The following is a 1,153,433-nucleotide window of genomic DNA, read 5'->3' as shown; positions in this document are numbered from 1 at the left end:
ACACCCCAAACACAGGGTACTCACCCTCACTTGCATACATCTGCATTTTGAATGGGTCTTCCTGGGCTGGGAGGGTGGAGGGCCTGCCCTCACACAAAGGACTGCCACACCCCCTACTGGGACCCTGACAGACAGGATTGAACTGAAAGGGGACCTGGTGCACTTCTTAGCCACTCTTTGAAGTCTCCCCCACTTCAAAGGCACATTTGGGTATAAAACAGGGCCTCTGCCCTACCTCATCAGACACTTGCTGGAGAAGAAACCTGAACCAGAAACTACATCCTGCCAAGAAGAACTGCCTGGCTGCTCAAAGGACTCACCTGCCTGCTTTCTACAAAGGACTGCTGCCTTGCTGTTGCCCTGCTGCCTTGCTGAACTCTTTTCTGGCTGTGAAAGTGCTCTCCAAGGGCTTGGATAGAGCTTGCCTCCTGTTCCTTGAAGTCTCAGGACCAAAAAGACTTCTCTCTTTTACTTGGACGCTCTGTGCGCCGAAAATTTCGACGCACAGCTTGTTTCGCGGCGAGAAAAACGCCGCACTCCGACGCTGATCGACGCGATGCTCTTGGGACGATCGAAGATCCGACGCACGGCCTCGCAAGGACAACGCCGCCCGACCTCTAGAGGAGAAATCGACGCGACGCCTGCCGTGAGATCGTAATTTCAACGCGCAGCCCCGCAGATCGAAGTCTAGAGGAGAAATCGACGCGACGCCTGCCGTGAGATCGTAATTTAGACGCGCAGCCCCGCAGACCGACGCGCAGCCGGAGAACAAGCAGGAAAATCCACGCACAGACCCGGGACATCTGGTAATCCCCGCGATCCACAGAAAGAGACTGTCCGCGCGCCAGAAAACGCCGCCCGACTTCCCCGCGTGGAAAATAACGACGCAAGTCCGTGTGTGCTGGGGAGAAATCGACGCATACACCCTTTTTCCACGCACCTCTTCTCTTGTGGCCCTCTGAGGAGATTTTTCCATTCCCAACCAGGTACTTGTGCTTGAAAGAGACTTTGTTTATATTCTAAAGACTTTAAGACACTTTATATCACTTTTCCGTGATATTTCTACAATTTTCCATTGCAACTTTATTCTTCTTGACTTACAATTATCCTGATAAATATAATATATTTTTCTAAACACTGTGTGGTGTATTTTTGTGGTGCTATATGGTGGTATTGTATGATTTATTGCACAAATACTTTACACATTGCCTTCTAAGTTAAGCCTGACTGCTCGTGCCAGGCTACCAGAGGGTGGGCACAGGATAATCTTGGATTGTGTGTGACTTACCCTGACTAGAGTGAGGGCTTTTGCTTGGACAGGGGGTAACCTGACTGCCAACCAAAAACCCAATTTCTAACAATATGTATATGTTCACAAATATCACAAAATCAATTTACAGAATCCAAGTACAGTCTCTTATTCATCTTCATAAGGGTGTGTAGTACAGTGCCATCTTCTAATGGAGTTATACTATGTATAAAGAGCTGAGTTACTTTTGAGATATTTATTGTTCATATGCAACTACCAGTTCTATATCGTATTATAGAGAGTTGGTTATATAGACCTAGAGTTCAGGTATATCTAGTCACAATTGTATTTATGTTTAGTTCTCTGTATAACAAAGTACTTACGACCTTTTTTTACAAGTCAAATGATGAGGCAGAAGTGGTGGAGTCCCTTTTCTCTTATTTCTCTCCAATCCATTCCCCTTTCACTGTCTTTGCCACTGGCTCTCATATTCCCGTATAAGTGGTGTTAGCCTTTTCCATCCTTGGCGTGGTCTCCCTTAACTTTTTGCCTCTGTTTCCCAGGTTGTTGATGTGTGCTGGACTCTGTTTTTGCTGTTTTTGTTACTCTGAGCACTTTACCACTGCTAACCAGTGCTAAAGTGCAAGTGTTCCTTTACAAAATGTGTATGAAATTGGCTTATCCATGATTGGCATATTTGATTTACTAGTAAGTCCCTAGTAAAGTGCACTAGAGGTGCCCAGGGCCTGTAAAACAAATGCTACTAGTGGGTCTGTAGCACTGGTTGTGCCACCCACATTAGTAGCTCTGTAATCATGTCTCAGACCTGCCAATGCAGTGTCTGTGTGTGCAGTTTTAACTGTAAATTCGACTTGGCAAGTGTACCCACTTGCCAGGCCTAAACCTTCCCTTTTCTTACATGGCTACCTTTAAATCTAATGAAAGTGTAGATTCCCTTTGGGAGCAGATGGATATATGGAGTTTGGGGTCTCTGAGCTCACAATTTAAAAAATATATCTTTTAGTAAAGTTGATTTTAAGATTGTGTGTTTGAAAATGCCACTTTTAGAAAGTGAGCATTTTCTTGCTTATACCATTTCTGTGTCTCTGCCTGTTTGTGGATTCCCTGTCTGGTTCAGTTTGACCGTTGGGCTAGTTGCACCTCTCAGTGACACAAAGGGAGCTTGGGTGTAGTCTGCATTTCCTGAAGAGCCACCTGTGCTAGGGGGGAGGTGTGGTCACTCACACCTGAAAGGGCTGTGCCTGCCCTCACATAATGCAGTCTCCCACCCCATGGTGTGTGTCTGGGGCCTGGCCTGGGCAAGGCAGGATTCCACAATCAAGAGAGACTTTCCTTTGAAGTAGGCCTACTTCAAAGGGCAAAATGGGTATAAGAAGAGTACCCAAAACCACAGACTTTACAACACTTCTGGAAACCAAGAGGAACCTCAGCCTGGAGAAGAGCTGAAGAGCGAGGAAGAAGAGCTGCCCTGCCTGTGACTGTTATTTGTGGAGCTATCCTGCAGTTGCTGCTTCTGCCTGTGCTAGAGGACAAAGACTGGACTTTGTGTTACCTTCCTTCTTGTGAAGATCTCCAAGGGCTTGATTTAGAGCTTGCCTCCTGTTGTTTGAAGTCTCAGGGGCAGCAAAGACTTCTCTCTGTCAGCACCTGGGGCCTCTGGACAGACTCTTACTCTGTCAAGTGGTGCCCATCCAGTTCCTGGGACCCTGAGAAGAGAAGCTGGCTGCCCAAGAGTGAGAAATCCACACATAGACCGCCGTGCGGGGAAAAGATCGACGTGACTCCTATCTGCGGCTGAAAAATGGACACGCTGCCGGCTTCGCGGCTGAAAACCGACACTAGCCTGCACGGCAACCGGAAGATCGATGCCCCTGGCTGGGGAAAGGACACGAGGCATCGCTGAAGGAGGCTGGTGAGATCACAACCCGCGCTGCGTTGTTTTCAGGTCATCGTGCAGCTGAATTTCTGATGCAAACACTGCTGGGCGGAGTTGACGAGTGGGGGCGTAAAAGTTGAGTCTGGAGTTGAGGTAGGTAGGTCCGGTGTTGTGTAGAGCCTTGTGAGCGTGGGTGAGGAGTTTAAAGGTGATCCTCTTGTCCACGGGGAGCCAGTGGAGGTCCTTCAGGTGAGGGGAGATGTGACATCGGCGGGGTATGTCGAGGATCAGGCGGGCAGATGCATTTTGGATACGCTGGAGTCGTTTGATGTCTTTTGTTGGGATGCCTGTGTAGAGTGCGTTGCCGTAGTCAAGTCTGCTACTGACGAGGGCTTGGGTCACCGTCTTTCAGTGCCTTGCCAGCAATGGAATCTGTGGCCAGGCTTAGCCATGGATTCAGCCTTTCCTGCCAGTATGAGGCAGGTTGTCACGACTGGTCATTTCCCTTCATGAGAAAAATCTTCAAACTATGGATCCTATAATGCTCATACCTCAGCCCAATATCATTTAACATGTCTATGCTCCCCTGATCTCTTTGATTGAATCCATTTGAATTATCACCTTCTCATATGCAGATGATACTCAATTGACCATGCCCTTAGATATGAATCCATTTAGTTCTGAACAAAATTTGAACTGTTGTTTGGGAAGAAAATCTAACTGTAGCTAGGAAACTAGGGGAAAAAATTGACAGGGACTTATCCTTCAGTGCACAAATTCTGGCAATGTCTGGAGCTTTCTTCTCCGTTATTAAATTGTTTTAAAAGTTTTTTTAAGTTACTTCTAGGATTGATTACTGCAATATTCTTTAGCTAGGCATCCCAAAATACCTAATTAATAAATTATGAGTTGTACAAAATAAAACAAGAGTCGGAAAAACTAAAACGTGGCAGCCAATGCCTGATTTATCAGCTTTGGTAATGCTTGTTTACAAATGTTTTTTGTTAGCAAACTAGGAAATGGAAATGGGAGGAAAATATTTTTGTCACCAATTTATCACCTTTTTAAACTTGAGAGAAATGTCTGATGACAGAACTATAACTAGATTGATAATATCATTAACAAGTTGTGGGTTAGGAATACAGTGAAACAAGTGTTTTTGTCAACTTCTTCGAAGTATAGGACATAGGGGGTTATTCTAACTTTGGAGGAGGTGTTAATCCGTCCCAAAAGTGACGGAAAAGTGACGGATTTACCACCAGCCGTATTACGAGTCCATTATATCCTATGGAACTCGTAATACGGCTGGTGGTATATCCGTCACTTCACTCCTCCAAAGTTAGAATAACCCCCATAATGTCAACATATGAACTGATTTGGTTAAGAAAGGTTGCTTCTGTTTACGAAAGTGCAAGTAGTGGTGGAAATATTGGGTGGACAATGCGCTGACAATCTGAGGTGGTGATAAGAGTAACACATGTCATGTGGTGCTACTAGATAGGGCTGATGTTTTCGTTGATATGGGAGAGAAAGGGGAATTCATGTGATATGTGAAAAGGGCGAACTTGTGCAAGGTTTTTTCTCAGTGGCATCTTGGGATCACCAATGGAGGTGTGGTTTGTTCAGTCGTACCAAATCTAAAGTTCTTGCTTTACTGGAAGAGAAGTTTAATGTCTGTGACAGTCAGTGGATTAATAAACTTGCCTGTTACATTTATAATTAAGATGAGTGTAAATAACTTTCTTGTATTTGTTTATTGTCGGGATTTGACGTTAAGTTCTTTTGTTTTCTTTACTTGTTTTTGTGTAAAAAAGCAAATTACGCTGTGCTTGTGATTTATTTTTGAATTAGGTAAATGTGTCTGCTGTTGCCACTGTAATATCCGAAGTTGCCTTATCATATGTTAATATGATATATTATTAATGCTTCAATGATCAGTTACTCTTCGGCTTTGTCGATGTTTTGGTTGCTGGTTGCAGACTCCTCTTTTCTGACAATAAACCTTATCTCATATTAGCAACTGTTCCATTCACTGACTGCAAATGTCTTATAGGAATTTATTTTCTTTATTCTGCAGCAAACCCATCGCGCTTAAAGGCTAATTTGAAACATCATACCTCTTTGTGCGTCCTCAGACAACCTAACTGTTATGTTCTCTCTTGATGGGTAAGCAGAAATAGGAGAAAATCTTTCACTGAACGGTAAACTTCTCATAACTTCTTACGTTTGTAGATCAGTCGCATCAACCACAATCTTAGCAGAAATGCATATATTTTACATAAATAATCTGTTGCAATTTAATAACGCCTGTGGACCGGCTTTACATTGAACGTTCAAAGGCCCAGAGGCCGCTTCACTGGGAGTTGGCACTACAAATCACCCAATCAACAAATCATTCAAAATATCAATCAATCAAACAACTTATCACCCAAAACTATCAACTAATAGAACTAGTCAGCTTTGTCTTAAGGAGCCACGATATGGGGAATGGGTTAAAGCTAAGGAGTTAGGGGAGCACTTGCGTGTACTCAGAGATGTAGGTGCTGGACATTGATTACACAAATAATCCAGTTATACACTGATGAGAAGATCTCAAAGAGAAAGTACGGAGAGGCAGAAAGGAACGATGCAAAAGTGAATTCTCTATAGGAGAGGCTGTGGCCTCCTTGCAGATGAGATAGGCCAAACGTGTGCTATCCGCTGTATAGCGATAACACCTGGAACACTTGCTGTTTGCCAGTGCAAGGGAATATAACCAGATCTGCCATGTTCTATACATTTATAACCTTCGGTAAGGCTCCAATGAGCACATTCTTTAGCTCTAACCAATGTATATTCAGTCTGGAGTAAGCACGTCATTCACAAGCATTTCTTTCTTTTTTCGCTTTGCATATTTTCATTAAGTAGCGATTTTCTTGACTGACATTAATGCAAACATTCTGGATGATGCTTTCACATAGTTAATAAACAGATCCTATGTGACAGGAAAAACATTGTGTTGCTATACATAAAACTGAGATATGCCATGCCAACAGGATTATAGAATATGTACATTATTTTTTTTAAAATCTGCTTCTTTTTTGTACTCCTACTGAAGCTGATTGCAACCAGTCAGAGCAGTAATGTTCCTCCATGCAAAAAGCTAGCATTGCTTTTTCAAAGAATATATTCCAACAATTTTTACGTAGTTTAAGTGAATTTGGTTAATATCTAAATCCAAAAATGTTGATAAAGCCAATCGATATGACTTTGTTAAGGCACCAACAGACTGTGAACAGTTCAGACCTGCACAGAGAAAATGCATTTAGGTCTACATACCCCAAAAAAAATATTCACAATGAACCCATAAAGGCATATACACATGCTCACAAATGCAACACTGCGCCCGCACCATGCACTGAGACATCAGCAAACGTTCATTTATTTTTGGGTTTACAAATACAGTAAAGCGTTACGGAAATTTTATCCCTCAGATATATATCTAATACAGGTCTAGCCAGATGGGAAAAAGTAGTAGAAGGGAACGTTCATCGCATTGCCTTGCTTCACTGAAAACTGAAAACAGATAAATGTCCAATGTGAGAAACTTGATTAGGAACCAAGGGAGGGAGCAATGTACGATCCTCCAAAAATGTAAACAATATAGTATCTAGAAGGGGTACCTTCCAGAGTTACTGTATTGCCGCTCCTGACTGAAAATTTGAAAAAGGTAAATGGCCAATGTGAAAAACTGGATTGGTAACTAGGGGGTGATCAATGTACGAGCCCCTGCAAATTTTAGCATTATAGTGCCAAGAAGAGAAGGAATATTTGAAAGAAGAAATTCTGGCTTACTGCACTTAGCTGTACTTCAAAGTGACAAAATCTAATTATAGGCATTACAGGAGGGGGACTCCTGGCAGAACCATTTTAGAGGCTGCTAGGGCGTCGACAATGATGCAATGTTTTGTAATGTAAACTCTATTTGTAGAGTGCAAGCATGTCACCATTGAGGGTATCCAGGTACTGAGTAGGCTCAGGATCTGCAAGTACCATGTTTTCATTTTCTTGCAGAAATCCATGTGACTCGGTTGTCCTGATGTACTGGGGTGGATCTTTCCAGAATGTGGCTGCCAGGTAAGAGAACTCCCTACCTCCTGTCTTGCTTCTTTGGCTACAGCGGGGAGTGGGTGAGTGCGAGTGATGTAGAGAGGAGGTTCCTGGTTAGTTGGTGGAAGTGTAGATGGTGGTAGAGGAAGGTGGGACAATGGTTCTGAAGTACCTGTAGGAGTGGATGAGCATCTTGAATGGGCAGTGATTCTGAATGGGGAGCTAGTGTCGATTTTGGAGGTGAGGTATGATGTGCATGCAGCAAAAGTTGAGTATTAGTCTTGCTGTAGTGTTTTGGATGGTTTAAAGCTTGTTCAGCAGGTGTGTGGAGATGCTGTAGTAGAGGGCGTTGCCGTAGACCTGGTGTTAGGAGGGAGCCATTTTATGATTTTTCTGAGCATGCAAAGTATGTGAAAGCATCAATTTGATGTCTGATGGTATTGTTGGTGTCCAGGATAATGCCCAGGTTTCTGGCGAGGTTGAATGGTGAGGGGGGTAGGCCTTGGCATGGGTGGAGTTTGCAGAATTCCACCATACGGAACTCAGCAAAGTGACCAGAAAACTAAGCCGTGCTACGCAGAGTTCCACAAAGGGCAGAGTACATTAGGTCGCACCGTTTGCGCTGATTTTTAGCACTGGGTGTTTGTTCCACACTGAAAAATCAGCGCAAACAGCTCCCCGCACAGAGAAAGAGTGCGCTGCTAATTTTCTGCCACTCCAGTAGATTTTCTTCTCGAGTGCCAGCTTCCTAGACACGAACAGAAGTCTTCTCAATAAGGGCGGTCGCATCCATCCACAACCACTCGCGTTAAGAAATCTCGCCAGGGGGTGGTCTTGAGTAAGATTTTCCTCACTCGCACTCACCTACTGAACGTTGGTGAGCACAAGCGAGGAAAATGCTCCGCTCTGCAGTATAAGTGGAGGGTGGAGTAGGAAAAACTACACAAACTCAGTGAGTGGAACGGAGTTCACCGCCCACCCCTTGTAGGGCCTATTTCTGTGGGCAACTAGGTGGAGTCCAAGGTGAGTTATTGTTACCGAATATCAGCACTTCTGTCTTGTCAGTGTTGAGTTTGAGGTAGTTGTCTCTCTCTCATCCAGTTGGCCACATTGGTCATGAACATTTTAAAATGAATTTTGGTGGTGTTGGTGTCTTCTGAAAGGGATAGTATGAGCTGGGTCTCGGCAGCATAAGAGATGATTTTGAGTCAGTGGGTCCAAATGATGCTTGCTACAAGAGTCATGTATACGTCGAAGTGAGTGGGATTGAGCCTTACGGGACTCTTCAGATGAGGTCCTTGGGTTCTGAGGTGAATCGAGGGAGATTGTGTTCTTCTGGTCGGGAAGGAGGCCATCCTCTTAAGAACAGGTCCTTGGATTCCAGTTTCTGTGAGCCTGGAGATTAGTAAGTTGTGGGAGACTGTGTCAAAAGCAGTGGAGAGGTCCAGAAGGAGGAGTGCAGCAGTGTGGTCTCAATCTAGTATGGTGAAGATGTCTGAAGATGCGATGAGGGCTGTCTTGGTACTGGGGTTGCTGCAGAAACCTGATTCTGAGCTGTCCAGAAGTTTGTGGTGTTGAAGGTAGTGGGAGAGCTGATGGTTGATGGCCTTTTTTTGTGACTTCTATGGCTGGGAAGGGATACAAGGAGGTGCATTGGTAGTTGCTGAGGACTTTGGGGAGCACAGATCGTTTCTTGAGAAGCTGCATGACTTCTGCATCTTTTTAGGCATCCAGGAAAGTGGCTTTGTCGATGGAGGTGTTGATAACGGTTTTGAGTGCCATGCTTATCCTGGGTCTCCCTAGGTTGAAGAAGCAGTGGGGACATGGGTCTGTGAGAGTCTCCCTGTGGATGGATGCCATTATAGCTGCTGTCTTGGTTGGTCAGCAGGGTACACTCTGTGAGTGGGGTGATCTTAGTGGTGGAGATCAGAAGTGAGGTAGGGTGAGGTTGAGGGTAAAAGTTCCTGTAGAGTTTAGCTATCTTGTTGTGGAAGAAGTCAGAGAATTGGTTGCAAAGCCCTTGCGATGAGGTGGTGGAGTTGAAGGTAGCTGCCAGATGGGTGAATTCCAAAACAATTGCGAAGAGTTATTTGTATTTATTGTTCCTGACTTCCCTCCTTTGGGTCAGAGATTTCTTCTGGTCCTCTTTCCTTTTGTGGTGGTAGTTTCTAAGTGAGGTCCTGTAGGCCTTCCTGAATGCGGGTTCTTGGGAAGTTCTCCATTTTCTTGCTAACTGTTTGCTTCAACTCTTGGACACTCTGAGTGCATTGGTATACTAGCTTGCTTGTTTGTTTATCCTCTTTGGGTTCGCATTTTAAAGGGTGTGAGAATGCTGGCACTGGTGGAGATCCAGTTATTTAAATAATCTGTGTTTCTGGTGGTGTTCTTGGAGAAGATGAGGGGTAGAGCTTGAGGGTGTTGAGCCAAGCAACTTTGAGAACATTCTTCCAGATTTGTTGGTGTTGTCAAGATGTTGAAGTGTCTGAGGAAATGGTCCATCCAAGTAAGCAGGGAGATGTGGCTGACATTGATTTTGAGGTAAAGATGGGGTCCAGGGTGTGCCCTGTGGCATGCGTGGGCCCTTTCTCTAGCTGAATGAGTCTGATGTTTTGTAGGCTCTCTAGTAGGTCTGTGGTGTTGGAGTCTGCTGGGTCGTCAAGATAGAAGTTGAGGTAGTCAAGGAGTAGTAAGTCTTTGTCATTCATGGCAAAGAGGGTGACAAGGTTGGTGAGGTGGGTGCTGCGGTTGCTCTGGGATCCCGGTGGCCAGAGTGAGAGAATCCTCTGATGGGAGATTTGCTATCCATCCGGAGCTTGAAATGTAGGTATTCTATAAAACTATTTTCTGAGTTGTTGGTGGTGGTGCATTTGATGGTGTCACTGTGGATGATAGTGATGTCACCACCTGGTTTCGTGTTTGGTCCTAGTGCAGGATCTTGTATACTGGAGGGATCATGTTGGCGATGGCATGGGCAGATGAAGGGGTGAGCTAGGGCTCAGTGAGGAAGATGAGGTTTGGTGCGTAGGAGTGGATGAGGTCCCAGACCTCAGTTGTGTGCTAGTTGAGAGCATGGGGCTTGAGGAGCATGCATGCGAGTGATTGTTGGTGAGCTGGTGAGGCATTGTGCAAAGTGTGGGTAGTGTTCTTTGTGTGTGTGTGGCTGGAGTGTGCGAGAGTGAGGTGGAGGGTGAAACAGCAGTTTAAGCATGTGAAAGGGGCTACCTTGGAGTGGGGTGCGGCCAAGCAGCAACAGACTTGGTGCAGTTTGGGGTTGAGATGAAGTTCCTATGGGAAGTATTTTTGTGCATCCAGAGGACCAGTATTCCTCGCACTGGGTGCACCCGGAGGACCAGGATTCATCGCACTAGGTGCGATCCAGGTGTGGACAGGCCCAGATGGGCTTGCCATTTGTGTGCCTTTGGCACACCCACTGTCCAGATCTGCTGTGGGGGCATGCTGCAGTCTGTATTAAGTAGGTCCTGGAGTGGGTGGACTTAGAATCAGTGGAAACGGGGAGAGTGAGAACCAGTCAGTGGCAGTTCAGGCAGCAACCACACAAGCAGGAAACAGCTAGATCGGAGCTAAACAAGCCCACAAACTAGTCTATGCAGAGGAACAGATATGCTGTGGCTCACTGGGTGCCCAGGTTCCTATTCAGTGTGGTCGCTCTGCTGCCTGCATTAAGTAGGTCATAGGGTGAACAGGGCATCAGGGGGAACAGGGAGAGTGGGACCCAGGCAGCAGTGGTGAAAGCAGCAAGCAAACAAGCAGGGAACAGCTAGAAGAGGGCATAAACTAGACCAAAATAACCCAGGAACTATCCCAGGCAGAGGAAAAGGCAAACTGTGTCTCACTGGGTGCTCAGTGTCAAAGCCCAGCTCACCTGAGTCCTTGTTCAGTTCTGATGGAGGTTGAAGACAATCCGACCCCACCCTGAAACTGCTTGTTCCAGCACACTAGTTTTTAAAACAGTGCACTAAGAACAGAAGCTCAAGGGATGGGGGGAAGTGGATAAAATAAAATAAAGAGACAACACCGTTCTTGCGTTTCCACTGTTGAAGTGCTGCACAAATCTGCGGCCCTCTCTGACTTTTGTAGAAACTGGTGCCTAATGAAACATAAACAAAGAACAGATAAGTACAACCTATTCCTAACTGGGTTCCTGACTATCCCTTTATTTATTAGAAATTTTCTTCTAAAAGTACCTCTTGGATCCTGGTCTCTACTGTAGTTTCCAGGTTTGGAATGTGTTACTGCTCTGGGATGTGCTTTCTATTACTCTAAAGCTTCTAAAACATTAAACAAATACCGTTATCAGAATTACCAATATCAAACATTCATCTTAATATAACTAAAGCCTAAATTCCCAATAGCAGACTCACTTTTCCCATATTTCCAGAATCTTTTATAAAACAAATACTGTACTTTTACGTCAAAATACAGCATGTAATTTGTGCAAGTCCTTGATTTACTGTTTGCCTTGCTGTTAATGGTTTCCACGGTTCGATTCTTAAAAGTTCCATAAAAAAAAAAAATGTTTGCTTCACAAAGTTCCGCAAAGTATTCTTGTAACAAAGAGTTTGAATCACAATGTTCGTGGAAGGTATCTTGTTTCAAATTGTCTATACACGAATCCAGAAATTGTTGTCAAAGTTCTTTCAGGTAATAAAAGTTTTGCACTTACTTGTTGCTGGCAAGAGATACTGATCAGTCTAACCTTGTCTTCTTTCTCTTTTGCAGGTTGCTTGTAGGAGAGAGGCTAAGGCAAGGAGGAACCGGAAACCGGAAGAAGGAAGAGCCAGCAGCTGCGCCCATTGAAGCCAATGAAAGTCTGTAGAGAGCAGGAGTACCAGCGCCGAGGGATCTGTCCTCAGGTAAGCGGGAGGTAGACGAGCACAAGCACTGGGTGAGGCTCGGGGGCTGCCTTTTATAGACAGGGCTGGGTGTGGTCCTCACATGCTGCACATGTTCTTGAAAGGTGTGCAGAGCTGGGTGTGGTTTGAAGAGCTGGGTGTGGTCCTCACATGCTGCACATGTTCTTGAAAGGTGTGCAGAGTTTCAGTTATTATGCAAATGAGTTCAATTAACACATGGCCTAGAGAGGAGTGTTTTAAAGAAGCCTTGGTAAAAGCAAGGCCCAATGCGTAAACAAAACAGCACATTAAACAACATACACAGAAGCCTAGGGGGGGGGGGAAGGTGAGATAACAAGAAAGGCTTTCAATAGTAAGTTTAAAAGGGAGCTATTACAGAACCCACTAGTGCAGTGAGAGGGGACATGCTCTTTGCTGTGCACAAACCCTAACAGTTGCCCCCCTCAAAGGCCCTCCTACAGGACGGGGTTTTCCTGGATTTTTTAAATAAAACCGTCTAATCAGCTGTGGGGCATGTACATATGATGCTGGTTCCCATGAATTCTCAGATTCATCATATCCTTTCCATTCTACTAAATAAAACAGACGTCCACTAATTCTTTTTGAGTCTTTTATGCTTTTCACTTCATATTCTAGATTTCCCTTAATTGGTATGGGTGGAGGTGGTGGTTCAGGTCGGGTTTTTGGATTGTACGGCTTAAGCAAGGACACATGGAATGTAGTATGTACTGGATATTCTTTTGGTAAATCTAATTTTACTGTTACCGGGTTTACTATGGCAGTTATACTAAAGGGTCCAATGAAACGTGGTTGCAGCTTTCGGGATCCCTCTATGTTTAGGTTCTTTGTGGAGAGCCATACCTTGTCACCGATTTTATACATTGGGGCCTCAGATCTGTGTTTGTCTGCTTGTCTTTTCATGCTTTCCTTGTACTTTAATAAATGTTTCCTGGCTTTGTCTTGTATGTCACCTAACCTCGTTAGTCTATCCGTTACTGTAGGTAACAGAGAATCTTCTAACAAAATGGGTATAGCTCTTGGATGATACCCCTGCAAGAAATAGAATGGTGAGCAAAGTAGAGCTGAATGCTCAGTATTATTATAAACAAACTCCGCTACAGGGAGAGCTTCCAACCATTCACTAGAATAATCAGCCAATAAACAACGTAGCGTTTGAAGTAAGGTTTGGTTCAGTCGTTCAGTCTGTCCATCTGTCTCTGGGTGGAAAGCAGTGGATAATGCCACATCTATTTTCAGTTTTTTACATAATTTTTTCCAAAATTTAGAGTTGAACTGGCTCCTTCGGTCTGACACCACTTTGCTTGGCAAACCATGTAAACGCACAATTTCCCTTATAAAAATATCGGCAAATTCTGCCGCCGTGGGTAATTTCCGTAATGGTACAAAATGTGCCATTTTAGATCAAAAATCCACTATAACCAACACTGTTGTGAAAGATTTTACAGGTGGTAAACCTACAATAAAGTCTACGCTCACAGTGTGCCAAGGTTGTTTGGGTGTTGGCATTGGTATTAACAAGCCGTCAGGGGCCTTATGAGAAGATTTATGTCTTGCACAAATTGGACAGGTAGTGACAAATTGCTTAATGTCCTTTCTTATAGTGTCCCACCAAAAGTGTTTTTGCACATTTTCTAGGGTTTTTACCCAACCAGGATGACCTGCCAACGGTGAGGCGTGATGCCAAATTATCACCTTTGTTTGTAATTCAGAGGTGGGCACTAACAGCATGTTGTCGTGATACAATAAACCTTGTTGTATTGTGTTATGGGAATCCTTTAACCAATCCTGAGGTGCTATTTGCATGTGTGCATTATATAGATCTGTGATGAAATCCTTCTGTTGTACTGGTGCCAAAAACCTTTGGGGAGGAATAATGGGTTCTCCTATTTTATCTTGTTTCATGTCTGAAGTATGTCCGTATCTAGATAACACATCAGATTGAATTTGTTGTGCACCTGGTCTATAGGTTATTACAAAGTCAAATGTGCTAAAAAAAATTAACCAGCGCATCTGACGTGGTGTTAGTGCTTTAAGTGATCCAAAAAACTGTAGGTTCCTATGGTCAGAAAAGATTGTAACTGGGTACTTGGCTCCCATTAAATGGTGCCTCCATTCTGAAAAGGCTACTTTGATAGCTAGTAGTTCCCTTTCAGCCACAGTGTAATTTTGTTCAGCTGGTAATAACTTTTTGGAATAGAAGGCTATAGGATGTAACTGGCCATCTACAGCATCTCGTTGAGAGAGAACTCCTCCTAAAGCTACTTGTGAAGCATCCGCTTCAACAAAAAAGGCAAGTCAGGATCAGGATGTTTCAGAATTGGGGCTGAAGTGAACTTTTGTTTTAGGAGTTGAAAGGCATGTGCCGCCTCATCAGTCCAAAGAAATCGTTGCCCTTTCCGCAACAAGGTAGTTATTGGGGCCGCAATGTCTGCAAAATGTGCAATAAACCTCCTATAAAAATTGGCGAAACCCAGAAATTTCTGAATATCTTTTACAGAGGATGGTTCTGGCCAATCAGCAATAGCACTGATTTTCTTTACATCCATAGTTATTCCTTGAGGTGACAGGCAGTATCCTAAAAAGTCCACCTTGCTGACATTAAAAGTACACTTTTCTAACTTAGCAAAAAGATGATTTTCTTTTAACTTTGATAATACTGCACGAACATGTTGGGTATGTTCTTCTGAGTTCTTAGAGTAAATGAGGATGTCGTCTATGTATACTATGACACAAACGTCCAGGAATTCGTGTAGGACCTCATTTATAAAGAACTGAAAGGCCGCAGGGGCATTACATAACCCAAAGGGCATTACTGTGTACTCAAATAAACCAAACTTTGTCTTGAAAGCTGTCTTCCACTCATCCCCCTCTTTTACTCGGACCAGGTGGTAAGCTCCCCGCAGATCTAGTTTAGTGTATACAGTAGAATGTCTTAATTGATCCAACAACACAGGTATTAGAGGAAGAGGATATTTATTCTTTATTGTAGCCTTATTTAGTCCTCTATAATCGATACACGCGCGCAGGGATTTATCCGGCTTCGGGATAAAAAAGAGTGGAGATGACACCGGAGATGTGGAATGACGGATGAACCCAGACTGTAGTAGGTCATCTAGGTAGGTTCTTAAGTATTTGGTTTCTTCGTCAGTCAAAGCATATACTCTGTTATTAGGTAAAGGGGCCCCTGGGATAAGATCTATACGACAGTCATAAGACCTAGGTGGGGGCAGCACACTAGCCTTTACTGGATCAAAGACTTCTTTAAAGTCAGAATATTCAGGAGGGAGACTTGGTTCATCTTGTGTAACACTAGCACAGTGTAATACTGTGCTCTGTTCTGTACCTGCTTCTTGATAGCAATTGGTTCTACAGAAAGAGGAATCCAAAGTAACAGTTCTATTCACCCAATCAATTTTTGGGTTATGAGTTGTTAACCAGGGTACCCCAAGAATCAAACCAAAATTAGGAGTATCTATCAGATCAAAGCTAATCACCTCTGTGTGCCCGTTCTGACAGACCATAACAAGTGGACTTGTTTGTTTTGTGATTAATCCAGAGGTCAATTCTGACCCATCCACTGCACATACTGCTTCTGGACAAGGCTTTAGGCACATAGGAAGTCCTAAGTTTTCAGCTAACTTATTATCCACAAAATTTCCTGTCGCGCCTGAGTCCAGTAGGACAGGGAGAGAATGCCTCACTTGGGTAGTAACAATTAAAACGACCTGAATTATGAAATGTCTAGGTATGTGCGGTACCATGAAGGCTGCAGCATTAGAGGTTTGATTAAGATGTTTTCTTGAACAAGTAACCTCTCCCCTTGTCGAGCTTAATCGTTTCCCGATTCAGTTGAGGAGGTGGAGGAAACAGCACCCTTTCGTGGATTTTTAGGCTTTACTGGACATTCTCTGGCAAAGTGACCTGCCCTTCCACAATATAAACATAATTGAAGTTTTCTCCTTCTTTCTTTTTCCTCTGATGTGAGTGGACCTCTGAGTGTCCCTATTTGCATAGGCTCAGGTTCAGGGAGTTTATTATCTGGGTCTTTTTTCTCGTGTCTAATAAAAGTTAACTGTGATTCCAGTTTGTATTTATCTCCCTTTCTTTCTCCTAGTCTATGTTCTAATTTCACAACTAAATCTACAAAGTCCGAATAGTCTTCTGGCAAATCAATGATATGAGCCAGCGCATCTTTTAACTCGTCTCTCAAACCTTTATAGAAAAGGGAGACACGCTTTTCTTCTGGCCACTGTGTCTCGGTGAGTAAACGATTAAAACTAGTGAGATAGGTCAATAAATCCTTGTTACCTTGTTTAAGATTTAAAAGCTCATTATCACTTGCCTGCATGAAAGTGTGTTTTGCAAAAAGGCTGGTCATGGTACGTTTAAATTGATTCCAATTATGGAGGATGGGATCATCTCTCGCCACGAAAGGAATTGACCAATTGGCTGCTGTGCCACCCAAATAAGACAAGACGAATGCCACTTTCGTAGCATCAGTAGGGAACTGTTGTGGCTTACAAACGAAGTGTAATTGACATTGATTGATAAAAACATGGAATTTGTTACTATCTCCATGAAAACGTTCAGGTGCTGCTAAGGGCACAGCATTAGGAACATTAACAGTGACCTCAACTGGGGGAGGCAAAGTTGTATGTTTTGATGGTGCCCCTGTCTCTGAGGAGGTTTTAAACAAAGGCGTAAAAGCTGTGTTCCACTGAGATACCCTAAATTTATACCTGCTTAAATCCTGTTTTAAACAGGTATTCTCCATCTTTAATCTCTCTATTTCCTCTTGCATATGTTGCAAGATGCCAGACACTGATTCATTATGAGCCAAGTCCTCATTTAGGGCCTGCGCCATATCCGTGACGTCAATGCCCTCTATTTCTTCCCCGATATTCATCGTCCACCAGAACTGATTTTTTTTTTTTTTTTTTTAAGGCTTGTGCTTCTGTCAAAGCCCAGCTCACCTGAGTCCTTGTTCAGTTCTGATGGAGGTTGAAGACAATCCGACCCCACCCTGAAACTGCTTGTTCCAGCACACTAGTTTTTAAAACAGTGCACTAAGAACAGAAGCTCAAGGGAAGGGGGGAAGTGGATAAAATAAAATAAAGAGACAACACCGTTCTTGCGTTTCCACTGTTGAAGTGCTGCACAAATCTGCGGCCCTCTCTGACTTTTGTAGAAACTGGTGCCTAATGAAACATAAACAAAGAACAGATAAGTACAACCTATTCCTAACTGGGTTCCTGACTATCCCTTTATTTATTAGAAATTTTCTTCTAAAAGTACCTCTTGGATCCTGGTCTCTAGTTTCCAGGTTTGGAATGTGTTACTGCTCTGGGATGTGCTTTCTATTACTCTAAAGCTTCTAAAACATTAAACAAATACCGTTATCAGAATTACCAATATCAAACATTCATCTTAATATAACTAAAGCCTAAATTCCCAATAGCAGACTCACTTTTCCCATATTTCCAGAATCTTTTATAAAACAAATACTGTACTTTTACGTCAAAATACAGCATGTAATTTGTGCAAGTCCTTGATTTACTGTTTGCCTTGCTGTTAATGGTTTCCACGGTTCGATTCTTAAAAGTTCCATAAAAAAAAAAAATGTTTGCTTCACAAAGTTCTGCAAAGTATTCTTGTAACAAAGAGTTTGAATCACAATGTTCGTGGAAGGTATCTTGTTTCAAATTGTCTATACACGAATCCAGAAATTGTTGTCAAAGTTCTTTCAGGTAATAAAAGTTTTGCACTTACTTGTTGCTGGCAAGAGATACTGATCAGTCTAACCTTGTCTTCTTTCTCTTTTGCAGGTTGCTTGTAGGAGAGAGGCTAAGGCAAGGAGGAACCGGAAACCGGAAGAAGGAAGAGCCAGCAGCTGCGCCCATTGAAGCCAATGAAAGTCTGTAGAGAGCAGGAGTACCAGCGCCGAGGGATCTGTCCTCAGGTAAGCGGGAGGTAGACGAGCACAAGCACTGGGTGAGGCTCGGGGGCTGCCTTTTATAGACAGGGCTGGGTGTGGTCCTCACATGCTGCACATGTTCTTGAAAGGTGTGCAGAGCTGGGTGTGGTTTGAAGAGCTGGGTGTGGTCCTCACATGCTGCACATGTTCTTGAAAGGTGTGCAGAGTTTCAGTTATTATGCAAATGAGTTCAATTAACACATGGCCTAGAGAGGAGTGTTTTAAAGAAGCCTTGGTAAAAGCAAGGCCCAATGTGTAAACAAAACAGCACATTAAACAACATACACAGAAGCCTAGGGGGGGGGGAAGGTGAGATAACAAGAAAGGCTTTCAATAGTAAGTTTAAAAGGGAGCTATTACAGAACCCACTAGTGCAGTGAGAGGGGACATGCTCTTTGCTGTGCACAAACCCTAACACTCAGGTGCCTACTCAGTGCGGTCGCACTGAAGCCTGCAGTAATTAGGTCCTACGGTGGGCGTGGCTTGTAATCAGTGGAAATGCAGAGGGCAGGAACCGGGCAGCAGTGGTGCAGGCAGCAAGCAAACAAGCAGAAAACAGCTGTAACAAAGCAGACACTAGACTAAACTAGCACAGAAACTAGTCCAAGCAGAGAAACAGGCAAGCTGTGGCTCACTGGGCACCCATGTGTCTACTGGCACAAAGTGTTTTTTCCTAAAAATAGCTTTTAAGACATTTTAACTCAAATCTAACTTCACCAATGAATTAGATGTCTCGCCTTAATAACCTATGAAAAGATGAATTCTCTGGGATGTTCCGAAGCAAAATTATAAAATTACTGATTTTAAACATAAAGTAGGCCTTGCAAATGGCTAGGAAATCCTAAACCACGTGGTAAGAAGTACGTTTAATTTGTGCTACTGCAGAAACATGTATATTAACATACTTTATTATGTTTTACTCTAATTACATGTTTTCAATGTCCCTCTTGTGGCTGATGTAAGACAACCACAGCTGCCCACACATACCTTTCATACTACATGCACAAACTGTCTACATGTTTACTGTGGACCAGGGGCAACTGGTGTATATGGGCATAAGAGGAGTTGCCCTGCCACCCTCCGGGGAGAGGAAGGAACAGGAAAACAAATGCAGAGCACCTCAAAATAAATCACTGCTCTGAGACAGTGTTCTGACTCTCCTGGGGGAACTTTGCAGATGTCCTATTGCACAAGGTCCAGCCGGACAAGGTTTTCTTTGACCTGCAGGCACAAGCTACAGCAATTACATCATCAGAGAGGGAGTGCTGAATTAGAATGAACTGGATAGGTTGCTTTTGGGGCACATAAACAGTGGCCCTGGGAGGAGTTAGCAGGGCTCCATTCACTTCAATGATTGGGGGTGGGGAAGGCGAATAAGGACAGCAGGGAGTGGGTGGCAATATTTGTTGGTCATCACGGAGGGGCAGCCTTTCGAAAGGGCGCAGGGGACTGCTCTTGTGGCAGTACCACATTTTTAGTACTGCATTTAGTTTCACTTTGAATTTTTTTTAATGGAGCTGAGCATAACAGAGTGCTCCTTATCTCGACTCTGTTGAGGCCAAAGAGAGGGAAGGAACCAGCTGCAGACAACAATTGCACTAGTGGACTAAGAGGTAAGTGTGCAGTTATCTTTTTGATTAAGGGGGATCTTCAACCCCACCCCCCTTTAGCAACTACAGTGGGTGGGGTTCTTGATGGGCCTTTTCTTCTGCCTGCAGCTTTGCAGAAAAGGCTTCTAATTAACTTCCAAGGGTGAGTGAGTGAAAGGAAAGGTGGGTAGGTAGATGGGTGGAGGGATTGATGAAATGGTGGATGGGTTGATACATGGATGAATGAGTGAAAGTATAGATACAAGAATGGAAAAGTGAAAGGGAGAGAGGGTGTGTGAGTGAAAGGGAGAGGGTGTATGAGTGAAAGGGAGTGTGGGTCAACTTTGACCATATACAGCATGTCTGATAAGGGGGGGTTGACGAGGATGTTAGAGGTTGAGATAGGTGTATTTGTGTGGCTAGTATATCACTACCTGCCTGTGATGCTAGAGGTGGGTGGCCGGGTCATCCAGGGATACCGGACCGAGGCCAGGCAGCTGCGGTGGGGAAGGGTGCTCCACCACCTGAAGAAAGTGTACAGGAGTGGCAGGAATGAGCACCATCTCAAGCATTGCTGGGCAGATCTGGTAGCCAGGGATCAGGATCTGCTCGATCACCTTAGTGTTGAGATCTGTGGACCTGTTGGTCAATCTCCCATTGGCATACTATTTACTGTTCACTGCTCTTGAATGACAGTAGTAGGTTAGTTGGAGTGCTGCATGCAATGCTTGTGGACAGGTTGTATGCAAACAGAATGAAGTGTATCTGTGACAGTCTAGGCCTGGAGTTCACATGTCCAACCATGATACCAATGCTGGTCATATGTCTGGTGAGTCCTGCACAACCATAACGAAGGCACACATTTCAGACGCTATGGCGATACCTGGGCCCCCGCATAGTGTCATGTATGAAACGCTGTCACTGTGTCCTTTCCTCGGGATCTGCACATCACTGAACAAAAGGTCCACCTTCCGGCGTCACCAACTCAGAAAGCTATTATAGCACAGAGCTATGGTGAAGCCAGTCGGGGAAGGGAATTAGGGTAGGGAACAGCAAGGAGAGAGATCTGAAAAGAAAAAGGTTAAAAGAAATATGCATTTACTCATTCATAGAAATGCAACTCATCAATAGACTCTTGACTAAATGCGTCTCCGAGATATCAGATGGAGATCCCTTCTGAAATGAGGGCAAAGCCCCTTCTTTGAAACATGGAACAAGAATAAACTACAACCTCAGAATCAAGAGATGGCAAGAGCTGTGGACTATGATTACACTCAGAATATCAATCCTGTAACATCTCTGAATTCACAACATAAAACTTTGATCATGACCTAGAAAATCTCAAAGAATGAAATATACTTTTCACATCTTAAGCTTTTCAAAGAACAATTAAAAATACTTTCACATTCACTACAAATACAGATAAGTTTTACTCATTGAACTTAAAGCGCTTTACTTATAATGCCAGGAAGCGCTTTTATTCAAGTGGCCTGAAATCACATTGTTGTGCCAAGAGCGCTTTACACCTGTGAAGTGAAGCGCTTGAATTGTTGTGCCAGGAGCGCTTTACATCTGCGAACTGAAGCGATTGAATTGCCGTGCCAAGAGCGCTTTACATCTATGAACTGAACCGCTTGAATTGTCGTGCCAAGAACGCTTTACATCTATGAACTGAACCACTTGAATTGTCGTGCCAAGAGCGATTTACATCTGTGAACTGAAACGCGTGAATTGTTTTGCCAAGAGCGCTTTACATCTGTGAACTGAAACGCTTGAATGGTTTTACCAAGAGCGCTTTACATCAGTGAACTGAAATGCTTGAATAGTTTTACCAAGAGCGTTTTACATCTGTGAACTGAAGCGCCTGTATTGCCGTGCCAAGAGCAATTTACATCTGTGAACTGAAGTGCCTGAATTGCCGTGCCAAGAGCGATTTACATCTGTGAACTGAAGCGCCTGAATTGTTGTGCCAAGGGCACTTTACACCTGTGAACTGAAGCGCCTGAATTGCCATGTCAAGAGCATTTTACATCTGTGAACTGAAGCGCCTGAATTGTCATGCCAAGAGCACTTTACATCTGTGAACTGAAGAGCCTGAATTGCCGTGCCAAGAGTGCTTTACATCTGTGAACTAAAGCGCCTGAATTGCCGTGCCAAGAGCGTTTTAGATCTGTGAACTAAATCGCCAGAATTGCCGTGCCAAGAGCGCTTTAAATCTGTGAACTGAAGCGCCAGCATTGCTGTGCCAAGAGCGCTTTTCATCTGGGAACTGAAGCACCAGAATTGCAGTGCCAAGACCGCTGTACTTTAGAAACTGAAAACGCTTTGCGCGTTATGCTAAGGGGCCGCGTTTACCTTTTGGAAGTAACAACTTCCTCCAAACTTGGATTCATCAAGGCCTTACAGCTATGAGTACGACCTACTCATTTGAATGCACCATACAAACAAGGATACTTTGGTTGGATGACACTCTGCCATTCAGGAACTCTGCTCTTCTCCAGAGAAACCCCTATGAGTTCTGGTTGCATCAAAGTCTTCAAAATAATGAGCAACGTGCTTGGGTGTGGCTGGCCTTTACAGGCCTGCCACACCCCAAGATGGCTGCTGCCTCTAAAAACATGGGAATTGTAGTCCCCTCATAGAATAGCACTGATAAGTGTATCTTGTCCACCAATGTCCTGAGCCTGCAGCTCTATGAGCTTTGCCACAGGGCAGATGACTCTGATGGTCACCTTTAGAACAAGAGGGGATGACATAAAGCGCCGCAGAGTCGCGCGCCGGGTTTTCGGATTTCGGGCGAGACCTGGACCATGCAAAGCCTTATTCCTGACAAGCGCCGAAGCACCACCAGCCTACCATATTTTCCCTGGATTGTGTCAACAAAGTTGGGCAATGCATGTATGGCGCAACTTTGTCATCATTTCACACACATGACCCCTGCCATTATGTTACCAAAGGGGGCTTACCCGCCTTAGGGGGCAAGGTACATGGGGCATTTCATAACAATGGACAACTTTGCCACACCAGTTATGGATTAATCAATGCATGATCATTGCAGACTTAAAATTGAGTGGCATGTCTATAACAAAGCGCCTCTGGGTCCCTTGCAGGACAAGCTTGGGTACCTGAGTCATATGTATTGCAAAGCGTCAGGATAGTGTCATGCTTTTTTACACAACTCCCACTTATACCATGTTGTTCAGTCTTCTATAGATTGCCCACATATGGTTGTTGCAGGTGTAGCATTACATGAGTATCTGGCCCAGTGTAAGTGTTCAGATGTGTGATTCTAATTCACCTGAGTGTCTGTGTCATTGTGTGATCGTAGTGGTGTGTCTGTTGCACTGTTTTCCACTAGGATAACTAGCTCACTCCTCTCAACTAGTTCACACTGAAATTTGTTGTCCACTCGCAGTGACTGTGCTATGACACTAAGCATGGTTTGCCATTCATTTCTTAAAGGTGGACCTGCCCCCTACAAGATTGGGAAAGTGGCACGATTTGGGGACCCAAATGTATCCAGTAAGTGTGATAATGTGTGTCCTGTGAAGTAATCCAGGGTTTGGTGTGAGTGAGTCATGTGTGTTGAATACAATGCCAGATGTGATAAGCTGTCCAATGATCAGTTATCAAAGTAGGCCGGATGCTGACATTATGGCCCATTTAAAGGATCCCCATGCACCACCAGAGGGTCACATCTTGTGAGGCTCATGGTGCACAATGGCCAGCATTGTGTACACAAGGTGATAACAAGCCACATGTAGGGCCATATGTGACTAAGAATGACAGAGTCAACACTGTGACAATATTGGTAGTGTCGCACTCCATCATTCTCACAATACAGGGGTGCACCATACTGGACCTAATTTGGAGCATCCCTGTATTGTCATGAAGATGGAGGACTGGGCTTGCAATTGCCCCCCAGCATGGGCTCCATCTTTTGCACTCCATGTATGTTATACTTATGTGGAATGTAATTGGCTTGCGTGCAGGTCAAGGCCAAACGTGTGCTGGTATGGAAATGGATGTGTAAGGAATAGTAGTGCCAGATCAGGTATTGATGGGTGTCTACACCTGGACACATGAATGCAGATGTGATAGACCTATGGCTTCCTAGGTGTCAGCTCTCCTAACATATGGTACACTCCTTTACTCCATGTATGAGTGGGCATGCCATGGTGGATGACCAGGACAGTTGAGATGATGGATTGCACAGCCACCCCCCCTTAGGTTCAGGGGGAGAGGAATACCAAATCTGTAGGTAGATGTGATGCTCACAGTGTAGGTGACAGTCAAATTGATCAGGCTTGCATGTGTACCTATCAGCTCTGACCCATTATGTTTACCAACAGCATCCCATCCTCCCAATAACATGTCTAAATAACTGGTGATGTATTGTTGTAAATAAACACATTTGATGAGGAAGTTTGGGCCTGATCTATGTAAAGTTTGCGCTGCCTTTGCATTATTCTTTATTATGCAAAAGCGATGCACATTTCCATATGTTTGGTTCATTTTCTCGTTTTGCGTCAATTTAGTGTCAATAAAATGATGCTAAGGCAGCACTGTCATTACATTTAACAGGGCCATTGTCTTTTCTGGAATGTTAGTTGGAGTGCATGTGTAATTAGATGTAGCAGTGTAAGCTACTAATCTGTACAGACTCCACACTATGTTGATACTGATGGTTGCCTGTCTCCATTTTACAGCTTCCAACATGACCAATAATGAGCTGCGCATGTTTCAAAAAAGGGCAGTGAGGTACCACCATATCATGGCAGTAGAATCTGGGTTATGAAAAATGGATCGCCACCACCATGCTGAGAGGCAACGGGGGAATGGCGGGCATTCCCACAAGGGGTCCCCACAGTGGCCAAGATGGCACAGAAGACACCCAGCTCCTCAGCAGTGCAGTGTGGCACACCTGGCACCACACCCACAACCACGGCTGCAACAGCTTCAACGTCAGTGCAACAGCCCACACCACCTGCTGCCATGGAAACGCAATTGTTGCAGGATCTGCAGAGGGACATTTCTCTGATCCTAAAACATTTGGACAGTTTGGAGAAGGAGGTGGCCGCCAACACAAAGAGGCTCAAATTCATCAAGAAGAAACTCAAGAAGGCCAAATTAAGAGTCATCTCTGAACTGCCACCTCCAAGTTCTGTCCCCTCCGTTCTGATTTTAATTCATGTTTTATTGTGGGTTTTGGGAGGTTATTGTTAGGTTAGTGTAGGTACGTAGTTTAGATAGGATAAGTGGATTTGGGGGGTGGGTTATTTACTTATTACGTGTTAATTGGTGGGTGGGTGGGGGGTAATGTTGGGGTAGCTATGTGTTTTCTACTAAACAAATACAAATATATACAAATCCAAAAAAATATGTATTTGTTTAGATTTAGTTAGTATATGTGTAGTATTAGTATATGTTGTCCTGCATGTATCTTGTAACATAAGGGGGTGGGAGGGCAATGTTTAGAGTGTGGTGTTAAATGTGTTAGGTAAGTTTAGCATAGGGCAGTTAGCTTTAGTTGTTGGTTAAGTATAGTTAGAATAGGTTAGTTTAGGATAGGGTAGGTTTTATTAACGTGTTTAGTTTAGTTTAATACTTACTAAACATTTTTGTGTACTCCTATACATTTTGTGTCATATGCTTGTGTCTCAGAGTCTTCCCATGAGTGCACAGTGCAAATTGTGTGCTGGCCTAGGGATTCCATCCTGCCTCCAAATCTCCCTCTTGACATGTGCATCACCTATTAACAACTGAGCTGTCACATTGGCAGCAACAACACATCTACTTGTCGACACATCTGCCATCCAGTGTACCCGCCACTCAAGGTGACAATGTGTACTTTGTATTGGACAGGTAGGAGTGGTAATTCAGCTGTCAGTGTTGGGGTCCTGTGTAGAAATGTTGGTCTCTGTGGCACATCTGACAACAGCCCACATTTAAACTCTATCCTGCAAAACTGACCGGCGGCAATCACTAATGAGGTTAGGTACCTCTGTATCACACCAATGTGTTCTACTGGTACTCCCAGCTGACAATATTGCCCTAGAACTGTTATACAGCCATTCCTGCCATATGTAGTAAGGGAAGAATAGATGTGTTCTTCATTTATGACATACTCAGTGAATTGCTTGTAGGGGATGAGACCAGCATTGACATTTTTCATGTTGGGATCTTGTGTATAGGTATGTGCCCCTATAGTCCAGCACTCTTATACTGACACTCTGTGACTAATGACATGGTGACACACATCACAATTTCTAAGCGTAGTAGCTGTATCACAATACCCAAATACATGCTGTTTGTGTAGGAGGTGTTTATTTACAAGTGTCATAGTGCGATATTTACAATGTCCAGGTCAGTGACCCCATTTGTGAAATCCATACAAGGACTGAGGGACATGTCATGGGACATGCTTGGGTGAAGTGTTGTTAAGTGCAGAGGAACAATAATTGCCAATTGGTAAGTGAGAGACAATGACAGTCCATAGCAGACAGGTCAGTAGTGTGTGGGTGAAGAGTGCACATATCCAACTGTACTAACACTGGCATGATCTCAAGCCCAGGACAAAGTAGAACACTGCACATATGGCATGGGCTGGTACTAACGGGAACTCTCACGAGTGAAGATGATCTGCTCCACATCTTCATCCTCCGATGTGTGTGGTGTTTCCTCTGCCCTTGATTGTGGTGGTGGGGAGAGAGAGGGGGCCACACATGTCAGTGGTTGGAGATGTGGAATCCCAATTCCCGGCATCTGCCATCTGTGGAACAACATATGTCATCACAGCAGCAAGGAGGAGCTGCTGATTCTTCAGGATAGCAGCAACATCCTGGTGGTAGGCAGCCATGTCTGCCCTGAAGGAGGCCAGTTCCCAGTGCATGGAGACCATCTTGTTCTCAAGCATGCTGTTGCCAGTTTGGGAGGGCAGTTGTTGTGGCCTCTCCCTCATGGAGGCAGCTATGTCCTTCAGACACTGCTAGACTCCATGCAGTGGGAGTGTGTGCCTCGTTTGGCTGCAGTATGTTCATTGGCCGTAATGAGGCATGTGCCCATACCCTCTAGGCTGGCTGCCACAGTCTCCATCCCCACCTGCACCTGCATGGCCAGCTCCCTCTGGACTCCTACCACTGCCCTCTCAAAGCTGATCCCTGGATCCTCAGAGTCCTCAGCTGTGTCGGTGCTGGCAGGTCGTAGTATTGGGGTGTTGGGTGGAGCTTCTTGGATGGCTGCTACATAATTTATCCTCCCTGCGACTGTTGGTGGTGCCTGGAGGGATACCAGGACTTCTTGAAGGGTCTCTTGGCTGATGGCTGTCAGCTGGACATCCAGGTCATCGCGGTACTCCAGGACAGGCAGATCAGCAATTGAGCCATCATCCTCTGCAATGAGATAGTGTATAATCAATCTTTCTGTGTTGTGCCAGTTGACATGTCACGTCACTGACTTCCTATTGGAGGCTCATTGTCATCTTTCTTCCCAAACATTGTCCCTGTATTTCATGGTTGCAGTCTATTGGCTCTTTGCCCCACCTGAGTGTCACATGAGGGTAAGCTCAGGTGGCGCAATTGGCTACATCATCTACTAAGTATGATGTATATCCTTTTAGTGGCTTGAAACCATCTTATTATTGTCATCTCTCCCTATACATTCATTTGCATGGTAGGGCCTTGCAATGGGTGCTACAGTGGTGAAGCCACAGCAACACACATGGCAATATGTTCCTGTCCCAGTCTTACATGTTTCACACTCTGGCGGTACTGAGACCTTGCACCACCCCAGGGGTGGCATTGCCAAGACACTATGCTATTGTTTCCTTTGATAGCTCCTCATGTTGATGTATGTGTATGTGTGCTACATTGCACAGCACACATGGACCTAGCAGATTTAAATTTCACCTTCTGTCTGTGCTGGAAGGTGCGCCTTCCAACACAACTATGATCTCCCCCTCAATGCAGCCATCCTTGCACTAGGATGAAAGAGATGCAGCTTAGTGGCAGTGCAGCTAAACTGACACAGGCAAGTGGTGTACTTAGGGATGGCCAGCATGGGCATCATTTGTTGCTGTGTACATCATGTTGTGTATGACAGTGGCTGATGGAAAATTAGTTTATGGACGTAGTCAGTTAACTGGAGTTGAACTTAGGTCAGGGCCTCAAGCTAGTTGGATGGTGATTTTGGAGGTAGTCATACTGGTGCATACATTGATCCTCATTACAACTCCGGCAGCTCTATGACCACATGACTGTCATTGTCTATATGACCACCCCAAACAGCGCAGGTGGTAGTGGCACATGTTGTCAATGGGGAATGCCCCATGGGCCAATGGCCTGGCACTGGCAGGTTGGAGGCAGCTTACAGACTGGCAATGCCACCTGTGTTGTGACACCGGACCAATATTACAATCAGCGCTACCCTCCAGGCATGTTACCGCTTTTCCACCAGCCTTTGCATGGAGGTGAAATCCCCATGCAAAAGTTGGTGGGGATGTGGTGTGGTGTGCCCATGGGTGCCGCTGCACCTGGCATGGGCAGTGCAGGGGCCCCCAGGCATAGCCCCGTCGCGCATTTCATTGCCCGAAATGCGCGACGTGTGCTACTGCACACGCTGCACATCAGCATTGCCACCGGCTCTATTACGAGCCGGCTGCAATGTTGATGTGACATTTCCGTTGGGCCAGCGGACGGTAACACTGTTACCGTCCGCTGACCCAGCGGAAATGTCATAATAGGGAGACATGAATACCGCCGCCAACGGTCTTTTGAAAAGACCCCCGAGGTCGTAATGACCCCCATGTGTTGTATGTGTGTGGGTTTATCCCCATTCCTATGTGTCTCACATGGTTGTGTCAGAGTAGTTGTGGGCTGAGCCTGTTTTTGTTGTGACATACAGATTGCAGTCTTTAGTACATATTTTCTCTAGTGGCACAGTTCTGATCAGCATCAAAATGTCTGGCTCCAGACTACACCACTATAGTTACACTGGGTAGTGGCATGTTTCCTGTGATACAGGACCACCCAGTTATTTCCCTAGTGCCTGTCAGATTAATGTTCCCTGAACACAGAGTGGCATCCTTACTGCATGTTGGAGTAGTAGCTGCCTTATGAGGATATGTTGTTTATGTGTGGGGTGTTGGTGCTTCCAACACAGGTCTGGGCACTGTTGGGAAAGGTTTCAATGTATTGTGTGCTTTAAGGTGCAGCATACATGTGTTTTGGCAATGAGACAAGGCCGTTTCAAGGTGTTCCTGCAAGGGACAGCACCATGACGTAGCCCCAGGAATGGTATTGACTGACTTCCTAGTTTCTGATGTCTTGGTCATGTTGGTAGTGTTTATTTGACTATATCCAAGGGTTGTTGTGATGACACAGCCAGGGGCACAGTAATTAGACATGCCTTCCATCCTATGTGCTGCACATGTACACATATCGATATATCTTCTTGGTGGTTAACATATGTCCAGGTTGTGTATGTGTTGTGGTACATGGCACTACCAAGGCATATGTACATATGTTGTTTACGTTTGAATGGTGCAACTTGCTTCATGTGCAATGTGTCCCTCTGTGCTCCTTTGACATGTGTCCTATGTGCCACCCCCTTCTTGCACTTGAACATTTTGCATTATTTTCCCCCATGCAGCTTACCCTGCATTTATGGTGTTTCCTGGTAGTCTGCCTGTCCTGTCCTGGGATAACAGTGACCAGTTCCTCCTGGATGACCGCTGCAACCATCTCTTCCATCTCATCTAGGTCCTTTGGTGGTGCTGGACTTCCACCTCCAGTTTGCAGTGCTGCCTTCCTGTTCCTTTCCATTTTCTCCTTTGTCCTTCTCTTGCCATCATGCCAGCATTTCTTGCACTCAGTTACAGGTCTCCTCACCTCTGCCACACTGTTGATCTTATCAACTATGTGCTGCCAGATTGCCTCTCTCCTGCCAATTGGCAATTTGAAGGTTACGAATAGTTGTTGCAGGTGCTCTGTCACCTCTCTCTACAGAATTACATGCTCCTCCGCACTGAAACAAAACTTTCTTTTTTTCTTCTCACTCCACTGGGACTTGTGTGTGTCCTCCTGGCTGGTTTCTGGTTGTCTGGGGTCACCCTGGGGTCTCTCCTGGCTTTCTGGCTCCATTTTGCCTCTCATTTGTACTGTTTTCTGCATTAGCTTCTGTATTTGACACTAATGTGGGTAAAAATGGTGCATTTCCGTTTTGCGACATGTTTACGTGTCATAAAAACAGTTAGAGTCATTTTTCCGGTGTTAACGTCATTTTGTCTTACAACAAGGCGCAATGGTAAACGTAATTTTTTTTTGCCTCTAACCATTTTTTAGCACTATCCAGCATCATTGTATAAATATGATGCCTGGGTGATGTTAAAACATAGTGCTAGCCAGCACCAAACCTTTTGACGCAAAACTGCATTTGCGCAGTTTTGCGTCAAAAAGTATAAATGTGTCACATAAGTGCACACATAAAATGTAAATCTACAAGAGTGTCCGTAAATAGGAGATACTATTATCTAATGGCTGAGGGATGCGATATATGACCCCTACAAATAGATAAATGTAATTTCTTTAAAATTCTAAATTACATAAGTGCTCTAAGTCAGTTTATACCAAATCTTAAAAGATGTGGGCACTTATGCTTGCAGATGGAATTTATTGCTCAGGAAAAGTTGCAAATAAGGCAGATTTTGTACACAGGACAGGACTTGGGGGTGGGGGGCACCCACAAAGTCATTGTATCTGGAGCCCAGAGGTTATATGATTTTCAGCTGGTTCAGTCCACCAGAGTGTGTCTAATAGTAAGAGGCCATGTGCCTGATTTAGCTAAAAACAAATGCCCTTTATTGACTCCAGAATGATCAGAACATGTCATTAAAGGTTCTTTCCTCTTTGTGAAAATCTATACTAGTCACTATCCCTTGGTTAATAGAAATAAACTTCAAACAGAATTACTCAATATTCAGATTGGCTAATTTTCATTGGTGACAAATGTTGTGATTCAATACCCATAAAATAGAAGAACATGCATTCTTGCAATACTTGAATGCATTCAATGCTCCAACTTTGAGGAATTATTTGTCTTTTGTGCTTGAGTAGTTTTGAGCAGCCTGGAAAAGCACAGAGGAGAAGCCCTTGGGTAACTGACTACTATGTAAACGTTACTGTAGATGGATAGGTCCATTTCATTTACAACTCTCAAGGTCATTTGTGAGTCAACACCTTAGGTAGGCAAGGCTTACAAACAGACCAGGCACTGAGCCTGGGAGCCATCTAATACACAGGCTTGTCCAATCCTAAGAACAAGTCTTCAGTACAAGATGGCCTCAGCATATATGAGAACAGCTCCCGTTGTTTTCTTGTTTGTGTACCTGTACTACCAATTATCAGCAGATCTACATCAATGTTTGTTACATTGTAACATCAAACAAATGTGGATAGAGTTGGTTTCTACGAGGCCAGCTCTTACGGGTAACTTGTCTTTATTAACAAAACTGTCTCTGCCTGGGAGAAAGAGCTCAGCTTCTCTTTGTTCTCCCTTCCCTTCCGTTTCAAAGAGGGAGCTAAAGGAGAGTCTGGACACAGAGGGGCATATTTATACTCTGTCTGCGCCGAATGTGCATCAACATTTTTGACGCACATTCGGAGCAAACCTTGCACCATATTTATACAATGACGCCCGAGCCCGCGAATGCCAAAAGTCCACTGTGTGCGTTATTTTCTGGATGTGGGAAACCGCCTTGCATTAATGACATGCAAAGTAGGCGTTCCCTTCCAAAAAATGACTTAAACACCCGTGCACCACATTTATGCTACCGCGCAAAAATCCCGCACGGCCGGGAGGCGGAGGCGGAGAATGATGCTCAGCCCGATTTGCGTCAAAAAATAACGCCTGGGTCAGGGCAGGCATTAAAATGGGGCAAACACACCAGTACTTAAGGAAAACACACAGAAGCAACAGCAGAGCTCCAAAAGGAAGACATGGAGGTGCTTTGCATCCAGCATGCACTCAGACGCAGAGCACAGGACCAACAACAGCAGCTTCCACAACACCAGCAGGGACCCCGAAGGCAATGCAGAAGGCAGGAGAGGATATTCTGCACCAGGACAACTCTTCTGGGACTCCGGCAACAAGACATCATCTAGAGGTACAGACTCAACTGGCAAGTCATTCAGCAGCTGCTGCTGAACATTGAGCCACAGTTGGCACCTAGCTTGCAGACATCCCACACCATTCCACCAGAAACCAAGCTGCTAGCTGTCCTCCACATGTTGGCAAGTGGCTCCTTTCAAACCACTGGTGCCTTGGTTGCCGGGATCTCACAGCCCTCATTCTCTGCCTTCCTACCCAAGGTGTGATGCCATCATATCCCTCACACCCCGCCACATCAGCTTCCCCAACACACAGCAGAAGCAGCAGGAGACCAAACAGGGCTTCTATCAAATCAACGGCTTCCCACACGTGCTTGGTGCCATTGACTGCACACATGTACGCATTGTGCCACCTGCTGCAAGTGAACATCTATACTGTAACAGGAAGCACACACACTCCATCAATGTGCAGGCCATTGTCGATCACCAGGGATTGATCACCAACATTGTGGCAAAGTATTCTGGGAGTGTACATGATTCATTCATCTTCCATCACTGCACCATCAATCAGCACTTCCAGGATGGACGATATGGAAATGGCCTACTTGTTGGTAAGTACAGAAACCTACTTATATACACACAGCACAGCAACCCTCTAGGACACACAACACATACACCACTACATTGACACGTGGCCAGGAAGACACTGAGGTTGTGAGACACTGCTAGGCATGTTTGATATCTTCACCCAATGGGATACACACCTATGGACAAATGACAGTTCCAAATAACAACAGATGCCACTCCACAAACACAAGGGAACAATTTGAAAACAACACCATGACAATGACACGGCCTTAACTGGCAGTACAACTTGGAAGATGAATCTGTCAATATCACATCAATAACACTCAAACACCCTTCCAAACAATAAGTACATTGCAAGGTGTGTGAAATGTGTTTTGTTCCAGGTCAAACACCATGAGACATATATCATATTGATGATGACTCTAATGAAGGTGACATGGAATCATTGAGGCTGTACCAATATCCCACATCACTCCTGCTCTGACATTGCCCACTACCAATAAGCAAGTGGACTGTGCTAAGAACACATATTGATGTGACAATATTGAAAGTGCACATTCCTACACATACGGATTGAGACAATTTCACACACACACAACAGTTGTACAGGCATATGGACCTTCTGACACTCTAAATGACAACCTTACAACCAAGTTAGCCAGCTGAACTAGACCAGGTTCAGTAGTATAGGTACACGTTTGAACATGAGTCGACTCGGCAAGGGCAGAGAAATAGGTCTGCAGAGAATTTGTCACACATGGGATATTTGTGCACTGTCAATTGTCAACACGTCAGTGCTGACAACTTATGGAGATGTGTTGTACATTGTCACCTTGCCAAATCAAAGGGCCTCACTGATGTTTAACAAATCTATTGCATATGTTAAATTGGATGGGATGTCCAGGCCATATAGATGCAACCGTGTTACCACCACTGTGGAGTTGATTCTGTGTATGGAAGTATCATGTCACCCCCAGTTAAGACACATGGACACCTCTTTCACATGACATAATACAAGGGAGTACACAATGTACTGCAACTCTACAAAAATACAGCGGACATCCTGTCAATCAGCCAAACACCAGTTCAGATAATGAAACAACCCAATGCTGATGGTACATCCTAGAAGCCAAGGATTCCACACAATAACACAAACACAGATGAGTCACAGACAACACAAGATAACTGCCATGCAAAGTGATAATCATGGTGCAAGCAACATAAACATTTTCTCACTCATTTTCTCTTTCAGCTGATCAGGGGTATGGCATCCAGCCATGGATTATGACCCCATTTGCAAACCCAAGCACAGCATCAGAGCATGCCTCTAATGAGGCACATCGGAGGACACGCATCATAGTCGAGAAGACTTTTGGCATCCTGAAGTCAAGATTCAGGTGCCTCGACATCACCGGAGGAAGCTTCCTATACTCACCAGAAACGGTCTGCAAGATTATTTTGACCTGTGCCATCCTGCACAACATTTGTGTAAGGAGGAACATTCCCCTCTATGAACCAGACCCACAAATGGCTGAAGAGGAGCAAGAGGAGGACGTTGTTCATCAACATGAGGGGGACCATCCAAACACAGCTGCAGGATTGCGTCAGAGACAACACATAGGGGGTCATTCCAACCCTGGCGGTCAGTGTTAAAGCGGCGGCAAAACCGCCAACAGGCTGGCGGTAAAAAAAATGCAATTCCGACCCTGGCGGAAACCGCCAACAGAGACCGCCACTTTAACACACCGCCCGCCACGGCGGGACAAACAAACAGTGCGGCGGTCACCGCCAACAGACAGGCGGGAGACAATGTACCGCCCACCCTATCACAACCCACCAATCCGCCACCTTTTCCGGGGCGGTAGTCCCGCCGATAAAAACACGGCGGAAACAGCCATTTCAAACGGAAAACGCTCACCTCCATACACCTCACGAGGAATCTGGACAGCATGGAACCCGAACTCCACATCCTACCAGCCATTGCCTTCCTGCTCCTCTACCAGGAGCACGAACGCCGGCACAGAAGACAACGGTGAGTACTGCACCTACGACACAGGGGAGGGGGGAGGAGAAAATATTACGGGGACACACATACGCGACACACCCACCCCCACCCTCACCCACTACAACACACACATCAATGCATAGCAACACATCACAGTTACCCCCCCAAACCCCCCAGAAGAATGCAAAGACAAAAGGAAATGATTATAAATTTAGAATTATATTGTAAGACTGAGTATAAAATATATCACACATCAATAACTTTATATACATAAATTGTCCAGTCCGACATGTGTATCAGCCATTGTTCGTGGGCCACTGGGCCAAAACACATGGGCAAAGCCCACACAGGATACCTGCTTCCAAAGGAGAGAACTCTGCAGGGGCATCAGATAGGAAAACTACAGGCACCTCAGGGGGAAAGGAAGGGGGGGCACCTCAGCCAGATGAGTCCACGACGCCAGATCCACGAGGGGCCTCCATGGCCACTGTGCCATCCTGGGGAGTGCAAAGCCACAGTCTCTCAAGTCTCTACAGTGGGTGGGTTGCCCACTGTGCCATCCTGGGGAGTGCAAAGCCACAGTCTCTCAAGTCTCTACAGTGGGTGGGTTGCCCACCGTGCCATCCTGGGGAGTGCAAAGCCACAGTCTCTCAAGTCTCTACAGTGGGTGGGTTGCCCACCGTGCCATCCTGGGGAGTGCAAAGCCACAGTCTCTCAAGTCTCTACAGTGGGTGGGTTGCCCACCGTGCCATCCTGAGGAGTGCAAAGCCACAGTCTCTCAAGTCTCTACAGTGGGTGGGTTGCCCACCGTGCCATCCTGGGGAGTGCAAAGCCACAGTCTCTCAAGTGGATAACAGTCTCCACTGGTACTGGAGGGGGACTAGTGCCCAGAGTGCTTCGTGCAGCCCTGCCCGACACAGATGGGCCAGCGGTTCTTGAGATGAAGGGCCCAGTTCAGCGGTTCTTGAGACGGCAGTGCCCAGCGGAGCGGTGCTTTAGATGAAGGGCCCAGCGGAGCAGTGCTTGACATGAAGGGCCCAGCGGAGCAGTACTTGAGATGAAGGGCCCAGTTCAGCGGTTCTTGAGATGGCGGTGCCTAGCGGAGCGGTGCTTGAGACGGCGGTGCCCAGCGGAGCAGTGCTTGAGATGAAGGGCCCAGCGGAGCAGTGCTTGAGATGAAGGGCCCAGTTCAGCGGTTCTTGAGACGGCGGTGCCCAGCGGAGCGGTGCTTGAGACGGCGGTGCCCAGCGGAGCAGTGCTTGAGATGAAGGGCCCAGCGGAGCAGTGCTTGAGATGAAGGGCCCAGTTTAGCGGTCCTTGAGACGGCGGTGCCCAGCGGAGCAGTGCTTGAGATGAAGGGCCCAGCGCAGCGGTTCTTGAGACGGCGGTGCCCAGCGGAGCGGTGCTTGAGATGAAGGGCCCAGCGGAGCGGTGCTTGAGATGAAGGGCCCAGCGGAGCGGTGCTTGAGATGAAGGGCCCAGCGCAGCGGTTCTTGAGACGGAGGTGCCCAGCGGAGCGGTGCTTGAGACGGTGGTGCCCAGCGGAGCAGTGCTTTAGATGAAGGGCCCAGAGCAGCAGTGCTTGAGATGAAGGGCCCAGTTCAGCGGTTCTTGAGACGGCGGTGCCCAGAGGAGCTGTGCTTGAGACGGCGGTGCCCAGCGGAGCAGTGCTTGAGATGAAGGGCCCAGCGGAGCAGTGCTTGAGATGAAGGGCCCAGTTCAGCGGTCCTTGAGACGGCGGTGCCCAGCGGAGCAGTGCTTGAGATGAAGGGCCCAGCGCAGCGGTTCTTGAGACGGCGGTGCCCTGTTCAGCGGTGCTTGAGACGGCGGTGCCCAGATCAGCGGTGCTTGAGACGGCGGTGCCCTGTTCAGCGGTGCTTGAGACGGCGGTACCCTGTTCAGCGGTGCTTGAGACGGCGGTGCCCTGTTCAGTGGTGCTTGAGACGGCACTGCCCTGTTCAGCGGTTCTTGAGACGGCGGTGCCCTGTTCAGCGGTGCTTGAGACGGCGGTGCCCTGTTCAGCGGTGCTTGAGACGGCGGTGCCCTGTTCACCGGTTCTTGAGACGGCGGTGCCCAGCGGAGCGGTGCTTGAGATGAGTGTCCTGGTCAGCGGATCCGGCCATGGCCTGGATGTCACTCGCCACCTGACATGTGGCTGGCGAGGCCTTCCTGCCCATCTGTCTGGTGGCTTGCGGGGCCCTCCTGGGCTGCAGTACCGGGCCTGTGGGTGTCCTTCTGCCCACCTGGGACGTGGCTTGCAGGGCCCTCCTGGGCTGCAGTACCGGGCCTGTGGGTGTCCTCCTGCACACCTGGGATGGGGCTGGTGGGGCACTCCTGGCCAGCTGGCCTGCTGCCGGACTTGTCGGGCGTGCTGCCCTTCCCACCCTTCCCTGTTCGCCTGTGGCCCTTTCCCACCTATGGCGGTGTGCCAGGTGGCACCCGACTTCCTGCCGGAGCCAATGTAGGGATTTTTGTCCCTGGTGTCTTTGGTCTCTCGCGCCGGGCACTGGCAATCTTCGGATGCTTTTCCGGGGGTGGGCTGGCTGTGCCTTGGCTCCTAGCTGAACTGGCTGCCCTTGAGGGTGGGGGACTCCACAGTCCATGGCAAACAGTTTTTACAGGTCCCGGTTTTGTGGTGGCTGAGGTGCTGATTGGAGTCTTATGAGATGGACGGGGTGGGGGAGTTGTTGGAAAGAGGTCAAGTTTGGAAAAGAACAGCAATTTGGAAAGAGAGGGACGGGTAGGTGTAGTGGGTATGGGAGTGGAGGAAGAGGATATGGTTGTAGGAGTGTGAAGTCTGGTGTCTTTGGGTGCAGGTGCTTGGGCTGGAGGCTGTCGTGACGTGGATGGCTGTTGGGTGGGTGGCTGCCTGCGTTTGTGTAGTTTGGAAGAGGGGGTGACAGACACACTGGGAGAGGACACAGGGGACGTGTAAATGGTAGTGGGGGTGGTGACTGCACGTGTGCGGAGTGTTCTGGTGGGTGTGCTGGTGATGGACGTAGTGGCTGAAGATTTTGTGCATGCAAGTGTGAGTGGAGACGTCACAGGGTGGGAGGAGGGAGACGAGGAGGAGGGGGACACAGTGGAGGCAGTGGGTGTTGGTATGTTTGCATGTGGATGTTGCTTGTGTGAATGCTTGTGTGATGTGTGGTGCTTATGTCTGGATGAGCTTCCCTTGGGTGTTGAGGTGTGTGCAGGCTGGTCTGATGGTGTGTCTGGGATAGGCAGAGGTACAGGGGATTGGGTCTGGGTGGAGGAAGTTGGAGGGGGGAGGCTAGAGACAGGGACAATGGCTGCCGTCAGTGCTGAGGCCAGAGCGTTGAACGATCGCTGAGGGTCAGCCTGACCAGAATGAATGCCCTCCAGGTATGCATTACTCTGGTGCACCTTGCTTTCTACACCCTGGATGGCATTCAAAAGGGTAGACTGCCCAACAATGATGGTCCTCAGGAGGTCAATGACCTCCTCACAGAGGGCAGCAGGGGTGACAGGGGCAGGGCCTGAGGTGCCTGGGGCGAAGGAGATGCCCACCTTCCTGGGTGAGCGGGCACGGGGCTAATGCTGAGGGGCTGCTGGGAGGGCGGTGCTGGTGCGCTGGGTGGCGGCTGTACCTGTTGTTGCGGGGGGCACGGATTTTGCCGCCACCACAAGGGAGCTCCCTTCAGAGGACGAGTCGCTGTCACTGACATCAGCACGAGTCCCCGCTGTGGAGCTCCCCTCGCCCTCCGTCCCACTGGTGTATTCGGACTCCGTTGCATGGCCCTCCAGGGCCATGTGGGATGCAGCTCCCTCTTGCTCCGATGCCACTTCTCCTCCGCCTGATGATGCTAATGCACACATGAACAGGAAGACCACAAAAAAGGGGGGGGGAGAAATAAAGACATGTTGAGTGCATGCATTGGCGACACCGTTGGCGGAGAGGACAGACACAGAAGCCCCCTGCACTATGCCGCGCACTTGGGGTCCACTACGCAATCCGTGGGACATGGCCTACAAGCCTATGGACGACAACTGCACACATAGATGACACAGGGCCATGGATACCTGTACTTGGCACCCTACAGAGGTGGGGGGCGGGGGCACAGGGCCATGCCTTACGGAGGGGCCTAGCCTACAGAAATCGCCCTGGCCTAGGGATACCCACAGCCCTCCTCCCCCACCCAGACACCTCCACTGCGCGCAAAGTCAGCAGAATGTATTTGTAGTCACCCCCTTGTGTCTGCTGTGATGTCCTCATGCGCCCATCCAAATCGGGGTAGGCCACCGCCAGGATCCGGGACATAAGGGGGGACAAATGTCGACTGGCACCCCTCCTACGTTCGGAGGCCATCCCCAGCTGAGCCTCCGCCGTCTTCCTGCTCCAGCGTCGGATGTCTTCCCACCTCTTCCGGCAGTGGGTGCCCCGTCTGTTGTGGACCCCCAGGGTCCGGACGTCCTTGGCGATGGCACGCCAAATACCGACTTTCTGGTGGGCGCTGACCTATGTGACATGTACAGGGAGAGAAAAATTGTCATCACCTTCTGCATGCTCGATGTGAGTGGCCCCCCATCCCCACCCTTGCCATGTGGCACATCCTCTCATCTTTCGTTTGATGCATGCCTCAATCGCTCCCCTCCCCACCATCTTTCATCCACCCCACTCAACCCAGACATTGCCCACTAAGCATGGTCCCTGTGTACTTACCTGTTGGTCTGGAGGACCGTAGAGTAGCGCATACTGGGGGAGGACCCCATCCACAAGTTTCTCCAACTCCTCCGCAGTGAAGGCAGGGGCCCTTTCCCCAGTCGCATGAGCCATTGTCTCTTCCAGACCGAGGTCACAGCAGCACTTGCAGTGTAGGTCCTCTCCTGTCGAAGATCAGGTATTGAGTGATTAAGCAGATAGAAAATGGCGGTCACACCCGCGGCGGTGCGTACCGCGGCGGTGCGTACCGCGACCGCCGGCGCACATCGTCATTGGCTCCTGAAACCCATAGGGTTCAATGTTAACCAATGCGGGTTTGCGCCGCGGTCTTCGACCGCCACGGTGTGCCACGCCAGCGCATTGACCTCACATCCCACTGTCGCACTTCACAGGTCAGGCAGCCGCCATTTCAAGGGCCCACATGGCTTAATTTCTACTGCGTCACACATACCTAGGCCTTGCATCAACACTCATACAAACCTTTCAATGCATTGGGAATCGTGTTATGTGCAAGCTGTGGTTACGTACCTGTGGGTTGATTGACTCTGTGCTCGCTGTTGTCCTTCATAGGCACCGTCCGCTGGGACATGCGAGGAGATGGAGGAATCTTCCCGTGTACAGACGCTGGTGGACCTGTCGACAATGGAGGAACATGTCATACTGACATACAGGCTTGACCGAGCCACTATACAGGAACTGTGTGCCCAGCTGGAGCCAGACCTGATGTCACCCATCCGCCAACCCACAGGGATCCCCCCTCTAGTGCAGGTGCTGTCAGTACTCCATTTCTTAGCAAGTGGGTCTTTTCAAACAACAGTGGCCATATCGTCAGGGATGTCCCAGCCCATGTTTTCCAAGGTGTTGTCCAGAGTGTTGTCTGCCCTGCTCAAACACATGAGGAGCTACATCATTTTCCCTGAGGTGGGGGATTTGGTTACAGTGAAAGGAGACTTCTATGCCCTTGGACATATTCCCAACATCATTGGTGCCATTGATGGGACACATGTTGCTTTGGTCCCCCCCAGCAGGAGTGAACAGGTGTACAGGAACAGGAAGAGTTATCATTCCATGAATGTCCAGATGGTGTGTTTGGCTGACCAGTACATCTCCCATGTTGATGCCAAGTTCCCTGGGTCAGTGCATGACGCCTACATCCTGCGGAATAGCAGCATCCCGTATGTGATGGGTCAACTCCAGAGGCACCGGGTGTGGCTATTAGGGGACTCTGGTTACCCCAACCTGTCATGGCTATTGACCCCAGTGAGGAATCCCAGGACCAGGGCAGAGGAACGGTACAATGAGGCCCATGGGCGGACTACGAGGGTGATCGAGCGAACCTTCGGCCTCCTGAAGGCCAGGTTCAGGTGCCTCCATATGACTGGTGGATCCCTAATGTACTCACCAAAGAAGGTGTGCCAGATCATCTTGGCCTGCTGTATGCTTCACAACCTGGCTTTGCGACGCCAGGTGCCTTTTCTGCAGGAGGATAGTCCAGATGGTGGTGTTGTAGCAGCTGTGGAGCCTGTGGAGAGTGAAGAGGAGGAAGCCGAAGAGGACGACATAGAGAACAGGAACACAGTAATACAGCAGTATTTTCAATGACACACAGGTAAGAGTACACACCGGCATATTACATTTACTTAAAGACTCCTACCTCTCTACTGTCTGACTTTTTCCCCCAGTGTATGGTAACTGTGTTGTGACTTTCCCTTCCGTTTTCAGAGATGTGGGCCCCACTGCATGACATCTGCTTTGTTTCCCCATGACTATAGCTGTGTGACAGCGGTTTGTTGGCATCACAATGTGAATGAACATTTTGGCACGGTCATGTCTAATACATTTGTTCTAAATCACAGCCAGACTCCAGATTGTTTTGTGCAATAAGTGTGTTTATTCAAGTGCTCTAAATTGGATGGGTGGTTGCAAATCGGTGAGGGGTGATGGTGGAGGATTGTCCATGGAAGAGTCCAGACTATCAGTATCACAGGTGCATTGTCCAAATGCCTGTGGGAAGTGGAGCAGGGGCAGTTTAAGGTTGGACCGGGTGACAATGTGGGACAGTGGGATGACAATCAGAGCGGTATCCTTTGCTGGCAGGGGTCTTGACATCTTACTCTGTCTTCTTCCTGGATCTCAGGGCCCGCTTGCGGGGTGGTTCTCCTTCTGCAGGGGGTGGGGTTCTGGTGGCCTGTTGGTCTTGTGTCGGGGCCTCCTGTCCACTAGCGCCGGCGGAGGTGGTAGCCAGTTCTTGGTCCATGCTACTGTCAGGGGCCCTTTGAGGTGCCACAGTATGGTGACTACCTCATTCAGGGCCACTACGATGGTACCCATGACGGAACTGATGTTTCTTAGTTCCTCCCTGAACCCCATATACTGTTGCTCCTGCAGAAGCTGGATCTCCTGAAACCTGGCCAGGACCGTCGCCATCGTCTCCTAGGAGTGGTGGTATGCTCCCATGATGGAGGAGAGGGCCTCGTGGAGAGTGGGTTCCCTGGGCTTGTCCCCCCCGTCGCACAGCAGCCCTCCCAGTTCCCCTGTTTCCATGGGCCTCTGTCCCCTGGACCGTGTGCTCACTTCCATTGCCCCCAGGTCCCTGTTGTTGTTGGGGTGTTGGGTTAGCCTGGGTTCCCTGTAGTGGTGGACACACCGCTGATTGACGTGTCCTGGGGACAGAGGTATGGGCCCGCAGGGTGGGTGCTGTGCTGGTGTTTCCAGAGGGGGGAAGGTCTGCTGTGGCCTGTGGCTGTGTGAGGGGAACCGACTGTCCCGAGGTCCCCGATGGACCGGGCTGGTCATCTAGATCCAGGGAGACAGAGCTGCTGTCCTCACTGTGGGCCTCTTCTGGGGGTGGAGTGGACATTTGTGGACCCTCCTGCGCGGTGACCTGGCGGTCGGGTCCTGCAGAGGTATAAAAGTATGGTTATTGCTTCTGGGTGCCATAGCGTGCAATGGGTGGGTGCCCGTGTACCCCAGTGCTGGCATTCCTTTGTGGGGGCTGTTGTGACAGTGGTTTGGGGGGGGGGTTGTATGTGTATGTGCAGTGGGCATTCTTAGGTGATGGGTGTCCATGATTTGTGGACACATGCAGGGCTAGGCGTTGGGATGGGTGGGTTGTGATGGTGAGACATTTGCAAGGAGTAGGTGTGATGGGGGTGGGGGTGAGGGTGGGGGTATGAGTTGGCATGCAGGTGGGGTGGGGTGGATGAAGTAGTGAAGATGAGACTTACCAGAGTCCATACCGCCAGCTACCCCTGCGAGGCCCTCAGGATGCAGGATGTTCAAGACCTGCTCCTCCCATGTTGTAAATTCTGGGGGAGGAGGTGGGGGTCCGCCGCCAGTCTGCTGCACCGCGATGTTGTGCCTGGATACCATGGAACGCACCTTCCCCCGTAGGTCGTTCCACCTCTTCCTGATGTCGTCCCGATTTCTTGGGTGCTGTCCCACTGCGTTGACCCTGTCCACTATTCTGCTCCATAGCTCCATCTTCCTGGCAATGGTGGTGTGCTGCACCTGTGCCCCTAACAGCTGTGGCTCTACTCGTACAATTTCCTCCACCATGACCCTGAGTTCATCATCAGAGAACCTGGGGTGTCTTTGCGGTGCCATGGGGTGGTGTGGGTGGTGTGTAGGGTGGATTGTGTGGTGCTAAGTGTGGTGATGTGTATTGTTGTGTTGTGTGAAGTGCGTGCAAATATTGCTGGGTGACAGTGAATTGGGCGTCTGGGTGCTCGGATGTCTTTTCTCGGTGCGTGTTCACGAATCTCTAGGAGTGGAGGTTTGTGGGTAATGTGGGTGTGTATTTTATATTGTAATGGGTGTGTGGGAGTGGTGTGTCTATTTGTATCAGGTGTGTGTATTTTGAATTGTCCAATGTGCTAGTGTTTTGTACAAGTGTGTGTATTTTGAGCGCGGCGGTGTGTACCGCCAATGGAATACCGCGGTTGAAAGTCCGCCGCGTGGATTCGTGTGTCGTGATAGTGTGGGCGTATTTCTGTTGGCGTGACGGTGGAGGTTTGGTCATCGCCAGTTTCTCGCTGCCCTTTGGTGTGCCGGACTTTTGTGGATGTCTGTATTTTGGCAGTTTGCCTGTTGTGGGTCAGAATGACTGTGGCGGTTTACCGCGGCTGCGGCGGTGTTATGGCGGTCTTCTGAACGGCGGTAAGCGCCTTTTACCGCTGAGGTTGGAATGACCACCATAGTCCAAAACTTCTTTTAACTATAGTCACCATCACCACTGTCTTACCATATGTCATTAAACACCTATTCTAATCACTATATCATGGTCTGGGTAATCATTTTTGCATCACATTATCCCTAAGATTCATAATCAGAGTGTAGCATCATGGAGCATTGCAGGATTACATATTAGGATACTGAAAAATCCACATCACATTTGATGGGTATGAATGTACACCCAACTTCACACACACTGTAAATTACATATATCCTGTCCATTTCATATTTGAAGGGCAATAGCAGAGGACCACAGCTATTTCACACATACATGTTGGCAACATGGTTCATTGCAGCATATGGCACACAACTAAGACACCATCATTCACTAAGGAAATAAATGCCTCATACATGAGGCAGCAGATGTGCTCTAGCATTGGTAACAAGAAGGTATGACCAGACCCTTGACGGCAGTAAGTGTGACATCAGCTATCTTTGCAAGGAGTATGTGTGACAATAAATCCATGTAAGCAGCAAATGGATAGCACAAGTGCCCCAGGTATGACTAGCATTGCTCACAAGACATCTCCTGCAGATGCCATCCCAGGTCATAAGTCCTGTCACTGCCATGTTCTCTGTCTCTCCCCACCCTTCTCGAGGGGGCCCTGGAAATGGACTATTTGTACCCAGATAATCCCTCATCTACACACACACAGACTCACATTCTTACTCCAGTGTGCTTCCCTCTTTAGTATGGTATGCCATAGTCATTGTTCTTCTGTCTGCATGGACTTCTGGTCGGATAATGCACTGCCTTGTAGCCTGTAGGACCTGTAATCACCTGTCCATTGCTTCCCATGTGAAAGGTACTGTTGGGCCTTTGAACTTGATTCTCACCTACAGGACTTGTGACAGACTGAAGCTACACACACCTGTGAGCACCTCCATGCAGACCAGCCATTTGAACATGCACTGCCCTTGCAGCTGCCTGGAATGGCATAGAAACTGCCATTATATGTATATCACGGTTATGCATTGCCATATAAATCACTTGTGTAACACAGGCCTTGGGTTATTGTGTAATATTGCAGCACACAGGACACAAACAGTTTACATTTTCCACAGTGTTGTTCCACCTTTGACCAGTATCAGTTTGCTCACTGTGTATTTGCCTTGTTAATTTTTGTTCCTGATTGACCCTGCATCCTGGCCTGACTGGTTCCTATCTTTGCGTAACCATAAAGGTTCCCTGTGTCTACATTTGTCTCATAGTTGCTTTCCATGCCCTCACTCTCCTCCTGGGGTATTGTGTCAGGTAGGTCTACAATGAATACTCAAATACATTGTATAGCGCAATCAGTTTACTTATCGTATCATGGGGTGGAACTTGTCTTAAAATAGCCTAATCATGGCCCATCCCTTGTCTGGGTTTCATGTATGCATGAGTGACAAATAGTGACAGTGTACCATGGCTGTATGCATGGATTGGGTATGGAGCCTCCAGCACAACAAACAACGTTAGATAATGTGCATGAAATGTAAACACATGTTTGTACCCTGACAGTCAACACACTGATTCACATCGCCCCCAAAATATTGATGGGGCTTGCATGGTGAATAGCTGTGAGATTAATCAGTACAGAGGCAATGATGTTCCCGGATGCAGTGGGAATTATATAGGCCAGCCTGTGTACAAATGTTGTGAGGAAACCTGCCAGTTTAAAATTACTGATTCTTTAACTTTATGAGGACACCAAGGTTGCCCTGTTGTTAGGCTCATAAAACTTCTGCAGTACTATTCCTGGACTACCCCCATGTGTGTTGTCTATTCCTCTTTGGCTTTTGTTCAATTCAGCTGTGAAGGATACTTTGTTAGTGCAGGGAATCTCTCCACAGACTCATGACTAGATCTGCACGTAACTGAGACAACATGGACCCCAATAATGATACAGGCTACACATTGGCCCACACACTTGACTGGACACCTTTGTGCAATTAACCACTGGAAATATGTGAACATGTGCTGCTTGGTCTGCTGGTCTTCCACTGCCACAGGAGAAACATAGGTCATTTATATGACTCAAACTGTGGCGTGACATTATTTTTGTGGATTGGTTTTGGGACTCGGTGTCACAAAAAAGTGCCCAGGAAGTGGTATCTAACATTCCAGGACATGTGATGGCCTAGTCTTGTAACATTGCCATGATTAACCATCTTCCATCTATCCTGTGCATGGTTTGTCATTGGAGATGCTTATGTCCCAAAAATCTGGAAAGTTCACATAGCATTTGTTGCTACGTGTATGACAAACACACTTCTTTTCTCATTTCCACACTGAATAGCATCTGATGGTTGGCCACATTGACAACACATGCATCCAAGCACATTTAAGAAAACACGTCTTGTGATGTTCACAGTGGAACAACTAAATTTGTAAGAGCCAATTCACAAACATTGACACACAGGCAATGAGTTACTGTATTGAGTTGCGTAGCTTTGCTAACCTCTATTGATGCACAACCTGCTCAAACTGGGTAATACCAATTTGTATCCACACGTTTGGCCATCTATTGCATCAGTGAAGAGTGCAAATCCGGTACAACAACTAGCGGATCATGGTCCGCAGTAGTATGATCTGCCACATGTGCCCATACACCGGAATGCACAATGTAGGTGCAAACAGCATATCTCTGTTTAGTCACACCTGTCATGTACTAATAAAATTGAGAAATGACCCAAACCCAGTAAAAGACATACATTTTTAGGCATACGCATCAAAAAAGACGCACATGCGTCAAAAAATGCTGCATATGCGCCGAAAAATGACGCTCACTGCCATGATACATCCATTGGCCCTGAGCGGTAATTCCCAAAGTGTACCCCATGAAATTGGTTAACTATAAAAAATATTTGAAAATACGGATGCAGGGTAATTTCTAAACATGTGCATAAAAAAAAGATGCTGCACAGACTGTAAGCATTATAATATTTTGACGCATAAGAATAAAAACGCACCGCATTTGAGGCAGGATGTGATGTAATAGGATATCCTGTTTACAGAATTGGTACAGTGAGTGTACTTTCACCTTCACTTTGCAGTCTGTGATTTTTCTTGACTGTGTGGCTGTGTTTGGACTTGTCAGTCTGTGAATATTGTGAATGTGCCTCCTGTGTGCACTTTATATTGTCTTTTGGTGTTTCCTAAGTGTCTGTGGTATCCTGTGAAGTGTATTTTTGTCATTTCTGGTGCCTAATTTTGTCTTTGTACTGTTGGGAGTCTGTTGTGGGTAGTGTTTGTTTGGGGATATTTGGGCTGTTGCAGTGTTCTTTACTTTTCATTTCCCTCTCCTCCTTTCCCTTCATTATCCTCTGTACCCCTTAATTCTTTTTTTTTAAGCATGTTGGGTGGGCCACGTCTTGGTAGAATGGGCGAGGAGGAGCTGGGAGGATTTATTTGGCTGGTGTGCCACTTCCTCCCATTGATGATAAAAGCAGGTGTCCGGGTCATACAGGGGTATCACACAGAGGCAAGGAGGCTTTGGTGGGCAAAGGTCCTGTACCATCTTAAAAGAATATCCAACACACCGCGCAACGACCACCAGCTAAAACACCATTGGGCTGACCTGGTTGCCAGGGAGCAAGACCTGCTAGACCACCTGGGGATTGTGATTGATGGCCCTGTTGGTGAGTACGATTCAGAGTAATGTGCACATTTAAATGCTCTGTAGTGACAGTAGCAGATTTGTTTATATGCTGCAGGCATTGTTTTTGGACATGTGGAATGCAAGTTAAACATACAGTGGCCGTGAGTTATACAATAATTCCTACACATTACCGTCATTTGTTGACGCAACAGCTGCACTAACTTACAAAACACAACTGGAGCCTGTAAATTAGTGCTACCTTCACGTCAATAGATGATACAAATTTGGCTCTAACATATGTTTTATGCATGGTCTGTGAGTGTACCAGGAAAGACATGTTTTTAATCCAGATATTTTCAAGAATTAATGTGTCCCCCAATTATTTCGGATAAATGTCTGAACTGGATTCTGGCACATAAGTATCAAGTTATTTCTGACCTCAGGTAACATCTTAGGCTGATAGTTTGACTTGGTTGTGCATCAATTAAATTAGGGTTGGATGCCAAAAGTAATGCACACGGGTTCATATCTAAATGTTTGGTGCTACTTTCCATAACTGTGGCACATAAAATGAAGCAAATGATACAAATTGAGGGGTAGCAACTATCCATGGCCCTCTGTTCATTGTACCTGTGTGTTTCACAGTGGTCTTAGTCATAATAGCTGGACCCGAGCTAATGCATTTGCCATCTGTGTTACTCTATTGCCATGTACTTCTCATAAGTTATGGGATCATCATGGGATACCTGACATGGGGGAATGCATGATCACAATGGATTAAGTGCATGATGTTGTGCAAGGGACCCCTGACCAATTCCATCATACACATAAAGTTCACTATGACTTTGCTAGTTTAGTTTGGCACACCCATGCTGATCTAGTGCTGCATATGTTTAATAACTAACCTCCCAGTATGGAGGCTATCACTGACATGGGTGTATGCTAAGATCAGAAGACCAGCATTCCTGTGACTGCTGTCATTCTGAAGGTACATACAAATTGAAACCTACATCATCATGATTGACACAGTGGTACATTTGCTAAACCATGTGTTAATAATATGATAATATCAGTTTGCTGTATATCTGCTGATCAACCAACTTGGCAAATGTAAGATGATGAATGTGGCTCATCTGTCATTTCCTAAACCCATCATGGGTAAACAGGGCAATGAGTGACACATTTCAGGTGCAATGACTACACCTGTGCCAATGCAGTCTGTCATGGATGACTACAATATAAACTGTCAACATATATCTCCTTGTTGTATCCAAATATTAAAACTGGTCAATCCTTGGCTAGCCTCAAACTGTCACCAAATAATGCACAGGATCCCTGCCATTATGGTGTCATCGGAGGTATATGTGGCTCAGGGTACTCTGTTAATGTAGCATATGTAACCTATCCACAACACAGGCCCCACATGTAAAGGACCATAGGAAGCATGATAAATCATGACCTTAAATCAACCCACAGGTGAGTCATACAGTAAATGATTGTCCTTTGATGCCCAAGCCACAATACCTGAGTGACTGGTATTGCAGTGCTCCAGGAAAGTGGCTTTGCATGTCTCTCATTAAAAACAAATGATGAGAGGAGTACACTCCATAAATGAGTATGCAAACAAATGATGGAGCATGTTTGCCACCACATGAGAGTAAGGGCCACTGCATGTGTGCAGATATGTGTGTATCACTCACTGGAGTGATCGGGTCTGCACATGTTTGCAGTGGTATGTCTGTTGCCGTATCATCATGCCTGAGAGGCTCGACTTTCAGATTTAATGTTACACACAGTAATTGTATTTGGAAGTGTTGTACAGTGCACAGACATTGAGCACATTTCTCCCTTCCATGCTTTACAGGTGGACCTGCCCCCTACACAATCAGAGAGGTGGCTTGATTTGCAGACCCAGACATCTCCAGTAAGTGTTGATATTTCTGTTCTGTGTTGTGTTTGCAGCTGTTGTGTGATTGACTCCTGTGTGTTGAACACATAGCAAGGTATGATGTGCTGGTAAATTATAGGATATGTTACTTGAGTGGAGTATCATTTTTTTCCACCTTTGAGTTGGACAATCATTAGCGTATAGTCATATTTTGGGATTGTAGTACAGCCCTGTAGGCATGGCCATGTGGATAAGGTGACATTTGTTGATAAAACGTTTATTAAGAAAATTTAGCAGAGGACCATATTTATGATTTAGTCAGCAAGTCAGACCCTGAATCTCACAGAATAGGGATGCCAAAGTCTTACCCACAGACTTGAGCCTCCCTTTTCACTAATGAACATGTTTGGCTGTATGTTTGACTTCCTAGCAGCATGCAGCTCCACATGTTGTGCTACAGGTATGTGGCACTTGAGTACAATGTCATAGGAGTGCATGCAGCTCATGGCAAGCTGTGTGCTTGCATATATCTGCTTGTTGTAAAACATGTATAAGTGGTATTAAATGATGTTGACAATTGTCTGTATTTCCAAACATAAATGTGGATGGGATTGTCAAAGGTTTGGGTTTATCCTAGTTGGACATCCTCCTTACCTGTGGTGGACTGCCCAAACCCATGTACAGCGTTCCAAAGCTTCCTGGGTGTCCTAGATATTGCTTGTTTAACCCCCACTCAGGCACAGGCTTAGGGTTATGAAATGTGTACCTAGGACTGATGATCCAAGTTTAGTACACAGACATGTAAATCACTTGTCCAAAACTATGATACCCACTCATGATTAGCAACTGCATTCTATCCAGGCAATTCCATTTACAAATCACAGATCGTGCGGCCCTTGATTGTCATCCAGAAGATAGTCATTAGTTGGCCTGTCACATGTGGAGGACTTGCAGAATTGTGTTATGTGACAAATGGCTGAACTATGATGCATAGGTCATTTAAGTTGCTACACATTTGTTAGAGCATTGCTGTGCTGTTAGATAGGACATGTGTAGGCTGCTTTGACATGTACTTCATCAGGGACAATCTGTGATCTGTATGATGATATGGCCTGTTTCTGGTACATTAGATGTATTGTCTGATTTACTTCAGTAGCTATATCACACAATTAAGTACCTAATGTTTGGTTTTATCTTTTTTTTAACAGCAGCCAATATGAATTCTATCCAGATTCTGGAGTTTCAGCGCCGGGCGATGCGGTACTGTGGCATTCTGGATGTGGAGTCTGGGTTCCGCCACATGGCACTGCGTTATCGCCATGAAAGAGCCTTAGGAGTGTGGAGGGCATTTGCCCAAGGGGGCCCTTCGGTGTCCACCACAGCCGCCACCAACTGCACCACCACTACCACCCAGGTGGCACCAACCATAGAAGGCAACACTGCAGGACCATCAACCTCCACTGCTCCCAGACCTATCACAACACCACCTGCACCTCCTCCTACACACATGGCACCAACAACCGGACAAACATCTTCAACTGGCACCCAGACCACCCCTGCTGCAGTCATTGACCCTGCAGATTTCCAAAGGATGCAATGTGACATTGAACGTATGTTGAGGAAAATGAACAGGCTGCAGCAGGAGGTGGCACAAGTTAATAAGAGTGTGCGTGCCATCAAGAAGACCCTGGGGAGGGCGAACTTGTGAACAATATACCCTCAGCCATGATTCCCTCCCCTCCCTCCTCTTTCCTGGTTCTTTAAATTAGTGTGTTTAGGGGGGTTAGTGTTCGGTTAGAATAGGCTGTTAGTTTAGTTAGTAGTAGTAGGTTGGGAGGTGGGGGTATGATAATGTTAATATCTGTTTTTTATTATGTGTGTGGGTATGTGTGTGTGGATGATGTTGGGGTTTTGGGGTTTTAATTAAAAAAATAAACAAAATATAAAAATACAAAAAAGTATATATTTGTTTAGTATGAGATAGTATGTGTTTAGGTTAGTATATGTTGTCCTCCATGTGTCCCATCTTATAAAGGGGTGTGGGGTTGATGTTTAGATTGTTTAGTTAAATGTGATGAGTAAGTTTAGCTTAGGTTGGTTAGGGCCTGTTGTGGGTAATGTGTAGTTAGGATAGGTTAGGTTAGGTAAGGTGTTCCCCCAGGTTTAACTTCCTTTTTTACTGTTAAATAAATATTTAGGTAATCCTTTACAGTATGTGTCACATGCTTGGGGATCAGGGCCTTGCTATGGCTGAACAGTGTCTCTTTAGTATTTGCATTTGTGTCTCATCCTGCAACCAATTCCCAATTGAGCTGTTACATTGGCAGCTTCATCAGAGCAACTTTGCTAAGATTATGCTATCCATTGCACACGCCAGTCAAGGTTACTATGGATCCCAAAGCGTTGTTAATTATTGATGTATGTTTTCAATCTCACCTACTTTGGGACTAGATTTGGTATTAAGGACACTGTGTTAGGTCTGCCTGCAGCCTGATGTTCAAGTGAAGCCTTAAAAGGTGAGTGGTAGTATGATCTCATATACTATGGTATACATAACTCACACCTATCATTTGTTATATTGTTCAGCCAGGTTACTTATTTGTACGTACACTCATACACAGCCATTCCTGCTGTATGGTGTGTGTTAGGAAAAGTTTGGGTCAAATGTCACATACGTAAAGAATGGCTTGAAGAAAAATTTGAAGGCAATAATTTTTGGCTTAGACATCCCTTGAGAAATACTCATTCTGTCCAACACATCATTGTACTGTATAGTTTCTATTTCCCTCAGAATTAACCCTCAGGAAGGGCAGAGGATGGTACAATCCAGACCACAGTGCATAGTTATCAACCCACATTCTTTCAGGGCAGTTGTATTGACATTCCATAATCATTGACATGAGGTAAACATCACTGATCTCCCTCACGGTTGATGTGTCACACTACACAGAGACAAAGTGGTTGTGTAAGTGCTATTTATTATAAAGTGCTGTAGTGCTATATTTACATTGTCCATGATTGTGAGTCCATTTTTGTGACACCTTCCATTGTGATCCTACACAAGTGCAAAAGGACATGTCATTGGATATGCTGGGGTGAAGTGTCAGAAAGTGCAGAGGGATAGGATTTGCCAGTGAGGTAGTGAGAGACAATCACAGGGCAGAGTGACAAGATAAACAGTGGGCTGGAGAACAGTGCTTGAGAGCAGCTGTTGCAAGACTGACATGTTACAAAGCACAGGACCTTGGTTAAAGTGGCCAGGTGGCAGGGACTAGTGCTACCGGATACTCTTACGGGTGAAGGTGATCTGTTCCACGTCTTCATCTTCTGATGTGTGTGTTGTCTCCTCTGCCCTTAGTGGTGGTGGTTGTGAATGGGCAACACACACCTCAGTGTTTGAAGACGTGGAGTCAGACATCCCGGTAGCTGCCAACTGTGGGGCTATTAAGAGCAGTACTGCAGCAAGGAGGAGCTGCTGGTTCCTAAGAATAGCAGCCACATCACTGTGGTAGGCAGCCAGGTCGGCCCTGAGGGGGTCAATATTGCATTTGTGCACGTGTTGAAAGGTTTGTTGTTGGAGGTGTTGTGTCAACTCTCTTACAGCTGTGCTGATTCTCTTCACACTTTTTTCAAGTTCATGCAAGATTGATGTTCGCCCTTGCATGGCTGCTGCCTGTTCTGCTGATGACATCATGCACGAACGCACCCCCTCTAGGCTGGCTGCCATATTTTGCATTCCCACCCGCACCTCCTTGGCCAGCTCCCGCTGTACTCCAACTACAGTTCTCTCAAAGCTGGTGCCAGTGTCGTCAGAGTCCTCAGCTGGGTTGGAGCTGGCAAGTCGTACAATTGGGGTGGTGGGTGGGTCCTCTGTGATGGCTGCTGTATCTGTGCCCCTCCTTGCGAATGAAGTTGGGGTCTGGAGGGTCCCAAGGACATCTTGGAGGGTCTTCTGGCTGATGTTTGTCAGCTCGTCATCCATGTCATCAGGGTAGTCCAGGACCGGCATATCCCCATGAGAGCCATCATCCTCTGCAATTAGATATCGCACAATTAGTGTCTGTGTTGTGGGATTTGTAATGTGACGTGCCTGCCTTCCTGGTGCCTTCCTATTTATTGCACATTGTGATCTTGGTTCCTGTTCATTACTCCTGTCTTTAATATGAGCATTCTCCCATGGCCTATGCCCCACCTGCATTTCACATGTATTGTGGTCAGTTTGGAGACTTGTCAGCATCACATCCTCTAGGTGTTGGTTCTGGCCAAATTGTGAATTGCCACCTTCTTGTCCTACTCAACCCTCCGTCTACTTCCATTCTCATGATGAGACCTTGCACTGGCTGTGGTTGTTCTGATGGCACTTGCACCACACTTCACAATCTGGAACTGAGCCTGTCTCTGATATTTCACATCCAGCTATATGTTGCTGAGACATATCATATACTATGTATAGCATTGGCATGGCACACTACAGATGTTAGCATTGGTAGTGTGTAACGTTGATGTTCGGGAATGTGTGCTACATTGGATTGCACTGATGGGCCCAGCAGTGTTCCATTTCCTCTTCTGACTGTGAGGGTGAATTTCACTAGCCGGTGACATATGCCCTCCCCCTCAATGCTGTTGTCTGAGCAGAATGACATTTGGGATGTTGCATGGTGGCATTGGAGCTACTGTGACCCAGACACAGGGTGGACCCTGACATATGCAGCATGGGTATGACATTAGTGCTGTGTACCTCATAATGTTTATGACAATGGCTGATGTTTGTAGCAACTATGGACAATCACATTTGACAGGATTAGAACATTTTTATTGATTACAGGGGATTGATAAAGTTGTCATCCTGAACCCTCTAATTTGGGTGTGTTTGATCCATGGGACGTTACTCCTTGGCATGGCAGCATACCCCAATGCAAAGGTTGTTGGTGTAGTGTAGTACTGTGTCCCAGGTTTCCTCTGAACGGGCCATGCCTCCCTGCCGTGCCCCTTTACCCATTCCACTCCCTGAATATCATGACTTACATGCATTGTTTAGTAGGTATGTCCCCCCCTGCTTGCAGTTAACATTTGTGCTTTTTAATTCCCCATGCAACTTACCCAGCATCTGTGTTGTCTCCTGATAGTCTGCGCTGTCCTGTCCTTGAATCCCTGTGATGATCTCCTCAGGGATGACGGCTGCCACCATCTCCTCCATGTGGTCCAGGGCCTCCTGCGGTGCTGGATGCCCACCTCCAGTCTGCAGTGCTGCCTTCCTGTTCCTGGCCATCTTTTCCTTTGTCCTGCGATTGCAGTCATGCCAGCGTTTCTTGCACTCAATGACTGTTTTCCGTACTTCTGCCACACTATTTATCTTGTCAACAATTTGTTGCCATTTTGCGTCTCTCCTACTGATTGGCAACTTTGAGGTGACCAAAAGTTAGTGCTGGTGTTCCGTCACCTCTTTCACCAGAAGTTCCTGCTCCTCTGCACTGAAGAAACACTTTCTTTTCTTCTTCTCCCTCTCCTGGGTCTTGTGTGGGTCCTCCTGGCTGGTTCCTGGTCTGTTGTCATCTTCCTGGGGTCTGTCCAAGCATCTTGGATCCATTTTGGCTCTCCTTAGCACATTTTGCAGGTTTTGCTCTGTTTTTTGACGCAATGGCGTAAAAAAACGTCGTGTATCAGGTTTGCAGCGTTGTAAACCGGTTCACAGTCATTTTCGCTGCGTTAACGTCGTTTTTCTTTACGACGTGACGCATTGGTTTGAGTACAAAAAAATTACTCACACCAGTGGTTTGCGCCGCCATGCGTCAAAGTATAAATTTGACACCTCAGCGAAGTAAAGAAATGGTGTTAGCCGGCTGTAAAACTTTTGACGCAAAACTGCATCTGCGCAGTTTTACATCAAAAAGTATAAATATGGCCCAGAGTGTCCCCTCCATACTGAGCTTGGAACCAGAAAGGCTGCCCTAGTTCATACAGGAACAAAATATTCAAAGCCTGACTGATTTACATTCTGTGCTTTCTGGCAATGGCCATGACATACTTTTCATCAAGCTTGTCCAATGACGGTCCATTAACATAGGGGTAACAGTAATGAAGTGAAACCCAGACAAGGATTTGTGAATTTGAGCTGACTTAACTAAAGTAATATTTGTATCTCTACTGTTGCTTATACAGGAATAAGAGAAGTAAATATAACCCCCATGGAGTCAAACATTTTCCCAACTGTTGCCTTGGATGGAATGAGAATAGAAAATCTAATCCTTTAGGAGTCCAGCACTTTCTCTACTGATGCTTAGAATGTGGTGGGAATACTAACTCTAACCCCTCTTGAATCCAGTGCTTTCCCCATTGTTGTGCAGATTGAAGTAAGAATAGTAAATCCAACCTCTCTGAAGTCCAACAGTTCCCTTACTGTTGCCTAGAGTGGAGTGGAAATAGTAAATGTAACCTCTCTAAAGTCTAACACTTTCTCTACTGTTGCAAAGACTAGAGTGGGAATAGTAATAATATCCCGTAGAAGTCTAAATCTTACCTTACTGTTTTATAGTATGGAGTGGCAATAGTAAATAATTGTTTGTTAAATACCTTATGTAATGTTTGTTGGTTACCTGCCTTTATAATATGTCTTCGTATTGCTATTTAATAATGTTTGTATATTTGTTTTAATTACTTGATTGTTTACAGTGTATAATAGTTCATTAAAATGTTTTCAAACATAATTTTGTATATTTATTGTAATAGTTTAATTAATTGTTATGTATTTTGTCAGATAGATAGACAGATAAAAAAATTCAATGAGATAGATATTAAGGTGCTTGGGTACAGAACTGTTCAAAAGCAGGCATTATTCTTCTGCTTGTTAGAAAACAAAAATACAATCTTCTGCAAAGGCAAGTTTCAACAGGATTGATATTAAAGTGCATAGTAGTAGACATGGATCTTAACACATGCAATCTTTGGTGGGAAAGCTCTTCCTTTGGCTAAGGCCTGGGTTAGGTCTCACAGGTATAGACTGAACAATAGCGGTGCTAAAACGCAGCCTTGTTTTAGTCCTTTTTGATAGCAATTCTTTCAGATGTAGCCTATCTTGATGAGATTTTGATTTTGACCCAGTTATCTGCAGAGACTTGTGATTGCTGAGAACAGAGGGGTGCGGATAACCCAGTTGGTCAGTTTTGCCCAGGGCATGCCTCTATCCACATTATCAAAGGCTGATGCAGAAGAAAAAAAAAAGACGCATGCAAAGATTGGCCCTTGCTCAACATTATTTGCTCTACCAGAATGGAAAGACATAACAAATTGTTATCAACACCGTTTCCTTCTCTGAACCCAGCTTAATATAATGGAATCAGTTTCTTCTCAAGAGCCAACTTTTCAAGCTCCTGATATAATATTTTAGCAAATATTTTCTTTCCACATCCAGGAGCTCAATCGATCAAATGTTTTCAGGCATCTTGATGGAGCGCTTTTTTGTGTATTGATACTAGCAGAGAGCCCCTTAAGTTGTCAGGAATGGAATGTGTGGCTAAACAATTTGTAAAGAGGGGAGATAACCACATGGCCCAGTCTGCATTGGCATACTTGAACAGTTCAGCTATAATACCACTGGGGTCCGGGGCACCAAACGAGTGCATGGATTTTGGAGCATATGCCATCTCCTTGGTTGAGATCAATGCTGGCTTTGTTTGATGTATAGTGGCAGGATGCTCTTCAATTGCCACTTCTAATGGCTTTATTGAAATATTACTCTTGTGGATCTGCATTTTATGGTCTTACTAGCTGGTTAGTGTTATACAGTATTTGTGGGGTGTGATTGAGATTCCCATGCTGACAGCTCATTTACCATGAACAAGAATCTGTGAGGGTATTTTGATTTTGCCACTTCTAATAAGTTGGTCCATTGTCTCTCCTTGGCCAATTTCCTTTACTACTAGTTTTTTCTTATCTCTTTAATTCCTTCTTTCAGTTCTGCACTTGATTTAGCCCCATGTTGACTTCTAAGTGACTGGTTCAATCTACTCTTCAAAGCCCTAATTTCTGCCCCTGGAATTGGTCTGAATCCGGGCCTCTCCCTTTGCAGGCTTGAGATCTTTATGTTTTGTTATATATGTTGTGTAATTTTTTTCTCTGTTAGTACTTTGGATGTTCTTAAAATGGAAATATGTTAATAACATGTATGTGTGTGTGTGCGCTCCATGTTTATGTTTTGCATTTTAACCCCTTCCGTGCCGTGGACGTAATGGTTACGTCCTCGGCACTGGCTAGTCTCCCACCCACCCATGGCAGGGATGGAAGGGGAAACCCTTCCCCTTACACCCCGACCTCCCCCCAACTACCCCGGGGCAGAGCATTTCTCTTCTGATCATGTGATGGGGGCCTGAGAGGCTTCAAAGGGAAGGAAAGGAATTTCCTTCCTTTTGAAGTCTCTCAGAGCACTTCAGAAGCCGGACCGTAAAGCGATCCAGCTTCTGAAATGCCCACTAGACACCAGGGATTTATTTTTGAAAAGTAAATTGGTATGGGTGGAGCGACCCCTTGGGCAAGGGTCGCTCCCCAGGGGGACAATATTCTTGAAGGCCTTTTCGGCCCCCCCTGGGGGCAGATCGGCCTATTGTTGTTAGGCCGATCTGTCCCCAGGGAGGGCAGAAACCACTAGGCGCCAGGGATAATTTTTTATTTTTGTTTTTGTGTGTGTTTTTTTTGTTTTTTTTAGAGTTGGGGAGCGACCCCCTAGGCAAGGGTCGCTCCCTAGGGGGCAAATTAAATTTAGGCCATTTTTGGGGGCAGATAAGCCTATTTTTATGAGGCTAGTCTGGCCCCAAGGGGGCAGAACCACTAGACACCAGGGAGGTTTTTTTATGGCGAAATCATGGAAGGGGAGCAACCCCTTATGCAAGGGTCAATCCCCAGAAGGGCAAATTTATTTTAGGCCATTTCTGCCCCCCCCCCCAGGGGCAAAAAACTCTAGGCTCCAGGGATACTTTTTTTTTTTTTCGCTGTGGGGAGCAACCCCTTAGGCAAGGGTCGCTCCCCTGGGGGGCAAATTGGATTTAGATCATTTCTGCCTCCCTCAGGGGCAGATCGGATGATTTTTGTTATGCCAATCTGCCCCCAAGGGGGGCAGAAACCACTAGGCACTGAGGATTTTTTTTTGGCGCCAATTTCACGCAAGGGGAGCAACCCCTTAGGCAAGGGTCGCTCCCCGGGGGGGGGGGGATTTATTTTAGGCCATTTCTGCCCCCCCGGGGGCAGATCGGCCTATTGTTATTAGGCCAATCTGTCCCCGGGGAGCAGAAACCTCTAGACGCCAGGGATAATTTTTTGTTTTTTTGTTTTGTTTGTTTTGTTTTTTAGAGGTTTGGAGTGACCCCTTAGGCAAGGGTCGCTATCTGGGGGGGCAAATTTATTTTAGGCCATTCCTGCACCCCCGGGGGCAGATCGGCCTATTGTTATTAGGCGGATCTGCCCACAGTGGGGGCAGAAACCTCTAGGCACCAGGGATATTTTCTTGGGGGGTTTTCTTTTTTTTGGATTTGTTTTTTAGAGGTGGGGAGCAACCCCTTAGGCAAGGGTCGCTCCACTGGGGGGCAAATTGTATTTAGACCATTTCTGCCCCCCTTGGGGGCAGATCGGCCGATTTTTCATTAGGCCAATCTGCCCCCAAGGGGGGCAGAAACCACTAGGCACCGGGGATCTTTTTTTTGCGCCAATTTCACGGAATGGGAGCAACCCCTTAGGCAAGGGTCGCTCCGGGGGGGGGGGGAAGTTATTTTAGGCCATTCCTATCTGACCAATTAGACAAATCTGCCCCAAAGGGGGGAGAAACCACTAGGCACCTGGGATTTTTCTTTTTGTGAAAATTTCACGCAAAAAAGTAGACAAGGGTCGCTCCCCTGAGGGGGCAAATTTATTTTAGGCTATTGTTATTAGGCCGATCTGCCCCTGGGGGTTGGGGGCAGAAACCTATAGGTGCCAGGGATATTTTTTTTTTTTTTTTTTTTTTGTTTTTTTTTTCGAGGTGGGGAGTGACCCCTTAGGCAAGGGTCGCTCCCCTGGGGGGAAAATTTATTTTTGGCCATTTCTGCTCCCCTTGGGGTTGGATCGGTGTATTTCTAGTAGGCCGATCTGCCTTCTGGGGGGAGAAAGCACTTAGGCACCAGGATTGGTGTGTGTGTTTTCATTAGCGGGGCAGCCCCTTGGGTAAGGGTTGCTCCCCATGGGGGCACATTACTGTTTGCCATATCTGCTCCCCTTGGGGGCAGATTGGCCTATTTTTGGAAGGCCCATCTGCCACCAAGGGTGGGCAGCAAGCCCACCAGAGACCAGGGAAGTTTATTTTTCCAAAATAAGAGGGTGGGGGTATGGCCATACCCCCACCCCAAATAAATGGGGCCACAGTTGTTCTGCCCACCATCATTGCAGATGGGGCAATTACCCCTGTTCCACACCCCGGGGGGCGAAATTCTACTATATGCAAGGAAATTAAAAATATATATATATATTGGGGTGGTGGCTACCAACTAGTATGGGCCTGGTTATGCCCCCACCCCAACTGAAGGGGGTAACAGTCGTTCAGCTCTCCCTGCACTCTAAAACATCTTATCCCACAGCAAACAAGAAGACATTTGATTATTTGGTGTTTTGGTTTTACATTTGGGCCATGAGAGCTTGGCTGACTCTCAAAATCGTCCTACTTGGAATGGTGAGGGCTGCACTTTATGGACTTTGGGATGCTGCCATGTAGAAAAATCCACAAGACCTAGACACATCTGAAAACTAAACATCTGGGAGATTCCAGGGTGGTGTGTTTCACATGCACCCCACACCATTTTTGTACCCACAATGCCTTGCAAACCTTTAAGAAATCACACATTCTTCCCACGTTTTTGTGATGGAACCTTCCGGAATCTGCAGGAATCCACAAAATTCCTACCACCCAGCATTGTCTCATCCATACCGATAAAAATTCTGCCCCACTTGTCAGCCTAAAATTTTGTTTTTACAAACTGCCCTTTTGGACACACTTTGGTTTCCCCTCAATATCGACATGTTTTTGGCTCTTCCCTTTCACAAGCACTTGGCCCACGTACACAAATGAGGTATAATTTTTACCGGGAGACTGAGGGGAACGTTGAGTGGTATGAAATTTGTCCCAGAGCAGTGATCCCACACAGAAATGTGGGGAAAATGTCATTTTGTAGCTAAATTTGAGGTTTGCTGAGGATTCTGGGTAAGAAAACATTGGGGGATCCATGCAAGTCACACCTCCCTGGACTCCCTCGGGTGTCTAGTTTTCAGAAATGTCTGGGTTTGGTAGGTTTCCCTAGATGGCTGCTGAGCCCAGAACCAAAAACGCAGGTGCCCGCCCCACCGCAAAAACAGGTCATTTTGTATTTGATCATTTTGATGTGTCCAGATAGTGTTTTGGGGGATTTCCTTTCGCTGGCAGTAGGCCTACCCCCACAAGTGAGGTACCATTTTTATTGGGAGACTTTGGGGAATGCTGAATGGAAGGAAATTTGTGACTTCTCTCTGATTCCAGAACTTTCTGTCACCGAAATGAGAGGAAAAAGTATTTTTTGCCCACATTTTGAGATTTGCAAAGGATTCTGGGTAACAGATCTGGTCAGAGCCCCACAAGTCACCCCATCTTGGATTCCCCTAGGTGTCTAGTTTTCAAAACTGCTCAGGTTTGCTAGGTTTCCCTAGGTGCCGGCTGAGCTAGATGCCAAAATCCACAGCTAGGCACTTTGCACAAAACAGCTCTGCTTTCTTTGTGAAAATGTGATGTGTCCACGTTGTGTTTTGGGGCATTTTCTGTCACGGGCGCTAGGCCTACCCCCACAAGTGAGGTACCATTTTTATTGGGAGACGTTGGGGAGCGATGGGTGGAAGGAAATTTGTGACTTCTCTCTGATTCCAGAACTTTCTGTCACCGAAATGAGAGGAAAAAGTGTTTTTTGGGCCACATTTTGAGGTTTGCAAAGGATTCAGGGTAACAGAACCTGGTCAGAGCCCCACAAGTCACCCGATCTTGGATTACCCTAGGTGTCTAGTTTTCAAAACTGCTCAGGTTTGCTAGGTTTCCCTAGGTGCCGGCTCAACTAGAGGCCAAAATCCACAGCTAGGCACTTTGGAAAAAACAGCTCTGTTTTCCTTGTAAAAATTTGATGTGTCCATGTAGTGTTTTGGGGCATTTCCTGTCGCGGGCGCTAGGCCTACCCCCACAGGTGGGTACCATTTTTAACAAGAGACTTGGGGGAATGCCGGGGGGAAGGAAATTTGTGGCTCCTCTCTGATTCCAAAACTTTCTGTCACCGAAATGAGAGGAAAAAGTGTTTTTTTGGCCACATTTTGAGGTTTGCAAAGGATTCTGGGTAATAGAACCTGGTCAGAGCCCCACAAGTCACCCCATCTTGGATTCCCCTAGGTGTCTAGTGTTCAAAACCACACAGGTTTGCTAGGTTTCCCTAGGTGCCGGCTGAGTTGAGGTCAAAATCCACAGCTAGGCACTTTGCAAAAAACAGCTCTGTTTAGTTTGTGAAAATGTGATGTGTCCACGTTGTGCTTTGGGGCATTTCCTGTCGCGGGCGCTAGGCCTACCCACGCAAGTGAGGTGCCATTTTTATCGGGAGACTTGGAGAAATACAGAATAGCAAAACAAGTGGTAATGCCCCTTGTCTTTCTCCACATTTTTTCCTTCCTAATGTAAGACAGTGTGGAAAAAAGACGCCTATTTGAGAAATGCCCTGTAATTCACATGCTCGTCTGGGCATCCCAGAATTCAGAGATGCGCAAATAACCAGTGCTCCTCAACACCTTATCTTGTGGCCATTTTGGAAGTACAAAGGTTTTCTTGATACCTATTTTTCACTTTTTATATTTCAGCAAATTAATTGCTGTAAACCTGGTATAGAATGAAAACACTTTGCAAGGTGCAGCTCATTTATTGGCTCTGGGTACCTAGGGTTCTTGATGAACCTACAAGCCCTATATATCCCTGCAACCAGAAGAGCCCAGCCGATGTAACTGTATATTGCTTTCAAATATCTGACATTGCAGGAAAAAGTTACAGAGTAAAACGTGGGGACAAATGGCTGTTTTATTACCTCAATTTCAATATTCTTTTATTTCAGCTGTCATTTTCTGTAGGAAACACTTGTAGGATCTACACAAATGACCCCTTGCTGAATTTAGAATTTTGTCTACTTTTCAGAAATGTTTAGCTTTCTGGGATCCAGCATTGGTTTCTCACCTATTTCAGTCACTAACTGGAAGGAGGCTAAAAGCACAAAAAATAGTAAAAATGAGGTATGTCCCAGTAAAATGTCAATATTGGGTTGAAAAATTGGTTTTTCTAATTTAAGTCTGCCTGTTCCTGAAAGCTGAGAAGATGGTGATTTTACCACCGCAAACCCTTTGTTGATGCCATTTTCAGGGGAAAAACCACGAGTCATCTTCTGCAGCTCCTTTTTCCCAGTTTAAAAAAAAAAAAAATGAAATTTTTGCTGTATTTTGGCTAATTTCTTGGTCTCCTTCAGGGGAACCCGCAAAGTATGGGTACCTCTAGAATCCCTAGGATGTTGGAAAAAAGGACGCTAATTTGGCATAGGTAGCTTATGTAAACCAAAAGGTATGAGGGCCTAAGTGCAAACTTCACCAAATAGCCAAAAAACGGCTCGCCACAGGAGGGGAAAAAACGGACACCGAAGGGGTTAATTAACATTTTAAATAAAACTATTTTTATATTTTTATGTTAAGATTTGAAATTAGTGATTTTTTGGTTGTATATTTTTCACATTTTTAAATAAAAAATTACTTTTATTATATACGTGGTTAGTATATGTTGTATTTGTATGTGTATGTTTTATATATATGTGTGTGTGTATGACTGATTAAAAGTATGTAGTTTACATTCTATGATAAACTATAATAATATTTTAAAAATATTACTTTACAGTTTGCCTTTATCAAACATGATAGTCTTACCTTGTTTTGACAATATTCCATTCCACAATATTTTGACACACTATTTATGCCAACCCTATTAATATTATAGGAAGACAATATTAATGTCCGCTATATTTTGGAACAATATTTTTGTCTCGATATTTTTTTAGCTCAATATTTGTCATGGAACCCTTCCTGTTTGATTTGTCATAAACATTTAGGCCCTCATTACAACCCTGGCGATCGGTGTTAAAGCAACGGCAATACCGCCAACAGCCCGGCGGAAAAAAAAATGGAATCACGACCATGGCGGAAACCGCCAACACAGACAGCCACTTTAATACTCGGACCGCCACAGTGGGAGAAACAAACACTGCGGCGGTAGCCACCAACAGACAGGCCAAGGACAAAGTACCGCCCACACTATTACAAGAGGCCTATCCGCCACCTTTTCCAGGGAGGTACCAACGCTATCAAAAGCACGGCGGAAACAGTACACAGAAGGGAAACCACTCACCTCTCGACACCCAACGAGGAACCAGGACGCCATGGAGCCCAAACTACAGGACCTGCCCATGCTGGTCTTCCTCCTCTTGTATCAGGAGCAGGAAAGACGCTGTCGACGACCACGGTGAGTACTGCAGCTACAACACAGGGGATGGTGGGAGGGAAAAGAGAGTAACAAACACAGGCAACATGCAATACCCTCACCCACAACACCATACACACAAATACATGCAGTAACATTACATATACACACCCTCACCCCCTGGAAGAACGCAAGGACAAAAGGAAATGATTGTAACAAATGTAATCAATAAAAATCAGACAGTCAATGTAAAAAATCAGTATATACAAATATGTACACCAACTACACAAATTCGGCTATTAATCAAACATCGTCCGTGGATCAGTGTCCCAAAATGCATGGGTGAAGCCCACACAAGATACCTGACTCAAAACGGAGAGAACACTGCAGGGGCATCAGATTGAAATGAAACAGGCACCTCAGGGGGAGGGGGCACCTCAGCCGGATGAACATATGACGCCACTACTCCACAAGGGGGCTCCATGCCCACTGCTGTATCCTGGGGAGTGCAAAGCCACAGTCTCACAAGTCTTTCCAGTGGGTGGTTTGCCCACTGCTCTATCCTCGGGAGTGCAAAGCCACAGTCTCACAAGTCTTTCCAGTGGGTGGTTTGCCCACTGCTCTATTCTGGGGAGTGCAAAGCCACAGTCTCACAAGTGGATGTATCTCTCCACTGGTTCTGGAGGGGGCTTGGTGCCCAGAGTGCTTCATCCTACCAAGGTCTTAGGAAGTGGATGTATCTCTCTGCTGGTTCTGGAGGGGGCTTGGTGCCCAGAGTGCTTCATCCTGCCAATGACTGAGGAAGTGGATGCATCTCTCCACTGGCTCTGGAGGGGGCGTGAGCACAGAGTTCTTCATCCTGCCAAGGACTGAGGAAGTGGATGTATCTCTCCACTGGTTCAAGAGGGGGCTTGGTGCCCAGAGTGCTTCACATGCAGTGTGGCTGGTCCCATTACCTCACATGGGTGTGTGTGCCATGGGAACAGGTAGCATGATACACCATGGAGGTAGAGACACATTCCACCCTGCTGCGACTTCGCCTGCCACCTGCACCTACAAACAGTGCGGAGAGTCATGCCTCATGGACGCTGGGCAGGGTCCAGGACATCTCCTGCAGCTTCGGTTGGCTGACCACTGGGGATAATTGCCATGTCAGCTGTGGTGGCACTGTCTGAGCAAGTCGCGGGGCTGATGGCGGTGGTTGCGGCGGTGTCTGTGGTGGAGGTGCTGGCAGTGGTGCATGTGTCTGCACCTGTTGAGGGACCCAGCAGGACGTCTCCTGCAGCCTCAGATGGCTGCCCACTGGGGATGATGCTGGGGACTGTTGCTGAGGCGGCAGACGTGCAGGTGGCGGTGCTGGTGGCGGTGCTGGTGACAGTGCAGGTGGCGGTGTCCACCGCTGTACAGGTTGGTGTAGTAGTTGACAGAACGGGTGACTCTGGTCCCTCAGTCGGAGCCACCGTGCCGTGTCCTGACCTGCTCTTTGGCTTGTGTCCCTTCCCCATCTTTGATGTTGCTGCTGTTGTCTAGGTGGCACACTGGCAGCCATGATGGGTGGCGCCCACGATGAGACCGGAGTTGCTGGGACCACTGTGCTTGGGGATTTGGTGGCTGAGGTGCTGGGCAACCTGGCCCTATGGGAAGGATGGGGTGGGGAGGTGTAGGGAAGAGGTCAATGTTAGCCAGGAAACGTTTCTTAGACACACTGGGATGGGAAGATGGAGGGGGTTTGGGAGTGGAGGAAGAGGTAGTGGTTGTAGGAGGTGTATGCTTGCTGAATTTGGGTGAAGGTGCATGGGCCGGAGGCTGTTGTGAGGTGGATGGATGTTGGGTGTGTGTGTGCCTGCATTTGTGTACTTTGGGAGGAGGGCTCACAGACACACTGGGAGAGGACACAGGGGATGTGTAAATGGTAGTGGGGGTGGTGACTGCACGTGAGCGGTGTGTGGTGATGGACATCCTGGTGATGGAGGTAGTGGCTGAGGATGTAGTGCATGCAGGTGTGAGTGGAGACGAGACAGGGAGGGAAGAGGAGGACATGGAGGAGGGGGACACAGTGGAGGCAGTGGATGTTGGTGTGTCTGCATGGGGATGGTGCTTGTGAAATGTGTGGTGCTTATGTTTGCCATGTCCACTCTTGTGTGTTGATGAGTGTGTATGCTGGTCTGATGGTGTACCTGGGATAGGCTGAGGTACACAGGATTGGGTCTGGGTGGAGGAAGTTGGAGGGGGGAGGCTGGACACAGGGACAATGGCTGCCATCAGTGCTGAGGCCCGAGCCTGGAATGCTCTCTGTTGGGCTACCTGCCCAGAATGAATGCCCTCCAGGTATGCATTTGTTTGCTGCAAATGCCTCTCAACACCCTGGATGGCATTCAAAATGGTAGATTGTCCAACAGTGAGGGATCTCAGGAGGTCAATAGCCTTCTCACTGAGGGCAGCAGGGCTGACTGGGGCAGGGCCTGAGGTGCCTGGGGCAAAGGAGATGCCCACCCTGTTGGGTGAGGGGTACGGGACACACGCTGAGGGGCTGCTGGGAGGGCAGTGCTGGTGGGGGGGTGGCGGCTGTACCTGTTGATGAGGTGGGCACAGAGGCGCCCACCACCGCAAGGGAGCTCCCATCAAAGGAGGAGTTGCTGATGCTGGTGTATGCTCCTGTCCCCGTCGTGGAGCTCCCCTCGCCCTCCGTCCCACTGATGCCTTCAGACTCCGTTACTTCACCCTCCAGGGCCATGTGGGATGCAGCTCCTTACTGCTCCGGTGCCACTGCTCCTCCGCCAGATGATGCTAATGCATGCAAGAACAGGGTGACAAAACAAAAAGTGGGGGAAAGACAGAAGATACACATGGTCAGTGCATGCAACACCACTACCGTTGGCGGACACAACACACAGGGAGCAGCCCCATGCACTAAGCCATGCACTAACAGTGCAGGGGAAAAGCACATGCCCAAGGGGGTCTCCGTCTAGACCCATTTCATGCACAGCTGGCACCCATTGGAGCCTGACTATGTGTACAGGACAAATACCACCTTTGGGGTTGGACTGAGAATGAGGCTGCAAACCAATGGATCTGTGCGCGTATGCCCTTGCCTAGGGGAACCCACAGGCCACCACCCCCACCCAGACACCTCATCAAGCGCGCAGAGTCAGCTGAATGAGAGTGTACTCACCCCTTTGTGGCTGCTGTGATGCCCTCAAGCGTCCATCCAACTCTGGATATGCCACCGCCAGGATCCGGTACATCAGGGGGGTCATGGTGCGACGGGCACCCCTTCCACGTGGGGAGGCCATCCCCAGCTGGGCCTCCGCCATCTTCTTGCTCCAGCGGCGCAGGTCCTCCCATCTTTTCCGGCAGTGGGTGCTCTGTCTATGGTAGACCCCCAGGGTCCGCACTTCCTTGGTGATGGCGCACCAAACCTCCTTCTTCTGGTGGGCGCAGACCTAGAGGAAAAGTGAAGTAATAATGGATGTTACTATCCCGTACAGTTCTTCTCACGCATTGCCTAAAAAACTCCCATTCTGGCCCAGACATACATACACACACATTATCCTCATATGCTGGCCTGTCCCCCTCCCCTCCCTCTTCCATCGATGACACTCCATACAATCATGTGCCATCCACCATGCTCACAGGGTACTCACCTGTTTGTTTGGAGGACCGTACAATTGCGTGTACTGGGGGAGGACACCATCCACTAGTTTCTCCAGCTCCTCCGAAGTGAAGGCAGGGGCCCCTTCCTCAGACACTGTAGCTATTGTCGCTTCCAGACACAGGTCACAGCAGCACTTGCAGTGTAGATCCTCTCCTGTTGAAGGTCAGGTATCAAGTGAGGGAACTGATAGAGAATGGCGGTCACGTCCACGGCGGTGCGTACCGTCACCGCCGGCGTACATCATCATTGGCTCATGGAACCCATAGGGTCCAATGTTAACCAATGCTGAATTGTACCACGGTCTTCGACCGCGTTCAGCGACGGTGTACAATGCCAGCGCAGTTACCTCATTTCCCCATGTCCCACCTTACAGGCCAGGCAGCCGCCATTTCAGGCGGCCACATGGCAGGCCAAATAACTGCGTCACACCTATTTAGGCCAGGAATACGGACAGACAAAGGCACATAGATCAAATTTAACGTTTTTGCTAAACAGCCTTGTGATACCTAAGTGTTGTATGACCCTCTGCTCACCGTTCTCCTCCATAGGGCACGTCCGCTGGGGCAGGTGATGAGATGGCGGCATCCTCCGGTGTACAGACCCCTGCTGGACCTGTCGACAATGGAAGACAGACACATAATTATCACTTACAGACATGATCGTGCAACAATCCAGGAACTGTGTGCTCAGTTGGAACCTGACCTGACCTGATGTCAGCTATCCGCCATCCCACAGGAATACCCCCTCTAGTGCAGGTCCTGTCTGTACTCCACTTCCTGGCCAGTGGGTCTTTTCAAACAACAGTGGCCATGGCATCAGGGATGTCCCAGCCAATGTTCTCTAACGTGTTGTCCAGAGTGTTGTCTGCCCTGCTGAAACACATGCGCAGCTACATTGTTTTCCCTCAAGTGGAGGATTTGCCCACAGTGAAAGGTGACTTTTATGCCCTGGGACATACCCCCAACATAATTGGTGCCATGGATGGTACACATGTGGCATTTGCCCCCGCGCAGGAATGAACAGGTGTACAGAAACCGGAAAAGCTACCATTCAATGAATGTGCAGATGGTGTGTTTGGCAGACCAGTACATCTCTCATGTGAATGCCTAGTATCCTGGCTCAGTGCATGACGCTTACATTTTGAGGAATAGCAGCATCCCTTATGTGATGGGCCAACTCCAGAGGCACCATGTGTGGCTAATAGTTGAGCCTTAAGTCCCACACAGTTTCATTTGGTGTCTGGGTGTGGGAGATTCCCTAATGTTTGGAGGATGTCTAACAGTTGTCCCTCGATATTTGCAGGTGACTCTGGTTACCCCAACCTGTCATAGCTACTGACCCCAGTGAGGAATCCCAGGAGAAGGGCAGAGGAACGCTACAATGAGGCACATGGGCGAACTAGAAGGATAATAGAGCGCACCTTCGGCCCCCTGAAGGCCAGATACCGGTGCCTCCATCTGACAGGTGGATCCCAATACCACTCACCGAAGAAGGTGTGCCAGATCATCGTGGCCTGTTGTATGTTGCACAACCTGGCTTTGCGACACCAGGTGCCTTTTCTGCAGGAGGATGGGCCTTATGGTGGTCTTGTGGCAGCTGTGGAGCCTGTGGACAGTGAAGAAGATGTAGACAACCGAAACAACATCATCATGCAATACTTCCAGTGAGACACAGGTAAGAATATGGAACTGCTTCCCACATCTCATACTATTGTAGGACCTAGCATAAGTCTACCTTTTTCACTGGACCCTGACTTGTCACTTTGGCTTTCCATTTCACAGATCTGGGTCCAATTTGTGCCCTCTGCTATATTTACTCCTGGCCTACAGCTGTGCAACAATGGTATGTGAACAAGTACAATGACATTGCTATATTCTAGAGATTTTGCAATTACACATTTGTGAAAGCACAGACTGACTCCAGATTGATTTGTGATTCAAGGGTGTTTATTTCTGTGCAAATAAGAGGAGGGGGGGTGAAATGGGCTGGGGTGATGGTGGAGGAATGTCCATGGCAGAGTCCAGTCTCTTGGTCTCACAGGTACATTGTCCAATGGGGCATAGAAAGGTGAGCTATGGCAGTTTAAGGTGGACAGGGTGACAAAGTGGGACAGAAGGGTGACATTCAGGAGAGTCTTATTTCCTGGCGGGGGTCTTGGCAATGTTCTCTGTCTTGTTCCTGGATCTCAGGGACCATTTGCGGGGTGGTTCTCCTTCTGCAGGGGGTGGGGTGCTGGTGGCCTGTTGTTCCTGTGGCGGTGCCTCCCGTCCACTAGCACTGACGGAAGTGGAGGGCTGTTCATCATCCAGGCTAGTGTCAGGGGCCAGTTTGTGTGCCACTGTGTCCCTCATGGTGTTGACAAGGCCTGCCAGCACCCCTGCAATGGGGACCAGGGTGGTGTTAATGGACTTCAAGTTCTCCCTGATCCCCAGGTACTGTTCCGCCTGCAGCCGCTGGGTCTCCTGAAACTTGGCCAGTACCGTGCCCATGGTCTCCTGGGAATGGTGGTATGCTCCCATGATGTTGGAGAGTGCCTCATGGAGTGTCTGTTCCCTGAGCCTGTCCTCCCCCTGTCGCACAGCAGTCCTCCCAGCTTCCCTGTTATCCTGTGCCTCTGACCCCTGAACCGTGTGCCCACTGCCACTGACCCCAGGTCCCTGATTTTCTTGGGTTGGTGGGTTTGCCTGAGGTCCCTGTAGTGGTAGACACACTGCTGATTGACGTGTCCTGGGGACAGAGGGATGGGCCTGCTGGGTCGGTGCTGTGGCAGTGTTTCCTGAGGGGGAGGCTCAGTGGTGGTTTGGGACTGTGTCAGGGGAACCGACTGTCCCGAGGTCCCTGATGGGCCGGGCTGGTCATCTTGATCCAGGTGTGCAGAGCTGCTGTCATCACTGTGGGCCTCTTCTGTGGGGGGACTGGATATGTCTGGCACCTCCTGTCCGGTGTCATTGGGTAGGGGTCCTGTTGGGGTGTAAATGCATAGTTTTAGTATCTGGGTGTGCCATCCTGTGCATTGGGTAAGGTACTCTCTACTCCTGTGCTTGCGTCATTGTGTTAGCCCTTTTGTGATAGTTGGTTTGGGGTCTGTGTGGGTATCTGTACTGGACATGCTTTGGTGACGGTGGCCCATGCATAGATCTTGCATGCAGGGCCTTGGTATTGAGATGTGTGAGTTGTGATAGTGGGACCTATGGAGATGATGGTGTGATGGGGTGAGGGTAAAAGTGGGAATATGTGATGGCATGCAGGTGGGGCAGGGGATGAAGTAGTTAAGATATGACTTACCAGAGTCCAGTCCTCCTGCTACTCCTGCGAGGCCCTCTGGATGCATTATTGCCAAGACTTGCTCCTCCCGTGTTGTTACTTGTGGGGGAGGAGGTGGGGGTCCACCGCCAGTCCTCTGTACAGCAATCTGGTGTCTGGATACCACAGAACGTACCTTCCCCCGTAGGTCGTTCCATCTCTTCCTGATGTCATCCCGTGTTCTTGGATGCTGTCCCACTGCATTGACCCTGTCGACAATGCTCCGCCATAGCTCCATCTTCCTTGCAATGGATGGCTGCTGCACCTGTGATACGAATAGCTATGGCTCTACCCGGATGATTTCCTCCACCATGACCCTGAGCTCCTCCTCAGAAAACCTGGGGTGTCTTCGAGGTGCCATGATGTAGTATGGGTGATGTGTGAGGTGCTGTCTGTTGTGATGTGTGGGGGGATGTGCTGGTGTGTGTTGTTTGAGGTGTGTGGATGTTGTATAAGTGATGGTGTTGCGTGTCTGTGGATGCTGGTGTTGTGCTAGCTAATCTCTCTCTGTGACCTTCTTCGTAAATTTTCGTTCTGAGGGTTTGTGGGTAATGTGGGTGTGTGTTTTATATTGGATTGGGCGTGTGAGTGTGGTGTGTGTATGTGTATCAGGTATGTGTATTTTGAATTGTCCAATGTAGTTGTGTTTTGTAAGGGTGTGTGTATTTTGAGCGCGGTGGTGTGTACTGCCAGTAGATTACTGCGGTTGAAAGACCACTGCATTGATTTGTGGGTTGTGATAGTGTGGGCGTATTCTTGTTGGCGTGACGGTGTAGGTTTTGGTATTGCCAGTTTATCACTGACCTTTGGTGTGGCGGACTTGTGTGGGTGTCTGTATTGTGGCGGATTACGAGCTGTGGGTCGTAATACCTGTAGCTGATTTCCGCTGACGCAACGGTATGTTGGTGGTCTTCAGCACGGCGGTAAGTGGGATTTACCGCCAGTGTTGTAATGAGGGCCATAGTTACTGATCAAAGCGTTGACACTTATAAAAGAACAGCTCCCACAAAGTGGCATCTTACTTTCTCATTTGGCATTTCTGACTCAAAAGAGAACCGCCGCAGTTGATCGCTTTGAAGCTCTACAGTGTCACAGCCTGCCAGGAGCCTGATACCTGGGTGGGAGAAGGATGTCTCCCTCATCTTTGGAAACTGACTTTTGGAATTACTGAAAGTGAAAAAAATAATTTTTACCACTTCTGTCTGTGGTTTTATCACTGGCAAGCTGCTCCTGAATATCTGTGTACAGCTAGATCAACGAAACTGAAGCTAAAGTTCAATAATATTAACAGATTAGGTCCCCAGCTTTCAGTAATGACTCAGTAGGGGGGTCCCCGGATATCAATAAAGATTCAGTGGGGGTCCCCGGGCTCCAGTAATGACACAGTGGGGGTCTACAAAAGTCAAAAGGTTGGGAACCACTGGTTTAGAGCTTTAGCAACACTGTGAAATCAACCTGCCCTATCCTACGGAGCCCATATCTGCCACAGCTTCTTGTCTTGTTCAACTGGCAGATTTTAACTTCCAAAAAAGTGACCAAGTATGAAGATAAAACTGCTAGATCTTGAGTAACTTTGTGACTGCCTGGAGCCTGGTCTACCACACTTTATAGAATAATATTATAGAGAAGATTAAAGTCCCACAGATGGAAGAAGAACTTTATTAGTAGTTAGTTACATTCTCAACAGTCTGCAGCACTGGTATAAGTTTCTTAATGGGCTGAGCAAAGGGACGAGGTACTGCACAACATTATAAGGAAGAATTTCAGGTGAGGGCCAGAGGAAGAACAATAACAGTTGACAAAATGGGAGAAGAAATGGAAAGTAGTATGAACAGTAGATTAAATTGAACACAACACTTTATGAAAGAGACCATTGACCTTTTTTGCTCTCTGGCTTTTCTATGTGTGTGTTTTTTTTACAGTACAATGAATGCTGATCACTCCACCCTACTCTGTCCTTTTGATGTCTTGTCAATCCTCATATGTAAATATTTCTAAGTAAACTGGTTTGGGAGTTTTAACATACTTACTTCTCAACTGTAATGTTGTTTGATGTTGTTGTGTGTGTACCGGATAGACTTTTCTCTGAAGAAGACATTGCTGGTTGTCACAAGCTATCCAAAGTACACTTAGGTTTGTCAGATTAAAATCAGCAGAAAGTAGTATTTTACATTTTTAAATATACATCCCATCTCGTCAAAAATAAAGAAAACCATTTTGAAATCTTTGAAATTATCATTGGCAATAAAAAAAGAGTCGCTGAATATTTTCAGGGAAACCTTTGTTGGCCCATCGATGTTGGATCAACCTCAGAAACGTACTGGTACATGCACTTATACATATGAGCCCAGAGGTGCCCTCCCATGCCCCCAGGGACACCCCCTGTCACCCCTGGCCACCCCAGGAGGACACCCAAGGCTGGAGGGACCCAGGGACATTAAGGTAAGTTCAGGTAAGTGTTTTTTTAATTTTTTTATTGTGGCATAGGGGGGCCTGATTTGTGCCCCCCTACATGCCACTATGCCCAATGACCATGCCCAGGGGACATAAGTCCCCTGGGCATGGCCATTGGGAAAGGGGGCATGACTCCTGTCTTTGCTAAGACAGGAGTCATTTCTATGGGGGTTGGGAGTGAAAAAAAAATGGCGCAAATCGGGTTGAGGCGAAAAAATGGCCTCAACCTGACTTGCCCCATTTCTTCACGCCCAAGCTCCATTTTCCCCTACGCCGGCGCTGCCTGGTGTACGTCGTTTTTTTTAACGCACACCAGACGGCGCCGGCGGCTAACGCCGGCTAACGTCATTCAATAAATACGGCGCCCGCATGGCGCTTCAGAATGGCGTTAGCCGGCGCTAATTTTTTTGACGCAAAACTGCGTTAGCGCAGTTTTGCGTCAAAAAGTATAAATATGGGCCTCAGAGCCCACAGGTCCCTTAACGCCTGCCTTTTGCAGGCGCTAAAAAACGGCGCAAAAGCGGCCGTACGTCATTTTTTTTGACCCGCCCACTCCCAGGCGTGATTTTTGCCCAGGAGTATAAATCCGACGCACATGCCTCGGAGTCGATTTTTTAGACGGGAACGCCTACCTTGCATATAATTAACCCAAAGTAGGTGTCCAAGCTAAAAAATGACGCTAACTCCATGGACTTTGGCGCTAGACGCGTCTAACGCCAAAGTATAAATATGGATTTAGTTTTGCGTCGAAATTGCGTCAAAAAAAACGACGCAATTCTGGCGCAAACGGAGTATAAATATGCCCCTAAGGAAGTAGCCCTCTCTGCTTGGACTCCTCATGACCTATGGCCTCCTAACAACATTCAAGACATCTGTGTGTGAGCAAGAGGGTCCTCCTCCTTCTGAAGGCTGCACACCTTCAGAACCAGTCCACAGAATGTCCATGGGAACCCTCTAGGGTCCCCTCCAGCAGGCCCATCACTCAACTATGCCCCAGAGGTTATCATGGGGGCAGTGCAATTGACTCTGGACAAACGAATTCTGTTCCCTGTGCTGAAGTCCAAAAGTACTAAAGTTTATTTGCAGCGGCCAAGTGTCTTCTCTTCTCCAGCTGGACATTCCTCTATCATCACTTCCCCAGGTCCATTTCTCAAAAGTGTCTACCTGATGCAGGATTTTACTAAGTGGGGGTGAAAACATTCCAGAAGCTAGGCACCTCTGTACCATCCTAGGGTGACACACCATCCTTCCATCCCTAGCCCAAAATCTCCCGCCCATCATTTGGGAATTTTCAAAATGGGGCCATTAAATGGTCTGTTAAAAGGCATTCTCTCTTTTGACCAATAGACTCAATGGGGTTGTCACTAAACTGGTGCACCCCGATTAGAATGGGTTTATTGCCGGTCGACAACTTGCATTTAACACCCACTATTTAGCCGAGGCTCTCAATTATTTTGCTTCTCTGCCATTATTCTTTTATTTGATGTGGAAAAAGCCTTCAATCTGGTGGTATGGGAAACACTGTTTGAAATATTGTCTCGATACAAGGTCCCCTCCTAGGTTTCCGCATTAATTCAAAGGCTGTATCAAAGCTCCCAAGACAATATCATAATTAATTCTGCTTGTATTGGTCAACTTCAAGTTCGATGCGGGACCCGTCCAGGGTGCCCTCTATCCCCTATTCTCTTTGCTCTCTTCATTTAACCCTTAGCAATTAAAATCAGACAGAATAATCGGATTCATGCTTCGCTGAAGTCAATGGGTAAGATTAAACTCTACGCTGATGATATCATTATGTTTTTAGATGAAGAGTGATCCTCCCAGGAGGAGGCTCTTAAGGTTTGAGCAGATTGGTGGTTACAAGATTAACATGAGTAAGACTGATATTATTCTTTTTGGCACTTCTTCTAATAGACTGCTCCGCGAATACAAGCACTGTGTGAATACTAGGCCAAAGAGATACCTTGGAATTAATTTTTCATCTGAAATAGGAGATCTGTATGATCTCAATTACGTTCCTTTGCTCTTGAAAACTCAGGCCCTACTTGCACGATGGGGGACTCTCCCCCTCTCTATACTTGGCCGAAATGCATTGATCAAAATGTCTATACTACCATTATTTAACTTTCTGTTCTCGGCTATCCCTTGCGTATTAACGTCTCTATTTTTGAAAGACATTAGAGTCTATGTTTGGCCCATTTACCTGGCAAAATCAGAAGGCGTGGGCTGCATTAAGTACATTATATGCTGATTGAGAAAAGGGGGGCTTAGCACTACCAAACTTCAAAGATTATTATTTTGCTTTTTTTGCACATTACTTGACCAATTTCAAAACTAACTAACCTATGGACTGCCTATTTACTAAAGATTTTCATGAATTCATCTGTTAGGGAGCATCCTGCACTGTTGGTGAAATCTCCAAGAAAAGTTCAACACAAGATTCTTAAATGGCTCTTTAGAAGAAAATCAGATTTGTTTAGAAGATAGTCAATCCCATATTTGCGCTTTCTTACTCCTCTCACCCAGTTTACGTTGCTCTCTGGTTCTCAGCTCGATTTACAGATAGTGAGGAGATGGGACAATGCAGGATTTAGTAAAATTGGGGATTTTTGCATCAATGACAATTGGGAAACTCTGTTAAATATTCAGATGGTCGTCCAAAATGACTTTTTCCTGGTGGGTTCGTATAGTATTATGCTCCACAGTTTAAGGGTCCTGGATATCGATTTAATTATTAATACACAGGCATTAGTCGCCGAACTGGTAGACCCTCCCTTTGTAAGGCGAGTGGGCGCATGGAGAAGGTTACTCAGAGTGGGCAAAGACTGATCTCTGGGCAAAAACGGTGAGAAAGAGGGCTTTGACCTGTCAAGGGAGTGTTGGGAGAAGATCAATCATTAAAATTTTACAGTACTCAGAGGCGCAAATTTGCACTGCATGATATTTTTTAGTAAATGGTTATTATGTCGCACCCCGCAAGCCATATCCCGAATGTTGCCCAGTTGCCCTGATCTCTGTTTTCGTTGTAAGGCAGCAGGGGTGTCTAGTTGGGGACAAGTGATTGGACATGTCGATTTATTCAGGAATACTGGGATGGAGTATTTAAGATATTGTCAACTTTTGCTCAGATACCTATAATTCCCAGTATCAGGCTGGTGGGATTGGGCTACGACTCTGGGGTAAGGCTTCCACCCAGGTGGAAAAATTCGTTTTTATTGCCACTGTGATTGCTAGATCTCTCCTGTTAAGAAACTGGCGTACCGATCTAACTCCTTCCCCTCAAGAATGGCTGATTAAAATGGTACAGGTCAATAAGCAGGAAATTATATATGCCAGGAGCGTGGGTGGCGGTATAATGTTTTCTCGGATTTGGGGTGAATTCTTTCAAGACAATTATGCGTAAGTATATTCAGGTTTAATCACAAAATGAATCTGGGTTGCTATATAGCATGATTGTATTTATTTGGAGTTATCCTATTGGACTTTATTGGGAAGGACATTTAAGACAAAGTATGGCATTGTTTTGCTATTATGCTGGATCTTGATAAGAAATTAATAAAAATACATTTAAAAAAAGGAATTCTCTGAGAGGCTACGCCCTGCCCCTAGCTGCCTGGCCCCTTTCCTCCAAAAGGTCAATGGGCACCTTCTACTGTGACTAGCTGAGGTCTAGCTATTGTCCTTTGTGTCTGTGGTTTTGAGACTTCACAGGCCAAGTGCAGAGTGAAAAGTAATTATCACAGGCTGATTCAATTTCCACCATCTCCTCTCCGAGAAGTAAGCCTAATTACTGGCTAATGGCCATTTTGTGTGGGAAGGCCTTTGATCCTCCAGTTCGCCAGCCAAGTTAATTACCTTGGATCAACAGGGTGATCCAAAGGCTTGAACCCAATTAGGAGCTGAGTCAGAGAAAAATTATAAATCTTGCCACAAGGAGTGCAGATATGTGGAAATTAATGTCAGATCTGCATTCAGTATCCTGAGTTACTATATTATTGGTACATCAACTGAGTCTCTAGCCCAACTATGGTAAAACTGTAGTTTGGGGCTGATTTTGCCCAGCATGTCTAATATGGAAAGCATTCTGCATACTTCAGTGAATCACTACAGCTGTATACACTCACACTATTAATTACCATTAATATTAAAAGCCATGCACATGTCAGCACCTAGCTCAGTCTCACAATCATATATAAGAGCTAACTTCTCTGGTGGCTCATTAGTTCCATCTAAATCTTCATACAACAGAGCAGATACATTTTCAAATGGTAGACACAGTACCACCATTGAAAAGAGGTGTTAAGAAGGAAAACCGCCTTAAAAGAAAGACAGTTGGTGGCTGTAAATCCTATCATTTATGTCCTCCAAGGCATTTGAATTGGTAGACCTTTGTTGAATAGTTAGTTAAGTGGGTCAATCTCATCATAATTCAAGCATGGAATTGAGAGAGCGTAGTTTATATAATCTATATTAACATGGAATGTTTATGAATCAATGTGTGATAATGCTGCATAGAAACTATAATAATAGTAGTTTTGCTTAGACGTGCACTTGAATTGTGACCACGGGGAGTGGCCACCAATGTATATGTAGACTAATAATAATGACTAAAATGTTTATATTATGTTTAAATAAGTTTGTACCAATGATTGTGTTATTAAATCTGTGCTGAAATCCTCATAGGCCTTAAGTTAGCATGAACTGAAGCCTAGCTGCTTGGCTCTCATATTAAATGCATTTTTCTATTTTTCAGTATGCTGACTCACAAAGGGACACGACCCTGCGTGTTCTTTTTCTTCAAATTAGAAGACAAATGTAACCATGTTAGATCCGTTACTTTTCCTTGCTCGTGGAATAAATGTTAAAATAAACTGAAACAGTGTAGATTAATGTAATGTACAAGGTCATTCAAACCGGTGAAGACAATGGAACTGCTGACCAAAAGATGTGCAAAGAATTACAGAAAGATGAAATCATACCGGACGTGCCACCTCTGAAGACGTCAATTATGAAGACCAATCAAAGACTTGTAAAATAATATGGGGTGAAGAGTTGGGTTACCTAATGTATTTTCTGATAGGTTAAAGATAGTGGGGTATAACAGATGACCAATAGAATTTTGGGGGATTGTACAATGAAAAGGGGATAAAAACCCATGTCATGGGGAGTCATTTAGGTGGGTTAGGGAATGCTATTGATTTTATCGAGAAACTTTGTCACTCTGTTTGGTGACTTGTTACTTTATTAAAACCATCCTCGCCCTTAGTTTTGTCTATTTACACTTTTCCTCCTTATGAGGGAAGTGCCCTTTTTGCCCCGGAGCTGAGTCCTGACTGATAACGATTTGACTGATGTCCAGAGGACGAACACTGAACCTGTGCGCTGACCTAAACTTTGGAGGGTAATTATGACAATGCAATTGTGATTTATCTGTTTGCTTTTCCTTTCTAGGTACCAACTGCTTACTTTGACAGAGACCATAGCTATATGTTTTCCAAATTAGTGTTCTAAATTGTTTTGCATGAAGCCCAACATGCGAATGCTAATCAGTGGTTAGGACAGGTGTTCACCAAAACTGACGCAAATAGACAAACGACCGAAACTATGCTTTGTTGAACTGACGTGATATTGACACTCTGCTAAACTTGGTCTATGTTCACGCCCTGTTATGTTCTAATGTTTGTGTTTCTTGCTTTAATGAAATCTTATCAAAGTTGCCATATCGTGACTATGCTATTATGTTTCTTGGTTTTGAGGTTAACGCATCTGCTCTTAGATTGTAACTAATAGGGAATAAAACTCATAAAATTCTACTAAACTGGTGAGGTTATTCATGGCTGCAAGGTCATGGTAGAGTTTTGAATTGATTAATGAGTTTGACTAAAGTGAAATATATTGTCGTGATAAATATTGATGACATTATTGATGTATTGATTGACCTATTGATTAGCTATCTCGTCCGAAGGTGTCTCTCAACTGGGTCAAAAGATTCATTAGCCTAAAACGAGTCCTGATGAGTAATAAATTATCATAAAGGGACGCGTTAACAGAATCATTAAGCATGATATCCCACTGGCAACAGTTAAATGCTTGTTATAGGCCAAAACCTAAGTTAAAGCCACAAGCAAGGGTCTAAAGAGAGAGAGTGAGCCCACTGAAAGTTTAATGTTCTAAAATGAAAAGGGAGAAACAAAGAGATAAGCATTGGAATGCTGGCGGAGAAGGTCTGTACCAGTCATAATTGGCAGTGAGACATAGAGCGCCTAATATTCCAATCCTATAATTTACACTGGGGCTTGAACTATATCTCAGGGTTAGGGGCTTTAACACCATTAAAGTGGGCTATATTGCATAGTTTTTAACAGCTTGATAATTGAACATACTTCGAAGAACACGATTTTGGAAAATAATCAACCATGTATATGTATAATTGTGGTGGAAAAAAGCACATTGACAGAAGCATTTTTAACTAGTTGGGAGAACAAAGGAGATGGAACCAACGCGTTCTATACATGGTTAAGAAAGATCATTCTCACATTGACATTTTTCTCATTGATATAATTTGATTTGACAAATATAATATTCCATTAGCTTTTAACTTTGGGCCTTTCAAGACTAGTACATTCGAGAGGTTGCATCTGCAAGTCTACAAGCATTCCAGAGACCTGTAAATTACAGAAATAAAATCGAAGATATTTGAGTCAGAAAGTCTTGCGCAGTTAGAACCATAGATCAGAGATTGGTTTGGACTCTGACTTCCAATAGTGATTGGGGATAAACTAAGGGCCTCATTTACAAGAACGTGGCACAGCACGGCACCACATTTGGCAGCATTGTGCTACCTCACTTCAGAAATGGAGGGATGTGTGGTATTTATGAAAATACAGTGCACCCCTGTGATTCCCCTAGCACTGGTGCTAAAATTGGCTGCCTAGCACCAATGTAGACACTCCTGCACCATAGTGGAAGGGTGCCTGATTTGCAGGGAATGATTGTTTATGTGCAGGAAGGTACACTCAATAATGGTGATTTGTTACTTTTATGTGTGCTGCAGAATGCAGCACACAATGAAGTAACACATTGTTATTATTTATTGATTGTTTAGGTGCAGGAAGGGACACCTTCCTGCACATAAACATAATTGATGGTGTTTTGCTCTTTCTAATGGTGCTGCTGAATGTAGCATGCATAGAAAAAGTGAAACCGGGGAGATATATAAATGTTTCTCCTCGTAGCACCATGCTAACACCATCCCTGGGGTGGCGATAGTTTTTGGTGCTGCCTCAGGTTTACAAATCCTCGTAAACCTGGGGCAGCATAAAAATGCAACAGTGGAACACCCACAACAACACCCATTGCATTCCCCTCTGCAGCAGAAAAGTGCTTTGGGGGGCCCCATATTTACAAGGTGGCGTTAAGCCATGCAAAGTGGCTTAACGCCACCTTGTAAGCATGGAAAATGGCACAGCGCCACCAAAGTGTCGCTAAAAGTGACGCTCTGGTGGCGGTAGGGGCTTGTAAATAAGCCCCTAAGTGCATTAAGGCTAATTTGGATTTTAAAATAATGGCAGCACTAAAACCACTTTTATACAGTGCCATTTGTAGATTTATAAATATTTGTATTTTTGTGAAAAGTTAATGTAAATTGATAAAAACTAGAAAATTTGATAAAATCCTGAAAGTGAGAATTAACAGATGAAAAAGTAAAAAACTTAGCAAACAATTGGAAATCCATTATATTGTGTTTTCATAGTCTTGTTGTTGCATTAATGAGTTATTACTTGTAAAATAGTTTATTTTTTATTTTAAACAAATAGATTGATTTACATTGATAGACCTGACAGCCTTAGGGTGGTCTTCCCTCAAACGTTTTACCTACCTCCTCCATTTTTCTGACCTTGTTTTTGCTGACTTTAGGATTCTGTGCACTTTACCTCTTCTAACTAGTGCTAAAGTGATTGTGCTCTCTCCCCTTAAATGTGGTAACGTTGGCTTAACCTCAACTGGCATATTTCATGTACTTATAAGTCCCTCGTAAAGTGCACTGCAGGTGCCCAGGGCCTATATATTAAATGATGTTTGTAGGACTGAAGCACTGATTGTGCCACCCACTTAAGTAGCCCTCTAACCATGTCTTAGGCCTGCCATTGCTCAGCCTGTGTTTGCAGTTTTACACTGATATCTTGATGTGGGAAAATAACCTTTTTGCCAAGCCCAAAGCTTCTCTTTTTATACCTGTAAGTCACTCAAAGGTAGGCCATGGACACCCAAGAGGGCAGGATGTAATGTTTTTAGAAGAAAGAGCATGTACCTTTAAGTTTTACATGTCCTGGTAGTAAAAAACTCCCAAAGTCATTTTCCAAGAAAGGAAGGCCTGTCTCTCCCCTAGGATAACATTGGGATTACCTTATATAATATTTTATAAGTGTAATCCCCAATCCGGAAGAGATAGGTTTGTCAACTCTGGTGTCTCTGAACTCCCATTAGTGACAACTCTCATGTCACTGTTGGAAGTCCAGTGTACTTTTCCTGGCAGAGCATGGTCCAAATTGGATATCAACATAATTGGACCCCTGAATTTGGTGAAGGAAAACGGTAGGTATGGTTTTATGCATATTGATTAATTTTCACACTGGCCTGAAGTGTAATTTGTAAGTTCAGCTAATTCTTCTGAAATAATTGACTTCTTGCAAGCAGTATTCATGAAAGAAGGTGCGCCGGAAGAGGTTGTGATGGATAAAGGTTTTCAATTCATGGCTGGTGCATTTGAACAATTTTTGTCAAATTGGAATGTGAAACACCGCAAAACTTCTTTGTACCATCCCCGCAGTAATGGGATGGATGAAAGGTATTATAGGGACATCACAGACAACATTCAGTTGTCTATTGTCAATGGATTGGATTGGGACAAAGAAATAAAGGATCTACTGTGGCTCTTTGTACCAGCCTCAATGCTGTCACATGGGTATCTCCTTTCACCCTACTCAACAACCGTGAACCTGCGACTATGTTGGCTGGTCCAGTGATTCAGAGCTCATACCTCATCCATCAAAACAGGAGATTTGGTCAGGGTTCGGCTTCCTGGTTTTAGGGTAAAAGGCCAATCCAGGTTTTTCCCAACCTAAGAAAGTCATAAAAGTTAAAGATTGTGTGGTCAAGTTGGAAGATAACAAGTGGCGGAACAAAGAGAGGATTTCATCTCAGTAGAGGAGAAATGGGAAGGCAGAGGGTGATGGGGTGATGTTGTGGATGGGGGTGATATGTGTGCTGGAAATACACGTTTAAGGCTATCCATTGTGAGTAGGCCTCCTATAAAATTCCAGGACTATGTGTAACCTATATATAATGAAATGATGGGGATATTATATTGTGTAGTTATTTCTCATTCATTTTATATTGTTTTGGTTTCTTGTTTTTCATTCAGTTGTATATTAGTCTTTAAGGGGGAGAAGTGTTGGTTTTTGATTCTGGCATCAGAATCCTTATGTGTTCTTAAATTGTTATGTTTAGGGTGGGCTTTGTATCAGACAAGCAGTTGGAGCTGTTTTCCAGCCTGGTCAGTCATGTTTCTGGAGTTTGCTTATTCTGTATAGGAATAAATGGAATCACAGCATACCTGGTGTTGTCTTATTCATCTCTACATCATGACAATTACTTTTTTGTAGAGGCTGATTGTGAGGAACACAACAAAGGGATTTTCCATTCTATGTTCAATCATAGAGGCCTCAGGTATTTAAATCTTCATGACACAGAGAGTAGTAAAATTACCTGCAGATTGGTTTATCCATGCCTAGGAATTTCTGTCACAGCATGCACTTGGAAGCATGAAGAAAGAATACAGAAATGTCAGAAAGGAAGAACAAATAACCAGTGCCAAAGGGGGGAGCACTGACAGCTATCATTTTAACCTAGCAAAACTGCCGACACTGACAATGGTACAAATTTTTGGTAATTGAACCAAAGATGAGCTGTGCACCGAAATGAGTACATAGCACCCTCAAAATGAGCCTTTGTATGGGCCCTTCGATACTGTCAGGTGTATGCTGAAGGATTACCAACATATAAAAAGAGGGCGGATGCTAGGTATGTGAAGGGCCTGAGACCCTGGCAGTATGACAGAGAAAGGTTGAGGATTTAGTGTGTGCGGGAGGCACAGGCCCAAGCATCAAGACAATCAAAGAGGGGCTCAGAGATATCAATGATGGTCACAGACCCTGTATAATATGAGCAACCTTCTTTCTAAGTATTAAGGAATCTTGACATTATATCCTGTGCATTTTGTTGCACTATGTTTGTGATTAAACTGTGAAATAGTAGCTGGCATATTCTGTCATTTCCACAGATAATCCGTTTTCCCCAAGATTTGAACCCAATTTTATGCAAAAGTTTGAAAGCCTTTCTGCTGATTTCTTAGTTGTGTTCAAACGTTTGAACAGTCTCCAGCCATGAGTAGTGCACTGAGATGAGATATTGTTTTGTCTAAATTTATTTTAGTGATTTATCTCCTTTATAAATTTCAAAAGAGGGGGTTTCAGTAACATTATTTCAAAACTTATTTTAACACAATTACAAAATATGGAACAAGGATGTAAGAACATATGGTTTAACAAGTAGCTTACAGTGTCACTGCAAAATAAAATTAAAGCCGTCTAGGTCTAGAATCGATCTCAAAATTAATTCTGACATTGCCTTTCTCCTGTCATTCATCTCCTGTGAATGTAGTATGTGTGTTCCGACTCTAGTTTCAGAGCAAAGGAATGACAAGACTAGCAAGACAGCAGCATTTAATTTTCGGAATTGGAGCCATGAAGACGTGTCATAGCAAGCATGAGCTAGTGCATTACAAAACCTCAAATAGCTCTGTAAGGATTCAACACCATGTTTACAAATCAGGGCATGTCAGTGTCCATATGAAATAGCAATGCAAAGTGATAATTAATTATACATAGGATCCAGTCTATAAATCAGTTACCAGACGCAAGTACAACAAGGTCCACTGTTTCACGGTTTATTCACAGAAGTCACCAATAACACGTTTCACATTAGGGGAACCACTGTTTCATTAACAGTAGTCACATCACAATAAACATAGTAGAGATACTATTTGTTTATCTTTGCTTATCGTGTGATCTCAACTATTTGCACATAATTATTTCAGACCTGCCAACTCACATGGGGGGTCATTCTGACCCCCGCCGGCGGCAGAAGCCGCCGGCCTGGCGGGAACCACCAGAAGACCGTACCGCAGTCAAAAGACCGCGGCGGTCATTCTGACTTTCCCGCTGGGCTGGCGGGCGACCGCCAAAAGGCCGCCCGCCTGCCCAGCGGGAAAGCACCAGCAACGAGGAAGCCGGCTCCGAATGGAGCCGGCGGAGTTGCTGGTGTGCGACGGGTACAGTTGCACCCGTCACGATTTTCAGTGTCTGCCAAGCAGACACTGAAAATCTCAATGGGGCCCTGTTAGGGGGCCCCTACAGTGCCCATGCCAGTGGCATGGGCACTGCAGGGGCCCCCAGGGGCCCCACGACACCCATTCCCGCCATCCTGTTTCTGGCGGTGAAAAACGCCAGAAACAGGATGGCGGGAAGGGGGTCGGAATCCCCATGGGGTGCTGATTGCAGCGCCGCCGTGGAGGATTCCCTGGTGCAGCGGGAAACCGGCAGGAAACCGCCGGTTTCCCTACCGCCGCGGTCAGAATTGCCCCAGAAGCACCGCCAGCCTGTTGGTGGTGCTTCCGCGGCACTCTGCCCTGGCGGTTTTCAACCGCCAGGGTCAGAATGACCGCCATGATGCCAATCTGTGTCATACGATTTCAGCTCCCTTCACACTGTCACCCTGTGAGGAGCCGAAATCACAAGGTGGCAGGAAAACCTAGCAGCAAACCATTGCACAGAGTGGATTTGCTGCTTGTTTTAGGAGACTGTAAGGAACCCATGTCCATTAACCCCTTCAATTCTAGTGATGGCTGGCAGCCGTCTAGCATCGCTCCTGGCCGTCCTAGCACCCACCCACGGGGGAAGCACTGGCGATCCCCCGTGGGATGCCCCCTTGCACCTTCTACTGCCACCTGAACCCCCAGTGGCATTTAATGGGGCAGATCAGCCTCTTTCTTAGGCACATCTGCCCCCAAGGGAGACAGAACACCACTAGACATCAGTATTATTTTTATATGTTTTTTTTTGTTTGGGGTGGCCCCTTGGGCAAGGGTCACTTTGGAGGGGCATTTATTTTGGACATTTCTGCTCCCCCTGGGGGCAGATCGGCTTCTTCATTTTAGGTCAATCTGCCCCCAAGCGGGACAAAAACTACTAGGCACCTAGGCACCAGGGATTATTTCTTGTATGTTTGTTTTTTGTTTAGGGTGTGGCCCCTTGGGCAAAGGTTGCTTCCCTTTGCGGGGCATTCATTTTGGACATTTTGCCCCTTTTGGGGGCAGATCGGCCTCTTTATGTTAGGCCCATCTGCCCCCAAGGGGTTCAGAAAACCACTAAACACCGGGCAGAGTTTCTGAATGTTTGGTGGTGTCACGTACTGCGCTGGACTTCTCACCTCTGGATTTCGGATTGGCGAATACACCAAGTCTTCTACAGGTCCTGGATGTTCCCAGATAAGGGCGACCCCTTCTAGTAGCCACGGTGCCGCTTGACAGGCTACGCCAAAGCAGACCGTATCCTCCAGAAGGAGTCCCAGAGGGAAAAAACCCCAACACTGGGGAAAAAACCTCTGACAGGAACTCCTGAAGGAAAACAAGAAAAAAACAGGACTTGACAACAGGAAACAAAAATAGGCAATATCCAGGATACAAGGCAGGAAAAAAGGAACAGGCAAAAATATCCCAAGGCAAAAGCAGGAACAAAAGAACAGACAAAAATCTCCCAAGGCAAAAGCAGGAACAAAGAACAGGCAAAAATCTCCCAAGGCAAAAAAGCAGAAACAAAGAACAGGAGCGAACAGCACAACCAGAAGGAAGTCTTTGCAACGCAAGGAGGAACAAGACTGACTGACTTATATACTGAGAAAAGGGAAGTGACATCACAGGAAAGGGAAGTAACACCATCTTGGATTGGGAAAAGCCCATAGACCAGTATAGGAAAAAGGAAGTAGTATAAAAGAAAGCAGAGCATGCTGGGACAAAAACACGAAGAAGACAAGATGGACACAACATGGATAGAGACAGGCAAAAGGCCCAACAAAAAACCCACCACCAACAATAAAAGAAGAAAAAAGGCTACAAGTAAGTGTAGCGCGACCGGGAGCGAAATATATGCTTCCCAGAAAGCATAGTCAAAAAACGCAGAGAACGGCGCTCCGAATATCGGTAGCGTGTTCCACCCGCGAGGACAGAAAGAGACGCCGCGTCAGAGCGCGGCGTTACAGTAGGTCCCCTCCCCGAGGCTCCAGGCTTGTCAGGATGATTGTCAAAAAACAGGCGAACCAAACGGGGAGCATGGACGGAGGAAGCATCTTCCCACGAACAGTCACTGAGGGGGTATCCTTTCCAGTGGACCAAAAACTGTAGTTTGCGGCGAAAAATTCTGGAATCACAGATCTCCTGGACTTCATACTCAGACTGTCCGTTGATAGAAAGAGGAGGTGGACGTTGGAACTGGCGATGGTAAGGATCAGGAACAAAGGGTTTTAACTGGGACACATGGAAAACAGGATGAACCCTCCAGGTATGAGGTAAGCGGAGACGCACAACTACAGGATTCAAGATGTGCGAAATTCGAAAGGGTCCATAAAAACGAGGTTTGAACTTATTGGTGGAAAACCGGGATGGTAGAAATCTGGAAGAAAGCCATACCTTGTGGCCCACTTGATACAAAGGTGCGGCTTGCCGATAACGATCCGCCTTTCGCTTCATAGCTTGTTTCGAAGCTAGGAGAGTAGTGTGAAGTAGGCCCTGGATTCGACGGATCTGTCGTGAAAAAGAAGTGACTGCAGGCACAGAAGAGGATGTTCGAGAAACAGTAGTGAAAGTCCTCGGATGAAATCCATAAGTACAATAAAAGCGTGTGGACTTTGTCGCACTATGTATTGTGTTGTTATAGGAGAACTCGGCAAGAGCAAGATATTCCGACCAATTGCTTTGTGTGGCATTATAGTAACATCTCAGATACTGCTGAAGTTCTTGATTCACTCGTTCAGTTTGCCCATTCATTTGTGGATGGAAACCCGAGGATAAAGAAATCTCAATGTTAAAGAAGGCACAAAAGGCTCTCCAGAAACGTGATACATATTGAGGACCTCTGTCTGAAATGACCTCTAGAGGAAGACCATGGAGGCGAAAAATATCTCATAGAAAAATGCGACTCATTTCTGGGGCCGTTGGTAGTTTCTTCAAGGCTGAAAAATGGGCCATCTTGGTGAATGAATCTATGGTTACCATGATTACTTGGTTACCAGAGGAAGTAGGGAGAGAGCATATGAAATCCGTGGATAGAGTACACCAAGGAGCGGAAGGAACTGGTAAAGGTCTTAATAAACCTGCCACCTTAGTTCGGGGTGTCTTAGTCTGGGCACAGACTGGGCATGCTGACACATAGGTTTCAGTGTCTGTCTTTAGCGAAGGCCACCAAAAAGATCGCTGAAGCAGTTCCTGGGTCTTCCTGATACCTCAATGACCGGCTATAGGAGAATCATGGCACATTTGCAGGGCTTCTGTCTGCACCTTCTTGGTAGGTAGGAAGAGAGCATGTTGATGATAGAAGTAGTTGTCCTTCTGCAAAAAAGGAGTCACTTTATCCCATTCTGAAGCAGACAGAAACTGGTACTCGGATTGAACGCGTTCTTGAAAAGATTGAGTAGCTCCGATGATCCTGCTAGACTCAATAAGATGTGGAGAGGAGTTCTGGGCTATGTCAGGATATCTGCGGGATAAGGCATCTGCCACTAAATTGTGGGAACCAGGTATGTACGTGATCACGAAATCGTACTGGCTAAAGAAGAAAGCCCATCGAGCCTGACGACTGTTGCGACACTGAAAGCTCCGAAGACACTGGAGATTACGGTGATCAGTCCTAGCTTCAAAAGGCTCTCTGGAACCCATCAGGAAATGCCTCCATTCCTTACAAGCTACTTTGAGAGCGAGTAGTTCTCGTTCCAGTACAGAATAATTTCATTCAGCCTATGATAGAATATGTGACAGATAAAAGATAGGATGTTCCAATCCATCATTGTCTTGCTTGTGCAGCAGAACTGCTCCAATAGCTCTGTCTGAGGCATCAGTCACGACAATAAATTTCTTGGTATTGTCAGGATGACGCAACACGGGTGCTTGGGTAAAGGCTGTCTTTAATTCTTGAAACGCATGTTCAGCCTCCTTGGTCCAAATGAAACCCTTCTTCAGGTTCTCTTTCTTAATTGTTTGTGTTATGAAACTTTGTAGGTGGGCAAAGTTCTGAATAAACTGACGATAAAAGTTTGATAACCCAAGAAAACATTGCGTTTCTTTAATGGACGTTGGAGAAGGCCAATCTAATATGGCACAGACCTTGTCAGGATCCATGGATATTCCGTGTTGATTAATACAAAACCCGAGATACCTTACTTCAGATTTATGGAACTCACACTTCTCAGGTTTACAAAACAATTGTTTTTTCTTGAGTCTTTCCAGGACTTGCAGGACATGATCTACATGGTGCTCAGGATCACGGGAATATATCAAGATATCATCCAAATAAATGACTACAAATTGGTTGAGTACATCAGAGAATACTGAATCCATAAAACGTTGAAAAACAGAAGGGGCGTTGGTCAGTCCAAAGGGCATAACACGATACTCATAGTGCCCAAAAGGGGTACGGAAAGCAGTCTTCCATTCATCTCCTTCCTTGATCCGAAGGAGATGATAGGCACCCCGTAAGTCTAATTTAGTAAATATCTTGGCTCCTTGAATGGCATCCAGTATATCTCTGATTAAAGGCAGTGGATATCGATCCTTAATCGTTATTCTGTTGAGTTCACGAAAGTCCACACAAGGACGCAGATCCTTAGTCTTCTTTGGGACGAAGAAGAGAGGAGCCCCAGCGGGGGACGTGGAAGGAGCAATCAAACCGTTGTGTAAGTTGTCGTCTAAATATTCCCTTAAAACCTTCTTTTCTTGGTTTGTCAGAGAATACATTTGACCGAAGGGAACGACTTCATCAGGAATTAAAGGAATAGCACAGTCATAACTGCGATGAGGTGGCAAAATAGGATTACTAGGTTTCTGAAAAATCCTGATATATTCCTGATAACAATCTGGAACCCCCTGGATAATATTGATAGAGTTAGTGTTATCCTTAGTTGACTGACAGGACCTTTTTGGAGTCCAATAAGAAGTAGTGGAATAACAATTCTGTTGACAAAAGGAAGACGTTAGGGATATAGTTCGTGTTTCCCAATTGATATAGGGGTTGTGTCGGGCTAACCAGGGAATTCCCAAAATCATGATGTGATTAGGTGAGGCTATGAGATCAAAGGCAACGTGTTCTTGATGCCCCCCAAATGTCAAACAAAGAGTAGGAGTTGAGGCCACCACAGGTCCTGAGGTTAACGGAGAGCCATCCACTGTGTGAACCTGCTCAGGGGTTTCTTTAGGAATGCGGGGAATTCCTTTACTAGTAGCCCAGGTCTCATCCAGATAGAGTCCACTGGCTCCACAATCAAGGAGAGCCAGAAGATGTTCTTCTTGATCTTGTGAACTTTGTAACTTGACTGAGAGGATAAACAGGGTGGACATGCTTTCTTTGGAGGAACATATTGATGGTACTTCAGCTCCTCCCGTCTCCTTCCTCCTTACAGGGGACGTGAGCTGGCGTTTCCCGCAGGCCTTGAGGGACGTACCGGACAATTACGGATCAGGTGGCCAGCCTTACCACAGTATAGGCAAAGTCCCTTTCGTCGTCGTTCCTCCCTTTCTGACTGCGTCAATGGCCTACGAACCAGATCTATCTGCATGGGCTCTTCATGGGGAGGTGGAGAGGCTTCAGATGGACTATCTTCCGTTCGCCGACTGCTAGCACGGAAGGTACCGGGCTGGTATGGAGCTCTAGTTCTACGTCTTTCCATCTTGCGCTCTCGAAGTCTATACTCGATGTTCATAGATTGATCCATTAATTCTTTCAAAGAACAAGCTGGGGAAGAGTGTACAAGCTCATCTTTAATTTCTTACTGCAGGCATCGGCGGAAAAGGGTTACGAAGGTGCGTTCTACCCAGGAGGTTTCAGCTGCCAGCTGTTTGAAGCGGGTTATATACTGCAGTACATCCTGATTACCTTGCTGAATGTCACATAAGGCTTCTTCAGCTGCTGCTTCTACCCCAGATCTCTCAAACATTTGTTTGAAAACAGTCAGGAAAGCGGAATAGTTAGCCAGGACTGGGTCATCTGCAGAAACCAGAGGAGTCGCCCAAGCAAGCGCTGGACCAGACAAGGCGCTGATCAGATAGCCCACCTTAGTCTAATCTGAAGAAAACTGGACTGGACGAAAGGCAAAGAAAACCGTCAGGGCATCCAAAAATTCCTTCATCTTTAAAGGATCTCCGGAATATTGAGGAATAGTAGCAGATACGGGTGGTATGTCCATTGATCGGGAAGACAAGACCTGTTGTAGCGCAGTGTTCTCTGCCCTCAACTGTTGTAACTCTTGGGCTTGTTGTTGGACAGTCTGTAACATAGCTTGAGCATTTTCTGACACCTCTCCCTGTGGATCTTCCATGGCACTCTCGCAACGCGGAATCTTTTGGCGTTGCAATCTGTCACGTACTGCGCTGGACTTCTCACCTCTGGATTTCGGATTGGCGAATACACCAAGTCTTCTACAGGTCCTGGATGTTCCCAGATAAGGGCGACCCCTTCTAGTAGCCACGGTGCCGCTTGACAGGCTACGCCAAAGCAGACCGTTTCCTCCAGAACTGGGGAAAAAACCTCTGACAGGAACTCCTGAAGAAAAACAAGAAAAAAACAGGACTTGACAACAGGAAACAAAAATAGGCAATATCCAGGGTACAAGGCAGGAAAAAAGGAACAGGCAAAAATATCCCAAGGCAAAAGCAGGAACAAAAGAACAGGCAAGAATCTCCCAAGGCAAAAGCAGGAACAAAGAACAGGCAAAAATCTCCCAAGGCAAAAAAGCAGGAACAAAGAACAGGAGCGAACAGCACAACCAGAAGGAAGTGTTTGCAACGCAAGGAGGAACAAGACTGACTGACTTATATACTGAGAAAAGGGTAGTGACATCACAGGAAAGGGAAGTAACACCATCTTGGATTGGGAAAAGCCCATAGACCAGTATACGAAAAAGGAAGTAGTATAAAAGAAAGCAGAGCATGCTGGGACAAAAACACGAAGAAGACAAGATGGACACAACATGGATAGAGACAGGCAAAAGGCCCAACAAAAAACCCACCACCAACAATAAAAGAAGAAAAAAGGCTACAAGTAAGTGTAGCGCGACCGGGAGCGAAATATATGCTTCTCAGAAAGCATAGTCAAAAAACGCGGAGAACAGCGCTCCGAATATCGGTAGCGTGTTCCACCCGCGAGGACAGAAAGAGACGCCGCGTCAGAGAGCGGCGTTACAGGTGGTGGGGTGTTTGTGGACTGGCGCACTATCTGCATTTGTGATCATAATGTTTTATTTTTCCTTTTTATTCTAGTTGAAAGCTTTTGGTTCCTTTGCTGTGACTCCTGCTTGCGATTTTGGCAGTGGTAGACCTGGTAGTGGTAGACCTGTAGTTTGCGTAGCTGCATGTGTTTGGAAATAAAACCTTTTTTGTACTGTTTACTCCAAATGAGTATCGCTGCCATGCTTGTATGAGGTTTTGTAAAAGATGTAACAATGGCAGCATATTTAGCTTATGTTTTATTGTATGTGAAATCCTTCTTAAATTTGTGCACAATGAGAATTGTGTTGTCTTATGTGTAATTTTATTTTGTTTTTCCTTTTTAGTGGGATATCGTTGATGCTTGCTGTGTCTGTGCAGAGTAGGTGCTGGTGAGTCTGACTGTCTCAGACAAGTGTGTGGTATTGTTTTTGAGAATATAGGTCTTTATGATAAAGCCACACTTTGTTCATTACTTATTTTACACAGTGTTGGTTGTTGTTGACGTATTTGTCAAGTTACTTTTATTAGGAAGGATCATGGCAAGCCACAGGATTACCACTCAGTATGCTCATTGGTATGCTTTTTGGATCTTCCTTTGACCATGGTTATGAGATTGACTACATCTGAGGCAGAGGAGGAAGTGCAAGATTCTGGCAGTAAATATTCTGTCCGAGAGGAATGATCTGATGACGAAGCCAGTCTCAGAGCAGATGAAGTGCCTGTTTTAGAGGAGAACACTGATGTACTCATGGTGCAGCAGCCTGGGGCTGAAAGGCTTTCCACTGGATGATCTGAACTGTCAGTTGCTCCAAACATGGTGCAGCCAGCGTTGCCTTCCTTTACTGATGTTTCAGGGTGTGGAACACTGAAATCTTTTTGACTATAGATGTCTTTGAGCTGTTTATGGATGATGTAGTTTTGGGTGAGATTGTTGAGCAGATAAATTTGTATGCTGAACAGTCTTTGGAGGACAACAGTGTCAGACTTGGGCCCCACTCTAGAGCTATGTGTTGGACTCCCACAAATCTGGAAGAGTTAAAGAAGTTCTTGGGTTTAACTTTTTTGATGGGCTTGATAAAGAAGCTCTCCTTGACTTTATATTGGTCTTCTAGTCCATTGATGGCAAAGGCTATATTTCTTGCAATGATTGGTTGTGATCGGTTTTTGCTTCTGCCTCGGATTCTGCATTTTGTTGCTAATGCTTTAGCGTTGCCACAAGATCACCCTGATTGTGACCATCTTTTTAAGATTTTACCTGTCTATGATCACTTTGTAGATCAATTTTCAGAGATCTATGTTCCAGGGAAATAAATAGCTGTGGACAAGTCTTTGGTCCTGTTCAAGGGTCATTTGGTTTTTAGGCAGTACAATCCTAGCAAGAGAGCACGCTATGGAATTAATCTGTATGTGCTCTCTGATAGTAGTTTAGGATATGTCTATAATTTCCTGGTCTACGCTGTAGGGATACCAATATTGACCCCCCTGGTTGTCTGTCAACTTTTGGAGTTAATGAGAGAATTGTATGGGAACTTGGTAAACAACTATTTAACAAAGGTCACCATTTGTACCTAGATAACTTCTACACTGGTGTCAATTGTTCAAAGTAGACACTGTTGCTTGTGGCACAGTCCACTCTAAGTGTGAAAGTTATCTAGAGAAGCTTGTGTGTAAAATGCTTAAGAGGGGACAGTGCAGTGCCTTGAATAATGATGAACTGCTAGCTGTGAATATTGCAGACAGGAGGGACGTCTACATGCTGACTACCATCCACGATGAAAGTAGTTACTTCGCCTGTCACTGTTTGGGGTCAGGTTGCTAAAGTGTGTAAATCTTTGTGAATTTTAGACTACAATAAGCACATAGGTGGTGTAGAAAGAGTAGATCAGAGGTTGGAACCTTACACTGCTGTTCATAAGGCTTATATGTGGTATAAGATTTTGGCTATCCACCTCTTCTATTTAGTAACCTTTAATGCTTTTTTGTGTTCAAGGATTGTTCACCAGAGTCAAAGATGACTTTTGTTCAGTTTCAGGAATCTGTGATAGGCAGTCTTGTTGTGGTAGAACAGGCCAGTGTTCAAAAAGTTGGAGTGGTGGAGGATGTGGATAAATTGAAAGATTGCCACTTTCCTGATCACATTACTCCCACATGCAAAAAAAAACAATCCCTGTAAGTGATGTAGGGTCTGTATGAGAAGAGGCATGCTGAAGGAGAGTAGTATCCACTGCCCTGATTGACCTTCTAAATCTGGGCTGTATGTGCCCACCTTGTTTTCAACAGGATCACATGAACAATGCTTTTTGGGAGCACCTGTGAGTGTTGCCTGGTCTGTTTCATTTGATATTTTTTGTTCAATTTCACAGTTGGCGTTAGTGTGATGTATTTAGTTAGAGCTGTTGTGTTTGTAGTTTTGTATGTACTTACAAACCTTCTCCAACCAGTATGTTTGTGTACTGGATGAATATATGGTTGTGCAGTAATAATTGTCTTTTCTGTCTTTCTCTGCCAGAGTGTACATTGTCTCTACATTGTCTCTTGTCGTGAATGTTGTAATGTACTGGGCCCTCGGCTAGTGGTGTTAATGATCTTATGTGTGTCACATATGAAAGGAGTGTGAATGGCCTGTACAGCGGTTGGAGGCCTGTTGTGGCTTTACAGCTCAGAGGCTGTGAGTCATTGGTTCAGTTTTTTGAGCTATTAGTTATTAACAGAGTATTTCATTTTTGTGAAATCTCTTGTTAAAAAACTTGTATGTATTAAACCATCACTCACCCTAATGCCAAATGCAATCAGTATGTATACTCACAAAAAAACCCTCTCTTCTGTAATCAAGCGTCGAAGCACACCCCTGACATGCTAGGTGTCTCAGGTAGGACCCCGAAGATGAAGCATACCAGCAACTAAGTTGGTGGGTGAGGGGTCTTTTAAAAAAATGTTAGTGCATTTGTTTTACAAGTTAAGTGGGACATCACAGAAGTAGGAGACTTGGTTGCATGCTCCCTTCTTCTCTAGGAAAAATCGACCAACTCTAGATATTTTTGAAAACTAGACACCCAGGAGAGTATAGGGTGGTGTGCCTCTTGCGGATTCCAACAAGTGCTTGTACTCACAGTGCCATTCAAACTTCAAAATGTGACTGAATTCACCCATTTCCTTGCATTTCTGTGCCATATTCTTCCAGAAACAGAAATAAACCATAATGTTTCTACACAAGTTAGACTAGCATTTTTATCGGGAGACTTGGGGGAATGCTGGATGGAACGAAGTTTGTGGCTCCCCTCAGATTCCAGAACTTTGCACCACCGAAATCTGCGGAAAATGTTTTATTGACAAATGTTGAGATTTGCCAAGGATTCTGGGCAACAAAATGTGATAATTACCCCACAAGACACCACATCCTGGATTTCCCCTGGGTGTCTATTTTTGTAAAAATGGACAGATTTGTCAGGTTTCCTGAGGTGTTTGTTGAGCCGGAGCCCAAAATCAACAGCTAGGCACTTTGCAAAAACCACCTCTGTTTTCACTGAAAAATTTGTATGTATCCATGTTATGTTTTGGGGTGTTTCCTGTAACAGGCACTAGGCCTACCCACACAAATGTGGCACCATTTTTGTTGGGGGAATGCTGGGTGGAAGGAGGTTTGTGGCTCCCCTCAGATTCCAGAACTTTGCATCACCAAAGTGTTAGGAAAATGTTTTTAAGACAAATTCTGAGATTTGCAACAAATTCTGGGTAGAAAAATGTGGTAAGACCCACACAAGTCACCCCATCCTGCATTCCCTTAGGTGTCTAGATTTAAAAAGTGTACAGGTCTTCTAGGTTTCCGTAAGTGCTGGCTGAGCTAGATCCCAAAATCTACAGCCAGCACTTTACAAAAAACACATCCATTTTCAGTGGAAATATGTGACGTGTCCACATTGGGTTTTAGGGTGTTTCCTGTCGTGGGCACTAGGCCTACCCACACAAGTAAGATACAATTTTTATTGGGAGACTTGGGGGAATACAGAATAGAAGAACAAGTGTTATTATCAATTCTCTTTCTCGGCATTTGCGCCTTCCAAATGTAAGTCTGTGTAAGAAAGAAGTAATTTTGAAAAATGCCCTGTAAATCACATACTAGTATGGGTACCCCCAAATTGAGAGATGTACAAATAACCACTGCTTCTAAACTCCATAATCCTGTGCTCATTTCAGAAATACATAGGTTTCTTTGATACCTATTTTTCACTCTTTATATTTTACTAAATGAATTGCTGTAAACTTCGTACACAATGAAAACCCACTGCAAGGTGAGGCTCATTCTTTGGCTGTAATTATCTTGGATTCTTGGTGAACCTACAAGCCCTATATATCCTAGGGACCAGAAGGGACCAGCAAACACAATGGTATATTGCTTTTGATGAAAATATGCCATAGCTAGAAAAGTTACAGATGAAAAAGTAGACAGAAATGGCTTTTTTATCTCAATTTCAATATTCTTTTATTTCAACTGTAACTTTCTAAAGGAAAACCTTGAAGGATCTACACAAATGACCTCTTGCTGATTTCAGAATGTTGTCTACTCTTCAAAAATGTATAGCTTTCTGTGATCCACTGCTGGTTTCACACCCATTTACGTCCCTAACTGGAAGGAGGTTGAAAGCACACAAAAACAAAAATGGGGTATGTCCCAGTAAAATGCCAAAACTGTGCTGAAAAAAATTGTTTTCTGAATCTAGTTTGCCTGTTGCTGAAAGTGGGGAAGGTTTTAGCACCACAAACCCTTTGTTGGTGCCATTTTCAGAGAAAAAACAGATGCTTTCTTCTGAAGCACTTTCTTCCAATTTTTCAAACAAAAAAACACATTTTAGCTATATTTTGGCTAATTTCTCAGTCCCCACCAGGGAAATCCACAAATCCTGGGTACCTTTAGAATCTCAATGGACTTGGAAAAAAAGGATGCAACTTTGGTGTGGATAGCTTTTGTGGACAAAATGTTATGGAGGCCAAAGTCCAAACTATCCCAAATACACAAAAAAAGGCTTAGCACAGGAGGGAAAAGGTTTAGTAGTGTTAACGCGTCCTTTTATGTTAATTTATACACATTAGGACTCGTTTTAGGCCGATGAATCTTTGGACCCAGTGGTGAGACACCGTAAGACGAGATAACTAATCAATACATCAAGCAATACATCAATAATATTGTCAACATATATCACCACAATATATATTTTCACTTTAGACATTAGTTAAACCTTCGGCGCAACCATGACCTTCCAGTCATGAATAACCACACCTTATTGAAGTTTTGTGAATTTTATTCCCTATTGATTACAATCTAATAGCAAACGTATTAATCAAGAGACAAAGGCATAATCATAATGCGATAATAATGCAAAGATCTCAAACATAGGATAGCAACATGAAGATTAACAAATCTAACGCGTAAAACCTTGTACATATTTAGTTCAGCATAGCATCACGTTAGTCTCGTCAGTTTTGTCAGTCAAGATGAATACCTCATCTACCCACTAATTAGCATCGGCATGTTTGGGCTTCATGCAAAACAATTTAGAACACCAATTTGGAAAACATCTAAACTAAGGTCTCTAATCAAAAATATACAGCAGTTGGTACCTAGAAAGAAAAGGCAAATAGGTGAATTCAATAGGCAGCATTATATTTACCCTCCTCAGGATAGGTCAGCATACAGGATCAGTCTTCGTCTTCAGGACATCAGTTAGATCACCGTCAGTCTATCTAATCTAAGGGCAAGGGACATCTCCCTCATAAAGAGGAAAATGTAATTGGGTCGTTTAAGGGAGAGGATGGTTTTGTCTAAATCTCAAATCACCAAATAGAGTGACAGAGTTTCTGGATGTAATCGATATCATTCCCTACCTAATGCTCTCGAGTCTCCTGTGTCATGAGTTTTTATCCCTTTTCCAAAATACATTCCCCCAAAATTCTATTGGACAGTCACTTCACCCCACTATCTGTGACCTATTAAATTATACATTAAGTAATGCATTTGTCATTCTTCGATAGTTTTCTACATTTTGATTGGTTTTCGTAATTGACGTTTTTCGTAGGTGGCACATCCGGGGTTACTTTATTTTCTGGCACCTTCTTCGGGTCAAGAGTTCTCTTCTCCACGATTCAATGTCCTTGGAAGTGTCCATGTTTGTTGCAAAGCCTGAATTTTTATATACTAAAGCTGCTAGCATGCGGATGAGAAAATATAGCAATGTTACATATAATGAAGAAAAGAACAATCGCTGGTTCATGGCCTTTTGCGAGTCAGCACACTGAAGAAACAGAAAAATACGCTTTAATATGAAAGCTGCATAACTAGTTTTCCGACTCACGCTAACTTAAGATGTATGAATTCTAATGCAATCTTTATATATGTGTTAATAATTTTCAGTTTGTCATAATACAAACAATTAATTTCTACAATCAACATTAGTCTTTGCATACGAAAAATATGTTTTAACAAATAATATTATTAGTGCAGCATTGTTAAATATAGGCATTTTACATCTAAAACAGGTAATGTTTAAACTACGCTCTCCCAGTCCCTCCTCTGATGACGCTCGTCATCACACAAATTTCTCTAGTTTTAATTTTTCACCTTGCGCATGATACGCATTTCAACATCTTGCCCTTTATGTGAGCTTTCCCAAATTTCATTGAACATTTTCTCTCTTTCACTTTCTTCATTTCTTCTAGTTCTTTTAGTCCAATTTCTTTTTATTTTGTCATTAATTTTACATGCTCCCCATAATCCTAATAAACAAACCAAAACAATTAATAGACCCATCATAATTTTTGCAAGTACCCCATTCCAAATGTTGGTAAACCAGCTTCCCACTCGGGCAATTCCTTTCCCAAATTTCTCCCAAATACCAGGTTCTTTCAGATCCTTCAAGTCTGTACTATCTCTAGTAAGGTTAGTAAGCATGCTTCTAATTTTTTTACTGTTATCTGGAATAAATGAGCAACAATGACGCTCATTACGCATTTTGCAAACACCGCGACTCTTTGCTAAAAGAATGTCTAAAGCAAGCCGATTTTGAAGAGTCATAGCTCTTTCTGCAGCAAGTTCAGTATCCATCAGGAGTATTGCTCCTGTAAAGTTTGTCAGCATGTTATCCACAATAGTGGACAACTTTTGAATTTTCATAGAATTCAAGATAACCCCTACTGATGGGATTATGGCTCCAAATATATCACCAATGACAGCCGCCACTGATTCTCGTTTTTGTCTAGGATGTTGTAATTCGGACGTTTTAGGTATTTGTTTTAAGTCATCGATCTGGTATATCTTTGGAAATACTATTCCCAAATAACATGTCCCATACCATCCCTTAGGGAGACGGTAATATGCATTTAGTCCACAAATGTAATAGATTCCAGGGATTGCTGGATCTTGTCCATTTAACATAAAGGTCCATTTACTTTGAAACAAAAACACATGCCTGCATTCACTCGTACCCACAAACAAATTGTCTTGATCGGATTTTGGTCGATATACACAGAGCCTACCTACGTGTAATGCGTCTATAGCTAATTTGCCTTGCGTTTTGATTGCAGTGTAAGCATAATCATTTGCATAAGTACGTTTTTCTAAGCCTTTTTCTAACCTTTCTTTCAGTGCTTTGCGTCTATCATCTGTATGATCTAAAAAGCTTTTCTCTACGGGGGATAATAAGCAAGTCAAATTATTGCGATGTGCATAAGCAGTTCCAAATGTAAGTGTTGGCTCAAAGAATCCTCTAACTATTTTAATATCATGCTCTTTAGCTAATTTATTTAGGAATTCAATCACAGGCACAAAAGAAAACACAACATCCAAATGTGAATAAAAGTATTGCACATGCTCTTGATTATAGAATCTTGTTAATAGCAGACTACAACTAATTCCATAAGTAAGAGGGAGGCTATGATAAGTAACCCCCTCCTGCACAGATGAAGGAATTTTAGTACATAAATAACAATCTTTCGCATCCATAGTTTCCACATACTCATTTAGTAAGCGATAGAAGACATTAGTAGAAAGTTCCCCTTTCGCATTAGTTCCTTCATGCAAATCTCTCCCACGGTGATAGTTTAGTAGTGGTAGTTTCAGGTTTTGAAGTTGCGTTAATAGTTTCTTTCTCTCTCCATGGCATTCCCACAATCACTCCCACAATCATTACTGCACATACAACACCTATTATAAGACCTAACCAACCACACACCTTACTTCCTTTGCTACTATAAGCCATGTTTGTATAGAATCAGAATAGCAGATCAACAATCAACTTGAGAAGAAAAAACTCTTTTGCGTATATTACAGCGTCTTCACTCACTCCAGGACCCTTTTCGCCAATTCAGGTTAGCAGCTTGTCGTAATCAGGTTTTCCTTAAAGTCAAATCCGGGTTTAGTGTCACTTTCCAGTAGTTTATAAAGTCTCTTTTTCTTTTCAGTTTTCACAAATTCAATTTTTAACCAAGATTTCCCTTTGAATATCTTCAGGTACCGTAGTATTGGCCTGGTACTTCTCGATCAAAGGAGAATGCTAAGAATTCTTGTTGCCATTCAGAGGTTGTAGCATATGCCCATTCAGGACCTGTATATCGTCTGTTTGCTATTCTTTTTCTTTTTATTCTTCGTTCACCTTGTGGTTCTCCTTCACTCAGATCATCGGCTTGTGAAGTATCACTTTCTTCTATTATTGTCTCATTTGATATTTCTCTTATTTTAGGATGTGACTTATCTGGCCAATTATCGCCTCTATGTGTCTTGGTTTGGTGTTTTCCTTCAGGACGTTGGACAGCACCCTCCTCTGGTGATATGGTGTTTTCTCTTGACGGACCTGCAACTGGTTCAGGGGACCCTGACACGTTTTGATTTGTATCTACAATTTCTCCTTCTCTTTCGTCTTCTGGTTCTATGCTGAGTTCAGGCTCTAGTGTGTATTTGTCTACTTCTGGGAGAACCTCTCCTTGACTTAGTTCTCCTGCTGCCTCAACTGAGATAGGCACTCTGTCGCCTCTCTCGAACTCATTGACAGTTTGAGGGACAAGGCTGTTCTCAGTGGGCTCTCCAGTAGTCTCAGTTCCTTCTTGACTGATCTCTGACTCTGAGATTTCTCTTCCTGAAGTTGTTGTACCGGAAACTTCAAGTTCCTCTTCAACAGGACACGTTACCCTTTTTGTGTGACTGGCATGTATCCAGTTGGGAACCCCGGCACACTTCACAGCAGTGGTGGTCGTCAATATTACTTGATACGGCCCCTTCCAACGCGGCTCAAGACACGATTTTCTCACGTGCTTCTTGACAACCACCCAATCTCCAGCTTGCAGAAAGTGACCTGGTTCGCCAATTGGTGGCAACGCGTTAGCTTCCACCTGGTGAGAGAAAGAGCGAATCACATCAGCCAAACCTTTGCAGTAATCCAACACCATATCATCTGTAATATTCACTAGGGCATTGGCAGGTACCGCTGGTAATCTCATAGCTCTGCCCATGAGGATTTCATGGGGGGACAGTCCCGTTTTCTTATCTGGGGTGTTTCTCATAGACATGAGCACTAAAGGTAAAGCATCTGGCCACTTCATGTTTGTTGCAGCACACATTTTTGCCATTCTTGATTTTAAGGTACCATTCATCTGTTCAACCAGTCCTGATGCTTCAGGGCAATAGCTACAATGCAACTTCTGTTCAATGTTAAGTGCGGCACACAGAAGTTTAATCACCTCATTGTCGAAGTGTCTTCCCCTATCTGATTCTATAGAAACCGGGAACCCGAATCTTGGTATCAGTTCTCTGAGTAGTAATTTTGCAACTGTAAGACTGTCATTCCTACGTGTGGGATATGCCTCAATCCAATGACTGAACACACACACGATCACTAACACGTATTTCAATCCTCCACACAAAGGCATTTCGATAAAATCCATTTGCATTTTGTTGAATGGACCTCCAGCTCTCCCAATGTGACTCAAAGTTACCTCAGTCCCTTTTCCCGCATTCATCTGTTGACAGATGATGCACCTGTGACAAGTGATCTCTGCGGCATGTCTGAATTTTGGATTGAACCAATCAATCTTAAAGGATCTGATCATGGCGTCTCTTCCTAGATGGGCCTGCCCATGGTATAGCCGGGCAAAATGTGACAAAAGGCTATTTGGCAAGACCAATTTTCCCTCTTCTGAAACCCATAGATCATCTGCTCTTTGTACACATTGCATTCTCTGCCAGCAACGTTTCTCTTCTTTGCTAGCACGACTTTGTAGTGTCTTCAGTTCGTCTAAGGTATCAACCACTCGTAATGCTAGGCTTAAACTTATGTCATTTTCCGGTTGTGGTAACAATTCCCACTGCTCCTTAAATGATATACAATTTAGTGCACAAAATCTTGCAACCTGATCTGCATAACTGTTTCCCATTGACACAAAATCTTGTGATCTAGTATGAGCACTGCATTTCACCACAGCAATTTCAAGAGGTAACTGAATCGCATGTAACAAATCTCTTATTTGTTCACCATTTTTCACAGGAGAACCAGAGGAGGTCATGAAACCCCTCTGTGACCAAAGTTGGCCAAAATCATGCACAATTCCAAATCCATATCGGCTGTCAGTATAGATGGTAACTTTCGAATTTACAGCCGCGTGGCATGCTTTTGTAAGAGCTATCAATTCTGCCACTTGTGCGGAAAACACTTTCTCGAGCCAAGAAGCTTCGACAATGCCAGTTATGGTGCATACTGCGTAACCGGCTCTCAATGTTCCTGCTGAATCTCTTAGACAGGACCCATCCATAAACATAATGTAATTGTTTTCTTTTAACTGGGTATCCTGTATGTCTGGGCGAGGTTTGGTACAGAGCTCAGTCACCTCAAGACAATCATGCTCAAATTCTTCCCCATCTTTGATCTCTGTGTTTTCATTGGGAAGTAAAGTTGCCGGGTTCAGCACAGTGCATCTCTTTAATGTGACATTTGGTGACCCCAGTATAATTGTCTCATATCTAGTAAGTCGTGCATTTGTCATATGTTGTGTCTTGGTTCGTGTCAACAGAATTTCAACTGAATGTGGTACCATTACTGTCAGAGGGTATCCCATGACTATGCCTTCACATTGTGATAGGCTTTGACCAACTGCTGCAACTGCTCGCAAACAACCTGGCAAGGCTGCTGCGACAGGGTCCAAAGTAGCTGAAAAATATGCTACAGGGCGATTTGCATCTCCGTGGACCTGTGTTAAAACAGACAAAGAACAAGCATCACGTTCATGACAGAACAACAGAAAAGGTTTTTCATAATCAGGCATTCCTAATGCTGGTGCCCTGCACATGCATTCTTTTAATTCTAGAAATGATTCAAGCTCCTCGGTTCGTCCTTGACTTCTTTTCCTGTCAATTTTATTAAAGGTTTTGAGATGATGACAGTAGCCCACCATTCCCAAAAACATCCTGACGTCTCTTTTTGTTGTAGGGGGATTTATTTGTAAAACAGCTGTTATTCTCTCCTTTGATATTCTACGGGACCCTTTTTCAATCAAATGTCCCAAGTATTTCACTTCTTTTTGGCAGTATTGCAACTTTCTGGGTGACACTTTGTGCCCATTCTTTCCCAGATGATTGAGTAATGCAATGGTATTGTATTTACAGCTGTCTCTGGTCTTTGATGCAATTAGCAAATCATCAATGTACTGTATAAGTGTTGAATTAAAAGGCAACACAAGTGGTTCCAAATCCTTTTTCAATATCTGATTGAAGATGGATGGTGACTCAGAAAACCCCTGAGGAATTCTGCACCAACTGTGAACCTTATCCAGAAATTTGAAACTGAACAAAAATTGACTGTCTTCATGAAGTGGTACCGAAAAGAATGCTTGTGATAAGTCTATCACAGTAAACCATTCAGCATCACAAGGGACCTGGAACATTATTACTGCTGGGTTAGGTACCACAGGGCAGCATTTGATCACAATTTCGTTTATTTTTCTCAAATTCTGCACAATGCGAACTTTCCCACAGGGCTTCTTCAAACCCATAATGGGAGAGTTACACGGACTGCTCAGAACTTCTTTCAGGACTCCTTGTCTGAGGAAATCTGCAATTATTTGTGTTACCTCAATAAGGACATCCTGGGTCATGTGGTATTGTGGTACTTGTGGAAACACTGCATTCGGCTTTATTTGTACCTTGACTGGTTCTACTCCCTTTATCAACCCTACTTCTTTCCCGGTCAAATCCCACACCTTTTCTGTTACAGTCCCTTGTAGATCGGCAGGCAAGTCGATCAAGATGTGCATTGGAAATAAGGTAATCAAAGGGTAGTCTTCATTTGTCTCTCCCCCTTCCTCTATGCATTGACTTTCATCCCCCTCATTGTCACTGTTTGTCTGTACTTCTATTCCATCACTGGAACAGATAATCGAGCATTTCGTCTTACACAGTAAGTTCCTTCCTAGTAAGGATACTGGACTTGAATCGCATACAACAAACCTATGCAGGCCTTGGAAGTTACCAATTTCAATCTGCACCGGATCAGTAATCGGATTAGTCAGGTGCTGGTTTGCCACACCAACCACTCGTATAGTACGCCCTGAGAGAGGTAATCTCGGGACTTCTGCACTTCGAACTGTAGAGCGTGTAGCTCCTGTGTCGACCAAAAATGAAACCTTATAGCCCATTACTTTTCCCTCTACATATGGGCCTCTCTGATCCACTTCTAAAGATGCTGCAAGCCTACACTCTTCACTGTCTGAGCTGTCATCTGACCAATCGTCATTCATGCCACTTTCACCTCGTAATGGGAATTGTTGCACAGTGTTGTTTTGATTGGATACCTGACCTGTGACCTGTTGAGGAAGCATCACCTGTTGCTGTCCCATCGGAGCCATGGGTAATTGCATTTGCTGTCTAGGCACCATAGGAATCTGCTGCTGCACTGGTTGCATTGACACTGACTGGAAACGCGGCATTTGCATCTGTTTCATGGGCTGTGCCCCTTGCATTTGTACTAAATTGTTCTGAAAATTCGGGTTCTGATGTCTCACTTTTGGACCTCGTGTATTTTGTAATGAACCGACATTAATGCTCTGCTGAACTGCACCATCCTGCACCATATTCGGACAATCCCGTTTCCAATTCCCCATGCCCCCGCACACATGACATGGTGACATCTTCTTCATTCCCTGACCGTCGTTTTGAATAATTACATTATTCATGTCCGAACCACGGTTCACAAACCCTCGACCTCTACCTCTCGGCTGTGCCTGAAACACCCCATTCATTTGCGGTTGTTGCTGTATCATTTGCTGAACTCCATTCCCCTGGATTCCAGCTTGTGCAGCTCTTATCTGCATCACCATCACTTTCTCCTTCAACTTTTTCTGCTTTAACTCAATCTCGTCACTACAGTATTTTGCATACTGCAACACCTCATCAATCGGTTTAGCTTGCCAACAAATCAAATGGTTCTTAATCATCTGGCCGACCTCTGGCCTCAGCCCTTCGACGAACCTAAACACAAGGTGGTTCATGTCTTTCGTTTCAATAGTCTCAGTACCACGGTAGTGTTTGAACGCTTTTAATAATCTCTCGTAATATGCGTGTATTGACTCCTTAACTTCTTGAGAAGTCCGGTCAATTTTCTGCCAATCGGTCACCTTCGGCGACACCTTTTGTTTCAAAAACTCAATTACTTTGTGATAATATTTCATCACCTCTTCTGAAGGTGCTCCAGTCACCTTATCTCTCGCCGGCTCTTTCGTGGGCCAATCTACCCCTCTCTTGCACTCGAGCCACAAATCTGGCGGAACAATAATCTCAAACAAAGTATTCAAGTCTTCCCAGAGACACTTTGCAAGTTTCACGAACCTATCCGTCTGCTGATACCACTCGATCGGCTTTTCTCTTAGCCTAGGATAATCATTCGTAAAGGATAAAATGTCTCCCCTAGTCCAAGGCACATGTACCAAAACACCACCAGCTGTTTCTCTCATAGGTAAGATTTTTACTGAATCTAGATTAGGCGTAGCCCCACCTTTATTAGATCCTGTACTATCTCCCTTTCCCTTATCTCTTTTCTTTGCCCATCGTCCTTTCCATTTTTCTAATGCGCCCCAAACATGAGCATTCTGCAACAATTCTCTTAAGTGTGTTTTCATTCCCGCAGACCTCATGTGTTCAAAATCTTTTGAGTCAAAATCTAATCTGTAACTCCTTTTCAAATGCTTAGTGTTTCCGATATCGATGTTATATTTGTCTGCCAAGTTTGCTAATCTCTGATGTATTTTGCCCACCTCTTTGGTGATCTTGGGGCATAAATATCTAAATTCTGCCTCAGTGTATGATTCCAACCTATTTACTCCCATACGTCCTTCCACTAACTCGGCAGCTTCTGCCCCCAGTCGTACAAGATTCAAGTATTCATCTTGTTTTTCCCTCTCAGGTTCAACTGTAGTTACTGCAGTCTTTTGTGAGGTGTATGTTTTTTCTAACCATTCATTTAACTGTTGTACAGTAAAACCCTGCAGTGAAATGTTCCCTGCATGTATCATTGGAGAGTGTGAGGTATTCGTACTCATGGTTTGAGGAGTTAAGACTCCCAACCCTGCTTGACGCATCGCTTCAAGAGGTGCCCCTACTGGACTAAGGTCCATCAGGGGTCTCGGTGGCTCATTTGCTTGCTCTCCAGGGGCCATTATCTGTGGGGTTCCCATAGGCCCTCCTCTTATCGCTTCCTGTGTCGTTACTCCCTGCTCACACACCCCTGTTTTACCTTGTGCATATAACGGCACTGGGAGACCAACAGTAATAGGTAGCGATATAGCAGCAGGTGTCTGACCTGGACCCAGACTCCTTGGAGCAGCAACACCATAGGTCTGCTCCAGCGTACCCGGAACAGGTACTAATGGTGTTCGCGCTACAGGGTTATACCCAGGTATCAGCTGTGGTGGTTGAGATACCAGTTTCGGAGTCGATTCAATCTGTATTAACTTTGGCTTGTGTATATCGGGTCTGGCGGCACTATCAAGTTTGTAGTAGTCTCAAGTACTGGGACATCAGGATAAATTCTTTTTATCTGCGGTGGAGGCTGCAACTGTATCAGCAAGTCTGGTGCAGTGGGTACACTGACACCATTCTGTATCAAAGCTGTATCGCTAGTCTGTGCCGTATCAGTAACTCCCTTCTCTTGCGTCTGGTTCCCAGGGTCCAAGCTAGTACTTGGAGCGCTGTCGCTCACCGCATACGGTGGCGGATGATCATGTAATAATCTATCCATAAATTCTTCATCATCTGAATCATCTTCTTCTTCCCAGGACCTTTTGTTCTCTTTAGTTTTGCCTGAATCTTTGTCAGTTTTACAAGAAGCTTTCTTTCCCTGTGTCTCTTCTCCCTGGGTTCTTGCTGGGAATAACTTCAACCCATCTACAATCCCCCGTCTCCACATCTTGCTCTCATTGTCCCATCTAGCTTCAGCATATGATTTTTCTGCCCTTTTCAGCCTTCTCTGAAACCTTTCTTGTCTATGTTTAAGAGCCATCAAGTCCCAGATTGCCAAAGCCTCGTATTGTGCCGGTCTCGGAGGTGGTTTCTGTGTACTTAACATCCACCTCAAATTTTCTAGCACCTTTGGATTAAATGTCCCATGTTCTGGGAACGATAGACACCCCTCTTTCTCTGTTAATTTGCGCCATTGTTTCATCCATAAACAAGGTGCAACACCCTTTTCTTCCATAACCGGGTACGCCGGAGTACCCTCAGGTGGTGTAGGTTCCCCATCGGTTGCGACAATATATACATCTCCCTTTAAAGCGCTTTTGAATGCCTTGACAAAATTCATTTTTCAATCCTTTATTTCGTGTTTTCAATCAGAAATGGCTTAGTTCCCAGGACACTCTTCGCCTGCCCTTTCTCAACCTATTGTCTCTCACGGACGGCAGCCAATCCGTGCGCGACCCCTCTCGGCATCTGACCTATCTCAGCGCGGCACCACTGACGTCACACTTACACACACTGCAGCTGACAAAGTCTTGCGGCTCGTCCGCTCTTCACTAACCCCTTACAACTCATACAAACTAACGCAAATTATTGCGAGCACCTTAAAATGACAACACAAATCTGTCGGTTTACTACAGGAAGGGTAACACTTTCGCTTCAGAACTTTACAGAGATTTCACTTGAAGCCTCGGCCGCTACTCTCTCCTTCTCAGTTCCCTCATACGCAAGCAGAATTCAACCTGCAAATCCTACTCTCGACTTGTCAATGACTCCTTCTAGTGCACTTTAGAATTTGTCAAATCTCCATCGAAGGTTTCATACATAAATCATAACTCAAACTCGACTTGTCAACCACGCCCGATTGACCTATTAAACCGCACAGATTACAACATAAACCACATTTATCATCATACTCCGGAGTCTTAGACCTCAACAGGTCCGTACACGATAGTCAACCACATGGATAATTTTAAGCAACAAGCGCTACATTCACATGAAGTATGCCAACTTCCCTACTCTCATACTGTGGAGTACGCCCACTCCTGCTAAACAACACTTAATTTGGCCTAAATACACACAAATTTTTCACAATCATCTGCAAGATGCATAAGCTTTAGGCAAGCGCAAAAACCCTAACCACACATACTATAGCGCCGAGAACATTCCCAACTCATTTAGGCAGGCTCCGAGATCCCGGGAAAGCCATGGTGAACCTAGCAACCCATCATCTCTCCAAATTGCATTATCACAGAAAAACAAATTAAACAATGAAACTCCGTCCTAGGGCCCCCAAGGGCCAAACCGTCGCTCTGCTACCAGAACTGTTAACGCGTCCTTTTACGTTAATTTATACACATTAGGACTCGTTTTAGGCCGATGAATCTTTGGACCCAGTGGTGAGACACCGTAAGACGAGATAACTAATCAATACATCAAGCAATACATCAATAATATTGTCAACATATATCACCACAATATATATTTTCACTTTAGACATTAGTTAAACCTTCGGCGCAACCATGACCTTCCAGTCATGAATAACCACACCTTATTGAAGTTTTGTGAATTTTATTCCCTATTGATTACAATCTAATAGCAAACGTATTAATCAAGAGACAAAGGCATAATCATAATGCGATAATAATGCAAAGATCTCAAACATAGGATAGTAACATGAAGATTAACAAATCTAACGCGTAAAACCTTGTAGATATTTAGTTCAGCATAGCATCACGTCAGTCTCGTCAGTTTTGTCAGTCAAGATGAATACCTCATCTACCCACTAATTAGCATCGGCATGTTTGGGCTTCATGCAAAACAATTTAGAACACCAATTTGGAAAACATCTAAACTAAGGTCTCTAATCAAAAATATACAGCAGTTGGTACCTAGAAAGAAAAGGCAAATAGGTGAATTTCAATAGGCAGCATTATATTTACCCTCCTCAGGATAGGTCAGCATACAGGATCAGTCTTCGTCTTCAGGACATCAGTTAGATCACCGTCAGTCTATCTAATCTAAGGGCAAGGGACATCTCCCTCATAAAGAGGAAAATGTAATTAGGTAGTTTAAGGGAGAGGATGGTTTTGTCTAAGTCTCAAATCACCAAATAGAGTGACAGAGTTTCTGGATGTAATCGATATCATTCCCTACCTAATGCTCTCGAGTATCCTGTGTCATGAGTTTTTATCCCTTTTCCAAAATACATTCCCCCAAAATTCTATTGGACAGTCACTTCACCCCACTATCTGTGACCTATTAAGTTATACATTAAGTAATGCATTTGTCATTCTTCGATAGTTTTCTACATTTTAATTGGTTTTCGTAATTGACGTTTTTCGTAGGTGGCACATCCGGGGTTACTTCATTTTCTGGCACCTTCTTCGGGTCAAGAGTTCTCTTCTCCGCGATTCAATGTCCTTGGAAGTGTCCATGTTTGTTGCAAAGCCTGAATTTTTATATACTAAAGCTGCTAGCATGCGGATGAGAAAATCTAGCAATGTTACATATAATGAAGAAAAGAACAATCGCTGGTTCATGGCCTTTTGCGAGTCAACACACTGAAGAAACAGAAAAATACGCTTTAATATGAAAGCTGCATAACTAGTTTTCCGACTGACGCTAACTTATGATGTATGAATTCTAATGCAATCTTTATATATGTGTTAATAATTTTCAGTTCGTCATAATACAAACAATTAATTTCTACAATCAACATTAGTCTTTGCATACGAAAAATATGTTTTAACGAATAATATTATTAGTGCAGCATTGTTAAATATAGGCATTTTACATCTAAAACAGGTAATGTTTAAACTACGCTCTCCCAGTAGCGAAGGAGTTGAGGGTGTGAAACCACCCCATGACGTGGGCGACGGCCTCAATGGCTCTGTTTTTTTGAGAGGGAAGTCAGATGGAGGGTTGGTAGAAGTTTGTTTTGGGGAGGAGTGTGTGGGGAGGTTGATGGAGGGCAGATAGCCTCTAGGTAGCTCTCGGCATGAGGCCTCGCCCCCCTCTTCTTCACACAATAATATTTCTTTAGAAGTTGGAAGGTATGTTGTTTGCCATGCTGCCAAAAGTACATTTTAATGCATTTGAGGAACACAGCGTGTCCTAAAAGAAAAAGTGATAAAAAAGTGTGCATCAGTGCAAGTTATGTTTTTCAGAAATCATTGCATCACAATAAACAGGATGGAATTGCTCTTCCATGTTCATATTTGCATTATACACCATTGCCTGCTGTGCGACTACAAATACTTTTGAATTAATTAGGAACTCGAATTAAATACAACATTGAGGTTAATCAGTTAACATCCTCACAACAAATGCAAATTAACTTCCTCAGTCGAGGCATATTGGCAAATCAGTGCTCTGATATTTCACTTTGACCATGAGCTTGTCATAACATCACATTTAAGTCTACTCGCACATAATAATACTTACAAATTCAGCCCATGTGGGCAAAGCACAAACTAATTTCCAAAAACACTGCATCACTATGAACATAATAAAAGTGCTCTTCCGTGATCACAGTTGTGTTCTACACGATTGCCTTCTGGGCGCCTAAGAAAGAATACTTTTCAATTCATTTAGGAACTCTAATCCAACATCAAGGGGAACCAGTTAACAACCTTCCATCAATTCATCATGAAATAAAGTGCATTGGGGCAAAATGATTTCTTTAGTCGAGGCATATTTGCCGATCAGAACTCTGATGTTTCACTGTGATCATGGACATACCAAAATGTGGATACGTATGTTTACTTGCACATAGTTCTGCTTACAACTTCAGCCCAAGTGGGCATAGAAATGAGAGAATGATAAAAAAAACAACTAACACGAAATACAAAAAAGAGGAAGGAAAGTAATTTGAACCTAATCAAAAAACGTATAATACCTCCTCAGTCTTGTTGCTATGATGTATGTACCATTATGTGTCAAGTAAAGCAGTAACTTTTAACCCTAATTCTTTGACTCAATTCTAGCCATACGGCACACATGATGGGTTTAACATGGGGGACTTCCTCAAGAAACAGTTAAGGCAACTAAAAGAGAGAAGCAGATAATTGTTTATGTCTACATTCATATGTAGTCTTATGTATGTAGAGATATAGATTCACTGAAAAAACAAATGTTAAACGTATGTTATACGTAGGTGAAAATGAGAGTTAAAAGGTTACTGTAGTAAACATGACTGCAAGTATAAATAAGGTTAAACTCTTTTATTGAAGATGTAGACCGCTGCGATGTCGCAGCTACCGCCTCAACCGTCCTCTTGACTCCGAGTGTCACGAGCTCTCTCTGTCATGAGCTCAGGATGTAAAACGGGAGTCACGAGGACGCGGCATCACCACATTATCCTCTTCCCTTACAAACGAGCAAATAACAATTTAACCATTACTCATTAAGATAACAGTCTACAGAAAAAAAACAATAACACAAAAGAAATAAAAATACATTTAAAGATACAAATTATGAAGAAAACTGAAACACAAAATCATAACTCTAATACATGTCACAGAATTAACGGTATCAAATACATGTCACCGAATTAACGGTATCTCAAAGGTTTCACTCTTTGTCTGCCACTCCTGTGTACATAACGTTCAAAAACGACTTTATCAACATCCGTCGGATTCGTTTTATCAGTAACTGGTTCACTGTGAGATGGTTTGTTCAGACATTCCATAGAATGATCAGACTTACACATTTTGTTAGGCATTTCCTTGACTTTAACTACCCTGTCAACATTCCACCAATTCCGCAAATTAACCCTAACAGCATTACCACATACTTTGTCAATTATCATGGGTTCTGAAAATCTCTTTTCTCCTTTCTTCCTGTGAACAGGAAGTTTGATTCTAATCTTGTCCCCTACTTCAAATTCATGGGGGTAGACCCTCTTTGATACATCAAAGTATTCCTTCTGCTTCATTTGTGCCCTCTGGACATTATTTCTGACAGTATCATCAATTACACTCAAATCACTTCGTTTCACCCACTTGGACATCCAACCAGGACAGATCCTTGAAGATGGTTTCCTTCCACCCAACAGTTCAAATGGAGAAACACCTGTAGAAGAATGGGGGGTTGTGCGATAAAACCAAAGCATAGTACGTACAGAAACTTGAACGTTTGACTTGTTAGCAATAGCCCATTGTACACAATTCCCCAACACTCGATTCATGCGCTCTACAAGGCCATTGGTTTGAGGATGATATAGTGAACTCCTTATGTGTTTGACATCACCTTTTAGTAAAAATTCTTTAAATTCCTGACTAACAAATTGCACACCATTGTCAGAAACAATGGCCGAAGGGAACCCCTCCCATAGAAATACATCTCTCAGGAATTCAATTACATTTTTTGATGAAGGCTCACTAATAAACTTGATTTCAGGCCACTTAGAATAGTAATCAATTAAGACTACAGCAAATCTACATGGACTTGGCAAAGCATAGAAAGGACCAATAAGATCAATTCCCAGCTTTTCCCACGGCCTAGCGGGTAGTTCAATAGGTTGTAACGGTGGAGTCCTCACCTTGAACCCCTTTTCACAACTGTTGCAAATCACACATTCATCCACACAGACATCAACACATTGGTCCATTCCAGGCCACCAAAACGTTTCACGTAATCTGCGCTTAGTAAGTGTCCTGCCCAAGTGTCCCTCATGCGCAGCAGCAACTATTCTTTTCCTCAGGCTCTCCGGGGGTACAAATCTCTCACCCCTCATCAGAATGCCATCCTCAACTGACATTTCATCTGACACCTTGACAAAAGTTTGAAATTGAATAGGTACATTTCTTTCTCTGGGCCACCCTTCTTTTATAAATTTTACAATTTGAGCCAATACCAAGTCTTTCGCCAATTCCCTTTTCCACTCACATTCACTTATTGCGCACATATCTTCCAGATCAACAGCTGCTATAAAACAGTTATCAACATCATCTTCATCTTCATCCTCATCAACACCCGCATCCTCAACCAGTGGAAATCTAGATAGAAAATCTGCTCTAACATTCTTGTTACCTGGAACATAACGGACTTCAAAATCATATTGCAATAATTTTGTGACCAATCTAGAAATGCGAGGTGTTGATTCTCTGATTTTGTCTCCAGTCAAAATAGAAATAAGAGGACTATTATCTGTGCACAACACAAACTTGTTTCCCCAGACATACGGATGAAACTTCCTTATAGCCCACCAACATGCCAACAATTCTTTTTCAATAACAGAAAAGTTTAATTCAGACCCTCTCAAAACTCTTGATGCATATCCCAAAGTTTTTTCAGTACCTTCTTCTACCTGAGTCAACACAGCACCCACACCGAAACTGCTTTCATCAACAGTTATAATACACTGCACATCTGGATCAAACGGTTTCAAAATTTTAGGCCCAACTAGTTGTGACTTAATCCACTCAAACGCTTCCTGACAATCCTTACTCCAAACAAAAACAACATTTACCTTTAACAAATTCGTTAAAGGTTTCGTTTTATTAGCGTAATCACTCATGAACCGTGAATAAAATTCACACAAACCAATAAAAGACTTCAATCCTGTTTTGTCTGATGGTGGAGAAGCATTCATAATCGCTTTGACTAACCCTGGTTTGGGTTCAATCCCTTGTTCGGAAACAACATGTCCTAAATATTCAACTCTATTACGCAAAAACTGGCATTTTTCACTTTTGAGAACCACTCCTTTTTCCTGCATGATTTTTAACACCTTCCTCACAATGTGATCATGTTCCTCTTTGGATGCTGCATGGATCAAAACATCATCTTGAAATACAGCTACTCCTTTTATGTCCTTTAACATCTGAGACATTACTCGCTGAAAAACAGCTGCTGCTGAGGCTAACCCAAAAGGCATCCTGCAATACTGAAATGTGCCCAAAGGTGAAACAAAAGCAGTAAGATGCCTTGAGGCTGGGTCTAGAACAATCTGATGATATGCTGTAGCTAAATCCAACTTGGAAAACCACCTTGATTCACCAATAGTGGCCAGCATTTCCGTAATATTAGGTAAAGGATGCGAGTCCACCCAAATATGTTTATTCAAACTGCGCAGATCCACACAGACCCTCAAATCGCCATTTTTCTTCCTTGCAATAACCAAGGGAGACAACCACAAAGAGGAATCTATAGGTTCAATGATACCTTTCATACACAGGTCCTTCAACTCCCTTTCCAATTTGTCTCTCACACTGAATGGTACACTTCTAAATTTGTGTTTCACTGGAATGGCTCCCTCCTTTACTTTTATCACATGAGTAAATCCTTCAATAGTGCCCAACATTTCAGAAAATACCAAAGGAAAATCCTTTATCAGATTGGCTGCATAATCACCTGATTCTACAACAGATACCTGTTCCTTAGTGCCTGGCCTCAAAACCATTTGGAATAAACCTTGATGGAACCAACCTAAAATATGTAGTCCCTTAATCGCCACATAAACCTTGCCAAAAATTCTCCTTCCCTTGAACTCAAGTACATCTTCGAAATAACCAGCCAATTCAATCTTTCTCCCTTCATAGGAGACAGGTGCTCTGTCAGGTGCACAGAGAGTTCTCTCTCCCCAAACCTCCTTGCACAGCTCTTGAGTAATCATTGTGATCCGAGCACCAGAATCCACCAAAAGTTTGATCACTTTGTCACCAACACCAATTTCAACATAAGGATCCACACACCTAGTAGGATCTCCAGTCACTATGTGATCCTCTGTGACAATCATCACCATGTCTCTGAATTCCTCTCGGATTCTATCTACATCACTATCATCCATTTCTGTAACATATGCTACCCCTGAACCATTTGGAAACCTCCCTGAACCCTGTTGATAACCAACACTCATTGTGCCACTCTGACACACTTTGGCAAAGTGCCCAACTTTGTTGCACTTCCTGCATGTGGCATTCTTAGCAGGACATCCCCTGCCACTCTTAATATGTTTCAGATTACCACACCGAAAACAAATGTTGCTTTGCTTAAAAAATGGTTTGGAAAAAGTCTTAGTTGATTTTAAAAAATTTCCATCCTGAGAATTCACCAATCCTATATTTTCTGTCGTTCTGGATTCCAGTTCCTTCACAGACACTTTAGACGTCTCAATGCTCTTTGCCAGTCGTAATGTCTCATCTAGTGACGGATTGCTCAAGGAAAGAAGTTTTTGTTGGATGGTCTTGTCCGTGCATTTAGCAATAAATTGGTCCCTGACCAGCTGGTCACTAAGGCCCATATTTATACTTTTTGACGCTAAACTGCGCTAACGCAGTTTAGCGTCAAAAAATTTTGCGCCGTCTAACGCCATTCTGAAGCGCCATGCGGGCGCCGTATTTATGGAATGGCGTTAGCCGGCGCAAGCAGACCGGCGCTGCCTGGTTTGCGTGGAAAAAAACCGCGTACACCAGACAGCGCCGGCGTAGGGGGAAAATGGCGTATGGGCGTCTTAAAATGGGGCAAGTCAGGTTACGTCGAAAAAATCGTCGTAACCCGACTTGCGCCATTTTTATTTCGACGCCCATCCCCCATCAACATGACTCCTATCATTGTAAAGATAGGAGTCATGCCCCCTTGCCCAATGGCCATGCCCAGGGGACTTCTGTCCCCTGGGCATGGTCATTGGGCATAGTGGCATGTAGGGGGGCACAAATCAGGCCCCCCTATGCCACAAAAAATAAAAATAAAAATACTTACCTGAACTTACCTTAATGTCCATGGGATGGGTCCCTCCGTCCTTGGGTGTCCTCCTGGGGTGGGCAAGGGTGGCAGGGGGGGTCCCTGGGGGCAGGGGAGGGCACTCTGGGCTCATTTTGAGCCCACTTGTCCCTTAACGCCATCCCTGACCCAGGCGTTAAAAAGCGGCGCAAATGCGCCGTTTTTGGCCACGCCCACTCCCGGGCGTCTCTTTTGCCCGGGAGTATAAATACCACGTAAAGGCCTGGGAGTAATTTTTTAAGACGGGAACGCCTCCCTTGCATATCATTAACGCAAGGAAGGGGTTCACGCTAAAAAATGACGCACACTCCGGGCACTTTGGCGCCCGAAGCGTCTAACGCCACAGTATAAATATGGCGTTAGTTGGCGTTAGTTCTGCGTCGAATTTGCGTCGAAAAAAACGACGCAAATTCGGCGCAACCAGAGTATAAATATGGCCCTAAATGCCTGAAATTGGCAATCAGCTGCAAGTTTTCTCAGTGCTGATACAAAGGTATCCACGTCTTCACCAGGATTTTGTTCTCTTTTGAAAAACTTGTGCCTAATAACGACTAAACTGGGTTGTATGTCAAACCTCAGTTCCAATTTTTTTACTGTTTCGGCATACTCATCAATCTCTTCTCCTTCTTCCAATACCAAGGCAGGAAGATATTTAAAAACAGATCTCCCTTCAAATCCTAGGGAATGGAGTAAAATAATTTTTTTCTTTTCAGGACGGAAGCGCGCTGCACCAATTGCTCCTAAGTACATTTCAAATGCATCAAACCAATTTTTCCATGGAATTGGAGGGTTACCCGGTGTTTCCCAAAAAAATGGAGGTGGATTCACAGACTGCATTCTTAAAACAGTACAAGTGCAGAAGGTAAGTAAGATCACAGGGTGTGTGATGCAGAAGAAAATGAAGGCTGAAGAAACCCAGCAACAGTTTTTACTTAACCTTTTTTACTTTTATGTCTGTCTCAATATAAGAGCCACAGCAGACAAAATAAAACACTGATGATTCCTTGTAATATAAGCAGCCCCGCCAAAAAAATTAAGATAAACTGTCAAAATTATCTTTCTTCTTAAAATCAAAGTGCAGTACCTCTAAATTCCATGAGATGGCAGTGTTGGCCAAAACAATTCAAATTAACTGCTTCAGTTCTTCAGATTGACGTTTCTATTATTAACTGTACTTCCTGCTTGGTTTCGACGAGGAAAATGGGTTCGATGCAGCGGTCTACTCGTCGCCAGAAATACTTGTAGTAAACATGACTGCAAGTATAAATAAGGTTAAACTCTTTTATTGAAGATGTAGACCGCTGCGATGTCGCAGCTACCGCCTCAACCGTCCTCTTGACTCCGAGTGTCACAAGCTCTCTCTGTCATGAGCTCAGGACGTAAAACGGGAGTCACGAGGACGCGGCATCACCACAGTTACATTTTAAACTAACAAGACCACTGAAATTCACATTTAAAGTTATCTCAAGCAACTAAAAATCGTGCCCTAAAGTAGCTGTAACTCGTGCCATCACCATGCACAGTATTGTTATCAATGATATTATGTAAAATCTCATTAGGGATGTGTAGCAGGGTCTGATCTACCCTGCTGCCTTATGATACCCCGGGGAACCTACAACAGTGCCCCGGGGCGCCTTTCAGCTCCCGAAAGTAGCGTCATCCGACATCAACCCTGACATCAGGAATTTAAACCTGACCTCCGTGGACAGCGTGGCGTCTCGGAAAGCTGAGGTGAAGGAAGCGGCCGAAGAGAGGGAGAACGTGTACGGGACGACGATGAAAACCAGGAAGGAGGGAGCGTCATCCATGATGATTCCAAGTGAAACTTCACCCCAGAGAGACCGGATGAGCACCAGAGCCAGCCACGTCCCTAGAGGGACGTGGCTCACGCAAGTATGTGCCTGCTTGCTGAATCCCTGAGGATATTGCTGGTAGATGGATTGCTAAGGGTTTTTTTTTTTTTTTTGCTTCTCTGTGTATATTTGTTTTTATTTTTCTTATAAGAAGGGGCTCCTCAAAAGAGGTCAAACGTTTTGGAAAACAATCTATTGAACACCTATACCCTTACCTGGCCTGGGGGCCCACACTGACTGTTCACCAGAACGTTTGTTACTCACACCAAGATCACTTACTTTGTTATGATAAGAATAGTCACTTGCCTTTGCTTTCACTAGTGTGGTGGTGTATCCCCGCACTCCTTGCCCTTTAACTGTAATGAAGGAAAAGATAAGTCTACTTACCGTTGTTTTCGGTTTCCCGTTTCTCCTTGAGGTTCCACGATGGTGAGACGCTTCAGCAACGGACACACCTACAAAAAAAAGAGAAAATAAGGAGGACATTAAGTTATCCCCAGACCCAGGAAAAGAAGAAGAGAAACTAGAAAGGAAGAAACCAGGAAGATACTTATAAACTGAACATAAGTGAATATACAGACAGAGTATATTGAATAAAAAAGCATTATAAAGTCCATCAAGAGTAATCGTCTTCCATTACCGGGGCAAATAACCCCTACAGGATGTTATCAATGCTTTTTTTGAGCATGTCATTAGTGATGGTGTTGTGTACAGAGTTTGGCATACTTCCCTGAAGTGGTAGGATGTGGGACTTGGCTTGCTGTCCCCACAGCAACCTAACCCCTCCACCAGGCACAGCCTGCTATGTCATGAGTGATGTAATATGTGAGGGTACAATCAGTGCATGGCGAGTGTGCATGTTGTAGTTAATTTAGGACAGAAGTTATAGTTACTTCAGATAACTACCACTGGTGAATTTCAATGTTTTTTGTGTCTTTGTCACATACATTCTCACCTGGCTATAGCATCACTTTAACCTTTATTTTTTTCAGTGAATTTCTGAGTTTCTCTTCATTGTTAAGTAGCAATATAAAGGGTGTCATTTTAAGCAAGATAGACTTACTGGCTTTGTCAAATGGTCAGAACACTAAAATATAAAACATGGCCTATAGGCTATATCAACGGTGCAGCATTTGGCATGGCCTATGAGGCCAAGGTGACTATATCAAGGGTGCAGCACTCATTGTGGCCTAGGAGGCCAAGGTGGCAGACACAAGCTGAGAGAGCTCTGTGCCACTTTTCCCATTATCTCAAACATCCTGCTGCGGTAAGAGATCATCTGGCGCCCTAGACTCTCTGCCAGCACTGGGGGAGCCATAGAGAACCTATAACAACCCCGAAGAAATGGCTGCAGGCCATTGAGTGAGTTGATTGCCAGGCCTTGAGGAGGACACGGGAAATGCGAGGCACCCTGACAATGCCTGCCATTACGGACTGGGGCTTTCGTTTACTGTCCTTGCAATCCCTTGCTACGATGAGTTGAGACCATACTGCCCCCAAATGTACCACAATCAGAGGGCCTTCGTGCAGATTCTGGCCTGTGCATGGCCCGCTCATTGCCCCACCCTCCGTCGCTTAAACCACTGACTCCTGCTCGTCAGGCCTTTGGAGATGCCGCTGGACGCCTGTGTGCTTCTCATTGCTGTTGCAGTGTTATCGGGGTGGCCTAAGGTCCATTGGCATTGCCTCTGCCTGAGTGCCGAACGCAGGAGGAGAGATCGCACCCTACGCGCGCCATGCTCTCTGCTCCCCTCTGACATCAGGTGGGGTGGGATGGGAACGCCTTTGGCGGGTGCTCAGGAGCTGCCGGCCCGATCAACATGTCTCTCTTGGATGTCACTCACAATCACAATCCTACCAGCTTCCTCCAGCACTGGGGAAAAACCATAGCAGGCTTCTTCCATTATACAACTGCCCCACCAAACACAAGAGGCATAACATTGCCCCAGAAGTGACGGCCTCAGGCGGCCATAACATCAAGCATTCTCCCTTCGCCATCACTGGGCTCACTGTGGAGGGACTTCAAGAACAGCCTGCTGACAACTCAGTTTTCTGTGCATCCACCTGGTGCATTGGCGATTCTCCCGGAGCCTCCCTCCTGAACCACTTCCCCTTCCTGCCCCCCTTGGGTGTGAGGCATGTCCCCCAGACACCGGAGACTGTCACCACTAACACTCCCATGCACCAGCCAGTCCACACCCTGTGGCCTACCATGCCCAAGGACTCGAACAAGTGCCTGTAGCCACTGCAAGAAAGAGGCTATGCACCAGACACCACCGAGTCATCCACTATCTGCCATGGTCCTTTGGACATTACTGACCCAAACTACCCACGAACACAACCCTGCTGTGGAAGGAGACACCCCGCCTCTTTCTCCTGTGAACCAGAAGGCATCATTACTCTTGGGGAGGCATACTCTCCCCAAACATGAGGCCCATCACCTGCCGTCTCAGATGACGAGATTCCATAGCTGCATTGCCCTACTTACCTGTTGATTCCCCCACGCTGCCTTGTTCTGCAGTAAGGACATATGGTGCATTGGACCTGATGAGGCTTGGGGAAGAGGAGTCATGTGGAACCTTCCCTTTTTAGAATTATTGTCCCCATGGGATGGGGTTGCCAGGGACTGAAGAGGCTCAATGAGAGGGGCCGTGCACGCCCCCCTTTTATTAATATGGCGGGCCCAAGGGGTTCGGCTCCATAGGGCCATAATTGGCTTGGTGAGGAGAGACACACACCACACTCCCTTTTTAAAAACAAATAAATATGGTATGACCCCAGAGACCTGGCCCACATTGGGCTTCATTTAAAAAAAAAATGCCAGCTGCCTTTTTGGTTTTTATTTTTACCACCATCCTGCTGGATTATTATTATTTTTTAAATAATAAATTCCCTCTGGGACCTTCCCTACAAGGGATAGGGGATAATTTCATAAATGTTCAAAACAGGGGTCTAAGTCCCCAGAGTCCTGTGATGGCTGCTGCAACAATTGCTTATATGTTGCGGACAGCTAATCAAAGTGGTCGCTCCTGCAGGACCCTCACTCTGGCAGTACCTTCACTTCCACAGGAGCGAGGTGGCCCAAAGGAAAAAAGAAATGATCCTAGGCCAATCAGAACACTCTGTTTTTATAGGTTGTGCTTGCAGGAATTTTGCAAGAGAATCCAACTATATAGATATACAAATATTTTCAAACTCAGATTTTTCAAAAACTACTGAATGGATTTACACCAGATCACAAAAAGCACACTTCTCAACCAGGAACTAGCTTTGTGCCTAATTTGGTCTAATTCAGCTCAGCAGTTTTTAAGGTATCACGCTCCAAAAATATCAATGGAAAATTGATGGAGATTTTGTGTTTTGGGACCCCTTCCCCCTTTTTTCTCGACCCCGTTTGATGGGTCACCCCAAAACTGAGAAATTAGAGTTTAAAAAATATACATATCCAATGCTGCGGATTCGGTTTCACAGAAACAGATCTGCGGAATCAGAGGGAAAAGTAATGCCTTGATTGGCTGGCTGCAACCTAACAGAAAAGTTGTGGCTGCCATTTTGTTCGTCATATCAGCCTGGGGGTGGGAAAAGAAGAGTGAAAAAACAAATAAGGGGTCAGAATACAGGTATCCTGACCCCATAATACACATAGAGGGGTCCCTTAGGGACCCCACATGGGCAAAATAATTCTTCGGATTGATCCATGGATCCCAGATTTTGCCAATCCGGGTGCAAATCTGCGAATCCAGAGAAAATTTGAAAAAAAACCCACCCACTGCATCCAAACTCATGCCTTACATGGCCAAAGGGTTTGGGTGCATGCAGGATGGTTGGTACCAGGCCTGGTCCGACAGCCAACCCCTTCTGGGCACGGTCTTTGGCCGTGCATGGCACTGCTTACATTTACGTATGTGCGTTCTAAAAAAAAATAGAAATTCACTGAAAAAAATAAATGTTACAGGGACGTTATAGATAGGTTCTGAATTTCCTCGCACAAACCCATAGAAATTCAGCAGTTACTGTTAAAATGAACTCAAGTAACTATAAATCTTGCCCTAAGGTAACTATAACTTGTGACTTAGCCGTGCACAGCTAACTACTCCACATATTACTTCATTGATGATGCCTTCTATGGCATCATTGATATTACTGCAACATTTGCAATAAAATTATTGATGGGAAAATTGTGCACGGCGAGGGTGTGAGTTATAGTTACCTTAGGGTGTGAGTTATAGTTACTTGAGTTAACCAAAACTATAACTGCTGAATTTCTATGGTTTTGTGCAAGGAAATTCAGAACCTAACTATAATGTCCCTGTAACCTTTGTTTTTTTTCAGTAGAGAGAGAGATAGATAGATAGATAGATAGATAGATAGATAGATAGATAGATAGATAGATAGATAGATGCGTGAAATATAATTTTATCACCATAATGACAGCCCCTCTGTAGAGCTTTGCCATTATCAATGTCAGGCCTACTAGTCATATGTGGCATGGTGGCATGAAGTAATGGCATAAATTATGCATCAAATTCACTAGTAGCATTATTGTTAACCATTGGAGCTAGAAACAACATTTTTGTCACATCTGCAAACTTGTAAATTATGTGTCAAGTCATAAATACATACTGATATATTAAAGGCTGCAGCTACATAACAGCATAACTCCTCCAGCCCACTCCATTGTTTTATGTACAATTTGTTAATGAAAGGCAAACCTAAACATTTTATTTCAATTATTGCCCTATGTTAGTTGAACTTTGAAGGAAACTGATTTTTCAAGCATGAAGAATTATGTTTCAAAGTAAAGTTATTTTACATATAAATTAATTATAGACCATTTAATTAGAAAAATAAATAGGGTTGGCATTTGTGATTCGGGTTAAGGATAATTACTTAATTTGGTTTAACTTAATTCAGTTACAATTAATTAAGAGTCATAAGCTGAGTTTGATGCAAATGTATTATGTTGTATTAATGTAATGTTAGTTAGTTCATTTTCAGTTAATTAGGAAGAAGAAATCGGTTTATCCATGTAAAAAACTCTAGTGAAGTCAATGAAGTAGTAAAACACATTAAAAATTGACCTTGATGTAGTGGCAGTCAATGAAGTGGCATTGACATATTTCTAGATAGATGTGGACATCGTGATAGTTACATTTAACTTTGTTTGAGCATATTTGTATAAAATTGAAGCTTTCATGCATCTGCTCATGTTCTGAGTGTGACAGAGATATGCATGGTTTCTTTCCATTTAGTTTATTTTACAGCAAATTGAATAACATATGGGAGTTTATGGAGATATTGTTGGATTCCCCAACTGGCTTTTACTGTGACTTTTTTGACCATTGACAATATGGTGATTACAGAAGCATTGTTATAATCCACAATGTTTGCTTATGGACGCGCTGTGGGACACTGGCAATGGTGGCTTACTGGGACATTGTGCTGGCTAGGGCTTTCAACCACTGTAGATATTATAGCATGTGTGACAATTGGGGTTATTATTTTGCTGATGATAAAAGGCAATTATGTATTGATGCCAGGGACATTATTTGTAAACCTGGGGTTTATATGGTTTGATATTGGACACTATTAGCAGAATTTAAAATTGAGCAACAATGAAGAAATCTCCATCTTCTTAAAAAGTGCTAAATCCAGAGGACTATCCAAAAAACAGAATATACCCCAACATACTATTCCTGGGATGGAGGAAATCCCCACTCTGGGTTATCCTATTAATGCAGCATTATCAGGCTGTGTTATTGAGTCTAATAACGCTGCTCACTACAGACTAAAGTTTGGGGGTTAAAGATGGACTATCACAGAAGGACTGCCACAGGTGGTCTGTAAGTGTTCCTATCCAGATACACAGGTAAGAACAATAGAGTAATAGTTCATGTGACTCAGAGTGGGGAGCAGGCACTAATGTCCATCTGTCACAGACATTGTTTGGCATTCATAATTACCTTAAGTACCTACACAGTTTTCACTGATGGTGTTGACCACATGAGATAGAAATTGGGCACTTCAGTACAAATTTTCCACAAATTGCTTACTAGCAACTCCAAAGTCCATCTGAATGTGTGTTGCTAAACTGTATCCAGTTTTGGCCATTGTTGTTGTTGATCGTATATTCTGTACTTAAGATTAGTTGCCAAACATTTTAGAAAACAATCCCTGAAGCATCTTGTCCTGTAAAGGTGCCTTTCAATATATTGCAGCACTTTTACTGATACTTCAAGCTTATCACATAGATATTGATTTCTACGAACTCAAAACAAAAGCGTACAAGTGTCACAGAACAGAACCCTTAATAACCAGTTTTGCTCTCTACTTGCTGAATCACTTTTTTTTTATAAGAATCCGTCTTTCACTAAGTCAAGTAGACCACATAACTGTAGTCACTGTATTAATATATTATTAGGCTGGGCAGAACATATCAGAATAACTTCTGTTTCCAAAATATCTACGGAGAAATGACGAACAATTGATATAAGTCTTTTGGACCCACATATTGGAAAATGGTGAACGATATCTAAAGAGTTTACATTGGGGAAGGAAGTTAGTAGTGACTTTGCTCAGGATGAGGTCCAAAGTGATACTGTTGATTCAGAAAGGTTGCCTCATAAACATGTAGTACCTCACACTTACCAGGTGTCAGTTGCTGCAGTTAATGCATCAGGCACTGTACTGTTCTGTGAGTTAAAGTTCCATTAACTATAATTTTGTGACTGGCATCTCTCTAGCAGCTTCATGAATTTCATAAAGACGAGAGTTCTTGTTACCTAATCTAGTCAGACCCCAGAGCAGAAGTTGCCTTACCTGACCTCAACTTTTCTCTGACCATTAGAACCACCAAATTTGTCCAGCCAAATATCAGTTTCGTCATGATCCCAACCAACCAATGAGGGACTATCGCTAAACACATTCCTGTGAGATACCTGTGTGATTTATACCTAAAAAGATACACACGACTGGTTCAACCTGGTGAGCATGCTCTGCCTTCTAGCAAACATATGCTCTGCAGGTCCACACATATTACAGTTGCTTTCTGCAGTTCTAACGGTCACCCACCCATTTTGAACCATTTCAAGCTGGCGGTCTATTGATTGTACCATGAAAATACCATTGTTTTCCAAACAAATGTTCCCATCAGTACAAATGAAAGCACTGTGAAAAGCACTATTTTCACTGTGATAAGCAATATTTTCAGAACTTAGGCAATTATAGACTTTAAAAGTTTTGAACCTGAACTGCTTCTGAAGCAAAACTTCACAGATAATGTTCCATGTTTCATCCTAACATACTCAAATGGCTCATGACTAACACTATCTTGTTCTCCTTATGGGAATGTTTAGAATGTCATTTTTGTGTTGTGTGACTTTCTTATTTTGATTTAGTGCTTCTAAATCTTTACACTAGTTCCTTTGTTTAGGCATTGCTGCTCAAAGTCACAGCTACCCAGACATGAGCTAAATATTTTGCGAATGAGCCTGACGGGACCCAAGACAGTTTATGCGAGTATATTACACTGTAAGGTCACACAAAAATACTACATAAAACACAAAAATTCTCACAAATGTCCTTATAGGTGAGGCAGCGTTATGTTATACTTTATTGTAGCTGTTTCGAGATACCAACACAGATTGGTAAAAATTGGAATGGCTAGGTCATTTTTTCAATCTGTGACAAATCTAGCTGGACAATGGCAATGGGCAAAAATGATGGATTGTAATGCTGCTCAAACATGTGCCAATGGCTGAGATTAGTTTAAGCATTTACACATAACACACATCACTTTTTTATTTTTCTAAGTTAGACTCAAGCTACCCATTCACTGATGATGAGCAAGTAGACCAAACACTGCCTGGGGTCTTTGTTCCCATCTGGCTGGAACCTGGCCTTGCTGTTTGGGGTGCGTGGTTTCTATTGAAGCAGTATCAATAGAGATTTACATATGCCTAATCCCTCTTTAGAGGGACATGGTGATGAAAAATGGTGGACTAGAATGTGGTCTTGGGTAAATACCAGTGGATGAGAGGAATTCATGCATTCCACCTGTCACCTTTTTTGTAAGTGAGACTCAAGCTGCAAACCCCTGCTGATGCCCAAGTAGGTAAAAACTGGTCTTGTGTTGTTTGTGTTCTTGTCTGTGAGGGACCTTGCTTCGCGTTTGGGGTTAGATTGTAATTATTGGAGCAGGACCATGTTGGATATGCACAGGGCTGCTCCCTGTCTAGTATGTTATAGTAGGCAAAATAATGATGGACTGGAATGTAACCTGGAATAATTATTATTGTCTAAGATTAATTAAAGAATAACCCCCATCACTCTGGGTCTTTCCAAACATGGAGTGAAGCAGAGCCTTGAGCAGAGCAAGAGAGGAATGTGGGGCGCCTACAAAAATAGCATTTCTGTAGTTGAATGTTGTGAGCAGAAGAGTTTGCACAGAAATGTTGAGATGATTCGGGGAGATTAAGTGGATGTGTTTGGAGTGAGACGAAGATGAATGCAACAACGCTAGCTTTCTAATTAAAATGTGGAAGATAAAACAGTGAATAAAACTGAACAATTTAACAAAGGAATAAAGCAATAACAAAAACCTTCTGTACTCCGGTAGTACTCTTTAACGTAATTTTACATGCCTTTGTTAATTGGACACTAACCATGTAAAATGGGGACAAAATCAGAATAGTGAGGGAATATTTATAACAATTAATACAAATGGAAAGGACTGTACCCTCTTCAAACTTTTTCTTAAATGGAGTTGGTTGTTTTGGGCTGATTCACGAAGACGTGAAAGAGCATGTGAATGAGAACTCTAGCAGTACTTCCTCTACCCATAAATACGTTTGTGAAACAGCCCCAATTTATAAAGATAGTAAACTTTAATAACACACTTTTTTTCATCAGTCGTCTTATTTTTCATGCTTGGTTTGCATCTTGTGTTAATGTGTTTTCATCATCTTTCACATGATTTGAAAAATGCTTTCTTCTTTTCTGGAGGTCGATGGGACATTTAGACTTAGTGAAGATGTGGTAACCATTAGGAATCAATTCAACCCAAATAACAAATTCAAACACCAAGGCCCATGTGGCCACGGAAGAATACTCCAATCAAAAAAAAAAGTTTCAAAGCTTTATGCATAGCCACATTGCCAAAGTCACTTAAATAGTGTGTAGAATAAGGTTGAAAAGATACATGAACACAATAGGCTGACTGAATCTATTAAACAAGTTTAATCTACTCAAAATCATCACCATTAGACATTCTAGAAGAATAATGCATATTAAGAAAGCAATCACTTGTGAGATCAAAACTTGTTTCAATTCAGTATTTAAAGACATGAGTTAAATCAAATGCACAGTTTGAGAATTCAGGGTTTGGGACATAGGTTCTCCCTACTACTAACCAAATCACGACAAGCGTGTGTGGGAGCAGGCCACATATGCAGGCAAAAGTCCAAAAGTAAAGACAAAAATAGTTTGGAAAAGCATCCATCTCGGGCTATGTTAAGCTAACTATGAAAAATAAAAGACAGGTGTCAGAATGTTAATTTCTACTCAGAAAAGCAGGTCAGGGGGGAATAACATTTGCATTAGAATATACCTCTCCCAGGATCAGTATTCAATTTATTTTCACCAGCAAAGCATGTAGGTCATTAGCAAAGTCCATTCGAAGCACCATCAGGGGGAAATGCAGTACATGGGCTGCACATTAAAAACAGGAACTTCCAAGGGGACAAGTTACCAGAACAAAATTCAGAAGGGACTACCTCAAACTTAGTAAGTTCTTCCCAAATTGGGAATACTCAAACAGTTCTATTGGCCAGTTCAATGAGTCTGTATTATGCAAAAGTGGCAATATTCAATCAAAGTTATAGAAAAAATAAAATTTGAAACATTAGGAAACTCTCCCAGGCTTGGTGTGAAGTCATCTCTCCTTTCCGTGTGACTCCAATCATTTAACAATTTGTACTTTACTTGTTGCAATCCACATTCCTTCCCATGGCACACCAGCATTTTCTCCATTTTCATGAGAACAAGTCTTTAAAACAATAGTATCACTCTCCTTTTAGACATCATGTTCCAGTGTTGAGACATCAAAGGACATTGCAAAGTAAAACTTATACATAATACAATGGGGCTCTTTACTAATCATGTGAAAAAACCTACTTGAAAAATTAATGTTAGAGAAGAAGAAATGATTCAACAAACTTTGTGATTGCAATATGAAAGCTTCAGTCCTAGTTATGCTAACACAAGAAATATAATGCATTGATATTGCCATTGCCATTAATAAAACACACATAATAATCAAACATATGAGTTCAATATTAATAATGTATCAGCAAAATATAAAAACATTTTAAATTAATAATTTGAAGCTCTGTTAGAACATCACTTTAAGGGCCATATTTATACTTTTTGACGCAAAACTGCGCCGGCGCAGTTTTGCGCCAAACATATTACCGCCGGTTAACGCCATTTTGGTGCGCCGTGCGGGCGTCAAATTTATACTTTGATGCACGGCGGCGCAAACCACAGGTGGGAGTCATTATTTTTGATGCACACCGCAGCGTCAAGTCGTAAAGCAAAATTACGTTAACGCTGCGGAAATTACTGTGGGTCGATTTACGACCACGCAAACCGGATATGTGCTGTTTTTTGACGCAATAGCCTCAAAAAACCCGCGAACACTGCCATTTCACCAGAGGAGAGGCAAAATGGATCCCAGATGCCACTACAAACCCCAGGAAGGTGACAACAGACCAGGAACCAGCCAGGAGGACCCACACAAGAACCAGGACACTTATTGTAGGAGGCTGGCCTGGCTTGTAGTGGGTACCAAGGGGTACTTACACTTTGTACCAGGTCCAGTTATCCCTTATTATTGTAGAAGAGGTGTCTAGCAGCTTAGGCTGATAGAAAAGGTAGCTTAGCAGAGCAGCTTAGGCTGAACTAGGAGACATGCAAAGCTCCCACTATACCACTGGTGTCATATGCACAATATCATAAGAAAACACAATACACAGATATACTAAAAATAAAGGTACTTTATTTTTATGACAATATGCCAAAAGTATCTCAGTGAGTACCCTCAGTATGAGGATAGCAAATATACACAAGATATATGTACACAATACCAAAAATATGCAGTAATAGCAATAGAAAGCAATGCAAGCAATGTACAGTCACAATAGATTGCAATGAGAGCACATAGGTATAGGGGCAACACAAACCATATACTCCAAAAGTGGAATGCGAACCACAAATGGACCCCAAACCTATGTGAGCTTGTAGAGGGTCACTGGGACTGTAAGAAAACAGTGAGGGTTATTAAAATAGCCCACCCCAAGACCCTGAAAAGTAGGTGTAAAGTGCACCTAAGTTCCCCAAAGAGCACAGAAGTCGTGATAGGGGAATTCTGCAAGGAAGACCAACACCAGCAATGCAACAAAGGTGGATTTCTGGATGAGAGTACCTGTGGAACAAGGGGACCAAGTCCAAGTGTCGCGACAAAGTCGAGATTGGGCAGATGCCCAGGAACTGCCAGCTGAGGATGCAAAGAAGCTGCCACCGGATGGTAGAAGCTGTGGATTCTGCAAGAACGAAGAGGACTAGGAACTTCCCCTTTGGAGGATGGATGTCCCACGTCGTGAAGAAGCTTGTAGAGGTGTTCCCACGCAGAAAGACCGCAAACAAGCCTTGCTAGCTGCAAGGGTCGTGGTTAGGGTTTTTGGATGCTGCTGTGGCCCAGGAGGGACCAGGATGTCGCCAATTGCGTGAGGAGACAGAGGGGGTACCCAGCAAGACAGGAAGCCCTCACAGAAGCAGGCAGCACCCGCAGAAGTACCGGAACAGGCACTACGAAGAAGAGTGAACCGGAGCTCACCTGAAGTCACAAAAGAAGATCCCACGACGCCGGAGGACAACTCAGGAGGTTGTGCACTGCAGGTTAGAGTGTTGGGACCCAGGTTTGGCTGTGCACAAAGGAAATCCTGGAAGAGTGCACAGGAGCCGGAGCAGCTGCAAATCATGCGGTACCCAGCAATGCAGTCTAGCGTGGGGAGGCAAGGACTTACCTCCACCAAACTTGGACTGAAGAGTCACTGGACTGTGGGAGTCACTTTGACAGAGTTGCTGAGTTGCAGGGACCACGCTCGTCGTGCTGAGAGGGGACCCAGAGGACCGGTGATGCATCTTTTGTTGCCTGCGGTTGCAGGGGGAAGATTCCATCGACCCACAGGAGATTTCTTCGGAGCTTCTAGTGCAGAGAGGAGGCAGACTACCCCCACAGCATGCACCACCAGGAAAACAGTCGAGAAGGCGGCCAGATCAGCGATACAAGGTTGCAGTAGTCGTCTTTGCTACTTTGTTGCAGTTTTGCAGGCGTCCAGAGCAGTCAGCGGTCGATTCCTTGACAGAAGGTGAAGAGAGAGATGCAGAGGAACTCTGATGAGCTCTTGCATTCGTTGTCTCAAGAATTCCCCAAAGCAGAGACCCTAAATAGCCAGAAAAGGAGGTTTGGCTACCTAGGAAGGAGGATAGGCTAGCAACACAGGTAAGAGCCTATCAGAAGGAGTCTCTGATGTCACCTGCTGGCACTGGCCACTCAGAGCAGTCCAGTGTGCCAGCAGCACCTCTGTTTCCAAGATGGCAGAGGTCTGGAGATCACCGGAGGAGCTCTGGGCACCTCCCCTGGGAGGTGCAGGTTAGGGGAGTGGTCACTCCCCTTTCCTTTGTCCAGTTTCGCGCCAGAGCAGGGCTGGGGGATCCCTGAACTGGTGTAGACTGGCTTATGCAGAGATGGGCACCATCTGTGCCCATCAAAGCATTTCCAGAGGCTGAGGGAGGCTACTCCTCCCCAGCCCTGACACCTTTTTCCAAAGGGAGAGGGTGTAACACCCTCTCTCTGAGGAAGTCCTTTGTTCTGCCTTTCTGGGCCAAGCCTGGCTGGACCCCAGGAGGGCAGAAACCTGTCTGAGGGGTTGGCAGCAGCAGCAGCTGCAGTGAAACCCTGGGAAAGGTAGTTTGGCAGAACCCGGGTCTGTGCTAGAGACTCGGGGGATCATGGAATTGTCTCCCCAATGCCAGAATGGCATTGGGGTGACAATTCCATGATCTTAGACATGTTACATGGCCATGTTCGGAGTTACCATTGTGACGCTATACATAGGTAGTAACCTATGTATAGTGCACGCATGTAATGGTGTCCCCGCACTCACAAAGTCCGGGGAATTTGCCCTGAACGATGTGGGGGCACCTTGGCTAGTGCCAGGGTGCCCACACACTAAGTAACTTAGCACCCAACCTTTACCAGGTAAAGGTTAGACATATAGGTGACTTATAAGTTACTTAAGTACCGTGGTAAATGGCTGTGAAATAACGTGGACGTTATTTCACTCAGGCTGCAGTGGCAGGCCTGTGTGAGAATTGTCAGAGCTCCCTATAGGTGGCAAAAGAAATGCTGCAGCCCATAGGGATCTCCTGGAACCCCAATACCCTGGGTACTTCAGTACCATATACTAGGGAATTATAAGGGTGTTCCAGTATGCCAATGTGAATTGGTGAAATTGGTCACTAGCCTGTTAGTGACAATTTGAAAAGCAGAGAGAGAGCATAACCACTGAGGTTCTGGTTAGCAGAGCCTCAGTGAGACAGTTAGTCATCACACAGGGAACACATACAGGGCACACTTATGAGCACTGGGGCCCTGGCTGGCAGGGTCCCAGTGACACATACAACTAAAACAACATATATACAGTGAAATATGGGGGTAACATGCCAGGCAAGATGGTACTTTCCTACACTTATAAGAAGAAAAGAAAGTGTCGCTTCAGTGCAGAGGAGCAGGAAATTCTGGTTAAACAGGTGACGGAACACCAGCACCAACTGTTTGTCACCTCAAAGTTGCCATTCTGTAGGAGAGAGGCTATATGGCAACAAATTGTCGACAAGATTAACAGTGTGGCAGAAGTATGCAGAACAGTCATCGAGTGCAAGAAACGCTGGCATGACTGCAAGCGCAGGACAAAGGAAAAGATGGCCAGGAACAGGAAGGCAGCACTGCAGACTGGAGGGGGGAGTCCAGCACAACAGGAGGCCCTGGACCACATGGAGGAGATGGTCGCAGCCGTCATCCCTGAGGAGATCGTCACAGGGATTCAAGGACAGGACAGCGCAGACTAGCAGGAGACAACGCACATGCATGGTAAGTCGCATGGGGAATTCAAATGCAATAATGTCAACTGTGAGCAGGGGGGAAAACCGACCACAAAATGCATGGAAGTCATCATATACATGGAGTGGCATGGGTAAAGGGGCACGGCATGGGGGCATGGCCTGCACAAGCAGAAGCTGGGGCACACCATTACACTGCACCAACAACAGTCCCATGGGGCCATGCTGTCATGCCATCGATGGAGCAAAGGGAAAGCCACGGCAGGAGGGAAGGCCACAACGTCAAACTGAAATCCCGGCACACGTCAGCCACCATACCCCCTACATTAACTAGGGCCCTCTTAACAACCTCTAGCCATACCGACAACTGGAATGTAACTGCGACAACAGTTGCCACTACCACCTCCACTCTGTGTGCAGCTCAAGTAGCCAATGGCAGTAACCTCCCCATGGATCATACACACCAAAGTTAGGGGGTTGAGGATGACAACTTCAACAATTCCCTGAAACAAGACAAAGGCCCCATACTGTCAAATGTCAATGCCCATAGTTGTCAGCCAATGTAAACAACAATAGGAGCTACACAGCACTAAGGACACACCCATGCTGCATATGTAAGCGTCCATCCTGTGCATGGGTCACAATGTAACATCCCAAAAGTCATACTGCTCAGACAACAGCATTGAGGGGGGGACACATGTAACTGGTCACTGAAATACACCTGCAGAGTCAGAGGAGGAAATAGGACACTGATACGATTATCAGGGCAATCCAATGTACCACACATTCCCCAACATCAGCAGTACACATTACCAATGCCAACATCCATATTGTGTCATAACATTGCTATGCATAGGATATGCCACATGTCAAATACATTTAAGTGGATGTGAAAGATCAGAGATTGGGGCAGGTCTAGATTGTTAAGTGTGCTGCCAGGGCCATCAGAACACCCACAGCCAGTCAAAGGTCTCACCATGAGAATGGATGTAGACGGAGGGTTGACTAGGACAAGAAGGTGGCAAATCTCTATTTGGCCAAAACCAACACCTAGAGGAGATGATGCCGACAAGTCTAATAACTCAATAACACACATGTTACATGCAGGTGGGCCATAGGCCTGGGAGAATGCCCATCTGAAGGACTGGAGCAATGAACACAAAACAAGATCACAATGTGAATTCATCACAAGGCAGGCATGTCACATCACCCATGCCACAACACAGACACACTAATTGTACCCTGTTTCATTGCAGAGGAAGATGGATCTCCTGCGGATATGCCTGTCCCTGATTACCCTGATGACATGGATGAGGAGCCGATAAACATTCCCCAGGAGACTATCCAAAAGGTCCTTAAAACCCTCCAGACCCCACCTTCAGTCACAAGGAGGAGCACAGAACAAGCAGCCATCGCAGAGGATCCACCCACCACCCCAATTGTAAGACCTGCCAGCTCCAATACAGCTGAGGACTCAGACGACACTGGCACCAGCTTTGAGAGAACTGTAGTTGGAGTACAGCGGGAACTGGCCAAGGAGGTGCGGGTGGGGATGCAAACTATGGCAGCCAGCCTAGAGGGGGTGCATTCGTGCATGATGTCATCTGCAGATCAGGCAGCAGCTATGCAAGCCCTAACATCTATCTTGCAGGAACTGCAAAAAACTCAGAAGGAAATCAGCACAGCTGTAATACAGCTGACCCAAAACCTACAACAGCAATCCTGTCAACGCGTGCATGAATGCAACATTGAACCCCTCAGGGCCGACCTGGCTGCCTACCATCGTGATGTGGCTGGTATTCTCAAGAACCAGCAGATCCTCCTTGCTGCAGTACTGCCCTTAAGACCTTTACAGGGAGCAGCGACCGGGATGTCTGACTCCACGTCTTCTAACACTGAGGTGTGTGTTGCCCCTTCACAACCACCACCAACAAGGACAGAAAAGGCAACACACACAGCAGAAGAAGAAGACATGGAACAGATCACATTCACAAGGAAAAGTACCCGGAAGCACTAGTCCCTGCCACATGGCCAACTATTACCAATGTCCTGCGCTTTGTAACTTGCCAGTCTTGCAACAACTCTACTTAATGACTGTTCTGCTTACCACTGTATATCTTGTCAGCCAGCCCAGTGATTGTCTCTCTCCTACTCATTGGCAAATCCTGTCCCTCTGCACTGTCTGAATCATCAACCTCAGCATGTCAAAAGCATTTCCGTAACCCCTTGTGTAGGATCACAATGTAAGATGTCACTATTTTGGACTCACAATCATGGACAATGTACAGATAGCACTACAGCACTTTTCAATAAATAGCACTTACACAACAAATCTGTCTCTGGGTAATGTGACATATCAACTGTGCAGTAGATAACTGAAGTGTGCCTACTGTCAAATTACGTAGCTTGTTAATACAACTGTCCTGACATTCTGTAGTCAGATAAATCAGCACAGTGCCCATGTTTGCATCTTACTCTGCCCTTCCTGAGGGTAATAACTGATGAAGTTAGAAACCATACACCATCATGCTGTGTTGGACAGAAGAATGCTTCCTCAAGGGATTTCTAAGTCATCAAATAGTGGCCGCAAAATGTTGTCACCATGCAATACTAACACATATAACAGTGCACACTAATCTAAGCAAACACTACAAAAACTGCATAAATTAAGGTGTCTGAGTTTACATACAAATAGGTAATCATGCTGAACTGTGTCACAAATGACGTATGAGAGTCATGAAGACAAGAATACAAGAGTGCCTATGAGAACTCATCTTATAAGGGGGTCCTTGGTCATCACACTGCAGTCAGACCTAAAACTGTTCCCCCAATACCAAGTCTGGAAGCACAGTTTGTGATGTAGAAAACACACTTATCAACAGAAACACATTGTCATCCATATTAACTGTGGTGGTTGCAACTAATGGTGGAAACTTTGCAAGGTAGCTCTGGGGTAGCTGCCAATCGTACAGCTCAGTTGGGATTTGTTTGTAGCATAGGACACAAATGTAATAGTACAAAATTCTTGTACACTGATTCCAAACCCAGGATCAAGTACCATTTAACACATACTGTTAGGGGTTAACCAAATATTTATTAAATGCTAATCACAGAAGAGGAAACTGAGGGAAAAATCTTACCTACCCTAATCTACCCTGACTACTCATTACCCACAACTGTCCCTAACTAACCTAAGCTACTCCTACTTATCACATGTAACGAAACGTTCTAAACATCCACCCCCACCCCCCTTATGAGACGGGACACATGGAGGACAACATATACTAACCTAAACACATACTATACTATCCTAAAAAATTTAATTTTATATACTGTATATATTTTTTTTTTAAACACACAAGAACCCCAACATAGCCCTAAACCCACCCACCCACACACTTAATAAGTAAAAATAGAAAGAATCAGGACCCCCCACCCTCCACCCACTAACACTAACTAAACTAACCGCCTATACTAACCTAACACTAAGCCCCCTAAGCCCACTAACTATAAGAACAAGGAAAGAGGAGGGAGGGGAGGGAATCATGTCCATTTCAAAAACAGTCTAGAGGTTGGCCCTGCGGAGGGTCCTCTTGATTGACTTAACACGCCGGTTAATGTAGCGCACATCCCAGCTCAGGTGGCTTAACTTGCGCAGCACACAGTCCATCTTCCGTTCCATGTTGTGGAAGGGTGCAGGGTCAACAGATGGAGCTGTGGCAGTCTGGGTACTGGTGGAGGATGTCTGTGTGTGTGTGGAGCCAAGGCCAGTGGGCTGTCCTGCACCTGTAGCAGTGCTGGGGCCTGGAGGTCCAGCAGATGTATGCACAACAGTCCCAGCTGTGGGTGGGGCACCTGGCTTGAAGTGGTGGTTGTGCTGGTGGTGGCTGTGGTGGGCAAAGTAGGCCCACCCTGTGGGAAGTCTCTCCATGCCCCAGAGGCCCGTTCATGGCAACATCGACGGGCCATCCTCCTGAACCCCGACTCCACCAGCAGGATGTGCTGGTATCTCATGGCCCGGCGCTGGAATTCACAGACCTGGTCTGGAGTCATGTTTGCAGCTGTGAAGACAAATGCAAATATTCTACATTTGTAACTGCATTGTGTGAAATGGCACAAGAAGTTAATCAGACAAGACATCTACTGTACTTGTAACAGCTCATATCACAATATAGATCATTGAATGTCCCTTAGGAAGTACATGGCAGGCCAGCCTACAAAGGTCACATCACACATAGCACATGCATAACCTACAAGATGGGTAACAACTGGCTTTGACTTGCCATCTGAGTTCTGCCAGTTATCAGCTAAGAATCATGCTGCATATCCTCCGCCAAGACCTGGGCTACAAATGTCAGTGTACGGAATGCTAAACTAAAGCCACATGGTCTGCAAGTTGTAACTGGACTTGCCAGTATAGTACCAAGTGCCATACCTGAGTGTGTGTACTAGGTTCCAACCAAACAGTCATTAAGGCCAGATGTAGCAAAGGTTTTTACCCATTCTGTGTCTATGGGAAAAAGTGTTCGTACATATGGCCCCTATTCACATATATGTGTAACATACTGGTAGTATCAGTACTAGGTACCCCATTCAAAAACCCATGCCCGTGTTTTGAGGGTGGGGGGGTAGATAAACAACTATCAATTTCCAACAACATGTACACCGAGGAGTGTATGGAAAACTCCACACGTGTTTGGCTCTACACACACACCACAGGTAAGGTCTATCAACAATGAGGAGTCAGCAAACCCTAGACCAATCATAGGGTGTAGGAGGCTGGACTGGCTTGTAGTGAGTACCAAGGGGTACTTGCACCTTGCACCAGGCCCAGTTATCCCTTATTAGTGTATAGGGTGTCTAGCAGCTTAGGCTGATAGATAATGGTAGCTTAGCAGAGCAGCTTAGGCTGAACTAGGAGACGTGTGAAGCTACTACAGTACCACTTAGTGTCATATGCACAGTATCATAAGAAAACACAATACACAGTTATACTAAAAATAAAGGTACTTTATTTTTATGACAATATGCCAAAGTATCTTAGAGTGTACCCTCAGTGAGAGGATAGGAAATATACACAAGATATATATACACAATAGCAAAAATATGCAGTATAGTCTTAGAAAACAGTGCAAACAATGTATAGTTACAATAGGATGCAATGGGGAAACATAGGGATAGGGGCAACACAAACCATATACTCCAAAAGTGGAATGCGAACCACGAATGGACCCCAAACCTATGTGACCTTGTAGAGGGTCGCTGGGACTATTAGAAAATAGTGAGAGTTAGAAAAATAACCCTCCCCAAGACCCTGAAAAGTGAGTGCAAAGTGCACTAAAGTTCCCCTAAGGACAAAGAAGTCGTGTTAGAGGAATAATGCAGGAAAGACACAAACCAACAATGCAACAACTGTGGATTTCCAATCTAGGGTACCTGTGGAACAAGGGGACCAAGTCCAAAAGTCCAAGCAAGTCGGAGATGGGCAAATGCCCAGGAAATGCCAGCTGCGGGTGCAAAGAAGCTTCTACTGGACAGAAGAAGCTGAGGTTTCTGCAGGAACAAAAAGGGCTAGAGACTTTCCCTTTGGTGGACGGATCCCTCTCGCCGTGGAGAGTCGTGCAGAAGTGTTTTCCTGCCGAAAGAACGCCAACAAGCCTTGCTAGCTGCAAATCTTGCGGTTAGCGTTTTTGGACGCTGCTGTAGCCCTGGAGGGACCAGGAGGTCGCAAATTGGACAAGGAGAGAGAGGGGACGTCGAGCAAGACAAGGAGCCCTCTCAGCAGCAGGTAGCACCCGGAGAAGTGCCAGAAACAGGCACTACGAGGATGCGTGAAACGGTGCTCACCCGAAGTTACACAAAGGAGTCCCACGTCGCCGGAGACCAACTTAGAAAGTCGTGCAATGTAGGTTAGAGTGCCGTGGACCCAGGCTTGGCTGTGCACAAAGGATTTCCGCCGAAAGTGCACAGGGTCTGGAGTAGCTGCAAAAGTCGCGGTTCCCAGCAATGCAGCCCAGCGAGGTGAGGCAAGGACTTACCTCCACCAAACTTGGACTGAAGAGTCACTGGACTGTGGGGGTCACTTGGACAGAGTCGCTGGATTCGAGGGACCTCGCTCGTCGTGCTGAGAGGAGACCCAAGGGACCGATAATGCAGCTTTTTGGTGCCTGCGGTTGCAGGGGGAAGATTCCGTCGACCCACGGGAGATTTCTTCGGAGCTTCTGGTGCAGAGAGGAGGCAGACTACGCCCACAGCATGCACAAGCAGGAAAACAGTCGAGAAGGCGGCAGGATCAGCGTTACAGAGTTGCAGTAGTCGTCTTTGCTACTATGTTGCAGGTTTGCAGGCTTCCAGCGCGGTCAGCAGTCGATTCCTTGGCAGAAGGTGAAGAGAGAGATGCAGAGGAACTCGGATGAGCTCTTGCATTCGTTATCTGAAGTTTCCCCAGAGACAGAGACCCTAAATAGCCAGAAAAGAGGGTTTGGCTACCTAGGAGAGAGGATAGGCTACTAACACCTGAAGGAGCCTATCAGCAGGAGTCTCTGACGTCACCTGGTGGCACTGGCCACTCAGAGCAGTCCAGTGTGCCAGCAGCACCTCTGTTTCCAAGATGGCAGAGGTCTGGAGCACACTGGAGGAGCTCTGGACACCTCCCAGGGGAGGTGCAGGACAGGGGAGTGGTCACTCCCCTTTCCTTTGTCCAGTTTCGCGCCAGAGCAGGGGCTAAGGGGTCCCTGAACCGGTGTAGACTGGCTTATGCAGAATTGGGCACCTCTGTGCCCAACAAAGCATTTCCAGAGGCTGGGGGAGGCTACTCCTCCCCTGCCTTCACACCATTTTCCAAAGGGAGAGGGTGTCACACCCTCTCTCAGAGGAAGTTCTTTGTTCTGCCATCCTGGGCCAGGCCTGGCTGGACCCCAGGAGGGCAGATGCCTGTCTGAGGGGTTGGCAGCAGCAGCAGCTGCAGTGAAACCCCAGGAAGGGCAGTTTGGCAGTACCAGGGTCTGTGTTACAGACCACTGGGATCATGGAATTGTACCAACAATGCCAGGATGGCATAGAGGGGGCAATTCCATGATCATAGACATGTTACATGGCCATATTCGGAGTTACCATTGTGAAGCTACATATAGGTAGTGACCTATATGTAGTGCACGCGTGTAATGGTGTCCCCGCACTCACAAAGTTCAGGGAATTGGCTCTGAACAATGTGGGGGCACCTTGGCTAGTGCCAGGGTGCCCTCACACTAAGTAACTTTGCACCTAACCTTTACCAGGTAAAGGTTAGACATATAGGTGACTTATAAGTTACTTAAGTGCAGTGTAAAATGGCTGTGAAATAACGTGCACGTTATTTCACTCAGGCTGCAGTGGCAGGCCTGTGTAAGAATTGTCAGAGCTCCCTATGGGTGGCAAAAGAAATGCTGCAGCCCATAGGGATCTCCTGGAACCCCAATACCCTGGGTACCTCAGTACCATATACTAGGGAATTATAAGGGTGTTCCAGTAAGCCAATGTAAATTGGTAAAATTGGTCACTAGCCTGTTAGTGACAATTTGAAAGAAATGAGAGAGCATGACCACTGAGGTTCTGGTTAGCAGAGCCTCAGTGAGACAGTTAGGCACCACACAGGGAACACATACATATAGGCCACAAACTTATGAGCACTGGGGTCCTGACTAGCAGGGTCCCAGTGACACATAACAAACATACTGAAAACATAGGGTTTTCACTATGAGCACTGGGCCCTGACTAGCAGGATCCCAGTGAGACAGTGAAAACACCCTGACATACACTCACAAACAGGCCAAAAGTGGGGGTAACAAGGCTAGAAAGAGGCTACTTTCTCACACAACCCCCCCCCAAACGAAGGACAATAAGGCTAACCTTGGCCAGTTGAGACTTTATTGTCTAAGTGGTGATAAGTAGAGAGTAGCTCTGCAATAGACTGGTTACTCCCTTTATCATCCACTATATGGTTACTTCCCTGTGGGGATGTAAACCACCCTGTTTGAAGTTTTTTAGCTAAGCAACAATGTGAAGATGTATTTTCAGAGTTTCTATCAGTAAGTTTTAGTTTAGAGCAGTGGGAATTGTCCACTGAACCTATTTGTATTGATGGAAATGCCAGACAGGGATGCTGTCTCAGAAAAGCCATAGCTGGGCAAAAACTTTGTCCATATGGCTGGAAGAGAGAACAGGGATGCTGTTTCTCTTGAGTTGGAGCAGGGCAGGGATGCTGTCCTATGATCTCCACACTAGGGCAGGGATGCTGTCCTAAGTGTTGTGAGGCAGTGCAGGGTTTCTGCACTAAAGTTTCTCTGGGAGGGTTGGAGGGATGCTCCATGTTAACTAAAATGGTGCTCTTTTTGTCACCAATGTTAGTTATCCCACAGAGAGGTACTTCTACCTCAGGGAGTCCAGCTTTGCCAGCTGATGATTCCCTTGGAACAGGTGCCACCCCAGGAGAGGTTTCTCCCACCACAGGAATGGTATCCTGAATGGTAGGGTGGTTAGGGGATACTGTGATACCCTTTTTACCTGTTGATGGAGAGGGATCCTGAGTTTTCAGGCCTTCTCTCCTTTGCTTTTTCATTTCAGTAGAAATGAGAGGGGACAATTCCTCTGGGATGCCCTGCATGGCTGCATGGGCATAAAACTCTACATCAGCCCAACCTGAGGCCTCTAGGTCATTACCTAAGAGACAGTCTACAGGTAAGCTAGGTGATACCACCACCTGCTTAGGGCCAGTAACTCCACCCCAACTAAACTGAATTATAGCTAAGGGAAGAAACTTAGTGGAGTTATGGACATCAATAATCTTATACTGTTGTCCAATGATGTGTTGATCAGGGTGCACTAGGTTTTCAGTCACCAAAGTGATACTGGCACCTGTGTCCCTGTAGGACAAGGCCTCAACACCGTTTATTGAAACTGTCTGCCTGTACTTCTCCATTGTAAGGGGACAAGCAGCCAGTGTGGCAAGGCCAATGCCACTAGGTGTGACAGAAACTGTCTTGGGACTGACTACCCCAGTTTCTACTATGGACCCATAAGTGAACCCAACTACACCCTTAACTTGACTGTTGCCAGCAGTCCCACCACTAGTACCACTACTGCTAGGGGCACTAGAGCTTGATGTATTAGTGGTGGTAGGCTCAGGGGGTTTACCTGGACAGGACTTATCCCCTGGCCTATGGCCTTTGTTTTTACACACAAAGCACCAAGGCTTTTTAATGTGTGTGGGTTGAGAAGAAGAGGAAGAATTTGTTTTATCCCCACCCTCTGAAGAGTGTTTAAGATTTGAAGAAGGATCTTTGGTTTTACCCTTATCCCCATGCTTATCTTGAGATTTTTCACCATCTTTCTTCTTATTGCCATCTTTGTCACCCCCTGTATGAACTTTTCTGTTCACCCTTGTTCTGACCCATTTGTCTGCCTTCTTTCCCAATTCTTGGGGAGAGGTCAGATCAGAGTCTACCAGGTACTGGTGCAACAAATCAGACACACAATTATTAAGAATATGCTCTCTCAGGATCAAGTTATACAGGCTGTCATAATCAGTAACTTTACTGCCATGTAACCACCCCTCCAAGGCCTTCACTGAATGGTCAATGAAATCAACCCAGTCTTGTGAAGACTCCTTTTTGGTCTCTCTGAACTTTATCCTGTATTGTTCAGTGGTTAAGCCATAACCATCCAGGAGTGCATTCTTAAGAACTGTAAAATTATTGGCATCACTTTCTTTCACAGTAAGGAGTCTATCCCTACCTTTTCCACTAAATGATAGCCATAGGATAGCAGCCCACTGCCTTTGAGGGACATCCTGTACAACACAGGCCCTCTCAAGTGCAGCAAACCACTTGTTAATGTCATCCCCCTCCTTATAAGGGGGAACTATCTTATGCAGATTCCTGGAATCATGCTCTTTTGCAGGATGACTATGGGGAATACTGCTGCTGCCACCATGGGTTTCTAAACCCAGTTTCTGTCTCTCCTTCTCTACTTCTAAAGTCTGTCTATCCAAATCCAGCTGTTGCTTCTTGAGCTTCAGTCTGGTTTGTTCCACTCTCAATCTATTGAGCTCCCTTTCTAACAATCTGTCATCAGGGTGGGTGGGAGGGACATGCCTTGAAACTGAAGTATGGTGAGAATGGACAGAAGGAGACCTGTCCCTTACAGAAGCCACCCTAACAGCTTGGCTAACAGAAACATCACTACCAGTATGGTGAGAATAAATGCTTTTGCTATGATGTGAGACAACACTATTTATATGGTGTGGCTCATCATCATTACCAACTATGCTAGACTGTCTAGTAATGGGCAGGCTAGGAAGTTTCTTTCCTGAATCTTTTCCTGGGGGAGTCCCTGGATCTGATTGAGAACCATTAGCTACTTTTTCTACAGATTGGGCACTTATGGCCTTATCCTGTACTCTAAGCATGTTAATTAACAGTTCTAAGGAAGGATTCTTCCCTACACTCAAACCTCTCTCTATGCAGAGATTCCTTGCTCCTTTCCAGCTAAGGTGATCATATGCAAGTTTGGACAGATCAACATTTTGGCCTGTGCCAGACATTTTTTAGAGAGAGTTAAAGTGATAGTAAAAGATAAAAAGTTTGTCAGAGCTTTTAGAAAGACAGAGAAAAAAACTTTTAAAACTTTTTAGAACTTTTTAGAAAGTTAGAAGTACTTTTCAGCACTTTAGAAAAGAGTGAAAAGAGGAAATGCAAAACTTTTTGGCTATGTGTATATACACTGACCTTGTTTTGTATATTTTTCTCTTATGAAAAGTACAATGACAAGAGTGGTAAGTAGTCTCAAAGCACTTATCCCACCGCTGCACAACCAATGTAGGAGGCTGGACTGGCTTGTAGTGAGTACCAAGGGGTACTTGCACCTTGCACCAGGCCCAGTTATCCCTTATTAGTGTATAGGGTGTCTAGCAGCTTAGGCTGATAGATAATGGTAGCTTAGCAGAGCAGCTTAGGCTGAACTAGGAGACGTGTGAAGCTACTACAGTACCACTTAGTGTCATATGCACAATATCATAAGAAAACACAATACACAGTTATACTAAAAATAAAGGTACTTTATTTTTATGACAATATGCCAAAGTATCTTAGAGTGTACCCTCAGTGAGAGGATAGGAAATATACACAAGATATATATACACAATAGCAAAAATATGCAGTATAGTCTTAGAAAACAGTGCAAACAATGTATAGTTACAATAGGATGCAATGGGGAAACATAGGGATAGGGGCAACACAAACCATATACTCCAAAAGTGGAATGCGAACCACGAATGGACCCCAAACCTATGTGACCTTGTAGAGGGTCGCTGGGACTATTAGAAAATAGTGAGAGTTAGAAAAATAACCCTCCCCAAGACCCTGAAAAGTGAGTGCAAAGTGCACTAAAGTTCCCCTAAGGACAAAGAAGTCGTGTTAGAGGAATAATGCAGGAAAGACACAAACCAACAATGCAACAACTGTGGATTTCCAATCTAGGGTACCTGTGGAACAAGGGGACCAAGTCAAAAAGTCACAAGCAAGTCGGAGATGGGCAAATGCCCAGGAAATGCCAGCTGCGGGTGCAAAGAAGCTTCTACTGGACAGAAGAAGCTGAGGTTTCTGCAGGAACAAAAAGGGCTAGAGACTTCCCCTTTGGTGGACGGATCCCTCTCGCCGTGGAGAGTTGTGCAGAAGTGTTTTCCCGCCGAAAGAACACCAACAAACCTTGCTAGCTGCAAATCGTGCGGTTAGCGTTTTTGGATGCTGCTGTGGCCCTGGAGGGACCAGGAGGTCGCAAATTGGACCAGGAGAGAGAGGGGACGTCGAGCAAGACAAGGAGTCCTCTCAGCAGCAGGTAGTACCCGGAGAAGTGCCAGAAACAGGCACTACGAGGATGTGTGAAACGGTGCTCACCCGAAGTTACACAAAGGAGTCCCACATCGCCGGAGACCAACTTAGAAAGTCGTGCAATGTAGGTTAGAGTGCCGTGGACCCAGGCTTGGCTGTGCACAAAGGATTTCCGCTGGAAATGCACAGGGGCCGGAGTAGCTGCAAAAGTTGTGGTTCCCAGCAATGCAGCCCAGCGAGGTGAGGCAAGGACTTACCTCCACCAAACTTGGACTGAAGAGTCACTGGACTGTGGGGCTCACTTGGACAGAGTCGCTGGATTCGAGGGACCTCGCTCGTCGTGCTGAGAGGAGACCCAAGGGACCGGTAATGCAGCTTTTTGGTGCCTGCGGTTGCAGGGGGAAGATTCCGTCGACCCACGGGAGATTTCTTCGGAGATTCTGGTGCAGAGAGGAGGCAGACTACCCCCACAGCATGCACAAGCAGGAAAACAGTCGAGAAGGCGGCAGGATCAGCGTTACAGAGTTGCAGTAGTCGTCTTTGCTACTATGTTGCAGGTTTGCAGGCTTCCAGCGCAGTCAGCAGTCGATTCCTTGGCAGAAGGTGAAGAGAGAGATGCAGAGGAACTCGGATGAGCTCTTGCATTCGTTATCTGAAGTTTCCCCAGAGACAGAGACCCTAAATAGCCAGAAAAGAGGGTTTGGCTACCTAGGAGAGAGGATAGGCTACTAACACCTGAAGGAGCCTATCAGCAGGAGTCTCTGACGTCACCTGGTGGCACTGGCCACTCAGAGCAGTCCAGTGTGCCAGCAGCACCTCTGTTTCCAAGATGGCAGAGGTCTGGAGCACACTGGAGGAGCTCTGGACACCTCCCAGGGGAGGTGCAGGTCAGGGGAGTGGTCACTCCCCTTTCCTTTGTCCAGTTTCACGCCAGAACAGGGGCTAAGGGGTCCCTGAACCGGTGTAGACTGGCTTATGCAGAATTGGGCACCTCTGTGCCCAACAAAGCATTTACAGAGGCTGGGGGAGGCTACTCCTCCCCTGCCTTCACACCATTTTCCAAAGGGAGAGGGTGTCACACCCTCTCTCAGAGGAAGTTCTTTGTTCTGCCATCCTGGGCCAGGCCTGGCTGGACCCCAGGAGGGCAGATGCCTGTCTGAGGGTTTGGCAGCAGCAGCAGCTGCAGTGAAACCCCAGGAAGGGCAGTTTGGCAGTACCAGGGTCTGTGCTACAGACCACTGGGATCATGGAATTGTACCAACAATGCCAGGATGGCATAGAGGGGGCAATTCCATGATCATAGACATGTTACATGGCCATATTCGGAGTTACCATTGTGAAGCTACATATAGGTAGTGACCTATATGTAGTGCACGCGTGTAATGGTGTCCCCGCACTCACAAAGTTCAGGGAATTGGCTCTGAACAATGTGGGGGCACCTTGGCTAGTGCCAGGGTGCCCTCACACTAAGTAACTTTGCACCTAACCTTTACCAGGTAAAGGTTAGACATATAGGTGACTTATAAGTTACTTAAGTGCAGTGTAAAATGGCTGTGAAATAACATGGACGTTATTTCACTCAGGCTGCAGTGGCAGGCCTGTGTAAGAATTGTCAGAGCTCCCTATGGGTGGCAAAAGAAATGCTGCAGCCCATAGGGATCTCCTGGAACCCCAATACCCTGGGTACCTCAGTACCATATACTAGGGAATTATAAGGGTGTTCCAGTAAGCCAATGTAAATTGGTAAAATTGGTCACTAGCCTGTTAGTGACAATTTGAAAGAAATGAGAGAGCATAACCACTGAGGTTCTGGTTAGCAGAGCCTCAGTGAGACAGTTAGGCACCACACAGGGAACACATACATATAGGCCACAAACTTATGAGCACTGGGGTCCTGACTAGCAGGGTCCCAGTGACACATAACAAACATACTGAAAACATAGGGTTTTCACTATGAGCACTGGGCCCTGACTAGCAGGATCCCAGTGAGACAGTGAAAACACCCTGACATACACTCACAAACAGGCCAAAAGTGGGGGTAACAAGGCTAGAAAGAGGCTACTTTCTCACATAGGGCCACACATGTCAGGAAATGCAGAACTTGGTACACAACATACATTTCCAGTAAGGCCTGACTTACATCAGACATAGAGTTGCAAGAACACCCATGATCATGATTAGCATGCACACCTAGGCCATTGACTCAAGTTCCACATACTTGTAGCACTACATGTGGAAGTACATGCTGCTAGGAGGTTCTACCTACAGTTTCATAAGTACCTTGGTAAATAGGGAAGCAGAAGTCTATTGGAAAGCAATTTGCTGTACCAATCTTGGAGAATGTGGATCTGACAGGCTGACTAAATCGGAGCTGACTTCCAGTGCGACTCTTGTTGATACAAGTGTCATCCACATGACTAACCCCAGTACTCACAGTGGGGCCTACAGGAATGGCCTATAATCCCTAGATAATACCATTGGATACGCATTGGCCAACTCAAAACATTTGCGAAACTGAAATCCCACTCATGGGACAAGAGAAATGATTGCCCAACGCATCACACCTTGCTATGCGTTCAACACACACGAGTCCATAAACAGCAAACACAACACATGACAGACATATCAACACTTACTGGAGTGGTCGGGGTCCTCAAATGTCGCCAACTCTCCCACAGTGTAGGGTGCCGGTCCACCGGTAAGGCATGGAAGGAAGAAATGTGCTCAAAATCTGTACACAGAGCAACAATTTCATAAACATATACAATGTGTAGGCTGAATAAGGAAATGGCAGCCATTCAGACATGATGATACTGCATCTGATATATCACGGCCAACTTGTACATAGCATGGGTCTCCTGTGACAGTTACACACATATCTGATGTGTGACAGGTTCACTGCAGACCTATCAAACATGGCTAGTGATGTCACGACCTCAGTGTGTTCCTGTCCAGATGTTGCTGTTGTGGTGTATGTGTTGTGTGTCCTAGAGGGTTGCTGTGCAGTGTTTATATAAGTAGGTTTTTGTGCTTATCAACAAGTAGTCCATTGCCATACCGTCCATCCTGGAAGTGTTAATTGAAGGTGCAGTGACGGAAGATGAAGGAGTCATGGACACTCCCAGAATATTTAGCCACAATGTTGGTGATCAATCCCTGGTGATCGACTATGGCAGGCACATTGATGGAATGTGTGTGCTTCCTGTTGCGGTAGAGGTGTTCAGTAGCAGCAGGTGGCACAAGGCGCACCTGTGTGCAGTCGATTGCACCAAGGACATGTGGGAAGCCACTGATGAGGTAGAACCCCTATTTTGTTTCCTGCTGCTTCTGCAGTTTGTTAGGAAGCAGATGTGGCGGGGTGTAAGTCCAATGATGGCATCCAGTACTGTGGGCAAAAAGGCAGAGAATGATGGTTGTGAAATTCCGGCAACCGGGGCACCAGTTGTTTGAAATGAGCCACTTGCCAGCATGTGAAGTATGGCAAGCAGCTTAGTTTCTGTTGGGATGGTGCGGGGTGTCAGCAAAGTGGGTGCCAACTGCGGTTCAATGTTTCGCAGCAGCTGCTGAATGGCCTGCCAGCTCAACCTGTACCTCTGGATGATGTTGTGTTCCCTGAGGCCATGAAGGGTTGTTCTGGGGCGGAATATACTCTCCTGCCTTCTGCGCTGCCTTTGGGGTCCCTGCTGGTGTTGTTGTAGCTGCTGTTGTTGAGGCTGGGCTCTGCGTCTGCATGCACTCTGGATTAAAATCACCTCCATGTCTCCCTTTTGCTGCTCTGCTGCTCTGCTGTTGCTTCTGTGTGTTCTGATTAAGTACAGTTGTGTTTGCCCCATTTTAACGCCTGGCCTGACCCAGGCGTTAATTTTTTACGCAAATCGGGCTGTGCGTCATTTTCTGGCTCCGCCTCCCGGCCGTGCGTCATTTTTGCCCGAAAGCATAAATACTACGCACGGACGTTTAAGTCATTTTTTGGACGGGAACGCCTACCTTGCACATCATTAACGCAAGGCGGGTTGCCGCATCCCAAAAATGGCGCACACGGCGGAATTTTGGCGTCCACGGGCTCGGGCGTCAAAGTTTAAATATGGGGCAACGTTTGCGCTGAATGTGCGTCATAATTTTAGACGCACATTTGGCGCAGACAGAGTATAAATATGCCCCTAAGTATGACAGAAACATGCATGTATTTTTCAGCACACATGTAACTCTATACTAATAAAGCATTAAATATTATAAATCACATTCATTTCTTCTAATAATATTCATTCTAATGATTACAATATATTTCAGCATTGCTTTAAATCATGTTAGCACATTGTCAGTTCTGGTAGGCACAGTGTCCACCATGAAAATATAAATGTGTACAGTTTTAATATATATGTCAGTGCCGCTTTTGCTCTATGTTGGGCTTTTAAACGTGGACATAAATGATAACAAATGCTGATGTCTGGTGCACTAAAAGCATTACTTTGTTTTATGCTCCAACAGTCACTCTCTTTTCAATTAGACAACTCAAAGCCTTCTGGTCTGATAACATAATGGCCTTGGTCTATGTAAATTGTTAATTCTCTTCAGGTTCTTGTAATACTGCTCCTCATTTTTGCAATTTCAATCCCTTCCCTTCTCTGTTTACTCCTAGCTCTTAGTACTTTCCAAAATATGTATAGTTTGTAAAATCCAAATGCGACTAGACCACAAAAGGTCACAATCAACAAAAGTCTCAGGATCATTTTCACAATTGCCTTTCCCAAATCTCCAAACTATGATCAAACATCTGCAAATCCTTTACATTTGCCTCACAGATGCCTGTCTGATTTAGATCTTTCAGATCATTTTTCAGGTCTGTTATGTTTGAAATAAATATCCTTCTCTCTCTACTATTATCTGGGATAACCGCATACCAATGTTGCGCCTGTAAAACTTTGCAGATTCCGCCATCCTTTACTAATAAGATGTCTTTCGTCAGGCGATTTTACAAAACCATTGATCGCATAGCAACTATTTCCGTACCCACAAGTAACATTGTTCCAGCATAATCAGTAGACATCTTGGCCCATATTTATACTTTTTGACGCTAAACTGCGCTAACGCAGTTTAGCGTCAAAAAATTTAGCGCCGTCTAACGCCATTCTGAAGCGCCATGCGGGCGCCGTATTTATGGAATGGCGTTAGCCGGCGCTAGCAGACCGGCGCTGCCTGGTGTGCGTGGAAAAAAACCACGTAGACCAGGCAGCGCCGGCGTAGGGGGAAAATGGCGTTAGGGCGTCTTAAAATGGGGCAAGTCAGGTTGAGGCAAAAAAATCGCCTCAACCCGATTTGCGCCATTTTTTTCGACGCCCAGACGCCATTTAAATGACTCCTGTCTTAGTAAAGACAGGAGTCATGCCCCCTTGCCCAATGGCCATGCCCAGGGGACTTATGTCCCCTGGGCATGGTCGTTGGGCATAGTGGCATGTAGGGGGGCACAAATAAGGCCCCCCTATGCCACCAAAAAAAATTAAAAAATATAAAAAATTATACTTACCTGAACTTACCTGAATGTCCCTGGGGTGGGTCCCTCCATCCTTGGGTGTCCTCCTGGGGTGGGCAGGGGTGGCAGGGGGGGTCCCTGGGGGCAGGGGAGGGCACCTGTGGGCTCATTTTGAGCCCACAGGCCCCTTAACGCCTACCCTGGCGCAAATGCGGGGTTTTTTGACCCGCCAACTCCCGGGCGTGATTTTTGCCCGGGAGCATAAATACGACGCATTTGCGTCACCGTCATTTTTTTAGACGGGAACGCCTTCCTTGCATCTCATTAACGCAAGGAAGGCGTTCACGCAAAAAAATGACGCTATTTGCCCATACTTTGGCGCTAGACGCGTCTAACGCCAAAGTATAAATATGGCGTTAGTTTTGCGCCGAATTTGCGTCGAAAAAAACGACGCTAATTCGGCGCAAACGGAGTATAAATACGGGCCCTTGTCTACAATTGTTGACAACTTTCTTATCTTGATATCATTTAGAATCACACCAACCGATGGAATGAATGCTCCAAATATATTGCCTGTAATCTCTTCTGTAATAGCTCCTCTTCTTGTCCTAGATTTAGGTCTCTCCTTCCAAACTAGATTATCAAAATTGTCCACATGGTAGATTTTTGGAAAAATTACCCCTAAATAGCATTTACCATACCAGCCTTCTGACAAGTTGTATTAGGCATTTATTTTTTCACCATATGAAATAAACCCCTGGTATGTCAGGGTCCTGTTCATTTAACATAGAAATCCCAAATCCTTTTAAACAAAAACATATGTCTAATTTCACTAGTCCCTACAAATTTTGTGTCAGTATTTGACTGTGGCTTGTATATACATATCTACCCTACATGTTGCCAATCTAAAGCTGAGCGTCCTTGTGTATAACCACCTGCAAGATGGATAACATCTTTCTGTCAATCCTGTGCTTTTTCTGTTTTGGTTTTCATTGATTTTCTCCTGTCATCCACTTGGTTAGTGAAATCTTTCTTAATTTGTATGAGAAAACAGGTTACATTAAGCAGTAGTGTAAGCAGTTCCAAAGGTTAGTGGCAGTTCAAAGAAACCTCACACTATATCAATATTTTTAGCTTTAGCAATGCTACTCAAATGCTAGTTAATAGACACAAAAGAAAAAAAGAGGTCAAAATTAGAAAATAAATATTGCATATAATCTTGGTTTTACAACCGGATCAATAGGAAACTGCAAGAAATACCATGGGTCAAAGGTAGACTATGGTATGTAATTCCTTCAAGTACAGATGAAGGAATCTGAGTTCACACGTAACAATCACGCACCTACCCTATAGTATACATTTGAAGACAAATCTCCTTTTGAGTTGTCCAGATGAAGCAGTCTCTCATCATCATACAGGGGATCTCGTTTTGTATACGACATGTCATGCACCAGTGTAGTTCTGCTCTCAACTTTGTCTTTCACAGACACACTCCAACCAGCAGTCAATTAGATGCTCAAAATCCCACACACGTCTGCTAAATCTAAAGATACATATTTACATGTACTATGTTTAACTTGTTCCGGACTCATGGCTTGTCTAGAGTCAAACCAAGATATTGAATTCTAAAATCAAAAAGCAAAATAAAAAATTAAAATGTAGAGTGGCTTTTAAAATGTGTTTTTTTTCTTCTATGTGAGCAAAGCAAAACCAGATCAAAAATATCTCTTCAAAATATGTTTGCACTTATTTACAACAGTTCTTGATTTTCTAGAACGTTCATTAAGTTTTCTCTACTTGAAATTGTTCAAAAACACCATTTGGTAATCAGTGGATAGCACTTTCAGCATATATTGTGTCTACTCATCAAGCAGCAATGACATTTCAAACTTCAGTTCAAGTGCAATTTCAAGTTTCAAAATATTCAGCTGAATTCTAATTGTCAAGACAAAAGACAATGAACTCCTTCTCCCATTCAATAGCAGTGAAGTATGTCTATTCAAATGCTTAGTACCTGCAATTTGACACTCGTTTTCTTTTTGATCGCCTTGCTGCACAAATTTCACTGTCACTTTGATCCATTTCTTCAGCTACTACAGCTATAGTTGGAAGCACATCTGCTCTTGGGTCTGGACTTTTTGCTGACCACTGGTCTTCTCTCAGAGTTCTCATTTCAGACACAACTTGATTTTCAATGTTCACTGAGCTATCAGGAGTCGACTAACTCTGACTTGACCCTCCTGCACCTTTTGACATGCTCAGACTTTCAACAGCTTGTGCAGACTCTGAGACACTCACTTGTCCAGTCCTCACAGTTTGGCTAACTTGGACCCCCTTCACTCACCGATTCCGACCCTAGAGGAACAGTCACTATATCTTCATGAGGACTTGGAACCTTGTGTGTATAGCTTGCATGAACCCAATTCAGAAGACCTGCTCACTTCACAGCTGTTGTAGTCACCAGGATAACCTGCAAGGGCTCTTTCCTGCACAGCTGTAATCATGACTTTCTTACATGTTTCTTCCCGAGAACCCAGTTTCCTGGACACAAGTCATGACACTCCTCGTGTTGCCTGAACAGTTGCTTCTTCAACCTGGTGAGACAAAGAGCAGACCACATTAGCTAGTCCTTTATAATAATCCAGCACTAAGTCACTTCAAAGGTTCACAAGTGCACTTGCAGGAACAGCTGGCAACCTCATAGCACGGCCCATGTGCATCTTGTGGGGGGACAGTTCTGTCTTCCTGTAGGATGTGCTAAGCATGCTCATCAGACCAAGTGGCAATGCATCCAGCCATTTCAACAATGTAGATGCACACAGGCCATTCAAGACTTTAAAGTTCTATTCATTTGCTCCATCAATCCAGATGCCTCTGTGTTTTGCTTTTCAATAATGACCGAGCTGAGATACTTGTACACTGACAAGAAATCTCAGGAATGCACTTCTTAGTCCAAAGAAGACATTTATTATTTCTCTGCACAAGGTTCCTAAAAGGAGGTTAGCATGTTGAAAGCACACGTTTTAAAAATAGTCACAACAATGAAATGAAAACATACCAAAATGATTCTCCACTGCAATTTACACAGAAAAATATATGTATCTATATTATAATGCAAAGCAAATAATGAATTAAAAATGCATCACCGTTTGGCCTGTCAGGTGCTTATCTTTCTCATGCCAGCAAGCCTATGACCCTGTTGAACTGCGAAAGAGAAAGCGATCTCTACCCTCACTGGAAATCTATACCAGGCATTCAATGTCTGAATCCTGATTGAGGCCACTGACTCTCTCACTGTCGCACTGGGTCTGTTTTATATCTTTAAAAACCAAATTCAAACATGCTGGCTAGTTTAGGTATGCTCTGAAAATAACACAATCCCAAGATGTCAAGTCAAAACAAGGCCGTTCCCTGCCGTCTGAGTACATCCTTATCAACCAAAGCTCTTGGTGAGAAGAAGCATGAAAACAAGACAGAATGCACTGTTTAAAATGTGGAAAATTACAGGCAGCCTTTAACATGGCAGTGTCTAATGCTACGATAAAGTCAATAGGCAGAATTAATCTAAGGCTAAACTGAATCTGTAACTGGTGAACACTAATATGACGGTAGGCAGCTAAGCCAAGTGCAAAGTGGTACAACATGAAGTCAGTGATCAAAGCACACATTTCACTACACTCTGGTCTATAACTGCACTGCAATCTTTGCTCAATTTGTAATGCCACACACAACAATTTTATGATCTCATTGTTGAATTGAGATCCTCAGTCTGATTTCAAAGAAGCTAGGAATCAAAACCTAGGAATCAATCAAAGCAGCTTTGCAACAGTGAAGCTATCATTCCTGTGGCTAGATAGGCTTTTACCCAATGTGAAAAGACACACACCATCGCCAATACATACCTCAATCCATTGCACATATGCAAGTCAATGAAATCAAGTTGCATTCTGTTGAAAGGAGCACCTGATCTGCCTATGTGGCTCAGATTGACCAGAGTATGTTTCCCTATATTCATCTGTTGAAATGTAACACACCTGTGGCACACAGCCTCTGCATCCAATCTGAATCTGGGGTTGTACCATGTTTGTCTGAAAGTTCTGATCAAAGGATGTGCTATGGAGTACACAATATTGGCCAATTAGTCAGCATAGGCATTGCCTACCGAGATGTAATCACTTGACTTTTAGTGGGCTACACATTTCACAACTGCATTTTTCATGGGCAACTGTATTGCTTTCAAAATTTGATAGACCCTGTCGCCATTTTGGACAGGTGATCCAGAAGATGTCATAAAACCTTGTTGGGACCATAACTGTTTGAAGTCATGAACGACACCAAAACCATATTGACTATCAGTGAAAATGGTCACTTTAAGCTGTTCAGAAACACAGCAAGCTCTAGTAAGAGCCACTAATTCAACTACTTGGGCAAAAAAGACTCATTGAAGCCATGAAGCTTCTATCACTCCTGAGATTGTGCAAACTCCATAACCATCTCTCAGCGCTCCATCATTATCTCTTAAACAGGAACAATGAACAAACATGACATAGTAATTTTCTTCTAAGCGAGTATCTTGAATATCAGAACTTGGTTTGGTGCACAGTTCAGTCACATCGAAATAGTCATTTTCCATTTTATTCTGGTCATCAACATTTTCCACAATACTGGGCATAAGTGTTTCAAGATTCAACACTGTGCAGGGCTTCATTTTAACATTAGCCGATCCAAGAATCAACTGCTCATAACCAGTCAGATGCACATTAGGTAAGTGCTGCGTCTCAGTTTGAGTCAAAGGACCTCAACTGAGTGGGGGACGTACATGTTCATGGGGTGGCCCATAACAATGCTTTTGCACTGGGATATACCGACAGCTTCAGCTGCCACAGCTTTTAAACAGCCAGGCAAAGCAGCAGGTACTGGATCTAGTGTGGCAGAAATATAAGCCACAGGCCTGTTGACGCCTCTGTGTAACTTCGTCAAAACAGAAAGTGCACACCATCTCGTTCACAACAAAATAGGGAAAAACATTTATTGTAATCAGGCATTCCCAGAACTGGGGCTTGGCTCAGGCTTCTTCTCAGCTCGGAGATGGCTTTCATGCGTATGTCATCAAATGGTACCAAGTCAGATACCTCCTTGTGTGTCAGTTTCAACAATGGCTTCGACAACAATGAAAAATTTGGGATCCACTGGCGGCAGTAACCGTCCATTCTGAGAAACATTCTGGCCCTCATTACGACCCTGGCGGTCAGTGGTAAAGTGGCAGTAATACCGCCAACAGGCTGGCAGTAACTACCGCCAAATTATGACCATGGAGGAAAGATCTCCAAAAGACAGCCAATGTACCACACCGACCGCCAGGGCGGAAACAACAGGCACCACGGCATTAGCCGCCTACAGCCAGATGGAAGACTTCTGCCCACCATATTATAAGCAGAAAATCCGGCACCTTTTCTGGAGCAGTACAAACGCCATCAGAACACTGGCGGAAACACTGCACAGAAGTTGAAGGACTCACCATTGGAGACACAGAGAAGATCCACGCCGCCATGGAACCCGAACTGCAAGTGTTCATGATGATATTTTACGTTCTGCTCCATCACAAACACCGACGAAGATGACAACGGTGAGTACAGCCACCTAGCACACAAAGGAGGAGGGGAGGAAAACAACAGCGACACACACACGCACTATACACACCCCAGACGCACACACCATACACACAACCAGCTATCCAAGAAAACAAGTTAATCCCTGTAAAGCGGCTGAATAATGCAAGGACAACAGGAATTTACTAAAGTGTTTGTAATAAGATCAACACAGTAAAAATTATAATTTTGCCAATGCTACAGATATGTACAAATGTACAAGAGAAGGGACACTGCCCAGTCCTCAGTTCGCGTGGGCCACATGGCCGCATGGAAAAGTCCAAGGCCCCACGTGTTACCTGCATCAATACTGACAGAACACTGCATCTGTTGGCAAATAGACAGGCACCTCTGGGGGAGGCGGAGCACTTCAGCCTGAGGCGGAAACAAGACCAGTGGTCTTGAGAGGGGGCAACATGCCCTATGCTTTTTCCTCGGGAGTGATAGGCCACAGTCTCATTGGTGGCTGTCTTCCCCACTGGTTCTGGAGGGGGCAACATGCCTTGTGCTTTGTCCTGGGAGTGATAGGCCACAGTCTCTCGAGTGGGTGTCTTCCCCACTGGTTCTGAAGGGGGCACAATGTTCTGTGCATTTTCCTGGGGAGTGAGAGGCCACAGTCTCTCGAGTGGGTGTCTTCCCCACAGGTTCTGGAGGGGGGCAATATGCCCTGTGCATTGTCCTGAGAGTGATAAGCCACAATCTCCCGAGAGGGTGTCTTCCTCAATAGTTCTGGAGGGGACAGGCCGCACAGCAGCCCATGGAGGCAGGATCACATTGCGTCCACCGACGGTGAAGGCTGCACTGTGGTGGTGGTGGTATTGGGAGGCTCCTACACAGCCCCTGCACCCTCTGATGGCTGCTCTGTGGTGGTGGTGGTAGTGGGAGGCTCTTGCACAGCCCCTGCACCCTCCGATGACTGCACTGTGGTGGTGGTGGTAGCGGGAGGCTCCTGCTCAGCCCCTGCACCATCTGATGTCTGCACCTTCATGGTTGGTGGTGGGGGCTCTGTGACAGCCACTAGTGCAGGCTCCTTCCCCTTTCGGAAGGCAGGTGCAGGCTCCTTCCCCTTCTTGCCTGCTGGTGCAGGCTCCTTCCCCCCTCGTTTGTGTACTTTAGGAGGAGGGGGACAGACACAGTGGGAGAGGACACAGGGGACGTGTGCATGGATGTTGTGGAGGTGTCTGCCAGTGAGGTGTGTGTTCTGCTTGGTGTGGTGATGATGCAGGTAGTGGATGATGATGTAGTGCATGAAGGTGTGAGTGTGGACGTAACAGGGAGGGAGGTGGAGGACGAGGAGGAGGAAGAGGGTGAGACCGTGGAAATAGTGGATGTTGTTGTGTCTGCAATTGGATGGTGTTTGTGTGAGTGCCTGTGGGATGAAGTGTGGTGTTTGTGTTTGCCTGTGACACTCTTGGGTGTTGTCCGGTGTGCATGTGGTCTTGCTGTGTGCTTGGGATGGGTTGGGGTTGAGGAGAGTGGGACTGGGAAGTGGAAGTTGGAGGGGGGACCATTGAAACAGGTACAATGGCTGCCATCAGAGAGAAGTCCAGAGCCTCTGAATCGATCTCTGTTGGGCAGCCAATCCAGTGTGAATGACCTCCAGGAATGCATTAGATTGTTGCATCAGGGCTGCAAGCCCCTGGATGGTATTCACAATGGCTGACTGCCCTACAGACGTGGATCTCAGGAGGTCAATAGCCTCCTCACTCAGGGCAGCAGTGTTCACTGGGGCAGGGCCTGAGGTGCCTGGGGCGAAGGAGATGCCCACCCTCCTGGGTGAGCGGGCACGGGCATCTCGCTGAGGGGCTGCTGGGAGGGTGGTGCTGGTACGGGGGTGGCGGCTGTATCTGTAGCTGGGGTGGACACTGAAGTGACAGCCACCACCAGCGAGCTTCCATCGGAGGAGGTATCTGAGTCTGTATTGTCTCCTCCAGTCTCCGCCGTGGTGCTCCCCTCGCCCTCCATCCCACTGGTGCCCTCAGCGTCGGTGGACTCTGCCTCCAGGGTCCTGTGGGATGAAACTCCCTCTTTCGCCGGTGCCTCTGCTCCTCCGCCAGATGATGCTAATGCACATAAGGACAGGATGACAAAACAAGAAAGGGGGGGAGACAAAGGATACACCTGGTCAATGACTGCACCAACACTACCATTGGCGTACCCAGCACCCTCACACAAAGGGAACAGGCCTACGCCCTATGCATTGCACCACTACTGATATTGCAAGCCACCAAGGCATAAGGAGGGGCACACACCGTCAACTGCAGCACACCTGGGACCCACGCAGCCCTGGCCAGTTGTGGATGCTAACAAGCTAGGTAGGCAGTATTATCCCTTCTGACCCCTAGCCACCAGAGTACATATGCTACTATGTCTAGCCTGGCCTAGGGGCACACAAGGACACACAACCACCAACCGGATACCATCCTGCCAGGTGTAATTTGTAAGGATAGCGAATGTACTCACCTCCTTGTGGCTGCTGTGATGCCCTCAAGCACCCATCCAGCGCTGGATAGGACACTGCCAGTATGCGGCCCATCAGGGGGGTCAGGGTTCGACAGGCACCCCTTCCTCATTTGGAGGCCATCACCAGCTGGGCCTCCGCCGTCTTCCGTGCCCAGTGTCTCAGGTCCTCTCACTGTTTGCGACAGTGGGTGCTCTGCCTGCCATAGACCCCCAGGGTCCGCACCTCCTTGGCAATGGCACGCCATATACCCTTCTTTTGATGGGCGCTGATCTGCAGAGGCAATACAGACAGGCGAACACCATTAGACAAACAGTCCAGCCTTTCACACATATGGCCCACCAAACCTGTTTGTAGCACTATTGGAACACACATAGCCCAGCACTCAATGTGTAACCAGCCAGGAGGACATCCCTCCCCCCTTACACGGAGCCATCACACACACCTCCATGCATGCATGCCACATGCATCATGCCCACAGTGTAGTCGCCTGTTGGTCTGGAGGCCCATACAGCAGTCTATACTGGGGTAGGACCTCATCCACCAGTCTCTCCAACTCCTCCAAAGTGAAGGGTGGGGCCCTTTCCCCGGTCACACAGGCCATGGTAGGTTCCAGACACAGGCCACAGCAGCACATGCAGTGTAGGTCCTCTCCTATGGAAGGTCAGGCAACAAGTGAGGAATATGATAGAAAATGTCCGTCACGTCCGCGGCAGTGCATACCGTCACTGCCGGCATAGATCACCATTGGCCAATGTACCCATTAGGGCCCAATTTTAACCAATGAAGAATTGCACAGCAGTTCCCGACCGCCTCCTGCTACGGCGTACAACATCAGCAGAATTACCTCACTTCCACCTGTCCCCCCACATAGGACAGGTGGATGCCATTTCAGGGTGGGCAGCCCTATGAAATAATGCTGAGTCACAGGAGAAATAGGCACATACTGGACAAATCACACTGACCCATTACATGTTTACGGAATGCTACCTATTGTCTTGGCTCAAGTACTCAGTTTGTGAAAGCCTCCTCACTCTTTTGTCCCATAGATTCCTACCGCTGCGGATGAATAGGAGATAGAGACATACCCCATATACAAACCCCTTGTGGACTTGGCTTCACTGGAGGACAGGCACATTATACTTACCTATAGACTGGACAGGGCCAAAATCACAGAGCTGTGTTCTCAAATGGAACCTGACCTGATATCTGCTATCCGTCAGCCCACTGGGATACCCCTCTTGTGCAAGTGCTATCTGTACTCCATTTCCTGGCAACTGGTTCTTTCCAAGTGGCAGTGGGCTTGGCAGCAGGAATGTCATAGCCAATGTTCTCAAAAGTGCTGACAAGAGTTTTGTCTGCCCTGATAAAACACATGTGCAGCTACATTGCTTTCCCCCAGGTGGAGGATTTGGCCACAGTGAAGGCCGGGTTTTATGCAATGGGACATTTCCCCAGTATGATTTGGGTGATTGATGGAACACATATTGCATTTGTCCTCCTACGGCAGAATGAACAGGTGTTCAGGAATCGTAAGAGTTTCCACTCCATGAATGAGTAGATGGTGTGCTTGGTGGACCAGTACATCTCCCACGTCAATACTAAGTATCCTGGGTCAGTGCATGATGCCTTTGTCCTAAGGAATAGCAGCATTCCAAATGCGATGGCTCAACTACAGAGGCACAGGATGTGCCTAATAGGTGAGCCCTGGTTCCCACCCAGTATACTGTATGTTGGTGTATGCCTATGCTGTTGGACATATAGGATAGTATGTGGCTAAATGTTGTCCCTCAATACTTGCAGGTGACTCTGGTTTCCCAAACCTATCATGGCTGCTCACTCCTGTGAGGAATGCCAGGACGAGGGCAGAAAAACATTATAATGAGGCACATGGGTGAACCAGAAGGATAATTGAGAGAACCTTTGGCCTCCTGAAGGCCAAGTTCTGGTGCCTCCATCTAACAGGTGGATCCCTGTGCTACTCACCCAAGAAGATCTGCCAGATAGTAGTGGCATGTTGCATGTTGCACAACCTGGCCCTCAGACGCCATGTACCTTTTCTGCATGAGGAGGAGACTGGAGATGCCCCGGTGGCAGCAGATGACCCTGTGAACAGTGAGGATGAGGAGGCAGAGTATGAGGATGAGGACAACAGAACATTTGTGATCGATCAATACTTCCAATGACACACAGGTAAGACAATGTAACTTTGCATTTCAATGACTTTGGTTGTAATCTGTGTGACAATGGTATGCTGATATTTCCCACTTCTATGCCCACTTACTGTCCCCTCTGGCAATTCATTTTGCAGATGTTGGTGATTTGACAAATACTCCTAGTGTGATCACTACAGCCAGCTACAGGTCATTAATCTATGCTCATTCTATGTACAGTTTATTTGGAATCTTTGTACCTGTTTAAAAAACAATGCATATTTGATAAACATGACATACTACAAATACATTTTTTTCAAAAGGTGTTTATTGAAGTCTTAGGGGGAAGTGCAATGGGACGAGGTGATGATGGAGGAAAGTCCAGGGTACTGTTCCAGTTCGTTTGAAGCACAGGTGCATTGTCTAAGGGGACATAGGAAGGGGAGCAACGGCAGTTCAAGGTGTACAGGGTGATTGAGTGCGACACAAGGGGGACAATCATGAGAGTCTCATTTCCTGGCGGGGGTCTTGGCAAGTGTCTCTGGCTTCTGTCTGGATTGCAGGGAGCGTTTGCGGGGTGGTTCACCTTCTGCAGGGTGAGGGGTATTGGTTGCCTGTGAGTCATGTGACGGGGCCTTCTGGCCACTAGCGTCAGCAGAAGTGATGGGTGTCCATGCAGGGCTGTGAGGGGTGTCCATGCATCGGTACAACATGCAGGGCTTGGCATTGGGAAAAGTGAGATGTGATGGTGGAGTGTGTGGCATGTAGTGGAGTGATGGGAGTGAGGGTATGTGATGGCATGCAGGTAGGAGCGTGTTATTAGTAGAGGATATGCAATATTGCCAAGACTTGCTCCTCCCATGCTGTGAGTTGTGGGGAAGAGGTGGGGGTCCACCATCAGTCCTCTGGATAGCGAGATGATGTCTTGCTGCTATGGATCGTACCCCCGTAGGTCATTCCACCTCTTCCTGATGTCATCCCTTGTTCAGGGGAGCTATCTCACGACGTTGACCCTGTCCACGATTCTCCACCATAGCTCCATCTTCCTTGCAATGGATATTTGCTGCACCTGTGCTCCAAATAGCTGTGGCTCTACCCAGACAATTTCCTCCACCATGACCCCTAGCTCCTCCTCTGTGAAATGGGGGTGCCTTTGTGGTGCCATGGGTGTTAAGTGAGGTGTGTTGGTGGGGTGTGTTGGGTAATGTGAATGGGGTGTGTGATGTGGAGTGCGGGAGTGGTGTACGGGTGTGAGTAGTGTGTGGATCTAGTTGTTTCAGTGGTATTGGTGTCTCTCTGGTTGCAATGATTTGTAATCATAAAGGGTTGTGGGTGTGGTGTATGTATGGGTGTCAGGTGTATGTTGTTTGACTTGACCAATGTAGAGTTGTTTTGTCTGTGTGTGTCCATCGTGAGTGCAGTGGTATGTACCGCCATTGGTTTACTGCCATTGAATGTCTGCCGTGGTGATTCGTGGGTCATAATGTGATGGGCATTGTTCTGTTGGCGTAACAGTGTGGGTTTTGATACCGCCTCTTTATCACTGACCTTTGTACTGGCAGATTTGTGTAGTTGGCTGTATTCTGTGAGATTGGTGTGTGTCATATTATTGTGAACGGATATTTCACCACCGCTGCGGTAAGTTGGAAGCTGTCAACGTGGCGGTGAGTGGGATTAACTGCTGCGGTCATAATGAGGGCCTCTGGCTTCTCCTTGCGTTACAGGGGGATTCATTTGCATGATTGATGAGATTCGGACACTTTCCTTGCACCTTTCTCTATGTGGTGACCTAAGTACTTTACTTCTCTTTGACAGTACTGTAATTTTGCCAGGGACGCTTTATGGCCATTCTCACCAAGATGGTTCAACAGGGCAATAGTATCTCTCCTACAGGCTTCAAGTGTGTTTGATGCAACCATCAAGTTATCACTGTACTGGAGTAGGCCTGAATGAAATGGAGTATTCAGGGACTCTAATGTCTTTTTCATGATCTGGTTAAAAATGGATAGTGACTCCGCATACCCCTGTGGAGTGCGACACTAGGATAATACACGGCTCCTGAATTTAAATGCAAATAAATACTGGCTGTCCTCATGGAGTGGAACGGAAAAGAAAGACTGACACAGGTCAATGGCAGAAAGCCATTCCGCTTCATAAGGAATCTGGAACAAAATCACTGCAGGATGTGGTTCCATTGGACAACATGTAACAACAATTTTGTTCATCTTTCTCAAATCCTGGATTATGCAGTATTTTCCATTGGGCCTCCGCAGTTCCAAAATAGGGGAATTACAGGGACTTCCCATTATCTCTTTCAGGACACCTTGCTCAACAAAATTCTCAATTATGGGGGTAATTCCAGCAATTACTTCTAGAGCCGTATGATAGGGTGGTATCCTAAGCAACACTGCATTTGGCTTCACTGTGATTTTAACTGGCTCAACTCCTCTGATGAGTCTAATATGTTTTCCCAAAAAATCCCAAACTATTACCAGAACGGTCTCTTGTAACTCTTCAGGCAAATCTTTAATTGTCATAATTGGGAACAATGAAATCAGAGAGTATATTTCATCAATTGTGCTGGATGTTTCATCATCATTATTTGTCTGGATCACTATTCCCTTGTGGCAGCAGCCAAAAGGAACAATTGAATTTGCACACTAGGTCCAGTTCCTAACAAGCTCACAGGACTTGAATCACAAAGTAAATTGGTGCAACTCCTCAAATGACCCTATTTTAACTGGAATATGCTGTGCAATACGGTTGGATAACTGCTGATTTGCTACTCTTCTCTCCTGAACTCTTCTTTCTGACTGAGCACATTTGGTACTTCTGAAGATCTTATAGTGGAACGCGTTGCTCCAGTGTCACCAGAAATAAAACATGGTGTACCATAACACTGGCATTTACATAGGGACCATGTTGATCCACTTCCAAAGATGCGGCTAACATGCATTCTTCCTTTTTAGAACTGCCACTGTTTCTGAAACTTCATCATCATTGAAATCAATCAGTGGGTATTGTGTTAACAAATGATTCACCTTTGCGTTTGCTCTCTGATTCATGTCTTGCTGAGGAACCATCACTTGCTGCTGTTGCATTGGCATCAGAGGAACCTGCATTTGCTAAGGGACTTGAATCTGTTGGGAGACCTGAATCTGTTTTAATCCAGCAGGAACAGTCACATATTGAATGTGGGGTCTTTGGACATTCTGCATTTGAACTTGACTATTGTCCACAGCCTGAGCAACACCATCATTTTGCATCAAAATATTCACACTACTGTACGAACACTCCCGCTTCCAGTGTTCGAAACTACAACAAGCATGATATGAGCTCAGTTTCTACATTGATTGAACATCAATCACATTACCACTCTGATCTAAACGAACATCACGTCCTCTACTTCTGAACTAAGACACGTTGTTAACCTGCTGTTGCACAACTTGCATCCCACTAGTGTTCACCATCCCTTGCGGAGTCTGTGTTCCTGTCTGGGGAGATTTATTTTGCGAAACCATCACTTGCTCCTTCAGCTTTTTCTGCTTCAATTCAATTTCATCAGTCAGTTTATCCTGCCAACAGATCAAATGAATCTGAATCATACTGCAAATGTCCGGTTTCAATCCTTGCACAAACTTAAACACAAAATGACTCATGTCTTTCGGCTCAATACCTTCTGATCCACTATGTAGTTTGAATGCTTGCAGCAATCCCTCACAAAAAGCATGAATCAATTCCTTTATTTCCTGTGCTGTCCTGTCAATCATTTGCCAATTAACATATTTTTTGAAAACTTTGCTCTTCAGAAACTCAATCACTTTATAATACTCTTTTTTCACCTCTTCAGATGGCACACCTGTTACTGACTCTCTTGGTGGCTCACAAGTTGGCCAATCCACACTCCTCTTGCACTAAACCCACAAATTGACTGGAACCACAATGTCAAATGATGTATTCAAATCTTCCCACAGGCATTTTGAAACCTCTCTGTTTGCTCTTACCATTCTGCTGGTTCTTCCCTCAATCTTGGGTAATTATTGTTAAATGACAATATGTTACTTCTGCTCCACAGAACATGTATATAACCTCCACTTGGAAACCCCCTCATTGGAGAAATCTTTACACTCTTGATTTTCTCCAGCATGGGGCAAATTCTACTTTGCTTTCTTTTGTTCTCTTTTCTTTGCCATTCTGCCTTCCCATTTTTCGAATGCTCCCCATGTCCAAATTTTCCAAATCAATTCTTTAATATGCATTCTCATGCAAGATGACCTCATGTTTGCATTGTCTTTGGAATTAAATTATAATCTTTTACTCATTCTTAGGGGCTTTGATTTCCCTAAATCCATATAATATTTTTCAGCCAATTCTACTAATCTCTCAGGTCAGTCATGCTCTGTCTGTGACATCTTTGCAAATGAAGTGCAATTCTTCCTGATGATAAGTATCCAATCTTTCCAGCTCAAGTGTTCCATCAATTAACTCATTTAATTCTAATTTTAAACTGGACACATTCACTCTCCTGTCTCTCTCTGGGGACTCTTCTGTTCTGGCACTGTTATTAGGCACACTCGTTGCTCCACTCAGACTGTCTAAGCACTCCATCAGTTGCTGTGCTGAAAATCCTTGTTAACTAATGTTTCTCTGTGTCATGTGCTGTGGGGTGTTGCATGATATTCTCGTAATCTGTTTTGGTGAGGACCTGTCTGTAACTGGGGTTCCTGGAGGACACTTCCCATCTAGTTATTGGACCTGCAGTATTTAACATCTGGTTGGGATCTGTAATTCGCATGGGGGTCAAAGCTGGAATCGCATGGTGAAACTTCTGCAGACGCAGAATTTGGAGTCTATAAGCTACTCCCATTGTTACCTGTAGCTTACAGTGGGACAACTGGACCTATTGTTATGGGAACTGTCAATGCTTAGGGTCCTGTCAGATTTGTCTGATTTTGCAGAATCATCATCCTTGCACTTTGGCCTGGTGATACTGTACTGAAAGTCTGTCCTGATTGACCTGGGGCAATACTTGGGGTTGCTGGCACTGGAGAATACAAGGATATTGTATGTCTCTGATTAAAATTGTGTGCAGTGCTTTCACATTAGGTGAGGATTCCATCTGAATAATTTTCCTACCCGGCATTACCTGATTCACAACTGGGCTTTCAATGTGCTGTGCTGTACTAACAACGGGACCTGGTGAATAAATTGCAGGCATCTGTATCACTGACTTACAGTTGTACTCGGGGCTGCCTGAATCAGACTTGGTGAAACTGAAGCTGTTGGCACACTTTGGGCTATATGCACAACAGCTCTCTCACCTGCATTATATGGCAGGGACGAGTCATTAAAAGCTGACTTTTAAACTCGTCTTCTGAGTCACTGTTGTGTGTAGCTGTCTTTTTATTCTCATCCACTGTCTGTGCTGTCTTTTCTGTCTGCTTCCTTTTTGTTTTAGGTTTTGTACTTCTATCCCCTTCTTCTGTAATAGCTGGAAACATTCTCCCCCCATCTAATGTCTCTTTTTACCCTATTTTCTGTTTCCCATCCCATCTAGATTCTGACAATGTTTTCGCTGCTCTCCTCATTCTATCCTGAATTTTTTGTGTTTCTTTCTGTCTAGCAACAAGTTCCCAAATAGCAAGAGCTTCAAATTGTTCTGGTCTTGGAGGGGGCTTTAATTCACAAAATACTGTCCATAAATGTTCTAAAATCTGCAAATTGAAAGTTCCGTAACATGGAAAAGCCAATGAACCCTCTTTCTCTGTGATCTTACACCAATGTTTGACCCAAATACATGTGGAAACTCCTCTTGCCTCTGCTACTTCATACGCTGGTGTTCCTTCAGGTGCTGTATGTTCCCCCTCCCTAACTGGAATAAACACATCTCCTCCCAGCCCACTTCTTAAAGCTTTTGAAAATTTCATTTGTGCAGTAAATTTCAATCAATAATATGAATTTCAACAAAACCAGGAAGTAAAATCAATCCCACAATTCTTTTCGCAAGCGGTTCTCAACCAATGGCAACGCAGTAATGTCCATGAATGCATACACAGCATTTTACTAACTGACCAATCTCAGCAGAGCACAACTGACATCACGCTCACTTCACTCAACAGTTGAAAGCGCTTTGCAACTGTCTCTGACACAACTCTTGCATACACTAAGGGCCATATTTATATTTTTTTACGCCGGCTAACGACATTTCTTTGCGCCACCCGGGCGTCAAATTTATACTTTGATGCACTGTGGTGCAAACCATGGGTTAGAGTCATTATTTTTTACTCTAACCTTTGTGCCACGTTGTAAAGCAAAATGCCGTTAACGCAGAGAAAGTGACCCTAATCGGGTTTATGACATTGCAAACTGGATACGTGCCATTTTTCCCCGCAGTAGCGTCAAAAAGCGGCACAAACGCAGCAAACAGAGCTAAGGAACCCAAAAATGGATCCCAGAAGCCATGATAGACCCCAGGAAGACCCCAATCGACCAGGAACCATCCAGGAGGACCCAGACAAGACCCAGGAGAGGGAGAAGAAGAAAAGGAAGTGTTGTTTCAGTGCAGAGGAGCAAGAAATACTGGTCAGAGAGGTGACAGAACACCAGCATCAACTTTTTGCCACCTCAAAATTGCCAATTGGGAGGAGAGAGGCAATTTGGCAACAAATTATCGACAAGATCAACAGTGTGGCAGAGGTACGGAGAACAGTCACGGAGTGCAAGAAACGCTGGCATGACTGCAAGCACAGGACCAAGGAAAAAATGGCCAGGAACAGAAAGGCAGCACTGCAGACTGGAGGTGGGAGTACAGCCCCGCAGGAGGCCCTGAACCAGATGGAGGCGATGGTGGCAGCCGACATCCCAGAGGAGATCATAACAGGAATTCAAGGACAGGACATTGCAGACTACCAGGAAACAACACAGATGCAGGGTAAGTTGCATGGGGGACAAAAATTCCCAAATGTTACCTGCAAGCAGGGGGAGGTACATACCTGCTACACAATGCATGTCAGCCATGGAAATCAGGCAGTGGAAAGGGCAAAGGGGAACAGCACAGGTGCATGGGCTGTGCAGGGGAAACCAGGGGCATAGCACAACACTACACCAACATCCTTTGCATAGGGGTACTCTGCCAGGCCAAGGCTGTTGGAAAGGCAAAGCCAGTCCAGGAGGGTAGGGTAGTATGTAAAACTGGCCTGTCACAGGACAGCTGGTATTGTCACAACATGACCTAGGGCTCAATTTCCAGTCTCAGGCCATTTCCGCAAGTGGCATGTACTATTGACAACAGTTGCCACTATCACCTGTGCTGTGTGTGCGAGTCAAGTAGCAAATGGCAGTTAGGCGCCCATGGTTCAAACACACCCAAAATAGAGGGTTCAGGATGACAATGTTATCAATCCCCTTTAATTCCTACCAAAGTGTAAACCCTGTCAAATGCTCATGCCTATAGGCGCAATAAACATAATGTATTGTTACTTACATTATGAAGTACACAGCAGTAATGTCATACCCATGCTGCCCATTCCAGGGTCCACCCCGTGCCTGTGTTACAATAGCTGCAATGCCACCTTGCAACATCACAATTGTCATACTGCTAAGACAACAGCATTGAGGGGGAGACATATGTGTCTAGCTAGTTAAACACACCCGCACAGTCATAAGAGGAAATGGAACACTGCCAGGCCCATCAGTGCAATTCAATGTGGTACACATTGGTAAAACATCAAGATGACACACTACCAATGCTGACACCTGTATCGTGCCATGCCCATGCTATACATAGTATGTGCTTGGTCTTAGCAACGTATAGGTGTACATGAAATATCAGAGACTGGGTCAGTCCCATATTGTTAAGTGTGGTGCAAGTGGCATCAGAACACCCACAGCCTTTGCAAGGCCTCACCATGCTAATGGAAGTAGAGGGAGGGTTGAGTAGGACAAGAAGGTGGTAACACACAATTTGGACTGAACCTCACCTAGAGTATGTGACACAGACAATTCCCCAAACTTCCCACACTACATGTGACATGCAGGTGGGGCATAGCCCTATGAGAATGCTAATATTAATGACAAGAACAAAGAACAGGAACCAAGATTACAATTTTTCACTGATAGGAAGTCAGTGGCATCACATTACAACTGCCACAACACAGACACACTAATTGTACAATATCTCATTGCAGAGGACGATGGCTCTCCTGTGGATATGCCTGTCCTGGACTTCCCTGATGTCATGGCTGACAACCATTAGCCAGCAAACCCTCCAAGATGTCCTTGAAACCCTCCAGACCACACCTTCAGTCACAAGGAGAAGCACAGATGCAGCAGCCATCACAGAGGACCCACCCACCACCCCAACAGTACGACCTGCCAGCTCCAACCCAGACTGAGGACTCTGATAACACTGGTACCACCTTTGAGAGGACAGTAGTGGGAGTACAGCGGGAGCTGGCCAAGGAGGTGCGGGTGGGGATACAAAATATGGCAGCCAGCCTTAAGGGGATGCGCATGTGCATGATGTCATCTGCAGAACAGTCAGCAGCTATGCAAGTGCAACAATCCCTACTGCAAGGACTACAACAGTGTGTGAGGGATTTCACCACAGCAGTTAGGGAGTTGCCACACCTGGCATCCCACACATTTCACTGCGTGCACAACTGCAATCATGACCCCCTCAGGGCCGGCCTGGCTGCCTACCCCAGCGATGTAGCTGCTATACTAAAAAACCAGCAGCTCCTCCTTTCTACAGTAATGCTCTTAATAGCCCCACACTTGGCAGCTACCGGGAATTCTGAGTCCACGTCTTCAAACACTGAAGTGTGTGTTGCCCTTTCAAACCTACCACCACCAAGGGCAGAGGAGACAACACACACATCAGAAGATGAAGACATGGAACAGATCACCTTCACCCGTAAGAGTACCCGGTAGCACCAGTCCATGCCACATGGGCACTGATTTTCTATGTCCTGTTCTTATTAATATGCCAGTCTTGCTACAGTTGGTAACATGCACTGTTCTCCAGCACACTGTTTACCTTACCACTATGCACTGCAATTGTCTCTCACTACCTCATTGGCAATTCATGTTCCTCTGCAGTGAATGACACTTTACCACAGCATCTCCAAAGACATGTCCCTCACCATTTCACTTGTGTTGTGTCACAATAGAAGGCGTCACACTAATGGACTTAAAATCCTGGACTATGTAAATTTTGCACTACAGCACTTACACAACCACTTTGTCTCTGTGTAATGTGACACATCAACTGTGTATAAGATTTGTGATGCATGTAACATGTCAATGGCCACAGAATGTCAATACAACAGTGTAGAAAGAATGTGGGCTGATAACTATGCACAATGGTCTGGATTTTATCATCATCTGTACTTGCTTAGGCTTATTTCTGAAGTTAAAAGATCACAAACAGTATAATGCTTTGTAGAACTGAATATGTCAGGTCCAAAGTATGTACAAGATGAAACTCAATGTGGCCCACATTCCCTTCAAGACAATCATTATGTATGTTGCACCTGACTCTAAACTTTAATCACACACACACACACACCATACAGCAGGAATGGATGTGTACGAGTGTGTGTACAATTACATAACCTGGGAGTTCAATGTAAGAAATCATAGGTGTGAGTTATGTATACTGAACTTCTTAAGATTATGACATCACTCAGCTTATCAGGGTTCACATGAACTTCAGGCTGCAGGCAGTTGTCCCACAGTGCCTAAGAGTCCAACACGGGACTCAAATAATGACAGATTTAAATTCACACCAACCTTTACAACACATTGGGAGCCATAATTACTTTGAGTGGTGGGTGCAATGGATGGTAGATGTATACAGAAGTAGCTTTGTTGTAGCTGCCAATGTGACAGCTCACTTGGAAGTGGGAATAACCATGTCAAGAATGAGATTTGGATGCAGGATGGAACCCAAATGCAAATACAAAAATGACACTGTACACTCATGCAAAGGCCCTTATCCCAAAGCATATGACACATACTGTAAAGGAGTACATAAAACTTTTTTTATATCAGTATGAAAGGAAACTTAAACTATGGGAAACACCTAAACTAACCTAACCTATCCTAACCATACATTACCCACAACTGGCTCTAACTACCCTAAGCTAAACTTACTTACCACATGTAACTAAACACTCTATACATCAACCACCCACCCCCCTTATATGACTGGATACGTGTAGGATAACATATACTAACCTAAACACATACTAACTTATCCTAAACAAATATATTTTATTTGTATTTTTTAATTTTTTATTTTTTTTTATAAACATAAACCCCAACATCATCCCCCATCCACCCACAAAGAAACATGTAATAATATAATAGCCTCTACCCCCAACTCACTTATCATAACTAAACTAACAGCCTATTCTAACCTAACTCTAAGCCCCCTAAACCCACTAAAGAAAAGAACAAGGAGAGAGGAGGGAGGGGACAGAATTATGGGTGAGGAACAACAAATCACAAAATGGCCCTCCTCAAGATCTTCTTAATCCCCTGCAGTCTCCTGCAATTGCGGGACACTTCCTGCTGCAGCCTGTCCATCCGGCACAACATAAGTTGCATGTCACATTGCAGTGTCCTGAATTCAATCATGTCCAATACTGTAGCTGGGGTCGTCTGGGTAGCACTTGTCGAAGCTGGTGCTGGTGCCATGGTTGAAGGGGGAGGTGCAGAAGGTGCTGCTTGTGGGCCCTGGGCTGACGAGGTCGAGGGACCTGCTGGAGTGGCTGTCATCCCGGGGGCCACTGTGGTCTGAGCTGTGGTGGTGGTGGCAGTTGTGGGCAATGTTGGCCCCCCTTGGCTAAATGCCCTCCATGCACCTGTGGCTCTCTCATGGCGATATCTCCTTGGCATATTGCGGAACCCAGCCTCCACATCCAGTATGTGGCGGTACCGCACTGCCCACCTCTGAAATTCCCGTATCTCCTGGGCATTCATGTTGGCAGCTGTAAAAATAGAGGCAAGCAAACATTAGTGATATCATTGTGTGATACATGTAGAGATGATATTATAACACTTCATCAAAAATAGCACATGCAGTCCAAATCACAGTACAGATTATAGAATGTCCTTGAGGAATGACATGCCAATGCAGCCTACCCATCAACTATCTAACAGAAAAGCAATGCACAACAAGGTGTGTACTTAATTAAATGACATGTGCATATTTGTACTGCTATTAGTCACATAACAAATGCTGCAAGTACTCAACATGTGCCAGGCCGACTATTCACTATCTTCTGGATCAAATTCAAGGCACACAAGACTTGTGATTTGTATATGGAACTGCCAGGACGGTTTGCAGTTGGTAATCATGAGGGGGCATTGTAGTTTGGAACACATGAATGCTTGAATTACATGTCTGTCATCTACACTGTGATCATCACACCTAACTACACATATTTTCTACCCCTAACCCTGTGCCTCAGTGGGGGATGGACATGCAACACATATTTTCAAACATCAAGGACAACCACGAAACTTTGGACAGCTGTCCATGGGTTTAGTCAGTCCACCACAGGTAAGGAGGCCTGCCAAATAGGATTGAGTCAACCAATGGACAATCACATCTACATTCATTTTTCTATTTGCGGACAATTGTCAACATCATTAGATCTCGCTGACACATTTCCAAAATCTAGCACATTGATGCAAGCACCCATCTGGCCTTGACCTGCATGCACGCCTATGACATTTCACTCAAGTGCCATGTAAATGGAGTACAACATGGGGAGCTAGATGCTGCAGGACAGTCACCCATGCAGTCCTACATGGTCATTACTTAACAGGGATGCACATGTCTGTGTGTAAAACTGATGCATCACTGTTCTGTGTGAATTAGGGTACGACTTGCTGACTAATTTATGACACTGTCCACCTCCAAATCAATTTCTGGCATACATGTAGTAACAAATCACCTTGTTCACCTGCCTATTCCCATTGCGCAGCACTTGACTCCCAATATATGACTCTCCGCCGCTGAATTTCTAACTCTTCCATGGAACAATATGTCAACCTCCATTCAAGTCATATATCAGATCACGTGCCAGCACACCATATCTTGCAATGAGTCCAACACAAAGGAGTCAATCACACAACAGCTGCAAACACAACACAGGAAAAACATATTTCCACTTACTGGATACGTCTGGGTCTGCAAACCGAGCCACTTCATCAATTGTGTAGGGGGCTGGTCCACCTGTAAAACATGGAAGGGTGATATGTGCTCAATGTCTGCTCACTGTTCAAAAGTTGAAACAACAAATCACTGTGTGTGACATTTTATCTGATAGAGCTGCACATCAGGCATGTAGACACCCCAACAGACATACCACTGCAAACAAGCATTGACACTGTCACTTCAGTGAGTGATAGACACACATGCACTGTCCCTAACAATCATGTGGTGCCAAACTTGATTACTCAATTTTGTGCTTAATTCGTTCCAGAGGGTACTCCATTTCATCATTTGTAATTGGGAGACACATGCAATGCCACATTCCTGGTGCACTGCAATACCAGTGACTCAGGTATTGTGGCTTGTGCATCAAGGGACAATGAGTAACTGTGTGATGCTCATGTGGGTTGATTTGCGTTCAGTAATTATTGTGCTGTCAGTGGTCCACTATATGTGTGCCAGTGTTGTATGTAGGTTACATATGCAAGGAAGTACACACAGCATAAGACACAACAGATATAACAAATACATATCATGACTGATGGACCTCAATGAATGGCATCTGATGGTTATACACATTTATAACACATTCATACATGCATATTACGCCAACATTTTCTCATGGCGCTCCCAAAGAGGCATAACAATAATTTGAGCATCCAATTCACAGACATAAACACACAGGCCATGAGTCTATTTGTTTAGTTGCGTAGCCTTGCTGTCCTCTATTGGTGCAACACCTGCTCAAATTAGAAAATACCTATTTTATTTCCAAAGTGTGTGTTGTTGTTGCGTCAGTTAAGAGAGCTAATCCTGCACAACAACATGAGTATTATGGGCCACAGTAGTATGGTCTGCCACACGTGCCCAAACACTAGAACACACACTGCAGGTCATACCATCCTATCTTTGTATAGTTATAGGCTGCATGCATGTACAAAAATTGAAAAATCACACAAACACAGTTTAAGACAGATTTTTTTACGCAAACGCATAAAAAAGACACATATGCATTAAAAAATTACGCTCACACACATTATACATCAATTGGTCCCCAGCGTTAATTCCACTACCGCACACCAGGAAAGCATTTATCCATTTAAAATGTATTGATCCTTGAATGAGGGGGAATTTTCATGCATATGCGTCAACAAATATTGACGCAAACACCGTAAGCGTCATACAATTACACACAATACAAGAAGAACAGCCCGCAATTGAAACAGGAAGCAATGTAATATGATATCCTGTTTGCAGAAATGGTACAGTGGGTGTACTTTCACTTTCACTTTGCAGTCTGTGATTATTCCAGACTGTGTGGCTGTGTCTTGAGTTGTCTCTGTGAATATTGTGAATTTGTCTCATGTGTGCTATTGATATTGTATTTTGGTGTTTTGTAAGTGTCTGTGGTATCCTATGTAAGTGTTTTTTGGCCATTTATTGTAATTAGAATTGTCTTTGTACTGTTGGTAGTCTGTTTGTGGGTATTGTTAGTTGGGGTATTGTTGGTTTGTCTGCAGGTTAGTAAAGTTTCCTTTACCTACCTCCTTTCCCTGTTTTTCCCTCTTTACCCTTTTATATCCTAATTTTGTTGAGATGTTGAGAAGGACACGTCTGGTGCGAATGGGTGAGGAGGAGCTAGGGGCATTTGTGTGGCTGGTGTGCCACTTCCTCCCCCTGATGTTGGAGGCTGGGGGCCAAGTGATACAGGGGTATCACACGGAGACAAGAAGGCTCAGGTGAGCAAAGGTGCTGTTCCACCTGCAGTGCATATTTAACAGTCATTCCAATGACCACCTGCTGAAGCATCGCTGGGCTGGCCTGGTGGCCCAAGAGCAGGACCTGCTGGACCACCTGGGTGTGGTGATTGTTGGCCCTGTTTGTGAGTACAAAATTGACTAGTGTGTGCAATACAATGCTCTGGAGTGACAGTAGCAGATTTTGTGACATGCTGCATGCAATGTTTGTGAACATGTGGAATGCAAGTTGAACAAACTGTGGCCCTGATTTATACAATGTTTGCAATGCATTACAATCATTTGTTCACGCAAAAGCCGCACAAACTTACAAAAGACAAATTTATCTTGTAAATTAGTGCCGCTTTGGCATCACTAGATTATGGTAATGTAGTACAAACAAAACTTTGAATCAGGGCCTTTGAGTGTACCAGGAATGGAATGTATTTCACATGCTAATATATAGTCCCCTGTTTTTTTTACCATGTCTGAACAGTATTCATGGCCATACGTACAAAGCTCTTCCTAACCTCTGGTATTATCTTATGCCGATATTTCTACTTTGTTTGTGCTGCATTTGCATTATTTCTGGATGCAAAAGTATAGCACCCTTGCTACAATCAAAATTATTTCACTAATTTCCATAGCTGTAGCGTAAACAAATGAAGCAAATGCAACACAAAAAAATGACACATTGGCCCTAAGTTCATTGTTTCTGTATGTTTATGTCTGGACAGATAATCTTTCACATGGCCATACCCAAATGTGCCAGGATGCTACCAGATTGCAGTAGCACAAAACAGGTTCATCTCATGGCTTTTAGGAGTAGGCGTTGAAATCCTATCATTGAGTAGCAGGGCCCAACAACATTTTTGGCTTGGGCGCAATTGCTGGTACTGAGCTTGTGCAGTTACCATTTGTGTCACTTCACAACCAAACTATTTTGTAAAGTGAATGGGTCATCATGGGATCCCTGCTGTTTGTGAATGCATGGCCACAAACTATTTTTTAGCATGATGTTGTGCAAGGGACCACTGACTGCTTCCATTATACCATTTTAGTAACAAAATAGGTTGTTAATTTACTTTTGGTACACCCCTGCTGATATAGTGCAGCACTGGGGACAAAACATTTCCCATGACTAACTATACACAGGATAGATCAGGAAGGGCTGATAATGGCTATGTCAGATATGTTACCCCTCACATGTAATGAAATGTAGGATACCACTTCATGGTCACTTGTGTGTATACTACCCATGAGTCAATCATTTGAACATGCTAGGTAGGTACAGTGTTTGTGACACAGAGTCACAAATCCAATCCTAAAATTGTTATGCACACCACAGTTAGAGTCATATAAAATACCTATGTTTCCCCTGTGGCTGTGGAGGACCAGCAAACCATGCTGCATGTGTTCACATATTTCCAGTGGTTCATTGCACAAAGGTGTCCAGTTCAAGTGTGTGGCCATGTGTACCCTGTGTCAGTATTGGCCTACATGTTGTCACAGTTATGTGCAGGTCTAGTCATGAATCTGTGGAGCCAACCCTTGAATTAACAGAGTATCCTTCAAAGCAGATTTGACCAAAAGCCAAAGATCAACTAACGACACACATGGGGATAGTCCAGCCATGGCACAGCAGAACTTTTAGAAGGCTGATGACAGAGCAACCTTGGTGTGCTCAAATACGTTATGGATCAGTAATAGGAAACAGGCAGGCTTCATCACAACATTTGTACACAGGGTGGGTTCTAAAATGTGTAGCAGTATGCACTTTGCATTAGTGTCACATCCACATGTTTTCATAGCACAGTCCACTTCCTCATTGCTAGCTGGCAATGTCACCCCAGGAGTGATGTGAGATGTTGGTACTGCCTCAATAATTCCATGTCACCTTCATTAGAGTCAGTGTCATCATGCTATGTGTCTCATGGTGTTTGACCTGCAGCAACACACATTACACACCCCTTACACAGGACGTATTGCTTGGAAGGTTGTGGGATTGAGTGTTATTGATGTGATTTTGAAAGGTTCATCTTCCAAGTTGTACTGCCAGTTAAGGCCATGTCATTGTCACTGTGTGGTTCTAAATTGGTCTCATGTGGCTCTAGAGTGGCATCTCTTGTTATTTGCATCTTTCATTTGTCCATAGGTGTGTATCTCATTGGGTCAGGATATCAAACATGACTACCAGTGTCACACCTCTGTGTCTTCCTGGCCACGTGTCAATGTAATGGTGTATGTGCTGGGTGTCCTACAGGGTTGCTGTGCTGTGTGTAAATTACTAGGTGTCTGTACTTACCAACAAGTAGGCCATTGCCATATCGTCCATCCTGGAAGTGCCGATTGATGGTGCTGTAGCGGAAGATGAATGAATCATGTGCACTTCCAGGATACTTTGCCATGATGTTGGTGAACAATCCTCGGTGATCCACAATGGCCTGCACATTGATGGAGTGTGTGTGCTTCCTGTTGCAGTATAGGTGCTCAGTTGCAGCAGGTGGCACAATCCAGACATGTGTGCAGTCAATGGCACTAAGCACATGGGTTTATATGAATTTAATAAAACCCCTGTTTGGTCTCCTACTGCTTCTGCTATGTGTTGGGGAAGCTGATGTGGCGGGGTGTGAGGGAGATGATTGTATCAAGAAACTTGGGAAGGAAGGTAGAGAATGAGGGCTGTGAGATCCCGGCAACCAGGGCACCAGTGGTTTGAAAAGAGCCACTTGCCAACATGTTTAGGACAGCTAGCAGCCTGGTCTCCGGTGGAATGATGTGGGGTGTCTGCAAGCTGACTGCCAACTGTGGCTCAATGTGGCGCAGCAGCTGCTGTATAGCTTGCCAGTTTAGTCTGTATCTCTAGATGATGTCATGTTCCCTGAGGCCCTGAAGGGCTGTCCTGGTCCAGAATATCCTCTCCTGCCTTCGGCATTGCCTTTGGGGTCCATGTTGGTGTGGTGGTAGCTGCTGCTGTTGCTCCTGTGCTCTGCGTCTTCGTGCCTGCTGCATGAGTATCACCTCCATGTCTTCCTTTGTGAGCAATGATGTTGCTTGTGTGAGTTTTCCTTAAGTAGTGGTGTGTTTGCCCCATTTTAACGCCTGCCCTGACCCAGGCATTAAAATTTGTTGCAAATCAGGATTTGCTCCATTTTCCGGCTCCGCCTCCCAGACGTACAACATTTTTGCGCAGTTGGATAAACATGGCGCACGGGTGTTTAGGTCATTTTAAGGACGGGAACGGCTACCTTGCATTTCATTGATACAAGGTGGTTTCATGCATCCAGAAAATGGCGCACACAATATTTTGACGTTAGATGGGTCTAGCGTCAAAGTATAAATATGGTGTTAAGGTTGCGCCAGATTAGCGTAAAAAAAATGACGGTATTCCGGCTCAAAGGGAGTATAAATAGGGGCCTAAATGTAATATATTGTAAGCACTAGAGAAACCAAAAACCTATCTGCTCACTGTCGTTAGGAACTCAAACACTTTGAAAACTTTACGGCTTGCACATCGGACTGTGGCTTTCTCAATTGCACAAGTATGACTTGACCAGCAAATCTCACCCTGGTAGATACGGATTCTCCATGGGCACTCAGAATTCTCCTAATACCGAGCAACAACTCACGCTCACTCAAGGAAAACTACTGGGATTGTCAATGGTGCCTAACGACCAATACCTCACTTCAGACAACAAATTAACCAAGTGTCTCCATACACTTGTGTGTTGCTCCGGAGCCTTAGGCCACGATGGACTCATCAACAACAACAACAACCTCTATGGACATTTTGTAGCTCAAAGCGCCACAATCACTTAGAATAGGACGACTCCACAAACACCTCACAACATCACACTTCACCAGAATTTATAGCAAAAAGCACTGCAAGTGCAAATCCCGACTTACACATCCACTGTACACTTGTAACACAATGCTTAAATTTCATCAACCTCTCAAACTAACCACAATACAACTCTACTACCAAATTTGTCACCCTTAACCCTCATCAAATAGATGGTTCTCCTCGCATCATGGGACCAACCTGCACTGTGCTACAAGATTTGACAATACTCTTGACACTAATCAAAATATATGGTTCCCCTCCTCATTGGACAGAAACGTAATTCTGCTACCAGATTTGTTAACATGTTTTCGTTATCCTTCACAGGATTAGAAAAATGCTTCATTCCTTTCCTGAGGTCGATGGGATCTTTTGACCCAGTGAAGATTGTGATAACAATACAGAATCAATTCATAACCCAAATAACAAATTTAAACTCCACGTCCCATGTGGCCACGGAAGCATACTCTAATCAAAATAAAAGTTTCAAAGCTTTATTTATGACCACAATGCCAAAAACACGTAAATAGTGTGCAAAATCAAGTTGTAAAGATAAATGAACACTATAGACTGAACAAATCTATGAAAAAAGTTTAATCTACTCAACATCATCACCATTAGACATTCTAGAAGAATAATACATATTAATAAAGCAATCACTTGTGAGACAGAAAATCGTTTCAATTCAGTATTCAAAGACATTAGACAAATCAAATGCACAGATTCAGAATTCACTGATTGAGGCATATGTTCACCCTCCTACTAACCAAATCAGGACAAGCATGTGTGGGAGTGGGCTACATGTGGGCAAAAGTCAAAAAGGAAAGAGAAAAATAATTTAGAAAGCATCTATCACGGGCTACGTTAAGCTAACTGTGTAAAAATAAAAGACAGACTCAGAAAAGCAGGTCCTGGGAAAATAACATTTGCATTAGGATATACCTCTCCCAGAATCAGCATTGAATTTAGTCTTGTCATCAAAGCATGTAGGTCATTAGCAAAGTCTTTTAGAAGCACCATCAGGGAGAAATGCAGAACATGGGCTACACATGGAAAACAGGAAAATTAATGTTAGAGAAAAATAAATGATTCAATAAATGTAAATGACTGCAATATGAAAGCTTCAGGCCTAGTTATGCTAACACAAGAAATATAATGCATTAATACTGCCATTAATAGAACACACATAGGCGGTCATTCTGACCGCCATGCGGTTACCGCCGAATGACCGCCCCGCGGTCAAATGACCGCGGCGGCCATTCCAACTTTCCCGCTGGGCCGGCGGGCGACCGCCAAAAGGCCGCCCGCCGGCCCAGCGGGAAAGCCCCTGCAACGAGGAAGCCGGCTCCGAATGGAGCCGGCGGAGTTGCAGGGGTGCGACGGGTGCAGTGGCACCCGTCGCGATTTTCACTGTCTGCTAAGCAGACAGTGAAAATCTGTATGGGGCCCTGAGGGGGCCCCTGCACTGCCCATGCCAGTGGCATGGGCAGTGCAGGGGCCCCCAGGGGCCCCACGACACCCGTTCCCGCCATCCTGGTTCTGGCGGTGAAGACCGCCAGAAACAGGCTGGCGGGAAGGGGGTCGGAATCCCCGTGGCGGCGCTGCAAGCAGCGCCGCCATGGAGGATTCCCTGGGCCAGGGGAAAACCGGCGGGAAACCGCCGGTTCCCCTTTTCTGACCGCGGCTTTACCGCCGCGGTCAGAATAGCCCAGGAAGCACCGCCAGCCTGTTGGCGGTGCTTCCGCTGCCCTCCGCCCTGGCGGTCATGGACCGCCAGGGTCAGAATGACCCCCATAATATGCAAACATATAAATTTAATATTAATAATATATCATCAAAATATGAAAAAGCATTTAACTAATAATTGCAATCTTTGTTAAAACATCACATTAAGTATGACAAAAACGTGCATTTATTTTTCTGTACACATATAAAGCTATACTAATAAATCATTAGACATCATAAATCATATTAATTTCTATTAATAATAATGCAATCTGTGAATCTATATTTCAGCATTGTTTTAAATCATGTTAGAACATTTTCGGTTCAGGTAGGCCTAATGTCCACCAAAAATTTTAATGTGTACACTTTTAAAATACGTGTCAGTGCAGCTTTTGCTCTACGTTAGGCTTTTAAACGTGGATATAAATGATAACAAGTGTTGACGACTCTGCACTAAAAGAATTACTAAATTTACACTCCAACGCTTGTACAGTGTTAATGGTCAGGAAGAATTTATACAGAACTCCATCAAACATCGAGCCTTCTGTTGCCTAGATGTTTAAAAGGGAAGTTTAGATTTGTTCAAGTGTTAGATAAAAACTGGAATGCCTTTTAAGTGGGTAAAATTGAACTAGTACTAGAACCAAGTATCTCTTAATGGTTTTCACTCAGGAGCCAGAATAGCAGTTTTAAGATTACCCCAATGTGTGTGGTCCTGTGATCTCCACCCACTGGTATCTCTGAGACACAGAAAAAGCCTCCATTCACCTGGTTAAGTTCAGTAGTGTGGTCCTACAGCAGTGCTATGGCAAGAGATTGTACAGAAGGTCTATGATTTTTTTGTGCTTGTACATAATCCTCTCTAACAGTTCTGTTGTATCCCCGTGCTCGTGTCTAAAGCCACACTCTGTGACAAGAGACACAAGAGCAGGTTTGATTCTAGAATGTGGAGGTGCAGAAGGGGAGAAACAGACAGAGAGAAATAGGAAGTCTGGCCAGCAGCTCCCTCTTCATTACAGCGTGTCAGCAAATAAACCAATTAAAAAACTACTTACTTGCACCTTTGTTTCTTCAATAGCAACAAGGATGGCCAATGAAAAGTAGAGCATCCGGTAAAGGGAGCCAGCAGCATTTCTTCTGTGTTGCATGTTGAAGGACTGCAGCAATGTGGTACTGCAGTACGGTGGGCTGCAGCTGGTGTTCAGTGCACAACAGAGTGCATTGAGACTGTGCCTTTATTGAAACTGAAGGTTAGTGGGCATTTAGTCCAGGATTGGGGTCATTTACAGTTGCAGCGCAAGTGTGAGCGTGCATACTCTACTAAGCGAAGCCACACGGCATGTGCATTGTTGTCCAGCGGAGTTCTGCGACTTCAACATGGCCAGCGTGGTGACTGACATCAAACTTAAGGCATATGGAAACAAACCCATAGAGTTGTTAGGGTACATTGAAGGCACAGGGCAATTCCAAAACAAGTGTACATTTTACAAAGTATACATTGCCAAAGATGGGTCATGTTTGCTAAAATGGCCTCAACAAAGAGAATTGTTGATCAGGTTAGATTCTAATCATCCAGATTAGGGGTTAGGGTCAATGTCAAATGCAAACACCATATGGAACAAAGTATGGCAAGAGAAGTTCCCAGGTGTGTTTAGGAATGAATTAGGACTGCTCAAGGGTTTCACTCACAAGATAGTTGTGAGGGACTGAGATAGCCATGTCGTGGACACCCCTCGCACTGTACCGTTGATAATAAAGGAAATTTTAAAGAAGGAATTGAACAAGTTATGGGAGTCAGCCATTATTGAAGAAATCGAGGCTTCAGAGTGATTGGCCCTGGTGGTTTTGGTAGAGAAACTCAATGGCAAGCTAGGAACGTGCATAGATTTGCGGGACCTCAACAAGGCTATCTGGGTGGACAAACATCATTGCCCAACATTGGGGAGATGTTGACGACAATCAAAGGAGCAAAAGTTTTTTCCACTCTGAACTTGTTGTCGGCATACCACTAAATTGCTTTTCACCCTGAATCAAGACACCTTACGTCTTTTGTCATGCCAGAGGGGGTGTTCAGATTCAAGCATATGCCATTTGGGCTTGTGTCAGCCTCTGCAGTTTCAGAGGGTGATGCACCAATTATTCAAAGGTCTGAGTAACATAACCTACTTCTAAGATGACATTCTGATCTTTGCAGAAAATATGGAAAAACATGATGAGGTTCTGACCAAAGTTTTGGAAATTTTACATTAAAGTGTGTTAACCATAAGGATGGAGAAATATAATATTGAAGTGAATGGCATAGAATATCTTGTGCATTGGTTGGATGAAAGAGGAGTGTTGCCAAAAATAAAGTTAGTAAAAGCCATTGAAGATGTCCCATCACCACGAGACAAAGATCAATTAAGTTCCTTCTTGGGACTAGCGGAGTATTATTCACGTTTTATTCATAGATTTGCTGATAAAACTGAATATATGCTCAAGTTGATTGAAAAATATACTAAATTTAATTGGTGTGGGGAATGTAAGCGGGAGTTTAAACAACTCAAGGAAGAAATTGCATCAGCTCCTGCACTCAAGCCATTTGAAACATGCACTAGAAGCATATTGTGTACTGATGCTAGTGCCATAGGTTTGGGTGTGGTGCTCTTGCAACAATGCCATGGTAAAGAAGTAATTGTAACGTATGCATCAAGACCCCCGAGAAATGCTGAACGGTCATATTCCACGATAAAGAGAGAAACCTTGGCATGTTGGTGGGGAGTGGATCATTTCAAGAAGTTTGTGTTGGGAACAGAATTTACTATTTGCCTCGATCATCACCCTTTGGTTGATGTGTTTACTAATAAAGGTACCATACAGGCATCATCTAGATTCTTGTGATGAGTCCTGAAAATGTTGGACTTTTTATACACCATGGAATATATGTCAGGTAAAAGAAATGTGATAGCTGACTGCTTATCCAGACTGCCAGCAGATGATCCGTAAAACAATGAGTGTAACGAAGACAGGGAATTAGTGGCCAGTGTACAGGCCATAACAGAGGGTCACATAAGTCATGAAGAGTGGTTACAAGCTGTAGAAGAGGAAGACACATTGCAAGAGGTGATAAAGTGTATGATTGAGGTGTGGCCAATAAAAGGAAAAACTTCTGAGAAAGTAGAATATTTCCGTAATGTGATCACACAGTTATCTTTAGAAGAAGGAGGTTTTTTTAAGAAGATAATTGTTGGTAGTGCCTGAAGTATTAAGGACACACATTTTGTCTTTAGTCCATGAAGGGCATAGCGGTATGAGTGCCACTAAACGGAGAGTGAGAGTGAAATATTGGTGGCCAAGATTGGACAGAGAGGCAGAGAGAATGGTAAGAGATTATTTGCCATGTGCATGGAGCGACAAATCACAAAAAAACAGTAAATGATCCCCCTGTTGTGGTAGATAAAATGGATGCCCCCTGGTAAAAAATTGGCTTGGATATCTCTGGGCCATATATCCTGTTAGGTTCTTTGACTAAGTAAGCCATGGTTGTAGTGGATTACTTCTCAAGGTTGCCAGAAATTAAATTCTTAAATCAAGTGACAACACAAGATGGAGGAGTTGTGGGAGAGAGAAAGTGTGGCAGAAATTATTGTGACAGACAACGATGTGTAGTTGACATCTCACGCTATTAATGTTTTCTTGAAGGTCTTTGGGGTAGAACATATTGGATCAACAGTGTATTACCCACAAAGTAATGGTCTTGAGGAAAAGTGGAACCAAACTTTGAAAGAGGGACTACAGTTGGTCTTATGTCAAGGTGGACAATGGAGGGAGGAGGTGAGAAGATTGATATGGGCATATCGCACTACTTCTAATAGTGTGACTTGTAAGATACCTTCGATGTCATGAGGGGGAGAAAATCCAGAGGGTTATTAATAAAAGGAGTTGCAAAGGAAATAGAAAAAGAAGGCAATAACGACAAAGGAATTGGAGGACCCGAGATCAATCACCAGGAATAGTTTAAGGAGGGCGATTGGGTACAAGTGAGGAAAGGGTGGAAGGAGTGTAAAGGTATGTCAAAATTTTCGGAACCCTTGCAAGTTAAATTAATAAATCGTTACTATAGAACTACAAAAAAATTGTAAAGATACCAAACAGCTTGTTGGATCGCTGTACAACCAAAGATAACATAGGAATGCAGGATGGCTGGGGGGATGGTGATAGGGAGGCAATAAAGGATGCGTTGAGCCCCAGAGTGGTTCAATGACTTTGTGATGGATTAACCTCTTAGCTGCTGGGCCGTTCCCCACCCCCAAGTGCTGAGCCCTTTTTTGGCTATTTGGGATAGTTTGTGCTTAGGCCTTCATAACATTTTGTCCACGTAAGCTATCCATGCCAAATTGGCGTCCTTTTTGTCCAACATCCTAGGGATTCTAAAGGTACCCAGAGTTTGTGGTTTCCCCTAGAGGAGACCAAGAAATTAGCCAAAATAGAACCAAAAAAAAACATTTTCAAAAAAAGTGGAAAAAAGGGCTGCCGAAGAAGGCTTGTGGTTTTCCCCCTGAAAATGGCATCAACAAAGGGTTTGCGGTGCTAAAATCACCAGCTTCCCAGCTTTCAGGAAAAGGCAGACTTGAATCAGAAAACCACATTTTTCAAAACAATTTTGGCATTTTTCTGAGACATACCCCATTTTTGTGCTTTCAGCCTCCTTCCAGTTAGTGACAGAAATGGGTGTGAAACCAATGCTGGATCCTGGAAAGCTAACTATTTTTGAAAAATAAACAAAATTTTGAATTCCGCAAAGGTTCATTTGTGTAGATCCTACAAGGTTTTCCTACAGAAAATAACAACTGAAATAAAAAAAAGAAATTTGAGCTGAAAACAACAGCCATTTTTCTTTATGTTTTACTCTGTAACTTTTTCCTGCGATGTCAGGCTTTTGAAAGCAATATACCGTTATGTCTGCTGGACTCTTCTGGTTGCGGGGATATATAGGGCTTGTAGGTTCATCAACAACCCTAGGTACCCAGAGCCAATAAATGAGCTGCACCCTGCAGTGGGTTATCATTCTATACCGGGTATACAGCAATTCATTTGCTGAAATATAAAGAGTGAAAAATAGGTATCAAGAAAGCCTTTGTATTTCCAAAATGGACACAAGATAAGGTGTTGAGGAGCAGTGGTTATTTGCACATCTCTGAATTCCGGGATGCCCATAAAAGCATGTGAATTACAGGGCATTTCTCAAATAGACGTCTTTTTTACACACTCTCTTATATTTGGAAGGAAAAAATGTAGAGAAGGACAAGGGGCAATAACACTTGTTTTGCTATTCTATGTTCCCCCAAGTCTCCCGATAAAAATGGTACCTCATTTGTGTGGGTAGGCCTAGCGCCTGCAACAGGAAATGCCCCAAAACACAACGTGGACAAATCACATTTCCCCAAAGAAAACATAGGTGTTTTTTGCAAAGTGCCTACCTGTGGATTTTGGCCTCTAGCTCAGTTGGCACCTAGGGAAACCTACCAAACCTGTGCATTTCTGAAAACTAGAGACCTAGGGGAATCCAAGATGGTTGCCTTGTGGGGCTCTCACCAGGTTCTGTTACCCAGAATCCTTTGCAAATCTCAAAATTTGGCTAAAAAAACACTTTTTCCGCACATTTCGGTGACAGAAAGTTCTGGAATCTGAGAGGAGCCACAAATTTCCTTCCACCCAGCGTTCCCTCAAGTCTCCCGATAAAAATGATACCTCACTTGTGTGGGTAGGCCTTGTGCCCGCGACAGAAAAGCCCCAAAACACAACATGAACACATCACATTTTCTCAAAGAAAACAGAGTTTTTTTTTGCAAAATGCCTACTTGTGGATTTTGGCCTCTTGCTCAGCCGGCACCTACGGAAACGTACCAAACCTGTGCATTTTTTTAAAACTAGAGACCTAGGGGAATCCAAGATGGGGTGACTTGTGGGGCTCTCACCAGGTTCTGTTACCCAGAATCCTTTGCAAACCTCAACATTTGGCTAACAAAACACTTTTTCCTCACATTTCGGTGTCAGAAAGTTCTGGAATCTCAGAGGAGCCACAAATTTCCTTCCACCCAGCGTTCCCTCAAGTCTCCCGATAAAAATGATACCTCACTTGTGTAGGTAGGCCCTCTGCCCGCGACAGGAAAAGCCCCAAAACACAACGTGGACACATCACATTTTTACCCAGAAAACAGAGGTGATTTTTTGCAAAGTGCCTACCTGTGGATTTTGGGCACCTAGGAAAACCTACCAAACCTGTGCATTTTTGAAAACTGGAAACCTAGGGGAATCCAAGATGGGGTGACTTGTGGGGCTCTCACCAGGTTCTGTTACCCAGAATCCTTTGCAAACCTCAAATTTGGCTAATAAAACACTTTTTCCTCACATTTCGGTGTCAGAAAGTTCTGGAATCTGAGAGGAGCCACAAATTTCCTTCCACCCAGCGTTCCCACAAGTGTCCCGATAACAATGGTACCTCACTTGTGTGGGTAGGCCTGGTGCCCGCGACAGGAATGGATCACACAAGGGTCAATGGTAGTCGTTGCATGAGGGCTATTGGTAACCCTGGAGTGATCCATTCCTGAAACAGGCACTATGCGCAGGCACACAAGCGGAGTTGTGTTTTTATCAGGACAAGTGGGTAAGCACTGGGTGGTAGGAATTTTGAGGATCCCTGCACATTCCTGTAGTTTCTGTGATAAAAAAGAAAGGAAAAATAGTGGTTTTAATCAACGTTTCACTTTTGCAGGGTATTCTGGGTAAGAAAACTTTGTTAAATCCAAACATGCCACATTTACGTGGGCTGCCTTGGGTGTCTAGTTTTCATAAATGTCTGCATTTGGTAGGTTTCCCTATATGGCTGCCGAGCCCAGGACAAAATACTTAGGTGACTGTCTTAAAAAACGAGGCTGTTTTGTGGTAGGTAATTTTAATGTCTCCACAATCCGTTTTGGATACTTCCCTGTTGTGGTCACTTGCCCACTCACTAAAGTGAGGCAGTTTTTCACTGGAGACTTAGTGGAACTTGTGGCTCCCTGCAGATCCCTGGACTTTTGCTCATTGGAATGCAAGGCAAATGTGTTTTTTAAGCACATTTTGTGATTTCAAGGGGATTCTGGGTGAAGGAAAACTGGTGAGAGCCACACAAGTCCTGCAACCTTGGACTCCCCTGGTACTAGTTTGTTAAAGTTAACCCACCACTCACACTGGTTGGTTTTAGCACCTCCAGAAATTATAGTTTCAAAGCATAAATACTTATCAAAGTATCTGAATATTGAAACCAAGCCTTCTGAAGGTGGGCCATAAAGTTACGTCCAGGCACCAACCTCTTTATGGTCCATTCATACGCCATTCACACACAACAAACAACACTTTCATATCGCCGGCCACGGGCCCAATCCAACCAATCACTGCACTCACATTAACTTACCGCTGCCAGACAAGGGCCCATCACATTCACACGCCACAGAACGGAATAAGTTTGACTACATTTTACCACCTGTCAAGTAACTGCCTCCTTCTTCCTTAACATTACCAAATGCATGCATAACGAACCTTTACTAATGACTCCTGTGACAGCCACCTGAGGCTCAGGAAGACATGTTTTTCATGCACCTTTAACACACTCTCTGTGCTAAATCCAACTCCTTCCAGATTGGGGGAGCAAGTAGGGGGTGTCCGAGTATGCCGTACAAAGCAATTCCTCGAACTGAGTGGGCATACCTACCTTTGAAACTAAGGGAGACATGCTGGGGATTTCTCATGATGTCCCCTAAAGAGAAGGTCATTGGCTATGAAAAGGGGTAGTGTTTGGCACACAGGGGAGTACATGAGAACATAGCATATGTCCCAGCCAACATTCTGTGCAGTGATGTGACTGTAATGCACTTATACAGCAAACTGAACATCTACCAAGTTCTGATGGAGGATGAATGTGAAAAGCAGGTCAAATACTGACCTATACAAGTCATTCTCCTTCAGTGCTGGGATGGCACCAATGGGTTTGAATCCATAGGTGTAGATGATGTACACCTGTACTACCTTTACTATCTGCCTTCTACCTGTGCAATAACCCTGTGAAGGCACACCTACCATAAGCTTTCCTTACCCATTCATGTCTCTGTTCTCATCAGAGTCCTGGCTAATCCTGTATAATTGCCAAGTGAATCTATACTAGTTTGTGGATGCAAGTTGGGGGTTTTCAAGTACGCTGTACAAAGTGATTCCTCGAACTGAGAGAGCATATCTACAGTTGAAAGTAAGGTAGACATGCTGGTGAAGAAAGGGTACTCCGTGACAATGTGGCATATGTTCTGTCCACTAGTATATGCAGTAGGGGGAATATAATACAGGTTAATTGAACAGAACACCGACCACGTTCTGACGGTGGATTTAGCTCTCAAGCAGTCCAAAAGGAAGTCCATGATGAAGTAGATGAAGTAAAAGTCTGTGGCTCCTTGCCTAACGAAGCAGTGACCCATGGACGTTCGGCATTACCCAACTGCAGCTCAACCTCAGTCGATTTCCCAGAACTTTGCTTTAGTATGATACAACGTAAAGCAGGTAGGGATACAGAGGCCTGGTTGTGATGGACACTGGGGACAGTAATACCGACTCTCCTGCTGCTTTCCATGCTTCGAGCACACTTTACAGCGACGACATGGACGATCCTTTTTGGGTGTTTTAGGAATGCGATCAGAAAAGTGTCGCTCCTGCAGCCTTGCCACATCCTCCAGAACATATGAGGTGGAGGCTGCTGCTGCTTCTGTAACAGCAGTGAGGCTTTCAATTACAGACAACTGGAAGTCAAGGAAAATCATGAGTCTTCCTGTGGTTGTCTGACGGTAAACAACATATGCATTATATGTTACCATCTGAATCAGGTGGGTAAACAGTTTCTTGTACCAAGTGCGAGTTTTACGACTCGCATTGTATGGTTAAAGAACCTGGTCGTTCTTGTCCACTCCGCCCATGTACTTATTGTAATCAAGTATACAGATGGGCTTGTGGACTTCGGACATCTGACCCCAAACCGTGACGGGAGCAGTGCTCTCATCATGAATTGTAGTGAGCACGTGCACATCATGCCTATCCAAGAACTTGACTGCGAGCAGTTCGTTAGAACGCAATGCAGTACTCTCTGATTTCTGGAGCTTCTTGCAAACAAGCTCCTGCGGGAATCCTTTGTGGTTACAACAAACTGTACCGCAGGCCACAGTGCCAGCTTTGTAGAGCTCACTGAACAGCTCTACTCCTGTATAGAACTTGTCCACATAAAGGTTATAACCTTTGTAAAGAAGTGGCTGGACAGGTTCCCATACAATCTTACATGTGACCTCTAACGCGGGAGGGCAATCTACAAGGTTTAGGGTAGAATCCTTCCCTGTATACACTCTCAAGCTGTACACATAGCCAGAAGAGCTCTCAGACAGCATGTACAGCTTTATGACATAGCAAGCTCTTTCACTCGCAATGTACTGTCTGAAAAGCAGCCGTCCTTTGTACAGGATCAAGGAATCATCGACTGCTATATTCTTTCCAGGAGTATAGATCTCTGGAAACCTGGCAGACAAATGTTCCACGACAGGCTGAATTTTGAACAACCTGTCATGGTCTGGATGGTCCCGGGGCAATGCAGCAGAATTGTCAATGAAATGCATCATGCGCTGCAGTAGCAAAAAACGATCTCTGCTCAGGTATGGTGCGAAGATGGGAGTTACCCAAACCGTAGGACTGCAAGGTGGGTTTCTGCACTAACCCCATTTTGAGCGTAAGGCCCAAACATATCTTCAACTCCGCCAGCGAAGTGGGAGTCCACTGGCATGCCCTAGAACGGGGCCCTAGAGTGCCTCCACGCTCCCTCAGAAATTGGTCTCGATGCAAATTTGTTTGCTGCACAATTTTCTGAAGGAAGTCAACACCCAAAAATAGATGGATGTAGTTGACTGGCAAAAAGTTAGCTGTATCGACTTTACATCCAGCGTCACCAGTAAAAGGTGGAATTTGGGGCTGAACTAAACAGGGAGGCTGCCAAGAGAGCACTCTCTCTGTGCTTGCGGCCGCAAGCACTTGCTCTCTGGGTTTGGCTAACCCAATGTTGTCCCGCTGCACAGAATGTGCTTGCGAAGGGACAGCACAGCTGTCGTCATTGTCTCCTTCAGACTCACTGGAAGAGGTGTCGTCAGATGGGACTCCGCTGACTGAAAAATTATTCCCAGATTCTGCCCCATTGTCCTCTCCCTCAGATGCTGTCTCTGTATCTGCTGTCTCAGTCTCTGAGCCTACATCAGAACTGTCCTCCATAACCTGAGTTAGGGCTTGATCAGCAGTCATCCAACGAGACGCCATCTCTGCTACTGGCTAAACTGTCCCTCTAAATTGCTAGCCTACGTAAAAGGCAGAGAGTCACAAAATTGCTCGTGGGTATGTTTGATGTTTACAAGAGGAAATGTCGTCACCTTACCTTCGCTTCTTCTCCAATTCTGCAGATTCTCTGAAAACACTGAAAAAAACAAAAAAGAATGTATTAATTCATCTTACCACATACCCATCATCACAGCCTTCAGCGCTGGTGGCACCCAGTGCGACAGTCATTTTTGTTGCTCTGCCTCCCATTACCTCCTCTTCTAATTCCCTCAGTACCACCCAGCAAAAGTGCCGCTCATATCTCCATAGTCCCCCTGGCATAACATTTGCTTTAAAGCGCAGGTAACGCTTGCCTTTGCCAGGAGGGACACGCGGAAATTGTTCCGCGTCTCCAAAGCCCCCAAAAAAACAAAAAAAACAAAAATCCTCCGGAGGATTTTTAACCCTCTCCCTGGTGTCGGCCACTGGTCGTGACCCGCACCAGGGAGGTAGTGGGGGTGTCAGCCAGTGGCCGACGCCCTCACTTATGAGGTTAAGAAAAAAAAATGTTATTATAGTTAAGGATCCCAGGATATAGTAATGCTGCAAAATGTATCGATGCATGTTTTATTAGTATTATCTCTTGGTGCTTAGAGAAAGTATGAGGGTAACAATTTATTTTGAATTTATTTGGGAAAGGAGATGTGTTGTGTCCCCGTGCTCTTGTCTCGAGCCACACTCTGAGAAGAAAGGCACAAGAGCAGGTTTGATTCTAGAATGCGGAGGTGTTGGAAGGGAGAAACCATGTCTGGGAGGCTCCCTCTTCATTACTGCGTGTCAGCAAATAAACCTAATCTAAAACTACTTACTTGTTACTTTTGTTTCTGCAAGAACGTTTGGACGCAGGAGAAAGGCTTTCAGTGGTGCAGCAGGTGCACTGGCCCATGGGTCTCAGAGATCCACTGCATCCTTATTAAGGATGTAGTCAATGGCTATCTTGAAACCTGGGTGTCCTTTTTCCTTGCTTGCTCTAGACCGGGCAAACTTGCGACACCGCTGATGTGATTGTTGGTCAGACGGAACTGTGAATGGGAATACCTAGAAATTTTGAGTAGTGTGTGGTAGTTTCGGCAACAGCTGTACCATCAATAGAGCTATTTTGTTTTCAGCCCTCTAAGTTTGTTTTACAGCTTTGCCATCAATGATGGGTTATTCTGACTACGTGGGGCACGTCGGGACCCATTCAGTGACACAGTCTGTTTAGTGGAAAAGGCCATTTATTTAGGACAGGATTGCAACTTGTACATAACTTTTAACTTTCAACAAAATCCAACTTTATGAACCCCACCCTTTTAATTTCTCCTTGATCATCCTTTTCACTCATTCCTTCACTTTTCACTTCCACTCCCCTACACATTCCCCTTTTCCTTTCATGCCCCACCTGCTTCGGGCATCCCCCAAACTCTCATCCTTCACCTGCTTCTTTTTCCCCCTGGAAGGGTGGCCCAGCCCGCATCTGACTCTCCACACTTCCACATCTACTGCCACCCAGCACAAACCCTATTGGGGTTTTGCTGCCCCACCAGCGAACACTACAGCAACATAACATCTTTAAATCTTCTCACCCCACAAGTCACCCACGAGTAGCCTGAGGTCCTTAAGGTAATAAGGATTTCCCAACTCAGACAGGTGCACACCATCTGCCCTGAAAAGCACTTCATCTTGCTCCGTGATGTCCTCATGTCTTAAAACCTTGATATCATGAGCCCAACAGAAAACCCGCAAAGGCCGATTGAGCTTCTTTCGAGCCCATTCAATGGCTCCCTGTTTCATAGCCCTTCTCCATGTTCGTCGAGGCAGAAACTCTGTCCATACTAAGCATGTGCTGTGCAATTTCTATCTGAGTAGTTCCAAGTCTCGCTGCATATGTTGCAGTAGGGTGAGCCCAGACAGCTTCACCAGATCATTCTCTCCAAGATGAATTAATAGCAGATCAGGACAACCCCAATTTGGTATGACGGATGTTATAAAGGGAAGCAAATTACCCCACCTCATGCCACTCTTTCCCCACCAGAATACTTCATGCTGATTACTAGGCAGTCCTAAGGCTCGTCCATAAATCTGTTTCTCCACAAATGTTGCCACCCACTGGATAAACGAGCGCCCCGACCAGCCATGTGACCATTTTTTCTCTCCTGGGACCAGACACACAACCTGCAAAGAAAACAAACTGTAATATCGCCTTTACCAGCCTTCCCATGTCAGACTCCAAAAACCCCCAACCCCCCCAGCTAATCTACTCAAAAATTGATACCCGCAAATCAAGGACTAACATATCGCTCACAGCACCTAGATATCCACCTCCCAATTCTCTTAATCTGTGCCCAGTCCCATCCCAGATGCGCCGCAGCTGTAGCTGCTCCTATTCTGAAAGAATACATGACATAACCTAGGGCTTGCTGACCTGTCCATCGCAACGCCATCCTTAACACCTGCAACAACTGGAAGGCTGTAAGCTTAGTTCCATTAGCATGGTTAAAAAACCCACTCCCCCCAAAGGACCTCCTCAAAAGCTGAAAGCTCATCCATTCCAAAACAGGGCGTGCCACTGCATCACCCCCTTCTTCTAACCACACCCATTTCCCTTTCCCTAGCTGATCAGTTTTTGAGCGTCTAAGCCATATGCCCAATCGTTCCCCATGCATACAAACCTCTCCAACTTTCACACCCACAGATTTTCCTACTCCCAAAAGTTCAGACACTCAAAAGGCGCAAAAAAACATCCATACCATACATAAACAAAAAAGAGCCAACTCGGACGCATGCGCACAGCATACTGGCAAAACATGCAGTATTTCCAATAACAGCTCAAACGTAATTGGTTCCCTGACCGTCTTGACTGACCCTGCTCTGACCCGTCCCCAACCTAACTGCATCTTCCCCAACAGGTCACACCTAGCTGGATCGCAACCAAATAACAACTTCCCATAAAAAGAAACCCCTGCCAACTTGCCCCCAATCATGGCGGGAGACGAACCCCTCTGTATCAGAAAAAGCACAAAACGCAAAGCACGTAACTAAAGCTCTCTGTTGCTCTGTAACCAGAAGTTGCCCCCAAAACTTTCATAACTATGAAACTCCAACCATGCCAGTCGGTAGCTCCGCCGAGTGGATTCCACTAAAAAGATATCTCCACCAGCCCAGTGATCATCATGCCCCCCACTATCAAATGTCTGCCGGGACCGCTGCCTCGGTCTGTTCTGCTCCTGGTGCCAGGCTGCGAAATCGTTGCCACTGTGAACGAGACAGGGAATCTGCAATCTCGTTGTACACCCCAGGTATGTGTGCAGCTTTGAAAATAACATTTAATGATAAGCATTGAAGCATTGAAATGCTGCAACAAACGCAGCACCCTCAGATCTTTCGCTCTCTGCCTGTTCACAAGTTCTACAACTGTCATGTTGTCTACATGAAAAACTACAGTCCTGTTCGCAAGTTTATCTCCCCATACTGCCAGTGCCACCAGTAGTGGAAAACATTCCCGAAAAGCAATGCTCCTACCTTGCTGAAGCCATTTTTTTGGCCATGTCTCCGCACACCATCTCCCATCCCAAAAGAGCCCAAAATCTGTGGCCCCAGCTGCATCCGAGAATATCTGAACCTGCCAGACTGTGTCTTCCTCACGGACGTACATGGAGACACCATTGAAGCGTGTCAGAAAGGTTTCCCACACCCTGATGTCTTCTCTCAACCCCACTGACATGTGAATCCTGTGGTGTGGAAGAGCAACCCCAGACATGGCTAGCCTGAGTCCCCTACAAAAAGTCCTCCCCCCCGAACAACCCTACAAGCAAAATTGAGGTAACCCAAAAGCTTCTGTGCTGTTCGCAAATCAATCTTGTGCAAGGACCGTATGTGTTACAGAAACTCCAAGATCTTGTCCACTTTAGCAGCTGGTAGTCTTTCCATTAAGGATACTGTGTCCAGTTCAATACCCAAAAATGTCAACACACAATGCGGCCCTTCTGTCTTCTCAGGAGCCAAAGGTACCCGCACCTGCTGAGACAACCTCCGAAAGGAATTCAGAGCCCGCCCACAAGCCCCAGATCGTCCTGCTCCCACAAAAAGGAAATCGTCCAAATAATGAGTCACCTCGCGATGCCCACTTACTTTGACAAAAACCTACTGTGAGAAGGTACTGAATGCTTTAAACAGCGCACATGAGATGGCGCAGCCCATCGGGAGTACTCTGTCAACATAGATTGCCCCATCAAGCTGCATTCCCAGCAACACAAAATCATCTGGGTGTATGGGCAGCAGCCTGAAAGCCGATTGGATGTCGCATTTTGCCAACTCTGATCCCCGGCCGCACCCATGAACTAGCTTAATGGCATTGTCCACAGATGCGAACACCACCCTAGTGTCTTCTGGTACAATGAAATCATTCACCGACGCCCCCTCCGGCCATGAAAAGTGATGTATAAGGTGAAACTCACCTTCTGCCTTTTTTGGGACCACACCTAGCGGTGAAATCATGAGATCCTCAATTGTCCAGTCATAAAATGGGCCCACAATTCTGCCCAATGACACTTCATTATCTAGTTTGTCCCTCACCACCTGTGGCATGTCTCTCGCAGACCGCAAATTGTCTGCCCATCTCCTCATTCTCCGGCCCTGGTAGCTTACACAAAAACCCTCTCTGAATTCCCATTCCAACTTGCAAGCCATGTCCTTATCTGGATAACCGAGCAGCCAGGGCAAAAGAGCCTCAAGGCGAATTGGCGTAGGCGCCCTTTGGTTCTCCACTGCTCAGCTGGAGTAGAGAGTGAGAAACATTGAGTGACTGGGTGCCGACCTCCACATTTGGAGCAATCGTGTTTGAATTTGCAGGGATCTCTGGAGCAAAAACCCTTGTTGAAGTTCCAGCATGCTCCTGGCATCAGTACCGTGGCCCGTTGTCCAACACCCGCCCTTCCTTGGGCGGGACGGGCCTGAAAAGGCTTGCATACCACTTGCGGTGTGCGTAGATGCTGTGGACTATGAAGACGCCATCCACTCCATCCATAATTCAGGACCTACATCCTCCCATGGCTTATCAGGATTGCCACTCACTCTCGCCCTAAACTCTTCATCGTAGCTCAGCCAAGCAAAACCCCAAAATGCATCTGGGCCTTCCATATAATGTCCACACATTTAAACAGTGCTATGGCCCTGTCTGGGAACTTCTCACAATATATACTTGCGAATATCAAAAAAGCTGAGGTCCAATTGTCTATTGTTTTTGGTACCCTCGGTCGGCGAGCTAACTCCCACTCTTCCTCCTTAGAACCTTCATTGGCCTGTATGTCTCTATGTAAAAGCTTAAAAACATCTACATACTCGTGCCTCCATAACCTTGCCTTCGTCTTCTCTGCTACATGAGAGCCCAGAGGCATTGCTAAACCCATGTACGGGATCTGCTTTTTGTGCCGTCCCCCTTCCTTGTCCTCCGTCCCCATAGCATCCCCAAGTGCCTTGCCCCCAGTCTCGCTCATCATGGCCGCACCTGAGTCCTTTGTCTGTGTGCTGTCACCCTCCTGCGCCGCCCCTGCCGCAGGAGTCTCATGAACCGAAAAATCTCCCACCCCAAAGGACTTGTGTCCCCCCATACTGACCACCAATCGCCCTTACCTTTGCCACGAGACACCAAAGGCCGCGTTCCTCTCCTTGCCCCGTGACCATGCGTCAGTCCACAAAACACCTCCTGTGGCTCACCACCGGCCTTGTTTTCCTGTAATACAGAAACAGAAGAGGGGGTTGCGCTGCACCTGTGCCCTCTCCCCCTTCCTCTGCTACCGCTCACCTCAGCATCATGAATCTCCCCATCCTCCCACTCATCCATCTCCTCCTCATAATCGAGCTCCACTACATCATCCTCATCCGTCGCCCACCTGCCGTCATCTCCACCAGGAATCAGCACATTGGGTCAGCGGATCCGACGCTTGTCCCCCATGGCGCAAACCATCTCTGCGAAGACCCCCTCCTGCGTCGTAGAGAAGGCTGCTGAAGACTCCTCTAATGATTCAGACCAACTTCCTGAGGCCGTGTTGTGCCCTGTTGGCATCACCTTCTTTCTGCCAGTCTCCACTACTGCTATTGACTCTCCGTGCCCCTCATGGCTGTGTGTGCCAGTCGTGCTCATCGCACCGCCAGACCTCTTGGCACCTCCCCGCCTCTACCTGGGGTACACATCCCCAGCTGCCTCGCCCTGGTGGCTGGACCAGTGGTCCCGCCACGTAACTTACCTCCGACGGCCTCTTGAGCTGCCTACCTCTTGCCCATGACCCTTCCCTGTCTCTGCACAACTGTTCCCACCTCTCCTTTGTTTCTGCCACTATGCACCTCAGTTCCTGTGTCCTGGCCTCCAAACCCCAGGCATCCCCATCAGCAAACTTGTGCTGCCCTGCTACCCTCTATGCCCTCCTGTGCTGCCCCCGGCATTCCCTCAACCTGCCTTGCCTGCCCACTCAAAACCCTAGGGGGCTGCATCCCCCCAACATCCTGTACTCTACTCTTGGCTGTCCCTCCCACTGTCCTGCCTGCACTTTTACTTTTTCTCTTGTACAGGCTCCCCTGCCTTGCCCATGATATGCCCACTCTTGGGCAATGAAAGGTCCAGTGGCAGAAAAACAGTAGTGGGCCCTGCTTCATCCTGCACCTGACTATCTGCATCCCCCAGGGCCTCTGCTATCTCTGCCTGCTCCTCGGGCCCTGTTCTGGCTCCCCCAGGTAGCTCCCCACCTCCCCAGCTGCTTCCCCGCCATCCTGCATTCCTATGGCATCATTTTTGGGCATTTGGAGGGTGGACGCGATGCGCGCCCTCCTCCCTGTTGATTTTTTCTTTTTGAGCCGCTCCGGCGACCCACACAAGGCAATCCTAGCCGCCACTCTCCCTGACGCAGCCTGCGTCGGGCACGTCATGGTGACCCAGCCTGGTCCAAAACACCAGGCCTGAGCAGGTTGGCTCGGCTGGCTTCACCCAGAATGCAAAGCGCGGCCTTGACAGCCTCCGCGTCGTGGCCTGTTGCAATGGCACCGAGGCTTCAAGAAAGTAAATTAACTTGCCTGCACTAAAATTCCCCAGGTACCGGCCAACTTCCTAACTGCGCGATGAGCTAGAGCGGAAGAGGCCGTCCCTCCCCCTCAGCTCTATAAGCCCCCTCCTTATGTCCCACCCCCACTTACACCAATACCGTCGGCCTCCATCTCTTCCTCTCACAAATGTTCCCACGGAGAGACTAGGCCGTGTCTTTCTCTCCGTGGGACCCTCAATTAGGAGAAGCAGGGTTATGGCTTATCCCGTCTCTAATGCTCAGCATAGGAACGATAAGGCACATATTGTATTCTAGTCTTCTAGAATTCTTAGCAAATGCCTTCTTTGGTCTGGAAAATCAAGAAAAGTATAGCGACATGTGATTTGAAATATTTGATGGGTGGAAGTCTGAAAGAGTTTAAATATTGAGAACAGTGTATTTATGATGAGGGCGCGTCGTTTTGGTAAATTCCGAAACCCACCATTACGATTGAAGCCCCTCAGCGTGAAGTGAAGCACAGATACAAATGCCCACCACTAGAGGCGCTGTGCTTCCAGTTCCCAAAAATACACTGGCACGTACTGTGGGAAGAGCTGCCCGTCAAACCTCTCACACTCAGCCTTTATTTAGGCGCTGTTGCTATATCAAGCACAAGGGCGGCTGGTTCTGCATGAGAAATATTTATCTAATGAAGAGCGGGCTTTAACACAAGTGATGTCCAGTTCTGTTATGACAGCACACGCATATTTCCATTTACCCTGCCATTAGACAGAGGTTTCCAAGTGGCACAGGAAATTCCGAGGATGATCATGTTTGTCAGGGATTTAGGTGACATACGTCATCACCCGCATCGAGTTATGAACATGAATTAGCAAGAAAGAGAAAGACTCGCTTTTTATTTAAAACACCCTCAATCAATATAAGCTTTGCAGACTGCGTGAAACTTCAACGTTTTTGCTACTTATACATATTACGAAGTATACTTTGTAAGGCAAGAGTATGTGTCCAGGAGGTGCCCGCAGCATGCGTGCCACATGCACAGTATTATTTTAAAATAAACCCAGAAACACCTCATTTGTCTAAACTTTCTGTTACAGAAATATTGAGAAATACAGACAGAATCACCCAAGGTCACCCAGGTTTGCACATCTTTGCACTGGACACACATTAAAACTAATGCCTGCACCTGTCTATTGGTGTAAGCAAGGAAGGCAACAGTCGAAAAGCCTTTGTGGAGCACCTAAGAATGTTCATTATTTGTGAGTCTTTTACTGGAAGTCAACTATATCTCCGCCTTATAAGCATATCAGTGGTTAATTTGGCGAAATAAATAAATAATTGCCAGAGCCAAATGTTTTCTTGGAGGGTCGCCAGTGGTGCTGCCCACTGCTGGCACTGGCCACTTCAATAGCCGATGCCACCCATCTCTGTGTCTCTTTCTCTGACCTATGGCCCTATTCAGAGTTTGGTGGTTCTGGCATCAAGACGTGGTGGATTTTCTACAAAACTAACGTAGGCCCTATGTGGACTAACCTGGTCCCTGCATCCACCTCCACTCCTCACGATCGGCCTGGACTTGTGACATTCACCCGGTTTCCCACCATCAGATAACCACGAGTAGCGCTTTAGCTTTATGCTTTTAGGTGCTGTAATTACCTGAAATCTTTTAAATTTCACCTCAGGTTCTACTGTTTAAGTTTTGTCATTTTGTTCTCAAATAATTTATCACATTATGCTCTAGTTTTCTAAATTGGGGAGGGATTTTTCTTGTGTTGAGTTTTCACTTTATTACTGTTTAAAGTGCTGCATAAGTACTTTACACATTGCAGCGGAATTAAGCCTTACTGCTTTTGTGCTAAGCTCCCAGAGGTTTGAGCAGATGTTAAGTTGGGATTTGTCTCTCACCTTGACAGAGATTGTGGTTGCTGCTTGAGTAGTGGTTCGCCCTCCTCAACCTGTAAACCAATTTCCAACAAAGACCAATCAGCAACCCTCAGTATAGGAAAGGACATAATTGTATTTCTAAAGGGAATCTTGCCCCCCTTCTTTCTCCCTTCATTGTCTGGGTTCCCTCTCTCCAGTCTCATGAATGCCAGCAAAACACTTTACTGGCTGGGAAAGTAACCTCACCTGTATCCTCCGCACAATAAAAGACCAGGGACTTCAAAATGGAACCCATAGGCCTGAGTTACTCTAGTTCACTGAGGCCCACATGAACTGCATAAAACCTCCAATACCATAAATGCACATGTCCAGGTGCACATTATCTCAGTGGTAGATTTCCAGGTTTAATGTTAGCAGAAGAAAGCTGGGTGAATGGGCCACTAGGCTGCCATTCATATGACACATTTAACAAAATCCTAGATCAACCCATTGTAAGTTAAGAGGACAACTAAGTCTCCATGCACACACTGATTAATGTGAGACTGGGGACAAATCCAAACACCAGGATCACATATACTTGCAGTTTGGGCATGCTGGGTAGAGTACACCAATGTACACAACGCAGAGGACATTTCCATCGCAACATGCAGCCTTTGCATCGAATAATGATAGTCTGAGAAATGTTTCCAAATACTTATTCGCAACTCTTCTGCTGCAGCCATCGCACTTTAAACTTGTGTGCCCACACAGTGTGATTAGTCGATTAATAAACCGAATACTAGTGTGTGCTTGGGCATAAGTAGAACGAACTTTAAAATATATAGGTTAGGCCAGAGAGAAATTGCCAACTGAATCTCACAACCTGTGTCAAAAACTTTGACTAATTCTATCTTAGATTATACATTTAAAAATTACTATGAAAAATAATGGCCTAGTGTGTACCTAGAAGGTTTCCATTGCTCTTCAACCAAAAGAAGAGTATTTCATGAACAGGATATGATTTTGAACTGTCAACTGGATGTTTAATTCAGGCCAACAGCTTTGTATGAGATTCACATTGAACCATTTACGAAATGACTGATTAATAAATATAAATAAGCAATAATGCTGGCAAATAAAGTCAGCCACAAATCAACACCTTCTTCATTACAGGGGAACACAAACCATATCAGCTCTGATCAGTGGCGGATTGAAACACGAGGGGACATTCCTGCAAAGTACATGTTGGAGAGTGTGTTTTTTATGGTATAGTTTTGGAGTAATAATGGCAGGTAGAGGTAGGTAGGGCATAAGGCATGCCAATATTGAGAACAGGTAGGTTGGAGTCTTAATTTGGCTCATGCTTCACTACATGGCCGAAGTCACCTTGCTGCGCTGCGCTGCACTGCCTCATAGGGAAATGGAAGTAATGTGCTGTATTTAAGGCAATACAGCGCATCCCTACCTTTTCCCCTGTGCTGGTGCCCTTTTAGCAGCCTAGTGCCAATGAAGGCACCCTTGCACCAAGTTGTAAGGGTGTCTACATTGCATGCAGGATTGCTTTTGAGCAGGCAGGAACACCTTTCTGCACATAAACAATCTTGAGAGTCATGTTCCTCTTTCTATGTGTGCTACAGAATGTAACAAGGAAGTAATGAGGAAAAATAAAGATATTTTTCCTTGTTACACCTCATCTGAGAAGGCTATCTTTTTGGTGTATTCTCAGTCTACCAGTTCTGGTAAATCTGAGAATGCATCAAAAATGCTTTCCCAGGGCAGAGTAAGACAACACAGCGATTTGCGCTGTGTTGCCTTACTCCAGATTTATGGAGCCACTCAGGGCCACCCACAGTGGCCTTGCGTGGCTTCATATATCACATTTGAGGTTTGCATTGCTTTTGCAGCATGTTGCGTGGTGCTAGAGCGACGCAAACCAACTCGTAAATATGCCCCTACATGTTGATGGGTCACTATAGCAGGTCCAGCATAGATGGGCTGATGTGTTATCCCACAAAACAGACCTACTCCATCATTAGCAGATTAAAATTGGTGGAGAAGTTGATAAGGAATTGTCACATTTAATATTGCTGCAATAGTTTTGTAATTGTGAGTATTTACTGACTTATTTAATAAATTAAAATGTGATTTTTGGGGGGAATTATTTATTTATGATTTTTATCTATTTAGTTAATTATTATTTTGTAAACATTTGTTTTAAAAAATGATTAATAAATGCTACATTCATTTTATTTCTGAAGGTGGACTTCTACCTTATTGCACAAATTAAATTGCCAAGTTCAGAGATCCTTCCAATATTGGGAGATTTATAAAAGTGATATATATATATATATATATATATATATATATATATATATATATATATATATATATATATAATCCACAAACGGTGGGAGACTGCTCACTGAACGGCTGCACCAAGTCGAGTGAGGATCCGACGAAAGGCTGAGGAAAGCAAAATTCTAAGAATGAAGGTTCATCCGCTTTTTATTTTTCACTAGCGATTGAAATAACGCTGTCTCCACCAAATGTCTACGCGTTTCGGCTATCGCCTTCTACTGGACATATATATAAAAGCCAGTAGGTATAGTTAGGACCATGTTTCCATAGGAAAAGCGTTTTTTGACTTGCCTATATCTTTGGCACTGTTTGATGAATCTACACAAAATTTTCCCAAAAAATGTTGCGATGATTCTTGTTGCACATAGAAAGTTTTGGGGTGATCCGTCAAGCGGGGGCGAGAAAAAAGGGACCAAAAAAAATGTTGCGTTTCCCATGATAATTCCTATAGCATTGTTTCGACCGACCCCCTGGACAGAATTACACCAAATTTGGCAGAAAGCCATCCGTTGGTACTGAGATTACACTTTTGCTTATTTGGAGTAAATCCGCTCAGTAGTTTTTGAGACATTTAGGGATATTCAAATTTATATATCACTGGCAGCGAAGTATTCACGAACAAAGACGAGATCGTGCAGAGAAATGCACAGCTCCGATTAGCTGCCAACACTTCAAACCAGGAAGTATTGGCAGCCATCTTGGGACTCAGCTTGACCTGAGTCCTAGAAAAAACAGTCAAAAGTAAAATAAAAGGGGCCAGGGTAAAGACACCGTGACCACTTAGCACTGGTGGGGGTCCAACAAAGACACCTCCAGATCAAAAAAACATTTTTCAAATGTTTTTTTTGGCATGAGTTCACGATATTTGCAAATTTGCGGCAAAAGTTTAAAAAAAAAGAAGCGCAGCTGCCACGCTTGTTTGTTATAGGACCCCTGCACCAGGTCCCGGGGCATAAATAATTTAGTGTGGGGGGCCTCAAGGTCCCCCGCCGAGGACCAGGGCCGTCACTTCCCCTGAGCTTTTATTTGTTAACATACAGGGGGCTGCAGCCCCACGCTGTTCCGGGGACCTCTACCTCCCTAGGGCTTTCTTTTATAAAAATGCAGGGGGGCCCCGGCCCCCACTCCCCCAGGGGCTGCCACTTCCCCAGGGCTTTCTTTTACATGTATGTGCAGGGCCCGTGGCCTCCAAGGGACCACCCCCCTGGGGCAAATCATTTTTTTAAAAAGGAGGTCCCTATGGGACTCCCACAACCTGGGGACCACCACCCTCCGGGGCTTCTATATAGATATAGGCCGGGGGGTCTGTGGCCCCCCTCACCTTGGGGACCACCACCCGGGGGGCAAAGAGAAAACAATGGAAAGGGGGTCTGTTTCAGTCACCCATTATCCCGAGGGACCATCACCCCCTGGGGGCACGCAGCCCCCCTCATGGAGCCACAGATGGCCCTGGGGACTACAATCCCCAGGGCTGGCTCCTGCTTTGTCCAATGGGTGCCCAAGCAGCCAAGCCACCTCAAATACATCGGGTTTTGTCAAAATCCAAACTTTATCTTTCTCCACTGCACTCATGCAGAGGACAGATATTAAACTTTAATTGTATGCAGGGGACAGAGATGAAATGCTTCAGCAAGCATGGAGCTCCTGTCAAAGCAGTTCCCTGCCTGCTGAAGCATTGGAACTGCGAGGGAAGGCTTCCCCTGCAGTGCCAGGTAGCCTGTAAGGGTTTTTTTAATTAAAAAAATAAATAAATAAGAAGTAGGGACCGCAGGGGAGCCCTTGAGGGCTCCCTGCAGTCCCAGATAGCCCGTAAAGGGCTTGTTTTGAAATAATTTATTTAAAAAAAATGCATATAGGGACCGCAAGGGAGCCCTTGAGTGCTCCCCCACAGTCCCAGATAGCCTTTAAAGGGCAGGAAAATTAGGCTGGAAAAAAAATAAAGCTAGCTCAGCGTGAAAGTCAAGGCCATTCACACTGAAGGTTTGAATCCAGCTGGAGTTGTTTCTCTCTTTTAAAAAAAAATATACAAATGTTTAAATTAAAGGTGATTTTATTTCTTAAAAATAAAAAAACACATTTTCATTTTTAAATTAAACAAAAATATGCCGTTTTAAGTATATCATACATCAAAGCCTAAAAAAAGTCTCTCTCTCCCTCTCTTTCAATCTAATTATGCCAGTCATACACCCACTGAGACACTTACATACATACTCACACACCCACTTAGATACTCATGCACACACTCGCAGTCCCACTGAGACCCTCTTACACCCACTCACAGCCCCAGTCTAACACTCACACATTCACTCAGACACTCACGCACCCACTCACAGACCTACTCACACCCTCATGCACCCACTCACAGACCCGCACTCACACTGATGCACCACTAAAACACTGATGTACACTCTCTCACACGCAGACACACAATTTGACAGCCACTCTCTCCCCCAGATACACCCTCTCACATGTATTCTCACACCCAGAGAGGCTGCAGCCAACACCCAAAGGCCTGTGTATGGCATTGGGTTCAGTGGTTAGGGGAAGTTTCCTGCAGGGGCTGGTTACAGGCCAGGTCTTGCGGGCAACCTCCCCTGCACGCGAGTGAAGGCCATGCACGGTGCAAGCTTGGGTGCTTATAAGTGGTCCCTTTCCATGGTTCCTGCCTCAGGACAATCCCTAGGACATCATCAAACCAAATGTGGCCTCTGGTCCTGATAGGCATGGCAGGCTGTTAACATGATCAAGCTGAAAGCTGCAACTGCATCCCTGTTAGAAATTGGGGGTCATATTTACAAGTCCAGTGGCACAGGGCAATGCAGCAAGTGACCTTTCTATGTTGCATTGTGCCGCATAGAAAGGGCAGAAATACACCATATTTTCAAGATACTGTGCACTTCTGTCCTTCCCAATGAGCTTGTGCACAAATTGCTGCCTAGCGCCAATGCAGGAACCCTTTCCCCATGCACCATGGAGCAAGGATGTCTGGATTTTTGGCAGGATTGTTTTTATGCAGGAAGGGACACCTTCCTGCACAAAAACAATCCTAGGAGGCATTCTCCTCCTCTGGAAACTATGAGGAGAAATACTGATATTTCTCCTTGTTACGTCTGCCCTGGGAGGCGTACAGTTTTGACGCATTCCCAGGTTTAAAGATGCTTGTAAATCTGAGAATGCTTCAACACTCATGGGTGTTGCAAAAGTCCCTGGAACAAGGTTCATTCTCACCTGAGCCCAAAACCTCTTACATCAGATGTCCCTCTCAAAAAGAAAAAGCTCGACCTATCCAGCAAACTACAGGCCCATATCAAATGGACAATTCTTAGGAAATATATTTGAGAGAGTAGTGTTTATGCAACTCTCTAATTTTCCTGAACATTCAGTATGGCTTACTGTCAAACCAACAGTCCAGTTTCAGACCAGGCAGAGGAAACAGAGTCAGCCGTCATGTCCGTCTGGGATGATCTAAAACTCACAGTGTACAAAAAACGATTAGCTGCCTTATTACTTCTGGATTTATTGGTTGCATTTGAAACTGTCCACCATGACACGCTACTGCAAAGACTTCACAATATTGGAATCTGTGGAAATGCTTTAAAATGGGTTGCTTCTTATCTCACAGACAGACAAATTGTAGTCTACATTCCCCCTTTCACATCATCCCCTCACACACAACACTATAGTGTCCCTCAGGGGTCCATCATATCCCCTCTAATATTCAACATCTACCTAACCCCCTTTCCAAATCTGATCAAATCATACAACCTCACCTGTTACAACTATGCAGATGACACCCAAATCATTTTAAAAAATGGATAGCCCCAAAGACCTCTGCTTTGTGACACAATCATGTGGTTAATGAATAACCATCTGAAGCTCAATACCACAAAGTCAAAGATTATGACATGCAGAGAATGGTAAAACTACTAGCTTACTGCTATATGGCATGGAAATTGAATCTACTCCCACAACATCAAGAATAATTGGGAATCTAGGTGTTATCATGAATTCAGACTTATCCTTGACACCTCATGCTAACACTGTCACAAAGAGTGCCTTTTACACAATGAAAACACTATGTTGTATTGTCCCATTCCTTGTTTACCAACATAAACTGCAAGCCATTCTCATGCTCATAATCTCCAAACTTGACTGTGTCAACAGCCTATATCATGGTGCACCTGCATTCAGTATGCAAAATACAACTCATCCAGAATGCTGCTGTAAGGTTTCCTCTATGCTTTTACCCGAGAGAAAGCATAACCCCTAGTCCTGAAATCATTCCATTGGCTACCTACAGCTGAAGGGCAATATCCAAAGCACTCTGCATTGTCCACAGTTCCTCCCAAGTAAAAGGACTGCCATGTCTACAAGTTAAATTTAAGCAGCACAGGCCAAACAAAGCATTGAGCTCCATGCGTGCTCAGCTTCTGTCATGCCACCTTGCCGTAAGAAATCCATAGGAGGCACTGTTTTTTCAGTACAAGCCACCAAGCACTAGACCTTACTTCTAGCCAGATTTAGGAGAAACCCAGGAACATAATCACTTCAGAAGACAGTCGAAAACCTGGCTATTTCTTAAATATCTGCACCACCTGTATCCAGACACCAGAAGTCAGAAAACAGTCACACTCTCAAAAGCAACCCTCAACTTACAACCCATGATTTGCAAACAATTCAAACAGCAACCTCCTTTCAATATGTAAGTAAACAAAAAAGGGCAGACCTGTTGTTCAACATGGTATTATATAGATATGTACTTCCACATTTAACAGGTATAGGCCATAATAATACTAAAACCATAACATGCAGCAGTCAGCAACAAACTGTAACTTATACCTATATAATTCAAACCATACGTTTTTGCTATGAGGGTTGTCTATCACTAGCAGTGCACAGTCAAAAACACAAACACGACCAAATGAACAGGCATGGAACAACTGAAGAGATCTGTCACACATTACTGGACAATTTTGGGGAACATTAATATAATCCATTCACTGCAGGTCCCAAATATCTATACAATCTGAGAGCCTCTTTACATCTCACATAGACACTCAGATATGGGTTGATAATAAAAATGCCCATCCCAATCAGGCCAACTCAGGGCCACAACTATACACAAAATCTCAGATTGGACAAACCAGTGCAGTAACCAGCTAAGCGGCCTAGATCATATGAAACACAATAAAGGGATGTGCAGAGCTGTTTAAAGCTAACAGCTTGCTGAAAACCATCAAACTGTATACCTGTCTCTTACACTTCCAAATCCAACACACTGCTACGCACTGTGTCACATAACAGGGTAACCGCTGATGGGTGGTCATCACACATGACACGGAAATACTTCACACATCAAAACAAAAACAAAATCCTTCCAATCACGCACTCTACACGTTATGCATATAATCAAGTGCTTCAAAATCTCACCTAGGGGTAGTAAGTGCAACATAAATGCTAGTAAATAGTAACATACAACACAATGCAACCACCATTTATTAAAGGTTGATTTCAGATCAGTTAGATGCCAAGAAAACCATGCTCTCACAAAATAGAATAGATTTAGATTACTTCCTGGAAGCCAAAGGGGCTAAGGGTCTATCTAATAGTAGAGCTGAGTTTCATAGTTATTTCTCCAACACCTCATTTAGCATCCATGAACAGATAGACCAAATTAAGGATAGTGTTAAGAAACTAAATGAAATCCAAAATGGTTTTGATTTCAACCTGACTGACATTTGGTCTTAATTGTTGGGTGTATTGGGGAATGAAAATCTTTGAATTTGTGATTGCAATTATTCTGGTCGATGTCACCTTAGTAATTAAATTAATAATATGCATCTTACAATATGTTTGCAATAATAAAAGGTCAGTCTTTACTTATTGTTAGACCTGACAGCCTTAGGGTGGTCCTCCCCAACTTTTTGCCTGCCTCCCTCCACTTTTTTTACACAGTTTTTGCTGGTTTTAGGACTCTGCGCACTTTATCACTGCTAACCAGTGCTAAAGTGCATATGCTCTCTCCCTTAAAACATGGTAACATTGGTTCCTACCCAGTTGGCATATCTGATCTACTTGTAAGTCCCTAGTAAAGAGCACTACATGTGCCCATAGCCTTTAGATGGAATGCTTCTAGTGGGCCTACAGCACTGGTTGTGCCACCCACGTAAGTACACCCTTAACCATGTCTCAGGCCTGCCATGGCAAGGCCTGTGTGTGCAGTTTCACTGCCGCTTCTACTTGGCATTTAAAAGTACTTGCCAAGCCTTAAACTCCCCTTTTGCTACAGATAAGTCACCCCTAAGGTAGGCCCTAGGTAACCCATAGAGCAGGGTGCTGTGTAAGTAAAAGGCAGGAACTATACCTGTGTGTTTTACATGTCCTGGTAGTGGAAAACTCCTAAATTCATTTTCCACTGCTGTGAGGACTTCTCCTTTCATAGGCTGAAATTAGGGCTACCCTCATATACAGTTTGAGTGGTAGATTCTGATCAGAAAGAGGTAAATAGGTCATATTTAGTATGGCCAAAATGGTAAGACAAGACCCTGTTGACTGTTGAGGTTGGATTTTATATTACTATTCTAGAAATTCCACTTTTAAAAAGTGAGTGTTTCTCTGCACTTAAAATCCATCTATGCCTTACAGCCTGTCTCCAATTCATGTCTGGGCTGGGCTGGTTGACAACTCCCTTATGCATTCCACCCAGACAACCAAATACACAGGATGCTCAGTCACACTTGCACACATCTGCATACTGAATGGGTCTTCCTGGGCTGAAAGGGTGAAGGGGCTTGAGACTTACATTTCAAAGACTAGTGGCCTGCCCTCACACAAAGGACCTCCACGCCACCAATTGGGACCCTGGCAGACAGACCTGTACTGAAAGGGGACCTTGTGCACTTCAAAACCACTCTTTGAAGTCTCCCCAACTTCAAAGGCACTTTTGAGTATATAAACTGGGTCCCTGACCCTACTAACTCAAACACTTCCTGGGACAGACACTCTGAACCAGATCCTGCAACCTGCCACGAGGAGCTTCCTGGCTGCCCAAAGGAGTCACCTGGACTGCTTTGCTCTGAAGGACTGCTGCCTTGCTGTTGCCCTGCTGTCTTGCTGGCCTCTGGCTCTGCTGAGAAGTGCTCTCCAAGGGCTTGGATTGAGCTTGCCTCCTGTTCCTGAAGTCTAAGGACCAAAAAGTCTTCATCTCTGCAAAGGAACTCCTTGTGTGGTGGAAATCGATGCACAGCCTGCCGGAATCAACGCACAGCCTGCCTAGTGGGGAAAGAATAACTGCATCGGCGACCTAGAATGACGCAGCCCGGCTCCCCGAACGAAGATCGAAGCAGCGCCAGCATTGCATCTGGAACTTTGACACACAGCCCACCGGATCGATGCATTGCCGAACCAGAACGACGCAGCCCGACTTCCTGCATGAGAAATTGATGTGGCGCCTCCTGTGTCACAGAAACTCCAACGTTTCACCCACCGGATCAACGCAGCACCTGTGACTTTGTCCTGCCCGCCCAGGATTTCCAAGCATCGTCCCTGGGCGTCAAAAGACCCCGCATCGCAGTGAGGATCCAAGACGGCACACTGGAAATAGACGCAAAGCCCTTGCAGCGTGGGAAGAATCGACGCATCGTCCGTGCGCATCCAGAAATACGACACACACCTTCCTTTTTCCACGCATATCCTCCTCTGCAGTCTTTGTGCATGTAATTTTGACGCATACCAGGTAGATTCTGCTCACAAGAGACAATTGCTGATTTTGAAAGACTTAAGACTCTTCTTACTGTTGCAAAAGTAATAATTCAACTTGTGATGATCAAATCTTGATTGGTTTGACCTTAATTTTACTCAGATAAATATTTTATATTTTTCTAAACCTGTCTGGTGTATTTTTATGGTGTTTTCACTGTGTTATTGCTTGATTTATTTCACAGATACTTTACACATTGCCTTCTAAGTTAAGCTTGACTGCTCAATGCCAAGCTACCAGAGGGTGGGCACAGAATAATTTGGATTGTGTGTGACTTACCCTGACTAGGATTGTGGTCCCTACTTGGACAAGGGTGTATACCTCTCCCAACCAGAGACCCCATTTCCAACACTTATGCACTTCATGCATGTAAGGATGATGAAGATAGTGACAATGAAGACTTTAAAATAGAAATAATTAGATTGTATGCAATTGACCTGTTGTTGAAGGTTTGCCTCCTGGCCCAAAAGGGGGCCTGATAAAGTGGATTCACCTATATATGTGCCTTAATCCATATATGTGGACTACAAAAATTCCAGTGCTTATGTCTGTCTAAACGCATACCTTTATATTTTATTATTGAATTGCTATGTAGTTTTGATACCATCTTAACCTCCTGCATGTGGAGGAAGTCAACAGGTCATCAAACAGAACAGGTGTGGGGGAATGTGATCTGGGCACCTGTGGGTGCTGACACAGAATCACTTATGCATCACCTTCTACCTCTCACCTGCTCAGCAGTGATGTCAGCATGCTGCACAGTGCACTGACGTCACAGATCCCACTGGACAGAGAGTGCAGCTCCATGTGTGTCCTGTGGATTATATCCCACCAACAGCCACCTCTCCATTTGAGGGCGGCATCACTGGAATGGAGAAAATCTAACCTTTTATCGGGTGCCTTTTTCAAAAAAATCCTGCTTGTGGATTGGGGGTACACTGCAATCCACAAATTGAGATTCCACTAGACATCAGGGAGTCTTTTTTTAGGAGGGGTTAGCCCCCTGGCATTGGTGGATGACTCCCTCAGGGGGCAAACAATTATTTAAAATATGTTCCCTTCTTTTGGGAGCCAGTCAGGTCTCTGAGAGGTTTACAAACAGATTCAGCACCATTAGAGAATGGAAAATTTGGCAGCCATTTTTGGTCCTTGTGCTGTCCAGGGAGTTGATGGCAGTCCGTGGCCAGCACAAGGCTTCAACATGGAATCGCTAGAAAGGCTAGAGTCTCCATTTTTCCAGTGATACCTTTTCAAAACTTATCCCTAGTTGTGAGTCGTGGGTGCACCAAAATCCATGACTAGGGAGCCAACTAGACACCGGGGATTTGCATGTTGTGTGGGGTAGAGGGGAAAGTCCACATAGAATGAGTCAACCTCCCCTCTTAGGAGGAAAAATAAAAATATTGATATTTCCCTTCCCTGCGTGTGGGGGGTAATTGTGGGCAGGGAAAAATTAGCAGCCATTATGTATTTGTCCTTGTGATTCCCAGGGTCTTTCTTTACACCTCTAGTCAGCACAACACATCCTTCTACACACCAGGGATTTGTGCTGTGTGTGGGGAGGCAGACCTTTGGCATAGGTTAACTCCTCCAGGAGCATGATGTATGTTGCAGTGGGTAGAAGGAAAATGTGAATTGCACAACAACTGATCAATGGGTGTAGTGGGCTGACACATAGCCCTGTGCAGTGGTATGTGAAAACAAAACCCGAAAGGCTGAATAAGTGATCAGTGGCTGAAGTGGTTTCAAATACTGCCCCATGTTGATGCCTTCTTGGATAAATCAACACTCGAATTGCAGAATAACTGATCAATAGCTGAAGTGTGCTCATCCATTTACCCAATGATATATGCTATGCTACATGGAAGTAAAAAATGAATGGCATAACAATTGATCAGTGACTCAAGTTGGCTTGTCCTTTTCCACGTGAATGATGAGGTGGGTGGAAGTAAAATATGAAGTGCACAATAACTGAACAAAAACTGAAATGGGTGGACACATTGCTGTGTGGTGTGATGGATGAACGGAAAATGTAAATGACAGATCTGTGGCTGAAGTGGGTTCACCAATTGCTCCATGATATATGAGGTGCTGGGTGAAAGGAAAATGTGAATGCCACAATTACTGACAGTGGCTGACACATTGCTCTATGCTGTAGTGGGTGGAAGCAGATTGGTAAAGGGGCTTGTCCTGACAATGGGGGCAAATTTGGCATTATTGGTTTTTTTCCTTATTGGCTGTATTTTTCATTTGTTTCACAACATTGTTTGAGGAGTTATTTTGTTGAATCACTTAAGTGCCTTTTCCTTTTTGAAAGTGTTCTTGATATTGTAATAACACTGTACTACAGTCTCACACACAGCATTAATTTCTTCAAGTCCCTTTGCATTCTACCTTTGCCAGAAAGGTTTACATAGAAAACAGATATGTCATCTCATCGGATGACTGCTTCTGAAGTTCTAACACAGAAAGGAGCTTTGAGATAGGGTCTAATACTGAGACAGCATCTGAAGGAGAGGGTCACTAAGCAGAACCTGGAAGTGCTTTTTTGTCAGAGTTTGTTCCAATGTTGACTCATCTTCCAGTGATTCTGGGGAACATGGCTATGGCAGCCATGACATCTCTGCATGAGCACAATATGTGCAGTAGAGAGACAGTGACGGAATAGAAGAATCCAGAGTACAGGCAGGGACCGTGCCAAACACAGGCAGACTGCTCAATTGGCAGCCTCCAAATTTAGTTCAGCCACAAATTCCCCCATTCACTGCTGATGCTGTATGTAATTTGTCATTGACTACTTTTATCTTTTCCTGGCTGAAGACTTCCTTAAGCAAATTGTGTACCAGAGGAATGCGGCTGCTGAACAGTTTCTAAGGGAACATGGTGGAACTCTGGCGCCTCACTCGCATATTTGACATCAGCTGTATTCAAACATAAATAACATTTAATGAGGGATTTGCAGAGGTCATTATGGATGTTATTTTGGTCTAAATGGATGCATCTTTAGTACCAGGGAGGCTAATAATGGTGGGCATTTTGTGCTTATGAACAAAGATAAGTATACTAAGGTAATATGATAGAGATATCCAACTGTAAATGTTATGAGATGATGCATGAGAACCTGGTGCCCCTAGTGGAACATAAAATTAGTTCTAAAGCATTGGATTGGAAGGAAAGAGGACATTTCACCAAAGAGGAATGCCGATATCTCCTTGTAATGCACCCTAAATATTCTTGCATATGTCTTGCCAAAGGTACACAAGGGATTAAGATTTCTGATGGCCAGGCTCATCTCCTCTGTTAATGAATCGCCAAATGAACATTTATCAGGGTATGTGGATGGCTTCTTACATACTTCTGTACAATATTTGCTAGTATATATTCAAGACAATAAGGACATCTTAAACAAATCTGAAGATGTCAAATGGATGCTAGATGAAATGTGCCATACAAATAGAAATGATTGAGATTATCCTCTCAAACAATTTTTTTTTCACATAATGGATTCTGGTACCACCAATTGCAAGAGACTGCAATGTCTTTCCAGGTTTGCTCCCTTGTTTGCCAATTTTTGTATGGGATGGTATGAAAGAGAGCTTGCCTGGGACACATCAGCTAAGGAATTATTGACAACATTGTCGTAATATGGAAGGGGACTGTTGAACATCTCAAAGGTTATGGTGAATACCTACCTGACAATAGATTTAATGTGAAGATAGACATGACTTACAATGCAGACAGGACTGAATGTTTGGACTTAAAATTACATTTTGTGGATGATTGAGAATTCAGAGTAAATTGCACAGAAAATTGATGCCATATAACAGTATTTTACATGCCACCAATACACCTCCACTTGTCACAATCACCGGTATCCCCTATGGGGAGAGAGTCAGGGCAAGGAGACTGTGTAGTGGAGATCTATATATATATATATATATATATATATATATATATACATATATATATATAAAATGGTCCTTATTGTGGCATGCATATTATGTGGTGTTACCGTGAGGAATGGACCCTTCCTCCCAATTAATTGCAAAACAAAATTGTAACCAGTTATAATGCTGCGCTCCAGGAAAGTTTTCTTTGCTGCTTAATCAAATATGTGCATCACCAACCATCACCACCGACTCTCGGTCTTGTTCACAGTACATAGGTATCTCTTCTATGTTTGTTATTTATAGTCTCTCATCTCTGACATGTATAGTGCATTATGGGACATGCAGTGACCTTTAAAACCATATATCCAAACAAAACAGGTATACTTCCCAATAAGACCATTTTAAAAGTGCTTGCAAACCAAACAAAATACAGGAGCATTTAAAGAAAATATTATTGTAAACTAATTCATACACAAATTGGAAAGAGAAGAGGAGGAAGGGAGTGAGAGGGGTCTTCAAGTTATATGATAATCAATCAGCTAGGCATGGATCCCAAAAAAGAAATTAACTATTCTTCAAAATCATTAGTCACAGTCTATTCATATTCTTGTATATTCAATTTGGTATCCACATATTAACTATTCACACATGTCTATTTCAAAGCACTCAATTATAAATGATAGTGGAGTTCCTCATCCCCATTGAGACCCCTTGGAATCTTAGATTTGATTTGGATTATAAACCGTGATTCCAGGTGTCTCAATTTAATTTCTCGATCTCCCGCTGTCTCACTACAGTCAATGTTTGCAATTCCAAAGAATTTCATATTTGTCCAATTTGCACCCTCATGAACCATCATATGTTTTGCCATGGCATATGTCATATCCTTATTTTGTACAGCTCTAATGTGTTCCAGAATGTGTTTTTTTAGGGGGCAAATCGTGCTACCCACATAACGTAAACCACAGAGACATTCTATTATATACACCACATGAGTTGTGTTGCAGGTAATCCTTTTGTTAATCACCCATTTGTTGCCATGGTGATCTGAAAATTCTCTCATATTGATCCCTATATGGCATGCTTTGCACTTCCCGCAACATACAAACCCAGTTATCTGAGCTGTTAGCCAATTCGGGGATTTCTTCATTTGAAAATGACTATTTACTAATAGATCTTGTAGAGATGGTACCTTTTTGTATGTTACCATTGGTCTGTCTCCAATCATTTTTCCAACATCTGAATCCTTGTTTAGCACATCCCAGTATTTATTCAAAATATTTAGGATCAGATAATTCTCTTTGCTGTATGTCATTACCAATCTAATATTTTGTCCATCCTTTGTTGTATCGATCATTGGTTTGTTTAATATTTCTTCCCTTGCCCGAGATCTTGCTTTTTGTTCTCCAGATCTGATATCTTTGTATTTATATTTTCTCTGAATAAATATCTGTCTTGTTTCAATAAACTTTTTCTCCATTTCTTGTTCAGTAGAGCAATTTAGTTTAATCCTAATAAATTCACCTTATGAATGCTCCTCTTTAGTGACATCGGATGGAAACTATCTCCATGCAGTATACTATTTGTTGATGTTGCCTTTTGAAACAGAGTGGTCTCAATTTTGTTATTTTCTATGTAAACTTGTACATCCAAAAATTGGATACACTTTGTGCTCATATTGTAGGTAAATTGTAAACCCAACTCATTCTGGTTCAATTTTTCTAAGTACTGCACAAATTCTCCTTCTGTTCCATTCCAAATAATGAAAAGATTGTCTATATACCTCAGTCAAATTATTGTTTTTTCAGCAAACTCCTCATTCTCTTCTCCCCAGGCCACGTGTTTCTCCCACCAACCCATGGTGAGATTTGCGTAGCTGGGTGAAAAGGAAACGCCTATCGCTGTCCCACACATTTGGGCATACAATTGATGGTTGATCTCAAACATAGATCAATCATTTTCAAAAGCATTTGTGAGTGCTTCAACTTACCAATGTCATGTTGTTGTAAAAAATAGTGTACCGCTGTTAGCCCTACCTCATGGCAAATGGATGTATATAAGGACACTACATCTATAGTGACTAGTTTATAGCCCTCCTCCCATCCAATCCCAGCCAAAACTCTCAAGAAGTCAACTGTGTCTTTGATATATAAGCTGAGATTAGATACCATTGGAGCCAAAAAATAGTCCACATATGTTGAGACCTTCTCATAAAGTGATCCACATCTGGATATAATCGGGCATCCTGGTGGTTTTATAAGACTCTTATGTATTTTTGGGAGAAAGTATATTGTAGGTACAATAGTACTTTCATTTCTCATAAACACTCTCTCCCCATCATTCAATAAGCCCTCTTGTGCCAAATATCCAGATATTGATTTAGCTCCAGGGTAAATTTGTTAAGGGGGTTCTTATCTAATTTCAAATAGTGTTTTTTTACATTTAGTTGTTGATATGCTTCCTCCATGTATTGTTGTTTCTCCATGATCACTATGTTGCCCCCTTTATCAGCCGGTTCTATTTCCAGATTTTGATTTTCCATAAGTTCCTTAAGAGCTTTTCATTCTTGCAATGTAATATTTTACTTTTTGGTATTTTTATTCTTTTTCAATTTGTCTAATTCTTCCACCGCTGTGAGAGAACAGGGCTGATTGCAGAGCCCCCCTAACTTTTTGCCCCCATTTTCCACTTTTTGCTGGTGTTTTCCTGACCCTATTGGTGCCTTGGGTACTGCTAACTAGTCCTAGGGCCTGTGCTCTGTGTAAAATCAGTATGCAAATTAGGCTAATTATAATTGGCTAAGTCAATCTACCTATAAGTCCCTAGTATATGGTAGGGCATGTGGGTTTAGGGATCCCAGGATAGGTAGTGCACCCATAGGTGCACTGCTGAGGTGCCCAGTGACATTTTAAAGGCAGGCCTGCCTTTCTGGCTGCTTTTAAAGTAAAGTTATATGCAAATATACTATGGAATTAAAAGTAGTTCCAAAGTCTTAAACTACTTTGTTTTTACATATAAGTCACCCTAAGGTGTGCCCTATGTGCCCCTAGGGCTGGGTGCCATGTAACTATAAGCAGGGAAATATTTTATTAAGCCCTGGTGAGGTAAAACAGCCAAATTCGTTTTTCCCTTATTGTAGTGAATGGCCTCCATAGGCTTGAATGGGGAGACTTTTGGCCAGATGTATCAAATATTTTTGCATTCGCAAGCGGTGCGAATCACAAAATTTGGCCGTTTGCGAATGCAAAAAAGTGGTCTGCGATGCATGAAAGGCATTCGCACAACCAAAAATAAGAAACCGCAAAAATTGCAATTTTTTTGCGTTGCTACCTGTTTTGCGAGGAGCATTTTGCGATTCAGTATTTCAAGTAGGAAATTGTGAGGCGCAAAATGCGAATCGCAAAACCCAAGTCGCAATTCGATGCATCAAAAAATCGCAAATAGCGATTTTTCGCAGAATGGCATTTTGCACATGCAAAATACCACTAAGTGAAAACAGGTGGTAACCAGGTACAACCTATATAAAGAGGCCCAGAATGCCTCAGACTCTTTTCCACAATGGCTGCACTCTACGTCATGGCGAGGAGGATGAGGATCTTGGCAGGTTTGAGGAGAGGGAGGAGGAGACAGGAGCGCATTTTCAGAGTGTGTATTACACTTTTTGACCAGACAGAGGAGGAAATATTTGAAAGGTATAGGTTGAACTCAGCCATGATACTTGATCTGATAGCTGAGCTACAACCCATACTGCAGCGCAGAACACATAGGACTCATAGCATCCCCACCCATGTGCAGGTATTATGCTCCCTCCACCTACTCGCCACAGGGAGCTATCAAGGGGTCATAGCAGCAGCTGGAGGGGTCTCACAGAGTACCCTCTGTAGATTTTTCAATGCATTTATTAATGCCATGCTGAGCAGAACACACCAGCACATCAGATTCCCCCACACCCCACAGGAAATACAGCAGACAAAAATAGATTTTTACCAGATAGCACAGTTCCCCCATGTCCTAGGTGCCATAGATGGGACACATGTTGCAGTATGTCCACCATCTGCCACAGAGTATGTGTACCGCAACCGTAAATACCAACATTCAATGAATATGCAGGTGATATGCAATGCCTCCTATATCATAACTGTTCTTGTGGCCAGGTACCCAGGGAGCACCCATGATTCGTACATCTTTCGCCACAGCGGCATTCACACAAGACTGTTAGCTGGGGAGTTTGGTGAAGGATATCTACTAGGTATTGACACTCTGTACACTGGCGCATTGATGGCCTGCTGATGTCAGATGGCTCCCTTACTCAACATACCTCTGTCCCTTCCAGGAGACAGTGCCTACTCAGTGCACACCTACATGATGATGCCCTACCTAAATCCTGCAACACCAGCAGAACGGAGATACAATGCAGCACACAGGGCGGCCCGCAACGTGGTGGAGCGCACCTTTGGCCTGCTGAAGAGTCGCTTCCGGTGCCTCCACAAAAGTGGAGGGGCACTACAATACAGCCCAGAGACAACATGTAGAATAGTGGCTACTTGTGCAATCTTGCACAATATAGCTACCAACAGGGGCATACCTGTGGAAATATCAGACCCAGACTCAGATGAGGATGATGATCCCATACCACCCCTACAGCCAGCAGACAGGACCAGTGCAGCAGAGGGAAGGCGAAGGCGTGCTGACATCACACACAACCATTTCAGATGTAAGTATGTAAACACAAATCCACTAACAAATGTACCTGTAGTGAGTACATTTATTACCTTAATGTCAGGTAATATTAGTCCAACGAATACCCACAAAAGTGATTGTGAAAAAAAAAACAATAGCAGTTCACAGTAAAGCACTATTCCATCATAGTGTACTCATTCCAGACACACATACAGTCCCCTGTGGCCACTACAGTCACTTCTTTCGGCCACGCACGTCACTCAAGTGTGCAGTTGCCTCACTGGAACCTTGATAGTCTGCCTCTGTGGCAGTGCTGTGCCTGGCACTGCGCCGTCTGGTGTCCATTGCTGCCACAGCCAGGCTGCTGAGGCTGGATGTGTCCTCTGTGTCCCCCAGTCCAAGCTCGCTAGGTGTGGCTGAACGGTTTCCCATTATATTGTCGATCACATTAGTGATCTGTACAAGTCCTTGGGCCACATCCCTGCTGCTGTGTGCTGCCTCAACCTGTGCAGCCACTGCATGACATGATATGAGGGAGGTGGAATTAGCCAGCCTAGTCAGAGAGCGACAACATCCTCCAAACATGGTCATGAAGCTTCACTCCTGCCTGCCGTGGCTCACCCTGTCATGGCGCAGCTCCTGAGTTAGTTCCCTCACAGCAGTAGTGAGCTCCCTTGTGTCCTGTGATGCCTGGACCTGTCCCTCATGCAGCTGTTCAATGTTGCCATTCAGGCACTCCAGCTGGCGATGCAGGCCCCCCATGTTTGCATTATGTCGCTGCATCTGCCTTTGTAATGCTGTGATCTTTTTATTTGGAAGGTGCTGCTGCTGCAACACAGCCGATTCCAGGCCGCCAAATAAGGATGTTCCCTCACCTGCCTCATAAGCCTGTGCACCTGCATATGTCGGCTTCCTGTGGGGTGCTGTGGTCTGCTGCGAACGGGGCTCCTGCATCTGGGTGCATCTGCCAGTTGGGGACGGTGTTTGTGAGCCTTCCTGCTGCTCATCAGAGTCCTGACTCATTTCTGGCAGTGACAGTGCCCTAGGCCTGCGTCGGAGTGGCACAATGTTCTGAGACTCACTTGTATTGGAGTCTGAAGCAGGATGGGTGTCTGTCTCCCCTGCACTGGCACATGCTGTGGCTGCTGGGCCTGGCCCACCTGCAACGACAATATGCAGCATGTCAGTTATGTTTGTGACAATTAATGTCACACAATGGTAATAAAGGTACAGGTACTTCTCTTCACTGTGTTGTGGGTGTTGTGTTCTTATGTGTGTCGCTCTGCCTCTTACATTGTATGTGCTACTTTCAGCTCTGGGTTGTGGACTACCACTCCCATAAGGCATTGTTGTGCTGCTTCTAAGATGTGGAATGGACTACTTCTCACAATGTTTTACATTACTTGCTAATTCCTAAGAGGCTTTTGTGCATACACATATGGGGTTACAATTCAATATTGCACTTACCTTTGCTGGTAATTGGTGTGCCGGAGGTGTCAATCTCAGTGACCCCACTGACTGCTTCCGGGAGGAGTGTGGACTCCACTTGGTCCTCTATCAGGGTGGAGGGTATCTCTGTGGGTAGTCTGCCTCCTGTGCTCCTGGCCTCCTGCAGTCGTCTTGCCACCCTCTCCTTGGCACGGGACCGCAGGTCGTACCACCTCTTCTTAATTTCTTCTACAGAGCGCTGTACCACTCCAACAGCGCAGATCTTTGCCTGGATATCTGCCCAGAGTCTGCGTTTAATATTAATTGTTATAATAAATCCCACTTCCAGTTGTGGGATTTAATATAACTTGTTCAGGTAAAGGGTTTTAAACTTCACCTGAAAAGTTGCCAACTTCAGCGCTGCAGTGTTTTTGCTGCTGTGCTCTGATTGGCCAGGCTCTGGCAGCCTGGCCAGGCTGCCTTGATGAGGTGTGAAGTGGCCTGGCTCCACACAAAGAGATGTGCCTGGGGGAGGAGGTCTCCCCTCAGCAGATGGTGAAGCAGGAAGGGGGAGGGCTGCCAAACTGGTCTTCAAAGGCAGAGAAGGACATTTGGAGCAACCCAGTAACACCCTCACATCCTGCAAACCCAGACAATTAGGTGCCCCCCTTGATTAGATTAGGAGAGGGCAGGATAGGGATGTGTTTAGGATTTTTAGCCACACCAGTGGGTGGGCTCAGCGAGATGTAACCTCCAAAAATCACTTTCAGCCATGATGGATTTTTGAGGAATGTTCCTCCCTGGGATTGATTTTTGCCACACTTCCCAGGAAGTGGTCATCACATGGGGAAGGACCCTGCACCTGATTGGGGAACCAGGACCTCCCTGTTTTTCACCCAGGAGCAGGGATAAAACTGGCAGACCTGCACCCACACCTCAGTTCCCTACCAGATCCCTACCAGGAAGAACTACAGAAGAAGAAGGACTGCCCTGCTGGACCCCTGGCCTGCACCTGGATCCTGCACTCTGAAGGACTGCACCAGATGCACACTTGGGCTTCACCACAAGAATGACTTTGCCTGGCTTCAACTGGTTCAAGGAGGGACTCCCTGTTTGCTACAGGTGAAAAATTGCTAACCAGAGTCCCCTGCACCAACTCCTGAAGAAACCAACCAGCTGACCACTGCCCAGTGGCCAAAAAGGAGTTTGCACCAGGTGCATTCTGGGAGTTGTGGTCCTCACCCCTAAGGAGCATCTCAGAGCTTCTGCAACCTCTCACCCCAAAAGAACCTTAAAAGAACATCTGGAAGAAGATCCAGAAGTTTGGAGAACTTTTGGAAAAAAGCTCCATAGAGGGACCGACCCGCTGCTGCACCTCTAGCCGGCTTGCCTCAACCGCGACCCAGCCTGACTTGAAGGTTCGTCCCGGTGAAGAAAATCTCAAAAAAAGAGACTAAGTGGGAAGATGACCGGGACCTCCCAGCCAGCATATCTGAGAACAGCTCCAAGGACGTCGGATCAAGATCCAGGTTTGCCCCGGTCGAAGGATTTTCACCTTGAAAAAACGACTAAGTCCGAAGGTAAAAATCTCCACCGAGGGCTCCAGCGATGCGTATCCGAGGAAGAGTTCCAGGAGGTCGGATTGGACTGGCAGGTTCGACCCGCTGAAGAAAATCTTCAGAAAAACGACTAAGTTCTAAGGTAAACTTTTGACCGAGGCCTCCAGCGGCCTGTAGCCGAGCCGGGCTTCATCGCGGTCGGCCTTAAACTTTGACTTTGCCTTGGTCGAGGTGCGACCAGATGACCAGATTGGCGCTTTTTGTTTCTATGCGCTAGAAAACAATAATACTTTGAAAATTCATATCTCTGGTTCCCCTTATCCGATTTTATTTGTACTTGTGTCATTTTAAAGATCAAAATATAATCAATTTTATAAATTGATTTTGGATTTTTAAACTGTTTCCTGTGTTTTATTGAACTACTGTTTTGTGATATTTGAATGCTTTACACTCTGTCTCCTAAGTTAAGACTTGTCGCTTGCTGCCAAGCTACCAAGGGTTGAGCTGGGTTTAATTTACTGAGACCTAACTGGACCTAATGGAGGTTAGTGGCCTATTGCTAAGTGTAGGTACCCACCTGACCTTACCAATAACCCATTTTCCAACAACCACCAAATCATGGAATGTATCTATTCTATTGCCTGGTGATAATATGGGGCAAAATGTATCTTGGGGCTTAAAGTTGGTATAACAGTGTTTTCCTGTATCTATTCCTAATTCCTCAAGGATTTGAGTCTCCAATATCTCATGATCTTCAAGATTGTACATCAGATTATAGGCTGTCTTAATGTCAGATTTCTGTTCAATAATTAAATTTGAGATGGGTGCCCCATGGTCAGTATGTACAGAATCTCTCGGAGCATTTGTTTAAAAGAATTTAGTCAATTTTAATTACCGCACAAAATTATATAGATCAATTCTTGTTTCCACATAGTCGTAATGCATTTCTGGACAAAATGTTAAGCCTTTATTTAAGAGAGTCCTTTCTTGTAATGTCAACTCATGATTTGAGAGATTTACAATCAAGTTTTCATTCTGTTTTAATTCTATTGATTCATTTGGTTCTTTTGTTTGCTTCCCAATGTGTACCCTCTTGTTCTTCCCTGGTCCCCTTCTTGTTTTCCAATGTTTCCCCATGCCACTCCGAACTTCCTTCCTCGTCCTAGTATCTGGCCTCTGCCTCTGTCTCTTGGTGTTCTCTGGTGCATGCAAATCAAGTTAATTTCGTCTAAAAAAGTAAGTTTTCTAATTTGTGTTGATGTCCCTTCACCTTCACTTAGTTCTGCATCTGATTCACTAATTGATGTTTCAGGGGAATGCATCATAGTCTCAACACCTATGCCAGTTTGTTGTTTCAACACATCAAATCTTTTAGCAAATGTTAATATTATTCCAGTTGCATAGTCAATTTTATCTCTCCTAAATTTTCTCTGTTTACGTTCTTCAATAATCTTTTCATATTTTTCTAAATTGTTCTCCATTGTTCGTCTTAATTTATCACTTTCATCCTCCTTATTTAATAGTGTAATCTTGTCCTCTATCTCCTTTATACTTTTCAAAATGTCCTTAATGTCCTTTTTGGCATATTTTATAATAATACGCATCATATTCTTTGAGCATTCCATGCTATTGACACCCCATTCCTCAAGCATTTCTGGTTTGGTATCCGGATGATACCTCTGGGAAGTCTCCCTAACTCTATATATTTCTCAGGTGTCAAACATTCCCAACTTTTCGTAATTTCCTTTTTCAATAGACGTTCCAACTTTATATACAGAAATTTCAAGTTATTTTCCATTTTGGGATCTAATGTTTCTCCTATTTGTTTAGTTATTGCCCCATTAGTCTTTTTGTCTTTCCCAAACAAACATTCCGCTCTCTACAATCACTTGGCTGCCCTTTTTTCCATATTTGTGCACTTTTAGAAAAGCTTTATAAGTCTGCCAGTTCCCAGTTCCATTGGGCTACAAAACAAACATAACTAATAAAATATCACGCAACTGTGTTGGTGGCACTTATTTCACACTTTAATTTAGGGCCAGATGTAGGAAACATTTGCGAGTCGCAAATGGCCCGATTCGCTATTTGCGACCCCGCAAAATCGGAAATGGGATGCAAAAATCCCATTTCCGACTCGCAAAATGCGATGCGAGCCGTTACCGACTCGCAAAATTTGCGACCCCACTTTGCGACTTGCAAATAGGAAGTCGCAATTTGCGAGTCGCAAACCATATGCAATAGCAACCCGCAAATTGCGACTAGTCGCAAAAAGCCCAGTTTGCACTTCCAATTTACCACTAACTCAGAGCAGGTGGTAACCATTACCAAAGTATAAAAGGAGATCCAGAAGGCAGAGGAGGAGGAGGAGCCAGAGACAGGAGAAGATTTACAGAACAAGGCAGACACTCTTCAGGCAAACTGAGGAGGAAATTTATGACAAATATAGACTTAGCAGCGCAGCTATACTAGATTTAATAGATTTACTCAAACCACAGCTAGAACGCCAGACTGTGCGCGGCAGCGCCATTCCTACGCATGTGCAAGTGCTATGCTCACTCCACCTCTTGGCCTCGGGTAGCTATCAGGGGGTCATTGCTGTGGCAGGTGGGGTATCCCAAAGTGCACTATCACGGTTCTTTAGGGCATTCCTAGACGCCTTACTCACACACATGTCCCGATACATATACCTACCCAGGAATGAGGCAGAAATCAACAGTACCAAGTTGGAATTTTACCGGATTGCCAACTTCCCCCATGTCATAGGGTGTGTAGACGGGACACATATTCAGATATGCCCTCCTGCAAACCTGGAATATCTGTTCCGCAATAGGAAGTGTACACACTCACTCAATATTCAGGTGGTATGTGACGCTCATTATATCATCACTGACATGGTTGCCAAATTTCCAGGCAGTACCCATGACTCCTACATTTTTAGGCACAGTGGGATACACCAACGCCTGGAACGTGGGGAGTTTGGAGATGGATACCTCCTAGGTAGAGCTGAATACACCTTGAAGACATGCACACAGGTCAATGTGCAAACTACCCATGCCTTGCTAACAGTCTACTTTTTGTGCCCAACAGGTGGCAGTGCATATGCACTACGTCCATGGATACTGACTCCGTACTTAACAACCTGCAATGATTGCGAGAGGCGATGCAACAGTGCACATAAGAGGACCAGAAACATCACCTTTGGACTGCTGAAAGCAAGGTTCAGATGCCTCCACCGAAGTGGAGGTGCCCTCCAGTATACACCAATAACGGCATTCAAAATAGTTGGTGCATGCGCTATCCTGCACAACATTGCCACCCGAGGTGGCCTACCTCTCACCCCTGAAGACCCAGATTCTGAGGATGAAGAGCAAGAGCAACCACATCGCCATCATGGGGATAGGAGCATCGCAAATCAAGGCAGACTGAGACGGGAACACATTGCAAACCAATACTTTGGAAGGTACGTGCCAACTTCTACCATACTCACCAATATAACAAAGAGTCCATGTGTTAAGTGGAGAGAACAAATGATTTAAGTGCAAATAACCAAACTATGTACATGAGAAACAGTTCAGGGGCTTCAATAGTCCACCTGGCATGGGACACATTGACATCATGTGCCCCAACCCCAGGGACAGTGTGGAGCTCACAACCTACGGCAGGCTCGGGCAGCCTGGCTGTTACTAGGTGGGTCAGCAGTGCTCTGCCTTGTGCTTCCACTACGTAGCACCCTGGTGTCACTGGCAGAGACACTGCTGACAGTGGAGCCCTCCTCACTGTCCTGTGGCATGTCGCCTGTGCCCCTGGCCACCTGCCGTGCCTCCATGAGGTCTATTGCATGGTTGATCCGGCCCAGTCCCCGTGCCACATCACCCGCAAAGTGGCCCATGTCCACCTGGAGGCTGACTGTGCGCCTAGACAGCCCAGTTGTGTTGACAGCCAGCCTAACTATAGAGGAGGCCATCCTGTCCAGGCGTTGCAGCAGCTGGCGGTCCCTGCGCCTGCACTGTCACTCTGCGTTAGCAGTCCTGCCACCAGTTCGCGCATAGACAGTGCAAGGTCACCCGTGTTGTTGCCGATCACCTGCAATTCCGAATGCACCTGCTGCATACTGATGGCATGATTTCTTTCAAAGCGCTGCAATACCCCACTAATCCTCCTTAATTGTTGGTTTTGCCGGCGCTGACCCCGTAGCAGTTGGGCTTCTGTTGGTGTTGTGGAGGCATGCCCTGACTCTGCCTGCTGCTCTGCTGTTGTTATCTTACGTCGCCTGTGCAGCGGTGGAGGCCCTGTATTGTCTGCTGTGGCACTCTGGCTTGTACCTGGTGCAGGCTCGCACACCACTGTTGCAACTGGTGTTTCCAGAGAGGGCATGGTGTTAGTGGTGCAGGTAGCAGTGGTGGCTGGTCCTGTTGTCTCCTGTGTGTGCTGGCTGACCATTGGCCCCTGGCTGCTTGGGCTGGTGGGGGTGTCTTGTGGGAGAACTGTGGGACATGGGGAACACACTGTCAGTGTCTATTATCTGTTAATAACTTCCTAATAAACAATTGCCTATGAAATGCCTACTTGACTACATTGCCCATAATGCATCATTCTGGTGTTTGATACTCTGAAATGGAGCCATCTTGGTTGTGCATGCCCCTGTGTACAAGGTGAGTGGGGGTATGGCATTGATGGGGGTACATGCATGTCACATGGTACTCACCGGTTGATGGTCCTGGCTCAGAGGTGTCCAGATCTCCCATTCCACTGATAGCCTCAGGCTCAAGGGTCTCCTCTACCCTTTCCTCCAGGGGTGTGGGTGGTGGTACCGTTGATGGTCCCCCTCCTGTGCCTCTCATCTCCCAGAGCCGCTCTGCCACCCTCTCCTTGGTCCGGGAGCGCAGGTCATACCACCTTTTCTTAAGTTCTTCCACACTCCGGTGGCTGACCCCCAGGGAGTTGACCTTGTCCTGGATCTCCTGCCAAATTCGTTTCTTTTCTGTGTCTGGCACAGTGAGGGCTGCCCTGCCAAACAGCTCGTCATGGTGCTGACAGCACTCATCTGTTAGCACCTCCAACTCCTTCTCAGCAAACTTTAGCTTCCTTTTCCTAGGAGTGTCAGCCATGGTTGCAGGAGCTCTGTTTGTTAGCTGTGCAGCAGTTAAAAAGGGTGTGGTCCTCCCTCCTCCCAGGTGTATTTGTAAACTTCCTGGCAGTGATGTCATCATCAGGTGCTAGGAAGTGTTTTCCTGAGTGTTCTGAAGTGTTTTCCAGAGTGTTCTGCAGCACCTGTATTCAATTTTCAGCAAAGTCGCTATTTGCGACACCCACTCGCAAATTGCGAGTCCGTTTTTTGCGCGGTCGCAAAAAGCGACCTCGCAAACAGCGGACTCGCTATCTGCGGTGCGACTCCGTGTGCGAGTCGCAAATTGTCCTCGCACTTTCTACCTGCATTGCAGTTAGCGACTCGCAAATTGCGAGTCGCAAATACTCGCAATTTGCGAGTCGCTATTTTTTACCTACCCACATCTGGCCCTTAATTCCTTAATTTCAAAATTGTCTTTCCCAATCACTATGAGGGGTAATACCTTCTAATTCCCCTCATTAGTAACACAGATACTGTGGCCCATATTTATACTTTTTGACGCAAAACTGCGCCAACGCAGTTTTGCGTAAAAAAAATTCACGCCGGCCAACGCCATTCCGAAGCACCATGCGGGCGCTGTATTTATTGAATGACGTTAGCCGGCGTTAGCCGGCGTTAGCCGCCGGCGCTGTCTGGTGTGCGTTAAAAAAAACGACGTACACCAGGCAGCGCCGGCGTAGGGGGAAAATGGCGTATGGGCGTCCAGAAATGGTGCAATTCAGGCTGAGGCAAAAAAATCGCCACAACCCGATTTGCGCCATTTTTTTACGACGCCCATCCCCCATTGAAATGACTCCTGTCTTAGCAAAGACAGGAGTCATGCCCCCTTGCCCAATGGCCATTCCCAGGGGACTTCTGTCCCCTGGGCATGGTCATTGGGCATAGTGGCATGTAGGGGGGCACAAATCAGGCCCCCCTATGCCACAAAAAAAAAAAAAAACTTACCTGGACTTACCTTAATGTCCAAGGGGTGGGTCCCTCCATCCTTGGGTGTCCTCCTGCGGTGGGCAAGGGTGGCAGGGGGTGTCCCTGGGGGCAGGGGAGGGCACCTCTGGGCTCATTCTGAGCCCACAGGTCCCTTAACGCCTGCCCTGACCCAGGCGCTAAAATCCGGCGCAAATGCGGGTTTTTTAGTCCCGCCCACTCCCGGGCGTCATTTTTGCCCTGGAGTATAAATACGACGCATATGCATCGCAGTCATTTTTTTAAGACAGGAACGCCTACCTTGCATATCATTAACGCAAGGAAGGTGTTCACGCAAAAAACTGACGCTAACTCCATGAACTTTGGCGCTAGACGCGTCTAACGCCAAAGTATAAATATGGAGTTAGTTTTGCGTCGAATTTGCGTAAAAAAAACGACGCAAATTCGGCGCAAACAGAGTATAAATATGCCCCTGTGTGTTGTTTCTCCAAAAATACAAAGAACATTCACTCCAAAGAAATATCAGTATTCCTTCTGGCAATTTGAGTCCGAGGAATCTCCCCTCTCGTTTACTGTTTGCACATAGCGTACAGCATCACTATTAAATTCTGCAGTTCACTTTATCGTATTGCTTTCAGATACTGATCATGCTGGACTCTGCTAGCAGTGTTCCCACGCCATCATCTAAACACGTATATTTCCTGGTTCACTGCAGCAGCGTTTATTTTTCTTTCTATATCCGCATCTGTTACATGCCGAACTCCGCTGACAGCATTAACAGGCCGTCCTCCAAACGTGTGTGTTACTTGATTAACCGCAGCGGCATTTGTTTTTTTTGTATACGTGTTAGTTACTGCAAGCCGTAAAAAAAATTATCTTCGGACGCACATTTACATTATCGCTGTGCGTTTTCTGAATTGTTTATTTCAAGAGCCAAGCATTATTCACACCAAGGGCAGCTCTCTCAGGTCGTTTTATTCACAGCAGCTGTTCCTAATATTGCCACCAGTTCAAAGTTGCTTTGCCTCCGCAAACGATTATGCAGAGCGTTTTTCTCTTTTAAATACACAGAGTTCTTCAAGTCAATTCACCACAGTATAGGCCCCTCTCACTCCCTTCCTCCTCTTCTCTTTCCAATTTGTATATGAATTAGTTATCAATAATATTTTCTTTGAATGCTCCTGTATTTTGTTTGGTTTGCATGCACTTTTAAAATGGTCTTATTGGGAAATGTATCTGTTTTGTTTGGATATATGGTTTTAAAGGTCACTACATGTCCCATAATGCACTATACATGTTAGGGATGAGCGACTATAAATAACAAACATAGAATACCTATGTACTGTGAACAAGACCGAGAGGTCGAAATGCGTCGGTGGTGATAGTTGATGATGCACATATTTGATTATAACTTTATAACTGATTACAGTTTTGTTTTGCAATATATATGTGTATATATATATATATATATATATATATATATATATATATATATTTCTGTCTTTAGTTATGCTCCACTGTTAGACCTAGCATCCTTGCCTAGGTTTCCTTTGAATTTTTGCCCTCTTGTTTTTCTGACATATTTTGCTGACTTTAGAATTCTGTGCATCCTACCACTGCTAAAGTGCAGGGACTCTACACTCTAAAACATGATGACATTGATTTGTCCACAATTGGTATATTTAATTTACTTGTATGTACCTAGTACAAAGCACTACATGTTCCCAGGGCCTGTAAATGAAATGCTACTAGTGGGACTGGAGCACTGATTGTGCCACCCACTGCAGTAGCCCTTTAAGCATGCCTCAGTCCTGCCACTGCACAGCCTTTGTGTGTAGTTATAAACTGCCATTTCGACCTGGTAAGTGCACCCACTTGTCAGGCCCAAAACTTCCTTTTCTTTACATGTAATTCACCCCTGGGGTAAGCTCTAGTTAGCCCTAAGGGCAGAGTGCAGTGTATTTAAAAAGTTGGATATATATAGTTTTAAGTCTAACATGTACTTGTAGTGAAAACATACTAAATTATTTTTTCAATACTGCATGGCCCATCTCTCTCATTGGTTAACATTGGGATTAAGTTGGAACAGCTTTTAAGTGTAATTTCCAGTTGGAACATGATAGAAATTTGGAATTTGTTGTCCCTGGAATCACAATTTGAAATCATAACTTATGGTGAAGTCGGATTTTAAATTGCAAGTCTGAAAATGCCACTTTTAGAAAGATGGCATTTTCTTACTTTAACCATCCTGTGCCTCTGCTTGTTTCTGAATACACATCTGGGGTGGGTGCATTCTCTCTAGACTGTCACACATAAAGGGAGCTGGGGTGTGACATTTGCATCCTGATGGCCCATCACCAGGTTGATGGGTCTTCATGGGCTAGAATAGAGGGAGGAGCTGTCACTGTCACATGAATAGAGTCATGCCTGTCCCCACACAAAGAACTGCATAATCCTCTGTAGAGTATCTGGACCCAGGGAAGAAAGGGCAGGGACCTTATTCACTTTAAAGGCATCTCTTTTAAGTCTCCCCCACTTGAAAAGCTCAACTGGGTATAAGTACTGGGCCCTAAACCCAACAAAATCAGTACACTCTAGATTTGAGGACATTCTGCCAGGAAGAAGGACTGCTGTGCTGCCAAGAGGGATTGCCACTCTGTAGAATTACTTTGTTGTGCTGGCTGGAAGCCTCTTGTTTGGGAGTGAGAAGGCCTGAACTTATCTCTCTACATCCTGTAAATAAACAAGTGACTATAGGAGATTACTGCTTTGCCTGCTGTTCTGATGTTTCAGGGCCATCAAAGTCTGACTCTGCTTTAGCTGCTGGGTTGTACCAACTGGGAGTCCTGTCCTGCCAAGAAGTGGCAATCCAATGCTGAGCCTTGAAAGGGGACTCTGCAGCAGTTCTTCTGCAAAAATTGAAGCACTGACAGCATTGTGCTGAACAGAACTGATGCATCCTCCCTCAAAGCCGACACATCACCGCTGCGGCTTATGTCAAGGACTTCTCACCTCTGACTGCGCAGCTCAGGATCAACGCATCACCACCAGCCCCAGTGCATCGCCCTTGCTGCATGGCTCATAAGCAACGCACCTTGAGGATATCGATTCAATGACATCACAGCTTGACAATGAGACATCCTCAAGACTGTGCAGATAGGAACCGATGCATCACATTCAAATTACCTCCTCAACATGACCCTCCATCTAGGTACTTTTTAGCAGGCTCTCCGTGGATCCTGTAGCTGGCCTGCCCTCATTCGTGGTCAGCCTGAACTTTGTATTTTCTGCAGTCTAGCCCAACCTCAAGTAACCTTTTAGCACTATTAACTTCTCAGCACTATATTGCAGTTTAGTTTTTAAAAACTCATGTCTTGAGTTCCACTTACTGGATTTTGCAGCTTTGGTCTTGTTTTACTTATAAAAATATTTTCTTTACTTTTTTTAAACTGGTGTGGAGCCTTTGTGTGGTATTTACACAGTGTTACTGTTATTGAAGTGTTGCACAAATTCTTTACACATTGTCTCTTCAGTTAAGCCTTATTGCTCTATGCCAAGCAACTAGAGGGTGAGCAGAGATTAATTTAGGGTGTGTATATGACTTACCCTGACTAGGGTTGTGGTTCTCCCTTGGACAGGGTGCATACCTCTGCCAATTAGAGACCCAATTTCTAACATCTACTAATCCCAGATTCTGCGGTCTATTACAAGTGGTTTACTGCCTAAGACATAATGGGCCTCATTACAACCCTGGCGGTCAAAGACCGCCAGGGCTGTTTTGGAGATTGTACCGCCAACAGGCTGGCGGGACAATCTTGCAGATTAAGACTGCAGCGGAAGCGCCGCGGTCGCACCGCCGGGACCGACGGTTTACTGCCATGGTTGTCCCAGCAGTTTTAATCCACCAGGGCAGCGCTGCTTGCAGCGCTGCCCAGGGGATTACAAGTCCCCTTCCCGCCAGCCTATCCATGGCAGTAGAGACCGCCATGGAAAGGCTGGCGGGAAGGGGAGTCGTGGGGTCCCTGCACTGCCCATGCACTTGGCATGGGCAGTGCAGGAGCCCCCAGACACAGCCCCGCTGTGCAGACAGTGAAAAGCATGATGGGTGCAGCTGCACCCGTCGCACGGCCGCAACACCGCCGGCTCCATTAGGAGCCGGCTCCCATGTTGCGGCCGACATCCCTGCTGGGCCGGCAGGCGGAAACTCTGTTTCGGCCCAGCGGGGATGTCAAAATGGGGCCGGTGGGAATGCGGCAGCATTGGCGGCCACACAGCTGTTAAACCTTGGCAGGCAGCTGAGGCCGCCTGCCAAGGTTGTAATGAGGCCCAATGTCTGCTATCTTTAAAGTCCAATCTCCCAAAATTACTTGTATATAGTCATGCAAAAGATAGAAACCCTTTATTACTAATTTAACAATGGAGACAATGTACTGTTTAGACTGATGTACTGCCTGCAAATAATGTACACCTTTTTTTAAGTATTTTACTTTTACAAGTAAATTGAATCTCCCAGTTCAAATAATGAAGCCATTTATTTGTTAGCACTCCAAACTTCCGTAGAATCTCATCCCTCTAAAAACTGAGGCTTTGTAATGCACCTTCTTTACTACTATTTTCATTGTCAAACGTCCAATCCCATTCTACATTCAAGCTTAATGTATTGACACAGAGATCTTTAAAACATTTACAGGCAGCAACAATTCTAGCATAACCACATCAGGGAAAACCCTCTGTTACTCAGAGGAAAACAGTGCACCAGATTCACTTTTCTTAAGAAGCCACTAGCCAAAACAGAATTATTAAATCTCATGTATCCCAAACTTTCCTGAAATGTATTCAAACATCAATAATACTTATCTTTGAGGAATAGATTAACAAACTTCCTTATAAGTATCCATTTATTGTTAATAGCTTCTTATCCTTAAAAAAAGTATGTAACTCATTACCCATGTTGAGGCCATTAACATTGACTCTCAATCTACATATCCACTTGGCCTCCATTTGTCATAGGTGTGCTTCTCTATTACCACCTCTCAGAGTCAGTTTCACATGGTCAATACCGTGGAACCAAATCTCCATCTTATATCTATGGAATCCCCTATAATGTTCTGCCAATGGAAATTTCTGATCAGGGTTCCTAATAGCCCTTGCATTTCCTGAATATGTGATTTTCAAAGACCTAACTGTGCTGTCAACTTAAATTGTACTACACAAGCAACCTAAAACATACACAACTTTAGTTGGGTTGCAGTTTATAAAGTGATTGATCTTCTAATCCCCTTTTAAGTTATAATTGAACTGATTTGTCTTGTTTCACCCATATTGAGATACTCAGCACTAGGTATTTCTAGTTAGGACCTCGTTTCTATATAAAAAGCGTTTTGTTACTTGCCCCTATCTTTGGCACTGATTGACAAATCTTCACAAAACTTTGCAAAACAATTTGCCAATCACATCAGCTGCTGTCTGGAAAGTTTTAGGGTGGTCCATCCAGAGGAGCAGGGAAAAAGGGGGGGCCCAAAACACATTTTCCCCATTCATTTTTCACAGGGATTTTGAACAGCGATAGCGCCAAAACTACTGGATGTAATTACACCACATTTGGCAGAAAGGTAGGTCCTGGTCCAAAAAGCAACCTTTTGTTGTTTTGGTCTAATTCCATTCAATAGTTTTAGAGAAATTACAGAAAATCCAAATTTGTAGATATAGGGAAGAAAAGGATGCAGGACCCCTCCTGATCTTGTGCACAGATCTGATTGGTTGATAACACTTCAACAAAAGAAGCCGTTCAAGTTGTGGCAGCCATCTTGGGACAGCCGAGTCCCAGAAATAAAGTAACAAATAAAGAAAAGGGGCCAGGTTATGAACACCCTGACTCCTTACCTCTGGTGGTGGGGTCCTAAAGGAACCACCCAGGACTAAAAAGTATTTTTTTTATTTTATGGATGGATTCGCAGTGGATCCGTGGATCTGCCATAAAAGATTTTAAAAATGAAGCGTGGGCCTCTGGCTGGGACAAGTCCTGGGGGCATTTGGCACCCTCCCGCTGCCCCGGGGACTGCACCACCCTGGGCTACACTGAAATATGAACCGCACCCGGGGACCACCACTTCCCAGGGCAAAAACGTTTTTTATATGTGGGGGAGGCCCAGTGGCTTCCCCCATAGCCCCAAGGACCACCATCTCCCTGGGGCTGTAATTCAATGTGTGGGGGGGCAGTCTGGCCTCCCCCGTGCCCAGGGGACTACCACCCCAGGGCACAAATGTTTTTTATATGTGGGGGAGACCCGGTGGCCTCCCCTACAGCCCCAGGTACCACCCCAAATCCCAAATGCCCAGCAAGAGGAATATCATGGGCTAAGGTCAGTGTGAACTCCCTAAACTCCTGAGGCACTACCACTCTCCTAGTGGCACCAGGTTTGGGATCTCTTGCCTCAGTGTAAAGGAGTCCATCTTACCAATAGACCCTATGTGTTCCAGTTTTCTTGCCATTGGACTCTTCAGCAGCTTGCTGCCTAAGGCCTTCAAGAGCGGGACAGGTTTCTTGCCCCTTACACAACTGCTCCCTTGAGGGTCCCCCTGGGCCTAGGAGCTCAACCTGATAAGGTTCTAACTCCAGAGGCTCAGTTCCCTCAGAGGGCAGAACTTCTTCCTGAGAAGAGAGGTTCTCTTTTTGTTGTTGTGTTGCAGCTGGTTTCCCAGTTGTCTTTCCTTTTCTCTTGGTAGGCTGGGCCCTTTTTCCAGGCTCCAGCCCTACTTTTTCACCCTGAGCCTTGCACTGTGCCCTTGTCTTGATACACACCAGTTCAGGGATACCCAGCATGGCTGCATGGGTTTTCAGTTCTACCTCAGCCCATGCTGAGGACTCCAGGTCATTTCCAAGCAAACAGACGACAGGGATAGTTGAGGAGACCACTACCTGTTTCAGGCCATTGACCCCTCCCCACTCTAAAGTTACCATAGCTATGGGATGTACTTTAGTCTGATTGTCAGCGTTGGTGACTGGATAAGTTTGTCCAGCCAGGTATTGACCAGGGGAAACCAGTTTCTCTGTCACCATGGTGACACTGGCACCTGTATCCCTCAGGCCTTCTACACTTGTCCCATTAATTAAGAGCTGCTGCCTGTATTTTTGCATGTTAGGGGGCCAGGCAGCCAGTGTGGCTAAATCCACCCCACCCTCAGAGACTAATGTAGCTTCAGTGTGACACCTGATTTGCTCTGGGCACACTGTTGATCCCACTTGGAGACTAGTCATTCCAGTGTTAGCTGGAGTGGAGTTAGAAGTGGTACTTTTCTTGGGACAGGCCTTGTCTCCAGTTTGGTGTCCAGGCTGATTACAGCTGCGACACCAGGCCTTTTTGGGATCAAAGTTTTTATCCTTGTACCCAAAATTGTTTTGTGAAGAGTCTCTGGGCCCACCCTCCTGTGCAGGTGTTTGGGGGCCTGTAGAAGACTCTTTACTATTTTTGTTTTTGGATGTCTCAACACTCTTCCCCTGGGGAGGCTTTGTGACCCCTTTCTTTTGGTCACCCCCTGTGGAAGTCTTGGTCACCCTAGTCTTGACCCAATGGTCCGCCTTCTTTCCCAATTCTTGGGGAGAAATTGGTCCTAGGTCTACCAGATGCTGATGCAGTTTATCATTTGAACAATTACTTAATAGGTGTTCTTTCACAAATAAATTGTACAGCCCATCATAATCATTTACACCACTGCCTTGAATCCAACCATCCAGTGTTTTCACTGAGTAGTCCACAAAATCAACCCAGGTCTGCCGCGAGGTTTTTTGAGCCCCCCTGAATCTAATTCTATACTCCTCAGTGGAGAATCCAAAGCCCTCCATCAGGGTACCCTTCATGAGGTCATAAGATTCTGCATCTTTTCCAGAGAGTGTGAGGAGTCTATCCCTACACTTTCCAGTAAACATTTCCCAAAGGAGGGCACCCCAGTGAGATCTGTTTACTTTTCTGGTTGCACAAGCCCTCTCAAAAGCTGTGAACCATTTGGTGATGTCATCACCATCTTCATATTTAGTTACAATCCCTTTGGGGATTTTCAACATGTCAGAAGAATCTCTGACCCTATTTATGTTGCTGCCACCATGGATGGGACCAAAACCCATCTCTTGTCTTTCCCTTTCTATGGCTAGGAGCTGTCTCTCTGAAACAAATCTTTTGGCCATCCTGGCTAACAGGAGGTCATCTTCACTGAGGCTCTCCTCAGTGATTACAGAGGTGCTGGACCCTCTTGTGAGGGAAGCAGCATCGCTGACTATTATTTTTGGAGACAGGGCTTGAGGGGCCCTGATCTCCCTAATTAGGACTGGAAGGGGGGAATTCTCCTCCAAGTCACTAACATCATCCTCTGGGAGGTCATCCTCAGAGGGGTTGGCTTTTTCAAACTCTGCCAGCAGCTCCTGGAGCTGTTGTTTGGAGGGTCTTAAGCCAACTGGGATTTTCTTTATTTTGCAGAGAGACCATAGCTCCCTCATCTTACGATGGAGGTAAGGTGTGAGGTTGAGTTCCATCACATTCTCTTCTGCACCAGAGGTTATGTTTCTAAAAGTTGGAATACTTTTTAAGAATCTAAAACTATTTCTAGAACCTAATTCAAACTTTCACAAAACTTTTAAACTCTAAAAGAAATGCTAACAGGGACTAACACAAGGCCCTAGCAGGACTTTTAAAAATTTAGAAAAATAGCTCAAATTGCAAAAACCTGTTTCTAATGACAATTTTTTGAATTTGTCGTGTGATCAGGTATTGGCTGAGTAGTCCAGCAAATGCAAAGTCTTGTACCCCACCGCTGATCCACCAATGTAGGAAGTTGGCTCTGTATTCACTATTTAAAAGTAAGGAATAGTATGCACAGAGTCCAAGGGTTCCCCTTAGAGGTAAGATAGTGGCAAAAAGAGATAATACTAATGCTCTATTTTGTGGTAGTGTGGTCGAGCAGTAGGCTTATCAAAGGAGTAGTGTTAAGCATTTGTTGTACATACACAAGCAATAAATGAGGAACACACACTCAGAGACAATTCCAGGCCAATAGGTTTTTGTATAGAAAAATATATTTTCTTAGTTTATTTTAAGAACCACAGGTTCAAGATTTACATGTAATACTTCAAAAGAAAGGTATTGCAGGTAGGTACTTTAGGAACTTTGAATTAGCAAAATAGCATATGCAGTTTTCACATAAATCACATATATCTATTTTAAAACTAGACAGTGCAATTTTCAACGTTCCTGGGGGGAGTAAAAGTTAGTTAGTTTTTGGAGGTAAGTAAACCACCTACGGGGTTCAGGTTTGGGTCCAAGGTAGCCCACCGTTGGGGGTTCAGAGCAACCCCAAAGTTACCACACCAGCAGCTCAGGGCCGGTCAGGTGCAGAGGTCAAAGTGGTGCCCAAAACGCATAGGCTTCAATGGAGAAGGGGGTGCCCCGGTTCCAGTCTGCCAGCAGGTAAGTACCCGCGTCTTCGGAGGGCAGACCAGGGGGGTTTTGTAGGGCACCGGGGGGGACACAAGTCAGCACAGAAAGTACACCCTCAGCAGTGCGGGGCGGCCGGCTGCAGTGTGCAAACAAGCGTCGGGTTAGCAATAGAAATCAATGGGAGACCAAGGGATCTCTTCAGCGATGCAGGCAGGCAAGGGGGGGGCTCCTCGGGGTAGCCACCACCTGGGCAAGGGCCTCCTGGGGGTCACTCCTGCACTGGAGTTTGGATCCTTCAGGTCCTGGGGGCTGCGGGTGCAGAGTCTTTTCCAGGCATCGGGATCTGAGGAACAGGCAGTTGCGGTCAGGGGGAGCCTCGGGATTCCCTCTGCAGGCGTCGCTGTGGGGGCTCAGGGGGGGGGCAACTCTGGCTACTCACGGTCTCGCAGTCACCGGGGAGTCCTCCCTGAAGTGTTTGTTCTCCACAAATCGAGCCGGGGGCGTCGGGTGCAGAGTAGCAAGTCTCATGCTTCCGGCGGGAAACGCAAGTTGGTTTAAAGTTGCTCCTTTGAAACAAAGTTGCAGTCTTGGGTGAACAGAGCCGCTGTCCTCGGGAGTTCTTGGTCCTTCTAGAGCAGGGCAGTCCTCTGAGGATTCAGAGGTCGCTGGTCCCTGGGGAAAGCCTCGCTGGAGCAGTGTCTTCAAAAGGGGGCCAAAGCAGTTGGTGTCTCCGTCTTCTCTGCAGTGTTTTTCAGCTCAGCAGTCCTCTTCTTCTTAGGTTGCAGGAATCTGAGTTCCTAGGTTCTGGGGAGCCCTTAAATACTAAATTTAAGGGCGTGTTTAGGTCTGGGGGGTTAGTAGCCAATGGCTACTAGCCCTGAGGGTGGGTACACCCTCTTTGTGCCTCCTCCCAGGGGGAGGGGGTCACATTCCTATCCCTATTGGGGGAATCCTCCATCTGCAAGATGGAGGATTTCTAAAAGTCAGAGTCACCTCAGCTCAGGACCCCTTAGGGGCTGTCCTGACTGGCCAGTGACTCCTCCTTGTTTTTCTCATTATCTCCTCCGGCCTTGCCGCCAAAAGTTGGGCCGTGGCCGGAGGGGGCGGGCAATTCCACTAGCTGGAGTGCCCTGGGGTGCTGTAACAAAGGGGGTGAGCCTTTGAGGCTCACCGCCAGGTGTTACAGTTCCTGCAGGGGGAGGTGTGAAGCACCTCCACCCAGTACAGGCTTTGTTACTAGCCACAGAGTGACAAAGGCACTCTCCCCATGTGGCCAGCAACATGTCTGGTGTGTGGCAGGCTGCTAGAACTAGTCAGCCTACACAGATAGTCGGTTTAGGTTTCAGGGGGCACCTCTAAGGTGCCCTCTGGGGTGTATGTTACAATAAAATGTACACTGGCATCAGTGTGCATTTATTGTGCTGAGAAGTTTGATACCAAACTTCCCAGTGTTCAGTGTAGCCATTATGGTGCTGTGGAGTTCGTGTGTGACAGAATCCCAGACCATATACTCTTATGGCTACCCTGCACTTACAATGTCTAAGGTTTTGCTTAGACTCTGTAGGGGCATAGTGCTCATTCACTGGTGCCCTCACCTATGGTATAGTGCACCCTGCCTTAGGGCTGTAAGGCCTGCTAGAGGGGTAACTTATCTATACTGCATAGGCAGTGTGAGGTTGGCATGGCACCCTGAGGGGAGTGCCATGTCGACTTACTTGTTTTGTCCTCACCAGCACACACAAGCTGGCAAGCAGTGTGTCTGTGCTGAGTGAGGGGTCCCCAGGGTGGCATAAGTTATGCTGCAACCCTTAGAGACCTTCCCTGGCATCAGGGCCCTTGGTACCAGGGGTACCAGTTACAAGGGACTTACCTGGATGCCAGGGTGTGCCAATTGTGAAAACAAAAGTACAGGTTAGGGAAAGAACACTGGTTCTGGGGCCTGGTTATCAGGCCTCAGCACACTTTCAAATCAAAACTTAGCATCAGCAAAGGCAAAAAGTCAGGGGGTAACCATGCCAAGGAGGCATTTCCTTACAATGGTACTACAGGGCTTCTGTTCCTGTAAGACTAATGCATATGGTGACTGAAAATACCCCCCTACCCTAATTGGTGGAATGGAGTCCTTTCTTTTAGAACAGTGCATCTTATTTCAGTTATCTGCTCCAGGTATGTCATGAGTTGCTTGTTGATAATCTTTTCCAGTATCTTTGCTGGGAAGGAGAGCAGGGAGATTGGCCAGTACTTTTTGGGTTTGCTGAGGTCGGCTGAGGGTTTTTTGAGTAGTGGTCTGACTTTGGCATGTTTCCGGGCATCAGGAAATGTTGCAGTGTTAATAGAGGTGTTGAACAGGGTGGTGAGTTCCTGGCCTATCCTTTGGTTTCCAAGGTTGAAGATGTAGTGTGGACATGGGTCTGTGGGAGTTCGTGAGTGGATGGATTTCATGGTGAAGTTGATGTGCTTGGTGGAGAGGTTGTTCCAGGAGGTCAGTATGTGGTTTGTTTCAATGATTGTGGTGGTTTTATCTGTCGAGGAAGTCCCTGGGTGTGGGTTGGTGTTCGAAGTTTCGGTATATGGTTGTGATGTTGTCGTGGAAGAAGTGGGGGTATGATTTTGTTTTTGCTGGCAGCCGGGTTGGAAAATTCCTTCATTATGTTGAAAAGTTCCTTGGTGTTTTGTGCACTGGCGTTGAAGCATGTGGTAAGGGCTGTCTTCTTTGTTGCCCTTAGCAGGGAGTGGTTCAGGTTGAGGGAAGTTTTCAAAGCTGCTGTTGCGCCATCTCCTCTCCAGCTGTTTGCTGTCTCGTTTCACTGTTCCGAGTTCTTGGGTGTATCAGTATGAGGTTAGGAGCAGGGCTGGAGGTCTTGAGGGCGTCCCCCCAGCTGGTCTCTGGGATTTTGCATTCCACCTCTGGGGGGGAGTGGGGGTTGTCATCATGGGGGTGGAGGTGTGGGCTGGAGATGCTGAGGTGGACAATGGAGTGATAGGTCCATGTGAATTTTGTAACATGGCTGTATTTGATGCGGTTGCTGGAGGTGAAAATGCAGTCCAGCGTGTGTCCTACAGTGTGTGTAGGGTCCTGGATGATCTGGGTAATTCCAAGGCTGCTCAAACTGTCGAGGAGGTGTGCAGTGTTGTTTTCGTTGGGGTCGTTGATGTGGAAATTTAGGTCGCCGAGGAAGATGTAGCCCTTGGAGTTTAAGGTTAAGGGTGCAATGAAGTCTGTAATGGTGTTGCAGAGGATGGAGCATGGGCCTTGGGGTCGGTATGCAAGGGTGCCTCTGATGATTGTTTTGTTGTTCACGTGGAGCTTCAAGTTGAGATGTTCCCTGGGAGTGGTTGTGTTGTCAGTGGGTGGTGGTGCACTGTATGGTCTCTTTGTGGATGATGGATGTTCCTTTCGGTGTGTTGGTGCGGTCCTAGTGAGTGATTTTATATCTGTCGGGGATCGCCGTGGCAATGTCTGGGGCAGATGTGAGGTTCAGCAAGGAAGACTATGTCGGGTGCGAGGGTGGCAATGAGGTTCCAGTGGAATGCTTGCATAGTAAGTGTGTGTTGAGAAGGGCACATGTGAGTTGGTGTTTTTGTTCAGGTGGTGTCTATGGTGTGTTTGGGGTGGGGCTGGTACGTGGGCTGGTGTGAGTGCTGCGGCAGGTGAAATGGCAGTGGAAGCAGTTAAAAGGTTCTAATATGGAGTGTGGGTCCGCAGTGGCAGTGTTTGTAGCGGAATCCAGGGTTGAGGGTGTAGAGCTCACCAATGGTGTATCTTCGGGGAGAGGGAGAGCCAGGTAATTCTTTCAGTGGGACTATCCTGGTCCCTGTAACTGTCCCGCGCTCCATCATAGCTGGTCTGGATTTACAAAATTTCCCTGATCTAGCATGATCAGATGACTGTGAGTGGTGCTTTATGTTTTTAAGCACTATATATACCTACAATGTTAAAATTGCATATCTCCTGTTTTATTTATTGGATTTTTGTGTTCTAGGTCTCATTTTATTAATTAGGATTTACTCTATTGTCCTAAATTGGTGTGAGGTTTTCTTGTGTTTTTTTTTTATTTATCAGTGTTTGCATGTTGCATAAATACTTTACAAGTAAGTTAAGCATCTCTGCTTTTGTGGCATGCTACCAGAGAGTTAAGCCCAGGTCAATTTAGTAACTTTTGTGGTTCATCCTGATAAGGTTTTTGGTTGTTGCATGTGCAGGGTTTTCACCCCGTCTATCAATAACCCAGTTTCTTATGAGACAGTCCGATGGCCCTTTCTGGTAAAATCTATTCAGTCTTCATAATAAAGCTCTCTTTTATCTTGTTCTGCGTAAGTGCTGTGTGTTTTGCGATATATGCTGTATGTGTTTCTATAATGAATTGTAAGCTATACTAAGATACAGTCACACAAAATGGGGTTTCCCACAGAAGGATCAAGTGTGGTGGACACAACAATTTGGTGCAGCTGCTGCTGAGATCAACATCTGACTGATTGTATTGTTCACCTTGCTGCACTTAGTGTGAAGAACTCCGCCAGTTTTCACCTTTGTCCCAGCAACAGCCCATGGTTTGCTGATGGGTGGAGACTCGAGGCTAGGAGTGAAATAAGGTCTGCATTTATTTGTCTTTACCATATAGTATAGAAATGTGCTAGATAAAGCAGTAAGGCCCCGATTTATACTTTTTGGTGTAAAACTGCACTAACGCAGTTTTGCACCAAAACGTTTAGCACCGGCTTGCACCATTTCTGTGCACCAGCCAGGCACCATATTTATGGACTGGTGCAAGCCGGTGCAAAGGGTGGGCTAGCGTAAAAAAAAAAGGATGTTAGTTGAGTGGGGCTGGCGCTATGGAAGAAGGAGCTTTTGCACCAAAGAATGACGTTAGGCATGACTAACCTGCCAAGATTCATTTTCTGACGCAAAACCATCCATATCACATGACTCCTGTCTTAGAAAAGACAGGGGTCATGCCCACCACCCCAATGTCCAGCACAGGGGACCATAGTCCCCTGGGCATGGCCACTGCACCCAGTGCCATGTAGGGGGCCCATTTCAGGGTCCCCTATGGCACTTCAAAAAATAAAATGCAATACTTACCTGTACTTACCTGGGATGGGGTCCCCCATCCTCGCAGTCCCTCTGGTGTAGGGAGGGGTGTCCCTGGGGCCTGGGGAGGGCACCTGTGGGCTTATTCTATGGTGTTCCACCATGGAAATAGGCCCACAGGTCCCCTAACGCCTGCCCTTACCCAAGTGTTAAAAAATGGGGCTAAATAAAAGTTTCCCCATTTTTTGACCCCTCCTCCCTCCTGTGAACCATTTTTGCACTGGAGTATAAATATGGCGTAAAGGCCATACAGTCATTTTTTGCACTGGAACGCCTGCCTTGCATCTCATTAAGGCAAGGTAAGTTTCCACTTTCAAAAAATGACTAACTCCATAAATTTGGCACTAGATGGGTCTAGCGCCAAAGTATAAATATGGAGTTAGTTTTGCACCGAATTAGAGTAAAAAAAATAATGACGCTAATTCGGTGCAAACAGAGTATTAATATGCCCTTGTGTATTTTGATTTGAGGCGCTCCAGCTTATAAAAGATCTGTTGGGTATAAACTTAGACCTGAACTTGTTGTTGTGTCTTTTAGTTCAAATACATTCAAAGGAATTGTTTAAGGTCTAGAAGTTTGATGCAATTTTGCAGTCCCAAAAGGCGAAAATCGCTGTTTGTGACCGCAAAATGGCCTTGTACAATGTACCATCCCTATTTTGCAAGTCGGTATCCAGTTACCGACTCTCAAAATAAGGATTGCGACTCACAGTTAGGAAGGGGTGTCCCAAGGGCATGCCTTCCTAATTGCGACTCACAGGGGGATGTATGATCGTTTTGTGACTGTGAATGCAGTCACAGTTAACACCAATTTCAAACTGGTGTTAACCCATTCACAACCAGAAAGGGGTTCCCACTGGACCCCTTCTCCTTTGTTGGTGAAAGCGAAAATGTTTTTTCAGAGCAGGCAGTGGTCACACGGACCACTGCCTGCTATGAAAAAGTGAAAAGAAAACTTTTCATTTTTGATATGCAGCCCGTTTTCCTCTGAGGAAAACAGGCTGTATTTCTTTTTAACTGCTTTTTAGTTTGAGCGTGCGAGCACTCTGGCCTGTTGTAATATATCTGTGGGCTTTTAACCACGCCCACTGCAGGCCCATCACCATCACTCATTCGTAGGCTTGCCTGTCAAAAGACCTTTGTTGAGATTGGTAAATGCTTTATGTTTGTCCCTCCATGGGAGAGTTTTGTTTCCGACTTGGCCATCGACCCTGTTACATGGATAATTGCACTTTTTCTAATATGCTTGACTGTGAGTGAACTTCTTTTTCCTTTTGTGTCTCTCCTTCCTGCTCATGCGCTTGGTGGCCATGGCGCTTTGAATCGGCTTGCTTATGTCAACTGTTTTACTTTTTATTTTCAATTTATGTGGCAAGAAAAGTCCAGTTAGGAATTTACAACGCTAATAGCTCTAACTCGAGTAAATGCGAGGCCTATTGCATTGCAAATGCTTGTTTAAAATGCAGTCACAGACATGGTGGTCTGCTGACCCCAACATGCTACCATCCCTGTGAGTGCTGCTATTCCCAAATAGGTTGCAAAGTGTGACCTGCCTCATGATTATTCATGAGGCAGGACCCTTGCAACCCATTTGGGTATCGCAGACAGTGTGGTTAACACTGTTGTACCTTTTGTTTTGCGACTTGCAAATTGCGATTCGCAAACAGATCACAAACTATGAGTCGCAAAACAAAAGGTTGTACATTTGGCCCCTAGTGTGTTAACTTAGCGCTGGTGATTGCCAATAGGAAATATCGCAATAGGATGGAAGGCTCACAGACACTGAAAAATGGGTTAAAGATGTTGTCAAGTAGTGCACAGCTAAGTTGACTGCACTTCTTAAATAATGCAGAGTAGATGGAAGGGGCAGCAACTGACATGTGGGACACACTTTTGCAAGCTGTTGCGGCTAAGTCAGACGATTAACCGACATGAAGGCTATAAACAACATGCACATTATGCTATTATACATGGGCGAAAGAGGCAGGTTGAGGCCCGCCATTGTGGAAGGGAAAATCAACTTACAGCTTCATCAGTACTGAGATACATGTACTATATATAGTTTATTATATGCCTATAGTGTTGTAGCGTGAAAACATGACTCGGATTTGCATTGCTTACCAATGATGTGTGATCTGTAAAAATATTGAATACAATTGCTCTTTGCTCTGCCGGGGGTGGGGGCATTTTGATCCTATTTCTGGATGGCTGACTCAGCTGTTCAATGATGTTTTATACAAAGCTCTGAACGGTAAAATACTACATTGATACTAAATAAGGAAGAATACAGATGGACTACTTTTGGAGTTGGCTTGCTACAATAAAAGTTAAATCAGTAAAGAACAATCTGAAAAAAGTGTGTAATTGCTTAATTTACCTGGGGTCAGTTTAGATTAGAGCCTGAGCCTGCCTTTGGTGTTCTCGGAAATTGTGGTTCTCGGTCTATCCTCTTTTTCATAGAGCCTGGGCGAACGCCACCTTAATCTTGTTTAATTTTGGCAATGTTGCATTGGGGAAGAAGGACACCGCTCAGGCTTGTTGTGTGTAAAAGGCCGCTTTATTGGAAACAGGTGCACTCACATTCACTTATACCCTAGGCCTTCCGCCTCACAAAACTAAAGTCACACTAGACATCAAATTTCCTACTACCTCTCTCCCCCCACCCCTACCCCTCCCACCCCCTGCCCATAGTTTGAACCACATGTCCTATTAACCTTCCGACTGTAAATCCCCTTGTCATAATCCAAACGTCCACGTTACTAGTCTCCTAAAGTCCAACTATCTGTCCTAAATGTCCTGCTGTCTTCCACTCCCTTTCCACCTGCAAGTATGTTGTCGGCCCTGCCATCCTTCCGTTGTCATATTCCTGTGATCTAGCCCAATCCCCCGCCACCAGGAAAAGGCGCACTCCCGCCTTTTCCTGCCCCCCCTCACCGCCTAAACCTCACGAAAAAGAGCCTTCAAAGCTTCCCTCAACTGCAGCAGGTAGAGCTCCATGCCCATGAAGGACAAGTGCACACCGTCATCCCTAAAAAACTCTTTGTCCTCAAACTTCAAGTCACTGTGCTCCACGCATGTGATACCCTGAGTAGCACAAAAAATTCTCATCTCTTTATTGATTTTTCTCCTTGCCTTCTCTATGGCCCCTGGCTTCCAAGCCCCTCTCTAAACCCTACGGGGTATAAACGCCGTCCACACCAAATGGAACCCATGCCAGCATCATTTTATCTCCAGTAAGTCACCCTTCATGTCCTTGACAACGTCCAGCCCAGTCCGCTGCACCAAGCCATTTTCCCCTAAATGTGGGAGCAAAACATCTGGACAAAACCCCTGACCTTTCGAGTCCTTCAAAGTCACCAACAACTGTCCCCACCGCATCCCCCCTTTGCCTGACCACCTCACCCTATACCTGTCTCTGTCCAGCCCTAAGTTGTCCCCTATTGCTGTAGCCCGAGCTTGACGTTGCGCCCACTTCACAAAGGAGTGTCCAACGACCCATACTTGTAGGGACTATACCTCCGGGCCCGGCACAGAACTTGTGATAAAAAGGGGGAAACCATGTTACTATAAAACAGGCAAACCCGGCCCCCCTTTCCTCACGTAACACCTATACGGATCCGACTTCCATCTCCCCAAAGCCATTATCCGGCTCTCCGCCCACCCCCTACACCCGGCTTCCGTCGCCATCCCGATCCGAAACGAATCCGTACCGAACTGTAATTCATCCTGGCCAATGCTCCGTAAACCTGCTCGCATCACACCCAGTAACTGGTGGGGAGACACCTGCTCACCTGATCAATGCCTAAAAACTCCTTGACCTTTTTCCCAAGACTCCCTTTCCAGCTCACGCGCCCAGCGCAAAGGACACACAGAGCAATCCGGGTAGGACGCCAAAACCACCCTCACCCCAAACCCTTGTTGGTCTGTTTTAGAGGTCGCGATCCTTACAACCAAGTGATCTTGCCCAAACACCACGTCGTCCCACGTCACCGCCTTGTGTCCCCGAGTCCCCAGGAGCTCCGACACCCTGAATGCTCCAAAAAACATCCAGGACATCAAAGTACTAAAAAGTGGGCATTCAAACCCATCGTAGCAAATGCCCCCCAAAGCCTGCGTCATGTCTTTCAGTAAAACCAGTGACAACTGTTGTCTCTTCGACCCTTGTCTTCCGTCCTCCCTTTCCCAACCATCCAGAATACGCTGTCCCAACTCACCCGCCGATGGGGGGTAACCCCATAGCAATTTGCCCATAAATGCAATGCCTGCCAATTTCCCGGAGATGGTAACTCTGGACTGACGTCTCTCGATCAAGTCCATGATAAAAGTACCACATCATCCACTCTATCGTGCTCGGCGACTCTACGACAGGCTCCTGATCACGTGAATTCCCTCCACGCCCGCATATATGCCTGCTGCGTAGATGACGCCAGTGAGTTCAGCAACAGCTGAAGCATTCTGTCTCTCCTGCTGACCACAAAACCTCCGGCATCCGCGTCCTGCACAAGTCTTTGCCCGCAACCAGCCCATGGAATCTCTCCCACTGCGAACGAGAAAAAGCATCTGCAATGTCATTGCTCACCCCAGGGACGTGTCGAGCAGTAAAATGAATATCACGATGTAGACAGTGGAGCACAAACACTCGCAGCAACCGCAGGACCTGCAGTTCTCTCGCAGACTGCTTATTAACCAAATGCACCACCGCTAAATTGTCGACGCGGAAAAGGACCCTCTGATGTTCCAAAAGATGTCCCCAGACGCAGACCGCAAAGATGAGGGGGAACAGTTCCAGGAAAGCAATACTCCGCCCACCCCGCGTCCATGCCGCCGGCCACGTCTCAGCACAATACTTACCTTCCCAGTAAACACCAAACCCCGACCCGCTGGCTGCATCAGAGAAAATTTGAATGTCCCAGTCCACAACCTGCCATGTCCGCAAAGGAATACCACTGAAACGCTCCAAAAACATGCCCCACATCCGCAAGTCCGCTTTGACCCCGGCACTCAGCCGCACATGATGGTGCGGAAGCTGCCTGCCCGCCAGGGCCATGCCCAGTCTCCTACAAAACGTCCTTCTGGCCCGCACAACCCGACACACGAAATTGAGATGTCCCAGTAACACCTGAATGTCCCGCACTGTCACCTTACGTCTCAGCAATATCTCCGCCAGCGTCCTCACCATAACCGCCTTCTTCTCGAAGGGCAGCCTCGCCACCATGGAGTGGGTATCCAACTCAATGCCCAGGAAAGTCAGTGCTGCACAGGGCCCAACCAGGGGCACACCCAGGTGCCCCTTAAGCTCCTGAAAGCGCTGCAGAACGACCGCACATAGGTCCGATTCTGGCAGCCCCACAAAGAAGAAATCATCCAAATAATGTGTCAAAGCATTATGTCCTGTTGCCGTGGCAAAATACCACAGTAGAAACATGCTGAAGCATTCAAAGCACATGAAATGGAACATCCCATGGGGAGCGCCCTGTCCACATACCAGTGGCCTCCAAACTGAATGCCCAGCAATTCAAAATCACTGGGGTGCACTGGCAGCAATCTAAAGGCCGACTTAATATCCGTCTTGGCCATCAAGGCCCCTTCTCCGAACATCTGCACCAACTCAATGGCCACGTCAACTGACACATAGGACACCTTAGTCCGTTCCACCGGAATGAAATCGTTAATGGAGGACCCTTCCGGCCATGACAAATGATGTATGAGTCTGAACTGTCCTGGCTCCTTCTTAGGCACGACCCCAATGGGGGAAAGCATGAGATTCTCCATCGGCCAGTCCGTGAACGGCCCGCCATGCGACCCTTGTCTATTTCCTTCCGGAGCTTGTCCCGCACAATGTCCTCTTTCCCAGTCACTGACCGCAAATTCTCTGCCCACTGACGCACCCGCGGCCCTTCATATCCCAAAGGAAAACCCTCTGTGAAACCGCGAAACAAAAGTGTCGCCGCATGTCTGTCCCTGTACTCGAGCAACCACAGGTCCAACCTGTCCAATCTAACCGGCGTACGAGGTTTTGCCCAAAGGCCCCTGACCTCACCGATAACTACCAGACTGCTGGTTCCCCGTGTTGTTTCCCCCTGGCTGCTGATTCCACCCAGCGCCAGTGACCCCTTGCGTTGCTGGGGCGGTACAGTGCAAGATTGCATGTCGTCCCGCGCAACGAGAGCATTCGTGCCGAAATTTACAATATTCACAGGTGCACAGACCCTTGTTGTAGTCCCAACATGCACCTGTCTTGGCGGGAGTGCTCCCGGTTGCGGACCCTCCCTTTGCCGCATTGCCTGCCCCACCTTGAGTGGGGTGCTCTCGAAAGGGCCGGTAGGTAATAGGTAAGCCACTGGCCGTAAAAACCATCTTACCAAATTTCGCGGGATCCATTGTATGTTGCCAGAGATCCAAATCGATCTCACCCCACTTAACTTCCTCGTCGGCCGCCATTCTTGCCCGATATTCCTCGTCATGCTGAACCCAGGCGTAACCACCGTAATTAAGGTAGGCCTTCCAAATGACGTCCATATATGTAAAGAGCACCATAGCCCTTTCAGGAAAATGCTCACAATATACACTGGCATAGATCAAGAATGCTGCCATCCAATTTTCGATAGTGACCGGCACCCTAGGGCGATTGGCCAGCTCGTTCTCCTCCTCCTTCGAGCCCTCTTTTGCCCTGATTTCCCGATGCAGCAGCTTTAGCATCTCAATGTACTCCCCCTTCCAAATCTTTTCCTTGATAGCCAACATTAAGTGGGCCCCTAAAGGTTTCGCCGTCCCCATGCATGGCAATTTTTGGCCTTATCTACCCCGGCGTCAGACTTGTCCATCCCCGAACCCGCCGCCTTCTCCTCCTTCACGGCCGAAGGTACCCCTTTGTCCTGTTGTGTCCCCTTGTCTACTGTGTCCCCGTCAATCTGCTCAGGCCTGGGCCCGACCCCGACGTACGCAATATAGACCCCTTTATACAGTCGATCCTGAGCCTCGCCTACCTTTGCTTCTACCGCCACTGAAACAGCCCCCGCCGTGTGCCTCTTACCTGCCTTCAACACTTGAGGCCACTCCAATGTCCTCCTCCGTAAGGGAACTTGCTGCCTGCGTTCCTGTGCCGGGACCTGAAAATACTGAACAACAGCGTTAGACGCCCTCCCCCTTGCGCTCCACCATGCCTCTTCTCCCTCCTCCCGCAGCTCCCCTTCCTCCAGACTGTCCTCGTCATAATCCAGTTCCTCTATCACGTCAAACCCTTCCTCCATCCCAGGCAGGGTGTCCCCAAGAACCCATGCCTGCACCTGAGTCGATGCCGCTGACCGTTGCACAGATCCTGTAAATGCCGTACCAGGTTGTCGCTCCCGCAGAGAAGCCAGGGCAGGGGGCGCAGAACCCACTCCGCCCCCACTTCCTGCAGAAACCCCCTTGGTCGCAATCCCGCCGTACGCGACTTCCAAAGGCGTCCTCCGGCTGGCCACACTTGGCCCGCCATCACTTCTTCCTGGGGTCCTCGGGCTGTCCCTGACCCGCCCAGGTCCTGCTGTAGCCACTCCTCACCCTGCCGCGAAAAGCCCAGAGTGCCGGTGATACCTACTTGCCAAGAGCTCCCCGCCCCTTCCCAGGCCTCCCAGTCCCTTAATTCCTCCACCTCACCTTCATCACCTCTTCCGCTGAGTCCTCCTCTAGTCCCCCGACCTCTCCCTCCTCACAGGAACTCGCCTGACATCCCCCCCCTGTGCGTAGGTGCAGCGAGGAGGAAGTACGCACAAGGTAATACCATCCTCATCCACCCCCCACACCTCCTCTTCCTCACCATCACGCAACTCCCAACTCTCAGGCCCCCCTGCCCCTCCTGACACTTTAGCCCTTCCAGCCCCACCTGTTGCTTGGGTGTCCCTTCCAGTCTGGTCTCCACCCACCTGGGCCTGGCTCCCCGTACCCCAATAGCCTGAAAACCCATCCCCCTCCTGGCATTTCAGGGGACCCCCTTGCCCAGGGGCCCCATGCCCCACATCCCGTAATCATTTCCTTGCTCTCTGCCTTTTTAGGGCGGGACGAAACCGCCAACACGCGGCCACGTGCCGCACCTTTGATTCTCCTCATTAGCGGGGCCCGGACTGAGGGCACGCGGGCCGCCAACACTCGCGGCCCCGCGCCCCCAGGCCGCACACAACGCCGGCCCCCGAGGCAGCCGCACTGCCCGGGGGAGTCCCCCGGGCGCGCACATCAGATCCGCGAAACCAGGGGCCGGCCCTCTGAAACGGCAAGGCCCTCCCGCGGCCCTTAACAACCGCGCCTCCTGCCCGGCCCATGGACCTCCCTCCGCCCCTCCTCCTTACTGCCTGTCTCTCATCAGAATCCCTCGACGAGGAGCAGGCAAGCACCGCTGCTGCCACGCCGCCAGAGGCCCGCCGCGGAGGACGTGACGGGCCCCCCAAACCATCCTTCAACATATCCATGTGGCCCGCCTCCTTAAGAAGCCGCAGCGCCTCCTGCACCTTCTTCTCGGCCATGGTCCCGCAAAAATCCAGGTACGTCGGCAAACCTGCCTAACACGAACGGACTCCTACAACTGTCGCCGCTTCTTCATAATCTTACCTCCTTGGTTCCTAACGCTATTGAACTAATGCTATAGATATATAGATTAGTCTATTTTATTATTATTATTATTTATTTTTTTAAGCTGGCTCGCTAAGTCACCGTCAAAAATCCCCTACAACCGGCCACCGTGTCGCTCCACACAAAATGGTGCCGACACCTAAAATGGCAGGGTTAAATACCTGCCGCCACATAGCCCAAAAAGCGCCCAACGGCACCCGTGGACTATGCCACTTCCCCCAAACCTCCCGGGGGGAGACCTCATTCTTCAGCAGTCCCCCCCGGGGCCTCCTTACACTTGTTATGCAAGGTGGCTGAAATCATGCTATAAAGCTATGTCACATAATTACGCGCCGTGGTAAAGAAAAAAAAAGCAATTCTGAGTGAGTACACGGAAACAATGAGAATGTCCAGGACGGAAGGTGCTGTCCTTTGCAGTGTTTTTTGCGCTATTTGTTTGTTGTCCAGCGTGTCCTCACGTAAAAAAATGGACACACAGACGCTTGTTGTGCTAAAATATAGCGTCAATGCCAGTTTATCATTTTGCGTAGTAATGGATATTTTCATGTTTGCTGAAGTTTCGAGTAATCAGAGGAATTTAAATGGCGTAAATGCAAATTACACAAATTTGCATTCCTCTAATATAAAACTTTTTGTCAGTGCTTTTCTCTCAACACTCACTTCCAGCCTCTGCTAGACTTCACCTTCAAAGTATGACTTGCCATTACCAGTGCTAGCGTGCCTGGTCCTTAGTAAGTAAACTTACAAGGGGACGGGTATAGGTCGATGAATCTTTTGAATCGCATGGAATATTATAGTCATGTAGTGATTACTGGAATCAAAAATCAACATAAATAACTATTAACCTTTAATAATCAACATCTATAATCATCTATTAATAAAAAACCACAACTCAGTAAAGAGTTAAACAGTTTTTATTTCCCTATTTATGACAATACTAAAATCAACGAGTTAGATCAAACTTTATTTAATCAGCTCAATTATTAATTCATTAATAAAACAATCAAACATAGCTTGAGGAAAACATATGCGAGAATGCACCAACATACGTCAAAGAATATCAGCCTCAATAGCAGAGTTCAGTAGATAGCTCGTCAGTCATTTGTCACTGTCAACGTCACCCTAAAAAGCCTACCTAACCAAGATTAGCATTAGCATGTGAGACTTCATGTAAAACAATTTAGAGAAAACATAAATTTGGGAAAACATCTTTCTAAGTGAAAAGTCTATAATCAGCGCAGTTGGTACCTAGAAGAAAAGGCACAATTAGTCAGTCACATTTTCATAGCTACCTATCCACAGAATGGATCAGCAACAAAGTCAGTCTTCGTCTTCAGGTCATCAATTGGTCAGCTACACATCAGGCTCTCAGAGTATGAGCCCAATGACAGAATCTCGAACAGCATCTCCTGGTGTCATCAATTCACCCCTCGCATCGGAAATTTTCACCCCTTGTCATGACTTTTTATTAGGGTCTCCCAGTCCATCCCCTTAATTTCCAATTGGTCAGTCAGTCATCGGATATGACTTTAGCATATAGTATTTGTTTACCAAATCTACCAATTTTAATATCAGTCCTTTCACAAGATGCGGATTGGTCAGCTATACGATGTCCTCATCATCCGGCTCTTCAGGTATCGAAATTGTTGCATGTTCCTCTTCAGTCAGTGCCTCCATTGTTCAAGTCCTGGGAAAGTACATTTAGCGTACTCTACACATAATTGTATCAAATTGCATTCTACATCTCCTGTCCACCGGTACAGTGCAGAAAATTCTAGCTAAGCAACTTTAACATTAGGTGGATCAAGGACAGGTCATACGTCCAGCTTCTTGCAAAGTGGTTAATATTCCAGCTCTCTGTGTGCGAGGCCTAGGAAAACTAGGCCATCATTTCAGCTAAGTTAGCACTACAAGTTAAGGTAAACATATGTTATACATTACAATATGACATATTACTACATTATTCTTGTACATTTTCATTATTTCACGTAGTTTCAGTTATATTAGTACAATCTCATATAAGTGTCTGTCATGCCCAGAGGGCACATTTTCAAACGTGCACATTATTTTCTCTACGATTAATTTCTATATAAATTTTTCATTAGTCAAAACATATAAACATCATTAATAATTTTCTAATTAGCATATCTGCTTCAACACCAGACTGGTGTTGCTTGTGTACTGTAGAGCAATGCAGACTACACAGGACAGACAGGCTACTGCGCCTCCTCATGAAAATGTTTAAGGGGCCAGCCCCTCGCCCAGGAGAGAAGGAAAGATGAACTAAACACCAGTCTGTTTTTGTCCAGCAAAAAATGAAACAAACCGCATTATATACTTTCTATGTACTTTTTCCCATTGAGTTCCAGGAAGGTTCATCCATATGGAAACAAAGGAATAAGTGGAATCTGGCATCCAAATCCCAAAATTCAACCACAATCTATTGCAAAACATGTGGTAGTGGAGTTGATCAATGCCTGGCATAAATGATTTCTATATAAATGGAGGCAAAAGCGCAGCAGAGTATATTGGCTGAGTTAAAGAGAAAAAGCATATTTAATTTACTTGTAAATCCCTGGTAAAGTGGTATACCATATTCCCAGGGCCTGCAAATGAAATGCTACTAGTGGGCCTGTGGCACTGATCTTGCCACCCACTTAAGTAACCCTTTAAACATGTCTCAGGCCTGCCACTGCAGAGCCTGTGTGTGCAGTTTCACTTCCACTTCAACTTGACATTTAAAAGCTCTTTCCAAGCCTTGAACTCCCCTTTTATTATATATGTCACCCACTAAGGAAGGCCCTAGGCAGCCCATAGGGCAGGGTGCCATGTAAGCAAAAGTTAGGAAATGTACTTTTAGGTTTTACATGTCCTGGTAGTGGAAAAACTCCCAAAGTCGTTTTCAGAACTGTGACGCCTATTACTCTCATATACCAGCATTGGGAATTCCTTAATATACTTCTAAGCTGTAATTTCTGATCAGAATGGAGTAGCTACATCATGTTTCATATTATTGGAATGATAATGGTAAATCCTCTTTAATGGTAAAGACGGGTTTAATATTTCCATTTCAGAAATTACACTTTTAGAAAGTGGGCATTTTGATGCTCTTACTGCTCTGTGTGTCTTGCAGCCTGTCTCCAATACACGTCTGGGGTAGATGACAGCTACACTTTGTGCATGCCCTCTAGACAGCCACAAACATAGGAAGGTTAGGTGTGTCTGGGCATTTATCTGAATTCTGATGGTCCTTCTGGGCAGGAAGGATGGAGGGGAACTGACACTTACACTTGAATTTGGAGCCAGGTCTAGGAAGAAAGGATCTCCGTGCACTTCAAAGACCCTTCTTTGAAGTCACCCCCACTTCAAAAGCACATTCGGGTATAAGAACCGGGTCTCTGACCCCACCAAATCAGTACACTACCGGACCTGGGAAGAACTCTGCTGAAGCAAGGACTGCTCTGCTACAAGAATTGCCACTCTGCTTGACTTACTGCTCTGAGAAACTGCTTTACTGCGTTGCTGTGCTGCCCCTGCTGCCTGTTGAACTCTGCCCTGCTGAGGACAAGGACTGGACCCATCTCACTTGAACCCAGAGTGACTCCAAGGGCTTGCTGGCTTGCCTGCTGACGTTTTATGGACACAAAATACACCTTCCAACTCACCTGCTACAGTTCCTGGATCTATCTTTAACCAACTCCTAATCCCCAAGAGGTGCCTTTCCAGACGTGGGCCCTTGGAAGTGGTCTCTCTGCTCTTCAAATCAAGCTTTTGGGTTCTTTGCGAAGAGTCCAGTTCGCACCGGAACAGCGTTGCTCGCACAGTGGATCAGGGTGAGCTGGTGCAATTTTGTCTCTTCATACAACAGCATCACAGCTTGCGAATGCGGGGCTCCAGGTCATCAATCAACAACACCCAGGGGCCCTTTGAGCCTGGAAATGGACTCTCAGCACCAAACTGAGAAGGTAAAACTTCAGTAGGACTTACCTGGCACTGTACCCGTTCTGTGTTTGCGTTTGGCCTGAACTTTGGATTTGCACCAGTGCCTCGCGACCTGAAGTAACCTTTTGACCTAGTCACTTCTAAGCACTATTTTTTGTTTATTCTTTAAAAATTCATATCTCGATTTCTGATTTTTGGTCTCATTTTACTAAGATAAATATTCTCTATTTTTCTAAATCAGAGTGGAGTCATTTTGTGCTGTTTTCATTGCGTGTGTGTGTGTTTCTCAGATACTTTACACATTGTCTTTTAGGTTAAGTCTGCCTGCTCTGCGCCAAGCTACCAGAGGGTGAGCACAGGTTAATTTAAAGTGTGTATCGGACATACCATGACTAGGATTGTGGTACCTGCTTGTACAGGGTGTATATTCAGAAAACCAGATACCCAGTTTCTAACTACTGGCTGTAGCATGTTTATGTTAAGTTGGCCTAATGACTTGGGGCCAACCTTGGCATGATCATTCTCAGCCCTTGGCATATAAGTAGTTATGTTTGGAATAATAGAAGCATTCATAACCTGGTGTCTACCACTTGGCTAATGACTGCCTTGGCATATTGATAGTAATTAATAGCATATTCCTGGCATCAATTCCACGATAGTATGGTGCCTACCACTTGGTAAAACACTGCTATAGGCATATTAGAGGAATCCACAGCATAACAGTGCAAACCTCTTGGCAAAATGCTTAACTTTTTATATTGCTGGTGAGGCTTGGCCTATGGAGAGCTTCGGTAGCGTGACAGTGTATTCACTCCTTGGCAAGATATTGGCTTAGAAGTAATAACTAGTAGTAATCCCTGACCTCTTGTAGAAACCCATGGTATGAAGATGTCCTCCCTTGTACTGCTGCTCATCGCATAATAGTGATAATTTGTGTCATAGCATGAGCATGCATGGAAGGAGACAAATACATGCAAAGCTGAATCAGTTCTATAGAGTAACAATCCACATGAGCAGTTGATGAAAATGAAAATGTTAAATGTATTTTTGACCTCTAATACTGTATTAGTATTTAGCTAAAAGTAAACAATTTTTTTGTGGGGGACAATGTGAATTTTGTCATGAAAATAATAAGCTTGTGCATGTAAAAATAACAATTACTTTTCTAAAATTAAATGCATGATTTTGATAGTGAAATGTGCACATTTTTCTTAACGGACAAGCCGATGTATGAAGACAAAATTATTGCATTTACAAATATACACTTAAAACAGATATTTGACTGATGAGCAATATCAATCTCTTAAACTACAATCTGTATTATTAGCATAATCCACCTGCTATCTGAACTTGCAAGGACTCTAACCTGAGGACAGCACTACTGTATGAGCATGTACAATCGGTCTAGCAGTGCTTTACTGCCTGAGATTGCAATATTTGAGGGTTTGTTCCACCCGCTGCTTCCAAGAAGATTCTCCAGCAAAACATATGATTGCAAATCGACTTGGAAGGAGCAGAATGGAAAAAAAAAGTGTTGGAAATGGCACTTTTTGCAGGTTCACCCGTGAACATTTTGCCTTGTCCCTCTACTTTTTGCTGAATTTGTTTTTGTTGGTTTTAGGACTCTTGGCATTTTACCATTGCTAAAAAGTGCTAAAGTGCATGTGCTCTCTCTCCTCTAAACATGGTATAATTGAGTTACACCTCTTTGGCATATTTAATTTACATGTAAGTCCCTAGTAAAGTGCACTATATGTGCCCAAGGCCTGTTAATGTATTGCTACTAGTGGGCCTGCAGCACTGATAGTTCCACCCACTACAGTAGCCATGTCTCCGACCTGCCACTGCAGGGCCTGTGTGTGCAGTTGTAAACTGCCATTTTGACCTAGCAAATGTACCCATTGTCAGTCCCAAACCTTCCTTTTTATTACATGTAAGCCACCTCTAAGGTAGGCCCTAGTTAGCCCCTGGGGCAGGGTACAATATAGTTAAATAGTTGGTCATGCACCTACTTTTAACATGTCCACTTAGTGAAAAACTCTTAAATAGTTTTTTTACTATTGAGAGGGCTATCTCTCCCATAGGATAGTATTGGAACTGCCTTAAAGTATCATTTAACTGTCATTTGGGAAGAGATGGGTATATGGAGTTTGGTGTCCTTGGAATCACAATTTCAAATCACAACTTAAGTAAAGTCAGGTTCTAAATTGTAAATCTGAAAATGCCACTTTTAGAAAGTTGACATTTTCTTACTTTAACCATTCTGTGCCTTTGTCTTTATCTGCATACATGTCTGGGGTAGATGACAGCTGGGATTTGTGCTTTCCCTCTAGACAACCACACACATGGGGGTGTAGGTGTGACTTGATGGGCCTTGATGAGCCACTGATTGTCTTGATGGGGGGGGGGGAGTTTTAGCACTGCCTCACTTACACCTGAAAAGACTTGTCCTGTCCACCCACAATAGGGTTTAACCACACTGTATTGTCCCTCCAACCAGCTTGGAGCCAGTACAGGGGAGGCAGGACATCTGTACATTTCAATGAAAGGCCGGAACGTTTATCCCACCTTTCAGAAGCAGGACACCAAAGTATAAATACTGGACCCCAAACCTCACCAAATTAGATCTCTTCTGGAACCAGGAAGGACTGCTGTGCTGCCAGAGTGACTGCCACTCTGCTGCTGTGTGCTGTGCTGTAGGAGGGACTAGTACTTTGCTGTTTCCTCTGCTGTGTTGGTCTGCTGCTTCTGTCCCGCAGTTAGGAGAACTGCACTTGTTCTCTAAATCCTTGAACACAAGAGTGTCCAAGGGCTTGTTGGTTTGCCCCCTGTTCTCCTGCAGTCTCAGGGACATCAAACACTGACTGCAACTCTCCTGCTGCAGCACCTGGACTCTGCCATCTGAGAGTCTACCCTGCCAAGTGATGCACCCCAGTCCTGGACCCTTGGAAGTGGGCCTAAGGTGCTCTGCCTTCTGTGGTTCTCATCGGTCCGCAACAAAGCAGTGCTGTGCACCAGGATTAACGGTACTGTGTTCAGCAGGCTAAAGTGGGTCCCTGCAGCCAGCATGGGCTCCATAGTGGTCTGTCTGAACTTGTGACTTTGTCCTCGTCCAATGCGATTAGATAACTACCATTGGTGCTTATTTTGTCCTGGTCCAATGCGATTAGATAACTACTGTTGGCACTTATCGCTTCTATGTGCTATTTTCACCTACATCTTTAAAATTGCATATCTCAGGTTCTACTTTTGGTCTTTTGTTACTCAGATAAATATCCTCTATTGTTCCTGAACTGGCTTGGGGTCTTTTTTGTGGTGCCTTTCACTGTTTTACAGTAAATAAGTGTTGCACAATACTTTGCACATTGCGTCTTAAGTTAAACCTGAATGCCCTTCGCCAAGCTACCAGAAGATGAGCACAAGTTAATTTAGGGAATGTATCTGACTTACCCTGGCAAGGATTGTGGTCTCTACTTGGACAGGGAGCATGCCTCTGTCAACTAGAGACCCTATTTCTAGCATTGGTGATCAGTGGCTACAATAGGACTTGTATTTGTGCAGTGCCTTACAGTGATGTGGTGTACACTACTACCCACATCTAAGACCATTACGTGTTTCTTTTTTTTGTCAATTGGTCATTTTTCTAAATGTTATTCCTGCTTCATCTTCCTCAACTTGGGACTCTTTTTTTGTTTGATTGTTGCACCTGTGAGGTCTTATCAGCATAGAAATAAACCACTGGCACCTTTCATGCTACACTATGAAGGAGCTGAGAGATGTTTGTAAGGAGAGTGGTCTGCCTGTGAAGAAGAAATTCACAAGGCAGGAACTGCATACAGCCCTGTTTTGTTCTGAGGACACATGCTGGCAAGCAACTCTAACTGATGACCACGAGGAGGAGGACCCCTTTGGAATACCAAAGAACCCAAAGCCATGAAACCCCAGATGATTCAGAGACCTAAGACAGCAGTGTCCCTGAGAAGGAGGCAAAGGAAAAATTACTTTGCAGATGCCCCAGAGGAGAGAGAGGGGAGTTCAAATGGAGGGAGTCCTGTTGGATCCCCTGCAGGAAACACCCTATCTCCTGAGGAGCTCAAGTACAGACAGGCGGAGAGGAGCCTGAGGCTGCAGCTGACCTAGCTAGCTACAGAAGAGAAAAGAGCAGAGGCTGACAAAGCCCTGGCAGAGGAATGGATGGTGGAGACTGATAGGGGCCTTCATCAGACAAAGAATTGCCATGTAAGAAAGGAAGATCTTGCTGGCTCATGATATAGAGTCTCAAGGAGGTAGACTTGAAGGCTAAACAGTTGGCAGAATCTAGCAGAAGTGGTGACAGCAAAAGTAAAATATCCGTTGCTGAAGAGAGGGTCCACACACCCAGTGATTTGGTGCCTGCCTTCAGAAGGGGATGACACACAGGTAGTTTGAGGTATATGAGGACACTCTAGTAAGGCACAGGATCCCTAAGGAGGACTGTGGGCTGTCCTATGGAGGCATATACCTGTTGATGGGAAGGATGCCCTACTGGCCCTAGATGGGAGAGAGAGGCTTAGGTATCCCACCATGAAGGAAACCCTTGTCAAGAGACATGGCTTCACTCCAGAAGAGTGCAGGTTAAGGTTCAGGGGCAATAGGAGGCTGTCTCACCAGTCCTGGGGGGATTTTGTGGGTCACTTTGGCAGAGCACTGGATGGTTGGGTGAAGGGTACTTGGTGATTGTGAATATGGCTCCAGTAACCCACAAAGTACTAATGTGAGGCCTTTTGTATCATCGATAAACCTCATCCCATGAAGCAATGATTACAAGGAACAGCTTTCACATTGTATCTCGCAGTGCACACAGAAGCCTTCCCACTGTGTGTCGTATTTTTATCCTGATGGAGGTGCATGATACCTAAGGAGTGCTAGAATTGGCACTGCAACATGTTGACAGATGTATTCCAGACAGTTGGCGGGTTACTGCTGACTGTCTGAGTTTAAATCTTGTGGAAGGAGGGAACAACTAAAGGAGTTTTTCCTACTATAATGCAATTTTCACATAGAAAGGTTATGAGAACGTGATAGAAATCACACAATTCTGCATTAGGGAAGGATACAGATAGACAAGTCTAGCAGCAAATATACAGTTATGACACAAGAAGTATATCCTGAGCACCCATACATCTAGAGGTGACTTGACCACATAAGTACACCTAACAAGTTTTGGGGGATGTAAAACATTCCTTTAGGTGTAAGACGTGTGGGATCAGTCACTATCTTTACCAGGATCTTAGAAACAACGAAAGTACCATGGGCCACTAGTTGTTTTAGTTATCTGGATGTAAGGAAGCTTTTGGTCAATCATTTCAGAATGTAATAAAACTAAATAATAAATTGCACTAAGAGCTGAAGTAGGCCACTCATCCAAACACCGATGGTCACACCTGTGAAATCCTGTTGGATTTCAACTGGATCCACTGGGATAAGCTACAGCCCAGTCAAAATAACACACCATGTCAACAAGAGAATTTCTTACATTCCATCAAGACTAAAAAAGCCCTGACTGCGCAAACAATTAATAATAAAATGTAAGTAAAACACATCCTGATTACTTTAACAAATAAATCCCACTCAGCATAGCTTCAGCTGTTCTAGTAGAAATATAATTATTATTAGACTAATAAAAAAGTTGCTCTTGTAATAATAATGATGATAAAAGATTAAATAGTAAAAGGTTAAAGGAAAATGGCTGGCTTGTCTACTTTTAGGTGGTGTGGGCTGTATACGGGTTTATAGGAATTTTGTGATCACAAATGTTTAACAAGGTGGACTTTTATACTCCTCCTCTTTCAGTGGCAGTGGTCCACTATCTCCAATAGTAATATTATAATTACTGTACCTGGCCACATGAAATGAAGGACTCAGGGCAGCAACCTGATTGAATGGATGTAGAGAACCGAATTAGATGATACAAAAATATGGGTGTGGTTAGTGTATCGATGATACAAGAGGCCTCACATTACTCTTTTGTGGGTTACTGTTGCTGTAGCCACAATCGCCAACTATCAAGTTTCATGAAACACAACCAGCTATTATTCTAATCAATTCTCCATTATTTTCTCTCCTAAACATTAAAGCACCTTCTTGTCGCTGTTTTGGGTTGTCTTCAGCATTATCACCACATCACACGTCCAACATGGGAAAAGCGATAAAAACTGTAGGGGCTTATTTAGAAGCCTTTGCACCTCTGGGACACCACTTTTAATGATGCTGCAGCAGTACAGAGTGCAGACCCATATCTACGAGGCCAGGCAAAGCAACTTTGCATGTTTTTTTCACAGCCTTGTAGATATGATGTAAGGCAAGTCGCTGTGTGGCCTTACACTGCATCAGGGAGGTGTTCCATGAGAGTTGCCGTGGGCTTTCCCACACAACACCCATGGGTTTTGATGCATTCCCACGTTTACAAGAATTGTTAAACTTGGGAATGCATCAAAACTTTACGCCTCCCCATGGGAGGCATAACAAGGAGGAATATCTTTATTTCTCCTCGTGTTTTCCTTTTTCTCTGTGTGATGTATTCTGCAGCACACATACAAAGAGGAAATAGCCTCCATGAATTGTTTTTGTGCAGGAAGGTGTCCCTTCCTACACAAAAACAGTCCTTCCAACAAAGCAGGCACCCTTGCACCATGGTGCAAGGGCGCCTCCATTGGTGCTAGGCACCAAATTGTGCACCGGTGCTGGCTGAAAGGACAGGAATGCACTGTATCTCATGAATATGGTGCATTCCTGTCCTTTCGAATTGGCGTAGGGCAGTGCAGCAAAAAGACTTGCGGCACTGCCCTATGCAAATTCCTTGCAAATATACCACACAATGTCTAGGCAAGGCCCTTAATCTCCATACCTTTTAAATGATTAGTTACCCTTCAATTCCCCCACTGCTCACCTTCTAATGAGGGTCCGGTAAACTTGTGAAAAGATGCCCAGAGTCCGCAATCCTAGAAACAAGTACTAAGTGGAATGTGAAAGCTTATGCCCATGTCAAGTCTCAAGTCTGCTATGTGACCCTGCTTACCGAGAGGATGGTAGTGGGCTGTTTATTACATTGCCGTGCTACCTCACTCTGTGTAATGATATCCTTGACGTGTCATTTTACTAGGATGCAAAGATCAGTTGGCGACCTGTTCAAAGTGCTTCAAGAACTAGGTCACTACTAAAATTGGCAAGGATGTCTTTTAAAGACTCATTTCATGTGCCTGGTGTTTTGTTTCGGTCAAGTTACTAGCTCAATACTTACATTATGTATGTCCAAATTAAGTGCAACTCCTCATCATGTTTTTGCTTGTTTGTACCTCTGGGCAACCTCTATATCCATTATTGTTTCGTGTATAATGGATTGTGCATTTTGGTTTTACTTTCCCCAGCACAGTCCAATTTATCTCATCAGCAGTGTGACCCTCTGAAAAGAAATGCAAGACCATCTTGATTCCAATAGTGTACTTTTGACAGATATCATTGCCATGTCTATATAATGAAAACCACATGGATATCTCATCATGTAAATCACTTGTGATGTGCTACATTTAGGTAAGCTCTGTAGTTCCCATGGTTAGGGAGTCCAACATTCTCTTTCTTGCTTTCTATTGTATTTTTGCAAACACTGGGGTCCCGAAGGGGTAGTGGCCAGCCAGTTTAGAAGTTTGCCACTAATGCCCTGTTATTTCTTAAGCAGGATTGGCCGGTTATGCAGCAACAAACCCTCTAAATTCCTTCCTCATTTAATTTCAAAATTGTTTTTCTCCATTGTGAGCAGATAGTTCGGTCGCAGAGTGGGCAGTACAGGTCCTGCACCATTTAGCCATGCACTGCTGGTTCAAAGGCAAGGACGTGGAGGCAGGGCCTGGTCCCAGAGCTCAATGTATTCGACTGAAGGCCGGTCTCAGTTTATTCCGTGATACATGTGGCTGACTGGCTTACGGGAAGGCTCAGTGTATGGCTCCAAACTCTTGTGCCCTAAATTTTACCTGCCATAAATATTGGGCCCTAAATATCATGTACAAAAATACCCCCCCCCCGCTGGAGTTAGTAATAGAAAATGCAAAACTAATGGGACAATATTTTTGCAGTAATACTTACATTCTAATATATTTTTGTCAATTAAATTCTGATATAAAGCAGGCTCAGGAAATGGCAATAGGTTATCACCTGCACCTAAAGCCCGCTGCCCAACTCTTTAAAAAAAGAAAATAATAAAGTAAACTGTGCTAGTACAGAGGCTCTGAAGTTGTCATGTGACTGTGCACAGCAGGCCGTGCAATTTGTGTTGGCCATAAAAAAGTTGGGGTATATGGACTGGATTCAGGCCGTGTTGTGCACCTGACTCCTGCTAGGCATAACCAAATTCTCTGCACAGAGGGAAGGTTGGCTGCACGGTGACTTGGTGCAGAACATTGCTGCAGGCCTGTTCTTCTTGCCCATACCTGCTGCCCACAGCCAAAGTCCTGAGTAGTGGAGGGGGTGGGGGGAGGAATTGAATGTACAACAACAGTTTGTAACTAAGGTACTTCTAGTGAGTGATGAGAGAATAAAAGCTCTTAAGCTGTTCTTTAAAAAAAAAAGTTTGTCTGTGTGTTCATATCATTGTGAAAACATGTGTAATCATAAGTGGTCATTGGTGATGTAATCTGTGATATTTAAGTGAGGCCCCAAATGTTGATCTGAGCAGCACATGGTATGGCAGGAGTTAGGATTTGAGTAGCTGATCATAATTTGCCAAGTTCTGTATTTTAAGTCTTCTTTCTTGACCATAATTAAATTTTAACTTTGTTCTTTTACTGAAAAATGTATGTATAAATATGCACATGTGTACACAGATATTTTCTGCTATCAATTTCTTTGAGAAGCCATTTTGGTTACAATCCAACAACTAATATACCTTTTAAGAGGAGCTTTGCATCCATAACTGAGCCATGCACCTTTAAAAACCTCATGGTACAGATGACCTCACCACTGACATCATCATTATTACCATTTGTAACTGAAGTTGTAAAGATTTGTTACTTCTATTATCCTTTCAACAAATTGAATCTCAGTTCATAGTGAAAATGATATCTTTCTCTAAATATATCATCCATCGATAACCGTAATCTGCATTGTATAAGACATTTATTCTTAAAATCATACATATTTCTATCATCACATGAATCTGGTTACATCAAGCTCAAAAAACAAAACCTTGATCCTGGTGACCTACCAAATTATAGACCAGTAACCAAATTCCCCTTCCCAGGAAGAGTATTGAGAATGCTGTTTTGACTCAGCTTCTGGCCCAAATCTCAAGAAACAACCCATTGACTACCTTTCAATCTGCATTCCATGTCAAATGAAGCAAACATACATCAACACACAATGGACCTGATTACGACTTTGGCGGATGGGATACTCCGTCACAAACGTGACAGATATCCCATCCACTGTATTACAAGTTCTGTTATATCCTATGGAACTGGTAAAATGGCGGACAGGATATCCGTCATGTTTGTGATGGAGTATCCCATCCGCCAAGGTCGTAATCAGGCCCTAAATCTTAGATGATAACTATAAATTCTGGGGGAAGGTAAAGAATGTCTTCTGGTTCTACTTGACCTCTCAGCAGCATTTAACTACTTTTTACTAAATATTCTGTGTTTCAGGAAGGGGACAAAGAGAAGGTTCTGAAGTGGTTTCAGTCCTAACTGACCTACCCAGAAACGCCACACTGCAACCAGGGGTGCAGCAGATGTGCAGCACCCCCAAAGATCGCAGGAAGTCTTCAGCATGAAAGTGGGCAAACACAAGACCTATTGAAGGGTGTTTCAGTTTTTAGATGCACTCTAGTGCGCTGAAAGGAGAGGTCACAGTGGGCAGGATTGGAGGGGCACAACGTACCCATACTTTTGTGATTTATGAATCACCGTTCCCCTACTTTATGAAAAAAGACAATGGTCCGGGAACGGTAAATTTCAACAGTTTAAATACCTCAGCTGACGTGTCATTCATTGAGTCTACTGTGCAGTGGAACTGGAGCCAGGCAGACAGTAAAGAAGCCTTCCTGCCAGGGTGCCTGCTTGCCTGAAAGAAATGCAAATGTTTGCAACGAGATAAGCTGCAAATGTAAAGGATGCTTTGGAGCCAGTACTTCTTTAATTGACCTAATCATTCGAAGCTTTGTGATGACAACGATTTATGCTTTTTGAGTGGTAGTGCAAAGACTTGACTTAACTGGGCTGTGAAGTGCATGCTTTCAATTGTAAATGTATTTATATCACACTTACTACACCAGGAGGTGTTGAAGGTACGGTATTGAAAAAAATGCACTACGTACACTCTGGGTATTATTAAAATCTATATTTTAGAAGAACCATCTTAGCTTAAATATTTTGCACATTTGGTAGCAGTTTATCTTATAATGTGTGTGATGCAGGTTTAAAATAATGACTTACATATTCACAGTGCTTTCTGTCACAGGCTGTGTCCTCATAGCACTAAAAATACACCAGCCACTTTTCTCCATGCACCAACCAAGACTTAATTCTGTGGCTCTCCAGTTACACACAGAGCTCTGCAATGTCCTAACAGAGGTTTCATAATGTACTATAATGCATTTCCCAATGAGTAATAATTTTTTTTAAATGAATTTTTTATTTAAGCTGCATGTTATTTTATATGTAGCTATCTGACAGCGAAAATCCCCAAAAACTTACAGAATATTTTAATTTTTAAGCCACACCTTTGACCACGTCCCCACTGCATGCAACATCAAAGATCCCATACTTTTTCTAATGCACTTCGACCAGTGGCTGAAGGACAATCAAGAAGAAAGGAAATCCGTAAGCAGTTATATGTTTACATTTGTTTGTGTGAAAAGCAAGGGCCTCTTACAATTTGATGGGTCCAGGGGTGAATAAATGGATGAACCTACATCAAAGATTTAAATATGCGCACAGAGGGAAAACCTTTTCCTAGCTGCTTTTATAAGGCATACAGTTATATCAAAATATTCGGCTATTTTTGTAAACAGTAATGAAGTACATTGCTTATTTGATGTAGCATTTATCGTGCTTGAGAAAAACTATCTCCACTGAGTCAGAATTAAAAGGGTGTGATAAATATCGCACATTGGTGCTTACTGCACCAAAATACACATGTTGTGGTAATTACTAGCATTTTCCCAATAATTATCGGCAGCAGGGCCAGCTTTTTACTTTGTAAATATGGCACCGCATTTTTGGCCTTCTAACGCCACATTAGCATAACAAATTACGCTAATGTGGCGTTAGAATAGCGCTAGGGACTCTTAAATATGCCCCTATGTTTTATGTGGCTAGCTGAGTGGATTAGTAAAGCCAGCCTTTACAAGTGCTTTAAAACACATGAATGTATGTGAAAGGAGAGCGATGGAGAGATGAGGGACACATTTGCCAGGTGGTAGTGAGTGACACCGAGGAGGTGGTCAAGGGGTGGGGGGTGCCACAATAAACTATCGCACAGGGTGCCACCAGTCCTAAAGCTGGCCCTGATCCGCAGGATAGGTCTACAGATATTTATCACAAAACTCATAATTGCAATATGTGCGGAAATGATCAAACACAGGTTGCTTGTAATCAGGGCCCTCAGTGTGATGTAAACAAGCTTTTCAGTTAGAGTAAAAACAAATCCAAACAAAATGAAATCAGTTTTATTTTGTGTGATTCTCACAAGGCAAACACAACTCTGGTATATTATTGTTTGTCTTTGAATAATTCAGGACCACAGATAAGTCCAATGTATGACATTATAGGCAGAGGTAATGAACCATTGTCTTACAAAATTGTATTACTTTACTTCCTGGGCCATGAGCAACAAAACATTCAATATATATCATATTATGATATGGTAGCTTACAATGTAAAGTGTAATGGCAATGCAGTAGAGTTGCATGTGTGGTACTTAGGTTTCCCTTTGTTTGAGGAATGTGGAATCTGTGAAGCAGAGTTCCATGTCTGGTACTTAGGTTTCCCCTTGATTGAGGTATGTGGAATCTGTGAAGCAGAGGACTTAGGTTTCCCCTTGATTGAGGTATGTGGCATCTGTGAAGCAGAGTTCCATATCTGGTACTTAGGTTTCCCCTTGATTGAGGTATGTGGCATCTGTGAAGCAGAGTACGTAGGTTTCCCCTTGATTGAGGTATGTGGCATCTGTGAAGCAGAGTTCCATATCTGGTACTTGGGTTTCCCCTTGATTGAGGTATGTGGCATCTGTGAAGCAGAGTACTTAGGTTTCCCCTTGGTTGAAGAATGGGGAACCTGTAAAGCAGAGTTCCATATGTGGTACTTAGGTTTCCCCTTGCTTGAGGTATGTGGAATCTATGAAGCAGGCACACGAACGCGCCAGTGACACAGGCTTGTTAAAAAACCACTGGTTCTCCCATCCTGACTGGCTGGCCCACCATAATAAGAGAGAGCACGCATCCAAAACAGTGTTTTTATGTGGTGTTATAGCGATATCTACTATTTACACCACGTAGAACTGGCAGAACTGTGGTATATAATGACAAGATATTAAAATAGAAAAACAAGTCATTAATACATGGCCCGAGTTGCTTTGAATATATGCATTCCGCTAATTGTTTAGGTTAATTTTAAGTATCTTTTTCTGATTTCCAATTGCTTTTTTATATATAAGTATATTAAAGAATAAAAAAGTAGATTTAAAACATACTTGAAGAACATGAATGGACATTGCCACAAATTAGAGCCTCTGCTTTAACATTCGTTTAGCGATAACGTGATACTGATCTTTTGCTATTTTGAGTTCTGATGTTCTCCTATCCCATTAAATGGTGCTCACCTCATGTTCATTTCGATCATGACCGACTGACTACATCCACAAGTGTATTTTAAGGATCCAGACAATGTGAGAGAGGACACCATCTAAACAAGCGTCGCCGAGGGAGCAAACAAAAATACGGAGGTGTCTCACAGGATATTTTTTGAAAATATGACCCAAATGCTGCATTTTAAAGCTCTTGATAGTAAGTTGTGCATGTTTGACTGGGATGTAGTCACTTGGGAATCCTAGGCCACGAGCAGCCGCTGGCTTTAGGGCCAAGGTGACAGTGGCTGGTGGTCTGTTCTATGTGGAGAAAATAGTAATAGCTGTCAGCAGTATTATTTGATGCATTGAGTTAGGGTCATTGAGAGGTCGGCTCTTAATGTAAAACAGTGAAGCAAGAGAGTGCATTGCATTTGGCTGTGTCCAGTATGTTGTAAGTACAAGGCATGGAAAGAAGCCTGTATTCATACAGTAAGCACACAGATTAAAATAGAGCAATTCTTTGCAGCTTCATTTCTGATATTGATTGTAGCCAGTGATATAATCAATGAGCATTAGAAAAAAAGGGAGGCGTCTGCTAGCGCAGGTGTTCTAATAAAAATTATTAATGAGCATTCATGTATTCTGAATAATGGGTTTGTGTAGAAAATAAAGTCGAAAAATAATGCACGCATTTGAAAAGGTGATTACGATGAAGGGAAGTCGATGTTCACAAAGTGTAATTATTAATAATCTAATACTGTGAAATGTTGAATATATGTTTGACTAATGTAGTAATATGTCATATTAAAGGTTATGCATTATGTGTTAGCTTTATTAATTGTAGGCCTTAACTTAGTGAAGGTCTTGGCCTACTTGCCAGGCCTCATGTCAAGCTGCATTTCTTAACATTTAATAAATGGCTGTCCTAGAGAGTTAAACTGTGATTTTCCATTGCATTGTTTAAATGTGCTCATAGCTGAGATCTTTTTTCATGAGAACCAACTGCTAGAAGATGCTGTTCTTGCTAATGTAACATTTTGGGTGCAAAATGTGTGAGACTGACTTTCTCAGGAGGAGAACAATGGAGATACTGACTGGAGTAGAAGCTGCAACAATATTGTTACCTGACAAGCCGGATGATGGAGACTTTGCAGGATAACCACTCAATGACATGTGAACGGAGTAATAGTAAGATTCATAGATTTGGAGTTTTAGTTTTATTGGACAAAGTGTGAACATGCGATTAATTGACCAATAGGGATTTGGGAAATAGTTTTAGTGGTTTTGATTTAACAAGACTGCACTGAGAGATGACACTGTCTTTGCCCATTTTCTTGCTGGCTGAAAGGTCAATATTTCTTGTGCTTCTTGACAAGAGACGTGCTTAACTTTATTGCTTAAAGACTGCCTTTTCTGAACTTTGATGCTGAATCCTGATGCCATGCTGATCGACTGAGGTCCTGAGGACGAAGACTGACTCTGCTAGTTGATCCACTCTCAGGACAGGTATTATGAATTAGAATATTGATTATTATGCATACAGTATTTGCTGTTTCTTTCTAGGTACCAACTGCACTGTTTTGATAGAGCCATAGTTAGATGTTTTTCCAAATTGGTGTTACTAAATTGTTTTGAATGAAGCCCAACATGCTGATGCTAATCTGATGTTAGTTAAGAATCCTTACTAATGAAATTCTGCTAATAGGGAATAATGTTTGATGAATTTCTCTGCTGAACTCAAATGTATGTAATCACTTTAGCGCAGTTGACTTTGTTATTAATTTGCACTATAACGTTAGAATGTGTCGTAGTTCATGCTTTGATTAGACTACGTTTTTCCTGCCACTTTTAACAGTCAGTATTGTTTTTATACGTGTTTCATTTGATTTTGAGATTAATCTACATGACTTTAGCATTGTTAATATAGGGAAATAAATAATCTAACTCTTACTAAAAGGTGTGGTTATTCATGACTGAAAGGTCATGGTGTGTGACAATTACTGACTACTGATTATTGATGTTGATTGTTGATTATTGATATTGTGTAATGGTTATTGATTTGCATGTACTGGAGCTATGGTAAGAACATCTTAATTGCGTGTCCCCTTGTAAGTTTGCTCATTAAGGTCAGACGCACTAGCAGAGATGGTAGCAGAGGATGGTTTGTCTCCTTAAGAGCTTATCATAGACGTCCGGTACAGGATTACAGGTGTTAACAGTGTTAGTAAAGAGAGGTGAAGGTTTGTCTCCTTAAGAGCCCATCACAGATGTCCAGAGATAGTAATAGGTGAAGGTTCATTAATATTGAGATTTGGATTTTATTTTTCAATGATGCAAATTGGAGAGAAAATGTTTCCCTAAGTCCAGAAATGACTTTCCCAGAATCCTGGATCTTGCTAATGGTTGTTTGAGGATGTTCTCAGCATTCTAGTGATAGTGTGAATGAGGTAGGTTGCACTTGCACAGCTTATGCAAATCGCCGGTGAATTGTGGGGTTTGTGAGGTTGAGGGAGTCTGTGTACTCCAAATGAAGTTGTAGAAGGAGTGTGCGTACTCCACAGTGTGAGAGTAGGGAGGTTGTCGAACTTCACATGTGTGTGGCACTTTGTGCTAAAAAGGTGTCCACGTGGTTGTTGATGTACTGACCCTGCATGGTCTAAGACTCCGGAGTATATTGAAAAGTGTATGAGACACTTGGTTTTATGTTGTAATCTGTCTGGTTTGGTAGGTTGATCGGGCGTGGTCAACAAGTCAGAGTGTGAGTCAAAGTGAGTGAAAGAAAACTTCGACTGAGATTTTGCGAATCCTATGTGCACCAGGACAGACCCACTGATCAGTTGAGAGTAAAAATTGCAGGTCGAATTTTGCTTGCGAATCTGGGAGACCAAGAAAAAAGGAGTAGCTGTTAGAGCGAGGGCAGTCAGTGAAAAATCTGTAAGGTTTCTGAAGTGATTGTGTTACCTTTCCTGTAGTAAACCAGCAGATTTGGTTTTTGGGTTTTGATTAGTGCTCGCAAATTTTGTATTAGTTTGTGTGAATCGGAGTTTTGGAGGACAAGCCGCAAGACTTTGTCAGCCGCAGTACGTGTGAGTGTGACATCATTGGAGCTGCGCTGCAATAGGTCGGTTAGTGAGAAGGATCGTGCACGGATTGGCAGCTGTCCGTGAGAGGCAATTGGTTAAGATAGTGGGTAAAAAGGAATACTGGGATTAAAAGTCACTTCCTGATTTGATTTTGAATAGCAAAAAGGTCGAAAAGATGACATTTTTCAAAGCTTTAAAGAGCGCCTTAAGAGGAGATACATATATTACAACGAGTATAGGTGAAGCTACACCACCAGGAAATACACCAGCTTACATTGTAATGGAAGAGAAGAGAGTCGCGCCAAGTCATTGGCTAAAGTAATGGTGCAAAGTGACAGAGAAGGATGGGAACGTCGCATTTCCTACAAATGGGACGTTCAATTTGAGGGTTTTGGAGCATTTAAGGATGGTGCTATATGAATCGAAGCCCCTTCCGAGACCTGCACAGTTTGATGCATTAGCGATTTGGGAGCTAGTAGCCAGACAGCAACAGCAACAGAAATTCGAGAGGACAACGAGGAAGGCAGAAAAGACTTTAGCAGAGGCTAAGTGGAACAGTGATCAGAGAGTTTGGAGGATGGAGACTTTGCACAGAATTAATTTGTTTCCGGCAATTACGCAGGACAATTAGAAGGAAGGAAGGAAAGCTACTAGAAAGACTAGCAAAAGTCCATCCCAAAGTAGGGAGGCTAGAAAGTATTCAACGGTGGAGGACGAAGCAGATGATGATGAGTTTATTATACAGATATTGAGAAATCGCCCACCACCATATACAGCACATGAGAGTAGTCCAAGTACCAGTGCTGATCCGACAGCTCTGACACAGATTAATGGGACAATGAGTCCAATGCAGGTTAATGCTAGCATGTGATGCAGATCGATCTTAATGTGCCTACAACTCCTGTAGTGCAAAATCAGTCATAACCGCCACAGGTTCAGAGAATTTACCCTGATGTGCCCATTATGGAAACAACTTTAAACTTAATGGTGCCTACGGAACAGATTTACCCGAGACCGATGTTGGTTCAGACTGAACCAACTTACTTTTACTGCTCCAAGTGCAGCCGCAGGTAATGCCTAGATTCACTCCAGTAACAGGGACACAGTCAGCTATGACTCCGATGATAAATCAGGATATGGGAGCTGCTCTCCCACAGTGCGTAAGTGCCAGAACAACCCCAGATGCTATATCACTACCTATTACTGTTGGTCCTGCTGCCTCCTCAAAACAAGGGTTCTTGGCTAAATGAGAATAAACTCAAATTGATTATCATGCTGAGACATTTCTCTTCAGCCAAAATTACAGTGGTTGTCTTTTCAACATTAGCTGAAAATAGTACACCCAAAATAAACAATTGTTTCGCTGACCATTCCTCCAAAACAAACTTGCTTTGCACTTTAAATCAAAGATAGATAAGATTAGAAATTCCATCACAGAATAAAATCTTCTCCATTGGGATCTTCCAACATAGAAAACGTATATTCTCATTCCTGCAAACTATTTAAGAATTGCATGTCCATATTCAAAAGTGAAATTGTGACATTTTTAATGCCTCACAGTCACTGCAAACAGGTTATATTCCAGCTCAGTTAAACTGACCCCATTAGTTCACTTCTCAAAAACCCTGATCCAAGTAGTGCCCAATTACTGGGTCATCTCCCAATTAAATATTTATCGAAACTCATGGAAAGGGCAGTATGTAATCAACTACAAAATATTATTGAAGCGAATAAGATCCTTCAACCAATGCAAAATGGCTCCCCCTGCGTAACAACCAAAATAACCGGCTGCACAACTACATTTCTCTCACTGAAGGCCTCTCGCATAAAGGACTAGTTTAACAAAGTTGGTCGTATTGTGATACATTTTTTATGATTTTAAACAATTTCCTAATACATTTTTTAATGAGCTCGATACAAGTGCAATTGATAACTAACAACGCATGTTTATTATTGTTTTTCTTATTCTATTGAGTTTTAATTTAAACAATAAAATGATTACTACCACTACTAGTAAACATTTCATCAGCTAGACTGAATTACTACAACATTAGGCCGGCTTGCTAAAGTAGAACGGACCTATCCGCAACTATTTTAAAATGTGGTGGCAAGACATTCTTGGTTTCTCCCACTGTCAGCATGTGACACCTACTCTGCGAAACCTATCTAACCTCACTAATTGTTATAAATCAGGCCGGACACTCAGATCCACAAATCAACATCTTATTCAAGTTCCAACTTTCAGAAATCCCGGCTTGGTGGTAGAGCTGTATCTGTCCTTGAGGTTTCCTAGTGGAATTCGCTACCCATCAATATGACTCCTAAAGTTCCTATATAAATAAATCAAAACTTGTCTTTCTGATTAATCGTAAAGGCATTTCACAGTCCTGTATGCTTTTTTTCATTCCTGTCAGTTTTCTTTATACCTGCGCCTCCAGGAGCGTAGGTGAGTTATGACACTTCATGAGCATTATAAAGGGAAAATTGAAAGCGTGGTGCATTGTGAAGTAGGCTGTTGCAAATATATTACTAAAGCATGATGTGGTAGCACATCATCATTTACAGCAGGTTTTCCATTGAAATTGCCACAAAATTTGCAATGACGTAGTTTTACTGCTAAAACTATGCAATGCACAAAAGATAACGTGTGGAACCTGGTTTTGAGCAGATATTTACCAAATGTGCGTTACAAATTAAAGTGTCTTGATTTGTTTTAATCTCAATAAAATGTTTGTTTTCAACATATTTCAGAATTACAAATAAATATGCCTCATATACTAGGCCGATATATGTTGAAATATTTGTAAAGTTCATTTACAGTTATGAACATGTTGCTGTGTTAAAATAAAATTGACATTCTACAGCCTTACCTCGCACATTTCCTGCATGTACCTCAGCAAGATGGTGACACAGCTCATTTTACAAAATCTCCTCATTTTGCATCAGTAACCACCAATCTCCATATTAAAAGCATAAGCAGCATTATGTCAGAAGACATATCTTTAAAACACACAGCAAATGTGACAAGATGAAAACAAAATGTCATGTCTCTTTATTGCTTATTCGCATTCTGAAATCCAACATGGTTATTTTGGGGTCCGTCAGCCATGATACCGCCAGGGGCACATGCACTCAATAGATACCTCATTCATTACGATTTTTCTTTGAATTTTGTTGGCAAAGGTCAGGCCCTGCGGCTGATTATTTTTTCGGCCTACTATAATACAAGAAGCTGTAATAACTGCTAGTTTCTCCCATCATGCTCCAGCGGAGTGCCAGTGGTACTGGACCGATAGCTGTCCTGGTCTCCTTCAGGCACCATACCAGCAAATGTCATTCCTCTAAACCCTTAAAGGCTAGAACGAGGTACATCATTACATAGCCCATGCCCCAGCATGCATGAGTATAATTGATGCAGGAGGTCAGAGTTCCTCCTGGCATCTGATAGTACATTGATGTTCTGAACTACAAATATATTGAAATCCATGAAGTCTCTCAATTAGGTTAGTTGGCCATAGATTCCCTAGTCGGCAAGTGGTAGAACAAATAAGGGTCCCCCACAGGAGGCTACACTTTATTTGCTCCCTGGGTAGGCCTGGAAAGCTGGCAAGGTAAATGGGGTACACCATAGTTCATTGCTCCTCGAGCCTTCAGCAACACTGGGTTGATTGCAAAGAGACATTTTTTGTGGAGGGTCTCTTGCTGATAGGTTTCTGCTCCTTAAGCCAAGGCCTGCAATGAATCATGAAACTCTCCATGATCCTGGTCATATGGGGGGAGGGGTAGGTAGCCCATAATTTGACCCCTCACTAGTTGTGTGGATAAAAGTCCCTAAAAAATAGGTGCAGAAATATCAACTCAAAACAAGTCCTGTTTGAAATTGGTTTGAATTAGATTTTTGCATATCATATTGGTACAATGTATAAGAAAGCCATATCACTGGTTTCTTTATATGTCCCCAGCAGCCTTCTTCCCCTTTATCTTTCTTGCTGGGACTGATTTACATGGATGCAGGGAGGTGGGGGTACCCCTCCATTATTCACTTTCACACATTTGTGCTGACCCCATTTTCTAGCTGCTCTTTATTTGCTTGTGTCAACCTAATGCAGGAAGACCCTTACCCCTCCACCCCCCCTACACACGATAGCCCAACATAATCACTGGCTCTCCTATCACAGTTTTAATACAGCACTGACTATATGTGTCCTTCTTCAAAACTTCCTTTTCCCACTATGTATACACATCAGTACAAGTCCCTTCTACCTACCCTTTCATTGCAACCATCTTTAAATGTAGTGTGACAGACTTCCTCTTTTTTCATGCCGTCACCCTCTTTTATCATAGTATATGGTTCCAGAAATAAACCAAAGGCATTCAAGTTAAATGTCACATGTTGGCTGAAACTCGTATTGTGCCATCCAGTAGGCTTACATGGAAAATATATCTTCAGGCCCATATGTGTATCATGACTGTTGCCGCTTTTAAACCTGCAGGTGAACCTGTCAATGTAACTTTTTTTTATTGAAAGGAACACCATTTTTAAGTATAAAGTCACCCCTAAATATGCCTTTTAGCCCACACAGTAGAGGATTGAGAATCTGACAATGAAACGTATAAGGATTTAAGGTTGCATGTTGTTATGGTGGCTAGTCCCCAAAATCTATTTTCACTGTACAGGACCTTGCTATTTTTATGAGAAAAATTCAAGTACAATTAAAATCCTATTTTTGGTAATGTTGGCCTTGAGTAAGCCACAGTGTCCATTCAACCATCGGTTGTAATATTTATTAAACATTCAATTCAAAGGTGAAGGATAATTTTTGATAATCATACAGGAGACGTAAGTGAAAATGTTTGCCCTGTAGAGAGAGACCTGGGGAAGAGAGGTCATTTGAGCCAGAGCTAACTCTAGCTAGCCTGGCTCCATTTGAGGAGGAAGAGTGCTGGTCCTAGAATACATTTGGTGTTCTTGAAGAGGATTGGACTGTTCATTCCTCTAGACCCACCCCTTGGTGAGCCACTAGCGCATGAAGGGTTCTGCCATTTTTATTTATTTTCTTGGAGAATGAAGTACAGTGGGAAAGTCTGCAGAAGGGCAAACAGGATGTGCGGAAGAAGTGGAGGGGAGGAAGGATTTCCCTTGGGAACTGTCGGCTCATTGGGTATGGAGTGTACAGACGTCACCCTCAGCCATTGGCAGTGAGTTATACAAAAGTGGTGCCTCACCTACAGCTCTTGAAAAAATATTTGTATCTGTAGGAGATAAAAGGAGGAAGTCACCTGCTGGCTGTGACTTGTGTGGAGACCTAAAGGGCTGGACCTACTCTGACTTATACCTAGGACTGAGAAGTGTGCTTCAGGGTCAACAGGGAGACCTCCTGTGTGGCTAGAGGGGGATCAAAAGTTGCAAGTGACCTGGAGTGACCAGTTGATCAGCGGCAAGTGGGTCTGCACCACACTGTGCTTATGGCCTTGGCTGGAGGGGGTCTGACAAACAATGAGTTCAAACTCTCCCAATTCCTTTATATTATGCAATTAAACTCTTCTATTACTAAGGTTTAAACTCTTCTATTTTCTTTGTAGAATATGAAAATAGTTAGACTTCTAGCAATGCTTGTGCCAAGTATACCTGCTCTCTGGGATTCTTATTACTAGAATATACCAGATAAAGATGATAATTGAGCTGACACATTCACATCCATGATTCTTTGTCCTCTTGCTAAGTTAATTATAACGTTGATGTCTGAGAGCTTTATAGTTATATGAAGTAAATATATATCAAAGATAATGTTTTGTCAACAAATCTCTTGATCAGAGCCTGGAAAAACCCAAGTATCAGACTATAGGTTAGAGAGGAGCTTCACCACGAATATCAAACTAGTTAATGCCAGATTACAGCACCCGCTTTAGCTGAAAGCGACAATGAGCAAAGTGGTCTTCACTGGTTGCTGTTTATGTTCCAAAGCTCCACCAAGGTGATAGGAAATAGCTGCTTTGCTATTTCAGAACAACATAACAGCCCCTTGCTATTCGAAAACAGGTATACTGTCCACACAATCCATGAAACTCAGAGATTGGCTTGTTATTTACTGATCCATCTAAAGCTAGCATAGTGCCTAGAAGTAGCATCATGAGGGTGTTAGAGAATATACATTTCAGTAAACATGTTAGAATTCTTTCTGCTATTTTCAATTTGTTTTACATGCTTTGCTGCAATATGATTTATATTCTGTGTGGTTACCATTCACATTGTATGCAATGTGCTAGGACCTAAAAAATAAACACTTTACATACATAGCTTCTTAGTGCTTTTTTGAGTGTGGTCCATGAAACAGGGTTGGGACTTCCATGACTGTCCCTGAATTTATGTTATGGGACTGATGATTGTCAGTAAGCACTTCCTGCTCCACATCACTCAGAGAGTGGCTTAAGCATTGCAGACCAATGGATTTCTGACTGAAGCTGGCACATTATCCAAATCCTTGGTGCAAGGGGGTCAGAAAGCAAAATCTGCGATTCAAGGGGGTGCAGTATGCCTAGAGGTCCTGGATTCTATGAGTTTCATCCCTGAAGTCTTAGAAGTGACCAAGATGATCTACTTTGTAAAGTTGGAAAATGTTGTGACTTAAAAATGCTCAACTTCAACAACTCCAGAGAACCAGGACCAGCCGCTAAGGCTATCCACCCAATGCTCAACTTTGGCAAACAAGAAAATCGGGTTGATCCTGCTTGAAGCTTTTTTCCATCTAAAAGATTTCAGCAGAGTCCTTGTAGCTAAGGTGTCTGGCTTTGGTGCGATCTGACCTCCTGTGGCTTCACTGCTTGTCCCACAGAAGGCTTTCAAGTGCCAAAAAAAGACTAAGGGCCTGATTACAACTTGGGCTGATGAGATACTCTGCCACAAATGTGACGAATATCCCACCCGCCGTTTTACAAGTTCCATAGGATATCATTGAACTTGTAATACTGCGGACGGGACATCTATCACGTTTGTGACAGAGTATCCCATTTGCGAAGGTCATAATCAGGTCCCAAGTCCCAACAGAAATATTGACTGGCAAAGGTGATAAATATCTGACTTATGTGAAGACTTCAGCCTGTGTGAAACTAGAATTTGTCCGCTCTAAGCTTTTCCCATCAAAGCCAATGACTTCAACTAAACCTTGCCAACATGATTGCGTCTCTGAGTGGACCTTGACAGATATAGCATTCAACCTTGTACTGCTAGATGATTTCAACTTCTATAAAGTAGACTAAAGGTCTGATTTAGAGTCCTGTGAATGGGTTCCTCCATCTTATTACAGGCACATTACATCCAGTGGCACTTGTAATAAGGCAGACAGGAAAGCCATCACATTGGGATGGAATAAACTGTCCCTCTAAACTCTAAATGGGGGCCATACTCAGAGGATAAAATTTTGACCACAGCAACCTGCTTGGCCTGTCCGACCACAACTCCATCATGGCCAGCATGAACTCATGCACAGATTCCTTCAGCTGCAATCTGTAACTTTTGATTGGCGTGTTACTTTTTTCTTGACGCCTTTTGCTCTACAACTTAAGAAATTCACAGCTTTTTTATTTTTAGGAATTGGTTGCCGGATTTGTATTGTGTTATGACTTTTTAATTGTTTTGGTACAGCTAAATACTGAATACATTTTCCTTAAGTTAGGGCTCTTTGTGCTATAGCGACCAGGGATTGACCCAGCCTTATTTTATTGAACTTGTGTGTTTTATTGAACTTGTGTGTTTGACCTTACAAGGTTTTGGGCTTATCACTTGAGAAGTACTCTCGTCCTCCCAAACCAATAACCTTCTTTGTTACATATACCATTTAATGTTGAAACATGCAGTTTATGAAATATTATGGGGTTTTAATGTCTATATGATTTTTTGTGTGTCCTGTTTTTAAACTTCAATACAACTATTTCTTTCCTCTACGCAAACCCACCAAATCATAACTGGGCAGCAGAAATGTGGAGGGGTCTCTGGCTGCAGGGTTTGTGTAGTCCTGAAACAAAGCCTGGTACACTGGCAGCTTTTGCCCAGGCAGGGCCTTTTTTGTTTATTGGTGACAAAATATATTTTCCTCTACTAATGTTCATAGGGTAGAGGTCTTTTATGGCAAGGTACATGAAACATGCATTAACAACTTTCAAACCTCTCAACATTGTAACTTTTAAAGATGTGTTCTGTGTTTTCTGAAACCGACCCTGCTTCAGATATTTATTTTCAAATGGTTCGAGACCGAACATAGCCTGTTCTGAAACTTGATATGCTCGATATGGCAAAAATGTTCAATTCCTCTGGGACAACCAGGTGACAGGTTTGAGAAACTCCTTCTGAGGTTCTGAAACCTCGCAAAAGCCAACAAGATCTTCTGTATCTCAGCATATCACTTTTGATTTTTCATTCAAATTCAGCTTACTGAACCCAGTTCTGGAAACATACTTTTAACATAGTACTACTTTTTCTACTCTTTATATTTCCAAGCCACTTTACAGATTTACACAAAAGGATTTCGATTTGTAACTTTTGTATGTTCTCAGAAAAAAAAACATCAGTAGAACAGTTGCTATGGTGAACATGAAGCTGAAAAACCCACTGCAATTCCCCAGTTATGGTAACTTACGGCTCATGGCTTCAGAAATGTCGCCACTGGAAATAAATAATATTAACAATGATAATTAATGGGATTAGCCATTGGGCACTGCATGTTACATTGCACTGAGATGAAAGACCCCATTACCTCTGACAGAAACACAGGAGTTGTGATAGACATAGTATGGAAAGCAGAAAGTGCAGTACCACTTCCAATAATTACCTCTCCTGACAAAGAATAGATGGAAGTGGTTGCATATGCACTGACAATATATCCACAGAGATTGCATGGAGGGTGAAATGTGCAGCACCATTATCTGTAACTAGATGTCCTCACAAAGATTAGAGAAGGGAAATGTAGATGTAATCCTACAGTACCACTCTTACCATGCCAAAAGGGGTCAATTCACTAAGGCATTTAAAACTCTGAAGTAGTATTAAGAAGTACTACTTTAAATACTCATGAATGGCTTTGTGCACTGGCCCTGAAACATCCAACTCCCTACTAGTAAAAGCAAAATGAGGAGACAGTCTTCTATTTGTACTAGTTATATATGCACATACCTTGAATATTACCATTTTAATTGTTGATAACTGGGCTATTAGTTGTGTGCCTGCACAAGTAATACGTATACAACTGTCCTTACTGGGAACCAAGCACCCTATTGTAGTGCTTGACTCCCACAGGGTGGCGAAGTGGAGCAGTCCAAGGCCTACTCAAGGGAGGTGGTGTGGCCTAGTAATCAACTATCATTGGCACACAATAACATTCAATAAAGGATTGTCCAGTCAGTACTTTCTCTTTACAAAAAGAAGTATATTTATTACACACACCACTAAATACTATGCAATAATTTACAAATATGTACATTTGTAGATGGAACATACCATTGATAACCATGTCCATGGGTGTGCTAAAAAATGTGAAAGAAATTCAGGCGAATTGATAATTTTGTGACTCAATACCACCACCCACCCCCTAACACCCAGCAGGGATGAGGACTTGGGAGATCCATGCAGGGGAAAGGCAGACTCCTGCTGACTTGATTGGTGGTGACCCAGTTGTCCTAGAGCCACCACAAACAGAGATGTGGGTGAAAATTCATCCAAAACAACAATGCCTGGCAAGGCATTATGGGGCGATTTGTGAGAGACGGTAAAAAACATAGCAGCGGTTCTCCCACTGAGCCAGGTAGAGCTGTGTCAGGTTTCCTTTCTGTTTTTATCTTTTGTAGTGTCCTCGCACCGCATTTACTTGCTAGTGGGGTGCCCATTCCCACGTGGGCACTCCACAAAGTCCATCCTGATGGAGGGCAGCCAACCCCAGGCTGCCCTTGCTAGCTCCCCATGCTGGCAATACTACAGCATGGTGCAGTGGGAGCCAACAGCTTTATTCTTGCCGCCTCACTTCTGCAGGCAGATGTGCCTTGTGTGGCTGGCCTTCTCCTACCCTCAGTCACGGGGATAGGAAGCAGGGCCATCCGGCCATGTAGGGGAGCGCTCTTATAGTCATCGGGCCCAGGGATGGGGTCCCAGCCCCATCAACCTTCGCAGAGGAACGCGACTGTGCTCTACCCGCCCTATACAACTTCAGGGAAGTACAACGGAGCTTCCACAGATAAAGCGACACTCGGGGTTCTGAGGATGTGGTCCTGGCTCCCTAATCAAAAGTCTGCCAGGGAATGGGGTCCCCAGGCATGATCCAAGAACAGGGAGGAGCCCCCATGCACACCTCAGTAAATCACATAGCTTCTTTGTGCCTGGCCCTTGCCCACCCCAGTGGAATTTCACCGGCTCTGCTGCAGAGTCCCAAGCACTCAGCAGCAGAAGGGGCTCAAAGGTCACCAAACTTTATACCACCAAACCTTGCCGCCCCCCCCCCCCCCCACCAATCACCCCCCCCAATTGGGCCAATTTGGATAATCCTGGGCTCATTCATATTTTTTTTTATTTTACCTTAAGGTTCCATCTATTGTACCGAAATTAATAAGGGAGAACAGAGTTTTACCATTTTATGCAATAAAGAGCCATAACCTGTGATCAATGCATACGGGTTCCAGTGATGAGTTTGGGTTAACGTGTTGCTTACACAGTGGAGACAAATTTTTAACTCTGTCTTCGTTGAAAACAGAAATCTACTGTACATCTGGTTTTTAACCAGAGGGACATGGTTCGGATAAAAGTTATTTCTTTGACACAGTTTTCCTAGGTTTCCATGCCTCAGAAAAGGACACAGAGCAAATTGATGATCTCTTAGTGATTAATCCAAATCAGATCTGCAGACATTTATGACTTAAAGATATTTCCTGTTGTGCTGCATGCCAGTTATGCTATTGATCTAGCCAGTGATTTTATAGCTTTCGCTATAACATTTTTAGGAGAATAAAAATGATTATTACCTCTACCGCTCAACTAAAATTTGTGAATTTTCTCCAGACTCAACCTAAATGAAATTAGATGGGTTTTTTTAAATAAAGAAAATAAGACCAAAGAAAGGAGTCGAACAATTCTTTTACTTTGCAGCAACCAAGAAAACAATAACTAAAGAGGCACTATCATACATACACCAATAAATTCAATGAAAAAGCAAAGGTTGATGCATAGTTATGATTTGGTAATATCACTTCAACTTGCGTTTAAGAAAAAAAAAAATCAGAAACTCACTTAAAATTCACTTAAGAATTAAAATTGAAAGAAGAACAATGAGAGATAATAACAAATGTATTAGTTAATTAAAACCATAAAACTTTTCCTTCCACGTAAACAATAACAGAACAATTTTAGTTCAAAAAGACAATTACAGTTCTTTGGCTTAGGGTGAAATGGTAAGTAAAATTTCCTTCCACATATTTTGTTTTAGAAAAGACTTTCTAGTGCTATAAGGTATTGATAATAGGGCAACAGAATAATCTTATTGAAGGTAAGAAAAAATACAGCGCAAAATAAAATCTTGTGATTAAAATGAAGTGATATATGAAGTTTTCTTTCCACAAAGAAATATAAACAGTAACCCAATGAGGTATTGGTAAAAATAGTGCAAAGTGGGAAGAGACCTTCTATTGATTTTATTTACCCCTATTTAAGTCTGGTTTTTGGTAACAGACTTTATTATGACATAAGCTAAACAACCCAATGGACTACCTAGGAGCCTTCCCTTCTTTAAGATGTTCAATGCGGGTTATAGGGATTTCGCTATCGTTTCAGCCCTCTCTCTGAGTTGGTTATTTGGAGAGGCTGTGGTTTTTAGAGTGAAAATTTCCAAAAATTGAACCAGCCTAATGTTCAATATTGTATTTTGAGGGTTAAAGGCTGCAATTAATGCTTGTCTGCAAGATCTAATTTTTAAACCGTTAAATTATTTTTTTAGTAAGAGTCAGAAGAACAATGAAATTCTGAAAGTTTAGTTAGGACCACAATCCCTAACTTGCATAACAGCTATGGTAACCATAAGTCTCATACCAAATACAATGCTCATGACCACACCCTTAATGAAACAGATGCAATTACAAATGACATTTTTACAAGTATATTTACATCACAATTTCAATGAAAATGTAAAGGGTGTTGTTGAAAGTGTTATCAATAATTTTATAAGGGTAATGTCATGGGTGTCATTTAGGGGTTGCTAGGGGTCGAAGCTGCAATCCCTGCCACTGCCTTTGCATCGCCTGACCCCAGAGGTGGCAATATCGGTGCCAGAGGCAGCTCGTCCTTATGGTTATGGGTTGGGGCTTCACTTTCTTTGTTTGTCAATTTTTTATTACACTAACCGTGAATAATATTACCTGGTTTACTATTGGTGTAATAAAAATGGAGTGCAATTAGCTGGAATACGACCTCCCTGCAGATGGGGTAAGTAAATAATGAGTTTAAATGTATGCTGTCTGCATGCTTGCGGTTGAGAGTGTTTTTATGTGTGAGTGTTTATGTGTGGGCATGTGTGGGTGAGTGAAAGCAAAAGATAATTGCCGTGAGATGTCACTTCTGCCTCCTCTGGGCTTTTAGTGAATTGACGTTCATGGGTAAAGTGCGAGGTTATGACCAATGCAAGCTCATGAATTTTAGTTGGGTTAGGATTATGGATTAGAAATATAATGCAACCTAATTGAGGTGTTGAGAGAATTTTTAAGTTTTCATTTTACAAGTTGGGTAATTCTGGCCATAGGAAAGAACCATAAATACATATTTTTCAGTGAATATCTCAGTGCCTATATATTTGCCTTCATCCTGCCTTTAGGGGGCACAGCCTTCGGATTTCCTACGATGTTGCCAGCTCAGAATGTGAACTTCAGCTACTCCCTGTTGTGAGAAAACAGGGCTGATTGCAGAGGCCCCCTAACTTTTTGCCCCCATTTTCCACTTTATGCTGGTGTTTTCCTGACTCTGATGGTGCCCTGGGTACTGCTAACCAGTCCCAGGGCCTGTGCTCTGTGTAAAATGGATATGCAAATTAGGCTAATTATAATTGGCTAAGTTAACCTACCTATAAGTCCCTAGTAAATGGTAGGGCATGTAGGTTTAGGGACCACAGCATAGGTAGTGCACCCATAGGTGCACTGCTGAGGTGCCCAGTGTCATTTTAAAGGCAGGCCTGCCTTGCTGGCTGCTTTTAAATTAAAGTTATATGCAAATTCGACTTTGGAATTAAAAGTAGTTCCAAAGTCTTAAACTACCTTATTTTTACATATAAGTCACCCCTAAGGTGTGCCCTATGTGCCCGTATGGCTGGGTGCCATGTAACTATAAGCAGGGACTTTATAAAAATAGATTTATAAACCCTGGTGAGGTACAAACAGCCAAATTCGTTTTTCTCTCATGGAAGTAAATGGCCTTCATAGGCTAGAATGGGGAGACTTTATTTTAAATTTTAAAGTCTCCTTAAATGTTGCATACCAAGAATTTGTTATCAAATTAATTGTTGCAATAAATCCCACAACTTCCAGTTGTTGGATTTAATATAACTTGTTCAGGTAAAGAGTTTTAGACTTTACCTAAAAAGTTGCCAATTTCAGCCCTGCATTGTTTTTGCTGCTGTGCTCTGATTGGCCAGCCTGCAGCAGCTTAGTCAAGCTGCCTTGATGAGGTGTGAAGTGGCCTGGCTTTACACAAAGGAATGTGCTTGTGGGAGAGAATCTCCTCTCAGCAGATGGTGAGGCAGGAAGGGGGAGGGCTGCCAAACTGGTCTTCAAAGGCAGAGAAGGACATTTGGAGCAACCAGCAACACCCCCACATCCTGCAACCCCAGACAACTAGGTGCCCCCTTGATTAGATTAGGAGAGGGCAGGAGAGGGGTGTGTTTATGATTTTTAGCCACACCAGTGGGTGGGCTCAGCCAGATGTAACCTCCAAAAATCAGATTCAGCCATGTTGGATTTTTAGAGAATGTTGCCTTTTGGGATGGATTTTTGCCACACTTCCCAGGAAATAGTCATCACAGGGGGACGACCCTGTACCAGATTGGAGAACCAGGACCCCCCTGCTTTTCACCCAGGAGCAAGGATAAAACTGGCAGACCTGCCCCCACACCTCAGATCCCCACCAGATTTCAACAAGAAAAGAACTAAAGGAGAAGAAGGACTGCCTTGCTGGACCCCTGGCCTGCACCTGGAACCTGCACTCAGAAGGACTGCACCAGCTGCACACTTGGGCTTCACCACAAGAAGGACTTTGCCTGGCTTCAACTGGTTCAAGGAGGGACTCCCTGTTTGCTACAGGTGAAAAATTGCTATCCAGAGTCCCCCTGCACCAACTCCTGAAAAGTGACCAGCTGACCACTGTCCAGTGGCCAAAAAGGAGTTTGCGCCAGGTGCATTCTGGGAGTTGAAGTCTGCACCCCCCAAGGACCATCTCAGAACTTCTGGACCCTTGGGGTGAGCTGTGGACCCCAAAAGAACCTTAAAAGAACATCTGGGTGAAGCCCCAGAAGTTTGGAAAAGATTTGAGAATTTTTGAAAAAAAGCTCCAGAGAGGGACCGACCCGCCGCGGAAATTCTAGCCGGCTTGCCTCAACCGCGACCCGGCCTGATTTGGTGGTTCGTCCCGGTAAAGAAAAATCTCAGAAAAAGAGACTAAGTCCGAAGGTAAAAAGTTGACCGGGACCTCCCAGCCATCGTATCCGAGAAGGGCTCCACGGACGTCGGATCAAGATCCAGGTTTACCCCGGTCGAAGGATTTTCACCTCGAAAAAACAACTAAGTCCGAAGGTAAAAATCTCCACCGAGGAATCCAGCATTGCGTATCCGGACAAGGGCTCCAGGAGGTCGGATTCGACTGGCAGGTTCGTCCCGCTGAAGAAAATCTTCAAAATAAAGACTAAGTCAGAAGGTAACTTTTTAACCAAGGCCTCCCGCGACCTGTAGCCGAGCAGGGCTCCATCGCGGTCGGTCTGAAAGTTTGACTTTGCCCCGGTCGAGGTGCAACCAGATGACCCGATTGGCGCTTTTTGTTTCTAAGCGCTAGAAAAGTAATAATTCTTTAAAAATTCATATCTCCGGTTCCCTTTATCCGATTTTATTCGTTTTTGTGTCATTTTAAAGATAAAAATATAAACTATTTTTATAAATTGGTTTTGGATTTTTAAACTGTTTCCTGTGTTTTATTTAATTACTGTTTTGTGATATTTGAATGCTTTACACACTGTCTCCTAAGTTAAGCCTTGACGCTCGTTGCCAAGCTACCAAGGGTTGAGCTGGGATTAATTTACTGAGACCTAACTGTACCTAAGTGGAGGTTGGTGGCTTGTTGCTAGGTGTAGGTACCTACCTGCCCTTACCAATAACCCATTTTCCAACACATGTGTTCAGTTCCTCACTGCCAGAGCTCGGCGGCATGGTTATTGACCACTCAACTGGGGTCATGTCATGCACTAAGCCGCCCTCCCCTAAAGCTGCTGGAAATGGATGCACACCATGCTAGTGGTATCTGTGCATAGGGTGTACTCAGTGGCCTTATCTAGCACCCATTTTCCTTGCCCTAGAGACTCTGACCATAACGAGAAGGCTGAGGGAGCAGAGTGTTTGCTTTGGCCACACCCTGTGCCCAGTCTATCAGCCGGCAGAGCCTACTAAGTATACTTTTCAGTCATACTCAGCCGGCTTCGAGTACAGGACACCGCTTTTGGCCATTCTTGTCAACTCGTCATCCTGGCCCCAGAACCTACAAGAAGGCAAAGGTTCTGGCTAAAAGGCTGCATTGTAACTCATTTGCAGCAAAACGACAAATGCCTGCAGCTTCATTGATTTTATCAATAAAGATGTGATGGCACCAGACATTTATGGTACAATTTTTGGTGCCATCAATGTAGATAAAGAAGGCTGCTACAATTACACTTACTAGCAAACGACCTTAGACTTTAAATGTTGCTAGAAGGCTGCAGTGTAAATTTCAATTTTCAGATGGCTGAGACAAATTAAACACCAAATTCATGCTTTATGTCTACTATGAGCAAACCAATTTTGAAAGGTGTAAACATTTTCAACTTTCATTTTTCTTACTTTTCTCCTGTGGTGGGCAGCAACCTGCAAGACCATTTAAGTTGTTCCACAAGGAGATCAAACCCAGATGGGTGCTTGACTTGTTTCTGCTGAGGGAGACAGGCCCTTTTCTCTCTCCTAGTCTGGCAGGCTACTGAGGCAGCTGGCTACAATACCATCTGCTGCTATGGTGTGGGAACGTCCTAAACGTATTAGGCGGGCCAACTGTTACCTACCTGGGGTCCTCCTCAATCCAAAGAGAAATGTGTTAGGAGTGGAGCAAATTACAGCACCCTCTTTTGCCCAGCTGTGTGGCAGATGGGAAAGAGCCAAATGCAAATTGGTTCTCAGCCTTTGGGCAAGACTGGGAAACTTTCAAGAGACAAGGGGGCTCCTGAGATAAGAAAGGCAGCTGGGTATGTTGGAAATGGCCCTCTCTGCAGGGTCAACCCCAAAGTGTTTGTCTTCTTCACTCCCGCTGAATTCATTTTTGTTGGCTTTAGGGCTCTGGGCCCTTTACCACTGCTAACCAGTGCTAAAGTGCATGTGCCCTCTGCTTAAAACATGGTAATAATGGCTTATCTACAGTAGGCATATTTAATTTACATAAATGTTCCTAGTAAAATGCACAACCTGTGCCCAGGGTCTGTAAATTAAATGCTACTGGTGGGCCTTCAGCACTGATTATGCCACACACTCCAGTAGCCCTTTAAACATGACTCAGGCCTGCCATTGCAGAGCCTGTGTGGGCAGTTTTAAACTGCCATGTCGACCTGGCAAGTTAACCTTCTTGCCAGGCCCAGACTTTCCTTTTTAATACATATAAATCATCCATAAGGTATGCCCTAGATGGCTCAAAAGCAGGGTGTAGTGTTTTAGAAAGTAGGATATGTACTTTCAAGTTTTAAATGCCCTAGTAGTGGAAAATTCTTAAATTAATTTTTCACTACTGCAAGGCCTTTCTCTCCCATAGGATAACATTGGAATTACCTTATTTTATAAGTGTAATTTCCACTTGGGAAGAGATGGGACCCCCAAGTTTGGTTTCTCTAGAATCACACTTCAAAATCACAACTTATGGTGAAGTTGGCATTTTCTTACTTTAACCATCAGGTGCCTTCTGTCTGTCTCTGAATACACGTCTGGCTGGGTGACAGCTGGGCTTTTGTGCATTACTTCCAGACAGACACACACAAAGGGAGCTAAGGGGTTGACTGATGAGCCATCCACAGCCTGATGGGAGGGAGGAATTGACAAACCTGAATGGGCTGTGTCCGAATCCCACACAAACAGCTCCTGTAGTGAGTCTGGAGTCAGGGCTGGGACTCTGTGCACTTCAAAGGCCTCTCTTTGAAGTCTCACCCACTTTACAGGTACCACTGGGTATGAGAACTGGACCTCAGATACCACAAACTCAATACACTACTGGACCTGTGAAGAACTCTGTCAGAAGGAAGAACTGGTGTGCTGCAACAAGGATTGCCACTTTGGAATGCTGCTCTGGAAGAACTGCATTTCTATTTTTCTGATGTGCTGCTCTACTGCCCCCTGCCATGCTGAAGGAGGACTGGACACATCTCACTTGAACCCACGGTGACTCTAAAGGCATGTTGGCTTGCCCCCTCTTCGAAGTCTCAGGGACATCAAAGATTTCTCATCATCCTGCAATAGCATCTGGACTTTGCTTGCTGCATGTCTTACCCTCCTACATGGTGCCAATCCGGTGCTGAACCCTTGGAAGTGGGCATAAAATGCTGCAACTGCCAGAACCTGTGCACCGAACCATCGCACAAATCAGCATATCTCCATCAATGCATCACTGCTTAAGAACGCCTCAACACTGGTGCGTCGTCGCTGCTGTGAGTATAGGGAGCACCACATTGCCAACTGCGCAATGCATGGTCTCCATTCCGACCAATCTATGAGTTTGCGCTGCTCGGAGCAACGCATCACCGGCATAGACACCAATGCATCTACTCCCTTTGCTCCTTGCATCTTGTGCTCAACGTCAACGCAACTCTGAACCAAGGTACTGTTTCAGCAGGCCAAGGCTGGTCCCTGTAACCGATCCTTTTCCGAACTTTTCAGAGTTCACCTGGTCTAGTGCGACCAGATAGCCCTGGTTGGTGCTTTATTTTTAAGCACTACAACCAAGTTTATTCTTTAAAACTTCATATCTTAACCTCTACAATTTGGTCTTGTTTTGGTCATTAAATTAGGCTCTATTTTTCTAACCAGGTGTGGAATCTTTTTGTGTGGTGTTTTCACTGTTTGAAGTTTTGCACAAATACTGCACATATTGCCTCTTACGTTAAGCCTGACTCCTTTGTGCCAAGCTACCAGGGGGTGAGCAAAGAATATATAGGATGTGTTTATGACTTACACAACTTCTAACAGCTATTACTCCCTTCTCCTGATGTCTCTTAACAGGCCAAGGAGTCACCATATTTTTTCTAGCCCTTTATTTTATCTAGCCCTCCACAACTGCCATTGGCTGGCCAAAAAAGAAGAGAGACTCTGGCTTTGGGTTGCATTCGTCCATGAACCCAGGGAGCCTAAACATTTATCCACTTCAAGGACCCATTTTTGAAAAAAAATGTGTTGTAAGTATGTATAATCCACTTGAGACTAAAGTATTTGTCTGTCACCTTTGGTTAAAAGGTTAAACAAAAAAAAAGCATATAATCCACTTGAGACTAAAGTATTTGTCTGTCACCTTTGGTTAAAAGGTTAAACAAAAAAAAATGCATATTTCTCCTCGTAGGTTTGGCAAAGTATGATTCCTAGTTCACAAAGAGCAATAAGATCAACAAGAGATAAAAAGCATATAGGCAAATTCACTTGTGTTATAAGGTAACTATAACTCTCGCCTCCCGGCATGCAGTGCTAATTACCCCACATACTGTATCACTTATGACCTTCTGACATCATCCATAATATCACTGCAATATCTGCAGTGTAATTATTGATGAGAAAACTGTGCAAGGCTTGGCCACAAGTTAGAGTTCCCTTAGGACACGATTTATAGCCACTTGAGATAACTATAACTGGTGACTTCTTGTCGTTTTTTTATTTTAAAATGTTACGTTGTCACTGCAATTTTCATTGAACTATGTTATTTTAACCTTTGTTTTTTTCAGTGATTATATTATATATAAACTACTGGCGGTCGCCATTAAGTAGTTATAGTCAGGACCATGCTTCCATTGAAAAAGCGATTTTTGACTTGCTTATATCTTTGGTGCTGTTTGACGGATTTTAACAAACTTTTCCTAAAAAAGTGTTCTTGTGAAACTTGTTGTGCATGGGAAGTTTCAGGGGAATTCATCAAGTGGGGCCAAGAAAAAGGGAGGGTCAAAAACCTGTATTTCCCATTATAATTCCAATAAAGATTTTATATAGGACTACAGCCTAAACCGCTGGGCGGCATTACAACAAATTTGACAGAGAGGTAACTCTTGGTACAGAAAGAGTGCTTTTTGTTATTTGGTGTAAATCCGTTCAGTACTTTTTGAAAGAAAACTAAATATAGATACCTAGAGGCGCGAAGGGTTCGCGAATAATAACGAGCTGTGCAGGGAAATGTATAGCTCTGATTGGCTGCCAACACTTCAACAAAGATGGCAGCCATCTTGGGACTCAGCTTCAGTCGAGTCCCACAAAAAGGTAAAAGAAAAGTGGAACGAAGGGTCACCCTGACCCCTCCTTAACTCTGGTGCTAGGGGTCCCAGAGGGAAACACCCTACCCCTCCACCCCCTTGGGCAAAAGAGCATTTAAAAAAAAAAATTGCTGCAAATTCGCAGTTGATCTGCAAATATGTGCCAATTTTTTTAAAAAAAATAAGAAACAAGCGCAGGCTCCCACGCTTATTTTTTAAGAAGCCCCTGGGTGGGTCATGTCCCAGGGACATGTGAAAATGAAGGAAGAGTGCATGGGGCCTACCTCCTAGGCAAGTTTGATGCCCCAGGGACCGCCACCTCCTCTGGGATTATTTATAATGAATGTGTGGGGCTGTGTGACAGCCTCCGGGATTACCACCTCCCTGGGGTTTTATTCTAATATAGTGGAGGGGGGCCTCGCGGCACCCTGCAGCCCGGGGACCACCACATACCCAGGGATTCAAAAAAATACACAGTGCAGGGGTGGCATGCAGCCCCAGGGACGGCCACCTCCCATGGCTTTAATCTAATACAGTGCCCTGGGGACTACCCCCTCGTAGAGCCAATGATGGCCTCGGGGACCACCACCCTCCAGGGACAGCTCCTATGTACTGGTGTGCCCACCCCTAGGACATAGCTGTTTGCTCTCACTTGGTGGAACCTTTGACATCTCCTACCAAGTCAGAGCAAACACTTCACTTTCTGCAAGTGAGAGCTGTCAAACCGCTCTCACTTGCAGAAAGTGACGTTTTTATCTGTTTCCATGCACGTAAATATGCATGCACGGAAACATGAAAACATTGCTCCCACAAGCAGGGAGCCCCTATATAAAGCAGCTCCTTGCGAGAGAGAGAGAGCAATGCTGTGTCCCGCAGAACATGGGGGAGCCGGCTAGGACCGTAAGGGCCTTCAGACTCCCCCCACGGTCCCGTCACCCTCTCTTTTTCATCCCATAAAGGGATGGAAGAGAAAGAAGGTGTGTTATTGCAAATGTCTCTCCATACAATGACTTCAAAGAGTCAGACTAGCAAGATGTGTTTTAAGAATGTTATACATACGTTTAGATGCAGAACAGTTACTTCCGGCCTAATGGTCAAGGTCTTGTGCTGTCACTCAGTAGGCTAAAGGTCAAAATTCTAGTATCGCTTGGCAGTGTGTCTGTTTATTTTCTAGTCTTTTCACTGTTAAACATTCTCAGTGATGGAACACTGAAGTCTTTTTTTCCCCTCCATATCTGTGGGTTGAATGTCATAGCTAAGTCTGGACACTGCACAGAAAGGAGCAATCTCTGGCCTAGTGATTAAGGTCTCAGACATGCACACTAAAGGTTAAGGATTTCTAGTCTAGGCGAGTCTGTCGTCATTTCCAGCTTTAGTTTCTTTTCAACTATATATATTTAAGTTACATACTGAAAGGTGATCTCACTCGTTTTTATTGGCAAAAACATATTTCTTTTCAACTTGTCCTGAAATATCTAAGTATATCATTAATCAAAGCCTAAATCAGTCTCTCACTTTCTCTCTCAGGGTTGGGTGGTTGGGGGAGTTGCCGGCAGGGCCTGGCCTTCGGCCAACCTCAGCCACGCACGGCCCAAGGTTGGGTAGTTATGGGGGGTTGGGCCACAGGGCTGGATTAACATATTGTAATGAAAATTACTTTGCATTTAAAAAACATAGTAATGCACCGAACAAAACAAAAGTTAGAGGGACGTTAGAGTTAGGAAATAAAATTTAGAAAACAAAGAAATTCACTTTAAAAAACAAAGGTTACAGGGACATTTTAGTTAGGAAATAGCAATTAAAAAAAAAAGAAAAAAACCTAGAAATTCACTTAGAAAAACAAAGGTTACAGGGACGTTATAGTTAAGTTCTGAATTTACGTCCATACACTGCTAATTACCCCAGATATTACAGCACGCATGACACCTTTTAGAACATCATTGATATCACTAACATTTGTTGTAAAAATTTTCATTAAAAAAAACTGTGCTTGGCTGGGGCATGAGTTATAGTCACCTTAGTGCACGAGTTATAGTTACATGAAATAACTGAAACTGGTGAATTTCTAAGGTTTTGTAATGAGTAAATTCAGAACCTAACTATAACGTCCCTGTAACCTTTGTTTTTTATGTGACTGTGTATATATGTGTGTGTGTGTGTGTATATATAGTTAGTTATGGATTACCAAATTGTCCAAGCATTCTGTTCACTCAAAATATCAATTATAATTTATAATTGATTTTTGCGTGAACAGAATGCTTGCACAATTTGGTACTCCATAACTATAGGAATTGGTCCCTCTTAGGATAACATAACATACACCCAGCCATTCTATTTGAGTAAACATTGACGGTGGGAGGAGCTTAACCTTTAAATGGGATGTTACAACTATTATGGTGATGTGATCAAGATCCTGGGAAGCCGAAACGTATCATGTGTTTTTGGTGCAATAAACTACATGTGAATCTCATCTGGAGTTGAGTGAGCGGTAAGTTATTTTCATGGTTTGTAGTTATGATACAGACTGCTCCATCAGTTCGCTGCTCCACCCCGTGAGGCTGAGACTACAGGAGCACTCTTTTTTTGGACTGTGTGTGTAAAGACCTGCCAACCCGAAAATAATATTCACTGAGTGAGAAGGCAGTGTGGCATTGAAAGGTGTCTAGTTTTATGCTCTAAACTATCTTTGAGGTCCGTCTGCCCTGTGCCTTTCCCCCATGGACTTCCTTTCCCCATCCTAAAAGGAAGAAAACAAAGGTTGCTCGGTCTGCTGCTGATGCCCTGGGGTATTTTCACACCTCCTAATGGATATCAGCTGTTTACATCCTCCAAAAAGGAGGTGGAAAGCCACATTTTCAGTGTTTTCCAACTCCCCTTACCTGCCACTGTGTGATTTTAACTCCTCTCCTAGTGACTGAGTAAAAAGAGACGAAATCATGGGACACACAGTGCGACTGTATGAGTTGGCAGGTCTGTTTTTTGTGCGTGAGAGAGAAAATATAACACAGTATTTCTCATTGTGTGAGGAATCACATAACCCAAAAGGCTGACACTTCAATGTGGAAATCATTTAATTCAAAGACCAACTACCCATTCCCATACAACACTTACATTCAGTGCTTAAGCTGAACCCATGGTTGCACGTAGGACCCACTGGTACTCTTTAGTTTGAGAATCAGAACTTAGTTTTATTCATCAGACTTTGGCCAAGAAAAACGGACAGAAAAACAGCACGGGGGAAAGAAGGATAAGACGCAGAAACAGTGACAAAGTGAGAAAGCAGGGATGAAAAATAATCAGGGTCAAGGAGAGTTTGCGGATGGTTGAAGGAAGCATGAGTTACAATCAAGACCTTGCAGCCTTGTTATTTGTTAACTCTCCTTTGGCAGTGGCACTGGTGGGCTTCACAAAAGGATTTGGGATGAGCCACATTATTTTACAAAGTAAGTACTACTTACAGCCACACATCACATACAACATGTTTTAGAATGTCAATATTCCCTGTTCACACACTGCATAGGAGCACAGAAAGTGCAAATTGTCCTCCAATATACTTAACGATAACATTTGCTACAACCACCCATCTCTCTCTCTCATGGTCTTACAAGTAGTACATAAAAACTGCATTTGTCTTACATCTGCCAGGAGCTGAATGAAGTTATTCACTTAGGCACATCCTTTTTGTTTTGTTTTCTCCATGAGGCATTTTTTTTAAGGCCATTGATGGTGGGAGATCACTGGTTAGGATTAAGGTAGGGCAAGGTTCTCTGTGAGAGAACAGGGCTGATTGCAGAGGCCCCCTAACTTTTTGCCCCCATTTTCCACTTTTTACTGGTGTTTTCCTGACTCCGATGGTGCCCTGGGTACTGCTAACCAGTCCCAGGGCCTGTGCTCTGTGTAAAATCAGTATGCAAATTAGGCTAATTATAATTGGCTAAGTCAACCTACCTATAAGTCCCTAGTATATGGTAGGGTATGTAGGTTTAGGGACCCCAGCATAGGTAGTGCACCCATAGGTGCACTGCTGAGGTGCCCAGTGTCATTTTAAAGGCAGGCTTGCCTTGCTGGCTGCTTTTAAATTAAAGTTATATGCAAATTCAACTTTGGAATTAAAAGTAGTTCCAAAGTCTTAAACTACCTTATTTTTACATATAAGTCTCCCCTAAGGTGTGCCCTATGTGCCCCTAGGGCTGGGTGCCATGTGACTATAAGCAGGGACCTTATAAAAATAGTTTTATAAGCCCTAGTGAGGTAAAACAGCCAAATTCGTTTTTCCCTCATTGTAGTGAATGGCCTCCATAGGCTAGATTGGGGAGACTTTATTTTAATGTTCAAAGTCCCCTTAAGTAACAGGTATCAAATTAATTGTTATAATAAATCCCACAACTTCCAGTTGTTGGATGTAATTTGACCTTCTCCAGGTAAAGAGTTTTAAACTTTACCTGAAAAGTTGCCAACTTCAGCCCTTCATTGTTTTTGCTGCTGTGCTCCGATTGCCCAGCCTCTGGCAGCCTGGCCAGGCTGCCTTGATGAGGTGGCCTGGCTTCACACAAAGATGTGCCTGTGGGAGGAGATCTCCCCTCAGCAGATGGTGAGGCACGAAGGGGGAGGGCTGCCAAACTGGTCTTCAAAGGCAGAGAAGGACATTAGGAGCAACCCAGCAACACCCCCACATCCTGCAAACCCCGACAATTAGGTGCCCCCTTGATTCGATTAGGAGAGGGCGGGAGAGGGGTGTGTTTAGGATTTTTAGCCACACCAGTGGGTGGGCTCAGCCAGATGTAACCTCCAAAAATCACTTTCAGCCATGATGGATTTTTGAGGAATGTTGCTCCCTGGGATTGATTTTTGCAACACTTCCCAGGAAGTGGTCATCACAGGGGGAAGGACCCTGCCCCTGATTGGAGAACCAGGACCCCCTGTTTTCCACCCAGGAGCAGGGATACAACTGGCAGACCTGCACCCACACCTCAGTTCCCTACCAGATTCCAACAAGGAAGAAGTACAGAAGAAGGACTGCCCTGCTGGACCCCTGACCTGCACCTGGACACTGCACTCTGGAGGACTGCACCAGCTGCACACTTGGGCTTCACCACTAAAAGGACTTTACCTGTCTTCTACTGCTTCAAGAAGGGACTCCCTGTTTGCTACAGGTACAAAGGAGCTGCCCAGAGTCCCCTGCATCAAGTCCTGCAAGCAGAGCCCAGCTGACCAGTGTCCAGAGGCCATTTGAGGATTCTGACCAGGTGCATTCTGGGAATTGTCGTCCCAACTCCCAAGGAGCATCTCAGAGCTTCTGGAACCTTGGATCACGTTGTGGACACTTCAAGGACACAAAAAGGGCCTCTGGAAGAAGATCCAGAAGTTTGGAGACGTTTGGAGCAACTCCATAAATTGAAGAGGTGCATTGTGGGAGCTGTAGTCTCAGACCCCAAGAGGCATACCAGAGCCTCTGAACCGTTGGCTGGTGCTGTGGACCACTTTCCTGAATCAAACACATCTGAAAGTAGGTGTGACAGTGTTACGTTGTGGGTGGGCTGAACTCTAGACTTTGTTCCTTTCCAGTGCAACCTTTTTTAGCCATTTGAGCGCTAGTTGCTTCTATGCACTAAAGCGTTAATTCTTTAAAAATTCATATCTCCAGTTCCCCTTATCCGATTATTATTATTTTTGGCATCATTTTAAAGATAAAAATATAATCTATTTTTATAACTTGATTTTGGATTTTTAAACTGTTTCCTGTGTTTTATTTAATTACTGTTTGTGATATTTGAATGCTTTACGCTTTGTCTCCTAAGTTAAGCCTTGTTGCCTCACTACCAAGGGTTGAGCTGGGTTTAATTTACTGAGACCTGACTGGACCTAAGTGGAGGTTAGTGGCCTATTGTTAAGTGTAGGTACTTACCTGCCCTTACCAATAACCCATTTTCCAACACTCTCCCACGCCTCTTATGGTCTGCTTGGTAAGGTGATGTTTTTTCCTTGTGACTTTTCACAAATATGCTACACAAAGAGATGCAGCCACGCCCAATCACATCGTAATCAAATTAGGGTCGTGAAGAAATTGGTTTATCAAGAATGGCACCCAGATGGTCAAAAAATAAAAATCGATACACAAGGGTGGGAAAGTTAAAGATGTCAAATGGTCATAGTTCACATTTGCAACATCTTGAACCAACTCTGGACACTCAACTAGTTCTTTGAAAGCAATTGTGTGAAATACCTTACAAAATTGACTGAATGTGTTATAAATAAGAAAGCGTGACTATGAAACATTGGAAGAAAACAGTGACCTTTTTGCAAATAAATGCCTTTCAAAGGTGGAAAATATGTTGGTCTCTGGCCAAATGCTAAACACATTCGAGGTAACACTGATTTTCTAATTCTCTGCTGAATGTGCAATGTAACTGTAAATCAGATAACTGTACACTACTAAAGTGATGCATTTTAATTTGGCTCCTAGCTGGTCAATATCTTCCCAGGAGATTCACAGCAAACCTTACTACAGTATCCCACATATCACTACACCTTCTTCCCCTAATGGTTAACAGTGAAAATCAAAGCATTCTAATATAGAACTAGAATATTCTTTGAGCTCAAAGAACAAGCCTGCACTGAAAAACATGCTACTGGAGAGGTCAGCTTTTGAATCATTAACGTTCATGTGGACACAGCAGGAAATGTGCTTGAAAATGATTCTCAATTTTGCTTTTAATAAGCATAAGAAAATCAGTGATTCATTTCCATGTGATTGCATTATATATTTTAAAGTTTTTCCAGTTTATGAAAATTGTGCAGTCCATATGAATTGCACAATGTGTCTGATGGATACTTCTAACCACAGATTCATCACTTTAGGAATACTCTGGCATGCATCAGACTGGATATAGAAACTTTTCAGCAGCAGCGCTACGCACTGCTTGGTGGCATCATGGAAGTGACGTGCGCTGACGTAATTTCCTCAACTTAGAAACAGCTTGAGCTTTTGCCTCGTCTTTTGATCAGAGCATTCCACTCAAATTATCCAGTGAGCAAGGAAAATGCGAATACCTAAAATGACAAGGTTCAAACCATGCACAGACTATTGCAAGCAAATGTCTGAGATGGACCTGCACAAAGTATGTTTGTGGCTATTACTTCAAGGCGTGTGGTGACTGTGGCCAGATGAACCCAAACGCTGTTCAGGAATATTAAGCCAAACACTAGATCACCAAGCACAAGAAGACTTCACACCGTCAGTGGTCGAAGGTCCTGTCACAAGAGGGAACTTGGAAGAAGATTTCCCACAGCAGGTCTAGAGAATACTCTCCCACACAGGTCGTCTCTGCACAATGAGAGTATTCCCAGTCTATCTGAAATATATATATATACATCTTTATTGTGGAAATTTCCTACTTAGCACCTTTGAGCAAGGAATACCTTTGACAGGCACTTTTATCCTTAGACTCACGGTAGGTTTTCTCAAGTGCTCCATAAAATATGGTTGAGCCCACCTCAGCTTTTAGGGGCCAAGGTGGACCCAATAATGAAGCATGTCACTATTAGTGTGGGTGAGGGTCATATTTAAAATCAAATGTCTTTTTTCTCACACAAGCTAAGCAGCAAATTTCCACAATTAAGAGTTTTAGGTTATTTCAGATAGGCTTTGTAAATAACACAGCAGAATTCTGATATAGTTAAACTAGATCTTGACTGCCTGAAGGCAGCCCTCTAGATGGTAGCACACTGGTGCACCTGAACCCAGCAAGGACCTCTTAAATTCCCCATATGACCCATCTGGATAGACTCTGCCATGGATCGCTGCTGGTCCTTCTTGTGCAACCCCAGGAAGAGAGAGTGATTGTTGAGCCCCCATCATGCCTGACAAAGTGTGACCTTCTTCATAGAACAGATTGAGAAACTGGAACTGGTAAGCAACACAGATGAGATCTAGGTGGGCTGTGCACAAAAACAGTACAATTAATCCATCAGTTATACCCAGACTTGTAGCCGAACTTCAGGGCAGTCGACCTTCTGGCCTTCACTGAATAATTGCTGTTTGTGTTAGAGTTTGCAAATCCCTCTTAGTAGCCTATGGATCTACATACTACAAGAGCAACTGAAAGTTGATATAAGTCTGTTCTCAACTGCAGATCCCACACCGCCTGCATGCACATGGGCAAAGCTGAGAAAAACATATAACAACAAGCAGCCTCAACTCACATTCGAGTCTCAACACATATCCAGATCGTAGGACCTGGAAACAGAAAGACTGCACAGGTAGCTTGGGCTCAAGGGTAAGAACTTTGCCCTCCCCCATGAAATCACTGTTATAGGCAATGCAACAAAGCCTGAGGTCTACTGACAGGAAGATGGACACCCTGAATCAATGTGTGGATTCCATGGCAGCCATGTTAGACAAAATTGTGACCAATTGTAGGAAGGTAGCCTCTTTCTAGCCTTGTTACCCCCAATTTTGGCCTGTTTGTGAGTATATGTCAGGGTGTTTTCACTGTCTCACTGGGATCCTGCTAGCCAGGGCCCAGTGCTCATAGTGAAAACCCTATGTTGTCAGTGTGTTTGTTATGTGTCACTGGGATCCTGCTAGCCAGGACCCCAGTGCTCATAAGTTTGTGGCCTATATGTGTTCCCTGTGTGGTGCCTAACTGTATCACTGAGGCTTTGCTAACCAGAACCTCAGTGGTTATGCTCTCTCTGCTTTCTAAAATTGTCACTGCAGGCTAGTGACTAATTTTACCAATTCTCATTGGCACACTGGTACACCCATATAATTCCCTTGTATATGGTACCTAGGTACCCAGGGTATTGGGGTTCCAGGAGATCCCTATGGGCTGCAGCATTTCTTTTGCCACCCTTAGGGAGTTCAGGCAATTCTTACACAGGCCTGCCACTGCAGCCTGAGTGAAATAAAGTTCACATTATTTCACAGCCATTTTACACTGCACATAAGTAACTTATAAGTCACCTATATGTCTAACCCTCACTTGGTGAAGGTTAGGTGCCAAGTTACTTAGTGTGTGGGCACCCTGGCATTAGCCAAGGTGCCCCTACATTGTTCAGGGCAAATTCCCCGAACATTGTGAGTACGGGGACACCATTACACGCGTGCACTGCACATAGGTCACTACCTATGTGTAGCCTCACAATGGTAACTCCGAACATAGCCATGTAACATGCCTAAGATCATAGACAAGTTCTATAACACCATTCTAGTATTGGGGGGACAATTACATGATCCCCCGGGTCTCTAGCACAGAACCCGGGTACTGCCAAACTGTCTTTACCGGGGTTTCCACTACAGCTGCTGCCAACCCCTCAGACAGGTTTCTGCCCCCCTGGGGTCTGGGCAGCCCAGTCCCAGTAAGGCAGAACAAAGGATTTCCTCTGAGAGAGGGTGTTACACCCTCTCCCTTTGGAAATAGGTGTGAAGGGCTGGGAGGAGTAGCCTTCCCCAGCCTCTGGAAATGCTTTGATGGGCACAGATGGTGCCCATCTCTGCATAAGCCAGTCTACACTGGTTCAGGGATCCCCCAGCCCTGCTCTGGCGCGAAACTGGACAAAGGAAAGGGGAGTAACCACTCTCCTGACCTGCACCTCCCAGGGGAGGTGCCCAGAGCTCCTCCAGGGTGTCCCAGACCTCTGCCATCTTGGATTCAGAGGTGTTGGGGGCACACTGGACTGCTCTGAGTGGCCAGTGCCAGCGGGTGACGTCAGAGACCCCCTCTGATAGGTTCTTACCTCTCTTGGTAGCCAAACCTCCTTTCTTGGTAGACAAACCTCCTTTTCTGGCTATTTAGGGTCTCTCCTCTGGGGTATTCTTCAGATAACGAATGCAGGGGCTCACCAGAGTTCCTTTGCACTTCCCTGTTTGACTTCTGCCAAGGATCGACCGCTGACTGCTCCAGGACGCCTGCAAAACTGCAACAAAGTAGCAAGACGACTACCAGCAACATTGTAGCGCCTCATCCTGCCGGCTTTCTCGACTGTTTCCTGGTGGTGCATGCTCTGAGGGCTGTCCGCCTTCACCCTTCACTGGAAGCCAAGAAGAAATCTCCTGTGGGTCAACAAAATCTTACACCTGCTAACGCAGGCACCAAAAGACTGCATCACCGGTCCTCTGGGTCCCCTCTCATCCTGACGCGCATGGTACCTGGAACACAGGAGCTAGATCCAAGTGACCCCCCACAGTCCAGTGATCCTTCAGTCCAAGTTTGGTGGAGGTAAGTCCTTGCCTCCCCACGCTAGACTGCAAACCTGTGTACTGCGTGATTTGCAGCTGCTCCGGCTTCTGTGCACTTCTCCAAGGATTCTTTCGTGCACAGCTTAGCCTGGGACCCCAGCACTCCGTCCTGCAGTGCTCAACCCTCTGAGTTGGACTCCGACGTTGTGGGACCCTCCTTTTGTGACTCCGGTTACACCAATCTTCTAAGTGCTTGCTCTGGTACTTCTGCGGGTGCTGCCTGCTTCTGCGGGGGCTCTCAGAGCTGCTGAGTGCCCCCTCTGTCTCCTCCTCCAAGGGGCGACATCCTGGTCCTTCCTGGTCCCCAGCAGCACCCAAAAACCTCTACTGCGACCCTTGCAGCTAGCAAGGCTTGTTTGCGGTATTTCTGCGTGGAAACACTTCTGCAACATCCAGCACGCCGTAGGACATATTCCATCCAAAGGAGAAGTTCCTAGCCCTTTTAGTTGTTGCAGAATCTTCGGCTTCTTCCACCCAGAGGCAGTCCTTTTTCACCTTCATCTGGGATTTCCTGGGCTCCTGCCCCCCCCTGGACACTATCCCGACTCTTGGACTTGGTCCCCTTGCCTTGCAGGTCTTCACATCCAGGAATCCGTCTTCAGTGTTTTGCTGGTGCTTGTGGTTCTTGCAGAATCCCCCTATATCGACATTTGTGTCTTTTTGGGGTAGTAGGGTAAATTTACTCCTACTTTTCAGGGTCTTGGGGTGGGGTATTTTGGACACCCTTACTGTTTTCCTACAGTCCCAGCCACCCTCTACAACCTCCCATAGGTCTGGGGTCCATTCATGATTCGCATGCCACTTTTGGAGTATATGGTTTGTGTTGCCCCAAGACTTATGTTCACCTATTGCATCCTATTGTTATTCAACATTGTTTGCACTACTTTTCTTACTGTTACTTACCTGCTTTGGGTTTTACATATAACTTGTGTATATTACTTACCTTCTAACTGAGGGTACTCACTGAGATAACTTTTGGCATATTGTCATAAAAATAAAGTACCTTTATTTTTAGTAACTCGGAGTATTGTGTTTTCTTATGATATTGTGCTATATGATATAAGTGGTATAGTAGGAGCTTTGCATGTCTCCTAGTTCAGCCTAAGCTGCTTTGCCGTAGCTACCTTCTATCAGCCTAAGCTGCTAGAAGCACCTCTATTCTACTAATAAGGGATAACTGGACCTGGCACAGGGTGTAAGTACCACAAGGTACCCACTATAAGCCAGGCCAGCCTCCTACACCAAGCCAGGAGCAGCAGCAGAGCAAAGTTATCTCGGATACTGAAGCTGACTTCAAAAGAAACAACTGTAAAATGCCTCACTATGGAAAAATGCTTGAGGTGATAAAGGTGAAAAATTACAATCTCCAAGTGTGTTCCCACTGTAATAATTTACATATTCTGTGTGTGCCCGAAACAGCCAACACAAGCAGAAAGAAGTTGGTTCATCGAAAAAATGCTAACATCCCTCTTTGGTGCTGAAAATCTGTCACATATCCTTTTGATGAACAGGCACACCGCTAACCATTGCCCCGGCCATCCCCCAGGGAGCACCCAATTACATCTAATTGATTAAATTAAAGAGATTGTAACAATGTACTCAGGATGGCCCTTGCAAATTAGGACCTAAACTTCCAGAGTTATGTCACATTCTTCACAGACTTTATACTAGCAATGAGGTCTTTCCGGTTAAACGTCCACTACACAAAGAGGGCATAGTTATGCCATGCCTTACCTATAATGTCTCAGGATAGACCACCTAGGAAGGCAACAAATCTTCACCCAACCCAGGACCGAATCAACTTTGCTGAAAACTCTTGCCAAATACCATAGGGAAGAAAATTAGTCTTGATATTGATGAACCTCAGTATAACATGATATCACTAGTATTTACTAATATATTGAAAATGTGATGGCTCCTTAAGCTATGAGATCACACTATGATTTATTGAAGAACTTTACCTTTCAATATCATCTTCATTCCATTCATGATGTCAGTTATATTTCAGTTAGTTTCTGCTGTTTCTCACTCTGCATTGCACTTGGCCACCTTCGATTCAACTGAGTTTTCCTGTGGGTGCTCCTGCTGCACCCCATGGGTAATTCCCTAATTGGTACATTACATATTCTTTACCGTGTTGGCCACTTTTTGACCCTTGTTGTTTGTGGGTTGTACTGGTGTGAGAGAAGGGTGGGTTGGTACTGCCACTAGTGTGTTGGGGTTGCTGGTGTGGGAGGGAGCGAAGTTGTGAAAGCATTCCACAGCAGGTAATGTTCACATAGTCATGCCAAGAGCAACTTTTCATATTTAGCATAGCCTATATGAGATGCATCCAAGTTGAACACATGGCATGACGGACTTATGCCTCACCTATTAAGATGGAGCCTTCAATTAAGTTTCTATAATGTAATGTCACAGGTCTGAATAACACCCACAAAACCAGGTAAGTCTTTGCATAGCTCACTAGGCAGAATATCTATGTAGCTTTACCCCAAGAGACTCACTCTAAGCAAACCACTGAGAAATACTTGCAAGCTAGATGGGCATCAACCCAATTCACCTCGTCATATTGTACACTAGGGGAGAGGCAATTTTGATTAGAAGATCAACAAGACTGACATACACAGTGTGATCGATGTACAGTGCCACTATTTTGTAGTGCAGGGGGTACTGAAAGGCAGACATGTGAAACTGGTTAATGTATATAGTCCTAATGTGGCTGAGCTGCACTTTTTTCAGATGCTGTGGTGAGCAGTGCTGGGCCTCGCACAGAAATCGATTCTCTAGAATGGGGATTTTCATGTCATCCTGAATAGTGCCCTGGATACATCACATGGTCAGATGAAAAGCACACTGGGGCAGCAGAGGCTCTCAAGCACTGGTGGGTTACACTTTCGTAAACTTTTGTAGATTAGTCACTCGACAACCTGCGAGGGCATATTTGTGTCCTCTGTCTGCAATATGTGGTCCAGTCTGAACTACTGGCTGTCAATCACAGACATCTGGACATAGGTCGCAGATGTCTGTCATCTTGCAAGAACTTTATTTTATCATTCCATCGTATTAATACAAATAGCTGTACTAGGAATGAAAATAACTATTACACATTGAAGGATGGCACAGGACAAGCTCAAACATAGCATATTTCACAGTGAATTATGTCGGGAAATCTGGAAATATTTTCAAAGACATTTTGATTCAGTATCTAACATGACTACATTTAAAGAGGTTATTCGTGTTTTTCTTAATTCCAAACATAATGGGGTACTTCAATCCATTCTTAAACTATTGGATATATTGGAATACAAAACTTAAGGACATGGAGCGTAGTTGGCAGGACACATCTGACCTATGAACAAAGGATATGAAATAGCAAGCAAACAAAATAGGATGTGCAACAATAGGTTTAATTTTTTATTGTGCTGCCGAGAACCAAATTACAGGAAACTGCTTTACAGTTTAAAAAATAAAAAAAATAAAAAAAAGGTAAACAAGCAAACTGTCAAACTGCAGTGCACACGAAGTGCCACAAATAGTTTCTAATTTATGTTTTCTACTCAGGAAAATTATATCTGTGTTTCTTTTACAAGAGAGCACAACATGAACCAAAGTAAAAGAGTGTAATGGATACAGCACATAGAAAAGTCATATAATCTTTAAAATAATAGTCATAATGAAAAAAACATTGTACACCATGTCCTACATCTTGTTAGTATTTTATTCAGAATATGGCCTTGATTGCAAAACAAAAGCAAGCATTTTACAGTTTCTTTGTTTTATAGTTAAACACGTTTTTCTTTTAAGCAAGGAATGGATCATTTGTCTTGACAGAAACTTTGTGCTAGAAGGACCAAAAGATGTTGATTTCAATACTTATCAAGAAAGGTGATTTAAAAAGGGAAAGCATGTTTTCTTTTTTCATGTGAGAGATTGCAGCCATATAAACAGAGACCCTCTGTTACATCGATTCTCCTCCGACGTCAACAGCTAGAACACCTTCCTTGGTTTTCTTTCTCTTTGTTAATCTTCAGATTAATAAATTAGGTCATTATAACAATAAATTAGTTTTTTTTTCAGTTTTAAAGTTCAGCAAGCACTGATCAAGTATTTAGAACAATACTTGAGAGTTCTTTCACAAAACAAAACACATGTCCTCTTCACATTAAGCCAACTGGGTTCAGTGTCTTTCATAATGAACACTGGTAAAAAGAAAAAAAAGCATTACACAAGTGGGTAATTAGTACAAAAGTGCCAAGACCTCTTCAAAAGTTAACGCTATCGTTACACAGTCAGTGTTTATTGTTGAGGCAAATAACAATAAACTTGAAGCTTATTGTGGATATTATTCCAGTAGTTTAAAAAAATCCAGGAGTTGAAGTAATTTTGCAAAATGTCGATAAGCACTGCATGTGCACTGCTTTCAGTGTCTCTAGCCAATGCGTTCTTTTAAAAGCCTTTACAAGATCAAACAGGAAAAATAAAACAAACTGCCTATTCTTATCCTCCCTCCCTCCCTCCCTCCCTCTACCCCCACACACGTAACGTAGCAAGAGCAATGCTTATTGCTAAAATCCCACACGTGCATATGCACAGGTGGTCTCACACATACAGGTATAACACACGTACACGTGCATCCACATATATCCGCTCACACAAAAATGCGTGCACAGGCACACAAAGACAAACACTTTGAAAAGTAAATGGTAGATAGAATGAGATGCTCATCCTCTTCTTTCCAAAATACGTAAGCATACTAAGCACAGACATGGAATGCGTTGTTTGTGTTTATCTGGGTAAAATCGCTCTCAGATAAAAATACATTCAACAGGAAAAAAACATAGAAAATTATATATATTTATATATATACAAATACTTTTTGTTGTCGTTTTAGCATAATATATATTTACATAAATATTCCTATAATGCTAAGGTTCAAAGAAGCATAATCTCCTTTATTCTGAGCTTCAAAAAAGGTGCTTGAGTATAATATACACTTTAAGCAGCTCCCTAGCACGGAAGCAGTTTCTAAGTCTGCGTAAACCAGTAAATTAACAACCAAACAAAAATCCTAAACTCTCTCACGCTTTCTTATATTCTTTTAGCAGGAGCTTTGTCCAACATAGATTAATTTTTCACTTCTCTTTTTTTTTTTTTAAACTCTATAAACACACCGAAGGAAACAAAAAGACTAAGTGAAAGAAAATAACACAATACAAACAAAAAAGCCTCTGGAACTGCATGGCTTTCTTGACGTTTACTGCTTTCGTTAATCCTTTCAGGAAAAAAAGATCCAGTGCTCATATATTAAGACACTATTTTAGGCTTCAGCGGCTTTGCTACTTTTTGCCAACAATAAACTGAGCAATCCACTTTTAAGGAAAAAGGAAAAGATACAAAAAATATAAGCAGCACATGGTATAACATTACACAAATGTAGTGAGCCCACCCATTATTTCTAGAAATACTGTTTGCGTATTTCTTCTTGCTGTTTTAATAGACACCACAACTTCCAGACTGTAAAGCAAATAATGATATTGAGAAAAAATAAATTTGAATATTCATCACTTGTGAATTTGCGCTGTAGTTTCCGTTCTGGGAGGATCTACACAGTAACACCTGACATTTCTTTTCTTTTTTTAATGTATGTGTGGGTTAGGCCATAGTCTCAGTTGATGCAGATTTCAGAGTGGTCAGAAAAAGCCACGGTCTGATTAGTGCTTGGCAATTTTTTGATATCTGTCCTTCCTTTGTTTTTTGAACTTCTTAATCCAAGCAGGCACACTTACCTACTAAGAGTCAATCTCATTCTCCCACCCCTTGCATGTCTCCCGCACTGCTTAAACCAATCAACTCCTGTTCCAAAGAAATCTTTACACTGCTAGGATACAAGCAGATACATTCTCAACAAGTTTTTGTGTGTGTGAAACTTTGGTTCTAAGAAAAAACTTGGCCAGTTATCGCAAGGTGAAGTGGGAATGCCTGATCTGACACATTGCAGGAGACAGCGCCCATCCCAGAAAGGTCTCAAGAGTTGTACATGAGAATTCACAAATCCATTACAATCCATTAAGTGCACAATTCTAGTTATGTTACTGTCTCTCTCCTTCGTTTTGTCTAGTTTCTTTAGCTTGTATAGACTCTTGGACGATGTTTCAATACTTCACACTGTTTGGTAGAAATTGTCTGCCTGTAGATTGTTCTGTTTCTGCATGCTGTAGAATCCGCTGTATCTCGAGTCTGGGTCAGCCATTCTGAGCATCCGCTGCGAACTATCCACTTGCACCATTGTGCCTTTCTTACAGTCCACATACACCAACTGGTTATTGAGACAAGAAGGCTGCAAGAAGGAGAAAAGCACTAGTTAACATAGCAAACATACTTAGAATAGGTGACATTATAGAACTAACTTCTGGAACAAAACATGGGCTTATGCTGAAAACGGAACAGGGGCCAGAGGTCCACACAAGTATTTATCGCCATAGTCTTACATCCCAAGAGGGCCTTTTATCATCTCACCTAAACTCCCATAAAACAAAATATAGCATCCATCACCAAAAACTAAAGGTGACTGAATAATTTCTGCATTGGAGATATTAAGGAGCTTAAGAACTGGATGCAGTGGAGCTAGCTACTCTGTCAACAGTCTGTAGTGGGGTAACCAGCTAATTTCCTAATTTCAGCAAACCTATTAACCAGGACAAACTGCCTAAAAGGTGGAGACAGCCCAGGCTAATTTTAAGCTTAAAGGGGACAGATGGCACAATATTTGTTGTAACCAGGCAGGGAAATGTTTGGAGACATTTTCTCGTGAATGCTGCAAAGTTATAGGTGACACCAGCCAGACACATACCTTTCAAAAGTAACCAACTGTACATCATCTTTGGTGAACCCACCACAAACATCTCCTCTAGAAGCGACAACGTGCACAGATATTGCATTGTGCCACTGATGCGCAATCTGATATTTTCTTTCAATCCAAGTAAACATTTTATGACCCTTTAACATTTATTTGCCCCATTCCAAATACTGGCTGTGATTTTACTCTGACACTTGGTGTTAAAGAGGTGACCTTGTGTGCAATCCAGTATAATTAAGATTCCTCAGAGTAAAACAAGAGCACAAAAACCTCAAGAACTGGGGCATTTTGTGGAAGAACGTGGATTATGAATTTGGGGGGGCCACTGTCCTCTTAAAGGAACAATAACATTTCTTGTCATACTGAACCCTAAAAATCACTACATTACCCTGATCGGAACCCCTGGTAGATATGGCAGAGAGCAGACAGGCTTAACTTAGCGTAGTGTGTGATGCATGAATGCAATACCAAAAAGATAATAAAGTCAAAACACAGCCAATACAATTCCCCAACCAAATTTGAAAAATAGAATACAATTTAAAAACAAAATAACCAAACAACAAAAACAGAGTGAGAGGAACAGGAGATATGAATTTAAAAAAATGTAAGTAAAAATAGTGTCAAGAGGCACTAAACACCAATGGTAGTGTTTGGAAACTTTAGACCAGGACCTAGGCACAATTTGAAGCACTAAGTCCCAATTCAGAAAAGGACTTTCTCACTATTTTGAAGAAAAACATTTAACTTTCTTTTAAGTCCCAGCACTGAAGGGTACTTTGTCACTGCTTGAGAAGCAAAATCCTCCCAGCATGGAACACCAGTGAAAATGTAGCTGCTGTCATGAATCCAAAGGCCAGATAGCAGAAGCAGGTTGGTTTCGCTGGAGCTCTAGAGATTTATCACTAAAAACATGTTAAGTCCTAACATAGAATGAAGCTTTGTCACTTTTTGATAAGTGTGGAGCTCTCTGTGTGGGGTGAAGCTGAAATTCAGTCCAGTGCAGTGAAACTGCCAGTCTGGTACTTTTCCTAGAGGGTTCCGCTCAAGTTCTGGAGAAACAGTTCTCAAAAGCCTCCAGTCTTCGGATGCCCAAACAACCAAAGGAGTACAATTCCAAACCCCCAGGGTTTTCAGGAGATGGCACTTTGAGACTCTCAGGGTTTCAGGAAGAAGCCAATAACAAAGTCCAGTCCAGGTGCCAGTGGTCATATAGGCACTTCAGGAAAAAGACCTTTTGCAGCTTGAACTGTCCCTCCAGCCACACAGTTGGTCCGCCAACTGACCGTCGGAGTCTTCTTCTTTCTCAAATATACAAGAGGGAGCAGGTCCAGTCCTTTGGGTCTTCTCTCAGGTCACAAACAGCAGGTCCAGACCATTTCTGGTATTCTTCAGGTCCACAGAATATTCTCAGGATGGTGGCTTGGGGTGCCATGTTTATGCCTGTTACTATCTAGCAGTTTTGGGAGACTCGCAGGCACTCCATAACTCATGGGGTAAAAGATCCTCAGCCCTGGCCTACTTAATTCTCCAGTAGTTTCTGTTTGTCTTACGGAAACAGGCCCAAAAGCAATGTACCAGGGCAATTTTAAGATGGCCAAAGAAAAGTTGGGCTTTGAAAGTTTGGGGTGTGTAGGGAAGTGTTCTATGGAAATAACTAGTGTTCTCCTTCATCGAACACGAAGCCAGTTTGAAGCAAGCCCTGGACTCGCAACAAATGAGACAGGAGTCTGGTAAGACAAAGCAGGGTTCCTTAAGTAACCAGGCAGTAAATACACAGGAACTGTGATCTGGTCCTGTTTAATCCTTTTCAAGAGCGCAAACATTTTGTATGTGGCTCAGACAGGTCTTTCAGGCAATATTTGACCCTGGTGTGCCAACTGAACTGGAGTGGTAGCAGCGTCTTCCCTGAATGTCCAGCTAAGCTCAGGAGCCATCTCTGCCCATTCAGGTCAACCCATCAAAGTGGCTGATTGTGTGGTCCGGGAAGGAATTTCTCACATTATTGAGTGGTCAAGTAGAGGCTCAGTAGCTGCTGGAGAGCGAATGCAAATTAGTCGCCAGGAGCTTTAGGCAGTGAAAATGTACCTTTCTAAAAGTTACTTTTCCCTAAATATTGATTAAAAATCTTATTTCACCATTAAATTGGGCTTTTAATACATTTTTTTTTACGTCTTTTTTTGGTGGCTCCTGTCAAAAGTTACAGATTTAAGTTTATAATCTGTACTTTGACATTTTCTAGGATTCATCTAAATCCCTACCAATGAAAATACCTTTTTGGGCCTAATCACTGGAAGAACATGTGAACTTTAAATTTGCACATGTTCCATTTTTAGATATCAGGATTCCCCAACCTTATGGGCAACAAGGTATATGTAGGGGCGACTTGTTCATGTCTAGAATCATGGTTTGCACCTGTCAATTTTTGTTTTTGACAGAGTTGACTGTAGCCTGCTGCAGTGAGGCTACATATTGTAGGCCTGAAGCCATGTTTTACATGCCAACCCTGTAGATGACACCATAAGTGTTGCAGTTCACAGGTGGCATTTACCTTCCAGACCCTAGATGTATTTACTACACCATATACTAGGGTCCTATATGGTAAGCTAAATAAGTCACTCACCAGTAAGCCAACGTAGCCAAGTATAAAAGAGGAGCAGAGCCACTTTGGTCCTGGTTAGCAGGGGTAAAAGTGCACAGAGTTCTAAGTTCAGCAAAAATAGCTTCCAGAAATAGGGAAAAAAAATAAGGAGTGACCTCACAGAAAAGGCAGATTTCCTACATTTTGCCCTAAGGGGCATTCTATTATTCTGATAACCAGTTTAAGTGACCCCCTCCTAGCATCATGAGCTCATACAAAACATCACTGTTAACCAAAGTTATTACTGTTGTGATACAAAACCAGGAACTACAATGTGATTTTAGAAACAACAGATGTTAAATGTTAAAATATTGGCAGTTTATCAATGTTAAATATCTCCAGTGTTTTGAGTGCATACAGCACTCACGTTCCAGAAATAATTTTAGGGCCAGAAAATGATCAGTTCAGCTCCTGGAAGATGTTTTATTAAATCCATAACTCAGAAGCCTTCAAAAGTCAAAAGAATTTGAATACTTACCAACTCGCTTACTTGTACTGAACCAACCAGTGCTGGTTGATTTGTCAGCAAATTAATGCCATGGAGGAAGAAAGCCATGTCATAGGATTATTGCTACTAACAAACCTAAGCAAGGGCAGCACTTCACCTTAAGGCCACAATGACTCTGGTGCAATCTGCTGCAGTAGTTTGTGCCCCTCACAGGAAGCTGTGAAAGAAGACACACTGAAGATCTCCGTAATATTATAGTTGTCTTAGCACACCAAATGTCTGAACCATATTCTCCAAGTTGATATTCTCCTAAGAAAGAAACAGGCTGCTCTGTTCTAAAATCTTCCTAAGTACTGATTTCTTTTTTAATGTTCCATCTCTCATGTAAACCAAAATCAAAAGCATTGGTTTTAATGAAAAAGAAATACTTGGTGTTCATGAAACCCAACCACCAAGCTTTATTCTGTGTTTGTTGTGTTAAACTAAAAAGAGGCATGCAGGTTAATACTTCCAAAGACAGCAGCAGCTGCCACTGACTGTGCTGGATAATTTATTTATACATACTTAGCCTTATCTTTTGGGCTGTCCACAAAACAAGGACAACTCTATCTGCCCACCAGGACAAGGTTAAACATATTAGAATGCAACAACTGTCCCATGGGACTCATTTATCTCAATAACCCTACTACGTTTTCGAAGTATGCAATGTAATTGAAGCTCTCATCTCTTAATAAATAATAACAAACCCATGAAGGGCACTTTTCTATTTTTTCAGAACCTTAATAAGCTTTATATGTGCAACATATACAGTGCAGTGATAGTGCTCAAACGTTGAACACACAAAAACATACACAAAGACACTGTACAAAACCCAATTTTGTAAGATGATTCTGAACAATTAGGCTTAGAGTTAGCATCTCTCTGTATACAATCACCCCTAACAAAATCCACTGCTAAGCAACTAAGAGAGGGGGGTTGTCATTGTTTTGACCTGTGTCTACTTTTCGGGTCTCATCAGGACCAATGTCATCCAGCTAATGCTCCATACTCTGTCGGCATGGAGTCACTCAGAATGGTCACTGTTGGACCTGTCAGCCTTAGGGTGGTCTTCCCCCAAACTTTTTGCATGTTTGCTTCACATTCTTGCTGTATGTTTTTGTTGGCCTTAGGAATCCGTGCACTTTACCACTTCAGACCAGTGCTAAAAAGTGCACATGCTTCTTCCCTAAACATGGTAACATTAGTATACCCACAATTGGCATATTTCATTTACTTTTAACTCCCTTACAAAATGGCATACTACCTACCCAAGGCCTGTAAATTATATTTTACTAGCGGGCGTGCAGCACTGATTGTGCCACCCACACAAGTAGCCTTTCAAACCTGTCTCAGGCTTGCCTTGCCTCCAAAGAACGTGTGTGCAGTTTTACTGCCACTTCGACCTGACATATAAAACCTCTTGCCAACCCTTAAATGCCACTTTTATTACATATGTCATCCATAAGTTAGGGCCTAGGTAGCTTATATGGCAGAGTGCTATGTAAGTAGAAAAGCAGGGCATGTACTTTTAAGTTTTACAAGTCCTGGTAGAGAACAACTCCCAAAGTCGTTTTCACTACTGTGAGGCCTACCCCTCTCACAGGCCAGCACTGGGAATTCCTTAATATCCTTTTAAGCTGTAAATTCCTGATCAGAGCACAGTAGCTACATCAGGTTTCATATCATTGGATTGGTAATGATAAATACTCTTTAATGGCAAAGTCAAATTTTATATTACTGATGAGGTGCCCCCTCCAATCCTGGGCCTCAGAAGTGGGTTCTGCACCTATTTTACTATAAAACCGATGCATCATCATTTTTGGGCCGATCGGTACCGACGCATCGACCTTTGATGCTAATTCAGAGGCTGTTCAAAGTCAGCAGATCTACAGCCTGCAAGGCACAACGACAATGCTCTGAGCAGATGATGACTTATTGCCTTCATCTCAACAGAGTCAGATGCTGATGTAGACCCCGACTGCGAGGCTTGACACAGATGCATCGTCCCGACTGTGCAGATATCGAAACTGACACATTCCCATTGCATTTCTCCTTGACGCCAACACTGTGCTCCAATCAAGGTCCTCTTTCAACAGGCTCTTGCGTGAGCCTTGTAGCCAAACTGCCCTCCATCGCGGTCGGCCTGAACTTTGGATTTACCCTGGTCTAGCACGATCCTAGGTAACCTTTTGAGCGCTATTGTCTTCCAAGCACTATTTTTAGTTTCTTCTTTAAAACTTCTTAACTCAACTTCTACTAATTGGATATTTGCCATTTTGGTCTTGTTTTACTCAAATAGATATTCTCTATTTTTCTAAACCTGTGTGGAGTCTTTATGTGGTTTTATAGTGTTACTGTGTTTGTGTTGCACAAGTACGTCACACATTGCCTCTTTAGGTAAGCCTGCCTGCTTTGTTCCAAGCTAGCATGAGGTGAGCACAAGTTACCTCTAAGTATGTATCTAGCTTACCCTCCCTAGAAGTGGTGGTTCCTGCTTGTACACTGTACATGCTCTGACAACATGAATCCGCGGTCCTAACAGACACCACCTAAATATTCACAACTATCAAGTGGACTTATAGGATTTATCTTGTGGGCCCCCTCCACCAGTCCGGAAGACCCACTCAATGGTGAGTAAATCTGCAACCAAATTTTAATTCATGTAAGCACTTCTCCATTCTATGATGCCATCAATGCATGAATCTTTCAGGGCCTGGAACTCCTGGTTCAGTGCTGTGAAAAAAATATACGATGACGAGGACTGGCAGACACTTGCTGAACAAGGGCGAGATGGTTCTCTCTATCTTATACTTAAGTTTCTCAGAAAAAGGTAATAACTTATGTGCTAGCAGGAAATGTGTACTTGGTGCCCATGACATAAGTAGGCATTACTAAGCTTTTGTTTTTTGCTAGTTGAAGTTTAAAAAAAGACCTTAAAGGTATTCTGCTGCCTTATATTTCTGGTAACTGTTAAAATCAAATAATGCTGTAGACTGGAAAGAAAGTGCTCTATGATGCTGACAAAAAAAGCCTATAAGGCTTCTAGTAGAGCCTATCATATCGCCATAAAATCAGCAAAAATCACATTTTATACAAAGAAAAAGGAGCCTGCTAAACATGCCTTAAAGGAGGCCTTCTGAATTGTAGGAACGATGACTCACCCTCAGGTGATGAGTCAAAAGCTGAAATACTCAAAGGACAGGTGCAATATGCTACCAACTATTTAAAAAAATAAAATTGAGACTATCCAGGATTCCTGTTTCACTCCTATGGATTTGATATGTGCTCCTACCTTGACAAGCAGCAGCCTTCCTTCTATCTAAGAGATGCATTTACATGTTCTTTTGAACAAAATGCAATTCTGGTTCACCGACTGATCCTTGCTCAGGGTCTATTTTGAAATTAGCATCTCCAATAATTGTTCCCATTCTAACATATTTACTTGATTCTTCCATTAAATGAGTCCTTGCCCAGAGCGTGGAAATAGCATTGGTTTCTCCCATCTTGAAGAAGCCTAATGTAGATCCAAACATTTTCTCAAACTACAGGCTGATCTTTCTGCTTCCTGCTCCAATTGAGATGTTTGAAGCTCATATAAACCATCATGTCTATGTCACCTTTAGCACACAATGCATATTGCTTAGAGCCTCAGAACAACTCAGGTAAATCCTGGATGCAGGTGGCATGGCCGCCCTAATCTTTCTGGATTCATCTGCAGCCTTTGACACCATATCCCATGCTATTCTTATCCAACCCCTATGGCAGTTTGGTGTTGAAGGCTTGGCACTTGACTGGCAAATTTGTAGCTAACAGACAACAAGTGATTAGACTTCCACCGTTTATGTTGAGCCCAGATCCTTTAGACTGGAGGTGGAGGGAGGGGGTTCCCTCAGTGGTCTCACCAGAGCCCCACTCTTCAAAACGCAATGTCTTCTTAAGCAGTGTTAATCCAGAGTCATGGCTTTGAGGTGTTGTCCCATGTCGACAACACCCAACTGATAGTGTCTATGGCTGCGAGTAGCCCCAATTACTGTTTTACACAGAGAGAGACAAGGGGGGTTCTAGTCTCCATACTACCTCCTGAAACAAAAGCCGTATACACAAAAAGTATGGTGAATCTAGTGAACAAACCATCAGAGGCTGTTCAATTAGTCATGAGATCACTCTTTTCCGTGATCAAATTAAAGATGAGGTATAGTTGTGATGACCGTGTTTCTGAGATCTATTGGGGGATTACTCCTTACGGAACAGGTGGTCTCACACACATTATAGTGTTATGCTTCATCATTTGACCACCTAGCCCCACCCAGGTAGGATAATACCACCTGGGCGGACTCAACCTTGTCGTTAAACGAACTCTGAGGGAGAGCTGAAATGATATTTTTTCTGGATAATGTGGGGATCCAGTTGTGTGAAATAAAATAAAATTACCTAACAGATCACCAGTGTAGCTTACAACTTTAAAGATGGTGTCTCTTGGTAAGATTAAAAACACAGTTAGGACACTATTGTTATAATGACTCATAGTTTCACTTTAACCCTACTGGCCAACATGTTTTTGCCCACTCATCTAGCCATTGCTGGTCTGTGGCATTCCTCAGGGCCTGGGATCCCTCCTAAGTTTAGTGTGAGGCGAGTGCCTCTCCGAAATTAAAGGTGAAAGGCTCATACATAACACATACTGGGCCTACCTGAGAATTCGCTCAGATAAGGGAGACCCTATAAGGTAAGACCACCTATTCCGTAAGGAGGAATCCCCCAATAGATCACAAAAACACAATCAAACAGTACCCCCATGTTTAATTTGATCACGGAAAAGAGTGATCTCAGAACTAGTTGAACAGGCCCTGATGGTCTGTTCGCAAGATACCCCATACTTTTTGTGAACATAGCCCCAGTTACCTACAGAAATTCAGAGGTTGTCTGGTTTCTGTTGCCAGCTGGATGAATAAAAAACTAATAAAGCTGAACTCGGATAAGGTCACAGTGTTGATTCTGGGGCAAGAACCTTCAGCCCTGGAATGACTAATTGTAGCCAGTGGAACTGAGACCTCCTCCATCCCCAGAAGAAGTGGCCTGCAATGTGAGTGTCAAAATTGATACTCATTTTCTTTTAAACAGCGGGCCCAAATGGTTACGTCACCATGTTTTGTCCTCCTTATAAGCGCAAATATCTTCCTCTTTCCCTTCAGAAAAAAAGCAAATAAAGAAAACGTTTAATACACGCTTTCAATAATTCCTAGTTAGATTATTCCAGCTCACTGTATTTTGGTTTTCTCTCTAAACTTATCAGGATGCTCCACCTGGTACAAAACTCTGCTGCTCAGCTCCTTCTGAATCTTCCACGACATAGCTCTGGTGGCCCTTTTTTGTGTTATCTGCACTGGCTTCCTATTATTAAAAGGATTCAATGTAATTCTTTAGTGCACATCCACAGAGCTTAACATCTCTCTGGTCCCACCAGGGTCTGGATTTTTTTTCAAGTCTTATGTTTCAACAAGGGAACTCAGCTCCGCCAAACCCTTTATTATTCTCCCTCTGGAAGTAACTCCAAAGTGATATTAGAGGATATGCTTTGGAACATCCTACCTAACCCTCTCTGGCTGACAAAGGACCGCTCCTGGTTATTGAAAGATTTGAAAACCAGGTTAAACAATTGTTGGTCTAACTTTCTGGGATTTCCTAGTCTAGAAGGCCACGGTGTTGGGCCCCTTGCTTCCAATTGTTGAGGTTTAGTGCCTAGATGCTTGTGTTGAGCAATGGCAGTATTCTACAAATCTGTACTACAATACATTGCCAAGCCCCACTAACCACTTTTGCAACCACTGATTTTGGAGAATTCTGTACTTGGTTTAACCTATTTTGCTGTTGTCAGGTAGGTTATCACCCACTGGACCAACCAGTACTAGAACATAGGTGAATCTATTTGGCTGGAGGCTGGTGAAGCGTTTTGAGATCCACCTCTGACCCTCTGAGAATCGTAGCACTGCTCTGTTAATGCACCAACACATATTAGCATGAAAGACTTTAGAACAGTGTTTTGCTAATGTGGTTTCAGGGCTGAATAGACTACTCCCAAACGTAATGCAATTTTGAGCTACTAGGAAAAGTGTATAGAGTGCCTATACTTTTTAGATCTGTGACATACAGGGTCACTGGAACAAGTGAGGCTGCAGCCCAGGCCAAATTCTTTACCAGGGTTGAAGGTTAAATTAAGAATTCTGGAAAAAAGATGACAATTTGTGCTGGGCTGATTTGGTACCTTTGTGGGAGTCCTGTAGCAAGGAACTGGTATCCAACGCTTCTTCTGATTGATGAGAAGAAGTGCAATTATGAGTACAAGTGCTGTCATTATGGGTACTGTCACCCAGGCAACAGAATGTAGAGATGAATCTTCACTTGACCGTGGTGAACTGGCACCCCTGTAGTCCACCTGAAGATGTCCAAGTCCTGGAAAAAAATAGCAAAATATATGTTAGTAATTCTGCAATGTTTATTTGCGCAATGACTTAACAACAAACTTTGACAAAAAGTGCTCCTGTTTGGGCAGAGATTTTTCAAAATGGCTGAATACTTGCCTTTTGCATATGTTGACATTAAAGGCTTTGCACAGGTGCCCTAGTGTGTGCAACAGGGTATATGCACACACTGCACTGAATATGAAGTCAACAAACTAAATAAAATTGAACTGTCAGGTTCAAAGACTCTGGTTCTGGATGTAGCACCCTTCCTTTTTCTATTGACAATAGATGTTGTCTCCCTGGTAGCGTGACAATTCTGCCTTGAGACAATTCAATCAGCTTTGAGAACCATGCCTGTCTTGCCAATTGTGGGGCAATTAGAATTTTTGTCTTCTTGCTGACTTTGTATTTTCTGATCATCTTGTGTATTAGAGGTATTGGGGGTTGGGGGGGTGCTAGCAAATATCCCTAACCAGTTTATCAACAATGTATTCCCCAGGAATTGGAGGTATGGCTATCTGAAAGATCTCTTGAAGTACTGTTTGGTTGAGTTCCCATTTGTGAGCGCATGAAGCGTGTCTGCTCAATCTGTACGCCTTGAGATTGTTCTTCCCTGGCAGATGTACTGCTAATATTTCCATTTTCCTTAGGATCACCCATTTTTTTTATTTCTTGTGCTTATCTTGCTAGGGGCAGGGATTGTGCCCCCACCCACATTTGTTGAATTACATCATAGTAGTTCTATTGTCCATTTGGATCAATATTGACCTTTCACAAACCTTGTTTTAAATGCTTTTAAGGCTAGGAACACATTTTTAGTTCTAAAAAGTTGACATGTTGGACCGCCTGCTGTTCCTTCTAAACTCCTTGTCCCCTGAGATTGTATGTGTGTGCACCCCATCCCATATGTGAGGTGTCTGTTGTAATTGTCACTGTAGGAGTTGGTTGTGCAAATGTTTTTAGCTTGTGTTATATGTGATCTGTTCCACCATGGTATCTTGTCTTTTACCGTCTGTGTGACAACTACTAGACCTTCCCAAATCCCTGTTGGCTTGTGACCATTGATTTTGCAGCCATTCCTGCAATGGGCTTGTGTAGTCTTGCATATGGGATTAAAGGGATGCAGGAAGTAATCATTCCTAATAACTTCCCCACCATCCTCACTGTCAGAGCTTTCCCCTTTTGGTAGATCAAAGTTTCTTCAGTAGGGCATTGGCTCTCTGGCTCTCTCTCTCTGGCTCTCTCTCTCTGGCTCTCCCCCCCCCCGCTGGGATATACTTTCCCTTGGATTAAGTTGATCCTTGCTCCCAGAAAGATCTTCTCTTGTTCTTGTTCTGTGGATGGTTACTCCACGTTTACTGAGAATCCCAAAATAAACAGTGATGTATGTGTTCTTGGCACTTACCCTGTGAGTTTGCTCTTATTAGCCAATTGTCTAGATAAGGACAGCTGTGAATGCCTTGTCTTCGCAGATCAGCTGCTAGGCACTTTGTGAATATCGAAGGTGCTGATTTTATTTCCAAAGACTAGGACTTTGAACTGATCATGTTTCTTCTCTACCACAAAACTGAGATATTTTTTGTGTTTGTGTTCACTGGGATGTGCAAGTAGGTGTGTTTTAATCCTATTGTTGCCATGTTATCCCTAATTTGCAACTGTGGTCTGACTTCCTGTAAGGTTGTCATTGTGAATTTGTGTGTTTTGATAAATTGGTTTGTAAACCTCAGATCTAGAACAGGCTGGAGAGATCCATCTACCTTACGTATTAGGAAATAAGTTGAGTAGTTTCCTTTGTTGATTGCTACCTTTGAAATAAGTTATATTGAATCTTTCTCCAGTAACAACTCTACCTCATTGAGTAGTCTGGATATTTAATCCTTTGAAAGAACCTTTCTCCTGGGTCTTTTGGATGGAGGGGTTCTTATAGGTTCAATGCAATATCCAAATTGTTCTATGTCTGGAATCCATTGGCCTGATGTGATCTTTCTCCACTCCTGAAGAAAGCTTTTTATTCTTCCTCCAACCAGTGTTTGGTGTGGAAGATGACACCTTTTGATTTCCACTGATGTTCTTTGTGTCTTGTGATGGCTGGAGAGCCACTTATTTGACGGTGTTGAGGTCCCCCCCCCCCCCCGTTGCAGTCCTCTTCTGCGTTTCCGGCCCCGAAAGGACTGCCTACCCGGATTGTATAGCCAGCTTTGCTGAGGTTGGGTTGCCTGACTGCTTCCCTAGTATGAATGATGGAATATGCTTGATTGGAAGTTATCCTTTCCCGCAGGTCTTCTTGAAGTTATTGTCCCCCTTCGCATACTCCCTCTAAACAGGACCACTCCCATGGACTTAGCCTCATTATCCTTTTTTCAGCTGGTTTAGGGTTTTGTTCACTGTACGCCCAAACAGCGGTTCGCAATTGAATGGGTCATTCAGAATGTTCACTTGTACATCTGTTTTGAACTAGAAATTCTGAGCCAGGAGAGGCGGCGTAGTGCAACAGTTGTCATCATTTGTCTGCTGGATGTGCCTGCTGCATCTAGTGCTCACTTCAGGCACGTCCTGGCAACATTTTTGCCCTCTTCCGCCAAGTGTGCTGCTCTTTTCCTGTAAAGTTCTAGTAGATGTTTAATTAACTCCGCCATCTCATCCCAGTTTTGGTATGCATAACAGTTTAGAAGAGTGTTAGAATTTACAATGTGCCATTGATTTCCTATGCTTTTCTAGACTCTTCAACCCATGAGGTCCATTCGCTCACTCTCCTTGTCTGGAGGTGGACCAGAAGTTGACAGGATGTTGGCCCTTTTTCTGGCTGTAGCTGTCATAATTGAATCAGCCGGCACAGAACATTTTATGCATGCTGGATCATTTAAGGGGAACTTATGTTTCTTTTCTGCCTTTGGAGTGACCACTCTGCATATGGCCGGTTCTTTGAAGGACTCCCTTCCCTGATCTAATACACTTTTAAGTATGGGCAAATATTGACTCTTGGATTGTGTGGGCAAGAGAGTCTTGAATAAGAAACATGATTGTGGTTTCTCCTCCTCTAACTGTACCCAATATTTATCTGCTGGCTTTTTTAATCACCTGATTGTAGATGCAGATGTCATCTGGTGGTGATGGTTTGGAAGGGTAGCAGTCTACCCTTCTTCAGGGGAATCTGGTACCAAGTCCCACCATTGAGCCTCTTAGTAGTCAGGACCCTCTGAGCCCTGATTCAACCCATGCACTTATTCCTCTTCTTTTTCATAAAAGAGTTCCGCTTCTTCTTCATGTTGTGGCTCTGAAGTTAAGGGAGCCTCGATGTCTTTGACGCTTAACTTTTTCTGCTTTTTCAGCGTCAAGGATTTTTTTAAATTCTAAATTCCTTTAAAATGTTGTTGAAGTCTGCATATTTGTAGAAGAACTGCCATTTTGGCCGTCTTCTCTTTTTCTCTATCTGGGCCACCTGTTGCTCGACGTCGAGATTCTCAGCCTTCTTACTCTCAGAACGCCGCAGGGATTGTTTTTCGACAGATTGGTCGTCGAGCTTCTATGCTCCAAACATGATCATTCATGTTTAGGCACTGAAACCTCTTTCCCCTCTAAGTCTTTCCACAACTTTGACTATTCTGGAGTTTTTCCTTCTGCTGTCTCCTGTTCAAGGATTCTGAGGGCCTCCCTGTCTCGCGTCGCGGCTGCGGTCCTTGAGTGCTTCAACGCTGAGGTTCCCTTCAAGGCTTTTGAGTTGGTTTTACGCGACTCAGGCATATTTCTTTAGGTGGATGGTTCTTTTACCTCATGCCTGTGTGTATCTTTGCCCCTGGGGTTCTACGTTGACAATTTCCAAGTCGACCTCTGCTACTTCCCCTTCTGTGATGTTCACCTCGTCCCTTTCCTCTCTGCCTCACTCTTATCCTAAGTGTCTGAGGTGAGAACGCGGTGTAGGTGTTGCAGTCCTTGTTTTGATGGTCTACTGGCAAATAGAGGTTGCAGACTATAGTGTTTGTCCTTCTGCGAGAACCTGTGGTGGCAATTTTTGCAGAACTGGAAGGCGTGTGCTCCACTGGGCTACCCAGGGACCCCTCTGTATTATTCTCTAAAAACAGTCATTGAACTTCTTCTTGTCCCTTGATCTCTCCTCTGGATACCTTGCTGTTCTGCTTTACATTCTATGGACTTTCAGCTATCTTCTCCAGGATTTCATAAAATTTTCCTTCCAAGTGTTAGAGACCCTTTGGCAAGCGTCCAGACCCAACGGCGGAAAAAAGAATCTGAAGATGGCGACCAAAGGTGGAAGCTTTGTGAGGAAGGACAATAACATCCCAAGGGGACACCAAATGGCGGTACGTCGACACCCAACAACAACAGAAAATATAGGAAGGACAAAGAATTTTGGAGACAATTCCGGACCCAACCACTATATGGCGGAATAATGCACAGTATGTAAATCCAGAAAAGCTTCACACTGCAAAACCATTATATTGGTATTATAACACTTACGCCAGGAGTTTAGATGAAGTGTCACCTAGCCTGCTTCTTCACAAAAGTGGTCCAGATTAGACACTGCTGTATTGTTGTAAACAAACCACATTGCTCCTTCTGTGCAAAACGATGCATCGCAGGAAGAGGCACAGCACATTGGAGCAGGAGGCTCCTGTTGCACACAACAAACATTATCTTACTGTAGTCTTTTTTGATGACCTTGACAAAAACCTGACCCTTCTCAGACATAAGAGAGCATGTTGTGATCTGTCTCATTGGCAATGTTGAACATCACTCAGTGCATCCTCTTTCCAGGAAGATTGAGAAAGTACTACTACAGTCCTCTGCGAATGTGGTTAGTGGAAACAGATTTAGAGTAAAATACCGGTTTTAACTTCATGATTATGTGTAAGGATAGGGCTACCTAAAGCCCAAGGGGCTCCTATTTTCAGGCACATCTAGTATGTGGGGTGAGAAGAGTGTGGTCTTCGACTGACTCTTGAATCCGTCCTCAGGTTCATCTTAAGATCGAGATCATGGTGGTACCAACGGTTAGTTCAGTACATTTAGACACTGGACACTGATCACACACATTAACAACATTTCAGTGAAGTACTAGTGGTAGGTGTATAGAGTAACCCCTTGTTCTTATGTAATACCACTGGCCTTTAAGGTAAGCAGGTATAAAACATGTAGACACTGGGGCATAGAAAGTGCTGCAAATCTTTTGTCCGGGGAGTCTATGCAAAATCATGGTAATTCACCAACCCAGTGAATGTTAGTTGGAGACTGCACAAAAATGTAAAAAACGCTTCCCCTCAAGAGCTCCACACTGTATGCTCCACCCCATGCAAACCAAGCCGACTCTTCTGAGTGAGGAGAAGCAGTTCCGATGATGAAGCGTGCCACCTACTGGGTGAGGGCTCAGCATCCTAAACAAGCAAATTCAACATGTGTCCTACTGGCGTTTCTGCAGGTGCCTAGCCAAAGTTCCTAGCCTGCATGTCTATCATTCTCGTATTTATTGTAGAGTCAAAGGAATGCATATGCATTTTATGGAGGGGCCCTCGTCTGGTTCAAATTAATTTTATTATTTTTCAAGATAGATGTTGTGAACTGTTACTACATACTTTTTTTTCCAGCAACGCTCCCCCCCCCCCCCCCAACTCTCCACACTAAATGGTGGATGCGCTCTCCTACTCTCACTCAAAGTGTGACTCTCAGTCAGGAAGTATTGTGCAACATCATCTCTGGTCCTTCCAGGGTTGGTATTCTGTTAATCCATAATGCTGCTTGCAGTCTCATGCCAGGCCATCTCAGTGATAATGTGGCTCGGTAACAGCTCTGAAAACTATTTTCCTCGCTGTCTACCCTTTTCTCTTCTGTAGCGCCTGACAATTTTTTGAGGTTACTCTAACTTTTACTAGAGTCAGGCAGTCATGCAAAGATGACACAATGTTCTGTTCTCCATCCTCCAGCCACATACATCAGCTTCCTGTAGCACAGTTTGCCTGTGCAAGCAAAAACAAGGATCCATGGGCAGAATGAAACATGTTTTAGAATAAGACTCCTTAGTATTCGTAACCTGTCAAAATGTTTAAAATTTAAGCCTCAATGTCGCATGGGTTCACCATGCGCTTTATTAATCTACTCACTCATGTATCCATTTATACTTATCCACTCCACCATCCACGTACCGGTTCACACAAACCAGTAATGAAGAAATAGTCACAAAACATTTCTGCCAACCAATGCATCACACGTTCCCAATCCAGCAACACAATTAGCTGTCATACAACAATTTGCCCGTCCACTTACGCCTTTCACCCATCCACTCTCTCACTCATCCACTTACTCATAATACCTCTCACTAACTTCACCCATCCAGCCACTCATCCGTCACACATGGACACATACCCATCTACTGACTGCCTTAACCATCGATAAACTCATTTAGACAACATTTGAAATGCACAAGTCAGACGTGGCACAATACTGCAGAGGTAGCCTTCACAATTGGACAAAAATACTCGAGATGAAGTCTTCAGAGCTGGAATCTGGCCCCTGAGTAGGCCACTAGAACCTGGCGCAAACTGCAAAGGATGACCTCTAAAAGAAGACACAGAACACTCCCCGAAACTGACACAAAACATTTGGAGCAGAATAAAATATTGAGACCTTGCGAGAGATGTGTGTACTACACCGTGGTAACAAAACCCTCTGCAAACCAACTCCCCCCCTTACTGCATTCATGTTCACCCACTTAGATCCCATATGATGTGAGAGCATCAATGTGGTTTATTGAAGGTTCCACTAATTCTGCCCAAGCGCTACTTGCTCTGTGTATGTGGGTAAAGTTTACAGTGCAGTGGCACGAGATGTAAATCTATGGTGTGAAGGAAAACCTGAAAGACAGCTGCATGTACTTTATCTGTGCTAAGTATGTAATAGTTTGCTACAGTGTGAGCTGTAGGTGAGCTGTGAGTGCTTTACATGATTGCAAAGCTGCTCTGTGCTCTATCAGGACATGCACTGTGTATCCCATGATATACCCAATGTGTGAGGACAGCTTGCACGTGTTGTGTGCTAGTGAACATTAGTAAAACCTTGTAAGTATACAAACCCCAAAATGAACGACTTTAGTAAACGCTTGTTTTACAAGGGCAAGATACACATGTTGTGGTGAGTGTACAACTGCTGAATGCAGTGCGCGGAAAGTGTTCCCTTCCTATATAACTGTTGTCGAAATCCACAATCTGCAGATAAGCTGAGTTTTTATTTTTTATCTATTGGATGACAGATCAATAGTTTTATTACATTAACAAAAATTGCTGGACACGTTCCTCCCTTTAAATCAGTTACATGCTTATTTTAAGGATCGACTACGAGTGTTTTATTTTGACTTTGCTCCTGGCAGTGTGGATGCCGGTACTCTGCATATAATGCAATATTCAGTGCACTGAAACTCTACAGCCTCCGCCTGCAATAGGCAGAGAGAATATTCATGGGTAAATCGTACCTCTATGATGGTGCACAATGTCGTTCTCGCTGGGTGTTGGCCACATTGCTGTTTCTAGTCTGTTGTCATCCTTCCGGTCTGTCTTCTCAATGGGGATGTTGGTGGGTTCTGGTATATACATCTCTGTGGATGGGGGACAAAAAGCAGTAAAATTACATTAAACCGTGAGGAAGGAGAGAGCTGGAGAATCACCCGCTATTAAGAAGTGTTGGCAGTCAAAAATGAACAGCATCTTGGTAGACTAGCCGTGCATTTGGGACTAGCCTCAGACATGAATGGGTTCTACTTTAGGGATCGTTCAGAAAGAGACATAGGGAAAACAGTTTGAGTAACGTAGCAAGTGTATTCACAAGGAACGCAAAGGAACAGTATGAGAATAGACATTTGTGCATGCAAGTATCTACCCAGGAACCCACCCGAATTAGGGCAGATGATAACATAGCAGTTATAGACAAGAAAAGACAAAGATTCAAGTTAAATATGGCTGCAAACTATTCTTTCATTCTTTCAGTGAGTTAGTCCTGGATTTCACTGCTAAGCAGTTTCCTGCAGTACGAGATTTACTGAAGGATGAGGCAGATGAGAGCGGAGTTAGCCTACATTGAAGAGATCGGGACTGGTGGTAGGTACAAAGCTTTTGCTGTAGAAAGTAGGGCATCTGTCCTGAATGACATGATGACCAAGGCACATTGCTCTGAACTGGATACATCTCGCCATAGGCAGCCTGTATCGAGACCGAGTGTAAGGGTTTTTTAATACCTCGCACATTCTCTTTAGGTTGCAAGTCACTTTGTGGGATGCTCTGAGGTATATACCACCAGTGTAATCTACAACGGAAAATATCAGGTTGATGCTGGCTTGCACCTTTGTACGAATCTTAAGTAAACGGATTCAAGATAGGCATCTCATGTAAAAAGCCTTCCTTTGTAACTTGATTCAGTTGAGGAATCAGGAAGAGGTTTGTATTGGGTTAGAAGGTGGGCCTAGATCTTTTGACCATAAGGCGGATGAGCCGAGCGAAGATGGAATACTTAGCACAGGCTGGAATCTGAGTTTTTGCTGTGGTGTATTTGAGTTTTTTTGTTTGCATTTAATTATCTACCGTTAATAGGCACTAGTCAGTTGCACAGGAATGTAACTCAGCCTGGATTTCAAGTTGGAGTATTCATTTTGTGCTGTGTGTATTTGTAGCAGGTGAAGGTGAGAGATCACCTTCTGTAGTGATGTGAGGTATACAGGGAGTGCAGAATTATTAGGCAAATGAGTATTTTGACCACATCATCCTCTTTATGCATGTTGTCTTACTCCAAGCTGTATAGGCTCGAAAGCCTACTACCAATTAAGCATATTAGGTGATGTGCATCTCTGTAATGAGAAGGGGTGTGGTCTAATGACATCAACACCCTATATCAGGTGTGCATAATTATTAGGCAACTTCCTTTCCTTTGGCAAAATGGGTCAAAAGAAGGACTTGACAGGCTCAGAAAAGTCAAAAATAGTGAGATATCTTGCAGAGGGATGCAGCACTCTTAAAATTGCAAAGCTTCTGAAGCGTGATCATCGAACAATCAAGCGTTTCATTAAAAATAGTCAACAGGGTCGCAAGAAGCGTGTGGAAAAACCAAGGCGCAAAATAACTGCCCATGAACTGAGAAAAGTCAAGCGTGCAGCTGCCACGATGCCACTTGCCACCAGTTTGGCCATATTTCAGAGCTGCAACATCACTGGAGTGCCCAAAAGCACAAGGTGTGCAATACTCAGAGACATGGCCAAGGTAAGAAAGGCTGAAAGACGACCACCACTGAACAAGACACACAAGCTGAAACGTCAAGACTGGGCCAAGAAATATCTCAAGACTGATTTTTCTAAGGTTTTATGGACTGATGAAATGAGAGTGAGTCTTGATGGGCCAGATGGATGGGCCCGTGGCTGGATTGGTAAAGGGCAGAGAGCTCCAGTCCGACTCAGACGCCAGCAAGGTGGAGGTGGAGTACTGGTTTGGGCTGGTATCATCAAAGATGAGCTTGTGGGGCCTTTTCGGGTTGAGGATGGAGTCAAGCTCAACTCCCAGTCCTACTGCCAGTTCCTGGAAGACACCTTCTTCAAGCAGTGGTACAGGAAGAAGTCTGCATCCTTCAAGAAAAACATGATTTTCATGCAGGACAATGCTCCATCACACGCGTCCAAGTACTCCACAGCGTGGCTGGCAAGAAAGGGTATAAAAGAAGGAAATCTAATGACATGGCCTCCTTGTTCACCTGATCTGAACCCCATTGAGAACCTGTGGTCCATCATCAAATGTGAGATTTACAAGGAGGGAAAACAGTACACCTCTCTGAACAGTGTCTGGGAGGCTGTGGTTGCTGCTGCACGCAATGTTGATGGTGAACAGATCAAAACACTGACAGAATCCATGGATGGCAGGCTTTTGAGTGTCCTTGCAAAGAAAGGTGGCTATATTGGTCACTGATTTGTTTTTGTTTTGTTTTTGAATGTCAGAAATGTATATTTGTGAATGTTAAGATGTTATATTGGTTTCACTGGTAATAATAAATAATTGAAATGGGTATATATATTTTTTTGTTAAGTTGCCTAATAATTATGCACAGTAATAGTCACCTGCACACACAGATATCCCCCTAACATAGCTAAAACTAAAAACAAACTAAAAACTACTTCCAAAAATATTCAGCTTTGATATTAATGAGTTTTTTGGGTTCATTGAGAACATGGTTGTTGTTCAATAATAAAATTAATCCTCAAAAATACAACTAGCCTAATAATTCTGCACTCCCTGTACACTCAACAGGAGTGGGCGGGTCTAAACAGAAGGGAGGCAAAGACCGAATCAGAGATCTGTTAGTAAGAAAATAATCCCGCTAAGGATGGTAGTTTGTTTCGTTTTAGATTCTTGTCTCCAGAGAAAAGTTGGATGATGGACCATAGCTCAACTAAAACAAAGATCCAGCAGCAAAAGTGCTGCAACACTTTCAGAGTACACTGCAGTGGGGATGTCTTCCCATGATGCAGTAAGTGCAGATCCCGTGCTCCTACCTGGATGAATTAGTAGTAGAAAATGTTATTACATAGTTAATTAAAATCTTTACAAAAAGTTGCCGCCTTCTTGCGTCAAAAGTATGACAGCGATAATACATGAATTCAAGTGCAAAGCAGTGCAGCAGGTTTCACCTCAGATTAAAAATCACAAACATTATAAAAAGTAGAAAGAAAGGAATGACCCCAACATGCACAAAAGAAGAAATAAAAGTTCTCTGGATAATTATAATACCGATCAGCAACACTACCAGGGACCAACAGTACAAGCAACACCATTCTATCACGAGTAGAGTTTGAGGCAGGTGCGCTTCAAGCGATACTCAATAAAAATGGCCATTATTCTCGTTAGTGTTCTGGTTCACAGTCTAATTTACCAGGGTGGCCAGTCTGGCTAGACTTGGTATATTCTTTCAAAAGTTGTTGTAAATGATAAAGGTAGTTTCCAAATTTGACCAGATCAGGTGGCTTCTTTAAAGTAAAAACCAGGGGCCAGATGTAGCAAAGGTTTTTCCCCATTCTGTGTCTATGGGAAAAAGTGTTTGTACATATGGCCCTAAGTTCCTTGCCTCATTACAAGTAATTACTCCTCGAGTTAGGAAGAGGGGCTTTAACAAAGTGCGATCTGCGTTCAACAGAGCTGGGCAGCAGCATAGAAGATGGTTAAAAGACAAAGCCTACAGGTCGACCTGGGCTAAATACTCATTGGATATGGGCGTGAAGGTGATTCTCTTCTTCGTAAGCTGATGATTCTAGATAGGGAGTTCTTTCAAGTAGTTTGCAAGAAGGCTGTTGCCGACTAAGTGACAGGGGCGTTAGGCCGATGACCATTTTCTTTGGAAAAGGTTTGAGGGAGGCAGGTTTGAGTTTCCCCAAGAATAGTCCAGACTCCACAGTGTGCTGGTGGCATCTCTGCACGGGATAACTGCTGAACGGGTGGAGGATGTTCCTGAATATATGTGCAGGACAGAGGTCGGACAGCGTGCTTGACGGGCCGCAAACCTTTGTAAGGTTGGTGATGCCATTAGCATATGGACCACGAGTGTAGACGCTGAAGCACACTTTAAGGTGATGTGCGAGTGGAATGGAGCTCATCCAGGTTTTCTTTTCAGTAGGCCTTGCTGACCGCTGGATGAGCAGTCATTATAAGAGGCACAAAGTTCTTTTGCGAGGGCGGTTTTTAAGACTGAGCCTTTTCGGTTCTGGAATTCAGTGCTTTGTGAAGTTCCTTGGCTGGGCAAGTTGCTTCATATGAGACACGAGAAGAAGAGCCTTTTCGTCCTTCATTCAGCCTTTGTATTTTCTACACTGATACTGCATTGTTATTGTGATTATTAGTCTTTTTCTAGTGTCTTTCCAGAGATCTTGAGTTGGATAGGAGGGACTTCAGCTCGGGTGTTATTCGCCTAACTTTCAGATGTTAATAGAATATTCTGCTGGCCCTTGCTTGGATGATGATGCCGACGACTGATGTCAGCCAGTGACGGACCTGCAGATGTGACGTTGCGGGGCTTTAGTCAACAACGAATCAGGCCGACTATAGAAAGTGTCACTGTCCAATCATTTCCTTGTACTGGTATACCTTTCTGTCGTAAGAGCTGCAGATTGGTCTGGAGGGGAGGCTAGGCAGAGGTTCACCTGAAACACATCGTGATAACACTGCGTCACATGAGATCTTCCAGGACCTAAGAGGAGATTGTGAGGGTCAAACACTGCGTTCAGAGTATGCCCGGCTGTCTGGGTAAGAGCAGAGATCTCTTGGAATACTGAGTATGAGAGAACATTGCCTGAGCAGCGGTTCACGTCCTGGAGAACTGAAGTTCATAATGAATTTTATACGTAGTTATCTTATGCGGAGGACAGCTACTCCTAGGCACTAATTTACCCTATGTCATCATTGATGCAATGTATGGGTTTCGGAACTGACACTACTTGCAACAAAGGGAAATAACATAATATTAAGAAACATCACAACATAAGGAAATATGCAAGGGTAAATACGATACAATAGCACTTTTATTTAGATGAGCTACCAATCTGCAATCTTCACAACTGTATGACTATCTCTTGGGATAAACTGCCTTAACGCAAGCACATATACTGCAAGCAAGGTCTGCGGGTCTCCCCTCCTCTTGCACTGATGGTGCAAAAGGAAAATGCAACATGAGGGCAGCCGCCGTGTTACCTGGACACATTGGACAGCAGCTTCCTTCAACATTGATGGGCTCAACACAGGGCAAGGGCGGGCAGCTGACCGTGGAGCAGAGGGTCTGGCCCTGCAGGCAGTAGCAATGCGTGCAGCTGTCGATGTCCCACCTCTCCTCGTCGGCGTACGTCTTTCCATTGAAATGGCACACCACCTTCTTTGGTATTGTATCTTCTGGTGTGAGATAAAAAAAAAAAGACAAACAAGCACGCCATTAAATTACTGAGTTGCCCACAAAACAAAATACCTACAAAGGGCCAAGCCATGAAATCTGCCATCACGACGAGCTGCAAGTAGCTTGTAAAATGTAATAAGAATGTGCGGGTTACACGTCCGAAAGTCTTGCAAGGACAACGTGTCGATAAGATACACACAGGGAGACATCAGATTGAGAAAGACATTTGTGGAGTACTAGTACCTTATAAAACACCCCAAAAGAAAGTAATGGGGCAGAAGGACAAAAAGGGAATGCATTTTAAATGGGCTTTATAGGAAGGAAATATAAAACTCCCAAGTTTAATTAGGGCGATGCCAAAAGAGCACGTCCTCCCGCACAAATGTAAAAACAGAGGGAAAAGTGGCTTCAGAGAAAAGCGCAGGATGCACCGTAACCTCGATTACCAACACTGGTTAGTGCTACAAACGCTGTTGGTGTTTAACGTGAACACCGTGGATGCTATCCCACGCTTCCCAACATAAAGAATACTAGGTAGGGCAAACTCGGATTCAAGGCTACTGTTTAATGAACTCAAAATTGGTTCAGAAATGCAACCAATTCACTCACTATTTAACAGCGATACAATTCCGTGCTCTAGCCATTAGATGGCACACACTCACCACCTAATGTTTAATTTTAGTTCGAGTCAGTAAACAAGCTTGACGTTCTTCGTAGGTGGAGAGAAATCACATAAAACGGGGACATGGCCAAGGTTTTTTCAGACATACAACCCCCCCCAATTGAGACTACTCCCTTTAAAAAAAAATTACAGATATATAGTCCAACGACGCGCAGCTAAGCTTGCAAAACATTTATTCGCTAACATTTCCCACTACAACTACGACCACAGCTATCCAACGGAGGATGTATCAATGTGCACATTATTACACCGTTTTATGCATAATGCACTTTTGATTCGGCGTCGTGTATAATTTCGAAACATTACTTTTTGTGCAACATAGTAGTAGAGAAACCAGAGTGCTATGAAATGTTCAGCTCGCCTGATTATATACAAGATGTCAGCGCCTTCTACAGCGGCACTGCACAATAGAAGGGAGGTTGCAGTCGTCTACCCAACAATGCTTGCAGGCATTCACAGTTCTGTGTCACAATGCCTGCTAAAATTAGATTATAAATTGAATGCAAAATTACTTCGAATGGTTGGCACAGCTGACAAATCCTAACTTAAGGAAGCATTTTAATGTAACTCTACCGTGCTTAAGATCGCCTTCCTGACAATGCCTGAAAGTGAACCAGTCGTATGGCACATTGCACTACACCCAACAACCTTTGTTGAAACTACAACACAGAGACTGACGAACATGAACCTTTCATGGTCCAAACTCTGCGACTCACAATATCACAGGTCCGGCAACAACGGGGTATTTTACAACGTACAAAATATGTTGAGTCTCAAAAAATATCTTGCAGGCTCGTAAAAGTTTCTTTGGCGACCATTTTTGAAATGCAAATAAGTGGTGGCGCAAAGGAGACGTCCCGCGTTTATTTACACACCAATAGCTGGAGACCCTAACTGCAGGTGAAAACCATGACCTCCTCGCCCATCTTCCCCGCGCCGGTACTGGCACGTGAGATCCCGGCTCCTCCTGCCAGAAAACAACCAGGACTGTACCGGGGAAGCCTTGGACTCGGAGTCATATAGATCAGTGGTTCCCAACCTGTGGTCCCGGGACCCCAGGGAGTCCACGAAGCCTCCTCAGGGGGTCCGCGACTGCTTAGAAAATTAAATAATATTAACAGATTACATCCCCAGCTTTCAGTAATGATTCAGTAGGGGGTCACCGGATTACAATAATGATTCAGTGGGGGTCCCCGGGCTCCAGTAACAATAAAGTGGGGGTCCACAGAATTCAAAAGGTTGGCAACCACTGATAGAGATCACCGCGGGTGCGGTGCTTGGTCAGTAAGACTGGAGGGGTGTGAACTTATGCGGCTTGGCAGGAGCACCCAGTGAGAACACACTATTTTGTAAAATAAGGAACATTTTTTAGGGCTTTCAAAACAAAGGTGAGAGAGTAGAGTGTGTTTGTCAGTGTGTATAAATCCCAGTGAAATCCGACAGACACCTCACCATACCAGACAGAAAGCAACTGTATTCAACTATTCTTCAGAAAATGGACTTCTTGGGGGGGGGAGGGAGGGGGGGGGGGGGGGGGAGGTAAACACCCCTAACACCACCCCAGCAGGTCTGCTGTTTCCTGCAGACCTACACCCTTGGACTTGTAGCCAATCACAGGGGTACCGAAGTTTGACCTGCCGGATCAATGTTTATTAGGCGAGTCTTTTGCTTCCCCTTACAAATGGATAATTTACGATGCAACATATTAGTACACATGTTGCATGACACTTTGCACAGATTCACAAACTAGTCCATGTGCAAACTGCTCATCCCTGGGTTTTGAACCGGTGTTCGTACACCAGACTCACTGCTCCTAATCACACCTGCTGGTATAAACTTGATGATGCTTGTTGACATCATATTGTGTCTTGCCGACACAAACAATGCATGAAAAATTCAGTGTTTGTTACATGGACCAATGTTGTGTGAACCTTTTTAGGTAAGCATGCTTTACTAGCATCTTGCTCTACCATATAATAATTGCTGACGTCATGCTGTATCCAATACTAATGTGACCCAGGTGTGTTTAAGACTATGTAACTTAGGTGTGCCCGGCAGCAATAGTGTGCCTAGCAGCATGTTACCAGGGTTTGACAAGAGCAGGTCATCAAGGAACGTCCAAGAGCTTATCATCAATGTGCATAGGTGACCACGTCATCAAGGTGCGTCCAAGAGGATGTAATCAAGGTGCGCGCACAAGTATATCATCAAGGACTTTTCCTGCAAGGCACATAGCTGCCTCCTATAACGGGCATCTATAAACCGCAAAAATGTCAAAGACTCTCAATTTTCATTTTTTCCTTATTTCTTGTTTGCCTCCTCTTTTAGGTTTTATATTTCTATTGTACCTGTAGCTCATTCTATTATGTCTCACCCCAAATCCTCTCCTACTGTAAAGTACTCTAAACTCCTCTTATCTTTCTGCCATGCAGTCATTCAAATTTTAACATTTGTGTTTGCTGTCCTTTTTTTCCAATCACAAATAAGCATTTCATTCACACAAAGTGGCTGCTAAATGTGTAAAAAAAAAAAAAAAAAAAACATCAGTCACCAAGGTGAGTTCAACAGAATGTCACCACGGTGTGGTCAAGGGTATATGCTGATATTTGACAAAGTGCTAAAATATTTCCAACGATAAAATGTTCTGTCCTAAAATGTATTGCGTCTCGTTAAATGACGAGCCACTTGTTTTACATACAATGCCACTGGAGGCACTTGATTACGAATCTCTACAAAGCCGCAACCTGTTGACTGTGTATAAACAAATATTTACTTTCTGTGTTCCTAAATATTAGCTGCATATGGTCATTCAGTGGACAAACAGAGGGGGAGGTACAGATTAGCGTTTTCAAGTAATCTCTGATGATTTAGTCAGGGCTAGACCGATCCGGAGAAAAAAGTGAAATGTAAGGTACGCAACATTGGCAGTGGAAGATGAATCTTCTGAAGGTGCCCGCTCCAATATAGCAGCAAGTAAGAAAAAAAAACTTGGCAATGATGAATAAAGGCTGTGTTTCTGCTACTGATTGTATTTTATCACACCAAAGGAAGAAGGCGGCTACCGTGTCCTACTGTAAGCCCTTCAAACCAGACAATCAACATAAAACGAATACAGTAGTCGGTACCACCTCTACACTCATTGGAGGTGTCACTGGGCCAAAGGGCGGCAGTCTTCAGATTACTGGACGGCAAGACCTCACCCACACCACTGAGGCATGCTTCATAATTGCCCAGTCTGCCCCACCCTGATGTGACTGTACCATCAGGGTTGACTCACACTCGCAGTGAAGAAGCTCCAATAAACCAGTACTGGAGAAGTGCAGGATACAAACAAAAGTTGAATGTGCCTCAGTGTAGACCCAAAGGGACATCCATTATTCAGAGGGTACACTCTGTAGGGTTAAAACCAATAATCATGGACGAAGTTGAGATATAATGACTCAATCGTCTTAGTACAAACATGTTTCATCCCATAAATGTGCCCCAACGGGGTCTCAGAACTTCATCAGGACAACGGCAAAGGATTCCTACTATCCCTGCTCCACTTTTTGTCCGTGCAGTAAAAAAAAAAAAAAAAAAAAAAAAAAAGGGTAAGGTTGGTGCTTCAAATTGTCATTTGTTAACACACCATACTTTGAGGATTGTTAACGATGTGGTCTTATCTGCAGGGTATTCATCCTGTAATCAAACATTCATCAGGAATCGGGTCCACCTTGGTAACTAAGCCAAACTGTCCAGACCACTCGGCACAGGTACCATCCCCCCTGTCGATGAGACCATGAGCTTAACAATCCTAGGGTGTTAATAAATGATTGGTTGGAGTGGTGTCAAAGTACGGCCAGGTATGTTTCTATGCATAGGTCACCCAGGCGCTTACCTCTGGCACTGCCTAACAGGGGCAAGAAGGTGCAGGGGAATGTCGGGCAATTCTAGTTACATCGATGTAGCTACACCCTCTTTTTCAGGTCCCTGTAAAAAGGGGTGCCCCGCAGCTAAAACCACAATACAAGAAGAGCCCGAGCATGTTGAGGGTAGTGTGTTAGGGAGGGGCCAGTAATACCTGGATGGAGGGAGGGAGGAAGTACTGGAGAAGCTGAAGGTAGAAGAGAGACGGCAGCTCTGTACCCTTGGCCCTCACACTTTCTCACCACGGAACAGGATAGAGATGATGAAATTGCTCTCCGCTGCTACAACAGAATGACACGAAAAGTGAAGCACGCCAGTGGAAACGCAGCTCCAAATTGCTACATTTATAAGGACTTTTTATTCTCCACCACAAGAAAAAAGGCACTTGACTTTTTAATCGAAAACGTCAATATGATCGCCGTTCCGTGGCAGATTTTGATTCTTATCCAATGCTGGTATAATGAGTGACTGAGCACCCGGAGGAAGTGCGGCATTTTCGGATTAGGATGCCAGAGAAATACTAGCCTCCCAAAGGCAAAGCGAAGCACTGGAGCCCCCAAACTCTGGCAAGGGTCAGAAGCCTACTGCAAGGCTAGGGCAAGACACCCACATACGATCAGGGTGCTGCACAACCCCCTTTACAAGAGGTCCCCTGAATTCAGGTTTCAACTCAACTGAGGGATGTCTTTGAAAAACAGACGCGGGCCTAGTTTCATGCAAAAAAAACACACAAAAAACAGAGAAATGCAGGTTCACTCTGTGAAACAACGCCAGTAGAAACTTGCTTTGAAAGCTTGCTACGGTATGCAATATCAAAATCTAACTGCCGTTTAATGGCAAGCAGGGAAACAGGCTGTGCGAGCAAAAATGCCAAGTATTTCATTTTGGACAGCTTTGCACCTGTCCGAAAGAAGAAAGCGAAAAAAAGAAACTCATTAACTCTTGAGTAAAGTTGCCAACATTCTCCTTAACGCCCTTTAGAAGATTTCAGAAAAAGTAGTGTATTCTTTCCTGTTAAATATGCGCCTCTCTGCTGGATGTACAAAGTCTGTTCTAACTTTTTCGGGGACAAAATGAAGCGTCTTTGAAGATTTCCAAATAAAGTTAACCTGGACACAAAGAAAGCCCTCAATTATAACCATAAGGAAATTGTATTTATTTGTATTTTTTTATTTTGCTTTTTCGACAAAGGAAAGCTTATACGTAAGTGTTGATCAATGTTCCTGGCCTAGTGTGCTTACACACTCACCAATTTCAAATATCTTTTGGGGAAAAAGCCATTTAAGGCCGTCATTCAAACTCCGCATAAACTGGTATTTATGTTTTACTAAGGTTTATCCTTACAGGTCTGATGTGGATGCAAATCCATCATTTGTCACTAGGTCGGCCTCCTGCCTCTACAACCTATACCCACCAAGGGCCATATCCCATACAGTGTGCTGCAAGGGTGCAAAGCACTTGTGTGCCCGTTTTTTCTACCCCGGGGGAACCACTGTATTACAGAAAGGGTGGCAGATGCCTGTGCAGCCCTTTCCCTGTTATGAATTGCGCCAAAGTACATAGAACACCGACACTATCTCAAGAGGAAGTTCCACTAATTGTCTGAGGGCATTAATTTTTGGGGACTGGCACTTATGTTTTTTCCTCTTCCAACTTTGAACTAGAGCACAGAGAGAAACACACAAAAGTGGAACAGCAGCAGAAGAGAAAGATGGAAAATCAGTTAGAGAGAGAGAAAGCAGGGATGAAAAAGAATCAGCAAGAGTAAGATTAAGGGCTAGGGATTTTCTGGGGGTGGATGAAAGAGGAACAAGAGGATGTAAAGATAGTTTGGGTATTTGGCAACCCTGACATTCTAGAGTGGCAGCCGTGGCCGCTAAGCAAAACTTTGGGCACCAGCACATATTCTTTCACAAATCAAACACTGATCAAAACATTAATGCTATTTACAGTTACCCATTTACACTTCTATATGTTGAACCTTACTGCAGGTAAACTCTCGGAGTCTCTCTATCTACCATAGAATAAAAGCTCACAGAACAACATCAACTCACAAAGTATATTAATGGAATGCATTTATAGGGAGTTCATAAGAGACAGACACACTAAGCAACTTCCACAGTGCACACATACAATTACCACCGTTACAGCACATTTGTGTCCAGACACTCTTATGACATGGACCAACGGTCTCAAATCTTCATGTTGCCCAGCCCAGTGAGGAGGTGCCTGTGATGATGGTGGATGGGTTTGAAGAAGGATGAACAGAAGACCCAGCGCCAGATTGGAGAGGTCCATCCACCATTGCAGGTTTGAGTGGACCTGTTATATGGTTCCCACTAAAAAGGCAGGACTGTGGGTTCTAAGAGGATAGCCTGAGAACCTCATACCTGGAAAGCTGAGCCAGTGTGCTGGTTGAGTGAAGCTGGCAATCCTTCTCTGTAAAATGGAAGATCAGTGTCAGCAGAGCTGCATGTCGAACACAGGATTCGTTCCAAGACAGAAGTGGCTGGTGTGCTCCTCAGACCCTTCTATGTCAGTGCATCATTTATATAATCAAAGCCACACTGTGCTAGAGGCACATCTCTGATGCAGTGATATGTCTAGATGTTAGGAGTGATCTTTGAATGGGCAAGGCAAGGATACCTTGTTCTATGTTCCTAGCCTTGAACAGAGTGTACAGATTACATGTTGAGAAAGACTAACTAAAAACAAGCAGTCTGTACAATGTATTCTCAGAATAATAATGTGCAAGCATAAAGTGTGTAAAATGTCACACTTGCGATCTTAGCTCCTGGCACCAATGGCTTTTATGCTTACCCCTACAATAACGTCTTTGGAGGGAGAAAAGTGCATAAATCACAGTTCTGATAAGCACAGAAAACAAGGGAAGGGAGCTAGGAAGGAGGAAGCACAACCCATATTCACAGAAATACTAGCATGTGTTGTCCCCTAGGATATGTCTGTGTATCCAGGACATATCTGATCTCTTATGAAATATGAACTGCTGCACCTGCCGCAGGAGGCTCACTTGCGTCTAAAAATGGGGGATTAAATGGTTCCAATATTCTGTACCAGTGTTGGCAAATCTATCGCATGAAAAGTAAATTCTGCCCATTGATTTTTGTTTAATTCTCCCACGGAGCAACCCTGGACTACAAAAACTGTCCAAATATACTTTGTGGGTTACCTTGGTAGGGGATAGATCTAATGGCACCGTGCACTTTGAGTGTTACTGCTGCCAAAACGAGTTCCATGGAGAAACACATGAACTGCCAATGAACCATGTCGCTTGTTTGTTACTGGACCTCATTTCTCTAGGCAGGACCCTCACAAGGTGCCTACTCCAGTTCCTTTTTTCCTGTGACAGAAGGAAGTGAATTTCATTGACGTTCGCGTCCACATACGTTATTCAGGACCAGGTTTGGATCCTAGAGCAGCCCTGGCAAACTTTGTCAGACCAGCCCCCACAGGGTGCATGGCGACCAAGCCTGACCACTACAATTGGGCTTGGAGAGTTCTATCCCCAAGAGCAGTTGGTAAAAAAGGCAAAAACGGTGCATTCTACAACACATGTTCAATTATATATCCAATTGTACTAGGTTTAAAAGCATGTCTTTAAAGTGCACCAGGACACTACAATCTTTATGGGGGCTCATCAATTTTTCCCTCACCATCACCCTCTAACATTGCCTCATTTCTCTGCAGCCCCTCTCACTTTTTGTATTGAGGTTTGGCATACAGTAACAAAGCATATCAAGGAGAGCAATGTACCGAGATTTATAAAGGAATCAGTACCATAGGAAATATCAAGTCTTCACGTATTTTTCAGTCAGTACCATCTATAATATAGCTTATAACAATGTCAGAACATACATAAGACAAAACAAAAAGGAGGGGGGATAAAAGAGTGGGGGGTGGCAATACTCAAACAAGGGGAATCAAAACTGGGATTGGGGAGAGGGGCAGAGGTTGCGAAGGCAGAAAAGTTGAGACTGCCAGTCCGTAAGGCAGACAGTAAGTTGGTGTTGATACAAGAAAGATAGTGGGTTAAGTAGGGAGGTAGGCCCGCTGTGTATCTATGGAGTAATTACCAGCAAAAGGAGAGGGGCAGGGGGGTTAGACAGAAGGAGCTGTCCAGGAAGGTAAAGGGATCTTATGTATAGGGTCAGAGTAGGACATTAGCAACTGTCTCACAGGCACAAAGGGGGGGGGGGGGGGGGTGTCAAGTAGTGAAGTCAAGGCAGGAGCTCATCCGGGGATATGTGTAGGAACTGCGTCAGGAGTGTGTCCCATTCCAGGGATATAGCACATCTCCATATACAGTGTCATGTTAAGGTGTGGGCTCTGATCTGGCAAGGAGCATCAGGGGATGGGAGTTGCGCCCGTGTAAGTAAAAGGGCTCTAATGGATGTGGAGGAAAGTGGTGGGGAGTGAAAGCAAGTTTCTCCAAGATTATGGTCAGCTATCCACTGGGAAAACCACGGCAGTTGGGCTGCCTAGAAGTAGGCCTCAGAAGAAGGAATGTAGCTTTTTTAGGGTGATCCTACGATGGCCGCACCCCTATATAAGGTCCCCAGTGTGATCTCTTGCGTGGACAGGTCAGAATTCAGTAGTTATACATGTGATTTGTTCCAAATGACCATAAGACCAAAGGCTTTGGCAAATGACTGCAGTGTTGTCTTATTGGGGTAAGGTCCAGGCGGGTGTGTCATAGGAACAGCAGAAGATCGTCTGAGTATAGTGACACAGCGTGTGTCCTGTCTGCAATGGGGATGCGCCAGTATGTGCAGTCTTTACAAAGACAAATGGTCAGGGGCTCCATTGCTATTGCGAAAAGCAAGGGTGAGGGAGGACACCCCTACCAAGTGCTGTGTTCAACCAAGAAGGCATTGAAGATATACTGACATATCCGGACATGGGTAAGTTGGTTTGTATATAAGAGTCAAGTATAGGTGAGAAGATGCTTGTCTATTCCTTTTCCCCTAGAGGACTCAAAAAATATAATTCCAATACAGCAAGTCAAATGCTTTTTCCAAATCCAGGATTAGGTTCACCACATAAGGGAACTATTTCTGGATATAGTCCTATACACGGAATAGCCAGCACAGGTTATGGGAAGTGCTGCAGCCCGGAACAAACCCATTCTGGTCAGGATGTATGAGTTCCAGTTGCAACTGAGCCTACCTGGCAGATAAGATTTTTCCTAGTAATTTGTAGTCTGCTCCCAGGCTAGTGATTGGACGACAGGAGGCAGTATTAGTAGTGTCGCAGTCAGGTTTGTGGCTAGAGACTAGCATAGATTCCATGAGCGAGGCAGATGCTCCTTTATGCCGGAGGGTTGCATTATTAACCGTGGCTAAGCGAGTGCCAGGGCATTGGCATCGACACCATAATAATCAATAGGGAGGCCATTCCGACCCGGCGTCGTGTTCCTGTTTAGGTCCTGAATTGCCTGTTTAACATCCGCTGGTGTTATGAGTGCATTTAAAGCATCACTTTGAGCTGCAGTGATGTGTGGCGGGGGAGAGGGATGAAAGGAAAGTCAGCAGCTCAATGCGGGATTGCCCAGGATGATATATCATGTTGTGTGCAGAGGACCGCACCTGAGGGAGAGATCAGTTCAAGGTTAGGAGCTTCCCTTTGTTTTCAGAGTATTACCAATGCCAAAAGGTGGCCTCATTTGTCACCCTCTCTATGGGTTTTGGCTGTGTAGACTGTGAAGCAAGTGCTCCTGTAGAGAGGCGTGTTGATGTGTAACCTGGTTTAATGTGGGCTGCTCTTGAGGCTCCTGCTCGGCAGTGCGTTCTAACGCTGTGTGTTTCCTGTATGTCTTGAAAAAACAGGTCTCCGAGGCAATCACGGGGCAGGCGCTGTGTTGGGTTTTGGGGGTGTGGAGCCTCCCCCACCTCCACATAAATCAACAGTATGTGCATTGTGATCAGACATTATGTGGCCTATGTAGTTTGCAGCTTGGAAAGAAGGCAACAGGGCTTAGGAGCACTGTACCCGGTCAAAGACGTCATATAGAGTGTGAGGCACAAACTTGAAATAATAGACTTGAGAGGTAGGATGGAGAGCTCTCCACACATCCGTCAGCATCCAATGTGTTACCGAGTTCACAAAGTAGCCTGTCTGAGCATAGGGAAGGGAGCGTGACAAGGGCAGGTGGGAACAGTCGAGCTGTAAGACCAAAACATTTATAATCCCCTCCCAGGATCCATGGGATACGAGTTTTTGAGGACAGCGCTGCTGATAGTCTCACCCAAAAGGTGTCTTGGTCAATGTTAGGATTGTATACACTTCCTAGTAAAACGGGCTGTCCATTGAGACAACCCTCAAGTAGACATATCTACTCTCTTTGTCTATTACCACGTCTGAGGTTTGGAAAGGAATACCCATTCGGATCCAGATCATGGTGCCCCTGGCATATGCAGACTGTGTTGCAGTTCAATACAAGTAATGTGCATTTCTTGAAGAAAGGCTATGTGGGTCTGATGTTGCTTCAGATAAGTACATACAGAATACCATTTGCATGCAGTGTGCATACCTCTAACATTAAGGGTAAAATCCGATCCCAGTAGTGGTAGTTGAAGCCATATGGGTTGTGGTGAGGAATCAATGACAATAAGGTCAAGGGAAAAGAAATGGGCTCTGATTTGTGACTATTGCTATTGTTCCATACCAAGTGGAGCAGTTGCCATTCTTCAGCCTCCGTGGTCGGAGATCAGGAAAAGGTGATAATTAGGGGTAGGTGTGGAGTGAAAAACTTGTAGAGCCTATTGCAACACGTGGAATGCCCAAACTGGGTGTAAACAAAAAACAATCTTAATAGGCGGGAGGCAGCCACAAAAGGTACTAGGGAGCAGGTGAGTACACCCTATGTGCATTTGTGCATTTAAACAAGTACAGCGGGCCCGGCATCATGTGTATAAGGGTGTCTGGTCCAAAGACACTTGGGCTTGTGGAGTAATTAAGGAAATGTATATTGGCTGGGGGGGGGGGGGGGAGGGGTCGAATGAAAAATGGACAATATGAGCAATTAGATGACAGTTTAAGCCGTTAGGTGGGGTCTTCAATTGAGGGAGAGGCGTATATTTTGTGTAGAGATAATTGGACAGTAGGACTCTCCGTCAAAGGAGAAAAAGTGCAGGCCATTGCTTATGTCCGATGGGCTAGTGTCCACTCTCAGGCTTGCTGCAGCTTGATGCACCTGTCTACGGTCTTCAAATATTTGTTCCACTGCCAGAGTTTAGAGGAAGGGTGACTTCAGGGTCATAGGACAGAAGTCCCTCAGAGAACAACCCTGGTGCTTCCGGTGTGGGCAGACTGGTTTGGTCATGTCATTGTTATTCCGCGGTAGGGAGGTGTCTGAGTGGGCATCTAATCAATCCCATGTGCCCTTGGGCTCTGTGAAGAAGTAGGATGCTCCATGATGAAGGATTTTAAGTCTGGCTGGAAGCAGCAGAACACATTGGACCCCCATATATTTTAGGAGGTTCTTGACCTCTAAAATGGTAGTGTGTTGATGCTGGACTTTCAGGGTGTAATTGGGAAAAGCATTATGTGCTTGTCCTCCAAGCGCAGGGGGCCACGAATTCTGGGCACACGCAGGAAGGCATGCCAATCACGTTAATGTAGGAGTTTGGCAGGCATTGGTCGAGGTGGCGCTCCCAGTGGGGAATCGACGTGCTGGGATGCGGTAAGCCTGCTTCAGGGAGAGGAAAGTGGTGAGGTCAGAGGCGGGGACGAAGGAAAGGAATCAAGTGCCCAGGGATTGTAAAGGGTTGTTCCCTTTGGTCCCTTCACATAGACCCAGGTTACGAACGTTACTTCTATGTTATCGGCTCTCCGCATTGCCTGCTCATTCCTCTAGTAAGTAAACTAGTTCTTGTAAGTCCTAGATAGCCTGTTGGTAGTGTAGTGTTTGCGGCTGCAGCATTGCCAGTGTTTTCTCACCCTCATAGTCACTCTATCAGCTACCTTTAGATGATCATCTCTGAGGAAGCTCAATTCAGCGACCAAAGAACCTAGGGCAGTCTCCATGGATTTTCAAGAGGTTTCAATGACTGCTAGGTCTTGATCCATTTCATCCAGTGGTGGTTCTAAGGATTATCCAGTTGAGTCCTGCAGAGGAGTATCAGATACAAAAGAAGGTGGGTCTTGTTGCGCAGGTTTCTGTGTGGTCATAGTGGCATTCACTTGACCTAGGATGCATTACGTCTGGTAGTAGATTGCACCGGCAGTAGTTGGTGGAGAGCCCTAGGATCAGTGATGTGAGGGGGCTCCCGGGGAGGAGGGGAGGATATCCCTTGTATCTATACACCTGAGGGTGTGGAACCCTGTAGGCTGTCTGTTGCCAAGAAACCAAAGGGGCAGCAACAGCAGGTGGGGTAATTGGCAACAGAAGGAAGGCCCAAGCACTGATGCTGTCAGAGACTACTGGATTTTGAGCAGCAGAATCACCTGCTGTGTGGGAGACTGAGTGGCATCTGTATCCAGGTTTTGCTCCAGCTAACTAGCAGTGCCTCATCTCTACCCGAGGCCAGGGATGATTGGGCAGCCGAACGCATGACATAGTTGATGTCTCAGGGAAATCGTGGTCACTCAGGTCTCATCCGTTTATCTCAGTTATATTAGTCTTACATACACAATGACAAACAGAGGCAGTATATGTTTCAATAAGGTTTTAATTAAGCCACTGAATCTTAGATAGCAAAGCATGTACACTGTAATAACCAGGACGTTACAGCATGACAAGATTAGAATTGTGACAAGGAGAGTGAAGCATAGAAATAACGCTACCATATTGTCACTAGAATCAATAGACTAATTTCTACCTAGGCTATAATACAGCACAGCATGTTAAGCTCTAATTCCGCCCTTAAGGTTCCCTTGGGAAGACATCATCCCCCATACCTGAGCAAAGGCCTGAAATCTGCACAAGCAGCTATAGCAAACTGTTCAGCAATCAGCATACAGTCGTGGTTCTCTGGCTGGAATCTCTCTCTAACGTTTAAGGGACAAGGAAGCGTTTTTATTTTAAAAAACAGCTGATGTTCTGAGAAAATGTCCCTAAGTAAGGATGTGTGTTTTTCTATGAATACCAGAGACAAAACTTTTACCACGTTCACCGGCAACCTATCTTACTGCAGCCTTGAAAGAAGCAGAGAGTGAACATCAATGTCTTGTTTGAGAACGTAGTGCTGGCCTAGGCAAAAACAGCTAGACAGAGAGAAATAAAATAAGACCACAAATGTGGCTTTTGTTAAAATAATAAATGAAGCTGAATAAAATATATTTAGGTTAAAGTGCACAGCGGCAGGCCTAGTGTGCTAAAATAACGTGCATGAAGCTATAACTAAAATGGCTACACAACAATGCAGTAGAGAGGCTGTGTGGGCCACAGGGCTTCTCCCCTTTTCAAACAGTTTTGTACCTATGCGAGCTCGAGCGTGCTCAAGTCCCCAAAACAGGTGTGCCAGTTACTGCAGGTGTTGGCATATCCTCTCAAGTAGGGGAGAGGGGGCTGCAAAGTACCGCCAGCAAATTTAAGCAACACCTTGCAACCCCCAATTCAGCAGGAGTTCAGGGAGTGGGCCCCCCTCTGAAGTGTTGCTGTCCCTCACATATTCAGTCGAGGCCAGAGATGCTGCAACTGCCACTGAGCCTCCCCACACCCAAAGAGCTAAGAGTGCTGAAAGAGACTGCTCCAAAGAGTCACCGGGAGGTCTCCCAGGAGGTGCCACAGCCACCAATGTGTCCACTCCAGGGGTAGGACAGCATGGCAACATTGGCTGGCACAGCGCAGGCCTATTCACTCCCTGGCCATTGCACTCCTGAAAGTTGAAAAGGGGTGGGAGGAGCGAAAGCCTTGTCCTGAACCAGACACCAAAGGCCCAGCAGCCAGTCGCTCTCCTTACATTCAGCCTTTAGAAAAAAGGTGTTTGGAGACTCAATTGAGGCGTCTGAAATGGGCTCAGATGTCAGGGTCTGCTTCTGAGATAAGACAGCATGGTAGCAATGGCAGGTACAGCGTGGGTCCAGCTGCACCCATGTTGCAGCACGTTTGAGTGCTAAAAACGTAGGAGTGGTAACGGGGGCCATGTCCCTATTCGGAGTCCATAGGCCCTGCAGCCAGTCACTCTCCCCACGCAGCCTGCCGGTAAGGGGTGCCCGGAGGCAGACATTTCAGGAGAGTGCCAGGGGCCCAGGGGAGTGGGGGGGTGATTTCCAGTGATTTCCCCCGGTGCCCCATCATTGTTTTCAGGGGAGGAGCCCCTGTTTCCTGGGGAGGCAGAAGTCTGGAAACAGTCAGGAGCTCGGTGCAAGGCCATTACCAAGTAGGCCATTACCAAGTGTGGCCTCGCGCAGGCACAGCACACAAAGCCACGGCCTTGTCCCAGTTTAGCCATCGAGGGACCTGCTGCAAGCGATATGTTTTCCCGGAAAGTCCCTTGGGGCAGGAACATATTGCGATACTGGGGATGTAGATACTGCTCCTGCTTGAGTGCCTTAGTGTGCTGCACTGGCTGCCATGAAACGGGCTGTGGCGGCAGTGCACAGAGAAGTGATCGTCTGCGAGGCTGGAAGGTGATACGGACCATTTCCTCCCCAGGACTGTCAGCTGCCTGTGTGTCATAGCTGCAGCTGGCAAAAGGTAGCGTGGATGGCGGGCCCAGCATTTAAATTTGGCTCAGATTCAGGGTGGATGGTACGGAGCGCTTCTAGTGCAAGTCAGCCATCTTTACCTGTTTAGCTACGCCCCCCCATAGCGTCTGCCACGTGTATTTCATTTGTTCTATAGCGTTTCTCTTATCAGGGTAAGGTGATGGAGCACTTTACATCTTATACACATGTACAGTGACAATTAATCATACATGTGTAAATCAGTGTATAAAAAATATTACATAGGACAAAGGGGACTACAAATTGTGGGATTACGTGTCATCCATACTGGTAGACTTTTTTTTTTTTTATTATTATTATTTTTAAGATTGCTTGGTCTGGGGAGGTATATACTCAGGATTCATAACACAGTAGTTAGGATTGACTTTATTAATAACAATTTATTGATACACAAACCATTTTTTAGCAATTTTTGGATAATTAAAGACTGGGGAAAACCATAACTTTCTAACCTGTACCATGCAGTTAGCATGCAGCTCTTTGATGGCAGTTCACAGTTAATTGTGCTAGATTTTGATGCAACTTATGAACTGCACAGTAACATAAGGATCTCTCTGACAAAAGCAGTATCCCACTGAGCTATGCACATAAATACCTCTATGTGACCTGCATGGAACAAATTCTTTAAAGCAGGTATATTAACTAACTGCGCTACCTTAGGTGAGTCAAAACTGCCTCTAGACAAAAATCCAATCTCTCTCCAGCAGGTACATTTATCAGCAGAGTTATCTTGTCACTTTTGTTGCCTGAAAACTGTTGGATATACAAGAACTCTGCAGTCCTTTTAAAACTGCTGCACTGCTACAAAACTGGCCCCCAGTTACAAAAGCACACCCCCCTCTCGTCCAGCCTCCCAAGGAAATGCCCGATGTTTAGTGTGGCCACTGGTGTTATTGGTTTCTCTAAAGTGGACTAATCACCCGTGAGGGTATCCAGTGAAATTTGTGGGGAAAAAGAAGCATTTGTATGCTGTATATCATGCAGAAACATGTTGATGCGAGCCAGTAGATCTGTCTTTTTCGGCTTTGTCTGCAGGATATGCCAGCCCTGAGTAGAATATGGTCATGAGGTTAGTGGCTGTAGGGCCTCACCAAGACAAATGTTTAGTCTACTTTCAAATGACTTATTTGCGTTATACAGCTATGAATTGACACTGCTCTGCGCTAAAATAACTATTTTTATCAGGACACTCAAGAGTTGCCTTCTCTTCATCATTCAAATGTTCCCACCATCTGAATGAACTCCACAGATGACATCTTTTTTTAACCAAAAGTGGTCTCTCCCTTTTTTTTTCCATCATTTTGCGGGTGCTGGGGGGAGTTGTGGTTGCTACACTATATCAACCTGATTTACCACGATATATGCACTGAAAAACAGAAAGGATAGTTGGGTGACTGCCTGTTGCAGCAATACATTCTTTAAAAAAAAAAAAAAAAACACAAGTAAACACTGAAATTCACCAGTTATAGTTAACTGAAGTAATCATAACTCGAGCCCTGAAGTAAATATATATATAATCTTAAAAATAAAAGGGCACTGAGAATGTGCTGACGTTTCCTAGCTTGTGTTACTGCCTACAGCTGCAGCACTTCAACACATGCACTAGAGAAATGAGGTGCACCCATTGACCAAATGTAGATACTTATTATCATTGTGCACACACAAGACTAAGAGTAGTTGGATGCAGGACAACCTGTATCAGGGGCGTAGTATTCGAGGTTGAAGAAGGTGCAATGGCTCCGAGCCCTCTGAACCCTAATTATTGCTGTATTTTGATACCCAGCAGAAGAGTGGCAGGCAGTGTCTCTGCTTGCACGAAGGCCCCCGACACCTTTGCCACCACACAGTCCTGCATAGTGAGACCGCCGGGAAGCGAGACCTACTTTAAAATCACAGAAATGGTCCTTGCAATTTTCCTACTCCCTGCCCTCTAATCATTTATACCACCGACCTCCCCCTAGAATACTTACAGAACCAACGCAACAGAAACCGAGGCGAACATGTTAAAATGTCACCGTGCAAATGGGCTTGCAGCCACAGGGATGAAGACCCGGAGGAGGAGAGGTTTGTCAGCTTATTTTTGGCCTTAACTGCTACTGTCATTCACGGAGGCTTCCCTGGCGCTTTCAAGAGCGCCGAGAGTGAGTGCAGCGCCTCATCCGGGAGCCGAGGTGGCGAGATAACATGGAGACGACAACAGGCGTGCTGTGTGATGCATTGCATTTTGCAGCGGTACACAGACCACTTAACCCCAGGCTCATTTTTCCTCTTATAAATCATTTCAGCGCTTCAGAAAACGAGAAACTAATTCTTGCTTTATCGGATTATAGACGTCACAATCTATTATTCATACACTTACAGCCAAGGGTATGGTCTGCTTTGAAGGAGAGCGACTGGTAAGCAGGACAGGGAAATATTCGCATATATAGCGGACGCAGCATCGGCTGAGCGAGCTCCGGACTCAACCGCTGTGCTTAATTTGGGGAGGTGGTTGCCCATTGCGCCCCACCGGCACTCATTTTTGAGGACCAACACTTATTTTCCGTCATCAGCTATTGTTGGCGAGCTAGAGAGAGATAAAACACACAGATGCAAAGAAGAAAGAAGAGCAATACGGAACAAGCATTTGGAAAGCCAATAGGTCTCGCCGATGCCGCTTTGCCAATGTGTTTTATCCATGGCTGCTGTTCAGCATGGCTAAAAGTTAGCTGCATAGAGGAGAGTGGCGTGGAGTTTCGTTGAGTGGAATGGCTAAAAGTGGAGTACAGTGTAGTGGAATAGAGAGTGTTGTGTACTGAACTGGCACACTCTGGAGTCATGTTGAGTGGTATACACTGAAGTGGCGTAGAGTTGACAGGTGCAGACAGCACTGGCATAGAGTATTGCAAACTTCAGGGGCATTGAGTGCAATGACTTACAATGCAGCATCATACAATACAATGGGGTAGATTAGAATGGTGCATAATAGAGTGCAGTGAGGCGTGGAGTGACACAAGGTGGAGCAGCGCAGTGTGGCGTACAGTTGAGTGATGCAGGGAGAAGCGGCCCAGAGTAGTCAATTGACAGTACAGTAACAGAGTGAAGAGTATAATTGAGTGGCATAGTGTGCAGTGGTGTAGAGTGGAGTAGTGCAGAGTAGAGTGGCAGAGAGTGTAGTGTTACATAGTAGAGTGTCGGAGTGCAGTGGTGTGAAAAGGTGTAGAGACCAGCTTCATCAAGTACAGTGAAGAATAGAGTGTATTGGAACAGGGTGTAGCTGTATACAGTGCACTGTCGTAGAGTGCAGTGGTTAACAGTAGAACATAGAGTGCAGTGGCATAGAGTGGAGTGGTGTAGAGCAGAGTGGCATAGAGTGCTGTGGCATTGAGCAGATCGAGTCAGAAAAGACTGAAGTGGTGGAGTGGTGAAGAGTAGCAGAGTGTAATGGCTAGAGTAAAGTGGTGTAGAGTGCAGAGGTTCGGAGTAGATTAGAGTAGCATACAGTGGAATGGTGTAGAGTGCAGTGGGATAGAGGTGAGTGTTACAGAGTCAATTTAGAGTGTTTTGGAATAGAGTGCAGTGTTGCAGAGTGGCATAGAGTACAGTAGCTTAGAGTAGACTGGTGTGGCCTAGATTTGAGCAGAGTGCAATGGTGAAGAGTGCAATGGTGAAGAGTGCAGTGGTGTAGAGTGGTGAAGAGTGCATTGTCAAAGAGTAGAGTAGTACAGAGTAAAGTAGAGAGGCATAGCATGAAGTGGTATGGAGTGCAATAGTGTGTGTAAAGTGGAGTGGTGCAGAGTAGAGTGCAGAGGTGTGGAGTGGTGCAGAGTAGAGTGGAGAAGCATAGAGTGGAGTGTTCATGATGTAGTAGCACACTTCGATTACATATAACATATTTTCAATTGAAATGAGCATTACATTTGCACAGACATACTGCTTTACTTATACAACTTGCATCACCTATTTTAATGATTTGTTTTGATCGTATTAAAGTATTTGTTTACAATACACTTCAGAAATAACAAAATATTTGCTTCATTTGTGCATTCATAATTCTGATATGTTTTGAATTACTCACACAGTTCATTTAAATGCTTTTATGCAAGAAAAAATGTCTTTCCTACACCCAGTATCCAGTAAGATTGTCAAATAAATCCTCCTACTTTGAAGTCAGAGAAAGAAAAGTAAACAAATGCCCTTGGAAGACAGCGCCAGACATTTAACCTCGGTCTTTGAATGCACAGCAAATGTAACGAGATAAGAACAGTATTTAAAGGCAAGTTAACAGAAAGAGGCTTTGTGTCGGAATACAGAAAACACAGCTTAGGCAACAGGAGTAACAAACTGAAGCCGGAGAGCCTAAACCAAATAACGGCAGCAAATGGAAAGCCAGAAAGTGTGATTTACAAACCACAAAGCAAATGGTAGTCAACAAGTGGAATGCATTCCAAGGTCAACTTTCTGAAAGTCCCAAAGATGTCTTTAAAAAAACCAGACAGTTGTGCTGTCTGGTAGGCTGCGACCTAAAAACACGAGTAAAGGGAGAAAGCAGGGAATAGCAAGAGTGAGATGAAAGGACAGCTGTGTCTGTTGAGGATTAAGAAGGCCTGAGGCGAATTCAACATTATGCAAGCTTGGTATTTGGTGCGCCGATATAGCACTGCAGGTGTAGATCTCTGGGTACCCATCACTTTCTTTCCTTTGCAAATTAAGTACTGTTGACCCTCTATTTCATCATAGCACTATTACTTCATCAAATGGAAGGGTGCCTGTCCACTGGCTGGCGCTCCAACGCCCTGTTCGAGAGGAGCAGGCATGATGGACTTGAAACAGTAGGCTTTCCTGCCATGAATGTGTACAGAACCCAGTTTATTCTGCCGCAGGGTTGTAAAGGCCACAGCACGACTATCTGCTGTGGCTCACAGAATGCTGCAAAGGTCCTGCATCTTATATAAAGTGTCACTGTGACTCACAGCCACCATTTTTCATGTGGAACTCATATTTGCCTTTTGTACATCCAGTACTCGCACTAGGCACACAGTTTTGTTACAGGCATGCACATTATTGCTTCTGGATGCAGTGAATCACTTCTAAGTATTGCAATATTCTACTAGAGTCCTCCTAGAACAGCCAGCAGAAATTAGCCAAAATGTATATAGTCATTCCAGGTTGGCTTGGACGGTATTTGACCAGTCCAAAGCTGTAATACTGTGCCTGGAGTGGTAAATGGCTTTTGTCATTTTACAGCTCGGCGAGGATGACACTATGTCAATTCTATGCTTAAAGATTTTGCTGTACAAATGGCAAAAGACTGTGTCACTATCTAGCTCGGCGAGGATAGCACTGTGCTAATCCTATGCTTAAAAACTTTGCTAGATAAGCAGACATTTGAGGTGAGCAAATTTAGAGTGTCACTGGTGTTGCAGGGTGCTCCTTACTAGAGCAGCTCTCCACCTAAAATTGGGAACTTCCCAGAGTTCTCCTTTGTTTTTTTGCATAATTCATGCGTCACTCTATCCCTGAAAGGGCCTTGGTTTGACTTATACTGGGTGCTCCCTTGTGTCTGGACAAAGCTATACCCCTCTGAAGAGCTCTAATGAGAACGAAACACGTGTCAGGGGTTGCTTTACTCATTCCAGGTTGGCTTGGACGGTATTTGACCAGTCCAAAGCTGTAATACTGTGCCTGGAGTGGCAAATGGCTTTTGTCATTTTACAGCTCGGCGAGGATGACACTGTCAATTCTATGCTTAAAGATTTTGCTGTACAAATGGCAAAATACTTTGTCACTATCTAACTCGGCGAGGATAGCACTGTGCTAATCCTATGCTTAAAAACTTTGCTAGATAAGCAGACATTTGAGGTGAGCAAATTTAGAGTGTCGCTGGTGTTGCAGGGTGCTCCTTACTAGAGCAGCTCTCCATCTAAAATTGGGAACATCCCAGAATTCTCCTTTATTTATTTGCATAATTTATGCGTCACTATCCCTGAAAGGGCCTTGGTTTGATATATATATATATATATATATTTTTTTTTTTTTTCTAACTTTGCCTTCACGAGTGCGATGTGACCTGATTATTTTCTTGGAAAAACAAAAATTAAGCTCACCAGTAACTTCGCAACACTTGCTCAGTGTAATGCAGGGTGCAAATAGCACATTTATGACCTGTTTTTGGTTTCCAGAAGAGTCCTGATTTTGATGCATGTACTTTGTAACAATGGTCCTGCTGTGACTCAACTAATTGCTAGATTTATAGAAATATAAGTTTCTGTCTGTGCACAGCAACAGGTGGCCTTCAATGCAGATTATGAAGTGCACCAATGGCAAAGGTGATGTTAGGAGAAGCTTGCATTTCACTTACCTATGCAATATGGGCAGCACTGCCCCTTTCGCAAGACTGGCCTCTCGCAGGTGACAAGTGGGCAGGACTCAGAGTAGCAGCTGATGGCACCATCCATGCACACGCAACTAGTGCAAACGTTGGGCTTCCATGACTCTGCTGCTAGGAAAATGTCACCGTCCTCATTTTTGCAGTAGCGTGGCGTACTGTCATTGGCAGATAACAACGGCTGATCTGGATCTATTGGAAGAGGCATGCAAAGGTACCATAGTCAGAAATGTGAAGTTACCACTTTTCTTTTGGGAGTAAAGAATGAACATCATGTTTCCTCACTCCTGTCAGGGAATAGTATCATTCACCACAGACAAGAGTCACACTTATTATAGCTTTGGAGTCTGAACATAGGTTTTGTACTCCCAATATAAGAAAGCAGAGGTGGAATACAGACCAATCTCATTTTGAATACAACTGGTCTACACTAGGTGTATTGTGAATGTTCAGTAAAATTGTTATTTCTGAGATTTGTATCACTACAAGAATATTTAACATAGCACTTAATATCACCATGTATAGATAACTATGTATTGACTGGCAAGGCTGTAGCCACCTTCTTTACAGGCAGCCACAAAGGCATGATGTGAAGGTAGCAAGAGACGGGTGGACTGGCAACAAGCTAGACTCTGCTGCCCCATGAACTCACAAGTATCACTAGAAAAGTCAGCATCATAGTGTACAAGCCCAAGATTACCATTAATTTAGGGATTAACAGCAGAATAATAGTGAGGCCCTGATCAGAAAACAGGAAAGAGCATGCCCCGGTGAGAAAAATAAATAAATAAAATATTAATCAATAAAACCTTTCTCATGAATCATAGTCATAGTTGCGGAAGCAGTTAAAGGTCCTTGATGTTTAAAGCCTAAAACGTATTGACCAGTATTCAAATGCTTATAACAAAAGGATGAATCAAAAACTGTGATCAAAATCAGAGGAGGCAACGAAATGAGGCAATTACTTTAGCAATGAAAGCAAACACTGGTGAAGCCAACAAACCTTATGCTAACACTTTCAAATGCATCTATTCACAAACGCGGGTTGCATGCTTTCCATGCACAAATGCAGTTTTGTATGCTTTCCATGCACAAATGCTGTTCAGGATGATGTCTTTGAAAGTCAAACATATTGAGAAAACTGAATACAAGTACAATGTTTGAGATTACTTTTCAGATGTACAAACAGTTCCTTGTGTATTCGAATGGAGGCACTCCTTAGAAGGCATAATGTTACACTAAAGAGCCCATAGCATGAGGTTAGAGAGTAATACTTTTCTTCGTGGAGCCAAACCCCATACTATGAATATTTTAAACAATTGGTAACAATATGTCTTGTACGCCACTGAAGTTTCAATCAAGACCTAAAAACAGTGTCAGGCTTGCTGAGGTTGATGGCCATACAGAGATGAAGTCAGAGATCTAGGACGGAGAAGACAATCGAAGGAGCTGTTTCTATATAGGGTGCTGGGACCAGCTCTGCGTTATTCCTCTGAACATTTAAAAAAAAACACCACCCAGTTTCAGGACGCCTGACTTACGCGCATTCTCTAGCATTGAGCAGCATCCACGCACTTCTTAGTAACTGCTGCAGTAGATATGCACACAATTCACTCTACTAAACAGCACTAGAGGGGTGTGAATTTTATTTGCCAGCAGACACCTTAAATCTCCCGCTTGCGCTGCCTCGGGATTAGGCTGTTCTCTCCTCCATCTTGTGCCTTTGGATTTATAATAATTCATGCGTAGACTCCTCGAGACGGAATAGAGTAAGAGGCCACGAACACAACATATAACAAGCATTTGCAACGCAGCGGGTCTCGCGTTTGCTCGTGTTAGAGCGGATAGCGTTGTAAACTCCTAACCGGACTTTTCAATCATCATGAAACCTATTGGCAAAAGTGCAATAACCAGAACAAGTGCAATTAAGTGTTTAACAGGGTCGATATTATGTAAAGCGCTCGACTTCTGCCAAGCGAGATTGCGCTGGGAAAATAGAGAAAAAGTAGTCCACGAACCGGACGGAAAACAGCGAGCCTCGTATGTTTTCTGTACCTGGTCGATGCGCTCGAGGAAAGCTATCCACCGGAAAAGGCATAACGTATGCGTGCCTTCCACAAATGAAATCAAGCAGATTCTAACAGGCAAGCCCATGAGCCAATGAAAGACACTGACGTGACGTGGACGGGGCTCCAAGCCCTTTTTAATTCCTAAAGCGTCTCGCTCAGCGAAACGCATGCGACGCAGGCTCGACCCTAAAAAGCGGCTAGAACGGAACTTGAGGTGGAGGGACAGGGCCATCTCCCTGGGCCATAAACACCGTTTTGGTGATTTTAAGTAGATATGCAGGACTGTGGCCAGCCCTTCAAGTGAATATGCCTGTTCCCGACTGCAAAAATCCTCTAGGAAAATTAACTGAAGTGAAATTAGATTAAAAGACAAAAAAATTCCACAAATGACATTCACTGAAATGGTTTCTAAACAGGTAATCTATAAGTAGATATGGGGAGTTCCCAGCATTTAATGAGTCTTATTGAGTTATCCTTTCCTTCAAGCTTCTCACTTGAGTCTATCTAAACTCCCCATTGCCCAGACTAGGTATTTCAACATCTGCAGCAACGATTACCAAAAATAGGGTCGAACTCCCAAGGCATTTTTGTGACTTATGCTAGTCCAGGCACCATATGCATATACCTAGGAGGTATTTATAAAGCATGAAAGTAACCTCAAAGAAAGAGAGAAGATGTATCCATAAAACCTAGATTACAGGTTACGCTGCTTGCTAGTGAACACCCCTCCCCCTAAAAGATATGTTAAACATGCATTTAGGAGTGACACTCAGAGACGTTTTAAGGTATGGGCAAAGTGTCCAAGTGCCAGGACCCCCACCATACAAGGGACCCCTAGGAAAGTGAACTTCTTCTCTTACTTCTGTTTCTCTACATCAAACTCTAACTTGTGATTCAATACTGCATGGCATCTGGGGGCTTCAATTAGCAGAAAGTGGATACAACAATGCAGTGCAATGGATGCAGAAGGAAATCCAAGATTTGGGTGTGGTAGGGGAAGAGGACCTTCAAGGTGGTCCCTCCACCCGAAGCACATGGCAGGGATAGTTGACAAAATGATTCCCCATCTATATTTCAAACCTAACCTTAGCACTTCTATATGCTTTGCAGAAAGACGACCTTTAAAAGGGTTCATTTCATTTACAATAGAAATAGAAATTAAAGCAATTATGCATCTTCATGATGCTGTAAGAAAACACCTGTGCATGTCTTGCCCCCAACCAATGTGAAAGGTTTAATAGAGGACAGTAATGATACAAACTAGAAGGAACGATATCATTTAAACAAAAAACAAAAAAGCTTCCTGTATGGCAAAAAGTGTCAATATCTTAGATCCGGATCCTGGGTGTCTCAAAGTGGCATTACAATATTTTTGCCAAAGAAACTCTTTTTGTAGCAGGTGTTTCAATGTTTCTGTTAGAGAGGAGAAGGAATAGCTCACCTGAACACTGTGGGCAGCAGGAGTCCTGTGTACGGGTAGGGTTCTGACACAATAGGGGTGGGCAGACCTCAGTCTCGCAGAGGACTCGGGCACTGTGGCAGGTACACTGGGTGCAGGTGTCAATGTTCCACGTCTCTCCCTCCACGAAGTATTCTCCTCCCGGGGCGTGACAAACAGAGGGGCTGCTCAGCACAGGCTTTTCTCCACTGGAGTCATCTGAGGAAGTTTGAAGTTTATTTTATTTATGTTATAGAACTCCAAATAGAGGTCCACATAAAATCATAATAACAAAGGTAAGCAGGTAAGAGCACAAAACATACATAAAAGTCTCAATCCATGATAACATTTACAATCATGAAATTACAAAAGAATCAATACAAATTCAAAAAACACTTTAAAAAGTTAAAAATTCTAAAACAGAATTGTTCACACCGAATTGTGTAAAGTGTCTGCAGTGTATTAGAGGCCAATCAAATAGATAGTTGCAGAAAGATGGGCCTCAAGCATTTTAGAAGATATAATAAAGATTCTGGACACATAAATAATAAATGATTTAAATCTTGAGACCCAAAGTGACATAGGTTACAAACTGGGGACAACCGTAGCCTTTCGCCTTAAAAGAATTCCAACGGAAGCAAGCCCCACCTTAACATAATTCAGAAACGTCGTCCACTATGGGGCAAATTTATTTACTTTAATATTGCTTTAATATTTTGCTTATTATTTTCTGCTATGCAATGTTTACATTATCAACAAATGAGAAAAGTGCATGATAACAAACTGAGCACTTGAAACGTGCATGTCTGCAAATGTGCTCGTTTTTCACCAACTTGCAGGTTAGCAAGGGCATAAAGCCAGCTGGTGGCATGTTAAATAAGCACACACTTCTCAGACTCATCTAGGTGACAGAATAGTTTCTTTCGCAGCAGGACAGCCATTTATTTAAAAGGACTGCTTCAGTCAAGACTTTAAAGTGGCAGCTACCTGCAGGCTTTGAGCACCTGCACGTTATAAAGTTAATTCATAACTGAGGTTATGGTAGTTTACCACAAGTAATAAAGACACTAACCTATAGGGTTGAGGCAAAATTTCAATAATTTAAACCTGACCTCAACCCGTGATAGCTATGGCACAAAGCAGACAGGCTTAAATTAGAAAACATATGTAAAGCGTTTAGAAGTACCAAAAAAGTCAAAAATACATTTAAAAAAATCACATTTCAATTTATAAAAAATAGATTATAATTCAATAAAACAAAATGACATCAAACTGACAAAACAGAATAATGGGAACTATAGATATGAATTTGTAAAGATTCAAGAGAAAATGTAAAGCACAAAGAGAAGGTACAGTTGGTGTGCGACCGCAACCTAGGTGCAATTTCAGTCTGACCATGACCAAGACAATTTGTCCTGGTCAGAGATTTTACTCTCTAAATAGTTTCTGAAATGGAAGTAGAAATTCTCCAGTGAGGCACGGTTGCAGGCTACATCTGAGGAAGTCCTCTCAAAGTTAGATAGCTGCTATTGGACAAGGTCCTGCTAAAGCCATTGGATGTGGCAGGAAAAGCTCTGAAAAAGAATAGTAAATTTTCACTCCCAACAAAATCCTCTCGTTGGCCGGATACTTCTTGCCCCTCAACCAGGTTACGATTTCTTTGCTCAGACTTAGGCCCTCTTTACAACTTCGGCGGTCTTTGCAAAAGACCACCGAAGCTGCGGGCACCAGTATACCGCCAGTGCTGGCGGTATATCTGGCTCCCTAATATGACTTTTCCGCTAGGCCAGCGGAAAAGTCACATCAACATTGCAGCTGGCTCGTAATAGAGCCGGCTGCAATATTGATGTGCAGCGGGTGCAGCAGCACCCGTCGTGCATTTCACTGCCTGAAATTCGGGCAGTAAAATGCGCGATGGGGCTGTGCCTGGGGGCCCCTGCACTGCCCATGCCAAGTGCATGGGCAGTGCAGGGGCCCCAAAGGGCACCCTGAGTCCCCCATACCGCCAGCCTTTCCATGGCGGTGTTTACCGCCGTGGACAGGCTGGCGGTCAGGAACTCATTATCCCCAGGGCAGCGGTGCTTGCACCACTGCCTTCCGCCTGGCGGTAAGTTGGAGGGGCCGGCGGTATGGCCGTGGCTATTGAGCCATGGTCATAATAGCTGGCGGAACACCGCCAGCCTGTTTAGCGGTGTTACCGCCAGCTTACTGCCAGGGTCGTAATAAGGGCCCATAGTCTCTTTTTATGAAACAAATAATCCTCCGGCAGGGCAAGGCTGCTTTGGAAATGATACGTCAAAGTCAGAGAAGCTTGCCATGAGGAGCTACTAAACAAGATTTTTAGGCAGCAAAAAGTTCAGAGTGGGCCCAACTTGATTTTCTTACCCAGCGAGATAGCCTCTTGCGTGGATTGACTTGGGTGGTTAGTCCCGGTCCTCCAGAAGTCTGGAAGTTCAACATCTTTTCCAAGTTCCAATTATTCAGAGGTTGTTGGAGAAATCCAGCTAGATACCACTAATGGTCCAATGACCTCAGTGACAGCACTTAGGGGTCAGAATTTACTCCAACAGAGGACAAATGCAAGGTCCAGTTGCAGCTAGTCATGTGGGCACTTCAAGAAAAAGGCCTCTTGCAGCTTGTTGTGAAACACTAACTAAATATAATGACAGCCAGCTGACCTCTGGAGTCAATTTCTTCTTCCTGGGTACAAGTGACAGCAGTTCCAACCCTTCAGGTCTTCTCAGTAGTCCCAGACAGTAGGCACAGTCCTGTTTTTCCACAGGTCCAAAAAGTGTTTTATAGAGCTGGTGGTGATGTCCATTGTTGCACTGCTCAGTAGCCAGTGAGTAGGGGTGACTTTTGACAACCCCTAAACAATGGAAGCAATCCTACCAATTTTTCTAGAGCATCTGGTATGTTTTACTGCAAAATGGTACAGAAAGCAGAGTTCTACAGGGAATCCAGGATTATATTTGCAATTGCATTTAAGGTTTTCACAAGCGTTCTGCTTTAGGAGGAAGCTTGTGTGCCAGGCATGACTGTGTTGAGGGAAATGAGCAGTCCTCTTCTCCTAAGCTATACCAAGTAAGTCTCAACCAGCCCTGCCCCCCCCCCGGGCTGGTGCCAAATTGACTACCCAGGGCCAAATGAACAAAGGTTTCATCTTCCTTATTTCCCCTTACACTAAACTATGAATATGCAAACTTCACCTCTGGCCCTTTCAAGTTAATGAAGATCCTGGAACCCCCACAGCTGCCTTTCCTGAGCTGATGGGGATCACATGCACCACACCCAACTCATCCTTTCCCAAGGACTAAGTCACTGTCCTGATTGGGGAGCAGTTTTCACACCTAATTAAGGTCAAGCACTAGCAGAGCAGATGCTGTCAAGGTAATGCAAATTAGCCCCCAGGAGTTAGAGAAAGGGAAAAGGTAGCTTTCTAATAGTTGTTTTCCCTACATCATTATTAAAAATCTAACTTTACCATTGAGCTAGTTTTGAATACATATTAAAAATAGTGGTTGAACCGTGCCTCTAGCTTGTCCCAAACCCCCAATGGTAGAATTAATAATTTATTCTATACTCTATTTTCCTCATAGGATAGATTTAGCATTCGGTGTAGTCACTGCAGGGACATAACACTTTTTTTTTTTTTTTTACAATTTTCACATGTCTCTCTTTTGAATACAATGCATCCTACCCTGTCGGCTACAAGGCCTAAAGAGGGTTGGGGAAAGTGTTGTCTTGTCAAAAGGGTTATTTTGACAGGTTGGAAAGCAAGTTTCAACTACAGCAGTCAGGCTACATTGGTAGGCCTGAAGCCATGTTTTTCTTGTCATACTAGTGGATGTCACAAGAAGGGGTGCAGTCTACAAGTGACATTCAACTTTCCATGCCATGGTTGTAGTTTCCACACCATATACCATCATCTTACATGAGAGTGTTAAATATGCCAACCAGGGATTTGCCATTTTTTACAAGTTTTAGGGGATGGAATACAAACACTGGGCAGCACTGAGTGTGCAGAGTCTCAAAAACAGTTATAAAATCCATTAAACAAGAGGGTAGTCGCACAAAAAAGGCATTTCCTCATACTGTATTTCTTCAGTTTTTCAAGAGCAAAACTAGCATTTCTCTTCAGTAGTGCTATAACTTAAACTGGACAGCACCACCTCTTCTTATACATTCCATGTGCTGGGTTGAGGACTACTCAGACTGAAACCAGTACTAAAATAAATTGAAATCTTGCACTTATTTTCCATTACAAGAAAGGAGAATGCATTTTTGGGCTGATGCCAAAGTCTGTTTGTGTAAGACGTTGGATTATTGGTTTAACAGGGTTGAGAACCCACTTCAAATATTAATCAGAATCCTAAAGTCACTACATAAACCTGTTCTGGTAGCTTGGCATACAAGCAGTCCAGCTTAACTTTGAGGCAATGTGTAAAGTATTTATGCTGCACTTAAATAATAAAGTGTAAAAATCATCATAAATGTACTTCAAACTAATGTAGAAAAACAGAGTAAATTTGAATAAATAACATGACATCAGAATGGCAAAAATCCAATCAGTAAAATCAGAGTTATGAGTTCATAACGTTTTAGGTACAAATAGCACCAAAATGCATAAAGCACCAACTGGGGGTATCTGGTTGTGCCACACTAGGACAAAGTCACAAGTTCAGGACTTATGTGAAAAGGTGCGGGCTGGATACAGGATCAGGTTTGACCTAGTGAAAGCCTTACCTTCTGAGTTTAGTCTGGGACCAGCACGGGGTTGCTTTGCGGAGCTCTGTGTTGCTCACCATCGGATCTGCGGAGACTTTCACCTGTGCAGCCAGGCTCTGAGTAACTTGGTTTCAGATACATTGAAGTCTTTGGTGAGGAGTGGCACAGCTCTACATGCCTTTGCATCATTTTGGATCTGGTGAAGCCTTCAGTGAGCAGCGGGGCGGTTTTACGGGGCACTGCAACACTTTGGAATCAGTGAAGCTTTCGGTGGGGAGGCATGCAGCTCTGTGGACTTTGTGTCATTTCACTCTGGAGCCAGTGAAACCTTTGTAAGATGTGCTATGGCTCTTTGGGGCATTGCGTCTCTTCAAGTTGGATCCAATGAAACCTTCAGTTAGGCAGGGAGACATACAATACGACGCCAGCCAAGGGAAGGTCCAGTACCTTGAGGACAGCACTTGGGGGGGTCAGCAGAGGGGACCAGGTCAGGTCCAATTGGGTCTGGTCAGCTGAAAAGCAGGAAAGACATCTGGATGCTTGTTATGTCCCTGAGGCTCAGACAGGAACCAAAGTGATATGAGGAGTCACTTCTGGGGTCCTGGGTTGAAGACAAGTCGGTTCAGACTTCTTTCTTCAGACAGCAGGTCAGTCCTCCTTCTGAATGTTCTCACGTCCAGGAGTTTACTGATTTCAGCCTCTGGGGATACCACTGTATACCCAGAACTGGCCTGGTCAGTTCTTCTCTTTATCCTGGGTTTGGTGCAAGCTTGTCTAATGAAACATAGGACAGACAGACTAGGTGTGAGCTGCATTAGCCAGTCAAACAGTAAGCGTCTTCTGAAGTCAGAAAGGTCTGGGTAGAGCCCCAAGGCGACTCTCAGAATTTTAACCAGGGCATGGGCCCAGCTCCTCCCAGCCATCCTATCAGAAAGACCCTCACCTCTTTACACCCAGGCCCTTTTGTTCATAGCCTGGGAGTAATACACATCATATCACAGGGGGGCCATTAACAGACAAGTGACTCCGGGCACGGGCGGAAGGGCTTATTTGGCTTAGGTAGGAAATCCACAACTTTCTAAAAGCGAAGTATACAAAACATGCCTGTTAGCTCAGTTGTTGGGTTGCTTGTGTGCTGGTTCAGGGAGGACCTGGCCTGACAGTTCGGCCTGGACTGTTCCTATTCGAGTAGGGTCAAAGACTGAGGTTGCATGGTGTGCAAAAAACACGAGGGACTGGAATGTGGCTCAAGTGATTTCCATTGGCTTAATTCATGCATTCCATCCATCACTTTGTTGTTGTGGCTTTTCCAACAAAGCAATTTAAAATTCAACTTTATCACTAAAGAGTTTTTAAAATTACAATTAAAATGAGTGCTTCAAGTATTTTTCTGGCTGTTCTCAAACTGAATTTAGCTCTTACTAAAATGAATAAGTTAAACAAGCGAAGATCTGTAGGGGGGCCAGCCTTGCCACTGTGTCAAACAACGTAGGGGTGGGACTGGGAGTAAGGGGGGGGGGTTTCACTGAAAGGACATGTAAAACATGAAATATACATGTCCTACTTTTTAAATTCCATGAGCCATGCCCTATGAGCTATTACGGCCTACCTAGGGGTGACTTATAAGTATTAAGAAAGAAGGTTTAAGTCTGGCACAAGGTTTATTTTGCCAGGTCGAAGTGGCAGTTTTATAACTGCACTAAAGGCTCAACGACAGGCCTGGAGACATGTCTCTTACACGGCTAGTTTAGTGGGTGGCACTATGAGTTCTGCAGCCCACCACCTGGGCACGTGTAGTACCATATACTAGGGACATATAAATAATTTAAATAATTCAATCAGGTGCATAGCAATATTACCATGTTTGAAAGAGAGAGTACAAGCACTTTACACTAGCTAGGAGGAGTCTAGCGTGCAGAGTCCTAGAAGGCACAAATCTGGGGTGATCCTGCTCAAAAGACAAACTACAAACAATGTGCTTCTCTCTGTGCCCGAGGAGCAGGGGTAATTCAGATCACTTTATGCATATCTAGAGGATCTCGACATATGTTTCTCTCTGTAGTTTATCTTCCATTCCCGCATCCACCCAAGAATACATTTTAAGTGGAAAAACATGATTCTCATCTCACATAGCTGTAACATACATTTGCATATCACTGTCTGGGGGTAAAGGCGGTCCCATAAGTCTCAGAACTGAATTCCTCAAATCTCAAAATTGGTCAGTTAATTTTGGGTAAAGACACTTGGTAGGTCAACAGTCTTGTGACATTTGAGGCTTCTTTGCTAAAATTCTTTTCATCATGTGAGCAAATCCAAACGGACTGTATAGAGAATAGCTTTCTCCCCCATCCCCTGCACTCCACCAAAAAAAACCTACTCAAATTAGCAAGAACCTGGCTAATAGCAACTACAAGAAGAGAATTTGCTTTGGAACTCACATTCCACTTTAACGTTCGAAATACCAGCATGTGATGTCATTACGAGGCATAATATAACAGTCTCCATCACATCATACAGAGGTCTGGATTGAGCCGAATCCCTTCTTGCAAGGAATAAGATCAGATCTAACCAGGTTCTTCTCGCTTTTGTGGTTGAAGCGAGCCTGGAGAAGATTAACAGATTGCTAGATATTTCTTAAAGCAAAGGAAGAAAACCCTTGCATGTGCAAAACCAGGTGTATTTCAGTGTCAATACAGACAGAAATGAAGGGAAATAAAAATGAATGGCTGCCATTATTTGTAAACCGCTGTAGGAGATACCAGAGCACATATACTTTTTCCTCCTGTTGCCTTAGTATAGCAAACTATAAAAATGTACTCCTTTTGGGGTTTGACGTGCATTGTTGCTATAAATGCTCCAAATTGCCTTTTCTTCATTTTACAGTTTTTTTTTTTTTTTTAGAAACCTGGCCGAAGGCCACTCTTGATCTACAGCAACACCGGTCTGTTTAATACATTCTTTGGCACAGAACGATTAAGTAATTTGCCTAGAATCATAGGCTTTGAGCTGCCACTGGGATTATATCCTGGTTGCCTACTTATGAAGGTCAACAGCTTTAACCACTCAAGGCCACGTCTCCCTCGCCTTAGGTTGCACTTCCTTCAGCTGCTTGTGACGTTGTGAGCCACAGTTTTGATCAGTCCTCTAGAATATTTTAGTCTCAACTGTTTTCTATCATCTGTTTGTATCCCTCCACCTCCGAAGGAATGCAAGGGGGACTATTTTACATCTGAAAAGTACATTGTCATCACACCTTTAAATCCTTATCGCATGGGTGTACTGCATACAAAAAGCGATCCTTCTTATTGTTTTGCACTGCTGCAGGCATTTTTTATTACTTTTGTCAGCGCTCGAGTGCAAATATCAAGCTCTTGTTATTTGAAAGGGTGTCTGGCTCAAGTTACACAGGGTGCTTTGAAAAATTCGAACGGAGGCCGGAGTCTAGACTAATTCTCTAACTATAGGCTGCCTCTAGCGAGAAGCAAGTGAGAGCATGCACGCTGAAAGCTGTTCTTCTGAAGACGGCTAGGCATGCCTTGTTTGCACATTTTCTTGAGTAAAGCTACATAACATGCGGGCAGGTAAACATCTGAAGGAACGCAGTTACAATTTCTAACAAAGCTGTCATGCAACGAAAGGGAGGGGGGGGAGATGGGCAGACTAAGTGCGCCACACATCCTAGCTGAAGAAAGGATCGCGAGAGAGAGAAAAGGCGTCCAATTTACACCACACTATCATTTAACTGGGTACCTGCACTTCTTTATTTTGAGAGGGGAGTACCCGCGCTTCCCAGGATTGGTGCAACACTTGAATTGTAAAGTACTGGCACTTCTCAGAAGCAAGGTGGTACGCTGGTATAGTTAGAGGAGAAGAGAAAGATTTTGAGACAGAGTGGATACCAAGTTACACATGGTCTTCACTGGTGAGTCAGAGTGGCCCAACTCGGACAGCTATGAGTGGCTGGACTAAAGTGACCATGCACCACCAATAACAAGCCCATCTGTCTCAGAGTTAAGTTTTCACAAACATTTCTAATCAAAGGTGGCTGTCACGAGTTGGGCCACTTTGGTGATGGTCACCAAGCCGTTATGCAAGTTCGCTTGAGCAACTTGAGAATTGCTGTTCAGTCTCAGTATGATCTGAGTGTCATCCAACAAAGACACAAAAGAGATAGCAAAAGATCCAATTAAGACAGCCAACGGGGTCAGACAGATTGAACAGTGCCCGGCTTAAAGGGTAGTCTAGTGGGACAACAAAGGTCAAGGGCCTAGCTGTGGACTGAAATGGTGGAAGTGATGCACTTGCTTTTTTTCTGAGCAAAACCGAATTCAATGTTTTCCAGTATTCACACTGCTTTGTGTAAAATGTTTCTAACAGTACATTAGGGTTTACTGTGTAGGAATGTAAGTGAGCGGCTGTGGTTTTCGTCAGAATTGTACACTTTTTAGTATGTGCCGGAAACAGCTGCGAAAGCAGTGTTCTGTGATATCATATATGCACCACGTACAATTCCTATTGGGTTATGCACATTGTACTGTATTATTTAGAGTTTGCTGGTTCCACTGGGTATTCTTGTTGTACTGGTTTCAGCTGTGTGGTGGAAGGGATTGAAAAAGAGTCGATTTGCTATAAACTATCCAGGATCCGTGGACCTTACCTATAGACAGAAAACAATGGTGTGTTGTAATATTACTTCAGCATGGAACCATATTCAAGCATTTTCACAAGTGCCAGTAGTTCACACCAATCCAAATAATTTGGCTTGCTTCCTTTAACTGGCCATTCTAAAATATTGCTTAGATTTAGCGGACGTCTTCTTGTTATGGTATCAGTCTATCCTGTAACCCACTTACTTCTATGTATCAGAATGCACTTTCGTGCAAAAGTGATTTATCTAATCGTCTGCCACTCATCAGTGAGATGGCATGCTGTTTTTTTTAGTTGGGTTTGTTAGGGCAACAACCATCACACCACATGAGTCCCAGCACGGCCAAAGGTGACATTCACTGGGACCTCTGTCTCGCTCACCATGGGTGAAGATCTGTTAAGATGCTTTCTTTTGCATGTGGGTTACATTCATCGCCCTTCTAATTGTTCTTCTCTGAATATGAACACTTGATTTATCCAAAAACAGACTCATAAAAGGCCCATCAGAAAGTAAGTCTTTCAACTCTGTTTTCACAAGTAGAAATCTCAAGCATGAAAGAAATGTGATAGGTGTGTGATGAAGACACAGCCTCCATATTTCTCAGTTGAGAAAGTATGAATAATCACGAAATGTAAAAAAAATAAAACATCCAGTAACATGTCAGGTTTAAAATCAGCTCACACTGAATGTTATATATTTTTAAGGTGATTCTACAGAGGTCACTTCTCCATTAAATGAGGCACACACACCAAAGGGTATCACCAAATATATCCAGTGAACATGAGGATTACCTGTGATTTACAGCGCTCATCTACAACAGTGAGGGGCCTATTCACACACCACCCTTTCTAGTACGCATAAAAGCACTACAACAGCACTACTCAAATACTTCAAAATCCTAGTACTACTCACATACTGCAAAATCCAGTTCACACAGCTAGGTGTGGATATCTCTGCATCTCCTATTTTTTTTCCATGTGGAGTTCTCCACCCCGTTTGTAAAGGTCTCCACACAGGTAGGTGTATGTTTTAGTAGCATATAAGGAAGGAGCATTGAGAAGTGTCTGGAAAACTGGCAATAGGTGTTACTCAAGAGGCAGGGGACTAGGAAGGGATAAAAAAAGGGCTTTGGGAGGAGAAAATTAGGGAGAAATATGCATATACAAACATCCACCCACAAAAGAGAAAGACCACTCCTATTCAGACTGCACTTAAACTTATTAAAACCAAAAAGGGCCTAAAGCAATTTAAATGTACTCTACCCTAGCATTGAAGAAAATCAGCACCACACCTGGTCACTCATAAGTCTCGTAACACACATATGAGAAAAAGAACAGAGGCAGGGACTCAAAAGAACACGTCATATGTTCATTTAAAAAATATTTTATTTAAAATTAAATAAAACATGTATTTTGTTTTAAATAAAATGTTTGAACGTTTAAAGAAAAAATGAAAACCGAAATCAAACAATTAGGCATTTAAAAAAAATGGTTCTAAATAATAATTGAGTATATAAATGAGTGATGGTGGAATTTTTAAGAATCATTTAAAATACTAATTATAAATTAAAGGAATATATTTTATTTATAAAAACTATTTTAAGAGTTCACGTGTGTAACATTTTTCTTTTAATTCTAGGTTAACAATAATTATAAGTTATTTTATATTTTTTTTAAATAAACATTAAACTATATTTTCATCTCTAAAATCTTTTGTCTCCATAAACTTTGCCATAGGGAGCTCTCCGTCCCACTTGTGGAGATGGCTAGATGTGAAAAGTTATCATTAGGAACTTTACTCTTGTAAATTCTGTTCTAGTAGGATACATACCACTGTTTTAAGGGGGTGGAGACCTGTAACTCGTAGTCTAGTAGTAAATGTATACTTGGAAATGGTGAACAGCAAAAAACTATGTAAAGTTACTACTAGATGCAGCAGTAAGTGTACATTTGAGTAAATCTACGATCATGAAATGTTACCTTTCCAAATAGGAAACAACATATGTAACACTGGATAAAAAAGATGAAGCCATTAATTAAAACGATACGTCATACACATTATCCAGTCCTAAAAAGTAAACACACTCAAGGTGATTTTTCCCCAGTGTGAGCAATACAAAAACACCACCATGCTCATTCTGCACACGCGTGGCAGCATCATGGTTGATCAACCTGCAATTTACCTTATTTTCAAGACTGTTTTCTCCTCTGCGCAACAACTCCCCAAGGGTTTTGTACAAAAGTATCTTCCAGGCATGGCCAACCGAGTTCTACGCACGTAAAGCAATGACTGGAAGGGTCTGACTGTGTGTCTAAGCTACTGTAGTGTGCATTACTCATTTTACGTGTGAAGGGTTTGAGTCACCGCTTTAACAACTCCTGGTTCCGCTGAAGGGTTTAAATCAGCACTTTCGTAAAAAGCTGCTGAGGTTTAAAAACAGCGCTTCATTGACTGAACCCACCTGCATCACTTTGCACGTCAAGAGTAGAAATATAATACAAACTATTTCTTTCTAAGCAGGACCGTACTCTGCTGACGCTCTACAACATGGGTACTAGCAAACATTTTCCTAGGGGCCTCAAAGTTTGGTCTCTTGTGTGACCGAGGGCTGCATTGATGCTAGCAGAGTGGCGATGAAAGGGAGGAGGGGGCACTGTGAAGGGGCGGGTTGTGGCGTTACGGTGGCTGTAGGGGGCAGTAAAGCATATAGATCTAGTAGGTGACACACACAGTGTGAAACCATAAAACCTGGCATTAATCACAGCTTCCCCCTTGACCAAAATGTGTGATCCTAGGCAATTGTTTTATTTCACGTTCCATTCTTTTTCTTCATTATTATGTCAGAGGACCTCACAGTGCATGGCATCAGGATGTGCACTGTGCAAACTCTTCTCCTGTGTTTGGTTTAATAAATGGTGAAGTGTACAATAGGAAATCAGGCCAATCAAAGAGTCCAGATAACTGACTTGACTCCTTTTTCACTATTGGCATTGTTATCAAGGTGGGGGAATAGTGAATGTTTCTGAATTTATGTTTGAAATCCATCACTTAAAAAAAAAATACTTCTCAATGCACTGATATAATCTGATGTACTAAGATGAAATGGTTCCGTGTGTTAATGAAATACACTTTTTGAATTTTTAAGAACTCTTAACATAGTTGTAGACAATTGCTGCAAGATTTCCTAAAGAATGAAAGTGTTCCTGCAGTTAAGCAGTGCAGCTTCCTTACTTCATCTTCAAATAATGTTTAAATAAAGGATTGCGTATTAAACATCTTCCTAACATTAGAGCTCAGTCGAGTAAACAGCAGCCTGGTGCTACTAAGTGCCCTGGGGGGCGCGTGTAAAGCTCAAAAGGGCCGCATGAGTATCACTGCTCTACGTCTTATCTCACCCTGCGATATGCTTCTTCTGTAGTGCCCAGGACCCGTTGGCACAGGTGGATAACAGAAGAAGACATCCTTGCGATAAGTAGACTAGTGTTAAACTTCAAAATGTTGCCTTTTTGGCACTGGTGAGGAGCAATTACATGACAAAATGTGGTTGTGATTACATTTATGCAAAGTACGCCAATGTTTCCCTGTCAGTGACAAATCCAGTGAGCTGAAAACAAATTCTACACAGTGGCCATATCAGGTTGCCACATAACACTGGTTGCCACATAATAAATACTTTCACTATGATTTTTGTGGCCGCCAAATGTGGATCATAAAGGGTCTGCTTTCTTCCAGGTAGTCTAAACTCATCACTTGTTTTTTAACCAGGAAAAATAAATGTGTAAATAGTTTGAGTAAAGTAACTACAAGCATGCAGGCTTTTAAATGGTAACATCAAAAGCACAACCCAACACACAAATATCAACTGGCGAGGCAAATGAAACAGAACATAAGACCACCGAGGAAAGGAGCGAAGGGCCGAAAGCATCACAATGCACAGGCATCAGTACCGGAGCGTGCCTGGCACTACTGCAAGGTGATGGAGGGAGGGTAAAGGCAGTCACAGCCATGGTTGCCTCCTTCTCAGGGGACCAGAAAGAAGCAAGTAGGTCACCATGCCAAAAAAGCCTACAAAAGTGGCAAGAATGGTCATGAAAGCTACAGGAGCCCAGACTGAGGAAAACATTTGAAAGGGTTAGACCACCGAGGTTTCAAAGAGACTCAAAGGAGAAAACCATAGATTTCCTGACCTGGCACTAAAAAGGTAAAAAGAGATGAGAAAATGCCAGTGTGAAAGTGAAACCACAAAGAGCTTTCCTGTTTGAGGATGCAGGCAAACCTACTGCACCTAACCAGACTGGGTCTAGTGGCATCCCAAGGAATGAAAATGCTTTTGAAATTAGTAATTGTGATGCACTTGTGAGGACTTCGACTGTCGATAGATCGTAAGTGTTGAGAACATGGTCTTATTGTGCTAAATAAACGGGCTGGATCGGGACTTTATTCCATGTAAATGTCAAAATGGGGAATGCTTGACATTGGTGAAGGTTTTCATCCACAGCTGTCACTATTTCGTCAGATGCTTGTATTACAAGCCAGAGGGGGCCTGACCTACCAGTCCAGGCTAGACCGTCTCTGTAGTGGAGGGGCCAACTGCTTTACGTACAGTTGGGCCACGGCTGTAACGGCACCCGATGAGCCAACAGATGATGGACTGGAAATAAGCACACAAAATTGCCAGTAGCTGAGATTTATTTAAAACATTTGATTGATCACGGTTTTCTATTGCAACACACTTCTACATGCTTTATGCGGCAAATGATTATTCTCTGTTTTATTTTATTTTTAAAAACGTTACTCATATTGCTTGCAGTCTACCCGACGAGAGAAATACTGTTATTGCTGAGCACAAGCAGTGTGGCACAGAACTTATTAAACTAGAGAGGAGCACAGTAAATAAAGCATTACCTTCACTGCAATAACTGGCTTATAAGATGAAGATTCGGTTACTTCACACCCCTCCCCTTGGAGCTGGCAAATAAGATATTGATAAAAAAAAAAAAAGAAAAGTCATAAAACAGGCCTTCCTCCACATCTCCCCCTTCAAAAGGAAATGTGCCCAATTCAGACAAAAGCCACTGTCTCCATTTGTAAGTCAAAAGCAAAAAGAACAGATGATGGACGGAAGGCGGAACAAATCAAACATTTACCCCCACTCACAAATCTGGGTTTAATCCATCAGTTTTTGGCTAACCACCCCACCCCGGTTTGGATCCAAACATATGCAAATCAGTCTTGACCCTGCTCCCCATGGCAACAGTCCAGCCCGAACTGCTAGGCCAGTCCTTCCATGGACCGGAAACGAGCATCATGGGACCTGTTTTGGGGTATCACCCCCTCATCAGCCAGGCTAGCTTGAATCCAGTGACCCACATCTGGGCATACCCTTCCCTCTTAGGGCGACATTTAAAAGTCAGCGAGACTTGGATTTTTTTGTGCAGATGCAAAACAACTTCTATGCCCACACTTCTATGCTATGGTTCTCTTACTGCAGCCTGAAGCTATCAGATTGAGAGAACAGAGTCAGATAGGACACTGCACAGACTTCATAATCAAATAGCAGATGCATTGCCAGGACTTTCAGCATTCCAGGCAAACCAGAAAGCTGTCCGGTGGAGTGCTCGCCATACACTTACATTTTAAAGCTTTTTGGAGCAATTTGATGAAGCTGCTAATAGCAGGGGCGGAGGAGCATCGCCGGCCCCTCCCCCCTTTGCACCCACAGCAGCAGCTGCAAAATCTTTAAAAGAAAACCTTAATAAACTTTGTTTATTAGGGTTTCCTTTTAAAGGGGCGGGGCCACAAGGGTGACGAGCAGTGAGGAGTGCACAGCACTCACCTTCACTGCTCATGTATTTTTGGCCAGCCGTCTCGGGATAGCCAAACACACATGTGCAGTAAGCTCTCTGGAGACAGCCTGCACAGGCTCCCAGTCTGCCTGAGAGTGCCCTGGATGGGCACTCCCAGCCAATCCTGACACTACTTTGAGCAGCGTCAGGATTGGCCGCAGGGCAGGCTGGGAGCCTGTGCTGGCAGCAGAAGGCAGAGGAGCAGCATTGGAGCATGCAGGTCGGTTTATTTTTTATACTTTTTTTTTGTTTTAAATGATTGCTATTTCCAACTCCCACCATGCCCCCTGCTCTCCCCCCTCCCGCACACCGCCCCCTGCAACTGGCTAATAGGTGGCATTCTAAGAACTCACCTCTGTGCCTCTCTGCACAAAAAAGGGAAATGATCAATGCTGTACACAGAAAATGTTCCACGTCAAGATCAGGCCTAGTACTAGACGGTGGCCCAGGCCCACCCAAGGAACAGCCCTGGCCTTCCCAAGTCCCTCCAGAACTGGAGAAAAAGCTTTTCTTTTTTTATCTAATGTTTCACAGGGCCTGCAGCTCCTTGGGCTCTCCCTAATGATTTAATTTTAATGATTAACACCGTTGCTTTTGGGCTTCTTCTAGGCCCGAGGACAGGTTTGAAGTAAAGTTTGATTTGAGCAGAGTTGGTAACTTCTATCATGGACAAATGAATGGGAATCCTGACCACTTTCACTATAATAAGAGATTGCAAGATCCCAATCCAAGGTAGTTTGGAACTGAAAACGGCAATATGACAGTAATGCCCTGCAAAGGATTTTGCCTTTCCTGGAAAAACAAACGAAAATGTTTCTTTTGATCCTGCTGTGGGGCCGTTCCTAACTTGCACTACATGAAAAATAAATTACTAGAAAAGTCAACAAAAGAAATGCTGCATGCTATCGTTCGGTAAACACAGAACATTCGATGCATCATTCTATTAATTCACATAACATTCATGTGTATGTAGATGGTTGCTTCAATAGTGCATATTGCAGTGACCTATGTGTAAGTGTAAGGCACCCTTTTGGTTTCCAGCGTGATCATCTAACACTGTTATCCTTCTGAGGCTGCTAAAATAGGTGTCACTTGGTTAACTAATAGGAACACCTGTCGCCTACAGAGCTTTCAAATGTCAAATTATGCCAAAGCAGCTGCCACATAAAAACAAGGGATTATGTATTTATTTTAAGAAAAAACACAAAGGTTTCAAAAGTTGTTTAAGTTACATCTGCAGCAGGCTACAACACACAGGGAACAGAATCTAAAGATTACTGAAACACATCAGTTGAGGCTGTTTTCAAAAGGAAAACACATTATAACACTACAAAAATACATTCAATATTCTTAAATTATGCATGAAGGTGTATCCTATCGTGATGATCATTCACTATCAGATAAGCATTTTATACAGCAGGAGTACGTTTTTGTTTTCATCACAAACACCGTAATTGGTGTACTTCAGTACAGTTAAGTCTTATAGCTCATAGTGTGCACCCATCACTATTATTTAAGTCTATGTATTAAATGCGTGGCTAAGGAGAGATAAGTAGGGCACAGGATGGTGTGTCTAGTATGAGCATGCATGTTTCCATGTTTGTTTAGTATAGGCCTTCGCAATATTGGTTTCCTGAATTAATAACGCTTATTTTATTCAACTGCAGCCCAAATACAGGTTAGAAAACACCCAGAGATCTAAATACTAGCAGTTCATGCACACTGTTACATCTTGCATTAGGGGCTTGATAGTATGCCAGAAGTTTATCGATTAGAGGTTAGGCTACTAGAGGCTAGAATGGCCAAAAACACAATATTGCTGACATTTACCACCTTAATGTCCACACCCAAACCGAACTGCATGGCCGCAAAGCCATATGGTGAAGGGTATAGGCCCAAGAGAAAACAGGTTGTGGTAGGAAACATTTGCATAACCTGAGAGTTATCAGCAAGATATAGTTTCCACATGGTCTAATCGAAATGTTTCCATAAAGTGTACTACACAAGGGTTCATCTGTGGATATTTGGGGGAGCTAATACCGAAATGTGCTTATAAGGTCCGGGTCAAGAGGTGACATTTATCCACACATTTTGGAGCTGCTCGGTTATAGAGAAATACTGGGAGCACGTTGGTAGTAAGCTGGAAATAGCACTGGGGTTCTCCTAGCAAAGAGAGCTACTGCACTATGATGGGGCAGCCTGTTACCACCAGCCGCCGAGTACTGGACGCACAATATGAACTGATGTTTAGCAATGGACACGGTGAAATGTAAGGGGGGGGGGGGGGTGCTTTCCGAAGATATTTTAAGGAACACTTGGAGGACCTGGGAGGAACACAATGGCTTGGTTAAGTGAGGAGAACAGATCAAGGAGAAGAGTAGCACGGTAGAGAAGAGGGCAGCTAGCAAAATGATTACCCTTCACAAGAACTCCAACCCTGTAACATATATTTTAACAAGAGACCCTTATAAGTGTACAGGTGAATTAGCATTCCATTTTGCCTGTATTCGTCCTTAACTTTTATATGTACACTTGCAAATACTCCTTATTATCCTTGCGCAGTGTTACAAAATGTTACCACTTGTTTAGGTGAATATTTTAAAAATACTAAAATATATATTTAAAAAATTGCCGTCATTCTTTACACTATGAAATAGTTGATCAAGGGTTATTTAACTTTGTGGTGTAACCACATCCCATGATGCTACCCGAAATTTGGTAAATTGTAGTCAAGTATTTCAAAAGTTTGTCAAAAAACACAATTTGAATTCCCTTTACATTCACTGAAAATAGACATGTAAAAGGTGAGCGATGATTCTAGCTCATATGGGGAAAACGACTGATATTCACTAGGTATGGTTAACAATGTACACTATAGACCTAACTCATGCCAGTGTCATTCGACTTGTTGTTCTCTTGTTAGTCATATTCTTTATTTTTGTTATGTTGGCAAATTGGTGGCTTGAGCACATGGTGGGCAACTCGAATTAGGATGTGCGCTGCTAACCATAACTGTTGAAGTTCAGCGGTCTTCTGCATCTGAGCCAGAACCATAACTGTGTATTTTGAGTGATCATGTTAGTAGGTAAAAAGATCAAATAGAGCAAGCTCCATAACATGGTATTAGATAGGAGTGTGCAAAATTGTTAGAGGGCTTAGTGCATCACTTCTGTAAATTTCCATGCTTTGCGAAGTGCTGAGCTTCCAAAGTTTTAAAAAAAAAAAAACAGAAAAGCAGCAAAGGGGCCTTGTCTGGCAGCAAGAACATTTCTATGGCTGCATAAGACCATGAGCATGCTTCACGTCTCCTACATCTTAAAGTTTTGAAAAGCAGCACCGCTCCGCTTTACCAAAGCCAGAAGTGCAGCAATTCTTGCAGTAGGAACACCAAGTATCTAGCTCACTGGGTGGTGGGTATTGCGTTAAAAATGACAGCACGTAAAATATCAGATCACCGAAACGCCTAGTGTACTTTTTTGGCCGCTGCCATTCATCTTCTTGGCCCATCCATGCTTTCTCCTGGCCCACCTAGATCAAACATCCTGGAACCGGGCTTGGTCAGGATTGGTTTACCACCAGTTGCATCCTTTCAATGAAAGTAATCGAGACAAAATGACGAAATGTCTTCTTGGCCTCCTGGGGCATCACACTTTAGTATTCCCTGTTGCACTCTACGCTTTGCACAGTGGCAGACTAATACGTGGCTCATGTTCTGCCACCGCAAAGGTAATCTCAATTTAAATACTAACCCAGTGAAATCTTCCCTGAGCAAAGAACATACCAATATTGTTACCACTGATGCCAAATCCTAGTGTGAGCCCCAGCTCAGCTTTAAGGTGTTTGGGTTGTAATGCAGCTTCTTCCCTTCACAGTAATGAGCCTTTGGTGTTGGCAGCTGGATAGCAGGCTCCACAGAACCGGACAGCAGAGGCGCTAGGACCTCTGGCATTTGCGTTACCATGTAGAACCCTGGTTAACAGCGCAGCCATTTTAAGATGTGAAGGGGCGGAGTCGAGCGAGGGAGAACTGCCCGCTCCGCCGGCATACCTGACTCTCAACTGCAATATCCGTCTTTATCAAGCTGCAAGCCCGGCACAACACACAGAAAACCGGGTAATTAAAATCTTGACACCACGTCATTAAGGAGACTTTCTACTTGGCAGCCAAGTGGCCAGTTGAATTAGTCAAACACGGATTCAAACTGAACAGGTGTAATGAGTCATTTTGTTTGCCATCCATCTATCCCCCACCCAGTAAAACAAGACGCTGGAAAGGCGTGAAAAGCGTAATTAGACATTTAAGACAAAGATTTAAAATACCTTTTTCATTTTCTCAAGTGATTGCTTCGTTTTAGAACAGCTGTGGGTTTATCCAGAGGACGTATGCTGTTTAAGTAGATCGAAGACAAGCATTCATATGGTACACCATGTAAAAGAATGTGAATTTACTCAAAAGCAGTGTTTTGAGTAATAAGTCTCACAATTTTACTGGCTTCACTACCTAAACAGAGGCCCGTCTATAAGGTTCAGTGGCTGGTAAATATTTCGAGGAGTTAGCCTGTATTTGGATACTGCATTGTTTTCTTTATTAAATACATGATTTTTGAAAGCAGAATTTCTTCCCTTTTTTTCAATCCACTCAATTATTTACGCTACATATTGTTCTTATGCCAATGAGAAAACTGTATGTCTATTTTAGGGGTTATCATATTAACACCAGGATGCCTCTGCTTGAGCACAAAGCACTGGATAACGTCCGGTCCTCTCCAACTCAAGCCAAACTGATGGCAATGGGTACCATCACCCAGAGAAAGGTGACATCATTACCCATTTCATAGCCACTTAACTCCATCCCTCATTCCCCTCTTCCAGATACGCAACCACAGGTTCATTTTTGACTCTGGTTTAAAGCTTTCTAACTGTTGGACCTGGCCCTTTTACAGGGTCATTCCCCCAAACTTTTTGTCTTTTTCCTCCTTATTTTTCTGACCCTTGTTGGCTGATGTTATGACTCTGAGCACTTTTTCACTGCTAATCAGTGTTAAAGTGCATGTGCTCTCCCTTGTAAACTTGGTATGATTGGCTTATACCTAATTGGCATATTTAATTTACCTGTAAGTCCCTTGTAAAGTGGCATCCCTATACCCAACGCCTGTAAATTAAATGCTACTAGTGGGCCTGCAGCGCTGCTTGCGCCACCCACTGAAGTAGCCCTTCAAACCGGTCTCAGGCCTGCTAGCGCACGGACTGGGTGCGCAGTTTTCTGCTACAGGGACCTGGCATCTAAATTTCCTTGCCAAGCCCTGAACTCCCCTTTTACTACATGTAAGTCACCTCTATGGTACACCCTAGCTAGACCTATGGGCAGGGTGCCATGTATGTAGAAGGCAAGACATGTGCCTAGTAATGTGGCCTGTCCTGGTAGTGACAAACAGCCTATTTGGTGTCTCTCTGCTGTGAGGGCTGCCTTCTCAAAGGATTGCATTGGAAATGCCCTGCCTTATGTGTAAGGGGTATTGTCTGATTTATGAGGGATAGCGTAGGCATGTTTGGTATGGTTGTGATGATAGTGAGAAATGCTGCTTACTGGTGTAAGTGGATTTATTATCATCATTACAGAAATAGCACTTCTAGAAAGTGAGCATTTCTCTGTACTTATAACTCTGGTGTTTTGCAGCTTGACTCCAATCCACATCTGGCCAGAGTGACAGTGGGGCTTTGGGCATACTTTTCAGACAGCCTGGATACAGGGAGGGTGGAGGTGTCGCAGATGTGCATCTACATACTGAATAGATCTCTTGGGCTGAGAGAAGGGAGAGGCGGGGCGCACCTACATTGGTAAAGGCTGTGCCCTGGCATCACACAATAGGGTAGTTTACCCCCAACTGATGTTTGGAGCCTGTGCTGCAGGAGAGAGGGGGCAAGCTGGCCGACGACTCCCTAAGGCCACAGGGATGGCCGCACCTTGTTGGAGCCCCTGAGGGCTTGCGCTCGACTCCAGAGAGGAGCGCAGCAAGTTGAGAGAGGTGTTGGCCTCTCCCTCTTTCCACTGCAGCCGCAGCGAGGACGAGGGCAGCTGCCTTCAGCATTGCAGGGTACGGGGTGGAAAGGGAGTTCCTTTCCCCTGGCCACTGCATTAGGGGCGCGGACGCCCCATCGACCTCAGGCATTTGTTTTTAGTGCTCCCCCACTCCCCCCAGGAGAGTAAGTTGGGACCCGGGGGGGGGGGGGGGGGGGAGGTCCTCAGAACGTGTCAGCACCCGTCTCAGGTGCAGGCCCCAGGCGGGGCCCCGACACCCACCACCAAAGGGGGTGCGTACTGCCCTCCTCCCCTCAGGATCAACACGTGGCCCCCGTCTTGCACACAGGAGCGCCGGGGGACCCCTCTATGATCTCCGTGGCACTGAAGTGTCTCTACATCAGAAGACAGGTACATAAAAAAAGACTTACATATTCCTTACGCTTCTAGTAGGGACATTATGTTAATATGCCTAGTTTTATAATGTACATAGGTTTGCTAATGTTCTTTTTATGGGCATAACAAGCTTATATGTTGTTTATGACTTGTCATATGTTCTCTAATGTTCCTTTTATGGATAGTTATGATTTTGTTATAACAAGTGCATTTATTTTTCTACTGTGATTCCGGACTTCTGCTTATTTTTGCAGAGTATTAGTAACCTGTGTAACGTTCTGACAACTGCTAAGGTAGCAGGGTATTACTGACATGTAATGTTTGGCCTAATTATGTTTTGTGCAATACAGTTTATTTTTACATAGCTCAGTGTTGTGTTTTCTTTGTGGTGTACATATTGCGTCACGTGTGTTGTGCAAACGCTTTACACATTGCCTCCGGGTTAGGCCTGACTGCTCGTGCCAAGCTACCAAGGGGGTGAGCAGGGGTTATCTTGGATGTGTAACTCTCTTGCCCTGACTAGAGTGGGTGGGTTCTGCCTGGCTTAGGTTAATACCCTAGCCACCCAGAAACCCCATACTCAACCATCAGCAGATGGATAGCTTCTTCGGTGGGGGGGGGGGGGGGGGAAGGGGGGGGGGGGAGAAAGAGAGGGAGAGAGAGAGAGAGAGAGAGAGAGAGAAAGGGGGGGGGAGGGAGAGAGAGAGAGAGAGAGAGAGAGGCAGAGAGAGAGAGAGAAAGACACAGAGAGAGAGAGAAAGAGAGACAGACACACAAACCTAAGCACTAGTGTATCCTGACCTTTGATTTCACGTAAGTCGACACCAACTCTTTCAGGGTCACAAAGTCACCAAAAGCACAGGGAGGAGCCGAAATCCAGCACTGTGTGTGCCTTTGGTGAGTACTTTTCCAGGTTATGGAGCATTTAAAAAGTCCAGTATTTAGCGTACCCTGACATCAAACCCCAAGGCGTCTATCAGAGAAGACTAGGCTAACAACACACAGAGTGAACAGCCCATTTGAGTATGCGGTCTACCACACAGCAGATCACAAACACCAAAATTCAACAAGAAATGCACGTAAACCTCCATATAAAAGCAAATGGTACTTAGTGCTTTTTACTGAATTTATGCACATTACATTATCATACTTTGGTGTCTTGATCATTTATTAGCTGTTTTACAGTGTGTGTAATTGCTGCCACACGTGCTAGAGCTGGTTGCAAAAACTGATTTGCTCAATCCATCAATTACATTGTCAGCATCAGTCCTGTGAACATAAATATTCCAGCCAGGAAAGTAATTTTTTATGAAGCAATAAAAAACTGTGCTACCTGGAGTAGGAATTACTCAACCTGTTCTGTCTGCTTTAGAAAAACAAGCATTTGCAAATAAATAGGTCTTGCATTTGCTCGAGTTAGAGCTATTAGCGTTGTAAATTCCTGACTGGAATTTTCTTGCCAATTAAATTGAAAATGAAAGGTAAAACAGTTGACATAAGGGGGCCGATTCAAAGCGCCATGGCCGCCATGAGCGCAAAGAAGAGACACAAAAGAAAAAAGTTTGCTTGCAGTCAAACATATTGGCAATTGTGCAATTATCCATGTAACAGGGGCAGTCTGCAAGGTGGTAACAAAACCCCCCCAAGGAGGGACAAACGTAAAGCATTTACCAATGATAACAAAGGATTTTTAAAAAGCAAGCCCAGGAATGAGTGAAAATGATGGGCGTGAGGTGGGGGTGGTAAAAAGCCCACAAAGCTTACTACAGGTCAAAGTACTTGCGTGCTCGAGATAACAGGTCAGCCAAATGTAGTGTAAACAAAAATAGCTCTGTAAGTTAGTGCGTCTGCTGTAGCAGTTCCAAGTCATTCACTGTAAGGCAAACTCTAAGCCTTTCAACCTTCAAAGTTCAATTATGTACTCTCTAAAAGTAAATAGTCACAAATGTGCTTAACCTTAAAACATGCCTATGTCACAACTACGGAACATCAAGAATACAACAGCAAGCCCCCATGCAACAAGTAAAGAAACATCTTTACATCACTTGTTTATAACACATTGCACTTCCTAAAGGAGACCAGCAAGTGCAGTGTGCCTCTTGTGCATTCATGCTGCCTGCGGGGACAGAGCCTGCTGTGCCCTTGGTTGCCTTTGAAGTAGTAGGGTCTCTCGCTACACCTGCTCCATCTTGTAGTAGCTACTGTTGCCTTTTTAAGTGTGTTCATGGGAAGCTGTGTCTCCTGCAGGTATGACTGTCCTCAAGCCTTGGTTTTGTGCCTTTCAGGCAGCTTCACTCTGCAGCTGCGGGCAGCACGCTTAACTGTCCGCAACCAGCCAGAGAGGTCTGCAGTGAAAGTCTGACAGGCAAATGATCTGAGGAGTAGAAGCCATGCTAGTCATTCAGTAAGGAGGGTTACACGTAAATCAAACATAAAACTGGTAGGTCAAGATTCCGGCTTTTTAAGGTCTGAATATGTGTGGAGGGGATACAGTATCGTGGAGGGGGGTAGGTATGTCCTTTGTGCCTTCTGTTAAGAATTGGAGGGAACATTTCCTCCATGAAGAGAAAACTTGTGGCTTTGCTCTGAAATTCATGTCCTTGTTTTAACCAGGTTCTTCTACAACTGCCTGTGACTTCTAAGATCAGTTTTAAGATAGAGCATCTGCTACAGCAGTCCTTTCAACCGAGACTTTATATCAGCAGTAATTTCACAGTGCCCCTTATGTTCACTGCTGTGTGTTGTGCTCCTTTTCGAACAACTTGTTGGTAGAGTCTCGCTGTGCTCACAAGGGACAGGGGCGGTGAGTGGGAGGAGGCGGGCTGGGCGAGGGGACATTTAATACATTTAAAAAAACACCTGATCCGCCAACCCGCGCCGCTCCGCTTTCCATTGTCGCTACAGGCACAGGTTCGCAGCCTGCCCTGGGGCCAATCCTGACTCTGCTCAGAGCAGCGTCAGGATTGGCTTGGAGTGCTCAGCAAGGGCGCTCCCAGGTAGACTGGGAGCCTGTGCATGCTCTCTCCAGCCCAGCAACATAGTGCCGGGCTGGAGAGAGCACAGTGCGCATGTGTGTTTGACCGGCCAAACACACATGAGCTCTAAGGGGGAGTGCACAGCACTCCCCCTTACTGCTCATCACCCCCATGGCCCCACCCTTTTCACAACGAAAGGATAATAAATATAGTGTATTATCCTTTCTTTCTGAAAGGTTTTCAGCTTTTGCTGCAGGTGGGTGGGCATGCTCCTCCACCCTATCAAGGAGCCGCCCTGCAACTTGCTTAGGAACAGCTCTATACTAACCCTGAGTTACAAGATTGTGGCGAGACTCGGCTGTCACTAGGACAAAAAAAGCATGTTCTCTGCTTTAGGAAGCTATTGAAAAACGTTGGTGGTCGCCATTTTCTTGATCTCTTTAGAGGTCTCTTTGGTCAGAACCAAGAGACAGTTCATGTAACAATGCGCCCGATAGAGCAAGCCTGAACACTGAGATTGTCATAGTACGGAGGTCATATCCATCCATTTCTTTCAAATCAGTGACCACATATAAGCCTAAAAATATTCTGCTGCGAGTAGAGGGGCCCTTTTGAGCTTCACCAGTTGAATGTCTTTCAGCCCTCAGGCCAACAACGGAGATGGTCTGATCATGGTGATATTGTACATTTATTTATTTTTGCAGATATATGCAATAGGTACCAAAATGTCAAAGTACTAAAAAGTAAAAATGCTCTTGTCTAAAGATGGTGTTTTGTGTATAAATAAACACAAAATGAAATGAAAGCAAAGACTGGCCCATTAGCCCTGGCTCTAAGTGGATGACTACTTTTTAGGTGGATGCGCTTGTGCACAAACAAAATGCCACCTCTCACAGCGGGTAGAGCCAATGCCTAAAGTAGGCTGCCCCATTGTGTGGAGCCGAAAGCAACATGTGAATGACACTTCAACAGACCAATGGATGAAGAGGGCTGATCAGTTAAAAACTATCTATTTATCTATCTGTCTGTCTGTCTGTTTATCCTCATTAAAAGTCCAGTAGACATTTCTTTTGCAGAAACAAAAACACAAAGTGTAGCACTAGGAGACATTTCTACGGCACAGAATTGCAGTCACCGTATCATGTGGCCACAAGGCAGTGCTGTGATCAAACTGTGGAGCGTTGGTGGGGGCAGGCTGTGGTGAAGGGAGCAGAGTGAGAGACTTAACTGCTCGGCCTGCAACAGGACCCATCTAACAATGACTGCAGTGTGGTCGAGAGCAGCTAGATGTCAGGGACACGCGACTCCATAATGACTGCCCATCTCTCACAAATAGGCTTCATTCTCGGTCTTAGGGATCCAGGAGCCAAGCACACCCCCGCCTAGAAGGTCAAATAAATCAATACAATGGGCTGAAAGTGATAGAGCGCATTTACAACAGCTGCATTAGGTTTCAATGCTTAGCAGGAAAGCCAGAATGCAGAGCCTGTATCGAGTGGGGCATGGATAAAAGCCCGAAAGTATCATGCGTTTTAAACTCTGTCCTTATGTGTTGCACTAATATAAAGCAACGGACAGATCAGCCATTAGCTCAATGTCCTCATTACCTAATGAAGCTTTGCCTGCGGGGAGCCGCAGATCATACAGAATCCCCAGTAAGAAATGAACTAAGCAGACAGGATTTGGGAAAAAATGCTTTCCTTTGGCAAGTGCAGCCTAATTGCCCCATAAGACTTTACTCTGGTCCTGTGATTTGTCTTTCTTATAACCGGGAGTGTGATTGATAGAAGAAATAACCTAAGGTTCGGAATTTGCTCTGTCTTTTAACTCTGACTTTTTTTTATTTTTTTTTTATTTTTTTTTACATTTTGTCAATATTTAAAACAACGCTCCTAGCTTTCTCTCCTAAATTTAAAAAAGTAAAAAATACATGGTACTCTAGCAATTCAGATAGTAATGTTTGCTATCTTGGCTCACCGCAAAGCACTTCAACGCATTGTCAGGGTTGGTAAGTGCTATATAAATGGTATTTAGAATGACATCAGTTGGGATTGCCTCTCTGAATCGAAGGTATAGATACTGTCTGGCAGAAAAGGTGCTACACTCCCAGAGAAGGGAAAGGTTTAGACTAAGTTTCATTACAGTACAGAAGGGGAGGAGCTATGACTTTATACATAGGCTATTACTTCGCTCCCTTGCTTCTGGCCTCAGAAGTTGGTAAAGCCCTAGGATGTGACAGAAGAGGGATCACTTTATGTATCTGACAAAAACAATAAAGTTGTATGTTATCATACATCCTTGTCAAGTTGGAAGATATAACATCGTTGGCAATTGGTTCGTCACTCTAGGTATGTACTTTTCTACACTTAGGTATTTGGCTGGTGCACAGTGTTGTGTGTTTTGATAAAAAAAATAGCTACTCAAGGAAATCACTGATTTGGAAGAATAGCACTAAGTCATTTTGATTGCAGTTTTATCAAATGGGCTTGCTAGTACTGTAACATTTCCACATTCACTGGATTTTGGATCAAGCAACTGTGGTATAGAAAATCTCTGAGGCAGTTCAATTTTGCAATGCAAAGTCGGCAGCTAGAACTAGGTCCTCAGCGGGGAGAGGGCGAAACATCAATAATCGAAAATATTACTTGCCAAGTGTTTTTTGTTTAGTAAAAACAAAAAAAATGCCTTGAAGATGTAATTATTTTCAATTTCTGCATTATCATCATTAGGAGGGTGATACCGTGTGTTCCCCTGTAAACCACTCCCAAGCACGCATATTTGTTGTGACTTGACGATAGGTGAGAGCACCTCTCTCTAGAGTTAATCCCCACTGCCCGGCTCAAGCTAGCCACAACCCCAAAGGAATCAGTCTCGGCTCTAATTGCCAAAGAGCACACGGCCACTCAAGCTCAGTGTCTGCTCTCTTATCACCTTCTAGGGACAAAGTAAGTGTCCTTTTTGCACTTTCACTCACAGCTCTGTGGCATGGCTGTGCTAGCCATATGCTTGGCCTCCACATACTTTCACCACCACCTCTGCTAAAGGGATTTGCAGCTTGTTATAGAGACTGTTGCATGTGCTTTCAGTTTGCCTCACTACCCCTGCCCCATGGGTCACTGAGAAAACAAATCATATTTTCAACTGAGCAAATATATCGCAAATTGAGCATAAGTTATGTGCTACTCACTGCACTGTCTTGCACTCACCACAGATTACTATTCGTATTAAGATTTAGTTCAGTATGTGTGATGGATAAAGCTGCTAGCTGGTGCATAAGTGGTCAGAATATCAGGGTAACTCCACACACACAAGAGAGTGCACAAGGAATATCTATGGGGAGGGACAGGCCTGTCAAAAGCTTTTGTGGGGCTGGGTCACTAAAATCATGTGGGACTCCCACAATCTGGTGAATAAGCATTTTTTCAGAAGATCAAAGTTCAACGACACATTTGGAGGAAACCCAAGTATATGGTCCAACCTAGGGGCGGGTGACGTTATCAGTCTGGTCATGAATATTTCACAATAACTGGCCAAACCTGCTCTTTTGGTCCATAAATATATTAAACTGTCGTACAGAAGAGCGCTGAAAAGAGGGGGGGTCCTGAGGCAAACATTGATTTGAATCATCAGAGAGGCTAGCTTCGAGCCAATTTACAACCTAAGTATAATAAAATGTATATTTACTATGATTCTACAGCATGAACGAATGGGGGAAACCCATTTCAATAAATTGATTAGAGCTGCCAAACCTAGGACCTTACTTGACAAACCACGTTTTGAATCAAATAAACATTTCAATTACACTCTGCCATACAAAAATGTGGGTCCATTATTTGGAAGAACGTCTGCACCCTTTTCCATTGGTACAAAACAGTGAAGTTGAGTCGAGACATTTGGTGTGCTGTACAAAAGGATGAGGGATTCTATATTTAATAGGCACTGTTATAATGCCCTCAGCACAAGTCTGAGTTGAACCAAGTGCTGCTATCCAACATCAGCGTAGGTTTAATGTACATTCTGAAAGCAGCCGTGTTCCAAGAAAAATGTCATGCGTCTACTTAAAGAAGATAAAACCAAGCCTTATTTATGACTGACACAAAACCTCAGACCAACATTAGGAAAGTCAGTGGGTCTGGTGGTTAAATAGGTTTCCATTTTTTATAGCAAGCACACACCAGAAAAAGACAATAAATGCCACCTTCTGAACGTAGTACTTAAATGCTTGTCATAACAAATTTACTTACAAAAAAACCATTCCATATAGTCTTAATAGAACCATTTGAGCTTCTCTTAGCAGGCATGTGTACCTTATAGCAGGTACAGAACGTCGTTTTTGTTTTAATGTACATCTCAAGAAGATACGATTCTTATTGGCATAAGCAAAAAATTCAATTGACACTGAATTGTTGTATCGTGAAGACAGTTTAAACACACAAGCATGAGGAAACAAATCTAAAAAAGAAAAGAAAAACAATAACAAAGAATAAAAAAAAAACACTGCACAAGAAAAGCACTGTCTCAATACCCCTGACTGAAGTGTGCTTCTTTTCAGGTGGCTGGGCAGGGCTAGAGGGCTGATGGGGGCTGATCCACTGCCCCCATCTGTATGGTGTGGTAGGCGGAAGTGAATGTGAATGACAGTTAAACAGACCAAGTGACGAGGAAGCCTAACTCAGAGCCCCTCAATGTGCGTTCATAAGTATTTTTATGTATGAAGTGTTTCATTAAATGGGGCTGACGAATAAAAAAAAACGGTTTCTAGGCTAGAACTAAAACTAGCACTCAATTTGTAAATTTAGCAATTTCTTCACTTCAAGTACATTTTGTTTCCATAAATCTAAGCATAGAAAAGAGATCTGTTCTTCGGAGGAAAAACAAGTTTCCTTAGCAGGCAAATATATAAGCCATCCAATTGTTAGGAAACCTGGACTTGATGCTTTCTGCAAAAGCATTCCAAATACACATCAAATAGGATTTAGACTTCTCAGAAAGTCCACAGCTCCCTTTTAGCAAACAAAACGGACGCAAATGGACTGCTGAAGAGTCACTGCAGGAAAGTAAACACCAATTAAAAGTTGCAGCTATAACTTCTGTTGTTGTTACAGTCCACAAAACCAGGAGCTGGCAAGCTGTAGTGGCAAGAGTGCGCCAATTATAAGAGAGAGCTGTCTGACAGCCATCACCAAAGCAGCTGTTTGCGGAGTGGGGAGTCTTCTAAATGCACCGCACAAATGACGCCGCCGCTGGGGAAGTGGGAGCAGAGATCTGATTGGTGGTCAGCCAGGACTGGCTTCAGAAGAAAAAAAAAAACGCATGTTATAAGCAGCCGGCCTGCTTAATTGTCAACCAGGACGCTCTAAACGTTCTCTGCACAGATGTGGATATTTATTCGCTTGACACCAGCAGGGGGCTTCGAGATGGAGCGCTAGCTGGAGTGCAACGAAACTTTTGATATTTCACGGTTTACAAAATTAAAAGCAATGAGTTTCATAATCACCCTTACAGCACCAAGACAAAAATCCCTTAGTGGAGTGTGCTATATGTACAGGCAGTGCTAGTCGTACTCACAATCACTGAAGCAAGATTTAATGTCATCAGCTATACTTGATATTTTGGGCAGTTTTTTTTTAAAGGCAGTTTTTGCTGGGCCCATCACCTTGTGACTCAGATTATACATATAATAATTAAACTGGGTCTTTTTCTCTGTGCTAGGCATGCATTCTTCAACTAAGGGAGCACTTCGAGGCGCAGGGTTTTTTGGACACAGCCTATGGAACGGCTGCAGGAACAGGCCTAGCATCCAGAAACAACATATGGACTTGGAAGCAGGGCTTCAATGTATTCAAGTGCTACTGGCTATGTTAAGTACCTCCCACGCGCACAAGACCCAAGTTGCCTTGTACAAGCAGAATTATTAGGTACAGATATTCTTGAGAAACTTGTGAAAGGCTATACCTGAAATTTAGACAGGACAGATACTTCAAATTAGACAAGGCACAGCAATAATGGTGGCAAAATACAAAAGAGTGCCCGAAAAAAATAATTCCTTTCTTTAATGTAAGCGGGAGCACTTCAACAGGAAAATGTTTTTTTGACTGAAGTGCTCAATATCCTCACACCACTCCACAGTTTCGCATTTAATTCTTGTCAGCAGCAGGAGGCCGGGAGAACATATATGGGCAATGGTGTTAAACAAAGCAGGTTTGTTAAGTGATTACAGCATACTGACAACTATCACCCGCCCTAGGTCTTCTAAAAATGAATCCTGATCTCTGACCTCTCAGAGGCTAAAAATCACCTCAGATGGATTAAGCATATGGTGCACGTCAATACATTTTCTGATATACAGCAATGACTACTTAAAAGGGTGAAGCAATAATACGGATGTTAGAAATTTGGTGAAAACATATAGGGTCTGGTAGGACTGGACATTAACTCAATTTGGCTAATGCCACATGAACACGTTACTTCTCTTCGATAACACTCTTGCTGGGAGAGACTATCTAGCCACAAATTCCTCATGTTTTGATTATTTCCCAGGTGTCACTGGATCTGAAAACTATTCAGTAAAACCTCCACGTGCTGGTACTTCAAACCATGCAGTTCAGCAGTGATGCCATTCTGCCCCAGAAATGATGTGTGGAGCCTCTATAGGTGCCACTCCAGTGCACAGACAGCAGTTGCCTCCGAGAGTATCTGTAGCCCACAGATGCAGAGCCCCAAAAGCAAATTGATATGACTAGTGTACAAATTCCTAGACTTGGGATCTTATTAATGGACGATCACAGAATGGGGAAGATGGGCGGTCGGTGAGGTATCTGTGGTTAGAGTCTCTACTATAAAAAGCATTACCAAAGGTAAGTAATTTGTTCTTCTGATAGAGACTTCTAGCTGCGGATTTTTCACCTTTTTGACTGATACCAAAGCAGTATCTATTTGGAGGTGGGTGTCTGAGTGGACTGAAACCCAAGGTCCAGCAGGACAGAGTGGGCAAAATGTCCCTCTTTGTGAACCAGACTGTCCTGACAATAGTGCATCATGAACATATGGAGGGACGTCCAGGTAGTCGTCTGGCAAATGTTAAGGAAAGAGGCTGTGCATACACAGTATTAGCAGCTTTACCCTGTAAGAATGATCATGCAGTCCTTCGGGAGGCTGCTTTTTGGCCAATGTATACAATATTTTGATGCACAGCACGATATGGTTCTTTTATGCACAGTTTTGCCTTTTTTCACTCCAGAAAACCCTACAATGAGCTGATTGCCCATCCATTGACCTTTGGTGCAATCTACATAAAAGTTTAGCGCTCTCTTGGGGTCCAAGAAATGGAGTCTCTCCTCCTCCTTAGGGAGGGAGGCAAAACATTGACGCCTGCAAGGTTATGTTCTGACCAACTTTGAATGCCATCTTAACTTTAGAAAAGAAAGAGGCCTGTCTCCGCAATACCAGCTTGTCTGGGAAGAAAGCTGTTTACGCCAGGTTGACACAGAAAGCTTGGCAATCACTCACTCTCCACACCAATGTAATAGTGACAAAGAACTCTGTCTTGAAGGTGAGAAGATGCAGCGGGGAGCTGTGAAGCGGCTTGAAGTACACATCAGCAATGTAAGGACCAAGTGATGGTCCCACTGTTGAATGACAAAGGAAAAGGGAGGCAATAAGTGCTGTAATCTTTTTTAAAAACAATTTGTAACGATGAATGACAAATAATGAAGGCTCATACAGCAACCACAAAAAGGTCAAACGGCACCCGTTCACTGTGCTCAGAGCAAAGTGTTGCCAGGGTAGGGCTAAAACAAATAACAAAACATCAGGTAACTTCGTCTGGAGGATGTCTTTCTGCCGTGTCACACCAAGCCACAAATTTGCCTTGTGAAAGGAGTATACAGTTTTCGTCTGGACGCCTGGCAGCCAAGAGGACATAAACTACCTCCAGAGAAAGGTGAAATGTGGTCAGTTGAGCTGTCACCAATCAGTCTTCAAGCATGAAGGTGGAGATGGTGAAAGCCCAGGTGCAGAACCCTGCCCTGCTGCTGTGACAGCAGATCCTTCCTGAGGACAGAAGGCAGACACTAAGGCCTAGATAATCTGGATACCATAATCTCTGTGCCCAAACCGGAGTCACTAGGATTACTTGGGCATCGTCAGTCCTGATCTTCTTAAGAAGTCGGACAGGAGTGGTATAAGCAGAAAGGTACACAAGAGTCCTGAGGTCCACTTGAAGTGGAACACATCTCTGAGTGAGAGATGTATTGGAATCCCACTGTACTGAAATGCTGACATTGCATATTTTCTGCAGTGGCAAAGTGATCAAGCCATGGCCCTTCCCATTCTCAGAAGATACCTTGTGCCACCTCTGGATGTAACTGCCACTTGTGGTCCACTAGACACTGACAGCTGAGTTTGTTGTCCAACCTAGAATTTAAAGAGCCTTTTCAGGTGGTTCACCATCATGAAAATTCCTTGGTCGTCCAAGCTGAAACTCTGCTGTTGATCTCCACCACTCCTAGATGGCCACCCCAACCCGAAAGCAATGCATCAGTCACCACTGTCAGCTCTGAGCAGGGAAGGGAGATGGGTCTGCTGCAGACTTAATCAGAGACCAGAAACCACAACTGCAGATCTTTTGCAGTCTTCTCAATATCTGAACGTGGTCAGAGGTGTCCTCTTGATATTGAGCCAGAGACTTCAGATCCCACTGCCGAATCCACATATGCCACTTGCCATGCTCGACCAGCAAGATGCAGGTTTTCATCAGTCCAAGCAGCCTCAGAGTTGACCTCACTGAAATCTAGAACCAAGACTAAAAGATCTGGATCACAGCCTGAATGTTCTGGACTCTCTTTCTCGAAGAAAAGGCACAAACCTGCACCATGTACAGAATAGCAAATGAAGCAGCGCACCTGAAAAATCAGATGTGAGGCAGATGTGACTGACACGTTGATAGTGAACCCCAAAGATGACAGGAGGTGGTCCATAGTCTGGAGGATGCTGATGACTGCCTAGGGTGAGCCTGTTTTCAACAGTCAGTTGTAAATGTAGGAGAAGACTGACAACCCCGATATCTGAAGGTGTGCTGCTATCACTGCCATTACTTTCTTGAACACCTGAGAGATGCAAGTGAGACCAAAGGGGAGCTCAGCAAACTGAAAATGCTCCTGTCCCACTATAAACTACAGATAGCGTCAATAGGCCTGCTGACCAGGTATATGGAAATAGGGGTTGTGCAGGTCCAACACTACCATCCAGTCTCCTGGGTCGAAGGCAGGCAGACAAAATTTGGGTTAGGGTGAGCATTTTGAAGTTCTCCTTCCAGAGAAAGGCATTGAAAAAGACACAGGTCTAAAATAGGGCGAATGTTTCCATCGTTCTAGGGTACCAGAAAGTAGTGGGACCAACAACTACGTTCTACCTCTGGCACGCCACCCTCTCAAAATCCTCTTTGGCTGAACAGGCTTACAGAGATAAACCCCGTCAGTCTCTGCAGGATCCACCTGTTTGATGTTACTGTCCTGCCAACCCAGCCAGAATCGCTAGATCCTGCCTCCAACCGGGTGGACATGGTAAAGGGACTTGGCAGGTGGAGCTGCGGTAGGGGGGGGGGATTAGTGGACTGGGTGGTCCAGTGACCTTGACCATAGGGCAAGGGGCATCACGACCTCAAATGCAAAATCTCTGGGCACCTTGCGGGGATTGGACTGGCTGGTGGTATGGGATACCTCTGCTGAAGCTGCAAAAGGAGTAGTGGGCCTGGTGTGGCTGGCCCAGTGGGGCAGATAAACCCAGGGAGTGTGCAGTGGCCCTGCTCTCCTTGTACCACTTAGGAGCAGAGTCTACCTTGTTCAAAAACAGGTGAGTTGTGTCAAACAGCATGTCCATAACAGACTACACATTGCCTGAAATAACAGTGGACCGCAGCTAAGCATGGCAGTGCATGGTGACACTGGTGCTAATAGCTCACTCGATAGAATTGGTAGCGTCTAAGCAATCAAGAATTGTTAATTTGGCTGCGTCGTGGCTGTCCTTTATGGCCAGGCGATAACCAGTCAAAGATCACTTCCTAACCTCAGCATTTACTAACCAGAGGGTCAAGATGGCAGATGAGAAATCCCTCTCCCCAAACATCTCCACCTGTTTCACCTCCCGATCGGGGGAGTCATAGGGAATGTGTTTGGATTGGTCTTGGGTGCAGCTCCTGTGCCACCAAACGTTTAGGTGAAGGGGTGCAGAGATATAAATGCAAGTTTGCTCAGGGTGGTGGTGCTCTACAATGTGACGGTTGACTGGGGCCTGAGTATGGTTTGACCAATGCCCCCAACAAAGTATCATTAAGGACCCAATTAAATGGGAAGAGGGGCTCAGTAGATGCCTGTCCCGGCTGAAGAACCTCTATAAGTACATTGGTCTTGACCTCCAAATTAGAAGTCGAGGACTTTGGCTGGCCTACACAACTATGGTGTAGGAAGCACTTTCTTCAGGTGCAGAGCCAGGAGGTGGGAGAAGGCTGGACTCAAGGGAGGTATCAGGGCAACTAGACTCATGTTATCCAATGAATTCTCCTTGTGATACGTTTAGCCAATTTGATCACTGGCATCTTAATCGTTATTTGAATCTGTGCCAAACACAGAATGGAGGGCATGTTATTGTTGTGTAGGCAGAGCAAGTGCAGGAATAGGAGTCTCAATGGCATCTGGGCACAACTTCAATCGAAGTTGAACTGGTGCTGACTCCAAGTTCGAGAGGATAAACTGGGACCATGTCATCCGTCATCAATTAAGTGGGCATTAATGCATCAGGAAGTGACGTGGACCATGACACCAGAGAAGGAGTTGAGAGTGGACCCAAAGGTTGACCCATTATGGGCTCAGAGGGTCCAGCTGGTGCTGAGGGCAAACCACCAATGGTAACCAAGGTGGAGATTAGCTTTACTCCATGGGGCCCACAAGCACACCAGAGGTAATCAGCAGGGATCCAAAAAGTCTGACATAGCCTAGCAGAATTCTTTGAATGGCTTAAAAGTGGCGGATAATTCAGAAACACAGACTGTGCCAGAAAAGGCTGCAGGAAAGGATCCAAAGTCAATGAACTTCAGGGCAAGAATGGAGATGTGTGGTCATGCCCCCACACATTCTCAGGGGAGCGTGAGTGGCAAGAAGGGGACAATTCTTACTTAAACTTCTTGTGTTTTTTATCTGACTTACCCAAAGATTTGGACTGAGAGGAAGACTGACCATTGGAGCGATTCCGCTGAATTATTGATCTCAAACCGAATCAAACTTTTGACTTGGACTCTCGATGAAGAGACTTGATGTGAAGAGTTATGCCACACAGTTATCAACACACAGTCACTACAGGCATTATAGCGGTGGCTCCCCAAGCACAACAGGCAGACTTGGTGAGGATCTGTCACAGACCTTTGTTTTTAACACTCCTTACAGGGCTTAAGGACTGGCCATTTTACACTGTAAAACAATTTTATGATTATAGTAAGGGTCTCATAGAGACGAGCAGTAACCTTAGATCTGCATCTAGTAGTGCGGAAATAAAGGAACAGATGTCAGCATACAGGTGTGGCCCCTGCACTGGTGGGCAGAGGTACTACTGAAGAGTCTCCGGATCCAGTCTGATGCTGGGGACTATTCAAAAGGTGAGGAATCTGCAGCTAGAACTCACTATAAGAAAGGCTGTTTGCCTTATGGCTGGTTCTCTACTGGTTTAGGACTGCTCAATGCCAGGTTCAGGAATGCTCCACCAAACATACTCACATTCCTCATTATTAGCATCCCTATAGGTAATACCATGCTTCTAAAGACGTGTTTTGCACTTGTGCTCAAGTGTCATCATTCTATAATATTTGAAGAAATTTAAATTTGTAATAAACTAAAAATGTATTTAGCCTTGTGTATTATTTCTTGTGTACATTGTTTTACATTAAGTTGAACTTTAAAAAATGATTTTTTTTTTTTTTTTTAAACTTGCTGATGGGCTGCTTAGCTTTTATTCTTGTGCTTGATTCATTTAATAAACATAAAAAAAGTCAGGGTTTAACTTCAGTAACTCAAACTCTTCTTTTGCCTCTTTACCTTATTTTGCTTTCTGAACATTTCTCCCTTTCCTCCTGACCCCACTGTGATCACCATTCTACTGCAGCCGCTTGGCAGAGCCCATTGGTCCAAAATTATTTCGTCCTTCCGGTCTGTTTCTAATCTTCTTTCCCCATGGCCCTCTCTGATTCCACCTCCATTAATCCAAGGGATTCCAAGGGTAACAACTGCTATCCCTGGCAAGCTGCTGGTACCCCTAGAGCCATGGGCCCTAAGCAGCTGCAGGAAAAGTTGCCCTATTTACTTTATATAGTTTTCATTCTTGCCCCTTCCTCAAAACCCACAGCAGCAAGTAAGATGCTGCTGGGTAGCAAAGGGTGATACAAGAGGTGGAGCCGGTGTCGAAGGTCAAAGGACAGCGATGTATCTTCCACTACCCTACTGTTTTGGTGCTGTGCCGCCTGGTGGAGGGTTGTCCAATCATACCTATTTAGCATGTCGTATAAAGTATTGCAATATCACAAAATAAAATAATGGACAAAGTGTTGAAAGTTCAAACACTCACCCCCAGGCACAGATCTGGGTTTAATTCATTGTTATTTTGCTTGCTACGTCACCCCAGTTCAGACCCAGCTATATGCAAATCAGTCTTGACCCTGCTCCCTATGGGAACAGTCCAGCCCGAACTGCCATGACAGGTCCTACCTGGGCAGGATTCAAGCATCCTAGGACCGGTTTCAGGGTATCACCCTTCATCAAAGTACTGCACACACAAGTTTGGTGTAGGAATTGTTAAGTTTTAATGAACCACTCTTTAAAATTGTAAAATGAATAATATATATTAAAAACAAATTGTGATGAACCACTTAATACAAACGCGAGTATGGCGCAAATTTCGAGGATAGTTTTTTGGTTTGTAAGAACGGACCTATATTATGTGTCAGGGTAATTATTACTAGATGCCCTTTGGGTGGAGATGAATACATTACTCCTTGTACTACCAATGTTTTTAGCAACATAATTTCAGAAAGCAAACGGTTCCTGAAAAGGAATACGAAGGTCTGGCATCACCAGGTGTATGGCGTCACTACAGAGCATCAGGGTAGAAGTATTAGCAGCCCCCTCCCCCCTTGGGCAGATATCAGCCGTGCATGATGAGTGGTGAGTCACATCTGCTCTACAGCCGAGCTCCTCTACTGCTGCACGCCCATGTCTGCCCCATGCCGCTAGCTGGTCCCTGATCACAACACTTGCACCTGCCACGCAGAAAATATAGAGGACCCTGTCCCTACAGCTCCTCATTTCAGATCACTTAAAAAAATGTAAGTTGGGTGGTGGTGAAACTTGCACGGCTTTTTGTTACCCGTTACATCGCCTGTGGCTCTGCTGCTCTAATTGCAGACTTGTACGTTTTACAACCACACTATTTTCGTATTGACAACACTGGCTATCTCGTTGCCTTTAACAACATTATGGATGGAAATACAAAGTGAAATCAAATGAGGGTGCGCATAATTGCATGGTTACAATAGCGATTTTCATATGCCACTGAAAATCGTGGTTACCTGGACACAATGGACAGCACTGTCCTGGGTGTATGGTGGGACTGGCACAGTCTGGCACAGGGCAGGTGATCAGGGCACACATCTCTCTTCCATTGTGGCAGTAGCATTCACGGCAGCCATCATGCCAACTCTCCTCGTTTTCATGTCGGCGTCCATCCATTGACAGGCAAGATGTCGTTTTCACAGACGGCAGAACAGATGCTGGTACTTCTGAATCAAATAATCATAAAATAAACGGTGTCAGGGGGATTCTCAGGGCAGAACACTCACAAATACTGAATGTTGTCTTCTACCCTTCACCAGTTTAGTTTATGATACACTTTACTACAAGATTAAAACTATGGAGCCAACAAGCAAGTATATAAAAATCAAGTGCAGTAATGCTAGTGATAAAAAGCTAGCTTTTTTAAAGTTGTGCGCGCACCTCAACTAGAAGAGGTAAGGTCTATCAGCAGGCCCACCCATACCCAACACACTATAAAGATCTTGGGCAGTGCTGAACTACTTTTACTTTCGCATTAAACAGAGAGAACCATTAGTAAAAAAAGACATTGAACAAAGTTCTACTAAACATACACAACTAAACAAAACCAAACAACCACACCTAGCTGGAAGTCTCATGGCAGTTTTCTACTGGAGGGGTTCGGTAAGTGAATGTGAAAGGAAATTTCACTTTAAGCACACTGGCCTCCCAATGTAGGAGTCTAAAACTAGCAGTAGAGACCATGTGATGAGACCAACTAGTCTTAAGACTCCAAGAAGGCACCCCTAAATTAGGAAACACGCAGCATGAGGCCTAGCTGCTGAAAACATAACTACACATTCAAAAGGACTTCTGTTGAGAAAAATAACTGAGAAGAGAAAAATGAACTAAAACAACCAGAGAAAAAAACTGGAATAATTACCAGAAAGTCACTGTCAGGAAAACGTGTTTTGGCAAAGTCTATATGCAGGAGCTATAGACTTTGTCAATGTGTTTGAGCCATGTTGAATACCAGCGTGGCTAATGTTCAGCAATGCTAAAAGTTAGTGGCGTGCAGTGGAAGGGCAAGAAGTGGAGTAGAGTGTCAGAAAGTGCCATGTATTGGACTGGCTTGGAGTAGAGTCGCGTAGTGGCGTACAGTGGTGTGGCACAGTAGTGTGGACTGGTGAAGAGTACACTGGTGTAGAGATTTGCATATTATTGTGGCATAGAGTAAAGTGGTGTAGAGTGAGCGACACAGAATTCAGCGAGGTAGATTAGGGTGTTGTATTTGCATAGTAGAGTACAGTGGCAGAGTGGAGTGGTGCAGAGGAGAGGAAAGTGTGTGTGTGTGTGTGTATAAATATATCGATCCCATGACTCGAAAACACTTCTTCGAAGAAAAACAACTTGTAACACTCCGAGCCCAACACTAGATGGCAGGACCTATGCATAGCATGTGTATCTGGAGCTACACATGCCATCGAACATATATATATATATATATATATATATATATATTTATATACACACACACACATATATATATATATATATATATATATATAATTTATATTTGTGTAGAGTGGCTTATCGCCCATAAGGGTATCCAGGCGTTGTCCAGGGGCACGGGGAGATTAAGTGATTAGCCCATAATTACAGGATGTTGCACCGATGCCAAGGCGTGAACACGGATCCCCAGCTCCTGAGGCGGTTGCTCCGACGGCTGCGCTACACCCTCCCCCTGTGGCATAGAGTGCAGTGGGGTAGAGTGATGCAGAATATAGTGTCGTAGAGTGCAGTGCCATAGAGTGGAATGCTGGCGAGTGCAGTGGCATAGGGTGGAGTAATGCACAATAGAGTGGCGTACAGTACATTGGCGTGGAATGCACAAGTGCAGAGTACAGTGGTATAGAGGTCAGTGGAATTGAGTACAGTGCTACAGAGCAGAGTGTTGCACAGTGAGGGGGTAACAAGTGGCAGAGTGCAGTGGTGTATAGTGGACTGGCAAAGATAAGAGCGGACTGGTGAAGTATAGTGGCGTGGAGTTAAGTGGTGCAGAGTGAAGTGGTGAAGAATGTAGAATTCAGTGGCGTACAATGCAGCATCACAGAATGCAGCAGCTTACATTTGAGTGGTGCATAATAGAGTGCAGTGTCATAGAGTACTATGGAGCCGAGTAGAGTGGTGCACCATTGTGTGGCATAGAGTGCAGTCCTTGAAGTAAAGTGGCACACAGTGTAAAGTGGCATAGAGTGCAGTGGCGCACAGCGGAGCAGTACAGAGTAGAGAGGTGTAGAGTCCTCAGAGTGGAGTGAAGTACAGATTAGTGGTATAGAGCTCAGTGAATGTAGAGTGGCATAGAGTGCCGTATGCAGAGTATGGTGGCATAGAGCTCAGTGACAGAGTGTGTTGTTGCAGGGTAGAGCACCCAGACTTAAGTGGTGTAGAGTGTAGTGGCAAAGAGTACAGTGGTGTAGAGTAGAGTGGGGTGGAGTGTACTGGCATAGAGTAGAGTGATGCAGAGTAGAGGAGAGAGGCAGAGTGAAGTGGCGTAGAGTAGTGCAGAGTGCAGTGGAGTGGTGTGCAGTTATGCAGAGAACAGTGGAGTGCCGTAGATTGGGGTATGCATGGTGTGGTAGCACATAGTCATTACAGACAACACATTTTCATTTGAAATGACCATTACATTTGCACAGACACACAGCTTTACTAATAAAAGTATACAGAGCACAAACAATGTGAAAATACGACATCACCTACTGTATTGATTTGTTTTGTTCATATTAAAGTATTTGTTTACAACACACATCACAAACAAAAAAATGTGCTCCATTTGTGCTTGCCTAATTTCAAAATATATTCTAAAATACTTGCACCATTCATTTAAAAGGTGTTGTATGCTCGAAATAAAGCTTTTCCTACCCTCAGTATCCAGCAAGATTGTCACACAAGTCCTCTCAATTTGAAGTCAGAGAAAGAAAAGTAAACCCCAAACTTCCATAGAAGACTGAGCCCAACATTCAAATTCTGCATCTTTGAATATACAGCAAATGTGACAAGATAAGAACAAGATTTACAGGCCTGTTTACAGAAAGGAGCATGGTCTGAAAGGGTTTGACCTAAAAAGTGCCTCAAATGCAGGTCTACGCTATCTTGGGAATAGTGGGGGAAAAAAGGGTCCTCAAAAGAGGAAATATTAAGGTTGCATGCTCCTCATGCCCCCTAAATGCTTTTTTCAGGCCCTCTCAAGTGTCCAGAGAAATCTAACTAGGCACATTATCTACACAATGCAATGTCACACTGCCATTTAACAACTTACATTTGATATGTGACGTCAAAGATTTGCACAAACAAGCTTCTCTCTTTATTCCAGTCTAATTGAACTGTGTCCATTTGCCATGAGATGATGGGCATCAAATAACACGCTCGAAAGTACTCAAAAGTGAAATTAATTAAACTTTAATTCAAACAGTACAGGTAGTGCGGCACAGTAAATGACTCTCGCTAAGCTCCATTTTTGGGAACAATCTGACCCAGGTTTGCACTGGAAAGCGGAAGACAATGTAAAAGTGAAACACACTCAATTAAAGGTGTGCAACCACACAAAGTTGAAAGTGACAGGAAACGCACATTATGGGTCCATAACAAACACTGGGTTTACACTGAAAACGTGAGACATACATTCTTCCTTATTCACGCCCCGTGAGAATGTCAATGAAAGTCCAAGGAGAAAGAAGGCTGCATGCCTTTGTGCCAACAATAGTTTTTAGGCCAATGCTTTGGGAGCAGAGAAAGTAAAAAGCTGTTCTTCAACATTTATCCACATTATGCATTGAAAAACACAGCATTCAATGAGCAGTAGTTAGTTTTAGTCTGGTTTGATTATTTGTGTGTTCTGTTCTTCATTATTACTAATAATTTGGTGAGTTAGATAGTGGACAATCTACCTGCTCATTACATTTGTAGCTCCTACTAGTCATATCATTTCAGGTTTTATGGGGATCGTGGCACACAGGCTGTTCAAGATCTCTGGATTGGCGACTGCTATCATGCAGTTCCTAGGGTTGGAAGACGGTAACTTTTTTCACCCTAATTTCTTCAATTAATTACCCCCAGTATCATGCCTGAATTTCTGGCGTAGGACTGGTGGCATAAACACCTTCCAAGTGCTTTGGAATAAAGCAACACTCTGCTGTTGCTCAGCCTTTCTTTGTTTCTATGCCACGTGACTGAGGGTGCCAGGATTGGTCTCTTCACACACCTCACCCCCATGCCACTTTGAAGAGAGCATTAGTGTTGTCCAGAGCAGGATACATGGCATGAATGTAAGAGATGATGTGAATCCTTGAGACCAGAAAGGAGGACAATGAGAAGGCAAATAAAAGAAAAAAAAGCACAAGTATAAAAAGGATCTCATCTTTGTTACAGATCCCAGTAAACTACTCATCATGAGCTGTATTTTGAAGTCAGCAGAGAAACTTACATAGATGCCAGCCTGACAGCAATTTTGTAAGTGGTGGTACCTTATGTCAAACACTTTGGATGTAAGCCTCAGGCCAAAAACTTAAGCTTTCCCTTATTTTCACCCAGTAGCCCCACGTATTTGTATGCAAGTTTCAAAATGTCACACACGTAAATTTTTCCACAGCGATCCCACAGCCGTGTCACTGGGTGAGCCCCTCTTTATTAGAACCCTTTCAGCCAGCAGCTTTGGCATCAAGAGTAACATCATATGAACTATATTTCGTAATCGAAAAGTGTACATTCAAAATAACCACAGCAGATTTCAAAACTCTCCAAAAAGTATATCTTGAGTGCTTCCCACCTCCATTTTCCCCATATTAACACCAACAAAACCTGGGTTAATGGACTGGGACAATGTTATTTCGCTGAAGTAGAACGCATCTGCAAAAACAACATGCTGTGAGCACCTTGGTCAGTTTTCTTATATTTACCAATGTTTGTCCAACAAATGTGCTACTAACGATCCATTGAAAGACCGTGCAGGTACACCTTTGCTACTGAGAAACCACTCCATTGATGTACAATTATTTCTATTCCAGTACCTCTAAATTACAACTACTAAGAAAACCAAGTCCTCAAACGAGGTACGTACAAGGCGAAGTGGAATAGCTAATGTAAGTTCTACTGTTAGATAAAGGATTTTCAGTTAGTTTAGGCTGAGGGGTAGAGTTAGGATTAGGTTTCGGGTACGGTGAAGGTCTATCCTTAAGTTTAGGGATAAATAATGCTTTAAGATTTGGAATTAGATTCAGGTTAAGATAAGAGCTTCAGGTTAGCCTCATCTTTGCACTTTTCTTATTCTGCGGCGTTATTCTTGGCAGTGATATTGTGTGTAAGGCTAATTCTATCTAGTGATACCTCAATGTAGTGGCATGCTGCCTACATTGCAAGTGACATCTGTTTCTCTTTCCAGTTCTTTCCCTTGCCATAGTTAATGGGAATATCGGCACCACTTGTTTGATGGTCAAAAATTGCTTTTGCAACCCTCATTTTTGACAATAAATTTTAGTATAGGCCAGGTTACAAATTCCGCCCCAAATTCCAGCTCATACGAGACAAATTATCTGCGCTACTATGGGGACACTGAAAACTGTTTTTATTGCTTCATGATATAGATGATGTTGAGTGACTGGGTGCTCAAAAGTCTGCTTTGATCTTCATAATGTTCTTCGCCACCCAGACATTTCTAGTACTAAAATGATGAAAACAGATGATGAAACTGATCCAACTCCACTGATCACTAACTTAAAGGTGGAAACTTGTAAGAGCAGGTTTAAAATGCTGTCTTGGAACATAACAGGAGTCCGCTCCTAAATATCAAATGAAGACTGACTGGAGTTAATAGAGAACAACGAGGGGGGTAGAAGGGGGGGTTATTTGGCAGAATGCCACTCCGTTTAATGCCAGATACTTCACTTATCTGGGGTCTGGTTTTCCCCGATATAATACGATATAATACTTAGAAACGTTTGTTAGAATATCCTTGACCAGCAGACTACTGATGTAATTGACCGTTTGGTTGATGTTTTATCAGAAATCCATGACAAAAGTAAACATGACCTGTTTTGGCCTAGTGGATGGATGGGGTGAGGATATCACGCATTTCAGACACACCCCAAATGGTGAAGCGCAGAATGGATTAGTTGTTAAGAATAACCTGATATCTGCCCAGTGATTCACAGCTAGGAAACAATCCATATGTCCATACCTTCACTGGAAAAGACCAGAGCAGCGCCACAGATTTTATTTTGGTATCATTGGTCCTACACCCTATCATCTTGCATTTCAAAATCTTGGCAAATTGTATATGTGAGCAAAACCCGCTATCATTTGCAATTAACCTTGATGTGATAGGAGAAAGTAGCTCCCCAGAAGAATTCGATATGAATAATTCTAAAAATAAGGGTCTGAGAAGCAAATGAGAAAGTTGTTTCAACCCAATTCTTTGAAGCCCTCAATGTAAATAACAAAAAAGCAATAATGATATGCTTGATTCCAAAGGTAGCTTTGGAAAGGTTTGCAAAGCTATGTCTGAAATGCTTGCATTCAGGAAATCAGCAAGAAATCTCCTCTTATATAGGTAGTTTAATTCACCTTCTTCTTCCACACATAGGCAGGTTGAATTTGCCCTTAAACCTGTTCCACCAAACATCAAAGTTTTTAGAAAACGTTAGGCATGCATATAAGGTAGCAACAGAAACAAGAAATCAGATCTGCTTGGTAAGATCTTTTAGGATATACTAGAACGTTTTAAGAAGCTGTAAACCACCCATTCTTTACAGAGGGCAATAACCGTATGGTCGAAAGCTGCATTTCAGTTGGCTCTTCGGTAGTTTCATTCATAAAGACTTTTGACGCAGAAAGAGTAAAAGGCAAATCAGTTGAAGAGATACCCCAATTTCACATTAGCCAGGTAGGGGCTCGTAGGTTAAGGGACTCCGTTTTTATTTCTGAAGTAATAAATGCCATAAATAAGAGTATAGAGGGCAAAGCCCCAGGACCCAATGGTGCTACTTTGGATGTAGCCAAACAGAATATAGTATTCCAGGCACAATAACTTACAAACTGAATTCAAGCATTGATTAGGGATGAAATGCCCAGATCCTGCTGCGAAACAATGATAGTCCCTATTTTTTAAAAGGATGACAGAACTCACCAGGAGTTGTTACCGATCAATTTCATTGTTCGGCTCTACCGTGAAAATATTAGACTGTGTCCCCTTATCCAGACTAGAGCACTGGGCAAAACAAAGTCATTTTTTACCTCATGTTCTATACAGCTTTCGCCCTGGCCTGGGTACAGTGGAGCAATCCCTAAATTTACTATTGCTGATGGGAAAATATTTCAAAATCAGGAGATGTTCCTTGCCCATGGCTGTCATGGACTTCTTCTGTGCTTCTGATACTGTGAATAGTACAAAGCTATGAGCCATGTTGAAAAAGATGGGGTTGATTTAGCATTAATGGACCTACTTAGGTGTCCGCATAGGGACACAACACTTGTGGGCCATGCAGGGAGCGTTCAACCTCCATATGCTTCCAATCGGGAAGTAAGGCAAAGTTGTACTCAGGCACCATATTTGTATGTATTCTATATAAATGGCCTAGATAGCTATCTAGCGTGTAAGGGGAAAGGCTTACCACAGATTGAGAAGCGTCCTGTCCCTATCCTTTTATATTCAGACCATGCAAGTTCTCCTTTCGAGAACTACAAATTGTTTGCAGATTATATTAGATGCCTTTACAGCTTTTTAGGAATGACCTTGACTTAAAAGTTAACTGGTACAAGTCTTTTACAATGATCAGTGGCCAGAAAAAAAAAAGCAAAATCAGGGGTGCATTCCTTGGGAGGGACTGAAATTGTCAAAGCAAAAAACATTTTACCATTAAGGCATCACTTTTGCCTCAGATATGGGATGGGGTCATTTAATGAATCCGAGACCACAGTTGCTTGCAAGACAAAATGAGACAATCTTTAAGTTTTCCTCCAAGTTAGACCAGATACCAATAAAGGAAATGCTACAATTATATAAAAGTACAAGTATTCCAGTGAGCACTTACGGGGCAGGGATTTTGGGGTACATAAACCCTGAAAAAAATTCAGAAGACAGAAAACAGCTTTTTAGGTAGGCTCCTTTCAGTTTAAAAAAACACTGCATCCTATATTTGTCAAAAGGAATTAACTTTTTGGAGGATAACATAAAAGCTGCCCTTCTATAATGGTTTCTCAAGATCTGGTATTTACCCGAAGTGGCCTTTGCGGCCTACTGTGAAGGACTCAATCAATCAATCAGTTTTTATAAAGCACAACTACTCACTGTGAGGTTCTCAAGGTGCTGGTGGTGGGTCTGAGCCTCATTCGAAGAGACATGTCTTGAGATTTTTCCTGAAGATATTAAGTGATGGGCTTTGTCTGAGGTGCGTGGGAAGGTTGTTCCAGCTCTTGCTGGACTGTGCTGCTCTTGATAATATGTTTAAGATTTTGTGGTTACATTATATGAAGCAATCTTTTGCTGATTTGGAAGTCCCAAAATATTTTAGTACCCAAATTGTAATAATGTAAGCTTTAAACAGAAAATCCGAAATTTGTTTTTCAATTGCAATACACGGATAGCTCAGGCGTAATCTATGCAATTGTTTAACATACAGCTCTAATCACCACAAAAAGTATGGAGCAACAGCTATCTTGCATTTGTTTTAAACCCGCATAGACCCTACTTTACCAGTTTCCATTTTAGCACGGTGCACCTTCTCTTAGCTTTTCCCCAACAAGGCACTTGATTTTATAATCTCCTAAAATGTTCTTGTGATAATAGTTCTGCATAGAGCACTATATGCACTTTATGTTGTTTTGCACCTTATGCAAGACAGCACGTTTTTGCTCCCGATAATTCACACTAAAAAGATCAGTAATTATAAAGCAGGTTTAGAATTTCTACAAAGTTTAGAGTCACAAGTTACTTACTATGCAGTAATAAATTATATATAAGGCACTTTAGCAATCAGGAAAAAATATTAAATGTTAAATGTATTTTAAAAAAATTAAAAATAAATCTGTACTATATTTCATTGTTTTATATGACTGATTATTTGATGTACTGTATATGTTGAATGAAATTTTTAATCACATTTTATTTACTTCTCTTTAATGATTTGACCTATTTATCGTGTTTTATGTACGTTTATGGCATCAAACTGAATAAAGGAAATTTGACTGACTGGATGGATGGGTTGATAAAAGGAGGATGAAATGATGGATGGATGGACAAACAAGTATATACCGATGGTACTGAGATGGCTGAACAGTTGGAAATATGAGTTAAGGATGCAGGGGTGTGGAAATCTCTAAAATATCTACTTGTCCAAGGGGCAGGTTGCATCATAAATCTACTTGTTCTGTAACAAAATCCATGTGTCCCATTGGTGCCATGTAGTGGGCTGACAAATTATAGCAACAGTCTCATTATAGAAGAGCTCTGATAATAACCCATCTAAGTATGCCAGGGCTCGTACTACTGTAGGGTTTGAACACTAGTAATTCCCTTACTTTGCACCTTTCAGCAGATTTACATACTGCAGGCTGGAGATAGGTGTAAGCAATAGCTCAAGGGATGGCATGCCCCTTTTGAGTCTGTACAAATATTTTAGGGATTTTCAGCTGCTCTACCCATACTGTGAACGGCTGCAAATGTATTCCTGATACAGGCAGAAGTAAAGCCTCTTCCGGGTTTGGGAAAAAGTGGATGGGGGGAAAGTGAGCCTGTAAACGCTCAACAGATTTTTTTTATGAGCAAATCTACACATGCCTATTGGCTCGTGATAAAATATAGTTCACAAATATTTTCTAGTAGTACAATTTCCACGCCTAAGTCTATAAATTCTTGTGAATTCATGAAAGCTGTAAACAAGCACTAATACAAGGACATATACCATGGGTGAACCTTTGTGATTTTCTTTAAGAATTGGACACCTAATTGGTTATCCAATACCTTTTGCTTTTAATACAATTCTATCTCTCTCTCTTTTTTAGCTGGCTTCACTGAGTGACAGCATTCTCGTCTTTTACAAAGAGCATATTGGCACATAATGTAGTTTTATTTACTGCCAGGAAGTACTGTGGCAATCTGTTATTTTTGAGACCAAACAATATTTGTGCATGTTGCCAGTGTTTACTATGATGGTGAGGGCCCATCATCTCCCACAACAATAACATTTTACAAAAAACATCTCAAAACAAGACAGGCATATACAAAACCAAAAGACTGACCACTAATGTCAGACTTATTGGCTTTGCCAATGCTTGTTTATTTTCATGTTTCCCATATTCTTGTTGAAATTGGTTACACTGATTTCTCCATTAAGAATATTTTTTAGAAATACTAGCATGCATCATCACATTCTACTGAATGATCCTTCAACGGAATGGTACCTAAAATCTCCCAGTAGTTCAGCAAAACATTTTTTCCTAGTTGCATTTTTTATGAACATTTTATTTTAAAGGCAAATACTCAATCTTGCTTTCAAGCTTCTGCGATTATCTGCATCTAAACAAAGAGCTTTCTGGGAGCATTATAAGTAGCCTCTGATTGTTAACTTGGCAAACATGTGTACACATTTTATACTAGAACCACTGTCAGTAGTACAGTCCGAGCTTAGAACATCTTCTTAGAGTGCTCGCCCTAATAATAAAGGCTTTAAATTAATGAACCATAAATAAAAGTTTGAACAGCTTAACATATAGACATAAATATTACCTTAAATGCAGACAATGCCCTTCACTGATTCATACTTTAGTACTGTAAAATTGCAGCCAAAGGGTTGGTGCTGCAGGGGGTTGGGCCTACTTGTCTCAAGGACAAAGTAAACATGAAAACTTGTCCTTGACCCCAACCAGAATGTCCTGGGTGTCGGGTAATAGGAATTCCACACCTCTGAGGATGGATGAAGACTTAAAATGAAAAGGTGGATCAATAGAATGGTAAAGGAAAAATGATAGTTAAAAATGTGAAAAGATGGATGGATGAAAGAGAGACTTGAAAGCTGGAAAGACATGAAAGAAGGATAGATGAATGGGCCTCTTCAAGGATGAGTAGGGATTATTTGCTTTGCTTGCACAATGACGTTTGAGGTATGGATCAAGGTTGGGAGTTTCTGGCTACTCCTGTGATGCACAAGTTACAAACATTGTAAATCTTGCCGTTGGGTACATCAGCGTTAGCCCACAAGAACACAGTCCATGTCAGACTTTGGTGAAACTCAAATACAATAAATTGATCTAAAATTAATCTATGTTGAACAGATTTACACAATCTTTGGTTATCAGGGATGGGTATGACTCTCTTCAACATGCAATGGACACCTCTGCTGTACATGTGTCACCGATCAAATGGAAGGGGATACATTAGTATCTTTAAGGATTGCTCACAAACAGAATGCACATTAAAGGGGTGTAATGGTGTCTTATTTTAATTCAAAAGAATCAGCAGCATGCTAGATTGCTGAATGTACACAAGGGGTTGAAGAACATATTTCCCTAGTCAGGGGTCACCCAAAAAATATGGCGTAGTTCCAGCGTTGTAGTATGTCATGTATGTCAAATAATATCTGCTCGTTCCTCTACTCAGTGGCCTAGAGAAGTACACACGTGAACCATATCCTAATACCCCAAGTACAAACAGCAAATGATGAGAATTTCAAAAAGATCCAAAAAAAATTCAAAAACGTTTTTGTCAGCCGTTCATAGCCAGGAGACCACAAAGGCAATGTGTTCTTAATACACCACAAAATATGTTTTGCTTTTTGCCAACTTTTTTTTTTTTTTAGACTGACGAGTACCGGCAACTTTCCTATCAAAGTCTAGCAAAAACCATGACAAAACACGTAGTGGCAAAACCAAAAATACTGACAGCCAATGCTTTGCGGTAAGACATGGCACTGACGATGAGTTGCAGGGCAGGCTGCTTTTAATACGTCAGGAAGACATTGTAGAGGTGCAGACACCCATGACCAGCAAACCCCTTTAGTGTCTTTTGGTTTAAAAAAAATAGAGAAAGAAAAGGGAAGACAGAGCAAACACCTGTGCCACACCGGGGTGTCCCTGGCCGTCGCTTCTCTATTCAAGAAGGTTATTTCGCTAACAAGATTGTTCGGCTTGCCATTACAAGAACTCATTCCGCGAGAGCTATGAGGGCAGAATTCTGCTTTAATGAACGTGGCACAATCAAACGAAGGATGCATTGAAGTCCATCTCAGATGAGGCCCCGGTGGTGTATAAAATAATTATGGGCATTCTTGTGAAAGGCCCTCATTAATAAAACTTTAATGCAAGAGAAAGGGGGCATATGACAAAGCAGCAGAACCACCGAAGAGTACTGCAGCTGCTAATGAAGCCAAACATTAACATCTCACCCCCAGAGGATAGCAGAGGCTCGATCTGTCTGATTTCGCAGTGGTGTAAACAAAACAAAACAAAAAAAAGAAATAAAACGGGCACAGGAAGCTCTCATTAGGCTGCCAACAAAGACACGGAGGAGTCGTTTGTTTCTCACGTTGCCTGAGGAGCGTAATCAGTCAGTCCAATAAGCATGGGCGGTGACTGCTACATTTATGTTTGCTGAAACTCTCGTCTTTCTTCAGTTTTTCTGAACAAATATTAAAGCAAAATGTAGGCTTGCGAGTGAGAATACGTAGTCAACTCTGATAGATCGTTTTAGAGAATTAGAACTATCATTTTAATATAAAATCTATGTCCAATTGCCTAACTTGCGGGTGTAGCTTTGTTAATAATAGGGGTGTGAGTGTCTGACATTCCCCAATAAAGGATGTTAGTACCTCAAATAAAAACGTTATGTGGTGGGCTTGTGCAAGGGTTGGGTGTGCGGAGTTAAAGAAATTAGTTTACAGTCTGAACAATCTTTGCAGCCTTACTGTGTAGGTACAACCATCCTCTTAAAAAACAATAACATACCCTTAACCAGTAGCATCTTACAAAGCCCAGATGAATACCACAAAAACGCTTTACAGTGCAGTAAGCCAAGCACAAGACATTGTGCCACGTTTACAAAGCGTCACAGTGCAATTCCACATTAACACGACACACCAGAAGATACACACATGCGGCATGGCATTGTGCCATTTCAGTATTGTCTGCTTGGGATGGGTCACTGAATTGTACATTTCTTTAAACGAGGTTCTTTAAAGTGGACCCTACTTTAAAAAAAATGCTCAATGTAAGATCACAGGCCAAACAAGTGTGCAGGGCATTTTTGTGATCTAGATGAGTAACTGAGGCAAATGTAAAGAAACACCAAGTTTTGATCACGCCTCACCCTACCTCCACCACCTGCTGCAGAGAAACTATGGAGTGAATCAGGCATTCACTGGCAGTCACCACAGATGTATTTACAGGCAGGAGAGTGGCAGTCGCGGCTTGCGCTAATGGAAAGGAGTGGGGCGGTGTGTGTGGGGGAATAATTATTTAAAATAAAACAATAAAAATTTTTTTTTTTTAAAAACAAAAAAAACACTTAGCTACACTCCTGCATCGCGCCTCTGTCTCGCTGGCGAGGCAGGCACAAGCTCCCAGCCTGCCCTGCGCCAATCCTGACGCTGCTCAGAGCAGCGTTAGGATTGTCTGGGAGCACCCTGGCTGGGCGCACCCAGGCAGACTGGGAGCCTGTGCAGGCTCTCTCCAGCCCAGCAACCATGTTGCTGGGCTAGAGTGAGCCCTGTGCGCATGTGGTTAGGCCGGCCCGAGATGGCCGGCCAAACACACATGCGCTCTGAGGGGGAGTGCTGAGCACTCCCCCCCCCCCCCCCTCACACTGGTCACCCCCATGGCCCCGCCCCTTCCCCCCAAAAGACGATCATAAACATAGTTTTTGGGGAAAAAGGTTTCCAGCTGCCACTGCTAGCGGGGGTGCGATGCTCCTCTGCCCCTATGGAGGAGCCGCCCCTGGAGAGTGGACTGTTCTCTTGCCTCAACTCAATCTGTTAAACATCTAAATTCCCCATTTAATGGTAAGCCAGCCAGTCAGTAAAGGGCCACAGTGCAATAGAGGTGAATGGTGGATGATATTGTCCTTGACCCAGTCATCTAGGGTAAGGAGTACATGGAGAGCTGCACTAGCCTGGTCTAACTCGAGTGAACCAGGTGGAGGGCAGGCAGCAAGAGCAGGCTTAGCAGCAGCCCAAGCACAGCAGCAGCCCAAGCCTGTGGAGGTGAGCTGAAGGAGATCAGGCCCAGCAACAGTAGCAGACTAGGCTGGGTGGTTCAGAAAAAGCTTTCAGAAGCTAAATAAGGAAACTGATTAAACCTGAGAGACAGCAGGAAAAGCTGCAGACTTCCTACCAGCATATAAAAACATAAGACCCAAAATTCCATGGATGATATAAAGAAAAGTGTAACACTGCCACACTTAGGTTAAAAAAAAGCCATAGGCTCTTAAGGGGCACTTGTGAATTAGTATTTTCCATATCAAGCAATCCTGGCCTCCCAGGAAGTGTTGCTAATTCACTTGTTGGGAGAGTTGGCCCTGTCACCAACAGAAGTTTTGTGGGTGACCCCCAACCATTGCTGTGTGTAATGCCTTTGGATAGGTCACTCGGTTCACTGTGACAGAGACCCACAAACACCCACCACCTATTTCTGATCACAAGCCCCCTCTCCTTGATGATGTCAAATGTAATGTTTCAAAGCCATGGGAGAGGTCACTTGATAAGCCAACCAGCCAGTCAGCTGTGGTATATTAAGCAAATGACAAATACTGGATGGTGTTCCACCACACACACTGACATGAAGGTATGCATGTGGAGTAAATAATGGAAAAAGTCCCACTAAACTTTGCAGACCCAGTATTGAATCCTACGTATGTGTATAAAAAAAAGTGTCAACAAAAACATATTGATTCCTAAAACAAAAAGTGGGCGTGTTGGCAAAAAAAATAGATGTGCTAAAACTGGAAAGCAGGAAAAGAGAATAGGAAACTGAGGTAAGGATCCTAGTTTTCCGTTTACTATTTTTATCAGGACAATGAAAACGAAGCATGTAGGGGAAAACTCTCACGTAGAAGGACTGTCTGAAGTTTTCAAAATATAAGATCTGTGCATGTCAAAACAGTCATATTTTGCTCCTACTCCACCCATGGTGAGACTGGAAAGTAAAATCAGGCCTGACAAAAATTACCAAAGGAGCCCACACTGGAAGAGAATGTGACTCTAAGGGAGCCCTGGGGGAGTCCTTTTGGTTCTGAAAGTAGCCTCCCTAACCTGTAACCTACCAGGGAAATATTAGAATGCCCAAATGGCTAGTTCAGCCCTGGATAGTTCTAATCAATGTTCTACAAACCACTCTCCAGAGCCAAAGAAACAGTGGCCTGCAACATGATAAAAAATAAGCTTTATCAAGTCCCAAACACAACATAGGACTGTATTAAGCAGGTGTTTTGTTCAACAGAAGAAATCAGCTCAATCACTGGACTATTCAGGTTAAACCCTGAAAGGTGGTAATGCTACTACACGATTATGATGAATGTTATGTTTAATTTGTGCTGGTGTTTGCCAGTGCTTTGCACTGGCACCCATTTATCAATACCTGGACACAATAAAGAGACTTCACAAAATGGAGGTGCTGTGTGTGTTTTTATCCGATCACATCAGTTAAGTGTTCAACTATTTCATGTATTATTTTTAATTAAAAAAAGGGATCAAGCTCGCACTTCCAGGACATTCCTACAGTTTGAGGTGAGCTGAAATAGTCCACATGAGAATGATCCTTAGTCGTTGACACTCGCATCAGCAGCAGTGGCTGAAACTTTAGGTTGTGGTAGCCGCAGTGGACTCCTGTAAAATACTTATGGACCTGGCACTTAACTTTTTTACAAATTAAGCACTACTTTTAACCAGCCAGTCATGAATTGTCAACTGAGACTACATTACCATGGGCAACAGACATGGCCTTAATCTTGGAGCCCTCTCCAGTCAAATCAACTGCCATGGCGAAATGCCACATAGCTCAACGGCACACGTTTAAATGACACAGACACAATTTATAAGCATAGACAAATAGAGTCGATCAGAAATCATAAGGCATCCCTGGTAGATATGATCAAAAAAAGTCCCAAACTGCAGGACACCCCGACTACAATTGGGGCTTCCATGTTTAGGCCATGGCAGCATATCCAGCTCCGAAAGCATCCCCCAGCCTGGGCCCGCCAGGAAAATGCCAGAGTGGCAGAAAGGCCAGTCCAACCTAGTACTCAAATCTGTAAGCCCAGCACAACAGGCAGTTCCAACAAGCTTTTTATGCTTCTTGGATCCCAGCTGTTTGTTTCCTGCTGGCATGCTTTTCGGGATATACCGAGTGTGGAAGCCTCGGCATACAGACTCTGCCACGGGACATTTCTCAGTCATGACCAGATTATGCCCTTTCTACAACACAGACGGGCACATTTTAAGAGGATGCACTGCTCTGTCTGCTATCCAATGTTCTAACAGCGTTCAACAACACAATTCATGCTTTCCCCGGTGAATACACGGAAACAACGGTGGTGGTAAAAACCAAGGATTCAGTGGTACAGCACATAGATCAGGCCCCGCCTCGAGGCTCAGGAAACAAACATATTCAGTCCGTTCCCTTTTGGCTTGAAGTATGTGCTCATTAAAAAGTCATTCTCAATCCCGTGATGGGTTACTTCATTAGAATGGAGTAATTAAAAAACTAAATTACTACAAATGGGAAGTAAATCCCTAATAAATAGGGACGTGCTGACAGTAAATGGCCTGAACATCCACCACGGGAGTTATAAATACCTCCTCACTGCTCATTGATATGCTTGCCTCTGCCTTACAATGTCTCCCACATATGCCCTCCCAACACCCTTTCCCGCGCAAGCACTGGCACCATGGAGAGGGTGGGTGGGCTAGCGGACCGGCAGTGGTACTGAGGGGGCGGGGACGCCACCTACCTCGGCATTTGCAGATGAGGCAGCCATGACTGTCCTGCTCAAAGCCCACTGCGCAGACCTTGCCACAAGGGACCTCTGGGCACTTCTTACAGCGACAGATGTCACAACCGTGTTTGTTCTTCCTGTTTGACAAAAAAACAGCCATATACTGGCTATTAGAGCAAGAAAGGGAACATTAACACTTCACAAAGAAAAAACGCCTCATCTGATACAGGTGTAAGAGTTCAAGGTTATAAAGCAAGCACCATGTGTCAAAACAAATTCAGCAGAGAAGCAACTGGTTAAGACCCATCAACCCATAGGAATAACTAAATTATTTTATGCATTTTTAGGTCATGGAAAAAATATGAAGAACTCCATTAACATTTCATGTTATATTTGCACACAACAAACTGACCACACTTCTTTATCACAGGGACTATCCCGCTTTTTAGGATTGTTGCTCCATAGGGCTACTGCAGGAAACTGCTTATGGCGATCTTACTATCTACCTACATAAGAACGCCTGACTGCTAGAAGGAGCCTCAAAACATGCCTTAATGCTAGTGGAAGGAGAGCGCCCGAACAGCAAAATGTCATTTTACTTGGGACTATAATCTTGTATTGGAGCCACCCATTTGCACATAGCACAGATCCTTAGGTGTACTAATCCATACTTCACACCTCCATGAAGGTTCCTTTCAGAGGTGGTTTTGTATGGCCGTCTGCCTCTAGAGCCGCTGTCCTTGAAGCAGGGCAGCAAAGTCGGTTGCTTAGGACAATGCCACAACAGCAGTATCACGGTTCAGGAGAACATTCCAAGAAGCCAATGAGGTCTGACAGCATATTTTCATGATACACCTCACACAGCAAAAGGGAGGAGGCTGGGTCACAACACGGACCCCTGAGTGGCCACAATAGACTCTGGTCATTGGAGACAGGGTGCTGCTCTCAACAGCCCCTCAGCATCTCCAAGATGCGCTGCCTCAAACACTGGCAAAGCAAACCTGAATTACACCCCAGAAACCGTGGCCTAGCATTACTAAGTAGGTAGATCATTTTACTGGATAGATTTAAAAAAAGACATTCACACTCAATAAAAACCATACCAAACATAGATAAGTTACATTATTTTCCTAGGCTAAGCCAAGCATACACACGCAAAAAAAACATAAATAACTACAATGCATAATGCGCTGTTTATGAACTACAAACGGATCTAAAAAATGACAGTGCAACTATTAGAGCCTTTAGGACAACACGGGTTCTTGTACAGTACCAAGATAGCTTTCCATATGTATCGAGCATGTGTCGACTTAATGAGACACTTCAAATACAAGGCAGGAGGCATTCTTTTTGGAGCCAAGCTCATCAGAGAGAGGTGACGAGTATTGCACCAAGTGCCGAGACACAGCACTGCTGGCTTCGTACCACTTTACACCTGCTCAGCTTTCAGCAGCACAGTTCCATGCCAGATGCCAGTAAAGAATTACAGTCGCACAGCTACCCCGGTTCCATCACTATCTGCAAGAAAATCAAAACTCTTCAAAGAACAGAAATCACCTATTTCTTTCTAACATGTGCTAGGTGCGCCCTAAGGGGAAAAAAAGATTCTCACAAACCTATTCTCAATTCATTTCCAAACATGGGATTGCCAGATCTCATCAATGGCACCCTGAAATTTAAAGAAACACCCTTTTTGTAGAGCCCTAGTCACCACAAGGTGCACACAATTATGCACACACACACGCACACAGTAGACAACAGAAAACAATGAGAACACAACACAAGACTGCTTCTACTTGGGAGTCCCACATAAAGCTTTATTTTCTTTTAGGCTAAGAACGATTTAACCACATAATCAGAAACTAAGTGGCAATGGTTACAAGATGAAAGTCAGGTCTCCAGAAACTGCAAACGAAGAGGCCACCTAGACAGTTATGAACACCACCACCGCCGCCTTTGCAAGGGACACCTGCCCCACAAACCACGGCCCCATCTGCTTCCTGAAAATCTGCACCCCAAGAAACTGAATCCAATAGCAGCAAAGGAACCATAGACAAGCAGGGTAATACTAGTTCTACTCGAAACTACTTTTAAAATAACTTCGAACACCTTATAGGGCTTGCGTTCAAACTCTACCAGTGGTTTGAGGACAGTGGCAATAGGGTTCAGCTCCGCAATACGCCACTTATGCATGCCGTGCTTTCCTTATACCTGGAGGAGTTCTACAGGTTCATTAATAGAGTCTGAGCTTTGCAACACAACTTGAAAAGGCTGCAAAGAACTGGACACTTGAGCAGGATGGAGGTCCCAAGTCTCCTCAGAGAAGGATGAAGCCTGGCACCGTAACCTGCTGAAGCGTGATGCTTTTCAAGGGGCTGCTGGCATTCCAGGTAAAGCGGGTACAATCAAGTGCTTGCTTCAGTCATATATAACCGCAGAGCAGCGTGGGCTGCATGTTCTGGTCTCTTTACTGGCAGCTAGATGGCTCGCACCCAAGAGGAGGCATTAGTCTCAACACATACTAAGACGAAGCAGCATGTGTATGCCTATGGGGACCTTTGCTCCTCAGCTACTGAGCAAGGGAGGGCCCAGAGAATACCCCACACTTCAAACCAAGGGACAAGCAGCTCCGAGTGAGCGGATGAGGCAGGCGAACCCGGCAGTTGTTCACGAAACTGCTCACCCTGGGGGAATTCACAAATTCTTGAATTTCTTTCTTAGTCTCCATCCTTCTTGCAGATGTTTATCAGTCTCTGTATTATCCTTACTGTATTTTTTACATCTATCTGCCCTTGCCACTTATTTGTCCCTCCATCTTTGTATTTATCCTTCGTTGCCTTCTCATCCATCATCTGTCCTTCACTGTTGTCATTCCTCGATCTCTACATCCATCTATCATCCACCAGTCCAGATTACCTTCCACCCATCACTATCTTTTCTCCATCCATTCATCCTTCTCTCTGTTCATACGTCCGTTGATCGTCCATCGTCTCTCCACCCATCCCTCGTCTCTCCACCCATCCCTGCATCCACCCTCTCTCCATACTTCTTTACATCCATCCGTCCATTTCTGCATTCATCCTTTCTTCCCATCGATCTTTGTCAACATGACTCCAGCCCTCTCTCGCCGTCCTTTCCTTCCAATGAAAGTGGTCCTTATTTATCATCTTGTATCTCAGAGTTTCTGATCAATGTCAAAGGAGCCCCACACATTAATTTAAAGCGTTTCATTGTTCACCGACTCTCCCCACCCCCTTCCGAGCTTGTAAAGTGGGGCCTCAATGGGGCCCCAGCTACACAGGCCGCTGGACCTGCACATGAAAGGGCAAGCTGTGATTGGTTGACGTTCGCCATCTGCAAACGTCACCAAGCGGTGACTCGCGCAAATACTCACAGGTATCCGAAGGGACAGGGCTTGTCGCAGTTGATGGGCTTGCATTTCTTGGGCCGCGGCCGGCACTGGCAGATCTCGCAGTTGTGAACATCCGTCTGGAAACCAAAGGGACAGTCTAAGGCGCAGCCTGAAATGAGACCCGTACACAGCTCCTCCCCTGCGGAGAACAAACATCGCCATTCAGCATAAGCGTTCCAAAGAGCGGTACAACTATTAGTAATTGAAAGCACAACGATAACACATTTGCCAAGGCTGACAGCATTACACCTCCCCCTCCAGGCACAAAGAGTTTTGCTGTCCGTATTTTTATTTTCCTGCAGCCTTGCACCTTATTCCCTTCCTGAATGCTTTTCATGACTAGCACAAAAAAACTTTTTTGCATTAGTCCTTTCTCCCCCAGACAAGGGGAAAAAAGCAAACACTTTTTTGAGGCACATAAAAGCCCTTTTAAGTAATTTTTACGCTTTTAGTTATACAATATGGGCCCATTTAACCACATTGTGATGGAGCGCTTTTCCTTAAAGTTATCGTTTCTCAGGAAAGTGTTTCAGTACTGACGTCAGAGACCAACCAGAACACCTACATAATGAACTACGCGTCCTGCCGTTCCACAGCCGCAGTAACGCATCCTACAAGAGGGCCACACTCAAGACAATTTCCAGCCATCCATTTTAAAATATTCGGGAGAAAAAACAGGTGGCGTGGGTGCGGAAACACTATTTCAGTTACTACTACACACAGATCAATAACAGACAAAACTGCAGCAATCTTCATCTCAAATTTCAACTATTCTCCTCCGTTCATAATGCTTTTCCTTCTATAACATTCTGGGCCTTGCTGAGTGGCCTGTTTTCTTGAAAGCTTCTAATGTATACATTAGTAAAAATTGCAGAGGCTCCCCTGAAACAGGGTTGTGTCCCAAGGTGCCATGGGCGTGCATGCCAGCCAGGTGCAGGCCCCAGACTCCTCTCCTCCCTTCCCCACCCGCTCATGACCGAACCAGCACGCTTCACGCTGCAATGAGACTGCACCACAGTCCCTGACCGGGATGGGTGTGGGGGGTATTAAGATGGGGGTTTGGAGCATTAGAACAGATGTATGGTTATTCACCTTTGTTTTTTCATTTCAGGAGTCATTGTGCTTATTCAATGTCATGTTTACATCCTCTTTTAGGTCGAGCACAGCAGAGTGAGCAAGCACTGTTTTTCGACCTGTTGTAATCTATTCTGTGGGCTTTAAACACACCCATCACTACCATTTGTTCCTGGGCTTGCCTTTCAACAATCCATTGATGTCACTGGTAAATGCTTTACGTTTGTCCCGCCTTGAGGCACTTTTGTTACGCTTTGCAGACTGACCCTATTACATGGATTATTGCACGAATGCTGATAAATGCGGGAGGACAAACTACTTTTTCCTTTTCTCCCTCTCCTTTGTGCTCCATGGCACTTTGAGCCCGCACGACATGAACTTGATCAGCGGTATTGGAGCGCTCCTCACCTTGTTCACACTGTTACCGACTCTGAGTTATTTCAATTTTGCTTTTGTCTCTCCCCTTTGAGGTCCATGCCTTTCAAAAAACCCTTGTAATTTGTAAATGTTTTATCTAAATAAAAACAAAGAAATTATCAAAGTGGCTCTCCGGGCACTGCAGGAGAGCCGATACCACAATATTCACTGCACTTGGGGAAACTCGCCACATAATGCTTTGTAAGCATTCTTTTTCAAAACATTTGGCCAATAACTCAGCCTGTGGTGGTCCTAGGACAATGGGGCCACCTTCAAAACGTCCAGCACGACCCTCCCTTTCTGTCTAGGTTAGTGGGGACCCCAAAATAATAGCCCATCCCACCATTCAGTGTATTTTTAAGCTCTCTAATGGCTGCAACTTTTGTTTTGCACCTGGGAGCAGCTTGTGTGTTGAGGGCCTTGTTTGAAAAAATATTCAAGTAGGCCTACTAGCCGTTTAGTTATATGCAGTATCAATGGAATTATGTGGCAGAAAGGCCCAAAATATGTAGTTGACCAATTAATGTGGCAAAAAAGTCTAGTTATCCATTTATAAAGCCAATAGCTTAAACTCAAGTAAAGGCAAGAACTATTGCATTGCAAATGCTTGTTCCTCTTGCAGGCCGTAATGGTATATAGTATTTATGTGATTGGCGGGTGAGGTCATGATTGGTGGGGACATTTGGGGTCCATATACAGCATCCTTTTTTAGACCAAAATTAACAGCGGCATCACCGGACCCTCCAAGCGGTGTTGGCAGCAAGACAAAGGAGGCTGCAGTGGTGCAAGGGGTTGGGGGGTGGCTAACAAGCGTCCTCCCCTAGCAACCACCTGCACAGGTGGCACAAGCTAGCACAGGCTCTTGGGAGACAAGGAATATGGGTGTAGGGGGTGCCTGAGGTAGGTCTCCTAAGGGTACTCAGACCCTTTGCACAGGAACTCCCCTCTGTATGGGAGGGCGGATGTTGGGGTCCTCCCATAAGGAGGGACCCCCATCCATTGTCCTTTATGGACGAGGGGTTTTGAGAGTAAGGGTCCCAAAACAAGTCATGATCTCACTTGGAATGCTTATGTTTTCTTGGCTGCACAAGAACAAACCTAGTTATGGTTAGGTGACTCCCATGTACTAGAGTCTCTGTTAAGGCTAGGTGTCAATTACGTAAACAAGACATAATTATTGTTGTTTATTGAGCAGTAATGTTTATAATTGTGTTTTGTGTATATTTATAATAAATACAGTGGTGAGGGGGATCTAACCCAACCAGAGAACTGGACTGGGACTTTGTCATTAGAATTGGGTCTGCAGAGGCTTTCAGGCGACTACCTGCCACACAGGTAACATGAAGTGCACTATTACTTCCCCTTCAGGAGGTGTAATGCAGGCCCCTGCAGCCCAGTGGCCCTGTCCCCCAAGCCTTCAGGTGTCCCCAACCGATGAGTGGGGGTGGAGAGGGTGGGGAGTGGGGGTGGAGAGGGTGGGGGGGGGGGGGTTGGTGGGTGGTGGCGGGGTCATTCAGCTAATGACAATGAATATTTGTGAGATATTTGAGACTCAAAGACCATTCGCCACATTCTGCAGGGGTCTGGGGAGATCATTTTGCACGTGACCACGGGCCCACATTTTGATTTCTGCACCTTGGAATGGGGATAAACCATGAATCCACCATGGTTTCCCTGTTTTTGACCGCAAAAATTGCAATGTGCCGCATTTTAAATATGTAACCTCGGACAAGATTTACCTGACAGCAACAAATTGCAGCATTACTGCACCAGTGTTAATTCTGATTAGACATAATCGTAAATTTGTGCACAAATCGGAAATATCACAGAATGAGGCACTGTGATTATGTGGGCTGGTCCGGGTTGCACTGATGCAAAACACGTACTTTTGTTAGAGCAGGAGTAGCAGTTCTTGATTACTGCCTTTACTAGACAGCAATCAATTGTCGAATCCTAAATCTGATTTTCTCTTCTGGATGGGGCAAGATTAACTTTTTAACCCATTGTGAGGTCCTGCAGCTAGAAAACATGGTCAGTGGGCAGTTACAGAAAACTATGTTCTCAGAGAAAATACAGAGAAAAAGTATACGAAAAGTGCATGAAAGTTGGTAAATTCACTGAGAAATAATAGCTTTAATCAGACTTTCATATACCAAAGAATTGGGGTGGCTGAAAGAACAATGGTAGGGAGATCTTTATGTACGAGATATCACATCTGTAGCACTAAATGCTTGTGGTGGGCTCGACTGTTCTGTCCGGAGTAAATCATGTAACAAGGTTGCAGGTTTTTTAGTCACAATCCCCAGGGTGTTCCACCTTCCAGGTATCCTATGGTTAAGGGTACCTGAAGTAAAGGTCGACTCCCTGAAGACGCTAGCCGGTTTGAACCCTTAACGACAGAGAAACTTCTGGGGCCAGAACAATTTGCCCCACAGAAAGGGTCTGGCAAAGCACAACCTTTTTAACAATACAGACGCAGAGTCTTCCTTCTGAGACCTTTTAGAGATCAGAGTCCAATTCCCTGCCTCCTGACAGTCACCCCACATCTATCGCTCCCATGAATCCTTCCTTTCTCCATTCTCTTATTCGGCTTTAGCATTTATGTTCAATCATCAGATTCACCCTACCACGAGCGCTATTGATACTGAGAGCGCCAGATACTCTATATGTTGCTGCCATCGGGTCATTTCGGATTGACTACATAGAGCCCTTATCCTCTGCTCCTGTAAACAGGGCATATTGTAGATCACCGCCTCAAACGATTGAGTCGCCTCTATAGGGCATTTATGGTGACTGCCCTTAACCAGTGTACATCATGGGCTGCTCCTCCGTCACTTGTGGGTGGGCCCGATGGGCATTTATCTGGCTGCCGCAACCAATGTATGCCATGTGCTGCCCCTTTGCTGCTTCTGCTGGACCCAGCAAGCAAAGTCTGAAATCTGCCTGGCACTGTTAACTCTCCATAAGACGAGGGTAACGCCGTTCAGAAGCTGGGCATTAGGTCCTAGCACCAACATGTGACTTCTCCAATTTGCCGTATTTTGTCTTACTTTTGAAACCTTGACTACCACTGACAATGCCACCTGTGGATGTGGAAAATTATTTTAATTACAAATTGTTTAAGGATGCACTGGGCCACACCAATATCGGGGATTGTTTAAATGGTGTGCACAAGCATTTATTTTCTTATTTTTTTCAGAAAATCGTTGAAATACAACTGCAGCTACGGTGTCTCTGAATGTGAAAAGTATCATTTTAATATTTCACAGCCAAGGGGAAGTATTTGGAATAGTTTGAAGGTAACGTGGAACACCTCTGCTGCTGTTATTAATATACAGAACAGCTCACTGTATTAAATTGCATTTCTCATTGACCTACTGTATAAATGTTAAGACTTTTGCTCTAGACATGTAGACATTTCCTTAGACATTACCGAGTTTAGATATTTTTACGTTTTGACATTTTGCACTGCACATTTTAAAAGTGCTGTTTTTTTTACTTTAGAAAGGCATTGCTCACTTCAATTACTCATGGGGCTAATAAGAGCTATTTTGTTTGCATTTAGGATTTATTATTATTTGACTTAGGGTAATTCCCTGATTATGATTACTGTAATGAGAACTTTGATATCTGAATAAGTCTGCAAAATTGAGAATTGGAAAACCCTAGTCGTGCATACTTTTCTTTAAAAGGCATGGTTTAGATTGTGACCTCTGGATTCTCTCTTTCCTGCAAATTAACCCTTCTTAATGTTAATTGGGTTGGCGTGTGAAACACAAACTCAGCCATCACTACTGGGTAGACTCTAAAGAGGATTCATAATGACTGCATGTCTACTGTGTATACCTGTAGATTCACTTCATCGCTCCTAAAACAGAATATTTAATAATTTACAATATGTGTCTGTCCCGAAACTACTCCTCAGTTTCTCCTAGATGGGCTCAATATTGCATTTCTGTGAGCTGCCCATCAACAACGCACGCCAAGCACTATGCTCCTCTCCCTCCTGTGCAGACCACATAAAGCTTTTCATCTAGCTGCTCGTATGGAGTGCTCTCCCGTCATCACTTCTAGATAGACTTTAATACTGAGATCATCTACCATGGCTGGTTGCAAACAATGCTCGCCCCGGGTCACTCATCTGAGCATCTGCACAGCTGCCCATATGCGGAACATAAGGCGGGCTATTCATCCGCTGCCCTGGGTGATCCTACGGAGACCCCGCCTCAAGCAGGCACAACATTAAATGTTGGTGAAGTCCGTATGTTCTCTCTCTCTCACTCGTTTACCATCCATTACACACCTAGGCACCGTGACCTAGGACAAGACTACAATACTAATCTGATCACTCACGGGCAACACCGCAATGCTTCCCATATAAGCCACATTGCAGTTCAACACGCTTCCAACAAAGCACTTCCTCCTGTTGTAGCTTGCTACCCATTGCCCGATACAATGTGGCACCTAGTCAGGGGCATGAAGGTCTATCTAAATGAAATTACAATTAAAAAAAAAAAAAAAAAAAAAAAAAAAAGCTCAATGGCGATCATGTACTGTGGGTAAGGGAGCCACCTAATGTCAACAAAAGGGAAAAGACACATAATTAGCAAAGACGTGGCCCAGGCATACAGTGCTCAGTTCGGCTTTTCCTTAAAGAGTAACTCCCTTGAATCTGAACATGTAGCAACCCTTTGACTTATTCTTTCCTCCAAGGCTTTGAATGCTTTAAAGAGTGGTGTGTGTGACAGCCAAGCTCTGCGTGCACTTTCTTGCCTGCAGCAGGCCCGGCGTCTGAGTGGATGAAGTAATGTGCTAACCATGTGGCATTGACCGAGGCGTAAACACAATTGATACTACAAAGGCAGTTTCTTGTTATTCAACGGACAAGTTAAAAACATTTTCGAATTAATGGGAGTTCAGCTTTAATGGTTCATTAATATGAACTAGCAACAAAGACAGAACAGAATAGAAGATCTGTACTCTGATGAAGACGGGAAAATCAGTTAGAAACAGTATTTAACTTGTGCAAGGTGACTGGCACTGGAACTCATTTTTCTAATGGTAGGCCTGAAGCCATGTTTGTGCTGCCACGATAGTGGATGACACAATGATGGCTGCAGTCCACTAGTGACATTTAACAATTCAGGCCCTGTGTACATTCTGCAGCATGTAGCAGGGACTTATAGGCAAATTAAATATAACAATTAGGAATATTCAAATTACACCATTTTAAAATGCGGAGCACAGGACCTTCACAACTGGTTAGCAAGGGTAAAGTGCACAGAGTTATAAAGTCAGCAAAAATATAGGGTTCGGCAAAGGTGAAAAATCTTGGTTGACCACATCAAAAGGCAGACTTTCCTACATGGACTGGGACCTATCATTCATCATCATACTTTGAGAAAGAGAAAATCATAAAAGGTGGAAAGGAGGAGGAAAAGAAAGAAAGGGAAAGAGTGACAAAGGAGGGATAAAAAAAAAATTCTGCAAGAGTGAGATGGACCAAATGTTCAGATTTTTCACCAAAAGAACCAAAAAGCGGCACATTTAGTTTCTCAACATAATGCAAACCTTTTGATGGCCCATTTTGTTAATAATGTAGTAGGCAAAGAGGGGGGTAAATATTGAGAAACTCCGAAAAAATAAACTAGAAAAAAAACTGTGCAGTAGGCTAGTGGGAAAAGGAGAGCAACAAAGATAAAAAAAGATGTTTACCAGCCCAATGTTTGCCTCCTCCAACACTGGCAGTCATAGCAGTCTGGTCAGCCAGTCTCCTTCTGTGTACTTTTTCACCAACATATACTTTGGGCTATAATATGGATATGTGCTTAGAGATGCTTTCCGGGTTCAATTTATCCTTTCTGCAAGTCAATCTTAAAGATACCTGTGGCACTAGCTCAATGGTGTATAGAAAATGATGCTGGCCTCTGGAAAATGTTGTCAGAAACGCATAATAGGAGATGAGTACATAGCGTGGAGCAAACCTCGGACTCGGAGCTGGCAATTAAAAAAAATTACATTGGTCCAGGGTTTCGATTAACTATTAAATGGTATGACTGCTTTCGGTCAGCTTCGGTACGCAATTCTATCTCAGTGGGGTACAAGTAGGCTTGGAATCAGTTTCAACGCTCCTGTAAGTAGAGGCCACGTAGCCTAGTGGCTTCAAGCACCTGCTGGTGGCAAGCGTGTGTGTATACACAGCCACTGATGTGAATTAAATGACTTGGGTAACGGTTAATAAGGGTGAAAGTGACATACAAATATGTCTCCCGTCTTTGATATAATAACGTTACCACATCTGCTCATGGGAGTCATTTAGGGGTCGCAGCTGCGACCCCTAAATCTTGCTTCTTGCGACCCATGACAATACCTTTGCGACCTCTGGCCTCAGTGGTGGCAAAATCAGTGCCAGGAATGCAAGGGCAGCTGCTCCTTATGGACGTTAGTTGTGGCTCCACTTTCCTTGTTTCCGTCATATTTTTATTACTGTAAGAGTGACTATTTGACTATTCATTATTACTGTAATAAATAATGCATTACAGTTAGCTGAAATATGTTACGGTAAGCAAAAATGTTTTTTAAATATATATTAGGGGTGAGAGCGTGTTAAAGTGAGAGAAAGTGTATATGTGTGAATGTGTGTGTGTGTGTGTGTAAGAATGCATGCATGTATGAATGACAGAAAAGGTAAAATGGCATGTGATTTCACTTCCGCTACCCCTGGCATTTTTGCATTTGCTACTGGTAAGGTATCCCAACATGGCAGGATGACGTGAGTGTACTGCGCTCCCTCCCGACCATTCTTCGGGAATAATGTTCTTAATGACTGATCCGATAACTAATGGGCACAACTGTGACAACAAAATACGACAGCATCTGCAAACACCCGTCAAGCGAACAATCGAAGAGGTATCATGTCCAAGCACTGTCTGCTGACGTCATCCACGCCATGATTCAATTCCTGATGTGCCGCGGCACCTAATGGGAGCGGTGCCCCGCTGGCTGAACAAGAAGCAGCAGCTTGCTGGAATATCCTCGCCAGGCAAGGTCATATTGATCGAATATTCTTCCGTCTTGCGAGCCGTGCCGCGCAGCCCGCGTGGCGGGGTGTTTGTAAGGCATTCTGCCGGCAGAAACATACTCCTCGATTAGAAATTCAGTCATATCTTTCTCCGGCTGGTTCTCGTTATCAATCTCATCCTAAGCTGTCACGGAGCTTGCTGCAGCTGACAGAGAAATTGTGAAATACTTCCAGCCATATTTATATTTTATGCCCTGCCCCTCTTTTTTTCATTGCCTGAACGGGCAACATGCTCTAAGATGTGTGTGCAGTTTACGCACCGAGCGATGCTCAGACCTGGATGAGAGCTGTGGCATGAGATTGATGGCATGGCCCTTCTCTCTGGAGAACATTTTAAGACCAACTATCCGAGTCACCACAAAAAAAACACTAAGAAATGCATCCCAGCAGAGCATGGGCCAGACTGGTGGAAGCCGGCAGAGATTTGTGCAGGTGCCGAGCCTAAGGAATATCAATAGAGCCCACCATTGCTAACTACCTGGGCAAACAAGGCTCTGAAAATCTGTTCAACTTCTGAAGGTCGTAACTCGATGTCTTGATCTACTGAAAGTCAGAGGAATTACAGTTTGAGGAAATCATTTTAAAGGTCTCTTCTTCAGACTTTACAAGGGTGGGCAATTCCAAAAGGTCTGGCTTTAAAGGAATTTTTGTATGTCAATGTGACGTGTTACAAGTGGGCAGCATTGAAATGAATATGCATGTGGAGCCAAAAACTATAGAATAGCATTAGTAAAGGTTAAAGGTCCAGTGAAAGTTGCACTGTCAAGCCAGACCTAAAAATCTGCGTAGGTTAAAGACTGTCCTTCTCCCATCTGTGCTGATGTTGGAGAAGAACGCCACAAAACATCTAGTTAGCAAAACACTTCAATAGCATTAAAATGTTGTGTCCTGCAGAAATTTCAACTTTAGGCAGCTGGATGAACAAAATGATCACAGCTGTGTGGAGGGCAAGCCCTTTTGAGGAAGCACGCAACTTCTGCCCAATCAAAACATGTACTCCTGGCTCCCAATATGTGGGTGGAGCCAAAGACCCTGTCAGGTGATGCACACATACGCTGTCGAAACTGACCATAAAAAGGCATCAACGTGCAGCGGCAACACTTCTCAGCAACGTGCTGCCTGGTGTGAGGATTAGTTACATCCTCTGCCAAGTTACCTTCTGGCATACCTTCTCTTCGCAGAGGGGCAGCACTGGATGCTTGCTGGGGCAATCTTGCACCACCATGCCGTTGGAGGCTTAGTGAATCATCTAATATTATCCTCTCTTAGCACTGGTCCTGAAGAATCTTTATGTCACACGCTGCTGGGTGTAGGCATCAAGAGGGCATGGTTTGAGGACTGTGCTTCTGCCAGAAGATAGCGGTGTACCATAGATGCCCTCAGGTAAGGAAAATTGCATAGTCTAGGGACAGAGAGCCAATCATACCTGTGGGCTCCTGGTGCTACTTCATCAGCAGTAATAATGAAACATGACTCTGGCAGTAGCTTTGTAGTAAGCCTGTTTCTAGCAGCCTGCATGTTTGGCACCTGAACAGCATGGAATTAGGCTAAAAGTGTCAAACAACTTTATGGCGATGGACTATCTGCACATGACGGTCTAACACTGGAAATTGTAGGAACATAGGGATTTAATGTGTGCTTTACATTCATTTTTTTGAACTGGAGCAAGGGATAAGGAGCAGTGGTGCACAGCAACGAGAAACTCACATTCTAATAAGAGTTGGAGAAAACAAAAGCACAGCTTTTTTTCCAGGATAGGAAAGTGCAAAAGTAAAACAGTGACATTTAAACAATATGGTCTTTAAGAATATGGGCAACATCATTCTCTGATTAGTTTCTCGCTGCCAAAATTAAGCAACATTGTGACATTTTTACTTTATCACACCTAATATTGTGATATTATGTATGCTTTGATCGAAAATCACAGCAAGTGTGCAAAGCTGTGTGTCACAATATCCAGTGCCATATGCAGGGTTTATCTGCAAGTGATGTCCAACCCCACGTTACCAAGGAGCCGGGGCATGGTTTGGTGAGTAAGACGGGGGAGGGGGAAGGTATGATATTCATATTTTCCAACAATCACACTAGCATACAATGTTAAAATACATTATACAACAAGCAGGGCGCATGAGAGTGGCCTAAAGAGGAGTGGAAAAGGAGAGGAATGCCAATTAGTAGGAGCACTAAGAGAAAAATAACCAACAGTTTTGAGGACTTCAAAATAAGAGAGGGGGAGTGCGCGCGCGTTTTTTGTCTGTGTGTATGGAAAAATAAATATGTGGTGAAATCCAACAAACACCTCACCATGTCCAACTGAAAGCCCCTGAGCCCAACTATTAATCAGACAATACATTTATTAGGGGGGTGTAACACCCCAAACAGCCCCCCTAAAGCTGCACCCCTGCCAAGGAGCCGAACGACATGCAAGCAAAAGTCTAATCGAAGCTTTTATTCGCTATTTGGTCTGCTTCAGAGACCTGCCCAGGTGCATAAGTTATGGTTATCGAATAAATCTATCCTGCAGAATGTAAAGTAGAAGTTACTTACCAATGGCGATAGTCTTTCAGCAAATTTACCCCCCCACCCCCAAGATTCAATGCTTCCCTAAAGTTAGGCAGGAATCTGGGATAGATATATATATATTTTTAAACATTTTTGTTTTTCGGATTTATTCATGATGATAGCCCTTCTAATAGCACCCTGTTTTAAAAGAGGTAAGCCCTGCTAAGTAGTCAGGACTGGTGGGATGCAGGTATCCCAGAGTGCAGAGCTCCGTGGAAGCCATTTTAATTCCTTCAGCAAAGTGTGTGCATGCAGCCCCCACCTCTGTAAAATGGGGATACTGTCTACCTGTCTCGTGAATCTTGAGACAGGACACCTGTTGGGCAACAGTTGTTCCAGGTAAGATACATTTCCAAACCCAAAACAGACTACCAAACAACACTGAAAAAAAAAACAATTGAAGATTCCACTGACTATCCTAAGAGGTCCTAGTCTTACAGTAAGCAATACACCGATCCCTATGCCTGGATCACACTGAAGCAAATATTTTGAACATTTGAAGAGTGTAAAACTACCTCAACCCCCCATCATAGAGCTAGAAAATCCAATAGGACAGGGGGGAAAACAGAGAAGAAATTTCCTCCACCAGTTTAGCAAGGAGGAGCTCCTTTCATCTCCGTGGAAAGCTGTGCACATTATGTCCTTTTTTGTGACACACTGGTCACTTTATGTCAAAAGCTACTCCAGAACAAGAACACCACTTCGGGATTGCACTCTCATTTGGGTCCTTCTTTTAGAAGTCTGATTTGCCATTTGCTAAGCCTGGTAATTTGTTTTTGTAAAAAGGCCATTTCCACATCATTTGAGCTTTCTTCGGGAACGTTACAGATCTTATCCATCACCTATTCTTTATACGGTTGGCTGGTAAGGCAGACAAGACTTCACAACCAACCTGCCTTCTCAGTTTAAAAAAAGAAACAAAAGTCTTTAAAGTAGTAAAGTCTCCTCCTTCATCCACCAAATAAGCAGCATTTTATGCTTTTCAACCCTCAACAAGAAAAGAGTACTGAATTGGTTAAAAAATAACAAAGGTGCCACATGTTGTTTGGTGGAGCCAGTCACAGCGGCTGGGGGTTACAGGATACCTTAGGTGCTTATTCATGATTACACCATGTGTCTCTTTCTTCCATACCCTACACTTCCTGTTTCCATCTCTTACTCTTGGCATTCTTTTAATCTCTGCATTGCATTCTACCTTTGTTGCCGTTTCCCCATCTTTCTCTACCTCCTTCCGTCTCCCTTTGGTGGTTTTCTCTGTCTTTCACTGGGTCATAGTCTAAACATGAAAATTAAGTTTCACTCCCTAAAATTGAGTGCCAATGTCCAGCACAGGCAATGACTAGCACAAATTGGGTTCTGAAGTAGCATGATACTCGTCGAAAAAAGAGCTTTGACACCTCGTGAGAGGTAGTAAGCGCTATATAAATACAATTACAAAATTAAACACAGCAAGAGACCAATCTCTGGTGAGTCATCAGCAACTGTTGCAGATTTGGTGTTTGAGCAGGAGAGCTATACAGTGGAGACCTATACAGTGCCTCAGCTCAAAAACTTCTGCAAGGAGTTCAGGTGTCCTTTTAAAGGCCTCACAAGAAAGGAGAAGCTGGTAAAGGTGCTGAGGGCCTGGTTGGCAGCCATGGAGGCTGGTGAGCACGCAGAGGAGGACAGTGTGGATCTGGAGGAGCAAAGTCTACCTAGTGATTCTGTGGCACGATAGGATCTGCCTGGGGGAAGGTACCCACCAGGGCATGCAGCAGTGTTTCTTCTAAGTGTCTGACCCCAGAGAAACTGGAGGACAAGCGGGAAGCTAGGAAGCACACTTTGGAACTTGAAAGGGTCAGACTGAAATGGAGGCAAAGAAACTGGCCTTAGAAGAAATGAAAATGATCTTGGCTTACAAGCGTAGCTCAAAGGAGCTGGACTTCAAAAGCCAGGCCAGCACAGATGGTGGCATCAGATCATGAGGGCAGTGTGAAGGAAGGGTGCACCTACCCAAGACTCTAAGGAAAGAGTATACTAAGTAGGATGACATACACAGGTGCTTTCAGGGCTATGAGGCAGCTCTCCGCATGCACAGGGTCCCTGTGAGTGATTGGGGGCAGGTCTGTGGAACTACTTCACAGCGAAAAGGAGGGACATCTTGTTGGCACTAGGGGCAGTTAGCAAGCTCATCTACACTACAATGAAGGGTGACCTTATCATTAGGTATGGCCTGACACCAGAGATGTACAGAAGGATGTTTAAGGGGGAGTAGGAAACTTGATTTCCAGACCTGGCATGAGTGTGTGGGATTCCTTTGCAGAGCACTGGATGGTTGGGTGAAGGGCAGTGAAGTAACAGATCATCAAGGACTGTACACTTTGTATGGGAGCACTTGTCTGTGTTTTTTTTTTAGAGCTGCACCAGCACTTGATTGGCAGCAGGCTTTCTGGCCCCAGGAAGCTTGCTAAGGAGGTGAACCGCTGGATGAATACCAGAGTCCACAAGAAGACAAACTGTCATTCTTTGTGGTAACAGTTATAAATCACAAACGTAGTCAAATGAATACTAAATTAATCCATAAGAAGCGTAGTTGTTTGGCATTACTACTGTGAACAGCCACAAAATGAATAAACAATCAAAGACATGTGATTTCGGCACTTGAACCACACATGCATGGGAAGTAATGCGTCTTACCCTGGCCAGACTAGAAACTCATTCTAAAAACCATCATGAATAAATCAAACTATCACAGACTAAAACAAAACGAAGCAGAGAGAAATTATCCTTTTTCAGTTCCAGAAGGAAAGACAATGCCTACATTTGTTAGTTATATTGAAGTGAAGCACTTTTATGCAGTAGTTCAGTTTGGTCAGCCTAATGTTATGGAAAATCTTCCTCTGAATAGGATGAACGTATTTTCTGTGCAGTTCCATTTTATTTTAATCTACATCAGGGGGACACATGATAAACTACTTTGTCATGTCCTGTGTATTTTGCCAACATGCACTTCTCCTAAACTAATGGCTTTTATATTCGAACATTTTCGGGATTATGAAAAACCAAACTTCCCATTTAACAGTTTACTTTTACACTACACCAGACATTTTATTAAACGTTTTACTTCAGCAGATGAAAATAAAAACGAAATTGCAGAGAATTTCATTAGAAAGAGGCGACTGCAGTAGTAGAGTATCTTTTCAAATGTAAGTCATTCTTATTCAATTTTAGCTAAGGCTACGTACAAAATCAAATTACATTTTTATAGGGATAACGATGGTGCTTCCTAATTTGAGCCAAATATAGAATTCCAAACATGTGACATAACACAAAAATGACCCATTGTGGGTGATCGGCATACTCACTTGTCTTGCAATGACAGGTTCGACAGCCATTCTGATCCAGTCGGAAACCATAGACACAATCCTTTTCAGTCAGAGTGCAGTTCACCAACAGCTCACATGTGGGCGGGCCTATTGTGATATATGTTGGTTCTGTAAAAGAGATTTTTTAGACAGTTAAGAAAATCATCGGGCACCTGTGCAATACCTTTTAAAGACACTACAAAATGCTACAAAGTACGATGTTGTGAAAACATGAGCAGGGAGATACAGCATGACCAAAAACTATTTCAACCAACCACAGGCCTCAATAGTTATTTATAATAATAATGTTAGCTTTGTGGCAAAAGAGTAGTATCCTTTGTTCTATTTCATTAATTTGTACTACAAATTTTGGATTGATATACAAGTAGATGTACTTGCAACATTAGAATACAGATAACAAAAAGGACATTCACGTTTTAAAGTGCATTGAAAGCAAATTAAGTTGCAGTTTTAAAATATAGTGTTACTTCGGTTTGCACCTGTGTTTAGTATTTCAACTCATGTAAATGCAGGTTAGTATTAAGTTAGTACAATAAAAGGAGTAATGTGTTAGATTTTTATTGCTTCGTTATTTTTTTTAAGTAGGGTTCAAGCATTAGAAAGTTTTGAAGTTGACAGAGCTGTAGTGTACCTTGTTTAGCATTAATAATTTGAGGTGGAGAGTGTTTTTGGGCGTCCTGAGATGTTTTTGCTTTTTATAGCATTGTAAAATGCATTGCGCATTTTCTAAAGTGTTTTTTGTGCCTGTTAGATAGTAAGATATTGCATATCTAAGGTATGTTTATTATGGTAGATGCGAGAGGTAGGTTAGGTATGGTAGGTAGGTATGTCGAGTAGTTATGGTAGGTGTATGTTCGTAGGAAGGTTAGGCATGGTGGGTAGGTATGTAGAGTAGTTATGGTAGGTAGGTATGTATGTTCGCAGGAAGGTTCAGCATTGTGGGTAGGTATGGTTGGTAAGGTGTGGTAGGTGTTTGGCTTGATTCAAGGGAGTGACTCAATGTTAGTCATTCCTGCACGTTTGACATATCAAGTGACAAAGTATGCAGATATGTTACTTTATGAAGCTTAGCATAATTTTTTTCTGCAGAATATTATCAAGCATACACTTTGTTTAATAGAAGGCGTGAGAGTTCTCTGTCCAATTAGAGCATCATACTGGATATATTCAGCAACTAGTTGTATTACCTAGTCTGAAAACAAAAAACTTTTAAAAGTGCTAAACCATGCGTTCACTAGGTCACCTATTTATTGGTTTAATAAAAATTCATAATTGCAGCTGCCCCCACGCAGGCACACACTGGTACTTAAGTCCAAATATTAATGGCCTGCAATGCACTGTGGCAGTCACAGACAGCATCCATTAAAGGTTCATAGGACTGGCCACTTAATCAATACTCTCTATTTTGGATAGTTAAATTATAACAATATAATTGTTCTTTCTCAAGTACAGGTTGTCACCTTCGTTACCAAGAATACAATAGTTAGCGTCTATACTGACTGTTCTTCTGTTGCAAATACCATATATCCAAATATTTAAAATCAAAATGCAACCATAAGCATATATAGAGGGACATAAAGAAATAACGTAAAGAGGGACTAACCAATGCAAATAAGAAAAAAAATTGCCTCCAAAACACTCTTTCAGCACTGTCCACCTAATCCAGCTAAATCCACTCAAATGAATTGCAACAGAAGACGGAAAACATCCGCTTTGTCCTGCAAAATGGTTTTAATCTTCGACTAAGGTCTAGGCAGTAGGAAGCAACAGAAGTCGAAGAATACACCAGAGATTACATTGTATTTGAATACTCTGGAAAATGACGATTTGTACCATAAAGGAAAAACTACGATGGATGACAGAAGAGAAGTTGCAAATTGGCACAACGCTACTATCTATGGTGCGGCACACATGCAAGAATATATAGAAAAGGAATGCAAGTCACCATGTTATTGGCCCTAAGACAACCAAAACATTGATCGATCAATAGTTTCATACTCTTTATACATAACGTGTATTTTGTAAAGCACACGTTCATCCAGATGGGTATCTTGGCGCTGAATAACAGATGTTTATTGTTACCCATCTCAATGGTACTCATTTTATCAACCTCAGAAGGATGAAAGGCTGAGTGGACCTTCCGGGATGTGAATCTTGGCCCATAAGGTCTAACACAGGCCTCTGTAGTGGACACATTAGTCCACTAAGCCAACAGACCCAGCTTTCCCAAATTAAAATGGTACAGAAAATGGATATTAAGTTAGTTAATAGTCCTGGGAAGAGCAACCAGAAGGGAAATAAAGCAAAAACAAAGTGTGGTTGTGATCTTCAGTTTTAGGCATCTGTGCTTTGTAACAGTCAGATAATTAATAACAAAGACAGCCTATAAAACGTTGGGCTAACATAAATGGATACTATTCCCAATCAAAATGGTGGCCAAATTAAAAGGCAAACATTCATCCAAAAGGCATACTTTTGTAGGATACATAGCAATAAAAAACATAGGGAAGGACAGGTTTATGAAAATAGCTCTCATAAGAACCCAACTCTGGTGAAGGATGATCACGGTTCACCTAAGCGGACACAACTACCTCCAAAGGCTGCATGCATGTGCCAAGTTATTTTCACCCCGAGCACGCTCAGACCCAGGTTCACTCAACCCTCATCTGAATACATCCCTAGTCCTATGCAAACCAGACAGACAAAAAAAACAGTAATTTTTGGCTCAATTTGGCTTTGAGAATCCCTGGGAACAGAGCTGAGCTGACCATTAAACTTGATGGGGCTAATGTGATGGCTACATTAAGGCACTGGGGCCACTCCCTTGCTGATTCAAAGCCACTTTGCTGTGTTTACATTATTTCTAATTTGAATAACTAAAAGTAAGTATTTGACTTTAAAACTGCATAAAATACCCCATAGCTCATACCTTTATGCTTGGTAGATGAACTTCCAAATTCATACGCCTTGATGCACAATCACTGTTCACTGTGCTCACAATCCCCCCTCTGATCAGTAGCTCTTAACATTTTGACTTCTGTAGACCCCTACTTAATAATTACTGGACTCCCGGAATTCCCACAAAAACATTGCTGGACTGTAGGGGCCCCTACTGAATCATGAAGCCAGGGACCCTTAGCAATTTCTGTGATTTGAACTGCAAGATAATACACCAAAATACAGACTCAGTTCATCAAAGAAATACATGAATGATGAAACATTTTAATTCCAAACAAATATAAAAAATAAAAAAAATCGAAATTTGATTTTTAATGGGAAGGTTGTATGTTTTCTACCTTCAACTGGGGCCTCAAATTTCAAATTCTCTCACATTTACATCATGTTTTAGAATTGTATATTTTGCTTCTTTATTTATATGCACTATATTATTCGGGTAATATTTAAATTTCAAATAAGTTGTGGACCCCCCTTAGTAGGCCTCGCAGACCCCTACAGGTCCCCAGACCACAGGATAGCAGTAACTGCTCTGGACACTTTTTACTTTGTAATTCCTTTAAGTTTCCAGTGTATCAAAGAGTTCTGAACCAGCCATAAGGCAGTTTGTTGGCACTACACCTAAAACAAAGCTTTCTGACAGAAAATCATACCCAAGCTCGTACTGAAGGCAAGACGTGTCGGTTTCATTTTATAAGGATGTGCGCTGGAACTGCTAGCTGAATTCCCGGGAGGACGTTTCCAAGCGAGGCGTTTCTAGCAGGATTTAATAATACAGTGGGTCCTTCTTTCACGAACATTCCTGGAACCAAACAAGGCAAAATGTCCTCCAGCAGAACGCTCTCATAACAGAAATTACTTCCATAACAGGGATCAAGCTGGGTCTTAGATATGTTTATACACGCGGAAGGATCACTGCTCCATGAAATCCTTTTCCTGCTTCAAGAGATACTGACTGTGCCTCGTCGAGTTTACCCAGTCTCTTCGTCTACAACTCGCCACCCCGATCGCTCGCAAGAGGCAATTTCAAAGGCAAACGATTAGGTCCAGGGCCGCCGCCAGTTCAAGATGGCCGGCAGGTTCCGGGCTTTGATACCTGCTCGTGTTATGCGGCTGCCCTCTAGGATTCATCGAAATGCCAGGACAAGTGGAAGTGGCACCTCACACCCTCTGCCCCCCGATGACATCACAGGGTCAAACCCTTGTAGCAATACTTACCCTGCACTGCTGCGGGGGCTAGGGGACAGGCATCGAGAGGAAACCGTCAAAACAGAAATAGAGGTTGATTAAAGCCCAGTTTAGTTCCTGATCCGGACACTATTCCCTTCAAGAACCCGAGTGCAGTGACAGCAATACAATACCAATGCTAGGGGTTCCGAGTGGCTGCTACTTTTGGCCAATCCTGATTCAAACCTGTGATCGGATGCATCCTTGGAAAGCAGCAGACAGCAACGATGACAACAAACTACGATTAAACTGAAACAACATGGTATTTGAACATTTATACACAAAGAATATCAAAATACTAACACTCACTTTAAGGCTAACCGCTACAAATGTACAGACGCAATGGACACGATACAACAGCGAAACAATGCAGAAAATGCAATAAAGGGCACACCAAGCGCTGCAGCTCTTCAAGCCACACAGTAACTGCTTTGGATAAACCATATTGTCAAAGACAATCATTCTGATTTTTGTGCAGTGGAAAACATTTTGCAAACTCCATTCAGTACACACAGCACAGGTACTTCATGACGAGCAGCAGTGCATGCTTTCCTAACACACAAAGCAGAACAGAAGTGCAAGCTTTCCTCGCACAAAGAGCAGGTCCAGGATGAGCCGCAGCACAGAACTTGTACAACATACGCAGCAGTGGTGCAAGCATTCCAGTAACATGTGCACTGAGGTCTCATACTGGATGACTTCACAATGCCCAAGCAAAGTGATGTCTTCAAAAACAGCTAAATAAATGTTGGAGTGCAATGTGAAATTAAATAAAATCATCAGAAAGGGGATACTGTGTTACGACCACAACGCCAGGAACCTGCAGATAATGATGAGCATGACTGCATGGAGGTGGGTTGAGGAGGCGAGAGGTGGGCGAGTAAGCTGAGGTTGTGGTAATGTTGAGTAGAGTTTTGGGTGGAAGTGATTTTGGGTGGAAGTGATTTGTGCTGGAGATGGAGAGGTGATGGGAGATGAGGGTGATATTGTGGAGAGCTGGGATGGCTTGAAGCAAAATGGGATTAGGTGAGGTTGGGGTGAGGGGAGAATTGGGTGAGGTGGGGAAGTTGAGCTGCGGAGGTGCTGAGATTGAGATGCTTGTGTGATCAAGGGCGTAGCTTGGTCAGTATGGCTGAAGGGGTGTGAGCTTCAGATTTCCCAACAATCACCCTGGGAGATCTGGTAAAACACATTTTATTGGAAGCAGGAAATGAGGGGGCGAAAGGAGAGAGGAGTGCGATTTTTTAGGGGTAATTAAAACGCAACATTTTTCAAACTAAACAACATTTTTCTAGGCCTTCAAAACAGAAGAGAAAGAGTGCCTGTATTTTGTCAGTGTGGGTATGGAAACATCGCAGGTGAAATCCGATAAACATTTCCTATTACTCAACTGAAAGCACTTGCCCCCAACTTTTTACTTTAGAATACATTTTTTAGGGGGAGGGGGGGTTTACTACCCCAAACACACCTGTGGACCTACGCCCCTGTTTGTGATTGGTATATTAATTACATAATGCATTTGTTGTATCTTCTTAAAATGCTATGGCAGAGGAGCGGAGATGGAAAAGACGAGAAGGATGGAAAGAAGGGGAAACAGAAAAATATGAGGAAGGTGTATTCTGGACAGTTATTTTTTTTAAACTCTAGAAACTCACCTAAAGAATGCTATGTTATGGTTAGGCAGTCGTAGGCATCTATTGGGCAGGGAGGACGTGAAAAGGAGAGGCAGAGATGATGCAAGAGATCAAAGTGGGACAGGAGAGCTAAGGAGAGAAGCAAGAGACCTAAGAAGAGAAGCATGAGACTATAGGGGGCGCATGGTGTGAAATGAAACACACGGTGGTGTGTGAGGGATGACATGAGACAAATCGGGTCCTGGTTGACAATTAATGGAAATGTGCACTTCATGTTGGATCAAGAAAGAAGAGGGAATTTTCTCTTTTAAATAGGAGTCTAAAGGTGCCGAGACCTTCTGAACTGGCAGCAAGTGAATACAGAGGTCCGAGCCTTGGCGAGAAGGGTATCACGCATGACCTGATACTAAAGTGGTAGGAGGCCCTGGGAGTCTCACACTATACACAAAGTTAACTGGAGCAAAGTTGGTAGGTCCTGGCTGCTGAAAATGGTAGGAAACAGTTGGGCGCTGCTAGGGATGTTTGTAGAAAAGTGAAAGACAATAAGTACAAGGAAGTGCGAAATCACAAGACCACAGCATGAGGGGCCTAGATAGTGCTCTAATGATGTTGTCTGCAAACCTGCAAGACTCTAATAAAATAATTGTGATGGAGGAATTAAAGAAGACAATTTGCTGCCCATTAGTTGATTTGCCTATATAACCTTCTACCAAAGTGAAGGTGCTAATAAAACGAAATGAGATACCAACCTCTTTAATAACAATATAGATCACTGCTCTTGGTAAAGAGGTAATTTACTTAAGTATTTTCATCCCTTCCATAGCTGACATTTTGAAGATAATGTTAAGCTTGAGAAAAATTATACTTATTGTAAGGAAATGCCTCCTTGGCATGATTACTCCCTGACTTTTTGCCTTTGCTAATGCTAAGTTTTGATTGAAAGTGTGCTGGGACCACGAGTGAGGGCATATGTGCATGAGCACTATGCCCCTACAGTGTCTAAGCAAAACCTTAGACATTGTAAGTGCAGGGTAGCCATAAGAGTATATGGTCTGGGAGTTTGTCAAACACAAACTCCACAGTTCTATAATGGCTACACTGAAATCTGGGAAGTTTGGTATCAAACTTTTCAGCACAATAAATGTACACTGATGCCAGTGTGGAATTTATTGTAACATGCACCCAGAGGGCATCTTAGAGATGTCCCCTGAATACCAACCCGACTTCTAGTGTGGGGCTGACCAGTTTCTGCCAGCCTGCCAAAACCAGACAAGTTGCTGGCCACATGGGGAATGTGCCTTTGTGAACAAAGCCTGCACTGGGTGGAGGTGCTTCACACCCTCCCCTGCAGGAACTTGAACACCTGGCGGTGAGCCTCAAGGGCTCACCCCCTTTGTTACAGCGTCCCAGAGCATCCCAGCTAGTGGAGATGCCCGCCCCTCCGGTCACTGCCCCCACTTTTGGCGGCAAGGCTGGAGGAGATAATTAGGAAAACAAGGAGGAGTCACCAACCAGTCAGGGCAGCTCCTAAGGTGCCCTGAGCTGAGGTGACCCCTGCCTTTAGAAATCCTCCATCTTAGTTTTGGAGGATTCCTCCAAAAGGATTAGGGATGTGCCCCCCTCCCCTCAGGGAGGAGGCACACAGAGGGTGTAGCCACCCTCCAGGACAGTAGCCATTGGCTACTGCCCTACCATACCTAAACACATCCCTAAATTTAGTATTTAGGGGCACCCCAGAACCCAGGAAATCAGATTCCTACAACCTGAACTAAGAAGAAGGACTGTTGACCTGCAAGCCCTGCAGAGACGACAGAAGACAACTGCTTTGGCCCCAGCCCTACCGGCCTGTCTCCTGACTCGAAAAACTGCAAATTTTGACACATCCAACAGGGACCAGCGACCTCTAAAGCCTCAGAGGACTGCCCTGAACCTAAGGACCAAGAAACTCCCATGAGCAGCGGCTCTGCTCAACAACAAGCAACAACTCTGCAACTTTCTTGCAACTTCTAAAGACTTCACGCTTCCCGACAGAAGCATGAGACTTCACCCTCTGCACCCGATGCCCCCGGCTCAAGCTACAGAGAACCAACACCACAGGGAGGACTCCCAGGCAACTGCGACACCGTGAGTAGCCCGAGACGTCCCCCCTGGACCCCCACAGCGACACCTGCAGAGGGAATCCAGAGGCTCCCCCTGACCGCAGCTGCCTGTAACAAGGGACCTGACGCCTGGACCAAGCACTGCACCCGCAGCCCCCATGACCCGAAGGAACCGAACCTCAGTGCAGGAGTGACCCCCAGGTGACCCTGTGCCTAGCCCAGGTGGTGGCTGGCCCGAGGAGACCCCCCCCCTGTGCCTGCCTGCACCGCTAGAGTGACCTCCCAGGGTCCCTCCATTGAAACCTATTCAAAACCAGACGCCTGCTTTGCACACTGCACCCGGCCGCCCCTGTGCCGCTGAGGGTGTGTTTTGTGTGCCTACTTGTGTCCCCCCCAGTGCTCTCCAAAACCCCCCTGGTCTACACCCTGAGGACGCGGGTACTTACCTGCTGGCAGACTGGAACCGGAGCACCCCTGTTCTCCGCACGCGCCTATGTGTTTTGGTACCTCTTTGACCTTTGCACCTGACCGGCTCTGAGCTGCTGGTGTGGTAACTTTGGGATTGCCTTGAACCCCCAACGGTGGGCTGCATATGCCCAGGAACTGAGACTTGTAAGTGTCTTACTTACCTCACAATCTAACCAATACTTACCTCCCCCAGGAACTGTTGATTTTTGCACTGTCTACTTTTAAAATAGCTTATTGCCATTTTAACATAAACTGTATATGTTATTGCTCTAATTCAAAGTTCCTAACTTACCTGTGTGGAGTACCTTGCATTTTATGTATTTACTTCAAATCTTGAACTTGTGGTTCTAAAAAAAAAAAGAAAATATATTTTTCTATATAAAAACCTATTAGCCTGGAATAAGTCTGAGTGTGTGTTCCTCATTTATTGCCTGTGTGTGTACAACAAATGCTTAACACTACCCTCTGATAAACTTACTGCTCGACCACACTACCACAAAGTAGAGCATTAGAATAATCTAATTTGGGCACTATCTTACCTTTAAGGGGAACCCTTGGACTCTGTGCTCACTATGTCTTACGTCGAAATAGTATATACAGAGCCAACTTCCTACACCCATATATTTTTTAAAGATAAGCCTTATCAAAGAAACGTTTCATTAATACCAAACAACATAGTCTATAGGAATTATCCATGGTTCTAAAATTCATTGAACATCCTTGGCAAATGATGCTTGAGTGTTAAACCTCGTGACACATGGCAGTATAGTGCCCAATCCTAGATATTCCCAGTTCCTTCTGCAGCATCATGGTCAAAATCCCCCAGCCCTGGGCACATCCACAAGGACGCTTTGTTGACCTGGAGAAGAACATTATTTTTATGGCATTTCAAATTTCGTCTACATAATGTTTTCCCCAGAGGGCTTTACCTTTAGAGGCGTCAACCACAGTTTTTACTACACTAAGGTCAAGTACTGATTGCACTAGTTAGAAAAAGTTAATCTTTTGCCAAATCTGGGCAACTAAACAAACCTTGAATGAAAGTCTCTCATCCAAATAATCAAAGAACTATACATTGACAATCAAGGCTAGAGTCGACCATTCCCAGCAGATAGGACTGCCAACCAAAGAGGAGCTGGCTCAACATGCAATAAGGGGTGGGTTACTTTCTTCATTTAAGGAGTCCAGGATTTAACTAACAGTTTCCAAAGTAATGGACTTTTGGAAACCAAACTTAAGGTGTCACTTATCAGTCTCTATTACAGAATGCCAAGAAATGTGGTTACGGACTGTACTTTGTTCACATACCACACAGGCAATAAATCTACTATGTGCTAAATTACTAAGCTGTCCTATCTTCTCTTTGTGACCCTAAATAAGAATTTGTAATTTTACATGGAGGTTTGCTGCTGTGCATTTTTATGTGTTTCGTTCCTAAAGTTTTTCTTCACAGAATAGCCTTCGATTTTTTATACTTTTATCTTCAGTAGCAGCAGGACATTGATTTACCTACGAAAGTTATGGAACTGACAAGATGGAATAATACAGTACTTACTATGGTCACTTCAAACTGAAAAGCCACAAGTTAAGAAACTCAAGCATTTTCAAAATATTTTTTTCACCTCAATGTAGTTTATCATTCTCTGTTCTAGTCATGCAAACAATACAGACTGCGTTTTTTCACCAAAACACTAGATGGAGAGGGCAGTGCAATGGAATAGTTCCTAGTGATTTTCTGCACATATGCACACCAAATTTCAATTTTTTCTTTACTCCTTGGAAACTAGTGTGGAGAGTTCAGATTCCATATCCATGCTGCTGTAGGTGTTGGTGAGAGAGAGACAATATTGGTGTTCATGAAAGCCAGCTCCCGCCAGACTAAGTGACTGATTTAGAGTTTGGGGGACTAGTTAGTTACTCCATCACAAATGTGCTGGACAGCCCGTCTGCCATATTAGTATCTCCATAGGCTGTTATGGGATCGTAAAAAGGCAGACGGGATATCCACCACGTCTGTAATGCAGTAACCCCCTCCACCAAACTCTAAATCAGGCCTTACGTCTGGAAGTGCAATAGTGTTTGCATCTTAACCAGTGGCGAAACGAACCTTGAGGCAGACCTCCCCCCCCCCCCCCCGCGAAGTAGGCAAGATTTCAGCTTCTTGTTTCTTTCTTTTAAAGTAAATGCCAAAACTGGATTTTCAAAATTCATTATTACATTTCCAATCTTTGAAAAATAACTATTAAAATTAATTGAAATGAAACAGGACATGAACCAACAGGTGTTTTATGACATGAGAAATAGAGCTGTCAGTTCAAAGTTATCCCTCTGTGTTCCTTAGCGAGTCTAGGGATATCATGCCTGATTTTATTTCGTCGAAATGACTGTCTGCAGAGATGATTTATGAGTAGCATACAAATGGATCTTAATGATACCTTATTACTAGCGAGTGATCTCGACACTAGAATGATTTTGAGATTTACAGGCCCCGAAGAAGAGAATTTCTTCTCACTTCACAAAACAGGAATTGTTTTTTATGTTTTGCTTTTATTTCATTAATTTTAGTGTGAAATTTTGCAACATCGGATACTTGATAAAGAATACAAAAAGTTAATACATTTTCTCACTTTTTAAGACATCAATCTTATCTACTTCAATATGTTTATACGTGGTTGCCTAGAGAGTACTGACTGCCCATCTAAGGCTGTGTTCCGGTAGATCAGGTGTCCTTTGCACTGCACTAACATATACACCTTCCTCTGGTTGTAACGCTCGTCCATGCTTGGTGCCACGTAATGCTACGTTTGCAGTATTACTGAGGAAACAAGGATGAACTATGGGGTTGGGGAATATCCGGCTGCCAATTACCGTAATAGGGCAGCTTTTCTAAGGCAGGGCCACACAAACCACATGATGTGTCCGGATTCATCCAGCCACATGCTGAGAGCCCAATATGGTTTTGAAACTAAACTACGTAATTTTTGTATTCATACACAAATTGATTCAGTCAGCCTTAATATATTCCTCCGCTGCCGCATCAGAAATGTAGACAGCCGTGGAGCCCAGAATAAGACGAACGGTAATGGCTTCCTGCCCAAGCCCGGGGAATTGTGACGCAGTAGACTGTAATGTAGTGCCTCCTGGGTGAAGCACTAGGTGAATGCCAATAAAAAAGCACTGTAAAAGTCAGTAGGTCGAACTTGCCTAGCTGGTGCACTGATTATATATATTTTTTTATAATTTAAGGCATGCTAATGCCACAGAAACAAACAGTAAAAAAATAAAAAATTAAAAAAAAGTCACCTAAATGAGGCCGCTATAAACTTGCACTAACATTTTTAAAAGTTAAAAACATTAACTTACGCGGCTTTGTACTAGTGATGCATTTTAAATAACCTTTTTAGTTGCACCTTGCATTTTATTATTATTTGTAAAGGAGACGACAAAAAAACACACACAATCGAGCACTCACTCAGGCTGCAGGTCGCCAGGGTGTTATATCACTAATACACTTTATAAAACCAACTTGTAAAAGGGGATGGAACAAATATCACCATCTAATTGGGCACCGAAGTGCAGCCAAATAAACAGCCGATCTTTGAAGTTAACACAAAAAAATATTTGAAACGGATTTGCACTGAAAATAAAGATTACGAGGAGCCTGCAAACATCCAACTGAAGGTGCAGCACACCGCACATTATAACAGGAGCGGATTCTTCAAGATGGAGCGAGCAGTCTCCCTAGTGTGTGTGAGATGCAACAAAGTGGTTGGCTCCTGCTTCCACGCGGTCGGAGAGGGACCCCAAATACAGGGATATTGGTGGGATATCGTATCCGAATTATCCGCGATCGCATCCTCTGCACTTTGTCATTTTAGGTGTTCCCAGTGATGTAGACCTACCCAGGGCACAGCTGCTGTTTTGCACATCTGAGTTTGTGCTTGCGAAACGATACATAACAAGACAATGAGGAAGCCAGCCAGGGACATTTGGATAACTGGCATGACCCGTCTGTATGGAGATGGAAATGGTGGAGTATGAGGTATGGGGCTACCCCTGGAAATTTGACACAGTGCGGGATGGCAGTAGGGCAGAGTATCCCCCCTCCGACCCTTCTTCAGTAGCAGGAGATATCCACATAGATGAGTTTGATTGTGGGAGGGCAATAATGGAGGATCTCTCCTTCATTGGGGAATAAGAGAAAGATCTCCAGGACGTTCCATGTTGTGCCCAAGACTACAATGCAACTGCAGATTCAACTGTCCCGCAATTTACAGGAATACTGTGAAGTCTTTTATACAATGCGTACTGTTGAATATGTTGTATTATTATGGAAAATTATATAAACAATTCACCGAAAAAGTGCAGGGTGCTAAAGAGTTATTGTATTGTTTCTGGGATCCCTACCTCAGTGAACATGACAAACATGTATGTCCACTGAGTATCTCCCTGTTTCATGGACTGAGACCCCACAGCTTAGCTCTAAGGTCCTGGGGGCATGCATAGTGCACCACTATTTCAGAGAGTGGCTACTGCCCTCTCTACCAAGGCAGTGGTAGACTAACAGTGGTGACAGCAATAAATCCACAGGCAGGGATACCTGTATTCTTGTACCCTTGGTGGGAAGGAGGGGGGGCTCCTAGCCCCCCACCTGATCAAGGATGTGCAGTCTTCTTTGCCTGTGGTCCTGTTGCCTTGGTCTACCTAGGATGTGAGTTTGAGAGTCGGTAGGTTCCTAGGGGAGAATGGTGAGGTGAGCCATTGTGTTTAGTGTGAGCTGAGTTGTTCTGCCTGACATTCCAGCTCCCCCTTACCCCCCTATTCCTTTGAGAAGCTTGGTGGTCTGGGGTAGACATTTGCTCCGAACTGTGTTTAGCTGCCCTAACTCTGCTGGGAGGGAGGATGGTCAGTGCCTCCTAGTCTGGAGTTAATTAAAATTCCAGGCGCAGCCCGTCCTTTAGGGCGGAGGGGCCAAGCCCCCCCACCTTTTGCCCCTCATGAAGGGTGGGTGTCAGGCTGAACAAAGGTCAGCCTGACAGACACTCTTCATGTTCAGGTCAGGCAGCCAGGAGCGGACATGCACTATTTGCGCAGACTCCTGGCTGCTTGAGCTGAACTTTGCTAGGCTGAAGAGGTAACAGCTCCTGTGGGCGTGATCTCCTCGGCTCAGCAAAGGTGCCTCAAGGCCCTCCCCCGGGTGACGAGGGAAGCGTCACTCATTGACTTTGACCTGGGCGCTTCAGGTTTAAGTCCTGAAGCGCCCAGGGCGAGTGTCCATCAGTGACACCTCGTCACAGAGTGGGGTGGGGTCAGAAGTCTCACTGACCCCAGCCCACTCTGTGACGAAGTTGGGACTGCTGCCTTCCCTCGTTTGCTGCAGTCCTAACCCTCCTGGGACCGAGGCTGAAGGGGGGGTGGGGGTGTGTGTGTGTGTAAGAATGAGTGCAAGTGTGCTGCCTGCCCACGTCCCTCCTAAAACTGCCAGCCACCACTGTAAAATTCCTCTCTGGAGAATAGCCTGGGCTGATACCAAGAGCCTGTCTTGAAGCCCAGTAACTCATCCTATACATGTCTCATACACGCAGTGAGCATGAGGCACAGATAGGCCTCATGATTGGAGGGGCACCTGGGGATTCAAAGGTAGCAGACCCTCCGATTGGATCTGCCGATCAATCAGAGGTGATAAAAGTCTGGCCTGAGTTGTCAGTGGTTGTTCAAGACTGGTCTTTGGTTCTAACAAGCATCTACAGAAGCCAGCTGTAGGCCCGTGATGTTAAGGCAAGGAAGCTTGCTCACCGCGTCTGAACTTGAGTTTTCTCTGTGATGGATGGATCCTGCTTTGAAGGGATTTGCCAGCTGTGAACGAGCAAAAGGATCAATCAGCAACCTGAATGCAAATGCAAAGGACCAGTTGTTTGTGGGGCTTGTTGCTTCGGCTTAGAAGACAAGGGAATTGCATACAGCTCCTCAAGATAAGGAAGCTTGCAGCACATCAACAGAGGGAGATGGGGAACTTGATTCCACCAAGCCTTTGAAGGTGCGGTCACTCCTGCCCAGATGCCTCCCCTGTGTTGTTAGGACCTGGGATGCTTACAGTTACAATCTGTAGCTGGGAAAGAGTGTCCTGTGGTACAGATCCCCTACATTGGGGAAGGGGGGGGGAGGGGTACCAGGGTGTACTGGCACTATGGCCAGGTAATACTTTCCTACAGCTAGTCAGTGGCTACTGGTCTATAGGGACTTCAGTAAACTGTGCCAATACATCAGGCACTTGTGATCAGATCCCTGACGCCACCAGAGTGGTGTCCTTGCTAAGGACGGGAGGGCACTTCTGTTCTTTGGGTGGTGGGTTCTGGAACATTTGACTTCACATCATATGCTGAACCTACACCACTGCCATACAAGGATTGGTATCATGGCTCTAGCAAATGAGAGCAACCCTATTCAACATGGTCTGTATTATGAAATGCTTACTGTGTGTCTACATGCTAACTGTGTTTGTTAAGTGCTTAGTGTCTAGGCGCTATAATCCTGTCTGGGGTCAGAACCCTGGCCTAGAGGGTTTTAGAGATGCCTGGTTTTCACTGCTTATCCTAGTTTTATGTGTAGTATATTTTTCTTATGTGTATGAAAGTACTTTCCTTTTTAAAACGTACAGCACTGACTGGAAATTGATCTTATTAGCTGGTAGTACACTGTACCCTGTATTCTGAATGTCTAAACCCACCCCACCTACTTGAGTAAGCCCTGAATTGCTCTGCCTCACTAACCTGAGAGGGTCAAGTGCTGGAGAGGAGTACTTGATTATCCACATTTGGGTCCACTATTACTGAGGCCCCAGGACACCAGTGTGGGACACTCCAGTTGATGTGATTGGAGCGGGGTAGCCTCTGAGTAACCTGGTGCCCAGAAAACCCGATCTAATAGCCTGGTTGAAAGGGAGCGGGTTGGGAGTGTGGCCTATGTGGGAAGTGTTTTGGTGTTGTACATGTTTGATCACAGTGGTGCCCTTAACAAGACTTTGGCATGTGGTGGATGGAAGACAAGTAAGAGCTAGAAAGCTACCACTTTATATTGATTTATAGTTGTGCCTTAGTCGAAAGGGCATGGGTGATGTGTGATGTTTGCTGGAACTGTTTTGGGGTCATGCTTGATGAGAAGCAAAATGGTTTGGTGTCACGCTTGATGAGAAGTGGAAGGTACATTTTGTGTTGCTGCGAGTGTGCAGATATGATTAAAAGTTAAGTGGACCATAGTAGTATGTGAGACAGCTGCACATGTGAACTTCCCTACCCATTCCATCCAAGGCAAAGATAACGGTTCTTGATTGGGGTAGAGTTGTAGAGGAACAGCCCACAAACACACTAGATTATGGGTCTCCATGGAATAAACTTGTTCAATTGCTGCCAAGGTGATGGAGATGCAACTGCCAGGCATGCCCCGGACACAGGCAGTGATGGTAAATGGTTTGAAGAGTCCACTCAGGAGTCACAGACGAGCACCGCACAGACATGTACTGGATACAAGCAGTGTGCAAGCCTTGGTGTACGAGTACTCGCATGCACACAGGTCCGATGAACAGATGTAATAACTAGTATAAGGACAAAAAACAACATGAATGAGCGATGTTAACTGACCTGCTACAAGTTAAGACAAAACTGTCCTATTTAGAGATCTCCACCTGCTCGGCGGGGATACCTGTGTTGGGAAGGGAGCCACCGTACCCACCTCTCTTCACAACGCTCAATAGGGCGGGATCACGGTTACTCTGAACTGGCTGGTCTTTGCAAGTTCAGCCACCAGGTGAAAGCAGAGTTCCTGCTGGTGTAAACCTGCCACGTCTCCATGGTCTAAATGGAGTGGGAAAACAACTGATTTGGAAAGATGGCAGCACCACAGATTTACGGATATGCTCCCATTCTGCAAAACACTGAATGTGGCTGTAAGCTTTGTAGAACTGTTGGAGTTCATACCTTGGCTTCACGAGGTCTTAAAAGGTTCTAGATTGTTTGGTTGATCATGATTTTAACTGCCCTGCAATTGTGTTCGGAAAGTTAGAGTTCCGAGTGGAAAAGGGGTTTATGGAGTGTGAATACTGTATTCAACTATATCAAAGAGGCGATGACATTACCATAGCTAGGAGTAAGCCCCGACTACTCAACGTAAACAGAAGGAGCACTTCAGGTTGTGTCTGGATCTTAACACTCTTGCCTTTTCAAGATTACCCCGCTGCAGGGGGAGTGAGACACCTGCCAGTTTTTCTTTTGTCTAAAAAGTCACAGATTCCTGAAAGAGGTTAGAACAACTACTTACTGTGTGACCCCAAAAGCTTGGTGCTTGTAGAGTTCGCAGTAGTTAATTATGGCTCTGAAAGTGGTTCCTCAACCCCCGGCTCGGTAGCAAAAGACAGTTCGAAATCGGACCCGTTGTTATCTTTCCACACCGTGCGCGAGGCACTGTTTAAAGCATGAAATGTAATATATGGCTGAAACTCAACGACACTAGTTAAGCTACTCAGATAGGAGGAAGGTTCTGATGAAGTAAGTATCTATAGACCAGAAAAATGCTTCTACATATTTTGATCTCTACAGGCACCATGTGTGGAACCGAGCTAGGCCCCCCAGGCCCATACGGTAAACTATATTACTTTTATTTCTCATGCAGAGAGTGCACCCATGCTTTCCTCAAAGATGCTAAATGAGATGAAACCTAAGCGTACTACTTGAGGTAGTTCAGACCTACAGATGATCGTGAATATATATTTACAGAAGGGCTTCGGACTGTTCGTAATGTTCTCAAGTCTGATAGAAAAAAAAACTCCACCAGGCCCAAGCCGTAACACAAGGCCCCGCATCGCCTTTAGTGCAGGTGGACCTTGGGTTCCTGGCTCTGGTTTGTACGTTCATCATATCAGGCATTTATTGCTAAGTACCACCTTACTATATATATTTTGTAATGCAATATCAATAACAGCACTGCAGGTGTACAATAAACATGGTTTCCAGTTCTACCACAAGGTGAGGTGATAAATGAAATAAGCTGGAAACGAAAGCACAGCTGATGGAGAATGTTACAGTCTACACTAGCTCACAGGTGGTCCTACAGAATTACTGGCCCCTACTGATACGCCTCTTCTATGCCTGAAAATGGATTTAGCCAATCACGGTGTGCCTCACATTAAACAGCATAGCTCTCCCTCCACAACACTAATGTGTAATCCCGATTCCTGACCACCTCCACCAGCAGGAAGAAGATTCCCAGGTCAGAAATAACATTAAGAGTACTAACTCAGTTAACTGTGAATCAGAGGAGTAACAAAAGTAAAAACGATCAACATAAGAGAAAGCAGGAACGACTACACAGGTCAAGGTGTGCTCCTGAAGTGCTCGTTGGCAAACAAATCACTGAACACATACTAGAAGGCAGCAAAGGCTGACCGCTGCTGACTATAATGATGTGACTAAGTTCCACCATGTTGACATTCTTCTCTAGATATTGATGCTACTGGAGACTGTACAAACAAAGCCAGGTGCGCTCCACGTCAGAAGGGAACGTGTTATAACGCGCAAGGCCCAAGTATTTCCCCATGTCATTCAAAAAACTAAGCAGCTGTGGCCTCCACGTATGTGCAAAGCAGACATGTTTGGGTGCGTTGTCGATGAAGCCCATAGAGGCGACGGCATTGTCGCAGCACAATTTTAAACATACCTCTAATAGGAGCAGCAACGTTTTGCAGAAATGGGGAAAAAAAACAGGTCAAACATAACGCAGAGTTTTCCTTCTTAAGAATCTCAAATATTGTTTTATGTTAGCGCATTTCCTAGCTAATCCAAACTAAAATTATTACATAACTGAGGCAACAGTTAACTTTGCTTTTCCACACTAGATACACCACCACATTGGCAAACATTTTGTCATTACATTTCACATTTTTTTGCTTCTTTACTTATCATACCATACATCCAATACCTGCCAGCATACAAATGTTTTCCGTGCACAGATTCAATGCTTGCTTGCTAACTTCTTACATGCTAACCTGCTTTGACTGCAAAACAACTGCTCAGGTCGCAAAACAGGTGCACTGCTGGGCTTAAAGAAAGGGACTCTAACTAAGACAGCCAACATTTTGCACCCTGTATGCTGTAGTGGCTGAATAAAAACGATTTGCCAGTGAGGAAAAAGTCTTTACCTGTGAAGTTCCGTCTAGTCAAAAATTAAGCTTCACCAAAGATTCCCCATCTTTGCCAATGTAATGTTTATACAACTTGAGATGCAAAATCGGACTTTTTATTTTAAAGCAATGATCCCTACACCCAGTAAACCGAGTAACTCAAAATCTGGGCTAAAGTTATATCTATCGTATGGTGGTTCTGTCACAATTTGAAACAATGAATTATTACTGGAAAAGAGACTAAGGGCCATATGTACAAAAGCTTTTTCCCATAGACACAGAATGGGTAAAATCCTTTGGTACATCTGGCCCTAAAAGTATTCCTATTGGTGCCCAATTAATGAGAAAAAAAGTAAAGAAAGACACATCATTTTTAAGTGAGAAACAATCAATTTTTATGAACAGAACATATTATAGATCACATAAAGGTGTTCCCGAGGGTGAGCTGTGGCGGTACAGTGCTCGTGAAGGTGATGTGTTATAATACAGACAAATACTAAATAGAAAGAAACCCCCAAAACCTTTTGATAAATAAGGCAAAAGTAATGTCCATTGGCAAACAGCCAACTCATTGTTGAGTCCTTTTCCAATCACACTACATCAATCACTTGATGATGTAGGCATCAACGTTTCCACCAGGTTGAATATGATTTGTGGTCCCCTGTTCATCAGCACAAACACAGGAGATACACCCTCACAACTATTAAGGTAAGCATTGGTGACCGGTGCATGTTGTGTTATCAGGTGAAAAGGGTCAGGTTAGGAACCCTCTATTTGGTCAGGACCATGTGGAATGAGGTCCAACTGCTAAGGGTGAAAGGACCTCCACAATAATCTCTTGCTCTGGAATCACAAATGAAGAGCTGCAAGGCTGGCAGGTGTCAACCTGTGCTGAAAACAAGAGATGGTAATGCAAGCAGAAGCAGAGACAAGGCATGGGTTTGGTCTATGTGAGGAAAACCTAAAGCACGGGCATGCTCTGCAGAATTTAGGGCCCTGAAAAAAAGAACTTTTCTGGGAAAAGGAGGAGAAATGTACATGGGGTGGGGCAGGAGATATGTTCGGGGTGAAGGAGTGCAACAGAGGACTGCTGCCAACCAGTCCTGCCATAGCAAAGTGAGCAGCTTCCTGCTGGTGAAAACAGCAGCTGATGTTGGCCTGTTTTATTGAGCTTCTTACTCTGAAGAGCCTGCTAAGATTTAAAAAAAACGGAGACAATGCAAAGTCGGATGACTCGCATCTTTGCACACCCCCTAATCATGAGACAGGAGCGCCAAGTCAAAATAAGACTAACATTAGGTAAGTTGGTTGGGTCCAAGCTTTATATCTCATGCAGCATTTTTAGACTCACCTTATAATTAATATAGAAGAACACCTGTATAGATGGTTATGACACTATAAATGTATAACACTGCATTGGTTTGATTCTAAAACAAATTTTTCTGCAAGGATTTCACTCAGCTTGCATCAGAACAGAGACAAGCATGCTGTATTTTGTTGAGAATTCTCAATGTGTTTTCAACTCTCTGCTGTATACCTACTACCCATCTGCACTCCTGGGTCATGTATCGTACTCTCTTACTTAAAACTGTAACTGACTATCTTAATTACTGACAACTGAATCATTCACTGCTGTGCAAGCGGCATGAGTTAGGTTTTCCAGCTCTCTCCAGATGCACACAAAGAAAACCCAAAAATCCACACAGATGACGCAAGGCCTCAGGCCAAGGTGGGAGACGCTGCCCCGAAACAATTTTGAGTCGTTTGCAGTAGTCACATTCATACCTGAACACAGTGGCTTCACTTGCGTTTTACAAGTATATATGATCAGTGACAATAACATCATGACCATCCTGTTGTAACTGTTGTGAGGAGAATTTGAATTCTTTCAAATTACTCGTCTATATGCATGTTCACCGAACGGAGGAAGCAGCAAGCACGATGCAGACATTCGGGACCTCATTATGAGCTTTGGCAGACATGATTACTCTGTTGCAAACCACAGCACCGAAACCGCCCTCATTGCCACCACCTACTACATCAGAACCATACTGGACAGCGGAAAAACTGCAGCCCTCACCCTCATGGACCTCTCGGCCAAGTTCGACACCATCTGCCACCACACCCTACGCTCACGCCTCAGCAATGCTGGAATCCGCGACTGAGCCCTGCACTGGGTCACCTCATTTCTCACCGGCAGAACCCAGAGTCCTCCTCCCCCCATTCCGCTCAGAGGCCACCGAAATCATCTGCGGCGTACTCCAGGGTTTGTTACTTAGCCTGACCCTCTTCAATGTCTACATGGCCCTGCTTGCTAACATCGTCCCATCCCACAACCTCAACATCATCTCATATCCATCATGTTTGGGACGGAGTAATCCCCACTGCCAAACTCATAATGAGGCCCTCAGTTCTCTGAAAATGCTTGATAGCTAGTACGTGAATCAAACACCCTGGTGAAAAATATCTTGCTTTTATCCCCTCCTCATATGCTATAAAATTACACATGCATTAGGTCTGGATCAGGTAAGCATAACTGCAAAACAAAAGATGAAATGATAAACCATGATACAAGAGGTGGTTGCATGCTATGTATGGCATGCTATATTTTGCATACATTGACCGAGAGGTGGTTCCATGTCTATGTTTGAAAAATCATTTATTTGAGCACCTCCCTATAAAAGCAGCCAACTCAACAGTAGCCCCTTCCATTTTATTATTCTAATGCAGTACCAACATTTGTTGAGGTTAGGCCCATAGGACTGACTTAAATCAGGAGGTTAGCTGTAGTGACAATAACTGGTAAGATGGATTTTGCCACCAGGTTCCTCTTCCTGGTCACATTCCTTATATGAGTAAACCTCATAGAAATTACTGACCATTGCATGGTACCACTCTACAACAATGTGCTATAAGCCACAGGGAGATTATGCCATGGATGGACATTTCTTATACAGACAGATCATGTAAATCAGACCGAAGCCTTCTGAAGCATCTTGGGCCAAAGTCCATGAAAGACCAACCCATAACTACAAACTAGAATGTTTAATTAATCACTAAAGACACAGGCAGTGGACTGCCAATAAAGCAGCATCACATTTGTTTTCGGTAAGTTCCCTACCAAACAAGAGTTTAATAGATTTCTGCTTCAGTGGTTTAAAAAAATGACATCAAAGCTCAGAGCAATGGAGGAAAATCTCGCGATAGATGAGGTCAACTTCTTTCAGGTAGATGCTGATGGTCAAACCACACGTGTCTACGTCTTTTTAAAGATCAGGACACATACTAGATGGGAATGTTAGACAGGAAATGTGAAGCCCATTACGAAATTATCAAGAAGAAAAACCAAGATCCAGAAGGGGCTGAATGTCGATGAATGAAGTCCTCCCAAGTTATAACAAGCTGCAAAATTGGTCCAATGATCGACATACACCATCACATTAGCATATGGTACTTGTCATTAAATGGATGGCGAATTCACTGCTAAAAATAACTTCTGCTGCAGCAGGAAGTAGTCTAAGTTGGATGAACACATTATGGCAAAGCTCAATTTTTTTTTTATTCACCTTCACTTGTTGCAAGTTTCCTTTTTATAACCATAATATTTTACAGCGTTCACTTTCAAACGCTACTTACCTGGAACATAGATCACAGAAGCAGAAACAACCTTCGTGATTTCTCCATATGCCTTGTTGGTGCTGTAAAGGGTGGTTGACTTTATAATAAATGATAGGAGGTTCTGTTTTCCCACAGTAGAAGGATCTCTCACACAGGAGTTTGCCCAGCCTACAAAGTCGTCAGAATATTTTGACAACGACCACCTCACACACGAAGACGAATGTGCACTCAGATAACTCATGCTGTCCACAAGAAGTTGGGTTATTTAGGGAACGGTTTAAAGCTGTCCTGTACACAGAAGCATCTAGAAACTCCTCAATGAACAGAGGTTCTGCCTCAGTGTATTACTTCCACTACTGAGAGTGCGTAGCCTTAACTTTTTATAAATATACTTCGGATTCCTCACCCACATACGGTTGTGAAATCTCATTTTTATTGTAACCTCGTAGCTTGGAGACAGAAGCGACATATGGCGCATCAAATCTGTTCTCCCACCACATGGCGCTCACAAATCCAACATGAGTGCTTACGGCAGCACAAGATGGCATACAGTAAGGATCTTTTCTTCACGTGTAAAGCAGACACTTCTCAGAGCTCATCACCTCCCACATCTTCCCTGCTTCGACAAAACGGGTGTCTGCGCAGCTGAGGAGCTTACTACTGAAATTACCAAACAGAGCCAATGACATTGCTCCTGGCCTTTGATGTGTTTGTTATTTTATGATAAAACGTTATGGCGTTCTTCAAGTATAAGAAATTATGTGAGAAAAACAAACGGGGAACGTGTGGCCTTCGAGAAAGTGGAATCTCCAACTTCAGTGCACATTTATACAAACATACCACTAACAAAATAGTCATCTAAGTGGAATTTATAAAGGGGTCTCTAAGCATATTATATGCAAACTAAGGCAGATACAAGGGCATGTTTAGTTATGACGTCTAAGATGAGAAAAGTATTGCAATCAATCACTTTTGGAAACAGTGATTGGCCCACACGTCATACAATAGGACAGTGACCACTGCACTAAGTGAAACTTTGAGGTGTTCTAAAACAATGCAGCGGAGCTGTCTCTTTCCATTAACCACACAGCACTTGTTGCACTGTGGTTCTGGGGAGCTGCTGGCTGGAGTGGCCAAGATGTTTTCATGCCTCTGTGCAAATGCCGCTTGCCAAGGATTTAGAAGCGCTATTTATATCAATATTATTTGTAATTAAGGGAGCTGGGATTGGATCTCAATCACAGCGCCGCTAGGCCGAGCTCCATAAATAGGCCTGTTAATGCAGTGGAAGCAACGACAGCAAGTAAATCTGGCCGTCGGCCATTTCTCACCTCCCTGTCGCTCTTCCCATCCTTCTCGAGTGGCTGCTAAATTCGCAGTCACCCTAGGGCTGTTTCTGGAGTTAGTTGCACAGTATCTGGGAGACAGAAACAACATCGTATTTCTTTTCAAAACTCTACTGCCTTTTTACCTTCCTAAACATACTTCAACTACAAATGTATAGGCCGTCATTATCAGATTCACAGGAACCCCAGTGAGGCAGTATACTTCACCCAGAGATCTCAAAGCCATGGGATGCAGCTAGTTTCGGGTGCAGTACTGCCCACAAGCACGCACCTGAGATATGTAAAGTAACTTCAGTATTTGGTGTTTCTGCATCCATTTTCACGCTTCTACTAAGGCCATTTTACTTTCACAGATTTTGCCGTATTCTCCCGGTAAAATATGCATGGGTTTGGAGAATAAAAAAGCAAAAGTGGACAGTGCATTGTTACGGCGCATTTTATAATCCTTTTAGGCGGATGACAGGAGATACTATCTAAATTGGCGATTTCATTAGTTCTCACAGTGACGGCCTCAGCAGCAGTGTTTCTGCGGTGGGACTTTTTTTAAGTAATTTGTTCAGTCTGGGGTTGGCCTCCAGAGGGCAGTGGGCGCTCTGCTTCGCTGGTTGTCATGGCTAAGACAATAGCAGCAGTTTTTAACCTGGAGTCCCCTTTGAGATGCCTACCTCAAAAGGCCCGAGACTGTTTCGAAAATTACGCAAAGGCGGGAGATTAATAATGTTACTTACACTAATTCAAAACGGAAATTTTTTAAACGGTCTATAAATGAGCAGGAATCTGGAATTGGAGGCTAAACATTTGGTTGTTACCCTTAGCCAGCGGTCGAAGTACATAAAAAAAGTATGGCAACTGATGCTGCTTGCAGTGGGGGCGGGATCAGTGGGCAGAGTCAAAAGTGTGGCTCAAAAAAATAAAATATTCTTTACTTTTTTTTTTTGGTCTTTCTCTGTCAGGTAGCCACATATAAAATAACATGCAGCTTAAATGAAAAATACATGTAAAAAGTTGTTACTCACTGGGAAAAGTGCTACGGTACATTCTGTAAATTCCATTAGTTAATGCACTGCAGAGGTCTGACTAACCAGAGAGCCACAGAATTAAATCTTGGTTGGTGCAGTAGAGAAAAGTGACATGTAGTTTTAGTGCTACAAGGTCACTGTCTGTAACAGAAAGCACTAGGAATATGTATTTCATTATTTTAACCTTGCATTACACACAGTATGATAGACTGCCACAAAAAGCACACAATGTTTAAGGTAAAAATGGTGGTTCTAAAATATAGATTTTCGTAATACCCAGAAAGTAGGTAACGCATTTTTTTTACATTACTGTCCCTTTAACAGCTCCAGGGGTAGTAAGCGCGATATAAATACAATTTCAATTAAAACCACACTCTTCACAGCCCAGTTGTTAACTCTTTGCACTACCACTTAAAAAGAGTAATTCATTCTCATCACAAAGCTTCGAGTGATTAGGTCAATTAAAGCCAGTACCGCTCCAAAGCATCCCTTACATTTGCATTGTAGCGCACATTTACAATTCTTTCAGGAGTGTTTAGCTGTCTGTCCAGTTTCAGGTAACAGGCCACTGCACTGCCTGAATGACACTCCAGCCAAGGAATTTAAACTACTAAAATTAACCGTTCCTGTTGTTTTTTTCCACAAAAAGTACGGGAAGGGTATTCATAAACCATAAAAGTATGGGCACGTTGCGCCCCTCTGATTCTGCCCACCTTTGACCACTGCCCTTAAACTGATTTGTGGGAGCAGCACAAGTACAGCAAACAGTAGCATGGATGATGGTGGCTTCAAATGAAGCACCTCTAAGAGCAGACAAAGAGAAAGCCTGCACTAGGAGCAAAACAGAAACAGATATATTACTATCTAGCATATTACCTAGGGCCTGTCGGCAGACAGTTTACTCAGTAACAATGGTGATGGACATCTCATCCGCTGACATATAGAAAATAATGGTATTTAAATTTCCGTGGACAGGATATCCATTACCGTTGTGATGGAGTAACTCATCCGCAGAGTTCTAAATGCCTCTTAGAAATAAAACTACATTTTTTAAAGTTCCAACCTTTCCATTAAAAGTTCGTTTTTTGAGTATTTTTTTGTTTGTAAATTCAACAAAATATTTAATAATTTGACTTCTAGTTTGATGTATACATGTTTCTGTTTTATGTATAGTTTTGAGGTTCAAGCCTTAGAAATGTCTTAGTCTGGGTCCACAGCTTCCAATAGAGATTTATTTGGGATCCACAGAAATCAAAAGGTTAAGATCCCCTGGACTGCAGCTTTGGAATCATTAATAGGCAATAAGTAAGGCAGGACACATCATTTTGAAATATTAAAATGGAATTGTATTTCTGTATCTGGTTTTCCAATACAGTTTCAAACATCCTCGTTAACTGAGATATGGTGCAAAGGTATCGTAGCCCAATTGATGCATGCACCTTTTTCAGCCAATGTCACACATGCTAAACTAAAACTTGTACCCCTTTCATATTAATACCAAACAGGCTAGGAAAGGCCAGTCTTTTTTCCCCACAAACATTCTAAAATGGTAGATTTACAGGACAGACAAGTTACAAACTGCCAGACCAAAGGCATCAATCCCTTAGATTCCACGCAAAGAGCATATATGATTTGATTTATAGCGTCACTTGCACACAGTAAAGATTAAAACAATGCTTTGGAGCATGGCAAATAGATAGACTAGACAGAAAGATATATTCTGTTTTACCTTTTTCTTTCAAATACGTTTTAATGGTTTTACAGATTTCATGTACAACAAACCACCAACTGTTTACTTAAACTTTTGACTAGTTTCATCAAATTTGAGTTCCTCAACCAAGATCATTGCGAAATTGAATATATTTGTATTTTTTTGTCTTCAAGCAAGTCCATTTGAGTGCTTGGTTTTGCTGATGATATCACACTGTAGACTGCTTCCCCTTCTGAAGATTTAAGCAACCTCTACAGAGAAGCTCAGATGCAAGTTGTCCACTGCCCAAAGACCACGGGAGAGCTTCTGACCCTTCTCAGCGACATTGTAGCAGACCAAGTGCCAATGTGATTCACAACACCAAGAGATGAGTGTTAACAGTAGGGCAAGTGATCCCTCTGAAGCCTCAAAAGTATTAGGTGCAAGTACAAGCAAACCTTGCGAGCATCTATGTTAGAACTTGGATTTATGACCTAAGAACTATGAATAAAATGCAGAAAAAGTGTCCGTCATGGTGCTAGCAAAATAACTTAAGCTTAACAAGAATGTAATGCCCTCTGGAACTTTCTATGTACCAATCCCTGAAGCCTCACTACTCTCACATTTGTCCCACAGTTGAAAGTAAGATGGTTCGTTACAGGGTTTGTATATTTTGATTTTTCAACAACTACCTTTGAAAGAAACAAATATTCATGCTCCATCAATTCAACGCCAATGCCAGGATACACTACTGGGTGACTAGCTGTGCTATACAAATCAAACCTAACATCCATCTTCGTTTGCCATCTTCCTTTGCTTCCTTCAAGCTTAACGTTTTTATATTGTTGACTTGTGTAGGCATCTACCAAATATTTGCATTCACAAAGTGTCCTACAACCAGCTTCCCATTTGGCTCACTATTCACTTGAATTCAATATATAAATATTCTAAATCCACTGTCAGAACCCTCATCAGAGGCAAGCAGGAGCTACTGGGCACAACCATGAAGGCTGAGGCCTTTTACTCCTTTTGTCCCAATGCTGCCCTACTATGGATTCCACTCAACTGGGCCAAGCATCCCCTTTTGCACCTGACTCACCTGGTAGCATAGGATGAACAAAGATCCGTCAGGGTGCATATACAGTTCAGTGAAGACAACTCGTAACTCAACATGCAAGCAGCAGGAACAATAAATTAATGTCCAGTCTCACCCAGCAGGGAGACAAGCAGACTTGGGCCCCTAGTCCTGGTCGCCAGATGTCTTGCAGAGTTTTCCCTCCTCAAACAGGTTGTCTGGCTGCTCAGCAGATGACAAAGTTTTGGGGTCTGAGATTCCCCTACTTATAGTCCTTTTCCAGACACACAGAGTAACTTAGTATTCAGGTCTTTGTTGTTTTATGTTCGGCATTCTGTTTCTTTGAAATGCACATCTATCCTCTTTTTCTTCCTCCTAAAGGATGCCCGTCACAGAAGGCAGGACCTCAATACAAATTAACCCACAACAAGATTCATGGGAGTGACCAGAGTTCACTCCTGGATGTCAGTCATAGTGATATGTGCATCAGAATGTTAAATCTTGGGCCCTCAGCTCTACTCTTTATTATGCCCTTATCAGTCCCATCACTCCCTTCTAAAGATGTGTCCAGGCCCCTTCCTTATGATATATCATTGAATCAAAGAGCCCACCCTCCAGTGCATGTCCCACCCAGCTTACAGGAATGCAGCAATACATAAATCTGTTTGGAGGAATCCCCTACTCCATGTTTTCATTAGGCAGGCCTGGGCTTCCCAAGATAGAACCCGAAGGCCTCCATGTAATGTGCCAGTGCAGGCACATTTGCAGTCAGTGTACATACACAGCACACTTACTGCACAGGACAGTTATCCTCATGTATTATGCCACCACTAGCATACCCATTTGCAGCACACGCATTCAGTCCGCCCGCATTGTTCAGTACTGCAGTCTCTCTATACTGTATCAGTGTGCTATTAAAAAAAAACAAAAAAAACACTGCCAGCAAACACACATTTACCATGTGTGCACTGTACCACACTTCGCTCTTTGTGTAGTGTGTTTCTTTCAAGCATACAAGCATTCAGCAGGTTTCCATCACACACACATTTCCACATCAACCTAATGTAGGCCAGAGGTGCGTTAAGCACATAGCAGTTAAACGTTTAAGATGGTGAGAGAGCCCGTAGACCTTACTCCAGTGACAGGGTAAAATTGACCTGTTCACTACTACTGATCACCACACGGTATGCTGCCACCACTATGCTTGTGCTGCTTAACGCCTGGGGACGGCAGGAGCCTTCCACCATGATGGCAGCACTTTGAGCACCCCTCCCGTTCCAACAAGACCACAAACCGTGAGACAAGCATGTGTCATGGCGCACACACATGATCCGCGCTCCCCTATAACAAAAAAAAATTAAAATCAGCATTAGCGATCCAGACAATACAGTTGGGCATGCAGGGCAGGGGTACATGTCTCTGACCATGCAGAGGGCTTTTTCATTCTAACAACCATCCTCAGGGTGTCATGTAGAGGCACAATTTTAATAAAGCTGGTTTACTGGGTCATGGCATCAGGTGACGGAAGAGCGGTAAGAGTAAAACGGCAAAGCTTTTAAGAGCTGCGACTACAATTAAAGTAGAGAAGGAAAAAAACAGGGAGTACAGCAGTTTTGTTCAGTGCAAGCCAGAGATGAAACTTGCCGAGGGCTAGGCTGTCAAAGGTTGCAGTCTTCAGTTTAATTGAACAAGTTCTTTTTTGCTCTGCTCATGCTGTCACCCACAGTGGCACATCTCTCTAAAGCATTTGGGTGCACTGCACCATGTTTCTATTAGCTAAGAGATTTAAATCCTTTCCAAAGTCAATGTTTATGGTTTATGCCTGATTCTTTATAGAAGACACTCAGTAAATACTCCCTGGCTTTATAGCTTGACACGCATATTAGCCATGACAAAGGCTGAGAAGTGTCACCAGGTCACTGGTGCAGGCATGCAAGTTTTCCAGAAAAGCTCATGTTGTACTTAAAATTGATTTTTGGTGGGTTACAAAGATATGATACGGGCTTTGAGAACGGCCATCTTAAGGTCACATATTCAAATCCAAATCAGAATGGTTGTTACTCAAGGAAGCTTATTGGTCACGAGAGGGCGATCTCCACTCATTTCAAGAAGCACTAGTGTCCTTTAAATACACCAACAAATTTGGCAATAATGGCATATAAGCTGGGCCTGCTTTGCACAGAGACAGCACCAGAGGTAAAATGTGATTGTGCAAGGTTCTAGGCATTGTTGCCTTAAACCCACTTGGCTGGCTATTTAATTAACCCACAACTTGAGTGAATCAGATAAAAGTAGAATTTGCACACACACAGTAACCTCACCCATGAACATGACAAAAGCCCACTTTATTATATGGTTATTCCTTAGAGAAACTCAAGGCAGGAGTGAGGCGTATGCCTCACTTTTGACACACCCAGAAAAAAATTATATTTACCATTCCTAAGTCTTCCAAACAGAAATGTTCTTTTTGCACTCTCCTTTGTGCTCAGCAGTTATATTTCAGAGAATTGGTGAAAGACACAAGGGGCAGTGGAAAATAGTAAGAAACATTGAAAAATAAAGTGTACTAGAGGAGGGGCTCCACAGAGAGGGAATTCATGCAAAGCCTTAAAATATCAAAAAGGATCAATGCCTGACCCCTCAACAGAAGTGTTTGCCAAAGTGTTGCTTATGACCCACTGGTGGGTGGCGAGCCGATTTTTGATGGGTCGACAAAGTCAGAGCAATAAATAAAGGTGCCTTTAAATTCTGTGTTTATCTTGTCAAATTTGCCAGTGATCCAAAGACAGAGGTGAAATATCAAGCTATGTCTTCTGACAAAGCTTTGGCTAATCTTTTAACTTGGGGCTAGTGTTTACTTTTCTTTCTCTGGCTGAAAAGTGAGATGAGTTTCTAAAGTGAATTACGTGACAATCTTGAGTACAGACAGTGTGAAAGGAAAGGCGGTAGGATTTTTTGTTATACAACACACAACAAATGTAAATACATAAAAAATGAACTGTATGCATTCAGCAGTTAGGAATGCAAAAATGAAGCTAATTTTTTGTAATTATGAAGTGTGCTGAAACAAACATTTGAATATGATCAAAATAAATCAAGACACATGACCATTTGTGTGCAATATAGTTTTATCAGTAAAACTGCGTATCTGTTCAAAGTTAGTGGCCATTTCAATGGAATATGTGCTCTCTGTCAATGACCACACAGTGATTTTATTTACATTCAAAATCAGCCCCCACCCTTCATGTCTACTTAAGGGTAGGTGGGCTGCGAAAGTCAGTCATTCTAAAAAGTGGTTTGTGGTTCTAAAAAGCTTGAAGACCACTCATTGGCAGCTGCCATTGAACAGGGGTGGCGGGACAGGGCACGAAGGAATTGGGGAGGGGGGTGTTTGAATTTTTTTTAATATATAAAAAAAACAAAAAACGCTTACCTTTCAGGGGAGACGAGTTTGTCTCCCCTCCATCCCCTTCCTCTTCCCTGCTGCACTGGCTCCCAGTCAATCATGATGCTGCTGACAGCAGGGTCATGATTGGTCTCAGCAGCCTGCTTCGCCGCTCAGACTGGGAATGGGAGCCTGGGCATGTTCTCTAGCTGGCTGTGCTATACAGCCGGGTAGAGAACATGCAAAATGTGCATGTCTTTTTGGCCAGCCAAACATGACCGGCCAAACAGACATGCGCACTTTGTGTGCACATAGCCTTCCTCCGTCCCCTCCCTCCATCGCAGCCCCACTCCACCCCACAAGAAAAAATAAAATGATAATAACGTAATGTTTGTTATCATTTTATCTTTCCTTTTTGGAAAAACCAGTGGGGCGTTGCTCCTCCGCCTTAGTGGAGAAGCCATCCCTGGGACCACTGCTCTACAAGCATCCGTTGGCGAAAGCTGAAAACTGACTACAGTGAAACTTCTCCAGAAAAGTCTTCTGAGGCTCTGTTCAGCCACCGAGAAATTGGAAACATACCCTAATTTCCAAACACATTGAAGGAAAATGTTGATGAGCCGGACTAAAGGCCTATTTCGACTAGCAGACCTGCTAAAGTATTGCATGGATTCGAACTTTTAATGGGATTGAATCTGCAGCATTGTGGGCACAGCATCTGCCCCTTAGTCTATTGGAGGCCTTTAAAACTGTCAATCACACAAGTCACTGCTGAACTTAAGGACTTTTGTCTTGTTTTCAGATATTCCAAGGAATCTTCCCCAAATGGGAAACATTTTGGTACCGAATAGCTAGATATCTGTTAAATACTCTCAGGGACAGAGTCAGAGAGGGTTGGTAACCATACCCAACCGAGTTTAATATTCATATGTGCATTTGATTGGAAAAATCCATGGCACACAGATGATACAACACCTAATCCTGCTTTTGATTTTTAGGAGCTCACTCCCCCTTTAGCGAGATGAAAATGTCCCCAGAGGTTACAAAGAAGTAGATTACGTCCATTCAAGTCCAGCTGCAATGCCATATGAATGTCAGATTGTGTGCGGTACAAATGCCAAATAACTGTGGATGAAGAACAGAACTGGTGTTCTTTACCCGAAGCACACCTGCTCATTGGTTACCTTTTTGGAACTTTCACCCAATGTTTCACATGAAATGCAAAACATTTCAAATACTGTACGAGTCACTGTTGTATATTATGCACGGGCTCGTTATAAATCAAGCCACTATGACACAATCTGTTTCCCATAAAAGTTAAATCAACCGTGGACACAAATCTAATCATCTCAGAACTGAATGTACAACCAAAAAATAGATTTTGTGGTTTGTATGGAAAAACTGCCTAATTTAACAGCAAACTTTCAAACTAGTGTGTTCTCTATGATCTCTGCCAGAGGAAAACTGAAGAGTGTTAGGGTGCATTTTGCAAGAAGAACCAAAAGAGACAAGGTAACTGGCACAACGCAATTGTAAACAAATGTTTATAACATCGGGGCAACTGGTACAGCACGGGATCATAGTCAGGTGAAAAGCAGTAGCAACTTGTACAAAGGTCTCAGGAGAAGCTTTGAAGGCTCTTAGCCAAGCGGTACAAGGTTTCAATGCCCTTCTACAAGTCCCTCTACAAAACAGGGCAACTACTTCAGAAAACTCTGTCACAAATCCATCTCCTTTAGCCTTTTAGGCTCACATGCAAACTTGTTACTGTTGCCATATTTTCCATTTTAGTGCCACATAATCCAACCTGCGGTTAACATACCGAGTAATCACTTTAAGTTCACAGTTACCCAAAGGGCATGAAAACTTTCAGGCCACCTAAGACTAGATTTTCGCCCTGATCTCTCAACCCCCCATGATCAGTCTCAATGGGCGTAGGATGATTTCACAGGTGTGGTGCAAACATACAAAAATTAATACATAGAATATATGCACAGAAGATGATGCCAGTCAAAGCTGTGAATGGAATTTAATAGAGCTCAGCTGACGCGAGGAATGTTACTCATCCGACTGGAAATCTCAGCTAAGCAACCAAGAATCTGAAGACTTCTTATCTGGGAGACGTCTTGCCTCCCTGTTTTAAAACAGAAAGTGTTCAGGCTTTTTCAAACTCATTGTGTTCATCTCGGGAAATATGGTTAGTAAAATGCATTAATAAGGCATCTGGTCTAGGCATCCAGTGACAACGCAAGCGGCAACCCAAGATACAGGATCCCAGACCATTTTTCCTGAACACACGCTGGCAAACAGTGGCTTAACAAAACCTAAGGGGCCCCCCTGCAAAGAACCTGTTGGGGGGGCCCTCCGCCCTGGATCCAGTCAAGAGGCTGCCGCCCGTGCAGTGTTGAGGGCCCCCGGGAGCTCGGCCCGCATGCACCGCGGAAGCTGTGGGGGCCTTTGTTACACCACTGCTGGCAAATTGACAACCACCCTAAGTGTTCAGACATAACGAGAAACCTACGAGGTGCAGACACTTACGAGAAAGCAATTTCTGATAAAATGCCTGCAGAGGCTGGCAGCACGGTACTCAATTTCTACAGGAAATTTAGTAATGAAATAATATAAATCTTCATTTAAATTCAAACTGTATTTACACCAGTTTTCTCACCATATGCCTCTGCGCGAAGCAAGGCAACACGGTCAAGGGGACTCTGATAGACTTTGACACCATCCCTGTGGACAATTTATTTCCCCCTCCATCCATCCAGTTCTTATGAGGTTCACATCTGGAGCACTTGACCTTAAACTCTTGTGTTGCAAAGCATACCTACATGAAGTTATGCAAAAGGGAGACAATATTCTTTTCCTAGTCAGTTTCTAACTCCAACCTCCCTGTGGGAAGGGTCTCATGAAAAAGAATAGATTTTTTCTTTTAGTTTTCATAAAATGTAAATGTAAATTTCGTACTTGTATAGCGCACTACTCACCCGTTAGGGTCTCAAGGCGCTGCACGCATACCGCTGTGGAACCCCTCCTGGCTTTTCCCTGTGAGGCACCCACTCCTGGACAACCCCCAGGGTGAAGCCAGGCATCCAAGCGCTGTCAGGGCCGTTGTGGAGATTAAGCAAACTATTGCCCAGAGTTACAGAGTGGGACCCATTAATTAGATTAGGCACCGAGACAAGAATTATCTGGTCCAAGGGAATTTAACCCAATACCCACCGAGGCAGGAATTGAACCCTGGTCCCGGGCCAGATCTCTGCATCAGGGTCTGCCGCTCTAACCATTGTGCCACACTTCTCCACATACAGTTTAAAAAGTGTCTTGCCAAATGTTACTGCAGTCTGCTTTGTGAAAGGGTGCAATGAAGAGAATTGGTGCACTAAAATGTTTGCAAGCAAAACTGCAAATAAATAAATGAAATACCCCAGAACCCTGCTTCATTCAAAGCCGTTGACTTAGTCTCTCTCCAAACTGCGACTGGGCTGAAATACCAAACACATCAAGGGATCAGAAGGGTATTTTGTTCAGGATGCCCCACCATGGTGTGGATGTTCTGGGGTGAATATGCCTCTATACCATAAACAGGAGGGGCTCGTTAGAGAGAAAAGATCTGGCATAATATATCCTATGCACAATCAGAAAAACTAACAATACATAAACCAACCAATAGAGTTATAATGCTAAAAGAAATGGGTAAGCACAGAATATATAATGGTGAACCTATATAGAACAGGCACCCCAGTGCTGAGGATTCCCCACCGCCGAAGAGCACACTTACAGGCATTCAGGGTCAAGAGAATGGAGATAGGACTCGGATGCCGCCAGCAGGCCCTTACCCTAACACCCGTCATACACCAACTGACAAGACACTCATTTCGTTGGAAGAAGTATTTATTTTATATACTTTCATTAAAATCAAATACATTAATCAATTTATGCAAATCATCTTAATGCAAATCACTCTATTAAACATTTCACTGCAAATCCAAAATTCCTATCTACTGATATATGTAATTTTTACATTTGTAACCATAAATCATTTTGACAGGATCCTTTCCTGCCCTGAACTTCCTTTGGACCACACTGGGACTGGTCGTCACCTGTATCCCTAGGGGGAGCGGTACCCCTGCTTCCTCTGTTCCTTGCCCCCATGCTCAGGGTTCTGCCCCCTCTCCAAACACCAATCAGCCAAGGGGTGTACCGGGGCGGCCCAGGGCATAAGCCCCATGACCACCCCAGTGATCTGGGCTCCCTACCCCCAATCTGGTGTGTCCAGGAATTCTGGGTCCTATCTCTATTGTTATACCGCGGCCCCACCCTTGGGGACCCCTCTGTTGCTTCAGGTTACTTTAGTCTCTCTTCTTCCGCCTAATACTAAGGAGAGGGTGGGTGGGTCAACAGGAAGCCTGACCGTTCAGGCCGCCGCGCCAATAAAAAGAAGGCCAAGCCTTCTGGGGGGGGTGCTTTTAAGCCCCCACCTGGCTCGCGGCGGCCTAAACCGGTCCGGCTCCATCGTCGGACCAACGTTTTCCTCCCCGGCGCCACTTCCGCCCCCACGCCTCACGAGGCGTGGGGGCGGAAGTAGCCGGTCAGCCCGCGCACAACTAGTGCGAGGGTCCGGTCCCCGACCCCTAAGGGGCTGCGCTCCACCCATGTTGGGGGGCGCTTTTCCAAAGTCACCAGATGTAGCAGTTCATGATTCAGTTTGTGAGTGTGTTGAATATGAGCTAGTCTGTGGCTAACATGATGAGGGAAGTGAGTAAGTGGGCATCTAAATCCACAGCGCCTCGAACGGATAACTAGAGACAATGGGTCCTGGGGGATTATCCATTTGTATCCTGCCACAGCAGCTGAGGGTTAAACGAGGGCCACCCTTCCATTACTTAAGCTAAAAAAAAAAAAAAAATCGAAATAAATTCATAGAACCTGCAAAGGGGAGGAAAAATGACTGCAAGGGGGAGGAAAAAGACACGAAGGGGGAGAAATGAGGAGCAATCAAGGTTAGAAAGTCTTGGTATTCTGGGACCCCGGCATCCTGCCCTAGCGGTGGGCAGAACCGAACAACTCTGGCACTGCACTTATTTATTTACAACTCAATCACCGGTTGGTATTTTTTGTTCAAGGGACAACAGTCTTATTCTGCAGCAATAACATAAAATTAAAGCTTAATTAAAAGATTTCTGTAGAAAAAACGTCAAGTGTTACTGCCACAGTTCAAGAATATCTTAATAAAAGCGAGGTCCAGGACCTATTTAACTCACACTAGTGGAATCTGTGCAATTGTGAATTTTGCACTGCACTTTGTTTTTTGGGCGCTTATTTTTGGCAACACGTGTCCTTGTGTCAAAGAATAACAAAATGACACCTTTTGTGCTAAAATATACTTCTAAATGTGTTCGCAGCCCTCATAATAACGCGTAATTCCCCAAAATTACGCGAAATTAAGTCGCGCAAACGTGAACTGCTGGAAAGACAATTGTGCTCACTTCATACACCACTGCCAATTACCCGATTTCACTTCTACAAATGAAACTAAATACAGAGCATAACAAACAAAGGGAAAGGGTTTATTTGTTGGCGAGTGAAGCTTCGCCGTGATTAAACGTCGAATTAATGTAACAAATGTCCAATAACGCAGCGTCAGCGACCCCAGTGGGGGCCATTCGTTGTGCTCGCCCGCACCATTTCTCACAGTCACAGCGGAGCGCCAGGCCGGCATGGAACAGCAGCAGGCGTGCAGGTCAACAGTTACAGTAGTTTTATTGACAGAACCGTGTGGGAAAGCTTACTCTGGTTTTATAATGTGACAATAGCGGTGGGGCCTGCTTCAGACACTGTCTAAACATTGGTGGGAGAGGTTAATCGGAGGTGACGAAGAGTGGCAAGGGTGAGAAGAGAGGATGTTGAAAACAATCATGTCAGCACCGACTGAAAAGGTTCCGACAATGGTGCGGCTGAAAGCAGACATCACCGCTCCGTGCCGGGGCCATTGTTCAATGGTTGATATACGACCATGTTGTGTTCCAGCGGCCATGACGGCGAACCTTCGGGAACAGGGCAGGGGCAAATCGCTGTGAACTCAGAACTCATAACGAGGAACCTTTTGGGGCTAGAATTATTCATGTACTGACAACTGCCATTGTGAAGAAATGTCGACTTTTCACATGAGGACAAAGAGCGTGCATTCAGCGTTTGGAGCATTCAGGGGAGAACAACACAATGATAAAGCTCTATGCCAAAAACGCACGAAGAACACTCGCCACGGTTGTTGTGAAAAATACACAACAAAAACACAAAAAACAAGGAGAGAACGGGTCACTTAACATCAATGACGCAGTCTTCGAGTTACTGCTGCAAAGGAGAAATGTGTACATTTAATTTAAATGTAGGGGACTTAAAGGAAAAACATGCAACTTAATAGAGTTGTGAGTTACAAATAAACTCTCCCAACCCCTACCAATCTTTCAAACACCCTTATTAAAAGTTCAGTTTAGCAGTTGTAAATGGCTTGTAGTGAAAGCAGTTGATAGCATCTGGGCATTTGGATACCTACTAACACGCTCGCATGTCCACCCATCAATGTAACTAGTATTTCCCTATACTAATTCAGCACTAATCCTTTTTGGGTTCTAGAGTAGCGCCCTACTCGACGAAAAGCGCTTCGACGCCTCGTCAGAGGTAGTAAGCTATATAATACCATTACAATACGTCTGTGGAGCCTTTTTGGTTGGTTCCAGTTGTATCCTATTACTTACTACTGTTCTTTGTTGTAGTCGGTGGACTTTAGTAGGTATTTTTACTTTACCAGTAGAAACTGGTTATATGTAGTCCATAAATGTCAATACTGACGATTTAGCTGGAAGCTTCTGCTTTTTAAAGCAAAACATCACTTTAGTTAAGCTTTCTCGTGCTTCGGATTTTCTCCACTTGGCGATATGCGAATGGAGAAATGAAATTCGCCAAATTAATTCTAAATACCCTGTTAGATGCCCGGAAATGTTGCCTCATGCAACAGCACACTATCTGACAAACCCTGGATCTCAAGTTGGTGCTGCAGAAATATTACTCATTATGTACAAAACATAAATGCCAAGATTTCTTAGGAGCATGCCGCGGGCCCTGATGAATGCTGGTCATTCTGTGTACCAACGCTGCCTAGTCTCGAGTATACCTTATCCCTCATTTCACCCACCTATACTTCCTGTCTATCTCACTCATGCACATATTTATTCATCCCTGCTTTCTCCCTTTGTTACTGTGTATCTAACCCTCGCTTGCTTCGTCCCCCCTTTCTGCATTTCCCTCTCTTGCTCTCTGTTGAAGTCTAATGATGAAAACTAAGCCACAGACCCCAAAAATGTGTGCCGCAACCGGCAACCACCAACACAAATTAAGCAGTGAGTAGAAGCCATTTGCAACTGGTCTAAACACTAGAGATTGGTCATTCACAGGACATCTGCCTGTGTCAAGTTAGAACTACGAACACTAGTACAATTAGCCACAACAGAATTATAGCTGACATTAATATTTATTGTTTGTAATGCATGGCTAGGCTAATTCTGTTTTTGAGTTCGAGGATCTCCTATTTATAATCAAAGATAAGTCATGCCGCACTTCACCACTCGTTAATGAGTGAAGTTCTGATATTTAAATATATTTTTGTAATTTAAACCAACAACTAAGAGCAAGTGAAGTTTGTATCAGAAGAAAGATACATCCTTATTTCGTGCTGGGCATTCAACAAGGACCCTACATTCCACACACACGTTTAAGTGGGGCATGGACACTTCATTAGAGACAGGTAAGGCACCCACTTTAGGGATGCACCTAGTTGTGGTGACAAATTACTTAACAACGACTCAAAGGTAAGGGCTTGATTAGCAAAGAACTAAAGTAGTGGACTATTTTATCGCTCTTCCAAAGTTTTATCAAACATAAGGAACAAATTGGCCATGTTTCTGCATTGTTTTTTTTTGGGGGGTTGGGGGGGAGAGAGGGGCGGAATAAGAGTTCGACCTTGGACCGTTCCAGAGGTCAGGTTTACTGGGTCCAAAGAAAGGCAGGTTATGTACACCCAAGGTAACAAACTATGCAGCAGGAGAGAACCAAACTATGCAGCAGGGTGGACTGAGTTATGCAGCAATAAAAGGCAAATTATGTGCAGTAATGTGGCATGTGATAGTTTTAATTCATTATTTTCTCATTGTTACACATGTTAAACTGTGTGGTCATATGTTTTAGCTTATTAGTACCTGGGTAACATTGAAATATAGCAATAAGCAACTGAAAGGTAACCAGTCAATCTCTGCAACGGGCCTTCCACAGAACAGCAACATGTCACCATGTTTTTAATAACTTTTGATTCATTTGAGTTAGAAACATGTGTTGTTAGAATAAGTAGATTATGCAGATGATGGGTTAGGTGATAAATGAGGTAAATCCATACTTAAGTGGAAAACAAAGAACTGATGAATTGTGGAATTCCAGTGGCTCTGTTTATACACCATCAAAACTACATATTTTTTATCTGTTGTCACTAAAAGGCAGTTATCTTTAAGTTCTGATTGGCTGGAATCTGGTACAGAGGACATAAGCAGCATGGTGTGCATTTGCATTCAGTAGATAACTTGGCATAGAAAGTAGCTGCACACAAGCATGACTGATGGATAAACAAGCTTAAGAGATTTGAGATTCAATCCTGGATCAAGAACACACAACATATCACAAAATATATAGGGTACTGGAGTAGTTCTCTCTGGGGAGTTCAAACACCCCCTCATTGAACATTGCAAACTCTGACAGGACTATTATACTCACTTGCACAACAGCAGGTGCTGCTGGTAATCATCTTGCTCCCGTGTGAGCTGTGATTATTGCTCTTCCATAGGCCTGGATTCCTGACAACACAACATTGATCTTGGTGACAGTGTCACCCCAACCTCTCTTGCGTTTCCATTTTGCCACGGAGCCTCTTTGACAGGTTTGAAAAACGGTAGGTTCTGATTGTCTCTTCGCATTGTTGCATTAGATAATAGTCTTAAATATTTAACAACAAAAGCAGGAAGAACAGGCACATGTGGAGACTTTTTTTGTAGCAGCTCACACCTTCACTGAGCAAAATAAACGTATGACATATGAAAGCAGTAGAGCTGCTTCCAAATGTGACAGGCTGCAAGGAAACAGCAGTCACCGCACCACAGAAAATCTCATGTTGGGTGAACCAAGTAGTCCCTCATTTGGCACTTCCTCCAAATACCCAGCACATATCCGAACAAGCCTGCAGATCTCCACGACTGCTTGCCCTGAGCGACAGGTGCCAAAACTATTCTTTAAGAAAAAAAATGCTGACAAAAGACAACTGTCTAGTAGTGCTGGACACAAAACTGTCTGCATACAAAAATGTGCTGCATTTCGCAGGAAGTCATGTTGCTGCATTCAGCCGTCAGTTCAGTCACGTTCTTGTGGCAATAGATGAACATGTCCCTTATTTACCATTGGTTTTCAGTGAGCATCAGAAAAAAAAATGGGCTTCCAACATACCCATCACTCTTAAGAGTACTAGCTGGCTCCTAGTTCATCCACGCCAATATTTTGCCTGCCTCTCTCCAGACTCCCCAAATGACATCTTTATAACCAGGAGGTTCTGAGCACATACACAGACTAACTGAACAGGGTCTGGATTGCGAGTCACGTGATCCACAGATAATCACAACTGCTGCTCTTGCCAGGGATATGGTCTTTCACCGAAATAGACAAATGGTGGGAAACAGGGTGCAAAGCCTGCATGTGTCCGCTTCTCTTCTTACCGTCAGCACAGGAATGGAACTGGAGGCAAGCACGGTCACAGATGTCTTCAAATTCTAAACTATACTAATCTTAACTTAGCTTCCAAGCCCTGCCAAAAAGACACGAACTAAGAGTTACAGGTGGGTGCATTGCAGTGTTACTTCCACCATTAATTCTGCGTCTTCCTTCATAAACACTATGATTTGATTGGATCAGTTTTACTCTAGTAGACCCATTACCTGCTGCTTTACCAATACGCTGCAAAAAGTGGTGTTTGGCTAACAGACAAACGCAGTCGACCGAGAAAGGTGAGGGAGTAGGTTTGCTTCACCCAAATAACTCCGAGGTAGCTCATGCCGAGGTTATTCAACCTCTTCCATAGAACACCAGTTCAAACTTCATCGATTCAGGCATTTTCTCAAGCATTCTATTAAATGGCAGCCATGGGTGTGCGTAAGGTGGAGTAACTGTGACACTGGAGGGGAGGTCAGGCATTGACGCCGTTTCCAGCAAAGTAACCCCAGCATAACAAAACAGTAGAATATTTCCCTCCTGCTCATGCAGGACAGGAGAACCTTACATGCAGGCATGCTCTTATCGCACATGGACAAGAAAAGGGAAGAACCTTACCTTCAGGTACAAATCCTTGGGACACAAAGGGAAATTACTGGTATTTTGCTTTGCTGTACGTTAAACAGTGTACAGAAGAAGAACGCGAATTACAGGATCAAATGCGAGCACTAAGGGCATTTAGCTCCGAAATTCATCTTCAACTACTAAGACGCTATGGCGATCGACTGCGTCAGCCCCTACCTAACTTGAGCAGTACATGAGTTTTGTACAGCGGTACATATCACCTTTCATTTAGTTCACAGCACTGGAAGAATTAGCAATACTCAGTTACAAGATGATACAAAAACAAACAAGGGTAGTTGAAGTGCCACCAAATGTTCTTCCATTGGGATCCTTGGCCAATGACGAGCTCAGGTAGAAAGCACGTCTGAATAATCCTGTCTCTGTGCTTTCTGAATGATTATTGGTTAGGTTCAGAGGAGGGGTTGACAGCAACCCATAGTCTAGGACCCTGCACTCCCAAGGATCGGCCTATAGGTGGACAAGAGGGGCAATTAATAAGAAAAGCTGAGGCAAAGACGAGTCGAGGGTCTAGCATGGCTCTGACAAACATAACACCAGCTAAGCTATTGGCGTATTTGACATTTAAACTATGCAACAAATGTCACAAAAAATCATGATACAGACGCTTCAAAGTTCAAAAATCTTTCTTAAAGATGGGCAAGTGTTTCATTTTAGTGCACTAGACTATCACGGAATTGAGCGGTATTTATTAGAAGTGATAGTTTCCAAACTTAGAAACATTCATGGACCCCCCCGTCCGTGATGCACTTAGAGAAAAAGTCAGTTGTTAACAAATATATTGTCTGATATTTTCATTTATATAGCGTTTCCCACCCCTGACCAGTCAGTAAGGCGTTTTATGACAGGTAACAATTAATCGCTCCTGTTTTACTTCAAAGGTTAATGCTTTGTCGAACCGCATCAGTACACGGAGTTAGATAAATATATGCATTAAATGTTAAAATGTTCAATCAAAGTTATTCCAAAGGAAGGGAGGGTACTTCATTTCCAGTTTAATACTAACAGCTGCTTCCACACAATATTCCCGATTTCAGGGCAAACTCAATACCATTAGAGAAAACTATTAAATGGTTTAAGAAAACACAAGGTCTTGGAGAGTCCAAGGTGCGCACGCGACAGAAGGGAAGTGCAGCGCTCCACTGCTAAAAGACTGTCACATTAATCCCACACTGGGATACTTACATTTTTCAATACCACCCTAAGGGTATTCTTTCAGAAGGGCTGAAGATCAGTACCCTGCAGAGTTCAGCGCCTGGAGAACAATGAATGGCTTAATATTTCTCTCGGAGAACATTCACAGCACTCTACAGACTTCACTACGAGCCCCCTTGCATAAGGAACACGGTGCAGCGCCGGGCTGACGCAGGAGTGCTGGCAATGGCCTGGTGGGGTGGATAAGACAATGGACAGCAAAAGTGGCAAAACACCTCGGCTCATTTTTGGCTCACAGATCCAAGAGGGGCTCAAGTTAAGAGAGAGCCAGTGCCTGGCTCGTCTGCCTCTAGATCGGCCTCTATGTTTAATTTTCTTGAATTATTGTCACTTGATCAGGTGGGGAAACGGTACACAGAGGTTTCCGGCTGGTACACAGCAGGGGATTAACCTTCGAGATATTTTGACCTTCTGCTCCAGTCGGCTCCGTGAAAGCTACTTAAGACTTTGAATTTGATCCTGGCCTCCAATGGATGTCAGTGGACTGGGGTTTCCCTCCAATTTGCCCTGTAGGGGAGGAGAGAGCTTTAAAAAACACAAACAGAAAGAAAATGGGGTGGAGGCCTGCCTGTCCTGCCATACCTCGCACCTTTGGAGACCAACCTTTCTGCTTCCTGGGGACACCGAGTCCAAATACTGCAGCCATCCCCATAGCAAATGAGAGGAACTTTGTATTCCTTTGGATGTAGTTTTAAAATATGAACCTGCAGAGATGGTCTAACCCCCCTGTATTCTGCTTCCCCTGTGTAGTAGGATGACTATCTGGTGTCCAAGGGTAGAAACTGATGACAACACAGGCTGACATCATACTCTATTCCTATTAAAAAAAAAAAAAAAAAAAAACAATTCCTCTTGTCCAGCGGGCTTTCTTCCCCCTAGGACAAGATAGGAGGTACCCCCCTCCAATCGTCTGCCAACTGGGCAGAAAGAATGTTTGGTACATAGAGGCTGAGGCTGTAGGCAAGTGTCAGGATGGGGAGACACTGCATTTAATTTCCTCACTTTTTTCTACACTGGTGATCAGATGGGCTATTTGATCCTGTCCCGGGATGGGCAGACCCAGGGGAATCCAGGGTAGTGTGGCCTGCAAAGAAAACAACACATTTGCTTACCCAGAATGCACTGCAAATGTCAACATATGGGTTAAAAAACACAATTTTCCCAATTTTTAAGTGAGAGAAAACTCGGGCAAAGACTTACAGCTTTCGGGTCCCACACTGTTCCCAAAGGAAACACTGCTAGCCCTCTGTTGGTGGACCAAAGCATGTCACGGGAACATACCAAAACCAAGAAGACCTCATTGACACCACATTGACTTCACTCACTTCAAGTTTTGAGTGGTTCTTGTTGCAGGTTAGAGGCCCACCCAGCGAAGTGAGATACCGTTTTTATTAAGAGAAGTGTAGGAACACTGGGCAGAAGGACATTTGTTGTATGCCACAGTTTCCAAACTTTCCCTCACATGAATATGAGGACAATCCATTATATTAGGCAAAGTATGACATTTGCGGGGCATTTTATGGATGAAAACAATGGGATTCACACAAGGCACACCACATTCGATCCACATGGGTGCCTAGTTTTCAGAAATCTCTGGGGTTAGTAGGTTTCCCTGGATGCCAGTCGACCATGGGCCCGAAGGACTAAATAGGCCCAAATCTCACATCCTCAGAATAAGTGAATTTCGAAGTAAAAATCTTGATGTTTCCACGCTGCATTTTGAGGCCTTTCCTAGCACAGACAATAGGACCACCCACATAAGTGCAGTATGTTTTTAACCAGAAGAAGTGTGGGAACAAAGAATTGTAGAGAATTTGTTATCAAACTGAAAACTCATTATAAACTGCAACTCAGTTGACTGCTCTCTATATAATGTGTTTTTGGACCAAAATTGTAACCTATTAACATTATATATATTCCTGAGACAGGAAGACCCTAACAGACAATGTATATTCATTTTGTATATCAGCTACCAGGCTACATATTTACCAATGAAAACCCGGTCACCTATTTCTACATAGTCCTACTTGCTTTCATTAGTTAGCTTGGGAAAAACATGCACAATCTACACACAACCCCTTGCTGATATCAGAAATGTATAGCTTTCTAGCTACACCCATGAGTTTCACATCAGTTTCAACCAGAAACTGCTAGTAGGTAGAAACCACAAAAACAGGAAATATTGACTACTGCATAGAAAATTGGAAAACCTTTTTTTTTTTACTTTTTTTTTTTAAACAACTCCACCTGCTCCTGAAAGCGGAAAAGTCTGTGGACATAGCATAGCAAACCTTTTGTTGATGCCATTCTTAGAAAAAACACAGACACTATCTCGCACAGCACAGTTTCGCTAAAGAAAAAAAACTGCTATATTTTGGCTATTTTCGCGATTCCTTCTGGAGGAATCCAAAAACATTGCATATATTCAGAGATACGAACATCAGCCTAGATATGTTTATTGAAAAGATGTATGAAAGCTTAAACATGACCTTTCCAAAATATTTTAATGAAGGGCTCAAAACATGTGTGTGTGTGTGTGTGTGTGTGTGTGTCTCAGGCTGTGTATATGAGAAGCTCCACTTATGTTGACTAATGGCTCTGTGTGGTCTGAATCTCAAATGATTGTCATGAAGGAGTCACCTAGGCTCAATGAACGCATGGAGGTTTTTTGTCACCTCCTTTTCCATAATCTTGCAGACAAATGAGAAGCTGGACGTTGGACGATGGTTAGATAGGATGTGAGGGTCAGCAGTCCTGTTGATGAATATGTTTAATAGGGCTGGGACACAACTCCTTGATCGAAGGGAGTCATTTATCATGTGAGCTGTGTATGCTGCACGGGAAGGAAAGAACTGTTTGAAGCAGGCATCTGAAGAGGATGCATGGGTGACTCTGATGACTTGCAGATCATGCTTATGAACTTTTTGATCTCCAGAGCTTTGCATAAAGAGAAGCTAGATTGATATGGGCCTCTTTCCCAAAGCCCCCCCCACCCCACCCCCTCCGGAGACCAACATAATGACTACATTGCCGGCACTGCCCACTGTAGACGCTTCGTTTCTCATGAATATCGTGCAATGCAGGCAGACAAACTGGCAATGGTATTGAAAATCTGAGACAAGTGGCAGGACTATCTGGACTGCGAGCTCACATACATAGTGGTTGAGGGTGTGCAGGTGGATGCAGACTTTGTCCAGTAACATGCTTCAAGTTAATACAGTACAATTATATGTATATGATATACTATACTCCAGTGCAACTACATACAATTGACCAGAGTACATCGGTGAGATGTGGAAGGTGTGGATTAGAGGAAGCATATTTTTTCCATGTAGTTTGTCACTGTCCTGTTATCCATTTTATTCCGTTTGGAGGTAACTCACACAATAGGCACATGTGTACCAGGTGGCTCGACCCCCATGGTAAAGCGTTACATACTGGACATCCAACCAAGTGGAGGGAAGAGCAAACCTATTACGATTTTTTGTTTCCAGGCTGGGCACTATAGTGGCCAAGAGGCATATTGCCATACACTGAGTGAGTACTAAAAGCACTGCCCAGGGAAGCCTGGATCTGTGACATGCTAGAATGGGCCACTTTGGAAGAGTCACACATGAAACAAGTAAGACGGGATGAAAAATTATCAGAAGATTTGGGCTGACATGCTGCAAGCCAACTCTGACCTGCCAGAAACCAGACCCCTATGAGGTGGGGGAAAAAAGAGGCCTGCTGCCGTGAAGGACAATAGTTACCTGTAACTTGGCGCCTCTACTTGAATCAAGCTGAGGACACCCATGCTACAAAAGAGGGTCTGGGAACAGTGCAAGAATACTGCCTTGACGAGAGTGTTCAGTACCCACGAGTGGGCTTGTAATGGGACAAAAACTCTGATCATTGTAATGTTAAACCACAGTACTAGTGCGTGCAAAACTTAATAAGTGACTTTTTGACAAATGCACTTAAGTGGGATATGCTACTGTTGGGCCAAGGCTACGCGAATACTTTGCTGATAGTATAACACTTGATAACACCTATGTAACCCGATAATGGTGAGATTACCTTTATGCTTCTTTTGTTCATAAGCAAATAAAGATAAAAAAGGGACAAGCTAGATTGTGTCTGTAGTGGTGACATGGGTGAAAAAGAGCTAATTCGGTAGTATCCACAATTGGCTTAGGTTTTGTTAATTTTCGATTTCAATAACTCAACTAAGTCTTTGTGGTATTTTGGTACAAGATGCATGCACTTTTTAGCTCTGGAATGAATGTTCATGGGAAATTTTACTTGCCTGATTGATTACTTTATTGATGCATCCAGTGAAGTAAGCTTTTTTTGTCTCTTAACATACCTAGGGTAGCCTCTGTGATGTATTTGATTGCCAGTTCCATCATTTTGAGATTTGGACTTTTGCAATTGCTGTTCCAAGATTTGTTTGGTGCATTGTAATCCAAATACATATTCTTATTGGGTGCATAGATACTTTCCTTGGATTTTTGTGATCAGCTTAATGCTGTGATGTCTTCGGTGCATGTCATGTTGAGGAAGAGGTGTTCTAGAATAGATTCAGGGTCTATAGACTCCTACTGCTTTCTCTTCCAGCACTGTAATGCGTCTGAAAACGTTCATTAGTAAAACAATTTAACATCTTACAAGAACAGGCGGGGGGGGGGGGATTGTTACAGGTGGAAGATTGATAAGCCATTGTGGTGCTTATGTTGATGGTGAAGTGAGTGTGGTTCAACCATATCTGAGATAGTACCGCTAAATTCAAAGCTGAAAGGTATTAGGTGAACCTGAGGTCTAGTGTGAGCATGAGTGGGTGAAAGCATGTGTGCAGGCCCAGTAACCATCTGTGTGAAGTCTTGTCATTTCATATTCGCGAAGAGGCCGACAGGAAGGTTTTGAATCTGGTCTGTCAAAGCAGAGTTTGAAATTACTCAAGAACACGATTCTGTTGCCATTAGACTGTAGACAGAGTATGAGTTTGTAAATGTCCTACAGGAGGAAGATGTGTGCTCTGGAAGGTGGGTGGGGGAAGCATAGGGGATTAGGTGCATTAGACCACTGCGGCAATCAAAGAACTGTAGGGGTTAACACTATCAGGAGCTGCTATTCACTCAAATGAGGCATGGGATGTACATGGCACTTGGTAGCCCCAAACAACTGTCTGGTACGAGGTCATCCAGCAAGGTCTCTTCTCATGGGCAGTCGCAGCAGGTATGTACAAATGACAAAAGCAGCTGGCACTTGCATTGCTAAAACCATTTTGTCCTTCAGTCAGACGCTCAATCCATGAACGTGCAAACGCTGGTGATGGAGCAACAACTTTTGAAAATGCAATTCCCTTTCTGCACACAGCAAGAAGTATGTAAAATCATCATTTTTAAAACGGAAGGGAAATAAGCAAAAATATTTATTCACTTAATCTCTAGAGATGACAGAGATGAAAAGGTAGACGAGAGTGGCCCATCAGATGCAATGAGTGTGAATTAGCCTTAGAAGTGTAGGTTTATTGGCGATGGATGTCGGAATTGGCATCTGGATGAATGGGAGAATGGGCTGCTGATGTAAGTGGCAGTTTCTTTCATCCAGTGTAACAGCAAAGCACGAGGGGATAGGAAAGAAAGGTTCTCAGTCTCTAAATATGTATCATCTGTCTTGTTTCATCCATCCCAGCCCGTCAGCTGCACAGACTGCAAGCTGAGTCTACTTAGTGCTGCTACCTTGAGTGCACTAGTTGAAGCACTGTGCCCTGAAAACCCAATTAGGAAATCACACAGATATCGGATGGAAGAGACAGAATTTTTGTTAGATTCTGCTCAGTGGAGGGAAGGAGACTAGAGCCATCCGGTCTGATCTTAAGCATATTGCGTCTGACAAACCGCATCAGGCGGCCCTGTGTGGACTGCTGCTGGCACACCGCTTCTGGATGCCTTTGTACTAAGATCGGACAGTTTTTGTTTGGTTGGGGTGGTAAATGCTTATGAAAGGACAAGATTGCTCTATGACAACAAGTCAAAAGAAACTGGCCAAAAGCATGCTACAAAGTTGAAGTCCAGAAGACAAAGATCAGTTGATAGAGAGGTTGAGGGGCCAACCTGAAGCACTTCTGAAATATGTGCTCAAAGAAAAGCCTTAAAGAACATTTTTCTTCATTGTCACGGCAGGGAAGGTGTGTGCTATCAAGCAGATTTCTGCTGGAGTCTTATGGGCAAAGATCCCACAAAGTAGTATCAGCAGTAACTGTGATTTCCTGGTGAGTGCACTTGAAGCAAATTCAACTGGTAAAGTAGGTTTTGTAGTGGTCGATGTCTGATAAGGGCCTAATCGAACCAGTTTGCAGGCCTCCAATTGCACATAGCATATGTCTAATGCATGGGTTAAGTTAAGTTCAAGGCCGGTGTCTTCGACTACGTAAAGATGACACCCAACATTCTGAATACCAGTCAATGAAAGAGCTGCGGGAGTCGAGGGAACCATTAGGCTAAAGGCGTAGCCCAAGAGGAGGAAGCCAGTGGCCTAAAAATGCAATCCATAGCATTCATGTTCAGACATTTTTTCAGGTAATTAAATCAACTCTACAGAGCTGTTTTCAGCTCTGTACCACTGGTTGAAAAGCTCTAGGAGAAGAGTGGTTGCCATTTGCCCAATGGCCTTAAATGACAAAAGCCATTTTGTGAAAGACATATGTTAAGAGGAAGTGTGGTGGGGGTAAAAATCATCATTGGGTCACGGTACGCAACTTCTGAGGACTAGGTCAATTGATAACTGCTTTTATAACCCTTGGTCATCACAACGAAAGATGTATTCACTTCCGTTTAACAATTTGTCATCAAGATTTGATATGGTACAGTATATGAATGACTGCCTGGAAGACCCTCGTGGCACAAAACCAATTTCCCAAAAGTTGCTATACCCCCTAAAAGTGGTATAATTTCTCTGTTTCTGGATTTATTTCTGCATTATTAGGAAAGGCCTATCAACATAAGAAACTGTGATCGAGCCCCACTAGTGTAAAAGTAACAATGCTGAATTGTTGCATTCTGTTCAAGGCTCTTCATTATTTTACTGGAAAACAAGGTGCACGTGACAGTAATCAAAAAAACAACAACCTTTACTACCCACGTTATAGTGGCGGCTGCTGAAGCTTGACAGTGGTGAGGCTGGGCTTGGCCTTTGAGGGGGGAAGAAGGGACAGGTCGGGGGCACGCCATTGCATTTTTGGACGACAAGTCGTCGTTTCCTGTGCAACGTAAAACAAAAAAAAAGTGGGATAAAATGATTCCAGCACAACAATCACAAACCTCACGAGCAAAAGGGTTGGTATGAAGGTGGCTGAGACCACAAAGAAAGAATGATAGATACCCAATTACTGGCTGGTCTGCTGAAACTGAAACCAGAAAAACGTGGATAAATCGGGCATCCCCAGTTAAACTGTGTGATCTTGTGCAAACATTTTATCTCACCAAAACTCTTTTCCTTCGTTAACGCCTATCAAGGCACTTTTAAATATGTGCATTCAGAATGCCAGTTGTACAAAAATCATTACTGCTGGCTTTGGGTTGAGATCTCGCAGTCACTATATAAATACTGCAGAGAAATGCACAGAAAAGTAAAAAACTAAAGTCTTAACACAGGGAAAGACTAATAGATACCCAATTAGTGTCTGATTTATACTAAGTGAAAATAGAAAACGCGGCTACATCGGGGCTTCCCTACTAAGTGTGATCTTAGGATAACAACTTATCTCACCAAATCCCTTGTTCTGCATTATCGCACAATACGTTCAAATACGCGCGTTCGCAATGCCAGTTGTAAGCAAACCAGAAGGTGATCTTGAGGGCTTCAACTGGGGCTTTTGTGGGTCTTGGTGAGATCAAAATCATTCTGCTACGTCGACGTAATGTACCACTTCACTATAAAAATTATCCGCGGCGCGCATTTTGCTTTTCTACAATCAGTGTTCCTCCTAAGGCGTCATCACTCATGCTCCCCAGACACGCGCTCCCGCTCAACGCAATGCTATCATTGGTTACTTGGTGGCTCAAAAACAAACAGAGGAGTAGCTGAGTTTTTTTTTTTTTAGACCTGTGGCTTTGCCCTAAGGAGTAGTTTCAAATGTGCGTGAGGCGCATTTTGGTAGTGGGATGTAGGAGAGTGGCAGTGCGTGTGCTTCTTGGCTACAAGAATGCACCTTACACAGACACTACCACAAAGGTGCATGAAGTGGTTTGGAGAGAGTAGTATTTTATTCCGCAAGACACAGGCGGAAGCAGAGACAAAACCAGTATTACAGGCATCAGCCTGTTGGTGAAAGCCATGCAATTGTTAAGCTTAAGTCTTCTTGCGAGGTGCAAAACCAGCACACTACACTCACTCCTCAGTTTATAGCAAGGCTACCCTTGACAATATCGAGGCGTCGGTGGCCATTTTCACTTTATAGGCAAATCTGAAGTATGAATGACTTCGGCCAGCAATCCCACCATCCTCAGCTGTGAAGTTTCAATTCTGTGACCTTGCTGCCCAAATGTGGCCCTTATTGGAAAACAACATGAGCTGGAATCAATGAATACGGTGAAGTGGAATATGGAAAATCAAAAGGAGTATGGATTACTTGTGGATAAATTCCTTGAGATGTTTCTGGAAGAGGATGATGTACACCCCCACCTAAATATTAGGGAGCACCTGGCCACTTTTTTTTTTTTAAAAGGAAACAGATGGTCCGCCTACAGGAAATATTGGCTGCCCGGAATCATCTCAGCCCTTTTTGGCAAGAACCAGCTCAACCCAAATATGGGCCTTAAAACAGCAGTTAAATAAAGCTCTGAAAAACAATAGCCATAGGAAGGGGGAGAATAAGTGGCTGCAATCTTAGATTTCCGCAATAATAGAAAAATACAGAAGGGCTCTCTATGCCCAAACAAGGATGAAGAAACAAGAAAATGGGTAAATTCGCAACAAATCATAAAATCAAAGGACCAAAGAAAACTCTGGAGGTGGATTAACAAAACTCTCACCCCAAAGCCTCAGGTGATAGGTGGCAACATTGTGCCTTCTGACTGGGAATTACAGGTTTCAAGCCTAAGGGAACAAGCAGATGTCACCATCACAAAAGGAAAGGACAGCATGGGCCGTGGCAGGACCTGGCATATGTCTTCAAGACCATCAACGATTGTGGACAGGGATTTGATAACAATTAGTGTGGTGCAAGTAATGAAGACGATTAAAGCAATGTGCCCAGGGGGTGCTCCTGGTCTAAATTGCACCACGGCCGCGGTATACAAATGGGCTCCAATGAAATGGGCCTCAGTTTGGGCTCCACTTTTTCAACTGTATCTGCTGGGGTCAGCTATTCCAGAGTCATGAACGGGCTCACTACTGGTACCAATATATAAAAATGGACCCAGGTCATCCTCTGAGAATTATAGGCTAATTACGCTCCTGGACACAGAAGGTAAGTGCTTTGCTAGCGTTTTAAACTCTGAGCTTTAAGCTTAGGCAGAAAGTATAAATATAATTCCATCTACCCAAACAGGCTTTCAAAGGGGAAGCCATATTGAGGACAACCTCTTCTGTTTGGCCCGTTTGAGCAAAGCAACCAAGGCTAGGAAGGCAAAGGCTCTATAGGCAGGTTTTATAGACTTCCAAATGGCCTTCGATAGTGTCTTGAGATCGAGGCTGTGGGAAAAACTGAAGGCCTGGGCAATTCTAACCAATCTATTGAATGCTACTATCACACTTTACAGAGACACATGGGTAAAAATAAAGGTCAGCACTAGATGGACCAAAGCAGCAAAAATCAGGAATAATACGGGCCTAAAACAAGTATGCATATTGGCACTGTTGTTATTTAACCTGTACTTAGACGACCTGCCAATCCTTCTCAGCAGAACATGTCCACTTTTTCTGGTCATACAATAAAACGTGCTTGCAACCATTCAGCAATATTACCGCCATGATAGAGGACAGTCAGGATGGCGCCCCTACAGCTTTCTTCATTTTTGTTGGGTCTGTATGCGTGCTGACACTTAGACTTCTTCCTGAGTTTTCTTGCAGTGAAGCCCTTATAAGTACTGTGCTGCTTAATTTGGTGTGTACTATCTTCCTGTGCATTATCTTCCTGTGCATTTTTAAGTTAAGGTACTGCTGTTCCACTTTGTCCCCTGTCAAACAAGTGATCTAAGACGATCCTCATCTTTGTCGCAAGTACTCATCGACGCAATGAAGAAACCACCTCATCAGACTGTGGTGCTGCCTTCGAGCACAGAGCCCTTTGGCTCAATGTCAAAAGACTTTGGTTTATTGTTCTCTTCCCAAATGTCGAAGCAGTTGCTTCATCTCAGATGTTTTCAGTCACAAACTGTTTTCTTTCGCCAGGAGGTGTGTACTGAAAGAAAAGGGAAAACACTAACATAGGCTTTGAGGCCAGAATGACTAATTATCCTTCAGCCAAAGCTCCCACTCATAGTTTGTCATAACGTAGGGAAAGGTTACCGTGAAACATGACAATGTCACTCACTGTATATCCTTGCACGCAAGTTATTTCCTTCCAGGATCTGTTTCTTCTCAAGTGGTATTAGTCAGCCCTATCCATTTCACAATCCCCAGGCCTGCCACAGGAAGCATTGGGTTTACTGGAGCTCTGAAATCTGTCATCTAGTCTCTGGAATAGCAATACTGAAGCCCACAGAGCAGTAGTGCTGCAATTTGTCTGGCGTGTTCTAGACTGATAGACCAAATCCCTCACAGAGTCCTGCATATTATGTCTCAAGCATAGAACGTCAAGAGCAGAGGGAACTTTCATTTTCGCTTAAAGTTATAGCATTTAAGAGAAAACCACAAAAAATGCAGCTGAAAAATATAAGCATGTATTCAAGTGTATGCGCTATAGCCTTCGCATAAGCTGGTAAAGACCAAACATCTTTAATTCAAAAGTGATGTAAAGTTTATTTATGCAATCTGAGGATACATGTTAGGCTAATCTCAAAGGTAGAGATGATTAAACCGAGGCAAAGGTTATGAATATCCATATAAGGAGGAATAATTCACCTTATTAGAGCCAAATCATATTAGTGAGCAGCTAGGCAGGCAAGGTGGTGGTGTGCAACGCGGGTGGATGAACCAGACTGAATGAGTGCATGTTTTTGCCCCTTCTTGAAAACCTTGCCCACAGCATGAAATGTTTACCACGTGAACAACTGAAATAGAGGTAATTTCAGATTAAGCTGGGTAGGCCAAAATGAAAAAGAAACAAAAACTGGAAGATATTAATGCTGGTTTGATGGAGTGTATCGTGTGTTTGAATAAAACGTACAGGCGCTTTTGTGAACAGCTTTGACTTAACGGATCTCCGGTAAGCAAAAAGGCATGAGGGTGTTATTTTTCAAGCATGAGTCCCGACAAGTCGCTAGGAACTGTAAACCACCCATATTGGGTTGCACTCACTGCAGGAAATAGAAGGCGATAACAAAACTGCCCCAAGGAGGGACAAACGTAAAGCATTTACCAATGATGATAAAGGATTTTTGAAAGGCAAGCGCACGAACGAGTAATAGTGGTGGGTGTGCAGTTCGAGTGGTTAAAAGCCCACAGATATATTACAATGGGCCAGAGCACTTGCACTCGACCTGAAAATGGACTCTTAGAACTCACAAATAGGGGAAATAGGTGGGCAGCAGAAAAGGGATGAAGCGAGGGGGAGACATGAAGAGTGGAGTCAATGACAGCCTATTCATTTAAAAAAAAAAAAAAAAACTATCCAAAAGAAACTAGCAACATGGAAAAACGTGAGATTAAAGCAGCTCAGCTTACTTGATGAAAAACCGATGGCACCTTATGTGGGACAATGCAACTGCTGAAGTGGCCTATGCTTCAGACGACAATACTGACAACTCTGGTGTATAATGCATTTGCTTGAAACATCGATCTGTAATATTTGGTCACAGGATTGAATTACCTAATAGTTCAAAGTTTTAATGTGTCTGCTGCAGAGCGTAGCATGTTACATGCAGGACTCATATCTTTATTTTATGTAATACTGTACGGTGGCCTAATGCATTTATTGCAGCTATCCTTGTATAACTTGCAGGTCACAAGTTATACGTGGGCAAAGTATCTCCCTGATTTACACGCCGGCATCAAACTGCTGCATGTTACCTATTCTAGGACTGATAACAGAGGTTTGGTTGGGTAATAAGCCAAAAAGTCGCTTCGTATTGTGCGCTCTGCTTCACCTGAACTAATGCCTGCCAAGACACACACCTCAGACAAAAGAAATTAGTGATGTCTGTGATGCGAGTCATTTTCTACTGGCTGTGCTATTAAGGAAAAAAAAAAAGCCCGACCCCCCCTTGCCGGCTGTTGCTCCACACGAGACACACACGGAATGTGTGTTCTTGTGTTTGCACATTGTCTTGCGACATAGTAGTAAAGAGTCACTTAAAATGACCCAGACCACAGTTCTAACGAACAAGTTACTTTGGTGGCGATTCTATATAACTACAGATTCCTCATCTTTTGATTACTTACTCAGGTGACAAACTAGATTGGGAAAATAATTAGCAATAAACCTGGGTGGCAGCAGATGGCTGTTTGCTCTGCGTCAATCCGCGCCGGATGTGACAAGTGCGGGCTTATATGGGTGTCAACCATGTGAGCTGACTTATTTACAGCCCTTTATGCCATAGACCAGCAACAAAAGACTTCCCCACTTATGCCTGTCTTGTGCAAGTTTCTGTTCGGTGCCCTAGCTGTGGTTTAGGGCCAACATTTCTGTTTGCACAGTTTACCTCCAGACATTCTTCAGGTCTGACTCTCTTCTGTTTGCCTTCTGATGTCTAGTGAAGGGCTGTTCTTGGATTGGAGTCTTGATATCTTCTGTATCCTATCTATCTTTCTCATAATGATGGTGTCCATACTCGCTTGCTTGTATCTGATGAGCAGTTCCTGGTTGGAGATGGTTCGTGGCCAGAAAATGCATTAAATTCTTCTCAGTTTACCAGTGTGGAAGACTTACAGTTCACTGATGCCCCTTTTCGTCAGCCGTCAGCATTTAGATCTATAGAAGAATGTGTACAGAATACAGCTCTGGTAAAACCTCAGCTTGGTTTTCGTGTTGTACTGAGATGGTCTTCACACATAGTTCAGCATCTTTATGGCAATCCTGGCCGTGTAAAGTCTGCTCTTGTTATTACTGCTTGACCCCCATTATCTCTGATAGTACTGGATAGGTAGGTGAACTCTTCAGTCCAGGCTAGGTCCTTTCCATTCACCTTGATTAGTGAAGGTTTGGGATACTGAGTGGCATGAATTCTGTTTTCTTTGGGTTGATGTTTTGACCCACTTGCTTTGCAAAGATGTTGAGGTGAGACGTCTTTATCGGCATATGCTGGTGTGTGTGTGAGAGCAAGGCTAGGTCATCTGCATAGTGAAGGTTCTCTGCTGTATAATGTTTTGAAGAGTGAGAATTTGATCAACATACCATTGGCCCTTGCGGAACACTGTCAGTTATTTTCTTAATTGGGTGTCCACAGCATCAGAAATGAGCTGTATAATGATTTTCACCAGGATTTCACCTGCATTGACAAAAGGGTAATTCCACGCCAGTTGTTACAGTTGGTTAGTGCACCCTTCTTTAGAATCTTGATGATGAAGCCTTTGTTCCAGTCATCCGGTACTTCCTTTCCCTCCCAAATCAAAGTAAACAGGGGTTGGAAGATCTTGGCTGATGTTTAGGGTCTGCCTTAAGCATTTCTTCATGTGGGAGTCTGACAAGTGTCTAGAACAAGCACCCCATGTGCTAACACAGTGGTAGCAGTCTTGGCTCTGTTAGAATGAGCCTGAAAGCCCTCATGGGGCTGCTTCATGGCCATTGCATAACAGATCTTAATGTACAGCACAATCCATCATTAAATGGTCCTTTACTAAAAAAGCCCTGCCTTTCTTTACTCCAGTGAACTAATAAAGAGCTGCTTGTCCACTCGGTTTTCTTGTGTGCAATAAATGAAAAAGGTGAGAGCCCTCTTCAGACCTAGCCGGTGGAGTATCTCTTCCTCCTTAGAGGTGTAAGGCAGTGTCCAGAATGCCAGAAGAATGATGCTCTGACCAACATGAAAAGGAATCACTTCCTTGAGATGGAAGGAGGCTTGAGTCCGCAGAACCAGCTTGTCTCAGTAGAACGTGGTGTAAGGCGGTTTAACATGGTGTGTAACTTGCTGACATATTGTGCTGATGTTATAAGCAACAAGAAAAACTAGGCTATGAAGCCTCAGCAAATAACTGTGGAGGGACAAAAAAGGAGGGCAAATGATGAATGTAAATATCAGGTTTAAGCCCCATTGGGGCATAGCAAACAGACGAAGGAGACATATTTTGCACCCCCTTGAGGAAACTCAAAACAACTGATGACTTAAATATTGATGGCTGATCTGGCAAATGTAAAAAAAGGCCAAAATGAGCTGACGTACCATTTAAAAGTGCTGAAGCAAGGCATTTCAGGGTGAGGCAGAACACAAATCACAGAACTTCAGACAATTTGGCATGGAGTGGGTCGACCTGTTTAGCAATGCACCAGGCCACAAACTTATTCCAATGGGCGGGCCTTTACAGATTTGGTTGAGGGACATCTGGCTGTCAAGGTGACATTCACGCCATCGAGAGGAAGGTTGAAAGCACACAACTTTTGCGGTTCAATCTCCAGGCATGGAGGTGCAGGCTGCACAGGTTTGATGCAGAACCCGGCCTTGCTATTGTGAAAGGGGATCCTCCTGCAGGGGAAGCCTAATCAGAAGACAGATGCTCATGCCCAGGAGTTCATGATACCATACTTTCCATGTCAATACCCTGGGCCCATTTCTGATCTTCTTCAGGACTTGGGGCAGGAGAGGCATTGGTGGGAAGACACTGAGGAGTCTTTAGATCAACTCTGCTCAGAGAAAGATGACTTGGAAACTACAACGCACTAAAGTGCTGACATCGTGTGTTCTCTTTGGTGGTGCAAAGATCAAGCCAGGGTTCCCCCATTCATGATAAAGACCAGCATCTTCTCCAGATGTAATTAGCATTTGTGATCTGTAAGGGGTTGACCACTTAGCTCTACTGCTCTGGTGTCAAGAAACAAGCCAGAGGATGCTTCACCAGAAAACTTATTTGGTGTTCTAGAACGTCAAGAGATGCAGAACCTTCTGGCACAGGGTCCACAACCTCACCCCGCCCTTCTCGTTACAATACCACATGGAATGGGTGCTTTCCATGAGCACCTACACCAGCTTACCTTTGATGGATGGAGGGAAGGAAGGCTTACAATGGCTAGAGGATGGCTGTCAGCTATAGAAGGCTGATATGTAGCCAGGCCTCTGCCAGTGACAAGATGCCTCTGAACTCTACCTCTTCCAGATAGCCTCCCCAACAAAGAAGCAATGCATTGGTCACCACTGTGAACTCTCGGAGGGGTAAGGAGAGGGGTCTGCCACCACCCTACTAGCAGTCCTACAGCCACCACTGCAGATTAGATTTGCAGTCTCTTCTGAAATCTGGACTAGATTGGTAAAATCCCCCTGATGTCATGCCAACTAGGACTTCAGATCCCACTACAGAGTCCCACATCTGCCACCTGGCATATGCAGAAGGTTATCAGTCTCAGAAGCTTTAGTGTCTTCCTATCTGAGGTCTAAGAAACATTGGGATCATAGCCCAAATGTCCTGGACTCTCTGCTCCGGGCAGCAGATGCAAAACTGCACTGCGTCCGGAATAGCTCCTATAAAATAAGCGCCTTCTAAGTAGTCAAGTGTGACTTTGGCACACTGATCGTGAACCTCAACAATGTTAAGATGTGTGCTGTAGTCTGGAGGTAGTTGTCGACTATCTGAGGTGAGCCCGCCTTCAACGCTAGTTGTTGAGGAAAGGGAAGACTGGGATCCTGGGCCTCCAAAGATGTGGACAAGCATCACGTTTGAGAACACCTGATGGGTGCTGGTGAGGCCAAAGGGGAGCACAGCGAACTGAGAATGCAATGAGAGTGAGCAGGATGCCGTGAGTGTTGAGAGCAGAGGGGCGGAGTCACCGTGTACAGCAGCCGCATCGACAGTGTGAGCTTTCTCACGCTGCTGCGGTGAGCAGGCAAGGGGCTTTGAGTTTGGTCCCCCGGCCCATCACCTCCCTTCACCCCCCACTTCAGCCCCCCACCCCCAAGGACCTGCTCGTTTTCCTGGCTCTTGGCAGTCTCTTGGCCATTACCAGCAACAGAGGGCCCCTGGAGGGGCTGTGTGAGCGCTGGTCTTGGGTTTGGTGCATCTTGAGCACCTGGACATGTGCCCTGGATTATAAAGTGCATTGGCCTGGCGCGAGATGATCCTCTCAGGACTAGAGCAGTGCGACGAGCAGTGGCCCTAATTTGGGCTAAAGGAAAGTGGTTAGTGGCACTGCAAGCAGGGCCAAGTGGGGCGGTGGTGGACGGAAGCTTAGGCTGCAGGTTACCAGTCTCTGGCAGAGGCGGCTGGCATTAGTCGAGGGCGGCTTGTCAGGGCTGTGCTGCCTTACGTCGTCCTGCTCCCTCACTTTAAATTTGGCTTCTACTGCTCTCCTCTTTCCTTCAAGCTTTCACACAGCATTCTGATATTATCATCTAAGAGCTGCAAAGTGTCACTTCAAGGAATTCCTCCACGTTGACTTTTATTACTTTCCGCTCTAAATTACCTTAAATTTGAAGGAAGGAGTGTGGGAACTGTTTGCGCTATGAGGTCTGGGAAAGTAAGAAAGGAGCATCCCAACTCTCAAAAACGTTTTTAAAATGCTGCTGCAGTGATACCGTGCGCAGCATGTTTCCACAATTGTCACCGACTCCCGGAGCGGACTCACCTTCTTTCTCCTAATTCAATCACAGTGGTTCCTTCTTCATTGGTCTTTGATCTGTTCAATCCCATAGTTTCGAACTCTCACCTCCCTGCCGCTAATCCGCCTCACTTAAGCTCCTCTGAGTCCTGTGAGCCTTCTCTTTTGGCCTATTTTAAGAAGAAACCTAAGCTGGAATCTAAGGCGAATGGTGGGGATATCAAGCCAGCGGCAAGTCTGGGTGAAACCTCGGCGTCTGTAGTTACGTATGCTTCATCCGCAGTGTTTGGATCTCTGACAACAGCTGCACTATTTTATCGTCCTGTTTCTCCAGTTATTTTTGTGAAACCACAGTGCTCATCAATCCCCCCCAAGACCGGGGTCTTTGCCTTTCCTCAGTTAGCCTCGCAAGAAGAAGTGAGCCTTTCAGCATCACAGGAGGGTCAGCCGACTGTGATCCCACTGAAGCATGAGCTATCTCCAATTATTATCTCAAGTGACCACTACTTTGATGGCAGAGAGAGTGTTACTTCTCTAACTGCTTCCGCAGCAGCTGCCTACTGGAAGGATGGGCAGGTGCTAGCTGTCAAGCTCATTTGCAGGATTCCAGTATCGCCTCCCTAACTAGTCCCCCAGCAGTACAATGGGCCGGTAGTCCAACTGGCAGCATTCGTCTGATTCTACCCACGAGGTCATCCAGTGGGGCCAGTGACACCAGCTCTCAAATTGAGTACAACAAGGGCGAGCTCAACTATGAATTGCTTCTAGATCTTTCTTGCTTTCAACCTGGAATTATGGGTGGCACCGAAGTGGAACCCAATTCTGTGCTTACCTCCAAGACCACTGTAGTGGCTACGCTTGGCCACAGGTCTCGCAAACCCTTCAATCCACTGTGCTGGCGTTAAACTATCACTCTGATAAGCTGGATGTTCAAGTTGGTTTGTTGAACACACTGGCCACTTATGTAGCTGGGATTGACCACAAAATAGAAAATATAAATCAGCTAATTACCAGAGCCCAAGCAAGCTCTAATTTTGTTTAAGCAACCTGTTGTTGTTCCCCAATTATTGAAAGTCTATCATCTCTGCCTACCTTTTTGAGTTTGGTTCTATCTGAAATTAAGAGGTTTTCTGCAGCTCCTGTGCCTCTGGTGCTCCTGCCAAATCCAAGGTCTCACCCTGATTCTACTCGGCAACTAACTAAACTAAAAACATTGTTTTTTTCCAGCAAAGACTGCAACAATCACGAACTCTCCTTGGCCTGCTGTTACTGGAGCCTCAGAGCACAACACTTTGGCCAACTGTGTTCATAAGAACTCCCTTCTGCATAGTCTCGATCCTATGGAGCCTGTTCTCTCACATTCTTGCATTGCACCACAACCTGATTCAACACATTCATCCCCTCCAGGAGATGATCGTGCAGCTCAGCACCAATTGAGTGAGAGGGAAAAAAAAGGCTCCGGAAACAAAGTAACAAAAGACAGAGCCTACTTCCCCAAGGGTCCCCAAATAATGTTCAACTGTCAGTTCGACTTGATGCACAGCAGTAGCAGGAGTCCCCTAATGTGATTCCACTGACTAATTTTCTAATGGCCACACAGGGAGGGCCCTTTACCATCCAGTGAGCCTAAGCAGGGCTCTTTGGTCAGTACTATTCTGCAGGAAACCGAATTTCCCCCCCAAGGAGCCTACAACTCCTGCTGAAGAAGGTAAAATTGGCAGTCTGTTCGATCCCACTGTCTCACGGTGGGGGTGGTGGGTTTGGGGGTGGATTGTCTGTCCATACTGCATTTACCCTGTCAAAACCCAAAGCAGTTCATGGAATTGCTGATGGTGAGGTTCTAGGCTCTGGTCACTATATTTCCTATAAGTTACCTTCTGATAGTCATTGGAGCCAGTCTTTAGTCTTGCCATCATGCCACCAAGCTTCTATTGACACCCCGGGCTTGGGGCAACAGGTCCCTCTAAGCCCGTTCAATTCAAAAGAACAGTTACAGCCCAGGTCTTTTTTTTTGCCCCTCAAAGGCCTCATCGCAGTGTACAACCACTAAACTTGTGTTTATACCAGAATATCACTCAATGATATTTTGAACAGAGGGAAAATCGTTCGACTCTTCAAGGCCACCTCGAACTGAGTAATACCGGTTATACTGACATCGGCTCTATTGAATTTCTTGACTCAAGGGGGGGGTCTCAAGCTGGGGAATCTACCCTGGTTTCATTTCTCCGCCCCTATAGCTCAGTCAATTCTTGCCAAGAAAGATATTTTCCATTCTTGGGGTATTATAATTATTCCTTACAAGGAGTCGGGCTATCCTGTGCTGTTATCGGAATCCTAAAGTTCAACGGCTTCTATAGCACCAAAGCAGTTTTCAATTTTGAAAAGTGCTCTGGGTAGCACCTCTACCATCAATGGCACTAGCAGCACAAGTCCCAGCCGCCAGCTGGGGATCAATTGAGATTGGTTGCCTTCTGCTCTTTTGTATGGGAGTCCCCAATGACCCCCGCGGGTGGTGGGATTATTGCCAACGTTTGAATGTTTGTCCTCGTGCTCATGGAACATCAATGGGGTGTGCATAAGTTTGAGTCGGCTGATTTACTATCTTTTTTTAAACAGTAATGATGTAATCACCCTTCAGGAAACCTGGGCTGAGATCAGTTTGCCCGTTGCTGGGGTATTTAGAAATATGGAAACCCACTCATAAAAAGATTAAGAATGGCCGTGCTAAGGAAGGGTTGACACCTTATGTCAATGTTAAACTAAAAGGGCGTATTTTGCCACTGGCTTGGGATGATAATTGGATTAAGGAGCTTGCGATTAGGAATGGGAGCTCGCAGCAAACTCTGTGATTAATGTGTATATTGCTTCTGGAACAAAGGAAAAAAGGGGGAGGCTGGCCCGACTAATGCAGATTCTGGGTGATCTAGCTGAGGAATATCCGTGTGCTGATTACCTTATTACTGGGGATTTTAATATGAATCTGTTTCAGGACACGGTAGAAGCTTTTGAAGGCCATGATCTCTGTAGCTGACGGTTAGTCTCTGAACAACTGAGGCCCCAGGGTTGCCCGCACTGTCCGTTGGGAAAGTACATAGTAATGCATTTAAATAGCATGGGCTTCAGAGTTTTGAATGGTCGTTCACATGCCGATGCCCCTCCTTGTTGGACAAGGTCGGACGGACGATCCCACTCTTATTTGGACTATACCATTTGTAACATCGAATTGTTTCCCCTTATTGAAAAGTTCTTGATTTCCTCCTGGAGCAAGAGTGGTCACCATCCCCAAACTAACTATAAAATCTAGTTTTCATTTTCATGCGGGCTGTGGGTGGCGGCATTTGTTCTGAGTCACAAATGCGGATAAAACGGAACCCCTCTCTTAGTAGCACATTACGGGCTGAATGTGTTCATTTTCTCGACTCCGAAGGATCTGGCTGTATGTCCCCAGATAAGTTATGGGATACATTTTCTTCCTTCTTATGGTTAAGGTTTCATTAACCCGCTCGTAATTGCACCTCATTCCGGCCCTTTGCTGTTTCTAGGGAAGCTAGGAGCTCAAAGAAAGCGCATAATAGATTAGCAAGGGCAATTACGAAGAACCCTGACTCCGAGTATCTACTAATTAGATATAAGGAACTGAGGAAAGACTATAGGAAGGCTATTTATGATGACCATTAGAGCCATTTCAATCAGTTTTGGGCTAAACATTTAAGTGCGAGTAAGGATCCAACTTCTAAAAAAATGTTGGTCCATCATTGATAACTTACGAAATAATCAAAGGGGTCTTGGCACTGTTAATATTTCTGAAGGGGTTTGGACATCCTACTTGATTAGTCATTTCTCTGCAAGTGAACAGGATGGGAAATTGTTGAGTGAGGGGGTCTTACTGCACCACTGCTGCTCTGGTCAAGTCTTGTTCCCAGTCCGTTGAGTTTGCGTTTCCCCCTAATGGAGAGAAGACTTCTTTTCAATCTCGTCTCCTTCGTATTATCTCTACGGCAAAGCAAGATGGAGCCCCAGGTCCCAATGTCCTTCCACAGATGCTGTTCAAAATGGATTCTTCCTTTTGGGCAGTTTATCTTGCACATCTGTTTGAGTATTGTCTTCTGACATCAAGAATTCCTGGGTCCTGGCGTGTTGCCATTCTTCATCCGCTATACAAAAACGGTTCAAGGTCGGATCCAGATAATTTTAGGATGATAGCCCTGCTCGACAATGAGGCCAAGTTTTATGCCAGTCTTCTTCTGTAAGATCATCTTGCTTGGGCTGATTCGAAGGGACTAATCCCTATTGATCAAACAGGGTTCTCCACTGCTTTCGGCACATCGACGAACCTACTAGCCGTTTTTATTTTGATCAATAGGGCGACTATCAGGCTTTATGCTGCACTGCTGTTTTGTTGACTCCAAGGCAGCATTTGATTGGATTCCTACGAGTGCCTTGTGGGCTAAACTACAAAACAGGGGTATTCCTTCAGTGCTCCTGGGATACCGGAGTTTGTATCAAATTAAGTGATGGGTGCGCTCTCTCCAGAAAATGTTTCACTGGTCGTGGTGTGAAACAGGGCTGCATGCTTGCACACCTACTTTTTAATCTGTTTACTGTAGATTTGTCATCGTCTCTTGATGCTGTTAATTCTCTTCCCCCCCAAGATTGGCGGTGTTAGGCTTAGCCACCTGCTCTATGCTGATGATCTTGCATTGTTCAGTTATACCAAGATTGGCCTTCAACAAATGCTTAACCAACTCGCATCTTATACGCTTGTGAATCAATTAGAAGTCAACTTGCTTAAAACCAAAGTGTCTCATTCGGAAGAAAAAGGCATTTGGGAGCCAGTTAGTATTACAAGAGTAGTAAACTTGTTTCAGACCAGTCTTATACATATCTAGGGGTGCATTTTGATTCTAGGTGCAGTTTTGTTAAGTATAAGAAGGAAATTGAACTTAAAGCTGTGGCATTGCAGGTGGCCTTTTCTAAACTATTTAAAGTTTTAAAGGGGCCGAATCTTTTCCCCCAGCGGAAGTTATGAGAGCAAAGATTATCCCCTCACTTGTCTTATATTCAGAAATGACTGCTGGGTAAAGGCTCTTATCTATTAAATAGGCTGGTTAATAAGATCTATAAGAGTTTTCAACGTACCGCATGTTGCTTCCCCGCGCAGGTGCGGTTGGAATTTGGGCTTTTGGATCAGCTGGCAGTTGGCGCCGGCGCCTTCCTGAAGCTTTGTCACAAGCTGCGTCGGGCCAAGGAAGGTAGCTTGGAGGCAGTTCCATGGCAGGAAATTAGTGCGTCAAAAACAAAGTGGTCTTATTCTTATGTTTTGGTTGAATGTAAACGGCGATTGGAAGCCGATGGCCTCTGGGCAAGCAAACCCCCACCCCCCCAATCCTTTTTCAAACTGGCTGTCAAAAAGATTACACAGTTATATTCGTACCACTCGTGACGCTCCCTCCTTGCCAAACGTAAGCATGCCTGGTCGGTAATTAATTAAAGCAAAACACCCCAGCTAGGTATTTTTCTTGCTCCTACGTTTTTCGTCTGAAAGAGGCTTTTATGACCTTAAGGATGGGCAGTTGGGGATTTTTGAAACATTTACTAATATGGCGGTTAACTTCTGGAGAGGGGGGTGATGTGCAGGGGTTGTGGCAATGGGGAAGAAACACTTAAACATGTGGTTTGTTTGTGTCCAGCTCTACTTAAGGAAGGTAGATCTCTGCTTCAGAGTAAGTGGAAGGAACTATGGATTCGCTCCTGTCCGCAGGTTATTATTAAGTCCTTGGAACCTGCAAATTTAATGCTGAATGTTTTACTGACCAAATTTATTAAAATCACTCAAACCAAATTTAGGGCCACTGTGAGCAGTGGATAAATATGTTTGAAATTCTCTCCCGCCTCTTTTGGATTTGTATTAATTTCGTCAGGATGCTGAGCTTCAATATTGCACCTTGGGTTGTGATCCTTATTGGTATCCAACTTAATGGTCATTTGATGCACTAAAGCACTTTAGGGCTTTGAGCACTGTGGGCCCTCCTGTTTATTATGCATCATGTGGGGTTCTGGTCTGTGGCGGTCCAGTCTTATTTTAATTGAAAGTTTTATATTATTATTGTAGGAATGCTTCCTATTGTGGTATGTGTATTTAAATTATGGAGTGTTTTTAGCATGTATTTAACATCCAATTGCAAATGTATTCCTGATTGTTCTTTTTTTGTTTTAATTGTATGGGATTTTATTATCTATACAGTAAACTATTCATTCATTCATTCAACCTAAAATGCTTGCGGCCTACATTGAACCACAGATAATGTCTGTGGGCCAGCATGATGGGGATGTGAAGATAAGCATCCTGCTGGTCAAGCACTACCATCCATTCTCCAGAATCACAGGGAGGCAAGATTTGCCCCAGGATGAGCATAATGAACTAGTCTTTTTTTTCAGAAAGACATTGAAGGGAGAAGGTCTAATATGTGATGGAGGCCTATTTCAGCACCAGAAGGTAGCAGGAATAACAACCATAACCGACTTCCGGTGCCAGAATCATCTCTATGGCACCTTTGGCCAAAAAAAAACTCCACTGCCTGCTGCAAGAGACATATGACCCTCCATCAACCTTTCAAAAATGGTGCAAAGTGTGGAGGCTTTCTAGGAATGTTAAGCATAACCCAGCTGAGCAATTTACAGGACCCACCTGTCCAAAGTTACTGTCTGCCACCCTGGCAGAAAATTTTAAATCCTGCCTCTAACAGTGTGCCATCAAGGGCATGATAATGAGGCTTGGAAGGGGCGGCAGCTGGGGTTGCGGAAGACTGGGCTATCCGCTGTAGTCATCTCCTATGTGTACCGTGGCCATAAAAGGGCTGTTGAAGCTCTGCACCCGTTTGTGCTGTTGGTGGATCTGGAGGCCCCTGCCTACACCACAGGGGAGAAGAAAGGCCCAGGAGTGCACTATGGCTCTGTTATCTTTGAATCGCTCCAGGGCCAAAACCGCCTTATCTCCAAACAGGAGCCACAGAACGACATATCCATAATACTGGCTTGACATCTCCTGAAAAACTGGAAGACAGCATCTGTGCACGTCTGCGAATGGCCACACTAGTGCCAACAGCCCAACCAAGAGAGCCAGTGGTATCGGGTGCGCAGCGGATGGTAAACTTGGCTGCACAACAACCATCTTGCATGACACGTGAAAGGATGGTACCCAGACCACCAGCATCATGGAGATCCTCATACCAGGTTCCTTCTTGATAGGGCTGGCTAATCTTATCCCATTGTCACAGCCCCCATTATCAGAACCTGTGTTGAATAACTCATGGAGGAAGTGAGCTATTCCGGAAAGCACAGGCACCGTATTTGAATCAGATGAGTGGTAAAGAGGTTGCAACTCAGATAATTGAGACACCAGCCTTGGTCAAGGTCAGGGCAGAGCCATCAATGATTACACGTGATCTACTGATACTGCCACCATCGATTACAGAAAGCACTATGGGCTGTCTGTAATCGATGGTGGCAGTATCAGTGGATCACGTTACAAGGTGATAATTTCTTAATTTGCTGCTGTGTCGCTGACAGGCCTATAAATTCCAGCTGCTGTGAGACGAGGGTTGGAATCAACTCAGAAGTAGACAAACTTCTATTTCTTGGGGGACCAAGAATAATGGGATGGGTCTGATCACCTCTTGGACTTTTAATACTGCATTTTGGATTTTACTGAGTACATTGAGTGTGAAGAAAGTAGGTTGCGGGAACGACCTCAGGACTGGGATTGGAACCTACCTTTAAACCTCAGCTAATCCCAGCAAAGGGACCTCTGGTGCTTCGCCACAAAGAGGTTAGCTTCCCAACCACAAATGGTCTTAGAGTGCATTAAGGTGCGATCACTGCTAGCCCTGGAGCCATGATCCGACCCTAAGTACCATAGGCAAACCACATGTGGGTTAGTCACTGACATCTGTTTGTGACACTCCCACAAAGGAATTTAGGTGGTGATGTACTCCCTTGCACAATTAGAATTTAGAAAATAGAAATGTCTCAATAAGATAAGGGGTAGCTCCGGATCCACATCTGTTGGTTGCTCCTATAAAGGCCCCCACATGTCACATTTGGCATTGAGCGTCACTGATGCAGAGTAGATGGTGCTACCTGCCAGCATGCAGGGGATATGGCTAAAGATTTTCCAGATCCAATCTGAAACCTGGGTACATATTCAAAAGGTGAAGAATCTGCTCATAGAAGTCTCTATCAGAATAAGAAAATAGCTGCTGGGCCTGGAATCCAGCGTATTCCCTCCCAAAGTCAGAACTGTTGGCATCCACTTCTTTACCACATCCACATATCTGAACAAAAATTGGGAGATCAGACCTGGCGGCGTTTTTTACCTTGTTGTTTGCAGCAAATTTCACAATGCAGCAAACACTTAATTTTGAACTTGAGGAAAGTAGCGCACAAAGTGATTAGATTCGCAGCATGAGTGGCAGCCTCTTTCCAAGCAAGGTCAGCATATGCTATTAACTACAGAACAGCATGTTTAACAATCTGTGCAATGACACTATAGTGCACGAAGAAAAAACATCTGGGCAAACAATGAAATATGAACCAACACATTTCTATTTTTAAAGCCTGACAGCTTGTCCCTGTGAATTTCTTTCTGACTTTGTGATTGATGTACAGGCTTTGGGCAAACTTTCTGCTTGTCTTATGAACACATCCTGTGGGTGCCTGCCAACAAACAGTCTACAAATAGTAAGCTATAGCGCTTTCCCGTTTTCCTCCTTGCAGGATTTAGGTTTGTGCGTCACAGTCGATTACGTTTTAAAGAAGAATTTGTATGTAAAATAATTCTTGACTCATATACAACAAGGTCCAACCGACGACCATGTGTCAAAAGCACAGCCATTCCCGAATCACACACTTGTGAAGGCACACGTGCGCCACTTGTACAAACCCACATTTGGATCATAGAAACCATGTGTCACAGGTGACTATTGGGAATCTTCTCCAAACTGCCCGGGTTAATTAACGTTGCATGAATTATTCTAGTGCATGTATCATGGTAGACAACATGAAACATATATGCAGAGCGAGGTTGAACAGAACTTAAGTCTGTAACAAACTGTGACATGTCGGTCTAGTTGCTGGGAGTTTGCTGTGACACTGGAAAGGGTCTGCACCACCCTCTGGCCAGGCGTGGCCAGAGGCTATAAAATAAATAGGGCAAGATCGCACGTGGTCTTTGATCCCAACCATAAGAGCACGTGTGACCTGTGAGACGCATATTACAGGCCCTGCATAGGTCATTACAAAGTCAATCAATACAGTCATCACCATGTATGTAACAAAGGTGGAGTTGAGAGAGTTCAAGGTGTGGCTTGGCACACATTCACAGATCACAGAAGGGATCACATGCGGTAGTTGGAAGATGAGGTCACTGTTGTAATGGCTCATCCTGAAAGGGTTGCCCTATTGTCAGTTCTCCACTATGAGACAACAGATCATGACACAAGAGGTCGCTGTGTACTTTAGGGAAGGCTGGCATCAAACAGATTTCGAATGGTCAGATAGCCACAGGAGTACATCCTCATGAGTGGGCAGGGGAGTGTGCTTACCTGTGGTGCAAAGCAGTTGCCCAATTTGTAGAACGGTTGTGTACGCCATGTACTGAATTGCAGTGTGGTCCCAAATATATTTAAAAATTGTAATAAAAATATGTTATTAAATAGGAGGGCTAGCAGGCTGTTTATTTAAAAATTGTAATAAAAATATGTTATTAAATAGGAGGGCTAGCAGGCTGTTTACCCTTGTGTCGTGCTACTGCTGGAGTGTGCTTCTGGTCTGCAGATTCTCCCTTCAAACAGGCAAACCTTTCAATTCAAGATCCAGGACTTTGATTTGTCTCAGCTCATTCTCAGCTGGGATGAAAAGCGCATCAAACTCCTTCACATTCAAGGGGGACTTTCCAGGCCCAAATATGCTGGCAGAGCAATTGCTCTTCAAAGTGCTCTTTTCAGTGGCCCTGTACTTATACAGGTAAGCAAAACAGGGAAAGGGGGCAGCTCCCATTCTGACACACTTTATATTTTCAGGCTGCCAACACTAATGGAAGAACAAATTTCAATGGCTCACTTTCTAGGCAAAGTGGGAAAAACTTGCTAAGTGTGAAAATCTGTCTTAGTGGGAAGAGGTGTGTATTTCAGGTCAACATCAGATATCTGCAAACCAACTCCTTATAGGGTCAATAATGGCAAACAGTGGCTCATGGGAGCCCAACAGTCATGGTCATTGGGATAGATTTCCATAAAGGTGACATTATGTATTTATTTATTGGTTGGTTGGTAGGTTGCCTGTATTGCACATGTTCAGTTTTGAACAGCCACTTCACCAGTCAGCTATTCTGCAAGCGTAACTCGTGCTGGTATCTCATTCATACATTACACCATCCTTACCATAAGTACAGCTTAGACCAAAAGTCTGTAGAGAAGACAACATGGTTTATACATGTGGGTAGCAGATCTTACTTCTTCAGGGCACAGTAAAAGGTTGACGCCACGCTCCATGATGCATATAAAACGGCCACAAACCTGGCAGTTACTCACAGACAAAGAGGATAAAGCAGGGCTCACACTGCCGACGGTCACCAAAGAGACACCAATGTTAGTCTCTGAGGACACAAAATGCAACTGGCACCCAGATGAACTTTGAGTCAATAAAAATAGAATGAAAAGATCAGTCAGGGGAAACGCAAAAAATATAGAAAAATATGAAGAGTGGGGAAGCTGTGACATAAAGGCAGACACTCCAATCCTTTTATGATATTGAAAATCTTCTATGAGCTTCCAAATCTAGTTAACACATACTCAGTAGTTTTTGTAGTAACCAATGACAGAGTCCCTGGGGATTTTCACTGTATGGATTGCCTCTACAACTTTGCAGTCTTTGGCCAACCTTCATGAAACTTGAATAAGAAAGCTAAGGTGACTCAATCAATTTGTTTAGTGAACTTTTCTATAGATTGCCCAATTAAATTCTGACAAATGGCCCTTTCTTATAAAACATATTTACTGCATATTGTGTACTGTATAATCCATATTGATTAACTGGCATGAATTACCTATTGATTACCTTAAGATAAAAGGCTAATAAATGTCACAACTTGCGACCCTGAAACTAAAACTAACAAGAATACCCTCATTTTCGTAGAGCGCTTCATGCAAGGTTAAGCCCTGCCTTCAGCTGTAAAACGGCATGTTGATGAAACTTGTTTAGCAACCCTCAAAGATCGAGAAGGCATGCTAGATTTGCTGCCCTTGACGTTGCTTTTGGCTCCTTCTCACACTGAAGTAATGTTCTCCAATGGTGCAGAGCCACTGAAACTAAACTAAATGTTCTCAATGAGAGACCGTAGGACTGAGATAGCTCCAGAGAGCCAACTGGAACGGATTCCTCCCCAAAGAGTGCAGATGGAAAGGGTAATCAATTCTTAAACCGACCTTTGTTGGTATATCTTTAAGAAACAATAGGGGACTACATTGTCTGAGCCACAGAGCACACAGCTTGGTTAATCGTCATGTAGCTGTAGGAAAAACATCTTCAGTTTATAATTATGATCATGGCCATAAAAAAGGGAAACTTCGGATTGGAGAACGTTGAATATTTCAATTTGGTACCATCACCACCGGGAAGCAGGGTGAAACAAGCAGACGCTATTTTCATCAGTGAAACGACACTCGAAAAGGCAGAGCCGGGCTTCCCACAGTATTTCAAGCTCTCTAAGGGTTGTTATTTTAAATAAATACATATTTTTCCAAAGAGAATAGTTAGCCTGCCTCACTGGGTACGCTGCCAAGGAGCCCAGGCCTGCCTACCCCTGAAGGATGTGCTGCTTAATAACCTTGCATTAGCTTTTAAGTACTTGTCTGAGTGCTGTCTGCTGTCCAAAAAAAGTTAATACTGCCCCCTAAGCCATACAGCATGTGTTTACTTAAGCTCCCTGGAAAAACATTCATATCATTCCAAGAGTGACTAAATGTTTTCCACCCTCATAGCTCGCATTCCTGGGCTCTTTTTTTCCGTTCATTAAATGAAAAATACCAGCCCTAAATCTGAACCTGGAAAAAAGTTCCTTCCCGGTGCCCAAACATGCCTAAATATAGAACATGATCTCAGTAATAAAGGGGCTGATCAGAAAGTCTAACGTGGATTAACTTCTGTTTCTCCGTGGCGGCATTCAAGCACTCCCCTCTGTATATCAGAGACCTCACATCAGATCATGTCCTGTGTGACTACCTCATTTCTTTTCCTTCTGGGAATTCCTTGGTGTGTAGTGTTTGCAAAACTCACCAGAATGCAAAGAAAACGAGCACGAGCAATGCAATTAAGAATGGCTATAAATGTAAATGCCACTTTAGTCATGGATATGCTTAGGCACTCAGTAGGACATCATATGTGCACTCTGCTACTCACCCTTGTACTCATGCATCCATTAATCCACCCACTGACTCATTCTTACGTGCCCCTACTTAGCTAACTGAAAAAAAAAACACGGAGGCAGCACATGTAAGTTAAATTCAAAGAATAGCACAACAATAAACCATGAACAGTACCATTCCCATGATGGTCGCCTGGCTTGATATACTACAGAAGAAATCATCAAACAAGAGGCCTGTTAGCACTCTCTGGAGTGTTGTCCTATGCTTTAGAAAAAGAACATAAAAACAGGAGATGGCGAAAAGGGACATATAAAAGGAAAATATGGAAAACTTAAGAAGTGGCCCATCTGCCCTGGCAATAAAAGGCACTCCTTTTCTGGTGGCTGTGCATGTGATCAGACAAATGTTGTCAATCGTAGGGCAAGAGTGAATGGCTAAAGTGGGCTAACCTACTTCTCCAAGGATGGAAGTAGAGGGAGAGAGAGGCGAGTGCGAAAGGACCAGATAGGGAGGGTGAGAGACAGGAGGAGAAAGTGAAAGAGAGTGTGTTTGTGGGGACTTTCAGAAAGCTGACCTACGAATTCATTCCGCTTGTTGATTACTATTGGCTTCGTGGTTTGTAATTCACACTTATTAGCTTTCCATTTGTTGGCCTTATTAGGTTTAGGCTCTTCAGGTTCAGTTCGTCCCTCCCGTTGCCTAAACTGTGTTTTCTGTATTCTTCCACAAACTCATCTTATGTTAATAGGCCTTTAAATATTGTTTTTCTCTCATCACATTTGCTGCCCATGCAAAGACCAAGGTCAAATGTCAGGCGCTGTTTTCCAAGGGTGCTTGTTTAATTTTCTTTCTCTGACTTTAAAGTGAGAGGGTTTGTGTGACAATGTTGCTGGAAACTGGGGGTAGAAAAGTGTTTTTTTCTAGCACATGACAACATTTAAATGAACTGTGTAAGAATTTCAGGACATATCAGAATGATAAACGCCCAAATAAAACACATTATTTTTTGGTATTTCTGAAGTGTGTTGGAAACAAATACTTTATTATGATCAAAACAATCACTAAACTATGTGATGCAATTTCCAATAAAACTGTACGCCTGTGCAAATGTAATGGTCATTTCAATTGAAAATGTGCTGTCTGTAATGGCAGTGCCCTACCATACCATGAATACTCCACTCCACACCATTGCACTCTACTCTGCATCGTTACACTTTACAACACTTCATGCCACTGTACTCAATCACTCCTCTCTACGCCATAACACTCTACTTTACCCTATACCACTCTACTTTATGTCAATGCACTCTTTGCCACTCTATTCTACACCACTGCACTCTTTGACACTGCACTCTGCACCACTCCGGTCTAAGCCACACAAATCTACTCTGCACAACTCCGCTCTATGCCACTGTTCTTTATGCCTCTCCGCAACACTGTACTCTATGCCACCTCACTCTATGCCAATGCACTTTATTCTGTACACTCAACTCAAGGCTCCTGCACTCTATGCCAATCCACTGTATGCCACTTTAATCTACTCTGAACCACTGCACTCTAAACCACTTTACACCATTATATTATATGCCACTCTACACAACTGCAGTCTACCCTGCACCACTCCATTCTGAAAAAATTCCCTATGTGCCTCTGCACTCTACTCCACTCCACTCTGCGCCACCCCACTCTACGCTTACCTACTGCACTCTACACAAATGCACCCTACGCCGCATCGCGGTACTCTACACCACTGCTCTCTACGCCACTCTACTACACTCTAGACCACTGTACTCTGACACTCCACTCTGCACTCTATGCCACTGAACTCTGCACTATTCCAGTGCACTCCATGCCTCTATACTTTACTCTGCATCACTTTATGCTACTCTGCATCACTATGTCACTCAACTCTACATCACTCAGCTCTGCACCACTCCACTCTAATCTACACCACTGCCTTCTATGGCGTTGCACTACATGCTGCTGCTCAATTCAATGACACTACACTCAATGCCACTGCACTCTACACCACTATACTCTGCAACACTCTATGCCAATGTTCTTAACACCATGCCACTGCAGTGTATACCCCTCTACATGACTCCACACTATGCCACTCCAATACACAACACACTCTGCCATTCCACTCTACACAGTTCTACTCAACTCTTCACTGTTCAGCGCCACAACACTCCCTCCCATTCTCCTCTATGAACTTGCAGATGTCTCCTACAGATAATCCTCCCTTTCCTTCACCCTTACCATAGTCTAAAGGAGGAGAATCCTCAATCTGTCATGCCTTCACTATAATAATCTCTTATCTGGCCTTCCAAAGAAACTCACTTTCAGTCTAAAAAGGCCTCAGAATCAAGTGGACCATGCATGCATAACTTGTGTGAGAGGGATCACATCACACTTGCCTTGAAAGCACTTCTGTTGTCTCCCAGTAAACCCCTGTATTACCTTCAAAGTCTTGTGTAGCATGCATGAGCATTACAAAATCTAGGGGGGCAAAGGCCTTGCATAGCTGCAGAAACAGGTTCTTCAGAATACTGCCACTAGAGACTTCCACTCAACATTAGTCCACCCAACCAACCATAGCTCCTTCAAAATGGTGAAACATGGAGTCAGATCTCTGGACATGCAGAGCGTCTTCAATACCCTAAATTTGTATCCGAAATCTGAGCCTAGTCAGTTTTAGGTTAAGTAAACACTTGATATGTAAACTTTAAAGAGTTGTCTTTGCTACTATTTGATCCCTGGAGAGGTGTCGCAAGTGGGAGAAAAAAAAAAATCGGACCATCTTTCAGTATCCAAGACACATCAGACAGCAACCTCCCTAGATCAGTAAACAGTAGACCTCTAAGAACTCTTTCTTTAGTCCTCTCAGTATTCGTTCTAGTTGACCTCACCAAATCAATTCTGACCCTCAATATGGATTCCAACTCAACTAGGCATTTTTGCAGACACAGGCCACTCAGAGACATTTCTTATGATGATTTTATCTATGTTTGCCCATTTACTTTTGTTTCTATTTTTAATACTAATATACTCATTAGAATATAAATGTATGTTAACTGTTTTCACAATCTTTCCTATGTTGCTCCTCAACCTATATATCTCTCTCAAATCAAAATGCTCCTTTCTACCTTGAAAAACGTCCGGGCCACACGATATCCTAGATTTAAAAAAAGATTTATTCCGGGGTGTTTTATTTTTGCCGGAATAAATCTTTTTTTAAATCAAGGATAGTGTGTGGCCGGGACGTTTCTTTCAAGGTAGAAAGGAGCATTTTGATTTGACATATCGGGGTTTGCGACCCCGTCTCAGTCTGCAGTGTGGACGCAGACAATAGCTCAACTTGAAAGGAGATATATATATGGAAAATGTCACTTACCCAGTGTACATCTGTTTGTGGCATGTTCCGCTGCAGATTCACATGCTATGCATAGGTCCTGCCATCTAGTGTTGGGCTCAGAGTGTTACAAGTTGTTTTTCTTCGAAGAAGTGTTTGAGTCACGGGATCGAGTGACTCCTCCTCTTCGGCTCCATTGCGCATGGGATCGACTCCATCTTAGATTGTTTTCCCACAAGAAGTGATAGAGTAAAAAGAAAAGAGATGTCCATGCTAATGGAATAGAAATATGTATACATATGTACAAATGCTTGTTTTAACTTAAACGGCTACAGGCTCCCGGGGAGGTGGGTGGGCGCATGTGAATCTGCAGCGGAACATGCCACGAACAGATGTACACTGGGTAAGTGACATTTTCTGTTCGATGGCATGTGTAGCTGCAGATACACATGCTATGCATAGACTACAAAGCAGTTTTCCTCCCATAAGCGGTGGTCAGCCTGTTGGAGTTGAAGTTGTTTGAAATAGTGTTCTTAGTACAGCCTGTCCTACTGTTGCTTGTTGGGTTGCTAACACATCTACACAGTAATGCTTGGTAAATGTATGGGGTGTTGACCAAGTGGCTGCTTTACAGATTTCTGTCATTGGTATATTTCCTAAAAAGGCCAAGGTTGCTCCTTTTTGTTTCTGGTGGAATGTGCTTTTGGTGTTACTAATAGCTGCCTTTTGGCCTTTAGGTAACATGTTTGGAAGCATTTTACTATCCATCTAGCTAGTCCTTGCTTTGAGATTGGATTTCCAGTATGTGGTATTTGGGACGCCACAAATAACTGTTTAGTTTTCCTAAATGATTTAATTCTGTCAATCTAATACATTATAGCTCTTTTAATGTCTAATATATGAAGTGCTCTTTCTGCTACGGAGTCTGGCTGTGGGTAGAAGACTGGAAGTTCCACTGTTTGATTGATATGAAATGGTGAAATCACCTTAGGTAGGAACTTTGGGTTTGTACGAAGTATTACTTTATGTTTGTGTACTTGTATGAAGGGTTGCTCAATAGTAACTCTTCTTAATGAAGTGATTGCAACGATGAATGCTACTTTCCACATTAGGTATTGAATCTTACACGAATGCATGGGTTCAAATGGTGGACCCATTAGTTGTGTGAGTACAATATTTAGATTCCATGAAGGCACTGGGGGTGTTCTTGGTGGTATGATACGTTTCAGCCCTTCCATGAAGGCTTTGATAACAGGGACTCTAAATAGAGAGGTGGTTCGTATATTTTGCAAATACGCTGAAATAGCAGGGAGATGTATTTTGATGGATGAAAAAGCGAAATTTGCCTTTTGCAGATTAAGTAAGTAACCTACAATGTCTTGTAGAGGCGCGGAAAGAGGCAATTTGTTTGGATTGACAGTAAAACACAAACCTTTGACATTTGTTTTGTTTGCATAGCACTGCCTGGTAGTGGGTTTTCTCCCTTGTTTAATTACTTCCACACATTCGGTTGGAAGATGTAGATATTCAAACTCTAAGACTTCAGGAGCCAAGTCGCTAGATTGAGTATTGCTGGATTTGGATGCCTGATCAGTTGTTTGTTTTGTGTTAACAGATTTGGTCTGTTGGGTAGTTTGATGTGTGGTACTACTGACAGGTCTAACATAGTCTTTGTACCATGGTTGACGTGCCCACGTTGGAGCTATAAGTATGAGTTTGAGTCTGTTTTGATGCAGTTTGTTGACTAGAAATGGAATGAGCGGGAGAGGGGGAAAAGCGTAAGCAAATATCCCTGACCAGTTGATCCATAGAGCATTGCCCTTGGATAGAGGGTGTGGGAACCTGGATGCAAAGTTTTGGCATTTTGCGTTTTCGCTGGTGGCGAATAGGTCTATGTCTGGTGTTCCCCAGTGATGAAAGTATGTTTGAAGTACTTGGGGATGAATTTCCCACTTGTGTGTTTGTTGATGATCTCGGCTGAGAACATCTGCTAATTGGTTGTGTATCCCTGGAATGTATTGTGCTACAGAGTGAATGTTGTGTATTGCCCAATGCCAAATCTTTTGTGCTAGAAGGGACAGTTACGATGAGTGGGTCCCTCCTTGCTTGTTTAGGTAATACATTGTAGTCATGTTGTCTATCTTGATGAGAATGTGTTTGTGAACGAGAAGAGGTTGAAAGGCTTTGAGTGCTAGGAATACGGCTAGCAATTCTAGGTGATTTATGTGACGTTGTTTGGGTTTATTGTCCCTGAATGTTGTGATTGTTAAGGTGTGCTCCCCATCCAATCATTGATGCATCCGTTGTAACTGTGGCTTGAGGCACAGGGTCTTGAAATGGCCGCCCTTTGTTTAAATTTGTGGAATTCCACCACTGAAGCGATACGTGTGTTTGGTGGTCTATCAACACTAGATCTTGAAGTTGACCATGTGCCTGTGACCACTGTTTTGCAAGGCACTGTTGTCAGGGCCGCATGTTTAGTCTTGCAATTGGGACAATGGCGATGCACGATGCCATCATGCCCAACAGTTTTATGACAAACCTGACTGTGTGCTGTTGGTTTTACAGAATTTGTGCTAATACATTGTGGAATGATTGTATCCTTTGTGGACTTGGGCTTGCAAGTGCTGTTTGCGAATTTAGTGTGGCTCCTAAATACTGTTGAGTTTGTGCTGGTTGTAAGTGCAATTTTTGGTAGTTTATTGAGAACCCTAGAGTGTGTAGGGTTTGTACTGCATAATGTATATGGTTTTGACACTGTGTCTGGCTGCTGGATTTTATTAGCCAGTCGTCGAGATATGGGAAGATATGGATGTGTTGCCTTCTTAGGTAGGCTGCCACTATGGCAAGGCATTTTGTAAATACTCTGGGAGCTGTTGTTACCCCGAAGGGTAACACTTTGAACTGGTAATGTTTTCCTTGTATTACAAACCTGAGATATTTTCTGTGTGCTGGATGGATGGGTATGTGAAAATACGCATCTTTGAGGTCTAATGTTGCCATAAAATCTTGTTGTTGTAACAGTGGGACTACATCCTGTAGTGTTACTATGTGAAAGTGTTCTGATAGGATGTAAAGATTGAGGGTTCTGAGATCTATTATTGGTCTCAATGTTCCATCTTTTTTGGGGAATAAGGAAGTACAGGGAGTAAACCCCTGTTCCTATTTCATGTTGTGGTACAAGCTCTATGGCTTGTTTGAGTAATAGTGACTGTACTTCTGTTTGCAATATGGAAATGTGTTGAGAGGAGAGTTTGTGTGGTTTTGGAGGTATATCTGGAGGAATTTGTGCGAAATCTATGCAGTAACCATTGTGGTAAATGGATATTACCCAGTTGTCTGTTGTAATGGGTAACCAGTGTTTGTGGAACTTTTGCAGTCTTCCTCCCACAGGCTAAGTGTGGTGAGGGAAGATGTGGAGCAAGTCACTGTTTTGTGTGTGAGGTTTGCTTTGTTGGCTGATATATTCCCCTACCTCTGGGGAGTTGGCCTCTGTAAGTTCCTCTAAACTCACCTCGTTGGTACTGAGGCTGGTAAGACGGTTTTGATTGTGAGGTAGATGCCTCAGATGATTGGGCTTTAAAACCACCCCTGTAATGAGGCTTTCGAAATGAACCTCTGTACTGTGTAGAATAAAGAGCACCCATGGCTTTAGCAGTGTCTGAGTCCTTTTTCATTTTTTCAATGGCCATATCAACCTGAGTGCCAAAAAGCTATTTTTCATTAAATGACATATTAAGGACAGCCTGCTGGATTTCTGGTTTAAAACCGGACGACTGAAGCCATGCGTGTCTCCAAATGGTGACAGCAGTATTGATTGTCCTTGCTGCTGTGTCTGCTGAGTCTAGAGCTGACCTAATTTGGTTATTTGTAATAGCCTGCCCTTCCTCAACTATTTGCTGGGCTCTTTTTTGTTGATCTTTTGTGAGATGTTGGATGATATCTTTCATCTCGTCCCAGTGGGCCCTATCGTACCTAGCCAGTAGTGCTTGAGAGTTGGCTATTCTCCATTGATTAGCTGCTTGCGATGCTACTCTTACCAGCAGCATCGGATTTTCTGCTTTCTTTGTCTGGTGGCAATGCATCACCAGACGACTAGGAGTTAGCCCTTTTCCTTGCCGCACTGACAACTACAGAATCAGGAGGAAGCTGCTGGGTAATGAACGCCAGATCAGAAGGAGGCAGCTTCTATTTCTTTTCTACTCTAGGAGTGATGACTCTGGCCTTATCTGGTTCTTGAAAAATGTGATGTGCATGTTTTAACAAGCCTGGAAGCATGGGAAGGGACTGGTAGGTAGTGTGAGTGGAGGTTAACGTATTAAAGAGAAAATCATCCTCAAGAGGTTCTGTGTGCATGGCTACGTTGTGGTATGACGCTGCCCTAGCTAGAACCGGAGTGTATGAAGTGCTATCTTCTGGTGGCGATGGTTTCGAAGGATAGCAGTCTGGACTGTTATCAGAAATGGGATCAATGTAGAGATCCCATGGGTCAACATTATCTTGGTGTGAATCTGCAGAGTGAACGGGAGACTGTGCAGTAGGGGTAGTAGGTGGAGAAAGTCAGATGAGGAGGAGAATGATGAGGTGAGAATTGAGGAGGCGGAGTTTTTTGTTTGGGTTTTGGCACTTTAGCTGGTGGTTGATCAGTGTCCAATTGTCCTTGAAAGGCTAGCTTCCTCTTTGTTTTTAGAGGAGGTGCAGTTAGGATCTTGCCAGTGTCTTTATGAATATGAATTCTGGCCTGCCTTTTGTCAAATTCCTCCATTTGCGTGAGTTCTTCCGAAAATCTATGACTTTCCTTAAGTTGTTTCAAAAGTCCATGCTCCTCTGTGTATATGGGTCTTTTCAGCTCCGAAGACGTTTTTCGGGATCGAAAGGCCTGAAGTGGTAGATGGCCTGGCTCTGACAGGGATTTTCGAGGCTTCGACTCGATGGGTCGGTGTTTGCCTATTTCGGAGCCTGTGCTTCGGTTCGAGTCCAAAGGCTTTGGTGGCTTGGCCTTTTTCGGTGCCGAAGTTGTTGCTTGGTCACCGGAAGTCTTTTTGCGGGTGGAGCCATGGCCTTCCGGCAGTGGCCTTCCCGAGGCCTTGTGTTTGGGCTTGGATTGGACAGGGGCAGGCGTACTCACGTGCTAACCTGCCGTGACCGGTCTGTCCTCCTCGGACTTGTGCTCGGAGTCGGACCCCAGAACAGAGACTGCGGTGTGCATAATCTCCTCTTCCTCCACATTGAGACGTTCGGTGCTTCTCTACGCCATTTCCAACCTTCGCGATCTTCTGTCTCGTAGAGTCTTCTTCAGGCAGAAGGATCTGCAGGCCTCGCAAGTATCCTCTCGATGGTCTGGAGATAGACAAAGGTTACAGACAAGATGTTGGTCTGTATATGGGAACTTGGCGTGGCACCGAGGGCAGCAGCGAAATGGTGTCTGGTCCATGAGGCTTCGACGAGGTTTTGGTCGGCCCGACCAGGCCCGAGTCGGGCACGGGTGCCCCGAAGGGCGAGTAAAGAAGTTGGACCCACTGGTACCTAAATGTCGATGATAGATGATACGCGTTTGAAACAATACCGACGAATTAGAGCGTTTGTAGGACTTTTCCGACTCGAACTACCGGAGCGAAAAGAAACACGTCCGAACCCGATGGCGGAAAGAAAACAATCTAAGATGGAGTCGATGCCCATGCGCAATGGAGCCGAAGAGGAGGAGTCACTCAATCCCGTGACTCGAAAACACTTCTTCGAAGAAAAACAACTTGTAACACTCCGAGCCCAACACTAGATGGCAGGACCTATGCGTAGCATGTGTATCTGCAGCTACACATGCCATTGAATATATATATATATATATATATATATATGTCTATATATATCAAAGAAAACGAGCACCCGACTTGCCAAGGCTCTATTATGGCGGTCTTGATATGGGTTCGGGTATCCCATAAAATATTTGTAAGTTCACTCATTCAATCCAACAAGAGATCAAGACACCAAACGAATAGTTCCAAAATATATTGTAAAAAAGAAGAAAGAAATGGTATTCCTCCCAACGCGTTTCAGCCGTAGCCTTATTCACAGGTGGGGGTGTGTGACAAACAGCAACTATAAATACATAATCACAAACACAAAAGAAGGACTAATCACAAAATCAAAAGTATATATACAGGTCCTTATAGGAAACCATGAGTGCCATCTTGTAGAAGTATGTAAGGCGAAATGTATACCAAGAAAACATCATGTACGTATAAAAAAGCTATTTTTTACCGATACGTGTGAATTTACACATCATTAATATCTCGGCTAATATATAAACATAACCATAAATTTTCTATATTCAATGTCATGTTAATTAAGTACCTGATATTACAGTATGCATTTGTTATTACCGCCTAGGCCTATTCCCTTCATCCTGGTTAGACACTCATAATTGCATAACACTTACAAAAATGTGAAAATAGAAGCTCGAAGACTAGAACATTACTGAAATCCAAATCATATTAACTACCAAGGTGGGTATTCATCTCCTCACTTAAATTTAACCCAATGGGCGACAGCGTCATAAATTTGATGATATATTTAGATTCAAGGGCACGTAGCATTTTTTGTCTATCACCACCTCTTAAGTTGGATTTAACTTGATCACAAACCACATATGTAAGTTGTTTCTCATCACCTTGATGTACTTCGTGAAAGTGGCGTGCCACAGGGTAATTATGATCAAAGTTACGAATGTCTCTTACGTGCTCCAACATTCTCTTTTTCGCCTTGTGGATAGTGCTACCCACATATATCTTATCACATGGGCAACATAGGCAGTATACACAAAATTCAGTGTTACAAGTAAAGAGTCCCTTTATAGCATATTGGTTCTGCCCACCACCCCATGTCACATTTTTGCAGTCATTGCTGTATCTGCATGCTTTGCACCGGTGGCAGCAGAAGAAACCGAAAATATTAGATCTCTCATTATCAGAATCGATACTGCTACACACTATATTGGGGCTAAGTCTATCCCTAAGCGATCTGCCTCTACGGAAAGTTAATGCTGGATTGTCACCCACTGCCTCATATAGGTCAGGGTCTGTCTGAAGAATATGCCAACTCCTAGTGAGTGCTTTTCTTAGATTAAATGTTTGGTTAGAATAGGTCGTAATAAACCTGATCTTCTCATTTCTGGTGGTGCAGTGCTGTGTACGGTATAGTAGCTCTGGCTGTGTCATTACTTCCACTTTATCTACCTCCTGACGTATAACATCAGCACTATATCCCCTTTCACTGAATCTCATACACATGGTCATACATTCCTGGTGGTATTTCTCATTGGTACTACAAATACGTCTTGCTCTAAGAAGTTCACCATATGGAATGCTTTTAATCAAATTCGGGGGATGTGCACTCTTAGCATTCAGCAGACTATTGCCTGCTGTGCTTTTCCTGTAAAGCTTAGTGTGTACCATGTTGTTCTCAACATTTAGTTCAACATCCAAAAACTGAATGGATGTTCTGCTATGTTGCTCGCTAAACTTAAGGTTACATTGATTATCATTAAGAATTGTAACAAAATTGAGTGCCGAACCAACATCCCCTTTCCAGATGATAAAGATATCATCTATATACCGGCACCAAAGTACCACATTATCCTCATAGTTACTTACATTGGACGCTATTTGCTCCTCCCACCAGCCCATAAATAGGTTCGCGTAGCTGGGAGCGAAGCATGTACCCATCGCGGTACCTTGGGTCTGTTTGTATATTTGGCCATCAAATAGGAAGAAGTTGTTGGTAAGGCAGTACCACATCATGTCACAGACCATCTCAGTATGCATCAGGTATGATAAAGATCTAGCCCTTAGGAAGTGTCTAACTGCTTTAAGACCCAGTTCATGCTGGATACAGGTATAAAGAATGGTGACATCTAGGGTCAGAAATAAGAAATCATCTTCCCAGCCCAGGCCATCCATCATTCTTACAAATTGTGTGGTATCCTTGACATATGAGGGTAAGCACTCCACAAAGGGTCTGAGAAAAAAAGTCTATATATCGCGAGGTGTTTTCAAGTAGCGAATCCATTGCCGACACAATCGGTCTACCTGGGGGATTCAGTCTGTCTTTATGTATTTTGGGCAAGAGATACAAGACTGGTGTTCTGGGGTGATCACACTTCAAAAACAAGTACTCATCCCATTCTAGTAAACCCCTGTCTCTCCAGTCAACCAACATCCCAAGGTATTGGAAACTAGACGTTTTTAACTCAGCCTGATTGGCAGAGATATAGCAGTTACGATCACTCAGCTGACGTAGTCCTTCCCCTAAATATTGTGTCTTATTTAGGACGACTACATTGCCCCCCTTATCTGATTCACGGATTACAATATCAGGGTCATTGTTCAAATTCATCAGAGCCATTTTTTGTTTCTTATTAAGATTATCATGTTTAGCATTTCTAGTGCCATATCTCATTTTTTTAAATTGATTGATCATATCTTTTTCAAACACATAGATGGCTTCACTCTGAATTGCTGGTAGAAAAGTTGATTTTGGTTTAAAGGGGCTCGGGCAGGGTAGCTCAGTTTCTATACCCAAATTAAGTAAATTGACATATGGGTCATCATGCGCACTCATGTCAGCATCCAATACTGATAATGTGTGTAATAGATCCACATCCGAAATACATAATTTGCTGATGTTATTGATTTTTTCTATACCCCTATTTACCGTTACCCTGGTTTTATACCATTTTTTCAACTTCAATTTGCGTGTAAAATGAAAAAGATCAATTTGAGCTTGTACATAGTCAAAATTATTAGTGGGGCAGAAAGATAAACCTAAAGCCAGTAAACATTCCTCCTCCCTAGTCAAACGTCTCTCAGATAAATTAATTACAGTCATTGTGGATTTTTGCGTGCTCTTGTAGTCATTGCCATTGTCATAGGAACCTCTTTTCTTTCTTCTTGCCTTCGCTGACCGGTTCCTCGTCCTCTTCCTCTCTGTCCACGACCTCTGCCTCTGGACTGAAAATCTTTTCTCTGTTCTGTCCTCCCTTGGTTTAGGAGACGAAACTGTTTTAAAAAATTGGATCTATTGACACTAGCATCCACATCCCTGACTTGTTCTGCTGTAATCTCAGGTGCATCCGAGAGATTTCCGTCTGATACATCACTTTCTTCTGTAAGTCCCAGATTTACATCAGAACTTAACTTATCACCTGAGGGTATTGGCTCCTTGTAACCCTCTGTGTACATATGGTCGTATTTGTGATGAAAAGTGAGGATCCTTCCTGATTGATAGTCTTTGTAATCACGTATGAACTTTCTTTGTTTGTTCAAAGTAATCTCTTCCTCAAATTTAGAGAGCTTTTTATCCAGGTTCTCCTTAACTTCATCAAATGTATTTTGTGATACTAGAGTAAGAATCATTTTGGTAGTTTTGTCAATCTCCTCAACAATTTTTATACGTTCTTTCGACGCATATTTGATCAAAATCCTCATCATATTGAGGGAGCTGGTCTTGGAATTTTCAGCCCATTCCTCCAATAATTCTGGATCAGGATCTTCGTATGAAGGGATAGTATATATACGTAAACCCCTCGGAACACGTTCTACCTCAATATATTGTTGAAGAGATTCGATCTCCCACCATTTTGAAAGTTCCTTTCTCATAAGTTTCTCTAACTTATCGTGCATGAGTTGTACTTGCAAACCAGAGCCCGTACTCGATCCCCCTTGTGTTGCATCTCCGTCACGAGTCTGTTGGGTAAAGAAAAGCTTATTGGATTTTTCTTTTCTTCGAGCTTCTAATGAGGAAGCCATACCTTCTTTTTTTTTTAAATTAAACCAAAATTCAACAATTGTGGAACTATCCGAATTGTGGGCACTGCTCCAAATCAAGTCTTATCTTTCAATGGGCCCACTCCATACCAGACACCCTCTAGTGTGCGCACAGATATAGTCAAGTCAAATTACCCATGTCACAGTCAGACATAATTAATTCAAGATCATATCTAAATTTCAATGTATGCACACAAAACACAGATGGACTCTATAGTCAGTAGTATCCAACCCTATGAGAACGGTAATTATTTGTTTTTTAGTAAAAATGCTTATATCCTATATGTGGAGTAAATTGTCTCCGTATTGTAATATACCTGTTTTGCTGAGTTTAGAGATGAGATACAAGCCGGCATAAACTTCTTATTTACCGATGGTGAACTACGAGCGGAGAATCCACTGGTAGAATCCCAGCCGCACGCTTCACGAAATCCAAGAAGCGGCACCAGATCGCCGAGCGCGCAAATGCAGGTAGCATGGAGCGTCAGGCTCTAGACAAGAGCCGCGCTCACAGAACTGAATGCCGCCCAGCGGGATCCTACTTCGCCGGCAGTCGAAGAGCCGAACTAAGTTGCAGCCCACAGCCGCACGTTTCCTAAAGCGGCGTGGGCTCGTACTCGCCCGCAGTCTCTGGGGACAGTGTGTGCTTCGGCTCCAGCAGCGAGGCACGGCGGGGCACAGCAAGTCTCTGTGAACACAGCACTGAGCACTCGGAAATCCCAGGTAAACAGTATCTTCAAGATGGCGATCGGATCCGTCACAAACAAATATACTCCTCCAAATGAAATCGAATTGCCGTTCCACAAAGGCTCAAAGAGTCAACTTAAAAGCGGTGTATGGGAGCCTTTGGCAAAACAGTTAATAATCAAAGAAAACGAGGACCCGACTTGCCAAGGCTCTATTATGGCGGTCTTGATATGGGTTCGGGTATCCCATAAAATATTTGTAAGTTCATTCATTCAATCCAACAAGAGATCAAGACACCAAACGAATAGTTCCAAAATATATTGTAAAAAAGAAGAAAGAAATGGTATTCCTCCCAACGCGTTTCAGCCGTAGCCTTATTCACGGGTGGGGGGGTGTGACAAACAGCAACTATAAATACATAATCACAAACACAAAAGAAGGACTAATCACAAAATCAGAAGTATATATACAGGTCCTTATAGGAAACCATGAGTGCCATCTTGTAGAAGTATGCAAGGCGAAATGTATACCAAGAAAACATCATGTACGTATAAAAAAGCTATTTTTTACCGATACGTGTGAATTTACACATCATTAATATCTCGGCTAATATATAAACATAACCATAAATTTTCTATATTCAATGTCATGTTAATTAAGTACCTGATATTACAGTATGCATTTTACGGTGAGTAGCACGCTACTCAGAGCCTACCTAGTTAGTTGTCAGTCAATTGGTTATTGGGGTTAGTTTGCATGCTGTGTGGGGGCTTGTTTCATTTGATGTGATTATTAGGGGGGTACATGAGGCACAATTATTAGGTTGAATTAATATTGTTATGGTTTCAAAAGAGCTTTAAGGCAGATAGTTAAGAGATTTGTAGAGTAACTTCTACACAGATGTGGGAGAAAGAAGGTAGGCAGAAAGAAGCAGAGGTCGTTTTAAAAAACAAAAGTCATTGGAAGGTCAGTCTTTCACGCAGTAGTTTCAGGGATACAACAGGCTGAGAATTTTTGCATGCAATTTGTGGATGTAAACCTGTTGAAAGAAACAGTTTCATTTAAAGATACTTCTCACAGTACAGTAAAAAAAGGAAGCACAGTGTGACAAATAAGAGCATTGTTTTATATATCCACTACACTATACTAAATTCTATACTATAAAGGTACTGGAGTTCATGCAAATTATATGTGCCAATAAACAATATAGCATAAAAAATGTTTGTAAACATCCATCAACTCGAAAATATAGCAAGCCAATTAATATAGACACATTGCAGTAACCATTAGTATATTCAGTGCCAGGTTTGTCACTCATTCAATGCCTGGTTTGGAAGGCGCCTTAACCTGAAGAGCACCCCACCAGAACAGACACCATGTCCAGCAGAATGGATGTGTCTGTGGTCACCTGCTCCTTCTACGATCCATCTGGACTTGTGTCTGTCTTAGGTTGGGTTTTAAGCCTGTTTTATCTCTTTCCTGTAGTGCATAACAGCAACTTGTAATGCATTGACTCTACCCCTGACTCTATTGGCTGTGTGACGATAAAGAAACCAGTCTGCCTCTGGGCCTCCAGGACTTGGGACTATGATTACAGACTGAGAGATCCATCAAGTAAATTTTAGCTCACCCTTGTTAGAACTAGAGAAACCTTTGCTTGATGTCGTGTACACAGGCACAAGTCAGACTGGAGATATTGGCTCCTGTGGTCGAACAGACCCTAACAGGGACACAGCTGGACGTTCTCACTGGGTTTATATGATCATGACTCACAGCTGCAAAGTTTTATGTTTAGGAAACCTTGTTTATTCCAAAGGACTAACCGTCTTACAATAACCAGCATCAAATAAATATATATCCACCCTGGAAATGCATTTTCCATGTTCAAGAGCAATTAGGAGTCCACGAAAATGTCCCAATATGATATATTTAGAATGTATTCTTTATATAAAAATAAACTGACAGCAGTGCAAGAGCTCCATACTGCCTGTGAAGAATAGCGAAGAGGCAAGTACAGGCAAGAGGCCTTCTCTACTTGTTCACCCAGGATCTCAAACAACACTCCTCTATCTGTCATGGCCACCTCAACCCTACTCCAGTTTAATAAAGAGATGAAGATGCACCTCCTTAAAGAACACTATATAGTGATAAATTAAAAATCCATCTTCATTTTAAGAACCGGACTTCTGCTCCAAACCTTGATTGACAATATTTTATTGTTACCCTATAGAGACTTCAGCTGGCTTTTGGTTAGGTTGATGCTATACAAGTACCACCATACATACATACAATCTTTTCTAAAGTGTCCTTCGGCTTTAGAAAAAGCAGTGATAATGGATGGAGGAACATACAGGTTGTGTTAGTTCTACACAGATGGCAGGGTTTATATTTTTTTTTTTTTTTTTTTTTTTTTTTTAAAACAAGCTGAATTCACCTTCCTCCTTTTGTTTCAGATGGGGATTGACCAATTGTTGATGCAGACACCCTTTTGTTATCACGGAATGCAAACTCTATTTATTCTGGAATGAAAACCAAGCTGTCATTGGTCCTATTAAGGCCCAAGAAGTTATTACGGTTGGGGAAATAACACTGGAAATGTGATGCTGCAATCGCCAAATAATTTATAAACACAGGTGGTTAATTTGTCTGTTGCAATGAAATAGAGATGTTGGTATCTCCAATTGTACAGTGCAAGGATATAAAGAACTATAAAGGACTTCTGTCAGTATGCGAGCACCTAATGACCAAGTTGTTGAGGTTGGAACTATGAGACCATGGGTCCATCCTTTGCCTTGGCATTGTACCAAACAGTCCTCTGAATCTGGTTAAATCATTATCTCCGTGTGCTTCAAATTGTACATGTTTGCAAATATTTTGTATAAAATGTAATTTGGGAGATTGTACACTGGACCACCAACCTCCCGGTCCTTCCCCCTTTTTTTGTCTTAAAATGTGTATGAAACATCCCAATTACAAGTTCCCATGCAACTTTCTGAAATTCGCTCATTATCACTGCAGGACTCCGCACAAGTACATGGCCTCACATTTGAAATGCTCCTCCTACATTACAAAACGTTCTACTTGCAGCACTATTCGTCTGCTAGGCCAGTGCAATTATATCTAAAAGAAAATTAGAACAAACAAAAGATTAAAATAAGGCACTCCAACAATCCAACAATCCAACTAATCGGGGTAGCGTTTTGAATCCTAAGTGAAATATTTAAAAGAGTGTTGCAGTGAAAAAACAAAAATATACAGCTTTCTCTATACGCATCCACAAGCGAAATACTTTATTTAATGTGTGATGATTCCGCACACTTGGGTGTGAAACAAACCCTCATGCAATGTAATGGAAGTACTCTATAGGTAATTCACTAAATATTTAATAGCATGATGTGACAAGGGAACACCCAATAGGGCAGAGTGAAAGACCACTAGATGCATAACGAAAAGAATTGATAATCATAGGTCAGCAGAGAGCAACGTTGTGAAGCCAAGCCTAGAGAGCAAAACCATCTTCCAAATGTGCTTCAGAGTAGTGCATTATTTCCAGTAAAGCCAACTGCCCAATGGTCAGTCTCATTTTGAAGCTATGAATTTGCCTCTTTAACTAGGCAAAATGTTGCAGTGTTCCGAAAAGTTTTTTTGTACCTTCTGCAAAGTTCATCTGTTTGCAGATGAATGCAACCAAGCAGCTTTCATCTGAGAGAATGGGGGTCACACCGAGCATAGATCGCGTGCGCTTTACTTTCAGTCAGTAAGAGTTTACCAATGTAAGAACAGGAAGCAATCTCAAAGGTTGAGAGACTTTGAAAGCCCCTTAAAAAAGTCACCGAGGGAAGAGCGTTCTTGCATGAAGATAGCCTTTCCATTGTTGAAATATAGTCATAAATACCTCTACTGGCTGCGAGTTAGTTTTAAGTCTTTATTTTTCACACTTGCTCTTTTGATTTCAACATTTTCTGACAACTGGTCTACACGCTGTTTTTTTGTATAGTTTGCGTTACGAAATCCAAATTGACATAATCCTAAATGGAGGACGTGCGACAGAGGTGACGCACAAAACGGGATGAGCAATCTTTCCCTGTGAGGATGCCTGTACACCACTCCACCAGCAAAAGTAGCGCGAGGGTCAGTTATAACTACCATTAGCTGAACCTTAAATATAACTTTACATTAGTGCGCATACAGTCAGGCATGAATCGTCTCTGCTGACTGGAAACAACCTACGCGCCCATTTATTAGGTAGTTAACCACGCCGATGCCTGCACGACGCCACTTTCCTCTCAGAATGACAACCTTAAATCAAAATGTAAATCCCGAAGCAGCCCCGGTCATTAAGCAATACTGTTATGTTTCAAGCGTTGGCAGCTGTCATTGAAACCAGGCGACAGGGGGCAAGGGGCAGTCACTCATTTTCACACCCAGTGCGGAAAGAACTGAACGCCAGCGGAAGAGGTGCGGTGTTCGCAGAGCTGTCAATCAGGTCTAGAGCTCTTGTCGAGTCTGAGGGTGCGTCTCAACTCACCAACAAATCCCTGCAAACGTCAGGACGTTATTGTGCGATGCAAAGTAAACAAGAAACAAAACCTGCCTCTGCCTCATCAAGTTTAACTCTCAAATTGTCTAGAAAGTGAATTTTGAAGATATTTTTGAAGAAAACAAATGTATATAGGCTTCGGTACCCAGAAACCTTTAACCCCTTCACTGTTAGGCCTTCCCCCTCCTCATGTTGAGCTTTGGCCCGCATACATTTTTGTCCACATAAGCCATCCACGCCAAATTTGTGTCCTTTTTTTTCCCCAACATCCTGGGGATTCTAAAGGTACAAAGGGTTTGTGTATTCCCCATGGAGGGGACCAAGATATAGCTATATTTTGAGTTTTGGGGAAAAATAGGAAACAAGTGCTGCAGAAGAAAGCATCTCCCCCCCCCCCCCCCTTAGAATGGCACCAACAAAGGGTTTGCAATGCTAAAATAACACTCTTCCCAGCTTTCAGGAACAGAAAGACTTGAAACAGAAAACCACATTTTTCAACACAGTTTTGGCATTTCACTGGGACATAGCCCATGTTTCCTATTTGTTGTGCTTTCAGCCTCCTTCCAGTTAGTGGCAGAAACGGAAGTGAAACCACTGGTGGATCCTGGAAAGTATAGATTTCCAAAGAGTAGACAAAATTCTGAATTTAGTAAGGGTTCATTTGTGTAGCTCCTTCAAGGTTTTCCTGTAGAAGGTAACAGTTGAAATGACAAAATATTGAAATAGAGTTGAAAAAACAGTCATTTGTATCTACGTTTTAATCTGTAACTTCTAACTATGGCAGATTTTCAAAAGCAATATACTGATGCATCCCTTTGACCCTTCTGATTGCAGGCTTGTAGGTTCACCAAGAACCCTAGGTACCCAGAGACAATAACTGAGCTGCACCTTGCAATGTTTTTTCATTATGAACCAAGTATACAGAAATGTATTTGGTAAAATATAGAGCGAAAAATAGGTATCAATGAAACCTATGTATTACCGAACTGGGCACAATGTATGGAGTTTAAAAGAAGTAGTTATTTGCACATCCCTAAATTTGTGGGTATCCATACTTGCATGTAAAGTAAAAGGCATTTCTCAAAATGAATTTTCTTTCACACTGTCTTACATTTGGAAGGTGCAAATGCAGAGAAAGACAATTGGTAATCATACTTGTTCTACTATACTGTGTTCCCCGTAAGTCTCCTGATAAAAATGGTACCTCACTTGTATGGGTAAGACTAGTGCTCTCGACAGGAAACAGACCATAATGCAGCATGGACACATCACATTTTTTCAACCAGAACTGACTTTTTTTTTTTCCTTTTTTTTTTAAACAATGTACCTACCTCCGGATTTTGGCACCTAGCTCAGCTGGCACCCAGGGAAACCTAGCAAACCTGCACATTTTTTAAAACTAGACACCTAGGGACAATCCAGGATGGGGTGACTTGTGTGGCTCTCACCAGTCTGTTACCCAGAATCCCTTGTGAACCTCAAAAAATGTCTAAAACACATTTTCCTCACATTTCTGTGATAGAAAGTTCTGAAATCCAAGGGAAGCCACAAGTTTCCTACCACTCCGCATTCCCCCAAGCCTCCCAAGAAAAATACTACCTCACTTGTGTGTGTGGGCCAACCACCCATGACAGGGAAGGGCCCAAAACGTATTGTGGACAGATCAAAATTATCCATCACAAAACAACCTAAATTTGTAAGGAGGGCACCTGGGTTTTTGGTCCTGGGCTCGGTGGCCATCTAGGGAAGCTTACCAAACCCGGATATTTCTGAAAACTAGACACCGGAGGAGGGCTAAGGAGGTGTGGCTTGCGTGGATCCGTAAAAAATTTCTTACCCAGAAGTCCATGCAAATCCCAAATTTAACTAAACAAATCAAAATTTCCTCACATTTCTGTGTGGGATTATTGTGCGAGCACACATTTCCTACCACCCAGCATTCCCCTCGGTCTCCAATAAAAATGATACCTCACTTCTGTAAGTGGGCCAAGTGCCTGCGACTGGGAAAGGCCAAAAACGTGTAGAAATTCAGGGGGAACCAAAGCGGGTCCAAAAGGACAGCTTTTTTTTCATACATTTTTAGGCTGATTCTGCTTTGAGCATGTTGGGTTATGAGGGTAAGGATAGACCAGACGATTTGTCCAGTTTTTTAAAATCATGTATTTATTTAATTCAGTGATGGGGTCTTTATGTCATCTGATCTTCATTTGTTATTTTCTTCTTGTCTCTTTTAGGATAGCTTTGCGTGATGGATCACTGCTTTGGGATGCCCTCGAGGAAGAAAAGAATATGAGGTCAGGTAAGCATTCTTCTAATAAAAATCTTTTTTTTTTTTAGGTGCGCCACCTTCACCTGTATGGACATGTTCAGGGATTAGTATTTTCAGGTTTTCTGTGCTGATGCTGTTTTGGGGAAAAGGTGATTTTGATAGTGGAAAAGAAAAAACAAAAACTGTTCAGACTGAAATTGTTAAAAGAATTAGAATGGTTAAGAGTTCTACGAATTTCCGCAGAACATAAGGTTGCATGAACATTTCAGGGAACGTTTCACACTGGGTTATGAGGACTCGCATACGCTCCCATCTTCCCTGTTCCTCTCGTTCCCTTACTGAGGCTTTTATGAGCCTTCTGACCCTTCCCCTACAGAGGGCTTTTATTAGCCTTCTGATCCCTCAGTCTTCTTCAGCTCTCCAGAAGCCGGGTACACACCTGAACAAGCCACGTCTCTCCAGAGATGTGGCAGGCTGTCAAAGCTATGCGGTGCCCCGCCCACACTGGATCTCTCCTTCTGTGTCTCGTCTTCCAGCCGCTGTTAAATTTGGGTGGCATCTTGTTGCTGGCTTGGGTGGAACTTGTCGAATTCTTCCTGGATTTCGACCTCCTGGTTGGAAAGTAAGTCTCCTCTCATCTCCCTCGTCTGCCCGTAGCGTCCTCCTCCTTCAGCGTCTGACTCGACAGAACTGCGTCTTGGCTTGGCCCACACCCCCCTAAAGGGCTCTCGCTCTCTTTCTGGTTCCCGATACATACTGTGTTTTGCCTTGTTCCCATAGTTGAACAAGACGTCATTTCCCACTTCAGGGGTGACTTAACTTTATTGAGGCTGTATTCTGCATGGATAAAATAGATGTATTATAGGGTCCACACCATGGGAAATCCCCATCCACCAGTTACCGCCACGGGTCATTCCTCGATAGGGCACCTACACAAGTGGGGCAGAGTTTTTACCAGTACAGAAGGGGCAATGCTGGGTGGTAATAATTTGTGGATTCCTGCAGATTCTGCATGTTTTCATCATAGAAATGTAGGGAAAATGCGTGATTTCAGGCAAAGTCGGAGGTTTGCATGCAATGTAGGTAAGAAAATGTGTGGGGTGCAGACATTTCGTTATCAGATTTTTCTGGGTCTGGTAGATCTTTCCAGGTGCCAGTGTCCCCAAGTACAAAAAGTGCAGCTGCTCACCACTGCAAGTGGGATGATATTGGAAGTTAGTCAAGCTCTCTTGGCCCATAAGTAAAGCCTAAACCCAAAAGAGTTAAATGTCCTCCTGCTTGCCATTGTGATGAGATGCTTTAGTTTGCAGGGGTGGGGGCAGAAAAACTATTGCCCACTTCAGTTAGGGTGGTGGCATAACCATGCTTACGGTGGTGGGTAGCCTTCACCCCTCTATGCTTTTTTAATTCCCTGTCATCTAGTGTGCTTTCTCCATCCGCCTGGTGACAGACTGGAAGGTAATAATACCCAATCTGCCCCCTGGTAGGTTTGGGGGGGGGGGGGGTGGCAGATAAATTGTGCCTATTATTTGTTTTGGGGGGGGGGCAAGGAGTCCATTGCTGTGAATTCTCTGGGCAGCCCCCACCCCTAGACTTTAAAAAAAAAAATCCTTTGTAACTAGTACGCTTTCTCCCCAACCAGTTTTTGCTTCTTACTAAATAAGAGATGCTCTTTCACTTAACATAGGGAAATAGTGCAACTGAAACAGCATTCAAATCGATCAAATTCCATCTAACCCAAAGCCTATAAATCAACAAATACCATCAGGATTGTTCTGTGGATTTTAGAAGTCATCCCTTTCATCACTGCTGTTCAATGTGTAACTATGCCATAAAGCCCAGCTAAAAGTTCCATGTGTGTGCAGAGGTCATGTACCTACTGTTTGTGAGGGTGAATTGGGGTGTCAGGATACCAACCCAAAATGTTTAGAGTTCCTCCACCACTGGATAAGGAGTAGCTGTCTGTATCACAAGGATACCAAAACTAGCGGTGCAGGGAATGTGCAACGTTTGGAAGAAAAAAAACTCGATTTTATCTGGTCAAAGATGCTGACCAAGGTAGAAAGAACAGAATCTTGGACATTACCACAACAATGCTGTCGTTCATTCTTCAGGTCAATTTGATCTCGAAGGACTAAATTACAGCCTGATTGTTCTAAACCCTTAAACCCCTACCATGAAGTGGAATAAGCAAGATGGCAATCCACTTGAAACGACAAAATTCCAACATTTATACAGGTCATCCCAAAGGTCAAATTCAGAAGCTTCAGGGACTCCAAACAGGTGACAAGGACAAGCTAAGATCTAAAGGTAAACAAGCATCTATCTCCAGCCTTGAAACACTCCACTAGCTCCTGTTCGAGAAAGAATGCTCTGCAAGAGTCTAGGCATGAAGCATCCAAGAAAAACTACAGGCTTAAAATCTTGCATAAACTGGTAGTTCATTATGCTCCAAACTGAAACTGATGCACCAGTAACTGCTACTTAATCTGTTCAAATACATTAAATTATGAGACATGGAATTAGAACCATCAGCATAATGGGGTCTCCAGTGATATCACTCGAGGCGTCCTAGTTAGTTTGTGGTACAAGATGATCAAAAGATCTTCTACGTTTAGACAATCCGCCAAATGCAAGCGAGAGAGACTAGCAAACCACAAAGGCACCGAATACATCAGCCACATTGTCAATCTCCTCAGAAGGGACTTGGACTGTAACCTCAACACTGACAACTGCCAAAGACCCTGGATATACACTGTGGTACCTTCAGGTGAAACCGTGGATCAGTGAACCAAGCATGTGAAGAATTTATAACACTGGATGTCACACTGCAGTAAAGTAAATACCTAGGTCCTTTCCATGACAACAACTAAAAAACAAGTTATATATCCATTTATCTCTATCCATCCATCTCTCCATCTATCTATCCATCCATCGCTCCCCATCTATCTCTCCCTATCTCTCTCTATCCATCTCCATCTGTCTATCCATTTCTATATATATCTATTTCTATATATATCTATATATATATATATATCCATATATATATATATATATATAGATATATATATATATATATATATATAGATATCTTTTTTATATAAATAGTATAGTGTATCGCTTACTACCCCCTGATGAGGCATCAAAGTGCTTTAAGGTGAGAAGAATGCTACTCGGAGCCCAATTAGTGGTCAGTCAATTGGATATTGAGATTAGTTTGCCTGCTGTGTGGGGGCTGGTTTCATTTGATGTGATTATAAGAGCAGCTACATAAGGCACAATTTCTAGCTGGAATCAATATTGTTATGGTTTTAAAAGAGCTTTAAGGCAGATAGTTATGAGATTTTTAGAGTAACGAGTATACAGATGAGGTAGAAAGAAGCAGAGGTAGATAAAAAAAAAACGTAAGACATTAGAAGGTCAGTCTTTCACGGAGGAATTTCAGGGATACAACCGGTTGAGAATTTTTGCGTGCAATTTGTGGATTTAAACCTGTTGAAAGAAACAGTTTCATTTAAAGCTCTTCTCACAGAGAAAAAGGAAGCACAGTGTGACAATAAGAGCATCTTTTTATATACCCACTACACCATATTTTGTTTATGTAAATTATGTGCACCATAAACAATATATTATAAAAAATGTTTGTAATCATCCCTCAACTTGAAAATATAACAGGGCAATTAATATAGACTGTGCAGGAACCATTAGTATATTCAGTGCCAGGTTTGTCACTCATTCAATGCCCGGTTTGGAAGGCGCCTCAACCTTAAGACCAACCCAACAGAACAGACACCATGTCCCCTGAATTGGTGTGTCTGTGGTCACTTGCTACTTCTAGCATCCACCTTGCCTCCTAGTGTATCGGTACAGAGTCTGGATGGCTCATCACCAACAATCAAACTTTTTCTCCAACATTCAATGAATGCGCCCTAGGCAAGAGTAAATCATAGGTTGGCTTTGACATGCATTACATTGGCAATAGAAAAAGGTATCATGTGAACATATTCTCCCCCCCCCCCCCAAAAAAAAAAAAGAAACCCATAATCTCGAGATGGAGTGAGAGGTGTCCGGGAGTTCCACCTTCAAAAAGTACGACCAACAACTAAAAAAAAGGACAAAAGTTTATTTAATTAATTTTAAGAGCATACTGCTGCCCAAGAGTTTCTGCCCGCTACTAATGCAAAGTCTATCTCGGGAAATCTGAATTAGAATGAGGTAATGGGACAATGAGATTTTCAGTACTAAGGTAGAGGTAATGGGTGTCTATTTTAATCATTGATTAAAAAAAAATACACAAAAAAAAAAAACTTGCCACTGAAGGAGAAGTTATTCACAATTAGACACTGTAAAATTGTCATCATTGCGTGGATGAGGATTCATTGGTACCATATAAAAATCATGCAGTGTATATAGTGTTTACCATTTCCTTCTTTCTTTAGCCACCCACAAAGTAAATAAATGCTATTCCAAAGTAAATAATACCCCAAAGCAAAAGGAAAGTTTCATTTCAATTTTAAGGCTTTTAATGTTAATAATTTAGGTATGGAGGTACCTTTTGTGTGAAAACAGATTCTAAAATTCTTTAGTTAAAGACGGAAGATAGAATTTACCAATTCTTCAACTATTTGAAGCCATCAACCTCTCTTTTATTTCTTCACCCAGGTGGTACTGCTGTTGGCAGGAGAGGTTCAATTTCAGTATTTTTTCAATTTTAAAAAAAAAATGTTTTACCAACTGAAGAAATGTACCCTCACGTTAATAAATTTGACCAGATGCAAGTCATACTTCACGAAATCGCGTTTGAAAGGAATATGACACGCAATACTTAACAGAAAATAATATATTACAATTATATTTCTTCACAAAATAAAAAAAATATGTTTGGGCATCCGCACTAAGTCTCCAGAACACGTTTCAAGAAAGTGACTAAACAGACACACTTCATGATTCGTGGCCATCAAACCCCATATCACGCACGCATTTCAGCCAAGGACTAAATGACTGCCCAAGTGGCTGACATGTTATTTCAATATGTAAATGAAAAGGTTGCATTTTCACCTATTTTCTTTCTCACTTTCTTAAATGGTTTTGTTCACTGTATATTTGTGCGCTACTGCTACACACCTAGGATGCATTTAAACACACTAAATAATCATGCCTGTCACCATGACGTATCTAGCGCCAGGTGAAAAATGTAACCAAAAAAGTGCTGGAAATAGCACACTTCGTACCTGTGAAAGCTACGCTAGGAAAACCTGTTACATTTTCGACCCTCAAATACATGTATATTAAACACGTTTTTCTGCAGCTGTGACCCAAATGCAGAAATAGTTCACCACGCATTACAGGTGCCGCACAGGAGAACCGCCACCAGGATTCTTTGTGGCTACAAAACAAAATAAGTTCGCAGTATTTTGGCCACTTGCCCAGAAGTAAGTACATTAAGCACTTTTCCTGCAATCTAATTTTATTTGTGCAGCTTCCATAAAACTGAGGAGATCGTTAGAAAGCAATAGATTTGAAGCAGACCCATGCTGTAACTCCGCGAAACAGTGCAATAAAGGCTTATTATAGCTAGCTATAGAATGCCAGCACGTTTACCAAACTATTTGCTCAGTAACAATGATGGATAGGTTTCCAGCAGGATGACAACCGCTAGGCACTAATGCTGTTGTGCAGGAGTGCAACCACAGCACATATCCTCCAATTGAAGTTCGTCTTCAGAGAGGCTGCTAGCTGCACACTGGAGAAATATTTCTTGAAAAACAGATTTGTTTTAACAACCATTAGAGCATTAGGGCTACATAAATACTTACCTGCTTACAAAATTGCCCTTAAGTTTCTCTGCTCAGGTTCAAACGAAGGAAAGACGTTCACACCACCGAGTCACTGATGCTGGTTTGTTTTGGTAAGGCCAAAACACATTTTTAGGTCAGGCTTTATCCAAGACCTTTTGATTTTAATAAATAGTTCTAGGGGCTTTCAGCCAGCCCTCTTCATCCATTGGTCTGATAATACGTAATTTTCATTAGTGTTCCGCCCATCACAGCAGAGAGCTTGGGGCACAGAGTCAGCCCACTTCAACCACTGCTTTACCTTTCTGTGAGTAATGGCATTCTACTCTTGAGCACTGCGGGCTAACACACAAAAGCGGCCCCCTGTACAGTTTTACGAAAAACACTCACATTAGTAAAGGCAAAAGTCGGCAGCCAATGTGGACCCACTGGCTTTACCAATGCAGTTTTTAAATCTGGTCCCTTTAAGCAACCCCATTAAGGGTTTCACAGAAAGCTGTTATTGGGCAGAAAAAAATCTGGCATCTTCGTTACCACAGAGTTTTATCCATACCGCTCCCCTCACCATGTTATCAAGGACAACCTAATGGATTCTGGGAGTTGTTGTCCTGGTCTGCACCTACCGCATTGGATATATGAATATACCCAATAGCAATGATCTGTAAGTTAAAAGTCCAGAAGAGGAAACAATGTCTGTGAGGACAGGAGCAAAGCAACACACCCAGTTTCTGCCCTTTGCTACGGATTTAAAACAACAGTAGCACATTACTGTGCCCTTAGATGCACAAATATGTATGGATAAACCATAAATTTAGTGTATTTCTCATAAACGGGTAGACGCCTGGAAATACAGAGATAATCCTGCATTGCCTGACTGCCCTTCGATTTAGTGCAAAGTCTAGATGTACCCAACCGCGTCCCTTTATAGGGTGACATAGTGCCAAGTCTGAAATATATAAGTTAATTATTTCAGCTACTCTCTCCCATTACAGAAAGGGTATTTGAGTTTTGGAATGAAATTCAAAAGAAGAGTGCGTAACTGTGAAGACTGCCTTCAGTGTCCAGTGTTTGAGGCCGCTTGTTTATCATTTGTGAGATGGACTCATTTCTGGGAGACCCTGGAATATTGTACATCAATTATATTTGTTTCTGCCTAAAACAAATGACTTTCCATCCAGATTTCAATTTCGCTGCAGCCAGCAGATGGAGGGGAGGCCACGGCCTGTGAAATCCATGAGGAGGTGAGCATATTACACAGCACCTAAGACTGCAGGCAGAAATACAGTTTATATTGCCTCTATACAAACGTTCAAACCAACCAAAACGGCACAACCGCCTTGAGATCGTGTTGTACTGCGGGCGGTAGTATTTGTGCTTCACACCCAGGCAAGTCCCTGAGGTGGTGCCTCGGGTTCATAGCATGGCATATGTGAATAAAGTTTGGGTCTCATGCTTGTTCGCAGGGGTACTTCAATTGCTGGAGTGAACCAGGAAGATGGAAGAGAGACAGACAACTGTCCAATCAAAAATATCAGCAATGATGAGACTTCCCACCAAATTGTATACTGATCTAATTACCAATCGTGCCACACGCTACATGTCTCTTCCACGAGAGGGGGTGATGAACCGAATATCGGTGCTCATCCCTCTTCATTCTATGAATACGTCATTGCAAATTAACTCTACAAAATGTCCAGCACTTAGGTTTTGTCACATTTCAAGTCCATGTTATAATATTTGATGCAAATGGAAGGACTATACATGATGCAGCCCACTGAAAGTGTGGCAATGTTGACAGCATTAAGAACATTAGGAATACCTGGAAATGTTGTTTGTTACAATCTGCAAGGCAGCAGCGAGAGAATGAAAGCACAGTAGAGAAAGATGCTTACAAAGACTGTTTAAGAGAAACCATTTCTTATTCACTACAACCTTAACCATGACATACTTAGTAAAATGCTACAATCATTTCTGGTGACATCTGGAGTAGGGTGACCAGGCAGCCTGGATTTTTCCTGGCATCTCTGATTTAACCATATGTCCATGTAAATTTCAGCCCAGTTAGCATGTGACAGCGTTTTTGGGGAGGGCTGACTGAACATAAAGAAAGGCAAGTTTTCTTGTGTTTGAATAAAGAATTAGTTAGCAGCTCCATCATAAAGCTGTTCAGTTCACACAGATACATACTGTGTGTAAAATATGCATTTGATTTACCTTAGTGCCTCAGTGTATGCGTTTCCTATGTTGAGGAGTACTGTCATTTAAGTCATTCTGGGCACCTCGGTCAATGTAAAATAGTAGTCCTACTTAAACATTTGTGGAATGTCTGGGTTTTTGGTTTTCATAATCTGATCCCACATTTCCACCTACTGACTACCTCTTCAGAGTTATTAGGCTTTTACCCATAAAACGGCAGATACCCTTTTCTTCCAACTGTTGGTGATCGCTTGTATGTTAGGCAAGGGAAAATTTGAGGTATAATCTTTGCACAGGATTTTCCTAAAGTGCAAAAACAGGGCCTGTTTCATACTGAAGATTGCTCCATCCACTGCTGACAAAACAAGAGCATAATGGGCAGGGGCCAACACAGCTCAACACAAATGTGTACCTGTCCAGAGTTCATTAGGAGGTTATGGGGGCAGAGTGTAATCTGAGCACATGAACAAAGTAAAATAAGTCTTCTTCAAATTGTCACAGAGGTGCTGGTTGAGTGGTGCAGCAGGGGAGGGGTCAGGCACACGGGAACATGCTCTGGCGACTGCGGTGCTGTTCCGTACACTTGCACAGTGATATCCAAGCCAATGTAATGCATGGGTTGGACGGCCACCTGGAACTTGGAAGGAGTGCTGTGATGCCACTGCCAGACTTATCTGCATCCCACCTTACAACAAGCATTTGCAATGCAAAAGGTCTCACATTTGCTTGAGTTAGAGCTATTAGCTTTGTAACCTAATAACTGGACTTTCTTGCAACATAAATTGGTCAACCCTGCATCATAATTTTGTCTTTCCCCGCCATTGAATTCCAGTGCATATAACTACAGCACTTCCATTTACCCTCTTCCTCTATCTGCAGCAAAAAATGAAAAGGTTGCCATTTAGCATCCTAATTTAAATAGGCCATGTTAGTTCCAACAGAATACCACTTTCATCATCCCAACATCAGAGTTGCTGGATGGGTAACTCCATTCCCCCCAAAAAGACACAAGACAGCCACAGAGGAGAAATAAACTAGAAGGGACATCAAAACATATCAAGTGTGTTCAAACAGTCATAATGTAATAAGGACGTTAAGTTGGCCTGGCTGAATCATGGTCATAATTGTAATAATTAGAGATTATTAAAACATATACAATTATCAGAAAAACCTTTATCAGAAATAAACTTTAGGCATTAGAATGCACTGCTCAAAACAGCCCCTAGAAGGCACCATACCAAAAATATCATTTGTAAGACACATTGTCATGTAACCATTTTGCTAGCCCCTAGAGAGCATAACCCCGTGAAACAACAGGATAAAGTAATGCTGTGTAACCATAAACTTAGCCCTTAGAGGGCTAGGGCTAGCAGGTCTACTGCAATATTACAGACAAGACATTTAAAACAAAACTTCTCCCAGCTATAAAACAAAAGTTCTAGTCATGAGAGAGCCTAAAAGACACTGCATGGGAAGAGGGGTTATGTTGTGCTCCCTACTAACCTAGTGAGGGACCCAGAGACGACGTAGACGGAAAAAGCATTTTGAAGGTGGTCCCGTTGTTCTAGGACCACCACAGGCTGAGTTATGAGCAAAAATGTTTTGTAAAAGCAATGCCCGGCAAAGCATTATGGGGCATGTGTCCATGCCACAAATATTTAATATGTTGATATGACTTATGTTAGAACAGCCCCTAGAAGACACCACAATGAAAATGGCATGTGTAAGAAACATGGTCATGTAACTATATAGTTAGGCCCTGGACAGCATAACCACACACAAAAAAGATGGCAATAAATTGTGCAGTATAACCATATATTTTGCCCCTAGAGGACATAATGCATTACATATATTCAGGAGTAGCAGGCCTATAACAATTATATTACAAACAAGACCCTTAAAACACAAGCTACTCCCAGCTATAAAACAAACGTTCCAGCCATAGGAGAACTTAGACACTGAATTGTGGGGTGTGATATTATTTTGGGGTCCCCACTAACCTAGTGTGGGGAACCAGAGATGGCCTAGACAAAAAGAGTATGTCGTAGTGAACGTTTTTGGTGGTGGTCCCGTTGTCCTAGGACCACCACAGGCTGAGTTATGAGCAAAAATGTTTTTTAAAAGTAATGCTCTGCTAAGCGTCATGGGGCAAGTTTCCAAAGTGCAGTGAATATTGTAGTATCGGCTCACTTGTTGTGCCAGGAGAGCCGCTTTCGCTTTGAGGATTTCTGTTTTAAGCTAAGCATTAACCAATCTCAAGTGTTTTAAGGGGAGAGCCACAAGAGATTACTCCGATTAGGTAACTGAACAATGTGACCAGCACTCCAATGCCACTGATCAAGTTCACACTGTTGTGCCTGTTCATGCTGGGAGCGCCATGGCCGCCATGCAGCACGAAGGGGAGAGACAAAATAAAAAAAATAGTTCCCCATCCTGAAGTTATCAGCAGTCATGCAATAATCCGTGTAACAGAGGAGGTCTGCAAGGCATGACAAAAACAGCCTCAAGGCAGGGCAAAAGTAAAGCATTTACCAATGACATCAAGTGATTTTTGAAAGGCAAGCCCAGGAACAAATGAAAATGATGGGAGTGAGATGGGTGTGGCTAAAAGCCCACAATACTTACAACAGGTCAGATCACTTGCGCGCTCAACCTAAAAACTGTTTTTTACTGCATTGTATTTTCTTCGCATTTATGTATTGTATCATAACCCTGCACACTTCCGCTTCCAAAAGTTTACATTTTAAATATTAAAAAAAATGTAACTAGCTTTTGCATAACCTACTTCTGTTCCTCTTATGTGTCTTACCTGCATAGGGACTGGGAATATGATGCGGCCAACCAATTTCAAAATTAAATTAAAAAGATAATAAAATACATTAAGACTTGTATAGATTACCATAGCTGTCTAATATACTGGGTAAGAATCTGTATAACTGCAGACACATTAAACAAGTCACATACAGTTATATAAGTCTGTGTGTATGTTACACTAGTGGAAACGCAAGAACTCAGTAGGGCTGGACAACAGACACATATGTACATCAGCGATGGTAAAGCCAATGGAAACCTTATCTCATTTTATCATACCGTGATGAAGGTAGGGTAGAATGAGTATCAATTGTTAGATAATCTCCAAGAAGGCAAATAAACAAAATCACACCAGTCCTTCACAAACATCCACAAACAGATATGAGACCAGAAACTGGACAATGTCAAGGTCTACTGATCCCTGAAGACACAAGTCGGAGGCACTATTGTAATGCAATTGCTTTCACTTGGCATACAACAGTCTGTTTTGGCCGGTGGCAAACAGACTACATATGAAGACGTAAGTGAACTAGCCTAAAGTGCTACGAGGTCACACCAATGGGAGATGTGTGCTAAACAAATGCTAACAGTGAAAACAAAAAAAGTAGTACACCACAGAAATAGTTTAATTACCACAGTAGCATACCGCTATACAATCCGAAGCTAACAGTTTTAAATTAAGCCACTTTCAATAGAAATAAAAGACCTTCACAACCACGGATACATTGCCCTCACTTTCATACTTACATGCCCAACAGGCCGACATGAGCCTTACAGGTTGTGAGCATTTTATAGCCCAAACAACACCACAGAGCTTTTCAAGGGACAGAGAGGGTGGCCACTGAGAGACCTAGACATACACTAACAGTAAGTGCTCTTACATCATGCCTTTGGAACATACCTGACACATGACAAGATCATAATATTTTAATGACTCGCTCAAAGTCATATGATTTAGTCATGTACAATCAAAATAATTCAATTAGTCTACCAAGGAGTAGCATCAGAGATGCGTATACCCATCTAAGCAAGTTGAGAAAGAGAATTTTTCCTTCACAGAGCCAACGCACACGCTGGTAGCTAGTCCGTCCAGTATCTATTATGGTAACCAAGACACTCCATGCTAAGTACAGCAGTATGAATGAGGAAGGACCCTGTTCCTACACTCACAGCAGGTGGAGAGAGCAGGTGCAGGTTACTGTGGTGTGAATCATCTCCTGACAAGAGGCAACAGATAGATTTATATGTCCTGGCATACTGCTTGAAGACCACTGTGAACGTAGTGAAATTATGATTTGAACTTTGCTGCAAATCATGCATTCTGAGATTTTTTTTCTCTTGGCATTAACTTGACAGGCTTGGATGTGCCACTGAACAAGGCACGTCTCTTCAGACAAAGCATGAATGTAGAATGGGTGGCAACCATAGTTTTGCTGATCCTAATGAAAAGATGGAATTATGCCAGTCACTTGGCAGACAAAACCGAGCTCACCACAGTGACCCAGGTTTAAGATTGCAGCATGTACTTTGCATTAATCTTGAACCAATGTAGGTGGCACACAACTTATGTTTTAAGTTAGAGGTGCCGCTTGGGTTAATCTTACAGAAAGTTCCAACAAGTTTTTGTAAAGCATCCTTGGTTAATTATTACAACTGGGTCTTGACAAAGAAGCTTCCTGGTCAGAAGACAAAGTATTCTTTCATTCCATCCAAATAAAGAAGATGGCTACTGCTGACTAAAATCCAAGTCGCAAAAAAGAGGAAATCATGTGTATTTAGCGCAATAGCTTCAAGGGACTGTCTGATCTGCCCAGTTTCCAGCTCAAGACTTCTGCGGTAATCAGGTTATCTGGAGGTAAAATGCTACTGTATCTGGCTGATAGTCATGGATGCATGTAGAATTGTTTAAATGGTACACAACTAGCTGGAGAGCAATGGCGTGCTGGAATGGAGGTGAGGTGACAACACTGTTTATCTACTGAAGAGGATGAGACGTGTAGACGACAAGTGTGTTGCAACCCTTAGGAGAAGACAAGGTGCTTCTTGTAGAAATGTATGTCTATCTTTTTCCTGAACTGCAGGGGCCATGGGGCAAGGATGTGTATGGTGGAGGGTCGTTTCATATTCTACTACTGAGGAACATAGATGAAGACTATTTGCTTTATGTATTTTTCTTTTTGTAGCTCTTTGTCCTCAGGCTAGTGATATCCTGACTGCCTAAAGCTTGTTAATCATGAAGATGTTCTGATTTTCTGCCTGGATTCTGTGGGGATGGGTGGTCTGCTCATTAATGGTTTGCATGGAATGCACCATGTCATGAAAATGCATATGAAGGTTCAAAATGGCAGTGAGCATAGGTCTTTCAGGCTGGGCAAAAGTCAGCAAATATCAAATTTCTTGATGAGGAAGAAGTTTGATGGAGGATGGCCTTCCTGGGACAGCAGAATGTGAGACCTCTACAAGCAGGGCACTGCTTCTATCCAGATGACAGAGGATCAGCGATTGCATGGTGGAACTCAACCCTGTTTCAGAAATCCAGAGTTTGACCTTGCACAGGGAAAGAACCAATAGCATGCTTCATACGGTTTGACTGGTCAACAAGATGGACAAGAAACCAAAGTGTTTGGGCTGACTTAATAGTGAATATCTCCTGTTGCATGTTATTATGAAAGTTTTGGACTTGGTGGAAAGAAAACAATTTGCCATGGTAGGGCTTAACGTCAGGTGTGAAATGTGCCTTTTTCGATACTGGACAGGCCATATCTGAAATAGCCATTTTTTACTGCGGAGTCTCTGAAGTATGGTTGACTATTATGAGCCCAGTGATGAATCTTGATCTAGAGGTTGGAGCGGAGGTCACCAAAGTGTTCACATATAAATTGAAAATATTTACTGAAAAAATGTAATCCTAAGGGGCCCAACATATCACTATCAAATATTGTGAGTTGGACGTGCCAATCAAGCAAGTTGTGAGAGCCAGCAGAAGGAAACTCTTACTAAAGTGTGTCAGTGGAGGAGTCCTTAAAATATGTTATTTCTTGGTTGGCTGTGGTGAATGGCTGAATGGATAGGTTTAGAGATCCGAACATTCCAGCCAGGTAAAAGACATTCTGGCCAATGTAAAGCCTAGTATGTGGCCAGGTTCTTAGCAGTGCTGATTGATGTGGAGCCATGGTACTCATACTACAGCCCACAGGCTGCCAACTGCCCAGCACCTTCCGTGGAAGCCCACAAACCTTTTTTCCTAAATGCAGAATTACGAGTCTACGACTACGTCCAGTTGGTAAACACAAAAGTGTGTTGCTGGAGCATGCGCAATAGCAGCCATGCCTTGCATGCCTCCCATTCCAGAGGCCCTCTTCTTTGTTTCCTGCCCGGGAGCAGGAGCCAGGGTGTTGTCACACGCTTGAGGTAGTGGGACGTAAAGACCCTTTAAAAGTCAGCTGACTTATAAACGGTCTTTTGGAAGCTTCCTGCTACCTTTCTCGCCTGCATCAATGTCTCTTCACTCTCCCTGATTTAAAGGTAAGCCCCCACAATCCGCTTAATTTGTGTATAAAAACGTGCCGGTGCCCAAATCCCTCCTCTTAAACACACGGCTGCTGCAAATAAATGTGCGTCCACTGAACACTGAAGCAGCGTAATCCTGAAGCCATCTCGGGACTCTTCAATCCATATAAAGCCACTCCCTGCCCCATTCAGCTCACTCTTGCAGCTTTCTGCTTTCTCCCTTTGTGACACTTTTTCGTTTTTCTCTTTCTCCATCTTTCCCCTATGTGTCTTTTGCTCGCAATGAATGCTTGAGGCAGAAAAATAAGTGCTGTGCCCTCCGCACCGGAAACAAGCACAAATTAAGCACAGATCGTAATTCTAGTCAGTGTAATTTTTATTAATTTGCATTCTTCGAAACTGAACCCTAATGGTAGTAATGGTGGTTGAAGTGCATTGCAACTGCCAGGGTTCTAATAGGTTAAGCTGTATGCCTTTGTGTATGTGGAGTGGGAAGAGGTATGGATACCTGTGCTTCTGATCCTGTGGGATTCTCGAGCATTGCATCTTTCCAATTATATTTATGTAAGTCCACCTGAAGTCCCATGAAAGCGATAGCAATCAGCAGGGCCTTCCCTGCCTCTGCTCATTTTTATATGTAAAGTGCCCCAGATTACAGGACACTAATAGGAGACATGAAGTGAAAAATAAGTTCTTAGTATATCTTCCTTTGACATACCTATTTTTCGGTCTCAGTTAAACCTGTGCTGAATATCCGCTTAGCGAGGATTACCATGACATGCTTCTTAAGAATGCTATTGTATGACGATAAAAATGTATTGTCAAAATATCTAGCTTTGTACTTGCATCTGGCTTCGAAATACAGCATTGTCTAGTAATGTTTGTTTTACACCAGTAGCCCCACCCCTTTACCCCTCCCCCTTTACAGGCCCATCGGTGTAGCCCTCGGCCACAAACCAGACTGTAAACCGGGCCCGGGCAAAAGGTTTATGAGTACCTATGATGTGGAGGATGTCTAAGATGTAGCGAGCAGGGGCATTTTCATTGTTTTGGCGGTGAGAGCAGCTGGTAGGTTGAAATCCTAGAGGACGATAATGGCAGTATGACTATGTAGTAGTGATCAATCACAGCAGTACATTATTTAATGAAGCTGTTGCAGGTCCCAGGAGCCTGGAGACGAGATTAAAATTGATGGTTTGTGATGTACAGATCGGCAATGGCAGGGTATCTGGTAAACATACCCTCTCTGCCGATAATGCAAAACGATGCTGCTGTAAGTAGCCTCAAAGCAAGGGCTGATAGGGGAGAGATTGAAACTAGAGAGGACACCAGGAATCATCGAAGGTTTAAAGAAGGACACTTGTGAACTGAGTGGTCTTCTCCAAAATTGCAATATCACTCCGGACGCAAGTGCTTTGAGTAGCTACTTTAGGGCAAAAAGAAGTGAAGACGCAGGAGAAGAATAACACTTCTAGGTGACTAATAATCAGCGCAATTCTTTGTTCTTGAGAGATGACTTTTTTTTTTTTTATTCTACCCACTGCTTCTTGGTGAGTCAATATCCTAAGTAATGACAGAGCCGTGGTTAGCCAGCATCACGCAAGGTGGCAAGTCCTTTTCACCAGACAAAGCATTCAATGTTGAAACTTTCCTATATGTAAATAAGAGCAACGGGCCTGTTTCCCAGTTTCTAACGCTTCCGATTAATGGCTTCCATCCAGCACTGAAACCTTAAAAACGCCGCATGGAGAAAAAAAGGCGAGAGATGTTGTGCTTTATAGCGCGACAGGACGACAGATGTCGACACCGCGGCTCCAACACAAGCTGATCGCTACAAAGCGAACCGGTGGCGCATCCATCCGACGCACACACTCGTTTCACAGCCCGACCAATTACCGAAAAGATCCGAGCCCGAGCGGCACCAAAGTGAAAATGAGAAAAGAATGATTAGGAGACAGTGCGAAGAAGCTTCGCACGCCCTCTACGGCTTCAGAGCAAATCCAAGTTTAGATTCAAGGGAGGAGACAATCAATTCCAGAGGCGCATGAAAATACTAAGGAACGTCCCAATCTAGCAATTTCAATAGTAGGCAACCTCGGGATGCAATAGCGCTGGTGGCGCCAAACGCGACAATCATTTTGACCCTAACTCACAGCCCCTGCAATCTGTTCTCAGAATCACATGTTCATGAAATAAGGAAAAAGCCCGATTCGGCTGCGTGCTGGTTGGAAGCAGTAACGCACACATCGAAGAAGGGTAACACTTGTCTTTGGGGATTTTCCTACTGCACAGAGAAGAATGGGAGGATGAAGATCATCACCCTTACTGGCCAAACACCTCAAACTGAATAACTGTAGCCGACAGTCTCACTGACTTTAAGAGGCCATTAATCTTACATCCTTTGAGGACCACGAGCAGAATTATCTTAGTCCAATGAAGGCAAACGTATATGGACATCCAAGTCAGACAATACAACCATGCAGAGAAGTCAAAAGGCAATCGCACACTGAAGCAGCATTTGCTTTCCAAATGTGCAATGACATTTTTGGTCTAAGAATGAATTAAAAGAAGAGTGGCCAAAGTACTTATAGGAAACTGAACACATAGCAAAGTCATACCCTAGCTGTGGTTGCCACAAAATACCCAACATTATATATAATTGATTTGCTGGAGCTATAGGTATAACATGCACGCTCAAGCAGCATGACGGGCAAGCATTAGAACTTTTGTGTAAACTATGAGTATCTTTAAGAAGTAAGCAGTGAAGCAAAGTGGAATGTATAGGACGTACCTTCACACACTGGGCAGCACTCTCCAGGCACCTTTACTGGGTTCAGGCAGCTCTGTCCACAAGCAGTGGCCACGCAGTGTGGCTCACCATTGATGCATTGGCAGAACGTACAGTCGTCTTCCCGCCAGCGATCTCCGTGTGCTCGAATCTGACCATTAGCGTAGCAGCCTGCTGGGTTATGTACTGGATACACAGGATCTGCGTGTGGAAACAAGGTCTACAGTCAGTCTTGAAAGCACAACAGTGGAGATACAGTGCTCCACACTAGGACCATTGCTCCGAGCCTTCTTCTTGAGTAGTTTGGAAACAATACACTTTCAAGAGGGATGTCAAACTCCATGCCCTGCCAACCACTGGTGTCCCTGGAAGGGGGCCAGATGGGATCAATGCCCCAACACGGTTTGCCCTGCCCCGCCACCACAGCTGTTAAATGTGCCGCAAGGCAAAACAAGAAAAAAAAAAACAGACACTGTACTTATCAGATAGTACCCGTTAGTTTGTCCAACTTCCTTCAACTTCAGGCAGTGATTGTTTGAGGCAATACGTTTCCTTCGAATACTTAAATCTAACTTTTTATGGATGTGTGTGTATATATATATATACACACCTAAATTACGTATGTATATACATGCGCACAGACACTTAATGATTGTCCTCTGTAGGTGAGCCTACCAGTTTCATCAGTGTCCCAATATGTGCCTCCCATCTAAAAATCACTTGTAGAGACATCAATGCTACCTACTGAGTGGAAAAAGACATCATTATTCATTCGTCACAATAGGCAATCATTAAGAATATGTTGGTTTGCTCTGTATCAAAATAGGTGTCTCTATAAGGGACCCAAGTCTTCTTTGGCATACAGTGGTGAGAGATGCAGACAGTTGGGAGTGAATAAAGTTCTTTGTGCACAGGTGACCGGTATGTGGAAGAGAAAAATTAACATTTTGAGGTTTTATCTATCTCATTACCCCTTTAAATTTATGAAAACATCGTATAAAATATACTCTGCTTTGGCCAATCATATTGATGGTATCCATTTCATAACTGCTTACAAGTAATCTGCTGTTTGCATTCTGAACTATTATTTGACAAGTGAATATGACAAATGCACACACATTACTGTCCTAATTGCTTTCACACACCCAGGACAGAGCTATGCTTACATTTTACTGTCCCTGTGAGTTAACAGCACACAAATACAGCAGGATAGCGAATAAGGCTGGTTCTTCATTGAAACAGAACTGCGATAGTATTTTCTAGTCCGTACCTGGACATCAATGGGGAGTACTTTTGCGCCCAGCCTAGCATGCCTTTACATGTATGATTTTGAGAAACGATTCATACTACCTACCTCTAACCCATATTTCGGTAACATCAAACTGTGGCGCAGGTATATTGACGACATTTTGGTCATCTGGAAGGGTCCTATTGAGGAGGTGACATCCTTTACTACGTGGGTTAATAACCTGGATCCTTTTTTGAATTTCACCTCCCTAGTCTCTACTACTACAATCACCTTTTTGGATTTGGTGATTAGTATTGATAGGGGTACACTTACGACCTGCACACATCAAAAAACTACAGACCGCAATAGTCTACTACTCTATGACAGCTATCACCCAAAAGCACTTAGAGATAACTTACCTTTTGGCCAATTTTTACGAGTACGTCGTAATTGTAGTAACATTCGTTCTTTTGACACACAAGCTACAGAATTGAAATATAAATTACATGATCGCCACTATCCATCTAGAGTGGTCAATACTGCCTACAAAAGAGCCAAATATAGTGATAGGGATCTATTACTACAGACGACACCTAGGCGTACAGATAATAAATTAACATGCGTCACGACTTTTACACCTCTGTCTAATACAGTCAAGAAAATTATCAACAAAAGATGGGAGATCCTCCAGAGTGGGGGTGAGAATATTCCTAAACCTCTCTTTGCCTTTAGAAGGACCACCAATTTGAGAGACATGTTGATTCACACAAGACCCAGACCTAGAGAGACGTCAAACAGACAAGGTACCCTGTGGGAGTTACCACCAATCAAGGGTCATTTCCCATGTGGGAACTGTAACGTATGCTCCCTGACAAAACGAACTGACTCTTTGGAGTTAGACCCGATTGGGCACTGGCGACTACTTAAACATACTAACTGCAATACCCGAAACTGCGTGTATTTGATAACGTGCCCTTGTGGCTTACAATATGTGGGGATGACTACAAGAGCGGTAAAATTGAGAATCAATGAACACCGCAGTAATATTCGATGCGGTCGAACTTCGACTAAATTAAGCATTCATTATATCGAAGCAAAACATAGTCCAGATGACATGTGGTGAGTTGTACTACAGACACGCCCACATGGAGGCTCTGAGTCCCTTTTTGAGTTAGAACAACGTTGGGTATTTAAACTCGGGACCCACCGTAAGGGTTTAAATGATGACATCCCATGGATTAACTTTTCCCCTTGAATTAACAACAATATTGGGATAGACTCCATTGTAGGTGTTTCATATATGAGAGTAGTGATGCAATCATTTGCCCCTTCTGTCTCCCTCTCTTCTCTTTTCTCCATATCATTAGACTACATGTCCTTCAACACTCTTGTGAAAAATATATATAATGCCAATCTTGATATGACCTTTTTCTTCTGATAATAGTAATGTTGTACACCATTCCTCTTGTTTTGATGGTGACGACATATTGACCACAATGTATGAACATATACAATTTATGATGGTAATCGTTGAATTACTTCAAAATGTTACAGTGTATGTGGGATATTGGCTGTCACAATCATTATTATTGGGCGCATCTGTCATATTTGTGTATTCACTGTATTAGGAATTGCCTCTAAACGAGACACTCAAACATGGCGACCGCATTAGTTATGAAGAGCCCGACAGCAATCTGCCTTCTACGTTGCAACCACGTTGTGGCAGGCTCTGAGACTCGCACACGTTGCTTAGCAACGCGCGAGCCGGCCGACTTCCGGTTTTGGTTCCTTTTCTGTCCACTGGGATCGCGTCTCCCTCACTCATTCGGGAGCGCGACCCGGGGTAGGAACAACTTCCGACGGCTGGCCGAGACAATGTGAGTACCTTTTGACATACCCCGTGTGGAGCATAACTGGGGAGTATATTCCGACAATCTCGAAGATAAACCACTTACTTTTTTAACCCGTTAGGTACTCGATTGATCTAGTATTTAGTACTCCATGGGCTAGCAAACAGTATTTTTAATCTTGTTGTCATTAATCAGCGAGGACGCTAACCAGATAGTGTTGTTTTGAGACCAGGCACTTTTGAATTCTGAGATCTTTTAAAGGGAATACAGCCACTCCTAATAGATAGGCTTTGTTGGTGTTATTACATAAAGATATACCGATCAAACTACTCTTACTGATAGTGAGACAACTATAACTGATAAGCGAGTGTGCAACTTAGTGGGACCTGTACTCTCTCTTTCTCTTTTTTGACTATGTACTTATAATGGGGGGGTACCTAATTCATAGTCACCTTCCTTAGTAGGTTGGAACATATGTTACCTTGACTCTCACCTTTGCTCTGTTATGTTATCATATGTTCTTCTATATGACATGCAGCGTGTTATATGGACCAGGCCCACGGTCTGCTTGATCCCATGAAGCCCTGTCTCTAATTGGGAGGGTAAGCATAATGTTTTTACACTGGCATGACGTGCTACCTTTTTCACGATCACTGTGTGCCACATTAATACACACCTAACTGTATGTGTTTCTTTCCACATTGATTTAAGCATTAATCATTGACATGATTTTCATAAATTTTCAGGGCGACGGATAGGATTGACATACTGGGTCCAATTGGACTTATGTAAGTGACTGACGATACTAATTTCCCTGCTTTCGCTTGTCAGCATTTATAGGCAAGAGCACTTTGAGTTTGTATGTGGAGAAGCATTATTATATTAGGTCCTGAGGAAGCGTCATAGGATCCTTTGTGGACCGGACAGACGCGAAACATGTCGACCCGATTTTTGAGGGGGGGTCTTGTAGTTCCTGACTACCCATTTCGTGTGAGAATGGTCAAACATTACATTGACCTAACTCTCCCGGTAATTGTTTTAATCTTGGCCCGCTCCCTGCACTAATAAAGATAAATCTCATAGAGAGTTTTTGAGCCAATTTTACCCTTTGTTTTTTCTCGCTCTCCTTCCTTTTCTTTCCTCCCGACTCATCTGCGGGACAGTGTGGCATCATCGAAAAAGAACTCCGGCAAAGAGCCCCCCGAAAGGGTGGTGCCTGTCAGACATTGCAGCGCCAGTCTGACGAGGAGCTGGTCCGATGATGAAGCATGACACCCATTTGGGTGTGTGAGGACTCTTGCTCCTATTGAATAGGACTCCCTATTGAATAGGACCTCCTAGCGCTCTCCCTGTTTGGTTGTTTGTTTTTCTTGTCCTTTAGGAACAGTGCATTTCATTATTAGTAACAGTTATTGGAGGGTATGCATTGGACCTTCAATTCCTCCTAATCCCAATATTTTTTTGATGTCTCTATAGGGGACCCAAGTCTTCTTTGGCATACAGTGGTGAGAGATGCAGACAGTTGGGAGTGAATAAAGTTCTTTGTGCACAGGTGACCGGTATGTGGAGGAGAAAAATTAACATTTTGAGGTTTTATCTATCTCATTACCCCTTTAAATTTATGAAAACATCGTATAAAATATACTCTGCTTTGGCCAATCATATTGATGGTATCCATTTCATAACTGCTTACAAGTAATCCGCTGTTTGCATTCTGAACTATTATTTGACAAGTGAATATGACAAATGCACACACCACATTACTGTCCTAATTGCTTTCACACACCCAGGACAGAGCTATGCTTACATTTTACTGTCCCTGTGAGTTAACAGCACACAAATACAGCAGGATAGCGAACAAGGCTGGTTCTTCATTGAAACAGAACTGCAATAGTATTTTCTAGTCCGTACCTGGACAGAAATACTTCATAAAGGAGACACTGCAGTACGACATCAGCCCAGAGGTGGTGGGTAGTTAGAACGGTGAAGCGTCTTTAAATGAAGGGACAGAACTATTTTACTTAGGTCCACAGCTCGAATGAAATGTTTTCCAGCCACAATAGGGAACACTGTTGAGCTACCTGCAGTCTACGCTGTGAATGTACTTTGTAGTTCACAAACACGAGGATGAACACCGTAGGGTTCAGTTGTAGCGTTTCCAGCCTTGGTCTTTACATAGCATGTTACACACGAATAAACATCTTAGCTCTCAGACCCACTGAATACCGGCCTCTGTCTCTGCATAGCACACATCGCAAGACGAAACACTAGTGTCATCTGTTCACAAGCCTATGATTGTGCAAAGAAGACAAAAATCATTGTAGGCCCAAGTGCCACTGTTTTATACCCTTTGTCTCTGTACAGCAGGCAACACAAGAATGACAATGTTAGGCTTAGTCCACTGTTTACAAACTCATCTCTGCAGAACAAACACATGAAGAAACACTGTAGTCCTCAAACCACTGTATACAAACCTCTGCCCCTGCACAGCATGCAACACATGAGAAAACACTGCAGGCCTTAGTCCGCTGTATACAGAGCTCTGCCCTGCACAGCATGCAACACATGAGAAAACACTGCAGGCCTTAGCCCGCTGTATACAGAGCTCTGCCCTGCACAGCATGCAACACAAAAAGAAACACTGTAGGCCTTAGTACACTAATTACAAATCCCCTGTTTCTGTATAGCAATGAACAAAATAAGAAATACTGTAGGGCTCAATCCCAGAGTATGTCAGCCTCTGTTTCTGTGTACCTCACAACAAAAGACTAAACACTGTAGGCTTCAGTTGCAGTGCAGGCGAGCCTCTCTATCTACATTTTAAACACCACATGAATAGGCAAACTACGCCTGCATCCTTATTGTACTCCAGTATTTCCAGGCGCTTTCGGGTGCCACGCCCTCTGCAGACCATACAGCACACAAACACATGAAGAGGCATTGCAGGACTATTACGTCCTGGAGCCAGTCTGTGTGGGTAACCTGCTCATAAAACAAGCTGAAATAACTGTAGAAACTAAGCCCAGAATCCGAAAAACAAACAAAAAATTCGATGAGGTAAGAGTATTTTTTGTGCTATTTTGCTAATGGGCTTTGTTTCTGCAGCCAATGTAGCTTGTAGTTTCTGCAAAGCAGCTGCGCTCATAGTGAAAAGAAGTGCATAAAGTATGGGAACTGTGATTATGTGTACCAAGGGGCAGAGAGTCTGCGAGCTGGAGGATGGGATTTGGGAGGTAGCTAAAAAAAAACAAAAAACTAAATATTCTGCAGATAAAATGTGATCTTTAACCTACATTTAACTGAATATAAAATGCAATTCAGGCACCTTAACTGAGGAAGCATTTACAGAGGCAACAGGTCACACCTCTGAGATTTATTGGAATTGGCCAAGATTTTTAGTCATGGTGTATAGCAATGCAGCATGGCTGGAAATAATGTAACAAAAAAAGTTATGTCGTGCCCATCCCGTCATTTTGTAGGCTAACATGGAAGCTTGCGCCTACAAGTTGGAGTGAACATTTTTTTTCTTTATATTTACAAATCTGTGACAAATTACTAAATAGAAGTTGCATGAGATTTTTTTTTTTTTGATATAGCGCTTACTGGACTTTTCTGACATAGCAGTAAGGCTCCTTTTAAACAAAAGACCTATAGAAATGGGAAAGCGAGTTGGCAGTGGGGAGAGCCACAGGATTAATGCAATCGGGTACACACAAAACTGTACTTTTTGGACCCCCCCATAATGTTAGTGAATATGGAATAGAACACAATCATGTTCTTTGTTAATCAGACCTGTGGATCTAATAGCATAAGCAATATTCAGAACCATCAACTTAAGCTCTACTATCTAAAGTACATAAAATGCATTTACAAATTTTACTTTCACACCTCTGGTGCAAGGATGTTTGGAGCACGAGCAAAATAGATATTTTGCCATTTGTGCACTCCATTACTTCTAACAAGGTAGGATTCACAACAATTTGCTGCACAATTATGTGCCTTTATGGCCATTGAAGGCAGCTACATACATAGGCTGTAACGCAGCATCGAGCTTGCTTCCCAACTAAAGGTATCTTCAGAATTTTGTTTTCAGTTTTACGAATTAAAGCAGATGCCTGTTGGTAAGTGTCAGTCTGCAACAAACATGCATTACCTCCAACCAATAGACGAGAAACAGCTATTAGCATTCAACTCAGATGTGACTGCTGGGGCAAAGGCTTAGGAACAGAGGCCTATGAACAAATGGGTCTGTGGGTCCCCTTGATAATCAGAGTGGGGGAAATGGGGATACCCCTAGGTGGCACTCAGAAGTGTATGAATAAGAGTCTCGGAGTCATTGTGTTGTGCAGCACTTGCAATGAAAATATGGAAGTGCATGTACTCACCGTAAGAATACTGACTTCCTACTGAGAAGTGCTGGTACCCTACTGATATAAGTATTGCATGCCAACAGAAGTGCAAATGTGTTCTACATTTCAAATGAAAGAAGTGCAAGTACTCTGTATCTGGCAAAAGTCCGCCAACTCTCAGTTCCATTATGCGACACAGGGTTTCTCATTGCTTCACATGGCAATCCAGGGAAGGGTCTATCACACAGTGAGCTGTAAATCTTTTCTCAGAATAGGTGTCCAAGCTCAGATGTGAATGTGAAGTACAGCAGGGCTTCATTTAAAATCTCCCAAAGACATGAGGGTTTCCAGGGTTTTAAGTTGGATGAAAAACGTGGGGTGGGGGAGATCTCTAAAAGGGGCAGGCACTCGTAATTATAGGTGTGGCTTAAAGCATGAACTACATTTCTATGATTTCCACAGTGTGCCAGCAGACTGGTATATTGGTGTCTGTCTTGAGCTTTCGCCTATTGCATCCAAATACGTAACACAACAACTGACATACACCTAAAATGAGCCAGGCCACTGGCTTTGTCAATGGTTGCCTCTATGCGCTCTGCAGAAAGGGGAAGGATTGATTGATCATGTATTCTGAAATCCTCTTTGATGCTGTGACTGGCACTTGGAGAAATTCACACTGCTTTCAGCCTCAAATCCGAGCTCTCATTCATGGCCTGTTATAAACACCTCGAGGCAACTCAGGTCAAATATGCACCATACAAATACTAATATGCTACATGAAAAAATATAAAAACTGGTGAAATGAAAAAAAAAAAAGTTTACCTGTCGGGGAGATGCATTCGTCTCCCCTCCGTGCTCTACCTGTTCCCAGGCTCCCCGCCAATCACGTTGCTGCTGTCACCGGCAACAGCAGCATCGTGATTGGTCTGAGCGGCCTGCTTTGCCGCTCAGACTAGGAATGGGAGCCTGGGCATGTTTTCCACTCGGCTGTGCTATGCAGCCGGGTAGAGAACATACAAAGTGTGCACGTTCTCTTGGTCGGCCCAACACAGCACCCCAAACAGACATGCACACTTTGTGTGCACATAGCCTTCCTCTGGCCCCCTCCCTCCAGGCCAGCCCCTTCTACAGGAAAAATAAAATGATAATAATGTAACTAATAAAATGATAACGTAACATTATTATAATTGTAATTTTCCTTTCCCCAAAATCCAGGGGGGCGACACTCCCCTGCCTTAGCGGAAGAGCCACCCCTGCTGGCTGGTCTGGAACTGTACCTGCACATTTAAAGCACTGCTGCTGCTGCACAAGGTACTCCTCCACCACTATCAAAGGAAATCATGCTTTACACGACCAAGAGGAGCATCATCCTGTTAAACAAGTTCCCCTGCAAGATAACATATATATATGTAAATGTATAAAACGTCCTGGTGGCACTGAAAATGGGTGTCTACGATCCACTAATTATAGAGGAGTTTGTTAACATGAAGGAATGGAGAAATGCGGCAAACAATTAGGGCCGTTCTAAACCGCGGCACGGAAGATGCTCACATTTTAAACGTTATCACACTTTCAGACTGTGCTAATCTGCAGGGCTGCTGCTTCCGCGAGGTTTCAGGCCGGAGGAGCTTTGTGCGTTCAAAGCACGGACGACTGAATCACTGGGACGGAATATTTAACCATAAAAGAACAACTGGCTCTGGGATCTGTTCTCTTTAATCTTGCGGCGGGAAGGAGCAACCGAAATCATCTGGGTTTTCGGGATGTACGCCTTCCAACGGAGCGCTAATGCAGGACATTAAATCTGATCAGGCAAACTCTGCTTATCAGCCATCTGCTTCGTCACCAGTCAGCAGCTGGCGACCTTAACGCATGCAAAGTGCTGCCCGCTTCTGGGACTTTCAACCCCTGTCGAGTGAAGAGGCTTAGCGACTGCTGCAGAATGATAGCTCGGGCTCTTCGTTTGCCTTCGCTCTCTTCTTCCCACTTTGCATAATTCAGTGGCACCCATTAATGCCGTAGAAATATCCCGCAGCACTGTGGGGCCGAGGGCTGCAGCTTGAATTATTCAAGGCCGCCCAGCCTCCCCGCCCTGGTATGTAAAACCTGAGGGCCCGCTCTGCTGCGGCTAATGAAAATGAAAGTTGCTGGCCTTGGGGCATGGCATGTCAATCATCGGGCGCTCGAGCTCGCGCGCAGCACTGCTCCTTTGAGCAGGCGGTGGCGTGACGTAAGGCTGTTTGTTACTGGGCTCACCTTGTTTCAAGTCCACTACGGAGCACTGATTGACGTGCCGATAGGCCAATCAACAATGAGTGGTAAAGACCGTCCATGGACCTGCAGATAACGTCATTACCGCCTTGAGGTACCTCGCCCACCCTCGGCCACTGGAACAATGTAGAAGTCGAAGTCGAAGGACCAAATTATGCACCGCGGTTGAGTACATTATGCAGCGAGGAAAGGCACATTATTCGAGTTCATTCAGCTCATTTTTTGGTAGTACTACTTCATTGTTTTGTCTTTTTTAACCATGATACCTCGCCCTGGGAAAATACCTCAACTTACTAGTACCAGTTTAACACGCAAGTACTGAAATAAGCATCTGAAAGATGACTTGTCAACCTTTGAAAACGGCCTTCTGCGACGAGGTTACACACGTCGCCATGTTTTTAGTAACTTTTGGTATGGTTGAACAAGAAATGATTTTTTGGAAAAAAGTGCTGTGACGTTTGTTAAAAAAAAAAAACATGAAATGGCTTATGTGGCAAATGCAGAAAATCCATACTTATGCGGCAAACGTTGAAGAATCTCATTATTCTGGTGGCCCCGCCCATTTTCGACCAGCCACGGCTCCCTAATTAACACTTCCACATTATAAGCCAAATGCATCAGGAACGCAGATGAGGACCTCACATTAAGGATGGAGAAGAGAGGATCAGAGTAATAACGATTACAGTTAAGTAATTTAGCCATTACCTAGTACCGGTTTGTAATGCTTCTCAGAGGTTTTTTATCTATAAAGAGAGGAACATGTTTCTCTATTTGAATGATGGCTTTGTATTGAATGTTACAATCATTTTAGTGGCAGGCGTGGACTAAGCCATATGCACCACAAAACTCAATGTTTTTTTTTTACTTTCAGCCATGTTGCACACAGGTCAATTAATGTCCACCATCTAAAAAAAAATTAGCAAAGGCAAAACGTATTGGCTTTGCCAATGCTTTTTTTTTTCTTCCTGCTACTATCGACCAAGGACACATTAGCATCTCCACTACTGTGCTATACTGTGTCTGGTAGCAAACACATATTAGCATGTCGCTCCTGCCATTCGTGTTACCTTGTGGCACTAGAGAACCAAGAGGAATTAGAGAGGCCTCGTTAACGGAAGTCCAACACAGCAGAACACACAGGAGAGAGGATGTGGCGTAATGGCTAGAGTGGCCGACTTTGAAGCTGGAGAATCGCTTGAGTTTCGGCAGAGGATCATTGTCCTGGGATTCTCTTCGAGCCATGTAGCCCAGAACACTATCACCACCCAGAGTTGTTATACTCTGTGGGACTGTATCAGCATGATTTCGTAGCCAATGGCCCTTTATCCCATATCGATTTGACCCTGGACAAGGTCGGCATGAATAAGTACTCACTGCCTGGATTTCTTTTGTGGCACTGTATTGGCACTGTTGTAGGATCACAAATCTTTGATCTCTTTCTTTCCACCTTGTCAAGTCATCCCCATTCCATCCTGACACAACAAGGCTGTATTCTGAACACTGCACCAGGCCCTTTGACGACCACATGGAGAGGCAGCTACTAAGGGCCAGAAACAATGATTCATGTGTGAGAGAGGGGTTCCTGGTGTGCTGTGAAGATTTGAGTTACTGTGATATATACAGTTCATTTACTATTACGGTAAACAACGCTTGCCTGGGTATTATCTGGATTACACTTATTTCACAAAAGTGTCCCAAAGACAAAATATCGTGGAAGAATGGTCATGTGAGCAAAAGAAAGGGGCAGGAACCTGAGCTGACTCCATTTCTTAAGCTACTTGGTAAGGGGGTCTCCAAGTTCTGCCCCAGAATCTGAGGCCTAGCAGGATGTTCAGGCAGTTGACTGCCTTACACGTTCCAAAATCCGTCCTTGTGCTGCCTTTCTACCTGTTAAAAAGAGGTCCAGGAAGCAGGTAGCGCATTGTAGCACCAATGATGGACAGGGCCCTTCTAGTCAGGTGGTCCCACAGCTGGTAGATCAGATCTTAGCATGACATACAGGGCCCGATCTCCTAGAGAAATTTCTTTGGCCCATGAATCCTTCCTTGACCTTGCAGCAGTATGGCCCCCACCCCCTGCAAGCACCCAAACAAGGAAGAGGATGCAGCTTTAAAAAGGGATCGATGGTAAGGAAACAATCCTCTCTGAGCCGGTAAAACCTGTTTTGCACATACTAGTGGAAGGGAAAGAAAAGATCTGGAGGGGTGACTTTTTTGAAGTGTTTTCTCTTATTCTTGTACAAATGAGGAAAAGGGAGAAGGATAGAAAAAGAGTCCTCTACTGACAAAAGTCTAAGGTGGATTAGAATGTTACTAACTGGTTATTTGGCTATAACATATACACAAGTGTGATCTTAGAATAGGAACTATAAGTAAACATCCATGATATTTTATATAAATAAAATCCTCAACGTTCATCATGTAGATGGGGTACTTGTCTAGACGAGGACAGTGATTTCAGGTGGGCCATGGTTGAGGATCCTGACAGTGGATGGGACCAAGGTGAATGTTTGGTTAGAGACAGTCAATAACAAGACCCCCTCCAACATCCAAATAACCTTTTCATCAGCAACATTCCACTGCTAGGCCTTCAACAGAAAGGTGTACAAGCATCCAGCCGGGTCATGCAAATTCAAACATGTCTGCTCCTTTTGCAGCCTCCCAAAGTTTAAATTCACCAAGAAGTCCCAAGAAAAAGGAATAGAGCCTCTTAAACTGCTAATGTAGCCAGTTTGTACCCATACGGATATGGGTTGACAAGCTGCTGTCATGCCTTAACACGTACCCAAACAGAGAAGCAGCACAGATGTTTTATTTTTGCTTCTTCTTTGGTTATAGGAACTCAACCTTGGGGGTAGTGCCTATCCCTGAGTTGGGAGGACTCCTGCACCTATTTTGAGCAGTTCAAGCTCAGCATTGCCATGGATGTTCGCCAGGAAAACTGGGTACTAAGATGTCATCAATCACCTAGATGATGTCTGTAGGAAGGTAGCCTCTTTCTAGCCTTGTTACCCCCACTTTTGGCCTGTTTGTGAGTATATGTCAGGGTGTTTTTACTGTCTCACTGGGATCCTGCTAGCCAGGGCCCAGTGCTCTTAGTGAAAACCCTATGTTGTCAGTATGTTTGATATGTGTCACTGGGATCCTGCTAGCCAGGACCCCAGTGCTCATAAGTTTGTGGCCTATATGTGTTCCCTGTGTGGTGCCTAACTATCACTAAGGCTCTGCTAACCAGAACCTCAGTGTTTATGCTCTCTCTTTGCTTTAAAATTGTCACTGCAGGCTAGTGACTAATTTTACCAATTCTCATTGGCACACTGGAACAACCTTATAATTCCCTTGTATTTGGTACCTAGGTGCCCAGGGTATTGGGGTTCCAGGAGATCCCTATGGGCTGCAGCATTTCTTTTGCCACCCATAGGTAGCTCAGACAATTCTTACACAGGACTGCTCTGCAGCCTGAGTGAAATGACGTCCACGTTATTTCACAGCCATTTTCACTGCACAGAAGTAACTTATAAGTCACCTATATGTCTAACCCTCACTTGGTGAAGGTTAGGTGCCAAGTTACTTAGTGTGTGGGCACCCTGGCACTAGCCAAGGTGCTCCCACATTGTGTAGGGCAAATTCCCCGGACTTTGTGAGTGCGGGGACACCATTACATGTGCGCACTACATATAGGTCACTACCTATATGTAGCTTCACATTGGTAACTCCGAACATGGCCATGTAACATGTCTAGGATCATGGAATTGTCACCCCAATACCATACTGGTATTGGGGGGACAATTCCATGCATCCCCATGTCTCTAGCACAGAACCCGGGTACTGCCAAACTGCCTTTCCGGGGTCTCCACTGCAGCTGCTGCCAACCCCTCAGACAGGTTTCTGCCCCCCTGGGGCCTGGGCAGCCTGGTCCCAGGAAGGCAGAACAAAGGATTTCCTCAGAGAGAGTGTTACATCCTCTCCCTTTGGAAATAGGTGTGAAGGGCTGGGGAGGAGTAGCCTCCCCCAGCCTCTGGAAATGCTTTGATGGGCACAGATGGTGCCCATCTCTGCATAAGCCAGTCTACACCGGTTCAGGGATCCCCCAGCCCTGCTCTGGCGCGAAACTGGACAAAGGAAAGGGGAGTGACTACTCCCCTGACCAGCACCTCCCAGAGGAGGTGCCCAGAGCTCCTCCAGTGTGTCCCAGACCTCTGCCATCTTGGATTCAGAGGTGTTGGGGCACAAAGGACAGCTCTGAGTGGCAAGTGCAAGCAGGTGACGTCAGAGACCCCCTCCTGATAGGTGCTTACCTCTCTTAGTAGCCAAGCCTCCTTTCGCAGTAGCCAAGCCTCCTTTCGCAGTAGCCAAGCCTCCTTTTTGGGCTATTTAGGGTCTCTCCTCTGGGCTATTCCTCAGATAACGAATGCAAGAGCTCACCGGAGTTCCTCTGCACTTCCCTCTTCAACTTCTGCCAAGGATTGACCGCTGACTGCTCCAGGACGCCTGCAAAACCGCAACAAAGTAGCAAGACAACTACCAGCAACATTGTAGCGCCTCATCCTGCCAGCTTTCTCGACTGTTTCCTGGTGGTGCATGCTCTGAGGGCTGTCTGCCTTCACCCTGCACTGGAAGCCAAGAAGAAATCTCCAGTGGGTCGACGGAATCTTCCCACTGCCCATGCAGTCACCAAACTTCTGCATCACTGGTCCTCTGGGTCCCCTCTCATCCTGACGAGCGTGGTCCCTGGAACACAGGAGCTGGATCCAAGTGTCTCCCACAGTCCAGTGGCCCTTCTGTCCAAATTTGGTGGAGGTAAGTCCTTGCCTCACCACGCCATACAGCAAACCTGTGTACTGCGTGATTTGCAGCTGCTCCGGCTTCTGTGCACTTTTCCAGGACTTCCTTTGTGCACAGCCTAGCCTGGGTCCCCAGCACTGCGTCCTGCATTGCCCAACTCGCTGAGTTGGACTCCGACGTCGTGGGACCCTCCTTTGTGACTCTGAGTCGACCGCTGTTCTCAGTTCTTCAAAGTGCCTGTTCTGGTACTTCTGCGGGTGCTGCCTGCTCCTGTGGGGGCTCTCCGAGTTACTGAGCGCCCCCTCTGTCTCCTCCTCCAAGAGGCGACATCCTTGTCCTTCCTGGGCCCCAGCATCACCCAAAATCCTCAACCACGACTCTTGCGGCTAGCAAGGCTTGTTTGCGGTATTTCTGCGCGGAAACACTCCTGCATCCTCCAGCACGCCGTGAACCATCTTCTGACCAAAGGAGAAGTTCCTGGCACCTTCCGTTGTTGCAGAATCTTTGGCTTCTTCCACCTGGAGGCAGCCCTTTGGCTCCTTCATCCGGGGTTTAGTGGGCTCCTGCCCCCCCCCCCTGGACACTTGTGTGACTCTTGGACTTGGTCCCCTTCTTTTACAGGTCCTCAGGTCCAGGAATCCGTCTTCAGTGCTTTGGTAGCAGTTGTGGTTCTTGCAGAATCCCCTATCTCGACTATACTGTCTTTCTGGGATAGTAGGGTAACTTTACTCCTACTTTTCAGGGTCTTGGGGTGGGTTAGTCTGGACACCCTTACTGTTTTCTCACAGTCCCAGCGACCCTCTACAACTTCCCATAGGACTGGGGTCCATTCGTGATTTGCATTCCACTTTTGGAGTATATGGTTTGTGTTGCCCCTAGGCCTATGTCTACCTATTGCATCCTATTGTGATTCTACATTGTTTGCACTACTTTTCTTACTGTTGCTTACCTGTTTTGGGTTTGTGTACATATAATTTGTGTATATTACTTACCTCCTAAGTGAGGGTATCCTCTGAGATACTTTTGGCATATTGTCACTAAAATAAAGTACCTTTATTTTTAGTAACTCGGAGTATTGTGTTTTCTTATGATATTGTGCTATATGATATCAGTGGTATAGTAGGTTCTTTGCATGTCTTCTAGATCAGCCTAAGCTGCTTTGCCATAGCTACCTCTAACAGCCTAAGCTGCTAGAAACCCCTCTATTCTACTAATAAGGGATAACTGGACCTGGCACAAGGTGTAAGTACCACAAGGTACCCACTATAAGCCAGGCCAGCCTCCTACAATGTCCTACTTATGGGGCCACCTGGTTCTTATGCATTTGGGTTAGCTTTGGGAGCTTTCATGTCATTATTCCGGGATTTAGGGGTATGACTTGCACCTGATAAAATTGATGGTCCACATATCTGCATCACTTTCTCTGTGACCGGCGACTGTCCCCTCCCACCCGAGAAAGTGCCTTTTGTGCAATTAATCGATTCAGTGTTAGCGCTTAAAACAATGACCCTAAACCAGCTTCAGTTCGTATTAGGTCAACTCAAATTTGCCCATAGATTTTTCTCATGGTGAAAACTTTCTCCAGGTTCATTGTTGATCTTAAACAGAGACATCACAACACTAGACTGCAGGCCGCGGTCAAAGCAGACATAAGAATTTGGTGCAGTTTTCTGGACAATTCAATGGTTCGGTGGTATGGCCCAAACCACTATTATCCAATCAGACGCTAAGTTTATTTACAGCCTAAGATTACATTTTTGGTTTTGGGGCAATATTGGGTGCCTGGTGGTGTAGGGGAGATTGGCTGCTTTCATGGCATGAGGGAGGTGTTACTGAGAACATTGCTTTCTTGGAACTTTTCCCTATTATTGCGGCAGTAACCACCTGGTCGGATGTGTTCAGAGTTCTCATGTGGTCTGACATGTCTGAAGGGGAGGCCATTAGTAGGTAGTTCTGACATTGCTGAAACACCTGGTCTTGCTGTGCCTGAAACACAATGTGTTCTTTAAAGTTAGACACATGCCTGGGATTCACAATGATGCTGCTGATGCTTGGTCTCACTCCAACTTGTAGGATTTTCAGAATTTACACCAATAGGCAGCTGAGAAGACGACAAAATTCCAGTAGGATTTTTGGAAGATTGGTATCTCGCCGTACTGGATTTAATAATGGCTTCCCTCACAAAGCGCACATGGGTGGCTTATGAAAATACTTTAATTATAGGTTTTGCAAAAGCACTTTGCCAATTTTTTTTCCAGTTAGCTCCCTTTGTCTGTTCTTGGGAGTGTTATTGGAGCAAGACAGGCCACTTTCCAATGGTAGGGCACACAATTTAGCCATCGCCTTCTTGGCAAAGCTGAGAGGTGTGAGATATGTAGGCAACAGATTTCTGGTTACGAAAGTCGTAGCAGGTTGGGCCAGGCTAGAGGACAGAACCCAGTATGCAGGAAAACACCTGATACAAAGAAGCTTGCCGCTATGTTAGACAACTTACACAAGGTATGCAGCTCACCATATGAGGTGGCACTGTCTTCAGCTACATTCACAGTGGCTTACTACGGAGCCTTTAGAGTCAGTTAATTGCTTGGGAATTCTAAATAGGATCATGTAGGTGGCTTGCAGTGGCCACATACTCAAAATGAACATGAGAAACTGGTCATCACGTTGATTAAACTGAAATCCTAAACTGACTAGTTTGGAAAAGAGGGCTATCATCGAACTTCGAGCGGCCCCAGGTAGGTAAATTTGCCCAGTGACCCACAAGATGGCCTATCTCTCTTTACAACCTAATCTGGGAGTATCTGCTCTGTTTAGCCATTCAAATTGGAAGTGCCTTCACACTACCAGTTTTCTGTTGTATTAGCCACAGCTTTAGATCCATCCTGGTGGACCCATCTAAGTACTCTTCTCATTCATTTAGTATATCAGTTGCAACCTTTGTAGCCGAAGCAGGCCTCTCACAACAGGAAGTCAAGCACACTGGCCAATGATCATTCCTAGTTTCCAACATTACACTTGCCAAAAATTGTTATAGTATGTTTGGATTATGCCTTCTCAATTTTCCATGCTGTTCACCCCCCCCCCCCTTTTTCTCTTTTGACCTTTGCAGTAGTCAGGCATTCCAAGATGGTCTGGATCATTTGCCACTCCTTTGAGTAGTCTCTGATCTAGGATCCTCTGGCTCCTGAGGCAGCCTGGTGTTGAGCCCATGGCAGTTGGTCAAGGCTAGGTCAAGGCTACAGAGAGTTGGGACCGACCCTCAGGGATACAGGTGGTTTCACCTGCGTGGTTCAAGTAGGATAAAGGGTTGCAAGGAGTCCATAATTATAAATAGTTGCAAGCATTAATCAACTTGTCACTGACAGAATGTTTTGTTAGATACGGTCGACCTTAAATATTGTAATGTTTGGATTATTGTTTTCTGATGTGATATGTTTACACTTTCTTGAGATTTAATAACGTTGTGTTTATGATTTTCTGTAAATAAACATGACCAAATGTCGATGGTTACTTCTGGGTAATGACTTGACATTGATTTGGTTGAGTTGGGGGGGGGGGGGGGGCACGGAACATATGATCATATTTTTTACTTTACATTTGCGGTTTCATTCACAGAGTAAATTGTGTTATGGCTTGGCTCATTCTACAAATTTCCTGACTCGCTCATCTCTACCTTGGTGTCAGCAGAGAACTGTGGGGCTTCATTGGTATGGTGTGTACAATTGAATGCATGTGTGGTTTGGGAATGGGTCACATGTAACAAATACACATCTGTCCATAGTAGTACAAGAGCTTTGGAATGCAGGGATACTGGTTGCACACCTTAGAAAGAAAACGTTTCCCACATGCGTTGACTGAAGGTATAATAAATGTAAAGTGCAATCACAACAAAGGTGATGTCAATTACTTACAAATACGAAACCTTGGTCTAAAACTTAGAAAAACCCATAAACAATTCATACTATATAATCAGGAAGAATACATGTAAATGTTATGAGAAAAGGAAAATGGTAACAAATTGCTCAAATATATTGAGCAGGTTTAAAAAAAGAATGGGATGTACTAGAGTCGCCTTCCGCAAAAAAGGAAGGTAAAAGTAAATATTAACGGTTTAAAAAAAAAATGTTTTAGGAGTGAAAAAGAAAGTCAAAGGAAGGTAAAGTGATGCAATACCTATGCTCAGTAAAACGATTTGAAAAAATGAAATACCTGAACTAATCAAGGAACTACCAAAAAATACAAAGGTTTTGGTAAAAGTGATACAATTTAAAAATAGGAGTCCAAGTTTAATGACCGAAGATTAATCTCAAAGTGAATAATGGCCTCAAAAACATACAGGGAATCATTGATAAATCATCTCATGTGACTAAAGCACAGACTTAAGACAAAAGTACCTACATTTTCACATTTCCTAGCCTCTGAACCTCCATTTCGTACCTGGATTTATTTGTGCAGTGTGAAAAACTCATAACAAAACACTCGGGATGTTGTTACCAGTAGTTACTACATTAGTGAATACATCAGGAACACTCCCACAATAGCAGGAAATATAATATAGCACAGGAATATACTTTAGTACAATGGTGGAGACTGTGTATGTCAAGTATTATTTTCCGTACATGTGACTGGAATATTGAGCATGCCAGTTAGCAGGTATAAGCACATAGGGCGTGAGATGACATGGACAAGTCATTGATTTCACAACCAGGAATAACTTTTCATTTTTTAACTACTCTTCAATCACCACATGGGATTTCTCTCCGTAGACCTACCCAGAAGTTTACTGTCCTTCAGTAACAGCATGGCATTGTCTGTTTTTACGTCTGATGTTAGCCAAGATCTTTTGATTTTAATAAAATTGTGTGTGTGTATATATTTAATGCTAGGAGCTTTTAGACTGTCCGCCATTGTGTCATTCACAGTTTTCTGCCACCCACTACAGCATAAAGTATGGTGCAAAGAGTCGGGGACTATTATGGCAATGGGTGTTTTTTGCGGCCAAATAATATTTTTGCTAGCATTTTTAGATTGACAAGTGCCTGACAACATAGCCAACAATAAAACTTTGCAAAAAAACAAGATAAAACAAAACAACCACTGGTTAAATCAAAGGCCTGACCGCCAATGGTAGACCTTGTGGATTTGCCAATGCTTGTTTTAAAATGGAAGCCACTACAATTACTGCTCTCCCCTGTCCAATGACAAGCTGTTTAAGTTTGACTCACAAGAGTGATGGTAGGTTGTGTGAATTTAGAAAACATCTTATGGCCAAAAAGCCATCCTTATAGAATAAGTAAGTTTGTTTGTTCCAGCTCTGCATGTGTGCATTTCTGACAAGAGTTCATTACTCCATTTAATTGGGACACTACGTTTCCAGTTCTGGACATTAAACAAGTCATTGCTTCCGAAACGTTTTAGAAGCACAACCCAATTTTTATAACAACAAACATTTGCGACTCACCTAGCTTTAAGGCTAGACGGGGTATTTTTTAATGTAACTAAAGCATTGTGTGGTAACACACCATCATTTATAGATGGCACATTTTCCATTGAAACTGCCACTAAATCTGTACAAGTCACTAAAGATTATATTGCACATGGGCAATAATGTGTGGAAATCAGGTTCCAGTGAACTTTTATAATTTGTGCATCACCACATAAAGAGTCTTGATTTGATCTCGGCCTATTCAAATCTTTGTTTCAACCACATCAGAATGACATAATGTGCTTCATTTTTGCTTTCCTAACTGCTGAATTCTTACAGTTCATTTACAGATATTTACATTTTGTTGTTTGTCACAAAAAAATGACATCCTACAGACTTTCCTTTGCCATTCTCTCTATGCCAGCAAGATTGTCACATAATTTACTTCACTTTTCTTTCTCTGGCTGCAAATTGAGAAGTCTATAAAAATCAATCCACCCTTAAAAAGTAAGCAACAATTTGTCACAAGACAAAGCCTGACATTAGACCTTTATTTTTGAAGCACAGCAAAAGTGACAAGATAAATACAGAACTTAAAGGCATCTTTATTTATTGCTTGTACTTCCAGACCCACTAAAAATCAGCTCAGGACTCACCATGGGGCCCGACCCGCAGGTTTGGGAAACACCGGTCTAAAGAATATAATGCTTTTGAGAAACGTGAAGACTAAAATAGGTCAATTTTCTCCACAATAGGTTCATGCATGGTACAAAGTAAGGATTATTACAGTCAGACTCAAGCTGGCTTACAAAAGGGTAACCTAAGGGTAAATAGCAGCCAACTAGATAGAGTTGTGACCGAGACTTTCAAGAGGGCCTCATAATACTGATATTCCAACCACTGGCAAGACGCAGATGAGGTCTCAGTCCAAGAATCATATCACATTCTGTCCCTGCTGTTGCTTTCAAGACCCTAGAAATCTGGGATAGGATGGGATTGGCTAGGGGTGGCTGAAGGCAAGCTAAGGTGGAAGCTGCTACCCCTAATTAAAAACCACACCCCTATCCCATAGCTGGAGGCAGGACTGCCATGGCAGAAAGAACAGGAGTGCTGTTACAAAAGCACAAGGGGACGGAAAGGGAAAGCGCTAGGGAGAGGCCAGCTACACTTTACTCTTCTAGCAAGAGGTGGTACTTTCAGTGGCTTAAGACACCTCCAGAGTCAATATCCAGAGAAGCAGAGATAGAGAAGCCCTATCGTTCTTTGAACTTCTTGTAGGATGACAAATGCATTTTCAAATCACACTGGTAAGCTTACTTTTGTGCTTGGACACACTGATAAGGGTGAAAGATGTTAATATTGGGTTTGAGTTTTACTCCCTTATTGATCTGATTTGTACATAATGAATTGCCACTACAGCTCCTGCAGTCCCTGAACGTAAGGGAATAGAGAAGAAATGGCTGACTGCAGCAGTGAATATCCAGTCAGTAGTGTAAAAAAGGCCCCACAGTGGGAGGGGGTGCGAGCTTCAAGGGGATCCTTCAGTACAGTACTCTGGCCTGAGAGCCTCAAGTTTCATATGCCACTGTATCTAGTAGCATTTCTAGAAGATGCTGTCATCCATGTGATTGTAAAAGCTGCAATGATCCTTCGCAAAGAAACAGCCACAACGCTTCTGGCTTGGATCAATTCCTAGATTATGTGGCTTCACTACAGGGGAAAACGTACCCTCAGTGATAAGCCCGCTGTATGAAAACACCCTGCTTCAGTCCCTCACAGTTCCCTGCTAAGCCATGCTTAAAGGCATCAATATAGTCTAAAATTTCAAGAGTACTTCCCCTATTTGCGAACCCTTCCTGGCTAAGATTGTGTGTGGCTCAGTTACACGATTGACTAGTTAATGGTCTACCAAAAGTCAGTACAGTAAAAATGGATCCCAAGTCAATTCTTGTCAAAGTAAGGAAGGCCATGAAAAATGACCTTATCGTAGCTGCTGTGCACGTCATACATGATCCTTTCAAGTTCCTTGTCAATCATCATGGTTGGAAAAGGTATAATCTCTGTATGTGGCTGCCCCCTTAGAAGCCGGGACTCAGAGTAAAAAAAAAAAAAAAAGAAAATCAAAATCGCAACCAAAAATGGCAAACACAGCAACATGGAAAATGTTTCTTTTTTCCACAAACACAAGGCTCTCAATATCAACCTTGGCTCCTGCTTGTGCTAAAAAAAAAAAATCACTACAAAAACATATTACCCATTGAAGGCTTTGGCATAATACGTACACAGAAAATGTGTGTGATTTGTCAAACATTCGGCACATGGAACCCCCTCTCCAATGGCAGAGGACACTGCTTCTTATTGTGCGACACTGATTAAGACAGATGAGGGAAAACATACTAACAGATATTAAACATATTAACCATTAAAGTTTGGCTTCCCCTGCCCCCTGCACGGGGTAGTCTCATCCCTCCAGCTCTCCCCGCTCAGTGCCCATCAAAGGAATCATATCAAACGGACATGTTTTCTTAACACATTAACAATACTGAAGATGCAGCTTGCTTTAACATGCATTTAGCCATAGGTTTATTTCTCTTTTATATTCGATTTTTTGTCACTTTCAAACTCTGCTAATGATCTCACTAATTTGCTTCATATGACTTGTTACCTCATTGCACATGAAGAATTCCTACTGTCGGTTCTCTCTCAAATTTCAGATCAAGCAAGGTGAGATTTCACAGCAACATCAGTAACCCACTGCCAAAAACACTAGTGTGAGAGGAATGATTTTCTTCAACTAGAACAAGGTCCTGTTCTGTGCAGTAGTGGTTGCGTGCCGACAGGCATATACTTACGTGGTAGTCAGGAGGGAAGCAGGAGGCCAGCACTGAGGATATAGACCACAGGAGCCATGAGGAGATGGAAATAAATTATGGGTGAGGAAGAAAGATCCTGACATCCCACAACTGTCCCTTTAACTGTGCTTGAACAAGATGACCATTTTAGGAATTTCTCTTTCGAACTCTTAGTTTTAACACATTTTTGTGAAATTCATTAAGATACTCTGAAGCATGCGCCTCATTTGGATCCAAAACGCCACTTGTGACGCCAGTGTCCACTGTTGGCCAACTTCAAAGAGTTTCAGAAGGACAGTGAAATTATACAGTGTCTTGCAATGCCTTAAAAGTAAAGGTTTTCACCAAAGATGTCAGACTGATCTCGAGAAATGCAGTTCAGTTCGGCACTGCGATCACCAGTCACAGTCTAAAACAGTGTTTCGACACAGCCTTCCAAGGTAGAAGGTGATTCTACACTTTGTGTTGTTTATTGGAACTGCTAAAATAAACACACCTGGTTACTCATCTACATATATATATGTATTAATGTTAAGTAGCACATGTCAATGTGCACCCACTTCACAGCTTTTGTCCATCAGGCAGATGTCAAAGACAGAAATTCTGACCTCTAGCAGACCTTCACACCTCATGTGCCATTTGTGTAGAAAGGAATCAGTGAGCCCTAAGGTAAGCAAGAAAAAACGACCCACTTAAACACTGATTGGGCAGTAAAAACAGCCACACCTGGAGTGCAGTAGGTCCCTAACGCCCTTGCATACTAGAGCACTGCATCTGTTGCACTGATGACTACTGCATCTGTTGCACTGATGACTAGGTCTCTGTCCAGCACAGCTCAGAGACCTTAGTTTGAAAGGTAAAAACATGCAGCATGAATTTCTTCAGGATTCCTTCTGGTTACCCTTTGAGTCGTCAAGCAGTAGTGAGCTGTCACTACTTCAAGTGAGCAAAAATGCAAAGTACTGGATCACATTCTATAAAAATAATTGTCACATCTGTCAAAGGAATCATCATCCACAAACTGTGGAAAGTGGTCAATGTCATTGCAATTTCGATTTGAACACATTTTGTGTTTACAATATGAACCAGTATCTCAAGTTCGTTACATTTTTACATTCTGATTTTATTTAGAGCATTAGCGCTCAGTGAACAGGCTGATTTCCTGGCAGTTTTAACTTTTGATGTGTATTGTCCTGTTGTGGGGCTTCAGGTACTCTGCAATAACAAAAAAATACTTAGGGGCGGGTAGAATTGGTATTTTTCTCTTGCTCAAAACATGTAAGTTTTAGAAAATGTCGGCTGTTACAAGTCGCATACAAAAATCTTATGACACAGAGGGAACTCTCTCACTGCCGCGGCACACATCATTTTAGGAGTTTCCCTTGAGACGATTTCTGCTCAAACCTGATAGTGAAATTTAAGGAGAAAAGCTCAAATGAGAAGAGAACAATTAAGAATAAACAAGTGACCCTCAACATTTGGGAATTATGAGATTCTGTATGTGTTAAAAAAAAAAAAATACACCAGGATCTACGTTTCTTCTTCTGCCATTGAACTTTAGGCGCCAGTCCAAGATACCGATTGAGACCATAACACACATTTCAGCAGTCGGTGAGGTTATGTGTCACATATTTGCAGTCCATTATGAAGTGCATTTTTTAACAAGCATTTGCAATGCAATGGGTCTCGTGTTTGCTAGAGCACTTAGCATTGTAAATTCCTAACCGGACTTTTCTTGCCACAAATTGAAAATGAAAAGTAAAACAGTTTCACATAACTAACCGGACTTTTCTTGCCATATAAACTGAAAAGTAAAAGTTTCACATAAGCGAGCTGACGGCCGCCATCAGTGCAAAGCACACACACAAAGGGAAACAAAAGTTCACTCCCAGTGAAACCTATTGGCAAAACTGCAATTATCCATTTAACCGCAAAACAGCAATTATCTAAGTAACCGGCAAAAGTGCAAATACCTATGTAACAGGATCGAGGTCATGCAAAGCGCTCAACTTCTGCCCAGCGAGATCGCGCTGCGAAAAAAGAGAAAAAGTAGTCCAGAAACCCGACGGAAATCATGGAGCCTTGTATGTTTGCAGTACTTGGTCGGTGCACTCGAAGATGGCTAAACACCAGAAAAGGCATGACTTATGCATGCCTTTCACTAATAAAAGCAAGCAGATTTTATAAGGCAAGCCCACGAACCAATGAAAGAGGCTGACATGACGGTTTGAAGCACAAAGAGATTACAAAACGGGACGGAGTGCTTTGCGCTCGCCCCTAAAAATGTATTTGAGCGTTTCTTTGGGCCCAGAAATAAGGCAACCGTACATATTGAGGCGCAGGAACGGCAGGAAAGAACCAGCGCAAAGCATCAGAGACATGAGACCGCATCATCAAAACTTACTGCTGCTAAATGGTGGCTCAACTCAGGCGCCCAGCGAGGTAAACTGGCAAAACAACTCCAGTCTACCTGCAAGCACCACAAAAACAGGGGTGTAGCTTCTATTGGTAGAGGGGCACCCCGGCCCAAGGACCTTAGGGTCGCACTAAACCCTGATTATGGCTGTATTTCACAGTTCAAACAGAGACCAGATGGACTAGTTCTGTACTTGCACTAGGGCCACGGCACACTGGCTACGCCTAGGTAAACAGAAAATAAAAATACATTGCGCTTTTAACTGTGTTCTAGAGCAACGTTAACGACCTCTGACTAAATTAAAATATACAAAGGAAGAAATGTCTTGCTACAAATTAATACATCCGATTTATTTTTAAAATTCATATTTAGTGTCATGTCTGGTCCTTTGCAGACTCTTAAAACAACAACAAATGGCTGCTATTTTTCTCTCGGAAAGGTGAAACCCTAGATACGCCACTACTCAAAATAGCACTGAGCAGCGCGCTCATGATTCTGCAATTCCCGACCGAGGTCTGAGATTAAGCAAAACAAGTCTGATTAGATTATCCACTTAATTACCCAAACACCTGTAGAACAGCAGAGACCGATAACATCATTCCATTCTTGCCACGGGGCTTCTACTTTTATAGTTTCGCCAAAATCCCTGAAGGGTTTGTCAAGTTAAAACTGAGCTGCTTGTGAGAACACCTGCAGTGACGTCAGAGCAGTTACGCGAGTGGAAGACTACCTGCACTGAGCAACAATGCGCATTAAAAGGTTCCACACTGTAAAGCAGGAGTGGGTCACGTGAAGGTGAAGGGGCAAGCGCACGGGGGAGAGGGCACGGGGAATTAAAATAAAATTTAAAATATATTTTAGAAATGAAAATGTCACTTAACCAGTGTACATCTGTTCGTGGCATTAGTCGCTGCAGATTCACATGTTTAGCACAGTCCGCTGCCTGGTGTTGGGCTCGGAGTATTACAAGTTGTTTTTCTTCGAAGAAGTCTTTTTTGGTCACGGGACCGAAGGACTCCTCCCTCTTCGGCTCCATTGCGCATGGGCGTCGACTCCATCTTAGATTGTTTTCCCCGCAGAGGGTGAGGCTGGAGTTGTTTGCTATAAATAGTGCCCATGCAATGGAGTGAATACGTATGTACATAAAAAGTTTATAATAATTATTTACAAATGTACAAATGTTTAAGATTTAAGATTTACTTCTAAACGGCTACAGGCTTCCCGGGGAGGCGGGAGGGCACATGTGAATCTGCAGCGACTAATGCCACGAACAGATGTACACTGGGTAAGTGACATTTTCAGTTCGATGGCATATGTTGCTGCAGATACACATGTTTAGCATAGACTATAAAGCAGTTACCTCCCCTAAAAGCGGTGGTTTAGCCTGTAGGAGTTGAAGTAGTTTGGAATAATGTTCTTAGTACAGCTTGGCCTACTGTAGCTTGTTGTGCATTTAGTACATCTACACAGTAGTGTTTAGTAAATGTATGAGGCGTAGACCAGGTTGCAGCCTTACATATTTCGCTCATAGGAATGTTTCCTAGAAAGGCCATTGTAGCACCTTTCTTTCTGGTTGAGTGTGCCTTTGGTGTAATAGGCAATTCTCTCTTGGCTTTAAGATAGCATGTTTGAATACATCTGACTATCCATCTAGCAATGCCTTATTTAGAGATTGGATTTCCTATGTGTGGTTTTTGAAAAGCTATGAACAGTTGTTTTGTTTTCCTGATTAGCTTTGTTCTGTCAATGTAGTACATTAGTGCTCTTTTGATGTCTAATGTATGTAGTGCCCTTTCAGCCACGGAATCTGGCTGTGGGAAGAACACTGGTAATTCTACTGTTTGATTTAAATGGAATGGTGAGATTACTTTTGGTAGAAATTTTGGATTTGTTCTTAGAACTATTTTATTTTTGTGTATTTGAATAAATGGGTCTTGTATGGTAAATGCCTGTATTTCACTTACTCTTGTGAGGGATGTGATTGCAATGAGAAATGCGACTTTCCACGTTAGATATTGCATTTCACAGGAATGCATGGGTTCAAAAGGTGGACCCATGAGTCTTGTTAAGACGATGTTAAGGTTCCATGAAGGAACTGGTGGTGTTCTTGGTGGTATAATTCTTTTTAGCCCTTCCATGAATGCTTTAATAACTGGCATTCTAAATAGAGACGATGAATGAGTAGTTTGTAGGTAAGCAGATATTGCTGCGAGGTGTATTTTTATAGATGAAAAAGTGAGGTTTGCTTTTTGCAAATGTAGTAAGTATCCCACTATGTCCTTTGTAGAGGCATGCAATGGTTGGATTTGATTGGTATGGCAGTAGCAAACAAATCTTTTCCACTTAGATGCATAGCAGTGTCTAGTGGAAGCTTTTCTAGCTTGTTTTATGACCTCCATACATTCTTGTGTGAGGTCTAAGTGTCCGAATTCTAGGATTTCAGGAGCCAAATTGCTAGATTCAATGATGCTGGGTTTGGATGCCTGATCTGTTGTTTGTGTTGTGTTAACAGATCTGGTCTGTTGGGTAGTTTGACATGCGGTACTAGTGAAAGGTCTAGTAGAGTTGTATACCAAGGTTGTCTTGCCCATGTGGGTGCTATCAGTATGAGTTTGAGTTGGTTGTGACTCAATTTGTTTACTAGATATGGAAGGAGAGGGAGAGGGGGAAAAGCGTATGCAAATATCCCTGACCAACTCATCCATAGAGCATTGCCTTGTGATTCGCGGTGTGGGTACCTGGATGCGAAGTTTTGGCATTTTGTGTTTTCTTTTGTTGCGAACAAATCTATCTGGGGTGTTCCCCAAATTTGAAAGTAATTGTTCAGAACTTGGGGGTGAATTTCCCATTCGTGGACTTGTTGGTGATCTCGCGAAAGGTTGTCTGCTAGTTGGTTTTGGATCCCTGGAATAAATTGTGCTATTAGGCGAATGTGGTTGTGAATCGCCCATTGCCATATTTTTTGTGTTAGGAGACACAATTGTGTTGAGTGTGTTCCTCCTTGTTTGTTTAAATAATACATTGTTGTCATGTTGTCTGTTTTGACAAGAATGTATTTGTGTGTTATTATGGGTTGAAAGGCTTTTAACGCTAGAAATACTGCTAACAGTTCTAGGTAATTTATATGAAATTTTGTTTGTTGTACGTCCCATTGTCCTTGAATGCTGTGGTGATTGAGGTGTGCTCCCCACCCTGTCATGGAAGCATCTGTTGTTATAACGTATTGAGGCACTGGGTCCTGAAATGTCCGCCCTTTGTTTAAATTGTTGCTGTTCCACCATAGAAGCGAGAGGTATGTTTGGCGGTCTACCAACACCAGATCTAGAAGCTGACCCTGTGCTTGTGACCATTGTGATGCTAGGCACTGTTGTAAGGGTCGCATGTGTAGTCTTGCGTTTGGGACAATGGCTATGCATGATGACATCATGCCTAGAAGTTTTAGCACAAATTTTGCTTGTATCTTTTGGTTTGGAAACATAGCACTTATTACCTTGTGGAATGCTTGAACTCTTTGTGGACTTGGAGTGGCAATTCCTTTTGATGTGTTGATGGTTGCCCCTAGATATTGTTGTGTCTGACACGGTTCTAGGTGTGACTTTGTATAGTTGATGGAGAAACCCAGTTTGTGAAGGGTTTGTATGACATATGTGGTGTTGTTTGTGCACTTTTTTACTGTGTTGGTCTTGATTAGCCAATCGTCTAGGTAAGGAAACACATGTATTTGTTGTCTCCTGATATGTGCTGCTACTACTGCTAGACATTTTGTGAATACTCTTGGTGCAGTTGTTATTCCGAATGGCAACACCTTGAATTGGTAATGTATTTCTTTGAATACGAACCTTAGGTACTTTCTGTGAGAAGGGTGTATCGGTATATGAAAGTACGCATCTTTTAGGTCTAATGTGGTCATGTAATCTTGCTGTTTGAGCAGTGGAATGATGTCTTGTAGTGTGACCATGTGAAAGTGGTCCGATATGATGTAGGTATTTAGTGTCCTGAGATCTAATATTGGTCTTAATGTTTTGTCTTTTTTTGGAATTAGAAAGTACAGGGAGTAAACTCCTGTGTTTTTTTGTTGTACTGGTACGAACTCTATTGCATCCTTTTGCAGTAGTGCTTGAACTTCTAGTCCTAAAAGTTCTAAATGTTGTGGTGACATTTTGCATGTTTTTGGAGGGATGTTTGGTGGGAATTTGTGGAATTCTATGCAATAGCCATGTTGGATTATTGCTAATACCCAATTGTCTGTTGTAATCTGCTGCCAAGATTGGTAGAATTGGCTTAGTCTTCCCCCCACTGGTGTTGAGTGAAGGGGTTGTGTGACTTGAAAGTCACTGTTTAGGTGGAGGCGTTTTTGGAGTCTGGAATCTTCCCCTACTCCTTGGGAATTGACCCCCTCTATATCCCCTGAAACCTCCCCTTTGGAATGAACCCTGATATGGTGTGGTTCTTGTTTGTTGGCTGGTGGTGTCTGTGGGTTGGCAACGAAACCCCCCTCTAAATGGAGTTTTTCTAAAAGAGCCTCTGCTCTGCGGGGAGTAGAGTGCACCCATGGCTTTGGCCGTGTCTGTGTCCTTGTTAAGTTTTTCAATGGCTGTGTCCACTTCAGGGCCAAAAAGTTGTTTCTCGTTGAAGGGCATATTAAGGACAGCCTGCTGGATTTCAGGTTTGAACCCTGAAGTGCGGAGCCAAGCGTGTCTCCTTATGGTGACAGCAGCGTTGACTGTTCTCGCTGCAGTATCGGCTGCGTCCATTGAAGAGCGGATTTGATTGTTTGAGATCGTTTGTCCCTCTTCAACTATTTGCTGCGCCCTTTTTTGGTATTCCTGGGGAAGATGGTCTATGAGAAGTTGCATCTCATCCCAGTGTGCGCGATCATATCGGGCTAGCAGCGCTTGAGAATTTGCGATGCGCCACTGGTTGGCTGCCTGTGATGCTACTCTTTTTCCTGCCGCATCAAATTTTCGGCTTTCTTTGTCCGGAGGTGGGGCGTCGCCAGATGTATGGGAATTTGCTCTTTTGCGAGCTTCCCCTACTACTATGGAGTCAGGTGGTAACTGCGAAGTAATAAACACTGGGTCTGTGGGTGGTGGTTTGTATTTCTTATCCACCCTTGGGGTGATGGCTCTTGATTTTACGGGCTCTTCAAAAATTTGTTTTGCGTGCCGTAACATCCCTGGTAGCATTGGGAGACATTGATATTGGCTATGTGTAGCCGAGAGGGTGTTAAATAAAAAATCATCCTGTATAGGATCGGAATGCAGTTGGACATTGTGGAATTCTGCTGCCCTAGCCACCAGTTGCGAGTATGAGGTACTGTCCTCTGGCGGTGACGGCTTTGTGGGGTATGAATCGGGATCATTGTCCGGCACTGGGGTGTCGTATAGGTCCCAAGCGTCTTGATCCTGATTATCTTGACTTACAGTAGTTTGCGCTGGTGAGTGCATTTGTGGCGGAGTTTGTGTCGGCGATGCCTGTTGTGGTGGAGAGGGCGGAGGCGTGACTTTTTTAACCACTTTGGCTTGTGGTTGTGCGTCATCCTTGAGAAATCCGATCCTTCTTTTTCTCATTATTGGGGGAAGAGTTGATATCTTCCCTGTGTCTTGTTGGATGTACAGTCTCTTTTGTGTGTAGTCTGATTCTACACTTTGGAGCTCTTGTCCAAATCTGTGCATCTGGCCACTTATCCCTTGTTCCTCTGTGTAGGAAGGAGGTATGGAACTTTTCGGCGCCGAGAGAGAATCTTTTTTCGGCTTCGGTACCGACAGAATTTTTGTGGCTTTCGGCAGTGTGTCTCGGTGCCGATGTTTTTCGGTGCCGGCATCTTGTTTTTGCTTCTCGGAGCCGCTATCTCAGCTCCGAGGTTGCTCCATGGCGGTCCCTCGACCGGAGTCGGGTGTCTTCGCTATGGGCGTGCCCTTTTTCGGCGCCTTCGACGGGTCGCCGGTTTTATGGGTCGAGCCATGGCCTGTTGGCAGTGGCGTCCCCTGGGCTTTTGTTTTTTCGATGGTCTTTATTTTCGACGTCTTACTCACTGTTTGTTGTTGTTCGACGTCGGAGTCTCCGGATTGTGAGTCCGGAACCGAGAATGTTTCCTCTTCGTCGTCGAAACGTTGTTTTGTCGGCGTGGACGCCATTTGTAGACGCCTGGCTCTTCGGTCCCGGAGTGTTTTTCTGGACCGGAAGGCTCGACAGGCCTCACAGGTATCCTCCTTGTGCTCGGGGGACAAGCACAAGTTACAGACCAAGTGCTGATCTGTATAAGGATACTTACTGTGACATTTTGGGCAGAAACGGAACGGGGTCTGTTCCATCGGCTTCGATGTCGCACGCGGTCGGGCCGACCAGGCCCCGATGGGGGATCGAAGCTACCCCAAAGTCTTCCGATGATCGGTGTCGATGTACCTAACTATCCCGATACCGAACGGAACAATACCAACGCTTTCTTCCGAGATTCTGACTAACTTTCCGAACCGAAACACGGAGCGAAAAGGAATACGTCCGAACCCGACAGCGGAAAAAAACAATCTAAGATGGAGTCGACGCCCATGCGCAATGGAGCCGAAGAGGGAGGAGTCCTTCGGTCCTGTGACCAAAAAAGACTTCTTCGAAGAAAAACAACTTGTAATACTCCGAGCCCAACACCAGGCAGCGGACTGTGCTAAACATGTGTATCTGCAGCAACATATGCCATCGAACACCCACTTACCTCAATGCCGCGTACCACTCTGCTTCTCCTTGCTGCAGGCACAGGCTCCCAGCCTGTCCTGCAGCCAATCCTGACGCTGCTCAAAGCAGAGCTTGTGCAGGCTCTCTCCAGCCTAGCAACCGTGTTGCTGGGCTGAAGAGCCTACAGCACATGTGTGTTTGGCTGGCCTGAGGCGGCCGGCCAAACACACATGCACTTTGAGGGGGAGTGCTGTGCACTCCCCCTCAGTGCACGTCACCCCAGTGGCCCCACCCCTTTTACCAAACAATAATAAACACAGTTAATTATCGTTGTTTGGTAAAAGTTTTGCAGCTGTAGCTGCTGGTAGGGTGAGGTGGGGGGGGTGGGTGACGCTCCTCCACCCCCATGGAGGAGCCGCCCCTGCTGTAAAGGCACTGCTTTATCAACTGCTTTGTATGTCTCAAACCCCTGGCTACAGAGAAATTATAAGTCGACTTCTCCCTAATGGTATCTTCCTATTTCACCCCTTCCAGCACCTCATCCCTTCTTTTACAGATTAAATCTTCCAACAGAGTATGTTTATCCAAGTTCCATTCTTTTCAGGGATGTATGAGGCAGGGAGACTAAAATGGATGAATTTTAATGCTTCATCTTTGTCGATATATATATATATATATGGAAAATGTCACTTACCCAGTGTACATCTGTTCGTGGCATTAGTCGCTGCAGATTCACATGCTGTGCACATCCCGCCATCTGGTGTTGGGCTCGGAGTGTTACAAGTTGTTTTTCTTCGAAGAAGTCTTTTCGAGTCACGAGATCGAGGGACTCCTCCCATTTCGGCTCCATTGCGCATGGGCCTCGACTCCATCTTAGATTGTTTTCCCCCCGCAGAGGGTGAGGTAGGAGTTGTATATGCTAGTAATAGTGCCCATGCAATGGAGTGAATACGTATGTACATAATGTAGTTTAAAGTAATATATATATTTACAAATATACAGATGTTCAAGATCAACTTCTAAACGGCTACAGGCTCCCAGGGAGGCGGGTGGGCGCATGTGAATCTGCAGCGACTAATGCCACGAACAGATGTACACTGGGTAAGTGACATTTTCCGTTCGGTGGCATGTGTAGCTGCAGATACACATGCTGTGCATAGACTAGTAAGCAGTTATCTCCCCAAAAGCGGTGGTTCAGCCTGTAGGAGTTGAAGTTGTCTGAAATAATGTTCGTAGTACTGCTTGGCCTACTGTGGCTTGCTGTGTTGTTAGCACGTCTACACAGTAGTGTTTGGTAAATGTATGAGGCGTAGACCATGTAGCTGCCTTACATATTTCTGTCATTGGAATATTTCCTAGAAAGGCCATGGTAGCACCTTTCTTTCTAGTTGAGTGTGCCTTTGGTGTAATAGGCAGTTCTCTATTAGCTTTAAGATAACAGGTTTGAATGCACTTAACTATCCATCTAGCAATGCCTTGCTTAGAAATTGGATTTCCTGTATGAGGTTTTTGGAAAGCAATAAATAATTGTTTTGTTTTGCGAATTAGTTTTGTTCTGTCAATGTGGTACATTAACGCTCTTTTGATGTCCAATGTATGTAGTGCTCTTTCCGCTACAGAGTCTGGCTGTGGGAAGAACACTGGTAATTCTACTGTTTGATTTAAGTGGAACGGTGATATGACTTTTGGTAAACATTTAGGATTTGTTCGTAGAACTACTTTATGCTTGTGTATCTGAATAAATGGTTCTTGTATGGTAAATGCTTGAATCTCACTTACTCTTCTTAAAGATGTGATGGCAATTAAAAATGCAACTTTCCATGTTAAGTATTGCATTTCACAAGAGTGCATGGGCTCAAAAGGTGGACCCATGAGTCGTGTTAAGACAATGTTGAGGTTCCATGAAGGAACTGGTGGTGTTCTTGGTGGTATAATTCTCTTTAGACCTTCCATAAATGCTTTTATGACTGGTATTCTAAATAGAGAAGTTGAGTGCGTAATTTGCAGGTAAGCTGAAATTGCTGTAAGATGTATTTTAATGGAAGAGAAAGCTAGCTTTGATTTTTGCAAATGTAGTAAGTATCCTACGATGTCTTTGGCAGATGCGTGTAAGGGTTGAATTTGATTATTGTGGCAGTAATATACAAATCTTTTCCACTTATTTGCATAGCAATGTCTAGTGGTAGGTTTCCTAGCTTGTTTTATGACCTCCATACATTCCTGTGTAAGGTCTAAATGTCCGCCCTCTAGGACTTCAGGAGCCAGATTGCTAGATTCAGCGATGCTGGATTTGGGTGTCTGATCTGTTGTTTGTGTTGCGTTAACAGATCTGGTATGTTTGGTAGTTTGACATGAGGCACTACTGAGAGGTCTAGTAGTGTTGGTTACCAAGGTTGCCTTGCCCATGTTGGTGCTATTAGTATGAGTTTGAGTTTGTTTTGACTCAGCTTGTTTACTAGATATGGAAGGAGTGGGAGAGGGGGAAAAGCGTAAACAAATATCCCTGACCAACTCATCCATAACGCATTGCCCTGAGACTGATCTTGTGGGTACCTGGATGCAAAGTTTTGGCATTTTGCGTTTTCCTTTGTTGCAAATAGATCTATTTGTGGCGTTCCCCAACTTTGGAAGTAAGTATTCAGTATTTGGGGGTGAATCTCCCATTCGTGGATCTGTTGGTGATCCCGAGAAAGATTGTCCGCTAGCTGGTTCTGAATTCCTGGAATAAATTGTGCTATTAGGCGAATGTGGTTGTGAATCGCCCAATGCCATATTTTCTGTGCCAGGAGACACAACTGTGTTGAGTGTGTGCCTCCCTGTTTGTTTAGGTAATACATCGTTGTCATGTTGTCTGTTTTGACAAGAATGTGTTTGTAGCTTATTATGGGTTGAAATGCTTTCAGCGCTAGAAATACTGCCAATAGTTCTAAGTGATTTATGTGAAAGTGTTTTTGGTGAGTGTCACATTGTCCTTGGATGCTGTACTGATTGAGGTGTGCTCCCCACCCTATCATGGAGGCATCTGTTGTTATTACGTATTGTGGCACTGGGTCTTGGAAAGGCCACCCCTGGTTTAAATTTATACTGTTCCACCATTGAAGCGAGGTGTATGTTTGGCGGTCTACCAACACCAGATCTAGAATTTGACCCTGTGCCTGTGACCACTGTGATGCTAGGCACTGTTGTAAGGGCTGCATGTGCAACCTTGCGTTTGGGACAATGGCTATGCATGAAGACATCATGCCTAGGAGTTTCATTACCTTTTTGACTTGTATTTTTTTATTTGGATACATGGCCTGTATTACATTGTGAAATGCCTGAACCCTTTGTGGGCTTGGCGTGGCAATCCCTTTTGCTGTGTTGATTGTCGCCCCTAAGTATTGCTGTGTTTGACACGGCAGAAGGTGTGACTTTGTGTAGTTGATTGAGAAACCTAGTTTGTGGAGGGTTTCTATGACATACTTTGTGTGTTGTGAACACCGTTCTAGCGTGTTTGTTTTGATTAACCAATCGTCTAGGTACGGGACCACATGTATTTGCTGCCTTCTGATATGTGCAGCTACGACTGCTAGGCATTTTGTAAAAACTCTTGGCGCAGTTGTTATTCCAAACGGCAACACCTTGAATTGGTAGTGTACCCCCTGGAATACAAACCTTAAGTACTTTCTGTGTGAAGGATGTATCGGTATATGGAAATATGCATCCTTTAGGTCTAGTGTTGTCATGTAGTCTTGTTGTTTGAGCAGTGGGATTACGTCTTGTAATGTCACCATGTGAAAGTGATCTGATTTGATGTAGGTATTTAATGTTCTGAGATCTAATATAGGTCTCAGACTCTTGTCTTTTTTGGGTATGAGAAAGTACAGAGAGTAAACTCCTGTTCCTTTCTGTTGGTTTGGTACTAATTCTATTGCTTCTTTTTGTAGCAACGCCTGAACTTCTAGTCCTAGAAGATCTATATGTTGTTTTGACATATTATGTGTTTTCGGTGGGACGTTTGGAGGGAATTTGAGAAATTCTATGCAATAACCATGCTGGATAATTGCCAGGACCCAAGTATCTGTTGTTATTTCCTCCCAATGTTTGTAAAACTTGCTTAGTCTCCCCCCCACAGGTGTTGTGTTGGGGATGTGTGACTTGTAAGTCACTGCTTATTTTGAGGAGTTTTGGGACTTTGGAACTTTACTCTATTTTTTTTTTACAACTGTCCCCCTCTATATTGTCCCCGAAAACTTCCCCGCAGATATTGGCTCTGATAAGTGGGCCTTGTTTGTGAGGTTGTGGGTTCTGTGCTTTGCCCTCGAAACCCCCCTCGAAACTGTGTTTTTCGAAATGTGCCTCTGCTCTGTGGGGAGTAGAGTGCGCCCATGGCTTTGGCCCTGTCAGTGTCCTTCTTAAGTTTTTCGATAGCAGTGTCCACCTCCGGCCCAAACAACTGCTGTCCGTTAAATGGCATATTGAGCACAGCTTGCTGTATTTCTGGTTTAAATCCTGATGTACGCAGCCATGCATGTCTCCTTATTGTCACTGCTGTGTTGACAGTTCTAGCAGCTGTGTCTGCAGCATCCATAGCTGACCGTATCTGATTGTTGGAGATACTCTGTCTTTCTTCAACTACTTGCTGTGCTCTTTTGTGGAACTCCTTGGGCAAATGTTCTATAAAATGTTGCATTTCGTCCCAATGAGCCCTATCATATCTGGCCAACAAAGCCTGTGAATTTGCAATACGCCACTGGTTTGCTGCCTGTGCCGCCACCCTTTTGCCTGCTGCGTCGAATTTGTGACTTTCCTTATCTGGAGGTGGTGCATCTCCTGAAGTATGTGAGTTTGCTCTTTTGCGAGCTGCCCCTACTACAACTGAGTCCAGTGTTAGCTGTTGTGTGATGTACACGGGGTCTGTTGGTGGCGGTTTATATTTTTTCTCCACTCTTGGAGTAATGGCCCTTCCTTTTACAGGCTCCTGAAACACTTGCTTGGAGTGTTTGAGCATCCCAGGTAGCATGGGAAGACTGGTACTGGCTGTGTGTGGACGACAGTGTATTAAATAGAAAGTCGTCTTCAATGGGCTCTGCATGTAGGCTGACATTATGAAATGCCGCTGCCCTCGACACCACTTGTGCATAGGCTGTACTATCTTCTGGTGGCGACGGTCTAGCTGGATAACAGACAGGACTATTATCTGACACTGGTGCATCATAAAGGTCCCATGCTTGAGGGTCATCTTGACTCATCCCTGTGTGGGTCAGGGATTGCATCATAGGTGGAGTGGCTACCGGTGATGGTTGCGGAGAGCATTGTGGAGATGGTGGCGGGGTTACTTGTTTAGCCACCTTTGCCTGTGGCTGCTTGTCTTTCTCCTGGAAGGCAAGTTTGTGTTTTTCATCGTAATAGGAGGGAGAGTGCTGATCTTTCCCGTTTCTTTTTTGATGTGGAGCCGTCATTGGGTGTAGTCCGGCTCCATTGTCTCTAATTCCTGTCCAAATGTATGTTTTTTCATTTGTGAGGACAGTCCTTGTTCCTCTGTGTAGGAACCTGATTTCGGTTCCGAAGCCGGATGTTTCTGTATCTAAACCTTTTCGGCTACTTTTTTCGGTTCCGCCGAAACCTTTTTTGTTTTCGGCGTCGTGGTCTCTCGGTGCCGACTCATTTCGGTGCCGCTGTCTCGGTGCCGAACCTGCTCGGAGCCGCTATCTCGAGCCCGAGATTGCTGTGTGGCGGTATCTCGACCGGAGTCGGATGACTTCGCCACCAGCGTGCCCTTTTTCGGTGCCGATGATTGGTCACCTATTTTTCGGGTTAAGCCTGGCCTGGCGGTGGCGTCCCCTGGGCTTTTGTTGTCTTCTCGTGAGTTTTATGTTTCGACGTCTTACTCACGGTTTTCGGCGTTTCTTCGGGATCGAGCTTGTCCGAGTCCGATTCATGGATGGAAAAGCTTTCTTCTTCCTCCTGGAAACGCCCTTGTGCTGTCGGCGCCGACGCCATCTGCAGTCTTCTTGCTCTTCGGTCTCTTAATGTCTTCCTCGACCGAAACGCTCGACAGGCTTCACAGGTATCCTCCTTGTGCTCTGGAGACAGACACAAGTTACAGACCAGATGCTGATCTGTATATGGATACTTGTTATGGCATTTTGGGCAGAAGCGGAATGGGGTCCGTTCCATCAGCCTTGAAGAGACACGTGGCCGGGCCGACCAGGCCCCGACGGGGGGAATCGAAAAAACCCCGAAGGGCCACCGGAGCTCTTCAAAAGTCGGTGTCGATCTGTTATAACTAACCCGATACCGAACGCAAACAATACCAACGATTTTTCCGAGATTCTAACTAACTTTCCGACCCGAAACACGGAGCGAAAAGGAACACGTCCGAACCCGATGGCGGAAAAAAAACAATCTAAGATGGAGTCGACGCCCATGCGCAATGGAGCCGAAATGGGAGGAGTCCCTCGATCTCGTGACTCGAAAAGACTTCTTCGAAGAAAAACAACTTGTAACACTCCGAGCCCAACACCAGATGGCGGGATGTGCACAGCATGTGTATCTGCAGCTACACATGCCACCGAACACATGTATATATATATATATATATATATATATATGCTTTTAGTTAATCTTATCTACAAAAAACAGTGATCTTGTTTGTAATTACTTTTATTATTACTAATATTCTTGACTCCACCTTTTCCACTATGTTGGTAAGCGTGAATCTCAAATGCTCTGTTATTACTCATTCTTTTATGAATTATGTTACACATCAAGCTACGAATACTAGATATCAATAAAAGGTTTTGAACAGTAATTCATGAATGACGACATTTGGAGCAAACAAAACACTTTACACTTCCTAAATGAGCACGTGAATTTATGAAGAGAATGTATCATGGTGGATACACCATTTTGATCAAATTTAGAAATTAACAGTGTTGTGCATCAAATTCCACAAACATAGTTTAGTGCACTTTAGTTGGAAAAGGTGTGGCTGCCAATGCCACACGCAGACAGAGCGCACATTATAAACTCCCCAATGTTCTGAGTGGTATGGTTAGAGGACACATGCAAGCAGATGGTGCACTGTTAGCAGAATTCATGCCCCAAGTCCAAACACTGGAGGAGAACATGTTGGACCTGAATGTACTCCCCAACTTCTCCAACAGCATTAAGTGCTCACCAGGACAACTATGGCATCCTCACTTTCCACTCTTCATTAGTGTAGGTGAGCGAGCTTGAAAAACAGGGTTAAAAAAAAAAATACACGACAATTATCACATGATTTTTTAATTACATGTTTAAATAAATAAAACCTTAGATTGCTCCATCTCTCTGTGCAGTGGTACATACGTAGCTCTTGAGACTTCTGCACTACAGGGGTTGAGATGGAAGTGGTGCTCTTGCATTGTCTCAATGACCTACCCCTAATGTTAAATGAGCTGGCATATGTCTTTCTCACTCAGCTGCCTGCACGGGTAGTACAAACAGTGCAGGGGGAGCAGTGCTAACCCACTAGGCCCAGGGAGCTAAGACAACCTCACACTCTCGGTGTTTTAAAAACCAAAGTGGAGAATGTGTGGTGAGAGGCATAAGTCTTGCTTGCATTAGGGCAGGTGGGCACCCTGGCTACATACACCACTGGTTGCCCTTCCTATGTGCTTGGCACTGACAAGGAGTCAGAAGTGACTGGATGGTACACACAGCTATCTCAAAGCTGTCTACCTAACGCATATTTCTCTTTTTTTTACACCTGTGCACTACACTCGTCAAAAAAAAAAAAAAATGCTTTTTCCTGTGGAACTAGGTCTTAACTAGAACTACCCACTGGCAACCGCCAGTAGGTAAGATATATATCTTGTTTCCATATAAAAAGTGTGTTTTACTTGCCTATACCTTAGGCGTCGCTTTCCAAATCTTCACAAAACTTTCCCCAAAAATTTGCCAGTCCTATCAGCTGCTGGCTCGAAAGTTTCAGGGTGATCCGTTCAGGGGGGCCGAGAAAAAAGGGGGGTCCCAAGCCACGTTTTCCCCATTCATTGTTCCATAGGGATGTTGACCAGCGATAGCGCAAAAACTACTGGATGGAATTATACCAAATTTAGCAGGAAGGGAGGTCCTCGACGAGAAAAGGTTTTTTTGTTTTGGTGTAATTCTGTTCAGTAGTTTTTGAGAAATTAAGGGCAAAAATGTGTATATTTAGGGAGGCAAAAACTTTGGGACCCCTAACGATCTCAAGATGAGATCTGATGGGCTGATAACACTTCAACAACAGAAGCTGTTGAAGTGTTGGCAGCCATCTTGGGACTTGGCTTCAGCCGAGTCCCAAAAAAAAAGTTTAAAAAAAACAAAAGGGGCCAGGGTACGAACACCCTGACCCCTTAGCTCTGCCGCTCCCCACTTCCCTGGGCGAAACAGCATATTTTTTATTTTACAAGCAGAGGTACAGTGGATCTGCGTGCGAATCTTGTAGTAAATTGTTTTTTAAAAAATAACATACAAAAAAAACAGCTCAGCACTGTCTCCTGCACTTCGTTAGCCTAATGCCCCTGGGTGGACCGAGTCCCGGGGGCTTTATTAAAAAAAAAAAAAAGCAGGGGGCCTCCAAACACCCTTCCAATGCCCTGGGGATAGCCAGCTCCCCGGGGCTTGTTTTTTTGTATGCGGAGGGTGGGGGGAGGGTGTCCTGTGATGACCACCCCCACTGCCCTGGGACCACCACTTCCCCAGGGCTGTCATGCTTCCCCTACAGTGTCAGGTAGCCTGTAAAGAGTACATTTTATTAAAAATTAAATACATTTTTCAAAAAAATAAGGAGGAAGGGCTCCCTCACGGTCTCAGATAGCCCATAAGGGGCATTTCAGTTACATTTTTGTTTTAAATAAATAAGTAAATAAACGAGGCGGGACCATGGGGGAGCCCTCAACGGTGCCCTCACAGTCCTAGATAGCCCATAAAGGGCTTAAAAAAATATTAATAATACACACCGTAGCTCAGTGTGAAGGTCTCAGAACTTCACACTGAGCTTTAGAGGTTCGAGTGCAGCTGGACTCATTTAAATTTTTTTTTTTTTTTAAATAAAACAATTATATATTTTTTTTTTAATTAAAATTGATTTTAAATTGGAAACAATTCTTTCTAAGAATATCAGACATCAAAGACAAATAAACTATCTCTCTCCCTCTCACTTTCTTTCACACTCTCTTTCAATGAACTCTCCCACTCATGCATCCTCAGACACTCACAAACCCACTCAGACCCTCATGGACTCACTCACAGCCCCAGTCAGACCCTCATGCACCCACTCAGACCCACTCAGTTATGTACCCACTGACACCCCCACTCTCAGACCCACGCACACAGACACACCCAGTAAAACATTGATGTAGGCACTCTCTCATCCAGACAATCTGAAAGCCACTCTCATCCCCAGATACACCCTCTCACACCTATTCTCACACCCAGAGAAGCCACAGCCAACTCTCGCCACGCACGGCCAACTCTCGCCACGCACGGCCAAAGGGCTGTGCACATCGTGGTTTTGGGTTAGGAGGAGTTAGGCACAGGGTCTGGCTGCATGCCAGGTCTTGCAGACAACCTCCCCTGCGCACAGGGGAAGGCTGTGCACAGTGCAAGGTTGGGTGCTTTTAGGGGGTTGGCTGCAGCCACGCCCTGTGGCCAATCACTGTCGTGCACAGCGTTTTTTGGTTTAGCGTACAGTAAGTAAAATTATGATATGTTAAAAAAGCCATAGAAATTCAGTTAAAAAATTAAAGGATAGAAAGACGTTATAGTCAAGCTCAGATATAGAAATTCACCAGTTATAGGTACAGAGTTACCTCAAGTAATTATAACTTGTGCCCTAAGGTAGCTATAACTTGCGCCCTCGCCCTGCAAATTACTCCACAAATTACGGTCATCTTTCATAATGTCATTAATAATATCAATGTAATATTTGCAGTAAAATCTTTGACGAAAACTGTGCATGGCAGGGGCGCAGGATATAGTTACTTTAGGGCATGTGTTCTAGTGAGGTAACTAAATATAACGTATGAATTTCTAATGTTTGGTACGGGTAAAATCTGAGCCTGACTATAAAGTCCCTGTAACCTTTGGTTTTTTAAGTTGATTTCTATTTCTTTTTTTTAATTTCTCAACTATAATGTCCCTGTAACCTTCGTTTTTTATGAAAAAACTGAAGGATAAGGTGGGGTTATAATTAAGGGAAAATGTCAGTTAAACTATAACATTTTAAATTAAAAGAAATACTGAAATTCAACAGATGTAGTTTACTGAGCTAACTAGAACTTGTGCTAACACCATGCCCAGTGCTGTCACCAATGAGGTCATTTGAAATGTGTTAGAGTAGCATTAGAGTAGTCCCCCCCCAACTTTTTGCCTGCCTCCCTCCATTTTCAGACCCTGTTGTTGCTGGTATTATGACTCTGTGCACTTTACCACTGCTAACCAGTGGTAAAGTGCTTGTGCTCCCTCCCGTAAAAACATGGTAACATTGACACATACCTAATTGGCAAATTTAATTTATGTATAAGTCCCTAGTAAATTGCACTACATGTGCCCAGGGCCTGTAAATCAAATGGTACTAGTATGCCTGCAGCACTGCTTGTGCCACCCACCTAAGTAGCCCCTTGGCCATGTCTCTGGCCTGCCATTGCAGAGCCTGTTTGTACAGTTTACACTACCATTTTGACCTGGCAAGATAAACCTCTTGCCAGACCTAAAACTAGGCTCTATGTGACGCAAAGGACAGTTTGCCATGTATTTGAAAGACAGGATATGTACTTTTAAGTTTTACATGCCTGGTAGTGAAACACTCCCAAATTCATTTTCCACTACTGCAAGGCATATCACTGCTATAGCATAACATTGGGATTCATTTATTATATCTTATAAGTGTAATTCTCAATCTGGAGGAATACGTTTGTCAAGTCTGGTGCCTCGGAACTCACAATTTAAAATTCAGATTTTGAATTGCAGTCCTGAAAATGATACTTTTAGAAAGTTGGCATTTTATTGCTTTCGTAATTTGGTGCCTACTGGCTGTCTCTAATGCACATCTGGGGTGGGGTGACAGCTGGGCTTGTGCATTCCCTCTAGACAGCCACACACAAAGGGAACTTAGATGTGACTGGTAAGTCATCAACATCCTGATGGGCCATCCTGGACAGGATGGGTGGGAGGGGCTGACACACCTGAAAGGCAGTGTTCTGCCACACACAAAGAGCTGCATACCCCCCTGCAGTGAGTCTGGAGGTAGGACAGGAAAAGAGGGCCTCTATGCACTTCAAAGACCCTTCTTTGAAGTCTCCCTTCACTTTAAAGGTACAACTGGGTATAAATACTGGACCTCTGACATCACTAACTCAGTACACTTCTGGACCTGTGGATACTCTGCAAGGAAGCTGTGCTGCTACAAGGACTCTGGGACATCAAAGACTTCCCTCTCATCTACAAACAACACTTGGACTTTGCTCTGCCAAGTGGTGCCAATCTAGTCCAGGGCCCTTGGAAGTGAATGTAAAGTGCTGCATCTGCCAGAACCCGTTCATCAATGCGTTATGCCGATTGGAACTGACGCATCGTCTGTTGCAAAATCGGGATCTCTGCTGCAGGGACTGAACCGGCACATTGTCCTCAGAACCAGCACATCACCTTGGGAACCACTGCTTTAGAACCCGTGCATCACTGCTACTCCGTGAAGAAAACCGACCTATTGCCCTCCAGCATAGATTAACCATGTGTGTCGCATTCGAAACAGAACTGCTGGACTCTGAAATGGCGCATTGCACTCGAAACAGACATGTCACTGCAGTTGCATGGAGAAATCTGGCAATACACCCCAACTACATGGGGATTATTGATGCATGTTATGCTGAGACAAAGATTAAGGTACTGTTGCTCAGCGGGCCCTGCATGGGTCTTGTAGCCAGCCTGCACTCCACTGCGGGCAGCCTGAACTCTTGACTTTGTCCCGTTCCAGTGCGACCAAATATCCCATTAGGAGCTTAATGCTTCTAAGCGCTACCTGCACATTTATTTTCTTTAAATTCATATCTCAACAATTATTTATTGGATTTTTTTGTCATTTCGGTCTTGTTTTGTTCATTAAAGTAAGCTCTATTTTTCTAACCTAGTGTGGATTACTTTTGTGTGGTGTTCTCGCTGTTGTACTGTTTGAAACGTTACCCAAATACTTTACACATTGCCTTTTAAGTTAAGCCTAACTGCTCTGTGTCAAGCTACCAGAGGATGAGCACAGGTTAACCTTTAGTGTGCATCTGACTTAGCCTGACTAGGACGGTGGTTCCTGCTTGGACAGGGTACATATGTCTTCCAACCAGAAACCCAATTTCTAACAAGATGTAATCAGTGATGTAATCAGAGGTCATTGAAGATGTCATAAGCAATGCAATTTGTGAGGTCATAAGCAGAGCATGGTGGGGAACATTTTTTGGTAAGCAGTAATTAATTCAGGACAAAGGGGGCCATATGTTACACCGTCGTGAAATAGAATTTATATCTCGAGAGTAAATTGGTGAGAAGGGTGAAAAGCAGAAGGATCGCCACAGAGCAATTATGCTTTGAAAGGGAAAACTTTGGAGAATCAAAATTATGAAACATATGGCAACCCTCGATCTGGATCACAGAGTACCATGTGCATGAGTGGTAACACATGCACAGAGAGGAAAGATCGGACTATGCTGGTGGCAATAATCAGGGTTCAGGTAGTGCTAAAGAAGAATGTGAAGCTCAGTTCTCTGTGAGGATCTATCGGTGCACAACACACCAGATAGGAGTCAGCACTCAGGAAACAGAAGGATGACGTTTGACCCTTCAAAGAGGGAATTCATGGCTGTAGAGGCCCAGGCACACTTCATCCTCACAGTGAAGTTGAGAGTTGCAAGGATGGACAAAGGCATACATCTTTTGGGACCAAGATGCTGCAGAGATACTGCACGCTACATGGAAGAAAGGAACAAGGGATGAAAAGAGTGAGGCCAAGGGCTTCCTGAGAATAGGGGGTGGGGGAGCAGAGTCAAAACAAGGAAGATTCAGGAGGAGGACAACAGTCTCAGATTCATTTGGAAAAGTACTGTTTCTCACGGATGTTGAGTAGGTTAAGTTAGGGTCATATTTAAGGGGGCAACACTGCAACAAAGTTTGTGTTGGGTAATAAAAAGCAAAAACAGAATCACTGATTCTTTGTGGTATCAGAGTGCCACACTAAAGTAGGTGCTGCCTTCTCTCTCCCAAATACTGAACTGTGTTTGTCATCACGTACTGCAGGATCCTAAAGCATAACAGATTTTAGTAATGGACTGGCATTAGATGGAACTTCTGACTGAAACCCGTATATTGTATAAAACTACAGATATTATATTACACATTAGGTTTGGGTTCTTTACCCTAATGGTCAGGACTCGAATCATGTGGAATTCAAGGAGACTGCAGGGACTCTAAAATCAGGTGACCAGAATGTGCATCAACCTGTAAAAGGGTGACCACATAAAAGCAGTTCTGCAAATGCTCCCTTGGACCTAAGAGGAGCATGGCATCATGGGTTTGAGGTCTTAGACGATTAATGCCAATGCTATCTGCAGAAACTTGTACGCCACTACTCACTAAGTAGGAGCCTGGGCTTGGCTACTCAACTAGCCTTCAAACAGACAGCGTGGAGCCAGGCCTCCGGGAGTCCAGGGCATAGGCTCTGAACCCAATATTAAAGACAGGCTTAGATGTAAATTAGGGTTCATCAAGGATATCAGTTCTTGCTCTTGACTTGTCCTTTGGTGCCCCTGCCTGTGCTCGCCCCCTGGCCTCGGTAGTCATGAAGGCAGTGACCGGAACATAAAGTAAATAGGACGTTGAAACACTGGTTTCCTTTTTGTACTTTTCGCTTCCTGCTTTTGCCTTACTCCTTTCTACCCCCCTGGCCCCACCCCACCCCACCCCACCTACAGGCTACTCAGGGACTAAGGGTGCGAGAAGGGGTTAGTCGTGTGAGGTCACTTTCGCTTCCCACAGAATGTTGGTGAATCATTGTCCATGATGTCAGAATCGAACTACACGCTCTTAAGGACAAGTCTTAAAGCTTCACTCCCTAAAAGTGAACTTCACAAAAACAGCAGACTGTGACAAGAATATTGCATCAGGGTACTCCCTCGCAAAAGGCCTCTAGTTTCCCTGACTCCTGGTGTACCATACCCCACAGCACTCTGAAATAAACGAAAGGCAAGACGAAAAGCGATATAAAAATAACCCATTAAATAAATAATAGATATATAAAATGGGACAGCGCCATTAGAAGGCAGTGTATACTTCTGAAATGAATTACCCTCGCAGACTGGACAGCACTCTCCTTCTGGCACGTAGTAACGGTCACAGTGCAGCTCCCCACACTGTGCAGAGAAGCAGATGGAGACTCCTCCTTGGCAGCGGCAGAATCTGCAGGCATCCATCCGGAACATGTCGCCGTCGTAGTACTCCACGCTGTTAAAGATGCAGGCTGGCTTGGTCTCTGAAAGAAATGCAAAGAAACAAGGTTTGCTCATTTCATGGGTAGAACGGATTTTCTGTGATTTGGATGAATTTTAAGGGTCTAACATTTTTTTTCTCCACAGTGAATAGTCCGCAAAGGGCTTTAAGTGGGCCAGGTCCATTGGGTCTTAGACCCGGCAGTAATTTAAAACGGACAGTGAAAGGGGTTTCAATGGGCCCGCCATGTTTATGTGCTTACTTCCCAAAACACTGATCGATTTGGGAACAATGAGTGTAAAAATACGATACGGTAATCCGTATCAGCAATATAGTTTCATTTTATATTTCACGTTTTAATCTTACATTCCCTAAGCGTGTTATTTATTTTCAAGATGTTGTGTGTTTATCGTGCAGCATTTTACTCTTGTATACTGCATACTTTGAATTGAGTCACCTCCACAGTCTGCATTACCATAAGGGCGTACTTTCCCTGTCTGAGCTATGGCGCACCTTAAAAATAGGTGCGCAGACGCAAACCGGAAAAGTGCTGTCCATTATGGAAAAGGTGCTGGGGGCAGTGCATTCAAGTGCAAAGAAGAGCAACTGCTTTAAAGCTGCTCAGTGCTTCACAGTGCGGGCAGCAACCTGCCTGCACTTTAGAGAAGGAAGAGAGATTCCCTTGGAGGCGGCTGCAGTGCGTGACCGAGGTGGGCCCACCATTGGACACACTTTCTGCTCTCCAGAGTGCTGCCTTTAGAGGACCACCATTTTTAGTGTTACACTTTCAGAGCGCCTCCTAAACACTTGTTTGCTTCTGCACCCGCATCCATAATACGGCACGAACACAGCAGCAAAACGATTCCCACGTTTGCATGGGGCCACGCCCATGTGCAAATGCAGGAATGTTCTAGAATGTTTGCGCTGGCTATACATTTGCGCAAGCGCTTTATGTATTACAGAAGGGGCCACACATGCATCTGTGGCCCCCTCTGTAATACCAAATTGCAACGTGGTGCACAAAAAGAGCGCACATGCCCTTGGGGCACTCTCTGTAATACGGCTCCAGGTGTTTACACTGAGACCTGTGAGGCTGAAAACAGTGCGAGTTTCTCGGCGCCAAATCAGCAGGAAAGCAGCTTCCGCTTCTACAGTAGCTGCAGTGGCACTAGCTCTAAGAGGGCCCCACTGAATCCTGATTATTGTTGTGTTTTGTAGTTCAAACCGCCAGAAGGGGGCATTTCTTTCCATGCACTAGGGTCCACAACACACTGTTTACGCTGCTCCCTTTCAGTGGGACAACATGGTGAAGAATACGCAGGCATTCAATCCTTGACCTCTACGCAGATCACACAGAGAAATGGTTATGTATGTCAGTTGCAGTTCTAATTGTGTGCAAATGTGTTTGAAGGAGGTACTCGGTTGTCAAAGTACTGACAAAGCATTAAAAAAAAGGAAACAGTGCTTACAAGTGAGAAGATGCATTGTGTGTTTGATGGGGGTTGGCGTGAAAGAGACCCAAAGAAGTGCATTCAGTAAAGAGTAAGCTGAAAAGGAAAGAGATGAGGCATAAGTTATGCAAAGAGATGGGATGTAGAGAAAAAGGGCGCACATGTTTAACATTGAGTGAACATAACGTGAGTGAGTGAGACCCACTGAAGACCACTACGCCCTTCCACAGAACTCAGTAATGTTTAATTCACAGTCTCGCAATATCATAATTGAAACATTTTCAATATTAATTATTTACAACAAATAATTGTTATTTATTTTAAACAGCTAACAAACAACTATTGATACGGCCAAACGCCATGGCTGTTTTTAGGTGTATGACAGTTGTTAAATATCTGGATGCAATAACGAGAGGAACCAAAATAGTTTATCTGTTTAAGCCACACCTTTAATTTCAGACAAGCACCTTTTATTGACCTCCTACTTTTTTTCATCCCACCTAAAGCCCTGAGTCCGCATGTGGGGCAGTTTGTAAGCACAAACAAAGCCCTTTATCTTCAGGTCTCCATGTTAGGTATTGTCCTGTTTTATTTTAGGGGACGTACCCACAACAAAAGGATGAATTACAACTAAAACACCCATCAGTCAACATTATTTTACTGCCTGCTTTCGTAAATATGGAGTCCTCCTTGGGGCCCTGCTAGATGCTTGGTAAACACATCTTTGGACCCAGTGCATGATATGTAAATGTAAAAGGGCAGGAACTCGCTACTTTTAGAGCGACAGTTTGCTACAGATTGGTACTCTGCCACTAAATGTACTGAGGTTCTTATGAGAAATGCCGCTACTTTTCCATTTATATTTAAGAAGTGTTGGCACTTGGCGCCTGCCTATTTATTGAACTATTTGAACCCTGACATCATCACACCCAAGTCTCCAAAACACGGACAGGAAGACAGGGATATTGGTGCAGTACAACAAAAGTGCTTCTAAATGGTTTCTGAAACTATAACGGTTCTATGTAAACCGGTAATTAGAATAAGTAATGCTAACAAATATTCAGAGATGTTCGGATAAATAAAAAGGAAGCTTACGGTATTTTTTTTTTAGTATTTTTTTTTTTTTAGGTAAGATACACGAGTCACCACATCTCACATAATGGAAATCTGCCCGCGCTACCAATAAAATAAGGAGGATTCAAAACAGTTCTTCTCCATCTACCTGGTCAATTGAAAGCAAAATATTAAAAGTCTTAAACAAAGGAGTATAATGTGGAAAGGAAGAATGGCTTGATGTGATTTACACCAATGGGTACGGGTTGTGTTGAAAAAGAAACAAAACACCTAGAAACTGAACTTATAATGCCATCACAAGTGTGCACAAAAACTAGTCTGAAATGGTGTTTGGTGGGAATCAATAGAGTCAGTAGTCGTAGTCTTAAACCTCCACAAATCCACGGTTGACTGCCCCTGACGGGTGCCATCAGGAGGCCAGAGTAGTGCTGCCAAAGCAAACATATGGCACAGTTCCTGGGCACCTACATGCCACAAGCAAACTGACCATTAACTGAAGTGATATGTACCATTGACTTTAGCATTGAATGAAGCTCACCCAGACCACAACAAAACTCCAGTGATAGACACCCTGGAGTTTCCACAAAAGATAGCAACCACTTGGGACTCCATGCTGACAGCATTCAAACCTCCTACATTTCATAGGGCTTTGCCTCTTCTTATAATGTCCGCAGCTCCATACATTTACTGTTGTGGCTACCTTACTGAGTGTTTCAGCATCAGCAAAGTATCTGTTTGGCCAGATTTGATACAGAAACAGAAATTATCATAGGGCCAAAACCTTCCCGAGCCACGGCTGTGCTCCCGCAATTCTAACACTGGCCTATCTGTTTACTCCATGTAACACTACTGTTTCTCTCCATTTGCGCTTCCTTTTCCTGGGGTACCTTCTTAATCAATTTCGGTAGCATCTCTGCACCCATCACTTTCTTAGGACATAGAATTTTAGAATCAGATCAAGTCATATTATGTCACATCATCTTGTTAGATCAACTCTGGTTCCAAAAGGGCATCACAAGCATGAGTGGCACAGGTGGGACAGTTGGCAACAAGACGCTGTTATGATGATGGAGTTGAGCAATATTGTGCATGCTTACAAATTCCTTCCTGGTAAAGTTCCTTTTTTTAAACTTCAAGCACCCTTTTTAAAGTGCTTCAGCATGTATTCCTGAATGAAGAACAATTATCAGGCAAAACAGTGTATCAGGTGTAAAGGGCACAATCACACATCAATGATGTGTGGGGCCTTTAAGAAAGCAGCACATTAGGTTCAGGGGCGCAGCTTCGGGGGAGGGGGTGTTTGGGATGTATATATATATATTTTTTTTAAATAAGTTGTTGGGTACAGTTGCTTTCAGTTGAATATGGTGAGGTGTCTGTCGGATTTCACCAGGAATTTATACATACACACAAAGACACACAATCTTTCCCCATCTTGAACGTCCTCAAAAATGTTGGTTATTTGACAAAATATTATTTATTTCTATCATTTAGTACTCCTACCAATCTGCATTTCACTCCCTTTCCACTGCCCCTTAAGCCCCTCTCATCCATCCTGCTGGTCATGTAAAGTATTTTTAACACTATATTCCAGCTTGATTGTTGGAAAATCTGAAGCTCACACCCTCCAATCTTACTGGCCAAGCTGCTAGGCCCGCGATTATGTTGACAAAACTAATCCACCAACTGACCCCTTTAACCAGTGGTCTTCAAATGTTTTAAGGTTGCACCCCCCCCCTCCGTGGTAAAAAACAAAAACTGACCCCCCTCCAAATTTTTCACAATTATTTTAATAAATTCGCAATGTTTAAATTTGTCTACACTAATTTTTAAACATTGTAGTTAAGTTCGCAAAATGCCAAACAAATGTTTCTGGTCAGGCAGGCCTTACTAACATGTAAAAGTATCCACAGTTTGATTATTAGAAGTAGAAGTTTAGAAGAGTACTTGAAGTCTTTTCCCTCTTGACACATACTCCCAGCTTGGATTTAAGTGACAAAACAAGGTTAGTGATGGCCCATTACAGAGCGGTTTACTGCTGCTCACTTTTTTTTCACCTTAAAACAAAGCCCTTTTATTAGCATAATCCTGCTTTTCGCCTGAGCCTGCAACCGCCCCCCACCCCCACCCCCCGGAGGTCCGCCCACCAGTTTGAAGACCCTTGCCTTAAATCCTCCCTTTTACATCAAAAACTCAACAGTGTGTAAACACATACAACAAAGCAGACTGCACAGGCCTCGATTACAGCAGCGAAACTACTATATTTTGAACACATGGCAACAAAACACAGCGATAACTCGACCTGAGATAACCTCCTGTTGGAAAAAATACAATTTTGCTCTGGCTTTCAATTTACCAATGTCAGCTTACCAGTTGCACTCACAAGTAATACCCTAGAAGAAACTATTAGCGCTGACACCTGCTCTCAGGAACGGATCCCTACAATCTCTCTCATTGTGTTTATTTCTTCGGTTTTATCAGCACAAGCTGCATTTGTGCAACCTAGTTTTGTGTCATCATTATACCCCCGGCTTGACTACACCATGACATTATCAGAATTCATTAGGATGAAAAACGAGCGAGGCTGCTGAACGGCAGCCTGGTGACGACCAGAATTCTGTCGCAGCTCATATCTCTATTTTTATCACCAGTGCTCACAATCAGTCTGGGGTTTTCATTCTGTTTATCTCCCACCTGAATATTTGAGGCAGGCGCTCGGCGTGATTCCCTCCTACTATGGCGCTTGACAGGAGGGAGACCGGGGCGTCGGATGGATTCTACCTGACCTTCACTGAAATATGGCGACCCAGCTGGAATTACTTCCTGGCCAGATCTAATTTCTGAGACAAAATTCAGGCGGATTCACAATACAAGCCCGAGTGTCCTCCTCCAATTTGTGAAAAAGAAGGAACTATGACAACAAAGTAGACAAACTACATAGACACTTTTCAACCCACACAACACCTACTGTAATTTTATTTGAATAAGAAGAATGTAAACTAGGTATGTAGGGCGCGCCCTGATCGGAAGCAACTATTGCCGCACATAGCAAAGGGTAGGAGGCATTGGATGGGGGGCATTAAGGTTCATGGTCAAGGGAAGCAGTACTCTTCCAGTGGGCCACCACCATCCAGAAGTTCTTCACACATGGTGGATGAGGTGCTACTTGAAGATATTCGATTCTAGATCCTGCCTTAAGTAGTAAAGTGAAGGAACTGGTCTGTAGTCCTGATGTTTAACTTCAAAAATATTGCTTCCTGCAATTTTATTCTTTGTGCTTATTGACTTCCAGTCTGGTAGTGATCTGCTTTTCCACCTTGCCCTGGCGAGCAAGGATGCTGACTTTTTGGGCCTAGATGGATAGTGTGTCAATTGGTATTACCTGGTACATCAACAGGTTCGAAAGATGGTGAAGGTTTTTAGGGTCAGCATGTAAAGTTCCTTTGGGGTTGGTGTAGGGAAGAGTGGATATGGTTTAAGCTTTTTGACCTCCCAATCATTGTGATGGAGTCCAGTGATCAGGGTCACCAGTGAGTGGGGCACCACTCACACTCCGTGCTATGACATTCATTCATTCATGGACCCTCCACAACTACTGGGAAACATGCTTTACAATATATGTTGTTACTAGGAAACATGCTTGAAGCATATATTTTAAGAAATACTTTTAGATGCATCATATGACAAAACATAGGTTTCAGTCTTCAGGAAACCACAGTACCAGTACCACAATTTCTCTTGCTGTAATTCTATGCCAAAAAGACTTATTTTCTGCTTGTTAGGACAGCAGATCTGTCTGTCTGAGTTGAAACAGTATCACAGAGGAGAAGGGTTAACTTTAAATCGAAATTTTGCACCCTGACGTTTGCTATATCGTTAAGTGATGTGCAAATCCTGTCATGTAAAGGTTGTGGGAGACAACCATCAATATGTAGGCAATGAAACTTCCCAATAACATTGACAGATTAAGACAATGTCTACCAGTCTGGACCCTTCTGAAATTTAAAACTATCACTTCTGTGCTTTCTATTGACATCACTAATATACCTAACTTCTGATGAAAATGTTTCTTAAACAGAGTACTAGGCACAGATGAGCAATCTAGCATTAACATGGACTGGGGAATCTGCCCATGAGGATCCAGAATAAGCACTCCTTATCAGAAGTTAGCAAGTTCAGCCATTGTAGGTCAAATACACAGCCTACCATTAAACCTGCATTTCAGCCTCGGACACAGAACAAATTGCACCGTTTTAGGGATGAATCCTTACCTTTTTTGACTTGCTGGTACTGGAACTAATGAGCTAGAACAGCAGTACTTAACTTTTTGACGTCTGTGGACTACACCTGAATCATTACTAGAATCCAGGGATCCCATTGGATTACTGGAATTTGGGGACCCCCCCTCACTGGGTCATTACCGGATAGCAGGGAACAAGCCTAAGCAGTTCATACAATATTAATCTCAAAACACTTTACAAAAGCGAGTATAGGAGTGGAGATTTGTATGTATGATAGAGATGACCAGCTACAGATTCCTTACTTTAGTATTTTCCCAGGCGTCAGAGGGGATCCAGAATATTTTTCGTGAGCAGTCCCACTGTGAGCTGGTAGGTTGCATAGATCGACTCGGTGTGCATCAACTGCATTATTCGCCCCAGAAATTAGGTTTGCTGCACCTATATAAAGCACCACCCAGGCATGCTGACATCAGTTCTTTTCCTTCAACACTAGCCAGCAGTGATCTGGAGAAGAGCTACCCCTAGTCATTTTTTTACTAACTTTTTTCAACGCTCTGTTGAGTTGTTTTTGAGGTTTTCCTCTTGGTGTGGCAGGAATGTCATCTAGGAAGGTTGGCTTGAAGCCCTGCGACTCCTGTCACTGACCGATATCAATGACTGTCCCGCATCTTGTATGCCTGTGGGCGCCATGACAGTGACCACGACCCGAAGTTGTGTTCAAACTGCTGGGCCATAAACCCCTAGATTGTTGTGGCTCGGAGTGCGATGCCACAACAACAGAGTTCTTGGCTGAGAAGAAGGTCCTGGGAGCGGTCGTGTACTCTGAGATACTCATCATACTCCAAGTTGTCTGGTTTCTCGGGTAAGTTCCATCACAAGAAGAAGTCGAAAAGGACTTTGACTTCTCCACGTCCGTTGCCGGAGACATTGAAGTGTCAGCATTCAAGGCCTGGCTCCATTGAAGAGGCTGCACGTGGAACGGCTCTGCGCCTCCCTGAGTTTCCGGGAGCCAGAGCAACTCCCACCCAACAGAAAGAATTCGCTCAATTTTTGGCTATGGAATGGGCTTCCAGGTGGGCCATTTCCTTCCCAGCCACCATGCCCCACATACTCCACAGCCTCTGTGTGGCCAAGGGCGCAGTACCCACAGACCTCGTGGGTAGGGCAGCCAACAGTCAAGACAATCCACCACCTCGCCAGCAGCCGCAGTCTCCAAACTCTCCTAACCTGCCCACATACCATCATGGGCATCCAGTTGGGTGCAGGATTTTCCATCACCTACCACACTGACACTCCTTAACATTGGGCAGATAGGTTTTGCAGACTGTCCTAAGGAGCTACTTACTCCCCTTTGTGACCACCCCTCCCCCCTTGCCAATATTTTACAAAAGGCTGATGGAGGATCATCTCTCTCTTCTCTGCCAGGAAGCCATGGCTCTCTTAGCCAAGTGACCCATACAGAGGGTGCCAACGCCCAGGAGTAGGTCATGGCTGTTATTCCCACTACTTTTTGGTGCTGAAAAAGGACACAGGCCTTCATCCTATCCTAGATCTAAGGCCCCTCAACTACATCCTCATGAAGAGACATTTAAAATGCTTACATTAGCTCAAATTGTGCCTTCCCTGGATCCAGAAGACTGGATAGTAGCGTTGGACTTGCATGATGCATATTTCCAAATTCCCTTCCTGCCTGCTCACAGATGTTACCAGTAGTTCATTGTAGGCCATGAGCATTTTCAGTTTGCTGTGCTCACTTTTGGCCTTAACGGTGCCACACGTGTTCACCGAGGTGATAGTGGTGGTTGTAGCTAATCTGGGGAGATTAGAGGTGTCAGTCTTCACCTATCTTGAAGACTGGCTGTTAAAGGCGGGACTACCCCAGAATGTCATCTCCCACCTTAAGACTCTGGTGGACCTTTTTCATTTGCTCAGATTCACTGCAAACGTGCCAAAGTCAGACCTGACTCCATCTCAGACACTCCCTTTCATCGTCATCACCATGCTCTAGATATGCTGCAGTTTTGGGCTTATCTTCCCGAAAGGTGAATTCAGGATATTCCAGCTATAACAAAATTTCACTCTCCATCCTGGATTTTGATGAGGCAGACTCTGAGGCTCTTGGGACTCATGGCCTCCTCCATCCTGTTGGTGGCACATGCGCAATTGCATATGCAGGCTCTGCAGTGGGACCTGAAGTTCTAGTGGAGGCAGCATCAGGGAAATCTCTCAGACTTGGTCCAGATCTCAGAGGGAGCTGCGAAAGACCTGCAGTGGTGGCTAACAAACTGCAATTGGGTCAGCACCAGACCCCTCTCCCTTTCCCAACCAGATCTCACAGTAGTGACAGATGCATCATGCCTGGAATGAGACGGCCATCTGGGAGAGATGGAGATCAGATAACTCTCGTCTCCACTGGATTCCGGACTCCACATAAATGTGCTGGAGCTCCGAGCAATCCAACTGGCACTGAAAGACTTTTCACACTCCATCAATGGGAGACTACCGCCAGTGATCACGGAAGAAAACACTGCCATGCATTACTGCAATAAACTTGGCGGGGTGGGGTCATGCCCCATTTGTCCAGAAGCTCTACGTCTCTGGACATGGCTGAAACATATCCCTGGTGGTTCAACACCTGGCAGGCTCTCTGAATGCCAAGGTGGACAAAATCAGCCGAAGATGCTCAGGAGATCACAAATGGCATATCAATCCAGAGGTGGTGCAAGGTCCATTTCAGAAGTAGGGAGAGCCTTGGTTAGGTCCGTTTGTCACAGCAGAGGAGCACAATTTCAGCAGTTTTGCACGCTAGAGTTTTTAAGGTGGCTCTCACTCAGACGCTTTTAGAGTCGAATGGAGCTCAGGACTACTGTATGCCTTTCTGCCCATACCACTTCTGCCCCAAGTCCTCAAGAAGAGCAAGAACAACCAGGGCCCAAGTCATTCTTGTGGCTTTGGACTGGGAACAGACATTCTTGTATCCTGACCTACTGAGCATGGCCATTGATCCCCCGATCAGGGTGCCCCTTTGGAAGCATCTTCTGTCGCAGTAGCAGAGGAGGGGAGGGGAGGGTACTCCATCCAAACCTGTCCAGTCTCTGCCGTCTTGCGTGGAGATTGAGCGGCAGAAGTTGACAGCTTTTGACCTTCCTCCCAAAGTCCATGATGTCATCTTGGTGGCCAGGCGGCCCTCCATGGTATACTCGTGCCATTGGAAAAAAATAGTGGCATGGTATGCAGAAAAAGAAAGTTGATACCCTTTCAGCCTCCCTTTCTCAGGTTCTCCTTTTTATATTTTCTCTTGCCCAGCAGGGCTCTGCCCTGGGACTCTCAAGGGCCACCTTTCTGAAATCTTTTCTTTCTGGTGGTTGCCTGACCAGCCATCCCTTTTCAAGTTCCCTGTTGTAAATAGGTTTCTCAAGGGTCTTGTACACCTCTTTTCCCCTTCTCCAATTTATCATGCCTCAATGGGACCTTAATCTTGTGCTAAAATTCTTGATGTGTGCTCCTTTCGAGCCCCTCCATAACTTATAACTTAACTTACAATAAAAGCACTCTTACTTGTGGCGATCACATCTGCTGAAGAGTGAGAGAGCATCAGGCCTTGTCATCCAAGCCCCCTTACCTCACTGTCTATTATAACAAACTGGTGCTTCGCACAGAAGCAGTCTTTCTTCCAAAAGATGTCACTCCATTTCACATATGCTAATCCATCACCCTGTCTACATTTTACACTCTTCCACATTCTCACTAAGGAAGAGGAGCGACTCCACTTTCTCGACCGAAAAAAGAGCACTGTTCTACCTTGATTGAACATAAGAGTTCCAAGTGGACAAACAACTCTTTGTGGGGTATGCTGTAGAAAAGAAAGGTTGGACCATGAAGAAGCAGACCATCTCCAGATACTCTGCATTAAGATCTGCTATGCACTGGCCAAAAATCAAACTTCTGAGGGCTGGCAAGTTTATCCTACCAGAGCTAAAACTGCGACTACTGCATTAGCATACAGCGTTATGGTCCTGGATATCTTTCAGGCAGCAATGTGGGCTGCTCTGCACACATTCACAAAGTACAACTGCCTGGATAGTCAGGTCCGTAGGAATGGGTAGTTTGCCAGTTCGGTCAAGCAGGACCTCTGGGGATGGTATTGCTTGGGTATCTATTCTAAGTTAAGGAATCTGCAGATAGAAGGCTTTATCAAATAAACAAGCTACTTACCTTGGGTAACACCTTATCTGTTAAAGACTAATTAGCTGCAGATTCCTTACTGATCCAGCTATCCATCCTGCTCTGCGAATGTGTTTCTAGGGGCAGGGCTGTTCCCTTTCAGGGCCCTAGTTTTCCATACCAATGGTCAGAGTGTTTCCTGGCTCCACGCTTCTGGCGTAGAAAGTTATGAAAAGGAAATCACGTTTGCATGCCTGGGTGGCACCTATATAAGTATTGTGGACGTCATTTCCAGTACGGATGCCGACACACACAGCCTGTCGACTCCACCTACCAGCATGCAGGGATACTGCTCACGAAAAATCTTCAGGATCCACTCTGACTCCTGGGGAATTTCTAAGTTCAGAAAGATTTTATGTTTACATATGTGTACATTCATTATAAAAAATGTACGTCTAATTAGGCTCTATTTCTATGTGCCAGACAGCTAATGAAATGGATCTCCTACCTGTTCCCTTATATAATGCCCATTTCACGTTCACTGGATAATAACCACACCTCGAGAACTAGTTTTGGGAATGGCTTTGTGGAGCACTGTATTGTAGTGTAACATTTGCATAGTCCTTTCCTACCTCTAATGATCCTGGGTGGTCGAGTAAGTATACACTCAGGTTGTTATGCACGGCTGAGAGAGAGTAAGTTTTATAACTTTTTTGCTGCTATGTATGAAGTTCAGAGATGCACTACAAACCTTTAGCAACATGTTGCTGTGCTTAACTAAGCCAAGGGTGTGGGAACAATAATGCTGGATTGGTACACACTTAGTTCACCATACTTAGCATCATTATTTCTTATGGTGACATGGTCGTGAGCTATCCCTGCTGTGTTTGGTGAGTAGGTGTGGGTTTGAGGCCTGTGCAAAGACAGTGTGTGACCCAATGAAAATCAACAAACATCATTCTTACATGGTGCATTGAAGACCAGATATGCTCTGAACCAGGAAGAACCACTAAGATCAAGAGACCTCCTTGATACATGAGTTTATGGGAACCACCCAGGGTTGGAGATGGCATGACTAAGGAAAATCAAGGCTCACATTTCTCAGATGAGCCCAAGTAGCCCACCACAGAGGGGAGATGCAACAACCCTAAGAAACAAGTATCCGTTCAGTCCTCCCAGGGGTGGAAGATTCTATGTCCCAGAAAAATCAGGAGACATTACTTGTACTTGGGTATAAAAGGACCAGCCAGAAGTGAAATTTGGCAGTCATAAGAAACAGAAGATACATGAAAAGTATCACAGTGCCCATGATGAGAAAAGAAAAGGTGTGCACACAGATGACCTCTTGACCAGTGCTCCTCTCTTCAACACTAAGATTATCTGTGCAGGCCAACTTTCATTCCTATTGACCCTAAAAGAATGTGAAGTAGAAGTTTTTGCTTTGAAACATTTGCTATTGCCGCACTTTGTTTACTATATATCACTGAACAAGGCTGTATTGTTAAGCATTAAATTAACAGCACCATTTTGTTTGTACAGGCCTCCTCTTACAGGGACCAGGATGAAATTGTTATAAATCACGGACGTCACAGAAGGGACCCGACAAAACTCATAAGCAACTCTTCTAAACCTTTAACAACGGGAGAGGCCATATGATACATATGACATGGACAGGCGTGTATGCCTCTGAATTTAAGTAAACCAGGAATCCTCCCCACTACTCCAATCACAACAATCTTCAAATCTGATTGGAAATGCTACAATGCACAGTTAATAAGTATTTCAAAAGTATATTGCAGAGCTGTTGTGCTTCTTGTTAGCAAACAGTGTGTAGCTGAGTTTGTTCTATTACCTCACATCCTACTCCCACACCACCAGTGAGGGAGAAATAACACCACTCACCACATGTTGATGGGGGAGAGGTCCAATCCACACAGTGTTCTCTTCAGTGCTAAATTCATAGAGGTAGAGAGCACTGCTTTTCGGGGACTAGAGTTGATTACTCCATCAGACTCTGACCAACAGAAAGAAATCAGAATAGGGAGCAAGAAAGAGACGAACTAGAAATACCGATCTCCCCATTTCTTACTCATGTTGCGTCGGTGATAGACAGATGGAGTTCTTGAACAACTCACTGCAACACTCGGCTGCCTAATAAGGTCGGCCACCAGCTTGCTCAGCTTCCAGATACAAAAGTTTAGCAATCAGAAAGGAACCCACCACAATCTTCAATGTGCTGACGGACCGCCATGGGTTTTCACCAGAGTCTAACTCTTTAAAGCAACACATGGACCCTAAAATAACAAGTCAGAGGATGTTGCGTAACATTTAGAGCTGTCAACTTTGAAACTGGGGAACCGAGTTCGAGTCTCAGCGTTGGCTCTCCCAGTGCCTACAAAATAAAATGTGAATCTGAACAAATACAATAATGGCAAAACCGAACAAAATGACAAGTACTTTACAAACGCCAATGATACTACACAAATGGTTAAACTCCCTTCAACCCTTCAAGTGAACGCTTGTCAGATGAACATGTATAGGAACAAAAGCCCAAGTGAGTGGCTAGGAGAAAGCGGAAAGAAAAAAGTAGTGCGCTGACTCAAACATATGGGCAATAGGGGAAGGATTCCTGTAGCAGAGGCAGTCTCCAAGACGTAACAGAACAGCCAAAAGGTAAGACAAATATAAACTATCCACCAACAAGACTAGAGGAATGTGGAAAGGCAAACAAAACAACCAATGGAAAGCACTGGGTGTGGCAATAGCCCACAGAATATAAATAGCATGACTCGAAGAGAAAGCGCATGCTCTGCCTAAGTGAGACCTAAAAAGGAGTTGAGAAAGAAAATAAAAAGTGAGCCAGTGACTGAAAATGGTGGTACAGAAAAAAATGACCAGGGTTAGAGGTGACCGTGGTGGTTGAGTCGTCTGAACGTGTGGTCTTGAAATGGCAAACATCAAGTTCCAGAAATGGCAAATGCAAAGAAGTAGGTATTTACTGTCTTGCAGTATGTGTTTCCTGCTCAGAAGAGGCAGTGCTCTATCTGTGAAATTCAAGTGAATTTTGGATTAGGCTTGGTGGGCCCAACTATTGAGCTCCCTACTTTGCCTGCTGCAACATAATATAACCTAGTACGTCTGCAACTCACTTTTCTTTAAACTAATTACTTCTGGTTGTTCAGAATATTTTTCAATTCCATTTCTGATTTAGCCCCATCACTCTTGCTGCATGCATTTATGAAATAATCTGTAGAAATTCTACAGTTGAAGATGAGTTCAAGCAATGCAGCCAAATAGGTTCATAAAGTGTAGACATATTAAATATTCTACAGCTACTAGTGCTAATGAGCATGTTGCAAGTTTTAGTACTGATTCTGTCTTGTGGTGGCACTTTGTATAATCACACTTCATGCTCAGTATCTGTATATCTTGAGTGTTTTTATGTTCAATATGTTTCCAAATTCTCAAATGTAGGGTCTATTTGTCAGCATTCTGTGTTAAGGAGGCGGACACAAAGCATTCTGCAAGAGAGTTCATTCATATACTATCTTTGGCCCTACAAGTAATATGATGGCAATGTGTGCTGGTAAATACAATTCGAAAATAACTACAAAATTGTGCATAACCTCCACAACTGTTGCAAAGCTTAATTTAGTGGTGGGCACCCACATATTTTGTAAGCACTGTAAGACTGATTACATTAGGACTAATGGAAATGGAACAGTGCGTTACAGAATGCACCATTAGCTGTGGTTTTTCTCATAATCTAGAACACAGAATTCTTCATCACACCAAGTCTAATGGTTTAATATGTACCACAACAAAGCAACAATTGTTAGTCATTCTTCTAAAAACCATAAACCCAGAGTAAGAGCTAAATCTTTATGTGCTAAGACCCACTTTACTGCCCTGTGCACCCTAAAATGGCCACATATGATTAAGAATGGACACCCTATATCATATTCTGTAGTAGAAGAGTGAAAAGAGCCCGCACAAGTGTTTTCGATTCAACCCTGAAGATGGCTTCCCCCCACCATTCGTCTAAGGGTTAGCCCCCCCCCCCTAAGTTTAGTCTAGTTGCACCCTTGTATAGCTGAGAACTGAATTGGTGTTGCATTGGACAACCACTATTCAACCTAAGGAAAATGGGTAAACATTTCAGAGGTGCAACATACCAGTAGAAAAATGCTGGCAGGAACTTAAACCACTTTGTTATGCATGATTTTGAACTCTGTATCGTGTCCCTTAAGAACACAAATTGCCCAGAGTATGGAAATGCCAAGGAGAACCAAAACAGTAGCAGGACTGGACACCTTAAAAGGTGCTGCCCAAAGCATCTAACAAAATTAAACAGCATTGTTACAGGCCTCTATGCCGGAAAGATCAACCTCTCCTAAGTGAGGCACCAAAGAAGTGCTCACAATGCTTTACAGAAAATAATACAGGAGAACAGACTGAAGAACAATGGCACCAGAGACCAAATTTCATATACACACCCTACCCTCGAGTGAGAGTTCAGCATTGTTACAGCAGCTGCAATGGGATTAACAAAGCTAAATGCCTGGCCAAAGAATATGTGAAAAGGGAGACAAGGGGAAACTTTAGCGACCATCATTACCACCTCGAACTTTCTCCCCTCCCCCTTGCACTGTGTCCTTCCCCCACATCTGGCAAGTTGTTCCTGGTCCCAACCCGTACCTGTTAAATCTGTTTTCACTAATCCACCCCCCTCCTACTCTAACTATCAATGTGTCCTTTCTTCCTGTTGCATCACATATCCTTTCCACAATCTCACTGGTGGTGACACAGTGCCACCATCATTTACCTCCATTTAATGAAATGTTAACCTGCTACGTGTAACAATTATTTACATATGTGCACACGTTATTTTACACCTGGATTTAGTGAAACAATTGATGTATATGTTTCTGTTTAACTATAGTTAGAATATGTACATCTTAACACTGACATGGCTGGTCCTAGGTGCCCGAATCCATCTTGGGAAGTAAATGTTGCATTCCTGTTTGCTGTGCATAAGTATTTTCGTTTCAGGCACCGGAGTCACTGTCTTCATCAAATATATTATGTTATGTTAGCTTGATGTTTGAAGGTCATGTTTGGCGCATATAATAGGTTTAACAATGATTCCCAGCACCTGCACAGGATGGGAGGCAGAGGAGGTGAATACTCCTTTATGAGGTATCATGAAGGCCACGATGGTGGAAGAATCCGGCATTGCATTAACCTTGAAAAGGAAGCAGACACTGCTTTTCGATTGGTTCTTATTTGACTGGAGTGGAGTTGAACCTAATCAGTCTTAGAAACAGTGTTTGCAAAATATTTGGGTGCCCGCCACTAAATTAATCTTTTCAACAATTGCGCAGGTTAGGCACAATTTTGTAGTTATTTTCAAATTTTATTTACCAGCACATAATGCCAACACAAAGTCTATATGCTGACTTTTTTCACCAAACACAACCACTGAGGTTTCGATGATATTGTGCTGGGTGTCCGGTGCACACAAATAGGCAGACACTTGCCTGCAGATTATCATCATGTTTTTGGTCAGATGAGAAAGCTTGACATGTAGTTTTTCCGTGACAGCCACTGGACCATGTTAAATTGCCTGAAATTTGCCAGGACAGCTGTGGAAAACCTGATCTGTCACCACAAACCCTGGAGGTTTAATCACCCTACCTACGATCGTAAGTTACTTAATGTAGGAAGCACGTGTTTCGTAATTCATTTTAAGACTTTTTTTCCAGTTAGTTCACTTTCACAGCATCAGCAGTTATTGTTCAATCGAAACAAGAACGGTAATAATTAGTGTTCATTCTGATGGTTCAAGATGTCAACCACTTGCCCCGAAGTCCAAAATAACAGCATCTAAGACAGTGCAAAGCAACAATTTTGCGAGCCGGGGGGTCCGGTGGGTTTACAGGGCGGAGGGAGGGGTAGGGGGCAGACACGTTGCAGATCTTTGCCAAACTCCAGAATCCAGAGGCACAATGTGTCATTTAATAGCAAAATGGTGTCTTGTAGACTCTTGTGCATGCCAACAACAATTTCAGAGACACAGGCATGCATAAATCACTTTATGAAACTGCAGACCATACATATAGGGGGACAGGGCAAATATTTCCACAGTACTCTGGGGGGAGGGGGGGGATTTTTAATGGTTGGCTGTTAAGTGCTACTAGCAAAGTGCCACTTCTTTGCAATGCTGTAATTTTTTAATAATCTTATTTGCATTCTCAGAGAACAAGTATTTGAAAAGAATACAGACAGATACCGGCAGCTCGGGGATATTCGATTTGGCATTGCAACACTTTTACTATCTTAGTTACTTTAGTTACTCAAGTGGATGATTCATATGTGTTGGGATGAAAAGAAGTCATTCATTGGTAAGGTATCTGTATTTAAAGCGTTACTTACTGGCCTTGGGTAGGGGTGGATTTTAGGCCTGTGTGGTATATAAAGAAGCATTAAAGGGCAGCATAATTTGCACAGGAGGGTGATCTCACGAGCCAAACAGTAACTGTAAATGAACCCTGATGAAGCAAGTATTAACTTGTGCAGTAAGGGCCACCAGGTATCATTGACTGTCTTCGCCAACCACTTTTGGAATGTTGTTGAGAAGAGCCAGGGGGGATGAAAGACATCCATGACTACGCTTTGAAGGTGTAATGTCATAGTGCCCTGTTCCATGGAGACTGAATGCTTTGAGAGGCCTCTTGCTTCTCTCTTTTCAGTGCTGTGCTTTCCACTCAGCGAACAAACTCACTCTCCAGTGCCGTCACTTAGGGGAGGAAGCTCGCCCACCATTTCAAGGTGAGCACTGCCCAGCCACCAGTAGGGCAAGGTCAGCAAACCTGGCCGCCCCACCATTTCTATTTGCACATTTGTATAGGCCAAGAGCACATGCCTCTCGGGTTTTCGAAGTCGCGACACTGGGTGATTGTAGTGAGAATGTCCTGTATTGCATACCAGAAATGTGTTACAGAGGAACAGGATCACATCATGTGCCGTACTGATACTGTGGACAGCAGAGATTGGCCTCTGGGAAAATACAGTTCAATTTGTCGGGAGAGGTAGGTTCTGTGCAAAATTGAATATTATGTTTTTGAAACAGGCGTTTCTAGAAAACTTTTGCTGGTATTCTAGGGCCAAAAACTCGCTCTGAGCCAGGGAGTGCCCTACCAATGTCTGGTTCCCAGGCCTCCCGAAAATTAGTTAACGATAGGCGAGTGTGTTCCCACAAGGCTCTTTATAGCCAAGTAATAAGATGCTGGCTGGTGCTTTCACACTACTGCATGCATCTGAGATTCTTCACTGCACTGCCATCCCGTCAAATGTGTTTCAAGCCCGTAAAATTCCTCCCCACTAGCGGAAACTGATATCGTGCCAAATACAGAAATATGCTTTAAAAAAAAAATGGCTTACAACACAAAGTATGCCACATCTGTAAAACTTGGAGTTAAAAATGACTTTTCATAAATCATGAGCTTCCCTCAAGTTGCAGTCACAGGTCCTGAGAGCAAAGCATTTTTCACAAAAAGGGCTGATAGTTGAACAGCTGCAACAATGAAGTGTTTTCCATTGTTGCAATTACACATTCCCCATGATGCCATCATGACTCAAAATAGGAAAGATTTTGCTGCAGAAAGCGCATGCAACCCAATAGTGCTAAAGGCTTTGTCAATACTCCTTAAATCTAGTCCTCGATGCCTTCAACGTAAAAACTGAAGGCAAACAATATATGCACTCCCTGAGACATTTTTAAGGCCTGCAAAACTCTTTGCAGTGCTTCGCAGGGGAGATTTAGCTACAATGATAGTACAGACTTGTCAAGACTGAACAAAGATATCTGTATGTTGAAAAAAAAAAAAAATACATTATATGTCCGCCGGCAGATCTCACTAACAGTATCAGTGCAGTGGAAGCAGATACATTTCACCATGGTGTTTAGGTTCGACAAGACAGACTGATGACTGAAGTAGTGGGTTTACATGACGAATGGTCTTCCGTTTGGGGGTGGGAGGAGGTCAAACCTTACTTCTCCCAAAACTTATGGGTGATGTCGTTTGCAGTGAGTCCATTTTCACTAATGATAATCTGTAAGGCCTTGATTTTGCGAATCTCAAGCCTGAAGTCTAAAAGTGAGACGTATATCGTGAGTTATACCTGGGGGAGAGGGGGGGGTTATTGCACAGTCCACGGTCCTCCCCTAACCCGTACCAACTATGGCAGAGCTATTTATGAGAGATAGACTTAAAAAACATCTGTCTGTCAGAGTCTTCACAATGAAAGACAATGCAGAGCTGCCAGGACTGGGGTTTTTGGGTATGGTGAATGTAACTCTGGCTGTGCTGGAAGCCTTAAGCAATGCCATCTGTAAGCACAGTGTGCCACAGAAGTCCTAAAAGAATTGGAAGGAGACCAACATTAGCTTTTAACCTGCTCTGGTTCTTTAGAATTGTGGGTTTCAGGACATTTTTCAGAAATTATTCTAAGAAGACACACAGAAGTGCCCCAAACCACCTCTAGATGTTGTGCTGGCTGATAAAAAAAATATTGTGCAGTGTAGCTTGTCTCTTTTTCTTGCAGTTGTGTTGCTTCCTTCTCAGAGGGATCAGGTGACTCACTTTAACATTTAGATTTGCTTTCACTGCATTGTGTCCTTGTAACAGCTTTAGGTTTGCACTGGTTAAGATTGGCAAAGTTATGCGGTTTTTATGTAGCTTAGGTCTGCCTGTGGCTTTGCTGTTGTGATTTTTTACCAAAGAGTCATCCTCCCGGCTGCCCTTGGGCAGACATAGAAAATACAGTGGAAGTTGTGCTGTGATGAATTTCCCTGTGGTTGTGTTATATAAGGCAGGTGGTTTACTGCGATCTGCTGGCCAAACCTAGAAGAGATGAGGTTGTTTTTGAGCTGCCCCCTCCGGGGTGTTTCCCAGTGGGTTGTTGGGGGTCTCTGACCCTCAGCCTAACCCGTGTCACTTAATCTGTCTCACTGGGGACTTGCTAAACCATGTACAATTAACTATATCTGTACAATCCTAGTGTGTTTCTGAAAGCGTTTGCAAGAGGTTATGGACTGTAGCATTTCTGAAAGTGTCTATGTTAATTCTAGGTTCATGAGTTGCAGATATGTACGACCGTGGAGTAAGGTTTTACATTTTTTGCATAGGTACGTCTCTGTGGGCTTAATCCACATCATGCAGCAGTATTCTGGTAATCTTTCTCGCCCAGTGTCCTGTTTCCTTATTTCTCTGTGACCACACATCTGTTTCCCTCGCCTTCCTTCTGAACAGTTTGCAGGATTCCTAGCATGCACGAGGAATTTGTACAATGCAGATATAGCCAATCACTTGGCCTCTTGGCACTTACATTTTAATAAGTGCAAGGGTTCGGCACCTATTTTCGAGTTAGTGTAGGATGTCCTAGTATGATGCCCCTTTGAGGCATACTGCACAATGTACTAGTGTTTTGAACCTATTTAGGTGTGGGCAGCCATGGGGTGCAGAGCCAGTCTGGGCGTAGGCTGCACTAGGCATTTAAACCTGCCTTCTGGCAGGCTCCTGTAGAATCCTGAACTTGGATTGGGTAGGCTGCCCTAGGATGTGGTAGCCATCTAGGCATAGGCACCACAGGATAAAGAAGCCAGCTAGGTGCAGACTGCCATCAGATTACCTGGCTAGGAGCAGGCTGCTCTGGGATTGGGACCCTAATTAGGGTGCAAAACCCTGTCTGGAGGTATTGTGGATTGGCATAAGGAATCGCATTTGCCTTTTTCTAATAGATGCATTTTCCACCAGGCTCCAGATCTTTCTTCTACCTGGTAGCTGGTCAGGGGCGACCCAGTAAAACCTGGGCGTTCCTTTTGAAGTCGTCTTCTGCTTATAACATTCCTCCTTGTAGGTGCAGTACAGATCATTGTGAATGAAAGTTTAATATCGTTTGTCTCCTCAGGTTAAGCAGCATGGCAAGTTTCCTGGCTTCCCAGACATGGATCCAGCTTAGTGGGAGACTACCACACAGAGCAGTGGTTCTCAACCTTTTTACTTCTGTGGACCCTCACTTTATCATTACTAGAACCCAGGGACCTCCACTGACCCAATATTGGAATCCGGGGACTCCTCCACTGAGTCCTTACTGGAATCCGGGGGGCGCAGCCTACACACTGTCAATGATTTGAACCGCAAAACAATACAACTACATAGAAACAAGCATTCTACCAAATACACAAATTATAACATATTTTACTTAATTTGCAAACAAATATAAATTAAAAAAATATATATGTTACTTTTAATAGGAAGGTTGGAGCACTTCTAAATTCAATTGAAGCTACACATCATCCATACTATATTCTGTTTGATGCACCTGTACTGCTCCCACAAACGAATCTGAGGATACCAATTTAATTTGTAGCCATCAATTTGAAATTCCTTTACATTTACAGTAAGTTTTAAATGTTTCAATTGTACATTTAGCCACTTGATTTATGTACACTTTATTAATCTGTTAATATTAATTTTCCAAATCAGCCACTGACTCCCTGAGGAGGCTTTGCGGATCCCCAGGGGCCCCAGGACCACAGGTTTGGAGCCACTGACGTAGAGGTTCTACTTTTGACCAGTCAGCCTTCCTTCCTTGTACAGGGATGTACAAGCTTCCTCATGTCTGGTTGTTGAAGATGAGCCACGTACTGGTGGCGGTGGCCACTACATATCATCTGTTGGCTAAGGTGGCAATCCAAACTCAATCCCAGAGTCTGACTTTTTTAAATGTTAAAATGGTCTTTTAATCCTGGACAGCATTCTTCGCATAACTGCTGGAGAAATTCACAGGGTTCCTGCATTGACAGGGAAGAGGTGGGTTTCAATCCATCAGTTTACCTTCCTCCAAGAAGTTCATCTTTGGGGTGAGGCATAGGAGAGTGCGTACATGCAGGTTGGAATGTCAGAGAAGGACATTACCAGACAGCACAAAGGAGAACTACAGTGTGCAGCATATAGACAGAAGGATGTAATTGACTCCAACATTCACAAGTCCAGTTATGCACACAAAAACAATACACACTACAAATATTACATCCACCTTTCATACATGTCCCAAACATGACTAAGGCAAAGGGTTCCAGTTATGGGGTACTGAATGGCATTTTCTAGTGGGCAATCAACAGGTAGATTTCTCACAACAGTACAGCTAAAAAGGTCTGCCACTAGTGCCAGTCACTGTTTAGCCTGACTGAGAAGCTAGTGATCGCTTTCACACAAAGGATGTACAATTTTGGGCATCCCCAGGCATTAGAGTATGGCTCCAATGGCAAAAACCATCCTCCAGTAGGTTTGTATGATGACTGTCAAGTTCACTGTGGGAACAGGCAACGCTGTGTACAATGTACAACAGCAGGACAGCAAAGTAAGAACCCTCTAGTGGCGGCTAATACAACTGTGACTCACTATGTGAGCACCTTTGCACGCTCTGCAACCGGAAACACTATTGCAACCATAAGTTTCATGATACAAGTCTCAGCACCAGAAAAACACCCTAGGTACCTGCTTCTTATGCAATCTTTTAAAAGAATCTGTTCATTGATTTCTTCTAGAGTTACATCATTGCATCTGCAACAGCTGGAGATCACCGAAAATTATAAGTGTGCAAATTAAAAGCACAGTTTCCACACCGAGTCATAGTGAAGTATAGTATAATATTCCGACATTACACTCATCAACCTCATGTCTCCCCTGAAATGGACCCCCTATTTCTAACGTTTTTGTGTTTACGCTTCCCTTCTACCACTATTCACACCTCTTCATTTGTTGTTTCTCCTCCGGATTGGCTATCCCCCCCCTTGAAACTATTCAGTAGTATTCCCCATGTGTGCAAGTCATCCTCCAGTTTATCATTCGTGCATATATTTTAAAGACAAATCTCTTCTACTACCGCTCATTCCCTTACATCTTTCTTCCATTGATCCACATTGGGTCCTATGCTTCCCATCCAGGTAACGGCTATCCTGCGCTTGGCTAGCAGTAGTGTCAGCTGCGTAAACTTATGCTCCATCGTTTTCCCTTTGCGGAAATGTACCTGCTGCAATAGTCTCACTGCACAGCCTCGTTCCAATATTGTCCCACAAGACGTCTCCAAATAATGGAACACCTCATTTTTTCCAGTCTTTACCTTAAGGGACCAGTTGTTCTCCTAACTGAGCATTGCATTCCAGAGATTTGGACGTTGACGCCCAATGCTCTCTAATGGCCAGTCATCTAGGCCTTTTGGACAATCGATGAAGTTGCCTACTGTTCCGGAGGACGCTAATCCTTTTGACTTGGTAGTGGTTTCTTATTTAGACATTTTGTGAGACTAAATTTAGACTATTTTTAGGGGTACCTACATTTATTCACAAGCATCCCTGGGTAGAAAGGAAGCTGGAAGAAAGTAAAGCATGGGTAACAGGACCTTTGCCTGGGGCCTGTCACTTAACAAATATGTTTACAGGAAAGGCAAAGCGCTTCCAAGCACTGAAAGTAATTTATGCACCACAGGATAACTATTAATCCACAGAAACCTGTTTCTGCATTCTAACTGGGACAATTAGACTGAATTTTAATACGCTTTGTATTAAGCAGTATCGAGGCCAGATCAGAAAAACAAAACAGTCCCATCACCTCACGGGCTGCTACTACAGCCTGGGTTGCTGAAGTGGATGAGAGCGCCTGGCCTCTTCAGGTTCATGCAAGCCATTAAGCACTAAAGAATACAGCACCACATTGACCTCTGGCACCGGTGATAAAATGCAGATTAAGGCAACAAGTAGTCACCAGCCAATTTCGGTTTAGATGTGTCCAGTAATTAAAAACGCATTTGGTACAGTAGCTAATATAAACCACCTTTACAGTAATGGGATTGAAATGAGAAACGGCAAATTACAGAAGACTGAGCCTTAATGTCTCTTGGATTTCCATCTTTTCTGCGTTGCTCTGCCCTTTTCGTACCTCCTGCCAAATTGCGTGCGTTGATTAAAGGGGAAGGACACCTTAGACGCTGCTGCAGTGAGAATCGAGGGCTAGCGATGAGACAAACTGTTCAAACAAGAAGCAATGTCCAGAAATGATTTGTGTAAAGAGATCTCCAGCGGCTGCCATCAGAAAATCTTATGTGGCGGGAAGAATGATCTCGAAGGGACAGTCATCTACAATGGACACCCATTTTGAAACCTAATGCGATAGGGTGCTTAACCCCCAGTTAACTACCACTTTAAAAGAGACACTGTCATTGGAGACTGATGTGACATCATAAGCAGGCCTCACGCTGTGTTACGACACAGATGAGTAAGGGAGATGCTGAATTGACAGCTGAAGTAGCAGGCAATGGCTTGTGATACTTATGTCAATAGTAGCTCACACAGGTCGAACAAAGTAGTTTTTCCGGTTTGATCAGGGCTTCCCAAAAACCCTGCACAACAGCAGGGAGCACAGGCTCAGCAGGGAGTATAGAAGAGCGTTATTCCCTAGTGCACAACCCTGTCTGCACGAAGAGGCCAGGATATCCAGTCTCAACCCTTTCAATAAAGGATTTTACTGGCATCTCCATCCTAGGGCAGCACCTCAACAAACAGATGGATTATTTTCCTAACAAAATGCAGAATTTCACTCATGGTTGTTTAAAAGACAGGATCGCTCAGCTCCCTAATCAACAATAGGGTCCTCCTTAGTGAACACACACAATTATGATTAAGGGGATCCAATATTAACTGAAAATGCTACGAAAAATGAAACTTAATTCCAAAGCAAGACTTAAAGGGTGCAGTCCAGGAAGTTAATTTGAACCTGCAAGCATCACCTAGAAACGAGTTCTGCTTAAAACACAAACTAGATCTTGGATTGGAACTAAGACTCTGGAGATGCAAAGAAGATTAGAGGCAAGAGGAAACCACACAAGGAGCTTTCAAGATTTATGAAAGTCAGAACCCTCACCAAGGGTCCCGTGGGCAGCATAAGTTAAAAGACAAAGGGGCTCCAGCACAAAACAAGTACAATTAAAATTGTGTTCCTAGAACATGAATGGCCTCAGCCGCAAGGTGGGTGAGAACGATTTCACAACTTACTTACAAAATTTTGACATCCTGCTGTTACAGGAAACTTAGACGCAAACGGCAACAACATTAGTTGGTTTTAAAGAATATCACCACAATGCAACTAAACTGAATTAGACAGAAATAGCTATGGGAGGGCTTTCCACCTACATCGCCACCAATCTCCAGTTGGACCAAGAACCTCTAGACCTAGGCCTTTCCTGGATACAATGCATCAAACCCTCAGCCTCATCCCCTTCACACAACCATTTAACCCTCTCATGCCTAAATGTATATAGCCATCCAGGTAATAAGAGCAAAACTGATAAAATAAAGACTTAGACTGCCCTACTCAAAACTCTCCAATCCACTTTTTCTCAAGCCCACCTGGTGCAGTCAAGGGACTTCAAAATGCACCTATTGCAAAGCAGATGTGAGAAGGCCCAAGATCATCAAGTAAAACCCAACAAGCCTTACCACCAATCATCTCAAATTACACCAGAACTGACCAGTAAGGAAAGTATAGTATACTGTCTTAGAAAGCATTGGCTTTTACATTTAATGGGCCCATTCCCCAGCATATACCAAACTGTCACATAAAACAAGTGCAATCTTGGACTATACACTGGCAGGTGCCAAGCTGTTCCCGATGATTAATCACTATGGCATAATCTCTAAGGTGCAGAGTGGATACTTTCTCCAGTAGTTCGAGCTAAAGATCTACCCATTAAGAGGCCCAGCAGCAAATGACACATTAACATCGCCCACGGCCTTTAACCTAAAATGCCTCACATGGTCAGACCCCACCGCGAGGAGAAGATTATGGGATTCATCACTGTCCATCTTGCAATTGAGCCTCCAAGCTTGCCTCAACCCATAACTCCTATACAGGCCTGGGAGTCCTTTGTCAACATTCTCATGACCACCTTCCCAATTAAATTCATTCCAAAGCAAGGCAACAACTCCACGGTGGCAGAGTGGTTCTTCCCCCAATTACTACTGAAGAAGAAGCAGTTTTCAACATGGAGATCCAATGTGACCTCAAAGCGGACCCCTAGATCAACCAAGAAACCAGGAATAAGCTCTCCTCAATGAGGCAAGTATATAGAAAAGCCATATGGTCAACCAAAATCACCTATCAGATTAAAGTATGACAAACCTCCTCCATGTGAGCAAATAGAAAAATAGCAAACTGTTTTGGGCTGAGAACAACTTGCAAATGGGAGCCACCGCCATCATAATGGTGGCATCACTGAATGCGAATGGGTTGCACACATTGCTGCCATTTATACTCTGGACAACTTTCATCATCCATCAAGACCTGCATTGGCACACTCCGGGCCCCATGACAACCTATTTCAATGGAGGACCCAACAACCACCCCGTTAGACTGCCCATTGTCAGACCATTCGCAGGTTCTACAAATTTTCAAGTGACTTAGATCCAAGGGTCCATAGGACCGAATGGGCACCTAAATGCCTTATTTAAAAAAGACCAACCATTTTGGGCCACTCACTCAACCCAGCTGTTCAACTACACTTTCTTCACCAATGCCATACCAGCATGTTGGTGAGGTAGCATACTCCATAGCATCTATATATCAAGCTCGCAGCCCAATCCTGCAAACTACCTATTGAGCACCCTTATTGACTTGAAAAAAAAAAATCTATGCCTCAACTCTATTAACTGACCTGGAAGGTTGGGTTTCCACTGCAAACATCATCCCAAAAACCCAGACGGGATTCAGAGCAGGCATGAACACAACAACCAATCTTTTGGCAGTTAGATTCCTTGCAAATGGCCCAAGTGGTTTGCGAGCCCACCAAAACTAGCTCACAAACCATTGCAATGCCTTCAATACGCTGATGACCTTGTCTTACTAAGCCAAACACTGACTGGCCTTCAGCGTCTTATTATCCAAATAGTAAAATACACCCAAATTCTGGGGCTGGAACTAAAGCATAACAAAACAAAAGTGGCATGCTTCTCAAACTTATCTCCGAGAACTAACCCCGCCCCTTCATTTGGATAGCCTCAGGTCAACCCTTAGAATTGGTTGAATCACAAATACTTACGTGTGCACATAGAACCCAAGTAACCTTCAGAAAGCACCTCTCCTGTAGAAGAGCCACTGCTAACAAATTACAGTTCAACTTCAAACTGCTACAAAAAAGTTATGCAGCACATCACATCACTATCTGCTTTTAGTCATCGGTGCAAAGTTTTTACCATCACTCACCTAAGGCTCCGAACTATTGAAAGGCAGCGATGTAACCACACTAACCTTGCTCCAATCCACACTCTTAAACAGATCATTTGCTCTCCCACAACATCGTTCACAATCTCAGGTCAGACTGGAATTGGCCTGTTTAAATTCAGTGAGGAGCGGAGCGTTTAGCAAATTCTACTGGAAACTTAGATCTGCTCCATCAGATTCAAATTGTCAGATGTATATTGCAATGATTTTAATTAATTGGTGCATGCCTTCTCCGAAGCTGCTCCAAAACTCTGGAACTCCCCGACAATCTCCAGTAAAAAGGCATCTAACATCAACATCTTCAAGTCTGAACTGAAAAAGGTCCTAAAAAATGCTTCAATAAAAAAAAAAAAAAAAAAAAAAAAAAAAAAAAAAAAAAAATCACACATAACTAAGTCAGTTTCTTTAAGTGTTTGTGGCTGGCCCACCACATAGCACGTGTTTTTCACGTATGGTAAAAAGGCCCTTCGCTGGTAACTCTACTTACAATTCATGGACTTCATAGGAAAAGACTAAGTCATATATTTATACTTCGTACTGCTTCCAAATATGTCAAATTTTACATTTTACCTATTGCCCTGCGTAGCAACAAAACTCTTGGTCGGTTTGATAAAAGTGAATGTGCTCGATTAAAATGACATTGTTTCACTGAGGTGCTAAGTAAGATGGCGCCCGTCACATGTTCCCCCTACCTGTATTATATCACTATTACTATGCAGCACTCAAGATACCAATTTGAGCTCTGATCAATTACTGTACTCTTGCACCCTTCGGTGTTAGGATTATTCAACATACTTTTATATTAAGCTGTACGTACGTCCTACCACAATTGCTGTGCAATCTTCCAAAGTTAATGAGGTTTGGTTCGTGGTTTACAAAACTATGTAAAGACATGAAAGACAGACTACTCTGTAACGCACCCAGGTTCAAGCTGCTCTAGGAAAATGGGAAACGTTGCTGCAGCCTGGGTCCTCACTTTCACCTTTTCAACTCGTAGGGAAGCCTGGCTTTTGAGACTGGGAAAGGGGGGCAAACATCAAACGGTAGCAGCAGATTTAGAGATGAATGTCTGGATTGTTAAACAAAACAGTTAAGCCCATTAACGCTCCAATTAAACTAGTTATTCACCCTCTAATTAGCTGATTTCAAGAGATGGCATGCCTAGCACCGGAATACAAAACAGGCTTCACAATGAAGAATCTAAATATTCAGACTGGTGGTTTAATTCAGTATAATCCAGACACACTTGTTCATTACCGCTCTTTAATTATACCTTCGCTAGAAAGGCATATCTCATTACTTTTAATGATTTATACATTTATAGTCTTTTTTTTCAATTCCTGGCAATTATTCTAATTTTATCCTGACATCAGTCGCTGCTGGGGCCCATAATAAGTTGCTACTGCTGGACGCCTGGCTCTCTTGTAACAGCAGAGAATGTGTATAATGCAAAATGACAATCGAGCCCCTTGCGCCATGTGCCAGTCTTTACATTCACCTGTGCAAACCCTTGTGCAGGCAACCCAAACAAGACCTCCCACAACGCACAAAGTATCTTTTCCAAGTAGAGTGGTGGGATGGTCTTGTGGGTATTCAGTCACATTCCTTGGTCAGTAAAGTGCGAGGCCCTCTTTCTCCTACTTGGCCCAACGTAATCTGTTTGCACCAACAGACGAACGCTTCGGTACAACCATGTTATTCAACCCACAACACCCCCTTTATGTAGTATCACCAAACCTATAGCATAAGCCCGGAAGCCACACCTTTGCAACAGACTATAAGCAGAGTTTATTTTGTGGCGGTGGTTGCAGGTATGGGCACCAGCACTTATTTTTGGGAACCAGGGGAAATTTTGCATTATCAGACTTGGACCGAGAGCAAGAGTGAGAGAAAAACAGAAATGAGGAAAAGAACAGGGGAGAGAAAGGTAGGAAAACAAAAATAAAGAGCAGAGAGAAATGAAAAAGAATAAGCTAGAGTGAGGTAAAGAGGTAGGAGTACATGGCGGTGGAAAAATAACTACATGAAGTAAATTAAAAACTTGCAGCCTTAGCAGTAGGCAAACCTTGCATTCAGAAGCACCGGCAGTGAGATTACAAAAAAACAAAAACAAAAAAACCTTGGCCCCCTGCACTTCAAAAACAACAAAAAAGTCAAGCATGGATAAGAGAAAAAATAGGAAGTTTTCCGATTTTTTGTTTTAACAGGTGAAAAAGCACAACACCATTTTAACCTGAAACGGGGAGATACTAATTCTCTTAAGTCAAACTTTCATTAGAACGCAGGTTCTACGCCTTTTCAAATGCTTCTTCAACAGCCAGACACTGGTGTGCAGAGGTTGGTACCACATAACTGAAAAGACAGTTCCCTTGAACTTGGCCAGCATGTAATGTGTGGGACTGCTACACTCAAAGGCTTTCTCCCTCCCATGCCCTTCTCCTGCATGAAAGTTTAATTATCTTTGATTGAATAGTTACGATAGCCTCAATCGTCTTTTTAATGAGGAATCAGAATCATATAATTCTGTGCCTTAATGCCAGTGATTTCATAGGAATACGCCAGTGCCCATGCACTAATAACTTTCGATAGAATTGCAATATTTGTTTTCATATTAACCTCATGCGCACATTAGCTTTAATATTTCTGTAGAGTTTCAAGTGCTTCTGAGGCCGAGAAGGCATTTCATCCAATATTGTACAACTGCAAATATCCTGCACAGTGCAGTATTCATACCCTCGTTTCGAGGATCGGCACCATAAAGCCTGAAGTTTAGAAAGTAGGAGAGTCAACCATTGTTTATATTTTGTTATCTAAACGTCAAGGACATCTTACATTCTTCTTGAGAAGGTTCTGCCTTCTGCTCATTAATTAGTTCCGAAGGTAACAGATTTTATCGTGTATTAAGAAAAGCGGTCTAAAAGAATGTGTAAAACAGAGATTTCGAATTATATTTTCCACCTAGAAGCTCTGGACTGTTGGTACAATGCTGGTTACTTTTTAATTTGCCTCCATACTGCCTGTTTTTGCAGTAAATGCATGTTAGAATTTTGGGCTTCCCTGAGTGTTTTATTTTACATTATCAATATTTTTTTCTTCATTTTTCTGAACTGAAGACTTAAATTAAAAAAAATCTCCACAAACCATACACAACCAAATTACTAAAAACAACCAGTCAACTGAAATCGAAGAAGAATACGAAAAACAGACCCAGGTTAACAAAGACCTAGAAAGTCATGCAAAAAGTCATGCGAGCAATAGACTGAGGGATTCATTTGTTCATATCATAGCACAACACCAGGCTGCCTTTCTTCATGTTGAATGGCTGGTTCATGTACAAGTTTATCAAGCGTAGTGGACGCACTGTTTCATGCATGTAATCCAGTGAAAGTATTGTTCTCCCGTCAACTGTCCCTATGCTCTCTGACCACATCAACCCCACTGCACACAGAAGTGCATGCACACACACTTTACCTTGTCACTGCACAAGAACAGACATGCTTCAAGCCTTCAGTAAAAATAAGGGAGAATAAGTGTCATTTATTTTCCTACAATAGCAATCTCTGTCAGCACAGGCACAGGCAGAAGAATCGATAAGTGACATCCCTGACCACTAAAGATGAAGAGACTGATCGCCCTCTGGCCCACCCTTCAAGAATGGGCACCTTGCGGTGATTGTAGATGAGTGGCATGGTAGTACTACTTGTTTTGGGGTGTCAGTCACATGAAACCTCAAGTCAACCTTTAGACAATGATTTATATGCAGCTGTGTCCTAAATGTGCATCTTTAAAATGCCTGGGCAGGGGGTATTCAATTACTCCAGACTTCTCCAACACCTAACTTGTGAGCTACTGGTACCTCTCGAGCTACCTATAAGTAGCTCTCATGTGCGCAGCACAGCCTATTAAATTTTCTGCAATCATTAGCTGATCAGAAAAAATGGCAGAATTTTCTAAATGTGTCTACAGCTGATATTTGAGTGATTAATTATGCATTCTTTGAAAGGCATATTACCGATATTCTTTTTTTTTTTTTTTTTTTTTTTTAACATTACTGTTGGCAACCGTGGCTGATGCACTAAGATGATCAGTGCTGGAAATCTTGCATATGGTGGTCACAAAAGTAATGTGTCTGACCTGGTAACTATTACAGCGCTTATTATATTTCTAGCTTGGGATGATTTTCACTGAACATAAGTAGCTTTTATTACAGAACCTGTTGGAGACCAGAGGTCAGCGAAAACGTAAAACAAGTTTAGGGCTTTATGAGACAGTATCCCAGAGCAGGATGGCTCCACAGCTCTGATGGACAATTCCTACTACCAGAAAGCAGGTGCCCATAAAACCGATTATAAGTGGAAGTTACAAGAAGATGCGAGCATTTATAAGCTCCTCATAAGAGAGCCCCTATACGTTCCAGTAACAAATCCAAAGGAGAGAACAAAAAGGAGGCGGATAACACAAATGAGCATGCTAACATGAGAAGGGGTGCCATCTTTGTGAGGGCCGAATTGCTTCAATGAGAAACACCCGGCTATCATTTGCAGTCTCAGCTAAGCATCCCATACAGTACCCAGGACTTTTGCTAATTTGTGCCATGCATGCACATCTGTACTGGGTTTTGTGTCATGCACACACACAGTTTCTGTAACATACATATTGTCAGGTACCATTATACCCGTAGTGATTCGAGGCACGCACCAAAGGTTGCTTAATAGCACGTAAAACCACCCTCAACATGGTTATAATGCCACTAGGCAAATACTTTGGAAACAAGAATATGAAACTCGTAAAACTAGACATCTTCTCTATTGATTTGTCTGGCACTTTCAGCAGCACTGCTCAGATCAGTTCCCTTCTGCAAGACACGCCTTTTCTTTTATATGCTCCACTTAAGAAATAAAAATACACCAACATGAGAAGAAGGGCGTCATGCAACGTTATAAATAAGTGCTCAAAAGAATTCTGCATTGCCACTGTACCACTTCTGAGCACGTGGGTTCCTACAGTGAAGAGACGGCTATTAGTTTGGTTTACAGTACATAAAATATGTTATAGCAGAAATAATGCAGTCTCGAGAAAGTAGGAGGTACTGAAGCTACTTGCTGTTTGACAGGCAGTGCTAGTTGTAGGGGGCACTGTCACTCATTTTTGTGGACTGGCTTATTTTTCATCATCAGAATGACTCTGGGTAAGACAGAAAAGGCATGAAAATAGGAGGACGCTAAAAATAGGAAAACAGTGACAAAGGGAGAAAGCAGGGATGAAAAAGACCAGACAAGAGTGAGATAAAGAGATAGGCATTGTAGAGTGGTGGAAGGAAGAGGCATGAGGTGTAATCAACAATAGGCAGTCTTGCAATTCAGCATTCGGAAGTACTGGCTGCAGTAGCCTATGAAAATGTTTGGGTCCATGCCATATCTATCTATCTATCTATCTATCTATCCATCCATCCATCAGTAAGCACTGCCTATGGGCAATATGATATATACAAACAATCTGATCATAAACAACATGTTTAGATCTGGTTTGACAATGCAGCTGTCCCAAGACCTTACGTGATTAACCTAAAGAACATCTTTCAGGATTCCTTCAGAGAAGGGATTTAGCTCTGCTGGTGGACATGAGAGCATGTTTTGACTGGGCAGAAGTTGTGTTTCAATAGAAAAGAGTGTTTCCCTCCAGCAGCTCTGATTATTTTGTTTGTTTATCCACCTTCCTGCGCCAGCAACCATATGGTTTCATTAACAGGCAAAGTATCAACGTTGTTAAAGCATTTTAGGTAAGTGGATAATTTACAGTATTTTTTTTCTCTGGCAAGAGCACAGGGTGGCAGAAGGGCAGTCATGAGAAATGTATTGCTGCTGTAAGATCTTAGCACCCCCACCTTCCGGTTCCATCAGTAACTTTAGAAATCAGTGTGCATTGTCTGTGAGCCAAGAGCTGCACTGATCTACATGTACTTGTAGTTCTGGTGTGACAGCGCAGCCCATGCCTCACCATTTGTAGTTAAAAAAAAAAAAAAAAAAAAAAAAAAGCTTTCAGAGTACTAATGAGAGAGGAACTTAGGCTCCAGCCAGATGCTGGTTTGTCTCCTCTTCTAAAATATTTGATAGGTTCAAGTGTGTGCTTCTACTCAAATGATTGCTTGAATTGCAATTTTTGGCTTGTGGTAAAGCTTATGCTCAGTACAGCAGGACTAAGTTTTTATGGTGGCAAGCCATTGCTCACAGCTATCGGTACGTTCTGTTTATTATGAAATATTAGGCTAAAATCTGCAGGGCGGACTTGTTTATTGTGAAAAACAGATGTTAAAGACAATAAGCATTTTAGGGTGGATTCCTATTACTCTATATTAAAGCCTGCAGAAAGATATTGTCATATGGAATTTCACAAATGACCATAGCAGGCAACGGTTTTGGTGTCAGTTCCCCCAGGAAAACCATGGATATAGAAGATTTGCTCTGTGTGAATCACTGTTTGGCTCAGTTAGGAGAAATAGTATTTTGCTTAGCCAACTGTAATTTGGTATATTGTTCTAATTTTATTACTGTGTGCCTGATGGTTGCCTTGGGGAAAAGTTGTGGAAATGCTTGCGCTCAAAACAGTAGGCTTCAGTTGGTTTTGGCGACAAGCTGTGGGTCTGATTGGTGCACTGGGAAACGTTATGTCTGATGCCATAGGTCTGATCTGCTCATTATGAAATGCTAGATAAAAGGAATTGGTCTACCTTATTTATTATTATTGCACTCTGCTAAAGCCTCTAGGCAGGTATTCTGTACCATGGCCTCTCAAAGATTACCGTAGTAGGCAAATGCTTCAAGTTGGTGACCCACCTGAAGAAACCATGGGGACAGAAGATATGCACTAGGATAAGCCTTCTGAGACCTTACTTAGCTTTGTCTACTGTAATATTTTGTACACTTTTGCCATTTCTTGACTCAATGCCTGATGGTTGCTTTGTGGGAAAACGTACCCTCAATACAATACGCCTGAGTTGGTTATGATAAGCCAACGAGAACAGATATTGGCTTCTTTGGTGAGTAGGGAAAAGTTATTCCAGATGTCATAGGTCTGGTCAGTTTATGATAAAAAGTTAATACAAAGGAAGTTGGTCTGGGCTATTTATGGTGAAAAATATTTGTTGACTTCAACAGGCTGCTAAAACTGGACTGTTATCACATAATGTTCCAGGTTGCAAACAGGTATTTTGTTGAATGTAATCTCACAAGATTACCATAGAAGGCAAGGGTGTTGGTGTTGTCATTGATAGAAACACTGGAGGTAGAATTTCACAGTGATTTTTATTGTTAGGCCATATAAGAGGGGCTGTATAAAGTTTTTCCCAACTGTAAATGAGTATATATTTGTAACTGTATAACTGTATAACTGTATGCGTGATCTTTTGTCGCCTTATGAGAACTTTAGTAGGCTTGTGTTGGATATAGTGTAGAGGAAATGATAAAAGCTATAGGCCTTACTGGTTGACTAAGATAAATATCTCAGGTTCCTTAGGTGTGATCTGTCTATTACAACAACTTATTACAAACAGGAAGAATGAATCTATTGTGAAAAAGTGTTAGTCACAATTTTAAGGATGAATTGTCGTTACACTGTGCTAAAGCTCACTGGCAGATATTTTGCTAGATGGAATCTCCAAGACTGGAATATCAGACAAGGTTTCAGGTCTAAAGCCTGGAGGCATGTATTATGTTAGATGAAATCTCCATGATTACTGCATTAAGCAAGCGTTTTAGTGTTGGTGACTCACTGAACAAACCATGGGGATACACAAGCTGTTGCACTATGGCAATCCTTATTAAGCTCAGTTAGTAGGAGGACCAAATTTTCAACGTGGTCACACCAGATTTTTCTCTTTCTGTTGGACCCCATGTTTTTGCTGGCTTTGCAAGTCTGTGCATGTTACCCCTGCTAACCAGTGGTCAATGTCTACACTTCCCCTTTAACCATGGTTACACTGGCATTTTTCTTGGTTGGCACATTTACCTTGCCAGTAAGTCACTAGTATTTGGTGAATAAAAGTGCACCCAGGGCCTGGAAGTAATGTGCAACGTGCTGACTGCAGCACCTTTTGCAGCATCCACTACAGTGGCAGTGCAAACATGGCTAAAGGCTACTTTATGTAGCCTGTTTGTTGTCATGTAACCCTGAAATGCGACCTGACAAAATAAACCTTTTTGACAGGTAAAATCCTCCCTTTTAAATATTAGCAAGTCACCTGTTTGAACCCTGTAGCCCACAAGGTAAGGTGTGTGGCATTTAAAAGTGGGACATGTAGAAAATTAAAATTACCTTGTCCCTACAGTGACAAGGTCCAAAAATCTAATTTAACTGTGGCAAGTCAGATATGCAGAAAACCAGAGTACAGATTAAACTACTAATACTGCTAACCCAGGAAAATTAGAATCTAGAAAAATAATTAAACTATAATTTAACAGCTATTAGAAAACCAATTAAATAGTGAAGGAAAAGCCACTTTTAGAAAGTTAAGCTTTACCTGCCTGACCCGTCATAAGTCTAGTTGGCACAAGCCCCAGCCAGCTGTCAGATTGTGCTGTCTTATAGGTGAGAAAATAGAGTGAAATACCTCCTACGCACAAACAATATGCTGACTTGAATGGAAAGGGATCGCTCTTGCGAACTCCACAGCAGGCCTTCGAAAAATCATAAAAATCTCACTAGACCAGCAGGTCAAGTAACCTGAATAATCTACTCAACATAACCTTAATGTACCTGACCCATAAACTGGTCTCAAATTGGGTGATCCTAGACAAATATTTAATCTTACAGACACCTTTTTCTTCATTTTCACATGAGTGTACCTTCAACTACGTGAGCTCAGCTTTTCCGCTGTACCAAAAAAACTATTCTGTTTGATTAAATAGACTAAACATTTGCCCCATGTATAAAAATAATCCAGCCCACATATAGAGGCCACATGATCTATGACTTGCCTCTTAGTTTACTAATAGCATTGCCATCAGACAGGAGTGTTTCTCAGTTTATGTGTTAACACTCACTTTTACTAAATATATCACTAAAGAATGATGTAATAGCTTTCTGTTATTTAAAGGCAGTAAATTTCTAAGAAATTTCCAAAAACATTCCCATTAACTTACAGCTTTTCTGATAAAACTATACAGTGTATTAATCTTTGAAATTTGGGTTTCATAAAATATATTTATCATTTGCACATCCCCAAGTAAAGTGTTCTGATTTGTTTTCACCCTATTACATTTTTTTTTCCATCAGACAGAAGTTCACAAATGGGCTTTCACAACTACTGAAATATATTTTGCAATGTTTGTACAATTTACTTAGTTATTTAAAAGTTGTGTGTTGGGGAAAACCTGACACCCTACAGTCTTTCTTTTAACACTCTTTGTCCAGCAGGTCATACTCTTCACCTTACAAAATCCTGGAACCCTGCAGTCAGAAGGCAAATTAATTGTAAGAAGATAAACTGACTTTTAACCTCCGTCTCTGAACACAGAGCAAATGTGACAAGATAACAAGATTTAAAGGCATCTTAATTGTTCCTTCACTTTCTGACTGAACAGAACACCTGCCCCTTGTCAACTTGCCAGAAGGGGCATCTAGGTCCTAAAAATAGCTTGATCTGATAAAATATTACTCAAGTGGGTGAGTAGATTTTTTGAGGTCTGCATAGAGTATGCATGCTGGGCGCTGAGGGCCTACTTTCTGACAATACAGTATCAAGTCTTGCTTAAAAGGTCTGTTGAGCTACATGTAACACTTAGGGTGCTCTTGAAAGAGAGAGAAGAGAATGCCAAGACAATCGTGTGCATGCACTGTCTGGTTGGTGGTGGACCCTGCTTCTGTCCTTCCAGACCCCTGCCTATGGGATTGTGGTAGGTGCAATGCCTGTCTCAAACTGAAATATAGTGTTGGATATGGAAGGATACTATGATTACTAAAGTACATTGCCCATCAATGCACCATACACACAGCCAAGTTTAGTGTAGCGAAAGATCTGAACTTGGAAATGCTCCATGACATTTTGAACCTATCTGTAGTAAGGCAATCACGGACTATTGCAAATGTAGGTAGATCAGGGCATAGGAACCTGTATCCAATTGATTATGGAGGCTCCAGGAGTCACCCTCACCAACTAGCTCATGCTATGCATATATAGGTGTTACCTCCAGGCACCCACTTTAGATCACATTTTGGACCTGCAGAAGATCATAAGAGGACTGGACTGCGGTTTGTGACCTGAGGGAGCCCTGAAGAGACTGGATCTGCTCCTTCTTGTACCTGGGACAAACAAATGGCCTCCAGCAGTCAGTTGGCCGATCTCCTGTGTTCCTACAGGAAGATAACCAGCTGCAGGAGGCCTTTACTTATAAGTACCCAGCTGACCAATGCCAAATAGACCTCGACTGGACTATTCTGTTGCACTCTGAAAACCTGGGAGTCTCAAAGTGCCTCCCCTGAAGTATGGGAGGCTTTAGAAGTAATCATGTGGTGGACTGGGACTTAAAAGTGTAAGTAAGAAAGTAAACTATTTGACCAAGACGAACCTGGTTGACGCAACCCACCCATGATCCATCGCAGTTAGCCTCAAGTTGCACCTATGTTCTGGTCTCCTACGACCACTATCATTGTTGTTTTTCTTTCTTTTTGGAATTATTTCTACTTAAAACTTTTTAAAATTCATATCTTTGGTTTATTTTAGTGGCTTTTTATAAAAAAAAATTAAGTCAATTTTACTCTACGGTGCTGAATAATTTTGGGATTTTAATTGAATCACACTTTGACTTTCTTACTGTTTTAATACTGAAAAAATATTTTACAAATTGCCCTAAATTAGACCAGTCTACTTTTTGCCATACATACCAGGTAGTCGAGACCTGTCTGGCTTGACTCTGATTACCCACCTCAAGAAATAATCACAACTCTTGGGAAATCTTCACTCATCCCAAATAATACTTACATTTCTTACATTAGGAACTCATTTTGAATATATTTGGAATTTTATTACAGTATATCTGATGGAAGGTTTATGATCAACACAGTAAGTCTAAGTTGCTTATGGTGACAAGAGAGTGATAAAGTTATAGACCTGGTTCTTTATAATGAAAAGTTACAACAATGGCAGTAGGCCTGACATATTCATAGTGAAAAGCAGATGTTAAAGTCAATATGCATTTAAGGGGCGATTGTTACTTCTCTTTATTAAAGCCCACATATAGCTATTATATTACATATAATTGCACAGATTACTACAGTAGGAAAAAGTTTTGGGGATGGTTACCAACTCTGAGAAACCTTGGACATAGAAGGTTTGCACTGCAAGAATCCTTTTTAGGCCCTCTTAGGAGAGACTGTATTTTGCTTTGCCAAATGTAATTTTGCATAGTTCTGGAATTTTATGGTTGTATACCTGATGCTTGCCTTGTGGGAAACCTTAATCTCACTACAGGAGTTTTGAACTGGTCATGGTGACAATGCAGTGATAACAGCAATATGCCTAATGGGTTCACTAGGAAAATATATTTCAGATACCCTGGGTGTGATCTATGTATTAGGAAAAGTTACATGTAAGGGAGTAGGTCTGACATATTGATTGTAAAAACCTTATTTTAAAATCAACAAGCATTTAAGGTGGATTTTTATTTAGATGTATTAAAGCCTACAGACAGTTATTTTGTTACAAGAAAGCTCAAAAACTTCCTATGATGATAAAGATTTTGGTGTTGAATGTCCAATCTAGAATACAGACAGCCATATAACAATATAGAGGGCCTTTGGGTCAGCTGTTGTTTACCATTGATCTGTCGGAGAGTCATTTGCACTCTTTCCATCCATGGCAGCATAATGCACAGGGTAATGGTTCAGTCTACATTAGTCATTGGCTCTCATGTCCTGTAAATAATGCCAGTTTCTGATCACATGTGCACAGCCATCTTAAAGTGAGTGAACTGAAGTGTCAGGGCAGATTGGCCAGTCATTTCGTTTAAAATATTCCCCTTTTATAGTTCCCCTTTCAGTTCTTTGCTTATCTTTTTTCTTAAGATACTATACAGCTCTTCAGGCAACGCTCACTGATAACTTGAACCCTGCTCATTTCATCTGCAATACGCTTCTTCCCACATGGTCACTTCCTGTAAACCAGAAGACCATTATGGACTGCTGTTGTTCACAGCATTTCATTGTTTTACCAGTCCAATATGGCTAACATTTTGGTTCTTAAAACAGCAATAGTCTATCTACAATTCCTCTGCAAGACATACAGCACTTCTGTTTATTTTTGGTTCTGCAAGGGTAAGTCTGCCATGTCTAGACAGCATCATGTGTTTTTCTACTTGCATGTTTTAATCTGTATTCCATAAATTGTTGAGTCTGTTTGCGTTTTACTACAATTGTGTCAGAGGGTGAATGCAAGAATGAGCCAGTTGATGGATGAATGAATGCATGAGTGTAAAGGTGAGAGTGCATGCATGATGACTTACTCAATAATACAAAAGGTACTTTATTAATTAGCCCGAACTATTGACATTGCTTGCTATGTTTTTACATGTTTGCTAAATATTATGGCACAGTAGAACAAAAGTTCCCATTCTCGACTTCCTAGCTCACGTTAAAGACACCAGTGAATGCAGAACAAGTCGACCGAAAAAAAGCACATTACCACAAAAGGTAAGGTAAGGGAACTGGCGAACAGTCAGATTATGTTTTTTTCGCTGTGCATTTTGCAGTGCAAGCGCTCATGACATCAGTAGGCTGACCGCAAAGCTAATGGTCACTGTGTGCCAGTCAACAGAATTACTGTCATTTCAGAAAAGGGACATGTCATTTGAGGAAAAAGTGTCAAGCATTAGCTATAGCTAAGACGTTGAAAGCTTGCTTCGGTAGCCACAGGATAACAGCCTGTAATTGGGCTCGTCAGACCTCGAGCAGCGCACTGTTCCTTTTTTCCCCAGACTAACTGGGGTCCAATCTGATGTCATCCAAAAGGAGCCATTAGACTTCGAATTGGGCCAGCTGCAGACTTGGGAAGAGACTGTGTGGACTGTACACCTATAAATAGGACCACCGAGGGGTAGAAGAGGCCAACGTAAAGGGATTCTACTTAGTGCCACAACGAAAACAGTACCCATTTTAAAAGTAAAAATGTGCACAGCGTCACATTACCCACACGACTTGCAGTATGGTCACATTTTCTAGCCCAGTAGCAAACAGCTAACCAACTGTCGCCAGAAACTGTTATGAAGAGACATTAGTAACTACACCAAAGCCCAGATTGAGACTCGTGAAAGAGGAAGGTAAACCAAACAACCCCAACACCGGAAACGGAAACGGAAGAGTACGCCGATAAAGCAAAGTTGATCAAGAGGAGGCTGCAAGCGGCAGCCCTCTCACAAATATGCTGAGAGTACTCCTGCCCGCAGATACACTGTTAAACAACGGGAGAATATCTTCTCCAACAGGCTACAATGTTTTGGCCATGCTCTCCGCAAAGCCCATTCGCCTCCAAATGCGTGCTCTGTAGAGGCATGCGCAGAACGCCATGAACGCACACACATACCTACAAATTACTAGAATAGGCTCGAGGCAAAACCAAACCAAGTCAGTAGTGAGGTCCCAGGAGCAGTTCAACAAAATGTTTACGCCACTTAAGTGCAAACTGGGTGTTTTGTGCATCTAAAACATCTACTAGATGCCAAGAATTCTTTTTTCTTTGTTTTGAGACGTGTTACCTTTTTATTGTTCACAGCACTGTAATAATAATATTAATAATAAACTATAAATGGATCAATAAAACGGGTTATTTCAGTTAAACAATTTAATGTTAAAACAGTTAAAAACCCTTGCATAGTCCAGTGTTGCAATTATTACATTAAAGTTCTCGCTTAAAACACATTTTCAAGGTACACACAAATTCTCACGTTACTGGCGTCAAAGTCTAGGGAACCCTCAAGAATATAAATACCTGTTAATTCTTTTTTTTTTTTTTTTTTAAATACTGTCTGCGGGTGAGCATTCAGGCCGGCAAAGTGTATGAAGCCAAAGCATACCAAATCAGAACATGACTCCTATACCAAAGTGCAAGAGCATAATTAATTTGTGTGGTGCCCTAGCGCTAACCTATTGGGAGCAACGTTTTGATGTGCAATGCTGTTCATTTACTGAAAAGCATCATATAAAGCATATGGATTCTTTGCACGCCTTCGAGCCACGACACTTTCATAAATCCCTCCACTGTATTTTAACAGGTCCAATTGGCCCTCAGGCTCAAGGGAGAAGGATCCCATGTAATTTGCTGCTAATGGCGATGGGATCTTTGACCATGCCTGCTTATGTCCAACTAGGAAGACACACAAGCAGTCAACTGCTTACTGTCCAGCATCAGCACTGAAGCACAGGAATCCTACATACACAACTGCAGGCAGCCAAAGTATGTTCCCTTCCTCTCCTGCTGTACTTGTGTCTAATACAAAAGCTGAGAGGCCTAAGGCTTCTGGAGCCACAGGACAAGACAAAGCTACATCAAATTCAGTGTACCAAAACTGAACAAAATGGCTACGAGCAGAAGCATAATAACAGTTCAATGCACTCGAAAACCAGCATTTCCTAGACAGATTACCGAATGGGAGAAATTATACACTAAATAGGTCAGTAATGTCTCATACACAAGGCAGTAAGCAATGTAAAATGGCTTCTTTTAAATGTTACAGGTGAGGCGACGTGGCCTAAATACAAAAAGATTTGTCTGGTTGTTGCTGCAGAGGTGGCCAAGTACAACACGGCACACGTTGCCAGCCAGCACAGCAAGTGGTCTATCAGAGTAGGGGTTGCCCTTGGAAATGGGAAAAGGCGTGGGACAACTGGCGCACTTACTGAGGCTACTGAAAACATGGGGATGGGTGTGGGAAGGAAGGAGGGAAACTTGCCATTTCGTGTGCTGCATGTAGAGGATTGAGATCTCTGAAAGCCGAGAAGCCTCTGCCACACAAGCGGTCAATACTATGTATAGGATGTCTGCTTTGCTTAAAGTGTATACTGAAGGACTGATTCGACTATTAGACTCACAGTACGATAAGCAAAGTTTAATAAAAAAGATTTTTTTAAAAAGACAGAGCAAGCCAGCATTATAAGATCCTAACTCAGTCCAGATAACAAAACAGAGCAAGACAGCATTATAAGATCCCGGCTCAATCAAGGTAAAACCACAAATATGTGCCAAGGCTTTTTTTTTTTACCTCTTCCAAGTCCCCCACTTTCAGTGTGCTGGCTCCAAACTGGTTCCTGCTCATAATGACCAACTGAGCCCTCAATAATATTTACCTAGTGATAATGTATGCCAGACAAGCGCCTTCCTCATGATCACAGAGTTACCACAATGGCAAGAGTAGGATAAGTGATACCACACAAATGTTGATAACCATGAGAACACAGGTCATATCAACTGTCCAAGTCTTGGTCCTTTAACAGCATTTTGTTTGCTGCTGAAGGGTAGACTAGTGAAGACCAAGGTTCAGGATGTGTAGAAAACAAATAGCTTGAAGAAACCTGTTTACTTTTTATGGGCGAGCACAAAGTGCTCCGTCCATTCTGTAATCTCTCTTTGGGCTTGAAACCACGCCCATGCCACATCAGTCACTTACACTGGTTTGTGGGTTTGCCTTTTAAAATCCGCTTGCTTTCATTTGTGAAAGGCATGCATACGTCATGCCTTTTCCGGTGTTTATCCCACCTACACAGCACCGGTAAAGTACCAAAAACATACAAGGCTCGATGTTTTCAGCCTGGAGTCTGGACTACTTTATCTGTTTATTTTCCATGCAGCGCAACCGCGCAGCATTTTACATAGCGCGACCGCGCTGCGTTTTTGTTTAATTTATTTACGTTAATAGCTCTAATTCGAACAAATGCTAGACCTGCTGCATTGAAAATGCTTGTTATTCCTGCTACTACCTTCTTAACTGCTGAGACCAGAGATAGCAGGGACAGGGTCACAAAAGGCAAACCACTGGTAGTAACTCCTGCTCTTTGATACTCATAGGTATTCCTCCTCCTTATCGGTGCGATACCCTACTCACCTGGAGAGAAATAAATGTCCTTACATCAGCAGCAAACTTGCTCTATAATAATTTCCAGAAAATTGACTTTAACTGAAGGGCCCCATCCACGTTGGAAAGTAACAGCTTAATACGATGGCCATCAACCAGGCCCTAATTCCCTAACCACAAAGTGCAAAAGAAATAACCCAAGGCTCTTAATAGGTAACTTTAAAATACAGCTAAAACAGGTTGAGGTAGCTGAGACAGTTATGCTAACCCACTCACTAAACCTTTGTGATACTGAAGGAAACCTCTCTTCTTAAAGACAGCGGCAGCTGGCAAATAGTTAGAGTGGGGGGGGAGGGGGGAGCAGGCACATGGGTGGTGGGTGGATGCATGTATGCAAAGTGAGTGGAGACTGTAAATATAAAGAATAATCCACTTACCTTGCTTGCTGCATGACGTCCTCGTTCCAGTCCATGCTCTGCTCTGTCTCCTCCAGACTCAGCGAGCTCCAGCAAATTCCTCTAACCAATCCTGGTGCTGCTCTCATGCTGGTAACCAGCATGAGAGCAGCACCAGGATTGGAGGGAGCGGCCTCTCTCAGCGCTCAAGAGCACTGAAGGCCTTTGCTTTCTCTATCCCAGGTTTAAAGTGTGCATGTCTGGCTGGCTGTCACAAGACGGCCAGCTAAAGAGACATGCGCACTTTTAAACTAGTGCACAGGCAAGCCCACCACTCCTCCCTGCTGCCACTCAGCAGGCCCCAGCTCTGTCCTGACACTCTGGACGGGATGGGTTGACAAAAAAAAAAATGGTAATAAATTAACTTAATTTCTATATTATTTTTGTCTCTGGGGATTTTCTGGGGGCATTTCAGTGGGGCGATGCTCCTCCATTCTAATGGAGGAGTCGCCCCTGCTTAAATACTTAATGCACAGGCAGTTTCTAATTGTAGCCCTGGCCTGCAGGGGCACAGTATGGAGGCTGCGTCTTCCTGATGTCCAGCTCTTGGAAAAATGTAAATGTATCCGAGTAACTACTACACATCCTTTCCTGGACTTGCAAAAATAAACAAAAAAAAAACAAACAAAAAAACAGTGGCAGTAATTGATTTGGTCTTTACGCTTGGGCGGAAACAAGATTGTGTTGCTGCAAAATAATTCTGTGAGCACTCGGTAGAAAGGAAAACAGTATAACCAGCAAACTAGTCTTTCCATCAAGGCAATTCAAAACTGCCTTGCTCAATTCCTTTTTTCACATTTTCAAATCAGTCATAGAAGACATTGGCAGGAATTGTAATGAGTTACATCATACTGCCTCATTCACTCACAGATCTATCAGTCGTTAAGGAACAATGGCGCAGGGAGGGGGCTACACACACCCCCAGCCGTCTGACCATACTTCACTTGTGGCAGGAGACACTGTCATCACTCTGCATCATAAACAGTCCTATCACACTGTATTCATGAGCGTGCAGCAAACATGAGGTTGCACCGAAGAGACTCATGGAAAAACCCTTGCAATCAGACACCCAATATAAAGCAACCTCCCCGTAACCCCCGCCACATCAGCTAACAATCATACTTCTAAGAGACAACCACACTTCAAAATGAAAAATATATTCACTTTTGTGCTTTAATACTTATTTCTAGATAGCAATGTTCATCCTAAATGGAAAGTTGCCATCGAAAAACCGGTTACGTGAAACAAAGAAATGATACGAACAATTGAACAAAGGACAGTCAAGGACAGGTTGGCATTCATGTACCCACCAGTACAATAGCAGCCAGTATGGCTAAAAGGGCAAGCATAGCAAAGTAAACACATGCCAGGCTCTCTCCAATAAACCGCAAGTTGAGAAACTGCTAAACACAATTCACTTACAGCAATCAAACGCAAGGCAAGGAGACGGCAGAAATTATTGAAGAGCGTGGACACGCAAGAGATGGCCTGTATCTTGGCCAACAAAAGACTGCAGTATATTAGAGAGACTGACCACTACCCAAACCAGGAAATAAATAATCCTTTCTGCAAATAATCAAATAATCGTGCAAAAAAGAGATATAACCAGTTTGGTAGAATTGTAGAAAACAGAGCTGGCATCAGAAACACGACTTTCAAAAAGTACCATCAGTTGTAAAGAAACAAATAATATAATACCTTTCAACATTAAAGACCATGCACTGGCCAAATATTTTAGGTCTTCAAGTGGTGGTGTCATATAAAGTATTTGCTTCTGCATAGACTTCTAGAAATTTGAGGCCCATTTCCAACTTGATACCAATACCATGAGCCACTTCGATCATTTTATGCAAGAACAAAGACCAGCCAAATTTGTTATCTCTCCTTGTATGTAATCAAATGGCTCTGAGAGAAATAGTTCTCACTTCCTCAAGGTATCTCCTACTTTAATATTTTCATTTGGTTCCCTGTATCAAACGCAACAATCCAGAGACTCACAAACTGATCCATCCATATCATAGGTCTTCAGATGCCTGCTACATAACAGTGATAATCGTCTGAGTTGCAAAAAACAACACTATCTTCTACATACAAATTTCTCAGTGATGAGGATGTCCAGCCTCAAATGTAGGGCAGTGGTTCTTAACCTGTGGTCCAAGGACACCCGGGGGACTGCAAGGACTACTCAGGGGGTCCGCGACTGTTACAAAGTTATATAATATTAAAATGATTACATTACAATTGTTAGTATATACAAATAAAAAAGCAAAATGGAAAATGTGAAACTTTTTGTATAGTGGATTAAATAATTGAACATTTGTTTGGTATATATGATTGTGAAGTACACAAAATATTTCAACATTTAAAACATTTTTTGGTGTATATATTTTTTTTGAAGTTCAAATCCTAGAAACTAATTAGGTCAGGGGTTTAGAGCTTCCAAGAACGACTCGGTGGGGGCCCCCCAGATTCCAGTAATGATTCATGGAAGTCAAATGGATAAGAATTGCTGCAATAGGAGAATAAGACCCAGACGACAAAAGCAACCACCACAGAATGAGTACCACTAAGCTAAATAAAAAGTTTAGAAGTTTTCTGAGTCAAGGTTGGCAGTCTGAATAGTTTAAAATTAGTATTTCTTTAAGAAAACCTTCCCTATGTTCTTGAATATAATCAAGAACCCTTCTTACGGTTGTCGACATGGGCTCTGGGAAACAGCCACTGTAAAGCAAGCAACATCCTGTTGAAGGAGTGCAGAGTAACTGCTATTACACAATGCTTGTTCCAGAGTTATGATATGGCTAAGAAGTACAAGTGGGCCCAAAAAAACAACCCACACAGAAAAATATATGCTACACTAAGAAGCTGCAAAGAGTTGAGTTCTGAGGTGACTCATTAGGAACCACAGACCCAGTTCTCAGTTGATCCAGATAAGACACTCCTTACTGTTGGGAAAATTAATATGGAGTAAAAATAAAACCAACGTGGAGTCTTTTGCGTCTCAAAGAGAAAAAGTGGGCAACAGGAGTTACAAGGGGAACAAGTAGAGAACATGGATAATTAGGATCCCAAACAGTTAATCACAATTGATACAATTACTGATCTATTGCTATTAACTGTTTGTACTCCTAATTATCCATACTCTGTACCTATTCCCCTTCGAACCGCTGTGGAGCACATTTCAGTAATTGCTCCTGGTTCCGGGTGCCCTTCGGCTGCCCCTATTAACAATTGTTTAGAAGAAAGACAGAGCAAACACACAGAGGTTCAGATCATGCAACTTTGAAGTGCATGCCTCCTACAAACCTAGTTCTGTCTACACCTTCTCATTCCAAGAGCAGCAAGCATGGCTGTTAAATTAAGACTCTGGAGCACAGTTGTACACTATTTGGTGTTAGACGTGTCTGTTCCTTGCCCCTTTAATGGTCTCTTTATACAAAAGGAGCTTGATTTTTATTTATATAATAAAGGTTATAAAACCTGCACAGTAAATATCTAAACACACATCGAGTCTATGGCAAGTTAACCAAACATCCAATGAAGTAATCATTCAACTGCCAAAATATGAGAACAATTTGAATACAAGCAAGCCTCTCTGTTAGGCTATTTGCATAAAGGCAACTATGAAAAACGTTCCTCCTAAGTGGGCTTGGTGTGGTTATGAATTTTTGCCTTATTTGTTGAAGCCAAGTCAGGTACTCGGAAGAAGGCCTTTAATAACTGTCCACACCAAACCAACCCCTCTACTTGGATTTGTAGGTTAGTGGTCAACTGCAGCTCCTCAGCTTAGTTAATTTCTTCAAGAAGTTGCAATGCAGATTTGGCGAAAGTTTAACAACTTATGTAACAAGGAACTTCTTAAATCTCTATAGAAAAAGATAATCGAGCTTGGGGAAGAAGTTGAAAATGGTCTGCCATTAATTACACAATGAACCTATAACAGCCCAGTCTTTTCACAAATCACAACTCAAACATGTGTGCAATCTGATTATTTAACCACATACTGTCTAGCCCTCTGAAACTAGTATTTGTAACACTACTTTTGTCCATTACACCACACCCATTCAAATTATTAACTGTGACATTCACAGATCTTTCAGTTAGCTGTACTTTACCCATTACCTTCGATGCCACCACACAAGCAAACTGTTCTTCATTCAGCTCTCTAGTAGGTGATTGGTCACGGGATTGCATGTCCATGGGAGATTCCTTTCTCCATCATATCTCAACATCAGACTGGTTTCATCATTTCTACACATTTTTGTTTGCATTCCCTTTCTAATTTTTACCAGTTTCTAAATAGGAGAGCAATAGCGAGGGAACAAACAAGGTATGAAGACTATATTTTAACTATGAACGAAGGGAAGATACAGACTGATAGCTCTTGATATAGCTTGGACTGTTTAGTGCTCAGAATATTGATAGATTCTCCCGAAAGCCGTCCCGGAATTCTATTTTGGGAGTTGCAGACACTGAATGCAAATTCTAGGCATGGGAATGTAGTAATGTTTATTGCCAATCCAGGCACAAGTATAATGCAACACAGTTATCACACATCAGTACTGTGTGGCGAAGGGATGTTGGTAGCACTCCTGCTGCATGGTACAGCTCAGACATTTACAGCGGACTGGAATATCATCTTGCTATGGTGGAAATACTACTGTTCTAGATTAGCAGGCTTGCCAACTGACATTATGCCAATGTGTTTCACACAATTTCGGCTGCATTCACATGATTACACGTTGAGGAGCTGAAATCACATAGTAGTAAGCAAGGCGAGCTGGAAACCATGTCACAAAATTGCGTTTCAGCTTCTCTCTGTAGGCTGTAAGCAGCTGATATCTACTAAGGAATATGAAAACATTCCGGGGCATCAGAGACAGCCTCAGCCACCCATTTGTATTTTTTTGTTGCAGGAGGTGTGGGGTGGGGGGGGGGGGGGGGGATTTGTGGAGGGCTGAGTGCCTCTTTAAGGGCTCTCTACATGGAGCTTCGCCCTCCAAGGCCACGTCCCCTCCTCACACAGCGATATTTAGTGTTAGGTTGGCAGGTCTAGGTCAGAAGTCTGAAACAGAACAGAGAAGGGCTTCCTCTCCACCCCACACCTTGTCTTCTTGTTCCACATACTGAAAGGGAGTATCCTGACCTCCATGGAGCACCATTGCTGTCCGAGCCAATCAAGAGGACCGACTGCTCCGTCACATCAATGTTACCACTTAGGGATAAGACGCATCTCGCCACAGGAGACTACTACCAACTCTAGCAGTGTTAGTAGTGTTGGAAAGACTTGTTATGTTCTAACTTCTGCCAGACAGTAGATGATAGAACTCTGTAAGGGGAAACGGTTAGTCCAGACACTTCCGACCTCTCGTTTATCCAGGCCTGGGTCTATTTTTATTTGACGTATCTCAGAACACAGAGCAGAGGAGGAAATGCCAAAAGAGCTGCTGCATCCTGGAAGCCAGCAATGACCTCACTGCAAAGTAATTCACTCAAACAAACATTTGTGAAACATTACGACTGTTCTAACTCCCAGCTATTTAAGCAATTTCTCAAAAGGAGAAGAGCCTAATAAAGAATAGAGGAGGAAAAAGGAAGCAAAAGGCGAACATGTACTGGCAACAAATTCCATTCTTTTATGATGTGGTCTGCAGATGTTTATGGGCCTTTCCCAACAGAAGCTATGCATCTGTGAAGGATTAGAACGGTGGAGCACGGCCTGCTAACATCCCACTCCGCGAAATCCTCGATCACGAAACACAGAAGCATACACAGAAGTCTGCACATGCACACCCACTCACAAGAGGTGGCAGGCAAAGGGTGTCACACAATGGTACAGAGAAAGGTCTGGCTTGATTTTAATAATATTCACGGGACATAAATGTATACACCATTAAACTAAGTAAGAGTAATTTATATAGCCTGTGGATATCCTTTAATTGTGACAATGATCCAACACTGGATATTGCTGGAATACTTATTTATCAGCGCAGTTTTCACCGAAAGGCACTTTAGGCAGACGCGTAGCCTACTCTGGGGAAGACTTAAAAAAACGAACATACAAAAACTTCTGAATTATGTTTTCTTTGGTTTAAGAGGGCAGAAAGATGGCAGTCAAATGCCTCACCAGCCACCAACCTCTTCCACAATCTCATCAATTTGACCTGGCTGGCTGCAGGTTTTTGGCCTGCAGGCCATCCAAATTGACTAACTGTGGGCTGTACTTTCAGCTGAGCAATAAAATATTATGTTTACCACTGCACAAGCATGAATTGTAGGGGTACTGTATGTGCCTAGAAGAACATAACACTTTGAAGTGGCATAACACAAAACAACCGAGAGGGATCCTGAGATTCCCGTACACACAATGCATCTGTATAACTTCAGTGCTCTGCATTTTCAGGGCCACGTGCCCAAAAAAAAAGCCCCCAAAAAGGAATTTGTAACGAATGTGTTTCCATATCTGCTACCACTCATCTGGGGTGTGGCAGGAATTAATATGACACAGTGTAATGAAGATCACTAGTTAGTAAAGTGGGTATTCTCTACCCCCATCAACAGACACCCCTCAAGCGGAGTGTGTGGATGGGCTTCAGTGCTATTATGCCAGGTCCACGTAATTATTTTTCTTGACGCCTGGTTTGCCTAAGTTTGCAAGTTAGTTGGAAATATGTTAGCATACTTTGAAGCAATTAATACTGTGTACCTATTGTTTAAAAAGGCTATTCTTTTGGTGGGTGAGAAATGCTTTTGCTCTACAACTTTATTTTACGAATAAATACAGTCCAGGTGTAATCCAAGCTGGTGTAAGTATGGTGTAATGTCTCAGCTGAATGGGAGGGAGTGGGAACTTAACTGAGCGCTTCCTAAACCTATGAGTCCGGATTACTTAGACCTGACTCAAACTTGGGACATTAGTTTGCCGGCCACTGGTGACAGAATCTGTTCATAGGGTCAGGGTGAGACAGTTTCTACTTGCCAGCTACTAAATTACGGGGTAGCACTAAGATGCCTCGAGGGCCAAGCCCAAAGACTTCCAGAGGGAAAGCTGTTATACAAGAAAATAAAAATAGGTAGTTCTTCGTGCCAAATGATATTGAGCTGAGGCTGCCTTAAAGAAGGTGTCAGATCACATTTTCACAGCTGTGTCAAGCACATTTTTAAAACCCTAGCCAGCCTTTGTAGCGCTGCAAAGTGGGATCTTAAAAGAATTTTGCATCCTTGGGTGCATTCACAGAGTTTTGTTTTTTTATGAATCAACTTAACTTTTAGATTATTTGTCTACAACTAGAGCCTTTTGCGGCAGGATTGTATATATTAATCGCCCCAAGTACCTGGTCATTAGAGCTTAATGCTGCTGCAGAATGTCTCAAGGACCGAATTCTGGCTCCAAATAATAGTCCTGATTTGAGGATTATATGTTTTTAATTATGAGTTGTTTTTTTATTGATTTGCCGCTCTGACTGTTGCAAACCTCTATTAGATAGTCTTGATTACATTGGTTAGGAGTGGGACTGAAGGGGCCTCCTTCATGTGTTAGGTGCTGTTTGCGGATTTCTCTGTTCAAATTTCAGAGCCCATAACGTTCTATCTAATTAATTGATGTTTACAACTGAGGTTGATCAACAAAGAATTACATTTAAGGAATGTGAAGCACATTAGGCTCAACAAGAAAGAGAGCGATTACGTTTTCAAACCATAAACGTTTATTAAAGGTTAATGTTCTGCAGAAGGCAGAAGTCAAATTAGTACTGATTAATCAAAAAAACACTGAATGCATTAAGTTAAAATCAAAGTCGTAAGTAAGACGATGAACCAGCATGGAGACGCTTCAGAGGAAAGGACCATGGAAAATCCGTTCTCTCACTCTAAGAGAGTACTCTAAATCTCCTACTCTGCTTTACTCCTAAATGCATCAAGAAACAGTCTAACTCACTCTGATTCTAACCTATACTGCCCTATCTTAAATCACAGAATCCTAACATTTGATGCACCAAGCCAGTTCTCATGAGACACTTCAATCAGGTTAAAACAAGATGATACAATAAAGTACTTGTTAGTTTCTCAGGACTACTCACAATACAACTCTCTCAGCATCCTTCAAACTTACATTATCCGGAATAGGATGAGATACAGGCAGGGTCGGCTTTAGCGTTTGTGGCACCCAGTGCGATAATCTTTGCTGACACCGCCCCACCACCTCCTCCATGGATTACCTCACTACCACTATCCAACATTGTCCATCATCTCCACATAGCCCCTCTCTCATAGGTATTTCATTTTTTTATAGTGCTACCCACAGCAGTGTAAGGTGTCAGAGCACTTTCTTTACATCACACTTACACACAAACACGTAATACAGACAATGAATCATACAAGTGCGTAAATCGGTGCGTTTCAATTTTACATAAGACAGTGAAACATATAAGCTATAAAAGTCACAAGTCATTCATATTGGTAGGCAGTATATTTTAAGTGGCTGGCCTGGAGAAGCACAAAGCCTTGATTTGAACCGTAGCAGTGGTTGGGGTGGGCTTTGCTAATAAGAATATATTTCGACCCACATTTTTAATAACATTAGGATAAGGAAAAAATGGGATAAACCATAGTGTTCTAACCTATACCTTGCAGTTAGCTCTTTGGTGACAGATAAGCATAGAGTGTACCATCTCATAGTTCAAGGTCTAAGAGCAATCTTGTGCAAACACGTAGATGATTCTTTCATAGATTAACTTGATAGGCTTAGTTTTTTTCCTTTAAGATGTACTTTATTCCTTTTATTCTCCTTAGGTGTTCTCATAAATTATATCACTATTGTTGAGGAATATTGGTTCATTGATCTGTTTCATGAGATACATTTAAGATGTGCCAACATAATTTGTCTTATAGGTTATATCCAAAGTGTAAGAATATATTGTAGTCTTCTTATTCATGATTAGACTAAACTAGTTCATTGGTGGTTTACAGTTCTTCAAAAAAACCAGCCAACAAGTGTTTCGCCCCCTGTGTGGCTATGACACCTGGGGCTTTTCAGGCTGCAATATTAGAGGGAACATGAGTAAAGACTGATCTATTATATGGTGTTTCCACACCTTTGAGTGAAAACGTATTTTGATGTTATGACGCAGATTATCCTTATCCCTTATAATGAACATATCAAGGCTGACAGTGGAATTTTAGTGTCTATGTGGCACTGTCTTACTTTCTCATCATGGTGTTTTTTCATGCTGCAATTATGTTTCTGTACAGATAAGACATTACAATTTATCTGCCTTATTCAGGTCTAGCACTGGCACGCGAGTATGCTGGAGTGCAAGCAAAGGTCTTCTTCCTGCCTCAGGTTCAGAAACCGCACCCGCTCAGGTGAGACGTTGCAACTTATCCTGCCTACACTAGAAGTCGACCAGATCTTTGGACTCATTGAGGAGTGTGGCAATCACATTCATTTAACACAGAACAATATGCTGACCGAAACTGCTAAAGAGATAAAGTCTACTAAACATCAATGCTATTAAACACTCCAAGAGGATAACACAATTTTAATACTATTATAATATGCACATCAAAATCAGATTTTAAAACAGATGATGGGGACATCAGTAAATCATCAAAATTCAACTAATAATCAATTTTCGGGGCTGGGCTATCCTTATCCCTAATACAAATTTGGACTTGCATGTGCAGGGGGCGGACTAACACAAGTGGGTATAACAAAAATACACTTGTGTAATCAACTATACTGGAAAGGAAACAAACAACATTATAAATTAAACTTCTTCTCATGGGACAGCAGACAGGTAAAGGAGCTCACGGCACACATAGAGGATGCAGAGGGCCATGCCAGTCACAATAATTTGCTAATCAATGGCTTCCCTGATGGATCCAGGGCCCATCAATGGACAAATTCCTTAAAACATTGCTCTCATCAGTGGTTCCGGCAGACTCCCTCTCAAAATGTTGTGGTTGAGAGGGCCCACAGGGTCCTGGTAAGGAAGCCCTGTCCAGGGGTGAAACCACGCCCAGTTATAACAAAGATACTCAACTACATGGACAGAGATGCAATCCTTAAATTTGACCAGAGTCAAGACAAGATGCTCTATGAATAGCAACACAACGATATTCCCAGACTATACGAAAATGGTGCAACAACAGTGTCAATCCTTTACTGCAGCAAAACAGCGCTTAAGAGATCTCAAATTGTTATATATATGTGCTGCTTTACACTGCATGCCTGAGAATAGTCTTCAACTCACAGATGTCGTTCTCCGTCTCCCCGGAGGAAGTTTTCACCTGGAGAGATGAATCAGTGACTTTGAAACCACATACTCCACACCACATGGACTCGGACTCCTCCCGGGGTGACAGATGGGCCTGCCTGGCCAAACCCACTGGGAAGCATTGCAATCGTTCTCACTCTTCCCGGAGAAACACACTTCGAGAAGACACATTATAAATTCTCACCTTGGGGACTGACCCGTGATTTATTAGATTCACAAAGAATAACCTGCTGTGGGTTCACAGGCCCAATATTGGACGTTGTCAAAATGTCTATAGGCACAATGTAGTGTGGAATATGTAGTTGACTGTACCCCTAGAGATCAAGGCTTAACTTCTCTAGAGTGGTTCTTTGTTGAGGTAGGGATATAGGGATCCATTGGCGATGGTCCCCTGGTGGCCCGTTGGGGTTGTGTGACAAATACTTCTTGTTAACTGAAGTATGGAGGTGGGAGGAGGAGGAAGGAGATTGGTTTAACTGTTTCTGACCCAGCACACCTATCTCTATTCACACAACAGCACACATACCCATACACCTGCCATGATGTCGGACATGGGCTGAATGGGCCCCCTTGGACATATCCGCCTCATCACATGGAATGTGCGGGGGTTCTCGACAAAATAAAACAGGTTGCGGTACTGAAGCAGCTTAAACGACTAGGGGCAGACATACTATGCCTACAAAGAGACAAAAGATTCCAAAGCTCCCTGCCTGGCCAGGTATGGCTATTCACAGGTATACCATTCAGGGTTTGCGAGGGGGATCACGGGGCACAGGCATCCTGATTCACTGTAGGAGTCCCTTCCTGCTCACCAATGAATGGCTGGACAAGTATGGTACATGCACGCTGAAGACCGGCATGTTGTAAGGAGAACCTCTAACGCATGGTAGTGTGGATGACCCTCCGCCATTAGGGCAGCTTTTCATTGATCAGGTGGTAGGATTATGGGGAGAATTGCCCAGCTCTCTCTCAGTGTTAAGTGGAGACTGGAATGATGTGATGCATCCAGAGATGGATAGATGGCATACCCAAGGGGCAGGGGCTGGGGCTGGAGGGTCCATATTATTCGTCAGTCCATGGCTCCTTCTCAAGATTAGACGACATGCTGGTCCCCACCTGCTTCCTCCATGGAGTGTCAGACATACTGCTCAGAAGTCTATCTGATCACTCGCCGGTGTCTCTAGGGCTTCACTTGGGACCAAGCCGCCCTGGCGTTCGCAGGCACCAGTCCCCGTGGCATCTGCAAAACACTTCCTACAAGACACTGATGCACCAGTCCATTACTCAATACTTTACCCTCAATGTCGCATAAGTGATTCCTCTGGCAATACTGTGGGAGGCGTTCAAGTCGACTATCAGTGCGTAGATATTAGCTACTGCACAGAGAGCGCAGGAGTAGAGCCAGTGCTCTAGTTGACCTTGAGAAGCAAATATGGACGCTAGATGAAAATAGCCGCCAAGCAGATGGTAGCAGGGCATTGCAGCAGTTCGGCTTAGGTCAGCAGCAGTATCAGCAGCTGCTTTAAGACAATGGCAATCCGATATGGCAGGCTGCTCAAAGTCATATATATCAGTGGTGTGACAAATTCAGTAAAATAAACAGGTTATGCCAAGCCAGTCATGACATTTCCCCTGTGCCAATGATCAGAGATGACCAGGGCAGGTTGCTCTCTGGCCCCCATGAGGCAGATCAGAGTTTTGCTGCCTATCATAGGATTGTGTAACCCGGGAGGTGGAAAGGGTGGGGGGTGGATAAAGACCAAATCCTACAATTTATTGAGGCCCTGCACCAATGGTCCTTGACTGATGAAGCCCTGCTGGACGAGGCCATTACCAAGGATAATCGCTCTTCGGCCCTGGCAGAGCTACAGGTGGGAAAAGCCCCAGTCCCTAACAAGTTCCCCAGTGATTGTTTTTCAAAGCATTCATGCTCCAGCTAAAGAAACATCACTTGGGAGTGATTCACTCCGTGCTAGAGTAGTTGATACTCCAGCCAAATTGGAGACATGCCAAGATTGTGGTCTTTCTCAAGCCAGGCCGCCCTCCTGAGGAACACTCATCGTACCGCCCAATCTCTGATCGAAATCTAGAGGTGAAGATCCTAGTGAAAAACTTGGCTAATAGATTAATGTAATACATATTGGAGCTCCTCCATACCGACCAGTCAGGATTTATACGCCAACAAGCCACATATCAGAATATCCGGTGTGTATACAATGCATTGGCAGACAAGTTGGGAAGGCCACCGGTGGTGCTATTAGCCGATATGGATAAGGCTTTTGTCTTAGTCACTTGGGAGTACCTGTACACCCTTCCTGAATGCTTGAATCTGGGCCCTGATTCCTTTTGTATATTCACTTGTTATATACAGACTTGACCACATCTGTCCAGATTGCTAGCGTGGTCACTGACCCACTTCCAATATGCAGGGGGTGCAGCAGAGGTGTCCACTGTCCCTGTTGCTATTTGCTCTGGCCATGGAGATATTGGCTACCTGGGTGAGGGTGTACCCTCAGGTACGAGGCTTTGAATGGACTCTAAAGTTGTCCGATAGGATAACCTTTTTTGCAGGCTATGTCCTATTCTTGCTTCCAGACCCCGCTACCCCGGGACCCTGTATCCTGCAGATCATGCAGATCTTCAGTGAGACTTCTGGCTTATATATGAACACGTCCAAACCAGTGGTGTTCCCAGATGGAGACAGCACTGGTGCCCTGAAAAGGGCATCAAGATTGACCTTAGCCACTGAGGGGTTTAAATACTTAAGAGTATACATCTCTCCAGACCCGGCTCTTTCACAGACACAATCTAGCCTTGGCACTATTGCATATAAAGGAGTAGGTGAGGAGGCGGTCCCTGCTAGGCAGATCAGTGATTTTTAAAATGGGCTTGACTGCTATACTAGATTCAGAATTATCCCAAAGCTGTTCCCACATTGTGGTTCAGGCAACTTTACAAGGTTCTGGGTGGGTTCTTGTTGGGGGTGGGGGTGAGATAAGTTGCCCTCCGAACATGCTTTCAGTCTATGTACTGTGGAAGCATTGCGGCAGCAAATGTGGGTTCCTATTGTGCCGCCTCTCACCTACAGGTTATCAACGACTGGTGGTATATAGCCGTCAGTAGATCCAGCCTTTATGTTGGAGCACTGGACAATGAGTGATACCTCCCTTTTGGACTACCTATATAGTAAAAAGAGGGTAGGGTTTCTATCTCCAGCAACCCACGTAGTCAGACACATCAAGACAGACCCTCCGGCAGATGGGGTGGTGGGGTAAACTGACCCAATGGACACCCTTGTGGCAGGGCCCTACCTTACACTAGGTGGCCCTCTTGGATGGCTTCCAGAGATGGGACAGCATAGGAATTTCCACGCTGGGAAATGTTAGGTGGGGTACAGCACTAAAATCATTTCAGGAGATGCAAAGTGAATATCAGATGCACTGTAGTCCGTAGTCAATTTTATCAATACTGATTTTTGTCACACCCCATCCCTGTATATCCGGAACCAGCAGGAATTGCCAGAGTTCAGCCCACTGGAAAGAAAACTCCAGATGGGAGATTTAGGTACCGACAGGATCACACAAATATATCAATCCCTGATTAGGAACAGTTCCACCACACTACATACACTGCGGATGGCATGGGAGGAGGATATAGACAATCTGGATATTGAATGGACAGATGCTCTGGGGGCTCCCCAAGCAGCTGAGATGTCAGCCCATCTCCGCTTGATTCAATTTAAATATTTACATAGAGCATATTTTACACGGCATAGCCTCTGGTGCAAGGATGTGATGGACTCCCCAGTATGACAACGCTGTGAGGGGGAGGAAGGTACTTTCTTCCACATTGTGTGGAGCTGTGTGGCTTTGATGTATTTCTGGTGGGGTGCGACATCCTACCTCAGAGATGTCATCTCATGGGACGTTCCACTAGACCGCAAGATAATCCTACTCTAAAGCACAGAGAGCATTGGTGGGAACCGGCATAAATGACAGTTGCTGTTCTTGGGACTCCTGTTAGCAAAAATAGATATTGCTAAAATGTAGAGAGCAGACACTGATTCACCAATTGGGATCTTGAAGAACAATATGAATCACTGTATGGCCTTGAATTAGCTGTGTTTGAGGCCAAAGGTTGCCCCCCTAAACATTCCAAAATCTTGCAGTACTGGGCCATCTATAGGGGTATAGTACTGGAAGCTGCGGTACAGAGCTATGGATCCACGGTGCAGGTGATAGGAATACAGGAACAATGTTTGAAGTGATTATAGGATATTTCGGGAATACGGAGTGTGTGAGCAGGTGGTGTGGAATTGATTGTACAAATTACTATGTTATAGATGCTGATGGGGGGTTGTATTACAATCTCCTCTATATGTTTGGAGATCACTTTGGCCATTTTTCATTGCTAAAACTCAATGCAATTTGTTGTGAAAAAAACACCTTCAGATATAGCTACTGAGCACACATCAAGAGCACACACAAACACAGATCAATGGGCCCTTACTTATTGCCTTAGCCACATGTCTTAACCATGAAATTGTAAGTATGCATCAGGTAACTAAAACCTTAATTTTTTTTAATGCATATGGGTGGGTGGGTGTGTATATTATATATATATATATAAATATAACTCTTATTCATGCCTAACTCCCAAACTCACCCACCCCTAAAAACACATTTACCACCCAAATACTCTTACCCTAAAACCACCCTTACCACCCAAATACCATTATCCCATAATCCCTAAAAACACCATTACCACCCCAATACCCTTATCTGCATCTAAACCCTAAAGCACCCTTACAATCCGATACCCCTTCCCCACCTTAAACCCTAAAAGTACCCTTACCATCCAAATGCCCTTGCCTAAACCCTAAAGACATCCCCTTACCACTCAAAATACCCTTACCCAACCCTAAAAACACCCTTACCACCCAAATGCTCTTGCCCACCCTAAACCTTAAAAATAGGCTTACCACCCAAAAGCCATTGCCCAACCCTAAAAATACCCTTATTGCCCAAATGCCCTTACCCACCCTAAACCCTAAAAATATATTTACCATCCAAACACCCTAACCACTCTAAAAAATACATATACCACCCAAATACTCATACCCACCCCAAGCCCTGAAAACACCCTTATCCCCGAAATACTCCTATCCTCCCTAAACACACACTAACTACCCAAATGCCCTCACCCACCCTAAAAATACCACTGCCACCCAAATGTCTATATATATATATATATATATATATATATATATATATATATATATATATATATATATATATATATATATATATACATATACACACACACACACATACACACACACACACACACACACTTACCTGATGTATACTATTCTGGTGTAAAGTATGCATGGTAAAGACTTGCGTGGCAAAGGCATCGCAGTGATGGATGCGTGGTAAAGACATTGTGTGGTCATGACCATGTCGAAAGTGATGTGTCCCATTCACAAGCACAGGGATACCCGAAGTAGGCTGAGGTAGAATGGATCAAGACTAGAATTACATGATAGCCACTAACTATGCAGATGCGCTCCATTCCGATTTATTTAGAAATTTGCTTTGGGTGGATATCCTGATAATCTATCATAGGTGCTGCCATCCGGGATCAACATCCTCAACTTCAGGGAAGCAAAAGTCTCAGTATGGGCATGCTTTATCTAATTTTCTTTATTTATTCATACTTACACATTTGAAAGAGCTGCTTGAAATACCATGCTAAAGATAAGGATGTAGGAGGTCATAGTAAGCATGTGTTTCTGAAACATTTAGGTGACACGGACTTCAGAGCATTGCTGACTGGTAATTCTAACGTAGCATGAAGTGCAATGGACCTTGTACAGTGTAAGAAGGTATCTAAACTGCAGCAGTGGTAAACAATAAGTGTACAAAGTGTTCATTAGACAGCGGAAGGTACTTGAATGCAACGATTGGGTGCAGTGAAGCAAATCCATTTTCCCAGGCTAGCAAATTACTGGACTATAAATGAGAGAAAAGCCAAGGGTTGACTGTGGAGAACCAAAAGTCAAGGCTTTTTGTGGGCAGCAGCTTGACACAATGGGCTACGGACCCGAGCTTCCTCAACAAAAAGATCAACTATGCAGTCACCCTTCATTAATCGATTTGCAGGGCAGCAACTTTTTGACGATCAGGGAGGACCAAATCCCTTCTTAAACATGCAAGTGGTTGATGCTTTTACTTTGGCTTTATTGGGCAATAATGCAATACCCTACTGCCTGGCAAACTGAAAACACATAAATTGCCCTCTGCACAGAAATCCCTCACCCAAAATCATACAAAACCCACATTACTCAGGAGTATATTAAAAAAAAGGTGCGTGTCATCTAGAAATCTTTTGATTACGTTAACTAGCACACGCTAGATAAAGACTGTCAATATAAGGCACATCACAGAAGCTAGCAAGGTACACTTTAGCAATGCACTGCCTCAAAATCACTTTGAAGGGCAGTGGTGGTAAAGATGACTTCTAAAAAGGAATGTTACTTTATAGTCCTTTCGAGACAAGACGCAAGACACAGCTACATTTCTGTCTTACATGATAGAAGTAAATAACTGGATGGAACGTAACTGGCTTAAGATGAATGGAGACAAGACTGAGGTCATTATCTTTGGGGCCAATTCATCTATTTGGGATTCAAACTAGTGGCTGGAGTCATGTGGGACATTACCAGTCCCCTCAGCCACAGTTAAAAACCTTGGAGTTGTTTGTGACTCTGTCTTAACCTTTGATACCCGGCTCAACAAAATCACCAATTCATTCATCTGGATTATTAAGAACCTTAAGAAAATCCTCCCTTTTATACCTCAGGACCTGAGAGCAACGGTAGTTCTAGCCTCGATTCGATCCAGACTGGACTACTGTAATGCTCTTTATCTTAACATCAATCAAGCCTCACTAAACAAGTTACAACTTATTCAGAATCAAAGCGCGCGTTTGGTTCTGGGTTTAGACAAGTTTGCATCTGCCAAAAATAGTTTGAAAGAACTTCATTGGCTACCGATTAGGAAGCGCATTATTTTTAAAACAATGTGTCTGGCTCACAAGTCCCTCTACTTACAGGGTCCTGTTTTGCCTCTTCCATCAATTAAGTGGTACATACGTGGGCGGGCCCTCCGATCAGCTGATCTGAAGTTAGCCTAGGCTGCTAGGACTAAGAAAGAGAAATGGGGGGACAGAGCTTTTTCAACAGCTGCTGTCAAACTATGGAATTCCCTCCCCTTGAAAATCAGGAATATCCCCTTCCTTTTTCGCAAACAACTTAAAACATGGCTATTTCAGTCCTAATTAAGAGAGACCGCAGAATTCTGTTTTTGCCTTCATAGCGCTTTGATACCTATTATTGAAATGCACTTTATCCAAAACTCTATATATACATACTTCATAATGACTACTGCATGTTAGGCCACTTCTACCACGGTCGAAATGCGCTTTATCAAATACTCTATACATACATACTTCATAATGACTACTGCATGTTACGCCACTTCTACCAAGTGTTGGGAAGTCTACTGAGCTATTTATAAAGATGCCATTTTGAAAAGAGAGCTCCGAGTTATTTTGGGAAAATGTGCCCCAGTACTGAAATCAATTATTCCACTTCATTCTAGCAAGCAAAATGTAATCTGCCTCTGTGAGCATCAAGAGGGAGTACGCCCATGTCATAAAGAGCAGGACATGCATTCCACAGTGTTTGCAGTCTAAAACAGGGCCGCTTTGAAAAGGCAATAAAGGATTAAGAAAGTGTATCACCTGAAGGAATCAATATAGAGGAAGAATACAGGTACAGAGACCCCTTTCCCCACCCACAGGATCCATGTTGCAAACCATCACGTATCATCACTTCACAAAGTGCAGGGGGTAAGCACACGGGTTTGAATGATTATTTATAAACGCTGTGTGGTCACATCAACCCACCAACATTTCTTTAGAATGTGAGTCTACTACAAACAAAATCTGACAGCAAATAAAGTCCTCCATCATCACCTTGCAGAAAATTCCCTCCTCTAAGTCTAATACCAAACCTATGGTTCATTGTACCAGTTTTACGTGTCCTGGCTATTCTGCACTCCAGAAATGCATTTGTTACAGGAGTTGTAACTCTAATGCTGTTTACTGCTACCACCGCATCTATCTGCTGGCTCCATATTTCTACAGCCAGTGGTAGCTGATGAACTCAAAGTGGTGGCTCATAAATAATTTCATACATTTTGAAAAAAAATTCTAAACTAGCACGCTTGCCCTTCTTTAACCAGGATGGATGGGAGAGGGGTTCATCATCCCCAAACTATTTCAAAATACAGTGCGTAATTGTGAAATAAACAGCAGTTTCACTTAAATTGTCTAAAAAAAGAGAGCTTCTGAGGTACACGGGGACACTCAAGTGGGGCTACCCAAAGTGAACGAAGATACCCTTAGTATGGAGTAGGAAGGGCCCTCTAGCAATAATCCATGAGAACAGTGGGTGGGAATGTCTTCAAGGGTTAAACTGGGAGCTGATCAGAAAAGGTAACTAGAATGTCAGAAGAGTACCAGGAGGTTGAGGGGAAGGAAGAATCAAAGGGGAAACATATACAATGTTTCATGTTTTTCCGAACAGTGTAAATGTTTGACAGATATATTTCAGCAAGTACATCAGTGTGTGTATGGTATATCCATTTCGATTTTTTTTCTTTTGGTGAGAACACAGGACTGTCATGCTTACTGCAGGTAGTGTTTCGGTTGCCCAGCATGAATCAATGTCCACGCAGCTTCAGTGGCAAAAGAGGATGTGTTACTGTTTGTTCCCATCATCCTCATGCATATAGGCAGGGTTACCTTACATCAATGGTTCCCATCTGTGGTCCGCAGACAGAAGAGAAAAGGTTGGGAACCATTGCCTTACATAATGTGGGTATTGGGTGTTAGAAGCACTTAAATTCTAAAGGAGTATGTCTGGAAGTACTTTAGCCTCTGAGTCCTACCCAGATGATCAACTGAGTAGGGGACCATGGTAGAATACCACAGAAGAATAGAGTGGCAGGAGCCCAGATACAAGCAGGGTTTTTCGTTGTAGAATGGAGGCCTTATCTGGGGTAGACGGGCATGGCAGATATCCAAGTGTTGAAAAGTATAATGTAATATAACCAAGCAGGCCCCTGTATAATGTACTTAAGTATAATATAGCTGCACAACGTAGCTGCACAGCATAATATAGCGCAAAAGCAATTAATAAATTTACCATCACACACAGCCCTCCTACTGATGGTATAGTGTAAAAAAAAAAAGGGCATAAAATAGTAGCACATTATGAAAGCATAACTTAGTACTTTAGTACAACAGCTTGGCACACATAAGTGCACAGATTCATCTGTGTGTAACATATCATAATGCAACTGTTATCCTGCATAAGATAAACAATTATAAATTGAGCACAACATTGCATAGCCACCAACATAGCAGCCCAACATAGCACTACAATACAAGCAGTACGCCAACAGCATCCGTAGCACAACAAATTAACGAACAAGGGTCTAGTTTTCAATGACTGCTTTTGTCTCGGTCCTTAACGCTAATGTGGGTGTGTATCTCAGCATCACAAAAAGACTTAAGAAAGGGTTCACTTTCACCACCAGACCTCCATCCATACTTTGTGCCTCACAGCTCTGCCACAGTAAGCCCTGTAGGTGTGCTCTGACAAACGTGTGTTGCAATCAACAAACATCCTACCATTCTTTCCCTTAAGGAAATCACTTCTCCACCTCTGCGTCATACAGCTCGTGGCCCATGCCAGTTAAGGAGCAACGATAAATGTTACTCACCTGCCGCTCCTAGAAAAGCGCGGAGACTGTGACATTCTATGCAAACGAACGTGAATGCTTTATCAATGTACTAAATGTATGCTTTCAGATGTCTCCCACTGGCACACAAGCATACATACAATTATATACAGTACAGACACAGACATGCATAAAAATTGTATCTAATTTTATCTTGGCACATGGCAAGCGACGTTGGTCTTCCTCTGCAAGCACTCCAGTCTCCACTTTCTCGAGATTCGCGGACTTCGTGCCTTCCTAATTCAGCATACAAGTAGCCAGAAGAACAAGTGGAAGCTGCCCCCATTAAAGCCTTTGCTTGTTCCTGGCCGAATCCACGAGCTTCTGCCAAATGAGAGGGAGTATAGGGCTGGATGCAGACTCCCCTTCTTGAGCTCAACTTAAAGGCATATGATGGACAAGCCCTGACGCTCCATCAGATGACATACTGCACTGCCTAAAGCTAGTGCTAAATACCATCTATGTATCGTGAACGTGTGAGCTGGCTGTCCAGCCGCTGCCCTTACATTCTAATAAAAGTGGAAACAGTGGAGGCTCCCCTCTGTTGTTGACATAATAGTGCAGCTATTACTTGAAACCAAACGATTTCACAAATCAATTATTTTCATGCAAACTTTTGCCATCCTGTGGAGAAGGTGTTGGAAGAGGAAGGCTGTAGGCAGAAGAAGTGTGGGTAAGGCAGAGGCACTGTATTACACTGATATCATGTGGTCTACTGTAACTCCTGAGCTCTTATTCTCAAACTATGATCTCTAGTCGTGGACTGCATTTCCACTAAAAAGTACGTTTCTTGGCCAGACATTTTTTTTCCCTTAAAGTAAGTGAACCCGACATAATATCCCCTTTGTCTTAGTACATCTTAACATCTTTGAGTCTACCTATAGACTTTGGATTCTATTACAACTTAGGTGGCATGATATTCCCAGGTGGGATACTGTTCTGCTCAATTTTAACTGGCCTGGTGTTTCCGCTACTAGATTCTTGGGGGTGGGATCACGAGACCAGATTTTACAAGCCAGAAAATCTAGCATTTACAATTGTTTCAGGATTCGGCTGCAAGTCCAGCCCTGTCGTGCATCAGCCTACAATCTTAGCTCCAAATTACCCCCTGCTCAGAACAGGCGGTGAAATGTGACTTCTAACCCCCACAGAATTTGGAATTCCATACAGAATATGGCAGAGAAAAAAATGGGTTATGGTTATGTCCCATTCCTTGTGGAATAGCCAGATATATGTGTGGGGATACAAGCCAGCAATGTTATTTCCAACCACAGGTTATCCCCATACATAAATCTGCATTACTGGTATTCAGGACCAAATGATGTTTCAAGCTATTCAATCATTGTAGTGACCCTTCTCTGGAATGCATCTACTCAGTTTTTATTGTACTAAACTTATGAAAAAGAAAATAAACCCAGTATTCTAGATGAAGCCTTGAAAAGTAGAATTTGACAATGGCCTAAGAAGCACCATATGTGCACATACATAGAGTGACTCGAAGATTACAAAGGGAAAGCACTGTCAGGCTCTGCATACCTGAACTATTTGTAATAAACGTAAAACATAAGTGTGATAGATTTTCAACATAATACTGATAATGTGTGATTGTTCTACATCTAGACAGAGTGCCCTGACTTACCCAGGCGCAGCATTAGGACCCGGGGCCCCCAGGGGTTGGGTCCCCTCCATTCGCTGGGAGAGGAGGCGGGGCGAGCTTCAGGGTTCCGGCACGAGCACTGTTTCAGTGTTGGATGGGCAGCGTGCCTTGAGTTCATCACTTCTGCTCCCGCCATCTAGACTATTTAGGGCGCAACTGCCCAGGCTATTTCCTTTCCATTGGATGCTTTATGCCAGTGGGAGTGGCAGCAACACAAACACAGCGGGAGCAGCAGTGTCAGTGTCTTTACCTTTGGCGTTCCGTTCACGGACCTCCAACTACATCAGCCTGCGCCTCTGGTTCACATGGCCTGGATTTCTTGCCCTGGTCGGTCGGCTGATCAGCACCCCTCTCTGCAGCGTGGGTCCCAGGCCAATTGTGGGCATTTGGGACTGCTCCCTTTTGTTTCTGGGGCCTGCGGTGATTGCCCCCTGCTTCTGTTTTGTACAGCCCTCTCTTTTGGAAGGGCTTTGTGTGACTCTTGGTCTCCCTTTGCACAGAGCACCGCATCAGCATGGGCTCCTTGCATGGAGCGCAGCTCCTTGCAATTTGAGCGTGATCACGTTTTACCACTGGTACTTCTCAGGGACTGTCGGTCAGTAGGATGCAGATTATAATCTAGGTTTATTACATGGGCTTCAAGGGTGTCCTTTTTGCTGCAGAGCGCCATATCAGCGTGGGCTCCTGCTTTACATTTGATTGCCTCCTTCTAAGCTTGGTTTTGTGAAGCATTGAGGTGCACTGCATCAGAAAGGCCCCCTCTGGGGGGTGGGACTCTGCTCGCCTCAAGCTGTTTTAGTTCAGACAGACTCTTGCATCAGTTTTTTCGGGAGGCCCCTGCTCACACCCTGTTTGTTTTGTTACTAGTAATCCCAGTTCCTGAACATCGGTACACCTTTCTCATTCTTAACTCCTGCTCTGGTTAGGGCTTCACCTCCATAGGGTGGTCACCCTACCTGTTCCCTGCCTGGTTAGAGTTTTGTAAGGCTGTTAGGCTTGCTTGTGCGGTGAATTTGCGCATACATCTTCTGCAGCTGCACTGGGCCGGGAACGCATATGGGGACTTAAGGTGAGTACTCCTCAATTGTAAAAAAAAAAAGTATTGTGTGACTGTGTACTGTTGGGATTTAGTGTTCCTGGGTTTACAAGGCCTGCAAAAGGTAGTAGGGTGGGCAAAAGGAAGGGGCGGGACCCTGAATTGGTCCAGCTATTAAAGATAGCTCTGGGAAAGTTGGGTGATGGAGGGGAGCCTGGCAGCTCAGCATCAAAGTCAGAGCACAAGCCAGAACCTTAGCAGGTAGTGACAGAGCGCCCAAGGTCAACTCTTACCTGGAAGGCAGCCTGGTCTCCTGTGCAGAGAAGGGCTAAGAAACAATCAACCCCAATCCTCCCTACAGGGCGCAGTCAAGTCCACAGGTTCAAGGGCAGCAGTAGTGGAGGAGTCCCAGAGAGACTCAGTGGCGACTGGCTCCAATCATGCCATAACTCCCCTGCCCTTAGCCCCTGTGTTCCTTACCGCCCCCTCGGTACCACAGCAGGTAGTGTCAAGTTGAAGTGAGGTCCTTGCTGTGCTGGCAGTTGTTGATGCAGCTTTCAGATCAGAGAAATCAGGCTTCTACAGTACAACCTGAGACAGCACCTGGCACATAGTTGCTAGCGGTGGTGGAGAGCAGGCCGGTTGGATCATCACCTCCGGTACTACAGGCTGAATCAGGAAGGTGGCTAAGGGTCCCTACAGATCCTTTCACTGGGGTTCTTCCCTCAATTGCATCTTTGCTATCTTCGTTGGCAAGTCCTGCAGCAGGGAGTACACAGTCTTACTGACCCTTGTGCCCCTTCTTCCACCATTTTCACCACCAACGCAGACTTACAGAAACAAGTTGAGTCCCTGGCAGAAGCGCATTATGGGTTTGGGTCGGACCTCGGAGCCCGGAAGGAGGGCACAGGGGGCCCAGCAGGAAGCATGGATTCCACCACAGCTGCATCAGCTAAAGGAGCTGAGGGTGCTGCAAAGAATTCTGGCTCTGTGCACAAGGCAATGGCTGGGGCAGGACACTTTGCTTTCCAAGCTAGGGAAGTTAGCGTTGCATGTACTTGTGGAGGTCTAAGAAAAGATTTGGAAGGGTGAATTTGTTTATATTTTCTTACTGATTAGGTGCAAGAGGCAGGAGGGTGAGGCAAAGGAAAAAGAAGGGAAAGATGCCTCCTCAAAGAAGAAGGAGCCTAAGGTAGAGGAGTTGATTACTAATTGGATGTTTGGTTTTAACATTTTTATGATAATTATGATAGAGAAAAAAACAGAGGTAGCTGCAGCCATGATGTTTTATTTGAACAAAATACTTAAGGCGCATCACACGTATAGCAGGCGGCTTGGATGGATTATGACAGATACTTTAGGTGGGCTAAATTGGAGAACCCTGCTATTGGGTGGGATCAGATGGAGGTTAATGTACGGCTTGAAAGCATGAATAACAAGACTCCCCTTAAGCAGCCTTTTCGTACTTAATGGGGTTCCAGGGACAAGAAGGGATCCTGTTAGGCGTTCAACAGGAAGCTGTGCACTCGGCCAGCAGGATTATGTAAATTCAAACAGATAAATTCATTCTGCGGGCACCCTCCCCACCTATCTGAAATTCAAATGTGTTAAAAAATCCAAAGATAAGGGGATGGAGTCCTCCAAGGCACCCAACCAGTAAGGTCTTATCCACCCCAGTCTGGATATAGAAACTTCTCCCTTGGTTTAATCGGTACCCTAGCAAAAAGGTAACTCTGGTATATCAAGTTTTTTCAAGTGGATTTCACATACTGACTCCTGGGGTCTTACCTGTTCCACATTGCAATAATTTGTTGCATGTGCTGGCCCATCCTGGGGTTATCACACAGAAGTTGGAGAAGTAAGGCTTGTTTGGCAGGACTGCGGATCCATTTGTCAAGCCCCTGTGGTCTAATTTTTTGTTCCCCTTTGTGTGTGGTGCTGGAAATAGAGCCTGGTCAATTTAGGCTAATGCATAATCTCTCTGCACCCAAGGGCTTGTCTGTCAACTATGTAATCAACCCAGAACTCTGCTCGGTGACTTATGCATCTGTGAACATGGCACTGGCTAAGTTACGTAAGATGGGCAATGAGGCACTTTTGGCAAAGACAAACACTGAGTCCACATTTGGACTTCTTCCTGTTTACTCTAATGATTACCACTTACTTGGCTTTCAACATGGTGGTCACTATTTTTATGACAAATGTATGCTCATGGGCTATGCAGTTTCCTGTAACTACTTTGAACAGTTTAGCTCTATGTTGCAATGGTTGTTTACCCACAAAACTGGTTATCACAACATCAAACAATACCTTCATGATTTCCTTGTTATGGGTCCGCCAGCCTAAGGGGCTTGTAATTGGGCTCTTCAGGAGTTAATTTCTTTATTCAGAGAGCTGGGAGTTCCTCTTGCCCCCGACAAAACAGTGGGCCCATCTACATGTATTTTGGGCATTGAAATTTACACTGTTGCCGGTGAGTGCAGATTGCCTTGAGACAAAGTCCAGGCCTTTACTCAGGCTATTGATTCCATCCTCTCTAAGAAGGTAACTTTGCATCAACTGTAGGTTCTGGTGGGTAAACTCAATTTTGCACTTCACATTATTTCCATGGGGCGCCTCAATTCCAGATCAATAGCCAGGGGAATGGTGAGTCTCACACAGCAGCACCATCATACATTATTAATAGGCAGGGAGCCTCCTGTAGACCGGTTCCGAGACTATTGAAACAGCATGTCTTGCTTTGCTTGAAGATGAATGTTGTCTTTAGGGCCAAGCATGTACCTGGTGCTTATAACAAGGCGGCTGATGCTTTATCTCGCTCCAAGTTACAGGAATTCCGGGTGTTTCACCCATGTGTGGCGGAGCGGATGGCGGTTTTCCCGATATCTATGTGGAAGATTGGAGACCTGCACTACCAGAAATGATTCAAGACCTACTGGGCCTTTTTGCATGGTCAGGTCGTTTCTGAGCCATTTTCACCTGCTTCTGTGTGCTGCCTCTTAGCAGCATTGAAGTCACAGGGCAGGCCATTTTCTTATGCGAGGGCACATTTGGCAGCCATCGACTTCTTTGCCAGGTTTAAGGTCCTACGAGACGTGGGCAATTGCTTCTTGGTGAGGAAGGCCTTAGAGGGATGGGCCAGGTTGAAGGGCATGGTGAAGGATTGGAGGAGGCCCCTTGATGCACAAGTGCTGGGCGCTCTACTGGCCAAACTCTGTGGGGTCTGAAGTTCCCCCTATGAGATTGCTCTGTTTTGGGCAGCATTCTTTGTCGCCATTTAAGGGACTTTTAGGGTGGGCAAGCTAGTAGAAGCTTTAAAAACTGCTTTCTCTGGTGCACTGCAGTGTGCATATGCTCAATTACACCCAGACAAGGTTACCCCTCAATGCTCAGGAGGTCCAAGACGAACCCAGCTGGTAATGGAGCCATAGTAGAGCTCAGAGTAGCACAGGGGTCAGTCCTTTACCCAATCTCGGGATGAAGGCACCAGTTGCGGCTCGTGGGAGGGAAACTGGGTGACATGTGGGGGTACAACAAAAAAAAACATGTATACAGGGATGTGGAATTCCTATCGCCCGGGACATCTTGTTTGGGGTCAAGGGCAACAAGTTTTTATGTTTACTTTGTCCTTGGGACAAGTAGGCCCAACCCTCTGCAGCACAAACCCTTTGGCTGCTTGTTTACAGAGAGTGGAACTCTCTGCAGTTGAGGTAATGTGTTTCCAAAAGATAATGCTGTTCGGACTTGTATTTATGGTTCATTATTTGAAAGCCTTCATTATTAGGGTGAGTGCTGTAAATAAATGTATTAAGGTCACACTTCACTACTGACGTTGGTTCCAGTACAAAAAAAGAAAAAACGTGTATACACATGTTTGAAAAGTTTAGGCTATGAGGCTAAGTATAATGCTCCCAGAATGCTCTCTGATTAGATGCAAATGAAGTGTCATTTAGTAAAATGTGTTGATGCATGCTAGTATTTCTCAAAAATATTTCTAATGGAAAATCAGTGTAACCATTTTCAACACAAATATGGGAAGCATGAAAATAAACAAACACTGACAAAGCCAACTGATCTGACATATTTGTATAAGTCTTTTAGTTTCATCAATGCGTGTCTTGTTTTGACATGGCTTTTGTAACACTTTATTGTTGTGGGAGCTACCAGGCCCTCAACATTGTAACAAACACTGGCAAAAAAAAACAAAAAAAGTTTTTGAACTCTAAAAGCACACGTTGCCACCAGTGGCATAACAAAGGCCCCGCAGCCGCCCTCCAGGGGGCCCCTTCAGCACAGCACCTGCCCTGAGTGAGTCTGGAGAGGGGGCTCCTCCATGTTCTTTGCAAAGGGGCACCCTCCAGTTTCGTTACGTCACTGATTGCCACTGTAGTTCCTGACACTGAACAAAACTACTTTGTGCGCCAATATGCTCCCTGTGGAAGAGCAGAATGCGATCACTCACAGTAAAGCCAGCCGAAAGAGAGAGAAATAGAAGTTTAATAAAAACAAAATGTCTTTGTTAACACCAGACCTAATTAGGGACCAAGACCCACATGTAGGTAGCTTTTTGCATGTCGCAAACAGCGACTTTCGCTGTATGCGACGTGCACAAAGCACATTGCGATGCACAAACCTAGTTTTGCGATTCAGTAACCTGGTTACCGAATCGCAAAACGGGTTTGCGACTCGCAATTAGGAAGGGGTGTTCCCTTCCTAATTGCGACTCGCAGTGCAATGTAGGATTGTTTTGTGACCGCGAACGCGGGCGCAAACCAATCGCAGTTTGCACCCATTTCAAATGGGTGCTAACACTTTCGCAAAAGGGAAGGGGTCCCCATGGGACCCCTTCCCCATTGTGAATGTCACTGTAAACATTTTTTCAGAGCAGGCAGTGGTCCTGTGGACCACTGCCTGCTCTGAAAAAATGAAGCGAAAACGTTTCATTTTTCGTTTTTGTAATGCATCTCGTTTTCCTTTAAGGAAAACGGGCTGCATTACAAAAAAAAAAAGAACTGCTTTATTGAAAAGCAGTCACAGACATGGTGGTCTGCTGTCTCCAGCAGGCCACCATCCCTGTGAGGGCCACTATTCGCAAGGGGGTCGCAAATTGCGACCCACCTCATGATTATTCATTAGGTGGGCATTTGCGAAGCCTTTGCGAATCACAGATGGTGTCAGGGACACCATCCTACATTCGGATTTGCGACTCGCAAATTGCGAGTCGCTCTGACTCGCAATTTGCGGGTCGCAAATCTGAACCTACCTACATGTGGCCCCAAATTCTTAAAGAAAGTCACAAAAGTGCACCCATGGTATATGTCGTACCCCTATAAAATATTTGTGAACTGTATTTTAGCATGAGTAAATACGAGAGAAGCTGGTGAAAATCTTTAAAACATGCAGGTTAGTAGGTTTCCAGACTCAAAGGCATTCCAGCCCTGGAACTATTGCTTACTGCTTCCTCCAGCCCCAGTATGCAGATCTGCAGAAAGGTGGCAAAATAAGGAAATTGCTACAGTAGGGATTGAAACGGCAAGTATTCAAGCCCTACTATGGTAGTAGCCCTGGCATAATCAGAGAGGCTATTATCAGAGCTCTTACATAATGAGATTGCTGCCATAATTTGGCGCCACACTACATGGCACCAAAGGGACAAGTAGATCTTTTTACAGGACAAGTAGATTTGAGAAGCAACCTGTCCCCTGGACAAGTAGATATTTTAATAAATTCCACACCCCTGTGTATACCTTACCTTTTGCGCTGCGCCGGTCCGATCTGCTCCTTGACTGGAAAGCAGGCACAGGCTCTCAGTCTGCCCTGCGTCCAATCCTTACGCTGTGTTCATACTGCCCCGTCACGGCCCCATGGCCCTCCCCTTTTACTATAAAATGATAATAAACTTAGTTTATTATCGTTTTATAGTAAAGGTTTTGCAGCTGTTGCTGCTGGCAGGAGGACGATGCTCCTCCGTCATAGCAGATAAGACGCCCCTGGAAGGAATACCTCTCGGTTCGGCCCACTGTTCAATCCCCTGCGCTTTTATCTTTGCTAAGGGAGAGTGCCTGTTGAGGTACCAGTTCTTAATGGTGCTCTGCAACGTGCTCTCCAATATTGGGATAGACCCTTCGGGTTACTCCTCACATTCTTTTCGGATTGGTGTGGCAACTGTGGCAGCTGTAGCCGGTTCATCTTCCCTTGACGTCAAGGGGATTGGCCGCTACATTCGCTCTGAGTTGCTGTGATTTTGCTGATTTCACATCATGGTGAGCGGTTATTCTGCTGTCTCACTCTTAATTATTTTCTCCTTTAGTATGCCTTCCAAGGTTGTTTCGGTCTTCTGTCACTTTTAGGTGCGGCAGGCTGCCTACCATTTGCAACTGCTTCGTAGGTTAAAGCCTGCTGGGTTGAAGGATATCTTCTTCTGATAGTGCGGAGTTGGGGGCCTCAGGATCTGTCAGCTACGCAAACTGGTGGAGACGAAAGGTCGGGCAGAACTGCAGTTCACAGATCGGATCATTCACATGGTGAAGCTGGGGCGTGGGGTGGTCAGGGAAGCTCTGTTGTAGGAGTTTGTCTGACTGAGTAGGACTTTCCCTGAAACCACCATAGCATGGTTGCAGATGATACTGCGGCACAAGCGGGTCCCGGACGTGCAGGTGAGGGCCCTGAATTTGTCAGTTAGGCGCCTCAATGCTGAAATGGCCAAGCTCTGCCCAGGGCCTGGACGTCTGTAGAACATACCACACAAGTTGATTAGGGGTGGCCAAATGTTTCATCGAGATGGGGTTCATTTATCTAATATGGGTACCAACGTGTTTCTTGGCGTCATCTGGGCCTTCACACAAACTGTTATTTAGTGGGATGGGCGAAGGTCTGACAGGCCCTGTTCGCCCAGTAGAGCAGAAATTAACCAAAGATCACCCTATAACAGCGGGAGGAGTCCTCCAACTAATTTCCTAGAGCAGCATGGAGGAGGGGCAGCAATCTGAAGTCCGACGAGGAATGTTCACAGCAGCTGGGGGGCAAAGGTGCACAGTTAGATGGTGTAAGGCATGGAGCGCCAGCCCCTGGTCTCAATTCAGGACCCCTGCGAGCAGCCTGGCTTTAAAGTGGTGGCCCCTTGTGGTGCAGACAAGGTTACTAGAGGTGGGGACCGCCCTTCAAGGATACAGGTGGGTTTCACCTGTGTGGTTTTCTAAGGGAGAAGGGTGACTGGACCATAGTGCCTTGGAGAGGATCTACTAAGATAAACTCATTGAAATTACAAAACAGTCTTTATGTTAGAAATTGGGTCTTTGGTTGACAGTCAGGTTACCCCCTGTTCAAGCAAGGACCCTCACTCTAGTCAGGGTAAAAGAGAATCACCCTCAGCTAACCCCTGCTTACCTTCTTGGTAGCTTGGCATGAGCTACTGGCTTAACTTCAGAGAGCTAGGTGTAAAGTATTTGTATCAACACACACAGTAACTTAATGAAAACACTACAAAAATGACAACACAGGTTTAGAAAAATAGAGAATATTTATCTAAAAAAAAACAAGACCAAAACGTCAAAAATACACAATACACAAGTCAAGTTATCAATTTAAAAAGCAAAGAGAGTCTTTATATAGTTTAAAACACACACTAACACTGTTAGCGTGAAAATGTACCTTGTGTGCGTCAAAAATAACCCCGCATGGATGAGTGTGCGTCAAAAAGGGCTTGCTATGCGTCGATTTCACTCACGAGCTAGACCTTGCATCGTTTCTCCTTTCAGCGGGTCGGGGTGCATCGTTTCTTCTTGCTGCAGGAGAGTGATGCGTCGATCCGGTCAGCACTCTCGCTTCCGGGCAGGCCATGATTGTTTTTTACACACCCAGCGGTGTTTGCGTCGGAAATCCAGCCGCACGATGATCCGAAAACCACACAGCGCAGGTTGCGATCTCACCAGCCTCCATCAGCAATGTTGCACGTCGTTTCACCAGCTCCATGCATCGATTGTTTGGTCGCGTTACAGACGAGAGTCGATTTTCAGCCACGATGCCGGTGGCGCATCAATTTTTCAGCCGCAGATCGGAGTTGCGTTGATCTTTTCCCCGCATGGTGTTCTGAGAGTGGATTTCTTCCTCTTAGGCAGCCAGCTTCTCCTTTCAGGGTCCCAGGAACTGGATAGGCACCACAAGGTAGAGTAGGAGTCTCTCCAGAGACTCCAGGTGCTGGCAGAGAGAAGTCTTTGCTGTCCCTGAGACTTTAAACAACACAAGGCAAGCTCTAAATCAAGCCCTTGGAGATCTTCACAAGATGGAAGGCACACAAAGTCCAGTCTTTGCCCTCTTGCTCTGGCAGAAGCAGCAACTGCAGGATAGCTCCACAAAGCACAGGCAGGGCAGCTCTTCTTCCTTAGCTCTTCAGCTCTTCTCCAGGCAGAGGTCCCTCTTGGTTTCCAGAAGTGTTCTAAAGTCTGTGGTTTTGGGTGCCCTTCTTATACCCAATTTCTCCTTCGAAGTAGGCCTACTTCAAAGCAAAGTCTCTCTTGAATGTGAAATCCTGCCTTACCCAGGCCAGGCCCCAGACACTCACCAGGGGGTTGGAGACTGCATTGTGTGAGGGCAGGCACAGCCCTTTCAGGTGTAAGTGACCACTCCTTCCCTCCCTCCTAGCACAGATGGCTCATCAGGAAATGCAGACTACACCCCAGCTCCCTTTGTGTCACTGTCTAGTGTGAGGTGCATACAACCCAACTGTCAAACTGACCCAGACAAGGAATCCACAAACAGGCAGAGTCACAGAAATGGTATAAGCAAGAAAATGCTCACTTTCTAAAAGTGGCATTTTCAAACATGCAATCTTAAAATCAACTTTACTAAAAAATATGTATTTTTAAATTGTGAGCTCAGAGACCCCAAACTTCACATGTCCATCCGCTCCCAAAGGCAATCTACACTTTAATCAGATTTAAAGGTAGCCTCTTTGTTAACCTATGAGGGCCAGGCCTTGCAACAGTGAAAAACACTTTTAGCAATATATTTCACTGTTAGGACATATAAAACACATTACTATATGTCCTACCTTAACCATACACTGCACCCTGCCCTTGTACCTAGGGCCTACCTTAGGGGTGCCTTACATGTAAGAAAAGGGAAGGTTTAGGCCTGGCAAGTGGGTACACTTGCCAAGTCAAATGTACAGTTAAAACTCCACAGACACTGCAATGGCAGGTCTGAGACATGATTACAAAGGTACTTATGTGGGTGGCACAACCAATGCTGAAGGCCCACTAGTAGCATTTGATTTACGGGCCCTGGCACCTCTAGTGCACTTTACTAGGAACTTACTGGTAAATCAAATATGCCAATTATGGATAAACCAATCAACAATACAATTTACACAAAGAACATATGCACTTTAGCACTGGTTAGCAGTGGTAAAGTGCTCAGAGTTCAAAAGCCAACAGCAACAGGTAAGAAAAAATAGGAGGCAGGAGGCAAAAAGATTGGGGATGACCCTGCATAAACTCAAAAGTCTAACAGTTCATGTTTTAATGTAAAAATGTAATGTTTTGAATCTCTGTTAGCTGTAATAAACAAGGTCCTCTTCCAAAAGACAAATCCATTGCCAGTCCTTGACTCGGGTAAAGTGTGGTGGGGGGTTGTGGGCAGCCCAGTACTCGGAGGCTCCTGGTCCTATAAATATGTATTTTTTAAACTGAAACAAAAATATATTAAAGAACATCTACATGGGCTACGTTTTTTTAATAAAGGGAAATCACCAGTATCTTTCTGAAGCGGTTATATACTTTAAATAAGAGCGCATCAGTACTTTTCAATAGGGAAGAGATACTGAGTGACTGTACTTCTATATTTGCATCACAAATACCAGCGTGTCAAAATAGAGAGAAATGATGAGAGGAATTAAAACACTGTTTAGCCCAGTGGAAAATCTTTAAGAGGACTGAGATGCTTAAAGGCGCATTGTAAATTGGCTAGCCTAGTGCTCTCCCAGAACATCTTCTGGTTTGAAACTTGGTTAAACTTAGCCACAACGAAGCAACACACAAATCCACATTGCTGCCTATTCTAGTAATTTTATATACAGTTCAGAAGAGTAGGGTGTATGTTGAAGTTTCAATTTGTTTCTGCAACTGTGGCCCTTTGTGCTTCCTGTGCACTCAACAGTCTGGTCAGATAATAACAGGTTACAAATAGCTCATTTAAAGAAATGAAAGGCGCGCTGGAATGTCACCTCCAGCTCGTGGTGCACAACTTAAGTGACCACGGAGAGCAAATTCCTTCCTCTTCTCGTTTTTTTCCTTGCATCATCCTCGTTACATTAGCATGTGCAGGTTAGAAACCACAAGAATGCAGAACCGTCTGCTCCACAGAGACTGCAGCCGTCTTTTCTTGGCAGAGTTTGGCCTACCCGCCCAGCACTCCTCCTTGTTTATCTGTTATGAATTCCTTAGCCGTGAAAAATATGCAGAAATTCTGAAATGAATTCACAGCTACGGTCGGCCCTTTCTCGTTGTTTTTGCAGCACTGATCTTGTTTTCTGTTCTCCGTTCAGGCGGATATCAAGAACTTCGTGGCGAAAACAAAACACAGGGTCCTAGTTAAAGTGGAGAGCGAAAAGAAACAAATAAATTAACGCTCACGAACGCAAGAAAAAAATATAACAGCCTCCCGGATGATTTCACCGTCTGACATGACACGACTTGACAAGGCGGCAATTGCTACGGTTTAGAAGAGTGATTAATTCTGAGTAAACACCGTACCTCGGCATGCAGTGGAGTCACTGGGCCGAGTGTTGTGTTTTCCTGCCGCCCCTCGCGCCCGTGAGCAGCCAAGCCCACGCGCCTACCTCACCTGAGCCACCTCGGGGAAGAGGCAGCCATTAGGGCGGATAATTACCTGCCTCACGCGCGCGCAGCCGAGCTGTGAAGCGGGACGATGAAAACACATCTGACACCCCAGACAAGGTGCATGATTAGCGGCTTCCGCGATGGAGGCAGACAGGCGGCAACGGGGCTGGGGCACCGCTCTCTGTGATCGCCTTTCGAAGTCTGCCTCCCATTCGTCAGCATAAATCCCACGGAAAACGAGCACGCATTCCAGTCAAAGCGGGGTTCTGAAATCCGACATTGTAGGGTGACCAAGAATCTCCATTTCATCAAGGTACCACCTTTCCCATTCCTGGACTCCGGGTTTCCATTCCAGGACTTTGCGTTTACATATGAGGGTATATTGGGAGTTTGAGTCTTCAACCATTTTAATTGAGCTAACTGGAGCTGCAGAACGAAAACGATAAGTAAAAGAAAAGTTCAGGAATGAAAAAGTGGCGTCCCTGTGACATAAGAGCCACTTGCTCACTCTGGGCATGGGACCCCTTTTGGCACATGTTGCATACATGCCAACATTTTAAAAGAGAAAAGTGGGAGATTTTGGAGAAAAAAAAATTAATAGGGAGAATGTATTTCTCCCCTGACTTCTACTGAAGGAGAGACTATTATTCCCCCTGAATAGGGCCCATTAGTTTCTCACATGAACCTCCCCTGAAATTGCCAGTGACAATGCAAGGATGACACGGCCCGTAATGAAAGCAAGGAAAATCCTACGCCCCATTCTCAACCACTGTGGTTGGTTAGTAAAATGCATAACTGATGTGTTAGCCTCTTTCCACCGCTGGGCCCTGGTGCCAGTGCTTCTGTTGCACTAATGATGTCCCTCAAATGATCACAAAAACATTATATCCACGCTCAGCAATCCACTCACCTGAAGGCTGACAGTCCATACAGTATTAGTTTCACCCCCCCTTCCTTCCATCAGTTGATGACAGAAAACATAAGCCTACGTTTTGGCTGAAAACGTGTATTATTTATTTTACATTCTTAAATTCAAACCCAATTCAGAATGCATTTACGACAGACAAATGAAACGTTTGTCAAACAAAAGGCCCGTTCCTGTGAAACAAGAGTCAATCCGCGCCCTTCTACTCCACAACTTTATTTCTAGGCAAAAACACCCCATCAACCTTTCTGGAAGACGATCTTGGGCAAATCCCAAATATCAAATCGGACTCAAGTCCAACACCCGAACCCTGCCCCCCTCTCCAATCTGCCAACTTTCAGGCATTGTAAAATATGTTATATAAGTACCAGAGGCTAAAGGCCATTGCCCTGCTTATGTCATGATCCCATCGCCCCCCGACCCGAGCGAAAAACACTAAATGAAAATGCCCAATTCAGTCCTGTAGTGTTTCTAAGCTGTGGTTAATAGGAAACATTGCCTGCAATATCACACGAAGGGGATCAAACCCACCACCCTCTAAGTGTGACCATTAATCTATAGAACTACTCAATATGGACCACACAACCCAAACTCCAATGCTTATCCCTCTTACCTGTCAAACACAGTAGTCGAGAGCAATGAATCAAAGCAGGGATGGAAGGAAGGAACAAAATGTAGGCAAAATGATGTATCCCAAACCCACCAATCTTCCCATTTCTCCTTGCCCCTCACAGAGGAGAATCTGGTGGTTTATACTAAAGTCAGGGACAGAAGTGCAAGGGAAAAGGCAGAGGTCAAGGCCTCATGGCCTTCGGTACTCTCAGGCCCACAGTTTGGCCTGGGTGAGCCGCGTGGGATACTTCCAAATTCCTGCCCCGACTTGCAGCAGCCTCCCCATAGAACTGGAAGTGGCTAACAGGAAGGGCAGGCTACAGGGAACTCTAACCCAGAAAAAGGCCATTGCCTTCAATTTGGCCAGAGAGAATCATAGAAGATGGTGGTAACAATGTCTGCACCCAACTAATCTTACAGCCCTCCTCACTCCCCTAATATACTAGGCACATGCATACATTTTTAGTGCAGAGTCTGAATGAGGAGCAGAAACAAATAATGCCACCAATTTTAAGTCTGAGCTGAGTTCTGGTGGGGCTAGTCGTACAAGGTCCCAACCAAATTTTACTAAGGCAAAACTGAACCACATATTGAAGGAGGGTTATTAGATCTTGTATAGAAGTTTGCAATTTTATCTTGTGCTCACTCCGCAGAGATCTAAAATGCTGTTGCTGCCTGTGATTGGATTACAAAGGATGATGTGACCCGGGCCACACCACTACCCTCTTATTCCATACATAGGCCACTTTAATATTCCACTGTGCTTATTTTGCTAAGGTCCTTCATTTAACAGTAGGGCTGGGCCTTACTTCGCAGGCAAGGGTCTTAGATCTGCCAATTATTTTTTTTTCAGTTTCTCATTTTTGAAGATCCACATGAGAAGGCTGTGCCTTCTCCAACCTGGTTCCGTTGTTTCAGAACTCTTTCTTTGAGCCCACGGTATATTGAGACCCACTGGGCCTTCAGCAAATGGCTGGAGACCGGCCTTTTTGGCACTTTAAGCTAAGAATGACAGCAAGAATCTTCAGTTCTGAGGCTTACCACAAGCAAACCTGAAATTTTACCACTGTGATCGATAAATACCCTACATACATAAACGCACTGGTGCACGACATCAAGAGTTACTCAATTGTAAACCACAGTAATGGCTTCACAACAGCAGTCAAAGAGAAAAGCCACAAGAGTCACAGAGCTGCGAGCTGACGAGTGGTGCGCTAATCTTGAAGAAACCCCATTGGTTCTGTCTGACAGAATTACTTGAATGAAATGGCCATGAAGGACTCTGCCATTCTATAATATCAAATTATTTTTTGCCAATGGGACACGCTTCTAGACCTTAGCTGTACTTTCACATCCATTGTTTCTCACCCCTTAAGTACCCAATGGCTCAATCCCATCAAGCTATAAAAAAAAAAAAAAAAAAAAATCACATGCACTGTTAATGATAGTTCAGGACTGGATATGTGATGCCCCACTGACTGAACTCTCCTGATCAAGCCAATCCCTGCCTTAATTTCACCATCCCAATGACAGGCCCATAAACTGGAATTAGCTTAGAAAGATCTCAAACCCATCATATGGGTACTAGGTGGAGCTACACTTAAAATGCTCCTCATAAATAAGAAAAATGGATCCCTAGATGTAGTTAAGTATGCAAGATTACAAAACAATTGCCTAAAAAAGTGTTAATACCTTCCAACAGATTGGTCATCACATTCACCTGAATTGAAGGGATGAAAGCAAAACTCCTCTGACAAGCCTTTCATTGAACCTACCTGCTACATACCAGCCCTACTGCAGAACACGATGATCCCTAAGCACAATCTTCAAAACGTAACTAGGACTCTATGCTCCTGGATCACGTAAGCAACTTTATGTACATATTTCGCTTATAACCTTTCAATTTCCACCATATTATAGCTTTTTAGACCCCCCTCGGTCTTACATTATTAAAAATCTTTAACACTTAGGGATGTGGAATACCAATAGCCCAATGCCTAGGACATTATTGTTTGGGGTCAAGGACAACCCGTTTTCATGCTTATTTTGTCCTTGGGACAAGTAGGCCCAACTCTCTGCAGCACAAACCCTTTGGCTGCCAGTTTACAGAGAGGGGAACTGTCTGCCGTTGTGGTAATAGGTGTTCCCATATGTTAAGGCTGTTCAAACTTCTATTTATGGTTCATAAATGAAAAGCCTTTATTATTAGGGGGAGTGCTGTACAGAAATGTTTTAAGGTCACACTGCACTATTGGCAGTGGTTCCAGTTAAAAACAAAAGTGTTAACACATGTTTGAAAAGTTTAACAATGTGAAGCTAAGTATAATGCTCCCAGAATGCTCTGATTAGATGAAAATGTTTGCAGAAGCTTGTAAGCAAGACTGTTGTTTCTTTGCTTCCAAAATAAAATGTTCAGAAAAGGAATGCATGTAGGAAAAAAAAATCCCTACTATGAAATTTCAGGTGTTATTTCTTTTAAGCATAATTTTACTAAAATGTGTTGATGCATGCTAGTATTTCCCAAAAATATTCCTAATGGAAAATCAGTGTAACCATTTTCAACAAGATTATGGGAAGCATAAAAATAAACAAGCACTGGCAAAGCCAAACAATCTGCTGCGAGTCTTTTGGTTTCGTCAATGCCTGTCTTATTTTGACAGGCCCTCACCATTGTAACAAACACTAGCATAGAGCAAAAAAAGTTTTTTGGTCTCAAAAAGTAGACATTGCCACAATGGCGCAACAAAGGCCCCCGCAGCCCCTGCCCTGTGTGTGTGTGTGTTGGGGGGGGGGAGGGCCTCCAGGGGGTCCCCTAAGCACAGCAACTGCCACAATTAAGTCTGGAGGGGGGGGCTCCATATTTTTTTGCAGGGGGGTCCAGTTTCACTATGCCACTGATTGCCAAAGTAGTCCCTGAAACTGAACAAAACTACTTTGTGTGCCAATATGCTCCTTGTGGAAGAGCAGACTGATTACTCATAGTAAAGCCAGCAGATAGAGAGATGAATAGAAGTTTTTTATTAAACAAAATGGCTTGGTTAACGCCAGACCCAATTAAGGACCCAATTGGTAAAGAAAGTCACAAAAGTACACCCATGGTATATGTCTTTGAAGCAGTGGCGTTCATGAATTCACATGAACTTACAGAAGTAGACCAGGAAACCTTACTCCTAACAATTATTTGTAAACTGTGTTTTAGCATGAGGAAATGTGCATGTGTAGATATGCTCAGGCAAAAATCTATTGGGCACTTACAAGCTCACTTTCCCACCAACCATTTTTTTCTCCAACCGTGGAAAAACTTCTTCTGCCCATGTCAAGAGAAAATTTCCAACCTTTCTCAGTATGGGAAAAGATTAGAGACAAGCTGGTGAAAATCCTTAAAACATGCAAGTTAGTAGGTTTGCACACTCAAAGGCATTCCAGCCCTGGAACTATTGCTTAGTGCTTCCTCCAGGTTCATTAGGTAGATCTGCACAAAGGGAGCAAAATAAGGAAATTGCTATAGTAGGGACTGAAACCTATTCAGGCCCTACTATAGTTCTAGCCCTGGCATAATCAGAGAGGTTATTATCAGAGCTCTTACATAATGAGATTGCTGCCATAATTTGCCGCTCCACTACATGGCAATAAAGGGACAAGTAGATTTTTTTTTACAGGACAAGTAGATTTAAGAAGCAACCTGTTCCATGGACAAGTATATATTTTAATAAATTCCACAACCCTGAACATTGTATCTAAGTAGATGTGCCACAAAGCAGCAATATGGGAGAATACAAAATCATAAATAAATACAAGAAGGAAGCCATTAATCTAGTCTGTCCATATTCATAAAATATGTTCACATCAGGACCATATAAGTCTCAATACTGAGAATAGTTACAAATGCGAGCACCCATTAACTACTCTCTTATGGCCTACGGTGGTTGTTTCTAAGAAAATGGCAACAAGGCACTGAAAGGTTGGTGTTTGGGTGACTGACTGTCCCATCTAGCGTTGCTGTCACCTAGGTTGTGTTACGGTCAGTGGTTATTAGATCAGCAATGAGTAACTGTGCATGCTCATTCCAGAGAATAATCCTGTGTAATGTCTAAGTCACCGACTCTGGAGTCAGAAGACTTTTCTTTGAATCCAGAGTCTCCAACAAAATTGAGCCATTTTTGACAAATTGCTTCATTACCCTGTGGCATTATTTAAGTTAGCAAAACTGAAACAAAAAAATGCTTGTGTGGTCTGCATTTTAAACGCCATCAAGCTTTGATACTAGAGGCATACCATTTATACTCTCAACTGGCATCATGTTTTTGAAAAGCATAACATTTTATTAGCCAATGCTGCCAAAAATATCTAGAGTACATACTTGAATATCATCTTGCTGCTTAGAAAAATAAACCATTCTCAAAGCAACAGCTCCCCTAGAGGTTTAACTGACATTCTGAATCCCTTAATGCGGCAAGGTGCCCTGCAGAGTACCTTCGCGGCTTTCACCTGGAAGGAAGAGCTAAAGAACATCTTTTGGAGAAGATACATAAAGGGTGTATTTATTTACATAACTTACCCAATAATTAATTTCTGTACTAGCCACAATGTGTGCTTTGGTCAGATACAGTAATGAGTATCTTCATCACCAACAGGCCACTCAATTAAGAGTCTTTCTTTATTTTGTATTTTAATAAAATCTACGCTGCATCTCTGGGACAAAACAATTCTATTAGTATAATCCTGCTGCAAGGCTACTTTCTCATCAATTAGCAGAGAGTAAGTGCTTTTGTGTGTGCATTTTTTTGTTTTGTTTACAGCGCGTAAAGCTCAAACTGACTTTAAAAAGTTGCTTTGTGATTTTTCGGACAATTGAAAACTCCTGTGAAAAAGAAACAGACAAGATGACATAGATTAGCTGGTTCCACGTCCAATTTGGAGCTACACTGCTCTCCTGAGAAGTTACCACATAAGGTCTCACTGTTGAGTCCTGTACTATTTTATCGAACCGGTGGCGCTGGGTCTGTCAGAGTCTATGCTGCCCACTGGGGTGTTTAATTGGTTTTCCCTCTAATTGCACAGCCTGATGGCAGCGAGGAAATTACAGGCTCTGGGAGCTTGGATGAATTGTGTGGATCCCGGAGAGATGGACTTGATTCAATCATTTGCAAATGTGCACTGGGTCTTGGATGACTTTCAGGATTTTTTACCTTTCTGACTTTGCTGCAACGAAAGGATGCAGAAACATTGGTGTGTCTATAGGGGAACCAAAAGGGACCTGTGCCATATAAGTATTTTCCTGGCCACCCATTTTGCCACTCCCATTTGCCCCACCACCACAGCTGCTTTTTTTTTTTTTTTCTCTCTCTCTCTCTCTCTCTCTCTCTCAGCAGTGATGTCTCTAGAACTGAATCTTAGGGGGGAGGAGGCACAAATTGGGCCATAGATAAACCAGGTGCGGCCACCTAGTATATTGCTTGGCTGAGGAGGAGAAGCCTGATGAGTAAAGGAAGCAGTAGGCTATTGCACCAGAGGAACAAAATATTTGTAGGTATAGGATTCAACAGAAATCAGATCAGGCAAGGTGGTGGGGCATCCTAGATAGATTTCATTGGTGCAGAGGCTGGAGGGGCCTACTGAACCCTGATTGCTGGTGAATTTTATGAATCAAACAGCAGGGGGGGGGAGGGGGGCTAAGTTGTTCCTTGCACCCGCGAATAGCTGTAAAGACCTGCCAGTCTCGGCTCCAAAACTCCCCAGGGCTCACTATGAAGAAAGTGTCCTATTTATAGTCTAGGGATCCACAATGCTCAGGTCTGAGGTGTTCATTTTTTTTCATTATAGAAGGGCGAACTCTTGGAAGGGGGAATATTTCAGAGTGACATTTTTAATCATTTCCTAATTTAGCGAGTGGCCGTTGCTCCCAGAAAGGTCCAAGTCACATCAAATATGCCTCCCTCTGAAATTTTCCTCTCTTACGTGTTTGAGATACATTACCAGTAGGTCAGAATATATATGCTTTCACTGCAAATAAATGTTTTTATTCAGGAATGCACACACGCAGTTTTTTCTTGGAGGCGTTGCGTGCAAACACGAGGGCACGCCTTGGCGCTAAGATGTCAACTCTGAACGGTAAATTGGAGGCTTACAACAAAAAAAAAATCATAAAACCAACGAGATGCACCTAACACGGGAGACTGAGCAAGACAATCTGAGATAAAAAACGAGCCGAGAGAATACTTTAGGAATCGCTGGCGCAGCTGAAGGCAGCAGCGGTTTTCGCTGCCACCTGTCCACTGCTGACAGGTTATTAGGAGTGGTTGTCCGCAGAGGGTTGCAAAATGCGCTGCCACAGGCTGAGGGCACAATGGAGGACGAAAGTGGCGCATTCGACGCTACAGTTCATGATGCCAAAAAGAGTATAACATCGACCGTTCGGCACGTACGCGGTGAGACACGCGCTTAAAATGGCGGGTTCCGCGTACACACCCTCTTACAGACATGGGAACCCACATGCTTAATTCAACAGAAAGATATCCGGGCGGCTCATTCAGTAAGTCCAGTTCACCGTCTGCTAATGACATACCTCCAACATGGTCTCCAGCTTTGTGTTAGCTGAGGAAGTACTACATAGAGCTTCCCAGCGTATGTCCTAAAAGTTTTGAAATGATTTACCGTTTTTTTGCCACTTTTGCTAGGAGACTGCGGCATACTCTAACCATTCAGAGAGAAAAACATACATTGCTACTCATAAGCTCACCCTTCCAACCCCACTCATGTCAACATATCTTGAAAATGCTTGCCCCATGTAATCATAGCTGCTAAGCAGCCCCATCGTCATGGGGGGGCTAAGGTACCCTCTGCTCCAGTTCTGGCCTTGTCCTTTACAAATCATAACTTTCAGATGTCAGAGCTGTGGTACATTAACGGAAGCCGTCAGTACTACAACATCCATAATGCATTAGTTTCTTAAAGCAAGCCTATGACTCAAGCACTTTGTGCATGGTAGCATATAGTGTTATCTGAGAACCTCACTGGACTATCAGCCCATTATATCAGCTTTCTATGAATTGAAACCACCCGCTTTTCAATGACACCAGCTGCATTTAGTGAGCAAGTACATTTCAGGCATGTACAGGGACATGCATTTATTACTTTTCCCAACTATTAGTATACCGGCCTTACGATATTAAATGACACTGCACATTTTTGCGGCACTCTTATGATTTTGAGAGGCATAGAAATGTGGGGGGAAAACTCCACAGTTAAAACAGTAGCAGCCATTAGCACTAAGCATTTTAGGACTTGTAAGTTGATTTTCTCAAGCTAAATATAGGTCTAGGAGCCCCAGCATGCTGAAAAATCACAACTTTGTTTTCAAGTTAATTCGTCAACGTGGAGGCAGTGTGTGTATATATATATATATATATATATATATATATATATATATATATATATATATATATATATACATATATACACACACACACACACACACACACACACACACGTGCATTGTACCTATTAGTTATAAAAAGCTAGTCAAAATCGAACACACACAAGACGTTACAAGCAGGACAAAGTTCTCAAAATTTAGACAGCGTGGGTGGCAACCTGCAAGATCTGTACCAAGTATATGACAGCGGATTTTAATCGTGGTCAAGTGCATCCAGGAGTTTGCCTGTCTGGTGTAGATCAAATAATGTGCCTGTTTTAAAATAAGGCAATACCAGACACCACAAGCACAGGGCACAATAAAGCATCAACAAAAAAAAAAAATGTGAATACTGGCAGGCGATGGTGGACACTATCCTTGCTCCGGCAAGGAATCCAACGCCCTGTTGGAATCCAATGCCCTGTTAAGCCTCTTTTGCTGAACTGATCCACTCACTTCCAACAATATAGGTTTTAACATCAATCAATTTCTACACTATATAGCAAGGCACTTATTTCGACTCCAAGTTGTGCCACTCCATAGTGTACACCATGCTGTACATCCAAGAGGCTAGAACTATGAAGGTGCTGGCCACCAGCCTCTGTTCTGCTTTGAGAGAATGTCACAAGTTGCCATGTATTTAAATGTAGCGTAGGTTAACTGCATCTTAATACATCTTGAAATTACGAGAAGGTTGCTCCTTTCCTCACTTCATTAACCCAACTAGGAGTTGGGCTGGTGAGGTTATTTTTCATTACTTTTTTTTTTCAAGTTTTACTGCAATGTCTTTCATCAGCGAGGTCAACAAGCATTGGCAAAGCGAATAGGTCTTGCATACAAGAGATATTGTCTTTATCAATAACGTTTAGCCAGGTTGGACACAGCACAACTGCTGTGCAGGATCACTGGAAATTTAAAAAAAAAAAAAAAAAAACAGCTAGAAGCTAGTACAGCCACGTCATAGCGTTTTTTTTTTTTTTTACACTCTTAGTCATGCTGCACAGCAGCATTAACAGACAACCGGAGGGCAGGAGTGAACAAGCAACACCAACATGGGGCAGGGGAACAAGCAACATGAACACATGGGGAAGAAGAAAGAAAAAATATAGAACCTCAATCACAGCATGAGCGGCGGAAAGACACTAATGAAAATGAAGCAATCATTACATGGTCAATGCTTCACGGACGGAAGAAATTAAAGAAATTAAAGAAAAGGAGTGATCCTGGTACATGCCAATTAGGAGGCAGCAGATAGGGGTGACAATTGACAATGAAGCCTGTGAATGGTTAGCAATGGATGGGCTCCAAGCCACTTTTAGTAAACAAAATGTCTTGCAAGCAAAGTGCATATGCTGTCTCAGGAGAGACCGAAAGAGGCAACATTCACTGTGGACACATTTCCAGCTTTTTTGCCCTTTGATCATTTTATTCCAAAAGGCAAATAATCTGAATACTGAACAAATCGTTACAGATTGTCTCAACCCCAATGAAAGACTGTGAAAACAGAACAAATAAACAAGAATTACAAAAATTTGAATATAGATGATCAGATACCAGTTTTCATACTGGCAAAACCTTATATTTCAGCTCTAAAGAGTGTACATGTTACTTTTTTAATACCATGCTGCAACCTGTTTCTAAATGATCCAATTTATGTGCTGCTAACTAAGCCATAGAACAGTGGAGGTTATGTTATTTGGCCAGGATCTCAAACACAGTGACATTATAAGCCCAGTAGCAGAACTCATGACTCCTAGCTTCACAACTAACAATCTAAACAGCAGACCATATCATTTTCCAGAAGGAGTAGAAATACAAGAAAAAGGTGAATGCAGACTGTTGATCTCAAAATCACAACATGGCAAAGGGTTTGCTTGAAGCTTAATGCCATACAATGGCCCGTTATTTCTTCAATGCAATAAGAAAGGAATGAAGATGTGTCCATAAGGACACTTCATACAATTAGCAAATGAAATGGAGTAGAGGGAAACGCAATCTAGCAAACATCAATTACTGTAACTTCTATAGTGACTTAAAGTACACATGTAAGAAAATCACATTTGTTTCCACACACCAAATTTCAAAATTAGACAAAGGTGTTCACATGGATTTGTCATGAGACAATCCAGAAACACATCTATCCACACAAGTTCATCAGCGGGAAGCAAGGTCTGCCCCACCTTTGGAACACAGTCCAATGGATGTGCTCCAAGCCACTGGAACATACAAGTCCAACATGCATGGAGAATAGGATATCTAGCACCAGACACTGCTGAAGTTTCTGAATTAAATATGTGGTACATCACTCCAGTGAGGGTCTAGATTTTAAAGATCATGTGGAAATAGCCAAGCAGGGGAAGAGGTAATGGCAGGGGGTTTGAGTCAGTGGACTTTTCTGCAGCTACACAGCATGGCAACATACACTAGCCACTGGGTCTGCAGACTAGCGGGCAGCTAAGAATAGTGTAGCATTAACTGCACAATAGCCATACAGGAAACACATCTCATGATCTGTTATTGCAATTTCAAGATAACTGCCAAACCGTCAACTACAGCCTACTGTGCAGCCACAAGGTACAGCAGATGATCACTAGATGAGAAGCTGGGGAGGGGCACCATCCTTTTTTTTTTTCTTCCTGTGCTTTATCTCTTAGAGAATCAACGAGAAAAAACAAGGTACTTATCTTTAACATCAATCTTATGTTGTAGATTCATAGATTTTTCTTAACCCACCATGTACAATGCTAGTCTCACAACATGTTTTCTCTTAAGATAGACTTTTTGCCTGTCGAATTTGGGAGTGTCTGAGATAAGGAGGGGTGCACAGGCAAAAGGAATTGGAAGCGGAGTGGGCTCAGGCCACAGGATGACAGGTTAGAGGCTGTTAAAAAGATAATTCTCCCCTCATGGTGGACTATTGGGAAACAGTGAGAAACTGATGAATCAATCAACCACATTAACAGTTGGGTTACTGGACACGCTTTACTTAGTATGTGACACAATGTGATCCAATGTAACATTTATTATATATATCAGCAATCTTTAGTTATTCTGGTATTAAATAGTAAATTACTACATAAAGACAGCATTAGAGCTACATTACATGGATCAACAAACAAAGGCGGTGCAGTGCAGGGCCAATGATCCGAGCTTAATATATCCTTAGTAGGGTGCAAACAAGCTTTGTGAACGCTGGGCATTAAAGAGTCTGTCACTACTCTGGAAACCAAACTGTGACGGACAGACCCTCAGGAAAATTCTGAGCTCTTTCCTGTGGACTGTTTCTACCGTACTTTAGAAACAAGGACTTGTGCATACTTGTATCAGATGCAGATTTGTAGAATTTCATTTCATATTTAACACCTCAGCAAATAAATCCGATTTTTTTATGCTGCAATCTAATATGTGGCATTTTAGAAAAAGCTTTTCTTTCTGCAAAACCCATTTCATCTTATATTTTTAAACAGTTTCTGCTTTACATTGCGGACCAAAACAGATAAAATGCTTTCAAAACAACCTTCTTTGTGAGAAGAGACTGATGCATTTTTGGTATTTTACACACACACGGTAGTGACATTCTGAAGGTCAGTTGTATAGACATGAATCTAGAGTGGGTTGTGGTAGTGCCAGATATCTGGCCCCACCGCCTATCTGATGAATAATTGCAGTTTTTTACAAACCAGTGCAGTGTCTTTTCACGAAGACACCCGGAAACACACAAAACAATAGCTTTATGCAACTTTCACTTGTTACCAGTTAAACAAAGGATCTCCCACAAATCATTGGTGCTCGTGCATCGAGCTCTGTGTTCTCACAGTGCAGAATTCCTAACAAAGAAATGTTCTTGATATCATCCGCCATGCTTACTCCGTTCTTACTCAGTTTCCAATATTCATTGTCAGATCTAGAACCATCAATTCAGGGCATATAGCCTAGTAATAACAATGGCAAAACATTGTAATGCCCTCCATTTACACCTACGAGCTGAACCAAATTTGCTGCGGTTCAGACTTCAGGCCTAGCTGGTGTCTGTTGCGAGACTTCAGCGCCAAGAAGACTCAGCGGATGTCGCGCTATAGAAACTCACCACAGACAAACATGTGCATGCCCTCTAGCTGTCAGTCATCGATTATTTCCACGGAAACACATAACTAAAGGAAACACCTCCCTTCCTCTGAATCTCACATGTTACAACTGACTAAACTGTGAGCAGTGCTTTGGACAGCATTTGGCGGAAAAGGCACACCTACATTAGAAGTGATTATGAACAGGGGTGAGCTTTCAGCCACACTGCAAGGACAGCTAATAGCGACGGGTGCCTACCATGGACAGTTTGTGGGGTCTGACAGCCATTTTGTGACAAGCTCCAGCGTGAAAGAGGAAGTTTCATTGCGCCCTGGTTTCACCTTTCCTCAGGACCCTCAATGGCACCGTGGAAATGCCACCATCTGGTTCTCCCAGGGACTGAGGGAATTCCCTGCCACTGCATGGCTAAACACAGAAGGGCTGCCAGCTGGCAGCAACTATTCGACGTGGCACTACGTGCTGCCCTGCATAATGTGGCAGACAAGGGAAGCAGGGTAGCGCATCAATGACCACGTTCATCGGCTCCCACGCATGCAAGGGAGCTGGGCACGAGGCGCTGCAGGCAATGGCAGCTCCGAGGTGGGGGCACTTCTGCATTTTGTTGCATACTGTAAAGCAATTATCCACCTTGTTTATTCATCAGAAGCTCATCAATTGCAAACAAATGATCCTGGTGAAAGTGCAAAGGGCGTTGTCTATGGAGGATGAGAGCTCAAACGTGCCTCAATAGCATCTTAAAAAACAGGTATTTTTACACGGACTGAACTGAAATAAAAATTATAATGAACGAGCTACACTGGAGAGATCAACCTCTGCACACCCCCGGGCACTGAGTAACGTATAGAACAAGTCCCATGCCTTCCCGGGACCTCACGTAGGAATAAAGCCACGGATCGTCAAAAAAGGGCAGCAGCCTTTCAAGGAAGATACAGAGCAGCCATCTTGTCTGAAGACTCTCCAGACGCGGGCTGCGTTCGTTGCCGCCGCCCGCCCCTCCACGCCTTCCACTGGTGTCCCACTTTGGCAGCGCGAGGCTCAAGCATTTATCTTGCGACCATTTTTCTAGAAATGTGTGTTTTTCACTGTTCCACTTCTCTGCCTCCGGGACAACCACCTTGGTATAAATAGAGCCCACAGAGTGCAATTATGTATCTAGGATTTATTTTCAAAACAAAACATTCCTTTTTTGCTTAAAATTAAAGTTCAGGGTACAGTGCCCGATGGCCTGCAGAGCTGTTGGTAGTAGTCACAAAGGCATGTCACTAGGGGTATGTGTCTAGGAATAAATGAAGTAATTTAGGAAAAAGTCTCGCTGGACCAAACAAAAACATAATAGCACTGGAATGTGCAGTAAACACTGTGCACCACCTGGTCTCCTGGAGGGGGGGGAAGCGTGTGTGTGTGAGAGAGAGAGAAAGACAGATCAGGCAAGTCAAACTAAGTAGTACCATTTACTTAAAAGTAACATCTGAGTGGAAAGTAACATTTCTCTGTGTAGTGTGTTTATTACGTATAAGGCCAGCATCACTGTGTGGTTATGGAACTATTAAATCAAAACAAGCATTGGCAAGGCCAACACGTTGCGCCTTTATAATGTGAGCACCTATCTAATGGTTTTGCCAATACTTGTTTGTACAGCATAGTTTTATAAAAGTAAAATATTTTTTTTTAAAAGCAGGAAAAGGGAAACATTTTAAGGTACCTCAGAAATGCATATTTTCAACCTTTATAAAAGGCATGGTTTATTTTTCACTCTTTAAATTCTGTTCAGAGTTTCCTGAAAATAAAAAAGTGTCTACGTTTAAAGGGAAATGCTTCCAAGGCGTAGTTTACTCTCTATAGGACTCAGAATTAAAACAAAGGGGGTGTAAGGAGGCATGGGAACCCCATCCACCTGTGCACCAAGCACTCGGAGATAGATGAGAGGTAGAGAACACTGCCCCACCTCCAAGGAGTCCTAAAGATTCACAACAGCTGGTGACAAATCCCACTGAGGGAATCAGCTAAGTTCCTAAAGTAGGCACCCCGTTCCCTAGGTGCTCTGCAACAGACATCACCTGAACTCCTAGGGAAACTTTGTGCCTGGAGTGTGCCCTTCAATCAGACATCAACTGAATGTCTACAGTAGTGACTGCCTTTCTCAGGGGGTCTTACAGTCAAGACAGTGGTTCCCAAACTTTTTCGACCCGTGGCTCCCTTGACCTATTGGCCATTGGCTGCGGCTCCCTGTTATGTCACTTTTTTTGACGGGTGGGGGGATGTAAGCCAGGATTTGGGAGCACTTCCATTTTTCTTCCTAAAAAATAATTGGGATGAAGCTGATAAAGGGCTTCTGCGATAGGGACTTGTCTTTAGTGGCTTGGAGTATGCACTGCCAGTAATCTGCTGCTGAAGGCCAGTGCACAACATTTTTATCACACTCTTTCTGCCTGTCATAGCGCTTTCTCCTTGTTCCTGGCAAGTAAAAAAAAAAAAAAAGCACATTAGCATTTTTTATCTCAGATCCTCCAGCACCACACTTGGAAGTCCCATATATGACAATAGACCTGATTCAGGCTTCAAGGGGAGAAATACATTCTCCCGATTCTTATTTTTTCAATTTCCCGCTTTCCTCTTAAATGTTGACATTTTTGTAATTTCATGATTACCCTCTTTTCTTGAGTAGCTGCAGAACACTGACAGAAGTGACTCGCTATCATTGTCCTGATTGGGCCTGACCCTGCCTAAATGGACATACTCTTTATTTATTAGGCAAGAAGTCATGTGCTAGTCCAAACCACTCCAGACGCTGACAGCTGTGGCTTCCATAACATCCCCACATGGCATTCCCACATGGGTTACTTAGGGCTGCAAACGCACATTGCAAAACCCTAACAAGTTTGATTTTTGCACTGTGATTCTTTCTTTTTCATACTACCGTACGGCTCTGTTCCAAACATAACATCTTTAGAATGGAGCCGTATGGTAGCATGAAAGAGAAAGAATTGCAGTGCTAACAGTGCTTCATTTGAGCCAGTGCTTTCCGCAGGGCTTAATTTGAGCAGGTGGTTTCCGGTTTTCTGCATCAGACATTTAGTAAGAGCAAAAGATACATATGGGAAACGTGGAGGAAGAGAAACTAAAAAGCATCACTAAGGGAGAAAGTAGAAAGCTGCATGAGTGAGCTGAAGGAGTAGGGAGTGGCTGTAAATGGATGAAAGAGGTCCGAGAAGGCTCGCACATTTAAATGCAGCATCCGCTTGTTTCAAAAGAGAGCTTTCAGCACCATCACATTTTTATCTACAAATTAAGCACTGGGTTTCCAGTGGGGGGCACAGCACTTATTTTTAAGGACTGGCACTTAGGCCCATATTTATGAAACGTTTGTGCTACATTTGCATTATTTTGTGACGTAAAAGCAGCGCAGACATACAAAATATACTTATATTTTGTGAGTTTGCACTGCTTTTGCATAAACAAATGACACAAATACGGCACAAACTTTTCATAAATATGGGCCTTAGTTTTCTGCATCAGGCCTTTACTGTGAGCAAAGGCACATATGGGAAGGATGAAGAAAAAGAAGGACGTAAAAGCTCCACATTGGGAGAAAGATGCAAGAGTGAGCTGTAGGGGCAGGGAGAGGCTGTAAATGGATTGAAGAGGCCCAAGATGGCTTTAGGATTACTGCTGCCTCAATATTCTGTGCATGCATATTTAACTGCAGCAGCCACATGTTTCAGAGGAGAGCTTTCAGGCATGTTTTTATTTATAAATATTTAAACACTGAGTGGAAACTAATCAAACTTGATGGGTTTTACAATTTACTATGTAACATTGCAAAACTCTAACAAGTTTGATTTATTTCCACTGTGATTCTTTCTTTTTAATACTACTGTTGGGCTCCATTCTAACGTAACTTGTCCTTAGAATGGAGCCGTACAGTAGTATGAAACAGAAAGAATTGCAGTGCAGATAAATCAAACTTGTTAGGTTTTAGCAATGTTATGATGTCTATTGTAAAATCCATCAAGTTTGGTTTGTTTCCACTGCAAGTCTTTCTCTGTCATACTACCATGCAGCTTTGTTAGCTGTACCGTAGTATGAAAGAGAAACTCGCAGTGGAAACAAAACAAACTTGATGGGTTTTACAACTTTCAACATAACATTGCAAAACCTGAACAAGTTCGATTTATTTCCACTGTGATTGTTTCGTTTTCATACTCCTGTAAAGCCTCATTCTAAATGTGATGTATTTTTAGAATGGGACCCTACGGTAGTATGAAAATGAAAGCATTTCAGTGTTCCCTAGAAGTGTGCGGCGCCCCTGGTGAGTTCTGATGGCGCACCAGGGAGCCACGGCGCACACTTTGGGAAACACTGAGTTAAAACATAATCTGAGCTCTTAAGAGCAGTCTCGCTACGTCGGACTACCCTTAAGTCAGACTTCTGCGGTGTCCATAAGGAAATGCCTTCCACTGTGACCTGCAGTCCAACTATAGCAAAACTCCCACCGCATCATCGGGAGATTCCTGCAGTCAGGCACCAGGTTGCGCCCAAGAGATGACCCTCGCCAGCTCTAACAGAGGGAATCTCACATGAACTCTATCTCTTCTGGCTCAGCCTGCTAACAGCTCAGGTGAACATGCTGGGAGATGGGTTCACTACTCCAATGGTGATGGATGGGCAGGGGTAGAGGTGTGACTGAGTCATGGTAACTGGTTCCGATGTGATGCGAGCAGTGGAGAGAACACTAACATGGGTGTGCCTGGATTCTGCTGCCGTAGCTCCCTGAAGCGCATGCCATGGATCTTGAAGCCTTCACTTTTCCTTACGAGCAACATGAGGCTGCCTCTCACTCAGGCTTTTGCACAGACTGCACCTCCGTTCAAACTCGCACCAGATGAGCCAAGCAAAGGCATTCACAAATATGGGGACCACACAGAACCACAAGACATATACGGAGACAATTTAAAACACTATGATACAGAAAGAAACAATGCGCCTCAGTGAAAAATTCACAGAGAAAAAGAACTACAGGGACAAGGAAGCAGAGGAAGAGGCAAAAAAATGAAACAAACATGAAAACGAAACGGAAAACACAGAAATGCACAAAGAATTGCGCAGAGGAATATAAACCAGAGAAAACATTGCTTTACTGGTGCAAGCAAGAGACTGCAGACACATGCACTCTCATTGCATGAAAAGAAAATATTAACAATAAAAAGAGTCCCTGCAGGCCAGTGAAAGGAAGCAGTACTTGGTCCAATCGCCAACGCATGGACAAAGAATCCAAAGAGCTGGACAAAACCGGAGACCATGAGAAGCTGTTAACCAATAGTAAGCAAGGAAACAAGGCCCAGGTGGGAGTCAGACAATGGTTAGCATAGAGGTGCTGACCAATAGGAAGCAAGCAAATGAGACCCATGTTGGAGCCAGCCAATGGTAAGAAGAGTGACATGGGAGCCATGTGGGATCAGCCAGTGGTGAGTAGTGGTAAGTAATGGGAGGGCTTTAAGCACCTTTTAATATATATATATATATATATATATATATATATATATATATATATATATATATATATATATATATATATATATATATATATATATATTAAATAGAATAGATTTCACCACAGCGCAAGCGCTGTGCAGGCAAAACCTAAAAAAGAAGTTGAAAAGAAGGCAAATATCGTTTTCAGGAAACCTTAGAGGGGCTCTTTGCAATCCTTAATTCAAAATTCACCAGGTGTTTATTTTCTTCTGGTGATTCAAGAAAGTACAGTCGTTTTCGGTTGTAACATCTAGTCTAGAAGGCACAGATCACAGAAGTCCTGTGTTCCAGCAATCCGATATGCAGGCCTCAAGTTCTTGCACGCAGCAGAACAGACCAGACATGCTCCTCATTGGGCCGATTCTTCTTCTTGACCAATCACAGGCTCCCACAACTGTTTCTGATAGAAAAATACTTCCAGGCAACTGTCGGGGGGGGGGGGGGGGGGGGGGAAAGACTAGTCCAAGTTTCTTCTTAGGGATAATCCTCAGGGAATGTGTAAAACCAATTGATCTGCCTTTGAGATAAGCCCAAGTGCTCCCTCAGAATATCGGACTGGTGGACCGAGAGGAAATATAAAGAGCCTTAGACTGAGCCACAAATGTGTACCAAGGGAGCTCAGAGGAAAGGCATCTTGATTTATACTGACCTACCCTTCCTCAGCAGAATTTGGAGACAGGTTTGCCATCCTCACCAGGAGCATTTCTGGTAAGCACACCACAAGTAAGAGAGACAGAGGTGTTGATTGTGGGAAATGAAGCATTAAAAACTCCCATACTTTCATGAACAGCCAAACATTTGGAAAGGAGTTAATTGTAGTTCCTTCCATTGGTGATACAACTATACATTTAAGACCCCTGGTTTGAAGACCAAAAATGTACAATCACATCGTTTTTCCAAGTCCTTTTCAAGACCACCATCAACAGCAGAACCCAATTAGTTCTTGCCCAGATTATTAGATGTATTCATAAGTAGGGCCCAGCTAGCATCCACCACCTGGAAATCCAACACCGCTCCTGATGACATCTCTGCCCTACTGAAAAACCCAGGCTGACAAACATTACAGCATTTCTCCCTTCTGAAGTGCCTTCCTGGCTATGCCCAAGAGATTCGTCATCACCACCGCTTTCATAAGCCTTTACATCAAATTAGAGGGGTGAAAAATATTTCCCTCTAGCGCCTTTTAAGGTGCACTGGGAAGTTGCAGTTGATCGTAAGTTGCAAGACACCAGCTTGGTGCCCACTGTGTGCTGAATAAAGTGTGTTTCAGGAATGTGGGAATTTTCTGACTCACAAACGTTAAATCGTAGGGAAGCCGGGGCAATTTTGTCATTGACAAATCATGCCTCAATCCTCAAATGATGGGACAGGGAAAATGACAGCGACAGACAGTGTCTTAACGCAACATCAGGGGTTTGCATCTCCTTGAGGCATCAAAAACCCCGAACAGTAGGTATCATGAGTTTGGGGTGGAGGTCGAACTATCTTTCGATTCACCTTAAACTACTTAACTTTTACAAACTGTCCAATAAAACGTCCGCTTTTTGGTTATAGCACAATAAGCATACATGCTATTAGTTGCGTTAAAAGTAAACTGCAAGACGCTTAATTAAGGGGAACAACCCCTATTCATCTCCACCTCCGCCCAGCATATAAAAATGTTTTCTGCCTACATAGAGGCTCGACACTTTCGGAGGGGATGTCGTTCCTTGGCGTGAATGTGTGCCGAGTCAGTTATTGATGCGAAAACGGGCCTAATAGTCTGGCGGTGAAGGCGGCGTCTGGGCCTGACTAGGACCAGCGGCGACGCACCATCGCGGCCTCGCAGTGTGCCTGGAAAGAAGCGCCAGCCCCGGCCTGCCAGAGCCCTACGTCCCAGCCCATTACAGAAGGCTGAGGAAATAATGAGGGTTCAGGCAACGACTCTGCAATTGTGGTTGTGCGCGGACAGCCCTTAGGGTTGCCTTAGTGGCCATTAAGTAAGTGGGAGGGCAAGGGGGACTGACTGGATAGTTCCAACCGGCAGCAGCCACTGAAGGGAACCAGCGCAGCCAGCCTGGGGAGAGAGGTGCCTTTTCTTTCTGCCAGGAGCCCGGGCTGCATCCCGGGTACTGGCACCACAAAAAGATGGACTGTTAAAAATATCAAATATGACCTGCCATCAAATCACGCTGAAAGCAGTCCGATGCCAAGACTCCGGTTTCCACCAACAGCTTATGTTGGATCCATTCGGTGCTGTCCAGGGTGGAAAGGACAGTGCCCTATAACTAGACCTCAGCTATCCAATAAGCAACTGATTAGGTCGAGCGTGCAAGCGCTGTGACCTCTTGTAATCCCTGTGTAGGCTTTTAACCACGCCCAGTGGCGTAGCGTGGGGGCTGCAGGGGGGGGCGGCCGCACCGGGCGCAACATCTTGGAAGAGACTAAATCCACGGGTTAGGGGGCGCAAATTACTTGCCTTGCCCCGGGTTAGGGGGCGCAAATTACTTGCCTTGCCCCGGGTGCTGACAACCCACGCTACGCCACTGACCACGCCCACCACTTTCACCCGTTCGTGGACTTGCCTTTCAAATATCCTTTATCATCATTGGTAAATGCTTTACATTTGTTCCTCCTTGGGGCGGTTTGGTTACCGCCTTGGACACTGACCATGTTACATGAATAATTGCATGTTTGCCGATACGTTTGACTGCGAGCCAACCTCTTTTTTCTTTTGTCTTTCTCCTTCGTGCTCATGCTGCTCTGAATTGGCTCGCTTATGTCAACTGGTTTATTTTTCATTTTCTATTTAAGTGGCAAGCAAAGTCCAGTTAGGAATTTACAACATTGACAGCATTAACTTGAGCAAACGCAAAACCCATTGCATTGCAAATGCTTGCTTTTTTATGGCAGTCTGCTTGTGTCCCGGCCTCGGCACCTGAACAGCGTGGACATCACGTGACCCCAGATGGCATGCAGGAGCACTGTTGCGCAGTATAGAATTTAACAGGCGCGGCCCGTCCTTTAGGGTGGAGGGGCCACGCCACCTCACCTTTTGCCCCTCATGAAGAGTGTCTGTCAGGCTGAACAAAGGTCAGCCTGACCGACACTCTTTATTTGTAGCTCAGACAGCCAGGAGTGAGACATGTGCGATTTGTGCAGACTCCTGGCTGCCTGAGCTGAACTTTGCTGGGCTGAGGTCACAGCTCCTAAGGGCGTGACCTCCTCAGCTCAGCAAAGGTGTCTCGAAGCCCTCCCCTGGGTGACGAGGAAAGTGTCACCGATTGACTTCGACCTGGGTGCTTAAGGTTTAAGCCCTGAAGAGCCCAGGGCGAGTGTCAATCAGTGACACTTCGACACAGGGTGGGGTCAGCAGTCTCACTCACCCCATCCCACTCTGTGATGAGGCTGGGACTGCTGCCTTCCATCATTGGCTGAGGCAGCAGGGAGGGACGGCAGCAGTCCCAACCCTCCTGGGACCTCAAGGCTGAAGGTAAGTGTGTGTGTGTGATATTTTAAAATGAATGTTTGGTGCATGCGTGCATGTTTGAATGCTATGGGTGTTAATGGATGTGCGTGCGTGTGTGAAAGAATGAGTGTGTGTGAACTTTTAAAATTAATGTTTGGTGCATGCATGTTTGAATGTTATGAGTGTTGTTAATGGATGTGCGTGCGTGTCTGTATGTGTAAGAATGAGTGAGTGTGTGTGTGTGTGCTTCCCACCTGCCCCCCTCCCTCCTAAAGCTGCCGGCCGCCGCTAGAATTTTATGCACTCTCTGACACATTGCTGCCATTTTCATATTCCTTCTGAAAACAAGAAAGAACAAGCTGCAACTCCTGCATATTGAATGACACATGTCATATGATGACGCAGCTAATCTATATACCACAAGTTCCACAAACCAGGACTCACCACCAACGGCTGAGGAAAATTATCCAAACGAGAACACAATGCCTATGGCTGATGCAACTTATCCAAATCAGAACACACTACACAGCCGTGGAGCTGATGTAGAAGGCTACAACCTACATGACTTAGAAAACATCACCTAACTCACGTAATGCACTCAGCTACGGACTGGGACAACAAATAGATCCGGGCACCAACAAAAAAAGTGGGCCACACTAGTGGACCAGATAGCTAAAAAAAAAAAAAAGTGCCCCACATCTACAAATCAGGTCAATTTTCAACTGGTGAGGAAAGGGTGCATGGGTATTTTACAAGCTATGGGGCACTGCATTCATTAGTGTTTACTGGACGCAATGTTAGTGGTAATATCAGAGAATTCATCAGTAAAAACAGCCCACCTGGTCATAAAGCAGGCACAGAAACTGCTAAACAATGGCATACAACTTTCTAAAAAAAAAAAAGGCCCACATACTGACCTGTCAGACCAGCCCCTTAGGCACTGCCTTACTGCCCTATAGGCCAGTCCGACCCTGTCTACATAATTTCCACATTGGGCACTCTTCTTGAAAACATTTTACAAACAGGCACATTAAGAATAGCATCTGCAACTGATCCAGGTAGGCACAAGCAAGATAAATAGAGACACCATCCAAGGCCGATACAGGGAACCATAAACCAGGCACACTACACATGGCTGATGCAACTAATCAGAAGTACAGTATGACACATACGGTCCGTATAGCTTCTGCATAGGAGGACTATCCACATATGTCAGGACACAACAACTGGCTACAACAGACCTGCAAACAATGCAACTCACTTATCCACAGAGTACTGCCACATCAGATATACTTCTTGAAACATAAGAAAAGTTGCATTGTACTGTAATTCCTGCAAACAGGTACTTGAAATATAGCTAAGGCAATGGATCCCAGTGACCAACATAAATGAATACACCACCCATTGCTGATAGAACACATCCATGGAACCACTACCCATTACTGAGGTAGTTGATCTGAAAAATCACAACTCTCCTTAAGTAAGATACAACTTCCAGTTACAAATGATTCAAACACTCACGAAGACTAAAGCAAATAATTCACAAACCCACAATGACAACAAATTAGGACATTGTACACATAGTGGGTACAACCTATTCACAAAATAATCAGCACAAGCCAGAATGAATCACAGAAGGCTTACACAGCTGCTCTGGAAGCGACAGTTCTTACAAACAAGGATATTAAAAAAAAAACTTCACACAAAACACACCTTCTCTGAAAAAACAGAGTCCTCAAAACAAAAAATACTTCGCACGACTGTCAAATGCTACATTATTGGGTAGTTCCCACAGAACAACACGTTGTCTCAAAGAGGAATGCCTAACCAAGGTGTTTTTCAAACTGATCAATACTGTTCGATATTAGCAAGGAGCAAATTTGATTACTATTCTTTTTATTGTGTTGAGGAAAGACCGCACTTCCTAATCAGATAAACTAACAAAAATGCATTTGTGTGTGCAAGGAGGGATGCGATAAGGATTTTAAGATTGGCTCTATGTAAAGCCACCACTCCAGAAAGATAAGAGCAGAAAGCTAAGAAATAAAAAGTTTGTAAAATAAGAAATAAATGACGTCCAAGCATTCTTCTTAAAAAGTGCTTCAAGACGTCAACAGCTGTGACTGCCAGGCCATTTAATGCTAGTGGCAATCATGAAGCCCTTACTGCCAGAGAAAGCTAACAGAAGGTCAGCTCCTTCACAAAGATTAAAGGCCCTTTTAGATTTTTCACACATCGGCAGGAAGGATTAATGGATGACTCCAGTACACTTATATTTCTGCTTTGTTTAGCTCTCCCGCCACGCCATCTAAAAGCCCCTAGCTTTTTCTCCAACCAGCAAGAATTACGCAACTATCGTTCAATCAATCAATCATTTGTTAAGCGCGCTACTCACCCGGTAGGGTCTCAAGGCGCTGGGGGTTCTCTTTGCTTTAAGGCCTAAAGCACGCGGACACAAGGCAAACAAATGCATATTTTCCGAAACATAAATATATTGGAGGGCAAAAAAAGTAAGGAACTGCTTTTTTTTGTGCTTTTTTTGTTTTTTTAAACACTGGGTTCGGCTTATCGAAGAGTAACTCAGGTCTATGCTTAGTGGTGAGTTATTTTGCCTATGTTGAAAAATCTTTAGCGGGTAGTAGACCGAAAGAACATAATTGACGGCCCTGCAAGATGAATGGAGGAAATCCATAAACTCCAGCTCGCCTTCTTGGCCTTAAAATGAATTGCAGCTGGCCCGCTAAAGAGAATGAATCGTTAGGGAATCAGCGCCCTAAGGAATACTTCTTCGAGTGATTGGGCCAGCGATGAAACACTGCAGGGTTAGAGGCAGGAGAGCAGGTGTTGTTCAGAGGATTCCTAAAAACATGCTACTGAAGCAGCCGCCATGCACATTTGCCAGACCAGCACTGCCTCTACATTGTGTGTGCCGGATGCTTCATAGCGACTCTTCTGGACCAGTGCTACCCCTTGCTTGCAGTCTGGTGTTAGCTAGGATGGTACTATCGACAGCCAGGCAAACATACAGGAAGAGGCTACTCACTCGGTTTGCTTCAGGCTTACAGACAAGAATGTGTATGAGAGATGCTCAGATTCAGTCGGGTGTTGTGGTCCGATGTGGGTGCTGGCCAAAAGGACCCGGGAGGAGCTGCTTGGAGGTGATTAAGGCATAGGGAGCAAATAATGCCCTAATCCTACGAACCCCCATACCAAGCCCCATAACATGAAAGGCCTCTAGCCATGATGCAGCTTGCCTCATCCTCCGGTGAACTCAAATCTGAGGAATACCTAAAATGCAGTTTCTTTATCGACTGCCACTTGCAGCTGTCATTAAATTGAAATTATACTGCATCATGTACCAAGTTTGGTTACATAGAATTGTATGTCTGACACTCCGTTAAATATTTCTCATAGCAAAATCCGAATATTTCTCCAATTAATCCTAATTTGATGACTGGGGAGTATCAAATCTGTGAAACACAGATATCCTGACTAAACCATAATGAGTACTGCTTAGCTGACACTCGTTTCTCTCCAGGCCTTCAGGCCAAAAGCATTATCAAGGCACTTGTTTTCTTTCAGTTGGTGTTGTACAAGCCTCATGATCTAATGTTTCTTTCGTTCAGTGTTTCCCTTCAGTCATTTAGTTCATGTAAAGCTGCCAGTTCATGTTTCCAGCACCATTCAAATCAACCTTCACAAAAACAAAGGCCACTAGAGGACTCAGCTCGCCTCATCCTTGGGATAGAGTAGATTTGAGGGCATAAAACCAATCACGCAGTTCCTTCACTAGCTCCCACTAGCAGCAGGAATTACATTTAAATGATGTTACATTATTTACTAAGCTGCACACTTTAACCCTAATACCTGCACACAACATGAGTATCACCCGTGCATCTCTGACCACCGGAAGCAATTTCCTTGTGAGACTGAACTTTTCTAAAGTAAAGGAAGCCAAAGGGCTCAACTAAGCATTCTCATACGCTGCTTCTATGATACTGAACCCATGTCCTCAGAAATTCAAATTTGTATGGCTCACACTCTCTACTCTCCATCTGGAAAACTAAAGGCCTTGCTGTTCTCACTCCATTGTGCAGACAAAGGACAGCGTGAAGCAATCTTCAGGGCATCATCTACCTAGCGGAGTCCTGTGGTAACACACCCACTCCCTCCTCTCTGAACTAACCATTCCTTGATGACCTCTCCAGACCTTCTTTCAAATTAGTGGTTTTCTTCTTGTTTTGGTTAGGTTGCGCTCTTCAAGTCACACAAGATAACAAGCAATAGGTCTTACACTGTGGGCCAACTGCCAATGCTTTTTGAAGATCTATGCATCACCAGCAAAAATAAATGTTTTTTGACGATGATGTGCAGCATGAAACAAAAAAAAAAAAAAAAGTAAAGTGGCAGAATGACGTACGTGCATGTAGGGATCAATATGGTATGGCTGCCCACCATGAGGCCATATGCACAGGCAAGCATCAGCATGTATACAACATGGCACACCATCATTATGGTTTTGATGTTTTTTGTTTTTACTATTCCAGGATGGCAGACACCAGTTTGAACAGAAAGAAAAAACAAACAAAAAAAATGAGTCTGAAAACACTTTATAAAACTGTGATGGCATAGCAAATGATGGCTCTCTAGGCACTCCAAAAAATTGAAAGAAAATGATTTAAGGACTTACATGGGTGGGGGATCAAAAGAGGAGCAGTTATGGGGGCAGAAATAAGGAGCATGGGGCGGGGTTTTAAGCTAAGCTTGAGGCCTGTTGGAGGGGAATAAAACATATAAAGAAAGCTTTGGTGTGGAGAAATGGATAAGCTGTGCATGGGGAAGCAGGGACCAATATGGACCACTTGTGGTGGGGCCAGGTATTTGAGGCGGGGAAGCAGTACACAAGGGAGAGAGCAATAAAACCCAGGCACTCTCAACGACTGAGCAGTGGACAGATGAAAGACATCCAATCAAAAGGATGGTAAAGAAGACACAAGAGAAATGAAAACCATTCAATAAGAAGGAAATAAGGGTGACAAGAAGGCCAACCAATGGCAACAAGTGGGCTTGCTCTAAGCCCACTCTAAGTTTTTGTTGTGGTCCATAAGAAGTTTTTTTGACAACAGAGAGCTAAAAGCTGTCTGTACACAAGAAGTAATACACAAAATCACTTCAGAAAGAATAATTCCATTACAAGAAGCTATGGCTCTTGCATGACCAAGAGCCGAATAAAGAACTAATGAAGTACAAAGGACAGTGGAGGAATTCAAGTTGTAAATGTTGTCCCCATTGTGACGATCAGCTGCCTAGAATGACAATACTGCACCTTCCAAAAGGACCTGGGGAATGTTTTCAGTACTAAGAAAAGTCGCTTACTGTCTTTCTTGTAATATGGCGCCACTTAGTAATGGTGCCCCAAGACAGCAACCGTACTGCTTTATGGCACATCAGTTGTTCCTATGCCACATGGGGAACAGGTCTCAGTAAGGAATCTAAAGTAAACACAGGAAAAAATTAATCCGGCCAAGACAATTACTGGAAGAATGGCAGTCCGGAGTTCGAAGGCCGACTAATCTATCACTACACAGAGAGATGAAAAGACATACTGTTAGCAATGACAGCGATGTAATGAAAAAAAAAAAAAAATAGAACCCGCGCACTCGGCTCCTACATCCTGTTAAACCAAAGTCAGTAAAAAAAAAGTAGACCAACACACTGCAGAGGATTCAGATGAAGGTCCTTTCTCTCTGGACAAGTGTAGGTTGCGAGACCTTGGATACTGCAGAACGCCGCAGCTCTCCTCACAGAAGGTGACAAAAGAGGCAGGGCAGCTTTCTCTTTTTGTCCAGGTTTCTAGTTTCTTACTTTCCCTTATGGTAACTTCCAGCAGTTTGAAGCAGCAATCGTACAGCATGCAAACCTTCACACAAACTCCAGGGTGCAAACAGAATGTTAAAGGAAAACTCAGAAGTGAACTCAGTTTTTGTACAGTGAAATTCATCACAACTACAGATACCACACCAATGTGGGAGGAAGCTAGACAAGGTAAGCTTACTTTAATGACTCAAGTTATTGGAACATCTCTAAAGACGACAAAAGAAGATGTGAACCAGGCTATGGGCAGCGAATGCACTGGCATAACTGATGCTCCTGACCATAACTGACGGACAACTTGGAAAACTTGAAGGAATTTCATCTAAGACAGTAGATAGAAATTAAGCTATCCCATAAAGCAGGCGTATGAAATCAATGTAGCTGGTGAATGGAACCAAATATGCATTAATCGATCGATCCAGTGTACCAGTGATAAGTGGTAATATTAGGAAGCATCTTAAAGATCCTTGGGCACACCACAGAAGACTTCAGATTCTGACAGCAGCGCGACCCAAGATATTCTCTCCCCTCTTTTTTTTATGACATAGCAGAAGCCTCCCTAAGGATTCTGGTAGTGTTCAACGCTCAGTCAATGAATGATCAAGGAAGGTGAGGGCATGTTATAAGCGAACTGTCAGAGCAAAAACATTCAGTAGTTTTCAGCTGTATCAGATAAATACTGGGAATTTTGGAGTCTGCTGTCATATTGTGCAATGTGTCAAATAGGTGGTTTTTGAGCTCTCTGAAAGCGCCCTTTCCGTTCCCGGCAGGTACCAAAATGAACATTATCAACGGAACAGCATGCCGGCGGCACCGCTTTTGGAAAAGGTATGAATAGTCTTATCTGACGATTGACAGAAAGTAGGACATGCGCAGAAGGTTTCCAGTACCTACTAACCCGTATTAGAATGCTAAATCTAACTGAAAAGTAATATGTCAGGACTGCAGACCACCTACGACGATGAGACTGACTCAGCCAGACCTGGAGAGCAATAATACAAAGAGAAAAGCTGGAGACCAAGTACCACCTGCGTGGAAATGGTCGGTGCGAAAATAATAGATATACTGGCTGGGAGAGTTGGTCTTTATCCATTGTCATATTTTATGTTTTTACTTTCACTAGAAAATTAACTAAGGGGTACAGTGAAGAGAACACTTAGTAAGTAGACCCTTGGAGGCAGCAAACACTGTCTCATGGCAGTCAGTTTTTATGTATCCTGCTCTGTTCTTACCCCTCACTAAATGGTTTGATTTAAGCAAGAGGACTGGGCCTTGTTTATAAAGTATTGCACGCACACCGACTGTGAAGGGCAAAGCTTATCTTATGTGCAGACTTCCTGGTACCAGCGTTCAAAAAAATTCGGGATCCGAAGTCAGAGGTTCAGAAGCAGCATATAACTTCAACCCCCCCCCCCACCCCCCTCCCCCACACCCACACCCCTACCCCAAATCTTATCTCGTGAACATGTAATAAAACTCGTATGTCAAGGAAAGTTGGCAAAGCTAGACATGTCAAGTTTGTCAGCCAGACACAGCTGTCTCTCAGATGCAGCAGCAAACCTGGGGTGCGATCTGTCAGTGTGCTGGGTGAGGCCCTTTAAAGTTAAGGAGCTTTCACCTTGTGGTTTCATTTCTTAGTTTTATTAGCCTGTGCTATAGTTGCAAAAATTAAAATTCACGTTACCCTCAACTAAAGCACTGCAGCTTGGAGAAATCAAGACAATCCAAGTGGATCTCTACTACTCCAAGGACAATTGGTTATATATTGACGTCTGTCGTCCTATATCAAGGAATGCATCAAGGAATGTTTAATATATAATCTGACCTTGTGTTTCAACAGCTCAGCTGTAGTTCTGAAATAGCTGTTTGCATTCCTATAATAAAGGCCTAATTCGGAAACAAACCAACACTGGCAAAGCCAATAGGTCCGGCCTTGGGACCTATTGGTTTTGCCAATGATTCTAGCCATGCCACACAGCATCCATCATGATGACTGAATACAAATATTTGTTGCACTGCAACGGTGCCACCATGGTTCCAGAGTTACATTAATTCAAAAGCTACGCCAATCAGCAGTACTCTTACCGGCAAGAAGCCTCCATTTAGGTAGTAAGGCTTTAGTGACTTAGTGACAATTGGTTCATCAGCTTTTATCGAGGTGGCATTCTGTTTTTTTCAGCCATTAGTAAAGTATGTCTATAAGCTGCATTTACGGTCTCTGGAATAATTTGACAATAAATGACGAGCAGTGTCGACTCTACTAAGAAGCAAAGAAGCAAATTGTGTGGCCGAGTACGGAATGAGAAGGAAATTATGCGGAACATGCTGTGGCTAAATTGTCCAGTTAGTTTGGCATTTAAACAGAGCGATACAAAATGTGTCCCAATGTCATAGAAAATACAGTGGTTTGTTAAATAATTCGATTTTGCAGATCCTAGTCAAAAGATTCTTCCATAACGTTACTTTTTTGTCTTGCACCGAAGCACATGCATGCCATTTTACTTCTAATGTCAATGTTTAAGTCGCAGGGAAAATAGTTTGTGCAAAACTCCAACGTTGTACTCAGAGGAAAACAAACGTACATGTGCACACATCTTATAATCAAATGTCTGCTGCTTTTATTCTCAGCATCATATCGCAAATTAACAGAATGATCTGAACAATGCAGCCAACTGCATCTGCTGGAAAGATACATCAAAATGGCGTCACCTGGAGTGCTGCTGCTGTGGGCATCGTGCTGCTAACAGGAAGTTTGGAGGAGGGGCGCCAGCTCCTGATCCATTTCTATTGGATCCACAAAACTGCAATTTGCTCTCTTGAACGGTCATCTTAGTAGATGATGTTCTTATGACCAGAACCATAAAGTAAACTCACAAGCAGGACCAACCGAGGTAAAAATTAAAAAAATTTAAACTTTGTGTTCTCCATGAGGCAGGTGAGAGTAGAAGGTTAACGTCTTGAGATCCCCTGGGCAATGTTTAGGGCCAGTAGAACTTCCACACGAGGCATCTAAAAGTTGACAAAGTCTGTAGCAAGCAGGCTTTTTTTTAAATATCTGGTGTTAGCCAAGACCCTTTGATTTTACTAAAATGATATATATAAAATTTGTACTTGTAGAGGCTTTCCACAACTCTCTTCATCATTGGTCACTTGGCAGCCACTGACAAACCTATTGGCTTTGCCAATGCTTATTTTACTAATGATATGGCTACCAAAAGATTCGTTTTCAAGATGACATTTTCAATGTCAGAGCTTTTCTTGGACTCTGAGTATGTCCACAGATATCCAAGGAGATGCAAAGTTTTTATTTATGTGAACTCTCCACAGCAAAGTTTACAACACCTTATAAACGGGTTTAAAAAGTGAGGTGAAACCTAGGAGCAACATCCAATTGAACACTTCCGATAGGCCACGGTAACATAATTCCACTTGAATGTTTCTCTGTGAAGAACAGTGCAAGGAATGTAATGTTGTCAAGAGTTGAGAATGCTTTACTGCAAACACGAATAACCAGTTTGTAGGTTACTATTCTTTCATTAGTTACTATTTGCAAGGGAATAGACAATTTAAGTACCCCCCGAATTGAAAAATACCTCTACTCAGAGAGTGCAAAGCGAGCAAATACGACCCTCCTAGGCGGAGTTCCATTCACTCTTCCACTTTCTATCATCCAGTTATCCTTCCATATATTCATCCATGCGCCTTTTCATTCCTTTCCCTATAACCATCCATGCTCCATCCATCCATCCTTTCACCCCCCCACCCATCAATATGTTCATGTATCTGTCTTTTAACCAGCCGCCCATTCACTCTTCGTCTGTGCATTCTTCCAACCTTCCACTGATACTTTCTTCTCTCCAGTCAACCCTCTCTCTCATCCATCCATTCAGCCATTCTATCCTATCTTTCACCTTTTTCCATCTTTCCTTTCACATTTCCTTCCTTCCTGCCCCCCTACCTTTCTCCTTACGTTCTTTTTTCTCTCTGTATCTACTTATCTTTTGTCTCGCATCATTACATTTTCTTTCATATTTTTCTCTGTTATACTTACTGTTTTCCAATGTATTTCTCTCCATGCGTTTCCCACTATTTCTATTTTTTTAAGGATTTCCTTCCATTGCCATGACAGCCGAAAGATCACAGCCCCCCTCTCATGGTATTTCCTAACAGTGCTATTTCTCAGCTGACCTGCAGAATGGAGAGGCCCATAAATAACTAAACCATGTATTTGTGGACCCAGTTCACCAGCTTATGTGCAGTGGGGGCCCGAGAGAGAGAAAGAGAGAGAGAAAGAGAGAGAGAAAGAGAGAGAGAAAGAGAGAGAGAAAGAGAAAGAGAAAGAGAGAGAGAAAGAGAAAGAGAAAGAGAAAGAGAAAGAGAGAGAGATTACCTGTGCCACAGTCTGGCTGCAGCTCTTCGTCTGGAACACATGACTGTGGATGGATTCCGAGAGGCTAACCTTTATAATGGGAGCAGAGGAATACCTACTATGGGAATCCAAAGCTAGTTATCAAGCCACGTGAACAGCTCTTTCTTTCATTTACAGTGGACCATGGACCATTACTTTTGTAAAATATGCCAGATACCCACCATGTGGACTTTCCGCCTTTCTTGGTTTAAAGAAAATGCACATCATTTTGACACCCACTTCCACTTTCTTCAGTCTTCTCCACTTTCGTATATTTGTCTCTCACTTAACTACTACTCTCTTCTCCCCCAGCGCCCCATTTGTTATTCCACCAGCTCCTGGTTAAAAGGTCATGACCTCTGTTTTCCACTGGGGAACTATGAGCAGGCGCCCTGGAAGCTGCATCTTTGTGTGACCTTCGAGTACCACGGCAGTGATCCGCCATGTTCTTAATATGCACATACCCACCAGAGTAATAAAGCCAGTATGTGGTGAAGTCACAGAATCACTGAATAATAGCAAATTTTCCTCATGTCTGCGGATACTGTAGAGAAGCGAACAACACTGGTAGTTGAAGACGCTCCATTTCACTGCCTGTTCAGGTTTCTGGAGATGCAGGAGATAAGTGCTTGTTCATCTACATGTTCCGTCAGGTCTTTGAAGACCTGGGAAAGGCGGGAAGCAGCCTCTCCCTTGATAAAATGTAAAAAGTTAAATCAAATTTAGTTTTTCACCGCTTTTACCCCAAAGCACTGAAAATCTGAGATTTGCATGCAACGTCTGCAGCCACGCAAAACCACCTACAATTATCTGATCTGACCATGAGAACTGCTGGGGCCACAAGTCATGGCACTTCATATCGGGGGAAAAACTGCACTCGGAATGCCTGGTGGAACAATGTAATGACAGACCAGAAGACAAGACAGAACAGAAGCTAGTGCGTGAGGAAGAAGAGATTGCATGCCACAAAGGGAGCACTCGCTTGAAAACAGTCTCAGAGGTGGGAGCGGGCCCAATCCAGCATCCTCCCTCTTCAGTGCCCCAAAGATGCCTCTGCTCTACTGTAGCAAAGTAATCACTGGTTCACCAGCAGCATCTGGTACTGGAACTGTTGTGCATTCTATTTGTAGTTAGTTCGCAACCCAGGCCATAATCTTTCATAGAAGTGTCAGCGCATCCATGGTAAAGGGTTTCAGAAGCTGCATTTGGGTTATGTTGTGCAAGCTCTAATCTTGGCTCAAGAGCAGGGGTCATTAAATGAGTTCTGTTTAGATCACCTTCTCCCGTGATTAAACCACTCACTTCTAGACTGGGAGAGTTTTGAAGGAGCCTTGGGGTGCCACTAAACCCTGTATGCATATTTGTTATGGAGGCTCACATTTTACCCTAAGAAGACTCTCCGAGTTCCAGACGAAAAGTGTTTGGGGTGAAATATAAATTTACCTATTAGGCCCTTACCAACCATTTCCTTCAATGTCACAGAATTACCCCAAAATAAGTCGGTGAAAGTGACAATGTAGCATTCCTTCCAGGTTTCTCTATCCCCGATGCTATATGAAATGTAGTTTCTATTCCTGTCTCACTGTTTACTTCCATGGAGACTCTTGAAATATGAAATCTTTTGCAAGTCCGCAGAGATCCATACAAGTTTGTCAAACAATCTTCCGGAGAGATGGACGCGTGTTCTGTGGCACCCGACGGCTAACATCAGCCATCTGCAGCACTTCCTGTTTAGTTATAATACACCAAGCTTGGGGCTGAGCGACGAGTTGCCTCCATCAGAGCCACGTCACTACTAGCGTTGTAGCTTATAAGACAACCTCATTTTTCTGACAGCTGGGTAAAGCCAGGGCAGCATCCACTTCAGGACTGCAAGCAGTGCATTTCTGAAATAAACGCCCAGAAGCATAGACCATTATCGCATTGCCATGTGTGCAGAATGTACTGATTTGCTAGATGAACAACAACAGGTACTAGGCTCATTTCACAGACTGTTCGCGGAGCTGTGATGCCACCTACGAAGTGCTTGACAGACAATGGGTACAATGCTCTATGATGCTACTTCCTCTGTACGGCAGGGGTACTTGTGCAGTGCGCTGCTTACTGCTATTTCCAGCGCAGAGAAATACTCAAGGAGGCTGCTGAGAACCAGAACAGTGCGGTCTGAAGGATTAGATGTGGCCCTGGAATCTGCCATCTGCCTCAAAGCACCAAACTCTTATGTGGCCTGGGCTCATACCATCAGACCAGATGTCACTTCAGCTCAAGCCAGCTCCAGTGAGGGAGCCATCAGTTCTCATGCCTCATTCTAGCAGATTACAATGGACTTGGGTCCTCTCCTGAGGAAGTCCTCACTGGGAAAACAGAAGCTGCCTTTCGTCTGGTAGCCGGTCTTCTGAGAAAATGTTCATAAAAGTCAAGTGCTAAACCACCGGGGTTCATTAAATGATTAGTCAATATTAAAACAATGGGTGTTGAATGTGCTGCATGGACAGAGTGGCCCCTTTACACCATGTTCTCACTGACATGGTTTCAAGTCAGTTCATGTGAAATAGCCTACTCTACCTGCTGTGCTATAGTCTTGGTTTGCTTCCATTGAAATAATTAGATGAACACCCAGGTTAGGAAAGATTTGTAAGTTCAAGATCCAGGATGCAAAACATTGTAGATTATCACATGGAGTGAGATTGCCCCCCTAGCAGCAATGATCTCATTAGGCATCAGTGGGCATCACTAGGTCAGTCATTAGCGACTGGAGGCACTTCAATCGCTCTAAGAGCCCACCTGGAGAAGACATGTGGAGTAAGAAGACAGTTAACAAGCTGTGCGTCTAGCCACCCAATACATTTCTCACCTTAGCACGTCATCTGTTTAAAATATTGAGATCTACCTTTGCCCAGAAATCCAGGCCACGAGCTCCAGCCAATAATGCATGCCTGAAGGCCGTGTCCAAACATCCAAACCACATCCTGTACAAAGCATTTCAAAACAGCCCAGATTATAGGAAGCGGAGTGGAATGTGACAGCATGGGACAAAACAGGTCTATTACAGCAGACAGGATAATCTGCCTATGCAGCAAAAGTTCCACTGAAGCAGACACTGTGCTTTGTTCTCTCAGAAAAGTTTATGTTGCTTTTGTTTACACCAGTACACAAACTCTGTGCCTGAGATTTGGACAAATTGTTGAGATTGCCTAATAAAAGGATGCCCATTTAGGTAGGGGTGACCATTTCTGTTGCCAGAAAGTGAAAGGCCACTGTTTCTTCAATATCATGGCAAAGGTTTAACTTACTTTATGATGAAGGCTTGCATAACAAGAAAGCACAAAGTGGTTCTCATGTGGATTACACAATATATAATTTATTGCAGTGTTTTTTTCCATCCACATGATGCTCTAACTCCATGGTAGTTATAGCAGTAGTTGCAAATGCAAAAGATAACTACACAGCAGCGTCTTAAAAATTCTGCAGTGCGAGTGCACCACCACAGAGACTCAATCTCAAGGCTTTCTTGTTGGCCATAAATATTGCTAGAAAGTAATCTCTCTAACAAGGTAACAGACCCTCAGCTCTGCAAGACCATGAGGACCACACTGACCAATAGCTATCCAACACCCTTAGACTTACAGTTCCATTATCTGGTTGATGTTAGAGGACCTGGGGGTTCAACATTAGAGACTCCTGGTGACCATAAACCTTCAAGAACAGCCTTTTATCTATACAGGTGCTTTTAAAGCAATGAGTATCATCAACGACTCCATCTCTTCAGGCATCTTCTACTTGGAACTCAGGGTATCTTATAGAAGACCACACATCAAGATAAACAATCTCAATTCAGCCAGCTGCAGACCAATCTTGAATGGTTGTTTCTGGAAAAGCTAATCAAATGGAGTATTCATTCAGCTTTGCAAATTCCTTGAAGAAACCAATTTGTTATCGACAAACCTGGTTCTGGCCAGAGAAAGGCTAAGAATCCACCATGGTCCTATCTGGTATAATCTCAAGATCATAATGGGCAGGAGTGGTATCATACTTCTTCTAACAATCTTTCTCCTACATTTGATACAGTCCACAAACACTCTTTCAGAGAGACAACAGGAATTTGGTATCATAGGACACATCCTTGACTGAATTTCCTTCTTCCTCTCTGACAGATCAAGGATCAACTGGCTACTTCCATTCACATAACCACCTTTCAACATCAAGGCAGGCTTACCTCAAGGATTAACCAAAGTTCCACTTCTCCACTTCTCCTCAATTTTCACCTCAGTGCAATAGCAGACCTCATAACATCCTTCAATCGGACATGCTACAACTATTCCGATTACACTAGGATCATCCTAAACCTGGAAAATCCATGAGGTCTTGGCAGATCAAGAGTCAGCCAATGCCTCATAGCCATCAACAAATAGATGCTGACTAATCACCAGGTTTGTTGATAACAGAGCAAATTGTTTTATTCTAGATAAGAAGAATATTGAACGCTCTAATTACAAATGCTGCTGAAGCCTTATTAATGCTTTAATATCCGACCGGAAGGATGGCAGTCACAGATAACCTACGATGCCCTGATTTGATATTGCAATACTAATGTTGCTGTATAACTTAGAAGTAGTCTAACTGTTGCTTATCTAGTGTTATTTAAATGTAGTGGAACCACTGACAGACAACAACAGTCTAGTCCTAGTAACTGGAAGAACCACGGACACAGAGAAGCAAGAAACAGATTGTGATCATGAACTTTGGTTATTCACTGGTTCCAAAAGTAAACCAAATCATGAGAAGTTCTTTATACAACATGCATGCTATTTCCTGTATTTAGTATTCCCTCAATCTTCAGGCTGCACCTCACTCATTCCGCATGTCTAAAGAGGGCAAATGGATTTTACCAGGAGCTCTCAATTTATTGTCGGTTACAATTTAAAATAATCCATAATGCTGATGCAAGGCATCTGCTACACGTTCATACAAGACCATATCTCACTGACCCTGTGAGCACTCTATTAGCTTCCTAGCACTAGATCTTAGACATTCAAGAGTCTTTGTTTCCCTCATTTCGCCACAAAATGCATCAATCCAGCTTTCATACAAGTGTAGCTGGTAAGATATTTGATGATGAGAACACGCTGCTTTTAGATAAAATTACAGCTATGGGATCACCTCCTTTCCGTTAAAGAGGCTAAGCTCTGGAATTCTTCCAGCAAATATACAAAAACTGAATATCATCCGTAATTTAGATAGGTATTAAAACCTAGTTATTCCCAAAATGATGCCACAATGATTAGATGCAACAAGCTTTTGTGAATGGTAGAAATAATGGTCCGCTGTGGTGGACCCTGCATGACGTACACTGTGCCTTCCCTTCAATGCTTCTAACTCTAAGCCCTTCTGTGCTGACACAGTCCCGTTGAAGTTGCTGTACATGGGTTGGGCCAGCCCCATAGTGACCCATCCAGATGTTTAACCAAAACCACCCATCATCTAAGTTTCAATTATTTGCAAATATGTTTCTAAGCTCAGAAATGGCTTGAAGGATGTGGTGCTTACTACACTATTATTCTGTCAAGGATGAAATTCAAGTTAAACGTATTGATGAACTGGTCGTATTCTGTCCAAGCAGCGCAACCAGCCTGAAGTGTAATTTGCTGTATTGTTGGGACTAACAGACCCTTGTGAGCTCCTGTACCTGGGCACCCAGTTGCTTTCTCCTCTCCACCCATCCCTCCCTTCCTCCCTCCAGGCCGTATATGCCCAATCTGCACTACTCACTACGGCTGGCGGTACAATTCCACTGGGGTTCATACACTTCAGGTGTGGCACTAGATCACTACTTATATCGATATGATTTCTGGGAGTCACACTATTGCTACTGTGGCATGGACCCCTCAGACTTATTTACATGGGGTCTGATCTTTCTTTGGTGCAGCCACGAAGTAGCATGCTACCGTCCTCTAATGTGCTTTGGATACTCGTCAGGGGTACGAAGCACTGTATAAATGCAGCTACAAGAGAACTCTTGAAAATCCACAGAGAACTATTTTTTTTGCTAGAGACACTGGTCCTATTCTACTAATAACAAACAAAACATGCAATCTCATTTTGGTAAATTCTTATGGCTGGTTAGGTAGTAGAAATTCCATTGGGAATTTTTAACCAAATCTACAGGAAAATAAAAATGCAGGGCCGATCAACCTCACGCTCAGCACGACAACTGAACTCACTGACTTATGTATGCTTTTTTCCCAGTTTTTCTATTTAAAAAATGTCTAACTATAAATACTTGGTCCACAAGAGTTGATACACCGTTCCCAGCTGCTACTGAAATTCTTTGCGACATTTACACACTTATTGCCACCAAAAATGCCGCCAGCCAGGGCTCTGCAAAGAAATAAACCAAACTAATAGCCACATAACATTTACAGGATTTTTACGAGTACTAGTCGTAGAGCATGGCTGGAACCCTTACCATGTGAGCAGTGACTCAGGTCATGGTCTTGGCCCATACTGTGCTGATACTGATAGCATAGATATTGGACACAGTACAGAGTGTGTCTTGGGAGAGGGGGAGGTGGCAAAGGCTTGAATTATTTATTAACTGAAAGCGAAATTCCCGGAAAGCTGGAAGCACCCCAAAGTCAACGCCCTTCTCAAAAAACCTATGGCAGAGCCCAAGGACCTCAAGAATTTCCGGCCCATCTCCCTGCTCCCTTTCCCGGCAAAGGTCATCGAAAAAATCGTCAACACACAACGGACCCGCTAACTCGAAGACAACAACATCCTCGACCCCTCCCAGTCCAGATTCTGACAGAACCACAGCACCGAGACCACCCTTCTCGCCGCCACATACGACATCAGAAGCCAACTCGACAATGGCAAAACATCAGCCATCATCCTTCTAGACCGGTCAGCCGCCTTCGACACAGATCCTGACCGAAACAAGAAAAATAGTGACACAGGCTCTCGTCAGCAGCAGGCTTGACTACGGCAACGTGCTCCACGCCAGCATCCCGTCCAAGCACCTGCAACACCACCAACGCATCTAGAACGCCTCCGCTCGACTAATCCTCAACGTACCCCGCAGAAACCACATCACCCCCCACCTGAGAAACCTTCACTGGCTCCCCGTCGACAAGAGGATCACTTTCAAGCTCCTCATCCACGCACACAAGGCACTCCACAACACCGGGCCAGCCTACCTGAACAGCAGACTCAGCTTCTACACACCCACCCGACAACTCCCCCCGCGCCTTGAGACCCTAGCGGGTATGTAGTGCGCTTTACAAGTACTGTGATTGATTGATTGATTGATTGAATTAAGTAATAACACATGTAATACCCATACAGCAAACCCTTTGCCCAGTAACTGCTCTGCACTGATGCAGGATATGCCACATGGATACAAGGACCAGATGAATGGAACTGTGGTAATGAGCAGAAGATGTTTCTAAGAGCTAGAGTTGGGTTAGTGCCTGCCTGACATAGTCGTGGGCTATGGCTGGTGGACACTGGAACAGGGTTTAAAGGCAATTTCTGTGTAGTATTTAAAGCATATACAAAACATCATAGTAGAATATACTAGGGAAAACTAAGTGCAACTATAGTTTCTTTTATCAATTAGCAGATCTAAAAAAAAAAATTACCCCCCTCCCCACAAAAAAATGTTGCATTACGGATACAATCCAAATTCTAAAAGTAACTTTGAAAATCAAGATAGGGCTTTTTCTACTTTCCTCAGTAATTCCCCTCACTCAGACTGTGGTCTGGTGCACACTGAATATCACAGGAAAACTGTTGCTTCCATCAAATGGAAGAAGGTTGAACTCTATGAACATTTTATCTGTGAAAGAAAAGCAAAATGAGCTAATATCCACCTCAACAGTAAATAAGAGATGCACAGCGGCACCCTAGAGGAAAAATATATGTGGCATTACATCTCAGTCCCTTACACATATACCATATCTGCACTTCTTCCACGAAACGTCTCCTGCAGTCGTTCTGAAATGGCTTTGTTTGCTCTCCATTCGCCAAAAAAGCACGATAGTGTTCAACAAACTGCATTCTGTAGTCAGTCTGTACACATCACATGCAATATAAATAAAGGCACTTTGTTTTTCACCACAAATGTACACCTGCAGACAGAATATGATGTGAGGAATTCCCAGAACTAAATGAACAACATACAGCAAAATAACAGACCGCCACAGTGCTCAGGATTTCTGTGCAGTGAAACAGGGGCCCACATGGCACAGCATTATCTTTAGAATGTGCATCCACTTTTCTTGGCTAAAGTTGGTGGCTTTACGCTTTTTAGATAAGCTTATATGGACTTCAGGTCAATTTTTTTCTGAAATATGCCCCTTACAGATGTGATGAAAATATAAAGCAGGAAAAATCATAACCATGTCTTCAATTGGCTTTCTGATATAAAACATTAGGGATATTTGTGGGAGCCCAGCAGTGTAATCTGGTCTTTAAGTGGTATGGAAAAAAAAAGTAGGAGCGGGGTCTAAAAGGGCAGTGGCCTATGTAATTAAGGGCGTGGTTTAAACATGTAAACTACATTTCTGAGACTGCCACAGTATGCGACTCAAATGGTATTTTGGTGCCTCTCCGAGCTTTCGGTTATTGCAAGCAGATCTTAAACCTGAAACCAGCCAGGACTACTGGCTTTGCCAATGGTTGTTAGATTTTTTTTTTTTTTTTACAGAAAATGAGCATTAATAATGATTTTGTTGCAAATAAGTATTACTGACAATGTTTCAATTCCGAGTTTGAATTAGACATTATTGAAGCATGTGGAACGCATAGTGGTCTTTCCCCTTCACACCCTCTTTTCACTTCCTGCTCAATGCACTTTGTACAGCTCCTTCACCTCAACTACAAACACACTGTGCACCCCCTCACCAGCCCATCTATAGCAAAGCATTTCCTTTTACTTTTGCCTTGTCAATATTTTGACAACTGTGTATACCTCCTTCACACACATTTTCACAAAATCGCAATTGCAACTGGAATGCACAACCATTTCTCTGTGCTGGCTGCTGAGGGGCCAAGGATTGGATGACTGTGTTCTGAACACCTTTTTGACCCACTGTCAGGCACAATGAGAAACCTGCATTGCCTTCAGCCTCAGAGCTCTCAACTGTGGCCCTTTATAAATAACTGAGGCGTCTCAGTTCAAAGTATGCCCCATACACAAGAGACATGCTAAAAGAAATTACAAAACTACAACATCCTGGAAATAATACTCTTATGGAATGCAAGATTAAGTAAAATGTGAAATATAAACACAAACAACATGGCTTACCTTAAAGTTGTTTTTACATTAAACAGAAATCGATAACTATTTTTGCCAGTAAAGTTAAGGACAGGAATATAAGGCCCGCTACGGAGCCTCTTCAATGTCTGTTTTCAGTTATTATCGGGTCTGAGACCCGACTGGATCCGGCTCACTTAAAGCCCTGAATGTATTTATAAGGGAACACGTGCTACAGCCTTAAAACACTGGAACCTGATGCTGGATCTGAATTAAAACACTTCTACTCTTCGAACCAAGTATAAATCTGCCAGGGGAAATTCAGAGGAGCAATCAGTTCTTTCAGTCACGTCATAAGTTCGGGGGTTTGAGGTGAGGAGGGATACAGAAGACAACATCAACCTTGCAAATGGCTCTGTTGAGTGCATTTGTGGCAATTCATTTCATAAAGGCAGGAGCTGCTGTGATCAAAAAAGACAAATACGTAGATGTATACTGTAAGGAATGAAAAAGAGTCCTTTGCTACCATGCCAAATTAGACTGCATCCCCTTTAAGAGGCCTGCCATTCAGACCTCTTGTAACAACTTGGTAGCCACCCAGGTTCTTTCCTCTTGCCGCTGACAAGCTCCATAAAGTCAGCCCCGGTATCTGTGAGCTGTTTTAAGGAGCACAAGATGACTAATTCGGTGTTAAGTACACTCCAGAGCACTCTACCTCAACAGTTCAAAGACCAGGAAGAGGATCCATCGACGCAAAGCCGGCAGCCATGCCCGCCGAAAGACAATTAGAAGGGCAGGAGGGAAACTAATTAACTGCTCCTTCTGCCCCTTCTATTATGAAGCGGTTTGGAGGGGAAAATTAACCAAGAAACGCAAAGCGAGGACAAGGCTCTGAGTGAGTCTAAGAGGATGCTGGGACGTCATTAAGGCATCACACTGAAAGGTTCTGCCTGTTTAATTAAAATGGATCATTTGCTTAGAAACAAAGCCCCACAATTAGTGTTTTCCCGATGACTCGATGTACAAAACATTACTTTTCTTAGAACTTCAAAAACTGAACATATTGTGGATGCAGCTGGTACCTTATGTTGTCAGTCTGTGAAGAGGAACCGGATGTATTAGTATTACGAAAATTAACCCAATTACTATGTTCTTAAGGTGACAAACATGTATAGCATCTTCAAGCGCCTTCCATCAGGTCATAGTTAACATACAAAACCGAGACCCTATCTATTTAACATTAAAAGATTACACCCCGAGTATGCCTAATATTACAGAATTGCAATTAAATAAGCATTCACTCACTTCATGATCAGGAAATCCGTCTAGCAGGAGTTGCATAAAAATATCTGCTGGCCATATTACGTTAGCCGACTTTTGTGCAAAGAGTAACATTTTGTGCCTGTAGGTAACGGGATTCCACAGCAGAAAAGAGGCAACCCCTGCTGTCGCTTTCAGGTGGTTATATGGTTTATTACCAGTGATGCTGCACCACAAACAAGCATTAGCAAAACTGACTGATCTGGCTCGGCAAGCATGCATTTTTTTGCTAAGTATATGACACACACACACACACACACACACGCACGCGTTTTTCAACACACAGGCTTTTGAAATGGAACGGTACCTATGTATATGTATAGCACTCAAGTAATCTAATGCGTAAATTACACACAACACGCACACACTTTGCAATAATATAGCATTCTAAAAGATTTGTACTCCAACAGAAATTATACAATATTTTGGATTAGCTCTAAGCAAATTAACACTATTTTACAATGGCCCTATACTCCATCAGCATGAACGGAAACTGTGTTATGCCACCATTATAGTTACCTAAAAGCTTCCCACGAAATGGGGGCACTAATGCAAAATCGAATATGGTTGCATCTGCACATTTCCTTATCAGGTCTAGGTTACTCCTAGTTAACATTATTAATAATTTTCTCTATTTTCACCCCTTCTGGCCAGAGCGTCCGACAGTTGCAACATGGGTAAGGAAGCCAATATTTCCTCATTCCTTCTCCGATTTTACTGTATGCGCTTTTCAGTGACTCGACGTGCTTCTGCACACTTTTGAGCAATTGATAAATGTCAATGGATGCTCGACCAATATGAACAAGCTGAGTTAATGCAATTAAAAAGAAAAATCTCAAGTTCCCTTACAGAAAGTCAATGTGTTAAATTGTGGTGTCTTCCATTTTTTTCATAAGCATATATATTTGAATCATCAGCAGTGCTCTTCAAGTATGCAACTCTTTGCAATTCTGCATTATGTTTGATGATGGAGCCTTCCGTACGAGTACTGTTATTAGATATGGGGAGTGTAGTTAAAAGTCTAAAAGCAGAATGACTATCAGGCTAGTGACAATGAGAACGTCCCTCCTAAATTTGAATATTTTTAGCTCTGAAATTGTTTTATCTCGTTTTCTTTCTTAATAATACTTCTATTTTTACTTCACTTTCCTCGCTCGAATTTGTTCACTTCCCAATGTCCCTGTTTTCAGTTTTATTTTAAAAATTGGATGCTTTCCCTCTGAGTAGTTTTCCTTGCATTCTTCCATCATCCATTTTACTTACTGGGGCAGGTGGGCATCAAATGTTCTCTTCCCCTAACTTTTTCTTTTTTTAATTATCTACCCTGTTACTTTGCCCACTCCACAATTTCCCCTGAACTCTGAAATCACCTGACCTCTCCCTTTACCCACTTCTGAACCCTAAAATCAACCTTTACCCCTACCTACCCAAAAACCGTAAAAATCATCCTTACCTCCTCCCACCCCTGAAACATAAAATCACCCTTACCTCCCTTTACCTTCACCCTGAACCCTAAAATTACCCTTACACCTACACACCCATGAATTCTAAAATCACCCTTATATTTCACTCCTCCACTGCTCCCTGAACTCGCTCACAGCTCCATTTACCTCTACCCACCTCTGAACCCTAAAATCACCCTTTACCCCTACCATCCTTGAACCCTATAATCACCATTATATCCTTTGCCTCTACCCTCCCTTGAATTCTACAATGATCCTTACCTCTCTTTGCCTCTACACATCCCTTAATCTTAAAATGACTCTTATCTTTCTTTACTTCTACTCACCTCTGAAGGTTAAAATCACCCCAGCCTCCCTTTACGTCAACCCTCCCTCAACCCTAAAAGCACCATTACCTCTAAGCCCTAAAAATAACCTTTTTTTAAATAACATAAAATGTATGTTTAAAAAAAACAAAAACAAATACATTCCATGTAAAGTACTGTGTGGTAAAGGTACAAATACTTAACTATGTGGTACTTACTTGCATGGTAAAGATTGTGTGGTAAAGGCTACATGGTAAAGCAGGTTTTCCCTCGACAGGGCACATCCCTGCCTCCTCCTTAAACATTCTCCTGCCTTCACCCTAGCACTCAAATGTTTTTGGGCTACTGTTGTTTTTTTTAATGTCCTTCAATATGTTTGGTGGCACTTTCCCATCTTTGACAGTTTGCCCTCTCACTTCTCTCTCCACACCATAAACCTTAGTTCTTGCCTGAGACCACTCATGTCCTATGGCTTGCAAGACATTTTGTTAACTTACAGGAGGCTTAGAGCCCACCCACTGCTTACCATTGGTTGGCTTCATTGTCACTCTAACTGTCTTTCTTCTCTTTGGTCAGCAAGTTCTAACTTCACTTCCTTTTCATGTGTTTATCCCTACCCTGGAGCATGGCCCAACTACTGCTTCTCTTGCCTAGTGTCCTTCCACTGCTTACCGCTTTCAGATGTACTTGTTTTTTCCTTTTACTTGCACCTACTTCCTCTCTACCCCTCCCACATTATTGCTTGCCCCACCTTTCATTCCTCTCCTACACTGTTGTTTGTCCAGTCTGCCCCCTCCATCAATGTTGCTTGCCTGAAAGTCTTTTATGTATGTGTGAGTTTCAGACATTGCACTCATGTCATAGACGAGACCTATTGGCTTAGCCAATGTTGGTTTCTTTTTCATTCAGCACTCCACGCAAAAGCATGTGTTTTCAAGCTCTCATTCTCGTGCGCTGCTTCACCCCCTCAAATACCTCCCCGCCTGTGTTGCTCTTCACCCTTACCAGCTTGTCTATAAAAGCATTATAGCAGGAATTTTTTTTCTGGAGTAAAGCTGAAGAGCACTCTTTAATGGTTGTTTATGTTTTATCTACTGCATTCCACGTATTGCCTGGAAGCACACACTTTGGCACCATCAGGGAAAGGCCTTCTGCTACACTCACTTAGCTGGCGTCTGAGGCAGAAGATGCACTTAGAATCATACTTCTCATGAAGGCTCATAAATCTGCTCACTAAGCTACTGCAGAATACCACGACTGAATTCTGTAGAAAGTAAATTAGACTTTGGTAAGCATTTTCCTTTACTTCCCAGCACTTCCTTATTCTTTTTAAATTCTCTCCAGCGTTTCGAGTGAAAAGTAGTAGAAAAATAAGCTATTCAGTTAAAAAAGAACAAAACATAAAAATTGTTGTGCAGTTCTGAGATACCACAAGATATAGTCTTGCCTTTTCTGCAGTTTGCTAAAACAATTTGTCTTTATTTTTTTTTAACAATACTTTACAAACATTAGCAAAGCCAACAGCTCAGCACCTGAATTACCAAAGGCGAGACCTATTGGCTTTTCCAATGCTTGTTGCCAAGAGTTGAGTGTCACTTTCAAAGTCAAATCTAAAAGACACATTTTCTTCAGTATTTCAGTTAATTTCAATACCAACTGTATGAAGCCAGATCATTTTTACATTAGCCGCTATATTCTTTTTCCAAGTTCAAAGCAATATTGAGTAAAACCACAACATTCTGGTTTCATTATAGCAAGTGCATTGCCCAAGTTTTAGAATAGCAAATATTTCACTCAAACTTTGGAAGGGTATAATGCCACGCCACATCACAATATCTGGTACACACAGCATCAATGCTAATTTATTTTCTGCATCCTGCTCCCTTTGCCTCAGAATGGTTAGCATTCCTGCCCAATCACTAGTGATAACTTCTACTTTGATAAAAGGGTCTTTAACCACATGTCTAAGAAAACCTTAGTTTTTGTTTAAACTCAAATCAGACAAAAACAATAATTTACTTTTCATTCTTTAAGGAAAACATATCTGGGCAGAATGGTTTCCACTGCTATGACAGATGAACGAATACTATTCTTCCACACAGCATAATAGAGGACCTTCATATCAGCCCAGAATTCCTTAAAGCTTGAGGAGCCTGTGTGCAGGCCGTCGTATGAGTTGATACTTCGGTGGCTGGACTGAAGTGTTCTTGGGCAGTTCTGGGTGGTGTGGTTGCTGAAGGTGGCGAGAAGAGGGGATGAACCCCAACTAGGCTCAGAGTAGAGGAGCAAGCAGACCCCTACCTTGCAACCTGGCTGGAGAGAGGAGAGGCCAGGTCATGGAAACATACAGTCCGTCAACGAGGGGTCGTTGTGGAGGTACCTGGCGGAAAGTAAGCCAGCATTTAGGAACACCCTGGAGGAAACCACAAGGGCCGGGGCTAGCCACAGTGGAAGAACAGTGCAGCCCTCACTACAATGTTGTACCTCTGCCTGGTAAGCAGAAAGGCTCAATCGACTGAAGAGTGCACTGCGAGCTCTGAAGTAAGGGAGGTGAGAGCAATGCAGATGCTAACTGTTTATGCCCATAATATAAACCTGAGGAAGTAGGCTCGGTGGGTAGTGATGGTAGCTGGAATTGGTGGGCTCAGGCTCCCCTACCGAGGCTGCTAGAACAAACCTTTTAAAGGTGACGTGTCCAAAGGTAATTGTCACTTTGCAGAATACATTTCGCGGTGGGTATGGGCTCTTGCACCCCATGTTTATGTTCACTGTATAAAAGGACTGACTGACTGGGGAGGCCATACTGTTTGATGACTTCAGGTCCCAGAGATAACCACTGCTGTGTGCAAGAGGGTAGAGGTTCAGTATTCCATTTCAAGAACTTTAATTTTGGTAATATTTTAGCAATCCTGGATTCTTTCATTGGGCTAAGGAGTAAAGTTTTCAACTGAGAAGTGACAGGGACTCTCACTGAATTTAAGTGGCAGTGGCAAGACAGGGGGTAATAACTAGGTCAACGGTCCTTGGTCTAGTAGATAATGAAGAAATGCAAAACTTGGCGCTTACCCCCACCACCAGCCAAGGAGTTCAACAATTGACGATTTACTGCAATGCTTGTGAGTAATCAGCAAAGAGAGCTGCTGAAAAATTACTTTCACCCACGCTTAACCCTCTCAAGAACTCTGTCACACTGCCACAGCATTTGTCATCTCCAGGGGTGCAGCTGTTTTCCTAGCCCCTCCTTAGCCTGGAGACCGTGCACCACTTCCTTCCTCAATCCACCTGCCTTACCTGCCACTCCACCTTTACCTGGTGTGGGCCTGCTGGTCAAAGAGGGAAGCAAATACCATCCACACAGGTTACTAGGAAGAAGCCCTCCAGCCTGCTGCACAACTGGACTATAGCGGATGATTGGCTGGTTTATCCGTTGTACAGGAGTTTTAGCATGAGACATTTTCTTCCTTTATAGACATCAGCCTTCAACCCATCTGTGAGTGTTTGAGTATTACAGGAGCCCAGCTCTCTAAGCTTAGTCCAGCCCCTCTGAACATTCTGGTGGCCTCTAACCAGATTCCTGCTGCTGCACAATGGAATTCAATTACTTCTATCCTGACAGCGACATTGCTGACTGGCCATAAGGTCCAGATTGTGTCATCTGGTGGGTAAGGGGGTAAAAATTGTAGCAGATTACATTTAAATCATGAAGCTTCTACTAGCTCTCAAAATGAGAGTGAGAGATTTGGTCAAGCTCTCAGGGGTAGAGGTCAAGAAGTGACTCTAATCAACAGGATTTGGCTCTTCCAACAATCCCACCTTCCTCCTGCAGCTTGAATATATGTAGTTATTGCAAATGTCCCACATCTCGCCCATCATGTATCTGAATCCTCTGACCAACTAAATGCAAATTTCTCCATGTTGCAGAAAAACAAAAATTTCAACATTTCTGAATATATATATAATTCTGATGGTACAAAGAGTTGGCTGGGTGTATCCCTTTAAACACGCACTTTTGGGGTGATTATGTTATTGTTAACATCAAGTTTGTTAGCATTGCTCAGGGTCTACGTTCCCCTACAGGATGGAAATCGGACTACTCTGGTGTAGTAAAGCGTTTACCATTAGGATGCTTCTAATGCAACCCTAGCCCTGGACCATGGAGGTCAGTTCCTGACCCAACCCCAATGCCCAATTCCTCCATACTTTTATGGCAAATGATTTTATCGGTACTGGCAAATCTGCCAGAGAACAACTGACTCCACTCAATTTTCTTGGATTTCCCTTGTGTAAGTTACTTCGAAATGCAATCTATTACACCCAGAAGTGACTAGCCTTTAATAAAGGTGGAGTTGATCAAATCTAAACTAGAACACCTTCACGGTCTAGGTCCAGGGAAGAAAACATTCTTTATACCTCTAATGCCCTTCCCAGCCCAAGTTTCTATTGAAACCATTACATCCATACTTAGTTGGAACGTAGTGGGCTTAAAATCTAAGCTGGGGGAGAATTTACAGACATGCGTTAGTGAGTTACCTACTAGTTCCCCAAATATGCAGGGTTTAATACTGACCACTTTTCTAGGGTTGGCCCCTGTTTTAATCACAATTTATATTAAATGCATTAGACGTCAGAGTGAATCACCCACATTATCACACATTGTTTTTGCTGCTGGTGACGTCCACTTGACCTTTGTGATAGCTGTTACTCGGGACCTGACGAATGACGAGGAAGCACTCTTGGGATTTCAAGATCTGGCTGCCCCTTCTAAAATTCATCTTACCAGGCCAGCCCTTCAAATGATCGACTTGTCCCTCTCATATGGCTTGTGTGCCTGTAATTGCCATTCCCATTCCACTCTTAACGCAGCTCCAACATTTTTTTTTTTTTGGGAGGGGGGTGTAGTGTACTTCAATAACACAGAATACATCCTTTTTAAATGTTAGGATCTGGATTGCGTTCCAGCACACACAGGCAATAGGTAAAGAAGAAGAAAGTGACCACAGATATACCTTCGCATCTTAGCACCTAGGTATTGGTACCTGTCCACTAGCCTTTAGGACTGTCCCAGGGTGCTGACATTTTGGCAATAAGCAACAACCACAGAAATGTAAGTGAAATGCAATAAGCACTTCCCCTCCATGTTATCTTAAGAATGTATATTGTGGTTGCCAACTGCCTGGATACAATGAGGCAAACTCACAACGTTATTCTAGGAATTAAAGGATTTCTTCCAAAAATATTATATATTGGTTAAAAGAGTTCCTAGATCTCAGGAGTGATTCACTTTGGACTGCAGGGTTTCTAAGGTAGCCCTCCTCACCACAATAAAGTAAGATGAAATAGTCAAGAACATTGAATGCAGAGCCCTATATAGTAAAATCATAAGACTGGCTAAATCTAATCGGGAAACGGGGATTTGAGATGACCTCTTAGAAGCAGCTAAAAATAAAGATGCTAAAAGTTTTGACAAATATCAGCCATGGTCAATTTTTAATCATTGTATTTCTCCTTGCCACTGCCTTATCCTCCTTCAAGCACAGTGGATGACACTTGCCAACTCTAGGGCCCTATTGGTTTCATTATTGTGGTTTGCAAGAACATAAATGAGGTGCCATTTGTTTCTCAGAAACACCATAAGGCCTCTGTCTTGGATAAAGTCCCTGCAGATATGTTTCTTTCCAATCTTAGTATCTGTGTCCCATATATTAACTTAGTCTTGGATGAGATTGCCGCTAGAGCACCGTTCCCAGCTGCTTAGAAGGGAGTCAGGATTTTTCTAAATTTTCAAAATAGGCAACAATAATCTCTCTGGCAGCTACTATCCCATATATTGTTTGGACAATCTTCAAAAGATATTTTGTAAAAAGGTGCCTACGAGATTAACTGAGTGGATTGTGATCCACAATTTCCTGAGCCATCTTCAAGCAGGGTTTGGAACAAAAACTGGAACTGTGGACCAAGTCTTTCATCTTCTCCTGATTAAATGGAAGATGGTTGGTATAAACCAGGGTGACCTTTTTGTCATAACACAAAGTAACAGTGGAGCAAACATATGTGAATTCTTATGTATCCGAGTCAATCCATCGGATCCAAGTAATCGAATCATACAAAAACAATCATCACAAATGGTTTGAGGACATCCAGGTGTTATTCACTTTTTCCTTTACCTTTTTGTCACTTATGCTGGCCTTCAAGCTGCTTTTGATTTGGTTCCCAGAGCTAAATTAAGGGAAGTGCTGGTTAGCATTAGGATTCCAAGTGACCTCCTTAACATCATCATCATCTGACTGAATGAGGATAATAATGCACTAATATAGTGGGGCTTAAAGGGCAAATTCACTAAAAAGTAAATGCTAATAAAGGAGTTGGTCAAGGCTGTTTTTGTTCTAACCCTTCTAATTCTGTTTATTAACGACTATTTGTTCTGTAAATAAATGCCCTAGTCATTCCCTATTCTTTCCAGTCAGAAGGTCCCAGTGCTCCTTCTCACCGGTGATACTCCTCTCATTTTTTAAAACACCAGCTAGATTACAAACACTTATGGACAGGTTCTCTTCATTATGAGAGAACTTTGGGCTAGAAATAAATGTGCTGAAAACAACATTTATGCTCTAAAACAAATGGAAGGATATTAAGGGGATTATCACTGGGCAAGAACATTCCTTGTCAGACTGTCCACTTCTAATTCATGGGAGTCACAATTCTCTAAGAGCTCCTTTTTGATCATGCATAGAGCATCTGGTGTAGTAAAGTTTGCTAAAAGGGCATTCTTCTTTCCAAATTCCCCAGCTACTGAAATGTATAATGCTTAGGTAAGAAGTTCTGATCTTTACAGTGCAGAGCTCTGGGACCACTGTGATTTGGCAAAGCTGGGGGTGGGCGAGAATAACTTTGTAAGGCCCCTCTTAACTGTAGTGAGGAGCACCCCTTACTGCTTCTTAGACTGAGTCTTGCACTTAAGCCAATCACAACGTTCACCAGGCTAAGGCCTGCTCTCCACTGGCCTTCGAATCTGGAACACCATGGAGCTGAAGCTGTACAGAGATGGTCTCCGCAATATCATCAGTTGTGCCAATATCCCTTGGTTTAACCATGTCAAACGGTCCCTGGCTGACCTAGGTATGAGTAACTGTTGTTACCACTGGTACAGCATCCATTTTTAGGACATCTTCATTCCTCACTCCTCATCCCTGCTTCTCATGCATGATCCCTACTTCTCAGTCATCTTCCGTCATCCTGCTTCTCAACCATCATACATCATCCCTGCTTCTCAACCTACTTCTCTTCCATCATCCCTACTTCTCATCCCTGAGTCTCATCCCTACTTCTCATCCATCATACATCCTCCCTGCTCCTCATCCATCATACATCGTCCCTGCTCCTCATCCATCAGATCCCTACTCCTCATCCCTCATCCATCAGATCCCTACTCCTCATCCCTCATCCATCAGATCCCTACTCCTCATCCATCAGATCCCTACTCCTCATCCATCAGATCCCTACTCCTCATCCATCAGATCCCTACTCCTCATCCATCATCCTGCTTCCCTTTCATCATCCCTGCTTCTCATCCATCATACATCATCCCTGCTTCTCATCCATCATGCATCATCCCTGCTTCTCATCCATCATGCATCATCCCTGCTTCTCATCCATCATGCATCATCCCTGCTTCTCATCCATCATCCCTACTTCTCATCCATCAACCCTCATCCCTGCTTCTCATCCATCATCCCTGCTTCTCATCCATCATCCCTGCTTCTCATCACTACTTCTCATCCATCATCCCAACTTCTCATGCCTCAGCAATCATCCCTACTTCTTATCCATCATCCCTACTCCTCATTCCACATCCCTCAGTCATACCAACACATTTTCAGTTTTGTGAAACACACCTTCACACTGATTGGCTGGCAACAGCCAACCAGAGGTATGAGAGAGGCCTGCATTCTATTTCACTGCAAAGCAGCCTTCTCATTGCATGTGCTGGGTGAAGACAGAGGAGAGGAAATGCAACTGTGTTTTTTGTCTCCAGTGAATTCAAGGCTGTACTATGTTTCATTTTATTTAACTGAGTGTTTTTCTTTTTACACATGCCTCTGCAGAAAGCTCTGCTGGTTTGGGAAATACAATGAGCCAACAGCTTGGGCCATAAATCAGCTCTTGGAGAAAGGGTTATACAGTTGTCTACAGTTCAATGTAAACCTTTCTGGTTTCAGAAAAGAAAAAGAACAGCTCTCAAAGATAAAAGCAGCCTTGGATTTAAACATTTTTTTTTCTTACAAATAAAAATGAAACCAGAAAAGGTTTGGATGAATTGGATTGCACTGTCACCAGAGTTAATTTTAAACATTTTCTTTCTACATTTGAAACTGAAACCAGAAGGTTTTTGGTTGAACTGTAGATGACCTCTATAACCCTTTCTCCCAGAGCTGATTTATGGCCAAAGCTGTGGGCGCCTTGTATTTCCCAAACCAGCAGAGCTTTCTGCAGAGGTCGGTGTAAACAGAAAAACACTTTGTTTCTGGTGAATTCAAGGCTGTACAGCATTTAATTTAAGAAACACACAGTTGCATTTCCTCTCCTCCATCTTCACCCAGCACATGCAATGAGAAGGCTGCTTTTCAGTGAAATTGAAAGCAGGCCTCTCTCAACTCTGAATGGCTATTGCCAACCATTCAGTGTGAAGGTGTGTTTCACAAAAATGAAAATGTGTGGGTATGACTGAGGGATGAGGCATGAGTAGGGATGATGGATGAGAAACGGGGATGAGAAGTAGGGATGATGGAAGAGAAGTAGGGATGATGAATGATGAATGAAAAGCAGGGATGATGGATGAATAGGGATGAAAAGCAGGGATGAGAAGTAGGGATGATGTATGATGATGAGAAGCAAGGATGAGAAGTAGGGATGGATGAGAAGTAGGGAGAAGTAGGGATGATGGATGAGAAGTAGGGATGATGGATGAGAAGTAGGGATGATGGATGAAAAGTAGGGATGATGGATGAGAAGTAAGGATGATGTATGATGGATGAGAAGTAAGGATGATGTATGATGGATGAGAAGTAGGGATGATGGATGAGAAGTAAGGATGATGTATGATGGGTGAGAAGTAGGGATGATGGATAAGAGGTAGGGATGATATATGATGGATGTGAAGTAGGGATGATGGATGAGAAGTAGGGATGATGTATGAAGGATGAAAAGTAGGGTTGATGGATGAGAAGTAAGGATGAGGGGTAAGGAATGAGGATGTCCTAAAATGGATGCTGTACACTGGTCATCCATCAGACCTTTCCTGACTGGTACTTCCACTAATAAGTTTTGGTGTCTATTCATTGAAAAAAGCAAAGTAAATCATCTGATGCCCCCGGTAGTCGGTCCGAAATTTTCTTGTTTCATAAACATGCGTTCAGGTCTGACGATTTTCTTGATTATCTCAAACGCATGTATACAAGATCACTTTATATGAAGTTTATATATAGCATTTTGTCAATTGCCTCTTTTACATCGACATGGCTGCCCACTGTTGACAAGTTAAATCTGTGTCCAATGTGCTCTTAGTTTGAAGAAACAGAGGAACACCTGTTGTGCTTCTGCTCTTTGTACCGTAAACGTAGAGTAAGGTGGATTGTGCCTATGTGTTGGGATCAGGTAAGCAGTTTAAGAATTTGCAAAAGTGATACCAGCCATCTAGTGGTTTTGGTGGTTTCATAGTTTCCGTACCCTGCATGGCTGATAAGGCCACAAACATTTTCTTAAGATATCTGATCATTTGAATTGCGGTTTTAGATATTGTGACGCTGTATATATGTTTTTATCGCCGTTTTAAAGACTGTTTATTGCTGTGGTACTGTAGTGTTAAATTTTCTGTGTTTTATGTCAATGAGTTTTTATTATTCGATCTGTCAATAAACTTGAAGATATTACTTTTAATAAATACCTCTCAGTGCAGTGAAATATTCTGATGTACTATTGTGAAATGCTTCTGTATGTTGAAGGAATAGACTATTTTGAATTTTGAAGTGACTATCACTTTCTACGTTATGTTGGTTACATGCTTTACATGAAAAGTATTTTAATGGTTCGCTCATGCACAGGCTTTTAGAGGTAAAGCCAGGCCTTGAAGAACAGCGTCCCACAGAATCACATCAAACACTACAGCAGCAGATCCATTTTGCTGCTACTTTTGTGTGACATCCGAACAACATGCGGGACTAAAAGAACTCACCTGTGTGTGACATAACATTTTAAAACTAATGGAGCCCATAACATAGAAAAGTTGTATATCTTTTTGAAAATGAGAGTGAAGCATAACATATGGAATTACAAACATGTCAGAGATGTCAGGGTGGGTGTTAAGGTCTAATGGATAAATGGTCAGCTAGGCGTTTATTTATGGCCTTCCTACTTTGCTACACTGAGTGATCCTGGGCAAATCAACACGCACACACACAGCCTATAAATATTACATAGATAGATATTTAGATAGATATTAACACAAAACGCGGTGGCGTAAACACCCATATTTCATAGGTACCTGCGATATATTTTCCACATAACGACAGCTTTTTCTTCACCACTGCCATTGTTGAATTTGTAACCTCTTAACTAAAGCTAAAGCCAAAGCCAAACGAAAAATTGCAATCCGAGCCCAATGTTAGCTGAACAACGCAGGAGTAGCTTAAAAAATCTGTGAGCATAATCACTAAGCATTGTCTAATGTACAGCCTGTTTATGGGATGGGTGCAAATCTAGCAAGGCATGGTAACACAAAGGTTTGCACTGAGGCGCTATACACTAGCTGACCATAAGACCACATTGTGTGGCACCCAACACCGCCCTCCCTGGCAGAAAGCCGCCTTTGGGGCATGGATTGTTGCTGTTGAGGAAATGAGGTGCGAGGAAAGGCACTGCTCTTGAAGACAGTCATTACCACTCTGCAGTTGGAGGCAATGAAGACAAGACACATGAAAAGGCGCGTTCTTGTAAAACAACCAATGTCAAGTTGCACTTGCAAATATGCTCCGTGTTAAACTCCCCTCAATCAGCTTCCATCCGCCTTCACATCAAAGAATATGGTCTCCTTCTTTCCTTGTGGAGAGGACAGGAGTATAAAAACATTAAAAGCAAAATGATGGACGAGTGGTTAAACCGGTCCTGACTGGCACATCCCTCACAAAATAACAAGGCTGCAAACACAATTGTTAATGAGAACAAAGTATCAATCCCTGGCGAGGCAATAACGAAAGGACAACGCAGGGAAATGCAGACTTCTAGTTGCATCCTGAGCTTGGCCACTCACAAAAGTTCCTACCTTTTTGCCTTTCAGCTTACCAGTGAGCCAGGCCACATTCGCCCCAAAAAACGTAAGCCTGGTTGTCTTCATCCAGGAAAAGCAAATGAAGTGTCAAGCTAAATGTGACCTTATTTGCTATTGGGTGTAACAAAGACCCCTGCAGCCCAGGGTGTCTTCCAATCTGCTGGGGGGGGGGGGGCACTCAGCCCAAAGTCAATGAATGTCTGAAATGTGGGACCCTCATCGGTCCATCATCACATTCTGCTTAAGGCGTGCTCCCATCGTTGTGCATTAAGTCACTGATTCCCCCCTTCCCAATTTTCAGGTCCTCTCTCCTGCCACTTTCCACAACTTGCAACAAAAAACATCCTATGGCTGTGGCTGAATGTGGAATCGTCAAAATACCAGGGGCAGTGGGAGTGAGTTGAACCATCCTTTGAACCCAAGTAACATCATAGAGGTCAACCACTTCCCCTTCATCTCATTTGCTAATTAGGGAGTTAGAGAAGGGCAAAAAGTACAGACTAGAGGAAGTGACTAGGGGCTTTGGAGCACAGTTTAATTTCTCATCCATGCCCATAAAACCAGTAAAGAGGATTTATCATTACCTTTCCAGTGACATGAAACATGATGTATCGACTCCTTTTTCATCAGGAAGTACAGCTTAAAAGTACATTAAGGAATTCCCAAAGTGGCCTATGAGAGGAATAAGCCTCACAGTAGTGCAAAAAGTACTTTGAGAGTTTTTCACTACCAGGACAAGTACAACTTAAAAGAACATTAACTGCCTTTTTCTTACATAGCAACCTGTCCTATGGGTCACTTAAGGCCTACCTTAGGGGTGAAATATGTAATAAAGGAGGAGTTTAAGACTTGGCAAGAGATTTTGAATGGCAAGTCAAAGTGGCAGTGAAACGGCACACACAAGCTCGGCAATGGCAGGCTTGAGACAGGTTTGAAAGGCTACTTGTGTGGGTGGCACAATCAGTGCTGCAGGCCCACTAGTAGCATTTAACTTACAGGCTATGGGTATGTGGTATACCAGTTTATAAGGGACTTACAGGTAAAATAAATATGCCAATTGTGGATACACCAATGTTACCATGTTAAGGGGAGAAGCACATGCACTTTTTAGCACTGGTCAGCAGTGGTAAAGTGCTAAGAGTCCCAAGGCCAACAAAAAGATACAGCAAAAAGTGGAGGGTAAGGGGCAAAACGTCTGGGGAAGACCACCCTAAGGCTATTGGGTCTAACCGTTTTGTTGCTAGAATATACAGAAACAGACAATCGCAGAGGAGATATATATGGTTGTGTCCAAACAAATGTAGTTAGGTGATGATTCGAGAATATGAAGAGAACTGTGTGGAATCTTGGAAAGGATGGTCCCACCTATGCTGCTTAATATACCAACTATTGAGCTGCCCACTTGCAATGAAGCTCCTGGTTGCTACCTGTTCTGCTGCTAGTGGGGGATACCCTGCTGACCCAAGAGTGTTCTCTTACTGTACAAATGGTTTATACTTTGCACTGCAATTATGACTGTTATACAATTAAAAGCCTATTAAATTATTATTTTATTTTTTTCTCTTTTGGTTCTTACAAGAGGATTTTTTTTTTTTTTTTTAGAAAAGGGGGTGGGGCAGTTAAAACCAGTCCACCTGCGCAGAAACAACTGCATGCACAGCAACCACATCCAAGAAAAAGCCATGGTACTGGTTTTCGAAAGTGGTTAAAAACGTACTCCGACAATAAGGAAATTATTCTCTCACCCCCCAACCCCACTTCCCAACTAAGTAGTCACTTACATAAGGAAAACAAGCCAAGCAGTAACAAATTAACATTCAGAATCTGATAAATTAAATAGCACTCCCTTCTGTCTCAAGTGACAGAGCATCTCTGAACATCTGCAGACATGCAGCTTCGCATCCACCCATGTTTACCTAGCTCTACTGCAACTCCTCCCCAACTCCATCTCCCATTGTTTCTGCAAATGCATCACACTTGTACAAGTGTTTACCAAAGAGAAATACTGTGTCTATTATTTAACCTGAGCAATAAACTAAGTAAACAGAGTGCTTTAAGATAGGGTTTGGTGCTCTTTGCTGTGTAGCTGAAAGCTGAATAACCGCTTGGGGTGCACAAAAGTCTACAAGGGGGTAAAGAGGTATACACTTGGAACTGCAAAGCAAATAATTGCTGATTTGGCAGACATCAGGCAAATGTAAAGTACATACATACATCACTCCTGGGCACAAAACGCATCACGCATGTGACAAATGTGCTTACCACTATGTCTAAGCAACAAGAGAGAGTAAACATATAGTCAACTGTTATATGGAACCAGAATTCCATATAACATCCTGATGATTCTTACGTTATGTGCTGCAAATGAATGCAGCTCGCTTCCAAATAGCAAACATCAATCATACAGCCACCCCCCACTCCCCGACCGGGCCTCCCCAACTATTTTAAGGACAAACTGAGGGCATTAGAAGGATTAAGATAAGCCTCTACCTAGAAATTCCGAAAAGGCTGAAATCTAAGACAACGAATCAGTCCTTCTCTTACCAAGTGGCAAGATTTTGGAACCGAACTAAGAAATTCTAAATTGCTGCCCTTCAGGAAAACCAAACACACAACTGTCTCATGACGGTTCTTGAATTATACCTCTCATTTTAAGAATGCGTGAACTTTGCTGCCTTTTGAACTCATTGCTTACATCTGTCAACTTCTCCTCCTTGGTCTTTGAAACACTTGGTTGCCTCTGTGGCTAGGTATTTGTGGTACAAATACTGGAATCAAATACAGCTGGTACAATGTGGAGCACAGTGGGACCAAGGAGCCTTACATTAATGTAAGGATAAGCATGACTTATGTGCTGTGATATCCTGATGCATCAATGTTCATGCACTCTAATCTCTTCCAAGCTACAACCAAACACAAAATTGGTGCAGTCTTCTTCTCCCACTGTAATTACATCTGCACATCCCTGGGCCTCGTTCTGCCATCTCCCAGAAGAGCTTGCAAGTTTCTAAGCTCCAAGCGTGAGTTACACATCCAGTCGAGGTTTTTCCTTGACCACATTTAGCTGCAGTCTTTATTTTACAGTAGCGTATAAGCAGCACAACGCATAGATTAAAAAACTGAAATGAATAAGCTACTCATGCAAGGACCAGGAAAACTTGAGAGCTCTACATCACAACCATGGACCTGATATATTCATGCACAGCCTGTGTAAAGTGTAAGGAGTTAGCCAGAAAGTAAAGTGTCCAAGGGTTATCATGAGTGACTAGCCGCCCGGAGACTGCTGCAGCGACATTGTAAATGCCCTACTTTGCTTTGTGCTAGCTATAGACTATAAAGTCCTTGTATACTACAACACCTGGTCTCTCACTTCTCTACATCCCTCTTGTCCCCGCCTGAGTATAAGATAAACGGAGATTAGCAGGACCCTCCCTACCAACGCTTTCCTTCACCCTCCTATCCTCTGCTCCTTTGGGCCCACTGCCTTAAATGGTCTACACAAGAGGTCTTCAACCTGGGGGGCGAGCCCCCCTAGGAAGGCCTCAAATGATCCCACGGGGGCACCAGCCTCTGACCAAAAGAAGCATTATACAGATAACAGGCCTTTGTTTTAAGCAGAAGCATGTTATTGCATTTTTAAAAAGGGAACGGTACTTAACTGCAGTGTTTAAATAGATCAACACATATTTAAACATTGCCATCTTTATAAAATAAATGAGAAAAATTCTGAAGGGTGGTCCAATGATTTTTGTCAACTGAGAGGGACGTGGCATGAACAAGTTTGGAGACCACTGGTCTACACTATACTTTTTGGACTGCTGCGAATGTCCTTACACTGATGTTGCTTGCGGTTTCCATATTTCTGTTTGTTTCATTACATTGTCTGAGACATGTTTGTAGGTTACTTACGGAAACTTCAAAATAAAGGTTACAAAAAAATGAGTGACTAGCCGCCCCCCATATAATGCACCCCATGTTGAAGATATTTTATTGCATAGCTATTCATCTGCTGTTCTAGGCAGATCTAAGGTGGGCCCCTGCCGTGTTTTGCTGCGAGCACTTCTTCTGAGTAACAGAAAAATGCTCAGGGGCGTGCAGCGGACGAGCCGCTATTTCAAGCCACGCTTTCCTTAGACAATCCAGCAACTCAAGGCACTCGGCACTGGCCCTCTTCACTGACCTGACCAGCAAGACTCCAAACCACCTGCTGCTCAAAGTCCGCCAAGGAAGGACAGTGAGGGAAATGTTTCACAGACAGTTATGAAAATCAAAAACTCTTCAGACTTTCTGATGAAGAGGATCAAATATATGGTGTGTATCAACATCAACGCTCCATGCAGCCGCCCCCACCAACCGCCCCTAAGTAAACCCCTCCTCCTAAAGTGAAACTGCTCCAGAGGCCAGACCACTCGGATCCTCAACAATCGGCAGCAAACGGTGTTATGGCTCAGAGGACGAGATACGGCGTGCAGTGCAACTCCAATGTCATACCAAAAGCAGCCAAACCAAGGCCTTCTGGGGTCAGGAGCCGCAGAGCGCTGGCAACGCTCCCTGCTACATCTATTAGCACTTGTGCATAAATAATTAATACAGATAAATGGATGTCCGCCGCTAATTAATCACCTCTGAAGCTTCCCTTCTCGCAGTTTCCTCAGGGGTCATCAAAGCAGAACGTGAATTAAATCCTGCACGTCATTAATTAAAATAGCTGAAAATCAGCAGCGGCTTTCCAAAAGTTAAGATGTCCGCTCTTTCGTCCTTTACAAGATACAACATAATGACCGCAGCTTCTGGCTTTATAGAGTCACTCCACAATAATGTTCTGAAATAGTTTCCAGGAGAGGGAGACAGTCCACTCAGAGCAGTAGGTTTCGTCCTATATATTGAGAGCCACCCACCGCTGTTTCTCCCATTAGTTTCTCCCTCCCTTCCGTGCATCCTCCCCAACCACCACCACCACTGTTCAGATCCACCCAGGCATGCAAGATGAAAAAGCGCACCTACCGTTGACGCACTCGAAGACATCGCAGCACTTGCCAGGTGTCCCGTCTCCACGAGAAATGATTCGGGGGATGGATCCCACCTCGCACACAGGAAAACTGCATAACCCAGAGAGGCATTCGCACCTGAAACCCAGAAGGAAAGAATGAGTCACGCACATGGATGTGATGGCCAGAAACAGGGATGGGTAAGTGGTGTGGCATGGCCACAAGAATGTCTTTTAGCCTCTAGCGCTAGCCTATCCGAAATGTCCACAAGTGGGGGTGAAATGGGTGTGGTGTAGACTGATTTGCGACATCATCAAGTCCACAAACGTGCCTAATACACGGTCTTCCTGATGTACATATAGAACAGGTTTTGTGAGGCATACAGACATCATGTCTTCTAAAGCCAAAAAAATCTAGTACAAAAAATGGGAATGAAGATCCTACCGGAGAAGTCCCGGGAGGAACAGCTCTTATGGCAATGCAACGTCCCTCAGTACACTGAAAACCGAGAGCAAGGACTGCCCAGAAAAGATGATATGCAACCCACCCAGCACCTCTTAATTCATTCAGATACAGGAGAGTGAAAGGAAAGGAGAAAAGAAAACCACCAACAAGAACTAGCCGTTCCAAGTTAATGTTAAATAAATGCAGTGTTTTTAAAAGTTCACTGGCGTTTGTGGTAGGTTTTTTTTGCACTTCAAAGCTCTCATGTTGATGATTACATTTTTAAGTAACAATTTAAACAAAATGACATGCGTTTTAGGCACATCTACAAACTTCAACTCACCAAATACTAAATACTAGAGCAGGTTTGAAGAATATAAACAAAACAAGTAACAAAAACTATACTGACCAGAATAAACTATTATTCGATCCCAGACTACACTGGAACTACACACTAACAAAGGAGCCATTACTACCAAAATGCTCTGATGCCTTTCACGTAAAACACTTATTCATCTCTTCTAGATGATGCACTTGTGAACACCTTTTAAGGGAGAATGGATGATGGGGTGGAACCCATGGAAGTGAGTTTATCATGGACAGTAAAAGATGAACATGACAGCTTCACAAGTGGGGCCTTTTTAGTGTCTATACCTTGTTTTAGATATTTTTGTTTTTTTCCCCTGCTCATACTTGGGCTATGCACAGGGTGGTGATGAACCCCAGCACACGAAACCTGTGCATGGGGCAGGCAGAACAATAGAACAAGCTTTTCTGATGAATAAGCATAAGAATAAGTGAAAAACAAATTTCCAAGGTGGTGAATTTTATAGTTGTTGGTTATTATTAAAACCAAACTAGATATTCGTAATTGGTTGCACAACTATTCCAAATCTAGTTTTATATGGGAGCTGTAGCGTGACTATGTAGCAAACACTTAAACAAGAATGGTTTCACAGGGGCCGAACAGAGCTACACTAGTAGGAGAATCCTGGATAAATGGCAGAAGACTACATCATGGACCCAAATAGATCTAATTTCTCATCGCCTTTGTTGTTAGGTAGACTACTTCAGGCTTCCAAAACAAGAAGTGTCCATGTTCCCTCTTTGAGACTTCAGTATCTCAAAAGGAATAAAGTCTGATGACCACAGAGAAAACTCTGGGGAACTAATGTCAGGAGGAAGGATGCACACACGTACAACTTTAAGAATGCTTTTTTTTTTTTTTTTTTTTTTTTTTTTTTTTACATAACATGACATTTTAAAATAAAAGAGAACGTTCATTAGGCCGTCATGCCTGCTTTATCTTTAACTCACATGCACACAGTTGGAACAGTAATAATGCCGACACAGTAACTAACACCACTGCCAAACCTGCTTAGAAGGATGGTCAGAAGAATCTCAAACCATCTGCTTCTTGACTTACTTTAAGCCATGGCCTCTCAGATTACTTTTTATAAACAAAACAAAGGGGAAGGGACCTCACAGAGAGGCGGAATAATCCATCAGAGGACTACCTGGTGTACACCATATTCATGCCAAATGCTATGAAAAAATGGCATCATCGGGCCACTGTGTCAACAGGCCAAGCAGGAGTCCTCTGTTTCCAGCTGCCAGAAAATCACTCCTCGCCTTGAGCATGGCGGTCTCAGCTCGACCAGTATACAGGACAGACGTTAAACAAAAAATGAAGATGACCAATCATTTTGGAGTGAAGCATCAGACAGGAAACTGTTCCCACTTACTGGATAGTAGCATGTTTGTGTGTTTAGGGAATGTACCTTTCATGAGGTAAGAACTGATACACCACGGTTCTTGCTCAAACGTAAATGTTTCATTATAATGGAGGCAAACCTGCATTAACGAGTAACGACGGGCATTTCCATATACAAAGGTCAACAAATGCGGTAAAACACACACTCCTCTGGCAAGAAGAGGTTTCATTGGACTACGCTACTAGATCTATAAAAGGAGCAGCCCACACAAGAAGGTCTGATTAAGGGTCCAATTAATTGTTCAAAGAAGGGCACTGAAGCTCATGTGAGTGCAATTTCAAATTATTAACAAAGACAAGATTAATACATTTGGATGTAAACTACATATGCAACAGATATCATGGTGTAGCCTAGAAAATGTATTATAGATTACCAAACATCCTTAAACACAAGCACGAATACCTCGTCGAGATTTTCATCATTTTTGTACATATTTCCTACATATCCCACATGTGGTACAAAGCCTCAGTATCAAAGCAAAGGGACTCGCTTTACCTTTGTCGGCTTTCTGATTACCAGCAGATATTAAGCATTAAGGGAGAACAGTGTTAAGTTATTCAAATGATGCTTCAGGAGTCCTTAAGGTCATTTCCTCTACCAACGGGCCAATTATAGGGATTAGCTTAATCGACGGATTAATTCTGGATCAGGAAGTGCATTAAAACAGATTTAGGAATGAAGGTAGAGGGCAGATGGCTTAACTTTAGAAGATCACTTATACAAAAATAATCTAGCAGTGGTGCAGGAGTAGCCTTGTGATGAGTCAGAAGGGAAGGGGGGGTTGATGGAAACTGTCAGAAGCTACTTTAATCTCGTGAGGTCAGCGTGCACTTTGCAACACAATTAACAGTGGGGCCAATCTAATTGCATTTCCTCAATCATATTATGAACCCAGGAGTGCTGATTAAGGCCAATCTTTCATCCACGACGAACATGTGATAGAAAAGTATGCATCAGACATAAGCCTGACGACAAGACTGTCGTCAAACTCCTGGAGCCCAAGCAGAAAAATACAAGAGTTTCCAACATTTTTTAGTGCTTTTGGGTCAGTATCGCCCAGTGCAAAAAATTTACATAAAGCGATCATATCCGCCTGGGCTCGTGAAGAAAATGTGCTCTGGGTCATATTGCAGACAGACATGGAGCTCTGCTGCTGACCCATAGGAGAAACAGCAATATATTCACAAACAACTATGTTTTTATTTATGTGGTGTTTGTACAGCGCTAGTCTAGGCCAAGGCAGTGGCGTGTCGTTCAGGGTGAAAGGAGAAGATGAAGTAAATCAGTGATTGGCGCAGAAGCTGGGATCTGAAAGCAGGAGTGAACGGTCACTTCATTGTGATGTAATGTTCTTAAAAGAGGTGCGTCTTAGACACAGGTCTCATGGACCTACGTTGGACACCCCCCAGTCTAGAAGGAAATAGGACTTCTTGTTACATTTTAGTTCTAGACTTACAATACACTGTTTACTCTTAAATATCATATCTATAAAAGTGAATTTACAGTTACACAATATTTCTACACTGTGTACCCAAATGCAAAAGTTACCAACGGATGCTGAATGCCCTCTTATTGCTCGCTTTGCAGTAAGCTTTGGTTTAAAAAAAAAAAAAAAAAAAAAAAAAAAAAAAAAAAAAAGGCCCTTTGCTGACAGATATTTATCATGGTACAAAAATCATACCATACATAGTGTTCATCACATTTACACTAAATAAGGATGCAAAGTATCAGCATAATGGAAGCCTTTGAAAAATGTTATTAAACGAAGATGGCAGTGCTACATGTGCATACTTCCCGCTTCAGCGCCAGGCTGTGATAGCTTCTGCTGTTCCAGTCCAGCCCCTAGCCCAGGGAGATGGCGCTGGATCAGGTAACCCACGCAGTGACCATGACAAAAGAGAACATATAAAAACGCCCTGGTGGTTGCAAAGCACTGGAGACCCTGGTAGTGTTGAAGCCTTGGTGTATCATGGCTGGTAGCAGCAGTGAGGCAGGAAACCTTCCCCTAAAGACTGCTAGTGGATTAGCTAGGGATAGAAATGCTGGGCCCTGCCTTTTTCCCGGGCGGGGGGGGATAGATAGCAGCAGAACAGAGCACTGCAACTGGTGATGAGAAAAGAGAACCAGGAACCAAGGTCCTCAACTCAGTAACATTCTAGTCTTGGGGAAGGTCTTCAGTAGAACTTGTGAGATATATATATATCCCTCTAAATGGTGAGGGATAATCATACATACTTCTCAAAAGGAGTTCAGTCGACTATGCCTTTCCTAACACAATAATGCTACTGGGTTTTAGCAGCTGGCGCTACCTCACTGGACACAGCTTAAACAAGGAGGTGCTTTTCAAATGCTGTATGATAATCAGACAGGAGCATAGCTTGCCCAATATGATGGGGCGTTAGGGGGCATGGGTGAGCTTCAAATTTCCTACCAATCAAGCTTAGACATCCTGTTAAAACCTATCATGTGAGAAGCAGGACATGAGAGGGTCTTAAGGGGCAGTGGACAGTGAGGAGGGCAGATTATTGGGGGTACTTAACACGCAACATTTCTCAAAGTAATCAACATTTTTAAGGCCTTCAAAAGATAGGCAGGATAAAGGGAGTGTGTTTTTGTCAGTGTGGGCATGTAAACATTCCAGGTGAGATTAGACAGACACTTCACACGACCGAAAGCGCTTACACCCGACTATTTACTAAATAATACAATTTTTAAGGTGTGTAACACCCCAAACACCCTCTGGAGCTACTTCCCTGTTAACAGATACACTCAATTGCACAAAAAGGAAAGATTTAGAGACGCAAAAGAGGCCTAACAAAGTACATCAAAGTCCTAGTGAAATTCTACTTTTAGGCCAATGTATGATCCCGGCTGAACTAAAATTTTCTACAGCATTGTGTACAATGCAGAGTCCTAGGGAACACTTAAACCGATTCCAAGGAGGTGTAAAGCATTCTCCAGTGTCCTAAACTTCCCATTTACTGTCATTTATTGGGAATGCATTCAGTCAACAGCAGTGATGCGCCAATAAGGCTATTAACATTGATTCAATGAAAAGGCGTGTGATCCAGTGTATAGGACTCTGCGGAGAAGTCAAGCTTCCTATCTCTTTCCCACCATGTAGAAGAGGAAGACAAAGCGGAAGAAGACCACAGCCTGACATGCGACTGAAGGCTTCCCAGGTGAATGTGGCAATAGTTACGAAAGCCATTTGTGGGCCATCTACTCAATGACTATGACAATGAAAAGAATGATGGACTAAACCTGTAGTTATATCAGCCAGAGACTCTTCTGAGACTAGGTAAGGTAATAACTTGCTTTTGAGCAGGAGGCCCGTAAGCTTCGGTGAGCGACTCTTGTGAGGAAAGTAGAATGACTAGGCTGAGGCTAGATGACTTGGTGGTGGCTATGACAGTGGCCCCCTTTACGAGTGTGACCTCTGTGAAAGGGAGATACTAGAAGGTACAAGGACAGAGGCCTTCAACTTATGCACCCTGACATTGTCCAATAACACTAAGCCAGATTTCAAGAAGGTATAAAAGACACTGGTGTGTCCAATAGTTGGCACTGCTGTCATTTATTGACAACACATGCTACCAATATCTGGGAATAAACTAATCCCAGCCACTATCTGGTGTCTTTGATGAGCTCTGTGATGCATATTGTCAAAAGTGGAAGTTCCTTATCTGTGTACTCAAGAGGAGTGCAAAATAGATTTACAAAATTGTTTGACTCCGTGGTAGCATTAGGAAAACACTGATCCTTAGAATACATGTGCTAATCATTCGGGGACAAGCCACGAGCACACCTTGGCATGTCTGGATGATGAAGTAATCTAAATCATTGATTAATGAACTGTAAATAAACAAGGGTGTCCAGTGATGTAAAGCTATGCCGTGGCAAGGTCGCTGTTTACGTTTTTTGAGCAGTAAAGTCTTGAGGTGCCAATGTGATGCTCTCAATGAGAACCAGGACACTGGGGTCTAAGGACTGTCAGGGGTTGCTCGGCTCCATAGCAAATATAGTTATTTAGCACTGATGTCAACTGCACTAGTGGAACCCAAATTAAATAACCAAGCACCATTCTTTAGCACTTGACTCTCAATGGTAATTACAATGAGCTGTCCCAGGCTTACTCATTGAGGCAGTGTAGATTCAGCCACCCAGAATACAACAGAGCACAATAATATCCCTTAATAACTGAATGTCCAGGCAGTATTTTGCTTCATAAAAAAAAAGTACTTTAATACAAGAGTCAAAAAAGTATACATGAGATAATGACATAAAAAGGAAATCAGAGCGCTCTCGGCCCCCTTTTAGCTAGAGATCTGATCTCAAACATAGTATCTGCACTTACGTGCTACAGTTTCCATTAACCCTGGTGTCTATGGCCAATGTTAACCTACGGAAACCTTTGCAGCGAAAGGTTAACTTGCAAGCACAGAACAGAGGCCCACAACCTGATACATATTTTCTTTAATGAGGACAGAGGTGCAAATATGCTTGCAGGTTGAGATATTTAGAGCAGGTGTCTCGAACGAGTAGCTTGTGAGCTACCAGTAGCACTACAGCTACCACTGAGTAGCTCTCCTGTGTGCAGCCCATCCTACCACTATCAAAGCTTTTACTTGATTGAATTAATATATGTATACCACAATTAAAAACATGCATTCAAAAGAAAAAATGTGTGTATTTGTGGGACTCAAACTGATGTCTGTAAAAAATAGATGAAATTTCAAAATGTGTTTAAAGCTATTATTTGTGTTGGAGAGATATATTACTCATACCTTAGTGCCAGGGAGATTGTATATATAGTTTGTATGTACTATGCATGTACAATTTCAGTTCAAACTGTCAGATCTGTTTTTACATTACTGCTGGAAACCCTGCCTAATGCACCAATGTAATCACTGCTGCCACTTAAATGGCGTGTTCACTTTTACATCACTAGTATTAGTAGCTCATGATGATTTTCATTGAACATAAGTAGCTCTTGTCACAGAAAAGGTTGGAGACCCCTGATTTAGAGTCAGCACCAGGCATTCCACATGGACAGGCATCCCAAGCTGGAATCGAAGTCTCATAAAATACTCTCTTCAAAGAGGTAAAGGTTTACCTCAGTACTCTATAAAGTAAAATGCACTTATCTATTTTTCCAACACAGCTTTGAGTTTCAGATGCTGGAGTAGTTTTTTTTTTATTTTTTTTATTTAAACAAGGTGTGGGCACAGCTGCCTACCAAACTCCTTGGATGTAAAGAAAAACTATCCCTGGGTCCCGCCGAAAATCTAAATACCCACCCAGAGTCTTGGCAAGCCGTCTGATAAAGTAGAATTCAGGTGACAGTGGCTCTGGATTACAGTCCTGAAATGTACTAGTGTGCAGATCCCTGAGAAGGAGAGATTCTAGTCCAAGGTACACGTCAAAATGGTCAGTGCCTAAAGGGTGAGCTGGTTAATCAGATCTCCTCCATCATTTTAATGCTTGGGGTCTCCTCCAAAAATAAAGTGACACAGACAACAAGAGATTCTCCTCGGTCACCAGCCATATGAAATGCATATAGTGCGACAAACAGGCCACAACAAAACTTAAACCAAAAGGGCTCATGTACTAGGACAAAGACAAAAAGGAATGCATAAGTGTGAGCTCCAAGGTTAGCGGAGAACTAGACAACCTCATACAAAGCCCTTCATCATTTTGCATTGCTACATAGACACCTGACTCAAAATGTAATTTGCATGCACTTAGTTAAACATGCACACACGCCTCCAAATTTACCGGACAAAGAGTGGAGTAGCCAAAAAATTTTAATACTGCCAACTTTATACACAACCTCTGATGCCTCCAAGGTAGCGAGGCATGCGAGCCGGAACCTCCCAATAAGAGCTCCCTTATCGCTTCCGTTCCCAAAAATGTATCTACCTTTTCACCCTTCAATTCACCTGCTGATAGACACCATTTCAACATCCTATCCCTTACCGCAAGTGGAACAAGATCTCCAAGGAACAACTGATCTCCAACCTCGCCCAAGCTCCACCACCCATTACCATCAACCCCAACACCGCCACCCTCAACCTCACATGATGGCTCGACATATGCGCTAACTCCCTCACACCACTCAAAAAAAAAAAAACACCCGCACCAACAAGACAGCCCCCTGGTTCACCGCAGACCTTCAGACTTCCAAACGAGAATGCCGAAAAATTTAGAAAGCCTGGCGCCAAGAACCATCAGTGAGCAACTTCTCCGCCCTCAAATCAGCCATGCGCAAACGCCACCAGTTCATCCGGACCACCAAACGATCCTTCTACAAAGAACGCATAGACGACAACGCAAACAACAGCAAGGAACTCACCAAACCCAAATCCTGCGCCATCGACCCTCTGCACTCTTAAGACCTCTGCAACTCCCTCTCCAGCTACTTCCACCGCAGGATCACAGACATACAAGAAAGCTTCATATCAACGCCACCCACCATCACCACCACCGACCCAGCCAACATCACAGCACCCTACCGTGCCAACGTGCAGAACACCTGACCCCCACCAACAATGAAGAAACCAGCAAAACCATGAGCTCCATCCACTCAGGGTCCCCAACAGACCCTTGCCCCCACCACGTCTTCAACAAGGCTAGCCAAATCATCACTCCCCAGCTCCAGGCCGTTATCAACAGCTCCTTCGAGTCCGCAGACTTCCCAGATATTTGGAAACACGCACCAAAGTCAGCGCTCTGCTCAAAAAACCCAAAGCAGACCCCGAAGACCTCACAAACTACCAACCTTTCGCTCTACTCCCCTTACTCGTGACGGTCATAGAGAACATAGTAAACAAACAACTGTCCCGCTTCCTTTAGGACAACAACATACTTGACGTCTCCCAGTCTGGACTCGGCAAAAACCACAGCACCGAGACCGCCCTCATCGCCTGCACAGACAAAATCAGGACCAGATTGGACAAGGGTGAAACCGTCGCCCTCATCCTTCTAGACCTCTCCGCAGCATTCGACACCGTATGCCACCAAATCTTTCGCGCACGCATCTTCAACGCCGGAATTCTCCACAAAGCCCTGGACTGGCTCACCTCCTTCCTCTCCGAAACAACCCAAAGAAGTCACCTCCCTCCATTCTGGTCTAAATAAAGCCACCAAGACCATTTGTGAGGTCCCCCAAGGATCCTCACTCAGCCCCACCCTGTTCAATATCTACATGCTCTGCTTGCCAGCATTGTCTGCCCCCACGGTCTCAAAATCATTTCATATGCCGACGACACCCAGCTCATCCTCTCCCTCACGACGAACCCATCTACTGCCAAGAACAACCTACACGCCAGACTCCTTTGCCATCGCTAGATGGATGACAGCAAGCCACCTCAAATTGAATTCTGGTAAAACCGAAATCATCATCTTTGGATCCAACAAGACAGCATGGAATGACTCTTGGTGGCCTGCCACCCTAGGACCACCCCACCACCCACGCACGCAATCTCAGCATCATACTTGACTCGTCTCTCTCCTTGACTCATCACATCAACGCCATATCGTCCTCCTGCTTCAACACCCTCCGCATGGTACGCAAGACCTTCAAGTGGATTCCAATAGAAACCAGAAGAACAGTCACCCACACCTTCATCAGTCACAGACTGGACTACGGCAGGGACCACAGCCAAGCTTCAGAGAAAACTCCAGCACATCCAGAACGCCGCCACACATCTCATCCTCAACCTCCCTCGCCACGAGCACATCTCTGCCCACCTCAGATCCCTACACTGGCTGCCCATCAACAAAAGGATCGTCTTCAAAATCCTAATTCACGTTCACAAAGCCCTCCACGGCACCGGACCGGCCTACCTCAACAACCGATTCAACTTCCACGTCCCAACCGGCCATCTCCGCTCCGCCAACCTTGCAACAGTCCCCTGCATCCAACGCACCACCTCCAGCGGCAGATCATTCTCCTACCTTGCCGCCAAAACCTGGAACTCCCTACCCACCAACCTACGCAAGACCCAGGACCTCCTAACTTTCAGGAAGCGCCTCAAAACATGGCTCTTCGAGCAGTAACCCCCCTCCCCCCAACCCGCAGCGCCTTGAGACCCTACCAGGTGAGTAGCGCGCTCAAGAAATTTGATTGATTGACTGATTGATTTCACAATTTCTTATGCATTCATTCTTTTATCCATCATTCAATATTTCTCCATTCTATTGATTGGTCATTGAATCCACCCATACAGACATACATCATCTATGTTTGCATCCATCTATACATCTATCTACCTAAACATTCATCATTTGACTTACCCAATCAATAAAGCCTTTCATCAATCAAGCTAGCCATTATCTCACCCACTCAGTCACTCATATTTTAACTCACTCATCTAATTTCCTTTCACCCACTCATCCATCCAACTGTTTACCAACTCATGCTTTCATCCACACAGCCACCCTTTTACTCACCCATCCCTCCAACCATTGATCCACCCACCCTTTCACCCACTCATCCATCCTTTCACTTACTCATGCATCCACTCACCCATCCTTCTTTCCCTTTTATATCTTTCTTTCCTTTAGTGATAATTATAAACTTTTATCTGCCAAGCTGCAGACTGAAGGTCCATAAAGAAAACCTGATCGGCTGCAGCTGGTAAAGCAGAGTGTTCACAACACCTCTGCATATACACATTCCACACATGTCCTACATGTATGGAATTAAAGATTCCCAGTTAAAGGAGTTTGCTACACATTTTACAGGAGGCAGGTCAGTAGGTATTGACCCTTGAAGGGAACAGGGGAAAAGGCTTGTCCTTTCACTATTACTCACACATTTTGGTGCCACCTTGAAGCCCAGCTGTTGGCTTTCAAACCACTCAGGAGGATAAACCTTCAGGGAGCGCCCACGATTGTTTTGTTCACTCACTCAGAGGAACAAAAGACAACACTTCAGCAGAGCAGCACAGGGCAGGATGGCACAACTCTCCAGAGCTATGCACGAGACGTTCATCCCAACATATTCCTTTATGTAAAGCATCAAGTATCTGACTAGATAGTGTCCTAACAGCTTCTTGCTTTGTGCTGTCAATTGTACTGAATTGCAGACTTCAGTTCAAATCTCCCTAAAGTAATATTAGAGGGAGCAGAAAACTATATTGAAAAAAGAAAAAAAGAAAGCTCACCGGTGACAAACCAAAGTGCTGATGTCTTTCGAGAATGGTCTTACAGGTCAATGGACATCTGGACAGAGGTACCGAGAACAAGGAAGATGAGGCCTTCCTCTAATCAAACTGCACTAGGAGATAACTCACTATCAATCATCAACAGAAATAGTGAAGGACTGCCTTCAGAAATCAAGAGCATAATAGACTAGAGGTCTTAGACAGCAGGCAATCACACCAGAGTATGTATTCTGATGCTCCCCAAGTGAGTCTGGTGCTGCCCCTCACCTGTGCTACCCTACGTGCCAGCACAAGAAGTGGCTGAAAGGAATCAGGTGAGCAGGATCTTGTAACAAGACTGTAAGCAGCGTTTGATGGTGTGTGCATGCTTCCATTTATCCAAGAGAGGCAGGACGGAGAAGCAGCAAGCCATGGAGACTTCAGTACCTAAAAAGTGCAGATTATAAACATCTACACCAGTATTTCTGAAACAGCGCATGCTACCACAAGGTGTAAGGTACTGCAAAGTAAACAAAATAGCAATGAGAGGCTCGTCAGTGCAAGTCCCAATAACTAGACAGAACACAGTTCCTAAACTCCAGAAAGGGAAGAAGCTCAAAAACTATGGGGTGGCCAATGTCTAGTAGCAAAACATTAACGGATGCGCACCGAGACATGCCTTGAGGTGATGGTGGGTATGCATACTCCATCTTTTTCTTTAATGCGTTTTTGAAGCATTCTCAAATTCTGACTGGAGGCAGATTTTAGGTTTGTGAGACGCTTGAAACTGCTTTGCAAGAGAAAACTTCAATTCAAGGGCTTAGAAAGATGTGGATTGTAAAGAGAATCAGTTCACACGAGTCAGGCACACAGAATGCTTGAGTTTGTTCAATAATTTAAGAATTGACGATTATTCGTGGTGAAAGGGAGCACAATGGAATGTTAAACTGCCCAATCTACGCAGAGACCTTGATCCTGCCATATTCTCCTAATTCATAAAAGAAGGAAAATCAATAAATACACCTAAACAGATCCAGAACAGTGTTGAACTATATCATAGATCCTAGCCTCAACAAATGCGGTACTTCTGCAGTCAGCACAATCACTACATCAGTAGGACACGATGGCAGTCAAAGGAGCCGGAATACGCTATGGTAATTTGCATGCGTGGCAATTTCATTATTCTTTCAATCAACCTACATCTCCCTCTCCCCACCCCCAAGCCTTCCTCCGCCGCAACTCCCACTCCCATTCATCCAATTCTAAACAGGGAAGTAGCAGGAAAAAACCGGCATGAAAAGTTATTAAGAGTGAAATGAGGGTTTTCGCTCAGACCCTATGGATTGCTTAGAATGATTATGGATAAGAGCTCGCTATGCATTAGCGAGATTGCCTTATCCCTAGCCTGTTTTAGCAATTACAAGAGCTGAACTGTGAAGTTTCATTTCAGCCCTATTAATAAACGCGGAGGCGCTGACTGACTGCCGTTTCCCAGATGACTCTGCGCCAGACGGTCCCACAGGCCACAAAACAAGCAATACCCCGCGCCCGGCGAACGCGGCACATTTCAATAGTACGTCCCTGCGCGTTCAGCAGCGAAGCTGCATGACAAGGTCACGTGATTCACTGTATACTCCATTCGGGCAGGCTCTCGATAACGCCTGGGAGGTTCTCTGAGATTTTTGGCACTTTGGTTAACCACGAGAGGTCAGCTGGCCAAAGGCAATGTGATTGGGCCAAATATTTCTAATTCTAGAAGCATGACCGTTTTCTCCAGGTGTCACGAATGCTTGTTAGCAGTGTTTAAATGGAAATATAGAAGAGCAGGTACTCACTATTCAGAGTACCTGTTTGCTCCGGAGCAGCGCCGGTACTCTCCCATTAAATGTAGTGCAGCAGTGCTAAGTGCAGACACTCTCCCTTTTAAATGAAAGAAGTGCAGGTACTCAGTACAGGACGGCACCTGCCCATTTAAAGCACTGCTTGTTAGTATTCAGTAAAGCATCAGGCCTGTTGGAAGCCTCCTGTCCCAGCACTTCTGATGCGATAGAACCGTTCAGCCTGTCAAGAGTGAGCCTGATGGAAGGGTCCGCCGAGTACCCTGGTTCTAAAAGCCTCCGAATTTACAGCCTCCCTTGCCAGCTTTGTTCCAGCGGTCCAAGCTGCCCGGCTTCCAAAGACTCACCGGTCAAACGCTTGCTTGATTGATAACAGTGGATAGCACCGCATAACTGGGACGGGTGCTAAACGAGATTTATGTTTTTAAGAGAAGTGCTTGGAAAAAAAACAGGGCTGAACAACAGAGAAAGGAATATGTATTGAGTATATCCAGAAGACGATGGGCTGCTGGAGGTGGCGTGCACCTCCCATGACCCTCAGTCCCCCCCCCCCCCCCCCAAGATTTACTGCAATGGCTAGGGGCACAGTGAATGTCTAATGCTAATCGACTGCTACTTTTGCTATTTTGGGGGCGCTTTTTAGGTGTTTTTCATAGGAACGGTGCTCTAGTTCAACTTAAAGTAGCCACCGTGTTAGGCTTTTCTGACAGTGGAAGGGTAATGTATTGCAAGGCAATTAGACTTCTGTATGTAACACAATCAAGACAGACAAGTGTTTATCCATATGTTATCGTCCATAGAGACATAAGTTATCTTATAGTTCTACGGCGCTCGATATATATTTAGTAGCCTTGTCCCCATGCCTTCAGAAAGACACGCCAAAATAAAAATAGAGTACATTTTCACATATCAGTGAAAACATCTACTTGGCAAGCTTGATGCCTGCTAAAGTCAAACTCCAGCCCAATATGAAATGCAGTAAGGTTTAGGGTGGGCTGTGGTCCTGGCCAAAGGGTGTAAAAGAGCGTAAACTACCCTGTTCTCCCACGAATTGGCAGGATTGCGCCAGTGGCGTTCTGGGTGGTCTACTGTTTTAGCAAGAAGCTGTTTAGCCTTCGAAGACGAGGGTCATCTGCTTCCCTGGTTTCTTAGAGAAATTTTATTGCAGTGTTTAAAAAAGAAAGAAACCTCCCATCGGCCTTTTTGAGTTATATAGTTTTAATATTTTCTTAGACGAAGATCTAATTTAATCAAACCATCGAAAAACACACATGGCCAATCACCACATTAATGGCTCTCAGGCTCTTTGCTGATAAAAGCAGTATGGTGGCACCAAAGTGGCTCCTATGTTTAGTATTTATTTTTAGGAGTACCCCACTCCCTTTACCCTACAGTGGGTTTCTAATGTCTGCTTTGAGCGACAGGTCCACATTGTCTTTAAAATAGAGTGAATCTGCAGACCCAAAGGCAACCGCGGTTCCATGGGCATGGGCATGGATGCCTAAATATTTCTCCCCCCCCCCCCCCCCACCCCCGACCCCAATCTTCATATCCACCAAACCTCCAACGAGGGGCTGCTGCTCTGCAGGAAGATTTCCCTTTCCCGCTGCTCCTTTCTTCCAGCCTAGCCGGCTACTGTTCGAGCCAAATAACTTTTTTTCATCGGATTAAACTATTAACATCTGGGTTATAAATCTGCTTCCGAGATGATAAATCGGTTGTAAATTTCCCATACTTACTGTTCCGCTAGCACAGCTTCTGTTGACTGCTGGCAAAAATACACTGTACGGATGAGTTCTCTGCAATTTCCATTTTATCTTCTTTTAATGTTTCATTTATTGCTACGGTTAGCTTTTTCTTTTCTTTTTTCATGTCTACGCAGGATCAAAGTGTAATTTTTTCTGTCCTCTTAGGATTCATCTTTCTGTATCGGTGCTGATTTGCTTAATAATTAGATACTGTGTATGCTACGGTAGTTACTCATCAAGATGAGACCGAGACTGTAAAACTCTAAATACAGAAGCAGCAATTCTTATTCTGCTTTTTAAGGCAGCTTACTCTGTGTGTCAGCCTCAGACAGCGGCAGCGGACTGGGTACCCTTAGGTTGAAGTGGATGCCGAGATGTGTTAACTTTAACTAGGGGGTTATTTTGAGGGTACCTGGACAAGCCATGGACTGACATCATTTATGGAGGTCTGGTGGAGGTTAATTGGTTCAAAGGTGGCCACAGGCCCTCTACTCAGAATGCTGCTTATCATTCTGAGGTCCTGATTGCAAGGGTTGAGGATTACAAAGATACCTTCTGAGTCTATTTTAAATTCTGTAATATTTCACATCTCGTCAACGTGGTGCTTTTAAATGAATACGATAAAATTATTTATTAACCGAGGCGGCCCTGGATAGATGCAGACACCCAGAGCAATATGTGGATTGGCTCAAGCCAAAAGCATGACCAGTCCCTAAAGAGCAATAAATATATGCTTCTAAGAAAAAGGTTACTTACCTGTAACTTTAGCTTTTATCTTTTGTAGATTTGCGTGCTGGACATACTCAGTCACCAGGAGAACAAGTCTTGTTGCGGTCGGTAGAATTATTTCCAGTGGCATCTGTGCACCTTCCTGAAGGTTGCATTGGATGCTGCAGTGCACAACATATTCTCTATTTGTGTTCAGCTTGCTAACCTCTAGCCACAGGAAAGACTAAACACTTGAGAAAGCCCTGGCACATAGGTGAAACGCAAGTGGGAGAACTTTTGGGACGGTAATAGATAATCGGTGAATCTCTGCAACGATCATAAAGAATAGATTTTTAAATATTAAGGTATATTTTCTTGAAAACTGAAAACGATATATTTTAGCAACCCAAAAGTGAAAAAACACCTGTGAGGAATACCTGCACTGAAACTACTCAACTTTTTCTACATCTCACACAGAATAAAGGATATTTGATCCGACTATATTATTAGTATTAATCACCTATTTACTATACTCCTTTGCATCATGCAGGATGCAATTTCTTCTGGAGGAAAGCTGAAAAGCAATACTGGGTCCTAGATGTAGTGAAAGCAGTGGTTGATGCTGTCCCTTGCTTGCTAGCTGTTGCAGAGCTGTAGTGACTAAATCACTGAATGGTGTCTTAACAACGCTGTCCGAGTCAATAACAAGACGCGGGGGCATCAGTTATATGAGATAGAAGGATGGGAAAAACATTGAGTTTAACACTCAAAGTTCAATTCAAGGCCTGATCCCGGGTAGTCCATAGACAATCCTGTGTGTCGCACGATTTTATTATGACAAATTCAAAATCCATCATGTAATAGACAAAGAAAAGTCACAACTATGCATAGCTAAACTTGGTTAGCGGATGATGGATTGGCAAGCACTGCCATTTTAGAGGGTTTTGTTTCATTCCCTAATTGCTGGAGTCCTGTTGCGCAATATGCTGCTCATTCTGTGCCATTTCTCTCTCTCTCTACCACTGCATTTTCAGGTCTATGGTGTTAGGGTCAATAATTGTCGCTTTGGACTTTCTCAGTTCCCCAAAGTGAGAGCCGTACTCACTGAACCCTCTACCAATCCCTCCACAGGGTCAGTAGCCTTTCTCACAACACATACCTTAAGAAGAAAACGGACCATGATCTTATAAAGGGGACCACCTCATGTGTCAGCCCCCCAAAAAATAATCTTTAACAGAAAAAAACAAATAACACCAATGAACGCAAAATAAGACCAGAAAGGGTTTGAATGTAAAGAAATTAAACATCAAGAGAACGCTTGATCGGGATTAGTTGCTAAAAGTGCAACTGTAGAGATGGCATCAATAAAAAAAACACTGAGGAACCAAAATCTATATGTGAATGTATATGTAGACAGACAGTTAAACCTGTGTGGCTGATGTCTACAAAAAGTGATCTGACACCACACGTACAGAGTTCAGGAAGCGTACGGTGTCCCAGCGGATACAATCTCTGTAGCTGCAGCCCACTTGCTACATGCACATTCAATGACAGCACCTAAAACCCCGAGGAGCAAACAGCTCCCAAGCCGTTCCCAGGCTTTTCTAGTACACTCCGATACTATCGTGGTAGGAAAATCTAATAAGTTATTTATGTCATAATATGTCTTTAGCTAAGTACCAGATGCAGGATTGTGTGCACCATCTAATATGCCTAATTGTGAATGGTGGCAAAAAGGTAAAGCTAATGAAGGTTGTTTTTCTTTGGATATTTAAAATAATTGACAAATGTAATCGTTGATTAAATTTACAGTTGCTGCTTAATAAATACTTGCAAATGAGGAAAAAAAAACATGCTCATTTATCAATTAATTGCCACTCCCGCCATGTTTTGTGTTACTCATCATGGTGTCTTTTTGAATCTTGAGCATGTGCTGTGCCACTGCAGCCTTATGCGAATGAGTTTTTAAAAAATCTAACCTGCTTCTATTTAGCATAGTCAATCAATGCTTTTTGCATGGGGGTGGACCCAAGGAGTCACCACCTTTCTCCATCCAGTCCCAGAGGTTGCTGCCCGCTTTGCAGTTCTCCAAGGTATGGCTGGAGCAGGTAACATCTGTCGCCACAGTGTGCAATGCATCCAACATGCTAATGATGCACATATCATATTTCCTTAAGGCCCAGGCAGGCACTCCCGAGCCAGTCAGCAAGCAATACCAAGGGTGCCTAGTTAGAAAAGCAGAACTGGTTAAAGTTTAGTCCTTACCAGGAAGGAACAACTATTAAGAGGGGTGAGATTGCTACAAGGCTTGGCAGTACAAGCTTGAACTCCCGTTTATAAGTGGACATCAAGACACTTCATGTCCACAGCATGCACAGCTAGGTCTGACACAATATTACAAGCTAAAATATGTGAGCACAGATTACAGCCGGGCCAAGCACCCTCCTTCTAAGGGTGTGCTATTGTTTGCTGCTACCTGAATCAGTATCAGAGGTCACTCACTCTTTCATCCTTTTCAATTAGTAGAGTTAACCTCAGCACTCCATATCAACAACCTACAGCTCCTCATAAACCAATCATGTCAGCCATGCCCCAGGGTATGGATGCTATAGCCAATTACAAACTTCATGTCGAATGCTCAAAATGCTTCTAGGGCTAGGGAATCAGTTAGTAACCTGCTTCGGATTTTCCCTAGAGGAGGTCTTCTACATTTGGAAGGCATGAAGACTGCTCAGCATACTTGTTGGAATGGAAACTGTCCCCCGCGTGGCTCTATAGTTCCCACAGCAAGTTTCTGCTTTCTTTATTTTTACCTCATCCCACGACACTCATCATGAGAACCAGGGGTTCCTTGCAACATGGAATGAGAACCAGAGCAAGACTCTCTGGTCTAGAGAGGCACATCTAGTGCACTATTCTTTCTGAGTGTTACTACTGTCAACTTCAAGGGCTGTAGAGAAGTGAAAGTGGAAGCAGAAACAGAATTTAATGGTAGTACAAGCCTTTTTACCATTGTTAGAAGTTGCCAATTGGCCTATACCGTGTTTTACATTGGTCTGGTCAGTCGCCTTCAACTGGCTCCTTCACTCCATCCCTGCGGGACATGCGTTTGTGATGTCTATGTATTGTGTGGTGCATGTATGTTTGTGTGTGGAGCAACTGTGCTGCAAATTAAAAGGCTATCCAAGAACCCGTGTTGAGTTCCTTGAACTGAAGTAGTGCATAAGGTGGAGGTTGGAGAAGGCCACGTATAGCAATGTGAACAGCAGGGCGTCTCCAAATAATTTCTGAAGTCCTTTGCAGTGGAACAGACTCTAGAGTGTGGAGCATATCAAGTAGATTCATTTTGAAGTGCAGGAATATTCTCCTGTCATTCCCTATGGTATTATTCCTTAGTTGTGTTACTGCCAATAGGTTAAACGGTAGTTAAGTGGTGAAGCCCTCTGCTATTTGTTACCTTTGTTTTGGCCCTCCATGACAGGAGATTCCAAAATCTATTCCACCATTCCGCAGGCTCTTTAGGACGAAGACTGTGGCTGGACCAGACTGGAAGAAATATGGAAAAGTTGGAAAGAGCCTGAAACTGATCTCATAGTGCGCAGGTAAACTATATAAGCTCTGCCTGAAAACAGTGTATGTGTAGGATGCTGGCTCTCTATATAGTGACCAAAAATGATGTGCACTGTGCAGAGTGTCCAGGAAACCCCACCTTGGTATCCAGAGGCAAAAATAGACAACCCAATGCTCTATGTTTGCAGTAAAATGGGTGAGAAGTTAGGCTAATCTAGGAGTCGTGCTAAGCATTTTTTGTTCTCACAGTATCAATAAATGACACTCAAAAGAATAAATCGAGTCCAATTTACAAAAATAACATGGATTTTATATAGTTTTTCAGACCAAGAACTTTGTTACGAGGTAAGCAGTTTTTAAATTTAAAATACTTTTCAGTTTCAAAAATCAACAGTGTATTTTTCAGAGTCTGCAATGTTAACCAATGAGATGAAAACAAGAAAGCAGTTATGCAAGTAAGTACACAACATACAGATACAGTCTTCAGGGTTTTAGGTCAACACCAGGCAAGGTTCGAGTACACACCAAGAGTGCACCCCCCAGGGCACAGGGATGGCCAGGTGCAGAGGTCGAATTCGAATTTGGGTGCCCAATGTTAACCAATGGAGACAGGGGGTAGCCGAAGATGCGCTGCTCCCAGGTGAGTAGAGCAGGGTCAGAGGTAGATCTCCTGGAGTTGAGGTAAGTACAAAGAGGGCCACAAGGCAGCACCAAACGTATACCCTCAGCGGCACAGGGGCGGCTGGGTGCAGAGTGCCAACACTGCATCAGGCCCACAATGATATCCAATAGAGGTGATCAGTTTTAGAAACCGGCTGCGTGCTCTGGCCAGGAGGACAGGTGAAGAGAACCCACAGCTGCCCTGGTAAGTTGAGATGTCAGGGGTCATAGGGAAACCAATGGTCTAGCTCCTCTAGGGGCTGCAGGTGCAGGGGTGTCTTTTGGTGTCGGAAGCAGCTTACTGGGCAGGTCGTGGTCAGGAGGATCCTTCGGATTGAGGCTGGAGGTGTAGCTGTGGACTCCGGCAGGGGTCAGCCCATGGTGGGCTTTTGCTCAGAAGTGCTGGGGAACCTTCACAGGACCAATGGGCCACTTGGACTCGGGCTGTGGGCGTCTGGTGCAGAGGTAGGTCCAGAGGTAGTTTCGTTGGTCCTCAGGCAGGCTTCTTTTTCTCTAAAGTTGGTTTCTTTTGGTCAGGTCTGCTGTTTACAGGAGATCCTGGTCTTTATTGAAGGCAGACAATCCCCCCCCAAGGCTTTGAGGTTGCTGGGGTGCAGGACAAGTAGTCTTTTGGGTGCAGGTTCTTCTAGGGCTGCAGACGTGCCAGTAGGGCTGGGGCCAAGTCAGTTGGTGTCTTCTGTAATCTGCTGGTGCAACTTCTGTGGTGTTCCCCTCTTGTTAGGTCATCAGAAATCTCAAGTTCTGGTCAAGAGATGCTACCTAAATACTGTATTTAGGGGACATTAGGGGGAAATACCTGGTTGTAGCCAATGGGCTACCTACCTTATGCGGCTACACCCACTACGTGACCACCTCCCATTGGAGGGAGACACAACCCTGAGCCTGATTGGTTATTTTTCTTTCCATCCAAGATGAAGGAAAATGAAATGGAGGGTGTCACCTCGCCTGCCACACCTGAAGGGTGGTGCTACCTGAGGGTGGTCATTTTGCCTATTCTTCCTAGTTTTCCTGCTGTTTCCTCACCTAAAGTGGGGACTGAACTGGGCTGCCTTCTGCTGGTAGCAGCAGAGGATGGGGGGCTCGCATTTCAAAGGCGGTATAGCCTTTGAAGCTTCCCACCTGAGCAGGGTGCCTGCCAGGGGGAGGAGGTGTGACACCACCACCCAAGAAAGGCTTTGTCTTCTGGCTCCAGACAGTAAAGGATCTCACCCCAGGAGTTCAGAGTCATGTCTGGTGGTGGCAGGCTAAGACCAGCCAGTAACCATGCCAGGACTGTTGGGCACCTCTAAGGTGCACTCTGGGTACATTTTATACTAATTCCAACATTGGAGCAAGTGAGAGTTTATTAAGCTGAGTTGTTTCATACCCAGGGTTCAGAGACTACATCATGTAGCTGGGAAACACATAATGACCAGTGCCCAGCACTTGCACTTCAATTTTGAAAGAGCAGCTAGTCACTCGTAGGGTCTCATGGCACTGTTTGTGGGCATGCTGCTCAATCGAAGAGCCAGGTTTTGAGGTCCTTCCTGAACTGCTTCAGTGATGCGGTCTGCCTGAGCTTGAGAGGTAGCTTGGTCCATGTCCAGGCTGCGAGTTAGGAGAAGGATCTTCCTCCTGCTGTGCTTTTCCTGATCTTGGAAATGGCTGCAAGGGCGAACTGGGAAGTACGGAGATGTCTGTTGGGTATGTAGAAGGCGAGGTGGTGATTGGGGTATGCCGGTCCTATGTCGTGTGTAGTGCCTCGTAGGTGTGGATCAGGAGTTTGTGTGTGATGCGCTTGCTGACTGGGAGTCAGCGTAGGTCTCTGAGGTGGGAGGAGGTGAGGCTGTGTCTGGGGATGTCCAGGATGAGTCTGGCTGCTGCATTCTGGACTCTTTGTAGTCTTGATTGTAGTTTCTTAGTGATGCCGGCATAGAGTGCCTTTCCATAGTCCAGTTTGCTAATGACGAGTGTGTGGGTGACTGTCTTCCTCGTGTCGGAAGGGATACACATGAAAATCTTTCGCAGGAGCCTAAGAGTGTGGAAGTATGATGAGACAGAGTTGACTCGGTGGATCATGGATAGGGAGGAGTCCAGGATGATGCCCAGATTGCGTGTGTGGTCCGTGGGCATTTCCCTGAATGGTGAGCCATCAGGTTTCATTCCAGGTGGAATGGGGGTAGACGATTACAAGGATCTCTTGTCCAAGTTGAGTTTGAGGCAGCTGGCTTCAATCCAGGCGGTGACTGCTCTCATTGGTGTGGAAATTTCTCTTGGCCTTTGCAGAGTCCTTGGACAGGGAGAGAATCAGTTGGGTATCGTCGGCAAAGAAGACTATGTTTAACCCCTGTTTGATGATCTTGGCTAGCGGGGCCATGTAGAAGCGATGGGCTGAGTGATGATCCTTGGCGCACTCCACAGCATGTGTCTTGGGAACTGGTGTGAACAGCTGTAGTCTGACATACTGTTTTCTTCAAGGACCTGATCCAATCCTGTGCTTTATCTTGGATGCCGGCATCGTATTGTCTGGCGCAGAGGGTGGAGTGGGAGACTGTGTCAAATGCAGCAGAGACGTCGAGGAGGATGCGTGCCTGGTCTAGTATTATGCGTATGTTGTTGGTGGCCATTAGTAGTGCTGTTTCAGTGCTGTGGTTGCTTCTGAATCCAGATTGGGATGGGTCTAGGATTTGTTCTGTCTCGAGGAATTCTGTGAGTTGCTGGCTGACGGCCTTTTCCATTATTTTGGCTGAGAAAGGGAGCAGAGAGCTGGGTCTGTAGTTTGTCAGCTTGCTTGGGTCGGTGGTGTTTTTTTTTGATCAGCGAGGTGATTTCGGAGGGCTTCCAGTCTGATTGTATGGTGGCAGTCTAGAAGGATCGGTTGATAGTTCGGAAGAGCTCAGGTGCTATGGTGGCTCTGGCCAGGTTGAAGATATGATGAGGGCATGGATCAGAGGGAGCCCCCGAGTGGATGGCGTTACTGAGTCTTTGGGTGTCCGCTTTGGTGGTGGGGTCCAGGATTTGGTGTCGTGCTGGGTCTGTGGTGGTGTTTGTGGGCGGTGCGGGTGGGTTTTGGTTCCTAAAGCCTTCGTAAATGTCTTGGATTTGTCAGTGAAAAAAGGTGGCAAGGTTGTTGCAGAGGTCTTGGGACGAAGTGATGGATGAAGTGTCTGTCCCAAGGTTTGTGAACTCTGCCAATGATGAAGAGCTCTTTGCTGTTGTGAGAGCTCGTGCTTAGGCATTCTTTAATGGTGGCTTTTTTGGCAGCTCTGATGTTCTGGTGGTGTGTGGTGACTGCATTCTTCGTAGGCTGTGCAGTTTTCGGTTGATTTGCTGTTCCTCCATTTCGGTTCCAGTCATCTGCAGGAGCGTTTGCATTCTTGTAGGTCTGTCGTAAACCACTTAGGTGTTTTGCTACTTGGGTTTCCTGCTGGTTTCCTTAAGGGGGCTACTTTGTTGGTGCATTCCAATAACCAACTGTGTAGATTGCGTGCAGCTTCATTAGCGGTCACTGCGTCTGGTGGGGGGGGTGGAGGGGACTGGTTAAGAGCATTGGCGAGTTGTGCTTTTGTAACTGAGAGATGGTGATGTTGTTCCCTGCTGAGAAGACCGGGTCGAGAATGTGTCCAGCTCTGTGGGTGGAGACGTTGACAAGTTGTTTGAGGCCAAGTGTTGTAAGGTGTCAGGAGGTTTGTAGTGTTGGAGTCATTGTCGGTATCAAGGTGGAAGTTGAGGTTGCCGAGTAGGACGAAGTCAGAGGAGGAGAGCGCTTGCGGGGCGGCGACAAGGTTGGCGATGTCTTCACAGAATTGGGGTCAGGGTCTGGGCAGCCTCTAGATGAGTGTGCCACAGAGGGAGGAGTTGGGGTTGGTCTAAATCTGAAAGTGTAGGTGTTCATGAGTTGGCGGAGACTGTGCACTTCCCTGTACACTTACTATGTCTAAGAATTGACAGACACATTAGAGGCATATACTCATGCCTTCACATGTAATATAGTGCACCCTGCCTTAGGGCTGTAAGGCCTTCTAGAGAGGTGACTTAGCTATATTGCATGCCGTGTTAAGGGACATGGCACTCAGGCTGAAGGCCATGTTGAGTTTGCAATTTTGGGGACACCTGGTCATGCAACCTCCAATGGCAGACGGCATAAGGCTGGTGTGGGGCCTCTGAGAGTAGCACAATTGGTGCTGCAGCTCTGGGGGGGGGGGGGACCTCTTCAGTACCCATGCCACAGGTACCAGGGGTACCATTTACTAGGGATTTACAAGGGTGGCTGAAGTTGCCAATCACAGTACAGTTTTGGGGAAGGAGATTTAGCCCTGGGAACCTGTCTAGCGGGGGCCAAGGGCACTTACAGATCAAAACCTCATCATGTTCCATGCAAAAAGTGGGGGCTAACCACGTCAAGAGGCACTTTCTCACAGTATGCATAGGGCAGAAATCACAAGCCAGTGTGCCAAGATTAGAAACCCAGGGTCCCACAGCAGTAGTAACTGGGAAACTGTGTTCCAGGGCTGGAGTCAGTTACTACCAGCTCCCCTTTGCCAAGTTTGGGAACAGGAACCTACAGATTCTGCTAATCTCCTAGGAGGTGATGCAAGAGTCCTTTCTTGAAGAAAGGAGCTGGCTCCTGAGGGGTGCTGGAGGTGTCCTTGCACGAAGGAGAGGTTGTCTTGAAAAGGAGGACTGCGAGGCAGGAGCAATGGAACACAGATTGCTGCAAACCAGGGAAGGATATGCAATGCCAGGCAGTGGGGTTAGGCACTGAGACCCTATAGCTTCTGCATCATGACTAGAATCTATAGCACATGTAAATCGCTGGGCACCTGAAGAATGCAGACCACACACAAGCAGACACCTCAACCAAAACAAAAGCACTACAAGAAAGTGAGCTTCATTTCAAGATCGCATACGCCAATTCAGTGGTCCTTCACGGTATTCAACAGGTGCACCACTGCAAGCAGGGTGGTATACTTTGGGTGGATGGCTTGTGTGTGGTCCTGAGGAAGAACCACTACAGAGGATGAGCCTGGATCCAAGCAGCGCTGCCAGAGTGTGGCCTTCCTCTTGCCTGGACATGAGCCACATTGCCTTCTTCGTCGAACAGTGGGTCTGCATACTTGATACGAGGCCGAAGGTCTCAGAAAAGAGGAAGTCCTACAGCCCTATCCACAGGCAAGAAGAGCAGACCAATCTGCTAAGGACTAAAAGTGACTAAGATATAAGGAACTGTGACTTTGATGGCTGATAAGCACTACAACCATCACAGACACAGTTGCCTTCAGGATGGGCAAACTGGAGAAACTCAGAAATGGTAAACAGGATAATGAGCCCTAGCTGGCACTGAAGAGATTGTATGTTGCCTTTTATTAAGTGAAAGCAAGTTATTGAATCACAAAAGGACCTCTAGTTACTCCAAATTTTAAGGCACTGTTAGCGTATTTTATCTTTGTTATTTCTTATAAAATGTATTTTATTTTAATATGCTTTGGTGACACTGCTGCCTAAAACTGCGGTTCGCATCTTCTGTGGAGCATTAACCATTTTGGAGCTGACCAGGTACCAGTCAAAACAACAAATTGAGGATGAGGGTGTCAAATTAAATGGCACGATTGCACCAGGTAGAATCTGACTTCCAGCCTGGCATTCCTAAAGTACCTTTGGGAGCTTATTTTCAACACTGCATTCTGGCAAGTGAGTGATCTTTTAGATCACAGGTAACTTACTGCAAAGATCTAAAATTGAGTTTTATAGAAAACATGTGGCGAGCACCTGATACATACTTATTCCATCATGTTGTTCGACCTCTCCCTTGACACCTCCAATCGCCTCTGTACACACATTTTACAAGCGCTAACGGCTAATGATATCTATTAGATGAAATTAAACAGCTGGAGCACAGGCTGCTGTTCCATCTGCTTCTTCCACGCTGAGGCCTCTCCTTGTCAACCATCGACCACAAGAAGTGCTTTGGTTTGCCCATCAAACCTGAGATAACGTGATGCTCAATTTTAAGTGTCCAAGCATCTTTGCATTTGAGAGATTCAAATTAAATTCAGATCATTTTGTATGTTCGAGCAATAGGCGCCATGCTTTTTTGTCGAAGTAGTGGTTCCTAAATTGCCTGCAGATTCAATTCCTATGTAGGAGGTCCGAGTGCAATCATAAATGGATATTACTGCACAAACTTCCGTTTTTTCAATGTATGTGTTTTTTCTTAGTGGCTTTTCAAAAATTACATTTAGAAAGTTTTACAGAACTACATATCTGCACAGCCAATGCAGGATGATTTCTTATAGGAAGATACAGGTCGAGCTGTTGCAGCAATTCAATAAGCAAACATTTCCAAAACATTTGAAAGAACAAAGGAGCAAGAAATAAGGCCATGGAAACGACTGAAAGAGTCATGTATGTTCAACAGAGAATATAAACAAACTGCATTTGGAAACAAGCATTGGCAAAGCCAATGGATCTGGCATCAGCTCCCAAACCTTTTGGCGTTGTCAATACTTGTTTTTTCTTGGCTTGTCATGGCTTCTGCAAAATTATTGCTGGGAAACAAGCCGGGCTCCCCCTCCCCTTAAAAACATGACAAAGCAAAAAATACTTTTGGGTCTCAAGAAGAACACATTTCCCTACTAGTTCCCTGGCACAGAAGAGAGCTACTTAACTACTATTTTTGTGGATATGGTCGCTGTGAAACGGCAGAATGCCATCACTCACAGTGAAGTTCACCAATCTCTGAAGTGGGCTGGTCCACTGCTAAACGCTGTATTGGGCAGAAGAAAAATGTAATGGCATTAATAGATCGGTGGATGTAGAAAACTGCCTGAAAGGCTCCATAAGTATTTATATTATACATATCATTTTAGTAACATCAATGGCTCTTGGCTAACGCCAGACCAAAAGGTGCATATGGGTCATAGATTAATGGAAAACGTTAAGATGTCATTTTCCAGGCATTGCTGGAAAGACTTGCCTTCTTTTTACTCCCATTGGGATCCATGTCACAAGATCAGGGCGCCCTGTGAACATCATAATGGTCACAAAACAAAAAAACTTGATATACTGGCAAGAATAATCTTTTACAGTTTACATGTAATGGTGCCATCCGAATGTGCAGTTTTTGCTCTACATCTGGGTAATAGTTTTCGTACTGTCACCCGAAGCCTGTGCGCGCTAATGAAGTTGACCAGCGCTCACTGACGCCTGGAGCCAAAGAGCTTCATAGTGCAGTGAAGAAGCACCTTTTCTCACAGCGGCAGCACGGCTTAGCAAATTAAGCACTTGCTGGTGATTTATCATGAGAGCTACAAGACAAGGCAGTCCTTATTTTCTGGTCTCTCGTTATACTGACAACTTCGCTGTTCATACTTCTTTGATCTGTCTGATGGTGAAAAGCTCAGTGTGTTAAAACCTCGCCATCAAGATAATTGAGCTATCGATCTTTAGTTTGAATCCCAGAGAGGTGGACTTAAGCCTTCCATCTGACGGCTGTCCGTAAATGTAATATAATTAAATGTAATAATCGTAACAGCTGCTTTAAGTAGAAGAAGTGTGATATTAAGTGCTATGTAAAAAATGCATCATCACAATGGCCACTGGAATTGTGATTTTGCGGCCCCAGCATTCTCCGCATAGTTATGAATTTGCTGAATTTGTCACAAAATCCATCTTCTCCTGCACAATATGCAGATTTTAGCAAAAGAAATGTGTCTACCTCAAACTGAACAATAGTTACTAAACTCAGCAACAAGTGTTGTGTAGTAGAAGGCCTGTTGCAAAGGTTGACTAGTCACCCTTCTGTTGCTTACTATTGTCTTTGGGTGCAAAATTGGTACTAAACAAGTAAAACCTTGGCCTAGCTTGTACTAATGTGTGAAAGTGACAAAATAATGAGGGACTACTATTACAAAGTGTGCCACATTATGTGATGTAATTTGCCTTTTCTCGACACATAATTTAGTCAGCTCTGCCACATAACTTGGTCCTCCCTTTCCCCATAATTCTAGTGGCTGTGACTATGACCAACCATCTAACACCCAGAACTTTATAAATTGTATTTCACCCCTGAATCATCACACAACCAGCTACACGTTGTCTGGTTATAAGCCTCAGCCTGAGAAAGCTTCTGTTAGACGCACACTACCCATGCAGTACTCAAACACGTGGATTTTAAAAGCTAGCAATATGATATTGTTTTGAGAGCTCCTTTGCAGAGCTTAAGGCACGCGGATGGTCATTATTAACTAAAAACATGCATGCTCGCTCCCTTCTGCTGTTGAGAAAGGACAACCATGCATGAGTGGGTCTGTGTGAATTGTCAGGTCATGGGCACTTTTCTGCTGAATTCTATTATTGGTGGCTATGCTCCCTATGTTCCTTGACTTTTTCAAAGAGTGAACACCATGGAGCACTCCATTTAAAGGGTTTAGCATAAAAGTGTGTGTGTTGCGGTGGTGTGGGGGAACGTGGGTAACAGCTACAAAATACATGTACTCAGTGTGATAGTAAAAACACCAAATGCAATATATGCTAGCCTGAGCCATCTTCACAAAAGCTGTTTCAGTGTAAGAAAGAAAAGATTTTTAGAGAGCACATGGAATGGGAATGGTACAGACATAATCCTCTTGCATACCTTGTTGGAAGTGTGCAGCACCCATCAGCTGTCAGCCGGACTTGGGTTTCATAGCTATCCACTGGGCACACAACCTGCTGGACTGGGGGGCACTCCACTGTGCTACAATCCACGCTGAACACTGGTGGAAAACAAGGTGAGAAGGAAAGAATGCAAGTACACATTACTATTGGCAAGTGAATAGGCAAAATACTTTTCATAACTCTCAATCAAAACCAAGTGCTGAAGAAATCTGGAGGTACATCAGGAGGGCTTTGCCCTGCTTTACCTCGAAACAACAGACTATTGGTTTACACACATATTTTGACACCCTCCACATTGTCAACAACTCTGCAATCACTTCGAAACAACTACACTCCAACTAAAGCAACCAGCACATATGGCATGCTAGACATGACTTTGAATTTCAGGTTTGAGCCATTTCTAGGTTATAGTGAAAATTTTCTTAACAAGTGCTTGCTCGCTTCTCTACAACTTGAAGCCACAGCAACATCTTTGTGCAGAAGCGCCAAAACACCACCTGAAGCCTAAAAAGCAGTTCTCTGAAATAGTGAAAGGCTCTTCCAAATTCCAGTTTAAAATCCCTTCTGTGGGAAATTATGAACCCCTGGTTCAGACAAACTTTAACAATGAATGATCGAAGAGGAGCTGAACCTTAGAAGGGCAAACAGGATAAAATGCCTAAATCAGAAATGGGGGAAAACCTGAAGGTGCTGCTTCCAGGACACGTGTTGTGCCCAGAAGCAGCCAACTGACCACCCTCAGAATGGTAGAGGGTAGCAAATAGAAAATACCTTAATTGTAGAGAATCACAATCACAAGTCTAAACCCAATGACCATAACTACAGCAATATGCTGATGATCCAAAAAGATAAAGGGAAAACAGTGGCATAATAAAACTTGAGGTCCTCCTCCATGCAAAGTACATGAAGCCCCCAACCCACCACCATTAGGTTGTTTCACATGAATAGTAAAGAGTCCCATTGTATTACGGGTACGTTTTTCCCTCATTGATCTTGAACATGGTGCATTGAGACCTAGAGATTGGGAACCAGGACAGTCACCATTGTTTAATTGTTCATTCTCATGGGAACTATTGGAACTATCATGAAACGTGGGAAGACACTGGAATGTATCAAGCAATTTACAGAGCTGTTAGTTGCGGTCATGTCACATGGAAGAAGAAATGACTTCACCCAGACCTGGGAAACTTCATTGTTGTTGCAAATTCAATGTGTGTTTTAATTTTCATTAGATATTGTCCTTTTGCATAATATAGACTCATTAAACTAACCAATCAAACTATTTGATTATTTTTCTAATCAGGAAATGGACTCTTAATAGTTGAAGCAGAGCCCTTTTGAATCTTGAACTGTAAACTTGTCACTTGAACCCTTACTGATTTCCATGGCTAGCTTGTGTTCTGCATTTCACTCCTCCCCCCCCTCATGGTGCTTCTACAGACTTTGTTGAAGATTTATTGCTTTGCTAAGGAATCCGAATTGAATGCTGATCCCTGGAGAGATATATATCCAAATGCAATGCTAACTGTCCCCTTGTCTTGTTTTTCAAATTAGAGTTAGCATGTGGACACCTGCCTCTTTTGTTTTGGTTAGTTTAACTAAGACCAAGTTAGACGCTTTTTCAAATTTTTTGGTCTTTTTTTTTTCTTTTTTTTTTTTTACTTTTGCCCGCACATGTTAGCCCACTCCCACACATAATGGGATTTGATTAGAAGTAGGGAGAACCTATGTCCCAATCCCTGTAATCTGAATTTGTGCATTTGAGTTGACTAATGTTTTTGAATGTTGAATTGAAACATGATTTGTTTTGCAAGTGGTTGCTTTATTAATATGTATTATTCTTCTTGAATGCATAATGGTGTTGATGTTGAGTAGATTAAAGTTGTTTCGTAGATTTGGTCAGCCTAGTGTTAATTTATCTTTATGACTTGATTCTTCGCAAGATTTGTGTGACTTTAGCTTTGTGGTTATAAATAAAGTGTTAAAACTTTCCATAGATTAAAGTTTTGTTTGTGGCCACACTGGCCGTGGTGTTTAAATTTGTTGTTTTATTGGTTAAGATTGGAATAATTGTATGTGATTAACCACGCTCCTCACTGGTTCCAAAGATCCTATTGACCTCCAGGAAAAGCGTTTTTGAATCCTAACCAGGAGGAAAAAACATGTTAGCGCCATGCACTGTCTTTTAAGCGGTTCACCGCTACTCCTTATGGGAACCCCACAGTATGGAACACCATCATAAAGAATACATAAAGAATAAAAGGCTGAGGTAATTCTAAGCTGTTCATGAAGCTGAGAACCTATTTAAAGACCACAGTCTAAGATGCATGGGGTGTCTTCGAGCCAGCGCCAGGATCTATCGAGCTGTTGGTTGTGCACTCTTTTTGGACAGAGAGAGCCAAAGTGTGTGGGATATGTTTTTGTACGCAGCAAAAACGTTCACACTAGCACACACTATAGCGAGTAGAATGTGGCAATGGTGTGAGGTTGGGTCACAGTAGCCCACCTTGCTCTGAAGCAGCTCCTAAACCTCCAGCCCACTGGAAAAAAGCCAGTGTGGAAGGCTGGCCAAACTAGCCATGTCTTTTTTGGAAGGTGAACTATACATTTGGTGGTTCCAAAGAGTTGAGTTCTAATGCCAAATAGCCACAAGTATATGGATTGACAGATTTCCACCTACCTACTGAACAGCATGGGTTTTGTAAAACCAGTCACTTTAAAGTCTCCCTTGATTCATTTGGTATTCACCGTCGTCCCCTCCATCACCACCAACTAATGTGGCATGAATGTAAATGTATACTGCGTAAGAAAGCTGCGGAGGAAGCCATAACTCATGTCGCTGTTTTGACAGAAGCTGTTAACTTTAAGCCTCGCGACAAATAGTTCGCACTGCCGAGAAACGCCAGAGAGCAACAACTTAATGGCAGCTGAAGGGTTAGTCTGCGTTATTTATTTGGTGCGTGCTTCGTTTAAACAGGATAAATGACCCCAGCGGAGGAGCCGTTCAGCACCAGCGGAGCCCCGAGTCAAACATATGCACAATTGTGTGCGATTATAATCAACAGGCAGGCGCGCGGCATCGTCCCGCCATTACTGGATGAACATTCCACGAAGATATAAATGCAATAATTTGCCTCAGCAATTTGAAATGCCAGGGGAAAGCGTTTCATTTCAGAATCGACGCCCAGAAGTACAAGAAAAAACATGCAACTGGGAAACGTGCTACAAACCTCTCAGAAAAAAACATAGGTTTTGAATGGTTCCGACTATCATCATTGGGGGGTGACTGGTAACTTTATAAAGAACCTCAAGTGTGTTAGGTCAGCATAATTTACCAAAATGTAACACGATTAGGTGCCATTGGTTGGGCTGGCCGTCTGTAAAGCCATGGTAATTTATGTAACGATATGTGGTTTTGCCATTATTCTTTTGTCGGCTTATATAATAAGGAATTAAGTACCTTGTAGTAACTTCTTCCAAGGACTGGAAAAGTGAAAACATTGCGTTGTAGTGCATTGGTCCACTTGAGAAAGGAAGCATATCACGGTTAGTAAAAATAACCCCAGTATGAATAACCAAAGGCAGTGGTCTGTGTTCATCTCCACGACCAACAGACGGCAACTAGATTTAAAGGACGTGACGAGCCACACGAGCAGCACCATTAGGATCCACCTCTGCATTGTCTGTGTGTAAGTCCGTACCGATGTATTACTTACAGGGATCTTGTAGAAACGGGGGGGGGGGGGGGGGGGAGGGGGGGTAGGGTTGAGCGGGCAACCATGGATCTCCAGTTCTCCAGTGGTAGCTGCTAATCTTTGACAGAAGCAAGGCGTAATGCCTGCTCCAAATTGCAGCAATCAAACCAGTTAGGAATCTTTCAAGCTGAGTTTGGGGAAGGCTGCTTCATCTCACCTCCAGTGCTGGGATTTTAGTATAGGTCAAACTGGGCATTTTAAAAAGCCATAGACTACGAAAAAGCACCTTTGACGTTTTTCAGTACTTTCAGGGTGTCCCAAGAAAGCCTGACACTCCCCCGGAGACTTATAAGTTCGCGCACACAAAATATTTTTCAGCAAACAGTGGTAAAATATTGCATTTTTCAGCACAATTTTTATTTAAAGTGTGAAAAGCTACATTCAATATAATCATTAGAAAATGCAAACGTGTGGACTGTCCATTACCAAAACATATTTAACTATGCTTCTATATTTCAATTTCTTCTAATTTTCCATCCTGTCCCTATCAAGAAGATTCTCTACTGCATATTTTGACTGATTCTCCCTGGAAAGATCATGATGAGAAAATTAAAAAACTATGCAAAGCCAACAGGTCTCGCCTATCCAGGACTCATTAGCTTTGCCAAAGTATTTTAGCCATGGTGTACACCAGTGTGGCGGCTGTTCAGGATTGCTAAAAGCTAGTGGCATAGAGTGGCCTGGAGTGCCGTAGAGTGGAATGGCGTGTAGTGACATACAATGACAAGGTGATGTGGAGTGGGGTTTAATACAGTGGAGTGGCGCAGAATGTTGGGAGTTTCGTAGAATGGTGTGACGTGTCGTAGAATGGTGTGGAGGGAGTGGTGTGGTGTGGAGGGAGTGGAGTAGCATGGCGTAGAGTTGTGTGGAGGGAGCAGAGTGTTGTAGAATGGAGGGGAGGGACATGGAGGGAGTAGAGTTGCGTGTCGTAGTGGAGTAAAGTAATGTGGAGTGGCGCAGAGGGAGTTTCATACAGTGGAGTAGAGTATCACAGTGTAGAGTGGAGCTCCAGAGTGAGGTAGACTGTTGCAGAGTGGAGCTGCAGAGTGAAGTAGTGTGTCAGAGTGGTGTGGCATAGACTGGAGTAGTGTGTCATAACAGGGTGGCATAGCGTGTTGTGGCAGGAGAAGTGTGTTTTGAATAGAGTGTTGTGGAGGGAGTAGTGTCGTAGAGGTAGTACAATGGAGTAGAGTGTTGCAGAGTAGATTGTCGTAGAGTGGCGAGGCAGAGTAAAGTGGAGATTCATGGCACAGAGTGTCAGAGTAGAGTGGCATCAAGTGGAGTGGTATAGAGCTCAGAGGCATAGACTATTGTGGAGTGGCATAATGTAGAGTGGAGTGGAATGGAGTGGCAGAGTGTAGTAGCGTGGAGTTGCATAGAGCGTCATAGCGTGGACTGGCATAGAGCATTGTGGAGTAGACTGGAGTAAAGTGGAGCAGTGTTTCAGAATGGAGTAAAGTGGAGTAAAATGTCAGAGTGGAGTAATAAAGTGGACTAGAGCATCATAGAGTGGAGGGGTGCATAGTGTTTTAGAGTGGAGTTATGTATCGTAGAGTGAAGTGGAGTGGCATAGCATAAAGTGGAGTGAAGTATCAGAATTAAGTGGCATAGAGTATAGTAGGGTGTATTAGAATTGTGGCGTAGCATACAGTGGAGGGGTGTAGAATGGTGTGTCGAGCAGTGTAGCGTGGAGCAGCATAGATTGGAGTGGCATGTCAAAGTGCAGTGGAGTATCATAGGGTGGGGTGCCTGAGAGTGGAGTTTCGTAGAGTGGCATGGAGTGAAATGGTGTAGAGCGCAGTGACGTGGAATGTCAGAGTGGAGAAGTGTGTCATGGAGTAGTGTGTTGTGGAGTGTCGCAGAGTGGATTAAGGTGGCACGGCGTGGAGAGGAGTGGAGTGGTGAAGAATGGAATAGTGTGGAGTAGGCATGGTGTGGTAGCGTGCTACCATTATAGACAACACAATTTCTATTGAAATGACCATTACATTTGCACAAACATACAGTTTTAACTGATGAAAGTATTCAGTGCACAAAGTTCATGTGTGGAAATGTCATGAGGTAGTGTATTGATTTGTTTTGATCATATTTGTTTCCACCACACTTCAAAATTACAAAAAATGCTTCTTTTGTGCTTTCCTAATTCTGATATATTCTGAAATACTTGTACAGTTCATTTACAGATATTTAAACTTTGTTGGGTGCTAAAAAATGGCTTTCCTTTCACGGCACGATTGTCACATAATTCCTGTTACTTTGAAGTCAAAGAAAGAAAGGTAAACACCAAGCTCCCTCAGAAGACAGAGCGTGACATCTGACCTCAGTCTTTGAATGCACAAGAAATATGACGAGATAATGACAAGTTTCAAAGGCCTGTTTACAGAAAGCGAGCACTCGTGGAAGAATACATTAAATAGGCCATGCTTCATAGAAGGGACAAACTCAAGCTGGACGGCCTAAAACAGATGACGCCAGCAAATAAAAATCAAACAACTGAGTTACAGAACACAAAGCTAATGGTAAGCAAGAGTTGGAATGAATTCCCAGGAAAGGTCCCCAAGAATTTGTTCACAAACCAGGCAGCTGCGCTGTCTGGTAGGCTTTTACCTAAAAATGACTTACGTTGCTATCTCTAATACTACAGCACACCTAGACAGGATTTACAGTGTCATACAGCTGTGCTATAACAGGTTCCAGAGTGTGTAAATTTTGACAAATTGCAGATTACAGAATCATACCAATTAAGGATTCCAACAGCAGCAGTTATCAAAATTCATCTTAAATATATAAAATTAGAAGTCCAATATTTTTTTCCCAGAATATGTTTGTGAAAGTGTACTTTTTGTACCAATACACTTACATTTTTAAAACTAAACTATGTTCTCTAAACTAGAACATATCATTTTCAAACCACAAAGAAAATGTTATCCTATAATATCCACTTAATCTTTAGTGACTTTATTTATGCCCATGTACATTTTCTACCAAATACACTTAACTTTTTAAAACTAAGCTCAATTCCCTAAACTAGAATGCATCATTTTTAAAACACAAATAAAGCAATTTTATCCTAAAATATCAGATTTATCTTTAGCAAATGACTATATTCGGTGCCCAACTTCACTTCATCAAATACGTAGATGTGCTATCACCACTCATGGGTAGAATTTGCAGGGAATAACCATGAGTCACCATCTCAAGCCATGAATGCCCTTAATATTCCAATAATTAGTGCTTATTTTTAACCTGTTAACATTTCCTCCCACTTGCCTTCCCTTTATTATTGATGCTCTGCACTTTTAGCCACAAAGTAAGACACACTAGTGAAGCTGAAGAAGTGTGATCGGGTAGTAGCAGGGTGTGTAGTAGGGATATAACGTCAGCGAGCAGCATCGGCATTCACAAAAAATAAAAGACTGCTAGGAGATTGTTTTAAATCAGAAAAATGTACTTAATACTAGGTACAGCATTACGATGATACTCGAAGTGCTACTCAATACTAAACATTGAACATCGTTCGTGAGACAGGACTAAACTAAATTCTCTGTGAGACAACTACTAGGATTGGTCCTCTTTATATAAATAGGTTATAATATTACCAATAAAAATAGGAAAAACAATATCTTCCTTGCTCAGCTACTGAGGTTCCTGTATACCCTAGCAAGACCCACAAAAGTGATCCTAAGCGAAGACTCACCTTACCAAGCTTATGCCACTATGATGAAAAGCACAATAATGGTTTAACATTCATCCTATATACCTAGCATTTATCGTAGAAGATATTGGCTTGCTTCCTCTGCCTCCCTCTGCGTTCTTTGCAGTCCTTCGGCTGCTGCCTTACTGTGCCGTAGGGGCGCCCACACCCCGTTTACATCCGGATACCCTTGGCTTTTAACAACCCACCTAGATGCCATTACTGAATTATGGGGTCTCAGTCAGTTTTCAAGATGACAAACTATTGCCATAGCGTAACTAATTGCTGTAATCATGCTAACTGTGCCTAAAGGAGGTGTCCATCAAGGACGCTGAGAGTCTTTCAAGACAAGATAGTGAATATTTCCTTGCACAGCTGAAAAAGTTTACATTTGTGCAATAACTGCAGGTCATCTCCTTCCTTTTTCGTGATCTCAGTCTGTGGCACCTATGAAACAAGGTGAGTAGCATTGAAAGCATGCTTGAAAAGTGGCATCATTTTTAGCACTGCTCATTTTTACGTAACGGTTGGGGGACCTACTTGTCGGTTCATTTTGTTACTCACAGGTAACTATAGGTTTCTTGCATTAATAAACATTTAAGATTTCGACTAACCCGGTTGCGTAGTTTCTTTGTCAGGCTGACGAGCTACAAATAGTTAAAAATGAAGAAGAACCATGTAGGGAGCGAACAAAGGGAGGGGAACAGGCGCTGTGTGCAAGGAGTGAGGGCAAAACAGCTTAGCGGGTTGGAAGCACTCTACTCTGGGTGTAATCTTCTCAGATAGTCCTATATCCATGTTTAAAACAGGTTATACTGTTACATGGTAATGCTGATATACAAACAAGTCCACTACACGTGTCTTTCTTCCAATTATCAAAATACAGTAAAAGTCTAGTGGTCATCCACAGGAAGCTAAAAGATAAATAGTGGCCACTTTTCAATATGGCTCTAAAAGAACTATAAAGAATATTGTTAAGCCTCAACTATCAGTTAAAGTAATTGCCCGCAACTTTCAATACTATTTCCAATGAGAACACAGTGCATGCCATTATCATGTCTGCAAGACAAACCCTTTACCAATGCTGCTTGTATGGCCTCAGATTGGAGCCTAAGCTGTAGCACAAATGTGCACAGTTAAAAAAAATTATAATAATCAATGGCAATGCCAAAAGGTCTGATTTTCAATGACTGCTGTATGTTAATGTGAAGTGTTAGAGGTAGACAGAATGGGAGGGGATATGCATTTGTGTGGAAGGAAAGAACTTAGGATAATATTGCTAAAGGTGATAAGTTCAGGTGACATTTGCCAAGCCAAGACCTAGAAATCCAAGTAGGTTAATGAATGAGCTGCTCCCATCTGTGCTGCTGCCAGAAAAAACCCCATAAATTATCAAGTTATCTAAGACACTTTAATAGCATTAAATGACATATATGTATCCATGAAAGTTCCAGTTCGGGTCACTGGATAAATAAACGAGAACGATCACAGCTGTGTGGAGAGCAAGCACTTTATTTTTGTGGAAGCACAGAACTTCTGCCCAATCAAAACATGTATTCCTGGCTCCCAACATTCAGGCGGAGCCAAAACCCTGCTCCTGATGATTCTCACATAATTGTCTGGTGACAGCTGTGCTGTCAAGCGAGACCATAAAAAGCCTTTCCTCTGGCAGGGATTGAACTTCCTTTATTAACAGCAGAGTGGATGGCCCTTTGCTTAGTTCATTGTTCTTTGGCTATACAAGCTCCTTTTTGCTCTTGGTACTATATGGGGGACCCTGAAACATCATTTCTCCCTCACATGCAATCCAGTATTGTGATGCAAGCATCTGCCAGGTCATATCCAGAAGGCACAGAGGTAACACTGTCAAGAGCACAGAGAGCCCATCTTCGAAATTACCTGCACTAGCCACTTGGGAATCTATATTAACCTCTCAACCTGAAGTTGCACCGGCTCAAAGGGGCCTCTGTCGCACTGGTTGCCCATGCTGGGACCATTTCTCCTCCTCACCACCTCTTACTACTGTACAATAGTGTATGTCCATTCTGGACCTTACTGTAGGTGCGTAGGGTAGTTCAGGGAGGCAGTTTCACCTACCAGACTATGCCAAAACGTAAGATGCTCATTGTGCCTCTCTGCATGCCACTTTGATTAGGCATTCTGCATTCTTAGTGTCTAGAGTGGCTGTAAATCGGTCTCTTAGCGCTGTACATTATATCTAAACAAACAATGCAAATCTACGTTTTAAACGGGACATACGTGTGCTTGCCAAGACTTGAAGACAAATTTCTCCAGAGTGGCATACAACCAAAAGGGGAGTCCTTCCAATTTTACCCACAAAGACATTCTTGGCTTGATCTAACATCCATCACACTGGACCAGTGAGACTCAAGAGGATCCAGTCACCCATTAATTCATGGAAGACTCTCCTACCAAAAAATTCAGTTCAGAGACATATTGTCAGAAAACCCTTACCAAACCCTCAGTTTGTGTAACCCACTGGACTGCTGATTCTCTAACACACTCCTGTCTCCCAGCAAAGCACACCGAGGCTGTAGCTAGTGCCATTTAAGCTTTATCCAAAACTCTGCCTCTTTCCTTAACATCACTCTGGCCAACACCAACTGACTCGAGGGCTTCATTCAGGTAAATTACCGGAAGCCATCTGTTTAACCACATAGATGTTGTTCAGATTTTATCTATGTAAATACATTACTTCCACATGATACAGGGCCTTCATCTGTAAGTAAAAAGGAACACAATAATTCACAGCTAAGAAATAAACTCTAATACTTGCTATTTTGGTGGTAACTGCTCATATTAAAACAAAACAATATGCAAGCGGGGGCACCTAATTTTCTCGCACAATTCCTGTTACTGTGGCTGAGTTCTGGGCTCATGGATTAGTCAAACACTACCCATAGCTCAACACACTGAAGCCTCATCTCAAAATATACATTCAAGCAGATAATTTAAGGAGTCCTTGGTGGATTACTGATGAATTACATTTTTTAAAGCAGATCATTTATAGTGGCAACATCCCACATGTTCTTTCTATGTATTTCATAATTCATGTCGCACCCTAAACTAGTTCGGAAAATAAAAAAATAAAAAACTCCTGTTCTTTGCTATCACCAGTTACATCTTTTCCAGAAACCATCCTGCAAATGGTAAAATGAATCACTATACCTCGCTGGAACTTTTATGAGCCCTCACAAATTATTGGCCGCCTTGACGAAATTATCCAGGGCAAAGCTCCTCCATAGTGCAAGAGCTCCCAGATTTGCAAGGAGTTCTGAATTCTGATGGCCAGGCCACAGCACTGGAAGCAGTTTCAGTTGCTGACAATAACTTAGAACAGTCAACTCTCCAGATTTCCACACATTTTTAATAGACATTCTACTTGAGGGCATTCATCTATGGACATTTTATGGATTTTAGGGGCACTGGGCCAACCATATCTTGGGGTCCACGGTTCCCAACAGTTTTGAATTTATGATCCAATTTCTGCTCTTCCGTGCCCTCTCTGCCCGGGTCACTGGCAGTGCACAGGCACAGTTATCCATATTCTAAATGTGTTGACATCTAATATTCAGGAATAGTGAGATGTGTTTTTTCAATATTGTAGCACAGCAGCTGCTCACCGATATTACTGAAAATAATCAGTGAAATCTTCCCATTTCTCATTGAGGTTCTGTTTTGAGCTAAAAACTTTTTTATGGGTGTTGCATGAAACACTATTTTGTTGCACAGGGTCTGTAATAGACTCTCACACGTCACCTACATTCAAATTAAATTAATGGAAAACAGTGTTTAAAACAAAATGTGTAAGAATTATTCAAGGTCATCGGGCACCACTTTGCAGAACGAGCTGGCTCTATCAGGAGGCCCCCTGAAAGGCTGGGGCCCTGGGCCAGAGCCCAATTTGCCCAAGCCTTAAAACGTCTCTGCCTTCATCGGCGACAGCAAGAGTTCCAAAGCGCATTTAAGAAAATACTGATGCTATTAATTCATTCAGGGTCGAGGGGATAGAGGAAGCATCTATTCGAATGAATGTGAAAACGTGGACAAATAATACGGCCTATTTACATCACTTGGACTGAACAGTCAACCTTAATCTTACGGTCCCCACAGCAGGGCACGTGCATTTTTATCAGAGACTATTACATTTCAATCTTGTGGTTTTTTCAGCACACAACGTTCACATATTTTTCTCTAACAGAATGATAAATCTTGCTTCTTAATACATTTGTCTGATTATTAGGTGCACCAATACACAAAACAGCGGCATTTAAAGAGGTTTTTTTGTTTAACAGATTGCTAAACAGCATGAGAAATAAACCACCGACTGGCAGAAAATGAGGCATATAAGGTGATACAACATCAAACAGGCATTCTTGCTGTGCTATCTTATTGGGTATTGTCAACATGCAACGTCAGAACGGACTACAGCCAGGAAATGGGATCTGGAGTTTTAGCAGCAACGTTTATTTTCAGATTTCAAAATACCTTAACTGCCTGCCAAGAGGTAGACGCTGAAAATAAAAAGCAATGGGCTAGCCTACCTGGTTTACATTCATAGAGGTCGCAACATTCCCCCGGCTTCCCCGAGGCCTTGGACACCAAGATGTTCAAGTAGCCCGGTTGGCACACCTTGCGGAGGCATCCGGCTGGGTTGCACACACAGCGGCTCGGCAGGGGGCAGCACTCGCCAGGAGGGGCATAACCTTCTATCAAGATAGAATCTTCCGGACACAGGGGAGAGAACTGGACCTCACAGCGGGCTTTGGAGCAGTCAGGCTTCTCTTCTGAAAAAGAGAGAGACATTAAAAGTCACTTTATAAGTGGAATGTTGTAATGACTGAAAGCCACTTTTTAAACCGGAGAGTAAGAATTGAATTAAGTGATAAATAAGGCAACTTCTCTCTATGCATTTATGTTTTGTTATTTTCATCTGCTCTTATACATATTTACTTTCGATCATGTTATCACTATTTATCCATTTTTCCTGTGTACTGTGAAAAAAAGAATGTAACTAATATGCTTATAGATGTGTGCTTGCACTAGGTCTGTTAGGTTTCAGCACTACAATCAGGCACATTTAACAATACACTTAAGCGAAAACATTACTGTACAAACATGCATATGTATGTATTTAAGGAAACCGTGTCCCTTTTTTTTTTTGGGCGAGTGCACAAAAGCTTTGACCTGTTATAAGTATTGTGGGCTTTCAACCGCACCCATCACTTTCATTCATTTGTAGGCTTGCCTTTAAAAAAATCACTTGATGTCATTCCTAAATGCTTTATGTTTGTCCCATCTTGGGGCGGTTTTGTTACCGCCTTGCAGACTGACCCGTTACATGGATTATTGCACGACTGGCGATATACTTCAGCGTGGGCTAACTACTTTCTTTTGGCTGCGCTCCATGGCTCTCACAGCGCAAACTCTATTGGCGGTATTTGGAGCGCTGCTCACATTGTTTACACTGTTGCCTAATAAGAGCCATTTTATTTTTGCTTTTGGCTTTTATTCGCGTGATCTGTAGGTTACTGGATTATCATCTTGGATAATGTATCGTAAATATTTATGTATTTGATTTTTTTTTTCTTATTATTAGCGCCAGCACTTCCAGGCACATCAGAAAGCATTTTCTTTCCGGGTCCTTAGGTGCGTAGAAAGCATCGTCACCTATCATGCCAGGGAAAGCTTTAGGTGGGTGTCACTGTGACCAGTGTGGAAAATTAGGTTACTGTGGAGTCAAAAGCGAGGGGTAGGGAAGGTGGACAAAACAAGAGGTCACCAGGACACACAGCAGAGACCTCAAGTGACTTCATAGTCGAGATTTGACCCAAAGGTGGAAATACAAAACTGTTCTCTCTCCAAAAAGAACATTAATCAGAGTTATTTAAAATGTTTTACATTATATGCACTCTGATCTGCTTAGTGCATGTTCTTTGCGGCAGCCATATTAACCCTCTGCACGGTTATGACTCTAAGCTTCCATTAGACAAAAGTACGTTCTCTCTCCAGAAAAAAAAACATTAATCGCCAGAGTTATTTTAACATTTTTACATTGTATACACTTTGTGATTTGCATAGTACATGTTCTTTGCAGCAGGCACATTAACCCTCTGCGCTATCCTATGATGACTCCAAGCTTCCACTGGACAAAAGTACATTCCATCTCCAGAAAGAACATTAATCACCAGAGGTATTTTGACATTTTTACATTAGATGCACTCTAAGCAGAAAAATGACACAAATGGGAAAAAACTGCTTTAACAGTGAGCTGAAGAGGCCGGGAGTGGCTGGACATGGAATATATAGGCCCGATATAGCTTTAAAATGATATTGCCTCAGTATTTAGTACGTTAACATTTATACGCAGCAGACTTGTTCTGGCATAGCGTTTTAAAGCTATTTTCTGCTTTGAAGATGCTTGTATTTTTTGGGCCTCCAGGAATAATGAGTTATTTGTTTGAGCGCAATATTACAAATTTACTGAACTCCTTAATATATACCTTTGAAATTTGTGCACTGCGGCCGCTTCCAAACTCTGTGCAGGCAACCAACCCCAGCTCATGAGCTGCAGTTCGTGATGAAAACAGTCAGTTAAGGAGCTGAAATGCTGTCTTTGCCGTCTTTTTACTATGATACACTACTATTCAAGAGGTCATTGCAACTGTCAGTGGCGGCCCGTCCTTTAGGGCGGAGGGGCCACGCCGCCCCCCCTTTTGCCCCTCATAAAGTGTCTGTCAGGCTGAACAAAGGTCAGCCTGGCAGACACTCTCCATGTTCAGCTCAGGCAGCCAGGAATGAGACATGAGCGATTTGCGCAGACTCCTGGCTGCATGAGCTGAACTTTGCTGGGCTGAGGAGATCACAGCTCCTATGGGCGTGACCTCCTTGGCTCAGCAAAGGTGCCTCGAGGCCCTCCCCTGGGTGACGAGGAAAGCGTCACCAATTGACACTCTCCCTGGGTGCTTCAGTTTAAGCCGTGAAGCGCCCAGGGCGAGTGTCAATGAGTGACACTTCGTCACAGAGTGGGGTGGGGTCAGCAGTCTCACTGACCCCATCCCACTCTGTGACGAGGCTGGGACTGCTGCCTTCCCTCAGCAGTCCCAACCCTCCTGGAGGCTGAAGGTAAGTGTGTGTGTGTGTGTGTGATGTTTTAAATTGAATGTTTGGTGCGTGCATGCATGTTTGAATGGTATGAGTGTTGTTAATGGATGTGCGTGCGTGCGTGTGTGAAAGAATGAGTGTGTGTGATCTTTTAAAATGAATGTTTGGGGCGTGCGTGCATGTTTGAATGGTAAGAGTGTTGTTAATGGATGTGCGTGCATGTCTGTGTGAAAGAATGAGTGTATGTGTGTGTGTGTGTGTGTGTGTGTATGTGTGTGTGTGTGTGTGTGTGTCCCGCCCTCCCCCCTCCCTCCTAAAACTGCCGGCCGCCACTGGCAACTGTAATATCTTTAAGTTAGAAACCAGCCCTTGGAGAGCTATTCATAGAGTTATCCAGCTCTCTAGTTCAAAACGTGATTCATTCATTTAGCTTATGTTTCTGCTTTGCATTCTGGTACTTGTCGTTTTATTTTGATAATATAATATGAGCTGCAAATCCAAAGCAGAAACCTGACTAGATGAACGACACACGTTTGAGTCTGTGAAACTTGAGCTGTGTGTGCGTGCATTTATAAAACTAACCTTGATAGCTTACAGTTGATTATGCTATACAATGGTCAATCGTTAATAACTAATATTTCAGTTCAAGACTAACTGATGATCATTAATATCATGTGAGATGGCCCTTCTAAAGCGGGCAAAAAATCATGGGTGTTTTGTTCGACTCCCCAGACTGCAGTGAAGGGACAGTGATCCAATTAGCATGCATTCTTGGAGTACAATTATTTATTCATTGCCTCGCATGCAATGTCGCCTGTACCAGCTGCCAAGTAAATATGTTTTGCACCTGGGAGTAGTTTGTGTTTTAAGGGCATTGTTTAAAAATATATTCAAGTATGCCTACTAGCCCTTTAGCAATATGCAGGGCCAACGGAATTATGTGGCAGAAAGGTCCAAAATATTGCGGCAGGCTTGACCAATTGATGTGGCAAAAAATAGTCCAGTTATGCACTTACAATGCCAATAGATCGAACCCAAGTAAATTGGGACCTATTGCATTGTAAATGCTTGTTTTTAACTCACCATGGCACCAACCTGGGCTGTGCATCTACAAACACAATGAACGTGTAGTTATTACCGCCTACCCGGTCAGTAACTCAAAAGAAGGTCTCCTTTATGTATTTCTTTTTTTAAATAAAAATACCGACAGGAGAAAAGATTGATTCTCTTTTGAGTTTATGTGCAAAATAATCATCATGAACAGCAAATTGTGAGGCTTTTGGTAAACAAAGACCCTGGACTAGGCACTAAATATATAACAGCAGAAAAGAAAGAAAAACAATCACAAAAGTGTGGGGCTTAGGGCTATTGAGTCTTTTTATCTTGAGAAAAAATATATTTTATTTCCTATAAAATAATATGGGAGTCCTAAATCATGCTAAGCTGCCTTTTTTCAAACTCTGATCTGACTGTTTGATTTTCCTGCACCAATCACAAGGTATTTCATGAGAAATGTGAATTCACTGGTCTTCAATATTTTGGTCAATTTAACAGCACAAGAAAAACTGCAAACTCTAGGGTAACACCACCATTATCACACTATGCTCAGCAAATGTTTTGATTTGCAAAAGGAATAAAACAGAAATGTGTGTTTACATTACAAAGGTACCACATGTCTTCATGTATGTCTAATGAAGTTAGAGCTATGCTCTGAAATGTTGCTGGTTAGATCCTGCAATACAAAGCCATTTCAGTTTATACTGGAGAATGCATGGCAACGCCACATGATCTTTCATGATCGAGATATATATATACACATACACACACACACACACACACACACACACACACACAGAGAGATAGGAATGTTCACTTAAAAACAAAGTTGGGACATTTCATGAGTGATGTAATATGTGAGGTCATAAGCAGCGCATGATGGGGGCAGGAGTTATAAATGGGTAAAGATTTAGCTTTCTGCCAAATTTGCTATAATTACGCTCAGGATTCTTTTTACTGTATCGAGGTTTCCTAAAGAAAAGTGAATGGAGCACCCATTTTGCGACCGCCCCTTTTTCTCAGCCCCACTTAAAGGATCATCCTTAAACTTCCGCCCCACCAGAAAAAAACAGGAGCAGAGGTGGCTGAGACATTTTTTAGGAAAGTTTTGTGAAGATTTGCCAAATGACTAATCTTCGTTACTAGAACAGCAAAAAAATCCCCAAAAAACATCTTCTATTGAGATGTGATCCTTTGACTAATACAATATATTATATATACACTCTATATTTAGCCTTACCATTATCTGAAATGCGTGTGTGTGTGTGTGTGTATATATATATATTTTTTTTTTCCTTAACATATTTTTATATGCGGACTAAGTCACCAATCCTAAAATGGCTGCTGCTACATCTTTGTTAATGTGGAGGTAGCCAATCAGATCTTTTCTCTAGATCTGTTGGGTCCTCAAATCCTCTGCAGCATGAAATATACATACGTTGTGAACCTTTTTCCCCCAAAAAACTATGGAACTTATTTCGACCACATCAATAAATGCACGCTCTGAACCAAGACCTACCTTTTTGCCAAACTTGGTGTAATTTTGTTTAGCCATTTCGGCTGTATTGTTGTTCAATTTTCCTATGGAACATTCCCTTGTGGTAAAATACGTCTTGGGACATTCCCTGCCCATTTTCTCAGCCAATGCTTGAAAGATCACTCCGAAACTTTCCAGGAAGGAGCTGAGATAGATTAACTTTTTTTCGGGTGTTTTGGGAAGATGGGTCAGACAATACTAAAATTATTAACAACCAAAAAAAACCACACATAATAAAGCATCTTCTTGGTAAAGGATGTGTGGTAAAGGCATGCGTGGAAAGTACTGCTTGTTAAAGGATGTTAATCACTGAGATGCAAAGTGAAATGATAGTCAGGAAGATGGACCCTCAGTTAATGAAACCTCTGAAGAAGTCATTGAACATGCTCTTATCTAGTACTTTAAAAAGCGCTGGGTTCGGCAGATGATTTTCAAGCATGTAGAGCAGTCCCTGGGGCCCTGTTATCAATTTATCAGAAGTTTAATATTAAGTCAGGTCACCTACCCTTGCCTTTGACCGGACCTTGTTTATGTACTAAGCCCTAGAGCAGGCGCACTATGAACCAAGGACTTCCACAATGAGATGCCACATGTATATGATTTCATGAGAGTCTTCGAAGAGGAAACCCTCTTTAACACAACAGCTACAGGAGCTATGAAGGGACTGCCCAGCGTTAGCCACCTATCTAGAACTTTTAAACCCCAAAGAGGCTTTCTTAAAAAAAAATGTAAAAAAAAAAAAAACACGTAAGATGATAATAAACTGAGTTTTGATTGACTCTTAGAAATGACACAATATCGGTGCTGGCCCAGGCAGATGCTTCTCTATCCAGGTTATATTTGCAGGACTTCTAGACCATCAACCCTTCTACATGTGAATACCTGCGACCTTCAGATTGGCTCTCTGCTAGCTGGAGGGATCCTTTGTCAGAGAAAGCTTTTAGAGATTAGGTGACCGGATTGACCATATAGACACATGAAAGGAATCAGCTGTTTGAGAAACATATGATAATGTTGCATGCAGATGATATTTGCATTGTAGCTGCAAGTGCCTGCAGAGCCTCACTAATGGGACAACTGACTGGAGCTCCTGCTATCCGATGGGGCGCATCACGGAGAGCTGGATCCTCTCCCACTCAAGATTCGGAATTTGAAATGGGGCCCATTTCAGATACATTCTGGACGAACGTCCGTCCGCTCTGATTGTTCACTGGGAGAAGGGATCTGACTTAGTAACACTCATCTGTCTAAGAATGCCTTGGCTAGAAGGATATTTTAATATAATATACCTCCCTGTGTAATGATACGTGGCGCGTTGAACGTCGTTCCCTTACGTCTGTGCGTTGCTTCAAAGCATTAGTACAAGACTGGGAGCAACGGTATTCATTATTTCATTAATCTCACAGGAGACCAAGGACATCCCAGAGAGCCTCTTAAGCCGTGTCTCTTCCGAGGCTAGACACGATTTTGGCGCGCCTGTGGACAGGTAAACAAATCCCGCGTCACGACAGCAGGTTGCAGAGTTCTTTAGTTTCCTGCGTCGCAAACAGGGGCAGAAGTAACCAAAACCCTTTTAGAAACATCCATTTTCCTATGTTTTTTTTTATTTTATTTTTTTACAGTACTACTGTCATTTCCATGCAGTCAGCACCAATGATCTATTCTGCTCAAAAGACGGGAAACACTGGTCCTTAAATCATACTTATAAGAGCAGCGAAAACAAAGCCATAACTTAGTGCCCTTAAATGTTGGCTGATGGCTTAGTAGTGTGAAAAAGAATAGCACGTAAGACTACAATAAAAAGATTTACAGTAATTACCATCCATGCCGTGTGCCCTTACATCACTGACAGGATTCAAGCGCAGAGAATCGGTCCATCAGGCAGGTGACACACAATTACTTAGTGGGATTCTATAATAATTACAGATGCCGTTTCCATAACTACTGTTTAGCTTCTGTCTTAAATGGCAACTTCATGCATGACACTCTTCCTAATGACAACGCTCGACTATTAAATTAACATTTCGGATTCCTTTATACATTTTTTTTAATTCAAAGGCTTGCAGATATACAACACAGCATTGAGCACTCCTCCCCCTCAGACTGTACCGTATAAGCCTTCACCAGTTTAACCTTCATTGCATATAAAAAAAGGGGGAGGGATGTCTTCATTTCGAACGACACAGGGCACAGGCATTACATGTTAGGTTTAGTCTATAGTATCCCAGGAGAGCAAACAGCAAAGTCCGTCTCCCCCGGGGTGTCTTCGTGCAAATGGCACTGACCACACGATTAGTGGCAAGGGAGGCCAAGACAACAACATTTATTCAATTAGGTGAACAGTTAAGTATTTTGGTTACTCCATCACCACGAAGGTAGGCAAAGTTTACAGCCACCCACCCACTCACCACCTGAATAATGTCGCCAAGAGTATGAAGGTGGGCTGGGTGAATGAAAAGGAATGCCACAATAGGACAGGCTTTGTAGTTCTAGAGTCAGGCATTAGTTTGGTAAAAATGGAATTAAGAGCGATCGTATCCACCCCCTTTGGGTGATTGGGGGAACACGTGGGAGGGAAAGCAAGTTTGGGGCTCTGAAGCAGACCAAATGTATTTCACTTGGGGATGCTTGGTGGGTGTGAGAGAGAGTGGGGAATGGGGAAAGCTGTGAATGGAACATGATGCTGTGGGGAATGGGGAGTTGGCTGGGGGGGGGGGGCATTTCTTCATAAAGTGCCCTTTTGTGCTACAAATGGTTTGTGGTATAGTGTTTTTTTGAACGATGTACAGAATCTCAGGTACAATCATGTTTAGCAATGGAGCAAATACTTGTGCGTCTTGTCTGCATGATTCTGTTGCTGATAAGAGGGGTGAGTTGTTTAGTGCCATGTTCCAAACACTGAACCACTGTACTTGCTAGCTAGCAGGGGCATAGCTTGCTCAGTAAGATTGGGGTGAGCTTCATATTTCCCGACAATCAGCCTGGCATAGAATGCTAAATATACTAATCTGGAAGGAATCATTCCTGAACTTGCTGGACGACAAATTCATGGTTTGACAAAATTGCCTTGGCAATCAAGCAACTACACGCAGAAGAGCTGTGGCAATAGACCTCACCGCATAAATCATTTAAACAACTAAGAAATAAGCAAATCAAACAGATATTGCGAAGTAAGGACAAATACAAGTTCAGATCTCGTTCCCACTCATGAATGACTATCAGCACGTACAAGGCGCCGACAGCACAGACATAACTGGGAGAAACACTAAATACATTTCTAAAAATAAAAAGGTGCTACACTCCTCACTGGACACGGTCCAAAAATGGCTCAAACCCTCACAAAACGGGAAATACAGGCCATGTGCATGCTATCAAGAAGACTTCTTACGCCTTCTATGCTTAAGCCCTGCACTATCACCCTGGTGTAACCCGTACCTCAAAAATATGTTAATCTCAAACAGCATCAGATCCGGTCAACAAGCTATCCTATTTTGCCTCAAAGGACACCTCAGCACATGACATGTGTAGCAAAATTCATATTAAAAGCGGAACTCCTGTTAAAGCATGCGCTAACAAACTAGGAAAGATGAGGGAGCTATTCAGCTCATGAACAACTTTTTTTTAATGCTACTCTCACGCACAGCCTAGATGCAGAACATTATGGACAGCACAGAGTTTGAGAGGACAGTTCATGTAATCACCCCTGTGATGAAACTGACATCCTTATTTAAGTGGGCTGCCAATATCTCAGCAAGGTGCCATTGTTTTTACTATATGTGAGTTAGAAACCCTCCAGGTTGTTTCTGGCTTACTAATTTTACCATTTAATGCAGTTTGCTGTCTGCAACGATCTTTATTATTTATGCAATAGAGGTATATAAAAAAAATGCATTATACGGTTAGCCGGGCACATGAGGGGTTTCAGAGCCAGTGGAAAGGGAGAGCAGTGTGGATTGGTAGGGGCAGTGAGAGAAACAATATTTTGTAAAATAATTAACTTTTTTTTGGGCTTTCAAAACAGCTGAAAGAGTGTGTGTGTTTTTGTCAATGTGTGTGTGCATAAACCCCAGGTGAAATCCATCAGACACCTCACCATACCCGATTGAAAGCACCTGTACCCAACTATTCATCAGAAAATACATTTATTAGCGAGGTGTAACAGCCCCAAACACTCCTTGCTAGCTGGGCTCCTCAAATCTGACTCTGACCTTCCCAAAGCCATCCTATACGCAGTCATACACCTACCACTGGAAATGGAGAAACATTACTCTGGGACCCCAAAAGTTGGCGGTCAAGTTGTGGACGATGAAACAAGGTGGACTTGTGAAAAACAGACTGACAGCCAGCCTGCACATTTATTTAGTTTAAACTTCTGCTGCAAATAAGGTGGCAGTAAAGACAACTGTGACAAATAATTCACTATAAGCAGGGCCAATGGAATTATGCAACAGGAGAGGGCAAAATTAGGCAGCAGGGTTGAGTAAATTATGTGGTAATACAAGGCAAATTACACAACATAATGTAGCACATTTTGGTAGTAGTATTACTTCATTATTTCATTGTTTAAACTTGGTAATCCTGTTTGGGCATTGGCTGCACCTTATTAGTACTAGATTAATACCCAAATATTGCACTAAGCAACAAAAAGGTGACAATTCCAGGACGGCAAAGGGCCTTTCAATACGCAACAACACATTTCGCTGCATTTTTAGTTACTTTTGAACCGTATGTGCTAGAAACAATTTTTTTGTTAAAATCTGCAGATTACGCAGCAGATGATGATCATGTGGCAAATGCGGCAAATCTATAAATACGTGAAAATTGAGCAGCTGCACAACTGCATAATTCCAGTGTCCCTGATCATAGGACGCATTCTAAAATATCTTATGGCGTAATGGCATAGGCTGCAGAGATCTGTGTGCCAAGCAATTTTCCAGGCATAATTATAGTAAAATAACTGATGGTTAATGTACTTGGGGAGTTCTTTGTTTAGTTACAATTTTGACTCATCGTAACATATTAAAGAGGGTTAATATGTCTGCTGCAAAGGTCAACATGTGACACGCAGATCAGAGATTTGTATTTTAAGTAAATTAGCTCAATGATTTATGAACTTGCTTCAAGAAGCTGCATGCAAACTGCAAAGCATAAGTTTAGAATCTTTTCATTTTTTCACCTCAATCTTCCATTATTCTTCGGTTGCTAAACCAGGGATTGTTTGGCTGGTAATAAATTCTTATTAGTACAGACAATTCTAACCACAGTGTTACTTTTTAAATCCTGACTTTGGGCCTGATTTAGATCTTGGTGGAGGGGAATGCTCTGTCACAAATGTGACCGATAAACTACCCACCATATTACGATCCCATTATATCCTATGGAGCTTGTAATATGGTGGATGGGATATCCGTCACGTTTGTGACAGAGTATTCCATCCACCGAGATCTAAATCTGGCCCTTTATGTTTCTCCGGACCAAGCCTTCTTTAAATAAAAATACCTACCCTTATTGTGTTATGCTACAAATCTTACACTGATTTACATCCTTGTATGATTCATTGTCTCTATTAAGCATTTTTACATTATAAATTAGTTTGAACATGGCTATAAAAGAAATTAAGTGAACTGATTAGTGCTATCTAATCATCATTAGTGCAATGAGTCAAAATGATACATGTGACAATCTTAAAGTGTATGCATGTCTCTGAAACATAGGGGGAATGAACAAAGTCAAAAACTGCCCTAAAATCACAGTTTCTCTTGAGCACTTGTGAAGTTATAAGACAGTGTCCCTTTGGTTTTCTCCATTGCTTTGGCATCTAGATGTAAAACTCCTGATATAAACCAACTGAGATGAGACTCCAACAAAAGGCAGGTGGCATTTTTGACGGGCCCAGATGGAAATGACAATAAGAACCCCCTGCCCCCATCTCTACAAGATGCTGCACCGAATGTAAAGCACACAAACTAGGAACATATTGGATCCCTTTAATTTTCTGCACTGAGCACACCTCAGCAAGGAAATCAGATCAACTCACCCCAATTTTGAGAGACCTTAAACGTTATAATCAGCTTCAAAATGCCATACATCACATACACACCCCTATATCTTTGCCAGGCAACCTGTGTGAAAACAAAACTCTATACCTTTGTAGGAGAAAGCAGCAGGGGAGACAAATCAAGCCATGTAACTTGGAAGCCCTAAAGTCAAGAAATCCAGCCAAGTGACTTAGGAGTTCTCAAGTTGTACTCCTAGGAATATTGCACCACCTACTGGAAGATGTTAAACAACTCAGAAATCCAAACTTTATGAAAAGACCAAAACACCATCATTTCTGACTATTGTTAAATACCCAATGTTTCCAGATCCTTTCCCTCTTTATGACCGGAATTTGCTCTTCATAAGTGCAGAATCTTTTGTCCACCTTTTTCTCATGAGGTGCGGCACTGTGCACCTGGTTTGGTCAGAGCTATACAAATATCTTTACTAAATAAATATAAAACACTTACTACCATCATTTACCTAACTTCATAGCACTTTCAATGTTCACAGATAGTTGTCCTTTAGCACAGTAATAATAATGCGATTTTTTTCAGTATTAAAGAATGTGTGGATGTGAGAAGGTCCCAATTTAAATTTCAGTCGCACAATTTTGTCAAGTTGGAAAACTCTGCAATTCATGAAGAGATGCTGTTTTTTCAAACTTCAGCCTAGGCTGAAAATCTTTCAAGAACATTTTTTTTACAACTGCATGTTTCCGAAAAACCAAAATCTGCCAGAGAATTCTCCTTCAAAATGCATTTCTTCTCTGCAAAACCTTTCTTTGCCTATACTGCATCTTCACACACCCTTAATTCAAACTCTTGTCTCTTTGCTCAATAACAAACACTGGACATCATCTCCTTTCAGATATGGTCCTAGAATATTTCTCCATCACAGAAGAAAACAAAATGAGTAGATTTGTCCAGTGCTAAACTAAAATACCAGATTCCAGTAAAAATAAGTGACCACTTTTTGAGTTATCAACTGTTTGTTCACGAACCAACACCAGGTAACTGAACTAGTGCAAGAGGTAAGGAAGGTAAAACGTGTTAAGTTAACATGATGTGGTGGCCTGGAGCAAAAGGTCCAGTACCCTAGACAGTGCAGCCGACACAAAAGTAGAACTTACTTTCACTAAACCACCTTGCCTTAACAAAACGGCCACACTTCATCTCAGATCTTATTGTTGGGTTCAAGGCATATGTCAGAAGAGGGTAACATTTCTTGTGTGCAAATCGAAGAATAATGCCATGGTCAGAATGCAGATACCTACAGATTAACCCTTGAGTAGAAAGGTCACCCTTAAGTCAAAATCCTTGTACTGGACCACACCTCTACAATTTCTTCTCTTTCCTAACAGACAGTGGACTTCCAAATACTATGCCATGGGTTGTTGAATTGCAGTGACATACATTCTTTTCCTACCCTGCTATGCAAAATAACTTATGTACAAATAAGTCTTAGGAAACAGTTATGCTCCCCATGGGGAAGAAGATTAAGAATATGTTGGGACCAAGGAAAGTGAAGAGTGTGAAAAAAGAATTGGTTCCCATGTATGCAATGTGACGTCGGCAGCCTCTACTAGATGAACAATATTCATTTTTTTCCATTTGTACTCCAGTGTCACTCTGCATTTGGTCTTTTACAAGTCACAGTGGTCATATTAAAACAATTAGCAAGAATCCTGAATTTTACAAGCTGATTTTTCCACTCTTGTTTGCCAACTTTTATTATCTACCGAGATTCTTTACACTGGAAGGGACAGAGTTCAGATTATGTCTGTGTGGCTCCGGGCTCTGGTTTGCTCGGTTTCGAGTGTCTCTGTCAACTTACTCTTTCTCTGAAAGGATCTTGGTTTGACTCAATGAACCCAGGTTTAAATCATGGTCTGTTCACTTAGACTTCAATCCTCAAGAGATCCAGAAAAAAAGTACCAATGAATTGGGTAACAATAGAAATCCAGCATCTGTCAATATGGCCATGAGCAGCCCACCCCTACCCCCTGGGTGGGAAAGAGGGTTACATGTGTTCACATCTATACCTGTACTTTAACAGCACACTGTAGTGCAAGGTACCAGCCGGTGCTTTAAATGGGCCGGTACTGTCCGGTACGGAGGAGTACCTGCACTTCTTTAATTTGAAAGGGACAGTACCTGCACTTCTCAGCACTGCTGCAATACATTTAATGGGAAGAGTACCAGCACTTCCCCGGAGCAAACATGTACTCTAATGGTAGAGCACCCCCCTGAATGGGTGGGGGTGGGTGGGGAGGGGAGCGGCGCTTAGACCCGGAGCCGCCGCAGCCTGAGCCCTACACACTATTCGTGCGTTGGGCTGGCCTTGAGTACTTCTGCCCTCTCACCCGTGAGACGAGAGGGCGGTAGTGCCCTCAGCTAGGGTTGCGTGGACGGCGTCACTTCTGGATCCGGCCGTCGGCGCTGCATCCATAGGGGGATACATAAGTGCACCCCCCAGAAGGGGCTCACCCCTTTTGCCTGTGTGCAGCGTCGGCGGTATTTTGCATCCAGGGGCAGCGTAATCCCACCCTCCTATCCCCTGGTTTAGTTCAGAGTTGAGATACTAAAGTCACCCTACGCAACAGAAGGGTCCCCAAGGCGGGGTCCCCCGGATAACAGCGGAGGTAGGATCCTGCAGTCCTGAACCAACCTGCGGATGTACAAACCAGCTTGGGGGTTAGGGAGCCCAGATCGCTGGGGTTGGCATGGGGCTCCCCGCTCCTGGCCGCCCAGTTACATCCCCACGGCAGATTGGTGTTTGGGGAGGGGGCAGATCCCGGAGCACAAGGACAAGGGATGGCGAAGTGCGGGGAGGTACGGTTCACCTGTATGGTCCAACGGTAGTTCGGGACACAGAGGAATCCTTTCAGATTGGGGTGTCAGAATGATTTATGACTTAATTGATTAAATGTTTACTGAAATATTATGAAGTTATTGATGTAATGTTTGATTTTTATCATTGTTGTACATACATTTCTTCCACTGAAACAAACATGCTATGTTGGTCTGCATGTGGCGGGTGTTGTGGCAAAGGCCGTCTGGTGGGCTCCGGGTTCTAATAGTGAGTGCCTGCAGTTCTATATTTCCATTTAAAGCACTGGACTACCACCCCAACGGACATTTCTTATGGTCCACCTGGTCAATGATTTATCAAGTGGTTTTCCAAACACCAGAATACAGTGGGCAGAGGAGCTCTTTACAGCTATTTAGGTACATTCTGGTAGGTCGATGTGTCAGCGCTCATGTGGATAGGATCCAACCTGTAATCTTTCAGAGCAACTGGACAGAAGCTTGCTCTCCTTCATCCACATTCAGCAGAAGAGGGAGTCCTTTCCTCCCAGAGACACCTTTTCAGTTGCGTTTAATATTTTGAGCCCCACATTCTTCAAAGGTCTAGGGCATAAGGCAGGCTCCCAAAGCTGTTCTAGTATCTGCAGTGTGACACTGCTTGAGAGACCTTCAGTATCAGCAGTGTGCTACTCCACCCCTCCCCTTTCAAAGCAACATCAGAAAATTCCACTTTGTTGCAATGCATTCTCAGGCAAGAACTGGAAAATCCTACTGGCAGCTTGTCTAGTGAAAATGAATTCCTGGTATGTGCAATAACAACCACGCTGCTATCACAGACAGCCAATCTAAAGCGTTATCCAGAAACAGTTTGCGGATCCTCACAAGGAGTGACCGCTATCCAAGGTGCCAAACTATGAGTCACGGAGCAGGTATAATAGACAAGATTGCATTTTCATTTCTCTTTAACAAGCTACCCACTGTAAATACAATCTGCTGAAAGAAATGCAGCGTGCTTGCCTGCTAAACAATGATCAGGAGCGGTCAATAAAGCAAGGGTCTGAATCCACCGTGCAAGACCATGCACAGAGGGGAGACTGACCTATGTGGTCCTTCAGTTCACAGTTGTCTTCATTACAACCTATCATGAATTTCACGCTTTTGGAGTTCATGGTATGAGAAGCTAGTCCATGCACCATCTTAATTAGGTAGAAACAACATCTGAAGAGAGCCATTAATGTAAGTATCAAGAAACTGACGTTTGAGATGGTGAAAGACATTGGGCTGCAAATAACGAATAATATCAGACACTATTTGCCGGTCCTAATGCCAAATTTGTTTCTAAAAATCACCAATATGACCACCAAATCGCAGTGGCTGGTCTACATCAATTTTTCTAATTTGGTCGCTTGCTGGCAGGTAGCATTTCTGCAAGTAGACATATAAAGAATGATTGTGTAACCAATTGATGTGTTGAAAAATAGGCATGGAGAGCACATAAGGCTTATTTCTCACCAGATTCTACCACACCTCTGCCTGCTGTGAAGGATTAAGGAGGGATATGTCTTCTGCACAACTGTCGACAGGTGTGCATAGACTTCACTGCCCTCCCACACACACAGGATCTTCTGCCTTGCCAGGGAAATAAAGGCTAACTAGCAAGTTCTCCACTGGAATATGCACTCACATTTGTTTTCCTCCATTTTGTTACAGTGCTACCGCATGGCTCACGTTTGGGCCCCAGCACCCTTGTAGGCACTTTTTTAATACAAGCATCACATTCTCAATCCTTTATTGGTGCACCACACAACCCGAGCCAGCAATCAAGCTGACAAAAGTCTACAGTGATATCTGATGCCATTACTATTAAGAGCTTAAGTTAATATCAATATACATGAAAATGTCAGGAAGCTGGCTCCAGCATTTGTTTTTGCCGATTAAGAATGTGATTGAAGAGTGTTCCTTGCCACTGTTTTTCGTTGGAAACCCATGCTCCTGTTTAAGTGGTTGGCCACATGCGTTTCCCAATGTTTTTATGTTAGGTTCTGCCCAGTGGAAAGAAAAACAAAGCATTAAACTAGACACTAGCCCAGTGTTAGTTTAAGCGTGGAGACACCAGGCGTAGTGTCACAGTTTTCCAAACCACTTGCAATTTTTGTCAGAATTTCAGACTGCTTGGAAAAGGGAGCTCCCGATGAATAATAATACCAATAGTTAAATTTTTATTGCTGCAGAAATTATATTGTAGGAGTTACTGGTTTCCATTTGACAAGTGGTTCTTCCAATGACGAAACGAAATTTGAGGGGCATGGGGGGGGGGGCTTCAAAGTACCTTGGGGGGGCTGCAAAGTATCTTGAAGGGGGCCCCCTCCCCCTGGACCCAGTCAGGGGCCTGCCACCTGTGCACAGTGTACTGTGCTGAGGGAGCTCGCACCCTCTCCCCGCACCACGGGAGCCTTTGTCACACCACTGGGTTCTTCAGCCAAGGTATAGATACGGCTGAACATGCAGCAACCTGCTAAACGTTAGGAGGTTTCAGTGGTGCTTGGGGTGATGATCAGCTCAAGAAAGCCTCACAATCTTCAGAAACCTCTTTCTGTACTGTACAAACCATATCTTTGTTGTCTCTGTTGAGCCATCTTTCTTGGAGGTACCATGCCTTATTTGGCTTATTATATTCAAATAAGTGTTTTATTCTGGCTCTTCTCGAGTAAACCAATTTTCTGAACAAGGATCTTTGTTGCTCCAGCAACTTCTACATTCCACTTTTCTTCCTTTCTAGTCTACAGTAGACCGCATAAAGATTATTCAGTACACAATACAGGCCCTGTGTCAGCATCACCTTCAATAGAGATTAGAGCCACTTCTGACCACTTTTCACTTATGGAGTTGCCTTCTCCTGCAGCTCCCTTAAAGAAGCTATAGTATATGAAAAATAAATCTATTCATCAATCAAGTTTCTTGTAGAATACAACTAATCACCCATTTGGGTCTCAAGGCGCATGGTGCCCAAAATGAGGTCTTACGTCTTGTCGGAGTTGAGCTTGAGGCAGCTGTCTTTCATCCAGGCAGTCACTGCCTTCATCTAGTTGTGGAAGTTAGTCTTTGCGACTGCAGGTTCATCAGTGAGTGAGAGGATCAGCTGAGTGTCATCGGCATAGGAGACTATGTTGAGTCTGTGGTTTCTGATGATGACCGTTAGTGAGGTCATGTAGATGTTGAAGAGGGTGGGGCTCGGGGAGGAGCTTTGGGGGATGGCGCAATTGATCTCTGTAGGTTTGGATGTGAACGGTGGGAGCCTGACTCTCTGGGTATGGCCGGTGAGGAAGGAGAGGATCCATTTCAGGGCTTTGCCATGGATGCCGGCGTCCTGGACTCTTGCGCAGAGGTTGGGGTGGGAGATGGTGCTGAAGGCGAGCAAAAGGTCAAGGAGGATGAGGGCTGCGGTTTCACCCCGGTTCAGGAGATTACGGATGTCATCTGTTGCAGCAAGGAGGGCAGTCTCAGCACTGTGGTTGCTTCTGAAGCTGGACTGGAAGGGGTCCAGTATGTGGTTGGTCTCGAACTCAACGAGTTGTGCATTGATGGCTTTTTCAATGACTTTGGCCGAGAAGGGGAGCAGAGAGATGGGTCTGTAGGTCTTGAGGATCGTCGGGTCTGCAGAGAGAACCTTCAGCAGGATTGAACTCTGAGTGTTCCCAGTGTTCAGGAAAGGTGGTGGTCTTGATCGAGCAGTTGATGGTGTGGAAGAGCTTGGGGCAATGGGGTTGTTGGCTTGGCTGAAGATGTCTTGGGGCAGGCGTCTGAGGAGGCTCTGGAGTGGATGGTTATCATGATCCGTAGGGTGTCATCAGTTGTGAGGGTGGTCCAGTTAGTCAGGGTCGGTTGGGATCTGGAACCTTTGGGTGCAGTGGTTGCAGGTGGGGCTGGTGGGTCCTGTGCTGGACATTGATTTGTTCTTGTATGGCAGTATTCTTTGTGGCTCTGATGAGGTGATGCTGTGATGTGATGGCGGTTTTGAGGGCGGCTTGGTCGGCCGGGCTCCTGCTGCTCCTCTATCTTCTCCAGAGTCATCTACAGGCGCATCTAGACTCTTGGAGGGTGGGGGAGAACAAGCTGGCTTTCTTGGTGGTCTGTTTGCCAGAGGGTTTCCTGGGGGGGCAGAGTTTTGGTGCAGTTGGAGATCCAGATCTCAGTGGAGGAGGTGTGCAGAAGTGGTGGCATACGTGGAGGGTAGTGGTGTGTTGCGAGGGTGGTGGTGAGTTGGTCTTCGGTGATCTTGTTCCAGCGTTGGTGGTGGTGACAAGTGGGTTTGGTGAAGGAGAAGTGGATGCAATGGTGGTCGGTCCATAGGAGTTCGGAGGTGTGGCTGAAGGAGATGCTTCTGCTGGCAGAGAAGATGGGGTTGAGCGTGTGTCCTGCTGAGTGCGTTGGGGAGGTTTGAGTCCGATGCTGGTGAGGTTCTCTAGTAGGGATGAGGTGTTAGGGTCACTGAGATTGTCCAGGTGGAACTTGGTCACCGAGAAGGATATAGTTTGTAGAGGTGAGGGCGTGATGAGCGATTAAGTAGGCTATGGATTCGCTGAGGGGGGGGGTGGAATTTGGGGGGGTCTGTAGATGAGGGTGCCATGTAGGGTTTTGTGTGGGTTGGTCTAGATTTGGAAGTGGAGGTGCTCCATTTCTGGTGTATGCTGGTCTGGTCCTTGCTTCTATCCAAACTGAAACCAGCAGATGCTGCCAGTGTCCCTTTTCCGGGCTGGCTTCTAAAACAATAAACCCCCCTCCCCTTTCATCTTAGTCATATGTCAGCTGGTAAATCTATCCTACGCGATTAGCTTATTGAAAGCAGTTCTGGATACTCTTATGAAAAAAACACCCTTCCATTTTATGAGCTATTTGACTACAGCACTATCTTTAACCCCTCCCTCACCAATATTAGCCAAGGTATTTGAAAAACGTAGTTGCTGAAAAGTTACTGACTTTTTCACCACCATCAAATTATGTCCCCTTGCCAGTCCAGCTTTAGATCCTGATATGGCCCTAAAACTGTGTTAAGGACCTCAGGCAGTGCAGGTAAGTGGTTTCATTCTTTTTTGGAAGGTAAGTCACAGAAGGGTAAAATTTGGGTGTCTCATATCTAACAGCACTTTAGACTGTGGAGCCCTGCACAGGTCATCTTTGTTCCCTGCTGTGGAACATGTAGATGTGTCCTCTCTGTGACCTCTTCGATAACCACTAAGTGTCAGTTCAACCCTATGCATATGACAAGTTTGGGCTTTGACTGAGCAATTCTTCTTAGAGATTTGCAGGTATGGGCGTCCGCCAGCAATTGCAGTTACATGAGGCAAAACTGACCTGACCGTTTTGGGGAAAACGAGGAAGAGATCACTGGCAGATGCTGCTTGTCCAAATAGTCAACCTTACTTTAACCCTGGCAGAAAAGGTAAAAATAAAATCCAATCACTTAGTAACACTGGGGCCAAAGTGCCGTATAATAGTTATTTAAAGGTGAAAGTAACTGCTATCAGTTCTCTCTCCACTGAAATAAGAATGGGCCATTGCAAAGGGAGCTGTCAGCAGAAGACAGGACAATTGTTAAAGGACTATTCACAGGTCTGAGCTCCTGCTATGCAAGCTTAAGGAAGCACAATATGAGGCTATCAGACCTCCCTTAGGATTACCTATGCACCTTGGAAGTGGAACGACAGCCCAGCATCCAGACGGAATGCCCCAATGCTGCTTCACTTTAGGAAAGAGTTGAAGAAATAACTCTTTAGAATACTCTCCATTACAAGGCAGTTCAGTCAAATAAACAGCAACCTCTCCTATCCCCCAGCGATTGTATGAGTGCCTGTATCCCTGTACAGTGCTCCCCTGCCTTTTGTCTAGGTTTGTGCTATACAAATACAACATATACACATTCGTCATGTGTCCACAGCTGCAAGAGCACTTGATGGCTCCTGGCTGGTGACTGTATCCACTTTATACTGCGCCTACATCTCAAATGTCTCAATATCCAGACTTCTCAGTGCCTTATCTCCAGGCTATAACCTTATAGATAAGCACTGATAAGGCTTTAGTAGTTCTTAGGTTTACCTTATTATCCCTGGTGACAGAGCTTTTTCAGGCCAAGCCCCCTCCATTTGGAATCAATCCTTCTCAGCTTAAGGCTCTCGTCCACATTGACATTTTCAGGCAAAAGCAGAAGATCAGCTTGTTTGGATAAGCAGGAATAACGTACTGCTTAGTCCTACTGACTCCCAGCTCAGATACCTCCTTGAACTTACTCAAGTTGTGTGCTATTAAGGGCAAGTCCGCTCGCTGTTCTTCACATACAGCATGTCATCAACGTAAAATGAGTGAGAATAAGGTCCCATCTAACCACAATTTCCATAGTTGGTATGGAAAAGATTTTTATACATCTACACATAAGGAAAGCTGGGTCTGTCTTTTCAATTCTGAAATAAATGGCTACCTCCTTTCCAACAGTTGATATTTTCTGGCTTGACTATCCCAGGTATGTATAAACTTAACCCACCCTCCACTCCCCTCGACAATGGAAAACATTTGTGGTGTTCTTCAGCACAGTATCATATAAGATTCAGCAACCTTTAACAGGAGCACCAAGCAGCGAACAAATACATAGTGAGCTAATTTACAAGTCACACCTGCTTCAACAGCTACTTAAACCAACTCACAATTCAGAGAAAAAGTGCAAATGGAGTTGGTCCATACGCAAAGACACTTTACAAAAAGTGACCAAACTTATGCAGATTAGCTACTCTTACAGTTGAGTTTTGATCAACAAAGGAACTATTGAAAAGCTCCTGATGCTGTTGCGGATTGAAATGGAGGTCATGGACCAAACAATAAAATGTTTGCAAGAAAGGATCAACCTGGGACATTTTAAAATAATACTTGCCCGCTGGTCAAGAAAACTGGCAAAAGAACACAACACTTTAATATGAAGAAGACGCATTATGTAGCTGCTAGGTGAGGCATGACGATGCCTTAAAGTCAATGAGAAGTCCAAAAAATATCCTGCGATAAGCCACAAAAATGCCCATACAAGGGCCAGTAGGCTGTTCCCATTGGGTACAAAGTTACTCCACGAAGGTTGGGAACTTGTCAACATGAGCGTCACAAATTTGCCAACATGAGGGCAGCCCATAAATAACCTGTGAGCGGAAATGCTCATATTCTACAATTAGGAACACTGTACAGGCCATGGAATTGTGCTATTATGAATTATGACAATATACCCTTGAGCCTTTTAACGCTTCATTAGACATGAAGTTGGACTATACGAGACCTGTTAACCAAGTCAGCAATAAAACTCCAGTGATCCAGCCCTTCTTTTTTACATCAGGCAATAGCTTTAGCAGGAGGTCATAACTACATGGGAGAGAAAGGGGCGTGGTGAGGGAGGGTCCAAAGAAGAGACAGAGGTAATTAGCTAAACTAGTCCCATGTGGGCATGAAAGGGCGGGCAGTCAGACCAGCAAAGTGATGGCACTACACCTCTGTGACAAAGGCACCAAGTAGAAACTTTGCCAGTTACCAGCTGGCTAGGCCACAGTGATCACGGTCACAAAGTTAGCCCTGTTCTTCTCGTTCAGGATCAAAAGAAAAGTGGATCCTGAAGGGGAGGTTGGCTTCCTAACTGAACTTCTCGAGGGTTCATTCTGCATTTAAAGATGATGCATTTCCAATTTATCTTCAACAAAATATTTTAATGCATTCCCCTGACAGCAGAAGTTTTTAAAGGGAGCAAGGGCATTCTGTTAAACAACGTCTTACAGTGAGGGCTTTCATAAAGAAAGTGTGCTTTGGAGGTGTGAGCGTTGGGGTGGATGCATGTGACTGGGATCCCTGTGACAATGGCTTCACGCGAGGGAAAGGGCTTAATGCGAGGGAAAGGGCTTCACACGAGGGAAAGGGCTTCACGCGAGGGAAAAGGGCTTCACGCGAGGGAAAAGGGCTTCACGCGAGGGAAAAGGGCTTCACGCGAGGGAAAAGGGCTTCACGCGAGGGAAAAGGGCTTCACGCGAGGGAAAAGGGCTTCACGCGAGGGAAAAGGGCTTCACGCGAGGGAAAAGGGCTTCACGCGAGGGAAAAGGGCTTCACGCGAGGGAAAAGTGGGTCCTAGCAGACAAAAAGGCAGTCACAGATACAGTCTAGGGTTAGGCCTAGAGTCCTGGGATCCCAAGCTATCCTGTCTAATAGGAGTAAGGCTGTCTATTTGCATCCCCAGTAGGACACTCCCCTCAAACCCTGCAGAGTCGTTTCTTCCACAAGGACCAGGAAGTGGTGAGAGGAGTCTGTGTGCAACTGGCAACTCCCATGCTTCCTATACCTCCACTCCTCTCTTCAGATCTGGGGTTGGCAAGTAAATGTAGCTGTTAGAGAGACATAGGAAATATGTATTTTTTCTGTGCTCTGTTATTTCCAGTCCCTCTCTTTTTTTGTTTCCTTCCCTATTCCCAGCACATCCTCTTTCACCACACCCCTCATTTGTGCTTATAACTCCAACCTGCTCTTTTCCCCCTATCATCAACCTTCCAATAACGTTTTCTAACATTTGCCCAATTTGTACTGTATGTATCTATGTCCATGTCATGAAGTGCTCTGAAGTTGTTGACATTTAGCAGAGGCAGTATGGAAAACATTAAAATAAATATCAAAATTAAATAACATCTTCTTGTGCGCCCAAGGGCATTGTTTGAGGCCAGGGACTTTGTGACTGGGAAGACGTCTAGCAGGTGCAATGGCTTGAATTTTAGATATATATACGATGTTCTTCAAAAAGAGAGCTATTTTAGATTGGAGCCCCACTTAATTTTCAGCAGTAGAATAAAACGAGCGGATAATCGAAGCTCTGAACAACCCGTTCCCAGTAATACAGCACACAAGCATAGATATTCCCCTTAACAATGGAGAAATATGCACGGCGCATTTACATTTTTTCTAATAAACCACCATTTTGCTACCTTTGTTAATTATTTTTCTATGAAATAAATCTTTCCACCACCCTAGATTTTTCAGTTTAAAACCCACTAACAGCTTAGTTCAAGAGCTAGTAAATAGGTTCAACACGTCATCAATAAACCGGATATCCACTAGTTTTTTTTAAGTAAAAAATCTCAGTAAGTTTCTGCTAAAATCGTTATCATCTCGTTCCTATTACCAATGCCTGTACTTCGGAGGTATTTAGATGCTTCAAGAGTTTAGAAAAAATAGATGAATAAAAGACAATCGTAGAGGCCAAAGGGCCTAAAGTTTTTCTTAGGAGTCAGCCGCTGGCATTGTTAATGCCAGGGCTGCCAAACATCAAGTCTGCATAACCTCTACACAGAGACCCTATTTATCACTACTGCAGGTTCTTTTTCATCCCTGCTTTCTCCGTTTCCCATTGGTGTCCTATTTTTCGATTCCTCTTTTCTCCCTTTAAGTCTTCTCTCTTACTCTGTCTCAAAGTAAAAAATAAGTCCCAGTTCAATGCAATAGGGTCTCGCATTTCTCCGAGTTACAGCTATTAGCAGTTGTAAACTCCCAACCGGATTTTTCTTGCCACATTGAATGGAAAAAAACAGCGCGATCACACTGCTACAGTTCACTCGTAGTGAAACCTATCTGCAAAAGTGCAATTATCTACGTAACCGGCAAAAGTGCAATAAACTATGTAACAGAGTCAATGTCATGCAAAGCGCTCGGCTTCTGCTAATCGTGATCGCGCTGCGAACAAAAGATAAAAAGTAGTCCACAAACCTGACGGGAAACAGCGAGCCTCGCATGTTTTCAGTACTTGGTCGTTGCGCTCGAGGAGGGCTAACCACCGGAAAAGGCATGACGTGTGCGTGCCTTTCACTAATGAAAGCATGCAGATTTTAACAGGCAGGCCCACGAACCAATGAAAGACACTGACGTGACATGGACAGGGCTCCCACCCATTTTCTAACTCCTAAAGCGTCTCGCAAGCGACGCAGGCTCGGCCCTAAAAATGACTGTGCCAGGCGCGGCTCCTCTGCTTTTTCCCCTTTCAACGCACCCCCCTCCAAGCTGCAAACAACAGCACAAATTAGGCACAGTTCAGAATTTAGCAAAACAGGAGCATCAGAACTGACAATAATAGGAAAGGTCGGAAAGACACAAATGTCTCTGAACTGCAGGAGGGACCAATGAGAACACAGTAGCAACAGCTCTCTCCAGTAGCTCCTAAAAAAAAAATAACCTTAGGTGAACTCACATGAAAAACAAGTCTGCAGAGACTTTCGTTCCGAATTCAAGCTGTCAAAGACTGATGAATTTCCCGGATGTATTATGAGCAGAAGTGAAAATGAATTTCTTGAAAACATAGGCTTAGATAACACTGAAACTAAATCCCACACTTCCAAATCTCAGTTTTGCTGCTGTTCTTGTTATTATTGACTTACTGCTAGTTAGCCTAAACTGGAGTCAAAATAAATTAACAATGAAGGCAGTGTCACCTTGGTACATGAAATATTCTGAAATTAAACTGCTCCTAGATTTCCCAGTGCTATCTGAATACATACGGTCGGTCGCCATTTGGCAGGTAGGCATCAGACATGGTATGTAATAGGTTCTGACTGGGTGCTGTAACCTAAACTCAGCTTCTAGTCTTTCCAAAGATGCGAAAGGCGGTATTACTAGTGGTGATCAGCAGAGGAAGGCTCATATTTGAAAGCCTGGAAATAAAATAATGTAAACACTGTAGTCGAACATATGCTGTACTATTAATAGCTCTTAGTTCAACTATACCTTGCAGACGTCCAACAGCCAGACAGACTGAGGAATCAATTATGTGAAATACAATTTTAGACTCTTCCATGATTTAGTTACTTGCAAACATATAATGTATGTAGATCGGGTGTGTGGGTGCCCTCAGTGCTGCCTCCCCCAAGCTATCCAACAGCAGGTCAAAATAGCATGATTAATCCCTGTCAGAAATGGGATTGAAGAGTTAAAAAAATGATGGAAGGAAATGCAGCCGAGTATATTTACAAACGCAAGAGATTAATTCCAGCATCCCATCCATCGTTTTTGTTTGTCTTCACAAATTACTAGCAACTTGTTTTTGTTCATTCAGACTGAAATTCCAGTTTAAATAATTGTTGACATTAATCGTCCAAAAGCACAACCGTGGCTCAGAGAGATTGATGCCCCAGAAGAAAACTTTTCCAATTATGATCAATTAATCCAGGGAGACTAACATGCATGCAGCACACTAGCGTGGGCCCAACACATCTAAGTGATGAGAACTGACTCCACTAATCTGAAACGAGATGCAAAATTGTGAATGACTGGTAAAAAAACGAAACAGATGTTCTGTGTTTTTCGATCCCAATGAACATAAAATTCCAATTAAAATATCCCTACCGTAAGCATTTTGATAGTAAAAGTTGCGACAGGAGTTTTAACCGTTCTTGTAATTAGAAGACCCAACCAAATTAATGAGGACTGAACACAGCCCACATGATTTCATTTATTGCCACTCATTCCCCTCTCGGGAAAAAAAAATCACAGCTGCAATGCTGAATCTCAAGTCTAGATTCCTTTGGGTCACATCATCGCTGTCAATTCAAACATTGACATTTAAAGAGTTCTTTAAAGATGAGCATCTCATGATCAATGATCGAAGGTAGAAATTGAGACAAAATCTCTCATCCGTAAATTTATCACAACATTTTGCAAAGCCTTTCGGAGTTCGACTTTTGGTAAAATGTCTCTTCGTGAATTTAGTTTATCTATTTTGTTATAAAATATAAATGCTAATACTGTCAAAAACAATATCAATTTTCTAAAACTGGCCCCTCCCCGAAGGCTCCTAAAAGATGGCCTACTCGGAGTCTGCCAATAAATACAAGTACTTGCCAACAAAAAAACACTTGAGCATGACAAGCTGTGAGCTATTAACTTCATATGAAAAGTAACAAACTATTCCAGAAAAGCCAAGGCCCAATTTCCTACCGAAAAGTCTCTTACAGAGAAAACAAACCCTCCTTGAGCCCAAAATAGAATGCGTGCATATTCTTCTACACTTTTTGTGAGTTGATCATGAAATAGGAAGGAAAATATTGTAACTGCCATACAACCAAGAAATCAACAAAAAAACTTCTAAAAACAAAAACCGGATTCTATTGTCATATTTTTTCTTATGAGGATGCCCTGCTCCCACTACAATTCCGAGGCTCACATAAGGAGTAATCGTAGAAAGATAAGAAAATAGAAAAATCAAATAAAGCAAAAAAAAAAAAAATCGGACTTGGATGATTTGTTCACCAATGCTGGAAGAAATACATCTATTCTGCTTTGCCACCCGAAGAATAGTTAAATAGCACTTGTATAGCAGACAAATCGTCACTAGTACTGGGAACAGTATATTTATCACTGAAGACAATGTGCCAAAGTAGATTACTACCCTAGATCTTATATACAGTGGGATGCACGGCAAAAGAACAGGGAAACAGAAGGATAAGAACTATTATCCAGATGAGGAAGATTTACCTTAAAGTATGAGCAGCGATGGTATTGATCGCTGTCCTAAAAGCACTTGTCTAAATGCTAACAAGGTGATACATAAATCCTGACGATCTGAAGGATATTCTACTGTGGTACTTCAACACAGTCACACAGGTATGTGCTTCCGGCCCCGTCTAAATGTATCTTGTGATCAGCATGGTATGACCAAGCGGAGGGAAATTACCTTATGTGAACCAATCATAAAAGGGATAGAATAGCTTGTTACTACAAATCGGATTATGATACCCAACTAATCGACAAGCACAACTAAATATTTGGATGCAGACAGATTAGATGTTTGTAAGCCCGCACATGCGACATGGCATATATTCAATATGACCACAATATACCACGCACCAGGGCAATCACCTTCCTGGAGTGTGTAATTCATCTCCAATGTTACATCGTTGTTCTTTCTTCTGCATACGTTATGTCCCTGACCTAGGAATGTGTGCCAAAGAGATACATACTATATATATATATATATATATATATATATATATAATTATTATTTTTTACTATAAAGTATGACACTTCAACCAAGTCATCTGTGGATTAGTCGAGCATCCTGGATCATCTTCGTTTGCATTCAGCTTCACATGCAATCCGCATTGTACTGTTTTTGCTGCAGCCAATCTATTTTGAAGATAGGGCAAAATGTGCTTATTCCCCATTCTGCATAACAACTCGAAGAAGTGGCGTAAGCACAATGGCTTTAAATATCTTTATGCACGCTCCATTTACAAACTCATATTAGGGATCTATAACATTTCATTTCACATTCCTGAAGCTTCCAGAATTAGTGCTATCAGATGGGTTATACTTGAATATTATATATATATATTTACTATACTGAGAATTTACTATACTGAAAATTCCTTTTCCTAATTTGAAAGTGCCAGATGTTAAAATAAAGCAGCAGTAAAAACAGAGCGTTAGAGGAAGTCACAGAAGTCATCAGGCCGGTGCTTTCAAGCATGGCCATGGTCCTTCTGTGGAGATATTCTCTTGGTGTAAGGCACAAACTCTGGTACTAACGAGATGTCTGATGAATGTGGTCTAAACGTTGATGTCCCTCAGCCATGTAGCCGCTGAGACTTGAGCCAACGGGACCACAGCAGCTGTCTTTTCCTTAGCGCAGCAATTGGTGCTGGCAGTAATCGCCGTAGACTGACAGCAGGGGGTTCGGACAAGCACACAAGAACTCCATCCCTCACTGGCTCATTAGATCTGCGCACGTCAAAGGCGGAGATTTGAGATTCAGCCTGCCAGGCCAAAGCGGCAGTCAACTGCGAGAGTTTTTTTGTTTCAAGGCAGACAGCTCTAACACAAGGTCAAGGGAGGACAATTATTCGAGGGTGAAGCAAATGAGCTCTTCAAGATACACTGAAAATTCCTGGCTGCCGCAGCATCACTGGTTTGCTCCAAAGCAAAGTCACTCCAAGACAACCCTTGCTTTAAAAAATTAAATGTAAATTAATGCCACATCTACGCTTTTGCATAATGTACATTTTGCAAACATTCAAAGCATGCTTAATTTACAAGTTAATTGAAGTGCTAGGGGAGGCTCAGTGACTCAACTGAAATTACCCTATGCTGAAAAACCTGCACCCTGGCGACAGCATGCCAGACAAAGGCAATGGGTCTTCACGGCATGACCGTAGGCGGTGACAGTGGCATCTCACCTGCATTTCGGTTCAGTTTAAATATTCACTTTGCTGTGGAAGGAATTAACTTACAAAAGACTCATTGTGCTCATGTTTTTTTATATGGTCACTGTAGGAGGCTGGCCTGGTTTGTAGTGGTACCAAGGGGTACTTACACTCTGCACCAGGTCCAGTTATCCCTTATTAGTGTAGAAGAGGTGAGTAGCAGCTTAGGCTGATAGAAAATGGTAGCTTAGCAGAGCAGCTTAGGCTGAACTAGGAGTCATGCAAAGCACCTACTATACCACTGGTGTCATATGCACAATATCATAAGAAAACACAATACACAGATATACTAAAAATAAAGGTACTTTATTTTTATGACAATATGCCAAAAGTATCTCAGTGAGTACCCTCAGTATGAGGATAGCAAATATACACAAGATATATGTACACAATACCAAAATTATGCAGTAATAGCAATAGAAACCAGGTAAAGGTTAGAAATATAGGTGACTTATAAGTTACTTAAGTGCAGTGGTAAATGGCTGTGAAATAACGTGGACGTTATTTCACTCAGGCTGCAGTGGCAGGCCTGTGTAAGAATTGTCAGAGCTCCCTATGGGTGGCAAAAGAAATGCTGCAGCCCATAGGGATCTCCTGGAACCCCAATACCCTGGGTACCTCAGTACCATATACTAGAGAATTACAAGGGTGTTCCAGTATGACAATGTGAATTGGTGAAATTGGTCACTAGCCTGTTAGTGACAATTTGGAAAGAAATGAGAGAGCATAACCACTGAGGTTCTGGTTAGCAGAGCCTCAGTGAGACAGTTAGGCATCACACAGGGAACACATACATATAGGTCACAAACTTATGAGCACTGGGGTCCTGGCTAGCAGGGTCCCAGTGACACATAACAAACATACTGAAAACATAGGGTTTTCACTATGAGCACTGGGCCCTGGCTAGCAGGATCCCAGTGAGACAGTGAAAACACCCTGACATACACTCACAAACAGGCCAAAAGTGGGGGTAACAAGGCTAGAAAGAGGCTACTTTCTCACACTCCCACAGTCCAGTGACTTCAGTCCAAGTTTGGTGGAGGTACGTCCTTGCCTCCCCACGCTAGACTGCATTGCTGGGTACCGCGTGATTTGCAGCTGCTCCGGCTCCTATGCACTCTTCCAGGATTTCCTTTGTGCACAGCCAAGCCTGGGTCCCCGACACTCTAACCTGCAGTGCACGACCTCCTGAGTTGTCCTCCGGCGTCGTGGGACCTTCTTTTGTGACTTCAGGTGAGCTCCGGTTCACTCTTCTTCGCAGTGCCTGTTCCGGCACTTCTGCGGGTGCTGCCTGCTTCTGAGTGGGCTCCTTGTCTTGCTGGGCGCCCCCTCTGTTTCCTCACGCAATTGGCGACATCCTGGTCCCTCCTGGGCCACAGCAGCATCCAAAAACCCTAACCGCGACCCTTGCAGCTAGCAAGGCTTGTTTGCGGTCTGTCTGCACGGAAACACCTCTGCAAGCTTCTTCACGACGTGGGACATCCATCCTCCAAAGGGGAAGTTCCTAGTCCTCTTCGTTCTTGCAGAATCCACAGCTTCTACCATCCGGTGGCAGCTTCTTTGCACCCACAGCTGGCATTTCCTGGGCATCTGCCCACTCCCGACTTGAGTGTGACTCTTGGACTTGGTCCCCTTGTTCCACAGGTACTCTCGTCTGGAAATCCATCGTTGTTGCATTGCTGGTGTTGGTCTTCCTTGCAGAATTCCCCTATCACGACTTCTGTGCTCTCTGGGGAACTTAGGTGCACTTTGCACCCACTTTTCAGGGTCTTGGGGTGGGCTATTTTTCTAACCCTCACCGTTTTCTTACAGTCCCAGCGACCCTCTACAAGCTCACATAGGTTTGGGGTCCATTCGTGGTTGGCATTCCACTTCTAGAGTATATGGTTTGTGTTGCCCCTATACCTATGTGCTCCCATTGCAATCTATTGTGACTGTACATTGCTTGCACTGTTTTCTATTGCTATTACTGCATAATGTTGGTATTGTGTACATATATCTTGTGTATATTTGCTATCCTCATACTGAGGGTACTCACTGAGATACTTTTGGCATATTGTCATAAAAATAAAGTACCTTTATTTTTAGTATATCTGTGTATTGTGTTTTCTTATGATATTGTGCATATGACACCAGTGGTATAGTAGGAGCTTTACACGTCTCCTAGTTCAGCCTAAGCTGCTCTGCTAAGCTACCTTTTCTATCAGCCTAAGCTGCTAGACACCTCTTCTACAATAATAAGGGATAACTGGACCTGGTGCAGAGTGTGAGTACCCCTTGGTACCACTACAAACCAGGCCAGCCTCCTACAGGGAGTCACTTGGACAGAGTTGCTGAGTTCCAGGGACCACACTCGTCGTGCTGAGAGGGGACCCAGAGGACCGGTGATGCGGTCTTTTGGTGCCTGCGGTTGCAGGGGGAAGATTCCGTCGACCCACGGGAGATTTCTTCTGAGCTTCTAGTGCAGAGAGGAGGCAGACCACCCCCACAGCATGCACCACCAGGAAAACAGTCGAGAAGGCACCCGGATCAGCGATACAAGGTTACAGTAGTCGTCTTTGCTACTTTGTTGCGGTTTTGCAGGCTTCCAGCGCAGTCAGCAGTCGATTCCTTGGCAGAAGGTGAAGAGAGAGATGCAGAGGAACTCTGATGAGCTCTTGCATTCGTTATCTAAAGAATTCCCCAAAGCAGAGACCCTAAATAGCCAGAAAAGGAGGTTTGGCTACCTAGGAAGGAGGATAGGGTAGCAACACAGGTAAGAGCCTATCAGAAGGAGTCTCTGACGTCACCTGCTGGCACTGGCCACTCAGAGCAGTCCAGTGTGCCAGCAGCACCTCTGTTTCCAAGATGGCAGAGGTATGGAGCACACTGGAGGAGCTCTGGGCACCTCCCAGGGGAGGTGCAGGTCAGGGGAGTGGTCACTCCCCTTTCCTTTGTCCAGTTTCGCGGCAGAGCAGGGCTGGGGGATCCCTGAATCCCTGAACCGGTGTAGACTGGCTTATGCAGAGATGGGCACAATCTGTGCCCATCAAAGCATTTCCAGAGGCTGGGGGAGGCTACTCCTCCCCAGCCCTGACACCTTTTTCCAAAGGGAGAGGGTGTAACACCCTCTCTCTGAGGAAGTCTTTTGTTCTGCCTTCCTGGGCCAAGCCTGGCTGGACCCCAGGAGGGCAGAAACCTGTCTGAGGGGTTGGCGGCAGCAGCAGCTGCAGTGAAACCCCGGGAAAGGCAGTTTGGCAGTACCCGGGTCTGTGCTAGAGACCCGGGGGATCATGGAATTGTCTCCCCAATGCCAGGATGGCATTGGGGTGGCAATTCCATGATCTTAGACATGTTACATGGCCATGTTCGGAGTTACCATTGTGAAGCTATACATAGGTAGTGACCTATGTATAGTGCACGCGTGTAATGGTGTCCCCGCACTCACAAAGTCTGGGGAATTTGCCCTGAACAATGTGGGGGCACCTTGGCTAGTGCCAGGGTGCCCACACACTAAGTAACTTAGCACCCAACCTTTACCAGGTAAAGGTTAGACATAGAGGTGACTTATAAGTTACTTAAGTGCAGTGGTAAATGGCTGTGAAATAACGTGGACGTTATTTCACTCAGGCTGCAGTGGCAGGCCTGTGTAAGAATTGTCTGAGCTCCCTATGGGTGGCAAAAGAAATGCTGCAGCCCATAGGGATCTCCTGGAACCCCAATACCCTGGGTACCTCAGTACCATATACTAGGGAATTATAAGGGTGTTCCAATATGCCAATGTAAATTGGTGAAATTGGTCACTAGCCTGTTAGTGACAATTTGTACAGAGAGAGCATAACCACTGAGGTTCTGGTTAGCAGAGCCTCAGTGAGACAGTTAGGAATCACACAGGGAACACATACATATAAGGCCACAAACTTATGAGCACTGGGGTCCTGGCTAGCAGGGTCCCAGTGAGACAGTGAAAACACCCTGACATATACTCACAAACAGGCCAAAAGTGGGGGTAACAAGGCTAGAAAGAGGCTACTTTCTCACAGTCACGTACAAAACCAACACTAAGTAGTATAGCGACTATGTCATACGCCCTAGTGCAAGGAAGGATATGCCCTGGACCACTGTCTGAACTCTGAATTACAGCAACAATCAGGGTTCAACAGGCCTTTCAGGCCTCTGGGCCCCGGTGCCACTGAATCAGTGGAAGCTACGACCCTTCCAACACCATGATGCTGGTGAAACTAGTTATGACTCAGGCCAAACCTGCGACTAGATCCCAAGATGGACAAAAATATTTTTTTGATAGAACAAGTGTTCAGCCTTGCATGTCTACTCCTGCCCAAAGGCGAATCAGTCTCTCGGCATTCACCACTGTTAGGGACTGAGCTGAAAGGTTTGTACAGGAAGGTTAAAAAACTGGTTAGCTAGAGAATATGTCTGAAGGTCTACAAATATCAACTTGTGAAACCGTCTTCTAAGAAATTAATAAAATGCAACAGTTAATCATTGTAAATTGTTACCCCTGTCTGCTTACTATAAATTAAGAAAGCCATTTAAGGGTGCAGGGTGATTATTAGTCACAGAGATCAGGATTATTCTTATAGTGTACAACAACGAGATACTCTGGCGGATATAGCGCCTGGGGAAAGCAGAAGGCCGTTACACTGCCACTGAGTATCCATGCTGCCGAACAAGCAGTGTTCTGTCAAGGTGGATATTCAGTGCTGCTGGCAGAACTGCTGAAGAAAACTCCACCACCCTTTTCACTATAAATATAAGCCAGTTGATCCCCGGTGGATTTGATAAATGTAATCCTGAATTGAGCGGTTTGTAGCTGAATGTGGCAGCTCTGAGGTTGACAAGAAGTTGGGCATATCAGTAACAACGACCTTTCACACGATAACCAGTGGTAGAAAGCACAATGTATCCTTCAAGCACTCCTTGCTGTGAAGAACTGAACGCAGTTGTGTGCAATAGTGAGAAATCAGACGGTAATGGATGGAAAGGGACGTAAAGGATTATTAGGGCTTAAGCCTAGTAATGGTATTGATAACGTGAGGGAGATGTTGGGCCAGATTTTATGTTACTGTGTTTAGGAAAAGTGGGCAACTGAAATGCAATGCCTTTGGCTCGATTATGTTAAACCTTCAATGTTACGCCCTTTTAAAAGCGTGCAATGTTTCTGCACCGTGTGAAACCACAGGGACTCTATCTCCCCGTAATGTGCTTTGCATGCAGCACTACTCAGCCACACCACGGGTATGAAAGAATGGATAATTTCTACTCATTGACCCTAGCTGATAAATAAAGATAAACTGTGGATCTGGCTTACAAAGGAAGAGGGGGGATCCTCGCAATTGATGAGTTGGGGCAGTTTTACCATCAGCGTTGCACTTCTCATCCAGAGGGCCTCTTCATGAGATCTGGATTCTGTTACTCTACTGCAAACTCACCTTCACTCTCACATTGTTCACAACTCCTTTGTTGTTCTGAGGGCAACAATTCTGGAGTCTCATGTGAGCTCTCACTATACAAACCTCTGGGGCGGGAGGGGATGGAGCTTCCACAGTTGTAGACCCACCTGTATCAACTCAGATTTCCATAGATGACGGCATACATCTACATGGCAATTACATGACTCCTGTATCTCACTTCAAGTTACACTGCTCCCACATGAATTGAGTGGAAGCTCGTTTTGCTCTCTACCCTGGAGGATGTTGGTGTGCCCATAAGAGTGGCTGTGAAAATAATTCACTGTACTCTCCCTCTTCTAACCCACGCCAGCACAGGGGATTCTTCATGACCTCTCCAAGTGCTGGGTTTCTTCTATGCGGTCAGGTTCTTTCCTGCTTTATATTTCAGTACCTCCCAAATGAAAATGAATCCAATTTTAGCCAAAATGCACACAATACATCTGAATCAAGAAAACTGGGTTAGAGTTTATAGGAATAATACAACATTCTGCTTCCTCTGTGCGTGCATCCAATCAATTTCAATACAATATTCTATTATGGAGAGAATCTGAAAATAACTAGTGGATTAAACCAAAGCATAAACCACAAATCCTAACTGCAGAATCCTTTCTTTCCGCACAGTCCATTCAACACAACCTTTCTGAAGATACCAACTCATGTACACGACTTCCAGTGTGAGCCTGGTGTCTGTAGAAGGCATCACAAGGCACAAAATATTTAAGACCTGTGATTTCTTTTTTTTTTTTTTTTTTTTTTTTTTTAAACTTACTCTGTTTCGCGTGTCACTGTAACTTAATGACGGAGAATAATTAAGTTGTTCATCATCGGAGATAAAACAGAAAAAAATATTTTACATTGTCACCCCATTTCTAACTTTGATCATCTACTCATACCTCTCTTTCTGATCCAACACCTAGAAATCTAGAGAGAAATATAGGCCTTGAAGGAGTCACTAATTTGGCTCTTCGGTTGCTTTTTGTTAGCCTGAAAGTCACAATTACCAAGAAAGAAGAGAAATCTGCTCAATGCAACAAAGCTAAAGACCGTCTGAATCAATTGAATCGACATTTAGAGCAATTCTATTAGTGCAATTATTGAGTGCGGTGACAAGATTATCCAAGCTCGACTTATGCAAGATAAATGGCTTTATAAACAGGAATATACAGTGCTTGTGGAAAGTACTTTGGTAATAGGAGGAAAGAACGCAGTGCTGAACTGCACCTGCCTGTTTAAGACAAGTGGGTGTGTAGACAAGACCCAGATCCTGGGAAGCTGACAACGTCTTGGCGGCAAGGATTGACCAATAAAATGCTATCACCACCCAAGGGGACCAACTTCCTTATTTGGTTCTCCCGGTGTAAGCACAAAGTCTTAGGAATGTGGCTAAAGCAATTAAGTACTAACTTAGTACAGCACCCCAAAAGGCAAAAAACGGGAACAGTAACACACACACACAAAATTAAAAAACGAAAAAAAAACATACACACACCTATACAAATGTGTGTAAACAAAATAAAATAAAAAAATAAAAATATATATATATATATATATATATATATATATATATATATATATAAAGAGAGACAGAAATAGAAACTTCACCCTCAGTTATTGAGAAAACAACACCCCTCTGGACATCGCAGAGCGAAATCGCTTTCATAATTCTTCAATTCTGTTGCCGAGTGATGATATTACAAATCAAAGAGTGCTCTTGACCTAGGTAAAGTCTGTTACATGTAATGTACCTTACAGGGTGGTTGGAGGGAGCGGGGTGATAGTGACCCGGCTGCCGCAGCATAGGTCAAGAACACACTGCTTCCTTACAACTGATTGAAATAAGAGTGGTAAGGAGTCATTCGGGCCACAGTGATGTTTTGCCAGTGGTTCTCTTTCTGAAAATGCCATCATACTGCAAACAAAACGGAGACCCACCTCAACACTTATTCAGCTAAGTACAATCTGGCTTCTGATCTAGGCTGATGAAAAAAAAATTATCAGTGGCAAAGTCATGAAAGTAGGTGGTAAAAAGAAGACAGCCGACTGAGTCTTATGAGAACAAACGCTGGGACTGTGAACAGAGATATCATACTAATACCCCATTTGGAGGTAGGAGGGGTCTGAGCTGAATCACTTCCATGGTTCTCGTCCTGCTTTTCCAGTCGATCAACACAACAAAGCGGACTTCTGTCTTTCAAACTTCAACCAGTTCTCATGCATATCTCCAAGTAAACCACTTGTGTATTAAGTGCTCTTTAACAGCTATGAACAGCCCCCTCCTGTAGATCAGTTACAACCTACTCAACACTGGTGGGACTAATACTTGTAAATAACCAACAAGGAAAAAACAGCATTGGCTGTAGAGAACTCGTCCATCAGCCACCAACACTAGTTGTTTCTTGAACTACATGACTACTATTGCTTCTCAGTGCCAAGAGCACTACTGAATGTGCCACCATCAACAACCGCCATTCATGCTAGGTATATTTGCTACAGCATCAACATCCAGTGCTGTGGGGTCTTTCGCCATATACTCGAGAATGAGGGGCTTTGTCCAGATGGCTCCATTACCCCTTTGTCTGCCCAGTAGTAAAGGGAACCACCATTAATATCAACCTGGACAGCGCAAACGTATTCCACAGTGATCTGTCAGAATGTCAAATATACTACAACGAAGGGTCCAAGGATGATGTTGCCAGACTGGTAGACACCAAGATGTTCTGGATTAAAATTCTCCAGCCCCCACATTTCTTTAACTTCTGCTCAAAAGGTTGTAGACATATTTTATTTAAAGAACCAATTTGCGTGGAATACAACAGCATCACTTCAGTAAAACTACTTCCAAAACTTTCCTGAATCCTCCGTTCACTCCTCAATTCAAGAAGAAGCTTGAGATAAAAAAAAAGTTAAGGGTTGAATTACACAATTGAAGTCCTTCATTCGTGCACCCACTACAACAGTGGCCAAGACTAGTCAGAGGTATATTGTCTACAGCAGTTCTTGTACATTCAAACATGGATATAAGTTTATAAATGTGGCTTATACATAGTGTTAACATAACTGCCATGGCTGAATTGAACTGGGACCTATAGTTTCTTCAAAGCAAATAGAATATTGTGCATGAGGTTTATATTTAAATGGTGTGCAATTGACTTAATGCCTAATGGTTTCAGTGAAAGGCCTCAGTAACCAAACCCCCTAGGAAACCCGGTTTGCTAACACAATCAGCACACAGCAGTCTGCACAGCCCAAAATGTTACGAGGGCATGGAAACAGTGATGTTGCTATATATAACAAGCATTGGCAAAGCCACGAGAAATCGCCTATGCAAGATATTTTGGCTTTGCCAATGTTTTTAGACCCACGCACCTGTGCAACATGTTTTAAAATAAAGAAAAAAGTGATATGACACGGCCAGCGTAGAACATATCAGAGCTCTTTTTTTGTAATGGGGTCAGGACAAAAAAGAAGGATGTGGGAGGGGCCAGGGACAAGCATCGAAGCACTTTTTATGAAGGCTGGGGGAGGGCAAGAAAGAAGGACACAGGAGGAGGCAAGCAAAGACAAAGCAGGGGGAGGTGGGAGGGACGGGTCATGCAGCATGGATGCAGGAGGGATAGGAGCAAGCAACAAGGGCTCAGGAGGGGGTGGAAAGGATGGAGCAAGCGACAAGGACAGAAGAGGGGGTGGAAGGGACAGGGAGGGTAGAGAAGGCCTGCAAACACATGCACTCCTATGGAGTGTTAGTATAGCATAAAAAAAAAAAAAAAGGACCCTGCTCACAGACAGAAAACTGTACTTGGTCCATGCTCCATGGAAGACAAGAAGACACAAAGAGAAGGTGGAAACAGGAGGTGCTGGCCAATGAGAAATAAGGAATTGAAAGCGACAAAGGCAACCAATGGTGAGAAATGGTAAGTAAGTTCTAGGCCCGTTTTATCCTTTTTGTTTGTGTTCACAAGAGATTTCACAATGACAGTGCATGCTTGGTTTCAGGCAAAACCAACACACCATAAAATGTGGAAGTGAGCACAGTACTAAGCAAATTCACAAAACATTAGCACTTGCCTTTGTTATTCACACTTACATTATAGTGAATTATAAGGTACATTCAAAAAGTATTTTGCATACAAAACAGAAACAAACCAGAAACTGTATTAAATATCACTACTGCTGGTGACAGCACTGGCTATATCACCAGCTGATTTAATGAAGAAAAGAGGCAATTCTGGGATAGCTCTTTCTCCATCTACTAAAGCTACCACTATCTTAGCCTATGTATTGATGCTGAGAAAGAGAGATATGACTGTTGTATGATTAAAAACAAACAGGGGTCAGATCATAAGATCAACCATTTTAGCTCTCTTGTGCCTGTCCAATGTATCATTTTTTCTTTCCTCAGCAGCAAGTGTCTTGAGGTGACTGCCCCCTTCACGCTTCACCAACCCCCCCATAAACCCTTAGCAATCACTTCTCAGCATACAGCTCAGTGTGTATATTATCATCCATGGAAGGAGATAATGCAGAACTAATAAGAACTGTGTTAAGAAATTAATATAAATCAAGGTTTATGCACATACTCAAATGTGCCAGCGAGCAGTTGCAAGTTGCATAGTCTAAACTGCTGCGATCAAGTTACTTTTTTTGCTACTACATTAATGCGCCCACAATATGCCTGATCAAACAACGATGAACCAAATGTATTTCAGTGTTACACTATATATACCATCCCTGTTAATAGTTAAAAGAACACACAAAAGATCAGGAAGCCAACTAAGTGGTTAGTGTGCCCAATTCAATGTGTTTTGTGTAACCTCAAGGTCAAAAGTTCAAATTTTGGTGTGGCTGACTCAGCCATTCACTCTTCTATAATAAATAATTCAGGTGGGTGCTCCATGATGGTCATGTAAGACCACCTAAAGCAGTTTGAAGCAGAATATATTTGCAAATAACCATGCACAGAACAGGGGGTGCTTCATGTGCGGCCCAAAGCCTTTTAAGCAAGGTGTATAAATTTCCTTTAACAAAAGTTCTTCAAGGGAGAATAGTGATTCACATGTAGCACTCAAGCCCCGATAATACTAATTTCATTTCCATTACAACCTATTCCAGCTCCTTGGATTGACCTACTTACAACTCAGCAAGTGCCTGTTGTGGTTTCGAGCAGTCATCTCGAGCCTAACCAACTACTGAGGGCATGTATTTGTTAATCACTTCCTTCAATCTTCTGGCTGATCAGACTAAGTTTAAATGACAAAAAAATCAATTGTTCCTTTGTACTCAGGTTCACGCTCTGCAAAAACAGCTTGGAGAGAATAAGTATTGGATTCTTCGAAAAGGTCTTGCTGACAAGGCCAGAATCGACTGAGGACCGGAACCCAGATTGTAGCCTGCTACTTCTGCAACAAGGTTGCCCAATTATGTCGATCTCATGGGGCTGCTCTTGATTTTGGAGGGAAAGCTAGCGTGCATTGGGAATGGCAGAAGGGTAGAGACTGGTCTGATTTGTCACCGTCAGCTGCCCTCCATCTTCGTTCTTAGAAATACTCCAAGCCCCGGAGTGATTCATGAGTGCGGTAAATAATAAATATAAACGCCTCCAAGGGTAGAATAATTACAGGTATGGTAATAACAAACTCGGCACCTCCGGGGACTGGAAGGTAAGACGCAAAACAGGAGCCCAGGAAGTGTAATTAACTGTGGCACACTGCATTCCAAAGCCGCAACTGTTATTAAATTGTAAACTGTCTTGGTGACGAAACAGAATTGTTGTATGGCACAAACAAACAGCAGGCACTCCGTGTGCTTGTGAACTGGGATGCTGTGTTGGGGGAGGGGGGTTCACTGACCTGCCACCCATGTCCTAGGACACTTTTAAATTGGCTGCTCAGAGCCTCTGGACACGAGCTGGAAACCAACCCAGAGCACGTGTTTCCAGCTCGCCTTCCCTTTCACCATGTGATGGTTTCTTCCACCATGTGATTGATTCTTGACGTGGTGTCATTGAGAAGGGAGCCCCTACTGTCTAACAGACAATGGCACTGTATGATTTGGAGAGTCTTACATTACCCGACAGCTGTGACTCCAACTGGCCAGTTTGGCAATAGTTAAGCCACAAGAAACTGTACCCGCTACCCTCAGGCCCATTACCAATGTGCCTTAAACCAAATGTTTTGTAAATTCATGAATTACTCATATACCCGGAAACTGTATTGACTATTTTTTAGTAATAATATTTTTCAGATACTATTTTCTAGGGCACATTGTTCAAACCACGCAATAAGTTTTGTTTAGGGAGGTAGTCACATCCCAGGAAAGTGATAGCAAGCTGCTATTTTAAGAGAAACAGTTTTGAGGATTTTTCATTCCAAAGTATCTGCATATTCTAAAAATACAGAGATAGTAGGCGATTGTAATGCAGATCTTTAAAAAGACCAAACGCCTCTGGGTTTGGATAGGCTATTATGCTACAGTGTTTTCTATATTTATTTTTTAGTGTCTTGAAATAATCCTGTAATTACCTCTTCTGCCGTCCCACTTACTTTAGATGTTCATCACCCATTGCTGCCAGAGGTTCCTAGATATCTACTTCCAGAACAGAGCTATTCTTGATAAATGCCATGAATCAAGTAGCAGTAGATAAATTAGTCCCACTGTGAAGACATTTCAAGAACTCTGAGAAAAAGAGATGATTTGATGAATTAATTTGAGTATTAAAAAAAAGAAGGTTGTGGACTGCAGGCAATTTGGATAAAGGGTTATACATCTCTGATGAAAGCACAATTAAAAGCCACTAAAATGGATGTTTTTAAGAAAATGTTAATGCTAAGTAGTCTTTCTTTTCAACACTGAACAAACTTAAAAAATTGTCAATCAAATTATATCCCAAACTCGAATATCTGGTGTACGACAAAACTATACAATCATATAAAACCATGTTATCTTTTTTTACACAGACTCAATTTCCACATTTAGGACTAGTACTGCAGATCCTTAGGTGAATCCTCAAACACTTCACTGATGACACTTTGTGGACACTACAAATGTTTGACCTGATTTAGCTTGGGTGTAGATCGGCATGTTGGAGACTTTGCCCATAGAAGATTCACCTTCAATCTGTTCTTTATCACCCACAAAGCAATACATAAAACAGGACCACTTTTGATCAGGAATAAAATCACCAAATGCATTCAACAAAGGAACCTCTGCTCCAGATTGGCACCTCACTTCAAAACAAGGAAAAAAAAAACACAGGCTGTACTTCTTTCTCTGTTCAAGCAGCCAACCTACGGAATTCATTAACTCCAAACATAAGATCTACAGATAACTATCTTATCTTCAGAAAACTACTCAAGAGTTGACGCTTTACTACATAACCATCGTACTCAAACACTAATGTACAGGGTATCCCTGTGTATATAAATATTTATAATTTGATTGTAGGTATCCAGATATGTGTTTTTCTTTGTACAAATATGTATAATTATGCTTTTTAAAATATAAAGATATTCTTTAGGTCTGCTTAGCAAATGTGTATATTGCTTACAGATATCTCTCTCTATCTCTCTCTATCTATCTATCTCTCTCTATCTATCTCTCTCTATCTATACATAGATATCTCATGTTCTGCATTATGGCGTTCCCAGCCTTTATAAAGGCGTTATTGCCAAAACGAGTTCTGGGGTTTCCATCGGATTACAATAAAGAAATTCCACTCTTATGCCGAGTACCAGGAGTCCTTTTTGTAACAAGAGGAGATTTTATATATATATATATATATATATATATATATATATATATATATATATATATATATATATATATATATATATACTTAACATATCTAAGTCACTGCATGCTTATGGGTTTCTTATTCATCACAATATGTAAATATTATTATAACTATTTTATCTACAAGTGCATCACTATCGAAATATTGAGAAAATATATTTAAAAAAATAGTTTTAAAACACACAAATAAAGTAGCTTAAAGGACAGCAATACTTGAAAGTCTAGGTTTATCAAATACAGCTTTAAACCTAAATATATTATCATTTGTATACATGTACCCTTTGTGTACTTCTGTATCTATATATTACTTTACTCCTAGTTTGGGGAAAAAAAAACATTGACTCTCTCCAATGCACTACTCTACGTCTCACCTCATAGCTTTATCAATATATCATCTACCTCCACCCTCTGATGCATCCCAAACCTAATTCTACTACTATGATTTCCAAAAACAACCTTTCTAGACTTTTCCCTGCTCTATTCCTCCTTAGATCACCCCAAACCTCATTTCACTACTTTGATCTCCCAAACAACCCTTTTTAAATTCTTCCCTCATGTATCCCTCCTCCTTCTTTTACTCATCCCAAACATCATCTTACTATGATCTCCCAAAAACTACTTTCCAGACTCTTCTATCTCGCCATTATCCTATTCAATCCAACTAACAGACTTGCATGTCCATCACTCAAATTAAATCATATTTTCCTATACTAATCCACCACAAATCCTTTTTAGGTCAAGCATGCAAGTGCTCTGGCCTGTTGTAATCTATTGTGGGCTTTTAACCATGCCCACCGCACAACCATCACTATCACACATTCAAGGGCTTGCCTTTTAAAAATCCATCAATGGTAAATGCTTTGTGTGTGTCCCTTCTTGGGGCAGCTTTGTTAGTGCCTTTGCCATCGACCCTGGTATATGGATAATTACACATCTGTCGACATGTTTGACTCCAAGCAAACTTTTTTCCTTTTGTGCCTCTCCTTTGTGTTCATGATCACGGCGGCCGCGGTGATTTGAATGGGCTTGCTTATGCAAACTGTTTTACTTTTCATTTTAAATTTCTGTGGAAAGAAAAGTCCAGTTAGGAATTTACAACGGTAATAGCTCTACCTCAAGCAAACGCAAGACGCACTGCATTGCAAATGCTTGTTGGGTTCTGCAGTAGTGTTCTACTCGCTGGAAAGTGCTCTGATGCCTTGTCAGGGGTATTAAGAGCTATATAAATGCAATTACAATAAATCTAATAAAACAGGCAAGGTGGATGCTAACTCTGCCACTGTGCTGTATGATACTAACCACTAGTTAATGTTCATTACAAGCAAGGGATTTTGTCTGCAACTCTTAGACACTCTAGTAACTTCACATTTGAAAAATTCCTCACTAGACCCTTTAGAGACAATTCAGTGCAGTATCACAGGATTATCCTCCTAGTCACCGGGTACTGAGTTTAATGTGGAAAGGAGAACTGGATTATTTGCTGTCAGGGCTTAGTCACTGGATTCAGTCTATCTTCGGTGACTGGCAGTTGGTAGAGGACTATGCCCATGGTACCTTTGGTGTTCCATTGAGATTGTCACTTTCCTACCTTAAGCTCAATGCTTATAGCCACCACACATGAGCCTGCATAGAAACAAGTAAATTATGCACTTTATTTTAACTCCTCTAAACGATACCTAAGACGGCTGAAATCGTAACTGAATAGTAAAAATTCTGTTGTTACAAACTATATTTATTAGAATAAGAAATCTATTGTGTTTTCATTTGTAAGAATGTGGTTGTGCTCTGTAATATGTGGCTTTCGCTCAATTGTCCGACTGGTGGATGCATCACTTTCTTGACCTGGCACCCAGGGTGGAACCAGCACTTGCACACCTCAGACCACAAGGACTGCATTGATAAAGACAAGACTATGGACGGTTTGAAGAGCTGTTCCGCTATCTGAGGGTCAACATCCCTGCTGGGAAGAGACTTTACATGACCTTTTGCACAACTTCAGGAAAACTATCCTGGGTGGAAAAGTTGCCTTTCAGCAAACACCGGTTTTGGTCTGTGTGAGAAATGGAGTCTGTAGTTGGCTATCTGTTTGCACCATGTCCAAGTATAGACCCTAACTCTAGTCAGGATAGGCGAGATACTCAGCTCAGATAACCCCCTTGGTAGCTTGGCATGAGAGGTCAGGCTTATCTCAGATGCAATGTGTAAGTCATTTGCACATAACACACAGAAATACAAAACACTAGAAAAGGACACCAAACCAGTTTTAGAAAAATAGCCAATGTTTATCTGTGAAAAACAAGACCAAAACAAAAAAAAATCCAACATACAGTAATAAAGTTATTAATTTTGCAAGAATTCACTTAAAAAATATAGTTCCTTGAAGAGTTGATTTCTCCATCTGGGGCTATCACGGCATCGTTAACAACAAATCCAACTGTTCCGGTCAGCCGCAGTTTCGCAGACCAGCTACGGTGTCGGAAAGACCTGCAAACAGTACCTTGGAAATGTAGGGCACCTTGATCCTCGTGATGAGATCCAGAGTGCAGCGTCACTCGTGTCAGTTCCGGAGGTCGGTGTGGGGGTCATCAAGCAGCAGCATTGTCACTGCTGAAGTGCAGTAATCGGTAAGCCCAAGACGGCGGTGCAGGACACTCTCCATGCGACACCCACACATTGCAGTGCAAACAGGGGCATCTGTTGATGACACTGGAGTCGATGGCATGGGCATCGGTGGACCGGGGCTGTGGTGTAGCACGGTGCTTTGTGTGCCTCACGAGCGGTGCCACAGTGCAGTCAGCATGGAGCGTCGGCGTCAGAGATGCCAAGTGTGAGCAGGGTGATGTGGAGTGCAGGTCTCACAGGTCTCACAGGTCACGGTGCAAGCAGCGGCTCTGTGACGGCATCAGGTGGCGGTTTCTGAGAGACCAGGGTTGCGGTGCAATGTTGGGCACGGCTCCATGTGGCGTTGTTAGGTCATGGTGCAGTCAGCGGTGTCATTGACGGCGTTGTGGTGGTTTTTCTTCTGTTGCAGCACAAAACATGCAGTTCTCAGTGCTGCAGGCAGATGAAATTGAAGTCTTTGCTATCCCTGAGACTTCCAACAGGAGGCAAGCTCTACTCCAAGCCCTTGGATAAACTTCACAAGCAGCATACACAGCAAAGTCCAGTCTTTTCCCTCTAAGGCAGAAGCAGCAACTGCAGGCCAATCCAGCAAGGCACACACAGCAAAGGGGCAGTACTCCTCCTCTAGCTCCTCTTCTTGGCAGAGTTTCCTCTTGATCCAGAAGTGCTCTAAAAGTCTGGGTTTTGGGTCCACTACTATACCTCTTTCTGCCTTTGAAGTAGGCAAACTTCAACGGAAAGTCTCTCTTGTTCACAAGATCCTGCATGCCCAGGCCTGGCTCCAGACACACACCAGGAGGTTGGAGACTGCATTGTGTGAGGACAGGCACAGCTCTTTCAGGTATAAGTGTTGGCTCCTCCCTCCCCACTCTAGCCAAGGAGACTCCTCAAGATATACAGGCTACACCCCCGGTACCTTTGGGTCACTGTCTAGAGGGAATTCACAACAGCCCAACTGTCAGTCTGACCCAGATGTGGAATACACAAGCAGGCAGAGGCACAGAATGGTTTAAGCAAGAAAATGCCCACTTTCTAAAAGTGGCATTTTCAAAAAGACAATTTAAAAAACAACTTTACAGAAAGATGTGTTTTTAAATTGTGAGTTCAGAGACCTCAAGCTCCACATCTCTCTCTCTCCCAAAGGGAAACTGCATTTAAAAGTGATTTAAAGGCAGCCCCCATGTTAACCTATGAGAGATAGGCTTGCAACAGTGAAAAACAAATTTGGCAGTATTTCACTGTTAGGACATGTAAAACACATCAGTACATGTCCCACCTTCTGAATACACTGCACCCTGCCCATGAGACTACCTAGGACCTACCTTAGGGGTGCCTTACATGTAGTAAAAGGGAAGACTTGAGCCTGGCATGTGGGCACACTTGCCAAGTCGAATTGGCAGTTTAAAACTGCACACACAGACACTGCAGTGGCAGGTCTGAGACATGTTCACAGGGCTACTCATGTGGGTGGTACAAGCAGTGCTGCAGGCCCACTAGAAGCCGTTGATGTACAGGCCTTGGGCACCTTAGGGGCACTTTACTAGGGACTTATCAGGAAATCAAAGATGCCAATCATGGCTAAACCAATCACCAATACAATATACATAGGGAGCACGTGCACTTTGCACGCTTTACCACTGCTGATCAGTGCCAGAGACAAACTAGCAAAAACAGAGTCCAGCATACCATAAAAACAGGAGGTCACAAGGCAAAAAGAGAAGGGAAACACACCAAAAGATGCCAGGTCTAACAGTCTGGATATCTCCTGTCACCAACTGTTGTGACAGAGGTACACCCTGAACTGACTCCCCCTGACAACACTCCTCCGTGACAAGCATAAAAGAGGACATGTCAGTGCTTCAGTTAACATTTTGGCAGAGTTCGGGATTTTGCACTTAGTTCCTGGAGTGATTGTGTGCCTCCATACTGGTGTTGCTATTTCCCTTACCTATACTATATACTCCTTGTGGTTACCTGGCTCTAGTGTTGGGCCCCTTGACTTTTGTTGCTTACTAAGCCCCCAACCTTTGCAGTGGAGGATGTAGTCTGAGTTAGGCTACCCAGAAGGACCAGAGGGTGTTCCAGAACATCTGTGCCAGGTAATTCTTAGATGTCACGTGCTGCTTCTTTCAGAAACACACAAGTCCACCTGCCCTGTATTTTCAAAGATTCCATCACTGGAAATGTGCTGTCAGTTACGTGGCATAGTGTGGAATCACCCCAGCCAAATTACAACTTACTTAATGTAAGGCAACGGGCGTGGCATCGGTATACTTTTGGGAGTTTCTTTTATTTAGTTCAGAGGATCAGGTTTTAATAAAACTACTTGACCAGCTACTACATTAAACAGACCAATGACCTTAATCAGCAATGACTAAAACACATTTTTTTTCAGTCAGTTTTCAAACCTAACCTGACTTAGAAGAATACTAGTAGAATAGTAGACATTCTCAAACGCTACAACGAAACGCAGATTCATCACACTACATGAGGGACTGGATCAAATGTGAGGATCCATCATTACAACTGATTGAGTGAATTACTACGTTCCTTACAGAGTAATATGTGCAATACCTCCCTTATCAACTTGCATGCAAAACTTTCCTTCACCAAGGCCCCAATGTGCCTCGCATCATCCAAGGCCTAATTTTCTTCCACCAAACCCTACCTTCATTGCATCGTCTTCACCCACCGGCTTGGGTACTAATTTTGTCTTGCTCCTTTTGTCCCACATATTTTAATGCTTCCTTGAGGCCAACCCAGAATACATTGGCCTGCTAGGATTGAAGAGATTTTTGTTGGCCTCCCCGAGTCTTATAGCCTCTTGTCATTATGACATGTTCATGATTTTTAAGTCTCAGAAACCTTAACTTGAAGACTAATACGTGCCATTAGCACCCTGAATTGACTTGACAGCTGAACAGCCAATCAAAATGTTACTGTGCTAGGCCTGCTCATGGAGCATTTTGAGGCTGCCAGCTCCCATTTCCCCTTCAGTGCACTGATGTCCAGTCAGTCGCACTTCCATTCCATCTGCAACTCCCTCCCAGGATAAGTACAGGCTCTATGGAATAGAGGGAGTGCAGTTTGACTAAAATCTGCCTTTCAACTGAATTATAGGCTAACGAGACTCCATAGCCCTAAAGGTCTTTTGTTTTTTCCACAGTAGCTTCCGTTTCAGACATTGCTGTCTGATTTCCTCCTCTTGCTCTGCTAAGAGGAGAATGTAAGCCCAATCACAGAAAAGAGGAAAAACACCTATTATTTTTTTCTACTTCTCTGTGGCAATCAGGCCTATATAGATGTCCCAACGCAGAAGGAACTGGGGCCAAAAACCTTTTCGACCAGGACTATTAGGTACAGTCTCCCTGGGATTCTCTATCCATCAAGGATCCGAACTGTCTATCAAAACAAACAGTGCTAAAGGCCCAAATATATACCACCTTGTGATGGTCACCACTAGCTATAATCAGGAGCACGTTTCCAAGGGGAAAGCATTTCTTAGTTGGTTAATAACTTTGACAATATTTAACAAATCTTTACAAAACTTACCAAAAAAAAGTTCATTCACCTCAGGTCCACTGAGGAAAGTTTCAGGGATAGGTCAAGCAGGGACTGAGGGGGAAAAAAGGGGGGACCCCAAAATATGTTTTAGCCATTTATTTTTCCTTAGGAAAATTTGACAGCTACAGTCAAAACAACTGAATAGAATACATCCAATTTGGCAGAGAGCTAGATCTTGGACCACAAAGTGTGCTTTTTGTGATTTTATGTAGTTCAGTAGTTTTTGAGAAATTAGGTTTTAAAATGGATGTACATATCATACCGAGGAAGATCTGTAGAGCCAAAAGATAATTTCTTATTGACTCTCACCACATCAAGAATAACGTGGTGGCAGCTAAATTAGGACTCAACCCTCTGTCCTAGAAAAAAACAAAAAAAACATGTAGAAGGCAAAAAACACTAATTAAAAGAAATAAGCACCATGGACTTGCAGATAATCCGCAGCTCCAATATTGAAAAAAGCAGTCTACCACCTTTTATAGCCCCTCTCCACCTTTTAGAATCACCCTGCCTGGGGTGGGCCAGGGGTGGTGCATTTTTTTTTTTTTCCATATGTCCCTCCTCCCCAAGCCCTTGTAAGGCACCGGGGACCCCATCCCTTGCAGCTGGTATTTATGTAATAGGGCGGGGGCGCACAGTCCCCCTTCTTAAGTCATGTGGAGGTCTCGAAGATCCCACCCCCTGGGGCCGAGCAATTAATTTTGGGAAGGGAGCATGCAGCACCCCCTCCCCAAGCATTCATAGGGCCCTGGAGAGACAACCCCTGCGGCTGGTAGTTTTATTATGTGGAGGCAGTGCACAGCCCCGCCTCAAAGCCTCACCGAGAGGGTGCAAGTTATAGTTACTTTAGGGCACGAGTTAGTTTCTTGACATAACTATAACTGGAGAATTTTAGTTGGTACAGTCTGTTTAAAACCGTGTTTTAAGTGACTTATAAATTCCCTTCAACCCTTGTTTTTTATTTAGTATATGTGCCGGCAAGACTATATGACTGACTATATCAAATGCGAGCACCAGATCACCAGTTAAGTTGCTTTCGGCTTAAGGACTGTCCTCCTTTTGCCATGTCTCTGCAGATAAGCCAAGCTGCGAACTTTGTCTGTCATACAAATGGCGGAGATACATAATTTCTTCCGTTGCCATGTGCTGCACTAATTGACAGTATGCTATAATTAATAGTCTCGCAGACACATGCTATCTGAAGCTGCCAGCAACGAGGCACTTGGCCTGATGAGTGGCATTAGAGTTGCCGGGCACCTGGAAGCGCGCGGGTCAAGTTTGGCGACCTCAGCCTGATGAAAATGCCCTGTATTAGATGAGGCAGTTTAAACAATCATGTAAAAAAGTCGACACGAGCTCTGCAGTGAGAGCAAAAGGAGCTCCGACAATGATATGTGAAGGTTTTCAGCAAAGCAACAACCAAGGCTGCCTCGCGGCCTAAGTCTCTTTCTCCGCAGCAACCCTGCACTAGATCCCATGCAGTTATCAAGGTTAGATGGGATGGCTTTGGTCTCGCAAAAAACAGCGGACGCTCCCGAATGGCTTCCAATTCTCGAGATCTTGAAAGAAAATCGGTTACAATTACATACAAATCATCCCCCTTTCTGTAAACGGGATTGAGAAACAAATCCCAGAGAAACTTAAGACAGACAGCACCTTCTGCTTTTGGTTTTCTTAGACAAAAGTGATGGTTTGATGATTACAGTCTCACTGTAGTCAATTTTCTAAAATCCTTCCATCTGCTAGGAAGGTCCCCTGATATGACCCAAAGCCACTGCTCTCACATGAAAGAAGAGCTCGGGACAATTTAAACACAGTCTTGCTTTACAGTCCTGACTGAGATAACAAGTCTGGGCTTTTGTAAGGGACTTTTTGCTTAATGACAAAGCATTCCTGAATGAAATTAGACACAACTGTGTTGAGCTTTGCAACCTTCTAATGAAGCTATAGGGCAAGATTCATTTTGCTGTTTCCAGAGCGGCCTGCAAGTTTCAGAAAAAAAAAAATCAGAAAGCAGAATGAAGATCCCATGATGCAGCTAAACTTTAAAGTGAATAAGGTTACTTTCCCATTAAAAAATATAAAAGAGCTTTAGTGACTCATCAGGAGTAGTAAGCGCTATAGAAATACAATTTATACTTACAATATTTGCAAAACAAAAGATTCAAAAATTTCGAAAAAGGCAAAGCTGTTCCAGTATAGGCCACAAAACAAAACACATTCCCTCTCTGTTAATATGACCATGAATTAGGTGTCCTCCTAACCATACTACACCAAAGAGCCTCCTCCTCACAGCTACCTACCAAACAAATAAATAAACATAAAGGAGCCAAATTGTGCTTGGGTTCCTGAAACACAGAAGGTACACTATAGAAAAAGAATCAAACTTAAGCAGAACATCAAGTTGCACCAGTGGAAAAATACCTCTGAATTGCTGCCTGCTCAATTTGAAATTTTAAGGCACTGATGCCATGTGGGAGAATCGGCAAATCAAGTAACAAAGATATGAATCACAGCATATTCACAGGCAGGTCGTCTAGCACCTGAAGGATTATTCAAATGAGGGGCAGTGGTGTACAACGTACAAGACAGCCTCAACATGCATAGTGGTGAATGAGGAAAATCAAAAGGTTATAGTGGAATTCATGAATTAACTCAGTCTGGCTTCGTTTCAGGCCATTTATTTTCCAACTTTGCAATTCCATAGACCAGCCATATCGCAATTACACACGGGTTCTACGCCCACTATGCTGTTGTCTCAAGCTGCACCTCAATGATGAGGTTCATCTAGGCCTAATAAGGTTTGAGGGTGCTTGTCCTCCTGTCTAAAGAAGTACTCAGTCATTTTGGGTAGGAGTGTTCCTATTGGAGCAGGGCCAAGCCCAATTTTCATGTTACTGGTCTCTGTCTGGAGTGGCACAGTTGACATCAAAAACAATGGACTGGAATATGACCCTGACTAATTACCTGTGGATGAAACTATCTCTAGCATTCTTCTCTTCACTTTTTGTATCAGTTAACAAGATTAGTTGTTTTTGCACCCTTATTTAATGCTCATTTCCGAACTTATTGAGCTGCTTTTCGGTTCCCTCAGAAACAGCGAGGATCAGAATTATAAAGTGCCGGAATGAGGGTGCACCGGGACCCAATGGTATCCCTGCCGCCCTGTACAAAGAGGAGCCAGATTTCTGGGCAAAACATCTCTCAACACCCTACAAGTGCATTCTTGTTACCAACATCATCCCACAAGCATGGAGAGGCTCAACTATCACCCCCATCTATAAAGGGGGTGCGACTAACGACCCAGCAAATTACAGATTAATAGCACTCCTAGATGTCGAATCAAAAATCTTTGCAGGAATTCTTTTAGAAGAGCTTGAAACATGGGCTAATGTCAACAACCTGATCCCGTTTAACCAAACTGGATTCTCAAAAGGGGTGGGCACGACTGCCAACCTCATGGCCGTCGCACTATTATTTGACCAATGCCAACGTGCCAAGAAGTCCCTCCATCTTTAATTTATAGACTATAGAGCTGCATTTGATCGAGAAAGAAGGAAACTCTGTCTTAATCTCGCAAGTTGGGGCATTCCCTACCAGTTGTTGAAAGCAATAGTCCTTCTCCACACAAATACCTATGTGAGAGTCAAATTGGGTGGTGGGATGCACCTTTCCAGGAAAATTCCCACTCTTCAGGGTCTGCGTCAGGGATGTGTACTTGCACCCCTTCTTTTCAATTTATTTTTGGCTGACCTACCGGCAGAACTGGACAAGGTGAACTCACAATCACCAAGGCTGGGGCAAACTGCCATGAAAAACTTGATGTACGCCGACGATCTCATCCTTTTCAGCCACACTAGAATAGGCCTGCAGAGGATACTTAACGCAACAGCTGAATTCTCTGGAAAAAAAATGATCTCCTTATTAATTTGAATAAATCAAAAATCATGCCCTTTAAGACGACTAGGTGGCTGCAACATCAGAGGTACTTGGGTAACAATAAGGTTGAAACAGGGAGTGAATACAAATATCTAGGGGTTCTTCTTGACAGCAATGGCTCCTTCAAACCCCATCTGGAGTCCCTCAGTCAGAAATCCACCTCGCTTGCATTCGCGTTTAACAGCGCTAAAAAAACAACTGGTTCTTCAACCTATCTGCCTCTAATAAAGGTCATCAAAGCCAAATTAATACCAACAATCACATACGGCGGCAAAGTTCTAAGAGGCCGTGGTGATGACCACTTGGACAAAATTATCACTAAGCTCTTCAAGAGGTTGGTCAGCTTATCAAATTATGTTTCACCGGTCCAAGTTCGCCTAGAACTTAGCTTGGTAAGGTGGTCTCTGGCAAGGAAAGGGGAATTTATCAACCTAAGCCATAAGCTCAAGTTGGCAAAAGAAGGCTCACCAGGCTCTCTTATTTGGGTGGAAATTACTTCGGATCCAACTTCCGCTTTCCACTTCTACCTCGAGTCCTCCTTGACAACATTGGGCCTGGAACATTAACTACTCCAACTCATATCACATCAGCTTGTCAAACGTGCAACGAAAGTAAGCATCAAGTTTCTCTCACATCTTCAGGACAAAGAAGCTTTATCGAAACAAAGCCATGCCTGGTTGGTGCTATCATCATATGGCTCTCTAATCCCACAACTATATCTGGAAGCAGCAGTTAATCCACAGATTAAAGCAGCCTTTATGAAATATCAAATGGGCTGCCTTCCAACATATACCCACCTTCCAAAGTGGACGAGAATCAACATGACTGACACCTGTCGATTATGTGGGCTGGCTCCGGAAACGCGGATCCATCGGATATGCCTATGCAAAAGCATCACAAAAGATTGTAACAGGCTCCTACGACCAGTTTGGCTTCAAAGGGGGCTGCGCAGATGCAGAACAGTGATATTGGCAGGCATCAAAGGGGACGACGTACAGCACAGCTGCAGACTGGCTAAATTCTTGGATAAATTAGGGCGCCTTCTTCAAGAGACTGAAAAAGCGAGACAAACGTGCACAATCAGCCTGCAAGCAACGTCCTATTACTCCGTACCTTAGCTGAAACATTTTTAGCTCAAATCTATTTTATTACTGTATTTTTGACTCCTTGTTTTTTTGTTGTTTTCCCTTTCCTTTTCGGCTCTTTTTCTCTTTTCTTCATGTAATGGTTTTTATTGACCGAACACGCATTCAAATAAAATACAAAAAAAAAAAATGAACTTGTTTAGTGCTGAGGAAAGGACTTCTGATTTTAAGTGGAAGGAAATGGTGAGAGTTGTTCCAAAGGTAATGAGAAGGGGGAACCCTTTCCTTCCTGAATCATTTCTGCCAGTCACTTGCAACACAAAGTTTTCCCTCACAGACCACCTGCTCTCAAGAAATTGTGATTTGTGACCATGGAAAATATGATTGCCAAGTCTGGGTGTCAATGAAGATGGGAAGAGCAGAACATCATAACTCAATGGGGTTTACTCTGCGATGCAGCGGTTGGCATCTCCCAGAGCCTGTGTTAGCTTACATGTGTGATGAAGTAGCATGAGATCAGGTACCATAAGTGGTTGACAGATATATAGTGGTAAGGTAACCAGGCATCCGGGACAGTCCTGATTTTTCACTACCTGTCACAGCAAATTTCACTTCATTTAGGAAAGTTTCCATGGGCTGCAGTGCAGAATTAGTATTCCATATCAAAAGCAAGTTGGTTAATACAGATGATATGGTGTTTAAAAGTTGCATTTAAATTACTGTAGTGCCACACTGTCTGTGTTGGTGAGCGCTATTAGTTAATACATTGTATGCCCCTGAGTTGATAGAAAATATTGTCCTCTTTCTGTTTGGGGAAGGTTTCGATTTTTGGGTTGAAAATCTGGTCACCTGGATATCCCAATACCAGGGGACTTCGAAACTGTAATCCTTGATCTAAAATCAGACTCTCAGGAGGCTATGAAATCAGCAGACAGGCTCCCGCTAAGCAGATAACAGGAGCCCCTAAGCAACTCATTGCTCAACACTTGAAAAAGAAGCAGTCATACTGCTTCCGCCTTCTAGTTCCATATGCTCTGGTTTACTCGCACTATGGAACCAATAACCCATGACCTGTCTCCAGGGCCGGCTTTGGGGCAGTGAGCGGTGCACCCGCAAAGGGTGTTGACCTCAGGGGGGTGGGGGGGGGGGGGGGGTGCTGTGTTTAGCAATCACTTACGAAATTTGCGATTTAAAAGCACCTGCTGAAAAGTTTCTTGTGCGTCCAGCCTTCAGAGAAGCAATTAAAATATAAAGTTAGCTCTTGTGATTAATGTTCCTGCTAGGGAGAGAGATGGAATTTTAGTCTAGGAGCAGCTTTGGCTCTGCATAAAGTAATGTAGAGGCAGGGGTGTGGAATTTATTAAAATATCTACTTGTCCATGGGACAGGTTGCTTCTTAAATTTACTTGTCCTGTAATAAAATCTACTTGCCCCTTTGGTGCCATGTAGTGCAGCAACAAATTATGGCAGCAATAATAGCCTCTCTGATTATGCCAGGGCTACTACTATAGTATGGCTAAAATACTTGTAATTTCAATCCCTACTATAGTGATTTCTTTATTTTGCTACCTTTCGGCAAGTCTACATACTGGGGATTGAGGAAGCAGTAAGCAATAGTTCCAGGGCTGGAATGCCTTTGAGTCTTCGAAGCTACTAACTTGCATGTTATAAGGATTTTCACAAGCTCTTCTTTAATTTTTTCCCATAATGAGAAAGGTTGGAAATTTACTCATGACAATGGTAGAAGTAGAAGTTCTTCCAGGGTTGGGAAAAAAGTGGTTGGAGGTTAAGTGAACGTGTAAACGCTCAATATATTTTCACGTGAGCAAATCTACACATGCATATTTGCTCGTGCTAAAATACAGTTCACAAATATTTCCTAGAAGTACGATTTCCTGGTCTACTTCTGAAAGTACTTGTGAATTCACGAAAGCCACCAATTCAAAGACAAATACCATGTGTGAACTTTTGTGACTTTCTTTGAGAACTGGGTCCCTAATTAGGTTTGGCGTTAACAAAGACATTTTTATTTATTTTTTAAACTTCTATTTCTCTCTCTATCTATTGGCTGGCTTTACTGTGAGTGATCGCATTCTGCTCTTCCACAAGGAGCATATTGGCACACAAAGTAGTTTTGTTCGGAATGAGGAACTACTGTGGCAATCAATGGCGTAACAAAACTTGAGGGGGCTCCCCTGCAAAGAACATGGATGCCCCCTCCAGACTCACTCAGGGTTGGTGCTGAGGGGGGGGGGGGGGTTTGGCACTGAGGGGATGCATGGCCTTTGTTGCCCCACTGCTGGCAATGTGTGCTTTTTGAGACCAACAGCTGTTTTTCTTTTTGCTAGTGTTTGTTAAAATGGTGAGGGCCTGGCAGCTCCCACAACATTAAAGTGTTACAAAAACTATGTCAAAACAAGACACGCATTGGCAAAACCAAAAGACTCACAAAAAATGTCTGATCTGTTGGCTTTGCCAGTGCTTGTTTATTTTTATGCCTCCCATAATCTTGTTGACTACACTGATTTTCCATTAGGAATATTTTTTTTAGAAATACTAGCCTGCATCCATACCTTTTACTAAATGACGCTTCAAAGAAATAGCACCTAAAGTTTCATAGTAGTGAAACATTTTTTCCTACTTGCATTTTTTTCTGAACATTTTATTTTGAAAGCAAAGAATAATCACTCTTGCTTGCAAGCTTCTGCAAACATTTGCATCTAATCAGACAGCATTCTGGGGGCATTATACTTATCCTCATATTGTTAAACTTTTCAAAATGTGTGTACAATTGTTTTTATTAAACTGGAGCCATTGTCAGTAGTGCACTGTGACCTTAAAATGTGTATTTACAGCGCTCACCCTAATAATGAAGACTTTTCATTAATGAATCATAAATACAAGCTCGAAGGCATTAACATATGGACACTCATTACCTCAACTGCAGACTTCTCTGTAAAATGGCAGACAAAGGGTTTGTGCTGCAGGTGGCTGGGCCTACTTGTCCCAAAGACCAAATAAACATGAAAACTTGTTGCCCTTGACCTAAAAAAATATGTCCCCTGTGTTGGGCGATAGGAATTCCACATCCCTGTAGAGGGTTAATGTGCCTGCTGCAAAGAACAGAATATTTTGTGTGGATATCTGACTGGATTAGTAAAGCAGCTTTTACAAGCGCTTTAAAACAAATGAATGTATGTGAAAGGGGGGCTAAGGAGAGATAAGGGGCACATTTGCTGGGTGGTAGGGATCTGAGGAGGTGGTCATGGGGTGGGCACCAAAAAAAGACTGTTGCACAGGGCGCACCCACGCTAAAGCCGGCTCTGCCTATCTCACTCAGATAAAAGATTTATAGCCCAATAAAAGCCATTACTTGACTATCTCACCAAGCAGCAATTCACCTGCTCTGCCCCTCCCCAACTCTGCGCACTACACATCTTTACACAAATACTTTTAATAGCCCATTTCTATGTGTACCGATCCCATCACCCCTGATACTTACTGTTCCTTGGCCTAGGTTCCCTACCTCTTCGGAAACTCCTAGCTCAACTCGCAATACATCATCACCAGAATTGGGCCATGTACATGAGACCCTCTCCAACACAATTCTCAGTGACCCCTTTCTCTACCATAGATGCTACGATTTGGTGGGTGGGACTATGTGGTTGTTACTCAAGAATGGTAAAATTTGAATAAATATTCCTATGTATCAAAGATTTGAAAACAATAATGCTTACCTCACTTCATAGAAGTGGGCTCATGAAATATGCCTTTGTTTTTGCTCGTCAAACATCTTAGTGGGTGCTAAAATGTTTAATGAAAAAGATCTTGCTGCAAAATCTGGTCACTCTACATAGTGGGGCATTCCACCAGGACGTTATGAGCCACATATCGCCCATCCAGCAAGATGCCCCTTTTACAAGGCCAGCCAAGGGGCCACCCACCCCGGCTGCAACTTGTTCAATCTGCCCGACTACGTCAGCAGACTTCCGCATGTTTAGACTCTTCGGCGGAGCTTTTAGGACTCGGGCAACGCAACACTACAAGCTTATTGCCTGACGAGAAGAACCCCCCCCCCCTCCCCCCCCCCCCCTTCCAACAGAGCTAGGCGAATTTATCTCTAGAGTGTTTGCGGCAAGAAAAAGACAGCCTGCTCTCATTAGCAAATACGACTATTCATAAATGAAGGATGTCCAATAAGCCATGCAGTTCTGCAGACAGCGGCTAGTTAACAGCCAATTTTCAGAGGAACCTTTCAAAGTTAAACTTGTAAACAGAAGAGTAATGGGATGCAATCTGCAAACTTCCCGACTTTATTGGGCCAGTTAAAGCTAACGAGTTTTCCCACCATGAAGGCCTGTCCTCTGAGAGGAAAAACGTCATGTACGATGTTTCAGCTCTTGTACATACACATAGCCCAAAACTAATTAGAATAGTAAAATAAACGGCCCCATAATGAAATGTTCGTTTTTTAAGGCTAACTCAGGATGTCGCTCAGCTTGTCTGGTTATGCAGTGCAAGCCAGAGAAGTCTAGAGGGTGGAGGCTGTCTGCCGCCTTTCAACAAATTACCATTTTATTCTGATGTGAATTGGGGCTGCCCCAGATACAAAGGGCCTGATTAATGACTCGCTGCTGTGTGCATGTAAACTCGCACACGAGAACCCGGAGGGGAGAAATGCCTGGTGTGCTAACAAGTGAATGCCGATAAAGGCGAGGAGAAGGAAATTGCTTTAGCATGGGCGCTGTAATGTCATACCCACTGTCCCCAGTCTTGAAGGAGGCACAGAAAGCGGACTGGGATAGAAGCCAAGGTTATATAAAATGCTATTTGTGCTACCGCATTTGTATAACCGGGGGTTAATTTCTAAATATACAATTGCCAGGGCAGGAGGTATTGCTCAGTAGGCCGCTGCAGCTTACACTACCAACTAGAACTGGCATCATTGCAACATGCCACTACAAACGTGCCCCATTTCAAATCACACTGGTATTGATGTGGCAGTTTGGACAATTACAGGCCACCCAAAGCAGTAAGAATGGCCTGGATGAGCTAAAATTATTTTTAAATGTGTGTTTAACTGTTTAAACTGAAGTGCTCCCCTGAAAAATGGACAGATTGTGCCACCATGTGGTGGACTATCGTAACAATTAACTGCTGGTGCACAGCACTGGTAAATACCAGCACAAATTAAGCACTACTTGCCCCTGGACAACACGACAAAGCACCCAGATTTTCATTGGTTCTTTGATGCAATTTCTGAAGTGTGCAGCTGGCAGGTTATTGAATTTAGACTGACTTGTCTAGGTGATTCTGGCTGAGGTACATGAGGTTCATGGTGCAGTGTACGCTGCAGCACATATGTATGAAGAGTTGCAGAGAATATGAGAGGAGATGCAGCTGTGTATACCTAATTTACCCATGTGTATGCGTCGTAGTCCGTGATATGCAGCAAACGGAACTGTCAAGCCTTCAGTTCTTTCTGAAACTAGAGGTGGTTGTCAATACTCTTCATTTGAGCAGGCACTAAATTCTAGAGTTTCACAGTCGATCAAGAGGATGTAGGTCCACCAGCTTTAGTCTTTCTGCAGGATGGTACATTATTGCCCGTCTTACTCAGTAGTCCAGTTGAGGGAGACATTACTACTGTATTGAAGTTATGTGATTGCAGTTACTCTAAATTGAAAAAGAAACAGTTATTTGATGGCAGCCAGAACTGGTCAGCTTGCCACACTTTCAGTCAGCGGCTCCTCATTTATTATACATCAAGCACACCTTCATGGATATCCCGTGGCCGTTAATTTCAGAACCTTCGCTGCTGGACTAGAATGGTCTATTCAGCAGCCAGCACTGCTTGGATATTATATCAACCACCGTTTTGTGTTCAATCTACAGTCTGCTGCTCTGACTGTACACTTTAATGATCCTAGAGGATACGGATATTATTTTGAGGAGATGTTCAATAAAAGGCATCTTTTTTTCTATTAGTTCCCATACCAAACAGGAATTGTCCAGTGACAGTCCCAAAAAGTGTAATATCCTTCCCAGTGCACTCTTGAGTAGTCGTTCACGGTGACTTCAAAGGAAATCATTTTAATTATATCTTTAAATGTTAATCACACAAGGCATTCTGGTTAACCTATATAAGTGGGGATCGTGTCCTCCAAACGTGGTAAACAATGCTAGAAGGGCAACTTGGTTCACTGGGAATATTCTGCATGCAGATGGCACCGGTCAGGCAGGACCTGCACTTACAAGTCCATGTCTAACCTTGTTGAACATGATGTGTGATGTTCTGCTGGTTGCCAGATAGGGGGCTGCCTTCTATATTGTTTCCGAGTCTAATTCAGACAAAAATCAAGCACACAATGGGTCACAAACCTTTATCTTGGGTAACAACGTCTAGGTGCTACACAGTGCCAGGAGCGTTTCAAGTTTTAAATGCCTTCAGGTGAACAGCAGTATCACACTAACAATGAAGACAGCATGTTAGCTCTGCTCATCATCCGTTGAAGAGCAATCCCTGCACACTTCTGCGCTGCAGAATAATGAACGTTAGGCTTGGGTCACAGGACAGTCATAGCCAAATGCAGGACTTTAATACTGAAGTATGTACAGAGGAAATAATTGCACAAGAGCAAGAAGGGAGTGCACAAAGCTATGCAGTCAAATGAAAAAAATGGAAAACATAATGAGGTGAATGAGCAGGCACTACACAACATAGGCAACTTTAATGCACTTGAAGCTATTAGCAAGCACAGTAAATATAAAAAGTTAGGATGTAGAACTGCAGGCATTTATGAAGTACAGACTCGAAAAAGACTGCTGCAACCATGGTTTTTCAATAGAGAATGATTCCCCCAGCCCAATTTCTCTTCTCTAGATTTAGCAAAACACATACAGAGACAAGTCTGTTTTGACGGAGAGACAACTGAAAAGTATGCAGTATCTCAGGCCATTTGAACAAACTGACATTAACATGTCCAAGGAGCATATCTTCTGGTTATTCCTAAAAGTTAATAATGGTTCCTTAAGGACTTGGATTCAGAGGCAGTCATGCCCTGTGTTATATACAGAATATCCGGTCTATGAGCGGCTTTTAGATGATCATCATTCAAGGGCCTCGACAGTCAACAAATGAAGAATGCTCTATTGTCTTCCAAGACTCCAGTACTTGAGTCACATGCCTTGACAGTACCAATAATTTCAGTCTTACTCTTTTTCAAATTTAACCTGGTTGCATGCATTATAAATGAATGTTGTATTAAAGATTTCTAAAGCTGATTCTTATCGTCACATTGTTTCTATTAAAACCACATCCAGGGTCGAACTGGGACAGAAAATAGGCCAGACATCAAAATAAAGGGGGCCCCATTAGAGAATTAGATACCTAAAAAAGTAAGCCATGTTTGCAAATTGGGGCGTTTTTGAACTTGTAAAAAAAGATATGCTGTAGAAGTGTTCTGCAAAATATTGAAAATGGCATGACTCTGAGCTCGCTGCAGGTAATAATTGTTTTAATATCACGGAAATCAACAGCAAAAACTGTCCTGGAAGACCATAACTCAGGTCCACAAACCACCCAAAAAAGTGGCCCACACAATGACCTGTCAGACTAGCCCGTAGGGCAGTGCCTGGTTGCCCTACAGTCCACCTGGACCCAGAGTACAGCACCCAGGAGCTGCTGACATCCCAATTAGGTATTTTGGAGAAAAAAACATTGAGCTCATGGAAGTAAGGGCCACAATTTAAATGTGTAGTCATGTTTCAAAATCGCCAAGAGGGGGCGGGTGACATTTATAGACCAAATTACAATATCTAGCATGTTGCTGTGTCTCAGCATCCCCATCTAGGTTGACAGGCAGGTATTAAAGAAATACTGCAGGCTATGAGCTCTTTTCCTTACCTAACGGAACATAAAATACAGTCGCACAGACCAGTTAAAGTTGACAGCGAGGACGTTTCAGGTAGTAGGCACAGTGAACATCTTCATCAACGACCGACAAGAATTCATGTTTACTTTTTATTTTTCACCAGGACATAATACATAAAACAATTTCACAGTAATTTCATCAACGGAGGTGGCCATTAGCTTTTGTTAAACAGAAAGTTCAGCTGTGCTCTGTATGTTTCCACTCACTAGTAATTCTGCGGGCAAGAGACATTACTACTAAGGAAGACTGGGAAACGTGTACTCCATAGATGGTGAGTTTGACTAATGAGTGCTTATGGAGACAGAATGCATGGACATGGCATCATCACACTCAGACTAGAGGAGGCGTGAGGCGCTAATGTCAATGGTTAAGGCAGCCAAGAAATAAGAACGTCAGAACAAGTACAAAAAGGGTGAAGCATGAAAAGAACTTGGAAAGGGAGGGAGACAACGTGAGGGGACATAATAGACAATCTTACTTTATTTCACAATACGAAAATTCAGAATTGAAGAGCGGTTTTCAACATTTTTCTGAGTTTTATTCAATTCTTCCTGGCACTCGTTTTGACTTTTTTGGGAAAGTAGACGAATGTTAAAAAAAAATAAACTCCATAACACCCAAGAAAGAGTGAGGGAAACACAAAAAGAAAGGTGGTTAAAACAAGCATTAGGAAACCCAATAAGTCCAGTCTTGACAAGCTTGTGCTATGGTTTATTTTTAACGGAATCAAAAGTCACAAAAATGAAAATGAAAAAGACAACAAAAAGCCACCACCTGAACCTGGTAGACATATGCTTATAATATTGTTTTACTTTTAAAACATTAACAATAAGTAATAAAATAGCGTGGGTGTTTCCTACCAAGCAGTAATACTTAAATCTGGTAGAGAAACATTTTTAGTTTATATGCATACCACTAGAAATATAATACTTACTGAGTCAAAGAAAAGGGACTACTGGTGTTCAATTACTGTAACATGAACATATTGTTTAAACATACAGTTATCCTTGTAATACAAGGATAAAGAATAAAAAGCAAAAGCGTTGATAGGGTAACGTGTTAGTGCATCAGTAATGGCATTAAAGTGCATTTCTCGTTAGACACATATGAGCAGGAAAATGCCTTCATTCGTGGGGCAGGAGAGCCAATGGTTTAGAGTGGGCTTGACTACAATGAAGTTTGATCTAACTGAGGGTGGCCTGGGTCCTCGGGACATGGAGTTTCACTACTATGCAGCATAGATACAACACACAACCCAATGGGTCACAATGGATAATAACTGGGAGAAGAGACTGCTCGGGGAACACACGGAGTCACCCCATTACTGGAGCACCTCATGAGAGGGGAGCATGTCTCTGGGGATTACCCACACATAATACATCAAAAGTGTTGGGTATGGGAGGGAACAGTGAAGAGAGTTCTGAAAACGACTCCCTTCTCTCATGACTTGGACATCTGGGTGCTCCAACCATTCAAACATATACCTATAGATATGTCGGTGACAGGCTACCAGGACTGTGGGCTGTCATACACTAGGGGATTCGTACCTGGGAGAATTGAGTTTTATTTATATATAGCTTCCTTCCCCTGATGAGGCGTTGAAGTGTTTTTCGGCAAGTAGCACGGTACCCCAGAACCCAGAAGGATTAGTATAGGGAAAAATGAGTTAATTTGAGTGATAGACTGTTGGTTGGATTGATTGGAATAATGGAGGAACAAGAGAGAAGAATAAAAAAAAGTGATAATTGGGAGATCATATTAGTAAGATAAGGTTTGTGATGAGTGAAAAGAGAGCTGGAGGAGGGAAGTCTGTAGAAAAGGATCAGGGAGATCATAGTATTAACATTAGTTTTGGGATTAGTCAAAGGAGAGATAAATGAGGTAAGAATTTAGTGGAGTTGTTTGGGAGATCATAGTAGTAAATTAAGGTTTGGGGTGAGCCAGGAGGGATAGAAGAGAAGCATTTATTACTTTCCAGGAAGCACAGACAACCTTCAGGGTGGGATAACTACAGTTTGCTAAACTGGCAGCTACTGCCAGGGAGATATTGCCAGCTTTCCCCGAAACACCCCTGACTACTGATTCACAAGACATATCGACGGCTGGTGAGAGACATCATGAGGTGACTCTCTGACATGGGGCACTAAAATCCAAGATAGAACTGAAATCTGGAGTAGGGGTGGCTTGGAGATGGATCCTGGAGGAACGACTCTCAGACACTCACTGGAAGACGACATGTAGCTTGGTGCAAACAGTGCCTAGCAATGCTCGATTCAAATTGTTGCATTTCAATTAATCTATATCACACATACCAAACCCCAGTACAGCTCAGTAACATAACTAGGCCAGATGGCTGCCTGTCCACTGTGCAAAGAAGATGGTGCCTCCTACCTGCACCTGGTATGGGCCTGCACTAAAGTCAGACATTATTGGGTTACTGTGTTTGGGCAGCGTTAGTGGGGTTACTCTTGAACATTGCCATAACCCCTGCTTATTGAGCATCGACAGAACAACAACAAAAAAAGCAAAACGAAAGTATCCAAATAGATCTGATATGGTCAAAAAAGACCATAGCTATTGGGTGGTTGGCCCTCTAAGACTATTATAGAAGCTTGTCTGAGCAACATGAGGAAGTGGACACTGGAGGTGCATTTCAAACTGCCTAGAAGAGACAATGCAGTTGCAATGGACATGAATTACAGCGGCAATCTGTAATGATGGGCCCCAGCTACAGGTGGGAGCGATGCCTGGCCTGGGGGGAGGTAGCACCAACGGTCTCTGCTTATTTTCAAATTTTGCGCGATCAAAGCGCCTACCGTGCTCAGCGCCCAGGGGTCAGTGGGGTCACCTGGGCGGCCGGTAGGGGCATAGGTGGAGGCATTTAAGCGGGGCAGGAATCTGATGAACTCACTTTGCCTTGGTGAGTGCTTTGCCCCTGCCGACCACTGACGTGACCTTTTTGTTAACCCGCCCACCATTCCCAAGTTTATTTCATTTGATGTCAATTGTGTTTTGGACTGGTGGGGTTTGTTTAGAGATCACATTTCATATACTTAACATCTATGCATCGGTATGTTGTATTTATTTTAGTACTTATTGCAGAAAAGACGTCGGGTTTAGCCCCATATCTGGTAGGCACCTTGGCAGGGGTGACAAGAAGACAGGTGAATTCCTGATACATTTGGTTTTCAACTGCGGGTAGAAGTACTACGGATCTTAAGGCAGGACCAGGGTCGTCTGCTAAAGCGACTGTCCTTGTCTCTAAGGGTACTTTAGGACACAGCCATGATAGAGTGGGCAGTGGGACCTTGTGCCCGGGGTCCACGATCAGGCCCAGTTGCCAAGGCCCATCTCCCAAAGGGTGCCAGGGGGTTGCTCTGGCATGGGTGATTTAGGGCTTAGCTGGCCGGCTAGCCCGTGGGTTCTCCCTTTGTGAGGGGGCTAGGGGAATTCACCTTGTTCCATGTCCATATAAATTAATGAGAGAGCCGAGTGGCTAGCACTCTGGCTCACTAGTCTTTCAGTGCTCTAAGGACCAGGGGGTGGCCAAACTGGACCAAGAATCTGATGTTTGTTGATTTATTTTAGTTGATTTATGTCTAGCTTACATTTGAGCAAACATTTACTGTGTTGTAATTTTTCTCAGTGTTGATTGAATCAAAAATGTGGTATACTACTTTGTCACTATTTGTTTTGTAATAAATATGGCCTCAGAATTGTTTCTCAAAATGCAAACCTACCTGTCTCAGGTCAATTTCTGTCAGAGCCTTTCTCCAAGTGTGGTGGGGGAGGGTGTCTGTGCCACAGGTAGGGCATTGGAGAGGTATCACAGATTTCCTTCTCTAGGAACCCGGGCGTAAGTACGGTCCTCAGCCTATAGAGTTATGGGGAACCTAATTCACTCCCTGATGACATTGTATAAAATAGGACTGGCAGATGTAAGGAGAGCAGATAAAAAAAAAAGCCAATGGCTGCCCCATGTTGTATGCTGTGGTGGGTGAAAGCAAAATGTGAATGACAGTTCAACTAACCAATGTATGTAGAGTGCTGGCTCAAAAGCTGTGTATGTGCGCTTAAGCATGTATATTTTCTGTTATGAGTTTTTTTTTTTTTATTACATGACGCTGCCTAGACCAGAAGTAAAAATTAATACAGAAAAACAGCAGAGGTTAAAAAGACTAAGAAGCGCACTAGAGAAGAGATAGGTATTCTCTTATTTGGAGTAACTGAAATATTTTTTGTACTAATCACTTTCTAATGAGGTCCTCCTATGCTTAGGAAATGTATTTTATGTCGTTATTTATGTCTTCGGCAGAGACCCAAAAGGTTCAGCGAACACCTCGGGGTTTTGGGGAGGGGTGGTGCTCGAGACTCAATTCCACCACACTGTCCTGTGTGGGAGAGGATCAGAGAAATAGAAATTGGAAATGCGGAGCAGCGTCGGCCTGTAATTGCTCCAGTCCTGCATTTCAATTGCTCGTCTGCCTCGCTACAATTATCGGGAAAGTCAGCTCATGCTGCATACCTTCAGGGGTCAATGTCTGGCGGACAGCCTCCCCTGCATAATCCCCCACTCCAGGTTTATCTCTTATCCTCTCATATTTCCTTCCTGCCACTGTGACAGTAAGGAATGCCGATTCTGTGGCGGGGACAGCTGCAAGAGTCTTCTAAGTGGCAGGAAAGTGGCTGGCTTTTGCCCACCGACCATACATAGAGGTCAGTGGGGCACGGCGCGTACAAGGCCTCACTGGTGTGGCATGATGCCTCTCAGACATGCAAAGGACCTGCCCTTGGTGCAAACTGAAAAGGCTGATGTTCTAGAATCTACATAATCAATAGTGATACTATCCTCATTAGGTGCAAATGTATTGAATAAATATTTATGTGACGCCACTGATCTCCGGCCTGTTTCAAACCTTCGGGGCCCAATTTGTTGCGCACAGGTCGACACGGCTTCCATGCCGCTGTGCTCCTGTAGAAGCAGTCATGCACACAAAAATGATTTTCAGCAACAGAGCTCTATTCGTGTAAAAATATCTTGCACTGGTAAATTTTAGAGCCTCGTGTGGGTTCATGACAACACACCTTTTTTTGGCTGTCATTTAACTGTAATCGTAACAACGCCTACGGGGAAACAACTATGACAGCTTGTTGGCTTCTCGCAGCTGACAATTCCATTATTAGTTTTTTTTTAGTTTATCTCTTTAACCATTGTTTCTGCTTCTTTCTACCCACTCGGGCCATGTTAGGCACAGAACACACTGTACAGGTGGTCTGCACCATGGCACACCTTTAGCAGGATGCGTCAGGCACAGGCGACGACAGTCAGCCCTATATGACCAATGCACTCTTCCCAATGCCACCGCAGGCACGAACGCATCCCTTTGTTGGGAGGGCGCATTAGTGAAAGTCAGTCGGACGTTTTGAAGCCACTGGTCCGCCATCCACCGGCGACAGCGGCCCTGCATCTGTTTCAAAGGGAGCATGGATCCTCCCTGCAGAGAGGTGCGGCGGATAACTGCACCCATCCACATGGAAATGTCTAGGGATCCCTGGGACCCCCCGTGTCCACGTCACGAGAGGCGCCCATGGGCGGTGAACCGTGCGTCACTTCCTTGCGGCGCGCAGAGTGCCTCCGGAAAGACTTTGCGCGCGCTATTACGTAAGCCGGCAGACAAACGCAAAGGCTTCCATGGTATGCCTCGGGCCCTGCCCCCATGCAAAAGAGACGCTCCCTTGGGGCTGTAGCAGTCAGCAATTGGCACCGGTACAATCCATGTTAGAGGAGAGGTTTGTATGACCATTACTGCCTCATATGCAGAAAGCAGGCACAACACCCGTTGAGCCCCCAGGGCTCTATGCATAATAGGCCCCGGGGAGCCCAAATCTGCACTGGGGTATACCAGCTGTGCAAGATTTTGGGCGTGGTGTAGGATTTGTTTGGTTCCAAATCTTCTGGGTGGCATGTTACATCAGTTCTAGAACCAGCCGGACAACAAACAGGCTGAGGGTGTAAGATAGTGATAGACCCTCCCAGCCTTGTTCGTCCCAAGAATACACAAAGACCCAATTCTTAAAATCTTTTAAAAGCATAAGGCCCTATTTAATTATAAAAACAAAAAGTGTTCAAATCATTTTTTTTTTTTAAACAATGCTCATCATAATGTCACGCTGATAAAATAATCCCAAAATTAGGAAGAAAGCGGCGGTGCATGATGCGACCAGTCCAGGAGAAATCCTTGAGGGGCAAATAATGAGGGTGAGCCTCTCCAGTTCCTTCTCTCCTGCTCCCAGTGATACACCTAACTGACACGTTTCTGCCTCCTCTTATTGTGTTGAGGAAATACCGCACAACATGGGAGCAGGGGCGGCCCCAGGCCTTAAAGCACACCCTTCACTGGACTCCTGGGGATGATGCAGTTGTTGCTTGGACCATGCCCCATTCACAGGTTTCGAGGTGTGCCCCTGGTAACTTTTTGAGAGTTCTATTTTTCCACATGCAATATGCACAAATGTTTGCATACAAAACACAGGAAAAATGTTCCACAAGGAAAATGTTTTCTTCCGTGAAGAACACCTTTCCAGAATTTCTCAGCAGTTTTGTGGGTGCTCCCTTAACAATCCCAACCCAGAAATGGACTCAATGCTGCCTCTGATTTACAAAAAAGTTTATTGGCACTATGAAATAAGGCTATTTAAGTACGCCAGCGTGACTTCGGTGTAAAACCATGATGAGAGTTGGGAAGGGACCAATGTGGGGTTACTACTAGCTCTGAGGTGGCAGGCCCAGCACAGTGTACCTACCTATGAGGCCATGTAAAAATTATGTTGTGAATACAGAATGTTAAATTAGCAGAGGTGAAGAGAAGGATGCTGCTGTCTGATTGGGGCGATACCTGCCTCTATTTTGAAGCTGGTGGCAAGTGAGCTGCTTGTATTTGTAAACACACAAATATCTCAATGTTCAGATAGATTTGAAATGATTCAAGAGTGTTGTTGCACTTTTTATATCACCCCACCCCGTAACACTCCACACCCTCTACCTCAGGGGCAGCTCCTCTGTAATAGTGGAGGAGCATTGCCCCCCTGCTTAGAGTCAGGCAGGCAGTGACAAAATAAAACAATGTTATTATAATTCTATTTGTTGTGTCTCTCTGACTGCCATGGAATGTAGGGTGGGGTGGGGCCATGGCAAGGAGGAGGAGTGGTGGGCACTGTACAGTGCGCATGTGGGTTTGGCCAGCCATCTTAGGTCGGCCAAACAGACATGCGCACTTACATTTCTCTAAACCACCTGTGCTGAACAGCCTGGTGGAGAAAAGGCACAGGCTCCCTGTGCCTGAGCGAGCATTTGACCAGCGCCCTCAGGCCAATCAGAGTGCTGCTCTCATGCATGGTATAGCATGAGAGAAGCATCTGGATTGGGAGCCTGTGGTTGTGTAGTGACTGCTGGGAGGAGAGGGAGCGGCCAGCAGCAGGACCGGAAGCAAAAGCGGCAGGCACGTTTTTATTTTTATATCCCCCGTCGAGACAGACGGACAGACAGACACACAACATGACAAGCCTCTAATTATGAGGACCAGCCATTGACCGTAATGAAGTGAGTATTTCCTATTCCAACTCCACGTGCGCTTTGATGGTAGGGAAGGGTATAAGGCGGACTGAGGCAAATATAACTGCACTTTTACGTTTTTTGATGCACTCGCTCGAAACTACCTAAACGCACTATGGGGGCCAGTCCTCCTAATGCACCAGTCCTCACAAGGATAGTGTTTGTCTGCAATTGACAATGTTTACCCATGCTATGAGGACAGAACCGGTCCTCACAGCATTGGAGTGAGGGGGGGGGGGAACACAGACACGCACACATCTCTCCACATTTGATTGGCAGTAGCCGCCACTGGTCTACCTTCCAGGCTCCTTTAACCTCCCATCTAATGCTCATTGCACCAGCTCTAGAGGCCCTGATTTTCTAAACTACATGCAATAAATATTGTGAATGGAAAGAAAGAAAAAAAAAGTGCAGCCCCATATTTGCAAAGTTCGCAACAAAAAAGATGCGATGCTGAGCACTGAGCCTTCATGCAAAGTCAATGTATGCAATTTGTACTCAAGGTACAAACTCCAGTCTAAATTCCTATGCAATGGACACTGTTCAAAGGTATGTTGCATAAAATGTGTAATTTTGCAAAAATTATATTTCATGCATGGGAATATCATGCAATACTCCACTTGCTCTTACTTTGCACCAGGTTTCATCTGGAGCTAGGATTTCACACATTCTCAGCCATTTGCAGAGAGAATAAGCTGTTATGCTCCATGTCGAATCACCATTTTGTGCAGTGCTTGTTTCACGTTTCTGAGTCCAAATATATTTTGATGAACACTGCCATCAAGGGAGCTCCAATGGTAAACAGTAAAGCAGGAACTTACTTGTGGAAAGACAGAGGTTCTCAAGCCCCCCCCCCCCTCCTCCACTCTCATTTTACTGATTATGCTACACCCTTGGATGCAGTAAGCACACACTGCCCACCAAGACATAATGGCACCCTTTCCTCAGGACCTTTGGTGAGGAGTGGCACTACTAGACAACTTGTATCAGAAAACTCAATCTGGTGCCTACAGCCAGTCTCTACGACCACCCTAACAACTCTGTTTCCTTGAAACCCTCTGGCTCTGGAGCTCACCAGAGCCGGTTCCAAGGCTGCCAACACCCACTGCAACAATCTTTTCTCAGCACACACCGCCCTCATAACCTCCTTTTACATGGATTCCCTCACTATCACAATCCAAAAGTACCCCTCATCTCAACATTAATCACCAGCGTTTTCTGGACATTTTTATTGCTGCCTGAAACCTGCTGGGCACACAACAAATCTGTAGAAAGTACTTTCTAAACCGGTAAGTTGTTTCCCAACACAGCGTCCCCCAAATTCAGCACCAGGTGAGGCTGCTCCGGTCGCACCGCCCTAAAGCCGGCCCTGGAGCTCACACAGGCTTGAGGTGGGACCTGCAACTCTTGTGATTTCGATGACATTCTCCAGCTTTAACAAAGTATGCCACCCGGATGCAAAACGTGACTGCTTCGTATTCACGTAGCCCACAGTGACCTCAGTACTGCCCATGCGCCGACATTATTACTGAAAGCCACAGAGACAACAGGATACAGCAAAAACACAAAGGCAGGTGAAATGCAACCCGCGGAGCAGTTACCTCAGGTAAAGCGGTTGCCTTTGTTCCCAACACCGAACAAGAGATTTCATATGCTACAAGGGAATCAATGATGACAGAAGAAGAAACTCCCATTTCCAATCCTGCCACTTAACCTCAAAAAATGTAAATGAACCGCAGCTGTACAATGGCTCAAGCATCTTCACAGAAGCATTGGAAACTAACTATACTCTGGTTTAATGTGACCCCACACCGCTATGGAAACGACCTGCTCGGTTGCTATGGAAACTAGGTAGCCACATTCATCGCCCGTCAGGGAAGACAACAGTCCCTGCTACGAGTCTTCTGACGTACTGGCCCGGGGTGCTGGAGAAGGGGGCACGGGGCGTTGGCCCAGGCGCAAACATTAAGCGTTTTCCACTCTCTACCTCTCATCAGGACACAGGACAGCATGACCAGCCACACACACACACACACACACACACACACCTCCTGACCGTTCGTTTCAGACAAAGCTAGTCATAAACAGAAGAGCGAACACTGATGTGGAGAAAAAGGGCCACCTTTTCGGCCTGACGGAATTTTCATTCAAAGAGAAACGATATAAATTTGCTTACCATGCTTGCAAAGCCTCACGCTTTCTTTGGTCATGTATTAGAATTGGCAAGCCGCCTTTGCATAATTATGCAATTTAAAAAAGCATACAAAAACGAGTGTGAAAAGCTAAAATGTGCTTTTGGCACAATCTTTGTTAGTGTTAAGTGCATGCGCGCACCTGATTTGGACGGGGGGATACATTTAGTGCTAAAAAAAAATGTGCAGACACCAGCGGCGCGAAGAGCAACAGCTAGTATTCTCACGTTGCCCTCGTGCGCTACCTTTTTGCTGCATACAATGCGTAATTTTGCGATGTATCATAACAGTGTTATTTCACATAAGCATAATGTAAAGATATGAAAAATGACACCTGCACAGCTGAAATTTCACCCAGGCCTAGGTGCACAATGTCTGTTCAAAGCAGCAGTGGTGAGGTCGACACCGGTGCTGAAATTAGGCTCCTTTGTTATTCATAATGGTAACCGACAAATCTACCACAGGCAATCTGAGTGATCTGGACTATTGCTAGAAATGTTTATTGCCCCCACTTTCCCGAACGAACATTTGGATTTCTAGACAACAAGCCCCTTCTTCCGCTGGGAAAAGAGAACCACAAAACCTGGAGGTTTGGGGAATTATTTAACAAAACCAGGCTATAAATCCACAGGTTTGAGTTCAGAGACATCTGGCAGGCTTGTCAAGGTAATTTCATTTTAAGGAGCTGCCATTCAGAAAACTGTATAGCCGGGGTAACTCAATCCGGGAGTTAGCCCCGCTTGTACTAACATCTCCAAAAGTTTGGCAGTGCCAGGACGCCACAAATAGGGTTTCTTCTGTGGAAGTAACCTCTCAATCCTATCTTGCACCTCTACCCAAAACTTTTCAAAAAGGCGCTATAAATGAAAAGCAGCATTCTCATTAAGGCTTCACCTCACTGCGACCACGAGTAGGCCAAAAACTACAAACATCAGGTACATTTGCTAAATATTGATGCATGAATGTACATCTTGGCTAGACAATTTATGAGCAGTTGCAGCAGCCCCCCAGCGCCTTGAGCTCCTCGCGGGTGGTAGCGCGCTTTACAAATACACTGATTGATTGACATTTTACTGGGCCTGTTGGAGTAATTCTTTCGGTTCGGCGGGAATCGGTGGTGAAACTTTGTGAAAAAGGCCTACGCAAAGGTCTGGTCTTGAACAACAATTCTAAGCAGACTTCCTTTCCTTTTGTTAAATCTGCCCATTCTGTAAACTGTTAGCAATTTGCTTGTGTGAGGGAAACTTCAACTCTTCCCACAATAATATTTCTTTTTTTTGCCAACCAGGATTGTGTATTGCCTGCTACATACTCGATGTTAAAAATGGTTCTTTTTGTAAAAAAAAAAATTGCCCACCAGGAATCTTTTTGTGAACTCCGGACAAGCATAAATAAAGATAAATTCACTCAAACATTTTTAAAACTTAATTTACCTTTGTGAATAAGTCCACCTATGTACATTTTCTCATAGAAAAAGGCAGGGTGGCTCAGTTGGCTGAATATTTGCTGCTGACAAATGTGCTATTTTGAAAACCATGATCCAGAATCCCTGCAAAGGTGACAGACTTTCATCCTTCTAAGGTGGATAAATGAAGTATTAAGGTAATAGCAACTACTGTTATTTACAGTGCCTATTTTTCACCATACAGAATCTTTTTCACTAATTATGGTCCTAAGTTGTTTGAAGTTTGGGGCCGACACCCACCCTTTACAAAATAAAACCACTGACCTTGGTTTTGAGCTATTTCTTCTGCAGAAAAACTCTGGAAGCACCGCCTTAGCCCCATTATGAGGTCAGTAGAGGTTCAAGCCATCAGCTAGCAATCTAAATTCACATGAGTAAAGGCTAGTGCAGAACACCCTTTGCTGTTCTAAAAACATAGGTTTGGAAAAAACATTTGATTCCAGGTATGTGATGTTAACCAACACCTGTAAGGCCAGCCTCTCCTCTGCCTGTAACAGTTAGAAGCATTGAAAAGGCACTAGAGGAACTAGATCTCTTACTGGTATCATAAAAGTTAAGGGAACTGGGCATGGCGGTTGTTTCGGCTTCAGGTTGTTTTTTTGCAGGCTTGGGTGTTTTAAAACAGTGCAGACTGAGGTCACAACATGCTGCTTGTTTGTAGTAGGAATAAAGTTGCATAATGCAAGAGATACCGCTGAAAGATCATGCTGACAGCATAACTGTCCTGTTAACCTCTATATTCAATTGTGTTCCAAAGTAAAATCAAGCAGGTACCTGTGAGAAAACTGGGTGCCCTGGGACAAAAACCATCAAGTGCACAGCAGGTAAATATACTTGTGTCACGGGGGGAGGCATCCATCTAGCACATTGTGCCTCAACAGAAAACGTGGGAATCTAAAGTACTAGGTCAGTATAAATTACACCATTTTAAATACTGTGTGATGGCAAAAACAAAAAATAAAGCTATGTTGTGATTACAAAAAAAGAACATCTTGGGTGCTGCTTGTTAAGGTAGGATGCTCAATGTGTCAGCCTGCTCGAGGTCCTATTCAGATATGTTCGAGTTGGGCTGAAAATGCGAAACTGTCATAACTGAGGCTCAAAAGCCCAGGGCTGTTCTTTGTGCCACTGGGCTACTCACTAGGGGAGGAGGGAGCAGATTTTGCTTGGTTATCGATCTCCGGTCAGTCATATGTGGCTAAAAGTAATCCATCATTCAGCCAGCATGTGCTACATAAAAAGGCAGCACTAAGCGAGCTAATGGTGTAATATTGAGAACATATAGGCTGCTCATGTGGTCGCTCCTCTATGGTCCTCCTTAAAAGCCAAATTCAGGCATGAATTCAAGATTTCCAGAACTATCATCCACAGGAAATGCCTACATACAGTGTAGGTAATTTACATATTTACTAGCTATGTAGAAATGACTTGGAAGTGGCCCTTCAGTGCTTTCAGCAGGGGTGGCGGTGCAGCCAGTGCAGTGCACAGATCCGGAAGTGGGGGGTGGGGCAGCCCTCGCTGTTCGGCTGCAGTTAGATTAGAGGTCCCCTGCTCTGAATGGTTTATATACAGGTCCGTCTTGGGTCCCGGCCTTGTTTACACTTAGGGGAGAGGCATTGAGAATAGAAGATAAGGCAGGAAATGAGAGGAAAGGTCAAATTAGTGAAATGAAAGGGTGAAATAAGAGGAAGAAGTGTCAGAAAAAAAGGGATAAAAACGAGCAGATGAGATAGGGAATAACCAGAAATAAGGGAGTCAGGGAAAAAAGAAACATGTGGAAGGAGATGGATAACGTACAGAAGCGCGAAGACAAGACATACATATGAAAGAAAGTATACAGGGAGTGCAGAATTATTAGGCAAGTTGTATTTTTGAGGATTAATTTTATTATTGAACAACAACCATGTTCTCAATGAACCCAAAAAACTCATTAATATCAAAACTGAATATTTTTGGAAGTAGTTTTTAGTTTTTTTTTAGTTTTAGCTATGTTAGGGGGATATCTGTGTGTGCAGGTGACTATCACTGTGCATAATTATTAGGCAACTTAACAAAAAAAAATATATACCCATTTCAATTATTTATCATTACCAGTGAAACCAATATAACATCTCAACATTCACAAATATACATTTCTGACATTAAAAAACAAAACAAATCAGTGACCAATATAGCCACCTTTCTTTGCAAGGACACTCAAAAGCCTGCCATCCATGGATTCTGTCAGTGTTTTGATCTGTTCACCATCAACATTGCGTGCAGCAGCAACCACAGCCTCCCAGACACTGTTCAGAGAGGTGTACTGTTTTCCCTCCTTGTAAATCTCACATTTGATGATGGACCACAGGTTCTCAATGGGGTTCAGATCAGGTGAACAAGGAGGCCATGTCATTAGATTTCCTTCTTTTATACCCTTTCTTGCCAGCCACGCTGTGGAGTACTTGGACGCGTGTGATGGAGCATTGTCCTGCATGAAAATCATGTTTTTCTTGAAGGATGCAGACTTCTTCCTGTACCACTGCTTGAAGAAGGTGTCTTCCAGGAACTGGCAGTAGGACTGGGAGTTGAGCTTGACTCCATCCTCAACCCGAAAAGGCCCCACAAGCTCATCTTTGATGATACCAGCCCAAACCAGTACTCCACCTCCACCTTGCTGGCGTCTGAGTCGGACTGGAGCTCTCTGCCCTTTACCAATCCAGCCACGGGCCCATCCATCTGGCCCATCAAGACTCACTCTCATTTCATCAGTCCATAAAACCTTAGAAAAATCAGTCTTGAGATATTTCTTGGCCCAGTCTTGACGTTTCAGCTTGTGTGTCTTGTTCAGTGGTGGTCGTCTTTCAGACTTTCTTACCTTGGCCATGTCTCTGAGTATTGCACACCTTGTGCTTTTGGGCACTCCAGTGATGTTGCAGCTCTGAAATATGGCCAAACTGGTGGCAAGTGGCATCGTGGCAGCTGCACGCTTGACTTTTCTCAGTTCATGGGCAGTTATTTGGCGCCTTGGTTTTTCCACACGCTTCTTGCGACCCTGTTGACTATTTTGAATGAAACGCTTGATTGTTCGATGATCACGCTTCAGAAGCTTTGCAATTTTAAGAGTGCTGCATCCCTCTGCAAGATATCTCACTATTTTTGACATTTCTGAGCCTGTCAAGTCCTTCTTTTGACCTATTTTGCCAAAGGAAAGGAAGTTGCCTAATAATTATGCACACCTGATATAGGGTGTTGATGTCATTAGACCACACCCCTTCTCATTACAGAGATGCACATCACCTAATATGCTTAATTGGTAGTAGGCTTTCGAGCCTATACAGCTTGGAGTAAGACAACATGCATAAAGAGGATGATGTGGTCAAAATACTCATTTGCCTAATAATTCTGCACTCCCTGTACAGAGTGAACAAAAAGCTTTAGGGAGAACAAGGATGGAAAAGTGAGAGAGGGAGGGATGCAATAAGGACGAGTGAAAGGCACGAGGAAAAGAGACATGAAGTGACAAGAAGGAGACAAGGCAAAAGGACGGACAGACGAGTGTGGATGGAGATGGGGAGAATAGAGAAAAGACAGGTAGTATGAGAAACTCGGAGATCCATAACTACCATGAGAGAGTCAGCTGCAGTGACAATCGTGTCTAGGGGTGCGATAGGCCCACTGTACGCCGATTATGCAGGCAGTCCATTTTCCATTCTTGCATTAGCGAGCATGGTACCTTTGCAATGCCCCTGATGGTCAGGGTGCACCCTCTGCTCTTACACAACTACAGGAAGGAAGGACCACAGGACACTAGTTTAACATGGGCAAAAGCTCTACTTTTTCCGCAAATACCCACAATAGAAACAAGTACAGTACAGAAGATAACTAGGTCATCTGAGTGAGCGTGATGTATGCATCACTGGAAGCTCTTCTGTTTTGGGATGTATTATCCACAACCTGCCCTCCTGACGCTGTTCAAGTGAAAATGCTGTGGCCCTGCCAACTTGAAATCTCACTCACATTTGTATTTTCCTTTTGATTAGCAGAACCTTAACCCGCAGGAGGCTCCACCAGTCATTCATACTTTCTTAAATAACAGCATATACCCAAGAGCCTGGAGCGTGCTCTTTCTCCAACTCATTCAGAATCCACTTCCAATGGACTGGCAGGCAGTGCATCAACCAGGAACTTCAATTAAGTCGACACTGTACACGCAGCGGACTGCCAGAGAGAAAGGTCATCCTTCCTTGCAGTCTCTGCAGGCTCTGTATTTAAAATTAATAATTCATAAAATTACACATGAAGGCCACGAGGACTCGTGCAGAGTGCTTTATTGCAAGTTAAGGACCGGTCTCTCTTCCTACTTCCTTTGAGGCGGGCTCCAGTATCCTGGCTTCCTGTGAGAAAATTGTGACTGCATGACAACTCTCAACAACCACATCAAGCCGACTGTTACCGGATTTTCTGCTTTTACAACAAAGACCAAAGGGGGTGCTTTATGGTGATGCGGCATCAGTGGGTAAGAAGACCTCCATGCTTGGCCAGCCCTCACCCTAGGGAGGACATTCTGCAGCCCAAGAGGGTACCCATGAGTTCTGACTCTGTGGGCACAAACGAGAACATGAGCTGTGCTGGTCGCTTTATGACAAGGCATGCAGACATGTGAGGGACTGAAGGTGAATATCGATACCTCAGGAAAAAAAAGCTCGAATAAACCCCACCGAAACGACGAGCTGTGAAGCCAATGCCAATCAAACAGGTTTCAGAGCACTCGGTAAGATGCAGCTAAGTTAAAGGTCATTTAAAATAAACTCAGAACTCAGTGCAAAGATTGCAATGTTCTGCCTTTGGTATTACATGAAAGGTTACCCAATACGTGACAGACATCAGAGCAGACTACAAATAGCTCAATTCATTCCCTACTACAGAACTTTCAAATTTTCACCACAACAGATGCCTCCCGAGCTAGTTTTGTACAGGTTACTGGTACTTTTTACAAGTCTGCGAGGAGAGGATTCAGCAGTGGGCATGTTATATGCATTCATATATCCAAGGTCAACTAATTTCAATAGACTGCTGGAGTTTAGAAATCTTATCCCGACTCTCACAACTAAATATTCACTTGTGAGAGTACGAAAATATGAAGAATGTGTTTTTGCCAATGGTTGTATAGTTATTATGCACAACTAGTTGCATTTTTCATGTTTTCCATTTTTCAGAAAGCTTGGGGGAGGGGGGAGAAAAAAAAACAAAAAAACAGAAGGCCCCTGCTGCTGGTGGGACCTATGGTAACAGCCGGTCAGAGATTCTTACCCTGACAGGGCTGACTTCACTTCCCATCTGAACTTGACTCAACTTGGACCACTGCATGATAACGGTACCACGGGGCTTTGACTCTTCAAGGGGGTGTCAAACTCATGTAATCTGCTTTTTCTTAATTACATGCAATTCCACAAAAATGACTCAAAATGCAAATCTCGCAATCAGCGCTAGGTTTTAGCACAAAGTGGGACTTTGTATCCACTTTGTAACCACCTTGAATTTTTTTTGCATCCCTCGCCTATGATACTGTCACAAAAGCAACTTAACCGTCAGTTTGCAAATGCCACGTGGGCACAGCACGGACACTAACCTGCTTTCTTGTAACGTGCCTAGAATGCCTAGTGAGAAATACTGCACCAAGCTGGTGAAAAGTAAGAAGTCAGAGATTCGAAAGCGAAGCGCATGCTGTGGCTCCCACAGCCCAAAGGAGTGTTTGATAAGTAACACAGGTGTTTGGTACATGACAACACCCTAATTAAAGTGTAATGGAAGATTCAGAGGCATAGAGCATGACCAAGTCTACAGTCATGATATTCTACAGCTTTAATTAAGCAGTTCAATACCTTCTCGTGGCTACAGCGCAGGCTATATATAAAGAAGAAAACAGGGGAGGCATTTCCATTCTTGCACTAAGGCAGAAGACACGCTGGCTACCAAACTGTTAGAAATGCAATTTTACACCATATTTAGTGTTGTGCATAAGCACTGTTCTTTAAGAAGCAGCTGCAGTGCGAGCTACACGCACATTATAAACACAAAAAGCATCCAAAATATAAGAAAGACAGGACTGTTCTACACATCTGCGCAAAGAACACCCCCCCCCCACCCAAACAAAAAAACAAAATAAACATGTTTGCAGAGTAAAAAAAAATTACTTTCAGCGGTCATCTACCAATATGAAAATATCTGACACACTGATCCTAAAACCTCTAGTAATATGCCTTGGTCCTTTTCGAAGGACGATTATGTAGAGGCAGGTGAGGGTGTGTGTGCCATCCGAGAATTTGATCTGTGGATGAAGGCACCTTAGCTTAGAAAGGCACATAGTTTAAGGTTTAATTGCAACCTTAGGTGGCCAGCCTCCAAGCGTGACTCAACACTGCAGTCTGTTTTACTACAGTCAAGGTTGAGGCATGGATGGCTGCATACTAAGTATGGATGTGTTGACTAATCTTGGTGTATTTTGACGTAATGCGTAAGGCCCAGAGATGTGCTCCCAACCTATTGAAGCACTATGTCGCAATACACATGCTTAAAGCACTACGTTAATTGAGTGTGAGGTGTTGTGTTGCATGCTGCATATTCAAACCAGAGTGTCATGCAGTCTCAGGTTGTTAAATCATGACTTTGGGAAGAGTCAGAGTTTGATTGCGTTTCTGAATTCTTGATGGCTTTTAACAATTGCGATTCACTCTGGGGTTTTTGTTCCAGAGCTTACATGTTTGATCAGAAAATAAGCTGCCACCAATGTTTCTTTTTCATATCCAGATAACCTTAGCATTGACTTGGCAACTGAATTTGATTTCATGTATTAGGACGGTAAAGGGACAGTTGCTCAGAAAGTTAACTATTTAGTACAGATAATAAAAAAATAACTTAGGGCTTGATTCAGACATTGGCAGATGAGTTACTCCATCACAACGGTGACAGATATCCTGTCTGCCAAAATCTAAATCCCATTATATTGTACTAAACTACAAAAGGTTGCAAAGCTTTTCAGGCTTTAGTAACTTAATGCCTTTCATACTAGCTGGAATGTTGTCTAAAATACAAGTGAGACCTCTTCTTGGGCAGGGGAGCAGGGGATTAGGCAGAGGGGGTTGGGGGGGGGGGGTCACACAGTATAGTCCATGTAACGCTTATTAGACATGCTATTTACTGGGATAGAAAATCTACTGTGTTTTTATTATTAAGAATATGAGTGCACTCAGTAATATGCGGCTTTCTCTCACATGTATAACTGCTGCACGCACCACTGCCTCATTTCTCGGTCTTACCCTGCAACCCAGGGTGGGCCAGCATTTGCTCAGCATATTCAGGCCTCACTGCACCTCGGACCACCTATCTCAAGCTTGTCACCCCTGGTTGGGGGAAGAACGTATGTGACAACTTGCACAGCAACTCCAGGAAACCCATATTGGGTGGACGAGTTGCCTTCAATAATGCTTAGGTTTGCCCTGTATACCTCCTGGGAGCTTCTGCCCTGGCGGATGCCTATTCTTACCTGACTATGATAACACTCCTCTATGTCAAGCATAAAAGACATCCTGTCTGTGCTTCACTGAACACTGGAGGAGCTCAGGGCTTCATACTTAGTTTCCAGGGTGACTGTGAGCCTCACATAGGAGTGCTATATTCCTCATCTATAATACATGCTCTTTGTGGCAAACCGTCTCCAGTGTCGTATCTCTTGCTTTCAGTGGAGTGAATAATAGCATTATGCTGTTAGCAGTCTCGACCCCTTCACCCTTGTGGCTTGCTCAGTCCCCCTTTCCCTGGGGTGAAAGATGTAGTTGTAGTTAGGCTGACCAGAGGAGGCAGTATTCCAGAATACTGCTCATTGCCACGTCATGCACCTCTGCAGCTCTTCTCAGCACTGACTGAAAATGGCTTAGCTGTAATGAGTATAGGCTTCGTGTGTAAGGCTATACAATAAACAAATGTATATCAGGGAGGAACTGCAGGCAAAGTGTGACCTACACAGAACTAACACCCACAGAGACAAACAGTTTCAGAAGGATGGCAGGAGAATGTGTATGTGTAGGTCACCAGGTCTAAACTGGTCCTTAGCCAGTCTTACTCCCAGAAAACCAGAGTCTTGTCATGTACATACTCTGAATAAACTCTGCTGTTCACCAGGACAGGGACAGAAGTGAACCCATACATACATCAATATGCAAACAGGCAAACAAACCCTCTAATCATGTCCTAAAAATATTTGAGGCAAAAGTCCCCAATTAGGGGAGATTGCACTGACCATACAAACGGAGAGTCTGTATGATGTCCTGCTCAATACAGTATGAGCACATGTACACAGACAGATCAACTCTCCCTAGCCTTGGTATAGTGGGCGGTAGTCACGCTCAACAAGATGAATGCACCTTGGGTGCCTCCTTAATATCGTAGCACAACTTTGATTTCTCACATCAGTAAAACTGTATTCTTGATTGTGGTTATACAAGGTTGTTGGGTTTCTGAGACAAACAAATACTTAGGACTGCCCTGAAACCGTATACAGAACTCAGTTAGATGTAAGAACTGGACATCTAGTAATATAATCAAATTGTGGGGAATAAGATTTAGGGTTCCACCTCTGCAAATTCCCAAACAACAGTGAGGCTAGCCCCAAGACCATTCCGAACCTCACCTAAAGACAACCGTACATATCAAAAAATAGGACCCAGCATGGAGGCAATGAATAGCTCTATGCAAGAAACAGTAAGCTATTGCACTAAACTCCTAACGCACTGAACCCCATATTTGGTGATTCCTCACTTAACAGCACAGAAGCCAATACCCTAGGGGCCAGAAATATCCATCATCTGCCTTTGATGACCCCCTCTCCGATTAATCCAACATCACTTAGGCTAGAGAGCCATCTCACATGACAGTATAGGATAGCAGACAAAATACCTCTTACTTCTTTGCAGCAAGACTAGACTGCCACTCCGGTACTTCATTCAAAAATACAAAACAGAGGGAGAGAAATTACTGAGTTTCCCTAAGGAACATAAAGCTTTTATTGTCCAACCAGTCCACTGATGAAACCAATCTGACAAGCAGACTGACTTGCGTGACAAAGGTCAGACCATGTATACTAGCACAGGGTCACTGGTAGCCAATGTAGTATCCAAATGGTTGGTTAGGCTTAAAAGCAGTACTTTAAATGGAAACATAGAAGTGAATGTACTCACTGTACACACTACTGGCTTACTCCCAAGAAGTGAAGGTACTCTACCATTAAACGTACTGTGACAGTGATGAGAAAGGTGTTTGGGCAAAATATTGAGCCCAAAATATTGTGTGGACATAATATTGTGTCAAGACTATCTAGGACAAGAATATCGTGAAGGTAAGTTTCTATGGGAAAGCAAAGGTTTCCTATATTTAACTCCACATACATTATGTAGATGATAAATCTATATCTTCAAGGTACATAATGTGGAGTTACAAATAGTAAATCTATACTTAAAGTCTCGATATTTTGATCCTCATTATTTTTGACACAATAGTCTGGAGACCAGATGCTCTGCCCACACAATATTTTGTGCTCTATATTCTGGTAGTGATCACTGAGAAGTGCAGGTTCCCTCCCTCTCAAATTTAAGAAGTACAGGTACTCCGTACCAGACAGTATCTGCCCATTTGAAGCACTGCTTACAAGAATTTGCTGCTCCAAACTGAAATTTAGTAACTCAGCAGTCGATTAGTAGGTATTTTCGTACAGCCAACAAACGTAGCAGTGCTGTGGATGAGCGTAAGAAGATAAGGTTATGAGCAAGGCCTACGAAATGGGCCGATACTAATTACTAATCCGGACTAATTGGCCACTTCAATTTTTCATGATTCAGGCGTCATTAAAGACAGATCAATACGGTCTTCCTTTTAAATAATAAAAAGGACACATCTATCTCGCTGTGGTTTGTTTACTAGGAGAAAGCTGATTTCGGAGAACAGCGTGAGCAAAATCTGGGTGGGGAGGGTATGTGAAAAGCGTAGCATACGTGCATTTGTGAGGTTATACAAAAAGCGGCATCTAAATTACTGGAAAACTGAAAATCTGTGCACTGTGTAGATTTTTACAGGAAAATATAGTAATATCTTGGATGAGCATTTTAAAAACTGTGGACAGCTCAATTTAAGGTCATAAATAAACTACATCAATCTGCACTTCCTGTGTATATTTTCAACATTCCTAATAGTTTGGAGGCAAGTTAAATGAGATATAGAATCAATGCCTCATTCATGAACATGTTCCCTTTGCACTCCCTTAATGGCAAGCTCCTTTACACACATCTCGTTGTTATGGGTTTTTGATCGTGTACGTTCACCAATTACTGGGCTTCTTTGTGCATCAGGGCTTGGGTGCTTTGCCCTTTCGGAAAAGCTATGACAAGCCCTGGCCCGTCTGAATGTAGTGTGGTGGGGCGTCAGCTGCGAATTTCTAAAGCAGGGAGGGGATCGACTGACCAAACATGCAAACTCGTGTGCCTACTGTTGTGTGTTTGATGGTCTCTGCGGGGTACAGTGCCGTGAAGCAGCAGACCTTCCGATCATATGTCTACTCTGCCGGCAGAGGAGGGGAGGTCCATCCGGTCTCCTTCGTTTGACCTTGAGCCAAACAGCGGTTATCAACTGACTACTCACTGAGTGCCAGCACTGGTACTTCATATGGTGACCGCTCAAGCAATGCCACAGCTGCTTCTCCCCCTGGATAACTACGATGCTTTGACTTCCGTGTGGCCAGAAATAAAGACCGAAATCTGAAAGTGTTCAAAATCAGAAGGGCAATCTTCAAACTGTCAGAAATGTGCGGAGGACAAAGAAATCTGTGCCTTCTGCAGAAAAAACACGTGGCATAGATTTCGTCTTTTCCTATCTATAACAACCTTGTTTATAAAACTGCCTTGTCACTCCTGTGACATCAGCTCCACACCTGCACCCCATTTCTCAGCCCAATGGTAATCACTTTGCAAGCACCTCTAATGTGTTTAACAGGACACGGTGTCTGAAACAAACAGACATTATATATCAGTTATAGCATATTTTCTTGGAACCAGAAAATTAATCAACAAATATGGTGGTTTTTAATTCAACAGGCGCAGGGGTCAGACTAGGACACCAAAAAAAGTGGGACACATTCTGCAAATAGGGCCAGTTTTGATGCATGTTGCATAGGTGTTGTGCTTACTGCAGGTAATGTTTGTGGTACTATTAGGAAAATCAATATTAAAACTGGCCCACCTGAACACAATCAGCCAAAAAAACTGACTGACACTGAACTGTCAGATCAGCCCTTCTGGTACTGCCAGACTGCACTATCGGCCAGTCCGACTATGGTTGGGCACCAGATATGTCAAGAGGTATGGCGTATGAATGAAAGTGCCTTTTGCGTCACTGATGGGTCTAGGCACTCGCTAAGTTACTATACATGCACTCGAACAAAAAAATTCTGGACTTCTGCATCCATTCATCTATTCATTGACTCATTCTTGTTTTCACCCTCTAACTAAAAGCAATAAAACAGATGCAAACAAACAACATACATAAAAATAATTAAAAGAAGTATAAAAAAGTAAAAATTATGCGGTCTTAACACGGCTGGCATATTCTTGCAGAAATGAAACTAAACATAGTTGTGGGTGTCCAACTTTCAGAGGTATTGTAAACAGTATATTGTTGTTTGAAATTCCCGTAAGGCTACCACATTTAGAACAATCTGCTGGCCATCTTGGGATGGTAGAACAATGATACACAATAGCATTCCATAATAGTCTCCTGGTTTAGAAGATGTGAGGCACTGCTGATTAAATGTGCGGCAAACACGAAACCCGTTCACACTGCCTGAAGAGCTGTAGTATCCTTTTAAGAAACATTACAATAAGGAGGGGAAACAAAGATATGAAAATGGGACTATAAAAAGGAGAAAACTGAAAACTATTGGACTGGCCAACAAGCCTCCAACTTAAGTGCACTCATTTTTAGGTGAGTGGTGGCTTCACACATGATAAGAAAATGCATCATTCACAGGCAAGGGAGCCAATGACTGATGTGAACTGAACCAATACTCTATGTAGTACAAAGTTATGGACTGAAGCAGAGTATAAATGACACGCAGAGAGACCAATAATAGAAGAGAGCTGACCCAAAAGCTACCTATATGATACATATTTATAGAAATTATTTTATGTGTAATTTCATGATTTTTTTTTTTTTTTTTATCACAAGAGCCTGGGAGATACCCAAGAAGATATTATAGCAGTAATTATTATATTCTTCTCCCCGTAGGATTTTGTTTTTAGAGGTGGAAATCAATATCAAAATCTAATCCTATAAAGATAAGCTGTGACAGCTCATGTATCAAAAAGCACATCTGTAAGCTTTAATACAGAGAAAACAATCCACCCTTAAATACCTACTGACTTTAACATATGCTTTTCACAATCACTGTCAGGCCTGCAGTCTTTATTGTCACGTGTCATAATAAGCAGGTCAGACCTATGCCATCAGAAATATTTTTGTCAGTGATCCAATCAGGCATCTAGTTATCATCACTGGATTGGCACTATAACCAACTTATGTTTTCCAACAAGACCACCATCAGGCATCCATTCAGAAAATTACAAGGTATACAACATTACAGCTAGCAACCTAATGTATTCTCTCTTATGAGGGGGGGGGAGCTAACAAGGATTATGACTGTGCATATCTGCTATACCCATGGCTTGTCAGTAGGTGTAACCAGCCCTTAAAACTCTTTTCTACTATGGTAATCTGTGAGGTTACATGAAACAAAATACCCATCCATGGGCTTTAATACATTATACTAACTATTCACTCATAAATGCCCATGGACTTTAAAATATGCCTTTCAGAATCAATATGCCAGGCCTGCTGCCTCCATCGTCATTTTTCAAAACAAACAGTCAAGCCTATAGCCTTTATCAGCGCCTTGTCACCATTACCAACTCAAGCCAACTGTATTGAGCATAAGCTTGAAACAAGGCATCCATCTGTTATACAGCCATAAAAGAACAAATGTATACAAAATTACAGTTGGCAAAGCAAAATAATATCAATCATAAGCAAAGTAATGTTCATTATAGAAGAGCCTAACAAGTATTATTGTAGCCTATATCTTCTACCCCCACGATTTGCTCAAGTGGATCACAAACACCAAAAAACCCTTGCCTACTAGGGTGTTCTTTGAAATTCTATGTAACAAAATTCCTGCCAAAAAACACAAAGGAATAAGACCCCATCCTGAAACGCCTATCCTCTAACTCATGCTTTTCACAATAAATAGGTCAGGTGTATTGGTTTTGTTCTACCATTTCAGATCAAACCTATGAAATCTGACAAGACTTTTCCCAATGAACCGATAAGGTCTATTTTCTTTACCATTGGCTTTACACCTCACTCAACCCCAGCCTACTGAAGTCACATACACTTGCAGCCATTATACATACTGTTATCACATTACAATTATGTACAAAAATGAAGTTTGCAAAACATTACACAGCCCCTCTCAAAAGGGCCTAGCAAGAACCATCACAGTGAAAACTCTAGGGTTTGTCTAAGTGAGTGGCCACCCATGGTAATCTGTGAGATTACATTCAACAAAATATGATTACAGCCAACCGTGAAAGGCTTGCTGGCTTGAACACACAATTTCTCCCAATTATTAAGCTAGACCAATAGCCTTTGTCATAACATTTCATAATAAGCAAACCAGATCTATGAAATTGGGCATATCATTTCCCAGCGCACCAATCAAGCCTATAGCTTGTCACCAAAACCAAATCAGGCCTACTGTTCTGAATTTAAGCTTTTCCGAAATAAAACTGTCAGACACAGACATAATGTTAGAAAGGTATACAAATTTACAGCTGACTAAGCAAAGTACGATTTCTCCTAAGAGGACCGAACAAGAATTCTAAAAGAGCAAACCTTCTATATCCAAGGTTTGTCACCTGGGGTAACCATCATCAAAACATTGTGAAGTAAAGTTTTATGTGAGATTCTATGTAACAAAATACCTATCTGTTGGAGGTAATACAGAGTAATAACCTACATTTAAATGCCTATTTACTTTTAACATTGGTATTTCATTATACTATGTCAGGTCTACTGAAGTTATCATAAAATTTCATGATAAACAGATGACTGCTATAGCCATGCCATTGGCTTCTCACAATGGTAAATTCAGTCCTGCTTCATACAGTAGAAGGCTTTTAGTGGAAGTACAAATTTGGCCACATCAAATCCTTTACACAGGGAAATCCAGCATGTGGGTGGAGCATAAGCCCCTCTCCTCAGTAGTACTATGAAAGCTATTTTTTGTGGATTACACAATAAGGAAACAGTTGGACTGTCAAGTCAGATCTAAAAATCCATGTAGATTAGTGTATCTTTAGGCATTCCATACTGCTCTTAAACACACATCTACACTCTAAAATCTAAAGATACTAATGGGACGGGAGAGTTCTCGGTTTGCAATACATTCATCATGCCCTGTAAATGATCTAGTTGTCTAAGACACTTTAAGAGCAATAAAATGTCACGTGTGTGTCCCTCAAAGTTCAAACTCAGATAGCCATACTACTGATGACTCAGGCAGGTGGATAAATATAATAATCGTGGCTGTGTGGAGGAGGAGCTCTTTGTTTGTGTGGAAGCACACAACTTGCGCCCAAATCAAAACATGTACTTCTGGCTACCAACATGAGAGTGGAGCGAAAGTCCATCTCTGTAGTACTCCTGAAAACTGGTTTTTAGGCTGAACATACTGCGTCTGGCAACAGCTGTGCTGTCAAGACAAACCTAAAAACTCAAAACAGCAAAGTTCTTGAACAGTAAGGGTAAGAAATAACCATTTATAAGGTGTTTTTAAAATATTGTTATTGATTTTATGTGTAACAATTGCCTTGAACTTTGAGATGGAGTACCAATAACAGGTAGGCAAAGACATCACAAATATCTAACACATTAATGCAAGGATGCATATACAAAGGAAGAACAGTATCATGTGAACACCTATCCCTTTGCCCCTGCACAGAAGGAGAAAGTATATGAACTTATTCAGGTATCTACTCAGCAAATCAAGAACCAGCTCAGCTCGTCCCTCTGCACCCCCCCCCCACAATTCCCATAACTGTTCATGAGGTTGACAAAGTAAAGACAATATACAGTTCAGAAAATCCCAACTGTAAATGTCCAGTTATAATGAACAAAAATAAAACATTTGCAAAAATATATAAACATATTTGTAAATGGTACTATGAACAAATACTTGCATTTTGTGTGAACAACTCAATTGGGTACCACAAGATGCTATTGAGACTACACTGCCAGCAACTAATAAACATTAGATTATATTTAGGAGGCATGTCTGGAGCCTAAAATGGCCATGTAGTATCGAAGTTTAGGACTATATTCCATCTATGCCAGACTATGGTGCGCACCCCAGACAATGTAAAAACCAGTCAGGGCAGTGGACCACTGAGAGTAGGCGCTGTGCTGCAGTTAAGTCGGCCAGAGAGCAAAACTAGCTCCAATCCCAAAGGTGTACCACAGTAGCTTCCTCACCATCCTCTTACAAACCTGAGAACAGCAGCGCCCAAAGCATGCAGGATTTCCTCATGCGGATGGTGGCATTCCTTCATGGCCACTCACTTTCGGAGGGAATGGGTGGAGACTGGGAGCATTAGATCACCAGTGATTCTGTAGGAGTTAAGGAAGAGCTGCCAAACCCAGGGGAGCACCAAATGTTATAAAAATCACCCATGGCATGACCGCCAGGTGGAGGGTGCCAGGGAAGAGTGCTGTAAACTGCACATGCCCAGATCATCTGATGCCTCGGGACAACTGGAAGGTAGTGCAAGTTGTTTTGAACTTGGCCTTGCTGCCTGGTATGTGCTGCCCCAGTGGGCAGTAACCAGACAGTGAGTAACAGTGAGGAAGAACTGGGAAGCTGGATGATGATTGGAAAATTACAGGCAGCATGGCATCATGGGAGGCAAGAAGAAAAGCAGATGACTTCTTTAACCTCTTCGGTACTGCATGTGGTACACAACAAAAATAAGCAGTGAAAGGAGGCTCCAACTCAAAGCTCAGACCCGAAAAAATATGCTGCTGTGTTTGATAAATGCGTTCCATGTTGATATGGAGAAGAAATTGAAGATTAAGGTGGGCTCTGCCCAATATACGTTGGAGGGATTCTCTGGTAGACTGCCGTAGAACCAAGCTTGGAGAGAACTGAGAGCAACATAAAAAGATGGTGGAGGCTACAGTGACTGAGTAACACAACAGTGTATGAGCTAATTATTTTCAAGATATGAGCAGTGAACAGTGCATTGAAGCTAGACGCCCGCATACAGCTCGTGCTTAACCTTGGGATGGGAGGGGGTGTACGCATCCTCATAGCCAGCAGGGGACTTATTACAGGAGATGGTAGTCCATCCTGTCATGCCTCCTGGTGCTTGCAGCAGAGCCAGCACATTACCCTGTCAGACACGCCTATTTGTTTCCTTAAAAAAACTGAGCAGAAGGTAATGCAGAGTTAACTACAACTCCGGGGACAACGATGGTCATCCTAGGCTTCCCATATTTAGGGGAAAAGGCCCAGCACATGATTATCCAAAAGAAAACTGTGATGTCTGGAGACAAAAACACATTGTTTTTGCCTGACTTGCACCCCAATAACTTGCAAAGAAAACAAGTTGTCTTCTGTATAATGAGAAATGCTGGCCAGAGGCCTAACAGCCTCTATGAGTCTCCTAATAAAGCTCTAAGTGGGACTTGATGGCAAGCTCTACATCTTCACCCAAGGAGATTCTGCTAAAGTACCCTTGGACAGTCTGTCCATTGCCCCCGAGTGACGTCTGAATAGGTCTGGGTGATCTTGCTACGTCTTGTCTTCTTGAGTGGACAGTTGGGTTGGTGCAAGTAGTCAATTGTTTCAGGGACTTTCCTGAGACTAGAAAATGGGGATCATTTAGGTACATTATTATATTCAATTATCCTTAAATCCTTTTCAACAATAAGAAAAATAAAAAAAGACCAATTGAAACAATTTTACCCCCACCTGCATTATAACCAAAGCTCATTCAGAGCATGTCAAGTGAGGTAATTACCTCATAAAGTGACAGAACAAACATTGATCCCATCAGGGTCCTTACTTTTCTTGGGTCCTTGCACTTACTATGGAGTAACTTCCCCAGCCCCCTCCCGGACCAGAGCCCTATTGCTTCTGATCCATACGTCCAGAAGAAGACGGCTCATAGGGCAGACTAGAGTCTTGTCTAAACGTGACCTAAACAGGCGCAGCGCCACGCGATAATCCCCAATCCCCAGGGATTGGCAGACTGGCCTGAGCCACAGCCGCCTTGAGGCTCGATGCCCAGGACAGACAATAATATGATTGATCGTCTCGGGCAATGATTTACACAGGGGGCATAAGGCAGATGGCCCATCTCTTTGCCACATACTACAAAAAGCATTCAAGGGCAGACAGCGGTGTCTAAAACGCAGATACAGACTCTTTGCCCTTCCTTGGTGGAGTCATATAATCCAAAAAGTATTCAAATTTAGGCACAACTTTAAGCTCCAAAAATGTTTCTGTAAGATGTCCCAAATCAGCCCTGTGCTATTAACGCTCCCTAGTGTACTGCCAATATGCCACCTTAAGTACCAGTTTATCTCCTCTACAGATTTGTTCCGGCTGTTCCCAAAGTGCCTTAAGCTTCAGCTTTTTAAGCCATGTGGAAACATAGCACAACCAGGGGACTTTCTGAGCTAAGTCTAACCTTACCAGGTAGCTGAGGCCTGCTCTATATGTAGCCAACTCGGGGTAGACCAGACCCATATCCAATAGAGTAGCGTTTTTAAAATTATTTGATCAGTGGCCCAATTAATGCCCATATCATATCTCAAGGGTGGGGGGGGGGTACTGATTGGTACGGCAGCTAACGCCCTAATAAAATTGTTTTCGGCAACCTCTAGCCTATGTGTATTAGCATACCCCCATAATTCTGCGCCATAGGTTGCTGCATTGAGGGCCCTGGCTTGACAAGCCTCAGGGGCTGGTAAAATATGGCGAGAGCTTGTAGCTCTAAAGAAACAGAGGATGGCATTAGATCTATGAGCTAACATTAGGGAACTTTTTAGTACTTGATAGTCCGATTTTAGTTTTGAGACAAGGTAATACCTAGGTAATCAAATTCTGAAACCCTTTCAAGATTGGAATTGCCCACTTTTATGCTCTGCGTTCTTACTGTAGAGTTTTCAAAGACCATATACTTGGTCTTTGAGCAATTTATCTCCAACCCCCTTTCTTTGCAGAGAAACTCAAATTTTAAACACCAGATTTTGCAATCCCATTGGTGACTTAGAAATTAGCACTGAGTCATCTGCAAACAGAAGGATAGGGATTTTCTCACCATTAATAGTGGGAGAATCATTTATACACTGACCGAGAAGTTCAGAAATATCGTTCATGTATAAAGAGAAGAGTGTAGGGGCCAACACACAGCCTTGCCGTACCTCCCGGCGTACTGGGATTCTTGATGTCACCTCCCATTGCCCACCCCAGCGGACTTGGGCATAGTGCCCACTATGTAGTCTAATCAAGATATCCACTAGGCTGCTGGGGGCTACCATCTTTCTTTGAACGTGCCACATATTATCACGTGGAATTAGGTCGAAAGCAGCTCGCAAATCAACAAAGGCTATATTTAGCCTCTGCCATTGGAGAAGGACCTGCTTCCAATACAGTACTGAAAACCTAAATACATGATCAATGGTACTAGTTTTGGGTCGAAATCCAGCCTGCAGATGCGAGAATATCTCTGCATTAGCCGCCCAATCCAGTAGTTTTTCAAGCACCTGTCTAGCAAATATGTTTTTAAGATTATCCAGCAAGCTAATCAGGAGATAGTCAGCAGGGCAGCTCACGTCACCTTTTTTTAAACACAGGAATGATTTCAGCCCCTTTCCAAGTATCCAGCATTTTGCCCCCGCTTGCTATTACGTTAGACAAGCGATGTATATACCCAGCCCACACACGAGGTTCAGACTTGGACAGGTCACCAGGAATTCTATCCAATCCCAGAGCCTTGTGAGGTTACAGGCTATCTAGAGCTGCCAGAGTGTCTTCCATTTAGAAATAAATTAAAGGGCTAACTGCCTCATCCCAGCTAAGCCTGAATTCTCCGCCCTTGCACCTATATTAGGATCGTCTAAGACGCTCTCAGCATGAAAGAATAGGGGTCCACCAATAGCCTCCTCCTTATTTTCACTTGCTGAATATGGAGCGCCAAAGTGTACCTCCCACTTATCTGGTGCAATATTACATAGCCTCAAAGTACCCCGCTCACCGGTTCCATCTGTTATTATGGCCCAAAAGACATGATTATCTTTTAGCTTAAATGCCTTAAGTAGCTTTTGCCAATTATCTTCATCTCTCTCTTTCCTTGCCGCCCCTTGGGCCTTTTTATACTTCGCTCGTGCACATTTGATGGCTGTTCGGTTACATTCCCCTATAGCGGTTACCAGCGCCCGCTTAGCCATCATACAATCCTGATTAAACCAGTGTGGATGTTTTACTCCCGACCTTTGGCTACCTCAGTGTTCTCTACAGAAAATCAATTTAAGTTTAGCAAACTGTGAACTATGAGTTTGCAAACAAAGATTGGGGTCAAAACGCTGGTCTTCATATCCTCCTAAAAACTGTACTAACCACTGATGGATCTCAGCATGCGCTTCCCGATCAGCCAAGTCTCTTGGCCATGTTACTTGTCGTTGGTTGTTAGAAATACTAGTTTCCAGCAGGGCTGAAAGTCCCCAATTGGAAGACCTAACAAGATTCCCTTCGTTAAGTGCTACCCCTAATGGGCAATGGTCACTCTCAGTGGTGTCACATACCTCCATATCTACCAGATCCGGCCATAATCGCACATCCAACAGAATATAATCAATAACACTCCTCTGGTGCCCCCTTCTGAATGTAGGCGCTCGCACTTGGTCCGAGTTTGTTCTCCCGTTGCAGGCATGCAGACCATGCGCCGCCACCATGGACACAATCTGTAGGGCCATTTTAGAAAGATGACATGCTGGACTACCTAGCAAACTGTGGGACACCCCACTTCTCGTCCTCTTCTCTAATTGCCATATTAAGAGCAAGGCATGGTTCGAATGAAGTGTTAAAATCGCCAGCCACTATTAATCTAGACTTTCTTTTGTGAGTTTCCACTAACGACTCAAGCATGACGAAAACCGAGGACTCTATTAGCTGGTAATGAGCGTGCATACACATTTATTATCACCAAGGATAATCCACCTGGGAATCGTAAACTGATACCCATTAAATCTAGAGAGCCTATCCTCAATATTTCATGCCTGCAGGCTATGTCGTTTCTGACCAAAATCATAAGTCCCCACCATTGCCTGACCAATTTTCCTTCAGTTATATTTTTCCTCCTGTTGTATCTATGTTCTCCCCTTTGTCTGCCATATGCCAGGGCCTTGAGCCACAATGGATCATCAAATTGCATTTTTATCAGAGAGAAGTTTATATCATAATGGGGGGTTTGTTTTGAAATTTTTCGTTGGTGGGACTTTAGTTTAGGAAAATGTTATCTACTCACTGGGCTCCATGTTGTGTTGGCAGAAAAATAGATTTAAAATTCCACTCTGTAAAATGTAGACAACGTTTCTGGGGAATAGGCACTTGTCTAGGGGATTACTGTCATCTATTAGAAAATACTGTGGTTTGTTAAGCAGCCAAGTTTCCTTTAAGGAAATAGGATTAGTTAAAAAAAATATGTAAATAAACTTGATTTAAATTTAAATACAATCAGACATGATGGCCTGCTGATTCTTGCAAGACACCATCCCTGTGTTGTAATGAGAGTGAGTTGCAATCTGTGACCTGCTTAATTAATATTAATTAGGTGGGGTCGACTGTGACCCAATTCAATTCCTATTCTTTTATGGTCAACAAACAAGTCGACCATAAAAGAGAAACGTATGCATTATTGACAATAATAATAGTAAAAACAAGGGAATACATGGAAAAATCAATTTCACAATTAAAAACAGACATTAAATCAAGGTTTACATCCATCATGCACAATACAGTTCATTATTTACCAAGAAAAGAATACACATATAAAAATGGTACATGTTGCTTTAAAAACGAATCCTTTTTGTAATGTTCACCGCACCCCATATAAATGAAAAAACACTAAAACAGCAATAAGTCTGTCAGAGCACATAGGTATTTTAACAGATCCCTAATATTGTTCTTGATAAAAAAAAGATTCAAATTAAATACAGCAGTCTCAAATAGTCATAAAAAACACAAAAAAGAATACAGTGCTGAATGCTCTTCTTAGAAATATCACATGGACAAAGAGTCATCTCACCAGGTCGTTGTTCCATAACGGGAAAGGCCACAAAAATGCACAATTCCCAAACGCAGCCTAGTTTAGGCAAATCGGTGCTGAGGACGCGTGACCATGGACAACTAGGGTTGTAAAACCTTCACTAAAAGAAAAAGACATCAGCAAATCGTTGGTTTCCCCCCCCTTCTGTGTTTGCCGTTTTCACATATGGAGAGCAACAAAAGTGCTTTCAGCTAACATTTTTTGCAGGACCAGCACACTATCTGGTAATTCCCCCATAAGGGTGCCGCAGAGCTTCTTTAAAATATTATTGATATAGGAAAGTCTAGGAACATTGAAGGCATAATCAAGGTCGAGGCAGTCCATAATAATAGATTTTGTCAAACTTGTTTCAGACTTAACCCAAATTCAAATTGATAGCCAAAGCAGAATTGGTTGGAGTAAGAGCTGGTCTTCTAGATCATTAAGCCCAACCTCTTTACGAGTAATATATGTTGTAACCAAGGCGGGACTACTCAACAACCACTTGTGAAAGGTGTTCTGCTCTATCTGTAAGGGGACACTTCACATAACCCCCAAATGCCTCCTCCATATATAGCAGACTACGGCCCATTAAGATTCAGAATTTTTTCACCAACCTATTAGTACATGGGTCAGTTAGCAAAATTAGATACTTGTTGCAAATTGTGACCAGTTTTCGTCACCAGTATAGTGAGACATCTGCCCAAAGTTCACACTGATTTGATGGAAAGTGGATAAATACATATTGTTGTTCGGTAGGTAATATACAGTTTCAGATAATACAAGTAATCTTTTTTTAAAGTAATAGACACCGCTCTTGTATGTCACAGGGATTTCTAAGCAGCGTGTGGCCAGTAAATAGGCCTTTAGGTTGGTCTTTAACTACCAAGGAGGTACTAAGGGTGTGGAGAGATTGCCAGAGAGGGAGAGCCTCTTGGGAAAACGTTTCTTATACAAGGGGATTTCGAGTCATATTGATAGCTTGCCGCTTGTTTGCCTCAAAGACGACAAGTTTACGTGCCAGGTAATTACCATGTGCCCACACGTACTGACTTGTACAGAATGCAGGCCTTCCTGTAGGTGCTATGTGCCTCTCTGTGTAGCCAGTTTGATGAGTCTTCGACCACTTTAAAATTACGTTTCTGCGATCCTGAAGTAGTAAGTCGCAAAGCAAGTCACATATAAAAGATGCGTTTCACTATTGTGTATGCCTGTGTGTGTTCGTGACTAATTTGTTTTTATTTAGTTAATGTTGAATCAGCTGACCAAAGAATGTTTGAAACACCCACAAGAGGAATCCTGTATATAAAGCAAACTAGGTGTGCAACCAGAAACAAAGAGTACTTTTCACCACCTGAAGAAGTACAAACTAAAGGCCTGCAGTGTTCATGTGCTATAAGAGACAGAATTCCAGAGACTGTCAACAACCTCCAAGGCAAAGTAAACACCACAATCAAAATTGAATGGAAAATGTGTGCAACACCATCCACTGGGGAAAAAAGAAACATATCATAAAGTGGACCATTTACAAAAGAGCTCAAGAATGGACAACCCAAAGTACAGGGAAACTTCCTGGCATCGAAACAGGTCAAGCGTGCAATACATATACTGCGCAATCGTTATCTCCTCAAACTCATCAGGTTGACATCCTGTATCTATCACATGGGAAAACTTCTATAGAAAAGTATGCTATATGTGGTACTGCCTTTTCAGCTTTTGCAGTCCCCCAAAAATACTCTTTTCCTGTTAAAACACACATCTAATCAGCACTCAACAAGTTTATAAAGGCAGGAACGATATGAATGGTGTGTTTAGTGAAGGCCTAGCTCTGAGTAAGGCTCGTACAACCCTCGACCACAACCCCTATCCCACCAACTGTCTGAAATGTTCCGCGTCTGGAGGTGAAAATGGTGGGTCTAGGCAGCCATTTTGGAAATGGACGAAATAAAAAGAAATACTAAAAAGCCACTAAAACATGAACAAAACAAGCACTGGCAAAGTTAATGGGTCTAGCCTTGTAATTCTTACATTTTCTATTGAAAGCTAATGTGACAGAAATAAAAATGTAAAAAAACTGATCACCACATAAACGTAGACACCATGTGCTTGCCATAAAAATGTTACATAAAAAAAAAAAAAAAGAAAACAATTATGTGGTTGTTTTATTGGTGATTCAAAATAAAAAATAATAATTTGTGGTGTAATGCAATTTTACCATTACTTTTATGAGGGTGACAAGAAGAAGTCATCCCCCAATGAGGCACTCAAATTGAGCAAGCTATGTCACAAACATTTTTAGAGCAATTTTAAGGAGGAGACAGGAAATAACTCCACTTTTTACTGGGCACTTGTAGCTTCGGCAAAATAATTAGCTGTTTTTAAACCTAAAATACAAAAATAAAAGCAGAAAAGCCATACTTTGAAAGTGCTTTGTGGCTGAAGAGAAAGGAACTATTTTTAAGCAGATGTGAACAATGTGCACAAGCGGTATTGCAGTCACTCAAAGTGAAATTATCCAGTGGGCTGATCCCTTGACCTATGCTGTACACTGTGGAGGAGAATTTTAAAAATACACTGAATGAAGCCTATTGACCATAAGTCTCTTTATGTATACTGTATGCATTTGTTTTGCTTTTTTTTTTCGTTTAGAAAACCATTGTCTCGCGACATGGTTAAATCTGTCCCAACGGATAGACCTAAAAGGGAGAAAATCCCTCAAATTGTATGTACAAAGCGTGTGGACAGCAAGACAAAAGAACAGAATTTAATGGCAGCCATTAGGAAACATATTCTATTGCTCTGCACATCACTAGTGTCTCATTCTAACCCAGAACATTTACATCTACAGCCTTGGTATCACAGGGCATGTTTGACTCCTCCTTTATTTCTGAGCGGTGCTTTCAATGCTACCATAACCACAAACTGGATTGCTGTGCAGTTCAATGAAAATCTACACTGCGCTGCACTTTAACACAGGTCCAAAGAATAGCAGGAAGCCCCGACATGACCCAAATTTCAGAATGTACACAAAACGTCCATATTTAAGCCTAACTGGTGACAAAAACACAGGAAAAGGTTTAGTTATTTTTACCTGTAGCATTGTATGACAACTTTCCTTATTTCTAGGTCATTAAGATTCCTCCGCTCATTCTCACTGCTTTTATAACACTGTGGCAGAACGTCATTTTGGAAACATGCAGCTGGCTGTTTCTTGGTGACCCTTACCGTAAGAAGGCGAGGAATTAGAAGACCCTTCAGACAAGCCCAATGGGTAAAGCAGAAGAGGACTGGGAGTCCTTTTCCCTATAACCCTGAAGGGCATTTGCTTCACTTACACTTTTGACCATCTTGGTGCTCACTGGCCTGGAGTTGAAGGGTTTGGAGCTAACCTTCACCACTGTGGCTGAAGGGGCATGCGTCACGCCCCCCACCCCCCTTTGTTCCTATAGTTCGCAAGTTTTGGATACTCTGGCCTGAAGGCCAGATCTAATAGGAACTTCTGCTCGGAAATCTACTTGCAGCTACCACATACTTTTGATGTCACCAGGCCACACTAAACCAGACACCGCATACAGAAAATGTTGTGTCCCTTAGCTAGTGAAACCCTTGCTCCCTCTACTTACCCTCAACGAGGTGAGACTGCTGTAGGTGAACACATGGAACTCTTGAACCTACCGCAGTAACAGGCTGCTCATCAACTGCACAATATTAAGAACAGGAGCTATAACCTGCCATCACAGTGCCACGTTCGTAAGCTAGAAACGCAAACTACTCCCTATTCTGACTGTACGGCATCTGTACAGCTACCAGGTAAAGTATACGTGATTATATTACTACCTATAGCCCCTTCCTGTACTTCAATGCTGAGGACTCAAATACAGGGTTTGAAAAAATTAGAGATCACCACGAGGGGGCTTTGTGTTCTCCAAGTAAGTCACATTGCCATTACTAAGATCATTTCAGGATTGTCCTTAAAAGAAATCACACACCCCCAAGGAACAGAACACTCAGTCACGAAGTCACTCTGTTATTTAGAAACAAAAAAGTTTGCTGTAATAACAAACAGACTCGAAAATCTATACTTTCTCATTTAGCTGAATTATGGCGCTCCTTAGCATCTCTTTCTGGGGCATCACGGAGCTGCAGCAAGGTGAACACATGTTCAACGCAATGTTTTAATTAGTTTAACATTTCTATGCAACAGCCACCCGCCCTACAATATGGAGGTCAGTGGCGTGCTCGGGGGGGGGGGGGGGGTGTTCGGGACTGGAAGGGTCACTTCCGAAGCTGGCAGCATATTCAAAGGATGTAAGTCACACAGAAAACGTTACAAACCATCGGTAAGAATATTTATGGTGGACACTATATACACATCTTAGTACAGATTCCTCACCTTATGAATATTCTCCAGGTGCCAGCCTTAACCTGGAAACGTTTGAAAATTAAAAGGTGCATTTTGTAATAAATAAAAAAAAGTAACAGTAAAGTGCTACTGACATAAGCACAGTTATGATTTAATTATTGTGAGATTAGAATATGGCTAAGTGAGCAAGTTGCTTACCCTTGGTTCCAAGCAGTGCCTAAAATGGAAAAATAGAATTGTTTGATTGTTTCTTGGTTCTGAGAAGTGCCGGTACTCTCCAATGAGAAGTATTATGTTTTTCTTGAAAAGTACAGGTACTCTCCCTCTCAAAATAAAAAAGTGCTGGTACTCTGTACCGGATAATACTGGCCCATTTAAAGCACTGCTTCCAACAGCTTCAAGGTATGTGGAAGTCTCTCGTGTATCCATGTGCGCCCCCCACCCAACGTTTCTATCTGCTTTCCCCATTAGATCCCTCCATATTTTCGACCTACAGCATCCTATAACAACGAAGACAAAGCCATCGTGAATGTGGAAGTGTGGCTCATTGTGAATGAAGATGCTTTCAAACCAAGTGCAACATGTAAAGTTCAGACTTTTACAGCCAGCCCTCTGAATTTCAGGGCTTAATATGGGGTAAAAAATGCAAACACAAGGCAGCAACAACTGTGTGCATGTTAACGCAAATACATATTACAGACATGCCAATGGCTTGCCTACCCTAGAGCTGGTATCCTATGTGCTGGCGCAACTAATGTCAGCAATGAGCGCATGTCTCTAGGAAGTAACTGGAAGTGCCTTCACTCTGGCAGGTTAGTAAAAAAAAAAATCCTTCCAGGAACACAACCACTAGATGGAGTCACGCTGACAGATTTAAGAGACTGCAACACACATATACATGGCAATAAAGCAATAAAAAAAAGAGAGAGGCCCTGTGTTGGACCTAAACCGTTCTGCAGGGTTATTCCCAAACGTTTTGCCTTCCTCCGGTTTTTCAGACCCTCTTTTTGTTGGCTTTTGGACTCTGGGCACTTTATCACTGCTGATCAGTTGTAAAGTGCATGTGCTCTCTCTTTTCAACTTGGTATGTCTGGCTTACACATGTTTGGCACATTTGTTTACTTGTACGTCCCCTGGACGGTGGTATCCCATACACCCAGGGCCTGCAAATTAAATGTTACAAGTGAACCTGCATCACCCACAGAAGTAGCCTTTCAAATCTGTCTCAGGCCTGCTTCTGCAGGGCCTGCGTGCCCAGTTTACTGCCACGCTGAATTGACAAGTCAAACTACTTGCCAAGGCCTTAAGTCTTTTTTTACGACACCTAAATCACCTCTAAGGTAGGCTCTAGATAGCCTTATGGGCAGGGTGCTGTGTATGTAAAAGGCAGGACATATTTTGGTGCTATACGTCGTAGTTGTAACAAACAGCCTATTTCATTTTTCACTGCTGTAAGTGCTACTTCTCTCATTATGTTGTATTGGGAATTCTCTTATATACGTCTAAGTGATCATTTCTGATATGTGAGGAGTAGGGTGGGCATGTTTGGCATGTTTAGACTGGTAGTGAGTAATCCTGATTATTGGTGCAAGTGGATTTTTCATTATTATTTGTAGAAATGCCACTTCTAGAAAATGGGTATTTCACTGTGCTTATGGCTCTTGTGCTTTGCAGCCCAACACCAATCCATGTCTAGGGTAGGGTGACATCTGGGCTTTGCTCACACTTTCCAGACAGCCATCACACAGGGAGAGTGGAGGTGTAACAGGATTACATCTGCATACTGAATGGTCTTCCTGGGCTGCGAGAGAGGGAGGCGGGCGCACTTACATTTATATAGGCTGTGTCCTGCCCTCACACAAAGGGCTTGTTTACCACCTACTAATGTCTGGAGTCAGGCCTTAAGTTGAAAGGGGGTGTTGTCCACTTCAATGGTTCTTTTGAAGTTCCTCCTGGATCAAAGGCATTTGGAGTATAAGTACAGGGGCTCTGGCGCCATGTTTTTTAGACACTGCGTGGACTTGTAACCACACACTGCTGGCTGTACAGACTGCACACTGCCTGAAGGAACGGTTATGCTGCCAGGAGAAACCGCCATTGGACTGACTTGTTTGTTGAGCTGACCTGTGGCCTGTTGGGCTACCAAAAGAATTGCCACTTTACTTCAAGGACCCTGTAGTGTTGGCCTACTACTGGTTCCCGGCATTTGTGCTCCGCAATTGATCTCCAGGGACTGGGTGATGTGTTCCCCTCCCTGTTTTGCTATAAGTTCTCCTTTAAGTATGAGGACCCCCCTGGTCAGCGCATGAATGGCGTTTGGATTTCCCTGCCGACAGCATGAGAACATTGCTTCGGGAAGGAGAGGGCGTGCAGAGCCCTAATGAGCGCATGTGGAGCGCTGTGACCCAGAAAAGCTAAGTAGCCTAGCTGCACCCCCTCGTGAGTATGTTTTCTTTTTAGCACCGATATCCAGAGTGCTGAGCTGTTCCCCCCTGTCCAGGAGGGCTGGGGAGAATAAAGTATGGGGGCGACCGCTGGCAGTGTAGGGTGACCGCACTATCTAGTGCCCATGGAGTACAAGCAGGGATTCCCTTTTGTGTTGGTGTGGCAGCCACTGTGCGCATACACCAGCATTCACTTTGGACCACCTGCAACACGAAAGGAGAAGTTGTGAACGGTGCAGAGGGGAGTGGCCATCCCTCCAAGAAGAGAATGCTCCCAGGACCCACATGGCTTACCACTTTGAGGAGTATCTGATTCTCCAAAGCAGCTGCACAGGGTGCTTGCTGGGAGCTGCCGTTGAGGCCTCTTGAGAGAGGCAGAACCTAGCAAGGTCTCAGAGCCAGGGGGCTCATCTGACATATGGTAACTCCCCAAGTGGGAGAGCCAACAGTGGCCTTGGATTGCTCCACCTGCAGGGGACCTGGCAAGGTATCCTTGCCAATGTGAGTAGTGTGCTTGCCCCCCCGACCAATGTTTGCACATACCTCTGGGCGCATTCCCAGATCAGCTGGCAGGGCAGAAGAAAGACCTTGATAGACATCCTGTTCCTGATGATTATGCCTTATTGCCATATTCGGTACAGTAGGTGTGCAGGTGTTCCTGTAGCCTATGGTTGGCGCTCTCATTACCACATAACCTATAACAGAAATGTAGATGCACTGTATCCATGTGTTCTTATAACTCTGGTATTGCAGATGACATGGAGACCATAGTGATGATTTATGTATGGTCATGCTTTGGTGATTGATGTGTTTTCCCTCCCTGACATAACTGCCACATTTCACGACCTGATGTTATGGTATGACATTTCTCCCTCTGAGGATAATCACATTTCAGGATCTGCCTTGTATGCATAGGGAGGGTGTTTTCCTGACGGGTGCAACCTCTAAGTGTTTATCTTAGTGCACTATCTATGATGGCTTGACAATTGGCTAATTGGGAGAAGAAAGGCTGTTTCATGATGTTTTGGTCTATGGCGTGTGAATAATATAGTGTATATTCTTATATAACATTGTGCAGAGTCTCTTTTGTGTTGTATTTATTGTGACACTGGTGGGTGTGCTGTGCAAATGCTTTACACATTGCCTCTGTGATAAGCCTGACTCCTCTAACCTAGTTACCAATGGGATAAGCAGGGGTAATCTTTAGAGTGGAACTCACTCTCCCTGACTAAAGTGGTGGTTTCTGCCTGGCTGATGTGCATACCCTAGCCAACCAGAAAATCCATTTCTATCACCCTGGGTTCCAGGCTGCCATGGACATGCCCCAGTAGATGCTAAAATCTCGGGTAGGTGCTGTGGTTTCCACGATTCTATTCATGGCTATGGGGAGGGTATCGCCCTGGGTATGTTGGGTGGAGGAGAAAGTGAGGCAAGCCATTCATTCCCTGTGTGATTTGGAGGCTTCAACATGTGTCAAAAAATAAATTAGTACTAGCTATATGGAACAAGTTTGGAAATCACTCATTCTTTGATCTGAGATGAAGGCCACTTAAAACAGCGTTTGTGTTAATAGATTGGCAGGTCACTAACTCACAAGTCTCTGGTTGACATGGGTTCGAGTGGCTTTCTGGACAACATGACTACAATAATATTTAGTCTTTCTGCATGTGAGGTTCTAATTAAACCTTTTCTTTTTCCTGTTTGAAGGTAACATGACCAACTAAAAGGTTATAATTACTATTACTAGAGCTTTGGCACCAAGGACAAGGAGGTCTACAATTGTGTGATGCATGGCCCCTTTACTGTTCTGGAGGTGCCCCACCCGAGATATGTGCAATTCGATGCCCTTCTGAAATGAATGGGCCAAGGAGCATTAAATCCTTACCACATACCATTATTAATACACCACAGAACCTAAGCATGCTTTAAGGAAACAAAACCTGACAAATGTGAGTCTTCATGATGTTTTAATAAGTTTGTTGTGCATCTTCCTCATTGACAAAACTGTACCCTAAAGCAACCCTTGGGCGGCATGAATCAACATCAGAAGAGAGCCTAATGTAACACTGAAACAGTGTTTGATACTACTCAAACTACCCTCAATTGTTATGCAGGGGGTACACCAGGAATGACATTGGGATTGTATTTTGACCACTAATCATTGTATTTTGGCCATTCAGACTCGTAGCTGGCACTACGGAAGAACGCCTAGCGTGGCCTTTTACCCAGCATGGGTGCATCAGTGCATATGTACTCCTACTTGGTGTATTTTTGTCATTTGTTGACATATTTTGGGAGTGCATAGGTTCAGTGAAATGGCACAGACTGGTGTATCTGTGCACTGATGAACACTAAGCTTGTATAATGGTCTGACATTTGCGATACTTTGGATGGATTCGACCTCTTCACAGATGCGCATCCCAATTAGATTTTGATCGCACTGGGTTGATTTTGCCCTAAACTGGTGCATTATTTGAGGGCTCCGGTACATGATCACTAATTACTGACCAGCTAAACAAAGCTTTTGAAGACACATTAAACCCGGAAGCGTAAGCCCTCATCACATAAATACCACATTTCCAAAGTAATAAACGGATCTCCATCTTCGAAATTGCCCATTTTTCCTGATAAGACACTGCAGAGCACTGCACGCTGAAGGGGGGGGAGGGAGCATCCAGACGCAGACAAATCTGTCTGTGGCAGGGGGAGTGGGATCCAAATGCTTATTTCAAGCAGCAATGACGCATGGTAAAAGAGGAGGAATATATTAAAAAGCAGGGGTCTTCGGAGGAGCGCAGGGAGCGCGCCCCACACCTGATGGTCTACTAGTTCAAGTTTGCCACTGAGTTTGGGTTTATGAAGAACCAGGCCACGTAACTGCCCTCGCCTTCTAAGGTTTCTGCACTTCCATGCGTACTTTTGACAATGAAGAAGTCTTTTGCAAAGGTGGGTGAACGGAGTGCGACTATTAGTAATATGCTGAATGCATAAAACTGCAATAGCTCAATAAACTGAGCATGTCCATATCACCTATGACAGCGGTTTACCCGCCCAGCGGATTGATGGAAATCATTACTGGACCTACATAATGAGCAAATCCTTTCCAATGAGATCCTACTTTCCTGCTTTGTCCCCTAATAACAACATAACTGCTCACCTCGGTGATTTCATCACACAAATAAATATATAATCTGTGCCATCTGTCACTGAGCACGCCACAAGCCAGCACAGAGAACGGTGAGAGAAGGTAAACTTTGTTGAGTGCCAGAAGGCCCATGCCAAGAGAGTACTTAAAGGGCAAACCCATTTGTGGAGAGGTGGAACCAAGGTATGCAGCATAAAGGATGACAATCTGGAGCTTAAGAGAGTGGAAACCTGTCCACCCCTCCACGGAAAGCACAATCACGCCCAAGAAGACAGGAGAACCTGGGCAAGACTTCAGAGAACAGTGGAGACAGCGGTCTGTAATTTGCTTACTCCTAAATAGGGAGCAAGCATTCAAGTGCAGCATGCACGAGGTATAATCGCAAAAAAATAGGTCATCGGGTAGGTGTGGCAAGGCCACAGATTTACATATTTGTTGTATGAGTAAAGTGGTGGAAGGGGTGGTGTGGCACATCAAAGAGGAGCATGCTTGTGATACTAGGTGCTCAAAAGCGCCATTACAATTTCAAGCTAGAGAGGATGGAGCCATAAGTGAGGGCACCAGCAAACAAACACTGTATTGCATGGGGAGGAAGTAAAAGTGGCAAGGCATATTTAGGTCTGCTATAGCAACAACGTTTGTGATCTCACAGCCTCAAAATGAAAAACATGAAATGCACACATTTATACATACATAGAGGGATGAGTCAGCTACCTTCCTTTATTGGTCCGTTAAGCAGTCGTTCACATTTGGATTCCCCCAACACACCACTGGGCAAAGAATCAGCCCACTTCAGCCATCGGTTCACGTGCGCTGGGAGTGACATGTTGCAAAATCACGTATGCCTAAAAAGAACTGAGCTACACTATCAAGACTGGCAGTCAATATTTTCCTTTGCCAATTACATTTTCTTTCCATTCTTCTATCTTTTTTTTAAGTTGCCCTTCAGTATTTGAATTATGCCTTCAGGTTACAACAATTGAAAGCCAATAGTATATTTATTTGCACCACTACGAGTCACATTTTCCTGTGGTACGCATTAAAAATAAAAAAGGTTTTTACACCTGAGTAAATCAAATTTGCCAGCTCCAAATCATGGCTATTGCTCTATTAAAATTATAAGCCATTTTTGTTTTATTTCAAACTTGTATTGAAAGCATATGTCAGCCGCATTTAAGTGGCAGCAGGTTTTTCTTTTTCTGTTGTCTATGCTTGGAATACGAAATAAAAAAATAACCATTGCACCTGCTTGCCGGGACAAATCTACTGGCTTTGCCAATGCTTCCAAATTATTTTTGTCTGATATCATTATGTCTCAAATATTATGGTAGCCCGCTTTGCATGATTCAAAACCTCTTACAAAGCCAAACATGCACACACACTGCTCAAGTTTTTTTTCCTATTGCGCCTTTTTTTGTTTTTTTTAACCCAGGATGCAATGTACTCTTGTACTCGCCCACTAATGAACTCTGGCTGCGGGCCATTGTTTATTGAACTGTTCAATCCATCCTTCCTTCAATTTCAACGCCCAAGACAGTCCAAGGAATGTGCACCAGCAAAACAGGAAAAAACACACACGTTCTCACAGAAACGGGATGCTGCAGAAGAGACCTTAATAAATCAGCCAGCCCCGGCTGAGACTGGGACCCGAGCCCAAGACCAAGGTAACAGGGCAGCCCTGGGTCCAGACATTCGCAGCTCAGCTACCACCACCAGGCTCCAGTGGGAACCTGAATATTTGTTAAAACCACCATCTCCAAAGCCTGATACAACACTCTTGGGCAAATGAATAGTTTAATCAAGTTCCACGGTGGTTAGGGCAGCAGTGATTAATTTGCCAACCAGTAACTGCCAGGGCCCTTCTCGTAGCCCCACTGCAACCTGAGCCACCCATTACCCCTGCCAACTCTGCCAACGACAAGACAAACACAACTGCTAAACATCGCACTCCTACAGTGACAACTCAGACTAATACAGGCCCCAAAGCTATAATGAAGGCATGAGCAGCAGTTATTATTCAGGTTTAAAGACTGTGGCTGTGCTCATCTCAACATTACACAGAGAGTGCCCACTATGTGGTGGACTGACACTAGAGCATGTGCTGACAATTAAATGCAAGTGAGTACCTGAAAACTACCAGGTCAAATTAAGCACTGGCTGGGACACGGGAGGATGGCAGGGGTGCTAGCCTTTGGTTGACAGAGCTAGATATTGAAAGTCAAGGAGTGAAGCCAGATGTCAGGAGGCACCTGGCAAAGGCCTTGCTGGCCAGCACTTGCAGCATGCTATTGATTCTGGTCAGCCCTCAGAGGTGGAATGGCACTGTTGCAGGTAGGACTGGACTGACCAGTAAATCCATCTGCTGAACGCAAGGTGGGCCGACTGCATTCGTCGCTGCATGTTTTCAAATTCCTCTTTAATAACACAAGTAAAGATACAAACTGCTATCTCCATGACACGTTCTGTGCTGCAGTGACTCCATGACGGTCACCTTGTATAGAAACTCTGGCCACTCACTGGCACCGCCTGACAGCTCTTGCATAGTGTGCAGGACCATGTGAGTGACATCCGTCCAGCACGGTCAGGGCTTCCACTCCACCTCTAAATGCAGGCCTGGCACTGGGGGTTGAGGGCCACATCTACCCAACTTAAACAGACAGTGCCAGCTTGGACCGAGACCAAAAAAGGTCTGGCTACAGAAGGTGGGACCAGTTTGACGGAAGGTGCCTCTATACTTTTATACTGACACTGCCAATGTTGATACATTTACTCTCACCTATGCAGTCCAGCCACCTGACAGGCTGCTCTAGTTGAGGCATCTCAGCGTTCTGAGATGGTCCGAAAATCCTTGGTGTAAGGAATATGAGCATCTGAATGCATCAAGAAACAGACCGTCCTCTATTCATGTGAATTATGTTGTAAAGTCCCTTTCACACCGACATTTAACATTATCAACATCCATCAGAACAGGCACAATTGATTGTAACTTCTGCCGAAGCTATCAAATCATACAATGGAGCATGCAGGGTGCACTCAGCGCTATCAGTCTATCAATATCAGACCATCCTGTGATCCAATGGAACACAATGCTCAACTAGTGTTGGAGGAACTGGAAAATAGCACATGGCATTCCTTGGTGTTTTGTTTCACAGAAGAGAGAAGAGCGACGTGCAATAGATTATTTGGCCATACCTTTGGGATTCCACCCAAGCACATCTTCTTTGGACCGCATGTTAAGTTAAACAGCCGTAGATGACAGATGATGATTGTGGAGAGTGAACAAGGATTCCTGAAACCAACGGATGGGCCATGAAGATAAAGCCATCACCTGATGAAAGGTGTAAGAATCTCTAAGGGATTTAAGTGAATTACATGAGCCCAGTGGCAAAACGAAGTGAATTACATGAGCCCAGTGGCAAAACGAAAGACAATTTTTCTTATACTGATGCAAATTGTCAACCAATCAACAGAAGAGAACTGGTACTTTAGATGGTGTCCATGAGAAAGGAATGCTGGGGCTCGTTGGACTTTAAAAAAAAAAAAAAAAAAAAGTCAAGTAATGATGTTCTGATGAAGTCTATCTTCCAGTGCAAGCATTACCAAGCTTCTTGAATAAGGGCGAACATTAATGACAAAAATATATATTATCTTAGACATGGGACTCACAGAGTAAGGGACATATCCTACTAGAGGACAGATAATGTTTTAAAACAAAAATCTATAATTTGTTCTTAGAATAAAAATGTGCAAATGTATCCCCTTCACTGGTGGGTTGCTTGTACCAGACACCTTTTCAGGGTCTGTACAACCCTTTCACAAACACCAAAAGGGCATTTTCTTTGACATCTGTATCATGTGTCCAAGACGTATATGTATACATCATAAGAATGCCTCTGGTACACTTCTCTATGCGGTATATGTAGATCAACTGGCATTGAAAAGAAGTTATGTATTGTAGCCACATACGAATTTATGGATGTTTGACTACTGTAACTGCTAGCCCCAACAGTAGTTCATTAGTGACTGATGTTATTAGCCTGCCAGAAACAATGTACATTACTTCCCCAGCTGCCCAACTTGCTCTACTGATCGGCAGTCACGGCACAAATGGATCCACCTCTTTTCTTCCCATTTAACAGCAGGATTGTGCAGACGCCCTGTAATGTCCCAAAAGAATCCTATTAGTTAACTGAATTGGCAGACTGGTCAATGCAGGTTCACTCTCTTGAGGAGGTATCAGGGGCATAATGATCGACAGCACAGGACTGCTGCGAATTAAGCTGTCAGGGAAGGCCTTTAATAATGTTGAAATAGATGTCACAGCTGCACGACACCTCATGTGCATGGGACTTTTCTGCTCATGCAACACAGCCCCACACCCCACAAAATCCTCAACCCAGCTAGTGAGAAAGAAGTACGAAACCATGGATTAAGACCAGGTCTCTCTGCTGTGGTGAATAACCAGACAGCAGTAGCAGAAGATGAAGTATGTCCGCTCATGCCAGGGCTGATAGTTCCATGTGTAAGTGGAGCGGAGCAGAAGCATCCAATCTACCAGTGAAGACAACACGTGTACCAAAAATATGGGAAGCTTGCATTACTGGAGAAATTAAAAATATGTATTTCTCAATGTTCCTATGAACCCATTGTGCGGCGCAGAAGTTGAATCTACACTTCTTTATACAATCAACGAAGGACTAGATTTCTCTCATATTAAAACAAACCTTTCCTGCAGCAAACACAAATGCATGAGGGATCCACTGTCTTGCTAAATACTCATACAGCGTGGCATTGCAAATTTAACACTGGACTAACTTGTAATTGTGGGTCACGTCTTTAGCTATCTGGTACGCTAACGGAGGACACTTATTTTGGGGCCCGAGCCTACTTTTTGGCACAGTTCGACCTCGACAGTAGAGCTTCTGCGACTCTGTGAGGGGTACAAGCACATCATTTACACAAACCAACACACTAAACTTAAACAACATAAAAAACACCAATCCAAATGATAGAGAAGGGCCTGAGCGGTAAGAGGGGTCTCAGGAAACAAAGCCTCTACAGGAAGAGAAGGCTTGCCACAGTAACACTGTGCCCTGAAAGACTCATCACCAGCCTTGTTTGCTCGCGCATCATTTAGTTAATTAGCCGCCTGCAGTCAATATTAGTTTCTCAGTAATTGTCATCTTTACGAGCGCTTCATATTTCAACATCCTCTCTTTATTTCTTTCCAATCCATGGATATTTCTCTAGGTAATGGAATTCGCCTGCCAACTGACCAAATTATTCAGTATAAAGGTCCTGAGCGCCAGAAGAATTCTGGCGAGCCAGGGCGCACGGGATGCGGTGAAAAGAGAAAGAGGGCACAAGAGAAGCGACACCAAGCTGCAGATCACCACCACTGCCCTGCTTTCTGGAGCACTGTATCGGACTACGGGATGCAGAACCACACACCAGTGGCTAACATTTTGGGGTCTTGAAATTCTCTATAAATTATCCAGGCAGATGCATCACGTTGCACTAAAAGCTGCTTCACCACTAAAGAGTGCGAAAAGAGGAAGAGAGTGAAAAGAGGATCAACGCAGTGTATGACGCCACATTTTGAAATGTGAGTGTTCAAGCATGTGTGGGATGGAGAGGATCATGGCAAGCAAATAAAAACATGGTAACAATTAGCCAGGTTTTCTACTGGTTTGGGGAAACAGCCAAACAATCAGATAAGCTATTCTTGTGGTCAGGCTTTTTTAAAGATATGTCTTTTTTAGGTATGTACTGTTTACTATGCGACCTGTACCATATAGGGTGTTACACCACAAGTCTTTTGCGCAGGTAAGTAACACAAAGGCGTATCTCATGCAGTTTACAATGCGGGACTTCACCACGCAGCTACCTGCTCCTGTTTATTTTTAATAATTTATATTTTACTAAAGGAGGGGTTAGGCAAGGGGTATTAAGGGGTAAAAGGTGAGTAATAGCAAAGGGAGGTAAGGATATTTTTTTTAATACATGTAGTAATAAAGGTTTTTTAGGGTTCAAGAGTGGGTACGGTAAAGATAAGGGATTTTTAGGGTAGTAGTAAAGAGAGTAAGAGGTTTTTAGGGTTCATGGGCAGGCAGTGATAAAGGAATGAAAAAGGGGGGTTGGGGAGTTACCCCCAATAAATAGATATATACACACACACACACACACACACACACATATATATATATATATACAAGTAACAAGAATATCAGTCATTGCCACACCAACGCGTGGTAAAGTTCCATATTGTAATACAACATATTGTCAAGGTCAACACAATGTAAAATGTGTGCGAAAGGCAAGTATAGTAATAACATATTTTATTGAACTGACAGACAATTAGATATGCTGATGGTCACGGTCATCAGTGTATGGAATAACAGAGAAAACCGCACAGAATAAAAATTAAATAGGTTTACATGTAGATATCTTTAGAGATGTGAAAAATATATATATACATTGAGAGACAACAAATGCATCTACTAAATGAACCCCAAATCTTACCCCAAGGACGGTTAATTTTTTTAGTATCACATGCAACTTTCTCTCTGATGAACAACAATATATGATTTAAGCAAATCTTCTGTCTATCTAATTGTAGCCAATTCACACACTTCCAATTCAAGTGATATTTTGCCGCAGTCATTACCTAAAAAAAATACTTGTTTCTTTTTTATCTTTTAATATCAAAATGTATTTTTCTCCTGAGGTTGCCTATTTTATCCCTTCTATATGTGCCAAAGAAAAATGTACTTCTACACAGATGGTGGATGTTGCCGCACTCATTAACATAGGAGCCATGGTCCCCTTCTGGCCACATCAGTTGCAAATACTCTAGATCAGCTATAAGATTTTGCAGTTTATGTGGCCAGTAATACAATTTGAAAAGTGTTCAGATTTGCTCTGATTAGCTGGTGTCAGTCGTCTTAAAAACAAGACAATAATCTTTAAAATGTCTCTTGTTCATGTTCTCAGTGATCACCTACAAATTAACTTGTCAAATTCCTTCAACCACTACAGAACCTGGAAGTTTGCTTTTGTGCAATTGACCAGCCTCTGGGATTAATTGTATTTGACTCTCAAGTCTTTAGAAAATTTTCAATAGATTTCATATCCCTTTGTGTGAAAAGACCATGTTTCTGGCCTCTTGCAATTAATCTTTCATACCATATTTTCCAGGCCGAAACATACTTAAGTGCCAAATGTGAACTTAGCTGTTTTGAACCTCAGAATGTCTGTTAGACCATAAAGCCTATTTTATGGGTGCAGGCTGATAGCACTCACCGAAATTTAGATTTGTTTCCAACACTGCCAATTTTTTTTTTTAACAAAAATTATAACCTATTTGGCAACGTTAACCCACCCTAATTTTACTATGGCCAATCCTGCTTCTCTATACTCTATACAAAAGTAAAAATAATGAACAATTGTCAAAGCTAAACTCGGAAACCAATGAAAATTTTGGCAACTCAAGAATTTTATTAGTTGCCTTTTAAAAACACACAATTTGATCCCAGGCAAAAAATAATTTCAAATTAAAAGCACTTTTTTGTTTTGCAAAAGATCTTTGTCTTTTTCAATTACTGATAATTGCAAATATTTAAAATTTAATTCCCAACTCAACTACACTCGCCACGTTTTCCTTCTTATTCTGTCTCAAAGTTTAAGCTTTGAAGACATTGTGAGAGGCGCTCTTTGAAATGTGCAATATCAGTTTAATAGTCAGTACCAGAAGTGGCTATTATTACTTACCACTGTTATCCTAAGGGCCCAGGTCCTGGTGCATTCCATGTGGATAACCAAGTTACTAACTTTAGGCATGTCTCTCTTCAGAGGTAATCAAGCTGAGCTGATGCTTCCTTGAGGAAGTGGTAGCAGGTGAAAAACTCAAACATCATGACAAAGTACATAATACACAAACCCAATGTCTAGTTAGAGCTATCACTTCTGAGGAGAACAGGACTTCACTGAAAGGTAAGAAAATATGGTAATTAAAATTATATGTACACACAAACATTAGATTGCGGATCTCTTCTCCTTTTGGGGTCCAAGTACCACTACACACTCTACTCTAGTGTCTAGAACATTTTCTTAGCAGGAAACCCACTGCTCAACGTTATCCCAAAGGTAAAAGGGCTGGATTTTCTGTCATTCCTAAAAAACTTTGAATTTACAAGAATGTGTTTGTGTCCAGCTGGTCAATGCAGCAGAAGTGCCAGGGAGAAATATTAAATATAGAGATGTAAGTGAGCATGATGCACGCTGTCCAATGTTTTCTATAAGTCCTAGGTACAAAATGTGATAATTCAGTGGGGTTGTGCTTGGATGTCCGAGTACCCAAACATAGTCAGCCCCATGACCAACCAGCCAAACTAAACAGATGTGATTGCCTGGTTCACAGCTGTTCAGGGTGCCAGAGACAAGGCATAACAATCGTCTTGATATCTAGTTAACCAGGCTCCTCGGAATCTGAAGGTCAGGAAAAGAGATCCCAGTGTACTTCCAGCCAATCTGATTTCACAGTCACAATAGGGACGTAGTACTGGAGCGTGGCCCCACCAATTCATCTCTTGGAAGTAACCAACTTAAGGGTTGTGTACCAAAACATGCTGTTGACTTTCAAAGATTCCAGTTTGGGGACGTCACCCACAGGACCTAAGGAGCCTATTAAGATCCACAGTATTAACCAGGCCTGTTCTCAGGGATAGCACCTCTTGAAGGCCATACTAAGCAGCTGCCTTGCAGACTCCATATGACGATGCCACATTGCAATAAATGCCCTCAAATATTGGTCTACAGACCTAGCTGACTGCTCATGCGCATAGGTATTTACTGTAAACTGGACATATTGAAACAGTCATCACTTTTTTATCTCCCCACACTACTTATGCCTAGTTCCTGTTAGCAAACATTAATACATTCGGAGTTGAGGAAATAGGGGTGTCTGAGAAGGCCCCCTTTTGTTTTGACCTACCGCTATTCAGCAGCTACTAAAGCAACTCCCCACTGTGCCCCCACAATCACGGCATTACCATCTACTCAGAGTATCTAATGCCAGGACCGAGATACTGTTTACCACATTGTGAAAGTTAAAACGGAGCAGAGAAGGCCCAGAGGACTCGTCATTACAGGATATAACCATGTACCCACAGTAGATTTTCAGGCCTTTTTGAGACCACAAAAATGATGTAATTGCTGGAAATGAGAAGTATAAGTCTTCGCTCCGATTTCAAGACTATTGCTATTAAGAGAATGGACATTTCAAAGACTGCCAAGCGATAGCTCACAGAAGTCAAAACATTAAAGACATTATTTCACTATTCATCGTGCATCTGCAATACCCACCATATGTCATAATCTTTATGAAATGAATCTTGTTCTAAATTGCTGCCTGTTCATATGTCTGCATGAACTACAGACGCACCCAACCACATCAACTCTGACTTCATTTTTGTATTGCTTTCTGAGAACGATTATGTAAACACTGCATAGTTTAATATAAGGTAAGAATTGTTTTCAACACCTGCTTTATTTTGTCACACTGCCTCCAACCCCTTTGTGGCCCCTAGAGAGCTAGAAATATCTGGTAAATCTAACTGTGCCAAGCATAGTTTTATTTCTCCTTCAGTCTGAATTACTACATCAGTGTACCCACAAGTGGTATCAAGATTGTTATGGCACTCTTATTTTCACTATCGGTAAATGACATTTTTGTTAGGTGCTGGGGTCTGAAAAGTTTTCACGCGGAAGTAGCTCACGGTAGGGATGGGGATCTGTGCAGTGGAAGTAAAGCTATGCCTCCAGCCAGACTCTTGGCCAGGTCTACCATATTCCCCCAATCGCCCATTAATCTTCGCACTGGTGGGACTGACAGCTGCAAGCACCCTGAAGCCATTACATGCTTGTGCTTTTACTCTTCCAGCAGAGTGCAAACCTAAAATGAGCCATCCCGCAGGTTGCTACTGTACCCCTCCCCATTCTACTGGTACCTGAAAGACTGACCCCTTAGTGGACAACCCACTAGTTCCCCATGCCTAGGGCAGTTTGGTTCAATCAGAATGTATGTTGCGGGTTGTGGTGAGAAAAGTGCCAGCGCTGTATTTTACTGCTCCAAAGTCTACATGCTGACAGAAATGTGTGCTACCCAAAGACATGGCAATTGCAACACAAGGTGGAACTTTCCATTCAGGCAGCATTGCTTGCACCTGGCTGCCTGAAAGTACAGACCAGGGAACCCGTGTGCTCCACCTGGGAGCTTAGGTGGAAGACATAAGAACAGACGGCTTTCCCGCCATTACCTCCTCTGGTGCCTACTCAGCAGTCCAATAGGGAAATACATCACTTAATGAGAAAATGTAACAGTTTAGGTTTTTGTTTCCGGTAAGAATTTTAACCACCAAGTACAGCAAATGAATGCTGCTTTTCCAATCTCCTGTTACAAGGTTTTATTGAACTCTACAAGTGACGAAATGACTGATTCAACCTGTCAGGTGCCAAGGCTGCTTGGAGCTCAGATCTATCCAGAATCTGCTTTTCCTGGTTGGAAATATCCAGGCTGTGAAATGTCTATACCAGTGGCAACTGCCACTGAACTGAGTGGTAGGGGAAAACGTTTGTGTGTTTTGGGGGTGGGGGAGGTGGGAGGGATTTGGGAGTAAAAAAAAAAAAAGAAAAAACTTACACTTTTTTTTTACTTTCCTGCTCCGTCGGGAGATGGGTTAGTCTCCTCCGTTCTCATCCTGAGCAGTCTCGTCCTCTTCTGAGAAGCACACAGGCTCCCACACTCCTCTCAGCCAATCACAATGCTGCTGTCACCAGCAAGACAGCAGCATCGTGATTGGTGTGAGTGGCCCGGTTCAGTGCTCACACAGGGAGTGGGACCTTGTGCACTTTCTCTTCCCGGCTGTGCAATACCGCCAGGTTGAGAATTGCTAAGTGTGTATGTCTGCTTGGCTGGCCCAACGCGGCCGGCCAAACAGACATGTGCACTTATGGTGCATATACCACTTCTCCTCCAGCCCTGCCCTGCCTTAACCTGGCTCCACATAAAAATAAAATGATAATAACATTTAGTTATTCTCATTTTATTTTATCTTCTCCTGAAAGCAGTTGGGATATGCTCCTCCACCTTAGCAGAGGAGCTGCCACTGGTCTATACAATTGTTTTGCACATTTATATATTGCGACCTTGGTTCGATGGCTTTACAGCCCTTTACATGAAAGAGGTCAGATTTGTTTTCTTTTCATGGGGAGATTAAGTAATTTGCCCTGAATCACAGGATGTTGAGTGGAGGCTGAAACTGAAACCTGGTTCTCCAGTTCAATGTGTCAGCAGCTTTTGTCATTAGGCCACATGTCCTGCGACTATGCCTCTGTACATACACAACCCTGTGACCCACCCATTTGTTCGATATGGAACTGTATGAAAAGGTAGCAGACCACAGTCAAGGAGTCTTACACTGTCCCATCCAATCTATTATCCCTGTGGCAATTTTATGCTGTTCACCAACTTCAACTCCGTGAAGAAGATTGGTTGGAAGAAATATGAATTTTGAAAAAAGCACGCATTAATGAAAGGCTCCGGCTTCCCACGAGTAACTACAGTTGCCCATAAACATGTGTCTTCTATAGCCAGCATCTTGGCACTTGTTCTAAACTTTCATCTGATTTTGAGCAGATAACTTTTTAATTTTGAGTTTTGACAAATTCACAGCCACTTGTCCCCCACTAAATGCAGGACCAGCTAGGAAAGAGAACAAACTTGTTGTAAAACAGAAAACAAATTGTGCCGGGCACCAAGTTCCAATGAGAAACACTTTCAGGGGCGTGGCATTTAATAAAATATCTACTTGTCCACGGGACAGGTTGCTTCATAAATCTACTTGTCCTGTAAGAAAATCTACTTGTCCCTTTGGTGCCATATAGTACGGCGACAAATTATGGCAGCAATCTCATTATCTAAGAGCTCGGGTAATAGCCTCTCCGATTATGCCAGGGCTATTACTATAGTAGGGCTTTAGTACTTGCAATTTCAATCCCCACTATAGCAATTCCCTTAATTTGCCACCTTTCCACAGATCTACATACTGGTGCTGAAGGAAGCAGTAAGCACTGGTTCCAGGGCTGGAATACCTTTGAGTTTGCAACTACTAACTTGCTTGCTAACTTGCATGTTTTAAGGGTTTTCAAGCTCTTCTCTAATCTTTAATCTTTCCACAAAATGAGAAAGTTTGGAAATTTACTCCTGACAATGGCAGAAGCAGACGTTCTTCCAGGGTTGGAGTGAAAGTGAACTTCTAAACACTCAAAAGATTTTCACATGAGCAAATCTACACATGCATATTTGCCCATGCTAAAATAAAAGTACACAAATATTTTCTAGGAGTACGATTTCCTGGTCTACTTTTATAAACTTGTGAACTCATGAAAGCCACTAATTCAAAGACATACACAAACCATTGGGCACTTATGTGACTTCCTTTAAGAATTGGGTCCCTAATTAGGTCTGGCTTCAACAAAGATATTTTGTTTTTATTAAACTTTTATTTCTCTCTATCTAACGGCTGGCTTTAGAGTGAGTGATGGCATTCGTCTCTGCCACAAGGAGCATATTGGCACACAAAGTAGTTGTATTCAGTGCCGGGATCTACTGTGGCAGTCAGTGGCATAACGGAAATGGAGAGGGGGCCTCCTGCAAAGAACATGGAGGGCCCCCTCTCCAGACTCACTCTGGGCAGGTGCTGTGCTGAGGGGGACGCCCTGGAGGGGTCAGCATGCACCACAGGGGCTGCAATGCCACTGGTGGTAATGTGTGCTTTTTGAGACCACCAACCTTTTTTCCCAGTGTTAGTTACAATGGTGAGGGCCGGGCAACTCTCAACAATAAAGTGTTACAAAAGACATGTCAAAATAAGACACGCATTGACAAAACCTAAAGACTCACAACAAGTGTCGGATTGGTTTGCTTTGCCAGTGCTTGTTTATTTTCATGCTTCCCATAATCTTGTTGAAAATTATTACACTGATTTTCCATTACAAATATTTTTGGGGAAATACTAGCATACATCAACACATTTTTCTAAATGACACTTCAAAGAAATAGTACATAACATTTCACAGTCACAAAACCTTTTTTTTCCCTACTTGCATTTTTTTCTTAACATTTTATTTTTAAAGCAAACAATTATCACTCTTGGTTACACGCTTCTGTAAACATTTGCATCTAATCAGAGAGCTTTCTGGGAGCATTATACTTAGCATCATAATATTAAAGTTTTCAACATGTGTACACTTTTTTCTTTTTTATGGAACCACTGCCAGTAGCCAGTGTGACTTTAAAACATTTATTTATAGCGCTGTAGGAGGCTGGACTGGCTTGTAGTGAGTACCAAGGGGTACTTACACCTGGCCCAGGTATCCCTTATTAGTGTATAGGGTGTCTAGCAGCTTAGGCTGATAGATAATGGTAGCTTAGCAGAGCAGCTTAGGCTGAACTAGGAGACGAGTGAAGCTCCTACAGTACCACTAGTGTCATATGCACAATATCATAAGAAAACACAATACACAGATATACTAAAAATAAAGGTACTTTATTTTTATGACAATATGCCAAATTATCTCAGTGAGTACCCTCAGTATGAGGATAGCAAATATACACAAGATATATGTACACAATACCAAAAATATGCAGTATAGTATTAGAAAACAGTGCAAACAATGTATAGTTACAATAGGATGCAATGGGGACACATAGGGATAGGGGCAACACAAACCATATACTCCAAAAGTGGAATGCGAACCACGAATGGACCCCAAACCTATGTGACCTTGTAGAGGGTCGCTGGGACTGTAAGAAAACAGTGAGGGTTAGAAAAATAGCCCACCCCAAGACCCTGAAAAGTGAGTGCAAAGTGCACTAAAGTTCCCAAAGAGCACAGAAGTCGTGATAGGGGAATTCTGCAGGAAAGACCAAAACCAGCAATGCAACAACAATGGATTTCCAGACGAGGGTACCTGTGGAACAAGGGGACCAAGTCCAAAAGTCACGATCAAGTCGAGAGTGGGCAGATGCCCAGGAAATGCCAGCTGTGGGTGCAAAGAAGCTGCTACTGGACAGTAGAAGCTGAGGTTTCTGCACAAACGACAAGGGCTAGAAACTTCCCCTTTGGAGGATAGATGTCCTACGTCGTGAAAAGTCGTGCAGAAGTGTTTTCCCGCAGAAAGACCGCAAACAAGCCTTGCTAGCTGCAAAGCTCGCAGTTAGGGTTTTTGGGTGCTGCTGTGGCCCAGGAGGGACCAGGATGTCGTCAGGGGACAGAGGGGGCGCCCAGCAAGACAAGGAGCCCTCTCAGAAGCAGGCAGCACCCGCAGAAGTGCCGAACAGGTACTACGAAGTGGAGTGAAACGGTGCTCACCCGAAGTTGCACAAGAGAGTCCCACGCCGCTGGAGGACAACTCAGGAGGTCGTGCAATGCAGGTTAGAGTGCCGTGGACCCAGGCTTGACTGTGCACAAAGGAAATCTTCGTGGGGTGCACAGGAGCCGGAGTAGCTGCAAAACACGCGGTTCCCAGCAATGCAGTCTGGCGTGGGGAGGCAAGGACTTACCTCCACCAAACTTGGACTGAAGAGTCACTGGACTGTGGGAGTCACTTGGACAGAGTTGCTGAGTTCAAGGGACCTCGCTCGTCGTGCTGAGAGGAGACCCAGAGGACCGGTGATGCAGTTCTTTGGTGCCTGCGGTTGCAGGGGGACGATTCCGTCGACCCATGGGAGATTTCTTCGGAGCTTCTAGTGCAGAGAGGAGGCAGACTACCCCCACAGCATGCACCACCAGGAAAACAGTTGAGAAGGCGGCAGGATCAGCGTTACAGAGTTGCAGTAGTCATCTTCGCTACTTTGTTGCAGTTTTGCAGGCTTCCAGCGCGGTCAGCAGTCGATTCCTTGGCAGAAGGTGAAGAGAGATGCAGAGGAACTCGGATGAGCTCTTGCATTCGTTATCTAAGGAAATCCCCAAAGCAGAGACCCTAAATAGCCAGAAAAGAGGGTTTGGCTACTTAGGAAATAAGATAGGCTAACAACACCTGAAGGAGCCTATCAGAAGGAGTCTCTGACGTCACCTGCTGGCCCTGGCCACTCAGAGCAGTCCAGTGTGCCAGCAGCACCTCTGTTTCCAAGATGGCAGAGGTCTGCAGCACACTGGAGGAGCTCTGGGCACCTCCCAGGGGAGGTGCAGGTCAGGGGAGTGGTAACTCCTCTTTCCTTTGTCCAGTTTCACGCCAGAGCAGGGCTGAGGGGTCCCTGAACCGGTGTAGACTGGCTTATGCAGAAATGGACACCATCTGTGCCCATGAAAGCATTTCCAGAGGCTGGGGGAGGCTACTCCTCCCCTGCCTTAACACCTTTTTCCAAAGGGAGAGGGTGTAACACCCTCTCTCTGAGGAAGTCCTTTGCTCTGCCATCCTGGGCCAAGCCTGGCTGGACCCCAGGAGGGCAGAAACGTGTCTGAGGGGTTGGCAGCAGCAGCAGCTGCAGTGAAACCCCTGAAAAGGCAGTTTGGCAGTACCCGGGTCTGTGCTACAGACCCGTGGGATCATGGGATTGTGCCAACAATGCCAGGATGGCATAGAGGGGGCAATTCCATGATCATAGACATGTTACATGGCCATATTCGGAGTTACCATTGTGAAGCTACACATAGGTATTGACCTATGTGTAGTGCACGCGTGTAATGGTGTCCCCGCACTCACAAAGTCTGGGGAATTTGCCCTGAACAATGTGGGGGCACCTTGGCTAGTGCCAGGGTGCCCACACACTAAGTAACTTAGCACCCAACCTTTACCAGGTAAAGGTTAGACATATAGGCGACTTATAAGTTACTTAAGTGCAGTGGTAAATGGCTGTGAAATAACGTGGACGTTATTTCACTCAGGCTGCAGTGGCAGGCCTGTGTAAGAATTGTCAGAGCTCCCTATGGGTGGCAAAAGAAATGCTGCAGCCCATAGGGATCTCCTGGAACCCCAATACCCTGGGTACCTCAGTACCATATACTAGGGAATTATAAGGGTGTTCCAGTATGCCAATGTAAATTGGTGAAATTGGTCACTAGCCTGTTAGTGACAATTTGGAAAGAATTGAGAGAGCATAACCACTGAGGTTCTGGATAGCAGAGCCTCAGTGAGACAGTTAGACATAACACAGGTAACACATTCATATAGGTCACAAACTTATGAGCACTGGGGTCCTGGCTAGCAGGGTCCCAGTGACACATAACAAACATACTGAAAACATAGGGTTTTCACTATGAGCACTGGGCCCTGGCTAGCAGGATCACAGTGAGACAGTGAAAAAAAAACCTGACATACACTCACAAACAGGCCAAAAGTGGGGGTAAAAAGGCTAGAAAGAGGCTACTTTCTCACAAGCGCTCACACTAATAATAAAGGCTTTTCATTAATAAACCATAAATACATGTTTGAACAGCATTAACTAAGACACATATTACCTCAACTGCAGACAGTTCACTTATCTGTAAACTGCCAGCCAAAGGGTTTGTGCTGCAGGGGGTTGGGCATACTCCTCCCAAGGACAAAATAAACATTACAACTTGTTGTCCTTGACCCCAAACAATATGTCCTGGGTATCGGGCTATAGAAATTCCTCATCCCTGCACTTTCCATAGTATACAACTGAGGTCCAGAGATTTCCAGGGATCGTGAAGACATGGCATCTCTCGTGGTTGTCTAGGATAAGCTGAGCTCAAGACATCAATGTTATTTTTAGCACAGATCATTATCACCCAAAAGCTATGAAACTTGCATGTTGTGCTACTTATTTCTAACAGCCTTGCTCAACATGTAGAAGACAGAACTGTGGAGAATGATCTTTGCGTCATACTCAGAGTCACAAATTTACTACTACATCCTTGAGTAACCTTGTCAAATAAACCTAACTTTCCTCAGAGAGTCGAGCGTACAAAGGGAGGGGGGAGTACATCTGTTATCCAACTGGAGTACATCAGTACCAGAGGTCAAGGGACTAGAGTGATAACAGTAACCATTAGGGATACCCCAAGTATTAGCTTTCTACAACAGAGCTTACAGTAATTCTCCCAATTACTGAGTGGTCAAACTTATGCTGTTGTAGTCAAATCAGTTTTGAACCCAATTATACACAATGTGTTTTCTTAAGCCACATATGAATATGTTTGAGAAACTTTTGTCATGTGGAAGAAGTCAGAGTATTTGTGCTTGGTGCTTGCCTAGATTCTGTGAAACACTTAAAAATTACAGGATGCAATTCCTATTTTCAGCTCGGACTTTAGCCAATATCGCTTGATTTTAAGAAAATGTTCAATATTACACAAGTATTTTTTTTAAACAAAATGTTTTGTTAATTTTCAATATAATTCTGCAATCGTAGAGATTAGTATCACGAATTACATGTGGCCCAAAGAACTGCAAAGACAGCAGTAACAAATCAACAAATTAAATAGAGGAGACAAAAGGGACTAAGCAAATCTGATGACTCACAGCTGAGTTATCATAACTAAGGGTAAGGGTAGCATGTATATCCAAAGGTAGCGGTCACCACGGTTTCAAACAGTACTGTTAAAATCTGCTATACATGATTTAGGTCCCTTCCCAGTGATGCTGTGTATGTCTATAGGTTACAGTGGGTTGCTGTCTGACGTGGGGTCGAGTTTTAGCAATATGTCATCCTTGTGAAGTATATCCTTTGCTCTCCCTGCTTTGTGTCATAGGCACTGTCTCACCTTGTCTCCTGCCTATTTAATCCACTCCGCTTTTCAAATGAGTATGGACAGGGCCTGAGATGCTTTCCACTTGATTGATATGCCCCTTCTGGCCAACACCAGAGACAATTCAACAAACTTGCAATTTTAATTTTCTGTATTTGGTCTGAACAATAACCCACAGAGACAGGTTTCATTTTCCGAGCCCATTCTGTAATCTGGTTTGTCCCAGCACACACACTGCCGGGCACAGATGTGATGTGGTAAAAGGAGGCATCTGCCTCGGTACACCTAAGGCAAGTATGCTGTATCGGATGGATGACACTATTTAATTGTACAGGGGGGTCATACATGTATAGTGCACATAGTTAAATTGGAGCAACTTAAATTTCTAGAGTCCTTAGATGTGAGTTGGACCACCAAGTGAGTTCTATACCAAGAACACATTCCCATGTTGCTCTCTGATTGATCTATAGAATGCTGCTGCATGCCGAAGTCCTACCTGTGTTAAGCGCAACACCTGGTTTGTCTTGGGTTCCTTAGGGTACCCCATACCTTTTTAACTGCCTTATACAATGCTGTGTGTTAGGAACTGTCTCGCAGGAATAAGAACCTCATACTGCTCTCTAAGCTCAGTAGGAGCTCTCAAGGTTTACGCAGTTTGTTGACTTTGGTGCCCACAGGTAATCCCAGTATTTGGATGTTGCTACGTCTGGCTCTACTTTCCATGTTTTCAGCTCTACCTTCCAAGAACTTCTTCTGCTCTGTATCGTCCTGCACCTGGCGACCCACCTAAGCGGCTTGTGGTTGCAGTTCAGTCTCTATCTGCTCTAACTGGGTTACTTTGCCAGCCAGTTTTCTCTGGTCCTCTCGCAGCAACCACAGATCCACTGCAATTTTGTCAATTTTCAATTATAGGGCATCTCTAGTAAGGCTAATGGTCTCCAGTCTCGCATCTCCTTTACCTAGCATGGCTTTCAGAGAGCTGTCTGGAGTGGGTCCCCTCCTCCGCAACCTTAGTTGTTTCAATAGGATAGTTTTTTACTCTTTTGGCAAGTCTGAGTTCAGCTGGCTATGCCGAAGCTTTCCTAACTGCCACCAAGTTGTGTCGTCCCTCAGACTGCAGGGCCACAGTCTCAACTGGATGTAGTGCTGGAGTCGAGCATCCTCTTGATATTAGGATAGTCTATGCAGTGGTGCTGTTGTACTGGTCTACTTATCACCATGAAAGGAAAACCTTTCTCTGTGTCCCTCCGTATGAGCATAAGCAGGCAGGTTTCGGGGCCAACCAGGATACCAGACAGCGCTGGTCATATTTTTACTATTTCCAGTAAAGCACAGAGAAATGCCCACCGTTATGGCTGGCTTTGTTCTTTGTAGCCTGCATACCAGGTAGAAGAGTAGCTCCCCGAGGCCTTATCCCAAGGTCCCAGCCTCTCCAAGATGGGGGCTGTACTGTCCTCCCCTACTTCTCAGGTCCCCACATGCTAGTTACAGGAGACTGGCAGAACAGATAGAGGAGAGGGCAACTCAGGCCACAATACGCTTTGTGTACCTGAGGGGAACTAGATAACTCCCTTCAGGGCCAACCAGATTAAATTGAGGGCACACGTGCAACATGGAGGTTAATTTGTCGGGTACCCACCTCCAGACACAGGTGCACCTCACCTCCAATTTCTGTCCATATTGCAACAAATTCTGGTGTATATGTTACACTCCAAGACAGGAATCGGCGTTCTCTATGGCACCTCACGCTTAAGGGGCACAGGTGTTCTCTCGGCCCACCGCAGACCTTCCAGACTCAGGCTAGCTTCCACCCTTGCCCGGTCTTCAACCCAAGCCAGCAAATGGGTTGCAACAACGCAGAAAAGCAATAATACTATTCACGCAATCATTGCTGGGGCAGATTACTATGAGCAAAGAATCATTTTAACGGCACTAGAGCTAGAGCCTCCCGGCAATGTGCGGAAAGGATTTCCACAGCACTTTTCAGAATCCTGTGATTGGTAAAATACCAACACATCAAATGCACTGTCATATTGCGTGACTTCCTCGAACATCAAGATATGCTGCATGGGTAAACAGCCTGTGGGAAGCAGCTTCGACACAAAGGCATGGATTTAAAGTGTGCACAGGCATGGATCACTATATCCTGGCATACTATGGACAGTGATTAGAGCATTCCGCTATCCAGTGCATGCAAACACTACAATAGCCCATCACTTCAATCTGGATGACCACAGACAATATTCACCAAGAAAACCGCCTTAGGCCCTAAGAGGAACAAGGGTGCAGTCCAGCATGCCTAGATGTCATCAAAGCTTGGCCTAAAGCTTCCTGATCTTGCAGATTTGCCATATGGAGTTTAGTTTGCTTTATACAGCCCTAAGATTTAATACCTAGTCCACTGTTTGGACTGCAGGTCACAGCACACTGGAACTTGCAAAGGGCCATTGGAAATACAATTGTTTCCTTAAAGCATGATTTTTTTTAAAACACTTTTTACTTGTTTTTGGGCGGCAAATGGTTTAGAAGAATATACTTAATTTTCATCTTACTTTAGTATCAAAACATTTCTTTCCGAGTTACAAAGTCGTCCCTGTCAAACACACTTTAATTATCCATTGTAAAGCTAAGTACACACTTAACTGTACCAAAATGGAGATAAGAAGGTGGTGGTGAAACATACCTCCAATATCCATTTCAGCATCACTTGTGAATTGATTCATTTTATTCTCATTTTTGGCCCATGTCCTCCCGTATTTCAAAATACACTTTGACTGCATGTTGCCACTATCTGGTCATGCACTGATCTCTTAGTAAAGATTTATTTTATATATGTCCATCTCTGCTGCCTCTACAGCTCTTGGATTACATTCAAAATTATTTCACTTTATTGGCATCTTGTTTCTCCCAACTCCATTTTCTCATCAACCTTTTCTCCCACAAAGAGTCTTCCACAGCATCCTCACCCAGCCATTTCTTCGACTTGCTTCCATCAATCTTATTGACACTTGTCCCTTCTGTCTCTCTCGGGTCCCTCCCACCTTCTGTCTTTGTGGTCCCCAATGTGCCAGTCTTTACCCCTTCCCTTATGGTTCCTCCAATTTGCCAGTCTTCGCCCACCTATCAATTGGGCTCTTTGCACCTGTAAATAAGCTCTCATGGTCTGTCTGGCTTCACTTTGTCTCACTCTATAATGTGTCAATTTCGTTAAAATATGTTATTGTACTGGTTCCACTCTGTTGGTTTAATCAGTCTTGCTCCTGTCCAGCTAGACACCACATCTACTTGTCGACACTCACATGAAAGTAGCTGCACACACTGACTTATACGCAGAGAGTTACAGACAAACGTAATCATTAAAATGCATGAGGAGTCTAACAGACACCCCCACCCAGACGCATGTAACTATATGGACAAGACACAAGCCCCTCCTCACCTGCACAAGGATTCAAATACAGAACTGTTGCCTAAGGCAGAAGTCAAGTGGGACTCACTCAACCAAAGAGGCAGTAATGCAGGAAAGATACTGGAGTGAGCTTACCTATGGCGAGAGAAAGATGCAGTGCTGCTAAAAGAACACTAACAATACTCCGCGATCACTCTACATAGCCCTATGCCGTGACCGTGGTTTTCAAATTTTATAATGCCACGCCCTCCACGGTTGAAAAATAAAAATCCCCCCCCCCCCGATTTTTTTACAATTAGTTTATTAGGATGGCAATGTTTACATATCTCTAGACTCATTTAAACATTGCAGTTAAGAACTGTTAAGCTTTTTAAAAATGCAATTAACATGTTTCTGCTTAAAACAAAGCACGGTTATCTGTATAATGCTTCTTTTGGCCTGAGCCCGTGCCCCTCCCTCCCCCCCCACCTCGGGATCGCTTGGGGTCCCCTTAGGGAGGCCCGCACCCCAGCTTGAAGACCCCTGCTCTAGGCGCTCTCACTTCCTTACATAGTATGCACCACATATCACCAAAGTCTAGAGATGCTTACTAAAACCTCAAAGGTACTTTACAAACAATATTCTTTTCTACCAGGTGGCAAAATGGAAAACAATGTTGTAGACAAGTAGGCATAAAAAGGGGACAAAGACGAGACATTCCAAGTTCATGCCAATTTTTTTTTTAAAGCACACAATTCTTGCAGATATTAGATAACAAGCACTGGTGTTGGCTGAAAGCCCTTGAGCTCTGTCAACTCGTCTTGGTTTGACGTATTTTCTATAAAATGTATTGTTTGGGTATTCCTGTAAGTATCAACGAAGAAAATTGGCTAAAAGAATTGTTTTTCTTCTCCAAGCCCTGGAACCAATGGGAACTACACTTTGTGAAGATGTGCTCCTTGTGAAATAGCATATTGCAATCACTCACAATCAGTGCTTTAAATGGGAAAAAATAAGTGCAGGTACTCATGAACATGAGGTTGTAGTGTGGTGGGTGGGGCAAGGGGCGGGGCTAAGTGCAAGACATGAGGATAAGGTATGACATATACCAGTTGCAGCACATAACAAGACACATGAGAAATGTGTTTAAATAAAACCAGTTAACTCGTTACACAAAATGAAAGCGAAACACAATTATATTTTAACATTTTGTTTTGTAATATTTGCAGCTTCCTAATGCCATTTGCACAATACTATATATTCTTGAGCAAACACACACAACGAAACAAGCAGACACCACCCACTCACAAAGCATTCCACACAGTCCTCCTTAAAGTGTCCCGATTCTCTCCCTCTTTCATTCGCTTTTCTCTCACAGAAGAACACATGCATACAAGCAGGCACACACACAGACGTAAGCAGACCCTCGTTCAAAAGACTCAGGAGGAATTAAAGCCATTTTAAACTTCTTTCCTCCCATGGCTTTCTTAGATGTCGCTGTTAGCGGGGATCCCTCCATTCCTGTGTTTGCAGAAATGCACACAGTAGTGTGAATGTGATTGACAGCACAGGGCCTGAATGGGCCCTGTTCTGTCAAACACAGGTGATGGTGAATACCCGGACATTTGGCAAATAAGAGCTCAGCGGGGTCGGCTCAGGGCTAAAGCAGCACCTTAGCTGTCAGAGACAGGTTCAACTCTGACAGTCTAGTGCTCAGCAGCACTAGCAGCTAATGAGACTACCTTTCATGAGTACCGGTACTCTACTTGGCAGCAGAGAAGTGCCGGTACTCAGAGTGAGAAAAATAAGAAGTGCCGGTACTCAGTACCTGTGAGTACCGGCCCATTTAAAGCACTGCTCACAATGAAGTTAGCTATGGGTTGGTGTGTACTGACACCTTACCCCATGCTGTACTGGTTGTAAGTGTTTTATAGATCCAGTTTTAGGTAAATCTAATGGTCTTGGCAAACGCCTGACCTAAAATAAACAAAAACACAACTATGACTATACCGCTGGTCTTGGCAGCCAAACTACACTCAGACTGGAGGGTGAAGGGGGCATTGTTCATCCTCTCCACCATAAAATGTATATATGTTTGGAATTAGATGCATAATATATTTAACATTGTTCTGAACAGGGAGCCAAGAAATAGGTTGCCCTGGCCCAAAAATCCCTAAGATGGCACTGGCAAAAGGTGCTGTAGGGGAGAAAACCTTTGTACTTCGGCATCAAGTTGTTGATTTTCCTTTATATATGCTGAACGGCCTAGAGGAGTTGAGTTACAGATAGTGAAATGAGTACAGGTAAGTTTTAGGTCATCTGTGGTGGTCTGCACGGTAAGATTTTTTTCTATTTTTTTATTTATTTATTTTTACAGAACTGCAACCTGCTCAGGATTTCATTGTTAGCAATAAGACAGCGGTGGGCACTGTGTCCAGGATCTACTCTGTGCAAGTACAAATCTTTTGCTGATTCTCAGTTTACTTAAACAGATGTGGAATTTTCAAGTGTAATATTTAGCTGGACGTGCAAGGAAATACATTTGATGGTATATATTTTGGTACTGTTTTCATCGGTTGCCTGTCCCCTTGTCTCTAAATACCCCTTCTGACTCTTGAATAAGATTCTGCTCCAGTCCATCAAACTCAATCGATGTCCAAGCAAAGATGCAAACAGGGACGCAGAAATAGCCTAGCTGTGAAGTGCTGTTTTGACTGAAGATTAGAACAGGGCAGATTTTAATTGCAGATTGGCCAATTCCCCAAATCGGTCATTTATGGAAGGCACAGCAGGACCGAACATAGACCTTCAAGATGGCGGGCCTTTCAACCCATTGAGCTGGTGAGGCCTGCCCTTTTACTGGTTCTGTCCCCCACGACTCAGCGGGTTGATGTCACAACAGGCAAACAGGGCAATAAGTGTGGCCAGCTGGTGGCCACAACAAAAGGTGCAGCGAGGTAGGGCTCAGACTCTTTTGCTGATCACCTCACTGCAAGAAAGCCGCCTCCTCGCCCATTGTTGAGAGAGCAGCCGGAAGCAAAAGACGCTGCAGGTAGACTACTTTTTTGTCCCACCCACCCCTGAAGATAGTAGCTTATTAGCGTTTTAGTGGGGTTAGCTGTTTAGGTAACAGGAACTGTCAGTTAGCTCTTTTGAGCTATGTATTCTTGCTGACGGCTGTTTTAACTATTTCCTTTCTCTTGCAGGACCTATCATGTTATGTTGGTGCCTTTCATCATATTGGGGCAGGGCGAGTTCATAGTGGGCTGACATTTTAGGTTCTGCTGGCATCTCACATGAGTTTAAAACACAGGCCACCCATGTTAGGAGGACCTCAAAGGGGAATGCTTGCAGAATTTGTTAAAGAATCTGAATTTTTGGGATAGTTGCGGCATCGCGTAAAAGTGTTAGTCCCTTCTAGAGTGTTCAGAGCAAGGACCGTTGTGTATGAGACACAGTCTGGTTTAGTGCTGAGGTGTCAGGTTAACCGGGTTTCTAGGGCCAAAGTATGAGCTCACAGAATGTTTTGCATCGGGAAATGGGTTGTAGGTGACGATGTATAACGGAAAGAAAAAAGAAATGAGGATGTAGGTTATATGTATAAAGCTGTAATAAGGACCGCTGTGTGATATTTGTTTAGTGAAAAATATGTTGGTAGTTATGAAGCAATGGCAAAATAATAAAATGCAGACTGAGATTCAGATAGCTCAGGTATGCTCGGGAGTGAGAGGGCATCGACTTGCCCCCATCCATATGGCCTAATGTTCCAACTTTCATTCTTGAAACAGGAGTACTACCCCGCCCCGCAGACGAGTCTGTATTCTAGTGCAAGTCAACATATCACAAATTTGCAGATCTGTGTCAGAGTAAAGATAAATGCATGTTAACAAATAGTTATAGGAAAAACCTATTTGTTTTGCTGGTGCGGCCTGAAGCTGATCTTTTACTTAAGTAGTTGCTTCATTTTTCTGGGATTGGGCTCTGTATGACGTAGCCTTTTGCTGCAATGCACCAGGGAGTGAAAAAATTAACATTAACATTGGCATTCGATGGATTTAATGCTCTGGAAGAGCATACAAAAAAAAGTTGTGTTTCTAACCCCTACCCACCAATGTCCATGGTGGTAGCTTTCAATAGCACAGCAGGTGCAGTGGCGCCATGGCCCAGTAGTGGAAGGGACTCATTCCACCACTATTGGCAGATGTTTTACACTACCGAACCAAGGGGTGAGGGCCCATTATTTTTTTGCTCGCATTAGGGCCCATTATTTTTTTGCTCGCATTAGGGCCCCAGTTTCCTTTGCTATGCCACTGCCAATGTTCAGATGCTTCAATGATGACCAATCTCTCTTGTGCTTCAGGGACGAACAAGAGCAAATAACTGAATAGAAGCCAGGAAATCTTTGAGGCAGTTTAGGCGCTAGATCACCAAAAGTCTTGTTATAAAGCCTGCAGCTTGTAAGTCATTGAGCGTGCAAAAACAAACATTCAATAAAGACTGGCAAGAGACCAACTAGCTCTTGGCAAAGAATCAATGAAGTGGAAACATGTAGGTATTTATTTCACCCCTATTCAGACATTGTCTAAAGCAGTGAATTAAACTGGCAGGCACAGTCAGGTACCGAGTACCTGCACTTCTATCATTTGAAAGGGAGCATAGAAACATTTCTGAACAGTATGGAGTAATTTTGAAGGAAGGCTACCGGCACCTCTCAGTAGCAAGCAGGTACTCTGGGATAGCGAGTACTTGCACTTCTGTGTTTGCATTAAAGCACCGGTTCAAGACCAGAGCACAGAAAAACTATCGGTGCTTTGTACACTATTAATGTGCAATACAGACTCAGATGATACATTTCAAATTTTAACTAAACCACTAAACTGAATGACTGTTCTAGGCTTTCTTTGGTGAGGCATGAGCTAGGGCTGAAACCCCAGCCCTAAACCTCCTCCACGGTAATGTTAACTCGAGCTGTTCTGTAGGAAGAATGCACAGCAAGATTTCTCAGAATGCTCTCTTAAAAAACATGCCTAGATGTGGCAGCTGGCTACAGACCTGCTTCCCCTCACATCAAGCTCTATGGGAGCTCTCACGTCACTGCCTTGAAGATGCTTAGCAGCAGCAATTGAAGAGACAGTGCTCCAATAAAGAGGCAAGCGTATTTACTTGGCATACATTCTTCTACTGGCATGGCCTCGACGCTTCCTTTGGATCGGAACCCTTCTACCCATGTTGCAAGTTTTCCACTGCAGACCAGGCACTGTCTGTGAGTTGTATGGAGTAGTAGGCATGTTTGAACAGTAAATGCTAATTACCTGCAGTCTTTTTAAATGTATAAACGGCAGTTACTGCATTTTGTATTCTGCTGGACCCCAACCTGCTTGTCTTTGTTTTAGAGCTAAACTTGTTTTTTGTGGTAACCTCGAATAAGTAGGTTACTCGATATTTTGCAGGCTGGTGGGGTGTAGCTGGCGATCTGGCCAGGTGCTTGTTGCCATCTTGGTTACCTTACTGAGCACTGAACTCATTTTTAGGGTCGAGCCTGCGTTGCATGCGCTCGCGCATGCGTATCGCAGCGAGACGCTTTAGTTATCAGAAAAGGGCTCGGAGCCCTGTCGACGTCACGTCAGTGTGTTTGATTGGTTGGTGGGCTTGCCTAGTAAAATCTGCTTGCTTTCATTAGTGGAAGGCATGCACACGTCATGCCTTTTCCGGTGGTTAGCTCTCCTCAAGCGCAGCGACCAAGTACAGAAAACATGCGAGGCTGGCTGTTTTCTGTCGGATCGTGGACTACTTTTTCTCTATTTTCCTAGCGCGATTTCGCTTGGCAGAAGTCGAGCGCTTTACACAGTTAATTTCACTTTTTCAGTTTAGGTACATAAAAGCACTTTTGCCGATAGATGAAAAGTCGGGTTAGGAGTTTACAACGCAATCAGCTCTAACATGAGAAAACGCGAGACCCGTTGCATTGCAAATGCTTGTTTATTTTGCCACGTAGGCGGTGGAGCAATCTGGTAGGGGTGAAGAGTGGGACACCAGAAGATGAGGACCTCAGAAAAAACGTGTCACATATTGGAAAGGGGTGCAGGATGCCACGGGCACACCCAGTGCTTACTTTACTCTAGAATATCAATAGAGTGAGCAAATTCACATTCATTTAGAGATTTTAGCAGGGTACTCTTTATGATTGCACGGATATTTCTTTATGTCGTGTTCCCACAAAAACAAGTTTGGCTCCAAAACAAAGACCAACAAGTTGAAGTCAGTTGACACAGAGTACAAAATGCACGAACTGGCGTGTATACATTATAAAGATTGCAGGTATATAATAGTCCAAACACTGCACTAATTCAACCAGTGGTGCTCTGATCTTTAAAGAAATCTGCCCGACCCACCAAAGTGCTTGTACATTTGCTGGCCTGTAAATGCCGGAGCGGTGCCAGTCCATAAACGGGTCCGTTCATTCGATATTTCTTCAAAACGCAAAGCAGAGCTTGGATCCTCCCTTGGAGGCCTCTCTGGCAGTTGCCTCGGCAAGTGAGATTAAATTACAAAGAAACTTTTCCTTTTTTGAAAACTCCTGCCTTATGTTTACAATCTGGGTGACTTTCTGTCCCAACGTAGGTTGACATCTATAGTCACTTACAAGCTGTCATGGTTTTAAGTAAAATGCGTACCTGTAATTTCCCCATATATAAACCTGGTCTCTGCATAACTGGAATCTTAATGAACTCTTGAGCTTAAGTGTCAATGGGTTACAAATTAACACTCCAAAGTAACAGTGCCTCTACGACTTATTTCGCTACAATGTATTAATGCTTTTACTCTAAGAGTGTGTGTCTCCTAGGGCACGGACGTACGCGGACTGCTACCAACAGTGTAGCAGGTGCAGTGGTACCGGGATCCAGGTGCCCACTAAATCCCAATTATAGCTGCTGTGTACCACAAAACAAAGGAATGGAGCCCAATTCTACTCGCTTGCAACAGTGCCAACGGCCTATTTGGTCCCGCCACTGGCTATTCGTGATGTCCGTTCACTTCAGGGTTATTCGAGGGGCAGAGACCAATTTCGGGGTGGGTAGTAATTCGCAAACAAGAAAGGAGCACCGTTTCTTCCATGGCACGCCCTTCATTAAGGACATATATTCCTCCAGCCAGCAGCCACACATTCCAAGAGAGCAGACGGCATGGGCGGGGAACAAAGGCAGGTGAGATTTAACAAGTACCTTGCCTGGCCAATAAAACCCAGCCCATTGTTAACGCTGCAGGTGTCCCGGGTCTGGTGCCTGGCTTCCGCCTCGGGCCTATGGGCGGAAGAGACGGCTGATGGGGGTGCGAGATCACGTCCAGGCGTCAAAGGGGAGGTAGAATGCGGACTGATTTGAGGGGACGGTGCCATTGTGTATTCGAGAGACCAAATATATTTCTAATAATAAACTTTTAATGGACGTGTACCAAAGCAATGTTCTGTGTCATTTCAGAACACCTACGTTCAAAAAATCCACGTGCCGAGAATGAGTTCAACCCTGGGCTGCCAACAGAAATGCTCGAAAATCGCGCCGTTTTCTTCAGGTGCCAGAACGTGCATTTATTTATGTAATGTAGGTATTGCTTTACAGAAGTTGCACAGGGTGGTTATTTCAACTTGCAAAGGGGCCATGAAAGGAACAAACGCACACTACACTCCAGTCTGACGGTATCGTCGCCATCGGCGAACGGTCCATTTTAACACTTGCAAAAAGAGCAACAACAAAAAAACCATCTATAATGTGTCTTCAAACGCCAAAAGCCATAACGACAGTGCTTTAAATGGGCCGCTGCATAACAACAAATTCAAATATTGCGGAAATGCATCCCATAACTTAGAAGGCATCAGTAAAAACAGTACACGCCTCGAACCTTGACCCTGACTAACAAATCTGAATTACAATAGGGGTGACAACCAAAATGGTCTGCAAGGGCTCACTAGGCACCCTCACAAGGATGAAAGTAGGAGGGGTATGTTCTTATACATATAGTCAATTGCACACAGAGCTGGGCAGTGGGTTCTTAACTCACCGATCAATCTCATCCGATCTTCCAAAATGAGCACAAATTACGTTCACTCCCTAAACCAACAACATTTTCATCTCAAAATGTATCTCAACTGGAGATCTGGAACAACTAATCATTTTTTTCAGGAGGATATAGGGTGGTCTTCTTATAGTGACAGGTTTTTAGCAAAGGAGGCGTTCATCATAACACAGAAGAGCATCCGTATGTGTTTCATGCAGGCGCTAGACTTAAAATGTACATGTGGCCTCTATTCTCACCCCAACACCCTCCCACTCCCCTCCGGTCAGGAAGGAAGCTCGTGGACAATTCTTGGTTAAAACAATGGAAATTAGCCCAGCTCTACATTTCTTTAGCCTTCTACTTTAACTGGTGTTGCAAGGGAAGAAGTGGTTATTTTGAGAATCTCTGAAAATCTTCTTGCCTTGCTTATTCCAACCATAATAATAAATGCCCCCCACTCCCAAACATTTAGATACACTTTGGGCCAAGTGTAGGAAGACCATTTTAACCAATGGTCCATTTATAGAGGTAGATGGTATGGGACTCTGGATAGAGTTGCTACTAGTGCTTGCAGGACGCTGGAGCAAAGTCAGCAGAGCCGTCACTTGGCCTAACTTAGCACATGCTAGACACTCGCAGTAGCCCACTCTAAAACTGTAGGCCCCAGGCCATATCAATTTGATACTTTTCATGTCTCCTTTGATATCTATCAATTTCCTTGCCAGTATAAACATCTGCTAATCATTGCTTGGCTTTCTTAGCTCACTTTACAAGGGCAGCATACAAAGCAACCCAAAGGAATGATGGAAGTGCTGGCATATGGCAAACTGACTGGGAAAACGAAGGTTTCAGAGCCTGATTCCTACTCACAATTACCCACTGATCTCTCACCCACCAGTATCCCTCTCACCCACTTACTCCTTAACCGGGAAGCAATGGGGTAAATGCTGCAGGACCTTACAAGTCTGTAGGGTTACACTGAGTTGTCCTCTGTTAATTAGTCCAGTTTAACATGATCTGTTTCTTTCCCTCTTCTGTCCAAGGCTGCTCCGATAAGCCATAGGGGCAAAAGCGCTGCTGCTGGGAAGAAATGAGGGCTAGAAGTGAAATTCAATGTTCTTGATTAATGCTGTGCCTGGTGGTAAACAAGCCTTTACGAGAGACTGGTCTGCATAACGGAAGGCATCAGATTATGTTGGATGTCTGCATTTTCTCAGGATATCGGACACTCTTTCTGTTCTCCAGCCTTCAGATAGCAGCTACTGTTCAATCCTAATTTATGGACATGTGGGTACCAAAAGTGGAGGGCACACAAAGAATAGAAGTTGCAGTTCCTGGCACTGCGCCTACTGCCACAAGCACGCCACATTCCGAATCTGCACGCTAGGGGTGTAGGAACCAGTCTACACTGGCCTTGGGGAAGGTACATAAAACACCACCCTACCATAGCCCGTCAACCCTCAAGTCCATTATTTTTCAGACTTTTGAGCAAACACTTGCACTTGGAATTATTTTCACAATCAATGTGCAACTTGCAAGGCAAGCCAAGTCGCATTCCCCACAATACGTCCTGGCTTCTGTATATAAAGTAACTCATTAAGCACAAACAATACAGACAGTACGCGGAAGGAACCAGAAGAATCCAACAGCGAGGTCAGTCGATAGACACTGGTCACAGAGGTAAAAACTGCACAGGGAAACTCTCAGGTTGCAGATAAGCACGTAAAACAGCTACCCTTCCTTTGCCCAGCTAATGACTTGTGAAAAAAATCAATCTTTTCCTCGAATCACACAATATGTACCTATCTCGAACTGCAGCAAACTCCAAGGCCAAATGCTTCTTTGTGGAAAGCTACAAATTAGTCTCTGGAGATAGCAAACAGGAGAGATTTAAAACTCATTTCTGGATTTATCACGGAAAAAATATTATCTGAATTGTATGCGCAGAGAGCCACGGTCCTGTAATGCGAATTGTACTTTGAAGGATGGTGCTTTAAGAATTACAGTGCAATATGCCATAGCAATGAAAACTCAGTCTGGGACAGGTGGTCCCACCCTTATGTGATGTTAACCATAAAAGGTGTAACACAGCATGTCGTTCCAATGTGGTTTACTGAAATTGTACTAGCGGGTCAAGGGCCACACAAACTACAGAAACACTGCTCTAGAATGTGTGCCTCCTACATGCCGAGTAAGGAAATCCACTTTAATTTTAGAACAACAAAAACAAAAAATTAACCCTTTGCCCGATGAACATCTACCTTAATGTTACTTGGAGCAGAAATGGATGAATGAAAAATTGAACAAGAAGGAGCACAGTGACCTCACTGAGGTTTCCCAGCACTAGGGGGCATTACGGAATATGTGTGCCGGAAACAGAAATCCTTGAAACAGCCCATTACAATATGCAGGCTTAGATACAGAGGGTATGTTGTCTATTGCATGCCAAGTTCATTTGGCAAGCTGTTGACACAAGGGGAGGGACCTTGTTCAAAACACATACAAACCATAGAGATCATTCTAAATGTGACAGTGCACTGTCTGTGCCGTGGCTGCACTCTATGCTCAACACCTCTTCTCCAGAGACAACTTGGTACAGCCTTCAATTATGACCCGTAGCTCTACGAATAGGGCTTGGTCTTCAATCAGGCCCTACAGTCAGCACTACTAACCCCATAGTGTTCTCAGCAAAGCCGTTAGCCATGTGCTATGAACTCTTGGTGCTGAGCTTCTTTATCTAAGAGAGCACTTACGTTGTTTGTGTGAAACGGAGTCCATGGACCAGTGCACAAATGGCCTGCATCACGAATTTTAGGCACTGTACATCTTTTAACCGCCATCAGCCAATTGTCAAAAGGTTTGTGAAAAGCCTAACATGTTTTTGAACACTGTAAAGACCGACATAAAAACAGCTCTCTCAACCAATCAGATTAGTTATAAATTTGAACTACAGTTAGTGAATCACTTTGCAAACATAAGATGAATATCTTCAATCATGCCTACATGTTATTTTTTACAAACATAAAGAACTACTGAGCAGTGTGTGCATGGCAAATATGGCATTTTTCCTGTCCATTCAATCTATAATAGGTTTAAATGAGTTTATCACAACTCAGAAACCCATCATACTATAAACATTAATTACACAACGAATTAAAATCAAATATGAATTCCTACATAATTCAATCGCACTACAAAATAGTTTACTTAATTCAAACATACATTCATTTTAGAAACCAGAGGTCATATGAAAACAAGATTTCTAAATGTTGTTACATTCTCTGTGATTTACTTAAAATCTAGAGAGACTCTGATTTTGATATCTTGTTAGCCGTTGTTGACAGGAATTTTCCCATGCAGTAACAAACAATAGCTAAGAAGCACTCATAATTATGGAGAGGCAGGCTTATATCCTTTAATTTAAATGTGACACGTTAATATCCACACAAACCTATTTCTAGTACTAGCATAAAAGCAAAATGCACTTTGGAGGATGGCAGCAAATCACAGGGACAAGGGTTTGCAGTTTTTTTAGTGGGAATCTCCCTGTCCAAAGCCTAATTGATTCCTCATCAAGTCATATTAGCAAACACTCTTGTAAGTATTATGAATACCAAAAGATAGGACTCTAAACATCTCACTGTTTACACCCATTTAGAAACAGTATTAGCTGTTGTCCGTTTTCTAAAAAATAAATTTGAAAAAAAGTATAATAAAAATTAGAGAGTCATCTTTGGTCAGCGCCTTTCAGCCATTAGATTTTATATGTTTTATATATTTTGAAATTGTTTATATGGGCTGTTCTTCAAGGCATTGTGAGGATGGGCCGTTTGTGTGCGCATCGGGATTTGGTAATGGAGGTTCTGAAGCAGTCCTTTTGCTGAACTGCAGATGCTGCATGTAGCTTGAGTCCCAGTGTATGTTCTTTGACGCATTTACTTTCCTGACACAAGATCTCAGTTGCTGATTTATCGCGGTTTTGTTTAGTAAGTGCTTGCTTTGTGGATGCTTTAGCCTTTTGCTAAGCTAAAATGGTATTTGTTAATTGCACTTATTCATGTGTTTCACTTTGCTGTCATTCTAATGTGTAAGATTTACAATTTGTTTTGTGCAAAAACTAAAGTTGTGCGTACCTAAATGTTTCCTTAAAGATGAAAAAAAATACTCTCCCTTTATCAAAAGTATCTATAATGCAATATTTTGCTGAACACGCCTTTTAAATTTCCCACTCACAATGTACTTTTCATCTTCCGACTCCTTTTCATAATACTCTTCTTTGAGGGTATCGCTTAATTCTGCTAATGAATTCTGATCAGCAAATCAGTGCTACTCTGTCTATATTTTTGTAGCCAGAGATGTCGCATCATTGTGGATTTTTTTTTCTAGCGCAGCAAAGTCGGACACTTATTGGCAACACTTTCACCAAAAAAATCAATACCTATTGCCTTTGCTAGTACTTAGTTTATAGCTACGTATGCTCTAGCTGTTATTTTTTTCTATCAACTCAATATTTTATGAAATGTAGCACACAATTTAAAAAAAAAAAAGAAAAGGTTTTCTTGCAGCCGACCTGTCCCTTATAAGAGTATGGTGGGAATTTCACAAAGTAGGCACTCAGGTTAGGGATTTTCCCTTTGTGCTCTGTTTCTACACTATAGTTCAACAGACCAGTTAAATAAACCTGTGTTGTAATCCACACAGTAAACCATCAGCCAATAGGAGCCTATGTAAAGGCTTCCTACAAGCAGTGCTTTAAATGGGCGAGTACTGCCCGGTACGTAGTACCGGCACTTTTTTTATTTTGAGGGGGAGAGTACCTACACTTCAAGAAAAATATAATACTTTGTACCAGAGTACCGGCTTGTTTGTGAGAAGTGCCGGTGCTCTCCAAATAAGAGTACCTGCACTTCTATTTTTCCATTTCAAGCACTGCCTACAAGTAAGAGTGCACTTTCCTGGTAGACTACATAAGATGAAGGTATGGGTGGAAAGCCGGATAGGCTCCTCTAGAAGATATTCTATTTGGTAAATGTCACTACAAACTAATTACCCCAGACACCTGTATCACAGGTTTCTATTATGCTGCATTTAGCATTGTACATTTTAACACTGTGCTGCAGAGGTTTAGTGCCAAATCTACTAGCAAAAGTGAAGAATGCACCCTCACTCGGGGGGAAAGAAAAGACCCACTGAACCAGGGGTGTGGGACCATTTCACGAGGGTATTGAAGGTCACCAGAAAATATCTAATGTAGATGACAATCCTTGATGGGAATCTTATTCACCCTCGTAACCTTAGGCTTCACACTTCGAGGGTCGATTAACACTACCTGTGATTGTGCAACGTTGGTCTTCAAATCCATTGAATTCATAAAAAAAAAAAAAAAAAAAAAATAGATAGATAATGTCTAAGTTCTTGCAAACCGATTGCCATTCAAACATTAAGACGAAGATTGACTCTGCTTCCTCTCCAGGTGGAGTTCCTGGCTCAATCATGGAGGTCTACTGAAAGGACTTAACTAAAACCAGAGAAAAGTGGGGCCACTTCACAAGCCTGCTCCACACCTCTCCCAAATCTGAAGGAACCAGAGCACTCCTCATGCATCCCACATCTAATGCACACTGTCAGGTGTGAGCATGTATGCATTATCAGGTCCAATAGATCATCCTTAACCCCTATGGCACTTAATACTGGAGATGGACAAAATGTAAGCTATTATAACTAAGTGTTAGCTCCAGAGCAGATTAGGACATGCCCAGACCATCATATTGTAGTTCTTGCCTACAGGCAACTTTAACTATTTGTGGTATAAAGATCTACTGGGTACAAGATCAACAGTTTGAGTGGGATTTCCTGACAATCTCTTATGTTTGCTTCTTGTTCAATGGAATTCCTTCCTCTTTTGTTTGACCCTCCCATGGAAAATGGCAGTTTTACAGTGGTCCTGATCGTATGAGAAGCACCATTCCAGGGTTTGCAATCAGGAAAACTATTTTTCTTGTGGCATTTCTTAAGAGTGCATGTGTTTTTTCCTCTTTTTCACTTGTGTTCTTTTGTCTTACATTTTGCTCTCGCCCCGCTTTTATTTCAGTGCAAAGTTACTTTTAGATCCCTACAATACACAAACTAGGCACATTACAATTTACAGAAACTAGCCTTGTTGACACGTTTCCCCATTCCCAGCTGTATTATTTTTATATATATTTCTTTCCTCCATGGTGTTGCTTGTGCAATGGCCCACTAGCTGGCAGCTGCTCCTATGTCACTCTCTTCCTTGTACATTGTTGCCTGGTGCTACCTCTTCCCTCTTCCAGCTTCCTTTTTTCACATTTTCAAACCGCCCAGCACGTGCAGAATTAACCAAGCTGGTTGATTCCAAGTTTTCGTGATCCAGCACACTTTATCAACGATTTTAAATTAAAAATACAGAAACCGCCACTGGTCCATCATGACAGGCACACACACGTGCATCGACAGCCATCTTGGAATGGCTTGCCTTTCTTTAAAAGAATATTTGAAGAAGTCCACCTTCACATTGTAGGCCTTTTTGGAATTCCCTTATTAAAATGTGAGCAAGAGTAGTCAAAGTCAACAGCTTGGCCTCTGAAAGACGAGAGCTATTGGATGTGTCAGGGCTTGCTACTCAAGGCATGTCATCAGTGACAAAATTATGCAATTGAGTAAATAGGAAGCTACCTGAAACACCTTAAGAAACTCTCACACGGTATCTGAATCCATAGAGATTTGCTCCTGGTAGGAGCTTAGTTAATACGATAAGGTCCGGGGGGCTACGGAACTCCGAGCCCAATTATAGCCGTCTTTTAGTACTATCTGGGCAGAAGTTTGGTCTGACTGCAACCTTGCTGCGCCTCTAACTCGACAGCAGAATCCGAGGAGGAACATTTCGTCAACAAGCACCCGTGTATGACTGTAATTAAACGAGACGTGTGAGCTAGCTCACACAAAAACGCAAGCAGGCAAAGGCGAAATGCAGCTTGACCTGCTGACGAAGCAAACCTCATGCGCAGGACCCGCGGATCATCTGAATCGGATTAGGCTAATGCTAAATGGATAAAGGGAATCATACACTCCACAGAAACAACGCACCCACACCGAGCTTCGACAGCTCCACAACAGCCGGCCTTTCATGGGAGGGTCCGGACATCGCGGACAGGTGCTCGTTAGCAATACACAGGGGCACTCTGGCCCGGGCAGAGGCCCTTGACGGCTGCCACCCCCGCACAGCCGACCCCACGCGGGCGCATGGCCACCTCCGGCAGCCTGTCACGCGGGTGACACGCGCTTCCGACAAGGCCTGGATTTAAAAACAGACACGTTCGAGTTATTGCCGAGGCTTTCAACCATACGGACACCTGCGGTTGCTCTTTGGTGTCTAGACAAACCTATCAGCATTTCCATCGCCTCTGTCAACCGCGACATTTGCCACCCAGTACAACACCACGGAGCAGCGTATGCTGTAGTGATAAAGGACTCTTTCAAAACACGACCGAATTTTTTTGTATTTGGCTGATTCGACTCTGTATTTGCAGTGGCGTAATGCAGGGCCCTGCACCCCCAGGAGAAGAGGATGTGGAGGGGATGAGTAACACTTCAGGAGCGCAACCAAACGCTTCAAGAGCAGCCCCCTCCCCCCCCCCAACTCAGTCGGAGGTCAACGAATGTATGCGCGATATCGGCGATTCAGGGGCTACTCCTCACAAACTGCCCCAGGAGTTTGGGGGACGGGGGGGAGGTGGTATCATTTTGTGTGACGCCACTACGTACTTGAAGCACTGAAGCATGAGAGGGTAAGCTACTGCTGTGCAGCACTGCACCCTTTTCAGTGACCTGTAGATCAAAAGGTTAAATCTTTCTTGGGGCGAATGATTTTCCAGGTTCCACATATGGGTGTACGAAATAGCCCATCTTTTGTGATTTTTGCAAAATTCACATTAAATTACACAAAATGTGGTTTGCCAGTATCTCACATGGTATATTACCTCTCATGAAAAAGGCAAGCGATATAAAGAAAAGAAAAAAAAAATCTGCATGATCCAGTCTTTGGTGACCAAAATTTAAGCAATATCGCAGAACGTGAAATTTGAGGGTATTTGGCATAACCTCAAAACTGAACATTTCACAAATGTCAGCCAGGCCAATTCTTGGGTCGCTTTGATATTAGCAGCACAAAAGGATGATGGACAGAGTGCTGAAACTTTTCAAACACTCACCTCCAGTCACAGATCTGGGTTTCATCCATTGTTCTTTTGCTCACCATGCAACCCCAGTTTGGACCCAGCCATATGCAAATCAGTCTTGCCCCTTGCACCATGAGAACAGTACAGTCCGAACTGCCAGGCCAGGTCCTCCCAGGACCAGTAACAAGCATCCTGGGACTGGTTTCGGGGTTTCAGCACTCCTTCCATCAGGAGCATACCCCGCCATGGGACAATCTTGTCCTATTGACCATTGGGTCCTCCACAGGAACACACCAGCTAGTAGCCATTCAATATGAATATTCAAGAGCAACATTAACATATGGGTTCACAAACCTAGTCCGCAGCCATAAAAGACATTTAACTGTGCATACGCACTTTGAAAGAAATAGGTCCATAAAATCATGCGAATTGCCCACATTGACAGGTGAATGTACATGAAAAGTAATGTAATTCTCAGTAAATCATCTCATACGAGACATGTTCTAATCTACTCAATCATGAAGGTCAGAAATGACATAAAAAATTACATTTCTAGAAGAGTAAATGCTTTCAAGTGGTTCCTCAGTTAAAAATTCCTTGGCCACATTACACTGGTCACATAGTCAACCACGCAAAACAATGAACCAAATCAGTTGCTATCTCTTGAGACCTGTTAGATAAGCTGAAATAAAGGACTTCCAAATAGGCCTACTATGTCTGTGGACCTTTCTGCTTGACCTCTAAGTGGCAGATTCTACTTACACTACTACATTTGGGGAAAATTGGCTGCTTTAATTTGCAGCACTAGCTCGCCAGTTGCCACCCATGTTCATCACCACAGGAGTCCTGCCCACCTTCCAGCCCAGCTTTTCTGCTACGGGAAGAGTATTACCAAAACATGCTGCACTACAGAGCGAACAGTGTGAAAAAGCAGCCCGTCTGCTGAGTGGGGAACCCACCAAAGTGATGTGCGGTGTAACTAAGGCACCCAATTATGGGGGGAGTCCCACAGAGGCCAAACAGGATTTACAAACCCTTGAATGCCTGACCCACAATTCAACGTGTTGCCATTCACCATCCTTGCCCCCCGGAAATTACAAACGACTGTAACACTAAACCTGTAAATCATTTATTATGGCAAAAGGCAACTTCAACGATGTCATTTCCTGCTCCTAAGTGTGTGACCATCCGTGATTTTGAAAAGCAGACTGGGTGGTTTTTGGAACATCTCCAGGTGAAAAAATTTCCACTTCAAGGTAAAAATGCTGCTTCTAAGAAACGTAAGATTACTACACACAAAATGATTAGTAGGTAATTCACACTGTTAGTGCCATATAAGTAATGCGATGTAAGGCATCAATCATAAATGCTCAACACATACAGCTCCGATATGCTGCTCGAGCGTGTTATCAGATACAGATGCTGTTAAAATGCATTTATAATGTATGAGTGCAAGTGATCATCGGATACGACTTGAGCAGGAGCGCAGAACGCTACAGTTTAAGAGGCGAAAATAATCAAATATTTATAAACAGCTCTGGTTAACTGCTACTTGCAAATGAGTAAACCACTCGCCTCGATGCAGTCTTCCTTGTGGGAATGTTTGACAAGTCACCGAGGCTCCTACCCTTCTTCTCTGTAATTATTTAAGTCTGTAGCTCGCAGCATGGCCAAAACTCAATGTGTTCTCCAGAGGTCACAAATTAAAACATCTGTTGCCCAACCACAAGATTTTTACTGTGTTGTAAAAAAAATCAACAATGTATTAGCTTAGCTCTCAACAAAGGCTGCCCGCTTTTGGTTGTTCTAAACTACAGCATGGCTGTTTTTATTGTGGAGTTTGAATTCATTAGAGAAGTAAGACTAGTGATTAGAAGGTGATTTTTTGTCCCTAAATTGACCTTCATCCAAGGACCATCACAAGGGAATGTCAGCTGGGGAATATGTGCCCCGGGAAAAAAAACAGATTTATAAAATAAACAATGTAATAACATGCCTGGTCTAATCTCTCACGAAGAGGTGGCCTCACCATTATTTATACCCCTGAGCTCCAAGCAACTTAATATAATCTCTTGGCGGCTTCATACTCTTTCATCCAGATCCTAGGAAAGGTCTTTTGGTGTCCCTTTTTATTGTCAGACAGGACCATCACACCTCTGGAGGTGCAACCAGTAACTGAAAAGCATGAACTGAATTTACCATAATGCCTTTTCAGAAAATGTGCTGATGTGTTGGCCGTGTGACCCCTCGGAGTCCAACTGTATGATCCAGCAGGGTCTAGGTGGTTTGGACTTGGAATAAAGTACTTGCAGCAACTCTGTCCCGCTCCTGAAACACCACAAATGCACGTCCTGTCCATCTCCATCACATGTATGCTTGTGCCCTGCTATGCATCAGACAAGGGTGCCTTGGTTGTGGTCATTGATTGAAAATCTTCTCTTTCGTTTGTAAAGAGGGACAGCTCTTCAGAAATGTCAATACACCCTTCACTCTGCACTCTTGCCTTCTAAATGTTACTTAGAGCACCGGGCAGTGAAGAAAGGAGGCTCTGCAACGGTTAGTTGATATGAATGTGGAGTTCTGTGTGATCGTGCTACTCTGATGCATCTGTTTAACTGTCAATGTTTCTTATTCTTCGGTGAACGGCTCAGCTGGCGCTTTTCACTTCACTCTGGAGGCCACTCATACGTTTACACATCAACCTCAATGATTTACCATAACAAATGCAGCGACACTGAGCTTTGCAGCAGTGGTACTCGAGGTCACCAGACAGCAGGAAGACACCCAGAGCGACCATTTACTGTATATTTCATGCCTTTTCCGATCAAAGAAAAGTTTATTATTTTGAAGTGAAGCAACCTTCTTGCTGCTAGCCTTAGCACGAGTTCCTCACATTCCTTTCCCAGAGCCTCCAGCGTGCAGCCTGCCACACGCACTCTTCCACCTGCTGGAGCAGACAGGCCTCGCGCCGCCACCTTAACACGCATAGGGCGCGTGAGGTGCGAGGTAACATGGGCTTTCTTTCCTGGCCTAAGTTTTGACAGCTCCACCCATCATGAAGAGAGAGATCACAGGTTTAAGTCTTGGATAGACATACGTTTCAACTTCCCTGTCGTTTTCACCTGAATGTCGTGATCAGGGCCTGCTTTAATGCTGGTGGCACGCGATGCGAAAATCATTTTCGGTACCCACACCCCCCTCATGACCTCCCCCACGGATTCCCTCAGTACCTCAATCCAATAGTACCCATTATCGTTCCGTAGCTCCCGTCACAAATACATTTGATTTGTTTTATAATGCTTTCATAGCAGTGTGGGGGTGTTGCAGCACTTTACATCACACAAACTATACTGAGAATGAATCATACAGTGTAAAGCATTCTATAGGAAATGTTACGCAAGATAATGATTATCATAAGGTGAAGGATTCACATCACCCATACTAGCAGGCAGCAAATTTTAAGTGTTTGGTCTGAAGAAGCACACATTTAGGATTTCAAACATACCATAGTCGTCGGTGTTGGCTTTACCAATAAGAATATATTTCTTTCCAACCTGACCCTTTTTTAAGCAACATTAGGATAATGAGAGAATGTGAGAAAAAACATAACTATCTAACTTATACCGCGCAGTTTGCATGCAGCTCTTTGATGACAGTTCACTATATTAGGAGTGTAACTAATGAACTGCAAGTTACAAAAGGACCTCTGTGACAAAAAGAGTAACACACCAAGCTATCCACAAGAACACACGCCTGTGATATGCATGGTACACAAGTTCTTTGCAGCAGGTATATTAACCCTCTGCACTACTTTCTGATGAGTCAAAACTCCCACTAGACAAAAACTCTGTGTCTGCAGTAGGAACATTAATCACCAGCGTTATATTGAAATTTTTATTGTTCCCTTAAACCTGCTGGACACACAAAATCTGCAGCAAGTACTTCTAAACAGGTAGGTTATATCCTAACAGTGCCCCCCGAAACCTGGAGCCTGGTGCAGTTGATCTGGTCGCACCACCCTAAAGCTAGTCTTCGTCTTGAGTTTGCAAAAGCGCCACAGTGAAAAATAGTTCAGATGAAAGCCTGTTGGTATAAGTGAGTGTATCCTGAATGCCAGAGATTTCAATCTAATTAGAGATAGTGGAGTGGGTCTATGCTTTCTATGACTGTATGATGGAACTAATGCGAGAACCACGCATGTCTTAAAGCGGTCAGAATAACGACCGCGTTGTTACCACAACTGCCTTTACAGCAATTTTTCTTTGTAAAAGCATACCTAGTAAATGCATGTGTGGAAACAGCATGCATGGTTCTAGTATGCCACCCCCACCCGCCGTAAGTCCCAAATGTGCTCCAGCCCTAATACTAAAACTACCCGACTCACACCCCTAAAAACAAAAGTACCTCAACATCCCTCACCCACCCTGAGCCCTAAAATCTTCCCGACCCCCTCACCTGCCCTAAAAACAACTGACCCAGCCCCTAAAAACAAAACTACCTTGACTCCCACACCCACCCCTAAAACCAAAACTACCCCAACCCCTCACCTAAAAAAACATTTAAAAAAAACAAAAAACGACGCAGATCCCCCCCCACCCCATAAAAAGACAACTTCCCAGATCCCCCTCCACCCCAGCCCCTACAAACAAAACTACTGTGATCCCCCCACTCCACCCATAAAAACCAAACTCCCTGACCCCTCTACCCCTAAAAGCAAAACTACCCCAATACACCCCCACCCACCCTGAGCCCTAAAACCTTCCCCTACCTGCCCTAAAAATGGCCGACCCTCCACCCGCCCATAAAAACCAAACTACCCTGACCCCCACACTCCGCACCTAAAACCAAAGCTACCCTGACCCCTCCCACCCCTGCCCCATGCCCTTAATCCACCCCCCATATAAACCACACCCCACACTGCCCCAGCCCCACTTACCTGACCAAACTACCCCAATGCGCCCACCCGTCCCTAAATCCAAACTACTGAATCCCCCAACCCGCCCCTAAAATCAAAACTACCGACCCCCACCCCTAAAAAAAAACAAAAACAAATAAAGCTACAAATACTCAATCATGCCCACCCTCAGCCCTAACATGTTCCCTGATAACCCCACCCACCCTAAAAACAACTGAACCCCCACCTCCCTAAACAAAACTGCGCTGACTCCCACACTCCAAGCCCTTAATCCACCCCAACCCCTAAAAACTACCCCTCAACTCTGCCCCACCCCACTTACCTGACAAAACAACCCCAATTCTCCCACCCCTAAAAACAAAAGTACCCTGACCCCCACACCCCAAACCCTTAATCCACCCCACCTCTAAAAACTACCCCTCTCCAACCCCACTTAACTGACCGCGTCCTCTCCCGATCCACTCTGTCTTAACCACCATGTGCGATGTTCAGCACACGCGTAGTTAAGGCAGTCGTTGTTCCGGCAAGCGTGCTCATGGTTGTGGTGTAAATGACTTTGTTGTTCCGGAGTTGTGGTTTAGGTTGTTTCCCTTTCTATGAATCAACATGCAAGTAACCTACAGATACAGTATAGAGTTGAAGTAGAGAACTGATTTATATAAAGTGTGACCTATTTAGTAAGTGGTTCCATTTTTTTCCATACTAATCACTTAGTCATAACTGTGCGCTTTCAAAGCTCAGTGTAAACATCCTTCACCTTCTGCATAACTTCATCTACTGCAAGTCATAACAGGATGTTCGCTATTTATGTCTGTACTGTACTTACATGTGCAGCCCGTTGTCTGCCGAACATTCTTGGGTTAGCTGCACTGTGAAGTGTGTCCTCATGACTTTGAAATGCGTTTATCAAATTTTCAATGTGTGGGGCTCAGAAAGATTGCAGATCAAGGAATGAGAGACAAGCCATAACACTTTGTTAAGAAGCAACCTAACCTATTTTAGGTGACACGTGAGAAATTGAGACTAGTTACTTTTCATTTAACATACTGACCATATAACGTCAACCATTGATGGTGAAAACAACAAACTGAACTCTTCCAACGTTTTACCTCCATGTCATTTCATTACCCACCTCTCACGTTTGATCAACCATGGAAGGGTACAAAGAGTTGTTCCAAACAGTATTCAAGTCCATCCCATGAAGCTTGTATGGACAGATCTACAGAAAATGTTCAACCTAATGAACCATCTTACAGTGGTCTGAAGGTGAATGACAAGTAAAAGGGAATTTCTTGAGATGACTGCTTTAAATACATGAGCGCATGGCCCAGAAGAAGCCTCAGAGAATGGCCATTGCTAAACGGTGTTATTGGAGAATCCCGAATGGCCAAAGATTTGTGGTCAGTCTACTATCGAGGAAATACATTCTAGTGAAACATAGTTCCCTTTCTGGATAGAGGGCCATTGTTGTAGAGGCATTATAGAAATTTATAGGAAAATGTATTTTCAACAATGCAATGAACATTAATATTCATAAATAACAAGTCTTTGACCTCTTAGTAGAAACTATATCTAGGGAAGCGGAAAATGTAATTAGGGTTAGTGGCCCTGGGAATTAAGAGTTTTAGGTTTCTATAAAATTCAAGACTCTGGGCTACCAGAGTTAGTATAAACATGCACTTGGCATTTAAAGAAGAACTCATAATATGGATAAATGGAAAGCTCAAGATCTTAAAAATGAAGTTCAGAGAGAAGGGGCACAGACACTTCAAGAGCAAGCCTAGCCATAACACAAAGGGCTTTTTTCTCTGCTCTGACACCCAGTGCCGGCTTTAGAGCGGTGCGACCTAGATGGGGAGACACTGACCTATGGGGGACGCTGTGTTTTGCAATAACTTATGAAACATGCAATTAAAAAGCACCTGCTGAAAAGTTTCTTGCGCGTCCAGCCTTCAGGAAGCAATTAAAATGTCAAGATACCTCTTGTGATTAATATTCCTGCTAGGAATAGAGATGGGAGTTTTGTCTAGGGACAGTTTTGACCTGTCAAAGTAGCGTAGAGAGTTAATGTGCCTGCTGCAAAGAACAGAATTATATTTTATGTGGCTAGCTGAGTGGATTATTAAAGCCAGCCTTTACAAGCGCTTTAAAGCAAAGGAATGCAATTTGGAAGGGGGCTATGGAGAGATCAGGGGCACATTTGGTGGGTGGTAGTGAGGGAATCCAAGGAGGTGGTCATAGGGTGCGGGGGGTGCCAAAAAAAACAAAAAAAAACAAAAACAAAAAAAAAGACTGTCGCACAGGAGCCACCAGTACTAAATCCGGCCCTGCTGAAACTACATTAGCAAAGCCAAAAGGTCTTGCCTTAGACCCATTGACTTTGGCAATTTTGTTTACAAGATGTTGTGCAGCATCACTAAAAAGGAAAAACATGGTGTTACGATGCAGCTGCTGCAACAGGGGCCATTGGGTAGGGGTTTGCACCAACTATAAGTGCCTACAAAATGTCAGGGTACTTTTTTTCTTTTTATCTATTGATCCACGTTGAATTGATAAATAATAAAAAAAAAAGATCCTGCAAAAAAAAAAAAAAAAAAGTGGACAGAGGAAGGAACAATGAAAGCAGGCGTGAGAACAGTAGGAAGGGCACAGGTGTGGAGAAGCATCACAGAGCTTGGGACCGAAGCAACAGAGGACGGCAGGAGATGTACAGAACAGGTGAGAGTGTGCAAAGTGGAGCACGGGGAACAGAAGCACACTGGCTAAAGAGAGCACAATGTAGAAAGGGTGAGAAACAAAGGCGTGAAAGCAATGCAGGGGAGAAGCACACAAGGGCAAGCACAACACGGAAGGAGTGGAGGGAAGCATGTTGGTGACTGCACATGGAGCGTGGTCGAGGGATGAAGAGAAGTACACAAGGGATACAGCTGGTAAACACACGCAACCTCCATGGAAGCTTAGCTAAAAAGAAACACGCATTTGCAATGCAATAGGTCTCACATTTTCTTGCGTTAGAGCTACTAGCATTGTAAATTCATACCTGGACATTTCTTGCTACATAAACTGGTCCACCCTGCCTCATAATTTCGTCTTTTCCCGACATATAATTCCAGTAGCCCAGCATTCAACTAAAGGACTTCCAATTACCTTCTTCCTCTATCTTAAAACATATACAATTATCATATAAACCTTTATCAGAAATAAACTTTTGGCATTAAAGAGTAATGCTCAAAACACCATAACAAAAGGATAATTTGGGACGGATTGGAGAGTGAAAGGAAAGAGTGAGTCGGGAGTAAAGATGTAGAGGACAAGTGGCGTAGTAACAGTGTCACAGGCCATGCAGTAAGAAAATAAAATGGTTGACTTCAATTTCTGGAGGAAAATACAGCAGTAATTAGAGATGAGTGAGGTCCATAGGTCTAGGCCTCCGGAGAGAGCGCGTATGGAGCAGAAAAAGTGAAGTGAAAGGAATACAACAAACAGAAGGAAGAAAGAGAAGGGGTTGCAAAGAAAAGAAAGGAAGGAAAGAAAGAACGAGAAAATGAAACACAACTAAGAAGAAATAGAGCAAACATGTAGGAACAAAGAAAAAAGGGAAGGAAGTTAGCAAACGAAAGATAAAGAGGAAAAAATAGTGAAAGAAGTGTGAAAAGATAGAGAAAATTAACATTAGAGGAAAAAAAAAGTTGGTGAGAGAAACAAGCAGCGAAAGAACCGGAGCATGTATTTATTGACACATTTCCAACAGACACGGAATGGGAAAAAACACTGACACTTCGGGTCCCAACAAGTAATTTGTGGCTTCCACATACAGACGGGAAAAGAGGGATTGTAGTAAAAGGTGAATTGACAGAGAAAGACAAGAAAATAACCAGAGAAAGAAAGGAAGAAAGATAAAAAATAAAAAAAAGTGAAAGGATGCATACGAGCAAGGAAAGAGCAAATATAAAAGCAAAATAAAGAATGAAGGGAAGAGAATAAATAGTGAAAGAATGAACGCCTGATGAAGAAAAAAAGGAATGAAACAAGGAAAGAGATAACCAAGTTTGAAAAAGGTAGCAGGAGGAAGAGGGAAATAAAAAAATAAAAAAAGAGGAGTAGAAATAAACAGTTGAAAGAAAGAGCGAAACTTAAAGTGTGGATTTTGAAAGCTGAGAAGAGAAAAGTGCGGGAGAAAGAAAACAATGAAAGTAAACAGAGTAAAGGAAAGAACGGAGTAAGATAGGTGAAACAGGCCCTCCCAAATAAAGATGGCAGCTAAGAACAGATTTAATTGGGTTACCCGTGTCCTCAAACAGAAGTAAGAGTGTGGAACAGCAAGGGGCACAGAGGAACAGCAGGCTGTGCATTAGCACAGTTGTACGTGAACCCCAATACACCAATATAGGAGCGCTACAGATCAGGATTGGGGGTATAGACAGAGCTGTGTCCCGGCCCAGTGCTGGAATAACAGAAAGGCAACGGGTGATGAATGAGAAACAGAGCGTCGTGTAATTCCGGTTATTGGAATAATGGGGAGCTGCAGTGCAGGTAAGGGTTGAGGTGTATTGACAGTTGTATGTGGGCTGCAGTACTGGAATAGTAATGGGCACACAAGGCCAGATGTGCTGTATGTTAATAAAGCTATGTGTGGAACCTAGTATTGGCGTGCTAGTGATGCCGAGGGTTAGCCTGGAGGTGCCCTGGTGAAGCTGCAAGTGGGGCTCAGAATGGGAGTGGCATTGCCTCTGAACCATAGAAGCGAGTTGTCCTAAAGGGCGTGTGTGAGCCTTAGTACTAAGAAGAAATATGCACTGAATGTTAGAATTGATTGATTCTGGCAGAGCTGTGGTGGTTCCCATCAACAGTGGCATTGGATGTTAGACTTGAGATGCAGTGGCTGAGCTATGTTTTGCTCTTTTGGGTCCAGTATTGGCTTGGCAGTGGGATTAAATATTAGAATTGAGCTGCTGTAATGGAACTGTATGTGAGCAGGGTCCAAGTATATGAAAGGAAGTGGCCTCGCTGGGGTAGAACCGAGGTGCACGGATGGAGCTGCGCCAGAGGTCCTAGTATTGGATCAGCAGAGTGTACTATAAGAACGGAGGTGCTTTGGCAGACCGCGTGTGTGAGGTTCCTGGCACTGGCACGGCTGAGGGCTTGGAGTGTGTGAACTGTGGTACACTGATGGAGCTGCATCCAAGGTCCCAGTATTGAAACAGCAGCGTGTACTGACTGCAAGAACTGAGGTGCACATGGGGTTCATGGCACTGGCACGGCTAAGGGTTTGGAGTGTGTCAACTGTGGTGCACTGACAGAGCTGCAAATGGGATCTCAGTACGGAGCAGAAGTGGGCACTGTCTCTAAGGACTGAGGAGCCCTAGTAGAGCTTGGTGCTTTGGCTATAAGCAATCCTCCGCCCTTGCTGTCCGCACACAGACAGGAGCCAGGCAGCTGAGAGAGGGTGCAGAAAGCTCACAAAGACCAAATGTGATCAAGATGACATCCCGATTTATAGAATTGTTTACATCTAAGCTCAAAGGAAGAATGCTCTGCAAATGAAAAAGGATACTTCCCTGGACAGGAGGAAGAAACAAAGTTTTTTTTTTTTTTTAAAGTCCCTTACAGACCAGGACAAAGCATAATTATACAGTAGTTGGTCCCTGCTCCCACACAGTAGAGACAATGTGGCATGACTGACCACTAGCACGCAAGGATTTTTAAATGACACTGAAACTAACAAACAAAATAACTGGAAGCCCACAGAAGAAGTATCCTTAAAAGTATACAAAAGGTCATGCAGTTATGCTCGACCTAAAAAGGAGTGTGTGATAAATAAGCAGTGGAAGAACACAAGTAATAAGGCCATGCCCCAGGGCAGGGGCAAACCACAAGAAGAGGTAGGAAAGTCCACATAACCAGTCATCTAATCAGGACGGACTGTGTTTGTAGGTTGCTTTATTAAAAGCATGCAACATATTGTGATGAACATTACAAATTCTTATTTTCACTACACAGCAATTAAAATGTACAAGGCAATTAAAAATGAAGCTTATACAAATGTAAATCTGCCCATCGTGCATTCGTCCTAGGGTTTACAGCAACATCCTACCATAGAGTTTCTTCGCAACGTTCAAATGCAGATTTCCATTTAATAGGCTGACAGGCATCTATTTACAATGTGCAATTGTTTATTAATCTTTGAAATGACTTACCTATACTAGATCGGAAATAATTAAATTCCCCTCAGTACTCCTCCTATCGCAATGTTCACACTCCTCATACAAATCAAGCCAACACTAAATACAACCATATACCACTTAAGAATTGTATCAAGTACATGGTTTTAATTATCTTTTAAAAAAACAAATCCCACATTAAAACAACACATATAAATACGACACCATTAAAATACAGTACGTTTATATCATACCGGGGAAATCGGCACAGACAGCAGAATTTATTTTTACGAATAGAAACATCTACTAATTATGTCACTAAGTTTCTATTAATTCAGTTAATATATACAGATCTGCCAGTGTATTGCAGATCATGCCCTCATTCCTTTGTTGACACATTTCGGTGGACAATACCAATGATAACCACCTTCTTCAGGACAATTTGGATGTCACTTCCCCAATAATAAATTATTTGACATCAATTGGTAAAGTTTCCCACAATCAATTATAATTTGACTTCCTTCATATACTTCTCCATGGGAAAGATATGGGTAATCATCATTTCTTTCTATGTTGGTGCAGTTTCCTTAATATATGACGATAACACCGTCTATTGTGATCATTAAGTGTCCCCAAGGGTTCCTCAAAGTTGGTGAGAACAGGATTATCATCAGTAGGGACAAAGAAATATCTATTGCTTAATATTGCTGCAGGGAAAGATTGATCAACTCGGGGAGACTGAGTGGGCCGTATTTTTTGGGGCACTCAATGATCCGGATAGTGGTGACGGCAGCGATAATAGGCTGGTGGTAAGATCGTGTGGTGGTGGTAGGATGTTGGGAGGTTGGTAGTTGTAGGACGATTGTGCAGGGTAATGGTAGAGTGGTGGTTCTGGTAGGTTAATGAATGTATGCGGTGTTTGCATTTGGTGTGCCTGTGTGTGTCTGAGTGGATGTGAGAGATTTTGTTTCGATATTTATGATCCTCTATTTCCCTAAACAAATAACCCCATCAATATGATTCCAAAAAGCCAACACGAAACGTAATTTTAAACGGACAAAAGGTAATATTAGAAAAGGTCCATCTAAGGGACAGGATAGTTCTCAGACAATGTATCCGCTTCGTAAAATTTGAACAACGAGACATTAAGCACAGCAAGGCCCTGTTAATGACAGAAGTACCATATATTAAAATAAATAGAAGAAAAAAAAAACACTAGTTATATTGAGATAGATATGTACAGGCCCACTGGAATTATGCTATTGTGCAGCCACGGGAAATTTCACATAATTATCCATTTGCCACAACCAATCCATCATCTGTTGCAGAATATGTAGATTTTAACATAATAAAATGTTTCTAGCTCAAACGGTTAAAAAGTTACTTACAATGCAGCAACATGTTGCCGTGCAGTGGAAGCCCCTTTGCAAAGCTGGACTGGTCACCTTTATGGTGCTTATTGCTATTTTGGGGTGTTAAACTGGTACTAATGAGAAGGAACCAATGCCCATACAGTGCTACCAGTGTGTCACATTAAGCTGCATAGTTTGCATTTTCTTGCTGCATAATTTACTCAACCCTGCCACATTCTTTTGCCCTTTCCTGTCACATAATTCTAGTGCCACTGGGTATGTGTAACTGCTCCTCATCCTGAATACACTGTGCTACCAGAAACAGTCTTGCTCTGCAGCCACCTCAGTGATGTTGGAGAGCGTTTATCTTTTACAGCTTTTCCTCGCCAGCCCAACCCCCAGTATGCATCAGTCTGCTTGCAACGTGCATCAGCAGCCTGTTACAATATGCGAGTAGTAGTCTTGCTTGTATCTCTTCAATGACCCACTCCACGTTTACGGGGACAAAGTGCTGGTCACTAGAAAGACAGTTTCGTATCAGGGGTCCACACGTTACGTCCCCACTTGGCAGCCACAAGGAGGAGTACATGAGTGTGTGGGGGGTGTTGAAATCAAAACTATGTTTAGTAAATGGTGAGCCACGTGTGTCTGAAGGCACACAGTCACCCTAAAAGTTTATTTTCTGTCTGATCCTAATAATGACAAATTTATATTATATGCAAGCTGGGTTGACAAAAACCTCACACAAGCTGCTTATTTATCATTTTAAAAAATGGATTAACCTCAGCAGAGCACCCTTATTTTTTCCCACACCCATTATCTTTCAATACATTGAGGGATGCGAGTGTGGAAGGAAGCAAGGAACAATGCTGACCAAAGAAAAACAAGGACAAGAGAGTGACGATGAAGCCAAGAAATGGTAAGCAATGGACTTTAGGCAGGGTTTAAGTCCCTTGGAATTAAACAAAATGTCTTGCAAGTGACAGTACATGCACTGTCTCAAGTGAGAAGTACAATGTAAACATGAATGGACTGGCTTTTATTAAAACAAGAAAAGGAAATCATTTTGAAAATGTGTTTTAATGCAGGCAGGTGTGCTTTTAGTGTTGGCCTAGGAGTATGAAGGGCAGACTGTCGTCTTTCATTTTGTAAATGAAAGGAGCGACATCCTTTCCTTGGTTCCACAAGGAGAAATGTTAGGCTAAATGTGTGGGAGTAGATAAATGTGTAGTTGGATGGGTCTAGTTATCCCTGATGCAGCAGTAGCAATTGGACTGGGGTACAAAAGTATGAAAGGCCCACTGGTTGTGTTCATTTTACAACCAAAGCACAGGATGTCAATGACATGCTTGCTAAGGCAATGATCATAGGATTAAAATGTGTGAAATGCAAAGTAAGTTAAAAGCGGAGACTGGAGGTAGAAGATGAAAGAGTGGACCTATGTATGAAGGCATAAAAAAATGTGATGGTGCGAGGAGGAAGAGGAAAATTATGGCGCACATGGAAAACACGTTGCTGAGAGCTAACCAAACATACTTGGTGTGGTGTAGTGTTCCTCAAAATGTTTTGCCTTTCCTTCTTGATATTTTCTGGACTTGTTTTCTGTGGCATTAGGGCCATGCATTTGACCCCTGTTAACAGTGATAAAGTGCTTGTGCTCACGCCCTAAAACATGGTAAAATTGGCCTACACTTTCTACATATACCACGGGCCGGTAAATTAGTTTCTACTAGTGGGCTTAAACAGTCATTTTGAAACCCACTAAAGTAGTACTTTGAAACAGGTCTCCGGCTACCACGGCAGCCTGTAGAGCAGTTTTAAATTGCCATTTGAACCTGGCAAAATAATTCGTTTGCCAGCCTTAGAATATCCTTTTTAATACTTACAAGTCAACCCTAAGCTAGGCCATAATAGCGAGTACAGCAGGGGGCATTGAAAAGTGGGACGTGTGGATTGAAATTTTACATGTCTTGGCAGTGAAAAAACCCTAAAGTTTATTTTTACTGTTGCGAGGCTATATCTCCCATAGACTAATAAATGCTAACTTCGGATTTGGTGAAAGCTACAGAAGCAAATCTTAAGATTAAAGGAGGACAGGGTACATTACAATAAGAAAACAACAAAAGTTCTTCTAGGTCTCATTTACCAAAAAGTTAGGTATCACTTGTCAAACGAATCCAATAAAAAAGTACAAATGAATGAAAACATCAGGATACCATAATTTATGTACAATTATGATTTTTATACACAGTTTTGTACTCTAGAATCAATGAGCAAAAGCCGTGCTCCGTGAACAGGCAATCACACAATGCATTTGTACAAAAAGTGACATGATCATTAAAAGGAAATAGATAGTCAAGGTGACTAGTAGGACTAACATCAAATAATAAATTATAATTGCGAATGAATCAGTTCCTAATGGACCAACCTCTTAATTGCACTGTCTTTATTCCTAAACCACCTCCTGTGTGAGCTACAGGTACATGAAAAGCTTCTAGAGACATACTTGCAATTGCCCAGCAGATCAGCTGCAACTGAACCTGCCAGAGCCCTGCTTCTGGTTTCTGCTAAAGTGGGCAGGGGTGGCTCCTTTGCTATGTCGAAGGAGTGTCGCCCCCCTATCTGCGCCAGCAGCAAAAAAATAAAATGATAGTTGACTATAATTTTATTTCTCTGGTGCTGGCTCAGCCAGCAGTGCAGGGAGGGGCAGGGCTGGGCCACATGAGGTGGAATCTGGAGGCAGTGCACCTAGGTGCACATGTGTGTTTGGCCGGCTGGATCACATGCACACTTAGGTTTCTCCACCCCGGCTGTGTTTAACATCTGGGCTGGAGCAACTGCACAGGCCCCAGGGCTGTGCCTGAGCGGCAGTCCGAGCCGCTTCAGCCAATCCTGGCACTGGTTTCATCCTACGTTTAGCATGAAAGCAGCAGCAGGATTGCTGGGGAGTCTGTGCTGGTGTCCCAGTGAATGCTGGGGCACCACACTGACAGAAGAGGAGCAACGAAAGAGGCTGCAGCGTCCGTGAAAGTAAGTTAAAAACATTTTTTCTCCTTGTCTGCTCCCCTCCACCCCCCCCCCCCACCCTCTCCCCAATCCACCCCTCCCCTTGTGATTTACGGGGGCCACGGCTGGAAATGTGTTCTGATTCCCAAGAACTGCTCCCCCAAGGTCCTGGACCCTTGGCTGGCCTCAGTGAGAGCTCCTTCTAAAGAAAAAAGGTGAAAATCATTAAGTTAAGACTTCTCATGACTGGGCTCATTCATGCCAAAGCTCTGCAGCCTGGGATGACCGCCAACGTGATGTTCCAGTGAGATATGCACTTCACGTCAACAGTGACTGTCTGACGATCCACCACCATGAAGCTCCAGCGAAAAAAGGATCTTCTAACTACAGCGATGACAGTCTCTCACGCTCAACCTGCTCTTTGCGATGAAAGCCTCCTCCTTGCAGCCCCCTTCAATACGAAAGGAAGTTTTTGTGACAGTTTTAAGATAACTATTCAGTGGAACTAGTCTGGTCTTTGTTTCCAGCCCCCTCTCCATTTCAGCCTGAAATTGTAACTTACCCCCAAGTCAAGTGTGACCAGATAACTGCGAGTGGCACTTTCTGTTTTTTGGTGCTATTTTCACTAAACATTTTGAAATTCAATATCTCCAGTTGTACTGATTGAGTTTTGTTCATGTTGGTGTCATTTCATCAACTAAAATACACCCTATTTTCTATAATTGGTTTGGGATTGTAGTTGTGTTCTCACTGTTTGTGTGTTGCATAAATACTTTACACATTGCCTCTATCTTAAGCTTGACTTCTTTGAGCGAAGCAACCAGAGGACTGAGCAACGGTTAATTTAGTGGCTTTTGCAGTTCACACTGCCAAGGATTGTGTTTATTATTTGAGAGGTGCTTCCACTAGTCTCAACTACCATACCAATTTTATTACTTAATAAATGTTTTTATTGTTTTTTGCAACACAAAACAACATTACACCTCCTTATACATACATAGTATAAACATGATTATGTATACGTCACATGACAATCAGATGTCAGACCAAATAACCCTAACTAGCATCTCCCATGAGACTTGAATCCTGCCATACTCACCCTTACTTCCCACTTGTCGCAGCCTTACATTCTTGCCTTTGACAGCACCTCAAACATTGAACCTCAGGCCAGGCCATAATGTTCTCTCCATGAACCCCACACTTTGTGAAATTTCTTTGGGCAACCCCTTCCTTTGTAAATTACCCTTTCTGCTTCCCTGCAATGAATCATTCTTGTGACCCACTTATTCAGTGTGGGGGTGATGGGGATACACCACCCTTTGGCAACGTTCCTTTTTGCCAAGGCAAAGTTGAGCATGCAGAAGAGGAGCTATTTCCTGGGAAGGTCCACATCATTAGAAATTGCTAGATTCAAGTATTGGGGAGTGAATGGAATCTGCACAGCTAAGACAGAGTACAACTTCGAGGCTACCTTCTGCAATTAAGCTTTTTATACAGAGGCAGGGCCTAATCGTGTGGAAGAAGGTATCCCCTCTGCATATCAAACAGATAGGGGTTTATCCCTACCTATTCTAAATAGACGTTGTTGATGGTAATATAACCTGTGTGGGGTCTTCAGCTGTATCAAACCTAGACTTGTTTGAATTGCCAGTTTCCCTGGGGTGCATCAGGGTGGCCTCCCAGACTATGCCTTCCATCTGGCCCAGGTCAGTCTCCCGCTCATCTCTGAGGGATCAGAGGCTATTAGGCCTGAGCGTGCAGTACGTGAAAGAGATTGCTTTGGTGGCCATGCCGTCTGAAAGTATTCTCCACTCTACTGGGCTACTATCTTCTAATTCTTTCCTGCATTCCATACAAAGCCCTTGGCATGCAGTGTACGTTTACAGCCGCAGGTATGTAAAATACTGGGAGTCTTGTAACTTGTATTCCTCCTGCAGGTCCCACAACAATTTCATAAGCCCCACTTGTCCCCCACCCAGCTCTTTAAGGCTCGAGATCCCGATAAGATCCCAGAGCCTCATCCCAATCTGTTTTCCGGTTGATGCAATCCCATCATTCCCCTGAAGAGAGAGCACTGTTGCATATTGTGTGATCTCGATTCCTATGTACCAAAAGCCCTCTGCCAGGACCACTACCTATGGTGTGATGATCACCACAGGGGGCCAGCACCCTAGCTTATAAAGGAAAGATTTACCCCCAATTAATTTTGTAGCCTGCATACCGTTCAAAGGCTTTGAAAATCGACAGAACGCTGGTATAGAAGTCACTGGCTGCACCACGTACAGCAGTATGTCATCCGCTTAGAGAAACATTTTCTCTGGTTCACTCATCACTTCTGGGAATCCCACCAAGTCCACCCTAAGCTGCAACCAGCTCACCAGGAGCTCCAAACAGAGTGCAAACAGAAGCAACACAGGGTACAACCGTACCTTGTCCCCCGCCCCAGCCGGAACTTTCTCCAGACAACCCTGTTCACTTTCACCCTCAGAACAAGGTGGCTATACAGCAAACTAACCCAACTGCAATATTTCCGGCCAGTCTCCAAAGGACTAGCCAACTGATGGAATCAAAGGGCTTCTCTGCATCCAGCGCACAAAGCCAGGAGTTTCTCTGTAACACAAACGTAATCCAGCCAGCACTGAAGCCTACATAAGGTTCTGCAAAGTAGACCTTGCCGTCATGATGACAGTCTGGTCCCTGTGTACAAGAGCGGGAATGACCCCCAATAGGAGAATTGCTCGTATTTTTGCCAGGATCTTAACCTCCGTGTTTAGGAGAGAAATTGGTATGAAGGAGGCACACCAATTGGGAGGTCTCCCTGGCTTGGGTAGGAACACGATGGTGGCTTGACACAGGCCTGGCAGGAGCTCTCCAATACATCATGCCTCCACCAACATAGCCAGCAGGTGGGGCCTTAGAGAACTTCCTTGGTATGCCATTGGGGCCCAACGTTGTCCCAGACTGCATTAGGCTCACTGCCTCAGACATCTATGTAGGCAACATTTTTGCTCTAGGAAGTGCAAATCGTCATTTCCCAGGCAGATCTGCCACTAAGACTTCCGTGTCCCTCTGAAGCTGTACACCTCTCGCCATACAGGCCCTAATAGCACTGAGCAAATTCCTCTGTGATCATGCCATCTGTGGCTAAGTGGGAGCTGCTGGCTGTCACTAGCTCACCCACCCAGTGGCTGGCAGTCTCTATTCTGCTACACCACACCAAAAGGAGACTTGCCTTCTCTCTCACTTTGTACAATTTAAGCTCTGTCCACAGAAATTGCTGTTTTGCTAAATCATGTGTGAGGGTATGATATTCTGTGCAGAAGGCCTTTAAGCAGTCCAGTATTTCCCGGGCTTTTGTACTTTGGTACGCCTCTTCCGTTGCCTGCATCCTCATTTCCAGCATATATGATATTATATTTTGGGCTCTGTCCCACAGTACAGTTTTATAGACTTCCCATACCACTCCATTGAATTTATAGTGCCATTATCTTCAAAATAAAGAGTGGATTCACTATGGAGTTCTGAAGCCACCTTTGCATCGATCAAACCTCAGCTAGACAGTTTCCAGCCACCCCTTCTCATATGGTGTGCCGAGCACCTTGCTACCTAGAGTAGCACATAGTCAGATATACCCCTAGGTAAATGGTTTGCTTCAACGGCTGCCGGACATTCCACTGCTGGTAGGAGGGCATGGTCAATACCGAAAAACAACCTGGGGGAGTGGGTTGGGGTAGGGGTAGGGGAGTGAAGTATTCCCTGTCTATCAGGTGTTTGACTCCCCGCACATCTGGAGTCCCAAAGCTGAAGTAAACAGTGATAGTGGAGAAGAGGCCTGTAAGTGTGATTGCCGTAGTACTGATCTGTCAAGGGTCGTGTCCATGACCGCATTGAAATCCCAGCCAATAATAGAATATCACTCAGCGCCTCGAGGACCGGCTCAAGGAGACAAGGTGGGGAAGATGTATGCTAACTATGAGCACTGTAACTCCCTCTGGATCCCAATGCTCCCAAATATCAGGCCCTCTCCACTGAGTGGCACCAAATCTTCACTCTTCAAAAAGAGGGAGAGGGTCTTTCTGCCAAGATCGCGACCCCCTGGAGTATCCCACATATGCAGTGCTATGTATTGGCCTCTATGTAGACAGGGCAGTAGTGGCCTACAAGATGTGTCTCCTGAAGCAGTACGTGATCTGGGATGTGTCTCTTAATGTACTGTATGACCACCCCCCTATTAATCTTAATTAACAGGCAATTGGCATTCCAGGATAGCAGAGTAATGGGCCCCTTTCCCTTATCATAGATTTCGCCACTGATCCCTTCTATATGCGGGACTCTCGAAGCAGGGCCGGCAAGGTAGACCAGGAGCAAGAGGGTGTCTGTACCTCCACCCAACCCTTCAGACGCCGTGTACAGAGTTTGACAGTGCGATGTAAAATCAGTTAGGGAACACAGTTGGCAACACTAAAAACACAGAGTGCACCAAGGTGTTGACAAGAAAAAAAAATTTATTACAGTAAATAAAATTATGACAAAAAAGTGTAAATGTCTGATAAAGGGTGAGCACATGTAAAACAAATAGCACCCAAGCGGACCTTGCATGTCAATGTAAAAGGAATACTCTTGATGTACCCAGCAGGTAACCCTACAACCCTGTAATTCCCTAGCAAATGTTGCAATACAAGGGAAAGGAAAAGAAATGAGGGAGTGGGAAGGGAAACACGCACTCTCTTGGAGTGCCTACACAAAAAGCCAGCACAAACCCCAGCCAAAAAACAGGTGGTAAAGAGGCAATGCTGCATCGGAAGGCTAAAGACAACATTAACAACCTCGGACATGAATATGAAAAACACAAATAAGAGTGACAAAGTCAAGAAATAGTAAGCAGTGGGTGGGCTCCAAGCCTTTTATAGTTGCTGATATGCCACAATATGCCCCACAACAGACAGTGTTTGTGCTGTCTAGAGATGCAACCTAAAAACAATTTTACACTATAGAAGGCACAGCCAAAGTAATGTCCAGGTGGGCTGTATCCTAACACAAGATACATTTGAACAGAAATGACCTTATTACATCTCATTCACATAATCAGTGGTTACTTTAAAAAAAACTACCATGAATTCACTCCTTTTGCACCAACACTGGACACCCCTGCTTTATATGTTATATGCAGCTGGTGGAAATGACTGTCCCCCTGCAATATTATTGTACTTAAACTGTGCTGTATTTTACCCACAACTAAAACTACATGCCTTTTTTTCTTTTTTGGGGGAAATGTGGTATATTTTGCTCACAAGTTGCAGATCGGAAGGGATTTGACGCTTAGCTGGGACAAGTGTATTCTTCAGCTTGAGATGCCAGTGTTTGAGAGTAAAATATTCTATTGGGGATAGATCATCTCTTGCCTCATCTGAGGAACACTCCTCCTGTGAGGGGTTAGAATAATCCAAAATCTTTTGAATTTCCTAAAAGGCTAAAAACTCACTTGGTTTAGCTGTTTCCGAGTCCATTGTTTAATAACTAGGTTAATTCAGAAGACCCTCTGGTTTGCGTCTTTTGCGGTTATTTTTACTTGAAAATGCGTTTTAGGTCATAGGTATTGCTTGTATTGATCATTTTATAAATATTAATGCATTTCTTATGGCGCCTACTCCTTTCAGAATAAGTAGGACACCTTAATATTAAAATTAAAACCACAGGTCCATTTGTTTTTGGAGAAATTCAGGCCTTGAAAAATCATCCACTTGTTTTGGGGAGTTAGATTTAATCACAGCAACTATTTTAGAACCTACTAGCCTGTTGTAACAACTGACAAAGAACAGGTCTCTGTTCACTCAAAGTGAATGAGCAATAAAGATGCTGTTTAATTTTTTTTTATCTTGTCACATTTGCTGGGTGCTCAGAGACAGAGGTCAAATGTCAGCTTATGCCTTCTTACAATTTGTTGCTTATTTTCTCATGAAGGTTGATATATTGACATTTATTTCTCTGACTGCAAAATTAAAGGATTTTGTAAGAGACCTGCCTGACAATCGTGCTGTACAAAGAGTGAAATGAAAGGCTGTATGATGAGTTTTTATTCTAACATGCAACCTTTAAATAGCTTGTAAATTAATTGCACAAACATTTCAAAATATATATCAGTAGTTATGAAAGCACATTTTGTTCAATTGTGTAATAAAAAAAGATTTAAAAAAGGATGAAAACAGATCAGAACATTTTACTTAGTGATGTGCAAATGATACATATATTTGCTGAAACTAAGTTTCCAGAAATTGTTTATACACTATATTGGTTTTATAAGTATGTTAGTGGGGAAAGTTTGTGGCTATTTCAATGGAAAATATGCTGTTTGTAAATTGGTGCTATCATATCATGCTTTAGTAATATTCTTTTAACAAGAGAGTATTTAAACATGAACTCTCCCTTTACCCGCCCTGATGACAATGCTATTAGTGACCCAAGTGGAAAGCCATGGGTTATGTGTACCCCACATGTGGCCTAGTATGATACTTGAAGCAAAAAGTTAGTCTATTAAATCAGACAAAGTTTTTTTGTACAGCAGATATGCTGAATAGCACATTTGAAGGTGTTCTCATATGTGATGAAGAAAGAGGCAGCTCTGCAAAATAAAATATTTGCCTAGGATCAAACAATGAGACCAGTTTACAGGTCAAGGACAATACAGTTAGATTGAGTAGATTATGATTTTTCAAGGTCCAACAATACATTTGCACAATAAAAATCTTCTCCAATTTTACAGCAGCCGGCATTTTGGGGGCACAAATATGAGCAGAGGAGATACTCATTTTTATCCCACCCCAAAGGGCTCTGCTTTGGAATCTAAATATGGTGCAATTCAAACTGGCTAAAAGTGCTTTAGTGAAAATGTATTCTAAAACAATAACAGGGAAGGGCTGACTTTAAAGGAATTTGTCTGCAGGATTCTATTACCATGCCCTCCCCCTACTTCACCTACTGCATCATTTCAACACCGCAGGACAAGCATGTGGCGTAGATGTGCCAGAGGCTATGTACTAGGCTTCGCTCCTTTTATTATCTACAAAAGTTTCAATTCTTTTGAAGCGTTAGCTAAGGTGACAGGCGAACCTCAGGCTCCGAGATCACGTTGCAGTACACTAGCTGAGGTCTGAATGGGGTCAGGGTGCTCTACCTACAATGGCAAGCTTAAAGACTGCTTAATAGAATGTCCTGCAAGGAGTGAAGGTGTGGCAAAATACCATAAGGCCCACTAGGTTTGAACACCTGCTTTTATTCATGGGTAGGGACAACACTTATCTCTACCTGCGCTGTGCTTAAGGTGGGTTATTGCGGTAAAGCTTGTCTTATTTTAAATAACCTCTGACCATTATTTCTTAAAAGCAATCAATGGAAGGAATTTCCCCATATCCTCATGGAATCAAACCTTCTACAGGACTTTAATACCATGTGCAAAGAAACAGACCATACTCAATACACAAAAAGCCAAACATGTCCCATTTATGTACTTATCTAATCCCTGCCACAGTGCTGTACACCGATTGAAGATTAGGACTTCAGCAAATGGCTTTTAAATACCCATTGCCCCCACACTGACAGGAGAAAATAAAGTCGCTATGTATCAAAGCATCAAGGGCTTGAAGGGATTTTTGATCCTTGAACTTCAAACTTTTCATGTCAGGTAACAGGGTGTCTATTCATGTTTCTATTCATACTTTATTTTCAGGACTTCGGATCGGTTTCGGTCTAACCATTCCTAAAACAAAGCATTCTTTTAAAATTAGCCTTTGAACTAAGGATACACAATGACACCAAAGTGTTGAGCATCCAAGTGTAAACTTTAGTCTTAAATTCACGTTGCTCGAAATCTGCTAAATGACTGAGATCATATTTCAACATTTAAGAGACCAAATCAAGAGGAGAAATAATCTCACGGGACTTCGCGTATTTTGATGTGCAGTGGACAACATGTAAAGCATACAAGGTGCTATTTCGAATTTGAAAGTCAAGCATATTTTTGAGAGTTTTTTTTTTTTTTTTTTTTACTGATTTCACAAAACGTCTTGATTACAAAAAAAAGAATTCTCAGGGAACCAGCATTCAATACGTGCTCCGGTAATTTGTGACAGTACCAAACATCTTGAACACAACCTAAAATGTGAAGAAACTTGCATGTGAAAAAGAAGTTTGAGTATTATAGACTACAGTCAACATCTCAATACTCATGAACTGTCACTAGGTGACGACAATATTCGTTTGGAAGAAATAGTAAAAAGGTAATTTATCTTCCTGGGGTCTTTGGATAAATTGGGAAACTAGGTTGGATCAAAGTATTTACACATAAAAATCAGCATCACAACAACACTGAAATTCTTGCACAGTTACCGGGACTCAGATCAAAAGTATTTAGAAAGTTTAGTTTAGCCTATTATGCATCACCTGTCGTTTCTCTTTGTCAGTCTAAAACTAATCCAAAGCTATAGTTCTTACCTCTTTTGTGAATACAAAATCACTTAATATCCTTGACTACACAGGTTATGAAAGATATGGGATGAGAAGTGTGTGCTTTATTTTGGCAATTTGGTGCTACTAAATATGTTGGTGGTTTAATTTTCACAATCAGTTTTGTGCACTTGCACCTCCAATACCACCACTGTTCATTCCGTGCTATGCTGGATACTTACTAGAGTCATTCTCTATGGAAAATTCTGTTTTTTGTATTCCCTGGAGCCTGGTAGATTTACCTGGGCTTCATTCACAGACAACAGGAAGGGAACTAATCAGAGATGTCGGGGATTTCCATCAGGATCCAGTGAAATTCCCCGAGGAAGGTTCACAATACGAGCAAAGACTTGAAATCTGGCATTAGGCCACCAATGACTACAACATCCTTAAGAAAAACAACCAGAAGCCACAGCACCAGGAACACCAATAGGTTAAAACTGCCCAAGACTACTTGCAAGAGGTCAACCAGGAACATAACCCGTCCAGGGACCAGTCTGATAATCATGCTTCAATTGTAATATACTGCACATTTGTGAGAGCTGAACAAACACAGATACTTGTTTAATTGTTGATCCAAGTTCCCAGTTGGGCACCATACTTTGTTTGGAGAAAATACAATAAAAGTAATTTTATAGAAAAGCTGCCAAACATTAAATTGTAAATACTCAAGCTACGGTGATGTACCATTCAACTATGATGGACTGTTTTGAAAGACTTCCCTTGTGACTGATTCCAGCAAAACTAACTGAAAACACATTTATTCTGGGAGGTCTTTCCGGTTTCACTTTAACACCCCAAATTCAGGGTAGTAAAAGAAGTTATTTTGTGTGCCATTGCTGGGCAACATGATCTCATATGCTACGAGTTATGTTTTAGCGGGCAAGGCCATATGCTTTTTGAAGCATTGATATAATGGGATGAATCTAAAACAACCAATGCACAGGGTACTGAGAAGCTTGTGGATTCCATCAACTTTGATGCAAGGGGCTACGTACATAAAGGCCAGCAATGATGTCTAACTCTGAAACCGCACGTGCCCACTGGTGTAGTACATTTAGTATCAAAGAGGGCTTTTCAGTGGCACCCACACACAGAGCATGATTGTATCAGCAATCATAATACAATGCAATAAATGTAACGGTTGAAAAATAAGGAATCACTTTAGTTGGACATACTGTTGAACATACACTATCAGAGCAGAATACTTTGGTATAGAGTCCATCAAAGTATTTCAACACAATCGCACCCCATATTTTGAAGGACTGTTTTGTAGCAGACAAATCATGCATCTACATTAATGGTGCATTCATTCAATGCATGAACTGATATCGACATGTAAAAGAAATATATACACAAATGCTTGTTTCACACTATAAAGCTCACTTTTTTCCAAGGAATATATGACTGTTTCTGAAACTAATGCCGTCGGCAATGATAACGCTATTAAGAAATCAAAGTCGAGTGTCTTGGATAGTGATATAACTTCAATCTCTCTCTTGCTTCAAAGGCTGAACTCTACTATGGATTATTTCCTAGTTTGCAGGACAAAATTTTAATTCAGTGCACGAAACCCAAGATAAGGCTCAAATTACTCAACACTTACTCAAACCTGTTTAGCATAAACGTAAGCATTCTCAATATGGAAGAATCCTTCAAAATGTGTGTAACTGTTGTACAGAAATACTTTGATGAGCTCTGTATACCAAAGGTTTCTGCAGTGATGGTATTTGTTCAACAATATATCCAAATAAAGGGAGTTCTTATGTTTCAGTTGTTAATTCTGTTATATTATTTTACATGGTTGTTATCAATATTCCTAATTGTGTGGGTGCCACTGAAAACGGTTGTTAGTAATAAAAAAATAAAAATAAAAAGGATGCTACAATCGTTTCCTCTCAAGTAAATAGTGAAGTGTGGTGAGACCACAAAAGAGCGAGTCTGTGCATTTTGAGTGAAAGAAAATAAGCAGAGAACGATGACAAATGATACCTGATAGTTGTGCACCATTCAAGGAATTACATTTTTGATTATGGAGATTGATTGATGCATCTAGCGGGGCAGAGTGCCATTTCAATATTTCGAATACAAGGATACACCAACAGAAGGTAGAAGTCTTATGACATACAATCAATACTGTGATGATATACCTTTTTTTTTTATTCAGCGCAATAGGTCTGGATTATTTTTCAGGATCCTGTAACAGACCTCTAAAGATCACACCCCCTCCCTCCATTTCCTAGGGCCTAGCACTACTGCTGCCCTCCATGTGTGATCAACCTTTTAATTAAGGGTACTGGTACCACTACTGTTCCACTGCCCCTCACAATCCCAATAGAAAGTCCCTTCCAGGTTTGCATCACCATCACTGACCTGGACACGCCTTTGACAGGACATAAAAAAGGAAATGTGCATTAACAGATGTATTTGGACTCGCTGAGAGTGCTGACAGCAAATCAGAGGTCCCTTGCTCGCAGAACAATAAACCAGGTGTTATCTTGAACAAGGAACTACAACAATGACACTGTGATGGAACATGCATCTTTCCTGCTGCATATTACTGTCTGGTGAACTTTAAAACCTGCAGCTGTTTAGCTCGGTGTCCTGTACTAAAAACATTCTCAATATTCCACAACTCCTCCCAGTACACTTATCGACCAGACACAGAAAAACTTCGGAGAACAAATTTAAGTGTACTGAAGAAAGAATTTTTGCCATGGCAATTTTGAACCCTTGGCTGTTGAAAATAAAACTGCCAGAGCCTGACCAAAGACCACTGCATTTAAGGTTTACGCAAACTTCTCAGAGCCTGTAACAGACACGACCCATGCAGGCAAAAAGTGAAGCAGCTATAAAAGGAAATCAATTTCTCAGCAAGACATGCTAAATTACCTCTTTATTTCTTTTTTAAACAAACCCCTTTCTTAGTCCAGTCTAGAATTAGTCATGGCTAACAGTCTGAAACCTCATGTTCTCTGCACAGCAGTCACTCGCTACTGAAGCACATAATTCGATGCAGAAAGCACAGGTAATTCAGCGGTCAAATTGCTCTGTTTGACACCAGCAATTCTGCTCCCGACGTGTGCCTGCACTCTGATTTGAAAGCCTGTATTTTATTAGCTACTTCTCCTCTCCTCCTCCTGAGGTCTGACTCCGGCTCCATAGCAAACACCTGCTCTTAAGCTTTCTACCAAGACGTACACTTTTGCTGGATCCTGCATTTAGGGCATACTGAAGCTCGCCCCGAATGCATGATACCGACGGGCCTAACCTGTAATCTTAAAGGACACTGCTAATCATGGAAAATACATTCTGCTGTGGATGGAGCAGCCTCCAACACAAAGCCACTGCGACCTCTCAGGAAACAAAGCGGCCTGGCGAGGCAGTAACCCCGCCATGCAATACTACTGTGCGGGTACCAATTAATAAATGCGACCGAGCGTCTCTCGCGTGATGGAGGGCTGCAAGCGCAGCGGTGCTAAAGGCACCAAGCGCATATGAGAAGTGTCGGCCATGTTTATCCTAGGAAGAGCGCAATTGTGGACATTTCACAGTAAGCTAGAAGATGCACACGGAAACTGCTCAATATCCGGAAGCACTTTATAACCCTTGTAGCAGGACTTCCTCTCATGCCTGGCACAGCACTGTGCTGTTTGTCATCTTTGTCATTCTGTGGCACTGGTGTGTGCACGTTTCAAAGAACCATGAGACATGCAGGTATTTTTCCTGCAGCCCCTGTGCTATTACCATCTGTGCATAAGCCTGTGAAACTTTGATCCCATGCACATTACGCCCCCTTGAATAACCGTCTGATCCGTGATTCTTAAGCTGTATTTCACACTGCAACAATGCAAACGAGGAGAAAATCTATGGAAGCATGCGAGTAGCTAATTTGGCAGCAACTTAACCAACAACACAATACAAACCGAACTTAACATCATCATAGATATTTACCACTCAAGAGGTAGAGAGAGGCTGACTCTGTGAACCACTGGGAATCACCCTTAGTGTTGAACTATGAAGCTTGGAGTAGATACACAGCCTCAAAATGACCGGGGGGTGCAGATATATGGTGGACCCGTAACTGGTCCTCTGCACTCAAGAAAGTCGCCTGCACGGCCAATCACAACTATTGCACAGTCAGCATTTTTTCGCCTGCGGCGCAGACCCTTAAAAATATTGAGTATCATATTAACAGTCCATGCTCTTCTTGTATATTTGATACACACTTTGATAATTTTTTTATCACACATGTAGCACATTTAAGATAGTACCAACTAGATTTTAACCACTAGCACTCTACGTCATTCCAACACATTCTCTGTTTTGCATTTTATGATTTAAGTCTATTTGAATATGTTATCAAATGTTCTTTATTGGTATATTGGGGACTACTGTTTTTGTACTAACTGGAGAGGATCCCTGACACCTCACCAAGTAACCTAAGGAAGATAATCCACTTCTAAAACTAAGAGGGGATGTTTCTAATGGCAACCACTTTATCTGGTAACGGAGTAGCATGATCCCTCATTCAGCTCAGCATGCTGCCCTCAGGTCTGGCCAGTATCGAGTTCCATCTCAGTAGCATCCTTGGCACTATGATAGCTGTATGCTTCACTAGCAAGAGGCCAGAGGGAACCATCACACTCATGTGGCGATGAGGTTAACGGCAGGCTATTTAACCTTGGATTGGTTCAGAGACCACTGAGACTTTCAAATTGTGCATTTACTTTATTTGGACTGTGTTAAACCTTGCTGTGGGGGCCACAGGGGCTACTGGGCCACAACCGGGGTGATTGAGGTTCTAGTCGTTTGTCACTCGCAGCCCGAGGTCCCTCCTATGGTTTTGGAAACTGACCAGGTAAAACCTTTCTGCACTTGACTCTCAGGGACAACAGAGCAAGCGGTCAGAGCCTTATCATGAAGTCAATGTACGGGACAAAAGCTCAGAACTGAGCAGTCAATCAACAGGCACAATAATGTATTGTTCAGCCAAACCCAAGGCTTATGTATATTTTTTTAATATAAAAAAAAGGTACTTGAATCACAGAGCAAAATTAAATGCTACACAATTCCATATATGTGATTAGTTATATTTATCAGTAAGGTGCTACACCACCTCTCAATCTGGCTACAAACCTCCAGGATGATGTAGGCATGGGTATTAAATAAGCACAGGTGCAGATCACTTCTATTTATCCCACTGGTTAGATGTGCAACTAAGTTCAACAGTTCACATCCTAGATATTAACTTGTGCAAAAGGCCTTAAATTCTGACACCAGATTCCTAACACGCTTTAGTCCCTTGTTCCGTAGACAGGCTTGCAGATCTAGTGGTCCAGCTCCGACTCCGCTCTTTCCTTTGGCAGTTTCTCATTGCGCGGCCCTCAGCTGCAACATTCCTTTGGAACAGGGATCACTAGACAGTGCACAGCAGGTCTTGCTCAGCAGCATAATGTCTTTGGCAGTTGTGGCCCTCCGGATACAGTGCAGGTACAACCCAGGCACGGCAGTTGCAACCTCCTGGCCAATTCACCAGTGCTGGTTTTGGTTTCTTTTTTTGGCAGTTGTGACCTCTGAGGGCATTCGTGCTCCCGCTTCATAGGAGACACAGCTACTCTTCTCTGGCAGTGGCAGCACTAGTTGTCAGACACATGGCGGTCTGCCAGGTGACACAGTGGTGCTAGTACTTGCAAAGTCTTGGTGTAGTTCCCAGAGGAACCACTAGGAGAGCCCAGCGGAACCAGTCACAACAAGGGTTGTTCCTGGCTTCACTCTCTTGGGCAATCAGCTTTCTATGGGTGTTGTTGGAGGTACATATCTGTTTACATGAAGAGGACATAACGACCCAATAGACTGTCACACAAGACTATCACTTTGCGTCATTTTGAACCTCTGCCCTCCACAGTGGACTATTTTGCATCTCCTTATTCTGCTGGCCTATGGGAGGGTTCTAAGCACAATATTATAAAGAAGGTACCACCTTCCCACCATACAGAGAGCACATCTTTGGGGTAGAGACTGAGGCAGGCGTGGCACCAAGAAGCTTGCTGAAACTCCAGTGAATGGAGTGCAAAGTGGGTCACACAAGGACTGTCTGGTGCCCTTGGGATAGTCCGATCTGGGCCAGGGCTCGTTTGCACCAGGTTGGCCGTAAGCCTTGCTTCCGTCCGGAACACCACCACCCTTTCTCAATTTCTCTAGATGGGTAAGTCTGCTCCAGCACTCTCAATTGCCCACTGATCAGAATCAAGCTCTATGTACATACTGCCCCCGGAAACCAGATTACATGAATCCATAGCAGAGACTAAAAAGTGGAAGGGAGGGAAAGCCAACCAGCAGAGTAGCGTTGGATATTAACTTAAATGCACTCTTAGTTGTGAACAAACATATAAAAATCACACTTTATGACAAGTCTGCAAATATTACTGCTCATTCCAGAATAGGAATTCTCTTGAGAAAGTGGCATATCCAAATAGTCACAATGGGTTTCCGGGAACTGCATCCGATACTGGAAACCTCATGCTGTACACAGATTTGTAGTCAGTTAATATTACATGCATTAAAAATAGGCAGTTTAAGGAGAAAAAAAAAATGTGTAGAAGAGATGGATTTTGAGAACGGCCAAAAAGAAAGGTTGGTAAGATGTACATCATTTGCAAGCCTTATGAGAGGTGGCTAGTGGGTCTTTTGTCTGAAATGACATGTAGGAAGAAAGACATGGAACTCCTGTTATTGTGAGGTGATACTATACCATGGTATGGTGGCGAACCTGTATCAGGGAATGTGTTAGTCCAAGTAGCTGCGGGGGAAACCTAGTTAATCACCAATTTCCTCACAGGTACAAGGTAGCAGTAGCCTCAAGACCATGGGATGGGTCTGAAATCAGGAAAATGCAAATTAACTCGGAGGGCAAAAGGTGATCCAAGACGCCAGCATGAACATCTCCACATAGGTGAAGTTTTAACAATTTCTCCTCTGCTGCAGAATTTATTGAGCTCAAATTGTTCAACTGTGCAGGAGCAGTTTCGTTCAGCAGCACCAGCTGGTGCAGTCCAAAGGTAACCCTGAGGTTGTTTTCTTGGCAATCATTTCAAAGGGTTGATGAGGTGTAGGAGAAGGGTAGCAAAAATAAGAGGAAAGGAAAAAAAACATGCTTAAGATTACTTATAACACATCAGAAGGGCTAATTTGATGGGCCTCCATTGTAAGACCCTAATTTCAGCATACAGTGTTAAGCAAATATATCTCATTGAATGGAAACATTTTTACAGCACCTCAAACCACTCTCTACATCACTTAATGCTTTGGATCTGTTCAAGTAACCTAAAACCCTTGAGATCTAGGTGGGTACAAGAGTGAGTATCTATAGTGAGACCTTTGAGTAAATCAGTGAGTGAACTGCCTGAGGTTTGAAGATGTACTCCAGTTCCAAATACATGTTCTTTCAATGTTTGCATAGACCTCATTTAGGGAGAAGTGCATCAATACCTTTGAAAGGTAACACCACCACACCTCCTTCCTTTAAGGGCCATGACACTTGGGCACACTCCGAGCATTAACACAACATAGAAGCATGTTGTGTGAGGCAGTGCACATGATGAGGAACTAACTCTGAAAGACTAAAGAAAGGCAAAGGGTCGAGTGCTAAAAAGTCTGCTGTCAATTAACTTGCTAAGTTAGAGAAAAATGTAAAATAAATAAGGCTGCTGTCCATTCGATTTATTTCAAACAAATCTTAGCATCAGAATTTATAAAATTTCCGAGGGCTCAAAATTCGATAGTTTGAAGAACTGTACCTCAGTAAGTTAGAGTGCTTTGGCTTGAAACACAATCTGGTAAACTGTAATTAGATCCAGGTCTCCCTGTTCCACAGTTGTCTCAACCATAAACCTTGAACCACATCTCCCCCCCACATCCAATAGTGAATCAATGTGAGTTATTTTAATAACAAAATGTCCTTTTATTTAAAAAAAAAAAAAAAAAAAGGCCATGTCTAAATCACAGTTTGATCGTGGAAAAGTGTTGCCCTTAACTATTAAAATGCCAGTTATGAACTTCAGCTTGAAGTTTTCCTGCTTCACATCACTTCCCTCAGTGTTCAGAAATCAATTTCTGACTATCATTTTCCCATTACAAATTGTCCACGATGCACACTCAAAGAAACGGAAATGACTCAAAAGCAGACTCTTCCTTTCATGCTGTTTTTAGCACATGGATTGCAGCTGTCCGGGTAAACCTGGCATTTCAGTAGTGTCCCTTTCTTAGAAAAACACATGCCCCTGTCTTTTAAAAAAGTAGGCGAACCCCAGCTTTAGCATTGCCTCCTTAAATGTCTCAAGATTTCTCGATATCGCTCTCACTTTGTTGTTTTTGATGGTATTCTGGTTTTCGCCAAACCCTTTAGAATATTGCCTGCAAATCACTTCTACGCACACTGACCCACAGTGGGAACTAATTCAACGTCTTGGAGAACTTGAAGGGCTTTCTTGATAAAACATATGGGGTGGCATTACCTGAAACAACTGCACCTTCTACGCTGGTCTCAACGTAACTTCAGTGATATGCAGGCCTTCAACACCAATAGCCAAGGCTTTGCTGCTGTACCAGCCTTGTCATTAGGTGAAGTTATATCTTCCAGCCCCAACAGCAATGAATAATGTCTACACCCCAGGCAGACCAAAAGGGGTGACATGGCTAGGTTTGAAGCAATTAAATTATGCCAAGTATATTAAAATGATGTGCACAACATCTCTTTCTCCTCACATATTATCACCACCAACAGAGGCTCAAAGAAGTTGAGGAAAATCAAAGCAAAAAAACACATGCATTTCCAAGGGAGTGTGTGGGAGCATTCCACTCCTTTAGCATGTGGGAAGCTGAGAAAGTTGAGCTGCCATATGGGAGTCAGGCACAGAGCAAGACACACAAACGTGCGAAGGCTACCTACTACACTTTTGTAAACTGGCTTGCCACAGCACAATCTGACCACAGTGAACTCAAAGACTAGCAATTGTAATCCCAAAACCTAGTAGGAACTGGCAATAATATAATTCTGCAGCTCTCTCCTGTGTTCAGGGCTAATTAATGCCATCAAAGCTAGCCACCGCCTGAGAGTAGAAGACAAAAACATCTAGGGACACGTTTCTCTTCACGGTAAAAAAAAATATATATCAACAAAAGGATAATGGGGAAGTGTAGGACTCGTTAACCTGAGCTGCGGAGTGTGCTCGCAAATACATAAGTACCACTTTCAAGACCTAAACTATACACAGAGAGAAAGAGGAATACACCACTGCAGAATTGTTGATCCTTCTTAAACAGTTTCAACACATGACTGGCACCCCACTAACACAGGCCTACAGAATGTCAACACTCCTACAAACTGGACCTGTGGGGGCAGAGGTTATGAGAATTCTTTACAAACAAAACAAAAAGTTCTTCCTAGACCCAAAAACCTGGCCGCAGCAGTTTTGGATTCGTTGTTCAGTCTTCTCATGCCAGTGACTTAGCAGCATCTAAGTATCTGGAAATAGCATGATGGGTATTTAGGGGTGGAGGAGAATCACAAAATAGGCATCTGGAGATTGAGACAGTATACTACAACATACAAGACATGCTAACGGGGGGGGGGGATTACTTTGTTTTACACTTAAATTACATCCTCTACTGTTCACAGAAAAAGGAAAGTATGAAAAATGCCAATCCTTCATGCACTATATTCTTTAACCTTTTGGTTTGCAAAAGTAACGGTGGTGAGATGTATGCATACTCTGATCCCAACAGCTAAACTAATTCCCATCCCTTTTAGCTTAGAGTGACCAGTTGTCCTAGATTTTCTGGGACAGTCCTGGTTTTTCACCAGCTGTCCCGTCAGATTTTGTCAAATTTAACTTGTGTCCCAGTTTTTAGGCCCTTTCCACTGAAAACTGTGCGAGGCACATTTTTGTGTGTTCCAACACAGGGTTAGTTGGCGGATGTTATCAGATAGCAATCTGATTAATAGGTGTGATACTGGGTTTAAAAATAGCATTTTATTTATGTCCTTAATACATGTTCTGTATTTCTATGCTGGTGAGCAGTGTCATTCTGTGGCACTCGGTTGCTGCAAAATAGTCTCTCTTCTATTTTTGTGGAATGTCCCGGTTTTTAGTTTCTAAACTCTGGTCACCTTATGTTAGCTGCATCACATGCAGATATAGCACTGTGATAAAACATAGTAGAATTGTTTTGAAAAAAACTCCTTAAGGGATGCACATTATATCACTGTGGTCTATGTTCAGTTTCAGAACAAGTTCTGGAGACCGTGTCCTGAAAACAGCACATACGTGAGGAGATGACCTGTAAGAAACACTTTCTTTCATTAAAAGATCCAATCACTTGCGGCAAGACATTTTACTTACAAGTAAAAAAATCCTGATAGACACTAGGTTAGAGTGGACCAATGAAAATTCAAGACAGGTGCTTCTACCCATAACTTACATCACTCCAGCCCCCACTAATCAATAGAAAGACTGCAATCTGTAGTTCATTACCATCAGTCACTGATGAAAACAAATTCTTGCCGCGTGCTGCAAGAGTCCTGATCATTCACATTAACATCATAGCACTAATTATCTGCAAGTGGTCAAGAGATAACTAATGATAACTGGTGTATTGGGTTTCCATTTGCACGACTTACGCAGGGTCTACAGCAGAATATCCTTTACAAAAGGAGGTTAGAGTTCATTACTCTCGTCGGATTAGTTTGAGATGCTGCTTGCACTGTGGTATGTACATATATCTGAAGAATTTAGCAAAGCTCCATGAGCGGAATCTTTCACCAAAGTACCAACTGAGAATTGTATGTTTAGCCCAACAAGACCGCCTGTCAGCAAAAGCTATGGAGATGGCTTACAGAACTGGGAGCACCTAGGCACACTCAAACAGCGAGGACACCGTCAAAGACCAGTATGTTAGCATTTACTTGAAAGAAAACAATGCCTGAAGCACAAGATCCTCAGGAATGACAATGCAGGAAATTCTCACAAATTGTGATTTTATTTTTGACTCAATTTATTTTTATTCCTTTTAAGTTTTTTGCATGTGCAAAATGTAGGTTCTGCTGAAATCACCTATAACTACATCATTATTCACTAACTGCAGTATTACTTTGTATTTTTCAAGGTTTATGTTGGCCTTCTATTTTACTCATGTTATTAACAAATCATACTGCCTCTAGCACGAGGACTGGAGAGCACACAGCAGAACATATAGAATGGTCGTTCATAGTGATGCTCAGCACTTCTCCCTTCTAATGACACAAACCTTCAGGGGGTATTTACAAAGCCTCCCTCGGAGATCCGGATGCCTGGAGTCCCTCCAGAAATATTGACAAGCACACCTCTTGCTTCACTATCAGTGTGTTTGCTGATGCAATATCGACCTGCCTCTGGAGGGGGTAACGGGGACCCTTCAAGCTCCCTCTCAGAGCCTGTCCTCAGTGAGCTTACTAGCTGTATGCCACCTGATAGGTGGAAGGGTACAGTTAATGTAATCCCAAAGGGAACTGCGGCTCATGTGGCTCCATCTGTAAAATGGTGTAAGCACGAACCTCATCCATGCAATCATCTCAAACCAACTCTGTATTCTAAAATGTACTGCTGCAGTAGCAATGACGGCAGGCATGCACACATACTACCTGCTTGGGATACGTTTGTTACTCAGTCCCTGATCTTTAGCTTTTAAGGCATTCAGTGTCTACTGAGTAAATTGAAGCAACTACCACCATGTACTTGCATGTCCAAATCATGTATGGGTACAGGGGTGTGCAAGGGGCGTAGCTACCACTGGCGAAGCAGTCACTTGGCTTCGGAGGCCCACAGCCAAAGGGACCAATTGAACCCTGGTAATTACAGTATTTTACTACCCCAAAAAGCAGACATGGCCACGTTCGTTGCTTGCACCAAAGCTCACTGCATCCATGCAACATTACTGCTGGGGTGAAAAAGTTGCAATCTTGAGGCAGGGTCGGCAATGAGTATAAGGTTGCACTGTACCTTCCCCAATACCAGTGCCTGTAAGGGGTACATCTTTGTGTCTTACAAACATACCGTCCCGTGATCACAAAGTACATAAGGCATCCAACAGATGACAATCCACTGATGACCTTTGGCCATATCCCTGTTTATTTGCCATCGACAAAGGTTGGGACAAACACTGACGCAGGGAACCCTGCACCACCTTCAAAAGGGAGATCGGATGAGAGCAAAATATTACATTATTTATTGTTTATTCTTAGTTGGTAACAACCATATAAACATTATAATACTTCAACTTTATACAATGACATATTAATATAACATAACCAATAATTATAAACTCTTCTCAAGCAATAAAATACCACTAATATTGTACCAAAGGCAATGTTACTATTTTCTTTTTGAAGCCTGCTTCCTCATGTTCCTTTTCCCTTTAGAATGAGCTTTAAAAAAAAAAAAGAAAAAAAAAAAAAAGAGCTCAGCTTCCACTCAGCAAGCCAGATTCTCAGAGCACTACCAGCAGGTGGAAATGATGTATTCCGGAACTTAAAGGAATAAGTTAGAAGTCCTCATGGAAAGATTCTTGGTGAATTGGATGAACGTGTTGACACCAAGGAGCTTATCAATAATTTGAGTTCCAAAGAACATAACCTTAGGCGTGCTGAATGATACTGGCAGAAAGCACATCTTTATAAATCCACAGTAGCTGTGTAGGAGACCAAGCTGCTGCCTTCCAGCTACATACGGGAAAAAGTGGTTTGGATTGGCTCATCTGGCAACACCTTCACCAATGTATCTGAAGTTACTGCCCGGACTTCAATATACAGACTAATGCATAAATTAACAAGCACTGGCACAGCCAACAGGCCTGTCTTTGGTTGCTGACCTTTGGTTTGCCAATGCTCATTTTGTTTGTGCATGGTTTTAAATGAAGGCACAAATAAACAATATATGTCTGTGTGTATGTATATATATATATATATACACACACACACACACATACACACACACACACACACACACACAGGTAAGACAGTGGGCAAAAGTAGAATGCAGACAGCCGGACACGTAAACCAGTGGATGAAGTAGCTGGACCTGTTCCCCATGCTGTATGCTCGAGTAGGCAGAAGACAAATGTGAATGACACTACAGGGTTGTGGAATTTAATAAAATATCTACTTGTCCAAGGGACAGGTTGCTTCTAAAATCTACTTGTCCTGTAAAATAAAAAATAAAAAATCTACTTGTCTCTTTGGTGCCATGTAATGCAGCAACAAATTAAGCAGCAATCTCATTATATAAGAGCTCTGATAACAGCCTCTCTGATTATGCCAGGGCTAATCCTATAGTAGGGCTTGAATACTAGGAGCTTCCTTATTTTGCCACATTTATATACTGGGGCTGGAGGCAGGGGCAAGCAACAGTTCCATGGCTGAAATGCCCTTTTGAGTCTGTGCAAACCTAATAAAATGTGTGTTTAAAGGGATTTTCCCCAGCTCTTCTCAAATCATTTACCATACTGAAAAAGGTTTGAAATTTACTCCGGACAAGGGTCAGAAGTAAAACTTCTTCCAAATTTCTTCTAGTGTTGGGGGAAAAAAGTAGATAACTGGAAAGTGAACTTGTAAACGCTCAACAGATTTTTACATGAGCAAATCTACACCTGCAGATTTGCTCGTGATAAAGTAAAGTTCAAAAATATTTTTCTAGGGATATGATTTCCTGGTCTACTTCTGTAAATTCTTGTGAATTCATGAAATACACAAATCTGCACTAATGCAAAGACATACCGTGAGTGCACTTTTGTGACTTTAAGAACTGGCCCCCTAATTAGGTCTGGCATTAGCCAAGACCTTTTGTTTCATTAAAATTCTCTTTATTCATCTATAGCCTGGCATCACCATGACTGATCCTACTTGCAGAACCCGCTCCTACTCAGTGCCTGGATACCCTCAAGAGGGACGAGTTCTGCGCTCTAGAAATCCATTTTACACTACATTACAATGATCGCAATCTGTTTTTCACAAGGAGCATATCAGCACACAAAGTAGTTTTTGTTCAGTGCCAAGAACTACTTTGACAGTGTGTGCTTTTTGGGGCCAAAAATATTTTTGATAATATTTGTTACAATGGTGAGGGCCCAGCAGCTCCCACAACAATAACGTTTTACAAAAGCCATGTTAAAACAAGATGCAACTTGACAAAACCAAATCTGATCACCAATGTCTGACATATTGGCTTTGCCAATGCTTGTTTAAATTCATGTTTCCTATAATTTTGTTGAAACTGGTTAAACTGACTTTCCATTATGAATATTTTCTGGAATATTAGCATGATCAAGACATTTTAGTAAAAGATTTTTCTAAGAAATGGTGCCTAAAATGTTACAGTAGTTCAACAAAACATTTTTCCCTAGTTGCGTTTTTTGTGAATATTTTTGTTATGAAAGCAAAAACTCATCAATCGTGCTTTCAAGCTTATGCAAATATTTGCATTTAATCAGAGCATTCTGGGAGCATTACATGTCACCTCTTATTTGTGAACTTTGCAAATGTGTGTATACATTTTTTTTTTTTTTTATTGGAACCACTGCAAGTAGTACAGTCCGAGCTTTCAGCATATATTTAGAATGTTCACTCTAATAATAAAAGCTTTGTATTAATGAACCATAAACACAAGTTTAAAAGTATTAACATTTAGACACGTTACCTCAGCTGCAGACAAACCCTTTCCAACATGATACTGTAAATTGGCAGCCAAAGGGTTTGTGCTGCAGAAGGTTGGGTCTCCTTGTCTCAATGACAAAATATATCTGAAAACTTGTTCTTGAGCCCAAGCAATATGTACTGGGCGTTGGGCTATAGTCATTCCACACCCCTGTACTACAGAAGAATAATGGCTGAAGAAGGCTGACTGAAAGCTGCTGTAAGTAAGCATGCACAGTATTTATATTTGTATTAAAAACAAAAGGTCTTGGTGTAGGAGGCTGGCCTGGTTTGTAGTGGGTACCAAGGGGTACTTACACTCTGCACCAGGTCCAGTTATCCCTTATTAGTGTAGAAGAGGTGTTCTAGCAGCTTAGGCTGATAGAAAAGGTAGCTTAGCAGAGCAGCTTAGGCTGAACTAGGAGACATGCAAAGCTCCCACTATACCACTGGTGTAATATGCACAATATCATAAGAAAATACAATACACAGATATACTAAAAATAAAGGTACTTTATTTTTATGACAATATGCCAAAAGTATCTCAGTGAGTACCCTCCGTATGAGGATAGCAAATATACACAAGATATATGTACACAATACCAAAAATATGCAGTAATAGCAAAAGGAAGTAATGCAAGCAGTGTATAGTCACAATAGATTGCAATGAGAGCACATAGGTAAAGGGGCAACACAAACCATATACTCCAAAAGTGGAATGCGAACCACAAATGGACCCCAAACCTATGTGAGCTTGTAGAGGGTCGCTGGGACTGTAAGAAAACAGTGAGGGTTAGAAAAATAGCCCACCCCAAGACCCTGAAAAGTAGGTGTAAAGTGCACCTATGTTCCCCAGAGAGCACATAAGTCGTGATAGGGGAATTCTGCCAGGAAGAACAACACCAGCAATGCAACCAAAGTGGATTTCCGGACGAGAGTACCTGTGGAACAAGGGGACCAAGTCCAAGAGTTGCGACATAGTCGAGATTGGGCAGATGCCTGGGAAATGCCAGCTGAGGGTGCAAAGAAGCTGCCACTGGATGGTAGAAGCTGTGGATTCTGCAAGAACGAAGAGGGCTAGAAACTGCCCCTTTGGAAGATGGATGTCCCACGTCGTGAAGAAGCTTGCAGAGGTGTTCCCACGCAGAAAGACCGCAAACAAGCCTTGCTAGCTGCAAGGGTCGCGGTTAGGGTTTTTGGATGCTGCTGTGGCCCAGGAGGGACCAGGATATCGCCAATTGCGTGAGGAGACAGAGGGGCGCCCAGCAAGACAGGGAGCCCTCACAGAAGCAGGCAGCACCCGCAGAAGTGCTGGAACAGGCACTACGAAGAGGAGTGAACCGGAGCTCACCCGAAGTCACAAAAGGAGATCCCAGAACGCCGGAGGACAACTCAGGAGGTTGTGCACTGCAGGTTAGAGTGTCGGGGACCCAGGCTTGGCTGTGCACAAAGGAAATCCTGGAAGAGTGCACAGGAGCCGGAGCAGCTGCAAATCACGCGGTACCCAGCAATGCAGTCTAGCGTGGGGAGGCAAGGACTTACCTCCACCAAACTTGGACTGAAGAGTCACTGGACTGTGGGAGTCAGGACAGAGTTGCTGAGTTCCAGGGACCACGCTCGTCGTGCTGAGAGGGGACCCAGAGGACCGGTGATGCAGTTCTTTTGGTGCCTGCGGTTGCAGGGGGAGGATTCCGTCGTCCCACTGGAGATTTCTTCGGAGCTTCTAGTGCAGAGAGGAGGCAGACTACCCCCACAGCATGCACCACCAGGAAAACAGTCGAGAAGGCGGCAGGAATAGCGATACGAGGTTGCAGTAGTCATCTTTGCTACTTTGTTGCGGTTTTGCAGGCTTCCTGAGCAGTCAGCGGTTGGTTCCTTGGCAGAAGGTGAAGAGAGAGATGCAGAGGAACTCTGATGAGCTCTTGCATTCGTTATCTAAAGAATTCCCCAAAGCAGAGACCCTAAATAGCCAGAAAAGGAGGTTTGGCTACCTAGGAAGGAGGATAGGCTAGCAAGACAGGTAAGAGCCTATCAGAAGGGGTCTCTGACGTCACCTGCTGGCCCTGGCCACTCAGAGCAGTCCAGTGTGCCAGCAGCACCTCTGTTTCCAAGATGGCAGAGGTCTGGAGCACATTGGAGGAGCTCTGGGCACCTCCCTTGGGAGGTGCAGGTCAGGGGAGTGGTCAATCCCCTTTCCTTTGTCCAGTTTCGCGCCAGAGCAGGGCTGGGGGATCCCTGAACCGGTGTAGACTGGCTTATGCAGAGATGGGCACCATCTGTGCCCATCAAAGCATTTCCAGAGGCTGGGGGAGGCTACTCCTCCCCAGCCCTGACACCTTTTTCCAAAGGGAGAGGGTGTAACACCCTCTCTCTGAGGAAGTCCTTTGTTCTTCCTTCCTGGGCCAAGCCTGGCTGGACCCCAGGAGGGCAGAAACCTGTCTGAGGGGTTGGCAGCAGCAGCTGCAGTGAAACCCGGGGAAAGGCAGTTTGGCAGTACCCGGGTCTGTGCTAGAGACTCAGGGGATAATGGAATTGTCTCCCCAATGCCAGAATGGCATTGGGTTGACAATTCCATGATTTTAGACATGTTACATGGCCATGTTCGGAGTTACCATTGTGACGCTATACATAGGTAGTGACCTATGTATAGTGCACGCGTGTAATGGTGTCCCCGCACTCACAAAGTCCGGGGAATTTGCCCTGAACGATGTGGGGGCACCTTGGCTAGTGCCAGGGTGCCCACACACTAAGTAACTTAGCACCCAACCTTTACCAGGTAAAGGTTAGACATATAGGTGACTTATAAGTTACTTAAGTGCAGTGGTAAATGGCTGTGAAATAACGTGGACGTTATTTCACTCAGGCTGCAGTGGCAGGCCTGTGTAAGAATTGTCAGAGCTCCCTATGGGTGGCAAAAGAAATGCTGCAGCCCATAGGGATCTCCTTGAACCCCAATACCCTGGGTACCTCAGTACCATATACTAGGGAATTATAAGGGTGTTCCAGTATGCCAATGTGAATTGGTGAAATTGGTCACTAGCCTGTTAGTGACAATTTGGAAAGCAAAGAGAGAGCATAACCACTGAGGTTCTGGTTAGCAGAGCCTCAGTGGGACATTCATCACACAGGGAACACATACAGGGCACACTTATGAGCACTGAGGCCCTGGCTGGCAGGGTCCCAGTGACACATACAACTAAAACAACATATATACAGTGAAATATGGGGGTAACATGCCAGGCAAGATGGTACTTTCCTACACTTGGCTAACACCAGACTTAAAAATTGGAGTGTATGACATATTTCCTTTTCAGCCTTCTCTGAACATCAAAGTCACATTTTGCAATTGACTGTTTATACACATACAGCTGCTTATGGCATTAAAATCCAATCATATATAGATGCTACAGATTTTCTTTAACTAATTTCCTGTCTAGTGAAGCAGCAAATGGATCAGAACCCAAAATGATGACAATGGAAGAGTGCCAGCCTTGTGAAGTGGCCACTTTAAAATACTCACTCAAGTAGAGGCAAGTAGCCTCCATCTTTCTCCATCTTGTGCCCTCTACTTGGTCTATGATGGTGGAAATTTGAATAATAGCAACTAGCCCCTCTCCAAAACTTTTTCAGATTCGAGGAAACATTGAACTGATGTCTGTTTAAATATGTCTAAACTGATTTGAACACTGCAGTTAAGTTCTGTTACCTTTTTTAAAATGTAATAAACGTTTTTCTGCTTAAAACAAAGCACTGGTATCCCCCTCCCCCCCCCCCCAACCCACCTCAACGTACCCGGCATCACTGAAGGGTCCCCTGGTTTGAAGACCCCTGATCTAGACTGCATCATCCTTCAGACATGCTGGAATGGTTCAGATCCTTTCTGTTCTCACTTGAACACCTTTTCCTGCCCAGGGGTGCCAGACTAACTCCTGGCCTGGAATGCACAGATCATTTATAATGTGCTTCTTCACAAGGAAATGGAAGACGGGCTCTTTAGGGCAGGCGCCCCACAACTCCCAACGCACCAAGCAATACTTGATACGTACATTCATATACCAGAGTTAAATTCAGGTTTCCACAGTGCACAAGGGTTAGTGTACATAAGGGTTATAATAAGGAGTGCTCCTATTTTCTGGTATTATCTACCATTGCTTGGGTGGATGACCAGGTCATGTGGGTCAATGGGCCAGAACGTTTACCTCGTTTTACAGCTAAATCTTTCATTGTCAAGGGGACTGGTGTATGGACAGCAAACGGGAGTGATTCAACTACCAGAGGAAGCATGGCTTTATTTGTTGCCATGCCCTTTACCCTTTAGCATATGTTCGGTCACAGAACAGAAACTTTTGTTTAAAAACGGGGACATTGCATAGGGATGCAACAGGGCCACAGTTTGGGAAATGCTGCTACAATGTGGATAGCTAACTGAAAAGTGATAATTGAGCTGAAGTGCGTTAATAGAAATTTCTAGAGTGCCCATACCCTTGACATCTTTCAGGAGACCGCAAAATTATCCTTTGAGCCACAAGTGCGCGTAGGTGAAAATTTCAACTGAAAACTCTAGGGAATTTGTTGTGTTTTTTCATGGCTGTACTGTACCTGTATTGCACTTACCACCCCTGATGAGGCATTGATGTGCTTTACACAAGGCAGCACACTGCTCCAGAACCCAAGGTTAGTAGTTAACCCAGTGGTTAGTGCTTACTGATGACTTATTGAGATTACCCTTGTGCTCCCAAGGAGACCATTCCACGCAGTTGTTTCAGATTCTTTGTTATGGGTTTAATTGATAGGGTTATATGTGAACATTTGTGAGGTCTGTGTGCCTGGGTTGGAGTGTTATTGTTGGCTTAGGAAAGCACTTATTTTATATCATGTAGTGCCATAAGTTGGTTTGAGGCAACTTAAGGAGACTTCATGACACGAGTGGGTAGCTCTAATGTTATACCATAGCTCTTGCCAAGAAATGAACCGCAGCGTTTCTAATTTTTTTCATTTTCACAACTCAGTGACTTAACAAATATTTTGCACCCGGGACTTTTCGCTCTTTTCTCTGAGGGGTTGTGACGTCAATCCTCCCCTCCTGTGGCATACCTTCAGAATTCGAAAACTTGTTGAGGTAAATCCACACAAAGCAATATCACTGCTGAATGCCAAAAATGGAATGCAACATTATCCACAGGAGTTATATTTTTACTTTATAAACGCTTGTACTTTAAGAAATAAAGCATTCTAAAAAAAATCCAAAGAAATTAGTTAAACTGTGTGGGAAAAACCCACATTGTATAAACACTATAAACAATGGGAGGAAATGCGTTCCAGTGGCTAATCTGTATATTAGTACAATCTAAGTCTAAAAACCATTATCTGACAAAAAGGGTTCACTTAGAGAAACAAGCTAAAAGCCCTTAAAATGCGCGTAGTGGGCATATCTTGACAAACCTTGACATAAAAAACAAGATGATGTGCAACAAAGCCCCTGAGCAGAGAAGGTTCTTCAAGAAGAGGCAAAACACTCCACTATTAATACCGGACTTCCATAAATAGTATTGGTGAGCGGGGCTGGACTGACCAGGGGGACACAGGAAAAAAAGACAGTAATCATAAGGACCAGTTTTTTTTTGTTGTTGTAGTGGCTGGACAGTGGGGCCAGGGAATACACAAGAATCCGCTCCTCGTGTAGATGTGTATATAAATCGTAAACTCCTTTCTCGTCTACGTGGATACGGTCAAACTCTCTCTCTGTATACTCAGTCGGAACACTAGGGGCTAGAGAGGACACATTTCCGGGGCAGGTGTTGGTAAACAATCCACCAATCCTTGCGCAAACTTAATGAACCAGCAGTGTGGTATATCCTGTTTTCTGCCATTTGAATGCAGTATTTAGGCAACTGCATTATTTAATAAATAACAACACCTCCCCCCTCGGGGGGCCAGGCGCACAAGAAGCCGGCAGCTATCTACGGTCTATTTCTACTTTTCTCACAATCGACTGAAACCTTATATTTGTGAACACTAGTGTAACAAATAGACACATAGCAACTAAATCCTTACACATTCTGAGGTAGGAGTCTTCAAAGAGTGCGCGCAGGCTGGCAGCGGCCCAGGGAAGGTGGGAGAGCAGGCGCGGAAGTGGCGCTGCTCTGTAAACCGCAGACAGCGTGCAAAGCGAGCCCGTCGCACTCCCCTTTTCATATACTCCGGCGCCGCCCCTGGGACTGCGGGCAGAGCTTTAACAAGCTGGTAACCTCTGCAACAGACTCACAACAGGCCGAAAACGTGTCCCGGGGGGGCAAATTAGAGGTACAGCGAGAATGAAGTCAGCCTTCTTACTTACTCTGCGGCCCACGCTGTAAAGTGGAGAGCGCATGCCAGCAGCCGGAGACCGCGGTACAAAAATATGAACGTGAGGTCAGAGGTCAACGCCGGGTTTACAGCACCGAGCGCTCGGCCAATTAGTTCCTTCAGAGGCTCTTAGAGCCGGATAAATCAACAGGGGCCGTTGTGCTCCGCCCAATTGGTTTTTCCCGCAGCCACGCAGGATGATGACAAATGGTGTTTTTAGCTTTGCTTTTTCTTTTAAGCTGCAATCCCAGAGGAGCTGTTAAATGGCGACAGTTTCGGGTTTCAAAGCCTCTGGCAAGGCGCAGGTGTGCTGTGGGGACCAGGAATCAATGTTGAAGCTGTCCAGAAGCTTTGAAATGGGGTTGAGCGAAGGCGGAGTTAACAGGCACCCATTGCAGATGGTCTTCTAGCAATGAAAGCAAATTACTTAATCACCTGAACTCGTTATTTTGCACAGAACCTTTTCTATTCCATATAAATAGCGAAATTGTATAGCAATGATTTGAGCAGATTCAGTGATAGGAAGAGCAGTGACCCCTCGAACTGCATCCCGCCCCATGAACTGCTTAACGTGAGGGTGTTACAAAAGCGCGACGACCCCTAACGTGAAACAGGAAAATGCCCGCACCTCGCTGGGTGGAACAGTGGATTCCTCAAAACCCGGGTTCTGCTACATTACGGATAGTTCTGCCACTGGGGTTTCCGGGTACCTGCAGGGCAATGGTGGGAGGCAGAGCTGTATGGTTCCTTAGGTCCAGCAGTTACTCATTCCAGATTTTGAAGCCTCAATCTTATAATGGCATAAACAGGGCTACATATATCATATGCAAGTAAAAAAAAAAAAAAAAACTAACTGGATTAAAATACTCATCTTGCATCCGCAATTTACGTTCTGAAGGTACAGTCCTGGTAAAGTGCGTTTACTATACATTCTAGACCCCAGGATCCTAATATTAACTTGTTTATCACCAGCTCGCAGTTTCGTCAATGGACTAGAGGGTCAGAAGGAGGACCTTGGTAATAATGCTTTGGGGAGTCCCCAGATTATTTTCTTCCATAATACAGTACATCCAGGTAAAAATAGCATGCCAGTTCGAAAGGCAAGGGGCGGGGACAAGCAGTTACGGTGATACTTGGCAGCATCTGAACCCAACTTAGAAACAAACACCCAGGACAAGCATTAAAACAATCACAAACATGGTACTGTGATGGCTGATGCACAAAACTGTTGAGCAGCGATCCACCGAGACTCCAAAAACGAGACACAAAACTTCCATAAACAGCACAAGCTTGGTGGAGTTTCGCAATATGTTAACACGCCAGTGGAGAAGGTGAACAACCCACAACTCAGTTAACACAACACTTGGGTTGAAGGGTTAGAAGACCCAGTGCACTCCATGGGAAAAAACACTCACTCTACAGAGTATTTCAGCAATTGAGGCAGGAAAAAGGCCAAGAGCCCCAACTCCAACTCTGTTGGGACAAACTACAGCATACAGTAAAATAAATACTAAAGCAACAAGAGTTCAATGCATTGGTGCCTGCTGCACTATTCACAAATTACTTAACACGACAGAGATGTGCCACTCCTTAGGCAAAGTTTTCTTTAGCTACATGGCTAGCAGCAGAAGAGTTTGCAGGTTACGTGTGGTGTTATTAGCAATAGCCCATATAGATGTTTGTGCAATAATGTTACCAGTGTATTAACTTCTAATAAACAGTGAACTGTTGAGGGTGCCACTGAAGAAAATGGAGTGGCTCACTACACAATGGTTGGAATCCACCTTCTGTTCCAACCTTCCAGAGTTCTCTTTCCGTTTGTCCCTTTTTTTTTTTTTTTTTTTTTTTTTTTAATTTAGAAGAGTCTGCACACAGAGACTGGAATGTTCTAGTCGCATTATAGCCCTCGAGCCTCAGTCTGTGTCTTCACCTGCAGTTTGGACCTATAACTCCAGTTGGGCACCTTCAACAATCCTTACCACACTTTGCAGTGGACTATCATACTTAACTGAGCAACACATATATGAAGTATTTGCACTGTGTATGATAAACACCTGAGAGCTAATTGGGAAAACATGCTAAATGTCAGAAGCGAGGGCGCCACTATTCCCAAGCTGCCATGGCTCCGCCACACTGAAGGGTTCCAGCCTTGAGGCTGATAGTTTCCAAACAGAGAGACGATTTGAAACCTGTCAGGGGGGTGGTTGTCTAAAAGAATGTCTCAGTTAAGTCGACACCTGTTGATCCCAGATACATGGAGTAGGAAGCACTACCTGGGGCTTGGCAGCAGCAGTAACAGGTAAGGATATCAATTGAAGAGTGGGGGAAAATCGTCTCTAATACACACACACACACATAATTGTTCTACTGCCGCTACTACAGGCTGACCAAACTTAAAACATTGAAACGTGGGCTTTAGGTGCTGGAGGAGGTATGGTACAAAAGGGACACAGCAAAATAATGCTTGGATTTGCCCAAATGTTTACATTCTGGCCATAGGTTTGGGAGTGGTGTAGAATGCCTGTGGCACGTTTCACCCCAATAATCCAAGGTGATAGTGCTGGGCCTCACATTTCCACTGTTGGACACATTAGGTGAGTGGCCATACTTGACTAGGCTTTGCTCCCCTAGTATTCAAGTGGAAGCTTGAGGATTCTGTGACTATCTGGGGGGAAAAAGGAAGATGAACATATGAATTGACTTAAATTCTCCAACTCCCTCTATTTTACTTCCCGAAGAAAAAGGCCAACCTCCTCCTTCCACTTAATTGCAGCTGAAGAGCACCCTGTAATCAGAAAGGAAAGCTTGAAGTTGTTCCATTGGTGCCGTATTCATCCTTATGGAAGTTCTGTTTGCCTAAACACCAGAAAGGGAGCTGGAGGCCTCTGGTGGAAACCATCAATCTTATGTCACAAAAGCACAGGCCCACGTGGCCCTAAGGTAGAGATCAGTGCACTGTACTCTCTAGTGCATAACCAAACTTCAAGCCCCTCACGTTTTGGAGTAATGTAGGACTTTTATAATCCACAGCAAGATGGAAAGTAGAATCTCAGTAACCTGTCCCTCAATGGGATGTTAAAGGTAGACTTCAAAGCAGAGAGAAAAGAGAACATCGGTGATTCATCAACAATGGGGCCTTCGCTACTAAAAGTTAGCTTCAGCAGTCAGTACTGAAACAGAGATATTATTGTTTTTTTCATTTTTTTACATGATCTGAAAAGTTTCACAAACGAAGTTAAACAGGTGAACAACTATGCATTTTGCCCACTTGGCCTTCATTTTATTTCGACTGCAGTCATAACGCATCACACATCATTACTTCATACATACTACCGATTTAGAACGTCTTCCCTGAAAAACCGTCTTGTCAATTTCGAGAGCCCCTGGAGCGTGCCTGCAACAATGGACTCTGGCAACATGTTCAATTTCCTGATGTAAATTCTGAAAATCAATGCTGTTATGTCCTGAGGGGTCCAAGCAAGGAATTCAATATTCTTTTGAAAACTGGTTCATCTCTGAACCAAATACCTTTCCTAACAGATGAACAAGGTCTACAAAGCTTTACTTCCTCTCAGAATTCCTCAAAGTGAATAAGATCAATCAAACGCTTGTTGATGTAAAAAGGTTTTCATGGCCAAGTGCCCCCGCCATGTTATGAAGTTGGCAAAGTTAAGAAAAATGCTTCAAGTAGTGTACGTTCCTATTAAAACTAATAATCAGTTGAATGCAATATGCCACTATCTGAAAACATTCAGCAATTCATAAATACTGCATGCTCCTATGGTGAAGTAAAACATTGTTGAATGGTAAAAAACTGGAATGGCATAGCGAGCACAAAAAGATCCGACATTGGGGTGAATATTTGATTTGTTCCTCATTCCGTCCTTTCCCTGTTCTTTTAGCATTACAACCCTTTAGGCATAGGCCAGCCACATGCAATTCAGCCTTGGTCCCCCTCAAATGGAAACAGTCCAGCTTGAACGTTAACATAAACAACTCCAGATCAGTTTTGGCCTACGTAGCCCTCATCAATGAGGTATAACTCGAGCCCTGCACAGTGACCAGAGGACCAAGGCCTAGGCGCTGCACCAGCTACACAATGAGCATTGTTTTGGGTCAGGCAGAGAGTGCAACAGAACAGGTATTTATTAAGCATTTAAGTCATGGATATCTGGAGCCTGTTGAAGGTTGGCTAAACTGGGATGGCTAAGGGCAAACAACTAAAGTGGCAGGGGTGTGGGATTCCTAAAGCCCGACACCCAGTACATATTGTTTGGGGTCAAGGACAACAAGTTTAATATTTATTGTGTCCTTGGGACAAGTAGACACAACCCCCTGCAGCACAAACCCTTTGGCTGCCAGTTTATCATACCACATTATGGATTAGGGAAGGGTGTGGTCTACAGAAAAGGTAACAGCTGTGTCCATATGTTAACGCTGTTTGAACTTGTATTTATGGTTCATTAATGCAAAGCCTTTATAATTAGGGTGAGTGCATGCGCTAAGGAAATGTTGTAAGCTCGGGCAGCACTACAGATAGTACTTCCAGTATTAAAATGTGAACACACTGGCGAAGCTGAATTATATGATGCTGTGAATAATACTCCCAGAATGCTCTCTGATTAGATGCAAATATTTGCAGAAGCTTGAAAGCAACATTGAGGATTCTTTGAATTCAAAATCAAAACGTTCATTAAAAAAATGCAATGAGGAATTAAAAAATGTTTTGCTAAGCTGCTGTGAATTTTTAGGTGCCATTTCTTTGAAGCATCATTTAGTAAGATGTGTTGATGCATGCTAGTATTTAAAAAAAATATATCCATGACAGAAAAATCAGTGTAACCAGTTCCAACAAGTTTATGGGAAACATGAAAATAAACCAGCATTGCCAAAGACAGTAGGTTTGATGGTGGTCATCAGCCTTTTGGTTTTGTCAACCTGTGTCTTGTTTTGACATGGTTTTTGTAAAACTTTATTGTTGTGGTAGCTGCAGGGTCCTCACTATTATTACAAACATTGGCAAAAGAAAAAGTATTTTTTGGTCTCAAAAAGCACATTGCCAGAATAGTTCCAGGCATTGAACAAAACTACTTTGTGTGCCGATATGAGAAGTGTGAAAGAGCACAATGATGTCACTCATAGTTTAGTTAGCCAAACAGAGAGAGACAGACAGAATTGTAATAAAAACAAAATGTCTTGGTTATCACCAGGCCTAATTAGGGGCCCAATTCTTAAAGGAAGTCACACAACAATGCACCAATGGGGTTTGCTATTGCAGTAGTGCAGATTTACGACTCGTGAACTACCAAGAATTTACAGATGTAGGCCAGGAAAGGGTACCCCTAGAAAAGATTTGTCAACTACATGTTATCGTAAGCAACAATGTATGTTTAGATTTGCTCATGTGAAAATCTGTTGAGCATTTACAAGTTCACTTTCCCTCCAATTACTTTTTTCCACAACTGTCAGGAATACATTTCCAACCTTTCTCAGTATGGAAAACAATCAAAGAAGAGCTGATAAAGCCCCTGAAACACAAAAGATTGTAGGTTTGCAGAGACTCAAAAGGAGAGTGGCGTTGCGCCCCACCCCGCCTCAGAGGCAGCTGCAAAATCTTTAAAACAAAAAGATAATAAACAATGTTTATTATCGTTTTCTTTAAAAGGAGCAGGGCCACGGGTTGTGATGTGCTCTGGGGGAGGGGGTTTGTCCCCCTCAGAGCGCATGTGTGTTTGGCCGGCCGTCTCGTGCAACTGTGTTGCCAGGCTGGAGAGAACCAATCTACACAGGCTCCCATTCCGCATGGAAGCGCCCTGGCTGGGCGCTCCAGCCAATCCTGACACTGCTTTGAGCAGCGTCAGGATTGGCCGCAAGGCAGGCTGGGAGCCTGTGCCTGCAGCAGTGACGAGGGACCGAGAAGCTCGGAGCGGGACCGTGCCGAAGAGGTGTTTTAAAAAAAAAAAAAAAAAAAAAATCATTTTTCCACCACTCCCCCTGCCCCCAAGCACCTCCTCCCCACCCCTCCCCTTTCGCAGCCCACTACTGCAAGAGGGCATTCCAAACCTGGAACTATTGCTTACTGCTACCTACAGCCTCAGTATGTACATCTGTGGAAAGATGACAAAGGGATTTGCTAGAATTCAAACCCTATTATAGTATGAACCCTGGCATATTCAGAGCCCTTATATAATGAGATTGCTGCCATAATGTGTCACCACACTACATGGCACCAAAGGGAAAAGTGGATTTTGTTACAGGACAAGTAGATTTATGAAGCAACCTGTCCCATGGACAAGTAGACATTTTATTATATTCCACACCACCGAGTGGCATGAATGGAGTCAAATGTTTAAAAGTCAAAAGGTTAAAAAAAAAAAAAAAAAAAAAAAACCACAAACATTAAAGTATGCACATATTTTATCAGAACTGTATCTCTTAATAAGGCTGTTTTTTATGCATTAGTGCAGACAAGAAAGTAGAAACCATCAGAAGGCCATGAACACAGAACAGGACTGACAAAACCATACTGTGATATTTAAGTTACACAAAGGTATAAGTATCCAAGGTTTGCGCAGAATGATTGTTTAGCATATGATCGGAAACGGCCCTTTTTGCAGGGATTTCCTCAAACATTTTGCCTTCTTCCTCCTATTTTTCCAGGTCTGTTTTTGCTGGTTTATTGTCTCTGCGCACTTCACCACTGCTAATCAGTGCTAAAGTGCAAGTGCTTCCTACGTATTTTACGGTTGGTTTATGCATAATTGGCATATTTGATTTACTGGTAAGTTCCTGGTAAAGTGCACCAGAGGTGCTAAGGGCCTGTAAATCAAATGCTACTAGTGGGCCTGCAGCACTGATTGTGCCACCCACATACGTAACCCTGTAAACATGGCTCAAACCTGCCACTGCAGTGTCTGTGTGTGCAGTTTTAAACTGCCAATTTGACCTGGCAAGTGTACCCACTTGCCAGGCCCAAACCTTCCCTTTTGGTACATGTAAGGCACCCCTAAGATAGGCTCTAGGTAGCCCAATGGGCAGGGTGCAGTGTATTTAAAAGGTAGGACATGTACTGGTGTGTTTTACATGTCCTTACGTGAAGTACTGACAAATTTGGGGTTCACTGTTCCAAGGCCTGTCTCCCTCATAGGCTAACATGGGGACTGCCTTTAAATACCTTTAAAGCACAGATTCCCTTTAAGGGCAGATGGAAATATGGAGTTTGGGGTCTCTGAACTCACAATTTAAAAAAAAAACATCTTTTGGTGAAGTTGGTTTTTAGATTATGAGTTTGAAAATGCCAAGTAGGCATTTTCTTGATTAAACCATTCTTGACTGTGCCTGTTTGTGCATTCCCCGTCTGGGTCAGTTTGACAGTTGGGCTGTTCACACCTCTCCTCTAGACAGTGACACAAAGAGAGCTGGGGTGAAGCCTGCATATTCTGATGAACCATCTGGGCTAGAGTGGAGGGAGGAGTGGCCACTTACACCTGAAAGGACTGTGCCTACCCTCATACAATGCAGTCTCAAACCCCATGGTGTGTGTCTGGGGCCTGGACAAGGAAGGATCTTGCAAACACTTGAGACTTTGCTTTGAAGTTTTCCAACTTCAAAGGCAGAAACGGGTATAAGAAGACGACCCAAAACCCCAGACATTTAGAATCTTACTGGAATCAAGAGGAACCTCTGCCAAGGAGAAGAGCTGGAGGAGGAGTACTGTCCCTTTGCTGTGTTGCTTTGCTGGACTGGCCTGCAGTTGCTGCTTCTGCCTGAAAAGAGTGCAAAGGGTGAACTTTGCTGTGTGTCCTGCTTGAGAAAGTTCTCCAAGGGTTTGGAGTAGAGCTTGCCTCCTGTTGGAAGTCTAAGGGAAACCAAAGACTTCAGTTTCCTCGACATGCAGCACTGGGAACTGTGTGTTTTGAGCTGTTCAAGAGGAGAAAGCAATGCGATGCCGCTGGCCTTCACCGTGACCTACCGATGCCGCATGGAGCCGCACGGAGCCGCACTGCTCCGTGACCCTCATCTCACCAACGCCGTCATCTGATGACTTCACCGAGCCGCTGCTCACACCAGGACCAGTGGGCCCTGCACTCCAGCATCGCCTTGCTCACACCGCAGCCTGGGCATCTTCGATGCCGCCACTCCTGCTGACACCGGTGCCGCTGCCTGCACCGTGGCCTGTGAACACCACCACCGTCCGTCCTGCACCGCAGCCCCGTTCCACCAATGCCAGCACCATTGACTCCAGTGTCATCACCAGGCATTCCTGCCTGCACCATGGCCTGTGCACACTGTTCGTGAGGGTCACGCTGGCTTGTGCCTACTGACAGTGCTTCAGCAACGACAACACCGTTGCATGCACCGTGACCTGGTGACACTGCACGTTGCACGGCCCTGCTTCACACCGCAGCCTTGGTCTCGCTGACGCCGCTGGATACAGTCATCGAGCCGCTGCCGGCACGTGACCTGTGGGCACCACACATCGCATTGTCCCGCTTCGCACCGCAGCCCCAATGCCATCCACACCAGCGGTCCTGACTTCATCAGTCCGGAGTTCGATCCCCAATGCATGTGACTTCAAGGGCCTGACGACTCTGGAACAGATGCCGGCATCACCACTCTCCGGAGCTCACTGCCAGAATCACGCCGCCCTGCAATTCCGAAGGTACTATTTGTGGGTCTTCCTGACACCGTAGCTGGCCCGCAATGCCACAGCCAGCCTGAACTGTTGATTTTGTTGATCACGATGGCATGATTAGCTCTACCTGGGACTATCAACTTCAAGGAACTTATTTTGGGGTAAACCTTGCAAAATTCATATCTTTAACACTGTTAGTTGGATTTTTATCGTTTTGGTCTTGTTTTACACAGATAAATATTGGCTATTTTTCTAAAACTGGTGTGGTGTCCTTTTGTAGTGTTTTCAAACATTACCGTGTGTTATGTGCAAATGCTATACACATTGCTTTTGCGATAAGCCGGACTGCTCATGCCAAGCTACCAAGGGGGTGAGCAGGGGTTATCTGAGCTGGTATCTCCCTTATTCTGACTAGAGTGAGGGTCCCTACTTGGACAGGGTGCACCCCAACTGCCAACTAGAGACCCCATTTCTAACCATACGGATGTGATCAGCCTCTGAGCGGTCATCTCCATGTCTGTGGGACATAGTTTGGAGGATAAGAGAACCGATAACCTGGTGAAGAACTAGCTCTCAAACAGTGTTTTGAGGGGAATTATTGAGATAATTATTCTTGGCTTTCACAATGGGCAATAGTATTTTCGTACAGCTTGAAAGCCAGTGCTAATAAGAAATCGTCACTGCATTAATGAGTAACAAACATACATACATAAAGACCTTTGCTCTCCACTGCCACTTGACTTCAAGAAGTCATTTGTGATAGATTTAGAATGCAAGAACTGATTTGGTGTAGCACCGAAGGTGTAGAGTCAAAAGTAAAGCCGCAAGGCTTTACCCGTTCATCATAAAGCAGCGCATAGGCAGATTTTGTATGACCACTGACTACACCGATGCAGAAAAAAAAAAAGGATTCCTTCATGAAAACTTTTAGAGTTTGCGTTTGACATATGATTTGCCCATCTGTGTCAGCACAAAGACAAACATATTTCTTCAGTCTCACGCCTAAGCCTTTTCAAACTACTGCACATTTATTATTAGACACCAAAAACAGCCACATGGGCTCTGTAACTTGTGTAGAGTTGGCACAAGCAGGCTGAGAATGCTTCCCCAATGCATAATGCGTTATGCGTCAAACATGCAGCATCGGTGAAGGCGTTTCACAAAAGAGAGCTCTGTACTGAATTACAGAAACACGCAGTCTGTGGCACGGTCAGGATGAAATGGGCCTTTAATGTACACAGTTTGCTGGAAATATGCTTGCTCGCTGCCCTGGCTTAGTTTCAAGCATCTGTGGGTGGATAAAGGAATGGCAAGTATTTTTATGTTTGTGATTAAACTTTTAGGTGAAGTCCATATAGGATAATTTTCATACAAACCAGCGGAGAGACGCCTGCATGCACATCCAAAAACTTTTCATTGCTTAGGCACGTCTCTACCCAAAGAGTTAACTTTCGTGGTGACTGGATATCATAGTAGCCATTTATTCAAGGCAGCAAAACATCAGTGAGCTTATGAAATAGCATGCATTTCCAAAGCGAGGACGGTAATAGAGTTCAGGCCAGCCAAGCCTGTTTTTTCCCCCAAACAAACATGGCATCAGCAGTAACCATGACACACAATAGGGTGACCACCTCCCTCAAAATCCTTCAGACATAGTTTTCAGTTCTTAACTTTTTTGGGATATCCCAATGCCTTCTGGGGGTTGTACTCTTGTTTTGCTTTTACTGAACTAATTAGACTGACACACCTAAAATCAGTGATTTACAGGTGAAAAGTTCAGGACAAGAGACAGGGTCTGTAATGACCTGGTGTGAGGTGGTCATCCTGGCAGGCTGGGACCAGGGAGCCATCATGAGGAGACTCCTTGGGCCACACCCAGCTGACTATAGCTGGTATGTTATTTTGCCTCTTTCTGTGCACACTTGGGAACTGCCACTAATCCTCTAACCTCATTAAGCTTACAGCCAGATCTACAACCCAGGTCATGGACTACAAACATCAACAGATGTCAAGAGGGCAAGAATGAAATGTAACTTACAATGGGAAATCATGTTACAAGAGATCCAGGAAATTTTACAAAATTTGTGTCCACTACTTTGTGCAGGAAATGTCTCATGAGGCACATTTTTTGCTTGAACCAGTCTTGTGGTAGCATACTCTGTGATCTCACAAAGTCACACAAGATACAGGTAAACCACAGCTCACTAACAGTATAATTTTGCACAAACTTCAAAAACATATTGCATAATTCTGTGAAAAAAATGCAGTTACGCAACCCTCATGGTGCAGGTTTAGGGGTGAGAAAATGAAGTGAAGAAGTAAGGTATTTGGTAAAGTGCCATGTGCCGGTGAAACGGCATTTGGAGCACCCAACCGTAAAGAAGAACGGATATAAATAGGGATGTAAGTGCGTGGCTCCCCGGTTATATGAAAAGCCTTTGAAGACAAAAATATCCATAAGGTCACGTTGAAGGAGATCTCCAAATGTGCAGGCGTAACATCGGCAGTCTTCCATTTTGAGATATAATAGATAATTATTTACATTTCACTTTCAAAAATGACTTGTCAGTGTGAAATTCAAAATAATTCCAGTCAGAACATTTTATTCGGCTCCCATCCACGAGGCAAAATTCAAAACCTCGTCAAGGGGAGTAAGAGCTACATAAATGCAATTAGAATTAAAATATATCAAGAGCAGACTGTGGTTACATTTGTAGCACCTAACATGGCTGACTAATGGGGCTCGGAGTTAAGCCGTTTCCATCGGCTCGCGGTTGCACTGTTTACCAAGAACGAAATGCAGTAAAGCTGATGACATAAGTAGCACAAACACTGCCTTGTCTCGGTGGCCAACTTCCCATTAGAAAGGCTCCCTCTCAGTCACCAGAGAACTTTCCGAAACTCTACCCGGTGTTGGCTTCACTTTCTTTCAAGGTTCAGCTGAGTATTCAATAACAGACATGCATGTCAGCCTGATGCGCTCAGTTCACACGGGCATGACTAAATAGACTTCCCTTCTACCTTACAGGCAATGCTGACCCGACCGAATCTGAATTAGACTGCTCCGTAAACAGGGAAATGACGTGCCAGCCTCTCCGACCTGCCAATCACAGACTTGGATAGCTAGACACATACTTCAGGTATCGTATTCAAGTTAGTTTCTTTTTCCGGCCAGCAGTGCACCCTGTATGTCCAGTCGTTTGGCATTCAAAAGACGCAAGACCTATAAGTCATCAGATGAGTTCATATAAAAGAACTGTTTTCATTGTTGAGAATTCCAATATGCAGCTGGATTATCGATTATGACCCGTGGAATGCAAAAAAGTATATTTTCCGCCTAGTTTCCTTCATAACAGTCAGTCTGCCGCTCAGCCTAAGAATACCTGCCGACTGAGTAAAATAAACTGATAAATTCAATCCATCCCAGTCCCCTTTTTTCCAATCAACTCATTTATTAGGCGCAAACTAAAACAGACATTCTTTTATTGCGGACTTTAAATTGTGTGATAAACATTGTACAAACTAGCCATAAAAACCTTCCATCATGTACAAATCAGTTTGTAGTAAAGAATATATATATATATATATATATATATATATATATATATATATATACATACACACACACACACACACACACACACACACACATAAAAACACCACCTACTGTCCAACGTGTGTTCCACTGCACCAAGACAACCAAATATTGCACTATCAATAGAAAAAAAACATGTTCTACTAAATAGAGTTTTATATTAATAAGAACTGGCACAGCCAATAGGTCCGCCTTTTTGTTGGGGAAGTATTTAAACATAACAGGGTAACTTTCCGTTGGTTTACTCCAGTCAAAAAGAAAAATCCCATAATTAAACAACATCTTGGGCTACAACCATATAGATAGAGGAAACAGGGCTCTCCTTGCACGAACAGATTCATCAAGCTGTAATCAAGGAGTCAGAATATTAGGTTTTTATTTTAGGAGATGGGCTTTAAAGGAATACAGAGGTGTTATTTTCATCGCTTCTTCAGGAAACCCTGTTGGTGTATACATTTTTGTGCTCGAGAAAGCCTGTAAATTCAACACCATTTGTTCATGACTGCAAAGGAAAATGAATGCTGTAGGGTGGTTAGTAAATAGCACCGGTCTTTATGACAGGCTAAAACATCTCAACAGCACACTTGCTAAGTAAAACAAAAAAGTAATCTGCAGTTTAAGTGTTGAATTAGCAAAATAAAGCAACTGAAAAAAATCACACAATGACACTAATGCATTTGCAGACTAATAAAACGACTGCTTGATGCTCCTTCACCAAAACCTAATGTGAACACAAATGAGACTATGTAACCATACATATAATGGTATGACTTCGTGGGGCTGCCCATCCAAGCAACGACAAACCATGAAAGGCACATGAAAGAAAATGGCTAAAGGGACTCACCTGAAGGCCATTCTCGCTCTGCATGTCTGGGTAGCGTTTTGAAGATTTGGTGACATGACTTATTTGAACAGCTAATGCAGACCTGAAAGGTTAGTCTTTTGCAAATTAAAATGCAGTCATGCGACCTCCTGGTTCTGCTGACATTTATGAATCATTTTAATCCAGCCTATGTGTTGCACTCGTGTGAAATATACCTTTCAGTCAATCAGATGACCTGAACTATTGCTTACATCTGATATAAAAAATACACAAAGGGTAATTTAGTCAACCTTTACGTGACCGGTACCACTTAATATCATTAAAAGATCAGGACACCAGCTTGCCAGTAATCAGTGCTACACATGACTGGTAACTACTGCCAAATAGATTTCAAATGACACAGGGAAAGGTACTTCAGGATGGATTCAAAGTTTCAATGATTTAAATCATTTTCATATTATCTGTGTAGCTTAATTCATGTATATACCCCCCAAGAACTTTAACTAAGTATAGTTCAAGTGACAAAGACGAAAAGTTACTCATCGTGGTGGGCGGGAGGGGGAAAAGGCAACAGACAAGGCGCGGGCGGGAGGGGGGAAAAGGCAACACAGACAAGGGGCGGGCGGGAGGGGGAAAAAAGGCAACACAGACAAGGGGCGGGAGGGAAAAAAAGGCAACACAGACAAGGGGCGGGCGGGAGGGGAAAAAAAGGCAACACAGACAAGGGGCGGGCGGGAGGGGAAAAAAAGGCAACACAGACAAGGGGCGGGCGGGAGGGGAAAAAAAGGCAACACAGACAAGGGGCGGGCGGGAGGGGAAAAAAAGGCAACACAGACAAGGGGCGGGCGGGAGGGGAAAAAAAGGCAACACAGACAAGGGGCGGGCGGGAGGGGAAAAAAAGGCAACACAGACAAGGGGCGGGCGGGAGGGGAAAAAAAGGCAACACAGACAAGGGGCGGGCGGGAGGGGAAAAAAGGCAACACAGACAAGGGCGGGCGGGAGGGAAAGGAAGCAACACAGATGAGGGGTGGAAGGAGGGAAAAGAAGCAACACAGACAAGTAAGGAAGCAACGTGGACAAGGGTGGGAGGGATATGAAGAAACAGACAAGGGTTGGGTAGGAGGGATAAGAAGAAACACAAACAAGAACAACAGGTGAAGAAGAAAGGAACGGTATCTCAATCTCAGCATGAGCAGCTGCAGGAGACTAACTAAGAAGAAACAATCAATACATGGGCCATGCTCTACACAAAAGAAGATGAAGTGAAGCCGGTACGCACTGGCCAATTAGGAGGCAGCAAACAGGAGTGACAATGAAGCCAAAGAATGCTAAGCAATGGGAGGCTGCAAGCCCCTTGTATTATACAATATTTCTTGCAAGCGACAGTGCAAATGCGCTGTCTTAGGTGAGACCTAAAAAAAAGTAAAGCTAAACACATTCCCATCAGAAGGTGCACTTTGAGCAATTAGTGTTGCAGCCCCCAAAACACAGTAGTAACATTTGCTCCACCTATCGCTGATCAAGGCTATATATTTTGAAGGAGAAGAACAGTTGTGATTAGCAACCACCTACCAACTGTGCATTTGACCCGACCAAAGATATATCTACAATGGGGCAAGTGTTTCCTCTGACCCACATTTTTTTTACTTCAAGCCCAATTTGCTAGGCTCAAATCCAGACAAGCGGTAATGCAACACAGAGAAGGGTGTGAAGAAATAGAGCAAGGGAAGATCTGCACGAGGAACCATAGAGAAAAAAACAGTAACCTCAAAGGAAATAAAAATACTACACGTCGAGAAAAGTGAAAATAAAAGGAAAAATAACGTCCCCTCTGTTTTTCCTAAATAAATTCACACCTGATCTAGCAATTCATTTTGCAACTGTCTGAACTAAATGGGATACGTTCCCCAATACTGCTTCTTTTAAGGCTTCAAGCAAAGTAGCCAGTGTTCCGAGTTACTGGACAAAACATACCCAGGTACAGACTAATGGGGTTTAAGTGAGCATTTAGGCATTTCTGCTCACGAAAGACCAATTCCTTTCTTGTGCTGGCCAGCGGTGCTCATGGTTCTTTAGATTTCTGCATACCTGGGACTACAGTCTAAGCTGCTGAAAAGAAAAAGACATAAATGGAGCCAAACAGAAGACAAAAAGTTGTAGCCAGCATTTATGTTTATCAATTGCTAGTCCACTGCCTAATGAGTTGCTCCTTTTCTGATAAGTCCATACGAGTTTGCAGTAAAATAGGCCTTCCCGCGGCATACAGTGCTGGCTTGATCCGGTGAAGTGCGCCTTTTCAATACGAGTGCGCATTCAACACCATTCAAAGCAGCATTGAGAGCATTCCACAACCTTGGCAGCGGGACAAGTAAAACCCTGCTGCTAAAATACACTATTCAACGTATTCCTCTCCACCGGCTCGTCTAATCGTTTTCCTTCACCTATTTGTCCTTTACAATGTCGTTCCCCGGAGACGGCAAGGAGTGCATCACAAAACGTACGGGTACACGACAAAGCCTCCAATCCAGCTGTGCTTATGTGCACAATAGAGATTGCCTTTTACATCATGGGTTGCAGGAACGCCATAATTGGAGACGGACTGTCATATTATACGTCTGCTCAAACCGCTCCTTTCAACAAGAGCATGTGTTTCCAGTCCAACAGGGGAGGGGTAAATGAATATGAAATGCTTCTTAAGGCAGTATGTTCAACCCCGAGCAAAGTACAATCCACTCAATCATCGTAACAGGGAGGACAGCAAACACACACACATTTTTCCAGCGTGCATAAATTAATGTATTCCTGTACATTTAGTGCCAACAGTTGGCAAGAAAGAGAAGTTCCTCGTTGAATGTTATTTGTCAATAACAGTGTATGTTTGCACTAAAACACTATACCCCTTTTGGCCAATCTGCACAAAACATTCCAAGTAACTGTATTTGGCCTCTTAAGATTGATTGAAGGGGAAGAAGTGTTTGTAAAAGTTGCATTTCCCATTCGAAATGACCTACTTATTTATTGCCAAGAACAAAGCAGAAAGCACTGAATAGAACTACAAATCTACCATGAAGATGGAGCATGGGACAAATGGTACCCCTTTTCAGTAATTCTGTCTAGTTGAGTTTAGTTATACTGACAAGGTGGATTTAAGATTTTTTTTAAAAACTTTTTTTTTGCTCTGGGTTTTGACAATGCAGCTGGTAAACAGACCTTGTGTTAACAATATCCATAGAGTGCTCTCTGTGGTGCCCCTTTCGAGCATTGTTTTTCTCTGACCAGCTACTTTCAGCCATTAGCTTGAGCCTGTCAATCACACTATGGCTCAGCCACAGAGTTCTTATTTCTCATGTATTGGCTGGCTGTCTGTTTGGATGTTTAGTTCCACCGCCACTTAAATGCTTACACTGAACGACTACCTACTTTCAGCCTCGGATTGGCAAGGAAGGCAATCAGCCACAGGTTGATAGGCCAGTGGTCGAGGCCCAGTGGTTGAGGCCCACTGGTGGGCTGGTTTTTTGGTGGCCGTCTCAGTCTCCACCGCAATGGAACAACGTCAAAGGCTATAGTTAAAGCCTTTCCATACATTTAATGAGCCTGTACTGATGCATATTAAAGTCAGGCTGCCACATTGCCAGAGGCAGAATTACAATGGGCTGCGCGTGTCAAGAGCATGAGGTGTGCCTGCCCTCTGGATCCTTCCTGGTGACAGAGGCTTCAAGGAGTTACTGGTGGGAAGCCATCAGCACTTGCTGTGCAGGGGTCTGGGGCAGGGTAGAGGACGTGAGGGTGTTGGGGGTTGGTGAGGGCCAGCAAGGGTGCTCTTCGGTTATTTGTGTCTACCCTTCCCTGCATGGAACAGGCAGAGATAAATTAGTCTCTGCTGCACTCCTTTGCCTGCCATAAATCAATTACTGGAGTCAACAGGGCGAGATTGTGGCCTTAGCCTGGAGTTAACCAGGTTTGAGTCCAAGTGTTAGCTCAGCCATGCAGTGTTTCTGGGAAAATCACTTAATCTACACGAGCCAAAAACAAAATCAAATCAGACCGTATGTAAAGCTAACAGATGCTAATGCAAAACACTTCAATGTGTTTGGGCCAATTTCACGTTATATGAAACTGCATGTATTTGAAGAAAGTGATATTATTTTGTGGAATTTGCACTAAAACAGAACAAAAAACAGATACACCTTTCGCTGCTCACTAAGCATTGGCGAGCCTTTCTTAAGTACTGTCAAAAATAAATATCTAAGAGCCCTGGGTGAGTGCAAACGTCAGTCTAGGTCTGTGCCATTTCCTGTTTCCCAGCAGACATTAATCGAAACATTCACAACAAACTTAGCATACCACAGGGTGGGAAAATCCTCTAAAAAGCACTAGTTTCCAATATGCAGAAGACGGCCTTAAACTCTTCTCTGGTCTCCAATGAGAGAAGGTATACATATGTTTTCAATGTTTCCTTGAATTGTGGCTAAATAGGGGCAGTAGTATTAACCACAGGGTGCCACAAATGCCCAGGTGGTACGGCAGGCGTTTTGAGCATAGTAGTTACAGAGAATGGCCGTGGACCACGCAATGACAATCCTGTGGCAGGTCTGGGGACAGGACTTATTCACAAGGTAAACCCTGTGCGCAGTCAGCACAGGGCTGAGGCCGTGCTCGGAGTCCATATATCTCTTGTAAGCCGTGGTAGTGCACAAAGATGTAGTCTGTCGGTACAGCATGCAGGATACCTCAAGCTCAGGACATGTGTGTACCACATGCAGGGCAAAGGAGCTCATGACTTGGCTATGATCCACTGCATGTGGCTGATTTGTGCACGGTTGCTGTGTACAAAGGTGGGTGAGTAGAAAGACCATGTGGTATGGATTTGAAATCAGTATACTCTGGAGTAAATCTTGGTCATTTGGACTTCAAAACCAACATTTAAAGAGTATACCACTATGTGTCTGAAATCACAGCGAACAGAAATGACAGATGTAAACCACAAAGGATTTGACGCAATATTTGTAAACGTTTTCGACATACGAGTTATATAAACAGTACTCGAGAACACTGAAAAGAAATGAAAAGCAAAAAGAAGCCTGAACTTCTGGAAAACCAGGAATCATTCCATGGACATTAGGAGACTAGTGGATGGCGTATGTAATTACTGCCAGGGATACCAAGGTGTTTGCTTTCACTTTTTTCACTCCTGGGGCACTTTCACATTACACAATGAGCTGCTGACTCCTGAACTGCTGCTTCTGCAATATCCATTGGGGGGTGCACATTTTGTAGCTGCGTGGTCTCATGGTGACCTTACCTTGTTTGCAATGTGGCATTTCCCTTCCTACTTTCCCTGCCTTCTGCTGTGGCTCATGTGCATCCATCCGCATGTTCACCTTAGAACATAGGCACTTACAAGCTGTTTCTCGGGGGCCAAAAGTACAGTCTGGTTTGTAGCCGAGGGCTGCATCAATGGGCCTGCGGGTGGTGGATGGATTAACAGAGGCAGGACTATTAGAGGGGGATTTTTTTTTTTTTTTTTTTTTTAAATCACCACACTTAATGCAACTGACTCCAGACCATGAAAGTGTCAAAAAAAGGATAATTTCTAAAGCTTTTTTTTCCAATGAATGGGCATTGCTGGTATTGTCTACTCCACATAAAGTGTCGGTCAAAATGTCAAACAACTAGCATTGAAATGCCACACGTAAATATACCAGAAATAGAGAAATGTCACACGCAAGCGACCTGACAAGAACAAATTGATTGTATAAAGCGCTGTAGTTGCGAACTGCTTTTTGGTGATCTGAAAAGCAAGGAGAAAGCACTCAGAAAATGGGGGGACAGGAAGGGGAAAGCAGTGAAAGCAAAGAGAAGTCACTCGGAAAATGGGGGCAAAGGAAGGAGAAAGCAGAGAAGAAAGAGGAAAAAGCAAGGAGAAAGAACTCAGAGAAAGTACTTGGAAAACAGGGGGAACGGAAGAAGAAAGCAGCAAAAAAGGAGTGAAAAGCAAGAACAAAGCACTCATCATTCCTAACTTGAATGGATCACTCAGCTGGTCTAATGACAGCGAAAAGGGAAGCAGGCTGGGCCATCCAGGGAAGCCCCCTGCTGCAGTCCTAATGGCTTCGGAGAGTGCGGACGAGAGCAGGTTACAGGTAGTGTCAGAAAAGCAGACTGCGGGCAGAGATGTCGTGGGCAACAAAGGCAGCAGGGAGCTTTCCAAAAGGCTCCCTAACAGTCAGCTGTGAACGCTCAACACCTGACTTTTAAAGGGCCTTTGCTTCCCACCAGTGCCATGCGTGACATCACAGAAGCTCTTAGTAAACACAGAGGATAAGCTACTATTGCGCATGCTCCAGCGCCCCAATTTTGTGTTTATTGACCCACTTTTGGTTTAAACACTAGCACATTGGCTGCAAACTCCGCGGGCCACTAAGGAAGGTCTGCCGAGCTTCTGGCGGCCTGTGGCACACATTCGGAGTACCACAGCCTTCGAGTTTCCTTTTAAGGTTGCGCATAGCAGTGCGCAAACACTGCTTTTCTGATACGTTATCTATTTGGGCTTTTTACCACGCCCACCACTATCGCTTGTTCATGGGCTTGCTCTTCAAAAATCCTTTGTTATCATTGGTAAATGCTTTACGTTTGTCCCTCCTTAGGGCGGTCTAGTTACCGCCTTGGACATCGACCCCGTTACATGGCTAATTGGACTTTTGCTGATACCTTTGACTGCGAGCAAACTTCTTTTTCCTTTTGTGTCTCTCCTTCACACTCATGACATGGTGCTTTGAATCAGCTCGATTATATGAAACTGTTTTACTTTTCATTTTCAATTTATGTGGCAAGAAAAGTTCGGTTAGGAGTTTACAACGCTAATAGCTCTAACTCTAGCAAATGCAAGACCCATTGCATTGCAAATGCTTGTTCCACTATGCTTATGTGCACCTTTATCGAACAGGGGTGTAGATAGTTTCATTTGAATTACAGGGAGTGCAGAATTATTAGGCAAATTAGTATTTTGACCACATCATCCTCTTTATGCATGTTGTCTTACTCCAAGCTGTATAGGCTCGAAAGCCTACTACCAATTAAGCATATTAGGTGATGTGCATCTCTGTAATGAGAAGGGGTGTGGTCTAATGACATCAACACCCTATATCAGGTGTGCATAATTATTAGGCAACTTCCTTTCCTTTGGCAAAATGGGTCAAAAGAAGGACTTGACAGGCTCAGAAAAGTCAAAAATAGTGAGATATCTTGCAGAGGGATGCAGCACTCTTAAAATTGCAAAGCTTCTGAAGCGTGAGCATCGAACAATCAAGCGTTTCATTCAAAATAGTCAAAAGGGTCGCAAGAAGCGTGTGGAAAAACCAAGGCGCAAAATAACTGCCCATGAACTGAGAAAAGTCAAGCGTGCAGCTGCCACGATGCCACTTGCCACCAGTTTGGCCATATTTCAGAGCTGCAACATCACTGGAGTGCCCAAAAGCACAAGGTGTGCAATACTCAGAGACATGGCCAAGGTAAGAAAGGCTGAAAGATGACCACCACTGAACAAGACACACAAGCTGAAACGTCAAGACTGGGCCAAGAAATATCTCAAGACTGATTTTTCTAAGGTTTTATGGACTGATGAAATGAGAGTGAGTCTTGATGGGCCAGATGGATGGGCCCGTGGCTGGATTGGTAAAGGGCAGAGAGCTCCAGTCCGACTCAGACGCCAGCAAGGTGGAGGTGGAGTACTGGTTTGGGCTGGTATCATCAAAGATGAGCTTGTGGGGCCTTTTCGGGTTGAGGATGGAGTCAAGCTCAACTCCCAGTCCTACTGCCAGTTCCTGGAAGACACCTTCTTCAAGCAGTGGTACAGGAAGAAGTCTGCATCCTTCAAAAAAAACATGATTTTCATGCAGGACAATGCTCCATCACACGCGTCCAAGTACTCCACAGCGTGGCTGGCAAGAAAGGGTATAAAAGAAGGAAATCTAATGACATGGCCTCCTTGTTCACCTGATCTGAACCCCATTGAGAACCTGTGGTCCATCATCAAATGTGAGATTTACAAGGAGGGAAAACAGTAAACCTCTCTGAACAGTGTCTGGGAGGCTGTGGTTGCTGCTGCACGCAATGTTGATGGTGAACAGATCAAAACACTGACAGAATCCATGGATGGCAGGCTTTTGAGTGTCCTTGCAAAGAAAGGTGGCTATATTGGTCACTGATTTGTTTTTGTTTTGTTTTTGAATGTCAGAAATGTATATTTGTGAATGTTGAGATGTTATATTGGTTTCACTGGTAATGATAAATAATTGAAATGGGTATATATTTTTTTTTGTTAAGTTGCCTAATAATTATGCACAGTGATAGTCACCTACACACACAGATATCCCCCTAACATAGCTAAAACTAAAAACAAACTAAAAACTACTTCCAAAAATATTCAGCTTTGATATTGATGAGTTTTTTGGGTTCATTGAGAACATGGTTGTTGTTCAATAATAAAATTAATCCTCAAAAATACAACTTGCCTAATAATTCTGCACTCCCTGTATAGGAGTAAATATTTTTAAAAGTTGGGAACGAAGAGGAATAACCCAGATGAGGTAAGGATGTAGGAAAAGGATATTCTACACTGACAAACATTTTGCTCGATGAAAAACTAAACAGGAACTTTGAAAGTGCAATTGCACTGGTGTAGAACATATATGGCTATACAAATGTATGCTATCTTCATTTAAACAAGCAATAATGTATGCATTGCAGTAATGAGAAATTCAAATAATTACAGGCCTATTCCTCGGAATCGGTAACTGCTGCAGATCCATGGGAGGAGTCATTGAATCATTTGTGAAGTCTTGCGAGGTCGGAAATGTATATCAAACACAGGCATAAGCCTACCGCAGTACAGTTCCCAGTATGTTTTGATGACCGAGCCACAGATCTACTCCCCAGCATCTCCACCAATCACACTTGATTCCTCCTCTTACTGCTTCTCTCTTTCTAGTTAAACACCATGGTAAAATATCAAAACATAACCGGGACCTCCTACAGCCACAGTATTACTCCTACCTCGAGCATTATTCCGCTTCCTGCTCCAATCAGGTTTAATTTGGCTAGATAAGGTGACCTCCATCGTGTTCTTAACCATGGAGCAGTCTCCCCTGATTATTTCAGGTCAAGCTGAAAATCTCTGTAATCTCCCTTGCTCTGACAAATATGTCTGGGGCTATTTTTTCATTATAAACCAGGAAAGAGCAAATGTCTGAATAGAGTGATACCCAATTTGCCTACTCCCCATAGGAAAAGCGATTTAACCCTGAAACTGCCAGTTCGACTTCATAACATGTCCGAGGTAGAGTTTTCACGTAAAACGTTTTTAATTCTTTAATTTTGCAACAGGATCACAACCACTACAACCTAGAAACTGCACTGACAAAGTCAATCGCTGATAGGTTTGTTTTTACTTGGCTCACTATTCTTTGGGCTTGTCTGACTGTGAGAGAATGTTTCACTGCACTCCCTCGGGAGACGGGCATCAAATAAAGTACACCCATCCTTTGAGGTGAGGATTTAAAAGAGTGACAGAAAACAGTTGTGTACCCGTCATTAGAACCGCAACGGTCTTAAAAATTAATAAAAAGAACTCTTCCAAGACTATTTGGCTTGCTAGAGCATGCACCTTGTCTAAAATAAATTTTTATTTTGATTTTAAACATTTACCTGGTTAAAAACCTGCTGAAAATACAAGAAAAGAAAAACTATTGCTACATTGATCAAAGTTATAACTGCCTACTAAATTAATTTAAACACGGAGCTTATTTAGTTATAGAACAGAGATTCAGGTACGATTGCCCATAACAGCTTTAATCTGTTTCGAAGAGTCTTCTTATAGATTCAATAGTAGCATTTTGTGCAGTTTCTCTGAAGCACAGATCTTACTTTCACTGAAGTCGGGTTAAAAAAAATGTAAAGTAGTTTGGAGAACCTGAATAAATTAGGAAATTTGTACATCATCGTTTTTAATAAAAAAGTATATATAATATGTAAATGGTTGCTTGGATATTCTATTTCCTGATTGAGGAGAGTGGCTTTTACTTTATATTGCCTTACAATACTACCTGTGCCTTGATTTATTTTATAAAGGAGAACGACTGAAAACTATTTTCATTAAAAAAACAAATACTTTTCCAGTGGTCTTCAAACTTCTTAATGCCGGGCCACCCCAGTTTAAAAATAAAAATCATTGGGCCCCCCCCCTTCAGAATTTTTCACAATTATTTTATAAATAGATCCATATGTTAGAGGGTTCTTCATAACTTGTGTGAGTATTCAAAATGCAAATACACGATGGTTTAGTAGACTGATAAACAGTGGTTGTGTGTTATCTGAATGAGCATTGCTGGACTTGAATCGTGTACTGGGTTATGCCCAGGTTTGAAACTTCTGTGATTTAGATTTTTAATATAGCCTTTAAACAAATATAAATACACAGTTTTAGAGAGATTTCGTATTTTTCTATAGAACAAATACTGCAAATACTTGTGACAGGATATATACAGTTTTTAAATAACTGCTAAAAATATTTATGGTATTTGATGTATTCGTAAATATCTGTGTAAACATATATTATCTTTTAAACTAATAAAAAAGTCAGTTCTACTTCTTGTGTTTGGTGCTTAAAGTAAAGTATTTGGGCCTCGGAGGAAGATAAATGAAAGCGGGAGTCAAAAATAAGAATAAAATAGATTGGCAAAAATCTAAATCACATAACTGTAGATCCTGAATAGTAAAAGGGCAGCCATAACAAACTAGATACATTAGGTGTGACTGGTTAGTTTACTAAGACGATAGCCTGTCAAGTAAAATGTGCTAAACAAAATGTAAACAATTTCACCAGTCGAAATCCAAATAAAATTACATAAAATCAGTTTAAAAAAAAATTGCTTTTCAATTTTTGTATCTGCAAATCGAAAAGCAACCAATCGCAAAGACCAAATCTAAAAATTGCATTTCTATTCAAAGATTTTTAGCAGTTTCTTAACTAATAGCACCTTACATTATAGGAACAGTTTAAGAAACACTGTTGATGTACTAGTAAAATAACATATGAAAACTTGTTAACACCCTACGGCACCAGCAAAAACGCCTTCTAAAGTGCATCTTTTATGAGCAACTGGAATAAAATAAAAACAACTATAATTAAAACCCACAAATTCTATGCCACATATAGTAGTCCTGATATGCATGATTATTTCACATCTTTGGTTCATGTGTGCTATAACACAATAACTGAAAGCTTCAAGCCTAAATACTGACAATCGCCGTTTAAAAATATTGCTAATTAACACATTTAATGATGTGACTGATGGATCTAGCACTTATTCTTCCACTTCTTAACAGGCCCTCACCAATCTATCTGTGTGAATCGTTCCAAAGCATCCATGGTCGTTACAGAGCAAGACTCTTTATTAACAACATAAACAGGATGTAGAAATCTGTCCTTGGTAGTTTTTATTTCACCTCTAGAGGCAGAAATAAAATGGAAGGAAACTGCAAAGCTTTCTTTCTCGAAACTGAAGTCCTTCATACCACAAGAAGTAAAAACGCCAATGAGAGAGATTTACCACCAGACTGAATAACTTTCAAAAGTTAACACAGAAGATTTTCAGGTCCATCCCTTTTTAATGCCTAATGCTTTTAAAGACGAGAGTTAACTTGCACTGTCCACGAACTGCAAGAAGAGGTAAAATTTACTTTTTAATGTTTTTATTTGAATTCTTTAGTCTTTATCAGAACATAACGGATGCTGTGCAGCATGGCTAAAACAACTGGCAAAGTCACCAGATACTACATGTGAGAAATACTGGTGTTGCCAATGCTTGTTTATTATAATGACAGCAAAAATAATTTACATTGCTAGATGTTTCAACTAAAGGTTTTGACAGCTTGTTTAACTTGGATCCTCAGGCATGGCTACCATGGAAGCGGAACTAATGTTTGGATAAAGCTTTGAAATGGAACTGAAGAGGCATGCATGTGCACTTAATCACCAGTGCAAATACCTCCTCCTCAGCTTCCAGTGTTTCATCATAAGCCAGGAACACCAAAATACCTGCTGTGAAAGAATTACTCACATGCATGAAGCACTTCTCAAATGTGACCCTGTGTCCAACCACAACACCACTCCATAGGCAGCTTATGCCTAAAACAGAACACTCTAGAAATTAGTGAAGATAGACGTTAGATGACTGATGTCAAATACAGCCATAAAGCCATGCACGTATTCCTCCTAGCAATGTACATATTATATGTGCTGGATTTCCAACTCTCCTGAAAGTTTAGACTCATTCTCCAGCTTAAACAAATTGTTGAACTTCTTAAGAGCAGTCACTCTTGTGCACCCCCCCACCATTTCTTGAATGTGCTGTGCATAGGCTTTCCAGACTCAGTTACTTTTTACTGCAACCTTGCAACACTTTACAAGTTCCAGATTCCCAAAATATGAATAATAATAAAGGATATACAAACCTCCAGACAAGACTATGGGCCTGCTTACAAGTTTGGTGCATGGTTTTGCCCATCCGCCGAACATCTGACCGGGAGGTTGCTGCCACAGTAGCTACCTCCCCACCGAGCTCATTACGAAATTCCCGCTAAGTAAGTGGGTGGAAACCCCTACAGCACTGTCTCAGACTCGTAATCGAGCCAGCAGCAATATTGTAGGATGGAGGGTGCACCAGCACCCGCGCAATATTGCGATGGTGCGGGCCTGCACTGCCCATGCCAAGTGCATGGGAAGAGTAAGGGTCCCCCAAGACCCCTGCACCCATTCTCCTCCAGCCTTTTCATGGCAGTTTTACCGCCATGAAATTTCTGGCGGAGAACAAAGTCGTAATCGGATTATGACCGCCACAACTTCCGGGACAACTAATCCTGGCGGTGCTGACAGTCGACCGCCACCATGAGTCTGGCGGTCAAGTGACCGCCAGACTCGTAATGAGTGGCTATGTATCTATACGATTCTAAATGACAAAGAACACAGTTTAAGAAGTACCAAAAAGTCTGGTGTTGGCTGCCAGCCTTTGGGCTTTATCAATTTATATTTTGCCACAATTTTTATAAAATATTTTTTGTAAGAAGTGCCAGGCCCCCATCATTACTAAAAAAAAATAATTGGAGAAAAGGATAAAATGTTTTTGATCTGAGAAAAACATGCATTGTATTGTAGTCCCTGGCACTGAAGGAAACTAATAGTAGACCGGTTTGCATGACATCAAATTGTACTTTTGCCGATTACATAGATAACTGCTCTTTTGCAATACGTTTCACTGCAAGGGAATTTCGTTTTCCTTTTATGTGTTTGCTTTGTGCTCATGGCAGCCATCAGCTCGCTTATGTGAAACTGTTTTACTTTTCAGTTTGTATAGCAAGAAAAGTCCAGGTAGGAGTTTACAACACTAATAGCTTTAACTGAAGACCCATTGCACTGCAAGTGCTTGTTTTACATTATCATCAGCAGATGGCAGATAGCAGAGCCTGATAAGGAGCAGTGCTGGAGTCAGATTTATGACCCAGGTCACAGAGGGGAGGAATTGAAGCACTAAGGTATTTAAGTCTTAAACAAAAGTCATTGTCAACTCAGTATTGGAGAGGAGAACAAAATATTTCTCAATGCTTTTAAATCTGAGAATTTTAAAATGAAAAGTTGCCTTATAATTAAGCTTATTTTTCATTTTAATGTTCTCCATTTTTTTTTCCCCCCAAAGTGTTGCATTTACAAACTGCAGGCCTCTTGCTCCCAGTGTCCACCAGAACACTGTGCCATATTTATAACTGAAAAAGTCACTTTTTTAAATGCGAGAAATTTAAACTGCAAAAAAAGTTCCACATTATGAATATTGTTGCACTTTAAATGTGTCCCATTTTTTTAAAATGGTTGTATGTTTGTGGTATACATGTAGCAGTGTCACATATGGCAAAAGAGAACTTCTTGTGTCACAAGTACATGTGACAAAGACTCTCGGTTACCCATACACATATATCCCATTCATATGCACATACATGTTTATACGTTCCCCGAAGACCAAGTTCTCACTGACACACATGCCATCCCTGTCAGAGTGCCCTATTCAAAGTATTTGTTCTAACCATGGTATCTTGGCTCTATGGGCATTAAGCTTAAGTCGACGGAGCTGGGCATGGGGGTGTCTGGCAATAATGCAAGAGTTGTTTAGCGGGTAGCTCACAATGATTTTCAGTGATCAGAAGTAGCTCTTGCTAAAGAAAAGGTTGGAGACCTCTGGTGTAGGGCAAAAGCATGCAGCAAGGAATGAATATCCTGCTGGTCTCAGCGAATACCTTGATTGACAAAGTTTCAGCTAATGGCTCAAAGAGGATGGCTGAAGAAAGCCAATTGTTGAAAGGGGCGGATCCAAAACCCCACTCTATGCATATTGTTAGTTAGGACGGAATACACTGAAAGAACACACTGCTCCAACACAAAGGAGCAGGAGGAGGGGAACAAGAATCACATTGCATCTGTATTGGTTCTCTGTGAACTACAAACCCACATTTTTGCAAAAACAGTCTCTGGAAGAATGACATTTTGATAAACATCAGCAACCCTTAACGTTTTAGTAATCGCATTCATTTCGTGTCCGCGCCGCAACGACGGCGCAGTTCACCGGCTTGTTCCCATTCAGGGAAATGGCCGAGCCCAGCACATTCCCACAGCGGCGCATCTGGTATTGTCTCCGCTTGAGCTGCTCCTCGCTGGGCCGTACCATCAGCATCACGGCACAAAAACAGCATCGTGCATATTTCACGTCAAGCCCCGACGGAACCACTGGCGCGGACACATTGGTCTAATCCGTCTCTGTGTGTCTGAGACCCCGGGAATTAAAAATTCTTACGATGTCTGCATCAAAATAAAGCCACAAAGCTCCGTGTAGGCTGGTGTGTGCTAAAATTTCACGCTTTAGTCCGACAGTCTACACTGTGCGCCCCCGGGATTTGGCGATTTTAAAAACCTTCTGTAGCAGGGTACTGCTGTTGTTAAACCTTTTATCAATACCAGCAAGGCCTGCCCGCATCCGTCTCTCAGTAATGTACAATAAGCACAAGTGGTGCTGATACGTTCAGTGATGCTTTTGTTATATAGTGCCAACACACGGCTGCTTCAGGGTGCTAAGACTGTCCATGAAGGCGGAATCTCGGAGTGCTTGTGTTCTCCGGCTGGATAGGCTCTCTCAAAGAGAAGGAACCCCCAGACACTCCCACCGGATAAGGTACGAACCTCCTCTCTGAAAACAGTGGCGTAGCAAAGGCGCTAGGGACCCTAAAGCAAGGACGGCATTTACGTTGCCCCCGTCCACTCGTTTGGTAGTAAAACAGTCACTATTTTTGTTTGAAATAGGGGACTTCAGATCCCTGGGCCCCAGTGCACTACGGATAGCAAACCCACTGCCTTAAAGAGTCTACACTGGGAATTTACTGCAGGCAGGTAATGGCCTTCCATTTTTACAATGCACTGTATTTTATATCTTTAAAATGACTAAAACTCTTAACAAATACAACACTTCCGATAACCACCCTTCCCCTCCTCTCCAGTGCCGGCGTTTCCACCCATAACCAAAGCACAGCCAGCAGCTGTGTGTACTCACATGATCCTCGAGGTATCACCACACTTACAACTCCATATCCCAGCATGACACAAAGAAAACCCAGCAAATTGATATCTGGCCCAGTGGCACATGGAAACATAACATGGCATACCCACACACAATGGTAGCCTGCCTCTACCCCCCCCCACCCCCTCATTCATGCCACCCAAAGCAACTGCCCAACTATAAACGCATCCCTGCCTACAAAACAGAGAGGGGTTCTGGCTTGTCGTCAGTGACTACAGCCTGAGGAGCAGCTGCAAAGTGTGGGTCCATGGAGGTTCTGTGGCCTGTGTGTTCAAGCTGAGACGTGGCTCTTTGAAAACAGGAGGTAAAAAAAAATGGTGCAAATAGATTGTAGTGGTGGAGTAGTGAAAACCGTGACATCCACAATAGCGTCCTTTGAGTAACCAATTGCTGACACACTGTAGGCGCTGTAAGATAGCATGGCAAGTTACCCAACAGTTTATCCATGTACTGAAAGCCTACAAAAGTAGCGAGGGTAAAAGGCAGATGCCTCACCACATCCAACATTTGCAGGCCTAGAAGAATACAACATTCCTTCCCATTGTCCAATCGCAACTACTGGCCATGAAGTGGCTAACAATGACCTCCACGTCTCAGTCATGCTTCAGCAACACACAGCACTCCCCAACATGCTCCATCCAAAGTAACAGAGGTAGCGCACCGTCCTCTAATACATGCCAATTGTCAGCAGAAGCATTCCTATGAGTGTCCCTTCATAGCCACTTAATCATCGAGAACCATGTACACTACTGTGCCAGACACTTTCCCAATGTTTGCAGAGCCACTGCACAAACACTGGAGTGACATCTTCGTTAACAATGGTGGTGGTGGTGTGTGTGTGTATACGTATGTTTACGTATAGGTCACTAGGGGGGCTGTCACAAGATTAAGATCTATACTAGATTACAAAGCCTTGACACAGCACTTAGTCCCACTTAAATTAGTAGTGGAGCACAGTAAACCCATCAGCAGATTAATATTATTTGCATATTTATGTTACTGCTGCCGAGATCTGTGTGGTCAGAAGCAGGATACAGGCCAATTTGATGACCTTCATTTACTTTCAATGCTGGTCTTTTCTCAAAAGACAGCAAGCTGGATACAGGCCAATTTGAGGACCTTCATTTACTTTCAATGCTGGTCTTTTCTCAAAAGACAGCAAGCTGGCCTAACAGGTGCAATGTACCATACTGAAAAACAAGGTTTTTCACCTCCTCTATCATTTCATGGTAGTTCTACTCCAGTGGTTGGAGAGCCATTCCACTGCAGGCCGGGTGACTACAGACCGTTGACAATCCATAAGGCAAGGGTTATTCCCATGTACAGGACTTTCAATTATGCAGGCACACACCTTACCTTCCCATGGAGTGGCAACGTAAACAACAACCTGTTCCTAGCGCCAATGTTTTTTTGGTAGAAAAACGGAGGAGACAAAAGATATTTGCCAGAAGAACACAATTTTATTAAGGGAAAAATAAATAATTAGATAGAACGGCTGTGGGATCCTAACTCAGAAATTCAGCGTTGCCTTGGTCATCCATCACTTATCACACCCCATTGTTGTTGGCAGTGTTAACTTATTCTTGAAACCTAAATTACTCGCACATAGGTTTGCACAAATTAACAGCAATATAAACACAACACATAGTTAGGGTCCTCAAAACACAGACAAAACACTTGTGAGTGGAAATATCAAGTCAAACATATTGACTTTACATGAAATGTCCACTCTCCTGTGCCCATCTAACCATATAGAAGAGTGGCATTCACAATCACTTCTAAGGCCAAGGTTGCTATAGCAGTGAGGGCAGTGGGGGAGAAAGCAGAGGGGGGTGTTCTAAAAGGATTTAAAAGCAGAAATACCACCAGACAATCACTGCAGTCTTCTGCATCCTTGGGTAGACTGGCATACAGATCAACATCACTCAACAAGGGCAAGTGATTGTCACCCTCCTATGCTTGTAGTTACCTCATGCCACCTTTCCTGCTTACAAGTACATGCACATGACTCTCAAACAGTCCATCAGTAGGTGGTAAAAGAAGATAAGCTAAAATGCATCAGACAAGCAGCTTAGATCTCAGTTCGTTTGAACTGGAGTTTCTGATTGTCAGAGTATGCACCCTGTACAAGCCGAAACCACCACTTCTAGTCAGGGTAAACTAGATGCACACTTAAAGATAAGCCATGCTTTCTCTCTGGTAGCTTGGCACAAACATACACACAATAACACTTTGAAAACACCACACAGGTTTAGAAAAAAAATATTTATGTTACGAGTAACTCAAACCAAAATGACAAAAACCTAAGCAGTAGAAGTTGATACATGAATTTTTCAAGAATAAAACAAAAATAATGCTTAGAAGTCAATAGTGCATAAATATTTCTTGAGGTCACGCTAGACTGGGGTAAATCCAAAGTTCAGACTGGCTGCGATGGGGTTGGCATGGCTACAGGACCCATGAAGGTCCCACTGACAAAGTACCTTAGATACAGCAAGCGTCGGCGCAGAAGATAGGAGGCATTGGTTCCAATATCCGCAGTCGGATAGATGCGTCGTAGTCGAGCCTCACAGTCCGGTCCCAAGTCGGCGTCAAACTCTATTGAGATGTAGGTGCTGAATTGTCGGCGAGCAATGTGGACTGTCGTCTTTGAGCTGGGCTGGTTGGAGAACCGCGGTTGTCGAGTAGCTGCTGCATTGGTGTCGAAGGGAAATGCATTGGTTCTGATCAGCACAAAGTCACTGATACATCAGCAAAAAAGTAAAAAAAAGCTGCAGAAACCCACCTCTGAGGCCCAGGACTAGACTGGCACCTCAGGCAAGGGTAGGATTCACAGATAAGCAGCAGCAGAGTCGTATGAAGTCTTTAATGGCTGTAGGACTTCAGAAACAGGAGGAAAGCCGGCAAGTCCTTGGTGTCACTCTGGGGTCAGATGAGAGGGATCCAGTCCCTTCTCAGCATGGCAAACATTAGCAGGCAACAGGGTAACTCATCAAGGAAGAGAGCAATCCTACTTGGAAAGCAGTCCAGCAGAGTGGCATACCTTCTAGCACAGCAGTCCTTGCTCCTGGCAGAGTACTTCCCAGGTACAGTAGTATACTGATTTGATAAGGGTCAGAGACCCAGTTCTTATACCCAAATGTGCGCTTGAAGTGGGGGTCAACTTCAAAAGAGGGTCTTTGAAGTGCACAGATGTCCTTTCTTCCTCAGCTCTGGCTCCAGATAATCAGTAGGGGGTAATCAGCCCTTTGTGTGGGGACAGGCACTCCCTATTCAGATGTATGTGTCAGCTCCCCTCCACCCTTCCTGCCCATGAAGGCCCATCAGAATGCAGACAAGTGCTCAGACACACCTAATCTTCCTGTATTTGTGGCTGTCTATAAAGAATGAACAAAGTGTAGCTGTCGCCCACCTCAGATGTGTATTAGAGACAGGCTGCAAGGCACACAGAGCTGCAAGATCAGAGAAATGCACACTTTCTAAAAGTGGCATTTGTAAAATAGTAATGTTAAATCCGACTTTACCAGAATAGAGGCTTTATTATTACCATTCCAATGATATGAAACATGATGCAATTACTCCTTTCTGATCAGGAATCACAGCATAAAAGTACATTAAGGAATTCCCAATGCTGGTCTAAAAGAGGGGTAGGCCTCACAGTAGTGAAAAACGACAGTTTTTCACTACCAGTAAATGTAAAACTTAAAAGTGCATGTGCTGCCTTTTACTTACATAATACGCTGCCACAAGGACTACCTAGTGCCTACTTTAGTGTTGACATATGTAATAAAAGGATAGTTTAAGGCTTGGCAAGGGGTTTCAAATGCCAAGTCAAAGTGGCAGTGAAACTACACACACAGGCTCTGCAGTGGCAGGCCCAAAACATGTTTAAAGGGCTACTTAAGAGGGGAGGCACAATCAGTGCTACAGGCCCACGAGTAGCATTTAATTTACAAGGTCTGGGTATATGTTCTACAGCTTTACAAGGGATTTATAAGTAAATTAAATATGGCAATCATCCCAACATCAATGCTACCATAGTTAGGGGAGAATCGCATGCCCTTCAGCACTGGTCAGCAGTGTTCAGAGTTCTAAGGCTAACAAAAAGATACAGCAAAAATGTGAGGCAAACAGGGAAGAAGTTTGAAGGAAGACCACCCTAAGGCTGACAGGTCTAGCACAGTACATGCACAATGTAAACTTGCAGCAAATTATCAGCATGCACCTAATCAAACAGCACTGAGCACCTAATGCCCTAATTGACCAATGGCAATTGTGCAGTTTTCTGCAAACAGCCACGAAACTGGCTGGCAGATGTTTAAGCCCATTTATGTTTATCCTAATCACGTTAATAGTCCTATTTAAGACCGTACATTTAGAACATTAATTTCTGCTTATACTACATGTAAGGGAAGGTGTTCAGAGTTACGAAGCGTGGCGCTAACAAATGAGTGAGGGGTTCCTCGTTAAGAAAGGTCCCAGGGACACATTAATCATAGTTACTTTAACATTACTACGTTCTAACCATCACAATGTTTCACCCAAGTGGAGACTACAGCTGCTGGACCCAAATAAAATTATTTTGGTGTACAAATAAATCCTAGAAGAAGGAAGTTCAGAATCCACAGCCAGGTTATCCGCCCGCACACAACAGTCTTTATAACAAAGTCCACTGTTTGCTAAAACCTTCCTACATGTGGTGAATGTTTTATAGCTGGAACAAACAAGTGGCATATGGGTGATTAGTATTTTCGCTGATATCATAAAACCGCTTCAGAATTTGTGGCAATGGAGGAGGCTGAAAGTGTATAATGTCCTAAAAAGAAGGTAAATAATGCAGGGAGTACATCAGCAGTACCATCCCCTATTGAGACTAGCAAACTCACACCATGATATCAATCTAGGAGGCTCAACCTCGCCTGGGTATCAAAGAAGTGGCGTGCTTCAAGATTGCACCTGTGATCTTGGATCTTATAGAGCTTTCCAACCAGTCCATACTCACTGTAATTGAGATGTACTCATATGTGGGCCTTTGGACAACACCAACACACCAGAAGCAAGCAGAAGTCTAAAGCTCAACAAGGGAGGAGTTAGAGGCAAACAAACGCAGCAGAGCAGGTTCAGCAAGAGAGGGGAGGAAAAGGTAACAAGAGGCTTTCTGTGTGTAACTTGCAGGGTGATTCAAAACTGAACCCCGCTGACTGCGGCTCCCAAACAAGAAGCGTTGGATGGAATGTCTTAGGCATCTGGTAAGATATTTGAACGTGCATTAAGGCAGTTATGAGAATATTGGTATATGGCTCATTAAGAGGACCAGAAATTATGACATCTGGGCAAATGAGCACCAATGCAACAGAGACCACACAAGCGGAGAAAGCCATGTCCAGGATGAACTAGGAAGCCAGATGTGAAAGCAGAAGCGAGACAGATTTCAGTTTCTTAGCCACCAGTGTAGATCTGATAGTCTGTTCGACGTAAGAGACAAAAACAGCAAAAATGTGTTGTCGACATGATATGCCTGCTCAACCGAGCAGCTGATCGGTGTAAGCAAGGAGAGGGCCCCCTCCCTGTACGGATAACTGCGCCACCATTAAGTGCCTTCTTCTTAATCAACTGAAGGAGAACCTCATCGGAGGGCACAAAAATTGATCATATACGTCAACTCGTCGTATGACAAGCGTGACCTCAGACTATAAGACTGTAAAACTAGTATAGAAATCCCACTGGCACGTAAGACGCGGCTTTGTAGTATTTTCAGCATGCATGTTCGTGGGCAGATAACTGTTCACTTCGAGGCACTCTAAACATACCATTGAGTAATGGAAACACAGGGGGAAGCATACAGATTGTTGAACAATCACCCTGCGTGTGTCCAAGAGTCCAATCTCGTCATGGAAACGGAAAGGAAAGATTGAAATCTGCACGCTTACATTCACTGTGTAAATGAAAGCTTATATATTAAAATACAACCGCATTTCAATTTAGACTAAATTGGCTTCCTGGGGACGTGAAGAGTAGGTGAAAACGGAGGGCATGACAAATTATTACTGCCCCTTGGTTTGGTAGCAAGAAGAGACAACACAGAAAAAATGAACAATCCCTCGCCACCTGCAGAGGCTATCTGTATTCGAGCCATATGTGTTTTGACTGATAAACCTGTGTACAAAGCTTGAATGTTTTTATTTGTGAATTATGACCCTGTGACCCGGGCAACAGCGGCCAAGATAAGTGGACAAGAGGTTGAACAATCAAATCTGTGTATAGCACATCTGTAATTTATCTATGCCTCGGTGGTTTTACTGTTATGATTACTACAACTTAAAAAGAGAACAAAAATAAAATCATTAGCAAACACCTGCCACGCTCCCAGTGGAGAGCTCTGCAGCCCCTAAAGTGTGCACTAATTTCCTTGCTTCACCTCAGAACGCTTGCGTGCCACCATCACATGCCCTGGCAAAAGCCTCAGGAGCCAGGTAGGTGACTCCAACATGGCCACCTCCTTGGTGATTTGGGTAAGATAAAACAATTATGAGACTGACAGAACTAATGCACGCTCTTGGTGTTTTGCCGTCAGAGAACTAGAATGACCATACGGAGAGCCTAATCACTTCGCGCGACACTCACTGTAGAGAACTCGGAGGGATGAAAGCTGTAACTAAAATGCGACTATAGGCGGGCTAGGGTTCGAGAATCTGACAAAACGCTCTGCTGACACTCAGTCCAATGTTACTGCTATGGTGCTTGGGAAAAGGATGAATGAAAATACTAGATCTACCAGTCTACAAAATCACTCTGGTAAAAATGATCAAAGCAGACCCACACTGCATGAAGTCGTGACTTTAATGGGGCCACTGTGACTGAGTGAACAATGGCGGCCCCTTCCCTTCTGAAAGCAACCTAGTGTGCAGCTTCCTGGGGAGCTGTCAGGGTAGAAGAAACATCGGTCTGGCCGGAGAGCAGGGGAAATGAATTTCATACTGACAGTGTGCGGCATCCGTTCTTCACACCACTGTCATAGATGGACAACAGCATAATTTGGGTGAGATAACTTCACAATTCTGAGTTGTCCTCGTCTGTAAAATGTATCTACCAGGTAAAGATTGCAGACATGTTTGGGTTGTGCTTCTTAATTTTTAAAGCTCACAACACAATCACTTCATTTTAAATTGTCTTTAAAATATACAGTTCAGACTGTATGTCTTAATTCGTTTATGATTCAGAGTAAACTGGCATTTGGTTTGGTCTTTCCTTCTGCAGATGTTAGTCCATTCAAACGAATATCAGTTTGTATGTCATTTGCAATGCGTGCCTTTTCCAGGGATTTTTACAATTCATTGTTGTTTACAATGCATTGTTTTACAAAGCATTATGCAGTGTAACAACTGGCATTAAATACACACAAATGTATTTAGGCAAGTGTGTATTTTTCTGCACATATATTTAATATTATACATATATATTTATTATACACGTATGTACACACACGCACACACATTTCCACACTTAAAAAGTGACTTCATAGTTGGGTAAGGAATGTCAGCTGACACAACATTTTAAATTTAAAAGAAAAAAACTCTGCAATTCACCAAGTACAGTTAGCTAAAGCAATTATAACTTGCACCCTCGCCATGCACAGAGTTGTCATCAAAGACGTTATTTCAGTTGTGATCGGTGATGTTATCTATGATCTCAAAGAACATGTCAAGAGTGTTATATGTGGAATCATAACCAGCACATAATGAGGGCTATATAGTAACTTCAGTTACCTAGAATTGGTGAATTTCAGTGGCTTTTTGAGCTTAAAACATCACGGTATACCCAACATTTCCCCCCATTCCCAAATATAGAGTCACTTTAACCTTTGCTTTTCTTTAGTGGATTGCTGAGGTTTTTTCTAAGTAAAGTAAGATATTATCAGACTTAACTAGAACACTTTACTCATTTTTTTCAGATAATTCCTAAGGTTTTTTTAAATGTAAATTAGAAATATAAAGAAATGTCATTTTGAGTAAGGCAGACCTGTTGGCTTTGTCATGGAGTCAGACACCAAAATATAAAAAGGTGGCCTAGTGGCTTTAGCAAAGAGCAGCACATTAACCTACATAAAAGGAGACCAATTGGTTTTAGCAAACAAATCACCACAATAATTTATCAATAGCCATATTCCAAAGTGAGCCTTATAAATCCACCGTATGGCAATGTACACTTATTTTTTCAGAAGTATTTAAAATAAAACATCTTATTCCCAACAATTTTAATTGTGCATATGAGTCTTCAACACTCTTCAGGACACAAAATGTAGTAAAAAACCTACCACAAGACATCCTTGCACTCCAGCTGAAGATCATAGAGCTCCAGCTGAGATTGATTTAAAAATAATGGTCATGCGTTTAATGACCCAATGAGAATTAGTTTAATATTTCTGGGCTGCTACTCTACTCCCTCCATCCCCCAACAATACTTTTGCAACATGTCAGTGGTGCCCCTGGCCATATTGATCATCACAAAAACCATATCCACGTGAAACTCATTTTCAATTAATTTAAATATTATAGCAGAAAAATCTTGCTACTGGTTAACTCATACAAAAAAGTTCTTAAATGATGAAGACAATCATCTATCTAGAATCATTAAAAAAATAAAAAAAATAAAAAACTATCACAGGTGAAAAACGTGTTTTTGATGCTTTGGAAGCTGCATCAGCATAGAATGGTGAATCATTTTCATAATCATACTTTAGGAAAATAAACAAAGAGTGATATTTGAAACAAGTGGTCCCCAAGTGAGGAAAGAGACCACACCATAAAGCAATAAAGAAATCACTTACAGTCCTGTGATCTTTGGTGTATCTCACAAAGACAGCCTCTTATTAAGTTATGAAGTAGGCTTGTCAGTACATTGATTGATAATTCAAAACATAATCAAAGAGGTCTTGTCTGATTAAAGTATCAATCAACAGCGTTTCGACCCTCATGCTGGATTCTAGGGTCTCATCTGGACAAAAAAAAATGACCTGGGGAATGGTGATTTTTCAGCGATCAGAAAACTTTCATTCTGTTGAGACTGCGACAGAGACCATTCCTCTGGAAAATTGTCTTAGCTGCAAGACATACAGAGAACTGTTTTTGGCTGCTGCAGGACTTAAAACATCTAAGAGATCTTTGGTAGTAGTTCTGCGACAGTAAGACATTTGGTTCAAGTGTAACACTATTCTTTGCTGCCGACCGCAGTCCCTCACTGACTCGAAGGGAGTGCTGAACCACGGGTAAGACTATTTGCTATAAGCTTAACTCAAAGAATCCAGTCAGAACATGGCAGGCTTTGATGTCCTGACAGCAGCTCGTGTGACCTGCACTACACAGGGAGACATTTGAAAGCGCTGGCTGTGAAATCCTGAACAAGACCACTGTTTCAGACGACTAATAAGTTATTCATTAGAAGCCTCGCTTTTCTGAGTAAACACAGGGATGCTGCTTGAATAAAGAGTTTTTCACCTAGGTTTCTGGCATCGCGTCATACTGGAACACAAATCCGACCCAAGTATTCACCATAATCCTGCACTTTCTCTCTCCAGCGGACCGGTCGTTCCACTTGTGATAAAAATGGAATGTGGAAAGGAATGCCAGCCTCACAAAACATCACAGAAACCATATCTTAACTAGAGGTAGAATTAAAAGCGAAAAAATACTTTGTATGTTTCTAGACTTCAACTAGGCTCCCGTCAGTGGCTTAACAAAGGACCCCGTAGCCTCACGGTTCGTGGGGGGGTTGGGGAGGAGAAGGTGGTGGGGAGAGGGAAAATCGAGCTCCATGGGGCCTCCTCAGCACAGTACTCCGAGTCTGCAGCGGGCCTCTCCTTGGGGTCCCCCCCCTCCAGTTTTGTTACGCCACTGGCTCCCGTTTTTCCACCATGTCTTCAAAGTGTTAAAAAAAATATATATATATTCATAACTGTTTTACCGAATTACTGAGAACTTCCATTCATACCTAACGGGCTTTTTAACATCTGGAACAGATTTACAATGCCTTCTGTAAACATTTGCTCAAAGCGACAGGACTATTCCTCTGCACCCAGTAGGATTACATATTGCCTCCAATAACTTTTTTTTTTATTGTTTGTTTGCTGCAGCCCGAAGACTGGTTTAAATCCATGCATATTCAAAAGATAGATCACTTTGTTTTCTTCCACTATTGTAAAGGCAAGCCACATGCCATTGTACAACAGACCACATTAAGTGAGAACTCTGAAGAGAAGTGTAAAAAAGGCCAAACATGAAACTGAACGGTAAGATGGGTTCTGGTCACAGTACCCCGTTTTTGATGCAACTTTGACTGAAATGCACTGGGTTCCTGTTAACCAGGTTCCCACTGCCAGTGTTCCTTCCCAAAAAACAAGATCCCTGATCACTTGATCCCCATTCCATCATTTCGTATGTGGTGGAGTTAAGGGACAGGGTGATGCCCACTCCCGAAAGAAAGTGGTCATCTAGGGGTGTAGTAACCCTAGGGGTAAGGAGTCCATTGGCTACTACTCTTCACTCCCCTTAACACCCCCTAAACTGAGTATTTAGGGACCTCCTGATACTAGGACTCCAGGTCATCGCTGGACAAAAAAAGGATAGACAAGAAACCTGCTGAACCCGAGAACCGAGGAGCATGATGGACTTGGTACCAAACCAGCTAGTCAGTGGAGAGGCACAGAGTGGCATAGTGATGTAGAGTGGTGCAGTGTGTCATACATTACAATGAAGTGGCATACAGCAAGTTTCACTGAATGTCGTAGAGTGAACTAGAGTGTTGTAGAGTGACAGGGAGGAGTACAGTAAGACAGGGTGGAAGGGCATAAAGTATATAGAGGAATAGAGTGGAGTGGCATAGAGCAAAATAAGTGTCACAAAATGGAGTGGAGTAGAGAACAGTGGTGTAGAGTGGAATAAAGTGTCATAAGGTGGAGTAGAGTACAGTGGTGTGGAGTAGTGTCCTGTCATAAAAAGAAGTGGAGTAGCGTAGTGTAGAGAGCTGTGTCACAGAGTGTTACAGAGCAGAGTATCATGTAAGAGTGTTGTGTCAGAGTGGAGGAGCGGAGACGGGTGCGGAGGAGCGGAGAGTATATTAGAGTGGCATGTCGTAGAGTGGGGCAGATTGGTTTGGACTGCAGTGGGGCAGATTGGTTTGAATAGAAGTGGGCAGACTGTTATGGATTGAAGTAGAGCAGATTGTTTTGGATTGGAGAACAGCATACTGTTATGGATTGAGTGGGACAGATTGGAGCGTGGCAGATTGTTTTGAAATGGAGTGGTGCAGACTGATTCAGACTGTAATGAAACAGATTGGAGTGGGGTAGATGGTTTTGATTTGCAATGGGACAGTTTGTTTTGGGTTGGAGTGGGGCAAATTGTTTTGGGTTGGAGTGGGGCAAATTGGTTTAAACTGAAGTAGATCAGATTGTTTTGGATTGGAGAAAATCAGACTGTTGTGGATTGGAGTGGGACAGACAGGAGCGTGGCAGATTTTTTGGGATTGGAATGCATCAGATTGCAGTGGGGAGATTGTTTTGGATTGGAATGTGGCAGACTGGAGTGGGGCAGATTGCTCTGGATTGAAATGGGGTAGACTGGACTGGGGTAGATTGGAGTAGGGCAATCTAAGGTTGGGTGGATCAGGGTGGGGCAGATTGATTTGGATTATAATGAGGGGCAAATTGTTTTGGATTAGAGTTGGGCATATTGTTTTAGATTGGAGTATGGCAGATTGCAGTGGGGCAGATTGCTCTGGATTGGAGTGCGGCAGATTGCTTTGGTTTGGAATGGGGCAGATTATTTCAGATTTGAGTAGGGCAGATAGTTTCGGACGGGATTTTGGCAGATTGGCTTAAAATGAAGTGGGCAGGCTGTTTTGGATTGGAGTACAGCAGACTGTTGTGGATTGGAGTGGGACAGACTGAAGCATGGAAGATTGTTTTGGATTGGAATGTAGCAGATTGGAGTGGGGAAGATTGTTTTGGATTGGAGGGGGCTGATTGTTTTAGATCAGAGTAAGGCACATTGCTTTGTATTGGAGTTGGGCAGGTTGTTTTGGACTGGAGTGGGACAGACTGGAGAGGGGCAGGTTGCTTTGGATTGGACTGGGACAGACTGGACAGGGGTAGATTGGAGTAGGGCAGATTAAGGTGGGGTGGGTCAGGGTATGGTGGTGCAGACTGGAGTGGGACAGATTGTTTTGGATTAGAGTGGAGCAGATTTTAGATTGGAGTGGGACAGATGGCTTGGGATTACATTGGGGCAGATAGTTTCGGATTGGGGTGGTGCAGATTGTTTTGGACACCTGTACTGGAGTGGGGCAGATAGTTGTGGATTGTAGTGGGATAAACTGCAGTGGGGAAGAGTGGAGTGAGGCAGACTGTTTTAGGTTTGAGTAGGGCAGATTGTTTTGGATTATAATGTGGGGTACATTGTTTTGGATTATAATGTGGGGTACATTGTTTTGGATTGTAATAGGGGGCACATTGTTTTGGATTATAATGTGGGGCAGATTGTTTTGGATTATAATGTGGGGCAGATTGTTTTGGATTATAATGTGGGGCAGATTATTTTGGATTAGAGTTGGGCAGATTGCAGAGGAGCAGATTGCTTTGGGTGGGAGTTGGCCAGACTGTTTTGGATTGGAGTTGGGCCGACTGGAGTGGGGCAGATTGCTTTCCATTGGAATGTGCCAGACTGGACTGGGGTAGATTGGAGTAGGGAAGGTGGGTGGGGTGGAACAGATTGTTTTGGATTAGAGTGGGGCAGATTGTTTTGGATTATAATGTGGGGCAGATTATTTTAGATTGGAATGGGGCAGATCGTTTGAGATTAGATTGGGTCAGATAGTTTGGGATTGGGGTAGGGTAGATTGTTTCGGAAACATATATTGCAGTAGGGCTGGTTTGGGGTGAGCCAGATAGTTGTGGATTGGAGTGGGCAGATTGTTTTAGATGGAGTGGGAAGATTGGAGTAGAGCAAATGGCTTTGGATTGGAATGGGGCAGATTGCTTCAGATTGGTGTGGGACAGATTGAATTGGATTGGTGTGGGGCAGATTGAATTGGATTGGTGTATTGAGTGGCACATATTTTTCTGGACCGAAGTGGAGCAGATTAGAGTGGGTTGGGTTGGGCAACTGGAGTGAGGTGGATTGGAGTGTGGCAGACTGGAATGGGGCTAATCTAAGTGGGGTAGATTTTTCTAAACGGGGCAGATTGTTTTGGATTAAAATGGGGCAGATTAGAGTGGGTTGGGGATTGGTGTGTGATGGATTGGGATGGAGTGAGGTGGACTGGAGTGAGGCTAATTGGAGTGGGGCAGATTGTTTTGGATTGGGGAAAGTTGTTTAGAACTGGAGCAGGGCAGATCATTTTGTATAAAAGTGGAGCAGATTGTTTTGGATTGGGGTGGGTCAGATAGTTGTGGATTGGAGTGGGGCCGATTTTTGGGATACCTGTATTGGATTGGGGCAAGTGGTTTTGGATTGGAGCGCTGTAGTTTGGGAGGATTGGAGTGTGCTGAATTGGAGTAGATTGGTGCGAGTGGTCTGGATTGTAGTGAGGTGAATTGGATTGGAGTAGGGTGGACTGGGGCATACTGCCTGAATATGTGTTAAAGCATTATTTCAAAAACTGCACATAAGAAAGAAACAATGTTGCTTTGCAATATGTAGTACAAGATAGTATCTTTCGAGAACAGCACCCATGAGTAAAAACAAAACATCAGTGGAAAGTGAGAAAAGGAGACTGTGCAAAATAAAACAAACAGTTAACTGTAGAAAACTCAACTTTGCAATTATGTTTGTCCTGCTGAGCACGTTTTTACCAGTCACACGCCTTCTGTTTGCAGGGCACTGAAAGAAAGGAAGAGAAGAATAGAGGGGTGAAAGGGAGGAAGAGAGGAACAGAGGGGTGAAAGGGAGGAAGAAACAGACAAACAGAAGAAAAACAATGAAAGGGGTGAAGGCTAACCCCCTTGAAACTATTGGTCATGGTGGGGTTGCTCAAGTTGTGGGTGACTATGTTGGGTAAACTGGGTGTTGCCCTGACTAAGAGGGTTAGAAAAAGTGGACACCTCTCATGCCAAAGAAAAGAGAATGGGTGAGGAAACTGAAAAAGCAGACAAAGTATTTTAAATGGGGTCCTCACACTATTGGGGTAGGTCAGCTTCCCAAAGGAAATGTCCTGGACAGGAGGATGCAAGAAAGAGGAGGTCCTGCCAAACTGCTTCCTTTTTCTATCTTGCCTGACAGACTAGGAAGACTCATGTTGTGACCGAGTCTCCTGGCCTGTTAGCTAGAAGGGGGGTGGCAGTTTAGAAAGCTGGGTTATGGTTGCAGTACTCACCACTCCCCCCACCACGTTTTGCCTGGTTTTTCATGCAACTCTGACTGAGGTTCACTGGGTTCCTGCTAACAAGGTCCGCAGTGCCAGAGTTCCTTTCCCCCAAAACAAGACCCCTCGTCACTTGATCCCCAAGTGACCAGCCCTGTAGCACCCTTTTCTAAGTCCCTAGTAAGTAGTAACCCTGGTATCTAGGACATTGGTACTGTTTGTAAGAGCTGTAGTACAGCTTGTGCCACTCTAAGAAACCCACTACCAACCTCATGCAGATTGTCATTGCAGGCTGCACGACAAGGTGCTCCCAAAAGTGAAAACATGAAATGAAACAAAGCCAGCGTGCCATGCTCCCGAAACACTGCATATAATATTTGTAAGTCACCACTACAGCAGGCCTTTCAGCCCTAAGCCAGGGTGCATTATATTAAGTGTGGATATATCTGCAGGAGCAGATATGCCCCTGCTATGACTGTCAGTTTTTACACACAGTAAGTGATCAGGGCAGCCATTTTAAGTAAATGTGCTGGACACTGGTCAATATGAGTTTGAAAGCTACATGATGGCTTCACTGAAACTAGAGATGTTTGGTATCAAACATCTTATTGAGAAACCCTCAATGATTACAATGAAGGATTTATTAATACATGCACCTACAGGGCACCTTAGAGTGCCCGCTGGACACCTATCAGTTGCTGGTGGAGTCACTGATTAGTTCTAGCCAGCCTGCACCAACAGACAAGATTCTGACCCCCAAGGGTGAGAGCCTTTGTTCTCTGGAAGTCAGAAACAAAGCCTGCTCTGACAGGGGTGTTACACATCTTTCCCAACAGGATGACCTGCAAATCTGTATTCCAAGGCAGGAGGCTTCAAAGAGGTCCACTGCCTTTGGTATGCAGAGCTGGCCATCTTCAAAGGAGGATGCCCCCTCCACTGACCCTGGGCCCATCGGGCACCTGTACAGGCGGGAAATCTAGCTAGGCAGGAGGAGTGTTGCATTTCCAGTAAGGATACACCCCTATGGTGACAAGCCTGAAATGAACAAAGCCTCAGGAATTCCACCATCTTGTATGTGGTGGAATTAAGAATTCTGGGACAGGGTGATGCCCACTCCCCAAAGGAAGTGGTCATCTAGGGTGTGTAGTGACCCCAAGGATAAGGAGCCCATTTGCGACTGTCCTTCACTCCCCTTAAATTGAGTATTTAGGCGACCCCCCTGATACCAGGTCACCAGATCTTGATTGAACACAAAATAATGAGTGGACAAGAAGCCTGCTGAACCAGAGGAGCACGACTGACTTGGTGCCAACCCAGTTAGCCTGCCTGTTGCACCCGACCCTTGAGGAGCAACTGACCTGTCCTGCCGCTGCAGCCTCCAAGAAACCGGGAAAGCTGCCAGTGCTTCGCAAATTTAGAAGACAAACTCCCTTGGTGCAGAAGAGCTGCTTCCCAGCATCTGCAGGCAACCCAAGAAAGAACTGAAAGAACCGGAACTGTCAAAACCGGACATTGAACATCACCACTGCAGCCAAGCCACCTAGCCCGAGCTGAAGTGGGCCAACAATGTCAGTGTAGTTCCTGGGCCCTCCAGAGATGAAGCCCACCTTGAATTTGCCCATTGTGAACTTCCTGGCAGCATCTGCAGCCTCTTTCTGCAAACCCCCTTCAACCATGAGTGACCTGGAGACAAAGACCGGACACCTCAGGACACCTCTGCACCCATCTGACCCGGATCTAGGAAAAGAGGATCAAGGGTGTTCCCACGTCTCCCAGCCTCGTGAGACCTGAGCCCACTTGTTCACCTGGTCAGAGCGGACTCCCAGTCCACTCCTGCAGCCTGTTTCTGTGGGCCCTCCTCCAACTACGAGGTAACTCCAGCACCAGACCCGAAGCTAAAAGACACCACTGCACCAGAAGCCCACAGCCATCAGGGGAAGTGGACCAATGATGTCCTCATGTGCCAGAGGACCTCAAGAGTCGAGCCCCTCTATGGGTTCCCCAAGCCTGACCTTCCAGTCCCAACATGCAGCAACTTCCCGACCAGACTGTTTCATATTGAAGTGAATCGGACATCCGATGTTGCAACACTCGTCTACACCCGGACGCCCCACAGCCTCTCAAAGTTACCTGTTGGCGTTGGCTGGGACCTGCCCCATACTCACCTTAAATCTTGCACAAAACTCTCATAAGACGCTGTGAAGTGTCTAAATGCAGCACATGTTTTTCCCCGATAGGATAACATTACCGCACTCAAAGATTGCTGTTGTGTCAACTTTTAAAAACGGTAAACTTGCTAACTCGAAAAGAACCCACCTGATTCTGGTGATCTTGGTATCAAGGCTTATATAAAACTACATGTTACTTTTAAAAATCGGTGTTGGATTTCTTTATGGAGTCTGTGTGAGAGGACTGTTCGGACTTTCTGGTCCGCCCTGATTTTTCGCTTTTTGATCACCTGGTTTTTGACCTTTTACTGTGAGGGAGCCCCACAGTTGGGGACTCACCCACAGTAAACTCATGGTAAAATGGACTGTGCTTGTTTAAAGCCAGTGCTGCCTTGCTAAGAAAAGGCTGCTATGGCGCAGGAGGCCAAGGGCTGGGTACACATGATTACATGTGCACTCGCATGTGCACCTGCATGAGGGCTGCACGGGGAGGATTCCTGGCATGTGTGGCCCAAGAACTGTGCTTGGGTAGCCTGGCGCAGAAGGGAATATGCAGAGTGGGCGGTGACCTGGAGTAGGCCTCATTAGATGAGTGTGCACATGTGAGGGATAGTCGGTGTGCTTATTGTCTTTTCACTGTAGGGACACTCCTTTAAGTGTCAATGGGAAAGGATGGCCTAGGGTCCAAATCCAGTCCCCTAGGGTCCACAGAGATCAGAGTCACACCAATGTACACTGTAACCTGTTTGAAAAGAATAATGCAGTAGGTTACAAAGGCATAGTTGCACAACTTTGGATCATGCAGCAATGTCATCCTTCTCTGACTCGCCTGAGGATTAAGGTCAATTACTGCTCTGTCCAGCTGCCTGAGCAGGGCCTTGCATCAATCAGCCAGCTGTCATCCTGTGCCAGTAAATGGGTGGCGAGGCCCTAGAAAGAATGTCAGGAAGGAGGGGCTGTGACTTTCAGAGCACGAGGCAACTAACTCCTGGAGGACGCCATTTTGAGTTATTCCAGAAGATTGTGCAGGAAGGAGTGGGACAGAGGCAAGGAAGTGATGTGGCACATCTGGATAGGCCAGAGGTGCAGGCCTGCTGGTCACTTCCACCCCCACTTAAAAGGTCTTGCACAGGAGAGGGCTCTCTCTCTTGGCTGTGCTTCACTGTAGAAATCTGGGACTGAGGACGGGCGTCATGGACAAGCACATGAGGTATTTTCCACATATCAAAGAATGACAAAACAATAATTATCTAACTCTCCGGTGGTTGATAGCCCATTTGAATGTTTTTAGATACAAATGTCCCCCTACCACATTGGTAGGAAACATTTCTTCGTATCAATATACATTTTTTTTTTTTTTGCAGCAAGGATGGGGGGATTTATTAGAAGGGATACAAAGTATAACATTCAAATGGGATTTTAGGAGCAAATGGCCCTATTCTTAATATCATCCTCCTTAGATTCTACACTATTTCAGGGCATCCTATTTGTTGATTACCTCTTCAGCAATGGTTTCAGAACCATTTAATAAAGTAATATTAAAAAGGTAAACATATTCCCCCTTTAAAAAATGGAGCAGTTATTGAAACAATGCATAAAAATGGCCTGACTTGCTTTTTAAATTTTCTCAAATTAGAATCTGGAGCTCCCTACTATTGCATCTGATTCAGTTTTAATGGAACCTTTCTGACGTAGAGCTTCGCACAACTCTGTACATGTCTTCAGACACACTTGAATTTCCTTTGTGTGTGTGACTGGCGTGGCACTGTTGTGGACCTGGATATATCAAACTGTGTCTTTGGATAAAATTAAATGGATTGAAAACAATAATATCTTTCAGATCTCTGGGATGTGCAAATCTGAGTGGCTGTTCTCTGATGTAATGTGGTTAAATTAGCCTTTATCAGTTAATTTACATTTACCATGAAGGAGTTGATTAAAGAGCAAAAGTTAAGAAGAAAACATGGCTGGACTCCACTTCTAGCCGTATTTTCGGTGCATTTTCCAAAAGAAATCATTCCCTGGTCACACTTTTTTTCCTCCTTTAACATACTTAAGAGATTTAAGAAACAAGCTGAAGTAGACGCACGGATTTACTGTGAGATTGTGGTTGGGTACACTGTTGCGTTCCCTACAAAAAGGTGGGCAAATACATTCAGGAACTTTAAGAAAAGATAAATCTTTAATTAGACAGAGCTAAATACCATTCACCTTTTAGCTCCAATACAACCTTTCATTTATGGAACCCTATGCCCATTATGATTGCTCATTGTAATGGTGTTTATTTCCCTATTGATTACACTCTTCAAGATTAGCTTCTCAGAATCAGAACCCTTAGATTTTCTAGGCTTCCTAAACGAAAAGGTCACCCTTCCTAGAAAGTGGCACTAGTAAAAAATAATAATAATAATAATAATAAAAATAAAAAAAAACGTAAATAATTTCTCAAACACTGGGGTTACCCGAAGACAAGTATACAAAAAATGATCTGCAAACTTAAACAACATAAATCCTAACCTAAATAGAGGTCTATACATGGTATCCCAATGCCTGCTACCCTTTCTGTCTGCCTGTCCACACCCCTTTAACTAATTTTCTGGGTTTTTCTCCACTACATTCTGGTCGTTGGCAGATCTATGTGTCTGCTATACTTTTCGTTAGAACGTGTTCCCCAATGTTCCTTTCTCGTATATATTCCGTATGATTAACTGTTTACCAGCTCGGACACCAGCTCAAACTAATCTACCAAAAGAAATATCAGAAAGCCATAGACGAAGGATTATTTTTGTCCTTTCTTCCTTTTTTTTTTTTTTTTTTTTTTAAAAACAAGCCTTGACTACCATGCGAGTTTCCCCTATGCTGCATTAAATGCATAGATTGATGTAATTACTGATCTGACAGAAGAAAAGCAAGAAGTCTGCGCTGTGGCTCTATACAAGAAATTAGTGTCATACTGGCATAACTTATTTTGGAATGTTCTACCATATGACCAATGGAAGTCACTTGAGCGAGTCACACATTTCACTTGTAAATACAAATCATGGAAACTATGCCATAGGGATCTGAGCAAGCAATATTGAAATTAAACCCAAAAGGATGTAGATTGCTATAAAAAATATAATAAATCGAATTAAAGTCTACTTTTTACAGTGAAGCGCAGGGAATAACATAGAATATTTCCCTCATAATGCTTCATTACAGCACTGTGCAGCCGGAAGCATCCCATTATGTGACAATTATGCTACACGCGTAATGATTCGATGTAGTCATCTTTCACAGTTGCTGGTACAACGCTTCCTAAATTACCTCTACTACCCAGGCAGTAAGAGCGCTCATTACACATTGTGCTATAGCATTTCATACTTGTTTTGGTACACCGCTAACAAGCCAATCAAAACATTGTTGACATTTAAACGCAAACATCTCATCACATGGGCACTGGAAGAAGAGGTGTGCTGCAGCAACACCGAGAAATAACCATGCTGAAGTTTAGAAGGTGAATGAGCAGTAAAGATGACTTTAAATTTTATTTTTAACACATTTCCTAAAACAGAGGTCAAATGCCAGGCCATAGCTTCTGACAAACTGCTGATTATTCTTTTTACATGGAGATTGGTGTTTACCTTTCGTTCTCTGATGGCAAAGCGACAGAATTTTGTAAAATGAACTGTTTGCCAATCTTGGTGGGGTAGAGAGATAATAAAAGGGAAGGCTCTAGGATGTCTTTTTTTTCTAATAAAACAAGGTTTAAATACCTGTAAACTGATCTTTGAAATATTTTAACATTTATCAACAGTTAAGAAAACACAGATTAAGCATATTTTTGGTAATTATGAAGTGTGATGGAAACCAACATTTTTAATAGGATCAAAAGAAATCAAGACAGTGATGTGCAAATGCAGATTTCCACAGATTGTGGTGGATTCACTTGAAAAATAGTCACCAACTTAGTGTCTGCATTCAATGGAGTCCAGGCTGTTTAATGAAATAGCCAAGAATGAAAATTCACTTCATATATTAGATCTTCACTATACTCTGGAGAGGGTTGTCAACATAGAAGAGAATGGGTTGAAAGCCACAAGTCAGAAACGTAAACTTTTTTTTTTTTTTACCTTACCTTTAGTGTTCAGGATTTGTGAACCTAGCTGCAAATCAATATTTTAATGTGAGGGTACTCGTTTAGATTGGAGTGGAGGCACCACTGCTGCACAAAGCCAAATCCCCACCACGGTCCGCCTTTCTTTTGCCACAGCACATGGTGGTATAGCCTTTAATTAGGAGGGTAGTAGAGTTGGGCAGGAGAATAGCTGGACAGACCTCATTATGGTAGAGCAAACACCATCATGGTGTGGATCGCGTTAAACCTGGAGGATAAGCCACCAGTTGCAACACATTCAATGGAGTGGGGCGGGCCCGAGGAGAATCCAAAGGATGATCCACCTGCCCTGCCATGCATAAAAGCAGCATGGAAGGGGAATTACAGGGGTTCTTATACACTGAATCCCAGGGGATTAATAGCCTTGCCCTGGTGAGCTACACTGCAAACTCCTAATGATCTTCTAAGTCAACAGGAGGGGGGTAGCAATGAGGCAGGAACCATCCTGTCGCCTCATAAGATCATGTGGAAATCAAAGGTACCACCACTAGATTCTTGTATGTGGCCGTGTTTTGGTGTGCCACTGGTAGAAGTGGGGATAACTGCATGAACAGGAATACTGATATTGGATTGGTGGTGTTCTCAACAATTTAAATGATAGCTGTGAGGCAGTACCTTAGAAATGGTACCACCTTCCTCTGCCAGGGTTTATATAGAGGTCCAAATGCTATGAATAGAACAGAACTGAGTGTAGGGTCCTGGTTGAAACCAGAAAATTGAAATGTGATGTGAACTGGGCAGGATGAAAACATGTAAACATGAAAGACCGCAATAGCAGTTTTTACATCACCGTTATTTGGATCACATGATTACACTATGAATCCTAGAAAGATAAACAGATTTTTACCAAATCACTAAATTTTTCATCAAGTGTTGAATGTAGGATTGAAGGGCCGGATTCCAGGATGCATGCTAAAGATCTAGACCAAATTGTTTTGCAGGCACGTTTAACAGCACCTCTGCGTTAGTATGCCTGCCCTGTTGTAGCTCTCATATAAGCTGTTGCATAGCCCAAACAGGTAACTACTATAACCCACAATCAGGGCCACTGGAATTAGGTCATTTTGCAGCCATGGCTTTTTCCGCATAATTATGGATTTGCAACATTCTCAATGATCTGCTGCATAATCTGAAGACGATAAAAAAAAATAAAAAAAATTCAAGCTCCAGCAGATCAAAAGTTACTAAAAAAAATGTTGTAACACGTGTTGCAGTGTAGTGGAAGCCCCTTTGCAAAGGTCGACAGGTCATCTTTCTGTTGCTTATTGCTGTAGTTGGTACTAATGATGTGAAATCTTTCAAAAGGAAAGAGGAATGGTAGAGTCATCTGGCCAAGAGAAATGTCAGAAAGTTGTCGCCAGGGTGAGGGAGAGGGCTGATAGCTGTCCACTAGTTGTGAGATGACACAAAAGTCTAGTGGGGGCCAGAAGTCATCCCACTGAATGGGAGAGAAGGATGGAGTGTTTCATACCGTGAATGACCAACATTTCTCCAGTTGTGAAATGGATGCAAGAGGTCTCCTAACCATGGTGCACGGACAGACAGTGCAATGAATCCTATCTTGTTTAAATGGGAAGATCTGTGCCCGTCAGCTACTGATGTAGGTATTCACATTCGCTACTTTCTCACTTTGCGTTTTCGAGGAATTGTTTATGTAATTGCCGCCCCAAGCATCTCCTTCATTGCCTGTGTTTGACTGAGACATGTTGTTCATGTGAGAAAGGGGTAATCTCCGTTTAACCACGATACTTATTGAGATGTCGCACTCTTGAGTCCATACGTAAAGGTTGGACTGGAGCAGGAGGATTGGTGTGGGGTGGACTGGTCTGGAGTGGGGAGAAGTGGACTGGATTGGGGTGAGGCAGCTTGGATTGGGGTGTGTGGGTTGGAGTGGGGTGAATTAGATTAAGTGAGGTGGATTAGACTATGGTGGATTAGACTGAGGTCAACAAAGTCGCTTTGTAATACTTAAAACAAGATAATCATCTTTTGAGGACAGCATCCATGAGCAAAAACAAAACATGAGTACAAAAAGAGAAAATTAGATTTGGCAAAAGAAAGTTAACTATAGAAAATAAAACTTTGCAGTTTCGTTTGTGCTGCTGAGCACGTTTGGCCTGTCACACAACTTCTGTTTGCAGGGCACTAGCAGTTAAAAAGAACAAAACAGTATCTCAATCACATCCAGAGCAGCAGGCGGGCACTGATTAAGTCAAATCAATCAGTGCTTGGTCCCTGCTCCACAGAAAAGAACAGAAACGTTGCATGGCCTGCAGTGACCAATTGCAAGGCTTTAAAAAAGAGTGCCAGTCAAGCCAACAAGTGTTAAGAAATGGGTGGACCCCAATCCCTTTTTGTTTACAATAGTGTCTTGCAAGCGAGACGCAAGTGCATGTTATGGCAGGCTCCATCCTAAAAGGAAAAAAGCCTGGCTACAGAACTGGAGCAAATCTACTTTAAAAAAAAACGGCCTACATACTGATCTGTCAGACCAGTCCATCTGACATTGCCTGATTGGCCTATAGTCTAACCCGAACCTGATGTCCCAAAATAATGTAGCTATATCTTTGCTTTCGCTGGCTCTTAGCAGTGACAAGGAACTCAGCCAGGCGATTCACTCTGCTGCGAAAATCTGGACAGGTCCATTTCAGGATAGCAGACTGTTTTTTTTTTGCCTTCCATCCTGGTTTTCCGTAACAAAGTCAGCTTTGAAACAACAAACTGAGTCCAGCTCATGAGCAAAAAGTTGAAACGTAGGTTTTGGCAGCGCAAATGTCTCCTGATCCTTGTCCTTTTTTATATGCAAGGAAACAATTCTGATTTGACTTCTGTGACATAAAAATGAGGACACTGAAAGAAAAGGCCCAGTCCTGCACTAGTGCCAACAAAATTACAAGAAAGGCCCAAACCCAGCATCTGGAATTCAAGGCATTTCCTTTGCAGTGTTAACTCGGCCCTTGGCTGCGAAGTTCAACAGAACCAATTAAAAGAAAAAACAGAAAAAGGGGAAAAAGTCAATATTTTGTAATATTTCCCTGGTTCTCCAGGACGAATAAACATGCCAGTGTCAATACTGTTTAACCAACATCTAACACCCTGAATAGATTGACCAAGGCTGTAAGTCAGCCTTCTGTGGCTCTCACAAGGCGCCTTCACAACTCGGTCATTTAAGATTAATGAGTGTTGGGTTGGTCATCACAGCAACTCCTTTTACATCCTCCTAAGCAAAAAAAATAATGTACACGAATTATCCCAGACACCTACTAGTAGCCTGTATAGTTTAGTTTTTTTCACTTCCAGCTTCCAACTTAAGGCTTGAATGCCACTGCTCAACGCCACCTACTTCCTGCCGCATTTTACTTTTTGATAGTTACTGTGGTTGGCAGCTTTTCTCCTGTTATACTAGTATCAGGTAATTTGGCACTCAGCCATCAAAAACTAGTCTTATTTATCCGATGCCAAAACACTAAATTCATCCAGACCTGCTCACAGAATACTAGCAGGGGAGCAAAAGTGATAAGTGCCTGTGCGCCGTGTTTGCAAGTATGCACTCAGGACCAGGCATGGATATAAATGACCTAAATGATTGTTCTTCCCTATGACTGATTACAACGGGTGCGGACCTGACCGGACCTGGCAGTTTGGATTGACCTGTTCCAGTTGGAGGAGTGACAAAAATAATTTGCATATGGCTGGCTCCAAAGTGAGGTGGCATGGTGGGCAAAGTTATCTCAAGCTACTGCCCGGGGTTAGATGTATTAAAAGCACTCCTCCCGTCAATTTTTCTGTGTTTTTGTAACACGCTACATATCCAAGCTATGCCCCGATGTGGGTTCCAAGCTCTAGGTGCCTCTGGAACTAAGCCACATTTGAATGAAGAGCCCTAATCAGGGCAAAATGGGACTTGAGTTGCTTGTGTTCTATTCCAGGGTGGACCTGGCCAGGCATTTTAAGCTGGGCTGCTCCAATTGGAGCAGGGTCAAGACTGATTTGCATATTCCTGGGTCCGAACTGAGGAAGGATGGTGGGCAAGAGAACAATAGGTTGAAATAATACTGGAGGAATTGCCTGTTATTGTAAACATTCCTCCCATCAATGTTTCTGCATTTAACTTCCCTCACTGCAACGAAATATTATGTTTGATATTAAGTGTCACATATTTTAGATGCATTCCATGCCCTTTTATAGAATACGCTGCACTTGCAAGTGAGGTTTCAAAATCACTGTTGAGTGTACTGAATATGCCGCACCACACGGCACCATTACTTGAATCAATAGTTTTCTTTAATTAACTTATCATTTAAGCCTTAGAAAAATTACAGGCATATCAGCCAATGTGCGAAACACATATTGACAAGAAAGACATGCCAAACTGAAAAAAAAAAAAAAAAAGACAAGGACTGAACACGATTGTCTCTCTTTCTACGTTTTCTACTTACACTTAAGGAAGCCATTGCTGTTGCACATCTCAGTTATTTGTCATCTAGAGATTCAAAATGAGTTAGGCCAGCTACACAAAAGTCTTCCGGAGACCACTGTATGGGAGCCATGCTGTCAAAAATATTGGTGGGGACCAGGTCAAGTTAGTGGGCCATGCAGTGTTACAGTGGTCTGCGCACTGGATAGCGCCACCCTTGAATGACAAGGTCTCGACACCTCAAATCCCATGACCACAGAATCCTTAATTGTACACAGGAAAAGTTGTTTTTATTCTACTACTCCTGGTTCTCTCTCTTCCACCCCTTTTCTATTCTGGGTCTTAAAATTTCCCAACTTGCTCTTTCCCTCACTTTCTCCTTTTGCTCATCCAACTCGAGGTCCCACTATTCCAAACTCTTCTCATAATCCCACGTCTCAAAGACAAAACTAAATTAATTTAAATGATTTAGACTCCTCTCTGCTTAAAGCTCATCCTGATTCCTGATGCCCCGGTTACTTTTCCCATTATTTTCTTTAACATTACATTTATACCCATCCCTGAGTCGCCGTCATTCCTTGCTCATGGTCTTCTCCCTTTTTCAGTTAGCCTCTTCCCCTCGTTTGCTATTTTTTATTGCATTGCTCCACTCTCCTACTCCATTTTAACCCTTTTTTCCATCTCTTTTGTTCCAGGCACCTGCTCTCTCTTCATCCATCACCGGTTTCTCTTCTCTTTCCCTGATGATCTTTGTCATGCTCGTGGGCAACATGGATAACGGGAGGGAGAAAATAAGCAACACAGACAACAGGAGGGTAAAAAAAAAAAAAAAAGGCACAGCCAGCGTTGGCCACCTCATAGCACTTTTTTGTGCGGTGGGTGCATTGGCCAAAACAGACAAAAGGAAAGTGGGAGGTAAGAAGCAAAATGGACAAGGAATGGGTTAGGTGGGAGGAAAGAAGCAACACAGACGGATGTGGTGGAAAGAAAGAAAGAAGCAAAACAACACAAAAAAAAATAAGAAAAAAAATAGTAGAATCAACACAACAGGAAGAAGGAAAAATAGTACCTCAATCATAGAATAACCAGCAGAAGAACACTATTCAAGATGAAGCAATCAGAACTTAGGCCATGCTCCACATGAAAGAAGTGAAGCTGGCACTGGCCAATTATGAGGCAGCAAATAAGTGTGACAATGAAACAACAAATGGTAAGCAGCGGTGGGCTCAAAACCCCATATAGAAAACAGTATCTCTCACAAGCAAGAGCACATGCTCAGTCTTAAGCGTGACCTAATAAATGCACTTTCATCCACAGCACCTAATGGAAAACAGAGGCACAAGAACACAGCAATGTTACCAATACATTTGGTAACACCAGATTCAGAAGTCCTCAACTTAACCACATAACACCATCACTGCCACTTCTGTCCCCATCAAATGTGTCAGTATTGTTACCCCACATATGTTAGCATTTAATACATAAGTCAGGGCATAACACAGATACCCGCAGCCCTTGCGGGGCAGCACAGACCACCCAAACCTTCAGGAGGCCCCAATTAGCCCAAGACCAATGATAACTATGAAATATGGGAGACTCGTGAGCCACTCATCACATGAGGGGCTCAAACATTTTGCGTTACACCACTGACATCAGTTGGGAACCCAGGGCACGTTCAGCTAAACAGGAAGGACATGGCATGTTATACCTGAATGGTGCTTCCCTCTCCATATTCGACTTCTGTAAACACACCACAATTCCAGAGTGGCAAAATATGAATAATTCCCCCAAGGAAATCCCCATAGTACTAATAGATTTGTATACAGTAAAAGCTACCACAATGTTGCCATTTCTAAGCGCTGTAATAGTGCATCTGCAAATATTCAAATTAATGCTTTTATTTTACATAGCAAGTGCCTCCTGGTTAAGGCAACATTTAATGTACGTGAATTTTAGACCTGGGCATTGGGGTATTTCACTTGCTAAACATTCGGAAAAGGTCCCCTTGGTCTGGAGGATATTGTCTCTTATCCGCAACTTGTTTTACTGAGCATCCTCAGAAGATAATTTTTGGATAACCAATTAACTGTCTTTATTCAAAGAAGTGAAATTCTAGGAAGAAAATCTGACAAATCACTTAGAGGAGTGAATGAATCATTCAGACTGTATGCCAAAGTATACACTGTTGCATCATGGCGCACTAAGAACACACCAACACAGAATTTCACACTTCCTTTGAAGGAAAGTCTCATCTCCCCGATCGGAGAACATTTTGCTCATAGCGTTCCAGGTAGTTCAGGCTGAACTTGAGGAAGAAGAGCGATCAAACCTTCCCCTTCAGATATATTCTGATTACTGAAGCAGAAACTATTCACCTGAGCATCTGGAAAGCAGTTTTAGACCTTGACAAGAGACATGAAAGCCTCTTGGGAATGCTACAATACAATATACAAAAAGCAAATCAGAAACATAAGCCCACATTCATGTTGCTTTAAGATATGTCAGATTCACACAAAAACATTTCCTCTACAGCGAAATGTAAAAGTTAGCATTTATTCATCTTATTTTTCGACTACTGAAAAAAGAAAGTAACGTGTAAAGTTTGCTAAAACAACATCCCACACTCCTGTTTTTAGGGTCACGCGCAAAGTGCTCTGTCCCTGGTGTAATCTCTCCGTGGGCTTTTAACCACGACCACGTCACGCCCATCAGTTTGGTTGGTTCGTGGGCTTCCCTTTTAAAATTTGCTTGATTTAATTAGTGAAAGGCATGCATACGTTATGCCTTTTCTGGCGTTTAGCCCGCCTCGAGCGCACCAGCCAACTACAGAAAACATACGAGGCTCCATGTTTTCGGTATGGTTTCTGGACTACTTTTTCTCTTTATTTCGTAGGCAATGTGATCTCGCTGGGCAGTAGTCGAGCGCTTTGCATTACATCGACCATGTTACATGGATATTTGCACGTTTGCTGGCTACATGGATTATAGCTTTAACTTGAGCAAACGTGAGGCCCACTGCATTGCAAATGCTTGCTTGTATTTCTTTTCACATAATACGCATGCAGTTCATTTCAGTAGCACAACTTCCGCCCTGAGGGATTAGTGGTTTGCCTTTGCTAATAACACTTGCCAGTGAAGAAAGAAAAGTGCGATCCAGTGACCACTGTTGGTGAAAAGCTTGTGCCAGATTAAAAAATGTGCTGTTACCTCACAATTCAAAGCAGATGGCACATTTCATAATGCTTTACTTCTGTTCAGATGACCTTTTCTGGAAGCACGTCCAGATCAGGGGGCGAGGCAGAGAGATTGGGAATAACTGGAACAAGTTGCCAGTAATAACAAAGGAAAAAAAGAAGGATAAGCCATGTTGACCAAGGGTCCATATATGTGAGCCATGCAGTGTTTAAGCACATAGCGTATGCCTTAAGGCCTCGAACAGCCTGACAGCAGACCATGATTTTGCAAACATTTCTTGTAATACAGCTGCGCCTCCCCCCCCCCCCAACAAAAAAATGGATATAACTCCACCTACATAACACGTGAACAAATGAGGTGAATTAAACAAAATATACACTCAGATAACAATTACACATTCATCATAACGTTCCACTGAAAGCCTTCTGCAACACTACTGGATCCATGCAAGGCACGCAGTGAGGGCAGATGTGGTATCTGGGTTTTAAGAACACTCAAAGTGAAGTTTCATTTTGCTGCCTGACAGGAATTAGAGAAAATTGCCTTTATTTCTTCTCACCCAATAGCAACAATGAATCCACAAATTACCTAGTTGAATGCTACTGCTACAAAAGTTGGCTATATTGCTGTCTTGGCCCAAAACCATCATTCAACAGTATTCTATTACAGTCGCCGGCATCAGACACTAGATCAGGATGAGAAATACTTCATCTTTTTCTAACTTTGGTAGATCAGTAGTTGGAGACCAGACTTTCATGTCCAAACACGGGCAAGAAAGAGGCTTGCTTGGATTCCCAACAAACAGCACAAGAAGATTCTACTCTTCAAAATAATTGCAGACTAGTCAAACAGGGAGTTTTTGAAACCTTGGCTCACACAAAGCCAAGACCACATTAAATCACAAACACAAGAATGACAAGGAGGTGGTTTTGAAGGGAGCTGTGTTTGGAAATTTCGTGCCTAAATGAGCAACATTTTGTGGTTTCTGTTTTTAAAAGACGAAAGGCTACAGTCTCAGGGGTGGCATGTTTCATCACCGGGTCTTTGCTCGCACTGGTAATGAAATTATATCAATCTGGACTACAATTCTTAAAAAATGAAGGGAGCTCTTTGGATGGAAATGAAAACACTGAGTGGACTCTGAATCACAGGTGTCTATGGTGCAGAGCAGAAAGCTAAAACTACCCACTGACAGAAAAGTGGTCTTATTTATGTACCAAGGGTGACGGATTAAAAACAGCTTGGAAGGGGATTCTATTTAACCTTCCTGTTAGATCGGTCTGTTTCAACCCTTCGATTGCCCAAAAGCGGTGCTAGCAGCTTTCTTCAGGACCAAACCTCTCTGATATTGGAAACTGTATAAAAAAAAATAAAAAAACCAACACTTGGGTTTTCTTTTTTTCCCCCGATACTGTACTGTGATGCTGATGGGTCATTGCCGGGACTAGTGTCCACTCTCTCTTAAAAGATGTAACTCTTTGCAGCATTCAGGAGTCCACCAACACCAACAGCGGGGTGTTTATTAGAAGCAAAACAAGACTTTCTCTCAAACTGCTTCACCCCCTGCTTAAGAACAGCTACAAGTTCAATGTAGCACCCATCTGAACTTCATGCACGTGACACAACATAACTCTTCCCACATTAACCACTGTGTTAACAGAAAACTATTAACTTTAGGTACCGAATGGTCTATCTCTTTATTCATCCAACTGGAACTGTTTCTGCAGTGCCTGGGGTGCGAGGAGCTACACAAATCTAACAATAAAATAAATAAAAATTTTGCCCACAGGGGCCTTTCCCAAGACCACACGTTTTGCTCCTTAACGTAAGCCTTCACAAACACACCCATAAGTAGATTATTCATATAGTCAAAAGTGCAAAAAGAATGACTATACAGCTTAGGTGTGTACTCCACTCCAATAAATGTCACATCATAATTGCAAACAGATTAAATCTGTCTGGCCAATTACATTCACAGGACAAAATGGGGGCAGCGGATGATCGCTTTCGTGCAAAAAAACAGCTGCACAGCAAATGTGTACACGACTATAGCTGTTAAATGCAAACTGGCAACCATTCAAAAGGGTCAACCAAAACGTCTGTGCATCAAACAGATTTAGGAAACAACACTTAAATAAAGATCGAGATGCTTTCAACTGGAAAATGAAGTCACGTACTCTTGAGTATGGTGTTAAATGCACAAGTGCTGGTACCACCAAATGAGGGAGTGGGGGGTCCATGAAAAATCTTACCACGAAGTAAAACATGGAAGAAAGAGTGCAACCCATTGTCAACCATTTCAAGCAGGGGTCTCAAGAGCTCTTGAAATTTGCTAGTGCACCACAAACCCAGTATAGAAACTGGAGTTCCCCTTTGCAGGTATCCTGTTGCTTTTAGCTGATATGGTTTCGAAAAGGGAGGCAATGTGCTGCTCTGCACCACGCTACTTTAATTTTGTATTTTCAACAGTCACAGAGACTAATATTGTAAACATTGACTAGATAAGGCACCTACCTGCAAGTGGTACACTGGCAAAAACTGTCAACCTAAAACGTGAAGGCAAACCAGAATCTGAAGGGGCATTAAAGTCGGACCCCGAGCACTGGCACATCAGATGAAGACTTCACGCATGCCTCAGAAGGATGCAGGTAACATGAAGCAGCAATCAGATGCATGTTGTAACAGTTTGAAACTAGCACTGGTAAAGACAGTAGGCCTTGGCTTTGAGACATATTGGCTTTGTCGATGATTTTTAACCTTGCAGCACAGCCTCTCTGAGGCTCTGCAACATGGCTTAAGAATTTTTAAAAAGTTTTTGATGTGACCGCCTGCGTCATTTTGTAGATGCGCGCACCACGTATGTGGCCACTTATAAAATGGCGCAGGTCCGATTTTTTTCTGTTTAGCTACCAATCAGAGTTGAAAAAGTGGAGCAGAGGAGGTTAGAGGGGGGGTAGCAGAGGAGTGATGTACAGTGATGTAAAGTAGAATGGAATAGCCTGGAGTGCCATGGTCAAAGAGTGGCATGGTCAAAGAGAGGTGTGTGTGGAATGGAGTGGTGTACACTGAATGGAGTAGAGTACAGTAGCGAACAGTTGAGCAGCAGAGTGGAATGGCGTACAGCTGAGTGGCACAGAGTAGTAGAGAGTGGCATGGCAGAGTGTTTAGGAGTAGAGCAGTGAAGAGTTGAGTGACGTACAGTGGACTGGCGTAGAGTGTTAGAGTGGGGGTGGAATGGTGTGGAGAAGAGTGCTGCAGAGCTGAGTGGCAATGAGTGAAATGGAGTGGTATATCAGAGTGGCATGTCTTAGAATGGCTAGTGTAGAATGGCATTGCATACAGCAGCGTAGAGTACAGCGGCACAGAAGAGTGGAGCAGAGAGGCATAGAGTAAAGCAGCGTAGAGACGTAATAGTGGCATTGTGTGGATTGGAATGGCTTAGAGAAGAGTGGCATACAATGGATTAGAGTAGAGTGATTAGAGTAAGGTGGACTGGGGTAGAGTAGGGAAGGGTGGAGTGGAAAGTGGTGAGGTAGAATGGTAAAGTGGGGTGGGAAAAAGTGGAGTGGTTTAGAGTGGAGTGGAGTGGCACAGAGTAGTACAGCTGTAGATGTACGTAATCAAATCATCAAGAGTCAGCAGATGGGGGGGGAGATCAACATAAAGAACAAGTCAAATGCTTGTAAACAAAGTAGGAAAGAAGATTGCACACCCCGGAATAACGTTAAAAATAAAATAAAAAAAAACTTATACATTTTTTTAAAAATAGTGTGTTGCAAAATAAATGTAGAACACCACATATACTTGGTCCATGCTCCCAGAGGCAGGTAAAACAAGGAAGGAGGGGACTCATACGGGAGATAAGCAATTGAAAGTTTAAAAACGTGCAACAAAACAACTAATGGTATGCTGTTGAGTCACTGAACTGTAATCAATGTCTTGTAGCGCAGTGCATGTGCTGCATAGGCAAGACTGAAAAAGTAGTGCTTCAAAAGCAAGCAGCAGAAGCATAGAGGTCAGCCAATCAAAAGTGATGGAAAAGAGGCAGTGCTCCCTGGGAAGGACAAACACATGATTGACAAGCAAGCACAAGAGCTAAAAACAGGCACATGAGAGTGACAGGAAAGCCAAATAATGGAAAGACATGAGCTGGCTCCAAGCCCCTATATGATAATAAGCCCATAGTATGTCTAACAGACAGCACACACGCTGCCCAGTACACAAAACCTAAAAATAATAAATGTATATATATATATATATATATATATTTATATATATATATATTTATATCTGGGTCAGCCATCTACTGATATTTAAATTTTGTTTTTCATAAAATAAATTCTTATTAAGGTGGGTGACAAGGAGTGCTGGTAAAATGACACATTAATCCACTCACATGCATACAGGGTAAAGAGAATGCAATAAAAGCAGTTGCAGGGCAGACACTGGACCGCTAGTGTTGCCATTTTGTAAATCAGTCAAAGCAGTGTGCACCTCCTGCTTCCACATCCTATGCATGCAGCGAAAGACCTTCAAATGAGTGCCTCAGAACACCAGACTGTCGCACAAGCAGGCTGAACTATGGCACCACTTAATGCCAGAATCTCTAAAAAAAACTCCTTCACAGACTTAGGACCATCTAGAACGCAGCCCCCAAGAATTGCACTCGACCGCCCACGCTGCACCCACACCCAAATGAACAAACATTCTGATGTGCTAACAGTGGCACAGGAAAAGACATTATGACCTGCCACATTTATTGGCGCTATTTATTTTAAGCTTGGAATTTTAAGGGCATTTTCAGACTTGTGGCAGTCTATCAGATAGGCATGGCCTTCTCTTGTGTGCATGCATCTTTTTGCATCTAGCATATTTTCCTATATACACATATATGATGCATTACTTTGAAAAAACATAGTTCCAGAGCACTGAGGTGGATTCCGAAGAACTAAAAGACTCAATACTCTTCCAGAGCCACCTGTAAAACATAAGACTTTTTAGCCTAAACATTTGAAAATAACCAAGGTCTGGGGCATCATTTGGTACAATTTCCAAATGTTTTTTGAAAGGCAGGGTGAAACCTGTCCATGTAGGGACAGGCTAACTCGGTTTCACGCAGGGATGGCATAAAAACACTTTGAACGTCTAGTCTACTTTTGGTTCCTCTACTCCAGTCCTAGCCCTTCTCTGGATCCTCACCTTCAACCTTGGCTGACATTTAGCTTACTACAGATCTCAATGCCTTCAACCTAGTTTCTGATCTTAGCTTATTGCTTTTGATGCTGCCTTTGATTGCTATTTTCTCTATTTTCCAATAGTCATTCTTCCTTGGAATGGTCCCTTCTAATCAAGTTTGCCCTCATATACAACTCAATTCAATCTTTATTCGGATTGGCAATCCATAAAATCATGCACCAAGACATAACATTTCCCTTACCTCATCAATACTAATCAGGAACTAAAATGCAAATCTGCAATATACAATAGTAGCTAAAAACCCACTGTTCCTTCGTAAAATATGTAAAAGCATTTAGATATTAAAATTCACATTACTGCCATTACAAAAACCCATCTTAACACCATTCAGCTGAATGACTATTCCTCAGCCAAACGTCACCTGATAAAAAGCTAGCCACACTATAACAGACTCCAAGGGATTGCAATATATGCAGATAGAGCAGAGCAGGTCTAAACTGCAAAAAACCTTTCCCTCTGAGCAAAGGCAAAACATAGCGCTGTCTCAAAGTGCTATAGTGGTCACAAAAAAAAGATAAAATGCATTGCGTCCTGTGCTAAAAAAAAAAATAATCACAGCAACATGGCCCCAGTTTCTCCAGGTTATGAAAACCCCGAGGCTCCACTAAAACTGTTAGTAAGAACTGATGGTGCAATGAGGTTACTGCTCGCAGGTAGGGCTCCATACCTAAATCTGTTTTCAAAGGAGTATAGGCTCTAACAGTGGATTTATGAAATTCCTTAGCTTCTCTCTCAATTGTGGCTCTGGGCATAATCTGTTTCTTGATCCAGGGAATATTGTTTTTCCTAATTTCTCAGGTATTCCAAATAGCGCTCCACAACCCAGTTTCTCTAGAGATTGTTTAATATAATGTAGACATGGAATTGTGCGGCCATTATCCAGAGCAAGACAATCTTTCATAATAACCTGGTTCAACTTCAATTCAGGATTTGTCCACACCTTAAGCCATTTAACTATGGAGGAAGAGACAATATACCCAAGATTTAATCAAGGCCCAGCTCTTCATGGACTACAAAAGTGGCAACCGACTGTAGAAGACATAGCAATCTTCTCGCAAACGCAGTCTTAAGTCTCTGTATCTCGCCAGAGTCCTTATAACCCCATAAGACTCTAGCCTTGCCCGCTACCGCCAGGCATTTTGCTTAAAACACTTTCACCAATACCAGCGCTGGTCTGGCCCCCAACCTACCAGCAGACTGAAAAAGAGGGGACACCATCCTGGCCAGTATGTTTCTCTTTATCCTTTGAGGGGCCCAGGAACTCTTTTCATCAAAGATGACAAATAAGTATGGGAAAGTGGAAACTCTCGTCATCTCCTGGACCACCTACCCCCAAAAATGATCTGATGTGGCTTATTCGAGTTCTCAAACACCATAATATGGGATTTAGAATAATTTACCTCCATATCAAGAGAGGCCATCAACTCAATAAAGGAATTAAGAACTATTTTCAGGTCAACCGTGGTTCTAGCTAACAGAACAGGGTCACCTGCATATATCAATGCCGGAATTAATTGAGAACCTGCCCATGGAACATCTTTAGTGGCTGTGCACAGAAACAGATAGTTGTTAATATATATGGTGAACAGTAATGGGGCCTGAATGCAACCCTGCCTCACCCCATTAAGTAAACGTATTGGCTCTGTCAATGCCCCTGTATGATTAAATCCGACATTGATAATTAAATCTTGATCTAGACCATGTAGAAAACTAACAATACTATGGAGCAGACCCATATCAATTAGCATCGCCCATAGATTGGTTCTGTTACCTCGATCAAAGGCTGATGACAAATCCATAAAGGCTAGGTACACTCACTCTCTTGTGGCCACCATATGTTTTTTCACTATTAGGTGCAGGTTAAGGCATTGGCCAAAAATAGTACTATTACTTAGGGTGAGTGGGCTTACCAAGTCATCCAAAGCTTTTCCCCTAATCTCTTTCTTTCGGGCTAACATTGCAAGCTTGTATTTTTTACATCTCCTAGCTATCACAATGCTATCTCTAGGGATTTTCCTTTAGAGCCACTTTCAGGTTGTGCAGGTCCTGGGAGCAGTTGCAGTCAATCCACATTTTACCTTTATGTTGACCATGGCTACCTGGGGCTCTGAGCTTGCAATTAATTTGCTTACAAATCCTATCAAAAGCATCTAAAACCCGGTCATCATCCCCATCATCACTCAAACATACTTGAAAGTCGAAAACACAGACAGGGAATTAAGGAAGGAATCCTTACTCGTACACAGTCTTGAATTGTGTAAAGGTCTTTTACGTGGTTGGGTACTTTCAAAACCGTTCAACACCTGGAGTAAATGTTTTATTTTCCTCTTTTTGACTTTGCAACTTGACTTTCGATTGTACTGAACATTTACTTAAACCTCGCTACCAGTGCACGTTTGTTTTTTGATTATTAGATACTTAAATATGGCAGTGGACAATCAGCCACTGACGTCTATATACACTGTGTAACAATGCTGAAGTTAGATTCGTGGTAACAAATGCGTTTGTGTGTGCAGTGACCAGGTGAAGGGTTGATATTGAGCGACTCTCATCATCACTTTTTTGATTTGCTGGTGAAATTTAAACACATCACTTTAAAGTTTCTCACGGAGTCCTACAAAAGCACAGGCAATCACACGAAGGTTAGACATCACAAATTACTCACCGAGGCCTGTCACCACCTGCGAGTTTTTTTGTTTTAATTACTTCTACTGCATTCTCACTTTTTCCTTATGGATATCGTCGTGTTAATTATGGTTTCTTAGAATTGGGAAAGCGAAAAGTTTTTTTCCCGTTGACACGGACTCACTGAACAATGAATGTATGTAACCCACCTCTGCTTGCACAACAGCACATTTCTGTCTCGCCATTTTTTTGACGACACAAAATACTCATTTTCAGAAGAGTGTCCGATAATTGAAAGAAAGAACACACAATTATTCAGATACTGTTCAAGAACACTCTGTGAGGCACGATGAGCCCCACACATCACAACAGCTGTTTATTACTGATAGCACGCCATAGAGCGCGTCACGCTCAGCGTGGCTAATTTACGCTCTTCCACAGATTTAGCCTACTTCTGCGTCAGCCACAACATTTTTAGTTGTTTTTTTTCTTTACATCGCTGAAGGAGAGAAAACGCATCCACAGTAGGCTGTCTCTTGCTTACAGCCTGCTGTGGACTGAAAAGAAAGATAAAAATGCAACTAACTTGTAGAATCAAGGATCTTAAAGCAAATTTAGTCTTATGTCACTCCTTGCTTTCGGGGGGGGGGCTGGGGGGGTATTTTGCTAGCCGAGGATTCTATGTTATCGGTGGAACAGCAAATGTTGGGTTTAAGGCTTGAAGTGTGTTTACTGTTGCATAAATCAGTAATTCCTAACTTTTAGCATTATGTGGTGCTTCACTCAATTACTACTGGAACAAAGGGACCATTAGTGAATTATTGCTGCAAGCCAGGGAAATCAAGCCTTACTACCAGCCATGATCAGCACTCTCCCCAGGGCGTCTCTGCGAGGGTGTTGAGGCAAAGGGCGGAGAAGACAAGGATGTCTTCCCTGTTTGGTCTGGTAGGGCCAAACTAACATGCACATAATTTCTCAAAAAACTCCTGCCGGTCACTCACAGCAAACAAGGTTACTCCATCCAGCCACTGCCCACCTCTACAAAACACTTCTACATAACCTTCTAGCCCTAAATCCACACAAAAGACCCTTTAATTCTACCACATTCTATCTTTAATTCAAAAAATGTATCCCAACTATGTCACTAACCCACATTGTCCATTTAAAAACTTTTCTCTATCTCACACACCCTCTCCATTTTCTACATAAGTCCTTCCACTATCCTTTATCACCTCCAAATATTGTGTGTGCCAACTGTTGGACCTGGCCCTCTCTGCAGGGTCGCCGCCAAACGCTTTGTCTTCAACCCTTTTTATTGGCTTTTAGGTCGTTACTTAGCCCGACTACTTTTATGCCAAGCTACCACAGTGTTAAGAGCAGGTTCCATTAGTGACATTTTGAGGTTCTGCCTGGCAAGGATTGTGGCTATTGCTCGAGTCTGGTTTCACTTTCTCATACCAGCCCTCTTATCAACCCTCTTCCCATAATCAACCCTTCTCTTATTTTCTACTGAAGCCCATGACAACATTCCTTCAACACTGACACCAATACGCCTACCTCTTCCCCCATTCAGCCTAAAGCCCTCCTAAAACACTCTCCTTTAACACCCAACCCCATTCTTCTCCCCATCAACATACGCACCACCCCAATCTTTCAAATTCAAATTCTACATTTCAAGTCGGAACACCAGTATCATGCAATACTACCCCATAAAAACAAACATCCACACAACAGTTCTCTGTAAACCATCTCAGACACTCCCAAACTCTCCTATCCCACAACACCTACACACATCATTTATGCAGTTAACACCAACACAAGTGACTCAAAAGCTCAGCCATTTCTACCAGTGTCCATGCAATAAAGACACCAACCACTTAATCCACAAATACACACATTAGTCACACACCCACCTATCATCCGTTGCAGAATACAGAGACAAAAAACTACGCCCTTATGCTCCAGTACCCTTTGATACTTCAGTACCTGCAAAAGATAACCCAGCCACTTTTCATAACCCCACATCCCCTTTTCTACCACACAAAGTTCTATTTCAAGGCAGTTCCACCGACCATCACTTCGATTACAACCAGTCACCTCACAACCAACACATAGACCCTTCTAAGCTCTTTAGATGAAGATACCACCCAAAATAATTCAACTGCACTCCTTTCAGAGCAAATACAATCACGAATAACAAATTACTGACAACCTTAAAGAATACTAGCTCTCCTACAGCATAATACCATGCCACCTCAAAAACACCTCCTAAAAAACGAAATGTTAATTCTATGTCTAAAAATAAGTACATCATCTTCAACGTATTGACAGGCAGAGAGAACCTGACTTACTCTTCAAAAGTGAACTGTGGCTAGGGGAAGACATAGCTCCAGTTTTACACAATGCTGTTTCACCGGACTACCAAAATATTACACTACCTCACATAGGCAAAAGAGGCGGTGTCCTAGCCACTGTATTTAAGGAAACAACAACTCTCACCAAAGCAGATGAAATTTCCTTATATGTTTGTGAGGTCCTCCTTGTCAGATGAAACCCTACCCCTGCCTTTACCTGTAACATCTTTAAAGACCACCACCCAGCAATGGAACCTTCCTAGACACCTTCGTAGACAGTTGCAAACCAACTTGCCAAATACTCAAACCCATACGTCCGTGGGGTCTGAACATATGGCTTGGCAAACTTAATAGGCACCACCGCAGAGATCCTCTAAGGCCCAGACAAACAACATACAACAGCTTATTCGCCATCTCCCACATATTTCAGTACACGTTTACCAATCCTGTTCTAGTCACATTCCAAAGGATAAATGCGTTCATGTGGTCAGGCCACAATTCACCTTAACAAAACTCAGCTCACACACAATTACATATCGACCTTGGACCAAGTCAAATCTGGAGGACCTAGATATCAAGATTACTTCAAACAAAGATCAGAACATAATAAACCTTATAGATGGCTCCATAAAGCTTTTGATATATTAACCCCACAGAAAGAATCAAAACCAAACAAAAAAAACCTTACATGAAAGCATATTTAAAAAGATAACAGCAAATCTCAAAGCTTCAGTGGACTTGGGTCAAATCATGCACACACAAACATAATACAATGTAAAAGTTGTCAACCAAGAAAGCTAAAAAAAGCTACTACTCAAGCAGAATCCACAACACAAAATGCCTCAATAAAAACGTTTTTTTCTAATTTATTTTTTTAAATGCTAACAACATTTCAGAATCCATAATGCACCAAAGGATCCCACCCCATTTCTCTGGAATTTTGTCACAAATTGTCAACCTATTACACAACCAAAACTGACATGTTGGATAAAAAAATGAATAAATAAAAAAAAAAAAAAAACCAAAAAAAAAAAAAAAAAACACTAACCCACATCCAAGAAATCCCTCCAGAGGAAGGGTAACATGGTCTGTGCTCTCTGTAAAAGAACTATCACCAACTGAATTTTCGAATCCAATTAAAGCTAGTAGTCCGGCCAGTTACCTTCTGACCCTAGTGCCCGCAAATCTTCAAAAATATTCTTCCAACAACTTCAGCTGTCATCCGAGTCAAAGCATTGATTAACAACTTTTTAACAAGAGTTTTTCCATAGGATTAAAAAAAAGACTTATTGCTGAAGAAAACAAACCTGGACCCTCAAGGCCACAACAATTACAGACCAATAGCAAAGGAACTATTTCAACGCAAAGTTTTAGAAAGAGTAACCTTCACCCAGATGTCAAAATTAATTGAAGATAACTATTTTTTTTTTTACTTTCAGAGGGTACCTTTCTCACTTGGATCTCTTCTTACCAGCACAATAGAACAAATGTGATCTATACTCCTTTCTTATCAAAACCCTACAACATAAAAGAATGAATCAGGGCTCTATCATCTGCCCATTCTGTTTCAGCATCTACATAAAATCCTTACCAGAACTAATCAATGTTTTTGAGTTAATCTCTATAACTACACAGACAATACACATATACTTTTTTTATTTTTTTTTTTTATTGAAAAGATCCAAAGACATCGGAAACCTAAAAATCTTCAGTTGTCTCCAGGTCGTTGACTAGTGTATGACAAAGTCACCTCAAAATGAACACTTCCAAAAATGAAATAGCAATGGTGACTGGAAAAACTATGTCACTCTCTGCGGCTAGTCCGATAATCTAGGATCACCAACAAAAACAGCCAAGGAGGTAAGAAACTTTGATTGCCATGGATTCCATGCTGCCCACAAACACCCAAGTGGTTAAGCTATCCAGACTGACCTTTCTTACCATAAAAACACACTGTGATGCATCTTCCCACACCTAGGAGTAAGTCCACAAGGTCCACACAACCATCTATTTTTGTCCTATCAAAATATTACGCTTATGGTCTATATCACAGCATACCTTTGCCAACAATGAGAAGATTAAAGCAAAATCAGAACTGTCCTACCAGACCACTCCTACAAGGTAAAACAACAATCATATATCTCTCCTTCACTGAAAGCCCTCTACTGGGTACCAGCTGTCAGAAGATCCTCTTTCATGCTGCCTTGTATCATCCACTAGCCAAGAAATGGCAAAGGACCACTTTTCATCATTAAAATAAAAATGAAATATCATAAAATACATCAAACGCAGGACCTATCCTGCGCTCAAGACTGACAGTCTAAAAAAAACCAGAATATAAGAGAAAAATCCTGGGTGACACCTTTTGCTGTGCAAGCAGCAAAACTATGGAATTTGTAAAGGCAAAAAAATAAGGTCAACTGAGAACCATTTTAGAATCAGAAGATTAGCCAAGAAGTAGCTCTTCCTACATGATCTCAAAACTCACAATCTACAGCAAAAGTATAATCATGATACTAAAAATGAACCTCTGCTACGTACAACCCAATGCATGTATATTTAGATACTACACATTTACATGTTTATACGCACTTTAGTTTATATGTACATACGTCTATAATTTGTATAGGGAAGCACCATTGTGTATAGACATGGACATATATGCATGCGTTAAAAAAAATCTGTAATGTGAAAAGCAATGCATTACATGTATATGTGTATCTGAATATGCAATTGTTGGGTGCATGTGTACATCAGTATGGTTTTTAGGCTATGTATAGGGATGTTCTTGTAAGTGTATGCACGTGTATATATGAATATAGATATATTCATGACTGTTTGCACATACATGCATTTAAAAAAAACATATATAGGAGAATGGATGTTTATATATTATAAGGACACTCATGTCGGGTAATTAAAAATGGCTACATGCATGTAACTGTGAAAATGTACAGACATATGAATATGTATAGTGAATATATGTATACAGATATGCCTATGTACATTGCCATATGTAATCCGAATGGTGAAACATCAAACGCAGCGGTCCCTGCCGGGTTCCGGAAACTCCTAATATATATTGCCAAAATCCTTTTGTAAAAGGAGAAGCCGGGACACCATCGTTCTGCTGTGTATTTAAGGAAATATATGATAACATGTGTTTCAACAATTGTATATAAATAACATAAAAGTAAATGAATAAGGTAAAGCCCACAGGGGCGTGAATATGAAACAATACTAGTGTTATTGAAACATTTAAGGTGAATGTGTAACATGAGAAGAAACAAATGAGTATGCAAGTCATGCTGATGTATAAATGTAAATTTATTTTTTGTATATCTTTAAACAATGATTGTCCCAAATGAAAAAACAATACGGTTCCAAAGAATAGGAAACTTGGCATAACAAAAGTGGATATTTACATTCCAATCCGTAATAATCAGATCTTTATAGAAGAAAACAGTAAAAATCAATATATATGGATACATGGAAGTATGGTTTAAAGATGTCTGCCACCATTTTGAGGTATATTTGTGAAATGCACAATCTACTGTCCTTTGTCTACTATATTTAAATGTGTAATGGATCTCCAATACCATCCGTGAGCAAGGCTACGGCTGAAACGCGTTGGAGGGGAATCTGTTTTCTGTGAACAAGATTTATTAAATACAGAGCAGCACGATGGTGTCCCAGCTTCTCCTTTTACAAAAGGATTTTGGCATGATATGCCTATATACATATGTATAAAAAATAACTTCCACGTCTCCCTTTTCATCCACTCGGACTCATCTCAAACCTTCCAGGATACAAAGGACTCTTATAAATCCTTCCAAATGGCTATCTACCTACTTCACCAACAAACAGGCAAACATTCAATACTCCCAATAACATCCCACAACTTCCCTTTCCTAACCCATTTGAAATATTCTATTCAAAACACTACAGCAGTAGTCTCCAATCCTTGTAAAAAAAGCTACATCTGAAAAAGTCATCCTGAGCTACTAATATTATCAGTTTTGTAACAGTGATGACATCAAATAAGATTACATTAGTGGTCACCCTATACAATATTGCCTCTACATGGCTAATAAATAACAGCCACAGCTGCAATGCCCCTGGCACCAACGTAATAATACTCGTAATGTCTCCCAAACACTGCATGATTTATCACTCAAATATCTTTATATACTTTTTGGAAATTCAGATATTTCTCTCTGAGTTTTGTAAATACACACTTTCAACTCAAATGCATGCTCTCGAGACTGATAGATATTCAACAAAGCAAAAGCTTCTAATTTAGTAGACTGGTCTGCACACAGGAAAGCTACTTAGAGGTAGCTGGAGAGTTACCAGTAACTCACAAGCAACTCATTGGTGACATCTGCACTACAGTAAAAATGCACAGGATCTCGAGAGCACAAACTTAGCACAAGTGATCCTATAAAGATAAGGAAACGCATATGACTAATCTCCTTCCTATTTTAACTCTAAATCTGGGTTCCAGAATAGGTGGTTACTTGCCACAAATTCATTTAACATCTTGTCAGGGGTAGAAAGTGCCATATAAATACAAATTAGTTTTACAAATTAACAAGCATTAAATGCTACTTCAGAATGTCTCTTAGTTCTTCAACTGTAACTGTTTGGTTGAAGGGGAGGGAACCGGAAGGTTGTCCCAGAGCACTTTCAAACTTTGGCACCCTTAAAAGACAGTTGATTAAATAGCAGTAAGAAGTATTTTTAGTAGTGCAGAGTTCACAGAAAACTTCTTGGTAAAAACATATTCACCACAGACTCACAGTTGCTTGACAGATGGGAAGGACCAAGGGAAATAGATCTTATTGCTGTTATGTTTTGTTTATAATTTTGGATGTATCACACTTTCCAACATAATCCATCACCGGCTGTATGATTTGTAAATAAAAATAAAAAAAATAAAAAAAGCACTGGCAGCATCAAAAGTCTTGCCTTTGAGACTTATTGTCTTTGCCAGTGGATTTAGTAAAATGTTACTGTATCTACATTTCATACTTTATGTAAGTAAAAACTTTGAATTTGGTAAACTTAGTAAACTCTTTGCTTGAGTGCAATTTTGTTTTGGGACTGGAATTGACTTTAGTAAGCACTGGGAAAGGGCTTAGCTAAGGGCTTTTCCAATGCTTTAATGGTACATGCGAGCTAAGTTGCATTTAGGTTGTCCAAGTGAGTTCTGACTGTGGGTGGGTGTTCAAAATGGGGCTTGACAGAGCACTGAAGTGGAGTCTGAAGGCAGTGTGAGTCAGTGAACAACCCTGTTTACATTGCATGCTAATCCAATGCTTGGCCTATCTCAAGTGCACACTTATTGATGGTCACCTATGTACCATTTGTACAACCAATTCTAATTATTTATAGCAAAATCATTTTTGTTATTAATTGATATCAAACTGGTAACAAGCACTCACAAAGCCAATAGGTCTGGCTTGTTTTTGGCATAGATTGGTTGTTGGGTGATATGGTTGGATGCAATATCAGAAAACTCACAAAGGCACGCACCTGAGTGCTGTTCAGTCAGCATGCTGTGAAAAACACAAGATTGGAGTTCACATGTTTAAGCCACCCCCTTAATTACTTAGCCCACGCCTTTTTCAGAGACCTCTCTTTTTTATCTCACTAGTGCTGAGGTCCTCAATAGGCTTTTGCCAGCACACAGCTAAAAGCTGACTCATACACGAGACCTAAAAATTGTGAAGATGAAAACTCTGGAGTCCTTGTAGTCCAATCTCAAACTTGTGCAGCAGTAAGAAGGAGCGACTGCTTTGCTCTTCTGCAGCACTCACTCTGCTGCAACTTTGGGACAGCAGGAGTGCAGCTGGTGCTGTGCTTTTCGGGGTGAGTGGACTTCTGTAAAAGAAAGCAGATGGCAGACTTCTTCACTGTGACATCTCAGGCCTTGACTGTAGTTCCGAGGCTTCTGGTAACACAGTGCCCGTTTAGAAGTAGGGCTGCAGTATTTGTTGCCTGGTGATGTTGATGGAAAAATAACGCAGCTCATTTGCTCCCTGTCAAAGCAGATCCAAATACCCAGCTTTCCTGGGGGTCAAGGGCAGAGGGAGAAACATGAGCGTGAGTCAACAACGTGGCACGCGTGGTCGGAGGGGGGGGGGGGGGGGGGAGTGGGTGTAATCACAGAGAATGGGGGAGGGCAAGGAACAGGAGGGTAAGGGATGCAACACAGGGGTGTAGGTGGGGACTATACAGGGGCATGGACTGGGGAAGCAGCATGGAGGATGTAGGGTGGAAAGCAAACAGGGAAAGAGCAACATGGAGAAGGGAGGAAAAGTAAATGGGTGAGAGAACAATGGGAGCTCCCCGAGGCAGAAGAGTGCAACACAGAGTTAGAACACAGCTAGAAAACACAAGCACTCTCATGGAATGCATCAGCAAAAAGAAAAAGTAGCACATGAAAAATATGACCTGAGGTAGGGGACAAGTAATGAGCCCATGCTACATGTGATGGACGAAGAAAAGAAGGAGAAGGATAGCCCCACACAATCTAATGAATAAGAAGCACACAAAGGAGTAACAATGAAGTCAACCAATGGTAAGCAGTGGGTGCACTCTAAGCTCAATGTAAACTAATAATACATCTTGCAACAGACTAGACATGGGTCAAAACTTACTAAAACCCTGCATGTGGAGTGTCATGCACACAAACGCCACTTTACAAAAGTTAAATGATTGATGTATTCAGGCATTAAATACTATTAGATCCACTAGCAAAATCATTTGTCGAAATAGGCTAAAGTGGCTTCAAAGAGCTACAGATAGTGACTATTACTACACTGCCTACACCACATCCACACAGTAGCAACCTTTACAGCAGCATGTGTGGGTGTGCTCCACAGACATGCACGAGACACTTCGAAAACAATGAATGTGCAATAACCTAAATCCAGCAGGAAAATGAGGATGAACCATACTATAAGTCTCACTTAACATGAGGAAACAGAAACAAACCACAAAGCTGCCAGGTCTCCGCATGGCAGACGAAACCGTCTTTTAGTTTACTGTTTTGGCACTCGGAACGTCCTGCTTGCCATTGGATGGGCTTATAAACCCCAGCATGCAAAGCAACTTTGGAGGAAAGTCAAAGAAGGATGGTGTAATGCTTGACAAGGGGCTATTCGGACGGTAATACAATCATCAAAGTGTAAAGCATATATTTTTTATGGTTTTATTTTTAACAAGGACGGTGGTTTTGTGAAAAAAGACCTGCTCTGGAAGAATCCCCACAACCACCTTGGTGCCGCTGCAAACTTGTTCTTCATTTAGAGCTTTTCATTTTCTTTCCCTGGCTGCTTCATTCACAGACAAGAGTGGGACGAATAAAGCAGGTCCTACGCTTTCGGAATGCAAGCTACTAGCCAAACTTGTTCCCTTTCTACCTGCAGCCTGTCAACTACCCTTCACAAATAAAAGAAAACTATACAGAACCAGACCACACAAGAATCATTTACTTTGATATTTTAACAGTCCTTGGCAGTTCCCTCTCACACAACCATCTCACTGCGCACTGCCCTGTGCCGGCACACTGCATCACCAGCTGTCACGCCTGCAAAATAGGTTATGTCTGGAAAGTCAAAAATTCTCAACCTTCCTTTTTAAAAGATTATATTTATGCAGTGAAGTGGAGTGGGAAATGCAACGCTGCTCTTACCTTCAATTCTCCTTAAGGCGGTCAGGCACGTATCCTGGCTTGGAAATTCAAACGGATTATTGCAGGTCCGGATCGTGTCACACTCGCATTTCCCATTGATTATGTTGCAACCGGTTACAAAGTTCTCGTTGCAAGGCACAAATCCAAGCAGTTGGTCATCATCCCAGTTTTCATCTGCAAAGGAGTGCACAAAACTGTCAAAATGTTGCAATGTACCTTGTGATTTATTTTCCTCCCAGCCTCCCACCACCCCGCCATCCTTGCACCTCCTGCCCTACACTTCTAGCTAAATGTGTTGCTCCATTGTTTAGCCTTTTCCAAAAATGATCATCTGAAGGTGGTGCTTGGCTTTAGCAGACCTTAAGTATGAATTCAAGCACAGATGATTGACAACAATAAATGTCACAGTGACAAACTGCGAACAAGCGCATACCCCTGGTCATGAGGCTGCCCAAGTTCTGGGCTATTGCTTTCCACAACCCTGCCATTTCACTGGAGGGGATATTAGCAGATGGTTATGGAGATCCAGCCTTCACCCATCGGGATGGGTTCTAAAACTTCAACAAACCAGACAGGGTCACTGAATGCTTGTTATTGCCATTGAAAGAGGATGGGCTGGAACATAGTATATTGGCGGTCTATGTCTACGATTTCAAAAACCGACTGAGATGGAGCCTCACCACGTTGGCACGCCTCCTAGATAAATGAATATAGTAAAATAAAACACAAAAGGTTCTTCTAATTGTGGAACATTGCTTGAGCTTGGATTTGTGTTATAACACACATTGTCAATAGGTTGAATTTAGCATGTATGTAAAGTACATTAAACAGCCACTTATGTACTAATCGAACAGCTTCACATTGATTATTGACACTCGTTTACACCAAACTAACACATACTTATTTGTGATAGTGTTAAACTTAACTCTTGGTACATGAACTCCAGTGATTCTGTAACGGAGTGCTTCGGTAGGATAAATGCCATAAGATGATATGGTATCAAGGTATTGTTTATACGTGCAATTGAAATATACTTTGCATAAGTTGTGTAGAACTGTGCTCCAGAAGAGGCAACTTGGTGCTTGACGTTCCCTCAGTATTGCATGATGGTTATGTCGAGTTGAACACGTTAAAGTATGTGTATACTCACATTCAATAGCAGTATATATGCACTCATCCACATTTTGCAAGGGCTCAACTCGCTTTTGAAACGATTAGGCTTGCGTGCTACAAAATATAGCACTGAACATACATTATATGTTGACTTTTCAGCAACAGCACGTTTAAGTGTTAAACAGTGAACTTCCATATGTTGTGATGAAATACGCTCTGCCTATTAAGTGAAGGTATCAGAATTAGTGTAGACAAGAAAAGGTGTCCGAGTCTTTGTGTTACCAGTACACATTATATGGTGAATCAGTCTGAACGCTTTACAATGTACATTTGTCACCGACTGTTACAGTGACCTCCAATATTTGTAATAAGTTTGAGGTCACCCGGATGATGGTTCAGTTAAAAGATGCAACTGCTGAAAAATGAATGCACACCAGAGAAACCCACTGATGTTGCACTTGGCAACTTCATTGCCTTGTATTTATAGTGGTTCATAGCACAGTGTAGGTGTCTTAGCACTTTGCGTGAATAAAGTAATGCTGTAAACCAATTCCATGAAATTGTACCTTGACATATTATTGATATTGTAGTAGTAATGCGTTCTTGAGAAAGCAATATAGTTCACAAACCGCTTGTAAAGCGGAGTACATGTGTGTGCTATTTGAAACTACATGCATAGCGATTTTAGCAAACAGTACGGTACCTCAATATTACATAGACTCCATGGCGCTCCATGCAACTGAAGCTCGGGATGCGTTACTGTGCTAATTAACAACCAAAGCGATTATCAGTGGAGGTGGACCTGTGGGAACCCTCCTGCCTAGTAATGTTGTATCGCACAAGACGGCATTTTGTCTGGAGTTACCCAATCGCTCCAACCTCAATTCTTTATTGACCTGGCATGAGAAAGGTTCCTGTCCAGCCCGTGTCATCTTTCTGGGTATTTCTACTGGGATTTTATGGAGGATGTACACCCCTTCAAAATGGGCAATGTTCGATACACTAGACCCAGAAAAAACATTACCAAAAAATACATATATTTCTGATCTACCCCTGTCCTCTAGCAGGACCTCCCACTGGTGCCATTATATTCGCCCTTTGTTACTTTTTGAGTTTATAACTGAATGTAATTTGTGAATAGTATGTACAGGGCACTTTTCTTATGTGATTAATTTTGCATGTGCATTGTTGCAAAGGGGGGAGGATTCTAAAGGCAGCTAGAGTATAAGTAAACAAAATGTTCAAAATAAAATCCTCTTCCATCAAAGGTGTGAGGTCATAAATTGTTCGTCCGACCCTCTCTACCAAAGAGGCTGCACTGATGCCTACCAAACTAGCACCAATTACCAAACCCAAAAGGAATATAGGATGAAAATTGCAATTCAGCTCAGGATACAGAATCCCACGCCTCTTTTCAGGTATACGTTTAATAACTCTTTTGGACCAGGTGAAGTGAGGTGCTCCTGAACACACTTTCTTCCTGTAGGTTCAAACAAGATTCCCATTTGCTGTTTTTATAACAGAGGGCATAAACATCACAGGGCGGATACTTCTGGAGCTCTGAGAGACCACCACAAGAAGAGTCAGAGAGGAAAAAAAGCATTAGAAAAGCCAAGAGGCCTTACCTTTTGCAGGCTATTGATTTTTATTTTTGATTTGGAAGCATAAACCACAAAAGAAAATGAGAAATGCCCCCTAAACGTGGCAGCCATGTTTGCAGCAAAACGGTTTAATTTAAGAAAGTAATGACCATAAACAGTAATTGTAAGAGAACAGTAAACGTGCTTCCTAGTAGGCAAGGTTACTTGGAACATGTACAGAAATCAGTTTTAACACACATGACAGTACAAATAAATTGTAGTATTGGCCTTGTAAAATGCACTGAAAAATTAGAGTACTGGCCCTCCAACCCTGGCACTTAAGTGCACTTTCTAGGCGGATGTGTAGAGAGGTCAAACACAGTTCAAGGACTGATGGCTGAAATGCTGACCCATTATATCCTGCAGTATGCAGTGGAGGGTGGAAAGCAAAATATGAATGACAGCTGAACAGACCAATGGATTAAGAGAGTTGGTTAAGAAAGCTGGCTGTGTTTTATATATCAATATGTTTTAATTTATTTATTTTATTACACGAGGCACGCAAGACAGGTAAAGGTATCTCTAGAATAGGCCTAATAAACAAGTAAAAGTAATTTTAGAAGTTATGAATAGCCACCCATTGCTGCCAGGTAGGTATGGAGGGAGCTGGAACATTTATGAAGTGGGACTGCTGGATGCCAAACTTCGAATATTAGAGTAAAAGACAAAGACAATTTCACCCAAAGCAAAAGGGAAAGATTAGACATGGCTTAGGTCCAGTGGCAGTAAACAGTTTAGAGTTAGTGCTGGAAGAGATAGTTAACGGTTGCATTTTGGGGGCAAGATGGCGATCGGCTAGTACTCCGCAAGAATAACTCCCCTCCCCTGCTCCTGGTTGTTTGTATTGTTATGGTGTAACGGATTGCCCACCAGCCCCGTGAAGGGAACGGAACATTCGGAACGATTTGCTGGAATTAAAGAAGCACGGGTGTGGATAGGCCAGTGATGCTACTACTTTCCTGTGGCAGACCACCCCATTGAGCTGTGTTCTTACTGGCAGCCACGGGCAGCAGGCGAGGCAGCGGGCCAGGCAGTACTGAGCTTCCAGGCAGATATGGTCGTCTTCCTCAACCAACGGGCAGGTGTGAACGGAAAAACTGACGTCCGGCAGGCTGCAAGTGCGTCGCGTGTGGTGATGGACCACGGCAGTGTCAGGGTAGCAAGCCAGAGGCGAAATTTTAAAGGACGGAGGAGGCAGTGGCGCCAGCACCTGTACAGGGGATGAAGGCTAACGGGGGAGAATCCCTGCAGGGGCAGTCCACACGCCAGCACTCCACTGCAGATTACTTCCCAGTAACGGCAGCAACTGGAGGTGAGTGGTACCATTGATGGGGCAGCTGGCACTATTGATGAAGGCGAGAGCAACACCGTTATGAAGGCGAGGGAGACACTGGGGTACGATCCATCATCAAGGATGGCCGGAAAGAACAGCAACAGTAACAAACCACTGCACTCTGGCCAGGATGTCCCAGGAGGTGAGACAGGGACTGAGGTGGAAACTATTGCAATAAGTACCTTAAAGACTGATGTGGGCGCTGTGCAGGTACCAGGCACTAACAAAAGTACTTCGGTTGACCCAAACCTGACGTGTGCAGACTGATCGGTGCCTCCAGAGGTGGCAGGGCCGGAACTTGGAAAGGCTAGTACTCGTGCTGTAGCAGCCCCTCAGCAGCCAGTATGTCAGAAGTCTGGTAGACCCTCAGACTCAGAGTCTGGTGATCTCAACGACCGGGCAGGGCGTATTCAATTCAGCCTTGTCTCAGCCCTGGGGCAGGACATAATAGGGGGCTCTCCAGATAACATGGACCAGTTTTTCTCCCTTACGGATGCCCCCCCAGTCTTCCAATGCAGATCCTAATGACGTGGGTAATAGTCTGCTTTCTGGGTTTTTCTGGAGTTTCAGACCTTAGGGATGAGCTCATTTAATGAGGAGGCAGAAGCTTGTAGCATTAAGCAAATGAGACATCATGACTAAAGAACAAGAGAGGCAAAAGCAAAACATTTAACAGACACACAGAACAGTTGTCCGCTGGGACTACTCTGCCATGAGGCAAACTTACCCCGAAGATGCCCGGCAACAAGGAGACTCAATAACGCAGGGTCAGGACTGTCAAGCTTTCGTGGACAAGGAGGAACTTACGCGGAGCCTCATATACAGATCTATAAGACAGTTGCAAGAAGAGGCTCGTAATGAGGCGTAGGGCCCAATTAGACAATAAGAAAGTTCAGGGGACCTTAACAAAGGTTAACAAAACTTGTGCTGAGATTGGTGTTCAAATTTCACCTGCTGAAGAAAGTGCAGAAGTGCTGGAGCATGAGGTCGGGTTTTTTTATTTTTTATTGTGTAAGCAGTATTTGAAAAATCATACCCTCACGCAAGAGGAATCATGATGGGCAGGCTTTCTTCCCCCGCCCGGATTTCTGTCATGTCACAGTGTTCGGAAAAGCCTTTATTTTTTTATTTTAAATCTGCCTGGTTGAAAGTTCACTTTCAAGGCAAAAGCCGTATATTTGTTCTCCAAGATAGAAGTCTCCGAATACCTGAACGAGCGGTCTGGACTGGCCAGGAAAGCCTCTCGCGTTTCATAGATTTTTATAGCTGCTCTAAAACAACAACTGTTCTTGCTGAGGATTGGTGGCAATGTGTATGGGTAAGGGGTTGAGTATGCTAAAAATGGGTAATGGGCTGCCGTAAGCTTGGCGTAGGTATCGTGGGTGCTGGCATCGGGTTGGGGGGGGGGTATTAGTTACACGGAGGATTGCTAGCTTTTTTTTGTAGAGTGGGTGGGCACAGGCGGGGTATCATCCAAGGTCATTCATCACTCAGACTCTGGGGGGGAAGGGTGGGTCTGACTGCCTGTAGATGGAAGACCAGTTAAATAAGTTCAACTTGTTGGTTCAGTTTTTAAGGGTTGGGTTGTTTTGAAAAAGATGGGTAAATTATGTATTGCATCAGTCAATATGTGTGCTGAATGATAATGGGAAAAGAAGGAGAGTGGCACATGCTCTCAAGGTGTTGCAGGCTAATATTCTCTGCTTGCAAGAGACATATATTGATACATCTAGGAAGCACGTACCTGAAACTTTGGCTTTAAGTTAGTTGGGAACACAACACAGGGAACACAGACTTAAGAGCTGTTATCCTGGCTCAGGGTAGTGGTTATACTTTTCGGCATACAAAAGCTGACAAACTAGGTAGATGGGTGATTAGAGAATGTCACGGTGGGGATGGGCGATTCACGTTAGCTACAGTGTACGGACATGTGACCAATACCCCTGCAGTGTTTGATTGGATTAATAATGAGTTGGCGCTCTGGCCAACCCTCATAGCACTCAGCGGGGATTTTAAACTTCAATGGTCATTGGGGTGACTGGAAAAAGGGGAAAGGACATACATTGGTTGGAAACCAAACATATTACGATCTCTGCTGCATCTTATGGACAGTCATGGGCTGAGAGATGTTTGGCATAGGCTAAAGGCTCCTGACCCAGGGTATACTTATTTCTCTGCACAGCTGAGGTCACATACCGGCTAGATTTCATTCAGGCTTCCCATACTCCGGTAATCGGGGCCCTGATTGATAAATTCCCAAGAGTTTTGTCAGATCACAATCCGTTAATATTATAAATGAAAGTGGCTGGCCTGCGGTCTGCAGTCTCAGCATGGACCTTCGATCAAGCCCTTTTGTTCAATGAAGACTATCGCCAGCATATGAGGTGTTGGATCCCAGAGTTTCTGACAATCAATTCGAGGAGTGCTTTAGCTGGTGCCGTGTGGGAGGCTCGTAAGGCTGGTGTGCTGGGCGAAACACTTAGTTTTGGGCTTAGTCAACAAAAGAAAGAGAAACAGCGGCAGGCAGAGTTATATAGACCCTGACAGAAGCACAAACCTAGCCTATTAAAGTGTCCACAGTTGGAGATGATATTAACAGGGCTCTGACCTGGGTGGCTTTGGCTAAAGTGGCAACATTGGACACCTCTAGCAATATCGCCACTACAAAATTTTAAGTTTAGAAAATGGCGAGCTAGGAGTTTAGCCAGCACCTGGAAACCAATTGGCGGTTCGTACTAGGCAAAGAACCATGCAAGGTGAAATACAGGAGGTCCAGGACCCCAGTGGGAAGCAGGATGTAGAACCTGATGGGATTCAAGAGGTTTTCCGGGGTTTTTACGAGACTCTAGATAAAGCGGATAGGTCTGGAGATGGGGATTCCCTAGGGGATGATGCCCTGCACTTTTTGGCCTCCATTCCCTTCAAGATCTGGGAGGTTCGAAAGATGCTTGAAGTCCCCCCTTTGTTGGAGGAACTGCAGGTCGCTATGAGGGATCCTCAAGCAGGACAAGCAGTGGGCAGAGACAAGATTCCGTTGGAGTTTTATAAAACTTTTGTCTCTTATTTGAAGACAGACTTATTGTCTATTTTTTGTCAGATCCAGAAGGAAAATGTACCCCCAGATTCTTGGGCTTCATCTAATATTATTGTTTTTACAAAGAAAGGCAAACCCCTAGACAACAAAGGGTCATACCGGCTGATAACGGTTATTAATAGCGATACCAAAATATATTCTAAAATCCTAGCTACACGGTTGAGTTCAGTTATCAATAAGTTAGTGTCAGCATGGTTTCATTCTTGGGAGGGATACCACCGATCAAATTTGCCATGTCATCACACTTTTTGATGCTGCATCAGTGATTGTGACCCCTATGGCCTTAATTCTGCTAGATGCAGAAAAGGCATTTGATTGCTTTTCCTGGGTCTATTTATGGCAAGTCTTGGGTTGATAAGGTATTGGCCCAGGCTATATCAGGGCCCTGCAGGCTTTATATCAAAGCCCTAGTGCTAGTATACATCTGCGTGGGGCGGGGGAGGCAGTCAGGTTGTGATTCAAATTCAGAGAGGGACAAGGCAGGGGCGTCCTTTGTTCCCTCTGCTGTTTGCATTATATATTGATCCCTTAATTCGGAAACTGGAGCTGTTGTCTAAGATTGTCTGATGCAATTTCATGGCTGGGATACTAAAGTCCTCGCCTGCGTGGACAACACGGCTATTGTCACTCCTTGTCCGGCTAAAGAGTTAGCTCAGATAAAAGGAATAGCGCAAGCCTTTGGGCAATTCTCTGGCTACTCGCTCAATCAGAGTAAGACTCAAGTTGTTGGCAATCGCTTTGTTGGGTTTAGTGATGATAGGGTGATGATGGCGGCGGTCTATTTTGGGGGTCACTATAACAGTTGAGATAGATCAGCTGGTTGAGATGAATTTAGCACCAAAGCTGAAGAAGGCAGATAAAGATTTGCTCAGGTTGAATAACCTACATTTTTCTATTATGGGACAGTGTAACATCATTAAAATGAATTTTTGCCTAAAATACTTTATTTTTTGGGAGGGCCATCCCTCTTGAGTTTAAGAATGGCTGGCTGCAGATTATGAATAGGGTGGTCATGCAGTTTATCTGGGATCACTAACCCTAGGCGGACACTCAGGCATTTAACTCTACCCAGGGAGGGATGGGGCTTGGCCATACCAGACTAACTTTTATTATTAGGCCGCTGCTCTCCAATATATGGGTCCGCTTTTTAGGGACCTGGAACAATAGACCTGCATACCTTCCATTTAAAAGGTTCTTCTTGGGAAAGTGGATAGAGGTAGTCTATTGTGACAGGTTGAATCCAGTTATTATAAAGAAGTCCAGTTTAAGATGGTTTATGCCCACAAGCTTTGGCCTCAGACTTGCTAAAAAAAAAAAAAACTGGGACTGGGGTGTTATCACCATTACATTTTCATACAGAGCAACCCACTCCTACCAGAGATTTTCAGGGGTTATACAGTTATGGATTGGTCGCTTGTGGAATTAAGAGGCTGTTTTTTTTTCTCCTGAATGAGTAGATTCTTTTCAAATGCTGCAAGATAACTTTGGGATTCCTCAAAGGGATTTTAAGTACTTATAAATTAGGGATTTTTTTTAAATTGAAGAGGGAGTGTTCTTGCTCCATTAGTCAACTTTATATTGATTTAAATGGCCTCACTTTGGATGATTTGGGCAAATACACTAAAAAGTGGCATGATGTGCTAGGGGTGATGGAGCGATCTTTTTTGGAGTCATTAGAACTGGGGCGCACTGTTTTAATATATGGCAATCTTCAGGTACACCATTCTAAAACTCTTTGATCTGTATTACACCCCTTGAAAATTGCCAGCTAGGACAGGACAGTCGTTATCTTCTGACCCTGGTGCCAGCATTTAAAGGCCGATGCTTTACGCTGGTTTGGTTGCTGCCATGGCCATGAACCACTATGGGGCGAGATCTTTTCATGCATGTATCACCTTAATAATCGATCTGACCTCTCAATATATTTTGTTGGGAATAGGCAATGACAGGGTCCCATCGTCTGCTAAAAGATTTGTATTTATTGCAAGGGCTCTGGCACACCTGTGTCTAGCGTCCTGCTGGCTTGATAAAAACCCACCTACCTTTCAGCAGTGGCTTGCCCGACTTCTGGCTAATTTTAATCTGGAAATGGCTATTTAGGAGAGAAGAGGTCGCACAGCTCTTGAGGGCAAAGCAATTGGGGCACCATTTTGGAAGTGGCATATGAGCTTATCTTGATCTCCCTCGTCAGAATGCATGTGTGGGTGATAACAGATTAGCAGGTGCAAGACGATTCACTAAAATGATTTAGATAGGGGCATGAAAGCCGCAGGCCTAAAACTAGACAATGGAGGCTTCAGCCTCCTTGGTATATTTATCTTGCAGTATTCATCCTTTGCATAGTGGCGGATCGATATACATGGTAACATATGGTTGTACTGTTATTGCTGTTAGAGCTTCAGGCCTATAGGTATTTTGTGTTTAAATGGTGTATTATTATTGCCTGATGAATTTCCGTGGTGTTATCAATGTGCTGCTTTTATATTGCAAAATCTAAATGAAATATTCAAAATAGAATATTTGTATTAACCATTTTACAGTTCTTTGGTATGCAACATAATAAGTAACCATAGTTTGTGAGATGTGCAATGTCCACACCAGTTACACAAGCGCAACAAACCGATCCAGAGAGCTGCCACCAAATTCAGGTTTGTGGAACAAACGGGATTCATAGCTTTCACTGATGAAATTTGATGCTACTGTCCAAAAAGAACAAAAAGAACAGATTACACCCTCCTGATCCAAGCAGGTTCGGAAGCCACTGGCATAAGGCACGCAGTGAGGCCTATTTGTGCTGGGAAACACATCTAAACCTCACGGGGTGCTTACAAGCTGCTAGAAGGCTGCATGATGAAACATTTTTAAGATTAATAGCACTTTCTGTTGACACAAAAGCATATGCTGCGAGCAATTTAGTGACACATGAATTAAAGGCACACTTCATTATGTACGTGAAGACAGAAATACAAGCAGGAGAGTACATCCAAGCCATCAGATGAGATGGCAGGCGCGCGCAGTTAAAGGAAATCTCAACCCAAGATGTAAACAACAAAAGGAGCTGAAGGGTCTATTTTTTTTTCCCACACATGCGAACACCAGTTGTTAATAAAATGCTATATTTCGCCTGCCAGAGATAAATATTTCTATCTCGCCAACAGCTGACCTGAAATCCAAGCCTGGCAGGGAAACACAGCATTTCACTTTTTAACAGTTCCAGTATTAACTCCGAGCAGTAAAATATGATACACTAAAACATTTTGCACCCATGATTTGATGGCTGTGTGAATTAAATTCAGTATTAATGGTATCATTCTAATGATGGTGAGTGACCGCTACCTAAGTGAGGTCGATGCGGCTTACTGGAGAGGCGTGTCTACTGCGGTGTACAGTTTTCACCGCCCTAAATGTCTGCCCTTTGACCCTCTAGGTGAGCCAGAAAAAGCGCGCTGACTAGTCCTAGTTTAGGAAGTCTCCTCTGTTGGCAGAGACTGTTCTCAAAGTCATAATCATCAAATTATCTGATCTAGCGCTCATAAAAAATAAGAAAGTCAAGGGAAGGAACATCAGAGTGGACTGAAAAACGTCTGGGTTTTTACCCACGGGCGCCGATTTATCACATGCATTTTAGGCATCCTGTGCCTTCAGAAGGTTTACGAATTTCCCCACTGTTAACCACTTGACAGACAGCCTGCCTTTATGTTCTGGGTCTGACAATGCAGCAGACTAAACAGATCTATTGTTTCAAATATACATACAGCGGGTTTTGGGTTTCCCCGTTTCAACCACTGGCTTTTTTACCCAGCCTTTTTCAGGTCGTGGCTTGAGACTCTGTCAATCACATATTGGCTCACCCCAGAGTAGTGTCTCTTTCACGTAATGCAATTGATGGATTATTCCAAAGGAATGCGTACACTGAAATGCATGATGGTCTATTTTACAGATTTTCACACTGCTCTGCCTCAACTTCTCTCAGCCACTCGTTGCCAAAGAGTGCATCAATGTACTGTCTTAACATGTACTGACACATTCAACACAGACCTATCGGTTTTGCCAACACTTGTTGATAGACAAAGAGAAAGGAGTGGACACTAAAGACAGTGCACAAGGCATCCACAGTCATGCGGATACCTTCATGACCACTACCCGCAGGAGTAACAAGCGCAGTGCCTGGGGTGCCAAAGACCCACCAGCAGTAGCAAATACAAGCACAGAAGAACCCCAACTGACATTCATGCAATTAGTTTGTAACTTAGTTCAGAAATTCTGAAGACACAGTGGCACTTGCATAGAGCAAGTAGCTGAACTTAAAGCTTTGAGATCATTCTAAGTATAGTTTACACTTTTTCTTACGAAAAATAGGTGGTTTTGATATTGTAGTTTTACACGAAGTCAAACAGCTCTGTACAAAGTGCCAGTCAAGCATATTCCTCAATCTCCTCTCCAATGTGGACTACGTGCCCTGTGTTGACTTTTGCTTTCACATTCACAAGAAATAATGCACTTTAAGCGGACATACCAATCTGGCATTATGTTGCTATATCAAAGTAAAAGAAAAAACATCTATAGGCTGAATTACTATTGCCTGCCCAATTACAGCACTTTAATTGTTCCGACATTATATGTCACAGATCTTTGTGGCAACAAGTAGAGTCCAATATCATACAGTTACAGATAGCCAGACGTGAAGCCTACACAACAGCACCGCAACCACAACTACATCGAAAGCCATGTGCACACAGTGAAGGATAATACTTTGTGTCTGTTTTAGTTCGATGCAGTAATGTCTCACACAAATGTGTCACCAGATGGGAAAGCAACATCCCTTTAGCCTTGCCACACACAGAGCTACAAAAAATAAAAATAGGGATAACCCAGGAAACGCCAAAGATTAATCTTGCAGCGTTAGTAGAATCGTACACCTTTTATCAGCTAATTTTCCAAGTCTGAAGCAAAGTGGTAAACTTGAAATAAGGTGAACACAAAAATAGAATTATCTACAAGGTACATCAAATCACCTCAAAGTAAATTCATAAGTGAAAGGCAACTTGGAGGACAAAATGGATGCTCGAATATCACAAGGTACACAAATGCTGCAAACGAACAATGAATTTAAGAGGCATCTTGAGCCATACCCTAGATGACCAGAAGTTTGAAGTTGATTACAGAAAGACCATAGATGGGAACGGGACATTGCAGTAGGAGAGTTTCCAGCACTTTCCTGTGAGGCAGAAATCCATATCCGAAAAATCAGCATATCCACAAGGGATAAATTGTCATAAAATGATTGTGAAAGTGAATCATTTTCTTAGGTTGAGGTTAGCCTGAAACTGCACGATTGTCTGCTGGACACTTGTTTAAGAAAACATACAATAATCAAACCAAAAAAGCCAGTGCTATCAAAGCGTGAGATAAAACGGGTCATGAAATAAACATTTCAATTTCTCAAAAACAAACATCGTACAAGGGTTAAAAGCATTTCAGGCGCATAGCCTTGCCAGAGCTTGTAACGATATTGATCGGTCTCTGGGATGGCATTAGAGAGGGCAGATCCGGGATCATTTCTTGACATGGGACTGAAAGGGAAAGCTCATGAGTAACAAGTACTTTGTCAGTTAGGGAGTGGTAAATGCATGGAGCATCCCTCCAACTCAGGTGGTCCAAAACAGCTAATGCACAGATGGGAAGGTACATGCAATGGAGGTGCTTGGAATTGTGACTGCTTCGGTAAACAAAGGTGTGGTTCAAATAATAAGAATATTAGCTCTATTGAGAACACATTGGTACGTGCAAACATAAATCCTACAATCAGCCAAGAGAAGCCTTCTAATACACAGGAACATTGACAAGGTTGAAGTTCATTATATACCTTTGCTGGTTGCATTCAAAACTGCTCTCAAAAATAAACCTTCCTCACAAAGGAACGGTTTTAAGTAACCACCCTTTCCAGTAGAGATGGGTCACTGTATGTAGGTTCATGGTGTGTAACGTCATCACAAATATATATAGTCCCATATTGTTTACCACCCAAAATCCATTAGTCCATATCCATCCCTAAGTCTCCACTATAGACTTCTGGGTGCTCCACACTTTGCTAGCTATTGTTATATTCAGCATTTTTTTTTACAAATGCCAAGAGTTGATCAGGAAAATAATCAAGCATTGGCAAAGGCAGCTGGTAAGGCTTGCATCTTGAGCCCTTAATAAAACATAATAAAGCCCGCTGCAGTGAAACAAACCCAAAATTAAAAATATATATATATGTATTTCAGTATATAATGCACCTAAGAGATAAATAATTGAGTGCTAGATGATTCAAAGTTCTTCTGAGATGCAAAATGGAGTTTTGGTTGTACTGAAATGCATGGAGGATTAAGTCAGTAGGTTTCAAATTAGGGGGCGTCGCCACCTCCCACCCTCCCCGAGGGCCTCACGTGATCCGGATTAAGCCAGACCAGGCTTTGGCCAAAAGTAGCATTGTGTTCATAACTGGGCTTTGTTTTGAGCTGAAAAAATGAGCAGCAGTAAAGTGCTCTGCAGTAGGCTATCCCTTAACATGTTTTGTCATTCATATCCTAGCTGGGAGTGTGTGTCAAAAGGCAAGGGACTCCAAATATGCTTCAAAACCCCAACCCCCACTTCGTAGATTCACACTGTGGACACTTTTACACATTAGTAAGGCCTGCCTGACCAGAATAGTATGTTTGGCACAGCATTAAGAATATTGAAGATCACTGCCCAAAGTGGTTATAGATACAAACAGTCAATAGCATGAAGTGAGAGAAATACTCCCCAGAGCAGAGCCAAAGCCCACTCTATGTATATTTTAAATATTTGGTAACAAGCATCCACTCTGTCAAGACAGACCTAAAAGCAGGACTCCCAAGGCATGAAGAACCTATAATCACTTTGTACGATCCTATTCATTTTACCAACCTCAGAAGGATAAAAGACTGAGTTGGCTCAACCAACTGTTAAAGGCATAATTTGTAGTTTGCCACACACATTTCAGCAGGAGTCACAACTCATTAAGTTACCTTTTTGTCTAGGTGGAGGGCTATCTATCAGAATTCGAGCAGTTCGGGCTGGACTGCTCCCATGGGGATTAGGGTCAAGACTGATTTGCATTTGGCTGGGTCCAAACTTGTGCTCACTATGACACCAGATTCAAGCTAGACCAGCTCATGAGGGGTGATACCCTGAAACAGACCCCAAGATGCTTGTTTTCTGGTCCAGGGAGGACCTGGCCTGGCAGTTTGGGCTGAACCATTCCCATGGAAAGCAGGGTCAAAACTGATTTGCATATGTCTGGGTCCAAACTGGAATGGCACGGCAAGCAAAAAACACAATGGATTTAGGCCCCGATCTGTCACTAAGGGTGAATGTTTGACATGGTTTAGCATTCTGTCCATCATCTGTTCTTTTTGCATTCATCTATCAGTTTTTAACTGCGCTACTGCTTGGAATTTTCTCGATCGTATATCTACATTTGCACAAACTGCCTGCAGAAATCTCAGTAATAAAACTATGAAATAGAACAGGGACAAGTTAGTATTTCTGAACAAGAGGCTTAACTGTGTTTTAGTAAACACATTCCTTAGTCTAGAGGCACGGAAACAACGTATGCCAAAAACGAACAAGTGAAATTGCCAAAGATCAGAGATCTTTGTGAAGGAGGATAGGAAACAAAACACTATTTGAAAAAAAATCCAAATCCTGCGTGAACTGCTCAAAACAAGTTAGTGAGGGGCCACAGCACCTACAAATGTTTGAGAGGTGGAGGAAGGGGGCTCACGTTGGCTGGCCTGCTTCTGTTCAGTGATGCACTGAGAGACAGTGCCAAATGAAATACCTCCCCAGCGTCGCTTAAATTCATGTTGGACATAAAGCACTGCTGCTGAAGTCGTACTGTATTCGACAGGAACTTCTGAGACAAGCTACCCTGTTGCTTCCATCTGTTCGGGTGAAACATGTACGCAATGCATTTAAAAATTGACATTTCCGTTTTTGGGTTCTAGGCGGCGCTATAGCAGCTGGGATAGATCACTCAGTGTTCAGCATTACAGTGACGTATCCCAACGCAAGCAACGTAAACATGGCCGTCGTCCTCGTTTCGGTATGGAAAAACAAGCAAGACAGAGCCATGGTGGTTCTCTGGCCTCCCAGTGTTGCGGTGCACCTACTGCTCGGATGCCAGCTGTGCCCGCTGGCCATCACACCTCACAATGAGCAGTGGTTTGCTGCCAGTTCTTGCCCAGTCAATCGTTGGCTTCTCTTGTTAAGATTACAAACGGGGGTGTCACAGAGAGTGGTATTCAAAACAGAGGGCCCCGACCCGAGAATGTGGGCCGGTGGATTCGATCATGTGCGAAACTAGGTCACGCAGGACAAAGAAGACTGCATCTGAAGAAATCTCGCACTGCAACCGGACCCCTCTTATACACAAATCTACCCACGAGCCCCGAGGAACCATCCACAAGGGAGTAACCAGAAAATTAAAATATCACCGCCCCGCACTTTGAACGATAACTCTCACAACCCCTCCCCCACCACAGTACATGAGGCAGGAAAGCCCAACCCTCCTTGTAAGAGTCCCCATCATCTTCCTTCCATCTGTCCACTCCTAATACATCCGTCCATTCTTCTACTCTTTCGTCTATTCATCCTTCTTTCCTTGCCTTCATCTTTTTATAATTCAATTATGCTTTCATTAAGCCCCCCACTGTCCTATTTGATAAACAAATCTATCATCTCACTCCTCAATATATACATGTATCCACAATGTTCTCCCCTCCGTTCACCCACCTGTGCATTCTTCCTTTGATTCACATTTGTACTTATGGATCATTTCACTCTTTCATCCGACCTCTAACCACTGCACCCTTAGTTTGACTTCCGCCGACCCTTCCCTCGTCCTCCTGTTCTTTCACCTTTCTACCCACCATCAGTTTTCCCACACCATTACTGTCCTTAACTTTCTCGGGCCTCATGCTCACTTTCTATTTGCTCTCTATGGTCACCAACATCAGCCCCCCACCCCCATCCCCTTTAATGTTCCCTGAAAGAGTTGTTTATGAGCTTTCTGCCTGCAAAAAGAAGACACACATACACAACTAAATAATGTTTTACTGGGGCCCAATTCACAAGCCCATCGGGAGCCCCCGCTTCACCTCCTAGGGGTGGGGGGGCGGGTTCATGACACCGCTGACCCTGAAACCGGCGCATGCAGTCTTCTGCCTCTAATAAAACCACTGGTTATTACAGTCCCACTTACATGAACATATCTTCTTTATTGGAATTTGCTCTCGTTTGAGAATTCAGCCGTCAGCTTGGGTCTCACACTGGCCACGGACAAACATTTTCATGCCAGTGAGCTAACACGCAATTCTTAAGATTCTTGAAAACACGTTTGGGATCGGGGGGCAGTGGTGAGCCCTGCAACTGGCATTTCGCTCATGTAAGAAAAGAGAGGTCAAACTATACCCACAACTCCCCACAGCTTTATTTTGTATTAGGCTCGGAAAACAAATGCCATTAACGAGGAAGCTTCCCAGAGAACAGTTTACTGACAGGGAGGTTATAATGAAAAGCTCCTTCCTCGACTCCCTCCCCTCACTATTGCCCCCTTTTGAGTAAGGCAAGGGAACCAAAGCACTGTCCTCATTTTGAAATAACCCAGTAATCGTGACGTGTGTCACAACCATCTAAGTTCCCTCTGGCATCTGTACAACTTTAAGCAATTGGGGGTTTGTACATTATTAAAGCAACTTATTATTGTTATATATTTACTGTAATTGATAAGTAGTCTACAATTATTTTTGACCTTGCTACTGCTCTGAAAAATGTTCAGTAGTGCCTTGTATTTGCGGCTAGTTGCCTAGTTTTAATAATGTTGTTTTTCTGATTTTTCAAGGGTTGTCTCCTCTCTACGATTTATCTGAGACACATGATGAACCGTGCTTCTCCCACAAATGTATCGGGGGGAAGCCTATATAAACGTAACCTCTGCTACAATGCCCATCATTTACAGTTCCAGTTTCTTTAGTTTGACTGGTGGTCTACATTTGTTTCTAAAATTACTAATACTGTCCTTCATTTGTCATGTTGTCCAGATACAAGGACTCTGCGTATGCGGTTAGATCATCATCGCAAACTGCTTTCTATCCTTCCAGCATACCTTATGATGCCAGCATTATCAACATAGCTTTTTGTTACCTTTTTGGTCCAGTTTCAGAAGTGGCAGTAAGGCGTTTTCTCCAGGGCACGGTCTCCTGGTGAGAAGTTCTCATTCAAGCAATTGTTGTCTGCCACTAGCATCCCAATCCCTCAAATGCAACTGGACCTCGACTCGTGAGTGGCAATGTCAAAGTTACATTTAGGAGATGGACAAGGGTTGAACACAAACACAGCAGATCAATTAGCACTATATAAATGTCAGTGTTCAGCCACAGCTATAGTGTAGAAATATATATCTTCACTTACATTATAGCTAGAACAGGAAAAAATAGTGCTCAATAAAGCTAATGAGGTAGTCTTAGGGTCGGCCTTATAAACTTCACCGGCTGAAATATTATCCAAAATGTTGTTATACTGCTACTGCCTCCAGACACTACCTCTTGCTGTCACAATGAGCCAATGGGCCAAGTAAATTATAGGGAAATTCTCACCAATTCTCTAGAACTATACTAAGGTTCTTTGAAATTCAGGGGATGTTCCTTCACTATGGCCCCCGCCAGTGGCAGTGGCAACCTTTAAAAATAAAACAATTTTTAATGGGGTGGGGTCATGGGGGATGACAGGCAGGGAGGAGGAGTGCTCAACACTCTCCCCTCACTGCACATGTACTTTCGGCCAGCTGTCTCGGGGAGGCTAAACACACTTGTGCACACAGCTCTCTCCAACCTGGCACTGTGTTGCCGGGGTGGAGAGAGCAGGCAGAGGATTCCAGTTTGCCTCGGAGTGCTCAGCCAGTATGCTGCAGCCAATCTTAACGCTACTCTAAGTAGCATCAGGATTGGCCACAGGGCAGGCTGGGAGCCTGTGCCTGAAGTGCAGCGGAGAGCAGCAGTGTGGTCAAGGTGAGTTTCTCTTCTAATATATATTTTTTTACTTTTGTTTTGTTCCCCCCCCAGCCACTTTGCCCCATCGCCAGCCGCACCTGCCGAAAGTGTCTATTTCGCATAAGTTCAGTCATGGACAGGACTCCAGCCTACTAGTGTGTTCAAGTCACTTGTAACAAAGAGATGAGGATTCTTAGCACGTGACTTTGAAGTGCAATTGGTACAACAGCGTCTGTGTGTTCCCAGACAAATCACATCAAGGGAGCTCAGTGTCGAGGCTAAATGCTTTAGAATGATGTTTGTAAGCATCCAAAATAGCAATCAACAGATTTGACTCCTTTATAGCAGGCAGAATCAGACCCAATGAACAGCATGAGAAAAAGCTCAGGTTAAAAGCGGCTATATAGGCCATGGCTAAAACACACTTAAATCTAAGGGATTTTCCTCCATACAGAGAGATTAAATAAAGGCTCTGCAGGATATCCTGTGGCCTCCAACCCATTCTTGTGCACCACCAAGCCACAAGCTAGGTTTGCCCAATAACATTGCAAGAGCAGGGTGGACAAACAGACAGAGCGGGGGAGCTAGATCACAAAGCAGCCACCACCTAATGAAAGCTTCTCTGCACGCCTTTATCCAGGTTTGTGTTCTTGCTTCAAGGCCATAAAAGGAATATAGACAACCCTTTGCTTTAGGGAAGGCAATTTCCCCTCAAGTCTATCCTCACAGAAGGTCAGTTAGCAGTGAACAAGTTAGTCCACGAGGTCGGGAGAAATTCCACCTCACACAGAGAGATTCATTCACCTCCACTTCTTCACTTGGGACAATAGCAGAGATACATTTACAGTTTTGGGTTTAGTCCAGACTTGGAAGAAAGGAGCAAAAGAGGGCCCGGTCATTGGGCCACTCACTTGATGCAAGCGCAGTACTCCAGCAGTCCGAGATGAATTAAAGCATTGGCCCAAGATATTATGCTGTGGTCCTGAATAAAAAAAATAAAAAAATAAACACAAACAAATGGCCAACCATGGGAGCTTTTCATCTTTGAAATATAGCTTGCTTGACAGTTGTTTCAGAAGACATCCTCTCAGATTTACGCACAGAAAGTGCAGAGGCAGAGAGAGGCGTAGAAGAGCAAAAGCATAAAGTGGTCTAGGATGGGCAGTGGGTCCACACATCCTTTAATTTTTTTTGTCCAACTCTAGCAGCAGGCCTTACTGGCTATGCTTCAGTCCATAGTAAGAGGGCACACAGCTATGCTCAAGGATCAGAGAGTTATGCTGCTGCACAGGATATGTGAATAAAGCGCCTAACAATCGAGGAAGAGAAAACAGGGTTAGATACATTATAGAGAGAGAAGATGGAAAGACCATCAGCCATCACCATGGTCTTTCCTTCTCAAAGGACAACAGATGTTTTGTGACAACAAAATCCCCCCTCACGCACAAGCACAAACATGAATGCAAACACATGCATATGTGCATAAATAAAGGTGCGTACAAACGCAAAAGAGTACAGTGTCAGTTATGAGATATCACAAGTGCGTGTGGTAATACGGTAGGATAATTACAGTAACAATGCTCAGACCACTAGGTGCTCTCTCACTACACCACTAGACCCATGGGGTCATTTTAATTGAAAACTTAGATAAGAACTGTGCAGGCACCAATTTGATAAACAATAACCCTATTTAAATGAACATTTTAGAAATAAATTTTTTTCAATTTCTCAGCAGCGAATTCATGTTTTCAAATATGTTTTTTGTTTTAACAAAAGAAGATGGATACAATCTTCAAACTCTAGATATTTTGCAGCAAATCAATGTTTTTATATTTCCCATGTTATCCGCATTCTTCCTAATTTCTCCTTTTTTTAGGGCCAAATGAATACACACATACATGAACCAAAATACGGATATAGATTAGGCTGTAAATTACAGATATTTAAGTGAATGCTTCAAGGAAAGAAAGTTTAATGTATACAGTCCATTAGTATCACAGTTTTTTTTTAAATCAAATTGCCAAGGATACAAACAGGCTCCTCGACAAATAGTATTGAGAGAAAAAAAAAATCCTATAATCATGCAGTTGCCACCACCAACCACGAATCTCCAGCCTACTTAGCGATCAGTGGTCTCACTTGACCGTGGGCAGGGTATGCTTTGAGTGTAACCCCATAGCTGCGGGATACATCAAAAGCCTCCGCACGAGTCCCCTTGATAGGAAAGTGTCAGCTTAGACTGAATTAACAAACTAGAGGCAGGATGGTACGACTCTACATGCCATTAGTGATTCCAACTAAAAACCTGCCCTCCGATATGATTAACCAAAGTTTACTCCTGTCAAGGTTTTAAGGTACTCAGTGACAGAGGTATGGGCCTATCAGGACTATGTAGACGGTACCCAACAAACAAGGACTCAAGCACTTCGAAGTCCAAACAATTGCCAAGTATTCTGTTGACTGAGTAAGAGAATGAGTGATGTAGGACACCCAATATTTTTCGCTCTTATGAATCTGTGAGAGAATGACAACAATCTCCTTGCCCTAGGAATCTGCACTATGAAGGGCTGACAATAGCTAAAAGAACGCAGCACAGGACCATCAGCAAGGGTCTTCCTACGCTTGACAAAGGCCTCTTGGCATTTAGCAGTCAAAATGGTCTACTCAGTCTGCTTGTTCGATATACGGCAGGCTGGAGAACACATGTAGCAAAATACAAAAATCCCTGCACCAGGGACTGATTGTAGGAACATCCCAGTCCAACACAATCTCATCATAATCTACCACTTTGAACCCAGAGGTATCTTGAAAATGGGAGCCAAATAACAGCAGGAACCAGGGATTAATTTTTGAACATGCATTTAATGGGCACGGGTTTTTGCTGTATTACTCTGTGCCATAGCAGTCTGAAAAACAGACTCTCCCCATCAGATCCTTTTCAATTTAGGGATCACAGGAAAATCATTCTTTGAGAAGCAGAGTGTTCTAGAAGGCAGACATGGAAGCAGCTTAGAACTAAGGGCCTTCCTATGTCAGACTTCAGGAGACAGTGGAATGAACAGACTATTGCTGTTTCCATTGACTACCTATGGTAGCAGAGTACCAAGAAAATATGGACCGGTCAGGATACGTTCGTTGCTACCGGTGCAACATGTTTCTAAAACCTGCAGTTTGTTAAACTGTTTTCCAGTTGCACCAGCCAAGACGATGTTACAGTAATCCACACCTATCCTTAGAAGACCAGGTCATTAATATCACAAAGAGCTGTACTTAAAATATTCATATTTCAAATAAAACAAAGCTATTTGTAGATTAAAAAGTAAAAGTGAAGTTTGTGAGGGCAATCATCAGCTCGCAAATCTGTTCTAGCATTGTCAATTGTTTGATGTCAAGGGTAATTTAGCAAATAAAGAGAATAGAATATAAGATATGCCACTGGGATGATATACTGCGGCCCCTAAATTAGACCGTGTGACTCCAATGAACAGAGATCTACATCGACACCCAACTCAACCCAGAATAGGATTCTGTATTTTCTTAATCTTATAGAATTTCTTTGTGGAAAGGACACGATTCATTCGGCAAACTATAATTCACTGGTATATTCCAATTAATTATCTCCCCTCACAGGGAGCTAATCTGACCAATAATGACGAATGATGGTCAGAGTCTGGCAGACAAATTGGAGGAGATTCATGCTGAAAATTATGGAACCAATGTCCCTTAAATACCAGACTAACCAAATCCCCAGACCTGTTCAAGACTGAAGGCTCATCTGTACACCTATCCAAGGACAGGTGTTGCACAAGCAGTGGGTTACCATAGCGCTATACACAGGTTTACATGATAAGCTATTGTAATCTATTTACACTGCGATTATTGCTCTTGCAATAACCTTATAAGAGTCAATGATCTCGCAATGATCACTCTGGGCTCTTCTTGGAAGAAAAGGTTAATGTGTCAGAAGTTTAATGTGGTGGTTAACTTTCAATGTCACAGCAATGAGGAATTGAAATGCGGTGAAATGAGCTGGTAAACACAGGAATCAACAAGCATTGGCAAAGTCAATAGATTTTTGACTTTCTTTTGCATTCTATCACACTAACAGGATTATAAATATTAGAAAAAGGTTATAATTTTTGTTTTAAATTTGATAAACCAGTAATAGTTTTTACATTTGGATGTATGTTGAATTAATATCCCAGGGTTCCACGCTCATAATTTGTACCTCATTTAATATGGAATTTTATAGTAATGTGTGGTTAGTAAAGTGCTGCAGCAACTGCTGCACCATTCAAATCATGCCCCTTTTAACTGCAAGGTAACTGCAATTGTGACTATCTGTTTAGTAGTAAAAGTTATCAATAATATGCGTTTAGAGGGGTCCTGACACCTTGTGGCACAGGTGCCACTACTGCTACACCGTTAAAACCATGACCCTAATGCCTGCAACATAACTGCACTTGTGACTGCCTGTTTAGTAGTAGAATATAGCAATATTTTGTGTTCAGTGGGGTTCCCAGAGGTTTTGGCCCTGGTGTCACTGCACCTGCTGAACCACTAAAATCATAACCCTAGCACCTACAAGATAACTGTACTTGTGACTGCCTGGTTTAGTTGTAAAATATAGCATAAATCAGTGTTTAGAGAGGTTCTGATAACCTGCAGCCCTGGTGACAGTTCATCTGCTGCACTATTGAAATCATGACCCGAATGCCTGCAAGATAACTGCACTTGTAACTGCCTGGTAATAAGTATACATCTGCACTTAATACTCCATTGCAAGCTGGTTGACATGTCTACACATATTTAAATGTGAATTGACTTGAGTTCTAACAAGACTAACAAGTAACCAATCACAAACAACCAGAAGGTGTACTTCGGCCACCAAAAGCAGAACAGAAAGCAGAACAGAAGAGCAGGAAGTGACCTGCTAACTAATAAAAAGCAAGTAAATTCGAGCAAAGTCAGAGGGACATTTGAATGAACAAACAGGAAGTGCAGGTAAGTAAGGGGTGAAGATTTTTTTTTTTTTTTAACTTAAGACTTCACAAGCGCTGTGCATGCGAACCCTAAACAAAAACAACACTCTGGAACTTGATCTCCAACCTGAATTAAATTTACAACCAGTTGGGAATTGTATGAACTCTTGAGATATTTGCAAAACCCAAAGAAAGTAGTTCTGTTTCAGACTAATTTACATTAAGGCACTACAGTTATTTTCTTCGAGAAGTAACAGTGGGTAACTTAACTCTGCAGGATTAAATTAGGTTACTATACACTGGTTACTCTCTTCTGTACATAGCACGTGAACCAAAGAATGACAGAACATCTCATGACACCTTACTAATCCTTTGCATGAAAAGTAGTGTTCAAGGGGCCGAAAAATGCCACGGGCAGGTTCAGCGTCATCAGGACAGGAGGTATACTCCTTAATTATATCACTTAGCACCTCCTGCATGTCTAGACTGGTTGACTTGGTGCCAAAGAAGATTACTAGCCTTTTGGGATAAAAAGAGTACATAATCTGTGGCAGCTTGAGGGTGGCGGCTTTGCAATACTACAACTTTAGAGGTCTGTAGGTGCCACAGTCCAGCAGGTCCAGAGGCAGCTTTCTGTAAGCTTCTCCTCTGGTTAGTGGTAGTCCACCCAAGTAGCAATCATTTGACTAATTGGCCAATTTATTTTGTGTGTGTGTGTGTGGGGGGGGGGGGGCTGCAGAACCTTCCTGGAGGGAAAAGGTGACTTCTAACTTGAAGTGAAGAGAAGGCTTGGTTATTTAACAAGCTGCACAGATACCAGGTAGGCCACTGTTCAACAGCATCTGAAAAGGTGCAGGGGAATTCTCGAAAATAAAGGGTACCACTCAGAATTGGTACAGGCCGCCATCTTATCTCTGGCACCTAGGGCAAGAGCAACCCAATAGAATCGACCAGTGTAATCAAAAGTGCTCAGGAATTTTGTTTAGCTCTCAACGTTTCCACAAACTCATCTACTTCAAGTATGAGATGGTCTCTGGTCATTGATTTTCTTTACTTCAACCAGGCTATACAGTACATCTAAAAATGTATGTAGAACTAAAATGACCATCCTCACACATGGAGGCTGCGATTTGGTCTTTGGGTTAATCTGATTTCCTGAAAAATATGCTGTTTGGAGAAAGTGTCCCCAGTACCAATGTTATCTCTGGTTAATAGCACCACTCTGCATTTTACGTACTGGACGGGCATCCGATCTTTCAAGATGTTTTCTCCTTCCATCGAGGAACTCCTCGGAGCAATTTGGGAAGCCACTTACAGTCACTCTTGCCCTAGCCTTTAGCTACAAGGACTGAGGCCATCTCTACTCGGGCCTATTGATAAGGAATGCCAAGGGACGCTCTTTAATGGCAAAGTAGTTGACCACACTGTCCATTTTCAAAGTGACATGGTCGGCTCCCCTTGTCCACAGTGACTTGCTCCCTTCAAGAACAGGGTTTCCACAACTATTCACTGTAGTTGTAAAAATGTCCCATGGTTAGATGAGAATATCATTAGAGATCAAACCTTTTTCAGCATCTGCTGCCATGTTGCGCCCTATTGCTGTTATCTGTGGAGGCACTGTAAGGCAGATAGATGCCTGCACTGGCCTTAATACACCTCTCTCTCCCTCCATTCATACTTGATGTAATATTAGGCTGACATGATGCATTTCGTTATTATTTCACAATCTGTCTAGGTACAGCAACATTCCTTCTTAGTAGAATTGTTTTTTAAAACTATGCAAAAGTGACCTTCTGCATTTGAGGTATTGTGATCACAGGAGGATTCATATGTGTCATAAACATGCCAGCCAAGCAAATACCGTTGATTAACAGCGTGGACAACAGCACAACTTTTACTGTACATGAATGATATAACATGTTACACCCGCTTTCGAAGCAAAAATAAATGTGGCATCTCCGATTTACCACATAACCAGCATTGGATGGAATCTCAGTTGCGCAACCTTTGGTGCAGCGAAAAAAAAATAATAATAATAATAGCAGATCAGTAATTTAAGATGCCTACCAAAACTATTACTATACAAACCACAGATCATGTGATCGAATACAAGCAGGCCAAATTCACACATTTCCCCTTTCCGCCACAAGTACCACCATACAGAGATATGTTAGCATCTGTTTGAACAAGCTTGTTACCATTTTAACATTTATGAGACAGATTTATGCAACAGACATCACATTTACGATATGACAGACCACCACCAATGCTGTGTGCCAAGAGTGTATTCATACTGAGCGGAGAATACAATTTCTACCAGCTACACTGCCTTTCATCGCAATCTATGTTCCCAAGTACGTCGAGTTCCTGTTCAGCTCTCGCCGCTTCGTGCTTTCACAGCCTCTTGAGTACTCCATGTGTGCAATCTATTCCAAAAGATCCAGTGCCTAAAGCGCTCACTGGCACTGCTGCAGCAGATGCGCTCATCTCCAAGCAGGCGGTAGGGGCGAGAGGAGAACAGCAGTGGTGGGATACAAGCAGAAAGGGCTGCAATGCCTCGTTTGAGAAGCAATAGGTTGTTCTTTGAATTGTTGGTCTTTCAACGAGGATACACGGAGACAACTGAAACCCAGTGCCAGAGGACTTCGAGAACTGCTCCAAAGAAGCCTGTTCCTAAGGAGAACGAAGATCACACAAAGGCACAGTTGTACATCTTTATGTGTGCGGGATTCTTTTGTGTTTGTATTTGCAGTTTGATGTATTAAGCTTACTATCACCCACAGGTTTCTTGGTGCAAGAGTGAATAATAATTAATTAACTGAGATGCATCACATTATTTAAATAATTTAAGTTTTGAGAGCTTTCCACTACTGTACTGTAGGGGTCTAACAAACATCACTGAATACAGTCCGAACTACCAAGACAATAGCTATTTAAATTCGGTCTTCAACGCTCTAATAAACGGCCCCTACTAGACACCACCAATGCTTCTCAGGCAGAATGAGCCTTCCCCTATTCATTACAAAACTGACTAAAACATACTTTGACCCATCTTCATTCTGCTGCTCAAATCAAGCTATCAGCAAATTCCTCACTTCCACGTCTTTGGCAAGTTCAAAGAAGAAGCAGTAGTTACTCTCCTTCTTTGATCACTACAGCCTCCTTTGAGGCTACCAGTCTGGCTTAAGGCTGTTCTGTAGTGCTATCGAATCAATCCTACTAGTTGCAAATGGTCAAGTCAATCAACAGTTGAATGCTTTGCTCATCTGCCCCACTCAGCCATTTAGCCGTTTCTAACAGGGTACCCATGGCGGTACAAAGGGAGTCAAGGCATCCTCCTCTAGGAAACCCCCTTCGTCCTCAAAGTCCAGAAACATCCAGATGGCGAAATCCAGATCCCTATTCTCATAGTAACCTGAAGAACCCCTCTAGAATCCACCCTATTGCATAATATGCTTAAACTTATACATCGGGAAATTGTGGCCCCGTCAGAAACAAAGGATCCCCACCAATATCTTTCAACAGAGCACAATAAAGAAAATGGCTGTCACAACTGAAAACACACCACTCACTCTGTGAGCCACGGGGGTCAGCTGTCTACCTTAAAGTTAACTTTATGAAAACAAAACGCTTCTCCTCTCTAACAGCACCCTAGAATACAAAAATTCAATCAGGACTGCACATCCTTAGAGCTGAAATGGTATTCCACGCCCACAGCCCCTACACCTAATCTGATGGCTTTCATACTGAGGTCAACACAAACTTTTAAGACCCATCTCATAACTGCATCTAATATACAGGATTAGGCCCTCACTACAAAAAAACAAGTTTCCGGCTATAACTCAGATCTACACCTGTAGGAAATGGCATTCTGCCTTGACTGCCCAACGGGGCACAAAATCACCTGTGCAAGAATTACATGACATGCACCACTATATTCTTTTCCCTGACTAGTCCTATGCACAATCCTACAGACGTCATTGGAGTGAGAGAGCACGGAATTAAGTGGTTCCTTGTAAATGATGAAATGCAGGTTCGATAGTTGGGAGGAGGGGAAATCACGATAGGTCACTAAGGTGACCTCCTATTAGGAGCACAAAACACTAACCTTAAGACATCCTGAGAAAACCTACTCTCTGATGCAACCACACTTGGGTCTCAAAGAAAAATTATAGGCAAATGAATTTTTGCGTGGGCATCGAGATTAACATTTAACATCAGCAAATACTTCCACTTGTCTTCTTCGTGATAAGGGCGGAACTGAGGGTACAGAAGAGGCAACCACTCTGCTAGAAATTCCAAGATCAACTGTTCGTAATTTTCAGTTGTCCTTGGTGAGCAAAAAAAAAAAACCACAAATTATTCTTACACGTTTTTACAGTATGTGAACTATCCAATCTTTCAGCATCTCACATCATTTAATACCATGATAGGTGTTTCAATATTTGTGCTGCTATTGGTACACAAATGGGTGCATGGAAAGCGCAGGAACTGAAATGTGTTATAAATATGTTTCCGCTGTGCTGACTTTCCCTACAGCATGCCCGTCCCACATACATCAATTCACAAACAACAAGTCAGCGTTTGCGCAAAGGGCCCTTTGATTGCCACTGGCAACCCGCTGACAGCCCTTAATTCCCAATCAAACCACGGTCTCTCACAAACATGGCGGTGCCCGTGACAATATAAAGGGAGTAACACCGCGCATGCCACAACACATAAGTAAACAAAGGGTTAAAAATACACGAACGGCAAAAATCAAGTGTGCCAAGTTAAAGCACAGAAATGTGTGCCATAAACATGAAAACTGTAACCCTCTACGCTGATACTTATTTAAAACCTTTATCAGCAGCACCACTCAGAGTTACCTCCAGCAGGGGGCACTTGCGCGCTGAACGTGCTTTGATCGAACAGTACACGAAAGCGCGCCACATTCTGCTCACACAGCTATGATGATCGTGTATTTTCTCGTTTAACTCTGGACTGCGCTCCGATCACTGTTGTTCGAGCACGTTACAGAAGAAGTGCTTGCGCAGCAGTGGCCGAGCTTAACGACGACAGCAATTCTTTTCATCCTCCCCAGGCAATTTGTGAAGGAAGTGCGTAATCGTTGGACACCATTTATCAATTTATTTATTTTTTTGGGGGGGGAGGGGGGGGAGAGCAGAGAGTTCTTGGGGTTGTAAGTGAGCACTGAGAAACGTCCCGGTATATCTCAGGCTCGGTGGCAGGCCAATAACTCGAGCCTGGCTAGGGCAAAATGTCTGGCTCACTTTTTGTCCTGTTAGGAATACCAAACCAAAATGGAGCTACGGCTTGGCTTGTTCTGTGAATTTGCTGGCTTGACCACTTCTTCACAGGTGTGAGCCACTCTCTCCAAGATCCATTACAACTGAGGCACCCAGGAGGGCGCTGGCTAGGCTTGGACGAATAACGTTCCTCTAGATTGACCCCTCCAAATTATAGACGGGAGTCCTATATCCACACCAGTCAAGTTCCCCGCATTTGGCGGACGTTTCCCTGTTAAATTCGCCACCCGCCTGAAAATAAAACACCTCTATAAACTTGAAGGGGGTGGGGGGGGTGCGGTCACCTACATTTCAAACACATACACATATATATATATATATTCATTCCATTCACTCCCAACTTCACTAGCATTTTTAGTCAAGAAGTTCACAGTATATTTTCCCCAGTGATGAGGAGTTCTTGACTGCAGCACTCACAGGTGAAATAAGAAAAGATGAAACCTAGAGATCGTCAAGCAACCACTTTCCAAAACACAGCGTTGCTGAATTACCAATGTACGAAAAACGTGGTACACAGAGAAAATGTCTAGAAGGCTGCACACATCAAGGGCTCTGAGGTTTTCACAGGCGCCATGCTGGTTGAACGTACAGTAAATACATAACCTGAGATACAGCGAAAGAAAAAGATTACTTGTGAAGAAAATCGAAATCACATAACATCCACCAGGCCTACCTCACACAAAAATAACTCATGAAACCATGAAAGCCAATCCTTCCTCCAGTACCACGTCATTTCCAGTCTGCCTTTCCCTCAAACACTGAAGCATTATTTTGAAGGGGGCTGAAAATCCCATGAATACAGCAGCCCCTTCATTGCAACTGTAAGCCGTGAAAGCTAGGAAACACAAGCATACGTTTCTGGTGAACGGAAAAAAACATACTGGAAAAATATGCCTCCTGCTGCGGTCAGGTCCCACAGAGCAGCTTTCTGTTACCCGGGCTGGCCCTCCTCCGAGACGCTTAGGAGCACTCCTGCATACTAGCACCGGTGCCAAGAGGGGTGTGGAAGGGGGCAGGCGACAAGTCCTGGCCAAGGAGAGGGGGGGGGCTAATGTTGCACATGTGAATAGAAAGAGAGACATGCCAACACCTGACCCCATCTTACAAAGAAAGAAAAGGACTTTGCAGGGGTACAGATAGACCATTACTGTGCATTGCACTGCATTTTAGGAGTGGAAATAAGTCTACGAATGTAAAATATTCTATGGCTCGGGAAAAGAGTGGGGGGTGTCGAGCATGGAGTTTGTGTCCTCATTCCCTTCAGCAGGTGCCCGGGATAGCTTCGGGCTCTAACGGCGTTGAAATAACCACAGCCTCACCTTTACTCTTAGTGAAGAAATTGCAAATTTCATACTAACGTCCCAGTACTGATATCAATCGAGTGGATGCCAACTGAAAGTTGGACTACCAGGTCTCTCTGTGCAGCATCGACCCCATAATGAGAATGTTGGACACCGCTCACTCCACACTTCCAAGAACTGCTCAAAGCAGCCTCATGCCTCTCGACTGGGCCTCATCTAGGGAGGTATGTGCACCCCCAATTTGAAAAAGGAGGAATAGTTTCTTGTAGCATCCCTGCAAGGTATCCATACAGCCAAAAGCACAAAACAAAAAGCTGCACGTAGAGCCATGGTTCCCGGCTAGAGGAAAGAAATCTGGTTAAAAAGGACAGGTTATGAGCCATGCAAGATTGCGGAGCTGGGTTACGTGCTGCATCAGGGTGCCCATCGCTTGCCACCCAGCCCTGCGATTGAAGTATGGTCTATCACAACTGTCCTTCCTCTGGCGGCAGGGAGGAAACTGACTGTTGTTAAAACAGACCGTGTTTAGATATCATGGGACATCCCCATGCTTTCCAAACTTGCAGTAGGGCCCATAAACCCTGTGTTTAAGTTACTGCATAGAAGCTAGACTGAACATGAAAAGTTTTTCCACTGGGGAAAAAAAAAAAAAAAAAAAAAAAAACACACTACGCGCAGGAAGGGGCGAAACTCCTGAGTGACTGACTGATACTCCTGAAATACACTTCAGCTCACGCCTAAGTTGTGACAAAGATGTCAGAGGTTAGCAAATACATACGAGTGCAGTCTTTCCTTTAGATGAGCAAGGAACAATGGCCCCTAGTTAGGAAACACAATATTTTCAACTTTATACATAAATGCTCTCTCGGTCTCATTCAGTAGCTGGAGTCCAGATAACGATGCCCTTAAATTGAGAGGAGATCGAAAGGCCTTCCCATAGTACACTAGTGATTTGGGCTGAGCTGTTATTGAACTGAAGGCTCTATCGTCTACAAAAGATCACATATGTGTATCACATCTAAAGGAGGACTGAGCACTTTGTTTTGCACAGAGGCTCAATATGCCCCATTGGTTTTATCCCGTTTGAAAAAAAAAAAAAAAATGATAATTTGACTTTATACAAATATTGTATTTCCTAACTAGGGGCCTCTGTTTCTTGCTCCATCATTCACCCCAGATTGCTAGAGACTCTTGGGTTTCCCCATGTGCTCTAAAACAGTGTCTCTTTTAGTGGCAAAGGCCTCTTCAATGCCACTCATTTCAAGTTATACTCAGGTATGGAGGTAAGTTGCTCTTCAAGGTCATAGTAAGCTAGAATCACACGTGCAAGCACAACTCATTTGAGAGCTGCAGTGTGTATGCTCTGGTATTGATAAAGCGTAACCCTAGCTACAAAGAAACGGAGGGTTGTATTGTACATTCATGTCGTAACGGAGGGGGGCTACCATCGTCAAGATCGTGTACCTCAAGTGGGGGTATCTTCTGGCATATGGAAAAAAAAAAAGTCACTGGATGGAGGTTTACACTTTTTTTATGCTTGCTAGCCCTATATTTATCCGCCGCAGTTGTAGGTCGCTAGTATGTTTTAGTGGGGTTCTAATGTTGCATTCCGCGCATTTCAGATTGTTTCACTGGTATCTATTGTGAATTCACGTCATTGATGGCAACCGCTTTACTGAATTGTTTTAAGACGAAAAAAAGGAGTTTTTCACTAGCAACCTGGCTACCTGCCATGCCTGCTTCTCCCCAACTTCGCGCCTGGGGCTCGAAATGCGTTCACATTCGGACTTGTTGGACGGCGTGGACTCAGACAGCCCCTTGCCCCGACCACATCTCGCCTCCTGCATAAGCTGGGCACGCCTGTGTTTACCAACTAACTCACGCCGAAGAGCAGGCCCGCGACCCTGCCCCTGGCCCACGCACACTCCTCGCACCCAGCGAGCATCGCCGGAGGCGCACGCGACGCAGCGATCACGCCGGCTGCTGGAGCACGAAAACAAACTTGACTTCCTCTTCCCAGGGCAGCTAAAGCGAGCTGCGCCACACGGGGTTGGCCCAGAGCCCGCCACCCACCGACGGACAGGAGACGGCGTGGTGCTGCCCTCCTCCTGGGGGCCCGGTCGCTGGCACTTGGTGCCCACGGAATGTGCAGACACTGGGTGCCTCAGGTCCCCTGGGGCCACGGAGAGAATTCGCCGTGCGCACCAAGTACAGAGCTCGTAAGAGCGCCGCTGAGCCGAGGATGCCCCGGATTGCCTGTTATGGTCGAACTTTGCATCGGACACTGAATATCTGACAGGTTCAATCTGGAGACGTAGTCACACAACGGTGCCTTTTCAGAGTGAACATTCTATAAACTCAGAGTAAAAGGCTCACTCTACTGATTCCTTTGCTGATATGCCTACAGCTGCCCTTTTAACATCCCTCACTGTACAAAACTACAAATAACTGCAACCTTTTCAGACACGGGTTGCAAGAGTAAGGCACACTGCAGGGTACTCCGAAAGCCCGCCATTTATCTATGCCTTGGAGTTAAAGGTAACACCCGATGTAAACAAACGATGCTTCTGGCTGTTGGCTCTGTATATTTTACCAGTGTAACTCGGGCAGAGTGAGTTAGGGCAGTACTTCCCATAACACCAGCGCTGGCCATCGTTTATTGGGGCGGAAAGGCTGGCACAGAAGGGTCTGCATTCTCTGGCTGTCTGCCACCACAAGTCACGTCCCTGTTATTATCACGCTGCCCTGGCGTTGGCCACGGAAACACATTCTGTGCTCAGAGTGAAAGAGCTGCGATTGCTTCTATTCCCCCACGTGTGGAGCAGAAAAAGACCAAGAGAACGTGGGGCAGAATACTCGCCCCTTAGTCCATGATACGAGAGGAAGAGTTTCCAACTGCCCCCGCCACGACAGAAGATGCCGCTGGTCCCACTGTAAATTGTTAACCTCCAGGCGTACTCGGCATACGCACTCAAATACAAAACAGATCCAATTACATGCAGCAGTAACTCTGTGGGTGGACAGACGTGAGAAACTGGAGTGTCTGCGCTATCAGATTCCCGTCAGGGTCGTTACATCCCTGGCCTTTGGGAGTACATCCGGGTCTCAACGAGAGACTTATGCTACGCAGAGAACACTAAATCATTTTCTATCCAGGTGCAGGGCCTGCAGTTCCACCGCGCACGCCTGATCCACGTGATAACTACCGGACGACTTTAGCGCACATAACCCCGAATATTGCCCTTACATCAGCTGCCCCCGCACGCCCAGCTCGTGTTTTCTTTAATACTGGGGCTTCCACTAATGTACAGAAAGGCACTTGGTACCCACGGCTGTAACGAGAGCCTGTCAATAGCCTCGGAAATACAAAACACAGATGAACCATGAGGGCAGTCTAATAGTCTCTCTCCTCCTGCCGTCCAAGACAGTCAGGTTACCCGGGTATCTAAGGGTCAAGGCCCTCGCAAGCTGCAGCGTCTGGTACAAGTTTACATTCCTATCTCGCACAAAGTACACACTCTGCACTAACGGAGACCAAGGCGCACGGTCGGCGCAAACAGCTTGGGCTACAATGGACCTCTCGACAATATCTGTTACACTGTAGATTGTGTTGGGGTAGTTTGTAGGAGGTTATCAGGGGAGTCTAAAAAGAGGGCAGAACACGCACAAAACAACACCATCGACACACTGGTCTGCATGTAACAGGTGGAAAGACTCGCGTACACCCTCGTGTAACAAAGTATCTATTTTATCTGCAACCTTTTGGGGGCTCGGCTCGACCCAGCATACATTCCACGGCGAACACATGTGGATACATGCCCCGTTATTCTGCAATAAAACATATTTCCCTATAGTCCTGCGTTGTTCACGTGTCCCCCAAGTCCCCAAACGCTTACTTTCGCACTGTGGATGATGCTGCATAAAGGGACCCCCTCCCCCATCTGTCGGGGAGACGCTTTGCTAATGGCGGAGTGGCTAGGTAGTGGGCAGTCCTCAAGCTGTGCATTACGGGGTATGCGGAGGGCACAATTTATCTCTAGTCTATAGTTTATTCCAATAGCTTGCGGTGTTAATTTTCCAAAGATCCCTTGGTAAGTAGGTAGGTAGGGGACAACCCATACACCATAGCCTATGGTTTGCCACTATATACAGGATTGGTATTTTCCCCAAAGAAGGGGACTTCACCCCCTAGTTCAGAAGTTGTCACAGTACACCGGGGTTACTTTCCCTGTGGCCCCACCGCCTCGTCTTCTAGTATATGACTTACACCAATACCCCGGTGTTAATTTACCAGCAATCCCTAGTGGGGCGGTAGGTAGGGTGCATGGCATACCCCAGGTCTCGGGCTGCCCCGATGACCCCGGTTGTTACACTGTCAGTGGGAAGGGGGACCAGGGGACTCATCCTCCAATCTAGTGATAACGGTACCCTAAGGTGTTACTTTCCCCGCCGTCCCTTGGGGGCGGGAGTGGCGAACATGGGATCCCTTCATCTTGTATTTTAGGAATTGCCCCCAAATTCCTAGTGATCGTGGAAGTGGTTGGACAGATGAGGGACACCCTTCATTCCCTAATGTAGGGGTTACCACAACACACGGGAAGTTACTTTCGCTGTGGTCCCCGAGGGTATTGAGTAGGTAGCCTGTAGAGGGAGAGGGTAGGTACCGGGGGGGCATTTATCCTCTAGTCTGGGTGTAACTGCTTGCCCCGGCACACAGGGGCTGCATATGTGTGAGTGCAGACGCCCCCGTACCTTCGCAGACGCCCACTTGGTAGTCGGTGACGGAGGCTCCGTGCAGCGGCGGCCGCAGCACGCAGCGCAGTCCGCGGTCGCAGGCGCCGTGCAGCCCGTAGACCCCGCCGCAGCTCTCGTTCCTCTGCCGGGCGCAGCGCAGGCAGCAGCCGCACACCCCCAGCAGCACGCTGCCGGCGCAGCCGCGGGGCTCCTCCTCGCACTTGGACTCGTCGCAGGGCAGGCAGACCAGAGCTCGCCCGGGGCCCGCCCGCAGGAGCAGCAGCAGCAGCCCGGCCATAAGCAGAGGGGCCCGAGCCGGGGGCATCCTTCCAGAGGGGCGCTGCAGCAACAACAAGGACTCCAGGTGCTGGTGCGTGTACTCCAGGCGCAGGGGCGATCCCCGCCGCTTTCACGCTGGTGCCAACTTTCCAGGTGCAGGAGGGGGTGCGCGCCCGCTCAGGGACCGTGTGCTAGGCGCACAGCACCAGCAGCCTCCCGCGAGCGCACAAAGTTTTCTTCCTAGTTCCGTCCGATGCGCAACAGCCAACTATCACCTTCCACCGAACCACAAAAAGCAACACAAACACCCAGTAGCAATCCGTGGGCTCCGGAGGGCAGGTGCCGCTGGCTCCTACTGGATGCCCCTTCGGGAGGAGAGTGTCCGCCTCCGGGGTTAAGGCATGGGTGGGGTCTGTCCTCCCGGTGCGCCGGGCTCTGCAGTGGCGGAGAGGTGTGCGCTGTGCTCCTTCGGGCCGCTGCGTGCAGCTCTCCAGACTCCGACGCGCCTCTCAACTCTGACTCAGCCTCACTTTCCCCTCCAGACTCCTGTGGTTCTTCCAGGGGAGGACGAGCCCGCTCCGCTTACCGGCTCCGCCCCGCCTCCCGTCTCATGACATCACAATGCCGGGCTCGCCCACGCGCCCCCGATTGGAGGGTTCGCGCCGCCGAGCCCTCCCCTTCGCGTTATCCCGCCCCTTCCACGGCTGCTAGCCCGGGGAAGCAGCGGCGAGGGTTAGTGCGTATTGTGGTGCAGTCGAGCGGACGGATGGCAGAGGTGTGTGAACACAGACCCCTGCGCCTGACCCTCCCTCCCAATAACATTCCACCCGTCAACCACTAAAAGCACTCTGTAACGACAGTACACGTGTATTATACTGTAATAATTAGACGAACACAAGGCATTTGTTGGCGCCTAGTATATGCTGTCACCTGTGGTTACTACTGTAAGTAGAGTAGCAGCGCGGCTGTATGCAACAGTCCAAGCTTTGATTGCTGCCGCAAATAAATCCTCTAACCCCCACCCCGAGTTGTCTGTGGATCGCACCACACAAACGTAGACTGACTGATGACTGCATCGCCTCGTGCGTACAACCCCAGCAGGCTTCTCCCTCTCTTTATTAATCGCTAGCTGTTCTGCTGCCCCCGGCAGGACAAGAACAAAAATTTATATTGTTTTCTTACCGGTGTGTCTTTATACCCCCGCCCCCAGCCAGCCACCCGAACGTGACGTCTGCAGATGGTGATTGAAATGGCACAATAAAAAGGCGAACGCAAACTGTGTTTTTAACGTGTGTGCGTTTGTTCTTTCTGACAAATCGATTCTTCCGTGTCATATCAGGAAACAAAACAGCCGAGTTCCCTCACGCGCTGTCAATGGATTGTGTCAGATTCCACGATTAAAAGCCACTACTCATGCCCTGACAGAATGTTATCAGGGGGAAGATATGCAAATATCCTGTTTCTAAGTACTCCCAGATTTAACAATTTAGGGATTACAGTCTCGTGCCGATAAGGTAATTAGCCACAGTGACAGGCCACTACTCGATAAGCAAGCCATGATGAAAACTCACATATATCTCGTGGTCTAACGGGTAACAATGTAGCCACTATACACATCTTTTGAGGTCAACTTGGAACTGAAACACCACTGGGCGCTGCGGTATTGCGAGTTCTGTACCCCTACGCATCGAAGGAAGCACAGATGCAGCAGATCCTTTGTGAAAAACGTTTCAGAAAGCCCAGACAGAGGGGTTTTGTATGCCTTTTAGAATAACTATTTGCACCCATCTTTTTTAGAATGTTACTTTCAACTCCCTCTACCAGCGAAACAAAGATGCACGTGCCACGACTTGGACTCAGGTGGCGTGAAGCTTGATTATTATATTTGTGCACCGCAGAAGTTCAATCCCGTGTAACAGCCTCCAGCTTTGCATTAAGAGCTGGCACCTATGACGCTTACACGATCCAGTCTCTCCTGAAGGATTTTCATGCCTTGGCGGAAGAGCTCCGGCAGGGAGAAGACAGCACTTCTAGATTAGCTCTTTCGGAGCAGCATGCTCGAGTTCTGTCGGGTTTTTACTTCAACTGCCTCCGGGTCAGCTGTTCCAGCTAGAAGACACACCTGGATGAGGTCACAGAGAGCTGTTAACATTCTCAAATCTCTTATTAGTCACCTTCCATCAAAAGACAATAAACTGTTTGGACCCAAATTGGAGGATATGGCTAAGAAATCGGAAGAGGACCACAATCTGCTGGGTCCCGTACGCCCAACGGGCAGGGGTTGAGGCTTTGATTATCACCAGGCTTTTGGCAGCAGTCCCCCTCTGGGGGTTCTGGTCATCCCTTTCCTATAAGAGGCTGAGCCCAGGATGGTGACTATGCAGAGAAGCCTACTAGCAGCCAGAAGCTGCACCCAACTCACCCCCTCCCAAGTCATAACTATTCTGACAAGGTTAACTTTAGCCCAGATCTTTGTGACTGGGGGTAAATATTTGCATTGTTCATCATTCCGTCCATCATCCAATTTTTTTGTTGCTTTTGGCGCTCCAAGTGGGAAGGGTATGCCCAGATGTGGTTCCCATGCTCACTGTGCCACTGAATTCAAGCCGGCCTAGGTGATGAAGTGTGATACTCCGAAACTGGTCCTAGGATGCTTGTTTCTGGTCCAGGGAGGACCTGGCTTGGCAGTTCGGGCTGGACTGTTTCCATGGGGAACAGGGTCAAGACTGATTTGCAAATGGCTGGGTCCAAACTGGGGTGTTGTGGTGAGAAACAAAAGAATGGATTAAACCTAGATTTTTGTGACTGGGGTGAATGTTTGCATTGTTCAGAATTCTGCCCATCATCTGTTTTTTTTGTTTTTGGATTTGTTGCCCCAAGTGGGAAGGGTATGCCCAGATGTGGGTCATGTGCTCACTGCGCCACCAAATTCAAGCTGGCCTAGTTGATGAAAGCTGATACTCTGAAACCGGTCCTAGGATGCTTGTTTCCAGTCCAGGGACGACCTGGCTTGGCAGTTCTGGCTGGACTGTTTCCATGGGGAACAGGGTCAAGACTGATTTGCATATGGCTGGGTCCAAACTGAGGTGTCGTGGTGAGCAACAAAACAATGGATTAAACCCAGATTATTGTGACTGGGGGTGAATGTTTGCATTGTTCAGCATTCTGCCCATCATCTGTTTTTTTTTGCATTTGTTGTTGCCCCAAGTGGGAAGGGTATGCCCAGACGTGGGTCCCATGCTCACTGCGCCATTGGATTCAAGCTAGCCTAGCTGATGAAGGGTGATACCCTGAAATCGATCCTAGGATGCTTGCTTCTGGTCCTGGAAGGACCTGGCTTGGCAGTTCGGGCTGGATTTTTCCTATTGGGAAAAGGGTCAAGACTGAGTTGCATATGGAAGTCACCTTCCATCAAATGGCAATAAACAGTTTGAACCCGAATTGGAGGATATGGCTAAGAAATCGGAAGAGGACCACAATCTGCTGGGTCCCGTACGCCCAACGGGCAGGGGTTGAGGCTCTGCTTATCACCAGGCTTTTGGCAGTAGTCCCCCTCTGGGGGTTCTACTCATCCCTTTCCTATAAGAGGCTGAGCCCAGGATGGTGACTATGCAGAGAAGCCTACTAGCAGCCAGAAGCTGCTTCCAACTCACCCCCTCCCAAGTCATAACTATTCTGACAAGGTGAACTTTAGCCCAGATCTTTGTGACTGGGGTGAATATTTGCATTGTTCATCATTCCGTCCATCATCCAACATTTGTTTTTTTTGCTTTTGGCGCTCCAAGTGGGAAGGGTATGCCCAGACGTGGGTCCCATGCTCACTGTGCCACTGAATTCAAGCCGGCCTAGTTGATAAAGAGTGATACTCCGAAATTGGTCCTAGGACGCTTGTTTCTGGTCCAGGGAGGACCTGGCTTGGCAGTTCGGGCTGGACTGCTACCATGGGGAACAGGGTCAAGACTGGTTTGCATATGGCTGGGTCCAAACAGGGGTGGCGTGGTGAGAACAAAATTATGGATTAAACCGAGATATTTGTGACAGGGGGCGAATGTATGCATTGTTCAGCATTCCATCCATTATTGTTTTTTTGTTTTTTTTTGCATTTTTTACCCCAAGTGGAAAAGGTATGCCCAGATGTGGGTCCTATGCTGTGCCACTGGATTCAAGATAGACTAACTGATGAAGGGTGATACCCTGAAACTGGTCCTAGGATGCTTGTTTCTGGTCCAGGGAGCATCTGGCTTGGCAGTTCGGGCTGGACTGTTCCCATGGGGAACAGGATCAAGACTCATTTACATATGGGTGGGTCCAAACTGGGGTGGTGTGGTGAGCAACAAAACAATGGATTAAACCCAGATCTTTGTGAATGGGGTGACTGTTTGCATCCTTCAGCATTCCGTCCATTATCTGTTTTTTTGCATTTGTCGCTCCAAGTGGGAAGGGTATGCCCAGACGTGGGTCCCATGCTCACTGCGCCATTGGATTCAAGCTAGCCTAGCTGATGAAGGGTGATACCCTGAAATCAGTCCTAGGATGCTCGCTTCTGGTCCAGGAAGGACCTGCCTTGGCAGTTCCGGCTGGACTGTTCCCGTAGGGAAGAGGGTCAAGACTGATTTGCATATGGCTGGGTCCAAACTGGGGTGGCATGGTGAGCAATAAAATGATGGATTAAACCCTCATCTTTGTGACTGGTGGTGATTGTTTGCATTGTTCAGCATTCTGTCCATCATCTGTTTTCTTTTGCATGTGGCGATCCAAGTGGGAAGGGTATGCCCAGATGTGGGTCCTGTGCTCACTGCGCCACCAAATTCAAGCTGGCCTAGTTGATGAAGGCTGATATTCTGAAACCGGTCCTAGGATGCTTGTTTCCAGTCCAGGTAGGACCTGGCTTGGTAGTTCGGGCTGGACTGTTTCCATGGGGAACAGGGTCAAGACTGATTTGCAAATGGCTGGGTCCAAACTGGGGTGTCGTGGTGAGAAACAAAACAATGGATTAAACCTAGATTTTTGTGACTGGGGGTGAATGTTTGCATTGTTCAGCATTTGTTTTTGTTTTTGGATTTGTTGCCCCAAGTGGGAAGGGTATGCCCAGACGTGTGTCCCATGCTCACTGTGCCACTGGATTCATGCTAGCTTAGCTGATGAAGGGTGATACCCTGAAACCGGTCCTACAATGCTTTTTTCTGGACCATGGAGGACCTGGCTTGGCAGTTCGTGCTGGACTATTCCCATGGGGATCAGGGTCAAGACTGATTTGCATATGGCTGGGTACAAACTGGGGTGGCATGGTACAAAACAATGGATTAAACCCAGATCTTTGTGACTGGGGGTAAATGTTTGCATTGTTCAGTAGTCCGTCCATCATCCGTTTTGTTTTACATTTGTTGTTTCCCCAAGACGGAAGGGTATGCCCAGACGTGGGTCCCATGCTCACTGCGCCACTGGATTCAAGCTAGCCTAGCTGATGAAGGGTGATGCCCTGAAACTGGTTCTAGGGTGCTTGTTTCTGGTTCAGCAAGAACCTGGCTTGGCAGTTCGGGCTGGATTGTTCCTATGGGGAACAGGGTCAAGACTGAGTTGCATATGACTGGGTCCAAAGTGGGGTAGTGTGGTGAGCAACAAAACAATGGATTAAACCCAGATCTTTGTGACTGGGGATGAATGTTTGTATTGTTCAGCATTCCTTCCATCATCTGTTTTTTTGCATTATTCTGACAAAGTGGGCACAAGAATCCAGTTTTTCCAAGATCAATGGCTCACAGGCGTGTCAAATGCCTGGGTCCTTCATGCCATACAGGGTGTATACCTAATCAGATTTGTATCAGATCCAGATGAGATTTTTCTCTCTACTTCTAACCCCCAGTGCCTTCTTCTTATTCTCCTAGTCTTTCCCTACCTGGATGACTGGCTAATTTCTGCCTCTTCTATTTCAAAGGGACTGGAAGATGTGTAGGTGGTGAGCGACATGCTGTCATCCTATGGGTTTCTTCTAAACAGAACAAAAAATCAACTTCTTTTGGTTCAGAGACTGCAGCTTATAGAAGCCCTGTTTATGACAGATTTAGGGAAAGTGGTTCTTCCCCTGCACATCAAGAGAAACTGATAGGATGGCTATCTTGTCTCCTCCGCAGCAAACAAGCTCCAACAAGACATCGACTGGTGGTTCAGGCGGACATGGCAGAATCTCTGTTCTTGGTCCAAGGGCTCTTTTACACCTTTACCCTTTGATGAATCGCCTTTTGGAACACTGGAACCCACAGTCAAAGAACTATGAACTCTCGATCCTCTTATCCTTGGAGATAAAGGTCAAATTGCAATGGTGGTTAGACCCTACAAACCTGAGGAGGGTTTTTGTTATCGCCTCCCTTTCTGATAACAGTGACCATGGATGCCAGCAGCCTAGGTTGGGGAGCAACTTTAGAAGACCATTCAATTCAGAGGTTATGGTTCATGGATAAGCAAAGCAATTCTTCCAGCTGGGAGGAACTTGCAGTGTAGAAGGCGCCAGTAGCTTTTTTCCACTTCTCAAAGATCAAGCTGTGAGTGTCCGCATAGACAACCAGGTTACAAAAGCCCATATAAATCGCATCCACAGTACAAAAGTTCAGCAGCTAGCTCTCCTAGTGGAAATTGTAGGGATCTGGGCAGAAGAGACAGTTTAATCTCTTTCAGTGATCTATCTCCCAGGGAAGGAGAATGTTTAGACAGACAGATTGAGCCGCTCCTTCCCCTCCTCAGTTTCCATGTGTCTATATCAGGGGTCTCCAACCTTTTCTTTAGTGAGAGCTATTTCAGATCACTTCTCTGAAAATCATTGTGAGCTACCGAAGGCTAAACAGTTCGCACATTATTGCCAGACACCCTCACATCCAGCTTCGTCGACTTTAAGCCTAATGCCCATAGAGTCAGATAACATGGTTTCATCACAATGACAGGGCTGGCATGTGTTTGAGAGAGAGGGTGGTCTTTGCGGATGTATGAACATATGTGCATATGAATGCAATATATGTGTATGGGTAATTGAGAGCCTTTGTCATATGTACTTGTGACACAGGAAGTTACCTTTCGCCATATGTGGCACTGTTACATGTATACCACAAACATAAAACAATTAGATATTTAAACAGGCGAAATTTAAAGTTCAACAATATTCATAATGTGGAACTTTTTTTCTGAAGTTTAAGTTTCTCAGATGTAAAAAATGACTGTTTTCAGTTAAAAATATGGTACAGTGCTCTACTGGCCACTGGGAGCAAGAGGCCAGCAGTCTGTAAATTCAACACTATGAAAAAAATTGACAACATTGAAATGAAAAGTAAACTTAATTATAAGGCAACTTTTCATTTAAAATTTCTCAGATTTAAGAGCATTGAGAAACATCATTTTATTCTCACCTCCAATACAGATTTGACAAGGACTTTTGTTTAAAAGTTAAATAGGTTAGTGCTTCAATTGGCCACCTCTGTGCCCTGGGCCATAAACATGACTCCAGCACTGCTCCTTATCAGGCCCTGCTATCTGCAGCCTGGTGATGATAAAGTTAAATATACACAGCCTTCTCTTAACTTTAAAAGGAAAAGTGTGACCATGTGCTTATTTAAAAATGAACTCCAGGCTGTCAGCTACTCTTGAAGGGGCTTGGGAGCTACTGGTATCTCACAACCCACCGGTTGGAGGCACCTGGTCTATATCCTCGAAATTTTAATAGAATCCAGAGAAAGATGGGGACACCATAGTTAGATCTTTTTGTTTCACACACAGTGCTCTTCTAAGGTTTTGCTCTCTCCTTTCGCATCCTCTTGCCTGGGCTGTGGATGCAATGAAAGTCAGATGGCCCTGGGGTTTGTTTGCTAACCCTCCGTTTGCTTTACTGAACAAGATGCAAGCCAAGATCAGGGAGGAATGGTTGCAGGTTTTTCTAGTGGCTCTTCATTAGTCCCACCAGCCATTGTTTCCTCTTCTTTGGCAGCTGGCGGGTAATCCGCCTTGGATTCTTCCAGTATCACCATCTCCTCTAAGGTACCCTGTACTACCAGAGAGAACTCTCAGTTGCCTGTCCCTGGTTGTTTGGCGTTTGAAAGGCAAAGATTAGTATTGTTAGGTTGCTCCACTGAGGAAGCTCTGTCAATCCAGAATTCCAGATGGTAGAATGTGCTGAAGTCATATGAGAGGCACTGGAGACATTTAATCACTTGGTGTGTCTCTCAGAATTGTATTGCATCTTACTGTGATGATTCTCTGATTTTGGAATTCTTGCGAGAATGGTTTTTGATGGGCTTGGTGGTTTCAATTCTGTGTAGTCAGTGGGTGGCAGTCAGGGCAATTAGAAGCTCCTTGACTGAAGCTTTTGACACTCTAGCTTCAAGGTTACTTAAGAGATTTCCTTGAAAAGACCAGTGACCCATTTCCGTGTCTTATCTTGAGATCTGCATTTAATGCTGTCTGCTTTACAGAGTTCCCCATTTGAGCCTTTGGAGTCAGTTGATTTCAAGTTTTGGACTCTGAAATTTTTCTCTCTTGTGACTTTGTCCTCAGGGTAAAGTCTAGGGGAGATTGGAGTTCTTTTAGCTAGTGAACCTTTTTAGAGGTTTTTCAAAGACAAGGTGGTTCTTAGACCAGACCCCTCTTTACTTCCAAAGGTGTCTTCTTCTTTTCATTTATTCCAAGATCTGATTTTCCTGAATTTTTTTACTGATCCTTCTATTGAACAAGAGTCTCTTTGACATTTGATAGATCTACATATAGAACTTTCCTTTAACTACAAAGGACTTCCTCAGTCCGTACTGTGTATTTTTTTATTTGCTCCTTTTTGTTTGACAAAGAATGGACATCGCCATGTTACATCCACTCTTAGCTGATGGGTGAGAATTACTATTTTTTTGCCTATAAGAAGGCACATATTCCTGTCCCTTCGTTGATTCAGGGTCAGTCAACCAGAAGAAGGTGTTCGTTATGGGTAACTTTTAAATGGTCCGTCTTAAGACATATCTGTGCTGCAGTGACTTGGTCCTCCCCTAACACTTTCATTTCTCATTATAAATTGGAACTCGGGAGATTGGGGTAGTCTTCTTTTTGTTCAGTAGTTTTGCCTGTGGTGCAACCATTTTCTGTTGTTGGCATTAAATTAATCAGTATTTGCAAAAGATTATTCCAGTGCGTCGACACGTTTTTACATGGCCTGTTTATAAGCGCATACCATAACTGTGATGGTCGAGGATGATAATGCTCAGATTACTTATAAGTAATCTTCATTACTACAAGTTATAGTCTTCCTTGTCACAGTCTTGGTTCATGGCCCTCCCCCTTGGAAGGCTTCATACCTTTTTACCTCATGTGGTCATAGCACCAGAGCAAGGAGGGGCCAATATGAAGTTTTTTTATTGGGTAGATTTGTGCAGATTGAGCAGCAGCTCATACCATGACTGTGACAAGGAAGGCTATGCCTCTGAGTAATGAAGAATACCAGTAAGTAATCTGAGTCAATCTGGAGTTGTCTTTACTTCCAGCCAGGCATGTCGGAAGATTTTGCAGGGCCTGGGTGAAGAATCTCAAGTGGGCGTCCATATAGGAAAAGCACTTGTTTTGAATTTTGAAAAAACATCTAACAAGGAAAAGGAAACACAACTTCAACTTCTGGCACCATTTATATGTCATTTTCCCTGCCTCATCATTAATAACAAGACAGAGTTGTTTAAAAATGTCTAAATATGTTTTGGAGCAGGAGTGCAGGTATCTGAAATGCAAAGATCATGGGGAGTAATGTGTCCTCCACCCCTCTTTTGACTTCCCAAACAATTGTATCCTGCAAATACCTTGGAATGAAGTGTAAGGTCCACAATATCAACTGAACATAAGGACAGCTGTGCTGTATAATCGATCCATTCGGCTACCTTGTGCTAAGTGTGAGGTTGTCTTTCAATCAGAACTGTATCACAACCTGGTAACAAGAATCAAACACAGAGTTAAGAGAATACATGACATGGACACTGCATCATAAATTCTGCATGCCCATGTGAGCGCTAGTAGTCTTTAAAAAAAGTTTCATTGAGTCCATTGTGCCACTGCTGGCGTAGCGGGTGAATGCATCTTCAGTACTCTAGAGGCAAATCTTGTGCCTTTGGGCCGATATCTAGCTAGCTTGTAGAACACAACTATGAATAAAGCTGCACAGCATTATTATCCTTCGGCTTGCAACTGCTCTTACACCGTGATTACTCCAGTGTGTGTCTCCTGCAGTCTTTCATATTCTTGGTACTGATTTTTACCAACCTTATCCTACCCACTGGGTGGCATTTCCGTGCATTTGTATCCAGTTCTACAAAGAATGCCATGTGATGCTGCTAATGAGATATTTTGGGGAGGCCCAATCTCTGCATGGTTTTGGATCTGTTTGCTGAGTGATGCTGTTTTTTAAAACCTCTGTGAGTTACACAATCATACAAATCCACTGAGGGTTACCCTCTTTCTTTGTATGAGACTCCAGAGGAGGACTCTGACAACAAAGAGGCACCCAAAGGGCACCCCTCTTCTAAAGAGTGGCCACTGCCTTCTCTGTCTCAGCTATGAGAGACTACAAAGGTGACAATACTTTAGCAAGGAGGTGGGCCTTTTTATTAGTGATCTTGGTAGTGGAGTGGGATTTCCTATTGCTTCCTTTGCTTACAATGTCTGTTAAAACTGCCAGAAATTAGCATCTTTTAACTCCACCATGCCTAGGAAATGAATAGAGGAGGCCTGTACATGTCAACGTATATTTGCGGTTGTCTGCCAAATACATGGAGATATCAGACAATGTGTATGGCTGAGACCATTGGACACCACATGTGTCCCTTCAAAATATGGGCTGACTTGATGCCAGGCTACTTAGGGTCCACACTGGGCCTGGGAGCATGTATGTTTGTATTCCATTTCCTCCTGCCCAGTGCAGTTCTTGTGGTTGGGATAGATTGCCCACTTACCTATGAAGAAGCCGCACTTCCTCTGCCTGCCAGGGTTTTACCAACCTTGATCTGCTTACCTCCTAGATCTGACTTTTTGTTGTGCCAAGAACCATTCTCTTTGGGCCAGCTCTAAGTAGTCCAGGAGAATGCACAGTCAACTACAACACTTTCATGCCCTGATCTAATAGTGGACATGGCTCTCTGGGACTGGAGAACTGCCCCAAGATTCCAAGGTTGCATACGATTGGATTGGTCAGGACTGATGTTGCGAAGGAAGCCTGCACCACCCTTGACTCTCACATGCAGCGAGAAGCCTATTTGCACATTACAGTTGCTCCCAGAGGGCTTGTGGATTACCACACATTCAAACCTGCCTTGGGCTTTAGGCAGTAGATAGAGATCACCCAGAGCCTGGAACCAGAGGCCACATCTTTCTTGTTTTAACCCCTAATGACCATCACACAAGGTACATTATTTCTAGCTTTGTCCTTGCCGTCTTAGTGGCCTTCGTCAGTGACCAGTGGGTTCTCTGTTAAAGGTAGCACCGGGGTGGTCAGGTACTGATGTTCAACTCAGAACCTGCTCTGTTCAATAAGTGAAAAAGCTAAGGCCTGCCATTCCCAGCCCACAAACCCTTCTTGTACTGGGGACAGGTCGGTCTTCTGGAACTTCGAGCCTATCAGGGATATTCTTGTGAACCCACCATTATTTTTCTCACAAATAAAGCATTGGGAAATGGCCACCCCAACTAGGCTTCTTTTGATCCATTATTCTAGAATCAAAGTTTATTTGGAATATGCTAATCCACTCTAATATATTTATGCCTCATGGGTACTTAAATGCCTCTTTTATGTTTTCTTTCTCTAACATTGCTTTCAGTGCATACAGATTAAGGTGCCATGTAGAAGATACATTTTTCCTCTTTTATCTGGCTGTGCCCACTTTTAAGACATAAACTAAGAAGTGAAATATGCATATTTTTGTGCTGTACCTGTATTGGCTACACACAGTGGCGACTCATCATTAAAGGCAATGGGGTTCCACCCTTTAATTTTTCAAAGAATGATGAGTGTCTATCAGACTGAGCAAAAGTCAGCCTGACAGGCACTTACCATGTCAGGGTCAGGCAGCCAGGCGCTTTACATGAGCTAATGGGAAGGTGCCTGGCAGTCTAATCCAAGGTGTGCCAGACAGAAGATCTCACAGCCCTGAGGGCAGTAACCTCATCAGTGAGGCAAAGCCCTGAGATGTCCCCCTTCATGAAGAAAGGTAGTGTCACCAATAAAGCAGCCTTAGTCGATTCAGCTTTAAGACCCTAACGCAGTTTTGCACCAAAAAGTTTAGCACCGGCTTGCACCATTTCTGTGCACCAGCCGGGCCCATTTCAGAGCCCCCCTATGGCACTTTAAAAAAAATGAAAAAAATAAAAAAATGTTGTGCCTTAAAGGCAAAGGGGCAAGTGGGTATCCTCATGCTACAGTGAAAAGGAGGCTTTATAGTGAGGTAGCGGAAAGGGGAGACAGTAAGGGTTTTTAGGATTTAGAGAAGAGTAATGTTAAGAGATAGTGGGGTACAGAGATTGGCAGTGTTAAGGGGTAGTTAGGAGCTTTTAGGGATGAGGGAAGGGGACCATCAAGGGATAGTTCATGTTTTTAGGGTTCAGGGATTGCTAGCCTAAAAGGGCAGTAAGGGGTTATTAGGGTTGAGGCAATGGTCGTGTTGTGGGGTCATAAGGGTGTTTTGAAAGTTCAGAGAAGGGTAGCAATAATGGCAAGTAAGAGGTTTTTAGTGTCAGAGAAGGATAATGTAAAGGGATAGTAAAGGATTTTAGTGTGTGTTCAGGGAAGGGAAGCATTAAGGGGTAGTTCTGGGTTTTAGGATTCATGGATAGATGGCATAAAATAGTAATGAGAGGTTTTCAGGGTTCAGGGAAGGGTAGCAATAAAGGGAAGAAATGCTTTGTTAAGCTTGTGGAAGGGTAGAATGAAAGGATAGCAATGGTATTAGTTTTCAGGGAAAGGTAACATTAAGAGGTAGGAAGGGATCTGTAGGGATCACAGAAGAGTAACATTTATGGAATAGTAAGATGTTTTTAGGGATCAAGGAAGGGAGTGAAAGGGGTAGTAAGGGTTTTGAGGGTTCAGAGAAGGGTATCTTTAAGGGGTAGTAAAGGGTTGGTAAAGTTTGGGGAATGGTAGTGTTGAGGGTAGTTACAGGCTTTTAGGGTTCAGAGAAAGGTAGCATTAAAAGATAGTGAGAGTTTATTAGCGGTCAGTGGAGGAGAGCATTAACGGGTAGTTCAGGATTTTAGAGGTTCAGGGATGGGAAGTGCTAAGGTTTGCTAAGGGATTATTGGGGGTGCTGAGGGTTAATAAGGGGTTAGTAGACTAAAGTAAATAAAATAAAACATGCACGTAATAAAAAATACTTTTAAAATTGGACAATTTTGAAATTGTCATAAGTAATAATGAAGGAAACAATATTATTACTTTGACAATTTCAAGTCAACTTTAATGTAGTTGACATTTTCAAAGCTGACTTTACTACATACAATCTTATTTTGTTATGGTTATTCTGAGAAAGTGCTTCTTTCAGCAGGGCAAAGCAGTAGGCTGTGCCTGATGAAGTCCTCACAAAGTCGGAAATGCATTGGATGAGGTTCCCCTGAAGCCATTGTGTTTTTGGTGGGAAATGCTCGGAGTGGAAACATTCAATTTTCTGTCCCAGCCCATTCCTTTCACTGGCTTTTTGGGAATTCTCCTAGTCCAGATTTCCACCTTTGGCCTTAGTCTTTTTTGGTGCTCAGACTTCTCTAGTGGAGCATGGCTACATCTGTATTGATTTAAGAATTCCACAAGGCCAGTTAACTTCTCATTGAGGGCATGATGAACACAATTTGCTCTTTGGAGAGATTCAGAGCAGGGCAAACCGGTTTCTTTAGCCCAGCGAGGTTGTACTATGGGCAGATAGGCTAGGGATGCTTGTCTTGGTTCCCCGGGGTTCTTACAGTCCAAAAGGGTTTTAAGCCTCAGCTTTTCAGAGGTGGCAAGGAAAGTTCAGTTTGGCACAGCCAATGGTCCCTGGACCTTAGGAACAACACTTTTTGGATCAAGACTCACTCCAGTAGAGGCCTCCAGCAGGGTCTGGGTCAGGTACAGTTGGTACTGGTGAACTGGGCACTTCAGGGAGAAGATTTCTTGCAGTATGTTGTTGCCCTATAGATTACACAGGCGGTCAGCCAACTAACCCTTTGCGTACACTTCTTTGTTCTGGGTGCAAGTGGGAGGAAGTCCAGCCTTCCAGTCTTCTCATAGGTCTCAAACAACAGGTGCAGTCCTCCTTCTGTTCTTCCACAGGTACAAAGCGCTCTCAAGAGGGTGCCAGAGATGCCACATTGATGCCTGGCACTAGCTGGTGGACGTGGGTTACTCCTGGCCCTTCCATAACCAATGAGGTCAAAGTTTCCAGGGGTAATCCTACATACGTTTGCAACACGTCCTTTGCCCTGTTGAAAACAATCAAACATTGCCCCTCACTCTCAAAACCCAAAATGAAGAAACTGTTCTTCCTTTGTGCAGAGCCTGAGTGACCACCCAGGTGGGTGGCCAGGATAGTGAGCAGCACCCTCCTCCTTGGTTAGGTGAAACCAGTACTGCGGACAGCTTTTCCCCACTGTATTTGGTGCCTGCCTGACAGGGACGACAAAAGCTGTGGCCTTTCTAGGTTTCACCTAACATTTGCTCATGACAAGGAAGGTGTCAGAATTTGATTTGTGATTTTTCAATCATTTCTCGGGAACAGAATAATGACTAAATTCCAATGCCTTCCCCAGAACCTCTGCAATATCCACAAGTAATTACTAGAGACTGGAAATGCTCCAAGGAGGGAAAGGGGATGGGAAGAGACACGAAGAGGCTGCCTTGCCCAGGTCTTCTAGGTTCTGCTCGATTGCTTCCAGCGTTGCAATATTGTATGCAGTTGTTGAACTGTAAATAAAATATGTTATTAGCTTAAAACTGTGCAACTCTCTTTAACCCCTTCGCTGCCAGGCCTTTTCCCCCTCAGGTGCCAGGCCTTTTTTGGGCTATTTGAGGCAGTTCACGCTTAGGCCCTCATAACTTTTTGTCCACACAAGCTACACACGCCAAATCTGCGTCATTGTTTTCCAACATCCTAGGGATTCTAGAGGTACCCAGACTTAGCCAAAATACAGTGAAAATTTCATTTTTGTCAAAAGAATGGGAAAAAAGGTCTGCAGAAAAAGGCTTGTGGTTTTTTCCCTGAAAATGGCATCAACAAAAGGTTTGCGGTGCTGAAATCACTATCTTCCCAGCTTTCAGGACAGGCAGACGTGAATCAGAAAACCAAATGTTTCAACACAATTTTGGCATTTTACTGGGACATACCCCATTTTTACTATTTTTTGTGCTTTCAGCCTCCTTCCTGGTAGTGAGAGAAATGGGTGTGAAACCAATGCTGGATCCCGGAAATCTAAACATTTCTGAAAAGTAGTCAACATTTTGAATTCAGCAAGGGGTAATTTGTGTAGATCCTACAAGTGTTACCTACAGAAAATAACAGCTGAAATAATAAAATATTGAAATTGAGGTAAAAAAACAGCCATTTTTCTCTACGTTATACTCTGTAACTTTTTCCTGCAATGTCAGATTTTTTAAATCAATATACTGTTAGGTCTGCTGGACTCTTCTGGTTGTGGGGAGTTATAGGGCTTGTAGGTTCATCAAGAACCCTAGGTACCCAGAGCCAATAAATGAGCTGCACCTTGCAATGGGTTTTCATTCTATACCGGGTATACAGCAATTAATTTGCTGAAATATAAAAAGTGAAAAATAGGTATCAAGAAAACCTTTGTATTTCGAAAATGGGCACAAGATAAGGTGATGAGAAGCAGTGGTTATTTGCACATCTCTGAATTCTGGGCTGCCCATACTAGCATGTGAATTACAGGGCATTTCTCAAATAGACGTCTTTTTTACACACTGTCTTACATTTGGAAGGAACAAATGTAGAAAAAGACAAGGGGCAATAACACTTGTTTTGCTATTCTGTGTTTCCCCAAGTCTCCTGATAAAAATGGTACCTCACTTGCATGGGTAGGCCTAATGCTCGCGACAGGAAACACAACACGGACACATCACATTTTTACATTGAAATCTGACATGTGTTTTGCAAAGGGCCTAGTTGTAGATTCTGGCCCCTAGCTCAGCCGGCACTTAGGGAAACCTACCAAACCTGCACATTTTTTAAAACTATACACCTAGGGGAATCCAAGATGGGGTGACTTGTGGGGCTCTGACCAGGATCTGTTACCCAGAATCCTCTGCAAACCGCAAAATGTGACCAAAAAAATACTTTTTCCTCTCATTTCGGTGACAGAAAGTTCTGGAATCTGTGAAGAGCCACAAATTTCCTTCCACCCAGCATTCCCCCAAGTCTCCCGATAACAATTGTACCTCACTTATGTGTGCCCCAAAACACTATCTGGACACATCACATTTTCCCAAAGAAAACAGAGCTGTTTTTTCCAAAGCGCCTAGCTGTGGATTTTGGCCTCTAGCTCAGCTGGAACCTAGGGAAACCTAGCAAACCTGTGCATTTTAAAAAAACTAGGCACCTAGGGGAATCCAGGATGGGTGACTTGTGGGGCTCTCACCAGGTTCTGTTACCCAGAATCCTTTGTAAACCTCAAAATTTGGCCACAATTAACACTTTCTCCTCTCATTTCGGTGACAGAAAGTTCTGGAATCTGAGAGGAGCCACACAAGTCTTCAGATAAAAATGGTGCCTCACTTGTGTGAGTAGGCCTAGCGCCGCAACAGGAAATGCCCCAAAACACAACGTGGACACATCACATTTTCCCAAAGAAAACAGAGCTGTTTTTTGCAAAGTGCCTAGCTGTGGATTTTGGCCTCTAGGGCAGCCGGCACCTAGGGAAACCTAGCAAACCTGCACATTTTTTAAAACTAGACACCTAGAGGAATCCAAGATGGGGTGACTTGTGGGGCTCTCACCAAGTTCTGTTACCCAGAATCCTTTGCAAACCTCAAAATTTGGCCAAAAAACACTTTTTCCTCTCATTTCGGTGACAGAAAGTTCTGGAATCTGAGAAGAGCCACAAATTTCCTTCCACCCAGCATTCCCCCAAGTCTCCCGATAAAAATGGTACCTCACTTGTGTGGTTAGGCCCAGTGCTCGCGAAAGGAAATGCCCCAAAACACTATCTGGACACATCAAAATTTCAAATACAAAACTACCTGTTTTTGCGGGGGGTGTTAGGCACCTGCGCTTTTGTTCCTGGGCTCAGCTGCCATCTAGGGAAACGTACCAAACCCAGACATTTCTGTCATCTAGACACCTGAGGGAGTCCAGGGAGGTGTGACTTGCGTGGATCCTCCAATGTTTTCTTACCCAGAATCCACAGCAAACCTCAAATTTAGCAAAAAAATCACTTTTTCCCCACATTTCTGTGTGGGATCATCACACCAGGACAAATTTCCTACCACCCAACGTTCCCCTCAGTATCCCGGTACAAATTATACCTCACTTGTGGGGCAAGTGCCTGTGACAGGGAAAAACATGTCGAAATTGAAGGGGAACCAAAGCGGGTCCAAAAGGGCAGTTTGAAAAAAAACATTTTTAGATTGACAACTGCAGCAGAACTTTTATCGGTATAGATGAGACAATGTTGGGTGGTAGGAATTTTGTGGATTCCTGCAGATTCCGGAAGGTTCCATCACAACAATGTGGGAAAAATGTGTGATTTCCAGCAAAGTTGGAGGTTTGCAAGGCATTGTGGGTAAGAAAATGGTGCGAGGTGCATGTGAAGCACACCACCCTGGAATCAACCAGATGATTAGTTTTCAGATGTGTCTAGGTCTTGTGGATTTTTCAACATGGCAGCATCCCAAAGCCAAAAAGTGCAGCCCTCACCATTCCTAGTGGGATGATTTTGAGAGTTACCAAGCTCTCATGGCCCAAATGTAAAACCAAAATCCAAAATAATCAAATGTCCTCTTGCTTGCCGTGGGATAAGATGTTTTAGTGTGCGGGGAGAGCTGAAAGACTTTTACCCCCGTCAGTTGGGGTGGGGGCATAACCAGGCCCATACTGGTTGGTATCCACGGCCCCACTATTTTTTTTTTAAATCCATGACATCTTGTAGACTTTCTGCCCCCCAGGGTGTGGATCGGGGGTAATTGCCCCATCTGCCCACTGGTGGACAGAACAACTTTGACCCCATTTATTTGGGGTGGGGGTAAACCCATACCCCCACCCTCTTATTTTAGAAAAAAAATCTTCCCTGGTCTCTGGTGGGCTTTCTGCCCCCCTGGGGGCAGATGAGCCTTCCAAAAATAGGCCAATCTGCCCCCAAGGGGGGCAGATATGGCCAACAATAATGTGCCCCCATAGGGGGCGACCCTTGCTCAAGGGGCTGCCCCCCAAACAGAACACACACACCAATTCCTGGTGTCTAGTGGCTCCTTGCTCCTTGTGGGCAGATTGGCCTAACAAAAATAGGCAAAAATTCCTGGTGTCTAGTGGTTTCTGCCCACCTTGGGGGCAGATTGGCCTAACAAAAATAGGCCGATCTGCCCCCAAGGGGAGCAGAAATGGCCTAAACACAATTTCCCCCCCAGGGGAGCGACCCTTTCCTTAGGGATCGCTCCCCATAAATAAAAACATAAAGTAAATAAAAAAATATATATATCCCTGGTGTCTAGAAGTTTCTGCCCCCCCTGGAGGCAGATCAGCCTAATTATAATAGGCCGATCATCCTCCAGGGCAGGGCAAAAAAGGCATAAACATATTTTGCCTCCCCAGGGAGCCGCCCTTGCCCAAGGGGCCGCTCCCCTTTTGCGTTAGTATAACAAAAAAATCCCTGGTGTCTAGTGGCTTCTACCTCCCTGGGGGCAGATCGGCCTAATATAATTAGGCTGTTCTGCCCCCAGGGGGCGCCGAAATGGCCTAAAAATAATTTGGTCCCTCGGGGAGTGACCTTTGCCTAAGGGGTTGCTCCCCCAAAAAAAAAAAAAAAAAAAAAAATTTTTATCTCTGATGTCTAGGGGGTTTTGGCTGTTTTGGAGTTTGAACCGCCAACAGGTTGGCGGTGCAAACTCGCGTATTACGACGCGGCGCGGTCGCACCGCAGAAACCAGCGGTTTACCGCCACGTTGGACCCGGCGGATTTAATCCTCCAGGGCAGCGCTGACCAGGGGATTACGAGTCCCCCTCCCGCCAGCCTTTTCAACTGCACCCGTCGCACCGCCGCAACACTGCCTGCTCCATTTGGAGCTGGCTCCCGTGTTGCAGCCGACAGCCCGCTGGGCCGGTAGGCGGAAACTCGGTTTCCGCCGGCCGGCCCAGCAGGGATGTTGTGATGGCCACCACAGAAGTGCGACCGCATTGACGGCCGCGCGGCGGTTACAACTTGGCGGGCGGCGGTTGCGGCCCACCAAAGTTGTAATGAGGGCCAAAATCCCAGTTAAAGGCTTGTGGTCAGTTTGAAGAACAAAATGTGAGCCCCAAATGTAATTTCTGAAATGTTCAACGCCCCACACACAAGCCAATAATTCTTTCTCAATGACAGCATACCTTCTTTCTGCATCAGATAATGTCAGAGAATCAAAAGTAACATTCCATATTTCCTTGCCATACTTCTGGGATAACACCCCCCAATTCCATACAAACTCGCATCAACAGTGACAACACACTGTGCATTCACAGTGAAAGGTTTAAGAGTAGGCGCATCAGCAATCTCCCGCTTGATAATTGCAAAAGCATTCCTTTGTTTTCCTGACCACACACAATCAACTCCTTTTCTTGTGAGTTCCCTCAATGTTTCCATTTTTGTAGCGAACCTTTCTATAAACTTGCTATAATATTCACATAACCCTGCAAAAGACAATTGTTTCTCTCGATTATCTGGAGCAGGTGCATTAATAATAGCATCAACAAGGGATCGCTTAGGAATAACTCCATTCCCTGATATGGTGTGTCCAAGGTACTCTACGGATTTAGCAAAGAAATGACATTTTTCCAATTTTTAACGTTAATCCATGCACTCTGAACTTGTCACACACATTCAACATGTGTTGCTTGTGTTCCCTCTCATTCTTTGAAAACACCAACACATCATCCTGGAAACACTTCACAAAATCCTCCATGACTTTGAATAAAATAAAAATGGCCCTCTGAAACACAGACGCTGCAGAGGCTAAGCCAAAAGGCATACGTTTAAATTGGTACAACCCCTGCGGTGTGATCAAGGTAGTAAGATGCCTGGAATCTTCAGTAAGCTCTATTTGATGGTATGCCGATCTTAAATCTAAGGTGGAGAAAATGTTGCCCCATTCAACATACTGACCATTTTATTAATATTCGGCAACGGATGGCAATTTACAATAATGTTGGAATTCAAGGCTCTCAAATCTATACACAATCTCAGAGAATTATCTGGTTTACAAGCTAAAACCATGGGAGAAACCCACTCAGAAGATTCTATCTCTTCAATAACACCATCTTTGACCATCTCTGCTAAAGTTTCCTTCAACTCGTCACGCACTCCAATTGGAACATTCCTCAATTTCTGGGCTACTGGGCTTCGCATCTTCTTTCAATTTGATCTTGTGACTGTAATTTAACAATTTACCTAATGTATCAGTAAAACCTTGTGGAAGTTTGGATGCTATCCAACCCCTTTCATCATAGTTCCCAATTGTCAAAACAGGTTCCGAAGATCTGAGGTTTAAAATTATTCCCTCGCCAACCAAGTACATTTACTCCCTTTTCTGCCACATACAATATAATGTAAGCAGACCGCCCTTTAAACAGAATCACAGTTTCCACAAAACCTATAATATCAAGCACAGAACCATTAAAACTATCTGCAATAATATCAGGGCTCTTTAAATCAGCAATTTTCCATATACCCCCACATTTTTCCATGAAATAATCACTAGTGATGCTTGTCCAGGGCGACCCATAGTCGGCCATAACTTCAAGTTCTCTTCCTCCAATGCAGACTTTGCATTTAGGTTGCTTCACCACTTCAGCAACATTGTCATCTTCTCTGCTTTCTCCACAATTAGAATTAATGAAAGATAATACAACCCCTCTTTCTCCTTCTTCGCCAAGATACGCAACTTTATTTTTATTGTAACTGGTATTTTTCTTGAGATCCCTGCATACTCTGGCAAAATGTCCCATTCTACCAATTTTTTTGCATTCTTTTCCCAAAGCAGGGCATTGTAAGGAATTAGCTAAATGATTCCAACTCCCACATCGATAACAAACTGAACATTCATTCTTCCCACTTCTATCCTCCTTTTTGTTAAATGCAGCACTCTTGGCACTGGTAACATTGCCCGGAACATTTTGTCCCACTGCTCCTACTACATCAAATTCTGAGCTTTTGTTCTTTTCAGAGTCTTGGACAGTTTTGATCCATTTTTCTGATTGCTCTAAAGCTTTTGCAGTATAGAGGACATATTTTAGTTTCGGATCCCCCATTACCCACAATTGTTCCTGAATCCATTTACTTCTGACATGAACAAAAATGTGATCACGTATCAATTCATCAGAAATTTGTCCAAAATTACAATGCATCGACAAACCCCTTAAAGCCGTGAGAAACTCATCAAAGGTTTCACCAGTTTGTTGGGATCTTGTATGAAATTTGAATCTGTTTAAACATGCTGTGGGTCTGAATCTATTCTCCAATTTATTTAATGCATCATTAAAAACATCAAATTCCTCATCTTGAACAGTAACTAGTGGTAAAGTCCTTAAAATCATTTGACCCTCTGAGCCAAGACAATGTAATAGTATATATTTTTTTCCTTTCTTGTGACATTCCATCTTCATCAATTGCTCTCAGATATGTTAACAATTCTTCCTTCCACCTAGCCCAAGGTAAAGGTGAATCTCCTTTGTGCTGTGGAAAGTTTGTAGGAGGTTCAAATTGCATAGTCTTTTATTTCTTTAACTGTAAGTTTATAGAATATATAATATTTAAAGTGTTGAGAGACTCAATAAAGCAAATATAGGGGGTCATTCTGACCCCCGCGGGCGGCGGAAGCCGCCCGCCTGGCGGGAACCGCCAGAAGACCGTACCGCGGTCGAAAGACCGCGGCGGTCATTCTGAGTTTCCCGCTGGGCTGACGGGCGACCGCCAGAAGGCCGCCCGCCAGCCCAGCGGGAAACCCCCTTCCACGAGGATGCCGGCTCCGAATGGAGCCGGCGGAGTGGATGGGGTGCGACGGGTGCAGTTGCACCCTTCGCGATTTTCAGTGTCTGCCATGCAGACACTGAAAATCTGAATGGGGCCCTGTTAGGGGGCCCCTGCAGTGCCCATGCCAATGGCATGGGCACTGCAGGGGCCCCACGACACCCGTTCCCGCCAGCCAGGTTCTGGCGGTGGAAACCGCCAGAGCCAGGCTGGCGGGAAGGGGGTCGGAATCCCCATGGCGGCGCTGCTTGCAGCGCCGCCGTGGAGGATTCCCAGGGGCAGCGGGGACCCGCGGGACACCGCCGGTTTCCCGTTTCTGACCGCGGCTGTACCGCTGCGGTCAGAATGCCCATGTCGTGGATTAGCGGCACGCGTTATACAACTGCCGCACAGTCAAGGATTATCTTGAAATGAATAATTTAAAGGTCACTGAAACTAACATTACTCCCCTGAATCAAATGATTCTGCTGATAATCAGTACTGTACATCAGAAATACCGGCTCAATTTCCACCTGCAATTTCTCGTAGAGTTGTGGGCTGTGAAGGAAGTTACACTGCACCTGTGCTGTTCATTCTGTAGCTGGTGTACTTCATTGTAACTCGTCGCCAAATTTGTAGTAATCCAGTCCAAACGAGGATAATTATTCAAGAGGTTTATTGGAGATAAACAGCACAGCACATCCTCATTCTAGTCTCCCTTCCAACGAATCCCTTTCCCTTCTTCTGACATCATAGTACAAACATTCTACCATCCCTCTGTAAGTTCCACAAAAGGAACTTACATACATATCATATTAATATCATATTAATGTAACAAAATACAACACATGCATTTGCCGAAACTTAATTGCAGCCCTAATATATTTCACAATGAAAAAACAAGTTTCCGCAGTGGCCAGGGATTGCAAAAATAAAAGGGCATCTTTATATTTCAGAACATCCTTGTGGTTTACAATAGGACAGAGAAACTGCTGCCTAAGCACGAAGTACAATTTACAGAAAAGCATGAAATGAGCAGTTGATTGTGATGATAAATTATCACAAGGACAGCGAGAAGGAGAGATCATTCTTGATCCAGCTATGGGAAAAGCTACCAAATGATGAATTATATTGTGCCTTCGGCCTTGATTACTTGTTTGGCGGATTGGAACATCCATCCGCCAAACTCCCGACAGGGTGGCCTCCACTGTAGTGGCAACCTCCCCGCCGGCCACATTATAACTTTCCCGCTGGGCTGAAGAGCGGAAACCAAGGTTTTCGCCAGTCAGCTCAGTGGGAAGTGGCGGCAGCATTATCGCCTGCTTGTAAACAAGCTGACAGTAATGCTGCCTGCCCCAGGAGGCAGTAGGGTGCTGGCCACGGGGACCCCTGCACGGCCCATGCCACACGCCACTTTTTCTCCACCAACCTTCTCAGGGCTGTGAAAGTGCCATGAAAAGGCTGGCAGAGAACCAGGTTGTAATCACGCAGTGCAGCCCAAGCTGATTGCAACCTGCACCTACCATCAGCCAGTCTGGATTGCCGATCCCGGCGAAGATGGCGGTGTCCTGGAGGTCGGACCGCCCAGGTCGTAATGTGGGGGTCAGGCCGCCAAAGTAGCGGCGGTCAGACCGCCACCACAAGTCTGGTGGTCTAGTGACCGCCAGACTTGTAATTAGACCCTTGGCCTCATTATGTAAACCCTCTTTAATGTTGACATAAATGTATACCTTTTTGTGTATATGCAGTGTTAAATTATCACCCTGTATTAAACTGACTTCAACGCACCACAAACCTTAGCTTCTCTTCTATTTCTTTTAATGTTGAGTTCTTTTCTAATTTAACTCGTGCCTCTTCTTTTTTTATAGTTATATTCTTAAAGCATTCTCCTTTGACCTTCAGTAGACTTTGAAAACTACATGCATTCCTATAATGTCTATATATACATTTATAATTGTTCTAACTTGTTTCTAGTAAATAAATGACAGTTCGCTGATTTTCTTTCCCCTATAGAGATAGTTGCATGACCACGAGCAGCCTCAGGAATGTACTGGAGTGGAATGCCAGTTCTGCACTCTGAGACTGGTAAGTATTTTGTTATTGGTCTAATTCTTCCTCTTGTGGGATTCTTGTTTTTACTAGAGCTCCTACGCAGAGTGAAATGGTAGTGACACTATTTCCAAAAATAAAACAGCAGAAGAGTGTCTGAAACACTAGTCACAGTCCAAGGTTCTCAGAGGCTCAGAGGGCTAATTCCTTCTGATGAGCCTCAGAAATGCCTACTTGAAGATTTGAGCATGTGCACCTCTGTTAGAAATGGTGTTTCTAGTCGGCAGCCGGTTTGCATCCTGTCCAAGTAGGGCCCCTCACTCTAGTCACAATAAGGGAGCTACCCGCTCAGATAACCCCTGCTCACCTCTTGGTAGCTTGGCACAAACAGTCAGGCTTATCTCAGAAGCAATGTGTAAAGCATTTGCTCATAGCACACAGTAATACAGTAAAAACACTACAAAAGGACACAACACCAGTGTTAGAAAAATAGCCACGATTTATCTATATAAAAGAAGACCAAAATGAGATAAATCCAACATACAGTAACAAAGATGTGAATTTTGCAAGAATTACTTAAAACGACAGTTCCTTGAAGTCAATAGCTCCATCTGGGGATATCACGGCATACTGAACAACAAATCCAACAGTTCTGGCCGGCTCTGGCGTCACGGGCCAGCTACGGTGTTGGGAAGACCCGAAACAGTACCTTGGAAACAAAGGCATCATGATCCTCGCGATGAGGTCCAGAGAGTGGTGTCGCTGGCTTCACGGTGTCGGTTCCGGAGGTCGGTGTGAGGGTCGTCGGGCCCTTGAAGTCACACGTATTGCAAATCGAACTCTGCATTGATGAAGTCAGGAGCGCTGGCGTGGATGGTTTCGGGGCTGTGGTGCGAAGCGGGACAATGGGACGTGCGGTGCCCACAGGTCACGGTGCAGGCAGCAGCTTGGTGACAGCATCCAGAGGCGTCGGTGAGACCACAGCTGCGGTGTGAAGCGGGGCGGTGTGACGTGTGGTGTCACCAGGTCACGGTGCAGGGAGCATCATTGTTGTTGCTGAAGCGCTGTCGTCAGTAGGGCGAAGTCGGCGGTGCGGCGCGGGACAGGCTCTTTGCGGCATCCACAGGTCACAGTGGCGACGTGGACGCCTGATGACGACACTAGAGTTGATACCGCTGGTGTCGGTGTACCGGGGCTGCGGTGCGGGACAGGACGGTGCTTCATGTAACTCACGAGCGGTGTCCATAGGCCACAGTGCAGGCCGAGCTGCCGGTGTCAGCATGAGCTTTGTCGTCGTGGATGCCCAGGCTGTGGTGTGAGCAAGGTGATGCCGGAGTGCAGGGCACACAGGTCATGGTGCAAGCAGCGGCTCGGTGGCAGCCTTTGATGGCGATGTCAATGAGACCAAGGTTATGGTTTGAAAGGGGGGGTGTGGCTCTGTGCAGCACCGGCAGGTCAAGGTGCAGGCCAGCAGCATTGTAGGAGGCATTGCAGTGATTTTTCTTCTTGAACAGCACAGAACACATAGGCCCTCATTCTGTAATTCGGGCAGTGGAATGCGTGATGGGGCTGTGCATTCGGCCCCCCCGAGTCTCCCATACCGCCAGCCTTTCCATGGCAGCGTTTACTGTCATGGACAGGCTGGCGGATGGGGACTCGTAATCCCCAGGGCAGCGCTGCCCTGGCGGATTACAACCGCCGGCACCGCCAGCCTGGAGGCTGGCGGCAGCCTGGTGGTATCAGCGGTATTACCGTCGCGGGTCTGCCACAGTCATAATGTGGCGGTAAGTACCGCCAGCCTGTTGGCAGTGCTATGGCCACATTATCACCACCCGCCGGGGTCATAATGACCCCCATAGTTCCCAGTTCTGCAGCTAGATGAAACGGAAGTCTTTGGTATCCCTGAGACTTCCAACAGGAGGCGATGTCTACTCCAAGCCCTTGGAGAACTCTCTCAAGCAGGCTACACAGCAAAGTTCACCCTTTTGCTCTCTTTTAAGGCAGAAGCAGCAACTGCAGGCCAACCCAGCAAAGTACACACAGCAAAGGGGCAGCACTCCTCCTCCAGCTCCTCAGCTCTTCTCCTTGGCAGAGATTCATCTTGATCCTGAAAGATTCTAAAAGTCTGGGGTTTTGGGTCCACTACTTTTACCCCTTTCTGCCTTTGAAGTTGCCCAACTTCAAAGGAAAGTCTCAGTTGTTGACAAGATCCTGCCTTGCCCCGGCCAGGCCCCAGACACACACCAGGGGGTTGGAGACTGCTTTGTGTGAGGGCAGGCACTGTCCTTTCAGGTATAAGTGATTACTCTGGCAGAAAAGAGTATAAGTAGTGGACCCAAAACCCCAGACTTTTAGAATACTTCTGGATCAAGAGGAACCCGTACCAAGGAGAAGAACTTGATGCTGGAACAGGGCCTACCACTCTAGCTGTTGCTTTGCTGTGCTGGCCTTCTGCTGCTGCTTCTGCCTTAGAAAGAAAGGACTGGACTTTGCTTTCTGAAATCCTGCTTGCAAAGTTTCTCCAAGGGCTTGGACTGAGCTTGCCTCCTGTCAAGAAGTCTCAGGGACATCAAAGACTTCACCTGCTAGCACTTGGGCACTCCTGCTGAGGACCCTGCTTTACCAAGTGGTGCCAATCCAGTTTCTGGGCCCTTGGAAGTGAGTTCTGGTGAGAAACAAGAACATCCAGGCACATCGACTCTGGATGACTCCAGAACCAGTGAGCTGCACAACTCCGTGCCGCTACCTGCAACCCGAAGCCGTGGTCTCCACTGGAGTTTGACGACCCTGACCGACTCCGCAGGCCCGATGCTACTGTAGCCTCGCTAAAGGTCTGAGACTCCTTGAGTCCCGAAGTGAAGTGTCACTGACATTCGTGACACCCAACTCTGCTGCCACGCCTAACAAGCAGTAACATCTAGAACATGCATACAATGTGACCAGCGGCCACCATCTTGAGATTCCTTCAATGTGAAACCAAGGCCCAACTGAATTTAGTTGGACTGACTATATGGGGTTAGTTTCCTATTATGAGCTCTGTAGATCCTGACAGAAGGCCCCTCTGAAGTAAATGAGGTGTCTGGGCACTTCCCGGCTCATCATCCTACCAGGGAACAAAAACACCTCCCACATCCAAGCCATTGTCTCTACTCAGGGATTGCCATGATACCACTTTCTCTGATAAGAGATTACTCCATCCTTTCTCCTCATCTGTTTTGTCTCCAGTGTGTGGCTACAAGGGAGTGTCTCCCTGTTATGATAAGTTCAAACCACCCTAAGCTTAGGGTAAGAGTATGTTACACACGTGTATGGGAGTTTAAACCTAAACATGCTCATGAGTGGGGTGTGTTTTAGGAGTGGATTCACTATTGCACCAAGATTGGTTCAGCATAGACTTTGAATGGGCTTTCCTGTTGCTTGTGTTACAAACAAGAAGAATGGATTGCAGTGTATATGCAGTCTGAGCGAATGGCTTACCTCAACAATTAATAAGTCACTTCTGATTTTTTTATTTCTCCTTGTGTTGCAACTTTTTTTTCTACAGCTTTTTCAAAAGAGATCTGAAAAGGTGAGAACATTAGGCCTCATTTGACTGCATGGAATGAATGTGTAGTTAGGCAGGAATCATAGTAGCCCTGATGAAGGCCGGAGACCCAATTGGGCTTTGAGAACAGCTGAAACATGTTGGTGTAATTGCATGGGAGAATGGGGGTCCTCTGACCCTGTTTACCAGGCAGGTCGCTCCCCTCACCGCCATGCAGCCCCCTGTGTGACCGCTGCTGTATTCTTCTGCCTGCGTCGAGTGCCAGTGCCCTCCTTCTCTTCTGTTCCCACGAGTGAGTGCCTAGATTCGCTCCCAGTGTACCTGTGTCTGTTTGCTGCCTGGATTGTACCTCCTTCTCTTCTGTTCCCACGAGTGAGTGCCTGTATCTCGCCCCCATTATACCTGTGTCTTTTGCTGCCTTGAATTGTTCCCCTCACCTTTTTTGCCCAGATTGTGGTCCTTTATTTTTCTGTTTCCCTGCGCACCGCGTCTCCCCATCGCCACCCGTTTCCCGCCGCCGCGTCCCGTAGCTCCGCCCCCCTCGCACCCCATTGGCCGCCCGCTCCCACCTCCCAGCTGCTCCTCCCTCCCTCTCCCACTCATATGGAGGCCGCGCAGCGGTAGAGAGAGCGACCTCTGACCCTGTTTACCAGGCAGGTCGCTCCCCTCACCGCCACGCAGCCCCCTGTGTGACCGCTGACCGCTGCTGTATTCTTCTGCCTGCGTCGAGTGCCAGTGCCCTCCTTCTCTTCTGTTCCCACGAGTGAGTGCCTAGATTCGCCCCCAGTGTACCTGTGTCTGTTTGCTGCCTGGATTGTACCTCCTTCTCTTCTGTTCCCACGAGTGAGTGCCTGTATCTCGCCCCCATTATACCTGTGTCTTTTGCTGCCTTGAATTGTTCCCCTCACCTTTTTTGCCCAGATTGTGGTCCTTTATTTTTCTGTTTCCCTGCGCAAAGCGTCTCCCCCTCGCCGCCCGTTTCCCGCCACCGCGTCCTGTAGCTCCGCCCCCCTCGCACCCCATTGGCCGCCCCGCTCTTACCTCCCAGCTGCTCCTCCCTCCCTCTCCCACTCATATGGAGGCCGCGCAGCGGTAGAGAGAGCGACCTCTGACCCTGTTTACCAGGCAGGTCGCTCCCCTCACCGCCACGCAGCCCCCTGTGTGACCGCTGACCGCTGCTGTATTCTTCTGCCTGCGTCGAGTGCCAGTGCCCTCCTTCTCTTCTGTTCCCACGAGTGAGTGCCTAGATTCGCCCCCAGTGTACCTGTGTCTGTTTGCTGCCTGGATTGTACCTCCTTCTCTTCTGTTCCCACGAGTGAGTGCCTGTATTTCGCCCCCATTATACCTCTGTCTTTTGCTGCCTTGAATTGTTCCCCTCACCTTTTTTGCCCAGATTGTGGTCCTTTATTTTTCTGTTTCCCTGCGCACCGCGTCTCCCCCTCGCCGCCCGTTTCCCGCTGCCGCGTCCCATAGCTCCGCCCCCCTCACACCCCATTGGCCGCCCCGCTCCCACCTCCCAGCTGCTCCTCCCTCCCTCTCCCACTCATATGGAGGCCGCGCAGCAGTAGAGGGAGCGACCTCTGACCCTGTTTACCAGGCAGGTCGCTCCCCTCACCGCCACGCAGCACCCTGTGTGACCGCTGACCGCTGCTGTATTCTTCTGCCTGCGTCGAGTGCCAGTGCCCTCCTTCTCTTCTGTTCCCACGAGTGAGTGCCTAGATTCGCCCCCCGTGTACCTGTGTCTGTTTGCTGCCTGGATTGTACCTCCTTCTCTTCTGTTCCCACGAGTGAGTGCCTGTATTGCGCCCCCATTATACCTGTGTCTTTTGCTGCCTTGAATTGTTCCCCTCACCTTTTTTGCCCAGATTGTGGTCCTTTATTTTTCTGTTTCCCTGCGCACCGCGTCTCCCCCTCGCCGCCCGTTTCCCGGCGCCGCGTCCCGTAGCTCCACCCCCTCGCACCCCATTGGCCGCCCCGCTCCCACCTCCCAGCTGCTCCTCCCTCCCTCTCCCACTCATATGGAGGCCACGCAGCGGGCGTGCCAAAGGCGCACCTAAGGCAAGCCCGTCTGCGCCTGGCCCGCGCCCAGCGCCAGACCCCCTGGCCCCGCAGAGGCCAGCCCACCCGCAAGACCTACAACGCCGCCACTCTCATCGCAATCAACACCGGCCGGATCCCCGGCTGCTGCAGAGCCACCCCTAGACGCACCCACGGGCCCTTCACCTGCCAATCCTGCAAGTTCTCCTGCATCCGGACCCGGACCGCACCCGCCAAGCCAAGCACCAGTAGCAACCACCTGAAGTGCATCTTGCTCAACACCCGCTCCGTCCACAGACACGCAGTGGAACTCTGGAACCTGCTCGACACTACATCCCCAGACGTCGCCTTCCTCACTGAAACTTGCATGAACGCCTCCTCAGCACCCGACATCGCCATCGCCATCCCGGACGGATACAAGATCACCCGGAGGGACCGCGCCAACCAGACAGGAGGAGGCATCGCCATCGTCCACAAGAACACCATCCGCATCACAACCAGCTCCGACGACACCCTCACAGCCGCCGAACATCTTCATTTCCAGATCCACACCGACCCCAAGACCACACTCAGAGGCACCCTCATCTACAGACCCCCGGGACCCCGCACACAATTCAGCGAAGACATCGCAGACTTCATCAGCCCACACGCCCTCCCCTCCGCTGACTACATCCTCCTAGGGGACCTCAACTTCCACCTGGAGAGCAACAGCGATATCAACACCACCACCCTGCTAGACAACCTCGCCAACCTCGGACTCAAGCAACTGGTGAACACCCCCACCCACTACGCCGGACACACGCTTGACCCAGTCTTCTCCTCCAGCAAGCACATCTCCTTCAGCCATTCCACAGGACTCTACTGGACAGACCACAGCTGCGTCCAGTTCAGCTTCAGAAAAACCACAACTCACCACCACCAGCAACAGGTTCCCCGCAGGAGCTGGAACAAGGTAACCATCGACCAGCTTTCCACAGCACTGCGCCAGAACCCTTCCACCAACTCAACAGACCCCAACCAAGCAGCCAACAACCTCACACAGTGGATCACCAACTGCGCCAACGACCTCGCACCCCTGAAAAACCATCCCAACAGGCCCAAAAGCAATACAGCCCCCTGGTTCAACGACGACCTCAAGAACTCCAAAAATAACTGCCGCACCCTCGAGAAAGCCTGGCGAAAAAACCCGACAACAGACAACATGAACGCCCTCAAACACGCCTCCCGCAAACACCACCAGCTGATCCACACCACCAAGAGGACAGCATTCAAGGAACGAATAGACAACAACGCACACAACAGCAAGGAACTCTTCAGCATCGTCAAAGAGCTCTCCAACCCCAGCGCCGGAAACAACAACATCACTCCCTCACAAGAACTCTGCGACCCACTCGCCTCGTTCTTTCACCGCAAGATAGCCGACATACACAACAGCTTCGGCGCACAGACCACGCACCCAACCACCGAACAGACGCCCCCACCACCACCCTCCGCGCCTGGACCCCAGTCAGCACCGAAGACACCACCCACACGATGAACACCATCCACTCCGGATCACCATCCGATCCATGCCCTCACCACGTCTTCAACAAGGCTGACTCCGTCATCGCACCCGAACTCCGGGACATCATTAACTGCTCCTTCAACACCGCCACCTTCCCGGAGAGCTGGAAGCATGCCGAACTCAGCGCCCTCCTGAAGAAACCATCAGCAGACCCCACCGACCTCAAGAACTACCGCCCCATCTCGCTCCTCCCGTTTCCTGCCAAAGTCATTGAGAAGACCGTCAACAGACAGCTCACTGCCTTCCTCGAGACGAACGGATCCCTCGACCACTCACAATCCGGCTTCCGAGCCAACCACAGCACCGAGACCGCCCTCATCGCAGCCACTGACGACATCCGAGCCCTGCTCGACAACGGGGAAACAGCGGCCCTCATCTTCCTAGACCTCTCCGCAGCGTTCGACACGGTCTGCCACCACACCCTAGTACAGCGCCTCAGCAACATCGGAATCCAAGAGAAGGCCCTAGATTGGATCATTACATTCCTCGCCGGAAGAACCCAGAGAGTCCGCCTCCCCCCGTTCAGATCCAAGGCCACCGGAGTCATCTGCGGCATACCACAAGGATCATCACTCAGCCCCACCCTCTTCAACGTCTACATGAGCCCCCTCGCAGCCATCGCACGCCAACACAACCTCAACATCATCTCCTACGCGATGACACCCAGCTGATCCTCTCCCTCACCAACGACCCAGCCACCGCCAGAACCAACCTCCACGAAGGGATGAAAGACGTAGCCGAGTGGATGATGAACAGCCGCCTGAAACTGAACTCAGACAAGACGGAAGTCCTCATCCTTGGACCATCTCCCTCTGCTTGGGACGACTCCTGGTGGCCCCCCGCCCTGGGCAGCGCGCCCAAACCAACAGACCACGCACGCAACCTGAGCTTCACCCTGGACTCCTCCCTTTCGATGACCAGACAAGTCAACGCCGTCTCATCATCATGCTTCAACATCCTACGCATGCTCCGAAAGATCTTCCGATGGATCCCCACTGAAAACAGGAAAACGGTCACCCAGGCACTGGTCACCAGCCGTTTGGACTACGGTAACACCCTCTACACCGGAACCACAGTCAAACTACAGAAAAGACTCCAACGCATCCAGAACGCCTCTGCACGACTCATCCTGGACATCCCCTGTCACAGCCACATCTCTGGACACCTGAAAGACCTGCACTGGCTCCCCGTCAGCAAGAGAATCACGTTCCGACTCCTCACCCACCCACACAAAGCCCTCCACGACCTGGGCCCCAGGTACCTCAACAACCGCCTGACCTTCTACACTCCCACCCGCCAGCTACGTTCTTCCAGCCACGCCCTCGCCGCTGTTCCGCGCATTCGAAGAGCCACCATGGGAGGAAGATCCTTCTCCTACCTGGCAGCCAAGACATGGAACTCCCTCCCCATCCACCTCCGTCTTACCCAAGATCACCTCTACTTCAGGAAGCATCTCAAGACCTGGCTATTCGAGCAGTAGCGGTCCCCCCTTCCCCTAGCGCCTTGAGACCCTCCGGGTGAGTAGCGCGCTTTACAAATAGACTGATTGATTGATTGATTGGGGCATTATATCTAATCCTATATACAAAACTTTGGTCATTTTAATCATACCTGAGGTAACCACAATAAAGGATAAAATCCTGGGTATACCTCAAGATATTTTTTATCTTCAATTGATTGCTGTGATTATCTGATCTTCATTTATCTAAGAACACCCAGCAGTGATTGAGTCCATCATGAGGGTATTTATTTACCATGGTGTGGAAAATCGGCTATGATGAAGCATTGCATGATAAGTTGTGGGTGAGGCGATTTCTCAAAATTCTTTTGTTGACTGAGGTGGAGCACACCCCATACTAAGTTTCAGAGACCTGGCCATTCTTAGTAGCTTTATGTTAAGATGTGGAGGAAATGACCAAGTCTTGTTCCTCTGTCTCTCCAGTTGAGGATTCACAGCAGTTTTCACACCTTATCAGGGGCTATTCACTGGCTGGGCCACAGTAGGAGGGCTAATGCAAATTAGCCCCTGGATCTTCAGGCAATAAAGGGTAACTTTCCCAAAGTTACTTTTCCTTAATACTTATTAAAAATCTGACTTCACCATTAAGTTGGGGTTTTACTAAAAATTTAAAATAGTTGTTTCCACATTTTTGTCTAGCTGTTCCCTAACTGTAGAAACAGTAATAATATTTAAAATCACTTCCCCGAGTTTTGCTATTGGCCAGCCATCCAGCCTTGCTACAGGACAACTAGCTTTGGGTGCTAGTCATTGTAGGGGCCTGTTAAGTTTTAATTGTTACATGTCCTACTTTTAAACACCATGCACTATGCCTTGTGGAGTACTAGACTTACATAGGTGTAACTTAATTATTATTTAAAAGGAAGCTTTTCTCCTGTCAGGAAGGGTTATTTTGACAGGCCGTTTTGCAGGTTTAAATTGCAGCAGTCAGTCTACAATGGTAGGCCTTCAGCCATGTTTGACTGGAACATGAGTGGATGACACAGTAGTGCTGTATTCTACAGGTGACATCCAACTTTCCATGCAATGGATGTATTTGAAATGAGTCCCAAAGAGGCAGGGTCTCAGCTTCTTCAGTGGTAAAACCACACAAAGGCATCCCACATTGGAGTACACCAGTGCTGTTCTCTAGGGAGTAGTCACCTGCTGATAAGGTGACAACTTGATCCTCATAGTCATAATTTACCTGTGACAATACTGTTCCAATACCATGTTCTGAAGCATCTGTTTGGATAACACACTCCCTGCTATAATCCGATGCCTTGAGGATGAGTGCAGTCAGCAGCACCTCCTTCAGAATCCCAAAAGGCTTCTAACACTCCCTGGTCCATGTGATCTTCTTGGACTGCTTCTTAAATGTCAGCTCTATCAGGGATGCCACCATGGTGCAATACTGCTTGACAAACCTCCTGTAATACCCTATCAGACCCAGCAAAGCTCTGACTTGAGTCTTGGTTTTGGGAGACTCCAAAGTCATGACCTTCTGGATCTTGGACAGAAGATATGGATGTTAACTAGGTGGCCCAGGTCTGCTACAGACCCCTGCCAAACTGGCACCTGCTGATCCTGGAAGTCAGTACTGCCTGGTGCAGAGCCAGAAGCACTTCTCTAAGGTACATCAGGTGTTCCTCCCAGCTGGATCTAAAGATAGCAGTATTATCCAAATATGCTGCACCTAAAGTCTCCAGCACAGACAGTACCTAGTTGACCAATCCTCTGAAGGTGGCATCTGCATTCTTCAATTTAAAGGCATTACCCAGAATTAGAGGTGGCCCCTGGAAGTTGAGAATGCTGATCTCTCCTTGGTTCCCTCATATCAGGCAATCTGCCAAAATCCAGAGGCTAAGTCAAAGGTTTTGAGATATTTAGCAGCCCCTAACTGATCAGGGAGTTCATCAGGGCTGAGAATGGTGTAGGCGTCAGACTTGTTGGTGGTATTGAGTCCCCTGTAGTCCATATAGAGCTGTAGTTCTGTGGTTCCTCCCCTTGAGAGCCTGCTTTGGTACAAGCACTACTGGGCTGAAACAAAGACTAGTGGAGGGCTAAATTACCCAGAGGGACAACATTTTGTCAATTTCCACTTGGATGCTGGCCCATACCTTTTCGGACCACCAGTAGATTTTTTTGTTTGACAGGTAAACTGTCACCAGTGTCAATGTCATGGAGAAACCACTGGGTTAGTCCTGACTTCAGGGACAACAGTTTAGGAAAGTCCCTTAACAACTTGTGACAGTCTCTCTACTACTGCTCTGTCAGTGAAGTGGGACAGTATTACTTTTTCCTCTGAACCATCCTTTGCCTTGTGAGATAGGAGAACTAGGAGAGGTTCACTCTCCTCCACCTCATCTCCATCATTGACCATCAACATGGTTATGTCTGCCCTGTCAAAGCTGGGTTTCAAGCGGTTGACATGGATCACTGTGTGGAGGTGTCTAGGAGTGCAAAAGTCCCACCAAGTACAAGTAGGTTACCTCATTCATCTTTCCAAGCACCACATGTCCTGGCAGGGGCCTGGGAGCCATGGTTTCCACAACCCACACCTTCTGGTCAGACTAGTATTCCACCAAGATGGGCTTCTGGTCATACCAGTGCATGATCAGCTCTCCCCTGGCCTCCATGTTCTTGTTAGCTCTCGTCATGTAACAAGCCATGCAAAACGTAGGTCCAGCACCTAGTCTATGATGTCCTGTTTGGGTTCCTTGAGAGTTTTCTCTTACCCATCTCAGTTTAAGCATAAGGGACGTCTGACAGGATACCCACACAAAAGTTTAAAGGGACTGAAGCCCACTCCCTTTTGAGGTACCTCCCTGTAGGCATATGAAAGGCATGATTGGAGGATATCCCAAATCCGTCGGACTTTCTCAGATAACCACATAATCATGCCTTTTTAGGGTCTTGTTGAATCTCTACACAAGCCAATTGGTTTGGGGGTGATAAGGGGGGCTGAATGTTTAAGTCACTTCACCCCACATAGTATTCAAGTACGCAGACATGAGGTTTTCCTCCCTATCGGAGATTACCTCTTTGAGGAATCCTACCCTGGTAAAGATACCTAGCAGGACCCTGGACACTAAAGGTGTGGTCACCGTCCTTAGACAGGTTCACTGATGCAATATTGTGGTAAAAGTATTGTTCTGAAAATATTGTGTCAAAAATATCATTTGCAACTATTTCATGATCCCATACCTAAAGTGTAAATAACAAAAATATTGTGTAAATAAATATCATCCAAAAACAGGTAAAATATTGTTTTTATCTATATAGACTTTGAAGTAATACATTTGAACTGTTAAAGTATATAAAATTAATATAATGGAAAATAAAAAGTTTTCATGAATCATTTCATTACATATACACACATACGCACACACACACAAATATATATATATATATATATACATATATATATATACTTAAAAAATGAAAAAGAATTACACATTTTTTTAAATATGTTTACTTTAAAAAATTAAGACTTTAAAAAAAGTTAAAAATGGTAATCAAATGTACAATCAACAAATATATCACCTAATGTTAATATTTACAGAAACATATCAAAAAAATGTTTTGACAATTGTAAATGAAATATACAAAAATTAAATACAATGTAAAAACATATGCACACAAATATACAATGCATAAAATATAAATAATATATTTATTAATAAAAAAACTACAAGAATAATATAAGCAATAAAAACAAATTATAAACACTTCTATTACAAAATTGAATATTTAATTTGACCAACATATTAACTAGTACAGCATTAACCACCCCAAAAAGCTAATTTTGCTGACAATAATAAAAGGATTCCAAAATCAACATTAATAAACAGATACAATACTACTTTGACTACTACTACTACCACTAATAATAATAATAACAAGGATAATAATAATAATAATAATTATTATTAATAATAATAATAATAATAATAATAATAATGCAAGTTGGGCCCTTAAGAAAGGTTAGATTGACTATTACCACTCCAGTGTTAGCAACAGTAGGGAAAATGACAGACTTTGGAAGGGTTACATTTGCTATTGCCACTCCAGTCTAAGGCCCTCATTACGAGTCTGGTGGTCTTAAGACCACCAGACTCACGGTGGCGGTCAGACTGCTGTCGTCGTGGCTGTCTGACTGCCACATTACGACCTTGGCAGAGCCGCCACGGTCCGACCGCCGACGCCGCCAGGTTGCCACCAATCGACAGTGTGGCGGTCTCGGCAGTTGTAATCCACCAGGGTAGCGCTGCATGCAGAGCGCCCTGGGGATTACGACTCCCCAATCCACCAGCCTTTTCATGGTGGTTGGACCTCCATGGAAAGGCTGGCAGAATGGGAGTGCCAGGGGCCCCATGGGGGTCCTGCACTTCCCATTCACCTGGCATGGGCAGGGCAGGGGCCCCCATGGACAGCCCTGTTGCTCTTTCCACTGCCCAAATTATGGGCAGTGGAAAGCGCAACAGGTGCTGCTGCACCCGGTGCACTGCCACATTGCCACCAACTCGATTATGAGCCAGCGTCAATGTTGAGCCCTGTACACTGCAGGACCAGCAGGTGAAAATGCTGATCCGCCTGCTGGCTCTGCAGTGAACTCGTAATAGGGCCGGTGGTGTTCTGGCCGCACTAGTGGTCAGGTGGCGGTATGAGTATGGCGGGAAGCCTACGCCACCCCCCAAACTCATAATGGCGGCCTAAGCAACAGTAGGGAAAGTATTGGACTTGCAGCAGTTATATTTACTATTCCTACTTCAGTCAAAGCAAGAGTAAAGAAATTTTTGGAATTCTTTCGGATTAGATTTACTATTCCCACTCCAGCCAAAGCAACAGCAGGAAAAGTGTTGCACTTTAGAGGGGTTAGATTGACTAGTCTCAATCCAGTCAAAATAACAGCAGGGAAAGTGTTCCCCTTCAGAATGGTAATATTTACTATTCCCACTCCATTCTAAGTAACAGTAGGAAAAGTGTTGGGCTCATGAGGGGTTAGCTTAAATGTGCCCACTCTAACCTAAGCAACAGTAGGCAAAATATTGCACTTCAGAGGGATTAGAATTACTATTCCTAATTCAGTCAAAGCAACAGTATGTAAAGTGTTGGAGTTGAAAAGGGTTGGATTTACTATTTCCACTCCAGTATAAGCAACAGTTGAATTGGGCTTCAGAGGGATTACATATAAGAATACAATTCCTAATCATTTATTACAAATATGTCAATACCTAATTTAAAAAAAAATGAAATTATATATCATAGAACAAGTATATACTATCTTATTTAACCCAAGCAAGAACATATTTTAATTTATGAATTAAACAAAATATAAAAATAATATCAATACTCATGATAACATTTATTTCCCTACCTAAAAAAATTACAAAATACAAAATTTTAAAATAGATACCAAAAGTGACAAATCATTTCATATACGAAATTATAAAAACACTTACCATTACACTAATTAATATTTGAAATAAAACACGTAATTAACATAACAGGTATAACATTAGAATTATACATACTGCATTATCAATCAATCAATTATATTTAAATAAATAATCAGGATAAATAATATTATAAATTTAATATCTTCACACCCTATTAACCTACAAAAAAATACAACAGTATTAACAATTACATTGCTAACAAACATATAAAAATTAAGCTACACATTAAAATAAACAAAACACTAAAGGCCTCATTACGAGTTTGGTGCTCTGATGGTAAGACCACCAGGTTGGCGGCCGCCAATAGACTGCTGTATTATGGGTTACACAGGCAGGGACCCCGAAAACCCGCCAAAATGCTGACACCTCCAGGATTCTTGAGGGCGGGAAAGAGGCAGTTACACCACCAGCACTACCAGTCTGTCAGAAATCCTCCTTTTTGGAGCCCAAGTCCAACAAACCTCTGTTGCAAAGAAAATTGAGATGTGGCATAAAATACTCAACAGGGTGGATGTTGTACATAGCTGTCCACACACAAGGGAGGACATCAAGAAGAGGTGGAACAACCTTAGGGGAAGGTATGTTCCATGCCCGCCAGGCACCAGCTGGCGGTCCGCAAACCTGGAGGTGGGCCCTTGCCTAACGTTCACATCATGGGTGGAGAAGGACTTGGTCATCCTGCATCCTAAGGGCTTGACAGGAATACCTGGGGGAGTGGAGTCGGGTAAGTCACAACACTGGAAATGTCACCCTAACGTTCTGTCTTGCATGCTCACTGATCACCTTTTGACATCTTAACAGCAAACACACTCACCACCCCTGTGTCCAACTGTCCAAATAAATACCCCTCTCTGACGTACCACATGTCAACTAAACTCACCTGGGGGAACAGTGTCTGTGTATGGCATACATGTCAACTAAACTCACTTGCGGGCACAGTCTCTGTGTATGGCGTTGGTAGCACAGAGACTGACAGTACTAACTCTCAGCAGGCACTGTACAACCAGAACAGAGCACCATAATAAAAATAGCCCTGCATGCCAATTACACCATTGACTCTACCTACCTGAATGACCCACAATTTTCCAGTCTAGGAAAATGACAGCAATGCTATGTGCATCTGCCAGTACAATATCACCAACACACAGCTACTGCTGTGTCCTCTGTTAAAACGGCCCTTTTACCTCCCCTCAACCATTCATAGATACTCACCCAGGGGGAACACACATATCTGCAGTGTGCTGTACTAGGTGTAACCTGATATATATGGCCAGGTAGAATGGTTACTCCTAAGCTGATGGACAGATCAGTGTCCACTTCACATTCTGCAGCTGTCTGGTGACTCAGCACTGAAGTACTGCGTACTGGGAGGTACCATGAACAATATTAAGCTACACAGCTGCCAAGGCATGTGTCTATCAAGAGACATCCAACTGCCAAGCTAATCTGATATCCTGTATCAAGGTGTATGACATAGGAAGTCCCTGTATCCCATGTAGCTGTACCCCGGATTGGAAAGCTAGTGTCAGTGTCATATCAGAGTGTTAGACCTGACAGCTTTAGGGTGATCATCCTCCAACCTTTTGCCTGCCTCCCTCCACTTTTCTGGACACTGTTTTTGCTGGTTTTATGATTTTGCACACGTTACCACTGCTAATCAGTGCTAAAGTGCATATGCTCTCCCTTAAACATGGTAACATTGGTTCATAACCAATTGGCATATTTGATCTACTTGTACGTCCCTAGTAAAGTGTACTACATGTGCCCAGGGCCTGTATGTTGAATGTTACTAGTGGGCCTGCAGCACTGGTTGGGCCACCCATATACGTAGGCCCTTAACAATGTCTCAGGTCTGCCATTTCAAGGCCTGTGTGTGCAGTTTCACTGCCACTTCGACTTAGCATTTAAAAGTACATGCCAAGTCTTAAACTCCCCTTTTTCTACATATATGTCACCCCTAAGGTAGGCCCTTGGGAGCCCCTAGGGCAGGGTGCTATGTAGGTAAAAAGCAAGACACGTACATGTGTGTTTTATATGCCATGGTAGTGGAAAACTCCTAAATTCGTTTTCGACTACTGTGAGGCTTGCTCCTTTCATAAGATAACATTAGGGCTACCCTCATATACTGTTTGAGTGGTAGATTCAAATCAGAAAGGGGTAACCAGGTCATATTTAGTATGGCCTGAATGGTAATACAAAATGCTTCTTATTGGTGAATTGGGATTTTATATCACTATTTCTGAAATGCCACTTTTAGAAAGTGAGCATTTCTCTGCACTGAAAATCCATCTGTGCCTTATAGCCTGTCTCCAATCCATGTCTGGCTGGGCTGGTTGACAGCTCCCTTGTTCATTTCACCTAGACAACCACAAACACAGGATTCTCAGTCACACCTGCTCTCATCTGCTTACTGTAGGAGGCTGGACTGGCTTGTAGTGAGTACCAAGGGGTTCTTACACCTTGCACCAGGCCCAGTTATCCCTTATTAGTGTATAGGGTGTCTAGCAGCATAGCCTGATAGATAATGGTAGCTTAGCAGGGCAGCTTAGGCTGAACTAGGAGACGAGTGAAGCTCCTACTTTACCACAAGTGTCATATGCACAATATCATAAGAAAACACAATACACAGATATACTAAAAATAAAGGTACTTTATTTTTATGAAAATATGCCAAAAGTATCTCAGTGAGTACCCTCAGTATGAGGATAGCAAATATACACAAGATATATGTACACAATACCAAAATATGCAGTAATAGTCTTAGAAAACGGTGCAAACAATGTATAGTTACAATAGGATGCAAAGGGGACACATAGGGATAGGGGCAACACAAACCATATACTCCAAAAGGGGAATGCGAACCACGAATGGACCCCAAACCTATGTGACCTTGTAGAGGGTCGCTGGAACTATTAGAAAATAGTGAGGGTTAGAAAAATAGCCCACCCCAAGACCCTGAAAAGTGAGTGCAAAGTGCACTAAAGTTCGCCAAAGGACATAGAAGTCGTGATAGGGGAATTCTGCAGGAAAGACATAAACCAGCAATGCAACAACAATGGATTTCCAGTTGAGGGTACCTGTGGAACAAGGGGACCAAGTCCAAAAGTCACAAGCAAGTCGGAGATGGGCAAATGCCCAGGAAATGCCAGCTGTGGGTGCAAAGAAGCTGCTACTGGACAGTAGAAGCTGAAGGTTCTGCAGGAACGACAAGGTCTAGAGACTTCCCCTTTGGAGGATGGATCCCCCACGCCGTGGAGAGTCGTGCAAAAGTGTTTTCCTGAAGAAAGACCGTCAACAAGCCTTGCTAGCTGCAAATCGTGCAGTTAGGGTTTTTGGATGCTGCTGTGGCCCAGGAGGGACCAGGATGTCGCCAATTGCGTCTGGGGACAGAGGGGGCGTCAAGCAAGACAGGGAGTCCTCTCAGAAGCAGGCAGCACCCGCAGAAGTGCCGGAACAGGCACTACAAAGTGGAGTGAAATGGTGCTCACCCGAAGTCGCACAAAGGAGTCCCACGTCGCCGGAGGACAATTTAGGAGGTCGTGCAATGCAGGTTAGAGTGCTGTGGACCCAGGCTGGACTGTGCACAAAGGATTTCCACCGGAAGTGCACGGAGGCCGGAGTAGCTGCAAAAGTCACGGTTCCCAGCAATGCAGTCTGGCGTGGGGAGGCAAGGACTTACCTCCACCAAACTTGGACTGAAGAGTCACTGGACTGTGGGAGTCACTTGGACAGAGTTGCTGGATTCAAGGGACCTCGCTCGTCGTGCTGAGAGGAGACCCAGGGTACCGGTGATGCAGTTCTTTGGTGCCTGCGGTTGCAGGGGGACGATTCCGTCGACCCACGGGAGATTTCTTCGGAGCTTCTAGTGCAGAGAGGAGGCAGACTACCCCCACAGCATGCACCACCAGGAAAACAGTCGAGAAGGCGGCAGGATCAGCGTTACAGAGTTGCAGTAGTCGTCTTTGCTACTTTGTTGCAGTTTTGCAGGCTTCCAGCGCGGTCAGCAGTCGATTCCTTGGCAGAAGGTGAAGAGAGAGATGCAGAGGAACTCGGATGAGCTCTTGCATTCGTTATCTAAGGAAATCCCCAAAGCAGAGACCCTAAATAGCCAGAAAAGACGGTTTGGCTACTTAGGAGAGAAGATAGGCTAGCAACACCTGAAGGAGCCTATCAGAAGGAGTCTCTGACGTCACCTGATGGCACTGGCCACTCAGAGCAGTCCAGTGTGCCAGCAGCACCTCTGTTTCCAAGATGGCAGAGGTCTGGAGCACACTGGAGGAGCTCTGGGCACCTCCCAGGGGAGGTGCAGGTCAGGGGAGTGGTCACTCCCCTTTCCTTTGTCCAGTTTCGCGCCAGAGCAGGGCTGAGGGGTCCCTGAACCGGTGTAAACTGGCTTATGCAGAAATGGGCACCATGTGTGCCCATGAAAGCATTTCCAGAGGCTGGGGGAGGCTACTCCTCCCCTGCCTTCACACCATTTTCCAAAGGGAGAGGGTGTAACACCCTCTCTCAGAGGAAGTCCTTTGTTCTGCCATCCTGGGCCAGGCCTGGCTGGACCCCAGGAGGGCAGAAGCCTGTCTGAGGGGTTGGCAGCAGCAGCAGCTGCAGTGAAACCCCGGGAAAGGCAGTTTGGCAGTACCAGGGTCTGTGCTACAGACCACTGGGATCATGGGATTGTGCCAACTATGCCAGGATGGCATAGAGGGGGCAATTCCATGATCATAGACATGTTACATGGCCATATTCGGAGTTACCATTGTGAAGCTACATATAGGTAGTGACCTATATGTAGTGCACGCGTGTAATGGTGTCCCCGCACTCACAAAGTCCGGGGAATTGGCCCTGAACAATGTGGGGGCACCTTGGCTAGTGCCAGGGTGCCCTCACACTAAGTAACTTTGCACCTAACCTTTACCAGGTAAAGGTTAGACATATAGGTGACTTATAAGTTACTTAAGTGCAGTGTAAAATGGCTGTGAAATAACGTGGACGTTATTTCACTCAGGCTGCAGTGGCAGGCCTGTGTAAGAATTGTCAGAGCTCCCTATGGGTGGCAAAAGAAATGCTGCAGCCCATAGGGATCTCCTGGAACCCCAATACCCTGGGTACCTCAGTACCATATACTAGGGAATTATAAGGGTGTTCCAGTAAGCCAATATAAATTGGTAAAATTGGTCACTAGCCTGTTAGTGACAATTTGAAAGAAATGAGAGAGCATAACCACTGAGGTTCTGATTAGCAGAGCCTCAGTGAGACAGTTAGGCACCACACAGGGAACACATACATATAGGCCACAAACTTATGAGCACTGGGGTCCTGACTAGCAGGGTCCCAGTGACACATAACAAACATACTGAAAACATAGGGTTTTCACTATGAGCACTGGGCCCTGGCTAGCAGGATCCCAGTGAGACAGTGAAAACACCCTGACATACACTCACAAACAGGCCAAAAGTGGGGGTAACAAGGCTAGAAAGAGGCTACTTTCTCACACAACCCCCCCCCCAAACGAAGGACAATAAGGCTAACCTTGGCCAGTTGAGACTTTATTGTCTAAGTGGTGATAAGTAGAGAGTAGCTCTGCAATAGATTGGTTACTCCCTTTATCATCCACTATATGGTTACTTCCCTGTGGGGATGTAAACCACCCTGTTTGAAGTTTTTTAGCTAAGCAACAATGTGAAGATGTATTTTCAGAGTTTCTATCAGTAAGTTTTAGTTTAGAGCAGTGGGAATTGTCCACTGAACCTATTTGTAGTGATGGAAATGCCAGACAGGGATGCTGTCTCAGAAAAGCCATAGCTGGGCAAAGACTTTGTCCATATGGCTGGAAGAGAGAACAGGGATGCTGTTTCTCTTGAGTTGGAGCAGGGCAGGGATGCTGTCCTATGAGCTCCACACTAGGGCAGGGATGCTGTCCTAAGTGTTGTGAGGCAGTGCAGAGTTTCTGCACTAAAGTTTCTCTGGGAGGGTTGGAGGGATGCTCCATGTTAACTAAAATGGTGCTCTTTTTCTCACCAATGTTAGTTATCCCACAGAGAGGTACTTCTACCTCAGGGAGTACAGCTTTGCCAGCTGATGCTTCCCTTGGAACAGGTGCCACCCCAGGAGAGGTTTCTCCCACCACAGGAATGGTATCCTGAATGGCAGGGTGGTTAGGGGATACTGTGATACCCTTTTTACCTGTTGATGGAGAGGGATCCTGAGTTTTCAGGCCTTCTCTCCTTTGCTTTTTCATTTCAGTAGAAATGAGAGGGAACAATTCCTCTGGGATGCCCAGCATGGCTGCATGGGCATAAAACTCTACATCAGCCCAACCTGAGGCCTCTAGGTCATTACCTAAGAGACAGTCTACAGGTAAGCTAGGTGATACCACCACCTGATAGGGCCAGTAAATCCACCCCAACTAAACTGAATTATAGCTAAGGGAAGGAACTTAGTGGAGTTATGGACATCAATAATTTTAAACTGTTGTCCAATGATGTGTTGTTCAGGAGCCACTAGGTTTTCAGTCACCAATGTGATACTGGCACCTGTGTCCCTGTAGGCCAAGGCCTCAACACCATTTATTGAAACTGTCTGCCTGTACTTATCCATTGTAAGGGGACAAGCAGCCAGTGTGGCAAGGCCAATGCCACTAGGTGTGACAGAAACTGTATTGGGACTGACTACCCCAGTTTCTATTATGGACCCATAAGTGAACCCAACTACACCCTTAACTTGACTGTTGCCAGCAGTCCCACCACTAGTACTACTACTGCTAGGGGCACTAGAGCTTGATGTATTAGTGGTGGTAGGCTCAGGGGGTTTACCTGGACAGGACGTATCCCCTGGCCTATGGCCTCTGTTTTTACACACAAAGCACCAAGGCCTTTTAATGTGTGCAGGTTGAGAAGAAGAGGAAGAATTTGTTTTATCCCCACCCTCTGAAGAGTGTTTAAGATTTGAAGTGGGATCTTTGGTTTTACCCTTATCCCCATGCTTATCTTGAGATTTTTCACCATCTTTCTTCTTGCCATCCTTGTCACCACCTGTATGAACTTTTCTGTTCACTCTTGTTCTGACCCATTTGTCTGCCTTCTTTCCCAATTCTTGGGGAGAGGTCAGATCTGAGTCCACTAGATACTGGTGCAACAAATCAGACACACAATTATTAAGAATATGCTCTCTCAGGATCAAGTTATACAGGCTGTCATAATCAGTAACTTTACTGCCATGTAGCCACCCCTCCAAGGCCTTCACTGAATGGTCAATGAAATCAACCCAGTCTTGTGAAGACTCCTTTTTGGTCTCTCTGAACTTTATCCTGTATTGTTCAGTGGTTAAGCCATAACCATCCAGGAGTGCATTCTTAAGAACTGTAAAATTATTGGCATCACTTTCTTTCACAGTAAGGAGCCTATCCCTACCCTTTCCACTAAATGATAGCCATAGGATAGCAGCCCACTGCCTTTGAGGGACATCCTGTACAACACAGGCCCTCTCAAGTGCAGCAAACCACTTGTTAATGTCATCCCCCTCCTTATAAGGGGGAACTATCTTGTGCAGATTCCTAGAATCATGCTCTTTTGCAGGATGACTATTGGGAATACTGCTGCTGCCACCATGGGTTTCTAAACCCAATTTCTGTCTCTCCTTCTCTACTTCTAAGGACTGTCTATCCAAATCCAGCTGTTGCTTCTTGAGCTTCAAAGCAAAACACAAACGCTGTGGGATAGCGTAACTGGATGGACGGAATGCGGAACCAATCAAACATTCACCCCCAGTCACAGATCTGGGTTTAATCCATCCATTATTTTGCTCACCATGCCACCCCAGTTTGAACCCAGCCATATGCAAATCAGTCTTGACCCTGTTCCTCATGGGAACAGTCCAGCCCGAACTGCCAGGCCAGGTTCTCCCTGGACCGGAAACAAGCATCCTGGGACCGGTTTCGGGGTTTCACCCCTCATCAGCCAGGCTAGCTTGAATCCAGTGGCACAGTGAGCCCGGGACCCACGTCTGGGCATACCCGGCGCACTTAGGGCGGCAAAAGCAAAGCAAAACACAAACGCTGTGGGATAGCGTAACTGGATGGACGGAATGCGGAACCAATCAAACATTCACCCCCAGTCACAGATCTGGGTTTAATCCATCCATTATTTTGCTCACCATGCCACCCCAGTTTGAACCCAGCCATATGCAAATCAGTCTTGACCCTGTTCCTCATGGGAACAGTCCAGCCCGAACTGCCAGGCCAGGTTCTCCCTGGACCGGAAACAAGCATCCTGGGACCGGTTTCGGGGTTTCACCCCTCATCAGCCAGGCTAGCTTGAATCCAGTGGCACAGTGAGCCCGGGACCCACGTCTGGGCATACCCGGCGCACTTAGGGCGGCAAAAGCAAAGCAAAACACAAACGCTGTGGGATAGCGTAACTGGATGGACGGAATGCGGAACCAATCAAACATTCACCCCCAGTCACAGATCTGGGTTTAATCCATCCATTATTTTGCTCACCATGCCACCCCAGTTTGAACCCAGCCATATGCAAATCAGTCTTGACCCTGTTCCTCATGGGAACAGTCCAGCCCGAACTGCCAGGCCAGGTTCTCCCTGGACCGGAAACAAGCATCCTGGGACCGGTTTCGGGGTTTCACCCCTCATCAGCCAGGCTAGCTTGAATCCAGTGGCACAGTGAGCCCGGGACCCACGTCTGGGCATACCCGGCGCACTTAGGGCGGCAAAAGCAAAGCAAAACACAAACGCTGTGGGATAGCGTAACTGGATGGACGGAATGCGGAACCAAATCATCATTTTGTTTTGCTTCTTGAGCTTCAGTCTGGTTTGTTCCACTCTCAATCTATTGAGCTCCCTTTCTAACAATCTGTCATCAGGGTGGGTGGGTGGGACATGCCTTGAAACATAAGTATGGTGAGAATGGACAGAAGAAGACCTATCCTTTACAGAAGGCACCCTAACAGCTTGGTTAACAGAAACATCACTTCTACTGTGGTGAGAATGAATGCTCTTGCTATGATGTGAGACAACACTATCTGTATGGTGTGGCTCTACATCAGTACCAACTATGCTAGACTGTCTAGTAATGGGCAGGCTAGGAAGTTTCTTTCCTGAATCTTTTCCTAGGGGAGTCCCTGGATCAGATTGGGAACCATTGGCTACTTTTTCAACAGATGGGGCCCTTCTGGCCTTATCTTGTTCTCTAAGCATGTTAAGCAATAATTCCAAAGAAGGAATCTTCCCTACACTCAAACCTCTCTCTATGCAGAGACTCCTTGCTCCTTTCCAGCTAAGGTGATCATAAGCAAGTTTGGACAGATCAACAGTTTGGCCTGTGCCAGACATTTTTAGAAAGAGTTTAAGTGATAGAAAAAGAGAAAAAAGTTTTCAGAACTTTTAGAAAGACAGAAAAAAAACTTTTTAAACTTTTAAGAACTTTTAGAAAGTTTAGAGGTACTTTTCAGCACTTTAGAAAAGAGGTGAGAAAAGAAATGCAAAACTTTTTGGTTAGGTGTACATACACTGAACTTGTTTTGTATATTTTTCTCTTATGAAAAGTACAATGACAAAAGTGGTAAGTAGTCTCAAAGCACTTATCCCACCACTGCACAACCAATGTAGGAGGCTGGACTGGCTTGTAGTGAGTACCAAGGGGTACTTACACCTTGCACTAGGCCCAGTTATCCCTTATTAGTGTATAGGGTGTCTAGCAGCATAGGCTGATAGATAATGTTAGCTTAGCAGAGCAGCTTAGGCTGAACTAGGAGACGAGTGAAGCTCCTACAGTACCACAAGTGTCATATGCACAATATCATAAGAAAACACAATACACAGATATACTAAAAATAAAGGTACTTTATTTTTATGAAAATATGCCAAAAGTATCTCAGTGAGTACCCTCAGTATGAGGATAGCAAATATACACAAGATATATGTACACAATACCAAAATATGCAGTAATAGTCTTAGAAAACGGTGCAAACAATGTATAGTTACAATAGGATGCAAAGGGGACACATAGGGATAGGGGCAACACAAACCATACACTCCAAAAGTGGAATGCGAACCACGAATGGACCCCAAACCTATGTGACCTTGTAGAGGGTCGCTGGGACTATTAGAAAATAGTGAGGGTTAGAAAAATAGCCCACCCCAAGACCCTGAAAAGTGAGTGCAAAGTGCACTAAAGTTCCCCAAAGGACATAGAAGTCGTGATAGGGGAATTCTGCAGGAAAGACACAAACCAGCAATGCAACAATGATGGATTTCCAGTCAAGGGTACCTGTGGAACAAGGGGACCAAGTCCAAAAGTCACAAGCAAGTCGGAGATGGGCAAATGCCCAGGAAATGCCAGCTGTGGGTGCAAAGAAGCTGCTACTGGACAGTAGAAGCTGAAGGTTCTGCAGGAACGACAAGGGCTAGAGTCTTCCCCTTTGGAGGATGGATCTCCCACGCCGTGGAAAGTCGTGCAGAAGTGTTTTCCTGAAGAAAGACCGCCAACAAGCCTTGCTAGCTGCAAATCGTGCAGTTAGGGTTTTTGGATGCTGCTGTGGCCCAGGAGGGACCAGGATGTCGCCAATTGCGTCTGGGGACAGAGGGGGCGTCGATCAAGACAAGGAGCCCTCTCAGAAGCAGGCAGCACCCACAGAAGTGCCGGAACAGGCACTACAAAGTGGAGTGAAACAGTGCTCACCCGAAGTTGCACAAAGGAGTCCCACGTCGCCGGAGGACAACTTAGGAGGTCGTGCAATGCAGGTTAGAGTGCTGTGGACCCAGGCTGGACTGTGCACAAAGGATTTCCGCCGGAAGTGCACGGAGGCCGGAGTAGCTGCAAAAGTCGCGGTTCCCAGCAATGCAGTCTGGCGTGGGGAGGCAAGGACTTACCTCCACCAAACTTGGACTGAAGAGTCACTGGACTGTGGGAGTCACTTGGACAGAGTTGCTGGATTCAAGGGACCTCGCTCGTCGTGCTGAGAGGAGACCCAGGGTACCGGCGATGCAGTTCTTTGGTGCCTGCGGTTGCAGGGGGACGATTCCGTCGACCCACGGGAGATTTCTTCGGAGCTTCTAGTGCAGAGAGGAGGCAGACTACCCCCACAGCATGCACCACCAGGAAAACAGTTGAGAAGGCGGCAGGATCAGCGTTATAGAGTTGCAGTAGTCGTCTTTGCTACTTTGTTGCAGTTTTGCAGGCTTCCAGCGCGGTCAGCAGTCGATTCCTTGGCAGAAGTTGAAGAGAGAGATGCAGAGGAACTCGGATGAGCTCTTGCATTCGTTATCTAAGGAAATCCCCAAAGCAGAGACCCTAAATAGCCAGAAAAGACGGTTTGGCTACTTAGGAGAGAAGATAGGCTAGCAACACCTGAAGGAGCCTATCAGAAGGAGTCTCTGACGTCACCTGATGGCACTGGCCACTCAGAACAGTCCAGTGTGCCAGCAGCACCTCTGTTTCCAAGATGGCAGAGGTCTGGAGCACACTGGAGGAGCTCTGGGCACCTCCCAGGGGAGGTGCAGGTCAGGGGAGTGGTCACTCCCCTTTCCTTTGTCCAGTTTCGCGCCAGAGCAGGGCTGAGGGGTCCCTGAACCGGTGTAGACTGGCTTATGCAGAAATGGGCACCATGTGTGCCCATGAAAGCATTTCCAGAGGCTGGGGGAGGCTACTCCTCCCCTGCCTTCACACCATTTTCCAAAGGGAGAGGGTGTAACACCCTCTCTCAGAGGAAGTCCTTTGTTCTGCCATCCTGGGCCAGGCCTGGCTGGACCCCAGGAGGGCAGAAGCCTGTCTGAGGGGTTGGCAGCAGCAGCAGCTGCAGTGAAACCCCGGGAAAGGCAGTTTGGCAGTACCAGGGTCTGTGCTACAGACCACTGGGATCATGGGATTGTGCCAACTATGCCAGGATGGCATAGAGGGGGCAATTCCATGATCATAGACACGTTACATGGCCATATTCGGAGTTACCATTGTGAAGCTACATATAGGTATTGACCTATATGTAGTGCACGCGTGTAATGGTGTCCCCGCACTCACAAAGTCCGGGGAATTGGCCCTGAACAATGTGGGGGCACCTTGGCTAGTGCCAGGGTGCCCTCACACTAAGTAACTTTGCACCTAACCTTTACCAGGTAAAGGTTAGACATATAGGTGACTTATAAGTTACTTAAGTGCAGTGTAAAATGGCTGTGAAATAACGTGGACGTTATTTCACTCAGGCTGCAGTGGCAGGCCTGTGTAAGAATTGTCAGAGCTCCCTATGGGTAGCAAAAGAAATGCTGCAGCCCATAGGGATCTCCTGGAACCCCAATACCCTGGGTACCTCAGTACCATATACTAGGGAATTATAAGGGTGTTCCAGTAAGCCAATATAAATTGGTAAAATTGGTCACTAGCCTGTTAGTGACAATTTGAAAGAAATGAGAGAGCATAACCACTGAGGTTCTGATTAGCAGAGCCTCAGTGAGACAGTTAGGCACCACACAGGGAACACATACATATATGCCACAAACTTATGAGCACTGGGGTCCTGACTAGCAGGGTCCCAGTGACACATAACAAACATACTGAAAACATAGGGTTTTCACTATGAGCACTGGGCCCTGGCTAGCAGGATCCCAGTGAGACAGTGAAAACACCCTGACATACACTCACAAACAGGCCAAAAGTGGGGGTAACAAGGCTAGAAAGAGGCTACTTTCTCACACTTACTGAATGAGTCTTTCTGGGCTGGGAGGGTGGAGGGTCTGACACTTACATTTCAAAGGCTAGTGGCCTGCCCTCACACAATGGACTGCCAAACCCCCTACTGGGACCCTGGCAGACAGACTTGTACTGAAAGGAGACCTTGAGCACTTTAAAACCACTCTTTGAAGTCTCCTCCACTTCAATGGAATTTTTGGGTATATAAACTGGGTCCCTGACCCCACCAAATCAGACACTTCTGGACTAGATCCTGCAACCTGTCAAGAGGAACTGTCTGGCTGCCCAAAGGACTCACCTGGACTGCTTTGCTATGAAGGACTGCTGCCCTGCTGTTGCCCTGCTGCCTTGCTGGCCTCTGACTTTGCTGAGAAGTGCTCTCCAAGGGTTTGGATTGAGCTTGCCTCCTGTTTTCTGATGTGTCAGGGCCAAAAAGACTTCGGGGGTCATTCCGACCCCGGCGGGCGGCGGAAGCCGCCCGCCTGGCGGGAACCGCCGAAAGACCGTACCACGGTCAAATGACCGCGGCGGTCATTCTGACTTTGACTTTCCCGCTGGGCCGGCGGGCGACCGCCATAAGGCCGCCCGCCGGCCCAGCGGGAAAGCCCCTTCAACAATGAAGCCGGCTCCGAATGGAGCCGGCGGAGTTGAACGGGTGCGACGGGTGCAGTGGCACCCGTCGGGATTTTCAGTGTCTGCACAGCAGACACTGAAAATCTTTATGTGGCCCTGTTAGGGGGCCCCTGCACTGCCCATGCCAGTGGCATGGGCAGTGCAGGGGCCCCCAGGGGCCCCACGACACCCGTTCCCGCCATCCTGTTCCTGGCGGTAAGAACCGCCAGGAACAGGATGGCGGGAAGGGGGTCGGAATCCCCATGGCGGCGCTGCTTGCAGCGCCGCCATGGAGGATTCCTTTGGCCAGGGGAAAACCGGCGGGAAACCGCCGGTTTCCCTTTTCTGACCGCGGCTTTACCGCCGTGGTCAGAATTGGCAAGGAAGCACCGCCAGCCTGTTGGCGGTGCTTCCGCGGTCGTTGGCCCTGGCGGTCGATGACCGCCAGGGTCAGAATGACCCCCTTCATCTCTTCTAGGCCTTGTGCACCAAAAATCAACGCACAGCTTGCCGGAAACGACATACACCCTGCCCTGTGATGAGAAAATCGCCGCCCAATCAAACCAGAACGACGCAGCCCGACTTCCAGAGCGAAGATTGACGCAGCGACTCTAAATTCAATGCAGGGCCTACTGGATCGATGCACAGCCAAGCCAGAACAACGCAGCACGACTTCCTGAGTGAAGAATCGATGCAGCGCTTGCCATGTGACAAAAACTTTGACGCATTGCCTACCAAATCAATGCAACACCTGTGACTTCTTCCCGCACGCCCAGGATTTTTCCTTACATTGATCTTGGGCGTCCAAAGACCCCCATACCGAAGTGAGGAACTGTTAGACCGGACAGCCTTAGGGTGGTCACCCTCGACTTCTTGCCTGCCTGCCTCCACTCTTTGACACTGTTTTTGCTGGTTTTAGGACTCTGGGCACTTTACCACTGCTAACCAGTGCTAAAGTGCATATGCTCTCTCCCTTAAATCATGGTGACATTGGCTTGTATCCAATTGGCTTATTTAATTTACTTATATGTCCCTAGTAAACGCGCACTACATGTGCCCAGGGCCTGTAGATTAAATGCTACTAGTGGGCCTGCAGCACTAATTGTCCCACCCACATAAGTAGCCCCCTAACCATGTCTCAGGCCTGCCATTGCAAGGCCTGTGTGTGCAGTTTCACTGCCAATTAGACTTGGCATTTAAAAGTACTTGCCAAGCCTCAAACTCCCCCTTTTCTACTTTGTAGTCACCCATAAGGTAGGCCCTAGGTAACCCATAGGGAAGGGTGATATGTAGGGAAAACGCAGGACATGTACCTGTGTAGTTTAGATGTCCTGGTAGTGTAAAACTCCTAAATTCATTTTACACTGTTGTGAGGCCTCTCCTTTCTTAGGCTAACATTAGGGCTACCCTCAAATACTGTTCGAGTGGTAGATTCTGATCTGAAAAGAGTAACAAGATAATATTTAGTATGGGTAGAATGGTAATACAAAATCCTGCAGACTAGTGAAGGTGGATTTAATATTACTGTTTTAGAAATGCCACTTTTAGAAAGTGAGCATTTCTCTGCACTTAAATCCTTCTGTGCCTTACAATCCTTGTCTGGCTGGGTTAGTTGACAGATCCCTTGTGTATTTCAGTCAGACAACCCCAAACACTGGATGCTCAGTCACACCTGCACAAATCTGCATACTGAGTGGGTCTTCCTGGGCTGGGAGGGTGGAGGGCCTGGCACTTACATGTCAAAGGACAGTGGCCTGCCCTCACACAGTGGACTGCCAAACCCCCTACTGGGACCATGGCAGACAGGATGGAACTGAAAGAGGCCCTTGTGCACTTCTAAGCCACTCTTTGAAGTCTCCCCTACTTCAAAGACACATTTGGATATTTAAACAGGGCCCCTGACCCCACCAACTCAGACACTTCTTGACAAGATACCTACTGGGAAAGGAACTCTGAACCAGAATCTTAAACCTGCTAAGAGAAGCTGCCTGGCTGCCCAAAGGACTCACCTGACTGCTTTGCTGAAAAGGACTGCTGCCTTTCAGTTGCCCTACTGCTTTGTTGCTCTCTGGCTCTGCTGAGAAGTGCTCTTCAAGGGCCAAAAAGACTTCATCTATGCAAAAGAACTCCTTGTGCAGTGAAACTCGACGCACAGCCTGCCGAAATCAACGCACACCCTGCACCGCGGTAAGAAAATAACTGCACGCCGAACCGGAATGATGCAGCCCCAGCTGCCCAAGTGGAGATTGTTGCAGCGCCAGCGTTGTGACCGGAACTTCAACGCACAGCCCACTGGATTGGCGCATAGCCAAGCCAGAACAACGCAGCCCGACTTCCTGTGAGAGGAATTGACGCAGCGCCTGCCGTGCAACAGAAATTTCACTGCATCGCCCACCAGATCGACACAGCTCCTATGACTTGACCCTGCACGCCCAGAATTTCTCTGCATCATCCCCGGGGCGTCAAAATACCCCGCAAACTGAGGATCCACTTATGCGCACCGGAAATCGGCGCAAAGCCCTTGTTGCATGAAAAAGCATCAACGCATCGTCTGTGTGCGCCCGGAGAAACCGGTGCACACCTCCTCGTTTTCCACGCATCTTCTCCTCTGCGGTTCCTTGTGGATAATTTAGACGCAAACCAGGTACTTTGTGCTTGCAAGAGACACTAATTGTTTTTAAGAACTTAAGACTCTTTTTATCATTTTCTAAAGTGATATTTCAATGTGTACTTATCAAATCAAATCAAATCTTGATCTTTTTGACTTACATTTAATCAGAAAAATATTCTATATTTTTCTAAACCTGTGAGGTGTATTTTGGTGTTGCTTATACTGTGTTATTGCATAAGTTATTGCAAAAATACTTTACTTTTGGGTATTTAAACAGGGCCCCTGACCCTACCAACTCAGACACTTCTTGACAAGATACCTACTGGGAAAGGAACTCTGAACCAGAAACTTAAACCTGCTAAGAGAAGCTGCCTGGCTGCCCAAAGGACTCACCTGACTGCTTTGCTGAAAAGGACTGATGCCTTGCAGTTGCCCTGCTGCTTTGTTACTCTCTGGCTCTGCTGAGAAGTGCTCTTCAAGGGCCAAAAAGACTTCATCTATGCAAAAGAACTCCTTGTGCAGTGAAACTCGACGCACAGCCTGCCAAAATCAACGCACATCCTGTACCGTGGTAAGAAAATAACTGCACGCCGAACCGGAATGATGCAGCCCGAGCTGCCCAAGTGGAGATTGATGCAGCACCAGCGTTTTGACCGGAACTTCAATGCATAGCCCACTGGATTGGCGCATAGCCGAGCCAGAACAATGCAGCCTGACTTCCTGTGAGAGGAATTGACGCAGCGCCTGCCGTGCAACAGAAATTTCACTGCATCGCCCACCAGATCGACACAGCTCCTATGATTTTACCCTGCATGCCCATAATTTCTACGCATCATCCCCGGGGCGTCAAAATACCCCGCAAACTGAGGATCCACTTCTGTGCACCGGAAATCAACGCAAAGCCCTTGCTGCATGAAAAAGCATCAACGCATCGTCTGTGTGTGCCCGGAGAAACCGGTGCACACCTCCTCGTTTTCCACGCATCTCCTCCTCTGTGGTTCCTTGTGGATAATTTAGACACAAACCAGGTACTTTGTGCTTGCAAGAGACACCAATTGCTTTTAAGAACTTAAGACTCTTTTTTATCATTTTATAAAGTGATATTTCAATGTGTACTTATCAAATCAAATCAAATCTTGATCTTTTTGACTTGCATTTAATCAGATAAATATTCTATATTTTTCTAAACCTGTGTGGTGTATTTTGGTGTTGCTTGCATAAGTTATTGCAAAAATACTTTACACATTGCCTTCTAAGTGAAGCCTGACTGCTCAGTGCCAAGCTACCCGAGGTTGGGCACAGGATAATTTGGATTGTGTGTGACTTACCCTGACTAGGATTGTGGTCCCTACTTATACAAGGGTGAATACCTCTGCCAACTAGAGATCCTATTTCTAAAGCCTTCCTTTACATGCTCAATGCATATCCACCTGTCAAAGTTGGATACCACATGTTGCATGACAATCTGTAAGTCTCTGTTCCACTTCTCCAACAGGTCACCTACCCATTGTGAGCATGGAGAGGACACCTGAGAAGGCCACTGCCCCCTAGATGAAGTCCTCAGTGAGGACACCACCCCTGTATGTGAGGACAATGAGGACAACTCTGGCCTATCTGGGATACCTGGTCAGTCTACACCTGTTAGCCTCACCCTGCCCACAACTTCTCCTCCCAGCCCTGTTGCTTCAACATCCCAGGCAACCATTCGCCCCCAAACCTGTGTCTCAAGGACAGTTAATTCCATCATGTGCCCCCAGTACAGGTACTGGAGTTACCACTAGACAACCCAGACAGTGAAGGACCTGGCATCAGTGGGAGAGGGCAAACTGTGCCAAGGGCACAGGCATGTGGGGGTAGGGTGTGTGGGAGGGATGGTGTGGCCACTGAATTGAGGCTGCCAGGACACCATCTCCCAAGTCTTGGGAGCCTACCAACAGACCCAAGGCTTGATGGGCCAGGTATTTGCCATGGTGGGGGAGATCAAGCAGCTACAGAGGGACAACCACCAGGAAGTCATGCAAAAGTGGGATGCCCACAATGCCAACATGGCCTCCCTAACAGGGGTGCTGAGAGACCTTAATACCACCCTGAGTAGGTTATGTCCACCACAGCAGACTCCTTGTTTTGACTATGTTACATATGGCCCTTCTACATCTGTGGCAGAAGTGGAATGGAGGATCGGCAAGGGGAAGGACATGCCTCAGACACCCCTGCTTCTGTAGCTTAAGAACACCCCCACAAACGTGGACGTCCACCTAAGCATCCAGAAGGAGCAGATGACAAGACCTCAACCACTGCCAGGAAGTGAACCTCTACACATTAGTTCCCCTTGTGTGTGTCAGAAACACCCTGTTGACTGTTTTTCCACCACTCTCCCTTTTCCAAAGGCACAAGGACACTGGACTTGAAACTCCAAATGTTGTAGCAGCTATCCTGATGATTACATCCACCATGACTCAACCCTTCACTGTTTGCACTATCTGATTTTTTTCCCATTCCTTTCACATACCTGTACATTTGTAAATAAACACAACTAAACCACATATCTTAATTGGGAGTCATTTCATTGCTATATTGAATAGTAAGCTGTGAAAAACTTTGCACACACATGATACTAACATATGGTCCCATTCTCTAAAGTCCCATCTCACATGTACTGTTGAATCTGGGTCTGATACATGTAAAATTGTACAAATGGACACACTCCCTTTCCTATTTAGTGCACGTTCCAGCACAAAGATTAACAACATCACAAATATGACACAGGACACTATAGCAATACAATGTAATGCTTCTGCATATGTGTGAATAACAAGAACCTAACAGACTACTTAAGTGAGGGGCATGTCAGTGTTTGGCTATGCAAGTAGACAAACAGATTGGTTCAATGTTTCATCCGCCTTATTACATTCCCATACCATACCTCCTAAATGAAAATACCCCATATTACTGACAGAGGTAAGTACAACTGTCCCCAGTCATGGAACCTTCCACTTACCATGGTCAGATATCTGCGGCAATGCCACTCATCTATGTCAGTCTTGTGGTCCTAGTAAGACCCTTCACAAACATCTCTAAGCCCCCCAAATACCCTGTGAGTGAAATAACATACAGAACAACACATACCTACACTGAGCTGAAGTAAAGATGTATGAGATCTGCACGGCTGTCTCCACCTTCATCCTCATCACTGTCATTGTCACTTGGCAATTCTGCATTCTCACTTGCTGGAACTGCTGGCTCCCCATCATCTGGTATATATGGGATCTGACATCTCAGGGCGAGGTTGTGGAGCGTCCAGAAGGCAACAATGATTTGGCATACTTTGGCGGGTAAGTAGAGTAGGGCTCCACTTGACTTGTCAATGCAATGAAATCTGGCCTTTAGGAGTCCAAAGGTCCGCTCCACGACACGCCTTGCCCTTCCGTGGGCCTCACTGAAGTGAACTTCCCCTGGCATGGTTGGGTACCTCACTGGTGTCAACCACCTGGGTGGGTTTGGGTAGCCAGAATCCCCTGTAAGGAACCGTTGCATGTGTGCAGACATTAATATTATACATCCTTACATTTGGCAGCAGACATTAGATACTGACACTCATCACCGTTATATGACTTACCAGCCAGCCAAGCCCTCTCTGTGTAGTGTTGTGTCATCATCTGTGGGATATTGCTATTCCGCATGATGAAGGCATCATGAACTGAACCTGAGTACTTTGCACATACTTGGGAATTGTAGAGGTCTGCCAAACAGACTACTTGGACATTTATGGAGTGGAAGTTCTTCCTGTTCCGCTACACCTGTTCACTGCCACCACACCACACAACGGCTCCCACCACATATGGGATGTGTGCAAAAGCAAGGAAAAATCAAACACAGGGGTCCCTGGATATTATAAGGAGAGAACACTAGGGAATCAAATCAATCCTTGTACAAACACATTTCTCTCCTATATATTTCTACATACAAATAAAAATACAAATCCTTCTAGGCATCTAACTATTTTTTATCCTACACGAAAAAACATTTTAATTTCCTTAAGATTTAAAACTGAGGTATCATGAAACTAACATAAGGACACAATGACAAACAAGAAAAATAATAATAATGACCACTCAACTCCACTCAATCATACTCACATTCAACCAACAAATACAGATTGTCACATTTCACCAAAATCAATTCAACGAATATATGACTACATCACATGATTTTTCTCTTTGTTGTTTGGTGCAAACTTAGAACAAATAGTTTAAATACAATCACATTAGAAATATCAATACATTAAATTCTTGTGGCCAGCTTTAATCGTAATGCATAAAGTCCTTAAGCCAGCCACAAAACCCATCTCCAGTGGTCAAATCCATATCCAGCACCCATCCTTGGTGCTCCGTATTTGCCAGCCACAAATTTAATTATCCATCCACAAATTCAACTGCCAACGCGGGTTTCGGTGGATCCCGAAATTGCCTAATACTTTATGCCACCTTCCTCAGGGCCTCAGATCACAATCCATCAGTGAACTGGAAAACGCTCTATATTAAAACAAAAGTTCAAAAATGCTGATATTGTCTCTCATCTTTTGGCATAGGTGTCCTTATAATACTAATGTCTTGATGCCACCATACAATAATTTGCATCTGTGATGTAGTGACTGTGTCCTACTAAACCCAAAAGTTTTTCACTTTTTATACAAGGGGCACTATAACCATAGACCATAGACATAGCACTATAAATGTGGCCAAATTGTATTACAATATGGCTTTGTTACTATATGGGTCTTATGTACACATATCTGACCACCTTTTTTTAAATAAAATATAGATCCGGGCATCCCCCCTCTCCCTTCTGAGTCTTGTTATGATTGGACTAAATTAGTTAATTCTGCTTAGATGTATGTGGTTTTGCTTTAGATCTCGGGGTACACCTGGACTGAACTGTACCATATTTGATACTCAGTGGAATCTACATCTTTACACAATTGCTGTACATTAGCAATCTATATTACATAGATATGTACTTTGACAAGAGTTCTTAATTTGTTTCCTTTTCTCCACTTGTTTTCGGTTAGATGTAGGACTTATCAAGGTCCTGTAAACAGCTATTTATGCAATATACTTTTGGAAGTTTGGAACTTGCCCATATTGAGGACATTAAGGAACATACAGTCTTTGGACCATGTAATGACTGATGTCCTAACATACTTCTATAACACAGGCACTTACGCAAAATCTCATAATCAATTCTTGTAGATACATTTTCTATATTCCTTTGGCTCACTATAGATTACATGATCCGTGTGATTTTTGGATTACATACCAGTCACTCCTTTTAAACACACTAACCTAAAGATACATCATTATATTTAATCTTTCTCACACTGGCTTGAAAACATACAGGACTCATCACTCTAACTTCCCTGGTAAGTTGACAAGATTGAGCATTGATTTTGACCATTTCTCTACTTGTTGGTTCGCCTCGGATATAGGGTCTGTGTCTATACTTTGGTTATGGTTTTCTGTATTCCTACACTCCCACTGCACGTTCATTAAGGAGTATGTCTTATTACTCCCATTTGGGATTCACCCTGGCGGTGTTTTTAGCTTCTCTGGCATAATTAAAATGTGACATTTCTGACCTATACATGATGCATGACATCCTTTGACCTTCGGCAACTGTGCTTTATTGGGCTATGTCTTGCCCTTAAATTGTAACCTTGCTCTTCTGTAAGCATATGTATTCATCTTTTCGCAGCCTTGAAAAAGTCACTTTCTGACGAAACACGTGTTGGCTGTTATTGCATGGACTGACTACGGGTTGTAACTGTACGGATTGAATATGAAAAATTATTATCTAAAACATTATTGCCAATGCCCATATGTGAATGAACAAAGTCAGAAAGGCCTTTTATTGGCATGAATAAACCACGAGGTTACAACAAGGGAGGATTTTCGTTTGATTTTCTTCAAAGACTGGTCTAATAACCGCTATATAGTTAAACAAATTATCAATTATGTTCTATGGACTTGTGCTGGAGTGCTGTGGTCTTAAGTAAATTGTTATACGTTGTGTGTTCTTGTGATACATACTGTTTTGTCTTGAGGTAGCAGGGCATCGTTGACCACGTAGCACCACAACATACTTCTTTATCTCCCCAGTTGGACACTTATGGGAAGTGCTTCTATGTTACTATTACTACCATTTCTATGTTTATGTTCATATAATAGGCTGAGGCATGCCTACAGTTAGGGCCACGGTATTCTTAAAGGACCCTGTGGCTAGGAAATGCAGCACTGACATGACTTGTACAATGGGTGGCTGTTGGAAAAGGGGTTATTGGTAAGGGCAGGTAAGTACCTACACTCAGGTCCAGTTAGGTCTCAGTAAATTAAACCTAGCTCAATCCTTGGTAGCTTGGCAACAAGCGACAAGGCTTAAATTAGGAGACAAAATGTAAAGCATTCAAATATCACAAAACAGTAATTAAATAAAACACAGGAAACAGTTTAAAAATCCAAAATCAATACATAAAAATAGGAAATATTTTTAGCTTTAAAATGACACCAAAACGAATAAAATTGGATAAGGGGAACTGGAGATATGAATTTTTAAACTAATATTGCCTTCTAGCGCATATAAACAAAAAGCGCTAATCTGGTCATCTGGTCGCACCTTGACCAGGGCAAAGTAAAAGTTTAAGGCCGACCGCAATGGAGCCCGGCGTGGCTACAGCCCGTGGGAGGCCTCGGTCAAAAGTTTACCTTAGGACTTAGTCGTTTTTCTGGAGATTTTCTTCAGCGGGACGATCCTGCCAGTCCAATCCGACCTCCTGGAACTCTTCCTTGGATATGCGTTGCGGGAGTCCTCGTGGAGATTTTTACCTTCGGACTTATTCGTTTTTTTCGAGGTGAAAATCCTTCAACTGGGGCAAACCTGAATCTTGATCTGACGTCCTTGGAGCCCTCTTCAAATACGCTGGCTGAGAGGTCCCGGTCAACTTCCTACGTTAGGACTTAGTCACTTTGTTGGAGGTTTTCTTCACCAGGACGAACCTGCAAGTCAGGCCGGGTCGCGGTTGAGGCAAGCCGGCTAGAGTTGCCGGGGCGGGTCGGTCCCTCTATGGAGCTTTTTATTCCAAAAGTTCTCCAAACTTCTCCAAACTTCTGGATCTTCTTCCAGATGTTCTTTTAAGGTTCGTTTGAGGTCCACTGTTCACCCCAAAGTTCCAGAAACTCTGAGATACTCCTTGGGGGTGTGGATTACAACTCCCAGAATGCACCTGGTGCAAACTCCTTTCTGGCCACTGGACAGTGGTCAGCTGGTTGGTTTCTTCAGGAGTTGGTGCAGGGGACTCTGGTTAGCAAGTTTTCACCTGTAGCAAACAGGGGGCCCTCCTTGAACCAGTTGAAGCCAGGCAAAGTCCTTCTTGTGGTGAAGCCCCAGTGTGCAGCTTGTGCAGTCCTCTAGAGTGCAGTGCCCAGGTGCAGGCCAGGGTTCCAGCAGGGCAGTCCTTCTTCTCCTGTAGTTCTTCCTTGTTGGAATCTGATAGGGATCAGAGGTGTGGGTGCAGGTCTGCCAGTTTTAACCTTGCTCCTGGGTGAAAAACAGGGGGTCCTGGTTATCCAATCAGGGGCAGTCCTTCTTCTCCTGTAGTTCTTCCTTGTTGGAATCTGATAGGGATCTGAGGTGTGGGTGCAGGTCTGCCAGTTTTAACCTTGCTCCTGGGTTAAAAACAGGAGGGTCCTGGTTCTCCAATCAGGGGCAGGGTTCTTCCCCTGTGATGACCACTTCCTGGGAAGTGTGGCAAAAATCAATCCCAGGGAGCAACATTCCTTAAAAATTCATCATGGCTGAAAGTGATTTTTGGAGGTTACATCTGGCTGAGCCCACCCACTGGTGTGGCTAAAAATCCTAAACACACCCCTCTCCTGCCCATCTCCTAATCTAATCAAGGGGGCACCTAATTGTCTGGGTTTGCAGGATGTGAGGGTGTTGCTGGGTTGCTCCAAATGTCCTTCCCTGCCTTTGAAGACCAGTTTGGCAGCCCTCCCCCTTCCTGCTTCCCCATCTGCTGAGGGGAGATCTCTTCCCCCAGGCACTTCTCTTTGTGTTGAGCCAAGCCACTTCACACCTCATCAAGGCAGCCTGGCCAGACTGCCAGATGCTGGCCAATCAGAGCAAAGCAGCAAAAACACTGCAGGGCTGAAGTTGGCAACATTTCAGGTAAAGTTTTAAACCTTTACCTGAACAAGTTATATTAAATCCAACAACTGGAAGCTGTGGGATTTATTACAACAATGAATTTGATACCAAACTTGTATTCTCTGTTAATTAAGGGGATTTTTAAAATTAAAATAATGTCTCCTAATTCTAGCCATTGGAGGCCATTCACTACAATGAGGGAAAAACGAATTTGACTGTTTTACCTCACCAGGGCTTATAAAACTATTTTTATAAGGTCCCTGCTTATAGTTATATGGCACCCAGCCCTAGGGGCACATAGGGCACACGTTAGGGGTGACTTATGTGTAACAATAAGGTAGTTTAAGACTTTGGAACAACTTTTGATTCCAAAGTCGAATTTGCATGTAACTTTAATTTAAAGGCAGCCAGAAAGGCAGGCCTGCCTTTAAAATCACACTGGGCACCTCAGCAGTGCACCTATGGGGGCACTACCTATACTGGGGTCCCTAAATCTCCATGCTCTACCATATACTAGGGACTTATAGGTAGGTTAATTTTGCCAATTATAATTAGCCTAATTTGCATATCCACTTTACACAGAGCACTGGTCCTGGGACTGGTAAGCAGTACACAGGGCACAGCCAAGAGCCAGTAACCACTAGTACCTGTCCAAAACGTTAGGGGGTGACCAGGCCAAAAAGAAGGACTTTCCTACAGTGGCATGCTATTTGGATGACGAATGGCAGGCATTAGATCTTGCTCCAACCGACGACTCAGATCCATGATTGTTTGCTTATCCAGGTGGTAGATCTGGTTGCCATGTTGATCCTCCATGGTCTGCAGGTCTGCTAGTGGACGGTACACTGGAGGTTGTCTGACCCTTCTGGTTCCAGGGTAACTAGATGAAGGAATACAAGAAGGTATGTCGATCAGTCATTGTGTCCAGTGTAAGTGTGAATGCATATATGTCACACATGATGTGTGAACATACTATGTGATATAGTTAAACATGGTACAAAGGACATACCTTGGTAAATGAAGGCCTATTGCTGCAATGTCATCCTTACCTTGATTATGACTAGTAAATGGATATGCATGTCACTGAAACTCACAGTGATAATGACATCCATATCATGTTTCACACATGATAGACACTAATACCATCTATCCAATTGCCATGAGGGTGCAGAGCATGCCACTAATGATACATGACTCACATATCATGTATCTCACAACATTTATATTAAATGGGATTTTAAATACATGGTTGCTCAAAGCCAACACTGAAAACTATGCCATAGATATCTATCTGACCTTGTGACAAATCATTATTAGGACTTTTCCAACCAGCTAAGGACCTTAAAATGGCAGCTGCCTGACCTACTATAATGGACATTAGGAAATGACCTACGTCCGCTGGCGGAAGTTGTTATGGGGGTAGACGGATACTACAGCAGTGGATATTGCCATTGGAACAAATTTCTGCCTTTGTCAGTATTGGGCCAATGGCAATGTCTTCCGGCGGTGACGGAGTCTTACGTGGAGGACGTGACCTCCATTTTATCCTTCATCACTCACTTGACCCCTGATACTGCTCCCAGCAAGATCTCCACAACTGAAGCTGCTGTGTACCGCCTCTGGGAGCAATCATGCCACGTCCTACAGGTGAAGGCCCCTGCCTTCTCACCGAGGAGCTTGAGAAGATGGTGGAGGAGGCCCTACCCCTGTATCTGTATGGACAGCTCCATGGTGCACCAGAGGAGCAGGTAAGTGAACCATGTGCACAAATATTTCCTTAACCCAAGTATACTTTGTGAAACGAAGCTAAGGCTGATGGGCAATGTTTCTGAATGTGTGCTTAATGTCTGTAGGGTGCCAAAATTATGATAGAATGGGATGAGTACCTGATCATGTACTGACGTTTCGTGACAGATTGCGAGTCCTGAGATATTGTGGAGAGTGTTTGATGTATGTTCCCTGACCCACTTTGTAACTGTTGCACAAGGTTAGTGGAGTTGGTATAGCAGGCTCCTCCTGAAATAGCATATTTGCAAATGTGTTTGCTGTCTGGTCATGTGTGATGACATGACAGCTGGTGCTGGAGATGCATATTGTCTGCTTGTTTTCACCTCACATTTGACCTTACTGCTTATGCTCATCTATCAGTGGAGGAGATGTTAATGACAGTCTGTGTTTGACTTTTTGTACCAACTAGTTATAACTCTGCCAGTTGTACTATGGTACATGTGGACATTACATACTTTTTTATCTAGGTCATCCATGCAGGTCAACGTCCATCAGAAAAAGGGGATATAGTGTGCCATCGGCAAGACAGAATGGACACTGGGAGTCCACAGCTGGTGGCATGCCCACTGTCAGAAGAGGTGGGAGGACCTGAGAAACAGGGCCCAGAAAACCACAGAGGCCCAGCTGGGGATGTCCTCCCAACAAGGACGGGGTGCCCATCGGTCACTGACCCCTCTAATGGCCCACATTTTGGCGGTCGCCTAACCTGAGTTGGATGGGCATTTTAAGGCAGCAGAGCAGCCACAAGGGGATAATATAGACCTAAGTCATGTTTGACCCTTTATCCAGGTGACTGAGTGCGGGAACTGGATGCTGGCTCTGACAATGTTGTAAGTACAAAGTGTCACAGATTTTCTGTGTACATGGATGTACTGTAGCCATCTATGGCACACAGGTGTGCACATACAAATATTTAGAGGCATGTCACTCAACTATGTTGTTTCCTCAGTACAACTACATATAATGGTGCACATATGACGGTATCATATGAGTACCAGTATACTGCATTTTCTACTTTAGTCATTGTAGATACCCACCAATAGGTAATTCCTTCAAATGTAATGGTGGTAAGGTGTGTTGGTCCTTGAACTCTATCGCCTGCAATGTCTCAATATTCCTCTTTATTTGCAACATAGGGCAGATATATACTATTTATTTTATATGGTTAACATATTCACACCTGTTATAAAGTATTCCGCCCTGGCAAGTGAGGGATGTAGATAAACATTTGTGATGCCTCGTCTAAGTAGACAAAATGCATGTTGGATATCATTGATGTGTTCTAACATTTTTATGGGTATACATATGTTGATATCAGAAGCTAGGTATGTTACAACCTTGCTAATGTTCTGTGAGTGGAAAGTGGTCACACAGCATTGGCCTTGAGCATACTGTTGTAGGCATGACACATTGGCAGCAGTGGCCTATTCACATTTACATACTTGACAGATGTATCATTTCAAAGGTTTAGGGGAGAATCAACATTGGAAATAGTTATGTATACTTGCATTTGCTATAAAGGTTGTGGCAAATGAGTCCTGGCTGGTTGGGAGTCTGTTTGGCATTGGTACCTATGTGGTGCTGGCGTGGTAGTTCACATACATATGTGAGTAGTGATGTAAGTGTATCTGGGCTTGGGGCTTGCATCATGGTAGGTGTACCAGCCATGTTAGCAACATAGGTGCTTTGGCCCCATAGAATCCTCCACAGACAGATGTAAGGCTTTGCATGTGCTGTGTGTGTGTAGTGATAGACCCATTCAGTCAGTGAACAATGGACAAAGATGGACTAATTGCAGGATGAGGTAGGTCTGATTGTCATCTTGCAGCACAGTTTAGTTGTCCCTATTTCTGGTACACTCTGTTTGACATCTTGTGGTTGTATGTGAGACATAGGTCTGAAGACCAATAACCTAGATGAGTTGGCCCACATTATTTTTTAATCCTTGATACATCATTACCGGTGCATGTATGTGTGACGTGTGTTCTGACTCCTTTACCTTAACGTGCAATACATGGCAATTTGAGGTCTTACATGTTTGCATCTGTCCATTGTATATGGTTATGTGAGATGAAGTAGGTTTGGCTTGTCTGCACCAGGCTTGCTTGTCTTTACTTTCCAACAGGTGTCATAGCCTGATACATGACATCTGGTTAAAATGTTTGTATGTGTTAAGTATGTGTTTATGATCAGTGTTACACAATTTCACTTTCCTAAACTATTGCTTCATTGGTGCTTGACCATGTTGTTGTGTGTAGGGAACCTGTATAATGTGGCAGAGTCACCTTGTAATGGTATTATTATTGTGTGATTGGTCTACTTCATTGATGGTATTATAGGTGTCAGTTAGGTAACTTATCTGGTCTTTGACAATGTTTAGACTGAGGGACATACATCAAATTTTGTAGTGACCATGATGTTGGCACTTTACTGGCAAAACTTGGGGGTGTAGGTGAACAGGATGTAATATGACTTATGTGTACTGTATGATGGAAGTATTATCTCCTGAATGTGATGACCATACCTGACTTTTTGTTTTTCAGCATTAGTACCGACAGGCGAACGAGACAGGGCACAGCCGAGTGGAGAAGCTTCTGGCCACGGGACCTCCAGTCACAAGAACACTGACAGCGAGGGACCCAGTGGCCTGGAGGGTGAGGTGAATGCAACGGGGAAGACCGCATCCAGGATATCTCCTTCGGAATCCTCCTCCAGTTGCCACTTTCTAGTGGTGGCAGGCCCATGGAGACGACCCCAGTGGCATCTCTGTCCGCCACCCACCATTCTATCACTGCCCTCCCTGTAGCTCCCAACCCAGGTGGCCGTGCCCGCCCATCCAAGAAGGTGGGCATCTCCTTTGGCACAGGAACCTCTGCCCCAGCCCCTGTTAGCCCTGCTGCCCTCAGTGAGTAGCCTATTGACCTCCTATAGTCGATCTCTGTGGGTCAGTCGACCATTGTGAATGCCATTCAGAGACTGGACACTCACATCCAACAGGGCAATGTGTTCTTGGAGGGCATTCACAGTGCACTGGCAGGCCTATAGAGGTAATTTTCAGGTTCTGGCCTCCACACTGATGGCAGCCAGTCACCCTTTGTCTACCCTCTCCCTCCCACCTTCCTCTTCCCAATCCGAATCCCCCCTTCCCTGACCCAGTCAAAGCACACAAACAGACAGGTATGAATCTACCTCAACTTCCAAGGGTAGCACAGTCAAACATAAGTACCACAAGACACACCACCGGCACACACACAGATAACATACACCTGCAGACATGGCAACAGTAACAACCTGACCTGACACCCCCACTACCCCCAGCTTCACAGACACAACACCTGGTACATCTGCAGGCACCACACCAACATTCAGTGATCCAGCTACCATACCTATCCTACCCGCAGACATCACCCCAACAGACCCTCAGACATCCACCCCAGTCACCACACCCGCACACACCACAACCACTGTCACGCCTGCATGCAGCACATCCACCAGACCTGCAGTCACCCCCCTAACAGACAGCCACCCACCCACCATGGCATCCTCCAGCACCTCCATCCCTCCCTAGCCCAAGAAACATAAACACCCATACTCACCAACCCAATAGACACCCACCACCCACAAGCACACTTTCCTCAAACATGCACCCAAAACATCCACACAACACATCAAACACTCTCTCACCCACCACACCCAAGCCTTCAGATGACCATCCCCGTGTTTCCAAGAAAACTTTCCTTTCCGAGTTTGACCTTTTCCCTACTCCTCCTGCCCCGTGACAACCCCTTAAAGGTCTGTTTCCATCCCTTCTACCTCCAAGGCCTCCCCTAATCCCCCTGCCAGCACCCATGCCCCTCCTCTACCAAGAAGAAGTCCACCCCTCTGAAACACATCTGCCCCCCTTCCAAGCCCAAGCCTAAACCCCTCCCCCCAAGCCTAAGCTCAACCCCCACAAGGATCCCTGAGGTGCCCCTGCCCCCTTGATGCCACTACCTGTGGAGGTTAGATGGCAGTCAGGAGTCAAGTAGAGGCACCATTTTGTGCCTTTGGTGGTGTTTGTCAACAGCTGTAGACTAACGTATTGGACATTGTTTTTAATGAATGTATCCCACAGAAAGGATTAACCAACCAGTTGTTGGTGTTAACGTCCGTCCCATCTTTGTCTTGCCTTTCCTTTTCTAGGTTTGAGTTGTTCATGGTTGACATTGGTTGTGTGGTAGTATTCGTGTGTGTGTGCTACTTGATGCTTTCGGTATTGTCTCAGCAGTCTGTGAGGTTGTGTACAGTGCTTTTATCCTCCAGGGATAGTGTGTGTTTTGTGTGATGGGTATGTGTATGCAGTTGAATTGTTGTTGTCATGGTGGTGTGTTGTGTTAGTGTTTATATGTGTTTGTTGTATTGCTCTGTGGCTTTGTGTGTTTGGCCTGTTTGAGTCTACGTGTCTTGTTCATGATCTAATGAGTTTAGTGTACTGCGTGTGTGTGATGTGTATGTCCATTGCTAGGTTGTATGATGGTGTAATTGTGTGTGTTTGATCACAGATGGTTGTATATTGTGTTGAATGTGTGTGGAGTTCCTGGCCAGTGCCGGTTGTGAGTGTTTGACATGTGTACAGATTTGTGCAGTTGTGGTGTTGTTGTTATGAGTTTGTGTGTTGTATGTGAATTGGTGGGGCTAGCCCTGTGCTGTGTTGCTGTTCATATGTGTGTGTTCTTGATGTGTAGTGTGTGTGTGCTGGCTGCAGTGTGCGTGCTGTGTATGTGAGGGTGTGTTTGTTGCTGCATATATGTGCATGTCACTGTATTGTTATGTGCGAGTATAGCCCTTGCACCCCCCTCCCAATGGTATGTTATGTGACAGTTGTAACTCATACATTTTACAAATGTAAAGAGTGAGTGTGTGTACTTATGGTTGTTGTCTTCCTCGTCGTTGATGATTCTGTTGTATTTCAGCGAGCAGGAGCAGCGGGATGACGTCTAGTAGTGGTTCCATGAGGGCTCCTGACGAGTATGGCTTCCTGGAGGTGAGTGTCTCCTTTTACTTTGTTAGTTTCCACCTGGTGTTCCGTGGTGGTTCGACCACAGCGGTTATGTTGACGGTGTGCAACCTCGTAATGAGTCTGGGGGAAACATGCTCTCCACTGGACTGATGGTGGCTCTAATTGACTACAGCAGTCTGACTGCACTGCCGTGCCGGTGGTGCTTTGGCCAGATCCTGTATGCATCACCACCAATGTCATAATTTGGCAGTCTCTCCATCAGCCTGTGTGGCGGTCAGACGCCACCTCCAACATGGTGGTCCTCGGACTGCCAAACTTATAATGAGGCCCTAAATGAACAAAAATTATAAGATTTAAAGAAGTTACCCATGTAACAACCAAGTACATAATTAAATAACATTAAAATAATTTAGCATTAAAATAAATACATTTTAATTAATTTAACTTCCCTCCATATTCCCCTAAAAACAGCCCACTACCAACATACAGCTTACAATTACAAATATTAAAATGTAAATATACATTAAACCTAAAAAATTAAACTGAAAAATATAAAATAAAAATTAAACAATTGCAAAATTGACATAATAACCAATTAAAATGAATTTACAATAGAAAACAAATCACCATTAAACTTAAATTAATTATAACTTAATTAAGTTCCATTCATATTCACAGAATAGGTCAACAACCCGCTACTACATTGTAAATTAGTAATTACATTTAAAAAATAAACTACTAAAACACAACCACAAACCTTATTTAAAAAATAACAATTATACTAATAATACGAACATCTAAACTTCATATAGAAACAAAACCACATTAAATTGATAAAAAAATGATATTTTTACAGCTATATTCAATAAAATTATATTTAAATAACAATATTCTTGAAATGATTATTTTATACCAAAACAAAAATGATATTCTTGCCCAGGATATTTTGGTATTAACAATACCTCCAAAACAATATTTATGCCCCATGATATTTGTAACTCAATATTCTGTCCAAACACATCATGGAGGGCTGAGGGCATTTAGCAGCATGGTCCACCACCACCACCAACATGAACCTGTTCAGTAGGGCAGTTTTAGCGCATAGGATTTCAACTATGTCAATTTCTACCCTCCCAAACGGTGTCCTTATCAAGGGTAGTGAGATAAGAGCAGCCTTGGGTTGACCTCTGGCCTTGCCCCTTGCTAGACAAGTGGTGCAGGAGCAGCAGAACATATTTACCTTTTTAGACATCTGGGACCAGAAAAAGTGGTTGACTAAACTGTCCCAAGATTTAGTCTGACTCTAATGATGGGAGCTCAATGGCTAAATTTAAGAAGAATGAGCTGTAATGTTGGGGGATTACCAGTCTTCAGGTTGCCCAGGTTTTAGGTTTTTAGCCTCACTGAACAGGGCACCCTCTTCCCAGTAGATCCTGTGGGTTCTGTTGGTATCTTCCTGTTCTTGGACCTCAGCCTCATCCCAAAGGGCTTCAGAAGTTAAGCACTCTTTCTGAGCCCAGCAGATTTCATTTTAAATAGTTTTTAAAAACCCAACTTCACCATTGAGTTGGGTGTTTAATACATCTTAAAAATAGTTGCTTCATAATTTTTCTAGTTTGTCTCTTACCAGAGTAGCAGAATTAATATTTAACATTGCTTTCTAGTGTTTGTATAAGGACCAACCATTCTTGCTAAAAGTAAAAATAACTTTTTGATGCTAGCCACTGTCAGGACATGTTAACTTTAAATATCTATATCTCGTACAATGCACCTTGCCTTGTGGGCTACCAGGACTACATAGCAGTGATTCATTATTATTTTAAAATAAATATTTTCTCCTGATAAAAAGGGATAGATTAGGAACTTCAGCTTTTAAACTGCAGGAGTTAGGCTACAGTGGTAGGCATGGAGCCATGTTTGCCTGGTCATAATAGTGGATGAGACAGGAGAGCTGTATTCCACAGGTGACATTTAACTTTCCATGCCATGGATGTAATTTGAGCACCATATACTATGGCCTTACATGAAAGTTAAATATACAAATCAGGATTAAGCCAATTTGAACATGTTTTAGGGTCAGAGAGCATACATTAAGGCTTTGTTAGCAGCACTCCAGTGTAGAGTCAAAACAACAACAGCATCAGCCCACAAAAATGGGGGTGATCATGCAAAAAGTGACACTTTCTCACACAAGCCCCACTCTCCAAATGAAAGGTGAGGAGTAACTCAGCCCTTCATTTGACAGTTTGGTTTGAACACTGAAGTGAGCCCCAAACAGGTAGGGTCTCAGCTTCATCAGTGGCAAAGCCACAACATAGGCCTCTGTCTCTATGGTTACTCCAATGCTGCTCTCTAGGCAGTAGTTGGCTGCTAATAGAGGTACACGATCCTGACCTTCATCATTTAGTTGCAACAATGCTGCCCCAATACCATTTTATGAAGCATTTGTTTGGACATAAAACTCCCAGTTGAAATCAGGTGCTTTGTATTTTTTAACTGGCATTGTCACCTAACTATAATCTCACGTTACCTTTTGTTTTCTTCAGTGAATTGTTAGGGTTATTTAATATAAAGTAAGATATTATTAGCACTCCTAACTATAACGTCACTACAACTTTTAGTTTTTTCAGTGAATTACTATGTTTTATATAAAGTAAAACATTACTAACATATCTAACTATACATAGCAGGCCCTTCACTACGTAAGGAAACATGAGTATGTGGAGGAAGTGAGCTCTCCATGAAGAGCTACACAAAGAGTGAAACCTCTCTGTAGTAGTAGCAGGCCCACCTAATTGAGTGTCTGGAGGATATGGGCTCTCCATGAAAAACAGCTCAGAAAACAGAGGCAATGCAAAGTACGAACTTGTGCACCCACGGCCTTCTAAGCACAGACTGTGCACTGATCACAGACTGTGCCTAGAATGAGCTTCCTAGCTAATGGAGTTTGGACCTCTGGAGTGAGTGGGCTCTATGCACAGTCTGCTTTCAGTGTGCATAGAAGGGGTGTGCCCACTTTATGGCCCTTAGGTCTCTGGGGGGAGTGAGCTATATGCGCAGTCTGTGCACTTAGCACTGAGTGTGCATAGTAGGGGCTTGCTCACCTATTAGTGTTTGCATGTCTGGGGGAGTCAGCTCTACAAACTTAGCACATTGAGAACAGACTGTACATAGTAGCCGTTTGTTGCTCCTAATAGGGCATACATCTCTGGAAGGAGTCTGCACACACACACACAGACACAACAATGACTGTGCATAGTAGGGACTTGTCCACCTAATAGCACTTTCATGTCTGGAGGCAGTGGGCTCTACACAGTCTGCGCACTGACTGTGCATATTAGCGGCTTGTCCCCTAAAGACTTTGCACGTGTGGAGAGATTGGACTCTGCACACAGCCTGTACATTGTGCACAGACTGTTAAAAGTAGGGGATTGCCCATCTAATGAGGGCTTAAGTCTCTGGAGGGTGTGGGCTCTGCTTTCAGTCTGCACACTTGTCTACATAATGAATCTTCACAGTGTAGCTGGATTGCACTCTCTGCAAAGACACGAGGCTGTGCTTTAATTTTTTCTTGGGGCTTTTTAGGTCCCCCAGGACTCCATTGGGACCACATGGGGGCTGTGCAGAGTCCTGTGGGTGTCCCGTGGGACCAGGATGACATTTCATTAAAAAAAAAAAATTGGCCTGGGAGTGGGTCCCTCTGAGACCTCCCTACAAGGGCTAGGGTAGTGGGACAGGGTATCTCTACCATGCCCCTTTATGTCCTTTTTGTCATACTTATTAAGGATTTGGGGACTGAGGTGCACATTCCGAGTTTGGCGGTAACCAAACCGCCACGCCGATGGCGGTCTTGTGACCGCCGGCAGTATGGCGGTGCAGACCGCCAAATAACGAGTAAGGTGGGGTACCCAACACAATACAGACAACTCACCGCCAGCCCCGCCACCGCGGACGAGCAGCATCCACCGGCAGAAGACAACTTCAGGCAGGAGGCAGCCAAGGTCCCGCCCTCCATATTCTGAGTAACCACTTTGCCAGGATATCCAGTGGGGCCTTACCGCCATGAAAAACCTGGCGGAAGCAGAAAGTATAAATGGAAGCACCCACCTCCAGGAACAGAGACGCCACGGCAAATGAACTGATAGTCTTCCCAGCGTTGTATCTCGCCATACACCTTCAGGACCACCGACGAAGACAACAACCGTAAGTGTACCTAGCACAGAGGGGAGGGAAATGGCAGTGATACACTCCCACACAGAACACACATATCCCCCACACACAGTGAAGGCCACACACACGCACACACAACACACATCAATGTCAAATACCCAATGCACACACCAATCCATGCAGATAAGTGCCAAACATACAGCACAACGCACAACACCAACACACCCCATAACCACACTACAACAACTACCCCACAAACACCTCAACGATGGCATGGATGAGAACGTTGTGCGACACCACACATACACACACACCATGAACTCCATGTAGCAATGACACACAATCAATAGCTGTGAACACACATCCAAACACTCATACAGGTGACACAACACATACAACCAACAATCAAGGAAATACACACATGCAGCACTAGGCACACAGACGCACACAACACCCCATACAAACACACAAGCCAGCAGACACACACATCACAACATCCCCATGGCCCAAACCATCTACCAAGCGTATGCAACAACACAGACACAATCCACACACAGACCTCACACACCTTTGCACACAGATGTCATACCACCATGTAGAAGGAAACCAGGACAAGCATTTTATCTTGCCAACCACAGCAAAGTGGGTAGTTGTATTCAAACAATAAACTATATACAAAAAGTGTCACTGGCAAGTCCAATGTCCACTTCACCAGGACACCTTGTCCATTAATATGTGCTCAACCTGACTTCTGATTGAAGCTAGGCCTCCACTTCATAGGGGCAGCAATGGGACAGGCAGGCACCTCAGGAGTGTGGGGGTGGTGGGGTAGGCATGGATGTGGAAGGGGAACGTTTCGGTTTGGGCTTGGGAGGGGTGACCTTGGCACTGGGAGGGGTGGCTTTTTTGCTGGATGGAAGAGCAGGGGAAACACCAGAAGGGGGACCCAAGGAATGGGAGGTGGAAGGGCCTGAGAGTGGCAGGGGGACACACTGTTTACAGGGAAGTTGGGGTGGGAGAGGAGTAGGGAAGAGGTCAAGGTCGGCATGGAAAACTCTTTTAGGTACACAGGGCAGTCACATGACTGAGGGTTGGGAGTGGAGGTAGAGGGAGTGCTCTTCTGACGTGTCTGTGTGCTATACGTGGATGCTGGTGTGTGCAGTGTCTGGATGTGTGTGTTGGCTGAATGGTGGGTAGGTGAGTGGGTACGTATGCATTTCTTGGGAGGGAGCAGAGATGCAGGGAGAGGGAATGGGTGATGTGTGAGTGAATGTTGTGGTGGTGTGTGCAAGTGAGGTGGATGTTCTGCAGGTGGCAGAGACGGTAGTTGTGGTGAGTGTGGATGTGGTGTGTGGGGTGTGTGACTGTGAGTCTGCTGTTGTAGTGATTGAGGGGATGACAGGAATGACAGCAGGGCCAGTGTGTGATGATGCTGTGCTGGCAGGTATGAGTGGAGATGTGACTGTATGGGAGGAGGTGGTGGGAGGAATGTCTGTTGTTGTGTCTGCAGATGTGTGTTGTGTGTGTGCATGCCTGTGTGAACATTTGTGATGCCCATGTCTGTCTTTGCGCACCTTGTCTTTTGTACTGGGTGTATGCATGTGTGTTGGTGTGCCATGGACGTGTATAGGCAGAGGGCTTGTGGAACAGGAACAGGTATCTGGAGGGGGGACGGAAGATGAAGGGACACTGGCTGCCATCAATGAGGAGGCCAGAGCCTGGAAAGATCTCTGGAGGCCAGACAAGGCACAGTGAATGCCTTCCAGGAACGCATTGGTCTGCTGCATCTGGGATGCCAGTCCCTGGATGGCATTCAGGATCGTTGCCTGCCCTACAGAGATGGACCTCGGGAGGCCAATAGCCTCCTCATTAAGGGCAGCAGGGCTGACTGGGGCAGGGGCAGAGGTGCCTGCGGCGAAGGAGATGACCATCCTCCTGGGTGAGCGGGCACATGCAACAGGGTGGGGTTCTACACGATGGTGTTGGTATTGTACCAGAAGGGTCCAGCACTTGCAGGGAGCCGCTATCGGAGGAGGAATCTGAGTCAGATATTGTGGTAGCTCCAGTCTCCCCCGTGGTGCTCCCCTGCCCTCCGTCCCACTGGTCCACTTGGCTTCATTGGTGGCCACCTCCTGGGTCCCGTGGGCTGCAGCATCCCCACTCGCCAGTGCTCTTCCTCTCTCGCCAGATGATGCTTATGCACACATAGACAGAGGAGGAGAGAGAAAAGGAGGGTGGCAGAAACAGAAAGGAAGGAAAATATTAGAGCCCACATATCCACTCCACATACACACAATGCAGATAACAGTTGTCGCCTGCAAAACAATAGACCAATTAGCATTCTTTCCCAAATAGAGCCATGTAAGATATGTCCAAACCCATTTCAACCCTACAGACCAAACTCCTGCATGAAGACAACTACATGCCCATCAATGCCAAAATGACTACTCCTAGTATCAAGCCCAGGACTAAACCTAATCACATGTCATCCATTACAGGCTGATACTAATCTAAGCAGAGAGGGACTCAGGACACTAACTAACTGATAGGAATGTGAGGAGTACATGTGGTACAGAGGATCCTTTGATGTAGGAAGTGAGGCAACTGCAACCTTCACGTAACATGTCTGTCATTACCCATATACAGTGCCATCTTGACCACTTCAAACTACTACAGTACACGCAGAGATGGAGGATGCAGCCATTGAAATGAAAGCAGACTTGAGAGACCCATACCTATAGCTGAACATGTGTCACTGTACCACCACTACTCATCCTACATGCCTCAACATAGCGACCATCACACACTCCTACCAGATGGGTGTGGCAACCAGGACTGTACATTCCCTAAATCACATCTGACTACGTTCATTCCAAGTCCAAGGAGAGTGACAGTGGACAACCATGCAGTAGTGACCTGACAGTCAACACTTACCCCCTTGTGGTTGCTGTGCTGCCTTCAAGCGTCCATCCAAATCGGGGTATGCCACCACCGGTATGTGGGCCATTAGGTGGGTCAGGGTCCAACATGCACCCCTCCCACGTTGGGAGGCCATCCCCAGCTGGGCCTCTGCAGTCGTTCGGGCCCAGCGCCTCAGGTCCTCCCACTGCTTCCTGCAGTGGGTGCTCCGCTGGCAGTGGACCCCCCAGGGTCCGCACTTCCTTGGCGATGGCTCGCCACAACCCTTTCTTCTGGTGGGCACTGACCTGATTGGGAAACAGTGAGAAAAGAGGGGACAAGATGTAAATGATACCAATTCAGCAGTAAGGTTTGGCGACACACAACGAACACTGCTCATGCACACTGGCAATTTCCCACACATATCATGTTCATGCTACAGACCTGATCAGTCATGAAATGTCAATGTGCACACACATACATTGTCAAACAATACCCAACTTGTGGGACCAAGGACGTTTTACTGACCTGTTGTCCTGGAGCTCCGTACAACTGCCCATACAGGGGTAGGACCCCTTCCACCAGTTTTTCCAGCTCCTCTGTTGAGACAGGACACAGCAGCACACAAAGTGGAAGTCTGTCTAGCCCGAAATGCCAGGAGTCAAGTGAGCTGTCCGACACAAAATGGCAGTTATGACTGCAGCGGTCATGACCGTCACTGCCAGCGGTGATCGTCATTGGTCCAAGCCTCCCATTGACATCATTGTTAACCAATGAGGAGTTGCACTGCGGTTCTGATCGCACTCCACCAGGACGACTTCCGCCGATGGAATGAGGTCAATTCCAGCAGTACAATGCATGCTGGACACGCGGATGCTATTTTAGTTTGTGACAGTAGTGTCCTGAGTTTACACAGCGTAACTACCTGCCCGTCGTCTCAAATACATACTTCAGGTCTTACATGGTGAATTTAGACACATGTAGTGCGTGTCTAGTGAAATTTACAGACTTTTCACAACAATTGTCAGCATATTTGATCTGTATAGTAAAACACAGGGAAGGTGTAGGTGTCCTGTATACGTCGATTCACACATGAATCATGTGCCATCATCTGGTTAGGTACGGAGGATAGAGTAACGTGTACTCACACATTACAGGCTACTTGCGTAACTTTTACATGTCATACTGCATAACCTACATTGTGACAGATAACCTGATTGTTGTTTGTATCCCCACACAGATTTGGCCACAATGGAGTGGTGAGGAATGCACCAATTTACCGGCCACTTGTAGATCTTGAAACCATGGAATAGCGCCACATTTTCCTGACCTATCCACTGAACCGTTTGTGCATCAGGGAACTGGTCGCCCAGTTGAAGGCAGACCTCCTGCCGGATTTGGGGAATCTCTGTGCCATCCCTCCAACAGTCCAGGTGTTGTCAGTCCGGCATTTCCTGGCGAGTGGCTCTTTTCAGAGCACAGTGGGACTTGCTGCAGGCTTTTCCCAGCCCACGTTCTGTAAGTTGTTGCAGGATGTGCTGGATGCCCTACTTAAGCAAGTGCACAGGTACATTAGGTTCCCACTACCTCCAGATTTTCCCACTGTGAAACAGCGTTCTACAACAGATCAAATGTCCCACATGTGATTGGGGCCATTGATGGGACCCACATTGCCCTGGTACCTCCAAGGATCAATGAACAGCTCTACAGAAGCAGGAAAAGTACATATTCACTCAGTGTACAAGTGGTGTGTCTTGCAGACCAATACATTACACATGTGAACACTAAATTCCCAGGATCAGTACATGATTCCTACATCCTGAGGAACAGCAGTGTCCCTGCAATGATGTCACAGATACAGGGAGAAAGGGCCTGGCTCATAGGTATGTGTACTGCTCTCCATGTCAGATGTCTCATGACACGGTCAGCACTCCGCCTAGCAATGTTACCTATGGCCATGTTTCTTTTTCCACACAGGTGACTCCAGATACCCCAATCTGCCCTGGCTCCTGACACCTGTGAGACATCCAACTACATTAGGGGAGAACAGGTACAATGAGGCATATGGCCGGACGAGGCGTGTGTTTGAACGTACTTTCAGTCTCTTGAAAGCCAGATTTCGTTGTCTTCATGTGTCTGGTGGTGCACTACAGTACAATCCAGGGAAAGTCTGCAAAATCATTGCTGCATGCTCCATATTCTGGCCCTCAGAAGGCACATCCCACTTTTAGAGGAGGGGGACGTTAATGCTGGAGCTGTGTTTGTGGCCGGTGGCTCTGATGCTAAGGGGGAGGCTGACGACAATGAGGCACATGACAATAGGACTGAAATGATTCCTCACTACTTTCCTTGATGTACAGGTATGTCTGCATTACATATCATCTGCACATGGGAGATGTATTGCTGAAGCCAATCTGCAGCCAGTATTTGCATGCATCAAAGTATGTGTGGTGACTGGAGCCTTACACATTGGGTAACTACCTTGAAGGGTGAGTGACTCACCATGAGAGGTAGTAGAAATGCACAGCTGCTAAGTTCATTTGAGGAATGTTTGTGGCATTGCGGTACAGCCTTCTAGTTGTACTAAAGGTTTAGGGTCCTCAGGCTGCTTTTTGGGGGATATGTTAGGGGGACTTATCAGTCTTGTCCTGCTGCATAGGCATGTCATGCATTGTCATCTGCTGGGTGTCAAGTACCTATTCATGACTACTCAGGGAGTTGTGCAATTGAGGATGTTACCTATGTTTCATCTTTCCTGTCCCACACATGTGTGAATGCCAATGCAGTCCCTTACATATGGTGTAACATAGCTGCTGGGACACTAATCCTGTGTTTGTGTTCAACTGCTATTGATGTATGACTGTGGATTACATTATTTACCACCGTGGACCTCATTTAATTTCTTTATCCCTCTTCAGATGACATCGCTGTTTGCAGTCTGCTTGCTGATTTGCCTGTTGGCATAGTTGACAGTAGATGTTAAAACAAAATGGATGTACTTACACACCTACTGGAGTATCCCAGTAAATCTGTCACTTGGGCATTTAGGTTGTGTAAACCTGTGTATTCTTTTGTTGTTCTTCAACATATTTGGCAATACTAACAAAAAAGAGACATGCACCATGACTTGTGATAATAGGTGTTTATTTAGTGTTGAATTTCACAGTCCAGAGGAGTGGGGGTAGTGCTCTAGGTAATGATCAGAGTGGGTGGTCCAGCTGTTAGGTTCATAGGTCCTGTGCCCATTTGCCTCGGAATGATGTGACCTTGGTATTGGACAGCCAACAGGGTGTAACAACAGTGGCACATAAGGGTGACATTTCAGAAGAGGAATCACTTCCTGGTGGGGGGAATAGTCTTGGCCTGGGGTCCTGCAGGATTTCTGGATGGGCAACCTCTTTTACGGGGGGTTCCTTAGCTGCAGGGATAGGAGTGCTGTTGTCCTGTGGGTCCTCCTGATGTACCTCTATTCCAGTAGCAGGTGCTGATGTTGAGGGCAGTGGTGTTGAATGACTACTGGATGGGGCCTGCTGTTGGGTGGAGAATGTCCACAGGATGCAGTTGAGTTCCTTGAACTCCCCTAATATGGAAGACATGGTGTCATTGTGTGCCTGCCACTGCTGCCTGGCCTCCTGGTAGTATTCCTTCTGCAGCCTTTGTGTGTATTGCAAGGTGGTGAGTATCTGGCCCAACTGGTCCTGGGTTTGCTGGTAGACTCCCAAGACACTGGAGACGACCTCCTGACCAGTCGTGTCCTGTACCTGCCTCGTCCCTTGCCCCACAATTGTCCTCCCACTGGCCGTTGCCCCATGTGCCTGTGCCCCTGGTGCAGTGTGCCCCGCCTACTGACACCAGGACCGTCATTGTCTTTGGTTTGCACCACTGACTCCTGGCCCTGTCCTGTGGGGCACACTGATGATTGATGTGACCTTGGGACACATATATGGGAAGGTGGGCACTGCTGTGCACTGGCTGCCACAGGGGAGGTGGTTTGAGTGTTGGGCAGGGTGAGGCTGGTGGTGGTGGACTGACCACTCATGCCTGATGGGCCAGGTTTATTGTCTGAATCCAGACTTGCATGTGAATCCTCTCCTATTGGTGCTTCATCCAGGCCTGGGCTTCCTGTCACTGGGCTCCTCTGCTGTGTATCAGTACTTGAGAGACCTGTGAGATGAGAGGTATTATGTCAGATGATGATATTCTAGTGGTGACACACATGGTTGTATTCCCTCATTCCCTGTATTTGCAGGGCAGTAATGGCACCGACAGTTTCCAGTCCACTGCTTGTGTTCCCATCAGTGGAAGGTTGCAATGGCCCTAATTTGCAGTACAGTTTACATTTGTCTTGCTACTGTCTTTGCCATGTACTGATGTGCATTCCTCCCACATATTGGTGACGGGGAGTGACATGGTTTAACATGCAATTGCAGAGATGTGATGTGGACGTAGCAGTCAGGCAAGGGTAGGGAGTGTTGCATTGTGGTAGTTGTGGTACTTTCTGCTGTGTGAGGCACACATGCAATAGGTTGGGCTGTGAGGGAATGGCGTCAGTGGGGAGATCTGGCATGCAAGTGTGGGTATAGGGCCAATGATGGGATTGTGCACGTTCAGGTGCTTTGAGGGGGTGAGAAGGTGGTGGGGGTACATGCTGTGCATAGGGACATGGTAGTCAGTGAGTACAGTGGACTTACCAGTGTCCAGTCCAGTAGCAATTCCCCTTAGCCCTTCCAGATGTAGTATGGCCAGGACTATCTCTTCCCACTGTGCCATTTCTGGGGGAGGTGTTGGAGGTCCTCCACCAGTCCTCATGACGGCTACTTGGTGCCTGGAAACCATGGCCACTAACTTTCCCCTAAGGTTGTTCCACCTCTTCCTAATGACCTCCCTTGTGCGTGGATGGTTCCCCACTGCATTCACCCTGTTGACTATCCTCTACCATAAGTCGTTCTTCCGGGCCATGGATGGCTCCTGGACCAGTACTCCAAACAGTCGCTGCTCTACTTTGACTATTTCTTCGACCATTACCCTGAGCTCCTCTTCTGTGAATCTGTTTTGTTTGTGTGGTGCCATGGTGGTTGTGTTGCAGGTGGAGGTGTATGGTGTGCAGGGATTCTGTGTGTGCTGTTTGTAGTTGTGAATATGTGTAATGGTATGTGCGTGTGCTGTGTGGTGTTTGTGTGCAATGGTGTGTTGTGTGATGTGTGCTTAGTATGATGGTGCCTGTCGTATCTAGGTGCAGTGCCTCCTTTCAGTGTGTCCTTCTCTCGCTCTGTCAGGGTTTCTATTTGCAAAGTATTCTGGGTATGTGTGGGGGGGTGTTTGTAGTGTTATGGACAGGTGTGTAAATGTGTTTTAGGTGTTGCTATTGGTGTTATCCTAGCTGGTGCAGTGTTGCTGCGGTGGTGGCTACTTTTTTTACCGCGGCCATTTGGACTACCGCCCTGTTGGTTTCCACGATGCTGATTTGTGAATCGGAATTTGGCGGGTGGCATTTTCTTGGCATGGCGGTGGTGGTGGTGCAGCTGCCTCCTTCATACCGTCGTTTGGGCCGACGGTGTTGTTTTTTCGGTCAAAATTTGGGGGTGTTGTTTTGGTCACTCTTAATGCGGCGGGCTTTACTCAGCCATCGCTGGCGGTGTATCGGCTGCCATTTGTACGGCATTCTTCGGTAATGAGCACCAAACTCGGAATGAGCACCTCAGTCTCCTGATTCCAGCAATGACAGCTGCAACATTTTTCATCATGTGGTCAATCAGTAACATTAGTTACTCCTGCGGGACTTCCTCCGGGGTGGGACCAGAATGCTTTATTTTACCTTGCAGTCCCACTGGAGTCTACTGGGAGTCCCTCACCAACACATTTTTATACATTTTGAACCTTAATTTCTCTAAAATGGCTGAATGGAATTAGACAAACTCACAAAAAGCATGCTTTCTGGGTAAAGATCTAGCTTTCTGACAAATTTGTTGTAATTCTGTTCAGCGGTTTGTTCTGTACCATTGTAAAATTTTACAGATGGAAACTGCATGGAAAAACGCATTTTGGGATTCCCCTTTTTCCCAATTTCCACCTGATGGATCACCTCAACACTTTCCAGGAAGGAGCTGAGGTAGATAAACTTTCTTTTTGGAAAGTGTTGTGAAGATTTGTCAAATGGCACCAAATTTATTAGTAAAAAAAAATGTTCTTTCTATGGAAACTCTGACCAAGATACAACTAGCTAATAACTTTGGTGCCATTTAACAAATCTTCATGAAACTGTCCAAAAAATGTTCTTCCACAGCTCCTTTCTGGAAAGTTTTGGGATGACCCATGAAACAGGGGCCAAGAGCCAATAAAAGAGGGGTGGTGGTCCCAAAATGAGTCTTGCACATTAATTTTTCCACAGGAACCTTAGACACAGCTACAGCCCAAACAGCTAAATGGATGTACACCACATTTGGCAGAAACCTAGATCTTGGATCGGATAGAGTTTTTTGTGTGATTTGGTGTTGATCCATTCAGTATTGTTTGAGCAATTAGGGCTCAAAATAATTCGGTATTTCATGCAGAGAAGGTTCCATGGGTCCGACAGATCTCATGATGAGATCTGATTGGCTGCCACCGCATCAACAATGATGTTGCAGCAGCCATTTTAGGACTTGGAACTCAGGGCCAGATGTATGACCGTTAGATCGGCGAGTCGCAAACTCTGATGTACTACAGTGTCTGAGACACTGTTTGTGATTCCCAAATGGGTCACAAGGGACCTGCCTCATTAATATTCATAAGGCAGGTTGCAATTTGCAACCTATTGGGAATGGCCTGCCCTCACAGAGATTGTGGTCTGCTGGGGTCAGCAGGCCACCACGTCTGTGACTGCTTTTTAAATAAAGCAGTTTAAAAAAAAATACAGCCCATTTTCCTGAAAGGAAAATGGGATGCATTTCAAACAAAAAACTGTAAAGTTTTGTATTCATTTTTTGAGAGTAGGTAGAGATCGGTGGGGCCACTGCTTGCTCTGAAAAAATGCTGGCGCCCCCATTCACAAAGGGGAAGGGGTTACATATGGATCCCTTCCCCTTTGTGAATGGCTTACCAGCCATTTGAAATTGGTGGTAATTAGCAATGTTTTGCGACTACATTCCGGTCGCAAAACATTCATACATATCAGTGCAATCTGGTATTAGGCAGGGATGCCTAAACACTCCTTTTCCTACTACAGAATTGCAAAAACAAAATGCGATTTGGTATCAAGTTACTGAGTCGCATTTTGCCTCTTGTACATGGCAAAAAGCATTTTGCCGGTCACAAACACATCTGGCCCTACATCTCAAATTATAAGAAAAAGGTTAAAGAAAGACATAACAGGGAAGGGATGCCCTGACCCCCATGGCTCATGGTGGGGCCCCACCTGGGGCCAAAAACGATTTTTTAACTTATCAGGCAAATTCATGGAGGATCTGCAAATCCGCAACTTCATTTAAAAATGACCCAAGAGGGAGACCAATGTCTGGGAGCATTGCAAAGTATTGCTTTTGGGGAGGGGGTGCGTGGCCCTCGTCCCTGAGCCTCACAGAGGCTCCTGGAACCCCATTTCAAGGCACTGTGGTATAAAATAAGGGGAATGGGATGTGTCCCCAGCCTTAATAGGCTCCGGAGACCCTATCTCCTGGGACCCAATGTCATTATTAAGGGATGGGGTGCACGTCCCCCTTCCCATGCCTTGACAAACCCTGTGGCACAAATGCCACAATAAAGGAGAGTGGGCCACATGGACTCCTCACCAAGCTTTTATAAGCCTCGGGGATCCCATTCCTCAAGACTTACTGCCACAGAAAATTGGAAGGGGCCATGCACCACCATCTCTCTGAGCCCGAGAAGTCCCCAGGAACCCTATCCCTGGGGCTCAATTAATGTGTCTGAGGGAGCCCATCCCTGGAAGACAGTAGTGTTCCTACCCTTTGCGATGGCAAAGAAACATATGTCTGCTGCCTCCCAGTAGGAGCATATTTAAACCTCCCCTGGTGGAAGCAGACATGCCTTTCCTACCCACATGAACATGGGCAGGGAAGCCATATCCGCTGTCATTCAGTGGGAGCTTTAAAATGCTTCCGCTGGATGGGAAGAGAATTTAGTTTCCATGCCAGTTCTCTTGTGGGCAGGGAATCACACATTACTTCTTCCAGTGGGTGAGCAAACAAAAACAACTGCTCCCACTATGAGCAATACTGGCTCATGCAGCACCCAGAATGGGTGCATTCGGGAAGTTGGCTGGGTGCAGCAGTGACCCTTGGGCTCCCCCCATGGTCCTGAACTTGCTGTTTGTCGGGTATCACGTGTGGGCACTGAGGCATCCACCTGGTAGAAAGAGAGGCCCTGGGGGATTGGGACCCTATGGTCACTATAGTCTTGGGGAGCAGAGCTGTGCATCCCCTCCCCTTTAAGTTAAGTGCAGTGTGGGTGGATGAGCTCCATGGGGCTTAGTATGGCCGGGGAAGGGGAGCAATGTGCTCCCTCCTCATAGCATTTTTGTTTTGGCCTCGAGAGATGGGGCCCTAAATGTCTCTTTGCCCCGGGAATTAGGTCCCTGGGGCTACTAATGGCTACTAATAGTTTGGGGAAGGCGACATGGGCCCCCTTCCCTTAATTAACAATAACTTCAGCCCTGGGAATAGGGTGCCCGGGGCCCAAAGTAGCATGGGGAGGGGACTGCACACCTCCCCCTTTAAAAACTAAAAGGCCCTGGGAATAGGATGCCTGGGGCCCAAAGAGACTTGGCGGGGAGTCTGGGGCAATGGGTTGGATACATGCTCTGCAGCCAAACCCATGCCGTGCATGGCAAAAGCCATGCATGGCGTGAGGTTGGCAGCCTACAAGTGTTGGACACCAGGTCTGACCGCAGGGCTGACTTTATTTATGGTAATAAAATATTACTTTATGTAATAAAATAAACGTAGAAATTCAATGAAAAAAAACAAATAATAATGTAACACACCCTCGCCATGAACTGCTAATTACTCCACACATAATATCACCCACGACATCTTCTGTGACATCATTGATAATATCACTGCAACATTTGCAATTAAATTATTGATGAGAAAACTGTGGATGGTAGGGATGTGAGTTATAGTTACCTTAGCGCATGAGTTATAATTAATTGAGATAACTAGATCTGATGAGTGTCAGTGTTTTTTTAGTTTAAAATGTTAAATTGTCACTGGAATTTTCACCTAACTGTAACATTATTTTAACCTTTTTTTCATTAACTATATTTAAACAAACACACACACGCACATACATATATATTTGTTTTTTACTGAAAAGGTTAAAGTGATGTTATAGTTAAATGCTGAAATAAGACAAAAACTATTGTTCAAAAAACAAACAAAAAACTGAAATGTACCCTACCATGCACTGCTTAAGACTCCACAAATTGTACCACTCATGACATTTTGAAAAGGACATCTCAAATTACTTAATTGGCAAAATCACTGATGACATCAATGATAACACCATAGCTGTATACAGCAAAGAGTTACCTAGTGTACGTGTGTGGATCCATAGCATGAAAATAGTGTAATCCCTGGAAGGGAGTGTGATTGTGATGTTGAAATTTATATGGTGCTCCATTTACACCTCATTTACTTTTGGGGTGCGAGTATTACTCCTCAATAAACAAGGTGATGGCTGAGCACACCTGTCTGCAGACATATGTTTGTAAGTAGGTTGTGGCTTACAACCAAAGTCTGTTCAAAGAAATCTGTGAGAAAGGCCATAGCTTATGTTGACAATAGATCATCCATTGGTGGATATCTGGGCACACGGCCATGGTAAACTGTAGAAATATAGCGCTATAGACAACTTCTATGTAGCAATGATGTTTATAAGGTATGGATGTTTATTTTTATATGGTATCTTGCCACGTGCCCATGTTAAATAGTTGTAATACAGTGATACAGACAAATCCTGTATAGTGAAGATGTTTATTAGGTGTGGATGTTCATTTCCAGAAATTCGCTGAAGATTTTGAGACATTGAAGATTGTTGAATGATGTAGAATGTTGGGGTGTCTCACTTAGAGGTAAATTATCCCACATGGGCTTTGTAAGCATGGCTCTAAGAATGTATTGCATTGAACCCGTTTCAGAAATATACGGAGCGTGTTTTACAAAACTACAGAGGGTTGTCCATAGATCCTGCCAGAAGGTATATTTTCAGTGGCAAATGTAAACCTGTCAACTTCTTGTCTTAGAATTACTGGTCATGTGAAGCATTTAGGAGGGTAAACCAATTAAAGTGAATAGAAAATTGACCACAGGCGTGGTGCTTTGAAATACTTCAACTACACAAACCCTATTGAATGCTATCACAGTGATTGTATGATATTGTTGCTGTGATTTGAGATGTCATTGGTGATGTCATCAATGATGTAATTTAACATTTCATGAACGATGTAAGGGTTGGGTGCAAAAAATTAAAATAAAAATAATATAAAAAACAATATGTGAATTAGGTATCTGCCAGGGAATGGGATCTGTGGTAGGGTGCACACAGCGAGGGGTTGGCTGGTTGTGGCAGGATTGGGTGTAGTCTCTACGGCGAAGTCCTGTGGCCAAGCCCCTGCTGCGCATGGCCGAAGGATGACTTGGCTGAGTATGATAAAAAACAACAGACATTCTTTGACAACACAAAGGTTAAAGTGACATTATAGTTAGGAATAGTAATTAGATCCTTATGTTAAAAAAGACCAAGAAATTCACTGAAAAAACAAAGGTTAAAATAACGTTAAAGTTATGTGTTGAAATGAGTTAAAAGCTAATGTTTAAAACCCCAAAAATCTGATATTTGCCAGTAATGTTTCAATGAGGTAACTCTAACTTGTGCCCCTTGCCATGCACTCATTTTGACCTCACATATTACATCACTAATATGTTAAATGACATCATTAATGGCATTAATATCACTCATAACATCTCAAATTACACCTCCGATGACACCACTGATGACAACATTGATGACTTCATCCAATGAATCTAACAGTTTGCTATATGCTTTTTATACTTGAAGGTATTCAGCAAGCTACACCTGGACCCCATTTTTCTATCACATCTGTAGTAGTAATGGGCATAGCTTACGCAACATGCAAAAAGCATATAGGCAAAATCACCCACATTTAGTAGATATAATGCTTGTTTTTTTCACTGGTATTCAGGCTGACCGGTGGGAACATCGTATTACCCCATTCCCGCCGGGCTGACCAGCGGGAACAGTGCTACGGTATTGGTTTCAGCTCCCTTAAGGTAGCCAAGGCAAATACCATAGCACACCAGCACCATTGGTATGCAAAGCAAGGCAGACAGTGTGCATTCCGATGGTGCTAGGGAGGTGGCCCCCGGGGTGACCGCCATGGAAAGGCTGGAGGAAAGCTGAGTTGTAATCAGCATGGCGGTGCTGAGTTCAACGCCGCCATGGCTGAGTACAACTCTGACCATTATCAGCCCGGTGGGAATAATGTTCCACCCGCAAGGGTTGTAATGTAGCGGTCGGACCCCCTGGATGCGGCGGTTGAGTGTGGCGGTTCTCAGAACGCCTCACTCATAATGAGGCCCTTAATGTCTCTGTAGACTTTACTGTGATCAGCAATTGATTGAACCATGAATGCCATTTAAAAGTGTTTTTGGTCATTCTTCAACTTAATGAGATGTACCTGTTAAATACCTCATCTGACATAAGATTTTATGTCAGCTGCTTCACATCTATGCATTAGCCACTGATAAACCAAGCATAACCAGGGCTAATTGGCAAACTTCCATAGTTTGTACAAGTACCTTACACATATTCCTGAAATTAGCAGAATGGCATACACCATTAGAACTAAGCTTACAATCATACTGCATCTTGAGCCATTTCTCAGTGTGTCACCTATGTATTATACCTTCTTCAAAAATGTATAATGTCTCTGAATGTTTACTGAACATCTGGAAGTAAATATCTGCACCATATAAATCTCCATTTTATATAGAAATTTTCAATAGTACTACATGACAACCTTTTTATGTAAGCATGTGCACAGAAACCCACAGGTGAATAATGTATTGTAAGAATAAGCTTTAGTTTTTCTCACATATTTTTGCAACAGGACTTTGATTTAGGTCACAATATTTTTGGGACATACATCCGAAGCTCACACTTGTTGCACTTACTATCTACCTTGTTTAAATGAAGCATTGTTTGCACTTAAAACTTTACTGCTAGTTAGTTTGTGTGTCATATAATGTTTAGCATATTGAATTAGGCTTGTATCCAGTACTACACCATATATGTGCAGCCTAATTCCCTGTTGCTGCCCCTTCCCCCTCCCCATGACCTTCGTTTTCCGTGTGTGTGCCCCTTGCACCTTCCACCCGGACCCATTGTTGTGCCACTGCCCTGCTTTGCTGCTCCGCCCCCCTTCATTCTCCATCCTGATACCTGACCTTAAGGAATGGATTTAAATTACCAAAAATGGTCCGTTTTCAAATGTTCCATCTTTTGACTATTTATTACTTTTGTAGTTGGATCATCACTGTGGGGTCTAAAATCAACATGTGTAGATTGCTTCCAGAGGTCCCAGATCTGTTGTCCTGCCACTGCCCCTGTGCTTCCACTGCCCTCGTCTAGCTCTTTCTGTGTGTATGTGCCCCTACCACTGTTCTCTGTGTGTGTGCCCACGCTCCCTCTCTCCCTAGTCCGTGGGCCTCCCACTGTCCCTGTGCTGCCAGTGCTCTCTGTTGCTGACCTGCCCTTGCCCTATCATGCCTGCTCCTGTTCTCTGTGTGAGTGGATCTTACTCCTCCCTCCCTAATCCATTGCGCTGCCCTGTGCAGCCACTGCCCTCTGTTGCTGTCCTTGCCCACATTCTCCATTTGCATGCCCCTGCCACCTCCCTGTTCTTTTGTGCTGACACTACCCCTGTGCTGCCACTTAGCATACATGCCCAAGCCCACTCCCTCCCTGGTCCGGTGTCTTGCCACTGTCCCTGTGGTGCCACTATCCTCTGTTTCTGCCCCTGGCTCTCCCTGTGTGTGCCCTTGCCCCCTCCCTTCCTGGTCTGTCATGCTGTCAGTGCCCTCGTGCTGCCACTGCCTTTTGTTGCTGCTGCTACCCCCTCACCCCTTCCTTTCTTTCCTTTTCCTTGTGCATGCATTTGCACCCTCCGTCCCTAGTCTGTTGTGCTACCCCTGCCTCTGCGCTGACATGATGTGATGCATTCACCTCAATGAAGGATTTCAGAACATCTTTCCATGTGGTAGTGCTGAGAGGACACACTTGACTTTGCTCAACCACCAGGATGTTGTATAGTTTTGACATTTAGAGAAGTGGAATTTCAACAGTCGCACCTGCTGTGTTCATATTTGTAAGTGCTTCCTGTTGAGGTTTAATTCTGTGAATTGAGCATCTTTGCCAGAATATAAACCTGCATGTATTTGTATCCAAGAAGATTCCCTTGGGGTCAACTTGCTGGCCCTGTGGTGCAGAGCATATATATATATATATATATATATATATATATATATATATATATATATAAATATATAAATATATATATATATATTTTAACTATTTGAGGTACTGAGGTACCACAGGGGCCATGCTGGGTACCTCAGCTCCAGCTTTTTGGTAACGCAATACCTGCCCCTGGAAATGTAATAGTTACTTTTTAACAGAAAGGGGGTCCTGCAGAAACCTCCTTGCACGTGCCCCTGGGAGTTAGACAGTACCCACACTGCCACATTATGGCCCTCATTACAACATTGGTGGTAAATACCGCTTACCGCCGTGCAGAAGACCACCAACACACCGCTGCGGCGGTGGAATTCCGCTACAGCTATCACGACCCACAGCTCGGAATCCGTCATAATACAGACACCCACACAAGTCCGCCACACCAAAGGTCAGTGATAAACTGGTGAAAACAAAACCTCCACTGTCACGCCAACAGGAATACACCCACACTATCACGACCCACTAATCCATGTGGCGGTCTTTCAACCGCGGTATTCCATTGGCGGTACACACCGCCGCGCTCAAAATACACACACATTCACAGAACACAACCACATTGGACAACTCGAAATACACACCTGATAAACATACACACACCACTCCCACACACCCAATCTACTATAAAACACACACCCACATCACCCACAAACCCTTACTACCAAAAATTCAGAAAGAAGGCCAGAGAGAGACACACCACCAGAAACTACACTAGCATCCACAGACACACAACATCATCACTCACACAACATTCACGCACCTCAAACAACACACAACAACACATCCCCTCACACATCACAACACACACCACCTCACACATCACCCACACCACATCATGGCACCACAACGACACCCCAGGTTCTCTGAGGAGGAGCTCAGGGTCATGGTGGAGGAAATCGTCCGGGTAGAGCCACAGCTATTCGGATCACAGGTGCAGCACACCTCCATTGCTAGGAAGATGGAGCTATGACGCAGAATCGTCGACAGGGTCAGCGCAGTGGGACAGCATCCAAGAACACGGGATGACATCAGGAAGAGGTGGAACGACCTACGGGGGAAGGTGCGTTCCGTGGTCTCAAGACACCAGATTGCGGTACAGAGGACTGGCGGTGGACCCCCACCTCCTCCCCCACAACTAACAACATGGGAGGAGCAAGTCTTGGCAATACTGCATCCTGAGGGCCTCGCAGGAGTAGAAGGAGGAATGGACTCTGGTAAGTCAACTCTTAACTATTACATCCCCCACTCTACCTGCATGCCATCACATACCCCTACCCTCACCCTCACCCCCATCACTCCAACACCTCACATATGTCCCACTATCACAACCCACCCATCCCAACACCAAGCCCTCCATGCAACACCAAAGCAGGGACACCCATAACCAAAGCATGTCCACTACAGATACCCACACAGACCCCAAACCAAATATCACACAAGGACCTTGATGAGAATGCAAGCACTGGAGTACAGGGTCACTCACCCATTGCACACAATGGCACACAAAGATGCAATAATCATGCCTTTACACCCCTGCAGGAGCCCTACCCAACGTCACCAGACAGGAGGTTCCAGACATGTCCACTCCCCCCACAGAAGAGGCCCACAGTGATGACAGCATCTCTGCACAACTGGATCAAGATGACCAGCCCGGCCCATCTGGGACCTCGGGACAGTCGGTTCCCCTGACACTGGCACAAGCCACCGCAGAGCCTTCCCCCTCAGGAAACACCAGTACAGCACCCACCCAGCGGGCCCATCCCTCTGTCCCCAGGACACGCCAAGCAGCAGTCTGTCCACCACTACAGGGAACCCAGGCAAACCCACCACCCCAAGAAAATCAGGGACCTGGGGGCAGTGGCAGTGGGCACACGGTTCAGGGGACAGAGGAACAGGAAAACAGGGGAACTGGGAGGACAGCTGTGCGACAGGGGGAAGACAGGCCCAGGGAACCCACTCTCCACGAGGCCCTCTCCAACATCATGGGAGCGTACCATCATTCCCAGAAGATGATGGCAACGGTACTGGCCAACTTTCAGGAGACCCAGCGGCTGCAGCAGGAACATTATCTGGGGATCAGGGAGGAACTGAAGTCCATTAACACCACCCTGGTCACCATTGTAGGGGTGCTGAAGGACCTTGTCAACACCAGGAGGGACACTGTGGCACAACAAGGGGCCCCTGACACTAGCCTGGATGATGAACAGCCCTCCACCTCCGCCGGCGCTAGTGGACAGGAGGCACCGCCACAGGACCACAACACCAGCACCCCACCCCCTGCAGATGGAGAGCCACCCCGCAAACGGTCCCTGAGGTCCAGGAACAAGAAGAGAGCATTGCCAAGACCCCCGCCAGGAAATGAGACCCCCCTGAATGTCACCCTTCTGTCCCACTTTGTCACCCTGTCCATCCATCAACTGCCCTTGCTCCACTTCCTATGCCCCTTTGGACAATGCACCTGTGAAACAAATAGAATGAACTCTGCCATGGACATTCCTCCACCATCACCCCTGTCCATTTTACACCCCCTCCACTTATTTGCACAGAAATAAACACACATCAAGCACAAAACAATCTGGGGTCAGTCTGTGCTTTCACTAATGTGTAATTGCAATAACTATGGAATATAGTAATGTCAATTTAATTGTCCACATACTGATGAAACACAGCTGTAGGTCTTGAGGAAATATAGCAGAGGGCACAAAGTGGGACCCATATCTGTTAAATGAAAGTCAAAGTGACAAGTCAGGGTCCATACACTGGGTGAAAATGACAGACTTCTGATAGCTCAAACAATAGTATGAGATGTGTGAGGCAGTGACATCTTCTTACCTGTGTCTCACTGGAAGTATTGCTGGATAACGTTGTTTCTGTTGTCGATATCCTCTTCTTCTTCACTGTCCACAGGCTCCACAGCTGCCACAAGACCTCCAGCTGGACCATCCTCCTGCAGAAAAGGCACCTGTCGTCGCAAAGCCAGGTTGTGCAGCATACAGCAGGCCACGATGATCTGGTACACCTTCTTTGGTGAGTAGTAGAGAGAACCACCTATCTTATGGAGGGCACTGGAACCTGGCCTTCAGGAGGCCGAAGGTCCGTTCGATCGCCCTCCTAGTTCGCCCATGTGCCTCATTGTAGCGTTCCTCTGCCCTTGTCCTGGGATTTCTCACTGGGGTCAGTAGCCATGACAGGTTTGGGTACCCAAAGCCACCTGCAAATTTCGAGGGACAACTGTTAGACACACACTAACCCGTAGGGACAAACCCACACCCAGACGCCTATTCACACTGTGTAGGGTCCTTGTCCTCACCTATTAGCCACACATGGTGCCTCTGGAGTTGCCCCATCACATAAGGGTTGTTTCTGTTGTCGAAATCCTCTTCTTCTGCCTCCTCTTCTTCACTGTCCACAGGCTCCACAGCTGCCACAAGACCTCCAGCTGGACCATCCTCCTGCAGAAAAGGCATATGTCGTAGCAAAGCCAGGTTGTGCAGCATACAGCAGGCCACGATGATCTGGCACACCTTCTTTGGTGAGTAGTAGAGAGAACCACCTATCTTATGGAGGATACTGGAACCTGGCCTTCAGGAGGCCGAAGGTCCGTTCGATCACCCTCCTAGTTCGCCCATGTGCCTCATTGTAGCGTTCCTCTGCCCTTGTCCTTGGATTTCTCACTGCGGTCAGTAGCCATGACAGGTTGGGGTACCCAGAGTCACCTGCAAATTTCGAGGGACAACTGTTAGACACACACTAACCCGTAGGGACAACCCTACACCCAGACGCCTATTCACACTATATAGGGTCCTTGTCCTCACCTATTAGCCACACAGGGTGCCTCTGGAGTTGCCCCATCACATAAGGGATGCTGCTATTCCTCAGAATGTAAGCGTCATGCACTGAGCCAGGATACTTGGCATTCACATGGGAGATGTACTGGTCGGCCAAACACACCATCTGCACATTCATCGAATTATAGCTTTTCCGGTTTCTGTACACCTGTTCACTCCTGCGTGGGGGTACCAATGCCACATGTGTCCCATCAATGGCACCTATGATGTTGGGGATTTGTCCCTGGGCAAAGAAGTCACCTTTCACTGAGGGAAAACGATGTAGCTGCGCATGTGTTTCAGCAGGGCAGACAACACTCTGGACAGCACGTTAGAGAACATTGGCTGGGACATCCCTGATGCAATGGCCATTGTTGTTTGAAAAGACCCATTTGCCAGGAAATGGAGTACTGACAGGACCTACACTAGAGGGGGTATTCCTGTGGGATGGCGGATAGCTGACATCAGGCCTGGCTCCAACTGGGCACACAGTTCATGGATTGTTGCATGATCAAGTCTGTAGGTGACTATTACGTGTCTCTCTTCCATTGTCGGCAGGTCCACCAGCGGTCTGTACACCGGAGGATGCCGCCATCTCATCACCTGCCCCAGCTGACGTGCCCTATGGAGGAGAACAGCGAGCAGAGAGTCAGCCTACACTGAGGTATCACAAAATGTCATTTTCACACATTTATTAATCTGCAATGTGCCTGTTACTGTGTGTATGCAAGGCCTAGATAGGTGTGACGCAGTTATTATTAATGCCATGTGGCCCCCTGAAATGGCAGCTGCCTGACCTGTAAGGTGGGACAATGGGATATGAGGTGACTGCACTGGCGTTCTACACCGTCGCGGTAGGTGGTCGAAGACCGCGGCGCAATCCTGCATTGGTTAACATTGGACCCTGTGGGTCCGAGGAGCCAATGTTGATGTATGCCGGCGGCGATGGTACGCACCGCCGCGGACGTGACCACCATTTTCTGTCTGTTCACTCATTTGATACCTGACCTTCAACAGGAGAGGACCTACACTGCAAGTGCTGCTGTGACCTCAGTCTGGAAGCGACTATGGCTCATGTGTCTGGGGAAAGGGCCCCTGTCTTCACTTCGGAGGAGTTGGAGAAATTAGTGGATGGGGTCCTCCCCCAGTACACACAACTGTACGGTCCTCCAGACAAACAGGTGAGTACACTGTGACCATGCTGCATGGGCAATGCCTGTTTGGAGTGGTGTGGATGGAAGATAGATCGCGGGGGGACTGAGGCCTGCATGAGCGGACGGTGAGTGTATGTGCGTCGGGGCAAGGGTGGGAACGTGGGCCAATGAGTATGATGGTCCGGACGGGTAAAGATCTTCTTTTTCCCCTGTACTATTCCTCTAGGTCAGCGCCCACCAGAAGAAGGATATTTGGCGTGCCATCGCCAAGGACATGCGGACCCTGTGGGTCCACCCCAACGGAGCACCCACTGCCTTAAAAGATGGGAGGACATTCGCCGCTGGAGCAAGAAGACGGCGGAGGCCCAGCTGGGGATGGCCTCCCAACGTGGGAGGGGTGCCCGTCGCACCATGACCCCCCTGATGTTCCGGATCCTGGCGGTGGCGTGTCCGGAGTTGGATGGGCGCTTGAGGGCATCACAGCAGCCACAAGGGGGTGAGTACAGTCACATTCACCTAACTCTGCGCGCATTACGAGGTGTCTGGGTGGGGGAGGTGGGCAATGAGTTCCCCTAGGCCAGGGCGAGCTTGGTAGGCAAGGTCCCTTGAGAGGCAGGTTCAGTGGAACCCCAACTCCGCTAGTGGTTAGAGCAATCTACACCCAGTCAGGCTCCTGTGACTTCCATGTGTGCAGCAATCGGGCTTAGGCCCTGTACCCCATGGGCACGTGATTAATCTAGGAACTATAAGTGCATGGCGTAGTGCAGAGGGCTGCTGTGTCTGTAGTGTCCGCCAACGGTAGTGGTGGGCATGCACTGAACATGTCTTTTTTCTGTCTTCCCCCCACCCTTTTTGTGGTCTCCCTGTTCTTGTGTGCAATAGCATCATCAGGCGTAGGAGCAGTGGCACCGGAGCAGGAGGGAGCTGCATCCCACTTTGCCCTGGAGGGCGAAACAACGGAGTCAGAAGCCACCAGTGGGACGGAGGGCAAGGTGTGCTCCACGGCGGGGACACGAGGTGACAGCAGTGACAGCGACTCCTCCTCAGATGGGAGCTCCCTTGCGGTGGCGGGCCCCTCTGTGCCCCCGCATCAACAGGTACAGCCGCCACCCCCCCTACCAGGACCGCCCTCCCAGCAGCCCCTCAGCGTGTGTCCCGTGCCCGCTCACCCACGAGGGTGGGCATCTCCTTCGCCCCAGGCACCTCAGGCCCTGCCCCAGTTAGCCCTGCTGCCCTCAGTGAGGAGGCTATTGCCCTCCTGAGATCCCTCACTGTTGGGCAGTCTACCATTCTGAATGCCATCCAGGGTGGTGAGAAGCATTTGCAACAAACAAATGCATACCTGGAGGGCATTCATTCTGTCCAGGCGGCCCAACAGAGAGCATTTCAGGCTCTGGCCTTAGCACTGATGGCAGCCATTGTCCCTGTGTCCAGCCTCCCCCCTCCAACTTCCTCCACCCAGACCCAATCCCCTGTACCTCAGCCTATCCCAAGCACACCATCAGACCAGCATGCACACACCTCAACACACAAAAGTGGCTCAGGCAAACATGAGCACCACACATCCCACAGGCACTCACACAAGCATCATACCCATGCAGACATACCAACATCCACTGCCTCCACTGTGTCCCCCTCCTCCACGTCTCCCTCCTCCCTCCCTGTCTCGTCTCCACTCACACCTGCATGCACTACATCTTCAGCCACTACCTCTATCACCAGCACGCCCATCACCACACACCACTCACGTGCACTCACCACCCCCACTACCATTCACACATCCCCTGTGTCCTCTCCCAGTGTGTCAGTGAGCCCTCCTCCCAAAGTACACAAATGCAGGCACACACCCACCCAACAGCCATCTACCTCACAACAGCCTCCAGCCCATGCACCTTCACTCAAAGTCAGCAGACGTACACCTCCTACAACCACTACCTCTTCCTCCACTCCCAAACCCCCTCCATCTACCAGTCCCAGTGTGTCTAAAAAACTTTTCCTAGTTAATATTGACCTCTTCCCTACACCTCCCCCCTGTCCGTCCCCTAGGGCCGGGCTTTCCAGGTCCCAACCCAGCACCTCAGCCACCACATCCCCAGGCACAGTGGCGCCAGCAACTGCAGGCTATTGGAGTGTGCCAACCATCAGGGCTGCCAGTGTGCCACGGAGCGAGGGCAAGGACATTCCGCCACCTGCCAAGCTAAAAAAGTTGCCCACATCCCGGAGGGAGAAGCAGAAAACACCTGCCACCAAGGGCTCGGGGAAAACAAAAGGGGATA

The 1,153,433-nt window shown here is 44.0% G+C and overlaps 1 protein-coding gene across 3 annotated transcripts; it reads right to left on the bottom strand.

Annotated features, from left to right (window-relative positions):
- Window positions 1-304,069: 304,069 nt before the first annotated feature.
- On the bottom strand, window positions 304,070-1,056,917 carry CRIM1 (cysteine rich transmembrane BMP regulator 1). Of its 3 annotated transcripts, none has more exons than XM_069235322.1 (17): window positions 1,056,099-1,056,917; window positions 1,021,518-1,021,691; window positions 760,851-761,093; window positions 748,814-748,934; window positions 720,303-720,424; window positions 581,736-581,918; window positions 535,560-535,757; window positions 426,169-426,297; window positions 411,673-411,829; window positions 408,294-408,415; window positions 391,342-391,551; window positions 353,125-353,340; window positions 349,588-349,806; window positions 327,775-327,969; window positions 322,536-322,658; window positions 314,863-315,050; window positions 304,070-304,956 (listed from the first exon to the last, which is right to left on the bottom strand). In XM_069235322.1, exons 1-17 carry the CDS (start codon window positions 1,056,403-1,056,405, stop codon window positions 304,780-304,782), a joined length of 3,084 nt encoding a protein of 1,027 aa, XP_069091423.1. In that variant the 5' UTR covers window positions 1,056,406-1,056,917; the 3' UTR covers window positions 304,070-304,779. The 3 variants fall into 3 exon arrangements, with proteins under 3 accessions (XP_069091423.1, XP_069091424.1, XP_069091425.1); XM_069235323.1 differs by having other exon boundaries at window positions 327,775-327,966; XM_069235324.1 differs by lacking the exon at window positions 349,588-349,806.
- Window positions 1,056,918-1,153,433: the final 96,516 nt, after the last annotated feature.

The sequence above is a fragment of the Pleurodeles waltl genome, chromosome 5, assembly GCF_031143425.1.
Source record: "Pleurodeles waltl isolate 20211129_DDA chromosome 5, aPleWal1.hap1.20221129, whole genome shotgun sequence".
NCBI lineage: Eukaryota > Metazoa > Chordata > Amphibia > Caudata > Salamandridae > Pleurodeles > Pleurodeles waltl.
The sequence above is the reverse complement of the archived record's forward strand: the minus strand, read 5'-3'. Positions and strand labels throughout refer to the sequence as shown.

What these genes read in the sequence shown, in the direction of transcription:
- CRIM1 (XM_069235322.1), bottom strand. Translation starts at nt 1,056,405, where the DNA reads ATGCCCCCGGCTCGGGCCCCTCTGCTTATGGCCGGGCTGCTGCTGCTG. An exon ending in CTGCTGTCCAATGTGTCCAG is followed by an intron (nt 322,659 to 327,774) that starts GTAACACGGCGG and finishes CCCCATCCACAG; the next exon opens with AGATGTATATACCAGAACCC. An exon ending in GCTACAGGACTCCCACAAAG is followed by an intron (nt 304,957 to 314,862) that starts GTACCAAATCAG and finishes TCCTTCTTGCAG; the next exon opens with CCTTCTTGTCTCAATAACCA.